This window comes from Canis lupus, chromosome 2 (genome assembly GCF_003254725.2).
Source record: "Canis lupus dingo isolate Sandy chromosome 2, ASM325472v2, whole genome shotgun sequence".
Classification (NCBI taxonomy): Eukaryota; Metazoa; Chordata; class Mammalia; order Carnivora; family Canidae; genus Canis; species Canis lupus.
This window is the reverse complement of record NC_064244.1, coordinates 50643091-51578829: the sequence shown is the minus strand read 5'-3', so window position 1 is coordinate 51578829 and position 935739 is coordinate 50643091. Positions and strand designations below refer to the sequence as shown.

General features: G+C 41.6%; 2 protein-coding genes and 3 long non-coding RNA genes across 19 annotated transcripts; 3 read left to right on the top strand and 2 right to left on the bottom strand.

Annotated features, from left to right (window-relative positions):
* Window positions 1–106999: 106999 nt before the first annotated feature.
* LOC118353988 (uncharacterized) lies at window positions 107000–109131 on the top strand. The gene is made up of 3 exons (XR_004813774.2): window positions 107000–107117; window positions 107741–107807; window positions 108511–109131. It is a non-coding gene; the product is annotated as an uncharacterized LOC118353988 (long non-coding RNA).
* Window positions 109132–144247: 35116 nt separating this feature from the next.
* LOC125753924 (uncharacterized) lies at window positions 144248–268938 on the bottom strand. 2 transcript variants are annotated; one of them, XR_007406834.1, is made up of 5 exons: window positions 268793–268938; window positions 253972–254058; window positions 249536–249621; window positions 175323–175429; window positions 144248–146633 (listed from the first exon to the last, which is right to left on the bottom strand). It is a non-coding gene; the product is annotated as an uncharacterized LOC125753924 (long non-coding RNA). The 2 variants fall into 2 exon arrangements; XR_007406832.1 differs by lacking the exon at window positions 144248–146633 and adding an exon at window positions 164803–170891.
* A 16967-nt stretch (window positions 268939–285905) lies between these two features.
* On the top strand, window positions 285906–302253 carry CD180 (CD180 molecule). Its single transcript, XM_025447612.3, has 3 exons — window positions 285906–286250; window positions 294354–294520; window positions 298669–302253. Exons 1-3 carry the CDS (start codon window positions 286161–286163, stop codon window positions 300395–300397), a joined length of 1986 nt encoding a protein of 661 aa, XP_025303397.1. The 5' UTR covers window positions 285906–286160; the 3' UTR covers window positions 300398–302253.
* A 7322-nt stretch (window positions 302254–309575) lies between these two features.
* On the bottom strand, window positions 309576–854491 carry MAST4 (microtubule associated serine/threonine kinase family member 4). Of its 13 annotated transcripts, XM_049103363.1 has the most exons (31): window positions 853865–854491; window positions 706502–706655; window positions 680505–680629; window positions 598125–598199; window positions 570549–570580; window positions 556018–556053; window positions 421072–421160; window positions 384663–384732; window positions 379342–379420; window positions 374850–375007; window positions 372602–372677; window positions 370250–370459; window positions 364845–364946; window positions 362100–362232; window positions 358432–358499; window positions 355766–355851; window positions 349263–349471; window positions 347769–347907; window positions 346069–346201; window positions 345061–345226; window positions 343092–343193; window positions 337474–337596; window positions 337159–337271; window positions 335126–335253; window positions 334534–334769; window positions 330432–330632; window positions 327940–328169; window positions 326883–327005; window positions 318190–318326; window positions 315902–316083; window positions 309576–315577 (listed from the first exon to the last, which is right to left on the bottom strand). In XM_049103363.1, the coding sequence occupies exons 1-31, from the start codon at window positions 854240–854242 to the stop codon at window positions 312138–312140; spliced, it is 7533 nt and encodes a 2510-aa protein (XP_048959320.1). In that variant the 5' UTR covers window positions 854243–854491; the 3' UTR covers window positions 309576–312137. The 13 variants fall into 13 exon arrangements, with proteins under 13 accessions (XP_048959320.1, XP_048959329.1, XP_048959325.1 ...); XM_049103372.1 differs by lacking the exon at window positions 330432–330632; XM_049103368.1 differs by lacking the exon at window positions 556018–556053.
* LOC125753923 (uncharacterized) lies at window positions 348384–358438 on the top strand. Of its 2 annotated transcripts, none has more exons than XR_007406817.1 (3): window positions 348384–348772; window positions 349079–350382; window positions 356787–358438. It is a non-coding gene; the product is annotated as an uncharacterized LOC125753923 (long non-coding RNA). The 2 variants fall into 2 exon arrangements; XR_007406816.1 differs by having other exon boundaries at window positions 349076–350382.
* Window positions 854492–935739: the final 81248 nt, after the last annotated feature.

Sequence of the window (935739 nt, the reverse complement as noted above, 5' to 3'; positions counted from 1 at the left end):
AATAAGCAAAAACTCTATGTAGTATAGTATGTCTTTCCATTGTCCAGAATACTTGCTATAATCCATGGACAGGAAGTAGGTTTGTATTGAAGCAAGCAAATACAAAGACAAACTCAAATTCTCAGTTTAACACCTCATTTCTATCTTCTCTCTGATCTTATTTTTGCCACTTTAAAATATAAAGAAAAAGAAACCAACTCTAATTATGTAACTGTGACTGCCTTGCCAAACTTTCATTTCCTCAGCTAAGGCTTGTAGGCTTGGTGTCAGGATTTAATGGGGTCATGCATACCACACATCACATCCCGTACTATAGCTCCTGACTCATAGTGAGTGGCAAATAGAACTTAACTGGCATTTCCACAAATATCAGGAACTTAGCATTGCGTTTTGATTTTTCCCTATTCTCCTCATAGTCCTGCTCTTACAAAGCTGTTAGCCATAAAGAAATGATCAAAAGACAGGAAATGAGAGGGAAAATGTAAAATAAAAATGGCCTAAAACCCAGAAAATCCATCTTTGAAGAATAACAATATATTTTATTTATATCAGATCCACATGCAATCTATCTAAAGGAATTTTCACTACCCATGTGTCACTTCTTTGATAACTAATGGGTTGACATATCTTTTGGCTCAAAAGACTTATCACCCTATAATGCAAGGGATGTGTTTACTGGGAGAGTTGCCACAAAAGCGGCTCTGCAGATAAACTTTGTTTAACTAGCTGCTTTCAGATATGAGGAAACTGTCTTTCATATATAGCATATTATATATATCATATATATATATATATATATCAAAGGCACTAAAGCCCTGGCTTCATAATTATAGTACTCTAGTTAAAGTTAATAGACAAAGGACCATAATATATCAAAGGGTAAGCACATTTATCTGCTTTTCTATCAGTGACTCCAAATGATCCTTTTTTTTTTTTTGCCTTTGCCTTACAATAAAAAATAATACACTAGATATCAATTCAAGGCCCAGTTTTGAACTTAAAAAACAAAACAAAGGTATTCCCAGTATTTCCATCATGTATACTGGGTTTGCCACCCAAGTAAGCACAACCAATCAGTCAATCAACAAACATATTGAGGACCTGGAAGATGCCAGTCTCTCTGCTATTAGTTGAGGACTCTTAGGTGAATAGAACACAGTCCCTGCTTTCAAGAAATTTATGTTCTAGTGGACAAGACAGACTAATAAACTAAAACTTTTATACTCTGTAACAAGTACCACTGTCAAGTTAATGATACGGCGCTTGTGGAGACAGAGAATCAGGAAATGCTCCCTAAAGAAGTGGCATAAGCTAAATTTTCAACCCTGAAGAGGAGACATTAGTCACCTGACAAGGAAAGGGGCAACCAGCGGGAGGGACTGCTGGTGCAGAGACGTGAATACCAACAGTGTAACTTGTCCAGTGAGCTCCAAAAAGATCACTAGGTGCCGATCCCGGAGAGGAGACGGAGCTTGGGAGATCGCTTAAGATCTCAAGAAGTACAGAACTTAAACATTTTCATGAAAGCTACGGCCAGCTCTGTATGAATACGTGGCATCCCAACCAATCCCTCCAGCTGACCTGCAGAGAATGGGTCATCCACAGAGACCTACCAAACTCGGCCACCCATGACAAATGCTCTTCCCTACCAACCTAGCACACTCAAACACAGAAACCAAATTACAAAAGAGCTTCACAAAACCCAGCTGTACAGCCTGGGAGGCACTAATATTTTCTATTCTGGTTCATCGTTTAAAATTCTGGCCTTGGCCTACCAAACTGAGTCCACAGCACTCTAATGGCATGCGGCCTATGGTTTAAAAGCCCCTGCATAAGAGGAACCTGACTACAGTCTGGAAGATCTCACAGAAAGAAGGTCACTGCAGTTAATGCAAGTAGTAAGAGCCATGAACTCAATGGAAGCAACAAAATGAAAAGGAACTGGTAACTTCTGTCTTATTACTAAGGCTCTACTGGTTCCCCTGCTATATATGGCCTGGCTAAGTAAGGTTGGCAGCATTAGCACACTTCTGAGATAATCATCATCTGAGTGCCTGCCGCAGTTCACGCTGTGTGTGCAAAGGGCTTCACATGTATGTTAACTCTCTGACTGCCACACTGCCGGGTATGTACCGTTATCTCCATTTTATAGAAAGGAACACCAAAAGCCTGAGGAAACAGAATAGCTCTGCTGAAGTCACATAGGTAGATGTTAGATTAGTATAGAGCCAGTCTCTTAGTGCTAGTTAATTCATACCAACTACTCTTATAACAGCCTGATGACTATTTAGCTTATTTCCAGCTTTTTGCTATTATCAACAATGCTATCATAGACATTTTTGGACCTATGCTCCTTAGAGTGGAATTCTCAGATCATAAGGTAGGATTATGTTATTAGATGTACTTTATTCTTAATAGGAAGGATCCATCAGTCCCATTTTATTGACTGTCATGAACATCAGCAGCTGGATTTTTCTCTGGGCTTCTGCACCTATGGAAATAATTGTACGATCTTGCAATGTAGCTCTCTTAGTATGATAGGTTTTAATGTTTTTTTTCTGACATTAAACCATCTTTGCATAACCCTACCTGCTCCTATTTCGATTTTAATGCACCAATGGAATCTAGAACACCTTGATAAGAAGAAACAAGCAGGAGTCAGGAAGATCAGAGAGAAGATTATTGTAGTAATTCAAGTAGTAAGACGTGTGCACTCCACTAAGGCAACATAATGAAAAGGATCTGGTAACATAATGACAAATATTAGTATACTAATATACATTTAATTGAGACCTCTGCATCAATATTCATGAGTAAGATTAGTCTATTGTTTCTTCTCTGGTATTTTCTTGTATTAGTTTTTAAAATATGGCATCTACTTCATAAAAATAAACTTTAATTTGTTCTTCTTTGAGTAAAAACTCTTTCAAATAATTAAGTAGTATTACAGTCATGTCATCATAAAAGTCTTAGTTGAATTCTCGCACAAAACCACTGGAAGTGGTTTCTGTGGGGATGGACTTAGCCAATGTCTCCATATTTTTAGGTTAATTTGTGTAATTTTTTTTTGGTAGTTTTCGTTTATTCTAAAAATTTATCCACTTAGTTGAGGCATTCAAAATATTTCCATAAAGTTGTGTAGTCTCTTAAAATATTTAAAAATTTTCTCTTTTCAGGCTTATTTTTTGTACTTTCTAATTGTGTACATATATACTTTATCCCCTTTTTTCTTGATCAAGTTAGCTAAGGACATCAATTTTGTTCAAAAACACACCTTTTGGTTTTATAGTATTTTTGTTTGCTAAAGTGGTAATTTATGCTTTTAACTGAAGTCTTCTGCTTATTTTGGTTTATTTGGGTTTTAATTTTTAACTTTTTAGATTATATTTTTAAATTCTGTATCTTCCAGTTTTTAGTCCTATCGATATAGGATTTAATGGCAGAAGTTTCCAAGTGTTAGAATGTTTTGTGGGTTTGGGTTTTTTGTTTTGTTTTGTATTCTTGGTGTGTGTGTGTGTGTGTGTGTGTGTGTGTGTGATTAATTTTAGTGTAATTATATAAAGGAAAAAAATGTTCCTGTACTATATCTAACTCTTGCAATTTATGGATTTTTCTATGGCCTACATTAGTGTCAATTTTTGGATTGCTCCTCATACACTAGAAAAAATGTACTTGTTATGTATAGATTTGACTATATAGCTATATATGATCTATTTAATTACACAGAAAGATATATATATGTATATATATCTAGATACATACATACATACACACAGAAATCTAAGGTTTCCTAGATCAGGAGTTAGTTAGCAAAAGGGCAGTAGGGCCAGACTGTAGCAAACTTGTGGGAATAAAGTTTTACTGAAAAATAGCTATACCTATTCATTTATGTATCTCTGGCTGTTTTTGTACTACTTCAGAGTTGAGTACTTGCAATGGGACAGTATGGTATACAAATTCTAAAATATTTACTACCTGGCGCCTCACAGAAAATATTTGCTGGTCTTGTTCTACAGCATCTTTAATTTTTCATCGAATTCATCTCTTTTGGATTTTAAATGTATATTAAGATTTTCTGATATATTATTTAACTTTTGTCTATTTCCCACTCAATCTCCTATAAGAGATGCTTCTGTCTTGTGCAAATATACATAATTTATTTTCATTGTGAATTTTAGTCTTTAGTTGTATAAAATATCTTTATGTCTCATTATTTACCTTTTTTGTTCTTTTTTATGGTATAGTTAGACAAATTTTTTTCAAGTTTCTATTTAAATTCCAGTTTGTTAACAAACATTGCAATATTAGTTTCAGGTGCAGAACTTAGAGATTCATCTCTTACATACAACGTCCAGTGCTCATCACAGCACTCTTCTTACTACCTATCACTCATTTAACCCATCCCCCTCTCACTTCCCCTCCAGTAACTGTTTGTTCCCTATAGCTGATAATCTGTTTTCTGGTTTGCCTCTCTGTTTTTTCCCCTGATGTTAAATTTCACATGAGTGAAATGATATGGTATTTGTCTTTCTCTGATGAACTTATTTCACTTAGCATAATATGCTCTAGCTCCATCTCATCATTGCAAGTGGCAAGATTTCATGCTTTTGGTGGCTGAATAATATTCCATTGTATGTATATCACATCTTCTTTATCCATTCATCAGTTGTTGGACATCTGGGCTCTTTCCAAACTGGCTATTGCTGATAATGCTCCTATACACATCAGAGTGCATGCATCCCTTGATATTAGTATTTTTTTTTTGTATCCTTTGGGTAAATACCTAGTATCCTGCCATTGGTGGATCATAGGGTACTTCTATTTTTAACTATTTGAAGAACCTCCATACTGTTTTCCAGAGTGGCTGCCCCAGTTTGCATTCCCACCATCAGTGTAAGAGGGTTCTTCTTTCTCCACATCCTCACCAACATTTGTTGTTTCCTGTCTTGTTCATTTTAGCCATTCTGACAGGCATGAGGTGCTAGCTCATTGTAGTTTTGATTTGTATGTCCCTAATGATGAATGATTTTGAGCATCTTTCCATGTGTTTGTTGGCCATCTGTGTGTCTTCTTTGGAAAAATGTCTATTTGTCTTCTACATAGTTTTTAATTGAATTATGTTTTGGGGGGTGTTGAGTTTGAGAAGTTCTTTATATATTTTGGATACTAGCTCTTTATCAGATATGTCATTTGAGAATATCTTCTCCCATTTCAAAGGTTGCCTTTTAGTTGATTATTTTTTTCCCTGTGCAGAAGCTTTTTATCTTGATGAAGTCTCAATAGTTTATTTTTCCTTTTGTTTCCCTTGACTCTGGCAAAGTGTCTAGTAAGAAGATGCTATAGCCAATGTCAAAGAGGTTGTTGCCTGTGTTCTCTAGGATTTTGATGGATTCCATCTCACATTTAGGTCTTTCATCCATTTTGAATTTATTTTTGTATATGGAGTAAGTAAAAACATCTTATCATTATTTTTCAGTTTAAATTCCACCTGGTCAAATATCAATATTTTGACCACTGATTTATTTACTTGATACATCCTTGACAATTATTTTATTTTCGGCTATTCTAAATCTCTTTCTTTTAGGGATATCTTATATATAATGTAGTTTTAGATGTTGCTTTATTCATCAATCAGAAAAAATGTTACGAGGTCAATTAACCCTCCCCCCTTTTTTTATAGATCTGTATTTTGGCTCCAATTCTGCCATACTGTTTTATGTTACATAAAACACTTGGCACCTTCCCTATTTTGGTTATTTTCTATTTGAAAATTGAATATTATAAGACAATAATCTAGTTTTCTATTCTCTGCATCTCCTTGAACATCTTTGAAACAACATCAGTGTACTCCCAATAATAAATTATGAAATAATTAGTGAGCTTTTTAAACTTTTCATGCTTTTCTTATTCTCCCTTAATATTTTGATAGTTATGGTATATCTCCATCTTTGTAGTGTATAGCCATTACACACTAAAGTTTTCTCATATAACTACCATTTGGTTTTAGTTTTATGTGCAAATATACATTCAATATTTATTACCAGTACTTATGTTAATTGTCTTTGGTTCTTTATCATTTCCTGAAGGCTCATTCTTTGGTAAATTCTTCAGAAAAAAATATTCTCTGAATTACTGCATGTTCATAACTTTGCCAGCAAATGTTCTATTAGAAAGTCATTTTAGCTAGTTATAAAGTCTTTACTCAATAAAAGAAAATGTGAGCCAAAGACTATTATCTTTTAGCATAAAGCATTACTATCAAGAAGTTTGATGTCATCAGATTTTTTTTTTTTTTTTTTTTTTTGAGAAATGTCTTGGTCTTTTTTCTTAGGGCTCAATTTATTTTTCTCTTTCTTTAAAGACCAGTAGTTTTATGTTAATGTGACTTTGCAGTTCTGTACATATTTTAAGTGACACAATTCTATGCCAAATCTCAACATATATAAGGTGAGTTCTTTCAATGTATAGTTTTGTCTTGTTTTTAATTTTAAAAACATTTTCTTGAGTTACAGTTGTTACTATTCTTTTCCATTGGCTTAGTTTTCTCATTCAAGGATCCCTAATTACAGGCATATTGGACCTTCTTCGCCTATCTTCATTTTGCGCTTTTTTTTTTTTTAACTCTTTTCTAGTGCTATATTTTTTTCCTTTTTGCTTACTATTTACTTCCAGGTGTTATTGGTGGTATACATTTATTCTCTTGTTGATTCTACACTGTATTTCTGAAGTGATTTTTTTCTTCAATCATTAATTCCTATTTTAGTTTCATTTATGATGTTTCAAATCATCTATAACTAACTTTTAGCTCACTTTGAAAAGTTATGTCATAAGGTTATATTTTTTGTTTTATGGGCATGTCTTCTTGGCTTCAATTTTCTGTGGGAATATTGTTATGCCTCTTATTCTTGCTTTCCTTTTTCCCTTGTAATTACTTGTTATGGAATCCAATTTAGTTTTCCTTAATTTATAGGAGAGATGGACAGGTTGTAAGAGCTTTCCTAGAACCATTTTTTCTACAACTCTGCTTTGTAGTTTTAATGAAGTGTTAAAAGCTATAGCCTCTTACTTTCTGACAATCTCTTGCCTCTGTGCCCCTCCTCCACTTCTATGTAAACTTCTTTCTGCTCCTACTGACACTGTTCTGACTAATTTAAATGTATTCCTGTCAGTTTCTCATAGGTTTGTGTTTTGTTTTGAGAATGAATAGCACTGCTCTGGACTTCTTAGACCTTACCATATCCCTTGCACTCATCCTCAAGTTGTTATATATAAAAATGGTTTTATCTGTTTTGTGTTTTATAAAAATGTTTTATAAATGTGTTAGCATTTTTATATTAAAAATATTATTTATAAAAATGTTTAAAATTTTTCTATTTTTAGCTGCTGTTTTTGAATTGGTCTACAATATCTTCTATTGTGTACCTGTTGATTATCTTTTTTTGTTGTTGTTGATTATCTTTAAATACTCCTGATTTTTTGCTTCTATTTGCCTACCCCTCAGTTAAACAATGCCATGCTTTGTCCTAAACATGCAATTTTAAGAATATCTTGTCTGTTAGTTTTATTGTAGATAGTGGTCCTTTTATTCCAAAGTGACATCCTAATTATTTGTCTGCATTTGTAGAGAGGTTCAAAAGGATTAAAAATTAGGCCACTTTCATTATTTTCCCAAAATCCTTATCTAACTTTTTAAAGCAATATTTAAAAGGTGTATATATAATGACAATCAACATTTATAACTCTAACCTTTTATACTCATTATTCCCCAGAAATCATTACTAAATCTGCATTACCTACTGATCTCTTAGGTAACTTCTATAGAAATAGGTTTCAAGGGTGAAATTCCTGTTTCTAAGTTTTTTAAATTGTTATTACCAATTATTTGGTTGTACACTGTATACTGAAATCCTCCCAATGCAACCATGTCAACACATATACTTACCATTTTGGCTTTTTTCCCCTATATTTTTGGCTCCTACATATTTTTTCATGAATATATGTATATTTAATCTTTTCTTTCTTTTTTTTTTTTTTTCTTAAGGATGGGTGGGGGGAAGGAGCAGGAGAGGGAGAGCGGGAACCCTGAGCAAGCTCCATACCCAGCACAAAGCCTGACATGGGGCCTGACTGTCCTATGACCCTGAGATCCTGACCTAAGTTGAAATCAAGAGTCATACACTTAACCAACAGAGCCACTGAGGCACCCCCTAAATGTTTTATGTTTGTAAGAGCACATACCTTCAGAAATTCAATCTTTAATACTGCTGGGCCTGGAGGACCAACTTATTCTTTAACATATATGTAGCATATATTTAAATAAAATAAAATGTCCTATTAAGTGAGCATTTAGATTGTTTTCAAATTATATACATGCCTTACAGGGTTTCCTTGAGTACTTCTGTATTTCCATAGAATATATTCTTCATTCTTCAATGGGGAATTGCTCTGTGCAGATTTCAAATTTTGGCATAAACTTTCAAATTGCTCTTGGAAGAAGCTATAACAAAGATGTATATTTTCATTCTCAGCCTAGCACTGCTAGTCTTTTCTTTGAATTGGAAAGTCCAACAAGTATATGGCACTCCCTGTTGCAGAATGGAAGTGAGTCAAAGGTCAATCCATGAACAGGGCTAAGACATTTCTCAAAAATCAGTTTGAGGGTTTCTCCAGTTTGTGTCTAGACAGACAATTGGTTAATTTAAAATATCGTAAATCATTAGCCAAGTCAATAATAACTATAATTTGACAAAATGTCACATGAGTATCAGCAAGCATGCACTAGGCCAGATGATTACACTCTCCATTCAACTTTCCAGTGTTCTCTGTTCAATGCTACCATGCTTTGAACTTGGCTTCTCATTTGCTATTGAAAAAAATTAATCACACTCCCCTCAAGATAAAGAAAATAAAACAAAGCAACAGAATATAGAAAAGATAGAGGAGTAAGAGGATTAAATCTTAACACCAAGAAAAATCACACCAGCATGATAAAACATTTGGGAAGGAAAAACAATATAAGGCAGCAAAACAAAATATAAGATAAAGGATAAAAACTGAGAATATATTCAAAACACATAACCAGAAAGGAGAAAAGGATTACCACTGAAGTTAATAACATCACATAAAGTAAAAAAGAAATCCAAAAGAAAAAAATTTAATGACAGTAGAGCTTTAAAGGCAATGAGAAAAAAACAGTGAAAGGATGCAAAGAAAACTGGAGAAGTAAACTAAAGCCAACATTTTAAAGTACTACATAGCCTATATCATAGCAAAGATACATACTAAAATTATACTATTTTCTATTTTCTGATCAATAAAACACAAGACACCTCTAAATACATAAGAAAAGAGACTAAAGTGAAAGAGAAGGAAAAATGTTGACACTGTACGGATGGTAGGCTTCCCACTTGCAGACTATCTCACAGCAGAACATGGAGACAGCCCTTAGGAGCTCCATTTAATACCTGCCATTCCACTGATATGAGCCATGCTTTAAAAAGCCATGGGTGGCTCAGTCAGTTAAGCATCTAACACTTGATTTCGGCTCAGGTCCTGACTTCAGGGTCACAAGATCAAGACCCACATCAGGTTCTGCACTGGGTGTGGAGTCTGAGATTCTCTCTTTCCCTCTGCCCCTCCCCACACTTGCACAGGGGCGCGCTCTCTCTCTCTCTCTCTCTCTCTCACACACACACACACACACACACACACACACACAACCAAACAGCCATCAAAGAAAATTAAACTCTTGCCAGATAAAGATGAACTTTCCTTTACTGGCTGCAGCTAAAGGTAAAAAGGGGGAAAAGCCCACTGATGAGACAGATACTCCGCCTCTCTCCCTCTCTATTGTTTTCAATATAGTGGCTTTGAATCTCAATTCACACTCCTAGTGAGATAATTTCATTGTCTTTAAATCAACTGAATTTCTACTCTGAACCTTCATGTCAGATGACAGAGCTAATTTTCATCAGCATGCTGTGCTCTCTCTCCTTTTCATCTTCGGCATTGGGTCTAAGTTCTAGGGGGCTGACCAAGTATGAAGGTATAGTAGAGTATGCAACATTCTTCCGATTCTCAAGGCCTTCTGGCTACACAGGCATGTACTGATCTATTATCTTCTTGAACATTCACTCTGATCCCTGAAGTATTTTAGGCAACCCTATTTTCTGTCCCTTTGGCTTTAAGACTGGGTCTTCTCCACTACTTCCAAAGAATCTTTAAGACATGGGGACCATTCTGGTGCACTCTCTTCAAATCCACACCACCACCACCTGTTTACCTTAAATATTGGACATTCAGAATTTTCAATCCAAAAAGTGTCTAGAAAACAATATGCCCTGGCCAGCTATCTGAAATAAAAGGAAAGAAGTGGGAAATATTTGGAGAAAAAATATTGGATACTAATTTCAGAAATATGTTCCTACTATGTAGTCCTTTTTTTCACTATGTCTTATTCATTTCAAAATTTTTGAATTAAATTCTAAAGGTTGCTTTTAATTTTGATTTTTTGGTTTTAAGATTTTTAGAAATACATTTTCTTCTTTTAATTTACAATAATACTTTTTCTATTAAAATATTAACAAGATCAGATTAACACTGTATTATGAATGCCCCTGACTAAACATTGGCCCTATCCTTTGTGAGCTTCTATGCTAAAATGTTGGGGCTGGCTTTTTTTAAGCTTAATTTAAAAGGAAGACATAAGCCTACAATTTTGGTGAAAACGCAGTTTTCACTGTCTCCCTTTGATACTAAAATAATCTTAAATTTTAGAACTTTCTTTTTATCTTGAATTGAGGCCAGCTTTAGAAAAATGGTGAGAGGAAGGGGAGGGGAATCTTTTCCCTACTATCAGGTCTCCAGATGTGAAATCAAAGCTTGTGTCTATAAGACAATTTTCAACAATATTATATTGTGTTGTTTAAGTCTCTCTTATTTCTCCCATATCATATGGATGGAAAAGAATGTGAGGTGTTACTCACTGACAGCCAATTAAGAGGTCTTTGTCTAAAAATCCCACAGAAGAGCTGGGCAAGGGGTCTTGGAATGTATCTTTTGATGTAGTTTCAGGCGTAGCGGCATTACTTAAAAACAAAATGTATATGGGACGACTGGGTGGCTCAGTGGTCGAGCGTCTGCCTTCGGCTCAGGGCGTGATCCCAGGATCTGAGATTGAGTCCCCATCAGGCTCCCGCATTGGGCTCCTTGCAGGAAGCTTGCTTCTCCCTCTGCCTGTGTCTCTGCCTCTTTCTCTCTCTCTCTCTCTTTCTGTGTCTCTCATGAATACATAGAGTATTTTTTGAAATAAAATAAAAAAATAAAAAATGAATATAATTTGAAACCTTCATCCCATATACCATTTTAATGTATTTTTTCAAATTAACAATTCCGAGCTCTAGTTCATGCAAATCTTTCTGATGATTTTTTTTTAAGATTTATTTATTAATTTATGAGACACACACAAAGAGAGAGAGAGAGAGAGGCAGTGACACAGAGGGAGAAGCAGGCTCCAAGCCGGGAGCCCGAAGCGGGACTCGATCCTGGGACTCCAGGATCATGCCCTGGGCCAAAGGCAGGTGCCAAACTGCTGAGCCACCCAGGGATCCCTCTTTCTGATGATTCTAATTAAAATATTCAAAAATATTACTATAAAGAAGTATAATATGTAATGTTTACTTTTATTCTAGGAGAATTATACATAAACCACCCTCACAGGAGGAATATAAATACACTATATTGATAGGTAATGCAGAGGAGAAGAAGAGAAAGCAGACGTTTGGATTTTTCTGTATCATCTTATTTCTACAAATAACTCCCAATTTCCCCAATTAGGTTCACAAACAAAATCACTGCAAATTGCTTTAATAAAATGACTTTCTTAATTTTTCCCACACCATTCCTTCAACACAAATACTATACATTAGGTGAAGGGTTCTAATGATACATTCTTCTCATTGACAAGAGTGAAAAGATTCTGTCTATAATAGTTTTATAAAAATTATAACATAAGTTAACTAAATAAGGCAAAAAAATCATACAGACTAAAAAAGCACCTGAAGTAGAAAACAAGAAAGAATATAAAAGTAAAGAAATAAACAATAAGGCTTCCAAATATCTACAGTATGAGTTTGTTTTTTTACTATATGCTTCCCAAAATGGGTTAAAATACATCCTTTCCAGTAAGGAATAGCCCATTATGTAAATCTGTACTCTTAACACAGAACACTAACTGAGGCCAGGAGAAAGAATGAGCAGATGGAGAGACCCTTGGGAGAGCTGGTGTAAATAAAAACTCCTGAGGCAGAAAGAATCCTTTCACTCAAGGGGAAAATCTACGCTTTTTCAAACTGAAACAATTTTCTCTTTGTGCACTTAGCTATTTAAATAAAGAATGCAATACAAATGTGCAATAATGAGTTGGATCTGTCATGATATTCAACCTTTGAAAACAATGTCCAGCTCTGCTGCTAATAATTCAGTATGGTTGATCATTTTGTAGAAAAGAAGATTCTCCTTCCAGAGGGCCATTTTTATCAACTATGTTCCTCTTTGAATTCACAATTCAAACTCACTTGAAAGCTCGTCATAGGGAAGAAATCTCACCACTTTCTTATGGGCCTTCCCAAGCACAGCAGTTGGCAGTAACACAATGATGCTCATTTGGAAGTGATCATGACAGTGGTAATGTGTCTCACTGCTAATATTCACAACATCCTTCTCTATGGAGTGGGAGGAAGAAAAAGCAGCAGTATCGGGATTTTATCTTACATGTATTTTTTTTTTCATGGACAGCTTTTATCCTGCAGTCTTTTTTTTTTCTTTGCCTTCTCTCTCCCCTTTGTCTCTTTACCGTGTTACCTCTCCATTACCCCTTCATCTTGCCTCTCATGAACTAATTGAGCAATCTGCTGGATGTTCTTCCCTATACTTCTCTTTGGTCACTGAGGCTAGTGAAAGGAGGACCTGCCTATCAAAAATAATAGCAGTGCAGGAATAGACAAGTGAGTGGAGAGAAATAAAACCTAATATAAAATAAAGTTTAATTCAGGACTAAAGTGATATTTCATTCAGTCGGAAGAGGTCATTAATTTCATAAATGGAGCTTGAACTGGTTATCCAGAAAAAACTAAGTTGGACCTCAAGTCACACCAAATACAAAAATAAATTCCAGATGGATTAAAGACTTAAGTGTAAAAACTTAAAACCATAAAAACCATTCAAAATTCTTTATGTACAGTTCTAGAGTCAGGAGATACTGTTTTACCAATTCTGGGAACCCAGACCACTAAAAAGAAAGATTTATTTAAATATTCAAAATTAAAAAAAAAATCAATAAATATTCAAAATTTAAAATCATGCTTGAAAAAGGGACCACATTGGAACAAATATTTACAACATATGTGATAGGTAAACGCCTAATACCATTAGTATACAAACAGGTCTTATAAACTAACAAAAGCAAGGCAAACAACCCAATAGCTGTTGGGATAACAAAGAGTCGGTTGAAAGCAAAACACCAAAAGCATTCAACTCTGTTAGGGCAACAGTGAGATAATTTAGAGCCATCAGATTATAAAAAATAAAGACTTAGGATAGCTATTTCTGGCAAGGATTCAGGAAAAATTCTACTACACTGCTTTTGGAAATGTAAATTATTGGAGGGTTTTGTTGGAAAGCAATCCACAATATTCATTAAGTTGAAAATATCTATACTGTAATCCACATATAATAGCACACAGACATTAAAAAATTATTTTTATAGTATTTAATAAAGAGTACTTAAAGTGTATTAAAGTGAATGTTTATTGAAAGAGGAATTCTTGAAAATGTCATTACATTCATAAAATGTATCTGACAGCATTAAAAGGAATACATCGGATAAAGGCTAGTTAATTTGAGGGTTTTTCTCTGGTGTATGGTTCAGCAAGGAAATCAAGTTTCAGAGAAGCTTTTGGGATATTATCTTTTTATTTTTAATGAGAAAAAATAATTTTGTGTGTGGATAATTTTTTTTCCTTTTTAAAAATCACACCTTTAACTGACATAATTCACTGTCTCATAGGGTGCAATTCAGCATGTCATTTATTTTTATATTCATTTTAAACTGTCACAGAAAACAACCAAGGAAGCCTAGAGCACAGACTGTTTACCCAAGCAGAGTAGAAACACGGAAGCAACAGGAGCTTCTGAAGCATGGGCAAAGTTGAAAGGTTAAACACAAAACATCCATGGTTTTGGTGCCAAAGTAGAAGCATTCTTGCTGAAGAAAGTCAAAGAACAGAGAGTCAAAATATATTTCACCTAGAATTTCTTGGTGTTCATTGACTTGAATGAGAATCTTTCCTGATTATTATCCCATTACAAGAGCAAACATGATTAAACAACCTGGCTAGGAATTTGACTGACACCTCATTCTACAAAGATTTTTCTACCTCCCGGCATCCTCTCCTTTTACATAAAGCTTCACTACCGATGGACGATGGACACATGCATTGAAAGTAAGAACCGAAGGCAGTGACACCCAGCACCGTGCCAGGAACACTGATCTCATCCCCTAGGAGATGTGCAGTGTGGCAGTCCTGGCCACATGAGGTTTAAATATTGAAAATACTTCAGCAAATATTAAACGGATGATTTTTACTTGCTCTTTTAATGCATATTCTACAACACTTTCTCATCATGGAGATCAACTTTTGAGAAATATGTGACAGGAAGTTCATTTTGTGTGGAGATTTTAGGCTTTAAAACCAGCCTTTGTGCAAAGAGAGGCTTTGCTAAATTCCTTAGTCTACTCTTTAGCATATCAAAAGCAAACCTAGAGGGCCCAGCTAATTGACTTCTGTGGAATTATGAAGATGCTATCCCAGTACCCAAGTTTAAGGTTTAACAAGGATAAAGAGGAAGAAGGGGGTCCAAGAAAATCCTATTCCTTCATCTCTTTCCTGAGGAAAATAAAGGGAAACCAAGGTGGGAAAGAGTAGCAAGTGGACACGTTTCCTGACTGCTCCTTCGTGGGCTCTATTCCCAAGGGTGGGAGACCTGAGAGGGACCCGAGAGGTCTAGGTGGTGCCTCTCAGGCTGCCAGGCACCCACATGGACCGGACCTCACAAGAGAGGGCATCACAAAGGCTTGAGCATTGTTCTCATGTTGATCTCAACTCCCCCAGGGGTCGCACACATGCTAAATTGGCAGAGACTGGGCCAGGCCTGTCACCAGAACAAGGCTAGTTAACCCTGAAAAAGCAGAGAAGGCTGCTGCAGATGTAGGAGTGATGCTGTGCAGTCAGGGAGAGCTAAGGGAAGGTCATATCCACAAGAAGGCAGGGGACATCCTATGCCAAAAGCAGCCACACACTTACCAGCTGCAAATATGGAGCCAGTAAGGATAGGAGCCTCAGGGAGCCAAGGGGCAGTGCCTAGCAGATGGCTGCTAGGAGCCGCTACATGCCAGGGCAAGCCGGAGGCCAGAGGCCCATTTCTTCCCTATGGTAGCACAACCAGAGGCCCCTGAAAGGAGAGAAACGGGCAGGAAAAAACTTTTGAAAGATTGAGCATTTAGGGGATCCCTGGGTGGCTCAGCGGTTTGGCGCCTGCCTTTGGCCCAGGGCGCGATCCTGGAGTCCTGGGATTGAGTCCCACGTCGGGCTCCTGGCATGGAGCCTGCTTCTCCTTCCTCCTGTGTCTCTGCGTCTCTCTCTCTCTCTCAGTCTATCATAAATAAATAAATAAATAAATAAATAAATAAATAAATAAATCTTTAAAAAAAAAGAAAGATTGAGCATTTACATTTTAATTAATTAATTAATTGATTACTTTTTAAAGTAGGTTCCACACCCAGGACAGGGCCCAACTCAGAGCTCCAAATCACAACTCTGAGATCAAGACCTGAGTTGAGATCAAGAGTCACACACGCAACCCATTGAGCAACCCAAGCGCCCCCAAAGTATTTTTATTGAAAAGAGACTTATTCTTCTGAAAAGAGAGATGGAATGATGGAGACAAAAGTAAAACATTAAACAACACTGGGCATTTATTTCCATGTTTGTTTTTCTACTCAGCAGCCAGTGACCGCACACAGCAATGCCCTTAAATTACAAACAAAAGTAGTCCATTTTCTCTGCAGAACCAAGCGATGGTGCAAGTTAACCGCCCTCCCCTAGCACGCTGCGGGCTGCAATGGTTTTCTCCCGTGTTGCTGGTGGACACGACACGATGCCTGTGGGCCTCTGAAACCTCTGCCTAGGCGGCTCTGCTCCCAGGCCTGCTGCACCACTGTCAGGTCCATGTCAGAAAAGCAGCTCCAGCACTCTCAGGAATCCCTCTGACACATGTGGAGAATGTGAAAAAAGTCCTAAATAACTATCGTCGAAAGGCATAAAAGGCATATTCTTCTCAGCCTGCTCCCCTGAGAAACTCAGGTGCAGAAAAGGATACTTCTAAAAAATTACACTATCTGCAAGTTCTGAGCCTACAGTTTCAACCAGCATGTGAGGAAAACTTTTCCCCAGGCCCCTGCATGTTGCCTTCTCTAGCCTGCTTTCACTTCTCCTCGGTTAGGAAGGTTAGGAACGCTGGGTCTTGGCTAAACCAAGATGTTCCAATTTTTTTTTCCTTTCTTTTTCTTTTCAAACCGCAGTAACTCACCCAGAAGCCAAACCCCTTAACTAAAGGATAATTTATAACAGAGCAACTAGCATTTTAACCAAAATTGTTTTGGGGACGGGGGTGGGGGGTGTAGAAAAGCCAAGAGGTCAGAAGTTGATTCCTGAGTAAGGTATGCCTGCGGCCTCCTCCCCTGGGCTGGCAGGCTGGGATTATCACATTACGCCCAGGGCCTATGCCAAGGTCGGCAACAATGCCACCCGGATTCTCTTCATTCCCTCCATGGCCTCGGCGGCAAAGCCCGGAGCAGCGAAGCTCCCTGCCCTGAGGACACGGCCCGGAGGAAAGGCTTGTTATTCACCAGCGGGAGAGTGATTGAAAGGTAAGAGGTTTGGTTGCCTCAGTGAAGAGAGGCTATGTTGCTTGGATATGTGATCCTTCAGTACATCATGTGCTTCAATTGAAAGCAACACGACCCACCAACAAAAGCTCTAAATGGTGCTTGGCAAGACGAGGCTCAACCAGCACAATACAGGATGACTCATGAGGGACTCTGTGCACACATGCTGGGCATGTCCTCTCCACTCACAAATCTCAGGCAGCAGATCAGGACAGCAAATTCCAATCCGAGGTTCCCTTGATCAAGGCACAGTATCTGACCCAGATGTCAATAACTCAGAGCTGGCGCACAGCCAGCTGTGCACAGGATCAAAATAATACTAGCTAGGAAGAGCTCCTGGGGTGGGATTTCCAGATCTAGGTGGTGGGCTCACCAGAAGTAAAGGATGTGCCAGGACTGGCAAAGCTGCTTCTCTTTTCTCTATTACAGACAACTTTTCAGCTTCTGTATAAAAAACAAGACATCTGAGGAAAAGCCCCCTGGGAGACAGGTGTCATGTGCAGGAACACATAGTGTCAAGCAAGGGTGGGTGGTTTGGGCATCTTCTGGGGGAGAGAGGTGCTGATGTGTTAGAAAAGCCATGTCCCGGTGATACCCCTTACTCCTCCTGCCTTTCTGGGGTCAATGAGCAGAAAGAGCTGTCCATGTCAGCTTGCATAGGTATTGGCTGGTGCTGTCTTGTAGGTGATCATGCTGCTTCCAGAACCCTGTGTACCTGCTGTGCTGAGCTTGCAATCTGGGAGATCAGGGGGCTGCTGCTGTCTACATATGGGCCTCCTTCAGGATGAACTGGGATGGCAAAGAGTGCACAGGCTCATGAAGACTTCCGTGGGGTAGTAAAATGCGGTTTCCTTGGCAAGACTGCCCTGTATATGAATCAACTACATAAGCGTCACCCCAGTCAACTCAACAAATACTTCCAGCAGAATTTCCCAAGTGCCTTATTAAAAGTACATATTTTGTATTTCAAGAGCCAGCTTCCTCTTGGAAGATGACAAAGTATACCAGCAATCATATAAAATTCCTCATATCACATATGCTATTTATTATGGCTAGAACTGCATAACATCTAATAACTTTTCTCCCAGATAGAGAAAATTAATTTCATCTGCTCATTTTCCATTTACTATCTTTTCAGTTTCAACAGGAAAAGAAAAGCAAAAGTAGAAAACAGATTATTTTTAAGAGAATTAATATAGCTAAGAGAGTTCTGGTAGGCCAGTAATGACAGCCTCCTGCCTGGCTCCAAAAGGATACAGTTTCAAACATTATATAGCATTTTGTGATGAACATGCCCCACTGAATTTCTAACCATTCATTTTCTAAATTGTACTTTTTAAAACTTGACAAGACTTGTTTGGTTACTTTATTACATCCTCTTCTAAGTTTCTTCCCTCTGAAAAGCTTTTTTTTTTTTTCCCCCTTAAAGGGCTTATCCCTGCTTTGTGCAACTCTCTTACTAGTCACATGTTCTCAAAGTACTTCATGGCTCCCTCCTTTCCCACTTGTTAATTTTTACATACGAATGGTGGATAGAAAAGGCCAATTTCACAATCCAAAGGTGTTTCCTTAGTAACAATTTAATCAAGCAGGAAAGGGAACAGTATGTCAGTATAGGTCTCACCTAGGCTCAGCATTTTGTCTGAGGTTTCCAATCGCTCAGATTTTTTTTTTTTTTTTTTTTTTTTTTTTACAGAGGCCCAGATCACCTATAAACCCCAGGGCCATACATACATCCATCTCCTGAGATTTGATTGTTTATTCTCAGCAGAGAGGACCTCACATTCCAAGGATTGTAACATCCAACTCCCCACTGGTGTAGATAGGAACCCAAATATAGAAGAGATCTTCCAGGACAAGCAAGGGAAAGATTTTTTTTAACATAGAACTACATAGCCAAGCTTTACTAGGATATATGTCATTTTTATTGTCATATTCTGGATACCCACAAATCGCAAAGTATGTTCCATATCAAGATTTTGGCTGCTATTAAGATCACAACTTTGGAAGGGAAAGGTCTGCCTTCTCTCAAGAAACAAGATAAAGAATGATAGAAGGCAACAGCGGCCTAAAATATATTATGAATGCTAGTCTTATTAATAGTTTATACTAACCTTGAATATTGAGCTTCAGATTTTTTACCTACTTCTTATCATGGGAAATTCTTATGCCATAAAGAAAACAATCACATAAGTCTCTTTTATTCTATCTAGTCTATTAATTGCTTTTGCTAAAAGTCAGGAAGTTCCAAATTTCATGACCCCTCACTCAGAACATTCTTAACTTGGGGTTCACTTGGATGGGAAAAATATTAACAGTGGTATGTATCTGTGACTCTGTCAACAGATAAATGAGATATTTTTATGTCATCTTCATGTTGTAACCAGACATACAGATGAATTATTTATACTCATCGCTGTGTTTGAATCAGGTAATCTTTTTTATAAAGATTTTATTTATTATTTTCTTACTATGACTGGGTCATACTGCAGTTTGTTTCAGAGACCGCTAGTGCTGAATATTTTACAGGCAAAACTTATGCAGGTAATTCCATTGGAAGGATAGTTTTAAAGTCCTAAAACTTTAGGAAGTCCAAGTGCCTTCTCTGTTTTGAGGCCACTTGAGGAATAACAATGTGAAACAATTTCTCTCCTTCCATAGAAATGTTACTTATTAAAAAAAAAAAAAAAAAAATCTCACCTAAGGCCTCTTTGAGACTCCCCTGTCCTTGGGTGAGCTACTTCCAGTCTTGCTAAATATTTCTGCAGCTTTGTGCTGCCAATGTTCATAGCCTCATCATCATTTCAAATATAAAATCTTCTCATAAAATTTCTTTCAAAATCCCTCTAGTGGAGAAGTCACCTACTAAATCACCTCCTCAGAGGACAGAGTGTTGGTTATGTGGTATGGAATGGAGCACTTAGCATTCCCAGGGAGTGGCTAAGGAGAATGCAGGTAATTGAAATAATTAGTGGCACTTGCACACTGAAAGCATTTTGCTCTATTCCCTAACCCAGCAAAGGCTTGTTTCCTGATACTAAAAAAAAGGGGGGGGGGGGCATTTAAAAATGCAATGTATAGACAAATGAGAAGGAAAAGGTTAGAGAGTGGTTCATACTAGAAGAGACCATAAGAATTGTGAGCTGCATTTGCCAGAAATTCGAGGCCCAAAGAGAAATTACTTGCAAACTTTATGATAGCAATTTTTTCCATCCGATTTGCCCTACTTCCCTATTCCTTCCTTTCTTCTACTATTTTCCCCTTTTCGATTTCCAGACACTCCCTCTCTCCCTTCTTCCTCTTCTCCATTCTTCCCCTTCTCTTCTATTTTCTATGTCCTTCTCCCAACTTTTCTTTTGTTCTCTCTTTGAATTTGTTTTTTTTGGTTGTTTTTTTTTTTTTTTTTTTTCCCCTTCCTGAAGCCCAGTGAGGAAATCCCACCTCTGGAAATAAAGAATAGTCACAGGATCCCTCAAGAGACCTGCATGACATATCATTTCCTATTCTTCTACTTTTAATACTCCTATACTTTATCTTTGAAGTATAGCTCTCCTAATGGCATACACGTGCCTGTGTGTGTGAACATTTTATAGGCAAGATTCATGCAGCTAATTCCATTGTAAAGACAGTTTTAAAACCCTACAAACCCACCCCTGGGTGGCTCAGTGGTTGAGCATCTGCTTTCGGCTCAGGGTGCGATCCCAGAGATCCGGGATGGAGTCCCACATTGGGACTCCACAGGGAGCCTGCTTCTTCCTGTGTCTCTGCCTCTCTCTCTGTGTGTCTCTCATGAGTAAATAAATAAAATCTTTTAAAAAGTAAGTAAATAAAATAAAACCATACAAAGTGCCTCACTACTTTGAGGCCAATCCAGAAAGAGCATGCATGCATGTGTCTTGTCTAGTCCATTCTGATAACCTCATTTAACTGGGATGTTTAACCCATTTACAGCAAATGTAACTACTGACAGTTGAGATTAGCTCTACATTTGATATTTGTTTTCTGTATAATCTGTTCTTCAATCTTTTGTTGTTCTCTGCCTTCTTTTGAATTAAGCAAATATTATACTTCACTGTATTTCTTCAACTGGATTTTTAACTATATCTTTTGTACCATTTTTAAATGAATGGTTACATTGGAAGCTAATATACACACCCACAATTAATTATAGCTTACCTTGAATATTTTATGATCTCACAAATGTTATGGTTACCACTCACTCTGCCTTTTGTTATTGTCATATGTTTTATTTCTACATATAATCCCCATGCACTGTGACTTTGTTGTCTTTTTTTTTGGGGGGGGGGGGGCTTACTTTTATGTCCACCCACCTGTGTATCCTTTCTGGTGCTCTTTCTCCTTGAAAAATCTGTGTTTCCATATGTGATCATTTCCCTTCATTTGAAGAAATTCTTTTTGAGTTCGTATAGGCAAAGAATTCTCTTGGTAAAAACCAAGAATTGATTTATACTTTATTTTTGAAAGGCAAAATTTACTTGGTATAGAATACTTGATTGGCAGATGTGTGAAGCCTAAGAAAAAGACGGGGATGGAAATGAATGTGCAGTAACTTGATCTCCCTAGCAACGCCTCTGGGGGGATGAAGGGATATGGTTTGGGTGGAAGAAGAAACTGAGCTATAATTCAGTCACAATATCACAACAAAGTCCTCAGATGATCCCTATGGGAACTCAGAAGCTGAGACTGTCCAGTAAAGTTGTCTTCCATCAGGAGAGAGGGAAGGGGCCTTATACCTAGTGTTATGACCAAACTTCTGAAGAGTTGTTTCCACTGGCTGTCTCCTCTTCTTCCCTTCCCTGCGTTCCTATAATCTGGCTTCAGACTATGTTTCTGTGGAAATACTCCAGCCAAGGTCAAAGATAAAATCCACAGCTAAGTCCACTCAATGCAGAAAATACCTTGGCAATATCTGTGCAAATTTAAAATATTTATGTCACTGGCCCGGCAATTCCACTTTTAGGAATATGTTTAATAGAAAAAGGTGCACAGACAAGCAAAGATTATACACAGACACATACACATGCCTTTTGAAATTTGTTTGTAATAATAAAAATTGAAACAACTTAAATATCCATCAGTAAAAGACTGGTTATATAAAAATGTTACTTATTAGAAGTATAGACCATATTTGTTAATTGAGTGGCTGAATGAAAAAACAGCTAAACTTGCCTCTAAACTTGAGGCTTTGACAATCTTCCAAAATATTTCTATTAAATATGATAATTTAATTTTAATTAATTTAATTTTACTATTTCTGTGTAAGTAAGTTTATTATTTACTAGACGAAATTTCTTAAGAAAATCAGGGAGACAGTCAACTAGAAATGAGAAATGGTTAAGAAATAAAGCACACATTTCTTATCCTACAGTAATTTAAGTCTGCCCACAAATTTGCTAATCTGGCATAGTTTGTTGGGTACAAAGGCCTTACCTCATCTCTCCTTCTAACAGGACTGTGCTCTAAGAACTCTTGAGTCTCATTTCAATTATTTATTCATTTAGCTTTGAGCTAATTAGAAAGGCAAAAACTTGTCTTTAATGTGTTTCTGTCACATGTATGTTATAGGTACATAAAAAAATACCAAGTACATGTGATAGGCAACAAGTGAATGTGAAGCAACATTTAGAGGATACCCCAAAAGCTCTCTTTATCAGTCTTTTTTTTTTTTAATTTTTTTTTAAATTTTTTATTTATTTATGATAGGCACACAGTGAGAGAGAGAGAGGCAGAGACACAGGCAGAAGGAGAAGCAGGCTCCATGCACCGGGAGCCCGACGTGGGATTCGATCCCGGGTCTCCAGGATCGTGCCCTGGGCCAAAGGCAGGCGCCAAACCGCTGCGCCACCCAGGGATCCCTCTTTATCAGTCTTCTATCAGGTTCTCCAACTTCAGTTATTATGTCCTACCTCCTATGTGGGGAAATGAGATGTGAGAGAGGGAATCACAGTCTAAATCCACACTGTTTGCTAGATTGTTAAATACACCCTTGCAGTGGCAGGCGGGGGTCGGGGGGTCAGGGCAGGGAATGAAATCTTTTCATTTCTTCAGGAATACCAGAACATAAAAGAGCTACTACCCTCCTTTGATAAAAGTTAGCTTTGCCACCTGGATCACACTTTCTCTTTTCCACTGATCCTGTATCATGAGGTGGCATAAAGTAATTTTATCATATATATACTCACACTATCATTCTCAATCATTAATGCTTCTGAAATAACAAGTCTCTTATAGAGTTATGCATGTAGTGTGGACCCATATCCCAAAAACGGGGCCAAGAATAAGCCCAAACTTCCTTTTTTTGAAAAAGAATATTTGCAGCGTCCTTAAGGTATAACTGATGCATTGCAAATATTTAAAGTGTACGGCTTGGTAAGTTTTGACATTATCACACACCAGTCAAGACAATGAATATATACATGCCCAAAGTGTGGCTGTGCTCTTTATCATCAATCCCTGTTACTTCTCCCTGCTTTCCTAGTTCTGGGGAAACAACTGATTGCTTTCTTGTCACCAAAGATAGTCTGTTTTCTAGAATTTTACTTATAAGAAAACATACAAAAAAAAAAAAAGAAAACATACAGCTATAGTCTTTTTTTTTGGTCTGGATTCTTTTACTCAGCATTATTATTTTGAGATTCATTAATGCTGTTTTTTTTTATTTTTTTTTTAATTTATTTATGATAGTCACAGAGAGAGAGAGAGGCAGAGACACAGGCAGAGGGAGAAGCAGGCTCCATGCACCGGGAGCCCGACGTGGGATTCGATCCCGGGTCTCCAGGATCGCGCCCTGGGCCAAAGGCAGGCGCCAAACTGCTGCGCCACCCAGGGATCCCCATTAATGCTGTTATATGATCAATAGTTCCTTTGTTTTAATGCTGTGGAGCTTTCCAGAGTACAGACACTCTACATTTGTTTACCCAATCACCTGTTGTTGAATATGTAATTGTTTCCACTTTTGGCTATTACAAATAAAGCTGCTATGAACACTTGTGTATGAGTCTTTACGTGGACATATGTGTTCTCTTCTCTTAGGTAAATATCTATTTGTGAAATGGATGGATCATGTATACCATATGGTAGGTGTATATTTAACTTTTTAAGAAACTATCAATCTGTTATCCTAATTGGCTAGAGCATTTTACATTCTCACTAGGAGTACATGAAAAACTCAGCTCTTCCTCATCCCTATCAGCATTTGCTACGATCAGACTTTTTAATTTTAGCCAATGTAATAAACATGTAGAGGTATCTTGGTGTGGACTTAATTTGCATTTCCCTAATGACTAACAATAGTGAACATCTTTTCATGTGTTTATCTGTCATCTCTGTAGCTTTTTGGTAAAGTTCCTGTGAATATCTTTTGCTTATTTTTTTTTAATTGAGCTGTTTGCTTTCTTAAATTGCTTTTTGACAGTTCTTTATATATTCCTTAGTAAGATCCTTCATGACTGTCTGGTTACTTTTAATTCCTTTACGACAGAGTTCCTCTCAGTGTTAGGATGCAGAAGATAGTGATAGACTGCTGTTCCTACCATAAAACCTTGAAAAAAAAGAATGCACTAAAATTAATATGTATTTTATTAAAGAGACAAGAGAACCATGGGCACAAAGCAAGGATTGAGAAACTAAGTCCCATTGGCAAAGAAGAAGTCAAACTCTCCCTCTTCGCCGATGACATGATACTCTACATAGAAAACCCAAAAGTCTCCACCCCAAGATTGCTAGAACTCATACAGCAATTTGGTAGCATGGCAGGATACAAAATCAATGCCCAGAAATCAGTGGCATTTCTATACACTAACAATGAGACTGAAAAAAGAGAAATTAAGGAGTCAATCCCATTTACAATTGCACCCAAAAGCATAAGATACCGAGGAATAAACCTCACCAAAGAGGTAAAGGATCTATACCCTAAAAATTATAGAACACTTCTAAAATAAATTAAGGAAGACACAAAGAGATGGAAAAATATTCCATGCTCATGGATTGGCAGAATTAATATTGTGAAAATGTCAATGTTACCCAGGGCAATTTACATGTTTAATGCAATCCCTATCAAAATACCATGGACTTTCTTCAGAGAGTTAGAACAAATTATTTTAAGATTTGTGTGGAATCAGAAAAGACCCCGAATAGCCAGGGGAATTTTAAAAAAGAAAACCATATCTGGGGGCATCACAATGCCAGATTTCAAGTTGTACTACAAATCTGTGGTCATCAAGACAGTGTGGTACTGGCACAAAAACAGACACATAGATCAATGGAACAGAATAGAGAACCCAGAAGTGGACCCTGAACTCTATGGTCAACTAATATTCGATAAAGGAGGAAAGACTATCCATTGGAAGAAAGACAGTCTCTTCAATAAATGGTACTGGGAAAATTGGACATCCACATGCAGAAGAATGAAACTAGACCACTCTCTTTCACCATACACAAAGATAAACTCAAAATGGATGAAAGATCTAAATGTGAGACAAGATTCCGTCAAAATCCTAGAGGAGAACACAGGCAACACCCTTTTTGAACTCAGCCCCAGTAACTTCTTGCAAGATACATCCACGAAGGCAAAAGAAACAAAAGCAAAAATGAACTATTGGGACTTCATCAAGATAAGAAGCTTTTGCACAGCAAAGGATACAGCCAACAAAACTAAAAGACAACCTACAGAATGGGAGAAGATATTTGCAAATGACCTATCAGATAAAGGGCTAGTTTCCAAGATCTATAAAGAACTTATTAAACTCAACAGCAAAGAAACAAACCATCCAATCATGAAATGGGCAAAAGACATGAAGAGAAATCTCCACAGAGGAAGACATAGACATGGCCAACATGCATATGAGAAAATGCTCTGCATCACTTGCCATCAGGGAAATACAAATCAAAACCACGAGATACCACCTCATACCAGTGAGAATGGGGAAAATTAACAAGGCAGGAAACCACAAATGTTGGAGAGGATGCAGAGAAAAGGGAACCCTCTTACACTGTTGGTGGGAATGTGAACTGGTGCAGCCACTCTGGAAAACTGTGTGGAGGTTCCTCAAACAGTTAAAAATAGACCTGCCCTACGACCCAGCAATTACACTGTTGGGGATTTACCCCAAAGATACAGATGCAATGAAATGCCGGGACACCTGCACCCTGATGTTTATAGCTGCAATGGCCACAATAGCCAAACTGTGGAAGGAGCCTCGGTGTCCATCGAAAGATGAATGGATAAAGAAGATGTGGTTTATGTATACAATGGAATATTACTCAGCCATTAGAAATGACAAATACCCACCATTTGCTTCAACGTGGATGGAACTGGAGGGTATTATGCTGAGTGAAGTAAGTCAGTCGGAGAAGGACAAACATTATATGTTCTCATTCATTTGGGGAATATAACTAATAGTGAAAGGGAATATAAGGGAACAGAGAAGAAATGTGTAGGAAATATCAGAAAGGGAGACAGAACATAAAGACTCCTAACTCTGGGAAACGAACTAGGGGTGGTGGAGGGGGAGGAGGGCGGGGGGTGGGGGTGAATGGGTGACGGGCACTGGGTGTTATTTTGTATGTTGGTAAATTGAACACCAATAAAAATAAATTTATTAAAAAAAAAAAAAAGAAACTAAGTCCCAGAGAGGGACAAGACAGTTCTACATGAGCAAAAACAGGTGACTACTTCCCTACCTAGAAATGAATGGGCATGTGAAAGATCAGACCTTGTACAGGCATGGAGACTCTGTTTAAGTAAATAAATGAGAGAAACTGTTATTGATCTCTTTGGCTTGCATGATAGATTAGAATCTACAGGGGCCCCAAATACAGATTAGTTCTACCTACCCATTAATTCTACCTCACAGAACTTTTGCAGAGAATGCAGCAGCATTGGGAATTGTGGACATATGCTGAATTTTGTCAAATACATTTCCTCAAATAATCATATGGTTTTTGGTTTGTTAATATAGGGAGTCATGCTGATTGATTTCTTTCCATATTTATTTATGTTTTCCTTTTTAACTCTAAATACATTTAAAAGGATTCATGGTGTATATGAAATGTAGGAAAGAATTAAATTAGAAATCAATAACAAAAAGCTATCCAAAATACCCTAATATATATCGACTAACACATTTCTCAATAACCCATGGATCAAATAAGAAATCAGAAAAGATTTTCTATTTCTTCCTGTTCCAGTTTTGGTAGTTTGTGGCTTTCCAGGAATGCGTCCATTTCTTCTAGATTGCCTAATTTATTGGCGTATAGCTGTTCATAATATGTTTTTAAAATCGTTTGTATTTCCTTGGTGTTGGTAGTGATCTCTCCTTTCTCATTCATGATTTTATTAATTTGAGTCTTCTCTCTCTTCTTTTTAATAAGGCTGGCTAATGGTTTATCTATCTTATTAATTCTTTCAAAGAACCAACTCCTGGTTCTGTTGATCTGTTCCACAGTTCTTCTGGTCTCGATTTCGTTGAATTGAAGCAGTCATCAAAAACCTCCCAAGACACAAGAGTCCAGGGCCAGATGGCTTCCCAGGAGAATTTTATCAAACGTTTAAAGAAGAAATCATACCTATTCTCCTAAAGCTGTTTGGAAAGATAGAAAGAGATGGAGTACTTCCAAATTCGTTCTATGAAGCCAGCATCACCTTAATTGCAAAGCCAGACAAAGACCCCGCCAAAAAGGAGAATTACAGACCAATATCCCTGATGAACATGGATGCAAAAATTCTCAACAAGATACTGGCCAATAGGATCCAACAGTACATTAAGAAAATTATTCACCATGACCAAGTAGGATTTATCCCTGGGACACAAGGCTGGTTCAACACCCGTAAAACAATCAATGTGATTCATCATATCAGCAAGAGAAAAACCAAGAACCATATGATCCTCTCATTGGATGCAGAGAAAGCATTTGACAAAATACAGCATCCATTCCTGATCAAAACTCTTCAGAGTGTAGGGATAGAGGGAACATTCCTCGACATCTTAAAAGCCATCTATGAAAAGCCCACAGCAAATATCATTCTCAATGGGGAAGCACTGGGAGCCTTTCCCCTAAGATCAGGAACAAGACAGGGATGTCCACTCTCACCACTGCTGTTCAACATAGTACTGGAAGTCCTAGCCTCAGCAATCAGACAACAAAAAGACATTAAAGGCATTCAAATTGGCAAAGAAGAAGTCAAACTCTCCCTCTTCGCCGATGACATGATACTCTACATAGAAAACCCAAAAGTCTCCACCCCAAGATTGCTAGAACTCATACAGCAATTCGGTAGCGTGGCAGGATACAAAATCAATGCCCAGAAGTCAGTGGCATTTCTATACACTAACAATGAGACTGAAGAAAGAGAAATTAAGGAGTCAATCCCATTTACAATTGCACCCAAAAGCATAAGATACCTAGGAATAAACCTCACCAAAGATGTAAAGGATCTATACCCTCAAAACTATAGAACACTTCTGAAAGAAATTGAGGAAGACACAAAGAGATGGAAAAATATTCCATGCTCATGGATTGGCAGAATTAATATTGTGAAAATGTCAATGTTACCCAGGGCAATATACACGTTTAATGCAATCCCTATCAAAATACCATGGACTTTCTTAAGAGAGTTAGAACAAATCACTTTAAGATTTGTGTGGAATCAGAAAAGACCCCGAATAGCCAGGGGAATTTTAAAAAAGAAAACCATATCTGGGGGCATCACAATGCCAGATTTCAGGTTGTACTACAAAGCTGTGGTCATCAAGACAGTGTGGTACTGGCACAAAAACAGACACATAGATCAGTGGAACAGAATAGAGAATCCAGAAGTGGACCCTGAACTTTATGGTCAACTAATATTCGATAAAGGAGGAAAGACTATCCATTGGAAGAAAGACAGTCTCTTCAATAAATGGTGCTGGGAAAATTGGACATCCACATGCAGAAGAATGAAACTAGACCACTCTCTTTCACCATACACAAAGATAAACTCAAAATGGATGAAAGATCTAAATGTGAGACAAGATTCCATCCAAATCCTAGAGAAGAACACAGGCAACACCCTTTTTGAACTCGGCCATAGTAACTTCTTGCAAGATACATCCACGAAGGCAAAAGAAACAAAAGCAAAAATGAACTATTGGGACTTCATCAAGATAAGAAGCTTTTGCACAGCAAAGGATACAGTCAACAAAACTCAAAGACAACCTACAGAATGGGAGAAGATATTTGCAAATGACATATCAGATAAAGGGCTAGTTTCCAAGATCTATAAAGAACTTATTAAACTCAACACCAAAGAAACAAACCATCCAATCATGAAATGGGCAAAAGACATGAACAGAAATCTCACAGAGGAAGACATAGACATGGCCAACACGCATATGAGAAAATGCTCTGCATCACTTGCCATCAGGGAAATACAAATCAAAACTACAATGAGATACCACCTCACACCAGTGAGAATGGGTAAAATTAACAAGGCAGGAAACCACAAATGTTGGAGAGGATGCGGAGAAAAGGGAACCCTCTTACACTGTTGGTGGGAATGTGAACTGGTGCAGCCACTCTGGAAAACTGTGTGGAGGTTCCTCAAACAGTTAAAAATATACCTGCCCTACGACCCAGCAATTGCACTGTTGGGGATCTACCCCAAAGATACAAATGCAATGAAACGCCGGGACACCTGCACCCCGATGTTTCTAGCAGCAATGGCCACTATAGCCAAACTGTGGAAGGAGCCTCGGTGTCCAACGAAAGATGAATGGATAAAGAAGATGTGGTTTATGTATACAATGGAATATTACTCAGCTATTAGAAATGACAAATACCCACCATTTGCTTCAACGTGGATGGAACTGGAGGGTATTATGCTGAGTGAAGTAAGTCAGTCGGAGAAGGACAAACATTATATGTTCTCATTCATTTGGGGAATATAAATAATAGTGAAAGGGAAAATAAGGGAAGGGAGAAGAAATGTGTGGGAAATATCAGAAAGGGAGACAGAACGTAAAGACTGCTAACTCTGGGAAACGAACTAGGGGTGTTGGAAGGGGAGGAGGGCGGGGGGTGGGAGTGAATGGGTGACGGGCACTGGGTGTTATTCTGTATGTTAGTAAATTGAACACCAATAAAAAAAAAAATAAAACTGTAAAAAAAAAAAAAAGAAATCAGAAAAGAAACTAGGAAATATTTAGAACTGAAGAAAGGAAGTATTTTAAACACAAAGTAAGCAGAAGGAAATAAAATAGATCAAAACACAAACCAATGAAATAGAAATACAGAATATGAGTAAACCTGAAAGGTGATTTTTTAAAGAAAATTAATAAAATCACTAAAACTCTAGACAACTAAACAAGTAAAAAGAAAAGATTCAAATTGCCAGTATTAGGAATGAAAAAAAGGCATATCATTATAGATTCTTCATTGTAAAAAAATAATAATAATAAGGGACTATTATAAAAATCTTTATGTTGGGGTGCCTGTGTGTCACAATTGGTTAAGTGTCCAATTCCTGGTTTTGGCTCAGGTTGTGATCTCATGGTCCGGAGATTGAGTCCCACTTCAGATTCCACACTCAGCAGGGAGTCTGCTTGAGATTCTATCTTCCCCTCTCTTGCTTGTTATCTCTCTCAAATAAATAAATAAATCTTAAAATTTTTATGCCAGTAAATTTGACAATAGCATGAAATGGTCAAATTCCCTGAAAAGCACTAAATACTCGGGCACACTCAATAAATAAATAAATAAATAAAGAGCATCAATAGCTATACATCAACTTAAGAAACTGAATTTTTAGTTAAGAAACCTTCTCACAAAGAAAAGTTCAGGCTATATGGCTTCCCTGGTGAATTTTACCAAATGCCTAAGGAAAATCTTAAAAATAAATCTTTTTTTTTTTTTAAGTGAGTTTCTTTAAAATAGATGGCATATAGTTGGGTCTTTTATTTTTTCATTTAATCTGACAATCTCTAACTTCTAAATGTAGTGTCTAAATCATATAGATTTAATAACATTATTTATATGGTTTATTTAAATCTACCATCATATTTGTTTTGCATTTATCTCCTCTCTTCTTTGAACCTTTACCCTTCTTTTTCTGTTTACTTCGGGAATTTATTTAAAAACTTCATTTTTCTGTTGTATTATTAGCAAGGATTTTAATTTTTAACTTTTTAAAAAGATTTTATTTATTCATCAGAGACACAGAGAGAAAGAGGCAGAGACATAGGCAGAGGGAGAAGCGGGCTCCCTACATGGAGCCCAATGAGGGGCTCAATCCCAGCACCCAGGAATCAAACCCGAGCCGAAGGCAGACACACAACCACTGAGCCACCCAGGCATCCCAAGAACTTTTTTTAACTTAAGTTTATAATATGCATCTTTAACTTATCATAGTCTGCTTTCATGTGATATTCTATCGCTTTACAGATCTTTATGTAAAAAAGAACTTTATCATCCCATACTTTAATTTCTCCCCTTCCAATCTTTGTGCCAGTTTTTTCCACACAGATTACTAACACATATCTTATAAGCCCTATAAATTATCATTATTGTCTGAACTGTAAAGATATTTAAGTAGTAGGAAAAACTCCTAAATATTTACTCATATACTCTTTGGAGCTCTTCAGCAGTTCAACAAAAATACATATGTATGTGCATCACAAAACAAGTATGAGAATTATTATTTGCAATGGTTCTGAACTGTAAATTACCAAATGTTCATTTATAGTAGAAAGAATAACAAGTTTTGGAATATTCAAGCAATTACATATTTCATAGCAATGAAAAATAAAAACAAACTACTGTTATTAGTTACAATACGCATGCCTTTTACGAACTACATGTTAGTGAAATATTCCAGACACAGAAGAGCATATTCAGTTTTACTCCTTTGGTATAAACCTAAAATCAAGAAAACAATAGTTTATTGTGATGGAAAATCAGAATCTGGTTACCATTAGGAGTTAGGAGATACCTGAGTGAAAGCATGAGAGAGGATTCTAAGAGCCCAAGTAATATGTATATCTTGACCTAGATGATGATTACAGAAATGTATGAACAAAAGAACAAAGAGAATGGCTTCACCAAAACCATCAACAATAAAATGTAAATGGGTATTTTTTTCACAGATGAAAAACAGTAACAAAAATCGCTGGCCTTTTTCAGGTACCATGAATTTTAAAACAATAAACTTTGGTATTGGATGCCATAAAAATATTAACTTCTATATGTAAAAACAAAACAAAACAAAACAAAACAAAAAAAAAACCCAAAAACTCAAAAAGGCAAGTGATGCACTGGTTTTAAAAATTTCAATATATACTTAAGATATAATGACTTTCCTACAAATAAAGAAAAAAATAAACGTGATAATAGAAAAACAGACATTAGTTATGGTCAGACAATTCAGAATATAAAAAATACAAATGGTTGATCAACCTATGAAAATTGTGTTTGTAGAAAAAGGAATGCATGAGAAAACACAATGGGCACCATTTGTAGTTCATCAAAATGCTGAAGATAGTTTAAAGATAATAGTATCTTTAAGAGTGAGGTAATAGGGGTGTCTGGGTGGCTCAGTTGGTTAAGCATTTGACTCTTGGTTTCAGCTCAGGTCATGATGTCGTGGGTGGTGGGATGGAGCCCTGAGTTGGCTCTGAGCTAGGAGTGTCTACTCAAAAAATTCCCTCTGCCCCTATCTCTGTGCAGCCTACATGCATGGGCGCTCTCTCTCAAATAAATATATAAATCTTAAAAAAAAAAAAGAGTAAGGGAATAAAGCACTCTTACTATTGATCAGAGAATAAACTGGTACAACTTTCTGGAAATTACATTTACAAAAGCCTTAAAAATGATGTACTCATTTTAATATATAAATCCTTTTTACAGAAATATATCTAAGGAAAAAAATATATTCATCAATATTTACCAACGCAATCTTATGAGTAAAAGGGGAACAAAGCAATATAAGCAGAAAATTCCATATGCAGAAAAATGCATTTATATACATTAAAAAATATCTGAAGAGATCAAACTAAAATGTAAATAAACATAATACCTGGGATGGAGAGGATATACATAAGCTATAATGTTCTTCACTCTTTTTCTATTTACTTATTTTAATTTTTAAAAACAAATTTATTTCTTTAAAATTCTAGAATATGGCTCTTATTTTATATTTTTGAAAGTTATGCACACATTAAATTTATATATATGTGTGTGTGTGTGTGTGTGTATGAAGAAAATTTTTGTAATAACTATTGCAATAAGAAGTGATTCCATGACTCCAGTGCCAACCTACAGCACTACTGATCGGGCCTTTTCTTTGAATAATCCAACTATATTCAGTTAGTTGACAATATTTAGAAGGCTTAAAAAAAATCTTCAGGGTTGTAGGTGCTTCTGTCTCAGAAGTGAAGGAGAGAAACCCTATCATCCTTTCCTTAAAGATACTGCTGTTTTCTTGAGACTCAGCTAGCCAAGGCATCTAGACCAGAACTAGTTCAGTTTCTGAATTTTCAGGAGTAATCTAATGTGTCTTCCGTATCTTTTATTAATGAAAGATTTGAGACACAATTCTGGCTATTTTATAACCAACTCGTCAAAACTAACCAAGTTCTCTGGTTTTGCATTTGTGAGAAATGCCTGCAATAACTTTCTCATGACACGTCCTCGATTTTAGAATCCATTTAGAACTTGATGACATTCAGACTGAAAGAACCAATTTGTTTCCTCTCTTAACTTTACCCCAATATGTGATGAAATGTGGCAAAGAGAAAAAATGGCTTATCTAACCTCCAAATGAATGAAAACTATTTTGTCATCTGGCGACTTGAGAACTATTTTACATTTAGAGTTTATTTCAGAGAGTGGCAGTTAGAAAAAGTTCTACACACATACACAATAGGCCTTTATCTTATTTCTTTAGATTAATAGTTTTCAAAGTGTGATCCCTGGAGCAACAGCACTGTTAGAAATGCAAATTTTGGGGCTCTACTCTACTACTGAATCAGAAATTCCAGAATCAGGGCACAGCAATTAGTTACATAACAAGCTGTCAAATGATTCTAGTGCATATAAAGTTTGAGTACGACTGCTCTAGACAGTCTCTGATGTACATTCTCAAAGAACAGAATGACAGCATGGCTAATATCTAAAGGAAATTTTTTTTGCGTGATGAATTTGTATAAATTTTAAAATCTTGTTTACCATTTATTATCTCTGAAAGGTGAAAATTGTGACATTTATCAGAATTCTTAGGATAAATAAACACTGACATTTCAGAAGCAAAACCATATGTCAATGTGTTCCTATTTAGCATGGAGCATGGTGAAGACAGCAAAACCCTATTAAAAGGAACTTGGTTTTGTTTATCTTCTATTATACACTGTCACATAATACCCTATGTACATTCATTAATTCGGACTCACCCTAACACCTAAGCCCCAAAACCCTGGCATTCACCAACACTAACATACTAAGAATGTTCTCCCATCATTACCATACAACTCAAAACTTGAGAGTTTAAGATTATCACATTAAGCAAACTCTGAAATAAGAGGACAGAGGTGAAGAAATGGGGGCACTCATTGCCAAATATAATAGAAATTGCAAATTATCAATTTTGCTATATTGAGTCTACATTCTATAGTAAGGATGCTTTCTGGAAAGGAGTGAAATTTGAGAAGAGCCTCATGTCTATTTAATCACACAAGAAAAATTTATCAGCAAGAACCCTAAGTAGAGCCATTGTTGTTCCAGAGTAATCTTTGGGCTCTTTAAACAAAATTGGAATATATTCTGTCTTTAATCTCTAAAGTACTTCAGTTATCTGTTGCAACTATCTATTCTCCTCACAAACTGGCAACTTGGATAAGCTTCTGTGGGGCTAGCTAGTCTCTGTCCTGCATGGTATCAGCTAGAATGGCTTGAAACCTGGGAGCTGGAGTGAGTACAGGCTCATTTACTCACAGACCCAGTAACATTGATCCTCACTGTAGGTTGAGATTTAGCTGCGATTGTTGGTCACTTACCCATGTCTTCTTTAAGTGGTTTGGGTGAGTACTGAGTATGAGAGAGAGACAGGTAGAAAGCCCTATTGTTTTTTGAAGTCCAGCCTCTGAAGTCAAAGGCTATCAAGACTATGGTCATATCTATTAATCAGAGAATTCACCATCCTCCCTAGGATCAAGGGAAGAGAACACAGTCTTCACTTGCTGATGGTGAGTGCCGGATTTTGGAGAGAATGAAAGACCAGGTATATAGCTAGCTGTGACCATTTAGGCAAAGTCCAATGTGCCACAGTCCTCTGGCCACAATAATTCACATTCCTTCCTGAGATGTTAGAGTGAGCAAGTTCTCAGATGATTCTTTTTTTTTTTTTCTTTAAGATTGTATTTATTTATTTTAGGGGGAAGGAGAGAATGAAAGTGCAAGCAGCGGGAAGAACAGAGAGAAAAGACAAGCAGACTCTACGCTGAGCACAGAGCCCAGTGTGGGGCTCCATCTCATAACACTGAGATAATGAACTCAGCTGAAACCAAGAGATGGACGCTTACATGACTGAGCCACCCAGGCACCCCAAGTCCTCAGATGATTCTAATCTCTAGTTCTAGAGCTGACCCAGTTGATTCTGAGTTGGGGGGGAGCCATCCCCCATTGGGTCTTACCCAAGCTGCAGATAGATTTAGGACCAAAGTGTATGTTTTTGTTTTACGCCATTTCAGTTTGGATTGGCTTCTTTTGTAGCAGTAGACAAGTATAGATAAACAGAGATTCTCAACTTTTTTCCCTTAACACAGGTAAGAAACCCAACAGTATAAGACACATTGTTCAACTCAACCAGATGTTTAAAATATTCAGCCTGGTGCTCTACCTTTATCTAATTCATTTGGTTTTCCAGAAAGCATTTTAGAACACAGGCAAGTGAGAGTTACATTATTATCATGGTAACCCTGAATTCATCTAAATTTATACAAAAACTGCTACAACTTTTGACACCTTCCCTATCATTTGTGACATACCTCATGACTGATCACGCTTTGGCATGCTACAAGGAGGAGACTGGAAGCCACTGTCCTAGATACTCTTGGGGTGAAAGCTGCTTCAAAAAGGTTTAACAAATGGCTACAAAATTAACAAATGAACAGAAAACCTGAGTTTTGTTTTTTCTATCTTTCAAGAATGGTTAACCTATGGTAACTCACTACTAGCTCATCACATTCATATAAAAGGAATGGTAAATGGAAGCATTACCAATAAACAAGATTTGCTGAGACAACATGAAGAAACCATCAGTCACTCTCTCTGTCCTCAGATACCTGGCCCAATGGGCAAGTTCTTCACAAATACTGTGGCCACACTTCTCACTGTCCTAATCTCACCATTCCGTCTTATTTCACACTCTTCTCCAACAGAATTTTGAATGATAACTGATATGGTCATTATATTCCTAAGTAATATGTTCAGAAAATAACTTGTGGGTTTGTGGGATGTTTTCTGATGTCTCTGGACAAATCTCTGGAACCATTTCTAAGAGAATGGATCTGGATAATGTACTTATGTCCTAACAGATAGTCCCAATCTGGAATCAAGACATGGGAACCATGTTTGCCCTGGATTCATCATGTTACACTCTGTTAGCTACACTCTTAACAATCTGATTCCCTGCCAGTTATAACACTACATCTGGTTAAAGCTGGGCAGTAAGTAGAATTTTCACTAAGAGCACACAACATAGTTTTCCAATGGTCTCCACTGGCACTTTCAATTCAGTTTCTAAGTGCTTTGTAAAATTAATGGTCCACTTAGGATTTCATACTTGCTTTATCTCAGTATGCAGGGAAGCAGTAGCAAGAAAGTCTATGCCCAAGTTTCTGCTGATTGAGGAATTCTGCCTTCTACCTAGCGCAGGCACCTTGTAAAAGAGACCTAACTATGTTACTTCCATTAAAGCACCTGACCTGACTGTTAAGTCATCTTCATAATCAAAACATTTTTGTCTATCAGGAACATGGGATCTGATCATTATGTCATCAGACTTGAAGCTTTCATACCATTTATAAAATATTTCTTGGTCTAAAAACAAAGCCCCCAATAGGTTATGATCACTATAAAATGGAAAACTTAAAACATTAGAATAAGGAACCTAGTACACACTGTTCTCAAAATAAAGCCAAGGTCTTGGTTTTAACCTGCAAGTTGTAGATACTTTGCACACATGGGAAGGCACAGGATCCTCAGGGCTCTGGTCTAGGGTCATAAATAAAGGTTGTATCACACAGATAAAAGCAGAGCCTGGTTTTCCTATCCACCTGGAATACCAAAAATCAGAAGGTCAGTTCTGGTCTCTGATGTCCAAAATCATCAATTATGAAAAAATCCCTCACTTTAGGATAACTTTTTTTTTTTAATCAATCTCCACAAACCTGGAAGCACTGAATATTCAAGTTTATAAGATATAGGTCTCTGATTTGCTCACAAATATATAGAGCATACTTGTACGTGCAAATGTGTATGCAAAAATGTTTGATAATACCTAACACCATCTCTCAATATTTTGTGAAACAAAAGCCACCTTTTACACATATAAAGGAGCTTCTCTCTTTTTCACAAAAATAGGGCTTTTTAAAAATAAAAGGCATTACATTCCCATGGAGCAGACCCCTGTCAATCATGTACTACGTCTGTCCTTTTTTAGCACACTTCCAACTAAGAGAGCTGAATTTCAGCATTAATGGGATATTTTATCATCTACTTGCTTTATCATTTACTTGCCTAAAAAGATGGTAGCCCTAAGAATCATTTATTGTAACTGGCCTCTTCTTCATTACCAAGGACAAAACAAAGAGATAGAAGTTTGGAACATCTGTCTGAGTGACCAAAATGGAAGTTTATAAAGTGAACCTGGTAAAAAGCTTTCAAACCTGGACCACAGGTATCCAGGAAGCCTGCTATGGTTGGTGTGGCCTGCCTTGTGTTCTCATGGCCCGGCATCCTGTGCTGGATGGATTCAAATCCAATCTCTGGTATGCAGGCTGGCACAGGGGTGCCTGGAATGCTGAGCCCCTTTCCTTGGCACTGTGACCTAGATCAACCAATTAACCCTGGTGGGGATGTCAAGTGGGCAGTGGAGAGGAGTGTAAGGAATTTCACAGCACAGAGGCTCTCCTCTTGGTATACCTCTGCAAGAAGTCTTGCTCAAAGAGTTCAAGTTTAGGTAGCTTCAAGATGAAATACAAGAATCAAAGCTTAAGAATTTCTCTTGGCTTCATTAATTTCTAACTGTGAAGTAGAGAAAGGTATCAAAAATAACTAGCTACCAGGAGATAGGCAGAAAGTAAGTGAAATCATAGTGAATGATAGATACCTTTATGTCTTTTATTAATGAGATACCAATTGCCTATGTTTAAATATCCAGGTCCTGAGTTCAAACAGTGGTTATTTCCCTGAAGTTTGGAACTTCTGCAATGGGGGTGGAGATCATTACCAATTCATTGTTAAATCCCTAGAAGTTAGTACAGTAGCTGGCAAAGGTGCTCTGTAAATATTAAAAGAATAAAGCATTGTAGGCTCTGTTTAGTATGTAAACATATAAACATACTTTAACGTCATCCTAATGTTATAGAGGCTGCTCGTTATATTTATGTATATGATTCCCTAAAGTGCTTTCAGATGGTAATTGTTTAACCGATATTTCTATTATCATCTGTAGGAAAACCATCACAGGGCCTGAGGATTTCCCTCCACCTGTAAATTATCTTTTCTGTCTTGTCATTTTCAGTACAAGAGCAAAGAGCTACTAGAAGCACAGAAAAAGGCTTTTCTCCTGGGATAGCAGAATTAAAATATAAGTTACAGTTCTTGCCCAGCAGCTGTGGGGATGAAAGAAAGCTGGTGTTGAAGAAGAAACAGCACAAATACAATGCTAGAAAGATCTGTTGTTCCCAAAGACAGTTTTTTCAGAAGCATTTTATTACAATCCTTCCTTTCTCAAATCTCAGCAATAAATAAACACCAGTTCCCACAGCGGTCATAAAGACATTAGAATTTAGAAAATAACCCATGGGGTGACATGCAATATTGTCTATGCAGCTCCCAACAAAATGTCGCTACAGTACAGAGGAATCATAAAACTGGTCAAGAAGATCCCTTTAAAAAGAATGTAGTGCACACTTCTTGGAGGAGAGCTGAGGCCTTTTTGCTCTGGGACTCAAGAACTAAGAAAGTATGACCTAAGGAAATAGATTCCTAGGACAGCTCGAGAGGAGAGTACTGGTTAGCAAAAGCACAGGAAACTGAGCTCGTCTCTGATGACTGTTGTAAATTCTACTGGACAAAAGTATCATGTTTTTCAAACTAGCCAAGGCTGTCTATTATATATCCAGTAATACAAATATATGTAATGCAAACAGGGGGAGGAATGACATGAAAAGTAGTCAGAACTTGAGCAGCCAGAGTAGCCAAGACTAAAAGCACCGGCCTGAAAAACTACTATCATCACCACCTTCACAGAAGAGGCATCACCATAAGGGAGCCAGCCTAGTAAAGACCAGTGAGGTGAAGGACATCCCAGAGCACTACCAGCACTGAAGCTGGCATGCTGCTTCTCAGCACCTATGGGTTGAGGATTTTGCCAATCCATGGGGAGAAATCCAAATTGAAAGACAACACATCTGTATAATGTGCACATTCATTTAGAATCATTTTGAATGTTTTGGAAAAAAAACCCCACAAAATAAAATGGATCTCTGTATGTGTGCGTGTAGATGGATCCTAAATATTAGCTTAAGGGATTTTCTGGATTTCTCTGAAAAGAGTGAGTTTGTCAACTATGACAAGTTATCTCCAATTTTACATATATATTTCTCTTGCAAACCACATCACCACAGAAAGAACATTCATGGTCTAAACAAGCTCAAGAAATGCCCAAGGACACAGCAATTTCACAGGTTTTCCATTTTTGCTGCCTCAGAAAATGCTAAGCACAGAATCTTTTTCAAGAGTCAGGGGCCTTGCTTTGGCCTCAGTGCATTTAAGGCCCATTTACCTACTTCTACTAGATAAGGAGTACAACTAGTGGGTAGATCAAAGAATGGCTATAAAACACTCAATATCTTCAAATCTAGTATTTTTTTTCTAATTAAATACTTTCATCTATTCCACAAGAATGTTGGGAATACTCTTTTTCCTCTTAAAAATACCACTCAACCTTCATATTTTCTGAAAGAACTCCCAGTGAATGACTTCAGTCAATAATTTCTAGGGCTTTAAATTTCATAATACTGTAATATTACATAGAAGAAAAAAAGCCAGGGGAGCTACTTAAATTATTGATTTACTTTGTTAAGTAAGCACATGTAAAATTTCCCAATTACTATCCCTGTTTTATTATGTTTCAAAATGATTTTTTAACCCAAAGAAAAAGGATACAAATGAGAAAATAATTTAGAATTAGAAAAACTTACTATATTTTCTTAACTTTACTCCGTTTGTTATTTAAGTCAGTTGAAGCCATGCTGACACTCCAACAAAGTTCCCTCACAGGTCAAGTACAAAAGCACAAAGCTAGGAAGACATCAGTGTGGACAGACTATGGCATTTCCCTGAATATTCTCATGGAAAAGAGAAGAGAATGAGAAACTAGCACCAGACAACTGAGAATTGTGTGGACAATTACCAATCATTATACAGATGTGCCTTTTCTTTTCTACTGTTATGTTTAATGGCACTTACTATGGCCTTTAAAACAGCACAAACAGAACATCCATATTATCAAGTGTGTACTAATTTGACCCAGAAATACTCCTGTACAAGTATATACACAAGATATTGACACTGAAAACCTAAACCCTTCCCAGGGCTGTTTCTATATTTAAAATGAGACTCATATTTAATAAATAAACTTTTCAACTCATTAACAGTTGCCCCATTTCACATACCTAGTTGTACATGCAACAGAAGAGAACATTGTGTCTTTACAAGATCATTTCAGTTAAGCACCCACTGAAGATGAGTTATCATGCTGACTTGATTTGCTTCTGCAATTCCTGCATCCATCAAGCCAAAGGGTATAATTAGAAGGAAGATATTCTTTTTTGTTTATTTTTTTATTGGAGTTCAATTTGCCAACATATAGTATAACACCCTGTGCTCATCCCGTCAAGTGCCCCCCTCAGTGCCCATCACCCAGTCACCCCATCCCTCCACCCACTTCCCCCCACTTCCACTACCCTCTTTTCATTTCCCAGAGTTAGGAGTTTCTCATGTTCTGTCTCCCTCTCTGATATTTCCCCACTCATTTTCTCTGAAGGAAGATATTCTTTTTTTTTTTTTTAAAGATTTTATTTTTTAATTCTTATTTATTTATGATAGTCACAGAGAGAGAGAGAGAGAGAGAGAGAGAGAGAGAGGCAGAGACATAGGCAGAGGGAGAAGCAGGCTCCATGCACCGGGAGCCCGACGTGGGATTCGATCCCGGGTCTCCAGGATCATGCCCTGGGCCAAAGGCAGGCGCCAAACCGCTGGGCCACCCAGGGATCCCTGAAGGAAGATATTCTTAAGTATTAAAAGTGTAGCCACTGCAAACCAGGTCGAGGGGAAGGAAGTGATCATCAGGATTGGACAGCTTCTATCAAGCAGATATCAGAGTAAATTCCCAGGATGCCAGGCCATTAGGCACCATTAACATTTACACACCTTTTAGACACCATTAACATTTACTTTCTATACTTTCTGAGAAAAGTACAAAAGGCAGAGGTACCTAAAATAACCTCAGATTATTTTCTGAGGTAAATTTTCTGTGGTTACAGCTAATTTCTTTTCTCTTCTGGTTCTTATAGCGACTTCAAGTAAGCGAATTCTGTGTTTATTTCCAGATTCTATTATTCTTGATTTTGGGGGGCGGGGGAGAATGACTTTTTGTGATATGTTCAGCTATAGTTTTTTCCTACATTTTAAGTTACTGGTTTTCCACATCTTTATTAGATTAGAAAATTCACTACCTACATGCATCAGCCACACTTTACAAATTCAAGCTGTCTGACGCTTCATCAAACTGCTGGGTCCACCATAGAGCCACCTACCAACCAAGAAGAGGCAGGGTAACCGTCTGCTCAACCATACCATGAGATCATAGGATTCCCAAAATTCACAGGGATCAGTAACATAGAATACCGGCACTCTGACCTTTACCCAAAGCCCAGCAGAGAACTTCTAGCCAAGATGGGCAGAAAGTCAGCCCTCTGACGCAAACCTTATGCTGCCAACGCATAACAACAATAGGGAAAACAGACAAAGAAACCGCCCCTCCCAACACACAGACAACTAAATTCTGCTTATAAAAATAAATGCTGAAAGCAAAGCTATACCAAAGTTCCATTGGGCAAATAGTTGTTATGGCAAAATTAGGGGGATAAAGTAGTATTTGTGGAAAATTATTAATAGAGATAAGGAGGAGTACTTTATAATAAAAATGACTTATTCCACCAATGAGTTCTAACAAGTGTGAAATTATTTGCTACAAGTAAAAACAGAATCTCAATATAAATCGAATAAAATCTGACAGAATGATAAGAATTAACCAATCCACACTTTCAGAGTAGGATATTTTAATAGTTCTCTATCAAGCCAGGAAACACCTAGGACTATGCAAGGTTTAAATAAGAAAATAACTATATATATATATATATATATATATATATATATATATATTCAAGACAATACACCCAATAAACACAAAACTCCTTTTCCAGTTCTTATGGAAGCCATATTAGACCACAAAACAAATGTCAAATAACCTATATAAATAAAGACTATAATTGACAATGCGATTTAGATAAAAATCAACAATTAAAAGATAATTTATAAATATTTTTGAAAACCCAAAATGCACTCCTAAATAACTTCCCAATTAGGGAAAAAATTAAAATGAAAGAAAATGACAGTAAACATTCCACTCAAAACTGTGGATGGAGGAGTACACAGAAATTACTAGCTTATTTCTAATGACAAAGCTGTCATGAGGTAGAGTTTAGGCAATTAAAAATTGTGAAAATCCATACATTCTAAGAGACTAATAATAACATTTGAACACCTACATTCTGATGTCCTAGGCACACGTTTGCATCTACTTTGCCGTGTTTTATTAAACATTTTTTGTGTTATATTTTTGCAAACTAAAAAAGGTTTGTAAGTTAAAAGGTTTAATCTTCAAGAGTCAGATCAGTAACATAAAAGTCAGATGGCATAGGTCTGAATTCCTGCATTTCTAGTTGTATGACTACAGCAAGTTATTTAGCTTCTTAAGCCTCAGACTGATCACCTAAAAAAACTGATATGCTAATAATCTTTACCACTTAAATTCCTCATAATGTTAAATAATTTGAAACACATGAAACATAGTTCATAGTAATAGTTCAATAATTGTGAACTAGTATTTTTACATAAAAATAGCCATTTGGCTATTTGTTCCATCATTCACACATGATTTTATGCCCTCTTGAAGAGAGAAATAACACTGTTTATCTTTGACCACTGAAAGACATATACCAGTGCCAAATACAGAGTTAGTGCTAAATAAACTTGTTTTATTAATGAATAAAATTTAGTTACACTTGTCCAAGCTACTCTGGTGTTTGATACCAAAGTTATCTAACTAGCAAAATAAAGCAATTAATATGAAGATATTGTCAGTGATTTGTAATCATATTTAAGTCTGACCATTTAATTATCACTAAACACTTGAAGTGGTGTCCAGTCAATTTTGCTCCATCGAATCTGAATTTTCAAATTTTCATTAAGAATTAAAATGGTCAATAGCAAGATATTATTGAGTGAAGCTCAATGTGGTTAGGAGGGGTTTGTGAGTTAGGAGCCCAGTTTGGTTTTCTACTTCTGGACATATGATAATGATGGAAAACATCTCCCTCACAAATAAGACACACAAAGACAAGGGAATAACTGCAAAGGGCATAACCTACACAAAATATGTTGTTAGACAGGAAAAAATACATTTATGTAAAGCTGGGACGAGACCCTTTGTATTCTGACAGAAAAAATAAAAATTCTATAATTTCCAGAACCAAATTTGATTAAATTAAAAACTAATTTCACTTTGATTGCAGTATATTTATTTTCTCTGAGCCCATTAATTCTATCTAGTGATGTACTGCAGGGTTGGTTTTTTTTCTCAGTACTACCTGTATAGTTTAACTTTTATTAAACCTTACAATATCTTAACATGGGATGTGCACCTCCAGCATTCTTCTCATAAAGCTAACGTTGAGGCAGAATGAGCTTCTTTTCTTCCTTTACTGAGTGAGTCTTCAGACACCGGAACAGATCACTCAGGTATGAAAATTTTACTGGAGATTGCTAAGAAAAAAAAAGAGAGAGAATAGAGGGAGGTAGGGAAGAAGGCAGGGAAGAAAGGAAGACATAGCCATTTCAGTGTAATGGTCATAGTGTTCTAATCTACTTGGAGTTGGGGTAAAAAACTAAATGGTATGGTGATGGTCCTTTTGATCCTTGGATTTTACTTTTCTATTTTTGAGGCCTTAAATGAAAATAAAAATCACACAAGCACATATATATATATACACACATACAAACACAAAGATGACCTGAAATTCAAAACTTTAAATATAGCATTTGTTTCCATGACAGCAAATCCAAAGAATGGAGATTCACTTTAGCTCACCATGGAATACAAATGTATCCAAGAATTTTCTATGTATCAGCTTCAACCCTACCAAATCTTCTATCTGCTTGAATCCTAAATTTTTAAATGCCATGATGTTGGTGTCAATTCTAAAAACTAAATTTTTAATTTTGTTCTCAACATCTGCCTTCGTGGATTCATTTTCTCCTTTATAGGCAACCTACTTTTCTTCCTTATTACTTTTGCTTTCTACTACATGAGAGCAAAGTAACTCAGTATTTCTTATTGGGGCACAGAATCTACCCAGGGTTCTATAGAAACATTCTTTGAAAGACGTAAATTAACTAATGAATATTTTGGAAAGGAGGAAAAGATAGGATACAACTTAGCTTAGGAGCTATGCATGATGACTGTATTTTTAAATGTCCTTAACAATATGGCACCTCTCAGAAATACATTTCTTTCATTTACAGAATTGTCTTAAGTTTTTAATAGTGAGTGCATGAGTAGGAGAGATTGAAATGTACCTCGTCTCAGGAAAATTTTCAAAGACATAAATGCCTCTTTTCTGAAATATCACTGTATCCAGATGCCTGTATGTACCCTATCTTTAGCAAAACTTTCTGTCTCCCAAATGAAAAACATCTGCACCTGCTACATACATGGAGTTTCAGTCACTCTGTGCCCCTAGGTGACCCAGCGTGCCTTATCTATCTAACGCCCTCTCAAGATCATTTTTTTGGCTCTTTATAAAGCCCTTTTTCATATGAACTGAATACTGTACTGTAAAATACTAAAATAGGTGTGATATTACTCAACTAAATCCCTTATGGAAAAAAGGGAGAACAGAATCAATCATTAATATACAATAAAAACCTGGGAAAAGAAGCTGTGGAGATCTGGAGGGTTGAGGTAGGGCGACTTGGACTCTTCTTGACCAACACTCCATTTATTAATGGAATGGTGAGTGAATCTACTCTAAGAATCAAGTCTAAGCCCATATTCTTGGACAAAAAAAAAAAAGGAAAAACAATTTTACATAATTCCAATTTTTCCTCGTAAAAATGACAATTTTTATAGCTAAATGCCATTTAAGAGAAAAGAAATGGAGAGAATTCATAAAAATAGAAAAAAGGAATTCACTGCTTAGAGAACCCTGTCCCTCTGAAGATTTCCAATCTTTTTTTTTTTTTTAAAGATTCTATTTATTTATTCATGAGAGACAGACAGAGAGAGAGGGAGGAAGAGACACAGGCAGAGGGAGAAGCAGGCTCCATGCAGGGAGCCCAACATGGGACTCGATCCCAGGTCTCCAGGATCATACCCTGGGCTGGAGACAATGCTAAACCACTGAGCCACCCGGGCTGCCCCCAATCTTCTGTTGCTAAAGAACACTCAGTGAGATTCCACTAGTGAGAACTTGATTCTTCTGAACAAACACCTTTCTTGGTTCTTTTCTGGGGACATCTTTCTATGCCAATTCATGAAATCTCTTTAAAGTGCCCAGTGTATACCAGTAAGTAAGTTCAGTAAGGTTGCAAGATATGAGGTAAAGACACAAAAATCCATTGTATTTCTATACACAAGTAGTGAGAAGTCAAAAACCCAAATCTAATTACATTACCATTTGCAATAGAACCAAAATGAAAATACTTAAATATAAGACTTAAAAAACATGTACATGGTCTGTATATTCAAAACCATGAAAAATACTGAGGAAAGAAATCATCAAAGAAGACCTAAGAAAATGGAAAGGCATACCATGTTCATGAATTAGAAATCTTAACATAATAAAGATGTAAGTTTTCCCCAAAGTGATCTGTAGATTTAATGCAGTTCCTATAAAAATTCCAGCAGGATTTTAGGTACAGATAAGCTGATTATAAAATTTATATAAAAGAGCAAAGAAACTAGAATAGCTAAAACAATTCTGAAAAATATGAACAAAGTTGTAGAAATCCCACTACCCAATATTAAGGCTTGTTATAAAGCTATAATAGTCAAGGAAATATGGTATTGGTGAAGGGATTAACACATAGATTAATGAAATAGTAACACAAAAGCACAGCCCACAAGAATGGAAATTGATAAATAAGACAACTGTTGCTCTACCAAAGACACTGTTAAGAGAATAAGAGAGAGATAACCTGCAGACTGGTATAAAATCTATGCAAATCACATATTTGACAAAGGACTTGTATCTGGAATATAAAGAATTTTCAAAATCCAACAATAAGAAAACAAACCATCCAATTTAAAAATAAACCAAGGACTAGAGAAGATATAAGGCTGGCAACAAAGCACACGGGAAAAAGCATAACATCACTGGTCAGAGGGAAATGCAAATTAAAACCATAATGATATAGTACTACACATTTGTTAGAACAACTAAAATAAAAGATACCAATAATACCAAATGCTGGCAAGTTTCATGACAACTGTAACTCTCATATACTGCTCGTATATATTGATATACTCACTCTGGGAAAGAGTTTGGCAGTTAAACATATACTTAGTATACAACATGCCTGGGTATTTACCTTTTAGGAAAGAAAGCTATGTTCATAAAAAAAAATGTGTACAGGATTGTTCATAGCAGTTTTATATGTGACAGCAAAAACTGGAAACTCAAATGTCCTTCAACAAGAGAATGAATATGAAACATAATACACCTATAAGATGGAATACTATTCACAATAAAAAAGAATCAACCATTGACACATACAATAAAACGGATAATGATAAAATGGATAAAATAGGTCAGTGGTTGCCAGAAGTCTTGGTTAGGGCGGCGGTGGGTGGTATGTGAAAAGGCAGGGATGGTATTGGGGGCATTGTTGTTGGGTTAATGGAACTGCTCTGTCTTCTCATTAGAGTGGTAACTATATAAATCTATACAAATGTTAAAATCAATAACACTGCACATCAAAAAGGCTAGTTTTACTGTATGACAAATTTAAAATATAAAACCCTACATTTGGCATTGCAAATTCAGAAACGGTTTCAGCCATTCCTGGAGTTTATCATGTAGCCCTATTATTGAAAAATCTAAGTTTTAAATCTAAAATTCAAGACGGAGGCAAGAGCTCCACTTCACAGAATGGAGTGAGGAGGGTGAACTCTCCAAGCTTCCCATACCTTGCAGCCACCAGAGCTGCAACTACAATGCAAAAGACTATTTTCAAGTATTGTTTCATTCTCTTCTTAGGCAGTCCTTGGGCCAACTGCCATAATGGTTACACCACAGATAACAGAAGAGAGGACTGTTACTATCACCATTATCAAGAAGGCTGGAAGAAGAGAGAAAAAAGTCATTTTACAGACCACGGTAATATTGCTTAAGGCAAGAGTTAGGGGAAGGGTTGCCATGGTTTTAAGTATATTAAAAGAAAAGAAACAGGATGTTCCTTTGCTCTGAAGTGTTCAAGAAAACCTTATGTACACACAATCCCAGCTCAGTTTTTCTAGATGTTTCTAACACCTCCACATCACCCTAATCTTTCATCTGATTTTTGCCTTTTATCACCCTTTCCCTTGTATATATTTCATTTACTTTTATGGGAAAAACACAAGTGATAAGCCACTATCAGAGATTTATTTCAAAATAATGTGTAGGGATATGTCCTGGGTTTCCTAAAGGTTCAATTTCCCTTCCCATACATGGTCCTGCATAATAATTTCTAGGTTTATCCTAGTGGTTTTTGTCTTTATGTTTTAGTTTTGAAATTCCTGAAGTAACTACAGATTCAAATCATATTAAATAATTTCTGAGATGGTGTTACTGCTAAGTACATCATATTGAATTCAAATTTATATATCAAAATGCTCAAATAATCAGAATATTCACTCAATATAAATTAATCTCAATGGATATTTTAAAAAGCTTTTGCAAAATGAGAAAGTCCTCTGGCAATAAACCATAATAATATGCATTGATGTCATCATTACTTGGTCAGCCACATCACTGAAAAAAATTTTAATGGGTATTTATGAACCACAAAGAAGGAAGGCTGATGGTTTCAATTCTTTATCTTAAGATCCTATATTCTATTTCATTCCTCAAGGGACATTTTACAAGTTTCTAGGAAAAAGACTCAAATGACTAGTTCTCTCAACCACCTGGTATTTACCACCCCAATGTCTGTGAAAGGCCTAAATAATGAACGCTCTTTATATTTTTTATTCCCAAAATAAAAATGTCTGACTCTTTTAAGTCAAATAACTATGACTTTTTAAAAAACAATATTTATTTTCCAGTATTTTGTATGTAGAGAGCAATTATTAAGTAGTTGTTGAATGAATTAATCAAAGAATCAAGAACAAACTATCATGAACAAAAGCAGTGTAACAATTCTAATTCTACACAGTTATGCCAAAGAAGATGCACATCACAAACGGCATTCTACAATGCTAAGGGTATGTACACAGGTACCACCTACTTCAGTACCTTTCCTCTGGGATGAGGAGATGAAAACAATGGTCACTGAGCCCTCCCATAACAAACTCATTATTATGGACTGTATCCCATTTCTCTGCCTAATTAAAGCACTCCTTTTGAAAACCAACACTAAGTTAAAGATGCTTCAAATCAGATGTGCGTGACATGCAGAAACATTCTGGCCCAAGCAAATTCCTGCCTCTTTATCTGGGTGACGTAAGCACTGGCCTTGGCTGTGCCTGATTGAGACATCAAAACTTGTCCATTTGTACTATGCTATTTACCCATTACACTCATTCAATTTTCCCACATACCTTTCCCAATTATCTGCCAATTTAATCCATTTAAGCTATCTTGACTACCGTAAATATGTTCCCCTTTAGCATTTACTAGCACTTGGGCTGGCTTTCAAGGGGCTTTATGATTCATTTATTTTTCCTCTTCCTGTTCAATTTTGTACTTATGACTCATCACAAAATGGATGCTGCTGCTGTAGACAAATGCACTGGCAAGAACCTAACTACACAATTGGGCATTTAGTCCTGAAACTAAATGAAACAGAATAATGACTACAAAATTGATCTGGACCACAGGGCAGAAACCATACTTAACTTCACCCAGCACAGAGCACCTGCCAGAGAACTGATGTCTGGATGCCATTTACTGTCCTTTCCATTATTGTTGATAATAGCAGTGCTTTCAAACGGAACATTCCTCCTGCTGCAGATCAAAAGGATTTAGAAAAATATCCCATCATCTTATTTGAGGGATGAATAAAGTAATAATTTCCTCAGTTTTGCTGAGGCCTTGGCAGCTAATATTAATTATTATCTCTAGCCATTGGGCACCAGTAAAACGACTTCTAAATTAAAATAAACAGCATTTGTCTATTTTTGTTTGTAGGAGAATGAACCCATTCTGACTTCTGCCAAGAAGCCCAGGGTGGTTCATCTGACTCAGACACTTGTCTCAGGTACTTCAAAGCACCCTCACTTTCTCCTTCAACATTAACCAACTGGCATAAAGATCCTGAAGGCTGATTTGCTTTTTGTTTTTTTGTTTTTTTTAAAGATTTTATTTATTTATTCATGAGACACTCAGAGAGAGAGAGGCAGGGACACAGACAGAAGGAGAAGCAGGCTCCCTGCAGGGAGTCTGACATGGGACTTGATCCCGGGTCTCCAGGATCATGCCCTGGGCAGAAGGCGGTGCTAAACTGCTGAACCACCCAGGCATCCCCATGAAGGCTGATTTGTAATCAGTTTACCTTTGCGTCACCCACAATACTCTAGTGGCTGAGTATTTTGTGGTAGAAAGGGGATCAGTTAGTATAACCAAAAAGCTGATCAGGGGGATTATCAAAATTGTAACCACTTTATAAGAAGACAGATTCTTGGGAAACGTAATTATTTATTCAGCAGCCTTACGGAACAGGGTCTTTCTTTGATGTGGCCAGTTTTGGGGGTCAAGGGTTTTCTGTGCCTAATGGATGAATTAACAGTTTCCCTCACATGAATTAGGATAAAAAGGAAAACATAATCACCTAGTTAGTTGACAACAGCTATTTGAGCCTTCACAAGCCTGAGATCAGCGAGAAATGAATCATGACAAGGATGGTTGCTGAACCACACAGCTTTCATTTTCCCCTCCTCCTTACTTGGAGAATCTGACTTATTTCAGGGAGGCAGTATGCCCAGCTAACGGTGTATTTCCTACTCTTTCTGCAGCTAGCAATGACTAGTGAGACTTAAGTGGAAGTAACTGGGTGGGGCTTCTGAGAAAGCTCTTTAAGGGAAGCTGATTCTCCAGGAGGGGCTCATGTGCAGCTCTCTCCACCACTACACACCCCATCTCTCTGACTAGAACATGAATATGATGGACAGAGCACTCAAACTGTCCTTCTGGACCATTCTGAAGGTGAAGGAGAGGGGCGAAAGATGATGAAGCAGAAAGAAGAGGATCCTGGGTCCCTGATAACAATGGCCCGGATTTGTCAGCCCTGGACATCTTACAGCTAACAGGAGAAAGAAAAAAGGAAACCTGGGTCTTTTTAATGTCAGTTATTTGGATTTCCTGTTTCAGGCTTCTGCCAAGCCTAATACTAACAAACTCATCAAGCAATCATCTAAGTTTACAGAGCACTATTTCTGATCTTAATATTGGGTGGGGTGCTTCCATTAATATAGCAGACATTCAGGATGTTATCCCCTGCCCCCTCATTTAAAACTTAGGGATTTGACACTGATATTGAGCCTGATGAAGTTGCAAAATCTATGTCAGAAATGGACGTGAACCCACGTAATACTCTGAACTTGTTATAATGCCACTTTCCATAGGACTTTTTCTTTCTTTTTCCTTCCTTTCCTTCTAATAAGATTGAATAATGCTTGAAAGGAAAGCTGCATCTAATTTGTAAACTGAGTCGGTCATCAATAAGAACAGTGCAAGTGACACAATGATAATGGTGAATGTGAGCTTTCCTGGCATTCTGTTTACCTCTCACAGCAAGAGCTGATCCCAGGTTGTCCTACCTTGCGTCTTGTCCACCCCTCGAATTCAAGAAGCTCCTGCTTAACCACCTAAATGCATGGACTTGTTAAATTAAACAAGGAGGCCAGTAGACTAAGGTGGTTTTAATACCCAGGCAGCCTATATGAGCAATACAAAATCTAAGCCGGTAATGCCTCAAAGTTAGGAAATCAAAACCCAAGAACAACCAACCATGATCTGCCATCTAGGCTTTAATCTACAGGCAATCACTAGCTTCCTTGCTTTTTTATTTTTTATTTTTTAAATTGGAGTTCAATTTGCCAACTAGCTTCCTTACTTATTTCTATTTCTTCCTTTGAAAGTCCCTCCCAGCTCCTGCCCTTAGCATTTCTACCAACTTTTAGTTTGGTGCTACCTGATTTGAAAAAATTTACTCAAACTCTCAAAATTTTTAATATGCTTCAATTTGTCTTTTATCAGACTTTTGCAACAGCTGATGAAAAATAAAGGAAAAAATAGTTCAGTAAGGCAAGGTATACAGAGTGGCACAGGCTGGAGGAATATTCTCTTTTTAACATTAACAAAAGCTTTTTCCAAAGGGTTAAAATCCATTTCTCTCCAACTTGTAAGGTGATTTAACTTTTTCAAAAACTGCCAGACTCTTTCCTAATGTGGTGGTTCCATATTATAGTACCAATGGCAATGAATGAGGGACACACTGGTACAGTTTGGTTTTAGCCATTCTGATAGTAAACAGCAGTATCATGGTGGTTTTAATTTCCATTTTTCTGATAACTCAATAACAGTATCTTTTCACACCTAATTGGCCATTTATAGATCTTATTTTGTAAAATGTTCAAATTTTTGCCCATTTTTAATAGATCTGCTTAACTTACTATTGAATTACAAATGTCTGACATAGTAAGCCTATTTTGTGAATTTTTCAACTCATGTACTTAGTTTTTCAGCTCTGGAAGTTCCACGTAGTTCTTTTTTATATATCTTCCATTTTTTTTTCTCATCACGTTTACTTTAAATTATGAATATTTAACAAAAGACTTTAAAAGTCTCTTAAAGTTTTTGTCTGCTAATTCTATCATCTCTGTTATTTCTGGGTCTTTTTATTATGCCTGAATTTTCTCTTGGTAACTGGTTACATGTTTGTGCCTCTTTTGATCTCTAATAATTTTGAATTGGTTGCTGCATTATGTATTCTATGTTGCCAAGTATCTAAATTACACTATCTTCCTTTAAAGAACGTTGCCTTTCCATTTGTCAGGCAGCTAAATTGAGAAGATCAACTCGGTCTTTTAAAGGTTTGTTTCCAGGCTCTGTTAGGGCAGATCTAATTTGGCCATCCTTATAAAGTTTGACCTTTTAGGAGTTTCTTCTGAATGACGTGTGTTCACTGAGTCTCTCCACACTGCCTGGTTGAAACTAAAATGTTACCCCCCTTAGAATTGTTTGGTTTACAGATTCTTGGGTCATCCCATGTCCTCCTACAGTTTCACCATGTACCTATACAGTTTAGTTCCCACTCTCCTCACCCTCCAGCCCCAAACTGGGTTGTGGAGCTTCTTCTTTGAGAAGTTTCCTCTATTCTCATACTCTGTCCACCACTTCTGACTGCCTCCATTTCCAGTAACTCTGATCTCTGTCACATCAATTCAGTGAAACCACTGGATACTCTACTTGAGTTTTCTCTCTCTAGGATGGGGCCCATTGAAGACCTACAGCCTGAAAGCTAGGTGAGTCACAGGGTTCATCTTTTTTGGTTCTCCTCTCTGATGAGACATAATCCTGCCTGCCCATTATCTAATGTGTGAAACCAGTTGCCTTGTGTGTTTTTTTCCCCTTAGGTTCCTACTTAATAGCAGAAGAAAAGTCCGAGACTAGTCTGCCATGCCCAGAAGCACATTTATTCTAAATGATTATTTTTGTGTGTGGCTATGTAATGGAAGGGCCCCTGAGAAGAGAAACATTGGAGCAAGTGTGTATAAGAGTACAAGAAAAAAGAGAATGTGAAGATGAGCTAGTGACTCCATGTTCCCTTCAAATAAAAGACTTTGCTAGACTGTGTACATTTGCCATGACATCCTCTAGAATCAATCATGCACACAATAACTTTAAAAACATTATATAATAATGACAGTATACATTCAAGTATAAAAATATTGAGTTATTGAATATTTAGGAGACCAGAAATGAGAAAGAGAAATGGACTAGGAAAAAACAGGGTATATATTTAGTGGTTAGGTTTGAGCTGAACCCTGAAAAAGTGATAGGAGTGACAGAAGCTCAAAATGTGTAGACAGGAAGATAACTTCCAAATCTTCCAGCCACTTCCAAAAGGAAAAAGTATCAAGGTCCAACTCGAAAAGCTGCTTGAATTGCTCAGGTTGAGTAGTTGAGCTCTGTATGGATGCTTGGTATTCATTGTTTCCCTAATTAGCATTACATATCTACCCACTTTATGAGATACCTGCTAAAGTCCTTTGACAACAATAATGCAAATACTTGTCAATATCATTATTAATTTGTCTATATGGGGTGGAGGTCAAGTGGCATTCCTCCCCAAATACTCAATGGCTATTATCAGAACAACTCTGTTACTGAAATAAGGAGAGTGTCACATGTTTCAAACATAACCTTTAATCTAAATTAAATATGCCTCACCAATCCCAGGGTAATATCCAATGATACCACTTTATACTTAGATCTGCTATTTTAATAAGACACCAACAGGTTTAGCAGATGTTGCAATGAACAAGTAAATATGTTCCAGGCAATAAATCTGCAAATAGACATTTAGGATAGCACTAGAAAAATGTGCTCCATTCTTTCCAATGATCACAATAGGTAACATTTTATGACTAATTACAGATGCAAACAAATACTCATGATCTATTGGAAGTAGTGTCTCCATGTGTTATGACTTGCAAAGAACTTACCCATATTGTGCATTCATCTATAACTAGGAGAATATTTTGTATTTCAGCTATCAGACTAACGGTTATATGACTTGGTGAAAAAAATCACCACCTATTCTGGTCACAGCTGGGTCACAAAATGAATGTACTAGCTTGAGAATGTCATTTAATACCTCTCTAAGCCTGAGTTTCTCCTTTTTCAAATTGAATTATTATCTAAACTACCAAACAACTTGGTGGAATGAAGAAAGAAAAAGAAAGTTGTTCTGACAAAGCAAATATTCTATGTGCATTTAAAGAAAAATAATTTTTATACTGTGAAATTACTGCTGCACAAATTTCCCCCTTGGACACAAGAAGGAAAAATTAAAGCTGAAAACAGAAGCAATTCTGGCATTAACTCTTTCCATTTTTAAGATAAATAGGAGTCATCAATTATTCTCTCTTTTATCCTTTCCTCTAACAAAATAAAAATCCTTATGGCTTATGAGAAAGCAATAAAAGTATGCAGAGAAGCTATACTTAGCAAGATAATTTAGTCCAACACTAAAGATCAGGACTATAAAAACACATGGCTGAAGAAAGATATTTATTGCAAAATATAAAAGATCCATTCCTTAAGCCAAGGAAATATTTGGACAAATTTTGTTCACATTCTTAGTTCACCAAACAATCACTATTTGCCTTATCCTTCATAGTGGTTAAGCCAATCCTTCGAATATTTCCCTAATAGTTAGAAGGTAAAGCAATAATTAACGGCATATAAATAGAAAAAGTTAACCTATTGTATAATACTTTGTGCTAATAAATGAAAATGGGTTATTCACTTTGAGTAATATCCCTGTTGCTTGGGTGACATGTAACAGACTCTCAGTAAAGAATGGTTGAATAAACACATGCACAGTCCTGGGAGCAGACCTAAGAAATTTAGAACTCTTATTAGCGAAATATGCAACTTATTTAAAAAGTCAGGTAGTCCAATATATTGACTGTTTCAGCCCTGTGCAGCAATTTTCTTTGTTCTCAGCTACCAAACACTAAAAGAGGAAAGTAAGACTCATACTCTAGTGCCTAATTTAAGCCTAAGAATTAACTCACAACATAAGGAAATAATTTGTATACTGAGATGAAGGGTTCAACATCATTTTCCTGTGGTCCTACAGGTATTACTTTAAACATCATCCTGAACTTCAAGTACTGTCAGTGCTGGGCCAAGTCAATATGTATATTAACCTTCTCCATTCTATTTTCATGACTCCCAGTCTTGAGCATTGTTACTCTGTTTTTTTTTTTTTTTTCTAAGATTTTATTTATTTATCACCGGAGACAGAGACAGAGAGAGAGGCAGAGACACAGGCAGAAGGAGAAGCAGGCTCCATGCAGGGAGCCCAATGTGGGACTTAATTCCGGGTCTCCAGGATCACGCCCTGGGCTGAAGGCGGCGTTAAACCACTGAGCCACCCAGGCTGCCCAAACATTGTTACTCTAAGGCATAGCTATTCTGCTTGAGTGTTCAGTTTCACAGGTGTCCTTAAAACAGTACCTTAAACAATGCCTTAAAACATTATGCCTAAATAATCTCAAGCCTGTATTGGCAAGGTGTATTCCCAGATCATATTAAAAAGGCATTCCTTGATGCAAATGGAGCCATAAGGAAGCATAGGACTCAGCTAATTATGGGCTGGCATCTATTTGAAGAGAGGTTGGGGCAGTTACCCAGCCACTTAGCTGTGTGCACTGTTGTCTTCATTACCACAAACCAGCCACTTCTCTTTGTGTTTTAGTCTCCATGGCGGCAAGATAGAATCAATAATAATGAGTTCAGTGTTAGAATTATTCACAATAAAGAGAAAATAGTCTACCAAGTGCTTTGAGCTCCTGGGAAACTGTGTAAACACAGTTTATCATTTGTATTCTGAGACCTTGTCCTTGTGTGGTTCCTAGTGCCATGTTGCCTATGCATTCTTTCCATATGGGCAGCTTTTGCTGTTTGATATTTAGACATGCCAGTCCAAGGTTTCACAATTTCCAGCCAAACTTTATTTTTAGGTCTAAAAGAAAATTTTCCTATGTCCATAATCATGCATTTTTCCTTTTCTTTAAAAAAGCAATGTTCTTAGTTGTCATTTCAATATGAGATGTTAATTTGGAAGTCAGAAGATAAATTCCAGGCACTGTGATTTTTTTTAGAAGGCATTTGTCACTGCTCTGGATTCAGTTTCCATAACCATCAAAATGAGGATGACAGACCACACAATCTTTAGGCACATTTCTCCAAATGTAGCCTATGGGCAAGAATATCTGCATCAGACATACTGAGGGGACTCAGTGAGAAGGTACCATCCTAGGCCTTGCTCAGCAGAAATATTCCTTGGAGGTATTTTTAATAAGCACCCCACCCATAACTATCCATTATAAAGTCTGAGAGCCACGGCTCCAAGATCAGGAACTGGTGACCTCCTCATATCATTGGCTTTTTTTTTTTTTTTTTTTTTTATGATAGTCACACAGAAAGAGAGAGAGAGAGAGAGAGACATAGGCAGAGGGAGAAGCAGGCTCCATGCACCGGGAGCCCGACGTGGGATTCGATCCCGGGTCTCCAGGATCGTGCCCTGGGCCAAAGGCAGGCACTATACCGCTGCGCCACCCAGGGATCCCTATCATTGGCTTTAAAGAAGAGATTCAAGTTCTATCATTCTTTTTAACTAATGGCTCTGCAGAAGACACCCCTACTGGGACCAACTTACCTTACACAACACTTTCCCTCAATACATGTTGGGCAGAGCCATGGTGAGCTTTCATCTGCAGTCCAGGGTGGCACAGTGTAAAGAGGTATCTACAGTGGTAAGTATCATCCCATCCACTAAACTGTGATGTTGAAGAAAGGCCTAGGCATCTTCCTGTATATCCTGGAACACCTTTTCCCAGGTGCTAACTATAAGAAATATGATAAGAATGCATGGTCTCAGAGGAACGGAAACACCACCAACTAGAATTTAGTTAATTATCAGGATAGACTGGTGGGTTCTTTTACTTTGTGGAAGTTTACAGCAGCATTTCTGATGCCAAATCAACATAAAGGTTTTTATTAAAGTCCTGCTCTAAAAAAGCCATCTGCTTTTTAACTTTTTACCTTTAGGTAAAGAATTTCCAAAAATGTCTTTTCTTTTTGTCCTGAAAGAAGAATGCGCCTTTAAAACACTCTGCGGTCTATTCATGATACATAATAAGAAGGATGAAATGCTGGAGCATCAATTTCAACTCTATTAACAAGAAAAATACTACATAATTTGGTTAAAAGCCTCATTCAACAGAACCAGACAGAAGAGTTTTCCTTATATTTGACACAGCATCTTCTTACTCCTTATAAACCTGTCACTCATACCTGCCAAAAAGTTTCTTTGATATTGTTCAAAAACAATATTAGTCATATGAGCTTTATCATAACATGGGCCATATTATATATATCACCTATGCTGTATATTATAGGAAGTTTCATATCAACTTTTTACAATATTCTTTAAAGACAAAAGAATTATCATTTTCCCAAGAAGAAAAAAAGTTTCCCATCTCATGAAGATCAGTAAAGGGCTACATGGCATATTCAGTCATATAAAAAGTCAATAGGAGGTAACTCCAGAAAAGCAGTATAAAGGGATTCCTTTGTAGTGAAGGAACAGTTCTGTATTTTGGTTGTGGCGGTGGTACATGAGTCTAGACATAGGATAAAATTTCTTAGAACTACGCACACACACACACACACACACAAAATGAATACTTATAGAAACTGATAAAATAGCAGTAAAATTCATAGTCTAAGTAATTGGATTATGTCAGCATCAATTTCTTGGCTTTGATAACAAAGATGTTACTTAGGGGTGGGGGGGGGGAATAACTGAGTAAAGAGCATGTGGAACCTCTCTATATTATATTTTGGAACCTCCTCAGGGTCTGTAACTAGCTTAAAATAAAAATTTAATGGAATGGTTAAGCATTCATCCCATTGTTTATTCCTCTTCAAATACACTGATGGCTGAGGCTGTACCCACACGTTATCTGAACAAAATACAATTTATTTAATTTGAGAAATTCAATAGGGATCAGGGTCAGCTTCACTAATCACTCACACCCTCTAAAACTGAAGCTAAGGTCTGTAGAACGTAAGCAACCCAAAAGTGAAATTTGAGCAGGTGTTCTAGTTGTCTTATAAACATAGATTTCTTAGACTTTGAAAAACTGTCTAGAAATTTACTGCGCAGATCTGGGCCAATTGGTCACTTTAGGGAGTTGCCTGTCTTTTAACCCTTCTCTAAACAGACTTGCCTTTTCTCTTCTACATCTTCATAGCTCCTCTTATCTCTTTACTTGATAAAAACAATCCAACTCTTCTTGGCAGTTCCTATATTTTTGTCCAGAAATTTGATATTGGACAGCCTTCACTGAGTATTATGTATGGTCTCAAGGACGTGAGATATGATTTCTTATAAATTTCTCCTTCTATGCTCCAAAGTGCTTGAAGGACACATACCTGCTGTTTTTATTTCCTTCTGAAATGAGCACAGAGGAAGTGATTGAGTTGTAACTGCTCAGTTGCAGCATGGGGGCATTTCCAGAATTGCAGCTTTACACTCAGCCTACCACCGCAAATGGACCCTGAATAAAACTAGGATTGGTAACATGGAAGTGTATTTGTGGAGGTGGGGGCAGGCAAAGGAGGCAAATATATACTGAAAAGGAACAGATAGGGAAAAGGGGGAATCCTGTATATTAAGCAAAGATCTATCCATCCCTCTCAATCTCAGTTCCTACATCTATAAAATGGGAGCTTTGACTTGAAAGCCTAATACAATAATATTCTATCATTTGAACCATACTAATAAATTAAGCAAGTATCTCAGAAGTAGATAGAGTCACTTCTCCAAATGCAGCTCATTCTATAGCTCAAACAAACTTTTTCTTGTATTTTATCTCGGAGAATTTAAATACAAGCAGCAAGGAGAGACTTCAGAAATAACTTTCTCCCTGATTCTATTCATAATTAAACTTTAGTCATCAGATCAAGTAAATCTATTCCTATCCACAATTTCCAATCTGTTTCCTAGAGCTTCTGAGTGAGAACTGGAATAGAGAAAAATAGTCTGCCACTCTTGGTCCTTCCTTGTTCACAATCCACACTGGGAATTGAAGGAAAAAAACATAAAAACCATACTGCAGGCTCCAAAGCTGCCTTGTGCTAGGGGAAAGAATGTTTTCCTATCTCGGTCTACCTTTGACTTGCAGGATTTATTGCCTGTTGAGGCCTATGTATCACCCCAGTTCATATAAACAGGAAACACAATTCCAAGTAAAGAAGAAAAGGAAAGAGAGCAAACCAAGCACTATAGGTACAATGTACAATGAAAAATTAGCATATTGCTGAATTTCCTTCCCCCAAGATAATGTAATTCTGGACTGCCAAAGAGCTTGAGATTGTATATAGTCGATGCAAATCAGGTGCCTCATAGTCCCAGATGGAAAGTTCATAAGTCCAAAGTTAAACGGGGTGAGGATGCCCTGTTACAGACACTAGAAACAAGATTTCTGTCTGCCTGGGTCACATCCTCTCATGATTAGGTATGCCTTGAAAATACTAAAGGTCTAGGGAACTGAGGGGATCATCTGACACAAGCCTGATACATTTAGGAAATGAGAAATTCAACAGAACTTAATGATGCAGTATACCATGATATTGCTATAGGTTGTATAGTAGTGGTATGAAAAGTTAAGCTGAAGCTTCTACAGAGAACAACCTCCAAAATCCAGGGATGAGCCCTGGATACATGAATGAATACCTCTGTCATCGAGTTAGAAATAAAGAAGAGAGGTACAGGAAGTTGAGACAGGCTCCCTGGGATGGATTCTCTTTTCTCCATGAAAAAGAGGCAAGATTATTGGTTGCCAGTGAAGTGGGAAGAAGTCAGATGAGAAAAAGGAGTCCAGTATGAACATTTCGTTCATTCGACAAACACTCAGTACCTACAGTGTGCTGGTCAGGGCCAGAAACTGAATTCAAATTGCTCACAGGAGTATGACAGGAAAAAGTCTCCAACAGTTGCCAGAAAGCCTTAAGCACAACTGACTGGTTGCAGACTGAAGGATCACCCCAACAAGGCTGGAGAATGGGTACTGTTAATAGCATCAATATGAACACTTGAATGGAATGAGATTTCCTCTGGCTGTGCCTGGAAGCTAGTATAGAAGTAAAATGCAGAGGCTTACATGGGTTCAGAGTTGAGACTGTGAGAAAGGTACAGCAGAAAGACAAGAGGGAAAAAGAACACTGGTGGCAGAAATTAGAGAGTAAGCCAACAGTGAAGAGAGGGGGTATTTAAATGGACGAGGAAACACACCCTCTAGAATGGTAACAGACCTAGACACGATGTAAGATTTCAAACACTTAGGTCTCAGTGAGCTTCAAGAGAAGGTTGAGGGAAGCAAAGAGGTAAGATTGATAAGAGAGGTTTTTTTTTTTTTTAATGACATTGCAGTTATGAATTCAGAAAATAAAACTGGAGTAAGTTGCTGAAGCAGACGCATATGTGATAAGGAGATCAAGAAATGTGGAGGCTAAGGTACTACGAGTGTGGTCCACCTGAATTTTGGAGTGATAAGTCAAAGTGTGACTCATATGCAGGGGCTGGATGAAGAAATGGACGATCACAAGGGCAGAGACCTCAAAAGATAAGCTCTTTTACATAGGATTATGTATTGATCTGGAAGTAGAAATAGGAATTTAGAGAAACACAATACAATCCTGATTCAGTGGCATGTGGCATGTCAAAGAAAGAGCAACCTCACAGGATAAAAGAAGATGAAATAAACAGTGGTATTTTCAAAGACCAGTCAGGCTTCCATTAGGGCAAAACACTGGAGGAAACTTCAGGGAAGAGAATATTGGGGAGACTGGTGAAGGAAAGGTTGGCAGGAAGGATAGGTAGGAAATGCAGTAGAAAAAAAAAGGATAAGAGGGGATCCCTGGGTGGCTCAGCAGTTTAGCGCCTGCCTTCGGCCCAGGGCATGATCCTGGAGTCCTAGGATTGAGTCCCACATCAGGCTCCCTGCATGAAGCCTGCTTCTCCCTCTGCCTCTGTGTGTGTGTGCATGTGTGTGTGTGTGTGTGTGTGTGTCATATGTAAATAAATGAAAATTTTTTTTAAAAAAAGGATGAGAAGAAAAAAACACAAGGCTACAATACAAGAGATGTAAGTAAGAAAAGATCTAAGTAAGAAGATGGATTCCTAGAGAAGCTGGTAGCTTGAGAAGTGGCTAGATTAATCATTTTAAGACACTTTGTGAATCACTTTTTTTTTTTAGTTTTTATTAAATTCCAGTTAGTTAACATACATTGTAATATTAGTTTCAGGTGTACAGTATAATCATTGCATAGGAGTGGCCAAGGTTAATTTAGATGCAAATAGAACTCTGGTTGGGTAGTGGTTCCAGTGACTGCTGATGCTTAGGTAAGGAAACTATCCACTGTGCTCTGTTGAGTTGCTGGCCAGGTGGGTAAAAAGTACAAGGAAATATTGTAAGAGTTGAATTCTCGGAGGGGGCGGGGGGAGAAGTAGAGGGTAATTGCCATGGGATGGTTGCCAAAGGAAGGGGCAGGACAAAAAGCGGGGTGAGGGTGAAGGTTGGGGATGGAGTTTTCTAAGCACGTTTAAGTTACCATGGTAATCAGTATTAGTACTGAACAGCCTGAATGTCTCTTATACCCCTATCATTCTGTTTTCTTTTCTATGGATAATGTGACTTCTATGATTGATCATTTTTATTTTCATTGGCTGCCAGGAAGCTCAAAAACAAGTCTGGCTTGTCACTAACGAGACTTTAAAGCATACATTTGGAGTAATGATGATGTCGCAGGTTTCATTTTATTCCTACTAAACTTATTTCTTCCTTTCATCAATTTTGTCACTGAATTTTATTTCTTTTAGGCTTGTTTTTTTTTTTAATTTACTTATTTATTCATGATAGACACACAGAGAGAGAGAGGCAGAGACACAGGCAGAGACAGAAGCAGGCTCCATGCAGGGAGCACGATGTGGGACTCGATCCCGGGACTCCAGGATCACACCTTGGGCCGAAGGCAGATGCTCAACCCTGAACCACCCAGGCATCCCCTAGACTTGTTTTTAGAAGATGTCACCACTATGTTTAAAAGGGAGAATGGGTATAAATAACAAATATAATGGTCTGTGATTATTTCAAATCTTGCACAAGGGACATAGTTAAATATTTAGATAATACACACCCATGAGAAAGCATTCATTACCATAGATCTCTTAAGAATATCAACGATTCTGTAAGTCATATTTGCTGCCAAGTGACATCTATGTACTCTAATTTTGATTTTAATATTGCATAGGCAGTGCTCAGGCTTCAAACTCCCATGTGCTTCATCGTTCCAGTGACCATTAAGTATCTAAACCCAAGAACTTTTGAGAGTAATAAGAAGCACCAATAATAATTTTACCAGGACAATAAGTATATACTGAGACATATGATCATCCTCCACACATAATCAATTTTTAAATGCAAGTTTAAGTCCCCAATCTGCCCTCATCCTTTAAGGAAAATCTTCACATTTGTTCTATTATTCTTGCCACTTTCTAGAGGAAAACAGCTTCATATAAAAATATGGGGACACTTGGGTGGCTCAGCGGTGAAGCATCTGCCTTCAGCTCAGGGTATGATCCTGGAGTCCTGGGATCAATTCCTACATCAGGCTTCCTGCATGGAGCCTAGCCTGCTTCTCCCTCTGCCTGTGTCTCTGTCTCTGTCTTTATCTCTCTCTTTCTATCTTCTCTTTCATGAAAAACTAAATAAAATCTTAAAAAAAAAAAAAAAGAATCTGTTCAGTTCCACCATTATTGGGAATGTCCGCAGGGCTCTACTGACTTTCAACAAGGGATTATAAAGCTACTGGCTGTGATGTCTAGGAGCTCTCCTGCCAGTCCATCAAGCAACTGATTATTAGCTCATTATGCCTATGGTGAATACACCCAGAAGGATGGAAATGGAGGAAAGTGAATGAACGTAGACAGTTGTTCTGTTGCCTTTACTGTACCACTAAAATTGGTTTCACTTGATTATACCTATTCAATATGAAAATAAGTCTTGCACATTTGAAACGCAGTGTAAAATATCACATGTATCTTGTGGGCCAAATATGCACTGTTATCATTTGTGTTGAATTATGGCTCCACATGATTGTCAAAAAATAATATCCATGGCCATTTTGGTAGGTTTTTTTTTTTTTTTAAGTTCTTAAAAGGAGGTTTGTCCTTTTAGTTTTTGTTTTTAACACCAGGCAGTAATAAACCGACACCCACACCTTTGATCACCCTTTAATCCCATGCCTGGCTACCCATCAAAAAGTCAAAAAGGAAAATGCAGGGTGTGGTTCCAACCAAATGACAGTGAGGAACAAAATAAATTCTGATAGAAATACAGACTGACAAGTTTCTCATTCTCAGGTGGAACTCCCAAGACTACCTACATGGCAGGGCTTTCCAATTCTGAAAAGAAGGGCCCACCCTAAATTGTCATATATACTATCTAAGAATAGCAAGGGGGGGCCAAGTTATTTAAATTTTCTATTCTGAAAGATCTCCTTTCCAGGTAATTATTAAGCCATGCACCCTTCAGAAAGGGATGGTTCCAGAGTCCATGTGAATGCTTTGACTGCTTCTGACCAAAACTCTGTCTTTTCCTACCAAGGCAGGTACCTCAGTGTCAGAGGGGTATGAGACCTCTTAGTACAGCTACAAGTTTGTGAAAATGAAGAGCACTGGTCCAACAGAGGTTCAAAGAGTGAGTCCAGGTTGTTAGGTCTCCAAGTGTGAAATAAAAACCCCAGCTCGCCTCTGCAGCTAAAACCAAGAGAGGGGCATTGAGAAGTACCACAAGCAAAGCACAGGAGAACATACAAGAGCCAGCCTGGAGCAATTCCTGAGAGGTTGACAGATGACTTTGGTCTACCTGCAGCCCTTCTCTCTGGACAACAGTTCACTTTGGTATCCTGTCAAAACCAAGAACTGTTTGGACCAGATACTATGCCATACCCTACATGGTCCAGGCTGCATCAGTGTAGGGTTCACTCCATTCTACCTCAAGTGGTTTAATTCTCTGATCACACATCTTAGGCCAAGATTTATGTAATAAAAAGTAAACCTCTAACAGAATTTATTAATGATGATGACTATGATAAAAGAAGATGTGCTATTTTTTTTAAGTAACAGTTCCTACTATTTAAAAGAAATAAGTCCTCAGTGGAGTCACTTAGGCTAAACCCATCTAATCTAACTGAAGCTTCAGCCCCTTCAAAAATATATTCTTAATTGATCAGTCTGGAATGTCCTGGTCAGCACTAGTGAGGTAATCAACCCAATACATCTCTCTTATCCCCAAAGGATAATGACCTTGCTTGAAATAATCCACTCTTTGTCCTTCTGCCTATACTAGCCTCCTATTTTGTACAGCTCCTCCCTTCTATGTGCTAGATGCAATGTTGTCTGATTCGCGAATCAATGAATAAAACTAGTCAGGTGTTCAAATTTACTCCTGTGAATTCTGTTTTCGGTATGTTTTGCATATGACCAATTTGTTAAAAACTTGTATGCATGGCTTGTTAATGTGAGTTTCCACAATCACCCTGCCAGGGATATTCTGCTGTTAAGTCCATTATACAGATGAGAAAAAGTGAAAACAGGTAAGTGAAAAGATAAGTAAGTTAAGCAATTCTCTTAAAGAGGTATGACTGCTACCTAGGATGCAACAGGGAGTTACTAAATAAGAGGGCTGAAAGCTATCAACAAAAGAGAGGAGGGTAAGGGACAAAAGCAGGGAAGGGATGTGTTTCGTTTTGCAGAACCAACACTTGCAGCCAAGGAGACACCAATTAGGTGCTACACCTGAAAGTCCCTTGCTAGGATAGGTGTGCTGAGTTGCATTGGAGCTGAGGACCTGTGCAGAAACCCCCTAAATTGTTACCTTTAGATCAATATAATACTACGGTCTCCTCCTATTGGCAGAGTTTCTGCCATTTTCTGAGCACAGGATGTATGCACCAGCATGTTGACTGGCACACTAGGCATGCATGGTTGAACCAAAGTGACTACAGGACTCCTTACCCACTGATACAGTGAGTATGAGCTTCCTGTACTAACCCCACAAGAACTGAGTTCTTTGAGACCTCTCAAAGAACCTCTCCCCATCTCCTTACTTATAACAAGCAATATAAAGTTCTTTGCTTTCTACACTTACTTGCGTTCAATTTGATGTACTCCAAGCAGTGAACCTCTTTTTTTTTTTTTTTAAAGATTTTATTTATTCATGATAGTCACACAGAGAGAGACAGAGAGGCAGAGACACAGGCAGAGGGAGAAGCAGGCTCCATGCAGGGAGCCCGACGTGAGATTTGATCCTGGGTCTCCAGGATCACGCCCCGGGCCGAAGGCAGGCGCCAAACCACTGCGCCACCCAGGGATCCCCAAGCAGTGAACCTCCTGAGTTCAGTTACATGACAAGTGACAAGGCTACAATTTAAACCAGACCCTTCTGACTTCAAAACCTTAAACTTTCTCATTCATTAATGAAGTTTCCAAAAGGAATCCATACAAAAAACTTTTCCTCTTGCAGCATGAGCCAGATAGATTAGCAAGACAGAGGCTTGAATTATACTTCTTTCCACATTCTTTTTTATTTTACCTTTCCAAAGATGGTCTATTCAACATGTAGTTAATTTTATGGACTCAAAGGTTTTGGCATGACATTTACTAGCAAGACACTTTCTTAAACACTTTGAGCTTATGGTCTGTGGGTGTGGGAATTCACTCTGTCCTAGGAATATTTTTCAAAGAAACAAAATAGGTTTCAACTTTTTCCACATTAGAAAAAGATCATATGGTATACTGAAAGGCAAAGTAATACAAAGTTCTTTAATTTTTACATATGGTAGATAACGTGACAAAGCACCAGTTTATTCTACTGTTTTGCAAATCATTTACTGACCCTGTTCAGAAAATAAGTAAATTACCAGAATTTTTTTTCAAGTTAAAACTCTTTCCTGCATCAGTGTGTAAATCATCTGATTGCGTTTCCTGAGGATAGACTCGGACATTAGGTAATTAACCAGGAAAACCTTCCTAATGTGGCTCTTTTTTGGTGAAAATTAATCAAATGGATAACTGTTGCCCTAAACTGTATCTGTCTGAAATCGTTATGGGATTTTGCCTCAACAATTCTGTTTTTTGTTTTTTGTTGTTTTTTTTTTTTTTCCCACTTAAAGATTCTACTCCTCTCCTTTATTCTCATGGTCCTGTAAAACTCCATATGAGAATCAAACATCATTTTCAAAGTTTTCCCGAAACAAAAATCTGGTGTTTTAGAATTACTACATTACGGACTGCAGCTACTTCACTAACAACGTAAGTAGGGTGCTAAACCAAAATCTTGGCTTTCCTTAAGCTCCAAGGATTGAAATAACCAGAAAGTAGAAGAGCACTGTTGTTTCACTACTCTACATTCATTTCCTCTCTTCTATTATTCTGATCTACCTCAGACTAACTGCTGCCCCAAACTGGAGACCGCTATCTGTTGTTCTCTCCCCCAACAGCTAGAGGAGAAATTCGAGTGGGCCTCACTGGGATATAAAAGGAAAACAGTTGGGCAGCCCGGGTGGCTCAGTGGTTCAGTGCTGCCATCGGCCCGAGGTGTGATCCTGCAGACCTGGGATCGTGTCCCACATCGGGCTCCCTGCATGGAGCCTGCTTCTCCCTCTGCTTGTGTCTCTGCCTCTGTCTCTCTCTGTGTCTCTCATGAATAAATAAAATCTTTAAAAAAAAAAAAAAGAAAAAACAGTTTAGTCATTTAAGACTTTATAATAAAAGCGGGAGTGGTAAATTCCAATTTGTTCAAGAAAAAAAGACATATTTAAGATAGGTTTGTAAAGGAATTTCATCCTTCCCTGAAAGAGCGAGGTTGATAACTTTGATCAATGAGGGGAAAAAAACAGGGGTGCCACAGGTTAACATGGCACCCAAAATGAGCTTCCCTCCAGGTTGGCAATATGCTTTTGAGGGCAGGGTCTGTAACCTGAGAGAAATGTACTGAAATCCTGGTTTCATCCTCTATGTAATTTAAGTTATTTAATCTGTCTAACCAGTCTCAAAATATATATAAAATAAGAATGATAATAATGCCTACTGCATTGAGTTTTCCCGAGAATTAAATAAAGTAACACATGTAGGTGTTTAATACAGCGCCTGACATATAGTAAGCATTCTAAAAGCACGATCAATTTGTTATTATTTTTCCCATGAAGCCCTAGTGTTAAAAAAAACTGTTTGCAAAACCTAGTACATTTGGAATGGTTACTGACAACTGGTAATAAGGCTATAGGAGAATAGTCAAACCAATGTATTTAATGTTTTAGGTAAACACAGGGTTTTATTATTCTCTACCTGTTACTTTTTCTCTAGTTCTGCCAACTTGCTTTTATTACTTTCCTACACTGAAGTTAATTGCTGACCCATCATACTACATCTGAACAAACTGTGATGTTCTGTGAAACCTATATGCCAAGGTCTTCACTTAAATGAGAAATTTACAATGCTACCATTTAACCTAAATATTATCAGTAAAAGCACCTGTTTTATTCATTAAAAAGTGAACAGAGAAGAAATTTATGTATTTGAATAGAAGATTCCATGTATCATCACCGTCAGGGATGTTACTAAAGTCTTAGAGTGAATGTGATAGAAATCAACACGTAGCAGTATCAAAACATTTAGGGTATTTCTGAAAGCTCAGGGTATAGCACTAGTGGGTGAAGAATCATTTAAATTTATCAGAGCAAACAGTCATGTCAAAAACACAGTTTCATTCATCATGCCATATACTGTGTTGACTCTCCATTAATGAGGTGTACTTAGAAAGTTCAAATACCCAGCCATGTTTCATTTTGATGTGCAAGATTTCGAAGACTGTAAACACTTGAGAGGGAGAAATTTTTCTGGGTGGTCTTGGTAAGGGGAAAGGGGACATAATTAGGAATGACACAGCAAAGGGAAGAAAGGCTAACTTTAATCTGAGAAAACAGCTTTTCTAACAACACCAAGAGCCAACATGATATTAACTATCTAAAGGAAAGTGAAAAAGATCAATGATACAAAAGAACTTGACAAAGTGCAAAATATGAATTTCTCAAACATCATTAACACAAATTTAGCTGAAAGCAAGAGCTAAATAGATAGTAGCCCACATCTGCTTTACTTTGAAATGTGAAATGAACAGAATAACCAAGCGCGAACATTTGTATTTCAGACTGTGACTTTCACATCACGCTTGGAAATCTCAGCAAACATGACAACTGAAGAGTGAACCAGGCCAAGGGCCAGCAAGAATCTCAACTTTGCTTCTGCCCCATTCTCTGGCTTAGGTCTCAGTCAACTGAGACCAGGAAATCAGGGAGATCTTTTTCTAGAACTAATATTTTGGATGCAGAGATCATGAATCGTCCCAAAACTGGCAAGAGAAGTGTGAAGAATTTGGAAAGGCACAGGAAAGCAGCCCAGCCAGCACTGATGCCTCAAAGAGAAGGGAGCAGAAAGGACTGAAAGACTGCCAGAGGACAGCAGTAAAGGGTGGAAGAAGGAAAGCCACAGTTGTTCTGGGAGAAAAGTGCAAGGCATGATGGGAAAACAGCTCTTCCAAAGGGGCCAAGAACAGGAAGCTGCTCTCATTTAAAAGAGAAAGTTGTTTACTCTATCCAGAATGGCTTGCCTCTGATATCAAGTTCATCCCTTCCTTCTCCTTCTCTCCCATGACCCCAAGTACAGTGTGAAAAAATGGTCAACTTATTGGCATTAATTTTCCATGCTTTTGGATGTCTATAATTAAAAGTTGGCAAATGACACAAAAGTGGGAATACAAGGAGAAGAGGACAGGGAGAATATGAGAAAGAACACTGAAGAAGAGGAGGAGAAAGGTCAAGAGTCTATAGGTAGTGTAAAGAAGGCAAGAGTGTACTTCAGCGGTGTAAGGGGGGAGGGGTCTGGATGATGCGCTGGGCTTGAGGAGCTCAAGACACTTCCAGACACAAAACACTGGGATTAGGAAATAAAGAGTAACAATTCCTATGGCTAAAATGGAAAAGATTTCCTGTGGAAAAACTTGAGGCAGCTCAAAACGCTGGGACTGATCACATTTGGTTTCTTTTACAAATGCCCTATTATAAAATATGAATACTAAATCACCTTGAAGTTCTCGTTTTCAAGCTCAGTGAAGCTGCAGAACTTCTAGAACTTCTCTACTTTAATTTTAGGTTTCTGAATTTTTCAGAGTTGTGAATCGTGAATGGCAACCAGGCCAGCTCTTACCTGATTCAGAGAGACCATCTTGCTTGATGAGCCAACCCCTTTCCTCTCACAGGAGTCCATTAAGCAGTGTGGTCTAAGTGCCATGTAGTCTTGCCAGTGAGGTGATATCTCAGATGACTGGCCAAGGTCTAGGATTAAGAATGCAGATTTCACATCCCAGCTATCCAGGCACTTGAATGAGCAATCACATGAAATCCTGGAACTCTTCTGACCCCAAAAACAATCCTTGCATTTAGGTCATACTTGAGAGTTGGCCAAAGCCATTTACATCAATGTTCTATTTTTTTTTTTTTTTACATCAATGTTCTAATCTGATTCTCACAGTGAACACAAGATGGATTAATATTTCCTACTTTTCAGGTCAGAATAGTAGTAAGACTCAGAGAATTTATGGGACTTGCCTAAAGTCACACAGTTAACTTCCTCTAATACCAGTCTACTTACTAAAGTAACTTTTATTTGAAATCATTAAATTGTATGGGGCTTAAGAAATTTCTAAGAAATTAGATAATGACAAGTATGCTAATACAAGCATAGTATTTGTAAGTAATGCAGTCAAGCACATTTTGCTTCTCTCAGTTTGTGTATGTAAGAAACCAAGTATTTGAAAATTTGTATATACTAAATACACTGAATCTTATCACTACCCCAAATTTATGCTATTCTTAAGAGACTATTTTAGGAAAAAGCATTTCTCCAAGAAGTTTCTGTAGAACTCAAGGTAGCCTGTATGTGAGAAAGACACAAGTATCCACAAATCCCAATCAAAGACTTGGATTCCTTTAAAGGAAAGACCTCTCCTGTTGAGAGAGAGATCAGTGAAATGGTTAAGCACACAAACACTATGCCAGTCTTCCCTGGATTTAAAGCTTGATTCCAACACTTACTAGATAGCTGACGCTGAGCAACTTATTTAATCTTCATCTCTGTTTTCTCATGGGTAAAATGGAGATAACTTATTATTGACCCATTGGGATACTGTGACGATTTGATGAGTTAACATCTTTAATGTGCTCAGCATCATCTTGATAGTAAGATCTACATATGTAAGTTACCACTATGCCCATCTGCCAAGCACTGTACACTAGATGCACTGGGGTCCTTTCCAATTCGCAAAACAACCCCAAGAGATATGTATCATTACATCAAGTGGAAGGGAATAAAACCTCAGAGAAGTAACTAGCCCCAGGTCACATGGCTAATAAATGGCACAATCTGCAGCCCTGGTCTCTGGGCTCTAAGCATCCTTGGTATTTCCATCTAGAGGTGGAGGTAGGGGGAGTCAACATGGCTGCCATGTGCTCTCCTTCCAAATACAGACCCACGTTTCAAGCTTCAATTCCACAAACCTATAATTATTCATTTAAAAGTTATTTTTTTTAACAAAGGAAGTTTCTTAAAGAAATTGGTATTGCCCAAAGTTTAAAAAGCCATAAGATAAAATTTGTAAATACATATGGTGATGGATGTTAACCAAATTTGTTGTAGTAATCAATCAGTTCATAATACATACAAATATCAAAACACTGTGGTGTACACTTGAAACTAATACAATGTTATAGGTCAATTATATTTCAATAAAAAGAAAAAAAAGAAGTCACAAAGTTACGAGGCATGCTGCAATTGTACAGGATCTTATAATCTGCCCAACACTTTCATGGAGTATCCCATTTAATTTTTATAGTAAACAGTCATCTGCATTCTATAGTTGGAACAACAGGTTCAGATGTTGGATCATTCCAGTATTTCTAGGCCATACATTTCAGAAACCATTCTGAATCTGAGTATAAAGCTCTTAGCTCTGTACACTTCCCTTTCTAATTTATACCTGACTTATCTTGTTTCTACTTTTTTTTGAAAAAAGTAATGTGATGCTACTAATCAGATGTACCCCCACTGAGCCATCTACCAAATACAACTGTTGTACCTGCAATAGGATGTATCCTATGGGAGCAAGACACACACCTAACTGGCCAGAACCTCTTTAACTCTGTGATGAAGGTCCCCTACATAGCACAGTCTATGCTTTAAGTAGCTTCTCCAGTAAGTACCAATGGAACATTTAGCAGAAAATAGTGAAGAATTATTAAATAATTGTTATTAAGAGGATTTCTTTAAAATAAACTTTCTTTTGTGAGTGACTAAAAATTTTATTTCTATGTCTATTCACTAGGAATGGTTACAAGTAGCAAAAGAAAATATAAAAATCGTCTTCATTAATTTTATTTCCACTAGTAAAATACACTTTACCTCTGAGAATTAAAAATGTGGCCATCTTCAATCCTGTCTTAAACTATAAAAGGGGTAGGAAATGTGTGCATATAGAGTATTTTTCAAGATTCTTGCCTTAAAAACTTTCAGGAACGTCAATGCAGAATTAGAGTGTTTCAATATTCCTCCACAAAAGGATGGTGAATCTAGCCACTTTTCCCCCTCCTGCTTGCTATATCCCAGAAAAAAGATCCAAAGGCATTTCTCTGAAATTGTATTTTGAAAAATTTCAAAAGTACCCTCTGTAAACTGCTACTCAGCAGAAAGAAATTGCCAGTTTCAGTTCACGTGGGACCTACAAATTCAGAAATCAGAAGGAAAAGCTTTGCATCCAGTGATTTGAGTTGGGTGATGCAACTGAACTATTTCATTGGAAGATTTCAAGCTGCAGTTCTAAGTAGAAAGTGAAAAATAGATAGGATGTCATGGTATTTATAACTTCTCCAAGAACTTTAGACAAGTAAGATTTGATACACTCTAGGGAATGATGTCCCTTTTAGAGCTCATTCCAACATCTTCTAAGAACAAATTGTTTCCAGGACTAACTTCAAAGGGAATCACACAAGCAGGGTTTATTAAGCTTTATACCACAAACTTTTCAAATCAGTAAGTATCTTAAATCAAGTATGCCGATATCATCAGCTAGGTAATGAAAAAGAAAATTATCTAGTTTTTCAAGTCTATTATTTCTCCTTTCACAAATATATTATTATCTATGATTCTAACTGTTAATATTGGCATCTTTAGAAATTGTCAGTAAGATTTAAATCGTGTTTATTTTATATGGGCTAAAATAGGAGCAGTCGGGGGGGCGGTAGGGTTCTCATGAACGGATTCAGTTCAAGTCACTTGCTTTAGTGTTTAATGAAATGGTGACATGTTTTGGAAACAGCAATGTTTCTAGGTCCCTAAAGCAATGTCAAATCCAGGACTTCCTTCTCAATACAGCCAAGGTTGTAAGTTCCAACTTTGCGGATAATAAGGAAACAGGCTTTCTGTTGTGGTGGCCAAAACACATGTGTCCACTCCAGTGACCATGTCATGAAACAAAGAAACAAAACATAGGAAAAGTAGAATAGGGACAGTGCTGAGCCTAATTAATTGGGCAAGGCTGGCCCACCACAATAAACAGCAGATTATTTGAAACCACTCCTGCAACACTCCTTACATCCTTCATGAGAACTCAGGAATAACAAGACTTCAAAGAAGAGGATCTGTAGAGGTATACGAGCAGTGCTACAGAGGACACAGAAAATGGCAAGGAAAACACCACTGGTGGAAGACAACAACAATAATTACACAGTGCATTAGTTTTGTGTCCTATGAATGAACTCTAACGTCATTTCCTCAAAATCATACCTCATCCATTTTTAACCTGATAGAATGTACTTTACACCAGAGAAACAGAAAGAACATGTTAAATTACAAATGCCCTTTGAGAACATCGGCGTTTAGTGGGTTACACAGTTCCCTCTTCCTTCCATCTACCATACTGGTTTGAGTCAATGCTGCCACTGTTGAAAAAAAAAAAAAATGGTGCCACTGTTGGCCGGCAAAAGCACCCACACATCACTCAAAATCCTTTCCTCACAATAATCTTCTCACTTGGAAGGCATGTACATACACTACCTATTCCTATTTTTTAAACTAATTATATCTCAAATGATCTCTTTACCAAACAAGTATATATATTCTCTGTAAGCCCTTTCCTCTTCTCCTTTTTTAACTCTTGTCTAATTACTTCAGCAAAACCTCTCATCTTCTCATCAGCTACAAACAACAATAAAAAGTTCTTGTTGTCTCAGAGTTGTAGGTATATAAAAACATTAGTAGCACAACTATATCAAACAAAAGGAAAAGCTTTAAGTTTCAAGTGCAATGAGATAAAATAAACATCTATTTCTAAAGCCCTTAAAAGAACTCACAAATTTAAAATCTTCTCCAAAGTTTCTACTTCTCTTTCCTCCTTTCCCTTAAACACAATTATCTAAACATAAAATCTAACAGTTGGCTTTCTCTTTTTACTAATATTTTGACAGCATTGCTCTTTTTCTTTAATTTTATTGCAAATGAGTGTATTTAGCTCTCTCAAGGCTTAAACAGACTACGGATTTGTCTGAAAACTGAACTATTCTTCATGACGTTGTTCCCAGGGGAAAAAAAAAAATATACTGGTGTTCCAGATATTTCAACTTCAAAATAACTGCCAAAAAGAATTCATTCAAAAGAAGGAAAACACTGACTTTTGAAAAATTTGACAAAGTGAACTATGCATCAGGGAGTAACAAAAACATAAAGCCAAATGGACTTGCTCTTCATTCACTGTCACCCAGAGCCGCACTGAAAGGTAACAGGGCAAGGTGGTGAGTAATGCATGCTTTGGAGTCAGATGGCTTGTATCCAAGTTTTAGCTCTGCCACATACTAACTGGAGAGCTTGAGCAAATTACTTACTCTTTTAGTGCCTAAGCCGCTTCAGCCCTAAAATAGGGATAATCGTAGAACTGGTGTCAGAGATGCTATGAGAACTTAAAGAATTAATTCATACAAAGTTTATAGAATAATTCTTGACAGATAGCAAACCTTTAATAAATGTTTGGGATGATGATGATGATGATGATGGCATCAAACACTAGAATTTCTTCTTTTGTCTCCCCTTACCAAACTTGCATGGAGATGGGTACACCAATGAACTAAAAAAAAGACTGTATTAATATTGTATACCAATTATATTTCAGTTAAAAATAAAAGGCTTGATGACATCCCACGTACAGTATGTGTGATAAGAGGTGAATATGCCAGGAGGCAGGAAAGCCTGCAAAGTGACTACTACTATCATCCAGAGTTAACAGGTCCTAAATTAACCCAACTGTAGTGGGAATAAAGAAGAGTAGAATGCTCTGGGGAGGGAGGACAAACTCTCAGAGTCCAAATGGTAATAATGTTACCCTCTTGCTAACACTAATGCGAATAATCCCAACATAACACAGAAATCCGTCAATAGCAAAACAAACATCGTTAGGTGACCATATTTCCAGAACTCTATCTGCTTTCTAGAATCTTCAGGACTCTGTTGTCAAAGGAAGTTGGAATATATTATCCCTAAGGTCCTTTACTGTTCTCAAGTAATCCCATTTTTCCAGGGTAAACATCAATGTTACTAAGTATTCTCCTTAAAAAATATCAAGATGCCATAGGCAAGGTGGGGGTGGGCACTGACAGCCTCGTAACATTTTATTTCTTCACAGAAGAAAATAATTTGGAGCAAACAAGGTAAAAATAGCAACATTAGTTAAAGACTTCCGAGAAGATGAGAATATGGGTATTTTATTTTCTGAATTGTTTCAAATATTTGATATTTAAGTTAACTAAAAAAAATGGAAGCACAATCCAGAATGGGCAGAAGCTAGCATGTAGTTGAGATGAATAAAAATATACTGACATGTCTGTTAAAATTTCTATTTCAGTTTCTAGTCATATGCTCTCAATTGAAGGGCTTAGATTTCATCAGAAAGAGGAAGACATAAGGAGGCCAGGTTAGGGTGGGGCAGAGTGAGATGAGGGAGGTGGTTTCACTATCTGTGGGTGGAATACTGATTAGATAGAAGAAAATGAGCTGCTCACCGAATGGTTTTAATTTCTCAGAAAAAGCTCTTCATGTCCAGGCTCTAAAATGCTCCAAGATTTTAGTGCAGATAAGGACCCAATTTATAAACACCTTCTATCTAAAATCACCCTGACTCTCCAGGCCTCCTCTCCAGGCCCATCAGGCAATAACAGCAAGGTCCACCACATGGGAGGGTCCTGGGGAGGCTTTAGTCACATGATATTGGGGAGCTACTCAGCCTATCTTGCTTAAATATAGGGGCTTACGGGTAAATTGACTCTAGATCCCTATTCTTTCCTGTTGCACTCCAGGATTAGGCTGTTAATACACTCTATCATCCTATCTAATGAACATAAATAGGCAATGATGATTCACATTCCTTCCTGTCTTAGAGTATTTCACTTTCTCCAAGCTCTAGTTAGGGATTCTCAAAACAGTTATTTGGGGAAAACTTTTCAAAAATACAGTTATAAGGTTCCGTACTTCATTTTTTTTTAATTTTTATTTATTTATGATAGCCACATAGAGAGAGAGAGACAGAGACAGAGACATAGGTAGAGGGAGAAGCAGTCCCCATGCACCAGGAGCCCGATGTGGGATTTGATCCCGGGTCTCCAGGATCGCACCCTGGGCCAAAGGCAGGCACTAAACCGCTGCGCCACCCAGGGATCCCAGGTTCTGTACTTCAAACACTGGATCCGAGTCTCCTCTCTCTGTTGGGAATATCTGAAAATTGAATCCAGATCCCTCTACTTCTGGATAGGCATTCTTTTCTATCTTGTGGCTTTACTGTTTATCCCCAAACTTTGGAGCCCATACATCCTGCCTAAAGTTAGATTTGTTTCTAAATCTCTACCTACAAAAAAAAAAAAATAATAATAAAATCTCTACCTACAGACCCAGTAAATATATGATTAGGAGGGAGATGACTCCATGTGGCCAGTAAGCAGAGATAGCAGGCCAAGGCCACAGAAACAGAGAACAGAAACTGAGGAGCATACATACTCCATGGAGCCTGGAAGTGGCTCCTGACTCACATCTGGATTCTGCATGGATCTCCAAATACTGACTAGCAGAAAGGAAAGAGTCAGGCAGTTATGGCCACAGGTTCTCGAGTCACACTTGACTGAGGTCAAGATCCCAATTTTGCTCATCAGTCATATGATCTTGGTCAAGGCACTCATTCTGTTTCTCAAATGGAGATAACAGTGACACCTGCCTCATAAATTTTTACAGGGATTAAATGATTTAAAACCTTGGAAAGTTTTTCTAAATGCCTGGAACACAGTAAGTGTTGTTCGCCACTGATATTACAATCATCAATAACTTTATTATTTACTTGGCTAGCTAGTTTACTCCTTAGCCTAACTGAATCTTACCCGCAGGGAAATTCTTTTCCTTGCAGATATGCAAACCAACCCATTCTACAATTCCAGTCACCCTTCTGTTGCACAGTTTGTACCTTTTGTACCTTTATTAGGTGTATATTCACAAATATCAGGAGTGGGCAGACTGATGAAACAAACAAAACCAAGTAAGCCTCAAAAATCCAAAAGGACCAGGGACGCCTGGGTGGCTAACTGGTTGAGTGTGTCTGCCTTTGGCTCAGGGTGTGATCCCAGGGTCCTGGGATGGAGTCCTACATCGGGCTCCCCGCAGGGAGCCTGCTTCTCCCTCTGCCTAAGTCTCTGCCTCTCTGTGTCTCTCATGAATAAATAAAATATATTTTTTTAAAAACTCCAAAAGGATTTCATCAAGGTACCAGGATATTTTCATCAATGTTGACTATTTGCTTGGATTAGGAGCTAAGAAAACATGCCCGGCACTAAGATTGTGTAATCCCCTCAAATGTCTCCCTGGAAGCAGCAGTAAATGTATAACACTACTGCTTCCATTCATAGTTAATCATTTTATAGTTGGGCTAAAAAAAGAACTTCTTTAAAAACATATTGCTAAACTTTAAAATATCTTTGCTTCTTGAGTTGGAAAAACAGAACTAGAATGGTTCTGTATGTATGAGCAAAAATATAGTCATACCACAGACGCATAAATGTCACAAAAACTCTGTCTCATATGTAATGTTGCTTATGTTAAAAAAGAAAATTCTCACATTCTGCCAAATCTCCGAGGCTACAGTAACTTGGACCATCATCAGCAGATCCTCTCTGAGAGAGGCAGGAGACACCAGGGAAATCACAAAGTCAAAGAAGATACTGCAAGACTAATCTAGAGGCAGAAAGGACCAGAAGGCATCACCTGGCCCAATCTTCTCAGTATCAAATGTAGGCAAACTACAGCAGGGAAGGGAGCCTGTCTCCCAAGGTCACCTAGGTGAATGGGGGGCACATGTGGAACTGAGGTTTGAGTTGCATGGTTCTAGTCTAATACTGTTTTTACATTACTCCATGGCAACTATTTTATACAAGTAAAAGAAGAGTATAACTATAATTTATATACAATGTCTTAATTAAATACATACATATCTTTGTAACTCATCGTTAATTGAAAGGAAAAGAGAGCTTTTAGTGAAATATGCTTTATATTTTCTATACCAAATGTAAAACATATGTATTTGAGCAAAATTAGACATTACAAGACTAGAAACAAGAATAACAATATCAAAATAAGCATTAGACCCACCATCCAAGCACAGCTACTCCTAATGGGTTAGTATATTTCTTTCTAGTTTTATTTCTCTGCCATCATTTTTATGTATTTGTAGCTGGATTATATACATAATGCAGAATTTTCATTTTCACATAACAGTATAACATAAGGACTTTTTTCTGTTTTAAAAATACATTCTTAGGGAAAACTGGGAAATGAAAATAAAGTTAACTTTAATGAAATTCAACTTAACTAAAATTAGTTAAAATTTTTAAATAAAATTTAAATCACTGTTAAGGGGCACGTGGGTGGCTCAGTAGCTGAACATCTGCCTTCACTTGGGGCATGACCCCCGGGTCCTGGGATCAAGTCCCACATCAGGCTCCCTGTGAGGAACCTGCCTCTCCCCCTGTGTCTCTCATGAATAAATAAAATCTTCTAAAAAATCAATCACTTAATATTACACCACTGATATACAATCTTTCCTACCATTGTTTGATGTGGTTTTCTATCTCTTCCATTTTCCTGCAGAGACACCTACTCCATTCTGTAAATTCCAGGGTTGATCAACTTTAGAGCCTCAGGATACATGAAGGGAGCAGAGGACAGAAGAGGAATTAGCAAGCGAGTTCAACCCATGACCCCTCCCTCACCTCCTGCTCAAATCCCACCTGAGCCCACCAAGTTCAGCTGGAGGAAGAGATTCCAAGAATATAGATAAGGAAAAGATTGATCCAGGGAAGGGGAAAGTTAATGGTGTGGCTCTGACCACAGCAGGATAATAAATCTCAAAGAAGGGGCCCCCAAAGGAAGCTAAAGCCAAGTGAGTAAAATCCAAAGTGGGAGAATGGAAGAAATAGGAAAAAGATAAACTAAGAAAAAGGCAGGAAAAAAAAGAGGAGAATAACAGAGAAAGAGAGAAAAACTACTACCTTTGTGTTCTTTTTTACCTCTTCCTTTGTGACTTTAAAAACATTACTCCCCAGAGTAATGGTGAATTTTGTGATAAATTTCTTCCCTACAACTGATGTTTGGCTTGGCTCCAACATGCTGTTTCATTTTGACTTAGAACTTTATCTCTGCCCATAGCCCACTCGGTCCCCATACTATGGTAACTAAGCTTGTTTTACCCACTTGTCTTGCTGGTTGGAACAAAAACTTGAGAGAGCCAATGGCTAAAACAATGGCAGAGCAGGTCTATAATGTTTATAGATACATTTGAAAGAAACTTCTGAGGTTTCATGTCTCTCATTTTTTACAATGACGCTCTTATCTTCTTCCATAAAACAGATTTCCCTATCAGGAGAGATTAACCCTCATTTCAACTGATGGGCTATCATAGAATCTACTCAGTTGAAATTTGTATTGTTGTCTTTGATACCTTTTCTACATGGAATAAATAATCTGTTTAGTTTTCTAATGGAGTAAACCCATACATACTGGGTTTAGAGTTCTGTATTTAAATTTCTCTTTAAGCAAGAAAAGAGGGAAAGGGGGAAAGAAGCTATTAATTTACAACTATTAAAATAACGAACAGTATGTTCCAAGGGTGAATTTAACAGACCTAAGAAAATTTTTACAATTAGATCACTTTTATAAAATTATAGATTAATAATGTTTCTTCATTTCTAAGAATTTATCCCTTATTGACTTTTGCCATCAATTCTCATATTTCTAAAAGAAACATTAAGCAACCCACTGTATCCCCCATTTTCCTACACAGAAACAGCTTAATTAGTAGATCAGACACAGAAAACAGGGTGTCTACTAAATGCTCACAAGAAATCTTCTTTTCAAAATTTAACGAAAGAAACCTTAGGAAGGTCCACTAAGCCAGGGACAGAATGCCACAAAAGCATATTTTATATTAAAGTGAGCTTGTCAAGAATCTATTCTTTCAGTTTCTGTGCATATGCCAGCACACAGCCTCATCAGAAGACCAGCAGCATAGCTGTTTCCTGGTGCCAAGACACCACCCAGCAGAAACTGCCAGGGTGTCTGAGATTCCACCAAAAACACATTCCCTCAGGTTAAGACATTGCTTGTTCCTAAATAACCTCCTTCTAAATTAATCCAAATGTTAGAAAAGATAATATTATTTATCTGCAAGATCTTTTTGCACATAATGTCCTGTCTCTTTCCTATTCTGACTAGAAAAGTTTCCTGGGGTATTTGTTCCTACCTCCTAGTACCTATGTGAGTATTCACAGTTTTATCTTTCTGAGCACTGTTGATTTCATTTATAAAAAGAAGAGAAAATATTTCCCTTTCCAGATTACTATATAGATTCATTCATTGATTCATTCTAAAACATTTATTGAAAATTTTGTGCCAGACAGTCTTCCAGGAGTTGGGGACACAACAGTTCACAATATAGGTAATAGCCATACCTTCTTGGAGGTGGGGGAGGGAGCAAGATTCAAGGAGACAGACAATAAGTAAATTGCTGCCCGCTGATGTTTTAGAATATTCCATTTCTGTACTGGGTGATTAAGCAATGGCCCCCAGCTGGTCATGCAGATATTTGATGGAATAGCCTTTCTGGCAGAGGAAATAGCAGGTGGAAAGGCTCTGATGTAGGAGTGTGTTTGCCTTTTCACACAACAGTGACGACACCAAAGTGGCTGGAGCGGAGTGAGTGAGGGAGTGAGTGGTAGGTGATAAGGTCAGAGAATCAGGAGGGCTGAGAACTATGTAGGGCCTTTTGCAAGCCAGTATAAGGGCTTTGGGCTTTTGTTCTGCATGACATGGAGCTTCTGTACATTCTAAGCAAAGGCAGGACATGGCTGCCTTCTGTTGTAAAAGAATCACTCTAGCTCTCATACTGTGATCAAACTGCAAAGGCAAGGAGAGAAACAGGGAATCCACTTAGGAAGCCAAGTTAACAATCCAGGAGGAGGGTGGTGGCTTGGCTGGGGCGGGGGGGGGGGGGGGGGGGGGGGGCGGCGGCAGCCAGAGGATGGGCGGCAGCAGCAGCTGGATTTGGGGTCTGCTGTCAAGGCTGAGAGGGCAGAACCTGGTGATGCGTTAGAGGACGTAAATGAAGGGGAATAAAGCCTAACATTAGCAAATGTTCTGTACACATTAGCTTCCTTCCATTCCTTCCTTCTGGATAGATACTTGAGATGACATGCTGCTGAAAGGAGGAATTTGGAGGGACAGGAGGAATGAGGACTGACAGGGAGAAGTCAGAGCATGGGCTTAGACACAAAGACCTGCTCAGTTGGATGTCTCTTCTAAGCAGCATGAGGTCTTTAAAAGACAGCTAGGAGAGCCCTCTTCTTCCCACACCTCACCCCTAGCACCATTACCCTGAAGCATGGAGGTGAAGCAGAAGCCAGCCCTACTAGAAGTGTATATGGCTTCTAAGGGACTTCTGAATTAATGTCAGTCTTGATAACCCTGTTGGTGGAAGGAAAACATTTTTTTAATGCTGATCAGGTTTTGAGGTCTTAAGTCTCGTCAAAGCTGAACTCTTCACCTCTCCTAAATACCTATATTGACATAGCACATGGCACCAGATAAAACCTAAAACTTCAATGCAACTCAAGAGAAAATGGGGAATTGAGAGGACCAGAAATAACTGGGATTTATTTTCATTTCCCAAATGAGAGCTCAAATAATAATGTCATAAGAAAAAATAAGCTATATTCCACAGTACAATGTTGCAGAATGAGATGCTACTCACTATAGTAGCAACACCCTAATGTTATTATCTACTCTAATAGTTTAATATTCATCTATTTTTTCCTCCTATAAAACATATTTGAATTGCATTTTGCAGGTATTTATTATGAATTTATTTAAGCTTGATTTTATTTCAAAGCTCCAACTCCAGCAGGGTAAAATCGCTTAATTTACCAACATAGGACAATCATACTGATGTGAACCATCCAGAGCCTTGGAAAGGGTGGGCCTCATAGGCAGGAGTTCTTTTCCTGGACGTGTTCCGTGGTAGGACCTGTGCAGCCCAAGGGAGACCAGACATCTGGACATGGTGGCAGATTGGCAAAATTGGGGAATCTCTATGGCCGTGTTATTTTCTTCCTTGATACAAGACAGCAAACAGAAAGGAGTCTCTTCTTTTCCCTCAAGTTTCTGACAATTTTGCGTGGTTGTGCTGATAAGGAGACTCGGGCAGAATTCTGGATTTCTGCGATAGCTTCTCTCTGGGCACATATTACAGAAAGAAACTATGACAGTCTTGAGAAACCTCGTACTCTCACTGCTCTGGGGGTTTCTCACTCTCAAAACTTAAGACAAGGTTTCATTTCATTTCCTTCTCAACATTGGCCTCAACCATTCCATGCTCTTACTATCCTTCAAAACCTATTTATAACAGCCAGAAATCACTTGAGATGAGAATGGATGTCTTTGAAAAGCTGAGGGTTTCTAGAGGCCAACAGCTTTAGAAGAGAAAAGTGAAGCCAAGAGAGGCTGGGTAATTGCTCTCGGCTATGAGAGGAGAAAAAAGAAAATATCATGGGCGCAGGACATGCAAGTTCCCTTCAACCTTACCAGATGTTCAGGTTACATACTGTACAATTCTATTTTTATAACATCTTTGAAAGGACAGTGTTTAGAAATGAAGGGCAGATCCAGGGCTGCAGAGGTCTGTGGGGAGTGCTGCAAGGTGGTGGTTGTCATTATAAAAGGGATCCTTGTATTGCCTGTGGGAATTGTTCGGAATCTGGACTGAAGTGGGGTACATGCCAGCTTACACAGGTGACAAAACTGTGTCACAGTCAATACACACACACACACACACGCACACACACAGAGTGCAAGTGAAACAGAGGAAATCTTCATTAAGATTTCTGAATTCTATCAATATCAATGTCCTGACTAGGGGAATGGGCTGCTCTGTATTATTTCTTAAAACTAGGTGCGAATTTACAATTGTCTTGATAAAAACTTCAATTAAAGAGAAAGTGCTTAATAGGAAGAAAGTCTTTAAAATTGCATGCATGATACAGATACTGACAAGACAAATGCAGAAAAATTGACAAAGAGCATATTTACCAGTAAAGAATGATTAATAAGAAATAATGAAAAATAACCAATCTAGATAATGTTTAGACATAACAGAGTAAGGCATCATTTTTGCCTATCAAGAGTTAACATTAAAATAAAAAGATATGGTGAAAGTATAATAAGACTTATACACCCATACAAGGATATCAGAAATGTAAACTGATACAATATTTTTAAAAAGTTACTTGATAGTTTTGTAAAAATGATACATGCTTGGTATTTAAAATTTAAGAAATAAGGAACAGTAAAAAAAGAATGCAAAAAAATCATCTAAAATTATTTTACCCAAAAATAGGCATTAACACTTGGCAAACATTTCACACTATTCTTTATGCATATAGTCAAACAGATAAAAATAACAATTAAAAACTGCATTATACATGATTTTAAAATAAAAAGCATTTAATTCAGTATTCCCTGAAATTAGCAGAAAAATCTAATTGTCTTAAAATTGACAGAATTGATGAATATTCCAGTAAGCTTCTTTACAGTTAACAATATTATTTCTCAAGAGATTTTTTCCAAATTCAAAAGATGAGGTAAAATATTGTGAACTAAGATTGTAATGTGTCTCAATGTGTATTTTTAGTATGTATTTATTAATAAGCATCTACTTCAATTTTCAAGTAATAAAGTTTAGTCAACTCTATGATAAAAAAAACAGGAGTCTAAACAAACTTACAACCAACCACAAATGTCCCGTTCTATTTTTATACACATAAAATACTTTAAAATATAAGCTTACTGGTAGGATGAGTTTTCCAGAAACAATAACAGAATGCCAAGCTACAACAAATTAACATACAAGACGAGAAAGAAAAAAAATAAAGCTATATGGGGCTGAAGCTAATACTGATTACTAGCAATTTGAAATACAAAGATACTACTCATGATTTCAGATTATCAGTCTGTCTCCTTCCTGATTTACCTGTCCAGTGAAGATCTGGCTTTAATCAAACACTGTTTTACACACAATTACTCAGAGTACTACAGTATTTTAGCTTGCCCCATGGTTTTCTCCTATCACTTTTCCCCCAGATGTCCAAATGTGTATTTTTTATTAGACAGATAAGTATATTTGCTCATCACTAAAGACATTCCAGATTTTAAATAATGAAAGGTATATATTAGTGTATATACTATCTTCTCAAGATCATCTCTGTGGAGCCATGTGCTCAAACCCAGTAATTCTATACATTTATTTCAAAGAAATGATCAGAGATATATTCAACTTTTATGTACAAAGCTGTGTGTTACTTTTTATTATAATAAAAATTAGAAACAATCTAAATAATTAATAGTAAAGGGTTTGTTAGAGAAATTATAAAGAAGCATATGCTATAAAGAACCCTTTTCTAAATGTTCACATATACAAATGCAAATGCATAAAAAAAAGTATGGAAAGATGCATACAAGATTGATAACAGTTATGTCTGGGGATGGACTATACTGGAGAACTTTGTTTAACTGAGACTTTTAAAATGAAAATACATTGGTATATTACCTGATTTAATTAAAAAAAAAAACACCTGAAACCATTATTAATATTCCATAAGCCTGGCATAAACAAAAAATCAGATCAAAGAAAAATAGCAGTGAACAGAACTGTATCTGTATGATGAAGTATCATATACCTATTGTTTTTAAAAAGATTTTAGCACTATGGGAAAATGTTCATTATAAATTATGAAGTAGAGAAAAAGATTTTATAAAATGTTCTAGCTGCTGTAAATATCTATGTGCATCCATAAATAGGAAAATAGAAGAAAACACATCAAAATATTAATAGTCGTTACATTTGTGTTGTAAAATATTGGTAATTTCTGTTTTCACTTTCTAAGTTTTCTGGAATTTTTTATAATAAAGGTAAAAATAGTTGAAAGCCAAACCACACACTGGATTCTCTCACCAACCACACAGTACTACTGCCATCAAGTCCCTGGAAAACAGTCAGTCATTCTGTTATGGATCTTCATCTTAAAGTTTGTGCACGGTAGATGATACATGATTCCACTAACTAGAAATTGGCTATGGTCTGACACAGGTTGGAAGGTCCCATCAGTTTTACTGAAGACAAACATCCAAACAAAATGTGGACGCAGACTACAGAGGTTCACAGAAGTTTTAAGATGTCTCTAGGAATGTGCTAAACTGACCGACCACATGTTTTGATAAAAATTTAGAAACACTGTTGTGATTTTCTACTAAAAAAAAAAAAAAAAAAAAAGCCCAATGTTGTGTATGCTTTTGACCCCACAAACTTAGATCTATTGCTGAGTATTAATAAGGTCATTGTTTGGCTGGAAAGAGAGGATCTGAAAAGAGGCAATGATAGCAAAAGTTACTGAGTGCTAAGTATATGCTAGGTCCAATGAAAGGCATTTTGTACAAACTGAAGCTTCCAAAGAATCCCAGAGCTTTGATTTCTTGCTTTGGAGCCCATCTCCTCACTTCCTGGCTGTGCTGAATTATGGAGCCCATGAGGAGGCTGGGGCTCAGCTACACCCATAAGGATGAGAGGAATGGGAATGAGAAGGGATGTCCAGCCTTGACTCAATTCTTCACTGTCTCCTACTTCCCTTCATTCATTGCTTGATAATACTGCATTTTATTTGTAACATACTTTTTTGGTTTTGAAGTCTTTTTTGATGCATTTCTTCTGGCCCTATAACCACCCTGGAAGATAGGCTGGTACTATTAAAGCCATTTTTCAGACAAGAAAGCAAAGATTTAGAGATGTTGGGTAGAGATGTTCGGTGAAAGGCAAAGATGTTTGTGTACTAGGCAAATATCAGACAAAATGGTCACCAGAACCCAGGCTTTCTGACCTTCTAGGTCACCCAGTAACTGTCCCCCTCCCTCCATCCCTTGAAGCAGTAAGTGACAACTGGTAAACAGACCTTACTTCAACAACACCAGTGTCTATAAAAAATGTCCCTGGGTAAGCCAGAGCCACACCCAGCCACAGGAACTCAGAAAGAGCAAAACCACTAGCAATCTTTTCTCTTGACTTTCATTATGAGAGCACTGACAGAGCCTATCCATCTCGCCAAGGCCAACGCTGAGCACCAAGCCCCTGAATTTCCGCCTCTGTGATAAGTGTGCTGCCCTCAGCCTCCACCACCGCATCTCCAAAACTTATGGTTCTCAAGCATCTTCCACAGCTTCCTCTCTTCCACTCCTCCTCAGCATCACTTCCGTATTCCAACAAATTTGCCCTTTTGGTAACTCAGATCTTATTTTGCTGCATGTGGAAACCATGAAAGTAGTTCTAATGTCAAAACAGAACCACTCATCATCATCCAACGTTATTAAAATAGAGGAAGAAATTGAATGTGAAGATGGCCAAAGAGGTGACCTTGCCAACTCTGCCCAGATTCCCCAGCTACAGGAAATTCTTTTCCTGTCCTGACTCATAGGGAAAGTTTTTATAACTCAAGCTAGGCCAACAGAAAGGAAAAGTAAAGGTAACAGACACGGAAAATGATTTCCAGAGAACCCGGCTACATTTCTAGAATAAGCGGATTATAGTCATTGCTTCCATTTCTTCACTGCTTATTTCCGCATGACTGCTTTTAAAATGGCTCACTTCGGAGTCTCCAATAGCCTTCCTGAGGAGTAAAATTGCTTCTTTTCTCATTTCTTGCTTTCCACATTCTCTAGATCATTAACTCTGTTGACTTCCCCTTCTTCAAATCTGCCATGCCTCCAGACTCTGTAACATATCAAGGTTCTGGCTCTTCCCTGTTTCTCTACTTGCTACTCCTCTCCTTTATTCTGTTTCTATTTATAGAGCATTCTGCTAATCCCTGTCCCTCATTCTGTTTTGCTATTTTCCCCATTCCCACCACAAAAAGGATTCAAAATCTATGTGTCAACCCCAGTGCATCTGAGAAATAGGTCCCTTGTTCCTACTTGCAAATATAAGGTGTTTTCAGAATCTAGCTCAAACTTTGAGGAAGGCATGAGACACCACTGAATTTTCCTTGGGTTTAGACCTACATAATCTCAGGCTGAATGAGGTTGTCCAACCAGTTAGGGAAAGCTTACAGACCTCTCTGCCACAGTGTTCCACAAGGTGGGAGGAAATAGTTTTACCTTCATTATTACAAGCCAGATACCAAGGACCATAGCACAAGGGCTACACACTTACTTTGATTCTTTAATAACTAGAATTTTGTTGCTGACCAGTCATAAGCTAAATTGATATGTAATTAAAAGCATCTCTTGCCTGTTTGCACTCTGTGAGAATCAGCATGTTTGTCTAATAGAAGGGCAAAATAATTAAAGAAATTCTGAATACTGGAATTAGGAACCCACAGAGGGATGTGCTGCCCACACTATATCCTACCTAAACAAGGCATCCTCAAGGCATCTTCACATGTCCAGGAAGAAAAGCAATGGTCATTGACTAAATGCTTGATAGATATGATACAAATGGAGATAAAATTCCTTGCTTTCCAATAAAACGTGTAGAGCATTAATAAGAAGGTAGCAATAAATATCACTTTAACGTTTACAAGGCTCCTTATGGTTCATTCATTCAACAATGATCTATTTCATATTGAACAAGGGTAGACACTATAGGAAACGTAAAAGTAAATTCGAAATATTTCCTCTGGCAAAAAAGTGACAATCTATTAGTAAGATTAAATACACACTTAAATAACTACAATATAAGTTGAAAGTAAGCGATGCAAAAACTGTCCAGATAAAATATTACGTATTAGCTTTCTAAGTATCAGGATGGAGACACTACTTTTAAGTAGCATTTGAGGGATGCCTGGGTGGCCCAGTGGTTAAGCGTCTGCCTTCGGCTCAGCGCATGATTCCAGACCCTGGGATCGAGTCCTCTGAGCCTGCTTCTCCCTCTGCCTGTGTCTCTGCCTCTCTTTCTCTGTGTCTCTCATGAATAAATAAAATCTTTTTTAAAAAGTAGCATTTGATCTACTTAAGTAGCATAACCATTCATTCGACAATGACTTTATAAATCACTCACAAAAAAACACACACAAAAAATAAATAAATAAATAAATCACTCACAAAGTGCAAACTTGTCAAAAAAATTTTTAACCTGAAAATCCTTTTTCTTTGGAGGGTACAACATTTTACACTCTCATCAGAATATATTGTTGTTCCACATCCTCAGCAAAAGGAATGGGGGATAAAAAAATGACAAAAACTAATGACCCCACCACAGTATAGCTCAGAGTCTTATTAGGAAAGCACAGTAACTGTATGAATACTAAGAATCACCAAAACAACATGCTGGGTCTTTCAACTTGACAATACCCAGGCAATCTAGTCCCCTCGAACCCATGCCCCATAAGGTATCACAGTGCTCCCCTTTCCCAGCCAGGAAGCCATGAAAGATGGATGCCGGGTTGAAAATGTCTACCTACCAAAAATCCATTTACGAACACAGACAATATTGGTGTTTTATCTCCCAAGAACCCTACCTCTACTCAGAAAAACAATTAGGGTAGTCATTTTTGGGGCAAATAATTAGGGCAAACATATGTTGGCCATTTAGCTGACCATGAATGTAAATGAGGCTGAAATACTAAGTAATGTTCCTCAATTAGTTACGATAATCCTCTTCACAAAAGACGGAGAAGCGTATTATGTGTTTATACCAAGCCCCGTAGCTTGTTGGTGAAAATGGCCTTGTAATGGGTCACTGAGATAACTCAGCTAGGACACAGCCCCAAGATTGGAGATAATAAAAAAAAAAAAAAAGTGCCTTCTTTCATGCCACATAAGCAAAAGTATTCATACCTATCCTTGGCATTCATTTATTCCAGATATAAAAACAAGCTCACTTATACTTTTAAATATACTACAATTCTATATAAAATGGAGTTTCCTTTATAAAATATTTACGTTACATTTTATTCAAAAACAAAACAAAAAAACCTCTTATCTTTTTCTCAAAGTCTAAATGAACTTTAAGAAATTAACAAGGTTAGTTCATTTATTCACTATCACTGATATCTCATTTGTCCATGTATTCAGCACAAATTTAGCATGGTATACTAAACACCACTCTTGGTGTTAAAAAGGAATAAAGCACAGCCCCTGTCCTCTGGATGCCCACAGCCCAGCTGACAAAGCACATAAGACAGAGTAATCAACATTCAAAGCTTAACCATGGCCTCAATGGAGGTGGGTCTTACATGGGCAAAAGAGCCATGACAGGCCCCAAAAGGTGACTTATTAGTACACCAGGTCCAGGTAACAGCTGGAAGAAAAAAAGCCCAAAGGCTAATGGGAGAGCAATGAAGGAATTTCCCTGGTTGAGCTTGGTTTAATCAAATATTAAGTTAATGAGATTTTTTTTTATCCTGAGTAAATCTTGGAAGAGTCTAAAAATAAAAACACATTGACTGGACTTTAAGTGTTTCTCTCTAAATGAAACCCTGCTAAAAGTCTCATCTTCAATCTGAGCTGCAAGGTTTCTAACAGTGCTATTTATTAAAAGCATGCCTTTCTTCAGAAGGGAAAGCACTCTAAATCCTAAAAACAAATGTGAAGGAAGGGTCAGAGTATAATAAGTGCCTTTAATAGTTAACACAATTACTTGAGCAAACACACCCAGAATTACCAACAAAATAGATGTTTACATAAGGGCTGACAACATGAATCAATTACTGTAACAGCCTAGTTTCACTGAGAGAGAGAGAGAGAGAGAGAGGAGAGAAACAGAGCAGAGAGGGAGAGGGAGAGAGAGTGATAGAAAGCACTTTTACAGTCAAAAAATAATGACCAGTATTTTCCTCATCAGTTTTTCATTCCTACATCCCAATATCCTTGGCCAGTATTATTCAATAAAATTTAAATTATTCCACAGCTGAAGTCTACAGGGGTTAAGAATCTGACACAAATACATTAATTCAGGAAAGCAGAGATGGTGCTGGATTTAAGGCTGAGTGCTCAATCTACCATTCTACTTCCAAACTAGCTTTGGACAACATTTTAAAGAATGAGCTATAAATCAGAAAGGAAATGAACTCTGAGTCACCTCGTAACTAATCCAAAACACCTCAATTCAGTGCCACCACACCCTCCACCTTAGTGACTGAGGGCCAAGAAATCTCATAGATCTTGTATCTTTCCTGCTGAAACAGTGCATTTCTGCTTGGAACTGCTGAGAATTCCCCTTCCCCTCTCTTCCTATCCCTTAAGATGTACAGTGCCCTCTCCTGCTACATTCTCTGGGGAGTAGGCTCTTCTTTTCTGGCCATTAATTTTTTTCTATTATTAGTTCAAATTAACTCATTTTTAATTGTAGTTTGATGAATTCTAACAAATGTTTAATTCTGTGTAGTCATTACCTAAGTCACCACAGAGAACATTTCCACCACCTGAGAACTTTCCCTTGAATACCCCTTCCCAGTCAGTTCCTGCCATCCCTCATCTCTACCTCCATAGAACACCTGTGGCTGTACTAGAATTTCATAAAAATGGAGTCATCCCACATGTTCTTTTGGTATGTGTCTGGCATCTTTTGCTCAGCATGTATGTAAGATTCAACTAGGCCACTGGGTATATTGGTACTCTCTTTTTTATTGCTAAGTAGTACTATATTTTATGACTGCACCATGATTGTTCATCCATTATCTTGTTGATGGACATTTAGGCTGTTTTTAATTACAAACAAGCCGTTAAGAACAAATCTGCCAAAAATATACCATAAGAAAACTTCTGGGGGTCTATTGCTTTCATTCTTTTGCATAAATACTAAAAAGGATCATAGAACAGATTTAAACTTGTAAAAAAAAATTTAATCTGCCAAACTTTTTTCTTTGGATAGTACAATATTCTATCCTCTCACTAGCAAACCATTATAATTCCACATCCTCAACAGACATAGCTGTGATCAGTCTTTTTAATTTTAAACAACTTAATAGGTATGCAATAATATATCGTTGTAGTTTTATTCTGCATTTCCCTGATGACTAAATTCATTGATGACTTTTTCGTATTTATTATACAGGCCATTCACACATTTTCCATTGTGAAATGTCTGTTCAAGTCTTTTGCCCAACTTTTAATGATTATTTCTTTTTATTATTGGATCATAGGAATTCTTTATTTAAGAACTTGTCAGATTTACGTTTTGTGAATATTTTCTGCCAGACTATTTTTTATTGATACCTTCTGTGTATAAGAGAGAGGAGTTTAGTGGGTTTTTTTTTTTCATACAGATAAATTTAATTGTTCTAGCACTTTCACTGAAAACTTTTCTTACTTTACTGAGTTGCTTTGGAACATGTGGCAAAAATCAATCGTGTGATTCTATTTCTGGATTCTATTTTATTCCATTGATCTATTTGTCTAGCCTACTTCAGCATCACACTGACTTATTTATTGTAGATTTATGCTCTATATTGAAACCAGGTAATGGAACTTGTCCAACTTTGTTCTTTGTTTTATTCTAAGTGCTTTACTTTCCCCATAAACAATTAGAATTGGCTTGTCAATTTCAACAACAACAATAACAACAGCAAAAACCCTGCTGGGATACTTACTGGGATCGTACTGAATCTATTAATTTTAGTAATGCGGGTGTTTGTATCCAACATTTTTGCTAAATTCACTTAATTTTAGTAGTTGTTTTAAAGCAGGATATTTTTATATTCAAAATCAGTTCATCTGTTAATAAAATTTTTTTTCATTTCTTTCCCATCCATATGATTTTTTTTCTTCTTTGATCACACTGGTTACAATCCCCAGTACAATGATGAATAGAAGTAGTGGAAAATCCTTGCCTTATTCTTGCTTTAATGAGGAAAATAGACTTTCTTCATGAAATCTGATATTATCTGTACATTTTTCATGGATGAGTTCTATTAGATCAAAAAAGTTCACTTCAATTCCTAGTTTTCTAAGAGCTTTAATGGTGAATAGTGTTGAATTTGTCCAGTGCTTTATTCAATCTATTCAAATGATTATACTGTTTTTCCCTTTAATCTGTTAGGATGAGGAATTACATTAACTGATTTTCCAATAATAAACCAATCTTGCACTTTGCTATAAACTCCACTTGGTTGTAATTATTGATTTTATATTTTACATATACATATGTGTACACATATCATATATAACAGGTATGTACGTATATACATATACACATATATCTTTTATATATTTGTATATTTTATCTATTTTTGGTTTTCTAAAATAAGAATTGACATCATAAATTTAACTTTAATCACTGGTTTATCCACATCCCACAAAATGTTTTGATTTGGTTTTCATTGTCATTCAGTTTGAAATATTTTAAAATTTCCCTCCTGAGTTCTCTCTACAATTTAGAAACATACTGTTTAATTTCCAAATATATGAGGATGTTCTAAATGTCTTCCAGTTGTTGAATTCCAGTGTGATCCTACTGTAGTCAGTAAGTATTTCAATCTTTTTGAGCTTATCGGTAATAATTTTAGGGCTCATTCTATGATCTGTCTGGTTGAATGTTCTGCGTACCATGAAAAAGGATCTCTGCTGTGACTTTTTAGATGAAGGGTTCTATAGATACTGATAGGCTAAATTGGTTGGTAATTTTGTTCAAAACATGCAAACACACATATACGATATGTATTCTTTGTGACATTATCATATACTTTAGTTATCTTATAAGAAGTTAAGAAATTAATTAAGTAATCACAGTTATGCAAATACTTTTTTAGCATCCTAATATCTTCATATGGATCTGTGTCTCTCTCTACCTGGTATTATTTCCCTTGGGTCTGAAGAACTACTTTTAACATTTCTGGTTAACTCTGCTTTTGCTGGTTTTTAAAGTTGGCACTTCATCTTAAGTTCTAAAGGAGATTTTCATTGAGGTGAGAATTCTAGGTTGACTGTTTTTCTTTCAATGCTTTAAAGATGTCACTAACTGTATTATGGCATACACTGTTTTCCATTAAGTCAACAGTAATTCTGAATATTGCTCTTACTTATATGACTTTTCTCCTATAGATATTTTATCTTTGACTTTCAGAAACTTGAAAATGATGCACCCACATTATTTTCTTTATGTTTATTCTGCTTGGGGTTTGCAGATATTCTTATATCTGTTCGTATTTTTCATCAAATTAGGAAGAGTTTTGATATTATGTGTCCAAGTATCTTCCTTTCCTAATCTCTCCATACTTTTTTTATGAAAGTCCAACCATATATTGCTATATTGTTTGATATTGCCCCCAAGGTGGCTAAGACAAAATACATTTTTATGTTTTTTCTTTGTTATGCTTTCATTTAGATAATTTCTAGTACCTACTCATAAAATTCAGTGATTTTTCTCCTACTGTATCCAGTCTGTTAATAATCTTACGCAGTGAATTTTTCCTTTTAGATAATGTATTTTTTAGCACTAGTGCTTTGACTGGTTATTTTTATTTTATTGGTTATATTTATTGGTTATATTTATTTCTCTGAGATTTTCCATGGGTTAAATTATTAAGCTCTTTTCTTTTAAACCACCTACCCTTCATAATAGTTTTTCAAAATGTTGTCTAATACTTCAAATATCTATATCATCTCTGGGTCTATTTTATTCACTGTTTTTCTCCTTATTGTGGTTTACATTTTTCTGTTTTTTCACTTGTCTAATAACGTTTTATTATTACTTAGACATTGTGAATGTTACATTGCTGAGACTCTGGATCTTATTCTCTTCTTCTAAAACTTGTTGATTTTTCTTTCCTTGGAAGGCATCAAATAGAGTAGTAGATAACTTCTATCCTGTCAAAGGTTTAGCTAAAGGCTTTGTTAGAGCAGGGATACAATAACCCTTGCTGTAGGGCTAAAGTAGCTTACTCCTGATGCATGGCCTTTCTGGTCTCAACTAAACATCTAGTATGTTCATTGCAGTCTCTTCCTCTGAATGTTGGGAATGCCAACACTTCCCAATCCTATGTTTTCAGAATATCCACTCAGCTAAAAGCCATCAGTAACTATTTTCTGCCACAACTGGCAGATTTTCATCTATATATGCATAGTCAGCTATAGACTCAGAGAAATACAAATTCTGATTGCTGATATTTATTCTTTAATATCTTACCTTGCAAGTTTCAACATCCTACAAACTTTGACTTTTACTTCCTTTGTTCAGCAAGATAGCTTTTTTCTGTGTGGGCTCTTTTTCCATGTGTTACCACTTGGAAAGTACCCACACACAAAAAGGCCAGAGTGAATGTGGAGCTCATCTTGTCTATTTCCCTTCTTCCAAGGATCATAGATCTGTGCAGTCTGTTTTCCAATGCCTGAAAAAAGATGCTTCAAATATTCATCCAGTTTTATATTTGTTAATGGAGGAAAGATAAGTATGATAATCATTTTTCTGTAATGGATGGAACTGAAAGACTATTACTAGAAGTTATCCCAAATAGAGGGAATACACATATATACTTCCAATAGCTATAGTGCAACAGAAACTCTTAAATACCTAAAACTTTCCAATGTCTGAAATTTAGGACCTGTGTACTTCCATTCATGATTAAATTACACCCTCCCAAACAAACAAAAAAACAGGTATTTACTGGCAGCAACACTTCTTGCTTGTTTTATAGGAAGACCAAAAAAAAAAAAAAAAAAGGCAAAAAACAAAGTATACTTGAAAAGTTAGCCTCATATGGCACAGGACTATAGAGTTTACCTCCTGAATTGCTGAACCAGTCTAAATTTGTTCCTATGTATGATTATCAGCTCTACACATGTGAATTTCTCATAACCTTGAAAGTGGCATTTAGTCCATCCATTTAGTCAAAATGAAACTTCTTGAGATCAGAATCTCTTATGGCTCAGAGGATCATATAATTAATTATTCTGACTGGGAAGCTTTGACAGTTTTAATAAATATGCAAGGACAATAGTCATACACTATGACTAGAACATATGGTCAATCTGTTTACTGTGTTCAAATGATCTCTTGCCTGGAGCTGTGAAGATGAGAAAGCAAGGTGGTTCTAGGACTTCTTTTAATAATTTATACTCAGCAAATTACGGGAAAGTCTGTTAGAAGAAACAGAAGTCTATGGAGGCTTACAGATCCACTAGTTTCAAGTGGCCAGTCCTCGTCTTTCTTCTTTATTTCCTGTCATGTTTTGAAAGACCACTTCCTTCTAAGTGCAGGAATGACCACTATGCATATCCTTCTTGTGTGTGTGAGGGAATAAAAAGAGGGAGAGAGAAGAAAGTGAGAAAGAGAAAATATGTTTTGCTATTTTTCTTGACAGGTGCATTTAAGTTGGTTTTATCTTTTCTGTCGAAAGTTGGAGAAATGGTGTTCAGGTCCTATTCAGACCAATTACATCATTTGTTGTATTGTCTTCATTGAGAGCCCTTGTATGATGGCATCAATGTAAAATTCTTTCTTTGTTACAGATTGTTTACCTCATTATGATTAGTGGGAATACTAATCACCCAAAGAAGAAAAGGAAAGATCATGCAAGGACTAACATAAGTAGTTTGGTAAAGAGAGCAGCTTTATTCTAGTCCTTGAGAACTGTTTTATCCGTATCCTTTTTTAAAAGGCTTGCAGCTAAAGCATCCCCAGTCCTCCTCTGTAGTCCCTTGATTCTATTTAACAGTTGTTCCAGAACATTTTATAGCCATTCAGCTTGGTTTCCATTGATTTATTTAACTGTGCTCAGAAAATATAATCACAAAATGTTCTCATGCCATTTAGGGTTCGAGGAGGAAGTATAATTATGTTCTTGCAAAAGTAAAAACCTTGTTTGCCCTATAAGTTTCCTACCTCCAGATCAGGTAGGAAACATTTTTAAAGGAGAAAGGAACAAATGTTTTCTCTATTGTTTCTTCTTAATTAGATGGATTAAGAAACAAGCAATGTTCTTGGTATGGGTAACATAAGTAAAAAATAGGGATCCCTGGGTGGCGCAGCGGTTTGGTGCCTGCCTTTGGCCCAGGGCGCGATCCTGGAGACCCGGGATCGAATCCTACATCGGGCTCCCGGTGCATGGAGCCTGCTTCTCCCTCTGCCTGTGTCTCTGCCCCTCTCTCTCTCTCTCTCTCTCTCTCTCTGTGACTATCATAAATAAATAAAAATTTAAAAAAATAGTGTATAATCAACAGATTTCTCAGTGATTTCATTGGTCTGATGTCATCCATGCATAAAGGGGCAGGAGATACTTAAATGGAAAGAAAATTTCTAATGCAGTTTGGGCTGGGGGTAGCATTTAATTCAGCAACCCTGGATGCATTGCAGTGATCTAAACAGGCACTCTAGAAAATTTTCAGAGTTCTGCAGCAGACATTTATTCCCAGTGCTGTCATCAGAAAACTACATCTCCTTAAATTCTAGTACCATACAGATGCATGAATACTAATCAGAGCATAAATCATCATAGCTTTATTAAGACAGTTGATGAAGATTCTGAACTTAAAATGTGATCTCTCAGCAATTGAAGTGATAAAAAAAAATTCTTCCTGATACAAAAAAAGATTATTCACTTGACCTAAATCATATACAAATTGGAAACAGTGGGAGAACTTCACAAAAGCAGGAGATGAGAGAAGACGGACCATCAAGATGAAGGCCAATACTTCCCTTAGTGGGTGCTAGAGAAACTTCTCACCTACACTTTATTGAGGAGAATCAGCGTGAAACACCATTCACCATAGCACCTGATGGCAACTTCTTCCTTCTAGTATTATGTGCCAAAATCCTTGGGAGTCACCAGTGATTCCTGCATCTTTTAGTCAATCCACTAGGAAATCCTATTGGCTCTACCTTCAAATATATTTAGCATCTCACAAATTCTTAGTAGCATAACTGCTTCAACCCTACCCATGCTACCATCATTTTTCAACTAAATTATTGCAGTAGCCTCCTTAGTGATCTTTCTGTTGCCATTTCTTACCTCCCATAGTCTACTTTCAACTCAATACCTGAAGCAATTATTTTATTTTATTTTTTGGAGCAATCGCTTTTTATTTTATGTTTGGAGCAATCATTTTAAAATTAAGGTTGAGGGATACCTGGGTAGTTCCATTAGTTGAGCCTTGACTCTTGGTTTTGGCTCAGGTTGCGATCTCAGGGTGCTGGGATCCAGCCCTACGTAAGGCTCCACAATCAGCATGGAGTCTGCTTGAGATTCTTTCCCTTCCATCTCTCGTACCCCTGCTCACACTTTATCTCTCAAATAAATACCCTTTCAAAAAAAACTAAGAGAGATATTGTTACTCATTTGCTCAATTCTTAAAGAGCTCTTCACTGATATAACAACAAACAACTTAAAGTTCACATCATTGTGTATATGATCTACACATACTGGTACAGTATCACCAGCATAAATCAGTCAATAATCCTAGAAGGCAGAATAGATGGCTTCCAACATATTAATGATATGACTTTGTGGATCCACAAAGCCCTCGCTTAAAAACCCCTCTCCTACTGACAGATTATGGAAATTCAAGCAGAGAGATTTATATGTCTGACCTATGACTTTGATCTTCAATGAATAATAAATATATTTTAGGACAAAAATATCTGTTCTTTGACATCATTTATATTTAAGAGTGCATATGATTCTTTGACATCTGTTCTTTGAAATCATTTATACTTAAGGGTGCATATGTTTCTCATGCCCTTTTTTTTTTGCAGTAAGTTATAAAAGAAAAGTAATATAGAGGTTTCACTATGGAGAGAAGGAAATGGAACCAAACCTTACAGAACAAAGAGGCAGAAGACTCAGATCACAAATTTCTGCTGCATCCTAATTCTACCAAGGGCCAAAACTAAAAACAACTTGTATTAAAAAAGGAAATGGCATTTTAAAAATTCACCATCATTATTTCTTTTTTCCCGTCTTCCTACCTTGATAGAAGCACGAACTCTTCTCACTGTAGCATTCCAGGTGTTCTCTCTTTAATTCTCAGGCCGAATTCATAGATTTTCAGGATAATTTGAAGGTTTTCTAGGTAATTTGGTGGAGACAGGTGATTTGGAGACCCTACTCTTCCGCCATCTTGCCCCCATCCTCCTCCATCAAAAAATAATAGTCCATGCTCATTGCAACAATTCAAGTAATACAAAAATATAGATTAAAAAATGAATCTTCACCTCCAGCTCTTACTCTATCTCTATCAAGACACATTATTTTAACAATTTAGTCTATATCATTCCACTGAGATACATTTAAATTCAAAGTATTACCTTAATGCTGACTGAGTTCAACTTTTGCATTCAGCTCCATTACACTATTTTCTTTGGTTAAGGTTATTTTTCAAAAAATCATCTTAGCTTTCTATAGAGACCATTTGAAGATAATTATTTTATAAAAAAGAAAGAAAAGAGGATCCACATGTAAAATATCTTTTTTATATCTCTCAATATCTGGCAAATTAGCTCATTAAACAATTTCTTTTTGCCTAAAAGTTTGAGATTTTTGTCAAAGGTTATGCATTCTTTCAGAAGAAGGAAATGACATGCTATTCTCCTGGTGGAAATTTTACAGAATTACTTTGTTTTTTTACATTGAAAATACACTTGGATAAATCAATGGCAATTTCTGTGATTGTTTGAACCCTTTCTCAGTGACAGGTTATGCATTAAGAAAGCACTCTTCATGAATTATCTCTTGCAAATCCTCATAACCAAGAGAAAGGTTTATTCTGGTTTTTCAGATTATAGTTAAGGACTAGAAAGTACTCAAGGAATTCCAAAATTCAAAAAGAGAAAATGTTCAAACTAACATTTCTTTGATTTACAGGAATTGTTTACATAATGTTACTTTCAGATTCTTTTATTTTTGGTTTTTCACTCTGGTCTGCAAACTTAAAAAAAATGTTTTGGATTAAATTTTTTTTTCTAAAACAAAAGGGATGTAAGAAATATTGAAAGGGACTCTAAGGGAAAGGAGGGGAACTGAGGGGGAAAAATTAGAGAGGGAGACAAACCATGAGAAACCCCTAACTGGGAAACAAAGGACTGTGGAAGGGGAGGTGGGTGGGGGGATGGAGTAACTGAATGACAGGCACTAAGGAGGGCACTTGATGGGATGAGCACTGGATGTTATATGTTGGCAAACTGAATTTAAATTTAAAAAAAATCTAAATAAATAAATAAAAGGGAAATTAATTTTTCTTTTGAGAGAAAGAAAACCAAACTGACAAAGTTACTATAATCAATCCAGCATAGCATAACTTTATATATCCAAGCCCTATTAAGTCATATCTTTGGTTTCTTTGAAACATTTTTAGAATATGGGGAAATAAATAGAAATCAAAAGAGAACAGAACTAGAATGTGAACTAAAACAAGTCAGAAGGCAAAGTGCTAGACTGACATGGGGTGGGAACAAGCAGACAGATGTAGCTGAACTGTATTTAGAAGTCTGGGGAAGTCATCTCTCATTTCCCAGGACAAGACGGCAAATGAGTCTTATCTCATTTGTGAACCCCATCTGATGGATAGCAGCTGTCTGGAGTGTAGTGCTTGAAAGGGATTCGAAGGCCCTCCTTGGAGACAGCAGAAAGTATTAGGAAGATTTTGACATGTCTAATTTGAGCATAAAATAGGGAATGGCAACATATATTCTATGGAGACAAAGAAGAAAAAGAAACTAATGGTAACCAAGCACTTGCTTTGCATGGTGCTTTAGACACATTCTCTTATTAAATTCTCATAGATCCAATGAAGTTAACACTATAATCTATATTTTATACATGAGGAAAACCATTCTCTGGGTGACATTTCACAGAAGGGGGAAAGAAACAAGGATTTTATGATACAGGGAAGGGAAGGAATGACCAAATGACCAGTGTTGCAGATGAACAGTTTGTGAATCAACTATTGCCATTCAGGACAGTGGAAAACAGTACAGAATCTGCAAAAACAAATAAAGGAGTTAAAGACTTTCTTTTCTTTTCTTTTCTTTTCTTTTCTTTTCTTTTCTAAGATTTTATTTATTTATTTATGAGAGACACACAGAAGGAGGCAGAGACACAGGCAGAGGGAGAAGCAGGCTCCCTGCAGGGAGCCCAATGTGGGACCCTGAGATCACGCCCTGAGCCAAAGGCAGACACTCAACCACTGTGCAACCCAGGTCCCAAGGCTTTTTTTCCAAGTTAAATCTTTTTGAGCAGGACAGTAAAAATCTCTGACATCTGCCAGATCTTTCTGGCGGCAGAATGGAAGGTGAATTGGATGGAGAAGATCCTGGGGATGAGGAGGTCAATCGGGAATTACTACAGGGTCCAAACAAGAACTAACAAGTGCCTGGATTAACATCATTACAGGGAGAATGGGAGAGAGTCTCTGCAAAAAATAATAACCATAACAACTCACATCTTTTGGGTGTTTGCTGTGTACCTTGCACTGTTCTGAGAATAAGTAAGCAAACTCATTTAATCCTCACAACAGTGCTTTGAACTAAGTTCTATTATTTCAAACACTGAGGCACAGAAAGTAAAAATTGCCTAAGGAAAGCCCTTTCCAGGGAGTCTGATATTTCATAGGATCCCAAAGAAGCAAAGTCATTTCTACAGAAACTTAACTCACAATCAAGGACATGAAAAAAAAATGTTTTGTTTTTTTCAGGGAGCCACTATTTATATATGTGAAAAATAAAATAAGTAGATAAATAAAATATGAAGTAAAATAAGCAGTCCCAACTTACCTGTAGCATTTGCTCCACTCTTTAGAAATGCATTCTAAATGATTAATTTCACCAACCAAAAGGTAATCCCATGACCTCATTTGCTAGAGGACCTCTCAGCCCCACCCCCCCACTGCATGTGCTATTGTAACTCACATAAGATATGCGAGAAATTCATTTTTGAATTTAGTCAGGGGCAGGAGCTCTCATCCCCAGCCCCATTGCCTGGTAGCTACTTATGCTACAGGAATATGTGTGGCTTTATGCCAAGTAAGCCAAGAGCAGGGGCTCAATAACTGTCCCCTCTCAAGTTTTCCCTGACAAGCTAAGCTGACTCACCCTGTCCCCAGTTCTCAACCTCAAGACCTGACTTAAACTGAAACAGTGATTAGAAATGATGTGTCTTCACAGAAGGGCAGTGCATAGGACTCTCTTTTAAAGGAACGTTGGACTACATTTAAAACTCTAGTTTTCCCTAATTCTCACAAGTAACCCTGACATTTGCAAGAATTGGCAGTGATCTATTTGTAAAAACCCATCTGTATTTCATATTTATGCTGCAACTGCGTCATTTTTTTTTTTTTTTTAGTTTTATTGTATTTTTTGTTTGGGATGTCTGTAATGATTTGTGTGAATACATGACATAAGCAACACAAAATGCTGGAAGGAAGGAGAAATGTCAGTGATTAAAAGCCAAAGAGATTCATACTTAGAAAATGAAAGAAATGCCAGTTACATTATTCCAAGGATTTGGCCTTTGCCTGGCCAGCAGCCCACCTCAAGTTCTGTGCCTCTGTCTCTCCACATACCCCTCTTCTGATTGTCTTCTAGCTGGCAGACTTCAACTTAGGGAAGAGCAGAGCTGTCATTTGATAAAACGCATTTAATTTCCAGTGAGTAAAATTAACTATCTTCACAATATTGTTCTTGATGTAAATATATTGTATATTTAACTCTAAATCACCTACTAATTTGCTTTAAATTGGTCTAACAATTATTGCTTAAAGTTATGGCAATGAAACAGCCTCTGCTTTTTGAAAAGCTAATTTTGACAGCAGGTGCTTTTTATGCCACTGTAATCTTTCCTATAAAGATCATTATCACTTAATTATAAATGGCAGCTGCATTGAGGGTATTTTAGTTCATGATGATGGTTTGATTGATTATTGGAGTTCCATTAAGTTAACAAGTCTAGTCTATTGGGATTTCCAAAAAGCATCATCAAGATTCTCAGTACCAGCACACACTAGTTCACTCTGTCACAAATTGTCAGCCATGAGGTAATGTTTTCTATAAAACATAAAGACAACTATCTTTTCCTTTTCGGTCAAGAAACTTAAAAAATAAAGCATTTGTGTGTGCTTTTAAACAATATGTTTCTTCAGTGTCTAACTCAACAATATATGCTTTGAAGAAAACCAATTTAGACAAAGTGTGTTGTTTGAAGAATATTATTATAACTTAAAGAGGAACAAGAATTTTCTAGAACTTAAGGAGAAAAATGATTGTGGTAATATGTCTGAGACTTTTCATATTTTTTAAAAGTAAAAACTATCTTCCTAGGAACCCAATTTTGGTATTTTTTCCAAACTATAAGATAAACATAAAAGTGAGCAGATGTGATTACTTACCCTTGAAACTGATGAATCTTTAGGTCAAAGACTAGATACATGTTAATCTACATTTGTTTTCCATCAGAGAGATGCTGAATAGATCAAATGCAGGGACATTTTGTCCTCTTTGGGAATCTAACCCAATAGAGGAAGAACATATACGATTGCTTCTGTCCCTAAACTACTACTTTTCTAACTTCACTGCCTCTGAACCTTTACTACTCCTTTTCTAATTTTTTAAAGACATCTAAGCTTCATGATTTAGGCAAATCCCTAAACTTCTTCAGGCCAACACTGCCTAATTTATAAAATGGTGCTGACAATATGACCTGATGTTATACAAACCAAATGGTGCAATCTATGTTATGTTCTTAGAAGAGTTACTTTCACACATGAATCATTTAAATATTATAGGAGATTTTGTGGTCATTAATAAAGAACTGTACATTTTTATTGAGCTTCTTCTTGGGTCAGGCACTCTATTGGGTCAAAGAATGAAATATAATAATCTCTCTTCCTAAGCAGACTACAGTCTATGGTAGCACGTTTTTCTTTGGCCCTAGTCTAAGAATGAATTTTATATTTCCAAAGGGTTGTAAAGAAAAACAAAGAATAATATGCAACAAAGACCCATAGGGCCCTCCAACTTTAAAATATTATCTGGCCCTTTACAGCATAAATTTTCCAAGTGCTGCTCTGGAAAGTTTCTCAGTCTAGTGAGACAAACTAGTGAATACCATGCTAAGTGCTCCATAAGGAACAGAAATGTTCTGGTGAGGGAACAACAGAGTAATAATCTTGCTGAGGACAGTGGGGATAAAGTCACAGAAGGCTGTACAGTAGAGGTTATATTTGAACTAGGACATGTGTATTGTAGAGTAGGAAAGATCTGATAAGCCTGAGAAGGGAAAGGATTATGCACAAAGAAAAAACAAGATCAAAACATTAGGATGGTATATTTCAGGAACTGTGGTTAGTTGAGTGTGTTTGATTATAGAGTGTCAATCTGTGTAGAAGGTAGGGTGAGGAAAAGGAAAACTAATGGCCTAAAAGGAATGTAGAAAGAGCCATAATATGAAGGGCCTGAGATGCTCTACTATGGGTTAGAATTTGCACTTGAAAGTAAAAGGTTATCACTAAAAGGTTTTAAGTAGCAGAATGAGAAAATTAAGAGATTCAGAACAATAATTCAAGCAATAGTACAAAACCTAAACTTGTGGCTGTGGGCCAAGATGGAATAAGACGAATCAGATTTAACCTCCTGCTTATTAAAACACCTAAAAAGAACAAAACATATGAAACAAGGTTTTTGACATTGGCAGGAAGCACTGCCAGACACTGATTCCTGAAAGAGGGGGTGTAAATGAATTAAGCCTGTTTGCCCAGATTTCTGCATGGAGAGAGGTTCTAAGCCCCAGTGCAAGAGAGGGAAAATACATCACATAATGAGGATAAAAATCAATGAACAGAAAGAGACTGTGAAATAACAAAGATTACAGAATTGTTAAACAAGTATCTTAAAAGTTATAGCTACAATCCAAATGCCCAAATGTCAAAGCAGGAAAATATCTATAAACATTTAAGCAGAGATATAAAAGATATTTTTAGAACACCTAAATTGAACTCCCAGAGGCAAACTGAATTGAAATTTAAAAAATACTTGAAAAAAAATAATTTGAACTCCTAGAGACAAAAAAAATACAATGTCTAAAATAAAAAATAAACTTGATAGAATTACAGAATATTAGACACTAATAAAAAAGCATCAATAGGAATAGAAACTAACCATAATGACACACACAGAGAAAATCCTTCTGGTCCCCAAAAAAAGAAATGAGTATTAGTGATCTGTAGGATGCATGGAGTCTCTGAATAAAGAAAAAAGGTCATTTGGTCATTCCTACAATTTTGAAGAAATAATGGAAAAATGTGTTAAAAATGCCTATAAACAATAAGCCCACAGACTCAGGGACATAAATAAAGCACAAGCACAAGAAACATGCATGTAATGACACCAAGGTTCATCACAATCCAACTGGTTAAAAACTAGTGATAAATAGAAAATCTTAAAAGTGGGGTTAGGGGGAGATAGTACATATAGAGAAACAAAGACAAGAATGATAGCAGGGTTTTCTTTAGAAATAGTATGAGGTAGAAGGCATGAGTAACATCTTTAAAAGAGTGAAAGAAAATACAATTGTCAATGTAGAATTTTATACCCAAGTAAAATAACTTTCCAAAACAAAGATTAAATGTAGACTTATTCATAACATATGAAGGCAAAAGAATTGAGAGCCAGCAGACCTGTACTGAAAAGTATATTAAAAGGAGGGCCTTCAGGTAGAAGGAAAGTATAATGCCTTATGGAAATCTGGATTACCATAAGAATGAAAAGCACTGGAACTGATTTTTTAAAAAAATTTTAAATCTATTTAAAATATAAGTGATTTTTTAAAAATATTTTATTTATTTATTCATGAGAGACAGACAGAGAGAGAGGGAGGGAGAGACACAGGCAGAGGGAGAAGCAGGCTCCATGCAGGGAGCCTGATATGGGATTCGATCTCGGGACTCCAGGATCACACCCTGGGCCTAAGGCAGGAGCCAAACCGCTGAGCCACCCAGGGATCCCTAAAATATAAGTGATTAAGGCAACAAGGGCTTATAACATATATAAAAGTAAAATGCATGAAAATAAGAACAAATTAGACATAGAAAGAAAATCCCCAATCTGATAAAAGATAGCTATGCAGGGATCCCTGGATGGCGCAGTGGTTTGGCGCCTGCCTTTGGCCCAGGGCGCGATCCTGGAGACCCGGGATCGAATCCCACGTCGGGCTCCTGGTGCATGGAGCCTGCTTCTCCCTCTGCCTGTGTCTCTGCCTCTCTCTCTCTCTCTCTGTATGACTATCATAAAAAAAAAAAAAAAAAAAGATAGCTATGCAAAACCTACAGCTAACTTTATATTTAATTTCAAAGACTGGCATGAACAAGGCAAAGATATCCTCTCCTACTCCTTGTATTCAACGCTGTACTGGAGCTTTTAGTAAAGGTAATAAAGCAAGATAGAGAAGCAAAAGGAATCTTAATTGGAAAGAAACAAAGAATTATGCTGAGTGAAGTAATTCAGAAAAAGAGTATTCTATTTACATAAAATTCTAGGAATTGCAAACTGATCTATAGCAATGGGAAAGCAAATGAGTGGCTACCTGAGAATAAAGGTATGTGGAGGAGGTGAGTGAGGGACCTATTACAAAGAGGTACGCGGAACCTTCTGAGAATGAAGGTTATGTTCATGATTTTTATTGTGATGATGGTTTGAAAATCCCTCAAATTGTATATTTCAAATATATGTGGTTTATTGTCAGTGAATTATACCTCATTAAGTCTGAAAAAAATGATGATGACCAGGGTTGAGGTGCAAAGGCAGGAATCCATCTAGGAGATAAGAACAAGAGACAACTGGAGAAATGAGTAAGACTCAACTTAGAAAGGTAACTTCAGTGGTACCTGGGTCGCTCAGTTGGTTAAGTGTCCAATTCTTGGTTTCAGCTCAGGTTATACAAAACCTCAGGTTCGTGAGATTGAGCCCCATGTCAGGATCCATGCTCAGCAGGGAGTCTGCTGGAGATTCTCTCTCCCCCTCCCCCTGTGCCCTTCCCCACCAGACTCATTCTTTCTCTTTCTTTCTCAAATAAATAAACAAATCTTTTTTAAAAAGGTGACTTTGGGAATGAAGAAAATTAATAAACATAAGGTTTCCTTCTGAGGTTGAAAGAACAAGTGTGCAACAGGATATATGGTGTGACTACTATGAACAGCATTAAGGAATAGAGGGGAAATATCTGACTGAAGGGGAAAGAGAATGACGTGAGCTCTAAACATGTCCTATGGGACATCGAATTACAAAGTGAAGAAATAGTTGCCCTTAATTTTAGGATAGAGTTCTTGGTTGCAGATCCAGATTTTGGAATCAATAGCAATACAGTAGGAAAACTGAGGCACTGGGAGTGGGTGCAAATGCCTAAGGGGAATCCTTAGACTAAGAAAGAAAGTGGAGCCGTGGGAAATAGAAGTATTGAGGAACGGGCAGTAGGCTTTGTTCTCAGAGTTTTGGTCCTCTTTTTATCATCTTATACTCTACTCTCAATTTTCAAATCAGGGCAGGTGAAAATAACTGACATTTACAATTTCAACTCAGTCTTGGATCAAATCAAGAACTATTTCATCAGGTTTTCAATTATATTTACACACTTTGTATTTATACAAAATACATCCCTAACTCTTTTCAGGGTACACATTGTTCCTACATTTTGCTGTGCTTGGTAAGAGACAGTAGAGAACTGGCAAAGGCAGGAATGCAAGGAAGACAGGACCAAGTCCTGGAAGATCAAGTTCCTTCATCCTGGTAAATATACCTCTATTTTTCATTACAGTGTACTGAAATGAAATTCTAATCAATCTAAAAAATTATTATGCTTAATTCTCCTTAAGATAACAGTAAAAGAATTTTCTACTCTAGATTCTTCTGTGCTTATCGAGAAAAAAATGAGGGGGGGAGGTGTCTAACTAAAAACTATCCTTTAATGACCAAGCAGACAGAGATGCTCTCCCTGCAAGTAAAATACAATGCCCAAATCTACCACTACTTCCTCCCCTGTCCATCCTAGCCGTTGATGCTCTATGTGCTTGGAGAAAATAAAACTGTTCACATAACCACTGTGTCTAATGACAAAAATTTTTTAGATTTCAAAAAAAAAAATAATAATAATCCAAAGAGCCAAAGCAACTTTATTATTTTTTCAGTTTAAATAATTCAAATCTCTCAACCCTGGAAACTTCAAAAACTAGTAGAATACAAAATAAGGAGCTATGGGAGAAAGATTCTTCCCTGGATATCCTTACAAAATACAAGCATCTAGGAAGTATTTTGACTTGGCAGAAAAAAAGATCACAGTCAGACAAGGCTGCCTCTTGCTCTCTGACATTTAACCTGATCTTTTATTTTTTTTTCCCACCTTCCATGTGTAGATCAAATTCACCCATGAAACTCTAAGTCATCAAACTGACTTCCCTGCAGATTTAAAGAAGGAGCCAGGTATTGCATAACATTTGAAGTTTTGTTTTTGTTTTTGTATTCTTGAGTCACACAATGGACTGCAAACTATCCCTTCTTTCTGGTCAGCATAGAAAATAAAGTGTTTCCAGTGTGAATACAAGCAGAGATGGCAACAGTAAAGCTTCAAATCAATGGAATAGGCAAAGAATTCTAAATTTCACTACACAGATATGTAGATAGAGCCCCCCTGAGGACTTCCTTCCACCGGAAGATAAACTAGTGGTTCTCAAGGAATTCCTTTTGTGATTATTCCTGCTGGTTTTATAGTGGCTGTTGATGGTAATTTTGCAGGTCACAGACTGAACACACGGCATGGTAAAACCATCATCCTCATAAAAGGATGTGTTACTTGCTAACGTAAGCAGATACTAACATTATTTACTTTGTTTTTAATCATCTGAGACAGACTGCATCCAAGAAAAACAATTTAACTGAATATGGGGGGGAGGGGCAAAGGTAGAAATAAAGAGCAAATTAAGGACAAAGAGTAGAGTCCAAACCTGAATGCAGAAGGGTAAGTTTACCTCCAGTCTCTTGAAGATTTGTTGGTCAAGGTCTTAACTTAATATGTTATCAAATCTATCATTCAAGCAGGCTTTTTTGAGTTTTGAAAGTTTTAACAGCTTTCTTTCATTGTCTCTGCCATCAAGTTTTCTTTCTCATGTGTCCTCTTCCCTTCTAGCTTTCATCTATTTCAAAAGAATTAACAGTACTTGGACTTCCAACACAATGATCCTCAAAGAGGCTGTGCACCCAGTTTAGTTAAAAATACAATATGAGAGGGAGAGAACTATGTCTAGAATAAGTGCTATTTTAAAAATAGCAACATGTAATCCAAAAGAATGGAATTACTCAAATGAGGCAGCCCCCTGAGGAAATATATGACAATAACCCATAAAAAAGTAATTAAAATATTCTTGGTATACTCCAAAGTAGCCAGAAGAATTTAATTACTAGCTTCATAGTTACATTATGAAGATTTATACCCAGGCTAGAAGCAAGAAGTACCCAAGCCTGGAAGGACTTAATCACAGAGCATCTTCATTACAGCGCTCTCAGGGAACCAACTGGTCTCCTCTCTCACAGCAGTGTTTGTCACTGTTTCTGAAGAGCAGTCACACCAACATTTTCAAATACCCTGTGAAGTTCACAAGTGATAATGATGGGGAAGACCAGATCTTCTGTGAGAAAAGTTAGTAGAGATATCCACATTTAGAATGGTCAGCAATCATCAAACCACCAACCAGAGTATGCCACCAACAAAGTACATTCTGTCTGTGCTGTGAGAGTAAGGTGGGTAACTTCCAACACAATGGCATTTAGGATTCTCCATCAGACCTCATTTGCCCTAGAATAACTCACCTCCTACCAACTTAGACTTGCCTAAGATTTGAGTCATTAGAAATTAAGAGTTGATTAAAGAACAAAGAGTGATATTGTTTCCAGAAAGCAGAAAGCTTCTTTTGCAATATAGATACTACTTAGGAGCAGACAAGATAGGTCTTATCATACTGTTTCAGATCATGATTATGGCTACAAGTAACAAAAAACACAGATTCACTTAGAAATTAGAAAATTAGAGTTTCCAATTAGAAAATTAATGATCTCATATATAAAGAAGTACAAATATAGGCAATCTCTAGACACACACTGCGGTATAAGAAGAAATGTATTTGGTCTCTGCCCCGATTCCTGGCACAAAGCTCCTAAAACACTTGGTATTTCCTGAGTGATAGGGACATCCTTTTGCTACTCACTTGGGTTTATGCTAATGAGGTGACAGGCTAAGGCCCCCAAACAGCCCCATGATAGGGCTGGTCACCAGAAAAATTAAGTGACTAGAGGATTGGAACTTTCAGCCCTACCCACAAACCTTCAGAACAGGAGAAGGGTATAGAGATCAAGCTCTCAAAAAAAAATTCTTGAGAGAACTGATTGTGTGAGGAAAATGACCCACATTGGTATCAGAAGTATTGTGAGTAGAAACAGATTATAATACATACCAAGGTAGGTTCTAGTTCAGGGCTTGGCAACTACAACCCACAGACCAAATTTAGACTGCAGCTCTCTTCTTTTGTTTTTTGTTTTTTGTTTTCTTTTTTTTGTAAATAAAGTTTTATTGGAACACAGCCTTGGCCATTCATGTGTGTATTGTCTGTGGCCACTTTTGTGCTGCAACAGGAAAGATGAGTAGTTATGACACAGATCATAGGACACAAAGCCTAAAATATTTGTGATCTGGCCCTTTACATAAAAAGGTCACTGAACTCTGCTCTACCTCTAAATTCTTATAATTCTTTAGGCTCTGCCCTCTTCCATGTATTGACTCTATGCTCAAAATTTGCTTATCCCATGTCAAAAGGTAGATATTCCAGATATCACATCCAAGTATGGCAATGTTCCCAGGCAGAAAGAAAGCCGTATTTTTCTTGTATCTTTTGTAAGAACAAATGAAGCTTTTCTTTTTTTCTAACTTTTACCTACAAGTCCACAGAATACTTTTATTCATGTAGTGTTGCCCTAAAACATATCACAAGCCAACGCTAGAACTAATCACTGGCAAGCAAACTGAAACCATTAATTAGAATCTACTCTCTGTGAGGGAGGATGGGTCAGCCCCTCCTGAAGTACATGGCCCTGAGGAAGAGGGTGGATGTCTACACCAAATCAGGACTCTCTGGGCACAGAGGATGGCAAGAAGAATGAAAGTTGACTACTACTAAAGGGATGAGTTAGAGGAAAGGTAGAGAAACTGAGTTTGACTCCAATAACCACAGGGGAGAATACCAACAAGAACGATAGGGGAGGACATGAAGAAGGTTCCAGAGAGGAGTTAGTGAGGGAAGACATGCTACCCACACTGAGGTTTTCTACAACTAGCCCTGTAACAATCCAAAACAATAAATGCCTTATCATTCACATGGTTCTACTATAAAAAAATGTGACTTATCTGTTCCCTTGAAGAAGGCAAGAAAAGAACCAACAACGCAGTTCTTCTGGAGAAAATGTGCTGAAGTAGTTCTCTGATCATTTGCATTTAATACTACATACACTAAAACAAAAACAACAAAATAACTACATACACTTATATTTGATGCAAGTCTTCAATACAAACCCAAATGACTTTTTAAAACTATGTTTACAAACGTATTTATAAGGTATCCTTCCCAACTACCACTAATCAATAAGTACTTGTTGTATGCAATGTAATAAAAATGTAATAGCATAAATAATTAAGATGTATACTTCATTTCCCTCTACAGGAAGACTCTTCAAAATCTCAGTATGAGAAAATAGTTCTTATACATTTGCTATGTACATCTCCTCTCTGATACATGAGAGTATATGACAAATGATTTAAGTAAAGGCAATTCTGGACAGACTAAAGTATATCCTTTCAGTTGGATAATCTTATGGGTTCTGACTTCAATGACATATATATTTGAAACCATCCTTATATGTATGAATGCACTCAAAGACTGTTGTATTATATTAATAGTTTCACTATAAGTTCCTTGCATATTGTATGTCCCCACCCCCAAAGGGTAGGTACTTTGTTTCCTCCTAATAACCCTTGCTCATAATAGGTACCCACCATAGATTCAGTACTCTACCTTTTTAGCAATCCACAGTATTAAAATGATTTGTGTTCTGAAGTTTTATTTGTAAACCTGAACTTGAAAGCCAAGTCCATTTTTCCCCATTAAAAGAAATGTTAAATATAGTACTTAGGTCTTCAGAGTAGTCCATGAAAGATTCTTGAACAAATATATAACTAACATAGTTTTTACCTTTACAACAAAAGGTAGAGAAAACTATACTAATAGAAGGCTGCAATGATCATTTTAGAAGTTTGTGATCTCAGATCATACAGAGTGTCATTGGAAAGTAAAAGCATTCAGTAGTTATGGCAAGGAGTTCTTCCAAAAGTGAAAAGCACTGCAAGTAGAGAACACAGATCCTAACCCAAAATGCCACCCTATTCCAAAATCAGTAGCATCCAAAAAATTCCTTATCTGGCTTCTTTGAGTGTCAACACATGAGGAAAAATCAAACCAGCACACAAGCAGTTTTAATCTAAAGAATAGTGATACCAGTTCAAATGAAAATATTTTCATTTTCTTTGACTCATTTGCAAAGAAAAACTTTACATGCCAGTTGCACTAGAGAAAAGAAAAGACAGCATGGGGTGGAGGGGATGAAGCAAAATAGGAATATTCTATTATTTACCAATTAATGAGGAAAATGTTTCTCAAGGTATTGGTATACCCCTTAAAATATGTCAAGCATAAGTATTTGAGTGTACAGTGGTTTTAGGTCTTATTTCTTTTTTTAATATTTTATTTATTCATGAGAGAGAAAGGGAGCGGGGAAGGCAGGCAGAGGCACAGACAGAAGGAGAAGCAGGCTCCATGCAGGGAGCCTGATGCGGGACTCGATCCCAGGACTCCAGGATCACACCCTGGGCTAAAGGCAGGCGCTAAACTGCTGAGCCACTCAGGTATCCCTTAGGTCTTATTTCTAAAGTCATTTGTTAAAAGGAATCTCTCCTCAACTTAGCATCAAGTCACTGACCAACCAGTTTTTCTCTTCTCTTTGCTCAGATACCTATTATAGGTACAAAAATGGTTTTCATAGTCCATCCTGTGCCTCTGTTTAGCAACTCATAACTAATCCTTAGAGTAGAATTCAAGTCATCATGCTTGCCTGCTCCCTGCAGCTTGTTCTATAATTAGCGTAATTAGAAAAGGTGGCTAAATGGGGAAATTAAATCATTTGCTTCCCAGGAACATGCCCTGGGATGCCTCACCAGTGTTTTTCACTAATGAAGAGAGGAAAGATTGTATAAACCTTGGTCCTCAATTGAACTCAAAGCAGAGTTAATTTCCAATATCCAAATTACTTACACATTAAGACTAGCTCAGAGTCGATTCCATATTCACCAATATGTTTAATTAAATCACACAAAACAAAATTACTGCCGAGGTGTTTTTTTGTCTAAGTTCAAATTCTTCATAATCACCAGATTTGGGGCAATAAACAAAGTGGTGATTATTTGAAGCATAAAGGATATATTGTTTTATAAAACTGATGTGTGTTCCCAAAGAATCAAGGAACAACACAGAATTTTAAAAATCACTTCAGTCTCCCAAATTACCACAGATGTTTGGTAGACAACTTTCTAGACATCTCTTTATGAATATGGATAAATAAAAGATAAGTAAATACATTTATGGATAGACTGGGATCATTTTATTAAAATAAATCCATATTACATATTTTAATTTTGAACAAAAAGCTTGAATTTAATTTTACTCAAATTTAGCAGAATAAAGTGAAATTAAAGTAATAGCTAGATTTTAGATTCTTCAAATGTTAAAAATATAGAGAACTTTCAAGAAATAAGAACAATTTTCTTTAACTTCAGGCAATATCCATTGATACCCTATAAAAATGTATTAATCTAACATATCTTCCCATTTAACCTTTCTGTACATCTCTTTTGTTAGTTATATCATTTTATATGCACAATGCCTGTAATATTTAGATTCAGTTCTACCATCAAAGTTCTCACAATGGTTTCAAGTTTTAAAACCTAAAAGGACTCCAAGATGAGTATCACTTCTTTTACATCTTTTTCATGAGTTCTTTATTTTGATTCACCTCTTGGTTGGCCAGATTTCATAGTGTAGTAGATTATTCAAGAAGAACTCTATTTCCCTAAAGTATTTCATGTTGAGAATGTCAGTCTGTTGCCTTTACACTTGAGAGACCATTTGGGCTGGTACACAGCTTCTTCCTCCTATTTATTCCCCTTAAGCTTTCTAGGCAATATTCATCTGCCTTCTATTATTTATTGTTGCTGTGGGAAAGGTAGTAGGGGTTAGGTTACTAAGAAAACATGAATATGTCCTATAATTTAAAAACATTTAAAACAGAAGATTAATATTCTGATTGTTGCAAGAGGTCAGCAACAGGATTTTAATTATTAAAGAGAACAAAATAAGCAGCAGTGTTTCTTTTGCAGGCTTACCTTCACCTAATTAATGTTTTTCAATTGTATAAAAGTGTTTAGTGACAACTATGCTACGTAAGTGCTACAGGTGATGAGAATCTGGAAATTTCAAAGTTATTTTCTTGTTTTTAAAGATTTTATTTATTTGAGAGAAGGAGACAGAGACAGCAACAGAGATAGCCAAAGAGAGCAGGAACAGGGAGGAGAGGGAGAAGCAGGCTCCCCACTGAGCAGGAAGCTTGATGTGGGGCTCCATCCCAGGACCTTGAGATCATGACCCAAGCCAAAGGCAGACACTTAACCAACTGAGCCACCCAGGCACCTCCTAAAGTTATTTTCTTACCAGTATAATAATATCTATGACATAATTATAATACATGAGTAAAGCATAAATTAGCACAAACCAGTTAAATCAATTAGTCAACAGATTATATGTATGCATATATGTGTACAGTGGTTTGGTGGTAAATGTTTAATAACTATCTAGGGAGAAAGGTGCCTCACTGCAAGATTTACTAATTTCCATAGGGTAAATACTCTCACCATGGCCAATTTCAAGCTACCAACCTGATTTCACTAACTGGAGAGCCTGTAAGAGATGGGCATAACTGGAGCCCCATTGTGCTGACCTGCACATTAAGAAAAGAGAAATGAAAGTGAGAGTGAGAGAGAACCTTCAGGGCTTTAGGTTTCCATGGGAGCATGATATGAGACAGGTGATGTCTCAAATAAATATAAGATGAGTTAAGTCCTAGTAGTGAAAAAGAAAGGTGTTAATAAGAGATTATAACAAGGATACCTGGTTAGAAGAAAGTTTTGATGATGTGACTTCTAGGCTGATTAGTAGGAATGAATACATATTGCCAGGAAGACTTGGGCAAAGATATTCCAGGAACTGGAATCCAAAGCCCATGATATAGGGAAAGCATGTTTTAAAAACTAAGAAAGGGATTTTTTTTTTCCTCTGGTATTTACCATGGGAATCCGTTCAAGAGCCTGGAGCCACAGAGGTACCTGTGACAGCCAGGGCCTTCACAGCTGCTCATGGACCTGAATCTGGCCCTGGCTCCTGGCACTGGCCTACACTGCTTGGCTTGCCTGCAGCTAGCTCCTCCAGCTATGTAGCTGCCCCCTACTGGCCTAATTCTCAACACTGGGCTTCACTACTGTGAAACATCCATGGTGAGACTCTGCAGCCACAGGAGTACACTAACAGGTGGGGCCCCAGCAGCTGCCAGTACACCTGCAGTTGGCTCTAGCCCTTGCTGGTGGCCATGGCCCACACCACTAATTCTATTTCTGCAGCTGACCCCTACCACTCTTCAGGCACCTGTTTTTCTCTGGGATCAAGAACAAGAGAAAGGTCTCCACTCTCACCATAGAATGGGTCTCCTTTTCAACATAGTACTAGAAGTCCTAGCCAAAGCAGTTAGACAAGAAAAAGAAATAAAAGGCATCCAAGTAGGAGAAGAAGATGTAAAACTGTGTCTGTTTGCTGATGACATGACCTTATATATAGAAAATTCTAAACCCCACAAAAACAACTGTTAGAATAAATGAATTCAGGGAAGTTTCAGGATACAAAATAAACATGCAAAAATCTGTTTTCTGGCTATACTCTAACAATGACCTATCTAAAAAAGAAATTTAAAAATGAAAACCATTTGAATAGCATCAAAAATAATAAAACACTTGTTTACATTTAACAAAGGGAATAAATGATCTATACAATGAAAACTGTAAGACACTGATGAAGGAAACTAAAGACAAAAATATAGAAAGATATTGTGTTAATGAATCAGAGTTAATATTGGTAAAGTGTCCACACTCCCCAAAGCCATCTACAGATAAAATATAATCCCTATCAAAATTCCAATATCATTTTTCAAAGGAATGGGAAAAACAATCCTAAAATTCATATGGAACCACAAGACTCCAAATAGCCAAAGCAGTCTTAAGAAGAACAATACTGGAGGCATCACATTTCCTGATTTCACACTCTACTACATAGCTACAAGGTACTAGCATAAAAACAGACACAGAAATCAATGGAAAAGAATTGAGAGCCCAGAAATACACCGACATATGTATGGTCAACTAGTATAACACAGGGGAGTCAAGAATACTCAATGAGGTAAGGATAAACTCTTCAATAAATGGTGCTAGGAAAACTTGATATTCACAGGCAAAAGAATGAAAATGGACCTCTATTGTATACCATTCGACAAACCAACTAAAAATAAATTAAGACTTAAACATAAGACCTGAAACCATAAAACTCATGGAAGAAAACATAGGCTAGAAGTTCCACGATGACAGTTTTGGCAATAATTTTTTGGATAGGACACAGCAATAGGTCATATCCAAATGCATAAGCACAATGCAATGGATATGACACAATACAATATGTCATATCCAAATGCAAATCCAATGCTTTGATTTGGATATGTACAAGCAATAAAAGCAAACTTCAACAAGTGGGACTACATATAACTAGAAAGCTTCTGCACAGCAAACAAAACAATCAACAAAATGAAAAAGGCAACTTGGGGAAACAGAAGAAAATACACACATATCAAATATGTGATAAGGGGTTAATATCCAAATCTATAAGGAATTTCTGCAACTAAATAGCAAAAAATAAATAAAAATCTTGTTTTTGTAAATGGGCAAAGAACCTGAATAGACATTTTTTCCAAAAAAGACACACAAATGGCCAACAAGTACATGAAAAGGTGCTCAATATCACTAAGCATCAGGGAATTGCAAATCAAAACCACAAAGATGTATTACCACACACTTGTTAGAATGGCTATTATCAAAAAAACACAAGACAAATGACTGCTGTTATTTGCTATTAAATAAAGTGATTTTTAAAATATTAACAAATGTTGGTGAAGATGTGAAGAGGGAAATCTGGCACACTGCTGTGGTAATGCAAACTGGCACAGACACAATGCAAAATAGTTCAGAGGTTCCTCAAAAAATTAAAAATAGGACTACCATATGATTAGCAATCCTACTTTTGGGTATATATCTGAAGGAAATGAAATCACTGCCTCAAAAAGATGTCCACACTTCCATGTTCATTGCAGCATTATTCACAAAAGCCAAGACATGGAAATAACCTAAGTATCTATAGACAGAAGAATGAATAAAGAAAATGTGATACACACACACACACACACACACACACACACACGGGAATATTATCCATCTGAAGGAAATCTATTTGTATCAAAATGAATGGACCATGAGGACACTGTGCTAAGTAAAATAAATATGAAAAAGATACTGTATGATTACATTTATATATAGAATCTTAAAATATCAAACTCATAGAAACAGCTGATTAACAATTACCAGAGGGTGAGGAATACAGGAGATGTTGATCATAAAGTACAAACTTGCAGTTATAAAATATATAAATTCCAGGGATCTAATGTATAGCAGTGACTATAGTTAACAACACTATATTGTATACTTCAAAGCTGCTGTGGGAATAGACCTTAACAACAACAGAAAGTGGTAATTATGTGATGTGAGGGATGTGTTAACTACTTTTATTGTGGTGATTATTTCATAATATAGAAGTTTATCAAATCACCACATTGTTCACCCTGAACTTACATAATGTTATATATCAATTTCATCTTAATAAAGTGTGGGGCGGGAGAGAAAGATTTAGCAACAACAAAAAATAGTAACTAAGGATCTATCCTAAGCCAGTAAAAAAGCAGCACAATAATCCATCAGAGGAGCAGGTGGGGGCCAGATCCCACAGTGTCTTGCGCACCAGGCATGTTGAAGGCTTTGTGTTTTGCCCTAAGTGCAGTAAGGAGCCATTGCAAGATTCAAATAAGGGAGTAAAAGGCTATTTGAAGGTTAAAGGCCATTCTGGATACAGAGAACAAAGGCAGGAGACTTGAAGAGCTAGCATGAAGATCAGAATAAGTAGGAAGCTCCAGGCAGAAAGCTGTGAAAGCACTTTCAGGACAAATATGATTTTGAGATGATCCAAGGTGGGGAAGGCAAAGAGGATGAGACAGAGAGATTTAAGATATGCTATGAGCAAGTGTCATCGGAATGCAAGGAGTGCAGCAGAGGCAGAAGTCACAGGTGACTCTCAGTTTCTGGCTCACGCACTTAGGCTACAGAGGTACCACGAATGGACAGGGGAAAACAGGAAGAACACCTGTGAGGAAAAAGTGCGATGCTGACAGTACACCTAATGTGGCTCTGGTCTTCATATGAGCTTGAGGCTGAAATTTTGGGTTTGTCTGTGTATAGCTAGTATTTAAACCATGATGTAGATGAAAATGCTTAGAGGGAAAGCATCAAGTTAAATCCAGAAAAGGGCTCAAGACTAGGTAGGCCCTATTGCTCCCACGATTATTGGGTGGTAAGATAAGGAGATACCATCAAAGAACCTGAGAAACAGCTATCAGAGGAGAAGGAAGGATTCCAAAGAATGTGGTATCGAGAGATAAATCAAGAGATAAATTTTTTCAAAGGAAGGGAATAGTTAACCACTGAGAGGTCACAGAAGATGGTAACACGTCCATTGGATTTAGCAATTTGGGAAGTCATTGGTAACTTTACTGAAAATTGTTTCTGGGAAGGAATTGGGGTACAATCCAGGCGTCAGTGGCTTGGACAGAGAATCACTCTGCCACATGATTCCTCTGTTTTTGAATGTTAAATCAGGTCACTAAGATGGTCTGGATTTCTTGAAGATTTGCTCAATTACATGATTCAAAGGGCCATGTGTGATACCGACCATAGGGACATAGGAATTCACCTTTTTGGAGCAAACTGAGTCCTACAAGGACTCAGACATCCTGCAGAGAAGAGGCAATTAAAATTTCCACAGAATGCAAAAATAAATAATGAATCATCTTTGGAGACATAGGTCTAGTAGTGTTCTCAGGGCTCCTTTCACAATAGGTGATACATGCATACAAGAGGTGGATAGAGAAAAGAAGTCAGCTAAGAAATATGACCGCAATGACTTCCCTTTCCCAGTCAAGGAGCACCAGAAAACACTGGATCTAAGTTGGTGGAAGAAAGGTACACAGTGAATGGGTGACGGCAGAGTGAATGGGTGACGGCACTGGGGGTTATTCTGTATGTTAGTAAATTGAACACCAATAAAAAATAAATTAAAAAAAAAAAGAAAGGTACAGAGGTTCTAGTGTGTTGGTTTTATGACAGTGATGATAGATTCTGTTGTTTTGTTATTGCTGTCATTATTTGCTATTAGATAATATGTTTTAAAACTAAGTTCATCTGTAACTGTGGCATAGGAAAAATGTACTGTTTTCCATCCAAAGCACTAGTGTCATATTTCTAGGCAAACATTTTAAATGATGCATGTGCTATGCTCCCAAGTTCATCACATCAAAAAGAGAAAGGTTCAGTAAATTATGATTCTTTCCTCAGAGTAAATGATTTGCATAGGATTTACCCAAAGATACAAATGCAATGAAACGCTGGGACACCTGCCCCGATGTTTCTAGCAATGGCCACAGATAGCCAAACTGTGGAAGGAGCCTCGGTGTCCAACGAAAGATGAATGGATAAAGAAGATGTGGTTTATGTATACAATGGAATATTACTCAGCTATTAGAAATGACAAATACCCACCATTTGCTTCACGTGGATGGAACTGGAGGGTATTATGCTGAGTGAAGTAAGTCAGTCAGAAGGACAAACATTATATGTTCTCATTCATTTGGGGAATATAAATAATAGTGAAAGGGAAAATAAGGGAAGGGAGAAGAAATGTGTGGGAAATATCAGAAAGGGAGACAGAACATAAAGACTGCTAACTCTGGGAAACGAACTAGGGGTGGTAGAAGGGGAGGAGGGCGGGGTGGGAGTGAATGGGTGACGGGCACTGGGTGTTATTCTGTATGTTAGTAAATTGAACACCAATAAAAAAAAAAAAAAAAAAATAAAAAAAAAAAAAAAAAAAAATTAGCAGAACTCAACGAAATCGAGACCAGAAGAACTGTGGAACAGATCAACAGAACCAGGAGTTGGTTCTTTGAAAGAATTAATAAGATAGATAAACCATTAGCCAGCCTTATTAAAAAGAAGAGAGAGAAGACTCAAATTAATAAAATCATGAATGAGAAAGGAGAGATCACTACCAACACCAAGGAAATACAAACGATTTTAAAAACATATTATGAACAGCTATACGCCAATAAATTAGGCAATCTAGAAGAAATGGACGCATTCCTGCAAAGCCACAAACTACCAAAACTGGAACAGGAAGAAATAGAAAACCTGAACAGGCCAATAACCAGGGAGGAAATTGAAGCAGTCATCAAAAACCTCCCAAGACACAAGAGTCCAGGGCCAGATGGCTTCCCAGGAGAATTTTATCAAACGTTTAAAGAAGAAATCATACCTATTCTCCTAAAGCTGTTTGGAAAGATAGAAAGAGATGGAGTACTTCCAAATTCGTTCTATGAAGCCAGCATCACCTTAATTCCAAAGCCAGACAAAGACCCCACCAAAAAGGAGAATTACAGACCAATATCCCTGATGAACATGGATGCAAAAATTCTCAACAAGATACTGGCCAATAGGATCCAACAGTACATTAAGAAAATTATTCACCATGACCAAGTAGGATTTATCCCTGGGACACAAGGCTGGTTCAACACCCGTAAAACAATCAATGTGATTCATCATATCAGCAAGAGAAAAACCAAGAACCATATGATCCTCTCATTGGATGCAGAGAAAGCATTTGACAAAATACAGCATCCATTCCTGATCAAAACTCTTCAGAGTGTAGGGATAGAGGGAACATTCCTCGACATCTTAAAAGCCATCTATGAAAAGCCCACAGCAAATATCATTCTCAATGGGGAAGCACTGGGAGCCTTTCCCCTAAGATCAGGAACAAGACAGGGATGTCCACTCTCACCACTGCTGTTCAACATAGTACTGGAAGTCCTAGCCTCAGCAATCAGACAACAAAAAGACATTAAAGGCATTCAAATTGGCAAAGAAGAAGTCAAACTCTCCCTCTTCGCCGATGACATGATACTCTACATAGAAAACCCAAAGTCTCCACCCCAAGATTGCTAGAACTCATACAGCAATTCGGTAGCGTGGCAGGATACAAAATCAATGCCCAGAAGTCAGTGGCATTTCTATACACTAACAATGAGACTGAAGAAAGAGAAATTAAGGAGTCAATCCCATTTACAATTGCACCCAAAAGCATAAGATACCTAGGAATAAACCTCACCAAAGATGTAAAGGATCTATACCCTCAAAACTATAGAACACTTCTGAAAGAAATTGAGGAAGACACAAAGAGATGGAAAAATATTCCATGCTCATGGATTGGCAGAATTAATATTGTGAAAATGTCAATGTTACCCAGGGCAATATACACGTTTAATGCAATCCCTATCAAAATACCATGGACTTTCTTCAGAGAGTTAGAACAAATTATTTTAAGATTTGTGTGGAATCAGAAAAGACCCCGAATAGCCAGGGGAATTTTAAAAAAGAAAACCATATCTGGGGGCATCACAATGCCAGATTTCAGGTTGTACTACAAAGCTGTGGTCATCAAGACAGTGTGGTACTGGCACAAAAAACAGACGCATAGATCAGTGGAACAGAATAGAGAATCCAGAAGTGGACCCTGAACTTTATGGGCAACTAATATTCGATAAAGGAGGAAAGACTATCCATTGGAAGAAAGACAGTCTCTTCAATAAATGGTGCTGGGAAAATTGGACATCCACATGCAGAAGAATGAAACTAGACCACTCTCTTTCACCATACACAAAGATAAACTCAAAATGGATGAAAGATCTAAATGTGAGACAAGATTCCATCAAAATCCTAGAGAAGAACACAGGCAACACCCTTTTTGAACTCGGCCATAGTAACTTCTTGCAAGATACATCCACGAAGGCAAAAGAAACAAAAGCAAAAATGAACTATTGGGACTTCATCAAGATAAGAAGCTTTTGCACAGCAAAGGATACAGTCAACAAAACTCAAAGACAACCTACAGAATGGGAGAAGATATTTGCAAATGACATATCAGATAAAGGGCTAGTTTCCAAGATCTATAAAGAACTTTTTAAACTCAACACCAAAGAAACAAACAATCCAATCATGAAATGGGCAAAAGACATGAACAGAAATCTCACAGAAGAAGACATAGACATGGCCAACATGCACATGAGAAAATGCTCTGCATCACTTGCCATCAGGGAAATACAAATCAAAACCACAATGAGATACCACCTCACACCAGTGAGAATGGGAAAAATTAACAAGGCAGGAAACAACAAATGTTGGAGAGGATGTGGAGAAAAGGGAACCCTCCTACACTGTTGGTGGGAATGTGAACTGGTGCAGCCACTGTGGAAAACTGTGTGGAGGTTCCTCAAACAGTTAAAAATATACCTGCCCTACGACCCAGCAATTGCACTGTTGGGGATTTACCCCAAAGATACAAATGCAATGAAACGCTGGGACACCTGCACCCCGATGTTTCTAGCAGCAATGGCCACGATAGCCAAACTGTGGAAGGAGCCTCGGTGTCCAACGAAAGATGAATGGATAAAGAAGATGTGGTTTATGTATACAATGGAATATTACTCAGCTATTAGAAATGACAAATACCCACCATTTGCTTCAACGTGGATGGAACTGGAGGGTATTATGCTGAGTGAAGTAAGTCAGTCAGAGAAGGACAAACATTATATGTTCTCATTCATTTGGGGAATATAAATAATAGTGAAAGGGAAAATAAGGGAAGGGAGAAGAAATGTGTGGGAAATATCAGAAAGGGAGACAGAACATAAAGACTGCTAACTCTGGGAAACGAACTAGGGGTGGTAGAAGGGGAGGAGGGCGGGGGGTGGGAGTGAATGGGTGACGGGCACTGGGTGTTATTCTGTATGTTAGTAAATTGAACACCAATAAAAAAAAAAAATAAAAAAATTAAAAAAAATAAAAAAAAAAAAAAAAAAAAAATAAAAAAAAAAAAAAAAAAAAAAAAAAATAGGACTACCATATGATTAGCAATCCTACTTTTGGGTATATATCTGAAGGAAATGAAATCACTGCCTCAAAAAGATGTCCACACTTCCATGTTCATTGCAGCATTATTCACAAAAGCCAAGACATGGAAATAACCTAAGTATCTATAGACAGAAGAATGAATAAAGAAAATGTGATACACACACACACACACACACACACACACACACACGGGAATATTATCCATCTGAAGGAAATCTATTTGTATCAAAATGAATGGACCATGAGGACACTGTGCTAAGTAAAATAAATATGAAAAAGATACTGTATGATTACATTTATATATAGAATCTTAAAATATCAAACTCATAGAAACAGCTGATTAACAATTACCAGAGGGTGAGGAATACAGGAGATGTTGATCATAAAGTACAAACTTGCAGTTATAAAATATATAAATTCCAGGGATCTAATGTATAGCAGTGACTATAGTTAACAACACTATATTGTATACTTCAAAGCTGCTGTGGGAATAGACCTTAACAACAACAGAAAGTGGTAATTATGTGATGTGAGGGATGTGTTAACTACTTTTATTGTGGTGATTATTTCATAATATAGAAGTTTATCAAATCACCACATTGTTCACCCTGAACTTACATAATGTTATATATCAATTTCATCTTAATAAAGTGTGGGGCGGGAGAGAAAGATTTAGCAACAACAAAAAATAGTAACTAAGGATCTATCCTAAGCCAGTAAAAAAGCAGCACAATAATCCATCAGAGGAGCAGGTGGGGGCCAGATCCCACAGTGTCTTGCGCACCAGGCATGTTGAAGGCTTTGTGTTTTGCCCTAAGTGCAGTAAGGAGCCATTGCAAGATTCAAATAAGGGAGTAAAAGGCTATTTGAAGGTTAAAGGCCATTCTGGATACAGAGAACAAAGGCAGGAGACTTGAAGAGCTAGCATGAAGATCAGAATAAGTAGGAAGCTCCAGGCAGAAAGCTGTGAAAGCACTTTCAGGACAAATATGATTTTGAGATGATCCAAGGTGGGGAAGGCAAAGAGGATGAGACAGAGAGATTTAAGATATGCTATGAGCAAGTGTCATCGGAATGCAAGGAGTGCAGCAGAGGCAGAAGTCACAGGTGACTCTCAGTTTCTGGCTCACGCACTTAGGCTACAGAGGTACCACGAATGGACAGGGGAAAACAGGAAGAACACCTGTGAGGAAAAAGTGCGATGCTGACAGTACACCTAATGTGGCTCTGGTCTTCATATGAGCTTGAGGCTGAAATTTTGGGTTTGTCTGTGTATAGCTAGTATTTAAACCATGATGTAGATGAAAATGCTTAGAGGGAAAGCATCAAGTTAAATCCAGAAAAGGGCTCAAGACTAGGTAGGCCCTATTGCTCCCACGATTATTGGGTGGTAAGATAAGGAGATACCATCAAAGAACCTGAGAAACAGCTATCAGAGGAGAAGGAAGGATTCCAAAGAATGTGGTATCGAGAGATAAATCAAGAGATAAATTTTTTCAAAGGAAGGGAATAGTTAACCACTGAGAGGTCACAGAAGATGGTAACACGTCCATTGGATTTAGCAATTTGGGAAGTCATTGGTAACTTTACTGAAAATTGTTTCTGGGAAGGAATTGGGGTACAATCCAGGCGTCAGTGGCTTGGACAGAGAATCACTCTGCCACATGATTCCTCTGTTTTTGAATGTTAAATCAGGTCACTAAGATGGTCTGGATTTCTTGAAGATTTGCTCAATTACATGATTCAAAGGGCCATGTGTGATACCGACCATAGGGACATAGGAATTCACCTTTTTGGAGCAAACTGAGTCCTACAAGGACTCAGACATCCTGCAGAGAAGAGGCAATTAAAATTTCCACAGAATGCAAAAATAAATAATGAATCATCTTTGGAGACATAGGTCTAGTAGTGTTCTCAGGGCTCCTTTCACAATAGGTGATACATGCATACAAGAGGTGGATAGAGAAAAGAAGTCAGCTAAGAAATATGACCGCAATGACTTCCCTTTCCCAGTCAAGGAGCACCAGAAAACACTGGATCTAAGTTGGTGGAAGAAAGGTACACAGTGAATGGGTGACGGCAGAGTGAATGGGTGACGGCACTGGGGGTTATTCTGTATGTTAGTAAATTGAACACCAATAAAAAATAAATTAAAAAAAAAAAGAAAGGTACAGAGGTTCTAGTGTGTTGGTTTTATGACAGTGATGATAGATTCTGTTGTTTTGTTATTGCTGTCATTATTTGCTATTAGATAATATGTTTTAAAACTAAGTTCATCTGTAACTGTGGCATAGGAAAAATGTACTGTTTTCCATCCAAAGCACTAGTGTCATATTTCTAGGCAAACATTTTAAATGATGCATGTGCTATGCTCCCAAGTTCATCACATCAAAAAGAGAAAGGTTCAGTAAATTATGATTCTTTCCTCAGAGTAAATGATTTGCATCCTGCTATGACTAAGAACTACTATTGGTTAACTTCAGGCATTCCTGCTCTGGTTTCTTTAAAAGATCATTTGGCAGACTGGATTATTTCTTCTTGAGTTTAAATATTTGCTTAAAATAGATATTTCATAAATCTATTTTTTTCTCTTTCCAAGAGAATGTACAACTATATATTTAAAATCTTTAATTTTAACTTACTTGAAAAACTAAGACAAAAAGATGTTTTTACTCAATTTAAATAAGCCTTTTACAAATATTAACATGCATTATAACCCTAAACTATACATTTTCCTACATTGTGCTGCACAGGTAATGATTTTGCTTATAGTACCATTATCATGGAAATTTAGAGCTGAGAAATTTACAAGTTGAGAAAAATCTTAGAGATTCTTTTTTTTTTTTAAATCTTAGAGATTCTTGTAGTCAACTAATAATCACAGAAAATAAACATATCTGCAATAACATGACTTTCAGACATCTGCACAATGTTGAGTTTCATATTTCTAACTAGAGACATATGGCAAGTATCAGAAATGACCTTTTTTGCCTTTTTGAAAAAACAGAATTTGAATGCATTGTGAAAATTTTTCTTCTGGGGATACAAGAGCTCTAAGGTAGAGTCCCATCCTTAACATACATATTGACCACATGGGAAATAAGAAAAGGGAGGTGAGTGGGAGCAAAACGGGGAGACAAGTCCAACAGTCTTTGCTGTAATCTGGGTGTGAGGAGAATGGGGTCAATGAATCTGGGGTGCTGGTAGTAGGACACAAAAATGAGGGGAAGGATGCAGAATGGAAGCATCAATGGCATGGGGCCCTGAATGATTGCCACGTATGTCAGGGATTGGAGGGAAAGGAAAACAAAGGCAAATGGAAGTTTTCAGCAGCAGTGAAGACTGGCAGTACATGGAAGAAATAGGCAAACCCAGAATGGGACTTCAGAGAAAGGTGAGCACAGTTTTAGAATGGGAAATGGCTAGGACCACCAAGTAAGGGAGGGAAATGATACCAGAGCTTAGGAGAGAAGTCAGGCCCAGAGAAGGAGATACTTATGTCATCTCTGTAAATGTGATACTAGCATCAAGGATGGATAAGCAGTGTGACGGCAGGAATCAAGAGGACAAAGAGCAAAAGTTTCCTTCTGATGCACCTTAGGAAACCCATAACTTTAATGGGCAGTAAATGGAAGTCAATCGGACATAAAAGTCCCTTCATCAAAGAAATATAGTCTCATCTATTCTCAATACAGATAGAAATGCTTAAAGCCCAGCATTCAATATTGAAAAGCAGCTGCAAACACATTCTACCAGTAGAACTTGAAAAACGGAGACAAAATGAAAATAAATGAGGCACAAGAACTACAAAATGAAATTTGAAAGTAGTATCAGGGTAAATGCAAATTTTAAAAAACGAAAATATTTTTGAAATGCATGGGTAAAAAATTTAAAGTTTTCACTGTCTTTTATAGGTTTTCTATTATTGAGAAGATAACTGGCTAAACCCAAATAGGAAGCTCTCCGTACCCAACATTTTCCCATCCTAGAAATATTAGTTTTCCCATATAAGAAAAGATTTAAGAGATCCTAAAATTAATTCCATCTTTTAAAAGGCTTACTAAATGGTGTGGTTTGAGGTATGTGTGTGTAAAATGCTTTAACCCCTCGAGACTGTCAGGTCAGCAACGAGAAAGACCCAGAGTCTTTTATAGGGTAAACTTCTCATGTAGCTCATAGCAGGAGAAGAAGGAAGAAATGAAGCTGATGAGAGAACAAAAGGCAAGCCAAGGGCAGGCCAGAGCTGACTCGCTCACCTCATGCCACACCATCCGCTAAAGGCCCCTGTGACTGCCTAAGAACAAAGGCAGCAGAGACACCAATGGTTAACTGATAAAGATCACAGTCATGCAGGACATGAAACTCCTCTACAGATTGTAACTGCCTAAATGACTTACAAGAAAAACGCAATCTTAATCATCCTTAGACCTCCAGGAACCCAAAGATTTAATTTCCTAGAGCCCTAACATCACGTTCATCTCTGTAAGATAGAAAACCCTATGTCATCAGTCACTCCCTATAATCACAATGAAGCTCTTTCTGCTCATGGGTCCCGTTGTTGTGCTATAATAAAAACCCCTTTTTGCACTGTGGAACATCTTAAAAATTCTTCCTTGACCATTATACTCAAAGATCCCGCATCAGAAGCCATGGCCCTTCCTCCCATCTTTTTCCCTATCCTAAATTAGGTTTACTTCAGGACTTTCTTTACCTACTAGTAAAAAACTAAATTTGAAAAAATACGTAAATATATTTGTCAGGAATTAGTCTTTATTTTTCCCTCAAAATGAAGACAGAACATCTACCAGTTGTTAACAGTTCTTCTGATTTCAAAAGCCCCAAAATGTGATATGGCAAAACAACGGTAAAATGCTCGCTAAGATGGGACATTAAAAAGAATGAACATATAATTTAAGTGCCACTGGCAACCTCAGGGTACTTCCTGAGGAAGTAGGATATATGCTCATAATGCCATACAGAGTTTCACAGGCCATTCTTTCCCACCATCTTTCTCAAATCAAGAAAGGTCAAGTGGGGATCCCTGGGTGGCGCAGCGGTTTGGCGCCTGCCTTTGGCCCAGGGCGCGATCCTGGAGACCCGGGATCGAATCCCACGTCGGGCTTCCGGTGCATGGAGCCTGCTTCTCCCTCTGCCTGTGTCTCTGCCTCTCTCTCTCTCTCACTGTGTGCCTATCATAAATAAGTAAAAAATTAAAAAAAAAAAAAAAAAAAAAAAAAAAAAAAAAAAAAAAAGAAAGGTCAAGTGCTCCATCTGGCAGATGTGCCAGGGCTTTCTGGAGCAGGCCAGTCTAAAAAACTGGGAGAAAGGAGCCCTGGAGAAAACCCAACACAATTTGGAAGGAAGTAGGGAAGATATGAAAATGAAAAAGAATTCTTCCTAGATGGTTGAAATGTTTAGCATGTGCTGGCTGAGCCAAAGCAACCTCAGTCCCATTCTTTGCACCGTTCCGGTCTGGCTGCCTGTCACTGCTGCTGAGCTCAGAAATATGCAGCCCCACAAGGGACTCAGTCATCTCCTCCTTGTGGGCCATTCATCCTGGCTAATTCCCATTCACACGGTATTGATATACTAGGAAACAGAGTTAACAGTATGTATCTCAGGGCATCCAAAATACACCATGGGTATCATCTCCCTCGTTAGAGAGGAAGCGGTATCTCTAACAATCTACATTACTGAGCTTATCAATGTTCAAATGCACCCTCTCAGAGTGGTCCTCCCTTGAACCCTGTTTAAAATTTTAATCCTAGCCCTTCTATTCTAGCTTTGCTCTCCCCTTCTCTCACACTCATACATACACACACTACACATACATTTGCACATATCTATGTACATATGTGTACATGTGTTTGCTACCTGTCTGAGTGTGTGTCTCCTATACTAGAATATGAATTCTGGACCACAGATATTTGTGTCTGCAGTGTTCCCAGCTATATCCCCAAAATCTGTAATAGTGCCTGCCATATGGAGGCACTAGTAAATATCTGTGAAATGAATATAAGAATTATGCTAATTTTTATTTAGTACCATCAAAACTGTGCTTATTTTAGGTACCTAAACTCTATATTGGGGTCAATGGTCATAAACTAGCATTCTATGAGTTTGAGTGAGCTATAGTCACCTTCACTCTTACCAATGAATGCTTATTCATTTGAAGATACGTGTTACTCTTGCTAAATAACTGTTGAAAACATCATTACTTCAGTCCTCAAAATGTACAACAAATCAATAGATATTTGGGGAAGTTTCTGAACAAAGCGATTAAACACATAAGTTTGGGAGGCATTTAGTTCTAAGTTATCTGTGGAAGAATGAAAAGCCTAATTTATATCTTTCAAATATATCCAGTACAGACCTAAGAGCCTCTCAATCAGCACTTTACAAACTGCTAGGATCAAGAAACACAGCCAGCGCTGGACTCTGCTTGATGAGAAGCAAAGTATGACCTCCCTCTTTTACACAAAGACTTCATTCCAGATAGTAGTGATGAAGACGATGATGAGAAGAGCCGCAGAAATCATGTTCACCATTGGCAGCCACTACCATTTCTGGAGGCTTTATATGCACTGTTTCATGTATCTCTACCCCCACACCTCTGTGAGGTTGCTCCTACTGGTAATAACTAAATGAAGCAATCCTTATGAAGCGTATCTGACACTTAGTAATTGTTCTGAAACTGTTAGGTGTAAGATTATCGTTTTTTTTTTAATTTTTATTTATTTATGATAGTCACACAGAGAGAGAGAGAGAGAGAGAGAGGCAGAGACACAGACAGAGGGAGAAGCAGGCTCCATGCACCGGGAGCCCGACGTGGGATTCGATCCCGGGACTCCAGGATCATGCCCTGGGCCAAAGGCAGGGGCCAAACCGCTGCGCCACCCAGGGGTCCCAAGATTATCATTTTAACGAAGAAATTCAGTGAAGCAACTCACCCAAGATCACAGAAATGGTAAGTTGAAGAACTGGGATCTGATGAACCCTTAGCTTCTGGACAGTTCTGCTTCTGGGGTCTATCTATACCTCCATCCTCAATCTCCTCCCTCTGCGTTCAAAACTCTGCACCTATATTTAATTTAGGAGGCTAAGTCTGAATAACAGAATCATTAAATATGCCTCATCAGAATTCTTGAAGAAAATTCAGGTAATGCTGAATTCACTGATTTTGTAAGGTTAGCATTAATTTGCAAATGCTCACATGTTGACATTTTTATGTTCATACCATCACAGGTCACAGACCTGACAGGGTTGATGAATACAAAGTGTCACCAATTCATCTCAGCTAATTGGAAATGTGGAAAATCCATTTATTCTATGTTGGACAACCATCTATATTTGGACTACATATGGTAATGTGAGTAGCCTCAACCTAATACCATGAACATAATTCTTTAAAACTGCTTCAAATCTAGTTTCCATTATAAGGAGTCCTTTCAACTCACTGGATTTCATACAGATGACATTTTGTCTCGCACTGGAAAAACAATAGGCTCTTAAATGAAAAGTCATGTGTAAACAATAATGCACACTGTAAAATCACACGGCAAAGGTAATATTCATAAAAAGCTATCCATGTGAAAAATGACAATGGATAAAATACTGCTAGCAAGTCTCTACTCCAAGTCAGTCACAAATTTAACATGCCATAAGCCATGGTTTGCAGTGTGAAACCTGAAGACGCAGACAGTAGGGCCCACTGTCTGCCTAATCTGCTTGGAGAATACCAGGTATTTGACTTGAACAGTATTTCTGTCCTTTTCCATTTCTGTATGGAATCTTCAAATAACAGCACAAAGATATAATAAGTAATTCATTTATTTATATGTTTCCTACCAAGTATTTTTCTCCCTAATCCACTTTAATGAACAGCTCTTCTAGAGCAAAGCTAACCATCTGGCAGACACAACTCCCATACTTATTTTAGTCAGAGTAATTGAATATGAGGATGTGATAAGGAGAATGAGATTTTGCCAAACAGAGCTGATCCTGGTCAGCAATTCCTAGCTAATCAGTGGCTAATCCTACTTGGGTTGCATGAAACCTGAAGCTAGTTAACTCTCAGCTTCTCTCAAGCACTCAAGAGTCACTTTCTAGAAACAACGACAGCATCTAAAGGGCAACCTTTGCTCTTTGCACCTACCACCCAACCCTTCTGGGTCTATAAGTTTCATCCAAGTTCAGCCTCCCAACATGATGCCAGCCCTTTTACTTACCTCATCCTTGCCTTTAAGCTGCCCTGCCTCCTACTTTCCTACAAACAGCACTACTTTCTACCAGGCACAAAGGACTTTTAAGTCTTATTTCTACCACACAAGCATAAATTCTTTGAGGACACAGGCAACGATGAATTCATCTAAGACAAATGCTTTCAGAGGAAATACATCCTTGACTAATTTCAATAGAATCGCTTATATGAGATACCTACTCTGTGCAAGCACCGCACTACAGGAATCAACTCCCTGATAAGCTGTTTCCCTAGTTAATCGGGACTTGAGAAATTACTGGCAACTCCCCTCTTTTTGTAGGAGGAACTGATGTAGAACTACAACACTATTTCCTTCTTGCTTTTCATGATGAGGACCAAGTTAACTATTTCTGGTAATAAGTCCTTACTCTTCGAAGTGTGATCTGGGGACTGGTCCATGGCACTGTTGTCACTTGCATCTTATTAGAACTGCAGCAATGTAGGCTCCACGCAAGAGCCAGTGAATCAGAACGCAGTTTGACAAGATCCACAGGTGAATGATATGCACACAAAATCTCCTGATGTCTCTGTACCTCCATCCTCAATCTCATCCTTCCGTGTTCAAAACTCTGCACCTATATTTAAGAGGATAAGTCTGAATAATAGAATCCTTAAATATGCTTCATCAAAATTCTTGAAGAAAATTCAAGTTTCTTTCTTATAACAGCATATTTTGCCTTTGGTTTCATTTTACTGGACTTTAAAAAAAAGTACATCTGATGTAACATATCAAACGATATAAAATTTTAAGTGTAAAGGGTTAGTAATCTCATCCTGGCCACCCATGAAAATCAATGTTAAAAGTTGACTGTGGGGATGCTTGGGTGGCTCAGTCAGTTACGCGTCTGACTCTACGTTTCGGCTCAGGTCATGATCTCAGAGTCATGAGACGGAGCCCAGCCTCAGACTCCATGATCAGCACAGAGCCTGCTTGGGTTTATCTCTCCCTCTCCCTCTGCTCCTCTCCATCCCCACACACCTGCTCATTCTCAGTTTCTCAAATAAATAAATCTTAAAAAAAAAAAAAAAGTTGACTGTGTGACTTCTCTATCCAGGTTCATATATCCTTACACAAAATATAATGTGCACATAAATAAGTTGTGAGTAAAAAAAAAAAAAAAAAAAAAAAAATAAGTTGTGAGTGATGGAACAATCGTATTTTTCAATCAGCTCCAGAAAGTGGGGAATGACACAAAGAGGCTGTTAATCTAAATAAGCATCAGCTGCCTACACCTGCCCAAGCCAGTTCTCAGACTCCCTAGGTGCTAAGGAGCATTTTCACAGTAATCTGTGCATAATCACCAACCTCTAAGCAATAAAATGAAGATGAATAAAGTGGACAGAGTAAATTCCCAGGTTACAAAGACTTGAGCCTTTGCGTGTGATGTATTTCACATGGTGATATATGTGTGATACAAATGTTTATGTAGTCAAATCAGCACATTCTGATATTTTCTTTCTCCATTACAACTGGGTGGCATTGACAGTGATGAAAATCAAATAGTTTGATTCAGAGGACCAAAGACACTGTAACCATGATTCACCCCTAAAGTCAAATGTAATGTTACAAAGCCAGGAAATGGTTTGGTTATGTATTCACAAGTTTTCTCTATATGAACAACATGTATTGCATAGGCATCTATATGGGAGATTGTGTAAGTAAAAAGGAACAACTACTTTGCAGGAAATGAAAGTTGAAGCATATCCTAGGACAACAGGTAGCTAGAATAACGAAAAGAAGGTAAAGCTGAAGAGTAACCTTAACAGGAATGAGAGGTAAAGGTGCACATCCAATGATGCACTCGCCAACTCTGCTGATAGATGGATGCCTTATTGTGGGACCAGTCTAATTCTGGAGGCACTAGTATGCATAGCTGTTAGCTACTCAAATTAGCTCAGGTGGTATTTATACATGACTGGAAAACTGGCTGCACCTTTTTTTCTACAGATAGGAATTTGATGGGTTCATCTAGAGCCCCTCCAAGGGTTTGTAAAAGACTCAAAGCCCTCTGTGACAGAGTGGTTTTCTCTGATGACACAACTAACAGCACAGAGCCTGGTATCATGAGAAGTGGAGTCAAGCCTTATAAAGAGAGATTTCATCCCACATCTTAGCTCCCCAAATATCCAAATCCTAACACTACTGTGTTCTTAACTTTGACCCAAAACTCCTGGTCTGATCTAGTGAGATGTGCAGAAAAACTGAAACAAAAAGAATCCTTAAATAACTGAGCAAGTTTAGGGGAGTTCAGATGGCGATACAATAGAAGGCCACTAAGCCCCAGAGCCCTACTATCAGGGCACTGATCAGAGTTCCACCAGCCCAGATTCAAACTTTATTTTTCTTCTTTTATGTGACCTCACTTGTGTATAATAGAACTCCACCACAAGAGGAGATGTGGTAAAACATGAGGAGGTTTGAAACATACTTCAAAAAGGGTGATATTTTAAACATTTATTCCCTGTAAATTGCTCTGCCAACAATACCCAATGGCGTGACTTTAAAACGAGGCATGACCACAACAAGAAGAGCTAGGAACCAGTGCCAGGGAAGCAGAGCTAACTGCGGACCAGGTAACGTGCTAAAGGGCTTATCCACACTATCTCATACTACATGTCAGTAATCACTAAAACAGCTCAGGATGTTAAAAATTATCACCATGTTAAAGATAAGGAAAAAGAGAGAGATTAAGAGGCTTCCAAGGGTCACACAACCACAGTAGCCATGGAGATGCCTACTGATAGTGAGTTTTTCTGCTCTTGGCATCTCACCTTTTCCTGCAGAGACTCCACAGTAAATCTGCAAACATACGGCAGGGAATAAAGCACTGGATTTCAAGTCACCATATGTGAATCCGAATGCTGGCTCTGCCACCTGCCCCAGGCAAATTACCTAACATCTCTGAATGGCAGAGTCCTCATTCGAACATGGGATGTTTGAAGAAGTAAAAAGGTTTACAAAGAAAAGACAGTGCCTGGCATGCAGTAAAACTTTACAAATATTATACCCCCAAAGTGCATTCATCCTTAGCCATTTAATGGAATTACAGAGACTTAACCTGGATACATACTTCCAGGCACTTGCTCCATATCACACAATATACAAACAAATAGCATCAAGTTGCTTAATCATTTTGTGGGAAGAAAGAAGACAGCATCCACAGATACACTGAAAAATGAAGGTGGGAACAAATGTCTATGTTGTTTTATCTTTTCCATTAGGGCAAAGCTTGAAACAAATTGACAAAGGTTTTTATTCCCCTAATATCAGTCCAATTAATTCAACAGATTTTGAAATTAACATAGGTTTCAATTTAGGCGCATTATTACTTTTTAACTAGTGCTGCATATCTAGGCTACTATTTATGACACAAATCTTATTTAGCAGAAAGTCTCCTTACACGCTGGACGACCTACCGGGCTCTCTGAATCTCATCAGCACAAAAGCCAAAAAAAGGTTAATCCCGATTTAGCCGCCTAGACATTAAAAGCTGATCAGCTCGTTCTGTCCTTTTGTTCTGTTCCACCTGCACAAATCCTCCAGGCTCTGTCTCACTCTGCTCCAACATGCTGGGGGTCAGGAGGGCCCCAGGCTGGTAACAAGAAGGGACTTCACCAAGACTGTCCCATCCCCATCCCTACCCTGTACACGTGTCACTGCCAGAGGGTTCACACATGGTGTCCACAAACTCAGAGGAGAAAATCATCCATCTGTCCCCAGCTTTGTGTTATGCAGGGTCTTATCAGAGTTTGTATATCCTCTTTATTTTTGCTTAAAAAAGAACAAGAGAAAGAAAGCAATTGGATTATTGCAGTATCAGGGGTTACAATTGTGGCTGGCATATCTGCAACTAAGAATGTCCAGAAGCTGCAGCACTCTGGGTGCCAACCCCAGAAGAGCTGAGAGAAGACAAAGCAAGCAAGCCTAAGAGTCACAGAGAATTCTGCAGCTCAGTGGGGGGTTTTGCCATCATTATACAAACAAGCAAGAAAGAAAATGAACCAGCAGGCAGAAAATCATTTGGTCTAACAAATGCATGTTCCTGATTTTAAAAGAAAAGCAGGTCCAGAGGTGTGGGGGGGGAGGGCAGGGATCCCAAAAAGAGGCCTTCCTTTGACCTAATGTTCTCCTCTATCAATTCCTTTCTCTCTTCCACTTACTGCCTTGGCTCAAATCCTGCTTCCAAAGGACTTACTAACTGTAGGTTCATAGGCAAGTTATTTAAGGGGAAACCTTAGTGGCTCAGTGGCTGAGCATATGCCTTTGGCTCATGGCATGATCCCGGGGTCCTGGGATCGAGTCCCACATCGGGCTCCCCACAGGGAGCCTGCTTCTCCCTCTGTCTGTGTCTCTGCCTCTCTGTGTCTCTCATGAATAAATAAAATCTTAAAAAAAATAAAATAAAATAATAAATGATGTTCCCTTATTTCTTCATCTATAAAAAGAGGATACTAAGAGTCCATACCTCATGGAACTACTGTAGGGATTAAATGAGTCCCTGCAAAGAGTGCTAGACTCATGAGGAACACCACAAGGCCATGCTAAGTTTGGATCTGCACAAGTCTTCAGACTTGGACTGGCTACTACACTTGAGGATATCCCTCAGTGATGTGGGATTCACTATAACACAGAGGAGGCACTTCAAGTAAAGAGACTGAGGGTAGCATGCAGTCTACTGAGGAGGGGTTATGGACTTGAACTCAAGGTTTTAGACATAAAAATCTGAGCAGGTAGTAGACAAAAGGACCCACAAGTGGACTGGGCCTTTGGGAGATGTCCACTCCATCATGGAGTATCTTTGGGCCAGGACAACTGAGAATCTTTGGGCAGGAGGGAGAGGAAGACAGGCCTTTGTAATGGGAAGCCAGGAGGCCAGGAGGTAGCCCACATCCAGCATTAGTGACAGGAAACTCAATGAAAAGATCAGGAACACTTCTGTGTTAGTTCAGGGCTTTTGAGTGTTAGAAACCAAGACAGAATTAGATGTATCTGAGATGTGTTGGAGGAAGCACTTGTAAAGACAGCAGCAGAAGGGAGCCAGAGAAGGCAGGGGAGAACTATGAGACTGTGATGCAGGTCTGATTCCTATGAAGAAGTAAGAGGCAGGAGGAGTCTGGGCAGGGAAAGTCCCAGAAAGTCTTGGCCAGGCCAATGGGAAGTACTCGAGCCAAAGTTGCCTATAACCTATAGAAGAAAGGGCTAGTGTCAGTCTGTGCTGGTCACTGGCTGAGAGGAGTCTATAGAAGTGAGGCTCCAGCAGGAGAATTTGGTGGTGGGTCCAGAAGGACAGCAGCAGGGGCCATCAGTCAATTATGCTCCTGGAGCAGAAAACCTGAGACTTCATTTTCACAGCCACCACACTCCACTTGTGCTGCAGAAATTAATTCTGTGGCTTGGAAGAAGCTCCTCCATGGCTCTTGGATACCATCTCTTACCTAGGGTTAGCGGTCTGGGGGCCACACCGGCTCTCAATCTCTCCCTCCTCTACCATCTACTGGAAATTCCTTCATCCTCCACTATTATCATGGCAGAGTTTGGTGGCTTATCTGTCAGTGTGACCCAAATGCTCATTTCTTCTGGGAAATCACACCCTTCCGGATGAGAGATGGCTACACATATCCAGTGGGTGAGGGAATCCCCCGGATGCCAAAGTGGATTGGAGGATTGTACACACACTTCCCCTGGCCCCATTATGCAAACAGCTCTACTGCCCTTGCTGCCAGGACAGTGACTTCTTGCCTGTTCAGGACCCTTGAACACAAATTGTCTAAAGTGCTTTGACCGCAGAGATAGTTTGGACTTCAAGAGACCGTGACTGTGGCCTCTGGCAGATTATCATTTTCAAGTCTTCCAGCCCAGAATGAGACAGATAGAAAGCACAAAATCTCCAATGGGAAAAATCACCAGGAGTGATTTCCCTATGGCCTAATCATATTTCCCAGACTCCCGTATTTTTCCTATTGGAGACATGGTGTCATAGAGAGGGTTCTGATTTAATGTATGTACTGCATCATAAAGGAAAGCCCTCCATCCTTTCAGAGAACTGCCTCCAAGGTAGTGCATCAACCATGGCTTCAAACATTTCCAGGATTTTCTGAGGTCAGCTCCTTCTGAATAATGGATGGTGTAGAACAAGGTAAGATCGGCAGAAACTATGGTCTTGATCCTATTCCCACTTCTCTTTTGCTGTAAAGTCAGATCCCTAATCAGATCTATAGCTGTTGGGTCAAGCTTTCTGTGAGTCTCTGGATAATGGTGCTGGCTGAGATTCTGCAGACAGGAAAAGCAAACACATACCCAGAGTAGATATCTATCCCTGTGAGGATGAGCCACCAGCCTTTCCAGGGCAGGCCCACGTAGCCACTTTGCCACCAAATGACCAGTTGGACTCTTCAAGGAAAATGCTGTTACAGGGGCTCAGATCTGGCTCTCTTGCAGACAGGGAGGGCATTTAGAGGTAGCAAGGGCTACAGATGATGGTGTAGAACTCATGGCCACTACTCTGTCCACACCACCAAATGCACTGCATGACCTTGGGCAAATCACATGGCCTCTCTGCATCTCAGTATCCTCCAATGAATAATAAGGGAGATTGGACTATATGTTCCCTGAAACTTCTTCCATGTCCAACACTATGAACCTCTATGACATGAAGATCTGACATATCCCTAAATAGGGATGGGGGTGGTCCTCTAACTGTGAGTTGATGCATAGCAAGCCTTCTCTTGAATTACCGCAATTACTATTGACTAGAGAAATTCACAGCAGTCTGAAAAGTGAAACGTGAGGTTTTGTTGCTTTCAAGTAAACTAAGCAAATGTCTAGTAAAGAACCTACTTTAATCAAAAGAGAAAATGTGGTTATTTTTTATTTCACTAACTTGCATGCGAGTGGTTAAAAGCAAAACGAAACTACAACTCTTTAAACCTCTGCCTCAAATTCACTACTCAATCAGGTTTGTAATCACCACCAGCAGGGTTCTCAGTCTAACTAATTTTAGACAGGGTATCACCAGGGTGAGAGATGTAACCAACATGATAAAATCCAGATGTTTACTGATCACATTTGAGGTTTCAGGGCCTGGGCCAGTTAACTGTTTTCCTGCCTGCTCCATCCGTGCTTCTCTTTTCTGAGAACTTCCTTGTTACTCTTGTCCAGCTTGACCCTATACAAATTATTTAATTTCTCTGTAACTTGCTCCATGTCTTTGCCTATAAAAAAGACATAACCAGGTCTACCTCCCAACATAGTTGTGAGGATTAAATGAGATCATGCACATAAAGTGGTTAACCCAGATCTGGAGCGTTTGAGGTCTTAAATCATGGTGATTACCATTAGTATGATTTGTTGGTAATTGAACTGCCTCATTCTGCAATCCCCATGCCACTAGATACCCTCAGTTCTATTTGCCTCAGCTGTGGGTGTGCTCCCAATTTTCTCAGCCCTTGGGAGGAAGTAAACTTTAATTTCCCCTGTTCTCTTGTTCTGGACATTGGCATTCCACTTGTATCTAAACCTTGGTGATTTCCCAGCACCCAGGATCTTATGTGGAGATATGAAGATATCCAAAGTGAAGGTAGAAACAGCTTGATTTCAAATATCTTAAATAGTCTCCCTTTCCTTCACTCTGAAACAGTCTATTCCAGGTGTAGCACAAAATCTGTGAAGGAAGATTTCATGTGCCAAACAAAGGTAAGCCAATGGCTCAGACTGGGTCCAAAGTACCAGAGTCTAATTTGGGGACAATGACTAATATGAGCTCAAAGCAAATAATGGGATGAAAAGTGTTGTCCCTAAAATGATTTCACTACAAAATAAAATTCTGCCTTTTCTCCACCTAATTTAAAAGCAGTCCCATTGAAACTCTTATTTTTCAATGGAAGGAGGCTATAAGTTTTTGATACCACCAACCAATATCTAGTTGCAGGTGATGGTTTTCATACTTTCCCCCCATTTACTTTTAGGTGTGAGACAACCAGGTTTAGTCATCCTAAAGTCACAGACAAGAAGGCAGACACAGAGTAGACGTGCAGTTTGCTTGGGATCACAGAGGTGAAGGAACAGCTCTACATTCTTTCTTATTTAGACTAGATTGGAGTCAGCAAAATTCTTCTGGAAGGACAGAGATAGTAAATAATTTCAAGCTTTGCAACCACACATGGCTTCTGTTGCATTTTCATCTTAACCACATTTTTTCCAACACTTTGAGAATATAAAAATCTTAGCTTACATGCCACATTAAAACAGGTGGTGGGCTGGATTTGGCCTGCAGGCCACAGTTTGTCAACCTCTGGACTAGAACAATTTTGTTGATGTATTATTTGCATTTTACTTTTTACCCTGTCCCATGAGCCAGATAAAATTTTAAAATGCCTTCAGATTTTACCACTAGTTTTTGTTTTTTTTTTATAGGGGAGGTGGTGTTTTTTTGTTTTGTTTTGTTTTGGTTTTGGTTTTTTGTTTTTTGGGTTTTTTTTGTTCAATAGTAATTATAGGATTTTGGATTCTTTTTTCATAGTTAATTATCTTTCCAAAGGTTCTAAAAATAAATGAAAAATTTATAGGTCTCTAACAGATTCTTCTGCCTAAAATAGCTAAATAATTTAACTATACTTCTCTGAAGAGCAAAATGTGTCAGTCCAACCCCTCTGATTTAAAAACATCCTAGGTAGTCTAAACTTCCAAAGATTTCACATAGTGTTATTTCCAAAAGTTTCTGGATATAAAAGGGAGACAGAATGGGGTTTCTGAGCTTAAGCTAAACTTTACTACTTGTCAGCACTCTAAACTTAACCATTGAATCTTTCTCTGAAAAATTCATCAACCCATATGAATAGCACACTGAGAGGTTGAAATGAATATAAAGATTCAGATTCTTTCATCAACATTCATTTGTCTGAGTATTTAGTCCTCATAACTTTTTTAGGGGTTAAAGATCACTTTCCTTGTTGACTTAGAAAAAGCAAACAGGAAATCAATACCATGTTAATAAATACTAGGGTCACCCTAGGTCAAAATAAGTCATTCTTCAAATGTTATTGGCCTTAATCTGTTATGGGAATTGTTCTTCTTATGTCCTAGAGTTATAGGAAATGTGAGGTTTCAGTAAACCAGATGCTAAGATGACTTTCTTCAGAATCTATTCCATATGCTAATTGTTTCACAAACCCACTCATTTCTCAACCAGGTGGGTCAGGATTTTTTTGGCACAGTGTTGATGAAAAGCGTATCCCATATGTTATACATTACACAATTGGTATCTACCCAAGAGTCAGGGTCCATCCCTCTCCTCCTTTCCTCCACCTTCCTTTAGAAAATTAAGGATGGAAACAGACAGAAGCTGGATACTGTATGTGCTCCATCAGTTCCTGCAGAAGCATTTCTAAAACCCAGGCCCCAGGTGACAGTCTTTGCCTGCTGTTCTATACACTCACCTGTTTGTTTCTCCTTCATGGGCTGCAGGGTCACCCTCCAATCACTTTTGCATCTTTGTACACTTCCTTAGGATTTTCCCCCTATCCCCTTAGATAAAATAATTACAGTATAAACTTCCAGTTATAAAATAAAAATATGTCATGGGAATATAACATACAGCTTGGTGACTATAGTTAATAATATGGTACTGCATATTTGAAAATTGCTGAGTATACTTTAAAAGTCCTCATCGCAAGAAAAAAAAAATTGTAACCTTGTATGGGGGATGGATGTAAACTAGACTTACTGGGATAATCATTTGGCCATATATACAAATATTGAATCATTATGTTATATACTTGAAACTAAGATGATTTTATATGTCAATTATACCTTAATAATTTTTTAAAATAAAAACTACACTTTGGGCTATTTCTATGATGTTTTAAATTTGAATTTGTCATATACTCCTATCTAAATAAAACCAACCAGATTTCATACGTAAAATATATAACCTACCCATCAACCATATTTAAAAGAAAATGTATAATCCATACAGAAATTATCATCCAAGTATTTGTTATTCCTACTGCTAAATCCTACTTCAGTCACTAGTCTTGGACTTAGTTATTAGAGGCCCTTCTCCAACAATTACACTGTCTAGGCAAATAACAAACCACATACCATAGAAACCAGTGGTTCTCAGAGTTTTATGTGCACAAGAATCAGGAGAACTGGTCAAAGCTACAGATCACCAAACCCCAGATTGGATTTTAAATGTCTGAGGTAGGGCAGCCCTGGTGGCGCAGCGGTTTAGCGCCGCCTGCAGCCCGGGGTGTGATCCTGAGGACCTGGGATGGAGTCCCATGTCGGGTTCCCTGCATGGGGCCTGCTTCTCCCTCTGCCTATGTCTCTGCCTCTCTCTCTCTCTCTATGTCTCTATGAATAAATAAAATCTTTAAAAAAATAAAAGAAAATAATAAAATGTCTGAGGCAAACCCTGGAAATGTGAATTTCAGCAAGTTCCTGAAGATTCATCAGGTGAATCTGATGTAGGCAGTCCACTGAAAAGGTACACAATCTAACAGATTAAGACCCTTTTGGGAAACACTCTAAAAAATCATCGGGTAAAAGTTGGTTTCATTTTGCTTAATGATGCCAAGATGAGAGTAACATAATCATCATTAATTTGTAAAATTATAGGTCTTATACATCCATGTGTTAAGAGTTCTCCATACACAAAAAAACAATAGGATGTATATATAGAGAGAAAGAAATATATTTCAAGGAATTGGCTCAAGGAATTGTGGAGGTGTGCCAAGTCCACAATCAGATGGAGGAGTCTGGCAGTTGGAGACTCAAGAAGGAGCTGCCATCTCAGTCCAGAGACAGCCTGCTATAGAACCAGGAAGAGCCAATGTGGCATATCAAAGCTGAAGGTAGTCTGATGGAGAATCCTCTCCATCAAGGCAAAGTCATCTTTTGTTCAAGTCTTCAACTGATTAGATAAGGCTCACCCACATTAGAGGGTTTAATGAGGTTTACTCAAAGTCTACCAATTTAAATGTAAATCTCACCCAAAACATCCTCACAGAAACAGCAAGAATTGTGTTCACCAAATACCTGGGCATTGAGATCCAGTCAAGTCAATACATAAAATTAACCATCACAGTCAAGTTATCCAATACAAGGAGTTAAGATTTGGGAGACATGGATCATAATCTCGTACCTCCCTAATTATCTGATTCATCAGTTCTTCAGCCTTAGTGCCATCTTTAGGATAGAACTTCTAAAGTAAAATTCCCATCTTTAACAGGCAAGTAGAGCAATCAACAATTGTTAAGTGTTGTTGCTGATCATACCCCTCTCCCCAACCCATCCCAAGTTACCAGAAGAATAGTTGGCAAACATTTCCAAATAATTCACTGTAGCTAAGAATATCCTCAGTTAACTTCTTCATTTAGGAATCAAAGCCTTCAAATTCTTTAGTATCACACTCTAACTAATTGGATAAGCTAATTACAAAGTAAAAGAGTATAATAGACTTTAGAAGTGGGTATGAGGTTTTCTCAACACTTTAAATGTACAGGTTGCAGGATCCCTAGGTGGCTCGGTGGTTTAGCGCCTGCCTTTGGCCCAGGGAGTAATCCTGGAGTCCCGGGATCAAGTCCCTCATCGGGCTCCCTGTGTGGAGCCTGCTTCTCCCTCTGCCTGTGTCTCTGCCTCTCTCTCCCTCCCCCCCTCTTCTCTGTCTCTCATGAATAAATAAATAAAATATTTAAAAAATAAAAAAAATAAATGAATAGGTTGTTAGCCCAGGATTCAGGAGGTAGTTTTCTCTGCCACGCATTCATGTAATCATTATTTAACTTTTATTAAGCTATGACCCTACTCCAGGTTTTGACATGCTAGGAATATTAACATGAGTTAAGACAATCAATTGCTGACTTCATTCAAGTGGTTCAGATAATGAGAAATAAACATACACACAGCAAAAATCATCCCAACCATTTACTGAGTGTCTACTATATGAGAGTGACCAGGCTATATATTCTTTTCTTTCAGGCCTTATAAACTTCCTGAAGGGTAATTAATCCTATTCTCCTTTGAGACCACTGAGCCTAAGAGTGGTTCAGTAACTTAAGACCTCAGAACCAGTAGTTTCTAAGAGAAAGCTATAAATCTACCACTATGTATTTCTGACTCAAATCTACATGCTCATTCTTTTTTTTTTTTTTTTTTTGCCAAGTTATTTACTTATTTATTTATTTATTTATTTATGAGAGAGAGAGAGAGGCGCAGGGAGAAAAGCAGGCTCCATGCAGGGAGCCCGATACGGGACTCGATCCCAGGTCTCCAGGATCATGCCTTGGGCCGAAGGCAGCACCAAACCGCTAAGCCATACAGGCTGCCCTACACTCTCATTCTAATATAGAACTATCGAGCAAAAGAAGCCCAATAATTGTGCCATAGTCCACATGGCATGAAGAAAGAAACACAAGGATGTTTGGTTTGGAGAACATAACATTGAAACTGGCTCAAATGGGCAAAAATTTGCCACAATGAAATAATAAAGGGGATTCTAAATATACCTAACCAGCATAAAAAGTGGTATGGTAAAATGAAAGTGCCTGTTTTTCAGTCTCCAAGGGAAGACTGCTGTAGCAGAAGATAGGGACATAAAGATGAATTCAGAGATGGGGCTCAGGGTGGATAAATCCTTGAATATGGACTTTTCCCTGTAAGTCTGGGGGGTTTTAAATTAAGAGTCTGCCATTACAATGGGAACAGCATCCTGTCATAGTCTGAATAGCCAGGATTCAACTACAGTTATTATTCAACTGAATTATTGACCCTTTTTCCATTCAATCAGCAGTTACAAGGGAATAGAAAGCTCCTAATTTTGAAAATAGAACATTAAAATCAACCTGTTCATGAGTAATATGATAGTTCCAATTTTAAAAATATCTAGTTATCATAAAATGTTTAAAACGATACTTGTTTTAAAGGAGAAAAAATCTGTTATGTTATGTTATTATGTTCTACATAATAAAATGTTCTTTATATTCTAATAACCAAAGCATTTGGTGTGTATTTTCTTATTGTAAGCTACAAATAAGTTGAACAAAGGTAATTACTTTCTTGTCAGCCCTTCCTTCCTCACAGAGGACTCCCCATCATATCTGTCATTTCTGCCCTCAACAGTGTTGCTGGCAATCATATCACAAACACCAATGAGAAATAGAAAAATGAAGGCCAGCAATTTAAATAAAGTACTTCAACTTTTTCTGCAGAACTTTGATTTATTTGGGGATGCTAGTTATAAATTCCACACATATTCAAACAATGGGTCGGCCCCATTCAATTTGTGTCTTTTAATGAATTGACATTGTATTTGATTTGCGATTTAATACCATACATTATGGAAGCTCAGGCTTTAAGTGCACACTCTTACAGCACACTCTGAAGTACTTTTAAAGTGAGGTTTAAAATAACTATTTGTATATTATTCAAAAGCTTACTTCTCTTTAATCTTTAAGTCTTTAAGGTGAAAAGCCACTAGTTCTTTCCTACCATTTATTTAATCGAGATTCAAAATATTCGCTTTTGGAGGGTAGAGTTCAATAGAATTCATTTATAGGTACACACTTTATTCTCAATTTCCTTCATAATTCTGACTATAAAAATCTACCAAATAATTGTTAAATGTTTCCTTAAATGACCATCAAAGGAAGCATGGGTCTTTGATATTCCCTTTTAAAAAGATACTCTCATAAACCTCCAAGGGAATAATGAGGAATTTTCTTTTACTTTTAAAAGGAGCCTCAATGCTTCCCAAGTTGACCAACACTGCTTTCCAAAGGTGATATCTAGCTAGTTTAACAAACGAAACATCCTTGTTATTTTGGAGGCAATAGGGTAGGAAATGCATGTTTTGTACAAATATTCCAAATTTTCTTGGCATTTACATGTACATTTGAATAATGAAATTTCTGCAAAGTGGAGTCTGGAAGAGGATATCCAAATGCCAACACAAACAACTACGATCAGAGTGTACAGTTTCAAGAAGCACTGACTACTGAAGAAGTTACTCTGCTCCAGAACATTTGGCTGGAGAACTTACACAAGAAAAATCTGTAACAAATCAAAAACCGTAACGACAGTCTCTAAGATGAAGTCCAAGTTCTCTACTTCCCCCCAAATTTTGCTGTATCAAACACAACACATAAGTTAGCCATCACCTGAGGCTACTTGTCTTGTTCACACAAGCCTTCGACATCAGTGGGTATTAGCGAGTAAAGGTAAGCACACACATCCACACACACAAGAACAGCAGGTTTAGAAACCAGGTGTAACGTAGAGCAAGTATCTACAGCTATTTGATTATACAAATCAAATTAATGAAGTTATTTGCTTAATCGGGATTTTTTTTTTCCATAAAATGTTACAGAACTTGCCATGCTAAGGGGCTTCTTTCCTCAAAGGTCTTAGTTCTGTCCAATCCTTCATTCTATGTGTTTTCCATTCCCTCTAGTATAGAATAAGATTACATAATCATCACCAACTTTTAAAGGGCCTTTCATATTTGTGTGTGATTCTGTTTATGTGTATATTCTTTTCTCTTCCAAAATGCTAAGAGATTCCGTTTGGTCTCCTGAAAACCTAAATCAATTCTTGGATTAAGTCAAATCAAATTGCCAGTTCCAAATGTTGCCTAGAGCTCTAGAACACAATTGTGCTTGTGGAGAGTGTCCTGGGGTTACTGGTCAGCCCTGCTGTGGGTGTTGGCTTGGTTCCTTGCATAGCATCTTAGGAAAGGTCTGTACTTGTTGGGAGGAGAAAAAATCCTTTTTGGAAAGACCCATTCTTTAAAAAGTGAAGTTTTATTTATATTCTGAGAAAGGGTGATTGGTTTAACTGTTGTGAACCAAATGTACAAAAGGTACAAAGCATAAAACCAAAACATTTGTCCATCCAAATCTTTGAGCATCTGTGCTCTGTGATGAGAATAAACAGACAAAATGGATATGTTTTCTCCCCTCTAAATGCTAAAATCTACTGGAAGAGACAGCTACATAAATAGGTAATTAGTACTATATAATACATGCTACAAGAGAGTATGTGAATATAGTGATGTGCAACCCAAAAGAGGGGAGGATTTTTGTTTTTGTTTGTGTGATTTTCCCCTTTTGCTGGCATCTCTTTCAAGAAGCCTCCTGAGACAGAAGCAAAACAAAGACATACTGAATATGCATCTGGAGGCATCACACAGGGACGCAGGTTTCGTTGTATCAGGAATGAATAAGGTGCTGATTATATAAGTGTCATTACCTGCCTGTGTTGAGCTGTGACTATTTCTAGCACATTGCTAAGAACTGAGGCTTCTCAGCAGCAGTGCCAAGGAAACTGTTGGAGGTTGCCAGTCATTTTAGAGAAATGCCACAGAACACTGCATGCCAGATGGCTACTGATGAAAGTGATGAAGGTTCACGCTTGGAAATGAAGTCCAATTCCATATTTGGTCCTTCTTTCCTTCTTTCTCTGTTGAATGCATAAGAGAGTACAAACTCAGCCTTATTCTACTCCCGTCACACAAAATCCCCATTGTCCTTTCTTCCATTAATAAGGTCCTGGAGAGATGGAGTCAAGTTAAATCTGCTTTATCCCAAAGCCTCAGAGGTCCCACAGTCTGGTCTCTCACTGAGTTAGGCCTTTTCTCTTTTACCTCCTCTTATTCATGACTGCCAGAAACGACTGTCAATGGAATCCACTCAGGGTCGGCCTGCCAGCGACTCAAGTTTCTGTGAGGTAAGTTTTTCCCATCCCAACATCTCATGGGAGGTGAGGAAAAGAAAAAGAAAAAGAAAAAAAAAAAATGCCCTGCTGGAAATGTTTTATAATGGTTATGCTTTGTAGAAGACTTTCACCTACTCTCTGTGGAAGACCTTCCATACAACCACACACCCCCTGCCACCTTTTCTTTCTCTGACTAGTATAGAATATTAGGAATAATTGCTTCTTCCTCATTCCTAACATGCTAGTTGGAGGGGGAGGGGGCTCTGCTGGGACAGTGATCCTGGTCTATCTCCCCTTCTCTTCTCTATCTTCAAGGAAGTGAAGTAGTAATGAGAAAAAAAAAAAAAAAAAAAAAACCTGAGCCTGCTTCTCCTAGCACCTTGCTTCTTTCATGCTAGGAGCTAAGTCACTTCTGTTCTTCCATGGTGGCTCCTGGACAGGTGAGTCTGCTTAGTCTGGGCTAAGCAACAGCTGGATATCTTGCCTAGAATCATAGAATCATCATCCAAACTAAGGTTTTAACATAGTAAAGGTGACATTTTGGTACTCTATATGCTATTAGGTCCCTTCAAAGAACCCTGGCAGATGAGAACAGTGATGTGAACTCCAAAAAAAAAAAAATGGCCTTCACTCTTTCTGAGATTTTTACTGGACAGAAAGCACCATGTTGCTTTCTGTTCTTTGCCCTTAAGATGTAGGAGGCCTTACTAGGAGAAAGGGAAATAGGAGCAGATTTCTCAATCTACCCTGATGGCAACAAAAAAGCCCCAAGATGGAGCAGAACATCTCAGGAAGCCTTTACTTTTTGAAGCCTTTACTTTAACTTGGTTCTTGTCCTCTAGGGCAGGTAAAAAGCATTCTGACATTCAGGGATTCTGGGCTCATAACTGTCTTGGGACTCTTCTTTTCCTCCCATCTACCATATTCCCATAACTACATCTCCAAAAATCCTTCGTAAAGTTTTCCTAGAAGTGTGCTCTGGTCTCTGACAGCCAGATTGATGTTACTCTCTACTTTTTCACTGTATCTTGCCTAAAGGCATTTGAATGAATGAATGAGTAATGATAAAAGAAATGGAATGTCCCTTGCTTGCCCATCTGTAAAAGAGAGATGGGAATTTCTCTGATGTTCTTCAGGGTTACTTTTCTGCCCCACTAAAAAGTCTCAGGGCCAGCTGGAGATCAGAAGTGCCTCATTTGGTAACATAAGAAAGTGTGAGAACATGCAGCTTGATTTTCATCACACTGGACTCTGCCCTGCAGTGCCTTAGACACTGGGGTTAGCATAAGATCTTTAATACTTAGGCTTCAAGTATTTTCACTGGGACCAGACAGCTGGACCGCCCAGCCTGAGACCAGGTCTCTACCGGCACAGGATGGTGAGGGAGAGGGCAGTGTTCCAGGCAATTTGGAGGAATGGAGACTGAGCTTGGCTAGAAAAGACCTGAGAAAAGCAATTTTGATGCCTGGATAATCACCCCTGTTGCTTGCAAAAAGCATGCCAGTGGAAACCTGTCCCAGGAGTTTCCTAAGCTTAGAAAGTAAAATGATTGAAGCTCAATCCAGAATAAGGGTAGTGAGGCAATTAAGCAGGGGAAGGAGTGGGGCCTTTGCCTGGAGCAACTTCTATCCCATCAATTGAGAGAATTTACTTGCCCTCAAAGGAAGGTTATTTCAGCACCTGGCACCAGAATTCTCAATATATGAGCTCTCCAGTCCCCTTTGATCTGCACTTACTAGTTCCTGGATTATCAGGCAGTAACTAAGGGAAAGAACATGTTCTCTAACTGCACTTGGCCTGTGGGCTGTGATCAGCAATGAGGGCTATAGCTACCACGTAGTTAGCCTACTTCATGGATAGGCTTACTCATCGGGGCTCCCTTCCAGAGATTCAACTGAACAGATTTTAGTCACCCCTAAGGTCAGACTACATCTATACCTATGCTGTGGGTTACTTTTAGCTGCCCACATCTTTCATCTCCTACCTCCCAAAAGAGGATGCCACCCAAAGAGACTCGAGGTATGATTTTTTGTTTGTTTTTTTAAGAGGGGAAGAAACTTAGGTTCAGGCAGTCCTGGATTTATCTCAGTTGTGTGACTCAGAGAAGCCATTTCATTTCTCACTTTTCTCATCTTAAAAAAAAATAAAAATAAAAAAAAAGGAAAAAAAAAAGACAATCTTATAGATTTGTTATGAGGACCAAGTGAAACATTTTATGTCAAGGACCAAAACAGCATCCTGTATGACCGGCATATAGCAAGTGCAGAATAAATGACCACTCTCTTCCCCAACCTCTCCCCCAAACAGAACCTGGAGAGCTGTTCTAGACCAATGGTTCCATTCTGGTTGTGTGCACATGAGAGCCAAATGTTTAATTCCAGGAATTTTGTGAACCGGTTGATGTCTTGTTGGGAGCTTAACAACGGCCACAGTGGGAGTATTCACTTGGCAGAAATCAGCAGACACTAGAAATCAGACCTTCCAGCCAGTGGTCTGGTTTACTGGCACACCACCAGTGGTCTTCAAGGTATGGTCCTGCAACACCAGTAACCACACTGCCTGGAATCTTTTTAGACATGCAAATTAACCAGACACACCCTGGCCTTAATCCATCACAAACTCTGGAGTTGGGGCCCAGAAATGTGCTTTTACAATCCCTTCCAGTAGGGTTGTATGTAGAATGACTAGCAGGGAGGGTAGTGTGGCCGAAGCGAAGTAGCCAGAGGGAGAGTGGGAAGAGGAGATGGGATGGTGGTGGTGAGGGCTGGAGAAACCTTGAACGATTTTGACGTGTGTTCCAAGTGATAAGGAAATGACCAAAGAGTTCTGAGGAGAACACACCATGTCTTTTAAATCCCATTTTAAAGGATCGCTGTGATTGTTATGTTGAGAACAGATGGTTGGCACCAGGGTGGTAAGAAAAGACAATGGCTTGTAACAGGGTGATAGAAATACACGTTAGGAAGCAGCTGGCTTCTCGATATATTTTGAAGATACAACTAGTAGGATTTGTTCTTGAAAGTTTAAAGGTAGAGAGTAAGGGAAAGGGAGAAGTCAAGAATGACTCAAAAGTTCTTTATTCTTTAGCCTGAGCCACTGGAAAAACAGATTTTCACTGAGATACAGAAAGAACAGGCTGATAAAAGGCAGTGGGTTGGAGATTAGGAGATCAGTCCATTTTGGACATAATGAGTTTGGAAGTCTATGAGACATCAAGAGGAAATGTCAAGGAGACCATTAGAACTCAGTCTAATGAGTTTAGGGCAGGAGCCGGTCTGAAGACTTGGCTTTGGAAGTCAGCAACTTCCAGCTGGTACTTGCTGTGTCGGTTTAAGATAGTGAATGCAAATGGAAGAAGTGGGTCCTAACTCTAGAAGCTGTAAAGGCTGGATGATGTGAAGGAACTAGCAAAGGACATGGAGAAAGAACAATCAACGTATATTATTAGTTCAGTACAAATTATGGAAGGCTTCAGGGGTAAGAAACAACATACTGCAAGTAGCTCCACAACTTCAGTTAATGTTTCTCAGGACCTCCTACATCCTTTCTTAAACATCAGTGAGGCTTCACTCACAACCTTCCAAGTAAGGCAGGGTTGAGTTAACATATGAAGGGGGACCCACTGAGCCTGTCTGCTCTCCCTTTATGCTCTAAGATCCTGCAGGATTTGCTTCTCCCTAGGGAATGAAAGACTCGTTAACACAAGCTAACCACAGCCTGTAGCCAGCTCAGCAGACCAATCTGAAACTCTGCCTGTGTTTGTGAATGTTTTAGCTTTATCAAAAGGAACATGTAATTATCTTAAAAATATAATTCTCTATCTTTAAAATAAGCTAGAACACTCAAACCTTCTTAAGCCCACAATGCTTTCCCCAAGGATGGTTTAATCAATTCCCTTTTTAAGCTTTTAAAAGTCTCTGACTCATTTGAGCAAGTGGGGAAAAAAGACAAAACATCAGTATCTTGCTGGAAAGATACTGTGGTTATTGGCACTGCAACAAAAATAACACTAAAATAAAGGCTCTATGTTCTCCAAATCAAGCGTATGCCTCATCTTTTTCTTAAATCTTCCTGCATTGGGGACTTCATGAATGATTCGTGAATGTTTGCAACCTGCATGATGTGGACTCGGAATGGCCCTTCTCTCTGACTGTTCGTTCCCTCTTCGGTAAAACCAGGGCAATAATACCTACACAATAATGTGTGTGTGGGAGGCACCCAACACAATACCAGATACTCAAAACTCCCTTTCCATTACCCCGGACACAAACATGGCCCCAAGTAGTTGAAATTACCACTTCACACTTGAAAGAGCAGTGGTTGACAGCATAAGACAAGAGAATATGTACTTGGGAGTATTTTCGCCCAAGTAGAATATTCTGACTCAGTTGTGTATTCGTAGAGAACATTAGGGACACAGCGTCATCAAAACAGCTGTGAAAAAAAATACAAAATGACTTTTTAAAAAAATTACAAATGCGCAAAGCAGATATCACTGATACCTATTCCATCCATGACCTTCATCATGACTCAAGCTCTTCCTTTAGAGATGGATTAAGGATACCTACTTCCCACATTATTCTTTTCTAAATGGATAATTTGGTGCTTATTTTTGTAACCTAGTCCAAACATATAGGTTGAGAAGCATTTTAAATTTGCCCAAATCCATATGAATGCACAACACCAAGCGTGAACTCTATGTAAAAACTATGGACTTTGAGTGATAATGAGGTATCAATGCTCATCACTTGTAACAACTGGACCACCTTGGTGGGGAATGTTGATAGTGGGGGAGGCTATACATGTACGAGGCAGGATGCATATGAGAAATTGCTGTACCTTCCTCCTAATTTTGTTGTGAACCTGAAACTGAGCTAAAAAATAAAATCTACTTAAACGCTTTAAAAGCAAAACAAAATTTAAAAACATTAAAAATTTTTAAAAAGTCATCTTACAGTAAAATGTACATCTCTGTGGTCAAGAGGAGAACTCACTGATACAAGGAAAGAGTTCTTAAATATAGAGCCAAAATTAAAGAAGCAATCTTGCTCAAGGTAGAAAGCCGATGGAATTGCTGCCCCAGGCATGAGAGTCTGAATAGGAGCTGACTGAGCTTCCCATCCCAAGATTTGGTGTATGAATCACATTAAATGCAGCTTCTCCTAGCAGGTAATTCCCCCAAATGAAAGGCTTCTCCAAGGGAAATCTTCCATCTTACTTTACATGGACTCCTTCTAGAAACTTCATTAAAAATAAATAAATAAATAAATAAATAAATAAATAAATAAATAAATAAATAACCTAGCAAACAACAACAAGTGATAGAGAAATTATGGTCACTGCCTTTTGTGAGAACATTATCTGAGGCCCCATACCTGACCAGCTCTGAAGAAAATTTAGAGTTGTTTCTTGAACATTCTCTCTTTCCTGAGCTTTCCTATCTTGACTTCTGTGACAAAGGCTCTCCTGGAGTCCCTCCTGCTTTTTTGGTAGGTCCTTCTCTGTTTCCCCAGTGATTTCCTCTGCCTTGACCTACCTCTAAAATGTGAGGGCTCCTCTGCTTTTCCTATGCTATACGTGCTCACTTTCAGATTCCCTTTCTAGCACAAAGAGGCACCTGGATAGCCCATGTGTGCTGAGGTTTTAGGAGATGGTGCTGGAACCAGGGAAGGGAAAGATAGTTTTGAAAAATCTGGAGCAAAGGGGTAGCAGAGTTGAACAGGGACCTCTGTCTAAACTACCAGTCATAAAGAAAATTAAGAGTCAATTTTTCCTACTGCTCTGACTTCAGTTACCATTTATATGCTGAGGACTCCTCATGTCCAGCACAGTATTTCTCACAAGCTTTACAACCTTGTATCTCCACCTGAATATCCCACAGGGAACTCAAACTAAAAACATCAAAAATAACCTTATTCATCTTCTAATTTCAAACCTACCTCTCGCTGTTTTTTCACAATTTTGAGGGGATCACCATGTATCTAGTCATCCAAGCCAGAAACTTATTCCCCATATCCCCCACTCCCATTTGCCAAATCCTTATCAGAAATCTTACAAATGCTGCAACTGAAATATTCTGTGGATCCATCACATCTCTCCATCACTAAGTCAAAGAAGGATGAAGTTCTAGAGGTTACTCTGCTCTGGCCCCAGGCTAGCCCCAGAGATTAAATTCAGGATACATAGGCCCTGACACTGTGCTTCAAGGACAGCTCAATAGACACATCACTCTTGTGGCCGCACACGTTTTTTTCCCCTGCCAGTAATCAGTTTTTACCCCTGTAGTAAATTGCTGGGCAATTTTAATTTTCCTTGACATCTTGCATTCTTCTTACCCTTCAATTTCTCTTTTAACATGTAATCATCTCTTGAGAATTCTAGGATTCAGATCTGCTGGTTCAATGCCATCATCTTCTATTAGCTATGGTGAAGGGGTCCCCAAGGAATCAAAATGATACTGCAGCCCCATGACTGTGACAAATCGTACTTGCAGAGGTTTCCAAGACCTAAAGAGCCTTGGGCCCTTTTCCCTCTGGGAGGACACCACTGCAAAAGAAATGTGCATATAAACTAGGGCAAACACTAGAAAAGGTTATTAGGCATTTCCTAATCCTATTAAGGAAGGACCTAGGAGTCCAATTTCTATTTGAGTTCTCTGAACAAATTAGAAGATGTAGAATTTGGGGGAATCGGGTTGGGAGAAGGGAAGGACATGGCATAAGCACATCTCTAACTATTCCAATCAACAGGAAGAAAACTGGGAAAGAATTGTCAAGTCCCATGAAGCTAAGACATCATTTTAGGAATTATTCTATGGATGTTTGATGAGAATCTCCTCTCATTCTGGTAGGTCTCCTCTAGTTAGTAGGATAGATTGACAGAGCTACAAATAAAATAACCACGATTGCTGGTTCAACAGATCTACAGCACACAGGTAGCTGAAAATAAGGAAACACGCACTTACAAAGCACTGTCATCAGAATATAATGAGTGAGATGGCGGGAAGTGGGAAGGAAGTTATATGTGGACATGTGAAATGGGTAGAGAACCAGATTTAGATGAGAATGAAGAAAATCTTGCTAAAGGAAATTATATCTAAGTTGAAACTAGACAGTGAATAAGAGTTAATTGTGCTGGGGATTATGAACAAGGGGAATATGAACATATAAGAAGGGCTCTGAAAGAAGGGAACAGTATGAGCAAAGGCCCAGAGATGAGAAACAGCCTGATTCATGTAGACCTCTAAAAGAAGTTCAAACTGGTCTGTGTAAAATTCAGATACAAAGAAACAAGACAGGAGACCAGACAAACAAGGTTTGGGCTTTGAAGTCTCTTATTAGCCACATGAAGAAATTTCAACTTTGTCATGTTTTGTGTCTTAGAAATATCCCTCTTTGGTGGGTAGAATGGCTTACAGTGGGGAAGAGTTATTTATGACAAGGTTCTGCATTAATTCAGATGAGAAATTATGATGGCTTGTATTAAGGGGATAACAACAGAGATATACGTAAGTTGCTGTGTTCAAAAAATATTTAGGAGCTGAAATCTAAGAATTGATGATTACATGTGAAAGTTGAGAAGAAAGAGAAAGAAAGGATGACTCCAGGTGTCTGGCATTAGCAATTTCTGGGGTGGGAAACTAGATGTGCTATGATAGGAAACTAGAAAGAAAAGCAAGTTTAAGGAAGGGGACGAAGGAGGATAGAAAACAGAGTTCCCAACGTGCTAACTTCTACATCTGGCAGTACATTCAAGCAGAAGTACTCAGTAGGCAAGTAAGTAAAGATGTCAGGAAAGAGAGCTGGACAGGCAGTAGAGATTAAGAAAGCACATAGCAGTGCACAGGAGGAGAGGAGATGGGGGAGGTGGGACTCTGAGGAACAAAAACAGGGCCAGGAGCAATCTTTGCCAAGGGGGCTGCAGAGGTGCCTTCAGAGGAAGGCAGGAAGCTTCTGTGGTCTGGAGAACAGGACCTTTTACTAGGAGAGAGTTTACAACAAGACGCTGTACTTCGCAAAAAATGGAACCTATATGTGCTGACAAGTTAGAAGGTTCAAAATAAATCACACAAAAAGAGCAAGGTGAAGAATAGTATGTGAGGTATAATGTCCTTGTGGGTTTTTTTTCTCATACTGAAACTGAACTGAATATTTCTGTAAGGCCGAATAAGAGACTGTCAAAAACAGGTCTTAAGAAAGTGAGACTGGAGAGTCACAGACAAGAGGAGATGACTGAATCACCACTTAGTGAACCTCTAGTACTGATGGAACAGTTTGCCTTGAGTGCATCTCATATTTGCACACAAGTTTAAATCAGTGTCAAAGGGTGAGAGTGGCTGACAGTATCAATGGCACAGAGAAAGTAAAATCAAAACGAAAAGTATTCGTTAGCTTGGAGATCATTAGTGGGTTGGTGGAAATCTTTCTGGTGGAGTAATAGGGTTGCATTTGTAGATGGCTGTCTTAAAATGGGAGAAGGGGCACATGGGTGGCTCAGCCAGTTAAGCATCTGCCTTCGGCTCAGGTTATAATCTCAGGGTCCTGGGATCAAGCCCCATGTCAGAATCCCTGCTTAGCGAAGAGTCTACTTCTCCCTTTCCCTCTGCCTCTCCCTCCTGCTCATGCTCGCTTTCTCTCTTAAATAAATAAAACCTTTTTTTTTTAAGATTTTATTTATTTATTCATGAGAAACACAGAGAGGAGAGAGAGAGAGGCAGAGACACAGGCAGAGGGAGAAGCAGGCCCCATGCAGGGAGCCTGACACGGAACTCGATCCTGGGTCTCCAGGATCACGCCCCAGGCTGAAGACGGCGCTAAACCGCCAAGCCACCTGGGCTGCCCAAAAAAATAAAATCTTTTAAAAAAAGGGTGGGGGGAGAAGAGGAGAAAACCTGTGCAAATAACTCAATCTGGAAGACTGGTTATAAAGAGAAGGGAAGAGGTACAGCAGTTACAGGTGGGGGCTGGGAGTCAGGGAGGGGATTTTTTACTATGGATAGTTGAGAATACTTCGACATCTTCATGAAACTCACTTCGACCTGAAAGAGCTTCTGCAGAAGCAGGAAGGGGTGCAGTGACTGAGGACAGACATTTCAGAGGGATCAGAAGGGATGGGACTCAGAAAAAAGGTATAGAAGGTAAGCCTGGATAGGAGGAGAGACATCTCTATTGCTGCAAAGTACCTGAAAAGGAAAGAGTAAAGACAACACAGGTATATCTGTCCAGCTGCCAGCATTCATACATACCACTGTCTTAGGTTCCAGAAATTTCCCTGGATACAAGAAAAATATAATAAAATTCTATGCTGCAGGCCTGTAACAGAGGAATTTGGAGTTTGCATATTAATATCTATAGTAAAAACATATTCTCTCTTTGTGCATATCTTATGTACAATTAGTGCTTTGTAAGGGGCTGTCATTTATACCTGAATAAGTTGTATGAATTTATAATTGTTTCTCCATTCTTTATTTACACCCAAGAAGTCATGCAATATGGCATTACTGATTTATGAATAATGCTGTAAGTCTATGTCTTCTTCTGTCTTTATGTACTTGTATTGAGTGCAGGGCCTAGCAAAGAGTCATTGCTCAATTAACGTTTAATTAACAAATGAATGTAATTCTGAAACAAAAAAGTTAGTGCTTTATTCTGACCTGTACCACCATGAAAAAGTTTTAAATGTATCTATGTACATACATAAACTGCCATACAGATTTTATTCTTGAAAGCCTATGAAGAAGCAAGTGCAAGTGTGCTTTGGGAAATGAAAAAAAAGAAGAGACTGCAAAAGCTCCTGCTGCAGACTTCGCCTGTGTATATGTACTCCATGTTGCTCACTTTGGTGTTAGTCATGACTTCAAAATAATAGCACAACTGCATGCTTTTTCACACATCTAAAAAAGGTTACCCTCTTCATGCCAGCCTGCTGTGCACAATTATAAGAGAGAAACCACAGGGAGTAACCAGTTGCTAACAAGCATCCCCTAGAACATCCAAGGATTTTTACCAATATATTCACTCACCAGAGCTGCCCGGTGCAAATTCAATCAGACCTTTCATTTATGCATCCTGATGGCAGACTGCTCTGAAGTACCAGATTGCTCCAAGGGATTGCAGGGATGGAGTTTTGTACATCGAAATCACTGGCTCCATTTTCTCTCCTCCTCCTTGGCTACACTTAGAATTCATTACCATCTGAGGGCTATTTACCAGCCTGTATAAAAGGAGTTAAATGTTGGGCTAACAGATTGGAAATATGTCCACGTAACACGATTTGCTCTCCTCACTGGCATGCATAATGGCAGCCTAGAAAAAAGGGCCAAGAATGTAAAACACATCACAGCTACTTAGCTGTATCCCAGGTGGGCCAGCTCTGACAGGGTTAAGGCAGAATGGCCAGAAAGCCACCACTAATCTGAACTCTCTGATTTTACTCAACAGGAATATGACCTTTTGGAAGTACAAGATTTATTTTTTAAAGTAAATTGAAAGGCTAGCCTTCTACACAGAGCACTCCCCGTCTAAATTATAGAGATTGCCTCCTGACTGCCACACACTAAGACTGGCATGGTTTGGTTGAGGCCAAACAGTGAAATACCCTGAAATACCTTGTGTTTCTTTTTGCTCTCCTCTCACCACATACGCTAACTTTGACAAGCTAACTTCTAGCAAGGTTCTTTCTTCTGCCAGGCTTAAGAGACTTGAGAAGCAAAAAAAGAAAAAGACAAAAGGAAAAGAGTATGTGATGAGGCAGAGCTGGAGGGTGAGCAGGACAGAAGAGAGGTCTCCATGTGGGTGGCGTGACATCTTGGTTCTGAAGAGTTGAAAGTAATATTGCACAAACTCACCTACACTCCCAAGTATATTCATGGGATAGGCATTCATTGCGCCTTGTAAAAAGCAAAGAAGCATTCATTTGATATTTTTGTCTCAAATTTTAAGCCTCAAGTTTATCTGCAAAAAGTGAATAATGCATAGATCACAGGGAAGTCAAGAGGATTAAGTAAGATAACAGAGCAGCGTGTGTAGCAGTTTCTAGTACCAAGAAAGCACTCAATCCATTATGACCATAATTATGTTTCAGTACAGGAGGAATCTTGCCTTTACACTGCAAGATAAACTGCCAGATTATTTTGATCCATGAGGTACGAGGTCACTTCCCACATCAACTTCCATTTGGGAAAAAATAAAACGATCCTGGCCATTGATTTATGACAGTTACCAATGGGATCTAGTTACTATTAAACAATGCAAATGACGGCATTATCCTCAAATGCACAAAGTGGCAGCATAGCTGTAAAATACAAGAGCATGGGCATCCTCTACCACCTTCATTTGACACCAGCCTGACCATGGGCTGAAAGTCTATACGCCGTATCAGACCACCCTGCAGGCTAGCCTGCGAGTGCCTCATCTATGCCCCCTTAGCACTAACCAACCCAGTACTTCCAGCTGAATGCACCGCGGCTCTCTGCCTTTCTGTGGCTCACTCAGCTAGATGGTGGAGGGCAGGCAGAAGTGCCAGCGAGTCAATATCCCCTAGAGTGGACCTCACCTCTACAAATTACTGGTACAAGTTGGTGGATGGCTATCTCCTCGAATGGAACAACCTAAGACATTTCTACCCTGTCTCCCAGAACTCCCTAGGAGGAAAGTGTGCTGGCTGCACACAGGAGTACCTGCTCAAGAATGCCCTCCCTGGCTTCCTTCTCTCACTTCCCCACTTCCCTGCCAGTGTTTGCTGGGACACCCCCCAAACAGGATACTTGTCCTCAGAGTCAACTTCTGGAAACACCCAATCTAACCCCCCAAAAGTTCCTTCCTTCAGGCTCCACAAGGAGCTCCTGCAGCTCTTCATCCATCCTCATTCCATCATGGGCACTATATCAACTGCCATTTCCACTTGGGGACTTCTGACTTAGGGACATCATATGGAGCTTTCAAAACAACTCCTATGGGAAATGGCCCATTTGTTCTTGACAGCTCACCATGTACCATGCATCATAAAAATCAATTCTCACGTACTATCTCTACCCATTACAATAAAGTAGGTATCATTATTATTCCTACTTAAGACTTGTGGAAATCCAAGTTCAGGGAAGTCAAGTCACTTGTCAAAATCTAACAGCAAGTGAAAGGGAGAGAGGTGGGTTGGTACTCATGTTGGTTTGGCATCAATATTGGCCCATGACGTTTAATTCCTTAAGCTTCCCAAAGAACCTGCTGAGTGGTATTTCTGGGGTCAATATATTTACAGAGCATGCACTGGGCAACTGATATATCTGGAATGACTGAAATAGTGTATCACTTTTTTTATTCCTCCCCAGTAGCAACTTGCAGTCTAGTCTGCTCTACCCCAACCCTCAATCATTGTCAACACAGAGTTCAATAGCATAAGTGGTGTGGTGGGAATGGGTATTTGTCTCCCCACATCATTCTCAACTTTCTTCCTTTGATTACAGAGCCCCTTGGCTTTAACTGAACACTTGGCTACTAGCTATAGACCTGCTCTCCCAACAGGACTTGTAGCTAGATATGGCCACAAGGATGTGAGTGGAAGAGCTGAGAATGACTCCTAGGACCTATCTGCTTGCTTTATCTCCACATCATCCTTGTTCCTGCCTTCAGGAGAGAAATCAGATGTGGGGGGTCATGGAATGTTAACACTGACCAGAGCCAAGAGGACAAACTAGAAGAAGCCTGGGTCCCTAGACCACCACACACAGCCAACCTGCCCAGTCCTCCTGATCACCCACCAGCACATACTGTCATTTGAAAGAGAAAACATTTAGCTACTGTCAGTCACTGCCTTTGTTCTACTTTGAGGCAGCCAAATCCTAACTCATAAAGATAGAGAAAATAGAACAAGGAACTGAGAAGAAAATCAGTAAGAATAAGGGGGGGAAACACCAGAGGAGAACAAGGTTCAGAAGGGGGATGAGCTATAGTATTTTACTTGTTTGCTTGTTTTAAAGTTTTCAGAAATACAAAGGAGAAGGAAGAAATCAAAGCCAGAGAAGAAAGGAAAAGACATTCTCTTTTATCCTACCTCTTGAGAGGCTGTGGGTGGCAGGAAAACAGAAGGGGAAAGGAATCCCCAGCTGTTATCAGAACCCATAAAAAGTTCAAACTCAATCTTGTACTGCAGGGCAGAAGATGTCACTGACTCCAAATCAGAAGGGGTCCTTGGGATCAAGTAGGTACCCATGGAGGCCTCAGCACGTGCAAGTAGCACAAGCAACCCTGGGCCTCCCTCACCCTGGAACAGAGGAAACCTCCTTGCATTAAGGGGAGGGTCTGGGTCACTCACGACAGTTGACCATGTTTCCACTTTATTCACAAGAATGAGAACCATACAATGCAAAATGTATGCAAATTGCCAGCTATTTTCTATGAGTCCACATGCTTTAAAACATTCATTTCCAGAGTCTACTCACCAGGACACTGTCAGTTATTTACATAAAAACAAATACAGCTTCTCTGAATTAAGGAACACTTTAAAAATTGCATGCTAATTATTCTTCCATGCAATGCCTTAACACAGCCAGCACTTTTGCTAGCGAACATCACTAACTGCCTTTCAGGACCTGGCAAAGCCCCAGGCCCACATGAGTCCCACACACAGCGTTGGTGAAGCTGGCTGCCAGACCTCAGCAGCAGGCTGCCGGTGCAGTGCCTGTTGGTGTGGCGCTTTATAAGCAACACGAAGATCAACTGGGGAAGCAAAATAGCAACGGACAGTGAAGAACGATGAAGTGAGGGGGGGAAATGCAAAAGCAGACAATCTGAATTAGGATATATTGAAAGGGAAAACCCAGCAACTCCAGAAGAATATGAATGAGTGTGCAATCCAAGTTCCCTATCTTCTGAGTTGTCATGAGTCATTCCTGCCTTGAACACCTGTCCGATGACCCATTTTGCACAACTTCAAGAAACCCACTCTGGGGAATTTTCCTCCTTCAACTATTTCTGAAACTTCCTGGAGACATGTCCACAGGATCTGTCTTGACTGTCACCTGCTACCTCTACCTCTGACACCTGCTACCTGCTATCTTGTTCTCAGCAACTTGTCCCTTCTATGGGTCATTACTTGCTGGCTCACAACTAGTTGTGTGGTCTGTTTTCTTTTTTCCTGAACAAAACATCCTCAAGAATGGCTGAGACCAGAATATAATGTCTAATAATAGAGAACTTAGGAGATACCCAAAGCAAGAACAATGCAGAAAGAAATACAGAAAGAAAACCTTGAACCAGTCACTGGACATCACCTATCCAAGCGTGCACAGGTCACTCCTTAGGTGGTGTGATCTGCTTGCACCTTGATTCCTAAACAAATTGTTACAGGACAAAGGAAAGGCATTGTTTTTCACTCTACTGGACTTCAAGTAATACAAGACCGCTAGGCATCTCCACTAGAACACAGCTTCCCTTGTACTCTTAGTCACTGGTTGGCCCTTCTGGCCAGCATCCCACAGTAACGCGACTCTGACCTCAAGGAAGAGGAGAACCTCTTGACTCTTTATGGTCCGAAACTTGATTTGAGCTTTGTCTTACATAAACCAGTTTTCAAACTTAAGGCAGTTACTTAAACCTCTCACTAAACAGAAACTACAAACAGCTTAGAAGGGGCAGCTATGTCTTCAGTCCCATACTTTATTCTGATTGAAAGTTAAGAAATATAGGGATTTGATAAAGTTGGGAATAAACCATTGAAGAGAATTGATATCATGACCCATACAAAATTCAAAATTAATCCAAAACCATAGTTTAAGTATAAAGAAATCCAAACGAATTCTCATTTTTCTATGACGATTTTGGTGCTTTTTTAAAGATGCTTTCATTTTCTTTGGAATCTTTCCTTACTGGTGCCCCCAGCTCACTCAGTTTCTTAGAGAAGCCCACCACCAGGTCTAGTGTCAGAGCCCTCCTAGTTGCACACAAGGAGCTAATCCCAGAGCCCTGCTAATGTCACAGCTGCCTCCACAGCTTAAAAATGTCACAGCTTAAAAATCCACACACAGTAAAACACAATGCTCCTTCTCCAATGTCTTTCTAATGAAGTATTTCTGAGAACAATAGGTTTTTGTACTCAGCAGACAGGGTAAACTGCCCTGCGATTATTTAGAACCAAAGGTGTCCCCTCCCTTTTTTCTTCTCCACTATTTACTCTGGGGCTTAAGCCTCAAAGTCAAAGGAAACCTAATATGACTCATATATTCAATGATGTTTGTTGAGCATGTGTAGTAGGTCAAATAGTGCTCCCCACAGAATCCACATCCACTCAGAACCACGGACTATAACTTTATGTAGAAATAGGGTCATTTGCAAATGTCATTAGTTATGATAAAGTCATGCTGGAGTAGAGTGAACCCTGAATCCAATAACTGATATCCCTATAAAAAGAGAAGACACACTGATACACACATAGAGAATAAGGCCATATGGCAATAGTGGCAGAGACTAGAGTGATGCGGCCACAAGCCAAGGAGTTAGCTCTAAGTACTGCCAGCAAGCACCGGAGTTGAGAGGCATGGACAGGATGGTGCCGTGGAGCCTCCTCGAGGATCCAATGCTGCCAACACCTTGATTTCCAATTTCTGGCCTTCTGAACTGGGAAAGAATAAGTGTCTGCTGTTGGAAGCCACCCAGTTTGTGGTGATTTATTACGGCAGCCCCAGGAAACTAATACAGCTCCTGGTATTTTGTAGTCCTAGTGCCAAGCACAAAAAGGATGGCAATAAGCAAGACAAGTAAGGTTCCTGTTCTCGTGTAGCTAAAACTCTAGTGAAGAAGACAAACACTAAGCAAGTAACAAAATAAATAGGGCTACTTCAGAAGGTGATTGATTTGATGAAAAAAACAAAAAACAATCAAGTGATAGATGACCAGGGTGGAGGTGGGGCAATACCACCTTTTGCAATGGGATATTTCTGGGACCTTCACACAGTGTTGACACTACCCACAATGTCTCTCTCTAATCCAGCCAGCACTTTCCAGGGAGTGCGACCCCTTCCATTCCACTGTGTTCCTCTCATGCCAACCAGAGATCTGGCCTCTCCTCTCCATTCCTCTTCAGAAGATCAGTGCCTCGAGTTCCAAAGGCAGCACTTCTCACTCGGTTCTCTGCCTTCACCCACAGAAGTTTTTCTTCCTTCCCACGTTCCCCATGAACATGTATCAAAACTGACAAGAATTGCTTTTCTCCCCCCATCCAGCTTTTCCATAATGGATGTCAGTATATGTCCTCACCATACTAGGAGAGCAGATCCAATTTGACTTAATTACTGCCGGAGCTCTGTAAACAGCCGCTAGTTACCGCTGAGCCCTGTGGTTTATGAAGAGAACACCACAAATGACAGGAAGCTGCAGGGGGAAAAATAGTCTGAGCCGCCTTTGGCATGTTCACTTTTGAGTACAGACACTTCCATTCATCAATGGAGACATTCATGAAATCTGGGCTGTCAAAATGATATTCCAGAGAGGAGCAACAGAGACCCAAAGTGTAATTCTGCAGCCCTCTCTGAGCACAAGTCCTAGGACAAGAATGCAAGATGTTGCACCAAAACCATAACCAGCTGGACCCTGCACGCCAACCTGAGTGTGAATTCAGTACTGCCCCTCTCCGCCCCAACCCTGGTATTCGTGAATCGGTGCAGACCCAAAAACCAGTGAGGCAGAATCTGGCTTCATAAGAGAAAAATTTCCACCAACAAACGTGTGGTTGCACAAGATGAATCATGCTACCCCACAGTCTGACAGACTGAAACACACAGCATGAGCACAGAGAGGAAGGGTAGGTGAAGGTGCAGCAGGCACTCCTGTTCTCCACAGGGATATCAGAATTCTGAGCTTTGGGCCTCTCCGCATGCAGCAAAGATAGGACAGGGGCAACACTCCGAGGGTGACGTGCTCAACCGTGAAAGGGAGGATCTGATTAAAACGCAGAATCTGGTTCAGTAGGTCTAGGACAGGAACCTAGAATTCTGCATCTGGAACAAGCTCCCGGGGATCCCCACAGGCTGTCTAGGACCTAGAGAACCAGATGCTATGTGCAAAGGGACTGAGGCAAGGGGTCCACTTCCAAGGCCTTGGCAAATCCCTGGGTGTCTAGGTAAAGAGCAGTGTCATTCAACTTTTCACGGGCAATGATAGTGTTACATAATAGATATGGTTTCTCACCCACAAAAATAATTTATTACCAATTCAATAGCATATAACAATTCTATGTGTTGAATTAAGACAGGTTCAAACATCAACATAAGTAATGTTTTTAAAGATGATAAACCAGTGGCTCTCAAGTTGATCTGCATGCAACAATTATCTGGGGAACAGTTACAAAGGAATGCCCAGGCTCCTGGCCATGGCAAATGAATCCAGATCACCTAGACAAGTGTATATAGAAGGAAGGGAAGAGGTAGACAGCCCTGAAGTGAGGGAAGAGAAAAATCCAAACAACTGGAGAAAAAGATGAATTTCAATCATTCTTACTTCAATTCCCACTCCTTTTAAATCGCACTTGTTTTTCCCCTTGCAGGACTCCCCTTCCCTGTATTGTTCCAATCAAAATATGTTCCATGGATCAGCAGCACTAGTAGCACCTGGGACCTTATTAGAAACAGAATCCCAAGCCCCTCCCCAGACCTACTGAACCAGAATCTGCATTTTAACAAGATCCCCAGGTAATTAGTATGCACGGTAAAGTCTGAAAGCATGGCTCTACATGGATTTGAGCCCAAGCTCTTCTGTGCAGACATATGCTAGGTACAAAGACAATCATTAAGCTTCCCCGGGCAATTCACAGTGGGGTCAGCTGCTGCTTATATACCCCTGGCAGGCCACCGTAGGAGAGGGTGCCTGTGAACCGGTAATTGATTTACAACATCATCTGGCTATAACCCAATGAAAGCCAAGTTGTCTCTTTCCCTATATTGATATAATTACCAACATGAGGGGAAGCAGGTTCTTTCTTCAGATCAAGTAACCTTGTTATTCATCAGCCTGTGCTAGCTCCACTTCTGATTAGCAATTTATTCTGGGGGTTACTGACTGACCCCACTTGGCTCTCATTATTCATTCTCTTCGCAACAGCAACAATTATTTCGCCCCCAGGATAATAGAAACCTACATGCAGTTAAACATATTTGCATTTTCTATACATTTTCTATTTCTCTTGCCTGCCTCCATAGACAGAGCATTACTTGAGATCCATGATTGCTTTTTTAACTCCTCACAATACCTAGCAAAGCAGCCCTTAGTGAGAAATATAATTGATGTTGCTGGGTGATGCCAGGAAGCATTTGTAACACTGTTTATCTCAGTGCTCCATCTCCTAAGCTAGAAACAAAACTGTTTTAAAGCCACACTGAATACCCTCAGTTCCACAAAACTCACCACCTGCCTCCACACACTGACTCTATACTGTAATTCAATCATGAAAAGCAGATGTTGTCACAAGCTTAAAAACCGTTCCCAAGAGTTCATTTCAAAGTCTTTTATTGGAACTTCATGTGTATTATCCCAAAAACAATCCTTTTGGTTCGCTCTACAGCCAAGGTGGATACTATGAGTGGGAAGCCATACTCTTACAATACTACTAACCAACAGCAACAATGTTAAATTAAATCCAAATGAGCTTTCATTCAACTTGATATTGGTGCTGAAGGTAGTTTGAATCAAAAGACTAAAGGAGGTAGGAAAAGATAATGTTACAGATTCTGGTGCATGTATAGATGTAAAAGCTTTTTAAAGATGAATAGTGTTAATTTTTCAGGGTGAATTTTTTTTTACCTTTTTCTTGCATAATATGTGGATGTGCCTTAATTTTTACACTTATTTTCCATGGGTATCACCATTCTGTCCTTCACAAATGGCTCTTAGATGAACTCACAATGTGGGACCCAGAAAATTTAACAAAAATTCCCTACCCTTGGACAAGCAGAGCAGGACTAACTCCATTTTGTGCTGCACCCACCACCTCCTGTATGACCCCCACATGACCTGCTTATTGCTTAAGGCGCTAGGCAAGCTGCTGGGCACACAAGCCCCATCCTAGTCAAGCCACTGGGTACACCCTTACCAGATATCGGCTCATAACAATGTAACCTCGCCTTGTGCCCACCAAAACTGCGCGCCAATTCCAACCAGAGTGATAGGCCAGTTCAAATGGATACTATAGGGTAAAATGTAATTCAATCAGCCACCTGCTTGTGGACCAACATGACTGTGCAATTTTCAGGGTATGTTACAATCCCATTGGCCACTGGCCCCTATAAAGCTGCTATGCCTCTTAGCCTTGGGGTCCAAGTCCCTGCTCCGCTGTGTCGGGTACACTTGGACCCAAGCTTGAGCTTGTAATAAACCCTCGTGTGTTTGCATTGGTGTTGGCTCCTTGGTGGTTTCTCAGATTTGCAATCTTGGACACAACAAGAAGAGAAAGGAGAAAAGAGAAACTGAAAGAGAAAAGTGTGATCACAATCTAGTGAGTCTATTACAGTCGAAGGAATGAAAAGGTTAAGTATATGAATGAGTGAAGAACTGCTTAGATGCAGAAGGAACCATAGTCACAATGACCACATTTTCCCTTAAAGCACTGTTTTTTAAATGGAGGGAAGAAGGGACTTTTCTCCCTGGGTGACAGTGGTCAGTGTCTGAAAAAAAACTTTTGGTTGTCACAACTGGTGGAGGAGTACTACTGACATCTGGTAACATCTAGGGTCCGGGATGGTGCTAAGCACCCTGCAGTGCACAGGGAAATCCCCAAAGACTCATGCAGCATAAAATGTCAATAGTGCTGAGACCAAGAAACTGCCTTGGAAGTAAAAGAGAAAGAGGTAAGATGGTCACTAGCTGGCTGAAGATTCCTCAGATTCTTCTATAGCAAGATTATGGGGAAGAGGATTAGAATGGCTGATCTGACCTCCCAAGGTTTAGTGTAGGTGAGATGATACTACATGTCACATACTAAAAAGGAGATAAAAATTTAAAAAGATCCAATTGTTAGGAGAGTGGTGGATAGGGAGAAACAAAGTGCAGGGAGTGGGCCAAGGAGCATAGTTGCAGACTGAGCTCCTCTGCTGCTGTGGACGGACACGATAGCATAAAAGAGCTGCATCAGGCTGGTCAAAAGCTCCTTCATGTGGAGCCTGCCATCTTGGTTGAGCTACAAGGTTGGTAGAAGTGGGGACCAAGCCAACTTCTAGGCAGCAATTCATTAATATGAATGTGAGACATCTACAGGGAAGGTCTATGTAATCTGGTGGGCATCCAGGAACTAACAATGTGTAAAATGACCTCCAGGAACTAACAATCTCATTAATATAAAGTTGACATATATATGCTGATCACTCCCAAACTTTGATCTTTAGCCAGATCTCCTCCCTTAAACTTCTAAATCATATATCGAATGCCAGCTTAACTTCTCATCTTAAATATCTAATAGGCATCTCAAATTAGAATTTCTAAAAAATGAACTTTTGATAATCTCCACACCTGTACTTCCTACAGTTTTCCCCATCTCAGTTGCTCAATTAGAAACACTGGAATCATTTTTATTCTCTTTTTCTGACACTGAACATCCAATCAGACAATAAATTCTTTCAGTGTGATTTTCGAAATGAATTCTCTTAACTGAAAGAAGCCAATGACAAAGGACTGCATGTTGTATGCTTCCATTTATATGCAGTGTCCAGACAGGCAAGTCTATAGACACTAGTGACTGTGAGGGCTGAAGGAAGGGGGATTAAGGGATGATGGCAAAAGGGTACTGGACATCTTTTTAAGGTGATGAAAATGTTCTCAAATTGATTGTGGTAATGACTGCACAAATCTGTGAATATACTAAAAGCCAGTGAGTTATATATACACTTTAAATGGGTGTAATGGACGGTTTGGTTCAATAAATCTGTTTTTAAAAAACGTGTGTGTGTGTATACACACACACACACATAGTATCCCTACAATCTGACTTCTCAGGATCTGTTCAATGACAATCACTGGCCCAAGCCATCCCCCACCCCTACATTACTGCAGCAGCCTCTGGACCTGACTGGCCACTGGTTTCTCTTACTGCTCTACCTGGACCCTTTTCCACAAGCAGCCATCATGACCCTTTGAAAACCTAAGCAGTTCGTATTACTGCCCTTCTCAAATCCTTCTAATGGCTTTCATCACACTGGAGTAAAAGCCAAAGTGGCCCCCACACACAAACTGGCCCCCACTTGGCACTCCAGAGTCATCTTCTCTAACCTCTATCACTTACTACCGTAACCACCCACTTCCTCCCTGCTTGGAGACGAATGCACCAGGCCCTGCTCCCTCAAGGACTCTGAACTTGCTGTTTCCTATGCCTCTTCTCCCAGATCCAAGTGCCCTGCTCCTTGACATCCATAAGTCTTTGCTGGAGCCTCACCTTTGCTGTAAGGTCTTCGAGATCATGCTATTTAAACTGCAACTCCCCACCCACACTTTATCGCCCTCTTTCCTGTTTTATTCTTCTAACACTTACCACCATCCAAAAGTGTGTGTAATTTACTGATTTCTTTTTACTGTCTCCGTTCCCTAAAATGGAAGCTTTGTGAGGGAATTAATTTTTACGTGGGTGTGCACTACTATACCTAGAACACAGCCTAACAGAAGATGCCCAATATTGATTTGTTGAATGAGTAAAACAAGTCAGTGCAAGAAAGAATATAACTAAATGTTAAACTATAAAAAATTGAAAATATATGCTATATCCTACAACCCAGCAATTGCACTACTAGGGATTTATTACCCCAAAGATACAAATGTAGTGATCTGAAGAGGCACCTGCACACCAATGTTTACAGCAGCAATGTCCATGATAGCCAAACTATGGAAAGAGCCCAGATGTTCACTGATATGAATGGATAAAGAGGTGGTGTGTACACGAATGTATGTATGTATGTATGTATGTATGTATGTATGTATGTATATACACACACACACAATGGAATACTACTCAGCCATCAAAAAATGAAATCTTGCCATTTGCAACAACGTGGATGGAACTAGAGGGTATTATGCTAAGCAAGGTAAATCAATCAGAGAAAGACAATTATATGATCTCACTCATATGTGGAATTTTAAGAAACAAAATAGAGGATCAGAGCACCTGGGTGGCTCAGCAGTTGAGCATCTGCCTTTGGCTCAGGTCCTGACCTCAGGGTCCTAGATGGAGTCCCACATCAGGCTCCCCACAGGTAGCTGGCTTCTCCCCCTGCCTATGACTCTGGTTCTCTCTGTGTCTCTCATGAATAAATAAATTTAAAAAAAAAAGATTACAAAACAGAGGATCACTGGGGAAGAGAGGAAAAAATAAGACAAAACCAGAGAGGGAAACAAACCATAAGAGACTCTTAATCATAGGAAATAAACTGAGGGTTGCTGGAGGGAAGGAGGGAAGGAGGATGGGGTAAGTAGGTGATGGACATTAAGGAGGGCATGTGATGTAATGAGCACTAAATATAAGACTGATGAATCACTAACATCTACCTCTGAAACCAGTAATACGTTAATTAACTGAATTTAAATAAATTTTAAAAGACATACACAGAATATAAATGGAAGCCCACAGCCATATATCTCAGTTATAAGCCCAGCAAACTATTAAATAAAATTTGTTCTATGGGACGCCTGGGTGGCTCAGTGGTTTAGCACCTGCCTTCGGCCCAGCTTGTGATCCTGGAGTCCCGGGATCAAGTCCCACATCAGGCTCCCTGCATGGAGCCTGCTTCTCCCTCTGCCTATGTCTCTGCTTCTCTCTGTGTCTCTCATTAATAAATAAATAAAATATTTTAAAAAAAATTTTTTTAAATGTGTTCTATTCTCCTATCTTAACAGATACACTTTCCTAACAACCTGCATAGTGAGACTCAAAATGAGAATTCTTAGAAATGGATGAGAATGTGACATCAGAGGATGGCATCAAGGGGAGAAGCAATCATAGCCTCTGAGCTGTGGACTGTCCCCTTGCCTTCCCAAACCCAGCTCAATCCAACACCTCTATCCACACATTTGTGGACACCTAGATTGCATTCCAGACTCCATCCACAGCAGCTATTGACTATCCCCAAGCCTAGAAGTTTGCACTGGCCCAGTCTGCTTCTGGAGACACACCTGGAGAAGAGGACCACAGAGGTCCTGGAAGTGGGTGCAGGGCCATCTAGGGGGAGAATTCCAGGGTCCTCAGTACCAGAAGCATGACCCTGAAGGACTGGTACAGGCTCTAGGTGGGTACATGAGGAACACATGCTTGGACAAAGGCTAGAGAGGATCTAAAGAATATGGTCCTTCTGTCCTAGTGATGCAGAAACGACTGCCCCAGAAATTTCCTCATGTCTCTTAATGATCCCAAGGAACTACATAGGAAAACCAAAGTTATACTTCTCCCAAACAAACAGCAATAGACTCTTACTGATTCGGAGGAATTCCATTTCAGCCACACCTCAAAAAAAAAAATCATTCAGGAGAGAGGGAACACATCTTTCATATAGAAGAATTCAAGAAACTGTAAATAGATGACCTGCCTTCAGGAAGTGCAGCTTAAATGCCAACCCCACCCTGCCTTGAGCATGGGCTGGACTCAGTAATTTGCATCAAAAAACAGAGTACAGAAAAGTAAAATACTAACTTTACAGTGGAGAAACCTGGCAAACCCTACCTTAACAAATGACCAAGGTTAATCTCATTAGTGAAAAGTCATGTTGATTTCATGTGCCCCCAGTAACATGTTAAGTTGACAAGTAGGGACATTCTCTGTGGTTTGCTTCCCCACACCCATAAACCCAGTATAACCATGAGAAAAACATCAGACACATTCAAAATGAAGAGCATCGAGGGATCCCTGGGTGGCTCAGCGGTTTGGCGCCTGCCTTTGGCCCGGGGCGTGATCCTGGAGTCCCGGGTTCGAGTCCCACGTCGGGCTCCCGGCATGGAGCCTGCTTCTCCCTCCTCCTGTGTCTCTGCCTCTTTCTCTCTCTCTCAGTGTCTATCATAAATAAAAATAAATAAATAAATCTTTAAAAAAAAAAAAATGAAGAGCATCGACAAAATGCCTGGCCAGAACCTCTCAAGACTGTGAAGGTCCTAAAAACCAAAGAGAGACTAAGAAACTGTCACAGTCCAGAGATTCAGGAGACATGACAACTAATTCCAGTGTGGTATCCTGGGTTGGATCCTGGCACAGAAAAAGGACATTAATATGGAAACTTGTGAAATACATATAAAATCTGGATTTTACTTAATAGTACTGTAACAATGTTGATTTGTTAGTTCTGACAAATGTACTGTGGTAATATAAAATGTTAACAATGGGGAAAAATGAGTGAGGAATGTTTGGAAACTCTGTATTCTCTTGGCAACTTTTCTACAAATCTAACATTACTTCAAAATCAAAGTTATTTTTAAAAATGTTCATCCACAGCATCAAAGAATCACAGTACATCCATCATTCTGTCTCTCTGGGGCGCACATTCACTCAATGGAACAAAGGGATGGCATTTCCCAGGTTCAGCATGCTGATTTGGAGCACTTTTTCATGAGATCTCGAAGATGCCAATTCTCGTGGTCAAAATCCGTCTGATCCCACAGGGGCACATAACCAACAGTGCCTCAGAACATCAAGATGTGTCTGTGAGTATTCCAAAGAAAATAAATAAGGTTTAAAAGAAACAGAGAAGGGGAAATTACTTGTGGCATGTTTACAATTTGGAACAGCATAAAATAGGAAACAAATGACATATATAAAATTCTGGTAATAAACTTGAGAAGAAATACTAAAACAGACCACAGAGACCTTAACATACTGCCCTAGAACATTCAGCTGTAAAGTGTCCTCCTGGCAAGCCCACAGTAGGCACTACTCAAAACTGGAATTGACCGTAAGCATACGCTCTCACCTGCCTCTACCATCAGGGAGGGGACACTGGGAGTTTGCATAAACTCCACAGGTCAACTACTTCTAAGAAAAGCATTGGGTTTATCATGGGAAAGTAGCACAAAAACATAGATCTTGCCATGTATCGGGTTCCATTCACTCAAAAATCCAAAGAGAGCCTGTTGAGTCTCATGAACATAAATGTATAGGATTTGATAGTAAATAAAACATATGACTTTAAGCATTTACCACAGTTGTAAACTTTCTCCAGGCACAAGTAATGATATCTTTCCACATTAATTTAGGTACCCTTCAATTAACCCCACCATGTTTTAAGGGAGCAATATCATGTAACTACGTCAAGCTGCTCCGCTTGAAAAGAGACTATCAGGAAATTTGTCAGTACCTCTTTCGAAAGCCAAATTTTGCTCTTCCACTGGGATTCTAACTACTGAGAAGTTTTTTGGGAAAGTGTTTCATTAATTATAGAAAACTCCAAGCCTTACAAAATGTGGCAGCAATTCAGAAACCCCATTTACATAGGATTAGCTACTTTTGAATAGATGTTTCAGCTTCCATCTAGGACTTCATTGTGAGGCCATCCTTTCTCAGATAATCAAAGCAAGAGAAAGAGAACATGTATGTGTATTGAGCACAGCCTATGTGCTATGAATTTCATGCACTTGCTTTATTCATCACCCCCCCTCAATCTCTATGAGGCAGGTATGATCTTTCCTCTACACACTAGGTAACCAAGACTATGAGAGTTTAAGTGTCATAGATAAGACCACATCTTGGGACTGCTAGCAAAGGGATTTGAACTCAGCTCTGTTTTCTATTAAAGTGAAAAATACGATCATTAAGCTATATTGCCCTGGAAATAAGCTGAAAGACAGCAAGAGACTGAGAGATTGAGAAAGAGAGAGAAAAGGAAGGAGGGAGGGAGGGAGGGAGGGAGGGAGGGAGGAAAAAAGGAGGGGGGGCAGGAGGGAGAGCCAATTGGAATGAAGATTATCTGCAGACAAAATTGGAAAGGAGCAAAGTTTCTATTTTTCTGGCCGTGTTCTGCACGCTTGCTTTGCCCTCCTCCTCCTCCTCCAAACTTCCCTGCCTCAGAAATCACCCTTGTGGGTTTACAATTCTTTCAGTCGCAATTAACAGAAACCCCAACTCAAAATGGCTTAGATAATAAAGGATATTTTTTTAATTAATTACTAGAGGATCCAGAAATAGGGAAAATTTCAAAACAGTCTCTATCCTGGGCGCAAACAAGGAGGCGAGGCTCTGTTTGGTCTCTCATCTCTTTATTTCATATTCTTAGTGTTGTCTCTATCCTGAGACTGCCCTTTCCCAGGGAAGATCTCAAGGAGAAATGCTTCCTAATTTGCATCCAAGGAAAGACATGTTAGAGAGCAAGACGAGACAGTGATATGGCACTATGGCCAGAATAATCCAGAAAAATCCCAATTCCATGTTGGCCCAGTAAACACTGCTCCTCATCCTTACCCCACCAGCCTCCATCTCTCACTTCCAGCTTTGTGGTTTCCTGGGGAAAATATGTACATAGGAAAATGGAAACCAGGAAATAAAAGCTCCACCCTTACCACTTGCCAGGTGCACATCACCCACAAAGCAAAACTCCTTGGTAAATTCAACCAGAGTCCCTGATGGAGGATGACTTCAGGACAGTCTTTCCCTTCTAGCCACTAAGTTAAATATAATGAGAACTTTCCAATACTTAAATGTTTCTATGAGAAGAAGAGAAAGACCCCACTTGCCTGGCAACATGGTGATAAAAAGAGCAAGACAAACAAATCTAGGGCCAACCTCTAGTTCTAAAGATAATTTAGATGGAGGAAGCAGCAGATAGCAACGACCACGGGGTGGCATTTCTCTCACTAGAAAATGTGGCTCTTTCAATGTCCTGAAATCTGACCAAGTCATTTCAGCATAGCTTCCTCTTAGAAAGGGAGCTACATTCTTATTAGGCTGAGGTTCAGAAGCAACTACTTCCTAGAAGCTTTCTAGCTTCTTAGGGGGGTGGGATGAATGACCTTTCTTATGATACAACTAGGACAAGAAAAGTCACTGAAGGACTAGTGAGGGATGCAGCTCTTCATCACCATGCTGGAGAAATGTGGCCTTAAGCAAGAGGTCAACTCTGCTCAGTGAAGGCACTGACAAAATCCATAGGCATCTGTAGTAAAGAAGTTTGTTGTAAAACGTCTACAAGTAACTCCAGTCTTCATAGCCAGGCTACTCAGAGCTAAGAGGCTATCACCTATTCGATAACTACTCAACCACATTCCTTTTCTCTGCTTTAGTTTGGTCATGTGCACGGTGGGAAGAGGTGGGACTGGCTTAACTCTAAGGTTTTTTTCCCAGAGGTCTCAAACATTGAAAAGGAAGGGTATTTACATATAAACACGGATTCAAATGTTACCTGTTAAGAAGTAACACATATTTGTGTTACTTATTTGTGCATTACCTTGCTCAACAACAAAGGTAAGTCTACTATTATTTTTTAAGCTCAACAGAGAAGACACTGTGCCTTCAAATTATATGTAACACCTTCTGTTCAGAAGATCTACGAAAACATTTAAGTAAGGGATCTAATGGGGATGGAGTCACTCTCATGCAAGAGTCCAGTAAAGAAATAAGATCTTGGCCACCAACTCGGGTCTGTAAATTATTCCTATACTTATGTGAATTAATAGACTCAAACAACAAAAACAAGTTATGAAAATTAATGTACTGGGTCTACGGAAACATTCTAATAATATTCTACGTCCAGTTTAGCTTTTGGTTTACTACAAAGGTGAAAATATTCCTTCCAGTTCGTTTTCTCTTTTCTCAAAGAGTATGTCATTCTTCCACACCTCAGCATAAGTTATGCATTCAATATGTCCTTGATTCTAGTGCTTTTCCCTCCATGACCAGTGATTTTAAAAATCAGCCACAAGGTATGGTGAAACAAGCACAGGATCAAAAGAACTAGGTTCAAGGCCCCATTCCTCTACTTAAAAGGTGTGGGACTAGGCAAGTGACTTCTCTAATATAAAGGGAATGATTACATTTACCATACTGGGTTGCTGTGAAAATCATTTGTATTTATTTACACCTCACGGTCTTTTAGAAAGGACTTAAGACAAGTACCGTGAAATGTAAGATACAACATGGCAGCTGAAATGGGACTGAGGAAAGACAGAAAAAAAACAAGACTTGTGATCTTGTGATAAAAAATGTATCTGGAAATAAAGTTAAAATAGTTCATTGCATAAAGATCTAAATATCTGCTACAAGAAGGTAAGCCACATACTGGACGGCTGGGGACAGTGAAGGTTATCACAGCCAGAAGAATGCCTGGGAAGGTATCAAGCACCATGGCTATTGCTTGTTTCTCTACAAAAAGCCTAGGCTTTGATATGCCAACCAATCTTGGTGTGACCACAGGCTCTGTGTCAGAACTTCGACTTCTCTCATCCCTCTAAAGAGAAGAATAAATCCCACTTTGCAGGGTGGTGGATCCCTGAAGTGCCTTACCTGTGGCAGGCACCCAGGGAATGTTAGCATTCTGCTCCTTTGTTTCTCTTCTCTCTCCCTTCTCACTTCTGTATGCCCTTTCTGCTTACTTCAGGTAGCAAACATTCCTGTGAGAAATTGTTTCTAGTTTACTAAATTATCTTCTGTTTACCATCATTTTATTTATACTTATTAACAGCAATGTAATACCCACATCAGCCTTGAAGAGTTGCATACATCTGAATTTGCTAGAAAATTTTCCTCTCAAGGTGTCAACAATAACAACGCACAACAGAAAAGTACCTTTAAAAATTGCCCTGAAACACACAGAGCCATTAATGTCACATACAATATAGGAGAGATGATTTCTTAACAGAAGGTTAATTAGTTCTCTCCCATAGGATGGCACTGCCGTAATTAAACCAATAGCAACAAGGAAAAAATACACCCCTGGGCAATTGAAGACATTCTGACAATAATGAGAAATGGCAGTGGGCACTGGGTACCACGGCTGCTTTCTAGTTGCTGTTGTTTAATCATCATTGGCACAAGAAAGCAAGTCCTCCCGTGCCAGATAACATCTGCTCCTGAGAGCGCCCTGTTTTAAACAGAAAGCAGTATTTCAGCTTTATATGAGACCTTTCTTTACAATCTCTTTGTAAATGAAAGCAAGAAGCTCCAAGTGTGGATAAAACCTCAGTATCTGAGGTTATATGGTGCCATATATCATTTCTACTGGTAATGATCTGATTAATAGCATCTGTTCTATGACCTAATTATAGGCAAAATCATGCGTATTTCTGACAGGGAGGGAGGAATGGAACCTGCACATATTAGGAGCTTACCTGAAGGGGCAGATTCCCCTAAAGGAGAGTGCCAAACAGGACCCCTGCAAAGGCTGCTGTTGTGAGTGCTCAACCTGCTGACATGGCTGGAAAGTGCTTTTTTTTGGGGGGGGGGGGGCTCTAGAGGTAACAGTAGAGGGAGAGGGGGAGAGAGAATCTTAAGCAAGCTCCATGTCCAGCATGGAGCCTAACCCAGGGATCCCTCACAACCCTGAGATCATGATCTGAGCCTAGATTAAGAGTCAGGTGCTTAACCAGTTAAGCCACCCAGATGCCCCGGAAGGGACATTTTTCTTTTCTTCAATTAGACATGGTGAAAGTACATAATTTCCCCTAGGATACTTTTCTCAAAACCCTGGATAGGGTCTAGGGAAGTGGTATTAGGCAGCTTGAACTCACTGGGCTATCTTTCAAAAGGGTGTAGGGAGTTTAAAATTCAAAGGAGAAAAGCAGTACCATGTGGTCACACATCTCTACATCATCACCCCCTAGAGACTGGGCATGTTGGTGATATTACAGCCTCCCACTTCCTGTACATTCAAGTCTCCAATGTGCTGGGAGGTGACCATGGGTGTCCAGTCCGACCTTGTCCACTACCACCTTTAAGGCTCAGCTGAATATTTGGGGGCTTATGGCTGAAAGCAACAAGGGAAAATAGAACCAAACAAAGATGGCTGCTCAGAACATGTAAAAACTGTTTTAAAAGTCTTTAGGCTGATTTCAAGAATACTGTCTCTCTGCTAAGCCTTAGAAGGTCAGAGTAGTAACAGTTCCTAGGACCTTTACCAGGAGCCTACCATAGAAATGCTGCTGTTGAATATGCAGAACCAAAAGAAGAGTAATACTTCTCAACCTAAAACTTGGCTCCATGGAAATCTGAATATCCTGTAATTCTCTCCAGAAGCACTTCTGAATCCTCTCTCTCAGTTACCTGGGCTTAGCCTAGTTTTCAAGGTTGCATAAGAACCAGAGTTTGCCAAGCAAATAAAGAAGTTTGCTCAGAGGAAGCAACTATGCAAGTGGTTATGGTTTCCTCAAAGATCTAGGACATCAGCAGACATCTTCAATGGTCTATGTAATGAGGCAACCTTGGAATGTACCTTCAGTAACACCAAGAAGTTGTAAGTCAATGCCTGTCTCAGATGATTCCCCACATATGCATTCAGAAACATTCACCTTCTTGGAGGTTATTTATAAGAATCTGCATCAAGATGCGATTCAAAGCAAGGTGTCAGAATGCTTCTAAAAAGCTACAGAGTTCTGTGGTAATTTAAGTATACCCTTAGCTAATTCTGGATAATTTACTAGAAATTTCAGTTCTTAATCAAAACACACAAATTATTAAATTCAAAAAGTGTATGAAGGCTACAACAGAAATTAGGATATAATCACAGAACTCTTGGAGCTTAAAACCTAGCTGAAAAAGTGAGAGATATAAAATGAACAGCCTGAATATAAAGCAGGATGTGATAAATGCTATAGGATACTATAGCAAATAGGCACCAATCTTGTGTAGGCGTATAGAAAGAGGAAAACAAACAAAACTCGGAGATCTATTATTCCATCTCCAAATAATACGATACTCCCTCTACACACACACACACACACACACACACACACACACACACACACAAACCCATAAAGTTTCTTATTCTTCATTGATTGGGTCCTAATCGATACACTATTCAAGTCAATTATTCATTTTGTGGCCTAATGCTATATGCTATATTACTTTCTCAAGTAGCCACAGCTATAAATTCACCAAGATAACTAGGCCACTTAAACAAATGAGATGACCTGGTAGCCTTGTAAACCCAGAAAGCAAACCTAGTCTTCAAGATGGAAAATGTCTTGACATATAAGAATTTAATTTTGCTATATTTAACCAATTGTACTCTTGGGAGGAATGGGAGACTCTCAAACATAAAGTTCATTGAATCTAATCTCAAATTTAAAAATACATAACATCAAGACAAAACCCCTAGTTTGGGCCTAAACCAAAGACCATTTAAAACTCAATTTAGCCCTCAATATTTATTAGTGATTGAGAAAATACAGTTCTCATTCACAATATGTGATATTTTGTCATTCAAGTTTTCCACAGCCAATTATTACTTACCCTCCAAAATAGCACAGCACATGTGAACTAAGCCATCACATAGGGACTGACATAAACAAAATCACTACCAAGTAACAAATAATAAGTCCCCTTTCCTTTACCCTTTACTTTCTGTGTTCCTTCTTTTTACCTTGACAAGGGAATTCTTCATAAATAGGAATGTGATCAAGTATGGTAAATGATACTAATCTTGGATAGGCCCCTTTTCACTGTGTTGGGATATAAAAACTAGGTCACTTATCTTTAAATATTCTAATTAAATTACTTCAAATTTCCTTATCAAGAATGAGTGACTGACTGTCTTCTCTACCTTCAAAAAGTCCAAGATTCCAAGAACGTTTACCCAGCAAGGAATCAGTCCTAGTGATCATCTTGTGGAAAGAAAATTCCAAAATCAACCTGAGCATCTTCCATGGAATGACCAACTTATGTGCTGCTGCCATTGCTGAAACCATTACTTGGTGTTGTTGAAAGAGCAACTCAGCACAATCACCACAACTGCTAGAACAGTGCATGAAGTCAGTGTTTCCTTCACCCTGCTGACACTGGGCAACCCAACAGAATAAAGATCTCAAGGAGCTGCAGTGATCTAAATGTGTGCCCACCTGGGGCATCTGAGTGGCTCAGTTAAGTATCTGCCTTCAGCTCAGGTCATGATCCTGGGGTCCTGAGATCAAGGCTCGAATCAGGCTTCCTGCTTAGCAGGAAGTCTGCTTGTCCCTCTCCCTCTGCAGCCCCCCTTATTTGTGCTGTCTCTGTTAAATAAATAAATAAATAAATAAATAAATAAATAAATAAATAAATAAATAACTTTAAAAGAAAATAAGTAAACATGTGCCCACCAGTATTGGATTGTTTATGCTGCTTAGGCCTTGGGTCTTAGACATATATCTCGTCCATTGGTTCCTAGCCACAGAGCCTCAAGCAATGGCTCAGGATGTTCCCATGGGTGGAACACCTGCTGTTACTGGTATTACTGTCACCACCATGACCAATGGGCCTCCATGTCAAAAGTGGCCAAGACGGACCCTTGCACTGGCTGCTGCAGCTGTTTCCCAGGGTGATCAGTTACACAACACAGAAGTACAAGAGGGTGAACAATTCTGAGACACCTCTTCATAAGGCTGCTTTGAAGACATCCCACATGACAGAGAAGTCACCTGTGCTTGGTGACTGAAGCTGTGGTCTGCTCTGTAACACATCCCCTGTATTTTTCTCTCCCTCCCTCCCTGCCTCACATCTTTTTATCTCTTCACTCTCACTTCCCCTGTAATGGTACTCTCCCCATAAAGCACAGGCAAGCACAGAAGCTTTTTCCCCTCAGGCTATTTTCCAGCAAATCCGGGCTGAGAATCTACCTCTGCTGATGAAAGGGAAACATCTTTTTTTCCCAGTGAAAAGAGAAAATCTTTTTCCATATATGTTACATGCAACTCTATTTACTCTATATCATTGTAGCCAGGGCTCCCAATACTATTGCAGTGTGTTACAATATACTTTCACAACACACACACACACACACACACACACCATTTCCCTCCCTCCTCTAGTCTCAAGAGCCACCTTACTTCCTGTCATAAAAGGACTGCTTTTATTTCCCCTCAGAGAAAATCTCAGCTTATTATATGAGGTGATGAGAAAATCATGCCCATTCAGAAGTCTGAGTTAGATGACTACATGGCTCTCCACTTTCCTTTGACTCACAACAGGACATCACAAGGCAGATCATGATATGGAGATATGTTCCCCCTCATTACTATTCAGCAAGGACAAGGCCTACTAGAAGACATTTATTCAACTCTCATCACTGTATAATTTGAATGGCAAATGAAGGACTTTCTCACCAAAGCCATCCAGTCCCTTTTTTCTTTCCTGACATGTTGTTTTTAATTACCTGGCACTGAATTACTTTCTTAAAAACCCTCTGGACACATCTGAATCTAACCTGGATGAAACTATTATGTGGGGAAGGCAGAAAGGGGAATGGCTACATATTAGCTGGTCAAGATACTCCGCACAGATTCACTGGCAGAAAGCCTACTCCTAACCTAGGATTTCATTCAATAACTTCCAGCTATTGCACACTGAGCACTTACTATGTGCCAGGTGCTAGCAAAAAAGAGAAGTAAAAATCTTTCTCTCTATTCTGCCCACACTAGAAAGTGGTAGGATCTTGTTTAGTGTGCTTTGTTATTACCAACATCATAAAGTTTCCTGTTTTATAATAAACATGGAAACAAACTCACATCACTGTTATCATTCTGAATGCATTTTGGAGAGTCATACAGACATGTCTTTTTACACAGTTACAATCCTTGTTTTTGAAGTAATTTTCAATAAATATTGTCACATATATCATGTGTTTGCATGAATCTAAATATTACCATTTCAATAATTGTGCTTAATAGTAATTTTTATCCTCCTTACTGTTCCAATATACCTTATTAAGATGACAACCTCCTACTAGGGTCAACAGCTTATCAGAATAGAGCTTGAATAGCCCCCTGCCCCCTGCCCCCTGCCCCCTATTCTAAGCCTTACCAATATATATATATATAACATTTCACAGTGATGAGGAACCAGGGTTACTTTACTGATCATCATTTGGGTGGCAGTTCTCTCTTGTATGTACTTACTGGTATACTTCACTGCTATGGACATTTTTTAAATAAATCATTCTTTCTTTTGGGGGGGTGTATTACTCAAAGTAAGTGTGCAACTATTATAGCATGCCAGATCACCACCTAAAAAGGCTAGAAGAAGAGAGAGGCCATTAACAAAGCAATTAATGTGCATGTGTTTGTGTCCCCTAGCCCACTAGGGGTTGGCAGCTATTTGTCCTAACTCAAGTGGTTTGCATTTTAGTGTCCTCAGTTATTTTCAAAGCTATGCATTTATTCCACGTGATGTTTGACTTTCTATATTTCCTTCTACGTAAGCCATGTATATGTATTCACATTCTTTCGCACTTAGAAAATGTAAGATTTTTTGTGAAACAAAAGGAGTAAAAGAGGTTTAGGACATGGTAGAGCTTTTGGGCTCTGGATGTCAAGGACAGAGTCCTAACCATGGGGCTCAGGTCCCAAGAGGAAGGGGACCAGATCAGAATTCTACACCAGAACAGCCCTACCTTTGAAATGGAAAACCCACAGACCTCCAGCTAAAGGAAGGGAAATTCCCCAACTTTTGTGTCCGTCCCTAAAACACAGTCTAGATAGCCAGTCATTCTTACATGAGCTGGCATTTGCAAAGGCCATTTCAAACATGCCTCACAGTTCCCTAGTTAATCTGACCACCCTCAATTTGCAAAGAAAGGAGCTAAGTCACAGAGGGTTTTTGGTTGAATGACTCACAGGGCCAAAGCCCATTAGTGGGAGAGCTGAAGGCAGGAGGCAAAGCTCCCGAACGCTTGTCCTGGGCCTGGGGAAAAGGGGCCACCCTGCCTCCTTATTGTGTCCATCAAGAAACAGACAGCCAATTGTGACCTCCCCAACTTCCACAAAAGAGCAATTTGCTGCTTTGCCAACTGTGGGAGATGAATAAACTGGACCTTGTGCTCAGAGTATGCTGAGCCCAATTTTCTGCAGCAAGCTAAGAGCCGCCCAGCATGCTCGCCCGCCAGATCACAAGCAGATTGAAGCCCCTGGGTGGTAGAAAGTCCTCTCATGCAACCAGAAATGGCTTGGTATGAAAGCAGGAGCCAGTAGCTTGGCTATTCCCTTCACATTCCGAAAGAAAAGGAAAAATGCATAATGCATAAAATCCAATTTTTTTAAGGTAAATTAATTCTACTTTCTGAATCAGACATTTGGATTCACTGACTTTCCAGAAGCTTAAAGAAAGTATCAAAACACCTAATCAATTTAATAGCCGCCCCCCCCCAATTTGCTTAGCCAGCTTTTTGCCCAACATCCATGTAGCTCATACATTATTAGTAACCAAGTGACCAGATGTTTGGCAATAAATGAGCATTTTCTAAAAATGCCAGGGACTCTAAAAACCAGTTCTTCAATGTTCTGGCTTTTGTATTTTATACCACCCAAAAGTGAAAAAAGAAGGCAGACCTGTCTGCTCCCAAACTAACCCTTTCCAACTCATTGCAAGGCAATTTGGATGCTACTTAAACAGCTAGTCTATTCTCCCCTTCAAAACCAAATGAGATTCTATTGTCAGAGTTTTATTTCACTTTCTGGCTATTATTGAATAGATATATTTTTAAAGGGATAATGGATCATGAAAAGAAGACCAAGATTTTATGAAACCAAAGTTCACACACTTCCTTGGAAATTTATTGCCAAGTGTATACAGTGAGCATCTTGGTGATGGAGGCATCTCTTTAAAAGCCCTTCCTTTTAAGTTTTTTAATTATTCTAAGCAAATAAAGCAGCATTTACTCTGGGACTCGTCTGAAGCCAGGGGCAGAGAGCCACAAAGACTGCCCATGTTACTGGGGTCCTAGGCCACCTCTTCCTGCCTCCCTTTTGCTGCCCTGCTCCACACAGGCAGACTGCAGACTGCATTTGTTGCTGGAAAATCCCCAAACTTTACCTTGACTTTACCGTGAATATATCCCTAAATTCTGAGAGTTTCATCCTCCAGATCTAGTAGCCAACAGGGGAAATGCCTCTATTCTGATTAGGCTCTCAATAAACCAGCTCTTGTATGCATACTGCGCCCAGAAGGGCAGGTGCAGGGAGGCAGACTGCTTAGCATGGCACTGGCCGGCTCACATATGGCTCAGGCTGCTGTTCCCTTTAGCTTCCATGGACCCTAGCACAGGAGGCAATAATCCAACCAGCATTTATCGAGAGCCTGCATGCCGGCTTGGTTTTATGTGTAGGGGATACAGTCATGAACAACAAAGACAAGGTCCTTGTTCCAGTACAATTTATTTTCTGGAGGGAAACAGACAATAAACAATAAAATAATAAATAGATGTGGCCATGGCAAGCATTGTTAGGGCCCTGGTGAAAGTCAAACTGGATGACATGAGAGTGAGTGACCTGTATCACACTGGATTTCAAGGGAGTCCTCTCTAGGGAGATGACAATGGACCTCCCCGTGGCCCAGTGATGATGGCAGAAGGAATAAAATATGTAAAGACAATGGAGATAGAATGAGTGGAGGGTAGAAGTACTTGTGGCCTTAGAGAAGGATCCATGAACTCTACCACAATCATCTCAGGCTGTTAGCCTTACCAGCTAACAGGTACCTAGGAGACCAACTATCCACTGAGACCCATAGCAGAGGGCCAACTGTGGCCCTGAAGGCAATCTCGCCCAATCTTTTATTTTAAAATCAGAAAGCAAAGGCTCAGAAAGACAAAGAGTGATTTGCCCTAAGTCACATGGACTCAGCTAGGTGGTGCAAGCTCAGGAGCAGGGTGGGGGCTATGAGTATATAGTAATGGTCTAAAGTAGAATAGCCTTTCTGGAACCTCTAAAAACACAGCAGGCTACTCACACACACAAAACAGGGAAAGAAGACCCTGAATTCTCATAAAAGGTAACTGCCTACATTGGTCAGGCCAGGTCATGGTCCCATAATAGTAACTTCAAAATGTTAGCCACTTAAAAGCAATGCAGGTTGCTGATCACAGGTGAGTAGAAATGGTCCCTTTATCAGAGTCAAGTCACCATCTTGAACGTTCCCCAGAGAAGACAGCACTGGAAATCTCATATTGGCAATGAAATATTCCAACTCAGAGGCGATGTCTATCCCTTTGCTCACAATTCATTGGCCAGGTCCACTCAAATGGTCTCTCCCAACCATCAGGCTAGGACATGTAGCCTACATACACACACACACACCCAGGAGAGAGAATGAGAAGTACCTGGCAAATTGCGCTTGTGACCCAACACAGTGTTCTATGTTCTACAGGCTGCACTGGCAAAGAGAAAATCCCCACAGGACCAAATGTCAGACCTTTCTTCTTCCATCCCAGAAAAGCTGGGGCACTATCCAGAATTGGAGTAACCAGAAAATAAGATGAGGAGAGACATACCCCAGAGGTGATCACTGAGTGTTGCTGTCAACAGTAGGAGGGAGGGAACAGTTATGGTTGGCTCACAGGGAAGAATGCCATGCTAAAAGCTGGAAGTCAGTTCCCAGGGCTCTTGGGACTTTGGATCTTCGATGTAAGAAGTCCTATCCTATTAGCAGTAGGAACCCTAATACATCTCTTAATACATAGTAGTAGAAAGTCTTCATGTTGTTTTTAGAAGACTGCTTCAGTGGTGAGCAGGCTCCAGAAAAGAGTCTTGGCTGTTAACAGAGAATCTGCTCACCTCAAACCTTCTAGAGCTTTTTCCCTGACAGATAAGTCTATCTCAACAGGTAAACTCAATCCTATGCACTGCCTAGAACAGTAAATACCAAATAATACCTACCTACATGCTCATACCAACTAGACCCTGCCTTAGAAGTAGGCATACACAGACGTGCTCCCTGAGCACACCTCTGGCACCTACTGCCTCTCCTGACCTTCGGGTTCTCATACAACCTGGTGAGGACTACACTACTGCTGCATCTGGTACAAGCCACAGAAAAATGCCACACACACACACACACACACACACACACACACACCTTCTCAGTGAGAGCTCACCCTGTCTAATCCAAAGGTAGTGTGAACAGGGAGGAACAAAATTATCTTCTGTTCTCTTTTTGTCTCAGCAGGAACCATGACAAAGATTTGTGAACAAAGGCCACAGTGAGAGGAGGTTGCAAATTCAATCCAAGAACCCAGCACTTCAAACCACACAAGAGAGTTCTAGTCACATGAACCCCAAGAATCTGTTTGTTATTTTCAAATCTTCATAATCTGCCTGCTTTTTCCACATACATCACTCTCTTAGAATCCTCTTTACCAATGCCCCCCTAAAGAAAGAAAAGCAGTCCAAAATTGCAGACTTAACAGCTACTGAATTTTTCACCACTTTTCCATGGAAATTGTGCCAAAAAAGCTGGCTTTACAGCAGGACAACAAAATGGGCTCTGCCTGTTGGACTCTCTCTGTATGAAACACTGGAATTGTTCTTAAGGAAATTCCACCCAATGACCTTTTTCAGCACATAATTGGAGTGTGAGGTTTTCTTAAGCCCTGTGCTAAGATGTTTCTGGTATAAACCCATTGGCAATCTGAAATCTCCTGTGATTACTGGAGATTGCTGTGCCCCTTCTCAGAGTTCAAAAGGCAAGCAGGCGAATACTGCTGGGCTTTGGGGACACGCAGCACAGATGTGTTTGCCAAACTAAAACGCTTTCTCATTAGAACTACACAAAATCTGCAATTACTGGTCTGCTGAGGCTTTTGAGAGAATTCCTACCCATTTTCTTCACCTCACAAAGAACCTGCAGGAGTTCACAGACCACCCCTACCCCTTGCCCCCCATCTGGCTCAACTTTGTCAAGGCTTGTTTTAATCGCATTAAAATGTCACATCTGGAGGATAAACTTTTTCATGGGGTCACACATATGGCCTTTAAGGGGGATTTTTAATGCTGACTCACAAGCTGTCTTCTGTTTGAGGTAAGATTCTGGTGTGGTTTCTATCCACTGGTTCTCTCCCCCACCACTCACCCCCACCTTTCCCCCTCTACATCACCCTTCTACCTCCTTTCCCCCTGGCACTTGGCCTACAGCTTCACCCATTTCACAGCAGGTGGTGTGGGGGACTGACTCTGTAGTTCACTTCCTCCAGCGAGTCATCCAAGAGGACTGGATTTACCAGCTAAGAAGTAATTGTTCAGGACTGATATACTCCTCTGGACAGCCCTCCAAATTCTCACTCTTTATAAGGTTAGTTCCCACCCAAATATCCCTACTCAGTGTCACCTTCCCAGCTGCATATGAGAAATGCCTTTGTGCTAATGTGAAAATGGGTAGTTGTGAGTCACTGGTATAGACTATGAGGTCATTATCACCACCCTGGTTGTAGCTAACATTTTTGAGGGCATACTCTATGTCAGGCACTAACATAGTCCTCTTCCTATATTTCATTCAATCCTAAAAAACAAATGCATGAGGGAGAAACTATTATTAGCCCATTTTACAGATGGGGACACTGAGGCTCGGGGAAAGTAGATAATTTACCCAAGCTGATGCATGCAGGTAGTGATAGAGCCAGGATAAAACGCAAACATTCTGACTCCAGAGCTCATTATCTTATCAGCAGTCTTTCAAAGTTGACCCACAGAAAAACACAAAAGACATCTCCCCAGAAAAGGATGTTCTCATGACCTGTGCACTCCACCCACTTTCTGTTCTCTCCCTCTTTCCTTCTGAAAAACAAGAGCACTCACCCACCTCACAGAATGGCAGAGATCTCAGAGAGGGAGAAGGCAGCTCAGCCTGAAGCCCAGTATAGCCTTGACTTTCATATAAAGTCTGGCTATCAGATTTGCATCCACCATCTATGTGAAAAGAAGGCAGGCAGAGCCCAGCTTTCAGTCTTCAGCTCCTCTGGGATCTGTTGGGATCTTCATTTAGAAAGTAGATAGGCGTGCATCCTGAAGGAAAGACCAGTCCCCATTTCCTGTTATATGAGGATGAACACCAAACCCTCTCCAAAGCCAGCTTTAAGTTCCCATGTGGCTACTACACATATCCAGGGTGGAGTCTGAGCTCCAACCTTGGCAGTCAGGATGTGTGGGTTACTGCGAGTAACCAAACCTCTCTGAGACTTGGTTATGTGGGGATCGAGCTGTTAGAGTCCTGCACGTAGCCCATGGGGTAGCGCACAGGCCCTGTCACAGGCCAACTCACGATGCTTCTTTCTCTGAAGACTGTTGCTCTGCCGTGCTGGACGTGGCTCCAGTGAGCCACACCGTAAGGCTCTCTAAAACCTATCAGTTCCATGGCTCCTCATTGGTTCTGACTCTGTGACCTCTGACATCCTCTCTGGTTCTGGTTTTGTCTGTATCCTCATCCCTGACCTTTGCTTCACCTCTCTCTTTCCCAGTACCATATTCTCCTTCCCCAGTCAGCCTCTGCCCTTGGGTCCGCCTTGCCAGGCCATGTGTACGCATGTGTATGGGGCTCCTCCATAGCACGAAACTGACAACCACCAAACCCACAGAAGGTCCAAAGCAAAGTTAGCTGAGTAGCTGATCTGTTTTGGTACACCCATCAGATGTGTCCAATCTGTCCCACTCCTCGGTTATCTCCTGGACAAATCATGGCACTGCTTCCCTCAATCTCACACTCTGAGATTTTGAATAGTATTTTACGGCAAACAGAATGAAGATCAAATTCTTGCTGAGGTACTCCAAACCACCCCCATCCTTTCCCTTGACCCACCTCTGGCTCTCCTCTCACCACACTTCTCTGCAGAGACCTGCTATGATCAAACAGAAACACTGCCAGCCCCTGTGCAGACACTGGTGTTCAGCACAGTGTTTTCAGGACCTCAAGTTCACTGGTAGACTGCAGAGGCTCTCTAAATCCCTTCCCCTAAAGTACTCAATTCTCAGACACGAAAAAGTAGGGGCTCATTTCATAGCAACAGAGGTAGCAACATTTTTTTAACCTTCGTGCGAGTTATCTTTGAGTTTGTACTACCTTAAAATAATTGCCACTTCGTTTTGTCTGGCATCACCTTGACCTCTGCTTCAGGAAGACTATCTTTGGTCCCTGGGGTGGCCCTACACTGTGGAATAACAAGTGTCTTCACATCCCTCCAGCCCATGCCAAAGAGTCAGAATGATTCAGTAATAAAAACCTCCTAAAGCCACAGTTGCTACAAGTGAGAGAACATTTATGAACGAGATTTTTCTCACTGCACCAACATCAGGAAGTGAATCACTGAACCTCCCACCTTCCAGAAATTCCCCCCTTTAGATCTGCAGGGTTCACCATCCAATAGTTTTTATATCTAGCAGGGGAACAGGAAGGCGGGTCCCCCTATGGTAGGTGTTAAAATAAACAGGCTCGGGCAGCGTGAAGAATCTCGTTTCTCTAAGAAGAATCTGAGACAGAGAAGGAAGCATATGGACATAACACAAAGGTTTTTATGCAGTGCCCTATTATAGAAGTCAAACCCAATTTACAAATTATGACATAAACTAATATGTGTCTCTATAGAGAGCCACAAATCCTTTTTTGAGTTTTTTTTTTTTTAAGTTTATGCCACTATTTACTATAGGCTGGAAGACAGGAACTGAGAAAACTCAAACATTACTGAATTTACAGATGCCGCAGAAGCCTCCCAAGTCCTGTTTTTACAAGTTATACATATTCTCTTAAAGGCAAGTAAGTTCTGGCCCATACTTAGCAACTTCCAGAAAACTCCATTCCTCCATGTTTTCCTGTTTATTCCTGCAAATGGAGCTCAAATGATACATGAACCCCTAAAAAAGAACCCACTCCCTTGCATTTATGTGTATATCTACATTCCTTTAGGAAGGGAACTTGTACATTTCATTAAACACCAAAAGGATTCAGAAACCCAACAAAGGTCAAGGACTCATAATTCTAAAAGGAGGTCTTCTTCATCCATCCTTTAGGGCAAAGAAGTAGATCAACTAGCCCAAATGGATGTCCAAGATTCCATGGATTATTTACATTGGGAGAGACTCCAGATGTCTGCAATCTGTACCTTCAATGCTAAAATTAGGACCTTAACTACATTATATTCAAATTATCTGGATTAAACTAAAAAAAAAGTATTAATTAGACACCTACTTATGCCAGGATTGTTCTAAGCATCAGCGATATAACTGGCATTCACCACCACAGCTGGGTGGGCTATCAAACTACTGAAGATCTTCCATACTCTCCCAACCAACACCTCTTCCTTCTGGAACCCGTTTGCCCCCCAAATCCTTCAACTACAGAGTGAACATGTGGTGATGCAGAGGGAGCCTGGGATGTACCCATGTTCAAGTCAGTGTCTGTGTGGACTGACTGGGTCACAGAAACTGGTAACATGCTGAATATCACCACTGGATAGAAATAATGAGCAAAAACTGGACCACTTCTTGCTGTCTTTTACTTTACAGCCTGTATTATTCAGGGTACTTAATAGAAGCTGCTATGAGGAACAATCCCCAAATCTTAGTTACTTAATACAAAAGAAGTTTATTCTCATAGCCCCAGATAGGCTGGGAGTGTAAATGTCAGGACCCACGTCTTAATGTGGATTACTTCCGTGACATTCCATAGGCCAGAACCCACACAGCTCACTGAATTGCAATAGAGGCTGGGAAATGTAGTTTTCCTCTGTGCCCAGTAGACCACACAAGATTAGTAAACATCCAGCCATCTCCGGCAGAGTCTGAACTTAGTGCCTAGTACCCCACATGGCTATTAATCAAACCATCACACCAATAAATGTAAAATGCTACCTGTGACAAGCCCCCCCCCCCCTCCATTAGCAGAGATCACATAGAAGGCCCTGTATGTTTTACAGCTGTGCTTCTCAAAGATTAGGTGTATCCAAAACCGCAACAGCTCACCAAAACCTGCTCTGTTGGCCCCCATTCCAGCACTTCTGATTTCTGGTAGAAGGCCTGAGCAGGTGATTTCTAAGAGGTTCCCAAGTGATACTAGCACAGTGCTTTGATTCCCAAGCCAGGGTTTTTCCTGCCAGATCAGCAAAGAGGGTCTGAACCCAAAACTCTCTCCTTTCTCCAGCCTGGCACTTATAAAGGGCTTCTATCCTCCCTGCCAGATTCTCAGTTGCCCCATTGAGATTCTGGCATTTTAGATGGTATTGCTAGCATCTTGAGGTGAGGTGGTTCCTGGGCCCTTCAAGGCTAATTGCATCTCACTAACAGCTGTCTTTAGGGCCCCTTCTCTCACTCTGCCTGCTGTCCTTGCCCAAATCCAGATCTCTCCTAAGACAAACAGGACCACCAAGGCTGCATTTGGGGGAAGTCCTCTCCAGCCCTCCTCCTTTCCTTTGGAGCTCCTGTCCTTTCCACACTCATAGCAAAACCCTGTGTACAACAACCCTCACTTTCTTTCGGAATGTTAGCTCTGGCCAGAAGGAAACACATAATATTTTATTGTAACCAGGAACTAGCGAATCAAATTTTATCTGAAATATTTACTCTTTGGTTTCTCTTAGAATATTGACTCCCTGCAGATGTCAGTGAATGGTGAACACACTGCCTGCTGTATCTGTTTCATGTCTAGACTTCTTTGCTTGTCTATGTTCCACAAGCAACCAGTATAGGGGAGTCAGATTTGAGTCTAAACCATATCACTCTCTTTGGCAGCTGTATCACCTTGGGTCCCAGTTTTCTCATTGATGAAATGGGGATAGCAATGTCAATTTCACAAAGCTCCTGTGGTAGGCAAATGAACTGGGGAAACCCCAAGCATAAACAAGGCTGAACCTCAATCTGTAGCCTATGGTATATTCTTTAGGTGTATCATTTGAAATGCATGATCAAGATCAAGTGCTGGCAGCAATAAACAGTACATGAGCATATATATTTTTACACCATATCGCAACTCTAGCTGTGGGACCCTAGACAAATCACTTAACCTCTCTGTGACTCAAGGGCCTTTGACACCAGTAAGAAGGGAAATTCAGTTGCCATCTTGTTTCTTCTGAGGGTGTTCTGCAACCAGATAGGAAAGAAGATGAAATTCTTTGAACTTCTTGAAAAGTATCCTATATATGGGAACCCTGGGTGGCGCAGCGGTTTGGCGCCTGCCTTTGGCCCAGGGCGCGATCCTGGAGACCCGGGATCGAATCCCACATCGGGCTCCCGGTGCATGGAGCCTGCTTCTCCCTCTGCCTGTGTCTCTGCCTCTCTCTCTCTCTCTGTCTCTCTGTTACTATCATAAATAAATAAAAATTAAAAAAAAAAAAGAAGACTATCATTTAAAAAAAAAAAAAGTATCCTATATAGTCAAACCTATGATGATATAAACCTATCATATCAAAAACTGAACTAAATAGACTATTTGTTACAATCTTGTTTTTCTAGTTGAAAGATCGATCTATCTCCTAAGAAGGGTTATATCTACAAATAATACCACTGCAATTTTAAATGGGAGTTTGGTTTTTGGTTTTTCTTTTGTTTTGTTTTAGTTGCTTTATGCCCAGTTCAGGTGGGCCTGAACCTCAAAAGTTTTAATCTGAGATCCAATCCCTAAATATTTAGAAAGTTCTACAGCAACTTGAGGATTAAACATCACTACATCTCTCAGGAAAAAAACTGACATCACTCTTTTAATCCAGGTCTGAGTTAGTGTAATATCCTCCCTCTGCCCTTACTGTACAGAGCACCTGGACCACTTGGCATGTGCTCCAACAGCCTCGAAAATCCGAAATACCTCTAAGCAGTGTTGCTGCTGCTGGTGCAAGAAAATTAGGAGAGCTGATACCATCCATCAGGAAATTGGGTATTTAGCATAATGTGCTTTTCCAGCCTCAAGAACTCTGTGAACGACATCTTTTTCACTCTCTTAATGACAGGAAATGAATAATTCCATGCTTCAGTTGGCCAGTGATGGAAGTTCCATTTTTCCAATCTCGGAGTTAGCCTGCAGCAGGATTTCTCTCTCCTGAGGGCAGCACTAGAAAGATCTACCAACATCCAGAATTTCACAACAGGCCTAGACGAGATAGGGAAGGTTGGGGCGCAGGAGGAACACATGTCGCCAGGCTGGGAATTCAAAACCATGGCACCCTTCACACTCTGTGGAACAAACAATACATCATCAGAAACGTGTGTGTTCGCATTTTTTGTTTGTTCGCTGTCCCTGTCTGCCTCCCACAGACAGAGATGAGGCTTAAATAACTCAGTATCAGTCATGATGCATAGTAAAAGGACAACCTGCCAGCACAGAATCTAGCAAACAATATTACATTGCCAAGTGGATTCTAATAAGACTGAGTCCACACATTTTGTATTCCAGCTCCCTCCCTACGCCACCTTGAAGCATGAGAAGATCTTCCACCAGGGAATCCTGAGCAGGTCTTAAGTGTTTGTGGAGAAAAATAAGTTAGGGAGCAATTAAAAGGAGGGACTTCTTAGGAGCAGCCTTCACATTAGTATCATGGATTTAAGCAGTACACTTGATTGAAAGAAAAATGCAGACCCAGAGAACAAAGAAGGGCTTGGTCACCCCTGTACAAACAGGTGGCCATGGAAGGCTGGCTGGGGAACAGAGTCCCATCCACAGAGGGAGCCTGTTCCCAAGACACTGTTTAGCACATATTTTATATCAAACATTGTATTGTAAGTGGTAGTGTGGAGAGAAAACAAGCAGACACAGGCCTTAAGCAGAATGCCTTCTGGGTGAGGAGAGAGAAGGGGAGGCCAAGAGAAAGAAAGACCTATAGCTGTAGATCAGTCTCTGATATATTTCAAATGACAGGATCCTTTTACTTCTCTCCAAAGTATAAGCAGAATGATGGTTATACCCTGATGTTGAAAGTGGATTTGATTTTATTCCTCTTCTTCTACACTATTTACCTATCATAACCCACCTACCCTCCCTGCCCTCCCCCCCACACACACATAGCAAAGTTTAGTGCTTTTCTGTCTGAGGGCTTGAAATGCTCAGACTCCCTAGAACCGGAGGTTCAAATCCTAGCAGGATGCCTAGAGCCCTCCTCCTTTAGAGGCTATTAGTTGTGTATTCAGTTTACCTTCTTCAAGGTACAAGGCAGCAAATTAACAATCTATAGCGAGACTCTGTTACTTATCAAGGCAGGAAGGACAAAGATGGATGTGTTAGAGTAAGGGTAAAGGAGAAAAAGTTTTCGGGGCACCTGGGTTCAATCAGTTAAGTGTCTGCCTTCTGTTCAGGTCATGATCCCAGGGTCCTGGGATGGAGCCCAGCACTGTGCTCCCCACTCAGCAGGTAGTCTGCTTCTCTCTCTGCCCCTCACCCCACTTGTGCATGTGCTCTCGCTCACTTGCTTGCTCTCTCTCTCTCTTCCTCAAATAAATAAACCTTTTTTTAAAAAGAGAAGACAAAATTCTCAAGTGCCCAACAGGGAAAACATTTTAGCAAATTAATGACTCAGACCTCTTGTTACCCATCTTGGTGAGTAGTCATTTGTTAACTTAAATTAGTGTAACATAAAAGGTATTGAGTCCAAGCATTCCAAGAAGAATGTGTTGATTTTAACTGAGTCCCAGCAAGGAGATATCATAAGGAGGAAATTCAAACATATTCATATTTGCTCCCAACTGCTCATGCTTTTAATTGTACAACATCTTTTATAAAAACTAATGATTAACAGACTATACAATGAAAATGAGGCCATTATTAGTGGTTTCAGAGCCTTAAGTGGTCATGATCATTGGCTCTGGACTAGGATAGCCTGGGTTCTCTCTATTGTGAGCAAAATACATCTGATCCAAGGGCCTCCCACCTCTGCTCCATCATTTACTGAGTGATATGACCTTGGGCAAGTCACTTAACCTCTCCGTGCTTTAGTTTCTTCACTTATACACTAGGGAATCAGTAGGACAAAAATCAACCTGTTGCTGAAATAATTAAATGACTTAATACATGTGCTGTAATGACAAACAAGGTCTGGCACATACTACAAACTTGAAGCTGATAGCTCTCATGATTTCAAACATACTAAATTAAGATATAATAGTGATCTTTCAAGGAACAGGGAGCACAGAGGGCATCACTATCCATGCTCTTGTCTAAGGGTGAGCATCACTACCCCAAACAAGAGTTGCTAACGAGGGACATGGGTGCCTAAGTGAATGGTGTAAAGGCTTTAAAAAAAAAAAAGAAAAAAAACACGAACAACTGAAACATAGGCACTGGTCAGTCTAGTATCAACTATACATAAGATACATAATTGAAAGTTACTTCATTTCCAACAACACTGATCTTGCAGGTCCAATTACTAGCTACATGGGAGACACAAATATAAAGAAAACCATGATCCACAGTTTAGAGAGACACAGCCTAAGAGAGAAAAGATGCACTACATTGTAATGCCATAAGCACAGGGAATTCGGGAGCAACACATGTCCTGAGTCTTGAAAGACATGCATTAGTTATCAAGGGGACAAGAGTCCTCCAGGGGCAAACTGGGACAAGACTGTGAAAGGCTTTATATGAGATTCTGAAGGAGATGAACTTGGGGGACCTGTCAAGAGTCTACTCAGGATGAAGTGGTATGACTGTGTCTATATTTCAGAAAGATACCTTCAAGGGCAGTGTGTAGGATAGGCTTGCTGGGGACAGAGAGAGGGAGAGATGACAGGCAACAATGGTTAAAAAAAAAAAAAAAAAAAAGTCCAAGCATAAAAGCCTACAGGAGGACACAGTCAACAGGAATAGAGAGGTTGAAGACTACTAGACAGGAGAAGTGGAAATGCAACATGGTGACCACTTGAATGTCCATTAGATGTCAGGTGTCAAAATTATCCCAAGAATTCTATCCTGTGCTACCAGCTACCAGGCTAAACTGTAACTCCTCTTGATTCTCCTTTTTATCAAGTGTATCGATGAGAAGAGTATTTACCTCTATTTGATCTCATGATTAACAGCTAAGGAGTCATTTGTGAAGGATACACAGCCTGGAAACATTAAACATTACTGATGAAAATGGGGACTCTACTTTCTGTGTCTCTATCTTTTGGACAGCTTGGACTCTGGCACAAGACTATACATACCCTTTGTACAATGTGTCACTGGTGAAGCATGAGCTTTTTCACCTCCACTGTTTCTCCAAAGGCACCACCCCACTCCTGGCTCTGTGCCAGATCACACTGGCTACACACAGTACTCTTCAGCATTCCATGCTGCTCAGTGTTGGGTTTCAGAAGGTCCATAAGCTTTTACAATCTCCTGCAAGAATCATGCTTCAATCATCCTCTAATAATTTGAGTATTTGCAAAAGACCAGGACAACTGTGTATTTACCTGTTTCAGAAATGTGTAATCACTGGAATCACATGAACTATAGATTACAATTTTGCCTCTGCCCCTTGTTAGCCACAGGACATCAGATACTTTACTTAAGCTTTGTGATTGCCAGCTTCCTCATCTGAAAAAGAGACATGATTCTTTAATTGGATGCTACTGGGTGCCAACCCTGCATCTATTCTTCCTTAACAAGACCCCAGTTTTGCCAGGTATCCACTCCTTCTCATGCAAGCCTGAACCTCAGGGCAGCTAATCCCACTTTTAACTCCAGAAGTGAACCTAATTGATCTAAGGGTAATTATCTTTGCTTTTTTCATTGATTGGTTCAGAAAGGGGCAACATTCTGAACAATGAAATGTAAAGGAAAATCCACTGCAGACGTTGGGAGAAATTATTCTCACTTTGAAGAGAGAGCCACACAAAGAAATGATCTCACTCTGGACTTTGCTGTGTTTGGCTGTCATGTCTGGGACTACTGCCACCATCTTGCTTCTAGCTTGAGACTGAAGCCAACATAGGGGATGGCAGTTGAGAGACAGAGTCAGGGTTGCACTTGACATCTTGGATCAATGTATCAACCAACTAAGAAGACGGCTCTAATTCTGAACTTCCTATCATGAGAAAGTGAATTTTCCTATCACTTAAGCTAGCTTGCTTTTGGGATTTATATTCAAACTGACAAAGTGGTGGTACCCACTTCATAGGATTGCAGTGAAAATTAAATGGAACACTGTGAATTGCTCAGAGCATAGGAGTGCTCATACAGATACTGCTACTATTGTAGTAGTCTATGAATTCTATTTCAATTCATCCCCAGGGCAGTTATTCTTTGCAGGAAAGCTCTACCTTTATGGTTTAACTTGGGAGAACATTCTTTGAATACTTTACTTTGTCCTATAGTCTTACAGTTGACGAACCAGAGCATTCATAAACTGAGTACTTCCCATATCATGTTCAATATACATTAGCACATTTCCTAAGTTATCTCTCCTTACAATATCCTGCATCAAGTGCTTGCTTTTAATATCCCATTTAGTAGATGACAAGTCTGCATAAAGAAATGGACCAGAACCCAGGCTTATATCTACAAACCTAATACTACTCTGTTTTGCTATTCAACGTTTAAATGATCCATTTCACAGGCACCTGTGAAGGAACAAGATGTGTCTCCTGTATAAAAACTATTGCAAAATGGGCATTCCTGTCTGTGAAGCTTCAGATGGGGCCAGCTAAGGGACAGAAAATTGAGGTTTTTCAACTTAATAGGTGAAGAAAGCTTCCCGAAAATGGGTGGGCAAGAATGCAATTGCAGAGATATACATGACTGAACTGAGCAAAATGGTGCCATCACTGCAAAAGAACATAAGCCCTGAAAACGTTGTAAAAATCAGAAAAGGTAGCAAGTGAGTTTCCTCTGTCCAGGGGGATAAAAGTGTATGTATTTCACTCAAGCCTAAACAGAGGTATCAATAATGGGCAAGCATAGGTCATTTCTGGGCTAAAGTATGTTATACAGATATGTGTGTAGTCATGCAAAGACAAGTGGAAAGAAAAATAGTGATATTTTAGCAAAGATTTCTCTTTGGTATACGGTAAAATGGTAAATGGTAAAATGTTCAGTATTTTATTTATATCCTTTGGATCTGTCCATATTTTTCAAATTTTACAATCATAATTATTTTAAATGCATTATTTATATACTTTTACATACGCAATTTTGTGTTCGTATGCATACACACACACACACACACACAGTTTATATTAACCAAACTTTGTCTGCCAGGTCAGTCCAGCTCTAATCAATTCCTCTCTTCTTTGCCTGGCTTCTCCCCTTCTCTAGCCACTTGCCACCTTTTTGCTCATTCCCTACTTCTCTCCCCTGAGGGAGTGAGCTCTTACCCTGAAGGGAGGGAAGCAGTCTAGAGATGCATCCTGACCCCATCAATGGTGTACTCCAAGGATCACAGAGCCAGGAAGGGAGACAGAACAGAACCCTGGGGGGGGGGGGGCGTGCGGGGGGAGCACTGTATGTATCTGCAAGGGGAGCAGCCTGCCATCAGATGATGGCTCCCCAGAGGCTCCACACTCAGTCTGGGTGAAAGCTAGCAGGTGAATGCCATCAGGGAACTCTTCCAAGAGGTAAGTGGGAATAAAAGGAAGGATTTTTGAAACATTTGACAGCACTGAAACAGGACAATATGACATTTCAAGATAGCTATCAATCTTGATATTAGAAAATACCCCACCGATTGATTCAGCACTTTCTCATGTTTTGGAATATGGAAGGAAAGAAGAGAGGGAGAAAGGGAAAGGGAGGATCAACACAACAAAGAATCATCTTCAAAAAAAAAAAAAAAAAAAAAAGAATCATCTTCCCTGAAATCAATATCAGGGTTAACACCTAGTTCTAGGATTCTCTTTAGGCAACTGTTTATTTATGAAAACAACTTCACAAGGTAGGTTATAGACTGTGAGGACAAGGGTTAGCAGGAAACAAGGCAACAACAGCTATAACATGAACAATACAGACTTTTAAGAAAAACTGCACCCAATTTCCAAATGAGATCATGTACTTTTTCTGAGAAGTAAAGATGTAAATTCCCCTGAATCCCCAAAGCCCTTGGTAAATCCTACTAAACACATATACACAGAGGCCTGGGGAAAGAGTGACAGTTTTATGAAAATCAGAAAAACTGAGTTCTATGTTGGAGTTGTCATGGGGGTGTCACCTAGCTCCTCAAGGATGAGACCATCCATAAACTGAATTTATTGAGAAGTAGGATGCGGGGTTCAGAAGTAACATCCACAGTAATCTTAACAGCTTACCTGCGAGGTTGCCCTGCACTGGCGTGAATGAAACAGTTTAGTCTTCATAACAACCCTCTGAAGGAAGAACCATGCTTACCTCCACATTATAGATGAAGAGGCATGGACAGGTTGATCACGTGATCCACAGCTCACACTCTGAATCACAAATCTGAGCTACCTCTCCTGAAAACAAGATATATCCCCAGGAACTTAAAAAGTGCTGCTGGACTTTTCCTCACATTTTTGGATCAACGTGAGTTTCAAGGCAAACTTACGTATTCACATCTGAAGTGGCAGGACGGACCCAGTGATGTTTGTGTTAAGGCGATAGAGCAGTCATGTGTTGTCAGAAACCCCACTTTTCCTATCTAACTTTGATCTCTGTGACTTTGGAAAAGTTACTTTCTATGGTCCTAAGTTTTCTCTCCAATAAACTAATCTAGTAAGCCTCTCACTATCATGTACCTAATCAATCAATTAATTAGGGACAAGCACATAAGAGCCCAATAAACGGAGCCTTTTACTTATTCTCTGCAGTTAAAATCTCCACTGATGCTGCAAGCAAACAGCTGGCCAGCAGCAAACCTGTGCAGGCTGTCAGGTGCACCTTCTGTAAATGGAAAACATCTGCTTTATTTCATATAAGCCACTAGAGTTTCAGTCAAATAAAATAAACATAAGCCTAAAAAATTTTAAGAAAAATACACATTCAAAAGGTCACTTTAATGCATGACTGTGTGAACTAAATATTAAAATGGAAACTAAAATGTTCCTGCCACTGTCTGAATATATTGTGATTAGTTACAATCTGAAATTTACACATTCTTGTTTTTCTAACGATTAAAGTTTCTTATTCCAAGTTCAACACATGTTGAAGCTTTGCTTTCTTTTTCCCAGCAGGATTTTTATAGATGAGCCTGAATTAAGATTAAACAAATATATAACAAACTCATATCACATTTTCAGCTGGGAGGAAAAAAAAAAAAAGGAAGCCTGAATCATTCAACCCACCTTTATACTTCCAGCTAGGCCATAAATGTCAGTTGTTTTACTTAAACAGAAACAGAGGGCCTGTCTCAGCTCTCTATGGGAACCAAGTGAGATGAGAAACCAGAGAAAAAGAGATAATTGTTTCAAAAACTGCAATGCTGGGTGTACTTGGGAGTTCTCAACAAGCAGTAATCGCTGAACACCAAATTTTTAGCTATCACAGAGCCCCTTTCAAGAGTTAAACTTCATCCCACAAGAGGGCTTTAATAACATGTGATGTGAATAGAAATGTTTCTATACATTTTCTTTCTTAAAATACTCTAGAAAAAATGCTAAATCTGGCTAAAGAGAATCATAAAATAGAAGGGAAATACTGATCAGCCCTAGTTTTCAAAAATCACTGAAATACATCCTTCATAAATAATGAACTGAACTATGGGGTCACATGCATTCATGCTGACAAACACCTGAAACATGCACCTTCTCCTTTTTAAGGAAAAGAAGTACAAAATGGAATCCATGAATTTGTAACCACAAAATAATTCCTTTAAAAAAAAAAACTGCGCATCTGACATGCCTTAGATGGAGAAGAGCTTCAAGGAGGGAAGGAGGAGAAAAATAAAGAAGAAAAAAAAAATCCAAATGGCTTAAATTCAACTTTTTATCCTCCAAAAACAAAATGACAGTGGCATGTAAGAGACACAGGACCATCTCAGTATCACACCCTCACTCATACTTCAGCAACCCAGGCAGAGCAGAGAAGCTAACCTCTAACAGCAGGGACCTCAGTGGCACCTTTGTCAGCTCACTTCACCCTGTGCCTTAGATCTGAACAATCCCAGGTGCCATTTCAGGGAAACAGCCTTCCCACAATTGAAGGAAAGTAAAGTTGTTAATGTTGCCTAATAAACAACATATGGTAATACAGGTCGAATGATCTCCCCACCCCAACACCCTCACTCTGTGAACATCCCAGGACCATGGCATTGCACTGGGAAGGTCAGACTCAGGGCAGAAGACACAGTTCTCAGAATATTCAGTAATCCCCTGCTGGGCGGAGCAAAATCTTTGGAACAAGAAATCTAAAGGAACAAAAGTCATGTTGAAAGTGTTTTGAAACAGTTGAATTTTGTGTGTGTCGAACAGAGGATCATTTGATTGCATCTTGTTTCTTCAAATGTTCGTGGGCAGAATGGTCTGATGTGCCACTTCTTGTGGGTGTTCCCAAGAAGTTCACCCAGTATGAAAATCCACCCCAGGAACTCTCCTCCTCAAAAAGAACACAGTCCTCCCCATCTCTACCTTTTTTCTGACTGTACATATGTTCCCAGAGGCAGAGGGTATCCTGAAAGTATTAAAATGTTTTCCTGCCCAAAGATTACTTTCCATTTACTTTTAAATCATAGTCAATTATTTAAAGAAAGGGACACTGCGGGGTTTGGGAAGCTCAGTCAGTTAAGTGTCTGCCTTCAGCTCAGGTCATGATCCCAGGGTCCTGGGATTGAGCCCAGAGTCTGGCTCCCTGCTCAGTTGGGAGCCTGCTCCTCCCCCTCCCCATGCTCATGCTCTTTCTTGCTATTTCTCTCTCTCTCTCTCTCTCAAATAAAATTTTTTTAAAAAGAAGGGGACATCAAATGGGCAGATATGGATGTAAGGCTGGAGGGAGGGTGAAAGGGACCCAGCAGGAAAGGCTATAGAGCAAAAACTGCAGGGCTTCACAGTGGGGCCTGTCTGAGCCTCCTGCCAGGCTGGGCTAAACAGGCACAGTCAGGACCCAGGAAGATTAAAGGGGCTGAAGACTCTCTATTTCCTACTTCTTTAGTGTTTCCCCCAGAAAGTCCAGTCGGGACTAGGGAAACAGTTAACCACAGCATGCACCTACAACTGCTCTCAAGTTACAATGAAAACAACAGATTTAGGGAAAACACCATCACAGACCCCTCTTCAGAATAAACCAGAATAATCTGGCAAATCACAGATGTGCCACAGCATGTTCATAAACTGTTGAGATATTTAGAGATCCATTTCAGGGGTTCCTTAATACTTGGGGAGTCATAAACCACTTTAAGGAGTATGACAAAGTCATGAGCCCTATTCAGAAAAAGGCCCATATATATAAAGACATAACACAATGCCAACTACTTCAGATGGCTCAGAAGATCTCTGAAGCTCCCTGTATCGTGAGCAAGACATCTGACCCAGATAGATGCCTCCCACCCACCTCTACTCCATTATAAAATGAGAAAGCAGAAAACCCAAAGGGGAAAATAATACCCCTAATTGTGAGTAGCCAAAGTTGTCACAGGCCCAAAGCTAGTCGCATTTCCTTTAATTCCTACAGCAGAATTCTTCCTATTGCTTTGTGAATCACTAAAAAATTTCTATCCTTTTTCTTAAATATCTCAACCCCAAGGTAACTTACATAAAAATTGCAATCTTTTGTTACTACTCAAGTCTAAAGGGGCCACAGAGCAAAACCTAAGAGATCTAGATAATTCAACAAGAACATCCTTCCCTTTATAAACAGACTGAGTTGTTTTGGTTTTTTTTCTGTTTGTTTTTAATTCTGGGGTAAAAAACATTCTGATGAGAGCTCCCTGGATACTCTTAAAGACAGCAACCTATTTATCTGTGTCAGTCCACTCCATGACCGTGCTCAAATCGTCCACCACACACACAAGTGTAGTTGTCTCTTTGCTGGTTGGACATCTTTTTGAAGCAGTTTCATCTTATTCTCATTAGTGTTCAACTGAGAACTCTGTCCCCTTTTCTGTATTCAGAACATTCAGAAGGCTGCCCTTCTTTCCAAATCAACGGCAAATCTTCCAAGTTGTCATGGGGCCAAAACTCCCACTTGCCACTGACTAATGAATCCTCTGGAAATCCAGGCCTGAAGTGTAAGCTATTTTAACGCAAAGGGCCCCTTTAGGCAGTGAAGCAAGGATTTGGGAGGGCTCTCACAGAACTTCGAAGCATGTAATATATCTTTATCACTTGGCTTGGGGTGCTTATTGAAAGTTATTGTGGACCAATATTTTTTGGATCCCTTTCTTTCTTTACTTTGTGAGAGGACGGACTAATCCTTAGAGAGGCAAAGATTCTAGGAAAAAGCAGAACACCAGTTGCAAAAAAAAATTTTTTTAACCAAGTATGCAGAATGCTAATCTTTCCAAGACTTCATTATCTAGGGTGCTGTACTCATTGCCTAATGGGAGAGTCAACACAGAACAAGAATGTGGGTCCTTGAGACACTGGCTGGGCCTATCCCAAGGAGGGAATGTCCTGGTGTCAAGTCAGATCATTCCAGGCCACCAAGGGTGACTCTCCTAAGCCTCTGCCATAACTTGCAAGCTTATACTCAATTCTTGTGCCCTCTCATCCAGAGGCTTTTCACAGCTGGGAGGCTGCACACAGCACAGCCCCCTTCTGAGAACCCCTTGGGAGACATGTGTTAAACTTCAGAGTCTGATTTGGCTCCAAAGGGCCAGCTGAATTCGGAAAGCTGCAGGAGATGTGCTCATCTTTACCACCTCAGAACAGCTTTACGACCAAAACACTGCTGATATGATCCTCACTTCTGACCTAGAAGAACCAGCAGACATTCTGGTGCTGGACTATCTCTGGCAAGGGGCAGAAGTGTGTGTGGCAGGGCTCACCAGCAGCACTGGGGAGAAGAGCTGGTATGGTTCCTCTGCATGGTCATCTGGTGGTGGGCATCTGAACGGCTCCTGGAGGTGCTGGTCCTGGCTCATCTTTCTGGAGCTCTCACTAAGCTAGCCACAACCTCACAAAAGAGTATTTAAAGATCAAATCCTCACAGAGGGCTAGGCCTCTATGAAGATCAAGCCCACCCCCTGTTGCCTTCCCCACTCTGTCTGGGTGACCATCTCTATCAGTCCCACTAGGTTCAGAATCCTGGACCATCAACCTCTGCCAGTGCTCTCCCTGTGCGTTGATACGGTATCTGTGGAGACTCCAACAGATATTTATATGCCCATGTTCATAGCAGTATTATTCACAATAGCTGAAAAGAAGAAGCAACCCAAGTGTCTGTCAAAAGATGAAAGGATAAACTAAAAGTGATATATATATATATATATATATATATATATATATATATGATGGAATATTACCCCACCTTAAAAAGGAGGGACATTCTGACCACGACTACAACATGGATGAACCTTGAGGACATTATGGTAAGTGAAGTAAGCCAGACAAAAGGACAAATACTGTGTGATTCCACCTATGCGAGTTACTTCAAGGACTCTAGTTTACAGAAACAGAAAGTAGAATGGTAGTTGCCAGGAGTGGGGGAGGCTGGGGGTCAAGCAGGGAAGTGGGGAGTTATTATTTAATGGGTACAGCGTATCAGTTTATAAAGATGACAAAGTTCTGGAGATGGATGGTGGTTATGGCTGCAGAATATTGTGAATGTGTTTAATGTCACTGAACCATACAGTGCCAAATGATTAAAATGGTACATTTTATATGTATTTTGCCCTAATTTAAGAAATTTTTAAGAGTTTATTTTTGGAAGCCAAACAATAATAAACAAAAAATAAACCTAAGTGTCTTTAAAGTATATGTGCTTAATGCAATACTACTGAAATTGTAGATAGAAGTCACTTCTAGGCTTCCCTTTACTGTTTGCTCCCCTGTTGTGCCTCAACAGTTGCCCTAACGCTGCTGGTGGCTCCTGGATGCCTTGGAGGCAATAACATGGCTCTGGGAGATGGAGCATCCCTGTGGGCCCTGGAAGATGTCATCTTTCCCATGTGTTCCTACTGAAATGATAAGTATTCGGAGCGTGATATTCTGAGGAAAAAATTACATAAAAGCAATTTTCCTCACTACTATTTCTGGACCTTTATGAGTCACTCACTGCCTTGTGAAGTGCTTGCATTGCTAATGAAGGCTTTCAATGCACAATACAGCAAGACTCCCTCAACATTCTATTGGGATGAAGAATAAAAGAAACTGCTATTTCATTCTTAAGTTCATTCTGAAAGGTTAAAGATAACTAGATGGAACCATTCATATATACTAAGTACTTTATCTACAATGGCAATACCTGAGAAGCAGTAATTCTATGCATCTAGAATCCCTCATGCCTGCTTCAGCAACATTTAATGCTTCTAAGAGCTTGTCATGTCAGTGATCAGTGTGACACATTCCTTAGGTCCAGTTCACATGTGCAGAATGTGGCACTGAGTATGACCACTGATATTTATAATGAAAACCTTATACCTGGTGTAAGTCTGAAGGAGCTCAAGGCTGAAGGTCTCCAAAAACATGAATCAGAAGTCACCCTAGGTGGATGAGGGTCATGGTCCAAAAGCTTCTCAGAGAGAGGCTATTTACAGGACAGCCCATTACCAAAGGCACCAATCAGCATCTGCCTTCCTTTCTTCCTTGCTTCCCCGGTAGAGTGAAATAAGCATGTGTATGAGGCCACTTTGAAGTGGTATAACCACCTACACATGTAGAATTCTACCAGCCCCCTTTGCAGAAACAAAGAAACAGAGACACATCAAGACAATAAAAAGTGTGATGCAAGGCTCTTTGCGGCTTCGAGGCTTGCTTTGCTTTCCCCATTCCACTTATATTCTAAATCCTCAAAACCCAAGCAACGTCCATTTGCTGAATGGTACCCAGATCCCTTGGCCTACTCAAGGAAGGGACACAAGACCAAGGCAACAACCAGCCAAAGAGAACACCTTCCTCCTCCTTCTTCTGCAGATTACCTGTATGACAGAAGAGCCTCTTGTTATGAAAGAAGCAAATGATCACTTTTCAAAGACAACTTCCACTTCTAGTTAGTTCCCCTGACAATGGGCTGGTTTCTCCTGGTGTCCAGGTGGACACTGTCTTATTCACAGTTTTCTTACTCTTCCCTCTGGATAGTAATGCCACTTAAGAGAACTTCCTTTCAGGAGTCATTTCTGCCATGAAACCAAAGCCACCCCTCCCCTCCCCCTCCACCATGTCTGTTGGATTTTCACACTAACAGAGAAAGAGCCAATAGCAGAGATTAGGTCCAGTTCCAAAGAAGTTCAGTAACTTGTCCAAGGTCACACGGCTTACTGACACACCTAGTTAGTGCCATATCATTTGTCTCATGATTCTATCCCTTATCTCTCACTCAGTGCCTGAATGTTAGTCACTCAATCATTATTTGATATAATAAATGAATGCTTGTCATATTTTACATGGAGCCATTCATTCTGCTTCTTGATGCAAGGTAAGAGAGGGAACAGAAATGCAAACTATTTTTGATAGGATTCACTTGACCAGCAAATGAGAGGAACAGATACCTGGGGCTAAAGGTTCTGAGGGTGCACTCAATCTTAGCATGACAGCTGCCTTCCCTGTCACCTACATACCTAGGTACAATCACACTGTGGGCAGGCTGTAGATAAGCATCACATCTGGCCTTTGATCTTGTATGGGAAATTATGAAATCATGTGTGCATGCATATGTATATGTGTTGGAGAAACAGGGCAGAGGCAGAAATGCAACAACTAACTTTAGCAGGTGAGGTGGGTACAGCAGGTGGTGAGAAAGAAAGGGGGTGTGTGCCCAGAACTGTGGCTCCTGAGCCACCAAGTCCTTCTGTAGCAAGAAGTATGACATAAGCCATCAAGCCATATTTGTGAGTGACAGTGAAATTGAAGCAGAGTAAATTCTTTGTCACTATGATGAAATCCTGAGTCTCCTCAATCCCCCTACCTTCTAGAGCAGGAAAACCTGAGCCACACTCAAGGCTATCTCCACCTACCTGTGTGTAGGTGGAGCACACAAAAGCCGTTGCCCTTGTGCTAAAAATGACCCCAAACAGGCAACAACCACTAACAGCGACAACAGCACAGGGCTGGACTCTCCCTTTGGGGCAATTGATTGCTCCTTGGCCTACTGGAGGCTCAACTGGGCCCTGGCTTCTGCTGTGCGTCTAAGCAGAGCAGGCTAAGGCCTTGCTTACTTGCTAACATTTTGCACGAGAATGATAAAGCTTTTGAACATTTTCAGAGGCCATGTGTCGTCTGACTGAAGAATGACACTGTGATTTTCAATCTAATTTACCCTACTTCAAAATCCTTTCCAAATTTCAGTGCATTAAAATGGACAAAACTGTTACCTCTGTCTTCCTTTGCCAAAGAATACCAGGGAGAAGGCACTGTTGATGTGGTTCTGTTCTCTGCCAAAGGGATGACAGAGCGTTGTAAGCCTACCTCTCAGCTCTTTTGTAAGGACAGACTCAATGCAAACAAAGGCAAGAGGGGGCCCTTTGTGACCCACTCTCACATTTTCTTATCCCTCTATATTGGTCTTTTATTTGAGGTCATGGGGCCTTGAAAACCTCTGAGCAGAGGTAGCAAAATTAAAAGCATGTTTAAGATGGCTCAGACCTAAGGAAAACAAAAATTACAAGGTGTGGTTAAGTTCTCACAAGGAATGTTATCCAAAGACCTTATTATATTTTCAAGTATAGAATCACTCCTGACACAGAGATGTTCAAAAGTATTTCTTTCATTTAAAGCTTCACAAAAGCAATATATCACAGTGAAAATAAAAAGACATCAGAGAAAGCTTTTCTTCTATGCAGAGACAAGAGCAAAGAAATAGACAAGACAAAGCTTTTAAGTGGGCTCTGCTGGGTGCCCAGCCCTGCTGAAGTAGCACCAGCAAAACCTCAAATGGCCCCATCAGCATGTTGACATTCAGTGACTTTTCACACTTCAAAATCTATGACACACTTATCTCATTCAAACTACTACAATTCTCAAAACCAATAAAACTCTCAGTACAGGTGGCTAAAATGAAACAAAATGTTTTAAAACCACAATGAACGTGACAAAACTGAAAGTAAAAACAAAAAAAGATGTTTGGACTTGAATATATGGTTCTTTGCAGACTTTTCAACCATTCTAAATCAGGGAGCTGGGGAAATAAGGATGACTTCAGGGAGCACATGAGAAAACTAAAACCAGGTCTAGGGCTTCTGATCAAATAAATATCAGGCCCTCGTATCTGGAAGGAACCCTCAAGTATCTCCCCTTCCAAATCCTAACTGATAACCAGAGATGCTCTAAGACAATGGTCAACACATATACCCATAGGCCAAATCCAGTCTATTGCTTGTTTTAATATGGCCTATAAGCTAAGAATGGTTTTTCAAATCAAAAGAATATTTGGTAAAAAAAAAAAAAAAATTGATAAAAAGTAAAAATAACATGAAATTCAAATGCTTCAGTGTTCGTTTTATCGGAACGTTGCCCCACTTGTTCATTTACATGCTGCTTATGGCTGAGTTTTAAGTTATAATGGCAGGGTTGAGTAGTTGCAAAAGCGATCTCATGGTTCACAAAGCCTAAGTTATTTCTTATCTGACTGTATACCAAAAAAAAAAGTTGCCCCTCTCTCTAAGATCACAGGAGGGAAAGAGTGAAGAACAGGGAATATTCTGGACATCTCTTCCAGGACCATGAGGAAAGAGACCTGTTTTCCCTATTAAAGATTCCCTCACCACGGTAGGAACCCAGACACCATGCCTAAGACAAACGACTCTGTCATAGGATTCTGACCCCACTGATCATCTCCAAGGTTGTGCAGTCATTACAGTAAATGATCTGCGCATTTTCAGCTCCTGCACTCAAGCTGCTCAGGCCTCCCCTATTATCTCATGGAAATAACAGACTGTAATCACACAAACGTGTCACTACATCAGCTAAACACAGAGGAGGAAAAAAGAGGCAAATGGTCTCCCAGTTTGAGGCAAAGGGCTGAGTAATCTGTCAGACATTCCACACATCACCCAGGTCAAACCCCTAGATTTGCCTTATTGATAAAAGAACCTTCCCGAGATGAAAACTATTTGAACTGAATTTAATGCTGCCTTCTTTGTATAATGTTCAGATCAAGTATCAAGCAAGACTGGGTCCTGGGATTGTTGGCATTTATCTACTGACCATCCCAAATAGCTTCGCACCCAAGCAGTGTTCCTCACAGCTCAGAGAATGTTGCCCCATTTGAGGGTACAGTGGGAAGACAATGTGGGATTGTTGGCCAACAAGAAGTTTGATTCATCCCTTTGTTAAAATGAATCTGAAAAGCTGCTGCATCTGTGCGTGCTGTGCAGTGAGCACAATTACCATTGTTTATAGCCCTGTTTGTTGTGGCTGCTTCATGTGCACAGATTTGGCAAGGGGAGAGATTTCCATATTAAAGTCATTTTTCTGAGTGTTTGGCGGTTGAGTCTCCAGTCACATAAATCTTTGCCCACCATGTTCCTGGACCTGACAGCCCAGCTTGGAATGATTTGGGGATGGGGGTGGCACACAGAACAGCCAGTACCTTGAGTGTAAAGATGAACAGTCATCTTGAAATGAAGGGAAGAGGCCAAAGGAGTGCTTGGACATGGAGGACACACAACAACACAGTTCTAGCTTACAGCATGAATTTTTCCAATAAAAGGCATTCTAAAAAAAAATTCAATCTGCACTTTAGAAATGCCTGAATTCTAAGTCTCAAATAAAAAGTTCTGAATCTCTTTGGGAAGGAAAGGAGGGAAGAATGGAGGGACAATGGGAGGGAGGAAATGAGTGAGTGATTTTTTTTGGTATGCCAAACTGGCTAGGCTAAATTAGGAGACAGAGGGGTAGGGGTGGGGGGAAACTATTTTGTGACATATACACACTTTCTCCTCGTTATTCAAACAAACACTAATCCAGGCACTGCTATGAAGGGATTTGCAGACTAAATTCAAATCCTTAGTTCACGGACTCTAAGATTATCTTGGTAGACCTGGTTTAATTGGTGGAAACTCCCATGAGAAGACTCGGGCATTCCCTGAGCCATCTTCCAAGTGGCATCTGGCCTACCACTGCTGTCTCTGCACAGGAGCTTCCCTTCCTGCCTACCTGAACAGCTTTCCCCTGTGCCTGGGGGATTCCAACCTGCTCTCCACCTTCCTTCCCAGACTGCCTGCCCTGGGATTTCAGCTTTCACAACCATTTAAACCAACGCCTTCTGGTAATACCTATCTCCTACCAGTTCTGCTTTTCCAGGCAAACCTGACTCATACATAGAGCAAGCAAGTATGGCCATGCAAATCAGCACGAGGTCACAAGCCTGTGGCATTATAAAGTTCCCCAGCAAAATTGTTTCTAACTTTTTCTACCCTCACCTAAACTAAAGGATATAACACTTTTCTATCAAAATCATGGCTCCCTCAGGCTATTCTCATTTCTTTCCTTGATATTGTGTTCACCCCGAGGTGTATCCAGGTAGGAGAATACCAGAACTTAGCAATGACTGAGTTGTTACAGACCAACAAATCTTGATTCAGCACTAGCTTTCTCTATTTTCCCCACTTCCAGCATGTGAAGAGGAATGATCAGGCCTCACCAGGGCATTATGAGGTTGTTAGTAGTTCCTAGAGTTATCTACTCAGGAAATCATCTGTTCAAAACTTTTTTTCCCCGTAAATTTAGATAGCCTGCATCCCACCACTCCCATTTGGCCTTGGGGCAAAAATGGAGAGGATAAATGTTTGCAAGGTAACCTAGGGGAGTGTCTGGCCTTCAACACCAGTCCATCCTGGGAGCCTCAGGCTCCCTAGGGAAGGATTCAGAGGGCTTCTCAGTGGCAGAAGAGGAGTAGGATAAAAGAAGGGAAACAGACGGCTGCCTAGGGATGGAGAAGAGCCCCATCCTGTCAGCTTCCCAGCCAATTTCCAGAAGGCCCATCCAGGAAAGGCTCAGAATCTAGGTGTGGGCTCTGAAGCTAGAAACTCTTATGTTTGGTTTTATGTTCATGTCAGGTACAGGCAGATCAGCAGGCCCCTAGAAACGTAATTTAGTTTTCTGCTTACTGTTTATGTCAGAAAAGACCAAGAATAATTTGACAGACAAGTACCATGTTTTTGATGCACTCATTTAAAGTCTTATGTGTGGTAAGATGCAGGGCACACGCTCCCTATCAAAATCCATTAACCCTATTGTTCAGCATCAGACAAAACACAGGATTGCAAATGACACAGTAATCACTGAAAATAAAGTCTGCTCCTCTTTCAGGAGCCCTGTTGTACAGAAACCAATGGGCTAAACTTGCTGCCCCACTCAGTAACAGAGCAGAAACAATAGTTTTATATTTTCCTTGTGAAAATGCCTTCTTTTGTAGAACCTTTATCTTTAGCAAAACTATTTCTTTTGGGACAAGACTATAGGATAATATCAATTTATAATTGAGAACAAACTTTTGGCTAAGATTAAAGATTTTTGCTTGGCTGGATCAAGTTCTGGAAAGTTTTTTTAAAAAAAAGAAAGAAAACATCTGAGACAAGGCACTCCTTTGTGTTTAGTTGATTCAAAATCAACTTTATATCAAAGAAGGGAGAAATGAAACTGATCGTGTAAATACTATTCGTGAAAGAAGAGAACATTTTTACCAATTAAAAATATATTTATAAACAGATATTCATAGATACATACACACACACACACACACACACCTATGTGTCAGGCACCAAAAGTGACAAAAGGAGTATGTTCATACAACTAGCCTTTTGCATCTTCAAAAATAAAAAAAAAATTAACATGATTAAAGAAATAATTCCTAAGTCTATTAACCTCAGTGAAGTTTATGAACAATCCATAAACAGGCATTATGTCAGATTAATACTTAATCTTCATGAACAAAAATTGAAACACAGTGTCTGACACATGGAATTTGCAGGGAAAAGGATGACCATTTCAGGAAATACTGGACATGTGGTTGCTATAATGATGCCACATGTAAAATAGCACCAATTTTTAAAGTTCTTCACTTGTAAAAATTATGTTCCACTTTTCCTTACATCACACCACCCTCAAGGGCCATGCAGCAGTGCTCAATAAGTGTAGAAGTACTTCACGGTTTACAAAATATTTTTACATTTCCTAATTCATTTTATCATCAAAAGTACCTTGAGGGGTACCTGGGTGGCTCAGTCAGTTGAGCATCTGACTCTTGATTTCAGCTCAGGTCATGATCTCAGGGTCACGAGACTGAGCCCCATGTCAAGCTACACTCACAGGGCAGAGTCGGCTTGACATTCTCTCCCTCTCTACCCTCTACCACTCATGCTCGTTCTCTAAATAAATACAATCTTAAAACAAAAAAGTTCCTTGAAATGAAAGCAAATAAGCTGTAATGACTATAGCCATTCTATTGGAAATACTATTAAATTCCCCATTTTGCTGTCACAGGGAAAGAGACTGGATGTCAGAAGTCACATAAACAGCAAGTGGCAGAGCTACAACTCCAACACTCACTGATTAACAAATTGATTGATTCGAGGAATTGCCCTATGTTACCTATGTTATTGGCAAAAATAAAAACTGAAACACTTTGCTGACATGGTTGGATGTGCAATCTCAGGTACTTTTGCTCTGAGCATACACTGGGAAATGCTCTCTGTGAAAGAATCTGGCAGTATACAAGACAAGTCTTTAAAAAAAATCAAATTTTTTCCCAAAACCCCAACTTTAGGAGGCTTCTCTATATGCAATCCCATGTCCAACAATGGTGGACTAAATTATTTTACATCCATACAACAGAATACTCTGTGGCCATTAATAATTTATCTTCAAATGATATTTAAAGACAGAAAAAAATCTCCTAATAAAGTATTAAAAGTGACGAAACAGGATACAAACCATGACTGAAGAATGCATTTTAGAAATGAGAAACAAGGCAATACAAACGTTAGCAATAGTGATCTTTGGGTGGCATGCTATGGGTGACTTTTATTTCCCTTTATGCTTTCTTTTATTTTCAGATTTTTCTCTGATCAGATAATAGTCCTTTTTTTCCCCACTGAAATAAGGAAGATGGCTGGGCCTGACTACTCTAGGATCTTGAGTACCAACAATTTTCAGCAAGTGAAATCATGGCAATAAGGATGTTCTATGATGACAAATGGCACAAATAATATAGGATGAGAGGCTGTACAGGGGATACTCGGACCTCAGTAGCTCCAGAGCAGTGGGTACTAAGGAGTGATTGCAGAATGGGTGCTGCCACAGGAGGGAAAGCAGAAGGAGGGAGTAAGTGCTCTGTTTGCCTCCAGGCTAGCAGAGTACAAGAGGCTAGAGAAATGCAATTGGAGGCAGTGATGGGATGAGCCAGGAAGGGGAAGCCAGATTATCTCTAGGCTTTCCTGAGTCTGAGACAAACACACCCTAGAGACATTATCAACTCAGCTTTTCAGAATAAAGTATAGGGAGTATAGGGACGGGGTAGTGGAGAAATGGCAGGGAGCCTCCTTGAGCAGTTCCACACACCTCAGCTTTTCTAAACCCCACAGATGCCCTGCTTCACAACCACTGATTCCTAAATTCTGAAAAGCAGGCTCCTAGGCCTCTAGCCTACACATTCTGCATAATAGAGACCTGAGAGAAAAAGACATACTCAAAGCTCTCTCTCTCAAACACATCCCCTCACTACTCCCTTCTTTACCCACTGACCTTCTGCATACCTTTTAGCTACCTCATTCTTCCTTGTCCACCACTTGCCACATCTGGTTCTTGGTTCCTCCTGTGACCTAAACTAGGATGGGTTTGGGGGTAGAGGTCCTCTCCTAAGTACTTCAGAGATTCTTAGCTATAAGCTCCACCAGCCCATAGATACTTCTCCATCGACATAAGGGAGCTTCACCTTCCGAGTCTATAAGATAAGACAGGTATGAAATGGAAAAGATTCCACCATCCACTTTACAATTCTGCCCCTACCAGGAGCTATGTCCATGTCATTGAGTGCCACCAAAGAGATATTGAAGGCAAAATTAGACCAGGCCTCCCCAAACTTGCCACAACAAGAGAACAATGTGGTCAGAAGCCAGCGGGATCGGGTAAAGCTGTCCTCTATGTCTTAGCATGCTGAAGCTGGCATGGAGGCAGTTCAACATAATACATGCAAGCAAACTTGCTTCAAATCCCTGCTGGAGTACTGTTTTGGACAAGCTAGGTTTATCTAAACTTTTATTTCCTTATCTTTTAATGAGAAAATATAAACTCCTTATATAGCTGGTGTAAGAAAGACTATGAGACAAACTGTATAAAGTATATTTAAATACTTTCTAGAACACAGAATTTATCCAATTAATGGTGGCATATAGGAAGGTAGATGGGAAACAAGGACTGAAATCCAAAACACTTACACAAACACCCTTCATTCCCCTGTACCATTCTTTCATTTGCTATTGACTTTTTTTAGGGAAATCAGAGAGGACTGACAGGATAGATGATAGTTCATCATATTTTCACATTTATTTGTGGTTTTGTTTGATATTCATATTAGAGAAGAATGCTTATACACAGAAGTCAACTTAGTGACATATTAGAAGATAAAAGGAGACAGGAATAAAATAGAACACACATAAATCTGCTTGAGAACACTTCAGAAATAAGTAGTTAATAATGTATTTCTGGGTGGGCATGAAACCACATTAACTACTATGAGACCTAAAAACAAATATTACAAGAAAACTGTAGATCAATATCCTTCATGAAAAGAGATGCAAAAGCCCTTACCAAAACATGAACAAACTGTATTAGCAATATACAGTAGAGTAATATATCCTCACCACATGGGATTAATCCCAGGAAGGAAAAGTTGGTTCAACATTTGAAAATCAATCAGTGTAGGTCACTATTAGCAAACTAAAGAAGAAAAACCATATCATCATCTCAATAGATGCAGAAACATAACTAATAAAATTTGATATCCATTCATGATTTTTAAAAAACTAAGAACTGGAAGGAACTTCCTCATATTCATAAAGGATATCAATGGGAAACCTATAGCTAACAGCATACTTAATGTTGAAAGAATGAATGTTTTTTGACTCAGGTTGGGAACAAAGCAAGAAGGTGCACTCTTAACATCCCTAGTCAACATTTTTCTATAGGCCCTAGCCAGCCCAATAAGGCAAGAAAAGAATAAAAGGCATCCATATTGGAATGGAAGAAAGAGAACTTCCTGTATAACCAGGAAATACGATTCCCTACACAGAAAAATCTTACAGCACTCACACACACACACACACACACACAGACTACTAGAATTAATTAGTGAATTTGTTTAGCAAGGTCTCACAAAACAAGACTGATATTTTCTAAAAATTATAATTTCCATACACAAAAAAATGAATTATAAATTGAATTCAATTATAAATTGAGAAATATTTAAAGTGGATGTGTAAGAAGACCTAAGTAAATGGAGACCTAAAACATGTTCAGAAAATTAAAGACTAAGTATCGCTAAGATGTCAATTCTCTCCAAATTAAGATACAACCTCATGGCAAACCCAATGAAAATCCCAGAAGGCTTTTTTTAAAGAAATTGACAAGGTGATTCTAAAAGTTATATGAAAAAAGAAAAAAAAAAAAAAAAAGGAAAAAGAAAAAGAAAAGAAAAAAGAAAAAGAAAAGAAAAAAGAAAAAGACCTGACAGAGCCAAAACACTTTTGAAAAAAATAAGAAAAAAAGGTGTATGTTTTAGCAAATCTAATTTGTCCTCCTTTGAGTCTCTTTTACTCTCACATTATTACCACAATCACAATACTTCTGACATGAGATGTGTGGGTTTTCTTCATAACCAAGCAATTCTTGGCAACACTAGCTGGGTATCCTACAATTTAATTCAATTCTGACACCATCTATTTGGAGACAGCATCAGATCACACAGGTTAAGGGCTCGGTCCCACAAGACAAACCCTCCCTCTACCTCCCACTTTAGATGCCAGTCACAAGCCCACACTGTCACCTAAACATGTAACTAACTCACTATAAAGTTCCCACAATTTCTTCCTTGGGTTCAATAATATGTTAGAATGGCTCACAGAACTCAAGGACATACATTCACCAGTATAAAATATATTATAAAACACTATGATAAATGATACAAAAGAACATCCAGATGAAGAGATACACAGGGAAGGGGTGTGGAACTGCCGTACCTTGTCCAGGTGTGCCACTTTCACAACACATGCTCATGTTCATCAATTCAGAATCACTCAGAACCCCATACTTTGGGGATTTTTATGGGGGCTTTATCATGTGGCCATGATGGATCATTAACTCTATGTCCAGCCTCTCTCCTCTCTGGAGAATAAGGGATGGAACAAAAAGTACCAAGCTTCTAATCATGGCTTGGTCTTTCTGGTGACCAGTCCCTATCCAGGACCCCACCCAGAGAGTTACCTCATTAGAACAAAAGACACTCCAATCATCCAGGAAATTCCAAAGGATTTAGGGGCCCAGGTCTGGATACAGGGTTAAGACCAAATATTAGAACAACCGATGCTCCTAGTGCTCTTATCACTTACAAAATTATAAGAGTTTTAGGAGCTCTGTGCTAAGATCCAGGAGCAGAGACCAGTGTGTTTGTGTGTGTGTGTGTGTGTGTGTGTGTATTATGTTTGTGTTTTTCTATTACTTCATAATAAAGAACTGTCATGTCTAGGGGTGCCTGGGTGGCTCAGTTGGTTGAGCGTCTGCTCAGGTCATGATCCCAGGATCCTGGGATCGAGCCCCAAATCGGGCTCCCTGCTCAGTGGGGAGCCTGCTTCTCCCTCTCCCCGCCCCCAGTTCATGCTCTCTCTTGCTATATCTAATAAATAAATGAAATTTTGAAAAAAAAAAAACTGTCATGTCTAATTTCAAGACTTCCTGTAAAGCTACACGGACCAGGACACTATGATACTGGTGAAAGGATAAATGCATACAATAGAACAGAATCAAGTTCAGAAACAGACCCACACATATTCATAGTCAATGGTTTTTTGACAAAGACGTCAAGATAAGGAGAGAGGATTTTCAAAAAATGATTCTGGAAATTTTGGACATCGATAAACAAAAATAAACCCCAATCCATATCTTTATGCCACCTACCAAAAGTGACTGTAAATAGATCACAGTCCTAAGTGCAAAATCCCAATTCTATAAAATTTCTAAGAAAACAACACAGAAAATCTTCAAGACATTAGGTTTGACAAAGATTTGATAGGAAACAAAAAGCATGAACTAGAAAAGAAAAAATTGATAAGCCAGACAAAACCAAAACTCTAAGTTTATATTGCATAAAACTATTGTACAAATAAAAAGAGAAGCCACGTACTGTGCAAGGTATATCTGATAATAGAATGGTATCCAGAGTACATAGAGAACTCTTATAACTCAGTAAGAAAACAAACTTAAATTAAAAGTGGGCAAAAGGGTTGAAGAGACACTTCATCAAAGAGACATGAAGGGCAAATAAACACAAAGACTCTTAAAAACCATCAGTCATTAGGGAAATGTACCTGAAAGTCACACCAAGATACCACAAAACACCTATTAAAATGTAAACAAACAAAAAAAATGGCATTATAAGGGGCTGGCAAGAATGCAGAGTCCCTGAAACTCTCCTACATTGCCAGTGAGCTTAATAAGTGGCACAGCCATTTGGGAAAACTCTTCAGCAATTTCTTAGAAAGTTAAATATACATTTCCCATACAACCCAGTAATACCCATTCCTAGGTATTCAAAAAAATTTCTTTCAATACCTGTTCACACAACAAAACTACAAATAAATGTTTACAGCCTATTTATTAATAATCGTCTAAAGCTGGAACAACCCAAGTGAGTATCAACTGGAAGGTAGATTATCTGCAGTGCATGTATATACTGGAACACTATTGAGTCATAAAAAAGGAATAAACTACCAATACATAAAATAACTAAAATAACATAGATGAATTTCATAAACATTACTGTATGTGAACGAAGATACAAAAGACTCCTCTATTTTTATGACAATGTGCCAACCCAACCTTTAAAAAAAACCCATCACTTCTTTTCTCTACATCTCCCCATTTTGCTCCTTCTTTGCCAATCTGCTCTGTAACAATGTAATATCCAAATTTCAAGTTCGGACTCTTTGAAGTCAGACAGAGCTGGGTGAGACCCCTTCTCACTTTACTGTCTCTGTATGAGCTGAACAATTGAGTTCTCTCTGCATTCTCACCATCTCACCTAGAGGTAAGCGCCCAGTCAGGGAAGCAGAACCACACCAACTGCATCAGAGCCTGCTACTTGCCCACCCGAGAGCCATTCTCCTTTCTTCCTTAGAAGACACTGCAATGTGCCCAGCTGTAAAACCACATCTACAAACCTCCCTTAAGAGATAAAGGCAGGCAGTGAGACTTATCTCCCTTAAGAGATAAAGGCAGGCAGTGAGATTTAAGAAGTTATGGGGGAATGTTTCAAGAGGGAAAAACCCTGAAAAGAAGTTGACTACAGGTGCCTTTCCTACCTCCTTTCCTTCTTCCTTATGTCTGCAGGGCAGAAGTGATCAATGGAGCTTCAATAGCCATCTCCTGAGAGTGGGATAACCTTGAATATAGAAGGCAGGCAATAAGGATGGAAGAACAAAAAAGACAGAAGCAGCCTGGGTTACTAATGACCATGGAGCCACTGTACTAGTTCTGGAATGTTTGCTTCTGTTTTACATAAAAATTGGGGGAAAGGGTCTTATTTTGTTTAATCCATCATTACTTTGAGCCTCTATTAGTAGCAGTCAAAATCAATTCCTAAATGATTCAAGGATCTAATTAAATTTATAAAATGCTACTGAAAACTAGAAAGTTAAAAATAAAAAATTGTTGATAGCTTGGTTTTTCCCCTAGTTTAGCTTTCTGAGAACAATTTACAAACCTCATACACAATTTCTATTATTTTAATCCGCTAAAGTTTGCTCTTTTTTTTTTTTTCAGTTAAACTGAAAATGGATAGAAATGTACAAGTTGGGGCACCTGCGTGGCTCAGTCGGTTAAATGGCTGCCTTCAGCTCAGTCATGATTCCAGGATCCTGGGATAGAGCCCTGCATTGGCTGTCCTGCTCCACAGGGAGCCTGGTTCTCCCTCTCCCTCTGCTTTCTCTCTCTCTGTCAAATAAATAATTAAATAAAATCTTAAAAAAAAAAAAAAGGGAAATGTACAAGTTATAAGTCATACCACTCCATGTGCCCAGAACTATAGGAAAAGAGTGTTACTTGTTCCCAATCAGGACAAAGTTACCTTAGCTGCCAAATTACTAATTCCTCCATCTTCCTATATTAATAGTCAATGAATTCAAAGAGCATCAAAACACTTAACTATGTAATTTTTCATTTTGTAGAAGCAGATTTATTTGGACTATAAAGAATTCAGACAATTCAAGTTCTAAAAACTTAAAAAAAAAAGTAAACCCCCCCCACATGAAAGAAAATAGGGAGAATTACTGACTAAAGTGATAAAAAAAAAGTAGATTTATAGGGGTGCCTGGGTGGCTCAGTTAGTTAACCGTCTGCCTTCGGCTCAGATCATCATCTCAGGGTCCCAGGATTGAGCTCCATGTTGGGCTCCCTGCTCAGCAAGGGGTCTACTTCTCCATCTGCCTCTGCTCTTCTCCCCAGCTCATGTTTTTGTCTGTCAAATAAATTTTAAAAGATCTTTAAAAGAATTATAAAAGAATAGCTCAAATAAATGATTAAAAAATGAGAATAATAATTTTTAAAAACCCTATTCAGGTTATAAAATAGAAGAGGACCAGCAGCTGATGTGATTGATTCCCCAGTGGCCTAATTTCTAAGAGCCCTATTCACACCACTTCACAAATCCTCCATTCACATCACCTCACACACTGTCCTAGGGGAGCAGATTGGGGAATGCAAGGAGTATAAGCAGAGGGCACAATATACGAGATCACAGGCATTACCAGGTATGGAACATAAGGTAGAATAGTTTGTCTACACTGGACTCCTAATCTAATGTTGCCCTCATTTGAGTTTCCTTCACCCCTGTAATGTTTTGAAACAGGGAGGTTCAAAACACTGCAGGCAAAAGCAAAAGTGAAACATTTTCATGGAGTATACTTCCAGTTGAAAGGAAGCCACTATACACACGGGGGATGATATCCATATCCGAGGGAGCACTCCCCAGGGAGCCACATCTAGGATGCTTCCCAAACAACATCAATGTTTCTGTTCTGTTTATGCCACTGGGTAACAAAGTCAAGAGGAACAAGGAGTCACTTCAATCACACTTGAATTTCAGCTCAGAAACTTTTTCTGAGGAAAACTGAAAGCTCATTCACACCACGGAGAACAGTGACTTTGGCTTGGAAGGGTGGAAAGAATCAAGATTCAGTCATCTGAAGACGTGGACATGAATCTGCCACAATTTTCTTATTCAACCTTAGGTTACTTAACCTCCCTGAGTTTCAGTTTCTTCATCAGGAATATTATGTTGATAATACATTTATTCTCGGATGAAGTGAAAAACGTTCTATAGGAGCTCAGTAAATCCTGATTCCTTAGCCCGTTCTCTATATTCCCATATCCCCAAACTGGCAGCCTGTAGGGCAAAGCTGGCCTAAAGACAGGTTTTTGTTGCAAATGGTGTGTGTTTCTTAAGGAGTCACAATTAAAGTTTTCAGTTTTTATTTAAATTCTAGTTAGTGAACACAGAGTGTGCAGGTGTACAACACAGTGATTCAGCACTTATGTACAACACCTGGTGCTCATCACAAGTGATCTCCTTAATCCCCATCACTTATTTCATCCATCCCCCTCCATCTCCCCTCTGGTAACCATCAGTTCCTTCTCTGTCGTTAAGATCTGTTCCTCGGTTTACCTCCCTCTTTTTTTTCTCCCGGTGATCATTTGTTTTCTTAACTTTCACATGAGTAAAATCAAATGGTATTTACCTTTCTCTGACTGACTTATTTTGCTTAGCATAATACTCTCTAGCTACATCCACATCATTGCAAATGATAAGATTTTACTATTTTTATGGCTGAGTCATATTTCACTGTGTGCATGTGTTTGTGTGTGTACACACATACCACTTCTTATCTATTTATTAGTCAATGAACATTGGGTTCTTTCCATAATTTGGTTATTGTTGATAATGTTGCTACAAACATTGGAGTACATGTATTCCTTTGAATTAGTATTTCTGTGTATTTGAGTAAATACCCTGGAGTGCAACTGTTGGGTTGTAGGGTAGTTCTATTTCTAACTTTTTGAGGAACCTCCATCCTGTTTTCTACACTGGCTGGAGTGATCAAGATGGTATAGTACTGCCACAAAAACAGATGCAGAGATCAAGAGAACAGAATAGAAAACTCAGAAATGAACCCACAACTATTTTTCTGTATTTTCTATATTTTATATTTCTAAACTACAATTTCAGTTTATCTTGAAAAATTGTAATGGTAACACAGGGCCTGCATTCCTCCATGGCCACAAGACTGCTGGAGTGGACTGTTTAGACAGGGCCTATACTATACAGCTCATTGACTTCCTCTACCCCAACTATGTTCATTGTCATGAGTTAACTGCCTGACAATACAGACATCTGAATCTGCCAGATGTGGTAGCAATCACAAGGGTGTCCCCTCGAACCCCCATCCTTTCTGCCTCTACCACATCACATGTTCCTTTCGTACCCTAGTACAGTAGTGAAGTTAAGCACGCCATCTGGGCTATTCTACTCATTGATGGATCAACAGATTGCATGTGAAATGGAAAGTTTAGTCAATCAATTAAATGAAACCAAGTAATGGGGGAGGGAGACCAAGGAGACACAGAGAGAAAAACAAAGACACACACACACACACACACGCCCAACCTATGATAAACTGACCAGATTCAGTTAAGTCTATTTGCCCCCTTTATAAATTCAATGAAATGAATTTGTGGGAATAAACAAAGTATAAATCATGCAGTTTAATTCTGTACTAATGTTTAAATGTATTTCTTCATTCTAAGACAATGTGAGTCAGCATACTCTTAATGTAAAATCAAATATTAAATTAATTATCAGATAAATAGCTAATGGGAACAAACTGTTAGGAGAGCATGAACAAACAGGCACTATCATATTGCAGATCAGAGTACAAAATGGTACAAACCCTACAATGGGGAATTTGGGAATATCTACTAAAATTCTAGATGAATCTACCATTTAGACCCTAAAGAGCCCACTTCAAGGAATCTATTTTGAAAATACCTCTGTGTAAGTAAAAAAATAACACATGCATAAGTATATTAAGTATCTGTTGCTGTATTATAAACATTGCAGCCAACCATCCTGATTTGTATAGGACTGTGGGGATCACTGAAACTCAGAACTTTCAATAACTTTCAATGCTAAAACTAAGACAGACCCACCAAACTGGGGCTGCTGATAATCCTAGAAACAAATTGCTCTAAAATATGGAAAACACAGGCAATATGCTCCTTGACAAAGGTCTTGGCAATAATTTTGTAAATCTGACACCAAAAGCAAAAGGAACAAAAGCAAAGATAAACAAGTAGGACTACAACAAACTAAAGAGCTTCTGCACAGCAAAGGAAACCATTAACAAAATGAAAAGGCAAACTACCAAATGAAAGAAAATATTTGCAAATCATATACCTGATAAGGGATTAGTATCCAAACATAAGAACTCATACAACTACAACTTTATAGCAAACAAACAAAAACAGAAAAAAAATCTAATTAAAAAATGAGAAGATCTAAATAGACAGTTTTCTAAAGAAGACATACAGATGGCCAACAGACACATGAAAAGATACTCAACATTACTATTTGTCAGGGAAATGCAAATTGAAACCAAAATGAGGTATCACCTCACACCTGTTCAAAAGGCCATCCTCAGAATGACAAGAAATAACAAGTACTGCTAAGAATGTGGAGAAAAAGGAACACTTGTACAATGCTGATGGGAATGTAAATTGGCACATGCACTATGGAAAAAGTATAGAGGCTTCTAAAAAATTAAAAATAGAACTACCATATGATCCGGCAAATCCATTTCTAAGTATATGTCCAAAGGAAACAAAAACACAAACTCAAAAAGATATCTGCACCACCACCCCCACATTCAGTGCCACCCTATTCACAATGGCCAAGACAGAGATAAATATGAAACTGTGGAGAACGCCTGGGTGGCTCAGTGGTTAAGTACCTGCTTTCTTTGGCCCAGGGTGTGATCTTGGAGTCTGAGGATCGAGTCCCACATCAGGCTCCCTGCATGGAGCCTGCTTCTCCCTCTGCCTGTGTCTCTGCCTCTCTCTCGCTCTCTCTTATTTAAGATAAATAAAATCTTAAAAAAAAAAAAAGAAATGGTGGTTTATATATGTACAGTGGAAGATTACTCAGCCATAAGAAAGAATGAAATCTTGGCCATCTGTAACAACATGGATAGAGCCTGAGGGTATTAGAATAAGGGAAGTAAGTCAAAGACAAATATTGTGTAATCTAAGAAAACAAACAAATGAACAAATAACAACAAAAAATAAGCTCAAAGACACAGAGAATAGACTGGAGGTTGCCAGAGACAGAGGTGTGGAGGGGTGGGAGGAATGGGTGAAGGGAGTCAAAAGATAAAAACTTCCAGTTATAAAATAAAGAAGTTATGGAGACGTAATACATATCAAGGCAAATGTAATGCATATTTGAAATGTTAATATTACTGTACTACATATCTGAAAGTTGCTAGGAGAGTGCATTATGAAAGTTCTTAACACAAAAAAATGTGTTAACTATGTAGGGTGATGGATTTTTTTAAAAGATTTATTTATTCATGAGAGAGAGAGAGAGAGAGAGAGAGAGGCAGAGGGAGAAGCAGGCTCCATGCAAGGAGCCCAATGCAGGACTCGATCCCAGGTCCCCAGGATCATGCCCTGGGCTGAAGGCAGGCGCTAAACCACTGAGCCACCCAGGGATCCCCATGGATATTTTTTTTAAAGATTTTATTCACTTATTTATTCATGAGAGAGAGAGAGAAAGAGAGAGAGAGAGAGAGAGAGAGGCAGACACACAGGCAGAGGGAGAAGCAACGTGGGACTTGATCCCAGGTCCCCAAGATCACATCCTGGGCCGAAGGCGATGCTACCCAGGCAGCCACCAGGGCTGCCTAGGTGATGTATATTAACTAAATTTATTATGGTGGTCATTTGGCAACACATAAAAATATCAAATCATTATGCTGTACATATGAAATTAATATAATGTTACGTGTCAGCTCGATCCCAATAAATAAAGAACAAAGGAACTACCAGTGCTAAAACTAGAACCACTCCAGGCAAACCAGGACTATTGGTCATCGTGGTAACAAAATGCCCTAAAACATACTTTTTTTTTTTTTTAATCTTATAGTTTCTGTGTGTCAGGAAACCAGGCCCAACTTCACTGGACCTCTGCTTCAGTCTCTCCCAAGGCTGCAATCCAAGTTCAGAGAGGACAGAGATCTCTGAAGGTTTAACTACAGGAGGACCCGCTTCAAAGCTCACTTATGTGGTAATTAGCAGAATTCAGTTCCTCAAGGCTGCTGGAATTAAGCCTTCAGCTACTTGCTAGCTGTGGGATGAAAACCACCCCCAGTTCCCTTCCATGAGGACCTCTCCAGCATGGCAACTTGCTTCATCCAAGCCAGCAAAGTTTTCTAGCAAAACAAAAGTCAGAATTTTTTTGTGACCCAGTCACAGAAATAACAGCCCTTCAAGACTGTCATATTCTATTGGTTATAAGCAAATTACCGCTGGGGAGAGACTTACAACATGCCAGGAGGTAGAAATCACCTAAAGCCAGCAAAGACTCTGACCCCTGGGGCCTAGGTGGATCCAACACATCTGTGTTCTACTTCAAATCTTCACAACTTCCACCTCCTACTCTAGCTAATGCTGCAGTAAAAGCCTCAGGTAGCAATCAACTTTACACAGGTGCAATCTGGCTGTGCTCTGCTTCGAACCTGAGATGCTGTGTGACACAGATCATGGTATTCTGAGGGTAGCAGATGGACAGTGGTAGAATGCTTCTTGACATTAAAAAAAAAAAAAAAAAGTAAGAGCTGGAGGACAAAGGTTGAAATCAGAGGGTATAACGGAAAAATCATGGCCCTCCACCTGAGTTCCAGTTAAATCAGTTCACACACCCAGAGCCCACTGACTGAAGGGGGGGCACTCTTAAAAAACAATCCCACGAGTCTATAACAAGTATATACAATAGACATTCCCTCCATCCTTTCCCAAAGTGACCTGTGGCCACTTCTCAAGAGTAACAATATAGGAGAAAGGGAAATTCAGAGATGGTTTGACCTTACACTACTACCAAGAAATCATAACCGTCATTTACTACTATTCTTTAACTAGAAAATAAAATATGGAAAACAGGTAATAAGTGAAATTCTGATCCAGATTAGAATCATTAGTTATTTCTCCAGTAACTGAGTTTATAATTGGGATAGATAAACTCTGAATATGGAAACCCTCAACCTAGTTCCCTGAATTCTGAACTTAGAGCCTTTATGATAAGAGCCAAGTGGAAGATCATTGTGACACAGTTCTAACAGTGAAGCAAAATCAAGTAATACCCATTTTCTTCCTGGGCCTCATTAGAGATGAGGCTGAAAGTCCTAACGACAGAATGTGTCCTCTGGGTGTGATCTGAGGCACACTGGGCAAGTTTCTAGTTCCCTAAGTATGTCTTCCACTCCCTAGCCTATCTTTGCAAAGGAGAGAGGAGATGAGTCAACAGGCAGTCAGTAATACTCTCTAAACCACCCATCAGAGGATTTTTTTTTTAGCCTGAGCTAGATACTCTCACTCACAAGATGATCACAGGCCACAAGTGGTATACCTAGAAGTATCTAGAGCAGGACCTCAGAGCACTAGCAGGGCAGTGCCAGCGATTTCCTTCAGGGAAAGCCCATATATGAGCCGACACAGCCATTCAGCACTGACTTCTCACCAGGGGACAGCTCAAGTACAAGGGATGAGATGCACAGTAACCAAGTATAGGAGCTAACCTGGCTTAAAATTCTCTCTCTCCAAAGGAGCCAATATCCTCTATAACAAGACCCTATACATAGCTTTCATCAGCCCTACAGAACACCCATTACAAGAGTCACCACACTTAGGAAAGCCCAAAGCATGGTTTTCTTAGCAGGGATTTGTGGTTCTCTATAGTTCCTACGGACTGCAGATACAATTCCCCAATCAAGTATTATGCTGAGTGAAATAAGTCAATCGGAGAAGGACAAACGTTATATGGTCTCATTCATTTGGGGAATATAAAAATTAGTGAAAAGGAATAAAGGGGAAAGGAGAGAAAATGAGTGAAAATATCAGTGACACAACGAGAGACTCCTAACTCTGGGAAACGAACAAGAGGTAGTGGAAAGGGAGGTGGGTGGGGGGTTGGAGTGACTGGGTGATGGGCACTGAGGGGGGCACTTGGCGGGATGAGCACTGGGTTGTAATGCACCGGTAGTAAATGGCAGTTATGATTTCTTGGTAGTAGTGTAAGGTCAAACCATCTCTGAATTTCCCTTTCTCCTATATTGTTACTCTTGAGAAGTGGCCACAGGTCACTTTGGGAAAGGATGGAGGGAATGTCTATTGTATATACTTGTAATAGACTCGTGAGATTGTTTTTTAAGGATGCTATAGGTTGGCAAATAAAACTCCAATAAAAAAAAATTCCCCAATCAAGGGTCAGTTTTACTGTAAGACGGTATAGTTTGCATTCTACACTGAAGAGGCTGTCAAAGTAACGGAGCTATATAGTTGACCAAAGATCAAATTCTTATGCAGAAGAGAAAGGTTAGTTTAACCTTTCCCCAACCGTCCTTACAGGAAAAGGGTCTACAGACTCCACTCTTCTTCAGGAAGATCTATTGTAGCCACAGGGGTATTCTAATGTCTTTGGGGAAGCCGCACAGAAAGACAGATGAGGGACAGGAATTCCAAAACTAACTTTATCTCCTCCAGTTGTTTTTCTGCAACAAGTTCTGCTTTAAGTATGAGATCAATGTGGTGTTTGTATTGATTAATTGTTCACTTTAAATAGGGAGTTGACTGCATAGCAATATCTGCCAAATTGTAGGGCTTCATTTGAAAGCCAGAGAATGAAGTGCTTAGAACATCCATGTTACCCACTCTCTATTATACCCTTCAGATCACAGGGCAGGAAAGTCTCATCCAGGGTCCAGAAAGTCGCCAATCAAGCCACCTGGTAGGCCCACTCTGGGTGGGTAATCAGGAGCAGTTCTCCTTAACCTCTGGGATCTCCACTAGCTCCCAGGTGGGCCTGCATGCCTATGACACAGGCCCCAGGGCAGCAAGGACCTCTCACCTCTAACTGTTCCTCTCTGCTCCCTTTTGTAATGTACCCTCTTTCCCTCTCCCAGATTTTGTCACTTGGCTCCATTTCATGTCCCCCAGGATGGAGCTGGAGAGAGTTCTGGGTCCATATGGATGAAGGGCAGAATGAAGGTCAAGCATTTATTTACACAGCAATCAAGTCGTTTTCCTAATGAGAGTAAGTGGCTCCATAAAAATCTCCTGCTCCCTATTGCAAAAAGGATCTCTTTTTTCTCCCCCTTTGAGTTACATTAAGAACAGGTCCTCTTAGCCTAATGGGTACCATACCCTAGGGGATGGGGGAAAGGCAAAGAACTCATTCTGCACATAAATTTTCCAGAAGTCTGCTTGGTTTGTTCCAAGAAACTGAACATCCATAGAAAAAGGTTCTTCCTGAAAGAAGACCTCACTTTCTCCCAAGGGTGCCCAGCAGGCAAACTTTTCATGGAGACCCATGTATTCATCTTCAGGCCTCTATTCTGTTCTCCTGGTGGCCAAAATCTCCCTTTGCAACTTGTGGACTAGCATCAGCCAAATGGAGAAATCTCGGTTCTTCTCTCCTGCAGCAAGTCAATATGCCTTTAATGATTTTAATGGTGCTTTAGTCAACTGTCCAGAGAGCCAAGAACAAGCTCTGGGGGGAGAGTAAGAAGCTGGCATCCATGAGCCAAGGAGAGTTGTGCAGTGATTCCTTAATGACTTTGTTTAGGGGGAGATGAAATATAGGGCAAAGTCCGAGAAGATGAGGGGGTGGGGAAGCTGGGGAAAGAGAACAGATGTTGTCGAAGATACTCTTTCATGTTTCCTGTGCACCAGAAATCTGCAGATGTATGTTGGCAGGGCTACAGTCAGAGAGCAGAGGGAGGCTGGGGTTTACACATCTGGAAGTCATTTGGCAGGGGCAGAGTTCAAACGCTTTCTGCTTCAGCTGCTCTTAGACATACCTTGCCATGCAGGCTGTTGCTGAGTGAGGGGCCAGCCGTTCAGAGTCCCTCTGGCCTCACTCTGGTGGAAGCCCTACCTAAGCCTGTGAGTTTTCCTCTGTATCAGTTCAGTCACACAGAAAAGCTGAAATAATTATAAAAATAGAGAAGGGGACAGCGGAGGGAGGAGAGCAAAGAGGAGAATGCACCACAGCTGAGAGAAGCCTGGCTGGAAATCAAGAAACAAAATGTACTTGGACCAAATCCAGAGCATGAGTTAACTTGAGAGCAAAGAACACCATTCAGGGAGGAAGGCGGGGGGGCACCTTCTCTGCAGCATAGTAACACCCAGGGATCATGCTCACACCACATTTACTTTTCTCAGAAATCCCTGTACATTTTTGCCTTCACTGATTTTAGGAATGTAGAGGACTCTCTTGATCCTGAGGGAATTACTCCCTTTGGAAGGATTTATGGGGTTCTATAAAGAGAGAAATCAGGGTCTCTGAGGGCCTGGTCATCACCCCACTGACCTGCAACCTCCTGCTGCCACTGTGAGATATGGTCCTCCCTCTCAGAAGGGGGCAAGGTCAGCTTGGGTGTTTGGCTTCCCTCAGAGGAGAAACACATCTTTGGGGTGAAATTATGTCCCAGCTCAAAGTTCCTGCCATGTTCAACTCTGCAGACCATACTGCTTACAGCTGCTGGCAGCTTTAGCTTGGGACTTCACCCAGCCCTGTGCAGTGAGGTGAACTGGTGAAGGGTAGTAATGAGTTAAAGGCTCTGGAACATCCCCAGGTTGGTAATGCAGTCTGAGACCTCAGAAGGATCAGAGTCCACCTGGGGAGGTAACAGAGCACATGAAGAGATGAGTAACTAAAAAAAACCAACTATAATAAATGCCAAGTGGGAGATAAAACACGTTCAGATGGATCTTCTCCTAATCCTCACCTTCTCAAACCTGCTTAACTTCCTGTGCCTTCTACCTTGATAGAGATCGCGGTCATCCCCACAGTTGCCCAAGCTAGAAATGTTCACTTCTCCCCCTCCATCACCCTGTGTCCAACTTGACCACAGGTCCTGTTGATGTTATGCTCTTCACATCTTTCGAATGTGTACATCCCCAAATCCCTGCACCCTTGGCATCACTAGCCTGAACCACTGTAGCTGCCACCAAATTGGTGTGCATTCTGCCAGTCTTGACCCTTGGAATCTGTTCTCTGAGTCCCTTCTCAAAATACAAATCTGAGTGTGTCATTTCTTTAAAATAGTTCAACGGTTCTCCACAGCTTTCCTGACAACATTCAGCCTCGTAAGTGTGATATATAAAATCTTCATGATCTGGGCAGCCCCGGTGGCTCAGCAGTTTAGTGCTGCCTTCAGCCCAGGGCGTGATCCTGGAGACCTGGGATTGAGTCCCAAGTCGGGCTCCCTGCATGGACCCTGCTTCTCCCTCTGCCTGTGTCTCTGCCTCTCTTTGTGTGTGTCTCTCATTAATAAATAAATAAAATCTTAAAAAAAAAAAAGAATACACAAGTACTTCATTTAAAAAATAAATAAAAATAAAATCTTCATGATCTAATTTTTGTCCAACCTTCCAAACTTCATCTTCAGGGTGTGCTGGTAAATATTTAATAACCAGACCTCCAGACATACCAGTTTGTTATCTTGTACATACACTTCCCCTAGAACAATGAACTTCTACCAACTTCCTGGTCACACTCTAATCTCTCCTTCAGTAGGGCCTCTGCGCATATTTCTCTCTCTGCCCAGAAAGACTCCTCCCTAGTCATCCTTCAAGACCTATCTCCTCCAAGAAGTCACCCCAGAGCAAGCACAGTGGCCATGAAAATGCTGCACTGTAATTGTGTGCTGGTGGGGCCTGCTGGTGGGGCCTGCTGCTCTAGCCAGGCACCACTGAGAACAGGGGCTATCTTTACCTTTGCACCCATACTGCCTTACACATTTCATGGCACATAGTAGCTGCTTAGTAATAGCTGAATCAAAGAATGCAGACAGTGCTAGTTTTTAATTTACTACTTATACTACTCTATCCTTTTGTACAAAGATTCAAGAATGTAAGTCCTATAGGCCTTCCATGGCTCTGGGGACTACACAAAATAACCAGAAAAGACTTGAGTAGAGTTGCCAGATTTAGCAAATTAAAATATAGGATATCCAATTAAATTTGAATTTTACATAAACAATGAATATTTTTTTTAGTATATCCCACACAGTATTTGATAAAATACTGAAAGTAATATTTATCTGAAGTGCACATTTAACTGGGTGTCCTGCATTTTATCTGGCAAGCCTATCTTTGAGGAGGCTGCATCTGGGCAAGAACTTGATATATGAGTCAGATTTAGAGAGGATAAAGAGAAAGGGGGCTGGTTCTTTTCACCAGAGACTAGTAGGAGGGGGGCAAAGAGCAAAAAGAATGGAAACCCAGCAGCGAATTTTCAGATTGGTCTGGCAAGAGGATGATGTCTGTGCTCAGGAGGGATGAGAAGCTCAACACTAAAACAGACACTGAAATTGAAGCGACCAGGAAAGGAGAGTAATGTAATTATTCAGACATTTCTACGGAGTTTCTAAGTCCTGACCTGGCTCAGAGGTGACTGGAAGAAAGGACAGGAGGAATGGACAGATTACTAAATGGGAGGGCGTGGGGGGGGAGGGGGATAAATGGGAGAATCTAAGGAATCCTCAAAGATTGAAGACTCAAGAGAAGAACTCAGATTAGAAGGGGCAAACAAGGATGATGAGCTTCATTTAGACAAAGTGGTTTCAATGTGAAAGTAAAATGCATAGCCAAGATCCAGAGGAGGTGCTAGGGCCTGGGTGTGACAACAACTGTGAAGTGTCCCTACCTGTATCCATGACTAGGATGATTTGCTCTCTGAGGCTTACATGACAGAGAAACCTATCCCAGGCAGCATAGGAGAACCCTAACATGCTGCTGTGTTCAATGATTCCTCATTCCAGAGCTTCTCAAAAGTCATCCAAGGCCACAGGGGAGACATCTCACTATTTGGCTTCCTGATGGAATGATTGATACCGTTCACTGTTAAGACATTCATAGGATGGAAAAGAGCATTTTTCCAGTAAGTCGCCTAAATGTGTTGTTAAACTCAAATGTAATAGAGTTCAAATCCAATCCTGAACAGAGCTAAGTGCTTATGTACGTGAAACTGGCAGAGGCAGAGTCTTTAAAAAGAATAGATATGAAAGTGCTTAGAAATTTTATAATGTACTATACAAGAATATTACTATTCACACAAACTGAGTATCTACCAGATAACTGAAAATAAATGCCCAGACATTTAAAATTACATTGGTATACTGCCAAACATCTGGATATCTCAAGGCAGTCAAATTCAACCCTTTCCCTGACACTCCTAATGCCCCTCTCATCTTTCCCTGACATACCACTTATCACCATCCATCATATTCTGTAAGTAATACCTTATTTTGTGTTATCTCTGACTACCTACAAGAAGGTACAATCTTAGAGGGCAAAAATTGTTATCCTTAGTCTTCAAAGGGATGGCTGGGTCTGCATAGATACATCTTGGTAGCTAGAAAGTGTCCTGAAAAGACAAGTATGAAAAAAAAAACCTCCAAATCACAACATTAATTGTCCTATAACTGGGCATTCAACTGTCATGCAGGCATATGAGGAGACACCATCCATGTGAACAACATGACTGTCCTCACAGTAAGACCACTACAGGCCAAGGCCTGAATCCTTCCTGGTACAGTATACTATGGGCATGCCAGGTGACCCATGAGAGTTAATTTCCCTCCTTGCTAAGGTAGGCTCTTTGATATTTCTTCTCATACTCCAAGAGGCCTCAGAGCCTCACCCCACCCCTGCTGACAAATGACTCAACAAAGACATCATGTATACCATGCTTTTCTCATCCTCCTGGGATATTCTATTTGTTTCAAATGCCAGAAAAGAGCCATATTTGAATTCGGATTCCAAAGCCCAGCATGTCTATTTGAGCCTATGGTTCCTTTTGCACAGCTCACTCTCCTGTTTCTGTAGCAATCCTAACTGCCTTAGAGTGTTGACTGGACACCACCTTGCACATGGTGTTCTGCAGAGCAAATGGAAGAGAAAGGATTCCTGCTCAGCTTCCCAGCAGGAACTGGCAACCCTGATGTAGACAAACACAAAAAATACACTGCAGCTGAAGTTCAGATGAGCCTTGAAAGACATCCAGCTGCACTCTTCAACCCAGCTGGTATGTGTCCTGGTTAAATAACTGAACAGACTGGCAAGTCTTGGAGAACCCAGTGCTAAAGTCCAAAAAGCTGTCATGTCTGAGTATGCTTGCCCTCCCTGGGAAGCAGGAGGCTGGAGGGAAATGGATTCAGTAGCAGGATGTCAGAAAAGATGGAGGGGTCCTAACTTAGACCCTACTGAAAAGCTCTTTCTTGTGTTCTAGTACCAAGGAGATGGATTAAAATTAGCAGGGACAGGTGGGCCACAAGGCCCACGGAGGGAGGAGGGGAGGGCGAACTACAGAACCCCAGGAAGTCACGGGTGCTAGCACTTGAACTGCCAACAGGTCATAGCAATAGAAAGTCTCCTGCTCTTCCTACCACTCCTCGCTTGACTACTCTGTCTCCCTTCCCTCCCATGTCAATCCCCTGCCACCCACAAAGACACCAGTGAGGAGGCTCCCCTGCTAAAACTTCTAACTCAGAGAACGGCCTCCTACAAGTCCTCTCCTTCCTCTGTAAGACCATTGAGCCTCATGGAGCCTATCAAACCTTTCTCTTTTCCATTCTTGTCCTCAATTGATACACTCAAGTATTTCTTCGGCCTCCTAATTACTGCCAGACATGAAGCTGATGGTTTGGGCTTTACAGACACTATTACTGCCAGATCCTCTTCCCTTCATTGTCTGGAAGCCTGTCTCCATTTAAGCCCTAATCCTTTCTGCCATTTTTGACCTAGTTTCCATTATTTTGTATTTTTCCATATTAAGTTAAATAAGCCACTTGTCAACCTGCATATATCTTATTGGATCCAGTTCTTCTTTTGTAATTCAAATGAATGCCTGATGGAAAAAAAAATTCTACTGGCTAGTTCTAGAGATTTATCCACTTTCTTAACTTACGGCATGAAGGACTAGATGGAAACCCCTTTTAAAAATTCTGGTGATGTTCCTTAACAAGGCAAAGCAGTGCTGTAACTCATTACCCACCTACTCCCTGCTGTCTTCAGTCGAGACCAATGTGTTTAAACGTATAAAAATATGAAACGTTTGTGGGTAAAGCCCTCCTTACAACTGTTAAATCTAGCCATTCCTGAATGAAAAAGTGCTAACAGTTGATGAATGTGTTCCATGGATAAGGAAGGAGTAATTGAGCAAGAGAAGAAATGAATGAGGAATGAAGAGTTTTACAATAATTAGACACTCATCTAAAAGGCATAATCAATCCACCCTCCTTATCTTAAGCCCCAGATAACTGTATGCGTGACTGAGCAAAAAGCCTAAGAAGCACTGCTTTGGAAAATATTATTTCTTTTTTTTTTTTAAGATTTTATTTATTTATGATAGAGAGAGAGAAAGAGAGGCAGAGACACAGGCAGAGGGAGAGGCAGGCTCCATGCCAGGAGGATCCAGGCATGGCGCCCTGGGCCAAAGGCAGGCGCTAAACCGCTGAGCCACCCAGGGATTCCCCAGAATATTATCCTTTTGAACATACATGGTATTACCATAGGAGTAAGTAAACAAAGACCCGTTTAGCGATAAATAACCCATGGGCTTAGAGTTAAGGTCCACCAGCCCTTTCTGAGCATATTTCACAAGGAAATCACATGTACTGTGTCCGTACCACAAAACCTTTGCACCAAACCAAACTTTTAAAGGCTCTCACTGTACTTTAATATGCTCTCTCTTGCTTATCCATTATTTAGGGAGACATTAGGACTACTTAGGGGTGTTTTCAGGTACTATTCTATTTTTCTTCTCCAAAAGCAAGTCATCTCACAGCTGATAAACTGAAACTGTAAAGCAGTGGGATTTTCAGGGATTGCACCCAAAAAGATTCATGTCCAAGTTTTATAAACCCGGTAAGGAGTGGTAACTGCCTTGTCCTGACCGATGGAACTTGCATTGTGCAATCCAGAGAAAACATTTGGGGACAAATGAGAAATAAACAAATTGATTGGTTCTGACTTCCCAAGATGATGAGCTGACTCTTATCCAATCCTCATTGAATTATAGAGTCAATCCATTCTATTTTAAAAAAATATAATTATTTTTTTAGTATAATATTCTTTTAATCATTTATTTTTCTTTTTTTAGGGAGAGAAAGAGAGGGTGGGGAGCAGGGGGAGAGAGAGAGAGAGAATCTGAAACTCCCATCTGAGAGCGGAACCTGATGTGGGGCTTGATTTTACCATACTGAGTTGGAATCAAGAATTGGACACAACTGAGCCACCCAGGTGCCCCTAAAAGAGTATTTTTAAATTATTGTTAAAGTATCAATAGTAAAAAATAAATTAAAATAAATATATAACAGGAATAATGGTGGCAAAAACATGCTATGCACTTTTTATGCATTATTTTAACATAACCATCTACCAGGTAGGTATTATTATGATGTACATTTTATAGATGGAAACCTGAGGTTTAGTTAGCTAACCAGTGTTAAAGGACACTAGGTAGGTGTGCACAGGTCCACCTGAACCCAGAACCCATGCTGTTGGGTACGATGCTTTAAAATAGGTTTACAGTACAAATTTTTTTAATAAGATATGTAAAAAAGATAGCAAAACCAATTACAATCACATTCACTCAGAGACAACTTGACAAAATCTCTTCAATATATAATCATACATATCCCCACAACTTAACCAAAAAGGGGGCAGAAATCTTTCTTAATATACTGTTGCATGAGCTTTGTATTTTCATTTGAAATACTTTGTGGAGGTCTTTCATGTCAATATGCTTCTACCACATTGTATATAATGACTGTTTTCCATTGTTATCCCTACACCATAATGTATATAATCAATTCTTCTTTGGGACATTTTGGTTCTCACACAGAGTAATAATATAAATATCCCAATAGCTGACTTCTTATACACATTTTTACATCCTTAAGATAAATTTCTAGAAACAAGGCATAGACTCATCACATATTTTAGCATTTTATCATCTCTGCTCATTTTTTTTAAGATTTTATTTATTTATTCATGAGACACACAGAGAGAGAGAAAGGCAGAGACACAGGCAGAGGGAGAAGCAGGCTCCCTGCGGGCAGCCCAATGTGGGACTTGATCCCAGGGCCTCAGGATCACGCTCTGAGCTGAAGGCAGACACTCAATCACTGCCAATTTTAAAGGGGAAATAATAAGATCTCATTGATCTTTTAATTGCTCTTCCTTAATTAGCACTAGGGCAGGGCATTTTTCATGTTTTTGGTATTCGTCATTAGTAGTTTTATGAAATCTCTACTCTTGTCCACTGGTGATTTTCTTTCAGGGCTCATTATATAGTAATCATTTGCCAAAATAATGTATTAAATATATTTTTCCCAATTTTTTTCTATATTTTTCCCAATTTTTTCATTTTTAAATTTTTTTTCAATTGCAGAGAACTTAAAATTTTCCTTTTCCTCTTGGGCTTCTATCATCGTCATCATCCATAAAAAGAATCTCTATTTTAAGATTATAAAAATATCTAAGTTTTCTTCTTATACCTCAAAGTATTTAACATTTCAATATTTATCTAGCATTTCTTGGTGTAAGATATGTTTTATTTCTTATAATTTATTAAATCAGTGGCCAAACATGATTTACAGAATAATCTATGAATTCATAACTCATTTGTAATTACTTAATGGTTTTATACAAAGACTTCATATATACTTATGTTCACTTCTAGCATTATTGCTCTATTCCATGGACTTTCCCTCTGATTCTTACACTATTATCTATATCAGTATTATAGTTTTATAAGCCATATTAATGTCTCCAGGGGCAGTTTTCTCATTGTTATTACCTACTGTTTATTCTTTCAAATGCATTTAATAATTATTGTCAGTTCCCCCTCAAACAAAAAGGACATTACTACTGGAACTATGTTAAATCAGTAGAACAATTTGGAAAGAATTGATAGCCTTACAATTTGAGTAACTTGCTCCTTCTAGGAACAAGCAAGGGATGTCCATATATTCAAGTTTTATTTTTCTCAATAATGCATTCACTTTCTTCACATACATTATAATGTGTGCCAAAGATAAAATTATCTTCTCCCTGTTATATTTTACAACTACAATGAAACTTAAACAACTGGAATCCAGGTAGTCCTCATTTTGATGAGGGTAAAGCTGATATGCAAAGTCACCCACTTCATTTCCAACACAACATGATGTATCAGAGGCAGCAGCTAGTTCTGATGACTCTGTCTCCAGGACACATCCCTAAAGACGTGTCCACGAGTCCGCATCTCTGCCCCCACCACCCTGCTCATGGCACCAGCAACATTGCCTAGGCCATTATTTAACTTCCTAAGTGACAATTCTGATTTCACTCTCTCCCTTTATTCTTTGAATTTCAAAAATGAAACAAACCATACCACTCCTGTTTAATACTTTCCAGGGGAGTCTTTTTTTTTTTTTTAAGATTTTATTTATTTATTCATGAGAGACACAGAGGGAGAGAGAGAGAGGTAGAGACACAGGCAGAGGGAGGAGAGCAAGCTCCATGCAAGGAGCCTGATGTGAGATTTGATCCCGGGAATCCGGGATCACGCCCTGAACCAAAGGCAGTCACTCAACTGCTGAGCCACCCACGTGTCCCTCCAGGGGAGTCTTAAATCCAAGAGTCTTCCTCTGGCCAACAAGGCTCTACATGATCTTGGGCTCATGTGCCTTTCCAACCATACCTCCTACCTGCTCTCCCTTCTCAATGTGCTCTACCTCTCTTGCCTTCATTCAGCTCCCCTCACCATCCCTCTGCCTCAGAGCTCTTCTTCCAGATGGCTGCTCCTTCTGACCATTCAAAGCTTGCCTGAAGTGTCACCTGCTCAGTAAGATCCTCCCTGATCATCCAGTTTAAAGTAGACCCCATGACTACTTTCTTTTTTGTAAATTTATTTTTTATTGGTGTTCAATTTACCAACATATAGAATAACACCCAGTGCTCATCCCCATCAAGTACCCCCCTCAGTGCCCATCACCCAGTCACCACCACCCCTAGTTCGATTCCCAGAGTTAGGAGTCTCTCATGTTCTGTCTCCCTTTCTGATATTTCCCACTCATTTTTTCTCCTTTCCCCTTTATTCCCTGTCACTATTTTTTATATTCCTCAAATGAATAGGACCATATAATGTTTGTCCTTTTCCAATTGACTTATTTCACTCAGCATAATACCCTCCAGTTCCATCCACATCGAAGCAAATGGTGGGGATTTGTCGTTTCTAATGGCTGAGTAATATTCCATTGTATACATAGACCACATCTTCTTTATCCATTCATCTTTCAATGGACACCTAGGCTCCTTCCACAGTTTAGCTATTGTGGACATTGCTGCAATAAACATCAGGATGCAGGTGTCCCGGGATTTCATTGCATCTGTATCTTTGGGGTAAATCCCCAGCAGTGCAGTTGCTGGGTCATAGGGGAGATCTATTTTTAACTCTTTGAGGAACCTCCACACAGTTTTCCAGAGTGGCTGCACCAGTTCACATTCCCACCAACAGTGCTTCCTACTTTATTTTTATTAAAAAACTGATCATGAAATTTGAATTTGTGTACTGTGTATCATCTCCTCTCAGCCTACCTCCTCCATCTCCTTCTTGAAGGCAAAGTCTCAAAATAGTCATAATTTCTGTGTTTACCACTACTGAATTTCCAGGGACTGGGTAAGTCCCTGTACATGACAGATGCTCAAAAAAAATCTGTGGAATGAATGAATGAACAAACTCACATTTTTCTGGGTCATGGTAAGTATTGCTTGGTGGAAGCAGCATGTATTTTATAACAAGGCAGACCTGTGTCTCCATCTCAGTCCTAGTCCTTATTTGAGTTCCTGGGAAAAACACTCAAAGTCTATTGCCTTCTTCAGTCATAAAATGGAGTGATTAGTAGTTGCATCACAGAATTTGAGAATTTAATAAGAAAACATATATAAACACTAGTATAATTCCTAGCACATAATAGGTACTCAAGATCTGTTTGTTCTTCATCCATTCCAAACGACTTTCACTCATCAACTAGCTAGCACGTTTACCTATGTTGCACCTGGGAAACTAAGAAATTGAGTGCCTCAGTATTAGGTTAAATCAGACTTTCAGGTAGGTACACAATAGGAGGCATTGACATCTGAGATAGATCTCTGTTGCAGTTTGATTTCGGAAATTCACAAGGAATAGACAAGACCCTTCAGCAAATTTCCTTACCCTAAATTGCAACACAGAGTCAAAGACAAGGACAGTCAAATAGTCAACAACAAACTTCATTTTGCTGCAAATTAACACAATTAAGATCTTTAATCTTAATGCCACATTAGGGGAAAATACTCATGGCTCAGATGTCATATAGCATCCTGGAACTATAAAAAGGTACATTAAACTTAATCCCCAGAGGGGGACCCAAAATTCATATAGATCGATGATTATGGTTTTCTAGAGCAACATTACTAAGTTTCCATGAGCCACCAACATCAGGGGAGTACATAAGTTATATAAGGCTATAAAGTCTTATACAATAAAAGTGGTTCATTCTAAAAAAGGATATTAATTCTTTGACCTTGACTACCAAAACACCATCACTGATTTTCTTTTTTTTACACTTTCCTTCATATTTTACAATTGCAAAGCCAGTTCGTTTTGTTCCCTCTTTTGTTTATATTTTTGGGTTTTAATCCCATAGTGTCAAGTTTCCCAAATCTTAGGAAGGGTAGCTGTGTTGTCAAGAAGGCCAACAATCCCTGTTTATAGCACCCTTCCCAATCATGAGCATCCCTTCTTAAGATTAGGACTCACTCTATTTGGAATACTACCTGTAAAGTAGTGGACACAAAATTACAGGTCATACTGTATTATGAAGAGGTTATATGAGCTTTTTTTTTTTTTAATGAACATGCAGCATATGTTTTCCCCAGAAGTACTAGAAGAGAACTAGCCAGCACCAAAAGGAGTATCAACCAAGCGTACCAATTGAGAGTGGGGCTTTCAGAACATACCACTGGGTCTGAATCCCTGTTCTACATCTTACTAGCTGTGTGAACCTGGGCAAGTCACCTTTCCCTTCTATGCCTCAGTCTTCTCATCTGCAAAATGAGAAAGATAATAATAGTACACCATAGGGTTTTAATGAGTTAGGGTTTTCAGGGAAATCACCAAAGCTTATTAAAAGGCTTTATATACTCTAGTTACAAGTCAAGGGAGAATATTAATGTTTCTGTTCTGTGAACTTGTGCTCTCCGTGAGAAGAGAAGGGATAAATCCCTCCCACAGCCTTAGTGGAGTGATGAACAGGAATTTTCTTCATCTTACCCCACCTTGTTCCTCCTGTCCCACAACGTGGAAGAGGTAAGCATGAGTTGCCCACTCACTTTTATCAGTGAAAAAGTGACATCCGTGAAATGAAAAAAAAATCCAATCCCACTCATCTTAAAAATCAAAGGAGGATAAGAGTAATTGAACCTTGGCTCTTGGGTTTCCAGGCCTTCCTATAACTTCCTACAGGTGTCATAACAAACTGTTATCTATTCTCAGGGCAAAGATGCTGAAGGTTAAGTATCCACTGCTTGGCTAAGTAAAGAGTATCAAAATTTCCTCCTCCTTCACAGGGCCCCCACAGAGTCAAAAGAAGTAAAAGTAAAACAACATCATTCTAATGCTCCCAAGAACATAAAGCTGTGGCAAGAAAAAGAACCCTTAAAACTCTTCAGAGGGTTGATCTGATTGTGCTCCATACCTTACTACTCACTACCATGCTGTCTCACCTTTGCCCCCTGAGTACTGGATGTTCTCTTTGAAATCTGGAAATAACTTCCAGTACATGTCATGAGAGCAGCCCATCTGCTGAGAAAAAAATTTATTATATTTTTTTTTTACCATGAAATGGGAGTGATTTTAAAACTAAGGTTTGTAGTGGGAAGAACCTAATCTGGATTCTCACCACAGAGGGCTGCTCACAGGTATTTGGGCCAACCAGATAAGCTATGGGTCTCCCCAACAACCAGCACAGACTTTCCTTAACTAGAAGATAGTTCAGGAAAGTGAGAACAAAGACAGTAAGAGTCCATTCATCATAACTACAATAATTAATAGCCATAATGACAATGGAAGGAGAAAGCAAAGAAAATAAAATGTTTCAGGATGGAGAGGTGGTTAGGAAAAGTGCACACTGATCATTTTTCTTCAGGAAATACTATTGAGAAAAATGAAGTCTTTAACCTCCGATGGCTTCCTGTATGCTAAGCCACAGAAATCTAATTGAGGGACTCAGGTCCACAGAAATCTGCCGTCTGCTCTGGCTTCAGAATCATATCATTACAAGCCTTTGACTTGATTACTGTAAGAAACAAAGAATTACTGCTATAGCATCATTATAAAGACCGTACACCAAAATGATGCTTTTCTAATCTTTGTTTACTAGTCTTTCCCCATTACCTCCAGCGAAGAGATGAAGGAGATACCTCAAGGGACACTGTATTCTGTTTGGTTCTGGTTTTTGTTTTTTTTTTCAAATGGATTTTGCATTTCTATTTTAGAAAAGACAGAAAATTGAGTGCCTGTATAACAGACAAGACTCCTGACAATTACTTAGGGGATAGCACTGTAATATTACTGATATTACAATACACCTTTTTATCTTTGGGATTAGGAAAGATGTTGCAGCCATAAAGCTTCTCACAATTATGCTCTTGCATGCTCATTATATTTGCCCATTGCACATTCTGAGACAGGGCAACTGTGCAAGTGTATTATTGTTCCATTTGCCCACAAAGTTTAGCTATGTCAGTATCTGCACAGAATAAACCTTAGCTAAGAACTGGGTCTCCAGGTAGTTTGATGTTTTTCATTTTCTAGCTAGTGGCAGGTATGAACAATTTGACAAAGCCAGCAGGCTTTCAGAGGAGCAAGAGGTAATCTCAAAACTAAGAATCTCAAAACTAAGATGTAATCTCAAAACTCCCTCTGTTCTCTGTTAGAGTAAACTTTATTTAGGGTTGACTTAAACCTCCATCTTTTATTCATCAGGAAAATCCCCATGACCAACATCACCTCCTCTGGTGGCCTTCTCTAGCTCTCTCAAAACAGAAAATGGTCCTCACCTTCTCCTGCACAAGCAACTCTCTTTGCACACAGCTCTCTCACACTTATCACTTCCACTTACAATGACCTCTCTGCAACTCTGCCTCCCCAGTCTGGTTTTTGAAACCCTAGTACCAAGCCCCCATTCCTGGCCCTCAGGAAATGTTCTCTGAAAAAAATGAATCAATCAATCAACCAAGGATTACAACTAAATGGTCAGGAAGCCTTAGGAACATGGGATGTTGACACCTGCTAGGAGTATAATTCACTCATTAGATATGCAGTTGACACTATAACCACAAAAACAGGACTCCTCAGAGAACATGGTAATTTTTGATTAACCAAAGTATCCAGTATTGGGTGTATAAGCTTTATCTTTTGTGGCAGTTTGCACAGCCTGTAGGGGTAAAATTTAGTAGACACCATGTCAGTTCAAGGAAATAATTATGATGCTACTGCGGATGACAATGAAACAATGAATAAGAGACAATACAGGTTAATTTACCATAAAGCGTAGTAATAAGAGTAGGTTTTATTTTTGGTGATGGCCTTGTTCTGGGGATGGGCAGTGGGTTCACAGGTGTTCATTATTATATTAAAAATAATGAACTACATGTTTTGAACCAAAGACTATGATCAATGATCAATAAAATCTTGTGCTAAAATAAAATTAAAAATAAAGAGAGTGAATCTTCCTACAATACGTAATTCTCAACCTATTTTACAATTATCTATCTTTGGATAGCACTTCAACTTAAGTAGCACTCAGTGTTCTATTTCATGTAATGATTTAGATTTTTCTCTGAAATTTAATAAAGTTATTTGTTAATATGGAAAGTGATAGATAGCACTCAATATCCGTCAGTGAGCTGAACATATGACATAAGACTTTAATTGTAAGCAGATGTTCTATGTTAGGGCACACTATAGACTCATGACATTTGAATCTATACAATAAACTATGTTAAAAATAAATAAATAAAAACAGGGTTCTATGATATTCAGACACAAAGCTTAAAAGGACTTGTGAAAATCAATTCAATCCTTATTTTCCTTCATTCATGAGAAATGCCCTTAATTGTCATAAAAACTAATCCTGGTTAAAGTTCAATTCAGAGGACAGAACTGAATTAACAAATGTTCCAACAACAATAAAAAGAATAAAAACTGAGTGATGACTTTACACTTGCATAAGGCTTTACTGTTTCCATGACATTAGAACCTATATTTGTTACCAATGCCAGGATCATTCAGCATGCAGTCAGTAGAGCAGAGCACCCAGTATGAGGTGGATAAATATTCATTAGTGACAGTGACTGTTGACGAAGCTAAATACAGTGCTGTGTATCACTCACTCAGGACTCTATGAACTCTGACCATAAACACTTCATTTTAGGGCCTGCTTAACACTTAACCTACAGAGAGCAACACAATTAACAGGAATGAAGTTAGAATTCAAGTAGAGAGAGCATTCTACCCTTACCTACCCATAGAGGCTATAATGGTGTCTAAGAAAAATCAGTTAGCTGCAGGTTCGGAGCTAATCTTGAACACAAGAGGATATTTAATCATGATGAAAATTCCATTTTGCTGTTACTCTATCAACCTCTGGGTTACTTAAAATGTGGGTTACAAAAGGCTACCATTCCTGTTGCTTTTACAACAACTGCTCTAAAGGTGAGTCTCATGGATTGCAACCTGTTACACATGGACCTGAGAGGAACTGCAATGTCACCAAATATGGATTAAGGAAAGGGCTTTATTGAGGAAAGCAGAGGCTTGCACACAGCTAGGCTCAGCAAGAGCAGAGGAGAGGAGGTGGGATGACTCTTTGCCCTCTTGAGAGTGGCCAGGGCATCCTGCTAGACAAGCAGTATGGCTTATGGTCCAGCAAAGGAACCCAGTGCCCTTTCCTTGGGACCTCTATTAAGGATATACAGGAGAAAGTGGTCTTTTTTTTTTTTAAAGATTTATTTATTTATGATAGACATAGAGAGAGAGAGAGAGGCAGAGACACAGGAGGAGGGAGAAGCAGGCTCCATGCTGGGAGCCCGACGCAGGACTCAATCCCGGGACTCCAGGATCACGCCCTGGGCCAAAGGCAGGCGCCAAACCGCTGAGCCACCCAGGGATCCCCGAAAGTGGTCTTGTTATAGGAAATGCAGACAGGCTCCTTTTGCTAGGTGGGCTATGTTTAGCTGTTAACTGTTAGCATAACTGTCCAAGAAAGCCAGACCCCTAGTATCCAGAGATTTTGAGGCCCAGGTGGGATCACAGGCCTCCCTGCTGGGAGAAAAGCCACCTCAGGTAAGAAGCTGAACTTTGGCACATCTCCCTCTGGCAGAGAGAAGCCCCCAGAACCAGCTGAATCATTGTTGAGGCAATCCAGAGAAGGCATGCATCTAAGGTCATTTGCAGGTACCTGTTTCCTGCATCACAGTATGACCCGTGAAAGTCTGCAAAAGACTGTGAAATAAAATTAGGCTAACTTGAATCTTTCGCTTCCTCATGTCTTGACTTGCCTGTATTACGATGATTCTGTTATGGCTAATGCCAAATAAAGCATTCTGTATCTTCTAGAAGAAGAGGGCATCCTTACCCAGGTTCCTTTCCTTTCTAGAAATAAGGGTAAATATTTCTCTAGAAAGCAATTATAAATCTTGGCTTCCTTTTACTTTGTAATCCTATTATCCTAGGACCAGTGAAAGGAAAAAATAAAACTAAGGTAAGATCACATTTTCATCAGAGCTCCAGACCTGCACACTGCCTCTCCCTCACCAGGTAGCAGACCCTTGGTTTGCCCAACTGGGACTAGCCTCAGGATGCTAAGCTCCTGACCTGAGCCCCTTTTGCCAACAAAATATACCTGCTTCCTGCCCCACCCTAATCACCCTAAATGGTGATTCAATGATAGATAAATCAATCGTCTTAAGCTTTTTCAGGATCTAGTGTGCAGTGCATGAGTAATTAAGGAGTGATGAAAACTCTGGGCACTCAGAGAGGATGTGTTTGTCAGAGAAAGCTTCCATGTTCCTGATTTTCTGCCTGTGGTCCTTTTTATACTTGACTTCAGCTTGGCTTGCTGCCAGGCAGGAGGCTGGACTGTAACACAGCTGATGAGAGTTACCATGTAGCATTCTTGAAGTCCTTTGGTTAAGTTCATATCACCTTTTTGCCCTGATCTCTATATTCTAGCTCTTCTGTTTTCTATTTTGTATTTATTGGACATGTCATTGCTGCAGACCACTAATTTCCTTTACAGAATGAGATTTTGTGTAAACAGATTAGTAATAAATATCCACTTTGGGTGTTGCTTCCTAATAGCTGTTGGTATACATGAATTTCAAAATTGGAGCTCCAGTCTCAAGTTCTTGTTGATTAGCTAGTACATACTTGGTTTGCTATTAACAATGCCACAACAGTGCACTGAACCTGGAACCCAAAAATCTCAGTGTGAGTCCTGATCCTGTATTTGGTTATTTTCCCTAGGTCTCCTCTTTCCTCTATTCTATTGTTTCTCTATACTGAGGAGGAGTGGGGTGTCATGAGAAAAGAAAGGCAAAAGGTGCACACCACAGGAAATCACCAAAAATGCTGCTATATTCTTGGCAACCCTTACAGTCAGAAAAAAACTTTTTGTTAACAAAAAAGGAAATATCATACTAAAATAATTTATTAGCTGATTAAGTACCAAGATAAGTATGACTCAAGTCTCATTAGGAAACCAACTTCTAGCCAACCCTTCAAATCTCTCTTATGGGACCTTTTAATATTCCTTACGGTAAGTTTCCTAAGGTCTAAATAAAACAGATTGCTTGGGATCCCTGGGTGGCGCGGTGGTTTAGCGCCTGCCTTTGGCCCAGGGCGCGATCCTGGAGACCCAGGATCGAATCCCACGTCGGGCTCCCGGTGCATGGAGCCTGCTTCTCCCTCTGCCTATGTCTCTGCCTCTCTCTCTCTCTCTCTCTCTCTGTGACTATCATAAATAAATAAATTAATTAAAAAAAAAAACAGATTGCTTAACCTTGAGCCCAAATCAACAAAATTCTCCCAAGTATTCCCCAAACCCTCTGGGTGAGGGCCTGACAGGTGGGCATGGGCAGGATGCAGGAAGCACAGTATATACTACCTGATGCACACCAAGAAATATCTGCAGCCTTGGAGAACCAAGCAGGTACCTGTCTGGGTTTCCTGAGGTCTCCAAGAGGTGGGAACTAGACCAAGTCACACCATGTTTCAACTGCAGCAAAAGAAATAAATGGCAGCAGTACAATTCCAACAACAAGCAGGTGGCAGTTTTTTTGACATCAAGATGTTATCCTGACAATACAATTAATAAGCTCTAGAAGACAGAATAACACACCTTTCTCATAGGCAAAGAAGTCTTGAAGCTATCAGGTCATCCAGGTATTCCGATTCCCTTGTTTACAGTGGGCATGTGAGACCCCTTCATAATATATATAAATGCATAAATGAGCACAGGAACAGCCAAATAAATGACACTCCTGTCACTGCTTCAGAACCCCTAGAGGACTTAATTAGAACCTGCAGCATAAACGCCAGGTCTTCTGCTTGTCAAAACGCTTCTCAGTTGCTTTTACTTCTATATTAATCAGGCTCTAGCTGGTTCAAGATTTATCATCACAGAATGAGATTCTTTCCTGTTTTTTTAAATATCAAATTAATAATTTAAATCCTTTTTGATGCACCTCTCTGAGATCTAGAATGATTTTTTTTTTCCTTCTCAAATATTATGTCACAGTCAATTCTGATAGCTATAGGACACAGGAGATCTTTTCTCATTTAAAAAAAAAGTCATCAAAATGCCTGAATATTTTAAGTATGACTGTATGATGAATTGTCCTAAATAAACCATTTAGAGATTCCCGATGTGCTATGGGATTTGGCAACAAAACTGAATGTCCCACATATACAAAAGTACCATACATATTAGAAACAGCCTGCCTGCTCCAGAGTAAGCTCAGGTCGATGACCGCGGCTGCCTGCCACATCATTCTCCCTTCACACGGACTAGTACTCCCGCCCTATACAAGATACCTCCCTCTACACAACTTCCCAGGTGGATACACAGTATCTCTGCCAAATACAGGCTAAAAACTACTGCCCTAAATATAAGTCAATTATAAAGTCTAACGATAGATGTGTAACTCTTTCAGATACTTCTAAGCAATAAAAAGGATCTTCTTAGGTTGCTATAGGCTCAGATTCTGGCAGCATGTTCAGTACCACTGTCCTTAGAGCTACAGACTCCATTAACGTAATTTTTCTCTAAGCAGGAACCAGTTGATTTCTCTATCACGAATTGTATTTCCAGCTGGGTCAACGCCTCTGTAGTATGAATTAGCTGTGAGCTATCACAGCTATAGCTTTACCATCTACTTGTACTGCTTTCCTAGCTACAGTAAAAATCTAGTTTTCCCAGGCCTCCTGCTTCTTGGATAGTGTAGGAAATGTTATAGTTCTGCTAAGACAGAAGTCAGTGAAAATTGTATGAGAAGTAGAAAAAATGTATGTATGTATGTATGAATACACACGTGTGTGTGTATTACTGCATCTATAGCCCTTATCTGCTTGTAGGAGAAGCAGGTTGCTTTCTTTTTCAAAGAGAGCCACATTACATTACGAGGCTCTACCTAAATACAAATTGCAAGACAACATAGACCTTTTCCTTTTTATTTCCTTGCATTTCCTTCCTTGAATAATTTCTGAGCTCAACTCCTGATCTGCCACACAGTGGCTTTGTGACAGTTGACAGGTTACTTAACTCCTCAGAACCCCTCTTGAGAATGGAGATATTATCATCATCTGATTCGGAGAGTTGCTATGGGGACGAAGTAAGTGAACATCCATGTAAAGTTCTGGGTGCTTCTACTCACTTGTGTTAGTGAATTTTCCATTCCTGCCTTTCTTCAGGAGTAAGATTATCTGAACCATTATATAAACACTCTTCCTTCCAAAGCACAAGCTTGAAAAAAAATCAGCTTTTCATCTCTGTCCATCAGTAAATGATACTCCAGACATACAGAGAGTGCACAAACATGAAAATGTTCGCTCTTAATAACAATGGTGGTGGCATCAAGGGAGTCACATAATAGACAATATGTTTTAAAGTAAGGAGTTATTTTCCAAGTATTGACCTACCAACTTTCTACACACCAAGTTCCCACAGCAGTCAAGAACATCTGAGACCCTGGTTAGCCTCAAGTTTCCACTGATGGGGTACTAATTGTTTTCAAATAAATGCCTCTAGTGTGCAAGTTGTCTATGTAGAATGCAAGCAGATTAAGCAATGGTAAACTTAACCCATCATTCTGATGTCTACAATGTCATGCTTCAGAAAATTCCAGGAAGGATCTGGTTGGAACCAGATTTAAAATCCAATAAAAATATTTAATATTTGAATTGCAAAGGTATCAATCACTGAATACCTCCCTCAAAAAAATAAACACAATTCCATCACTGCTCCCTGCAACATTTATTTTCCCTGAAATGATTACATGTTCAAAATACATGCAGGCACAAATAACCATCACACACGTGCACTCCACTCCCATGATACAAAGTATTTTCTTGTGAGAGGCTCTTTAATTTTGTGTTTTCCTTCTTTATTTGCAACCTGTTTTTAGGACTTTAAAATGAGGTGTTTTAACAGCGCCACCTTGTGGTGGAAAGCCATTTCAACTCCATCTACCCAGTCTCTTTTCCCCCACCTTTTCTGTTCTGCAAGTGTTTTTTTTTTTTTTTTTTTTTTTTTCATTTGTATTCATTAATCATTTGTCAGCGTTGGTGTTACTGAAAAAGACAGGATTTCATCAAAACAAAATAGACCATTAAAAATACTAACCAAAAAGCAATAATGTGGACAGAACAGTAGAACCTGTACACTTAAGAATATGCCACTCTTCAGGGCAAGAGATGCAGCTACAAATCAGAGATTTATGAAGAAGAAGGGGGAGAGAGAGAGGAATCCCAAATGGGTTTTAAAGGGAAAGCTAACCTGATTTAAAGCATTTTGGCTAGTTTTCTTCTTATATCCACTACATTTTCTGTCCCCATTGCCAGTCTGAGATCCAAGCAGCTTAGAACAGCAATCAAATGCTTCGCAAACACAAACAGTGGAATATTAAAGCCGTTAATATTCTTCTCACAGCAGCAGGAGCCAAAGCCAGGTGCTAAAGGAATCAGCTGTTTATGAAGAAATAATCCAATATCCCTGCCTACCTTCTTTCCTTCTCATTTCTGCTTCCTCTCACTAACTACCAGCATTCCTTTTCCCAAGAGCCAGAATGCTACTTGAGGAAAAAAGTAATAATGCATGACTTTTTTCCCCCCCTCAAGCACCTCAGCACTAAAAGTGTAAACCTGCATTAAGAGCTTTTATGCATGTGTGGCCAGTTGGTCACTGAAATAGGTAAAACATATATATTTTTTTAGTATTAGATCATTAAGTCCACTGAAAACTTCATTCAGCCTCTGAAAGCCCTTGACTATTTCAACTTTGAAACAGACCATGATGTGTATCCACCTGATGAAAAAGAGTAGAGAGAAGACTTGAGAATGAGAGCCAGCGAATGCCTGGGTCTATCTAAGGGCACCCAGGCTGCAGAAGGAGCTTCCCTCAGCAAAGAGGCACAAAGGGAAGGTGACCTTCTGATTTAAAAGTCAAGGTCAGATATACCCACATATGAGCACACACACATGTGAATACACAAACACACACACAGGGATAATCGTCCAGTCCATGGGCATAATAGGGTTCAGCCCCAGCTCCTTGCATTGACCTTCCATAGAAAAACATTGGTCTTCTAGGGCCTCAGACCTGAGACCAAATCTAGGGATGGAAGCATGGGATAGAGGACTCAAAAGTCAAGTTGTCAAGTTTGTGGAAGATAAAAGTGAGAGAAGACAAATTGCGTCTCCACACGATTTGTGTGGAGATTTTGGTTAATAGAAATCTTAGCATCGGCATATGCCAAGCCAGGGTTTAAAATACTGGGGGAACCATGTACTGTGAAGAGGGAGAGACAACAGGAGCAGCCAGAGGAAGCTCTGAGTGGGCCACTGTAATCACCAAACCCAAATCATGATTCCGTGAGTGCAGAGCCCTGGAGGACTGCCAAAATCAGACATGCATCCTAGCTGACCTTTCCAGGTCTCAGTGACTCCCAACCAGACTGAAGACTGTGACTGAGGAGTGAATTCCTTTTCCTTCCTGGTGACCCTGCATTACTTTCCAGTAAGTTCTCCCATAATACAATTGTTCCTTTATCTGCACAGGAAGGGTATTTGTGATTCCTTCTGGAAACTGGAGCACTGTGGGTGCCAGGCTCACTGTCTTGGCTGCTGGCTCAGAGTCTGACCATACACAACCTGGAAGGAAGCCCAATCATGTGTGGGCCGTGATGCAACAGCCCAGCTCACCACCAGGCTGGGTGGTGGTTTTAACTCTCTAGGACCCAGCAGCCTTTTAGTGACCAACAAGTAGAAGTCACTGTAACTACAATGGTATAAAAAAAGGAGGTCAGCAAATTTAGCCCCCAGGCCAAATTAGATCTGCCACTGTACTTTATTTATAAATAAAGTTTTATTGGAACACAGCCATGCTCATTCATTTTAGTTTTCTCTATGGTTGCTTCCACATAATGGCAGAATTGAACGCTACAACAGCAAACACTGGCCTGCAAAGCCTACATTACACTATATGGCCTTTACAGGGAAAGTATGCCAACTTCCACTTTAACAGAAAGATCCTCAAGAAAAGATAGAGTGGTGTACCACAAGGACCAGGAGAAGGAGACTCCAAAGGCTAGGGGCTAGTCCTGGCTCTGCTAAAACTACATGGATCTCCAGCTCTGAGTAACTCTGAATGACTCTGCTAAGCTGCAAAAGATATAACAATTCTGTAATTTATGCATCTGTAATACACAAAGTTTCAGATGCCAATTTTTCTGCCTAATAATGTACATTTTACAAAAAATGTCATTTTTCTATTTGTAATCCAAAGATTGGGATATTTAAAATCATTATGTTAAAAACAATACCTAGTGCTTAAAAAGGAAGTATACCCACACAGGCACACATATACACACACACCAGAACAAGCCATCCAATGGATACAAGAATAGGGTTTCACATCCAAACCTTAAACTGACCTTCTATGGGAAAGGCATGTGTCTTTCTGGGCCTCACCACTTGCTCAGAGAAAGCCGCTGCGTCTAGGGCCTCACCATCTGTAAAGCTGTGATCAAAACATCACTATCAGTTACCACCTAAGGCACAGCTGTAGAATTATGGAGAAGTGTTTTTACAAAACTGAACAACTGTCTGAGTCTGTCTCCTGACTAAAGGAGTAAGAATCCCTAATTCACAAAACATTTCATACATTATAGCACATTTATATAAAATTCAGTTGATGCTATCCTATTTATTTGTATTCCATACCATCTGGCCACTTTATGAGACTTGCAAATAGTCTTCAAACATCTTTCAAGCTAAGAAAAACATGACATAGTGAAGACTGTTTTAAGTCAGGGCTCTAGTGTGGGCTTTCTTCAAAAGCAGAGCCTAAGACAAGATTTTTGGGAACTGATTTATTTTGGGAACTGATTCCAAGGTACAGGAGTAAAGGACGAGGCCAACTGAAACAGGGAGGGGTGGGGAAGCCAATCCAAGGACCCTTTGTTGAAATGGTCACTGGTATGGGCAATTACAATTGGACCTCCACCCCTCTGGGATGCTTTGAATTGCTTTGTAGAATGAACCTTGATGTCTTCCTTGGGAATATGGGGACTTGTATTATTTATTGAGCAATTATCACCGCTGCTCCACAGGATTTAGTTTACTCCCACTTCCAGTGTGAACATGGTGCAGAATGAGTGGCCTGGTCTCCACAAGCAGAAGCATGAGAAAAGCCCCAGGTCAAGAAGCAAGTTAGGTGGTGCAGGTGAGACAAGGAGCTGTTGGGTCACAAGTGCATATGGTTGCTATAACAATGACTAGAGTCAAAAGGTAGGCAGGGATGCCTGGGTGGCAGAGTTGGTTCAGCATAGGACCCTTGGTTTCAGGTCATGATCTCAGGGTCATGAGATCAAGTCCCACATCAGGCTCCACGCTCAGCATGGAATCTGTGTAAGACACTCTCTCTCCTTCTCCCTTTGCTACTCCTGACCCCTCGCACTCACTCTCTCAAATAAATAAACCTCTTTAAAAAGTAGGCTAAGAGGATGTAAGAGCACAAGAAATGACCCACACAATATATAATGCTTAAATTTTACTACCCCATCCTCTTAACACACCACTAAGTAAGTCAGCATTATCACAATATTCCTTCAGGCAAAATCAGAAGAGCACCTGTCTCATGCTAGACACCAGAAATAAAGAGATGAAGACACTGTCCTTGTGTTCAAGAATCCCACCTTAAAGGAGGATATAATTCTGAAAATAAGTCATCTTAATGCTTTCAGATCAATAACACCAGTTACTATACAACTATCCTCCAACTTCTATTGGATGGGGAGCAATGAATGGAGGTCAATACAAAGGAAGTCTTCTTGAGGATTAAGGAATGCACTTATTCTGATGAGCACTGGGTGATACATGGAACTGTTGATTCACTATACTGTACACCTGAAACAAATATCACACTATACTGGAATTAAAATGAAAATTTTTTAAAGATTGCATTTATTTATTCATGAGAGACTCAGAGAGAGAAAGAGAGGCAGAGGGAGAAGCAGGCTCCCTGTGGGGAGCCTGATGCAGGACTCGATCCCAAGACCCCAGGATCACAGCCCAAGCCAAAGGCTCAACCACTGAGCCACCCAGGTGCCCCTAAAACAAAAATTTTTAAAGAAAGGAAGTCTTCAGAAAGCGGGTGATGCCCAAGAGATTTGAAAGGACTAACATGAGTTTTTCAGGAAGTAGAACAGAATAAGAGAATAAATCATCTATGTAGACTCACAGTTAATTGAAGTCAGAATGAGTACAGGAAAATACAAGGACTTTAGAAAGGATAAGACCTAGGTAACACATGGGAAAAGGGTCATCCATAAAGAGACAGCAGGGCCCAGACCATGAAATCCTATGTCCCTTCTTACACACCTTGAACTCCATTCCATGGACAACAGAGGGAACATGTTAAGATTATAAAAAAGGAATGGAGTTATTCAGTTTGTTTTTAAGGAGAAAGATAACTCCGATAACACCATGGAAGGGAGTTTATATCATCTCAAAGGAATTTCAGCAGTAAATTAAACTCTATGTATCCTGATGATCCCAAGATTAAAATAATTTAGCTCCGTCAAACATGTCAATTCATAGAACACACAATAACTTATTTTTCTGTAAATATACAGAACATTATGGCTAAATTTAACACAAGACTGAACGAAAACCACTGCAAGCCTTCATCAAAGCAGAGACTTTTGTGAGAGTGTAAGTCTGTTATTTATTATTTAATGTTCACAGCACTGTAACGCAGGCCTAGAAATAATTTAAACCACTGGTCATTTCCCTGGCCCTTAGCTTCTGCAAAGCAAAATGAATATTCAGGAAGACTAGTGCCAGGACTCAGTCCAGAAATGTAGGTTTTTCCCACCCTAGTGACAAGAAAATCAGCCACCATAAACAATGAGCATCTGGTAAAGCTGACTTCCTCAACTTAAATTCAGCAAAACAGCAGAGTAGTTCTAACACTCCTTCTATGAATCTGTGTGCCAAATACAAGATGCAGAGTCCTATCAATGAAGAAGGCGGCAAAGACAGGAAATTGAACATGATGGGACAGACTCAGACAAGAGAAAAAAAACTTAAAGGACCAAAGAATTTGCTGTGCCTCAGTTTCCACATTGCCTAGAATGAGCAAATGCCCCATTTCTCCCTTTGTCAAACTGGGACAGTAAATGATGTTGATGTTGAGTGGCTAGAAATAAGGACTCCGTTCTAAAGAGGCATCCAGAGACCATCAGCTTGTGTTGAAACCCCTACCCCATCTATAGCCAAGGTCTTCATTTATTTCAGAGCCGTAGCCCACACTGGCAGCCTGGTAAGACCTATAGACCCTTTCCTATTTCTATTTTCTAATGTATTTGGAAGCATAAAATTATAATGAAATGCAATTACCAAAATATCAACAACAGCTTTTGTGATAAACTAAAACATGTGTTTGCTTCTCTATCAGTGTTTCAAATATCAGGACTGGTGACTCTGATAACTAGCATAATTTCAATGTAGTGATAAGCACAACTTATATTTTGAAATATCTGCAACATTGTGAGGCAATATGAAGTACCGGTAATTTCTATTGGTGACAAACTCTTATGCACTTCTAATATTGCTATGGTCTATTGCCTACTAATAATTGATGCATACACTAAAGTTACACCGGGGGCCGATAAGACTGAAGATGTAATTCACAAATCCCCAGTTGAGACTGCTATCCACACTTCTGAATGTGTGGCTTCTGTGTTTCAATCCTTTCCCTGGGAAAAAACAACTCTTAATTTCAAAGAACTCCTCAGATCTCCATAGGATAAAAGTTGTATTTTTTTTAATTTTTATTTATTTATGATAGTCACACAGAGAGAGAGAGGCAGAGACACAGGCAGAGGGAGAAGCAGGCTCCATGCACCAGGAGCCCGATGTGGGATTCGATCCCAGGTCTCCAGGACCACGCCCTGGGCCAAAGGCAGGCGCCAAACCGCTGCGCCACCCAGGGATCCCCAGAAGTTGTAATTTTTTAAGTGAATAATTGAAAACAGGTAAAATAACTAAAAGCTACCACAACTTTATTTAGAAATATTTGTGTTTGATAAATCACAATCCCATCTTCACATATTAGATCTAGAACAGTACCCATATTTCCATATGTACAAGACCATGTATTCAGGCTACAAACAATGCATTAAGCAATAAGAATTTAGACAGCTGTGTTTTAACACATTGACATCAATTTTGAAAAAAAACATATAATCTCAAGGATAAGGTATAGACTTTGACCTCTTCCTATAACCTTGAACAAATGAACTCAGTTTTCTCATCTGTAAGATGGGTGTTAAAATTATATTGACTTCAGAAGATTATTATGAAAAGTAAAATGAGTCAAAGTGTTTTTCTACAAAATGAGTCATAAATCATTAAGCAAGACATAAAATCCATTAGCATGTCACAACCAGCATTTTTAAAATGAATAAAATGGGAAATACCAAAGTGTATTACATATAGTAAAAAAGTTTTGTGAAACTTTTATTCCAGATATATAGGTATAACTTAGTCCTATCTTACAACATTACTTTTTTAACAGATCATAAAGGTATTTTTTAATACTGAAATAAAACATACAAAGCATATAGTGGAACACATGGCACACATCAAACTACCACTAGTGATAACAGTAAATTATCGATGCCCCAGAGGTCCAGAGTCACATATTTGGAACCACTCCTCTCAAGACCTGGCTTGCTAGGAATGTGTGAGACCAACATTTTCAACATATTCTAATCCTACAGAGGGATCGGAGAAGACTTGCCAAGGAGAGAGCAGAAAATATAAACGGGACTCTAGAAAAATAAGAGAGTTTTATTTAGCTTACCTCAAAAGACCATTTGAGTACTTTCTCTGGTAATAACTAATCATGTGATCTCACACAAGTTATTTAACTTCTCTGGATCTCAGCTTTCTAAAAATTAGAGTAATAATAGTAGTTATCTCATAGGGCTGTCATGAAGATTCAATCAGTTAAATGTAAAAAGTACATACTATTAATGGCACATAGTAAGCGCTCAGTAAATGATAGCTGCCATTAGAGTTACTAGTATTATTATTATTACACTACTAACAATAGGCAAAACTACAATTTGCAACCATTTTTCTACTCCTCCCCCCACAGCTTGAAATGATTATTCCTACAGCAAAGACTTTTTTAAACCAAATAAAAGGCCTCAAACAACTTGATTTTTAGTAAGTCCTTTATATATTATCACCTACATTCTTCTTTTCTCTGAGATCTAAGTTATTTTCCAGACTTATTTTTTATTTTTATCTTGTGTGGCTGACAGAGGGTGTGTGTGTATAAAGTTCACATCCTAACCATATGCTGAAATTTTATCAGGAGATCCAATGTGCTAATCCCAGCTTACTGGATGCACTACTTCTTGCTTTCACGTGGAAAATACCATATAGAATTGATGTGACCCTTGCAAAGGGCAGTTGAGCTTCTCTAATATTCACAGACATATTGGCCCCTGAATTAAATCTGGGATTTAATATACCAGAGCCCAATCCCCTGACAGAGCCTGGTAAGCGCCTGACTGGAAACAGACTTTCGAGATGACTGCCGAGTTTCTAAATCACTTCACCCTTTCGTCAAGCCACAGAGCAAGTAAATGGTGGAATAATTCAGAACCTCAGACATCAGGGAAAAGCACACACTCCAGAGAACAATTAGCCTCTCCAAGGCTGCGTTTCTTCTTTGCCCTCCCCTTGCCTAGAAGTGTCTTTTAAAATTGTGAGGCATACACCATCCTTCCACTCACAGTCCTGTTCTTTTCAGGCTCATTAGCCAAAAAGGGTTTGGAACACCACCCACACAACATGCCATCCAAACCCCTATGCTCTGTGTCTCCTCTAAGTCTCCAGAGGTAAACATTTCTGATCCAAAGTAAATAAACTGCCTACAGGGCTGGGTAGAACCTCATGAGAATAAGTAACTGCAACCAAAAACGGGGCCAAGAAAAATGGACAATAGCAGAAAGGGGTTTTCCCAACTTTTCAATATGAAAATTCTCTAAAATGAAAGCGGACAGACTTGTATAAGCAGTATCTGTATACCCGCCACACAGATACAACTTTATGTTTTGGCATTATCTGTGTGTGTATCCACTCCATTGTGTGTGTGTGTGGGGGGGGGGGTGCATGTATTTATGTTTGCTTTGAAATCGTTTGAAAATAAGTTCCTGATATCATGATAATTCACCCCTAAATATTTCAGCATGCTTCTCAGAATGACATTCTCCTATATATTCTCCTATTGATAGAAATAATCACATCTAAGCAAACTAATTCCGTAATATTTAGTATTAGCCCACATTCCCATCTCCCTCCTCATCCTATACTCTTTAGGCCCCTTTAATACAGAGCAGTCTTCCTACCTCTTATTTCAATGCAATGACTTTTGCATGTGTCCAGCCTATGTCTAGTAGGGACAGCAAACTGGACTTCCCATCACACTCAGAGTGGAGGACTAACTCCCAGCTCCATTCTTCCACTACACTTCACCATTGGTCACTTCACTGTGGCCACGCTGGCCTCTCTGCTTCTCCCTACATGCTAACAACATGCCCAACTCAACATCTGGGGCCTGCTTCTTCCCTTATTGGAATGCTTTTCTCTCACATATCTAAATGGGTGCCTCCAACCTCCTGCAGGTCTTTGCTCAGAAAAATCTATATTGAACATCTTTTTTTTTTTTTTAAGATTTTATTTATTTATTCATGAGAGACACAGAGAGAGGCAGAGACACAGACAGAGGGAGAAGCAGGCTCCATGCAGGGAGCTCAATGTGGGACTTGATCCCGGTACCCCAGGATCAAGCCCTGGGCCAGAGGCAGGCGCTAAACCGCTGAGCCACCCAGGTGTCCCATATCTTGAACTTCTTAATTAAAACTGCAAACTGCTTTCTCTACCTTGTTTTTTCTTCACAGTGTATTTCACCATCTAACTTTCTAGGCATTGTTTTTTTGCTGATCACTTTTCTCTCCACCTGGAATATACCCTTCTCCAAGACTGGATCTTTGTGTGATATGCTCATTGCTGCATCCCTGCTCCTATATAGTGTGGGGCTCTACTCAATCAAAAAGTATTTATTAAGACCCACTGCTATGCTCCCGACACTGGCAGAGCAAGCAGGACCTGCTTGAAGCTGACACAGCCTGGATCTCCAATCCCTGATGCCCCAGGGCAGTGCTGAACCCACAGCCCAGAATTCAGAATGGCTCTCAGAAGTCAGGCAAGGCTCTCGGGCCATGCACAGCGATTCCTGAGCCCCGGCATTCGCTCAGAGCTAGGACTGACCATACATATCATTCCTGTTGTCGCACTGTTCCCCTAGTGAATCCCGTGGCTATGTGCAGGTCTCTAACAATTCACCTGGGCCTAACAACTCCTCAGTGTATTCCAGTCAGAGCATCCACAGCAAACTTGCCTGCCCCCACCTCCAGAGGACTGCTTCACCTGTTCCAGTCACCCAACCTCCCACTTGTCCTCCTTGAGGCCATTGCACTGATCTATGACACAAACATGGCAAAATCATTACCTCAGCTCAAAATATTTCACTGGCATTCCTCCTTGCCCAGGATTAAATGTAAGCACTTAGCCTGATGCACACATAAGACCCTTCTTATTCAGACTACCACTCTCCTACCTCCATCTCCTGCCACTCTCCACCTCACATATGATACCACTAAGTTATTTTTAGTAGTTTCTGGAATGTCCATGCTCCTCACACCATACACTTATTTATCTTTACACCCACCATGCTGACCCCATCACTTCTAGTTTGTTGTCCTGGCAAACTACTCTTCTTTGAAGTTTCAATTAAAATGCTATCTCCCCTGGAAAACTTTTCTGACTGTTCCATAGGTGAACTTAACACTCTCTTCTGTTTATACTCACACAGGGCATTTTGGCTAAAAAGAAAATCACTTTAACAGTGGCACCCTACCATTACTAGTTTTCTGCCTGCCAGCTAGATCTCACTGCAGTCCTGGAACACATGCCTTCTGAAAGGGCTTCACCTTTGCATCTTCCTATCCACAGAGTCTTTGGCAAAATATTAGGCATTTAATAAATTTGTACGACTTGGTCTAAGTAGCTATTTTGCCCTGGGTAAAGCTGTGCATTTAAGGTCTTAAGGATCAGAGTTAGTGACCCTGATCTTCCCTATTCTGATTTTATGGTTCAGGCCTAGAGTTAATGGTAAATGTCCTCATTGTTTCAGTTTGCTGAAACATTATGTAAACCCAACATCAGGCGGCTGTTTGACTGGCGACAAACAATTCTGCATTCCAGAGCATGCTGACCCTGTGGCCAGTTTGTTTGCTTTTCACTAACAAAGTGGCTCTCATTTAAAGTTCTGAAAGTTAAACCACATTTTGCGTTCCATCTTGCCCTGCCTCATAAAAATGTGTGTGTGTGCACGCATGCGCGTATGCGTGTGTGTGCGTGAGAGTGAAAGACAGAGAGACCGAAAGCCATGAAATTAGCGTGGCGGCTATGCTTCAAGCTACCTCTTATGCCCTGACCCAAAAGGGCACTGTATAAAGCCCATGCAATGAGGCATCAGGTCCGAAGGTGCCATGGTGGGCTGTCACTAGACTTAGCAGACCACCTGCTTCCAAAGTATTAACAAATATGGACAACATCCTTGACAGTTCTCCACTCCACTTTATTTTCTTCTTAGAGACATTACCTTCTTCACCCACCTGAGTCCACATAATTATATGTGCCTAACATTCTGGTCATGGTTAATACTCAATAAAGAGCAGTGTTAGGATTTAAGAAGTTGAGACTATTTCCCATAACCTAAGAATCTTCCATATAGTGAATATGCTTCTGTCATTTCTAACAACATAGCTACAGTATCACTTAATGTTATTATTTATAAATTTGCAACCATTATCCCACCCCATAGAAGAAAGAGGATCCATGGTTCTGTGCAGTGAGGGAATGCACAAGGACTCAAAGGCTACTGGCATACTTATGCTTAGACTTAAGGGACATCAGGCTGAAGGTGAGTAAGCATTTCCGGCAGGGTCTTGAGACTCCTTCCCCTGGCTGTTAGCATTGTTTTACTTTGTCTGGTCTGAACCAAAGCCAGCTGAATCTCCTCCAAGTTCCAGTTTTGGTCAGATCTCAGGAGACAGCCTGTCTGGTTGTTTAAAAACAAATATCTGCCTGCACATCCACCCCAACCTGATATCATGGCAGATCACTGATGCCTTGTGACCCCACCTGTGTCCCCATCTGTGATGGAGGGAGGGGTAAGGACATTAAGTGCTGGGATCTCCATAGCTGAGGTTACCAAACTACAAACAAGAGGTCCTGCATGCAGACAGTGAGACTACAGAGCTGGTTATGCTCTTACACAACCAGTCTCTCCCACCAGGCACCCATGTTGCCTTATTTCCCCTGTTTACTCATGAATGTCTCTTTCCATGGCCTCAAAACACGTGTGATTGTCTGCCACTAATCTGTGAGCTTACAGGGGGGCCTGATCCTGATCAGTTTCCTGAAAAGACAGGAGAGATTAAGAAGAGGGGAGTCTTCACTCCCAAGGAGTCTATAATACAAAGGTGGAGACAAAAAATACACCGACACGAACAATGGAATAGAGAGAGGAGGATTACTGTATCGTACACACAGAGAAGGGGCCTTTTGATCACTGGGTTTTTCTGCAATGAATGAGATCACCTTCAGAATGGCATGTAGGACCTGTTATCGAGGGGGCAGAGGTGGGGAGACTGGATTCAGTGTTTGAAATAATCCACTTTCAAAACATTTAAAAACATTTTGGAATTCAATTACAGCAACTTCAACTATTTTTCATTGAATTACAATTTGTAGTGAAAAACTGTCAAATTTATCATTTAAAATTTTTGTTTAAATGTTTAAGAATATGTATATCTTATTAACATAAGCTTTTCTCCTTTCAATCTGTGCCAATCTTCCTACGTCTGCCCATATATCTATTTATCTAAATTTCTCTTCTACCAGGAAACACAGAGCAAATTCTAATATTAATGCTAATCTCCAAACACTAATATAACAGAGGTATACAGCAATAAATATTGTAAACAATTCAGTAAAGAGGTAGGTAAGTGTGGGAGAAAGAGCTTGGTTATTAGAGAAAGGAGGCATTAATTTGATTGAGCCTGCTCCCTTCTCAGTATTTGAACTTGGAAAAAAAATAATCCTTATCTCATAGGGTTTTTTCTTTTATCTCATAGGTTTTTTTTTAATAGGGAAAAAGTATTAATGTACATAAAAGATCTAGCACAGTGTTACATATGCTATTTTAAGCTGCCTTGTATTTTTTGATTATTAGCTAGAAATCATTAAAAACCATGTAACTCCTGTTTTTAAAAGTTAGTGTTTTCAAAAACAAAAGAAACAGCAAATGTTGGTAAGGATGTAGAGGGGAAAAAAACTTCTCTTGCACCATTGGTTGGGAATGCAAAGTGGTGTAGCCACTGTGGAAAACAGTATGAGGGTTCCTCAAGAAATAAAAAATTGAATTATCATATGACTCAGTTATTCCACTACTGGATATTTACCCAAAGAATACAAAAATACAAATTCACTGAGAGATGAATGAATAAAGATATATTATACACGCACACACACACACACAATGTAATAGTACCCAGCCATAAAAAGAATGAAATCTTAAGATCTGCAACAACATAAATAGATCTAGAGGATCTAATGTTAGGTGAAATAAGTCAGAAAAAGACAGTATGTATAATTTCACTCATACGTAAAATTTGAGAGACAAACCAAAAACCAGACTCTTAACTAAAGAGAACAAACTGATGGTTGCCACAGGGGAGGTGGGTGGGGGCTGGTGAAAACAGGTGAAGGGCATGAAGAGTACACTTACCCTGATGAGCACTGAGTAATGTACAGAATTGCTGAATCCCTATGTTGTACATATGAAAGTAACATAACACTGTATGTTAACTATACTGGAATTAAAATTTTTAAAGTTAATAATTATTTATTAATTAAGTACTATATTTAAGGATGAAATTGTGCTCTCAGACCTTGTCCAGAGACAAGGGATAACCAGAACACCTGCAATGGGACAGGTTAATCAAAACTGGGTAGGTTTTACTGAGTTTCAGCTTTGAAGAGGAATTTGTGTTTGATGGAGGTTTACAATAGGAGGATTAGGGCAGCCCGGGTAGCTTAGCGGTTTAGCGCTGCCTGTAGTCCAGGGCGTGATCCTGGAGACCCGGATCCACCACATCAGGCTCTCTGCATGGAGCCTGCTTCTCCCTCCGCCTGTGTCTGCCTCTCTCTCTCTGATAGGAGGATTATGTTCTGACAGAAAATGGAGAAGACATGAGGAGCAAATGAGTGAGACTGGAAGGACAGGAAAACGCTGGAGACAGGAGAAATCAAATCCTTTAACTCAAACAAAAACCCTCAAGTCCTTGTGAAAAGACAGTATGGTATAATGGAAAGCTCAAGGGCTTGGCAATCAGCTGCTTCCAAATTCCTGGTCAGCCAATGGTAGTTGTATGGCCCAAGGCAAGGCACGTGACCTTTCTGAACTTTTACATCTTCACAGCAAAATCGCTGAATAATACCTAGCATTAAAGATTATAGATGATCTGTGTAAAGTGCATGACACAATACCTTGTCCACAGGGATGTTTAATAAATGCTTTATTATTACCTCTTAGTTATCATTAGCTACTGTAATCTCCTGGTACCAGGGTGAAGCAGATCCCTAACAAATTAAAACTAGCCAACTATTTTCCAGACAAAATAGGAGCAGATACTGAGGTAGAAAATAGATACTTGACAAGAAAAAAAAAATTTATAGCCATAGCAAGATCAATCAAGAGGGGAAAAAAAAAAAAGGATAATATTGGAATATTCTGGGAAATGTTTTACTAAATTCACAAGGAATGAATTTTGGGGGAACTCGGTAGCTAAGCATCAGGAAATCAGAGTTCATCAGCTACATCTTATGACCCTTGGTAAGTGCAGCCATGTTCCAAAACAAAAGTGCCCAGAGGAAACACACAGAAAGAAAGCCAGGCTACAAAGTTAAAATTGCAGACATCCAATGAAGAAATTCATTATGTACCCAATATAAGAGCAGCAGATGATCTTTCTGTGGAGAAGATTAATATACTGATGTAAGAGGTGGGATTCTGGTCCCTGGAAAGGGCCATCCAGGTGGAGTCCGCGAGGTTCTCCTTTTCCCAGAGTTCCCCCATGAAGTCCCATGGTATACAACAGTGGTCAACAGCAGGACGGTTCTTAGAGACTGACTTAAAGACCAGGAAAAGAGATAAAACTGCAACAGTGGGGACCTGCAACATTCCTTAAGAATTTCTCTGCAAAAGTTTTATTTCCTACAAGGGGTGAGAATGGGACCATTTCAGGAAAGACACCCCATTCATGAGTCCTGGATGCCAGATTCTGGACAAAAGATCATCTTATAACACATGGGAAAACAACAGAATGGAAACCATAAGCTCTGGCATCATCTAAAGTACACCATGACCTAAATCCTGCAAAATAAGAATATATCTTATGCACTGATAGATAATACAAGGCCTCCCTGTGTTCTCTAAACAGCTCTACTGTATTCAGCCTATAAATGTATTCTAGCTCTAAGAAGTTTTAAACATGTAATAATGATCTTCCTGGAATTCAGTAGAGTTTTTTGAGGCGGTGCTACAAATGGCCTAGCTCTCCTAATACAAACCAAACAAACACGAACTCTAACCTGAGAACTTTATACAACTTATTCTGGTCACATATGTTAAATTAATTAAACAAGGAAGCCATTAGACTGAGGTGGCTTTAATGCCTTAGTAGCTTAGTAAGCAAACCAAAACCTAAGCCCATCAATGCCGCCTCAAGGTTAAGAAACTGAAACCTAAGGACAAGCAATCACAAACAGCCAATGAAGATTCCCAAGCTAGGCAACTGCTTAAGCCACAGCCAGTTGAATCATTCCTTTGCTTGCTTCCCAGTCTTCTCTTTGAAAGTCTTGCCCTCTGTCTCCTAACTACTCTAGTGTCATTTCTGCCCAATCAGAACCCCTATTTACTCAAGCAAACATTTTAATATGCCTCAGTTTATCTTTTAGCACAAACTCAATCCTGAATACCATCCTAGCTTATGGTCATGTTGTCTGACATTTAAAAAGGGAAATGAAAAAAAAAAAATAAAATAAAATAAAATAAAATAAAAAGGGAAATGTCCACAACAGCCAAACTGTGGAAGGAGCCTCGGTGTCCATTGAAAGATGAATGGATAAAGAAGATGTGGTCTATATATACAATGGAATATTACTCAGCTATTAGAAACGATGAATAATCACCATTTACTTCAACGTGGATGAAACTGGAGAGTATCATGCTGAGTGAAATAACTCAACCAGAGAAGGACAAACATTATATGGTTTCACTCGTATGGGGAATATTAAAAATAGTGAAAGGGATTAAAGGCGAAAGGAGAGAAAATGAGTGGGAAATATCAGAGGAGACAGAACATGAGAGACTCCTAACTCTGGGAAACGAACAAGGGGTAGTGGAAGGGGAGGTGGGCAGGGGGACGGGGTAACTGGGTGACGGGCACTGGGGGGCACTTGACGGGATGAGCACGGGGTGTTATACTATATGTTGGCAAATCAAACTCCAATAAAAAATATACAAATAAATAAATAAAAAATAAAAAGGGAAATATTTTAGAGACCATCTGGCCTACCCCACTGTACTCTCACCCTGTGACCATTTAAAATAAGGGAAGAAGGTGGAGTGATGTCCAACATCATAATGATGCTAATGGTTTTTTGTTTTTGTTTTTGTTTTGTTTTTAAGATTTTATTTATTTATTCAGAGAGAGAGAGAGAGAGAGAGAGAGAGGCAGAGACACAGGCAGAGGGAGAAGCAGGCATCATACAGAGAGCCTGACGTGGGACTTGATCCAGGGTCTCCAGGATCACGCCCCAGGCTGCAGGGGGCGCTAAACCGCTGTGCCACTGGGGCTGCCCTAATGATGCTAATGTTGATCCTTCCCTCCATGAATGCTAACTAAAACATTTTAATGAGACTTAACAATATCCACATAGGTCACTCCTCCCAGCACGTATGAGTGACCAATGCTACTCAGTTATGATGGATAGAAAAACTGAAATGAAAGTGATTATGTCATGCTCTGTCACATAAGAAATCTATTCTGTGGAAGGTTGCCACAAATGTACAATGTGGATGTTCATATCAGACCAGAGATAATTTGGAAATAGGATGTGTGTCCAGTCACATGAAGCTCGCAGTGATAGCCCTCCAAGTAATTCATAGAGAAGCATTGTTTAAATTATCATTTTTATAGGGCTGTATTTTTAAAACTCTGAAGATATTTCACTAGAACGAATATTTCACAAAATGTCTAGAAGTCTGAAATCTGAGGAGAGCTTCCTCTCCTTCTTCTCCTCCCCTTCTGACTCCAAGACACCACCATTGGGGCACACTCGACTCTGAATCCCTAGGCCTGGCATGAGCCTGCAAAATCCACCATTTCGTTGCTCGCCCTGTTGGCCTCTCCTTATGTTCCTCTGCCACAAACCAGCAAGTCCTCCTCTGAGGCTTACTGGTCCTTTTGTCTGTCTTGAATAGATCTACTTTCACATCCTCTATATGCCAACAGCAAATGAATTCCACATTGCAACCTAAACCCTACCCAAATCCATACAAAGGAGTGGGCCATCCAAGCACCTACAATTTTCAGTTTATTAAATAGGACCACTAAACCAACATGGGAAAAAATTTCCCAGGGTGCTGCCAGTGAACTCAGCTCTCCATAAAATATTCTTCACACACTGACCAAATGTAAGCCCACTCCTGGCTCCCACCAATGTGTATATTTAAAATCACCCCACATTAGTCCCACCTTTTCCACAATCTTGAGATCCGCTGACAGAATAGCCACGGTCAGCACTGAGGGGCCCACAAAATGCAGAAACTTCAGAATGCGAGGTGTAGTATTATGTATCAGTAACAATAACAAGTGAATCACATTATTATCTCAATTTGAAACACTCAGTTAAGACTTCTATGAGTTGTCTGGTTCAAAAAAAAATTATCAAAAAAAAAAAAAGAGTCAGAGAAAGTGGGAACTACAGGAAAATGAGAAATGTTTTGCTACCATGATGGACAGGAAAAAATCTTAAATACATCTTGAACAAAACTTGATGACTATTTATGTAGTTTTTCCTAAACTTTGTAAATGAGAGTACCCACCACTACAAAAAATATGTGAGGTGGAAAGGCAATGTCAAAGTCTAAATGTTGTACTATATTCAAAATACAAAATAAACTCTAATTTTTAAATATAAACATAGGTCTGCAATTTTTTTATTTTTATTTATTTATGATAGTCACACAGAGAGAGAGAGAGACAGGCAGAAGCACAGGCAGAGGGAGAAGCAGGCTCCATGCACCAGGAGCCCGACGTGGGACTCGATCCTGGGTCCCCAGGATCGCGCCCTGGGCCAAAGGCAGGCACCAAACCGCTGCGCCACCCAGGGATCCCCAGGTCTGCAATTTCTAAAGAGAAAATCAGCTTCTCCTGCCATTACAAAATGACTATCAAACAAATACTTGAAGAATATCCATTTGAGGGGCAATTGGCTGGCTCAGTTGGTAGAGCACGTGACTCTTGATCTCAGGGTTGTGAGTTCAAGCCCTAGGTTGAGTGAGAGATTACTTAAAAACTTAAGATATAAGATTATATATATATATATATATAATCTTAAGATTTTATTTACTTACCTGAGAGAGAGAGAGCATGGGCAGGAGGAAGGAGCAGACAGAGAAGCAGACTCCCCACTCCCCGCTGAGCAGGGAGCCTGACAGGGTGCTCAATACCAGGACCCTGAGATCATGACATGAGCCAAAGGCAGATGTTTAACCTACTGAGCAACACAGGTAACCCAGAATATTTTTCTGAATCTTACAAAAAAAAAAAAAAAAGCCACTTGAAGGTTGCCAAATTATAGCCCTCCTCCCAGAATCCTTCCCACCCATGCTTGGTCCCGCTCTGACCCCAGCCCCATTTTATGAGCACACCCACACAGAACATCAATCTTAGCTCTTCTGCTATTTCCTCCTGTGCCTCACAAGTGGCCCCCCCACCCTGCTTGCCATTTCTCTCTTGATTCTATTTCAAAAGCAGAAAGGTTTCTTTCCTTTTCAAACTGCTTCTTCCTCAGCTCCCACCATTTAATTTTGGTTTTATCAATTACTTCTTCCCTTGCCTCTTCGGTCTACCATTCTCTATTTAAGTACTTCCTCCTGAGTAACACCATATGGGCCCTAACACACCCATTCTCCCTTCCACAGCACCCTGTCTTACCAGTCTCCTGCTGTTCTGCATATCATCGCCAAACTTTGAAAGCAACAGTCTATTTGAAAGACTAAATGACCTTTATTTCCTTACCACTTCCACATGATTTAACCAAAAATGCAACCAGGCAGCAAGTATGTGAGCATGAGGCTGAGTGCATCTCAGGCAAATTGGTATGGGCAGCCCCCACCTCCCGTACTCCCCTGATTCAGGGTCTCCAGCCAATATCCCATCTGAGAGGAATGGGGGCCCAGGGTGGCCACATCGCTTAGGTTTGGAATTTGGAATTTTTATATGAAAGCTAATAATATTGAAACAGCAGCAATTTATTCGATTTTTTTAAAATATTGAGGAACATGTAAATTACCTCTTTGGATTGCAATTTCATCCTAAGGCCCTGAAATTCGCAATCTATGCTTTGGAAACCTTTGGCTTCCTTCACTCAACTTTCTAAAATCAGTTTTCTTAAAAGTCATGAACGACTGACCACTCTGCTGCCATAAACAATGGCCTTTCTCACCTCACCTTCCTGAACCCTCGGTGAGCAGCAGGTGTTATCACAAACCCCTGTATTAAGCTGCCATAGCTACGATTCTGTTGCATGCACCCTCTCCTCACTGTTGTCTCCTCTTAGGCTTATCTTGCTTGATGATCTTTTTTCCTTTTTCAAAAACCTCTCACTGCAAAGATCATGTAGCATCTGGGCTCCAACTACTCCCACCACAGAGCTCCCCCCAGAATCTTCAGCTTTACTCATGAATTCCATTCTCAAATGTCTATATGTTGGGTTCAAGGACCCCCAAAACACCCTGCACGGACTCAACCTCTTCCTTAGTTGCCACCAAATCCAGTCATGCCATCTCTCCCTTCTTAGCCAACCAGTCTCAAAACTTCACCAACTGCTTCCTCTCCTCTGACACCCACTTCAGCCATCACTTCTGTTCCCTTTGCTAAATTTACCATGAATATCTCTTCTTCCCCTTTCCTCCTCCTGGGCTTTCATTAGCTCTCAGCTGGACAACTAATCCCGGAGCCTGAAAACCCACCTGCCAGGCCCAGCTCCTTCAAAGCTTCACTTCCACTGTGCTGCTAGATTCTGCTAGATCCTGAGGGCCTCAAGTCCTGACCCTCCTGCGCTCACAATTAAATGTTCCCCACTACTGACCAAATTGGAACTCAAGACCGTCTGCCAGCTGACCCTCCCCCTACCACTTCCTTTCAAACGCCAGAGCATTTCAACCAAACTTCCTTACCCGTTTCCTAAACACACTTCACTCTCTAAGCCACTGTCCTCCCTTGCCTCTATCAAAATCCAAAATGGCAAGCAGAGTACTCTGTAAACCACCCCATTGCCTCCTGACGAATATAACCCTTTTCTTCCCTGAAAATCTTATAACCCTCTATCTATTCCTCTGGCAGGACTTATCACACTAGAGTCTCCGTCAGAGTTCATGGGGCATGTGTTGTCTCTGGGACTGTGGGCTCCTCAGTGGCAGGGTTGGCTCTCATTTGCCTCGGACTCTGCATCACACTAGAAGATCAATGTCCATATACTATTAAGGACCAGGTGACTGTCTACACCGCTGATAACAATCACATCATAGGTTTTCACCACCTGGGGTTGAGTCTAGTTGTAAGAGAAAGTGAGGCTGACTTTGGAGGCTGAGACCGTCTTGGAATTAGAGTGATGTATATATACATTTGCAGTGGAGTTTCAGGTGCAAAATTGCACAGGTCAAGTGAACTTTCACTACTATTTCCAATTCTCCTTCCAATCTGATATTCCAGCTACTGGGTAGTCCCCAGGACAACAAGTTCCATCCTCCTCCACCACTGCCCCCTGCATCCTGCCCCAGGTGCTCCGTCCATTACATTACTTTGGACGTGTCCACCGCCAGGCGTCAGCCCTAGCATCTTATCCACAACGCTATCTGAACTGCAAAAGTTCACTTCCTTCTTCAAAATAAATGGGGTATGTGGGCAGCCCGGGTGGCTCAGCGCCGCTTTCAGCCCAGGGCTGATCCTGGAGGCCTGAGATCGAGTCCTGCGTCGGGCTCCCTGCATGGAGCCTGCTTCTCCCTCTGCCTATGTCTCTGCCTCTCTCTCTCTCTCTCTGTGTGACTATCATAAATAAATAAAGAAAAAAATATTTTAAAAAAAACAAATAAATAATAAATAAATGCGGTGTGTTTTTAACGGAAACACCAATACACCACACACGGTTAAAAATAATTCAAACGGGTCAGCTCCAGTGGCGCAGCGGTTTAGCGTCGCCTTCAGCCCGGGGTGTGATCCTAGGGTCCTGGGATCGAGCCCTGCGTCGGGCTTCCTGTGAGGAGCCCCTTCTCCCTCTGCCTGTGTCTTGCCCCTCTCTCTCTCAGTCTCTCATGAATAAGTAAAATCTTTAAAAAATAAAATAATAATAATAATAATAATCCAAACGGAACGACCGCTCTGAGTGAAATACTGAATGAAAAGTCTCCTTCCCAAACACCGTAGTTCCTCAGTCGGGAAGTCTCTCGGTCTCCTGAAGGGTAACCACTATACCATTTTGGGGGATACCCTTCCAGAAGTTTCCCCCCCTCTCACAGATACATAATTACTTTTTTAAAAATATATATATAGCCACAAAAAAACACAATGCATACTCTTGTGAGATTTCGATTTTCGTTCTTAACGTACTTAGTAACGTATGAATTAAGGTCAACACGTGCTAGCCCCTAGAACGGCTCCTGGCCCACAGTAAGTGCAGGGCGTGTGTGTGTATCAAAGGACAGCCCACAACTCAAGGATTTATACCAGAGAACCCCGGATGCACCCCCCTCCCCAAGAAAAAAAAACCCAGCGGGGTTCTCCTGGGCAAGAGCTAGGGGGTGCTTCCTCCCCCTCACGTTCCCAGAGGACTTGGCCATCACCTCCCCCCGGGCGGCATCTGGAGGAAATGGGGGCCCCGAGGCTCACAGTCCCTAAATAAATCCCACCGACACCCCCCCGCGCCCCGCCCCCACCAGGTCCAAGCAACACACGGTGCAGCAAAGGCTTCATGAAGGCTTCAGCTGCCGCTGATTTCCAAGCGCAGGGAAATCACCTTCTCGTGCTTTCATCTGCCGACGCGGCAAGGACCCACTGGGCCAGACGCGGTTCGCTGTGTGGAACCAGCGCGCCCGAAACTCGGCGGCGGCGGCGGCGGTTCTAGAAGGGAAGGGGCAGCCCGTGCACCCGGCTGGGTCCCGGCCCTCCCGGGGCCCCCTAATTAGGGGCACTCACAGGAGGTGTGAACTTAGGTGTCGCGCCGGCGAGGACACTACCGCGTGTGCCGGCGGCTGTGGGAGGGGACCGGAGACGTCCTCCCCGCCCCCCTCAGGAGCAGCGAGTTGCACCCACACAACTTCGAACGCCCTGAGGGACGCAGCCCGCCTCTGCCGCACGCACGCACCAACCCACGCACGCTGCACTTCCGGTTCATTTGCATACCCGAGGAGCCTTCTGGGAGCTTCTCGGCCTACCCAGCGTGTTCGCCATCTCCAGCTCCTCTGCACGCATGCACGCATGCTGCACTTCCGGTTTATTTGCATACTCGAGGAGCCTTCTGGGAGCTTCACGCGGCCTCCCGAGCCTGCGCCTTGTCACCGGGCACCGGGTGCGGGAGGGCTGGGCCCTCGGGAGCAGGACCCCGGGGAGCGCTCGGGGAGCACTGAGGTTCGGGCGGGGTGGGCCCAGGGCATGCTGGCGATTCGAACGCTGCTCCAGGACGGTTAGTTGGGGGTCGGTTAAATGCAAGCCCCGCGGGGGCGGCTCCCCGAGCACGTGCACCCCTGTAGGCTCGAGGACACCTGTGCGCGCACCGGGAGCCGCTCGGCAACTGAAAAGTGGGGGAAACCGTGGCGCTCCCGTGTCTCGCGGGGAGAGGAACCCGAGATGCTTGACCCCTGCGGGCTCCTCGCTTGGGAGGCTTAGCTGGGGTGAGGGGCTGGGTCACCACCCGGCCTTAGACCCCCATCCTCGCCACCGCCTCGCTCACACGCCCCGAGGGGATAGCAGCCGACAGGCGCCCCCACGCGGGGGGGGGGGGGGGGGAGAGGAGCCTGCTTGACCACTGTAGCTGCTGCTTTTTTTTTTTTTTTTTTTAAGATTTTATTTATTTATTCGTGGTAGACCTAGAGAGAGACACAGAGACACAGGTGGAGGGAGAAGCAGGCCCAGGGTCACGCCCCGGGCCCAAGGCAGCCGCTCCACCGCTGAGCCCCCGGGCGCCCCAGCAGCTATAGCTTCTTAAGGGGGTGGGCTTTTCACTGAGCCTGCCCTATAAACTAGCCCGCAGCCCCCCGTCAATGAGAATATTTTTAAAAATGCAGGAAGAAGTTGGGTAAAGAGGGCATACTTGACTTAAATTGGCACCTGGGCCAACGGAGCTTCAGGGGCTACTGAAGAACCTCACCTGCGCTGGATCAGAACAAGGAGAAACTTTTCCGAGCCAAGTAATAATCAGGCCGACCTCCTAGAGCCTTGGGTGTGAACATAAAGGCGAGCGTCCAAAGACCGCGGCAGGGTCGGACCAACCCCCCCCTCCCCCCCAGGAGGGCCCGGGCCACACCGGGACAGCCTGGCAGGGCTGGAATGCAGCCGAGCATCGTGCTGATGGCAAGCTGACCCCGGCCCCCAGGCACAGATGCCAGAGAAAGAGCAGTGGGACAGAAGCTTAGGGAAGGGATCAGACACTCTCCAGGGAAGGATGGATGACAGCTCCGTGCAGCTGTCTGGAAAGTGCAGGGCTGTCGAGCTGTTCCAGTGACTTTAGGGAATTAAGATGTTTGGGGCAGGAGTTCCCAGACAAAACACTGAATTTAGTCTAGCTTCCAGTTGCTCAGACCAAAAACTTTGGTGTCATTTTTGACACCCATCTCCTCCACCGTCCCGCCAACATCCAGGCTACCAGGAAATCGTGTGGGCCTTATTTTCTCAATGTATCTGTTTCTGTCCATTTCTCACCACTGCTGCTGCTATCTATCACCCTGGCCCAAGTCGTCATTATCTTTCACCTTGATTACCGAAATAACCCCCAGGGTCCTTGTTTCCATCCTTGCTCACCTACAGCCCACGCAGCAGCCAGAGCGATAGTTTTGTAAGTGATGAATCACTAAATTCTACCCCTGAAACTAATACTACACTGTATGCTGGAATTTAAATAAAAACTTGGAGGGCAGCCCAGGCGGCTCATCAGTTTAGCGCCGTCTTCAGCCCAGGGTGTGATCCTGGAGACCCGGGATCAAGTCCCATGTCGGGCTCCCTGCGTGGAACCTGCTTCTCCCTCTGCCTGTGTCTCTGCCTCTCTCTCTGTGTGTCTCTCATGAATAAGTAAATAGAAATCTTAAAAAATAAAACTTGGAGAAAAAAATATGTGAGCAGCAAAAGTAAATAAACAGATAAATAAAATGTTAAGTCTAATAGCAGTGTCCCTTATCCACTGGAAGCCCTGTGATAGCTCCCCTTCTCAGACGAAAAGCTAAAGTCCTTCCACTGCTTTACAAGGTCCTCTAGCATGTGGCCCCAATGGCCTCTGGGCCCTCACCTCTCCTCCTCCTCTCAGCCTCTCTCAGTACAGACACACCGGCCTCCTCATCCGCCTGGAACTTGACCAAGACCACTCCTGCCTCAGAGACTCCCTCAAATATGGTTCCCTCTGCCTGAAAATCTCTTCCCCAGATATATTAACAACTCACCTCCTCAGCTCCTTCAGGCTTATTTTCAAATATCAACTTCAAAGAAAGCTCTACCCTGTTTAAAATTATGAGCACATACAAATTCCACTTAAACTCTTTTTTTCATATCATCTGTCACTTTCTAATGTTATATATAAGCACATTTACACACATTAAATGCATTTATTATACTTTTATTACATTTCCTACCTGTCTTTCCCCACACTAAAATGCAAAGTTCCTTAAGCACAAGAAGTTTTACATAATTTGTTAACTAGTGAATTCTTTGAGCCTACTAAATTGTCAGGCATATCGATGGCTCTCAACACAAATAGTCTAAATAAACAAATACAGTCATTTAAGTCAAAAGCCATTGAGTGGTTCCTTTGTCAGATCAGGAGCTCCTCCACGGTAGGAAATGTGGCATCCATCTATTCACACATGCAGTATTTATCAAGCACCTAATCTATCCCAAGCACTATGCTGGAGTCTAAAATGCAATGGTGATCAAAACATGTACAAGATCCTGCATTCATAGAACTTACAAATTAGTGACTGGAGACAGATACTCAACAAGTAACTGTACAAATGAGATTACAATTGACTAGCATACCTTTAAAATGGTCCAGGAAAAACTTTATGTTTTGTATTGGGTTGGTAGTAGAGGAGATGGAAAGAGCTGAGCAGATTAAAGATTATTTAGTAGAAAGAACATAATGGGAGATGTTGACATATTAGATGCAGTTGGGGAGAATACATGACAAAGTCCCAAAGTTCTGGTTTAAGTAACTGAGTGGATTAAAGTGCCCTTTGCAGGATGCCTGGGCGGCTCAGTGGTTGAGCATCTGCCTTCAGCTCATGATCCCAGGGTCCTGGGATCAAGTCTTCCACTGGGCTTCTCACAGGGAGCCTGCTTCTCCCTCTGCCTATGTCTCTGCCTCTCTCTGTGTCTTTCATTAATAAACAAATAAAAATCTTTTTAAAAATTAAAAAATAAAGTGCCCTTTGCTAGATTACCGTAGTGGGTTGAATAATGTTCCACCAAAGATATCCATGTTCTAATGTTTGAAATTTGTAAATGCTATCTTACCTGGAAAAAGGATATTTTCATGTATGATTAATTTTTTAAATTTTATTTATTTATCCCAGGACCCTGGGCTCATGACCTAAGCCAAAGGCAGACGCTCAACTGCTGAGCCACCCAGGAGCCCCTGCAGGTATTTAAGGATCTTAAGAACAGGAAATTATTCTGGATTATCTGGGTGGGCCCTAAGTGCAATCACATGTAATCACATGTATCCTTATAACGCACGTATCCTCCCTCATAAGAGAGAGATCAAAAGATACAAACACACAGAGGAAAAGGCAATATGAACTTCTGGAACCACAAGAGATTTGAAGATGCTGGCCTTGAAGATTGGAGTGATGAGATCACAAGCCAACTATGATGGTTAATTCTGTGTGTCAACTTAACTGGGCCACAGGTTGCTCAGACATTTGGTCAAACATCATTGTGGGTGTGTCTCTGACGGTGTTTCTGGATGCAATTAACATTTGAATCTCAAGACTGAGTGAAACCGATTGCTTCCCTAATGTGGGTGAGCCTCACCCAATCAATTGAAGACTCGAGTAGAACAAAAAGGCTTAGAGGGAATTCCTCCAGCCTGACTGATGGGAGCTAAGACATTAGTCTTCTGCCCTCAGACTAGAACTTACACCACTGATCCTCCTGAGTATCTACTCGCAGATCTTGTAACTACTCACCCTCCATATTTGCATAGACCAGTTCCTTCTTCTTCTTTTTAAAATGTATTTATTTATGAGAGAGAGCATGAGCAAGAGAGAGGGCAGGAACCAGGGGGCAGAGGGAGAGGGAGAAGCAGACTCCTCACTGAGCAGGGAGCCCATCGCAGGGCTTGATCCCAGGAACCTGAGACCTTGACGCAAGCTGAAGGCAAATGCTCAACCAAGGGAGCCACCCAGGCGCCCTGCCAGTTCCTTCTAATAAAACCTCATACACACTATTGATTCCATTTCTCTGAAAAACCTTCACTAATGCACCAAGGAATGCTGGAAGCCATCAGAAAATGGGAGGGCCAAGAAACAGATTCACCTCTAAAGCCTCCAGAAGAGCTGTGGTCCTGCTGACACCTTGATTTCAGCCCAGTGAAACTGATTTTCGATTTCTGGCCTCCGGGATTGTGAGACTATAAACTTGTGCTGCTTTAAACCAATCTGACTATAGTCATTTGTTACAAAAGCCACAGGAAACTGACACAATGGGAATCACAATAAGAGGAGATAGAGAGGCATCAAGATTGGGTTTGGAATGTGTAATCCCGGATGCCTATCACACACCTAAGGGAGAGACAGGCCAAATCAGGATTTGACACGCAGGTATGGAACTGATGGAATGGGCTAAGCAGGTGTCTAAACCCTGGGTCCCAGGGACTGGAAAGTATAAAAAATGGAGTAAAAAAAAGAAAGACAGCTGAGCACCACATCCTGAGGCACTCTCAACAGCGAGAGGTCAGAAAGGAAAACCTGAGAGAGAAATAGGAGAGCACAGGGTCTTGGGGGCTGACAGAGGTGTTTTTGAATTACAGGGTCATCAACTCGGGAACAGAAGCCAGTGTGGAGGAGATTTGAGAGTGAATGGTTGATGAGGCAGAAACAGCCTGTGTGGGCAACTTACTCTTGAAGTGTGTTTGGCTTGGAAAGTAAATAAAGAGAGCAGATAGTTGCCGGGAATATGGGATGATCCGGGGAAGATTTTTTTGTTCTTATTTTAAACAGGACAGTTTAGGGCATCAGGGCATCCTGTGTGCTTTGGGAAATGATTCAAGAGAATAGAAACAATCGGAAGTGCAAAAGAGGGTGAGGTTGCCCGCTGAAGCTGGAGAAGGCTGAAAGGGGAAGCATGCAGAGAGCAGGTCACAATCCAGGCTGATATTTAGGGTTGCTGGGGGATAATTTTAAAAGCTTGATGCCCAGCCTGCACCCAAGACAAATGACATTAGATTTCCTGAGTTCGGACCCAGATGCTGGGAAACCTTCACAGGTGATTCCAAGGAGTGGGCCAGGGCCTTCAGAGCACAGTCAGAAGTCATGGCCTTGAATCCAGGGAGACTCAGGCACAGGCGCAGGTCGGTTTGGAGGTTTGGTGGGCATAAGTTAGGGAGAGTCCACCTTCACCTCTGTGTTTTCAAAATCCAAGACAGGGTCATGGGCTAAGTATGTACTGAGCATATAATGAAAGCAGGGGAAGAGTGAGAACTGAAGAAAGGGGGAAAATGTTCATACTGAGAGTGGAAAAGGGAAGAGGCCCCAGCTGGGGAAATGTGGTAAGAGTGCTAGAAACAGCTGTGGATTTACATCCCTACCATCCATCCATCCATCCATCCATTCTGCTGTCATCTGTCGGAAAGACACCAAACGAGACAGTAAGGATAAAACGTAAGCTAGACCCTGTCTTCACAGATTTCACAATGCAATTGAGAAGGGACCCATATATGGAAAGAGAAGATTCAGGAACTGTAACCCAATCAAAGGGAGAGTGGGGACTCTAGTCCTTATGGGGACAGGAGGCATCTCCTTCCATAACAATACTTGGCACCCTGGATGCTCCTGACCCATGTTCATTATACTCCAAGAACTTTACTGTTGTGGGGGAAGAGACAACATAAAATTGACGTGACATGACAATTCGGCTTTTATTCTCCAGGCATGACTACAGCAGCTGCAACACAGTAATGACCTATCAGGAGCACAGTGTCACAGGGCTTCTCCAAGCAGGAGAAAGTCTCAGAGCTGTCAGAAGGGGCGCCAATGCAGAGGTCAGCATGGCATCTCCTACACGGTAATTTCCATGTGACATTCAGAAAGTGGTCACTAGATGGCAGGATTAACATTTGCAAAATAACTGCCAATGGCTGGATACCGTGTAGGAAGGAATCAGATACCCTCTGGAGCCCCAAACCAAACTTCCCAGCCTTTTCTGTGCTACTGTGACCAGCAAGGAGAAGAACAGTAAATAATGACGGTTTTAGGTCACCGTTTAACGTGAAGTGATTAACCCATGGCTATTTAGTTTCGTGTACTCTAGCCTCTAGAACTACGTTGTCCAATACTACTAGTAGTCAATACTAGTCACATGGACTTCTTGAGCACTTGAAGTGTGGCTAGTGCAAATGAGAAAGTAACAGCTTTATTTTCTTTGATTCACGTAATTGTAAAAGCTGATGTTCAATTACTGCAAAACTTTCAATTATGCTTGTAACAACTTGGATATGTCAATCTCCGACTTTTCAACTATGAATTTTCTAATACCTAAAAACAGACCGAGAATTTCCAAAGAAAACGTACTGTGAAATTGAGATGTGGTGTAGGTGTGAAATACACATAATGAAAAATAAAAGGTAAATATCTCGCTAATATTTTACATTGACTACCACGATTTTTACATTGCATGGAATTCGATATACTATTTTGATCTACTGGACTAAATAAAATACATGACAAAAATTAATTTCACCTAGTTTTTGATATTTTAATGTATATGTTTTTGTTTGCTGTAACAGAATACCATCAACTAACTGGTTAGTTTAAACCACAAACATTCACTTCTCATAGCTCTGGAGGCTGCAAAGCCTAAAGTCAAGGTGCTGACAGATTCAGTGTCTGATGAGGGCCCTCTTCCTGGTTTAGAGACAGCTACCTTCTTATTCTATTTTCACTTGGCAGAGAGAGAGAGAGATCATCTCTCTTGTGTCTCTTAGCAGGGCACAAATCACATCACAAGGGCTCTACCCTCATGGCCTAATTACTTCTCAAAAGCCCCACCTACAAATACTATCAGATCAGGGATTCAGTCTTATTTACGTGGTTCCCACTGTTTCTCTTGGGCACTGTTGTTCAGAATGATGTATTGAGGTCACCTAAGCAATGGGGGTTCCATTTAATGAGATGACATGGGAGACTGGGAGAATGTAGGACACGAAAGTGGCTAGGGAATGAAGCTGTTCTGGGGGTCACAGAGCAGCAGACTGGTATTTCCCCACCTTGCTCTGCTCTTGAGCACGACACCCTGACCAAAGGGGTATTTTCCATTTCTAACCCAAGGGGACAGTAGATTCAAGTTCTAGGGAGACATGGTAGCTAGACAGTCTTTCAATTTCACCAGAACCTTTCCTGTATACAACCCTCCACTTCTAAAGCTGGATCCCTCTGTTCTCAGGGGCACTGGTCTCAATTCGGATCCTGTCCTAAGGGAGGTTTTTCAAAGGGAACGTGGGGCTGTGGGGACAGAGAACAGACTTAAAATCTTCTTCAAAACTTTGGGAAAAGCTAGTTGTTCTGATGGTTGTCTCTTTTCTTTTTTTCTCTTCTTCAGATTTCCCTGTCACCTTCCTTCTCCTGTTTTACCTCTGGTGCCAGACTCCTTAGGTTCAAGCCCTGTCTCGTACACATTGCTAAATGACCTTGAATAATTTATTTAGCTTCCTTGTGTTTCTTTACCCAGAAATGACTATGCAGAGTGTAGTCATAAGAATTAAATGAAAAAAAAAAAAAAAAGTATGTGAAGTACTTAAAACAGTACCTGGCAATAATAAACACTATGTGCTAGTTATCATTATTATTTTTTTCATGACTTTTTTTCAACTTTTTCATGAAGGTGATAAAAAGTTGACACTCCAAGTCATAATTAAAAAAAAAAAACACCTAAAAGACAAAAATACTTCCAATCTCAATTTTGCCATTGAAAGTATAAAGAAGAAAGTGACAGATCAATAAAAGGCATATCTGTTCTGGAACAGGCGGTTTTCCTGGTAGAGTTTTAGGTTGGGAATGGGCCACCTCCTGCCCTGGGAAGCACCCAGAGCCTCAGGTATCCAGATTCCTCCATTCTTCTGTCTCCAGCAGAAAAACAGCCTGATGCTTGATCAGCGTGTGCAGAGCAACCTGCACGGTCTTAACGGTGCTGCTAGCTCAGACATTCATATTAGCACATTTCGATATCACAGCTGACTTCTCCAGACCCTACAAAACTGCACTGCCCCTGCTCAGGCTATCTTTCTCAGAAAACCGCAGCTTGGGATAGCTCTAAGACAATTCCATTGGTGGCTCTGACATTATTGGCTCATGCTAATATGAAACAAACATTTCTTTTTTGTCATTTGTTTGGTTTATTTTTGGCTCTTGAATTCTTACTGTGCATATGTTTCAAAGCTACAAGTCAGCCTCACTTTACACAGCAGATATATGTACAGTTAAATTTTGAAAAACCAGGTTTTCAAAAAATATGCACTCGATTTTGTTATAGTTTAAAGAAGTGTGTGCAGTGCAGTCATGGATAAATAAATGGAGTCCTTTGTTAAAATAAATCTTTCTATTTCATCAGTGAAACAAATTTCAATTTTTATGGTAGATTTTTTTAAAATGAATGAAAGTATATTTAGAAAGTGAAAAGGAAGTTTTAGAATTTCCTCTTTCTTCTTCCCTGTTTTTTTTTTTTTTTTTTTTGTTGTTGTTTGTTTCTTAATAGTCCTGAAATGGAAAGAAACTGTGTTCCAAAGAGGAGGACTATGCTGGACCTGAAGCTATACTTGCAATTTTCCCATTCTTGGCCATTGTTGATTATATCTCCATGTAAAGACGCTTTTTTCTCTACCTTGATGTATGTTTATGGCAGATCTTAGCACAATCTGTTTATGCAGGAATACAAAATGGATTTTCTTTCTCCTCTTGAAAGCCCCAAGACTAGTTCTTGGCTTCCTATTTTCTCCCCTACAGGTTCCACACGCTTGCATCTCATTTGAAAAAGAAAAGGTCAAAAGCTAAATGTGTACCATCTTGGAGGTGAACTGCCTACCACGGTTGTCCCTGTCAGGGCTGCAGGGCACGGTGCATCTCAGGTATTCAGGGCCCTCTACTCCCTGTCTTCCCTCTGGCCAGGCACAACCCAGTGGCCAGGCTCAGCTGACCACTGGGACCCAGCTTTGGAAGTGGAGGAAGCTCAGAGCTGAGCTGTAAAGCTGTTCTCCAAGACCATGCTGGCTGCTGACTCAATCAGGTATCTGGGCAACCCCACAAGGTCTTAGAAGAATGGGTTCCTATGGAGAGAAAACACATGGATGCTGTCTGGGCCTTCTGGAGACTAAAACACGGGATGATCCTACGGGAAAAAAACATTCCGAAGAGTAAGGGGTAAATGGGGTGCTAGGATGATGAACAGCCATAACTAAAGACGAGGCTCAAAAATAAAAAGGAATATAGGGATCCCTGGGTGGCGCAGCGGTTTGGCGCCTGCCTTTGGCCCAGGGCGCGATCCTGGAGACCCGGGATCGAATCCCACGTCGGGCTCCCGGTGCATGGAGCTTGCTTCTCCCTCTGCCTGTGTCTCTGCCTCTCTCTCTCTCTCTCTCTCTCTCTCTGTGTGACTATCATAAATAAATAAAGATTAAAAAAAAAAAGGAATATAAAAATCCAAGAGAAATTAAAGTTAGAGATAAAAATAACTGAAGCAAGAACTGAATGCTAACAAAACAGACAAACGTTACAAGAAAAAGGTTTTCAGAAAGGAGGTGCAAGGGAAGTGGAGTGGGAGCCCCGCAAGGAAGGAAGCACACGCATGGGAGAAGCAAAGGAGAAGCATGAAGAGGCCTTTTCCTGAGCACACAGGCCGGGGGACTGCAGGGCTGTGACCCAACTCTCTCTCTGAACTGATGAATTCCTACGATTGGGATTGGTTGTGTCTTGTTTTATAGGTCACAGCTCATAGTAACTTGTAAACACTTGTAAATACGATATTTTTCATTATTTTGAAATAAAGCGCTCCCAAATGCAAATCGTCCCAGATGAGCAAATCTTCCCCCGAAACCAAAAATCTTCAATTTGTTCCAACTACGCAGGACCTAAGAAACACCTGTTTAGAGTGTAATTGGGGTGTCTATTTGGGACAAATAGGGACTCTCTGGGGAAAGTAAAAGGGGAGAGAGGCTGGTTCCAGCCCTGCCAAGCTCAGTAGCTTTGGGCATTGATTGGAGCCCCGAGCTGTGCTTTAAAATAGACAGAAGCAGGGCACCTGGGTGGCTCAGTGGTTGAGCATCAGCCTTTGGCTCAGGTCGTGATCCTGGGGTTCTGGAATCGAGTCCCCCATTGGGCTCCCCAGAGGGAGCCTGCTTCTCCCTCTGCCTATGTCTCTGCCTCTCCTTCTGTGTCTCTCATGAATAAATAAACAAAATCTAAAAAAATCAAATAAAATAGACAGAAGCTAGTGTGTGAGATTCAAGCCTTCTCTAGAAATGTGTTTACAAAACACTTGCTAGGGTTCAGATGTTGCCACAAGAAAAGCTCTCTTTGCAGAAACTTAACCTCCTATTTCCAGTTCCTCAGCTGTTCCCCAAAGCCCTTGTCCTCCACCCAGGGCACCCACATGCAGGCTGACTGCTCAAGAACCCCTGTGATTGGAGACAGCTTCCTTCACAGGAGATGGCAGCAGCAAGCAGAGATTGGGTAAGCAAACCTGGTGAGCCCCCTTAATTAGCTTCTTTGTTTGTATAAATATTGCCCCTTGGCCCTACTTACCAATCCGCAGCCATGATGTGGCCTAATCACAACCATCAATGGGGCCTGGGGCAGCCACCTCCTGCTCCTGCAAAGAGGGCTATTTACAGTGGCCTTTGCAGGCAATCCATCTCCTTAGCAGTGGAAAGTCTCTGCAGCTCACGGTAGTCACTGGCTGTGAGCAAGGAAGCCCTTAGTGGTCAATAGCATTGGGCCTTCAGCGGCCCTGGCAGCAGCTCAGGGCTGTAGATTATGCACAATTAAGAAAATGCATCTGTGTGAAACAAGGAGCAGCCCACAGGCCTGGGGACCAAGTCAGCATGTCCTTGGCATTTACTAGGTCCAGATGTCTTTATCTTCTGGGCAGGAAGTCAGAGTCTGTCCAGATGGCATCTTGATTGCTTTCAGCCCAGCTGATTAAATTTCTAGGGCTGACATCTCTTCCAAATACCCTCTCCATCCTATGAAAATGTGGTTGTCAAATAAGTGCCAGAAGAATCTCTGTACACAACAGCAAACTGGGAGGGCTCGAATTGGAACCGGAGTGTCTGGGACATATACACTGTGCAAATTTCCTGCCACATGGCTGGGTTTCTGGAATTCTTTGTTACAAGCAAGGGAATTTCTGGAAAGCCAGTGTGGTGAGGTGCAAGATCGTGACTCTGGGATCCGATGGAGTCGATTAGGAGTCATGGATCCTCCACATTCTGAACTGTGACCTTGAGCATATCCCTAAACTACCGTGGCCTCCGTTTACTCACCTAGGATAGGACCTACCTCAACAAATGGTTCTAAACATTTGAAATAATGCAGGTCAAGTACTTACCTGGCTCCTTTCTAGCAAAGTTTCCTTTCATTTATTTTATTAAAGAAGGAGTCTTCTTTAAAGGAGTTTTGCCCCTAGCTTTACTTTGCTTTCAAAGGACTGGCTTCTTAGAAACAGAAAACTGAATTGGGGGGGTGGAGGGGAGGGTGAACCAGACTAGGCATCCACACATGTCTCATGTTGGAGCATAATAAATTATTCTCCATAGTTCTTGATGGGTTACCCTTCTACCATAAGCATGCTTGTGAGTAAGCAAGGCAGATACTATTTCTCTTTTAGAGAAGAAGGCAAGATTCTGAGGGACTAATGACTTGTCCGAAGTCACAGAAGTAGCTGAGTCTGAAGATGGAAACCCATAAAAGCTGCTGAACTCCTGTCTGCTGCTAATCCTATTCCCATGAGGAAGTCGATGTTGCACCTGGTGCAGGGAATGAACAAAAGCTCCAAGATCCCCTCAAGCTACCACCATCCCACCTGCAACAAATGCTTCCCCTCATACCATGAGACTTCCCTGGGGTTCACTAGAATGAAGAAAGGGTGCCATCCCACTATTTACCGAAATTGCCTCTTGCCTCTGCAAGTTCAGCAAATCCTTTCCTCCTATGCTTCACTGGAAAGGCCTAAGGGAACTCAGTCTAATACAATGCTCAGAGTAAAAAGCCTGACAAGAGACAGGATGTGAAAAATGTTCCTGAAGGGCTAAAAAGTAAATGGTTTAATAATAACATGAATAATCTCAATCCTGGGAATGTCAGGGTCATGTTGTTCTTTTACATTCTTAAATTTTAAACAAATGACAGAGTTGGATGAGATTAATTTAAGGCTTATTTTTAGTTTTAAAATTGATGATATTAATGTACCATATTAAGACCACTTTATTTCAGACTTAAGGATTTATCTGGGGATCCCAAATCCCAGTCCTATTCTCTAGTCCCTGTACCCCAGCACCTGTTAATATATTCTTTTAGAGCTTGAGAGAAAAACCCTAAGGATGCCTTTAACATTTATGCCTTTATAAAATATACTGGATGAAAGATAAGTTAGTAAGTGACACTAACCTCATGGTTAATTGGAATTTAAAACTTGATAAATATTCTTATATGTTACACATATTTCCAGAACCATATATATGTAACTAGATGACAATGAAACCTAGATAACAATGAAACCTAGATTTGGGGAAATGCCAGTTGAAAGCATCAGTTTTTTAAATGAGTATAAACTTAAAATGCTATAACATTTAAATCTAGTTTAAGTGGTTATAATTCCAGTGAGTAGCTACTCTTGATATCATTCATCTCAGAAACGGGTGAATCCTGGGACAGGAAATGCAAACTGTCCCTGGATTGGGGAAGAACTTGTCCTTTCTCTGAGTACAAAGGCCAAGAAGGCCTGGGTTCTGAGATGTGAAAAGGCCGAGGGTAATTTTGTGGAGGAGAAGGGATGTCCCAGGAACTCAGTTTCACATGCCACGTGAACATAACGTGCCTGCTTTGTTAATAGTGGTGGTGATGGTGGCGGCAACGACAACAGAGTCATCAACAACAGCACAGATAAATAGGCAGTTCTGGAACAAGAGGACTAAGGGTGGTGCGGGGAAGCCACCAACACAAATGAACTTGAACTCAAGCAGGATGTAAGAAGAGCCACGTCTCCTCTCCAGGTATGAAAGGGGCATGAGCACTGCTTGCTCTGTGTAGCCGGGGGACTTCACAAGAGCCACCAACTGAAAGGCAATGGTGAAGAGCATGACAAGAAGTCTTGAGGGTTCTGCTCCAACGTGCCCACAAGGCAGTACACCAGGAAACCCTGGCAGAGAGGTGGCAATGACTTAAAGAGGGCTTTGCTTCCAGACTTCATTGCTCTTGACCTTAATAGTTTAGTAACATAAATAAATATGGAGAAATATAATGATAAGGCATAAAACTGATCACAAAAGGCACTAGAACATTCAAGTTTAAGTAGAATTTTAGATGCAAGTAGATTCAACCACCTGGAGGTGGGGGAGGAACCAGGGGGAAGGGCAGGCATGACCCAAAAGCAGAACAAAAACTAAATGTACAAGAGAAAAAAAAAAGGATAGTTGTATACCACCGGTGCCCATACACGGTAATGGAAATTAAACATCTATTCTTTGCTAAACTTGGATGACAAAGAATATTCTGGTTTGCAAACCCTCCGAAGACATATTAGCCTTTGGGTTGTAGCTAAGAAAGGGCTTGACAAGCCAAACAAGGTAGCCTACCATCCCAAGTCACTCCCCAGACTATAATCAAATGGAAACACAAGATGGTGAGGGCATGGGCCTCCCTGACATGAAAGTGGGCAGTTCTCTGGAGTCACCCATGGGGTGGCAGCTGACCCAAGGGACGAACTGCATGAGAACATGTTAAATAAAGGAACAGTAACTGACCTGGTTACCGGTCAGTAGAAATACATGAATTTCTGGCGTCTTTTCTCACCTCCTCTCTCTTTCCATCTCTCTGCAAGAACCGGCTCTTAAAATAGGGGATGACAGTTCTGTCCCTTAATGGCACTGTGAATTAATCAGGACTGCAGCAATCATCACGCCCATTACTCCAGCCAAACCTCTCTATGTCTTACGTTTAAGAAGAAGGGACAAACCCACCTGGATAAGAATCATTGTCAACAAATAGCAGTGTAAATGCATTTTTATGGGCTCAAACCAATCAGTTACATAAGTAAAATGGAAATCACTGTTTTGAAACAGACAAACTGGATTTTTAGTTGAAGAAGTGCCTTACACAGGTAAGTGAATCTGACTCCATCATTTTACAGAGAGGACATGAAGACACAGAAGGATCTTCCCAAAGGCACATGAGTTAGTGGCAAAGCTAGAACCCGAATTCAAGTCCCTGCTTTTCTTGGGAGATTGAGAAAATATTCAAATAGACTGTTAGGGACTATGATGCATGCATGCTTGTCATAGTTGGAGGAACTTGAGGTTTTTAACCCAGGAAGGGGATGATTTCAAGATCATAACTATTGCCAAATAGCTAAAGGACCAGCAAATGGATGAGGGCTTGACCTTGTTCTGTTGACCCCAAGGAAAGGAGGATCATTGGAAGGAAGTTAGAGGGAAGACTTTAGTGCTTTCATGGTTTTAGGTTTAGTTAGAGGGAAGACTTTAGTGCTTTCATGGTTTAGGTCAAAATTTTCCAAAACAATTTGTCGGGGGACAGTAAGTTTTCCATCACCTGAGGGATTTCAGAATAGACTGGGAGGTAATGTACTGTGTTTTGTCTACGGAAGGGGTGGAGCAAAGGGGGTGTGGAAGAAAGAGTTCAGGCATGAAAATCATTTGGATGGGGTGACCTTTAAGAGCATGTGATTCTTTACAACCCAGCACCAAATAAGGGTTTCATTCTTGCCTTTGAACTCCAAAACCTATCTTCCCATCTGTTTGCAATAGTTTAAATTTTAATCTATTTCATATTTCAGGGTATTATGCCCTGAATATTTGATTTGAATGCTGTGGCAGAAGGTCACTCATATTCATTTATTTTCTTTTACTCTTCTACACTTGCAGTGAGTCTTTTGAATCCATTATGCAAACACATGCAAATCATATGCAAATAGCATGGCCTCAGAAAATGACAAAATCCTATGGCCTTAACTGAGCCATCAAACCGTTCTTGAAAAAGAAAAGTAATACACCTTTTCAACGTCTCTGGGGCAGGAGACAATTTCCTGAGCGTGATATTTACATGACATTGGATTTGGTTAATCAGAGGAGTAATACATTCTTTACTACTTATGTAGTCCTACTTATGTAGGACTTAAAGGTTAAGAAAGCATTTTCACATGTATGATCTCATTTGATCCTCATAATTATCCTGTGAGGTCAGCGGAACAGGAATTGCAATTTCTGTATTTTTCAGATGGAAAATAGACGAGTGGCATGACTTGTCCAAGTTCACTCAGTTGGTAATCAGTGCACCCGAGGCTGAAAACTACGCTCCTTGGAGACCAGAGCTCTTGCCACGCACCGTGATGCCTTTGAAGCAAGATGGGCTGTCAGGGAGCTCGCTTGGGCTGTATTTTACCAAAAGCATCTTCAGAGCTGCTTCTGCTGATGAGGATCTGAGACTAGGAAAGCCTAAATATTAGTAGCAGCCCTCGCACAGAGCCTAGGCCATAGTTTCTCCAACCTCCTCTGCATTTTAGCATCTGCTCTGACCTCTCCAGATGAAGAACTGTCTTCAGCCCATCCATTTTTCACTCTTTCAGGAAGCAAAACTCTTTCTTAAACTCCGGAGGGTAACAGCACAGTCTCCACCATGGGACGGCGGATCTGAAGCCGTCATCCACCATTTCCTAGGTGTGTGTGGCCTTGGAGAGATAACTTCACTTTTCTAAGGATCCATTTTTACATCCGTAAAGCAGAGGAAATAACAGCAAACCTGGTGTCTGACATATAGTAGGTGCTCAATAAACAGTAGCTCCTCTAATTCTTGATTAGCAGTCATAAAACAGTAGTGGGAGCAGCGTCTCAAGTCACTCTGAATGCTGATGCCAAGAACTGGGCTCTGGGTAATGGAATGGGGGAACGGTGAGGCCAAGCAGCCCCTCTATGCCAGAAGGTTGGAAAACTACATCTGAGGCAGCTAAATTCAGCCCAGGGAGGAATGTCTGAACTTTGACTTTCTTTAATCAACTACCCCATCTTCCACCATGATGAGGGTAATTGCAGTCTTGCTGCCAGCTATTTCTAAGAAGAAATAGAGCCCAGGCTGACATCCTTAACTCTTCTCTCTCAGCTGGACTGCTCTGTATACAGCAGTGTTCCCTGCTTCCCTGGGTCAGGTTGGAAGGAAAAAAGGAGGGATTGATTCCACCTCAGCTGCTTTATTAGGCCTGAATCACAGGGTCAAAGGATGGATGTGTCCTCCTCCTATACCAAGACCAGAGGAAGGTGAACCAAGTGGCCTAGGCAGCAGCAGAGGCACAAGGAGAGCAGCTATCTAGCTCTCTGGAGGTGATCCTGTTCCCTCCTGCTCCAGTTCCCACCTCCAGCAGGCCCGACCACCGATCTCAGACCTCCCATCTGCCCCAATAGCATGCTGTGGCACCTCTCCACATCCCTCATGTAGGACAATGACCAAAGTGGCTTCCTTTGTGAGGACAGCTTCTTGCTTCTCGCTTCCCTTTCTGGAAAGGGAGCAGAAGCTGTTGGAGTTAGCCAAACCCCTGAAGCTGGCCTCAGTCAATACCATCACATTGAGAGTCTGGGTGACCCACACCAGAAGGGTGCTCAAATGATTCATGCTTGCCAGGAAATGCACTGGGCCATTCTGGGGCTGGGTTCTCAGCTATTTTTGATATGCAAAAGGAACTTCCCTTTTTTTTTTTTTTTTTCACAGACCCAGCAAAAACTGAGCCATCAACAGCATTTCTTGTTCCCATATCACCCTTCTGAGCACCTCTCTGCCTGCCGAATTACTAAGGTCATTACAGTTTAATTCCATTTCTCTGCTCCAGACACTAGATAAGCCCACCAAGCTGGGGTTGCCTCGTTCCGGTGATGGCTCCCTGTGCCAGCTGCTTCCTGCTGGTGGTGATGTTTTCTGCCAGCTGCAAAGCCATCACCTCCTCGGATCAGATGTGCACTGAGGTGAGTCTGAACTGTTTGTCTTTATCCAGATTGAACTGCTTGGGAATCAGGAGTTTCAGCATGTAGCCCCACCTGAGCCTTGGCCTCCCAATATCCATTGTCTTTAAAAAGGTGACACGGTATGTAGTTTTTCTTTGGAGTGAAGAAGGAGCCATAGAGCACAGCCAGGGATTGATCTGCGAGATTCTTCATTGCAAGGAGTGAGTGTTTTCCTCCTCTGCAAACAATTCCCTCAACATGATCCTAATTGGGCCATAAGATACCAACAGGGTCTCAGTGCAAAGGGCAGCTCTCCAAACGTGCTTCCAGCATGGAGGTGCTGTTTGTGCAGCATGCTAGCATACGGCCACTACTCCAAACAGTTTTTTGGTTTCCTGGAGATGAATGAAGATGGCTTGTGCCAGATTTGGGAGCAAATAAAGATCACTCTGAATGAGGCTGGCTTTCTCCTCACATTGGACAGCTCTCCATCTGTGTCATTAACCCACAGGAGTAACACTAGAGAAGAGAGCCAAATTGCATCTTCTGTTTTGGCCCATAACAATATTTACCAACTTGTGGGAAGTTCTTGGAGAGGGTAATGAGAGAGAGAAAGGAGAAGGGCCTCAGTCTCTTGCCAACTTCTAAAATGCTGTAACCTTCCTCCTCCTGAGAAACTTCTCACAATTCTGGAGGCTAGAAGTCTGAGATCAAAGTGTCGGCAGGGTTCGTCTCTTCTGAGACCTCTCTCCTTGGCTTGTAGACAGCCATCTTCTCCCTGTGTCTCCGCCTTGTCTTCTCTCTGCTGTGGCTATTCCTGATTTATTCTTCTCATAAGGACACCAGGCAAACTGTAGTACGGCCTATCCTCAAGATCTCATTTTAACTTTAACCTCTTTAAAGATTCTCTTTCCAAATAAAGTCACATTCTGGGATACTCAGTTAAGACATATGCATCTGGGGGCAACACAAATCAGCTCACAACAGAAGGGGTCAAGGAAGCAGTTTTTATCAACCCCAGGAGACCGCCTTTCATCACGCAGGTTGGCAGGTCAATTACACACAGACACGTAGGGGACGTGGTAAGAGGGTCGGAGTGGGCACACCATTTCCTCAGTGATCAGGTTGGTAGGACACCCATTGTCTGACAATATCCTCAAGTAGGATAGCAGCACAATTAAATTCCAGCTCATGGCAAGCAAGTTATTTTAAATGCCCCACGCTTCAGCCTACCAGCTCAACTCTTAAGTCCCCGCATTGCTACAAAGCCCACACAGCCCTTCAGAAGCCCACAAGGGAGGCGTGGGAGATTCTGGAAAGCCCATGGAAATACTGAACCAGTCTAGCTTCCTACTGAGGACAATAGGTTCCAGAGTCGCCAGTTGTTTTTGCAAATGGCCCCAGCTTGGGCAGAGGAGAGGGAACAGCAGCAGGCTGAGCACCCCAGGCTCATATTGCTGCCTATCCCAGGGCCTGCCTGCTACCGGGGTAGTGGAAGTAATGCTGAGGGTCCCAGGATGTCCAGGCCCGGCCCTATGCTGCAGCAAGAGCCTTCCCTTTTGGTTGAGTCAGGAGGGACTGACACCTCTTAATAGAACAACCTCTTTGTAACTCTCCCTCTGAAAGGACTGATTTTCAACACCTTGGACCCAACGCAATTAACCTTAGATCTCTACTTTGATTTATACCCCTATCATGTAGAAGTTCTTGGTAACAGGATTTTCAGGCTGTTTCCTGAGCTGTCACTCTGTGAATACCGGGATGTTGCTAGGGGATACAAAGATGAATGAAAGTTTGTTCCAAAGGTAAGGAAGGAACTTCTGGGCAGCCCCAGACGGGGAGTGGTGGCAGGAGAAGCACTGACCTTTTTTCAAGTGCAAATCATCCAAATTTGCCTAGCCTTCCCCCTTGTCATATTTGCTCTTTTGTGCTTCCCTCCAATTTAAGCAGAACCACATACTGTTTAATATTTCTATGGCCTTCATTGGCTTATCAGACCCTATCCTAAAAATAAGGTTTTTGTTTTGCATTATTTTGAGTTCAATAAGCCTTTCATTGAAGTATAACACGCAGAGAGAACATTCACCAATCCTAAGTGCACAGTTCAATGAGTTTTCACCAAAGTGAACACGTCCCCGTGATCTGCACACAGATCAAGAAACAGAACATTCTCAGAAGCCCCCTTCTGCCTCTCCCCAGTCACTAGCTCCCAGGGGTATCCAGTACCCTAACTTCTATTACCAAAGAATGATTTTGCTTCTTTGTGAATTTTATATACAGGAGACTACATGGTATAGACTCTTTTGTGTCTGGCTTCTTTTGTTCAGCATTAAATATATGACATTTACCAAAGATGCTACATAGAGCAATCATTGATTTTATTGCATATTGTATATTTTTTTCTTTGTGTATTGCAGTATGCTGCTCTATTAGTGAACCACTATTTATTTATTCATTCTTCTGTTAATGGCCATTTGCACTGCTTTCAATTTCTTGGTTATTATAAATGCTACTGCCTTGGACATTTGTATCTATGTCTCTAGAAAATAGATGTGCCAATCTTGATTAGGTATATACCAGGCGGAGGGGGGATGTATGTGGTCATCCGGTGTACATGTATTAATTTCAGTAGATATTGTAGAGTCTTCCAAAGGGATGGTGCCCATTTATACTCACTGGCAATGTTTATGAGTTCTGATTGCTCTGTATCCTCATTACTAGCCTATTATTTAAGAATGTTAACCATTCTAATGGATAAGTAGTGGTATTTCACCGGGATTTAATTTTTATTTTCCTGATGATTAAATTGAGTACATTTTCAACTCTATTGGCCATTTGCATATCCTTATGTGTGTATTTGTGTGTGTGTGTGTGTGTGTGTGTGTGTGTGTGTTTGAGAGAGAGAAAGGAGAGAGAAAGGGGAGAGAAAAAGAGAAGCACCTTCTCAAGTCTTTTGTCCATTTTCCCTTGGGTTATTGGTCTTCTTAAAATTGCTTTGTTACGGGCTCTTTATGAATTGTGGATACAAGTCCTTCATCAGATTGCAAATATCCTCTCCCACTCTATGGCGTGCCTTCCCACCCTCCTAATGATACCTTCCAGTGAACAGAAGTTCTTAATTTTAATGTAGGTTAACTTGTTATTGTTCCTTTATTTTCAGTACACTTCTGTCCTGCTTAAGAAATTTTTGCTTACCCCAAGGCCATAAAAGGTATATCCTATGTTTTTGGAAGTATGCTTTGTACTTAAATCTATGGCCTACCTTGAATTATTATTTTTTCTTTGCATATGATGTAAGGCGGGAGTCAAGATGAATTTTTTTAGTAAACTTTTTATTTGAAAAAAATTTAAACCTAGACAAATTCTAAAAATATAGTGAACATCTATAAACACCTCGTGTGGAATCTTCCCTTGTTCTATTCTACATGTTCTCTCTCTCTCTCTCTCTCTCTCTGTGTGTGTGTGTGTGTGTGTATGTATATCATAAGTAACAAATTAGAGCCATGACCAGGTGTTTGGAGGCTGACAAATGTGCAAAGCATAACTGGAATAAGTGTTCTGTGATTTGGATTCTGCTAACACTTTTGACGTACTCTCGAATAATTACTTTGGAGTGTAGACGTGCCTACTCATTTCAAATGGGCTCATCTTGGCTACCCTGTCCCCTCAAAACTATGGGAGGGGGCAGTCCTTTAGTCCTAGGGCAGGGTGGAGAGCACTTAATAGAGCTTCTTTTCAGAACTGTAAGTTCACAAATTCACAGATTCAAGCCCTTCTCAAGAGTCCTCAACAATGACATGATGTCCTGATGATCCTGTGAAACCTGAACTCCTCCTGTTAATTATCACATTAACCTTCAGAGTTGGCCCACAAAGAAGGTTATCCCCCATCCACAGTTGGGGAAAGATAAGTCTCAGAGAACCCACTGGCTGTGAGATGGGATTTGAACCCAAGCAGTCTGACTCAAGACAAATAGAAAATGAACTGCATATAACTGGGATGCCCTTTGCCTAGAGGAGTCACGTAGACAACCAAGTTTTAGGACTGTGTCCTCTTGGGAATATTTTGTTTTCAGAGAGTGATTGTTACTCCAAAATTTGATCCAGTCGCACTGTGCTATCTCTGGAAAGAGGAGTGACAAATGGAGGGAGGGTCAGCATTCAGCATCCCAGACTCCTCACGCATGGGCGATCTGGCCATGGTGTGTGCCAAACGCAGACGAGACATTGGAAAGGTGGGAATCAGCATTTGGTGAAACTCAAAAAGTTCAAAATTAGAAAATCATTTCAACACTTTTGAGAAGGGAAAATACAATGGGAAAGTTGGAGATACAGCAGAAGGAAGCAAAATAAGATCCCGACTGAAAAAATGCAAACGAATACCTGGAAAGAAAAGGGATTGCAAACACAGAGGTAACACTTGGGAGTCCTGCTCTGTGAAAAGGCACAGCTCTGACATGAAGCTAGAGACAAAGTGGTCGGTGCAGGTTCCAGGGCACACTGGGTCCTGAGTAAATGCTCCATGACTTAGAATAGGGGTAGGCATGGGGTGGCTGCTGTGAACCCCATGGAGCCCTGCACGGCCCTGCTGCCTGCGTGAGCTCATGTCCACAGGGGACCCGATCGAAATGGAACCACCAAAGAAGGAGAGTGAGGAGGTCATTTTAGGTGGTGACTTTGCACGGAGGGTAGAGAATGAAAGCTGGTTTTGTAGGAAGTGGTCATGTGGAGCTCAGAGGAACCAGAGAGGCTGCACAGACTGTGGTGGGTGTCTTCTGGAGAAGCAATTGAACACGTGTCCCTGGCAGCCACCCGAGCCCTGGGCAATGGCCATGCTGTATTCGTTTTCTGCATCCTGTCTTCCTGCTCTCTCGCATTGTCATTCTACCGTCCTGGAATGCTGTACTCTGCTAATTCAACTCACTCTCATAAAGGTTTGAGATGGATCCTGACAGTGAGAAGAACACAACCTCACTTGTGCAGAATTCCTAGCAAAAATGTGTAACCTGAATCAAATCATGAGGAGAGATCTGAACCCCAAGTGAGAGACATTCTATAATATATGAGGCTGTGTTTGATTTAAAATATATATATATATTTTAATATTAAGTTATATTATATTATATATATGCCATGAGAGACATTGAAAGGCCAAGGAATTGTCTCAGACCAAAAGAGCCTAAAGAGTCATGAAAACTAAATGCAATGTATGAACTTGGATTAGGAAAACAAAATTACTATGAAGGACAGTATTAGGACAATGGCCAAAATGTGAATATGAATTGTATGTTGGATAATATTGTACCAATGTTCAATATTTGGAATTCGGTAATGGCACTGTGGTCACGGAAGAGGTGTCCTGTTCTCAGGAGATTTAGGGGTAAAGGGACATCATGTCTGCAATTTACTCTCAACAACAATAAAAGGAATGAGAGTAGTGTGTGTGTGTGTGTGTGTATGTACTTCCTGCCTTAAAAAGTACAATAGACTGCAGCACCTGGCTGGCTCAGTCTGGTAGAGCATGCAACTCTTGATCTCGGGGTTGTCAGTTTGAGCCCCATGTTGGGTATACAGATTACTTAAAAATAAAATCTTGAAAAAAATATGATAGACTGAAAACAATTTAATGCTGCTTGAGTGATTCCAGAGCACGGGGAGCTTTGTGTCACTATCCATAATAGCATCTGTGATTGTACAGGAGTGTGACTATGAAAGTCAAAGGGGAGGGGCCGTGTAAGTGTGTGTGTGTGTGTGTATCTTAGCACATTCTCCCAAATGTGCTTATTTTTCAAATTCTCTTATAAGCTTCAATTCTTGTCATTTGCTTCTTTCTCAGGAATCAAGGGCAGAGAGTTGATTGCAATTTATACCTAACTAGAGATTCGTGTATGACACAAACTCATGGTGGGTTTCTCAATACTCTGTGGTTGTGTTATCCACTGGTTCTCAGTTTTTCACTGGGTTGAAACTGAGCTATTTCATTTATCTATCTTTGAATTTGCTAGAAGGTCCCTCAGGCCACTGGCTCGGCAGAGCTCCTGCAGTATTCTCAACTTTCTGAATTGCATTAATGCAGTAAAGTGCTTAGTAAAGCACAGAAGAGGACTCATTTAGGTGTCATGGGCACTTATATATTCAGGAGAAGGAGGAAATTGCCAGCGTGGAGGCTTTTGCTGTAGAGTAGAGCAAGACAAATTGAGGAAAGTTCCCTTTTTCCAAGTGTATGTGACATCAGTTATGCCAGTGGAGATGAGTAAAGGGAAATGTCTTCTCAAAGCTACCCCAAATCTTAGCAGCTACTCAGGCCAACTGCACATACCTCTCCTCTTGGGGCCATCCATGTTCATGGACAAGGAAGAGAGGTCTAGCAACATGTTTTTCTCCCCATTCGGCTAAGTTTTAAAAACAAAGTGTGCATTTCAAGGACATTAGGTGGATCTGTGGCAGCGGCTAGAGGACTTTGGGCCTATAAAATGAAGAAGGAAAGGAAATAAAAATACAGCGTTTTCATCAATGGCATTCATAATATTATCACAACAGAGAAGAAAACTGGTGATTTCCTGTAGGTGAGCTTGCTCAGTGCACCTACAAAAATGAGTGCCACTGAACAGAAGTTGGAATAAAGCAAAAAGCAATTAAAATGGGGATGTGCCTAAAGCACCAGGCTTCATAGTGGAGGATGTGTTCAGTCTTCTGTTTCCAGCTAAGCAGGACTGTTTGCAGCTCAGTGTGTGGACAGCTGGTGAGCTCAAGTCTGATGGGGCAGGTCTTGCCCAGACCGGGCAGTCTCAGTGGGCTGCTGGTAGGACCACTGCATGGTGAGGAGAAAGGCAGTGTCTGAAAAGGTAGATGAAACCCCATGGAGTCTGACATGATGTGAGAGGTGGCCCCCAGGTGCATTCCCTGCAGACCAAGGGCTACTCTATTATTAGTTTAGGTTTTTTGTTTTGTTTTGTTTTGTTTTTAAGATTTATCCATTCATTCATGAGAGACACAGAGAGAGAGGCAGAGACACAGGCAGAGGGAGAAGCAGGCTCCATGGAGAGAGCCCAATGAGGGACTCCATCCCGACTCCAGGATCATGCCTTAAGCAAAAGGCAGATGCTCAACCACTGAGCCACCCAGGCATCCCTATTATTAGTTGGTTTTATCTCTTATAGAACTTTTATCTCTTTGTCTCTTTTGGCTTTTATCTCTTTGTCTCTCTTGTCCCACCCACCCCTCTCTCTACTTCCCCAACACATTCACCAGTCAGTGAAAGGAAGTAATTCAATAAAATGCCCCACCTTCTTCATTTAGCTGACTGCTACCTAGTGATGCTAGTTGACCTAAATCCCTCCTATCACCTGGAGACTGTATGTTAAGCCTAAAGTCTTGGATGCAGATTTAATGCTGGGGGGAGTGGGACGGGGAGAGGCACGAATACCTCATGAGTGGAACTGTCTGCTTAATATTGTCTCACATCAGAAAGTATGTAATGTTAGGATTGTCTTGTTTCAGTGATGCTAATGCAGAGTTGTTTTCAAGCTGACATAACACATTTCTATGCAACCAAAATCAAAACTATGAAACCAAGTTTCATCAAAGAAAACTTGTTTCCTTCCCTGCTTCTCTATTTGGTTCCTTTCTTCCCCTTCAAGGCGATGAGTTTTGGGCTTTTTTCCATGGTTTCTTTTTGCAAATATAAGAAATATGCAAACCTTTCTTACAGAAAAAGTAGCATACAAGATGCTACATGCTACATACCATATGCTCTACACACTATATGTCCTTCTGTACCTGGCTTTTTATACCTTACAACATACCTGGATATCACTTTACTCTATATCAGCATGTGGAGATCTTACTCATTCCAGTTTCATCTGTAGAAGGTTCCATCTTGTGAAGGTACCGTATTTTGTTCGACTAGTCCAATATTGAAGATCAATTTGGCTATGGCTCATCTTTTGATATTACAGAAATGACTGAAGTTAATAATCCACATGAATCACTTTGTGTCTTTGCAGGAATGTACTTGGTAAAGAGCTAGAGGTGCCATTGCTGCTCAAAGGATAGAACATATGTAATTTAGCTAGTTAATCAAATTACCAGCTCTGATATTAATGTACATTGTTTCTCTCATCAGAAAGAGGCCAACAAGACCTATAACTGTGAAAATTTAGGTCTTACAGAAGTTCCGGACACTCTCCCCAACACAACAGAATTTTTGGAATTTGGCTTTAATTTCTTGCCTACAGTGGAAAATACAACTTTCAGTAGACTCATAGATCTTATCTTTTTGGACTTAACCAGGTATGTATCTGAGTTCCTTGTCTGTGGTTGATGTTTTACTCATGTGATAACACAACTTGCATTCACATTGTTTCCAGGACCTTCTTTTGGGAGCACAGGGACACTCTGTCTACCTTGCGTGTTCACTCTTTCCAGAAAATATTTTTCTGCAAGTGAAGTGTAATATTTAAAAAAAACCCAGTCAGTGGAGAGAAAAATGGATTATTTTCCAACTAGAGTGCATCAGCAGCGTTAAGAAGTTCTAAGGAATGTTGATTTAAAAAAAAAAAAACCCCTGAAAACAAATCTTGTATTAAATCAGATGCCATAGTTTATTCTTGCATGATGACATTTTAAGAAAAATTTACAGGAGAAATGCATAAGCTACTAACTTTTCCCCCCATAAGTTGGGAAAATAGTTCCATTATTTAATTTTTGAAGCAGAATTGGGATTCCAAATGCTGAACCAGTGTTTGTGAACCAGCAAGCAGAACTATCACAAGAATGTAAGGGCAGAAATCAGAAGGGAAATGCAGCATGCACACGCATGTGCTGTGTGTGTGTGTGTGTGTGTGTGTGTGTGTAGCAGGAGAGGGATTTGCGTGTGGATGGGTCTGCGTCCCCTGTAGCAGCTCTATTTCTTTGGTGGTTCAATGTATGCTTCCACAGCGTGGCAGAGCATTCACACCCCTGAGACGCTTCCATCTTTATGAGCACCCCTGGGGGGCAGGCATGCTGGATATTATCTCCAACTCATGTCTGAAGAGGAAACAGAGGATCCAGGAGATTTTGTTAATTAGTTTAGGGTCACAAAGTAAGGAAACTGGGACTCTGCTCTCTTGACTCCCAGTCCACGATCCCCCAAATGACCCCAGGCCTCATCCAGGGGCAAGATTCCAGGTGCTGGGTAGCAACACTTCACTGAGACAGAGCCATGGTCTTTCAGACAGGGACAAAGATCATTCTGCTCCCTACCCATTGTGTCCCCAGGACATACACCTTCCCTCTGCTTTACCATTTCTCATTTTTAGATGGAATGGGTTTGGGCACATTTTGAAGGAACGCGTAGGGTCAGGATAGCTTTTCCAGCTAGGACTGGCTGGACTCTAAGTTTCCTCTTCTGTTATTTTCAAATAAAAACGTGACCTTATTATTTTTTCTCAACTCCCTCTCCTTAGCTCCCTCAGCCCCTGCCCTTTACCCGATCACCAATCAGATGCTATTTTTATTCCTTTAAACAGCCACATTTCTTGAGCTTTACCGTGTTTTCCGTTTTCTTGGCTCATTCTTACATCTTGCTTTACAGACTTTCTCTTGGCATAATTTCCCCTTTCTCCTGAGGTACACACTTAACAGTTTCTTTAGTGAAAGTCTTTCTGCACTAAACTCCCTTGGTTTTTGTTTTTCCAGAAAGGTCTTTATTTCACTCTGATTCTTGAAAGACAGTATTTCCTGACATGATTCCAAGTTGATTGTTGTTTTTTTTTTCCTCAGCCTGTTGATGCCTGCCATCTTCCCTTGTCGCTGCTGGACGGTCACCTATCTGTCTAATCACCACGTACATGCACATCATCTTTTCTCTCTGGGCATTTCCAGTAGGTTCTCTCTGTCTTTGGCATTCTGTAATACCACAGTGCTGCACCATGTAGCTCACCATGTAGATTGTTGGGCTCCTTGAATCTGCAAACAGTGCCTTTCCTCAATTCTAAAATATTCTTAAAAAAAAAAAAAAGAAAGAAAGAAAAATAGTCTAGCCATTGTTTGTTTGAAACCTGGCTTGCTTACATTCACTCTTTCATATCCTCTGGATCTCTAATTTGATTTATAGCATCTTCTCATCCATCAGTCATATATGCCAATATACTCTCCTTGTTTTCCATCAATTTGGTGTTTTGGACGATATTCTAGGTCATTTTCTCACATCTACTTTTACACCATTAGTATCCTCTTCAACTGTGTCTAATCTCTTGTATAAACTGTCTTTGGTTTTTCAATTTCATTAACTTCCTATTTCAGTACATTTCAACGACTTTCCGTTATTATAAATATGACACATCAGTTTTAAAAAGTTTTTCCTTCATCATATAATTGGTTCATACCATTTCCTTAAAACACATCAAACACATGTTTCATAGATGTAGATTTATTATATATTCTGATCCTGTATATCAGGTATATCACACATTTTTTATAAATCATATATATAATATCAGATATACCTCATAATTCTGGTATCTGCTATCTACCTGACTATGTAGAACATTTTTTAAAGAGATTTATTTATTTACTTAAGAGAGAGAGCATGGGCAGGAGGGGCAGAGGGAGAAGGAAGGAAAACCTTAAGCAGACTCATGCTGAGTGCAGAGCCCGATGTGGGCTCCATGTTATGACCCTCAGATCACAATCTGAGCTGAAACCAGGGGTCTGACACTTAACCCACTGCACCCCCTGGTGGCTCCATAGAACATTTTTTTTAACTGACTAATTAACTCCCTTATGTGTTCACTGAAATTTTACTTTGAGCTCATTTGTCTTTTGAAACTTGATGGAAATCTTTGTTTAAAATACTTTCCTGGAATTAGACAATGGCATTATGGCTATAGAAAATAAGCTGATGTAGGTTTTTTTTTTTTTTTTTTTTTTTTTTTTTTTTGGAGATTCACAATGAAATCTGTACAGCATATCTGGGATCTGATTTAAGATAATTCAGGCGTGAGAGGTGTGAACAGAAGCAGCAAAGGGGGCACCTGGGTGGCTCAGTGGTTGAGCGTCTGCCTTGGGCTCAGGGTGTGATCCTGGGATCAAGTCCCGTGTCGGGCTCCCCTCAAGGAGCCTACTTCTCACTCTGCCTATGTCTCTGCCTCTCTCTCCGTGTCTCTCATGAAAAAATAAAATCTTAAAAAAAAAAAGCAAAGCAGCACATATGGCAACATTTCAAGAACTGTTGTGACTATGTGACAGATCTATGAAAGTTGTACTGTAATCTTTACTTTTATGTGAATGTGTAAGTTTTCCATGTTAAAAGTTAATTAAGTAGATACACTAGAAGAAAAATGTACATAGAAGAAATTTCTATTTACTCATGCGAGTTATCTGAAGTCACTATCATTCTGGAACCACTTTAAACTTAATTTCTATGCTGGCTTCTTTTGGGTGGTCCACAGAGGTAGCATCAATTCAGGCCACAGTCCTCATGAATGGAAGCATATGGTTAGAGAATCGCAGAGGAGACTTCTTTCATTATTGTTGTTATTCCATCCAAGAAAACACATATTCTCAAGGTCATCCTCTATGAACTTTTTTTTAAGGTCATCCACTGAAAGGATCCCTTTTGAGGGTCTTGATGGTTTGCAGGTCTTTGATAGGACCTCCTAACCTGCTTGGATCCCAACCTTTGTCACCTGCCTTGGTGCACGTGAGTTAGTTTTTAACTCTGGCTCTAGGCCACTCAGGCCTGGCAGACAGTGGCAGATGGGACAAGGCTAGCTCTAGGGCTCCCTTGCTCCCAGGGATTCCAACTTCTTTTTCTAAGGGAATTAGAATTCTAAGGAATTCCCTTATTGATCTCCCAGGGAGTTTTGAGTGTGTGTGTGTGTGTGTGTTTGCACAATCCAGTATTTTCAGGTGAAATACCAGGATGAAACCTTTATTGTATTTCTATGGAGTATTTTCATATGTATCATTTGACTAACAGCTGTTGCACATCAAAGTGCTCATCATTTCTGTACTTTATAGAAGCAACAACAGAGATTGAGATACATTGTGACTTGCCCAGGATGACACAGATACATACATTACATATCATATGTTATATATTAAATGCTAGAGATGACATATTATATATTAGTTAAAATAGTAAATCATTGGATTTTGCCCACAATCAAACTGCTAACTGTTCCCTAAATTCTAAACATAAATCTCTGAGAGTTCAATCCAAAGGGGCAAGACATCTGGAAGAAATTCTAAATCAGAGTTTTCAGAACTGAGGCTAACCATTGATTCAACAGATCATCTGTTGGTACTGAAGATAGTTTTTTTCTGTTTTATTTCAAATAATAATGTATACTCTTTTTACTAAACACAAAAGATGGCTTTGTTAATACAGGTCACTATGACAGAGTTTTTCTTTTTTCCAACTAATTATTGTTCAATACTATTATCTTTTCAAGGTGCCAGATTAACTGGGTACATGAAGATACTTTTCAAAACCATCATCAATTGAACACAATTGTGTTGACTGGAAATCCCCTGATATTCATGGCAGAAACATCTCTTAATGGGCCCAAGTTGCTGAAGCATCTTTTCTTAACCCAAACAGGAATATCCAATCTCGGCTTTATCCCAATGCACAATCTGGAAAACTTAGAAAGCTTGCATCTTGGAAGCAACTATATTTCCTCTATTAAGTTCCCAGAAAACTTCCCAATCCAGAATCTGAAAGTCCTGGATTTTCAGAATAATGTGATACACTACCTCTCTAGTGAAGACATGAACACTCTGAAGCAGGCCACCAACCTAAGCCTTAATTTCAATGGCAATGATATTAAAGACATTGAACCTGGAGCTTTCCATTCAAAAATCTTCCAAAGTTTGAAATTTGGAGGGAGTCTTAACTTGTCTGTTATATTAAAAGGTCTACAGAACACTACTACTAAGTCTCTCTGGCTGGGGTCATACGAGGACACTGATGACCAAGACCTTACTTCAGACATGTTTGACGGACTTTGTGAAATGTCTGTTGAAAGCATCAATCTACAGAAGCACTACATCTCTGATCTCTCATCTGCTACATTCCGGTGCTTTACTCAACTCCAGGAGTTGGATCTGACGGCACATCACTTGCGTGAGTTACCCCCTGGGATCCAGGGTATGAAAGCTCTCAAGAAATTAGTTCTCAATGTAAATAGGTTTGACGAATTGTGTCAAATCCATGCTGCCAGTTTTCCATCCCTTACAGACCTTTCTATAAAAGGCAACATGAAGAAACTCGACTTCGGTGCTGGGTGTTTGGAAAAACTCGAAAACCTTCAGAAACTTGATTTAAGCCACAGTGATATAGAGGCTTCTGACTGCTGCAATCTTCAGCTCAAAAATCTGCGCCACTTACAATACCTAAACCTGAGCTACAATGAGCCTCTTACTCTCCAGAGCCAGGCGTTCAAAGAATGTCCTCGGCTAGAAGGTCTAGATTTGGCATTTACCCGCTTGCACATGAAGGGTCCACAGAGTCCTTTCCAAAACCTCCATCTCCTTCAGGTTCTGAATCTTTCTTACTGCCACCTGGACACCAGCAATCAGCACCTTCTAGAAGGCCTGGAGGGTCTCCGCCATCTAAATTTACAGGGGAATCACTTTCAAGATGGGAGTATCTCAAAGACCAGCCTACTTCAGACCTTGAGCAGCTTGGAGATTCTTATTTTATCCTCCTGTGACCTCCTCTCCATAGACAAGCAAGCGTTCCAGAGCCTTGGGAAGATGAATCATGTTGACTTAAGCTACAACAGCCTGACAGGCAATAGCATTGATGCTCTTAGTCATCTTCGGGGGATCTACCTCAATATGGCCGCCAATAACATCCACATCATCCCATCTCCTCTCCTTCTCACCTTGTCCCAGCAGAACACCATTAACTTAAGTCACAATCCCCTGGACTGCACCTGTTTGAATATTCATTTTATAACATGGTACAAAGAAAACCTGCAGAAATTTGAGGGCTCGGAGGAGACCGTGTGTGCAAACCCCCCAACTTTAAGGGGGGTTAAGCTGTCTGACGTCAAACTGTATTGTGGTATTACGGCCGTGGGCATTTTCTTTCTTGTAGTATTTTTATTCTTGGTTACTGTTCTGCTCATTTTTTTCATTAAATTCCTTCTGAGGTGGAAATACCAGCACATCTAACATTGAAGGTTTCTAGAGATGGCAAGTAAGTGTGTTTAGCGAAATTGCCCCAAGTAAAGGAACTTGTTGTGCTCCTTCTCAGTCTGTCAGACTTTTCAGACTGGTTCCTGCAGCTGGGCAGGGATTCTCTGTGCTTCTCTGAGTCCTAGAGCTAATGAACCTTCCTGGAACATAAATGGACCAGGGCCAGGGGGCCAAGCAGCAGCTGTGAGAGACACAGAGCTGTTTCTTCACATGGAAGGTGGTTGGAGGACCTGTGGCATGGAAAAGCCAGGAGAGGAATGTGCTAAGAGGCTATCTCCCTTCTGCTTGTGGACACCCCCTCGAAGCAGCTTCTACCCTGACCCTAAAAGGAAATCAACTCTCATAACCAGGCAGTGCTGACTGCCCCAGCCCAAACTCTGCCTCCCACAGCTTGGACATCATGCTTGCCTCTGAGTCCTCAGTAAGGCAGTCGCTTGAAAAACTTGTTGGCAACAAAGTCTCAATGCTTATTTTAAATGAAAAAGGGAATACACAGTGAATTTAAAAGAAGAAGCTGAGAAATGAATCTTGACATCAAATCAGCTACACTAATCTCCTTAATCCACAAGTCTCTACGGCCTCTAGGAAGCCACTCAGAGTACAAATAGCTACCAAAAAAAAAAAAAAAAAAAAAAAAATGCAACCCCATCAGCTCTGTAGCCCCCAAGGTGTAAAAGTTTTGCTGCATTGGCCACTCTCTCTTCAGAACCCTTGGATGTTCCTTCTCCCTATCCAGTGTGTTTGCTCTTATGCTACAAATGCTCCTTACACATAGGCTGTGGTTCAAATGCTCTTCTCATTTGGATGTCTGGCCCTTAAAAGCTTCTTTCCTACAGGAACTATGAAATAAATGGTGGTTTGGTTCCCAGGCCAGCTCTCAAAAGTCTATTCACCTGGGACAGCAGTTGAGACAGCGCATTTACAGTGAACACCAGGTGAAGAAAGCATCTCCGTACACTAGCTGTCTAGAACACAAGAAGCTGGCTTAGTGAGCTTCTGCTGAGGCTGGGGTGTCAGAGATGGTCATACCAGAGGAAAAGAGAGGACAAGACCATTGAATGTAGACAGAGAGAGAGAGGACAGGGAAGGGGAAGGTGTTATGACTTTGGCCTTACAAGGTCCAAAGGGTCATACTTATGGAGGGCTTGACCTTCTGCAGTTTGCACTGGCTGACCGAGAGTTGAAATCTCTACTCAGGCGTTACATTTATATGGCCTGGAATTCTAGAACTAATAACATTGGTTAACTTTCATATCCAACTGGAATATATTAGCTCTTCAGGTGAGGGCATAAGAGGGGAACATATTAAGGGTGGAAACGTGGGGAGAGCAAGCTCTCTTTACCTCTGTATCCTCGAGAACAGCAAGAAAGACAGGGAATAGTGAAGAAATGCCACAAACCTCTATTGCGAATGCTCTGCTACCCTTAGGGGGATTTTTTTGCCTGTAGTATTCGGTGGGAGGCCAGGTTGTCTCAGTTGTTCTTGGTTAAGAACACAAGGTGGGGCCTAAGGTAAAATGAGAGAAGCATTTGCCTTGGGTGCAAAATTTAAAGGGGAACCAAAAAACTCAGTGTGCAAGACAAAAATATTTTAATGCAATATTAAAAAGGCTTCAGGTTAATGAAAGAAATCCATGGTAAGTAAAATATCAAAGCTTTAAAAAACAGGATCCATAATAATAGCCCCATGCTGAACCACATTAGAACCTGAGGAAAAAGGAAAGATCAGTAATGCTGATCCCGCCTTTGTTTAAAATGTTGATAATTTGTTCACATTTGAGATTTTGTATCAGTTTTCTACTTAATGTCACATTAAAATACTATCTTCATTATTGAGTTCTACAGTGCTCTCTTCAATTTAGCGCCCAGGGTGGGTGTCTCACTGGCCTCACCCTGTTCTCACCCTGAGGAATGCATGTAGGAATGTAGGGCTTCCCAGCTAACTCCCAGGCCACAGTCCACCCAGGGCCTATTAGTAGGCATGTTATCTCAGTTTTACTCAGAAGTGCCTACCCCTTGTCCCTTACTTTCTGGAAGCAGGTCAAAGTGTCCAAGAACTTATACCTTGTTCCTCATCCTCAGGTAACTCCCAACTCCTGAGCTCAAAGGCAACCTTCCTTCAAAGCCAAGACAGGCGGCAGAGATGAATGGGCACCATATCCCCCTGAGCTCTAGGAGGCCTGGACCTGATGAGCGAGGGCAAGCGGGGCACCACTCTGCTAATGAAATGAAACATCACACAATTAGTGGCTTTAATTACCTTGAATATCAGTGTTTGGGAAAACAGGTGCCTAAGGCAGCCATTTAAAGATGTGTGTAGGGACACCTAGGTGGCTCAGTCGTTGAGCAACTGCCTTTGGCTCAGGGTGTGACCCCGGGTCCTGTGATCGAGTCCCGCATCGGGCTCCCCACAGGGAGCCTGCTTGTCCCTCTGCCTGTGTCTCTGCCTCTCTCTGTGTTTCTCATGAATAAATAAACAAAATCTTAAAAAAACAAAACAAAAAGATGTGTGTGGAAGGAGAAAGTAAACGGTAGAAATATGGGAGATTGGGACTCACCGTCACCTAGCTTCCTTCCTTCCCTAGGCCTAGGATGGTGGGGCAACATTTTGAGAAGGCCAGTTTGAGCCACTGCTTGGGTTGGTAGTGGCCCTGAGTCTGGCAGCGACCAAGGCTTTTTTTCACTGAGCACTGGGCTCAGGAGGGACCTCATGCAGAAGTGGGCCCAGCTGCCTTGGCCAGGCTCTGTCAGTGTGCAGAGCGGGGTGGGGGGTGGGGGGTCTTCCAGGCAGCTTCCTAGCTGCTGCTACGAGCAAGTCCCCTCGTTCTAGAGACCTGGAGGCAATGGTAGTTAGTTTAAAAGTTCAGGCAGCCACCCCTCCCAAGTCAAGAGAGAGCATCCCTACTGAGTACTCGACCCCATGCTGCCCACTCTTGTGCAAGAGCCTCCGCCTTTGAAGAGTTGGGCAGGAAGACAGCAGAACACAAGGTTCATTTGTTTTGTTGATTGTGTTAATTTGCTTGTGGCCAATCAGATGACCAGCTCTGGAAACTCTGGGAGATATTCCCTGTGGTGACCATGAAGCTGCAAACACCATACTCACTGTTTCCTCCCTCCCTTCTTTCTCTTTCCTCCCTCTTTCTTGGCCATTTATTCACTTCCTCCCTTTTCTCCTTCTCTCTCTCTGCGCTTCCCTCTTTTTTGTTGGTTTTATGCTTTCCTTCCTTTCTTCCTTCATCTTCATCACAGAGTATGGAAGTCAACATTGTGAATCAAGTCTAAGACAGAACCAACCCACTGAGTTCCCTGTGCGTTCTAGCAAATTCAGGCTCTTCCCTGACTTCAGGATTCACGCTGTAGCTAGGAAATGCTAATTGCTGACTTACAACTCCACGGCTGCACAAGCCTCCATGATATTTCACCTGTAAACACAAAAACGCAAGTACTCTGTAGGATAGCCATGATGCAGGATGCACCACATGAATGATGGCGGGGTCCTAAGGCCTAGCCGAACGTAATTGCCCATCTCACTTCCATTTATCAGGCATGCGCCCCTTCTATGTAACACAACTTGCTATTCTGTAACTGCACACTGATCTAAGGCTTTGTGACAGCTCCTCTGTTTTAAGCAACAGTAAATTCCCCCTGCAAAGTCAGAAAGGGAGCTTTTTGATAGCTGCTGTCAATTTTATTGCTTAATCCTGGTTACTAGGATAGAATCTGTAGACATGGTGTGTTTATTGGTTTTATGTATCGCATGTTGTTACTGCTCTGACAAGCTACTCCTATAAAAATGTGTTATTATTGCATGTTGTAGCTCAGTGAGCTGACCCTGCATTTCAAAGTGTACTGAAGCAAATAGCATGGAAGTCCATAAAAGCCAACCGGCCTCCATCACGGAGCAGCAGCTCCCACATTCTGGTAGCAAATGATACCTTTCCCCAGAGCCAGGAGCTATCACTGCTAACTGAACACAGCACAGACCCAAACACAGGCATGATCTGTAAAATTTCAATACAGGAAACTGTCAAATCATTCCTACTCGTCCAATTCCCCAATAAGTGTCATTTGCAATTTTGAGGTTTACACAAGAATGAGATAAATGGCTTTTAAATGTTTTTGTAGATTAGTACAGGATGCAAGAGGGGCAGCTGACACTGTTTTCTAACGGCCTTGAATGCTAAAGAAAAAGTTAACTTGAGTTACAATAAGACAGGATGTGATTATTTCTAAGCAAGTCACAACTGGGGGTCCTGGGTGTTTAATTAGCATCAATTGTCTGGAATGTTAAGAGGTAGAATGTCTAATGTGGGGTGGGGGTGGGGGAGTAGTTAGCTTGAAGGCTGCAGAAGAATGGGCCAGCCAGGTATGGCTCCCAGATATCACCAGAATCATTTGCGTGATTCAGTACCAGACAGACTCCTCTGCCCCACCTCTAGATAGTGGAATTGTGTTAGACTGGGGTTGGCCCTAGACCCTAAGTCAAATGATTTCATGCCAAATATCCTTCCCTAATCCTAATTTTATCAACCAATAGCAGAGTCAGACGTTAGGCTCCATGAGTCAAATGAGTTGAGGGGACCTGCTCTCTATTCTCTAAAAGGAAATTTTGTAACAAAATGGAAACAAAGGGCTAAGGAGCCTTCAAATCCAAGGGTGAAACATCTTGGGTGTGAAGCCTGTTAACCTCTTGTCACCCCTGCCAGGCCACGAGACACAGCTGCTAAATTCCCTTGTTCTCCCACCTAGGCCCTGCCTCTCCTCGATTCCCCTTCCATCTCATCTACTTATACTATGATCATTTATTGAATAAGGCCAGCCTTGAAAAAGGAAAGAACTAATCTACCGATTATTTTAAAAAGCCATTACTGTTCATGAAAAATTAAACAGTGAACTCCATTGAACTGTCATCTCCCCAAATTTAGATATTCTCGAAGCATCTGATTGTTCAAGACAAGGTATTAGATCCCACAAAGGTAAGCAGAGGACAGGTGGCCATGGGAGCATCCACGCATCTCCTTCTCCCTGCATGTTCTTTCATGGGCTTTCTAAACAGCTTGGGTCTCCCTTTTTTGCTTTCTCTTGTCTTTGGAAATAACCTAAATATCCAATAATAGATAAATGACTTAATAAATTAGGAGATGATGTGAACAGATTGGGAGATGTTCTCTATTCCACATGAAGTAGGATAAAAACATTGGAAACCTGTTGGTATTACCAGGAATTAGAGAAATACAACTTAAAATGAGATAAAGGATTATCTCTGTTAGCCTGGCAAAAAGCAAGAGCTGAATAACAGCATCAGTGGGATGTGGGGTCATAGGAACTTTGTGCATGGCTTATGGATGTAGATTGGTGTAGTTGTTCTAGAACCCTGTGACAACAATTAGTCAAATTAAACATGTGATCCACAAATTCTGCTAAGGTATACTCTCCAAGAAAATATCAGATTTCCACAATAATATTTAGTGCAACATTATTTATGAAGGGGAAGTTCAAAGCAGTTTGAGTGTTCATCACTAGTAAAATGGTGAGCCCTGGGTGCTATACTATATGTTGGCAAACTGAACTTCAGTTTTAAAAACCTGGGAAAATGGGATCCCTGGGTGGCGCAGCGGTTTGGCGCCTGCCTTTGGCCCGGGGCATGATCCCGGAGACCCGGGATCGAATCCCACGTCGGGCCCCGGGATCGAATCCCATGTCGGGCTCCCGGTGCATGGAGCCTGCTTCTCCCTCTGCCTGTGTCTCTGTCTCTCTCTCTCTGTGTGACTATCATGAATAAATAAATAAAATCTTTAAAAAAAAAAAAAAAAAAAACCTGGGAAAATTGGTAGGTAAATGTGGAAGACACCCACCACGGGTATTATACAGTAGTCAGAAGCAGTGGGTTAGATAAACTATAGCAATGTCCTTGAATCTCAAACATCTGGTGTTGGAGGAGGTCATCAATAGGACATGACTGGTTGACCCGGGAGCTGGACCTGCCCAATCAGAGGCTCCTCGTGCCCTCCCCTGTTCCTGGAACGTATACTCTACCCACCGCTCCCACCATGGGAGCTGGTTTCAAGGAGCAACCTTGAGAGTGCAATGTTCTGTTGATCTGGACAGTACACATAACTGAACCCAATTAAGACCTCTATAGAAACTTTTAAGATCCTGACACGTGGCTGCAGAGATCTACTTGTCCGTGGCCACCCATGACAAGCCTCCTTATGTAAGTTTCCTGGCTGATTAAATTTTCCACCTACCCATCTGGACTTGTTTGCCTCTTTCTTCCATGTCTCCTCCCTCTTCGGGGACAGGGGCCAGTTTGGGAACCTACCTAGAGAGCTTGATGGGACAAAAAAACCCAAAACACCCAAATGATATAGTAACACTATCATTTTTATGAATTAAAAATACACACATTCAAAACAATACCAGTATTTTGTTAAGAACATGAAAGGATAAACCATTTCATTAGCCTGGCTGCCTAGAGGGTGGGGGGGTGGGGGGATGAAAGGAAGTGTGGGGGTAGAGTGAACGAGCTCTGGCATGAACTGGCCGAGCAGTGGAGAGCAAGACCGCCTCAATGGCCTGCCTCTGAGGCTCTCTGCTGGGAGTGAAAGCATGATGGCACGTCCATAAACTGAAATGCCATTATGAACAATACTGCAGAAGTGTATTTATAGATGTTGAAGTGTATCCGTGATTTGATACTGAACAAAAGAGATCAGCAAACATCATGTCCACTATTATTTCAGTTCTTTGAAAAAAGTTAAAAACCTCTCTCAAATGAAGAATGGCCGAGTGGCTGGGGGGATCGCAGCGCTGCTCTGTATTTCTGATTTGCCTTCCATGATCATGGTATGCAATGAAAAGACAGTTTTGTTATTTTTTTTTTAAAGAAAGACTTTTTTTGTTTGTTTGTTTTTACAGAGGGACAAGAAGAATGAAGAGGTCACCAGTTGTGCGAATTGACAGGTACTGAAAAAAGGAGGCAGTCTTTTCCTAGGGCTTTGTGTTTTTAGGTACAAAGGGTCAAGCCCAAGCTTTACTGGTTGCTTTGCTTTTCCTTGAGGTCAGGGAGCCCCAGCTGTCCCGAGGCTGCCCGTGGGAGCCGAGTGGAGGCCGAGGAGCCGGGGCTGCAGGTGGCACCTGCCCGACGGCTGGGGGTGGCCAGTTGGCCGTCGCCCCGATCCTGCCTCCAGCCGGGAGGGCCCAGTTGACGTGGCACCATTGGACACGCACGTGTACTCCGGAGGGATGGAATTTTCAGGCCAAGGATTTTTACTTAGACACGTCCTAGGGCTGGAGCTTATGGCCCTGCCAGCCTGACATATGAAGATCTGGTAACTGCAACGTGCTTGCCCCAGGCCTCGCAACAGCTCCATCCTCCCTCGTACTGGCGGCAGGCTCCAGGCGGCGCTGAACCTAACAGGCCACACTCAGCGGCTTCCAGCTTTGCAGCATTGATAGGCTTCTTGCTGTGCGGGGCGGCGGCCGCACCTAGCAGCCACGCACAGCAGAACTTTCTTTTCTCTGCATCTGGATAGACTTGACGGGCGTGTCACCGAGTCCACAGGGCACTCAAGTTCCCGGAGCAGGTTCCCTGTTTGAAGCGCTGGCCTGCATGCACCTGCTGGGACCGACAGTCACAACGTCAGCCTGCGGAAGAGCCGTCCACCTGGTCTCTGGAAGGCAGGGTCCCAGACATCAGGGGCAAGTTGTTGCATGTTTTTCTGTGAGGACAGGCGCCAAGGTTCCAGCCCACAGCCCAAGGGGTCTGAACTGCTAGTACGGGAACCTGGGTCAGAGTGACTGCCTTGTAGTGTGCAAATAGTGTGAACCGAGGTTCAACCAAGCTGTGGTCACTTCTAACTCTCGCAGATACTTAAGACATGTACAATATTCGTTGGGGGTGGGGGGAGAACTGGAAAAAGAAAGGAATAACACAAATAACTGCTTTTAGGAGTAAGTTAAAACCATACAGGTAGGTGGGAAATTAAATTTAGAGAGCTACCCTACCATTGAGTTCCTTAATGCCTGGCCTGTATCGAAGGAAGCAGATTTCTGTAGTTATTAAAGCGACACTTTTTCATGTTATGTTTGTGTGGTGAAGCGAAAATGCTAGGTGATTGCCTACTGATTAATTAGAATTAATAAGGAGCCCTATTACAGAAAACGATTAGCTTCCTTGGCTCGTGGTTTCCCACCAATCATCACACATGTAATCTTGCGCCCTGTGATTTTTTGCCATGTGAAGAAAGAGACAATGGGATGGCTTAGATCATTCAGAGGGGCCCAGATCTGATTTCACAGGACACCTGGTACTGTTTAGGAAGGTCAAGGCCTTTAGGGCCTGAAAAAAAAAAAATCTGGATTCCAATCCCAATCCTCTTTCCAGGGTGTATGTTAAACAAATGACATAGATTCTGTGGGTGTTTGCTCACCTGTACAATGGGGCTGCCGCCGCCATCTGGTTTGGGGTTCAAATGACATGGGAGATGAAAAGCTTCCTGCCCAGCACTACGTGTATATATATGAGGTAGACAATAAATGTCAGGCTGCTTCTTTCCTTCCTGGTGGTTTTGATGGCTTTGATTATGAGGAAAGACACAGGAAGGGGAGGAAATGAAAGACAACAAGGCACGGTGCTAATTGATGGAGGAAGGTTTTAGGAGAAACGGAGGAGATGGTGTCACTGAGGAAGACTTTATGAGGGCAGTGACCGTGGTGTGGAAGGTGGTAAGTTTTACAGGCAAGGCATACGGTTGGTAGAAAGGTAGGGAGGTGTTATAGGAATATATTAATCTTTAATAATAGAATATTTGTAGGAGTTAAAAAAAATTAGGGGCACCTGAGTCGCTCAGTTGGTTAAATGTCTGCCTTCAGCTCAGGCCATGATCCCGGGACCCTGGGATCGAGCCTCATGTTGGGCTCCCTGCTCGGTGGGGAGCCTACTTCTCCCTCTCCCTCTCCCTCTGCTACTCCCCCTGCTTGTGCTCTCTCCCTCTTTCTCTCTCTCCCAAATAAATAAAATCTTTAAAAGAAATTAGCAAACCATTCCCTTCCTCAGAAAGCAATCTGCAAAATCCCATACTTACCATAATATACAGTTATATTCAGTAGCATTTTGGAGATGTGTATATACAAGAACAGAACATATTAGTCATTATGTTTTCATGCTAAATTTTTATTTCAATGTTATGCAACTGCATAAGTATAAATATTTGTTCAATATACAACAATTATGACATCCATAGGGAATTTCTTAGAGAAAATAAGACTGCAAACACTTTATTGCACAGATCCTAACAAACTTTTAAGCTGGTAAATCTACAGCTGGGAGTAATACCGAGGAGCACATCTTACAATCACAGGAGACTGACCAAATAGAACACAGGAGAATTTCTACCAGCTGATTGGAGAGGTTTACAACAACAAACAGGTATTACATGAATGCAACCTTAAGTACTCTTTACTCATCCAAAATGCAAAAACATATTTGGCAAAAATGGTAATACACTATACAAAATATACATAAAAATATCATTTGTAAACAAGCAGCTAGTTGTGCTTTAAAGGAAACGGGACAGTTAAAAAGCAAAGGCTGTAAACCATGAACTACCTCCCTGATAGACCTGTCGTGATGTCTGAGTACAGAGGATGGGGTTATGACAACCACCCAACACAGATATGAATTATAAATGTCGAGACCACTTTGGAAACCGATTTAAGTTTTTTTACGGTATTTGTTTCTTCTGCAATTTCACAATGTAGTGATGGGGTATAGCTAAAATCACATGGGAAAAAATCATGGGCAAGGAGACTTTTTTTTTTTTTTTTTTTTTTTGCCATTGCCAACTCATTGTACAATGAAGGACAACCAAGTAGATGGTTAAGTTATGCTTTTGTTTTTGGAGCAGAGCAGGGTTTACAGCCTCGCTAAATAATTTACACTCCACGGGCTGTGCTTAGATGAACAATTTTATAGCTTGAAGATACTAAGACCTCCGAGGGGGTTTGGGTGCTAAGTGAGTATTTATTGATAAGTTTTTTCCCCTCTTAAAAAACAAAACTAAAAAAATCCTGCTATGGATCCCAAACATCTTATAAAGACTTATCTGTGTGTATTTCCTCTTAGTGCCTTAGTACTGGTGTCAGCAAGTGTCATCTTACAATACAAAACAAGCCACCAGGACAACTGCAACAAAAACGAACAAAAAACCCCCCTCAGCACTAAAATGATTTGACGAATTCTACATATTCCATGGTATACAAAATTTAAATAAGGCTTAGCAAAAGTAAAAAGGACACATTCAAGCACCAAATAGCTCCACCAAGTCTTTTTGTTAAAAAATGCTGCTCTTTATTAATACAGTATTTTTTTTTGCATACAAATAAAGAGATCATGTTATGTAATGTATGGAGCTACTCGATGCGTCAGAAATGAATGTGAAACCCAGGAACTTGCTAAAAACAGCAAGCTTCATCTACAACATAAGGCCCCAGCTATGTATTAAAATGTATCTGATGTCCTGATTATTCATTAATATATATGCTATGATGCCAAAATCCACCCCCGTTTTCCCTCAAAAAAAAAAAAAAAAAAAAAGAAAAAAAAGCAAATTTAAAACCTCTTCCAATGCCTGACGCTTCTTAACTCAATTTAATACTATCAGATTTGTGTGCGGCCAGTGATTTTTCCTTTTTGTTCAAGAGCAGGGCTGGTGCAAAACTACTACAAAATGTGTGCTTCTGGACTAGTGACTCATAGCATACAGGCCTGAGTTTAAGAGCATGAAAAGAAGGGAAAGTAACAAAAATAAAGTTGACGTGTGTTTATAGCCCCCACGACAGCCAGGGTGAAGACCCTGCACATCCCCCCCTACGGACAAGGACAACGGGCCTTCCAGACAGTTGGACCCCGGATCAGAACGTCCACTCGGATGGCTGTGAAGTGAAAATGGTTAGCTCCACTGGTTCCGGCCATTCCTAACGGAGGAAGGTTCCAAACGCCACGATCAGAGTAGCTCTCGCTCTAAGATCTGGAAACACAGGTGGCCAGATACAGCGACTATCAAAATCTCTCTTTAAAGACACACACACAGACTCACGATCTACTGCAGCTAGGGCTTCCGTTCCTCTTTAACTCTACTCGGAATCTTTTAACTTAGAAAAACGTAGCCTTGAAATCTCCTCCTAGATCACAGGCCAAAACATGTGGCTGGATGCGTATATACACAGACAGGAGTGTAGCCAGACTTTTCCATTTTCCATACACCCGATTTTAACCGCTGTGGCTTCCTTACTAGGTTAGGATCAAGTGGTAAAGCAAAAATCTTAACTGGAAGAAAGAAAAGAAAAACACCCACCAAGAAAGAAAAGAAAGAAAGAAATTAAGGAAAGAAAGAAAGAAAAAAAAAAAGCCGTGATAAAACAACGCAATCAGCAGCAAGGTACCGACTCTACATCCCAAGCCAAACACGCGGGAGGGTATTTACAGCGCACATCCTTCTCCGCGACAACCCTCGACCGCAAGGTCCGCGTTGTCGCTGTTTGTCCAAACACCGAATGGTGTCAGTTCTACCGGGGACAGTCGGGGGGCGGGGCAAGAGGAAGGGGGTCCGCCTGTGCCCCGACGCGGCCGCGCTGCTTTGGAAGGAGGTGGAGGCGCAGGTGCGCAGCAGGTGCACGGTAGGTGCACATCCCGGGGGCTGCCCTGGGCGCCCCGCTACGACGCCTTTTTGTGGGGGCTGCTCCGCAGGGGCTCCCGCCCCCGCCTCTGCCGCACCACGAAGTCCTTCTCGGGGGACAGGGCGACGGCGGGCCGCTCGGGGTTGGGCGCGGGGGCCGCCCTGGTGACCTCGCGGGCCGCGCCCGGTTTCCGTGCGGGAGGCGGCGGCGGCGCGGGGCCAGGCTGCTGCAGCTCCAGGGCGGCCGAGCTCCGGAAGGACGGCAGCGAGTCGCTCTTGGGCATCGCGGCTCGGCCCCCGCCCCCGCCGCCCGCGGCCCCCCGCGCCCCGGCTCCGGGGAAGCCCGCGGAGCAGCTGCGGGACTTCTCGGGCGGGGCGGTGGGCGTGGCCGCGGGCGGTGGGGGCGTGGCCGCGGGCGGTGGGGGCGTGGCCGCGGGCGGGGCGGTGGGCGTGGCCGCGCTCCTGCTCGCCCCGCCCACCGGCGTCTGCGCCCCCGGGGCCCCGGCCTTGGCCTCGCGCGGGGCCGGGGGGAGGCCGGCGGCGGGCCCGGCGGGCGCTTCGGGGCCCCGCTTGCCCTCGGCCTTCCCGTCGGCGGGAGCCCGCGGCCCCGCGCTCCCGTCCGTCTGTCCGCACGGAGCGGGGCAGTCTTTCACAGTGGATGGCTTGGGGTGCTTGGGGCACGCGCTCTGCTGCTCCCCGGCGCTGGCGACGCTCCGGGGCGGCTCGTCGGGGGGGCGCCCCCCGCCGGGCGGGGTCGGCCTGGTGCCGAGGAGGCCCCCCCGGGCGTGCGGGGGAGCCGCGCCCAGCACCGCCCCGCCGCCGCCCTGCCCCTCGGGGCCGCCGACAGCGGGCGCCGCGCTCGGCCTCTGCGAGGAGGGCGCCCTGTCCGGGGGCGCGGACCTCGGGGCGCCGTCCTGGGGGCCCAGGCTGGGCGCCGCGGCCCCGGGCGGGCTCCCCGGCTGTCCGGCCGAGCAGGGGCTGGGCGAGCCGCGGGGCGGATGCGGCGGCGGGCCGGGCAGCTCCTGGGCGGCGGGCGGGGGCGGGGGCGGGGGGCCGCTGCTCCCGCGGGGCTGCACCGGCCGCTCCTTCCTCTCTGGCTCCCTGGGGGCGTCCTTCTGCAAAGGCGGGCAACCGGGGAGCTGCCTTCCCTTCCCGTTCTCGGGGCCGGGGGGCTGCAGGGTCCACCGCGCGGGAAGGGCTCCCCCTCCTCCCCCTCCTCCTCCCCTCCCTCCTCCCCGGCCCGGCTCCCTCTCACAGGGAGCCCCCGCCGAGCGCAGACAAGGGTCCTCCGGGGCCCGCGGCCTCCCCTCGTCCCGGCCGTCCCCGTGGCTCGCCTTCCCGCAGGACCCCCATGCCCTCTCCGCGGTGTGGGGCTGTGCGCGGACATCCGGGTGGGTCCTCGCCCCAGAGGGCACGTGTCTGGAATCGTCGCCGGTTTTAGCAGCTTCTGTTGGACACGACTCCACGGAGGGCTCCCGGGGGGTGTCCGCCCTGACGTTGGCCCGCTGGCCCCTGGCGGCCGGAGGGCCCCTGTCGGAGGACTGCCTCCCACTGAGCTGCTCTCTGGAGGGCGCCCGGTCAGCAGGTGTCAGGCCGCGGGACCGGGGTGGCTCGGCCGCGGGGGGGCCCTGCCCCAGGAAGGGGCCGGGTCTCGGCTCGGGCGCGTGGCCTTGGTGTCGGCTGCAGCCCCCCTCTCTCGGCTGGGGGTCGCCTTCGGGGACTGTCACCACGCTCCTGGCCCCGCGGGAGGCTTTCCTGTCCTGCTTCAGCTCGGGGTCTGGCAAGGGGCCGCCTGGAGAGTTCTGGAGGCCTCGGCTGGCTGGGAAGCGGGGCTCCAGCAGGTAGGACTTACTCATCCTGAGGCCGGCGGGGGAAGGCTCCCTCTGGGCGGTCTCCGCCTTAGAGGCCCCGCTGCCCGGGGGGGCGGGTGGCACAGGGGTCCCCACATCCCTGGCCGGGCTGGGGGTCTGCACGGGCTCGGGGGAAGGCAGCTCGGTCTTGGAGGCCTGAGGCCCGGACAGGAGAGCGATATCCAGAGTGCCCTCAATGGGCTTCAGGCAGGACACAGACCTGCCTTCCAGCTTATACTCGGACGGGCTTTTCCGGACTGGGGACTCAGGAGCCACCAGGCCCCCCTTCTCCACCCCGCCGTCCCCCCGGCCGGCTAGGGCCTTGAGAGGGACAAAGGAAACGGCGCTGATCTGAGCCGGGTGGGCACCGCTGATGAATGCTCGGCCCTCAGAGGCAGGCAGGGCCTCCTGCTGCCCACCCACGGCCCGGCCCGGGTTCCCGGGCAGGCTCTCATGGGCAGTAGAGGTCATCTTGGGCTTGAGCACGGGACACAGGCTGTCATCTTTGTCTTCAAATGGCATCTTCTTTCGGAGGTAATCGATGTTGGCCAGTTTGCTGTCTAACTTCTCACATCGGAGGCACTCCTTGGCTGGGGGGGCCTTCTCCAGGTTTTCAGCCTTCCCAGAGCTGGACCTGTCGGTGGAGTGACACAGGCCGTCCTGGAGGATGCCGGGAGCAGAGGTGCGCTTGAAGTCACAGACGCCCTGGCTGTGGTCCCCGGGTGCCCCTTCCGAGGCGGCCCCCTCACTGGCCCGAACGCTGGCCTGCTTGTGAAGAGCCCCTTTCAGCAGACTGCCCAGGGACGGGGGCTCCTGCGAGGCCACTTTGCTTTCAAAATGACTCGACCTCTCTAATGCCTTTGGATATAGTTTCTTCTCCCTGTCTTCCAGCCTGAAAGTAGAGAGGGCCTCCAAATCGCTGCCGAGTCCGTGGGATTTCTGGTGGGGATCCTGTTTGTCCGGGAGGCCATCGGGTTTCTTCACTACCACCTTGGCCTTGAGCTTCTCTCGGTCCAGCTCGTCCATGGACTCCTGTCTCCCCAGCTTCCGGGAGACGGGGCGCTTCAGGCAGCCTTGCTCCACGGGCCTGGCACGGCTCAGGGAGGGCGCGTCGCACACGGTCTCCTCCAGGCTCTGCAAGCTCACCTCCCGCTGAGGCTGCTCCCGCTGCACCTCCTCCTGGGTCACCTCCAGGCTGTGCTTGCGGGAGCACAGGTGCTTCTTGTCACTGCCATAGGAGGGGGAGAGCTTCTCCTCCGACTGCACGCGCTTGAGCAGCGGGGACCTGGGGGGCTCTGCGCTCTTGGGCCTCACGATGTGTCTGACGATGGTGGGAGGGGAGTGCATCTTGCTGGGAAAGGCCTGGGCGATCTTGGAATTGCCGAGCGAGTGACCCAGCAGAGGGGATGGCGACCGTTGTGGGGACGTGGGCTGAGGCGTGGGAGAGGGGGTCCGGGCCAGGGGGGACAGTGGGATGCTGCCGGCCGACTTCCGCCTCCCGGACCGGTAGCGCTGTCCGCTGAGCTTGGGGGCCAGGCCGTGGAGGGTGCTGGGCCGGATGTGTCCTGAGCCCGCTGGGGAATTGGGGGCACTGGAGCTCGGGGAGCTGCTCTGTGAGGAATTAGTACCTGCGTGGAAAACAGAAGGCCGTGAGCAGGGGACTCCCTCCCTCTTCTTCCTGTGCTTCCCGCCTGCCCCAGCTGTTGCAGATCAGGTTGGATAAAGGCCAGCTTCGCACTTAACCCACGGATACACGCCTGTTCACGTAGGCCCTCCCCACGCTGGGGTTCAGGCCAGTGCTTCCTGCCCTAAGGGTCTACGCAGCCTCGTCTCACGGCCACCCTCTCAATCCCATCCACCACCACCTAGGGCCTGAGCCTCCTGTTCCTCAGGAGCTCAGAGAGTGATCCTGACCTCCTCTCACCTGTCCCTTGCCCAGGGGCCTCACTCACCTGATGGGAAGTCAGGGGTGGAGCGGTAGCTGGGCGTCGGGGAGCGGGGAGACAAGCTGTGCGTGGGGGAACCTGGGAGGCTCTCCCCTGACGACAGGGACCGGTTGAGGCAGGAGAAACTCCTGCTGGTGTGGAGTAAAGGGGACGGCTGCTTGGCTAGTTTTTTGAAGAGGGACCTCCTCCTAGAGTGGAAGCAAGAGGAAACCAATGAGATTCGACACTTGGGGTCCCCTACCATCTCCCCACAACACCAGCGCAGTCCCTTTACACCTCTGTACCAGGGAAGGCCTTACAGCGGCAGGTTCTACGCTAAAGGCATGTCGGTTCTCACTTTTCAAGTGAAAAATGACTTCCTTCTAATGACTTAGAAAGGAAGAGTCTTTGATAGGATACATCGGAAGCTCTCTTAATTCCAAAGACTTTAGGAAGAGCTGAGGAAATGAAGAAAAATACAAAATACGTATTCATTTATTTATTTGTCAGGTTTATGAGGAGGGCGTCCTTCACCTGAATGCTTCTAAGCATGCGCCCCCTCAGATCCCAAAACACACTTTCATAAGAGATAATACCAGGTAAATCTCTGGAAGAGGAACCATCACCTTGGATATAGAATTCTTTAATGGTGATACACTGAGCAGAGGCTGTATCTAGGAGGGGCTGTTTGCCCTGCTTATTCCACCGTGGGCTCTTGAAAATTCTTAATGACAATGTAGGTTGTACATTAACACAGAAAAAGCGAGAAAGGTGAACTGAAGCTTATCGTATCAGCAGGGCACCAGACACTGAGCTGCAGCAGAAGCAAATGTGTATTTAGTGTTCAACAAGCATATCTTAAAGCAAAAAAAAAAAAAAAAAAAAAAGGGAAAGCTTCAGATGGCTGTAAAAAGTTCTTTTGCCTTTACCATCATGCAAGCCTCATTCACCCCTAGAGAGCTTAAACAAGTTTCAACACCGCTGCCCCTCTGCAACAGTGTGTTCTCTGACTTAAAAGCACAATCAGAATATAAAGCGCACATTAAAAAAATATAGAAACCATTCACTTAGCTCATAAAGCATACATCTCAGAATCTGTGCATTTGATTTTAATCCAAGTAATAAATGTGGGTTAAACAATTAAGTCATTCTCTATAGTTCATAAAATAAGCAAGTCTGCTACTCTGCCCTTGGCCCACTCACCAGAGATACCACTTTCTTCTCCATTAGCAGTTTCTTCTCCTACCTGTCTGCACATTGCTCAGTGATCTCTTTATGTTTTCGTTTATCAGTTCCAGAAACGATCTATTGATTTCCTAGCCCAGAAGATGAGAATGAAGCTCTGACACAAGCCCCTCCCACCCTCTGACCAAATACACTATTGCGTTTCTATCCCTCCCTCTAGAGCTAAACCAAAACTTTCAGTTAGAAAAAAGGCTGCCCCCTGCTTTTTTTTCTTATTTCCCCTCTATTTTATATTATAAATAATTGTTCACAGCTGGGCTATGCAAAGCAGGATCCCATTTCCTTTCTTGCTTGCTGTCGTCTTTCCTGGAGTTAATAAGCATTCCCATTTTATTTGCTTATTTCCCCACATTTCTATCATCAAAAATCCTCATACAGTCAGACACATTAGATCCACCTGGGAAAAGGAAAGATGCTGCTGTGGTATCATGCAGGGAGCCCATCCAGACAGTTGTCTGGCAAGAAATGTCCCCACTCAGACACAAACACGCATCTCGTCAGTGTCCGCACAGAGCACAAAAAGACTGCCTCCCAGATTGCAAATGTGTAACCCAGTTAGATCTTCAGTCAGTAAAGCAAAACCCCTTTATTTTTAGGCTTATTTGGATGCTTTAAAGCGATCATTATTTTCGAGTATCTAGTATTAAAAAAATAGCAGTTGTTTGTTTTTAGATAACATAAAGGACATTAGTAAATGGAGATTTAATGCTAAAAACTGCCTGAAGGTCTAGTGCCTTAAATCCAACTCTCCTGAAGTAAAGTCTAGAGGCTTAAGAAACAGCAAAGGGCTTTACATGGTACTCACACAGGGAAAAAAAAAAAAAAAAAAAAAAGAAAACAAAAAAAAAGAAAAAGCAATCTGAATTCTTCTATGAGGTAACGTAAATCTTTTCATTGTGAAAAATGATGCTGTTATGAATATGAACTTTAATGTATAAATATTTGAACCACAGCATGAAATTCCTCACAGAGAAATGGACCTTTCTCATAATGTGTTTAAATTAGGTAAGGAGACGCTTTCCTCCAACAGGGTATATACCAAGCTCACAAAAAATGCTGCTTGAACTAACCTTTCTAGACTTTCTTTCTTCTTAGATTTCTTGCTCCGCCTCACCATCCGGCTCTTATAGCTGTTTCTCCTGGCTGGTCCCGTTTTGATTGATGTGTTTTCAAATGGAGTAGTAGTGATTGACACCTTATTTCCACTCTGTAAAAAAAAAAAAAAAAGAAAAAGAAAAATTGTGGTGGTATTAAAGGGAAATTCTGGGAGGAAACGAGATCAGAACCCGGACGAGAGATTCAAAGACAAATAAAGGTACGTAAAGACATATGGACAAAAGCCTTCTATTTCTAAATAACCTTTGGAGCAATGACATCCTAACACAAAGGGGGCGGAAGGCAAAAATGACTTTTTTTTAAATGACAGGTTTCTTTAAGAGGGCAGGCTCTGGACTCCACAGATGTGAGTTCAAATCCAAGTTCTGTGACCTCAGCAGGTTGCTTCTGGTTCCTATACCTCAAACACTTGCACCGTGTAACAGAGGAGTCCTACCTGGCTCACGGGGGCCGTGGGAGGATTACATGGCATGGAGTTAGTAAAGCCTTCAGCACCGAGTGGGACACATGGAGAGGACTCTATAAATAGCAGTTATCGTCATCCATATGTATTTAGTATAAATGTGCCCAGGGGCTGTCTGTTCTTGGTTGATTTATTTTTTGTTTTTCTCCTTTTTGTGTTTTTCCTTTGACCTAGAAATCATAGCCTAGCAAAACTGAATGAGATTTTTATTTTTAATTATTTTAAAAGATTCCTTTTCTGTCATCGTAAAACCTATCAGCCTGCAGAGCTGCAAAGTTTATGCCGGCGAGTACAAAACAGCCTCTCTTTAACCAGGTCACGCATGGCGAGGTAACTCCTGGGGGATTTCCAGGCCCTTCACTCAGTGCTGGGACAGGGCTTACTGGGCAGGCCCTGAGGGTGGACAGCAGAGGTGGAGTCAGAAGCCAGGCTGAGGGGCGCCTAGGGCAGACGGTAGGCTGATCCCCTTCCCTCCTGCATCAATGACCTCTTCTTGAATTTCTTAATACCCAGGGGAGAAACATGTCCTTTCAAAGTCACAGATGGCCCTGATTACCTCGAAAAGACAAGGAACATAAGGAGAAGGATCTTTTAAAGAGGCCTACACCTGGAAAACCCCTAGCAGCCCGGCTCTAAGTGGTACTAAGTGACGGGGAGTTGAGTGTGGTGGGGGCAGAGCACCAAACCCGTGGGGACTGACTGCTTTCATGTTAACATCGACTCCCCCTCTCCAATTTGGGAAATAATATACCATCTTATGAAGAAGAAATTATAAAGTATAAGTAAAACTAAAAATCATCGAGGAGCCTTTCCCTCAGCTAACATTGGTAATATTTCAGCATCATTTCCTGACCTTTTCTCAGGCATGTATAAATGAAGCACATAAACAGACATATCTCACAAATAATTTTAATCTTAGCTAATCAGATACTTAGCTTTAGCTTTATGTTGTTTTTCCATTTCACATCACATAACTTGGAAAACTCTCCCTGCATCATCGAATGTTCACTGAGAACGTAATTTTTACTGGCTGTGCAACAATATTCCACAAGATGGGGGAATCAAAACTTAATTTCCCTACTGCTATTCTTTTCTACTTTTCAGTTCTTTCAAGAGTCGCCATAAATATTCTCATCTATAGATCATTGCCTTAATCTGTCATTTTCTTTAGATTACATAATTAGAGTCAATGCAGCAAATCAAAGGGTCTATCTCAACCTTTTAAAAACTCTTGGTACATATTAATACATTATTTTCCAGAAAGCTTATGTCAATGTGTACTTTTGCCGGCAGCACATAAATACTTTTTTTTTTTTTTTAATTTATTTGACAGAGAGAGAGAGTGGTTGAGAGAAAGAAATTGAGAGAGAGGGAGAGAGCGAGAGGAGGGGCAGAAGGAGAAAGAATCTCAAGCAGACTCCATGCTGAGCGCACGCCTTGACCTGGGGCTCGACACTTAGCTGACTGAGCCACGTAGGGGTCCCCATAAATACCTTTCTTACCACAGGTTTGTTAGAACTGAATATTAGCATTAAACAAGTGACCAATTTTATACTATAAGTAAGTTGTGTCAAGTTTTAATCTTCATTCTTTGATGCTGTCACACTTATTTTGGTCATTTCTAATTTCTTCAGGAGATGATCTGTCCATGTCTTGTATTCACTTTAGAATCAGCAAGTCTTAGTATTTTATGACTGATATTATAGGTTTTTTTTTTGATATTTAAGAACATGTCTTCCCACACCTAAGGTCCTAATTGTAAAAAAAATACTTTAGGGAAATAGGATTAGAACTGAAACAAAAGAAAAAAAAAACATTTTTCTGAGAGAAAAAACCATATGTTCAGCATGCAAATGCCACAACTTTAAGAATAAACCTTTATCTACTAGGAAAGACGTTCTAGTTCTTGTTCGAACACAACATTTAGCTTCTAGGTGTGAAAGGCCTACCAAGGGAGGTTGTTTGGAATGGGATCTCCTCACAAATTGAGGGAGGCCATGCTAAACTTGTAGTTTGTCCTGTGTGCCTCAGGTGAATGAAAAGAGCGAGTGTGGCCGGAGTTTGTCCTTCCCGGGAGTTCTTTCAATCCTTGTCCATGTTCGTCTGCAATGGGGGCCCAGAGAGCCGTCGTGATCCCTGACGCTGTTCTACGAGTCCTGAGCCTGAGGCGCATGATTCCTACTAAACCTAAACACATGGGACTTCCAACAAATCTTCATAACAACTGACAACATTCTACTCTTTCTGGCGAGATTCACCACTGGCTTTCACATCTTCACCACAGAAAGGCTAACAATGCCACGCAGCCTTTTTAGAGCACATTTTCCACATTAAAGCGTTTTTCACATATATCCTCTTACTTTATTTTCCCCACCAAGTCGTGAGGGCTGCTCTATTTTTTTACAACCCTGTGAGGTGGGAAAGAATTGTTATCCTTGCATTCTAGATGAGGAAAAGAGAGTCAGGGACACAGAGTTTTCTTCTTCCCCAAGGTCACAGAGCCCCGTGCAAGGGTCTACACCTGGCTCTCTGTCCCTCATCCCCTGTGGCCGCTCGCCCCGTGGCTATGGCATGTCCTGATCCTCCGCCTCTCTTGCTCCCAGCAGAGGACGCGGCTTATACTTCATGTGTGGTAGTGAGGGAACCACGCACTGATTAACATAGTGAATGATCAGCGTAGGAGATGGTCAAGAAGAAATCGAGGAGACTGAAAACTGCATCAACGTTGAATGAAACAAATAGAAACGATAAACACAGCTCATCAGAAAGTAGTTATAACCAGGGTTTTAAAATCAGGGCCCATCACTGAGCTCTGTACAAATGTTCCCTTCCTCTCTAAAAAACAAACCCAGTTTCTCCTTCATGTTTCTATATATGGCTGTTCCAGAGGACAGTTTGCTGGATTTACGTAAATACGCCGAGGTAACTTCCCTGAGGAGGAACTACAGACCTAGAAGACCCAGAGTGCAAACACTTCCCTGGAAGCACGGATGATAATTAAAATGGTAAATGAATGGACAAATAACTTCATCAACAACCGGGTAGGTAGGAATCGTAAAGCCTGCTGCCAGGTGGATCCGCGGCTACCCGGGGGGCTGGCTTGAGCTCTGCGCTGCCTCTTATGGGCTCGGTTTATCCTCAATCCGCTCTTCTGAAGAACCAGTGAACTCTTCTAAGAGAAATTCTAGTACTTACTTAAAAAAAAAAATGGGGCCAGCAGATGGTTAAGTGTTCAATTTGTTCACTTTTCCTATCAACTATTTGTGTAATTGCGCACGGTGGGAGGGAAATCCCTGTAAGCTGGCTGACCTGAACACAACAGCAAGCTACCCGGCCTCTCCCTCTCAGCGTGGCTCCGGGTCCCGTAGCGGGGGCCGGCGATGTCTCATGGACATGGGCGCTGCCTACACGCCTCTTGTGCATAACGCACGCAGGGAGGGGCGCACGCCCCGCAGGCCCGGGTCGGCCTGATTCACACCCTCCAGCAGCCAGCCCCAGCTGCCTCGCATGCTCCGTCCCACGTGCAAGCCCAGGCCCCTGCCACCCGAGCCACTCACGTTCCCCAGGCGCTTTGGGCCGTCTTGTCCTCCCGTCTGTGCACACCCCCTTGGGGCTGCAGAGCCGCCCCACACGCCCTGGTGTGCGCCCCCTCTCCACCAGCCCCCCGGGCCTGCACCGCTCCCCCCGCTCCCCTCCCGTGGAGCCTAGCGCAAAGCTGCCTCCTTCGGAGCCTGGGCCGCACAGGCGGGCTGCTCCTATGTGGGACACTTGGACCGCGGACTGGCACCGTGTTCCCACCTGGGCACCGAGCTGCGCGGCCGGCCGGCGGAGAGGGCGCGGAGAGGAGCCCCAGGGCCCGACGCCGCTCACAGGCACGCGGGCCGCAGCTCTGCTCTTCCCGGCGGACAACCTCGGGCTGCTTTGCTAACTTTGTCCTGCTTTCATCTCTTCATCTGGAAAGTGGGGACACACGGTTATTTACGGCACCGACCTCACGGGGCGAGGGCATTCTAGGCCTTCATCTAGGGACGCTCTCTCGGCGCCTCGTCTTCAGTGTCCTGGGCCGTACGACTCCGCAAGGCCCGCCACGAGGCTGAGTCCGTGAGGACGGCGATGGCGATGCTATCTGACGGCTTGCCTTTCAGTACCGCGAAGCTGCTCAGAGTTCCCAGGAGGGCAAGTTGTGCAGCAGGGGCCCAGGAAGTTTTAGGGCACCGGGCTCTTAAACTAAGGCCGTCCCGGAAGAGCAACCTGGTCGAGCCGAGAGTTTCCCGTATTGGGGAGGTGAAGCCGGGGCGCGCTATTGTGTGGGTCCCTATGGGCTTCACCCAACGCTGCGGCGGGTGGAGGAGGAGGTCATCGCTTTCACGAAGTCCTTTCAGGAAGCGACTTGAGAGCCGAAAGGAGGTGACTGTCTCCTCGTGGCAGGAGAGACGTGAGGCAAAGGGGAAGGAGCACCCTGCATGGGATTCATGGCCGGGGGGGGGGGGGGGAGTGAACCCCAGAACCACGTGATGGTGTCACTCCATGGGCCTATGTTGTGAACTGACTTTGGACGAGCTTCCCGGTGGACGTAAGGGCTTCCACAGCAGGTTCACTGAAGGTGTGAGGGCAAAGGAGACCGAACGCAAGGACATTACAGGTGGACAATGCTTCTTAAGTTCAGATTCCAAATGATAAATGAGCACCGCACATGCATTTCTCAACAGACACACAACAGCCTCCACCTTCTCCTAAGGGTGCCATGGCATTTCGTGGCAAGTAGTTGGCAAGTGTAAAGCATCAAGTAAACGGCATCCAAGAATTCCAAAACAGAGCTGCTACCTTGATGCTCCACGAGTGATGGCGTGAGGAAGCCCAGCGTGGATACCACTCACTTTACACTTTGTCCAAGAATCGCTGTTCAAATTTGGAAGAAAGCTGCGTGATTACACAGTTCACTGGGAAGATAATTAAGTCCCTTGTATCCTTTTTGTTTCATGACATTGGTTGCTCCCCTCCAGCGCTTCTTTTATGAACCAGAGGCAGGATCCTCTGCTTGGCTCTGTGACAAAGCACGCCGCAGCCCCGAAGGGTGCCAAGGCCTCCAACCTCACAGGCTTGCTGACTCCATCCAGGAATGAAGGTGCCCCGCACAGACGGGGGCAGAACATTACAAATGGGACTCGGTTCTGCAGAGCGACTTTGCCAGAGACCGTCAGGAGAAAGCTGTATTCGAATTTCACAGAAGGAAGTTTCAAAAATCCAGAATGCTCTCGATATAAAATAAATTATGAAAATCATCGAATGCCTCAGCAAAATACACAGACACCTATTTTCTGAAGATATGTTTCAGTTTAGTATTTTTCCTTTTGATTTTACAAGCAGATACACGAAATGATGTGAAGACAGGCTGTGGCTGGAGCTGTGCGGCCTGTAACACGGCGCCGCCATAAAGGAGGTAGAAAGCCAAATTATGTCACCATTTACAATCCCCTTGACCTTCTTTTAAGAAGAGATCACCTTTTCTTAAGAGAACCTCACCTGTAAAACACAGACTTACTATCTGAAACAAAGGCTGAGCTCCTAGACAAGAGCGAGGAGCACTTTAGAAATAACACCTCTGCAGGGGGAAGGTTTGTACAGTGGATATGCGGACAGGAGGGGGACAACACAAAACAATTTCGGGGTGGGGGGGCTCTTTCCCACAAAGGGTCGATCTGCAAGTGAGCCACAGGCAGCCCTGGACCACAGCAGTAGGCACTGTGAGAGGAGCTGCTGGCCAGACTCATGAGTCTTTATATCCCCTCTAGAATTTTGTCTTACAGAGCCCAAAGTCATTTCAGGTGACTTTCACAGCCAAAGGACCTCCGAGTCAGCAACCCTGCTGGGGCGTCCCATTTCTTGGATACTTCCTGTGAGCGAGGTGTTGCATGCCAGGTGGACAGAGAATCGTATCAGGGAGAGATGGTGAACGGAACTCAAAAACTCAGGTCTTGCCCACGTATCATCTGTTTCTGTTCAGGAGCCACACTGCAAAGCACAGACTGACGCCAGCCATTTAATGCTGAATGGCGAATGGAATGGCACGTGTATCGAGACAGGAGTCTAGACGTGACAAAAGTAGTAGTGTGGTATTTGGCTCCTCCCACGGTAACTTTGGAGAGCAGGCAAAGAAGGACCCCATGGTTCACCTCAATTCCACAGCTACCGTGCACCCACCTATATCTGAGGCCTTGGGTAAGTGCTGGGGTGATGTGGAAAGCTCTAATGGTTGCCATCCCCCCCCCCCCCCCCCCCCCCGCGGGGCTCCGTCAGATTTGCTCCGTGTTCAGCATGCCTGTCAGCTGATTTCCAACACGGCCTAGGGCGCTGCAATGCTCTCTCAATACTGAGTCCTCTCCCTTCAATGATCGATACGTGCGCTTGTGAGAACGTTGGCTAGCGTTAGGGGGACAGACAACCTGCAGGTATGAGTGACAGCAAACTCATGCCCCTGCCCCTCAGACTTCAGTTTTGAGCCCAAGACCAAAATTTGGTTAATAATGTGAACTAATCAATGGCAATAACTTTCCTACAATCTGCTACTTCACAATGGACCTTTGAATACGCACGCTACTGCTACTCTCCGAACCGAGGCCAGACCCTTAGTCTTCTGACAAATGCATTCATATTAGCTGGGGGGATGGCCAAAAAGGAGAAAAGTCATTAAATTGTACTTATTTTTGGAAGGCTTAGCACACCCACTTCTTTGTAGTGCCTTCTACATTTCTAATTTTCTTTTTATGTTGCAATTCAATGAAATTTCTCTGTAGTGTCCCTCCCCACTCATAGAATATTCTCTCCAAAAGTATGACATTCCTCCCTCTGCTACAGCCCTGCCTAATTACATTAAACTTTATCTGCTTCCATATGTCTCCTCCATCTCCCATACTTCTCAAGGGCAAGGTCTATACCTTAATTCCTGTGTTACCAACATCTACCACGGCACCGGACTCTGAGCAAGTGTTCTGCAAACGGTCTAAATGGACACTCTTTAAATGGCACATATGTATTTTTGTTCTGTCTCTCATTGTTTGAGGCTATGGCTCACACCTCTCTGTAGAGAAGTCCCTTACAGCCCCTTTGGTGCTCAAAAAGCAAGAGGTCATCCATAGATCTGTTGATTTTTGTCAAATGATCCTCCAATGAGAGACCGTAATTCTGATCACAGACTTCTTTTTTCTGAACAAACTTAACATCAAACACAACTTCATCCCTGTTTTTACAGGATCGGTATTTGGAAGCTATAACTTTATATTTTACAGTCAGCAGGTGACACAGCAAGTAACTCAACAGAATTGAGAGGATCAGTGTAGATTTTCTCTCTCCACTCACGTTCATGCTTCTTGTGGTCTTAACTCCACAGGCTTTATTCAGCTTACATTCAAAATAGAAAATGATTTACGTTCAAATTCATTTGTGTATGTGGGGGGAAAGGCCTAATGATTGCTAGAACCCCATCTTCCATCAGTACCTATTTCTGTCATTTACAGTATATGTGTATATTTTCACAATTTATTTTAAAGATTATTTGAGAGAGAAAGTGAGCAAGTGAGCATGGGCAGTAGAGAGAGAGAGAGAGTCTCAAGCAGATGCCCCCACCCCCGAACAGAGTCCATCTCATGACCCGGAGATCATGACCTGAGCCAAAACCAAGAATCGGACGCTTACCTGACTGAGGCACCCCGGCGCCCCTGTACTCACAATTCTATCTTTCAAAAGAAAGCCAACTCTCAGACCAAACCTTCACCTCTGACCCCACAGTTTAATACCACTTCATCCTCCACCGCACTAGAATTAAACTTTATGCTCCTGAAGAACATCACCCGTAGGGCAAGTGATTTCCAAATAGATTTTACTATGGGAGGTTCATAAAATGAAGAGAACTCTTGTTTTATCTGTGATTTGGGATAAGAAGTTAACTTAGGAAGGGAGTGTGTGGAGAGGAGTACATGGTTGTCATGATATAAATACCCAGCGAATTCATATTCTCTCCTCCTTAATAGTAGACCTGAGACTACCGACTACTTTCTCCATGGTTACACTGAGTCTGTGTGCATATACTGTACAGAAGAACGGAAGAACTCAGGGAAGGAATGCTTGGGACCAGTTCTTACTGATGACCCGGTTCATCGGTACGGAACGGACATAAAAAGATAATACCTTCAGCAAGAGCTCTATGACTTCCGTGTGGACAAGTCCATGCACCGGTTCTCCATTGATGTGCGTGATCAGGTCCCCAGCCTTCAGTCCTGCCTGGCATGCTGGACTCCCTTCTTCTACATTCTAAAGTCCAAGAAGAGAGTGCACATTCATAAGCCAACAAAGGGCAACCCTAACATCTACTCTTTCTTCTGGGACAATGTTGTGAGCTAACCAGCAAACGATCCTAAGCTCCTCGAGGGAAATCAGAAGCCATGGTTATTATTCCTTTTCTGTCATCATCCTAAAATAGGACCATTCCTCACAAAATTTCAGGTGAGTGGAGAAGGCAGTTTTTTTTTTTTTTAAATGAAAGGACAGGATAAAAATGACCAAACAACAATGGAATATTCCTCAGCCATTAGAAATGACAAATACCCACCATTTGCTTCGATGTGGATGGAACTGGAGGGTATTATGCTGAATGAAATAAGTTAATCAGAGAAGGACAGATATTATATGGTCTCATTCATTTGGGGAATATAAAAATTAGTGAAAGGGAACAAAGGGAAAGGAGAGAAAATGAGTGAAAATATCAGTGAGGGTGACAAAACATGAGACACACCTAACTCTGGGAAACGAACAAGGGGTAGTGGAAAGGGAGGTGGGTGGGGGGGTTGGGGTGACTGGGTGATGGGCACTGAGGGGGGCACTTGGCAGGATGAGCACGGGGTGTTATGCTATATGTTGGCAAATTGAACTTCAATAAAAAAGTTAAAAAATTACCAAACCAAAGGAAAAAAAAAAGAAAAAGAATAAAGAAAGGTGGCAGTAGGACTATCTGTAATGATTTCCACCATCTTGGTATGCAGAGTGGACATGAAAAGTGGGCAGAATTATGAGACATGACTAGTTTTGGCCAAGTTCAATGCAACTACATAAAGGGAAAGAGCCTGAAACAGGTCCCACATGCCAGCTTAACAGAAAAAGTGCTCGTCAATATGACTCAGCCCACTTATTCATTCTCCAGGATGGGTGGGAGTGAAAACCCCCAAGGATGAGAGGCTGCTGGTCTTACCCAAACAATATGGTGCACCGTATAGATGTCGCTGTCTCCCACGTACACCCGGATGGCCCGGATGGTGAAACCATAGTTCTTCCCTGAACTGTGGATCACGATGGGCTGGTGTGGACTGGCAGACGCTGCTGAAGAATCCCGGCTGGGAGAGGAATCTCGTGAGGAAGAAGGGTCCGAGGACAGGGAATGGGGGGACATTGGACTTCCAAGCGGAGAAACGGCAAACATATCTGCAACACAGAAGTCAGGCATCAAAGCCAGTCCCGATCACGCAAATATCCATGCAGCCAGCCCACGCCATGCTAGCCCTGCTGTGATGGGGAGCTTGGCTGCAAGACAAATCCATTCATTTCTAATAAAGAAATAACCAGAAAACATCCGTATTGCTAACTAGCATGGCTTTCCAAAGAGAAGCTCTTAAGAAAGCTTCAAAAGCGGCTTTATTTTAACTAATTTTTCAATTAATTCTCTGAAGTTATCATTTCTTAATTCTCTACACTAATTAAAACACACACGAAACCTAGCTCCTACCCGGCTGGGATAGTTCTTAGTACGTTTTATTTTAAAGAAACAAACCATAGACGCACACACTTCAAGTATGCCTTTACACACAGAAGACTGTGTGGGCTATAGGGAGAGGTCCTCAGGCTCCAAATCTTGCCCTAAACACCTTTAACATGGTCTTTCTCAAACACACATGGTCAGGAGAGCGATTTATCAGTGCACGAGGTGCTTTTCACAGTATTATTGACCTGGTACTCATTAAGTGATTTTCATCAAGAAGCACTAAAACGCCAATTTCTTTATGGAAGAACCACTCCTCACTACTATGATTCCCACTGATTGTCTCCATATAGTATCCACGATTCTAACAACCATCCTGAGATAACATAGGTGCGCTAGAGAAATTTTAAGAAAAGCTCAGTTCACACTCCACAATACCAATTCTACTCTGCTTCTCCTGTGTTACAAGCACCCACACTTCTAATTTATTGTCGCTATCACTGTTCCATCTATGTGAATCCAAACAGATCTTAACTGCTCACGTGAAATTGTGTGTGCGTTTGACAAGGAGAAGAATATATAAAAGATGCTGAGGTTTAAAGGCGAGCTCAGTCAGAGCCAGGCTGCTAAGACTCAGCAGGTGCAGTGAGGACACTGTGGCCACAGCAGGCGGAAAGTACCCGCACTATCCTTTCTTCCAATCCTTAGGTCTGTCCAAACAGAACAAAGTGAGATGTATCACAAGCCATGCTCCTTCACTTTGTGACTGCATGTGGCATCCTGGTACTCTTTTGCTGGCTACCCTTTATCTAAAGGTCAAAAGGCTGGGTGATAGGGAATTTCGAACCATGCAAGCAGGAATGGGACAGAGTGGACACACACACATCGAAGTTCTGGAAAGCAAAGCCCCTGATCCTTTCTCTCATGATGGTTTCCTTCACTGCCCCAAACTGAACCATCGCTCTACTTGACCAAGATGTGGCCTTTCTCTCAGGTTTGATAAGTGGACTTACCTTCCTAACTGCAGCTGCTCTGGGGCCACTGCCTTTGGGTTATACATGGTCACTAGGGAGACAAGTGTTTGTTTTATGGTGCTAAATAGGATGTCTCTCAGAAAAGAGTGGGGTAGACTGAGCAGTATCCCCAAATGAGCATTTGTTTCTATCAAATCTCTCTCTGCACAAACAGGAAATTTCGAAAACACAATTCCCTTTATACATGGTCTGTGTTCTTCTAAATGCAAGCCATCTGCAATATAATTCAGTTGCCATTTCCACTCTCTTGCTGCCATTTGAGGATTAAGTCACAAACACAAGGCTGTGTATTTCATCTTTTCCAGGGGAATGGCTGTAAACTTATGGAGGCAAAACTCAGTTTTGAAAAATAGTGCAATCCCACAAAACCACAATTAAAGCTCACTCTTCCAACACAGGGAAGGAAAGGATTTGACTACCAGTAGGAGGAAGCATAGCTCAACAGACAGGGCTGGGAAAATGTGTAATTTCAGTGCTGTCTGGGACTCTGCATCCCCAGAAATGAAACACTTACGTCCTCCATGTCTACTTCCTCATTAATTAGATGAGGAAAAACGATACTCGGCTTTCCAACACAGATGCCATACACAGCTTGCTAAAATATACAAATGATGCACAGTCTCAGGAAGAAAAATTATTCAGGGGAGGTAGATTTACCACTTAACCTGGGGAGGGGGGTGCAGAAAAGGAAAGAAAGCAAATAAAAGAAATAAGGCTTCGTGGGAAGGAAGCCTGTCTCATTCCTGACGCAGAAAGAGGAAATGGGCAACAACACATGCCGTCTGGGAGCTCGGGAGCTCCCGCAGGGAGAAGCTCCGGGGGGAGCTGGGCCGGGCCCCCGCCCCTGCTTCTAGCAATCTTGCATCTCCATCAGCAGTCCAAACTGGGGAAGGGGTGGTGGTGGGGAACACATGCACAAATCACACAAGTTCATGCGAGTAGACGTCTCTCTACCTCCTGGGATCATGAGGGACAGGGCACTGGCAGAAAGGGACTTTGTGACTTTCCCCGAGATTTTCTTTTTTTCTGTGCTTTCTAATCGCTGCCGGGCCATGTGAGAAGCGGGTTCACTGGATGGCTTTGAGGAATTATCTGTACTGTCCACACACTCGCTTCGTCCATTTATCTGATCCAAGTGCTCTGAAAAACTGCCAACTGCGCAAAGAAGAAGGGATAAACACGGTTGAGGGAAATCTGAGATAGGATGGGAGGGAGAGGAAGAGAGAGGGGAGGAAGAAGCCACTGGGAACCATCCTCCCCTGTGGCTCCCGAGCCCACGTGGTGTCAGGCAATTGTCACAAACACATGACCAGTTAGAGAAAGGCGACGTGGACGAGGAGGTGAAAGAGGCGTCCACTCAGGTGTCACTCGACCTGCACACGCATCTGCTGATCCTCAGCCCGGGACTCCCCTTCACTAGGAGTCTCATTCCTTTCCAGAATCTCTATTTTGCAACCCTCGCAGTGACAACTCCTCTCCCACCCTGCACTGCCCCCCGGCCCCCCACCACTTCCAACCCACGGTAGGCCATGTTGTGAACCGGGCACCACCTATAAACAGCATGACGGCCCACTACGTGTCACGAGTACCCTGTGGTATCGGTGATCGTCCTTGGCAATGCTGTGAATTGTGCGGAGCATGCTGCTGGGGGTAAGGGGACATCACCTCCTTTCTTCGTGTAGACTTCCTGCCTGTGTCACCTCCTACCATCTTCCTAGGACACGCCTCGGCTCTGGCGTTCACTACAGAAGGGCACCTGCAGTGTCACCTGTGACTGCCCACGCCGTGCGCCCCCCACACTCTGTGCTCCTTGCAGACCTCACAGGACGGCACAGCACATCACCCACTCCGTGACTCCACGGCTCACTCTCCTTCCTGGGCTTTCACCCCAGACAGCGTGTCATTCGCTATCTGCCCTGAAGTTACTGGACCAGGGCTGAGGGCCTTCTCCCTCAAGAAGCCAGCCGTGCCTTCTTTATTATTTTTAAATTTATTAACCCTAAATAGAAAGTGGACGTGTTTTTTTTTTTTTTGTTATTGTTTGATTGTTTTTAGTTAAAAAATTAGGAGCCTCAGGAGAGGATCATAAGAGAACATAACCATGTAGGAGGTGGCAAAAATGGAAAATCCCTGATGTCTGTCTGGGTGATGGTGCAGGCCAGGAATCAAGAAAGTTTCTGAGCAGAAGGAACGTGTGGAGTCCCTCAGAGAAAGGGTGAACAGTCACCCCTTTGATTTTTCCCACTCTTTCTTTCGCAGACGATCAGTTTTCTTCCTTCCTTTTTTTAAATTGCTGATAGTTTATCTTTGTCCATCCAGAAAAAGCAATGCTTATCTCATTTTTATTTCTAAGTAAATGCTGTGCTACAAGCTCCCTGTGCTTTAAAAACCATCAAGGCATGATCATCACCTTCAGCTGTGCCATCTATGCAGAGAATTTGCTACCATTATAGACGATCCTGGGAAAGGCCGGCCCGCGCATCTTAAAGCCCACAAGGCTCTTTCCTAGGCTAAGACTTAATTCACATTTCTGTTCTGCTGCTGAATATAGTCCTCAGCTGCCCCGCTCAAGTTTGGCCTTGGTGTGCAAGGCGGGGCGCCCACCCAGTAGGTGGGGTCCTTCCTAGGGGAAGGTGGCACTTGGGAGGCTGCTGTGTCCTTTTGACAAGGACAAAAGGGAAAGCTGAATTTCTTCACAAAGAATAATGGGTTTATGCGAGCCCTACATGTCAGGCTTCACAGGTTCAGATGCAACGTGGTCACGAAGGAAGAGAAACAGGTACAGAGCTGTTCCTTCCCTAAATGCCCGCGTGTGAGTGTATGGTGTTCTCTTCTCTCATCCCTCCCTCTGGCCTCCGCCACCTGGCTTCACAGCGCCGGATAGAAGCGTGTGCATTTCTGCTCTGCCAGTGGTGGATAATGTCACCTTAATGTTCTGCAAATGTCAAGGATTCTTTCTTTTTGATGGTGGAGCAATATAAAAATCAACAAATTTAATTTTACTACAGTCACGGTTTTCAGATTTCCTAATTACCCTTGGCCTGGAGCAGACTGGCTCATCTCTCTATTCTGTACAGCCCCCAAGGCCTTTGATTATTTTTAGTGTGTATATGGGGGAGACAGAAAGGTGGTTTCAATCAATTAATCAAAATGCATGGCAGGACCTAAGTAGGGTTTTTTTTTTTTTTTTTTTAATTATGAAAGTAATCAATCAACTGCTTAGATACCATTTCCCTCCCTTTCCCTTTGACACTGATGATGGGGACCAGGGCACCGAGACTAAGCCATCCACCATATTAAGAAAAACTTTTAAATGGAGGTGAGTATACTCTCTTCAGAGCATGATAATAAACTAGGAAACACAGATCTAGTAACCAGAAATATAAACTAATAATAAACTAAATATGAACTAGTAACTGGAAATATAAAATACTGAGATACTTCCATTGGACTTCATTGCCAAGATGAAGTAAAAACAATTAAGGATCTTAGACCACTAGGTTGTGTCTACACTAAGTTGCTATTCTCATGGCTTTATAAAAAGGTAAGGATAAGGGGAATTATCCTACATGGTAAAAGAACTGAGGGGAAGAGGGACGCCTGGGTGGCTCAGTGGTTGAGCATCTGCCTTTGACTCAGGTTGTGATCCCAGGGTCCTGGGATCGAGTCCAGCATCGGACTCTCCACAGGGAGTCTTTCTCCCTCTGCCTCTCTCTATCTCTCATGAATAAATAAATAAAATCTTAAAAAAAAAAAAACTGAAGGGAAGAGAGAGAAAGAAGAAAAACCCCACATTATCTGTCCCCATGAAAACCTAGAAGTACATGTAGAGCTCCACAGAAGCAAGCAAACTTTTCAGTAAGGCTGAAATAAACCTAGTCAGTAAAATGTGTTTTCTTTGAAAGGATTTTTAAAGAGAGTTATGCTATGAATATTCAGTTAGATAAAAAAAAAAAGTTCATAAAAATTCTTGGAATCACTCATGGTTATCAATATAGCATAGTGAATATAGCTTAATGAAAACATTTATCATAGCAAGCCTAAGCCATATCCATGTTTTATTTGTTTAAAAAAAAAAGGCATAAGTGTACACTGCTCTGTGGAAAGATATGCTATGCAAAAAAAAAAATATTATAGACCAAGTAATATTTTAAGCACACTTGGCTTGGTCTGAGGGAAAAATGCAAGTTTGATCATCTAATGATACATTAAAGCCTCTTGAGATCCTGTGGAGATACTGTGACTGCTGTCAGGAAGGTTCCTTCATACAAAAGTGACACTGTAAAGTGCTCTCCAGGAAAAGCCCAATGCCCCTTGACTGCCTCACCAACAGTGAACGGCGTCTCAGGAGTTTCTGTCCTCCAGTCACCCAGAGACTGAGAGGATGACTTGGGTCTGTAGTGGAGACGTTTCACATGGACATTCAATGCCAACTCGAATCATGTTGGTCTTTCTCACTCCCTCCTCCTCTCTCAGCCTGAGACACATGGAGAGCATCTGGGAATCTCCCAGAATAAGCATCTGCTGCACGGGGTCTACCGTGGACACCTAAGTTATCTGGCACAACATGGCCCCATAACAAACCGACTCCTTCAAAGAAACCACCACCCACTTCAACACCAGAAGAAAAGCTGGCTTTATATTGTTACCCTATGGGGGATTTAAGCCATTTTTGAGGGTAATTTTGAGCATGTCACTGACACAGTTCCTCGCTCCTAATCTCTGATGTAGACACAACTCTGCTGAGAACACAACCCAGTGTTCAGTGCGTTTTGCCCGCCGTCAGAGGATCCCGCCTGAAACCCCGCTGTGCAGAGTGCGGGCTGGCTCTGGGGCCAACCTGAAGCCAGGAGGGTTTGCTGTATGGCCACGTGGTCAGGAGGGGTCTGAGACAGCTGATGATGCCTCACGTCCTAGACGTGGGGCCGTGGAGGGAGTACAGCAGCACACGAGAGCCATCGCTGCGGCCTAGTAAGGCCGGCCCGGGGTTCAGAACACCAGCGATCCCTTCTCCACGGGGCCTGGGGTGGGAGCAGGCGCCGGCCCACGCGCTCACCTGACAGGGTGGAGCTGCTGATGGTGCTGGCGGGAGTGGTGACCTCGGGCTCCTCCTGAGTGCTCTCTGCAGGAGGCAGGGCTGGCTTTTCTGGCTCCTCAGGGAGGTCTCTGGGGCAGGGAGCCGCTTCATCTTTTTCTGCCTCTGTTGAGATAGCCAGTTTGGGAAGTGGGCCAGAACTGAGTTTATGTCTGTTGCTTTCAGTGTCTGAAGAGTTGGATGTGGATAACTGTTGCCTTAATTAAAAACAAAACAAAGTCATGTATACATACATCCCAGGAAACTGCGTTCAAGGAGACTTTTGGAAGAAAGGGAGTAAAAATGGAACTCAGATAAGCCTAACCAACGCAGGTCTAGCGCAGTGGTTCTTACGGCGCGGTCCCCACACTGGCAGCGGAGGTACGCGACCGCGATGGACTACAAAGGCCCATTCGCGGCCTCCATCCCAGACCTAGTGGATCACACACGCTAGAATCGGCCTAGGACCTGTGTTCTTACAGGGCTTCCAGGAGATTCCGATGCTCACTCGGGCTGAAGAACCACTGCTCTAGCAGCTGCTGCTATGAACCCTGCTTAACGGCATTTCACATACATTTCAGAATATTCCGAACTCCAGCTGAAGGTTTCTGTGGATGGCAACACTGTGCTTTTGGTTTTGTCTCCAGGGTCTTCCTTCTCTTCTCCGGGATTCTGAGTAATTCGGTCTATGCTGCTGAAAACCTGCGAGGCGAAGCGTTGGGTGTTTATTAGTATTTTCTTGAAGGAGTTTGTTAGAAAACCCCCCAAACCTTGGGAGAGAAGCCCTGAGAGCATGACTAAGGTCTCCACTGGGACCGTGTGTGCAGAGGGTACTTTCCAATGCTGCCTATTCGAGTCCTGAGATGAGTGGTCCACGTATCTATTATTTTTTTCTTCTTGGAGTGGGAGCTCTGAATTCATCACCCTCTTGCCTTGTTATGGACTCTGCATCTACAACGTCCACAGATGCTTTGGAGTTTTGGAGTTTCTAGGCCCGGGGATCAATGCACATCTTAGATGACTTTTTAACCATGAAAGTCTATCAGAAAAAGAAAACCACAGAGAAAAAGATCTAATGGCCACCAGGCAGGAGTGGGAAGGAGAAAAGTGAATTGGAATTGAGTGGGAAGAGAGGAATAAATTACCTGTTTCAAGATGTGTGTGTGTGTGGGGGGGGGGGGCAGGGAGGCAGCGCATATTTGGTTCTGAGTCAGAGGTATGTGTTTGGCTCGTAAATCACGTACACATGCAGGCGGCTTCCATGACGGGACTGGCATTTCTGAAGGGGATCAGGGCTCGGGCCGACCTGAGATCTCTGTGGTCCCACAGGGATGACGGAAAGAAAAATTGGGAGCTCAGAGCCCAGTGCAGGAAGCACTCCCAACTGTGCACCGCAGTCACCTGCTGCTCTTGTGGGAGAGGCCCTTAGGTGGCCCAGAGCCTACTGCGGTCAGGGCCAGGGTGGCTGATGGACAGAAGAGACAGTGGGAAGGAAAGAGGGTTCAGGGTCCAGCAGGGATGGGCCAGAGCACAGGCCACAGGCACGGGGCAAAGGCTGTAGCCAGCGTGGCCAAAGCGTCAGCCCCGGCTCAGGACAGGCCAGCGGGCAGCCCCTCCAGGGAGCCCCAAGCTTGCCATGGCCTTCCTTTACGCAGTGAGGGCAGTGCCGGCCCATGTGTGGAGGCTCTCTAGGTAGTATCACGCAGAGAAAGGTACAGAACACCCCACAAAGCCCACATTAGGGAAGAGCTGAACAATCATCACGCGAAATGCCATGGCAACAGGAAATGCACAGCTACTGAAAATAGCAAAAGGGAGGTGAGGGGCCCTCTAGGTTCTTTTCCATTTTCCTAGGGCCCTGCCCTGTCTCAGGACTGTCAGGTTTCTCGGCTTTCTTTCTTTCCTTTCTTCCTTCCTTCTTTCTTTCTCCTTTCCCTTTCCCTTTTCTTCTATCTTATCTTATCTTATCTTATCTTATCTTACCACTATGGGGGGGGGGGGGAAGCATCCTTCTCAGACATTGATTTTATTATCTTCTCCCATTTCCAAAATTCTAGCCTGACTTCCACTGGCCTCTTTCATGTAACTTCCATTTTCTATTATTGGGCACAAGACTTTCTCATTCCACATCAACTCTCTCCGAGGGTCCTAGCTGATGTTAAGGACCCATACGGCTCCTTCGGGTTCTGTGTGATACTTGGAGGAGGGCTGTACACATAGGGACTCAAGCTCAACATTCTCCATTAAAGGATCAGGGAAACAGGGGACTCCCCTACAGCCTGGCAACGAACTAGGCTTGGTCCTGCAGGGTGAGGTCGGCATAGTTAGGACGGTCGTGTTTTCCAAAGATGGCACCATGAGCATAAGCCTCCAAGAAAAAAGATATTCATCTGTAGAGAGTGAAAAAAGTAGGTAGGGGCTCTGGATTGTCAAGATGGTGGGGTCACTTTTCCTAAACTAAAAGGAATTTTACGTACAGGAGACCCCAATCCCCAAAACACTGCAGGTGGTTTTTATGATCTTGTCCAGCTGTTTAGGGATGTCGACTACCTGGCACGAGGGACATTCCCTGGAGAGACCCTTATGCTTCTGTCACATTTCACTTACTTTTGAAAAGCGGTGTGAACAGGAGGAAAACTGCCTTATTTCCACATTAAAGTCTTCATCATTTGTGTCATCTTCTTCCTCCGTCTCCATGTGATGATACTTCTCCGACCGAGCTGCAGAGAAAGGTTTGGCAACGGTTCCCATTACTCAGAATTTCAGCTTTGGGTTTAGATGTATTAATTAGGAGTTTCTATACCAAAGCAGCCTTATGTCTAAGAACTTATAGGCTCAAGCCTGGAAGGTTCTATCACAAGTGGAGATAATTTCCTACAAAGTAAAGGTCAAACAATGTTTCGTGTCAGACGATTCACGTACTATCAAAATAACTTGTGTCGTCCTCGGATTCCAGTTGGGGAATAAATTCTGCCTTCTGTCTCAGCAAACTGTTCCAGTCTAAAGAACGGAAGAATCGATGCTGTTTGACTTCATAGGCACCACCTTGGGGTGGGGAGGGAGAGAAAGGACAGGGGTGAAAATGTTAAACTACCCTCCAAGCAAAGCTTTTAAGAACAACTCCTGCCCCCCGCCCTCATCAAACCTATCAATAGAGAAATAAATGAAAGAATCATAAAAAATCTTACTTTTTCATTCTGCAACCAACACCCCCACACAAAAAACTTTCCCCTCATAATTTATCAGCAGAGGATCTGATTTTGCTAACAGCAGTTGCTATGGCACAGTTCTTCTTTGTTAATTTTTCCATGACTTCCTCCATTTTTCAAAGGTTAATGATGCGGCCACTTAAAATCACATTATACTGAACCTGGGGACGTGGACGCACGTTGGCCCAAAGCAGTCTCACTCATTACAAAACCAAAGAAATTCCAACAAGGCGCAAAAACGTGTTCACAGCAATATTTCCTCTGGAGGCAAGGTTAATAAAGATGAATTTTCCCTAAATAGTATATAATAGTTTCCATTTAATTTTATTGGATTGCTCATTACCATAGGTAGAACTTTGATTCTGTGGATTACTGATTCTTGAGTAAGAACCTGACAAATCTGTTGGGCAGGTGATGGAAATCAGTCACAATTTTTAAGTTTTAGGGCTTCTTTTTTTTGGCCAAGTCAGCATGTCTATGCAATTGAATAAAATGTTTTTAATTCAGTTCATGATTTTAAAGAAGTATTTGGATGGGCAGGTCCCACCAAAATATCACACTATTACCCAGTAAAGAGAAGGTACATATGTTATACCATCCTAGTATGAAAATTAAGCCCCTGCCCTGCCACACACACACAAACACACACACACACAGTGTTAAGGAGGGAGACAAAGAAGAATCTATCCTGAAAAAAAAGCCAGGAAGTGAGGTTTTTCACAAGACTAACACAGGCTCTAATCACCTCTTTGCCAGGAGATGCCCTATAGGTGTGACGTAAATGCCTCTTTCATACAGCTGTCATGCTTCCCACCCTGTCCTTGGTACGGTACAAAAAAATATTATGAGAAATGCAAACTCAAGGAGAGATGGGCCTGGATGTTGGGGTGGGGCCTGCGTGGTTCAGAGATGTGGCTCTGTCCCCATCAGATTGTTCTAGCACAGGGTACAGGTCAGAGCCCCAAACCCAGCCAGGACAAACTAGTGTTTCGAGAACAATGGAAAGAAAAGAGCAAAGTGGGAAAATCACCCAAGAAAGGAAGAAGAGATTCTTCTTTTTTTAAAGATTTATTTATTTGAGAGAGAGAGGGAGAGAGCAAGCACACACACAGGCAGAGGGAGAGGGAGAAGCAGACTCCCCAAGGAGCAGGGAGTCCAATGTGGGGCTTGATTCCAGGACCCCAGGATCATGACCTAAGCTGAAGGCAGATGCTCAACTGACTGAGCCACCCAGTGCCCTGAGATTCTTCTTTACTAAGCATTTGATTAGAATCTTTATCCAGGATCCTCTCCCAGCACTAACCATGTTTACGGCACAAGAGTAAAGTCTGACGTTGACCCTAACAGAGGCAGCACCGATAGGAAGGCTGCCTTGGACAAGAATTGCACTACATGCTAGAGGCATCTAGTCTCCTTTAGTTAAATCACTGAAACTAACCCCACAAAGTAGGCATTACGTCAACTCCATATTTGGATGGGGAGACTAAGGATAAGCAATCAAGCATATTGGACCACGATCACCTATTAATAAAATTTGGAGAGGCTGAGCTGAGGTCTGTTTAAAACCAGCCAGGTCCATCCTCAGGTCATAATGCCAACGCCCCTACACAAAGCTGCCAGACACACTCTTTCCCAGTGTTCTTATCTCAGAGATGCTAAAAGATCTTAAATATCTATCTTACTCCCTCACTGTGCCTCCAACACCGATGTCAAGTGTCAAGCCCCAGTGAGTGGCGTACCACACACTACACTGCAGTGACTCTCACTTCAGCTGCTGCTCATGGGGACACACAGGTGACATCTGATACTCTGAGGTTGCTCAGCTTCACTCAGAGAAGCACCGTTCTCTAGATCCAAGGGCTCACAGGGCACTTCCAGACCGTATCGGAAGTGCCACTCCTTGGAACCCAAGTCCGTGAGAACATTCACTCCATCTTCTGTGGATGACGACAGATGGGTCCTTCCCCACAGAGTCACAGCCTACTGGTGGCCTAGCTCACCTTTCTCACCCTTTGGCCTTTGTGACCCCTTGGGAAGAGGTCCACTCACCACAGGTGAGTCCTTGTTCCTCAAGCACTTCTGCAGACATGGGGAACAAGAGAATGAAAAGGACGCATGGGGAGAGATGACCTCTGGGCTAAACTGTTGGTACAATGTGGATGATGGCATCATGAGCCCGATACAAATGACCAAGCACAGGAACTCATTCAAGTGACAGCGCTCACTGCGAGAATTCACCAGTCAGGGAAGGAAGGGGAACTGGTCATGGCTGCAGCTCCCATGATGCACTATGTTCACGTACTTGGTAGCTCTGTGAACACGTCTGCATTCAATCCTCACAATCATCCTGCGAGGGTATAACATGCCCATTTTCCTAGATTAGGAAACGGTGACCCAGCTCATGAAGAAACCACTCCAGACCTCGCAGCTGGTGCACAGGTGGGAGTCAGTCACATCTGAGCAGCTGTGGGTCCGAGAAACCGGGCTGCCACTCAAGCTTCACAACCTCAAAAGTCGAGTCCAAGTAGGACAAGTTTCCACACTGTAAGTTATGCTTCACACTAATGTTCTCCCTTGAGTTTCTCCCTTTCATGGAAGTTTCTTAAACATCCATTATGTTCTTCACACTCCTTTTCTCAGCCTCTCTACTCTCTCGGGCAAATGTGAATTCGCACATTTTCACGGTGCATTATTTTGCCCGCTAAATATGCATTAAATCCAAAATGCTGTCATTGGAAGCAGCATGGCAGGCCTGTGGGATCTCAGCCTCATTCTCCGAGCCCTACTGGGATCTGTCACGTTGGACCTGCCCCTTTGGCAAGTGCTTTCTGACAACCCTAAGAGCTAGGGCAGGGTCGTTTAAATGTCTCTTTTGACTGTCTGCTAGGGGACTTGCGTCTCAAATTGTCAAACCCTGAAAAGAATGCAAGTGACAGGGGAAAAAATGCAGAGAGGTAACTCACAGCATATAATACATATATCAACATGGCCATGCTGACCATCATCATAGTCCTGTTTGGCTGAAATCAAGCCCAATCAAGATTCCAAGTCTTCTTACAGGAAGGAAACAGACAAAACTCTGGGAAAACTCTCCAAAATGACCCAAGAATGGCAAAGAGAAGCAGGCTCTTGGGAAGGGATGTGCCAATTCTATTGTTATCTTTGGTCACACCTCAGGACAACACTTCTCCGGGAAAGTTGAGTAGGACACAGAAATTGAGATTTGTGCTATTGCAGGACAATCTGAAAATGCCACTGTTTCTCTGAATTTGGCTCAAGTGGGTAAAGTCACTTCTCAAAACTCAGCCCCATCCAGAGCCCTGGCACCAATTCTTTGATAGCTACTTGTATCTCTGGAGCCAGAAAGCAAATGTGACTGCAGGTTCCAGAGGGCAGGGGGTAAAGACTTTGCTAGTCACTTCAGACAATAGGAATACCAAATAGGGTGGGAAGAAACATCAAGTATTCTGTTCAAAGAGTTTGGGCAGCTCAAAGGTAGGGGCACCATCACCATTTCTGTCTCCCGGACGTCCACAGGGTCAAGTCTGAGATTACGCAGGTGGGATGATAAAATGACAGTACCAGAGGCAGCAGTGTCATACCGAGTCCTAAAAGCCAGAGTGGATGACCTTTTATTTTCATGAAAATCCTGTGAGGTGGTAGTTCTCTAAGCTCCATTTAACGGGTGAGAAAACGAGGCACAGAAAGGCACGTATACTGCCCACTGTCACACAGCAGAAATTTAAACTCAGACCATTGGACTGGAGTTTGTGCCCTTCATTTCCATTTATATTGCCTCTCTTAGTCGAAGGCCCACTTATCTACTGCAAAAGGCAGAGAGGCCCACGGTACCCCCATAAAAGGCTCAACTCAAAAAAGTGTTTCCAAGTGAGCCCAGAGTTTCAATCTTCTTTGATTCGCTTAATGCAGTCAATGAGATTTTTCTGTACAAAGCCAAAGAGTAAATACTTTAGGCTTTGTGGGCCATGCAGTTTGATGACTCGACTCTGCCTCTGACCCATGAAGGCAACTACAGACAATGCATATGAATGGCACTGCCGTGTTTGAGTAAAACTTTATTTACAGGAGAAGAATGTGGCCAATGGGTTTCAATGCATCATCATAAACTCTAGTAGCACAGCACACTTAAGCAAGAACGGAGCCCCCCAACTGGGGGACACTGTGGGCAAACATGAAAGAGTAACCCGTATTTGGAGCTGTTGCAAATTATTTTTGTCTTGGCAAAACTGAGGGAGAGAATGATTTGTTCAGTATTTTCTGATATTTCTATCACAATGAGGTAGAATGAAACAGCTCAGAGTAAATGACCCATCAAGTCAACAATTTTCACTGGTGAAAATCGTGGATACTACCTGCAGTGTGTGTGTGTGTGTGTGTGTGTGTGTGTGTATTGTGTTTATATTTAATAGTTCCATATAGATAAATTCACACGCTGGGCCTGGCTGGGACTCTATATTGGGATTTCTGTCCATTCGGGATACAAGGAAGAGAAGGAAAAGGAGGAGCAGAAACAAACACTATAAGTAGAACAGTCGGAGGAAAAAAATAATCAGCAAGAGACAAATCTTATCTCCTTAATCTTGAACGCCAATGGTTTTAATCCTCTTTCTTGGGCAATAGTGCTGAGCACCATGATGAGACAGCATAGTTCAACTCCAGACACTCATTTCTAGTAATTAATTAGTTCAAGTGCTGATAATCCATTTCAAAGCCTATAGATAGCAACGGGCTAGGTTAAATCTTTCTGGGAGTACACAGTTTTAAAAAATCCAAACAAGGGATCCCTGGGTGGCGCAGCGGTTTGGCGCCTGCCTTTGGCCCGGGGCACGATCCTGGAGACCCGGGATCGAATCCCACGTCGGGCTCCCTGCATGGAGCCGGCTTCTCCCTCTGCCTATGTCTCTGCCTCTCTCTCTCTCTGTGTGACTATCATGAATAAATAAATAAAATCTTTAAAAAAAAAATCCAAACAAAAAAAGCTCCACATGTCACTAACTTCTGTAAGATGCATGCTTTTCAGGATAGAAGAGCTACGTGGTGCCCTTGGAGGTTTCCTTCCAGACAAATTTTATTTATTGAAACAAGGAAAGAAAAACTTTTGCTTCACAAAAAAATAATACTGGACATACTGCTCCGAATCAGAAAAAAAATCCAAAATATCATTGTTATGATGTGTTGTAGTCACGTCCTACATCAACCAACAGATATTTGTTACACAAAAAATAGAAAACACAAACAAAAACCTCTGAATGCTCCACAAAGGCATTATTTTTGTTGCATATTTAGCAAAATTAAGACACGTGCTCTAACCTGTTCCCAGTCTCTCCAGTGGATTCTGTCTAAGAAGCAAGGTAATCAGATCCTGGGCATCGGGTGGTGGTGCCTCATCCTTTTCTGGCCAGTTGATCTCATCTAGAAAAGAGACACGTAGTTTACAACTTTATTGCTCAAATGACAGTCCAGGTTCCAATAGCCAGGACGTCGCCTGGGAGTTTGTTAGAGAAACAGAATTTTTAGGCTCCATCCCAGACTGAATCAGAATCTGCATTTTAACAGGATTGCCAGTTGATTCCTGGGCCCAGTCAAGTTTGAGAAGCATTGCTTCATGAGACATGAACCAGCAGCATTGCTTTCAGCAAGGCAGGGAGAAAATATTTCAATAAGCAGTATCTTCTGTTTGCTTTTTTGATTCTTTGTATTTTTTTTTTCTTTTTGGCAGACTTAAAACAAATTGATCCTTCTAGTTATCATGATGACTTAATGTGGTGGACACTCTTAACACCTGTGTTATAGATGGTCGCCCTTCCAGGGAATCAAGAGAGTAAGATTTTTCTCTCCTACTTTCCTCAAATGAGAATTTGGCCCCAGCCTTAGAGTTCTTCAGCTTCGAGAAATGCAAATTAATTTTGCAAAAATAACTACCTCTAGAGACAAACGGAAGGCCAAAATGCTAAGCTTGAAAACAAAAAAATCCAAAGTAATCATAGTAATAATGGAAGTATTTAAAATCTGTCATAAATATTAGAATATGTTCCACATTCCACTGGAGTTTGCCTGAAGATAAGGTGTGTGTGCTTGTGTGTATGGAAATGCAATAAAAACGTGAGTTATTTCTGTGTGTGCCTGCTTCCAGCTTCCTCTGCTGCAGTTTAAATCTGATTTGGAAAATAAAACATGAATATGCATCTGAGCCGTAAGGCATCGAGAACAAAGCCAGCATTTGCTGCTTGTGTTAATTAAACAGTTGATTCTTCTTGCCATTCAGGCCTTGGTATATCAGAAAACAGCCTAGTTATAAATCCATAAACAGCTCAGATATTGTAGAAAAAGGGTCATACACTGCAGGCAACTCACAAATCTACTGTTAAAGTTTACAAATAGGCCTGGCTTGCAAATTTAATGATAGAGAATAATGCTATGATTAAGGGACTCCCCTGTCAACATGAACCCTCCCTCTCTTGCCACCGTTCTACCCTGTAGCCCAATCCAGAAGGTGTCAGAGTGGGTGATGGGGGGTGTCTATGATGGCTGATAAACTTTGGGGTGGAGAGACCTTTTTGATCTATGCTTCCAGGAAATTTATCAAAACAGCAGGTAGGGTAGTAATAGAGCCTATGTAATGATCATTTAGTTTTGCCACAAGCCGCATAACAATAGTGAGGGTCAGCATGCAGGTGAAGATCTAAAGGTTATTGAATTTTAAATGAAAGATGAACAGCTGTTACAGAAATAACATTACACCATAACAAACACCAATGAAATCATTAACAATCTGTGGATTAAATTTGCTTCCTTCCCGTTCTCATTATTTGTTATTTGGTAGACATTTGTTTTAGGGTTTATTACATTTTTGTTAATTTCTTCATTGTACCATTAGCCATTTCCCCCCGTTTATGTAAATGTTACCCACATTAACCTTTTCTTCCTTGGTGCAACCTTCCTATTATGGAAAGGAAGGCTGGACGGCAATGACATGATTTGCAAATCCCACGTGAATTTCTTTTGCAGAAAAGCACACCATAAAAACTGGTTACACTGCCAGTCCATTTCCAAATTCCATGTTGCCGACACTTCCTCAGATCAATTTTCAGCACAAATTGATCTCCTGAGATTTGTGAAAGTCAGTTATGCGCTATGATGAGTGAGTTCTTTTAATTTGTTGGCTAAACCGTTTGATAAAGGTTAACATTTTAGTAGCTAAAACGGCAAAGCTCCACAGAATTGCATGAAATAGCAGTTTCCCAATAGTCGCTCGAAGATAACTCCTGATGATATTTACCACTGATGACTTGTCCAAATAGCTCTTCTGGAGTATCCCCGAAGAATGGCACGCATCCAACCAGAAATTCATAGAGGATAATCCCCATGGCCCACCAGTCCACTGGCTTCCCGTAGCCCTGCCTCAGAATCACTTCTGGTGCAATGTATTCAGGTGTGCCGCAGACCTAAAAGATAATTGCGGTATTAGAATGATTGGGATATTAGACATGAATTAAAATGAGCAAGATGGGTGAATGGCAATTATTTTGCCCAGAGCGCACCTGCACGGACAAAGAACGGAGGAAGGGCAGTTACAAATCAGTAAGGAGATATTTAAATATCACGAAAGGGAAGTTTAAGCTCCTCTAATGTTACGGTATGTGGAATGAGTGATTTCAAATTGAGGGTTTGACCCTACTTGGTATTTTTACGTATCTCATGGTATTAAAAACATTTTTAACCCTGAAAGTCTATATGATGACGCATTTTTAATCTGTCACCACCACGGATGGTTTTAGCACTGATAGGCCCAAAATATATCCACATCCTGGCTACTTCATAAAAGCATGACAGTTAAGATGTGTTTACCTTAAGTAACTTTACAATGAACAGATTGTGGGCACATGGTAATGAGGCATGCTTAAAGGGAAATGGGCCATGGCTCGGATTTTAGCACCCGTGATTGTACAATGCATCATGAGTTTCATGAGTACTCTACTGAGACTCCTGAATTCCTTACAAAAACAGTTTTCCATTTGTCTCTCTCACATTCTCACTTGTGTGCAATTACATCGTTCGTCTTGCTAATAGACCATAATGCTGGGGGAGGAATGTGGAGGAACGGACAGTTCAAAGAGGCCCAGGGAGAAAAATGGAAGCAATTTGCACTTTATTAAACGTAAGGCTCATACAGACATCTAAACGTCCAGGCCTAATGCGGAGCTGGCCTGCACAAGTAGATTCTGATTGTCACTCGCAGTATCGTACTTTGTATCTTTCTTTAGAACTGAGCAGCGGCCAAGCTTACCTGTTTGTCCAGGAACTCGCGGGCATCCTTCTCGATGTGACCCTCATAAAGATTGGTAGTCATGCTCATTAGTCCCACCTTGGATAATCCAAAATCTGTCAGCTTTATGTGCCCCATGGAGGTGACCAACAAACTATGAAGCAGAAGGACACACATTATAACACTTGTTTTGAAATTCTTCTCTTAAGCTTTCTCCTTCCCCTGTCAATTTGTATTGAGAGTGGTTAGTAGAGAGGAATCAAGCTTTTTTATTTACTGATTTTTAGTGAGAGGGAGGGGCAGAGAGACAGGAGAGAGGATCTTTAGCAGGCTCCACACCCCACCATGGAGCCCAACATGGAGCCCAATGTGGGGCTTGAGACCTCATGACCCTGAGACCATGACCTGGGCCGAAATCAAGAGTCAGAGGCTTAACTGACTGAGCCATCCAGGTGCCCTGAGGTATCAATCTTAATATGAAACCCAGCCTGGGAAGAGACAAAGTTACAGGAACATATTACATACATGTATCTGGGTCATGAGTATAATTCACAAGGAGGGCCAGACAGCAGGCTTAAGCTGATCTTTGTAGGGGTAGCCACATACAGTATCACTTTCAGGTTTAAAGTCTTAGAAAAATTCAAGTATGGGACTCTGATATCTTTCTATTTTCAGAATAATAAAATAGAAAAGGGTTACCAATAATCCCACTGCATACATAAGAAACTAAGACAAGCAATCCATCTGTGATTTAAGTGAGACATAAGATAAAGCACTTGGACAGAAAAGGGTACTGTTGTTTAAGATTTCAACTTATGGCTCAAATTTAAATTTCTACTCATTAAGCACAAAATGTAAATTTCTTATGTAATGCAAAGAATTCACATTCGACACTTTTGCAAATTTAAATTTTTAAAAGTTTCATTGTAAGTGGAAAAATCAAAACTTTAATTAATTAAAAAATTAAAGGAACAGAGGACATGAGAAAAGAGGAAAAAATAGCTATTGGAAGGAAATATTCCAAAATTGTAATAGTTGTCTTTGGTAATGTTGTCAACCAATTTTTTCATACATTTTTCTGTACTTCAAAATTTTCTGGAATGAGCATGAGTTAATTTTATCATAAAATTTTAAGCACGCTTAGAATCTTTACATATTAACGTGCAATATTTTTGGATGTGTCTGAAATTAGTGGAGAAAGCATAAAACATTTAATAAATGCTGTAAAGATGAATAACTTATTCATTTGAGGGGAAAAGAGTCTCTCTATATCTCAAATTAGACAGTAAAATGAACCTCACATAGATTGAAAATTAAATAGTGAGAGAGAATATAATATCAAGTGTATCATCTTAGAGTAGGGAAGGGCTATCCCAGTATAATACCAAAGGCAGAAACTATCCAGAAAACAACTAGTACCATTCTATGAAGCTACTCAAAAATAAACATAATAACAACTTAAAAAAACTTAACTGACCCTGGCTTCATAATGGTCTTTCTTTCATTCCTTATAAGCTATTATTTCGTTCCTTATAAGCACCAGAGCCTTTAAAGTACTATGTAAAAACTGTCACCGTGTATTGCCAAAGTAACTTCTTTGGGTACACAATGGGAGAATTTCAAAATGTGCAAAGCACCATTAATAAAACATTTTTAGACACATAAGACAATTTTGTGTATTGTGTGGAAAAAAAAAAAGAAACCTCTCCTCATGTACATACTTGTCTGGTTTCAGATCCCTGTGTACAATCCCATAATTATGTAGGTACTCCAAGGCCAAGACTGTCTCCGCAAAGTACATCCTAGCCATATCGACAGGGAGAGGCCCCATGTTCTTCATCAGCGTTGCACAGTCACCTCCTATAAAATCCAAGCACAAGATTCAGCAGGTGCAGTCGTGGCCGGGACAGGAGACGACCATCCGTTCAGATTACACCCCATCAGAGCAGAACGGCCTCTACCCACACACACAGCATCTTAAATTCCTAAGTGGACACTGAGTAATCACATTTCTTAATTAAGATGTGGTGTGAAGGAAAGAGATTATTATTTTTTTAAGGCAGGAATATTCCTAAGGGAGCAGATCTGGCTTCAAAGTGGAACTGAAATTTGAAGAACAAAATACACCAGTATAAAGCATGGGTTCTGGGGCAGGCTCCCTGAGTTCAAATCCTACCTGGGGAGACCTTAGGCAACCCAGTCCCGGCTCTTTCCTCTAATACCAGGATAGTAAGACTGTTATCCCGTTGCAGACTATTGTGAGGATTAAATGAGGTAATCTATGTAAAGAATTTAGAATACTGCCAACACTTAAACCACATGATAAATGTTAGTTACTGTAACCACAACCAAGGTTAATAAAGCCAAGTGCCAGCATGGGGAGGCGGGGAAATAAAAACAAAATCAACGGGTGGAATTCAGGGCAAGCTGTACTTTTGCCTTGTATCCATTAGTGAAATATTTAGAAGTCTGCTCTGCTTTTTGGGTTTCAGTTCACTTGTCTGCAAGATGAAAAGGTTGAACTAAATGATATTTAATGGTTTCTTTGAGTCTTATAGTTTTGGGATTCTGCTCCAACAATTTTGAGAGCTTACATTAGATGCTTTGGAGACTGCTTTGGCCCTTCCTAATATATTCCTTTTATTAATTTTGTTTATATCAGTAAGTCAGGGCCAAACGTGTAGAAACTGAATGTAAAACTGATGGAAATAAGAACATTTAAAAGGTAAGCCTTAAGTGTCAAAAAAAAAAAAAAAAAGGAAATTTTCTTGACTTATATCTCCTTTTCCCTTAACACATTTTTAATTTCATACCATTGGCCAAAAAGGATATGTTTTTTAATTCATCCTTTAGGATCAGTTGCAATGAAAGATTTTATGCCGTATGATAAAAGTAAGTAAGAAAAAAATCCCATCACCTATATTCTAACTTTAACAAACAATTGAGAGGAGGTGGTTAGGATTAAAAGCTATTAAAAAAGAAAAACAACCTTTTTTTCCAAATAGCACTAATTTTCCCTTTGTTATAGCAGAGCAGCCACTTTACAAGCAATTATCAGAACATAATGACTGGGAATACAGCCATTTCACTGCCTGGCTTCGCCCTGAGGTGGATACGAACATCACGTAGGACAACGGAGAAAGCCTCAGCCGCACAAAGGAGCACGCAGTTTCTGGGTGCAGGTGTCATGCTCTCTGTGTCAGACACTGATTTACCTTCCACGTACTCCATGACCATGCATAAGTGGCGCCTTGTCTCAAACGAGCAATACATGCTGACCACAAAGGGGTTCTCTGCAAACGTCAGGATATCCCGTTCCACGAAGGCCTGCTGGATCTGGTTTCGGAGGATGAGGTTCTGTTTATTGATCTTCTTCATGGCAAACCTCTGCCGGGATTCCTTATGTCGAACAAAGTAGACTGCCCTGAAAAGAAGCACAAGAGTTGGGGTTCGTGGAAGTGAGGATGGTTCTGGGTACAGTAAACCATGTGATCGTCAAAAATCTTTTTTTTTTTTTTTACATTCCCATGACAGCTTGAATTCAGCTCACGCACGCTATCCCAGCAGCTACAAACAACCCAGTCCAGGTTAAAATGTTATGGCCACATTTATTTATTTCTTAATCTTTTGGTAAAGGTCACTGGTCATACATAAGGCATCAAATTCATCTTCAGTGTAGGACACAAATGGACAGTCTCCAGAGTGAGCTATTTTCCAATGGCCAGCTAATGGTTTTAGCTTTTCCACAGACAAAACAGAATTCAATATATAAGTCAGAACAGGAAAAGAATTAACAAAAGTACATGCATACTGTGAACTATATCCTTTCTAGCACTAGATACATGTTAGGCATTTTTTCTAGAGTGACTAAAGCAATCATTTTCTATAGGATACACTTGGGATCTGCACAAAGGGCCAAAGCTTCTTAGGGTTAGGTGGCTTCCAACTTGAGGGTAATTTATTCCCCATGAAATTCCAGATAAATGCGAAGGATGTAATAGGTCATATGAGGCTGTCCTGCAATGAAGAGTAGCATATTTCCTCACTACACACCTTGCCATGATTTACACCTATAGCTGTTTCAACAGAAAATGCATTTCCCAACATAAAAGGGGGCCAATAATACACTGTATTTCTATTCCATCCAATCTATGGCCAAGGCGACAGCCAACTTTACTGTAAAATGAGGAGGGTGCACCAAATTTCTGCTGCAAGACTCACTCCTATGCTCTAGAGAACCATTTCTGGCTGGGTAAAGGCAATGGTCTCCCTGAAGCCTGATGTGGAAGAAACAAGTCAAGAGAAGGGGGAGGCTTAAAACCTCACCTGGAAATGGTAAGTGAAGAGGAAAATGTCTTGGATTGGCTCATTTTCTCTTAGGTTACTCCTCACTTGTCATTATTGGAGGAGAACAGATTTGAACTCTCAGGTCAGGAAGTGCTCAGATAAATAATAATTTACCCAAACAGCAATCATCCACAGTAAAGTACATCGAATGTCTGTCTCCTAAAACAAGGGGTTTCTGATCTGAGATGCATATGCCACTGTTTATTTTCATTGCTCCTGACAAATGAATGCAAGGCGGACTAGGACACCCTAAATCCCTGCTGAACAACATATCAGAATAATCCAATCCCATAAATCTTAAGTATATTCAGTCTCAGTTTAATTGGTATTCACATGTTCCGCTCAAGTGTTCAACTACTAGGAATTCATTTTTCTTTCAAGTCTGTGTATGTGTGTCTTCTCATTGTATCCATACTTTTCCTTCCCTTGTAGAATCACATTTTTGGGGTTCTCTCTTGAAACCTGACTTTTTGTTTGGCTTGTTTTACTCTTTATTTCTTCTCTCATTATTTCTTTGGTCTCCTCTTTCTTCCTTTGCTATCCAGAAAAAAAATCTCTTTCATCCACACTTCATATGACCAACTCAAGGAAGAATCTAGGACTGTTATCCCCACTGTACAAGCACTGCCAAGGGAGCTGCTGGCCAGCTGGGCGGCCAACACTTTCCAGGCGGGCTAGCAGCCTTCTGTGGGATGCCGGACGCTGGGCTCTCACCAGCTGGGTTTATCTCTACACCTGTTTTTCTGGCGAGGCTTGATATCGGGATTAACTAATTTAAACAAATATTTAAACCGATGAAACAGGAGTGTTGAAAGGGAAAAGCTTTGTGGCTTATAAAAAACAAATGGAATACTTTGGAAAGTATTGATAAATACGTTAAATGTGAGTTACTAAATAAAATTCCTACTGATTTAGTATGGGTGACAAGGTTTTCCAAAGTGGAAAAAATATTACATATCTAGATTCCTACATTCAGATTGCTTCAAGTTCTTGCTTCACCTTTAAAGCAGTGAAAAGTGGTAAATAAAATCGATGTATTAGAAGTATGGTTTATATAGGCTGTCTTAGAAAGGCCTTACATAAGAATACTAGTAACCTTATATATATTTAATATTCTTAATATAAATATATTATATAAATTTATATATATAAAATATATACATTTAATATTTCTCTCTTTAAGGGGGAGGTTTGCAAGGGGCAGTGTGGGGTCAGGGGTGGAAGGAGGGAGGGAGGGAGGGAGAGAGAGAGAATATCCCAAGCAGCCACCACACCCAGCACAAAGCCCAATGTGCGGTTGGATCTCATGACCCATGAACTCGTGACCTGAACCAAAATCAAGAGTCAGATGCTTAACTGACTGAGCCACCCAGGCACCCCTAAATTCATAGATATTTATTTATTTATTTTTAAAGATTTTATTTATTTATTCATGAAAGACACACACAGAGAGAGAGAGAGAGAGAGAGAGAGAGAAAGGCAGAGACACAGGCAGAGGCTCCCTGCATGGAGCCTGACGTGGGACTCGATCCCAGGTCTCCAGGATCACACCCTGGGCTGAAGGCGGCACTAAACCTCTTGAGCTACCAGGGCTGCCCAATTCATAGATATTTAAACTGAGATAGTTAGATTAAATTCAGTATGCATCTGAATTTAAAAGTATGTTTAAGGATGCGTCTTTTTTTTTTTTTTTTTTTTAATGATTTCTGACTCTGATCAACTTCTTAACTAACCAACCAGCTACCCCTTTCTGGGTCAGATGAAAGGCTTTTACAGTATTTTTCTTTTTCCAAATATTGATTGGATAAAATCAAGATCTCCCCCCCCTCCCAAAACCTTGAGCTTCTCCTAATCAGCTGTTGGAAGGCAGACAGACACAAAGGAACCAAAGAAAATAACCTGGCTTCCTCAGAAACAGAAGACAAACACTGGTGAACAAATACTGGTATGAAGAAGAGTTTGTGACACAGGAATTTACCTTCTAAAGTGAAATTCAGAATCTGAAATGTTGAAAAAAAAAAAAAACAGTATCTTTCTGCAAGCCCCCACCTATTATAAAGAATCAAGTGGGATACAGCTTATGCTCTATGTCTTCTTTGAGTATCTCCCACTGAGTCACTGTCACGCTGAGCATCCTCAGACCTGATACCAGGAGCTTCACTTGTAGACTGTTAATCAACTCTCAGCATTTGGATTTTCAATCAACTATCAGTGTTTCTTACAGAAGCAACCACTCAGCAGGCCCAATTTGACCAGCATCCAGACCAGGTTTCCCAGCAGCACCGTGCAAACGAAGGACTCCCCTTTTCTACTCTCAGATTTGCCATTCGTCAAACCTCATCTGACTTTGTGCTTTGTGCCTTGCTATGCTGTGCTTAAAATCATCAGTTGATCCCCAGGGAAATTTACCTAAACCAACCGAAATTAATCCTACAGGTAGCTTGAGACATCACTGCCGCAGGACACGCATATCTTGATCAAGTTGCAAAAGTCAACTAGACTTCTTAATTAGAATCCGCCGTAGCTAGTTATCTGTTGGTTTTATGTTCTTGTTTTTACATTTTTTTTTTTACGGCTTTAGGAATATTATTCTTAATGCTGACATCTGCTTGTTTAGCAGTGATTGTCCTCTCACACGTACACGTCTCCTCCTCGCCTGGAAGCTGATGTTCCAAATCTACTTAGGGCAGCAGAGAGAGGGAGAAGGAGGCTGAAACAGAGACAAACAGCAGCCAGCAGACGGACAGGAGTCTAACACTGCTAAGCACAGCTGCACACCGTGCATGGTTATAAAACTGGGCTGGAGGGACTCAGCCCCTCATTTCTCTGTTTTCCAGCCTCAGAGGCTGCTTTCTTTGAAACAGCTGCTTCTGCCTCTCTCCCTACGCTGACCTGCCGTCAAACAGGAAGGCCCAAGGCTGGTTGGTGATGCACAGCAAGGGGCACCTGCCCTCTCTGGGTCAGGCTTTAACTTCGCCTTCTGCACAAGGTGGGGGGAGGGGAATCGGAGGCTGATGGCACCCAGAGCATAAGGAACCCGTCCTACCGGGGGCGTGAATGTCTCCTGCACATAGATTCTGCACGACTCTGAAAGCCCAGCAGGTGAGTCCGCGTGGGCTCGTCTACAGGTGGGAACGCGAATGCATACGTCCGAGGAAAGGCCATGGGGGCGGCGGGGGGGGGGCATCAACCGCACGCATGGGTGCCCACGTGCAGGGCCACCTGCGGGGAGTAAAGGAGAAGGGCGTGCAGCCAAGCTGGAAACTAAAGCCAAGTAGGACAGAAATGGTGCGCCTTTCAAATGTAGTTTTTTTTTTTTAAATTTAAGTCAATTTCAGTCACTCTGAAAACCCTGAACACTGTGATTTACAAGTCTGGGCGGGGCCAGGGGAGGACGCTCTGAGGCGGCCGAGGATCATCGGAGAAGCAAGGAGCGGGCTCGCCCGGGCACCTGCCGCCCCCACCCGCGGGCCCCTCCCACATCCAGGCCAACGCAGCAGCCCGCGGGAGCCAGCAGACGCCGGCACAAGGCAAGGCCTTCCCTGGGGCGCTAAGCTGGCGGGGATGGGGTCTGCCCTCCCCTAAGTGGGGAGGAGACCGAGGGAACCAGTGTGGCAGGCACAGCGGCCTCCTCACGTGCTCCGTGGCCTGGGGGCCGGGGAGGGACGGGCCTGGAGAGCCTGGTGTTCAGTCCCCCCGAAGCCGCGGCCAGCGTCGGGACTGGGGGGCCGCTGGGCAGGCAGCTCCACTCCACCTTGAATTAAAAATAATTAAAATGAAGAGGAAATCTGTCAGAAATGTAATGAGAGATTAAATCTGAGAAGAGCAAAAGGGAGAAAGAAGTTTTGGCTGATGGGTAGGAGCCCCCGCAGGCAGCTCGTCAGCCCATTAATGACTTGGCCTGCATCCTGGGTGTTCACTGATTCACAGCTTGTTTAACTTCTTGTATATTCGCAACCAGTCCCCGAAGTGTGATATACCTCATCTACTAGACAGTGGTTTAATTGCACTACAAATGAGTTTACTCAACCAATTAGAGCTCCAAATACTGCTAAGATACATGCCCAAATTTTATAAAAGCAGCGCTTCGCAGAAAATCTTATTCTAGAATTCCACTGCCAATGAAAGCCATCAGCACTCAAACCCAGAGACCCATTAAATCAAAGTTCAGTTTTTTTCCCTGACGAAGGAAGAAATCCTCAGATGATCTCGAAAATGAACTAACACCGCGTAATCAATGAAACTCGCAAGCCACCGTATGCTTAAACAATTTTTGGGGGGGAAGAAGTTTCCATGAGGTCCTTGAACAAAACAAAATATTATAACAATAAAACATCACAAAACATTTACAAGCCGCATCGAGAAATACACCATTTGACATAATCCTGAAAATAAATCAGTGAAGCACAGAAAGGACTCACAAATATTGAAGTTCTTGACTAAGTTAATGGTGTGGAAAATATTAGAGGTAAAAAAAAAATCGTAAGGAGAAACATCCCTTGTGGCATAACAAAAATCGCCTTATCTCATCTGCTCATACGTGTGATAAATGGCAATAAACGTCTATGGGATTGTTTATTGCTCTCCATATACAGATAGAAGTGAGATTAATACTTAATTAAACCAGAGCTCCTGGGCTGTCTAAAATGGATTGGGACACAGTATGTATATTAACTACCCTTCCTGTTTCTTAGAACTCGGAAGGACCTCGTCACCACTGACCCTTCTTAGCCATGAGAAGAAAACCTCATGTCTCTAAAATTGAAGAAAAGGGCACCCCTAACGTGACCAGATCAGAACACAGATTTCAACTGAAAACAAACAAACAATAAAGCCCTGGTACAATATAAAGATTGAAAGAAACGTACTGTGTGAAGTTTCCAAGCAGTCTTCTAATTTAAGCACTTCTCTTGCAAGAATGATCGTCAGACAGAAAGTACTGGCTAATTTTTTTTTTCTGGCTAATTCTTAAGTATTAATGCTATATATGAGTTTATATGTGTTCAGAGATACAGATTTTACAGAACCAGATATGGAGACGTGTGTGCGTATATGCGCCCAAGAGTCAGAGATCTCTGCGTCCACAAGGGCCCAATAAAGGAGGCAGAATCAGGCATGGATAAAAATCTTCCTTTTCTTTGTAAAGTCTCCTTCCCCATACCTCTAAAATAACTCCAGGTCACTTGATATGTTTTCTTGATGGAGTATCTAAATGAAAAACGATTTTGGCTACACATTATACCCAACAGTGAAGGAGCAGTGATCTGAAACCTCAAGTCTCTAATGACATCTATTTGGCCTAAGATAAATGTGCAGAATATATTACTCAGGTGTGTTAAAATACAATAGAGAGTTTTCTTGAATTACTCACCCATAGGCTCCATTGCTAATCAATTTAATAGTTTCAAAATCACTTTCCCGAGGTTTCCTTTGAAGTTTCAGGGAAGCAGTAGAGCTCTTGGAAACAAAATACGCAAGTTAGAAAATAGTTGAGAACTCAAGAAAATGATTTTAATGGCAACACAAACAACATCTGCATTCTCTGCTCTGCTGTCGAATCTGTTGGAAGTGCAGTATTGGAGCCAAAGGACGCTGGCACACAGCTTTGAAGATCAATTTTGCAGAGCAGCACGGATGGACTGTCTCTCCTGTCAGTGCCCTGGTCTCGTTTAAGTGAACCCTCATTTCCGGGAGATGAAGGCACAAGGCTTTTGAAAATTGCCAATTTTGGGGAGCTGGGGTGGCTCGGTCGGTTAAGTGTCTGCCTTCTGCTCAGGTCATGATCCCAGTGTCCTGGGATCAAGCCCAGCATCGGGCTCCCTGCGCAGAGGGGAGCCTGCTTCGCCTTCTCCCACTCCCTCTGCCCCTCCTCTGTGCTCGTGTGCTCTCTCACTCTCAAATAAATAAATAAAATCTTTAAAAAACAAAAAGAAATTTCCAATTTAATTTACCTCTGTACACTACTCGGGTTATCCTCATCCTAGCCCTTTCAGGTTTTGAGATAGAAGTCCAAAATGTCAAACCTTAACTCTGGCTTCAGTCAGTCAAAACAGAAAGAATGGGCTGCGTGGCTCAACCTGGGCTGACGGATGGCGTAGTTTCTCTGTCCCTGACCAGAGAATGTCTGTGTCCTCCCCGTGGCCACCCTTCTTCTTTGGAAAAGGTAGTCTGTGGCAAGGGGCACCCAAACAGACAGTGCGTGTCTCTCTTGACTTTGATCTTACCATGGTTTAGATATCTACTTTCAAAAAGATAGCTTTTTAACAAGTTGAGCTCAAAGGACAATAATAAGTAAAATAGGTTTGTTTGTTTTTTTGGGGGGAAATAATATCATAGTCTGCGAATCTTAGCATTGAGAGAGTGAGCACTGACAGCCTCTTTCCCCCCTGCAGAACCCAGAGAGCCCTTCCTATAATTGTGGAAGAAACCCCATGAGACTGTCGTGTGTGTCACACTCCCCCACTGGATGCTGTCAACCGCTGACATGCTGTCTCATTTATTTTTGGAAGTCCTGGGTGCCCAGCTGCCCACGTTCCTCTCTGCTCATGTTCTCTCACTACCCTGCGTGACTTCAGTGTGCAAGCAGGTAATTCACCCAACACTCTGGCATCTGGACCAAACAATTCTTTCTCTCCTCCATTTCCCCCTTGGTCTCTGGCCACAGGCCCTGGGTCTAGTCATCACTGCTAATGCTCCATCACAGAAAACATAATTCAAGACTGGGGTCACTCACTGGTTCCTGTCATCCACTCTGATAGGTCCCCACAGCTTTGGGTGCAAAGATCCTACTCAAGGCCTACCTGTCTCATTAACTCTTGCCCACCCAGGTGACCTCATTCATGCCCACGGATGACTCCTACGTCCTTCAGAATGCCACTGAAAACCCTCTGAGTGCCAGCAGATCCCACATCATGTACACAGATGCTAGCGTGATGGCTCTTCTCAAATATCTCCAAAAAACTTCAGTCTAAACTCATTCGAAATTATAATAATAATGAATAAACAAAACAGCTATCATTATTTAGCATTTAGTAGTGTTGCTGATCTAACCATTTTACATAAATCATCTCATTTAATATTTTACCATCTTTTATATAATTTTGCAGAGGAGGAAACCAAGGCACAGAGTGATTTCCCACAGCTAGCAAGAGATGCAGCCAGCTTCTGAATGAGGGCAGTCTCACTCCAGAGCCTGGGTCCTCAGCCCCCCAGCCTACCCAGCTACTTCTCTTTCCTGACCACCCCCAACTCACTCCAGCCTGCTTTCCTTTCCGGTGTTCACAGTTAGGGACGATGGCACCAGCATCGCCCATTACCCTCACCTGTGCCACTTGCACAGCCTCCTGCATGGGTTCCCCATGGTCACTCCTGCCTTCCCCTCTCACTTCATCTGCTTTCTACTGCCATCCTAAGTTTGTTTTTAAGCGGTAATGCTGACAGGGTTGGGCTCCTGTCCACCTGCCTCCAACCCCTACACACAAACATTTCCCTCCAAGTTCAACAGCTTCCCACCATTCTTAGAAAGAAAAGATCTGACAAAGATGAACAATCAGGACCTCTATGTCTGGTTTTTGCTCCAGCTCTCCAGTCTCTATGGTCTCCTTGCCCTTACCCTCACATGCACTCTGCTCCCTTGTGGCATAGTCTTTGCCCACAATATTCCCTGGGCCTGGAATGTTCCCTCTGCCCCCTTCTCATCCTAGTAACTTCTCACACCACTCCCAGGTCATTTACTCAGGAGATCTTTCTGGACTAGCAGCAAGGCTAAGGTCACTCTCTGTTATGTGTTAGTAGCACACGGCCCTTTTTCTTCATAGATCTTATTCAAGCTTATCGTTTTTATTTTTTGTGCATGATTTCTTTTTATCAATCTCTTTCTCTTTGAGAAGAGAGGCTAAAACTGTATGCTTACTGCCTTGCACATCGGAGCACAATACATGTTTATGGAAGAAATAAAGTAATTAACACACTCTAAATCTCTCCAGATGCTGATAAACAGAAAAACCAACACTGTATTTCATCAAGAAAGATACTTACACTCACGGATTCATCTGTTTCTGGTGTTTCTGCTGTCCCACTATCATAGTTTCCCAACTGAGCCATTTCTAAATGAAGAAACACAACCAACGTTTAAGAAAAACAGGACAATTTCAAGTAGACAAGAAGTAACTTCTCATTATTAAAAAAAAAAATTACTCTATACTCATTGCCTTGGGAAAATCTTAAATAAAAAATGGCAAGACCCAACAACAGACATTCTTGAAATGGTTCAGTCTATGCCTTTCCCTGGAACCCCATTTCTCATGAACCCTAGACACAGGTACTTGAGAGCAGAGCCTCTGCTTCAGACAGGAGGACTGATTGGCCAATGCAATCACCACCACTTAAGTTTGGGGGTGGGGAGGTGTGTGTATCAATGAGTGTGCTTATGAGTGAGTTCTTAAGAGAGGCAAGTCTTCTCAGGCTCTGGCAGTCATCAAAGATTCACTGACTGCAGCTCAGAGATGATTCTCAACTTGGTGGCTAAGCATTCCTCCTTCCGTTACTTTATAGCCACTGAGCAAAATCCCCTGCCTAGTATATGAAAATTTTGCAATTTGTCACAAAGGAAGTAGTGGTTGTTGAGAGGGACTTGCCAGTGCAAAAGACTTGGCATACCACCACGATTGACACTTAACTAGGGACCTTTCACCCCCAAGCTCTCCCTCTGTAAGATAGGAACAATGTATTCATCTCTGAGAGTTTCTTGTAATCATCATATAGGATATTCATGTAAAAGCCCTTAGCATTTGACTAACAAAAATTAAGTGTTCACTGAATATTGATGGTTATTTATGATTTTAGTTACATCCTGTAGAGTAATTAATCCTGGGCTGGATGCCACATGCCTGACATCAGCTTAAGTACTATCCTGGTGGTCTAGTTAAAGGAGACAAAAGCAAAAAAAAAAAAAAAAAAAAAAAGAAAAAGGCATTTAATTGCTCAATCCACAATGGAATCCATCTTGGAGTCTACATAAGTAAATGAAGAAATCGAATTCATTTTATTGTTCATTTTAATTTTTACACATAAAAAAAGATGCTTAATTAAAAAAAGAACATGAAAGAATTCTCTCTAAAGCTCTGACAGGTAGTTATCTCTGAGTGGTAAGATCACAGGTACTTTGCATTTTCTGATTTTTTCAAAACTGAATGTGTATACTAAGTTATATATATAATAACAACGCATAAATTATAGTTTTTAGTTACCTATTTTTGTATGCATCTAAAAGTAGTCCTTAGACTCTCATTTTACATATTCACATTCTTATAAATATAATCATTCATTTTGGGAGAGATTACACATAAAAGATATGAAACAAAACAACACTGGAGTGTTGTCTTTAGGTAAAAACTAACAAATGCCAGAATCTAAAATAACTGAAGACTGACACTAACGTTCCTATTTTACCAATAGGGGATATTCAAGAATAAAAATGAGCTTAGTACAAACTACCTGCTTTCTTGGTGTCATTCAAATGATGTCAACATCCTGTATGATGAGCACTTTAGGTCGGTGCACTGGGAGGTGAGCTAAAACGTAGTTGGTTGCCGGCACTCTCAAGGACAGGACTAACTTTAATATTATTCAAATAAAACAGCAATAGCAGCTAACATTTATTAAGCATTACTGCATCTTGGGGAGAGAGAGGAACTCACAGAATCCTAAAAACATCTGTCTACGGTTAGGTACCATTTCCCTGGTTTTATATAAAGTACACTGAGCACAAAGAGGCTCAAGTGTCAGCCTGCATGGTCAAGGTCATAGCCTGCAGGGCTGGTGCCCAAGAGCAGACCTGGGCATTTCCACTCTACACCCTCACCCCCAACGTTCAAAGGTTAGGCTGTAGTTCTGTTAGTGTAGATGTGGCCAAGAAGGGGGAAACAAATGTAGATCAGAGAGTTTATAATAAAGGCATGTTCCGTGATGACAAATAGATGAAAAACCATCCTCAGATCTGAATCAAGGAAATGAAGTGTCAAGAGTTAAAAACACAAGTCTCAGGGGTAAGTTTGTTTTACTAAACTCAAAACTTGTCCAAGATCACCATTAAGATTTTTTTAGAGCCCCTATAAAGGTACATAGACAGGCCTCAGATGATTCACCTACCAAAGTTCAGCCGACAGTGATCTTTACCGCCGGGTTTAGAAAACTGTGAAGAGCTCACTCGCTCTACAATTCAAGAGCTGAAACCACCTCAACTCTACCAGCGTGAACAGTCACTCTAATATACTTTGACAGCCTCCCCACTCCAATTATTTTCATAAAAAAACAAATTAAAAGATGGTTCTGTTTTAAATAGGATTTCTGCTAAATAACTATTATCTGGGAAATACATATTATTTGCAAGCAGTGAGTAGTAATGGAATGGAACCAGGAGTCAGCTTTTGAAGCAGGAAGCTAAGGCATCGTTTTGTAATGCCTGAAGAGATTTTTAAAACTCATCTAAATACCATTAAACATCTGCCCTTTTTATTTCATTGATTTAAACCATTTCTGAAGACTCATGATTCAAAAAGGTAAAGATGGTAATTTAAAAGCCATGGGGAAAAATCTCTCCCCAGGGAACTTTTCAGAGAAGCAGCCACCAGTCTCTGATAAGTGATGAATCTGTTGTGGTATTGCTTTCAGGACAGTATAAATTTATCTGGCATTATCTCCCAGGAATGCATGCACCATTTCCCTGGAAGCAAAGATCCGAATGGCCTGGCCGTAAGAGCAAACAAAGCAGGGGGAAGTAGGAGAGCAGGGCAGAGAGCAGCAGGTTCCCTGGCTTTAGATGGGAAGATATCTGTGCCAACAGTTACCATCATTAGAAATAGTTTAGCGAGATAAACGCTGTTTGCAAATTCAATTTAACGAACCAGGAAGATGATTTTGAATGAAGGAGTCTCTGATTGTTTCGGACTTTTTTCAGGCAGTATGTAACTTAAAGTGTTTTAAAGGACAATCCAAACAATAATGAGCAGGAAAAGGTAGAGGGGTAGGGAGGCAGGGGAGTAGTTTACCCATATTAGATTAAAACACAAAAACAAAAACAAAACCACCACCAACAAGGTGCTTAGTCTTCTGTGGATTTAATAGCATGAGATCTCTAAGTTTGAAAAAACATTTTCCCCTCACTGGCATTCCTGTACATTATCACTCTTCATAATTTTGTTGTCGCATGCAAAAATATACCTCCCAACACGGCATCTGATCTAAATCTATCATCAGATGCATTACTCCCCAATTACTTTAAATGTCACTTTTAAATTAATTATAATTAATTTCTTTAGCAGCAACTTCAAAATTAAAAGGACACTTGAGAAGAACCCCACGGAGCTTCGCCAGAGAGAAAGCACTCAGGGAAGGCTAGAATGTAAACCCTTTCAGGACTCTGGCATTGTCGGGGCCTCTGGGATCTCAAGGGCTCGCCCCACACTCTGGGTACAACACAAAATGGGCCACATTCACCTGCTCTTCTGGACTCAACTCAGCATGTTGTGAACCCCACAGGGAAGGGTTGCTTTTTTCTTCGAAGCACAACTGCCCTCCCCCCCAAATTTGTACTTTTCAACAGACAGAGCCAAGTCACGTGGAAAAAGTAAAGACTTGCTAGTAAGTTCTTGTCTGAAGTCACAGTGCGTAGGCAAGTGGAAGGTCAGCCCAACCAAGGTACATACCTTCCAAAGGATCTTTATTGAGCCCCAGCTGGCTGATGATATACCTGGGAATGTCAGATTTAATACCCTGTCCTTCTTTTGCATGGCCTTCTGCAGCTTCCAATAGGTAGTAAAATTCTTCAGGATCAAATTCCTAGCAGAAGACAAACACAGATGGATAGTTATTTGAGCCAAAATTCTCTGAGGTTTTATTACACAAATTCCTCTTACAATAAAATTTGCTGGATATACATGGTTGTGGGTTATTTGTGCAGAAAGGAAGCAAGAGACTTTTACAAAGTATGTAATTCTTACTTTGGATTTGAGGCCTTTCCTATTCTAAGGCAATACAGGTAGGTAGGTCCTTGGTACCTCCTAGAGCGACCACTTTCAATTTCCTGGTACTGTAGCTTTGAAGATCTCCCATTGCCATCTTATTGGAAATGAACACATTTAAAATTTAAATTATGCCTTTTTAGTAAAATCTTAAGATCCAAAATCTCATCCAGAAGATTGTTTCTCTCCATGTAAACAGCCACAAAAAGAGGAATGCTAGAACACATATTCTCAAAGATTTTTCAGGAAACTCCATTAGGACAAAGGTATGCAAAAGTATTTTTTTTTTAAATTTCAAAATTACCAGTTTTTATCCATGCACACTAAAATTAATATTCATATAATGTGATGATTAAGACAGAAAATTACGAAATTAATGCTTTCGATTACCTATGTATATTTTTAACATTTGGTAGCACATTTTGCCTAAGTATTTTACTCCCTCTGTCTGTTACTTCTAGGACATAATAAAAACCTTTGGGATTCTATCACTGTGGTGGATGCCTTGGATTTATTTTAAACAATTATGTTTACATATTTAAACCACAGTGGCTATTTTCAAGTCCTATTTCCTAGATTTTACCCCCTCAGGATATTTCCCATTTTGGTTAATTCCCCAGGTAGGCACCTTCAGAATATTGGCATTTCACCTGAGAATAACTCAAAGGTTTCTAAAGGTCATGTAAAAAAAAAGCTCGCTGCAAATGGAGTAAAGCCAAAACCAACGTCCGCTCAGCACCCTTTCTAGAAACCTACAATGACACAGAGCGCAGGTCTGAAACAGAAGGTGTAAGACCACGGGTTGGAAAACCACCCCTAAAATTCTGAGGCTCCAGTCTTATCTGAGCTTTAAATAGTGTTGAAAGCAGCAACATTTTCAATTCTACATTTAAGTTCACTTGTTTCTATCCTTGAGAGGCTACACTTTTACTTTTTCTCTACTGGTGAGGAATGATTATTGAAAAAATTCATTTCCTCTTTTAAGGCAAGATCTTCTATTAGTGTATCTGCTGAATGGTATTTTCCCCCAAATTAAACAAATGCAGGAAGTACAAGCATGTGGTGCATAATTCACAAAGTACAATGGAAGGCGCAGTACAAAAATCAGACTTCCTTTTGCTTGCATCTGCCAGTCACACGGTTCTCCCAGAAGCATCCAGAGTATTTTTTCCCCTTTATCCTTCCAGAGACAATGCCAAATGGTGCTTTTAATTCTGTGGTTCTAAGGGTCGTGGCCACTGATGGAAACACCTACTCCACCAGACCCCTCCCTGTCTCCTCAAGATTTCCCCTCTTCCATGACTCATTATGCATCAGTATATATTTACGGGGCTGTGAACATTTCATTATTATAAAAAGCCATGAATGTTACTCAAAATAAGGGCGAAATCCTAGCAACACCACCCTATATGTGTATGTGTGAATGCGGAATTCTGAAAAGCTGTGCTGCACATAGTGTTTCAAATACTTTAATGGTTAGCGGAACTTAAAAGTGAGTGTTGATGCTATGTTAAGCCCCTTACCTTAAAACTATTCTTTCTTTTCTTTTCTTTCTTTCTTTCTTTCTCTTTCTTTCTTTCTTTCTTTCTTTCTTTCTTTCTTTCTTTCTTTCTTTCTTTTTTAAGACTTTGTTTATTCATGAGATACACACAGAAAGAGAGGCAGAGATACAGGCGGAGGGAGAAGCAGGCTTCTTGCAGGGATCCCAAGGTGGGTCTCAATCATGGGACCCAGGATCACACCCTGAGCCAAAGGCAGGCTCAACAGTTGAGCCATTCAGGTGCCCTCCTTTAAAACTATTCTTATGTTCAAAGCTTCATATGTGTTCGCAGGGTGGGCTGAAATTTCAACCAAAATTATGTGAAACAAAAATTTTAAAATAGGAAATGACCAAGGGCAATATAATTGACAAAATGAAGAAATCTCTGAAAGTCTCACTTCTACTGGTCTGTATGGGATCCTAGTACACTCTCCCAATCGGGTTGCTGCTGAGCATTTATTTCTGACATGCCACATTTTAAAAACAAATACGAGTGACTGAGGGTTATGATAAATCCTATCTCTGACTTCCCTCTCTCTGCATCCTGCCAACTCCAAAAAAGCGCGGCCCAGCAAGTGCTGTAAATAAGCTGTCACATAGTAATTGTCCTGAGATAAGGTTCAGCCCATTAGTTCATGATGATCTTTCCAGTTTGACCAGAATGTGATATGATTATCACTTAATACAGTACAAGTCCTAGAATTTTTACTTAAAACCAGAAAACAAAATCACATGGGGTTGTGCCCATAAACATTCATAAGTTGTCGCTCCTATTGACTCTTTCCATTTAACTCTGGTCTTTGAAGCCAAATGAAACTGGAGGTTTCTGATGGTCACTGCTTTCCCACAGTTAACAATAAGTAATGGAGTCTCATCTAGGGAAGACTTACCAGGCACTCCAATAACCGAGCTGGGCGGGCAATAACAATTAGGATCTTTCGAACTAGTTGTTTAATAAATGCCAATTCTCCACTCTCTGAACGATCATGAGCCTATGAGAAAGCAATGAAAAGCAATGATGAGACAGGGTTGCTCTATTAAATGGAAGAGAAAAGCAGCAAAGCACGCTAATTAGATAATTGCAGATACCTGAAAATTGAGCGATTGAGAAAATGCTTTTCAAAGATTGGTAAGTGGATATTATCTCTTCACAAATGGACACCATTAAAATTTATCCACAAAACAGCTCTCTTGGCTAAATTTCCATTGTAAAACTTTGCTTTATTCTGTGTTAAAATCAAATGTTGAAACTCTCAATGGGAACCACGAATGGTGGAGAGGTTTCACAGCTTCTATACAGTAAGCACATGGTACAAACAGAGTAGATGGATGATAAGGAGGCTTGATTTGCCAGATGTTGCAGAATAAAGTATGAAATGGCTAACACAACGAATGGCGGCTTTTGTTATCCTGGGTCTTCAACACCTTTAGGAAAATGATTTTATATGTACACCCCCTATTTGTCTATAAATTATTTTATACCATGTAAGAAGCGTGCGTGGTTTATTTCAAATGTTGGGGGGTGGATAATGCTTATACTTGGACATGTGCATACAAATTTGATTTCACACAGTGAATAATACTGAGGCACTCAACTCAGTAAAATTTAGCAGACTTTCCTTCTTTTTAAATTTTATATTTGATGTTGCCTAATCAAGCACCAAAAAATATATCCTGACGATAAGAGTCATTTTAATTCTCAATGATATTTTCTTGAAGAAATGAGGTAAATCTGTTATCAAGGCAGACATAAAACCAAAGTTGTAAAAGTCTAAACACATAAACTTCTACGCACACTCACTTTAAGGCTGTTGTAAATTTTTAAATTGTTATGATTTACTTTCCTCTGAGGATTAAAGAAAATCTATCAAGAAGATGCTGGTGCAATAGAATAGAATTTCACAGACATACTAATAAACATTTAAAATCACTCTTGAAGGTGTTTTATTCTAAGTAGCAGCTCTCTGATGGAAAGAAGAGGCAGACCAAATCTGTGAGAAATCATGAAACTTAGTAGGAACATGTCTACTGATTTTAAGCCACCAAATCAAAGGCACCTTTTCAAGATGTAGGTATAGGAACATATACAGGCAAAAGCAAAAGAGCCAACATTTCAAAGAAAAAAAACACAGGGGAAAATGACCACTGGTGAAGAATTATGGAACAGAATGTGTTCCAAGAAAACCAACTTGTAACTACAACTATGGGTCCTGAGAATCCAGTTGGGACGTTAGAACATACATAAGGAGATATACCCAATATTTAAACTGTCTTTAAGTTTTCTTTCCAATTTTTGTTTTGAGCCAAAGAGAGACTTTGGAAGATCTAATGAACACCAAGAAGTACAGCTATATGCCTTCTTTATAGTTTATTCCTTTTTTTTTTTTTAAGATTTATTTATTTATTTATGAGAGAGAGAGAGAGAGAGGCAGAGACACAGGCAGAGGGAGAAGCAGGCTCCATGCAGGGAGCCCGATGTGGGACTTGATCCCGGGACTCTAGGATCACGCCCTGGGCCAAAGGCAGGCACTAAACTGCTGAGCCACCCAGGAATCCCCATAGCTTATTCTTAATAAAAACTAAACAGAAAATCTTAAAGATGAAGCAAAAAAGCCACCTAGCCTCTTGATGGACAATTTGGGCTACATACAGAATTTCCTCTTACCGTAATAATTAACTGCTTTTGGAATTCAGGAATATAAAGAAAATCTAAAAAGCCTGGACATGTTTTGCTGCTCTCTTCAAAGAGAAACATGAACTCTGTATCTTAAAAAAATCTTCAAATAGCTGAGTTAGATTATACAAATTCCATTTTAAAAACTGTAAAAATAATCAGTTCATTCCTGCTTCTTGCTTCTAAGGATTATCAGCTGTAACTCAAGCCAAAACATACAATGGGTAATGTTAACTCAAATAATATTTTATCTACTAACATTACTGGGGAGGGAGTTTTGTTAAGGCAACACCAAACAAAATCACACACTTAGCATGAGAAGAGAGAGAGTTTCCAGGCTGCCAACAGCAAGCACCAACACTAATGGATACCCTGTGTTTGTATTTTAAGTGCTGGCTGCTGTAAAAAATACTAAGGCCCATATTTGAGCAGGTTATAGTTTCCTACGTATATGACTTTCTTTGGCAAACACACCTAAGTGAGATAACACATGGAGGCATAAAAGCATTCATCTGGAATTGACCTGGACCTCAGGACTTTGAAAAGGTATCAGTTAAATCAAGCTGCTGCTCGAAGTCACAGGGGGACCCTGTCTGGGTCCACGAAAAACTGACAACAGGGAAAATGGCCAGGAGATAGCCAGGGGTGGGGGGGGGGGGGCACACAATGTCACAGCTGGAAGTGACAACCATTGCTTCCTGGGGAAGGCAAAGCCAATTCCCATAATAAGGGCTCCTTCGAAAAGGCATAAGTTCTCCTGGGACTGTTTAGCTCCAAAGTCTGGAAGGACGCTGTCAATGTGATTCTAAAGATAGTTTTAATTTTCACAAAAGGATGAAAGAAAATGTTTATCTGTGCAGATAAACAAGAAAACATTCTTATTCATTCAACAAGGCTTTTCATACCACAAGTATACATGCTTCTCTGTCCCAAAGACGCATTTTCCTATAAACCAACAATTTATTTATTATTTAAGGTTTTTTTGTGTGTGTGTGTGTGAGAGAGAGAGAGCAAGCAAGCACACAAGGGGCGGGGAAAGGGAGGGAGAATCTTAAGCAGGCTCCATTCAGGTGCCTCACGGTGGGTGGCTGGGGGGATTTCAACATGAATAGACTTGGATATTGATTCCATCCTTTCCAGAGAAGCTTCTGAAGGAATTAAAAACACAGGACTAAACTAGTAATTGTGATAATACCCTGGGACAGAACTGTGGACCTAGAGAAGGAGGATCTTGCAGAGGCTGACTACAGAGTTGCTCTCTTACCTGCTTCTTCTGTTTAAAAATGCACCATGTGGGGCCTGGATGGTCCAATGTGAAGCATCTGCCTTTGGCTTAGGCCACGATCCCAGGGCTCTGGGATCGAGCCCCAGGTCGGGCTCCCTGCTCAGTGGGGAGGCTGCTTCTCTCTCTGCCCCTCCCCACTCCCTGTTTGTGCTTTCTCTCTCTCTCTCAAATAAAATATATTTTTAAAAATGTACCATTTAACAAATATTTTCAAGACATTCTCATAGCAAGTAATATGCACATTGTTCCTAGCGGTTTTCAAGAGCTAATTTGATTAAGATGAACTGAAGTGCATTATTTGATGGTAAATCAAATATTTGGGCATACAAACCTATGTATCTTCTTTCTCCCTTCCTTCCACAGTTACTGAGGAAGCAAGGACTAGCCACGGCGCTAGGTACCAGAGAGTTCAAGGTGATGTGGATACGATCTCTATCCCTTCCCAGAGCCCTCGCACGATGTTGAAGCAAAGCCCCAAAACAGATCATTAGGATGCCTTGTGCTCAACGGGCCATGTCAGGGTCTTTCCTTGTAGGCAGAATGGCACCACCAAAGACTGTTAGATGTTCTTACAAACGCAGAGAAGCAAGAATTTGAGGGTTAGGATTACTGCCTCGGTAGAAGGCTACTCAGTAGTCAGGCAGACACATGAATCTGAAATCTTAGGGACAGCTGCTGGTCTGAGATACAGAACGGGAGCCGTGAGAGCTCACAGGCCTCTGAGAGAGCCAACGAGGTCACAGGAGAGGGCAAAGGTGGGCCGCAGATCCGGTCACAGGAAAAACTAACTTTCAGAAAATACGAGTTAAGAAGAAGCAGAGAAGAAACAGAGGGACTAACAATAAGAAAGTCTTCAAAGGAGGGAGGTTAATAAGACAGCACCTGAGGTTTTGAGTGTTGCTAAGTTTGATAATATTCCAGTAAAACAGGCCTGCTCCGGTTAGATGTCCAGCGGGTATGACAGTGAGGAGGACAGAGGACTTCAGTGAGTTTAGTGACAGGAGGGCAGAAGCCAGTCCTTCCACAGAAGTTCTTCTGTGGGGTGGGCACTATCCTGGATGAATACGACAGACAGAGGTCCCTGCCCACCCAGCCCCTGTACCCTCTGCTGGTGCCAGTCCCTCGGCTGTCAGCAGCCTGCGACGAGGTAAGGACCATTACTGAGAGCAAGTGTCGACTCTCCCATTTTTACATTTCTTATACACCCAAATGCACGCTCATTTTCCCATAGATTTATTTTCATTTTAACTGACAGGAGACTTGGTGCAAGATGAATTGGAAACGAACAAAAAATCAAAATCAAGAAAATCACCCCTAAAGCACGGGGTGAGAAACACCGCCTGATGGACTACAGAAGGTTGAAATAGGAGTAATGGAAACAGAGGATAGGAAACTCTGTTGGGATGTGTGGATGGGAAAGAAAAGAAAAATAGTGGCTCCTGGTCAGAACTAAATTCAGTAGGGGCAAAGACAGATGGATTTCCGGAAAACCAGGATGCTAACATTTTGCTTCAGTTCCACGCAATTATGTACATATTCATGCTTAGGGAAAACCACCTACAAGTATGCTGACGTGGGCGTAACTTCTGCCCTAAGAGGGAGAAAAACACTATATATATATATATATATATATATATATATATATATCTCCAAATATATGGGCTAAATAAGGTTTCCCTTTTAAGCTGTGGCTGACCAATTTCAGTCACAAGAGCAACATATGCACTAATTGCACCCGCCCTACACGTCCCTTCCTGTCCCGGTGTTATCAGGAGCTACACATTCAAGTGCTAGGCTCAGGCAGGTCCTGTGTTTATCTGTCTTTTGGAAATTGGATATTTTGTTAGAAGAGGAACTGACACTAATGAAAATATAAGTTCCCATTTACTACCCAATACCATGCTTAGGTTAATTAATAGGACACACGGCCTGGAAGAAGCCAACCATTTTCCATTTAGCTTTTCCAGATATTAGAACCAGATAGCATCATCAAATAACACACACGCACTCAGGCAATTTATAACTTTCTGGTTGGGGGTAGGGGGAAAATCGCTGCCTCAAAATCCTTCACAATCCACTTATCCCAGAGCCATAGATTGTTGGGTCCCGAGGTTCCTGTAAAGGTTATTACATTAACTTTCTATTACTATAAATGATGACGGGAATCAATTTATAGCAAGTAGCAATCAGGTTTTTTTCTTCTTCTTTGCTTCCCTGGAATATGAACTCTATCCTCATGGTTAAAACGCGGGAGCAAATGCACTCACGATATATTTCTTTTTTCAGGGGGAAAGCAAAAACAACTCAGAAAACCATATATGGTGTCTGGTTCATACCTCTTGTAGCAATTTATCTAATTTGTGCTGTAATTCAAGGAAGTATCGTGAGGTGATGAGACCCTGGTGGGATTTATCCAAACAATCTCGAGCCAGTTCAATAATCTGATGGTGAGTGAAACTAAGCACTCCATCTGCTAGAGGAAGAACGTGGTCAGGGGAGTAGCTGGTGATAATTTCCTTCAGACGCTCTTCCATCTGAGCCGTAGCCTAATTAGAGAAGACAGGAACACACAGATGAAATACGACAAAAGACACACGTGCACAATCATCACATTTATCTAGCATTTGCAGAGATCTCCACAAATCATGAAATAGAATTCTAGAAACTAATGGTGTATACATCCTGTCATTACGTATTTGTCAAAACCCAACTCAAAGAATATACACCATGAACAGTGAACCTTAAGGTTAACTATGGACTTTGGGCGATTGTGTCATTGATTGTTAACAAATGAACCACTCTGGTGGGGGATGTTCGTGGGAGGAGAGTACATGGGCGCATGTGTCGGGATGCAGGGAGTGGGTTGAGGGGGGCATGGTGGGGGGTATATGAGAATCATCAGTACTTTCAGTTCAATTTTGCTGTAAACCTAGAACCTCTCTAAAAAAAGTCTATTTTTTAAAAGAATTTTTAATTTAAATTCAGTTTAGTTACCATATACTGTATTGTTAGTTTTGGAGGCAGAACTCAGTGATTCGGCAGGTGCATGCAACATCCGGAACGCATTTAAAGTCTCTCTTTTTTAAAAGCAGCAACAGCAGCCTTATCACATGGAAGATTTGAAGGATGCAAGGAAACTGACTATCTTAGGGTGATTATTATTATTTTTTCCTATCCTATCAAATATAAAATGGTCCATGTAAGCTTCTTCAAATAAGCCAAAGAATAACCGTGCATTGTTATGCTTTCATTTTAGATCTTGAGCTCTTTCTCCTGATGGATGCTCAAAAATATCAAGTTACGGATCCCTGGGTGGCGCAGCGGTTTGGCGCCTGCCTTTGGCCCAGGGCGCGATCCTGGAGACCCGGGATCGAACCCACATCGGGCTCCCGGTGCATGGAGCCTGCTTCTCCCTCTGCCTGTGTCTCTGCCTCTCTCTCTCACTGTGTGCCTATCATAAATAAATAATAAAAAAAAAAAATCAAGTTATGTCCTTACCTATTCAAAACTCAGGACCGTTGCTAGAATCCCACAGGGCGGGCCAAGAGTTGTTTTCACGTACCAGGAACATCCTTATCCTACTCTCAGAAAGCTCTATCATGAGCAAAAGGCCAAGGAGATTCCCTTGGTAACATGTATCAAAAATTCCCTTTCCAACTTTGATTTTATTCTCTGTGAGGCTCTCCTGCCTAATCAATATCTCCCCTGCTTATATTAATTATCTGTGCAGGGGTGGGGAGGGGGTTCCCTCTGCCTCCCATTCCTCCTCTCTCTAAAATCCCAACTAGCATGAACTGCGTAGAGTCCAGGACCTATTTCCCTGGCGAACAAGGGACATGTAATTAATAGCTAAGACGGTTTTAATTAAGGACATCAATGTCAGGTTCATTACAAATAATAAGTACTCTACTTGTGATTTATGAAACCAGAGATTTTTTTTCCCCTTCGTTTCCTTGCCTTGGGCTACACAAGTAGTAGGGGAGGAACAAGAACACGACGGAAAGGTTATCTCCTCTTGAATGTGTAGGAACGTGGAGGGGAAAGGCCGTGGGAACCAGATGATGGGTAGTGTCAAAGCTGGTTTGTGCAGCCAGGGCACCTGGCAATGGCTCTTCAGCAAATCCTCTCTGGTTCAACTTGAATTCCCTTTGCTAGTCTCGTGGGGAACACTGCAATTTTCCCTTCCATTCTAAATGAATATTTTTTAGACATATAGTTGTTGAAGTGATAGAAAGTCACAGAAAAGAAAAATGAGGTTTTCTTTGCCTATTTTTTTTTTTTTAAATAAAGACTTTCATCACATAGCACTCTGCAGGCTTCTAAGGAAGAAAAACGATGGCTGCCTGATGCCTCAGCAGCAGGCCCAGACCACGGGTAGAGGGGCGAGAAGGTGTAGAGGCTCGTGCTCCCAGGGGCACCTCATCAGGCCCGCCCGGTGGGTAGGGCAACCAGCAGGATTCACCTTAGTGGCAGTTTAGCACACGGAAGAGTGTCGCAAGTCCTCAGTTGTTTCAAAAAGATATTTAGTGATTTTCACCTTTGTTAGAAGCTATGGTGCTGTTTTACACAAGTCTAACTCATTACTACTGGATCGGACCATTACTTCCCATAACAAAACCACCTTACAGATGCGACACCCACGGTGTCTGTTCGTTTGGATGCTCGGCATCTTCAATTCAATTCATTACCTTGGGGAACCTTTCTTTGTAGACATGGTTCATCATAATTATTTCATGGTCACAGCATGCAGGAGAACGTCCAGGGCTGCAAGCAAAGCAAATTACCCTTTTACACTTGCCTCAGCATGAAATGAAAATAAGCTTTTTATTTATCAACAATTGGCGGGATCAAAAGTACTATATGACCTTCATAAGAAAAGTATATTAGGTAATAAACTACAAAATCAGTCATTAGTACACACATAAATGCCCATAAGCAGTGACACCCTGAATAGGACTCAAAAGGGAAGCTCTAGAAATGGAATGCCACAAAGTAATGATCGCGACAATATAAAACTAGTTCAGAAATGTTCTCCGATTGAGATTATGCTCTGTATGTAGAATGCATTTCTGTAGTTCTGGAAACCAATTAATGAATTGCAATATAAAACAAAACAGGATGGTTGCAAACGGCAACATCTAGGACACAGTGAGCGGTGTAATTTCACGGCTCTATCATACACCTGCGCTCGGCCATGTGCCACGGGAGAGGTCTGAGAGTCTTCCACAGCACAGGTGTTGCCACTGAAATCCATTTTCTAGCCTAGCAAATATGTATTTGGGATGCTGAGGTAAGCATTACGTACAATATGCAACAGAGTCACATAATTGTGGTGCACTTTTCTTTATTTCAAAATAGTAGGGTCGTGGTTCTTCCTAGTGGTACACAGTTGTACAACTTCAGCGTGTTTACATTCCTGGGAGAAGAGAGCCTGTGCCGGATATCCCAGGAAGTCCTTTCATTAAACCATAAAATGGGCACCCACATGGTAAAATACACCACCTCTAAGTGAATCCATAAAACTGACCTTTTATTCACTAACTCAACACAATAACCCATTCCCAAATCATTCAATATGGCTACATTTATTACTCATTTATGATACTAAAAAAAAAAGGTACAAAGGGGACGGGGCCCCTGGCTGGCTCAGTCAGTAGAACATGCGACCCTTGGTCTTGGGTTCATGAATGTGAGCCCCACATTGGATGGAGAGTTTACTTAAAAAAAAAAAAAAAAAGATACAGGGGAAAACCTTCCTCAGTAAACCTTGATATTCAGCTGAACACCCAACCAAATAATTTTATAACGAAATCTTAAACAGGAAAGTTCACCAATTCTGCAACATCAAGATTTCACACTGGAGACGGACTGCCTTGATCATCCCACAGGGAAGGACCTGCTACCCGCCACTGCTGGGACAGCAGAAGCCATCAGCCCTTAGTCCCTTCAGAGATGGCCTCAGCAGCAGTCACCTCACCTAGGCCACCTCCTCCCCAGGGTACCACACTCAGTGACGGAGGTACGGAGAAAAAGTAAGGGCCAACTGGCACAGAGGGACAACTCTGATGTGCCCTGCCATCCCTAGAGCTCCTGATGGTGTTGGCTGTGTGGCAGCTGTAGTTCTCTCTGCCCAGGTTGGCTTGCTTGCCTTCCTTAGGTATAAATCCCGAGCACTCCCTAATAAACATCCTGAACAAATCTCTGTTTTAGAGTCTACATCCCAAAAAACAAAAAACTAAGACTGATCGACCAATCGATTGATCTACCTGTATGTATGTATATATCTGGCCCTATTCAATGTCTAAATTCAAGGGACAAAAAAAAAAAAATTCAAGGGACATAAACCCCTAATCAATCTATTATCTATCTATCTATCTATCTATCTATCTATCTATCTATCTATCTATCTATATCTGGTCCTACTCAATGTCTAAATTCAAGGGACATAAACCCCTAACAATCTACTCATAATCTTGGAAAAAGTAAAACTCATGATTGGGAAAAAGAATGAAAAATAGGGGCAAACTTTTATAAAATGGAATCTGAATGAAAATCCTTTTATTTTTGCTGTCCTTCCTTCTCAGCCAAGCTTTACCCCTCTTCACATAGGAACATGAAGCGCTCCCACACCACAAATGGTAGGTCTTGCAATTTCCAATGGCAAGAAGGTTTCACAGGAGGTCCCTTTAGTCCATTGTGATTACTGCTACTACCCCAATTAACAAACTGAGAGAAATTAAAAGGAAAACAGTCAGATGCCTTCCAGTCGTAATTAATAATATCATGTAGAGATGGGGAAAAAAAATCACACTATATCTGGGGGTCGATCACAAATCAATTTACACACAGACGAATTAGAGGACCAAGAGGCTTCCCTTGAAATGGTTAAAAACAGATAATCCAATGAAGTCACATTTTTCAATCAGGTCCACATACCTCAGACTCCGGGAACGGGGGCGCATGGGCGTGTTCCTGCATCTGTTTTCCGTGGCGATGCTTTCGGTAGTACAAAAATGTTTCGAGAGGAAGTGCAATTCATCTGGTGTTGGTTGGTACGGTAACTGATGCAGCTTCTCCTGGGAGGAAGAGGAGGACTACAACAAACCACAGTGAGGTTAGGGGACCACCTTCGAATGAAAGACTTCAAGTGAATTAGCAATTAAAACAGTGAACCTGGAGGACAGCACCATTTTATATTGTTGCCTTTTCAGGTTATAATTACAATCATCAACGTTTAAAATACAGATACCCTTGCTGCTTTCTCTGCGAGGTCAAAATGCCCTCCATATTTCATCTCCTTTGTCTATAAGACCATTTCCCAAAACATACTTTCCTGTCTTGTAGAAAACTCAGGGGATCCCTGGGTGGCGCAGCGGTTTGGCGCCTGCCTTTGGCCCAGGGCGTGATCCTGGAGACCCGGGATCGAATCCCATATCGGGCTACCGGTGCATGGAGCCTGCTTCTCCCTCTGCCTGTGTCTCTGCCTCTCTCTCTTTCTCTCTGTGTGACTATCATAAATAAATAAAAATTAAAAAAAAAAAAAAGAGATTCTCTTTCTCCCTCTCCCTTAGCTCCTCCCCCTGTTCATGCCAGCTCTCTAAATAATAAATAAATAAATAAATAAATAAATAAATAAATAAATAAATAAAATCTTTAAAAAAAAAAAAAGAAAACTCAGGCTCTGAAAATGGGCAAGACACTTTCAAAGCCGAAGCAAAGAGAAAAGTTAACACCTGGAGAATCTGAGTGCATGAAGCGACAGATTAGTTCTCAACTGCGGATGGTACCCTTGTTTGGAACACTGCTCACGATGAAACACTGTGACTTTCAGGTGAGTAATATAAAATGAATTTTATGATGTGTGATCATAAATAAGGTAATGAAATCTTCCTTTACAAAGCCTGCTGTCTTTTGAGCCTTGATATAGGCCTTGGGTAAAAAGGGCAAGAGATGAAGATCCTTTTCTCACTAATGTCATTGTTTTAAAAATTGCATTTTTTTTCTTTTTTCCTTCGGCTAGGACTTTTTTTCTTTTTCTTTTTTTTTTTTTAAAGCAGCTTCAGTGGTGGTCAGTTTTTTAATACCTTGCATATAGATTTGTTTTTTGAAAACTGAACTTGATACTTAGAGCAAGGTAATGTAGGAAAGGTGAATAGCTAAATAACACTGTTTTTAATGAGAAATGTAATATAAAGAGCCTTTTTGTTTTTACTGAGAGGTAAACTCTATAAGAATTCTAACAAAGGAGATTGAGAAATTTTTGAGCAATAGAATCGTGATTAGAATACGCATCTTTGTAAGTGTAACATTCATCTGAAATCTCAGTTTTAGCAGTCTTTTTTTTTTTTAAAGCTGTCATTAGGTTCACAATACACTTCATAAACACTGAAGCATCACAATGTAGGAACAGTAGAAATTAATGACTAAAGCTTAAACTTACCCTCATACCTTGAAATTATAAAACACCTTTTAAGTACATACTGAGACAAAGAGGAATTTTTATAATGTAATGAGATTGTTTTATAAGCCATAAAAATGAGAACGCTACTAGAAAGATTTATGAAATAAACCAAATCTCTATTCAGAAGGTACAGGCACGGTCTTAAATACTTTTCACTATGGAAAGAAAACAAAACACAAACTAAGTCAACTCAAGCAATCAGGAAAAGAATAATAAAATAACTGCAAGCAGGAGAGAAGCAGTAGTGATAAAAGGGAAGATAAAGAAATTAGCACATAAAAAAACAGAATTAAGAATCTGTACATAGGTCTCAGAGGAAACTCAATGTCTATGGTTCTACATCCAAGACTTCAAAACCGTAACACCCAGAAGTTTATTCATAAGTTTACAGTAATCCCTTTTGGTGGCACAGCATCAACTGAGCTGATGGAAAGCTCTTTAAAATATGTATTCAATCCACTTAGTGTGAATGTTGATTCAGACTGCTGAAGAAATATTAGTATGTTTGATTGCTAACCCAGTTGCTGCTGGGCTGTTGTGTCCTGTACAGGGATTGTGTTACCTTCCTAAAATATGAAAATTGTTTCCTAAACCCACTGGGCTCTAGAGTTTCACGTAAGGAATCAAGGGCCTGTACTTGCATAGAAATGACACCAAGCCCACCACAGGAGGGTTGGTTCCCTCTATGGAGGGAAGGACCAGAAAGGGCCTGGGTGGGAAGGGCTTTACTTGTGTCCTTAATATTTATTAAACAAAATAACGATTTATTTTAAAAACAGTAGGTAGCAAATGTAACAAAATGTTAGCAAGTATTGACTCTTGAGAGGAAAATTTTGTGATTATACCATGATATGTAGCCACAGAACTCAACTCCTTAAGTAAAGTGCCTCAGATTTACTGATGGGGAATATAGCAAAATGCACAACGCCAGGGTTAGTAAGTGTTATGACCTTAACACTACTGAGTAAGGGAGGAGGCAAGGAGCTCCTTGGGGGAGAGAGTCTCTCTCATCTCAGTTGGAACAAGCGAGGTACAAATAGGCAGAGGGTGGATACCATATCTAAGTGACAAAGGATGGGTTTATGGCACTGGGGACAACTGTCGGCCAGCAAAATGGCCCCAGGGACTCAGAAGGTACCAAATGGGGTCCACAAAGGATGATGATATTGGACAACAGAAAAATATGAGGTAAGGGTTTTTAGCAGAGATCAGGGACTCACTTAGTGGAGTGAAAATCTGAAGAATTCTTAAATTTCAGAAAGTACCCTTGTTTTTCTTTTTGGTCAGTTTTAGCATTGATTTTCACACTGGAGTTATCCACGTTTTCAAGAGAGCTAAAATCAACCAGTGACCAGTGATGGTTCTGGACACAGAATCCCAGGGTGACTTCACAGTTATTTAGTGATGGTTTTATCTGCTGAAGCCATTCATGAGTTTGAAGCATCCTCTCTTGATGGGAGGTTTCTGTGTCACTGAAACTACTCAGGACTGTCAGGACACTTCACCAAAAGTATCAAAATGGACAATAAAGTCACATACCACAACAAAATGGAATAGAGGATAGGGAAATAAATGACCTCTCCTCAATAAAATACAAAGGAGATGGTAAAAATAATCCAGCACATTTTAATAAGGCAGTATATTAAAGGTGCTCCAGAAAACTCACATTGTGTTGGATCTGGGATCCTGGAAACACATAATATAAGGCAGTGATGATGCCAGTTAGTTTATAAATTTAATTACAGTGTCCTTTCTTTTTTAAAAAAATTTATTTGAGAGAGAGAGAGAGAGAGTGAGTAGGCAGGGAAAGAGAAAATCTCTAGCAGACTCCCTGCTGAGGGAGGAGCCTGACCCAGGGCTCAATCCCATGATCCTGAGATCCTGAGATTGTGGCCTGAGCCAAAATCAAGAGCTGCATGCTTAACCTACTGGGCCACCCAAGCACCTCAATTGTTGTGTCTTTTCAATGCAAGTACTATTAAGTGGCTGAATCTAGATGCTTAGCACGGGGCTGAGGTCTGTGAAAAACCAGCACCAACACCACAACAAAACAATGGATGCACAACCCTATACAATAAAACACAGATTTTGACAAAATGAAGATGGAAATGTACCAGAAAGAAATCTGAAATCATGAGGTCCACATTCCTGGCTTGTTCAAGGGCATTTGGACCATTTCATTAGGTATGTATTGAACACCTACAACATGCCTGGTCTTTCTTAATGACCACCAGCTTCTGAAGCTCTGCAGAGACAGATATCCCACAATATCACTAATTTAAACTGAGAAAGCATCTATCTAACTTACTGAATCGTTTCCATTAATTGCTAGGGCTCTTGTTGAAATGTTACGGTTTGGGGCAAGAGTATCCTTTTTTCTATTCTATTTTCATGGTTTCATCTTGTCTCTTTGTCTTAACTTACTACTAAATTCTTTTTAATCTCTCCTTCAAAAAATTTCTTACCTAGAAGGTACAAATTTAAGGCTTGCCATTTTTTTTTCTTCGAAGGAGAAAAACAAAGAAACAAAACAACAAAAACAAACAAACAAAAAAACCCTGCATCTAAGCCACGCAAGGAAAAAAGAAAAGACCTAGGCCATCAAAGTTTAATGGTGTTTTCAGTACTGATATCACTGGTGTGGAACCAAAGCAATAAAACCAGATTGCATTTCCCTCTCCCCCACCCCAACTACACCAAATGGCATTAAAACGAAAGCTCCCAATCTCCTCCAAACTTGTGATCCTGGGACTTAACTCAATTTATGCACCATAGTTTAAAAGCCTGCAGCCAAAAGAGTATGTCCTTTTTCCCTTTGTCAGCTCCTCTTGTGATGGGTCACCTGTTCAGAGCAGCAGACATGCAGAAGTGACCTCCTCTGTCCTACCAAGAGACACCCAGAGCCAACACCTCCTGTGCGAGAGAGACCTGTGGTTGTGAGCAAGAGGACAACAGTTAGGCACTTACGGAGACTGTGGAGCTGGGTGTGTTTGTCCCATAGCCAGAGGAGGGGAGAGAAGCCAAGGACCAGCGGCGTCCATCAGTCCTGTGGAGAGGGGGAGATGAGCGTTGGCCAGTGCTGGGGTATTGTTACACGGGAACCCCAGGGAAACCGAGTATTTTTAGTCAAACGAATGATACAGATACGGTCAGTGAAGATGTGGGAATGCTCAGCAAAGGCCAGAGTAAACAAACATTATACAGCAGGTTGACTTTTATTTAAACTGAATCAATACACCCAAACAAGTAGAAAGTGAATGGGTTGATCCATACTATTGATCTCTCACTAACGCACTTTGACAAAATGAATACCAGGGATAATTACAATGGTCACACTCAGCAGATTCAAATGAATAAAAACAGAAAGGGAGGAGGAAAAATACTCATATCTGGAAGCTGGTAACAGAGGCCATGGGTCTTTGGCAAAGCCTGAGATCCAGCAAGGTACAAGCCCCTATGGGGACTTGGATTACCCCCTAAGGACTCTACTTATTTTCAAGGGAACAGTCCTACTCATCACATCCCAGGGAAGGGATTGAGGGGGCTCAGGACTGGTTTAAGCCTCAAGAAGCAAAAAAACCTTTCACGTCAAAAAAGTGACTGACCTTATATTCAGACTCTCTGAAGAGTTACTATCTTCCTACATGATCTGGCTGCCTCAAGTGTTGCAACAAAAGCCCCTTGCAGAGGTTGTGAGGATGCAGCCCAGCTCTGACCCATGACAGCAGGGGCAGAATGAACATTCTCCACTAGGGGCAGAAGCTAATGCAAAGAGTACAACTGTGTACCTCAGTCAAAGAGGCCAAACTGTCAGGAGTCCTTGAAGAAAGTGGTTGTCTCTCCAAATGGTCAAAGGAGAGCCTCCGGGAGGGGATTCTGGTTATGAATTAGAGGCTTACAAGGATCTCAGATGATTTAATGAAGCAGTAGAGACAATACTGTTGCCAGGGAACACCAGAAAACAACTTTCTGAAACCTCTGGCATCCCAGAGTCATTATTTATTCTATTTTAAGTAAGACTGTGACTTCCAAATCATATACCACCACGAAAACAAACGGATGCACATTTGCCAAGAGAAAAACAGGAAAATCACATTATAAAGGCCCACACTGCCTTCTGTAGATGGAGCATTGTATGTAGACTTTTTGTAACATATGATTGTATGAATTTACCAAGTGGGAAATAAGATGGGGCCAAATTTACCACAGACACATTCACAGGAAGTCGAAGTCAGAGGATTCAACAGCACTAGACTTCAATCTGAGAAATGTCACGATTAGATGTTTATGTAAAACAAAACAAAACAAAAAACAACAACAAAAAAAAAACAACTGATACTTGAGACTAAGTTACAGTCAAGGGAAAATATAATCACAGGCTACCATGGATGTTGCCTCCAAAAAACGCAAATGGTCTACAAAGACAAAATGGAAAAATTCAAGTGGACAAATCACAGAAATACAATGTTAAAATTTTAGTAAAATTTACCTGTCATTTCTGTGACCATGATTGGAGTACAATTGAATCAAGTATGTTTTTTTTTTTTTAAAAGAAGCAAAATAAAATGTTTGTAAATATACCAGATACAAGGAATGGGAGCAATTAAGTCATATGTCCTTAAAAGATGTTTTTAGACAACTAAAAATGTTAAAGATTGAAGAAGAAAATACTTGTAAAACCATGCTTCTGAAGACATCAATTAAATGGACACAAGTTGGTCATATTTATTTCAATAGGTTATTGAAGACTTAAAACTTCATGTTGTACTTTATATTTTAAACACTTCCAATTTTTTGAAGTTAAAAAAAAAAGGATACGATTTTTAAAAGGATTATTCAGTCCATTTAATAGCAATTATCAGAAACTAGTCTCTGGAAATAGCATGGGCACAATTTCCCCCATCGTGATTTTGTTTTGTGATTCATTAACTCTCCTTTCCCTCAGGTATCAATGAATATATTTCAGATGAATGAACAATTCCAAGAAAAGACATGTTCTTATTAGTTTTGAAACATAAATTACATTTGCCTACTCTGGAAAACACACAACTAGAAGAAGTTTAAACAAGAATGTGCAGTCATAGACCAGAAATAATTTATGTCTCAGGAAGTTCCACAAGTTCTCCATGTCTATTGACTCAAATGGAGCACAAAGGACCATTGCATTTTCATTACCATGACGACAGCACATCAGAAGTTACTATATATGCTATATATACACAGTACTTAAGAGAGAGCATGCCCTTTTTTTTTTAAGAAAGCTATCACACACAAGTGCAATTTGGATCCTGCCAACTGTGTTGTCTTCTCTTTGCAGTAGCTACCAATAAAATGTTATATCGAAGACACTATATTCTAGCCAAAGCAGCAAGGCTTTTTTGAAGAGTGATTTTTTTCTTTTTTTTTTTTTTTTTTTTTTGGCGGTAGAAATCTCTTAGTGTTAAACTGAGTAAAAAGGTAAGAAGAGAAAAACATCTGATGGGAACATGGAATACAAAAAGTTTTGCAAAAAAAAAAAAAACCACATCATTTCAACACTATTCACAAAAATTTACACCGATTAACACGGTGCACAACAAAGAATGAAAAGTTCCAATACGAACCTACCTATTATAGCTATAATAAAGAAGCAGCAGATTTATTTACTTGTTTAGTTGTGATAGTCCCCTGGAGGGAACATTTCACATTCTGGTTGATACTGGAACCTGCTGAACTATGCCAAGTACTCAACAAGTGTCTAGTGACCTGAACTTAGCAGGCAAGTCTGTTCTAGTAATTTGCTTGTGGAAATACATTCGGAGATTTACCCTGGTAAGGAACAATGAGGCCACTGGGCAACACCTATGGCGTGTATTCAGGTCTCTATATTTCCAAACGGAAGTGAAAGCAGTATGTAATGTGTGAACTCCAACAACTTCCCGGAAAGGCCAAGGAAAAAAAGGTTAATTCTGTAATTAGATGGACTGTAAATCAGTACTATAGTTATTAGCAAAGTAAAAATATGTTTCCTTGCTCCTGACAAAATTTACTATGCTACAATGCTCATTTTCATCCCTTTTAACTTAGTAAAAAATTATAGGGGATGTCTACTGGGGGAGTATTATCATATGGTCTAAGTAAAATGAAAAAACATTAATAAGCCTGATCTTTATCCCTTCATTCAAGAATAATTTTAAAAACAGTGCAGTCTCTTCTGTATTGGCTAAATATACAAAATAATAACATGTGAGAGTCTCAAAATGGTATCACTTCTTAAAGGCTCGAAAACGCATACTGAATGGAAGGGAATGGGGACCCCACAAGTGGTGAATAAAAATCAACTTCAAAGTGGAAGAGAGAGACACCAGATGTTAAATAAAAATACATCAATTTGAGTTTTTATAGCAAAGACAGAGTTCTGTTTACCTGAATACAAGTTTTAAAAGATGATTGCTCATGTCCCTATCTAAATTAATATTTTTTGAAGAGTGTGGAGGGAGTTCCATCTGGAAATTCATGCAAAATGAACTAGAGGTCTCCTGTGATAATCTTCTGTCATGGTCTATGGTTTATTTGTCAAAAATTAACATGCCTGGGTGTTGCTTATTTTTTTAAACAGCAGAGAAACCAGATTCATCTATCCTCCAGTCTCCCACTTAATTATCAGATTCTCTTCATTTTTATAAATCTGGCAGGATTAAGAAACTATGATTCCTCTCATGTTCAAATGCACACTGTAATGAGATTTGCATTTTTCTTATTACTTAAAGTAATTAAGCACATTCTCTTAAGAGATGTGTTTTAAAGACTATGGTAGGTTCTTGTTTATTAGTTTTTATAAGATTTTTTCCCTCCTACTTAGAGGAGTAGCACTGTCACGAATTAATATTAACTGGGCAAACACAGGCTTTGCGGTACCAGTTAATTTTCACATTTTCTTTATGGTGCTTGGAACAAGTTGCTAAAAGAATAAAAGTTGGAACTGGGGCAAGAGTCAGGGTGGAGGTTTCAAGTTCCTTAGAGAGCCTGTCTTACTGCTCTGGTGTCCTGCCCACGGTGGAAGACTGGTACCTTTCACACACAGGCACTTACCTTACGGAGGGGGATGTGTAACGTTTACAAGGGAATTCTAATTATAGAGAGTTCTGAAAATACTGCCAACAGGTCCTTTTCTTCGGATTTTGTAATGTAAATGCATTGCATGCTGACAATAGCACTGGGGACACTGTAGGTTTTGCTGGCTGGTAAATGTGTTAAAACAAATCTTTTTTTTTTTTTTTTTTAACTACACATGTCTTTATTAAGTGCGAAGTTAATCCATGTCAAGTTACGTCTCTGAGGAAAATAAGCAAATATGCTGGACACACAGACCAAAAACTGAATTTATCTTGCATATTCAGAGATCTCGCTGGAAGGGCATTTTGTTTTCTATATGTTTTTCCTGGGCAGGAGAGGCCAGGGTATATGTGTGGGAGGGGTGATAGAGCCTTGGAAGGTGACGGATGGAATCTAACAAAGTGAAGTACACTGATCCCAAATACGGAACACAGAAAACATGGCTGTGTAAACTTCTCTCACTTGGGGAAGTTACTGAAGAAGATCCAGAACTGACAAGGTGTGATGTTACATCACAGGTCTACGATCCTCCAAACAAGACGTCTTTGCGGCTCAATGACCCAGACAGAACACATGTATCTTTGACACTTGGTACCAAATTCTAACTAAGATATGAAGAGAAATCATAAATTATCATTTAGTCCATGCATGGCTTTATCTCAAGGGGGTCCCTAAATTGGTGGCTTTATGCTCTCAATTAAAGAGGCATCTTAGAGTTTATACCCTGTGATTTCAAGAAAGGCTGTTAAAAAAAAAATCAACCAACCTCTTTCAAAAACAACAAAAACAGTAGCATCACAACACAGAGATGAGTCAAGTCCTTGTAATGTGAGCTCAGAGAGTTCAGTAAAAATCTGTTGAATATCAAGTGTGTATAAGGTACCGCACTATGAAAAAAAAAAGCCAACAGTCATTTCTCACCCTCACTGGGAGCACATCATCCAGGGAAGACCCAAGAGAGGTGCACGTAACTTTAACACGAGTGAGAAATCATTATCAAACTGTTAAAGTGGTGTTGTGTGGTGGTCTAGAGCTATCTCTGGGCAGGAAGCCCCAGAGAAGGTCATCTCTGAGGATGGGCAGGATCTCACAGGCAGAAGGCGGGGGAATGGGGGGAAATGAGGAAGAGGAGGCTCGGGAGATGTGATTCTCTATGTAACATTCTACTAATTCCATTCACAGGAAGTCCTTACCTCCGTGCAAATGAGAAATGGGCTGAGGCACTGGGGGAGAAATTTCTTGGGCTATCTTGAGGGCTATTTCCTGTAAAGAGAAAGAAGGGAAAAAGGAATCATAACATGATTTGGCTTTTATATCATTATCACATCCAGAATCATCTCCTTGCTAGTGATGCATTTCTGTACATCCTCATCCAATGTCCATCTCTTTAAAAATGTTTCAGTTTTGCAGGGAGCAGGGGCAGGGGTAGGGCTGGGGGGAATGGGCAGGGGAAGGGGTGTGAGTCCCAGCACAACGGGTTGTGTGTGCAAGATACATGAATAAGCACACCCATCTATCACCAAGCAGCAGTCTTCCAGAGATTAATAACCCTAATATTTCAGCCCTATAGAATATCGTATATACAAATGTTCTGCTTCTTAGTCTTCTGGATGTTAACCCTTTCAACAACTGGACAGATGTGGAAGTATATGCTCCACCTGGTGGTGGTGGTGGTGGCGGCGGCGGCGCTTTCTGCTTAGCATTTTTGTTTCACGAAAACTGAGTCCATGTCTGAGCCCTCAAAAATAAATCCTTGTATTCCAGAGTACGTATTTTAGAGGCAGAAATGTGTCAGTATTAGTCATAAAATACTGGGAACCCAGCAGTTTGGACCCATTTCTCAAATGACCCAGATCGATGGCCCAAGGGGCCCAGCCGGATTAGCCCCCATAGATATTTTTCTTGAACGGTCCCCCTGCTTCTAGGCATCTGGACTGTGAGTGGCCAGGCAGGCTTTAAAGCCACCAGCACACAAAGGCTGGCAGAGGGTGTTTCCCTCGAATCCTGCCGAGGCGGGTGAGTGCAGCCCGCCGACTGGAAGGCCTGGAAGGAGCGCAGCTCCTAGGGGGCTCGTTACTTTCTCCATCAGAACATGCAACCTGCTGCTGATCATTGAGAGAGCTTGGCAGGCAGCTGGTGGGGGGCAGCTCAGGACACTGCAGACCACCCGGCTTCCCTCTGCATGTTTAATTAGCTCGGCGGAATTATCTGAGGCCCCAGAGAGAACCGTAGCTGGTTTAAATAAAGAGGTGAGGAAAGGCGGCCAACCGAAATCGTGTACATTCCTGAAACATGGAAAACAGATTAGGAAGATACGTTTAATCCCTAACGGTCAGCCAGCTCCCACATTACTGATGTCACGATGGAAGTGACAGCTGTAGTCAGGCACGAGGAACACAAGATCGCACATTCGAGTCAGTCCCTCGTGGTAAACAATTTACCCCTGGTGCACAAAAAGAACAGACTCCCCCACGAAAGAGGGTAAGTGTAGTGTTATCTTGAGGACTCTGGACTGGGTACGTCTCGACGGACGTTTTTCAATTACCTTAAGGTTGCAAATTTTATAGTGATGTCTTCAACAGATGCCATTAACTTTATGACAGCACAATTAAAGCCATTTGACTAGGAGGTACCGAAAAGCCTATTTCTTTATGGACAATCTAGAAGCATCTCCCCCTCTGCTGCAATGAAATTTATCCTGTCTTTGCATCTGTTATTCCTTGGGTCCCTGGAGAAATGGATTCCATTTTTGCCATCCAGGAATCCAGGACTCTTTTTGTCCATTTAACTACACGGCTAAATTAAGTTCCGTCAACTCTTCTCAACAACCTTCATCTCCACTCCCCATCCCCCTCCTGCCTCTTCCCAATTTAGCTTACATATCACTCTTCATGGCCTTAAAAGATTTTGGAAAAACTCAAGATGGCTAAAAACTTTTGTTTCCTGAAGGGAAAATGAATCTAATGCCAGAAATCTTAGTGTAGATTTTGTCTGTTTGGAAAAAAAATGTTCACTTTGCTCACACCCCATACAGAGCAAACGATCAGTGAGTTATTAGGAGAAACAAAACAATTGATTGTTGGAAGCCAAGGTATGAGAGGTTTAACAATCCCTGTGGCCCAATTCACTGAGAATAAATAATGAAATCAATGTAACTGGGCACCCAGTTCTTAGCCCCATGTTCTTCATAAAGTGACCACTGTATCTGCAGATCATAATGAGATGAACTGGAATGAGAGCTTAGTAAATATTTTTAAGAATCTAAAGAAGGGGAAAACAAGGAGTTAACTTAAAATCCTTTTCACTTTTAGAGGTTTCAATGACTGGTCCTCAGGAAGCCATGTAACATCTTATAGCACATGGCAACCCATCACTTGAAGATGAACATGCACAGACAGAGATATACAAGAGTGAGGTGAGTTCAACTCTGCTTTTAATAATAATTTTTTAAAAAAATCAAGACTGCCATTAACCATTTCTCATCTCTTGTGTTTTGCCTCACCATTTTGTGCTGCCCTTCTAAGTCCATCAATTGAAAATGTTCATTTTCTTCTCATTGACTCCTACCTTGCTAGAAAATCAAACGCAAATTCCCACATTTCTAACTTCAAGACTACAGAGCCATCTGCATAATCTCGCTACTAACAGATCTTTCTTCCTGTTTCATGGCAGATCGAGAGCTGGTTTAAATGCCAATGTGTGTACACACGTACCCCCCCCACACACACACACTATCCTAAAGGCTCTTAAATCTAGTAGGATGTTAGAGAAAATGATGGTGATCTGAACTAGAATACCTGATAATTCATTAAAGGCAACAGACTATACCTTAACCTGAGGACAGCTGAGCAAGCCCAAGAGAAGAAATGAAAAAGGCTGAGGCAGGGGACAGAAACAACCCAAACAGAGGAGGGCAACACAGTAGAGATAGATATCCTGGCAGTAGGGGATTCAGACCGATAAAGCCAATACGTTGTGTACTGTGTTTATTGGTATTAACCCAGGGAGGGCCTTAACACATCAGTGGGCAAGAGAGAGATGCTGGAGATTTCCACCTGGCATGATTGTGTTGGGTGGACAGATGAGTGGCCAAACAGAAGTGTAGGAGCTTAAATAAGGATGTGAAAGGCCAACAGAAAACATATTTTGGTGAGCAAACCAAGCATAGTTGGTGATGGACTAGAAATGAAGTGATGAAAATATTATGGATGCAAGTGACCAACATTTCCAGCATGGGCAGGCTATGGGCAGCTGACAACCCATCGTGGGAGAATGACTGCCTGTGGTTGGGGAGTTTCAAGAGAGACGTGGAATGGTTGTAATAGGATATGAAAAGGGGGAAAAAAAAGGATATGAAAAGGGTAGATGAGTATTCTGTAGATTTTTGGGTTATTACAGAATATTTCTCAATTTTCCTTAGGGAGGAGTAACAAGATTAGGAGATTAGATAGGTGGGAGTTAACCTTTGTTTCTGTTTTTGTTTTGTTTTGTTTTTTTTTTGGAGACAGAAGGGGAGAGGGAGAGGGAGAGAGAGAATCTTAAGCAGGCTCCAACAGCACGGAGCCTGACTCCTAGGCTCTATCCCAGGAACCTGAGATCGTGACCTGAGCTGAAGTCAAGAGTCAGATGCTTAACCAACAGAGTCACTAATGCAGCCCATCTTGGAAAGATGTGTTCTGATTTGAAATAAAAGCTGATTTCTATGTTACGTACTCAGTCTCCGAAGCCATAGGGACACATTTTGTTATACAGTGAGCAAAATACCGCTCCTTTAGAACAGAGTGAATTAAAAAGCACATCTTCTATGTGTAACCTTAACTTGGGAAGTGATGGCCAGGCTGCCGAGGACATGCAGAGCGAGTCCCCAGGATGAGAAAGCAAGACGGGACTGAAAGCAGAGTCCTATACATGACCTTCACTCCTCACAGCACTGCTCTCCGAATTCATCCACCCATCTGCAAAGCAATACCTGAGAGACTCTCAAATGAAAACTGGTGCCAGTGAATTCTCTGCCCATATGTGCAGCACTTGCTTATAACTCAAATCCTGCTGCTCCCCGGGATTTGCTGGCTCTTGGATGTTCGAGTGCTAGGACACTTTATAGAGTGCTGTTATCACCACTGATGTTTTGACCCGGTAAAGGAAACCTTCCTTGTGGTCAGACATTTGGTAGGTAATTAACTCCAGGATCCCAGGGGTGGGGCGGGGGCAGCGCGGGGGGTGGGGGGGGGGTGGGGAGGGGGAGGACCAGCACAGCCAATACACAGGAAATATAACAAAATGGGACTTGACCTAATGGCTGTGCACAGGGTGCCTCATTTTAGAGGCAGTTATGGTTAAGAAAGTGATTTCCAGATTAATTAAATTGTTTGATTGCTTTGTAATTAGGTTGGAGAAGTCCTGCGTCTCTACCACAGAGAAACAAGCAGCAAATCTTTTTAAAAGGCATATGCTATACCCACTACAGATTATTAATGTGCTTTTAATAGCTGTCTGTTCACAAAATGAGAGTTTCTGCTCGTCTTGATTTTCTACCAGGACTGAGGGAATCCAAGAAGTAATGAGAATTGTCATCTCACACTCCGGGTGGATCCAAGAGTAAGGCCCCATCTGAATCCTCTTTGTCATTACTTGACGATCAGCTTAAATGACTCGTGGTGCTTTATGCTGTAATGATCAGTAGTATGCTTCTTCCCGCTTTGTAGGAGATTCTCAGCAACACTGCCACCACAGCTTTGGACTTGAGGACCAAATCGCAAAGAATCAAACCTGGCATCGCCTTCCAAGGTAAATGCCAGCAGACCCGCCGGGCATTAGAACAGTTCTGCGGGAGCCTCAAGCTGAGTGAACTTGCAAAAAACAGTAGTTCCTATCACCTGAGAACTCGGACTCTCAGCTAATAGAGAAAAGTTTACCAGACCCAGCGAATATAAGTTAAAAAGTCTTCCTTTCACTTAGACAGCTGTTTCAGCAACTGGCTCCTCTCCAAATACAATGGTGGAATATTAATTAAAGCTGGGCAACTGTTGAGACTCTTTAAGTGGCCACCGAAAAACCTTGTGGGCCTTCAGAGGCATTGTCTCTGGGCAGGCTGTGAAGCGTCCCCAGCAGGCCAATGAACAGAAGTAGGCTCATCTGCCTGGGGTTTCAAGTAAATAAAGGATTATGGACAAGGAACCATACAGTTTTCATAAAATCTGGGCTCTCTGACCTATTTGAGTTTCCCATCCCTTACTGTTTATTGATCCTTCTGCACTCAAGGACCAGTCCTATCATCTGACCGACTTAACTCATTCAACACATTATTTATCAATCTATCAATTTAAAAATTGATAGATCAATTTAAAAATTCTGTTACAGTTTTTATTACTGCACGTGACAGCAGATGACATTCTTCCTCACTCAGATTTAGTGCCAACAGAATGAATAATCCTGATCTGTTTCAGACACTCAAACTACTCGAGAGTGCTAGTGAAGGGTTTGCAGAGAAGGAAAATTCTACAGGCTAAACACTGAAGATTGAGTACTGATAACTTCTATCATTCTGTCTCCTGTCACCATAGGTAAGACTCAATAGAACTTAACAACATGTTCCCTGTTCCTTTTCTCTCCTCTTGTTGCTCCTCCTCCTCAATGCTGGTGAGGGATAAGCTCTCGTAGTACATGTTGATACACAGGAAGTGTATTTTGAATTTTCAGTGCCTAGCTTAGTCCCTATAATATACAAAACTAGAAACATATTTTTCCCCCAAACCCAGTAATTATGTATTAAGTTCTTTTTAGGCACGGAGCTTTGAGCTACCTATTACAACAGATTAAGTGGTGAATATGACCCAGAGAGCTAAAAATCTGACAGAGGCAGCTAAATCTAGACATCCTCCAGCTCTAGACTCATCTTGCAAAACCAATTCTGGATCCAAATTCATGTGAAAAAGAGATTTCCTTAAACCAAAGCCCTTGAATGTATCAAGATTACTTACTAAAAAATGAACTCTCAATGACAATACCAGATGGAGAATGTACTGTGTCACAAAAGGCTCTCAACAATACAAATAATGCTTTCTAAGGAATGACTGATGAGGTTGGAGGGTGGAAAACATGTAGGGAGTAAAAAAGAGATTCAATAATAGGTCAATTTCTATGTCGTAAGACTGTCGCAGATGCCTATTGTCTCCATTCCACGAGGCTGTTCCTCTGGAATTTGTGTACTCTATTTGAAAAGCTGTGGCATTGACACGAATCCCTTGGAGATGCGTTATAATGGGTTCCTGAGAATGTTTTAGCTTTTCATTGACCCTTCCCTTATTACTCTGAATTGATGTCACAGCTCAAGGTGATCCCACGTAAAGACTGGTGAATGTCAAGAGTGATGAAGAAAGTTGATTTTTAGTTGTATATTTTCCTCCCATCTATAGTCATCCATCTTCCCAGAGTAGAGAAGAGATTATCTGTAGTCTTTGTTTAAAGTTACTGAGTAGCATTTGTGAGGTCAAGGAAGATGAATTAAGGACATAGCTATCGTAACTGGTATTCGTAGTTCTCATGCAATTTTCTGAAACTTGACGTATTCCTTCATCTTAGATAATTAATTACTATCTGAATCAGGATAAAAAACTGAGTTAAAGAATGTAATCGGAGGTGTGCATATTTTTTGTCTGTCATACATGAAGGGATTTCAATTCTTTAACGTAATTAGGTCCAAAGAATTTCCCTTTTTACCTAGAAGAGGGGAGGGTGCTATCAGGAAATTGGTTCTTCTCAGACTCTTTGCTTCAACTGCTTAGTAATTTCTAGTCAAAGAGGAAGCATTTAAATGACACGGTGCACATCCATGTACTTTGCTAACTATGATCAAAATATATTCTCTATTATCAACTTTTTCTTTCAGTTCTTCATAGTTAAAAAAATACATATTTGATTTAAGGTGGTCCCATTCAACAAATACTAAAGGTTCCTTTGGCTGCTAGTAACCAGGAATTCTATCTGAAGGAAGCAAAATATGTCTATTTGTTCTTTTAAGAGTTACCTAATCATTTACAGTTTCTAACCCCAGAAACAGGTTCAGACTTAAAAGAATCAGACATTCAGTTCTATTGCTTCATTATAAAATAATATGCAACGTGCCAAGAATCTAACAATTCAGAATTGTGACTCTCAGTTCCCATAAACCATACCGATGTTGGAAATTCCCTGGCCCTGAGACCTTGCCCTAATATTTTTTCTTTCATTCTTCTTTCATGTCCTGAGATCAATAAACAGTTCTCATCTGGAGTGCATAAGACAATCACTTGGGAAGCTTTAAAAATGCTGATATCCAGGCCGTCACACACCCTTTTTTAAGTGAAGTGATTGTAACATGCTGCCAGGACTGAGAACCATGACCTTAGAATTCGCTTGTATACACTATAAATCAAATCCAAAACTTTCATTTGTCCTTTAGGATTCTTAACCGGGAAGTGTTGGATTTTTTTTTTCACTTCCCTGTATAATGCAACTTCCCTCCTTGTCTCAGGTACAATAGTTCAATGTCCCTTTTACAAATTCACTTCATGTAACCTCCAAGTATTGTCAAAACAGGACTAACACTTGAAATTCCTTTGCTCTCAATCCAAAGAGCATCCTACCTACCATGTGAACATTCTGGAAATCCCACTTGCCCACAGATGTCTTCTGGGTTAATAAAAAAAAATTTTATACTTTCTCTACCCAAATCCTACTGCTACCCTCCTCTACACTCACTTCATGATTTCCACAATTTCTCCCTTCTTTTCAGACATGAACACGTCCCAAGCTTAGCTGTGTATCATTCCTATGTTCCTAGATGAAGACTAAAAGTCTCTGTAAAAGAAAATAAATAAATAAATAAATAAATAAATAAATAAATAAATATCTCTGTAAAAGGAAAAAATAGGTAACACCCCCCCCATTCATTGACCATAATCTTGTTTACACTTTCACTATCAAGTTTAATCTTTTGACTATTAGACGTTAAATGTCAGTTTTAATTTCAATCATCACCTAACATTTTATGAGTAAGGTATTTGCCTTAAGACTGTGTATCGCATGCTTTCATTTTCTCATAGCACAAAGCTCAATGTTTAGTTCATGTAACATTGGAACTTTAAAAATTATTAGCATAGTGAAAAATCAATACATGGGGCCTCAATGCAACACATGATTATCAGGAACAAAAATTAGATGACTCTAATTATTCTAATCCTTCCTTCTTACAGAAAGCAGGATTTGGGGGCACCTGGTGGCTCAGTTGGTTAAGTGTCTGCCTTCAGCTCAGGTCATGATCTCAGGGTACTGGGATCAAGCCCCACATCAGGCTCCCCATTCTGTGGGGAGCTTCTCCCTCTTCCTCTGCCCCTCCCCTGTTTTTGCTCACTCGCGCATTCTCTATCAAAGAAAAAAAATCTTAACAACAACAACAATAACAACAACAACCAAGATCTGGGAGGCGCCTGGGTGGCTTGGTCGGTTAAGTGTTCAACTCTTGGTTTCAGCTCAGGTCATGATCTCATATGTACTGAATGAATTAATCAGTCAGATAGGAGTAGTCCTTGGGTGAGGAAGGATCAATAAACAGTAAAGGACGGGAAACCCAAATAGGTCTGAGAGCCCAGATTTTATGAAAACTGTGTGGTTCCTTGTCCATAATATCATGATATCAAGCCCTATGCAGGGCCCAATGCTCAGAACAGAGTCTGCTTGAGATTCTATCTCTCCCTCTCTCCTCCCCTCCCTTCTGACAGGAGCATGCGCATATGCGCTCTCTCTCAAAATAAATAAATATATCTTAAAAAATTTTAAAAACAAACAAACAAACATGATTTGGCTTTTTCCATGATAGAGATGGAAGCATTTGGATGCTTATTCTATTTATGTTCTATACATGTATCCATGGTATTTTTAGCATACAATCCTAAATTGCTGATGGGTGGGGTGAGGGGAGTTTGCTTCAAACCATATACAACCCTGAAAGTCTCTATGCACAAATACCAGCTTTTAGAAAAATCACTAACTTCAAAAGCCACAGTTATTAATCATGTGTTGAACCCTTTAGGTATGTTGATGGGTACTAATGTAGGGAACCAAGTTGTGATTACTCTTCTTAACAGCAAGACCAGGTCTCTGTGGCCCTTTGAACGAAAAATTAGGTACATAACAGGTACAAATTTTGGTATATTAAATTATGTGACAAATACTTACCTAAATTCAATACCAGAAATTGTAAAACTACTAGAAGAAAACAGTGAAAAAAGCTCCTCGACATTAGTTTGGCAACAATTTTTGGAGTGGGACATCGAAGGTGCACACAAGAAAATAAAAAAGAAAGAAGTAGTACTTTTTAAAAAAAGTTTTATTTATTTATTCATGAGAGACACACACAGAGAGAGGCAGAGACATAGGCTGAGGGAGAAGCAGGCTCCCTGTGGGGAATCTGATGTGGGACTCGATCTGAGGACCTCGGGATCACTCCCTGAGCCAAAGGCAGACACTCAACCACTGAGCCACCCAGGTGCCCCTATGTTCAACTTTCTAAAAAGCTTTTACAAAGCAAAAGAAACAGCACAACAAAAAGGTAACCTACCAAATGGAAGAAAATATCTGTAAACCATCTATCTGATAAGAGATTAGTATCTAAAATACATAAGGATCTTATACAACTTGATAACAAAAAACACAGTCCAATTCAAAGATGTGCCAATACCTTAGACACTTTTCCATGATAGTGGCCAACAGACACATGAAAAAATGCTCAACATCACTCATGATCAGGGAAACACAAATCAAAATCATAATGAGATGTCTCTTCACATCTATCACATCTATCAGAATAATTATAAGCAAAAAGACAAGAGACAGCAAGTGTTGGCAAGGATGTGGGAAAAAAGAAATCTTTGAGCACAAGTGGTGGGAATGTAAACTGGGGCAGCAACTGCTATGGAAAACAGGACGAAGTTTCCTCAAAAAATTAAAAACAGAAGTATCATATGAGCCAAAAATTCCTCCTCTGGGTCCTCATCCAAAGATCAGGAAATCACCACCTCAAAAAGATATCTGCACCCCATGTTCACTGTAGCATTACTTACAACAGTCAACGTATGGTAACAACCCAAGTGTCCACTGATGAATGAGCAAACTGTGGGGTACACATAAAGGAATATTGTTTACTGCAACAACATAGATGGCCTTAAGGGCATTATGCTAAGTGAAATAAGCCACAGAAAGACAGACACTGTATATTCTCACATATATGTGGAGTCTACAGATCTTGAATTCCTAAGAACAGAGAGCAGAATGGTGCTGTCAGGGCCTGGGGGAAATGGTGAGATGTTGTTCAAAAGGTACATTTCGTAGGTACAAGATAAGTAAATTCTGACAATTTAATGTATAATTTATGACTCTAACTAACATATATATTACATACTTGAAAGTTTGGGGAATAGATCTTAAATGTTACCACCACATACACAAAAAATGATAATTATGGGAGGAGATGAAGGTATCAACTAACCTTACTGTGGCATTTTACAAAGTGTACATGTATCAAGTCATCCCATTGAACACCTTACATAGGTTATAGATCAACAATGTCTCCATAAAAAACAAACGAAGTCTCCATAAACCTTGGGGGGGAAAAGCCAATATATGCTGGTACTTCATTAGATCCATTAAGTCTACGATAATTGATACTGGGGGTGGGGGCTTCCTTCAAGTGATATTGGTGGTGTGATAGAGGAAATGGGCTACTGACCATTCTGGAGACTGTGCCTGAAACTACAGCTCTGTGTTCTAGAGCACCTGAGGGGCTGGAAACAGCCAATCATGGCCAAGCATGACTACAAGGAAGACCAGTGCTTAGCAGCTCCATAGGAAAATAGTGAGGTGCTTACCATGACAGAACCTTGGTAGCCTTTGGGGAAAGTCAGAGGAGTCAGACCATCCCTGCACAACGTTCTCTTATCCATCAGGCAAGGAAGAAAGACGGAACAGAATGTGACAAGATACTGCACTCATGTGGCATGAACAAACGAGGAAGCCACGAATTCAGAAGAGGGATGGACGGCCGCACGGAGGCGACGTCTGATCTGAACCTCCAGGGAAAATGGGAGATGAAAGATTGAAAGGACAGGCAGCCCCGGTGGCGCAGTGGTTTAGTGCCGCCTGCAGCCCGGGGTGTGATCCTGGAGACCCGGGATCGAGTCCCACGTCAGGCTCCCTGCATGGAGCCTGCTTCTCTCTCTGCCTGTGTCTCTGCCTCTCTTTTGCTCTCTCTGAATGAATGAATGAATGAATGAATGAATAAATAAATAAATAAATCTTAAAAAAAAAAAAAGAAAGATTGAAAGGAGACTTTTGAAGCAGAGGAAACTGAACCAGCAGAAGGACAGAGCACCGAAAGAGAACAGCGTATTTTTACATACTTTACTTTTGTTACAAAGCAACTAGGTACACATGGTTAAACAAAACAAAACAAAACCCCCCAAAAACCCCACCATGAAAACAGTTCAGGAAGGGACACAATAAAGACTAAAAATCCCTCCCAACATCTGACTCACATTCACTGATTCATTCAAACCCTTATTATGATCTCACTGTGCATCATGTGCTGCACCAAGCTCTGGGCCCGCATGCCCGCCTTCCCAACCCCCAGGTCTACTCTTCAGGTGCAACCTCTGGTGACAGGGTATGGATCTATCCAGAATACGTACAGACGTGCAATATAAAAAAAATCTAAAAATAATATAATGCCATTTATTTGTGTATAAACAGCTCTAAATTTGCTGCCTTTTGTCTTATCAGTCTATCTCTACCTTTCTGTATTGCTACACCTAAATCTGTCATCATCTTTATCATCATATAAAATTCCAGGATGCGTGTGCCAGAATTTACTTAGTTTCCTATTAGTGGATATTCAGAGTGATGTCAGTGTTGTGATGACTCAGTGAGTGTCTTGTGAACACTTCCTGGAGGAGGTCATTCAGGGCATGTGACCTTCAGATGACCTGGCAGCTGGACCCAGGTAATCGGAGGCTCCTGCCCCCTCCCCTGTCCAAAGAATGCATACTCTGCTCGTGGTTCCCACAGGGGAAGCTGTTCTGTGGACAGAGCCCTGAGAGAGCGCTGGTCTCAACACGGAACTGAACCCCTCTATATACTTGTAAGAGGATACTTGTCCTCTCTATACATTTGTAAGAGGATGGTCACGAAGCCCAGATCTCCTCATCTGGAGGCCCCTCAAGACAGCCTCGTAAATAATTTCCCTTGCTTTTAGGGCTGCCACTTCCCAATCTGGAGCGGCCTGCCTCTTTCCTCAGTTTCTCCTTCCCTGCTGTGTAGGTGGGCCAGTTTGTGAAGCAACAATAAAGTGACTGCATCCAAGAGCTGAATTCCTAGAAACAGAAGTGCTGGGTCTCATACTGGGTTCATTTCTCACCTTGGTGCAGATAGCTAAACAGCTCTCCGGGATCACTGCACTAACGTACTCTCTCCTGGCGGCATACGGGACACCGTGTCCTCTCAACCTTGCCAATGCTGACTTTAAGATTTTGGTGGCATTGGGGCACCTGGGTGGCTCAGTGGTTGAGCACTGGCCTTCAGTTCAGGTCGGGATCCTGGGAGTCTCTGCCTCTCTCTGTGTGTGTCTCATGAATAAATAAATAAAATCTTAGGGGATCCCTGAGTGGCTCAGCGATTTGGCGCCTGCCTTTGGCCCAGGCCATGATCCTGGAGTCCCGGGATGGAGTCCCACATCGGGCTCCCAGCGTGGAGCCTGCTTCTCCCTCTGCCTGTGTCTCTACCTCTCTATCATGAATAAATAAATAAAATCTTTTAAAAAAATAAATTAATTAAATCTTTAAAAAAAAGATTTTGGTGGCTTTGCAGTTGTGAGATGTACTCCTTTACGTTATGAGTGAACCTGAGCATTTTTAAAAATAAGTTAACCATCTGTGTTTCATTCTGTACAAACTATACCTAGCTCATACTTTATTCTTCTGAATTCTTAGGTTAGTCTTTTGTTTTTATAGATTTGTTTTATTTTTGTATTTTTACACCTTGAGGCAATTCTGGCAATACACTGAAGATGTTTCTCCCATTTGTTCTTATCTTTTGATGTTGGGTAGGGTAACTTCTCCAAGGATAAATTTTTTAATCAAATTTATATCAACCATTTTCCTTTATGACTTTTAGGTTTTTTACCTTGTTTGGAAAGGCCTTCCCCTCTTCCAAAGTATTTCCTCAATGCAGCCATGTTTTCTTCTAGTCCTTTTCAGGTTTCTTTTAATTAAGTTCTTTCCTGTATCTATATGGGATCTATTTGGTGTACGGATTGAGATAGCAGTCCAGTTTATTCCTTTCCTAAGTGACTAATCAACTGATTCAAGACCATCAATTAGCTTTAACAATCTGTATTTTTTTTTTTTTTTGGAAAGATTTAAGCCAGGCACATTTAAGGGATGCAAGTAATTTGATGTCATAGAAGGAAAGTTGTAGTAAATTAAGGCAGGGTAGGGCAGTGAATGGTGGGGAGCACAAAGAATGAGAGAAGATTAAACTAGAAAAACCTGTATGGCCAGGTGGAACTATCCCCAAAGGCAATATTCCAGGTGATTCTGCACCTGGCTGGAACCCTGGGGTCCCTATTTTTATCCAGTACTCCAGGTGATGCTCCAGCACACTAAAATTTCAGAATCGTAACTTTAAAACAGTGACTCTTAACCTTGGATTCCCATTAAAATATCCCAGGGAGCATTAAAACAAACAAACAAACAGAAACAACAACAAAAACCCTCAATGACCAAGTCATACTTCCATCCAATTAAATCAGAATGCAGATTGGGGCTGGAGCAGGATCCTTTTGAAAGCTTCCCAGGTGATGCCAACGTCCATTCAAGTTTGAAAAACACTGTTTTAGATTCTGCTACAGAAAGTGAATTTTACAGATTAAGTTGTTCTCTAACCTCACTATGTATCAAACTCCCTTGGGGAGCTTTTAAAAAGATATATACTGATGCCAGGTCAGACACATGGAGTCTGATTTAATTGGTCTGGGGCCCGGTATGTTTTTAAAATCTGCAGGTGATTCTAATGAGCGGTCAGGCTTGAGAACTTGCAGAGCTGTAATTCTCAACTGCCGAGTGCATCGGATCACCAGGGAACCAGGGAGACCACAGATTACTGGGCACCACCCCCATGTTGCTTAATTAGTAAGGATGGGTTAGAGCCTTAGACTTTATATTTATAACTAGTTCTGGAGCTGCTGCTGCTGCTGCTGATCCGGGACTCACACCTGGGTACCACTCCTCTCGTGTATGTCTTGACAACCTATGTCTTTAAAGACATAATTATATTCTTGTATTAAAAAAAGGGGGGGGGGCTTCAACAAAGATGAAAAACGTGACCGAGGTGGACACAGGCAGTGACAGCAGGTCAAAGAGGGGGTCCAGTCCTCACTCCGCTGCAGAAGCCCTGAACCAGGGGCCGTGGCCAGAGTGAAGCTCCAGACATCAAATTTCAGAGTGAAATGAAGACTTTGCAGCAGGGACGGTGTAATGAAAGATGCTGACGAGCTTGCTAGCTTGGGTGGCCAGGTACAAGGACACTACTAAAAGTGACAGTTAACAGAACTGGTGGCAATAAACCTGCTTGTTGAGTATCAGTTGCATCTGAGGTGCTGCTGGGACGCATTCAGGTGGAGGAGGCTCCAGCGAATAGAAATGTGCATCTGTGTTCAGAAAAAATGTCCAGGCCAAAGATAAAACGGTAGGAAGAATCCGCACAGGCATGAAGCAGCAGATCTTGGTAAAAGAGTGCCGGTCCCAAGTAAAAGGGTGACAAAAGGGATCCCTGGGTGGCGCAGCGGTTTAGCGCCTGCCTTTGGCCCAGGGCGCGATCCTGGAGACCCGGGATCGAATCCCACGTCGGGCTCCCAGTGCATGGAGCCTGCTTCTCCCTCTGCCTGTGTCTCTGCCTCTCTCTCTCTCTCTCTCTCTCTGTGACTATCATAAATAAATAAAAAAAATAAAAAAAAAAAAGGGTGAAAAAGGATGTAACGCCAGGGCCTCTGCTAGTGAACATGGAAGAGGACACAGAAAGGAGCCAGCGGGAAGGATGGAACTACTGAAGAAAGAATTAAGAGAAGGGAAGGGAAATCATCCAGAAATGGGAAATGCTGGTTGAATGTTGCAGGGTGCCCAGGCTGGGTAATACTCTTTTACAAAGAAATCACCGGATTTGACCACTGGGAGAGGAAGGTTGTAGTGGAGCAGGAGCAGCGGAGCAGTGTCATGCCTCTCGGCATGTCACCAGTGAACCCTGGCCAATCTTGGACCTGAACTAGTTTCCCAAAGAACAGGAGTAGGACTTGCTGGCTCGACTTCACCCAGACATAACAACAACAACATCCATGCTTGGTTATGAGTTTAAATAAATCAAGTCATAGTTTTAAAAGAAATTTTAACTGCTATAACGGCCCATCATTTCAAACAGTGATTTAAAAACCTCATATTAAAAATGTGCTCTCAGGTGGAAAATGCATGAGATAAGGCCCACGTGAGGGGGAGCCTTTGCGTTTTTTCCGCTATGAAGCTACAGCGGAACAGAGCCTCTTCCTCCGGTACAGGCCAGAGGATTTACAATGTTTGGATCTTAAGCACGGGCCAATTTTACTTAGGATATTTCTAATTAACATATTAACTAGAAAATGAAGCATTTCTGCTAAGTAGTCTTGTAATGTTTTCCAACAGCAGCAATGAACTCAGATGACCCGTCAGCCGCAAAACTCATTTTTACTTAACAGTACGTGTCATTAAAAAGAAAACCCACCCTGATCTTCACCCAGGCTCCAGGCCACTCTGCGGCAGGCGTGTTTTTCCAGGTGAGGGTGGGAAGAGCACAGCAGCATATGCCCATCACCACGGAGGGGCTGAGTAAGGATAAATCAGACAGCGGGGATAACTTTAGTACTGCTGCTAATATTGGAAAATGCTAAACATAAAACTGTTTAACTGCGTTAAGCTGAAGGCAGATGGTGAGGCTGGAAGCAATATGCACACGGGATTTTGCTGGTGAAATGTTTAAAATCCAGAGAAGAGGAACTGCTCAGTTTTAAAATAACTTAAAAAAAAAAAAAAAAAAACCAACCAACCTTATTCTAAAGGTAACACATGCTCACGGTGGAAGAGGTGGCGAAGAAACCATCAAAACGAAATTGGTAATCCTATTAAAGGAGCGTGATATTTTTCTTCGGCTTGTTTTCTGGTAGTGTGGACACGTCCATACAAACGTACTTTTATTTAAGTCATCTCAACCCCGAGATCAAGGCGCACGCACTCCCCACAAACGTGCTTTTAAATGGGATCACAAGCCATATTCGATTTTTGTATCCTGTTCTTTATAATTAGGTTGTGATCATAATTTTCCCAATGCCATTAAATTTTTCTCCCTGTGATGATTTTGTAATGGCTACAGATTATTCGTTGGACAGACGGACTACAATTTGAGCGTCACTCCTCTCTCACTATTCAATATTTAGGTTGTTTCCCATTTTTGTGCTATTATAAATAGTGCTGTGGTTAATACCTTTAAATATGTATTTTTGAGTGCTTTTCTGATTAACTCCTTAAATTATATCTCATGAAGTGCAAATAATAGTTCAAGTGATGGAAACTATTTTTAGTGTTCTTGACAAAATACCACTCTGCTTTCTAAAAAGATCATAAATTTACATTAATGTACTGAGCATTACTATCTCACTACATCATCACTAGAAATGATTATTACTGTGTGTGCTTTTTAATATTTGCAAATCAGGTGAAACTGGTATTTCATTATTTTGATTTGCATTTTTTTTGATTAGTGGGAGATCAGACTTTTTCATTTGTTATTTCTACTGCTTCTTTTGTGAACTGTCCATATCCCGTGCCTATTTTAGTGGGATGTTAGAATTTTTTCTTTCATTTAAGAGGTTTTTTTATGACTTAATAATATTAAACTTCTTCCCATTATATTTATTGGAGATATTTTCTCAGTAAATGAGAAAATATCAGTTTTAATTTTTTTAAAGATTTTATGTATTTATTCGTGACAGAGAGAGAGAGAGAGAGAGAGGCAGAGATGCAGGCAGAGGGAGAAGCAGGCTCCATGCAGGAACCCTGATGTGAGACTCGATCCCAGGACTCCAGGATCATGCCCTGAGCTGAAGGCAGATGCTCAACCGCTGAGCTACCCAGGTGTCCCTAGTATTTTACTTTTTTATGGTGTTTTTAACTTACAAAATTGTAAACTTTTAGTATACTTGTGTTATCAATCTTTTCCTGAGCTATTTCGTCCACTTTTTCATGCTAAGAAAATATTTCCTCATCCTAAACTACATATTAATTTTACTTTTTAGGGTTTAATTTTTACACATCATTTAATATCTGTATGAAAATCATTTTAGGAAGTATGAAGTCCAGCTCACATATGTATTTTTATGTAGATAGCCAATATTCCCAATACCATTCATTGATTAAGCACTCTCTTTCTCAGTGCTGTGTGTGGTTTCCCTCACCATATCATTATCAATCTTTAAAATAATAATATCATAGCAATAACTGAAATAATAATCAATTATTATTCATGTGTGATCGACTGCTTGCACTATTATCACCCCAGATGATGTCTGATAAACTCAGGTCCAACTCTTTGAAATTATGTGGCCAACTACATCTACACAGTCTTCCTGGTGTATTTTATAGCCATTATGCCCAGTGAGTATGTGTCATCTTTATGCTCATCCAGTGTCTTCTGAGCTGTCAACCTAGAGAAGAGGAATTTCCCATATCAGCAGAGCTGCCTCCCAAGACTGATGCCTTCATCCACACCACCCAGATTCCCAGCTTTCTTTGCAATGAGAGCATAGCCAAGCCTTTGCCAATTAAGTCTAAACTCAACTTTGGCTTTAGAGAAGGCAATATATAAGAGTAGGTGACAGTTATTTTCAGAGCAAAATTAATTTTCAGGAGCACTGCTCTTCGGGATGGGGGTGTAGTGTCTAAGTTTCTGGAATTCAGGATCATGGGCACCAGTAGCCAGGAGTTGCTCTGCACAGTACCATAATATGGTCCATGTGGTTTTCTAGGCCACGTGGACTTCAAAGCTCACTCTCTGGCCCTCCTGAAAATTTTTGAGCTACCTATATACCTTAATAAATTCCTCCTCTGCTTCAACTATAGAGTGAATATGGTGCTTGCAATAAAACAGTTACACACACAATCAAAAGGATTTGGATTAGAGTTGCTTTAGAACCATGATTTAATATGGCAAAATGATATTATTTAGCTTTTCTACCCCAATGAACAGGACATGTCTTTCCATTATTAAAAATTGAAAAATACTTGAATTTCCTATCAAAGTTCTGTTGCTTCTACATAGCAATCTTTTTCAAGGCTCTTTCTAGTTATTTCAAAGGCGTGGTATTTATTTCCCATTTCTTTGGTGAAAAAGGGGTAGGGGAAGAGAGTGGAATGCTATCATGAATTAATCCCTTTCTTTCATTATCATTTCTAACTGGTTATAGCTGGTAATATTCCACACTAATTTCTATACATTCATCTTATATAAAATATGCCTAATGAATACTTTTTTTTAATTTTTAAAAAAGATTTTATTTATTTATTCATGAGAGACAGAGAGCAAGAGAGGCAGAGACACAGGCACTGGGAGAAGCAGGCTCCATGCAGGGAGCCCGACGTGGGACTCGATCCCGGGTCTCCAGGATCAGGCACTGGGCTGAAGGCGGTGCTAAACCACTGAGCCACCCGGGCTGCCCAGAATACTTTTTATTAATTTTAGTATTTACACACTTAATTCTCTTGCATATTCTATGTTATTTATGTCATCCGAATATAACAAACTTTACCAGGTTTTAGTTATAGATTTTGTTTTAGTTTTAGGTGTTCCTTGAGTACAAAGAACCTCTGGAATAAAGTTAAATATTAATGGGGAGATATTTTAATAAAATGCTGCCAATCTTTCACTAAAGTAAGACACCGGCTATTCGTCTAAATGAGATGTGTCTTACTGTATTACGGAACTCTCTGTGTGTTCTCATTTCCTAAAGCACATTCAGCAAAAATGGATGTTTAATTTACGAAGTGCTCTTTCAACATCTATTCAGATGAACATCGGACCCACTGCTTTGATGTATTGGTACTTTTCATAACATCAAGTCAGTCAGCATTCTTGGGATAAACCTCAGTGGTTTATAGTAAATAACTTCTCCAGTGTTCCATTACAATTTTCACATTGATATTTCAAAGCAGGTGTGGTAGGTAGTTTTCTTACTCTGCGTTGTAGGGATATTTTCTTCTTTTCTTCTGTGACGTACAAAGGAATGACTGCTTTTCATGCTAGTACATTTTCTTTAAATGTTTTAAAAAAAAACCAAACAGCTGAATAGCTAAATGTCTATCTTGCTAATTAAGAGATTCCAAAGGATTATGTTTAACTCCTGTCCCCCTGCCTCACTCCCCGAAGGAAGCCAAGAAACCTGGCATGTGTGTACTTCTGCTGTATCTCCACCTTCCATCTTGGCTGATAGGAGTTCTAGAGCTATCCTGTTGTTATTGAATCATTACTTACACTGTTTTATTTCTAAACTATCTTTTCAAACTTTTAGTATGCTCAACATGCTACTTTTATATCCCATCTTCCCAATTCTTTAAGCTCTTTATTTTAATTCTGAGCTATATATCTTTAAGTGAGTTTCTCAGGAAAGACATGAAAAGTGTATTTTATGTGACCTCAAAGGAATGACAATGCCTTCATACATACATACATATGCTATCTTATCAAATAGAGTTCTGTGGCCACCATATCAGTATCTGGCAATTTGTGGAAGGAAGTCTGAGGCACAAATTGTATTCCTTTGTAAGCAATCAGTTTATTCTTCTCCGTTCGGAAGTAGATTCGTGTTTTTCCTTCATTGCTTAAAAAAAAAAAAAAAATCACAGGGCTATATCCAGGGCAGAGATTAGTTTTTTTTTTTTTTTGTTACTTTCTCTCTCTTCCAACACGGAGAGTCTTCATTAACAGTATCTTTGATTACTGCTTCTGTTCCATATATCTGGTTCCAGAAAAATATTTTGTTACAAGTTCATTAATGAATCTTCAGTTTATCTGAGGTAGACGTTTAATGCTATCAAGGGTAGTTTCTCAAATATAATAGAGAAAGATAAGGCTGTTGGGAGAACAATGGGTGTAAAACAGCTTTCTGGTGGTAGGAGGAGACCACTAAATATTTTGCTTCTTGGCTGAGGTACAACGTCTCTGACGTCAGAATACGTGGTAGAGGAAAGTGAAATCCACTGTCCTGTGGAAATGTTCTATCTGTGTCCATCAGGCTCTTACTTACCCTGTTCCTGAGGTCTAGCCATGTGTTGGGTGTATTGGAATCATGAGATTCTATGCTACACGTGTAATCCTTCCCAAAGATGTGACCCATCATTAGTATCTTCTTAATCTCCTGTGTTACCGAAGTTTCACAGATTGGGGATGGTGGGATGTTACAGATAAGCTAACAAGCACAGAACTTTTAAGCCAGCCACTCACGGTGAGGCATGTTAATGTTAGTGACTTTAGTCGCTAGGTATTGGAACTTTACAAACTTAGGCATTGTGACTGCTACCCTGATGGGGAAGACAATTTCCGGAAATGAAATGTGAAGCAGGAGTCAGGTAAGACAGGCACATAATCATGACAGAAATAGTGGCAGCCTCCCATCACCATGAGAAATGAACATCCATCATCCGTGTCAACAAGCAGTACAGGAGAAGTGAAATACGACAGCTTCGCAGAGCTCTTGACAAAGCAGACTGCTACTGCTTGTGGGAAATTTGTTGTCAGGGGAAGTAGGTACATCTCTTGATGTTAAAAGACTGCCTGGGTCTCCAGAGAAGGGAAAGAATTTACATTTGGCCTTTCTCTTTTGAAAATCAAAAGCGTCAAATGAAATAACTTGGGATAAGCTTCAAACCCACATTTCCTACCGAAATAATGGCACAGAAGCCCCAAATGTGAACCCGCTCATATTTTTTTTTCTTTCAATTTCAGGGATGCTAGAATGTGTTCATTCCCACGCCAAATTACAGATCCTACAAGGAAGAGGGCTTTGTTTTACCAGTCAAGGAACTTGCTTCATTTCCTACGTTTTCGTCAATTTAAAATGATTTGCATCTGCAAACATTGAAGTAGGGCTTATTCTCAGCCTTAGGACCTCTCTCTCTGCCTTTCTGTCTCTCTCCCTCTCTCACATACATACTCAGGATTGCTCCCTCACCCTCAAACCTCCAAAACTAAATTCATTCCTTTAATGATGGGGGAAGGTCACTCTGGTAACTACTGGACAGTTCCAGGATATGTCCACATGCAAAATAAGGCTTGTAAGCCTGACTACTCCAGTTTACAGACATACCTACCACAAGCTAAGGTGAACTGCTACTCCAGTAAACACAGGGATGGCTTTCAAACTATGCCTGAGAGGCCCAGGACATAGGAAAACCAATTTTTCCATGAAAGAAAAATCCTTCTGGATGGAATATCCATCCTCAAATGGTATCTGTGACCATATCCAGGACATGGTTGTGGGTCACTCAGGCATGTCCCCCTCCTCCATCTTAGGTCTGGAGAATCCAATCTTCGCTCTTACCCTAAATCTTTTCCTTATTATTTTAGATGTTGAGAGACCATCTGCCCTTTGAATACTAAGAGCATGCACCCAGTGAAAAACATAAGGCCAGGATGAATTAATCTTGATAGCACAGTGTAGGGGAAAAAAATTCGTTAAAACAAAAGAACTAGAAATATGGAGTTACAGCCTTGGAATAAATATTAAAAAGGAATATTAGAATAAATACATATAATCCAATTTCCTCCTTTAACACAAAAGGAAATTAAAGCCAAGTGAAGATAAGAGAACTGTTCAAAGGCATATCTGATTAATAGCAAACCACTACAGAACTATAAGAAAATTCATCTGGAATATAACTTCTTTATATCCACTCAAAAAAGGTCCAAGTAATTAAATGCTGGATTTTTATTCACTGACAACTGACACCTTAATAAGTGGACCAGTCTGGAATGTTTACGCTTTGGAGGAAAATTCTCAGTGTACCTGTATCAGACAGAGATCCTGCACCAGAAAGGGAGATGTTGACAGGAGAGTCAGCAGCAGTATAGTGAGGAAATGCACAGTTTTTATAAAAATGAAGCTTACCCTCTTCTCAGCCCACTTGTTTACCAGGTAGGTGCGATTTCCTGCTGACCCCCCTTCACTTGGTTTAGTCATGTGGGGTCTTGTTAGTGTATTCCTGACACGCTCCTCCCCTGACCAACAGTTCCCTCTTTCAATGTTTTACAACTTAATTCATTCCTAATATAATCTAACATTTTTCTCTATCCTCAAACACACCATAAATGGTAACTATAATAACAAGATGCCTATAAATCTATGCATGTACTTGTGAAAAGTGAGCTCCCCCTCCCCCCACTTCAGGTGAGAGACCCATGCTCTTTCACAGAGCAATACAGAAGAAACATAAATGAAGAAAACCATGGGTCAAGATACTGCGTCAGGCCCAAGAGAGAAGAATGAACCAAAGCTAAGTCTGGGGATGTTCCCTGTCTTCCCTGATCCCACCAAAAGACCCTGAAGGTCAGGGCCATCTTACAGGGTCCTGCTGGGAAGGGTGCCAGGGGACTGACTGGGAAACAGGGTTCCAGACTTAGGTCTGATACCAACAAGTCATGGGATCCTGAACCCTTGGCTGCCTAGGTCTCAGTTTCTTAGAATGGCTTTTAAACATGCATCTGTGTGTGCATGCACGTGTGTACATGAATCTTATGCTCTGGCAAAAGACGACTCTCCAGCCCAAAATGTGACAAATGTTGATCTGCTCTGTGAAGCAAAGGTCAAGCAGGGGGCTATGCATCCTTCCCTATCCCTATCCCTCGGCAGGCCCTATGGAACTGCTGTGGTTCTGGTCCACTGGAACTGACTTTTTGTTTCTTATTTTTATTTTTTTAAAGATGTATTTATTATTATTTTTTAAGATTTTATTTATTCATGAGACACACAGAGAGAGAGAGAGAGAGAGAGAGAGAGGGGCAGAGACAAGGCAGAGGGAGAAGCAGGCTCCATGCAGGGAACCTGATGTGGGACTCGATCCTGGGTCTCCAGGATCAGGCCCTGGGCTGAAGGCAGGTGCTAAACCGCTGAGCCACCCAGGGATCCCTTTTATAAGATTTATTTATTTGTTTCTTTGTTTATTCATTTGAGACAGAGAGAGAGAAAAAAAGAGCGAGCACAGTAGGGGAGGGAGAAAATCCCAAGCTGACTCCACGCTGAGCGCAAGGCTGGCGTGGGGCTCCAGCTGACAATCCTGAGATCACGACCAGGGTTGAAACGAGTCAGACACCTAGCCGACTTCACCACCCAGGGACCCCTGGAATTGACTTTTAAAAGAAATGGCATTCATTTCCCAAGTCATCTCTAAACCAGACTAAGTACGTAATTGAGGGATCTCCAAAAGCTGGAATGCCAAGACGAAAATATCACAGACTATGACAAAGGTACTGCAATGGGGACAGTTACAAGGATGCCACACTCCACTGTCAGCAACCCATGTGAAGACTGTAACAGGCCTGTGTTATAATTCGCTTTGTATTTACACACCATGGTATCCTATTATTTTAACATTATGAATTCAGATCGGTTGTGATAATACCTTAGTAGTTCCTGAAAACTGGGCAGCCATGGTGGCGCAGCGGTTTGGCGCCGCCTGCAGCCTGGGGTGTGATCCTGGAGACCCGGGATCGAGTCCCACATCGGGCTCCCTGCATGGAGCCCCTGCTTTTCCTTCTGCCTGTGTCTCTGCCTCTCTCTCTGTGTCTATGAATAAATAAATAAATAAAATCTTAAAAAAAAAAAAAAAACAGTTCCTGAAAACCTCACACTGGTGTGGACTTTAGAATACTGCAAATATAGTCAAGTTTAAGCCATCATAGGAGGTGGCACAGGCAAGTTCTATTCCTTACATTTTAGATATAAGAACGTTGAGAATAGAGAATGATTTGCCCAAGGGAGCAAAATGCTGATACATAGTAGAGAGGAGCTAAAATCCTGATTTTAAACCTGAGGTCTAGGGTTTATTACATACATCATCTAATACTTATTTCATCAATTGTTAAAGATCTCAAAATTAAAAGGGTTCAGGCAGGAGGATCAGGGTCACATAGCAGCTGGAGGTTTCTACACTAGAGGCTAAGTCCCCAATGTCTGGGAAAGTTAGGACACTGTGTGAAGTGTCAATAGCTCTGCAGCTTTGTGCTATGTGGTTCCTCCTTCACTTACTTCACTAACTTTACCAGGTCACCATGATGTCACTTGGTACAAAGTTCCTGGAAGTTCAATAGAACTAGCTATTGTTTCACCTAGTGAGAACACACTTGAGATGTACTTGGATACGCATCAAGTTACTTTGGGGCCTACACCACACATTCTTGATGCTCGTGAGATGTCATTTGCAGCAAGCATTACACAGCATTTCCTGTGGACACAATCTGACTCGAGGGCCTCAACAACAGCTCCAGTAAACAGAAAGGAATGGCCTGACCCCACAAATACAAGACAACAGAAGGTGAGCACTTACTTTCTAGAAAACCCTCCCAGACTGGGCTGAGAAACTAATCGGAGTTGATCACAAAGACTGATGCGTAATGTTATTCACCACGACATTACTTCTAAGAACAAGGAACAGGAAAAGAGTCAAAATATTCACTAGGGGAAGGCAACGATGGCATATTCAAGAAATGGAGTATTTTATGCTTTTTAAAACCAAGTGTTTGAAGAAAAAAAGTTATTTAATGATACGTAAAAATCTCAACTGAAGAAAAGTGATCTAGATACAAAGTTGTATCTATGATCCCACAGATCACATACATGTAGAGACAAAATATATGTATATATAAAAATTTATATTTTATGCACAATTGATGTATACACAAGTGTCCTAGATGTATGTATATACAATAAACATATTTAGACAAATTCCCAAATACTAAGTTGTTGGCTCTGAGTGGTGGATAAGAACACAGATGATTTTCATATTCTTCTTTATACTTTCTTGTATTTTCCAAATTTCCTACAATAAACATGCACAGCTTTTGGAAACAGAAAAAAGAAAGGTTTCTGAAGACACTTTAAAAATGTAAAATATTTCTTTTTTTCTTTTTATTTTATTTTTTTATGTTTCTTTTTTTCAAAGCAAAAATCATCTCTTTTCCTTAAAACTGTCTGACTTTGCTTGTATGTGTGCTCTTCTAAATTTTTTCCACCTCTCTCTTCCTGCGTGTGGGGATACCAAATCTGCTATCAACTCCAATGCATGAGTGTTGACGGGCTCTCCTTCCCCACCGCTGAAGCCTCTAAACTGGTGATGGTTGCCACAGTATACGCACACCTTAATATTTCGTGACAAGCTCTGTAATTACCCACTGTTACCCCTAAGATAGAAGTGTAGAGCTTGAAAAGCCTGCAATTTGCATGGCTTTCTGGAGAAGTACTCACCCATTGATGTAATAAATACAAAAAAAAAAAATCTGCATTAAAGCATCATTAAAGCTGAAATTGTAATTATGCCAGAGTCAGGAAGTTCAAAGACAGAGATGGCATTACTGTGCATATTTAAGAAAATGCTCTTTAGCATAGGTACTTGAATTTAAAATATAGACTTAGAAACTTCCCTTACTTGAGGTTGCCAACTAGGTGCAGGCCACTAGGTTACAGTGAGCACCTAGCCTTCTAGCAAGGGTGCTGGCACTGAATGCAGGCAGCTGGTGGATCCCGTACTAATGGGACCCCTGCCTCACATTCCTCCATCTCTACGGAACCGTCTGTGATACAAATCCAGACACTCTTCCCAGCTAACGGGCAGAAGAAGACTGCCTACACATACACACAGCTAGGGATTTCTAACTTAAGGTCGGAGATAATTTGGGGGTATGCTGGTAACAAGGGTGCCAGAAGCACCGTAGTACAAGAAAAATCAAAGTCACTGTGATAATCACCAAAGCTGCGTTCAGTCTGAGACCATGAAGCTCCGAAAATCTTGAGGGTGAGGAGAGCAGGGAGTCAAGCAAGGATTTTAAATACACCTTTTTTAGCTTTTTATGTTCTAGGTGATCATTTACTTACCATCTGTATTAACATAAAAGCCACCCGAAACATAAGCCAATCTCTTCTTTTTCAAAAAAGAATCTTTTTAGCCAATATGAATATATAAACTTCTAGACATTTGAAGACCTAATGACACATATTGTTTATTTATTTTCTAACAGTAAAATATGTAATTATCACACTGTGCGAGATTTAAGTCCTAAAATGTCTAACCCAAAAGTTAACAGTCAATAAGCCATTATTTTCATTTCTAATTGTTTCATAAAATATGAAATTTAAAAAGATTTTTCTACCTCACTAACTTTCAAGAAACCAGGCTATTTTGAGACTGTTGTTTCTCAAGAATCCTCTCCCTTCTCAAATTTGCAAAAATCTCTTTTTCTCACAGCGAAAATAACTTCATGAATTTCCAATGTCTATTTTCCACAGTTCAGATTTCCTTAATTTTGGTGAAACACTGCCTTGTTTGACTGCTCTGTGGATTCAGGAGATGGGACAGCACCTTAGCATCAAAACCACCAAACAGTTATGAAAGGCAGGAGCTCCCTCTCGGCTTTTAACAATGATTGCAACAGATCACATTATGGAGAAGGTAAGTGAAAGATTTGCTAAAGCTACTTTCAAATTAAAGTTACTAAGATAATGCACTAAAATCTGCGGGGCTTTCTAAGTAATAAGATATTTCAGAGGACTTTCTCTTTGGGGGAAACAAATCTTGCCATAGACCCCAGAGAGTACGCTGCCTTTTTGGTCATGAGGGTAAAATGAAGCTCTGTGCATTTCTTTATGAACAGTTATTTATTCTTTGAATAAATATTTGTTAAGTGCCTGGTGGAGACTTAGGACTTGCTATTAAAACTTAACCACTCCTTCTTTCTGGGCTCTCTGTCTCCTCCTAAATTCTGAGATACTACATTCTCCGCTTTTCCTCCTGCCTCTCTGGTTGCTGCCTCTCAGTTCCCTGCTGGCGACCTGGCCTCTCAGGACCTCTAAATGTTGGCATTATAGACTAAGCACCCCCACTCAGCCAGGTTCGGTCTTCTTTTCAGTCCACAACACTCTCCCTCACTGATTTCATTCCCTCCCAAGGTTTTAAACACCATTAATTAATGAATGAATGTCTTCCAAACTAGTATCACTGGCACTGACTCAAACTCTGAGTTTCAGATCCATAAAACAATTGTTTCTTTAGGTCACTGAACTGTATCATGGACTTTTAAAACCTAGTATGCAGCAAAGTGAACTCTTCAGCATTACCTCAGATCTGCTCTTTTTGCCCCATCTCGAGAAATGCCCCTTCCGTCCATCGATATCCTCAGCAAGACACCTGCACACCATCTTTGATCAATTCTCTCTCATCCCACATCTAACATACCACTAAATACTGTCAATTTTAACTTCGAAAATAGGCAGTTAAGATCCAACTAGTACTTTAGCAACTTAACAGAGCCGAAGAAAATTCAGTTAATGCATAATCTAAAAAAAGTTATAACATTTCAATTTAAAAAACAAAGAGCCGTCCCCAATGGATGACAGAGTCAAACCCTCTTGAGGGGCTGCCATCTTCTATAAACAACATAAAAGAAAAAATATATTATCACTTTTTGTTAATACAGGGGAGATTTAAAATAAATTTAAAAGGCAGCTTCCCCAAAGCTTCCATTTATAACTGAAGGAGAGAATAAAAAGTTAAATCAAAGGCCATTCAGATTAAAGTCTACATTTAGAGTTTCAGGATACATGAAAGATGTTAATTGTTAAATTAATATTAGGAAAAGATTACATATACACATTAGAGTCTTCTCAAAGGACTAAAATGACAAATTGAAGTCACAAGGCAGATGATCTGCATGAAGGAATTAAGTTCTAATGATGCTGGAATATACCCCCGATGAGTGATTCAACACAAAGCAATATCTAACACTAGGAAAATACACTGACTGACGTCAGTCCATCTGATTTTATCATACTTTTCCTTAAGCAGGAAGGGAAGTATGTGTCATTACTCAAGCCAACAATTGGCAATTACACAAAGGCTAAGAATTAAAATATAGAACTCTGAATGTAGCATGGAATAAGAAGGGTAGTATTCTCTGTAATTCAGAGAACCTGATTTAGGAAATACCTGATGTCATTGAATAGATGCATTGTGAAATTATACAGCGTGGACAAACACACTAGATTAGGAAATCTGGTCTTGGGCCCTTTGAAGATTTTAATCAAAACAGATGATTCCAGGGTGATGTTTTACTTGACCAAGTTTATCCACATGATTTGCTGATTTTAAGCTCCATAAAATGAAATTCTGAGGACATCAGAAGCTCCAGACTGAACACAAAGTTTTACAAGTTTAAGTTGGTATAACTGAGATCTGCTTATAACTATGAAAAAAAGACCACAGGTGACCGTATCAGAGATTCCTCGAGAAAAAAAAGTCTCTATCATTTTAAAGAAAGACTGGTTATACAAGGCATCATAGAACAACTTCCATTAGGGCTCACAATCAATTTGTCATGGCCTTGTGGGGACATGATCTTGCTCTGGGCTATTCCCCAAATATAAAGAAGCAAGGGAACCATTTGTCTCCTACCATCATGTCTATAAGGCTGAAGGAGATGAATGCTTTGCCGAATGAAAATTTTTGCTAAAGATCTACAAAGCCAATTTAACCAATTTGGCAAATATCATTTCAGGTATGAAAAATCTGCTGATGGCTTTTGAATGACAGTTATAAAATAAGTGAAAAAGACATACTATCACACTCAGGGCTATGTCTCTAGTCTCACTTTATCTCATTTTTCACTGATACCCAAAGGTCCCTAATCTCTAAGTTGTTCCCACCAGTAAGCTAAAACTCACAAGAAACAGCTTTCCCTCCGTGTGCAACATACAAACCTGGTACCACGAACACTGGAGAAGAAACACATAAGCATGTTCAGAAAAGCTCCTGTTGCTCAAAACCTCACTCACTGCTTGGGAAAACCATCACCCTATACAACAGATGAAGAGTATGAGACGGTAAGGAAACATGTGACTGATACTGAACTTATCAAGCATGAAGAGAGCAGGAGAAACAGTGAGGTCGGAGCAGACCATTCTTAGAGCAAGATCAGCCTTGTTAGAAAAAATGAAACTATAGCAACTAGACACAAGGACAACAAAAGTGAAAGAAATCAGAAGGAAATAGACTAGACCACAAAAAAAATTAAAAGAAAACAAAAAAAACCTCACGTTACTCAGAAAGCACCATTAAAAAAATTCAAATGGCAAATCAGAAATGAGTATCAGTGATATGAAACAAGATTAATAAAACATATCCATTAAAAGTATAAGATATTCACCTCACACTTTAGAATGGCTATTGTCAAAAGAGGTCCTGAGTAGTGGTGAGGATGTGGAGAAAAGGGAACCCCTGTGCACTGCTGGTAGGAATGTAAATTGGTGCAGCCATTATGGAGAATAGGATGGAGGTTCCTCAAAAAAATAATATTAGAAAGAGCATATGATCCAGCAATTCCACTCCTGGGTGTATATTTGAAGGAAACAAAGCCACCCTCTCAAGAAGATGTACGCAGCCCATATTCACTGCAGCATTATTTATAATAGCTAAAACACAGAAATGCCCTAAGTAACCATCAAGAGACAAGTGTATAAAGAAAATGTTTAAAGAAAAAGGCAAATGTATAAAGAAAATGTATGTGAATACCAATCAGCCATAAAAAGAGAAGGAAATACTGCATGTGCAACACGGATAGGTCACGAGGAGATTATACTAAGTGAAATAAGGCAAACAGAGAAATACAAAAGGCCCATCTTCCAACCATAAGATAAGTTCTGGAATGTAATGTGAACTAAAGTCACTTTGCTGTACAATACTGTATTGTATATTTAAAGGTGCCAAAAGAATAAATCCTAAAAGTTCTCATCACAGGGGGGAAAAAAAAGTGTCACCTACATGAGATGATAGATGTTCACTAAAGTTATCTCCCAATATATATAAAAATATCAAACCACTATGTTGTACATTTTAAACTAATCCATGTCAATTATATCTCAGTAAAATTGGAAAAAATTATTATGATATTGTGTTTGGCTTATATTATTGATGGGACCTAAAACTCTACACCATGAGCACCGGCAAGGGCGCACTTACTATAGAAAGTCTCAACATAACGCATTGCAATCCCACGTATACGCATACAGACATGCACAAGCACACACACGTACAGGAAAAAAGGACAAGAAATACAATAAAATGTGAGCAGGGGTTGTCTCTGAGTAGTGGGTTTGGAGGAGATTCTTATTTTTCATGTCATTTTTCCTATATTCTACATACTTAATCAGTTTTCACTGTTATAATCATAATATCACATTTTATTTTTTAACCATACCAGGTTGCAGGATCAGAGTCCCAGAGATGCGGCCTATAAAATTTATGAGATTTTACCATTTCTTTAAAATGGCACAGAGTCAACGCATGTCCGCAAAAACCACCGCCCGTGCGCCCCCATCAGCTCCAGTGTCACGTGTGATGAACGAGAACCCCCACAGCGCAGATGCACGCAGGGCACATCGTAAGTGGGGATGCCCATTCCCACGTGGGGCTCAAAAAGAGGCTCCCGGAAAGAGGCCCAGAGAGGAAGGACCTCACAGTTTTCTGAACTAAAAAAACCTGTGCTGCAAAAAAACATCCACAGTATCTCATGGTTTCTCCCGTTATGTGTGAACTGGGTTGGGTTCTTTAGGCCCACGCCCCCGGGCCCCCAGGAGGCGGGGAGGAAGGGGGGTGACGGGCGGTGCACCACCGTGTGCGCTCCTTCACAAGAGTGGGAAGTGAGCTGTTGGCTGGGCTGCCCCACTCCCCGGTGCCCAGCCCCACGCTGTTCTGCAGGTTTTGAGTTTGTACTTGGAAGAGCAGCTCTGCAGCTCGGATTATTTCCATCTCCAGGGGCCTCCTCTAGTTGAGTTAGAGCTTTGAGGAGGGGCTTGGTGAACAGGGCGGGGGCAAATACGGTGGTGACTCATCCTTTCGAAATGAGGCACCTTTACTACTATAAAGTAATTTATGAAACTTTCCCCAACAACATACTAATCTAACCTTAGGGATATTTCCTGCCTTTAATAATGCCTGGCATTGCCCAATGGGAACGTGAGACGCCTTTTCATCTTTCCTTCCCGAAACATTCTTATAAATGAATTGGAACAGTCACCTGCAAACTCCCAGTAAAAACAACTTTTGAAGACACAAGAGGTTAGGTATTTCGGAAGGGGGCAACATTTGCTCTTAGGACTTAAAAAGCCTGGAGTCACTACCCAATCAGATAAGCCTTTTCAAAGAAAAAATGTGCTCTGGTTGAGGGTAGAGAAGTTAGAGATCTGAAGCCTGGGAATGACTGGCTGTGCTCTGGTGGATGGTTAGGATGAGATAGGGATCTGTTCCTATACCGGCACTGCATCTGAATCTGTTCACAACCTACAGGAGCTTGGAAGATTTTTTTCCTAGTCTCCACATAAGAGCCCAGCCCAACTGACACTCTGATTGTGGTCTTAATCATATCCTAAGCAGAAACACTAGGTGAGGGTTCCTAGGGAGCTAGTAACTTGTGCTTTTCCATCTTTCTTTGATTTTGGCCTTATGATACCTGGAGAATCCCCTGAGTTCAAGTCAAGGGTACCCAGACTTATGCCCTTTAGAGCCCTAAAATGTAAAAAAATGGGTATTGTTTTTAGCCCCTGTATCTTTGGTAATTTATTACACAACAGAAAACTAAGGTGGGTATTTTGTTGCTGTTGTTTTCTTTATGGATTTATTTTTAGAGCCTTATTTTATTATAAAACCACTATATGCTAATTTCCCTACCTTCCTATTCCCCAAAGATAAACAATGCTAAGCTTCTCCTTCCAAAATTTTCCTATGAATATGCATGATATGCAAAGTGTGCATAAACGTACATATGCAGTCTAAAAAACACACACACAATATGCACAATGTATTTTTTCACTTAATTGTCTATCTTGGGCACCAATTTAATAACAAAACATGAAAGTCTATCTCACTCTTTGTAACAACCCCATGCAGTGCTGGATTGTAGGTCTGAATCATTTTCTATGAAACCGAAACCGGTTCCCTACTGAAGGACACGTTAAATGATAAAGAGGTAACAACTTAACTTTCCATTTGCTATTTACAAGTAGCCAGACTTATTATTTTCTGCTATTTTGTGAGAATCTCAGTAGATAAATTCCTAGAGATGAATTTGCTGGGCCAAAGGGCAAAGGCAGTTGAAATGTAACCAACAGTGCAAACCAACCCAAATGGATGCACCAGTTCACGTTGACACCTACGTCATGTGGCAGGGCCTGCTTCTGCACAACCTTGCGGTCACTGGGTTCTGTCAATGTTATAAAATTTTTGACAATGTGCTAGGTGAATGATACTCTATTATTCTGGCTCACATTTCTCTTATGACTGAGGTGAATCATGATCTCATATTTTTGGGGGGGACAGTTTGACTTTTTTTCTAGGATATGCCCTTTACATCTTCTGCCCATTTTTTTCCTGGTACACTGACCATTTTCATGTCAATTTAAACAAGCTCTATGTGTAAGGCAATCAGATATTTATCTATTATGGGCTTAAAAATATTTCTCACACTTTATTTTCTTTGGGTTTTCTTTACTACAGAGAAATTTTCATGTTAGAAGAGATACACCAGTCTTTTCCTTTGGGGCTTCTGGATTAAATTTCATGCTTAGAATCTTCCTGGAACTAGGAGCCTGTGATTTTCTACCTTTCTTTTTTAATGGGGCTCTTATTCACTATTCTTTTTGGAGTCCCTGGCTCTCAACAAACACTATTTTATTTGTAGAGATAAGCTCCAGAACACTATGCCAGTATCTCTTTTTCCTTGGAGCACTATTTACACATCTACACAAATAAATTCACGTTCTCATCTCCACAATGCATTTGATAGGTATTAATTCATGTGTCCGCAACGAGTGGCCTGATTCACATAATCCCAGCCTAAAAAAAAAACAATAGAAAGTCTAACTTTATCTTTTGGGTCAGAAAGCGCTGAGAGGTGGTAGTTTTTCTCTCTCTTGTTTTTCATAGACATTTAGGGATTCTCACCTGGCATCCTGTGTATCAAACACATGACACAGAGGACAGCAATGGGAAGCAAGAGGTGATGAGGCACGGAGAGAAGGTAGGCATTCACATCACTGAGACATGAGGACTGGTCTTTATTTAATTTACATCTTCTCCTTCATTATATGTAATTAGGAAACTACGAGACTACAATAAATGCCATTTCTCACAAAAAGGTCTGAGAGTCCTACAGGTTCTGAGCAAATAAGAACCTACTGGGTCTAACAGCCTAAAGGAAACAGAACCCGAAAGACAGGCTTCTCTTAGCCCACTCCTCTGATTAAACACTAAAAATATGTTTGGAGAGAAAAGAATTCAAGTCTACGTAGAATGAAAGAAAAATAATTAAGAGGATCATTAAAGTCTTCGCTACATTTTCTCTATTCTCAATATTAGCACTGAAGAAAACCACAGCAATAAAAGCCTAATCAACAGGCACATAAATGAGGGTACAACGACTATAGAGCACTACAAAGAGAAGTAGGATTAAAGTTTTTAATCACTGCTGAATTACATGTAGGAAATAAAATTCATGATACACTTAGCACTTGTATATACTGTTGAGTGCTGTGCAAGGTGAATGTAAACATACAATTCCAGGGGCGACTGGGTAGCTCCACTGGTTGAGCATCCAAGTCTTGATGTCAGCTCAGGTCAAGATCTCAGGGTCATGAGACTGAGCCCCATGTCATACCCTGCACTGGGCATTTAGTCTGATTGAGATTCTCTCTCTCCCTCTCTCTCTCTAACCCCATTCTTGCACGTGCATGTGCTCACTCTCTCTAAAATAAAGTAAAATAAAATAAAATACTGCAACTCTTAAAAAAAAAAAAAAAGATAAAAAAAAGATAGAACTCCATTCCCCAAATAAGTATTTGGCCTTGCTTGCCCCTATATGTCACCTTTTACTGTTCTGATGATAATGTAATACAAATCTCCACAGTATAAATGGTATTAATAGAAACAGCCAGGTGCCCATCCATCAGCTGTGGAAATCCAGTGGTTCACCCCTCTCCCCAGTGGTATCTCCCTCACACCTTCTCAGAGGTACTACTGCCATGAAATTGGTCTTTAAAATTATCATGTTTTCCTTCAGACTCTTATGAGAAATGTATATACATATTTATGGGCACACTCATGTATCCCTAAACAAAATATTCTTTGGAGCCTCATGCTAACCTTACATGAATGGTTTCAGTAATCTTCTTTTGCAACCTGGCTTTTGCTTACAACACTCTCACTGAGTTGCATCCGTGTGGATACATGTGCGCTAGTACATTTGTGTTCTATGCTCTGTGGCTATGCCACTACTCATTTACCCCTTTTCCAATCGATAGCTACTAAGGTGACTTCAGATATTTAGCTATTACAATGCTGCTATGAACAGTCTAGAACATGCCTTCTTGTGTATATGTGCATGAATTTCTCTGAAATTCTACTTGAGAGGGCCATTTCTGGGCTTTGGCAGTCTTGCTCTATCTACTATCACAATTTTTATCAATTAGTGCTTTTTACCTTTTTTACTTTGCCATCTTTTATTTATTACTAAAGAGAAAATAAGATTTCATTCCAGAGGGGCAACTACCACTCTCGCTCCTTTCTTCTCCCCAGATGTGTTACAGGTAACTCCCACTCAACTTGAAAGCCAACAGCTGAGCAAAAGGATTGCCTTCAGAGAAAGAGTCACAGCCCTACTTTTAAATAGGAAATGAGTATCATTGGAAAGCCCATCAGGATTAGAGTTTCCACCAGAGTCAATGACTTAGGGCTTACTCATCCTTCCCACTCATCATCCTTCACAATCCTCAAGACAGCTCCCTAAAACATAGATCCTCCTCCAAATCCTGGAGAGGCAATCAAAATAAAAATTCCTCATGCTCTCTTAATTTTCATCTCTCTTTCCACCTTCATATTCTCTTACAATCCAACACCCACCCACCCAAGGCACGCTAGTAATACCTCTTTTCTCACCCTATTTCTACCAGCCCAAGTCTTGCCTGGGTTTCAACATCCTGATTAAGTGGCTCCTTTGAACTCTCTGTTTTCCTGGTTGGAATGAACCCTTCTCTCTTCCTTGCATCATCATGGACATAACTTAAAAACAAACACACAAAGAAAACCCCCCAACATACAAAGCATTCTTCAGTACAGTTTTTCTAATACGGCTGTACCTTCCTTATTATTAGTACTTGAGGCCAAGGGCTCATATCTTAAATCCACTGTCCCTATAAGGATTGTAGATGTAATAAGTAAGTTATATATGCCACTGCCAGGCAAAACTTGAGATAAACTCTTGCACACATACTAGAGAAGACACATTCTAGAGTGCTCATAGCAGCATTATTTGTAATGTAAGTAAGGGTAAGTTCAACTTTAGGAGAATAAATGCTAAATGGTTCTGATGGAGGCTAAGACATGTGGCCTCAAAATACAGCATCCTGACCAACAGTATTTTAAGGTGAAGAAATAGGAGAAATGGCATGTGCAGGAAGGGTCTTTGGATCTGCGCCTAACGCACATCATCAAGTCCCCAAGTAAGAGGTGTCCTCCCTGAACTTGGAGGAAGGAGCATCCTTATTTCTGAGAACAAGGGACACAGAAGGCTGTGATTGTAGAGCCTTTGCTCAATTTGCCCCAGTTTACTAGAGTTAGCTTGTTTCTGTCCTGTCCTGTCTTTGCACAACTTTTCACTCTTCATCAAACCTAGCATTAATGCACTCAGGCTAACCATTTCCTTGGGTCTTCATTTTCTTATGAAGGCTCCTGTGACACAGAAATCTTCTTTTAAATCAATGTGTTGGTTCTTCTCTTGTTATGGTTTGGTCTTTGGTTATGAGGGTTCCCAGTTGAGAAATTAGAAGGGTAGGGAAAAAGACAGATTTCCTCTCCCAGAGTTCTTAATACTGATCCTCTTCATGTGAACAAACACATCTGTACTCCCCAAAGATTATCCCAACATGGAAACATGTCTTGCATCATCCACAAATTCAGAAATGGAGAAATAAATAACCAAAAAAAAGTATTCCATCTAAAAAGAAATTCTCAATTTCAGAGTTCAAATACTCTGAAAGAGAGGATGAGGTTTGAGCTAACTTATTAGAAAGAACAACATACTGATAAAAACACAGGAAAACCAAGATAGAAATTGAAATTTCAGAAGGCCTGAAGTATTTTAAGAACCAGCAAAAGGAAGTAAAACACAACTCAAGAAAGGGTAAGTAATTACCTGCATGAGCAGAGAGAGGTGAGTGTGGTCGAGGCAATGCTGGTGACTGTCCATTACCTATCAAGCTTTTCCGGTTGCTTGTTCGGCAACTGTCAAAAGGAAAGACAAAATCAAAGTTTTAAAAAGCAAATATAACATCAGTAATGTCCAAGTACATTCAACATACACATACACTAGAGGTTGAGCAACCTATCTGCTCATGCTCCTGCTTAAATTTTTGCAAGTTAATAGGCACTCACTAATGTTGGAGGGGTGGCTGCCTCTTGAATATTAGAAAATATAATGTATTCATTTACCATATCATCAATATTCCTCACCACCAGTGAAGTTATAATCAAATGCCTTCTTTCCACTCCTGACTGCAAATAGGTGACATGCTATACACCCAAGTGATAAATTAAGGATTCAAATCAGCAAACCACAGGTAGCATCTCTGTTGACATGAAATCTCTAATACAAAATTACATGCAATGAAGCGCAATGCCATTCATCTTACAATGATGCACTAATTAAAAATCTAATTATTTAGGCAAATTTCCTATTTGTGCCTTTTGTCAATAGAACAGCCGATGCCTAAGATGCATTTCACTACGGATTCATTTTTCATCTTGTATACTCCATTTAAATTCCTCATTAAGGTAAATATTTTGGAATCATAAAAACAGATTCCAGTTAGTATTAAAATAATAGCAAAAGCCCTTTGCCAGAGGCACACTACTTACACTGTTTTTATCCTGGGTGTCTACTCAACAGAAACAAACTGCTATATATGGGCATTGAGCAACTATGTTTTCCTGTTTCTGCCAGGACAAAGTTATAAAATGTCTATTTGGATTTTAAAGTAACTCTCACAAGCAGCAAAGAATAAGATAAATGCAAAACTGGTTGATGATAAGGCGAATATTATCTCCCTTTCATCTACTTTTCCTTCAGAGGAAGAGGCAAGATGAAAGAAGAATAAGGGTCCTCGTTTCATGTGGTCCCCCAAATTTAGCTAGATAACTTTCAAACCATCATGAACACCTATGAATTCACCTTGAGATGTAAAGAAAGAACAGTTGGGGAGCTGCAGATAGAAAAGTGCTTGCTTCTTGCAAGAGAGGTGCGGACTCCAGGAACAAAGGTCTCACAGGGCAAATAGCTCACACGGAGGCTGGCCACCTGGCAAGGGGCGGGGCATCCCCACCCAGGCACAGACACCTGAGAATCAGGGCAGCAGGCCCCTCCCCCATAGGAACTGCTGGAAGTTTAAACTTGGGAACAGCAAGTTTACTGACCAAGCAGCACTGGAAAGCTCCAGGACCGAAGGAAAATAGTATATAGAACTCGAAGTTTTGTTCTTGTGATTCGTTTATCTTTCAGGCTAAAAATTTCCAATTTTCTTTCTTTTTTCCTGTCTTAACTACAATATTGTATCAATTACTCTTTTCTAAGTTTTTTCCTTCTTTCGTATTTTTACAATTATGTGTCATAGATATATTCTTCATTTTTTGGCTTCCTTTCAATGTATTGCATTTAATTTTTGTTGATATATAAGTTTTGGGGTTTGTTTTGTTTTCTAATTTTTGAATTTAGTACATGCAGACAAAATACACTCAGTACCAAGTGGAGCGCTGGGTTGGTCCACTCTCTGAGATTATATTCTCTCCTCCTTCCCATTCCGCACCCCCACCTCTTTTTTCTTCTTGTTTTTGTTGTTTACTATTGTTTCTCTATATAAACTTTGCTTTTTTAATGTAAATTTGGAATTTAGCACCAAATATACAGACCAAAATACACTCAGAACCAAGAGGATCACCATCGTGGTCCACTCTGTGAGACTATATTCTCTCTGCCCTGCCATTTCCTTCCACCCCCCCTCTTTTAAAATTTTTACTACTTTTTTTTTTTTTTTGTAAATTTGTTTTTCACCTTAGTTGTCTCTTTTTAAATTTATTTTCTGGTCCCTGACCTCTTCAGAATTGTCTGGAGTGTATTTTGTTTGGGTCGTGATTGATACTTTTGACTCTGCTCACTCATGACAGCCATTCTGCACAGGACAAAATGACTAGAAGGAAGAATTTGCCACAAAAGAAAGAACCAGAAGTAATATTCTCTGCCACAGATCTAATGGATATGGATTTAAGTAAAATGTTGGAGATAGAATTCAGAATTACAATTATAAAATTACCAGTGGCTCTTGAAAAAAGGATAAAAGATGCTGGAGATTCTCTTACTGCAGAAATGAGATCTAATGAAGCTGAAATTAAAAATACTTTAACTGAGATGCAGTCTAACCTGGATGCTCTAAGAGCTAGGGTAAATGAGGCAGAAGAGTGAATGACATAAAATACCAGTTGATGAAAAGAAAGGAAGCTGAGGAAAAGAGAGAAAAACAACTAAGAGTGAACAAGGAGAGACTCTGAGAATTAAGTGATAGTTTGAGAAAGAATAACATCTGCCTTATTGGGATAAGGGCTTGAAAAGAGAGAGAGGACCAGAAAATATGTTTGAACAAATCATAGCCAAGAACTTCCCCTAATCTGGGGAAGGAAACAGGCATTCATATCCAAGAGATAGAGAAGAGCCCCCCTAAAATAATTTAATTTTCCTTCAGTGCAGATTGGCACTGCATTCCCTATTAGCAGTATAGTAGTGAGAAAAAGGGGAATAAAAGCCAGCAGGCTACCTCATCGAATTCACCTATAATTAGGTTCAGGGAACTGTGATTCTGTCCTCTTACACTCGGGCCACCCTCAACCACCATTTAAGATTTATTGTGATGTCTTCTTTAATTCAGAATGTACATGTTATAACAGGCTCTTCAAAGAGAAGTTTTCACCTGACTTCTAAATTAGGTATTGTGGACATATTTGAGAGTTTGCATAGAATATTTTAAAGGATATTCAAGTTATACATTTCAAATCTGAATTCAATTTCTTTCAGCAATATTGACTTCGGAACCAATCCTCTTCTTTAAAGGTTTGCTGCTTATTATCATTTGTCAACATTCCCAGATTTATAACTTCTTAAGGTCAGGCTGCATCCTTTTATTTTCTTTATTGGAACAATCAACATCCCTTACCATTATCTGTGAGTTTAATTAACAGCATGTTTACTCAGCCTTAAAAAAATTGCTGATTAAGAACAGGCCCTTGATACTTAATTATAAAAGGCGGATTGATATTATCAACTCATCTATCAAGAACTATATTTGACCTAGTAAATTCATAATCATTAAATCAGACAGAATGATTGTTTTGAAAAAATACTGTGTAATTTATTTAGTGTTAATTCAAATTAATGTCTTCTTTCAATACAGGAATATTAAACATATCAACTTGCTAATGTTAATAAAAGAAATTACATATGACAGATTTATATCCTGAAAATCTCAGCAAAGTTTTTGGTTAATATGAGGAAATTAACTGAAACACGAGTTAACTACTAGAAAAGTGGCTATCTATTATTTTTTACATTTAGTATTTGATCTAAATCACTTATGAAGATTTTCTCTTGGCATTCATTAGTGTTTAAATATATAAATACAATTTTCAGTAAAAATTGTAAATTAGGGCAGCCCGGGTGGCTCAGTGGTTTAGTGCTGCCTTCTGCCCAGGGTGTGATCCTGGAGACCCGGGATCGAGTTCCGCATCGGGCTCCCTGCATGGAGCCTGCTTCTCCCTCTGCCTGTGTCTCTGCCTCTCTCTCTCTCCCTCTCTGTGTCTCTCATGAATGAATGAATGAATAAATAAATTTTAAAAATGTAAATTAACAAAAATAGTAACCTAATGAATATCTTTAATAGGGATACTGGGGAAATATGTGGACTTAAAATACAGAAAATAGTATTTCCTGAAGAAAACGTTAAAAAACTGAATTTCCCTAACAAGCATATAGAATGACTATGACACTATTACTATGAGTAAAATAAACAGACAATGATTTAAATTTGAAACAAAGAAAAACGGAAAATTTTAAATTATGTCAGTTATTTAAAGCCTACCAAGAAATGGTAGGAAAGTTCTGATTTTAGGGCAGCCTGGGTGGCTCAGCGGTTTAGCGCCTGCCTTCGGCCCACGGTGTGATCCTGGAGACCTGGGATCGAGTCCCGCATCAGGCTCCCTGCATGGAGCCTGCTTCTCCCTCTGCCTGTGTCTCTGCCTCTCTCTCTCTCTCTCTCTTTTTCTGGTCTCTCATATATAAATAAATAAAATCTTTAAAAAAAAAAAAAAGAGAAAGTTCTGATTTTAAAAATTTAACTCAAAAAAATACCTCACGAAGAAATGTCTGTATAAAACCTGGAAATGGAATATATTTGTTTGCTCACTGTAAAAAATATAAAAATACAAAGTATAAAAATATGATAAAAAGTTTATATTACATTTATCTTGTGTTTGCATACTCCCTCTAAAGACTTGTAATGTTTACAAACAAGGAATCATGAATGCAATGTTGAGCAAATGAAAAAAAGGATTCTTCATCTATGAATATGGGAGCAAGAAGAAGAGTTAAAAACAAGGTACAGGGAATATTTTATACAAAACCTTAAATAATCAGAGTCATATCTTACTGACAAATGCTATGAACAATCAAAGCTGAAGGGGTCTTCTCTATGGATCTCAAGCAGGAAGATAGAGACAGTTCTAAAATTACAAGAGACTTGAACTTTCTTCAATTTCTCAATAATCAAACAAGAAGCTTTTAAACATGAAATATAAAACCAGACTTTATAAAATACAGGCCAAGACAGATTCCTATGTATACACAAAATAAATCTCTATACTCATGAATTAGGGTCTTGGCCTCATTTATTGCTAACATTCTTATGGGTAAAGAGGAATTTTATACTGTAATTAACCCCAAAATACCTAATTATCAATATATATATTAGGGTTTTTCAAATCCTGGGGCCCTACTGAGATAGTCTGTACATAACTTTCCCTGGGGGGTGGTGGTGGGGGAGGGGTTGCGGCGGGTAGGGAGTGGCAGTCATCCAATCTCAATACAACCTGCTTCTGATATCTTGGACAGTCACCTCATTTTATTGCACTAGGAGCCTGGTTCCCAATAAACGAATTAAAATCTGATTTTAGGAGTGCCCAGATGGCTCAGTCACTTGTGTCTGACTCAATCTCAGCTCAGGTCTTGATCTCAGGGTTGTTAGTTCAAGGCCCACATTGAGTTCCACGCTGCATGGAGCCTACTTAAAAAAAATGAATAAAAAAATAAAATCTGATTTTAACCCATAGTAAAACAATTCCTAGTTGGCAGGACCTATGAGTGTTGACTACATACGCGGCCGCAACACCTGGCACTGCCCATGTTAATGACACCGGTACAAAGTGCTGAGTTGACCTTTCGTGTCATCATTTCTTCATCCTGGTTATCACACTTTTTCCTGCAGATGTAAGGAGAAGCTCATGCATCCAAGCGCGAAACAGCCTCCCCAGGTGGTGGGGACTGCACCATACTCACTGAATCAAGTGACGAACCAGTAGATACAATGCTACTTGGACAGAATCAAGGCTCATTACCCATCACCAGCCTTGCTTGCTTTTTCTCAAGCAGAGTCATCCCAGGAAAAAACAGGGGCTACCCTACCAGGAAGGCAAAAATATCACTTCTACTGCAGCAGAAATCTCAACTTGCTTAAAATTTATCCTCATCCGAGCACTTGAGCTTGCAGAGGCATCTGCAGTTTGCAGCCTTCAGAACAAAGATGTATCATTGCAAAAGCAAAGAACAGTTAGAAAGTCCAGTTTCGGCTATCTATGCCACAGTGCGTGCGTCCTGCTTCACTCTTTAAAAAGGAATCGAAGCCATTCCCCCTGCTTGCGCTTGGATCTGGAAGGCCAACGCAGGAATACCCACTCCCCAGGACGCACCTCCTCCTCCTTACTTCTCCGCTTGGAGCAACCCACGGAGACACTCTGGGTAACACGCTCAGTTTCTTCTATCAGTTCGGAAGGTGACGCAGGGGCCCCGGTTCTTGCAAAATCTGAGTTCAGCCCATGAAGTGTCCAGAGACAACATGAGACAGAGGCAAAGACAAGCAGTGCACCTGGGCAGAGCATGATGATGCCAGGTAAGTGTTTCTTTCTGCCACATTCCTTTGGTTCCTCCACTCCCGGATGAACTACACACATGCACACGTGCCCTGGGAACACAAACGCTGCTGACCGTGGACCTGGGGTGTGAGAAAAAGGGAAGGTGGAAGGGCAACGACGGCACTTTGGAGTGAGTGCACCTGGCCAGGTCCTGGGGCCTGGAGGCCAGGTAGGGAGGGGCAGGACACCCTAGGAGGTGGTCACAGCTGGATGGGCATTGAGAGACACGGGGCCAGCCTGGGAAATATCCTGTCTCCCTGGTTTTTGGCTCAGGCAAGTGAAGTGAGGATCGCACAGGGCACCCCTCCTGCCCCGTGCTGACCAGTCCCATCACCAGAGCGTCCCACAGGGTGCTGCTCCATCCCCTGGTCAAGGCCAACGGTGCCTTCCACTTGCCAGGAGGATGGGGAGACTGAGCCTGCCTTTTACCATCGTAGTCGGCAGGCCCGACTCAAAAGTGTGAGGGAAAAGGAGGCATGTGAGCCACCAAGCTGACGGAGAGGAGGGGAATGTGGTACACGTCTTCTGGGGCCGAGGCCACAACATTCTTCATCTGCCCAGGTTGTCCTGAGGCTCAGGGTTCCAGCGAAGGGCCTGGCGGGGCCTGCAAACATTTCTGAATCTGTCTCCTGGCCCAAGGACCTGCTAACCCCTGGCTAGGTCCGTGAAAGTGGGAAGGCCCACCCGGCTGTGGCCTTTTGCAACCGTTCTGAGGAGCTGAGACCCAGTTTAATTTTAAATTACATTCATTTTGAGACGTGAATACTCATCACGTCTGACCGTAGCAGGACACGCTGCAGAGGGAGAGCCCAACAGGCGGTCATGTCGAACATTCCCAGCTGACTCGAAGGGCCAAAGCTCAGGCCGTGGCTGAGGGGCAATGATTCCCCCACGGGAACCACATGGGGGTGGGGGGGAGGCCCTGGTAAGTCAGAGGTTCGAGGCTATAAGGGATCAGTTCATCTCGACGAAAAAAATCTGATCGATGTGCACCGCAGACCAATTAGAGACCAAAGCTTTACTGGATGCGAACATCTGTTATTCTGAATACCTTCGGAGGATCGGAACATTTGAATATTCCTTCAAGGAAGAGGAAGGCTCCCGGGGTGGAAAGTGGGCCTGGTCGGGAGACAGGAAGCGTGCAGCTCACATGCGTTTGCTGAAGACATGGGCTTCAGGTCCCCCCTCTACAGTTGAGAAAGAGAGTCATCAATCTGTTTTTCTTTTGTCTGAGATCGTTTAGAAATCTAGAAAATACAGGGAAAATAGTAACTCCCACTGCTTGGGATGAACCACCGTATCATTTTGTCCTATTTGTTCTCCATCATATAGTAGAGATGGGGGGAGGATACCCTTTGGCACGCAAACCAATCAACATTTTCCACTCCCCAACCAGACAACTCCTAAAAACTGCGGCTTGCGGCTTTTGCATTCTTTTCTTTCATTCTTCCACCTCCGAGCATCGAATGAACAGCGCTCGTGTGTGTGGTTACGGTCCCACTAGCGCTCTCACATTCCAGGAAGAAACGACTGAGATGGGGGAGTGTGCAGAAGAGGCGGAGGCCTTTCCTCTCCAGGGCTCTTCTGGCTTCATGCGCGGATCCCCCAGGGGCTGACCCGATTCTCTGAGGGTGGGCAAAAGGGCTACCCTCGTTAATTAATAACAAATAAAATATTTAACACCTGGTCACTTTATATTTCGGAGACAGGCATGCTTTTTGGCTTTTGTAGAGATTATCCTTTAGCACACGCCATGAATTAGAGGTACCCTGCAACTTACTTTTTTCACCCAACATTTATTTTAGAGATTTAACCATGGCAACATAAATATATGGGCCTAATGCATTCCTTGTTTTTAGATTATTCATTTGAAGCAAATTTTAGAATTCTCAAAATGCACTAAAATTACAGATATCATGGACATTTCTTTTTCCTCTTCTGCAACATGAAAGATCGAGGCCCCTGTATGTTTGCAAACTGGACTGCAAAAGCCGTAGCAAGTATCTTTGAGGCTGTATTTTGAAAGAAAACTTGTATTAAAGTAACATAAAGCAAATCGTCCCTAAAATCTGTGGACACCTTTCCCCAAATCCTGCCTGTTCCTTCAGAGGCTGCTCTGTCCCCATCTCCACTTTTGCCTTCACACTCTGTCTTCTCCCAGAAGTAACACTTTTTTTTTTTGTATTTTTTTTTTATTGGAGTTCGATTTGCCAACATATAGTATAACACCCAGTGCTCATCCTGTCAAGTGCCCCCCAGGGTCCGTCACCCAGTCACCCCGTCCCCCCCGCCCACCTCCCCTTTCACTACTTCTTGTTCGTTTCCCAGAGTTAGGAGTCTCTCATGTTCTGTCTCCCTCTCTGATATATCCCACTCATTTTCTCTCCTTTCCCCTTTAATCTCTTTCACTATTTTTTATAGTCCCCATATGAGTGAAACCATATAATGTTTGTCCTTCTCCGATTGACTTACTTCACTCAGCATAATACTCTTTGTCTTTCTGATGTAAATCAATATCCCTTTCTCTGGGCTTCTTCAAGCCTACAGATCTCTTCCTTTTCTGAATAGTTCAGAAAGCAGCAGAGAGTCAAACATTAATATTTCTATCTCTGTGACATTCTTTGCTACTTAGGTGAAGCCAGGTCCTGCTGGCACATATCTTATAGTCCATGAAATCACAGCTCCACTTAGGCTTTTGGTAATTCACAACCACACGTTACCTTTTGAGTCCCTAATATATACTAGGTATACTCTTAAACAGTAAAAGATCCCTTCTGCTCTCAAAGGGCTTACTTCCTGAAGGAAGCAGCAGACAAGAAACACAATAAATGAGCACAATTTATACTATACTATGAGAGATGGTGATGACATTTATGATAGGAGAGACAGTGATGGAGAAAAGGAAGGTAGAAAGTAGAATGGGGAGCGGGCAAATCACATTTGTACACAGGTGATCAGGAAAGGCCTACCTGGAGAGGTGAGGAGTGAATGAGCCTGGAAGGATGAGGCAACCAGCATTCAGAAGGAGAGGCAAAGGCCCTGAGATGGGAGCAGAGTGAGCCAGAGGCAAGCAGCCAAAGAGACAGTGGAGAGAGTGGACCTGCAGGGGCAGGTCTTTAGCAGCTTGCAAGGCCAGGGCATGGAGATGGGTTTCTAACCTGGATGAAAAGGAACGCTGGTGGAAGGTTTGGAACATAATCTGACTTTTGTCTAAAGAGGACATTAAGGCTACTAGATTGAAATAAACCACAGGAGGAAGCTGGGAGGCCAGTTAGGAAGTTAAGCTATGTGCTAATCAACTCAACTTCTGTGACTATACTTGACAATATTTTATTTTAAAAACTAACTTTTGTTTGATCCTGGGTTTTGGCAGCTAAAATATAATAATAAAAATAAAATTAACTTATATAAATAAATATTTATATTTATATTATATATATATTTATAAATATATATATTTAAAGCACGGCACCCAAATCCAAGGCAAGCATCATGCCAGTCCATACTCCTTTGAACAGCACCAAAAGAATGGAGAAATAGCCAGCATTCATCGTGTGGTGATGCCAAGCCCGAGCACCACCAGTCTTTGCATATTTTGCACCAATGTAATGATCTAGTTTCACAGTTATTCAGGGTACATACTTATGAACACTTACTATTGATATTATCGGCTTAAAACTGAAACTTTTCCATTAGTGGAAAAAATCCTTTATAAAGACATTAATTATAATAGAAATGAATAGCTGTTCATACTGTTTTCACCTATGAAAAAATTTTGGCTAGTTACATACTAGAGGAAGGCACAGGTCTCCCAAGCTTTCAAAAATTCTGAGGGAAATCAATAGGAAAAAAATACATATTGCTGTATACAGTACATCTTGGAAATCTATCCAATCCATTAAGATAACCTGTACTGAAGTCTCGCCCAGTTTTCTGTCTTCATAGAGGAAGAGAGGGAGGGCTGAACAGAGATATATTAGCAAGACACTAGTCAGTGTAACAGGTAGTAATGGAATGTCTTTTCCTATGTGCGAAGTACTAGGGGAGATAAGAACATGAAGAAAACATTCTCCAAGGGTTTAAAGTATAAATAAGATAAGAATAACTCACAGATAACTGCCTTCTAAGGCAGAATCGGGAAGACAGGTACAAAACAAAATTTGTTGCTGTTTAAAGCGTGGAACAGAACCCAATCAGCTTGGAAACCTATTTTCATAAATAATAAACACTAGAATTTGACAGTAGGCACCGTGCATGGCAAAACATCCTTCCCTTTCATAGGTTTTCTCTAAATGATCCCTTAATCTCAGAGATCTGCTGGACATAAAACACTTTTAAATCTTATTTCTTTTTAGTTCATTTTTCTGGCTATTTCAAAACAGGATCTACCAACGCAGCTATTTCGACATGACTGACATGGTGAACTCTAATGTCATATGTTAGCCACATGGCTGATGGGTGGCTGACATTCACCACATTGTTCCAGAGGGATCCTGGCAAGCACAGCACCCATTCTGTTGTCACTCATTTATTCAGTAAATGTAACTGGGGATTCTACAGGGAGGTTATAATCCAGGAGGGGAGAGGAGTTCCTTGACACCGAACATTATATTTTATATGACAGCGAATCTCTTTGGATACCTGAAAAAATACAGGAAATAAATGATTTCAGTAAAGATGAACTAATGGTAATCATTCAAAAATATTTACTCAATCTTTACTGTCGATGGTTCCGGTCTTTAAGAAGTTTATAATTTAACTTGGAGCACATAATGGAACTTATTGATTGATCCATGATGACATAATATAGTCTAATACTGCCACACTGATCAAGGCCATGTATCACTGAGAGGAGAGGACACAAAAAACTGACAGGATTGTGGGGCTGAATGTACGGTGTGACACAACTTACTGGAAAACCTCCTACATACATGTTATTTTGAATAAAATTACAATGGGATGATCAGTGGATTTAAAAGAGAGGAATAAAAAAAATAAAAAAAAATAAAAGAGAGGACTAACACCATGCTGAAAGTCAAACTCTCAAAGGAGTTGGTAATGGTAGGGGTATTTATAGTAGCAGGGTAACTTGAACTGCTAAAAATGTTAGAAGTAAAAAGTAATTCAAGTGGGGAGCATCTCAAAACCTGTGAAATTTTTTTTAGTGCAATTTATCTGCAACAAAATCTAGGAGGAGTACCCGGCCCATATGCCCCTTAGGAATCCTCAGACTTCAGGGCAGGTTGTCTATCTGAACGAGGATATATGAGGGCCAGGAAAGTCAATGATGAGATGCAGGTGACTTGTGAACTTAGGAGTCCTCACGGAGGACATAAGAGTCAAACCTCACATCCAAGACACACAAAAAAGACCGTTTCTACTTGGGACGAAGGTGTGAAGAGAATTCTGGAAAGGCAAGGTAATTAAATTTTGATCTAAGAGTTGAAGGGCAGGGGTGATGGCTTGGGAACCTGCTCCAAGGGCTGATCTGGCCAAAACACTGTATGGAGTCACTCAAAAACTATAGTCTCATCTATCCTGCAAGCTGAAGAGCTGATATCACCCGGCCAAGCCCACCTATTGCTCGGCTATCAGAGCAGAAATGAAGGACAGCTGAGGGCGGTAGCCCTGGTTCTGTAACTGGGTAAAGGCTCAGGGTCCAATTCTTCTGAGACTCACACACAAACAAGCCTTTGGTGGTTCTCTGGGCAGCTATAGACAGGGACCCAAGGGAAGTCTACAGACCTATTAGGGAGTTAAGAAAGAATAAACAAAATACAAATACCAACTACTGTTGTCCTAAACTTCTGCTTCGTGTGTGTGTGTATGTGTGTATGTGTGTGTCTGTCTGTTGGGGCAGAAGGGAGTGGGCTAATCTGTGACTTAAACATATTTTTTTAAGTTCCCATGTTTCATATTCAATAGAGATAAAAGTTTTAAGTTGATACTTTTTTTTTTCCTGAGGAGCAGCAAACCAAGCTCAAAGTCCAACTATAAAAATTAATTTTAATCAATTTAGTATCATTGAGCCATTCTCAGTTGGCCTGTGATGAGGAAATAAACTTTAAAAAGCCTTAGAAAGTGGTGGCAGCACCAAACCAGAGTAAATCCATCACATTAAATCTAATGTTCTGATCTGCCTTTCTGGAAATACCATAATAAGGTTTCACTATTAACTCCTTTCTCCTGTAGCCTGTCTCCTCCTGTCTCCTACTTTTATTGCTTTTTAAGAAATGCTCAACACCTTTGTAAAGCTCGATGCAAAGATTTTCTTAATCCAAATTTTACTTGGACGTATATAGAACAGCTTAAGTGTTCTATGTAATTCTGTTTTACCCGTTCCAGACTTCTCCATACAGAAATTAAATCTCAGCTTAATTTGCTACAGCCAGAAACACTGAATTTGGTGGGTATATTTTCATCTAGTATTTTCATTTAGCCACAGAGCTAAAAACGACCCCTAAAAATCGAAAGCTCTTTCCTTCTTTCTGGTTCAGAGGACCCTGGGATGGCTCAGTTCTGACTCACAAAAGGTGGGGGAAGTTTGCTTCTGTAAACACCCCATCTCCTTCTGTGACACTCAACAGAAATATATGTCAAACACAGAATGAGCAGCATGACTATTTAACACCATTCCAGCTCTAAAGCATTTTGCATTTACCACAATTTGGCATTAACGCTTTGCCCACAAGCGAACTGTCCCTGATTCCACGTGCCTCCAGTCGGAACACAAACACACACACACGCAAAAACCAACAGCAGAGTTCCACTTTGTTCTTTTCTGTGAAGAAAAGTCATGTGGCACAAAGCCATTATCTTTCTGCTCAGTATGTTTTGTAGCTAGCTGTGCCTAATTCAGTATCTTGCAAAATGACATTCTGTTAATGGCATGAATGTCAAAACTGTGATAATGGGCAGGAGTAGAAGAAAACGTTTCCTAGATGGAGAAACAACAGGAAAACTGCCAAATGGATACGAACATTAGTTGCGTGCTCATCCCATACTTAAAGCATTTATACCCCACCCCGTTTGTTCCCTATATGAAAAGGATGGAGTCCTCTAAGACTCGTGAAGAATGGCTTACCTTGGTAAAAAGCACAGGGAAAAAAAAACAACAACCAAGAAGTAGTAGTAGCAGTAAGCATGCTTTTCCTTTAATTAACTGGACAAATATCTTTTTTCCCCCTCATTTGTGTCCATTGATGTTTTCTCAGTGGGTCTCTCATTTTGCAAAGATGAAATTGGCCACAAGGAATCAATTCTGTTGCTAAAGACAGGAGGCTAGAGAGATACCAGAAGATGCTGACTGATAAGTTAGTTGCTCAGTATTCAATCTAGGTAGCGAATTCACCTTTGTCTTGCCATTTGTAGATTAAGCCAAAGAACTCTAGCTCTGGAAGATGATGTGGTATCTGCCAAGGAAGCACCACCAACTAGTGGTAACCAGGGCCCGGGAAGGGAGGTCACATGGCTCTTACAAGCAGGGTACCATCAAAGTCAGAAATCTGCATTAGACATAAAGATACATCTAACAACTACCTACATGAGTGCATAATAGTTCTATGCCATAGAGAAAGAGCTAGATCTTTTTGAGATTTCATGGAATACGATTTCATGGAATAAGTCCTGAAATATAAGGACTTGCCTTTGGTAGATGGGTTTTCCAATTCCAAACCTCTTATGCCTCAATTTATGCTGCAGAATAGGGATAAGAATATGAACTACCTCAGAGGGCTGTGTAGACATTAAATGAGATAATGCATATAAAGAAATTATCACAACTTGTGGCACACAGCAAGTGCTTCATAAACATGATCTGTCAAAATAAAACATTTTGGTCTTTCCCTCTTGCATATGTTCTTTCATGCCTATAGGTCTTAATAATTATAATGTGACCTTGAGGCTTTCCCTCAAGGAGCTTAAAATAAGAAATGTAAGATCACTCACAGAATTAACTTCTAAGGGCGATATAATGACTTATGCAAGAGCTAAAGAGGCTAGTTCTAAGGCAACAAGACTTGATAGTAAATGAAAATATTAACACTATTATAGGGGGAAAAAAGTAACAACATGAAGGGTTATGGGTTGGCTTTTAGAAACTTTATAGAAAAACAAAAGCTGCAGAACCACAAGGTCAAGTGTTAATCCAAGGGCTGGGGCAGTCCAGATGACTCAGCGGTTTAGCGCCACCTTCAGCTCAGGACCTGATCCTGGAGACCGAGATCGAGTCCCCCATCAGGCTTCCTGAATGGAGCCTGCTTCTCCCTCTGCCTGTGTCTCTGCCTCTCTCTCTCTCTCTCTCTCTCTCATAGATAAATAAATAAAATATTAAAAAAATATATATATATATATTAAAACACGGGCTGACCAAGGGCTTCACACTGGCAATGTCAAGGTGGAGGCTACATACAAGGGACTCCACTCAACAGATTATCAGTGTCCCAGACTGACTGTCAAAACCATGGGCATCAGTCCACCTTTGCTCAATGCCATCAGTCATTTAAATCACCCAGCTACCATACTCCTCTGGCAACCCTCTGGCTACCCTCATGGAGAGGTGTGCCCAAGTGTGAATAAGAAAACACCAATAATAATAATAACTGCTAACTTTGACAACTGTCCAATATATGCCAAGAAATGGTTTAATTTCCGTGACAATCCTATGAGGTAGGACTTATTTTTATCTCTATCTAACAGATGTGAAAACTGAACGAGTGAGAAGTCTAGAAGCTTGTCTGACAAGATCACACAAGTAGTACGTGGTAGGACTGGAATCCAAATCCAGGCAGCGTGCCGTCAGAACCTGTGCTTTTTGTCCTTCTGTTAAAGTGTCTCCAAGACAGAAAGAAAGAACTCTGAGGGGTTTAAGCTCAAAAATGACTATATTTATCCTTCTAAATTAGTATATCTTGGCGTTCTGGGCCTGTGCATAAACCAGTGAGCCTGGTAACTACAGATCCATGCCGAAGAGATGGAAGGGATCTTGGCGGTACCAGATCTTTGTGCCTATAACCTAGCATTCAGTTACAGAAGGTAGATTAAGTCATCAAGCTTCACACCAGACTGTGAGAGTTTTCTGGAGGCAGCCAGCCTGACGTAGGCAGACAGACATCCTGATGTCACCAAGCAGGGCCTGCTTTTTATCCTGGGATATACGTGTATATAGCGTTCAGGCTCATGGTAGACAGACAAGTGAGGTATCAGGATGTGGACACTTCCATCTCCTCAGGGTAGTCGAGGATCCAAAGGCTGGGGACCCAACACACAGGTTATCCATGGCAAAGAGGCACTTCCTCCTTATCCCTCCCCAAACCAGCTGGTCCTGACAGACAAACTAGAGAAAAGAATTGCGCTTAAGTATGTATGAGTCAGATTTTTTTTGTTCCATTGTTTCTCAATAGATTTTAAGATTAAATCTAAATTTCTGGATCATGCTCCATTTAATATGGCTCTTTAAGTTCCCTATTGCTAGATCTCTCAGTATTAGAGAATATAGAAATCAGATTTCTGACGGGAAGCGTGTTGATGAGCACTGGCTTTGGGTGGATGGCACACATTGTACCAGGCATTAAGAAGTGAACTTGGCTAGCAGAAGGTGCAAAGTGTATAATAAGCTACACTGAATGTATTACTGAGATAAACTTGTTTTGTAAGTTGGAATACTTCCAAATGATATATCTCAAAATACAACAAACTCATTCTAAAATGTCCATATTTACAACTTCCTGAAACTTGTGACCCCACATCTTGGATTTTTTTCTGTTGCATTTATTCTTTCAAGATCTGGCGTCTTCTCGGATTCTTGCTCCCGAAAGACCTCCGAGACTTTAAGAATGTATGGGGAGGTGTCTGGGAGTAGAGAGAGCTCTCACTAAACTGTGAATTGTTACAGCTATGGCAGGAGTTCAGACAAGTGCCACGAAAGCATCAGTTGCTCAGGAAAAGTGGAAGGCTGGCGTCACTCACCTTGAAGTCACTGGCATGCCTCTTACAGGCATGGCCACCTATTTCTCATAGGGCCAGCCTTGTGTTCAAAGAGGTGACCTCATTCGTCCCTAGCCCGGGTTTGGGCCTTATAAGTAAGTACCCTGAGCTCCGGAGTCACACACTAACTCTGCCTCTTCACCATATTCACCAGGCAACCAACCCAAACTCATTCTGCATTCCCCGCAGTGACTCACAGAGTTCCTGTTCATTGTGTTCCTGGATTCCTGTTTATGAAAGTTAGGGAATCTGACCTTCACATGACAACATTTCTAAGTAGAAATTCAATGCTATAGAGAGAGAGCACCCTACTGTGTAAGATTACCATACTGAAAAGGATCCTTAGTGACTTGCCCACATGTGATTAAATTGCGTATCAAGACAAGAATTAGGATACTTCAGCATATCACTGAAAACAAATCACTGATCCGATGAAAAGAAATGAATGTGAAATCTTTCACTGGCTACTCTTTGCTTGTTATTTTTCTAAAGAGACCCTAAATCCTGTTGAAAGAACATAATACATATGAAAACAACAATATAGCTAAACCATCTTTAAAATAAAATCGGTCAATAGCTACCAAGTGAGTCATTCCTTTGGCTTTGTGGCCACATCATATTTTCATTCACAGCACAATCATAGAAGTACAGGGCTCATTTCTATAACACAGTGTTTTCTGGCTGGGTCTTCAGATATTAGCCTCACTGGCTGTTAAGAAGGGCACCAAAGTTTCCGAACTCCCACATTTATGTAGTAAGGAGCAAAACCACTTGGTACCATTAGTACCACTGGTCCATTTGTACCATTATTCTGCCTCACAGACAGTACACCAAAAATTTGATAGTATGTTCTTTGAATGACAAAAATCGTTTCTTATTCTATCAAAAAAAAAAAATTACACAAGCACCTTAATTACGTATTTTTGCATCCAAAAGTTTCAATATTTCAAAATAATGTAAAAGAAAGTAGATGAGTGCTTAGTAACAGGCCACGTCACCTTTCTACAAACGAGACGAGTCCCTAGTGAGAAATTCTCATAAGATAGAATTATCTCCTAACCCCCTCCATGGATATAACCATCAACAGGGTTTTCTAGTTTTAAGTCCTGTTTCTTATGGGTAGTTTTACTACACCAAAAGTCCCCTACCCTTTTTTAAAGAATGTCTCTGCCTCAGGCAAAGGGAAGACTGGTACCAGGACCCAAGAGATGTGCCTAGGAGTTAGCAAGCAGGAAATCTGGGGAGGGAGACATTTCTCAGAGTTTTAAAATAACTCCATTGTTCAGTTAGGCGACACTGTATTGAAGGACCAAAAAACCCCCCCAAAAATCCAAAAAACACACCCAAAACAAGACAGAACAAAAAAACTTCAACCAAAAAACCCCCTGCCTATCCAAGGTTTGACAGAAACCAGGCAGACAAGTTTAAAAAAAAAAGAAAAAAAAAAAAGACCAAAGAAAAATAAAATGAAACTAATACATAACCATCTAGATTAGAAATGCAACTGTTGAAGGTTTCAGTATCCAGTTAGGCCAATTGTTCTGATCCTTGTCAGATTAGGGCATTTTCTCGAGTGCATATAACAGAAAGTAAAGATGCCTAGCTAGGATGGGGAATAATTCTATCATTGAGAAACATGAAATAGAGAATGAGGGTGAAGCAGAAATCCCAGAAAGGCTATTTAATGTGTCCGTAATACACGGTCACACTGTAACATACAATTCCATTCACAAAATAATTTTTAAAGTTATTCTATGACAACAGGTACCAGAAGAACCAATAATATAATGTTTGTGTTCTAGTTAAAAAAAAAAAAAAAACAATACACCGAGGGGGACACTTGATGAGATGAGCACTGGGTGTTATATGTTAGCAAATCGAAGTCCAATTAAAAAAAAAAAATATATATATATATATATAAAAGGAAAATCAGGATAAAAAAATAAAAGATTGTTTCTAGTCTAAAACAACAGAATTGGCAACAAGTCTGGCGCCACAGTTAGAAAGAGTTAATGGCACACTAATTACGAATGATAAGTCTATCTCCCAAATCCTCCCGGCCCTCGCTTTGCAGCCTGGCTTCAGAGATGAGTCATTTTTCAACTGTGAGAACTTCCTCTTAGAGAAAGAACTTTGATTAGATTTCTACCTCCTCTTGCAAGATCGGATTTCACCTCAACAAGATTAATCTCTAACTCATCTATGAAAAAGTTAATCAATTTGTAGAGAAATGAAGGAAGGTACTTCCCTATCTTTTTTTTTTTTTTTTTGAAATGTTTTTAAAAAATTGATCAGATTCAGGAATAGAGATAGGGTTGGCAACTTTTCTTAGGAGAGCTCCTTTTTTGGTCATTTATTCTGTCCTCCAAATGCGTTTTACGTGCTAAATGAAATATCTATTTTTAAAAATCTTTCCCACAATAAAGACCTAGTTCTGTCTGAGTCACCGTGGCCTGAAATCCAATGATGGCAAAGTCTAGAACAGAGGGCGGGGGGCGGGGGGGCGGGGGTCCGAGGCGGCTCCAGGCCGGAGGCGGGCATGGGTGGGTCCTGGCCCAGGGGTGGGACGCAGGAGCTGGAATTTGTAATAAGACCTTTGTGCTAAGTCTACTCACTGTTTTCCTCTTATGATCACTTGACAATCCTCTAGAATTAACTGCATTCCCTCCTCTGGGGAAGGTTGTTTTGTTTCTAGTCAAGCCGTTTTCCCACCCCTCTCCCTCTACATGTGCATCCTTTTTTGGACCTGTCACTGTGAACTAACACTAACGAGGATGGTCAGTCTTTTCTCCTAAAAAACCTTGAATGAGAAAGCGCAGTAAGCCAGGCTGTGACTACAGAATGGGATGTTCTTCCAAAAACGCTTACAAAGACACAGGTGAAGGACAAACGTGAGATCAAACATGTTTCAAATAGACAAACAGGCAAAAGAAAAGGGACTGGAAGGAAACCTCCATAAATAATAATGGTGATCACCCCACAGTGGCAGGAATGTTGGAGTGTCGGTGCCTATCCCGGATGCCAGAGCCTCTCAATCTGGAAAAATACGTGTGATCTGAAAATTAAAGCAGATACACCTTTTTAAAATATTGCTAGCCATGATTCTCAAGGGGGATGGATGGAGGTAGAGAGTGACCATGGATGTGTCCTGTGACAGGACGGTTTATGGAGATAGTAGTTTGGGGTCTTCCTTCCCCCAGGCAAGAATGCAAAGTTTGAAGAAGAAATCTTTGTGTGCAGAGTCTGGCTCCCAGGACTTAGAGGGCCTGTCGCGGGGAATTTGGGTTTCAGGAGCAGAAGCAGAAGTCGAGAGGCAGCCAAGGAGGCAAATCTCTATGCAGGTTCATCTGTGAGGACAAAAGAGCCTGTGAGTTCTGCTCCTGCAGGGAATGGAATGGGAGGACCTGCCCAAACAGACAGAAGGGGCCAAGATGTGCGTGTCTCCTCCTCTGCCACGCAGGGCTCCAAGGGGTACCAGATGACAGGCCATGTGGTGGGCATGCATGTGGCCGAGGGATAAAGGAGAACAGGACAGAGTTTAGAGAACAGGAGTCATGCCTGCTTGGTGAGTGCCAGTTAAGGATGTCTATGCCCACTGGAGGCATCCAGGAACACCACACCCCAGCGTAGAACACGCCTCATCATCCCACGTAGGCTTTTACTGTAAACAACTCAGATGAGTAGGAGGCAACTACTGGTTTCCACATCACTTGACCCTCTCCGAGAGGCTACACCAAACAGGTGTAGTAGGGCACAGACTGTGCTGATGACTGCAGGAATACATACTTATCTCCAAACTCATCACGTTGTATACATGAAATATGTACAGCCTTTTCTATGTCAACCAACCCCAATAAAGCGACTTTTAAGAAAGAAAGCATCGAAAGGAGAGAACAAAAAAAAAAAAAAGAAAAGAAAAGAAAAGAAAAGAAAAGAAAAGAAAGAAAGAAAGAAAGAAAGAAAGAAAGAAAGAAAGAAAGAAAGAAAGAAAAGAAAAGAAGAAAGCAAGCCACACCAGATCACCTTGGTGGGAACAACCAGTGAACGTTAACTCACTTGCCGCAACCCAGGACACCAGGGAAGTGTCTCTTTCAGGACATCATCAATAAATGTCAGTTTTAGGATTTTAGCAAAAGCTCATCTTTCCTCAGAACCCAATTTTAAATGCGAAAACAGAAACTTAGCACAGAATGTTGACCGCAGGGCTTGCTAATGGAAGGAATCGCAGCGACCCCTTTAATTGCAGTCGGATTGCTTCTGGTTGCGCAGACCCAGTAGTGCTAATCAAAGCCAGGGCAGCACAATTCTAATAGTTATTAATGACATGCGGGGGATGGAGCCAGACTTTGGCAAGCCTGGTCAACTTGACAAACAGCAAAGCCAAGAGAAAAAAAGGTATCCTTACCTTAAAATGTCAATGAAAACACCCCATACAACCCTGGAGCTGCAGAGACTTGAAAGCAAGAGTAGGTAATCTCACTGGTTCCTTTTATTTTTTATTTTATTTTATTTTATTTTATTTTATTTTATTTTTTAAAGATTTATTTATTTATTTATTTATTTATTTATTTATTTATGATAAACAGAGAGAGAGAGAGGCAGAGACACAGGAGGAAGGAGTAGCAGGCTCCATGCCGGGAGCCCGACGTGGGACTCGATCCCGGGACTCCAGGATCGTGCCCTGGGCCAAAGGCAGGCGCTCAAACCGCTGAGCCACTCAGGGATCCCCTCACTGGTTCCTTTTAAACTCGTAGGCCTTCCATCCTTCAAGAGAACCTTTGGGTTCATCAACTAACCCCCTCGATTACACAAATATACTCCCTAAGTGAAGACTATCCTTTTAGGATATCCACGGAGAACACACTATTTGTAGAGACAAAACCAGGTCCTCTACTACAATAAACAACTCTACAGACATCAGCTTTTCCCAGCATTGACTGTTAAATACTGTCACTCCTCTACGAGCTTTAATTCCTGAATTTATATTGAGGTGGTGATGACCATATTGCGTTGGAACATCGAGCATCTCCCGTTCAACATGCAGCACACTGACAAAGTTCAAGTCACAATGCAGAACCTAGGGTCACTCGTTAAGAAAGCTCCCAGTCAAAAAAAAAAAAAAAAAAAAAAAAAAAAAGAAAGCTCCCAGTCTTGGGATTAGTTATATAGACCGAATCATCTGTTATTACGTAGCCCCTGGTCCTCAGTATGGAACGTGAGGGGTAGAGAACAGATGGGAGGACGGGGTGGGGAGAGCATAGATTAGGGATCCAGCACCACAGGGAGAACAGGGGTATCTTGTGGTTTTGGAATCACAGTTACACAGTTCCCTGTTCCCCCTCTGCCTCACACCCCACTCAAATGCCTGCAAGTATCACTTGGCAGGGATCTCATCCATTTCCCTCCTTAGCCTTTTCCAAAGGTTGCAGAAATGCCAGGTTTTCGTGGTGACAGAGAGCATTTTAATCACATAGGAGGTCAGGGCTCAGAAAGGATCTGTTGCCTCTCAATAGTTTACTTAAAGACAGCTTAGCAGAAAACATCGGAATAATCTCTAAGGAACAATTCCAAATTCTCTAGGTGTGGCCCGTGATGACACCACCACAAAAGAAATAAGCCTTTTAGGCAGGCAGTTTTAAATGAAGAGATTGTGCAAAGCCAGGTAAGACACTTTATACTTAAATCACTGGCCAACTGGCTTATGCTCTAATCTCTTGTCTGAAATGTGGTCTGGTATGAAGAGTAAGCTGCCATGAAGGGCCTCTTTCATTGAGAACCAAATAGATGAGCAGGGTTGTATGTATAATGAAATGTAACACAGTGTAAAAACCTGTTCTTAGACTTCATTGTTTCTATGGATTTCCAGATGGACGGTATATAGCGATGTAGATTCACAGGTTCACAAAGCCACATTACCTGACAAACTGATTCCTCCCGCTGAAACTTTAACTTATTTTTGCTCATCACAGACAATGGTTGCAAAAGCAAAGATAAAGGTTACAACTGTAATGAGCAAGTGAACACAAGCAGACCGTCTTCCCACAGTAGAATCAAAGTTAATCAGTTATCATATTGCAAAATCCAGATCATTCGAATGTGACAAAATTCATAGGGCACCACACATCATTGCTTCCACACTGTAATTCAGCTTAACTGGCTCTTGGTTACTTTAGAATTGGCTGTTTCACTTATGACTTTGAGCAGAAGCTTCTGGTTCTTAGTTTAAAAAGTATAGGACATTTTTCAGCAATATAAACCATGCCTGTGTTGTAATGAATCTCAACTAAGGAACTCAGTCGGATCCTAATTTTTTTCCCTACAAGGTCTCCTCCAAAAGCAGAAGTATCTGTAACAACCTGAAAAAAGTACAAAGAAGTTAAGATCCAAACAAATTAATGCTCACAACTTTGTCAGTTAGCAAGGAACAAAATTCCACTTGGTTATTTTAATGTAAATAGGTGCCACTTTTTAAAAAGTGCTATCAAGTCAGCAAGAGAGTTTTTTTTTTTAAGGGTGAACTATTCACAGTAAGAATTTTTTTTTTTTTTTTGTAAGGAGTAAAGTAATTAACAGCCAAGAATGAGATGGATTTCAAAAAGAATACTATCCTATCATTAAATGCTGGTTTCCATTTACTTCCTCTCTACATTTTCTTTATGTATGACAATTCATTTCTAACCCGTGAGTCTGTAAATATGGTGAGACCAGGGCAAAAAGCCTTTTTATATTATTCTAAGATGAAATAGTTGTTGTAATTATTGCTTAATTGAGGTTTATATTGTTTAATGTGTAAATACGGCATATGACATCTAAGACTTTGAGGTGCAATACTGGATATGAAAGAAAGAGCAATAAATCTGAGCTACTGTTTGTTTCTATGATTACAGTGGCCATACGCATGCACATTTAGTCGTACTTACTGAAATATATAAAATAATATTCATCACTTTCCTTTCCTGGAGTTTAGAATTCTGTTATTCTCTATAAATCCTCTCGTATTTGCATACATGTCTATGGGACACGATTTCAGACACTGACACACATGACCGTGTGACACAGGTGAACCTTCTTGCCAAGACAGGCAGCAATGATGTGATAACAATAAAGTGTGTTTGGGTCTTGGGGTGGAATATTCTGTACTTCCCCACATTTAAAATGGAATTGAAGAGCGGTCTCACGCTAAAACGACCCCTCACAGCTCTGCAGAGTGCAAACTCCGTGCAGGCAAGCACTCATCTCCGTGTTCGTGTGCCCCGAGGGACCGGGCACAACAAAGTTATCCTTGACCAAACCTCGCTGGACACATGAGCCTAGGAATAAGCTAATAAAAGTGAGAAAAGGAAAGTTCTACTGAAAAATGGGGCAGGGGAGAGCGTGCTCATAATAAACCATGGCCTAATAAATCTTCCTTTCTCAAATTAAGTGAAAGTTACCATTTTGTTGTTTCTCCTCAAAAGCCTAGAATCTTCATTAGAAAGCAGTGATGGGGGTGGGGTGGGGAAGGGCAATCAGGCTGTGCTGACATGGTCAGCACAAGGTCAGACTAACCCTGGTCTCCAAAGGTCAACCTAAAACGGATTACATGCGCCACAGCATTACCGATAACCAGATTCAGGCAACTGAGGACGTTCGGAAAGAATCTATAGGCTAAAGGGTTAAAGGAGCAATTGAGCAAGAGTTTCTGGAAGGGGGACAGATGGCTTTTGACAAATAAGCACACCTTCAATGCAAGTGACAGAAGTAGGTCATGATGAGTAAGTGAATTTTCCACTGACTCATTTCCACATGTATCATGGGCAGCAAAGGATACCAGTGATCTAACGCTCCACCAGGAAGGCCTATACAAATCAGTGCTCCCATTAAAACGGACGTGGTATAGACAGCCACCATCCTAACCGATAAACAGGTCAGTAGGCAGTAGGATCAACAGGCCGGACAGGTAACATGCACCTAATAAAAATCCTTGAGTAGTTAGAAAATCTAGTAACTTAGGAGTTTAGGCACATGAGAGCAAGGTAATTCTGGCTCTTTCTCCAGCTAACAGATCGGTGCAATCTGGTTTAATGGGGCCGCACTAATTAACATATATTCGACAAATTTCACTAAGTCTGCATGCAGTTTTTCAGTTTTTAGCTTTGAATGCAAATAACCTCTATTTTAGGTCTGGCAGGAAAAAAAAACAACCTGGTAAATTATTTTTAAATACAAATTCATTTATTTTAGTGCAAATGGAGCATACCACTGTAAATGTCAAATAGTCACCATCCATTATGGTAATAGGGTCCAGCCAATCTTACCAACTTATTCAAAGTTCACTGCATGAATGATCAGAGTGCTCAATCCCTAGACAGAACTTAAAATATGTCCTTATTAAAAAATTCAAAGGCAATAAATCAGGTTAAAAAGGTGGCAAGAGATGACCCCCCTCTGCCATCCACTCCAGGAAATGCCCGGTGCTTTCTGCTGTGGCAGACAGTGAAAGCTGATCATTTCTGTCTCTGCAGAATACACCAGGATGGGGTTTTGCTATGAAGACTGATGGTCTCCATTCTCCTGGAACTTACATTAAAATGTGTCTGTTGAAATGCATGTGTTTTATTCTAGTGGGAGATTATCCACAGATAAAGGTAAATGCTTTCCTTCACATGGGAAAAAAGACTATCCCCAGTTGGAAGGATTCCACCCAATGGACATTGTTTTTTTGTTTTTTTTTTTTTCCCCAGGATAGTCGATGAGTTTGGCAGCCTCATCCATACTTTGAACAGAAGTAGTCAAATATTTTCAGCCAGTTCTATAGCACCCGTTGAAACTCCCGTTGAAACTGTAGGAAGAATAATTTTCATTTTAAAAGTTGACTAGTATGGGATCAACACTCATGCCCTTGGCCTCTTTAGCACAATGCTCTAGTGAACCAAGATACTGAATAAAAATTACAGCTACTGAGACACCCAAGGCTCTATAAAATCAAACACTGTAAGAAAGTGACACAAGCACTCAAGACAGGAAAGTGCTAAGGCCAAGAACATTTACAAAACAGTAGGTGCTCCAAATATATAAAGCTTATGTGGTCTTAACGTTTCAAACTAAAGCCACTTGAAACTACAAAACAGAAGGGAGGGGTTTGAAATCACAATCTCATTACTGTATACAGAACAGGCCTTCTCCCAAATATCACCTCTAGGACTCTTACTAATTTGCCTCAAGAGTGCTGTGGAATGACAGTTGACAGAAAGGAAAAGCTATTTTTTTTTCCTGACTTAAAATGTCACTCAGATGATCTATTTCTGCCACCAGGGTTATGGGTACCTCTCCAAGAACCAAACTGATGAACATGTCATTTTATAACAGCTATCCAATGACCATCAGAAGATCCACTCAGAGCTTTCACTCAGTACTAACCTGGTTCAAGCCAAAGTATAAAAGGACAACCTGAAACCATCAAATATTGCCTGAGATCACAAATGAGATTTGGAAGAGAGGTATCATATCACGGAATTACTGAATTAATTACGGAGCTTTTATATCATATTGCCCTGAACAGTTATTTGTTAAATGAAAACCTATACAAATGTTAAGAGAGTGATATTCATTCACATGTGTATGAAACATTGAAGTAATAAAAAAAATAGATGCACTTATTTTGGAATTTGGATTTGCAATTCTCTACATGCTCCTAAAATATAGTAACATTTGACATTTAATTGTGAAATCATAGTGAATTTCAACTTTGTAACATTTCAACTTTGTAACATGAAAAGTTTTAAATTTTTCAATTTAAACAAATTTCATTACATGAAGTTCTGTAGTCTGTAAATCAGAGAAGTTTAAAATGTATAAAAATGTCTAAGTCTTGAGATTACTTAGGATCAATATTGTATACACCTGTACATACAGCACAGCCACTTCATTTTTTTAAAGATTTTATGTATTTATTCATTTGAGACACACACACACACACACACACACACACACACACACAGAGAGAGAGAGAGAGAGAGAGAGAGAGGCAGAGACACAGGCAGAGGGAGAAACAGGCTCCATGTAGGGAGCCCGAAGTGGGACTCGATCCCAGGACTCCCGGTATCACATCCTGGGCCAAAGGCAGACGCTCAACTGCTGAGCCATCCAGGCGTCCCGAAAGCCATTTCAATGATGTGATTTATATCAGATTATAAACTTATAAACTCCGTGATAATTAATTTCTATTTTGCTTCCTCCTCCTCTTTTCCCCATATAAGCAAATTTAGGCTCTCTATCTAAAACCACCATTCTGTCCACCACATTTTTCCTCTTTAAGGACCCAGAAATCATGCAGCCAAGAGAGCACTTTTTTTTTTTTAAAGATTTCATTTATTTATTCATGAAAGACACACACAGAGAGGCAGAGACACAGGCAGAAGGAGAAGGAGGCTCCCTGTGGGGAGCCTGCTATGAGACTGGATCCCAGGACCCCGGGATCATGACCTGAGCTGAAGGCAGATGCTCAACCACTGAGCCACCCAGGTGTCCTGCCAAGAGAAGACTTGTAAATACCCTCTGTTCAAGAGAAAGAAGGTAAAAAAGCAAAACAAACAAAACCCAACAATCAAAACACACTATGACTATGCCACAGAATTTTGTAACCCCAGTGTCTTACTCAACTCCTATCATATCTTCCCATCCTGATTTTTTTTCCTTAGAGAAAGAATATACATGATGGTAAGGTTCCCCAAGATACTTCTAACTAGAAGGAAAACACCAGCAGTACCATGAAACTTTAGTAGCTGTACGATTCTATGACCAATGATGGTTAAATCCGAAACACTACCCCTACGTAAAAACAAAAACAAAACACACACACCCCTATGGAAAAGATGAGTATATGGTTCACTACTTAAGTCATGTGCAAATCATCTCCTATCCTCACTGTCATTTCACCTGGGAACACAGAGGGCATGAAAGATTAGATTCTAGAGAAATATCAAAGTTGATCACTGTGGAATATTTCTCTTCCAGGAGTTTTCGGTGTTTGAGGCTGCCTAGACCCAGGGACAGAATCTAATCTTTCATCTTTATGTGGATGACTCTCAATTCTCAGCCTGGAACTCTTTCCTATGTTCCAGACCCTTGCATCCAATAGTCAGCTGTACACTTCTACTCGGGTATCTACAGGAGCAGACCAAAATTATAATCTTTGCTCAACCTGTCCTGTTTCCTGTGCTCCCAGTCTCATCTTTTCTCACTTTAATCATCTCACTGGTCTTCCAGTCCCGTGGATTCCATCTTCTTTCATGCTCACTGCCACCAACACGGCCATCTTATCACCATCTCTGGCCTAGAAGCCTGGCCTCTTCCTTGCCCCATTCCAATTCCCCCTCCAACACCAGGGATCTTTCCAATGGGCAAATGGAGTCTTGTAACTCACTGTCCTAGGCAACACCCTTCATCAGCCTCTCTTGCCAGGAGTCAGTTCCAGGCCCGCAGCACCCTAATCTGTCCAAGGACTCTCTACCTGGAATATTCTCCTCCACCATATACTGGCTCCTCTCTCAGCCACCAACCGGGTTTACTTCCCTCATAACCCGTGTTCAGTTACACAACCCTGGGATGCCTTCAAAACCATTTCCATTCCCTGGTGACTCTCCACCAGTGGCTAGGAGAGGTAAGCACAGACACACAATCACACACAATGTTGTGAGTTTCTGTGAATCCGTCTTCCTCCCCACTGCAATTCCCATGAAACTGTGAGCTTTCAAAAGGGCAAGGCCATCTGTCTCCTTTACCACTCCCTCCCTAGCACAGCGCCCATCATAAGGAAGGTGTTCGGCAAATATTTACTGAACTCATGAACAAACAGATGCAGAGGATGGAGGGCAGACTGCACCCAACTCCACATCCCGTGCCTCATCCCCCAAAGGACATCTCCCCTGCTTGAGGCAGACCTTCTTAAACTCACAGGTGGCCTTAACAACACATCCTCCACTGAGGCATGGCTTCCAAGAACCCAGGAGGTCTCTTGTCTGAAATGCTTTTAAAACAGACTAGCCTAACACATTTGCCTTCACCTGGGGATGTGCACAGGGATATGGAAATACAGCCAGAGTCGACTTTGCTTCCATGGCACATTTAGGACTCTGAAGAGAATAAAACACTTATTCATGAGCTACTGGTCAAGACAGATTTTGCTTTGTTTTTGTAATAACTATATATTTTGATGAGCTCTGTGCTACAAATAAATGTGAACCGTAGTCATCTATCTTGGTACAGCATTAAAGTAAAAAACTGCTGTCTTCTACACTAATTATCTGAATTGTATCATTAAATATGTAGATAATAAATATCCTTATACATCTTCAAGTAACAACTCTGATAATTTACAGTAATTACATAAACATTCCTTCCTGATGAAGATAACTTTTAATAATCGTATGTAAAAACAGTAAAAGAGAACTTGTTATAGTTGTTCTACCTTCTATATTTAATGTAATATATTTGGACTTCCACAAATAAAGGTAACTGGCTAATTTAAACCTTTTCTTTTGTTTTGGGGAGGGGTGGTCAGAGTGAACTTCATTTTCACCTGCAATCAGATTGGAAATATAAGGCGGAGCCCAAAGAGAAGGAGGGAAGGAATCTTTCCCATCCACATGTATGTCAGTTCCATGTGTCACAAAAAATGATGGATTGTTTTTTTCATCTCCTCTGAACAGAATTCCGTGATTTCAAGTATTACAGGAGGGGAAAATGTGCCTAAGGGGCTATGAATTTACAATGATTCTGTTTCAGGCTGATTAGCATAAACGACCATGATAGAAAATTGCATGCAAACCCTGGAAGAGTCAATAAAATGTATTGATCCACAGCAGCAACCAAGAGAGGAAAAAATGCTTACAGCCTATGCTTCGAGCTTCCTATCTAATTTGGGAGAGGATCTTTTAACCTGGAAGCATTCTTATGGTCACATGAACCACCTTTCAACAAGGAGACAAATCAAATCTCAACACTTTGCTCCACTCACAGGTCTTAGGCTAAAAGTTTGTATCCAGATTAACAGGGAGGCATTTATTAACTGCAAAGCCAAAAAAGAATCTCTTTCCCGCTGAGATGCTAATACCATGAGAGGACGTTTTAGCAGTCATGGGGCACGACACTCAAGAGCATTCATAGTTCCCTCTCTCTTCCAAAAAATTTCTTCTTCCCAAGATGCAAAATTGAAGGTGGTAGGTAGGCCATGAGAAGCAATGGCTTCCATTTGCTGAAAGGATTAGAATAAATTCTGCTTGCCACTCCTTGTATTTAGAACAGACTCAAAACCTTCATCCTTAAAACACAAACTCTAGGAAAGAAGATGGTTGTAAGACTAGCAAATGAGAAGCGCTTTATCAATTTAATTCCTTAACTTCCTTTTACGTCAAAGATCTTATTTTTCAGTTTGACAATGTTAATTCAAGCCTGGTAAGTAGGAAAGTGCAGCACATGATTTCTTCATGTTCATGGCCATAGTTAATTAGGGGAGTGCATGTGGCTATGGTAAAGAGGTGACGATGCTCTGATGGCAAGATGCTAAAAGAAACAGGCTCCTCTAAAGTAAGGACACGACTTACTACATAAGGAACAGAGGATGCAACCACATTCCCACAGGTCTTGGCCTTTGGGTCCTTCAGGGTGACAAGTGCCTCTACTACTCTCATGTTCCTATTGTTTGTTTTAATATACTTCCAGGCTTTACTACCAACAGGCTCAGTAAACTAAGTGATGAAAACACAGCACATTTTTTCCCTGTACTTCCCAGCCAAGCAAATCATATAGACACATATCCATATCCATATATATGATGGAGTATATAACACAGAACCCTCATAAATTCTATAGAACGTTGGTTGAACCTTCCTACTCACTGGACTCCTCAATTTCCACACAGGGTATTTTTTTTTTAAAGATTTTATTTATTTATTCATGATAGTCACAGAGAGAGAGAGAGAGAGGCAGCGACACAGGCAGAGGGAGAAGCAGGCTCCATGCACCGGGAGCCCGATGTGGGATTCGATCCTGGGTCTCCAGGATCGCGCCCTGGGCCAAAGGCAGGCGCCAAACCGCTGTGCCACCCAGGGATCCCCACACAGGGTATTTTTAATTGAACACTGCCTTTGCTCTATTCAGCTTAGCCCCCACAAACTTAGGTGATTCTATGTGTTCATTAATAGCATACTTGTACCAAAAGGTAGATACTGCTATTTATCATTGGTAATTCATGAGCCAGTCGAATACTAGATGAGGGAGAGCAAACTATCAAACTCAAAAAAAGCTATAGCTACCCAACGTCACGGCACAGAGACCCAATCTTACTTCACACACAAATCAGATGAAATGAAGACAGAAATGCATAATACAGTAGACAGAAAGTTTCAAACCTTGAGAAAAGCAGGCCTTGGGGTGTGCATTAACAGCAATTTGCATTTAGTAATCTTTCATATTTGAACATTAAACGTGTTGAGAGGGAAAAAGCAAATAATAATATCTAAACGCTTTCTTGGAATAATGATAACAATATAAAGTTCAAAGCAATTTAAAAAATAATATAGTAAAAGTCTGAAGTGCTCTGTCCCTGTAACCTATCTTTCATCCTATACCTTGCCCCTGCTGCCTACTCCCTACATTTCCCAAGTTCCACAGCAGGGATGTTGATTCTTTTAGAAGCTTTTCATCCTAAAACATATGCAATGTTCATTCCATACTTAAATGTGGCAATGCTGTACCCTCCTTCCATTTCTTTTGCTAGGGAAATTGTGGAACATCAAGACTGCCAATCTAGCAATAACACACCATGCAACAGGAGAGGCACAACCTTGGAAAGAATCTCAATTAGACATAAAAGCTACTTGGCATTACACACCAAGATTCATAAATATATGCGCGTCACTTTGGCCTAGAAATCTCTATTCTGGGAATTTATCTTAAGGAAATAGTTCCAAAAGACACACAAGGCTCTGTGCATGAATATGCTCACTATGGAGTGCTTTCATTCAATAAACCTTGATCAAGTGTCTATTATGTGCCAGGTACCATGCTGGCATGAAGTCTCTGCCTCAAGACATTCAACATCAGCTGGGAATTCGGATAAGTACACACAGAATTATAACATGTTGGGATAGATGCTAACAGGCCTGTACAGAAGTACTAGAAACATTGAAATGCGTTGGAAAGAAGAGCAAAGACAGTCAAGAAGGACTTTTACAAAATTTGAGGTAATGCTCTTATCATCCCTTGACAGTACTTTTTTTAGAGACACAGGGAATGTTAAAACACTGAATTTCTTTATGATTCTGAAAAAAATCCCTCAATATACTTTTTTAAAGATTTATTTATTTATCTATTCATGAGAGACACAGGCAGAAGGAGAAGCAGGCTCTCTGCACGGAGCCCAATGCAGAACTTGATTCCAGGACCCCAGGATCACGCCCTGAGCTGAAGGCAGATGCTCAACCGCCGAGCCACCCAGGCGTCCCTCCGTCAATATATTTTTAAAATAAAAAATAACAAGCACATGTAATTGCCCTTAAAGCTCTCTGAAAGCTCCCCACCAACCCCCCCGCCAGCTTTCTCTTCACCAATTGTGGGGGTTGGTGTGTACCCATCAATCACCAAGTCCTCCCTGGACACATTCCACCAGTCTATTCCTCATCTTTAGTTTTCTACTAGACACCAGGGCGTCCCTAATCAAAACTGCTGAGAACTCTGAGTTCATTTTGCTTAAGATACAAAACAAAATCAACAAACAGAAAAATCTAATCGCTCCTTCGAGAACTTTCTCTCTCCAATGGACCCATCGTTTCAGTCAGAAAACTCCTGCTTTGCTAAGGAGGTCCTTTGCTAAACATGGTATTTTTCATTCGTAGTAATTTGTTAACATCTTTAGAAATGAGAAAAAAAAAAAAGTCCAGGAGGGGTTGCATTGGGAAGGTTCTGAAGATGTATAGATCGGACACACCTGGTAAGAGAGTAAGAAATAATCTAAACTAACTTGGGGGCATGTTGCCAGCTACACAGAATGCGTGTATTTACACTTGGATTACGGCAAATTCTATTCCTGCAACACGAACACCACCCAATTCAAGTCTGGACATGCTGTATACCAGGGTGTGGGAGTTGTGAAGATACCTCTTTCAACGTGTTCTGTCCTGTGTCATGGCTCAAGGCTTTGGCCACACTCCAGAGGTGGATAGGGGCTTTGGAAGGAACGTATGAGAAGGCTATACCAGAACTATCTTTAAGGAAGGCCTGAAGAGGGATGCCTGGGCGGCCCAGGGCGTGATCCCAGGGTCCTGGGATCGAGTCCCACATTGGGCTCCCCGCAGGAAGCCTACTTCTCCCTCTGCCTGTGTCTCTGCTTCTCTCTCTCTCTCTGTCTCTCCTGAATAAATAAATAAAATCTCAAAAAAAAAAAAAAAAAAAAGGAAAGAAAAAATAAAGAGGGCCCAAAGAGAAAGAATGAACTGGAAATAATCAACAGGAAGACTAAAGGCAAGGTAAGATTACCATGCTGAGTGCCTACATTTGCTAGGCACTGCCGGAGGTTCTGGGCTGGGGAAATCTCCTGTAAAGGACCAGGTAGTATACATTTTTGGCTTTGCAGGCCAGAATCTCAGGTCACAATGACTGGTTTCCGCTACTTTAGCACAAGTTGCTACAGGCAATATCTAAATGAATTGGTGGCTGAGTTTGAACCAAACAGCTTCATGTACGAAGACACGCAGGAGGCCAGATCAGGTCTGACCTCCGAGCTTGGATCTTCCACAAGGCCCAAAAGGTGTGCTGGTTATTTCTCCTGGTTAAAGATGAGGAAACCAAGTAGCAGAAGTACGATGACCTGCCAGGCCACAGGTCTAGTTTGTTACAGAGTCAGGACTTCAACCAAGGTAAAGCCTAAGTCTGAACTCTTTCCATTTGAAAAGCATCTCTTAGGTTGAAAACAGAAACAGAAGTCAATAGGAGTGAAAGGACAAAAAAGATAAATCTAAATCCTTCCTCTCATTCTACATTAACCAATCTATGCCTACCTATGACAATATACGGAGGACAGCAAAAATGCCAGTGAAGGACGTGGCGTTTGTCCTTCAGGAACTTCTACAAAGTTGGAGGCGACACACAGACACCACCAGTTAATCATCACTTGCTGATGTGAAAAGCCACTTGAGTTTGTAAAGAAACGATAAGGGTGGTGTGTACAGTTCGGTGCCTGCAACTCAATGGAGAAGAGGCAACAAAAACGAGTATGCAGTCACTTGTATGTGAACCTTATTCAAGGTTCTTGCTCTTTTTATTCCTCCTGGGAAATCAAAGGTTCTATTTTCACCACGGTTGTCCAAATTTGGAACCTGAAGACCAGGATGCAAGAACATCCAGGTTCCAAGGTGCTGACCAGCTTGAAAGTGTGATGCCTACATATTAGTTTCCTCATCTCACAGTAAGGGAGGGGGTTTGACTACAGATTTCTGAACATCTTTTCCAAGTTAAACCTTGCCTGAATGATTTTTTTTTAAACACAATTGTGTTATGTTCAACAATCAAAAACGAAATAATAACCTGAATGCCACTCAGATGTCCATATATTTTCAATCCATGATATAGGGTTCTTTGAATCCTTACAGTTAAGAAAAAGTTTCAATTATTAAAACTAACTCCTTTTAAAAAGCAGAAAGTAGCACTTAGAGAGTTGCACAATTATTTCTGAAAATTAAATGATGATTTTCCCCAAAGGACAGAGGGGAAAGGAAGATGTGGAGCAGATGGATTCATTGTTCCCCTATGGAGAAAAAACATTTCTACACCTTGCAAAAATATATTAATTGGCCTGCCATCTGGCAAGCCTGCTCACATACATAAGGGATCGAGTTTAGAACTTGAGGTTTAACATTTAAGTCTGTGGGGAGATGGTAATTGGAATCTTTCTGAGTTAGCACTAGTATTTTCAAAGAGAACATTTCAGGAGAGATCTGAATACAAGTAGAGAAAAACAGAACCTAAAAAGGGAGACCATCCAAGGTGACATCACTGGTGTCACGGCCTGGCCTTCACTCTGCACACTAGAGAGCAGGCCATGGACACTCCCACAGAAGGTAAGGCTGTGCATTAGCTCAGTGGCTTTCAGAACATGGTTTTAAACGCTTCCACACAACTTCATGGATAACCTCACACACCTAATTTTCTGGAAATTAAACCACTGTAAAGCTGCATGTTTTTTAAATTATTTTTAAAATATTTTGTTTATTTATTTATTCATGAGAGACACAGAGAGAGGCAGAGGCATAAGCAGAGGGAGAAGCAGGCTCCGTGCAGGGAGCCCGATGTTGGACTCGATCCCGGGACTCCAGGATCACACCCTGGGCCGAAGGCAGGTGCCAAACCACTGAGCCACTCAGGCATCCCCAACCCCACATTTTTAATACTGGTTATGTTTCAGTGCTAGAATTTGGGGAGATTTTTTTATTTTATAGCTGTATTTTCTCCATTCTGTCTTCAGCATTCATTCTGTTTAATTTTTTTCTTTAAAAGCTATATACATCCCACTGAAATTAAAACATAATAAAAGTACTGGTAAGGCCTGATAAATTATTTTGTAAAACAATTAAAGGATCTTGAATTTACCTTTTTTAAAATGTATGTTTTGTTCTGTCTTCACTTGCATTGAAAAACACCAGGGTTCCTTCTGAATCTCTGCATGTATTTTCCAACAACCATAATCAATGTTTTAAACTACATACCTTCCAAATATTCCACTTCATGGCCCTTACTAAACAACTCCAGATTGTTTTAAACAAGTCTGACTAGCAGGAAATAGTTAATCTGGCTTCTTACAACTCCTTCACCCATGTTGGTTCAAAGGGACTATTATATATTAATAATGTGCCACATGACTTAGATAGTTTATGCTTTCCTTTCAAGTATCTCATTATGCATTTTCCTGGTACCTCCTGGATATTATCAACCAAGTAATAGAACTATATGTTAATCATCTTCCTCATCAAAATGACTTCTAAAAAGGATTACACAATATAACATAGTATCTGGCTTGGATCCTGGCACAGAAAAAGGACATTAGGGAAAAAAATAAGGCCAGTCTTAATAACATATGGAAATTAATTTTTAAAAAAGGGGAGGAGGCAGCCCCGGTGGCTCAGTGGTTTAGCGCTGCCTTCAGCCCAGGGCGTGATCCTGGAGTCCCGGGATCGAGTCCAACATCGGGCTCCCTGCATGGAGCCTGCTTCTCCCTCTGCCTGTGTCTCTGCCCCTCTCTCTCTCTCTCTCTCTCTCTGTGACTACCATAAATAAATAAAAATAAAAAAAATTTAAAAAAAGGGGGGGTAGTATGGGAACAGCAAAACAAACCATTTTATTCAAATCCTATATTAGTATTATCAAACAACTAAAAAACACCTAAAAGTTTTTCAGGGGATGGACATCGTGACGGTAATTAAAATTTATGTATTTGTCAAAATTTCCGGAACTACAAACCTAAAAGGAATGATTTTACTGTCTGTAGATTCTAACTCAGTAAACCTCATTAAAACAAAATGAAACACACCTATTTCCCTGGACTTGGCTTTTCTAGAACAAGTAAATACAACTGATAAACATTGTGTCAGTAGGAACCTGAAAAAGGCTTGGCCTGGGTTAGTGGCTGTGAAGAAAAGCATCTGGAACGTTTGAAAAAGCACCTGTAAGGAAGATTTCTTCCCTCCCATCCTCAGGGAGGGGCAGCCATTCCTCAGAAACAGCTCACGTACTGTACCACACTGAGAGTCATGAGATGGCCAGTGAAGGATTCTGTGGTTTGGAGAATTCTGGATACAATCTTTGTGCCTTTTGCAAGTTATAGATTACTTACATTTTATTCTTTTACAGTCATGTCATGTATAACAAAGTAGTTACTTCTTAGTTCTTTAAATATAGCGGCTTTCCCCAGGAAAAGATGTATTTAAGTGAACGCCACCAACTCATCTTTTTTTTTTTAATAAAGGTAGTTAGCATTAGCATATTCAAAAGGAATTATTGTATTTTTAAAAAATGAAGACGTCTACAAGCAATTCATCTTTAAAATCCTAACATCTTTTTTTTGGGGGGGGGGTGGGCATTAATACTGTACTCTCACATAAGATGCAAGAACTTTGGCTTTCTATGAAATCAGCTATATGCACTATTACAAGATCAGCAAGGATTCTGAGATGCATCCATATTATATACATTCATGTGAATGCACAGGATTTTTATAACACACAGAGTGAAATCTCGAAAAGTAAGCACGAATGCAGAGAAATGTTATTCATTCAAAAGGCCTGTAAGACAGCAGCTGTTCAAGAGCTATACCATAAGTAAAACCTCAAATTTAAAAGCACACACCCACTCAAATACCATTATAAACTCTGATACTTTAACATGAGGAAATTACAGGAGAATATATATACAATTTCCATTAATGGCTCTGAGAGAGAATCAGCAGGTGGCATTTTAAGACAAAGTAAAACCCACTTCTATTTTTCACTCTCTTTGCTCAGACAGCAGGTGGCATTTCTATAGCAAAGATCAAAATTATTAGGGCTTCTATGTTCCACACAGGTCTTCAGATTGCCAGGAGGCTTCAGTACTAAAAAACCTAAAATCTTACCTTACAAATATCATTTTAAATAATCAGAATATTGTTAGGGCTATGTATCTGTTGGAGACTGATTAGTATGGTTAAGTTTCTACCCAGATTTACCTCTTACTTCTGTTGAGATTTGGGCACAGTTAATTAATTTCTTTGAGCCTCAATGTTTTCACCTGTGTAAGGGGTAGTATAGATCAGATTAAATGAGACAACATATACCACCAAAGTGCCACAATAGATTGCTGCCTCTCCCTCTTCCTTCACTCGTGCTGGTCCATCTCGTGCCAGTTATGACATGTTTCCTATAATTACCTGGCTATACTGCTTTCTAACCCCACTCAAAGAAAAGGATCATGCCATGCACAACTTTGTTTCCCAGGTGATAACTTCAGCCCTGGTCACACAAAAGGTCCTCCATAAACATTTGGTACACAAATAAGTAAATGAAGCAACACGATGGCTCCCCCTACCCCAGACCTGTCCACAGAAGTCAAGTGTAGCCGAACTGGGTTATTAGGTTATCAGGATTGAGAAGGTGATTCAGGCTATCCAGAAGCCACAAGGTAGGAAAAAGATCATACAGAGATGTGTAACTCATAAATAACCCCTCCAAGTGTTTTTAAATAAAAATAACATCCCATGTGTCAGAGGTTAATCCCCCCGTCTGAGGTTCTGGTTGCTCTATCTTCTGGCCAGTTTATGATCACTTGACTCCTCATTAGTGCTGCCAAAGAAAAGAAATTGAATGAGGAGCTGCAAAGCCTTGAGTACCAGGGGCTATCCCGTCCCGATCCAATCCCTAAGACATCCTCAGGAACTCAGCCTACGACTAGAAGGCAAAAACAAAACAAGCAAAATAAAACCGACATCATTTTAGTCTAATACACCTTAACATAGAGTTCAAGATATATACACACCTGGAACTTCCCAACAAAGTCCATAAATGTTGGGCCATGAATCCCCTCCAAACATGTTAGTTTCTTATTAAATAGATTTGAAATCAAACCTGTTACGTGGCTGAAGAAACAGCTACAAGCCACTGCCTGCGGGACACACCTAAAAGAATGGAAGGTCTGAAAAGCAAAGCTTGTTTCTTCGACTCTGGGCTGGGCATGCCACTCACATGGGAACTAGAACACTGGCTTAAAATGAGAACTATAATCTTTCTGGAACAATAGGTCATGACGAGCTTCCTTAATGCCAAAATAAGTGTTTAGAGGTGACTTCTGCTAACTGAAAGAAAGTGGAAAGGGCATATATATTTACTCTGGCTTGAATACAACATTTCTGAATATGCCTATTTAGTGCCAGGAGTCAGAACTCTTGGATTTGAAACCCAAAACCTATTCCACGGAATGTGTTTCCTAGGGATGGCATCAAAAGGAGTCAGAACTCTTGGATTTGAAACCCAAAACCTATTCCACGGAATGTGTTTCCTAGGGATGGCATTAATGCATCGCATTAATGTCTTAACAGCTCAATTATCTGTACCTTTTGACTCCCAAGTCACCTTAGGTCTGGTGTGAGAACGTACACTAATTTTAAGGTTAAGTCTCATGTAAGACCAACCACAATTTCTATTTAAAGAGTTTCTTTTAAGAAGCCATCAAATAATATGTAAACAATCACAATTTCAAGAAAACTGAAGTCTACCTACCTAGAAGGCATCTTAGCAATGATGATGCTGGTAAAATGACATCAAAACCCCTAAGATCTATGAACGGGTCTGAAGGGACCAGAATACCTAAGCCTGGGATCTTAGGCTAAGGAGGCTTATACAAACCACTATTAATTTCTCACCTTCAAAAAAATCCTAAATTTGCAAGGCTAACTCATCTGAAATGGACTAGAGAAAAAATAACTACTGAAAAAGAATACTACATACAAATTTTATAGGTCTCATAGTAAAAATATGGCAAGTTTTATCTCTAACTAGCTCTCTGGTCCAAACATCTAACCCCTAATTCAAATCCTAAAACATACAGGAAATTATAATTTGTAAGCAAAGAAGCTCATTTTGCAGAATCCATAAGAAGAACTATGACCTGGAACACCCTTGAACTATCCCATACACTCCCTGTTCCACTCTTCATCACTATGGCCATTGAGATCTAAGATAATAAAAATCTTCCTTTATTTAAGAAGGTATCGTTTAGGGAAAATACAGATTCATCATCATCCATTCAACCCACCAAGTTAGGTGACTGGGCCTATCAGCTAGTTGGCTACCCATGTGCCCTTTGGAGCGGTTGAGCAAGCATGGGCTAATTTTACAAAGAACCATTTTTTGGATTAGCAAATAATTTGTGTTTATTTGGATGGGTACTCCAATAGAGAATATCAAGTAGGTAAAATTACATTACTCCTTCCATGGACAAAAAAATCTATCTGACATGGCTTCAATATCTCTAGGGCTCAGTGTCTGACCGAGGTAATCTACTTGGAAAAGTCTTTGATTTTTGATTGTATCAAAAGTCTTGAGATTAGCCAAATGAAAGTAGTATTTTTACAGGAATTTTATCTCAAGTTTCAAGATCAACAAGCCATTCCAAATCAGACGTAAGAAATAACATTACATAATAGTCACTTAATGGCTATTGTTTTACGGTAACAAAGGTTTCATTTACCATATTTCCTAGAGTGCTTTATTCAGCAGGCAGTTTTTCCCATGACAAACACACTTAATTTTCTTAACCCCTCCATATACCTGTAAATGCAAAACATTTAATAATTATGATTTCTAATTTAAAGATTCCCATTATTTAGTATTAAAGGGACGTAGGTGATGTTTTAATGCAAGCTATGGATAGTTTCTCTGATTTTCTTCAAATTTAGTAGCTAAGAATTCTAGCAGCAGCTAGAAAATTCTAAGTGACTCAAGGGAGAAATGCAGTAAGGTCACAGTCAGGGTCCTGAGACATCAACATGTACTGTAATGTTTAAAATTAGAATAAAGCATAGCAAAGACAGCTTCAGTGAATACTCACAAGGCAAAAACGAGCCTGGTGAATCCATCAGCATTCTCCCTCTCTGATTCTATGACCCCAGGAGCCCTCAGCAAGTGTCATCACTTCCTCATCCCTCCAGCCCAGGTGATTCACTCACAACCTAATATATTATCTCCAAAAGATATCTGGAATTTGAACTGCCGTGTCATGGTAGAAAGTTTCCTGGGACATGGAGCTGGTTCTCACTTCGAAGAGCAAAAGTTTACTTGAGAACTTCAGGACATAAATGGCAGCTAGCCAACCACAGGCCAGGATGTGGACTGTGCCTGTAGGTTCGCCTGCAATTGCAGTATCCTAAGAGATCCCAGACTGGCATAATCTGAACCACGGATAAATCTAAGATCACAAAGTCAGTGGAATGTATACAAAGTCCCAGGGTTCTGGAACAACCCAAGCAATGTGAAGATTAAGAGAGAAACATTCAATGACGGTCGATTCTCCCTACCAATCTGTTTTACCTTCAGATGCCGATCAAAGCCTAAGTTCCTCTGCTCAGGCCTTTAAAAACAAAACAAAACAAAACAACAAAACAGGATGATGTTTCAGGCTGATAATGGTAGGATTACCTTCCCTAATAAGCGCGTCCAATGGTGATTAGCGTAGCTAAGCCTCCTGCAGATCATCTCATTCTATTAATAAGGTTTTAAGGTCAACATTTTCAGAATTTACAACCAAGTTCACAAGGGAACTCTCCTAATTACCAAGACAGAGGAAAAGGAAATAACCAGAACTACAAGCGTTAAGGACCATGGGAATTTCTATTTAGAGATCTTTCTAGTTATACAATGTCCCATGTATCACAAAAACCAAATTTGCTATTTTTCAGCCAAGATCTCCACTGATAGAGATTGTGCCTCTACTAAATGGATTTCTACACACCCTGCACCCACTTTCATCCAGGTAGCCCCAGGACCATTTTAATATCTTGGCTCTACCACTTAACTTTCAAAGGGATTACTCAGTTACCATGACATCACTCCCAAATGACTAGGTTACATGTAGTAAAGACAGCTCAGATTACAGCAGCTTGTGCATACTCACTCACACAAGACATGGGTGTGTATGGGGGTGAAGAGGGGCTTCAGGGCTTCTAGCCTTCATCCAAGGCTAGAAACTAGCCTGTTTCCATTTCAACCAATATGAGGAGGAGTCTCCCAAATGATTCAGAAGGAATCCTATTCCAAGCTGTCTCCCCTATGACCCATTTCCACACAGGGACTCACTCAAGTGATCACTTAACCCTGACATCTGTCAGTTTTCAGCCCAGGGGGCAGATGGTCTCTATCTTGGGGCTTACGATCCTCTTGTTTTAAAGACACTACCTGGGCTTCTGATAACAGGATCTATGGGTACGGAGAAGCAAGCAAAGCCATAAAGCATATAGTGTTGTACCCTGTCACTGTGAACTCAGGGACACACATACACGCTCCTCCCAGCGTTGACAAGTTGTAGTAATGGAGATAGCCTGTGCTTGTCCATAAAAAAACGGTTTATTTTTAAAGAACTTTTAAAATCCACCTTTGCACTCTCTCACACTCACCCTCCTCCCTTCTCATTTCTTACCTGCTTGCTCCTTTCTCCCTCCCCCTTAACTCCCAAGAGACCTACCCGCTCAAGGAGCAAAACAATCTGTAATCTACTGAAAGCGTCATACTAGAGAATAAAAACGACATTTCCATCGTATGTGTATTCCTGCTCATGTCCTTTGTACCTGCTAAGCTTTAACAGGGTACAGGATACACAAGGAGTCTGTAAGAACATGTTGGTTTGGTCTGGAGCAGCCAGGCCCTGCCTGGATATCACTCAGAGAGCTGCTGAAAGCTCCGGGCCTGGGGGTCTCCACTCTCTTCTCCTCCCTGAGAGCACCCTTTCCCTGACTAGGTTGGGGGAGGAGGGCCCAGGAGTGAGGGGCTCAAGGGATAGTACCAACGCTGGGGCTAAGAGAGGCAGCCTGAAGGGTGAGTCCTGCAGTGACAGGCCGGCCAGTCCCACCTGCAGAAAACACCCTCTGGAGCAGGAAGAAAGGAGCAGGATGAAAGGAAGCAGTGGGAGACAGGCCTGGGCAGAGCTGGGAGTGGGAGGGAATGGGTCCAGGGACTCGGGGAGGGGCCGAGCCTGCAGGTCAGGCGTGGAGAGCAGGAGAGGAGGCCAGCCACCTAGCCAGGTTCAGCCTCCCTCCCGGGAAACAGGCTTGGGGAGAGGCCAGGCCCAGCTCAAGGCGGGGAAGAGACCAGGGGCTGGAGGGTGGGAGAGGGAGTGAGAGGCATGCAGGGCCCGGGACCTGAAAGGGGAGCACTCGGAAAGGAGACTCCTAAGGCCAGGAACAGAGCCTGAGCTTCCGAGTTGGTGAAAAGGGAACTGTCACTGCCTGCTTGGGCGATGAAGCAGACAACAAAGTGAGCAACAGTGAGTAAAGGGATATGATTCAGGAGGAGAGCTGGCGGGCCAGCTGTGAATGTGCAAGGAGCTGGGGCACAGCGATGTGTCACAACCACAGAGAGTGGTTACCACCCCTGGTCTGCGCTTCCTCCCTTCATGGCTGGTTCCTGGGCCTCACCCCCGCCCTCACCACCCCATCTTCATGCTGAGGTCATCCCCGCCTTCCCCACCATCCTTGTCTCCCTGAGGAGTGACAGTGCTGCCAGGATCCCTCTGAGGACTCAGCCTCTCCCCAGTCCTCCCTCTGAGGACTCAGCCTCTCCTCAGGCCTCCTTCCCTGTCCCTGCTGCCTCTTGGCCCACCCCTTAAATGGGGCATCCTCAGTTCTCCCACAGACTCATCTCATGTGTTTCTCAGATGGTCCCGATGATGACTCTCAAGCTTCTTATTCCTTGTCCGGTCTCCCTGGTGCCCTGAGCCCGCACACCCAACGGCCCACCTGGGGGCTCTTTCCCTCCTGCCCCAGAGCCCTTGCCTTTCCCTGATGCCCACCCCTACCTCCCATAGATGGCTCCTTCACTTCTTTTCGGTCTCCTGCCCAATGTCACCCCTTCAAAAGACACTCCTGGACCACATGATCTAAAGCAGCCCCTCACACTGCTACTCCCTTCTCAGCACCTGCTTGTAGCCTTTGGAACACTGACCACCACTGGGCAACTGACTTATTTAAATGCTTGTTTATCTGCAAGGCCCAAACACTCGGTCTTGTTCACCACTGTGGCCTTTGCCCAGCACAGGAGGGAAGGAATGAACACTCTATGGTATTCAGGTACATTAGATGCTCCCTGAATGTAGATTAACTAGGCTTCTGGGGATCAAAGGAATGCATGCAAGTTCTTTTGTCTTCCCTTCCCACAGTCTTATAACGTATAGGGGCTTTCTTCCTCTCCCTGGGCTCCCAGGTCAAAATCCCCAGGGCCACTGCAGACTGCTTTCTTGTGTCTCAGAGCCAATGGTTCATCAACTTTATCAACTCTATATCCTCAGTGTCTCTCAAATTCACAATCTCACCATATTCCTTGGCCAGACCTGCAAAACCCTTTAGACAGGCTACTGCTATAACAGATTAATTGGTTTCTAGGTCTCATCCTTCCCTCCCAGACCTAAACTCCCCAGAGCTGCCGGACATGCCTTCTCCCTTTGGGTAAAGGCCAAGCAAGCTCCCACAAGCATCAAGTGCCTCAACTCTGGTCCTTAGCCTCATCGCCCACTCCTCATCCCCTTGGTGTCATGATAGAAACAATGTGAGCACTTAGTATTTACAGGGAGTTTTTAATGTGCCAGTCGTTGCATTATGTATTTTACACATATGAACTATTTGACTCTTTACAACAATCCTATAAGTAATTTACTTGTCCCTGTTTTATAGATGGAGCAACTGAAGTCCGACGAACTTCCCCAATCTCATTCAAACCCAGGTGAACTGGCTTTAGATCAATCCCTTTAACCACTGTGGTGTATTATACGGCCTCTTCAAACTTTATGCATCAGCAATACTGAGTTATGCTTCTGGTTCTTTATGCTCCAGCAATACTGAGCTATGTATAGTCCCTCAAACTCCGCTGTGAAGGCCAATTTGCCTTTGTACACACCATTTCTTTTGCCGTTTGGGAAGGTCCAGTCCTTCTGTCAGATATATACCAACCTAGCCTTTAAAGCCTCCCTGAGGTGTTGCCTTTCCTATGTGGTCCCTTTTGGCTCCTTGAGACCAGAATCTCTCTTACCCAATGACCACTCCTATGGCTTATGTGTACCTTACAAATACCTCTCTATTGTCCTGGTTTGCAATGATTCATACACATGTCTTCACTGAAAGCAATCCTATGACTCACCTTTGGGCCACAGCGCCCAGGCACACAACAGAGCTCGATAAATGTGGATTTAGCTGGACTTTCCGTAAAAGGGGTGAGTACAAATCGGTAATATACAATGTGTCAGGACAAGAGAGAAGTGTATTCTTCATACTTGGTAAGGACACCTATTCATGAGCAAAACAAAAACTCACCAAACACTACAGATGTTTCTGAAAAGATGTAGCAGACATAAAAATTCAATACATTCTGACAATTGTAGCAGTTCAAGATCTCTGAATGAACCTGCTGTTCAGGACAGTTGCTGAGTAATGTGAACTCAGAAACACACACACAACCCCAAAACCAACTTTTATCCCGTGGGTTCTCAGCAAAATACATTAGGAAACTTGTTCCAAGTGATTAACTGAGTCACAAGCTGCCCGCTGGCGTGGATAATCATGCTTGATTTAGTTGTCATTGAGATTTGGATACTGTCACCTAAGCTCAATGAAAATATGACAGATTTCTGACATTAAGGTTAAAAACCAAACATCTTTTAGAATCTCTAAATTGTGCTTTACCAAAACTAAAGTTGCACTTCAAAACTGAACAGCAATATTTATAGATCAATGGTAGTCCTTTCTTTACATAGGTGATGCAAATAAAAAAGAAGCTTAAAAAAAAAAAAAAAAGATGAGCTTGATGATCTCCCCACCACCCAAAGTTTTTAATCGAATGGGGGAAAAACATTATAAACCTAAGTGGTAACATAAAGCAGCCCTAGATTTCCATCCCTCAAAGCAACAGGTGGATGGCTATCTTAAATCAGCCTTGTGGAAATAATGGAGAAGTGGCGGAAACAAAGCCAGACATAAAAAAAAAAACTGTTACCTGTAGAAGATGAGTGATGAGATGGGACATCTTTGCCTCCTACCTGATGTAAGCAAGGAAAACTCCAAGTTTCTCACTATGGTAATATCTTTTATTACTGGAGATATGTTTCAAAACCCCCAGGACATGCCTAAAACTGCAAATAGTAGTGAGCCTTACATCTACACCATGTTTTTTCCTGGAGACAGATACCAATAAAATGTAATTCATAAATGTGGCATAGTAAGAGATTAACAACTGATAACAAAATAGATAACAAATACTATAATAAAAGTTAGGTGAATATGGCCTTTCTCTGTATCTTGTGGTAATGTGAGATGATACAGTGTCTATGTGATGAGATGCAGTGAGGCAAACGACGTAGGCACCGTGACCTAGTTCTAGGCCACCATCATCTGCTTGTGGACTGTGGCTGACCACAGGTAATTGGAACTGCAGAAAGTGAAAGCACAGGTGGGGGGGGGCGGGGGAGACTACTGTGGTAGCTATGGTGTTAGCTCTACATTTTCTGTAGATGTTCTTCATCAGATTGATGAAGTCCCTCTCTCTGCCTGGTTTTCTGACAGTTTTTGTCAGGAGTGAGTACTGGATTTTGTCCCGTGCTTTTTCCGCATACACTAATGCGACCACGTGATAATCCTTACTTAGCTTGTTTATGTGACAGATTACATTGATTTTCCACTGCTGCACCATCTTTGCATATCTGGGATAAACTGGTCATGATGTATAACTGTTCTCATATTTTTTTTGAAAAAAAGATTTTGTTTATTTGACAGAGAGAGAGAGCACAGGTAGAGGGAGCAGCAGGCAGGAGGAGAGGGGAAGAAGCAGGCTCCCTGCTGAGCCAGGAGCCCGAGGTGGGGCTCTATCCCAGCACCCTGAGGTCATGACATGAGCCGAAGCAGATGCTTAACTGACTGAGCCACCCAGATGCCCCTGTGTTCATACCTTGTTGGATTTAATATTTTGCTAACAGAACGTATGACATTTTTTCCACGTATCTTCTAGAAGTATAAACTGTAAGACTGTGTCACGTAAGCTCACTCACAGAATTTAAAGGCCAGGCAAGGCAAGAGAAAGTATGGATATTTTGAAAGGTTTAAGATGGTGTAGAGTATTTATAAAAGTTTTCATAAAATTAAAAAAAGAAAATTTCCCTTAAAACAAAGCATATGTGATTAAAAAAATAATAAAACAGTTTCTAATGGAATAGGTAAGCTTTACAGCAAAAGAGCAGACAAAGTCAGTGTGCATCCAGACAACCTACTGTCTGCCACAGTCAAGACAAAAAGGAATGAAGGCAACGATAAATTATCTTTGGGACTCAGGTCAAGGAATGTCAGTTTAATATTGTATAAAAATCTGGACCTGAGATTAGGTCTGTATGATCCCCTCCCTACGAACTCAGGGAGTTAAAAGTTACAGGCCCAGGCAGGCCCAGCTGAAAAAGAAATTTTCAAAGTTTTCCTGTGACAGAGCAAAGCAGCAAACAAGTACCATGCTGAACTAGCAAGGCAAATGGCATGGACCAAACCAAAAAGGCTTCCATGATGAAAATGTCTACCATCATAGAGACTTAAGGGGAAGCATGAAATCCTTCAACCTCTCTTTCTTTTGTCTAAATGGTGCGAATACGCTAACCCTCAAAAAGCTCTAAGATGTTCATTCATATGCTCAAAGCTAGATTTACTCTTTGATAGATAAAGAGGCTGAGGATAAAGAAATGGTCAAGATGAAATCCTCTAACTTATAATGTTAACCAGAAAAAGTAGCTAGGAAAAAAACCATGGAAAATGAATGATCTGTTGGACAAAGTCAACAAATATGGAGAAAAGTAGCTGGGCCTGGGCAGGAGAGAGGTTTCCCCGGCTAAGGCGCACACACACTGGAGGGCAAGGGTCAGGCGTCCCCACCTGGACACTGGCAAAAGGACAACTTGAGGATGGCAAGGTCCTTTTGAAAGGACAGATTAAGGGAACCTGATCAGCCAGGTGAGGAATGGGGTTCATGTGGGAGTTGGAGGAGGAGACAGGATTTAGAGCAGTGAAGGGAGGTCACAGGATGGGAAGAGTCCCACTGTAAGCACATGCTACACGTCCTAGGGAAGGGCGCAGAGTCAGAATTGATCACTGTATAATAAGAGAATGCAACAGCTACATATGCTGCTCTGGACGGGAAGACACCTGCCCTTCAGGTTTCCAAATCTACATAATAAATATAAAGCAGTGCTGGTCCTTTGAGACCAGTAATAAGCACATGTACGTAGAAATGAAATTCAGGACCCATAGCTCCAAATTCCGAGAATCCTGGAAATCCCCAGTAACCAACAGGCTGTGACAACCTTTACTAATAGAAGGGAGGGAAGAAAATCCATCCCCTTTTCTGTTTCACTGAATTGAAAAAAAACGGATCCATGACTTGGGGAATGGAGAAAGGCCTCCCCCACCCTCTCATTTTGCTGGGAAGAGCCTAAGTGACTTCTAAAGTAACTCAGAACTCAGGCTCTTGGCCAGCGTGAGCTGTCTCAGTTGCAGTGTTCTGGGCTGGAATGCCCCGGGCTGGAAAGTCAGGGCCAGACTAGGCTGAGAATTGTCTCAGTCACATCATCAACAGGTAGCCGGGGCGAAGAAAGGCTCCAAGTGCTTTTCAGGTTCAGACGCACAGATCCGATGCCAGAGCTCTTTGAGAAGTGACTTCAGGTGAGAGTAGAGGCTGCATCGTAGCCAGGACTACACCTCGCAAATATTTAAGGGCCCCTGACCTTCCTCAAAAGGTAAAAAGTCATAGAACGTACTGCCGTGGAAGTCGTGGTCTTGTTCATAGACAGCATCATCCCTTCAATGAATTACCTGCACTTCTTTTGCTGGGGGTTGGTACATGGATGACACATCTTGAACAAAAAAATGACCAACCCCAAAAGGTCAGGTCTCTGAAGTCATATTTACCTTTAATACAGCATTGGTACCAGTAAACCACGTGATCCTTTACATAAACAAGGTGACTATCTTGTTTAACGTCTACTCGGTATCAGACATACATGTGTTTTATATACGTGTATTTGCACGCGCATACACAACTATGGCTTGTGAGATCATTCCAAGATGCTTCTGAAATCTAAAAAATTACCATGGGAAATTTCAAAGGGAAAATTCACTGAGTTTTCCAAAGTATTAGGTATCTGACTTCACGCTACAAAAAGTTAATAGATACAACAGAGAAAATACACCATTTTCTTGTGTTCTTTAAACCCTGGAACACAGAGATTATGAAGCTCCAAATCCGACAGCCAGCATCCTGTTTATCTGACCGCACCACTGCTCTTAGACACATTCACGTGTACGCACAAGTCAAGTTTTGAAGAAAAACTGAGAATCTGTAGTTACGCAACTCAGAAGGTGTGTCCCCTCTAAAACCACAACTGTGCCACCTTTCTGTGCTGGACACATGCGGGGAGGAGAGAAAGACTCCCTTTAAATATCACATGCTCTCAATCTGAGTGTCAGCAACTAACTCTGAGCTGCCTTTCACTTTTGCCACCAGTTTCATCCTGATTTGAAGGTTCCCTTGTCCCCCACCTATTCTATCAAGTGTGTTACAGAATGAAAAGGCCAGCCTGTATTGGGCATAAATGCCAGCAAACCAGGAAAAAAAAACAAAGTGGCAAAGTCACGCAGACCTGGCTCTTCAGAGCAGACAACGCGAAACAGGCTCGCTTGAGCTATCGTTGCGTTGCACATCTGCATCTTATAAAGGTCAAATATTTAAAAGAAGGGAGCATCGGAGGGGCTCCACAAAGAGACGCCGAAGCGTCCGGTGTCCGAGCGAAGGAAACGGATGAATCTGATCAGATCAGAGACAGACAGACAAAGTAGCTCTCCTCCTCCCCCGTCCCCTCCCCACTCTTCCTCCCTTCTTCCCTTCTTTACCCACATTTCCAAAGAACAACTCTAGAAGCCCAGGCAACCAGGATTCCCCAGGAAATCCACCAGGATGACAGATTACCTGAAACAGGTATCCCCCATTCTGGCAGGATATAAACTTTTCAAACTGTGGCCCAATAAACAAAACCCCAGCTGCTGAGGGGCTCGGGCAGTCGGGCTGCCTCCAAGCACAGTCCCTTCTCCAGGCAAAGTAGCCCCCATTTTTTTTTTTTTTACCTTTGTGTTCTCCGAAGCCTGTTCCCAGTCCTCAAATGAGGCAAAGTAAAGTTTGAGAGCACAGTCCAAAAATTGGGGTCAGACATATCCATTTCTTTCCTCTCTTCAATTCACCGTGGGATCAAGGCCATAAGGCCAGACCAGGGAAGGAGGTGGGGGTGGAGGGCGGGGGGCTTAGTGGGTAAAACGGAAAAAGGCAAAAAAAAAAAAAAAAAAAAAAGGCAAAGAAAAAAAAATTAAAAATCCCAATGATGTAAGTCAGTCCCTCCAGGGGAAACGTGCACTGTGATGTCCAGAGCAACTTGGAGCCCGTCTGAGAAGCAGGCGTCTGGCGTTTCAGGAGCACACAGCCATTTCTGCGAGGTTCAGGAAACTTCCTTCCTCTCGGGTCTGCCCTGGGCCGCGGCCTGGGCAGCTATAAACAGTAATTACACGAGTCGGGCCGTGCGCTCTGCACAAAATGCTGTCTGTGTGCGATTCAGTCCAGGGACTTTGTCATCTGCTGGGCAGATACCATTCGCGGCCGGGGGGGGGGGGGGGGGGGGGGGGGGGGGGGCTATTTAGGTCCCGGGTTCCGGGAGCGGCCGGCGGGCGGGGCGTCCGACATCCGAGCGTGCCCAGGGCCGAGGTGCCGAGGTTCAGGCTGGGCGCCCGCGGGCAGCCACGGAGGCCTCCTCTCCCCCTTCTCCAAAAAAAAAAAAAAAAAAAAAAAAAAAAAAGGGAACTCAGGCAGCACTTCCAGGAGCCGGGCCGGCCTCGGGGCGGGAACAGGACACCTTGGTGCGGCCTCCGCGGCGGGGCGGGGGCGGGGCGGGGGCGGGGTGGGGGCGGGGTGGGGGGCCCTTCCCGGGAGCCGGAGCCGGAGCCCAGCCGCGGGGGAGGGGCCTCCTGGGAAAGGGGGGCGGGGGCGGGGTGGAGTGGGGGGGCGGGGTCTGGGCGGGGGTCGGGGCACCTCGGGCGGGGACGGCGGACCCCAGCACCCCCCCTCCCCCCGCCCCAATCGGTCAGTCAGTCGAGGCACCTGAGCCTGCGTGCGGTTGGGACTGGGGCGGAGCACGGCGCGGGCAGCGGCAAGTGCTCTGCCCCACGCGGTGGGAGGAGAGGCAGGCGGGCCGGAGGCCTCGCTCATCCCAGACGCCACACTCACCTGGGAGGTGCCACACTCATCCGGGAGGCCACACCCGCTCAGGAAGCCACACTCACCTGGGAGACCACACTCACCTGGGAGATGCCACACTCATCCGGGAGGCCACACTCACCGGGGATGTCACACTCATCCGGGATGTCACACTCACCTGGGAGATGGCACATTCATCCAGGATGCCACACTCACCCGGGAGATGACACACTCACCCGGGACGACACACTCGCTCAGGAGGCCGCACTCACCTGGGAGCGCCACACTCACCTGGGAGATGCCACACTCACCTGGGAGGCCACACTCACCCAGAAGGCCACACTCACCCACACCCTCGGCCGACTCTGGTTACAAGTTACATGCACCTGCCCAATTGTGCTGGGCACACCTGTTGGGCTCTGCGGACCGAGGCAAGCACCGCGGGGACGGCCGGCGACTCCCCATGAAGACGCTCCCCGCATTCATTTAATGCACGTGCCATTGTTGTCCTTCCACGTGTGTTAGAACTTGAAGGAATGAAAGGGAGGCTAATCCCGGTTCCTGGTGTCCATCTTGAAGACAGGCATGGTATTCAAATACCTCCCCCACACCCCAACCGAAAAATGCTTGTGGGAAAAGTCTATGAAGGGGAAAAATCAGAATTTAAATAAGCTGCCTTAAATCTGCTGTTCCAGGGCGAAGAGCTACTAAATTTTAAGACAAGATTTTAATTAAAAAAAAAAAAACTCATAAAAATGGTTTCATTCCCCTACTAAATACTGGAAACAAACCTGCCTACAGAATTATGAGGGTCACTAGGGGTGAAGGGTGAGCTGACAAAGGGAGGTGGGGTAAGCAAAGAACAGGACTGTACTGTGACATCTGCTTTATCTTATTCTTAGGACTCCTGAAATATTTTCACCCCAAGACGCTAGGAATTTCTGATAATGATTATATTGCAGGGCTTTTTTGTGTGTTATCTTTTGAAACTCTCACTGAGCCTCCTCAGATCCTTGAGATCTACTAAGGTAGACAAAGAAGGAGATATTTTCTCAATTTAACAAGTGACAAAATATACTTCAGACATTTAGGAACTTGGTTCAGTATGTTCTCCATACTAAGTTTTTTTTTGTTGTTGTTTTTGTTGTTTTGTTTTTGTTTTGTTTTTTTTTTACATTTTTAAGGATTTAAAAGGGGACTGTACTTCCCATGCTCCAGAGCAGTTGGTCAACCTCAGTACTTGGACATGTGAGGCTGGATAATTCTTTGCTCTGGGGGGGTTGTCTTGTACATGGGAGGATGTTTAGCAGCATCCCTGACCTCTAACCACTAGATGCCAGTTGTGACAATCAACCATGTCTATAGACATCACCAAAGGTTCCATAGGGGGCAAAATCCTCCCTGGTTGAGACCTACTGCTTTAGATAAAGCCTCTCTCTGGCAAAGAGACAGGGCATTGGCAAAGGGCAAAAATCTTGGGTCTCAATTCTGGATCCAATGATTACTATGAATTAATAAGACAAGTCACTTAATCTGCCCTTTTCCACCATTTTGGAGAGCTCATGATAGGACCAACCTTTCAGAAATCAACATACCTAAGTGAGATGACATACATCAGCCCCTATAAGCAGTGTTTAGGACACACTGCACATCAGTGTCAGCACTATGCTGAAGCAAAAAGAATATACAATGTTGAGAGGTGTAGGAATAGAGCAGAGGACACCCCACACTGTGCCCTCTACTTTCATGGTGGCACCTCCCCTGAGGTGCTGGACACACTGGTCAGGCTGTTTACTGCCGTCTTCCCTATTAGTTTGTGCTTTCCTCAGGGCTGGAGTCATGCTTTATTGATTTCTGTATTTCTAAAATCTGATGGTTTCTGATTTACATAAGCACTTAGTGAATACTTTTTGAATGGAGACACTTCAGATGCTTGGGTTTCTCTTAAAATGCCCTGAAATGATCAGTGATAGCAGGTCAACTGATTTTTTTTTTTTTTCAGAGAACCATAACTTCTTATGAATCCCATAAAGATACTTTTAGGTTCTAAAGAATTTCTCTTATTGACTAATGTTTATCTACAGGCTGTAACTGAAAACAGAAGTACTATCATTCCTCAATGTATTAATGTTGCTCTGAGAAATGTCACAACCAAAACTAAGAGCAACTCTCTGAATCCCACCCACCACTCCCATCCCCAAAGGTATGCCCAGGGAATAATTTTTGTGCTCAGTTATAGGTATTCACGTTTAAGAGGGAAAATTTCACATGAGAGAGTGCCCAGAGAAGAACAATCAAGGTGGTGAAAGGAGATATGAAAGTGATATATATATATATATATATATATATATATATATAATGTGAAGAAACTGTGTGTTGAAAGTGCAGAAAGAAAATTTAGGGAGTTTGACGGTGGTCCTTAAATACTGACATAACTACTACGTGGACAAGTCTTCGGGTCCAAAGATGAAAAGGCCTGAAAGGCCAAGAGAGGATGTCCTCTAAGTGTGTCTGAGTAGAGGTAACTTGAAGGAGATGCAGTGCACAGAACTCAAGTTCTGGATGGTTGCAAGAGCTAATGACTCTGTACCTCCTAACTCCTGTATTCTGTTTCTTCTACAAAAGCCCTATTATTTGAGCAACACCCATACACAATAAACTAAAATGGGTCAATGAGTACATAAAACGTGTTTTTCTTCTCTTGATTGAATGATAGATATCCTGGTCCAGATATCATTCCAATCTTCACTCTGTACATTCTGGTAATCTACTCTGCAGATTTTCAAAGGGATGGGGGAAAAACAATTTATTTTTCTTTTCTTTATTTTCTTTTTTATTTTTCTTAAACTACATATACTATAACATGTTTTTTTTTTTTTTTTCTTTTTGCACTTGGGAGGCTTGGGAAAATTTGGGCTGTGTCCAAAATGAAAAAATAAAAATAGGTAAAGGGCATAAGGAGCCAGAAATGAACTACTTAATACAGTGAAAGTGGCTGATACATTCCCACATTCACTTAAGATAAGAGTAGGTGTGACACTCAAATGTAACTTGTCTTCTAACCTGTTTGACTTGATTTGGGAACCTATGATTCAGAAGATAATGCAGTCAGCAAACACAAGAATTAAAAATTGTCAGAACTCCTGACATTTTCCTACAGACAAAATAATTACATGGGCAAAAACTAGAGTATAGTTTAGTTGCCAGTACGGTGAAACTGGCTACAGACTAAGAGGAAATGGACATTTATTGGAAATTCTTAAGACTATAGCTGGTCTAAGTCAATATACAGATATTTAGCAAGATTTTCTACTTATTGCACAATAACTGAGCCTACACAGTAATGGACAAGCTTTGTGATCCACAATGCTCCTTCACTGAACCAGATGATATTATGAGCCATTGTTTTTATAAGAAAGGTATGTGAATGAAAAGTAAGCTTGTCAGGCTACTGAAATGCTGACTTAGGATGAAATGAGTACTTAAGAATGGGCCAAATTCTGCATTGTTCCCCCCGCACCTCCCACCCCCGCCAATATACAAAGAATTCCATGTTCTTTTCACTGATTCGAATTTTCCCACCCACTACTCCATGCCTGCTCAATAGCATTTTCTCTCACCCTACACAGAACAGTGTTGAAGGTAACATCCCTGGAGCCTTCCCTGAACTTAAACACAGTGGGAGACTAAGCTTGCTAATGCAGGTGTGTAGCCTGGGAAACTGACAGCTCCTTGCACTGCACTGGCCATAAGGCCAGTCCCGATGAGAAGACACCATGAAACATGGTATAGATACCGAGTTCCCAAATGTATCCTACCTGATGTTGGCCAAGTCTGGGGATTGTGCTATAAACTCTGATCTCTATCCATCCCCATCTCTAGAGCACTAGAAGGGACTACTTCTCCAATGCTGCCCATACCTACAGGACTACTTTGGCCACTTTCTAAATGCTGCCTTGTGAACTCAAGGGTAGCCATGTGAGTAGCAAATTGCCTGTCCAAAATAAGCAGTCCTTGCAATCAGTGCACATCTTAAGAAATGAAGCTTAGGGCAGCCCCGGTGGTTCAGCGGTTTAGCGCTGCCTTCAGTCCAGGGTGTGGTCCTGGAGACCCGGGGGTCAAGTCCCACGTCGGGCTCCCTGCATGGAGCCTGCTTCTCCCTCTGCCTGTGTCTCTGCCTCTCTCTCTCTCTCTCTCTCTCTCTGTGTGTGTCTCACGTGAATAAATATATAAAATCTTAAAAAAAATGAAGCTTAAAGGCTGAGCTAGAGATATTCAGAAAGTTGCATCAAAGTGGAGTGGGTTGAAAGGAAACTCTACTAGCATTATTTAACAACTTTTTTTTTTTGCTCCCATTACCAAGCTATGAAAGAAGATAGCAAAGATAAATAAAATTAACTTGTAGGTATAGATGTGAAGGCTCGATACCAGAAGATGGATAATAAATAAGGTTACATCATCCTTGGAAAATGAAAAAAAAAATTTAAACTGTATCACAAAGTAGATTCACAATTATAGAGTGAGGAGATAAAACAAAGCAAACACAATAAAACTGATTTATATTTCTTGACAGGTTGAGAAGAGAACTGCATAACCCCCAAGGACTGGTTGAACGATAAGGTCTGAAAGAGCAAAGGACAGGCGGAAGGCTGGCTAGAAGACAACAAAACATTTTCCTCAGACACTCTTTGGAATCCAGAAGAATCATAGGCTTCAGGAAATGTAGCAAATAACCAATAACTTAAAAAAAATCCAAAAGGAGAGAACAGATGAATATAGGCAATAAAGTATTTCTCTCCCAAATTAGTGACTCCTTGATGGGTAGGACAGAGAAGCGGAGTAGAACATGCATGGTAGCAGCCCAGCAGACAGGACGGGGTTGGGTTTCCTGATTACCTCTTGTAAGTATATCACCCTAGCACGCTATCCTCTGGCCTACCAGCAAGGAAAGATCGCAGAGGAGTGGCACAGTAGGTTTGTCAAAGCTCTACTCCCCCACAAGAGGAGGTGAACAGAAAAGATCTCTCATCCTCACAGGGCTGCTGTGAAGGGGTCAGCCTACAGGAGATGACACCGAGGGAGTCACTCCATTCTAAACCTGGAATGATCTAGAAGACTCACCAACAAGTGACACAGAGTACTCCCTCTAACACAGCTAAGCCATCCAATTTTGGAGCAGAGCCCACACCTTGAAGATCAGCCCCCTCATCTGACAAACAGGAAGTCTAGCTTGTGTCTTACTTTAAGATCGAACTTCTTGCCACTTGTTCTAGGGCAGCCTTCCTAGTAGGTTCCTCATTCCCACCTGGCCTCTGGTCCTGAGAAAAGGTTCTCCCACAGTATCAACATCAAAATCTGTTTGCAGATCAATCCCCATTGGAATAAGAGCTCTATCTTATTCTTCCCTATTCTAAGGGAAGGGCACTATCTCCTTCATCTTTATTATTATTATTTTTTAAAGATTTTATTTATTTATTCATGAGAGACAGAGAGAGGCAGAGACACAGGCAGAGGGAGAAGCAGGCTTCCTGCGGGGAGCCCCATGTAGGACTTGATCCAAGGACCCCAGAGGATCACGATTTGAGCCAAAGGTAGACACTCAACCACTGAGTCACCCAGGTGTCCTCTTCATCACCTTTAAATCCTCAATACAATCATTGGGATGAATGTTGGGAGAAGGGAAAAAAAAGAAAAAACATGCTCAGACTTAACATGATACTTGATAGCAAAGTCAGGTATAGAATCCTGTTATTTTGAAGACACAGCTTGTACATGTTTTCAAAAGCTTTTTTTTTTTTTGATCTATTCCTTCTGAATTTCATTAGTCCATTCCATTATCTATACAATGCTGTCCTGTTAGACACGCCTACTGTCTCAGATGTGAAAATCTCAAAAAGTAGAGACCACACAGCTATATAGTTCTAGATAGATAGATAGATAGATAATTAGTTTATATGCAATGCTAAATGCTTTTTGACTGAAACAATGACCCCCAGTTAATAATCATTGCATTAGTCTCTCAGTCTGGAATTAACTTCAAGGACATGGAGTTGCTTGATCTAGAAGCTTGGGTCTAAGGTTCATCATTTCTTATCCGGCTCCTAAGCATGAATTACAGTGCAATTATCACAAGTGTCAATTTGGTTTAAGTGGGTCAGGGTGGTTATATTTAGCCCTTTAGTAGCTGACACTAAGACCTTTCTGTAATGTAAGATTAAAGTTAATTTATCAGTTCTTCTCTTCTTGAATATTTTTCCAGGTCAGACATCTAAAGTTATGGAAAATTATCCCACTAAAATAAGAGATAAGAGTTTCCATCAAAGTAACATAGGGAGTATGTAGAGACCAAGGTAGAAAGCATGTGCTTCTGCTAACAGTCAGGATTTTATTCCACTGTTAAAGTTGATTCACATTATTCCACAAATCAGAGGCTATTATTCTAGAGAAGAAACAAAATATTTTAGCCAAGGAGTTCTCAAGCAAACTTTAGTATCTATATCTATTAAGTTATATCATTTTCACTACCAACAAAGATTTTAAAGGAAATATCAATTTGTAGAATAAACAATGTTTAGAATGAAAAGTGTTCAAACTAACTAGTTCTCATAGAAATGCAACAAAAGCATCAATCAGGTATTTTTACCCGTTTAACTGGCAAAGATTAAAAAGAAAGATACTATCAATGCTGGTGAGAGCACAATCAACTATCTGGAAAGCTCTCTAGAGAAGAAAACACACACACCAACACATACATCACATATACACAGGTACACATACATAATTGTATATGTCTGCTACATACACGTGCATATAACACACACACACACACAAGTATACGTTTTAACTATAAACGGACATCCTGGAACTTACACAAATACAATCAACTGTACACACAAACATGTATGCATATGGAAATTAACCTCAGAGTTCCTTATAATAGCACAATACGGGTGACAAAAACCAAAGGTACAAGATCTTAATAATGTTAATAAATGTTACTTTAGGGGGATCCCTGGGTGGCTCAGTGGTTTAGAGCCTGCCTTTGGCCCAGGGTGCGATCCTGAAGTCCCGGGATCAAGTCCCGCGTCAGACTCCCTGCATGGAGCCTGCTTCTCCCTCTGCCTATGTCTCTGCCTCTCTCTCTATGTCTATCATGAATAAATAAATAAAATCTTAAAAAAATGTTACTTTATTAGGGCAAATGCTAATAAATACCAAAATAGCCATAAAATAAAATACTATAAAGCCAATAAAGAGAGAATATTAAATTCCAAAGATATCCAGGTTCTAATCCCTGCAACCTGTGAATATATTACCTTACATGTCAAGAGGAACTTTTTTAAAAGAAGATTTTATTCTTCTAGACCCCTAGAAGTCTAGGAGGGTAAATATATGTTGTTTTTAAACCACTTAGTTTGTCATAATTTGTTACAGAAGCCATTGGAAACTAAGACCACATTAAAGTATGCATTATAGGAAAGGCTCCTGAAATATGTTAAGAAAAGAAAAATAATGGAGCAGTTATGATATTACCCTACTTATATACATGAATGTATATGAAGACAAAAGACAGAACTAAGTATTTTTAGTGGCCATCTATAAGTGTGGAATTGCAGTTGATTTTATTCATTTATACATGTATATGTGTGCGTGTGTATATATACATTTTTCCCCCCGTGAGTCCTATTATTTTTAATTAGAAAAAAAACTCCAGGGATGCCCGGGTGGCTCAGCAGTTGAGCGTCTGCCTTTGGCCCAGGGCGTGATCCTGGAGTCCCGGGATCGAGTCCCACACTGGGCTCCTGGCATGGAGCCTGCTTCTCTTTCTGCCTGTGTCTCTGCCTCTCTCTCTGCATCTCTCATGAATAAATAAATAAATAAAATCTTAAAAAAGAAAAAAATTCCATTCCTAGAAACCATATATCTGACAGTCCTTTTATCATGACCTGGGAGTTCATGTTTCTGGAATTTTAGAATAGTGTCAAGAGTTCAAACTTAGAATGATACACTTTTACATGGACATTTTCATAAAATTGGATTGGCATCTTTGACAAAATAAAATGCAAATGTAAAAGCTCTAACAACCTTAGAAATACTAAAATTGCTTTAAAAATGAAGGCTTTCCTACTCCTGGGAATTTCATAATATAAAAATGAAAAATAACTGTTTCTACACATAAATCCTTACCTGCCTATGGCAACTGGGCAAATGGGTATTTTCAAAGCTGACTGGGTTATAAATCCATACAGGGCTGTCTGTGTTTTGGGTTGAATATATATGTTATTTGCAGAATGGTCACGCTGTGCATTTTATGAGACCAGTTCTGAATTCCAGAATTACTTCATTGTGCTGTACACGATGACTTTCTTTTTTTTTTTTTTTTTTTTTTTAAATTTTATTTATGATAGTCACAGAGAGAGAGAGAGAGAGAGAGAGAGAGGGAGGCAGAGACAGAAGCAGGCTCCATGCACCGGGAGCCCGACGTGGGATTCGATCCTGGGTCTCCAGGATCGCGCCCTGGGCCAAAGGCAGGCGCCAAACCGCTGCGCCACCCAGGGATCCCGATGACTTTCTTATTTCATTACTCAGAACTATCATTTACGTTTAAAAAAAAAAAGGATTTTATTTATTTGAGAGAGAAAGAGTGATCATGAGTGGGGGACAGGGGCAGAGGGAGAGGGAGAAGCAGGCTCCCTATCGAGCAGGGAGTTGGAAGCAGACTTGGGGCTCGATCCTAGGACCCCAAGACCAGGACCTGAGTGGAAGGCAGACACTTAACCCACTGAGCCACCCAGGCACCCCCCCCCCAAATCATTTACTTTTGACAAAACAAGTGCTATTTAAATACTAGCCAACATATGTGCAGTAAAAAAAAAAAAAGTGTTCCTAATTTCAAAATATTATTAATTTGGGATGACCTCTCTCCTCTCTCCTACAAACACAAACTCATTATTTCCCATGAGGCTAGATAATTTAGATTTTACCATCTTTACTGAGCTAGATTATGATATTATGATAACTGAAAGGCACAGACCAACTTTCTGGTACCAATCAAAGAAATATTCTTTGAACCAATGTCCTGTAAGACATATCAGAGACGACAACTATATTAAAGTTGATGGTTATCAAAGAACTTTCAAAAAGAAGTTATTCCAGGTTTAAGAGCTATAGTAACAGTCAATCAATCACGTCATCCAATGTAGTTGCAGATGGGTGATAAATGAATATCCATTGGCGCAAAGTAAGAATGATCTCTACAAAGTGGCTTTCAGCAAATGGTTCCCCATGGTGTAAGGTCTCCCTCACTAGAGAGGCTAATAACCCTTCATCATTTGACCATAACTATGTCTGAGTAGTCTTTGGTGGGCATCACCGGTATGAATAAACACGTTTCAGAATTATAAGCAGACACGAAAAAGTAAAACCTTACAACCTAAAAAAAAAAAAAACAAAAAAAACAAAAGAAACAAAAAGGGGGGCGTGCCTGAGTGGCTCAGTCAGTTAAATGTCTGCCTTCAGCTTGGGTCATGATCCAGGGGTCCTGGGATCAAGCCCCATATCGGGCTCCCTGCTCAGTGGGGAGTCTGCTTCTCCCTCTCCCTCCCCCCCCCAACTTGTGCTCTCTCCTCTTTCATACAGTATTATAAGGGATGCTAATACACCAGTGATAAAAGGACAGATGACATGTATGCAGCAGAAACAGATAACTCAGGAGAGTAGGAAAAAAATATCTCACTTAAATATAACCAAAATACACTCAGGAAAATTAGAAAGTGAGACACAAGTAAATTAAGTTCTTACTGGACATTAAAAAAAGGGGGGGTTCCCTGGGTGGCTCAGTGGTTTAGCGCCTGCCTTGGGCCCAGGGCGTGATCCTGGGGTCCCAGGATCGAGTCCCGCACTGGGCTCCTGGCATGGAGCCTGCTTCTCCCTCTGCCTGGGTCTCTGCCTCTCTCTCTCTCTCTCATGAATATATAAATGAAAAATATTTTTTTTTAAAAAAGCAACAGGTTTTCACATTGTATGGAGCCCCCTGGCCAAGGCTTCCATTACCTCTTCTTGCCTGGATTAATAAAAAGTCCTCCTCCTCCCCACCCCCCTACACCAGACTCCTCCAAAGCCGCCAGCCCTAACGTGTGCACACAATCGTTTTACCCTCCCTTCCGTGAAAGAAATTCCGTGCCCCCCCTCATGGGTCAAGCAATATTCCTTCATGTCACTTCTGTCCTACCATCACCGAATTACCTGGAGTGCTTGTTAGAAATGCAGATTTAAGGAGGATTCTCCACATCCCCTGACTCAGGATTTCTGGGCATGAAGCCCAGGAATCTGCATTCCTCCAAAGGGCCCGGAGAGGGGGGGGTGTCTTATGCACATTAGAGCTTGAGAGGTTCTTCACAGGAAAATCAAAACCTCTTTAAATGGAATACTTTACGAATACAGTCCCTTATCGCTCCTGCCTCATCCTTTTGACACACGTCCCTTTGTGGTTTATGCTCCAATAAAAAAAAATATGTACTTGTCAGAAATAGTGAATTACTTTCAGCTCCCCAGACGTCGGAGCTGTGCCATCCCTCATTGCTTTTGCACATCCTGTTCTCTCTGTTCCTAGAATTTCCATCTCCTCTGCCTGGAAAACTTCTGTTCATCTTTCAAATGAAAGATGTAAGGTCACCTCTCCAGTTAAGTCTGACTTCCTCTTGGAGACCTTCCTCCTGGATCTCGAATGAAGATCCAGGCCTTCTTCGAGATCCAAGAGGCCTTCCTCCTAGATCTCGAATGAACTTTACACACACACACACACACACACACACGCACACGCCTTTCAGAGCAGTCATTTTACTAGAGCACAAATATCTACAGGTCCAATTCTCCATGAGGCTTTAAGCACTCTGGGTACAAGGACAGTTTTTGTTCATTTGTGTCGGGCCTCTGAATATATCAGAGATACTCGCAGACTCTGTGGATGCACACCTTACATTACTTTGTAAGGTTTAAACACACACACACACACACACACACACGAAAACCTGTTATTTTCTTATTTATCTAACTTCTACATACAAGCCCTATGGGGATGCTTCCAAAACCATGCTGCCTTTTGTCAACTACTTGGATGACTTTTTTAATTTATTTTTTATTCATGAAAGACACACAGAGAGGCAGAGACACAGGCAGAGGGAGAAGCAGGCTTCCTGTGGGGAGCCCGATGTGGGACTTGATCCCAGGACCCTGGGATCATGGTCTGAACTGAAGGCAGATGCTTAACCACTGAGCCACACAGGCATCCTGAAGACTTTTCATTTTAAGCACTGTCATTATTGACCATCTTCATGAAGATTCATTAAAAGAATAGTGAAAATGTCAGTTTGTGATTTTTAGGCAGATTTTAATGGTTCATTAATAAATGAACCTTAATAAATGAACCCAAAACCAAACCAAACCCAAAACACTTAGCTTTTTATAATCCTTCACAATCAAGTATAGTGGAAGTCAAGTGTTACTCTGCTCCCTCTGAAAAGATGACCAAAAATGAACTTGGGCAGGATGACCTTTTCCCAAGGCTGGAAACCCAATCCTCCTGGGGATATGATCAACATGTGTGAGCTCCCCCAACCCCATTTCTCTCCCACCCCACTCACTACACCTCAGTAGATTAGGGCATAACTGCTTCTCTGAGAGGAGTGGGAATTTAAGGTGCTGTATTTCAGAGTCACATCTTGAGAAGCTTTCGCTAACACAATTCCAAATCATGCTTATTTTTTATTCTTCATCCAAAGAGCCAGCATTTCAGGAGGGAATAACTAAATCATAACAAGCTACACTCCTAGAAAAAGCCCAGTAAATAAAAATGAATAAATAACATCTGTTTCTCCAATGAAATCGCAACTAATCTACATGTCAGATTCCAGGAAACTCTAGAATAGATTCCTATCTAGAACTTTCCAAGACTAGTTAAGTAATTAAAAAAAAAAAATCTCACAGAGAAATAGAACCAGATAAATTTATCGTGAACTGAAAGATGAAGTAATTAGAATAGTTGTGGTCATATGGCTCTTTCAATTTGGGTATGAAAACTGACTTCATAAATAGAATATATTTCTAATGAAAGTTTATTATTGATTTCAAAATTATTCATTGAGTGTTCAAGGCCATATAAAAATTTGTGTTAATTTCTTTGTTAAAAAATAAGCAAAACATGAATAAGAGAAATCCCGTGATAATCCATATATTATGAAATTATTTTAACTTCTTCTCACCAAACCTTCCATAGAGCTGTCAACACCTGGCAAACCTGAAGTCTGAATTTCACTTCTTCTACATCTTCCTATGAAATGTATGCAGGCTTGCTGGAGAGGAAAAAAAAAAAAAAAAAAAGCCCTAAGGGAGAGATCTAGAATAAAGCTACAAAAGCAAAATTCTCAGGGTGTATGTGTCTATATATAGTCTTTGACTATTCTGTGATTGACTACAGATAAAAAAAATTAATAGAAATAGGACATGGATTACAAGTATCATTTAAAATAGATATTTAGGGACACCTAGGTGGCTCAGCAGTTGAGTGCCTGCCTTTGGCCCAGGGCCTGATCCTGGAGACCCGGGATCGAGTCCCGTATCGGGCTTCCTGCATGGAGCCTGCTTCTCCCTCTGCCTCTGCCTCTGCCTCTGCCCCCCCCCCCCTCTCTCTCTCTCTGTGTGTGTCTCTCATGAACAGATAAATAAAATCTTTAAAAAAAAATAAAGCATAGATTTAAGGTAGTCTAAAAAAATTCTTTCACGTTTCAGCCAAAAATTCTGATCACGTTTTACTTTTTCTAGAAAAATGTATCCTTCTTCCTTGGTTGAAAGAGCTTTGGCCTAGTTGTGAATATTTATTTAATGGCAGATCGTTGTTTATCTGCAATGATATTTCTATCCTCAAAAGAAGTCGTTTCAAAATGTCACTGGGGGGAAAAATAACAATTTACCATATAAAACAGTATTTTCACATGGCTACAACTTGTGTGAAAATATAGCTTTTGGCTAGACCCATACGTGGACATTGCTGCTGTGCCTCCATTCCCAAAACCACAGACTGCTCAATTTGCTTGAATAATTCTGGGCTGTGTCACATACTTTCATGGGACAGTGAGAACTTCCACTAATCAATGACTGGGCAAAATCACTCTGAAGACAAATCTTTCTCCCCAAATGTTCTTACTGTTACTTTTTTTTTTTTTTTTGATGAAAATAACTGGCTTCCTTAGGGAAAATAAACAACTTCAACCAGATGATGCACAAGAAGGGGTCAGGAGAGACAGACATGGTTTAAAGATGCTTCGGAGAATCAGGAGAATTCAGGGACGTTTTTTTTAAGGGTCAAGGTTCTAGGGATCTTACCTTTGCAAGTCCCATCTGACATACTGTCAAACATTCCCACACCCCACACTGAATGTTTTTTCCCCCGTGAAACATGTTTATTTTCTAGTTGCTGCATATCTAAGCAATCATCACACGCACTTGGGAATTCTCATGAAGTGCAAAGATCTAAAATAGAAACTGTTTCCAAGAGCTACATTTTTGTGATTGTTAAGTTTAATGATTAATGGAGTTGATATGTTTTCAAATATCTAGTTTCCTCTAATAAAGCTGCAAGCCAGCAACCTGATGCTGGATATGTTAAAATACATATATACAAAAAGTATGTTTTCATGGATAAAATATGGTAGGAATTTTGATTCTGTGGTTTTCCTTTTGTTTACTGAACCAGAATGTCTTTCCCCTCTTGCAGACTCAAATTGGTCCTAATTCTATGAATGTCTCTGCACGCATGGAACCTCCATCTGGGGAGACAGCATCACAGAGCGGTTGACAACGTGGACTGGAGCTACTGCCCAGATTGTAATTACACCACCAGTACTTACTAGCTCTGGGATGCTGGGTAGGTTATTCAATCTCCTGGTGTCTTAGTGTCCTATTCTGCAAAATTAGAATAAGAATACTTACCTCATAGGGCTGTTGCTAGGATTATGTTAGTGTTTTCTAAGTGCTGCAAACAGTGCCTGATATTTTAAAAATATTAATCATGTTACTGTTACTTCAAAAGTAACAGTAGAAGAAACACTCGTTTTCCCCAGCAAAGCTGCTCATCCACTGGGTGCTGTCTTGCAGAAATGGATAGACCTGACGTTTTGGGCAGACTTAATGACAAACCAAATCCTAGGATCAATGTCCGTAATTCTTTTTCTTCCCACAGATTCTTCTCTGGAATAGGGGGCAGGGGTGGTCCCGGTGCTAAAGATAACCAAACCGTCTAATAGCCTGGTTTTCTCAAACCAGTTTGTGTTGGAGAAGGAAAAAATAATCAGAAACTCTAGAGAACCAGTTTATAGTCATTTTTTTTTTTTTTTGACATTCTCCATTCTAGAACCATTCTGGGTTAAGGGTCCAGGAATAGGAACAGGATCAGAGATTTAAGACCTCTCCCCAGAACAGATAATAGTCACTTCCCTCTAGTGGCTGAGATACAAAATTACAACTGCCCCGGCCAAGTGTAATTCTTGAGACGTGTTGTAATGGAAATAATTCAGAGGATGGTAAAGTGAGAAGCCAATTTTAAGCCAGTGGGGGAGTGAGACACAGAATAACAAACCATTGAGGCTTTTAAAAAGTAAATAAGTAATAAACCTTTGCAGAGTGTCCTAATTATTAACCTTACCATCACCGAAAGAACAATTTTAATTTAATGTAACCCCGCTTGAAGTATTTAATACCTATTTCAGCAGCCTCTAAGTATAGTCAGTGTAGTCCACATGATAAATAGCTTTCTCTTTCTCTAAGTTTTTTTAATGGATGGGGCTCATTAGTTTACATAATCATCCCTAAAACTAGGACAGTGCTCCCACTGTCGCTTTGCAGTGAAATATTAATCCTACCAAACCAAATATTTGACATGATCTGCTGGGCTTGGAGTATTTTCCTTAAACCATTAACTTCTCATGGGTATGGGGAGACAGGAAAAAAAAAAAAGAAAAAAGAAAAAGACATCTTTCATTACAGTTGTGTTACATGAGGAATACATAACAAAGGCAACTGGATTTTCTTGAAGAGTACTGAAATTATTTCTGAGCAGTTTGTGTTCTAAGCCACTGCAGACACTCAGGCATCCAGCTCTTCTGAAATGTTCTGATTTTAAAATCCCATTGCACATGATTCATCAGCATACACTATGTCTCTATACTGAGGAAGGAAGGTTACACCACATAAACTGTAAAAATGGCTCATTTTTCATTTATAAATTCACGTAAGGAAGCTAAAAAATGTCATCTATGAGACACAGAAGATGTTCCTAAAACAAAGCTCTCCTGTTTTTTCTTCCACATCAACCATAAACACACATTTGACTTTATAAACCTCTGATCTAAAATACACCCATTAGAAGGTGTATTTTATTGGTTCGTGCTGTTAAATACACAAACATCAGAAATATTTTCTCTAGCACATAAAGTACCATGACGAATCTAATAAATCTACATAATATCATACTCATTTCAAGATACTGAGCGGTGTGTAATAGGACGCACATGCATATTTGTGTGAAACAAAATACAGACAGTGTTGGGGAAGGAAGAGTAAGAGTTTTCGACATTTTTATTTGATGTGGTGCCAATTCAGCTAAGGAGTGATTTTTCTCTCAGCATTTGGACACAACTGGACTAGAAATAAGCGGGGTGAAAAACTGATATGCCCATTTACAAACTCGCTTTCTATAATAAAGATCAATTATTTCTCTGTTTAAAAACCTATGATCTGGGATGCCTGGGTGGCTCAGTGGTTGAGCGTCTGCCTTTGGCTCAGGCCGTGATCCCGGGGTCCCAGGATCGAGTCCCACATCGGGCTCCCTGCATGGAGCCTGCTTCTCCCTCTACCTGTGTCTCTGGCTCTCTGTGTGTCTCTCATGAATGAATAAATAAATCTTAAAAAAAAAAAAAAAAAGAATGATCCTTACAAAACTAACCATACTCTTATCATGTGATCCAACACTTTTGCCTCTTGGAATTTGCCCAAAGGAGCTGAAAATTTATGTCCACACGAAAACCTGCATATGGATGTTTATAGCTGTTTTGTTCATAGTTGCCAAAACTTGGGAGCAATCAGGATGTCTCTCAGTAGGTGGATGGATGAACAGGCGGTGGTCCATCCAGACAATGGAATATTGCTCAAGGCTAAAATGAAATGAGCTACTCAGCCATGAAAAAACCTTAAATGCACGTGATGAAGTCAAAGAGTCCAGTCTGAAAAGGCCACATAATGTGTGATTCAAACTAAATGACATTGTGGAGAAGGCAAAACTATGGGGTCAGTAAACAGATCCACTGTTGCCAGGGAATGCAGAAGAGGGATGAATGGGCAGCCAACAGGGGAATTAGAGGCCAGTGAAAATACTCTGTGCGATACCATCATGATGGATGCCTGTCATCGTACTTTTGTCCAAACTTGCAGAATGTACAATTCAAAGAGCGAATCCTAACACAAATGTCATCCTCTATCAGTTGCAGGTTCACCCATTGGAACCAGCGTTAATCACCGTGGTGGCAAACATTGATGAGGAGCAAGGGTCTGTATGTGTGTGGTCAGGGAGGGGAGTATATGAGAAATCTCCACACCTTCCCCTCAATTTTATTGTGAAACTAAATATGCTCTAAGGAAAATAAAGTCAACTGGAAATAAAAAGGTTTTAGTTTTTTTATTTGTATTTTGGGGTACCTGGCCGGTGGAGCATTCAAGTCTTGATCCTAAGGTCATGGGTTCGAGCCCCACGTTGGCTGTAGAGATGATTTGATGTAAAACCAAGTAAAAATCTAAGAACTTTCCATTTGAAGCCAAAAGGTATCTAAGATTATTGATAAATCATCATTTGACAAAACCAAACCAAACCCCTAATCCTTCCTCCCTACAAAAATAAAGCTCAGCTTGGGCTCAGCCACCCTCTCCAGCCTCAGCACTGAACACTTGTCTTGGGTTTCCTACTGCTGCGCTCACCAGGAACCCCGACTTCCTCGCTGTCACCACAACACTCACTCCTGAGCCTCCTGACCTGTCTCTGCCCTGCCCTTTGCCCAGGACTGGCTTCCCCGCTAGCTCCTCTTCTCTTCCTGATTGACATCTTCTCATCCTCCTACAGCCAAACAGCCTCTCCTGTGGGAGCTCCCTGTTGAAATTGAATCGGACAGAATTAATGCTCTCTCCCGTCTGTTATTATATTACAGTTAAGTGTTTTCATGTCTGTCTTCCTTGAGGGAAGGTCATGGGTCATCCATCTTGGTGGCCCAGCCTCTTCTGTGGGGTCATTACTGGCGATCAATACATGTTTGTAGGATGAGTAAGTGATTCTACAATGTGTATCCACATGTAGGTGGTTTTAAATCTCTCTTAGAAGGTAGGTGGGACCTAAGTCATGAGCGAAGCCTGAGTGCCCACTGTTACTGTACCACTCACTAGAGTTTTCACCGCCATGTTAAATACATTGCTGATTTTCTTTCTAACTCAGTTATCTCACTATTTCCCTCCCCCTCTTCCACACCCCCATTCTGCCTACCCAAATCGTATCCTTCCTCCAAGGATAGGCCTTGGACCTCCTATGACAAGCCTGGCCTCCTGTCATACCTCCCCCTAAAGGCCTTTTGCAACTATACAGACATGCCCAGGCAAGCTACAGGGTGAGAGAAAAGAAAAGTGAGGTCATAAAGTCACTCAAGACCTACTACTCACATAAGGTGGCAGGAAAGATAAATCCGATGTGGTAACAGGGCAGGAAAATGTATCAAAATGGAGAGGACTCAGATGTCCCACAATGACCAAGAGCCCCAATATTCCCAGAAAGCCCATCAAGAGCCCTCATGTCACTGCTAGCACCAGGGTCTTTGTCCTTTGTCCAGCACTTCTTCTAGCATCTGCTTCCTACCTCCTACCCATCGCGCCCCTCACCAGAGGCCCCTGAATTCCATGGCCTATACACAGATCACTCTAAAAGGGGAATACTCCCTCCCCTGCTTGACACTCCCGTTATCTCACTTCTGTGAAGCTACTCGTCTCTTCTTCCCCTTGAGCGCTGGCCATGTGACCTGCAGCTCCTCAGCTTGGCATCTGGATCTGCAGTATCTCGGGATCTAGCCCAGAGCCACTTCTCACCGGTTGACTTCATCCGGTCCTATGGCCTTACGTAAAGCCCTGAATCGGCTTCTCCAGACCTAACCGTTCTTGGCAATTCCAGACTCCACATGGGTATCACAGAGGCCTCTCAAACTTGGCACGAACAAAGCTGAACTAATGATTTTCTGCCATAAACAACTCCTCCCCAGGTCATCCCCACCTTGGTAAGAAGACCTACCATCTCTCTGTTACTCCAACAGAGCAAAAACTCTCTATTGATTTAGAGATCTAGAATCTAGAACAATCTAGAAACTCATCTTGGTTTTGCTTTTTCCCTCAAACATCTTTTCCAACTCATCCCCTGGCAACTCCCCTGCACTCTCCCTTCAGGACAGCCAGAATTTAACCACTTCTCTCCAAAACCCCTTGTCCAGGCCACCACTGTCTCTCTTTCTAGACTACTCCCTAACCTAAACCACAAAACTGAGGGCGACCCACCCACTACACAGCACCCAGAGGAAACTTTAAAAACACAGATTAGGAGCATCTGTGAGGCACAGTCAGTTAAGGCTCTGGCTCTTGGTTTCTGCTCAGGTTGTGATCTCAGGGTCATGGGATGGAGCCTCGCATTGGGCTCCAAGCTCAACAGTTTGCTTAAGATTCTCTCTCCCTCTCCCTCTGCCCCTCCTACGTGTTCTCTCTCTCTCTCTCTCTCAAATCAATCAATCAATCAATCAATCAATCAATCAATCATCTTTGAAAAAACCGCAGATCCTATCCCATCATTCTCCTACCTCAAAATCTCAAGTGCCTCCTCCTCAGGCTGAGGGAAAAGCCAATCCCTGACTCTGACCACCGAAGCCTTCACACCTGGCCCTGCCCACCGCCTACCTCATCCACATGCCCTGCTTGTTTTGCAGTAGATCCTCTTGCCTCCCATCCCCATCCCCGACTAGGATATAAGCTTCATGGGGACAGACACCTTCCCTGTGCTGCTCAGAGCTATACCCTCAGACTCTGGAACACAGCCTCGCCAGTGGTTGATACTCAAAATGAGCAAGCATCATATGAATGAAGGTCAGACCCAATGCCTGTGTCTCCCTGTGTCACCCCTCAACCCTTTTTGGCCAAAACACTCTGAGAAGCATTGCTCAGGATTTCTCTGAGGTAATGATATCCTGCACACTCTGCCTCTAAGCTGATGTCACAGGTTACATCGCTGTACTTCTCCAGGGTTCCAATCTTTAGTAAGACTTTGCAGAAGGCCTTGGGCCAAAAGAGCAGACCCCCGGCTGTTACAACATAACAAAGCCAGTCCAAGCCCACCTGTCCCTCCTCAGCTTGACAGCTACGTCTACTCCTCATCTTCTCTATGTCTTGTCCTCAATCATTGTCAACACCTGGAGATGCGCATTAACTTCCCTGTTATATAGACGAGGAAACTGGGATTCAGAGACGCGGCGTAACTAGTCCCAAGTCCGTGATAAAGAGTGACAAAGCCCGCCGTCCCTCACAAATGGTAGGGTAAAACATCTCAGAGGGAGGGCTACATATATTGAAGTGAATACTGGTCTCTTTCACCTTTAAATCGGCATCCCACATCCCAGCTTCTGTCAGAATCAGGAGAGTGATCAGATCCAGACTCGCATATTCAGATTTCTGGAACAAAGCGAACTGGTGTCCATCTGTTACCATGGAGAAGCAGCACCACAAAGGTAAGCGATGTCAATTAGTGCCTCCAGAGCTAGACCTGCATGGTGACTTTACTCAGGGCCTCAGCCACAGATGCTCCCACGGAGCACAAACTATCCACTAGTGATCTTTCATATCCTTATAATCAAGAAGCTACACGTAGACATTGAGACCATGAGAAAAGCTCGCCGGCAGCAAAGGGACAGACCTTCGTGTACCCACCCCTGTGACATGAAGTCAACTACCCAGAGCAACGTCACCACTGAGCTCCTTAAATGAAAATGCTATAGGGATGCTATGTGCTAAATAAAAGCTGATGAATGGGGTAGCATTACCCGGTACATATTTTAGTGTCCCTTGGATTGATATTAAAACTAAATCTAACCAGACAACGACGCCGACATGGTGGGCGAATGAATCATCGGCAAAAGGGCACCGCCGCGCTCCAGCAGTGGGTGCAGGCTCCTCTGAACACATTGCAGATAGGCACTCTAATGAGGGAGAAAATATAAGCCAACGTAACTAGTCACATCAGATCCTACAGGAGGGAAAGCACATTAACTGATGTGCTGATAACCGCCGCCAAAATATCAGCTAGGGAGAACAAAAGGCTGTCAAAGCAAGACGCTGCAACCAAGCCAAGACAGTCCCGGGGTTGCGCGTAAGCTGCAACATGACATTCTCAGGAGGAACACGAGTTTTGTTTCCAATGTCAGCTCACTAAGTGATTTTTTTATTGATGTCATATTTTTAGGGCCTGCTAGCTCTCCCGGACTACCAGCAGGAGATTCCAATCGACTGTCATGATGACTTCAGAGCTACACACTCAGGTAAATAAAAAGTGGCCTGTCGTCCTCTCATGCTCTTTTGTGACATCACTTTCCTACCTCTGCAGGTAACAGTGTCCAGACACATGCCCATCGCGGCACTTACATCTGAGTCACTGTCCGAGTAAGACCGTTTACCAGACCCTGATGAAGATCAAATTCAGCCTCTTTATGGAAAGAAGCATGGAGAGGTTAAAGGTGAACGTGAACATGGACACACGGTTCAAGATGGGATAAGGCCCAGTGATGGTAAAGTGAAAAGAACGCTTGACCTGCGCAGTGCTGAGATGAGCAAGGCCTCTCCTCTACAAGGAGAAGGGGGCTCCTGACCTTGCTGCTTTCTCATTGGTGAGACTCTGGACAAGTAACGTCATCTCTGTAAATGCTCATTTTCTCACCTATAAAATGGGAATAACACTACTGAGGAAGGCCACCTACCCTACCCCTTCCCACAGAGTGGAGGCCTCAAATCGTTTGGGGCTGCCTCAAACCATCACACAGAAATAAATAATGGGACAAAGTTCAAGTAAACAAACAGTAAAAATGACCTCACTGGGTTTTTATGAGGAACCAATTAGAGTTTATATGTGAGAAGTGCCCCTAAACTGGACGGCACTTGACAATTACTGAGCCAAATTGATCTTGGCAGAGACGCTGAGTGTTTCATGTTTCTCCAGAAGCAGTACGCTACCAGCCCTTTGAATCAAAGTGGGTCAGAGAGTCTCTTGAAAAAATGGAATCCCAAAATTAAATGGGGCAAAAATAGACCTGGCCCTCGCCTCCCTTACCCCTCACACCCGAATCCATTTATCGATTTATAGTATAGGGTGGTAGAACGCATGATCTCTAGGTAAAACAAAGTAGGAATGGCTTCTCTTTTTTTTTTTTGAGAAATACCTAAAGCTTCTGGCCAACTTCTGTTGAAACAAGTTCAATGCAACTATGCCAATTTAGGAACCCAGTTTCCACTGGCAAACTATGTTCTACGACATAGGAGCTCCACTTTCATCCGTGACCACATAAGTATTGCTGACTGACTATGGCTTTTCCCCACTAAGCCTCCCATAGAGCCTCAACGTCTTCTCAGCATGGAGGCCTGGGTGGATCCCAGAAGAGCAGTCAGATCGGAAGCATCTATCACTAGCCGTCTCTAGAACACACAAATGAGCGACGGACTGAGAGGCGAATGCCTTCCAAAATGGAAATCTCTACTTTGAGCTGATAATGTCCAATGAACAAAAAGCATCGAGGTTGAATTCATTCAGGAGACCAATACGCTCAGCCATTCGACGTAACATTTTCCCAGTACCTCACGCTCAGAGGCTTAAAAATACGCAATGTTATTCAAAGTCGCATGTTGTGCTGTACCATGAGGTACATGGAAAAGGCAGCCATTTGTAAAAATTTTTGCCTTTAAACTTTTTATGGCCAAATGATCTCTCCCCCACACTCCACTGCACTGAGCTTTGGGATCTCAGTCCAGAGCTATTTTTTCTTCAGCATAGCTCTGTTCTTTCTTGAGAAAACAAAACAAAACAAAACAAAAAACCCCAATGGGCTGCAGTTCACCTCCACAAGTACAAGAAAGACTTGTGTTATTGTGAGAATTCCTCAGGCTCCCTACTGGCATCAAAAGCAGCAGGAGCTCCCCTGCCCAGCTTCTGGGGCATTTCTAGGAGACACAGAGGCCAAACTGGAACTTTAGACAGTTTGCGTGTCTCTCCAAGTCTCCACTTGTGGAGGCTTATTCCACAGTTAACTGGACTCGAGAAAGCTCGGTTCTAAGTTGCAGCTCCACACGTCCTCCCCAGGGCTCGTCCCTGTTCCCCAAGTGGGAACTATTCACGGTTTTATTTCCCAAGTCAAGACCCAAACCCCGGGCACAAAAGAACAAGGTGGATTTTGCAGAGCATCCGCCTCCCCTCCCACAACTGGAAAGAGTTCTCAGGGTCCGATGGGCCCCCCACACCTTCACCCACGTCATGCACGAGGTCCTGGCACTGCTTCCTGGCTCTGGGATCCACCTCCAGCAGCACGCCGGATGTTTCCACTTGGCTGTCTCAATATCATATTCAGACGTGACTGTGTTGACATGGCTAAAATGAAATCATTACCTTGAAAATGCATTTTTCTCCTAACTTCCCTCTTCCTGAGATAACCCAGTTCCTCTGATCGGTATGATGCTTCCCACTCTTCAGCGAGGTCTATGGACTCGTCCCTCCTAGCACCTTCTGCATTCTTTCTTCCCCTTCTCAAGGATCGTCCTCTCCTGGGCCGCGCTCCTTCCACTGTTTGCGCCACGGGCAGAAATCTTACCGAACTACCAAGTTCATCAGACCAATTCCCTGGTTAAAAAACCTCAAACATATCCTACATTGAAAAAGTAAAATGCAAGGCTTGTAGCCTGGCCTATGAGACAGTCTCCACTTTGTTCCCAACCTTTCTTTCCTATGAAATCCCCTCTATGCACAGTCTAGCCTTCCGCAAGCTCTCAGGCAAGCTCTTTTATTCCCCATCGCTGATCATGTACGTCTCCACCACTCCTTCCATTCCTACTCCCAGGCTCTCCCCCTCAAGACCTACCTTCTTCCCCTCTTCTCCTAGCCCCTTATCAACCTTCATCGTCTGCCTAACTTAGATCCTCCTCCTGCATTCCTAAATCCTCCAGCTGTACCACTGAAGTGGCCTTGGTAATATCAACCACAACATTTTATTTTTCAGGTATTTTTGGCTTAAGTAAATTGTTAAAAAAATTTTTTTAAGGAAAAGAGAGCATTTCTTCTTGATCTCTTCCATGATATTAGTAGAGCAAACCAACCATAGGTGGTTCTATTTGCTGACTGGTTGATAGGCTACAACTTACAGATGGTTTTGAGAGGATTCCTAAGGCCTGATTTTTAAAACACAGAGGAAAGTAGAGGGGAGGCATTTCAGGTTTTGCCTTGAGTAAACCTTGCTCTCGTTATTATAATCTGCCCAACGGCCACCACACGGTGGGAGCTCTTAAGAAACTATCACTTAAAAAAAAAAGAAAAAAAAAAAAGAAACTATCACTTTTTTGGAGGGAAGGGGACAAGAGAAGAATTTATTATACTTCTCTGAAATGATTATTTTTTATTTTAACGCTGTGCTAAAATGATCACAATAATTTCAAAGTGTATCTTCCCTCATGTTCATGCACAGCCAAACTTAAACTAAACAGAATAAAAACAGAGGCTCAAAATAAGCAAGTGATGTAAAAATTGATGTGTGGTTTCATAGCAGTGCTACAAGACAGATTCGAATGGAAAAATAAAACCTGCTTGGAAGCTCCAAAGAAGTAGAGAATAGAAATGAAAATGCTTTAGGAGACAGGATAAATAGAGCTCCATGCGCTGAGTTCAAGTCCTCAGTAGTCCCTGCCATCATATCAAAATGTCACTGGAATGTGCACGATCAGGCAAACGCTGACGAAGCAATAAATTGCATTTTCTGTCAGATTTCTTAAGTGCTGTTTTCACAAAAGAATATAGCATCAGGGCAGCCCTGGTGGCCCAGCGGATTAGCACTGCCTTCGGCCTGGGGTGTGATCCTGGAGACCCGGGATCAAGTCCCATGTTGGGTTCCCTGCCTGGAGCCTGCTTCTCCCTCTGCCTGTCTGTATCTCTCTGTCATAAATAAATAAATAAATAAATAAATAAATAAATAAATAAATAAATAAATGAAATCTTTTAAAAAAAAATATAGCATCAAAGGGAATCTCTCTTATGTCTGTAAGTCTGGTGGTTTATCATCCCCCCCCCCCCCCCGCCCTCGGAAAGAAACAAGGCCAGTGTAAGCTCTCGGCACAACCTGCTGGGTCATTAGGGTGAAGAATAGGGACTCCACTCGTGAAGCTATTATGAGGTATCTGAGTCCAAATCCTGCCGAAAGCCTGAACAAACAAAGCCACACAGCGAGGCAGATTTCCAGCCCCCCCCCCCCATGCCTACAGCTGTTGTTGTGATCCATAAATTAGACAATTCTAAATGTTCTGGAATCTGCAGTCACTCTCTGCTTTTTGTCTTTTCTCTTTCAAGAGACACATTCAATCAGGGCATCATGTGGGGGATCTACAAAATGCCTCACGTTAAAAAGGAATCCCCAGAGTCATAAAGATGAGACTGTATCAGATCCCTGACGCTAACCCCAGGTATCACCCCATGCCACAAAATCCTGCGGCTTGTTCAAGCTCTCCGGCTGCTGGTCTCTGTGCTATGTTTACAAAATTTAGCCCCTTTTATACCTTGCATCGTTGATACAAGGATATGGATGCAAAGGAGATGAGGAGGGTGGTCAGCGGGTCTTCCAAGAGTAAAAGGGGTGTTCAGTTATCCATACTGTACCTCACGCTGAGCTAACTGGGATGCGTGTATGAACTAGATAATTCTTTAAGTTCTACAAAGTACGAAGGTCAGGCAGGATAAGCCTAAGACTCTCACAATCATTCATGCACCGTGTCCAGATCTGCACCGTAGGGACGCTAACCGTTCAGAGCCCCTTGCAGGAAACACACTGCTGTGTCCTTCTAACTGGGGAGCATCGCTGCCCTGTTGTTGCTGTCGCATGAGCTGAGCTGTCTCTGCGTCTGCTTCCCATCCACACCAGAGCTCCCGTGGGGACAGACAGACTCCCACTGACGTCCATCTCTCCCAGCACCACACCTAGTTCTCAGAGGCAAAATAACCTAACAGAGGAGGAGACACGAGTCCTCCCCCCACCCCCTCCGGGATAAGGGGGAACAGAGGTTTGGGCCACGAGGCCCAGAGCGTGCATCTGCGGCAGGGGTTGCAGCAGGAGGATTTTAATGTTTCCTGGGGGGGAAGGAGGAGCCACAGCAGGTGTTTTCCAACAGGGGGTGAGGGCCCCGGGGGACTGGAACTGCAGTTCATCGCGTGGCTTTTCTCCGAAGCCTTGTGTAGGCCCACCCAGATGCCGCTGCTTGAGCCATGTCAGGAGGCCACCGGCACATGGAAACCAGAGGCCGTGGTGCCAGGGGATGGGGCTAAAAGGTACTGTCAACGAGACAGCAAAGGATTCTCTCTGCCTTGTAAATAGAGACCCACGGACACACACCCGGCTCAAGGGTATCCAAAGTCTGGAAGCCACTTGAAGCAGCCACTTAAAGAAGAAATGAGTACCCTGGACTGTGGGCAACAGGCTGGTCATCTTCTGACTCTTCAGATTTCTTGGTCCTATGAGGATGCTTTTGGGGTTCCACCTCTTGTAGGTCTGTCTCTCACGAACTCTCTTTACGAGCAGCCTGGGCTGTTCACCGGCCCTTGTTACGGGTGGGAAGCAGGTGCCCGGGTCAAAGCAGCAGCAGCGGGCTTGGAACCGGGAAAGCTGGTTCCAGTGGCATGACTCCCTCAGGCCTTGTGCTCCTTTTTCCATGAAACACAGGCCGAAGTCCTCCCCTACACCGCTCGGACGGGGCCATTTGACAGTCACACAATCACAGTAGAAGAATGTACAGTTTAACACCATACTTTGTTCCTATTGCTGCTGTAATCAGCCAACACAGAGCTGGTGGTTTAAAGCAACAAGAATATGTTCTCTCATAGGTCTGGAGGCCAGAAGTCTGAAATCAGTAGTCTCACTAGGCCCAAATCCACATAGCAGCAGGCTCTGCTCCTTCCAGAGGCACATGGGGAACATCTGTTCCTTGCCTCTTCCAGCGTCTCAGTGTGGCCCACGTCCCTCTACTTCTTTCTTACAAGGATTCTTGTGATTGGATTTAGGGCCCCCTGGGATAATCCAGCATAATCTCTTCATCTCAAAATCCTTAAATTAATCACATCTGCAGAGACTCATCTCCCATTAAGATAGCATTTACAGGTTTCGGGGATTAGGCTCTGATATCTTAGGGGCCACCATTCAGCCCACCAATTACATTGAGTATTAATGCACAATTCCTGTCCCACATTCTTTTCTCGGTCCTTATCATCTCAGCTAGAATAGAAATTCTTCAAGAATAAGGCCTCTTAGAGATCCCTGGGTGGCGCAGCGGTTTGGCGCCTGCCTTTGGCCCAGGGCGCGATCCTGGAGACCCGGGATCGAATCCCACGTCGGGCTCCCGGTGCATGGAGCCTGCTTCTCCCTCTGCCTGTGTCTCTGCCTCTCTCTCTCTCTCTCTCTGTATGACTATCATAGATAAAAAAAAAAAAAAAAAAGAATAAGGCCTCTTATACTAAGTCCCATGAAGGCTTTTAACATATTATGTACAGAATGAATGACCATTCATTTAGAAAATAAAACCTTTGTTCTACTTAATTTTTGGTTTCCAACGTTAGTACACAGGTAAAAATTCTAACATAATGTCAAGTGCCTCATTTGTTATTTCTAAAATAGCCAGACCGTCTGTTCAGAGTAGCTGGAGAAGAGAGAACTGCGTCTTACTGCTTCACCGACTGCCAAGTGCCTGGCCTAGAGTGGCATCCGTGATGCACTGTTCATAAATAGAGTTTCAAATATCACCAGACTCCAAAGGCTACTGGACTTCACTTCTACTACTAGAAGTGAAAATTGGATGAAATCCAGGAAAATGAGTGAGGTTCCCCTGTAGCCCAATTCATCTGAGTGTCAAGAACAAAAAAGCAGTAGCTAATCTGGAAGAGTTTGATGGGGGCAAACTAATTTTTTTTTTTTTTTTTTTGGCAACTGTGTTGTTGGGAACATTCTCTTTTTCAGACACTAGGGACCCAGGGGTAAACAAAACAGGCAAATCCCTGCCCATCTGGAGGTTTCATTCTTGTTGGGTAAGATAAACAACAAAGAAATGTTATATATTGAATGGGGGATATGCACCAGGAAGCAGAAAACATCATGAAGCAGGTTTAAAGGGAGATGGGGGAGCTACAGAGGGCCTCTCTACTGCAGGGCCATTTAGTTCAGACATTAAGGAAGTAAAGGAGAGATTAGGTGACTGATGATCAGGATCCTCTACTTTTCTTGCACATCTAGAACTTATTGTATTGGAATATGAAGTAATACTAAAGCAGGGATGCCTGGGTGGCTCAGCGGTTGAGCATCTGCCTTGGGGCTCGGGGTGTGATCCCCAGTCGGGGGATGGAGTCCCACATCGGGCTCCCTGTGAGGAGCCTGCTTCTCCCTCTGCCTGTGTCTCTGCCTCTCTCTATGTCTCTCATGAATAAATAAATCAATAAATCTTAAAAAAAAAAAAAGAAGAAATGCTAAAGTAAAACAAAAAAACAACCCCCTCCCTAAACAAAACAAAACAAAAACAAAAACAAACAAACAAAAAAAAAACCAAAAAAAACCACCTAAGAGGTTCATCTCAAAAGGACCCAGGAGGCAGCTTGAAAGGATTTTCACTGATGAATTTTGAGACAACCTGACCCACAAAAAGGGCAATGATGATCATGGGTCATTACAAACTAAATATATATTTGTTTTCGGTTTTATTCTTTAAAAATGCATGAATCAGTAGTAATACTCCCAACAGTGGGAGGAGAAGGAGAAAAGTTCTTTAACTGAAAAACACCAGCTAATAACAAATAGAAAACTGCCATTTGACCAATGGCAAGATATTAACTCATTCAAGGTCATCAATGAATGCAAAAACCATCGGGTGAAAGCTTAAGAAGAAGATATTACTCATGCGGACTCGGAATGTCACTCCAGAGATTACTTCATAAAGCAAAAAACATGGTACCACAAGGGAAAAATCTGGCTGACACCGGATTCTGGGCTTCCCAATGCGATGCTTTTGGGAAGACAACATTGTCTGTTCCTGCCAACTATGTTTAACGTGAACCTAGTGAAGCAGCATCAGAAGTGAAATTGTGGGACAGTCAACACAACAGTTTTACTACACCCTTGAAAAATGTCAACGTTATAAAGAGAACAACCCCCACTCAATGGTAAAACTGTTCTTAAAGGAGACTAAAGGGACATGGCAACTAAATGGAATATGTCCTCTTGAATAGAATCTTTGATTTAAAAATACAACTATAAGGAACTTTTGGGGGAGGGGGACAACTAAAGAAATGTGATATGGGCTGCATATCAGATAATACTGTCATCATGTTCAACTTGAGAGGATAATAATGACATAATGGTATTGTGCCCATGAAGGAGAATGTACTTGTTCTCCAGAGATAAATGTTGGAGTATTGAGGGGTAGGGTGAATGCCTGCAGAGTATTTTCAAATGGTTCAGCAAAATAAAAAAAAAAAAAATTAAATCTCCCAAGGGGCTAAGAGGGAAGGAGGCAGGAAGATAAAGCAAATGGGGCAAGTGTGAATTAGTGAATCTAGGTGAGTAAGGGCGTTCCCTGCACTATTTTTCCAACTTTTTGGTAGGTTTGCATTTATTTTTTATTTTTTAAAGGTGAAAGATTAGGAGCGGGGTGGAGGGAGAGGCAGTATGCACTGACAAACACCTTAACTGGAATGGTCCAGAAAAAGCAGAGCTCAATGCGGCCAGAAGGAAATGAGTGAGAGGCAGCAGGAAGGCAGGTCCATGGAAGATGGGAGGGTGGCCACTGCAAGGCTCTGAGCAGAGGAGTGACTTATACTGTAAAGATGACTCAGAATGTTGGCTGGAGCCCAGACCTTAGCAGGGCACAGGTTGAACCAAAGCATTAAATTAGGAGGCTACCACAAACATCCAGGGATACGTGAGAGTGGCGCAGACTAAGGCGGTACTAAAGTGGGAACACAAGTGGACAAAAGAATCAACAAAGTAGGCCGCAAAGAATCAATAGGATTTCTGGATGAACACACATGGCTCCATCCACACATACTACAAAAACAGGGGAGGGGGGAGGAATTAAAGATGATTTTGACTCTGAACTTGGTTCAGATTGAGCCAAATACATATTTTATATAAAGAGAAAAGGGAAAAAAAAGACAATTCTAATGCCACTGGTGGAAAAGAAATGTTCTCTCACTTTGGGGGTCTCCATCCTGTTTCATTAACTGGATCAGGTAATAATTCAGCAGAGCATGTTGTCATGGGAATAGTAGTAGAAAAGCCTAAGAACCCGTGAAATTTAGCTCATCTCCTATTCACTCGAGATCATTAGCACAGTTATCACAGTTTCATAATATCTCATCGTTCACTGTCACGTTAGAATATACAATATCCTTCATACAAGGGTCGGGCTCCAGAGTTCAGCTTCAGTACTGTGTTTCCAAGAGCAATATGAAGCTAATAATAATAAAATAGAACACTCACCTTGGAACTTTTCACCAACGCTACCTAATTAATTCTCACAACACCTCCAAGAAGTATTATTATCCTCATGCTACTGCTGGAGAAACTTGAAATTTTTTAATTCTGCATTTGTATTCACTTACTCAGACACCTCCGTGCTTCATATTATCATCACCATCTTATGCTTTCAAAGAATATCACAACTTAACTCTCTTATCAACAGGGTGGGTGTTAATGGCTGCAGCAACATTTTAAGTATAGGAAATAGGTTTTAAAAAAACGATGCGAAATCTCTTTCTCCTAGTCTAAAAGCAATGCAGAAACTAAAGAAAATATGGGGCGGACCCCCCACCCCACCCACACACACAGAGTAATTTCTTCATTTGCCCCAGGATGACCTAGTAAATAAGAGATAGCTGCTAGAGCTCCCAAGAGTAATTTCAATATATCCCAAAACCAAAATTCAAAAAGTTGGTCACATGGGGCACCTGGGTGGCTTGGTGGTTGAGCATCTGCCTTTGGCTCAGGTGATGATCCAGAGGTCCTGGGATTGAGTTCTACATTGGGCTCCCCTCAGGGAGCCTGCTTCTCCCTCTGCCTGTGTCTCTCATGAATAAATAACATCTTTAAAAGAAAAAAAAAAAAAAGTTGGTCACAGTATTTGGTCCAGAAAGACTGTAATAATGACTATGCCTGAGTGGTAGGGCCAAACCAGTGCTTAATAGGGAAGGTAACAGAGGAAGTGGCCTGGCTCCCTGCACAACATGGGGGAGGGCTCCTTCTTCAAGCCTGAGGTGGTATTTCTTCTGGTAGAGCTCCAAGGGCCTGGGGCCATCAGAGCAATGGTGAGACACTGTCACCCCCCAGGGCCGAAGCAGGCCAGCCCTGGCTGAGGGAAGCCTGCACAGGCTGCTCAGGCTAAAGCAGCAACGGACAGCAGAGCCGCTGGGGCCCACGGCCTGATTTCCAAATGAAAGCAATTTAACCCTCATTGCATGATTGAGGCTCTGCCTAAAATAAGTTTTTTTAATGCAGAGAAAAATAGGACACCCCAACTCAAAATGTGCTCCCCAGTCCCATCACCAACACTCTCAACAGAGGACTGAGAAATCTACTTGTACAGAGAATGAAGCATATGAACTCCACCTGGAGTAACCAAATCACCTCCCCAGTAAACAGAATATTCTATTCAGGAGGCAAATTTACCCTGACTGCAAACCCTAGCTGCTTGAAGGGAAATGTAGACGGCGCAGCTCTATGCCATAGAGTAAGAATGTGGGCTCTCCCCACCGCCCCCGGATCTTGAGTTTGAGCCACATCAGGCCTCTTTCCCGATGTGGGTAGGTGGTAAAATTTGTTGCCCAAACTTGGAGGGTTTGAAAGTCAGGGAAGGCACGTTTAATAGCCACACTGGGACAACAGGCCCCCACTGAGCAGAACCAGGGCACACCAAGACGTGCAGTCCCTACGTGTAACTCTGTTTCTCCGTTCCCTCCTTTGTTCAATGGCAACAGTGGCCTTGCTCCACAGGCACGAGCTACATGAACTGGCGCACGGGAAGGTCCAAGGACAGCGCCAGGCACGTAGCAAGCCCCTGACAAAGGGAAACTAAGGCAAGACCTATGCAGATACCTAAGCAGTGCTGGCCTCTCAACCAAGTCCTTAAGCCAGAGAGCAGAGCACAGGAAAAGGGTAAACGCTCAACACAAAACTGAGAATGCTCGCAATGAAAACCCAAGCCCTGCACGGCTCCCCCAGGCCTGGCACGCAGACACCAGTAAACACGCGAGCGTGAGCACGGGCTGTGAAAGGACTGCTGTGTCCCAGGGCCCTGTGAACCTGCGGGCGCCGCCTGCACCCACCTCCCGGGACTGCAGTCCGCAGGCTCAGTAACTTTGTAATGGGTACGCATGTATCAGTTCAAAAATAAGGGGGGGGGGGCGCCTGGGTGGCACCCTCGGTTAACCATCTGCCTTGGACCCAGATCATGATCCTAAAGGTCCTGGGATCAAGCCCCTCATCAGGCTCCCTGCCCAGCAGGGAGCTGCTTCTCCCTCTCCTTCTTCCCCCCACTCCCCCTGCTTGTGCACTTTCGCTCTTTGTCAAATAAATAAAATCTAAAACAAAAACAACAACAACAGGGGCAGCCCGGGTGGTTCAGCGGTTTAGCGCCACCTTCAGCCCAGGGAGTGATCCTGGAGACCTGGGATCGAGTCCCACGTCGGGCTCCCTGCGTGGAGCCTGCTTCTCCCTCTGCGTGTCTCTGCCTCTATGTCTCTCAGGAATAAATACATAAAATCTTTGAAAACAACAACAACCCCCCCCACACACACACACAAAAACCAACAAAGGCAAACTAGTCAAGCATCTTTCTGCAGCAATATGATTGGACCCCCCTCCCCATTACTGCACCCAAGCCTGCTCCCGGCCCACCCCTGGGTGCACCACGGGCACATCCTCGTTCTCACTTCGTTGGGCTCTGACAAGCACCAGGAGCCCCCGGGACGCCAGCCTGCCCACGTCGGCCCAGACCCCCACCCCCACCCACCGGCTTCACAGGTCAAGCTCGGCTTCGCTGAGCCGAGTCCTTCCTCGGAGCGTGTGCACTAAACAGATTCAGTTCTACGCAGCGATGCCGAAATGAAACTCCAGGATGCAAAAGGCAATTCATTAAACCATCACATTCACAAAAGCACAGGAACTGGAATCCGTACAGGATAAAAAAAATTGCCATCTGGTACCAGCTTCTTCCGATTTTCTCAATGTTCTCCCATAAAGTGAAAGGGGAGAAACCAGAATAAAAAAGAAATGGTCCTGCGCTTCCTATAAAATAAGTGAAACCGAAAGGGTGGGGCAGTCCTGTGACTTCCTTAGGCTTCCAGGTTTCCCAGGAAAAGGAGACACAGAACGGTCACCTACTGCCACGTACTTGGGAAATACTTGGGCTGCCCCCGCCACGGCAGCACGTGGAGCGAGGGGCCTTCAGATAGCCGTGGGTTCCCAGGAGCCTTTCTGGCTGCAACGGGACAAGCGGACAAGCTCTTACTTAAGCAAAACTTGATTAGGTGACATTTATCGCTGATGCCCTCTTCCATCACAGCACCTGTCCTTCTCACTACCCTTCGGGCCACGACAGGCCCCACCCTTGCTAATACACGTTGATTGCACTAAATATCTATAAGCTATTATGCTTATTCTTGTCAATGAGGCCAGGGATTTGCAGCTGAAGATGATGAAGGTCCGTGAGGTTCATGACTTGCCCAAGGTCACAGGGCTTGCCTGTGTTAGGGGCAATGACCAAGACACAGGCACTATGACTCCTAGTCTGTTGGGGTCCCCAAATCAATTCCTCCAGGACTGGGACTGGACAGGTATCATCAATGAAGGCAGCTAGCCAGGTGGGCTCTGTGAGGCACCAGAGAACAAGGGGCCTCCTGGGTAGCAGGAACTGGAGGGTATCATGCTGAGTGAAGTAAGGCAATCGGAGGAGGACAACCATCCTATGGTTTCACTCATACGGGGAATAGAAGAAATAATGAAAGGGACTATAAGGGAAAGGAGGGAAACCTAGTGGGAAAAACTAGAGAGGGAGACAAACCATAAGAGACTCTAAACCCTAGGAAACGAATAAAGGTTTGCGGAAGGGGAGGTGTGCAGGGGGATGGGGTGATTGGGTGACGGGCACTGAGGAGGGTACTTGATGGGATGGGCACTGAGTGTTATACTGTATGTTGGCAAATTGAATTTAAATTTTAAAAATGTAAAAAAAAAAAAAAAGAGACAAACCTGGGCAGCAAAATAGAAACTGGTAGTTAGGCCATCTAATTTTAATACCAGAAAAAATACAATACGATACGATACGATACGATACAATGGGTAGCAGGGACCTGGCTCTAAACTAGACTAGAATCACGCCACAAGGGAGCACCGACTTACTGAAGCGCTTGGGTTTCTCAAAGTAGGCCTCCAAAGTCCCCAGTTCAGAAATCCCTTGCTGTTTCAAGGCACATGCAATGACAACAATTAATTAATTTGATTAAACGTCTATTATACATCAGGGGCTAGTAGGTGCTAGGGAGATGGTAGTGAGCAGAAGAAAAGGGCCCTCACTCCATGGAGCTTACACTCGAATACCTTTCCCTCAGGTGAGGTATGCTTTTCAGCATGGGATCCCCAGTGACTTCGAGAGCGTTTTCTCGGTCCCTCACCAGAGCGAGGCACAGGCTCCAATGTACTCTGAGATTCACCTTTCTTTAATAATGTCGATCTACTCTGGCCTTGAACCTGACTTTATTATTATTGAAACCTGGTCAGTTTTTAACATTCTGATGGCTGTAATTTAATATTTATGAAAGAATCAAAATGCATGCCCTACCTCCCCAAAATGTCAACACCATCCTCAAAGCGTACATATTACATAAGCACGTCATGTTTCGAGCACAGGTTACAAACCATCAGGACAGCCTTGAGCCCCAAGGATAATGAACATTCTTCCAGGAGTTCATATTTTTGGAGCCCCTATGATGTGTGTCAGGCACTATTTTAGATCTTGCAGATACATCTGTGAAGAAAAATAGACGTAGAACATTGTGCTTGTGGCGTGTGCGGTACAGTGGCACCATTCTTCTCTGAAACTAGCACTGTATCCTACCACACAACGTGGCAGGTATGAGTCTAGTCACAGCTAAAACAGGCCGAGGGGGGCTCAGGAGAGCTCAGGAAGAATGGAATATGTGTTCTGTTGCCAACTCTGGTATAGTTGGCTGTGTGTCTCCTCCCTGAGACCCCGGGAACCAAAAGGAGAGGTGAACAAGGGATGGATGAAGTTAAAGACAAGGAGGGTACAAAGTGCCATGGTACACCAATGGATGCTACTTCCTGAATCCCTGCGGAGGGCAAGACAGGCTACATGCCGAGAAAGACACTGAGGATGTATAATGAGGCAGCGTCCCTTGGAATCTTCCTATGTGATCAGAGTTGAGATTATGAGTGGACAAGGGTCATATCCCCATTACTCATGAGGCACTGACATCATCGTTGCATGAACAGTCACTAAACTGCCATCAATTTATTAAGTACTGAGGATTGTGGAAATTCTGAGTAGAATTGCCCAATCTCTGGCTGCCTCAGAAGCGGGGAAGGGAAGGCATATGTAAATTCCACTCAGGGTTTTTAAGATGTTCTCTGTCACATGTGTACTAATAAACCACTTTTGGGGCCATCTCTCTCTCCCCAGCCCCGCTGGAAGACAACAAATGTGTCAGAATTTCAGGGTGGAAGGGCCTTTGGGAATCCTGTGGTCTACTCCACTCCATAGAATGGTCTCTGTATCCCTCCAGCTAAGTGGGATGTCGGCCTTCCTGGGAGATTTCCAGGGGCATGAGGCAGAAGGATTAATGAGGCAGCCCATTCTGCATTCAGGAAACTTCCTTATAAAATTTTTCCCCTCAAACTGCCCTGTGGTCTCTCCACGCAGCAGTGCCAGGTTCCACTCCTGAGATGTACCAAACTAAACTTAAACTTCATTTAGCACCAGAGTTGCCCTAGAATCTGCAGATCTCTCGTTTCTGGGCAACCTTCAGGAAGCCTGAGCTGGAAAGCTAACTCCCGTCTCAGCATAGCCGGCCTCCAGGGCTTTACTATGAAAGGAACAGAATCTTCCATTGCCATATTTAGAAACGGCGTGTCAGCACCTCAAAAGGGCACATACACTGCTAACGCTCACCACCACCCCTCTCCCCCAGACGTGCAAACCCCACTCACATAAAAAGAACAGAGAGGAAATCTGATCCATTGCAATCAAGGAAAGAAAAATCCACACAGGGTTACAGCAAATCCTTTTCAGTGGTAATAGCATGAACATATTTGTAATCTCTCCATTCACACCAGGTCATTATTTGGGGGCACCCGGTTCAAGAAGCCCAAATCCAAGCTGCCAATCAGATATTGCTACCTAGACGGGTCTTAGTGTGTTCAAGGTCAGATGCATCATGACGATCTTCCTCCCTCCCCAGCTTGGCTCTCTTAGGGTCAGCTCACATAATGCTGGAAATATCAGTGCCAATCATTTAGTCACAACCACCTAATGAAGACATGCCATGAGTGCCTTTCTTTCATCAACTTTTGTGACCAAGATTGCTAGCTATTTACCAAACTCATTTCCTCTGTTTGCTGAACCTAAGTGAGCTCCACTTTCCAGCCTTCCTCGTCCACGGGTGCAGTCAGAATAGTAAATCAATGATACGCGAGTAGAAGTGATGTGTGCCTTCTTCAAGTCTGGCAGTCTACCATCTCCCAGGTTCCTTCCTGTTCCACCAGCTGGAAGCTGATGTCCAGGGCAAACTTGAAGGCATGTGCTGAAGAGCCCCCCACCCTGGATCCCTAAATGACCGTGTGGAGCCAATAGTCTTTCAGGGTCTTGGTCTGTGCATGAGAAATACAACCCACTGTAGGTGAGCCATTCCATATTTATTTGGGGGTTCACGTGTGAACTGTGATTTAACTAACACATCTTCTACTTCCAATTCACTCATTTAATCATTCTTTAATAAGCATTGCTGAAGCACTTACTATATTCCAGGCACTGAGAGAAGCCCTGGGGAAATAAAAATGACTGAAGGAGGTCACAGGTCTACCTAAACCAGATAATTAAAATTCAATGTAAATGATCTCAGAGCAATGTGTATCTTAAGTTAGTCACCGTGGAAAAATATGGGACTTCATAAATTTGAATCCTAGGCTAGTAAAGCTGGTTTATCTCTTATGTGTGTTAGCATCTTCATCTGTAAATAGAAGCAATATCCCTTTTGGTCTAACGATAGTGGATTAAACTGAATGAGATCGTGTATATGAAAGCATTTGGTCAACTATAAAGGACTTTGCACATGTTAATTCAATTTACCACACCTGTCCTAATCCAGGACTTGTTTCTCATGAAATATTATACCAGCACCCTCACTGGAGTTTCTACCTAAAATCCAGTCTGTTCTTAATACCTAAAAAGAGTACTAAGGGTAAAGGTAACTTTTCTCAGTCTAAGCTGAGATTGGTCACTTCCTTACTGAAAAATATCTTCTGGAACTCTGGAACACTTACACAATATAAGTCACACTTTTTAGCTCAGTATTGACGATCCAAAATTAATTTTTTAAAAGATTTTATTTATTTACTCATGAGAAACACACAGAGAGAGGCAGAGACACAGGCAGAGGGAGAAGCACAATCCCTGTGGGGAGCCTAATGTGGAATTTGATCCCAGGACCCCGGGATCACGCCCTGAGCCAAAGGCAGACGCCCAACGGCTGAGCCACCCAGGCGTTCCCAAAATTAATTTTTAAGTCTGTATCAAGCTCTTTAGAAGTCCTGCTTCTCTTCTCCTTTATCCGTTTTAAATTTTAGCTACATACATCATTTCTATAGTGTGCCACACTTGCATACCTCTTTCACTTTACTTTTTGTCTGTTTTTGTCCTTTACCACCATCTCTCCCCCATTGGGACACCAACATTTTTCGGTCTAGTTCAAGCATCACCTGGCCCAATAAATCTTTCTCTAAAAACACTCCCCCAAACTTCCTCCTCCTCTGTGCTACCTCATACTCTTTTCTCTTCTACTATTGATTGCACCTGCATTTTGAATAGCTTATTTGCTTATTTCCTTCAGGAAGGAAAAAAGGAAAGGGAATGTGAGCATCTAATGAAGACATGTTACAGTGAAGAAAAAATTCAGAAGAGAGTCCAATTACTTTTGGTTGGATCGCCAAAAATAGACAAATTACAAGGGCAGTAGAATTCTCTGGATTATCAGAAAACTCTTCTTATGCTTTAGGATCTATTATATTCAGAGAGCATATATTATATGCCCTATGAAAATTATTGCATAGAACTTTCATGTTGAAAGTCACTTTTACAATAAATATAATCCTATCAGCAGAAGAGTAGAACCAAAGTTCAAAGTCATTAATTCATTTCCCCAGTCAATTCTTCTTCACAGATTGTAATTCAGTCTTATTTTAGCAAATGAGAGAAACAAATATGTTAAATTGACCCAATGATATCATCTAAGTATAAAGCTTGTAAGTTACTATTTTAAAGGAACTGTTCATGAATTTTTTCATTCATTTTTAATATGTGCAGAACGATGTATTCACTAATAAAAAAATAATTGAGTCACTCCATCTATTGAGAATTTCACTCTACTTTCCCCTTAGGATCAAAAAAAAAAAAAAAGATTGGGAGGGGTGCTGGATAGTCTATGTACATCTTCTAATTAAATATGGGGAGACTCACCCTCACCCTATCCAGACCCTACTGAATTCATGAAAATCTTAATAGAACATAGGTATTATATATACAATGTGAACAGTACTTCCTACCATGGATTCTTTTCACAAACTGGGCTACAATGTAAGTAGAGCTCCTTGAGATCTTTCTCTAAAGAACAGAGAAGAATTAATTTACATCAGCCTGTGAATGAGAGGGTGGTGATGTAGCTGGGAATTCTAAAAGAGATGAAGAATTCTAATCCTTTTAGACAATTTAAATATTTTGTCCTGTAAATCACAGGATATGAAATAATTTGTGGTAACACATATTACAATACATTAACAAGAATTATAAAATATTTTCCTGAAATTGTAATAACATGAAGTATAAGAGAGAGGTCAAAACGTGTAGACTTTAGCAGATCATTCCCCAAGAAAGTGACAGGAAAACTAATGTACGCACAGGAGTTAAAACAACTCATCATCGGGCATGAAATCAAATATATTAAGATGAGCTAAATGGGATAAGCCAAGCACGTTTTCCAGGTGTTTCTGTAAATCACCAAACAAACTCAACCAGTTTCTGGACTCTGTTAACACCCAGAGGACAGTTGGGGAAGGGCTGTTGATTGTGTACCGCAGAGTCCCCAGCGGTCCAACACTTGCAGGGGGGTCTGGGAGAAGGAAAGGCAAAGACAAAGCAGCCAGGGGCCCGGCACTGGAGAGAGCTTACCTCCAGAAGTGAAAAGCGAAGAGAGGACTACAGGGGCTGCCTGGGCTGGATGGGGTTGGGCTCACGCTCCTTGGGGTGAGACTGAAAGTTAAAATAATGTCATTCCAGTTGGGGAAATGATGGCAGTAAAAACAGCAATGCTCATTTAAGGGACTGTGTTCCCCTTAGGCCAGAACCATTGTGGCATGCCTATCAACACCCCTGGCTCATCAGCTCCCCACTTGCCTCTTCTCAGGGCAAGGCCAATGCTGCCTGCTGAATTTGACCTCCTCAACGCTGCTGCTGCCATCTGCATCTGGGGCTTTTCTTTGTCACCAAGCCACTTAGCAGGTACTTCTGTGGTGTGTGTAAAGAAAATCCAGTCCTGTTTTATTCAGCCAGTATATTCTACTTCTGATCAACAATCAATGGTAAATCGGTAGAACCACGGGGAAGTCGTTATCAGACAACAGGACTCAAGTTAAGTACTGCAGTTTTTAAAAGGCAAAGCAGCAAACATTTCCAAATAGGAAGATATGTTTCTAAGCACTTTGCAGTGAAAAACACCCAACAACATTTTCTGTAATCCTCAGGGGGCAACGGTAAAAAACGTTGTTACGCTTACATTTATAAAAGATACCTTGAAATCTTCTTAGGCATGTAACTATAAATTATTTCACTTTCTAGAGGTTTTTTTGAGTTTCATCTATCAAAAGACCTTTATAATCCCCGCCCCCACCAACCTATCCAAACCATGGAACACATGTAACCAGCCAGTTCTCAAATATTCATCACAGGGTAGTGAGCCTACATTTCCTTTATCTTTTTTCCTTTTGGCCTCCTACTTCTCCTTTTTAAGGGAAGAGATAAAAGTTAAATTTGTCGGATATCTTACTTATAAAAATTTTGCCGAGAGATTTATCGAAGTATGAAGCTAATATTACTCAATTCCCTATTATTTTTACATGGCAAAATCAAAATTAGAATTAGCTAGGTATTCTGATACCAAGTCTTTGGCTGAAGTGAACGGGAGAAACTCCCACTAATGTGCAAGGAGTTTAAGAACATTTTCCTGCCCACACCACACCATGTTTGCTTATCTTAGAGAAGGGGTCCTGGAATGGAGCTGTAAGCTGGGTAATTCAAGCTGGTTGCACCTTTGGGCTCATCATATTATCAGTTCCACCCTTGTTTCCCATTATAATGGATAAATGAGATTTGGCTGTGTTTGTCTTCAACAAATATAAAATTATTGCTCAAAATGCTCCCACTTATTTAATAAAATGTTTCAACAAAGTTTTTTTTTTTTTTTTAATCTTTTCAGACCATTCTCTGGTTTGCGCCAGGGCTTAGTAAACTGAAGAACTGATTTCCTCATACATTCAGAGCACGTTCAAAAACCACTGCTCTTAATCATGCTGTACTTTAACTTAGCAGCTCATTGGAAAACTCTCAGGAATGTCTACTGATACAGACATTATTTAGCCTCACCCCAGTCTTATCTGTCCCTTTGGTCCAAAAATAGACATACATAGGCACTGAAGCCATTCCACGTCTCCAAGCTGAGAAAGGGATCATATGGGTTCCCAAGTCTCTATATTTCCATACTTAAACCAGTTTCTATCCTTAAACTGCAAAAAAGAAAAAAAGCAACATACTTTCTCAGAAACTCTAAAACTACACATGTTACCCACAAATCAGAAATTTCTGAATAAATTAATGAGTCATTAATTCTGAAATACTTATGTATATGTTGTCTCACATCCAGAAATTTCAGTTTTTGAAATAAGAACCAGGAACTGATTCATGTTACTGCTAAGTCAGAAAATTCTGAATTGCATCTACAGACTATAAATCATGCTGGTGCAACAGTCCATGGTTGTGGTACCTACAGAATACACTCTCCTCAAAGGAAAAGAGTATTGTCTTGTGGAATAATTAAAATAATATACCTATTAAATCTGCTCTTAATAAACTCAGTGATTTTTTATGACTTTTCATGTTAAGTAACATTTCTCTGCAGTGGTTAGAAGAGGGATTTACTCAAAGACTGCAGAATTAGCTTTCCCCACAAATGAATGGAAAACTAACCATGTCTACCTAAGAGTGATTTTACATTTCAAGGTAAGCAAAATGTTCCCAGTAAATTTTAATGGTAACGCTACAATGAAATTTAAGAGTGACCCTTCTTTTAGTGTGTCAAGCTCCTCAGGGGGAGGGAGGAGTAATCGATTTTAAATGCACAGTTAACATTCAAAGGCTAGACCCCGGGGGTGTGGCCTGAATCAAAACAAAATCCAGGGAATCCCCTGTGTTTAGCTGACCCCTATGTGCTGCGTCATCATCAACAAAGTCATAAAATGTGTGGCATATCTCAGACTCCCAAATTAGGGGCGGAACATTTGATGCAACTGAGCTTGGATGTTAAAAAGTTACTTTCAAGTGTCTCCTCCTAATGTGGACAAGAGGCTAAAAATGAAAGAAAAGGCATAACATGAAATGATGTATACTACCAAGTCTGAAAAAAATAAAAGTAAGGAGGTGGAACAACCAGAAACAGAGGTGAAACAACGCTGGGGTTAGTGCTCCTGGGTCTCTAACAGAAGAGCACTGGCATCTGAGCTGTGCAGTTCCAGAACGTTGGAGAGAGCCGGGTTAGTGGAAGAATGAGTGCATGCCACTGAGATATTCCATGAGGATGGCGAGGGCTGAAGACCAGGCTGGAGTTGGACATGGAGACGAAATAGCAGGGCGATGGGGAAATACTGCCTCTGGGTCCATTACGAAAAATGCCACAACTAGCAAGAAGGCTGTAAGAGCCCTCTAACTTTTTCTAAGTGAGCACTTGTTAGTATAAAATCAAGGGTAAAATTTTAGAGCAAGAAAAGCATTCACATCACTACAGAAATGTAGTGCTTTTATTAATTTTTGAATTACAAAGTAATTTCCCTCGTACGATGCACCTCCAGGGTTCAAGAGGAATAATTAATAACTCGGAACTGGGCACAGTACTTTTCCTGCAGGCTCTTCCTGGAAGTCAGCCAGTATAAAAACGACTGGGATTGCATGAATTTCAACCAAAATGTAATTTCATATCTTTACTGGAAGTTAGAGAGGGGCTATTTCTATTTTTCTACCAGATTTACATTCGACTGTTTATTATTTTAAGGGTGCCAAGCCCAGACTCACTCACAGTTTCTGCATCTTTGACTAACAGATTTAAAATAAAAATTTGCTGACACTTCCTGCATCACAGATGTTTAACTTCTGCGCCACAAATGAGACGTGGGCATTTTCACGTGGCTACATCAAATCAGAAGGCAGTCAGATGAGTTAATGGGTTAAAAAAAAAAAAAAAACAGCTAAGCAAACACAGATCTCAACTAGGTAAACACTGCATGCAGTGGCTGGAGACTGCGGAGAGGACTCGAAATGCACTACAGTTCATTAATATTCTGTTGCACAAATAAAACACGGATCGCATCTAATGAATGTGACAAATAACCCTTCTCTTGTACTCTAATCCATTGTAATGTCTTCGATTATTCAATGCAGACAGAGGCCTTTCTTTAGAGAAAGGCAGCATGGGGATAAATAAACAGTGAGAGGAGAGGGGAGAAAGAGACAGCTCCACCACGGCCTGCTGATGCATTCTTTCACAATGAGCTGTTAAGATGTTTCCAGCACTGAGGTTTAGTAACTTTAAATATGCAGCGACGCTTCTCCTCTGACTGCAGTGCAAAAATGCAGGGTCTGGCTTTCCACCTCAGCGGAAACCCAGTGCCATGCATTTAAGACACGTCCCTGCACCTCGCACTGCAGTGCTCTGAGGCTGTCAGTACAAACAAATGCTAAAGAGCTATTGGTGGCAGGAAAGCGAGTGCCATGCAGAAAGCATTAAAATATTAAAGCCAGACAATACTTACTCCAAGGTCAGCCCCGGAATCTGCAGCCTTTCCCGCTGGGCTTTCATGGTTGTTAGAGGTTAGCACACTGTATTGTGACCATGACACACATCCCCTGCCAGCGTCCCGGTGATGACAGAGAGCCAAAAGGAACCTCTATAAAGGACTGGACTAACAATCTCTCTAGGGGGAGGGGGATCCTGCAAGTTTGGGTCCTTCCACCTCTAGCCGGAATCTGGAGATGTCAGCCTCTCCTCAGGTTAACAGCAGTGCACCCGGCAATGATCTCGTTAAGGGAATGAGGCTTTCAGCTCTGCATATCAAGTAATTGGTTTCTGATTTTTTTTCCTTTTTTTTTTTTTTTTAAAACAAAGTCGCTCCACTCACAGACCCAGTTTTCACCTCAGTGAAAGGAAAAGTCCTTTCATCATGCAGGCTGGGGGGTGAAGGGGTGGGAGGAAATAAATAATAAAGCCACAGTATCATACTCGGGAAAGAGTTTATCTCAGCAAACCTCAACTGTTTCCCACCTCCCCGTGATGCTCTCAAACAGAAGCCGGCCACCCCAAGGAAGTTCCCTTTACAAGATCCTCCCTTGGCGGAGTTAACAGAATCACTCCATGTGCCACCAGAAAGACATGGGGAATGGTGCCGAATGAAAACAATTAGATTTTTTTCTATATAAGGCAATCATCAGAAGGAGGAATAAACTAACTGTATTAATTTGGGGGATGCTGAACTCTGCTGTGAGGCAAACTCTTGCGTCAACAGGCAAAACCCTATGATGGGAAGTACCAACTGGAAATGCAAGAGACGGGGGCTTGTCCTTTCATTTCTGAAAAGTGGTTTTTAAGAACACCGCGGGGCTACCTACTTTACAAAAGCGACCAAGGATGAATAAGGAAGCAGAGGGAGGACACACATTTTGGAAGCCCGAAAGTTTCATCCCGTATCTATTCAAGTAACTCAATTTTTCACAGTGTTCACAACTTGGGACTAAGTGTACTTCCATTGTTATGTATGAAGAACGTGTCTGACTCACTTCTTCTAATGCATTTTAAAAATGTTTTAAGATTCAGTAACCACCGGTTTGCTGGGAAGTACCAGACCAAATTAAATTTTACTTTAGCAAGGATTCTAATTTTCAGGCGCTGCTGCTAGTCCACCCGCACACAGCCAGGCGGTGATCAAACAGCTGGGGTCAACTAGTTACATTTGAAAAGCCATGAAGTCAACTTCCAACATTTCACAGATGAAGAAACTGAGTACATACAACCGGTGGCAGTGCTGGGGTTAGATGCTGGTGTATTTACTCCCTATCCTAAAGGGCCCTTGCTTGCAGGGATGTCAGGTACAGTTGTTCAGGTCGTGCCTTGCACAAAGCTGCTGGGCAAAGAGGAAGTGAGGGCTGAAGTCCAACCTGCTTCCCACCTTGCCAAGCCTGCTGTATGACTCTGGGCTGCTTCTACCCCGACTCTGCCCGTTTCTCCCCACCCCCCCATTTTCACAAAGTTACCCTCAGCTTTGTGTCCATTTAGAGTCACCAGTTTCTAATTCTACAAAGGTTCGTAAGATATTCCCAGAACCCTTCTCTAACCCCTAACCCTCCAGCATGCTCTGGGGTATTTGTTAACCAGGTAACAGCTTCTCTTATTGTGTGGGCTCACAGAGAACTAACCAATTCTACCTTTCAGTGGTAACAAATCCATACTGGGGAGGGGCACTGGGTGGCTCAGTGGGTGAGCGTCTGCCTTTGGCTCGGGTTGTGACCCTGGGGTCCTGGGATCGAGTCCTGCATTGGGCTCCCTGCAGGGAGCCTGCTTCTCCCTCTGCCTCTGCCTCTGCCTCTCTGTGTCTCATGAATAAATAAATAGAATCTTAAAAAAAAAAAACAAATCCTACCCCAAAGATACAGATGCAGTGAAACGCCGAGACACCTGCACCCCGATGTTTATAGCAGCAATGGCCACAATAGCCAAACTGTGGAAGGAGCCTTGGTGTCCGACAGATGATGAATAAAGAAGATGTGGTCCATGTATACAATGGAATATTACTCAGCCATTAGAAATGACAAATACCCACCATTTGCTTCGACATGGGGGGACCTGGAGGGTATTATGCTGAGTAAAATAAGTCAATCGGAGAAGGACAAACATTATATGGTCTCATTCATTTGGGGAATATAAAAATTAGTGAAAGGGAATAAAGGGAAAGGAGAGAAAATGAGTGAAAATATTAGTGAGGGTGACAAAACATGAGAGACATCTAACTCTGGGAAATGAACAAGGGGTAGTGGAAGGGGAAGTGGGTGGGGGGTTGCGGTGACTGGGTGATGGACCATGAGGGGGGCACTTGGCGGGATGAGCACTGGTGTTATATGTTGGCAAATTGAACTCCAATAAATTTTTTTAAATAAATAAAATAAAATAAAATAAAATAAAATAAAATAAAATAAAATAAAATAAAAACCTAAATCCATACTGGGAACATAGTCACTGGGTAGTGACCATTGGGAGGCAGACAGAAATGTAAACAAATCATCTCAACTACTGTGAAAAGCATAACAACAAGAAATGATAAAGATATAATAGAACACAAAGAAGGGGACCAGCTTTGTGCATTAAAGTTGGGGAAAGCACGAAAGGAAGCATGCCAAAAGCCAGGTTACGATTTTAAAAAAAGGCGGGGGGCGGGGTGAGTGGTGAGTGTGGGAGGGGAGGTGGAGAAAGAAAGAAAAAATTCCACTCGGGTCTTCCAAAAAGCTAAATTCTCTAAAACTTTTTATTTTCTTAAAATAACCTCATCTTAAGGATACATTAGAATTTTCTTCAATAGGCTTCTCTATAGGATCTTAAGTGAATTTCGGTTCCCTATTGCCAATGGACTACAAAATAGTTACACTCGAATTTCCTTTAAATACCCTTGATTTAAAATATCCAAACCCAAACTCCCCATCCTCATTCCCTGCCAAATAAGTTTCCATGCAATGTAAAATACTCAGACTCTCACCATTCTTTCCTCCTGAACCACGCTGATCCAAGGAATGTCCCATCCTGGCTGGATTATTATAATTTCCTTCTGAGTGATCTCTCCACTTCCTCCTTGGCACCCTCTACACTTTGTCAGATACACAAATTCCAGAGTGATATTTTTTTTTCCAGAATATCACTTCTGTGTTCAAAACACACCAACAGTTTCTCTCTTGCTCAGAGTAAAAGCTAAAAAAAACCTTGCAAACTTGGCCAAAAAAAAAAAAAAAAAATCAGAAAATTGAGCATCAACAGGATTGACAGTGGTAATGTATTAGGACATACCCAATGTTTAAGGTCATGTGTTCAAGGAGAGAGGGGAGGAAGGAGGTAAGGAAAGGATTGAGAAAGAAGAAAGAAGGGGAGGAGAGATGGAGGCAACCAGCGGCAGGGGACCCCTATGGAAGGTGCTGGGGAACTACCCCTTATATGTGAAAACTGGAACAGGAAAAATCAACAACTTATCTTATTTCTGATTTCCCTATAACCTGCACCTCATGGATGAGAAAATGATTCTCTTTATGTAAGTATTAAAACTGGTAAATAAGGAAAGAGTGCTACAACTAGAGTATCACCATTTCTCAAACCCTAATAAATGAATGGATCTAGGCCATGATCATGATGACTGCTGACTGGGTGTTCTGTGCCTCTTGGGGCAACATACACGAGATAATCCTACGAAAAGAAGTCACGCCAACCCAGGATACAATCAAGCTTCTACGTCAAAGTGTCAATTACGGTATATATAGGGACAAAGAGATGTGATCAGCAAAAGCTAGGTTGGGAAAAGCGAAAACCACAACCTGGTATCTTTAACCAAAATGTTCAAGTGGGGACATGAAAGAGATGGAGGGGTTAAATAAGAATGAAGATATAAATCCATTAATTGCCACGTGTGGGTCCCGATACCAAACACACACATAGTCGAATGCTTGAAATAATCGGTGTAACAGATACACACACAGAGACTGGATATGCCGGTTATTAATTATTTTTTAAGAATGCTGGGATCAGGATCACTTCTTTTTTTAAAATTATTATTTATTTATGATAGTCACACAGAGAGAGAGAGAGGCAGAGACACAGGCAGAGGGAGAAGCAGGCTCCATGCACCGGGAGCCCGATGTGGGACTCGATCCCGGGTCTCCAGGATCGCGTCCTGGGCCAAAGGCAGGCGCTAAACCGCTGCGCCACCCGGGGATCCCCCAGGATCACTTTTAATTATTCATCTTTTAGAGATATATATAAACATATTCACAGGTAAAATAAAGTGTCTATGCTTTGCTTCAAAATAATCTGGGGAAAGGGAGTAAGATACAGTATTAATTAATAATAGTAATATTACTATCAAACCTGGGTAATGGGTACATGAAGTTCTCTGTAGTACAGGTCTGAAATTTTGTGTAGTAAAAAAGCTGAAGAGTTCTCACCATGCCCACAAGGCTCCACGCAACATGTACACACCCACCCTCCCTGGCCGCCTTCCCTGCAGCTCCTTCACTCCTCACTGTCTTTCCTGTACACCAAACACACTCTATCTCACTGCCTCTGCATTCACTGCTCTGTCTGCCTCCAACTCTCTTTCCTGGAAATGTCTAAACATCCTGCACCTGCATCTTTTACAATCTCCCTGACCAGCCTCCCCTCCACCTACTGTTTCCTTCTCATCTTGATGTATTTTTCTTCTCAGTACCTACCCCCTGAGACTGAATTTATATTTGTCTGTTACCTCTCCCCTGTAAGAGTGTGGGCTCTAAGAAGGTAGGTGTGTTGGAACGCTAGTGCCAAAAACAGTCCATACCAGTATTCTTTTTTTTTTTTTTTAATGTATTTTATTTATTCCTGAGAGAGAGAGAGAGAGGCAGAGACCCAGGCAGAGGGAGAAGCAGGCTCCATGCAAGGAGCCCGACATGGGACTCGATCCTGGATCTCTAGGATCAGGGTCTGGGCTGAAGGCAGCGCTAAACCGCTGAGCCACCCGGGCTGCCCACTTACCAGTATTCAATAAATGTCTGCTGACATTTCAAAACATGCTACAAAGCTGTAGTCATTGAAATAGTACGGTGCTGGCACAAAAAGAGACGCATAGATGAAGAGAACACGACAGAGAGCCCAGAAATAAACCTATGATTATTTTGTCAATTAATCCAAGACAAAAGAGGCAAGAAGATGCAATGGGGAAAAGACTGTCTCTTCAATAAACAACACTGGGAAAACTGGAAAGCCACGTGCAGAAGAATGAAACTGGATCACGCTCTATCTCCATATGCAAAAATATATTCAAAATGGATTAATGACCTAAATGTGAGACCAGAAACCATAAAATTCCTAGAAGGAACATCGGCAGTAATTTCTTTGACATCGGCCTTGGCAACATTTTTTCTAGATCTATCTCCTCACCCAAGGGCCACAAAAGCAAAATTAAGCTATTGTGATTACACCAAAATAAAAAGCTTTTAGATGGTGAAGGAAACCATCAACAAAATGAAAAGGCAACCTACTGAATGGGAGAAGATATTCGCAAATGAAATATCTGATAAGGGGAAAGAACTCATACAGTAAATAATCTAATTGAGAATGGGCAGAGTGGGGCACCTGGGTGGCTCAGTAGGTTAAGTTGTCTGCCGTTTGGCTCAGGTCATGATCTCAGGGTCCTGGGATCAAGCCTGGAGTCGGGCTCTCTGCTCCTCAGGGAATCTGCTTCTCCCTGTCTGCCCCTCCCCTCCTCGTGCTCTCTCCTCTCCTTCTTTCTCTCTCAAATAAATAAATAAATAAATAAATAAATAAATAAATAAAATCTTAAAAAAAAATAATGGACAGAGGGCCTGAGTAGACATTTTTCCAAAGAAGACACCTGGATGGCCAATGGACACATGAGAAGATGCTGAACATTACGAATCCTCAGGTAAATGTACATCAAAACCACACTCAGGTATCACCTCACGCCAGTCAGAATGGCTACAATAAACACAAGAAATAAGCATGGGCAAGGATGTGGAGAAAAAGGAACCCTCACGCAAGCCGGTGGGAATGGAGACTGGGGAGCCACTGTGGAAAACGGTATGGAGGTTTCCTCCAAAAACCTAAAAACAGAATTACCCATAGGATCCAAAAATTGTACTACTGGATATTTATCCAAAGGAAATGAAAACACTAATTCAAAAAGATATACGTGCCTCTACGTTTAGTGCATTATTTCTAATAGCCATGATACGAAAGCAACCTAAGGGCCCACCGATAGATGAATGGATAAGGAAGATGCAGTGTGTACGTGCATGAGCATGTACACACACACACACACGCACGCACAAGAATATGACTCAGCCATAAAAAAGAATGAGATCTTACCATTTTCAAAAACATGAATTGGCCTAGAATATACAAGGCTATGTGAAATAAGACCAAAAAAAAAAAAAAAGACAAATGTCATATGATTTCATTCATATGGGAAATTTAAGGAATAGATGAACAAAGAAGAGAAAAACAAAACAAAACAAAAAACACAGAATCTTAAATACAGAGAACTGGTAGCTGCCGAAGAGGAGGCTGGTGCAGGGATGGGCAAGACAGATAAAAGGGAGTAAGGGTACACGTCTCGTGATGAGCAGTACACGGTGTGTAGAACTGCTGAATCGCTCTAGGGCACACCTGAAACTAATATAACACCCTATGTTAACTCTCCCTCAACAAAAAAAGAAAAACAAGCTGCTGCAAGATGAATGAACGACTCTCCCTACACTGGTTAAACTGCCACCTAAGGACACTCCCCCTCCTCTTTCCTACAATTACAGGAAATCTTCAGCGACAGAGAACCAGCCAGACGGTATCAGCAGCTCAGAGGGTGGCATCTAAGGCACTGGATAAGCAGGATGCCTTCAGATACCACAGAAAGACCCAGAAAGAGCCCGACTGGCTGGAAAGCACAGTAACAAGTAACAGCTGTACGTGCGCGCGCGCACACACACACACACACACACACACACGTGTGCCAAGGAGGAATCTAAGGTAACACTAGAGTAGGTGCTGTGTTCTGGTGGGACGTGGGGAGGCCACTGTCCTCAACTACGTGGTATGTCCCTGCAGGAAGGCACGTATACAGAACAAGGCCGAGGTTAAGCAGCTTCCTGTTGTATGGGGAGGGAACACCGCTGCCCCTAATGGTGGAAGTATGGGGTCCAAAGAAACCCAGTGGCATGGCTTAGGGCTGGGTCATTTGACATATACTCTAGAATGGTGGTTTCTCAACCAGGGATGGAAATGTCTGGAGGCATACTTGGTTGTCACAATTGGAGAGGTAGGGGTGCAGAGGCCAGGGTCATCGCAAAACATCCTACAATGCACAAGACAGCTCCTCAACCCAGAATGATCCAAACACAAGTGCATAGAGTGGCTCTAGAAAGTCTGCTCTAAAGTCAAGGGGCAATTTCTTTCTTTTTTTTTTTTAAGTTTTATTTAAATTCTATTTGCCATAGATTCAAACATTTTTGGTTCTGATTTCTTAGCATTTAGCTTAGGAAAAAAGAAAAGAGCTGTCTTATTGTTTCATTTCGTCTTCCCTGTTTCTTCTCTCTCAGCAATACTACCAACCTAAGTGTATGTATACACTTCTGTCCTGTTTTTAGGGGGAAAGACTTTTTATAGCCAGAGCCCCAGAAGCATCTCTAAGTCACAGAAACCTAATTAACAGTGTCTCTGGGCCACACCCGACCAGCAACCTAGTTTTTTGCAAAGCAAAGTGTACATAATCCTAAGGCAAGAGCATCATTCTCCCTGCATGTTCAATTATTTATACATTCTTAAAAGCTGTGCATGGTTGAAAAAAACTTTCAGGAAATGAGGAAATTAATCACTCCATGAGAAATACAGTTATAAAGGAGAGGGAATAGAATCACCTGTGAGGAAAAGGAAGAGAAGGAGGAGATGAGGAGGGAAAAGAAGAGGGAAATATATATGTAGTGGTAGCACAATAATGACCCCCTATGAAAATGTCACAATCCCTAGAATCTGTGAATTTGTGACTTTAAGTGGCAAAAGGGACTTCACTGATGTGATTACATGAGGGCTTAATGAGGAGGAGATCATTCTAAATGATCTGCAAAGGCTCAATGTAATCACAAGGGTCCTTATAGGGGAAAAGGAGGAGACTAGAGAGTCCGAGCTGGAGATATGATGGGAGGAGGGTATGAGCGATGCAGCCAGGAGCTGGGAACACCTGCAGCCTCTGGAAGCCACAATAGGGAAGGAACAGATTCCCACCCCCAGGACCTCCAGAAAGAATGCAGCCTTTGATTCTAGCCTCATAGGATTCAGCTCAGGCCTCTGACCTCCAGACTCCAAAACAATGTGTGTTGTCTCCAGATACTAAGTTTATGGTAATTTGTCACGTAGCAATAGGAGACCAGTATGTATATAATCTGACCAAGATGAATACTGAATATGGATTTAACCAATACCTTGTCCCATAACAGTGTGTATCTATTTTGGCGAGTTGGGGGGTGGGAAAGTGAGGTAGAAGAGGGTAAATAAGAGTTAAGTTCCCACGTTCCTTAAGAAGTCAATATATAATGCACAGATTGGGTAAGAGAAGAGAGCAACAAAGCTGCGGAATTCCGAAATATGGAGAACATCATTTAAAGAAAGAGCTCTGAGCGTTGAAGCAGTTCTCTCAGGGAAGCAGGACTGGACAGTGGGAAGGGTGAGGCAGATTTCTACAGTTTTCCATAACCCTGAGAGTACGGATTTAGTTTTTAAAACCATGTATGGACATTATTCTGGTAAGGATAAAGTTTAAAGAAGAAAAGATAGCAGAAACCCCTTGCTGTATCTCCGGGTGTCACTTGACTCACTTTTATTGAAACATTGCCTAATTTCCTGCCTTTGGCATCTGTTAGGAACCAACATGGTCACGAGCAGAGTTGAGTGTGAATGAAATTGTCTGCACGCTGGACTGAGCCATACTTGAAGCTGGACACTCAAACTTTCCAGGTATGTGATCCAACAAGTCCCTTGTCTTAGGCCAAGACAGGTTGGATACGGGTGATACTAATATTTTAAAATCAAAATCAGGAAATTTTGTTGGGTGCACAAATAATTTCATAAATTTAACCATTTTCCTTGCCATAAGAAAATAAAAGGCTAAGCAAAGTGACAGAACCTTAAGATCTAATTATAAGAGATGCACTAACTATAAAATATCAGTAGTACTACTTACAATGGCCAGAACCTAGACGCTACCCAAAACCAAGAGAACTGCTAAAACCACCATGGCACCTCTACAGAACAGAACACGACGCAACAGCGCGCATAAATGACCTATAACTACATAGCAATGGATCTTGCATGTAAGCAGGTTGAGGAAAACAGTGTAACTACGCTGTGGGAATGTCAAAGGGTGCCACCGGCGTGGAAAACAGCATGGTGATTCCTCAAAAAAAACTAAGCATAGAATTATCATGTGATTCAGCAATTCCACTTCTGGGTATATGTACAAAAGAAACGAAAGCAGAGCCTTGGACAGATATTTGTTACACCCACGTTCATTAGCACCATTCTCCACAGAAGCCCAAAGTCAGAAGGAACGCCACTGGCCATCCAAAAAAAAAAAAAAAAAAAAAAATTCAACAGATAAGTAAAGATGATCTATCCATAAAATGGAATGTTACTCATCCTTAAAAGGGAAGGACACTTGGACTTGGGCTATCACGTGGGTGTGCCTGGAAGACGTTATGCTAAGTGAAGTAAACCAGCCACAGGAGAATACTGCACCACTTCCCTCATACGAGGCACTAGAACAGCCAAGGTCACAGGGGCAGGAAGTAGCATGGTGGCTGTTGGGGGAGTGGGGAGTTGCTGTGTATGGGCATGGAGTCTCCATTTGGAAAGATGATGAAGTTCCATGGATGGACAGTGGTGATGGCAATACAACACGGTCAAGGTACTTCATGCTGTACAGCTAGCTGTTCACTTAAAAATGGTGTATTTTAGGGGCACCTGAGTGGTGCAGTTGGTTGAGGGTCTAACTTTCACTTTCAGCTCAGGTCATGATCCTGGGGCCTGGGACTGCGCTCAGCAAAGAATCTGCTTGGGATTATCACTGCCTCTCCCTCTGCACTTCACTCACTGATAAATAAATCTTTTTAAAAACAGTGCATTTTATATTATGTACATTCAACCACAATTTAACCAAAAAAGAAAAAGAAAAGAAAACGTGCCCCTGCCTGGTGTGGGGATTTACCCCAAAGATACAGATGCAGTGAAACGCCGGGATACCTGCACCCCGATGTTTATAGCAGCAATGGTCACGATAGCCAAACTGTGGAAGGAGCCTCGGTGTCCAATGAAAGATGAATGGATAAAGAAGATGTGGTTTATGTATACAATGGAATATTACTCAGCTATTAGAAATGACAAATACCCACCATTTGCTTCAACGTGGATGGAACTGGAGGGTATTATGCTGAGTGAAGTAAGCCAGTCGGAGAAGGACAAACATTATATGTTCTCATTCATTTGGGGAATATAAATAATAGTGAAAGGGAATATAAGGGAAGGGAGAAGAAATGTGTGGGAAATATCAGAAAGGGAGACAGAACGTAAAGACTGCTAACTCTGGGAAACGAACTAGGGGTGGTAGAAGGGGAGGAGGGCGGGGGGTGGGGGGTGAATGGGTGACGGGCACTGGGGGTTATTCTGTATGTTAGTAAATTGAACACCAATAAAAAATTAAAAAATGAAAAAAAGAAAAAGAAAAGAAAATGTGTATCTATCCTATGATTCTACCTACATGAAGTTTAAAATCAGGCAAAACCAATCTGTTCCTCTGCAAGTCAAGAGAGGGGCTACGGGGATGGGGTGGGGGCAGCGTTGCGGGGGGGTTGGTGACAGGAAGTATGAAAGGGGCTTCCGAGGTACAAATCATGTTCTGTGTCTCGACCTGATGCTGGTTACATGGGCGTGTGCAGTTGTGAAAATTCCTCAAACTTGTGAATATGGGGATTCCTTCCAGTCTCAAGCTGCATCTTTCATGAAAGCAAAAAAATCTATTTCAGAGATTTTTACAGCTTTCTCACACACTTTTCAAATATATTCCTTATTTTTAGAAAGTTATTTATAACCAGCATCATTCCACACAGGATTTGAGGCACTACATACAAATGCACACATATACTACTAAATAGCTATTTGTTAAATTAACAAATGAAGTAAAAAAAAAAAAGGAAATTAAATCAGAACCAGAAAAAAATAGAAAAATCAAAAATATAATGTCAAATCCGGGGGAAAATATGCAAAAAAATACAGCATTCTGAGGTAGAGGGGTAAGCTTTACAGAGCTACCTGAGATCAAGATAATTAACTACTTGCTTCGTGTTATACATTTACTAAGTGATGGAGGCAGGATTGTAAATCAGATTCCCTGACCGCAACTCCTCCGTTTTAATAATAGCATACCACGCTTTTCCAGATCATCAAGTACAGACACTGAGTGTTTTGGCCAAGTGATTCCAGGAACATTTTTTTTTTTTTTAGATAATATATTCAACATGTTTGAGTCATGCCAAAAATTGATTTTCAAGAACATTCTGGAAAACATTGCATAAAGTCAGATACATGTTGGATACATAACCCAAAAGGTAAGCTTGGAGGTACTTGTTAAAGAAACCTCTGTCAAAAATGGACAACACACCAAACCAACAGGTTAAATAACAGAGGACTTATGAAAAAGCTTCAGAAGCTACACAGCAGAGGAGGTAATTGATAAAAGACATCTTCTATTTCCTTCTTTTTAAATTTTTTTATTTATTTATTTTTTTTTACACTCTGTATAATTGATACACAGAGACAGGGACCCAGCCTGGGCACCTGCATCCCCTACAAATATAGAGTGCTCTGTACAAAATATAGATAATTTAGCTCCTCATAACAGTTGCGGGGGGATCCTGGGGGGGGATGGCACAAGGAGGAAGGTTGAGATCTACCCTCTGAGGGAGCAGAGGACAGGGCAGCGCTTGGAGGGAACCAAGCATCATAGGTACTGAGAGGTGAGGGGTGCTGAAATGGGCTACAGGAGGGCGGTCAGAGGCTGGGGGCCCAGAGTGGGGCCTCTGAGGTCAGTGTTTGGGAGGGGAGGGGTTTCTCTGGTGTCTTTGGTAGGGGCTGAAGGCACCGCTAGTACGGATGAGGGTTGTGCAGGAGTCTTAGAGAAATAAGGTGAGGGGATGGGGGATGGGGAAGGGTGACTTCAGCAACACCGTGATTATCTCCTGTTTGGACAGATTATTGGGGCTGTGGAACAGAGCACTACTTTCGATATTTTCCATTTTTGTTAATGGCTTAAACACATGTGGCCTGATTAGCAGAGTTCTTCATTAGAGAAAGGCCCTCTTTAATAGGCTATCCTAATGAGTCCTGATTTTTAATTTTCAAGTTGCAAATTAAACAACTAAGATACTTTGCATAGTTGAAGTTCTGTAAGATTTTTATAAATAGATGCCAAGTGTCTCCACCTCGAGGGTTTGCGGTGACCGCTCGAGGCACAGCGGCATCTGTGACACGCTCGCCCTCCTTGCACTAGCCTAAGTGGGTCCCTCACGGTAGACTCACATCCTGAACCCTTCATTTAAGAGACATCTGTGGTGTGGATTAGGGATGAGAGGTGCCCCTTTTCCCCTCCAAAGAGAAAAAGGAGAGAAATCAGACATTTCCAAGGCTAGACAGGGAAAAAAGATTTCTTTCTTTTTTTTGGGAAAAAGATTTCTTCATCGATCCAGAGACAGTATCTTAAAAATTAGCCATAGTGAAGGATTTCTTTTTTTTTTTTCTTTAAATATGGGACCAAGAGTGGTCAGGTCAGAATCACAAGCACCAAAAAGAAGTAATGTGAAGATTCACAAGTAAAAAACCTACCTTTTAAACAGTTTATGAGGGGGAGAATGGTAAATCTTAAAGCAGTTGAAAAAAAATATTCAGATGATCAGTAACTTTTAAACATAAAAAGCCATATGCAAGAGCTTAATGAGGTTCTTCTATGGAAATCTTATTATCAGCATTCATGGGAACCAAGTTTTGAGACCTGGGGAAGATAATGTGTAAAGAAAGGGCACAGGGATCCCTGAGTGGCGCAGTGGTTTGGCGCCTGCCTTTGGCCCAGGGCGCGATCCTGGAGACCTGGGATCGAATCCCACATCAGGCTCCCAGTGCATGGAGCCTGCTTCTCCCTCTGCCTGTGTCTCTGCCTCTCTCTCTCTCTCTGTGACTATCATAAATAAATAAATAAATAAATAAATAAATAAATAAGATTAAAAAAAACTGTTAAAAAAAAAAGAAAGGGCACAAATGTTTGCATCATCACTGAAGGTCTATATTCTTCTCTTAACAAATGCTCCTCTTTCTGAAATTTCTTTCCCCAACATATCTTAAAATTTCCAACTCACATACACCCTTTGGTTGTGATAAAATGCTATGATGACCTGACAATCCATAAGAGATGATCCATATGGGTGTATTTCTCTGCTTTTCAAAATCATGTTAGCAGAAAAGAAAAAAAAAACCTATAAAATCATGTTAATAAAGTACCAGAATTACATGACTGGGTGTAATGTATGCTATGGACACTAGGAGAGCAAAGAAATGTTATTTCTTTATATCACTTGTCTGGTAGCCATCATTCCTTTATTTAACATTTACTGAATATCTACCATGGGCAAAGTACCAGAATAAAGAAAATTAGTATTTCTTAGCTTTATTATAAAATGTTTTCGGGACACCTGGGTGGCTCAGTGGTTGACTGTCTGCCTTTGGCCCAGGGTGTGATCCCAGGGTCCTGGGATCGAGTCCCACATTGGGCTCCCTGCATGGAGCCTGCTTCTCCCTCTGCCTGTGTCTCTGCTTCTCTCGCTCTCTCATGTATAAAGAAATAAAATCTTTAAAAAACGTTTTCTTGGCTTTTATGAATTTTATGAAAATAGAATCTTTTGTAAAAGACATTATTGGTCATACACTGGGGGAAGAGAGGGTGGAAGGAACAAGTTGGCTCAAACTTATTTGCCTTAATAATGGTCTTTAAATTGATTTTTATCCTGATATTCAAAATTCTAATAAGCAATAAAGGGGGTCAGCTGGAAGACTGGAAAGACTCAGGTTAGCATTGTGATCACTGTATCTGCCTGAATTTAAGCATTTTGAGTCAGCAAAAGAGAAATGAGGGCTTACCCCTGAATATTTTGATTAGTTAAGCAATGCAAAACAACTTATTTGTTGATGTTAATATGGTGTTTTCACATCTTTGTCATTGTGTATTTTTAAAAGTTATTAAGAAGAGGATATCTTGTCTCATCGCCTTCATTCTCAACTATTTTTTTCTGCAACCTATAAGAGCTGCAACCCAAGTACAAAGAACGTTGGCTTGTTTGGCATTGTGAACCCCAAAATAAAACTAAAAAGAGAATGCAGTCCAAAACACAAGTTTAACTTTTTAGTAACATGAAAATCCTTTTCCAATTCCTGTATCTTCCAGAAATTGCTAAATAATACTGTTTCAATGAAAGTATAGAACCCTTTTAGGACCACTAGGAATTGCTGAAATAAGCATCTTATAACATCTCAAGAGCAATAAGGTTTCCAAGAATATCAAGCGATCACTGGGGTTGATGTGGCGATGGGTCACCTGAAAACACAAACTATATTCTATATTCTGAAAAATATGCTACAAACTATTGATTTTATCCTGAGCAGAACTTGAATTGTAAGAACTGTAACATTTGGGTTGATCATCATTATCGTCTCAAGAACATCTGATTTTTGTTTTCTCTTTTAGCCAATATTTATTTAGGGGAGTATTATTTCAAAAACTTCTGAAAACATTATCAGTTTCTAGTATTGCACTAAAAAGCTTAACACCTGTGTAAATTCCACATACTTCCACCTACTGGCATTCTTCTCATTTTACAAGTGAGGAAAGGGAGGTAGAGATGTAGTAATTAAATTGTCCAAGGTCACCCATCTAGGAAGAGAATGAACCTTTAATAGTACACTTTGGATAATTTACTGAGATTGCTTTCTGTAGTCTAATGAAGGATCGATCTGACGAATGTTCCTTAAGTATTGGAAGTGGAGTGGGAAGATATGGTCTGTATTTATAGCATGTAACATTCAATATGGATCCATTCAAATCCTAATTAACTTATGTTTATTTACTTTACCTAATACTGATAATGTTGTGTTAAAAATGCCTGCTCCCTTCCAAAAACACAAGCACCTCTTAGAACAGTATCTGAACATTTCTGGTTTTTAGGATCATTGAAGGACATCGTTTGTTTCTGAAATAAATGGCATACTAGTGGAGGGGTGCCAAAGCATCTTACTCATCTCCTAGCACACACTCTGTCACATGGCAGCGACTCAAGGTTTATGGATCTGAATTCACACTTTTCCTATTTCCAAAATAATCCTCATTCTCTAGTGGTACATTTGTTTCTAACCCCCAGTTTTCCCCCATAGTCAGTCATTTACCACAATACTTATTTTTCCCAAATCCCCAATATTATTTCCCCTTAATATGATTATCTGTAAATATGTTCTACATTTTGAATTATTCTACTCGGCCTTTTTTCTTTTTTTGGTAACATCTGAAGTTTATTCCTTGATTAGCGCTCTAAGATTTTATTTAAGATTTTAAATATACATAAAAGATCTGTGATGTCGACTGCTTGAAATACCCTATGATCAAACAGGAATGCAAATTTTATCCTAGGAAAAACAATGCCTTTCTTCTACTTACCTAATTAAAATATTTAACTCAACTATCACTTGTGCTCCTGACCTCCCAATTTAAATTAGACCCACAATTACCCTCGCCTAGAACATTCTGCTCCTTTCCTTCAGAACATCTACAATCAGGATACGTTTTAAGTATTAATATAAACCCCATGAGAGCAGAGGTCATGCCTCTTCTGCTTATTTTATACTAAATGCTCAATTAGCATAATGCTCACACACATAGGAGGCATTCAATAAACACTGACAAATCAAAGAGTTAATTAATGGTTAATAAAACTATTACAAGTATAAGCACAGGGGGCGAAGGCATCAAATTCAACTGGGGGATTATTTCTCGAAGGCTTGGTTCCTATTGTTGACTGGAAGAATCAGGATTATTCTGGGCTGTCTTGAGAAGTCCAATACACCACAGCCTACTCACCTCGATGACAGCATATACACATGGTGTCACCTACAAAGAGCGATGGTGGCATTTGGCTTGGAAATTGCTTTGGAGGAAAGCTGAGAGCTACTCTGGGAGACAGAGAGGCTCAAGTGCTCTGCTCTGCCCTGAACCAGGGATTGGAGGTGGGGTGGGGGGGGGGGGTGGAGGTAATGAAAAGGCCTTGGGTGTCAGAGGGTGCGGGGGAGAAGAAGTGAGAGACTACAAGTTTTGACAATTCTGTCATCAGCCCAACAGCTGGCAACTACTCAAGAGAAATCTCTGGTGACACTGAAGAGAGTTTAGATGAGGATACCAGCAGGGTCTTAACCCTTTCCCCAGAAGATTGGAAACCTGGAATCACACTGGAAGTATCCCTCATCTTCCTCACATGCAAACGGACCTTAGACTTCTGTTCCTCAACAAATGACCCAACGCAGAACAGGACAAGGGTTTGCATCTCCGCCATTCCTCTTCTGTGTGCTCAGCCAACTTGGGAAATCCATCTTTGAGCTCCTTCATGGGCTCACTGCCTTCCTCCCAAATGTGGTCCTCAGAGTGATTTGGGGCCCGTGTGTGACCCCTGCCGTGGGGGGATGCGGGACAGTCACTTCCTAAGAGACGCCTGTCAGCCAGATCGTCTATTTTCCCTCGTGTCTTGCAGGGAAAAGAAATTAAAAAGCAAAAGAACAAAACAAAAAAACAAAACAACAATAACAATAAAAAACCCACCCAGGGGATCCCTGGGTGGCTCAGCGGTATAGCGCCGCCTTCAGCCCAGGGCATGATCCTGGAGACCCGGGATCGAGTCCCACGTTGGGCTCCCTACATGGGGCCCGCTTCTCCCTCTGCCTGTGTCTCTGCCTCTCTCTCTCTGTCTCTCATGAATAAATAAATAAAATCTTAGAAAAAAAAAAAAAAACAAAAACAAAACCATCCACACTGCACAAATAATTAAGTGTAAAATATATTTTTACCAATTTCACTTCCAAGCTTCCTCCACACATCAGAGGGCATTACCTTGAAAACAGCGGGGTTCCCGAGACCCGACATCCCGACGTGAACCGTGCCCAGGAACTCAAATCTAATTTCACCTTTCTTTTCCCGTGGGGCCCACCAGGGTGGGTGAGAGGCCCAAACCTGCGAGGGTTACTCTGCCTCCTGCCACGGAAGATGCTCCGTGGCGGGCAAGGGGAGGGCAGAGAACAGTCACCCTGTGGACGTGTCACTAGAGTAATTCTTCCAGAAAGAAAAGACTGCAGGGCAGAGTGGGGAGGAGCAGCAGAGCGGGGGGGGCAGGCTCCCCGGCATCCAGCTGGGGAAGCACAGAGCCTCAACACCTGCTGCCCCAAGCGATCAGCGAGGACGGCAACCCGCGTCCTTGTGACTTCGGCGCAACGGACTTGCCCCCCTCGATGGGATTTTCGAGAAAAGGCAGAAGAGAGTCCTGTCCATACGTCCTGCTCTGTGTGGAGGCGGACACAGTTGGGGAACTAAGAGCAAGCCTGTGTTCCTCTATTTCGACGTTTCCACGACGGGTCGGGAACCAGGAAGAAACTCAGGTCTGGTCCAAAACCTACAGGGACCGTCAAAGTCACCCAGGGGAGAAAAAAAAATCTATTTTCCAGGGTCCTGCTTCTTTCAGGGCAGAAACAACAATAAAGAATTCAGAGGTGAAAAGAATATTCAGAGGTGAAAATAAAATATTCTCTCGCTGACTGTCCCGGAGAGAATTTACTCACGTACTTAAATTTATGCAGCGAGTTACCAGGAGCCTCGTAAACACTGGGCCCACAATCAGGCTGTGGTCATTCGCTCTATTTACATCTCATTAGGGGGCACGAAGGTCATATCTTCGAAAGATGTCACGTGCAGCCCAGGAAAGAGGACGTGGGCATCCTGGGGGGGGGGGGTGCTTTTGAAGGGGATGGCATTTGTCCCCAGAACCATCACACATGAGCTGCTTCGAAAGGGACCACGTGCTTGGACGCATTTCCCGCCCCAGTCGCCTCTACTCTTCGTGCTCCCCATGGCCGTGCCAGGTGAGCCGTGCCAACCTGTCCCCACCCGAAGACTCTCGACGGGCCTCGAGCATCCCACGAGAAACCAACCAACTTCCATGAGACAGAGGCGACAAGGGCCATTTCCTGGGCAGCCACGGACAGTCCCCACCGATGGCACAAGCCTCAGCGCTTCCCGTGGGAAGAAGGCACGACGGCCTTCCAGGCGCTTCCAAGGCCACACGGCTCGCGGCGCCAGAGGACGGCGACAGCCGAGGAGAACATCCAGGGCCCCACATCCTTCCTTTGAAGGCCGTCGGCCACACATTTTGAATCGCCTGAAATGAAGATCAAAAGGGAACATGATTCGTTTATTTATTTATTTTCCCGGGGGCTGGCGGGGGTGGGGAGGGGCAACGAACAGAGAGAAGGTAGAATTTAGGACTAAAAAAAAATTTGAATTTAGGCAACCATCGATACTCTGAGCCCAAGATCCAGGGAGGTCAGTAATCTCCTAAGTCACAAAGCCCAGATGACACTGCGGTGGAAGCTACAGCAACAAGAAGAGGGAAAGGGTGGGGATCCCTGGGTGACTCCGCGGTGCAGCGCCTGCCTTCGGCCCAAGGAAGGGTCCCGGGATCGAGTCCTGAGTGGGGCTCCCTGCATAGAGCCTGCTTCTCCCTCTACCTCTCTCTCTCTCCATCATGAATAAATAAATAAAATCTTAAAAAAAGAAAAAAAAAGAGGTAAAGGGAGAAAAATCAAAGCCGGCCTCTCTTGCCTCACACTCCCTCCCTCCGCAGCCTCCTCGGCTCTGCCCTTCCCAGGACGCAGCTCCCCGGAGTCCTGAGCATCACCTCCCTTCTCTCCAACACGCCAGCCTGAGAGTGGCACCTGCTTCCCGGGGAGACTCCCTGAGCACCACCGCTGGCTTCCCTCTTTTCTTTTTTTTTTTCCCCCCCTCTTTTCTCAAGCTCGTGGGCAAGGCAGGAGGAAGGGGATGGCACCTGAGGCGGGCAGGGGGAGAAGGGAGGCTGCCTTCTTTTCACACGAGTCCACCTGACGTGTAGCTATTAGCTGGACGGAAGCCTTGGAAGCTAGCTTTTTATACACACGTTGAAGAAAACTTGAAGGATTAAAAAAAAAAATCGCCAAATACTTTCACCCGCAACCTACTGCCCAAGTTTGATGGTGCCATTGAAAAACCTGCTATATCAAAAAAAAAAAAAAAAAAACCAAAAACCAAAAACCTGCTATATCGCAGGGTAACTGATTCGATATTAACAGATAATGCAGCTAATCAGGTTCTGGACGTAGCATAGGACATAATTGCCTAATCGATAGGCCAAACATGACCTCAATTTCTCAGAGCTGGGAAGTGTTCCTGCCCCTGAGGGGCTGGCACCTGCTCCTGCCCTCCCTGGGTGGCCCAGGGGCCTTGGGGTGGGGCTTCCATGTCTGAGGAGCTGTCCCACACGAGACAGCCACAGCAGGTGCACAGACCTGAACGCTGCCTGCCTCCAGGGGCTCGGGGCTCAGGACCCGAGGGGCTCCGGATTACTCCCAGGACCACCTTCCTGAGAATAGGGGTTAAGGTGGATTCTGTGGCATGGCCTGGAAACCCACCATCGTTTACAACATAGCTTCCCTGGGGGAAAGGTGTTCGCAGGTTTTCAACAACCCATCGAGATCTGAACTGTTGAGAGAGAGCTCATTTGAAAACCCATGGCTGTTTACGGAAAAATAAAAAAAAATAAAAATAAAGCAACTGAAAATGAGGCTCACGGTCACTCAGAGGTTCTGTCTCCAAGGTTTTGCGTTTGGCTCTTGAACTCAGTGAGAACTTGAGCCGGTGATGGAGTCTCTGCGACACCAGGTCATGCTCATCTGCAAAGGGAGGTCACAACAGCATGTCTCGCCCCAGGAGGCAGTCTGCCAGCATGCCTAGCCCCAGGAGGCAGTCAGCAGACATCACCTAGGTCCTTCCCCATAGAAAAGTTATGCAGACTTTTTGGCCCTGCTGTGGCAGGGAGAACTCTAAAGGGACCTGCATCAGCCTCCACGATTACACAGTCCCCCTCCCTGTCCACTGTGACGGGCAGCCCCGTGAAGATGAGGGAACATTATCCCCGTGATACGGTTCCGAATCAGCCGGCTCTGAATGAGTCAGAAGATCATGTGTGGGTGCACCTGACCTCATGGGGTGACTCCCCTGAGAGCTGCTCTCCCACCTGCCTCGAAGATGCTGAAAGCCACCCTGAGCCTCCCACTGGGAGGAACTGAATCCTGCCAAACCTGTGAGCTGGGAAGAGAACCCAGCTGAGCCCTGTCCTGACTTCTGATCTATAGAACTGCACAATAATAAATGGGTGTTGTTTTAGGCCATTAAGTTTATGGTAATTTATTACACAGCAACGGAAAACTGAAACAGAACACAGCTATAAATTTATGTGTTTCTAGGACTCTGGGGGAAAAGAGGCATCAGAAATAACAAAGTGCACATGTATTAGAAGGATAAATGAAGACGGAGGAGAGAGACCAGAGACGTATTGTGTTAGGCACCCTGGCAGATCCTGAACAAACGTTCTCCTAGAAAGAGTTTTATTTAGAAAGAAGTTCTAGCGTCTATTATTCTAATATAAAGTTTCCATTTCAAGCCAAATTACCAACAACTTTTTTTTTTTTAAGATTTTATTTATTTATTCATGAGAGAGGCAGAGACCCATGCAGGGAGCCCGATGTGGGACTCGATATCAGGACTCTAGGATCACGCCCTGGGCCAAAGGCAGAGAGGCTCAACCACTGAGCTTCCCAAGTGTCCCCAAATTACCACCAACGTAATGAAAGAGTTTTACTCTATCATGATAGAAATGTCTTAACCAGAAAAGGATGTAATCCAAAGACGGTTTTGAGAAATTTTAAAGACCCTGAGAATGACCCAGCAGTAGGTGATTGTGACCTGTGGAGCAACTATACAAAACCAAACAGCGCTTATCCCACAGGCGATTCAGAACCAATTTTTTCTACCAGTGGAATAAGATTGAGATAAACACTGTAGTTTAGAAACAGAGGAGATGCAATCCATATGGCAATGCGGAAAGCAACTGGCTACGTCAAAAACATTCACAATAATCTATGAATTGTGCACTATTTTTAAGCGGCAAAAATCACAAAGTACCAGCACAATGTTGTAAAAATAGAAATCGCACACATAAACTCCAACAAATTTACAGGGGAAAAATGGGGAGAGGGTTACCTGTATTTTAAAAGGTCTCAACATCTAATTTAAGACTTGTAAAATTATCATCACGGGAACACTTGAGGTTCCCTGAAAACTGAGAGTGACTTTCTAGAGAAGACCAATGAATGCAAAACGCACCCCTGCTACTTCAGAATTAGTTTGAAATTTCTATCATTTATCATGCTCTAACTTTGATTCTTTAAAACAAGACAAAAAAAAAAAAAAAAGGAAAAAGAGAAAAGCACGAGCATCAGCATAGCCGTGCAACATTCTGGAATGCTACCATAGGGAAAAAGACAGAAGTTCATCCTGAAGCAAGTATTTCCCAGGGATATAATTGACAGCCTGGTATTTCAGGAGACAGAATGGAAAGAGTCAAATAAGTACTAAAAAAAAAAAATTTAAGTAGCATTACTAATGATTTTTGCTTAAAGACAAAAAACTTCAGGAAGTGAATTCACCATGCCATTCCATTGAGCCTCTTGAAATTCGCTATCTTAATTTCACATACATATATTTCAACTGTTATGCCACAGATTCCACAAACTACAGGAAAGGCACCAGCTACTTAATTATACCTAAATAACCCTTAATTTGCTAATCAGATGATGGCTATAGCAATCAATCTCTACATATAAAGTAACTTGACATGATTAATCCAAGACCAAAAACAAAGTCATGAAGAAATTTAACTGATCACAAAGTTCTAACACTCTTCTCCAATAAGCCCGAGTACTGGTGTAATTATAAGATACACACACAAACTTACGTGGAAGACAGTCCAGAACACAGAAAATTACTTTATATATTATAATATAGTAATATGAGAATAATTATATTCTCATGAAAGTAGCTTAGAATCATGTTGTGAAAGCTTTTTTTTTTACCATCATATATAATCTTCTAGTATAATTTTCGTTGTACAAATCCATATTCTCTTCCACTAAAGAAAAATAGCTTAGTAATAAAATATTTTACACATCTAGAAAACACATCTGTAATGGAGATAAAAGGTTATAACTCATGTACAAGAAAATGTACAAACATGATAATACAACCCCAGAGACATAATGGCAAACATATGAATAGATATTTCTCAGAAAAGAACATCTAAATAGCAAACTAAAGGGAAAGATAATAAAATGTTTTGTTAGTGAGAAGTGAATTAAACAAAGTCTCACTTCACACAGAAAGTAGCAAAATATAAACAGTGTCAAAATACCAATTGTTGGCAGGGATACAGAAAAATGTGCTCCTCAAACTGCTATCTAGGGGAAATACGTGCATCCTTCTCCGGGGTTCAGGTTGGGTATTTTCTATTAACCTGTCCTCCACATGTCTTCTGCTGTGTCTGATCTTCTATTTAAGCTATCCATGGAGTCCTCATTTCAGATATTGTATTTTTCAGTTATCATTTTTTCTATTTGCTGCTTCTACCTCTCCCCTCCCCCCCAAATGTCAACTTCCTGGTGAAATTTTCCAAGTTTTCTTTTTTTTTTCTAGAACATACTAGTCACATTATTTTTAAGTCCCTAAATTATTTTTTTTAAGATTTTATTTATTTATTATTGAGAGACACAGAGAGAGAGAGAGAGAGAGAGAGCCCAAACGCTGAGCCACCCAGGTGCCCCAGTTCCTGGTGTATAGTAAGCATCATGTAGGTGTGTTAAACATTTATAGTAAAATGACCTCCGAATATAACTCAATGAAAAGTCTTTTTTTTTTTTTTTTGAAAAGGGTTTTTTTTTTTTTTTCTTTTCCCACCAATTTCTTAGGTAATCTTTATCTCTGAGCTCCTCTGCTGCCAGTCTTTGCTTTTAGAAAGTGGTAATACTGAAATGTTGAGGTCCTTGGTCTTACTAAAGCTCATAATCTTTAGCAATATCTTCTTTGCCACTCAGACATACTTTAAACCGTTTCTTAACTTAGTTGCTTTGACCTTGAACGCCTCTTTTACCTCTGTCCTCCTCAGTACAGCATTTGGTATCAAGTGAAAAATAAGAAAAATATGTCCTCGAAATTTTCTTTAATGAAATCTCCTCCTTCCGTTCCTCAAATCACCTTGCAAATGACAAGTTGCAATAAGCTTTCCAACACTGGAAGCAAAAGGACAAGAACCCATGGTTTTCTCCGGGAAGCATTACACAGAAAAGCAGTCCTGTTATTTTCAAACATTTTTTGTAACTTCATATTCTGTAAATCCTGGAGCACCTACTGTGCGTCAGGCACTGAGCATTTGGGTGTGAAGGCATTGGGAAGGGGCAGGGAATAGGGCACATGTACTTTCCAAGTTTCCTAATGTTCATTCAGTTTAGGATAACAAAATATTTCCCACTGGATGGGACTGGGGCCTCTGTGCACTTCCATATGTGCTCCTTCGTTTCTTACACCGCTCGACTGGCTTTTCCTCTTGAAATCTCCAGTACCTAGCAGTATCTGGTATCTAGTAGGCACAAAATAAATGCTGTCTACATGGGTTTATAATTGATAGTACATAGCAGGATAAAATTCTCTTCCCATTTTGCTAACCATTTACTCCCTCCTGCCATTACTAAATAATTCCCACCCCACTGACTGGTTATATCTCATAGGTAATAAATGTCTTATTGTCTCTTCTCTTTCTATTATACAAATTTTTTTTAACTAGGACTATACTTAATAACTGTAGAATTTATCTCCATGTTTGCCTTTATTTTTGAGACGTTTAAGTGATAAGTTCATCTATTTTTTTCTAGATAAATGTTGGAATCATATTTGGGGTTCGCCTACCACGCCACAGTTCCCTAAGTGGGATTTTAAGTGTACACCTCATTTAGAAGAGAGTCTCATCTTAAGCTATGTTTTATCCTTTTAGGAACATTCATGAATTTAATGGCCCTGGTATTTCTCTTTCTAAAGATTTTTTTTTTTTTTTTCTTACAGATCACACATGTTTCTCCTTAAGATACCTTGGAATATTTATTTATTTGAAAGTTTATTTTGAATCCAGTATAGTTAACATACAGTGTTATATTATTTGAGGCATGCATTATAGTGATTCAGCAATTCTATAGGTCACCCAACCCTTCTTCCCCTTCACCTACTTCACCCGGCCCTCCTCTCACCTCCCCTCTGGTAACCATTCATTTTGAAGTATTTTTATTTATTTATCTGTGACTAAGGTTTGTTAATAAATCATATTTTCTATTTTTTTCCACTGGTAGCAAAACTATCAGATTTTATATCTGTGGGATCTATATCCAAGCTACTTAACTCTTTTATTTACTCCAGTAGTTTTTCGATTGATTGCTTGGCTATCTAGATACAAAATTATATCGTGAACAGATGATAGTTTTTTTTTCCCTCCTATATTGTTCTTTTCCAGTATTGCCTGTTCCCAAATAAACATTATGTAATAGTCATGGTAGGTGGTTTGTTCCTGGAATGTTTCTAGGGTCCAATTAAGATAAACATAGGCTGTTAAGTGTGAAATATACTCCATGATGTCAGGAATATTACACTTAAAAGGGCATACAGCTGAATTTCTTTTAAGTTACATGGTAACTGTGTCATGTTAATACCTTCTGCATATTTGAGAGTTGCTTGCCATCCAGAAAGAGACAGTGGCTTCCAGAGATGAATAAATTGCCTGAATTTAATAGATTGTTCCCTTTTTCTTTTGGGTTTTTTTTTTTAAAGATTTTATTTATTTATTTGACAAGCACAAGCAGGTGGCGGGGCAGAGGGAGAGGATAGAAGCAGGCTCCCCACTGAGCAGGGAGCCCAACGTGGGGCTCCATCCCAGGACCTTGGGATCATGACCTGAGCCAAAAGCAGAGGCTTAACCAACTGAGCCACCCAGGTGCCCTGAATTGTTCCCTTTTCATAGGAAGAACACTGTCTTGGTTGGCTCTACAATGAGAATACTAATTTCTCTGTTCTAGTTATGGGTTTAGAGGAGTTGGGGCAAGGACCCACACCATACTATCAGTTGAGCATCCAGGAAGGCTGTCCCAAAGATTGAAGTTAGAATTTAGGGATTTAGGGACGCCTGGGTGGCTCAGTGGTTGAGCGTCTGCCTTTGGCCCAGGGCATGATCCTGGAGTCCCGGGATCGAGTCCCACTTTGGGCTCCCTGCATGGAGCCTGCTTCTCCCTCTGCCTATGTCTCTGCCTCTCTCTGTGTCTCTCCTGAATAAATAAAATCTTAAAAAATACAGACACACACACACACACACAGGGAACTGCTCAAGTGTTTCTAAAAATATTGTTTCATTTAATTTTTACAATAACCCATGATTCAGGTGTCATTATGACTAAGTAATTTGACCAAGATTATGCAGCTATTTAGTGGCAAAGCCAGATTTAAATTCAGGCGTTAAAAGTAATTTCCCATTGATGTAATTCATTCCAAATGCATGGTCGGCAAACTAACACTTTTGAAATCCTTTTAAGATGGGAATACCAGAACGTTCAGAAATTAAGGGAGGGGTCTAAGCAGTAATGAAGAGCCGAGTTTGAGTTCTCTATCAGTTAAAAGCTGTGAAACTCTGGACAAGTTAAATAACATTTCCATGCTTTCGTTGTCACATCAGCTAAATGAAGACAAGACAAGATAGCCTTGGAATTAAGGACTGGTGGGGAAATGTCTCCGGAGGAGCACTTGGCAACGAGGGAAGCCAAAGCTCTGAACAAATGGCAGCAAATGCAGCTCCAGCCTCGCTAGCTTTGAGCATCATGCTTTGAGTTGGCAAAGCTCACCACGGGGTCTCCCAGGACAGAGAGGGAAGAAAGGATAGAACTGGAAAGATGGCTCTGAGAATTTGGTGGGGTCGAGGTACAGAAGATTGGAAAAGGGCACAAGGGCAGATTCAGTGGGCAGCCAAACCTTGTTTGCAAGGTTACAATACAGCTAGCCTCCATGGGCACCTTGGAAGATGCTACTTCCTCTTACAAAAGAATTAAACAATAATAAAAGTAATCACCTTCTACAGGCAAACACCACACTGGGTAGTATCCAAATCGAATGACTACACTGAGAAATGAGGAAGCCTCTTCTCAGTCCTTTGTCTACTCTGCAGGTACAATGAATCTAAAAACAAACAAACAAACAAAAAAAAACAAAAACAAAAACAAAAAAAACATGATATGTTGAATCCCTTTCTTTTAGTACTACCAGCACCACTAGGAGTCGGAAAAAATTTACTGGAGCCCAGCATGTTCCAAGCACCATGCAGGGCATTTGTGAAACATTTTCCCACTGAATCTTCATAATGGTCTCATTTCTGTCACCCTCATTGTAGCAGAGGCAAAGTAACACGGCTAAAGGGTAGGAGAATTGGGCTAGAAGACAATGTTATCTCCTGGCAAAAAGCATATGATTTTAGCTACAGTAGCTACTACATTCAGATGCAGAGGTTTGGGGGAAGCATCTTCAAAGGAAATATCGAATAACTACAGGGCACCTTGTTTCCACTCACTGAACCACATCTCCACCCAGTGCAGAGGTCATCATCACCTCCTACCTCATTAACATGTGGGTTGTTGATCCTCTTCCCCACCCCTGCCCTTGGATCCTTCCTTTGTTGCAAAGTTCACTTACTTGCAGTAGGTAATAAAGCCAAAGGCAAAGGCTAGATTTTATCTATGAGACAACCAGGGTCAAATACAAAACAACAACAACACACACACAAAAAAAAAAACCCCACAAAGCTCAGGTGCAAATAATTATTTCAGTAAAAAACAGGAAGATAAGAATTAATTGAACCCAGGCTCACCCATTTCAAGTCTAACTATGAAGCCAACCTCCTTAACAACTGAAGTTGCATCCATTAACACACTAGAATTAATCTGCATCAGTTTTGGCCCTTCACATACATTCTATGCCACTGTTCCTCAAACTGGAGTCTAAAAATGATTCGTAAGGAGATGAACGCCTAATATGTTCTAAAAATTTGTGTGGGCATTTCATTGTGAGTCTTAAAAACATATGAACTCTGTAAGAACTCCCCTTTAAATTCAGACTGTCCCATGATTTTAGTGCCATGTTCCCATGTGTCGTTAATGATTGAGTTGGCCAAGTATTACTATTTCAGTTTTCCTGAGCTAATGAGGAAAAAAAACAAAAAAACAAAAAACCAACCACCAGAGGATTAAGTACACAAGTAAGGTGAGGGCCAAACGCTATTACAGAGCGCTAAGGAACCATTACTAAATGCTTTTTGTCAGAAGGGTGACAACAGACTGAGCTCCGTACTGTGTATGATAAACACGCCAGCTCAAAAAACAAAGTCAGCAGGTGGTGTACCAGTCAACAACCTATTCATCCTGAGGATGATTCCATGTTAGCCAAGTATCAGCATTAATACATAATATTACATGAATATTATTATGTTAAGTGTTACTCTGGGCAGTTTTTGTTGTGTTTGTTGTAGTTGCTGTCGCACAAGTGTTGAACATGAGTTTATATCTGCCTTTTTTCTTTAAAGTATCATTAAAATAAACATATTTACATAACATGGTAGCCGTGAAAACATTTCTTTTTCAAGGAAGCTTACACATCATTTAAATTAAAGGAACATCTCTAAAGGCAAGGTCTCAAACTACAGTTGATTCTTGAACACCACAGGTTTGAATGGTATAGGGTCACTTATACACAGAATTTTCCGGATAAATAGAGTACAGTACTGTAAAGGTATTTTCCTTATGATTTTCTTGACAGTTTTTTCTCCAGTTCACTTTAAGAACAGAGTCCAGAATAAATATAACATACAAATTATAGGTTAATCTATCGTTCATGTGCTGGGAAATGTTTCTGGTCAATGGTAGACGATTAGCGGTTGGTTCTTGGGGTGTCGTAAGTTCTAAGTGGGTTTGTGACTGCCTGGTGTTCAGGGCCCCTAACTTCTGTGTTGTTCAAAGGTCAACCACACATTAGTTTGGGAACCTGAAATCAATCAGCAGTCTGTCACACGCTGCCAACCTGCTGCTGTGTACTCCACATGGAACAAGTACGAGGCAAAGCATTTTACCACAAGAAGCTCAGAGTTTAGTTAGAAAATATCCCTATGAGAGGAAAACAATATTAGTCTCACCTTCTGGCAGCCAAGGAGGCTTTTGAGAATCACATGAAAACTATAGAAAACACACACATGTTCCTACGCAATGTCAGGGATTCCAAAAGGTTGTCAGGTTTCCAGGATGAAAACACTTAAACATTAGAAAATAAGTATAGTTTAGAGGAGGTGAATTATTTTTTTTAATTAATAAGGGACTTGCAACCAGGAAAGAGAAGAGTAGGGCCTCCAAATTGAAAACAGCTCAATCAGTAAAGGAAGCAGGAACAACTGAGGTCTGGTTGGGAAAATTTTGCTCAAATAAAGGTACACACAATTCGAGATCTCATGACCTCATTTTCAAAGGGTCAAATTAAAAAAACACTTCTTCATTACTGACATATTCTTACTTATCTGAACAAATGGCAAAGATTTTTGCCATCTCTTATCAGAGATTTTTCTACATAAGAGGCGCATGGAAGTACAAGACAGGCAGAGACAGTTATCAGAAATAGGAGTACTCAGTTTACTCCAGTGTGAGATATGGGCACAATTTATGGATGGTTCTTCGTGGTAACAGACGATACTAAACTTGAGATAAGCAAAAGTCACATTAGGCTTTACAAAACTGAAGAATCTCTGGCTTCCTGGTATCTACAAATTTCAAAATATGACTCCTGTTTAGATGAAAATGAAAAGATACATCCATCCAATTAGACATACTAATGAAGAGTTAGGTTTACAGGTTGCAAAAGCACCACTAGGTAATATTTCAAAAACCCCAACAGAGCATTTTGTTGGAATTTATTTTAGCCAAGTGCAAACTGTGAATCAATGAAAGGATTTAATTGCTAAATTTCATGGTGTGTCATAGAGAAAAATATCAAATTTCATTCTACCAAAGATTAATAGAAAAATCATAATAAAAACTGCAAATTATTTACATAGCTTAAGTAGATATCAGAGATGGCAGACATGCTCTGAGGAACAGAAGTAATCATCGACCCATGACCCATACACAGCTAATTACCAACCAATGTGGAACAACCTTCATCGTCTATTCAGTTTATAATGTAACCCTCACATCAAGGTTTTGTCATTTCTGGTCTTAATAAGAACTAGTCATGCAGGGAATTTAATTCAAAGGGCAAGTACAATTTTAACACATGTTTACTTCATCTCCCTTTTTTCCCCCTCCACTTTTTCCTTTTTATTTTCAGAGGAAAGCAAATCATGTTAATTCCCGAAATACATAACCTACGAGGGTGGCCTGGAGTTCTCTCGTCACCTCCACTTCTGAAATCAAACTATCCAGCTATAAGAAAATAATAAAACCAAAGTCTTCTACAGAAAGGGTACCTTAAGAATTTGCTGTGTGAGTGAGCAAACCACAGGTTGAACTGAAGTAAGACATTCATTTGTAGGCTTGGATCCCTCTTTCCAAGTCCAAGAATTCCTAATGAAAAGGCCAAGCTCATCGAAAACTGACAAAGTTTTGCCATTTTTTCCTAGGAAAGGTGGAAGAGATCTTTTCCTGATCAACACTGCTTAGCTATTCATCTCCAGAAACCTCTCAAATAATCCAAACTGAATTTTGACAAACTTAACTATCAAACAGCCCTCTTGGTTAACATTTTATGTAGAGCAATTCAGAAGGGACAGTTAATGGAAGGCAGTCCATATTTTATATTTCTTACCAGCCAGGTGATCTTTTGAAGACAGCATCCATATCATCACCACCGCTGAAAAAAGAACGCTGGATACTAACCTATTTTTATAGTATTTCCATACTTTCCCGAAGATAACATGGCTTTATGGCTCCTTACATGCACAGTTGGCCCTTGAACAACACAGATTTGAAGTGTATGGTTCTGCTTATATGTGGATTTTTTAAAAATATAAAAACAGTACCATACTGTCAAATGTATTTTCTCTACCTTATGATTTTCCTATTAACAGCTTCTTTTCCCTACCTCACTTTACTGTAGTAATACAGTATATAATACACATACCACATATGTGTTAGTCCATTGTTTATATTATGGATAAGGCTTCTCATCAACAGTAGGCTGTTAGTAAGTCAAGTTTTGGGGGAGTCAAAATTTATACGTGTATTTGTGACTGCATAGGAAGTCAGCACCCCTAGATACCCTGCATTGTTTAAGGGTCAATTGTACTTTAAAAACTGGTGAGAGGGCAGCCTGGGTGGCTCAGCGGTTTAGCGCTGCCTTCGGCCTGGAGTATGATCCTGAAGACCCGGGATCGAGTTCCACGTCGGGCTCCCTGCATGGAGCCTACTTCTCCCTCTGCCTGTGTCTCTCATGAATAAGTAAATAAAATCTTAAAAAAAAAAAAAAAAAAAAGAAAGAAAAAAACTGGTGAGACGTGCCTGGGTGGCTCAGTCAATTAGGTGTCCCACTCTTGATCTTGCCTCAGGTCATGATCTCAGGGTCGTGCAATCAAGCTCTACATGGGGCTCCATGCTCAGCAGAGAGTCTGTTTAAAATTCTCTGTCTCCCTTTCCCCCTCCCCTTAGCTTGCAAGCATAAGCATGATCGGTCTCTCTAATAAATAAATAAATCTTAAAAAAAAAAAAAAAGTGGTGATATATCATCAGGTGTCAGTATTCCCATACTGGTTAGAATTTCAGTGAGAAACTGAGTCCTGCATTTGAGAAACTGAATGCTGCCCCCTTTTAAATAGTATCTTTATACATCCCTTCCTGGCAGCAACGTTGCCTTCACTATAGTCTATTTTGGTGACAGAGGCCAGGGATAGATAGTATGGATACATAAAATACAGTTTCTGAAGTTTCTAGATTGCTGCAGATCAACAACTAGAAATTAACAAATGAAAACCAAAAGAATGTCATACCCAATCTTTTTTTTATGTTCAACTGCTAACCATTGTAACTTCATCAGGAACAGGTTAAGAAAACTGTGTGAGTCAGAGTTAGTTAGGCGCCGTTTACCAACCTTTCTACTCCCCACTCTTCCAATCAATCAATCAGTCAACCACGGAAAGAATACATTTACCCCAAACCAGGGCAGAAATTCCTCCCCTATCATAAGGAAGCAGGACTCTGGTAAGTACCAACAAGGTAGATACACCAGTGATAAAGTCAACAGCTTGAGGGGAAAATAGGGTAATAAGGAGATGAGGTTAGGAGAGAATTTTTAGACACTCTGGTAAATGTATGAAACTTCTTAAAAATAAGGGAAAACGTGCTCAGTGAGAAAATATGTGGCTTAAGCAAAGCAGGGAATCCAGTGTTGGTGTGGCAGCTACCAAATTGTCTGACTCAAGTGACTTCTGCCTCTCAGTTCAACCCTCAATGGTAGGTAGTCTATCCTCATGGTCACCTCAGGGACCAGTATGGGTGCAGGAGCTCTAGCCAACATGAATGCATGCCACACTGCAAGGACAAAGCAAAAGAAAAATGATTCCCACAAACTATCTATCTCTTGAGCAGCTTTAATTTGGATCTCATTGGCCAAAATGTAACGCCGTGCGTGACTCTAGCTGTGATATAAGAAGGCTGAGCACATTACCACCGTGACAAAAATCAGAGTTTTATCAGGAAACCAAAATGGAATCATGGATATGGCATCCACACAGCTGGATGTCCCTGCCAGTTCTAACTCTGGGCATGAGCCATGTCTCAAAGGAATCCTCGAAGCACGTGAAGGCCCAGGTACCACTGCCAAGGATGGTAGTCTCTGAGTAGGGAAGAGCACATTTGCTCTGAGTGTCTCTTTGCATCTTCCCCAAGCACCCTGACCGAGGTCGGGGGGCGGGTGTTGAGAGCCGCCAGGGCCTCCAGTCCTGGCCAGATCTGTGACCCCAGCTCATCTCAACAACATATAAGGCAGCGCTTCCAAAGGTCTATCTTTAAAGTTAATACACCAAATCACAATTCTCAGAGAAACAATGTTATAAATAGTGGCAGGTCTCTGGGCTTATTCGCAAGGATCACTTCACGGGTAATGCAGAAGGAGGATTCATGTGCCATCATCTCAAGGGGAATTGACTGGACTTCGATAGATTACCCTAATGAGGTATATGGAAGAGCAGGGATAAAAAGAAAAAGAAAGAGCAAAGATCAACTCATATTTCTTGCTGGCTTGGCTCTCTGACAAGTGCCCTTTCATTGCCCCCTCCCGAACAAGAAGCTGGTCTCACTCCTGCATTTTTCCATATGGGGAATATCAGGAAGAAGGAAGGGAACATTGCCCAGGTTACAACAAGCTCAAGCAGGACAATATCTACTAGTGGATGGAATCTATATTCCACATTTGAGCAGGGGGAAGGAGAGTGGAGGGACTTTTCGAAGTGAACTGTGTCCCTCAAAAGATGCTTAGTCCTAACCCTCAGTACCTGTGAATGTGACCTCATCTGGAAATAGCATCTCTGCAGACCTCATCTGGAAATAGCATCTCTGCAGATGAGCATTAGGGTGGGCCCTAACCCAGTCCCTACGTCCCCACGAAAGGGGAAGACTTGGACACAGAAAGAGTCATGCACACAGAGGAAATGCCAGGTCAGGATGAAGGCAGAGATCAAGGTGATGCATCTGCAAGCCAGGGACTGCCAGAGTGCCAGCAAACCACTGGGATCTGGGAGAAAGACCTGGAACAGATTCTCCTTCATAGACTTCAGAAGGAACCAACCCTGTGGAACCCTTCATCTCAGACTTCTAGCCTCTGAAACTGTGAGACAAGACGTTTTTATTGTTTAAGCCACCAAGTTTGTTTGTGGCACTTTGTTGTGGCAGCCCTAGCACATTAATCCATGGGGTGACTGGATCACATCCACCCACCTCCATGAGTCTGGCTCAAAGCTCCCTTTCTCTCAAGTGTCCACACCTCAAGCTACTTCTCAAGGCCCACCATTTCCCATCACTGGTATAATTAAGGCCCCAGCCTGCATGTTTCAAGGCGTCGTTCAGGAACATTCGCCAAGCCAGAGTGAGGATGAGGGGAAGCCACAGGACGTCCACCCTAGAAAGGATCATGACCATGTGACCAAGACCATGAGAAGTCAGACACAGCTCAGCTGGATATCTATGTTTCGAAGTCTGCATGTGATAGCACTATACCCATAGGTGGCTGCCAAAGGTCTTGTGCACAAATAGACATATCTGAGTCAAAGAAAAATAATAGTAAATGACTATGCATAAGAGGCACTGTAATCGCTCACTTCTCATGCCTCAACAGGTTCAAATGTGGAAATGTATTCTCTTGGTCAATATCTCTTAAATGTATTTCTCTGCTTCTATGATCTCCCCCCTCCTCTCTCTCTCTCTTCTTCTCCCTCTCTCCTAGTCTTTTTGCTGCAGGATGTAGCTAGAAGACACTGGAAATGGCAGATGCTGAAAAAACTGGTAAAGAAAGCTGAACTTTTTAATAAATAGAAGTGAACTGGAGGAAGTCTCACTTCTATGTGCATCCACTCTCCATCTTTCACTGTTTTTAATAAAAAATGTAAGAAGGGAAAAGCATAACGACCACCTACCTGTCTATCAACAACTATTCAACCTGATACGTCAAAAATAAACACTGTTGAAAGCCCTGCTCCCACTTCATGATCTTGGTTTCCCACATTCCCCCAAGAGGTAAGCACCACCATGAATTTGGTCTTCATTATTCTCAAACATGTCTTTACACTTTTTCTACCAAAACAACCCACCTAAAATGATGGTGCTTTTTGGCCACAGACCCATTGGTTACCCTTTTTCTCCTAACTCTATCTCTTCCCTTTCTCTCTCTCATCTATCAAAAGAATAATTATCAGATAAATGTATTCAAAAGCATGGAAGTAATAACTACAAAAGCCTACTTTATTTCTATCAACTAATATCTATTTTATTTACCTGTGTTACTTGTTCCCTCCACCTGTAAATCTGCGACACAGGAAAATCAAGCTAGAACAATGGGGAATACACTCTGAATAGTTATCTATTTCTGGCACTCGATTCAGATTGGTAAAAGGAAATGTACATCACCTATGCTTAAAATTCTCCAGGCGTCCCTTGCACTTCTTTATATAGAGGACTAGAAAAACATCAATTGGCAACTAAATCCATCACTTTTACTTGTTTTCATAAAAGACTTAAGTGCAAAAAATGAAATAACATTGCAGAAGGCACAAATACATTAAGTTGACAAGCCAAAGTCTACCATCATATTTGGAGCATATTGCATTCTTTTTTAAAAAAAATTACCTGTTTGAGAGAGACTGGGTGATGGGAGTGCACAAGCATGAGTGAGGGAAGGGGCAGAAGGATAAGCAGACTTCCCACTTAACACAGAGCCTGACACGGGCCTAGATCCCACGACCCTATGGTCAAGACCTCTGCTGAAGTCAGACACCTAACCGACTGAGCCACCCAGGCACCCCGAAGAGCTCATGACATTTTTATTAGAAGTTGGAACAACTTAATGTAGGAATTCAGTAATTTCCTCAGTCAACTAACTAGTGGGTTAGTCAATGAGAGTGGGAAGCAGTAGGGGGAATATGGGAATTAGAAACACACACAAGAGTATTATACAAATATTTGTGGAACAACTGTTACATGCCAGGCAGGGTTCTAGGCACAGAAGATATATCAGGGACCCCAACCTCCTAGGTCTGGGGAGCCTGCATTCCAGCAGGAAAGCATGTACCAAGGAACACTAACAATACATCCTGAGCATCTTGGGGGAAACACTCCCTGACCGACCAATCACTCCACAAACTACAACTTGGCTAAGAATGGCTGCAGTGCCGGTTTTGGGTGGAAATCTTAAAAAGCCCCAAGTGTGAGAGCAACACCAAAGAAGCCTATTCTATCCCCTAAATGAATTTATCATATCTTTATTGACTACCAGAACCTATTAAAATGTGTTGTGAGGAGTGATTTTCTGCACACAAAAGGAAAAGCTTCCTTGAACCTAAATAGAGATTGTCAACAGCTGTAGAAAAAAAAAAAAAAAAAGTTGACATTCTGAGTTTTCTAAAATTGCTGATAATAAGGAGATGCCTCAGTGCCCTAAACAAGTATACATGACCATTAGAAACAGTCCAGCAATCCACTCTCCTAGCTGTTTCTGTTCCAAGGCACAGCCAAAGTGGATAAGCCGAGTACTCAGCTCACATAGGACTGGTCAGTTCCAGAAAGTACTTCCCAGCTGGAAAGAAAATGCACACCAAAAAAATCAATCATCATCAAATAATGAGGAGTTTAAAAACAGCCTGGAGAGAAATACACAAAGATGCTTTCAGGGACTATCTTTACATGGTGAGATTATGGATGAACACCTTTTATTCTTTATACTTCTCTGTTTTTCTACAATGGAAATAATGAGGAAGAATGAGAAATGCTTTATGATCTGAGAATTTTCACAGTAAAATAAAATGCTACTCCACTGCTTAAATGCTAGGAGACTCTAACAATGTAGATACCTCAAGGAAAAATTATTTAATGCATCAAGAGACACCAGTGAAAGCCATATTCTTTGCTTTTTAAACTATCTTTTCTTTAAGTGGTAAGATAAGGGGTAATTTCGAATGCATTTTCCTCCAGGCTGTATTCTCTAGTTTTACAACGGTCACCTAATGCGACCGATACAAGTCTTAAGTTATGTTCTACAAAGAACAACTGGCTGTAACTTATTAAGATACTATAAATTATACATTATTACTCAAAAAAATTGACAATAGGAAAACACACGCATCAGTTTATGTCACCAAAACAATACTTGGAAACGCCTCCAGGTTTGAACTATTTCCCACTCTACAAAGACCCACCGGGGTTTAGAGAGATTTACACACACAAACCCTTCATAAATTAGCTAGTTCAGTGGAACACTGGTCCCCAATCTGCCACCATCACTGCTCCATCAGGACATCAGTGGCAAGTCTGATGAGTCGGTGACAGGAGGCAGCAGCGGGGAGAAAATGGGATGGGGAGGTCTGGTGTTCAAGCCTCTATCATATAACATGCATCGCAGGATGGAAGTGTTTTCTGATGATGGATAAACAACTGAGCTCAGGGCCAGCTACCTCTTTTACGACAGGGTTTTAAAGCTCGTCTCCCAGCTTGCTTCTGCTCTGAACCCCATTTCCAATGATTGGATGGTGGCCTAGGAGGCCAGAGAACAATCTGCAACATCTCTGAATACCTCTACCTCCAAGGCCAGATTCCATCAGTCTTCCGCCAAACAACCTGAAATATATTACCGGGCTCTTAGGTTAAGGTCAGGGCTAAGGCTTTACAAACGCGAGCAGAAGGATTTCTATGTGGGCGGCAACAACAACAAAAGCCAGAGCTCTGGCAGCCTCAACCGAGTCACTCAGAAGCAGGGTGGCAGGGACCCCCAGGCATGAGGCATGAGCCCTTCAGGGGGATGCAGATTTAGGCTAAAGTACTAACAAGCCCAAAATGCGAGGATGACCTGAAGTATGTGCCCTGCAACCTCGCCAAGTACCTAGGACCCTCAAAGCCCTGGCCCGTCCCGTTTCTTTTTGGAGGTAGGCCTCCCAATGGCTGGCTAGAGACATTTTTTTGCAGCCTTCATTTTTAAGGCTCCTGCTGCCGACACCTGTCTCAATTGTCATTGGCTGACCCCTAAAGATGGGAGTGAGATTCCCCAATATTAACGTATCCCGAGAGAACAATTCTTCCTGCCAGGCTCACATTGGGTACGAAAGCCTTCAACTACCTGGCATTTCTTTTAATCAGTTATACTGCTTTGGGGCTCATTTTACAAAGCCATCTGGCTTTGCAAACATCAATGCAAGGGCTATGAAAAACCCCATTTTTTTACTGTGGCCCTGCAATGGGGAGCAATCTACTTCAAAGTATGTTAAGCTGCAAGGGTTCTGGTGTAGAAATAGCTTGCCAAGATGCTTCATTGTTCAGACATCCAAGGAGCCTGGCCCTCTAGAAGATAAAAGGATTCTTCTGAAAGCATCGTGTAAAGGAAAATATTTGGTCAGTCACAGGGTCCCTACAAATGTGATCTTATGCTCCATGGCTGGGTGTCTAAGAAGATGAAAATGAAGGGGCCTTACAGATCTGGCGGGGACCCGGTCAGATAAATTAAAGGTTTGGGGACATGTGCTATCCTAAATTGAAGAACGCTGAGGTGCCCTCCCTTCCTGGGAATATTCTACTCATTCTTACAACACATTTCATACCTCAGGATGGCATTAAGGAAAAATGCTTTGATTTTTTTTCCTACTACTGAATACAATTGCAATTATATATATATATTTTTCAACTGCAATTATATTTAAAATATCTTTACATTCTATTGCTCTGAGAGGTTCACTTTTGAAGTTTTCTATTCATCCATTTCAATAGCCCTACTCTCCTTTCTAGAGACTGCAAGCTGGCCTTTGAAAAATCCAATAGTAGGAGAAGGTACCAATGGTGGTGGTGGTTTTTTTTTCCCCCTGTGTAAATAGCTATTTCATTCACTAGAATTTGAATAGTGACAGAAATGACAACAGAAAACTCAAGGAGACTGACATTTTGACATTTCGATGTACAAAAATATTGCGAGGATTAATGACTAGGGGTCAAATTTAACGTGTCATTTAAAAAAAAATGCCCTTTGACATAACCTAGAAGTTAAAGGCAGCTGGCAGTGCACATCTCTGGCTCACATGAGGTTTCCCCAAGGAAGCAGCTATTTCTCTTCAAGGCATAGAGAGGAAGGGTCTTGACTACTGACCCAGCGGCTTGACCCGAATAAATGGAGCAGCCTCAGCGGCCCGACAGCCGGACAGCAGAAACGGCACATGTTCATGCCACAATCACAGCCAATTTATAATTGCTGCAATCAGTCCAGGGACAGGGTGAGATCTCACTCCTAGAGACAGGAATCTTCTCTGATGATACTACACCTTGCTGCCAACAGACCTGATTAAAATCAAAGCGATATGGAAGTCTCACACTTACACCGGATCTGTTGCATCAATATTTTCTTCCACCTGCCATGTGTAGAAGCTTTAACATATTCTAGCAGCAGATGAAAGCAAAATAAAGATGAAAGCCTGGTAATACTCTACTTTGAGGCAATTTAGGACCAGGCCACACACACGAAGGTGATTTTCAGTGAGGGTTAACATCTTCGCAAGGATAAGAGAATGGCATTAAATTACGACAAAGTGAAGTTACGTTTCACCTTGATCATTTGGAAGCGACCTTTACAAATCTTAAACTGAAAATCTGCATAAAATATTTACCTTGATTCAGCTGTAATTGCTAGCTGAAGATTTTTTTTTCGTTATTTAAAAGTACAGTATCATGTAAAGTTGTTTTGCTTCAGTTTGATCTAGATTCTGAATGCCTATTAGTTAACGTGGGTTCTGGTTTACCTCCTATCTCAGGACGGCCAGGAACGACAGACAGCCTCTAGCCTCCAGGAAAATCGCTTTGAACCCCAATACCTGCAATGTTTTGGAGGTATGCCATTATTTTTTGGTCAGCACAGGCATATCATCACCTGCTTTGTATCTTTATGTAAAGTGCAGAGATTCAACATCACCCTAGCTGACTCATTTAAATCAACACAGATGATGATTTCCATCCAATGTCACAGATCTTGAACATGTGGTTGGTACAGTGTAGGAACTGCAGTTTTTCTGGCTTCAAGAACAGAAAAACTGTTTATCACCTATCGTCACTCCAACCCCTGACCACAGATGGCTGTTTATGTTTGTTGTTTATGTTGTTCACTTATGATGGCTGTTGATGCTCGTTTGACAAGAACGGAGAGGTTCTCTATCCTATTTTAGACAAATTTTCCAGCGTCTCTAGGATTATGCAGGCCTGGAGCAAACTGAAGTCTTAAATATTTGACTTATTTTTTTTTAAGGATTCTTTTATTATTAACCTTATCATACCCTTATTTACTATTTTTTTACTGTTATTTTCCGTTTCTGCAATAGCCTACAAATGTCGAAGAACAATTTCATTTCAAAATTGACAATGGAGAATTCACATACATGATTGCACTAAAATATCATTAGAGTATATTTGAAAATTTGTGTTTATCAACCGCCAATGCTGGTCTTGATTAAAACCTGAGTACAGGAAACAGAATCTGAGTTGATCGAAATACAGCTTATTTGAGAACACCAGGACCACGATACACCTTTTATTCAGCACAGTTGATATCATGTGTTACCTATGACAGAACATGATCTGATGCTCTTGGCTTTTGGGAGGCTCGACTTGTTCAATGGCTTCTAAGTACTCTGTCATTTAAATTTCCACTATGGGGCTGCAGAGAACGTTCCTTCCTTTTCATTCATCGGACGTTAACAGCTCAACCTCCGCACACTGTTGAAAGCATCCTTGATCTTGAGCACAAAACAGAAACAAACCAACAAAGCCATTCTGAAACCAACAAAATTTTCCCTACCCTGATCATGGCATCTAGTTATGTTCCTGAAAGAGTCTCGCTGACCTTTACAGAAAGTAATAGTAAAGGCCAGAATCGGGGTACATGGAGTCTCTGTAGGATGGTACTGGATCTATGGGCTGGATGGAAGCCGGGAGCTAACTGCTCATTACCTTCTTGAGAACAGAAGAGAAAATTCTACTTGGCTATGATTTAATGAAGATTCAAAGTTCACACAGACGGTTTAAATTTAACTCTAACTAAACTAAGTCCTTTTTTTGGTCTCGGTGTGAATAATTTAAATGAATTCCCTCTCTCTTTTCTAAATTACCATCTTTAATATTCATACACATGCCGAAATTTGCCATACCAATTCATTTATTTGAATAATAACACCATTAAAAGTACAAGGAATCTCATTTTTAAAAAGACCTAATTGTATTTTCTCCAAGTATTTCATTCAATAATAATCATAATGTATTAATTATTTTATCATTTCATTTTTGGTTAACAAAACTAAAGGCTTTTTCCTAGTTAACCAAGTAAACATGGGTGGAACCTACATGGGGATGTCCTTTTGCTTTCAGAAGCAAAATACAGACCTTGTGTGTATTTGTATATGTATTAATCTGTAAGACAACATTAGTATCATTCTTAATCACATCCAGTTTTAGTGTTTAGCTATAATCTTACAAATCCCATTCAAAAAACACAAAATTCGTGTTTTAATATTATAAGCAAAGTTTCCAAAAAGCAACTGAGAATATCAGTGAACATAATTAAGTTATTATCATATTAGCATAAAGTTAAGAATCATGAAAACCATGTAAAATATTAGATAAATTTTATCCAAAATTTTAGGTATGACAATTTCTTTTGTCAAGATTAAGTTTTAGAAGAATGGAATCATAAGAGATCACAAAAAACATGGTTTTGCACATCTACAGTTCTTTGTTTACATTATTTATATACCCATCAACCAATCCAAATATGAGTGCACTTTATAGTTTAGTACATAAACAGAAATACAGAGTATTATAAGGTCATAGTCACTGAGAGCATTAATCACTGTAGCTTTAATGCAATAATCGAATTTTTGGATAGATTTCAACATATCACACCCGTAATCCCCATTTCTCCATTTTGTGGTAACTGTACAATTATCACAGAGATAAAGTAAAATCATATATAAAGAATCAAAAGTCACAGAGATAAGGCCTCAGTTTATCAATAAATATTTTCCAATTAGTAACATCAAATAAAGAGATCCCCAACCTGAGAATTATTAATTTTTAAATTCTATTTATCACATAGTTCTATTACCTTTTATATTCAAAACATTTAAGATAACACTCCCCAACTTTAAGGTTTAAATTTATCTTAACCAGAATATGAAAAAAAAAATGGCTAAAAACAATGTAAAGTATGAGAAAGAGCAGTGAAGGACAACTTACCAGACATTATCACTCACTAGCCATTGCATTCAAAAGAGAATGGTGTTGGCACAGAAATAGATAGGGATCAGAATAGAGTGTCCAGAAATAGATCCAAATATATATGGCATCTTTATAATGTGACAAGAGTAACATATCAATCCCATGACAGAGGTTCTTATAATAACTAGAAACTAATAAAGACAGAATCCTACCTCATATCATGTACAAAACTTAAAATTGCAGTAAGATTTGAAGGTTTTAAAAACTGGGGAGAAAATATAAGAGAATATTTATATGACCTTGAGATGGATGCGCCACCCTGAGCGAAACAGATTATCTTAGAAGCAATAAAGAAAAAGACACATTTGATTAAACAATAATTAACAATTTTCATGTGGCAAAAGACATCACACACAGAGCAAAGAACAGTAAAGATACATTTGTATACATATAACCAAGAATTAACATTTCTAAAACACAGTAACTCCAAGACGATATAAAAGAAAAACACTACCAAGCAGGAAAATGGGGGGTGGACGTGAATATGCAGTGAAGAAGAGAGAAGTTCATGTGAATAATAAACATATGAAAATATTCTCAACATCAACAGTGGTGACAAAAATGTAAATTAATGGTCAGTGGTAATTAGATTGGTAAGAATTAAAGGGAGCAATGACATCTAATGCTGATGGGAATGTAGGAAATGGGCACTCTCACGTGCAAATAGCATTTGCTATTCCTTTGAGGAAAATAATTTAGCTTTATCTGTTAAAATTAAAAATACACATACCGTTTGACCAAGCAATTCCACTTCTGGGAATCTATCCTATAGAAGAAAAAAAAAAAAGGACCAGTACGTAAGGACACAGGTACAAAGATGTTTACTACAGCATTGTTTGTTGTGTGGCAGAGGAGGGGGCGGGGGTGTGCCTGGAAATAGCATGAATGCCCCACAATGGGAGCCATAGTTAAATGAAATGTGATCTTATCTATAATATGTAATTATCTCAAAGAACAGGATAAGTTTGTAGGAGCTAATGTGGAGGTCACAAAAGCAAATGGGTAAGGTGAGAAAAGCAAATTGAAGAGCGAGCGCTATAATCCCACCCTCAAAATGGCAGCCAGGGCAGCAAGAGAATGGGGTGTGTGAGCGCACGCGTACGTACGTGGAGGCAGGTGTGGGATACAGGCCAAACTGCCAGCGCCTACCCACGGCTCTAAGTGGGAACAGGGATGAGAAGGGTAAGGGTTATCTACTCTCTCTCCCTGTATTTCTGTGCTGTTTCACTAGTTGCTGGGGGCACCACATTAATCTTTTAATTTTCACAAATATATTCAAGAAACAATTATTAGCTCTCATTAGTGGGAGCAGGGCAGTCTTTCCAGACATTTGTCCTCAGGGAAACGGTAGCAAACAAACAAATATTCCTTTCTCTGCTTATGCCAGTCACCACAGTACTCATGTTTATCTGCTTGCCCAGTAACCATTCCAACTCTCTCCCACGTGCCTATTAGCCATGTGGTTTGGGTGCGCTGGACTCCCAGGGACTCCAACATGGGCTAAGCTGCTTCCGTCGACGAGAAACACAATTTGGAGCCACTTCTACAATTTCAATTTCCTAGTCATCACATCAAAAAAAAAAACAATTTTTTTTTTTTTAAAGAAACACGTGGAGGTATTTTCCATCACATATCTGCATGCTACTCAGTATGTCCCCAAATACTACTGTTTTGACATACACTTAACATACAAATTATTAATCAGCTATTCCACATTCTTCTGTTCTTTATATCTCAATGTAGACTAGCTGTATTTCCAAAGCTCAACAGCCACATGTGGCTAGTACCTACCATTCTGGATAGCATCAGGCCAAGCCTGTTTTACTGTTACCATATTCAAGGGGACACATAATAAAAAATGGCCCACTCAAAGAAAATCGCATAACGGCAAAAGAAGAATAATCTTCTCATGATGAGAATGAGTAAGAAAAAAGTAACCCTGGGATCCCTGGGTGGCTCAGCGGTTTAGCGCCTGCCTTTGGCGCAGGGTGCAATCCTGGAGTCCCGGGATGGAGTCCCACGTTGGGCTCCCGGCATGGAGCCGGCTTCTCCCTCCTCCTGTGTCTCTGCCTCTCTCTCTCTATGTCTCTCATGAATAAATAAATAAATAAATAAATAAATAAATAAATAAATCTTTAAAAAAATAAAAAAAGGAAAAAGTAACCCTGAAAACTGCTGGTAACCACGTGTGAGCTATGGAGGAGAGCTGAAGTGGGATGAAGGAGGAACTGGGTCCTTTGTCAACACTGAGCCTTGGATCAACCCCTGCCAGAGGCCTGGACTATTTAGTTATGGGATCTGGTAAAGTTCCTCTATTTTTTCAGCCACTTTGAGTTAGGTTTTCTATGACTTGTAATCAAAGTATCCCAATTGATACCCATTTATGGCCAAGGCCACGTCTAAACAAATAAATTCTTCTTAAACAAATGAAATCAGATGCTCAACATTTCTTCCATTTATTCAGAGTGAAGCCATGCTTTTGTTAGACTAGTTTTATTTGGTGACATTTTTAGACAGCTTCTGGAAATATGCTTGGATTTCCACAGACTAATTCTTGATCATCCTGGGTAACTGTCCATGGTCACTACATGAGAGTAGCTCTCCTCAAGATGATACAGATATGAGCTGCCAGGGAAACCTATTGGTTCTACTTCTCATTCTACCCTCTTCTCTAGTGCTCCCTTCTCTGCTCCCTCTCTAGAGCGGGGTTCCCCAATTTGAGCACTATTGACATTTGAGGAGCTAAGACTTTGTTGTGGGCAGTGTTCCTGAACATGGTAAAATGTTTAGCACCATCCCACTGGATGACAAAAGAAATCACATGCTCCCAGAAGGTGTGACAATCAAAAATGTCACTAGACATTGTTAAATGTCCTCTTGGTGGACAAAATCACCCATGGTTGAGAACCACTGTTCTAGATCAACCACCAGTTCAAATGCACAAGTAACCTTCACTGTTCCGTTAGACTGAGTCATTGCAGAAAACATTAAAGTAGGATGCTAGCCCTCTGTTCCCTGCATCACAAACCTTCTATGAACACATGAGGTTCTAGAATCTCATCTGTTCACATGTCTTCCTTCTCCTCTCCCGACTACCCTGAGCTCTCCATTGCACTCTTCTCTCCAGAAGAAATGTGCCTACTTCCCTCTCACTTCAGCTTGAAATCATTACCTCAGCTGCTTCCAGAACAAACCACCCAACCATTTCCCTTGGGCTTCTCTGAGGGGATTTTTCTGACAAAGTATCTGCCCACTTATGGTCATTCATTTCTCAACTCAGGCTCCCCCAGATGGGCCACCCAGCTCCTCCATCAGCCCATCTGGAGTGGGGGGGGGGGCAACTTCATCCCTGTCTCTCCATGCTATGACAGCTCATGCTTCATCCTCCCTAACCTGTATCTAAGACTAGGATCGCATTGTAACAACCACTGGAAAGCCCTTCACAGCTTCTCAAACTGATCTATGAAGTTAATTCGATTCCAGTAAAAATTTCAACAGGTTTTTATTTTTCTAGAAACTAACAAACGGATTCCAAAATTAAAGAACCTAGAATAGCCAAGACAATTTTGGAAAAAAAAGTCAAGATGGAGAAGAAACACTACCTAATATCTAAATTTATTATAAAGCCACAATAATCAAAATAGTGTGGTATTTATATAAAGTCAAATAGGCCAATGAGACAGAACACAGCCCATAAACAGACACACACAAATAAAGACAAATGATTTTCAACAAAGGTATATAAAAAAAAAAGCAATTAAGCAGAGAAAGGATATTTGTTCAACAAATGGTACCAGAACAATTAGATACCTACATGCAAGAACATGAACTTCAATCCACACTTCACCCATATACAAAATGAACTCAAAATGGATCATAAACTTAATGTAAAATCCAAAACTGTAAACATTCTGGAAAAACAACAGGAGAAAAGCCTTGTGATCTGCATCAGGCAAAGATGGCTAAGCATGTTCTTTGAAGGACAAACTGATAACACAGACTTCATTAAAATTAAAAACAATTTGCTCTGCTATTAATGCTGTAAAACAGACTGAACACACAAGCCATAAGTTGGGAGGAAATTGGTCAATCATATATAGCAGTGTTATCTATAACAGCCAAAAACTATAAGCAACCCAAACACCCATCAACAAATGGATGGATAGTCAAACTATGGCTCATCCAACTGTACCCATTCAACAGGGTACCGCTTAGCAATAAAAAGTAATGAACTACTGACATATGATACAACATAGCTGAATCCCACAATAATTAAGCCGAGTGAAAGAAACCAGGCCAAAAAATAAAGTACAAACCACTTATTTAAAATTTTAGAGAATGCAAACTAATCTTTAGGGATGGAAAATATTAGTAATTGCCTGATTCAACATGTGGCCGTGAAAGGAGTAACAACAGGTCAGTCAGAGGAAACTTCTGGGCGAGATCGCTGTCTCATTCCCTTGATGTGGGTGGTACACATACATATGACAAAGCTTCTAAAACTGTGTACTTTAAGTGTAGTTTATCCTATGCCAATTGTTCTTCCATAAAGCTGGGGGTTTTTTTTCTCCCCTTTTAACGTGATGGTCGTGGGGGCACTGTTAGCTGTTGGGGAAAACATTAAAAGCTAGACCATGTAGGGTTATACTGCTCTTGGCACAGCTGAAACTGGTTCATGCTACACAGAATTTCATGAGAAGCAGCTTTTTTTTGGACTGTTTTATGCACTTGTTTCATACTGTTTTAAATTCTGTGGTGGAGTAATACAAATAAAAATCACAATTCCTGGGTACTTAACATAATTCAGCCTAAGTGATGTTAAATAGAGGACTACATAAAGGTGTGTGCTGGACAGAGAGAGATTTGATAGAGCCTCAGGAAGTAGTAATTGTTACTACCTTTACTGTAATTCCCCTTAACTATCTCCCCCAGACAACCACCCCCGTGAGTGTTCCACCTGTGGTTTCAAAGATAAGTCTGACCAACATCTTTCAGAAAAAAAAGAAAAAGAAAAAAAAGGAGAATAAAGCTAAGTGGCCTGAATTCTCAAAGATGATAATTAAGTAACAAGCTTTAACCAGGTGTTTGATGACAGCGTTTTCCCCTGTAATTCTATCAGAATCAACTGCATTTACATACAAATTGATAATACCTTGGAATCCCACCTTAAAAAAAAAAAAAAAGCCACCGTTGTTCCCCTAAAACATGTGAAGCCCATGCACTGATCTATTAATTTCTTTTCGGCATATGATGTCAGGTGCATTTTAAAAATATACTTCATTGCTTCCAAGTGCTTCTTTAATCCACAAGGACTGGGCTTAGCATTTCAACTAATTTATCCTAGACATAAAAAACCTTCTGCTTATTCTCCCAGATAATTGATTCTTGATTTGTTAAGATACTAAACACTACGCTTTATACCCTGAAATGCAAAACCCCTGGTGAACTCACTCATGTGCCCCATGCAGAGCAAATACCATTTAGTGCTTCAGCAGAGAGGCCAAGGGGAACACCCTCTTGCTTTGTCCTGCTGCCAGCACAGAGGGACGGTCCCCACTGTCCCAGCATTAAACATTATCATTTGTTACACAGCAGCTACAGGGGGACGTCATATGGTGCCAACGTCTCCAAGCAAACACCCTCTTCAATTTTTGGAAAATATAAATAAACCCGAGAGATAAGCTCTGCCTCAAAGTTGATCTAAGGAAAAGCAAAGATGACCACCAACAATAGCATTAAAAGATGGTACTGGAAAAATCAGGGTTTTCATAAAAGTTGGGCACCGAGTGCTAAGGTCCTTCCGATGTTAATTCCATTGATCTGGATGACACAATAAAAGTTAGAAATCACTTTTTCTATGCACAAAACATATGCCAAACTAATCCTTTCTAAAAGAAGAAGAACACTTTCACATAAACATTTACACAGTCTGCAAATAATTCTTGAAGGATTTTTATAGTTCTAGAATAAAGGCACTTGAAAATCTTTCCCTCATCATATGCATATTTGACTTTATTAGGATTACAATATTCATTTCTTTAAAAATAAAAATTCATCCTTTTTTGCTAAGTCTAATTGACATCACCTATTCATATATGAAAATAAAATTAATAGAACATACTTAGTGAAACTCTGCCCCCTCATTACAGAACTATATGCACAGGATTTCCTTATGGTGCCACGCAAAAATTACCTGGGTGGCGGACGAGGTGAAGCAGAGCCCAGGAGATCATGGGAAGAAATGTGTACAGTTGCTGGCATGTTCTATGGTCATATCTTATGTTCCAAAATCTGGGTATGGAGAAGCCCTCAAACTCACCCAAGGAAAGGGGGGACCTTATATACAACACGTTAGGAGTCAATGCATGTGTATTCAGATGAAAGAAACCACCCACCAGGATTCTCAGAGGGTGAGACCCCTAGTGCAGCAAAACAAATATTTTATCCCCAGCTGTTTAGGTTGGGCAGTCAGCTGCCACAAAGAGTAAAAGGGCAGGGAGGTGAATTCTCAGGAGTCAGAACAGCTGAGGCAATAGCAAAGATTCTAGGGAGAAACACCAAGACACATGTGCAATCTTCCAGCTACCACCCACCCTCCAAGGTTCCCTTCAGAGGGCCTGACTCACTACCACACCACAGGGTACAGAGGACAACACAGAACTCGGCCACTTTGCTCCCGTCTCACTGGATAATGGACACACCAGTTACTGCAGCGGGGAGTCCCCCCACCACACCAGTGTGGCCATCCGTAGGCTCTTTATCAGTCTGAGTAAATTCAGACCAAATTTGGGGTACCTCATGGCAGGTACCTCATGGCAGTTCTGGAGTGTACTCCAAGGTCTTCCCTTTGGTTGCAGTTTTAAGTGTCAATACCCAAGAAGAGTGGGGCTAAGCTTTCTAAAATGTTCAAAGAGGCCAGGATAAGCACAGTGAAGTCAAGCACGCTGGCGTCTACCGTTTATTTGATCCACACTGTGGCCGTCGATGCTAAAATTCATGCCTTTCAGAACCAATCACAGCCACATCCTTGCTGATTACGTCTTTCCAACTCGAGTACACTCTTAAAAAGGAAAGGTTGCTTTCCAACCCCTGGTGGGCAGGAGCCCTAAAAGCTGGGCACAGTTCACAGTGACTCAGAACTATCCTGAACACAAGCAAATCTCAAATCCTTTGTGTTGTTAGTGCTACACTTCTCAAATAGAGGTATGTTCCAACACATTTCTCTTCTGGTTTCTCCCAGGTATGAAATTCTAACTAAAATTTTACTTATGGACATAAGTACTATCCCACTTCATTTCCCCCAACACCTGTCTATCCCAAAACACAATTTCAAGAAGTGACCTGTACACTCTGCTGAGAAAATGGATGGGCAGGTCCAAAGTGATAGATTATTCTAGAAGAGGGGCCGCTGAGCCCCCAACATTCCCTCACAGCCTAATGACACGTAGCCAGAACACATGTGGGGTCTGTCCCTACAGCATGCCTAGAAACCCTATTACCAGGCTTGGCCATCATAGGATACAAGGGAAAAGATCTTCCAAGGACGTGGGGACACATGCCCTCTTTAAAACCTCACCATTGACAAAAGCAGGGGGGTGGGGTGAACCCAGCTCTTCAGAAAACGCTCTTCAACACATCTGGCTTTAAAGAAATTTTCTCAGCCTACTTTGCAAGTATTTGGTCCAACTTTATAGAACAAAACTAAGAGATGGGAGAGGGGGTGGTAGAGAGAGGGCTTAACTCCTGACGCTTACGCAGTACTTAGAGTAGGCCAGGTATGTAATAAACGCTTCACAAATATGACCTGACTTCATTCTCAAGACACTCCCCATTTTACAAACAAGGAAACAAAGACGAGCAGAGGCCCACTAACTTTGTGAAGGTGGTAGCTCTGGTTAAATGGCAAAGACAGGATTGAAACCCCAGCAGCGGGGCTCCTCAGTCCACACTCTGAAAGGTCTATTGACTAACAGACCCGAAAAGGTGGCTTTTAGTGAGAAAGCACAGGCAACCGTCAAGCAGCCTCGGCGGGGGTGGGGGTGGGGGTGTCACCCTATAGAAGCCTCCCTGAAAAACTCCCCAAATTCCTGTTAGATTTGGTTTTGATAAGTCATCCTAGTAAATCTGAAGTGGAGAACTGCCCCCTCGGGCTTTAGGGGCATCCAGAAACCCACTCTGCCACCATACACACCCTGAAGCTCTAACAACACTTCTCAAACTTAGGGTGCCATTGCAGGTTCACCTTGAGATCTGACTGAAGGTCCACCAGCCTCCACGCCAACACCCCCGCCCCTACCCACACAGATTCTAATCTGCGCTCCCAAGTATGTTTGGAAATGTGGATGCATTTTGATAAACTTCCCGAGGGGACCTGACTCTCCTTGCTTTGGAGCAAAATTAAGGTCTTCCTACAATTTTCAAAGGTAAGAAGATCAGTCCTACACTGCTTCTATCTGGCAGGTGTCCTCCCTACCCAGTTCACAGGAGCTGAGGGCAGGCGTGATAAGGGGCGCTGCAAATACATGCCAAATACCAAACTGGCTCGTCGATGAATATATAAATGCGATTGACATTCTTTCACGGGCTGAAATCCTCTCTTTACTCTCAGGATGCATTACACCATTCTCTTTTGATATAAACATGCCACTTTAAATGCTAATTCAGATGCAACACTCAATTTTTAGTTCGTTTTGTTTCTGGGTTTCTAACATTCAAAATGACACCGGACTTCCATTTGGCTTTGACAAGAGATATTTTGAATTCCGGCTTCCATCACTCTCTGGGTGTGGGAGGGGAGAAAGTACTAAAAAGGCAACTAAATTTATTTTAAAACTCATCCAAATACATGCGTGGTTTACATGGCCTTTGTTTTGCTTGAATTAAGCCCTTCCCTCTGTTTCAGGAACTGCTGCCTTCACCTTGCTGAAAAACTCACAAATCAAATTCAACTTGGTTGTAAAATGAAGGTGAGTCCCTCTCCTTGCAGGCTAGACTGAAACTGCTCATTTTACTCAAACTACTTCTCTCAACAGTTCATCGAGGCTGTATGTGCTGGCTGCAATACATCCAGTGGGAATAGAAGTCTTCTTTTTTTTTTTTAAAAAAAAAACAGACATTTCTATATATATGCCGATTACATCAACCTAAGCCTAGTCAATCCCACAGAAGGCCACTTGAGAAATTCCAACCTAAGTCAGTACCTCCAGTTCAATATAGCTACAGTGAGACAAGCCATCATCCACAGCCAGCAGGCCCAGCTCCCTCCAGAAGTTTCCAACAACCATCAGGATCCTCTGTTTCTGCAGCCCTGACCGTCCCCTGACAACAGGGCCCTCCCTCCTGCCGCTTGCTCATCACGCATCCCTTTCCTGCCCCCGCCCAACAGAGACAAAATTAGAAAGAAGCAAAGTCAGTCTGCCTCCCATTCATAATTTATTCACTTACACGTGGGGCGAGAGAGCTCTTGACAGCTGCCGCCCTCTCTGGGAGCCCCACGTCCCAGGAGTCCAGCAGACGCATTCCAGGGATGAGCCGTCGGCGGCTGTGTTAAACGCAGCGCGGTGACACGCTGCCCAAAGCTGTGCACACGCAGGTCAGTGGGAGGCTGGAGAGAAAACAGCTCTGAGGTCCAGCTGAATGCATTTGAAGCCTGGCACGGTGGCACATATACGTAAGAGGCCCGTCTTCTTTGTGGACAGGGAGGTGGGCCTCCTGGCCGACCGGGAGCGGCTGTCCACCAACAGACACCTATCTACGTGGGCCATGCCCACCCTGCCAGCCCCCAGCCACCTCTGGAACCCAGAGATGATGAACGGGAAGTGTGACTGGGAAGGGAACAAAACTGGAAACTAGAACCGCTGCTACATCAGGAAGTTAAAATAAGCCGAGACTCCTGGGTGTCTTTTAGGGATTTCAGTACTCCCACCAATGGCTGGGCACACAGGAGCACACTTTTGCAGGACCTGTGTGCACACCAGGAGCTGCTGCTGCTGCTTGGGGTTTCAGCTGCCGGATGTGCCTTTAAAACGTGGATGGCCAAAGGAGTGGCTAAGTGTCAAGTCACTGTTTCTGCCATAATAAAGTGGTAACTGCATAGGGTTTTAGGAATCCTACGCCAACAGGGCTCCATGAAACAGCACACTCTAGGCTCAGGATTAAAAGACACAGGGCAGCCTGGGTGGCTCAGCGGTTTAGCGCCACCTTCAGCCCAGGGCCTGATCCTGGGGTCCTGGGATCGAGTTCTATGTCGGGCTCCTTGCATGGAGCCTGCTTCTCCCTCTGCCTGTGTCTCTGCCTCTCTCTCTCATTCCCTCTCTCTCTCTCTGTCTCTCATGAATAAATAAATAAAATCTAAAAAAATATATTAAAAAAAAAGACACAGGGGAAAAAAAGTGCTATTTGAGTAGCAAGGAGAATTTCCTTGCTAAGAATAGATAGTGCAGTTTCCTCCTCTGCATAAAGAAATCTGAAAGACAACTAAAAAATACTGGAGGAGAAGAGGGAACTGGCCCCAGCCAATTTCCAGCACCTCTCCCCAGGGAATTCTATGAAAAAAAAAGACACCCTCTCTGTCCCAGAGAAATGTTTATTTGGACAATTAACAAAACACAAGGGGGTCTTTTTAAGAATAAAGCATAGCTGCCAGGGACACCTTGGTTTTGCTTCCAACCATATATTAGCTCACATCTTGCGTTTTTACCCTTTTATCACTTTCCCCGTCTGAAAACAAACACCTCCCAGAGAGTTTTTCCACTTGGGGAAATGGCATTTCAGGACCCAAGATCTAACTCTGGGTAAAGACTAGATACGGGTCCCTCACTCAGCACTATTAACACTTACATAAGTATGGACACTTTAGACTCACTGCTATTAGGAAAATAACAGTAACATCAGGAGAGCCTATGTATTCCACCCTGAATTTTTTTTTTTTTTAATCCACCCTGAATTTAAACCAAGAACGACCTGGCATGAGTCAGCCAGCCCCAGAATCACTGTTAGTCCTCAACACACGGTGATGGGAACGCAGAGCAAAAGCAAGACAGCTCACCCTGCTGGGCGGCTCACAGGCTGGCTGGGGGAGACAGACGTGTGGATCATCTACCAACACCCACACTCTGCGTGTTACTGTACTGTACCCTGTGGGGTAGACAAAGACTAGTCAGTCACTTCTCTTAAAAGGCTGACAATTCAAGACAACAAATCTAGTTCTGCAGCTAAACGTCATAATGTCCCATTATAGATATCATCTCATGTGCCCCCTCGCCTCCACGAGTATCAAAATTTATTATGATGCTCCAGCATCAACTAGCAGGTCCCCGACGCAGGAGATACTCCAACTGCTGTAAAACCGTACTCATTTGAGCCAATCGGCATCAAGTCACCAAAAAACTGAAACAAACGAGTAAAACAGAAATCAATACAGGCTTGGTTATATCCTTTCACTCAAAACAGATAAAATTTATATTAGAATTTTTTCTTCAAATTATTTTTAAATCTCCATATCTGGATAAAACAGTTCAGAATCTCACCTTCATATAATTACTGAGTATTTTAATATTTTTTTAATTTTTTATTTATTTATGATAGTCAGAGAGAGAGAGAGAGAGAGAGAGAGAGAGAGGCAGAGACACAGGCAGAGGGAGAAGCAGGCTCCATGCACCGGGAGCCCGACATGGGATTCAATCCCGGGTCTCCAGGATCGCGCCCTGGGCCAAAGGCAGGTGCCAAACCGCTGCACCACCCAGGGATCCCTTACTGAGTATTTTAAATAAAAGTTTGAGATTATCAAAATGTAGAGGGTATACATCCATGTACCCACCACATTAATCATATACATGAAACCCCTCTTTGTACAGTCCTCTCAAATCCCATTTCTTTCATCCCCTCCACTGATAAGCTTTACTGTAAATTTGTTGCCTATGCATGTTTTTATATTTTTCCTACATGTGTTTGTATTCACCACCAACAAAATGTCTTGTTTTGTATATTTTAAAATTTTATCATGTAAACGCTTTCTTCTACACGCAATTGGCTTTTAGCTTTTGTTCTCCATTATTTTTTCAAGAATTATATGTGTTGATACATATGCTGCGATGCATTCATTCTATCTGCTGTATAGTATTTTGTTGTATGATTATATCACGATTTATTCGGAAGATATGTAGTTTTTGACAGGTAGCTGCGAGGAGAAAGAACAGAGAATACCACAACTTTAGTTCCAAGAAGAAAGGAGATGGAAAGTACTGGAGGAATCTAGGAACAAGCCTTGGCATGTGGCTACTCTTGAAAGAAGACGACTAGCTGAAGGCCAGCTATTCAATGAGTCAGAGTGGAGATGACATCTGGGACTCTTCAGCTGATAAAGGGCTAGAAAAGCCTCTGGAAAACTGATCCGAACGTAGTCACTTGGTTATTTAGTAACATCTTGCCTGGAAAGCAGTCCCTTGGCCTTCTCCACTGTTGCCCTAAGGTCATAGTCACTGCCTTTGCAACCTTGTAGAACATTCATGAAACAACACAGATTTCAAGTGATTTCTTGAGAAAATGATCATAAATGACAAACTATTGGGGAATTGAATGATTTTCTGGACAGAAGATAGTTTGCTTTTTTACACTTTAAGTTAGTAATAAAAAGAAAAATCTATTCTCTGTGTTTTTTGGTGAAAGCTTTAACTTTTACAGATATGAAACCTATGCTATCATGATTCCAGGCATAAAAATTATCAGTAAGACAATACTAAATTTTTAAAGAAAATCTGATAAATCCCTATGCGCTGGAATGAGGACAATGCATCTTAAAAATATCCACCGTCAAGACATACGAAGTAGAAGCAGCAGATGTAACAAAATCAGGCACTGCCTTCCAGGAGCTCAGCCTTTCTGAAGGCCTACACCCCCTGATACATTCAATCACATCACTTTGTAACTACACACAATGAGGAATACATCACCCTGTGTAGATTCTGCTCACTGTTAACATGGAAAAAAAGATTCAACAAAACAGTGGGATTAAATCTGCAATCTTTCTGGGAGAAGATACTAAAAGATTGGAAAACACTTATGCCGGAGGCATTTAACCAGTAAATACACAGGCGAAGTGTTAATAGGCTTAATAATCAGGTCCGGTTATGTTGGCTAGCACCACTCATGCCTTTCCTCATGTGATCTGTTAAAATCACTCTTGCAGTTATTTTTAAAAGTATTTTCTTTTTCTCCAAGTCATAAAACAACCCTGCAAGAGGAAAGTAATTCTGTATGGCGGGGGGGGGGGGGGGGGGGGGGGTGGTCACTGAAAATGCTGAGTGGTGTTAAGTCTCAGGACATGTCTATTATACACCATTAATTCTTTTGGGAATATTTGTGTTTAATAAAAAATACAAAGGAGAATCTTGATTTTTTTTTCCTTTACTCGAAAGTATTAATTAACCAAGAATTCACTGAAAAAGGAAAAGGCAGATTTATGTTGACATACATGCTGTTTTACTCCTATCATCTGATTGATAGATAACTAATTTTTATTACAGAAGAGATTTTAAAATGGCTTAAATGTAATTCTATGTTTCTCTTAGTAAGTTTTCAAAGCACGGATGCCAAAGAAACTTATGTCATCATCCTTTTATAAATACACACAATGAGGAATACATCCTTTATTCATTCATAGCATCCATCATCCTTTTTATTCATGAAAGATGCCATGCTCCCAAGTCAAGAAATTTAAATATTATCTTCTATTTCCCCCACTAACTTACAGCTATCAGCTAATATTAACAGGCTTATACAAGGAGATATGAGATAAGGAGAAACTAGAAAAGAAGATATGGCCCTTAAATAGAAATGGGAAATCTAATTTGTAATTAACATTATCTTAATAAAAATTTACAGGAAACCTAACTCAGAAACTGCCAAAAAAAAAAAAATGCAGTCTATTATAAAAGGCTCAAAGGAAGATCTGACTGAAATTCTGAAGTTTTCAAATCAAGTATTAAAGACAAATGTAAGTTACCTTAAGCATCAAATAAAGGTACAAGGTAAGATAATTTTTTCTATTAAGATATTTCACGTAGTTTTACTTCAGTTTTTCTTGTTTATTGAAATGAATTAGAAATATCAAAATAAAAAAATATCAAAAATGTTTGGGCTTTTCTGCGTCTAGGTGAGAATTCCAATCATTTGGAAGAAGGCAAAGTTTTGATTCTATGGCCAACTTTTAGGCCATTAACCTCTATCACACAGAGATATAAGCTGGAAACTAGTGACAATCTAGACACGTTCTTCAAGAACAATGATTCTTTATCCCCCAGACAGCCTAAAGCTGTAAAACAGTAAGAACCAAAATGGATAGCATTGAGATGTATTGAGTATAGGAGATGAAGTTTGGTTCTCAGATGCAAAGGCTGACCTTCAAAATTTGGTCAACAAAATGAATGCCATTCTCAAACAGTTATCATTTACGTTTCTAATACTCCACACGTTGAGATCTGCATCAACCTCCCTTAAATACTATACTTATTCTTTAAAAAGGACATTGCCCCATCCACTCAATTCTTCAACGTACATACCAAATCCCAGTATTTCTAGACCAGCCCTTACACAGCGCTAGTGGTAACAAATCTACCCTAAATTTAGTGGAACATTAAAGGCAATTCATTTCATTCTGCAACTTCTTAATGGTAAAAAACTATGACTTGTGTAAATATGTTGTTAGTCCTCAAAACAAAAGGTTGAAACAAAGTATAAGGAAATCAAGTTTCATACATCTGCTATTTTAAAATAAGATCATGGCATGAGTCAATTCAGTAAGATCTAGATCTAACAGAAAGATAAGTTGGCTTATAGTCTTCATCAACACGGTAAAAGTTTATAATTTACTTTGCATAAAATCCATACCATAAAAAACAATCACAGAATTCCAGAACAGATAGAAGAACACTGGTTCCTGACTCAGATCAATTTATACTACTCACAGACCAAATAATGTTTTTGCTTGACTACATAAGAGACTTTTTTTTAAATTAAGATTTTCCCAGGAATAAGTAAGCATTTTGCTGACCATGTCCCTAAGGACAAAATCTGAAACGTTTCTTCAAGTTATCCTGAAATCATTGATATGTGGCATTTATAAATCAATGCAAAGTGTCTGTTTTCTGAATTCAGTTCATTATCATTAATTCTCCACTTGCCACTGAAAACCTAACAAGTCAGGGAATAATCACATTACAAACTGTACGAAATATAATAAGGAAACAAAATCAGGCTACTTACAGACTTCCTCTTCTGGGGAGACTCAGCTCCTTCTGTGAAAGAAAAACAAAACAAAACATATATATGAGACACCACATTAACCTTGGCCTGGTAAGGCACCGAACAGACAGCATAAAATGTACCATCCTTCATTATGCTTGATTTAGCGTTTTCCACAATGAAAAGATCTTGATGTCATGATTTTATGCTGCGTCCCTTCTTACATTGTTCTCTTTATATGCTGTGCTGAGTATAAACACAGTTCATCTCAACTCCCAAAAGGAAAAGACACTAATCCTCTCAAAGCAACAACAGCAAAATACTAAGTTGAGCCACATGGCTTTAAAATTGAGCATAAGGAAGATCAGAGGAACCAAGGGACTTACTTAAAGAGGAAAGAGATAGAAGGAGGAGTGGAGATTTTACAGGATTATAATTAAACGAAAGGTGAAATGAAAAAAAGGCAGTTGAATCAGACTACTTACCCCAAGAGCAATAAAATCACACAAAACCCTGTGCATATCAAAGATATACTTTATTATGATTTTCTTAAAAAAAAAAAAAGCCAAAAGTCTCCTTCTGGTTTTGTTTCTTAACGTAAATGTGATTTATGACTTTGGATATTCAAAAGTAGGTTAATGAATCTCTCAAAAGGTAACTAGACAGCAACAATTAATAGAGCGCTTTAAAGTCTTAAAAGGGGGTACTCTCACACTTATCGCAAATTAAGATCACTATCCGCCTAACTATAGGGGAGGCTGTGAAAACAAACAAACAAAAAAGCCAACCAACCAACCAGACAAAAAGGGATACAGAAATAGCTCCGCTCAAGACTGAAGATTTCAGAAGCCTGGGTACCCAGGGATGCTTACTTGATAACAATAATTAAAGAATAGGAAGCCATGAGTCATCAGGCTATTTAAACTCCAAAGAACACAGTATAAATTTGAAAGACTTGACTAAATTTAGTTTTTCATTCCCATAATTACTTTTTTTTTTTTTTTTTTTTTTTTTTTGCCTTCCAGGAGCTTGAGCATTATCTTTTGAAAGGTACTTCCCCCTCAGCTCCACATTCACCTTTCCTGTCCTGTATTTTTACTGGATCCTTAAATGTGTGTCACAGACAGTGGCCGCAGATCTTCTAAACAGTACAGTTTATTCCAGCAGAGCTTACAGAACAGGGCCTTCAAAGTAGCAGACCAAGGGGAGGATGCTGCTTTAACTCTAAGAACATACCTTATTCACCGGCAAATATATTCTGTTGCAGCTCTAATAATCATATCATTGCCTAATTACAGGAAGAAACAATGAACCATCCTAGAAGCAGGAGATCTTCCTCCTCTCAAGGGCTGCAGGATTCAGTGGTGAAATGCTGTATTTTTGTTTTGTTTCATTTTCTTCCCTCTAATCCTTGATTATCTCCAAGAAATTACAGTGTTTAATCAACTTGGATGCCTGATTGTGAAACATAAATACACCTTCATTTACTAAAACCCCTAAGGACAAGAGAAAAGCTGCTGACCAAGACTGTTTGCCTTGGGAACTGAAATGTAAATAGAAAACCAGCGAGTAATTCTCTGTATGTGTATCTTGGGTTATGACAAGAATTGGAGAAATCTGTTTTGGATTTAGGTAAAAAAGAAAAAAAGAAGATGATTGGAGGCCTGGGGGGCTTGGTCAGTTAAGCGTCTGCCTTCGGCTCAGGTCCTGATCCAGGGGTCCTGGGATCAAGGGACCCCACTCTATTTCAGGCTCCCTGTTCAGGGGGAGCCTGCTTCTCCCTCTCCCTCTGCCCCTCCCACTCATGCATGCGCTCTAATAAATATTTAAAATCTTTAAAAAAAGAAAAAAGAAAAGGAATAGAAGAACTCCCTAGAAGTAATCGTTCACCAGACTATGTCTATCAGAAAGGAATCACGGAAGCCCCGCTGCACCGCAGAGGCCTAGAGCGCAGGAAAACACTGAGGTCCTGGAAGTTGATCTGATAGCAGCACAGAAAGAAAAGGAGGCTGGGCTGATGGGTTATCATCAATAACAGAGTAAGTCAGGTATTATTTCAACTTCATATGCAAATAGATCACTCAGAGGATGCAAGAGGCAAGGGCCCAAATGAATGATCCCCAAATAGTCCAATCAATCACATTCCACCAAATGACCCAACTATAAGCTACTGCTCTGCTCCGAGGGGGGGGAAAAAAAACCCAAACCTGCTGAAACAGCAAGATAACGGATAAAAACCAACTCTGTAACTCTGTTTTTAATCAGAGGTCCTTCCAATAGGTCTAGCGTGATGAGTTCCAAACAAGAAGAAAGGTTACGCCGGGTAACCCGGCCCTGCCGCTCCCCGGGACGGCAGCTGAGGCGCCAGGATGAGGGGCAGGGGACATTTAATCGGCCACTGTCAACTGACCTGAAGCTTCCACGCTAACCCAGCTGAAGGAGCTAATCCACCCGACGGTCTGAATGTCAGACTCGGGACTGGAAACTCAATTTGGTAGCAAATTGGAATCAGATGTGATGGTAATAAAGTGAGAGAAATGAATGTGCTGTGGCCAAGACCTAGTGAAGAGCGGCTGCAGATGCCAGGAGGATTCTGCTCCTGCAGAACGAGCAAGGGTGGCTCATGCATGGGGACCACACGCTCATCAATCTGCACCCGCCCTGAAGTAAATGAGCATCATCACGGCGTTTACTGCCGAAGCCCCCGTGGTACACTGTGGATGCGTCTTCATTTCGTTTTCTTAATGTCAGGTTAAGGTCACTAACACATACTTAGATAATTAGACAAGACATGTACTATTGGTCCGAGTCATAAACCAGAGCTTCCGCTTAGTCTTTCTGGAACATGCGCTAATAATTCAGCATCAGGTAAGAATCAGGGGAAGGAAGAAGAGTGGGGCAGAGAGAAAAAAGGACAGGAAGTGTCAACCTGAACTAAACAATAAGGAATCAGTAATCATCACAGGATTAAAGAAACTCCTAAGGATACCTTTAAGAACATTAAGGTTTTTAAAGTGGTTTTCACCAATTCTGATTTCTCAGTGACTTCTAACATTTTGTTAGGATCGCTGTGTAGCATTACTCACTGGACAATAGGATTTCCTCTGCCCCCCTTTCTAATAAGAGTGCTGCTAGCATGAATGTTCGCTGAAAACAAGGGTGAAGCAAAGCTAATTTTGTCTGAGAACACTGTCACTTTCTTGTGATTCCTGGGTAAGAGTGTGGACAAACAAGGGTCCCTCAAATCCAGTCAGAGAATTCCCAGAGAATCCAGGAACAAAAGAGCCCTCACAAATGACTCTGCCTCTTTCCCCTGGCCAACCTTGGCCTTGAAGGGAGAAAATAACTTGTCTTATTCATGAAGGCAAGAGAGGAAATCTGCAGTGTTTAATATGGACAAGCAATTTCCACAATGGTAATTTAAAATATATATACTATTTAGTAAGTATTTAATAGTTTTACATCCACAAATAAAACGATATGGCCACATATATTCGGGCAATCTTTGAGCTATTCTTTTTATTTTTTTTTTTTTTTTTTTTTTTTTTTTTTTTTTTTTAAACTTTTTTTTTATTAATATTTTTTATTTATTATTTATGGTAGTCACAGAGAGAGAGAGAGAGAGAGAGAGGCAGAGACATAGGCAGAGGGAGAAGCAGGCTCCATGCACCAGGAGCCTGACGTGGGATTCGATCCCGGGTCTCCAGGATCGCGCCCTGGGCCAAAGGCAGGCGCTAAACTGCTGCGCCACCCAGGGATCCCTGAGCTATTCTTTTTAACTGATGGGTCATTTTGTAATTGGAAAGAGAAAGGAGATTTGAATATGTTACAAATAATATACGTAGGTACCCCCTCTCTAAGAGGTGGAACTTAATTCTCTTCCCCCCTGAGACTGGGCTGGATTTAGTGACTTGCTTCCAAAAATCGAACAGAGAAAGGGAAAAATAACAACTTTCCAGGAGAGAAGCCTGACAGACAAGGTCTTAACCAAGTGATCAAGGTTAAGGCCACCTGATAAGTCTTGTTGCTATCACGTGCCCCTGAAGTGAAGTGATGAGAAGAGGCCTCACCTCTCCGGTTTTCTTTCTAAAAATCCGTAAGTCCAGTCTAATCATGAAAAAACATCACGCAAACCCTTGTTGAGGGTCATTCCAGAGAACTGATCAGTACTCTTTAAAATTGCCAGGAATGTAAAAAACAGGGAACATGTGATAAACCGCCAGAGATTGAAGAAGGGAAAGATGATGACGAAACACAATCAGTGTAGGATCCTGAGGTGGGTTCTGTATCATTAAAAGGCTGTTAATGGAAAACCTGCTGATGTCCAAATAGTCTGAATTCAGTTAATATAAGTACCGATGTTAATTTAATAGTTCTGACAAATAAATTAAGACTATATAAGACATTAACATAGTGGATGGGGCACCTGGGTGGATCAGTTGGTTAAGTATCTGCCTTTAGCTCAGGTTATGATCTCTGGGTGCTGGGATCGAGCCCCGCATCAGGCTCCCTGCTCAATAGAGGGCCTGTTTCTCCCTCTCCCTCCCAAATAAATAAATAAAATTATTATCTCTCTCAAATAAATAAAAATTCTTAAAAAGAAAAGATATTAACATAGTGGGAAAGTATAGAGAAATTCTCTCAAAGGTCTTAAAACTTTTCTGTAAATTTAAAATCATTTCAAAAAATCTAAAAAAGTTCTTTCTCACACAGAAGAGACAGAGGTAGGGAGAAAAGTAAAACTGGGGGAGGATGGAAGGGATGAAGAAACAAATATCTAAATATTCTAAGCTTATTTTAAGGAAACATTTAATCTTAATTTTTAGGAGATTCTATAATCTATGTGAACCTACTTGGGTAGGCCCATCCACGAAGACAGCCAAGTTGAAAAACATTTTTATAGAGCCTATAAAAGAACCAGATGTGGAATAGGAGAGAAATCAAGGAAGGGTCTCAAGTTTTCTCTCTGAGCAAATACAGTTTGAGGGCAGAACAGTTTTGTTTGGACACGTTTCATCCAAGAGGACTCTAAGGATCCCAAACAGAAATTTCCGAATAGGTGGGTGGACTTCTATTAGCCTGGATTCAGGGAAGACATTGGGGCTGAATATATAGACTTTGGAGCTTTATGACCCTTTAAGATGGTAGATAAAGCCATGGGCTGGTTGAGACAGGAAAAGAACAAGAAGAAAAGAAAGAAGTGCACGTTTATGCAAGGTCATGGGCACCACAACATTTAAAATCTGCAGGCGGCGAGAATCTTGCTACTTGTTGTTAAATGGTACATTGCACAATGCAGCCATCGGGGTTCTTGATAATAAAAGAAATTGAGTAAGGCTACAAATAAAAAATGCAAATAAAAACAATAGATTCCATAGACACCAGTTCTCACACAGGTGACAAGATGGAAGCACAGACAAGATCAGAAAATAGGAACCAGGGAAACAAATTTTTTTGCAGATTTTATTTATTTATTCACGAGAGACACAGAGAGAGAGGCAGACACACATGCAGGGGAGCTTGATGCGGAACTCGATCCTGGGATCACGACCTGAGCCAAAGGCAGATGCTCAACCACTAAGTCAGGTGCCCAGGAACCAGGAAATTAAACCCCAGAAAACAGGGACACCCTCAGTTAAGACATCTCCATAACTGAATGCTCAACTCAAGCCCAACCTCCAGGGAGTATATCTTAACTACCTGTGTACCTTTCCCTCATCACTCCTGGCAGGTTCCCATTCCTTCTGAGTATTAGGGTGATCACACCTGGGTCTCTGCCTCAACCAGAAAAGGTATACACAAAATGCTCGCTGGGTTTTCCTATCAATTTTCCTTGATCAAAGCCACATACTCGCTTTCTTTAAGTAACAGAAGAATACGAGATCCCTTCACCAGCACACTGGGAGAACTAGTCATTCATAAGCTCACTAGATCACTGAGCAGTACAAGCACTCTGCACGTACAGACAAACCATTAATTTTAGGGAGAGGGTTCAAAGAACCAAGATGTGGGGCAACGTATCAGGCACTGTTAGGGGCACCTGAGGAGGACACAAGATATGACTGATTTAAAAGCTAGCTGGGGAAATGCCTACGCACACAAGAAAAGGTGCCACCAGCTATGAGATTATGCAGTTTAACTCAAATGTGAAATGCTGACAGTGGAGAGAAAATAAAAGGAGATGCGGTGGTTCTGAACGCAGCCAGGCTACACATTAATATCACCCAGGGAGCTTTTAAAAATATGGATGCCTGAACCCCACCCCTGGAGATCTAGAGGGAGAGTGGTTTGTGTAACTTGTTTAGTGGAGGTTAGTATGCATGTATGTATGTATTTATTTAGAGAAAGCACGCACATGAGTTGCATGAGGTGGGGGTTGGGCAAAGGAAGAGGGAGGGAGGGAGAGAGAGAATCTTAAGCCAGGCTCTACACCGGGGCAAGGGCTTGATCCCACGACCCTGGGATCATGACCTGAGTGGAAGCCAAGCATGGAACACTCAACCAACTAAGCCACCCGGGTGGCCCCAGTATTTTTAAGTCCCCTTAAGGACAATGAGTATGCATAAACCATTTGTCTTTGGACTTTTTCCTTTATGAGATATATTAGTTTTCTGGCACTCATTACAATAGGGAGCTTTTTATTTTTAGGCTTTTGGTTATTTCCTTTGCAAGTATGAGGGCAAGGGAAGGTCTAGTGGAGCTCCCTCTACCCCGCAGGGTGTAAAGTAAGCTAGGAGTATAGATTCATCTGGGAATCGGATCCCCTGAAGAAGTGATTTTGTTCCCTTTTTTCTGGCCTCCATCTCTGAGTGTCCCTTGTGAGGGCAGAAGCACAGATCAGTTGAGCTCACACTATGTGACACTTGGGTTAGAATTAGAGCTGTGATTAACAGCAGCTTATGTTCAAGCAACGCTACAGCGGCCCATCAAGTACTTGGTTTTCTGCATCAAAATCCTGTAGAGTAAAGCTAGTAAAGCTGGAAAAGCAGCAGGTAGACCTCTACAGATAGCTTTGGGCATTCATCCCATTCAACCTATAAAGCATGACTAAAATCCCCCAGGGGGAATGTGAGATGGGTGGAGAATCTCAAAGGATCGTCCCTTTCTTCCAGGTTCGGTTTCATTCTATTTTTGTATCCATAAACGCTTACATGTATTTATTTGTGGTAGCAAAGTTCAACAAAATCAACCAGAAAAGGTATACACAAAATGCTCGCTGGGTGAAATTTCCTATCAACTTTCCTTGATCAAAACCACATACTCGCTTTCTTTTAGTAACAGAAGAAAGTGGTTACCATCCTGCTTTCTTGCCAGGTTTGGCTTTGAACCCAAGCAATCAGCTATCATCCTCATGACTTGGCACTAGGCTCACAGGCTCTTTCTACAGACAAGGTTTCTAAGTCACAATGTGGCTAGCTGTCTCTTTTGGTTTTGTACATTCTTCTCAAAAACTCAGTCTAAGAAATTTTATAACATAATCACCTGACAGGACACTCACCACGTTTTCCCATTGGGAGCCCAGGGGAGACTAGCAATTGCCCATGGACACAAAGCCAGGAGATGCTGGTAGCAAAATCTGAACCAGGGTCATCCAGTTCCAATTCATCTCCCTACAACGCACTGTGAAAATGTCAGACAGGGGGCAGAGTGGTGGTGATGTGAGGCACTGAGAGGGGGTCTGAATGAGTACACATGCAGAGAGGGCTGGAATTAATAACAAAAGAGGACAGCCTTTCCTCTGAAGAAGAAGAAAGGTACTGGTTGTGAACAGGTACCTTTTAAAGAAGAGCAAAGTCAAAGTGAAGCCATTTACTTGGAGGTCTGTAATTTCAGAAACACATAAATCACAATCTTCTGCCAAGGGTGAAGCCAAGGGGCGCACGTAGGGACCAAAGCAAGCAAACGGGGGTCTTTTATTGTATCATGTAGTTTTTAATAAGGGCCATTGTGGGAGGTGCTGTGCCGGGTCCCAGGGATAAAGGGCTTCATTTGCTACAAAACTGAATGTTGAAAAACCCGGAATAGAGGCCTTTTTCAAGTATCCGATAAGTACCACAGGAGGAGGTCATCAGTTTTCTGTAAAGAGGGTCAGTACTGCTTATCACCCAACCACCCACCTGTTCTTTGTGCTAACAAAAACCTGGCGGACCCAACACTACACTTGACCTCAAGACTTAATTCAGGTTAAGTGACACTAATGACAAAGTTCACTAGGTTGGGCCAAAGTAAGTGGGTTCAAAGATGGCATGTGATTCAATTTGGGGAAAGGAAGATGCAGAACAATGTTTCTTCCAGGATCCAAGGAAAGAACTCCCTCCACCTTCCAAGAGAGCTAGCAAGAAAGAAGGAGCGTTAACCCCAAGAAGCTAATGGCTGGGGGAGACAGACACGGAAGGTGGCAGAGAAGACAGATGGCTAGAAACTGGGTCTTGGGTGATGACTTCATACACGATACATGAGCCAGTCGATTCCCTTTACCGTTGGAACCAGTTTAACTTGTGTCTTCTGTTCCTTGCAGTTCAAGTATTCTCCAGTGACCTACTACTTGCACCTGGTTTTTCTTCAGCAGCATCTGGGAGTTGGCTTAAGGCATCCCCAGGAGTGGGTAAGAGAAGAGGTATTCCAGAAAAGAGAAGAGACACAGCAAGGTAGGATGGAGTGAGACAGTACAGAGCTCTTAATAAGCCTGAAATGGCTGGACACTGAAGGGAGAGGGAAAAAGGAAAAAGAAGGCGGAAGGAAAAAGGTAGAAGGTCCTGTCTGCCAACAGGACGAGAATGTGGAGGCAGAGACAGGGTTAAATCACAAAGTGTTTGGAAGAGCCCCCCTTTCAGGCAACAGGGAGCTCCTCTAAAATTTTAAAGAGGAGAAATATTTGTAGTATTTTAAAGAGGAGAAAAAGATGGGTCAGATCTGCATCTAAAAAGGATCACTCTGCCACCAGGGTATCAGACGGCTTAGGACAAACAGGAAAGGAATTACGTGGTTGGCAAAGTTGCCTGTGAAGTGTGGTGGAGTAGGGACCAAGGAAGAGGCGGCGAGGGGGTCAGAGAGGAGCAGATTCAAGACATTTAATGTGTACAGGATCCGCAAAGTGTGGAAAATAAATGCTTAACTAATGGGAACATTTAGAACCTCAGGAGCTAAGGGCAGGGTGCCGCAGAGATCAGGAAAACAGGGCCATCCAAAAGCACAGAGAACCTTTCAGAAGGAATGGACGAGGGGACAGAAAAACCATTTAAGTGAGACCACAGGGTCCCTGATGGGCAGGAACAGGAGATCAAGTTCCAGTGTAAGGTAAGGGCAAGGGCCAGCACCTGGGGTCAGCACCTGGGTCTCCCTTACCTGAAAGTGACATCAGTCATCACAAACCCCCTTTTCCACGTTACGGTTTGTACACACAGGGTAGAAGCGTTTCTTCTTCACTAAGCTCATCTGCCTCCATCCACTGAAGAGCAGCATCTCGCATCTGCTGTGTGACGGACGTCCCCTCGTCCCCTCCTCGGCAGCATTTCCCCTCCACGGAACCAAGACACAGGCAGGTCGAGGAGCTCACAGAAGGTCGCAGAGCTGGGGAATGGCTTAGCCGCACTCTGAACACGCATCAGCCAGAGTCCAAAGCAGTTTAATTATTTTTCATGCTCACCAAGGGTCTGTCTGTCCCAGGACCCCACCTCATGGAGGCCACCAAGCAGCGTTCAGAGTGGACAACACGCTGGCAGTTACTCCCAGAAAGGGGTGCTACAGAGTCTGGCTGCTCTTTCTAAGCAAATTTCACACAAATTGTTTCTTACACACCGCTTGTATTTGAAGTCAAGCCCTAAAAACACGTTACTTGTAACGCAGACCTTTGAAAGTAGACAAAGTGTAATGAGTCAAATATCTGGCTAAGTCCAAGTAAATGAACAAATGAAACAAGCTTCCTCTAGCAGCCGATTATGATGGTTCCTGACGTTTCCTAACATGTTAGACCCCTGATTTCGAAAAATCAAGCTTGGGAAGCAGGTATTTGTAACCGGACTGCCTTCCAATTCGGTATTATATAAGGGAAACCTACTTCAAAGTCAGCGTCTACACTTCCCTACATGGGGTGCTGAGGAACAGCCAGTACTTACATCTGCAACAGCTCCAGTTCGCTGAGTGCTTACTGTATACTAAGCAAAGGGCATCTATTTCCCCAGGGTTAGTAGCTTCCGGCACGGTGCAATTTTATTTTATGTACTCATTTTGTCCTCTCAGAACAAAGGACTACTTCTTTCAAGAGAAAGCGTGTCCTTGTCAAAATTAAAGAAACTCCTTTTGATCCAATTAGAGGAGCCACAGTCCTTCACAACAAAAGAGGCCAAACAAGAGAACATACTAGAATCAACCAAACTTCAGGCTAAGAAGAAAAAAAAAAAAAAAGCCTCATTTAAGCTAATTGTATACTTCACAGTGATCAAATAGACGAGCTCTAGATTCACAGATGCGTGTATTCTAATACAAGTCAAGGCTAGAAAGCGTCCTTGAAAATTTTCCTTACCGTGTCTGGGACTCAGTCTCCTGAATTATAAAATGAGGATATGACAATTTCTGCCCCAAGGTATTAAGAAGATGAATGAGAATACGGGCCCTGCATTTAGCCCAGGTCTCCAACACGAGAGGTCCCTAACCGTCCGCTAGAGCTCTGTGAGCACACTACTCACATTAGACAAGGCACCTGGGGCACTTGAGAAGAGCTCCGAGAACCACAGAAACAGGGGAGATCAAAGAAGCACAAAACACCTCTCCACCCCTCCTCCTCCTCCTCCTCTCTCAATGTGGAACTCGGCCACTGTTCTGGAACCACCTGGAAGATGTGAAGCCCAATTGGGCTTCAGCGAAGTCACACACTTCCTAATCATCAGGAAAATGCTTGTAGCAGAAGATCAAACACAAAAGCCTAGACCTTTCGAATTTTAATTGCCTTTAAGACAAGTGCAAGTTTGGAGATCCTTCAGGACTATAAAACTAAGATCACTGTGGACAAGTTTTGTGATTTTCTTTTTGCCCCTTAGAAGAGTTATTTTGAAGATCTTGATAAATACGTGTATCGGCCTTGCCACTTAACTAGGCTTCTTGTTACTCGGGGAAGCCTGTGACCTATGGTGAGCTTAGATAAAAAGGCAACACTGCACAGCTGTGCCCCACCAAGCTTGGCAATTTTTTCAGTTCTTCCATCCATTACCCGCAAATTATAGTAAATTCAAAATATTGATCCGCACACCCCTATATGGGAAGAAAGTTACCATCGACTTTTATTGCTTATTGTTGGGTACAATTCCCTGGAATCAATAAAAGCTACAATGTTCATAAGCTTCTAAAAAGCTAGTTAATACAGTGGATATGAGACACCTCTTAGGATCAGTAGAAATCTATAGGATTCTTCAATAGAACAGTAGCTGGCAAACAACTTCAATGTTCAAAAGCCTTATTTGATTTTAGAATCTTCTCATTACCCGGGAAAACATATCTATGACTGGAAATAAAAATTAAGCAATTAGAAAGAACCCTGCTTAATGGATCTTCACTTTTACCTCTTGGCCCCCTGGCATTCCCACACTCACGTCACTGTCCGATCCAGAGGCAATTATAAAGAGTTGTGGTCATTTTTTAAAAAGTGTACCTAACACCAATTGAAGATAAGTTTTCTTGACAGTAGCTTCCAGGTTCGATCAAAGGAGACCAGTTTGCCCATAAACAATATTTCAACTGCCCTTAATTCAAAGAATCAATATCCTTTTATGAACCAATTCTTAAAAATCAGATAATAATTCACAGGTTCCATTAAAATTACGGACAGCCTTAATACAAAAAGAAAAGGGCTTTTTATAGAACCAGGAATCAGAATTGGATGAGACTATCAGACCAGTGATAGAGAATTTATTCAGCCGAGATTAATCATTTTTATTTACTAAGGACACCTTAGAGTTTATCTAGCAGTCACTCTTCTGAAAGCCCATTTTAGTGTAGAAATTTACTGGCAAATCAGCTCCAGGGAGCTCTTGAAGTGCCGAATGAAGCTAATACCCACAAGCCTGCTTTCTTCTGACACTCTTCTCCATCTAAATGCAAAAGACGACACTTAAAATGTACATATAAAATGTACGAGGGTGATGGAAGATTAATGACACACATATTCAAATAATCAATAATGTGACTTAAGCCTTTAATGGTACTGAAATTTATTGTGAAGAGGTCACAGAAAAAAATAAACAATTGGCTTGCAGGGGATATATTTTACTTAGTAAGTAATAGGTCCTATTTGTTAAAGGGTACGGTGTGTGACTTTTAAAATTATTTCCCCCAGTGTGCTCTTTCAAATAATAGAAGATGCTGGAATTGGGAGCCCCAAGACTGATGAACATGAGGTAAGGTATCTCCTATTTCCTACTTCACACCATCCCCTGTGTAACCACCACGAAAACCGGCCCTGCCGTGCCTGCTGCCTCAGTGCCACCAACCAAGTGCTGGGCACTGAGCTTCATGTTTTCTCATACGGGATTTCCCCAAAGACTCACTCCAGCCCTGCAATTACAGAAAGCGTGACCACCATGTTTTTTCAGAGAGGAAACTGAGTTTTGGAAAAGTTATACTGTGATTTGCTCAAGGTCAGAGACCTCATGTTAAGGACAGCAGAGCAAAGACCAGGGAAGGCTAACTGACCTCGTTTCCATAGTCTATCAGCCGTGGACTGTTCCAATGTTCAACTGGTGAACATTTTTATGTGAGATGTAATAAATCCTTATTTGTTTAAACTATTAGTGTTATTTACAGTTAAGTATATTCCTGATACTCTCCAAAAAGAGCTCATACTGAACTTTCCAAGTCACCTTTGGAGCAGTGTATCCAAAGGCACATGAGGTGTCAAGACAACCTGGGCACCATCAACTATGAGCACTAGAAGGGCTGGTGTTCGTTACCCAGAGAAAATGACCAAATGTTCTTTCAATTAAGATTAGATTCTACGAGAAACCAAAACTTTGACAACATTGATTACAGATCCGTCGACGTGGTTCCTTTTTTCAAAACAGATTTGGGAGGGCTGCACAGTGTGTGTTAATGACTTTGAAGTTAACCAAAGAGACTCCAAACGTAACGGCATCACATTTGTGACAGTTAATTAGCAGAAAATATTACAGTGCAGTGAAGTTTTCGCCTTTTTTTTTTTTTAAGCATCAAAAGCAATAAAAGGCTTTGGGTTTTTAATTGCTTCTTCCCAAAGATTGAATTCTGTTCTCATTGCAAAGATAGAATCCTTCTCTCAAAGTCAAAGTGATCCCTTGTGATGTTTTTTGGATCACGAGGACTACATGTTTAAATTTGAGACCTAAGAAAGTTTTCGTACGGTGGCCTCTCATTTTTGTTGACTGAAAAAATAAAGCAATTTCCAAGAAGGAAGATTTTCCCTTTATAATATGCGAATGTCACCATTTGTAATTCAGGGGTGAACTTAAGTGGTTTCCACTTTAGTTTGTACTACATTAATTAGGTTCTTCCTCTGAAAAATCAGAAGCATAATAGACCTTACTGTATTGATATGCTTATTATATCACACAGAAGCTTTGTGTTCTCATGATGGGTTACACTGGACTACCTTGGAAACCCGAAACTGACAGTTAATTTTGGACTCACCGTCTATTGAATGAAAGCAAACAACAATAACAGTAAAAGCTGACAAGACATATGTGTAGGATATTGAAATAGTCATATCCTTATCTCAACAGAAACTACAGTGTATAAATCTTTAAAAAAAAAAAACCTGACTATACAAGATCACAAACAAAGAGGGGGAATTAACTTTAGATCATTAAAGAGAACATAGTTACAGGCAGTTGAACTATCTTTCGAAGCCACATGAATTTACACTAATGCTTATAAAGGGTTCTATCACTGTTAAATGCTAGTTTTAAAAAAAATAAACTTAATTACGCTGAATTATTTATCTGAACAACAACAGCAAAAAACAGTACCTAAGTAAGACAGACTGTAAAGGAATTCGATCTTTTTTTATTGAGATAAAATTGACATAGGACATCTTTAAGCTGTGCAACACATGGACTTGATACCTCATATTGCAATATGGTTGCCACATTCTATTGTGTCCTGTACCTACTATTTCCTCTGGTGGGAAGAACAATTAAGATCCAGTCTCCTAGCCTGTTCCATGTTTATAATACAGTCTCATGGTCTATAAGCCCTGAACTGTATATTAGCTGTCCAGGACTTATTTATCCATCGGTTTCAAGGATGTACTCAAACCACAACTCTTCATACTCTCAGCTCCCCGGTAACCACCACTCTTCTGTTTTTTTTTCAAGTTTGGGTTTTTATAGATTCCACACCGAAGAGATTATAGGTCTCTTTTAAAGAAAGAATGTACATATAAAAATCCTCTGTGTTGAATGCTATATGCTGATTGAAGCAAGCTGATAACCCACACAAGCCCAGGCTCAGCAGGATGAATGTGCCTCAGAGAGGCAACCAGCCAGAAGGGATCAGAATACTGGCCTAGGAGGGGCACCTGGGTGACTCAGTCGGTTAAGTATCCCACAACTGATTTCAACTCAGGTCATGATCTCAGGGCCCTGAGATCAAGCCTTGCACCAAACTCCCTGCACAGCTGGGAGTCTGCTTGTCTCCCTCTCCCTTGGCCCCTCCCCCTGCTCTCTCTCTCTCTCTCTCTTTGTGTGTGTCTCAAATACATTAAAAAAAAACTAGCTAGGAGTATGTTCTTTGGGCAAGTACTTAACTTCTCTGTGGCTCTCTCTTCTCACTGAAATTATAGGTAATAATAGCTCCTGGTGTTACTGTGAGGATTCAGTGAAATAACACACATAAAGTACCTAGAAAAGTGACTGGCATACATCGAGCAGGTTAAAATTGGGTGATTATTCTATTTTAAATATTCATGCACAAATCTGACATGGCAACCTTAAGGTTTGGCAATTTAAAAGTATAAAGTGTCCATCTACATAATAGGTAGTTATGCTGATGTATCTTCTGTGCACCAAAGGACAGATAAAATCCAGTGATAAATTTAAATAGTCTCTGAGCCTGCTTAAATGAAAGGTTAAAGAGTCCATCTTTGCATTGCTTATTGATACTCTCAGGTGCTTTCCAAATGAGCTCTGCTCCTTTAAGACTAAGCCAAAACAGATCACCTAGGCAGTTGTAAATGCCATGTATCAAGCATGAAGTCCATCTCAATGGAAACCAAACTTCCTTAAAAAGCCAGATTCCATTTTTATCCACGCACATGCTAAACGAGTCAGCATATGTTCCAAGCATTCTATTGTGCATATTTTAAGCAGACTCTTTTTTTTTTTTTACCATGTGTAAGTTTTCATTAAATTACAAATGAAAAGGTATTTCTTGCTCTGACCAGGAATAATGCTCAATGTGTTGTTGACTCTGCATTCTGTATTTTTCTCAGTCTACCTTTCATCAATAAGTAACAGTGTTGCTTTAACTAAAAAGTGTGGAAAATTCTGATTGAATTTTCCACTTCAAAGTACACAAAATCATTTCATCTAACATGCTGTGTTGGAAAATCTATGCTCCATTCTGACCTCCTGTTGCAGTCTATTTCAAGTGTTGGTGATGCACCGTGTCACACTGCATGGCTGGTGAAGGAGAGTAAACATATTGACGGAGAAATGTTTTGAAAAAACCCCTACTCCACATAGATCCCCAGCTACTGTCAAAAATCACAAAAAAATGTTTGCATTCTGTTTGTGCAAGAGCATGACCAAGCTCTAGGAGAAATTCCCACAATAAATAAGACCAGCTACCTGCATAACTCTCCATCTAAACAAGACAGAGCCGGGCTTGGGGCGAGGGGGATGGGTGGGGGCCAAGATTCAGCCCAAATAATATGCTCAGACGTGTCTAAGAGTAAGACGTTATTAACTGTGCCCTTCCTTTAACCTATTTGCAAGGTTAAAATAAAATTTAGCAGAAGGCATTACCACCACTACTGAGAAGGCACAACTCAGCCGGCAGGCAAGAACACACCGAAGGAAAGGTAATATATTGATTGACCTTTCCTTCCAATTGCAGTCCAGGCAGCTAGCTGTCTTTTTTCATTTAGAGGGATATGACAGCTGACCTAGCTTATTTTCTTAGACTGGCAAACTAGGACAGTCCTTGGACAAGTTAGGCAGCCGAGACCAGTACACCCTACAATGACATAGCACTACAACATTCACACTGTTGTAAGTAGGAAACTCTAAACAATAATGCTGTCGTCGGAGAGCCTTCTGGGTTAGAGCTCTTCTTTCCCCAAAAATGAAAGCCTGCTTATCGGAGAGCAGTGGGGAAGAGGTTTTCCAGGTGTACAGAATGGCAGTCAATATGAATTATTCACAGTCCTTGAAATAAAGAGCAACAGGGCCCACATAATTTCACATTTCCCAAAGAACTTGGTTAGTGGGTATCGCTTGACCAGAAAAAAAAGTTCCTTGACAAAAGGTTCTGTATTCAAGTAAGCTGGATCAGCACATCATTACAAGGGCAGAGCACTTACTTGATGCTGGATTTTTCCCATGAGTAGCACTTAACCTAACCAGAGCAAGGGGCACAGTCAGCAGTGCTCCCTAAAATAATGCGTCCATGGAACACTGTGTGGGGAAACCCCACTCAAGGCATGTGCATAGAACATGCTTTGAGAAATGCATGTTTCACTGAGCCCTCATTTTAGTACAATGGTAGGATGACCATAAGAAAAGCAGAGACCAGGCTACTGCTTCATAATATTCAGTCACTGTGAATTTCACAGTCTTGTATTGTACAACGATGGAACAGCTAGGTGACCTATGCTGTAATTCAATCAAGTGTCCCCTACAACACCTTGCAAGACAGTGCATCTAATCCAAGAGGAGACTGAACACAAGAGCTATACAAACCAACCCCTAGTGCATCCCAATGATGAGATCTCTAAAGAATTAAACACAAAGCATAAAAACACCAGTATTCCATAGGCCTAGAGTTCATGTAGACAAACCCAGTAAACAAAAATTATTACTACATCCGTGTGTTTATAACAGCAATGGCATAATAGAGCTGGGCCCCTAGTTATCAATGGCCAAGACTTATCTTTATTCTCTTTTCACTACTGGTAGATTTCCTGATCTCCCTGAACATATTTCCTGTTTCTGGGCCTTGGATTTCTATTTAGGATGTAGGCAGTCACAAGACACCATTACTCTCAACAACATGAATGAAGAGATAAAGGAAAATGAGAAACGAAAAGTGGGAGTTTGGCTGTTTCCTCCCTGCCTCGCCATTTCACTGTGGTTGAGAGCTAGCCATGGGCCTCTTGCTTCAAGAGTGTATCACTCTCTGGAATTTGCTTTTCTTTTTAGGTTTACTTATGCCCATGGCTTTTTAAATTATTTTTTTTTTAACTACAGTATTTTAGCCCACCTTGCTGGTTTTGATTGTTAAGGTAATAGCAACAGTCTCTTGTCACTGTCTATATCCCAAGTGGAAAAGGAAATCTGAGAAATAGGAGATTTTGCTTCTTTGGAAGTCCCTAATTTTGAGGAGGTCAAACATTTTGAATAAATCAGTAGAAAGTGAGGTGCACAGTATTTAGGTCCAGGGAAAGTGTGTCTCTTCTATGTCACACCACTTGAGCATGGGTGCTGAGTCACTGCACTATTCACCTGAGCTAGGTCTGGGTACTGCTGTGACCCACAGATAAGAAGAGAAATGGGCAGTGTAAACAGATGCACAGATAACCAAGATCTGGGTGTTATCAGACTAAGACTTAAAGATAACTATGCTAAAGGATACAGTTGAAAACATGCGTGACAACATGCAGACATAGGACATTTCTGTATAGAGGTAAAAACTGCAGTTATAATGAAGAACAAAAGGGAAAAGAGAGACTGAAAGACAGGATGCCAGAATGAAATGGACTTACCAGCTGACTGGGCAAAGCAAAGGAAAGTTTAAGTGAAAATGACAGATATTTTCCAAAATGAATCACCAGGAGAAGCTCAACAAAACAAAGCCAAAAGCTAAAACGTGTATCTAAGACCCAGGAGACAGTATAAAACAGCTTACATGGGTATACACTAAGTCCTAGAAAGAGAAGAGAGAAAATGAGGTAGAAGATATATTCAATTGAAAAGACACTGACTTAGGACTTCCAAAAAAAAAAAAAAAATGATGGAAGGCATCCATCCACAGATCCAAGAGGCTCTGTGACTCCTGAGCAAAATAAACACAGAGAAAGCCATACTTGGGTACATCACAGTGAAATCTCTTTTTTAGGTGGGAAGCAGGTAAATATGAGTGTGGGAATGGCAAGGGTATGCTGCTCCCAAAAAATTAACGTAAAAATGTGAACATAGGCAATAGAGTTATCTATATAAGCAGTCCAGCTACCAAAATAATCATAGTCAGTGAGCATCAGCCAGCAAGTGTGTCCAGCTGTTGAGGATGCTCTACCCAAGTACTGTGACGAAACAAACTCCCTCCAAAACCCTACCAGGAGTAGCAGAATCCCCAGGCAAGATAAGAGTAGCCCAGCTAAATGTCTAAATTACTTTTCCAGAGTCGCTGTTTATGTTTTGATCTGTTTTTCTTTCTGCCTGATGGCTAAGGGGGTTATAGAGGCACACAGGATACCGAAATCCTTGAGGGCAAAGGGATGATTTCAGTACTTCCTCTTAAATCTAGAGCCAAATTGGGTAACCTGTACTTAACCCACTCTGTGACCTTTTTACCTCTAAATTAAAAAGATTTCTTCCACCCTTCCTCCAAATAAATTGCTAATCTCATTTTGTCCAATTACCTGTTATACACATCTTTGGCAAGCACAACTCTGATACTCTGATGACTCTGAGAAAAGTCAACAAAATGTAATTTATGACTTTTTTAAAGCCTTTGGATGGGTGGGGATCCACCTAAGGGTAAAAGATGCTGAGCTACACACCATGCAAGGCACCTATGCTTACTTAACCTTTGCCAGCTGGAAAGAAAAAAAAAAAAAAAAGGAAAAAGATCATGCCATAAGAATCTGTGTTTGAGAGGAGCCACGGGCCCAACTACTTTTTCCTCCTTAATGTTTTCAGCCGCAACAGTCAAACAGACTTCAAGAAGAAATTATAGCAACCGAAATTCTGAAAGCCACGGTGATTGTGGTCTTTACAAGTTTTTTCTACTTTTTACCTGTGCTTTGAAGCCCAATCCTACCCTTTTCTTAAAAAACAAAACAAAAAAGCAAAACAAACAAAAAACAAAGGCAAACAAAACCAAATACCACTTACTGGATAATAAATCAGCTGTTGGAAAACAGTGTCAGGAAAGCCATGAGATTCTGAAAACAAAAAAGAGAAACCTAAAACGCTCTGAAAATTGCAACAAGGGGTCTTCTGAGATGTTGCCAAAGCTGGGTTTTTTGTGGTCTGGGGGGTTGTTACATGGGTATAGTCCATGTGTTCACAGACATCTGAACGTTGTAGTGAGGTGTTACTCCTACAGAAGAAGAATGAGTATCTAAGATCTGTGGGGCAACAGCAAGCTTAAAATATGTTACATCTCAGTAAAAATGTGTTTTTAAAAGACCAGGTAGGAATTCTTCAGAAGGCCACAGGCTGTACTCACCTTCAAATCATGGCACTAAATCCCAGAGCCTGACTACAAAATGGACAGTAAGCATATTCTACTGGAACTGAATTCCAAAAGGCACGTTGTAGCACTGCCATTTTTAATGCTTTAGTGCTGGATTGACATCACACCTTGTAGACAGCATCACAGAGAAGAAGCAATTGGAATCCCCTTTCCTTAAAATTACCCTCTGTGTCTATGTAGAAAGATGTTAGGCTGACAAAAAAAGGGGGGCACCTTTTGCCAATTCTTTGGTTGAAATGTTAGGAGTGTGGAATTCTACTGAAGTCCAAATCGTTATAAATCAGGAGAAACACGCTTAGGAACGATAAGGAGAATAAAACACTTTTCCGACAGCTTCGCAGCAGTACAGAGATTGAGGGTAGCGTATTACCAGGTGGAAGAGGGTGGTAGGTAAGCCAAAGGATGCATCTGACACTTGAGGCAAAAAGATGATCCCCTTCAGGAGAGGGGCTGCCTTCCTTGTGAACCCTGAGAAATACTGGCTGGTCTAGGGCATCCCCTAGGAAAGAGGCACAGCCCCTCTTTCTAAAGCTGGTGCTGACAAAGCACCTGACACAGAGGCTATGTACAGGGAGTAACCGGGTCTGCGTCCTGGCTTCCCCTTGTACTCGGCTCAGGAACCTGCACAAGGTTCGGGAACTTTCCAGGCAGTCCTGCCAAAGGCAGAGAACAATCCTGCACAGGCTGCCAAGCAGAAGAGCGCCATAGGAGTGTGGTCCCCAAATTCAACAAAGGCTTCTTCTTGGCCATGAAGAAAGGCAATCCATCATTCGTAATGCGGGAAGACGTTAGGCTCTGGGTGTGATGTCTGCTGTCCTAGCTGTGCCCTGTCAATTGGGGCCCATGAGTTGAGTGAGAATGAACTTCAAAGACAGTTGCCCAGTAGAGGTAAAAACAACAACAACCACCAACCCTAAGAGGGGAGAGGGGAGAAGGGAGAAGAGCCTTCATCCCCCTGTTGCAAGGCTTTCCTTAGGATCCAAACCACAGAGGCCTTTACCCATCTATTCATATCTGACACCGGCTGCTCAGTGTGTGCTCTGCTCTCGTCAACAGGAGGTCGCCTTAAATTCAGGGAGAGCCTCCTCTGCTTTCCTTCATGAGTCGTCTACGCCCCTCAGCCGGTCTTAACAGAAGCAACTAACTGTGGTCAAATCAATAAAGAGGTAGGGTTTTTGTTTTTGTTTTGTTTTTCCCTATTCTTTGGAAACATCCAATAGCTGCAGTGACACGTTTTGGAACGTGTTATATTTCTCTTGTGTTTTGCTTTTGAAGGCTCATAGGTTGCACGATGCTGCTCTGCAGCCACCATAACTGAGGGCCCAGTAAAAATGACAAAAGCTTTTGTGTAGCAGGTGGCCCATCCTGTTCTGTTTCTCGATCTGGGGGTGCTTTGCTGGTTGCCCAGGACTGTTCAGTTTGTGGATATTCACCGAGCTGCATACTTCTGAATGTGTATCATACTTTAATAAAAAGTATTGCACACGTGGACATACCAAACATAAGCAATTTAAAAAAAAAAACACACTTGTCCACGCAGCTGCAAGTGCCAGGCATGTGCCAAGGGCATCACGTGGGGGGAAGCGTCTATCCCTCCCTCCCCACTTCAGTTATACCCATCACGAGGCAGCAAGGCTTCTTGGTGAAGAACAGGGAGCCCAAGCCAGGCTGACCGGGCTTGAATGTGGCCTCCTGTTTTCCTGGCTGTGTGATCTTGTGCAGGCGACTGAACCTCACCCTGCTTCCACTTCCTCGCCTGCCAAGTACTACCCCCCAAGGTCGTCGTGAGGGATACAGGGGTTGGTCCGGTGTGTCAAGGACCTGGGACCACATGGGGCACATGCCCGGGCTGCATAAGCATCAGCTAAATCTCCCTCACACCAGGCTGCTTGTGCTCTGGCCGCACGTGCGTCTCCCTTCTAACCTGTCTCCTGGCCTACGTGTTCTTGCTTGGGGAGATTCGAGGGTAGGGGATGGGACAGAGTTAATCACACCGCTCGGCCCAGAGCACAGGACTCCACCTGTCGGCTTACATACTCGACAATACTTTCCATTTCTGTGCCAAGCGACCTTTCTAAGGCCCCAGATGGATATCTAGCTATTTGCATGAACTCCTGGAAAATGTCAATTTTATTGTGTGCATGTATTTTTTTTTTAAGTAGGCTCCATGCCCAGCATGGAACCCAACATGGGGTTTGAACACACGACCCTGAGATCAAGACCTGGGCTGAGACCAAGAGTCAGACGCTTACCCGACAGAGCCACCCAGGTGCCCCTGGTGTGCCTGTATTTTTAATTGATGATAAAAGTGTGGTACTGTAGAACTGATTTTTTAACCTTGTTTTCACACAGAGACATGTTTTAGGCTCTGCCCTCATTGCTGTGGGTCCCCCACCTCCAACCCAGGTGGCTGCTTCTATCTGCTGGACATTACAGGAAGCCATCCACCCTACTTTCCCAGTCACTCTCTCAACTGCCTACATCCACAGTAACCCTAAACTTTCTGGAACACCAACAGTGCTGCCAGAAGCATCTGTGCACACGTCCTTGGACACAGGCCACTTTTTCCAGATGGAGATGTCGAGGTCACAGGGCAGACCCTGCCTAGGTTAACTAAGAACTTCCAGCTGACTCCCCCAAACAGCGTTATTACTCCATGGATTAGCCACACCAGGTTATTTTAGGACAACCACCTTCTTAATGAGGGAGGTAATGTCATGCCCCCAGCATGCTGATGCCGAAAGAAGAGACTTCTTGGTCCCACAGCTCTTGCACATCTGCCTGACCTCAAAGCCTGTGCATATCCCGTCACGGAGGGTCACGTCAAGGGCATACCTTGCACATCGACCTCAGGTCACACTCCCTCCATTCCGGGCTGCCACACAACTTTCCTGTGTGCACTACGGAACGTTCACATCTGCATTCACACTGCTAACAGTGTCCTGTTCCTCCTTCAAGGTCTAGATGAAAACTCACAAGCTCTAGGAAATCTTTTCTGACTGCTGCTCACAGATCTCCCTCAATTCAAAATCAATACCCAATACCACACTGATCCTGTTTACCATACAATTTATTACTGCCTCAGCTTTACTTATTTTATTTGCTAATTTTATTACATTTTTGAAGGTAAGCACCCGATCCTGCAAATTATTCCCTCCACGCCTAACATACAGCTGAGTGCATGGTATGCATTCATGAGCAGAACAGACTTTTAACAATGCAGACATTTTACTCCCCAAAAATCATCTGGTCCTAACCCTTTATTTTATAAAATAAGAGAAAAATTCCACTTGAATTCATTATTAACTAGTTACCATGACAACAGTAATCATAATTTAAAGGATAGCTCTGATTTGTCTGATATTCCTTAACTGGCTGTGTGGGAAAAACTTTTACACATTATCTCTCATTTAGAACTCAAAACAATCTGATAGAGGGATATTATTTTGTTTCTCCATTTTCGGGTGAGGAAACTGAGGCTTTCTTCAGATGATTAAATAACTGGCCCAAAGTCACAGCTAATAAGTTTCAGATATGGATTCACATTCATTTTAACTGGGCCAAAGGTAATTTGTAGATGGCTGATGTCAAAACAGACAAACACAAACCATAAACTACCTCAAAAATTTCTGATAGAAATCAACCATCTCTTTTAGCCTTGGCAAAAACAAAACAAAACAAAAAAACCCACCCATAATATGACACTTTATGTGACTAAAATACTCCAAGAATAATTATGGCACCTGGTCTTCCCGACCCCTTCCCCATCTTCCAACATCCTTAAATAGAGTAACAAATACTACATCCTCCAAAAAGGAAATTATTCTTTAACAGTTGAAATTCCTGGGACTAGGTGTTCATCACCATCCAGAAACCCAATGCATAACAAAACTCAAAATGTAGACATTTTAAAACCAAACTCCTCACTGCTCAAAAAAAAAAAAAAAATCAACCGATTTTTTCTGCTACTACAGACAGAAACACGATGCCCTGATTCCTATTGTCATTATCCCACTTCATCTATGCAACTGTGAACTCAGCATAGCTTCTTGTCCCCTCTCAACAGTGGGTTTCTAAGGTCTCAAAGACATTTACTCTTCACATAGGTAAAAAATGAAAAGAAAAAAAAGATCAATTCTAAAATGTTTATGGTCATGAGAAAAGAAGACCATCTGCTCTGAGATGGCTCTGGGCTGATTTTCCCAGCAGGGCAGTCCACGTTTTATAAACCTTATTCTCATTAGAAAAAGGTAGGAAAAATTGCTGGGAATTAGTATAAAGGATTTTCAGGCCCTACAGCAGACTACCACAACATAGTTTAGAATTGTATGCGGGTTTTTGGTAGTTGGATTACCAGGGCATTCAGGTCATTCGGTTTGTTTTTTAAAGGAAGATAGAATGTTACAATACCTTTTCTGGTTTTGAACCCCTATTTACTCTCACAAGCTCGAACTGTAAGTACAATCTTTATGAACCTATTTATTCTGAATCAGCAAAGCTTCCAATGGAAGACGACAGCTCATCTAGAATAAATCTTCATCATCCTTTTGGGCAGAAATGCCAGAGGATTTGAAAAGTAATCCTCTGTACTCTCCTGTGTTCTTGCCTTGTGTACCTCCTGTCTCCCCAGATCGTGTCCCTGGTGCTTCCATAGCAAATTGATTTTTATTTAACAGAGGCCTTTACCACTCCACAATAACTGCTCTGCGGTCTTTGAACTATTATTCCTATCGCCCGTTTTGCTTCATTCTTTGTTCATTTACAGTGTTTACAGCATTCATACTGGGGGAGAGACAGGTGAGCATATTCTCAAAGTGAAAGCAAATATTTAGAAACTCCCAGTGGACAAGCTTAGCCAATCAGAGGCAGATTACTTACCCTTGATTTCTTCCTAACCCTTTCCTCTTATTCAAATAAAACAGATTTAAAAGCTTGTTTTCCTATACTTAGAGCACCAAAAAGCTTTCTAAGAGGGGGAAAAAAAACCCCAAGCTAAAAAAAAAAAGCACCAACTCCTTGAGCAGACAATGAGCCCCTATGTCTGGTCCATATTTTCCCCATAGCTTTAATGCAATTCTGTTCTAAAAATTAACTTCCACTGAAGACAGTGATAGAAGACTGCCTAATAATAATGGTCTGCAAGTAATGAGGAATGATGTCATTGGTAGAGGGATTTTAGGATTGAGAAATGCCATTCAAAAACCTCAGACTAGATGGTAAAGTGACTAGTTATAAATAGCCTTGAGGGGAAAAGAAAAATAATTGCTCCATTTGATTAAGAGAACATTTCATATACTCTCATTTAATAGAGGAGAAAAATCTAGAGCAACGGAGGCTCCGTGGTAGGTGGCTACCCAAGAGCTGGCTTATGGCAAAGTGCAAAGTACAACCCAGTCTAGTATATTCTATATTGCTACAGGGGAACTAAACATTTCTAGCTGAGCACACTTCTCTTGAGATTACACAACACCGACTCAGAACAAAATCAATGCCCTCAGAAGATTTGGCAGCTGGTTTACCATAAATTGTTTCTGACCCCCCACAACATGGGCACCTATAATTTGCAAGGGTTCTTTACTGCAGCTCGGGTTATTGAATTGAAAATGATACACCACAGATTCTAAAGCAATGTGCTTATAATGAAAGGTCACTGGCTACACAGGCGCACATTTCCATTTACTATTTATCGTCCAAGTAACATACCCACACAGCTAACAGTGGCTTCCCCCAACACATCTTAATGCTAGGAAAGATTCTTAGGCCCTTCTCAAATTTCTAGTACTGCCGTATTTGGGGCGAGAAAGGAGTTGACCTTTAAAACCTACTAGGTAACATGGTTGAACCTATTCACATAGCACATTAAAGCACCAGATGACTTCTTTACAGTAGTTTAGTGACTTTCCTCTTAAACTCTATCTGGAAGGGAAGGGTTCTCGCTCAAAATAAAACAACAAAACAATTTTCTTCAGCATTAAAAGAAAATTAGCTAACTTAGAGTGTAATATAATAACACACTACATGGTAAGGCACAGTATTTCTGAAATGTCAAGGGAGAATGAAATGAATACAGGATAAAAGAAAGAGGAACCAAAGCACGTGCTGAGTGGAGTCCTTAGGCGTGAAAGACCTGGTATACTTGGAGCTGTGCTCTCCTTCACCAAAATTCACCTTACATGAAACCATCCAACTTATTCAAAGCTGGTTTATATCTTCCCCTCCCACACCAAGAGAACTTCCAAGACTCCATCATAAGGATTATGAGCCAAAGCGAATTATCTGGAGAGCTTGGGGAGGGGGCACTCTAGGCACTTAATACATGTAACACAGGGTTACGGATCCTGGAGTTCACTTTCAAATACTTTACCAGAGGCACTGGGGTTTTCTATGTTGGTTTGAATTATCCCCTGTATAGTCAGTGGCCCTGATCACAATTTACTCCCCCAGAGTGGTCAACTAGTATTACATAAGAGGCATATACATTTCAGTTAACCCTAGAGAGTTTGCCAAGTGGCATAATGAAATAGGCTTTCAGTGCTGAAATGAAAATCAGTGGCTCCCTGATTGGCATGATGGATGTTAACAAACAGGCAGTCATCATTGAAACTAGAGGTATTTAGGGTAAGTGGGCAAAATCAATCTAAAGACATTCTTCACCCTTGCATGAACAGTGTTAAGGATCTAGGGAGCCTATAACTTGTACCCTCAGGATTGGCCCCTGAGAACCAAATGCTCTATAGCCTCATGTCTAGGAACTGGGTTAGAGGAGCCCTGTTGCTGGATGCCCACTACAAGCGTGAGAGAACCCTGCCTGTGGAAAGCTGTCAGGTCATCGACCTTGAGTGGAACTTTCCGAACAGATTTGGTTGGAGGACTTCAGAGGCCAGAGAGTAGGGATTTCCCTGGGTTTATTTTTTTTTTTAAATTTTTATTTATTCATGATAGGCACACAGTGAGAGAGAGAGAGGCAGAGACACAGGCAGAGGAAGAAGCAGGCTCCATGCACCGGGAGCCTGACATGGGATTCGATCCCGGATCTCCAGGATCGCGCCCTGGGCCAAAGGCAGGCGCCAAACCGCTGCGCCACCCAGGGATTCCTCCCTGGGTTTATTTGACAGGGTGCAAGACGCTTTGTGCCTATTTGCTAGTACATGTTTGTCAATGCAAATCCGTGTGCAGCAGGACTGGCCCGTGACTTACCTGAGATGTGTGGGGTTAGCAAGCCTTAACCCAAAACCTCACCCACTTTTCTGTGGCTACTGCTATTCATCAAACAGAGCATAAGGGTTGAGCATGACCCATCGCTTCTTGGCCTTCTGACTAAGATCAAGGGAAGAGCTGAGCATGACCGAATTGGACTGAGTATTCCCAACCGGTACACTACACTAACTATGGCCCTGGAGGCCTCCCCTCACCAAGTTGTGAGTTTTCAGGAGCTGTACAAGTCAGCTGTTTAAACACAGTCATTATTAAGAGTTAGAAATATCTAAACTTATAATGAAATACATTCTATTGGAAACAAAGGTAAAAGATAATCAAAACTGATTCGACTTCTGATTTCTTTTGCTATATTTTACTAGGATTTAATATCAAGTTCATCTGTAGGGTAGGAAAAACTATGTACCGGTGCTCTACGTGGCGTCCATCTCTTCCCAGCTGTGAGGTCAGCTTTGTCACAGCGGCACTTGAAAGCCAGCTGTGGTAGGAGTACCCACAGAAACCAGCAAATACTACCTATCAGGGTTCTGATGGTTTTCAGGGCTGGTTGTCAAACCCACAACTGCACTGGTATGCATGGTCTTGAATTAATACAGCAGACTTTGCTTCCTCGTAGGCCTTCACATTCACCAGCACATGTAAAAACCCACCACCTCATTTTGCACAGAGGAACCACACCCCCACGCACACCTGCCGCCTGGGGCGACGGGACACACTCACTTTTGAAGCAGCTGGGTCCACTAGTCTCTGCCGATGTCGGGCTGAGTTGAAGTGGCTCTTCGGAGGCTGCCCTTCCTGACAGTGAATGGAAGATGGGGCATGAACGAGCGAGGGGAAGGGGAGGAGGTGGGGCATGGGATGATGGGAAATGGTCAGAAAAGGGAGAGGGACAGCGTTTAACGGCACTGTACTTGTTTCTTTTAGCCGACATCCAATAATACCCCCATGGAAGCACATGCCACGTTCAAATCCTTTTGTTAAACACCAGCCTTAAATATACACCTGAGTAATAAAGTTAAGAATGCAGCCCAGGATGCAGACATTGCCCAACAAATCTTCATTCTTCCCTTATCTGATACTTTCTCTGGCTGTACTTGAAGGACACCAAGGAAGACTGGAACCCGATTTCCCTGAACACTGAAGTCAATCTTCCCAGAATAACAAGAGGCATTAAAGGGAACTCTTGGACTTGCCACTCATGTAAGTATCAGCAGAATGACATGGGAATCACAGCCTTCCTCAGAAACATGGAAAAACCTCCAGCCTCCCTTCATCATCCTGGAAGAACTCCTGGTGCCCGGAAACCACCAAAATTTCTGTCCCTGAATGCAATTAAATTTTATTGGCTCCAACAGAGACTGAGCTTTAGTACTTTAATCTATGAGGAAGGGTGCTTTTTCCTTAGACCCGTCCTATGAATGTTCTTGTATATAGAGATGGATCCCATAGAAAGACCCAACACTTCCCATCGTTTATTCCATGCCAAACATATACATAAAAAAATCCAAGAAATTATATTTTAAAGGGCAAGTTTAGAATAGAGGTCCATGTCAACTGTACAGAGTTTCACTTCTCCATTCCTTCAAGAATTTGAGAAGCAAACAATCGATCCATGGTGAGCATCAACTTCAGTGATAGGAAGATGAAAGCAATGGAGAGAAGGTCTTAAACATCCCTGTGCCTAAAGCCCCTGGTCCAAGGGAGAGGCCACACAGGGAGCAGAGCCCCTCGCATGAGTGTGATAGTTAGCTCAGCCCTGTTGACACAGCAGAGTACAAGGCCTTCTACTGAGGTGAGAATGCAGCATCTATAGTACAATACTTAACAATTCTTCTTCCAGGGATAACAGCTCTATTACTTCTAACACGTGGATCAATCACATCCACTTGAAATGCCAACAATCACTACTTTGGTGTCCAACATATAATGCTTACCTTTCAAAAAGGAAATGTCATTAAGTAGACTACGAGTCAGAATTATGTTTTTCTTTAGTAACTGCCCTGCCAACATGCATTCTTTCCCTACTCTCTTCTGGAAGAATCCAAGGAAACAGTTTTAAATCTCAGATGACCTAGAAAAATGGACCAAAGGCTTAACAGCAAAAGTGATGCTCATTAATTCACTGAATATTTGGCAAAACAGAAACAAATAAAAAAAAAACTGAGTATGACTTCTCACTCAAAAGAATCAATAGTTTCGCAGGAGAAATGCCATTATGACTTTTTAAAAAAAGGATTTTATTTATTGTTTGAGAGAGAGAGAACGTGAGCAAGGGAAGAAGGGGCAGAAAGGGAGAGGGGGAAGCTGACACCCCCCTGAGCTGGGAGCCCTACCACAGATGGGCTTGGGGCTCAATCCCTCGGGATCATGACCTGAGCCAAAGGCAGATGCTTAATGGACTGAGCCACGCAGGTGCCCCTACTCTATGTTTTATAAATCACGAGATTATGTATTTAGTTGGGTTTGAAAATTCTCCTTTAAATGCAATGGCTTATCAGAAAGTGGTTTTAATTTTTTTCCCTAAAAAAAAAAAAGTCATTAGATATAAATAAATAAATAGCCTCATTAATATATCTGGAGATCTATCTGCCCTTATTAACCTTCCTATGAAATGATTACAACTGATTTAAGAGTTCCAATGCACAGTGCCAGGCTTCCACTTATGAGGAAAAAAATTAATCTTGGCGTTAAATATACAATTACAGTCAATGTGCAAATTAACTAAATCGTAGACCTGTGGTTTATTGCTCTTCTTCTGACTGCAAGGTGAAAGTGGTGTGGTTTTTTTTTTTTTTAATTAGCAAATTGCACCATGAACTCAGCAGGGGGCAGATGTTGATATTAAAACTAGAATCTTGATGTTCAACTCCCCAGCAGAAGGCCAGTTTAAAGAGACTAAGCATATCCTTCCGGGAGGAGGGCTGGGGGGAGGTGGCTTTTTGAAACCTGGCTTCCATTTTATCTCATTTATCATCAAGTACAATGAGTCTGTAACAATAGTCTGCTTGCAGTGAACAAATATGGGTATGAAATAATCAATACATTTATACAGATTCTGGTAATACATCTTAATAGAAACCAAAGAACACCCTGGAGTATTGATGTCATTTTAATGAATTGCATACGGGGTGAAAATAAAGGAATTGTGAGCAGCTCACACCAAGTTTTTCCTCCCTGTGACTCCTATCTTAAACTAATCTTAATTTTCAACAGAATTCAACAGTTGCATTGCACTCTACCACTGGAAAAAAAAACAAGTCAGTCATGGTCAGTTACTCACATATTCTGGAATCAGCTGGATGATACTGAGGCTTTGTGGAAAGATGTACATAGCTAGGGACTGGATAAAAACTTTTGAGAAGAATTTAATTCATTAGAAGCTAGACACATCTGCTTCTTCACTTGAGGGAGACCTCAATGAAGGCATGTAAAAGCTCCTTCTTTCCTTTTTCCAGTCTTGTTATAGGCCAGATTCCCTGACACAACCAGGAGAAGTACAGACAATGCACCTCTGAGCACAAGCAGTTACATAAAGTCAATTATTAAATACTTGACATTTTTTAAAAAGCAAACAGGGCTCTTATTAACGGCAATGCAGGAAACCAACATCTTATTTTTTAAAAAAAGATTTTATTTATTTGGTTCATGAGAGACACACAGAGAGAGGCAGAGACACAGGCAGAGGGAGAAGCAGGCTCCCCACAAGAAGCCCAATGCGGACTTGATCCCCGGACCCCGGGATCTGACCCCGAAGGCAGACGCTCAACCACTGAGCCACCCAGGTACCCCGGAAATCAACACCTTATATATATAAAAAATTGTACCTACAACTTCCCATGTTCAAGAAAAACTGAATTCTAACATTCAGGCTAATGTGAAAGACAAAATAGATGACTTCATTTTCTTTTCCCAAACTTTTAGTCCCAAGAAGCCATTTTTCCTCCAAAATGACAGCCTTCAGACTCTGGTATCTGTCATCCCAAACTGAGACATCAGTCTCCGGGTAGCATTTACCTCCTGGCTAATTCCATCAACTTCAGCAAAATAACAGATTGGACCTGGGTGGCCCAGGGGGCTCTCTACAGAGCAGCTTATTTACATACGTAAATAGAGGCTCTTTACTGCAGGGGGGTGTGGGGACAAGAGAAGGAGGGGTGGAAGCCTCACCATCGGTTTCATGGCAACATTATATTGCTTAGGTTCACTTAACCAAAATCTTTGTGCCATCATAACCACCACTAATAAAAGTAGCAGCCCTCGGTTGTGTAAATAAACTATTAGACAAAAAATGACAAGGGAAGTGTTGACATGTGCATAATCTGGAAACTTAATGAGACACACTTCAGGTCCGTGCTAAATGCTTTCGTCAAGACTCCTGTTAAGTAAGTCATTTTAGAAATCATAAACATCCCTTAACACTGCAGATCATACTTTTTAAAGAAATTATTGTTCCCTAAACAGTACATATCTGATAGCATAGTACTTTAACCTAATTTGCATCATACAAAGACACTTCAAAGAATACTCAGTGGAAAATGATTTATCAGGCATGAAATAATGGGTGTCCAGTGAATTTAGTGGCTGATGTCGGATTATAAAATAACTAGTTCTTTAAGTCATGGATAAGGTACTCTACCTCAAAATTAGAGCCATGAGAAAAATTCTAAACCAAGTATATCCACAATTTTAGCATTAATCCCATGGTTAAAAAAAAAAAACTACTATCAGACATCTCCAGCCTAGATCTTTTAATACACGAAAACAAACAAACAAAATAAACATAATTGTTTCAAGGGCTCCCAGACAATGTCTTTTAAAAGTCCATTCAAAACAATTTTAATTCTGGAAAGAATCATATGCATTCTCAGGTAATAAGATTTTTCACCAAACTCTGAGACATCCTTTTGCCTGTGATGAATGTGTTTCATCCCCAACCAAAGCCCCTGCTAAAGAGTTGACTAAAATACAACAACACTCCTGCAAACGGGCCCTAGTAAAGGAGCCCCTGCACGTATATCAAGCAATCGAGGACCATGCAAAGTCAAGAAAGTTCCTTAAAATAAATTGACTCCAAGAATCCACAAGCTGGGGAGATTTAACAATTACCAAGCATATCAAAATACGAATCAAAAAACCCAAATGAACATGCAAGAAATGTACCATTTAGAAGCTACAACACATTTTCGAGGAGGACGTTGTAGGATTCTAAATCCCATGGAATTAATCCCACTATAATTTATGAGAACTTCCATAATTTATAACTTGGTCAAGATGAAAGTACATCATTTTTTTTTCTTTCAAACTTCTGGCTGGAGTTAAGAGTCACCAAAATGGGGTAGTGGAAGGGATATTCCCACCTGTGAAAGCAAACCCCCAAAACAATGGCTAACTTGTGTCACTGCGATACTCAGAGAGAAATACGTTTCACCTCCTTCAACAACACGTGACTCTTACTGCTGGCAAGGCACACTATTTGCTCATCTAGGATAGTTTCTTTTTAAACAAATGCCAGGCTCTGGCTGCCACATCAGATGGATTTGACCTACGGTTCAAAACCACACTAAGGAAGCGGTTCTTAGACCATAATAAAGCAGGAATCTTTAGACTCTGCAGCTTCAGGCTGCGACCCAAATGTCAATCATTCACTTACTCATATTTCCAGATCCATGTACTCTGTCTACTATGACATCTACTATGTATACTACTCTTAATTATTTTTTTTAAATGAAATACTTCAATTTTTAATGATAGCCTAAGTAATAGTATCTTGAAATCTTGGCTTTGTTGTTCCAGTTACAAATGTCTCTCCTTCTCTCTTTTTTCGTTCTTTTAAAGATTTTAATTATTTATTGGAGAGAGAGATAATGAGGAGAGGGAGAGGAAGAGTTAGGCTCCCCGCCGAGCAGTGAGCCCAATGCAGGACTCGATCCCAGGACCCCAGGATCATGACCTGAGCCAAAGGCAGCCGCCTAACCGACTGAGCCACCCAGGCCGCCCAGTTACTTTTCCTCTAACATATATTAAGATAACTACATTGAACATTATATAAAAATACCTGTGTACTGACTCTAGTCCTCTGTGTACAACCGGTGGTGTCCACACGGGCAGCAGGGAGCAGCCCAGGCTCTGCAGGGAGATCTGGAGGGCAGGGTGGGTGGTGACCCCAACTGGGCATTTATGACTCTGCCCTCACCACATCTCCCCCTCAACCCTAATTGCCTACTCTGAGATGTTAAGCAGGAATTGCAAATTTTACAAGCCCATGACACGATTCTTGATGTGTTGTCCCCCGCACTTCTCTCCTCAGTGGCCTCACCGCCATCTTGCCTCAACTCCTACATTCAGCCAACTTGCTCTAAGCAACGACCTGGCATCAGCCTTGCTGTCACATTCTTAATCTCAGTTCCCGTGGTCCAGACACCAACCCCCTCCTCCCCCATATTTAATCCATCAGAAAATTCTAGGGGATTTCACTTCATGACGTATTTCAAATTCAACCGTGCTTGCTTTTACCATCAGCATCTCATCCAAACCATTTACCAGTATCATTGGCTCGGGGGTGCTGTGAGAACATACCACCATCTGAATGGCTTCAACAGCAGACACTTACTTCCTCACAGTTCTGGAAGCCAGAAGTCTAAGATCAAGGCATCAGCAAGGTTGTTTCCTCCTGAGGGCCGTGAGGGAAGGCTCTGTCCCAGCCTCTCTCCTTGGCCTCTAGATGGCCCTCCTCTCCCTATGTCTCTTAACGCTCTTTCCTTCCCACAGGTCGCCTCCTTCTCCAAATTTCCCCTTGTTATAAGGACACCAGTTCCACCTGATTAGGGACCACCCTAACAACTTTCTTTTAACTCAATGACCTCTGTAAAGACTCTCTCTTCAAACAACGTCCCATCCTGAGATACAAAGGCTAGGGCTTCAGTGCATTTTGGGGCAGACACAATTCAACACATACTAGCATCCCAGTCATCCAGGATCCAGCAATACCTCACATCCCTTCTGCTCTTTTGCCATCGGTAGACTCCACTTTCCCAGTGGCAGACAGAGCCACACTGTAAAACACAGGTAACATTCCTTCTCTCCAAACCCTCCAGTATATTTCCCTTCTACTCACCCCAAGTCCTTTGAGGGCCTGCAATGCCTCAAGCAGCCCAGCCCTGGGTACTTATCTGGATCCTGTGGTCCTCATCCCATCCCAATCCCCACTGCTCTCTGGTCACACTAGTCTCTGTGCTGTTTCCAGAGCTCTTCAAGCACATTCCCAACTCAGGTTCCCTGTGATTCCCTTCACTAAAAAACACTCCTATGAGTACTTTTGCAAAGCATGCATGACTCACCACATTCAGCAATGTTAAAATGTCCCTTCCCCTAAAAGACCACCCATAACTCCTTTCCACTTCTTCTCCTTTACTTCATAAAAGTTACTATTCTGTGACATTATATTGTACATGTACATGTTCATCTTTTTTTTTTTCCCCCTCTAAGCTCCACAAGGCCAGGAGTTTGGTCTTGTTTATCCTCTGCCTGGCACTCGGTGGATGCTGGATAGATAATTATCAAATCAATAAATGAAGCAAATTTACAGACACGATGCACAATTATACCAGCTCATTCACACCCAATGTTTCAGCCAGGGTTCCTGCAGCAAAAAGAGTGCATAACTCAGACTGGATGATTTGAGACAAAAATTGATAGTGGAATTATTTACAAAGAAGTAAAAAGAGTAGGGCTCCTTCCTCACACCTAGGCCAGAAGAGGCAAAGGGAGGAAGCTGCTTTCAGAACGTGCAGGACAGAGCTGGGTAGAGAGGGTCACCTGACAAGTGCCCTTAACTTTCAGAAGAGCATTCAGTCAGCCTGGGCCTAATGCCACAGGAAGGGAGCCAGAGAATGACTTCTATCACATTCTCTATTCCCCCTCCCTGCTTCCAAAGCCGCTGCCCACTGGACCTAAGCCAACCTGACACCAAAGGGCATGGAGCCTTTTGATGCAAGTCTGCAGGGGAGATGGGTAGTGGGAGAGAGCAGAAGCAAAGAGGGAAGGAGGGAGGGAGAGAAGGAAAGAGAGAAGTGGAGGGAGAGAAGAAGGGAGGGAGAAGAGAGAGAGGAAGTAAAAGAAGAGAAGTGGGAGAGAAAGGGAGAGAGGAGACGAAGAGGAGAAAGAGAGGAAGGGAGCTCGGTACAAAGTGATTTGGGAGTCAGAGAGAAGCTAGAAGGTAACCATAGGACAACTGAGCCAAAGTTAACACCAGCAAGCATGGGGACTGCTTCCCTTCTCTCTTCTCTGCCCAGTCCAGACTCTGAAACAGCATGTGCTGTTCCACCTTTAAAATTGCCCTTGCTAAATAACACCTGACAAAAGGTTGGTATCCACAGGATATAAAGAACTTATACAACTCGGAATGCCTGGGTAGCTCAGTAGTCAGGGCATGACCCCGGGGTCCTGGGATCGAGTCCAGCATTGGGCTCCCTGCATGAGCCTGCTTCTCCCTCTGCCTGTGTCTCTGCCTCTCTCTGTGTGTCTCTCATGAATAAATAAAATCTTTAAAAAAAAAAAGAGTTTAGCAACTCAATGCCCAAAAAACAAATAACCCCCTTAAAAAATGGGCAGAAGACATGAACAGCATTTCTCCAAAGAAGACACCCAGATGGCCAACGGACACATGAGAAGATGCTCAACATCACTTATCCTCCAGGTAATGCAAATCAAAACCACACTGAATTACCATCTCACACCTGTCAGAAAGGCTAAAATCAGAAACACGAGAAACAGCAAGTGTTGGCGAGGATGTGGAGAAAGAGTAATACTCATGCACACTGTCGGTGGGAATGCAAATGGGGACAGCTGCTATGGAAAACAGTATGGAGGCCCCTCAAAAAAGTCAAAAATAGAACTAACCTACGATCCAGTAACCTCGCTACTGGGTATTTACCCCCAAGAACACAAAGACACTAATGTGGAAAGATATATATCCCTATGTTTATGGCAGCTGTATTTACAGTAGCCAAAACATGGAAGTAGCCCAAATATCCAATGACAGATAAATACATGAAAAGATGCGAGACACACACACACACACACACACACACACACGAATATTACTCAGTCATAAAAAGAATGAAATCTTGTCTGCAACAACATGGATGAATCTAGAGAGCATAAGGCTAAGTGAAGTCAGTTAAGAGAAAAGCAACATATGATCTCACTCGCAGGGTGGGACTTAAGATACTAAACAAATGAAGAAGGAAAAAGGACACAAACCAAAAAAACAGACTCTTAACTATAGAGAACAAACTGATAGTTACCGGAGGGGCGGGGGACACATGCGAAGGGGGTGAAGAGCATACTTATTCTGATGAGCGCTGAGTAATGTGTCCAATTGTTGAATCACTAGACTAAACATCTGAAACTAATAGAATACTGTATGTTAACTATACTGGAATTAAAAATAAATCCCTGCCCATAAAAAAAAAAAATGCCATTGCCAAACTGCCTATGGTACCAGCATGAGCACGAAAGCACGACGGATGTGCCCGTGTGTTTGAAGGGAGCAGAGACAAGCAATTTAAGCAGAGAAGCCATGTGGTACGATTCTCCTCCGGCTCCTGCTTCCCAGAAATACTGAAGGGGTAAACCAGGTATTATCTGTAAAGCACCACATATCTAATGACAGGGGTTTTGCTTTTGCCAAGGTTTTGCATTCATGTGATATCCTTAGATTTGCAGTCTCAAGTGAAAAGAAAATCCTGGGATTGGATTCCTAAGGAAATTCTTTACCTTGAATTTGAAATCACTTCCCAGCCCAAGAATGCTTCAGTTTGCCTTATAAAGTTATTCAATCTTAGGAAAGGGGGAAAGCACTCTGCAGCCCAGCAGGAAATGCAGACCCGAGGGCCAGGGTCATCCCATTCCTGATGGGTGATGGAAGGGGGTCCCAGTCACTTAGCTCTGCTGGACCTCAGCATCCACACCTGTAACCAGGCGTGATGCATCTGAGCATGTCAAATTCCAAGATCCTCTAGGAAAGTCAGCTCGATATTGTACAGATCAAAAATATAGAAGAGAACCTTTGTTTTTAAAAACAAGTAAATTCAATTATTGGGCTCATGTCATAGTTTAAATTTCTTGTAGGCTTCGTGCTAGGTGTGCTTTGGGAATCATGGTATTGACTTGCTGTTTAGAAATGTTTACTGCTGACTGCTGTTCACAGAGAAATGTTTGGGTCTCCGATGGTATCCTACCCATCAGTCAATGATCCTTTGTTAGGGCTTCTCAGAGCATTATATATTGATTCAAATTAATGAATTTTATGTCAATGATCAGTTAACATATTTTACCATAGACAGTAAGTTTATGGATGTAATTACTGTCTTGAGCTCCAAAAACACAGCACAATTATACTGCAGCACATATGTCAACCCACTTAAGTCACTTCAATTTAGGGAAAAAAATCTAATGATATCACATGCCACACATTTTTTAATGAGAAAAATTACAAGATACCTAAATTAAGAGAACCAATTTTCCATAGGGAAATCTGGGGGAAAAAATTTAAAGGTAAACCAATTTTCTGAAGGCAAAATAAAATTTTCAACGTAGCTCTGAGTTGTACCCAAAGCAAATTATTGCCAGCAAGTAATATGGCTCTGATAATTAGACTTGATTGGGGTTTAAATTAAGCAGGGGGGGGATGCACCAGCCTCCTCAAAGCTGTTTTGATTTGTTTCATCTGTTCTAGCAGGCATGGGGAGAACGGCCAGAGGCCCAGGAAGGGGAAAGCAGCCCGGCTGTGCCGACTGAGGCAGGATGGTGCTTAACCGACCTCTCTGGCAGCTGCTTATCTCCAAGATTCATATGTGAAACGGATTAAGGGTGTACGTACCCACCCCGATCATAATTACAACACTGCACACCTGATAGAACACTGTTAACCCATAACACAATGACAACTGTGTCTTTTACCCCAAGCGCACTCACTATAAATCCTTGAGTGGGGAGATGAAGAAAAGGTCATCTTGTCACTCCCTCTCATTAATAAGGCCCTGGATGCTTGGAAGGCATGAACTTTTAAACAAGTACAAATAGAACTATCCTCCAGTTCTGTAATTCCATCTTTCTACTCTGTAACCGAAACCTACTCTGATCCAGAGAATATAAAAAAAAAATTGCATCTTGGCTTCTTTACTAGTAGCTACACGCACGTGCTCTGGCCCGTGAGGTGCACACAGCATACATGAAAGGCACTCCATCACAGTGAAAATGGTTCGAAACATCCACATGTTTGCATCTGTAGAATGGGGACAATGGCTGTCTCCACAGGGTGTGAGATGAAAGAAGAGATCTGACGTGTGCAGTACATGCTTGGCCTCAAGTGATTAATAAATGCTGGCCATTGGAGGTAACAGCGATGGCACTACGTACCGCTGGTTCATAGTGCCTCTGACATCCACCCAGCTCACTTCTAGTTATAAACTGGATGTCATTGATTTTGGGAGGATTTTGAGTGTTTTTTTACCTTTATGAATAAACACAGCAATAGAGCTCAGACCCAGGACTTCCAGGCTTTGGGGAGACCACTGATATCTTGCATCCTCTGTCCTCAAATAAAGAAATCACACATGGCCACGGTATAGGAAACATACCTTCCGTTATCTAACAGTGAAGCCAATCCTGAGCCAACTAACCTCTTTGAAAATAACTGAGCAGTGACTCAAGACTAGAAGCTGATGGCTTCCTAACTGGCTTCCTGAGCACCAGGCCCGGGCACTGCTTCGGTTACCCCATCCATCATGTGTCCTGCCTGCACTCTTAAAGTGACGTCCATCCCCAGTGACACAGTGACTTTCCCATGCTGTCAGGGCACTTCCACTCTGATTGTCCCAGACACCCACGGGAATGCAAAATAGGAAGGAAACATGCTAAACAATCGATGAACAAGTTTGGGGTGTTTTTTTTTTTGTTTTGTTTTGTTTTGTTTTAAAGTCAGACGATGGGAAGTGGTGGGAGGGAAGTGCTGATGCATGGGGAAGAGAATGAAGGCAGATGATAGAAAGACAGGAGCCTCAGAGGAAGTGTTTGGGGAAAAAAAAACAAGAAAGGCCATGGACCAAAAAAAAAAAAAAAAAAAAGAAATAAAAGGAAAGGAAAAGGTGTTCTTTGCCAAGAAAAATGTGCTAATCTTGTGCAGCTGAAACAGATATTTAAAAAAAAACACTGTAAGACTTTTGCCTTTAACTCCTTAACACTTAATCTTGAAGGAATACTTATCCTAACATTCCTGGAAGAATAAAGGGGTATTCCGTGACTTACAGCCACGAGCAACACCTCTCTAAATGTGAACGTCTCTTTTTGTGCAATCCCAACAGCAAAAAACCAGCATAGCATACTTTATTGTGTCCACCAAACTGCAAGATCCACAGAAGGGAATACATATTCTTGTGATCCTAAGTTTTTTTTTTTTAATTTATTTATGATAGTCACACAGAGAGAGGGAGAGAGGCAGAGACACAGGTAGAGGGAGAAGCAGGCTCCATGCACCAGGAGCCCAACGTGGGATTCGATCCCGGGTCTCCAGGATTGTGCCCTGGGCCAAAGGCAGGCGCTAAACCGCTGCGCCACCCAGGGTTCCCGTGATCCTGAGTTTTTAAATACTTAACAGTTATATGTAACACTTACTGTGTGTAAGGCTCTGTTGATCGTCACGTATATTAACTTCTTTATTCCTCCTGGCAGCCTTATGAATTGGGTAATGGGATTATCCCCATTTTACAGATGACAACATCGGGTATAAAGAGGTTTAACGATGTGCCGATGTCACAGAGCTGCTAAGAAGCGGTGCTGGGATTCAAAGCCGACAGATGGGCCACACAGTCTGTGCTTTCAATTATGACCCCAAAGAACCTCTTATCTTACTAGTCACAGCACGTCATTACCTAGATGTATCAAACCAGTTATTCAAGGTAGTACTGATGAACCGTTTGGCTTTTTAAGTTCAGTGACCCTTAAGGAGTCGGAGATGTTTTATAAACGACATACAAATACCTACTGAAACCAAAACCTTACTGCTCTATGCAAAGCCTGATTCTAGGACACCCTTACACAATGTGCCCTGCAATCTCAGCGAATGTCCTGGGGAAAACAGGGGAAAGAGCCCGTATGCAGGGCAGCACAGTACTCTTGCTGCCACCACTGAGGCCACTCATGTTCGGAAGGGTGTGAGAAGCTCACAGACCACATTGGTCCCCATTAGGTATTCTCCTTGTATTTAAATCATTCATTTCATGTGACATCACAGTCACTGACTAGCCTTCATGTGGCTTCCAGGGGCTACACTGAATTCGTTCCTCAGTATCACTGCTTTCTAATGATCTCTGAATTTGATCAAAATAGATAGTAAGATAAAAATGTCCCTTAGAAAACTGTAATGTAGTCTAAAGATGCCGATGAGTTAAAAGTAGACCAAGACAAAGCTCTCTGATTTAGTCCTATTTCGGTTGGAGGAGGGTCTATGGGGTAGGTACCAGGTTTGGGGAAATGGGAGAAAAAAATGGTCAAAGGGACTTAGGAGAGAGAACCAAGAATCAGGGAAGCCACTGACTTAAATAAAAGTAGGACACCAATATTAATTCCATTAATCTGCTACTTAACATTGCAGAGTTTTAAGGAACACCAAAATGCCAAAGAGCAGAATGGTGATTACCAACATGGAGAGCAGAATAAGAAATTTTAATGTATGTCTAACAGTGATTACAAAAGCAAGATGAAAAACAAAACAAAACAAAAGCAAGATGAAAGATTAGGAGAAAGAAGGTGTATAATTCTCCAGCTGCACAGCAACAGGAATTGTTTTAACACTGCTATGATTTAACAACATACTAGAAGTCCCCACCAATGCGGTTAGAAAAAGATGAATCAAATAACTGGGACGCTATTCTAATTACAGCTGACAGGATGTTTCTAAATAAAATCTGAGATTTTACAGACATTATTTTTTGAATGATGAAAGGAGCTCAAAACAGATCTTAGACACCAGATCCCACACAAAATAAACAGTATTTGTATACACCAGCAAAAACCAACCATATAACGTAAAAGGGTAAAAAAAAAAAAAGAAAAAAAGAATTTATGATAGCAATAAATGTCACAGTATATCTAGAAATACACCTATTAAAAGATGAAATAATATATCAGCGGACAAAAGGTAAATGAAAAGGTGCTCAACATCACTCATTATCAAGAGAATGCAACCTAAAACCACAATGAGATATTATCTTATACTTGTCAGAACGGCTATTAACAAAACGTAAGAGAGAAATGTTGGCAAGGATGAGGACAAGAGGGGCCCCTTCTGTACCTGTTGGTGGGAATTAAACTGGTGAAGCCACTGTGGAAAAGAGTATGGAGGCTCCTCCAGAAATTAAAAATAGAATTCCTAAGTGACCCAGCAATTCCATTTCTGGGTATATATCCACAGAAAACAACGTCACTAACTCACAGAGATATCTGCATTCCCATGTTCACTGACTATCATTTATGACAGCCAAACCATGGAAACTAAGTGTCTACTGACAGATGAATGGACAGAGAAAATGTGGGCTGGAAGATTACGAAGAAAAAAAAAGCTTTAGGCTAAGTGAAATAAGTTAGACATGAAGACAAATAATGTATAATATAACATATAATGGAATCCAAAACACACAAACTGATAGAGAACAGTTTGGTGGCTGCCAGAGGTTGGGGATGAGGGAGTGGCTGGAATGGGCAAAGGTGGTCAGAAGGTATAAATTTCCAGCTAGAAGATAAGCTCTGGGGACATAAGGTAAAGTATAGTAACTATAGTGAACAACACCATATTGGATATTTGAAAGTTCCTAAGAGATTAGATTAGACCAAGCTCTCATCAGAAGAAAAAGAAACGACATGAGGTGATGGATGTTAAGTAAACCTATCGCGGTGTTCATTTCACAACATAATCATACATCAGACTGTTGTGTTGTACCTCTCAAATTAATATAAAGTCACTTATCAGTAGAATAGATGTACAGATAACACCGTAAAATAAAACCAGACAAAAAGATGAAAAAGGTGTGGAAATTGTAAAGAACAGTTTAATGGGCACAAATGAGTATGGGAATCAATGGAGACATTAAGTCATGTATATATGGGAAGACTCATATATACCCAAATCAATTTGAAGGGCCATTGGAATTCTAATAGAAATTCCAAGTAGATCTGTTTTGGTGGCATTAGACAAATTGCTTCTAAAATTCACTTCAAAGCCTATATAGTAAAAAATATCCAAATCCGTTCTGAATAAAAGCAGCATAAAAATAAAGGACTTACCCTACAGAAGTCAAGCTTTATTTTAAAATCGTAGTAATTGAATCATGTGGTATTCGCTAAAGAATAAACAGATTGGGGCAACTAGAAAACCCCAAAACAGACCCTTACACAAATGGGAATGTAGTAAAAATAAAGAGAGAATACCAAAGAAAAGATTCACTAATTCAGTAAATGATACAGAAAAAACTCACTTTCCACCTAGAAAAATATATGAATTTATGGACCCAGAGATAGAAGAAACTTGTGAAAAGTTTTGTTTGGAATCAGAGCGTAAGCGAAAACATTAAGCTAAATTTCAACATATCAGTTTTATAAAGCAGTTTAGGTTATGGTGACTTAGCGGAACACAGGAAAACAGGAAAATGTGTCACACTTATACCAAATTAAGGATGTTAAGTTATGTTACTAATGTATGCAACTTTAATTTTAACACTATCTGCCAAAATAAACTTTATTCCCTATAACTTAAAATGTGTATGTATATAATAGTTTATTATGTACAGTTAATTCCACTGTTTTGGCTACAATAAAATCGATTTTGAAATTTAAAAAATTTAATTTAATTTAATTAATGGAATTTAATCCATGCCACAAACCATACTTTAAAAAAATCAGATGAATGAGAACGTTAATGTCAAAACACAGCTTTAAATATTTTCAAGAGGGGATCCCTGGGTGGCTCAGCGGTTTAGCGCCCGTCTTTGGCCCAGGGCATGGTCCTAGAGTCCTGGGATCGAGTCCCACATCAGGCTCCCTGTGTGGAGCCTGCTTCTCCCTTTGCCTATGTCTCTGCCTCTCTCTCTCTCTCTCTCTCTGTCTCTCATGAATGAATAAATAAAATCTTTTTTTAAAAAGAATCTAAATTCTTTAAAAAAATAAATATTTTCAAGAGAAAATGAAGTATGAGCTATTTTTTTTAAATCTGTGAATAGGAACATATTTCCTAAACAGGTTTGAAAAGTAAAACTCATGGAAAAATATCAGTAAAGTAGACTTCATCATACTTTAAGCCTTCTGTATGACAAAATAATGTCATACATTTTAAAGAAGTAAGATATTCCTGATGCATGAAATATAGGAGTTAATTTAAAAAATAGTAATGGGCAAAAGATAGGACCTAACAAATGAGGGAACATGAAACCCCAAAAGGCCACCAGACATATGAAAAGATACATAACCTCTTTTAGTGTTATCTTAAAAAAAAAAAAAAAAAAAAAAAAAACAAAATAATCCCTTTAAACCCATGAGAAAAGCAAAAAAATCAGAAAAAGCCTCAAAACAGCAGGTGCGGTGAATACGGAAGAAAATCGCAGTCTGGTGTAGACAGTGTGCATTGGGTCAAATATGTTGACAAAATTTTTAGCCGTATGTATTCAAGGTGGAAATACTCATCTATTCGAAACCAGTAATTTTGCTCCTTGGCACAGGCTCTTGGATAATCCTTACATACAGGAAGCAAGAAACCCAGACACAGACATCCACTGAGGCATTCTTGTAACGGGGAACTCAGAGACAACTAACATGTCTGCTATGAAGGGAAAAGGACAGAAACTGTGGCCTAGCCTTAAGATGAAATACTAGTATTTAAAATAAATGAAGTTTAAAAATTTTAAAATTAAAAAAATAAAAAATAAAATAAATGAACTAAATATCTGTGAACCAATGTAAACGTATCCAAAAAATTCTGAGTGGAAAAAATGTTGCAAACTATATATAAGGGGGGGGGAAGAGAACTGGAAATACATGCACCAGATTGAGGATGGGGGGTTATTTCTGGAAAGGAGGGTAAGTAAAGAAACAGAGGCCCAGAAAGGAGTTTTCAGTTCACGTTATAAACGTTTTAACATGAATTTTTCTTGTTATAATATTCAATTACTTTTATCCTAACTACTATCTGACAAAAAAGGACAAAACGTACACACTTAATTCTAGATGCCAGGTATAGAAGTGTTATGTCATTCTCTATTTTTTGCAGTATTTTCTAAACTTTTCACTTTTTTTTTTTTTTAAAGAGCACTGCTGCTGGTCATGTAACCCTCACTCTTGTCTGGGTCAATATTTAAAACAAGGACATTCCAATTTCATACCAAGCACAATCAAAAGATCTTCTTACGATGATATGGGCATAAGGACTGTCTTTGCACAATGCACAGTATTTGATTCATAATCAGATAAAAAGAAAATCAGATTGAAAATCAGAAAGGCAATCAGCCAGTATGTGTTTTCCTGATAAAGACAACACACAGGAAATTTCTAATCTTTTCCGCCAGACAGCTCTGACATTGACTGGCACATGTGAGGGCAATTAATAACCCTTCAGAACTGAGATCAATATCTTGCTTTTCCTTTTGCCCAAGTGGAAATAGTAAAATAAAATAGCACAGACCTTCGAGAAACTACTGCACAAAAGGATTTAGTCCCTCTGAATTCTAGGTAAGGGTCACACAGTGATCTCCTGCACTGTCCCACCCTAACCCTCAAGGACTACCTCTGCTCCTACCTGCTACCACTGCACATGTCGCAGACACCACAGCCAGCTTGCATCGTGTCCCTGAGAGTCGCCCGACATGCCTCCTGATTGTAGTCTCTGCTGCAGCGGGGATTCAGAGCAGGCTCAGACGGACCTGGTGCTAACAGCTAACTCACCTCAACACACACACTGTGCATATTCCTAATTCGGCCCCAGTCACTCCCCAAGACTATGGTCATCTGTCATTGCCCAGAGGGAGGAGGAGCTAATTCCTCTGGTACAACCTTCAACCAATGGGTGACAGGAGCTGGTGGTGAACAAAGGCCCCAGCTACCTGTCCTGAGTCCTTCCAATGGAAGGTTCCAAGGGGATCTTTCAATGTGCGTCTCGGGAGGTCCCCCACGGACAGACATGCCCAGGGCCCACCGCAGCAATCTGAGTCTGGCTTTCATTCCATAAGCCTCCTACGTGCCCTCAAAACCCTGTATCCAGCTCTGCTTCCAGGAGAAGGCAAATAAAGAGAACCAGCCAGTCCAACTCTGAATGCATTTTTTTCCTAATTCTTGGGTTCTGTTATTTTTTAAATATTTAAGGGCTAAAGAACATGTGCAGTGCAGACATAAAAATAAGCAAGGTAAGATCCCAGTCACCAAGGAACGTACAATCCTGTAGGAGAGGACACACACACACACACATATACACGCACACATACACACAGTAAATATGACAAGACATGTATAAAATAACCATGTCCTGCAGTAGGGGTGGTTGCTTCTGACTGTGGAGGTGCTCCCACCACACACCTATTACCTTTTCCAACACTGGTTGGCAGCCTCCCAAATGGTTCCTACTGATCTCAGTGCCTGGTATTCACACCACCTTACAATCTCTCCTCCCCCAGGTGTGGACCTTAGTGATTCATTCCTGGAGACTGGAAGATTAGCTTAGAGAAGACTGTGACTCCTGACTTACCTTGCCTCTCACCTGCTCACTCAGATGGACGTGAGTTGTCATGATGTGAGCTGCCTTACGGGGAGGGCAAGATACCAAGGAGCAGGAGCTGGTCTCCCAACAACACCCAGTGGGGAATGGAAACCCTCGCGCTCCAACAGCTGGCAAAGGGCTGAATCTTACGAACAACCACTCGGTGTCCCTGGAAGTGGGTCCTCCCCTTGTCGAGCCTTGAGGTAACTGTGGTTCTAGCCAATCCCTTGATTTTAGTCTTGTGAGGGATCATGAGACAGATCGCATCTGGATTCCTGACCCACCTACACCAGGGTGTCATGTTTGTTTGAAGCAGCTACATTTTGAGATGTTTTGCTAGGCAGCTACGGCTAAACAATACACACGCCAACCACAATTAAAAGTCACCAGGGATAAAAAAATAAGTAAAAAATTAAAAAAATAAAAATAGAAGTCACTAGTGATATGGATATGGTCTTGACACAGCATGTCTGATGTCCAATACCTGTATTCACTTAATCAGCATTGAGTGCTAGATTGTGTGGACACAAAGTTAACACAAAGTTAACTTTAAAAGGATACTGTCCCTGCCTCTTGGAAAAGGCAAGGCTTGCAAAATTTCTGGTAAAGCTATTTATGCAACTTCACTAAGCTTATTTTAAACTACAACGTGGTATAAATGTTTAATTTCTGCTGACTCTGTAAGTAGTCTATTAAATATATAATTAAATGTCTTTGCTATATTAATGCACTTTGTGCTCAGCACAATATACCTAAGGGTCTGTTCCATCTGCTCAAAACATAAGTTATATATTTAGCAGAGGGTTCTGATTTTCTTGTCCACAAAAATTCTTACAGGAATCAGGCCTTTTCCTTCCATTCATTCAAAAAACTAGTCCCAGAGGCAGAAAAGCCCGTGAAGCAGTGAGCTGGAAAACTACGTCCAAACATTCTGTAATATTTTCCAAATCGACTCCTTGGAAGTCTACATTCTCCTCTTACTCTCTAATGAGACTCAGCAACCACTGTGCAAAGTCAGGACAAACACTTAAACACTTCTTAACTATATTATACACGTGAGACTTTCATCCTTTGAGACAGGACCTTCTCCCTTCACGCGACACTCACTGGAAAGACCAAAGTGATAAAAGGAGGAGTTTATTCTCCTGCTTATTCATCAAAGATTTCTTTTGCCCTATTTGTGTATTTTGAAAGATCCCATCAGCTTTTCCACAGCATCACGAACAACTCTGGGAATACTTACAAGAAATAGGACCATCTGGACAAAAGAAAGAAAGAAAGAAAGAAAGAAAGAAAGAAAGAAAGAAAGAAAGAAAGAAAGAAAGAAAGAAAGAAAGAAAGAAAGAAAGAAAGAAAGAAAGAAGAAAGAAAGAAAGAAAGAAAGAAAGAAAGAAAGAAAGAAAGAAAGGAAGAAAGAAAGAGAAAAAGATAAGGGGGAAATGATTGATTTTTTTTTTCAGTGAAGAATTTAAACATGCGCAGGCATACTCAGGCCTCTCAAATCCATATGACCAGAAAAATTAAACTTATCCTGGCTTTATCTGTTAGAATGTGACCTAAACCATCACACTGGTTATGCAGCCTTATCAAACATGCCTACTACGTTCCTACACATCTTTAACCAGTGTGGCCTTAACAAATGTTAACTTCTGATAGAAGGACTACCTCGACACTCCAGCAGTCTTGGAAGAAGGCCGTGGAACAAAGGAGCCACAGTGGGGCAGGGCAGGTGGGGGAAGGTCCCAAAAGGACTTAAGATTCACGAACCATCCTCTCTTAGACTTGCTCTGGGCCTCAACCAGGAGACACCACCCACCTGGGGCACTGGAAAGCAGAGCATGTCACTCAGGTTTGTTTTCCAATTCCAAACATCCCGGCACTGCACCGTTCATCCCATCATATTTCCCACGTAGCCCTGTCCTCACTCGCCAACAGGAATAGAAAGAATGGGAATTCCCTTATTTTATACACATGCTTTATAAGGGAATCCTCTAAAGAACACCGAGCAGACCCGTGCAACTTTTGTCAACTTGGTGCACACAGTTGAGCTTTGCACATATGTGCTGCAATCATGCTTTCACGCGTAAGATTTAGCCGTGTTACTAATTTGGGAGAAAAAAAAATGTAGTGCGAATTAATGGCTGTCAGCTATGCAAAATGTCTCTGAGCCCAATCCCTCCTGCCAAATCACGTTGGAGTAAGGAAGGAACGGACCACAGTATAAGGGACAAGTACAGACCGCGGTGCCAAAGACAGTCAGGTTTATATCCACACGGATAAGCCCGATGATCTTCCAGCAATTAACTGAATATGTCTGAGTCTCTTTTTTCTCTTCCATAAAATGGGGTTAACAATGCCTAGACCAGGTCATTTTGAGAATTAAGGCTAATACACAGTGTCGAGCGGAGCATCTAATATTTAGTAGGCATCCATCACACCATGGAAGCTTATTATTATTATGTCTTTCCAAAAATATTTCACCACATTGAGCCCAATACTAGAACTATTAATGGAAACCACTATTCATTAAAATAACAGGAATTAGTTAGCTAGTGTCATATAACTGCATATAGTGTCATATAACTGCACCGGGCTCCATAAGAAGGTGATCATACCAGGTGATCTCCCAGGACCTATCCAGCTCTAAATAAACCATGCAACAAAATCGGGTACCGCTTGACAAGTCTGTAAACAGTCAAAAGGAATGGTACAGATAGAAACTGTTCTTCCGGAGGATTTTTCCGCAACTAGTTACTGCTCCCCTTCAGAAGGAAATGGGCACCAAGATAATGCTGATAACAAAGAGAGACCCAGCAGAGAGAAGGGGAGCGCCTGCTACGATAACCCAGTGATATGTGGTGCTAATAAACACAAAAAGGGTTTTAGATATGTAGCACGGGTTTTTAACACATTACGAAAATGGTGACTCTAAAGAGTCATTTTCCCCAGGAATGAAAGAGACAGCAAGCTGGAACAGTATCTCACGCAAATGAAACTGTCCTCTAAGAGCAATGGCCAGGCCCCAAAAAGGATGCATCTGAGCCTATGTGCAGCATCCTCCCGGCTCACTCCAGTGAGTGTTAAATTTTGCGTAACAAAAATTTGCAACTTATGGGTCGGTTCAGATCGCCCAGCAGCCTAACCAATCACACTGCCCACTCTTCTAGTCAACCCTACTTCAGGCGATGCTGCATTAGATTCTACATCCAGCCTTTGCGCTGAGTCTTGACATAGGCAGACTGCGAGATAAGTAGGTAAGATTATGGTTCTTACACGCGAATAGGGCCAGGAGGGACTACCCTGCTGAAGTCTCTCATTTGTTTTTACAATGATTTTTAAACCATTCGAAATTACAGAAGATGGAGATTACCATCTATGGGGAAATGTACAGCATGCACTGAGTATGGACACCGCCTGAGCAACCTCTCCAGGCAGGAGAAACCCTCCCCAAATTGCACTTGGATGCAATTTTACAAGGTGTTTTTTTTTTTTCTTTTTAAAGAGGCTTAAAATGGGTTCTTTATATAGTTTTGAGGGCCTAGATTTGAAAAGAGTCACACACACAAGGTTCAAAGGTTACAGTTATGCTCAGTTTAGGATTTCTAAATAAAAATGGAATTTAAATACCTCTAAAGCGTGATATATATTTTCTGATCTGACCACAGCTCACCCTTCCCTCTTGTGCCCCCAGCTGGCTTTACGTATGTATCTTATGCCTCTCACCCCTGAGGGTCTGTTTGCCTTCACACTCTTAAAATACAAAATGAAAAACTTAATAAATATTTATTCAATGTCCACAAAATGACAGGTGGCAACAGCATGGGACAGGCTCTCGCAATTAGGTTGAATCAGAAGATTCACTCAAGGATATTAATGAACTTCCATCAATAGGATCATCTATTAAGCAAGGACTACTTTCTTATTTATCGTTTCAAAGTTCGATTACGAGCACACAAAAGAACTCAAGCATTTGTTACGCACAGGAGGGCACAGCGAACAGACTGAATGCGAACACTTGATTCTGAAATTCACTACTTTGATAACTTGAATTACAGTCACTTTATTTCTCTGAAACTCAGTGTTCTTAGCAGAAAAATGTAGGAATTAAGTTAGATTAAATCTAAGGTTCCTCTCTTGGACTTAAAATTCTGTGCTTTGCGCATTCTCAGCATCTCAGACATGAGCTGAAGAAAACGGGGCACTCCTCTTACAGGAGAGCTCTAAGCCTGGACCCCGGAGGGCTCACAGCAACAATCAAGAGCAAACCAGACAAATTCTTTACCTGGAATTGTGCAGTGAGTCAGAGGATGTGCAGGGACAAGAATCTTAAATTTATCCTCCTTATTCTGGCTGATGTAACCACTACAAGTAATTGCCTCATGCCTGTGAGGTAATATGCTTTTTGCCAAAGACCCCATTAACAACTGAACAGACCTTGAAAGATTCTCCTTTATTTTCACACATAGCTTTTTCTCGCTTTCCTTTTTAAGCTTCCTATTCTGATGATAAAAACACATAAAATTAGGGAGGGGAAAGCCACCTAAAATAAATTCATAATAGAATGGCTCAAAAACAGAGTTAAAATCACCTGGAACAATGATTGGCAATAACCAGCTTTATTGATCATTTACCATGTTTGGCCATGCATTTGAGATCTAACAGGAAATAAGATAATTTTCTTAATTTCACAAGGCCTACAGACTTCTGGGGTGGAGAGAGACAAGAGAACAGACAACTGAGATGTGGCCTGATGGGGACTTGGCCCAGGTTTGGGGGTTGAGAGTAAAAAACTGCTGCTCTGGGCAAAAGCATGTCCAAGTAAACTCAAGAAAGAGGAGGACTGGAGTATATGATTAAAGGAAGAGACAAGTCATAGGTGGGGCAGAGGAAAAGAGGGAGAGAGGAGAGAGGGAAGGGCAGGTGAGGGGAGAACAGAGAGGGGGAGAGAAGCAGGAGGAGGAGGAAGAGGCTTCAGGCAGCAGAGGAAAGGGGGGTAGGGTGCTCCAGGGAGAGGGCGGAAATGGTTCCTTGGGCAGAGCTGACACAGATACTGGTTTCTCCCACTTCTTCAGTCTCCCACTGTGGCAGGAAGCAGAAAGGGGCAAATCGGGCAAATTGTCCACAGATCCCTCACCATCGTCATCAACTTGGCAAGAATGCTTGATGGTTCACCTCTCGGCCACAGAACATCAAGGTGGCTGCATCACAATTCACAGAGGCCCAGAAGAACTAAGGAAACCCAGAACGTGAACACCCCCAACCATCCCAATTACTGTCCCTGAGTCAAACAGGCTCTTATCTTGCAGAGGCAGTGACCCTATCTGCTAATTATGTGAAGAGAACCTGAAGTCAGGGAGGGCAGCATGCAAGTCCTCCAGGTGTCTGAGGCAGCTTTCTGCCATGGGCGCACCAGCCATCCAAGCTGCCTACGCCTTGTGGACCTAAGTGGGGCTGGCCAGAGCATCTATGGAATCAAACCTTCCCACGGTGGGCACAGCATTTCATAAAGAGAACACTGCAGTAAGTCAATACCCTGGGAAGGAGAAAACGACCTGAGAAGAAAAGACAGAAGAGAAAACAGGGGATGAAGAAAATTACTAGCCAGGATTTCTGCTTCCACACATCCAAATCCTCACACAGCTACACCTAATAGCCAACAGATTTGAACAACTATTTAGAACAGAAAGGATGAAAGGCAGTAACAATAGGAAGCTTCATGCGGACATGCCACATCAGCTATTTATCATCATCAAATCATTTAAGATAAAGTTCCAACAACTTAGGCTAACTTATCAATGGTGAAGTCAGGCCTACTGATTCTTGCTCAACAAATAACCACCTGCTTTTAAGAGGTTAGCAGAGTAAGAGCACAAACTACTAATCCTTCCTACTAATCCTTCAAAGAATAAAATATTTTATCATTTTTATTGCAATGTCATAAATTTTCATTCCTTAATAATCACATTTTTGTGCTTCCTCTAACCTCTTCATAAACACAACACTCATACGTTAAAATCTATTTATGCTGTAAAATAAAATTAAGACCTCTTTGTAGAAGAAAAGGGCAAAATATTTTAGGGGTGAAACAATCTATTTTGGCATTAAAATAAAAAATGTCTAAATATTTAAAAAGAAAAATAGCTCTCTTAAGCAAATACCGAAATGAAAACCTCAAAATAGTGAGGGTGATTTCAGTTCCCTGTTAACAAAATACCCAATTCAAAGTGGCTCCAACAATATAAAGGATGCACCCAGTGGTGTAGCTGCCAAGTCCGGTGAGAGTCTTTGCTTCAGACCAGCTTTGACTGAGCAGCTCCCACTGTTAAGGAACTGGTTTCTTTGAGTCTTCTGACCCTGCTTTTTCAGGGCACTGCCCCCTTCCTAAAGCAGGCTTTCTTCATACGCCCAAAATATCGTTCAGTCACTCATGAGGCTATGTATTTCCTAATTAATGTCCAGCCAGAGAAAGAGCATCTTGGCATCAGCCTTCCCAGGAAAGGGACAGAAGTTCACTCTGCCAGACTCAGAGTGGGCCACCTGCCATCCCCGCCATCGCTGTGGCCTACAGGAGAAAATAAGCTCATCGGACCAACCTACACCACATGCCCCCCTCAATCTGGACCCAAGTCAGCATGTCCAAAACCACACGGATTCCCCCAAATGGAAATCAGGGGGTGCTGATAAGGAGCAAAGAGAGAATGCATATCAGGAAAATATTTAGCCTAGGCCACGTCTTCTCATTCAAATCTCAAGTTGGTTAAGTCAGGCAAGTCATCAGCAACAATTCAAAGTTATTTTTCATAATAGCAGTAATACCTATTCCTGGAAACCATCTGATTTCCAAGGCTCCTTGGTTCACTTTACTCCTACTTTCCAAGAACTAAAATTATCTGAAATAGCAACTAAAATTTAAAATCTTCTATAGGGCAGCCTGGGTGGCTCAGTGATTTAGTGCCGCCTTCAGCCCAGGGCATGATCCTGGAGACCCAGGATCAAGTCCCACGTTGGGCTTCCCTACATGGAGCCTGCTTCTTCCTCTGCCTCTCTCTCTCCTCTCTGTGTTTCTCATGAATAAATAAATAAAATCTTTTAAATAAATAAATAAATAAATACATACATACATACATACATAAAATCTTCTATATTTTTGCCTTATTCACTTCTCTCGATTTCTTAGCATGGCTCTCCATATGCCAACTATTTTACTAAATCTTTCCAGGCTTTGAGAGCATGGCCCAAGGATTTTAAACCATAATATACCTCTTCTGATACAATTACACAATTTCAAGGTACACTTGTGGATTAGCTATATTTTCTCTAGGACTCAAGTCATCCATAAACTAGCTGCCCTTCCATAGACCAAGCCCTCCTGCCCCTTAGGACAGCGGACATTATTTCACCCTGCCTTCCATGGAAAAACTATTCAGAATATTGAAGCCTATTGTTGCAAAAATTCAACAGAGCTTTAGCTCCTCAAGGCCATGAGAGGAGTATGGATGAGGGAACTCATTACTATCCCATATCCAACTTACAACCTTTACATGGACATACTACCACCCCCATGCCTGGGCTTCCATATTATCCCAGATACAATTCCTTCTGAACTTGTCACAATAGATGGTAATTATCAGTGGGGCTGTCTGTCTTACCCACTTCAGGAAACCAGAAAACAAAAAACAAATCTCTAAGATTATTAGGAATGTACTCAAACAACCTGGATTTAAATCTAGGCATCTAGGCTGTGAAGCCAGACTCTGCGACTTGCTAATGAAATGAACTGAGACCCAGAAGGGTTAGTTCACTCCCCAGTTTTCACCTCTGAAAACTGATGTTAACCCCACCTTTCTTAAGAGGCCACTGCAGAAGTGAAATGAGCGACACATGTAAAACACTCAGAAAAATGCCTGGCACTCGGAAGCTCAGTAAATGTTAGATTTATGCCGGATATGATGGCTATTCTAAGAGCACAGAATAGAACCCAATTAATGCTGCTGGTGTCACTCTTTTATGTATTAATTTGGTCCTTAATAAAGTGTTCCTAAAGATTAGTGATGCTAATGGCTCCGAGTTATTTTCTAGGTCCTTCTTTTTTCTCGAGCCTCACACTGTCACTGGGCAATTTCATCAATGACCATAGCCTCAGTCATCACTCATGGGATAATGCCATCTAAATCTCTATCCCCAGGCCATTTTTGTCCTCATCTCTCCAAGCTCATACATGCCATCTTGCTAGATATCTCCCCTTGAATATATGGAAACTTAACAGGAATAGAACAAAACATCAAAAAAGAAAAGAACAGGAATCAATTGCTAGCCTCAATTACTCCATAAGATTCCATGCTTCTGAGAACCCCCTCAGTAGGTAAATGTCCTCTTACAGACCCCTATGACATCCTATTGTATATTTACCCTATCCGTCCATCCTTCCATCCATGGAGCCCCTACTATGTGACATTATAACACACATTACTTGGCATCCAGTGGTCTAGTTACTACTCTGTCTTCTTTTCTTCTGAGTCATCAGCTCCCAGAAGATGCCAGGAATTGGAGCTTATTAGTCCTTGCATCACCAGCTTTGCATAAAGTTAAGACACATGATAAAAAACCCAGTGGGTGAGGGAATGATTGTTCCCATGAGACTAGTCCAATGACTAAGAGCTAAAAACACCTTGTTTCCCATAAATGGTATGTTAATAGCAGGGACAGAAGAAAGAAGATCCTAGAAGACTGTAGCCGATCACTGTTTTCAGTGAAAAGATACATAAAATCCAAATCTCAAATCAACATTCTTAACACTACGTCCAAAGCAATACTGTTTTTCATAGAGATGGAAAGAAGATGAAATGTGTGCCTGAAGGTTTACAAGGTCATAGTCCATAACTGAGAGAACTGAGAGGAGTAAATGGTGAAAGCAGAAACCAACAGCTCATAACATATACCCCCAAGCGTGCGTGTGTACACACACACACACACACACACACACACACTCCCTTGACTGGGGCCAGCTGTTAATGATGAATGCCAGACTTCACACCAGTTTTCAGCTGAGAACAACTTAAGGAAAGCATTTGACAATGACAGGAAGGACTATAATAATGAGAGACACCCTCCTAGCGTGAGGGGGCAGGAAATGATGCAGCCACTGTGCACCACCACCACTCCCTACCCCGGCATATCGACCGAAACACACTTGAGGGCCCAGGACGAAAAAGAGAAAAGGCTCAAAACTGAGATGACTCCCAAGGGAAAGGGTGTCCAAACACAATAATTTGTGCCACTCCTTTCTGCTCTAACCGTGGGCACAGTTAGATCTGTGTATACACACACACACACACACACAGGCCCTGATTTTATATCAAAATCCCCATGAACCTTTACTATTTTCCCAGAACAACTTATCCTACTTGGAAATTATAGAACCTGCAAGAGTGCCCAGGAGAGCACAGATTTCCACATGGCTCCCAGGAGGTCCCAGAAAGTTTCGTTCAAACTATCTCCAGGACCACCATACAAGGACTCAAGACTTAAGGATTTTACTGAAGTCTGTGCTCCTTCCCACATACATAACACTGGCTAGTCAGCCTCCCACATATGAAGACCTCAGTAGAAAAAGTTAGTGCCAGCACCAATAGGTGTCAGGCAGGAAAATGGGTGGGAGGGCTCTGCACCCGGCCCCATTCAGGAAAACTATCCTCCCCTCCTAAGGATGGATGTATGTATAGAGTAAATACACAACAGGATACAATAGGGGCACGTACTAGGACACTTACCCAGTGATGGGGTTATCAGGAGCAACCACAGCTCAGGAAAAAAGGGAGGCCTGGAGGCATTAAGTGTTCAGGGAAAGCTAACTGAATGACAGAGGGACTGCCTTGCCAACATGCCCTGTTCTTTTAAAGGAGCTGACAGATGAGAGGTGGCCAATGACGGCCTTGAAAATGCAGGTGAGCGGACAGTACAAGAAAAGGTGTCTTGTTTCAGAACCACAGATGTGACAGCGATCCAACAAAGAGAAGTGCCGTGACATCAACACTCTATCTCGTCGAAGCTTTACGAACATCACCTGCTAAAAATTCCAGCTTTTCTGGGACACGACAAAATAAGGTGGTTTTGAATTCACACCCACTTTACACAGAGTAGGTTTAAACAAAAACAGCCATGGTTAAGGCAGTGACATATGTAAATGCAGACACACCAGGCGCACACAGGAACTCAGGTCAGGGCTGCATTTCGAATTATTCTGATTGGTTAAAGGTGTCTAGGCTAGTGTGGCATTAGAGATGCAAAGTTTCATTCATGAAATTTTAAATAATGGTGATAAGATTTATCTAGACATACCAGCGGAACCTAAATATAAACCACATGAATAATAGAATGTGCATGAATTTTGAATGCTTATTTTTCAGAAGAAAACAAAGACCCCCGAATGCGTGAGTTCTCTGGAGTCTCTAAGAGTCGTCCGTATTTGCATTTCAATGGCTTGCAAGGTAAGCTCTGTGAAATTGGGCAAATGTATAGACTCTCATCTCTCCTCCATCCCCAATCAGTCAATTAGCTTCTAGAAAAAGTAGCATGCAGCTGTTAAAATCCAGCATCTCAAAATCTATTTCAGCTGATAGAGATCAAAGTAATTTCGATGCAAGGATGTTGAGGACACAGGCTTCCTAGGGAGCAGATTCTGGTTAGGGAGGCAGGAGCTAAGAGCTGACAAGGCCAGGGGCCGCGCACATGCAAGTGAAACGGCCAAGGCAGGACATGACAAGGTTTATACGAAAGGCCAAGAACAGGCAAAAGTCTGGGGCCTGAGAGCCAACACACCAAAACATTTTTTCTAGTAGGTAAAAAGGGAAGTTTAGCAAATTTTGCCCATTCAAAAACAATGGCATTTCATAGGTCAGCCCTGCTACGCTGGTTAATAGAGACAAGCTATGACCTCGAGCCCCTGTAAGACTCCACACTGCACCCAAACCATGTACCCTAATGCTCAATGTCCCCCCATTAGCATTTTCCATTCTTCCCATTGAAAGCCTTTACTGGCACCATATGGGCTTCTCTGCCCGATTATGAAATCCCCTACTCCAAAGGGGCTCCTTGTTAACACTCCCAGGAGCATTAGTCAAACACCCACACATAACATATTCCAGGGACGTTATCAATATGCCTCTCCAATCGCAGCACTTCTGACCCTTCCTCTTCTACATGCCATGCTTCTTTCTCTTCAATAAGAACAGAGATTGTAGAAAACCAGAGGTGAGCCCGAAGTACAGGGTGTTATGCTTGGCCCACAAAAGTCATTCAAGAATTAGGCACAGAGAACTTAAAGAAGCGGTGGCCAAATTGAACACCAATAAAATATAAATTTATTAAAAAAAAAAAAGCAGTGGGAATGTGTGGCTAGTAAACCCATTAGGAGAGAACTACTCTCACTACACGCCCGCTCACCCAGCCCTGGGTAGTGCTACAGACTGCAGGTCTTTGGGCCCCCACCCTCACTCTGCCAATGCAAATTCATAGGGTGAAGTGCTAATACGATGGATTTGGAGGGGCGGCCTTTGGGAAATTATTAGAGGGGAGACTAGATCATGAAGGTGGGGCCCTTGTAATGGGATTGATAACCTTTAAAAAAAATACACACACAGGAAAAGCCATGAGATTTATCTCCACCATGTCAGAGGCAGGAGGTAGCCATCTGAAAGCCAGAAAGAGGGCTCTCACCAGATATGCAATCTGTAGCACCTTGACCTTGACATTTCCAACCTCCATACATGTTTGATTTGTAAGATCCCTCCCCACCCCGGTCCATATTATTTTGTTATAGCAGCCTGAATTAAGACAAGCAGGTATTTCCTTTCCTTTGCTGTCGTCCACTCATAATCCTGCTGCGTGTTAGTCTCCTGACATTATAGGAAAACACACACAGACACACACACACACACACACCCCTAAGCCACAGAAAAGTTTGAACCTGTTCCAGAGTCACACAACTAGTATGTGGCAAAGTGACTAACAGTACAAGGGAAGGAGAGGAAGACAGAGGCTCAGCTACTGAGAAATACATTAATGATGGCCGTGATCACTTATGGTGTTCTTGCCCCCTGCTTGACACTTTTCAAAGTAATTCACGTGCACACATCTTACTGATTTTTACAGCATTTCTGGGAGGTAAGCAGGATTCCCATTTTACCAACAGCAAAACTGAAGGTTAGAAGAGAGCAGTATGCCCAGGACAATCAAGGCAACAGGTGCCGAGATCAACAGCCACACTGAAGTCGAGGAGACGTGAATGCCACTGCTCTCATGCTCTTAACCACAACATGAGCTTATCCCCTGGATGGTCACCACTGCCACCGTAATGCTGGGTAACAGACCCACACAACACTAGTGTCTTCCAACAGTAAGTATTTATTCTCACATCTTCAGGTCGACTATGGGTCTGCTGGTCTTGGCTCCTGGCTCCAGGTTTCTATAGGAAACAAGCTCTCCAGGAGAGCTTGTTCTGGGACCCAGTGGCTACTCAGGGCACATTCTTCTTACAGAAAATCAGCAAAGAGCAGGATGGCAAATCCAAATGCACAAGCTTATTTCAAGCCTCTGCTGGTGACAAATCTACTCACAGCTCATTGGCCCCAGCAAGTCACAAAGCTGAGCCCAAAGCCAACTGAAGGCAAGTACCTCTGTCCACCATGAAGCCATGAGGCCTGGGCAGGGGAGGGAATGTATATGGAGGAGTGAAAAATTAGAATAATTGGGGGCGCCTGAGTGGCTCAGTGATTGAGCATCTGTCTTCATCTCAGGTCATGATCCTGGGGTCCTGGGATCAAGTCCCGCATCAGGCTCCCTGCAGGGAGCCTGTTTCTCCCTCTGCCTGTGTCTCTTTCTCTCTGTGTGTCTCTCATGAACAAATAAATAACATCTCTTAAAAAAATAAGGTAATAATTGTATCCATCACACTAACCAAATTTGATTTCTATTTACCCTATCTTTCAGGTGGATTGATCAATAGTTAATGGGAAAAGAATCTGAGCCCAATAATTTATATTTAAATAAGTTTAAAAAAATTTTTAAGATTTTTTAAAAAACTTATTAGAGAGAGAGAGAGCACAAGCAGGGGGAGAGGCAGAGGGAGAAGCAGGCTCCCCACTGAGGAGGGAGCCTGATGTGGGGCTCAATGTCAGGACCCAGAGATCATGACCTGAGCTGAAGGCAGACACCTAGCCATGTGAGCCACCCAGGCACCCCTGTATTTAAAGTTTTAATGCAAAAGTGTAAATAGTCAAATCAACATTATTCCACCTTCACCTTCAGAACAACGTTAAAATTGAAAGAATAGCACTTGATGGGATGAGCACTGGGTGTTATACTATATGTTGGCATGGAAGGGGAGGAGGGTGGGGGGTGGGGGTGAATGGGTGACGGGCACTGAGGGGGGCACTTGACGGGATGAGCACTGGGTGTTATTCTGTATGTTGGCAAATTGAACACCAATAAAAAAATAAATTTATTATTTTAAAAAATACTATATGTTGGCAAATTGAATTTAAATTTTAAAACTGTAAAAAAAAACCTGAAAGACTAAGATAACTGGAAAATACAAAAATACCACCGTCTCATTAGGAAAAAATACCATTATGATGAAAATCCTATAAAATGAATTTCTACATGTAGCTAGCCAATATCTAGCTATGAGCACTAGGCTAAAACAATCCATTAAAAATACCTAATGATTTCTACAATCATTTTGTGCTCATTGTAATACATGCTACCTTTAACGCCCGAGATGGTTCAGTTTTTATCAATGTGATTTAATGTCTTTGTGTATACATACGCAAATTGGCAACAGGGTGTCGGAAAATTGATAAGATTGTACACATGCCATCTGTCTTTCCTGGTTGTATCCCCTATCTTCAGTGACAGATATTCCCTTCAAAGGGAACAAAAATCTTGGCTGAATTTGACATACTCACACTCAGGTTTTAAATTCACTCACTGTTTCATGCAATATGGTACCAACCTCATCATCTTCATTTAAGAATGAATTGCTGTTTCCATTACAGCCTCTAGTTTGAGATGTTTCATTTTGCCTTTTCAAGATTGTATTGAAATGAGACTTGTAGGCAAGTTGTCAAAGTTGGAAGCAATCTGCAAAAACACACGTGCGCACACGCACAAAAACACACACACAAAACCCCTACCTCTTCAAAATCGGATACGTTATTTTCAAGACCTGACACTAAAGCATGAAACGACTTTGCTCTTTACATAATTGTAACCAGTCCTGCAAGATTAAGTATTAAAATACACATAATAGTAATTCTTGAAAGCTATTGTAGCAGAAATCTATTAGTCCGTGAGAAATTGCACTCCTATTATGCATAACGCAGTTCGATTAATTATTTAAAGCAGATGACTTCAGAATCTATAACTGTCCTTGACCTCTCTGTGGAAGCAGGTCTCAACCCATACATCCAGCTGCTTTCTCACATACCTACGAGGTGCTTCCACCGGCTTCCACAGGCACTTCCACCACCATATGCACACAGCTAGTCATCTTCTCACCTTCCAGACCATTCTTATTTCTGGCCTCTAGCTGTTGCTGCACCTACCATCTGAAACCTAGCTTTCACCTGCAGCTCCTCCCAGCTCCTTCCCTGGCCACCCCAGCAGGTCACCGTGCCTTAAATGTACTGAGCTGCCTCTTCTCAACACCTGCAGCCACAGCCTTGGGGCAGCAGTGGCACTGCTCACCTGCCCACTCCTAGCCTTCTAGCTGTTCCCAGCCCCTTCCCGGGCACTCTCCATTCACGAGTGACAACAGCTGACAGCTGGTACAAGATCGTTGTGACCTGCTTAGAATCTTTCGGCGGCTTCCTATTGTTGGACAGCACCGTTCAGGTCCCTCAGCAAGGTGTGGCTCCTTGGCCTCCAGCTGGTCACTGCCTCCCTCTCCCAGGCACAACCTATAGCTCCTGCCAAAGGGAGGGCGCACCTCCCAGGGCCACCCTGGCTTGGCACAGCGCAGCTGCTTCTCCAGCCTGGCACACCCTTCATGGCTCACCCAAGCCTGGTTATCCCTTGCCGCCAGGCAACAATATCCCCACCTGCACAAAGCCTCTGGCACCGCACCTGCGCCCTCTGCACTGTGACAGACCCGGGACCCCACCCCAGCTCTGTGTCTCCCCCACCATGCGAGAAGCCCCCCTCACCAGTGCTATAAACCTAAGACACAATACTCAGTCGTCTGACACCCACCTAGTTAAAATATGCTGCTGATATTACTATTATATGTTTATTGCAAGAAAGGCAAAGAGGGGGCACCTGGGTGGCTCAGTCCGTTAAGCACCTGCCTTCGGCTCAGGTCAGAATCCCACCGTCCTGGGATTGAGTCCTGCATTGGGCACCCTACTCGGTGGGGAACCGGCTCCTCTCTCTCCCACTCCCCCTGCTTGTGTGCACCCCCTCCCTGTCTGTCAAAATAAGTAAAAATCGAAGAAGAAGAAAGAAGAAGAAAGAAGAAAGGCAAAGAACGGACTTCTATCCTTGGCTGCCTGAATCGAAAGCATCTGTGTTCACAATCAAAGAGTAGCAAATGTTTTGAGGACTCGAGCAAGGGCACTATGGGAAAGTATCTACAGTAAGAGTTTCCAAACCCCAGGTTTTGTTAGCACTAGCATTTAGGATAACGCTTCAAGGGACAAAGCTACAGTCTTACGGTGCCTTTGAGGTGGTTTCTAGATGTAAACCACACGACACATGCCAGCAATTTTAAAAAATGTAAAAATGGAACTGGACAGGGGCACCTGGGTGCCTCAGTCGGTTAAGCATCTGCCTTCGGCTCAGGTCATGATGCCAGAGTCCTGGGATCGAGCCCCTTGTCGGACTCCCTGCTCAGCAAGGAGTCTGCTTCTCCCTCTCCCTCTGCCACTCCCCCTGCTTGTGCTCTCTGTCAAATAAATAAATAAATAAATAAATAAATAAATAAATAAATAAATAAATAAATAAATCTTTTTTAAAAAAATGGAACTGGACACCAGCAGTACCCCGGATCCTTTCAGGTTAATGGTCTAGGATTGCTTCCAGCCTAATAACTGCCCGCTGAAGGGGGGTTTGTTAATGGCTTGAGCTATCACATTACTAATATTGCTATTAGAGAGTCAAGAAACAAATATGAGGAGTACACGTCCACCTCCGACTACCTCTCCATAAAAACAAACTACGTCTCACTAGAAGGAAGGAGGCCAAAGCTGCCACAGACCTTTTCAAGGTTGTTTCAACTTTGTTCTCTCCATTTGGAGATAGAGAAGTAGGAAGTCCCATGATTCTGGGTTCCTTGGGCAAGTAATCCCCCAGGAGCAGTGGGTTTCAAGCCTGGCTACACCAGTGAGAGATGGTAATTTAATCCATGTGGATGCATCTAGGCCTCAGGTTTTAGAGGCTCTTCGGGGGTGGGGGTAGAGGGGGTCAAAAGGACAGCCTCAGTTGAACCACTGTCCTAAGGTTTTGAACTATGCATCACATTAGAACTGATTAACCTTCCTCAATTTCATAAAGATGCAAAATAGAAAACCATCTTTAAGAGCTTTTCATTGATCTTAGTGAGTGGTATAAAACTTTCCTTAGACAATAGAGCAAAAAAATAAATAAAAAGGGCCCCAAGTCCCACTTTTGACTGATTATACATGTTTATTATAGAATAGTTACAAAAAAAATTCTTAGATCCCACCAGGATACAGTTAACCCTTTTGTGCATTTTCTTCCTGTTATTTTACATGAAGAAAAAACAGGTTCTTAATACATGTTAGACATGAGTTAGTTCTTTGGTTTCTTTCCACCACCCCCAACGTCTCATCTCAGCCTCATACAGACTAATGTGTGTGTATACGCTACACAGTTTTATAGACTTATACACACGTTATGTAGACAGTTTCCTTTTTTCCTTTCTCATTATTATTGTCAGTTTTTCCTCCATCGTGAAACATTTGTCAAAAGCATGATTTTAATGGCGACACTGGCTTCTAATTCTAACATGCATGTCTCTGAAGTCATTTGCCAACCTCCTTGCTTTTGGTCACTCCCAAGACAAACACATGGTTTCTAAGACATTTTAAAAAGCTTTACCGTTGCTCATAATTTACTTTAAGTTTCAAGTAAAACCAAACACCCTGGTATCCACAATAATATGATTGGTGGCTGCATGCATATTGATCTCTAAGTTCGTGTAATTCACAGTTTTTTATAGTTTACCCAGTTTATTGATTAGCTGGTCTTTTAGTCGTCTTCTAAAAATATTCTTTAAATGATATCACTGCTTTAAGCACAATATTATCAAATCTTCAGGCCTCATCTACTTTGAAAAACTTTTTCAGGTAACTCAGGTTTGTTTTTTGTTTTGTTTTTTTTGTTTTTTGTTCTTTTTAAAGATGTAACACATAATGCCACACAACTCCGCAAAGAGGGAACTAAGAACCCCAGAGTCGAGAAGTGGTGGCTACATTAACCTCAAAACTTATTGCAGCTGAGTATGAAACTGTTCTGATCATCTGAAACCAAAAAAACGGGGAGGGAGGGGGCCAGATAGTGCCAGCTCTCATGATCTGTTTCAAAGGAGCCAACTGGTTCACCTGGAAAGGAAGGACGTCTGTGAGTAGTGGACACTAAGCTAATTTAGCATTGCGGGCCTAATGCGAGAGACAATGCAGATCACAAGGGACAGGGCTTCGAGGGGAGTTGTACAGAAAGCGCAGAGCTGAGCAATCACAGCTATTTCTTGGAGCAACTCTCACTAAGAGCCAAGGCCATGATGTGAAGTTGTAACTCTGTCAAAGAGTTTCTAGGGGAGCGGAGATGACAGTCAGACTGTGACAGAGCAGACCTCGGGGAAGCCAGGGGATGAATGGCAAGAGATCTCTTGGGATATTCCTCTCACCACCTTACTTCTCTGAGCCAGGATCTGAGCAGAGCAATTCAAAACTGAGACTGCTTGCAGGACTTCCCCAGTGCAGGTGTCTTGCATTATTGATTCAAAGGAGACCCATGCCCTTCAGACACTAACGTGGAAGGGGGAGGACATTTTCTCAAGAGGATCCAGAGCCTGCCTAGAAAGACATCATCATGCGTTAGTGGGAAAGGGTTGGAGGGCCAAGGGCTTTTCACCAAAGAGCAGCTCTGAAATCTGTTCAAATGCTTGAACTCATTTCAGGCTCCAGAGATCTGCACTTTGAAAACTGAACGTTAACCATGGCTGGCAAAATGCTGCCAAAAAGAGCAAGGAGGGGTTTCAACACATGTTCCTTAAATGACATACTGTGTGGGCTTCCATGGCCCATCCAGACCCGCTCCCCACCATGCCCTAGGCCTTGCAGTCGGCCGGCCTGCACAGACAATCTGGACAATCCGTAAGGGCTCCCTTGCTCCTCCAGATTTTGCCGATGGGAAGCACCAATAAGAGTTCAGAAAGATGGAGGAAAATAGGTTGTGTGGCCCCTGGGCACCTCCCTGCAGAATCACAATGGGCCTGCGCCTAGGCTTCACCTGAGGCACCTGTCACCTGCCTTCTCTGTCTGGACATTCTGCAACTGCTCCGTCCCTCACTCCTGCAGGCCTAGTGAAGACAATGGCTCCCCATGGTCCTAGCCGCTGGCTCTGCACCATGCCTTCCACTTACCCCACACCCAGCCTAAGCTGTTTACACCTTCCCTTTCATTAAACTCTCTTCAAATTATCCAATTTACACACACCATCTTTTTAGCGCCCGGACCCGGGCTGATAGCCACATGGAACTATTTAAAATCACGCTATGCAAGGCTCTGTGGCAGAGGCCTCTGTATAGAGGCAAGTGTACTTGGGTTAACTTAGTAAGTGCTATGTGCCAGATACAGTGTCTACACAATTTACAACCCCCTCCAGTCTTCAAAGACCTGATTATTTCTCTTTCACAGATGTGGTTAAGCAATTTGTCTAAAGTTACGGAGCTATGCATGGTCACTGAACACATATCCTACTCTAAAACCATGAATCTTCAATGGGTTTATCATTTCAGAGTCAGATGTTCAAATAATTTTGCAACAATGCATCACGCCCCACGATTAGGTGTGCAAATAAAATAGATGATGACCATCATAAAATCCAGAATGGACTGCAGTCATTACAGAAAATTTCATCAAAGAATGAGAATTTACTGTGGTTTCTAATGAGCAGCAAGAATTTGGGCAACATGAGGCAAGAACCTTTCAGGTAAAGGGAATCTATGATATCTGGAGAAGGGGTGATGGGATAGGGTTTTGGAAGGCAAACACAGTTGGCAATGAAATGAAAAAAGTAGGGGCACCTGGGCTGCTCAGTTAAGCATCTGCCTCCGGCTCAGGCCATGATCCCAGGATCCTGGGATGGAGCTCCATGTTGGCCTCCCTGCTGAGCGGGGAGTCTGCTTCTCCCTCTGCTCTTCCCCCTTGCTCACAATCTCTCTCTCTCTCTCTCAAATAAATAAAGAAATAAAAGCTTTAAAAAAAGAAACCAAAAAAGTAGTGGCTAAACTAAAAAGAGTAGGATAGGTTTTAACTCTATCCAGCAGTAGATAGTAAGTCACATGGGGTTTTAACCCATGGAGTTGGTGTGCGGATCCAGGCTGACAACCAGCATGGATTGGAGGAGGGCCTGGACACAAAGAGATACCAAACATTTCAGAAACACAGAGGGAAAGAGAGTAGCCCTAGACATTGGACATATTTTTATAGTAGAATGATTAGGGCTTGGGGACGGGAGGCAACAGATGGAGAAATCAAAGGTGGGAATGAGATGACTTGAAGAATTAGTCTTTCCTTGACAAATGCAGAGATGACAATTTTCCGGTTTATCAGCTGTATCAGAGGATAAGAAGGTGCAAAACGGGAGCCAGTATTCAAATTTGTTTATTTTACACTGCTACCAAAAGGTGTTAAGAAAAAACAATTCTTTTTTTTTTAAAGATTTTATTTACTTATTCCTGAGAGACAGAGAGAGAGAGAGAGAGGCAGAGACACAGGCAGAGAGAGAAGCAGGCTCCGTGCAGGGAGCCCGATGTGGGACTTGATCCCGGGTCTCCAGGATCACGCCCTGGGCCGAAGGGAGGTGCTCAACCGCTGAGCCACCCAGGTGTCTCAAGAAAAAACAACTCTTTGAGCACAAAATAGAAATTTGAGGGAAAATAAGATTGTGAGGGCATCCCACCCTTGTCCTCTGTGAACCAGGAAACGCAACTTGTTATTGCCGTCTCAGAGACAAAAACTGAACGCCTTCAAGAGCCTAGAAACACCACTTCGGGTATGGCCACACCTGGTCTCGTCCATTAGGTACTCGTAACTACCAAAAGTTCTTTTACCATTGGGGTGCCTGCCGGGGGTGGGAGGGGGGCAGTTAAGAGTCCTACTCTTGTTATCGGCTCAGGGCATGATCTCAGGGCCGCAGGAGCGAGCCCCGCACCAGGCTCCACGCCCAGGGGGAGACTGCTTAGAGTCTCTCTCTCTCCCCTGCCCTTCCTCTTGCGTGTGCTCTATTTAAAAAAAAAAAAAAAAAGGAAAGAAAAAAGAATTTTTAAAAAGTTCATTTACCATCTTCATTCCTCTTGTCCCCAAAAACCCTCTTTGTGTCCCTGAAAGCTTTGAAGAACAAAAGTACCTTATGCCAAAGTATTATTATCATGACTTTTTTTTTTTTAAAGATTTCATTTATTTATCCCTGAGAGAGATACAGAGAGAAAGAGAGGCAGAGACACGGGCAGAGGGAGAAGCAGGCTCCATGCAGGGAGCCCGACGTGGGACTCGATCGCGGGACCCCAGGATCACGCCCTGGGCCAAAGGCGGCGCTAAACCGCTGAGCCCCCCGGGCTGCCCTTATCATGACTTTTTATTATCAATCCTCTCACTACGGTTCTTCCCTGTAACTACACGGGATCTTCGAATGAGTGAGAACAGAGTAAGAGCCCCACACAATGATACTGAGACAGAATTTAGGGGTCCAGGGTAAACACACCCAGCATCACTTTAAAGTTGACAGAGAACCAAAGGGTCCTCCGGCTTCTCCGCTCACTAACGCTGAACCCAAGACGACAGCCACTGGAGAACCAGAGCCTAGACCAGAGTACTGTCAGCTTTCTGTCGTCGTTTCAGTTAAGGCTGGGAGACAGAAGTCAGGTGTAAGGGAAAGCAAACGAGACAAAACACACCGGTCTGCATGTCTAAATTCAAAAGATCTAGTCGTTGGCTGCGTCACAGAGGGGAAAAAAATTCAACCTTCCAGCTGCGTGTGATGGTCTGAAAGTGGAATGAAATGGTAAAAGGAAACTGTGGAAGAGGGAAAAGCAAAAGGACAAGACAGGAACCCTACAACCATGCTGGGAGCAATGGTACTGGGGGTTGGGACACTTGCCTTAACACACATACAGTGTGAACATGTAACGAAATCACCAGAACAATCAACCTCCCTGACATTCACAAAATACGATCGTGTGCGAGGAATATTAGCCCCGAAAGGAGCCAGTTATCCTCTGATGAATGCGACCTGTCTAAAAATTCCAATCGCCCCACGTCCAAGGTCCACCAAGCCCATCCAGCCATCAGAATTTCCCATGTTTTGAGATCCTATCTGAAAAGTTTCCCAGGTTCTAACAGTGGGAGCCAGTGGGGTCTCTCTCTCTCTCTGTCTCTCTCTCGTTCTCATTTCAAAGGCAGTGACTGAAGTGCCATCAGTAGTACTGGACATATTAATACACAGAAAAGAAGGAAAAGTGCATTTAAGACAAGCCACCCCATTGTGTGACCCTTCCATGGGGTAGTCCTGCCTCGAGAAATTACACGTTCTGATCAAAAAATTTCGCCAAGACCCCGTTTTAAAAAAAACCACTAGCAATCTCGTGTTGGAAGAGCCAGAGGCACTGATCCTAAAGTAGGTTCTAAACCGATACTGCATTATTTCACGCTAAACACATACCACGCTATTAGAGAATCACATTTTGGGGAATTAGAATATCTGTGTTTTCTAGGTTTTTGACTAGGCTCTTTGTTACTTAAAAAACTGGTCTGTGCCACACACACACAGGCTGGCATGCCAACCTGACTCTTGCTAGTATATAAAATCCCGCAGGCCTGTCAAGACGATCCCTGTAAATAAGTAACGTGTACTGTCTGTCCTGCTAAGTCCTGTAACTTAAAAACAAACTCAAATGGCGTACATGGAGCGATGATGTCACTACGTCACCTTGCTAGGCAGGACACGTTATATACAAAGAACAAAAAGTATCCCTTGCTTTTCGACCACACAGTATTTATTGAGTGCCTACTACAGGCCAGTGTGTTTATTATGGAGCCATTCACTTTTAAAGACCCTCATTTATACCTATCTCCTCCTTAGGACACTCAAAGGTCTCACGCTAAATTAAAAATGTACATTTAAAAAAATAAAAATAAAAATGTGCCTTTTATGGAAAAATACACAGACACGGAGGACTGGTTCAAGGTGACCTCGCAGACAGGAGGTTGGAATCCTGAGTACGAAACACACGCGTCTCAGACCAGCTTCACTACCGTGGATGTGCCTCATTCCCAGGTTGGGAGGTTCCAAAAAGTGCAAATCTGAAAAGTAACTTAATTCTTCAACTCACTAGGTGGCGTCACTCCCGCCAACTCCACAGTGACACCTTTTGTCCTACAGTTAAAAGTACTCAGATTTTGTATTTTGCACGTCGATTCCTTGTACAGGAATTTCTTGAAACAGCTCCCCTGCGTCAGAGGCCTCTTTTTGAAAAAGAAAAAAAAAAAAAGGAAGAAGAAGAATAGATACAAAAGGAACGAAAGGAAAGCTTCATGTGGGCCAAAGTCAAGTTATGAACTTTTAGACACTTTGATGCTGTTATTGCTCGCGGAGGGAAGACCTCTATCTCATTCGCGACACAGCAGATGCTCTTTGTCACTGTGCGGTTGGTCGGTCGCGGCAGCTGTAGGAAAAGTATTCTAAGTACGAGGAGGGTCTAGGACTCTAAGTACTGTATGCACGAGGTGCGCTTCCTTTGTTCCGTTGCAAACGTTTTAGATGGAAAGTAACTCGGGTGATTTAAATAACCACGGTCATTACGGATCTCTGAAATTAAAAGTTGCAGGAGATCCCCACCCCTCAAGAGCACCATATGTTTCAACCACCCGTGTCCTCATGTATTGTATTGAGACTATATACCCAGAAAGAAACCACAAGAAGGGAGTTCCCTATCAAATATACATTAAACAATGGTCTAAAATGCAAAAAAGGAAAGAGAAGACTTAGCAGAACTGCCCCTTCTGGATAAGCTGAACCACCAGGGAGCTTAATAGTTTATCATCTTCTTAACAAAGAGACTTTTTCCATATTTAACAATGGACCCCAAAGAGGATGTGGAGCCACAACAAACAGCTGTGCATTACCAGAACTTTATAGATGTGATGAAAACAAAGAGGAGGAAATCCACGGCCGTGACTAACCACACTGTACATTCAAAACAATGACCACAGTGAAAATCATTGAAGAGGCAGCCTGTTTACTTAGGTGGGGAACAATACATGACATTTGACCCCAATTTCTTTAACCCCTCTTCTGTTTACCTGCAAATCATCCTTTAATTTGCCCACAATATCATAAGATGAATAGTAATAGTATTAGTAACGGACACTTAGAACAAAAAAAGCAGACGACTGGACCAGCAGGGAGTCGAAGCCTATTCTGAAAGCATTTCTCAATGTGCTATATAATCTGTACTGTCGAGCATGCATTTGAAAATTTTTTTTCCCCCAAAATAATGAATGAGAGTTTAACAATGGCTAAATCGTTAGAGTCTTCCAGGAAAAAAAAAAAAACAAAAAACCTCACACACAGGAAAAGGATTCATCAAAGAGTTAAACATACTAATTTTGAACATACTTATGTTCTGGCTTCCTTAAACTTACAAACTGCTAAGCAGATGTTTTTTTTTTTTTTTCTTTAAGTTGTCTGATTTGCCAAGTTTTAACTTGGAATACATTTGTACTCTGAAGTCGGAGTAATTTAATTAGGGAAGCTTGGGCACAGAGCTGAAGGCAGTAAGATGGGGATCTTTCCCCCATCGCAACACAAACAACTGACAGCCAACTTTGATTGAGCTGCCAGCAGAAACTTTCGTCTCCCCGACAGACGAAAACTCTCGGCAGCTGCACACATCTGCAAGGCCCTCAGACAGATGCTGCTGCCCCTCGCAGCTTGATCCCGGCCACAACACTGGGGCCCGTGTTCCCAGAACCGGACGGAGTTGCCACCCTCGGCCAGACTTCCCAGACACTTGACAGCACGCCAGGGCGGCTCATCAGCTGTCACCGCCAGCCACGGTTTCACTATTCTTGAACAACCAGCAGAAAAAAACAAGGCTCCAAGTAGCCAACGAAAAGTCCCACCTATTGTCTCTGACAAAAGAGCCCTCTGCCCGCCGAACCCTGCGAGGTGTCCCCGAGCCCTGGAACTAGAGGCGTGGTGCATCACGGTGCCCGGGGAGACCGTGCACATTATCCGCGCCCAGTAAAGGAATGACAAGGGAACTTTGACAGCCTCCCCGGCCGGCCACTGGGGATGCTACCTTTCGAGAATGGAAGGATCTCCTACCTGGAGCCCTCTTCGTCTTAGGATGCTGGACTCATCCATGTCCCCCTCCGCTTTCTCTGAGCCGCGCCAGCGGCCGGCCCTGCTGCGCTACCTCTACTTGGGCACGCTAATTCGGAGCCGGCAGCTGCCGAACACTTACATCACGCCCTAGCTGATTGGAGCCCCCGAGTCAGCTGGTCCCGCTTAGTTATGCACTCCAGCAACTTCGGCGATCGCGGCCGCTTGCAGTTCCCGAGCCAGAGCGCAGCAAGTGGGCTCAGGTACCTAATGCACTGAGCCGGGCGGAGCCGGGAGGAGGTGGCCCCGTGGGCGGGCTGGAAACGCTGGGATCCCTGTTCTTCCTTCTTCAAAATGCTGGCTCGGGCATTCGGGATGGTAAATGGCTTTGGGCGGGAGGGAGCTCCGGGTCGAGCCCCTCGTGTAAGCAACCAGAAGGTCAGAGTGGCTAAGTAAATCAGTGGGGATAGACACCTCTGTAAAAGGCAGCCAGCGACTGGGCCAGTGAGAAACTAGGGCACAGTTGGTCAGCCAAGCAGCACCACCCAAGCCTCCCGCTCACCTCTTCTGATGGCATCAAAGGAAAAAAAAATGTAGCAGAACACGCACGCTACCTGAAACCCTGCAAACAGAGGGCTCCGGGTGGCTGTCCTTCCAGCCTCAGCAGAGCACTTGCTACCTCCCTACCTCCCGGTGTGAAAGCCAATTCATTTACATAAATACCTTGCCAGGAGACTCCCGGCCGGAAGATAGAAACATTTCACATATGAATGTCCCTCCTGATAGTAACTTAGTTTGGTTGATACCTGACCAAAATGTAGAAAGGCAGAAGAAGTCATAAGAGCCATCATTAGTTGGAATATTAACCTATTTCCAGTCTATAAGCAGCTAAAAAAAAAAAAAAGATTCCCATCATGTGCAATTTCACAGTCTGTTACAGCTTGTTTACTCTGCTCATCCTCATCTTATTTCAAATTCTAAGCAACCAGGAGATGAATATTAAGTTTTCATTACTGGCCTGGCACAGTAGTAACAATATACAATGCTGCCAATTTATAATAAATTATTCCTCCCCCCTCCGATTTCTAAAGATATTTAAATTGAGATTATTATACTTTGCTTCTGAGGATGCGGGATTCTAGGAATACCTGCAATCTGTCTGAACACCCCCACTCTCCCTCACTCCCTCCATTAGACAGCCTCTTGAAAGAAAGGAGGTCAGGAGTATTTTTTTTTCCAAAAATCCACATTTCCCAGGTTTTACCAAATCCAGATATCTCATTTCTAAACGTGGGAGGAGGGGGCGAAAGTGTCTAGAGGTTCCTTCCCCATCCACCTGCTATTACACTTGCTTTTCTATCTCTTTCTGGCTGTCAACGCACTATTAGGAGTGCCATCAATTGATTAGATTATGTCATTAAAAATAGCTTGGGGATTTATGGGTCTAACCACTGAGGAAAATTGATTGCATTTTATGTTCTCAAACAGTCTGCATATATCTTCAGACACCCAAAGAGAAACCTTGTCAAGAAATAGCACCACTAGCAGAGGCACCAGTGGAGAAGGGTATTAGAGTGTTCTTGCACTTAGGTGTACTCATCTGACACGACTTAAGAAAACCCCAGGGAGTTCTCTGTTTTCTCTCTCTCATATTCTCTCTCTCTCATGTGCAGAAGTAGTACAATTTCTTTTTTTTTTTTTTTCATTTATTTATGATAGTCACACAGAGAGAGAGAGAGAGAGAGGCAGAGACACAGGCAGAGGGAGAAGCAGGCTCCATGCACCGGGAGCCTGACGTGGGATTTGATCCCGGGTCTCCAGGATCGCGCCCTGGGCCAAAGGCAGGCGCTAAACCGCTGCGCCACCCAGGGATCCCAGTAGTACAATTTCTAAAAGAAACAGCACCTAAGTGATCACTGCGCAAGCCAGAAGGTACCAACAAATTCTGGTACAAACGACCATCTATAAAACGATTTTCTAAAAAACCGTACGCGTCTGTTTACATGGAAGGACAAAACAAGAACAAAACCAAACTAAAAAGGAAACAACCCAAAGAAAAAGTCTTAGAGCCCAGGGAGTAAGGCCGGTGTGCCACCTGTGGGGGATCTGCAAAGCTGGTGGAGAGAGATACCCATTCGTGATAAACCCACCTGTACTTTCATCTTTTCCTTCAAGGAAAACAAAAGGTGTGACAGTTGTTGACCTTACTCCCTCAAGTCACCTTCCTGAGGGAGGAGCACAAACAATTGCCTGAAATTTGACGTGCCATCTTAGACAAAGTGCCTTGGCAGCAGGTGAGAATATATTTACCAACTCAGACTATCACTGTCCTCTGCACACAGAAGCAGAAGGAAGCCCTAGCTGGTTTTAGGCAAAGAAAAAAAAAATCATGACCTAAGAAGCTGAATTTTCAGAAGCAAAAGCCAAGCATGGTGTCCTCACACATGCTTATGCTCTGAATACTGGGATCCTCATTGTGCTGGTCAGTCTGGAAAAGGTGGAGTCTGGTGGAGGGTACCAAGTGTTCAATGCAAACAAGGAAGGGAAAAGATTTTTCCTGGGACACTTGCCTGGGTAGCTCAGTGGCTGAGCATCTGCCTTCGGCTCAGGTTGTGATCCCAGGTCCGAAGATCCCAGGTCCAAAGTCCCACGTCGGGCTCCCTGCATGGAGCCTGCTTCTCCCTCTGCCTGTGTCTCTGCCTCTCTCTTTGGGTCGCTCACGAATAAATAAAATATTTTTTAAAAAAAGAAAAACAAAGAAAAGATTTTTCCCCTTGAAATAAAAATAATAGTTGCCAGGAGGGGAAAAAAAAAATAAGAAAAAAAGGGAGTGTCCAGAAGTACCTTTTCTGTGACCAATCGGGTAAGCAAGTTGGAAATGCTATCTCAAGACATTTCGAGGACACGCTGTCAAAAAGTCAAGTGATGTGTATCCCAGATAAGTGGACTCTATGCATCCCCCGCACTGTGGCAGCTAGGGATGTTTGGTGGGTGGGAGCGATAAAAAGGAATTTGGTTAAGGGGCAAAGTATGTTTCTTAACAAAAGAATATTTTGAGATAAAAATCCAGTTTAGTATTCAACCATTAACTAAGTCTAAGATGAAGATTATGACCATTGCAGCATCAAATCTAGTATGAAAAAATATCGATTACCTGTCAAAATGCATCACTTTGAGAAGTGATACATACGTTTTAAAGAAATAAAACCAGCCAGAGGCAAAAACATTTGGGACAAAAATGAAAGGCTGCTGAAAAATAACATCAAGCAATAATGACTTAGCAGAGGGAATAGTAAAAGGAAATTGCTACATTTACCCTTTGCTACATATTTTCTCATCAAGATAAGCCATGTGTTAAAATGCAATAAAAACTTCAAATGACGACACTATTCACAGGTAATAATTAGGATCTAGCCTAATTTCCATTAATAAAGTCATTTTTTTCCTGCGATTTTATACCGTCGTGGAATATGTTCACAATATTATGAGTCAAATCAAAAAATACCAACCTCAATGTTTAATGCTGTTGCGTGTGTATTCAAATAAAATTTCTTAGGCTCTGTCATTAATTGTAATCTAAAGCCAGGGGCTTCATGGTACTTAAAAAAAAAAAGTATTTGTATGAATACACCCCACACATACCCTATCACAGGCATAGTTTACAAGGACACTCAAAATCCATCGACATTATAATAGGATAAAATTTAAATTTTAATCATTATTACAATAAATGGCTCACCAACAAAAACAATTCGAAATCCTGAGAAAAATGGGGGTGGGGGTGGAGGCAGAGGAAGCATTTGGTTACATATATTTTTAACAAAGGGGTAGACTGACATTTTGTCATCACTGTCCATGGTAATGTTTGGTGTAAGGATACAGGTCTGCCATCTGATTTACCTGGTCAGGTTTTTTGTTTGTTTGACAAATTTAAGAAGAAGTGACGTCTCTTCACTAGTTCCATCTTGGTTACCCTAACAGAAACATTCATTCTGATTAACCCCCTCTCTTCAGGAACTGAATGTTCACTGAGGACTGTGAGGAGTTTCTTAAAAACCAAAATTCGGGGAAGTTTCCAGACTTAACCTCGCCCACCGCACCCCACTGACCTAATCCACTTCCTACCAGCAGCTCTCGGCCTGTGGCTCCTGGACCACCCACCTACAAGCCAAGGGAGCCCTGGTGAGTGGGGATTGTGAGAATGGTTTCCTAACAGAGGAGGTCTCTCCCTTCACAACAGCCACAGGGAGGAGAGTCAGAAGAACAGCACTGCTACCCATCCCACATCCCACCAGCAAGAGTTGCCAGGATGCTCTGAATGTAATTTCTAGTACCATCAACACAATCCATCATAGGATTGTCCCATTGTGTTTTTTTATACACGTATGGCAGCGATCACTACTTCTGCTTCTGCAAAGTGGACCTACAAGCCACAAGATGCATTAACTACCATATCCTGGTTGTTACTCTCAAACAACAGATCAAAGATTCAAGTGTCTTTTATTTATTTATTAAGATTTTATTTATTTATTCATAAGAGACACAGAGAGAGAGGCAGAGACAGGGGCAGAGAGAGAAGCAGGCCCCATGCAGGGAACCCGATGTGGGACTTGATCCTGGGTCTCCAGGATCACGCCCTGAGCCAAAGGCAGATACTCAACCTCTGAGCCACCCAGGTGCCCCTCATATGTCTATTTATGTTCATTGACCAGATAAGTCTATGTGGCCAAGTGGATAAATCTTCCATTCACTGTTCGATGACTTCTTCCACGTGTAAGATCAATGCCAATGGCTACAGGATGTGTTGCATTTAAGAAAAGGTAATATGGAGATCATAGAAACTTACAAAGGAAACAGAGACTATTCCAAGGAACATACCTAAGCATCCATTACTGGGAACGTAACCAGACTGCAATGTGAGTGCTAAAGAAAACCCAGGATGCCAATGACCAATGCAGCTGTGAGATCTGTTCAAAAACACAAATTTCCGTATTTATACTTAAATTCCTTCTCGGTTTTTGCACTTTATTTTCTTCCATGTTTTACTTCTAAGTAATTAATAGCCAGCATTTATTGACCACACACACTACGTGCCAATCCCTGTTCTAAGCACTCCATATGGTTCACCTCATTCAATCCTCACACTAACTCTATGAATTAGACTTGATCCCCATTTTACAGACAAGGAAATTGGCATTTAGAGAAGTCAGCTGACTCCCTAAGACCACACAGTCAAGGAAAGGCAGTCTGGGATACCAAATCTTCCCGGCTGACTCTCCAATTTTAGTTGCTAACCACCCTACTGTCTGTTAGGCTTTACGCCAAGGAGGAAAAAGTGCTTTCAAGGTGAAGGGAAAACAGGAAAGGTGTCAGGCATTTTTAGCTCCTAAGGAAAAAAATGACCATGTTCTAAGTTGTTGGTCATCAAACACACCAGAGAGAGCATGAGGAATTCCAGATTCCGTGGGCCCTGTGTCTTCAAAGAGCAAAGGAGCAGGGTCTCTATTGCTTTAGGACTGAAGCTAGAGGCTCCCCTGGGGACTCAGGAGGAGAAGGAGGGTGGCCAGAGACCATTTACACAGTATGACCTCTACTTTCTTCTCAGCTGTCTCTGGGCCTCCAGAGACTCCTGAGTGTCAATAAACTTGACCTTTCTGGCTGCTCTGAAACAATCCGATTCTAAATAAAGTGTCATTCCTTTTTTTTTTTTTTTTTACAAACATGTAGATCCCACAAAACCAAAGGTGCCCTTTTCAGTCACTGTGCCAGACATGCTACACCTCCCCGTTTACCTGTGGGGACATTGGATAGCTCCTCATTTCCTAACCTAATACTCCTCATCTTTTCTGGAACTTACTGCTCTAGGCACTCATTCAATCGCTCTTGCCTTTCAGGCACAATGACTCAGGCTAAGGCTTTGAACCCTGTTCTCAACAGCACGGAGAACCTCCCCTCATTCCCCAGAAGTCATGACTCTCCAGTGTCTTTAGAAGAGAGCACCCTGCCAGACAGCCATCCCTGTCCAGGCTCCACCAAAGAGGAACCCGGTAGCTTGGGGCAAGTCTGTCAACTTCCTTGAGCTTTGGTTTCAATGACATAAAACTCAAGTTTGACTATGGATTTCATCAGGAAGCTGGGGAAAAGAAGGAGGCCACTTGCTGGGAAATTGAGAAACTGATCTCACTGCCCTACAGGTGAGAACAGTCCACTCTGGACATCTACTCCGTCCCTCCCGGCCCCATAGCCACATCTATACACTCTCCTTCCTTTTCCATTATCTTGCAGGCCCCATTAGCAACAGAGTATCTACATCACACACCACTCAGGCATTTTCTGGCTTCAAGGCTCCTTTCACCTGACCAGGAACACATGAGAGAGAAGACCATTGCTTCTCATCACTGTCCTCCCAGGTCAGAAAGCAGTGAGCATGCTGACACCCGGGGTGGGCTGGAGCGTGGGGGCCTAAACACACCCCGGTCTCCATGCCAACTCTGAAAACAGGTGACATATTTGGCTCCAGCTGACATTCATCTTCATTCCTGCCTGATATTAATACTGTAACATGAAAATACTGCTGTCCAAAGTTATTACTGGCTCATCTTTAGAAATATTTGTTACTCATTAAAGTAACATACAAGTGAACCAGACATGTATCACCCACGCCACCAATGCGCAAAAGTAAAAAGACACCTGGGTACAGGTTCTGTGCTCTTTGAAGTCCCAGGAGACATTACACTCAGGAGGCCACACCAAAACCATCGGTGACCTTATCCTGAATTTTAAAACAGTCATTTGAAATTTTAAAATAAAGCTCTAATCTCTAAGGTCAATGAAAGTAACAAAATAGTTCAAACTGCAGGTCTTTTTCTCCCCCAAAGAAAAATTTTCAAACCTGTCAGGAAAAGGACTAAAAACAAAGGACAGCTGCCTGCCTTCCAGAGAAAGATGAAATTTTTCCTACTCAAAGGAAAAGGGAGGGATCTAACACCTTCCCACTGACAATACACCAAAGTCTGAATTTATCCAAAGAGTAGCATTTTCTAAAACACATGTTTCATTTAGCAGAAATTGCAGGTGGGGGTCAGTAGCAAGCATATGCCTATGAAATATGCTGCATCCCACGCTTCCTGCATTTAGCTCCATTTTCCATCATGCCTGTTATCCTGAAGACTTCCTAAATGTATGCGATCGGTGATTTCTACAATGTAACATGCATGATTTCGCTTGAGGCTTTTCACCAGAAAGCTATATTGTCTTGACGCTTGCATCACCTTTTTTTTATCTAATTATTTCTGGCATATTACCCATCAAATCACTACTGACAATATGACAGGAATCATGGTATTGAAAAAATTACATCCTAGGAGGAAATAATAAAATATAAATCACATACATAATTTTCTTTTGAACATTTTAACAATGACATCCTCATATACATATGAAATATAGCAGACTATCCCCATAAATGCCCTAACATCAATCACAGTGGGGAAAATATTCTCTAGTTTGCGAACACACGGATCCAACAAAATATAGCATTTCTAATAAAACTGGGTAATACAACTTCATTTTTTTCATACGAGAGCATTTATGAAGATCTGACAATTGGAAATGGCTCCAATATATTTTTTTCAATTATGTCCCTTCATCTCTAAATGATACACAGCTAACACTGGGATCGTGAGCTAGTAATTAGTGAACTCCTGTATGTCATATTAATAGATAGATCAAGATCAGAAGTAGATGAGTGAAGTGACATTGGCGGTCCTGCCACTACAGGATGCCTATCAACGGCATGAGCTTTTAGGAACGAGTAAGCCGATATGTATGTAGGTAGGTGGGAACACTCCTGGTATCAACTAAATATTTTATGAGCTTCCGAAAAAAAGCAGACAGTCCTAAAACCATTCCTAAAGTGAAGAGAGATGCTGAGAGATAAAAGATGAAGGTAATTTTTAAGAGTTTTGAAATGCATCGCCTATACTCCAACTACAGACATTACAGCAGCACTTTCAGACTACACATGTATTAAACTCTTTTTTTAATCTCACACTGACAGGAAGCCAAGTTCTAGGTTAAGTGGACTGGTAACTAGCTGACGTTCTTTAAAAAGTAAGCATGGGCGACGGAGGGGGGAGGTTCTGGAAAATCTTCTTGGGAGAAAAACCGAGCTAGTCACCTTGGAATTTAAAACCTGATTGTCCAAAGACAGCATGCGAAATAAAATGAGGATGGGATTGAACACCTGAAGGAGTCAGGCGTGCCTTCGATGTATATATGTCTACACTGACATGCATACAATACAGACATGGAGAACCGTGCGCAGGGTGTTTTAAACCCTACCATCGTGTCTAGAGCCTTAATCCACCTTGAGACCCCAGTGTACGCAAATTCTTCTGAGGTTTTGGCTGGGAACCTCTTTTAGATCTCGTCTGCATTATGTACAGAGTCAAGCACCTGGGTGGCTCCTCCACAAATACCGAGGAGCCAAATAAGCCCACGAGGTACATACAAGAGGGATTTTTTTAAAAAAACAGCTTGGCCTGTTTCAGGCAAGCAAACCTAAGTCATACAGCGCCCTCGAAACGTGCGACTCGGCTGATCCCCGCGGATAGTTGCCCTTTCCTGCTGGTACCCTGCACTGACATGTCATTCAATTCGGAAGGGAACAGAAATCCATCCTTCTTGGAGAACGGCGGGCAGGCCTCCTTGGGACTCCACCATGTACCACGGCAACGTGATCGAACACGGCTCCCCACAGCATGAACCCCGACTTCCAGCTTCCCTTAAATGCGCTCTGCACAGAAGCACAGAATGTGCTCCAGAGCCGACCTCATTAATCCTCATCACTTCCCTGTAAAGTAGCGAGGCAAGAGAATCGGCCAATTTACCAACAAGCAACATAAGGCAAGGAGGTTAAAAGAAAAGCCCAAGGTCATGAAAACAGGAAAAAACAAAACAAAACAGAAAAAAAAAACAAAAAACAAAAAACGAGGAAACAAAAGAATTCAGGCTTCTGGGGCAGTGCCCAGACCAACCTTGTTCCAAAATACCTCCCCCTTTCCTCCTCTGCCTTCACCATCCGCCTCACCAAGTCTTCAGCTGGAATTCAAGGGAAAGGGCTCCCCTGCCAAATAGACACACACACAGATAAAGAGCTAATGTGTGCACACCCACCACACCCACCATACATACGCCTACAGGGGGAGAAAGAGAAGCACCCAATGAAGGTCAGACCAAGGATAAATGCTTTAGGGAGATGTCACATTAAGTCATCACTGCCTGATGACACAACAGTAATGTCTGTCTAGTTCAGCAAAACGAAGTCAAAAAGATTGTTTAAATATCAACTGCACAAATCATAGACAACCACTAAGAAACAAAAACAAGGGCAGCCCAGGTGGCTCAGCGGTTTAGCGCTGCCTCAGCCCAGGGTGTGATCCTGGAGACCTGGGATCGACTCCCACGTCGGGCTCCCTGCATGGAGCCTGCTTCTCCCTCTGCCTGTGTCTCTGCATCTCTCTCTCTCTTTCTCTCTCTCTGAATAAAAAAAAAAAAAAAAAATCTTAAAAAAATATAAATAAATAAAAAACAAAAACAAAAACAAAAAAAGAGTTTAAGTATCCTCCATACCCTAGGAGCATACAGTCAGACGTCAATACTCGAACCACCACGTGACTCTTGGCATAACATCATGCATTTAGTCAGTGACTCTACCCAAAGACACGGATGAGCAGCCTATTTCTCCTTGTTCCTTCTCTTAGCCCAAGAAAAATAAACACTCATCTTGCTTTCTTAATATTTCAAAATTATAAGTATAATCGATTTCTATTCTAGAACATCTGTTTGCATACAAGACCACCATGAAGTCCTATTTAATTTTAACAACCAGTGATACATTACCTTTGTGGTTTTTAAACACCAAAATATTCATCACTTTTATACACAAAGGACCTGGAAATTTCTATTAAAAGCTGTCTTTAAAACAGTTCAAGTAAGACCAAGGAATGGCTTTAACAAAAATTAATATTCTCAAAAATTTGACAATAAATATTTAAAAACTTTGATCTTGCTAATAGTTGATTTCTTAGATTTAATCTCTCCATAGTCTATAGAAGAATGCAGCACTAGCACATTGTCCTTAAAACGTCACGGAAAACTATCTCAAGTTTTACAGACTGATAAAAAGTCACTATGTTCTGTTTGAAATCCCCCGCTCATTCATTTATATTCATTAATCTTAATGATATCATTAATGTACAAAGTGTTTCACAGAAACTAATTGTATTTTGCCAGAATCAAACATTAACAATTATGTCTCTCCCATTATTACCCAATAAAATAAAATTTAAAAAGTCTCAGCGAATATTTTGGTATGGTAACTAATTTGCATTTTTAATGCTACAATAAATTGACCAGATTATCATCAATTAGATAAATTAATATTCTCTAAGTAAGACCACAGGGAATTACTCGGTTAGAAATTGACAACTCTTGACACTCACTTCCTTGAGCTTTATTGAATACAGGCTTAGCCCTTCTTTGTCCTCTTATCTAAAGCTGGCCTTTGTGACTCCAGCTAATACCACACAACAGAACAAATTCTTCTTTAATTTTATATACTTATCTTCGCTTTAAGCAAAGAAAGGAGATTAGGAAATCTGTGCTCTTCAAGTGAAGGAGAAATATCTACCGGGGCAATAACAGTGCCCGGAGTCAGAAGTGTGTGCATCAATTTGTTTACATCTGGCATTACTATATTTTTTATCCCCTTGATTCAAAAACCAATTGCTAGACACCTACTGTAAGCCAGGCATTATGATGAATGCTGAGAACACCAGGAAGACAGAATCGGTCCCGCCAGAATGCAGTCATGGGATCCCAAGACACATGAACAAATAAAACACAAGAAATCAGTAAGAGCTGCAGGGCCATAAGTTCAAGCTGCTCCACACAAGCACCAAGGAAGGATGAAGTCAAAGGGTATGTGGAGAACAAGGGAGGTTTCCCCATGTAACCACTCACTAGAATCGCTGGAAGAACTTTTTAAAAAACATTTTATTGATTTATTTGAGAGAAAGAGAGAGAACGTACGCATGTGCATGAGCAGGGAGAGGGTCAGAGGAGGAGGCGGCGAGGGGGAGGGAAAGAGTCAAGAAAGTCAAGAAGACATTGCTCAATCTCACGACCCTGATATCATGACCTGAGGCGAAACCAGGAGTCCGATGGTGAACCGACTGAGCCACCCAGGAACTCCTGCATGACCTTTTATAAATTTTAAAATTTAAGACCACGCCCAGGTCAACTAAATGACAATCTTCCGGGGTGGACCCCAAGTATCAGAAGCTTCTGAGGCTGCCCAGATGATTCCACTGTGCAGAAGTCTGGCAACCCTGGTCTAAAGGGCACAGGAATACTAAGCCAGGTAGTAGTAGAGACCATCTTACTAGAGAATTCCTCTAACCTTCCCCATGTGTGATTATAAAGCTTGAGGAAGGGACCAGGGATGGAAAACAGGAAGGGAAAGGAAGGAGTAATTCCTGCACCTGTGAAAGAACAGGACTTTAAACTCTTTTCACCAAGGACTCATATGTTCACGGAAAGACAAGCCACTTTTTGCACAATCCTCCTCTGAAATTGAAGTTCAGTGAACTGGGTAAGTCCTATCGGTTTTGGCCTTCCTAAACATACTACATGACTCAATTATCAAAAGCAAACAGCATCCTTCAGCTTTTCCTTTTGAGGTTTCTCTGGTGAAGATTTCATAGCTCACCTGACGACTCTGAATGCCTGTCGCCGCTCTCCTCTGAGACAGGAGAAAAGGACATCTGTGAAAAGCCCATTCACGGCATTCTTTAACTGTCCCCTAAAGAAAACTAAATATAATAGCCTGAATGTTTTACCTACTGAAAATATTAATAGACCAAATCTGATTCCATTTTGTAAAACAACACACAGAGATTCCTCACTCTAAGCCATCAGTAAAAATACAGAAGTCTTTAGGGAAAATATATAATAAAATTCAAATACTACAGGAAAGCAGGATTTTCTCTTAATCCTTAACTTGTCTTCTGAAATACAGGTTTTAGAAATATTTCATCAATTTCGCTACTTGCTTTTTGGAGGAGATATCTACATTTAAGAGGTGAGAATGTCACCTCTTCTTCATGCTTCTGAAGAAGCATCTTTTACCACCTTTGAATATAAAAACCGTAACTAATGGACTTTTGGCATGGAAGTTACCGTGATGTTTAATTGCACAAGCAGTGGAGTTTCTAATAATGTATTCCAGTAGCATGAAGTCTATTTCTTCAAGAAGCTACATGCACCACGTTCCACTAAAATGTTTCTTTTTCCCCAAGTCATTGGAAGGCACTGCCCTAGCTATTCAGGCTTTCAACATTTTCAGAACATAATATATAAACCTAAGATGCCAAAACATCTACTGTATATTATTCACTAGAACTCAAAATACTATCAGGATTACATATTCTCTAACTCGCAGCAGTGATCTCCACCCAAATGTTGTAAGGAAAAAAATCTCCATGTGACACGATAAAGCATTTTGATTTCAATCAGCCATTAGCTTTTAAAAGGTTCTTCCCCAACAGTCTCCTGACAATTAAAAACAATTAAAAAATTAGGACGCCTGGGTGGCTCAGCGGGTTTGGCGCCTGCCTTTGGCCTGGGGCGTGTTCCTGGAGTCCTGGTATCGAGTCCCGCATCGGGCTCCCTGCGTGGAGCCTGCTTCTCCCTCTGCCTGTGTCTCTGCTTCTCTCTCTCTCTCTCTCTCTCTCTCTGTGTGTGTGTGTGTGTGTCTCATGAGTGAATAAATAAAATCTTAAAAAAATTTTAAAAATTACTTTTAAGAAGTCCAATCATTTTCTTCCACTTGACCACCCTGCATGTAGGGTAAACCTTTCTCATACATTCATTTTGGATGCATCTTTTAAAATCCTCAACTTATTTCCTTCTATCAGCTGTAAATGAGATTTGCCAATGCGCCACCTCCTGGATAAAATGTCATTTACATCAGCGTAGTTCACCCTGTTTCTTTGAGCTTTTAACACCCTAGATTTTCTCCTCTGTTAATGTAGAGGACGATCAGAGAAACTATTTTTCAGCGGAGGGTAAATCCAAAGAGAATCAAAGCCAGCCCCACGCATGGCGCTCTAGCTGGTGATGTGGTAAAGGACACTTACGGCAAGGCTGGCCTCTCTTGCAGCTGCTCATCATGCTTGATGAAGCCTAAGAGAGGCAACCAAGGGTCATTAAAGCAGGCAGTATCATTGTTCAAACCAAGCAAGGATGATGCTTCTTGAGTGAAAGAGATCACCTCTCCAACAGGTTGCTGATCCACATGGAGTTCACCCCACCTTGACTACACACAGTAAGAGATTCTCAGCCTTTCACCTATGTTCTAACACTGATGAGGTGTACACTAATCATAAACAGTTACTTTGATTTCACAGTTTGTTACTAGACTGGGTAACATACCTAAAACTCTGAAAAATATCTGGAGACCCTCCTTCCTTGAGGTTCCAGAAGGGGAGAGACAGAGGAGATGAGGAAAGGGACCAGGCAAATACCAAACTGCCTGTTCATGCAAAACTGCCCCTGAAAACCCATCTCTCCTCTTACCCCACATAGGCCTGGGATCAAACAGAGTCCACAGAGTGTTCAACATCGTTCCCCTAAATTTCCAAGAGAATTAAAGACCTTCTAGACTCTCTCCTGTTCCCAATACCCTCTTTAAGGGAACATTCCATTCTGGAAACAATGGAAGAGTGAACTGGGCCTCTCAGATTTGTATCTACCACTCTTTCCTTCCCTATTAACTACTGTTTGCCAGGGACTCCCTTTTCGGGTTCAAACTGTGGGAAATGAAAATTCTAGCTTCAAAACTAGAACCATCCACTTCTTCTCAATGGGTGAAATATTTACATAATGCCATTCAACCAGCAGTTTTATAAAGCAGGTACCTCTCTCCTGCTTTGATCATTCGGATAATGTGTAAGTGGGAATACAGAGCAATGTTGCCAGGCTCAGACATTTTGTTCAGAAGCAGGATCTGGAGGAAACTTCCTCTATCTGTTTTTCTTTTAGGGATGAAATATGGCCAAAAAAAAAAGAAAAAAGACAAAAGAATGGCAATTGCACAACTGGAATCCATTCCAGGTTCTTACACTTAGCTCTTGATTGCCCTTGGGAAAGTCATTTAAAAGATCGCTTCCTGTAATGTTTTAGCTTCCTTAAGGGAGAAGACATCTGCCCATTTTTACCCTCCATTTTTACCCTTATTTTATTTTCAATTGTTTCAATCCTACAGAAAATTAAAAAGAATACAACAACAAATATACTCTTCACCTCCAAACACCAATTACAAACATTTTTCTATGGTTTCTTTTGCTGATTTGTGAAAATACAATGTAGATAAAAATGTGTTGGTTTTTTTTTTTTTTTTTTTTTTTTTTTTTTTTACTTAATAGAAAGTGCTTTAGGTTAAAAGGCTGCCCACAAAAAGATGGTAAATGGCCAGTACTATACATTAAGATTTCCCAAGAGTATTTTTTATCAGGAATTAGGTTTCTTTAAAAACTCTTAAAATGTCAGAGTTCTCATCAACATTTTCCATGAAATGCTTCAGTGAGGATGGGTCAGTCTCAGGTGAACCCTAGAATCATTCTGTTTTAGAGCCAGAAATCATCTCAAACCTTTCATGTTAGAACTGTAGAAGTGGAGATCCAGTGAGGCTGCTTCCCCTTGTATCTGCTGTAAATAATACACTTCATTGCAAGAGACATGAGGACATAGGAAGACAACGAGAACACCAAGAGGAAGGAGACTGAAGGGAGTATGGGAGGTAGCCAGGCATGGTCAAGGGCAGCAGCTCCCTAAACTCACTGACATTCACCTGCAATGACGTAGCCTTAACCACGCTCCAAGGGCAATGCAGGAGAGCTACCCTTTGGAGCAATCCAGAACCTGCTATCCCCAAACTTAGAGACTTCCCCTTCCCACACTCAGCCTTACATTCCCCCATTTCAAACGTCTGATCCTGCTTGAGACGTTGCAAGCATTTCTGTTTTCCCTCCTTATAGATTAGGCCGTTACTGTGACTTCTGACTAGCTATTAAACACGGGTTCTATCAGAGCAAAGACGTGGCCACAGCCAATGAAGCTTTACCACCATGTGGCTTCCCAGGATAACCGCCTCTCTCAGCAAGAATACGGGCAGAGGTCCTCCTGAGGATACTCAACTCCAGTTTTAGGTTTCCTGAGCCACGTTACAAGGCTTTGTGCCCTAGAAGGGATGGCCTCTGTTACTCTGGTGTTGTGCTTCAGAAACACAAATGCTTTTGTTCACAGAATGATCTCTGGCCACTTCCAAAACCCCCAAATCAATAAGAATAATTCAGCAGAATATTAATTTTCAGTAATACGTCTTCTATCGATCATTTCTTGGCATCCTTCCTGGTGTGCTGTGGCTTCGCGCTCAGCTCCACCCGCTGGCTGTGTCCCAAGGATGCTTCTGGGCGGCGGGCCGAGGCAGAAGAGGACACCAGCACCCCACTGGCCCTTGCCGGCCTTTTATTTCATTGCTGTTCTCTGCCTCACTCAAGCGCAGACCTGTGCTGTGGATCAGAAGCAGTTTACGGGCCTGCCCTCAATTGCTTCATTTGTAAAATTAGCAATTTTACAAATTGAACCCCCTGAACTCCCTTGTAAAATACGTTTGAGGTGCGCTTTGATAAATTATAGCCCAGGCACACGATTAGGGTATTGATTCCCAAAGCCACCGGGTTCTCCACCAGCTGCTGCTGCATTCACGGCTATCTTTTATTTTTCTTTCTTTCTTTTTTTTTTTTCACGGCTATCTTTTTAATATCTTTTCTCTTCTCTTAGAAGAGACTCCAAAAACCTGACAGGTAGCATTATTTAAACCTGATGTGCGATGCCTCCATCAATCGAGAGTGACGAAACAGGTCTTTTTAGGTCTTTTAATGTGTCCATTTACCTCCCTGACAAACTGTTACAGCAGCACCCACCGCACAACTAAATCCAGACGCAGACCAGATTAAACACTTTCTTGACATGACTGAATTCTGAAATGTACATAGCAACAGACGTTAACCTACCTGGAACGTACAGGCATCTGAAATACTCTGAGGCTTGCCTAAGATCTGATATGCATCCAAATTACTTAAATAAACATAAGAAAAAGATGGGGGGGGGAGTTGTCAGGCAGAGAAGCTGGAAGGACAAATCTCTCCCCCCCTTTTTTTCTTAAACATTTCCTGGATCATTTTCTAAGTTAAAGTTCCAATGTGTTTGGACAAGCCTGTCTTATTTCTCGTGTTGAAAACATATCCAGAGCCCAAGAACATAGCTGCTATTTTTCACTCGCGCCCTAAAACAGGATTTTTAAAAAAAAGTGCCGATGCAGAGTATTATGTTATCTTTCCTAATTCTCAAATGCGAAGGCTGCATGTGAACAGCTCACTTTTCGCCACAGCCAGGCCGGAACTGGCTCTCTTCCCCCCACACCCCCCACGGGCCCCCCAAGCAGAGGCGAAGGGCAGTGGAGCACTGATGACATCTCTCTCCGGCGCTCAGGGACCAAGTGTCAGAGAGCCCTGGTGGTAGTAGCACAGAGAAGCCCCTTGACCCACCCTGCCTGGTAGGTTGTCTGGGCCCCTGCCCAGACTTTGTGCACGCGTGGGCCTCCTCCACGCAGAAAGTCCTCACCCGAAAGGCCCCAGGGATGTTCTCCCTGCAGTCGGGACAGAGAGAGCAGACGCATAGTCCTTCAACACAACGACATCAGCATCCTCTCACTTCCGATTTCAGACGACAGCCTTTTGGGGGACTTGGCCAACAAACCCCTCTCATTCCATCCCCTCTCCGTCTCTTTTCTTCTCAAGTGCGACCACACTCCGCATGGGCACCCCCGCAAGGGCACCAGACCATCACAGTTCAGTAGAGAACTGCAGGGTAGGAGGAGGGCAGAGAGGGGAGGCAAAGGCACTGGGGAGCGGAGGGGAGAGCATCTTGCTGGCTACACTTGCCAGCACGCTCCACACAGATTTCCTTGGCCTTTGGAACAGAAGCCAAGAAAGGGTAAAGCAAAGAAGTCACCACCATTCATTTACATGGAAAACCTTTTGAGCATGCCCAGACCCCAGAAAACTACCTCCCCAACTCTTCTGATAACTCAGGACACATCTTGCTCAAAGACACCCAAGATACGGTGTGAATGTTCCCAGACACCCTTCAAAGCTCTGGCAGCCTGAGGCCCAGAGGCCCAGGGTAATTCTGGCGTGGGGGGTGCCTGCAGGGCCACCCACCACCTCTGCAGCAGCTGGCGGCCCACCCAACGCTACTCTCGCCCTTCGGCATTTTTCCGAACATGAAAATCCTCGTTAGAGTTCTTCACTTTAGTAAAAACAGGCCCTGATGTGGGTTCTTGGCAAAAACGAAGCGTGGTACCCTGAGCTTTTGAGGAGCAGGCCACATGAGCCCCAGACACATGGGAAGACAAGGCAGGCAGCGGGAGCAGCACTTCGGTGACAAGTGACGTTCGGACAGTGCTCCCATTCACATGTGGGGTCGTGTTAACTGGCCATCTGCTCGGTAGACCACGTCTTCTTGTTTCCAGAGATGCTGCGGGCCTATGTCTCCTCGCGGACCTGGGTATGGTCACGGGCCCGAGTGCAGGAGCTGCCACTCTTCCCCCCCATGTCCTATGGGGATGCCAACGGTCAGGGGTGCTTGGAAAGAACAAAAACACAGCAGACCTTCCGTCAGCCTGTGTTTCCGACGGACCAAGCAAGAGAGAGCCTATCTCTGCCCAGACGGCCTACAGGTGACGGAGAAATAAATTCCTACTGCGGAGAGAGGTAAATAATGAGAGAATTACGTAAACCTCTAAATCAGCAAAAACTGAGCATATTTGTTACGACAGCCAGCATTTATTTAATCTTACACAATGCACCCTTAAATCATCCTGATTAAGCACTGGGAAAATAAAAAAAAACTTACCTCACCAACAACTACAAATCAGCCTACAAGCAAAAATAATGGTATGCAAGCATTCTGGTAGGAGACGTCACATAGGTCAGAGCAGCAGGGCTTTCAAAGTTGAGAGTATGGACACCCTGGGGACCGGTTGGGCCATTTATATAATGGTATCTCCATGTGATGAAATATTGTGTCATCATTACAAAGGGCACAGTAGACCTTTCTGTGCTACTGTGAGATATCTTCACGTTAAATTAAGAAGTGAAGTCAAGGAGCACCTGGGTGGCTCAGCAGTTGAGTACCCACCTTTGGCTCAGGTCATGACCCCGGGGTCCCGGGATCGAGTCCCACATCGGGCTCCCCGCATGGAGCCTGCTTCTCCCTCTGCCTGTGTGTCTGCCTCTTTCTCTCTGTGTCTCACGAATAAATAAATAAAATCTTAAAAAAAAAAAAAAAGTGAAGTCAAAACAATTTGTAAAATTTCAAAAAAATATGTTAGTTGCCTATGTTTATGGAGACATACATAACTTTTTTCCATAACCAACAAGAAGCAATTAGTAATGTTTATGCCCTTGGGGAGAGGGACAAAGAGAGATAAATCATTTTCTTGCCTTTTACCTTGTTGTATCCTTGCAATTTTCTCATATTGGATATGTAGGACTTTTTGTCAAAAATGTCAACGGGGTAGCAACACTGTGGGCTATTATGTATTTTTTAAAAACAGGGGTGTTTGAAAAAATATTTATTTATTACCATTAAAAAATATAAATCAGCAGCATGAAAGAAGGGTCACATCAGTGGCATGAATGAGTGCTCCCCTCCTCCCAGGCAGATCAACTCCCAAGCGGGGACACTACGAGATGGTTGCTGAGTGATTGCCAATTACAACTATATAATTCTGAATTTGTATTGGTGTCATGAGTGACCATAAGGTTCCCCTACTTATATGGAACTTAGGACTCTCTTGTTTATTAGAAGAGTGACGTGTGGCAAGAGCATTTCTGATTAGTGATCACGGAAGAAATGCCTGAAGAGCCAGTTCCAAGTAAGTTCGCTCCCGGATGAATTAATGTGCCTTTCTCGGATTTCAAAGATCTTCATCTAAATGCCACATGCGATGTGGGGTGGAAAAGCACTTCAGTTTCAAACTGCGGAGAGAGGAAGAAAAATGCAGAATGAAGGGGACATAGGCTGGCACACAGGTAAGCTCTGGAGGGGCTATCCTTAGATATGATCTCTCCTAACCCTGCAACATTCTAGGTCTCATTTTAAAAATACCCTTCATGGGGCACCTGGGTAGCTCAGCAGTTCAGCACCTGCTTTCGGTTCAGGCCGTGACCCTGGGGTCCTGGGATCGAGTCCTCATCGGGCTCCCTGCAGGGAGCCTGCTTCTCCCTCTGCCTGTGTCTCTCATGAATAAATTTAAAAATCCAAAAAAAAAATAATAATAAAATAAATGAAAATAATTAAAATAAAAATACCCTTCAGGAAAGGGAGTATATCCTCAACCTACACATTTCTCAATGAAGTACATAAAGGCATCTTAGGATTCAGAGTCTAGCTCCATCTCTTTTGCTAGAGTCCAATTTCCACAGCAGCAGAGAAAAGGCTGACCTGGGACATAGTCACCACAGCTAATATAATGCAGGTACTCACGGAGCTGTTCAATATTTTGTTTTAAATCAACTGAACACAATTCCACCGGAACACAGAAGTTAAGGCAGGGAGAATGCGTGTTTAAATATTCTGAGATAAATGGTTTGTGCTACGGTATCTGGAATCACAACCAAATGTAGGGCAGAGAGGATGCTGTTAGTAAAGGAGAGGTTTCTGGAGAAACTTGTGCATGCTGGCCTGGATCTAGGATGACGGAGGACACAAAGACACAGCTCAGCTGGGCTCCCCGGTGTCCAAAGTTTCACTGGGAAACAGGCAGGTTAAAAAAAATGACAACCAGTCACCCCCCCCAACCCAGTAATACGTGTTTTAAATAGCAGACCCCTCTTCTGCACTTGAACCCACGTCTACAGTGTAATTATCTTTGAGGACTCTGAACTGGGAAACCACATAATTGAATGTGGGGCCCTAGATGTGACATCGCTGTTAAAGAGGGTGGCACAGAATGAACTCAATGCTGCACACATCAGAGTCCGTGCCAGGAACCAGGGAACTGGCCCAGCGTTCAGCACACCAGCTTCCTGGGTCCCTCTGGCAGCACCACGCATGAGCCCTCGTGAGCCACCCTTTAAACAAATAAGGGGGAGCCTCAAGCTACCTTTTTTAAAGATTTTATTTATTTATTCCTGAGACACACACACACACACACACACACACACACACACACACACACAGAGGCAGAGACACAGGCAGAGGGAGAAGCAGGCTCCACGCAGGGAGCCCGATGTGGGACTTGATCCCAGGTCTCCAGGATCACGCCCTGGGCCGAAGGCAGGCACTAAGCGAGCCACCCGGGCTGTCCCTCTCAAGCTACATTTTAAAGCAATGCCCCTCACGACAAAATTTTACTGGATAAAACACAAAGAAGTAATTCCATTCAAGTCTCCGGCTTTGCGAGTCAGAGGCTGTGGAAGAAGCCAGGAAAAGGGATATTCCAACTTCCCAGCTGCCTGTGGCGTGTAAAACACACTTGGAGGGGCACCCAGGTGGCTGGGAAGGGAGCGTCTGCCTTCAGCCCAGGGTGTGACCCTGGGGTCCTGGGATCGAGTCCCGCATGGGGCTCGCTGCATGGAGCCTGCTTCTCCCTCTGCCTGGGTCTCTGCCCCTCTCTCCCTTTCTCTCTCTCTCTCTCTCTCTCTCTCTGTCTCAGGAATAAATAAATAAAATCTTTTTTTAAAAATTAAAAAAAAGTAATAAAGAAAACATACTAGGAAACAGAAGAAAGCGGGGGGCGGGGGGGAGCACTCCTTATAAAGACCAGGCCACCAGAGGAACACAGCCTGGGGGCTCCCATCAGCGTTTTCTAGTCCAGCCTCGAGGCCGAGGGAGGCGGATGCTGCCATCTAGAGCTTTCCAGGGACATGGCCTCTGATGGCCGAGCAGCCAACCCAGAAGGCCGGGTGGCAGGGGGAAGAGCGAGGACTGCTCCGGCTCCAGGGAGGCGGCCGCCCCCAGGGCCACCATCCTTCTGGAAGCAGGGGCCCTGGCTGCAGGGAGGGCAGCCAGGAGGAGCACTGCCCGGGCCCTGGCGCCCAGGGCGGAGGCCCTGGCACTGGGGCGGCTCCGTGGGCCCGTGGGCACAGGCCAGCGAGGGGCAAGAGCTCTCGGGCATCAGAGACGGGCTGTGTGCTCTGAGGTGGCCCCAGGGCCAGAGACCCCCAGGCTCCCACTCCAGGTGGACAGAAACCGAAGGGAGAAACTAAGAACCAGCCAGGGAGGCAGCCCAGCACTGACGTCAGGGCCGGGGACAGCCCGTGAGCAGCAGGAAGGCCCAGCAGCCCCGAAGGCTCCCAGGAGGCCTGGAAGGGCCAGAGAACAGGCTGAGAGTGGTTCTAAGTTACGCATGGTTTTTTATCCCTACCTTTTAAGGATTTTTTTTTTTAATGTTCTCTGGGAATTTATCATCTTATGATACGAACGTCAATGTTTCTTTCTAGAATAGGAAATACAGAACGCAGAAGTCATCCAGGCCCGAACTTCCTAACTGATGAGCTGGATCTAAGACTCCTTTATTACATGTATGTAAATAAAGTTCCAGCCGACCAAAGATGTGGCTTCATTTGTCCTGATATTGGGATTCCTAACCTCTTAATGAAGAGCTCGCAGCACTGGCAGGCTTCGAAGACAGTCATAATTCAGATGCACGTCTGAGGTCACCCCCTCCTGCCTTGTGGGACAGGCTATAAGCTTAGGGCGTTAGTGGGAACTGTTGCCACCAGCGACTTCAGCTGCATCCAGTTAATTTCATATCAAATTCAGATTTGTTTAAAATGCCAGACAAGTGGGGACCATTCGATTCTGCTCAAGCCTCTCCCTTCTCTGACAGGACGAGAAATCCGAGGGTTGTCAGGCTTGATGGATGAGGGGAATTATTCCTTGCGTGCTGTCACTGCCCATCCCCCTTTGAGCACATCCTTCGCCTTAAGCACGCACCGTGGACAGAGACCTTCTGAATAATTCAGAAAAACGACATGTTTGGGAAAACAGCTCATGCCAGCCAAGCGATGCCATTGTTAACTTTTCACTGCTTTTGTTGGCTCTTCTGACGCTGCCACCAAGGAGAGGTTTCTATGGCAGAGGACATCTCTGTGGCCAGTGCAGTAGCTGGTGGCATTAGGATTTCACAACCGCAAGCTAGAAGGTAACATGGTCACTCCCTGCACGAAATCAAAGGAGGAGCCCCTGAGGTTGGCAAAGGAAGAGGGATGGCCGAGCAGCCATCTCCACACGTACATGGAGTGTGCGGACCTCGCATTCCCAACTCCTGTCTCTGACAATATCCCTCAGCCTTCACAGAGTGGCCACCAGCAGGCCCCAGTTTCTTAGGCTGGTGGCAGCAATAATCAGTGAGCCCCCCACCAGAGAGCAGCGAGGTCCAGGGTTATGTGTCACATCACTCCACGAGAACTTGGTACATCCAAGTCTCAGTAAATGGTCCCCAGCGCCGTGCAGCCCACAGGCCAGGAGGCTGACGCAGAAACCTGACAAGAGAATTAATGATTTCTCTCCCCACTGCAAACCCCAACCCCGCAAAAAAAAAAAAAAAAACAAAAAAACAAAAAAAAAAAAAAAAAAAAAAAAACATGATTTATAAAAGCAGATGTGCAGTATTTTCACAAGGGATTTTTCCCCCTCTTACTGATTTTCAGGAAAAGAAGGAAGTTATTTCCAGAGACAGAGGGAAAACAATGTTAAAATGAGGGACAGTCTTTTAAATGTAATTGCAAATAAATGTAACTACAAGAGTTATAAGGTTCCCCTACCAGCCCTACTAGATATTAAAAATAGCATGAAACTACAGGAATGAGAGCATGCGCTATAAATACAAGATGACAAATCAAAGGAACAGAACAGAGCCAAGAAATAGACCCATAATGTACTTGGGAGTTTAGTGTATGCTGAAAGTGATATTACAAATTAGAGGCGGACAGAAGCTGTTCAGTAATGGTGCTGAAATAACTAGGCTAGCCACTGGGAACAAGAACAGTAGGCTGAACTGCTCTTTTACTCCTCAACAAAAATAAGTTCTAAACAGATTATATTTAAATATTACAAATTACCTCATAAAAGAAAATAGGAAGTACATTGTGGGAAGAAAAAAATACCTTTCTAGGCATGAGGTGAGATCCAGAACCATTCAAAATTAGTAATACGGACAAATCTCTGGCAAAACTGATAGAGGAAAAAAAAGAAGACACAAATAAATACTATGTTTTAAGATTATTTATTTTTGAGAGATCGCATGAGCACATAAGTTGGGGGAGGAGCAGAAGGACAGAGACAAGCCGACTCTGCAGTGAGTGTGGAGACCGATGCAGGGGCTCCATCTCATGACCACGAGATCATGACCTGAGCCAAAATCAAGAGCTAGATGCTCAATGGACTGAGCCACCCAGGTGCCCCTCAACTAAACAATAAGGGGAAAGGAGTCAAAACCGCAGCTGGCACACAATAAACATAATTTTTAAACACAATAAACAGATTCACACAATACTACAAAATACCAAAAAAGACTCAAGATGAAATTAAAAATCTGAATAGTCTATTAAGACAATTTATTCAGTCAAAAGTGCCCCAGAAAAGAAATTATCAATCAGGTCCATACTGCTTTCCAGACATTAACAAACAGGTACCCATGTTTATTTTTAAAGCGTGTTATTTACAATTCCTAATAACTCTAATGAAGGATATATAGATTCATTCTGTAGATAAGAACATTTAAAAAGCCCTAAGTAAATGGAGCAATATATTACGCTCTAGAATAGTTAAACTCAATGTCATAAAACTGTCAATTTCCCAAATTGATCTCTAGACTGAACGTAATTCTAATCAAAATCTAATTAGCTCAAAGAACCTTACAAGTAAATTTACACAAAAGATAAACATGCCAAACCAGCCAACACGCTTAAAGAGCAATGACATAAGGAAACTTTCTTGACCAGTTCATAAGACGACTTGTTATGAAGTTGGAGGAATGAATAAAGAGTCATAGAGGCACAGAAATAGACAACTAGGCTGATGACAGGAAAGAGAAGCCCAGAAATAGAGAAATACACAAAGAAAGCCTAGTGCTTGGCAGCTTGTTCTGATGTATGTTATAGTATGTTCCTGAATTATTACAACAAACACTGTCAGGATTAACTATTCCCATTTTACCAATGAAGACACCAGGGTTCAGTGAGGGTTAAGCAACAGGGTCGCAAAATTACAGAGCCAGGCTCTAGAATTTGGTCCTACGTTCCAACCCCAAACATGTCAGTCTTTCTCATCATCTGCTATTTTTTGAAGTTGGTAAATAATCCCCAACTAAGGGCCCGTAGACTAAGGATAACAGGAGCTCCCTAAAGGCCGAATAAAAACCGTAGCAAAGAATAGGCAAAGCACAGGGCCTGCCAGCAGATTTATGGAGGGGTCATTACGAGAAGGGTTTAAAAGAAACCCTCTTCCCTTCTGAACACATCACACCAGAGCCAGACCATGAGTTTACTTCAATTGAGAAGGGTATATATGCTTTGATCCTACATAATTAAAGGTCAGGGTACCCCAAGTGTTGGGCTGATTTATGTGGGTCACGAATGGGGGTGGGGGAGGTACCCACACACACTCCAATTACAAGAGAAAGACATCAAAACTCTCTAGAGGAAGAAATAATACTCAAAACTCTGAAAAACTACAGAGAGCAAAACTGTCTCTTCAGGTAGATATGGTCCCAAAATCATCAGAGAAGGACCTATATGACATTCTACGTACATAAGAAGTGCTGAGGATTTTAAATCAACAGAAGAAATGCTATTTTTAAAAGAACTGTAAAAATAAATAAATAAATAAATAAATAAATAAATAAATAAATAAATAAATATAAATAAAAATAAAAGAACTGTAAGAGGGGGTAAATTAGCAACACTATGTCCCCATAAAGTTTGTTTCAGAAGAACCGTAATTTCTTGGTTGGATTCTCAAATACTTAGTTTAGTTATGTGAAATTCCTATTAAAATGTTTTATGTTCCGGGTTCACTTAAGAGCTTGATTTGTCTAGTAGTTTATGCCCAGCTTCTATGAATACAGAGAATCATGCTTTAAATAAAAACGAAATACAAGAAAAATGGTATTTTAAAGAATGGAAATCAAATTAAAATCTAAATTGCAAATCATCTAACATGTATAAGGAAGCTAAATTAGAACTCCAAGAAATACTGAAAGGGAATGTATTTTTAAGGGTCATAAACCAAATGGTAATATTAATTGCCATAAGAAGGCTTATTTAAATGAAAAGCCCAAAACTAAGGATTTCATAAGCAATGTTCCTAATTTATATGCTTAACATGCTAACATTTGTTTCTGTCTTTTACACAGCTAACCAATTAGAGCATATTTCTAAAAGAACCAATTTTATTTGCTGGCAATTATTTGTTATCTCAGCTATAATTCTGCAGCTTTTCAAGCAACAAATGAATGAATGTCTTACATCTGGAGAAGAAAACACAAAAAGTGATGGTATGATGTCTGAATACACGCGATTACTGGTATGTTACATTCTAATTAGCATAATTAGCTTTGAAACAGTTCTCACAGTAACTGTCAACATTTGTGTCAATTTAGTGGCAGTTAATGACATGTGTAGCAAAGATCTGCTACTCCTTCCGCTTACAAGTAAAATAAAATAAACCCTTCCCAGAAAGGAAAAAGCAGCCTCCCTGAATAATCAAAACATCCTTTAACCAATAAAACCCTACACCACCAGGTTTAGAAGGGAGACCCCATAGTTTATTCCAAGATTCCACAACGTAGAATATGGACACCCCAGGGGTACATGTAATCAAATGGAGTTTGAGGAAACAATATTAGAATACATTAGTAAAATACTAGAGTAGTCAGTAGTCTTGTTGTTGGTTTGTTGTTGTTGGTTTTAGTACATTTCCTAAATTGATATCCGGGAGGAAGCTCAGCCGCTACGCCCCAGTTCTGATGGCCAACATACTTCCTTAGAGGTTGGCAAACAGTTGCTGCCTCAAGCATTCTGCATACACTTCGAGTCACCCATCGCTGACCTCCAGGACTCCCTCAACTTCTCCGTGGCCTGGCAGCTAACTGGTTAAAGCTGGCAAAGGTTGCTGCCTCCAGACCCTACTAAAACCCCACAGTAAATGTTCTCACAGCTTCCTAGTAAAGATGCACAGGTCTATTAAATTATTTATTTTAATACCACCTCAAGTACACGTTATTCTAAAATATATTCACACAGTAGGGATGCACGTTCAGAAATGCCTTGCTGATCAAGCGAGCCCGTCGGTGTCCAAGCCCAACAGGCATCCTCAATGATACATCTGCATAAATGACAGCAAAATTTGGCCATGGCAAAAAGTGATGGCCAAACTGGCATTACCTCAAAACAGATGTTGGTACGTGAAAGGTCCAGATGCAAAGGCACTGTGGTAAGTGGGATACAAAATGTTAACTCAGGGGCGCCTGGGTGGCTCAGTCGGTTAAGCAGTTCTCTTCAGCTCAGATCATGATCCCGGGGTCCTGGGATCGAGTCCCACGTCGGGCTCCCTGCTAGGCGGGGAGTCTGCTTTTCCCTCTGCCCCTGCCCCCCACTCACTCACACATGCACACTGTCTCACTAAAATAAATATTTTTTTAAAAAGATAATGCCAATTTACACTTCGTCTTTTTATCAAACGACCTTCATGTACTACAAATGATCCTAGAGAAAATGGAGTAGATCTGCAAGTCATCTGAAAAGAAAATCAGAGACAAACTTATCTTTACCAGGCCAGTTCCATCACTTCTTCAAATCAGAGACTTGAGATAAGCATTCAATAATAAAACTTACGTTCCCTGGTTTAGTAAATCCATGAATTTACTACTCTTGAACAAGACAGTAGCAGTTAACATTACTGCGCTCTTCCAATGTGCTCCTTGATTCCAGTAACAACCACCTAGGACAGGTCCCATTAATATTCCCATTTTTCAGAGTCACAGGAAGGTTACGCTCCTTGGTCAAGGGGACACAACTATTAAGCAGTAAAGTCCACATTCCAACGTAGGCAGCCTGGCCCTGGAGCTCATGCTCTTAACCATTAAACTGCCTACAGTAATTAAATTCTAAATCAAGGGCTTGTAAAAAATAATTTAAAAAAAGAACACAATTTAGATAAAGGCCACTGTAGTGTACAATCACTCTAGGGAAGGGGAGCGGGGTGACCCAGGGTCTGTTCCATCCATAAAACTCTCCAACTCCAGAATTCATTTTCAGAAACAAGGCTCACGGACGTTCTACGGGCACACCTGATATAAGCTCATATTTCATTTAGGGTTATTTCTGAGAGCCCATTCCATGAACTATTCTAGGCCCACATCTTTATCAGCTACAGATCATTATCCTGGCCCTTTTAAGGCAATGAGACCACTTGGGGATGAAGAGGGAAGGAGAGGAGGGCAAGCAAAGAGAGAGCCTCACAGTCCTATGTGACAAACGCTTTTGGTTCAGATGTGCGTAACTGAAAGGAGACTAGGCTGGGTAGAGATGTCAAGGGCGGCTTCCTGGAAGAGAAAGTACATGGGCTTCAGTACAGACAGCCAAAAAGAAGAAATATGCACAGAGACACTTAATGATGAAAAACTCATGACCTTCCATCACATGAATCTGTCCACGGAATGGATGTTTTAGTAGATCACAAACAGCTGAGTTGAAATTGCACATGATCCATTCTTCACTTAAAAACAAATTAACGGTATCAGTTCACAAGGAAAAGCTGTAACTCAGTAAGCCGTTATTGCCATCTAGCCATGAATCCAACAAAAATGAAGACTTAGTTCCTTTTGGCTAAAATCCCTGCAGATAACAGACTCTGCATCTGGGACACCTACTAAGTAAAAAGGACGTTCTTCTTGCAAACAGATTGATGGTGGTAGTCTTCCAGGATTCACATTAAACCAAAAACCATTCTGTCACTGAGAGCCGTGAGCCTCTGGGTTCTCATGTGCTCCTCTGCCTTCCATGACTGTTCTAGAAACATACTACAAAAAAGCCATCACTACTCAGAGCACAGCATCCACTTTCATCTACCACCCCTGCCCCGTTCCACTCTGTAAGTAACTCCACGGCATCTTGATACTTGCCAGAGACCCGGAGCCCAGCATCCTCCTAGATCTATAAATTCTCACAGCTGCACACTATTCAACACATTATTTCCTGCTAGTGTGCTCTCTGAGGTTTCACAAGTCTCATTTCGGCCAGCTTTGAAGCTTCTTTAAAAAAAAAAAAAAAAAAAAAAGACTTTGTGTCACATCTTTTTCATGTAAGGTTTTTAAAAATTGTCTTGAGTACAGCTGACACACAATGTTATGTTAGCTTCAGGTATGTGACACAGTGAGTCAACTTCTCAGCTATGTTCACCACAAATGCAGTGCCCATCCGGCACCACAGAGCACTAATACCCTATTATCAACTATATTCCCTATGTTGTGCCTTTTATTCCCATGACTCTCATTCCTTAACAGGAAGCCTGTATCTCCCACTCCCCTTCACCCAGGTTGCTCGTCTCCCCCAACCCCCTTCCCTCTGGAAAGCATCACTTCAATTTATAGATCTCATTCTGCTTTCCGCTTGTTTATACATTTGTTCTGGTTTTTTTTGTTTTGTTTTTTGTTTTTTGTTTTGTTTTTTGTTTTTTTTTAGATTCCACAAATGACTATTTCACTTTGCATAATACCCTCCAGGTCCATCCACACTGTCACCAATGGGAAGAACTCACCCTTTATGGCTAATATTCCATGATGGAATGGGGTGTTGCTTCTGGATCTTGGCTACTGTAATAAATATAGGGGTGCCATGTATTTTTTTAATAATAAATTTATTTTTTATTGGTGTTCAATTTGCCAACATACAGAATAACACCCAGTGCTCATCCCGTCAAGTGCCCCCCTCAGTGCCCGTCACTCATTCACCCCCCCCAGCTCTCCTCCCCCCTTCCACCACCCCTAGTTCGTTTCCCAGAGTTAGGAGTCTTCACGTTCTCTCTTTCTGACATTTCTGACATTGTAATAAATATAGGGGTGCCATGTATCTTTTTGATTTAGCGTTTTCATCTTCCTTGGATAAATAACAGTAGTGGAATTACTGGATCATATAGTAGTTCTATTAGTAATTTTTTGAGGAACATCCATACCACTTTCCACACTGGCTGCACCATTTGTATTCCCACCAACAGTGCGCGAAGGCTCCTTTTTGTCCCCGTCATCACCAATGCTTTATTATTTCTTAGCCATTCTGTCAGGTGTGAGGTGATCTCTCATTATAGTTTTGGTTTGCATTTCCCTGATGATGTGTGATGATCTTGAGCATGTTTTCACATGTCTGTGGGCCATCTGTACATCTCTTCTTTGGAAAAAATGTCTACTCGGGTCCTCTGCCCGTTTTTAATAACATTATTTGCTTTCTTGGTGTTAAGTTCTTTAGGTATTTTGGATATTAGCCTTTACTGGATATATCACTTGGCAATATCTTTTCCCATTCAAAAGGTTGTTTTGTTTTGTTGATGGTTTCCTTCACTTTATAAACAAAGCTTTTTATTTTAATGTAGTATCAAGGGTCTATTTTTGCTTTTGTTTCCTTGCCTCAGGAGACCTATCTAGAAAACTTACTACAACTGATGTCAGAGACATTACTACCTATGTTCTCTTCTGGAATTTTTATGGTTTGGGGTCTTACATTTAGGTCTTTAATCCATTTTGAGTTTATTTTTGGGTATGGTGTAAAGAAGTGACCCAGTTTCATTCCTTGGCATGTAGCTGTCCACTTTTCCTAGCACCATTTGTTGAAGAGATGGTCTTTTCTCCATTATATATTCTTGCCTCTTTTGTCTTAAATCAATTGACCATGTAAGCATGGGTTTACTTCTGGGCTTTCTACTCAGTTCCATTCATCTATGTGTTCCATTTGTGTTCTGGTACCAGACTGTTTTGTAGTGTACCTTGAAATCTGGAATCATGACACCTCCAGCTTTGTTCTTCCTTCTCAAGATTGTTTTGGTTATTTGAGGTGTTCTGTGGTTAAATACAAACATTACAGTATGATTTGCTCTAGTTCTGTTTTAAAAAAAAAAGCTATTGGTGTCTTGATAGGAATTGCATACACTCTGTAGATTACTTTGAGGAGTACACAGATTTTAACAATATTAATTCTTCCAATCCATGAAGTAGCTTTCCACCATTTGTTTACGTTGCCTTCAACTTCTTTTCATCAGTGATTTATAGTTTTTATCTCTTTGGCTAAGTTTGTTCCTAGGTATTTTGTTCTTCTTGATGCAATTGTAAATGATACTGCTTTCTTAATTCCCCTTTCTGCTTTGTTTTTAGTATATAAAAATGCTACCGAAATCTGGGTATTAATTTTGTATCCTGCAACTTTACTGAATTCATTTACTTCTTCTAACAGTTTTTTGGTGGTCTTTAGTTTTCCATGTAAATTATCATGTCATCTGCAGATGTGCTAGTTTAACTTCTTCCTTAGCAATATGGATGACTCATTTCTTTTTCCTTTCTGATGGTTGTAGCTAAGACTTCTGGTACCATGTTGAATAAAAGTAGTGAGAGTAGACATCCTTACCTTGTTCTTGACCTCATAGGAAAAGCTGTCAGTTTTTTCATGATTGAGCATGATGTAAACCATGGGTTTTTCATATATGGCCTTTATTATGTTGAATTATATATGTTCCTTCTAAACCCACTTTATTGGAAGTTTTTATCAGAAACAGATGCTAAAATGTGTCAAATGCTTTTTCTGCCTGTGTTGAGATGATCATGTAATTTTTATCCTTTGTTTTGCTGATGTGATTTATCATGGTGATTGGCAAATATTCAACCACTCTTGCATCCCAGGAATTAATCCTTTTAATGTACTGCTGAATGTGGTTTGCTCTTTTTTTTGAGGGTTTTTACATCTATGTTCATCAGTGATACTGGCCTATAGTTTTATTTTTCTGTAGTGTCTTTGCCTAGTTTTGGTAGCAGGATAATGTTGGCCTTGTAGAATGTGTCTGGAAGCTTTCCTTCTTCTACTTTTTTTCATATAGGTTTTAATACTAATTGTGCAATAAGAATTCCATTGACGGTTAATTAACTGATAAACGATTCAGAATCCAATGGGAGAATGATACTTCAGGTGCCAATTAAATAAATGTACTCACCAATATCACTCATTCGACTAACCATGAAAGTATATCTAGAAAAATACAGTAGGAAAAGCATCAAAACATGCAGGCTTTTCCAGAACCACAAAAACCAAAAGTTTCCCAAGAAGCCTATGAAGTAAAATGATAATTTTTCATTTTTTTCCAAGAAAGGAAATGTTCCATCCCAATACCCTCCCTCCCACAAACCACTGTCTAATTACTACGGGCTTGTTGGTTTTTCCAGGGTTGCAGTACCCTTCTGACAATGAGACAGCAAGTAATCGAGTGCTTATATTTTATCCGGGGAGCAAAAGGACAAGCAGGGTCACACCAGGAGTCCACGAGAGTGGCACTTGTGCACTAGTGCACCAGGGAACACTTCCATGATGGCAACTGAAACTGCTTTACCACCTTTATGTTGATCACTTCCCCAGATGCAAAAGCCAATCAAATCTTTGAGAGTCTAGCAATTCAACTAGTCTGGGTTCCAGGAAGCAGAAGGACGAGAGCTTCAGAAAACTCAAGGGTCTTTTAATTAAGACCTCCTAAACATCTATTACTAAACAACCATTATCTAAGTCCTAAATACGTATCAGGCAGTGCCTGTGGTGCTAAGAAATACAGTGGGGAGTCATATAGCTGAGGTGCCAGCACTTGGCATTCCCTGATCATCTCATTAAGCTTGGTGAACAGGTCGACCAGCTCTCAAATAGGCATACAGGTTGGGTTAAAAGGGTAATAAGTGAAACCTAAGCTTTAACATACACACACACTAATATATTTACATATATGTGGTATTAGTGCTTTAAGTTCATTTAAATCCCCTCTATGATAAGTAATTAAAACAGGGCACACATTTCTATTCTTTAAATCCCCAAGATATTTATGGTCACCATTCATCCAACTGACACTCACATGCCTTTGATAACATCCAGTCCATACGTGACCCAGTCTCTGCAGGCATACCCACACGGAGAGCCACTTTAGCAGGCATCCCATCCTTCCCAGGAACGGCAATACATAAGGAAGATAAGGACTATTTTTTAATCTTTGCAAATGTAAGGAAGAGAAAACTGAGAGGGGAAATTTTAAGTGACTACTTCTGGCTGCAATTTCATTTTAGACCCCCCCCCACACACACACACACCTGCCAAATAGGTAGCTTTTCACTCGTTAACACACTGAATCACAATGAACTCAGCCTATGTTTTTCTGCTAATTATTCTCATGGCACCCAAGCAAGTTTAAGGTAAGGAGGCACGTTTAGAATCTCTCTTCACAGAGGCCGTAGTTGGGATTATGACAAGAATTTTACAGTTTGCTTTTAATCTGATCTTTGATTTACAGACTCATGTTAAACCAGCTATACCCCATGGATGGGCCCAGGTGAGCCTATAATGAGATTTATCTTCATGGATTAGGCCTGACCTATAATAATCTGCCCAGGGCTCCCTATGGCTATTTCAGCACTGAGTTATGAAAATTCATCCCTTCACTATAAACAGAACCTAGCTCAGAGGGTAATAACTAGGAGATGTATTACTCCTGGAGTACAAGCACTCTTGAGACTCTGATTATAATGTCCACAGCTGAAGGCACTATTTCACAATTGAGATTACTACTTTCCAGATGAAAAAAATTCTGAACTAAGGAATAATGCCTTCAGCCACAAACACTGTAATCACACTCAGGAGTTCTTATATCCCAAGAGCAACACAGGTTACCAACAGTTGGCATGGTAAGCTGATTTAGGGAATGGAAGGAAGAAGTTGCAGGAAGCAGCATGGATAACCCTAACTTCCTATTTGCTTTATCCAGAGGCTTAGGTGTAAGAGTTCAATACGTCCACGAACCTTATCAACTTGACTAAAAATCTAACCAATTTAGAAGAGTAATTATATTTCATGTAATAAACTAGCAAAGCTTTTGTTTGTTTTTAAGAAGACAATATTGACCGTTGGCCAGGGCATAATAAGATGCACTTTCTCAATACATGAATGTATGAATCTGAACAGCGTTCATAGAAACGAGGGTTAAGCAGAAGTATGGAGAACTCCCAGAGTGCTCCTATCCTTTGCCACCATGATTCTACTCCAAGAAGTTACCCTGAACACGTAACTAGAGGTGAGCAAGGAGTTATTAAAAGCCTGCTCATCACCATTATGTGCAATAGGAAAAACTTGGAAATAACCTAAAGGGAAACATTTTGAGAAATCCACACACTGGAATATCACACGAGTCTTTAAATTGAGTCACAGAGGCTAAGGAGAATGCGAACTCATAGTTGTACTCTACAACTCTGGTTAAGCAATTTATCCAAGGGCATTCAAATGGTCCCTACATCAATATTTAACAGACACTCTCTCAGAGTTAACTAATTGGACTTCAGCTCAGGTTTTTGTTTTTGAGCTATAAGGCTAATGAAGTATTGATATAATATTAAATGACTGCAAATAAAGTCTGTACCCTAAATAAATGCTGACATTATGCCAGTGCATTCTGAATGAATTAAAAAGGAAAAATGCACTTTTGCATATGTTTAGTGAATTTTCCCTGACTCTTCATATAATGCATTTGTGCAAATGGAAAAGATGAATATTCATCAAGGCTCTTTGAATATATTACAGTTTAAATAGTTTGGTCTTAATATTTATTGTACATCATGAAACATAATTTTTTCATTAAAAGAAATGGATACTATGTCAAAAGAGGGCCACAGAAAAAATATAAAATTACACCACTGAACCCCATATTAAAAGTTGAAAAACATTACTTGAAAGCACTGCCCCCCCCCCCCTTCAAAAATGCTAGCTCTTCTAGAAAGTATCTTCCAGTTTGTCAGGTTGGTGAGTAATGAGTCAAAATGAGGAAGCAAGAAGCAAGCTGGTTCACCATCACAGAAGGACAAAAAGGTTATACTACTGCTCTTAGCAGGTGATCTAAAAAAGGGCTCATTTCTCTTCCTTCTAATAATACCACCTCCACTGAGCCTGACAATCTCAAGGAAACATTGTTCTGATAAACATCAGGTACATCAACACTGGCATTTCCTAGGTGACAGGCACTGGGCAAAGGACTGCCCATGAGTTGGCTCATGTGATCCTCACAATAACCTTACGAGGTTGCTACAACCACTACCCTTCTTCACAGATGAATAAACCAAGGTTTACACAGCTAGTAAGCGCTAGAGAGTGGAGCCGATCTCTTGAACACTTTGCTCTCCCCCTCATTCCCTCTGTCCATCTTAACCACTATAGTTTACCTCCTGAATATAGTTTCCATAGTGAATTGCTCTCTGGCTTGAAGATTAGCTTCTTCATTAGGCTAAACCCTAAAACATTAACCACAGATTAAAAATAAGAAAGCAAAAATAAACAAGAGTCTATTGTAGGGTCCTAAAAATGTATAGAAAGGAAGTAATATTCGCTTACGCCGCGTCAAGTCTTCACTGGGCACCTACTACGTGTCAGCACTATTCCAGGCCCTGGGAAAACAGAAAAACTCTCTCTACTGTCATGAATTTTTCATTAGAGTAGTTAATAGATAAGCTAATGAACTAAATTGTGTGGTATCCTGAAAGGGGATAAAACTATGGAGAAAATGTATGGCATGCAATGTGGGGAGCAGTTTCAAACTAGATGGTAAAGGAACACCTCAACAAGAAAAAATGTGAGAGGCGTCCAGGTGGCTCAGTCAGTTAAGCATCTGCCTTTGACTCGGGTCATGATGCTAGGGTCCTGGGATTGAGCCCCACATCCCTGCTCAGCAGGGACCCCGCATCTCCCTCTTCCCCTGCCACTCCCCACCCACTCATGTTCTCTCACACTAGCTTTGTGCACTCTCTCTCCCTCCAATCAATCAATCTTAAAAAAAAGGGGGGGGGGAAGAAAGGTGACATGGGGAGGTTCTGACCCACCAAGCAGATGAAGCTCACAATTCAAATCAAAGAGAAAATTGGAGAAAAACACTGTAAACTAGCTTTCACTGTTTTTCTGCCATCCATCCATTACTCCCAAGTACAAAAGTGAGGATTTCAAATGATGGCCACACATACTATTTTTAAACTTTAATCATCAAGCCTTACCGCCTTATTTTCCTACAGAAAAATAAGTTACCACTGGTCCTGCTTTTTGTCTCTTGAAATTTCCATCTTTCTTGCCAGAAAGCAGCATCTGTATAAATCCCCCTGCTTCTGACAAGTCTGACTTCTTTGACAAACTACCCCTGTGTGTGGGGAGGGACAGAAAGATGGAAGCAGCAAATGGAGAAATGAGTTTTCCCCTCTTCAGATTAATGTATATGAAGTATACATCTGACACTTCATCAGCACTCCCGGCTGGTGTCCCAGCAGGCGGACACTGGCTGAGCACGGATTCTGCTAGCTACCAGGCTACTTAGGATGAATTGGCAACATGCCATTTATCTGAAATGCCCAACGTGTCTGGGAGAGGGAGCACGACTACATTTAGCATTGCCATGGAAAACTAGATACTTCAGGCGAGGAATTAATCTCCTCCTTGAGAAGGTGGTTAGCATTACCCTCCAGTTTGCCTATGGCATTTACATCACCATGGGTTATGCATTTACTAAGATTCAGACCTACCAAACCACGAGGCCTTCATTTCTATCTTACTAACCTAAGAACAGCTCTGAGGCTGGGAGCCTGTACTTCTCTGAAGTGTCTGCTGGTGGGTTGAACAGGAAACGCGCTTTTATCAAGTGTGATGCTGTCATTGGGACACTCCGATGCTTCCTGTTTTTCCTATTTTTCCACATTTGAGGACACATAACACTTCAACTGGCTTGTTCCATGAGCCAACAAACGTTTAAATCAACGTGACTACATCCTGACGGCTTATGAGCATAGTAACCGAATTTCCTTGAATGTGGACAGTCATCCTCTCTCTTCACTACGTTGTCAGTGTATTTTTTGAGCGGCCGATGTGGAACTATGTGGGATTTGGCCCATTACACGGACTTCATGGCTAATCACCAACATAAGATGCACATAGAGCAAGAACAAAGAGTTTTAGATGGATCGTCTTACAGCACCCAGAACCACACCATCACTCTCGCCTTGCAGCTAGAGTAATCCGTCACGCTGCAGGAATAATTTTTCGTTCCATGAACCATATTTATTGAATGCCTCCTACACGCAAGGAGTTGTGCCAGGAGCAGTGAGGAGCACCAAGTCGGAGCAGACAGGAACTCTGCCCTCAAGGAGCTTGCAGTCTAGCAGGTAAAACTAAGGGGCACCATAACAAACACAGGAGGAGAGGTGACTTACAGCTCTAGGCCAGGGGCAATGGGGTTGAGAACAGTGGCCTGGAGACAGGGTCAGAATGAAGCCCGTTCTGTTGTTTAGTGAACCATGTGACACATCCCTTGTTTAGAAGGAAATGTAGAAAGTTCTAATAAGTGGAAATTTCCACCTCTCAACCATCCTTCTCTATCATTAGAGAGATAATGAATTGTCATCCACAAGATAATTTAGATGTAATCCAATCCAAGACATAGGAAACAGATTCCTGGTGTGCAAAGGGTACCACAAGTAGAAAAAGGCATTAGCCCACACTGAGTGACAGTAAAAAACATCGATATGGCCCAGAAAGCTGGGCCAAGAGCAGAACAAGGAGGAAATCAAGATGGTGCTCTGCCTGGAGGCTCCCCTCCGGCTGCTGCTGCTCTGACCAGGAGAGAACGGGAGGGAAAGGGGCAGGGGGAGAAGACTCGGTCAAAGAGGCTGCAAATAGTTTCCCTTACCCCACCAACAGGAAGTAATGAAGCCTCTGAAGGAAAGATAAGATGAGGGTTACATTTTAAACCTTCACTGTCAAGTGAATGGCTAACCACGCTCTGGCTTCTGTACCCAACCATGCCCAAAATACATCATTAACAGAAGCATCAATACTGCTAACATTCGAGACCTGTTATGTGCCAGGTACTATTTTAAGTTTGCTGCCTATGGGATCCTAGCACTTTCCCCAGCTTTGCGCTCAAGCCAACAGTATAAAAACTCACAGGACTGAAGAGCTAATGATTTCATGACTCTTCGGTAAGAATTTCATTTCAGATGTACTTGGAGGAGTAGTTTTTGTGTTTTCTATTAATAATTCTTATCTTTTTATCTTATTCCCAAGTATCTTAGGTCACCTGATATGCGTTTTACAAATGAATGAATCAATTTCCATTTCTGAGTATGGGACCACCTGTATTACATAAGATACAGTATTACTACCTGAGTAATACTGAGTAATTACTAAGAGTAATATTGCATTGACCCAGAAAAAGCACTTTGTTTAAAAAAAAAAATGATTAATTGTGAGGCACTTCTCTCTTTCCTTAAAAAGTAAATGCTTTCAATAAAATAAGCTTTTAATGAAATTCCCCAAGAAGAAAAATTAACACTAACCTTGGGGATAGGATGATGGCAGATGCGAACTACCATCATATTAACTGTACCTTTAAATATAAGTCCTAAAATTTTCATGAGAGAAAAAAGATGAATTTAGGTTTAAAGACTATAGTCAATTTTGAAGTCATAAAATATTCTGAGAGAAACTTTTTTAGGGATAATTATTCACTACATTCACAATCTTTATTATTCTAGAAGTAGAATCAGGGAATTCCAAAGTTGGTTTCCAGAGGCTGCTTAAATACCTCTTTTCATCTAACAGGTGCAGCTGAATTGATAAAATATGACAAACTAAGTGATTTTCCCAAGTTTATACAGCTACCTAATGGCAAAAGTAAGACTAGAGTCTCGACCTAAGTCAAATCTCTCTGCATTGAATGAGTCTCAAACATCCGACTTAATTTATTACTAATGCATAAAAGTATAAGGCACCATAATGCACTGATAAATTATTTGCATCACCATCAGTAAAAGATATTTAAAAATCTGTTACCAAATCATACAACCTTACCACCAATACAAAAGTAACTTATAGAGAACTCTAGTCTGTGCCAAAGATTGAAGGAGAGAAGTTAAAAGACCCAAGAGAAAACACAATTCTAGGAAGCATTATGGGTAAAAATAAAGATCAACACTGGAAAAAAGTGAAAAAGGAAAGCAGGACTCCAAGCTGTGAACAAATACACAAATATGGATGCCAACTGACAGACAACTGGTCAACGTGGCTCGAGTCCTGGTGTTAGAATAATGACCAGTTTCAAGTTACACAAAAAAGAAGCATCCAGGCAAGAATCTCCAGTGGATGAGAAATCTGGGGGATATTTTTGATGACAAGAAATATGTTCACATGGCCTGAAATTTATCTCCCCACAGAATGCTTACTGATTATAGGATTAAAAAAAGTCTTACTACAATGGAGAAATCAACACCATGATTGGGGGGCGGGAGGAAGGGGGAATTAACAACACGACGAGGGGTGGGTGGACACGATGGGCCTACAGAAGGCAAGCCCTGAGAGGACACATCACCATCCAATCCCTATTCTGGCCTGGAACCAACAGGAAATATCAGACACATCAGGCATGGATAATAGGAGAAACATTCCATCTTTACAAACTAGGAGAGGAAGGATAGTCTTCAGATATGTCTATGTCATAAAAGGTAAAAGAAGGCTGTAGAAAAATTTGAGATTAACAGAGACTAAATAGAGATGACAATTAAATGCAATATATAACCCCAGACTCAATCCTACACTGGAGGAAAAATGCCACACAGGATACGATGGACCCAATTGATAAAAATGAAATACAGACTGGAGAATAGATAAAAGGCTTGTAGTAGCCACAAATGTACCAACGTCTATAACCATGATAACAAACAGCCAGGACATACACAGTGTACTCTTAAATAGTTCAAGCCGTTATCTGAGTGTGTGCACATATATACGAATACACACATATGCTTATATCTACATCAGCATATATCCACAGAGAGAGAGAAAAAGCAAATCCGGCAAGAAATTAATAGCTGGATCAAGGTGAGGATCAACCGTGTTCTACTTATTTTTCATATTCTTCCAACTTTTTGGCAAGTCTGAAATTATTTGCAAACAATTTAAGGAAAAAGGAAGCTCAGAAAGACTTTCATCTCTTTTGCGGGAAGAGAGGAGACAGTCAAGTCAACCCACACTCTACAGGCCAGGCTGGGGCCGTGGAGAGGGGGCTTGGAAACGCTCAGCACACTCCAGGCAAAAAGCTTCACACTGCATAATAATGTTAAACATGGGTTAAGTTCAAATCCAGGTAAACTCAGGAAGCTTAAACCAGTCCCCAGGGCGGTAGGGAGATAAGAGCACGAGGATGCCCCGCGCACGAAAGCAGAGGACACTCACCAGGCTGGCGGTGAGCGAGGGCGCCGACTGGCCCAGGGCCTGGCTGCGCATCCGCACGAGGTTGGACGTCTCCGCCGAAGCTGGCCAGGCCTGCCCTGCCGCCGGGTTTGGAAGGAGGTACCGGCCTGTCATGGGGGAAAGAGAAGACAGTGTTAAGTGGCGAGCAGCACATCAGCACGTCGGTGACAACAGCAAGTCCCTTCTTTTGTCCTCCTCCCCGCATTCATGTATTAATCGCAACCAGAGGCATAGTGCTCTAATCAGGTCAAGGGATCCGGCCCCAAGTTCTGCCCTGACTGCCCATGTGAACCCAAGTTCCATGTTTTCAGCTCCAGCGCCTGCAGCTTTCAGCCAGGGTGGAATGAAGTATCTTGTTACCACTGCCTACTGCACAGGGACTCGCTGGAGACACATCTCAGTACGCAGAGCATGCTCAGCATCACTGAAGCAGATGTGCACTTACGGAGGGACTCTTTCAGTATCTGACATGGAAAATGATCGCAAAGTCAGCTACCCAAGGGTCAGCAAAGTAGAGATTGTGACCAGCAAGAGGAAGACCTGGAATTCTGTCTAGGTGGAATGGGGCTGGTGCCTCCTTCTCAAAACTTCTCTCTCCAAAGAACTGGTGGCCACCCAGCCATGTCCGCAGGACCCACAGGGTATACCCATCCGCATCATCAGGACATCAGTGTCAGACTAGGCTCAATGAGCAACTCACATCAACCCTGAGCTGTAATATATGTTATGGCTTTAATAGTCAAACAGGTGAACCAATTTGCATGCCACTATTTCCTCGGCACAAGGACTGAACTAGTTACCAACACAGGAAATAAGGCTCCTTGACATCAAGGAGTTAGGATGGACATGAATATTCACCCAGTAATGAAGCTCAGAGGATGTAGTAACCATGTTTGATGTCTATGTACTTCACACTGATACCAGCACAATGAGTGGCCATAGTAGGTGCTCATTAAATATCCAATGACTGATTAAATAACAAATGGGCTCTTCTTTCCCTGCAAAACACACATAGGCCCAGAGAAAAGATGGCAGGCAACTCAGAGAACCTCATGCAAGGCTGGGAGTGGGTAGGTGGGGATCCAGCCACATACCTCTCAGAAACAGGAGGGACTGTAGCACATGTGGCTAGAGCCCTGCTGCAGAGGCAACATCTGGATTTCCCCCAGCAGATCTGTTCCTTATAAAAGAGCTTCAGTCTCTTGCCTCAGGCAACAAGTATATCCTGCCGGTTAATAACTGTTGGGCTATATTAACTGATTTACTAACAAGGTGCATGATAACTACTAGCACTATCCAAGTACAGGAGTGAGCTGCAGCTCCTGCCATCGTCCGTGTGAAGAGGCCTAATGCTTTAATCCAAGTGCTTTGAGAAATTTCTATTTTAATTGCAAAGGAAACAATTACTTATTCTGCCAAAATTGCTCTTTTGCCATATTATGTAGTGAAAGCACGGACTATAGGGAAAATGAGATCTGCTTTTGTGATCTTCATCTTGCCTCGGTGACAATGGGAAAGGAAGTTCGCCAGCCTCTCCCAGCCTTGGCTTTTTTTGTCTCTAAAATGGGGAGAATGGGCCTGTGTGAATGGTTGAAAGGATTAAAGAATTTTCTAAGTAAAGCACTCAGTAAATGTTAGCTACTTAGCCATAACAGTAGTAAAAATGTTAAGTATCTTTTTCACTTGAGTTTGGTTCCTCTTGGCTCATAAGTAGGAAATGTCCACATATAAAGGAAAAATGTCACCTATAATCACATCAGAGGAAACCACTGTCAACATTTCAGCGATTCTGGGATCCCTGGGTGGCGCAGCGGTTTGGCGCCTGCCTTTGGCCCAGGGCGCGATCCTGGAGACCCGGGATCAAATCCCACATCAGGCTCCTGGTGCATGGAGCCTGCTTCTCCCTCTGCCTGTGTCTCTGCCTCTCTCTCTCTCTGTAACTATCATAAATAAATAAAAAAAAAAAAAAAAAACATTTCAGCGATTCTATACCAGGCTTTCCTTCCATAACCTATATTTTCTTACAAAAATGGGATCATACTGAGTTTTGTCACCTGCTGCCCCCAACCCCACATAAGAGATTATGACTTTTTCCAAACAAACAAATATAGTAAATACCAATTAAGTGAAGCATAAGCTCTGTCACTAAAAATTCAAGTATAATTACCCTCTGATTCTGGTCACCACCTCAAAAACGTTCAGGTCGATTTTTATGCAGGAAAGGTCACAGAATTGAAGTCAAATATTTTTATTTTTTTCCTTGCCTTATTTTAAAATATCAACTAAAAGATGAACTAAGAGGAGCTTTGAGCAATCTGCCTCCTTTTAGATCTAAAAGCAGGACATCTATAAAGATAGACAAGAAAACCATAGACTGCATTTAAGAAAACTAAGATCAGTATTACATGAAGAAATGATTTAACATAGAAATAAAGTCTTTAAAGGACATCATTTGTTAAGAACATACCAACCTCCAGTGATCAGAATCCATAGATTTTTTCTTCTGATCCCTTCTATTTCTTTTTCTGTATTTTATGTTTTATATTTTCTTTATTCATATTTCAGAAAGAAACCAGATAGAAGGCATCGAAGCTATGTGATGCCAAGGTTAGCATGGTGGAGAAAATCTACTCTGGCCTCACCACTGTTGTGCTCCTGATGCTTCATTTAATTTTTTTGAAAATATTGTATTTATTTATTTATTTGAGAGTGAGCGAGAGAGCATGAGTTGGGGGGGGCGGGGAACAGACTCCCCACTGAGCTGGGAGCCCCATGTGGGGCTCAATTCCAGGACCCTGGGATCATGACCTGAGCTGAAGGCAGAAACTCAACCAGCTGAGCTATGCAGGTGCCCCCAGATGCTTCCTTTGAAAGAAAAGTTTAAAGTTTAGAAACAAAAACAGTTTCTAAGTTTAGAAACAAAAACAGTTGAAGAATTTAATGTAGCAATGGAAAAACTCAGATGGCAAACATTTCAGTTGGCCAAATAATTTTATGTATCAGTCTTTTTTCTTTTAGTAGAAATTAATTATTAGACTGTCTCCCTATAACCTCCCTGAGGTTAACAAGTATTTCTTTCTTTATCCCCAGGACCAGCCATAGTGCCTGGCACTTAGTAAGTGCCCAATAAATGTTTATTGCCTGAAATGCAGTGAAACTACACTATTTGATCAATACTTGATCAAGTGTGAATAGAATAAAACTAAACAGATAATTTTCTTAAACTTCATTTGTAGCATAGCATAAATAGCTAAAAATCCACTAAGGCCTTACTATATCCCAGGCAATTCCAATATCTTAACAACCCTATGGTGTGCTAGGTGATATTATATACGGGGAGGCAGGGTGGAGAGGGAGAAGGAAAATGGCTTTTATAAAAAGATGGGAAATGGTAGCAGAAGGGATTAAATGAGATAATGCACTTAACGCACTCAACCTGGGACAAGGGAAACAGTCAATACACCATCACTTTTCACATTATCAGGAGAACTTTTTCATTCCATCAATATCAACCTCACCACCCTAGCAACAAAATAGGGCAATGTGTTCTTGGAGTGCAAAGGAAATAAAGAAAAAGTATTTAATAATAAAGACTAAATAAAGATTAGTATTTCTTTGTGAAAAGAATAAATAGCAAATTCAGAATTAGAGTTATCTCTGGCAGAGAAAATGGAGAATAGGTCCAGGGAAGAAAATGCTGTAATATTATTTTAAGAATCGTTTGCAGGTAATAATGGGGGTCTATGAGTTGAACTTAAAAGTTTAAAGAATTAAGTTGTCACTTGTGGTTTTAATAAATTTAATATTAAAACATATGAATAATGTGGCAAATACTAAGTTTAGCTAAGGCTGGCTGGCAGATATATGGGTTGTAGTAAATTATTCTCTATTAATTTCTTTTTTTAAAGCTTTTATTTATGAGAGACACACAGAGAGAAAGGCAGAGACACAGGCAGAGGGAGAAGCAGGCTCCCTGCGGGGAACCTGATGTGGGACTTGATCCCGGGACCCTGGGGTCACGACCCGAGCCAACAGCAGATGCTCAACCACTGAGCCACCGAGATGCCTCTTAATAGCGATTTAAATTTTATTTAAAAGTTTTAACTAATTCTAGTTAAGTTGAATTTCATTAAGGTTAACTTTATTTTTGTTACCCAGGTTTCCCTAGGAGTGTATTTTTAAAACAGAAAAAAGTCCTGGGATCAAGTCCCACATCAGGCTCCCCAAGGGGAGCCGGCTTTTCCCTCTGCCTAAGTCTCAGCCTGTCTTTCTGTGTGTCTCTCATGAATAAATAAATAAAATCTTAAAAAAAAAATAAAGAAGAAGAAGAAAGTCATGGCAGTGGATGCTGGGAAAGACTGCATTCTGTTCTCCCACGGGCACATAAGGAAACAGGGACGGTTCCTGAATAAATCCTCAGTGTAGGGAATTCATATGCTAGGATCCTGCTCAGGGAATCCAGACCCACTTTGGAGGGGATGTTGGACTCAGAACAAGCACTGGGAAAGGGCACAAGCAAACAGAACCACCACCACCCCCCGCCACACACACACACACACACACACACACACACACACACACACTCCAAAGCACACTCTCAACCCTTCAGTGTCATCAGATCTCCCAGGGCACTGGAAAGCAAGCAGAGACCACTGCAAACAGGACCCCTGTGCGTCCTCTCCTCCAAAGCCACTCTGCCTCCCACTGCCCCGGACATTTTATGTGCTACTGTACCATGTGGAAGTCTCACCTTAGTGTACCAGGCCGGATATGTGTCTTATCAAAGGAAAACAAAGAGCGACACTCGAGTGGTAAGGACAGATTTTAATCAGGAGTAACTACTGTAACAGGGGAAAAAAAAAAAAAAAGAGTTCAGTGTGAACTGAACTCACCTTCAATTTGTCCACAGTAACGAGTGTTTTAATGAGAGAAGGAGGGAGTAGGGCAGGGAGCCAGTGGAGGCTCAGTCGAGTCAGGGAAGTGAAAAATTATACAGGGTTATGCAGTGTAACTGCGATGAGGCCAGCCCTGTCTGCCAGCTGGCAGTCACCAAATTCAGATCCTACCCTCCTACAGAGCCTGGGACACAGGGTCCCTATTTACTCGCCCAAACAAAAATTTCTGACAGCACCGAGTTCTCTCAGGCAGGCCCTTTAAGAGGACTGGGGTCATGCTAAGAAGGTTGCCCTGAGCTGTGAGAACCTATGCCAGTGTTTGTTTGTGTCTTTACAGGCCAAGTCCGAGGCCTGGTTGAGAAGGAGGGCTCAGAGGAACCCAGCTAGAGTTTGGTCAAGGAGAGACTCTCCGTCAGCCTTCGATTCTTTTATTATGTCAACAGAACCTAACCCAAAGGAGGCATTTTGAGGTTCAATCATTGACCTGTTTTGGAATTCAGTTTGAACTAAGCTTTTCAATTTACTCCATATATTTACCCCATATGCTCTTCGAACCCAACAGGACATGAAACCATGAAAGCTGCCAGTAATGTTACGGTAGACTCTACAGCCTACTTCCTGAGCACCAACTCTGACCTCCAAATGATTCCATCACTTTTTCGTGAGCTTCTCCAAGTCTCAGTTTCCCCAGCTGTGAAACAGGGGTAAACTTAGGGGGTGTTCTGAATACCCCAAAAGAAAAAACATCATACAGTGGACCTTCAGTAATATCAGCTTAAAAAAGTAAGAAACACAAAAAAGCGACCCAGGACACAATATATCCTAAGGTGAGCAAAAAATAAACTTTTGGGAAGCCACTGGAAAAATAATTCAATTAGGAAATACACACATATACAATGAAATATTTATCATCCTGTCACCGGTTAGATTTTAGACGTCATTATTCCTGCATGAGTCTTATCCTTAGGAATCACATGAATGTTATAAATTGAATGGTCTGTTAGCACAACACATGGGAGGTTTTTATTCCTGCCTAGATCCCCATTAGTGTTAATAGGGAAAAAGAGGACAACAGATGGATTTAGGGCAGTCATTAGAAGGTACTAACATTGTGCCATACTTGATAGTGACTACATCGAACTTTATATAAATTCGCTTTCTGATGACTACCAAGAGCCTCTAAAAAGTGTGTTGCTGTTGTATTCATGCATCATTTGCTGCCTACAATTTAAGAAAATTAGCATCTGTCAACTGCATTATTCAGCTGCACAGGGTGGAAATTAATGGATAATACCATTCCTAATTTCTTGGAGGAGAGGTGAGCTTGCCTACCAATCTGGCTGCTTTATTTTAATACCAAATTGAGTTTGTTGTTACAACTGGAACTGTGATCGGCTCTGTGCTCTTTGGAAACACATTTATAAAATTCTGATATGTTTATTATAGCATTTATTACATATATTCTCCTGACATAACTAGAAATGTAGAGGCGATAAACAGAGGTCCATATTAAAGCAGAAATCGGTTGGCCAGATTGAAAAACTTGTCAAGCTTCAAACACACAGGTAGAAGTTACTTGAATGGGCTTTTCATATTGGTTATTGTTATTGTTTTGGTCATGGGGCCTCTACTTAACAGAGGGGAAGATACGCAGCCTTTTAAGACTGTATTTTAAAATATGTAGAGTACTGAGCCTAGACCCAGATCGCGCCTTGGTTCTATGTAGGCTACATATGGTCTCTTCACTGGAGTGTGTGTTTCCCTTTGTTTCCATCCAGAATCCCAAGAAACAAGACGACCTCCATAAATGCACGCTTTCAAAAATGAAATACATGCTTTCAAAGCCCCCCAAAGTATGAAGTATCCCTCTGAAGTAGGAAAATACCAGGTCAGCAATAATTTTAACAGCATGGCTCTATAAAGAATTAAATATAGCCTCTGGAGAACTACTTTATCATCAGGGAATAATGGTACCTGACTAGATTTAAAAGCTTCCAGTAAAAAAGTTCCTTATCACCTGAAGTGCAACGTAGATTCTGCAGTCAGTCGGCAATCTTACATGTGGGGGTCATTTCTCTCGGATTACAAACAAGCCATCAAAGGGAAAACAAGACCTGGTAACTACTAACAAAGTAGTCTTTAGATACGGCTTCTGGGGCTTAGTTATACCTAAAAACTCTGAAAAAGTTTGTTTCTCCCTCTAAGGCACCAGCCAGGGACACAAGGATGCTGAGGGAGTGGCTGTGTTACTGTCATGGGGTTTGGCCAGGTGGGGGAACCACAGGAGGGAGGGAAGGAGGATAGGCCTGGCAACCCAGCAGAAAGGGGCCACCCATTCAGCTCCCTCATCCTTTTTGTCTCTACATTTCGGCTCTCTGCCCGCTGCCAACCTGAGCACCTGCTGAAGCTCTCCACACAGCTCCCTGAACATTCACATCCACCACTCAAGTGGGACACGCCACTGTTTGACCCTCCCCACTTGCCACTAAAACCTCCCTTGCTCGCTTGCACCTCTGGGCATATGCAGAAAAGAACTAAAAGCAGGGACCTGAATGGATATGCGTACACCAAGTGCACAGTATCATTCACGGGAGCAGATGACAGATGAGCAGATGAACACAATGTTGTATAGACACTCAACGGAGTACCACTCGGCCTTCAAAAGGAAGGAAATTCTGACACATGCTCCAACGTGGATGAACCCTGAAGACATGCTCAAGAAAAGAAGTCAGACACAAAAGGGAAAATACTGTATGACTCCTCTGATGAGAGGCTCCTGGAATGGAATTTCTGTCTCAATTTCACTGAGACAGCAAGTAGAACCGTGGATCCTGGGGGATCCTGCTGTACACTGGGTACAGAGTTTTAGTTCGGGAAGATGACAAAGTTCTGGAGGTGGATGGCAGTGATATTTGCACAACAAACGGTTACAATGGTTAATTCTGTTATGTCTATCTACACACACACACACACACACACACACACACACACAATAAACCACGTTCATCTGCTTGGCTAAAACTCCTGCACCTTCCCGAGAAAAAACAAGGTCTGTTTTTATTGTCTAGGAGGCACCCACATTAAACTACGTCAGCACCTGCTCTTGCAAATTCCACTCAACTAACTTAAGCCCTTCCAATCACGTATGAGTCAGAGGAACTGAGTCTTCCCCAGAGCACCCCTAAGTTTAGAAATGGAGAAAGGCTGAAGGCCAGGACAAGTCACTGGCTGAAGCCGGGGAGAATGCATGAGTCAGCAGCCACTGTCCTCAAGTACACTCCATCATCCCCAAGATGCTCTCCTCCTCTGCTTCACTGCTCACTCCCAAACACTGGTTCCCTCATCATAGCGACTGTCACACTCGAAGCAATTAGAGCCTCCCTTTATTCATCTTCAGCTGCTACTACAACACAGAGACATGGTTCCTTCCATCTTCCCTCTCACATGGGTGACTGACTTCCAATTTCTTGTCCCCGCTGTAAAAGAATAACTATACCTAGACAGCATCGGCAACACTGCTAAATCACTCTTCTTAATGGCACAAATAAATATAATTTGAGAAACCAACAGGCTTGTGACCAGAGAGCGAAGTTCACCGACTCCTATACTGAGAGCTGCTATTCTCGTCTTAAAAGAAAGTAAAGTATGTACTTACTCACACAAGCTAAGTCCAAAGCTCCGCCTTGACCTTAAGGCCTTAAAGACATCACTGCCTCCCATTGGGGGAATCTCCAATTACTAGGAAACTGAACGCTGAATGGAGAGAGTGCACATGCCTTCCGAGAGGGTGGCAGGCAAAGCATGTAACGCCACTGGGACACCAAGGCCTGAACCCAACTAAAAGTACCATGCAGCCGTCACTAAACCTCGGTTCTGCTCCAAGACTCAAACCCAATGGAGACGCCCAACCTCACTGCGTGGAATAGTCTCGCCAGCATCCTATATCACAAAGGATGGCAAGGCAACAATACTAACCACGAGGGCCTGGTGAGAAAGGTAAGAGGACACTTCAGAAGGAAGCTTGCAGCAACCAAAGCAGATAGCAGATGATGCGAGTGGACCAAGTCCAGACTGGGTACACGACACATGTTTTGGGACATCACGAAAGGCCAGTTGCACACTGTGAGCGTGCTATGGACTGGAGAAAACTAACAGAATGCTCACATCTACAATACAAAAGTGACACCCTTTGGACAAACCATCTCTAGCTGCCGCTGCCATTATCAACCACAGCTGAAGTTTTAAATCAAAAGCCATCTTAGTTGTGGGCAATATGGTAACATGACTCAAAGGTACTCTCTTTACCCTCGATCACAGATGGCCACCATGTTACTCCTAGCATTTTATGGTGAAAGGGGGAAAAAAGCCAATATGCCATGTATTTGCATGTGGAACAATCTGAATCCATACTCAGAAATATGTTTGGTCTTTTTACCCATCTTTTGTACCTATCCATTTACCTTAAATTGCTCTTTAAGAAGAAGTAGGTCTTCTCATCCACCAATATTACCACTCTCAAACTCTAATAAGGGAAGCTATTGGGATCAAATGAACGAGTACATGAAACAGAGCTTGGTACACTGCAATGTTCCTATTATCATAAGCGCTCACACCACCCAGCAAGTTCTCCCATTCTGCAATGAGACCCAGTCCCTGCCAGCAAATCCTTGCTGCACCTACATCACCAAGAGGTCTCCATGCAGAGGATGATTATCTGGATTTAAAATTCTTATGAAAAATACATAATGGTTTTGCCCTAAGCGCTAGCTGTACAGACCAAAGGCTAATGGGCCAACCTACAAGTGATTTTTAAACAAGTATTAAACAGAGCCTACCCTAATGAGAACATGGTCACAAGAATCCAACAGCGAGGGGTGCCGCGTGGAACGGCTGTCTGCATGAGGGCACCCAGGAGCTGGGTGGTGGCCGTGTCTAGGCAACGCTGGGCATAGGTCAGAGTTAACATCTGCAATCTGGCCTCCCTCCATCCACGTATTGAAATATAATTCAGCAGAATGAATTGCTAGACATGCCTAAACCCCCTGGGAAATGACAGATATTGATGAATGCTGTTGGGAAGATATATGGAAGGAAACGGCAAATAAATAGAACCATTTTTTCTCAGAGTCAGTTTGCGGATATGTGGAGCAGCTGTTAAACTACTTGTCAAGCTCCCGGTTCTCCCTTCCTTTTGCTCCTTCCTCTTTCCCATCTGCCTCCACACCTTTCGAAAACCCCCGAGAGGACCAGAATCTTGCACGCTTCAAAATGCCAACCAAATGAGTAGGAGTCATCCCCTCTTTTCCCATCACATTCCGACTTCCCAACCCAGCTTGTCCAATTCCTTCCGAAATAGCTTTCCATCTAAACTGCCTTCTCCGGATCCTGGAAACATGTTCAATGTTTAAACTCATGAAACTGTTGAATTCAAATCCAAAATTCACAGCCTATTACTGTGTAGTAGCTGCGTGGCCTTGTTCAGAGTTCTTATTCTCTTATACCCCAGTTCCCAACACATGTTCTATAAAATGGAAGTGACTGAGCAAGCCTTACTGTGGTTGTGAGGACTAAAGATTGTGAACAGAGAGCCTCTCGGGCCATCTGGCAAAGAGAAGTCCTGGGATAAACAATGGCTTATCCCCTCTTCTTTCCAATGCAGAACACCTTTTCCTGCCAAAGGCATGCCTCCTTGGCATCGTTCTCAGACTGGATCGAATTCTCTCCAGCACAGGGCACTTCAGGGATAAGTGGTTCTCATTCCTTCATCAAGAGAACTCAGGATCATAGAGTGAGAAACCAGTCGGACACAGGTTTGTATCCTAGTTTCCCCATTTATTAGCTAGAGAACCCTGGATACATTACTTGTCCTCTCTGAGCTCTATTTTCGTATCTCTAGTGATGATGACAATAAGTAACACACGTCAAGTGCCCAGCACAGTGTGGAACACATAGTTTATGTTCAGTTGTGGTTTAAGTCCCCCTCCAGGATATTTTACCCATCTTGGCATCATGGGCATTGAATCCATACCCCAAGCCCTACCAGCCTTCCCTTTCCCCATCATACCACCTGTTCCTATGTGGCTCTGTGTGCAGAGAATCCAATTTATCATTTTATACAATATGCTCTCTCCAGTGTCAATTCTGTCTCCTGGGACTGTACCTCATATGTGTTTGCAGCCATTCGTCACATCTGGCACACAGAACGTACCAAACTTTTACGTGATCACAAACTTAAACGTCTGTGCATAGTAACTCTCCATTGTACCTTTCATTTCTATTTCTACCAAGGGTTCATATTCTTCCATTACTCTGTGGTTCCACATTGCCTAGAAAAATATTCGAACTTGGTTCAATTGTTTGTTCTGTAACCACAGCAGCAAAGACTCAGTAGCCTTAACGTGTCACTTTTCTTGGTTTTGACTTTCCCTTCTAAAAAGCATCTCCAAAAAATAAGTAAAAAAAAAAAAAAAAAAAAAAAGCATCTCCAAAGAAGTCCGACACCTCCACAAAATACTGCATCTTTTCAAAGTAAGCTGATTAGCCTCAAAACAGTAGATGACAATTTGCACTCAGCATCTTGCTTTTGGAGAAATTATGACCCCTATTCAATTACATTCTTTTGCACCCTAAGATGCTTTGATTGACACACCAGAATGTCACTGGCAGCCCTGAGATGCTAAACATTTCTGACAACTGCCCTACATCTAAACGCTTATGACAGAGGCCAAGGACGAGCTAGCCGTCAGGAGCTTTACAAGAGAAACAAAAAGAACAAAGGCAGCCACGAGGGGATAAAACAAACTCCCTATCACAATCCGAGCATAAATTCCCAGACGAGTCCAAATTTCCCAACAAGTTCTGTTTACCCAAGGAACCTTTCATATACACACTCTAGTTCACCTAACGATGTCCCTTCACATATCATTTATTTGGAACAGATTCTAGTTCCAAGCTGACATTTATTCCAAATGGATTTCAAACTCTTCCTCCTCAATGACAACATCTATGCTTCCTGAAGAATCTAGTATTTTTTGTCTTCTGAGATGTTTGTTGATACTGGCTAATGAGTAAGGAAAAAAATCCACAACACCACTGTGAATTCAAAAAAATACCACAGGAGATCTCCTCCAGTGATTCCTAACGGTAGTTTGTTCAAGACCCCATTTCTGGGGAAAGAGACCTCCACCAGGGAGTGTACAGCTTGCTCTCCTTCCTCTCTGAGTAGGAAAGTTCACATCCCTCTCACCTGGCTTAAAAGCAATGGAATCTAAGAAAGGATGTTTATCTAAACTGCAACCCGACACCCGGAATTAAGCTCCCACAAATCACCAAGTGCTTTCCAAAACCTAACACAACACTGCCCTTGTTCTTAAGAAGAGAAAAAGGAAAGCCACGATTATTATCCCGATTGCCTCAGCCCTGCTTAGAAATTAATGAGAAGTGATAGGGCTGGAAGTCAGCCTCCCATTTCTGGTCTACTCCTTAGTCAGTGAGTTCTTCTGAAAGCTTAGAGGATAGAAAGCGGCCTTGAATGACAGGATCACTTCTTCATGTTTTAAAGTAATGGTATCAGTAGACAAGCCAACATTCCTTTGTAGAGAATTTCAACCATGATTATGGAGAAATCAGTGTGCTCATTGCTGGGGGGGTGTGTGGGGCACACAGCCATGTGGTTATTCCAGTCACACACACCCTCCAAATAGCCATCTGGTCAAGACTTACAGTCTGATCATTTTCTTCTAGCAATTTCATTCAATGCATTTGACCTCCCATTACTGGAATCCAGGGAGAGGACCATGGCTGTTGAAAGCATGGAAATAGAGCACATGCATACAGACTTGCCTACATCAAAGAAGCTATCACACACCTGGTCTGCTTGGAGTTGTCCACCAAGATGGCCCCATCTCTGAGGGGACTCAGCAGCCAGAAGGTCAAAGAAAACATATGAAAGGATATTGTAGGAATGCCTGGGTGGCTCTCAGCGCGTGATCCTAGAGTTCCAGGATCGAGTCTTGATCAAGCTCCCTGCATGGAGCCTGCTTCTCCCTCTGTCTGTGTCTCTGCCTCTTTCTCTCTGTCTCTCTCATGAATAAATAAGTAAATATATTTTTTTTAAAAAAGGATATCATACTAACATCTATATGTAGGGCTTCTGACCTCTTGCCTCCCTTACCATGCATGGCCCTGTGAGACAGCATGTCTGAGAAGGCCTAGATACAAAACCATTCCAGTCTTTACCGAAAGACTTTGCAAATAAAAATATAAGATGCCTAAATACATTTGGATTCAGATGAATCTGAATACACATGGCCCCATATTTTATACTGGACCGAAGTACACTAAAAATATCATTAGTGGTTTGTCTGGTATTATTCACTGAGCGTCATGCGTTTTGTCTGACAACCCTATTTACTGAGCACTTAATATGGGCAACGGCAGGAAACGTTGCTTTGCGAATGCGAGGCAGAGTTCCTGGAGGAATTTACAAACTAGTAAAAGGGATGATAGGTCTACAAATAAGAGAAAATTAAAAGTGATCCATCCTGTAAGAAGAGAGCAGTGGGGAGGAGGAAAGACAAGGCTGTTGAAGAATCAGCAAGTGATGTGAAGAGGCGTTTGGGATGGAATCGGAATGTAGAGTAAAGGATCGTGAGTTTCACGTCCCTGTTTTGTACACCTAAGTAGATGTCTCAGTGCTATTTGGTTTTTAAACGATTTTATTTATTTGAGAGGGAGAGAAGGAGCACAATTGGGGGGGGGGGGCAGAGGGAGAGAGAGCAGCAGACTTCCTGCTGAGCAGGGAACCCTGATATGGAGCCCAATCCTGGGATCCTGACATCAAGGCCCAAGCCAAAACCACACACTTAATCAAATGAGCCACCCAGGCTCCCCTCACTGCTGTGAAGTTTGTACATGTATCTTTTTCCCCCCAATTTTCTTTTTATTATTTATATACCACTGCAGCCAAAACCTCATGTAATGGAGCACAGCCAAACAACAAAACGTTTTTGCACTAACATTCCTGACAACCAAGGCAGGCACGGTGGGTGACCTAACTCTCACCACTTAACCAGCAAGAGAATTCAAATTTTTCAGACTAATTTAATCTTGTCTTGCCTTGTTCTGAGCCCAGAGAAATTTGCTTCAGATTTTTTTTTTAACAAGGGCATAGACATATTTAATTATTCCTGTCCTCTACAGGCATATCCTACATCACGGGACACCAGACATCTTCAGTGTATATCCTTTGTAAAAGTTTCACCCCCAGCAGTGAACAAGTTAGCAATGGGTTAAAAGCAAAGAAGTGACTCAGCCTGCAGCTCTCCCCTCTGGCCCTGATGTGATGCAGGGCACCTGACACAGGACTGTCAAAGAACCGAGAAAGGATCCGGCTGGGCAGACCCAAGAAAATAAATGTAGCCCTGACAATATGCGTTGATTAAGTACTTGAATGACAATGGAACATGACAATGACAAATGCAGGCTACCACCACGGGAGTCATTAATATATCAGAAACACTAATTTTTATAAATCTTTAAACTTCCCGGCTGGTGGCATTTGCATTTCTTTGCCTACTCCTTCTACTGCGGAGTTGACATCAAGTCAGCTTCATTTTCAGTTTCCAGCCAGGAAGTTAAAGAAAAAGAAAAAAACGGTCTACATTCTTGATCTCTGATTAGCCACTGAAAATGAGTTTTAAACAAGAGATGGATGGCCTGGGGTACTGGGTTTCAGAGGCCGATGACAGGACATCACTGGAATGGTCCTCTGGAGGAGACAGCGGGCTTCCGTGCCCAACAATGGAGAAAGTATTTTTGTGAGAAGGGAGGAAAATGCAGGGAAACCAATCTCTGCAAAGATTTTTTCCCCCCTCTCTCTTCTTGGTAGCTAAAATTACTTACTACTCAAGCTTGAAGGGACTTGGAGACCGTCTGCTCCAATCCACTCATTTTACAGATGATTAAGTCATGAGCCAGAAACCAAGACACGCCTTACTTAGATCTGTACCTCTGACTGGCATCTGGGCCTCTGATCCCCATTTCACGATTCCCATCACACCCTGAAACAGCGGTGTGTAACACGTCAAGATGCTAACTCCACCCGGCCAAGTCACTAGCTTTCTATCTCGAAATCCCATTCAGTGTAATCCGTGTGTTCCATTCTCTTCCTGACACACGTCTCCCCTAATCGCTACTGCACCACACCCGACTACCATGCCTGTGTTATCTAGAGGATTCCAGCACATGAGCAATTAGCACCTCGCATGCACCTCTATGCAAGTGTGCTACAGTTTCATTGTATGTGTTAAGAAAATGTCACCAGAAGAGCCAGTTGCCCATATCCAACTGCATGTTGGATCCATGTGTGCTCCAGTGTGGCCTTCCCCAACTTTATCTCCCCCTCCCTAATAATTCCAGGGAGTGCTCGGTGTGGGATTTAATAAGTAACATGGATTTTCTATCATTTAAATTTGTATTTCATGTTCTTAACTACAACATAGTTGGGGCACCTGGGTGGCTCAGCAGTGGAGCATCTGCCTTCGGCTCAGGGCATGATCCCGAGGTCCAGGATCGAGTCCTACATCGGGCCCCTTGCAGGGAGCCTGCCTCTCTCTGTATCTCTCATGAATAAATAAATAAAACCTTTTAAAAACACCAAAAACCAAAAAAACTATAACTTAGTTAATTCAACTTTTATGGCTTTCTCACAGACAGTGAAGCGTCACAGGGATAAAACCATGTCATCTTTTATAGATGATACATACAAGGAACTGAGAAGATAAGCTGGGAATCTGCACACTTTTCAGAACCTGAAAGCGTTCCATGCATAAAGGGCAGGAAAGGGTAGCCCGGGTGGCTCAGCAGTTTAGCACGCCTTCAGCCCGGGGCCTGATCCTGGGGACCTGGGATCGAGTCCCATGTCAGGCTCCCTGCATGGAGCCTGCTTCTCCCTCTGCCTGTGTCTCTGCCTCTCTCTCTCTCTCTCTTTAAAAAAAAGAAAAAAAAAAAAGGGCAGGAAAACCATGTCCAGCCATGCAGGCCTCAGTCTACCCTACTGGAACAAAACAAAATTTTGGGGATGTACACAAATATAAAATCAGTGGAGAGAAAACAAAAAAGAATGTAACTGTGCCCTTTCGAGCAATCAACCCCTTGCCAACAGTGACTCCCCAAATTCCACCTGAAATCAACTTTTAATTCTAAAGAGAATTTTAAGAACAAACTGCTAGAAATTTTGATATGTGGATTCAATAAATTTGTTTTTCTCCCAGGAATAATCAGAACCCGTTATTTATAGAACCCCATGAGAACACCAGAAATATGGGGGAGATACCAAGAGCGTAAGAGAGAGACTAAAGGGGGAAGGGAGGATCCATAGCGCTTTGTGGATCCCAGCGTTCACATTGCTTTCATTGGTTTCCATTACGTTTCCTCACTAGCCTGACACAGAGAGCCTCCTTATAATAATGTTTAGACACATATGACTTTTAAACTCACACCTGGAAAAACTTGTCTAGACCACTGGGACGCTCTTCCTTGGTGTACTTTAAAGAATTTCAGGTACGACATTTGATTTGCCACATCCACACCATATCCAGTTGAAGATCCAGAAGGCAAATTTATTTTGCAGGTGAGGATGGTTCAGTTCTCAGCATTCGGCTGATTTTCCTACTTGAGAAATCTTGAAATTCTAGGTCAACAATGACTTAAGTCCCAAGATACTTTCTGCTCTTCAGAAGGTACCTCAAAAAGCTTAAGGGAGGCAGCCGGGGTGACTCAGTGGTTTAGCACCACCTTCAGCTCAGGGTGTGATCCTGGAGACCCGGGATCGAGTCCCACGTCGGGCTCCCTGCGTGGAGCCTGCTTCTCCCTCTGCCTGTGTCTCTGCCTCCCTCCCTCTGTGTGTGTGTGTCTCTCATGAATAAATAAATAAAATCTTAAAAAAAAAAAACTTAAGGGAAACTGAGTCTTCCATCAACCTCTTAATTAACAATCAAAACTAAATTTCAAGTCCTTCGAACTCTATCTGGTACAAAGTTGTCCAACGGCTTTCTGATGAGCCAGCTTTGCTGACCTAGCACGGCTTCCAGCACTCTCTGGAGCTCTCGCCACTTCAAAGCAAACGGTCTAGTCTCTCATCTGACTCTCGATATAAGAAAGACACGTTTGATTCTTCAAGTCCTCATTTGGATCATCTCTCAATTAATTCTCCCAGCATGCTTGATATCATCACTTCTGGGAAGGCTTCCATGGTACAAAAGACCTGAAAGAGGTATTGGAGTTTCCAGCAGGTCTCTGCAGCCTGGCTCTGAACAAGGTGGCCACATGGCAGTTCCCAAGCAGCAGGTGACCAGGGGCCTGGAAATCACCTTACGATCACCTATTTAGGGGGAGCAACGAGTCCCTGGTAGGCCATCTGCATGGGAGATGAGCCACAGCAAAAGGCTCCCTGACACAGAGCCACTGGGAGGCAGCATCTGCCACAGGAACCAGCTAACAGCTGCAGCCCCCATTAAGAAGTCTCTGGAGATTCTCCTACTCTGACAAGGAGAAATCGTACAATGAAAATACACAAGAGTCCTCTTATAATTAGAACACCTAGATATCAACAAAATATCCAGATACCAACTGACATAGGAGTGGCGAAGACAGTGGTTTTAATTTTTTTTTTTTTAATTCATGATAGACATAGAGAGAGAGAGGCAGAGACACAGGAGGAGGGAGAAGCAGGCTTCATGCCGGGAGCCCGATGTGGGACTCGATCCCGGGGCTCCAGGATCGCACCCTGGGCCAAAGGCAGGCGCTAAACCGCTGAGCCACCCAGGGATCCCAAGACAGTGGTTTTAAAGGCTACTGCAAAGCAGGCAGTCTCACCAGGAAGAAGAGGCTAATGGATCTGTCTCTTGATTGCTTAGCAACCCACGAGAATGGGTGGACATTGTCCAGTTTTATAACTATTGTTGATGAACTACACACTTCCACAAGTTCTAACGTAAAACATTAAACCAACTGATTCCAGTAATACGCCCTCAGCCTGCAGATTTTTTTAAAAATATTGACAAACAGCAAAACGAACAGAAATAGGAGGTGTTAAAGCCAGTACAACCTTAAGTCAGAATTATCTGTGGATCTGGGTTTTTTTTCTCTGTTGGCCAGGAACCAAGAACCCAAACTGAGAGCGTCACGAGAGAGCACCGTTTACAACCACTGTAAATGCCTTTGCTCTTTAAGAGTTTCAAATTTTGCCAGATTTCAAAATATTAACATTTCACTCGTCCTTCAGGGCCTGGTTAAGTCCAACTCAGCCCACCCAGTGCTCAGTCCCCAACACCACCACACACCCAGGTCCCCACTTCCAATCCTCCTTTCAAGCTCTCATGGGCTTGGTCTCCACCACTAAGAAATTTCACTACAGGGCACCAAAACTCATTCTTACACAGCTTGGCTCCACTCTCCCACCACTGTCTTAAATGACCCTCAACCAGACTTCTCTGGTATGTTCTGCGGAAGTACTATTCCCAGTACACACATTTCCCTGGTATCTTCACCTTTCCCTCAAACAGATAAGACAGCCTTCACTTCTGATTCATGATCTCAGTTCTTAAAGGGGTTGTTGATGCTTCCAAGAAACCCTACTACATCTATAGCTCCCTTCCTGTTCTCCAAGACCATGTGACTTCCTTCTCTACTCGACGCCCATATAATCCTGACTGCTCCCCAGGGGTCTCATAAGGCGCTGAGAAAAGTGAAGCCACCAAATCTATTAACCTACCTACTTTTTATTAAGCGCATTTGTTGAAAGCAGCAATATGGAAAGGGAACATTTAAAAATGAAACTTCTAAAAAATAAAAAAATTTAAAAAAATGAAACTTCTTACTCTCGAGATACATGTAGATTCCCATGTAGTAGGAAGAAACAATACACGGGACCCCAGTCTTCCTCAATGGCAACACCCTGTGAGCCTCCAGTAGACCATAACCAACAGTATGAAGACACCAACACAGTCAAGATACGGAGCATGTCCATCACCGGAGGACCCCTTATGTCACCCATTTATAGTCATACTAACTGCCCCCCAACCCCCCCTCCTGCTGCCCTGGCCAACACTCGCCGGTTCTCCACTTCTACAACTGTGTCATTTCAAGAATGGCATAGACAAATGGAATTAAACAGCATGCCTTTTTTCACGTGGTGTAATTCCCTGGAGACTCACCCAGGCTGTCATCCCCATCACCAGTTCATTTCTTTTTACGGTTGAACAGTATCCCATGATCCAGATGTACCTAGACTACCTGTTTTTGTATCCTTTTGCTCCTCCTTTCTCCTATTTCTAGGAAGGAGGCACCCCTTCTCCTATAAAAAGTCCAACCTTCTTACACGTGCTGCAGATACATTGCCAGGTTTCTCCCAAAGCACTATCATCTCTTTCTTCAATAGCATCCCGACACCTGACAAACACGCTCACATGGACCCATGCTAAGATATCTCCTTCTGACCCATCATACCTTTCGAGTTCCCACCCATGTCTCTAGTCTCCCTCACAGCACCGCTCCTCGAAAGAGCTGCCTACACTCAACTACCAACCAATTAGCTACCTCTCATCCCTTAGCTGCCATTTGCTTTTAACCCAACTCCATACTAACTTCTTTCCCCCACCTCACTATCTCCCCAACATAACCAGTGACCATACTGTTGACTCCATAGACAGTTTCTCATCATCATCTTCCTCTCTGAGATGGAGCCCATCCTTTCCTGCCCCAAATACAATTGTCTCCCTTTCTGTGATTCCACAGTCCTATCTGACATGCCCAGCTAGCAAGTCTTAGAGGTATTTCAAACTTAACATACTGAAAACTGAGTTTATCCCATTTTCTTTATTGAAACCAACTTCTCTCTCAGGCTTCTACAACTTACCAAGCATCATGTTGCCACTGCCCCTGGTATAGTTGCATACAGAGGCAATGGACCAGCAAGGACCATTCTGATGCACCCCCACCCCCCACCCAACAGCCACCAGGCTGGCATTTGGCCATGTGATCATGTTCCAGAATCCTGAAAGAAAGAATGTGAATGGACAACAAGAACGTGTCTCTTCCAGGCCGGGGCTCTTAAGGAGCTGGAAAGCTTTCTCCTCTGTTTTTCCACTTCTCTCAGCTGGACGCACAGCATCCACCTTAAGGCCACAAGGAAGAATAAAGCCAGAGGATGGAAGGAGCATGATTCCCTGACTCACCACGAAGAAGACAGCTGCCTGCTAACCTGCACAATGCACGTGAACAAGAAATAAATGAGTACTGGGCTAGGCTGTTGGTATGTTCTGGTTTGCTTGCTGCAGCATTCTATACACATCATTATATCTAAGCATTCTTTTGATGGAATTATGAAAATAAAGACATGGAGGGCATCAGGGAGAATATTTAGGAGTGATATTTACTAAACACCAAGGCTGCCCATTTAAAAAAAGTCTTATTTGATGTAAATTCACTGTAATCTCAATTCTTTGCCTCGTCCACTATGCTAAGGAGGCCTCTAGGATGAGACACCCATGCTACACAGCACCGAAACACAAAGGCCTCCAGATTAATTTTAAAGAAAAAGATATTGTCTAGGATTGGGCTGTTTCCCCCTTTCCTTCTTGAAGTAAAATTCACTCTGAAATGCTTTTAAAATTTTTTCAGAGGGTATTCCAAACTGATTCCAAGAGTTTGAGAAAGAAAAATATCTATTTCCCCTCCCCCCAAGACAGAACACCACATTCTGTGTCAGAAATCCTGGTTTATATACTTGCAGAGATGGTTTATTATTCCTAGATGCACCTTACAAGCACAGATAATTCCTCTTTGTTTTACATTCCAAACAAGCCACTCTGTTTTGAAAAACACAGCTTTCTCCAAAAGGAAAAGAATCCTGCCTTTCCTGACTATGAGGGCTGCAACATACATCACGGTTGTGAAATTCAGGAGCAGGGTTCGGGGCATTCCTTGGCCTATCAAGAAGCCAGGACGCAAGATCCTGATGTGTTCTTCACCCCCTAGTTTCCTTGCTGTGAACTGTCAGGCACTTATTCACATATTTATGCCTTGACTTAAGGGTCCATATAATGATTAGAATAATGTTCCTTTTACTCATTAGGGGGCTCCAGAGCCCATGTAGCGTTTACATGATGCTTCTGGGTGCTGACTGAACAAGTTGCATACCATGAAGAGAAAAAAATGCCTTTAGCCTCAAAAAAGAAAAAAAAAATTTTCAGGCAGAGTTGGACATCATAAGCTCCGGGTTTATTATTTAAAAGCTAGCCTTGCAAAATAAATAATTAAAATTAAAGTACTGGGATCCCTGGGTGGCGCAGCGGTTTGGCGCCTGCCTTTGGCCCAGGGCGCGATCCTGGAGACCCGGGATCGAATCCCACGTCGGGCTCCCGGTGCATGGAGCCTGCTTCTCCCTCTGCCTGTGTCTCTGCCTCTCTCTCTCTCTCTGTGTGTGACTATCATAAGTAAATAAATAAGGAAATTTAAAAAAAAATTAGAAAAAAAATAAAATTAAAGTACTGATGGCATTTTTCTTTAATCTAATACCCTGAGGTCACCCCAAATTTTAGTTAGGGAAGAAAATGCCAAAAGCTCAACTATGGCTATCAATGTATGGTAGAGGTAAGGGCTTTTCGCTTCCTCCCCTTCATTTTCTAATTTGTCTATATTAAACAGATATCACTTATAATTTTAAAAAACAAATACATGCAAATATTTTTATTGTAAAACACTGTCTTAACTAAAGAAGCCAATGATGACAAACAGAATTATTGGTCCCAATTCTTGGCTTGAAACCTGCCTGACCTGGTGGACATGCACTCTGCTACTCCTGTTTTTCACCAGAACATAATGCTCTGGGTAGTTGCTGGTCCAAGAAAGAAGACAGGCAGGTGGAGCAAATGTGGACCCAAACAGCATCCTACAACCAATCCCAGCAGAGCTCAGATGAAAATATCCAAAACCCAGCTGACCTGTAGCTACGTGAGAAACAAACACTTGTCTCTACCACTGAAATTTTGTTGTTTTCCAATATTACTGTCACCTACTGATAAGCCAACTAATACAAAAAAAAAAAAAATCAAAACCAAAACAAAACACCTCAGTGGCAAAAACATGGTCTCATGGATTGAATTGCAGGGTGTAAGAAAGACCATAGCATCCTTCATGTGCCCATTAATATAGGGAACCCAGCTGACTCCCATCCCAGTATGAGAAAACTCCTTGGCAGACATGAATTGTTTTCCTCCTTCTTGTTAAGCATACAATTATTGAATCACATTTACAGCAAGTCCTATGAGGCAAACAATGCCCTGAGACCATTCCGCAATGGGATTTCCTATAAAAACATATTGTGAGTCTCTGTCAGTGTTAAAACATAACTCTTTTACAACATGATATTTAATGCTTGTAATGGTCTTCCATTTTATGTGTATATATGTATGTTTAGCCATTATCTTTTGCCAGGTCTTTAGATGATATTCAATTTTAATTATAATAAATGGTGCTGATATAAATATAACTAGTGTTATTTCTCCGCACACATTCACAATTATTTCCCTCTGATGAAATCTGAGCAAGAGAATGGCTAGGTTAACAAATGTGCAAACTTCATGGGTTTTTTATCATGGATTAAGTGCATGGTTTTAATTTACTTTTGTAATTAAGGGACAAGGATCCCTACGGATTGAGTTAGCCCTGGATTCCAAATGAGCATAAACGTTCCCACCCAGGGTTCATTCCAATTAATCCTGCAGGAGTTTACTAAGTACCTACTGTGTTAGGAACAGTGCAGTGGTTACAAGGACGACTCTGGAGTCAAAACACTCAGGTTCAAGTCTTGGCTCTGTTGTTCGTGAACACCACGATCTTGTGCTGTTCCAACTACCTGTTCCTCAGTGTTTTCATCCATAAAATGGGGATAAGACTACCTCCCTCAAAATGGATAAATATATTTAAGAACTAAGTCAATAAATTCTCTATAAACAGTGCATGCCACACAGTAAGCTCTTAAAGTTAGCTGTTATTATTTTTAATTTGTTTTGTTTTTTTAAATTCACAAGAGACACACAGAGAGAGGCAGAGACACAGGCAAAGGGAGAAGCAGGCTCCCCATGGGAGGACTCCAATGTGGGACTTGATTCCAGGACCCCGGGATCACGACCTGAGCTAAAGGCAGACGCTCACCACTGAGCCACCCAGGCACCCAGCGGTCATTATTATTAGTGATAAGTAGATGAAAACATCACAGATCTTCCTCTCAAAGAGCTAAGTTTAATGAATCTGAGTGGCAAAAGTTTTAAGCTACAAGTCTTCACAAAAACTTTGTTTTAAAGAAAGCAGTAGAGCCCCCACCCCCAAAAAAAGACTTTTAGATTAAAACAAGACTAAGCAATAGGAAGATAAGCTGGTCTTTAACATATAAAATCTATCAGGCACAGATTTCTGAAGACAAAAACCAGTATGACTTAATTAAGTTTAGCAACAAGTATATCCCAAGGTGAGATCACGTACGATTATTCAAGTTGCCTGTAACTAGCGGACATTAGGTTTCCTAAATATCAGAAGTGAGGTTTTCTATCTGCTCCAACCAGACTCTTAGCACACTGCCTGACATGAAGTAGAAACTCAGTGGATAAGGGATCCAAACTGATGTTCAGAAGCCCAAGTTCTCCATCAACTGCAATTCAATTCATGCTGCACATAGTACTAATTGCCACCCCATCACTGGGCTAAGTGCTTTGCATAAATTCTTTCATTAAATCCTCAGCTAAGCTATTTAGAGGACCAATTAGAATGTTTTCTTCATATTCCAATAAAACTTACAAGCAACCTTTTTAAAAACCAGACTGATGTTCATGAGATTCTTTTAAACTCCCTCTCCTAAGGGCTAATAAACATTTTTGAAAATTATCTGACCTAACATTTAATTATCGAAAAAAACTGTATAGCACACAATTTACAAAATGGGAATCAATCTCAGATTTTTTTTTTTTTAAAGCTGTAAGCCAATTTCACGATTCAGGTCATTTATCTGCATCAAGACCTATATAGCCTTGTGTGGTTTTAAAGCTTGTAGTCGGGACACCTGGGTGGCTCAGCGGTTGAGCATCTGCCTTTGGCTCAGGGTGTGATCCTGGAGTTCCAGGATTGAGTCCTGCATAGGGCTCCCTGCGAGGAGCCTGCTTCTCCCTCTGCCCATGTCTTTGCTTCTCTCTGTGTGCTTCTCATGAATAAAATCTTTAAAAAATAAAAAATAAAGCTTGAAGTCAACTCCTCCAGCAAAAATTGGAGAGAACCATCACTGCTCTTCCTTTTGATCAAAAATAGCCTAACCAAAGTAAGTACATTTCCTAAGTGAAATGAGTAAGCAAAGGGATGAGTATTTTAACCATTAATAGTTAATTCCCCCACCTACAAAATAAGGGTTGGACTACCTAATTTTTAGGATCTCCCTGGAATAAAAAAAAAAAATAGTCCGAATCTATAAAAGGAAAGCAAAGAAAAATTCGCTAAGCATTGAAGGAACATCAGTAAAACTCAAGCATTGAACATTTACTTAAACTTAGTGAAGTGCAGGGTGTTGTTTTTTTTTGACAAATTTCTTCCCTTTGGCCTGAGTTCAGTTTCACCCTGCATTCCAGCACTATGCCACAATGGGTCAAAGGTTCTAGACTCTACTGAGTTGGAATCACTTCTGTCCCCAATGTTGGAATCACTTCTGTCCCCAGAAATTTTAACTCCAAAAAGTCAAAATCCGTAATTCTCAAGAAAATGTGAATAACTCAACTTATTTTTCAGACCATTTAAGAACTGGCAGAGAGGCCTGTCATGTGCAGAGAAAACACTGCTTTGGGATTTAAAATACAGTTTTTCCAAAGATATTTATATTAGAGGAAAAAGCACTCAGAATGAAATAGAAATCTAACCTTCAGTGACTTAAAGTTTAATAACATGAAAATTTATACTCTGAGTTGTTAAAAAAAAAAACGCTTAAAATTATCTTAAGTTGGCTATCTTTCAAGTCAATACAAGTGATTCTGGGGTTCTCTGCATTTGAAAAGGTTTTAAATTAATTTTAATGACATGATTAAAAAACGTGTGAAAGAAAAAAAATGGATGAAAGATACTCTGAGTTATTAAAAAATGCTTAAAATTATCCTAGGTTGGCTATCTTTCAAGTCAGTACAAGTTGATTTTTGGATTCTCTGTATTTGAAAAGTTTTTAAATTAATTTTAACAACATGATTTTAAAAATGTGTCAAAGAAAAAAACGGATGAAAGATTTGAAGAGACACTTCACTGGAGATAAAAGAATGTCCAACAAGCACATGAAAGGATGTTCAACATCGTTTAGTCATCAAAAAAAAAATACAAATTAAATCCACAATGTGATAGGACTATCTACCCATTAAAATGGCTAAAATTAAAAAGGCTGGCAATACCACAAGCTGGCAACGATGCAGAGCAATTAGATCGCTCATCTGTTGCTGGTGGGAAATGTAACATGGTACAATTTTGGAAACAGTTTGGCAGTTTCTTATAAAGTTCAATATACACGACTGATAACATGCACCAACATAGATGAATCTTAAAAATATACTGAGCCCAAGACGCCAGACACAAAAGAACATGCACTGTTTGATTTCATTAATGTCAAATTTTTAAGATAAACCTAAGCTGCAGTGACGAAAAGCAGATCTCTGGTTGCCTGCAGCCAAGAAATGAAGAGTGGGCGTGAGGATGATCAGATCAGGGCATAGAAACCACTTGATGTCTCGACTGAGGTGGCAGCTAAGCCGCAGTACACAGTTGCCAAAATCCATACACACGTCCACTTAAAACAGGTCCCTTTTTTTATTGTACGTCAATTTTGTTTCAGGAAGAAACTATCAGTCAAATCCTCAACTTTACTGCTCTCTGGATTGGATCAGCTTTTGCAAAACGGTCTGCAGAGGGGCAAGCCCATTCTGAAGCAGGCCAGTTTGCGCGGCGGGACTCCGGGGTCCACGCAGCATGATTCCTCCTCTTCCATGTCCACCACTCAGGACTCACCTGTCAGAGCCCCTCCCAGGCTGCCCCGCCGCAGCTCTCGTCCATCCTCACTCAGCTGTCTTTTAAACTTCAGGGACTTTGCAGGGCCAGAAGTCACATCGGGGTTGCTGCATTTCCGACACGGCATGGGTGGAGGGGAGAGGATGTGGTCAAGCTGCAGAAAGAAAGACAAGGACGTCACTCACTGAGGACACTCTCAACACAGCCAGCTGGCAACCCCAGTGACCTGCTCTTCTCTTCTTATCCTTCTCTCACTCCCTGTCCCCAAGCCTGCTTCTCATGTGGTTAGACAGTTCAGGGGGTCGTGCATCTGAAAAACATTCTGGCCGGCTGCAAAATCTCAACAGCAATCATTTTTAGGCTCTAGGTCACAACAAATTAATGGGTTGTGAAAGCAAGTTGAGTAGCTCTAACTAGTATTTTTTTTAATATAATAAAAGTTGTTAGAGTCCAATGAGGAAGAAGTACTGTGTCATAAAATGTCTGATAAAGTGATATTTGGGTATGTGTCCTGAGTCATTGGGTCAAATATGTGTCTTTCTATGGACCATGATACCTCTAAGAAAAATGAATAATACTGTTCTATTGAGAATCGATAGATCACTGCTTTAGTGTTCACAAAAGATAATCCCCAAGCTTCTGGTGCTCACAAATATGTGCAGGGAACGACAATTTCTAAGCGCCACAGCCCTTAATGCAAATCAATACATCCCTATACTGCTTTATAGCTTTTTAAAAGAAAACCTGTCACGAGAATCAGAGAAACTAAAACCACTTCAAGAGACAGCTTTCTACAAAAGAATCCCTTGTGTCGCAACACTTATTTCAAGATCTTTCCTCCTTTTCTAAGAAAACCTTTCATACTCGAACAGGGCCACATCTTCAAAAATGTTCACCTTCAAAGTACATATGCATATATATGTGTCTAGACGGTTATTAAGGACAAAAATATCCATATGCATATACCTATATCCAGACGGTTAATTAACAACAAGAAAGAAGTACGGAAGGTATTCGTGGAAATTCCAAATGCCACAGAAAAATATTGGTAGAAATTTAAATTCAGAGAAGAGTTCAGTAGCACTGCCCAAATCTGGGCATTTTTAAGGATGCCTCCCTGAGATTTATTTTGTGTGGTTTTCCTGGGCAGAGAGAAGGATTTCTGCTTATACCTGTCTGCATTTTTTTCCAATTAAGACTATCAAGGATATATTTTATAGGAAAATGAAATTGAGGGACAAAAATCATCCATTGGTCTGTCTTTGCACGGAAGCATATTCAAAACCATGGCACGAAAAGAAATTTAACCCTATGAGTAACTCCCCCAAGCCCACTGAGGTGGAACGGACTCATTGGCTCAGCTATTACAAGAAGCCAACTCCCCCCTCCAAGCTCACTGCATTCATTAGTGACACTGAACAGCTGGATTTCAAGCACTTGTCAGTAAGACCCACCTCAAATTTTTTCCCTACCAGGTTTTTACTGTATTTCATTGCCACTTAGTGTTCTTGTGAGAGGTCCCCCCCAAAAAACTTGCGGTGCATCCACTTCAGGATCAAGCCAGATCAGTAGAGAAAAGGGATTCCAATTCCAGATTGCACTTTTGGAAGCTCTTTGATGAGTCTGCTGTTCACTACAACAGTGTCCTACCTAGGACGACCTCCAAGAAGGAACCGAATCTAACTTTAGACACTTTGGCCTGAAACCTTAAGGACACCAAACTAGCTCAAGGGAACCCTGGTCAATGACACATCAGCTACTGGAAAATGCAATCAGTGGTCCAAACGTAGTCTCATCATTACACAATGTAGAAGTTATTTCTGCCTCCTTCTTGGCTCCATTTTATGCCCTTATCCCAGTTTTTTTCCTGCCAATTTAAAAAATATTTTTAATTTTAAAGTAGGCTCCCCACCCAACGTGGGGCTCAAACTCACAACCCCGAGATCAGGGGTCAAATGCTCTACTGACTGAGCCAGCCAGGCGCCCCCTCCTGCCAAATTTTTTTTTTAATCTGAAAAATTTCAGAACAAAATTTGCAATGACATAAAAAAAAAATGTTTTAAGACTACAATGAGCATCCTGATTTCCATGACCACTGGTGAAGAGTTAACCTTTTGCCCCACTGTTTTTTGTTCATTTTCTCTTTGTCTCCAATCCCCACACGGAGTAGTTTTTTGCAGACATTATGGATCTTCACCCCCTCAAAATTTCAGCACACTTCTGCTAAGAATAAGAGCGTTCTCTTTAATTCTCCTACCCTGTATTATATAACCTTTCAAGAGGTGGCAAATCTTTTGTTATCAACTTAAATCATAAACAACTGGGAAAAGATAAAATAAGTTTCTATCACGTAGATTTAATATGAGGAATTTATTCTTTTACATTAAAAGGAAAAGTTGCAGCCACAAGGTGGCAATGTGCCATAGACATTCAACAAAACCTTCCCTAATAGCTTGCCATCCTGTCCTGTAAATGCACCCGGAACCCCTCAGAGTGTCTGAGTGACTTCAACTCCATTCCACTTAGTTATTTTCTCTTAATTGCTAGTGGCAGCTGCGTAAAATACAAATATTTATTGTTTAAGGTTCATCAACTTCTGCTACTGATTTTTCACCTGAAGTTAAATTTTTCAGCTTGCAGAATTACAATTACTCTCCCTGGGGAAGACTGTTTATATCACATATTAACAGAGGGTGGAAAAATAAGCAGAGGAAAGATAAATTCCCAAATAAGAATTATGTGATTCCCTTACATATCTCCAACAAAGCCCTCGAAGACAAAACAAAGGCAGAAGAAGAAGAAATCAAGGAGAAAGTGTAACAAAAAAAAAAAAGAAAGAAAGAAAGTCCATTTCATCACATATATAGCCACAAGCTCTTAGTCCATAAGCCAGCATTTTTAATCAGAATCACAACCCCAAGAGGGGAGTATTATTTTAAATTCTGGGAAAATGGAGTCAGCGAACTGTGAGGGCTGTAAATGTTTCAAACACAATATAAGCAGAAAAACCTGTAAGCACAGTGCCATGTTCCAGGATTCCATTTCCTTCTTCACATCAAATCACAGTCCCAACAGGGCTCTCTCTAAATAGATCATTTTTCCAAATTTGCTGGGTTGTCAGGGGCTCTACTTTTCTTTCTACAATTAGTCAAAGCTTCTCAAAATGGTCCACTGCAGCCCTACAATTTATTCTTCATTTTTTGTTCTGATTCAAACACTCATGCTCCATTTACAAATATTTCAGCACACCCTGGAGCTTAGAGTAGACATCCAACATATCACTTTGGACACTGCCCTTTAAATGATTCCACCTTTGTGCCGTCCAACTTTTCCAAACTCCCAAAGCCTTCATACTACAAGAAGCTCAACTAACGACAAGAGCTTGCCTTTAAACTTCCAGTGATGTTTAAGGTCATCGAAGCCTGAACTTACCATACTTCCTTCACACACTTCGAATTTTCCTCACTAAGCAGACAACGGGCTGCTGGAGAGACAGCCCCACGGCCTTGTCACATGCTACCCTAGCCCGCTGCTACTGCTCACTCTTACTCTCACTCTCTGCTTCCATCCTTGCCTCAGCACAGCAGCCAGTAACCCTTCTAAAACATAAGCCAGATGCTCCACAACCCCTGCTGGAGTCCCCCGCAGCTTCCTCTTCACCCAGAACAAACCCCAAAACATGGCAATGCCATACGGGTCCTACCACTCTACCCACAGGTCTCTGATCCCAGCTGTTACCACTCCACTCAACCCATCTTGGTCTGTTGCTGGACCTCTGGTGCCCCAGGCATCTTCCAGCACCTTTACCTTGACCACAGCCTCTGTCTGGGACTCACTCCAGGTATTAGCTACCATGCTCCAATCCCTCACCGTCCCCCCATCTTCCAGGTCTCTATTCAAATGTTACTCTTCCGGGGGTGGGGGGGCCCTCTCCAACTGCCTTGTGTAAAACAGCGTGCCCATCACTTCACTCCCTTCTTTATTTTTCTTCCTAGCATCTACTGCCCCATGTTAGATCCTTCATATTTGTTTATTGTCCTTCTCCCAGAGATGCTAAGTTGAATTAAATTACGTACTAGTCTGTTCCAATTGTCCACTGCTCTACATAAAAGGCACCATTGTCAATACTGGTTGAAAAAGCAAATGAATGGCAACCTCTGGTATTTAGCTTAAAATACAATAGAAAAATAAACACGTGCTATTAAGTGTTTTTATTGCTGGAAAAAGTTGAATAAAATTATATTAAATGCTACTCAAGGTGAAAATGCTCAACTGAGTCTCAATCATTTTGACAAATTCGAATGCTTCGTGTATGAAAAAGACCCTGGGGTTACAGCAAAGGCCATCTTTTTAAAGAATCTTTTCTATATACAAACTAATATGCTAATTTTTTTAACACTGCTATCTCTGAAGGTGATTCCTAAATAATGAATTATTCGGCCTCTTAACTAGATCCCAACTAGCATATTCAATTGTGTCTATCAATCCAAGCCCTTCCTTCCACTCTTGCTTTTCTCTAATTCCTCACTCATTCCCAAGATGTGGCACATGCATTTTAAAGACCCATCCAGAATGCATGTGCCCTAAGGCCAAAGTTCATTAGTTCACCAGGATCATCAATGTTACCTGCATACGGAATGAGGCTCACCAGTAAAGTCTTTTTTATGCTAAAAAAAGAAAAAAAAAAAAAGAAAGAAAGAAAGAAAGAAAGAAAGAAAGAAAGAAAGAAAGAAAGAAAGAAAGGATGGAGACTGACGTGTAACATGGGGTTATGAAGACAATGTTCAGCTATTCCGTTTCTTAATATTAAATATTTTAAAAAACTATAGGTATGGAAATGAATAATTTAAAAAACTGCACGGACCATGCCTGTAATCTTAATTAACTGCCAACTGCCTCCATCCAAAAAGGAATCCGATCAACCACCTGAAACAACTTTATTTCAAAACAGGATTTTGTTAACCTTCAAGCCAAAACCTATAAACAACATTTTAAAATTTGATAGAAAATAATTCTATCGTTAAGACGATCATTACTGGATTCCTACCAATTTCCGCGGTGGTTAGAAACACCAACAGTTACTACCTAATTAAGACAATTAACTATTTCTATGCCCATTTCCTCATCTACAAAATGTTAGTAATAATACCACCTATCTCCTGAGGTTGTTGTGCATAGTAAAAGAATTCACACATGCACTCAGAATAACACACAGAACACAGTAAGTGCACAATAAATGTTAGCTGGGGTGGTTATTAAAATTGCCATATAGGAAGTCACCTCATTCACAAACATCTCCATATGAGTACTTCGTCACAAATGGCTTGCGAGGAAATTAAAACTGATTACGATTTTTACGGAGTTGTCTTATTTTTCTTTATGGCTCGAAGGAGAACTTGGCTTGAACTGCTTTACAGTTATTTCAGGCTGTTATTCTCATGCTATAGGGTGTTCAGTGTGCATGAAGCAGAGCTGTACGGAAGGACCTGAGCTCAAATTTGAACTCTTGGGTGCATCGCAGGGCCACGCTGTGGCCAAGCTACTTGACTCCTCTCTAAAGTATGGGCCCCAGAGGTAGGGAGGATGCAGGCAGATGATGGATGAAAAGGGCTTAGCACAGTGCTTGGCACATTTAAGTACTCGTTGATGAATAATGTTGGTGACAACGGTCACCATGGCTCAGCTCAAATTCTACTTTCTCTTAGCCCATTGACTGGTAAAGCACGTGGCTATTCACCTGCCCCTTCTGAGCGTCATCTCTCAGGTGTTCTTACCTCTAACTCCACGCTACTCAAATAGAGCAGAAACATTTATCATGCTCGCCACTGCATGAAAAATAGGCAACCTCCTTTTCCCCAGTATCCTAAAATCTAACGACACAGACTGAGTCAGGCCCTGACAGGGCTATAATCTTGGCCCACGCTGTAATGGGGGCTCATTTAATTGATTTTGCTGACGTTCATTTTGGATGATACCACTCAGAATGCCTGCTTCCATTTAATGATATGGTAACAAACAGCCATAGAAGTCCTGCCACCCTGCTGTACCAAGTGAGGAAGAGCCTCTATTAGACAGTATCCACCGTGTCAAGACTCCTCTTTTATAAAAATATTTATGAAGCACTTATGGGCCAGGTATGCCTCTGGGCACAACAGGAGACAAAACTCTTTGCCCACCAGAAGCTTCATGCTACTTGGAGAAAGAAACCTGAAGAAAATGTTGTCAGTTCTCGCTAATACGATCAGGTGTGCTTCTGCTGGGTGATGGTCTGATGTTACCCTGGGAACCCCACAATGCACATAATTCATTATATTTCTCTCCTTCAATCACTGGCAATCACAGGGCAAAGTCTGTGTAGCCCATCACCACCAAGATTTCATGGGTCTGCTTGCAGCACCAACCTCACACTGGATTTTACTTTACCCTCTGCTGTAGACTGAAAGTTTGAGCTTCCCCCAAATTCTTATGTTGGACACTAACCCCGAATGTGATGGTATCTGGAAGGAGGGCCTTTGGGAAGTGATTAAGTCCTGAAAGTGGACTCCGTCTGAATGGGATTAGTGCCTTATGCAGAACATCCCACAGAGCTCTCTTGCTTCTTCCACCAGGTGAGGACACAGCTCTAAGCTCTATGAAGCAGGAAGCAGGCCCTCACCAGACACCGAATCTGCCAGTGGCTTGCTCTTGAACTTACTGGCCTCCCAAATGCTGAGAAATAAATGGTCTGAGTCCTCTGTCTATCACATGCTGTTACGGTCAGCTGGGTGGACTAAAATACCCTCTGGTATTGGTTCTCAGGTCATGGCAATTTTGCCACTGAGGGGACATTTGGCAATATCTGGAATCATTTTCTGTTTTCACAGTTTGTTTTCTTTTAATATGTTATTTATTTATTCATGAGAGATATAGAGAGAGGCAGAGATACAGAGGGAGAAGCAGGCTCCCTGCAAGGAATCTGACGCAGGACTCGATCCCAGGACCCCGGGATCACAACCTGAGCCGAAGGCAGACACTCAACCACTGAGCCACCCAGGTGCCCTGTTTTTGCAGTTTAAAGGGAGCACAGGCTGCTGCTTTCTGCTGGCTAGAGACCACAGATGCTACTAAACACAGGTCAATGCACAGAAGAGCCCCCAACCAAAAAGAATTACCCGGCACAAAATGTCAGTTGTGTCACTAGTAAGAAATGCTGTTCCGTACAGCATTTCATTTGTACATCTTCACCTATTTTTAAGTTACTCATCTTGCTGAGTTATGTGTTATTTTAGGTCATCTTAAAACCTTTTGAGAACAAGAAAAGAGACAGAGGGAGAGCACAGATGGAATCTTTGCAAAAAATTGATCATGTCAACAAGTCTGTTAAGCAAATAATTTCCTGAGCCACATTAATTTACCCAACCTACTTAGCTGTTTATTGCAATTCAGGTTCTCAAACGAATACCGTGTTTTGAAAAATAACACATCGATTGAACGTTTTTAAACTGGGAGATGTACCAGATACCAGTACCATTTTCCATCTTCAGTTTTTAATTAATTCTTTGAATCACAAACTTCAATTAGCAAAATAAAACGTGTTTCAGAAACATACTAAAATACATTATTAGATCAAACTACAATGGCATTCACCTAAACAGAACTGCACCACTGGTTTCATCTCTTATGAGAATTGATTTTCTTTCTTCCCTTCTGAGAGAAATATGTAAATTAGCACTTTGATACCACTACCTCACTTTTGTCTGTCAATTCAACTTCAAGAAAGTCAATTCCTTTGCTTATGAACATCTCTAAACACACACACGTCCCACCAGAAAGCAGTATTATTATCACAGTCCCAAGGACAGAGCACCACGCAGCAGGCATCTATGATGTTTACATTAAGCAATAAATTCAATAGTCCACAGATGTTAAAAAAAAAAAAAAAGCTAATATTATGGTTTTTTTTTTTTTTAAACATAGTATTTTTCAAAGTTTAGTTGAAGAACCATGACATTGGGGAAAGCAAAGGGAATATGTTGATTTGACTCTGCATATGTATCACTTGCTTTCCTGTCACTTTAATATTCTTGACGTTTCCCTGACCTTTATTTAGGGATCTGATCTATTCCTGAAACTGTTTACTTATTTAAGGTCATTAAATTCCCCTGGCACCATCATGTCTCCATCAGCGACCTAACTCAAGATGCAGACCACAGTTGACAAGGCAGGAAGAGACAATACACTCCTCTGCACACATCTATCCTCCATTTGAGGTCAGAGGGGGGAAACGCTCACGACTCCACACAACTTTACATTGTGCATCCACTTGCCCCGTCTGGCAGAGGGAGTAGATCCCCAAGTAGGTACTATTCTTATGCCCATTTTACCGATGAGGAATCATATTCAGAAAGATCAGCCCCTCCAAACTTAGCAGCTTCTTGGGCAGTACAAAAGGAATCCAGCCCAAGATTGCTTACACCAAAGCCCCTGCTTCCCTCACTATCCCCCCCCACACACACAACAGTCTCTTAGAGAAGGGCTCACAGTGACAAAGCATAGGAAGCCCCAGAGAGTTAACTCTGATTTTCTCTTCCATCTCTGGTCCAAGAAGACTCCCTAGAGGAGAATGGATCTTAAGAGTCTGATGTTAACCAGTCTGAGTGCTCCAGTTCAATCTTGACTGGCAATCTACACAGGCGATTTCTAGGGTTTTCTAGAGCTGAAATCCTTAAGCCAGAGTTATAGAATCACAAATATTAGCAGTAGAAAGATCACCTCTAGTCTCCTTTCCTGCCTTTTGGAAGACTGAGGCTCAGACATGTCAAGTCAAACCACCCAGGTTTAAAAAGATAGCTAGTGCACGAGGGAGGCCAGAACCCGCACTTCTAGACCTACCATCTATTGCCCATCACACTGTGCTCTCTTACCTACTTTGCTTCCTGCAACCGACTGATGTTCCCTACTCTAAGTGACTTGCATGATTTTCTATGGGCTTTTATTCATATATGCTCTATTAACTCAAGGTTGTTTTAAATATATATATTTTTTTAGCCAGATGTGTACTATGGACTTGGCACTGTGCTAAGGACTGAAAAACTGAGAAAAGAAAGGGACAGAGTCACCTTCCTTGGGTCACTTCTACCCAAGTGCAGGAGACTGACACAAAAACCCAACCACAAAACAACAGGACAGATGCAAGGATGGAATTAGGTAGGAGGGACTACAGTGGCTTTGAGCAGAGCTATGGCCTGGCATCTAATTATTTTGTCTGTGTTAGTTGAAAATGCTGGTGTTACTTTCTGCCTGAAATGCGGGGGTGAGGGGGTGTGTGACTTGTATATACTCGCACAGATTCTGGTCTTCTCAGATACTCAGAAGCCAGTCCAGGGGAAGCACAGAGCAGGGTGTTGACACTTGCTAATTTTGTTTCTGGATTGGCACTTCTCAAACTCAACCACCACGTCCTAAGGTGGAGGAGAGACAGAGCCTTTCCCAACCCCCCCTCCCCTCCCTGGCCGCACTACACGGCAGCATGATCCTCATCGTCTATCCTTCTTGAGGAGCCAAGTGCTCACCATGGGCTAGGTGCTTTAGGAGTAGTACGAGGCATCAACTCCTACCTCCCAAGAGGACCAGAAAACAGAGAGGAAGACGACAATGTTTGGAGGCGAGCCCACAGCCAGGAGGGCATTCAGCCACTTGGCCATAGAAAGGGCCTCAATTATCATGCCACCTATAAAATAAGGATAATTCTACTTCCCTCACAGGATTTCTGTGGATTAAGTGAACCAATCAAGATACAATACAAAGCTCCTAGCAAGAGAAGACACTCAAATGTTTCCTCTCTTCCCCCATCCCTTATCTTAGCCTAGTTTATTTTGTCAGAATCATTAAAAAAAAAAAAAAATCATTAAGAACCCAAATTTCTTTTCAAATAGCATCTATTAAAGCTAAAAATAAACTTTATTCAAGTTTCTGGAAGAAAAAAGAACTTCAAAATAGCTCTCCTTGTATAATATTTAAGCTCTTTACCTGAATAAACATATGAATTAATATTCATTTCATGTTTTCACATTAAGAGGGAAAACGGGATGTTTGAGTGAGCCTGCATGGGTGGCAGGAGCAAATCAAACTCTGACCCAAGAGGTAAAATAAACATTCCTAAGAAAAGCATTCCTAAGAATCCTTGAGGCCTGGGCCCTCAGCAGGCATGAGGCCTCAAGTGGTTAAACGGAAGTCATTTAGAAGGACGGGAGCAACAGTCCCTGAGAAATGGGCAAGTCACGGGCCACTCAGATGAGGGCTCCGAGGGGCTGAGGGGTGAGGATCATGCTAACTGTTTTTACCAGCTTAATTTCTTCTTTAAGAGGGACAAAACAATGACCCGGGAGTATGAGGGAAAAGGAGCAGAGAGAAAAAGAAAGGAATGACGGAGAAATCGAGGGAGAGGAAGCTGTAAACAGGCCGAAGGATGTGGCAAGGGCCTGGGGCAGGTCCTCCCCGGCAGCCCCCCACCTAGTGAGATGGGTCTTCTCTCTCGGCAAAGGAGCAAATAATAAACAACCACAATAAACAAACATATTATGAAACGATGATCAATAAACATATTCTGTAGCCATAAATTAATAAATTCCAAGGCCTTCAGTAAGGAGCTCCCTGTCACTCCCGGATCACTGACTGGGTCCCCTACCTGGTTTCCTGGATGGGACTCTCTGCTTCTCAGCTGCTGAATGGATGTGTGCCCTCAGCCCTTGAGGTCTGGGGGCTGCCCTGTGCCCAGGGTCCTGCCCTGACTGGCTCCTGCCTCTGAAACCCAGCTCGCCGGGGGCCAGATCCCAGCCTGGGTGCTCCCTGACCGCCTGGGCCCTGATCACCTGGGGGCCTCTGCTCTGCATCTGGGGCTTGCTTTGCAAGTTCAAGGAAAGCACCCCCATCCCGGGTTTCCTTAGTCCGGTGCGAACCTGCCCAGGGCTTGATCCCAAGCCACGTCCACCACCAGAGCTCCCAGCCCTCCGGGTCAGGCCCAGTGTAAGCCGCAGCCCCCCAGGGGAACGTGAGCCAAAGCTCTCCACGTGCGAAGGAGAAGGTGCCCCACAAAGATACGGAAGGGGAACATGGGAGGGGGTGGGAGGTGCAACAAGAGACTCAAGAAGGAGAAAAGAGGACAAACTACCAGCTTGGTACGTTCTGCAGAAAATGCATCCATCTGAACTTTTCTATCTATTCTTCTATTCATGTGGGCCAGGAATAACTTGATTGCTCGGATCCTAGGATTACCGATCACGCTGTCCTCTGAAACTCAGACTGACCATCACTGAAACCTCCTACTATCCCCCTCCCACAACACACACACAAGAGCCCTCCACTCTGAGGCCCTCCTTATTTGCCAAGAAGAAAACTCTTCTCCAGGTTACAGGAGCGAAGGACAAATCAAGATGTTCCCAGCGACCATATGAAATCAAGTAAGCAAAAGATTGTGCCTTTGGGTACAGGTTCCCAACGCTGCTAAAAAAAAATATATATATATATTAAAATAAGTAAAAAGTATTCAGCCAAAACCACAGTGTAGTTAAAACAGACGGAAGATAATTCCCTGGTGAGAATCCCCTGAGGTCTCAAAGCAGCCCCAAGGATTGGGCAGGGTCTCATAAATAAGACCCACGCAACAACCAAGGGCTGAAAAGGTGTACGTTTCCCCGTGTTCTTTCCTTACTGGCATCGGTGAACAATAGTTCTTAGGACAATTATTTAAAACGTAGCCCATGCTAGCCAACAAAAGGAAGCAACTCTGTCTCCCTTCCCACCAAAGAGCTGAAACAGAACCGGCCAAAACTCAAGAAATCCAAGGAAGCGCCCAAGCTGGAGGGCAAGCCAGTCCCCACCTAGGAAAGCATGGACACACGGACGCCTGGCCCCGTCCCCAACCGACTGGGTGGGTCCAGCCGGGAAGCAACTCGGCAGTCCTCGTCTGACCCAGCCTGGTCACCCAGCACCTCTTTATTTTCCCCTTCTTGCCTGAGACTCACAGGTGAACAGGGACAGGCGTCCTTGTGGACTAAAGGCTAAACGTCTAGCATGACATTAGGCGCGTCCACCACTTCCACGCGTGAGCTCCAAGTCGACCCCCCAACGGAGCAACCCACGCCAGACACAAACCTTTCCCAGAAATCTGGGGCTCTCTTGTCACCTTGTTCATTAAAAGTCCCTACGCGGACGGGTGGAAGCAGGGGGGAAAGCCATACGCTCACCTCGCTGGAGCCACACTGTTCTGCACGAACCGTGCTTCTAGCAACATCTTCTTCCACCGACCGACCCGTTTGTGTCTGTGCAGAAGCGCGTGGGGACTGACCTATTCTTTCCCCAGTGAAACTACGCGGTGTAAAATGCGTGTTTCGGGTACCACCTTCTTTCATTAAGTTGTGTTTGCAGAGGGATCTTAGAAGCAAGTGGGAACGGCCACACGTTGAACCCGGCGGAACTGCACTGTGGGCAAACCTCCTTTCAAGCCGCCTCTTCTTTCACTAAGATGAAGAATTTGTGTCCAGTGACAGGTAAAGCCTAGGGAAGAGCCGCACGCTTAGTACGTGGAAAATACACTGTGTATAAACTTTGTGATGGGGGATCCATGGGAGATCCATGGGGGATCCATGGAGGATCCATGGGGGATCTATGGCTCTTATAAATTAGATTTCTTCCTACATGGGGATTTTAAACAATGAATTCCTCCACGGAAGTGTTTTATTTAAAGGTTAACACAAGCAGCTCCCAACATTTGCAAGCACAGCTCCCATTTACCAGGCCAGGCCCCCTGGTCTCACCTGGTGGGTGAAGCACACACACACCCACCCCACCCGTTGCTGTCCCTGCTACCCCGGCTGCCTCCCCACCAGGGCTACGGCTTAGTCTTCCAATCCCAAGTCATCCCTACCGCACCCCCTACTGCTGAGAGGACTCACGCTCACCAAGCTCAAACCACCAGAGCCCCCCAGGTCTGTGCCTGACCTTCGCCGCTCCCTGACAGCCCAGGGAGCCATTAACTGGAGCCCACACACGCCAAATAAAATTACACTGGCCCACAGCCACGCTTCCACGTCTACATCCTGTCCACACTCTGCCTTCCACGGCTGAGCTGCAAGCAGTCGCCGCAGAAACCATACGGCCCACAAAGCCTAAGACATTTGCTCTCTGGCCCTCCACCAAACCTGCGTGCCAGTGCCTGGTTGCTGCAATAAATGGACCAAGCATGTCCTATGAGCCAAGCACTGACTGTGTCCTGAGGAGAGAACAGTGAGCACAGCCAAGTTCCCTTCTTCTGGGGCCAATAGGGCTGTGGAGAAGCATCAGCAGGATATGGGACAGAGGAGGATGGCCACTCTACCATGGGGGTGGTTAGGGGAGGATCGCACTGAAGGGGTCCCATATAAACAGAGACCTGAAGGGTGCAGAGGAAAGAGTGCACCAGGACCCTGAGTGAGAATGAGCTGCACATGTTTGTGTAAAACCAAGCGAGGTGGCCAGACAGCGTCCTCTTTCCCTATAGTCCCATCCCCTAGTCCCTCCTCCAGCTAGGCACAGCACCTGCTACATGCCGGGCACCATCCTAACTGCTTTATTTTATTTTATTTTTTATCCTAACTGCTTTAAGCATGTATCTCATTTAATCTTGTTTTCATCCCCATTTTACAGGTAAAGAAACAGAGGATTAGGGAGCTCAAGTGACTTAGCCAAGGTATCCAAGCTAGGGACCAGGAAAGACAGATCCATGGCCAGCTGTCCGGCCCAAGCTCCTCCTACACTGTTTCCCATCCCATCCTTGTGTAGGCAGCACCAGCCCTGGCACCTGGCTACAGACCAGCAGCTTTTCTCTCCTGCTCGATGTGCTGCAAGCTGCAGGCCTCCTGTACAGGGACAAGAGGCTTCACTGGGCCTGCTTCCTTCTCCACTCTCTGTTTCTAGTCCACGTTCTCACTGAATTTCCCCACCTCTTCCACTCCCAGTATTATAAAAGCCTTCTAATACTACACCTCTAGAATGAACCCAGTGAGCTCTGGAAGGCTCATGATGCAGGGAAACAACTTGCATAAATATGGAAGGAGATAGGGACCTGGTATTTACAGACGGCCTCTGGGTGCCGGATACTAAGGTATAAACTGCTCACATTATTTCTGGGAGATGACGCTTAGTGAAAAATATCAAAGGAGAAAAACACAACATTTTCGATGCAGATGTAGGTATTTCCCAACACAGGACCTGCTTAAGGAGTCTTCACAACAGACACGATAAAAATTTAAGCACCTATTACCGTGTTCCTCAAGATTAACCATCATCCGCAAGATCTCAGCAACTTCTAGTCATTCTTATCTCAGATTATGTTCTCGGACACTTCCAACCCATTTCCTCTGTCTCTTTTAAGAGTTGGCATCAGACTTTAATGCTTTGCTCACAAGTGATTAGTCCTAAAGCAACCATCTAACCACACTTTGATTCCCGAGGCATGGGAGCCCTAGGCAATTAAGACTCTCGGTGGCTTATACACCAGGTTTTCTGAAATATTCCCAAAACAGGTATATGGATTAATCCCCAGCATAGCCATCAATGTCTACTACTACTACGGAACTCAACAGTCATTCACAACAAAGTACCAAAGCAGCACGTGCTAAACAGCACAGAGCACACCCCAATAAACATTAGCAACCAAAAACGCAATGGGAAAAATGGCAAAAGTAACTAAAATTAACTTTCTCTGCTCAGAGGGGAAAAAAATTACAAAAATGCTTTGCTAATTCCTCCATTTTAGCATTTACACCAGAAAACAATCCCTTCTTCGGTCCATATGCCTGCTGCCCCTATGAGTCCTAATTTCTTTTCTTCTCCCTCAAAATTGAGCAAAGGCTTGTCATAGTCAACCCATAGTATACGTGTCACAGAAATCAGTATCGACTTATAGCTGAAGGTATTATGAGCTAACAAGTAACCCAACGAGTTAAGAGACACGTGACTGAGAGGGAATGAAAGGAAAAGTGAAATAAGGTTAAGATGCATCTATATATGGAAAACGACGGGAGGATAAAATGTGTGAAAAATGCCTTGGAGCTGGGTTAGGAAGGGCCCAGTCATCTTTTACGCTCTATCGCTATTCCTTTCTGATAGACCCATCTCCTTTGTTTTATCCAAGAATTCCTGCTCCAAGTTGTCTAGAGGTCAACGTAAGTCAACAAGCATAGCCTCAACTGCAACAACCAAATATAAAGATGTGGCTAAGCAGCAGGTGGGAGGGAAGTAGCAAGGGCAAAATTACCCAGAAGGGAACAAGTTTACATTTTTGTTACTTATGAATGTTTCCTTCAAAACGGGAAGCAATGTACCATCCCCCCATTTCCCAAATGATTCAGGAGAAATCAGGCAAAAACAGGCAAGCAAGCCAATTCTCAGGATCATTTTTGGGAAACTCAAAAATGGCTTTAGACAAATCACCCTAGGTAATTAAGTGATGGCATTTTTTTAAAGATTTATTTATTCATTCATTCATTCATTCATTCATGACAGACAGACAGAGAGAGAGGCAGAGACACAGGCAGAGGGAGAAGCAGGCTTCATGCTGGGAGCCCGACATGGGACTGGATCCTGGGACTTCAGGATCGCGCCCTGGGCCAATGGCAAGCGCCAAACTGCTGAGCCACCCAGGGATCCCCCAGTGATGGCATTTTTTACTCCATAATAAAGCACTATAGTAATTGAAACGACGGGAGGGAAAAAAAAGAAGGGAAATGACAGTGAAGGTATCAATAATTCAAGACTTCAATGAGAGGGAAGCAATCGATGTAAGACCTTTCCAGGATTCTTAGGTTTCAGAATTCTGAGTAGTCACAATTCCTCACTACCAAAATTTAATAATCAACAATGGTAGGTAATTAAGTGAGAAGCAGAAGGTCAAGGAAGTAGGAGGAAAGGGACCTATCAAGAGCCCACGTGGATGATGTGACTCTCAACGCAAAAGGCCTGGAAGTGGCTAAATAACACTCGCCACCATTGGCAAGTCAGAAGGCAAACTTGAGTCACAGCATCTCGAAGCTGACCTTGATCCCCCGAGGACCACAGCCCTGGCTGCAAGCTCACTAAGGGCCCCGAGCCACAAACTCCCAGCTAGGCTCCTGGATTACTAAGAGAGCTCCAGGGTGTTAGCCAACGTCCTAACATTGTCGGGTCTTGCTTTGTGTTTTGTTCTAGCTGAACTGGGAGGAATTTCTTACACAGCAAAGGACAACTCAATGTCCAGCATCCTCTGGCCTGGGGGTGTCTGTGTAGGCTGGACGAGTGACGAGGTCACAGTCACTGCAGGGAAGGGACCCCACATGGGCTCAGAGGGCCCAGATACACCCAAGAGGAGGCCACGCACGTGTGACCAAGCACAGCACTCCCTAGTTCCTAATCATAGGTTTTCTTGCTCATGGTATTTAAGGATAAAGCTTTCGTTGCTCTCTTGATCTTTTGCCAACAGCCTTCCACGTATCACATGTGAAGACCAGCTCCGTTTCTTGATCACACCATCTACCACAGGCCTCTCCCGCCAGCGCGGCTCAGAAAATTCGGAGAGCGGCAAAGGAAGGACGGGCCTCCGCTAGGAGCACCTGGACACGGGGCTTTTCCCAAGAACAAGTCCTCCCCCTGACGCTAACCCCCCACTGCCAATCCCAACAGCTAGCTAGTCATCGAGGCCTTGCCACTCCGGTTCGGAACTTACGTTCGCTTCTCCGGGTCTAATCTTTTATTGAGCAGCAGTGCAGTCGGGCCACAGCCAAAGCCCCGCTCCCGCGGCGTGTGTGCGAGCCCGTCGGCAGGCTGGGGCACATGTGAGCCCAGGCACGTACCCCCGGAAGGGCAGGAGCAGACAAACATGTGGTGACGGAAGAGCTCCCCATCTCCTAGCATTTTACACCTCCTGCCTCCTTCCGAGCGGGCGGGGTGGAGGAGAGCAGGGAGGGGTCATCAAGCAGTCCCTAGGCTACCCTCCGGAGAAGGGCAGGCCGGCCCCACGTGCTGGGTGAGGACCTGGAGAGAGGGGAGCGAGGGCCGCGGGAGGTTAAGGTACCAGGGCGCTGGGGCGGCCCAGGCGGTTGCATTCTGGGCCGATTCTGGATTGCGACTCGGGTCACGATCTCATGGTTGTGGGATCAAGCCCGAGGGCCAGCTCTGCGCAGAGTCCCCCTGAGAGTCTCCTTTTCCCTCTGCCCCTCCCCTGGTGCACGTTCTCTCTCTCCCCCAAATAAATAAAATCTTTAATTAAAAAAAAAATACAAAGCTGGGACACCTGAGTGGCTCAGCTGTTGAGCTTCTGCCTTCAGCTCAGGGCGTGACCCAGGGGTCCTGGGATCAAGTCCTGTGCTTCTCCCTCTCTCTGTGTCTCTCTCATGAATAAATAAAATCTTAAAAAAAAGAAAATATGAAGGTGCTGAGACTTGCACTTGAGGCCACGTCAACAGAAAACAAGCAGTAGAAATGGCAAAATTACCTTCTCCAGAACCCCCAAATCCCACTGCTGTCTCTTCCAGGATTAAAAGTCCCGTATCACCCTATCAGGTAGATAGATAATGGGAAGCTAAGATCAGAAGCACCGAAAAAAATATATATATATAAAGGTCATCATTGATTTCTTTTGCCTTGATAAAAAGAAAGGCAGTGTCTCACCTATTCCATTCGAAAAATATATATATATATTTATTGAGTGTTTACTCTCTGAAGGGACCATGGAAGGGATGGGGGGGTAAGTTATCTCAGGGATATCTCACTGTAATGAGGGAATCAGCCTTTGATGAGTTGAACGTATTTGTGACTCCTAAAATTACAGCTCCTCTCCCCAAATACATGTATAAATTTTAAAAATTGGTAGTAATTTCAGGCTGTTCGTAAACCCTCAAGGCCTATGACTTCTAGGGCAAGCACTATTTGAGCTACTATGAGAGAAAAACATGCAGAATTTTATTTTAACACATTTATTACAGGATATGTACCATTAGTTATTAACCTCGTCTTCCAAGCAGCTGAAAAACAATCTTCTGTCTTTGAAATACCAGATATCACAGAAGGCCAAACGCATACACGCATATGAGTAACACTTAGGTAGCAAAAGTAACATTTATGTAAAAGTAACGTTTACTAATATTTCTGGCATCACTTTTTACAGGTAATAGCAACTGAACTGAAATCAAATTTGCATGAAACCTAAATTGGTAAAACCTGAATTTCTGACCCCATCCTTCTACTAAGTCTGGTTATTTTATACGATTAATTCTGAATATAAAACACTTTCTGTAGTTGCAAGACACCAAGCTGAGAACTTGTCATTAGTTTCAATGGTTTAAGCAATTTTTGCCTATGATGCTGGGTAGGAAAAGAGATTCACTTGAATTTTCATTTTTAAAATAAGCTCAGTTTCTCTATATAAACTATTTTCACTGTCAAAAGGAAAACATGAATGACAAGTGAATTAGACACCAGGGATGCTTTTAAAATTTCTGTCTCATAGTCTCCAGTGTCTTCCAGGAGGCAGGTTCTTAGATGGAGCACAGAGGATGAAGGTTCTTGAGGGTGGAGCATGTCATACTAACAGGGTGTATCTGGCGAAAGAAGTGAGAACTCACTAGAACAAAGGGAGAAAAAGTCACCGCAAGGGGTGCAGAGAGAGTGAGGACACAGCTAGGTAACAGGACAGAACAAACATGAACGGATGTGTCTTCCAGCTTCTAGAACTGTGCTGTCCAGTATAGCAGCCATTAGACACAATTTTATATCAAATTTAAATTAATTACAAAAAATTCAGTTCCCCAGGTGCCCTGGCCTCCTTTCAGGAGCTTAAAAGCCACCTGTGGCTACTGGCTACCATCAGTGACACTGCAGAGTCTAGAACGTTTCCGGCCCTTCTCAGCAAGCTCTGATGGCCAGCACTATGCCAGAAAGGGAAAACTCAGAAAACACTGAGAATCGTAGTGTTCACCAGAACACAACACAGATTCTCAAATGAACTATTTTTCAGCTAAGTCCTTTCAGTTAAGCAGGAATGTAAATTAATACAAAGCAGACGGAACGGTTACCATTAAGAATTTTTAGCGAGGGATCCCTGGGTGGCGCAGCGGTTTGGCGCCTGCCTTTGGCCCAGGGCGCGATCCTGGAGACCCGAGATCGAATCCCACGTCGGGCTCCCGGTGCATGGAGCCTGCTTCTCCCTCTGCCTGTGTCTCTGCCCCTCTCTCTCTCTCTCTCTCTGTGTGACTATCATAAATAAATAAAAATTAAAAATATATATATATATAAAAAAAAAAAAGAATTTTTAGCGCAACACAGAACTGGTCCCACATGGCACAATAAAATGCCTCACGTTCTGGACTCCATCTGAGATTCAAGTGGCTTCGGGAGCTGCCAAGCCAGTGGAAGGTCTGCGGATTATTCTTCCTTAGTAGCCAATAACAACATTTACTGAGTTCCTAATATCTATATATGCCCTGTGGAGAAAGAGAGTGCTAAAATAATAAGGCATGTTTTAGACTTCAAGAATTCAGTGGAGAGGGACAGGGGGAAAAAAAGTTTGATATATATCTATGATTCATGTATTTATAGCCCACATATTTTCCATAGCCACATATCAAAGCCAATGCTGCATTTAATCTTAAGCATTTAGGGGAAAGGCAAAAGCATTTTTGCTGGGAGGGATCATTTTGCTTTTCATTCAAATATTATCTTTTCCAGAGACTCATTTTCATTACATGCCTAATTCCTTTTGGCTCATGGGTGGAGATTAGGTCAACATGAAAATAGGACCTTTCTGGAAAACCCAACTTTCTTCACCTGAAAAATCAAAGAATTGAACAAATCATCTACATTTCTCCCTCCTTTTGGTTCTCTAAGGCTTATGATTCTACTGGTTGCTCAGAATGCTCTAAAACATGGAAAGAGTTTTTAATTTGGGGAATTAGGGAATTATAAAAGACACACACAGGAGCTACGGAAGAGTTACATAACACGTGTGACTCGATAGAGGTTCATATGGTAATAATTTTTCATTTAGAAAAGGTGACATAATGGAGAAACAAAAAATGCAGTTTGAGCCATTTTTTTTAGACATTTGTTATAAATAAAGCCAAAAGCAATGCTCTTATCGTGGAGTTACTATTTTGTCACTGAAAGGTTCAAAAGGGACATCTGGCTAGACCAGTTGTTAGAACATTTAACTCTTGATTTCAGGGTCTGGAGATTGAGCTCTACTCTAGGTGTAGAGATTTTTTTTTAAGGGTTCATGAAGGAAGTAATCAACTCATTAAATACCAAAGAGACTATTTGTTTTGTATTATTATAGGACAATAATTTTCAAAATTTTGACCACATATCGAAGACATTTATCCAGTAGGCATACAACAAAAACATTTCACGGAGCAATAACTTAGGCTCCTTTCAATGTACATGTTCTGATATTTCCCGTTTTAATTTCATTTAAAAGTGCACTGATGACCTAGTAGGCTAATTTTATGACCTATTGAGGAGTTCCAATCTATAGGATAAAACACTTAAGGGATAAGAATTTCTACTGCAGGGATTTGTACATGGTTGACTTGAAGAAAGGGAGCCCTATTTGTGCAAATAAGATCAAAAAGTGTGTGTGTATGTGTGTGTGTGTACGTTAGAGAGAGAGAGAGCACACACTAGAGTAGTGGAAGGACATGTTTAATATAATATTTTGTATGTGAATTTCTAGGTTTGTCAGACAAAAGGAAACCGCTTTTGTGGTTGTTGGAACAAAATATGGGGTAGATGGGCTTGGCAGCTCTGTAGAAAGTGCAATTGCAAATGGGTGTGTGATACAGCAAATGTGGACCCAGCAGGTCAGCCACGGCTGTTTACAAAGCACAGAAACATGAACCTAATGAAATCAAGACCTGGATATGATAGTAAGAAAAAGCAGAGGAAGGGACTAGGGGGGAACCAAATGGGAAGAGAAAAAATGCCTCTTCCATTTTTGAAGCCAAGATGAGCTTCTGAAACCAAATGACAGAAATACTACAGGAGAGATGGATGTGGGGAGGAGATACAAGGAAGGTCATCAAGTCACTCCACAAACCACACTGATCCCATTTGGTCAGCTTCTTTCCCTAATGAGCTAGAGCAGGTTGGAACCCAACACCCCACCGGAGAAAGGCTCAGGCTCCGCCCCCATTCCCTAACAGGACGGGATGCCGGGCGTCCCAGGGCACGTACCCAGTCATGGGTTCAGCCAATGAATCAAACAACGCCTACCTACCACACACCACCAGGTACCAGGGGGACAACGATGTTCACCAAGCACAGTCCCCACCTTTAAGACACCAGAGTGAAAAATCAGCTCCCTAAATAAGCACAGCACAAAGTGGCTAGAACCAGACGTGGGCCCAAAGCACCACAGGTACGAACAACACCCCGTGACTAGTTCTCCCTGGGTCAGATGAGGAGGAGAAGGAGGAGGAGGAGGAGGAGGAGGAGGAGGAGGAGGAGGAGGAGGAGGAAGAGGAGGAGGAGGAGAATAAGAAGAACAACCACCACCACCACCACCACCACCACCAAGCTTTCCCATCAGGGGCTGCAGTGTCCGCAAAGCCGGGGGGAGCCTGGAAGTGCACGGTGTGCAGGAGGAAGGAGGGCCCCAGGGGAGCCAGAGGGTGCGGTGGGGAAGGGGCCAGCAAGCTGGTAAAGGATGTGAGCATGAACCACCTCGTGTGCACTGAGGAGAAGGGCAGCTTGGCAAGCTGCGTGGGGAAGGCAAACAGTTGGGGCCAGAAAAGAGAACAAATGAAGCACATACTTTTAAAAAGACAACACAAGCAACTATCTAAGTGAGAGAGGAACTGGGTGGTAAAAGAAGCCACGGGGGGCGGGGGGGGGACAGCAAGGAAGGCCGTGGGCAAAGCAGGGCCTGTGTGACCAGCAGCAAAAGGGGAAAAGAGGCAGGTGGCAGGGGCTGTGAACACCAAAGGGCAAGTGCACCTGCCCGACTGGACCAACGGCCAAGGACAAGTCACATCCTCCAGAGCTCTTCCATGAGGGGAGCAGGGGCAGCTCGGGCTTGGGCAGGCACGAGAAGAGAACTGGCCTTGAGCAAGGGGAACTGAGGTTGCCTCTTGACCATGTCAAGAAAAACAGGTGAATATCCAGCTGTGAGGAACAGGAGAGACAGCGGGCAGAAGCAGTTCACTAGGGTGCTGGCAATGAAGTTAGTGACGTGAGAATCCAAAGAGGAGGCCACCGGGAGTTGGGGGCGGGGGACGACTGGAAGACTGGGAACCACAGGAAAAGCTGACTTTTCTTATTAAGAAGAGTCGGGGACGCTTGGGTGGCTCAGCAGTTGAGCGTCTGCCTTCGGCTCAGGTTGTGACCCCAGGGTCCCGAGATTGAGTCCTGCCTAAGGCTCCCTGCATGGGGCCTGCTTCTCCTCTGCCTGTGTCTCTGCCTCTCTCCGTGTCTCTCATGAATAAATAAATAAAATCTTTACAAAAAAAAAGAAGAGTCAGAAAAACAACAACAATCACCCAGGACACAGTGGTTTTAAAAAAAAACTGGTTTTAAATGCCACAGGGAAGCTGAGTAGAATGAAGGGCACATTTTTCCCCCATGTGTGTTTTAGAAATGAGCGGATATAACCGAACCAAACAATACCAAGTGAAGGCTGTGAAAGAAAAATTGATAGGTTGCCATCTCACTGGATGCTCCTGAACCAGGAATCAAGCAAACTCCCAAGAAAGGTGATATAATTAAACTATCATGACACATTAACGGAAACACCTTGTTCTATATGCAAACGCCTGACAGATACACCCCAGCGGCTCTGCAGATAACAGCTGCTCTGATCTTTGGATACTGCAACACTGCACCCAATGCTGCTTTATCATAAAGCATGTCATGATGAATCTGAAGGGTTATTATGCAATTGTGCATCTCTTTAGGAGCTCCGAAAGGCCTCTAAACAACGATTACTCACCTGGGGGGCACATCCTTGGTGTTTTTCCACAAAGGAAAACGTAACCACCCCAATAATTTCCAGAGGTAGGCTGATGCATATTTTAAGGAGTATGTGTAATTGCATCACACTGCTGAAGACACACTAGATTCAAGTTCCAATACCTATTTGGAGTAGGATGTGCTATCTATTCCTATGGCCAATATCGTGAAAATCTTCAGAGTCAACATCCTATTCTAGTCCCAGACTTCTTTTTTTTTAATGTGTTTAAAAATACTTTTCTTGGGGTACTTGAATGGCTCAGTTCGTTAAGTGTCTGCCTTCAGCTCAGGTCATGATCCCAGGGTCCCGGGATGGAGCCCCACGTTAGGCTCCCTGCTCAGCAGGGAGGCTGCTCCTCCCTCTCCCTCTGCCTCTGCCCCCTGGTTCCTGCTCTCTCTCTCATTCTCTTTCTCTTACCTCAAATAAAATCTTCAACAACAATAAATAGATAAAAATACAAAAATATTTTCCTTTATGGGGCACCTGAGTGGCTGAGTCAGTTAGGCATCCAACTCTTAATTTCAATGCAGGTCATGATAGCACTGGGCCACAAAAAAAAAAAAAAATCAAGCCCTGCATCAGGCTCTACACGCAGTGAGGAGTCTGCTTGACTCCTTCTCCCTCTGTCTCTCTGCACCTCCTCCCACTCACTCACTCTAAAATAAATAAATCTTAAAAAAAAAAAAAACTTTTCCTTTTTTGAGGGTATATATGGGCACAGAAAGTAAGATGGCATGTTGCTAGCCCATGTCTTGTTTCATGATAATTTGATTAAGCAGAGGGGTCACATATGGCCAGCTTCCCAATCTGCATTTTACTTAGAGACTTCAAAAGGTATATATGTAAGTTAGGCTACCTTGATCTTAAATGATGAATGCAAGGAAAATGTTCTAGCTTAACCACTGCTCAGAATCCCTTCAAATTACCCCCGAATAGCAATCCGTCATCAGCAAATATGCTTATGTCAAATGCCCTTATCATGAGCTATCACATTTTCAAATATTTTCCTCCATTACCTAACCAGGACATTAACACAACGCGTACAATTTATAGAGAGGAGAGAGAATGAATTACTGGATCTTGATTCAAATGAGCAAATCCCATCCTGAACAGTAGGGGGGGGGAAGGAATGTATAAATTGGGAAAAGAATGACTTATTCATCTTCATCAATAGTTGACACCATCATCATTTGGCTCTAAGAAAAAAAAAAGGACGTTTTAATTTGCTGGGAAGAATACATCTCTTCAGGGAAGAGATCTGGGGATTTGACCATGAATAATAATGAAGCAAGCAGAGTTTTCTTCATATGTAAAATCGAGCTCTAGCCTTTCAATCCAAATGAGATTCTAAAAGTTGCAGGTGGAGGGCAAGGGATTCGAGTTATTTATGCAAGTCCATGTAGGCATCCTTCATCCACATTAACTAGACCTACATTTATTTCCCTCTCACTCCAATTAACATTAAGACAAAAGGGGGAAAAAAAAAAAAGATAATCCCACTTGTAGGGGCCAGTTTGTAGCAACATCCCTAGGTTCAAAGAACCACCACCAACCACCTTTGATGAGGCTGTTCATGGCCCTGCCTAAAATGTCCCTCCTTGCAGGAAATTCAGGCACCAGGACAGTCCTCTCTTCACTGCCCCTTTCCTTTGGTAGGTGCAAAACATCATTACCTTTGGTAAACGATTCTCTTGGCATCAGCAGTTTGCAATTAATCATTCAGACTCATGCCAACGCTGGAAACTCAGCATTGATTAATTTTAAGTAAGTTCTGAAACTCATTATCAGTTATGGACAATGACAATATTTCTCTAATGCCATTATGTGTTCTGTGCACCTCAGAAAGCTGAGAGAAAGCAACACGAAGGCTGACCTTTTGTGGCTTCTTGATCATGACTGCTTCCCATGGCGGGGGGGGGGGGGGGGGGGGGGGGGGGGGGGGGGATGTAAAGAGTCCCCAAGCATTATGCAAGTCAGGTAGAGAGAATGAGAATCTGAGTAAAGCCGACTTAGAAGAAGAGGCCCTAAATAGGCAGCATCGAAGTGATGTATAAATCGATAGAGAATGATTAAAACACCACTCCATGGAGGGCCTGCATAGTTCATATGCAGTCCCCAAGCATTTCATTATGAAAAAAAAGGACACTGTAGGCAGACCAAGCACCTGGCCAAGGCAGTAGAACATGTACCGAATTATTGATAGAATTCCAAGGAAGAGAGGTAATCAACAACCACCATTTCTTGGATTTTACTCAAAGCTCCTTCACTTATTTCCTTTGTGATTTAAACGTCCACTTTGACGCAGGCATATCTTATTTCTAATGTACTCCTTCATTTAACAGATGCATGCCTCCCCCAACCCCAGCATCGGTAAGGATCCCACCATTCTTTCTCAGCTCGCACCACGAACTCCCCAACTAAACATCTCTAACTGCACCATCATCAGACTCTGGAATCACACACACGTGTATCTTCTCCTTCTCTTCCAGTGGGTCAATTAAGTGCTGTTTCCTTTCTCTCCCTTTCCTAAGAAGGAAATTTAAAAGCTAAATATTAGGGTTTTTGCTTTAGTTACCTTCACTCTGACTACACTACTGTGTTCATAAACACAGGGAAAAAAATTACAAAAAAAAGGCATATGGTGCAGCAGGAAACCCAGGAACCAGGGAGCACTCAATAATCCCCTCTCCTTCCACTCTTGTGGCTCACCCTTTCCACCCCTCCCTCTGGACCCCAAACACTGGGGATTGACTTTCAGGTGGGATTTCTTTAGACAGTTCTATTTATCACCTGCTGGTGTAAAGAAAGATGTCCTGACTTTCGTTAAGCAGTATTTTGCCAATTTTTCCCCAAAAGAAAATGAGCTTCCTTCAGCCTCTTTTCTCTACTTGACCTGAAAGGAAAGAATTAGTTCCAGTAAACTTCTTGGGATGGAAGCATCCTCTGTTACCTATTTCCACAGACTTCTACCAGTGAGTTCACTAAACTCTCACTATTCAATAGGATTATTCTAATCTCTTACAGCCATGATTTCCCCATCATTCAAAGAAATCATATATTGAAAAACTTAAGCAATCTAATCATTCAAAATGCAATGGAGGGATCCCTGGGTGGCGCAGCGGTTTAGCGCCTGCCTTTGGCCCAGGGCGCTATCCTGGAGACCCAGGATCGAATCCCACGTCGGGCTCCCGGTGCATGGAGCCTGCTTCTCCCTCTGCCTGTGTCTCTGCCTCTCTCTCTCTCTGTGACTATCATAAGTAAATAAATAAAAAAAAAAAAATGCAATGGAAACCCACCAAAGGACAATAGAGAAGATGCTAAAATATTCAAGTGTATATATATATACATACACACATATATATATATAGATACACATGTGGCATACATGTGTGTCCATACACATATACACTTGTGTGTATGTCATATGCTAGTATTGTTGGAAAGCTGTTCACTCTAAACACATTAAAGACATGCTCTTCCAAAAAACAAAGTGCTTTCAGAAGCCACCCCTAGACCAGTCTCAACTTGGATATACTCTTTCTGGAATTTAAATGCATCTTTATTTTTCATGAAAATTCACACTTCTAAAAACTTCAGCACATACCAACAGAAGAACTCTAATTTCAGCTTGCTTCATCTATAAAACACAGAAAGGTTCCTCACCTTTCCAAGTGCTGATGAACAGGATCAAAGTAGTTCTGCATCAGTTATACTTTAGTTACATGAAGAAAATCACAGAAGCCATTCATTTGAAATGTTTCCTAGGTTTCACTGTCCTTTCTATGTGTTATCTCAGGTAATACCTCCATGAAACAAACCAAGCAGGTGGTAATATCCCCCATTTTACAGCTTAAAATTTTTAGTTATTTGGCCAGAGAAAACCAACAATGGTTTTAAACATGAGTGTATTAAGTTCAGGGTTCTGCAAGCAAACACCACAAACGAAACATTCCAAATTCCACCACTCTGTACCTAATAAGAACACCCATTTCAGCAGCAAAGAAAGTAGAAAGAGAAAGATGACATGCCTCTCACTCACTCCACAAAAAAAAAAAAGAAAGAAAAAAGAAAAAAAAAACCCATGTTTCCAGCAAAACTAGCCACCTTCTCAGCAGAGATACATTATCTAAGCAATTGGTGATGACACATTGTGTGTTCCTCTGTAACTGTCTTACTGAGTTCATCAGTTGGCTCAGCACACGATTTCCTCAAATAAATGCTTCTGTAATGTATTGAACTTGGAAATAATACTTTGTGCTGCCTTAACCCTCTTCCTCCTCCAAGTAGAAGGTGTCTGCACACATGACCCTATAAAAAACTCAAAGCAGGAGGGAACATCTTACCTACAAGGAAATAACCTAAAGAAGCCTGTGAAGGTGGTGTTTTCTACACTGTGGGTCACGACCCACCAGTGGAATCCATGTTATCAAGTCTAGGCTAGCATTTTTTTTGTAAAGACTTTTTTTTAAAGATTTTATTTATTCATGAGAGACAGAGAGAGAGAGAGAGAGGCAGAGACACAGGCAGAGGGAGAAGCAGGCTCCATGCAAGGAGCCTGATGTGGGACTTGATCCCGGGTCCCCAGGATCACACCCTGGGCTGCAGGCAGCACTAAACCGCTGTGCCATGGGGGTTGCCCTTGTAAAGATTTTATTTATTTATTCATGAGAGACATAGAGAGAGAGGCAGAGACACAGGCAGAGGGAGAAACAGGCTCCCTGTGGGGAGCTCAATGCGGGGACTCGATCCCAGGACACCGGGATCACAATCTGAGTCGAAGGCAGATGCTCAACCACTAAGCCACCCAAGTGTCCCAAGGCCAGCACTTTAAAGACACCAAAATAGGGGTGCCTCAGTTAAGTGTCTGCCTTCAGCTCAGATCATGATCTCAGGGTCCTAGGATGAGCTTTGCATCAGGCTCCCTGCTCAGTGGTGAGCCTGCTTCTCCCTCTCCCACTGCTCCTCCCCACTGCTTGTTTTTTTTCTCTTAAATAAAATTTTAAAAATAAAGACACCAAAATAGAATGAAATAGAAAATATCAGAATATTCTACAGGCACTAAGGTAAAAAATTGTTTTATGAGACTTTGTCTCAGCAACATGTCCTACGGAATCAATGAGCTGTGTATTTGCAGCACATGTCCTAGGTTGTGATATAAAATATGTATCTCAGTATAAGTGGGAAGAATTCTTTGACCCGTCTCACCTTTACCTCTCACATACAGCCAAGAAACTCAGCTGAGGTCACCTGGCAAATGTATTCTGACCTCCGTAACCCCCACACCTCAACCACTCCCCACCCTGCCACTTCCCAGGTAAGCATTTCTCACCAGAACCATTAGAGCAGCCTCCAAACCGGCCTCCGTTATCATGTCATGCCCCTCTCCCGCTTGAATCAAGCTCCACCACTTTGCCACAATCACCGATTCAAGATGCAAATCTGACCCCATCACACTCTCCAACTTAAAACCCTGAAGTGAATACACAAACAAATCAAAGCCCCTCAGCATGGCATACGAGGTGCTCCGCATACCAACCCCAAGCACCCTTCCAAAGTCATCTCCTCCAGCTCCTGCCTCTGTCACCACTCGGTAGGAACCTCCAAGCAGCTCTCACATCCAGCATAATCTAGCTGTCTCTCTGCTCAGGCTCTTTGTCTGAGGTCCCACTCAGAGGGTCCTCTCTTCCAATCTTCCCGGAACCTCAGAATGGTGTTAAACACACCCTGTATCTATGTCTGTGTGATCTCTTACCCACAAAAATTAGATTCCCTGTGTACCTGTCTCTTCCATTAGGCACAAAGGATTTTATCTACCTTTTTGGGTCTTTACTCAAATGTCAGAGTATACATATCACATATATGCATATGCACAGACAATATTAGTATATAGTACATATTTTTAACCTACTACCTTGCTTAATATCTGTCCCCACATGTAGGAATGCCAGCTCCATTTTACATCTTCTACTATTGCTATATTCTAATGCTTGACACATAAAGAGGCACTTGATAAATACCTATTTAATGAATAAACAAGCAATTACCATCAAGATTCGAGGTTTCAACTAAATTCAATGTTGAGTCTCCAAAGTGGTGCCCACTATGGAGTTGGTATACAATAAATGTTTCCATATAAAAAGTAAAAAATACAAACTTTATAAGCTAGATCCTTTATTTTGCCACATAGGCTTCTCCTTGTGGCCAAAAGGAGGACACAAAGAAATATAAGGCTAGATAGACCAGTTAGCTGACTGAAAGGAAAGCAGAAATTTTTAAGAGTATCACCATACCTGGGACATGGGCAAGGCATCTAAGATATGTTTAGGGATCTGTTGTCTTTTCAAAGTGAATACTATTAAAATATATATATTTCCTAAAGTGGCATAAACATATAAAGTTTAAGATGTTCTGATAGGCTTGTTTTAAGCACTCTGATTTGTTGACATTAGAACCATCACAACTCCAAAGCATCTTACTCTTTTGGGGGAAGGAGTCTTTCTCATACTACTAAGTCATGGGCATATCCAATATTTATAATGATTAAAATCAGATTAAGAATGCAAGGAGAATGATAAAATATGCATATGTTCTTGAAGCCTACAACTATACCTCATACATGAACTATAGCAATTTCTGTTAAAACAAATTTGTGACCAATATTTGAAACTAGCAAAGAAATATGAAGCCATTTTTAAAATATTCCTTCTGATCCAATGAAAGATTAATATAGATTTCTAATAAGGAAAGTGTATCACTTCATCCTTACGACATAAATTAAAACCGGCAGAAACTAAAAAAGAAAGAGTAAAATCCTGTAACAGAAAAGCAGCATTATTTCTTAAGTATGACATAATATTTCATTAAGAACAAGGAGGACTTGGATGAAAAATAATGAAACCACCACTTTCCGATGTTCTAAGAAGGAAATGGAACATTTAAAGAGAAACAAATGCATGGTTATAAGCCTACAGAGGAACCACTGAAGGTGACACTATGTGAAACTTAATACATACGTATACTCTCCACTTACTAAGTTAGGGCAAGAATGACCTAAACCCAAATCCCCAACTCATCATTAGCAATCGGAACTCCACCTGGATAGTTTACTGCATTTGAGTTTAAAACTTGCTTTGGCTATGACATCCTGGTTAACCAGCCAGACAGGTTAACCTGGATTTCTGTGCTCTGCACCTTTAAACATATTTTTCAATCAACAACTTACAACCAAACACCAAGAATTAAACATTGATATAACTGTTGTAAAAAGCAAAGAAAAAGGGATGAACAAGAACCCTTCCCTCTGCCAAGAAGAAAAATAATACCTTACTTGTTTAAGGTGAGGCAGTGTTTCTCATTTCCAACCACGTGTGCTTGAAAATTAGAATAATTCCATTAAAAGTGACAATTTCCATATAGACTCATTTCTATAGTAATATTTTACACATATATATTATATATGTATTTTACATCCTTGAGTCAAACTTGCAAAATCTCCCTGCTTCTCTTCAGCCTACATCACCAGAAATATCCTAGTCATATATTTGGCAAAGGAGAAGGTGGGGAGGTGTTCTGGTGATGGCTTCCAGAAGAATATGCCTGGTATAAATTTCACCATCACCAAATGTTCTTCCCAAAGTTGTTGTTTGTTGTGGTGGTTGTTTTTTAAATAGGAGACTAAGAGAAGTCAAGCTTTATAAGGCATAATGTCATCAAAATCTGATTTAAGTAACTTGTTCTTTCCTCTTAAATGACCTGGTTAAGTGAGAAAAGTATTATGTAGTCACCTAATTGAAAAAGAAAAATGAAAATCAATCTGAAATCATTACTGGGAAAAACACACAAGTATCGCCTTTGAAGATTCCCATTTTCCTACAGTTGCCCAGTCACAAAGAAAGCTGAATTTTCTTTTTCATAAGGGATGAAGCAACTCCCCCTTATGAAATTCTTTGTACTTCTATGTATCATCAAAAATGAAGAACATTTAGCATTTTTCTTCTCACTAAGCTTCTCTATCATTTTAAAGAATTCTAGAAGGAAGTACTCTGAAAGAACAAAGTCAGCAGTGCCACAGCTAAACTCCCTTTTAGCAAAACTATAGTGTACAGCTCCGCCATTTCCACAGCAGTGAAACAGAGTCAGCTCTGGGCTATTTCTCATTCACTTAATAAATCAAGCCTAATAGGAGAGCTAGAGTAAAGAATTCTAAAATAGATCTCATCATATTGAAGAAGAACCCTCTGAATAACCAAGAGAATGAACTAGCTTTTAAAACTTAGAAATGATCAATCAACATTTGGGACAGAGGCTTCCATGAACTCACATCTTAGAGGCAGATACATCTGATTTAAAATGGTGTCCAGGGGCACCTGGGTGGCTCAGCAGTTGAGTGTCTGCCTTTGGCTCAGATCATGATCCCGAAGTCCCGAGATCGAGTCCCACATCAGGCTCCCTGAGCCTGCTTCTCCCTCTGCCTTTCTCTGTGTCTCATGAATAAATAAGTAAAATCTTTTAAAAAAATTAAAAATTAAAATGGTGTCTGGCTAATTTCCGGGCGTTGCCTCTCCCAGCTTTTCATTCGATGTCACTGAAGTTCAGAAAGAAGTGACTATTTGTAGAATCTCCAAAAACCAAGCCTGCTGAAAACATAAAGTACTGTCAGAACCTGGAAAGCATCCACTGTATGATAAAACAGAGATATACCCACACCTCTGCTCATCGCACATCCTCACTTGATTTCATTAACAGATTTCCTCTACAAAGCTGGGACGTTGCTTTGTAATTTTTCCATCACTTCTCTGACCTATCCACATCCCTTTTCAGCTAAAATAGACAGCAGCTATCCCATCCTGTGCCTTAGACACTGATCTGAGATATAAGGAGGGCACTCCTCCCTGAGTACCTCCCCTTGCCACCTCAACTGTGACCACCTCCCTAAATGCTAACCTCTCTCCATTCAGAATGACACTACAAATCCCAGAAAACTATTTAGAAACTAAGGACAATGAGTATTTCAACCATCAAAATTGATGAGCTGCAGCCAGTATTTCTCACAGCCAAATCATACCCCTGCACTCACCAGTCACTTGACAAATATCCCTTGAGCTCCCAACATGTGCCAAATACTCTTATACATGCTTGGAAGACACCAGTGGAAAAGAAAGGCAAAGAGCTCTGCTCTCCCAGAATTTATATTCCAATAAGGGGGGCAGATAATAAACAAATATAGTCGCAGTTAGGTAATTTGGTAGATAATGAAAAGCACCATGTCAACAGCAACAAAGAAATATGGAGAGGTAAATGGGGTTGGGGGTGGGGGCAGCAGTTCTAAATAGGATGGGTCAGTGTAAGCCTCAAAGGGAAGATGACATTTGGTGAGGACTTGAAGGAAATTGGCTTCCTGGATATCCAGAGGAAGAATTTCTAACAGAGGGTGGCAACAGTCATAGAAGAGGTGGAGACAACGGCATGTCTGGCACATCCAAGAGTAACAAAGAAGCCACATGGGTGGGGTGGAGTGGTGTGGAGGGAGGGAGAAATAGGAGTTGGTGAGGTCTGAGAAGTAACAGAGGCCATGTCAAATGTAAGGACTTCAGCTTTCAATCTGAATGCAACGTGAAGGAACTGCAGAAATCTGAGCAGCCAAGTGGGTTGATCTGACTCACATTTTGAAAGGGTCCCCCTGGCTGCTCCATTGAGCATAGATCACAGTGAGCAGGGGTGGTGACAGGGAGAGCACTTAGAGACCACAAGAGTACATACAGTGAGAGACAGTAGTGACTCAGACGCAGGTATGGTAGTAAAGAAAGTAAGGAGAGGCCAGACCACCCTGGATATACTTGAGAGCAAACCCAACACAACTGTCCAAAGGCCTGGATGTGCCATAAAAGAGGAACAACAGCCAAAGACGATTCTGACGTAGCCTGAGCAACTGGATAAAGAAAGCAGCCACAGACTGAGACAGAGAAGAAGTGCAGCACTGGATAGAGAAGCAATGAAATGACAAGTCTGGTTTGGGACACGTGAACTTGGAGAGGCCACATTCAAAAAGACATAAAGAGAAGTAGTTGGAAAGGCACGTGTGGAGTGTGGGAGAGGTCAAGGCTAGAGATGCAAGTTCAGAGATCATGATGAGCACGTGGGTGCAGCCATCACAGCACCTAGGACCACACAGGATGGAGTGAAAACAACACAAGAGAAGAGGACTGAGGCTATCCCCTGAGGCACCCCAACATCAAGAGGTCAGAGAAGAAAAGAATCAGCAAAGGAGAGTAACAGGGAGCAACCAGTGGGGTAGGAAGACCACCAAGAGTCTGAAATGTCCTGGAGGTCAAAGGAGGACCACATGTGACAAAAAAAAGAAAGGGCTTTGCCATGCCCTATGGAGGTCTAAGAAATGACCACTGTGGTCTTGGAGGTAACCGATAACCTCAACAAGATGGTTTCTATGAAGTAAGGTGATGAAAGTCTTCTAGAAAGGGGCTGAAGAGACTAGGAGAAGAATGAATCTGAGGCCACAAATTTTTTTTTTTAAATCACTTTTTTTGGAAGAGGCAAATCAGCAATGAAAGTGTGAGCAAGTGGCAGGAGAAGATTTACAGAGATGCGATTACTGTAGCGGGCCTGCGTGCAGCCAAACATGATAGAGTAGAGGGGGAGCCTGTGGTAAAGAGAGGGAAGAACTGATAAGGTCGTTCGTTTTTTTAAATTGAGATGTAATTGACAGATCACATTGTATAGGTTTACGGTGTATGTTACATTGATTTGATGAATTTTTACGTTGCAATACGATTACCACCATTGGGTTAACCTAACATGTCTATCACGACACGTAATTATTTCTTTTTTGTGGTTAAGTATGATGAAGATCCAATCTCCCGGCAACTTTGAAGTTTACAACATTAGTATTATTGGCTGTCATCCCTAAATCGCTGATTTACCTACTAGTTGCAAGTTTGTACCTTTAAGCAACTACTCCTCAATACCCACCCGTCCCAATGGCCATGGGTGGTTTCTTCTGGGTTAGGTGAGAGGAGACAGGATGGGGGCACTAAGAGAGGGACTGGCCTTTGACATGAGCATGATTACTCTCTGACTAGCGTGAATGGTTACCTAAGCAACAAGCAGGAAGAGAGAGGATGTGAGTGGAGACACTGGGTGGCGGAGTCTCGCTTCTGCTTCACTGTTCTCACCAACGTAAGGATCAAGTTCATCAGCTTCACTCCTCAGCTAAGAGTGAAGATGGAAGGAAAGGTATTTAAAATCTGAGGAAAGAGATCAGAAAAAGTCACCCTAAAAAATAGGCACCTTTATTATTATATAAGAAGATATTCAATTATTCAACTCAACAAGCTAAAAGAAAATCAAATAAACCTAAGGGAAACAAAAGAAAGAATCATTATGAAGATAAAAAAGAAATTAAGGGATTAGAATATAAGCAGTAGAACAGCTGCTTCTTTGAAAAGATCAATAAAATATACAAACCTCTCACAAAAGCTCATCAAGAGGGAAAATACAATTATACAACATTGGAAATTAGAAAATGAATATAAGCCAAAGAGACAAAGGAGATTTAATACAAGTACAATGGAATATGTATGATTTTTCTGCTGAAAATTTGAAAGGGAAGATGAAAAGAGAGGATTCCTAAGAAAATATAAATTGTCAAAATTGACTCGAGAAGTAGACTCTGAACAATTCAACAACTGCGTGGAAACAGACAATTGACAATTTTTACGTGATTTGATAGTGGGAGCACCATCCAATCTTTACGAGTCAGAATTTTTATTCCTTTTAAAATGTTACATGGTATAGAAAAAAAATTGAGGAAAGTTTCCCATTTCATTTATAAAACCCAGCCCAACCTTAATATGGAAACTGAAAAAAATAGTGTAAGAAATATAAATCCATCTGATTCATAAATATAAATCAAAAATCCTAACATATCAAATCACATACAACTATACAGTGATCATATTGTTAGAGGCCAAAACTGCATTTGGAAGAAAAAAAAAAATCAAAAGCTCATTCCAGATAAGGTATTTCAGTAAATTCACATTAAACAACATCCTTCACTAGCCAGTTCTCTGAGATCCTATCTCACAATGAATTTCGAAAGTCCTTCCCATTACCCTCAGAAGCACATTATCAGTGCCCAGCAAACATTAGCTAGTTATTATTATTATTGTACTAAAACAAGAGTGTCTGCTCCTACCACAGATATTTAACATCTCATTATAAAGCTGACTACTCCCTGTCCTCAAGGGAGTTAAGGGCCTGACAACAATTGCCAACACTTAATTAAAAACACTTAAGTGTAAATTCAGGCAGGCTGATCACAAACTTTTCCAAAACAAAATACAAACTCTCTAAGGAAAAAAAAAAAAAAGGTCTGTTTTAATTGCACTTAACAATATCGTAGATCTGGATTTGTGCCCTAATTTCAATGACTCAGGAAAAACAGATTTCTAAAACACTGAATGGTGAGGCATGATGAATATTTTCTTTCGGCTCACTCTGCAAAAGGTATAGGATAATGTATAACCCTAAGCATGTATAACCCTGAACATTTGGTCTTAATATTTACTCAGCTGATAGTTTATAAATAAGAAATTTTTCAGCTCAAAGAGGAAAAGAAAACCTGAAAAACTTGCCAGCTTTATTTCACACTGATTTCCCATTGGGAAGAAAGTTCGTTAGGAATTGAATTAGTTGGTTTGTATTTTCTCTGAAAAGAGTTACTTACATCCTCACCTGAAACTCTGGAGATTTGAGAAAGCTTTTTGAATCGCCCAGCCAAAGGAAGGAACTGAGGAGCTACCTTCTTGGTTGTAGTCAACTCTAGTGCAAGGCAACCTCATGGCACGCACTAGATTCGGATTCCTAGCTTCCCAAAGGAAAAAACATTCCCACACACATGCAGGTCACTTCCATAACTCACTACTACCGCTCTGCATTTGAAAGATCCACTGCTTCTCCTCTGGAGAATTCAGGAAATCAGTTGCTTCTTAGAAAATGCCAGGACCTAAGTGTACTCGCTGTGAAAGACCAAAAGAAGGCAGGCCGTTCAGAGCTACTGAATTAAGCACGTGAAAGAGAGGTATTAAGAACAAAACGAGGTCACTCTTTGAAAAAGCCAAGTTTTACTGAAGAAAAACTCCACTGGAAGTCCAACAAAAAGCATAGAAGAAAAACTGACTGAGAGAGTAACCAAGGGGGAATAAGACCTCTTTACAAGGGACATAGGCTCAGCAGGAGGAAATGAGGACAACAAAGCATGATGGTGAGAGGGCACTGGGTGCCTGGGTGGCTCAGCGGTGGAGCAGCTGCCTTAGGCCCAGTGAGTGACCCCAGGGTCCTGGGATCAAGTCCCACATCGGGCTCCCTGCAGGGAGCCTGCTTCTCCCTTTGCCTGTGTCTCTGTCTCTCTCTCTCTCTCTCTGTCTCTTGTGAATAAATAATATTTTTTAAAAAGAGCATAATAAGGTCAATTTGGGAGATTAGGGAGGCATGTAAAGCCAAACAAGGGTATTTCTGGAAACCATGAGATTGTGTCATCAACAAACACAACCTGTGACAGCCATGTCTTGGTTTGGTCACCAGGCTCACAGCCCACTCCTCTGCAAACGGCCACCTAGGAGCCACAGCAACCATGCGTGCACCACCTTCCAGAGACAGAAGCCCTGAGGCAGCCCCGTCCACACACTGAGCCAATTATGTTCTCGAGGTCAGCCTCTGCCAGGCAGGTGAACTGGTTCTCCAGCCCTCAAGTTCAGTAGGTTTCTCAAGAGCCTTTACTAAGAAAAGTCCCTACACTAAACCAACAAAACACCAGCATGTGGAAGAGGCTGTCTGATTTAACAACAAAAAGACTTTGTAAGTTAATAGCCCATGCTTAAAGGTCCACCTTTAAATACTTCAAAAAAAAAAAAAAAATACCTTCCGATAAGTCCTCTTTCATTCTGCTTATGCTTCACTACCTTGTCAAAGCAAACAAACAACAACAAAAAAAAACCCTGTTTTTAAACATATGCATCACATACCACACAAACCCACACATACTGAAAAGAATCTTTCAAAGAAGACATTTTTTAAGATGTACAGGATGTGAGCCTCTGTGCTATGGCCAAGAGCAACAAAACATTGTCACAGCTGAAGTCCCTTAGGACCCAGCAAGAGCTCAGGGATACAGGAAGGCTAACAGCTGTGTGGAGGTGGTGGGAACCAGCCTGGACTCCGCTGTCCCATGGCGTCCTTCCATCTTAGCAGAGCTAGGCCTCAATGGGCATGACTAAGACAACTAGTACCCAAGGGCTGTCCCATGGTAACAGGTAGAGAGAAAATTCCAGAAACCTTTTGTAAATATGAACATAAAGGAAATTCGACGCAGCCTCCACAACACCAAACTGAGGCCAAGGACACACACACACACACACACACACACACACACACACACTTCGGACTGAAACGCTTGGAAGAATTTTCTAACGTGGAGATGTGCTAAATGCCTAGCAACCTCCCCAGGGAAATAGCAGAGAAGTCACTCAGAGTGGAGCGAGAAATTCATTTCTGAAAGCCTCTTTTCCAACTTGGGAAATTTAACTCTATGCCTTTGTAATCCCCAGAGACAGCTTGGCTGAGGCTGCACTGGGTGTAACCATATGTCAAAACTAATACATTGGATATGCTACTCACCCACAGTTTGTCAGAAAATAGTCAAAACTAAAAGTGCCAAAGGAGTCTTTTCTTTATGGAGAGGAGCCTAAGCCGTGACTTTATAACATTAAAAATACTCTGTCCTTTACCTAGATAAGACAATTATTTAAATGAGCAATGTTTCAAAGACCACAGAAATGGGCACTTCTTTTGGGGGGGGAAGGGCGTAAGTGGGGGTAGCAACGTTGGCTATCTTTCTTTCTTTCACAGCATTTTTACCAAAAGTGAATCCTTGCTCTCCATCCTCCCTCACCTGGCTAAAAAGTCCTGGTCAAATCCCAGGTCCTCCTCCTTCAGGACTCAGCTTAGGATTCAGTCCAAGCTCCACTAGGAAACCTTCCCTCCTAGGTCCAAGGCACCATGGAGACCTTTACTTCCCTCTAGCTGAGTGCTCATTGCCCAGGATCTCATGGCCAAGGTCCCCTCTACAGACCAGAGATGAAAACAAGAAAAAACAAAACAAAATAGACCAAGAGAGAGAATAAACAAGGAGCAAGATGTTTCCTCTACTGCAGGCTGTTTAAGGAGCAAGGGAATGCATGGAGAAACCCAGAGGGAGGACACGCCATGAGGGACAAGCCCTTTTGAATGAATCCCACCAACAATGTTCCCAGCAGCAATTATTTTTTTTTTATGTTGCGCTTCTAGGTCAACATTAAGCAGACACACAAATTTTCCCCAAAAGCATAGGCCTCACTAAAGGAAAACTAAACAGAAGCAATTTCTGATGGTTTCTAAAGTTCTACATTATGGAGAGAATACTCAGATATAATTAGCGTTTTTACCTTCTGCAAGTGTAACAGCTTCCATAACTTGTTTAGCAAAAATCCTGAGTCACGATTACCAAGACATCAGTTCTCCCCAGTGTGATCTCTGAGATTCAGCGCAATCCCACTTAGAATCCCAGTAAATTATTTTGTGGACACTGACAGAGTAATTTTAAAGTTTTTATGGAGACACAGAACATCCAAAATAGCCAGTACAATTTTAAGAGAAGAACAATGTTGCAAGACTGACACTACGTGACTTCAAGATTTACTATGAAACTACAGTAATCAGGACCATATGGTTCTGGTCAAAGGACAGACAGACCAACCCATGGAACAGAAAAAAACAGACAGACCCACATAAATAGTCAATTAACCTTTGACAAAGGAACACATACAACATAATAGAGCAAAGACAGGATTTTCAACAAATGGTGTTGGAACAGCATCTACATGCAAGAAAATGAATCGAGGCGCACACCTCACCCCCTTCACAAAAATTAACTCAAAATGGATCTTAGGCCTAAATGTAAAATAGAAAACTGTAAAACTCCTAGAACACAGGAGAAAACCTAGACGACCTTGGGTATGGAAGTGGCTTTTTAAATTTAATACCAAAAGTGTGATTCATGAAAGAAGTGATAAGCTGGACTTGACTAAAATCAAAAACTTTTGCTCTAGGGAAGACAGTGTCAAGAGAATGAGAGGACGAGCCACAGACTGCGACGAAGTATTTGCAAAAGACAAATCTGATTAAGGCCTGTTATCCCAAACATACAAAGAATGTGTAAAAACCAAGAACAAAAAACAAAAACAAAAAAAAAAAAACCTACCCGATTAAAAATTTAGCCAAAAACCTGAATAGACACCAAACAAGGTCTACATATAGCCAGGAAGCATATGAAAAGATACTCCACACACATCATGGGCCATCCAGAAAAATGTAAATTAAAACAAAATGAGTTGCCACACATACCGATGTCAAGAGCCCAAATCCAAACAACCAACAATACCAAATTCTGGCAAGGATGTGGAGCAACACGGCTGGTCGGAATGCAAACTGGCCCAGCCACTTGGAAGAGTTTGGCAGTTGCTTCCAAAACTAACATACTTGTACCATATGATCCGACAATCACGTTCCTTGGTATCTGAACAAAGGAGGTTGAACACTAACATCCCCGCAAAGACCTGTACATGGATATTTGTCGCAACATTATTCCTAACTGCCAAACCTTGGAAGCATCCAAGACGTCCTTCAGTAGGGAAAACGGATACACCAAGAGCATGGAGTATTATCTAGTGCTAAGAAGGAAAGAGCTATCAAGCCATGAAAATATATAAAAGAACCTCAAACGTGCATTGCTAAGCCAAAGAAGCTAATCTGAAAAGGCCATATTATATGATGCCAACCATATGACATTCTGGAAAAGGCTAAACTATAGGGACATGGGGATCGCTGGGTGGCTCAGTGGTTTAGTGCTTGCCTTAGCCCAGGGTATGATCCTGAAGACCTGGGATTGAGTCCCACATCGGGCTCCCTGCTTGGAGCCTGCTTCTCCCTCTGCCTGTGTCTCTGCCTCTCTGTCTCTCATGAATAAATAAATCTTAAAAAAATAAAACAAATAAATAAACTATAGGTACAGTAAAAAGATCAGTGATTGCCAGAAGTTGAGAAGGTGCAGGTGGGATAAATAGGTGGAACACAGGATTTTTAGGGCCAAGCTACTCTGCATGACCCCATAATAATGGAGGTCATTATACATTTGTTGATATCTACAGAATGTATAAAATCAAGAGTGAAACCTATCAAAACCATGCATTTGGGGTAATCATGATGTGATGGGTCAATGTAGGTTCATCAATGATGACAAATACACTACTCTGATAGGGGATGTGGATAGAGGAAGGAATGTGCATGTACAGAGGCAGGGAATATAGAGGAAATCTTCGTACCTGCCTCTCAATTCTTCTCTGAACTATAAACTTCTCTCTAAAAACAAAACATTAATAAAATCATCCTCAGTAATGGTTTTCTTCTAGAATTTTCAGAGTACTGGAATGCTTTTTTTGTTTGTTTTTATTTTATTTTATTTGGAACTCTTTGAGACTTCAGTACAGGTAAACTGGATCCATGTGAAATCCACAAGTCATGTAGAAATAATACAGGCATAAAATCTTTTATGTGTTCATTTGCAAAGTGAATCTGCTGGTAGGATCCAGTATTTCCCAAATCCATTTGGTAGAAGGCAACTTCTTCCCCTACAGTACTTTTCAGGACTCTGTTCACATAAGCATACTTTGAAAAATGCTCAATTATATACAGAGGGTCTAAAATGGGAGCTACCGGGGATCCCTGGGTGGCTCAGGAGTTTAGTGCCACCTTCCGTCCAGGGCGTGATCCTGGAGACCCGGGATCGAGTCCCACATCGGGCTCCCTGCATGGAGCCTGCTTCTCCCTCTGCCTGTCTCTCTCTCTCTCTCTCTCTCTCTCTGCATCTCTCATGAGTACATAAATAAAAAATCTTTAAAAAATAAAAATAAATAAATAAAATGGGGGCTACCAATGGGTTAAATCCTCAAACAAAGCTGTCAGGTCAGAACCATGCTCTGTTCCCGTAAACAGGTATCTGGCACTTTCATACACTGCTAGGAGGGGTTTAAGTCCATACAAGCACTTTGAAAAATGGACTGGCCCGGATTCCTAAGGTCAAACTGACACATCATCCTATGACCAACTCCTAGACATACACGCACATACATGCACACATGCACCTGTCATGGGCAGGAAAACCCATGTGCCCATGGCAGTGGGATTCCTAGGGACTCCACACTGAAAACCCCACACACGTTTGTTCATGGCAGGAGGGATAAATCAATGATAGTATCTTCACACGATGGGTGTGGCAGCCAGAAAAATGCTCCCTTCCCCAAATTGCACATCCCAATCCATGGAGCCTGTGACTACTACCTTCCAGGGCAACAGGAGGTTGTAGGGGCAGTTAGGTTAAGGACGCTGAGATGGGGGAAGCTCCAAGCGGGCCCTAGACGTAATCGCCCATGTTCTTCCAAGAGGGAGACAGAGGGAAATCTGAAGCCAGAAGAGGTAAAGGGGAGGCCCACGCTGAGTGACAGGCTCTGACCATGTGAGAATGCAGGCCAAGGAACGCAGGTGGCCGTGGGACACGGGGAAAGACCAGGAAATGGATTCTCCCCCTCAGAGCCTACAAAGCCACGGTGTCCCACCAGCACCTTGACTTCAGCCCAGAGGCCCTGCAGACTTGTGACCTGCAGAACCACAGGGGCGTCAGGTTGGGGGATACTTTGTTACAACAGTAAGAGGAAGTCGAGGCAGAGGGATGCTGCACAAAAAGGGAAAGAATTACACGACTGTTACATATTAACCACAAGTGGGCTTTCCACAGGGGTCATGCGTGGAAGATGAAGCAAGACACAAGGGGACACAGTGTACGATGGCATTTATATGAAGTTCAAAAGCAGGCCACACTAATGCACAGGGTTAGAGGTGAGAAGAGCAGTTGTCTCTATGAAATAGTGCTGCTGACGTAAAGGGACACAAGGCAGCACCTGGAGGACTAGTCTCTTTCTTAATACAGGTTGTGTGAACTTCAATAAAAAAAATAAGAAAAAATACAGGTTGTGATTACATGATATACTCTCAGAAAATTCATCCAAATAAGACACATAAAATATGTAGACTTTTCTCTCCAACTACTATACCTAAGCAAAGGTTTTGAGGTTCCTTTTTCAAAACAATTTTTTTGTTTTTTCTTTTGAATCATTAGATCCAAATGACTCATAAAATAAATTCCTCTTGGGGAAGTCCCAGTTGGGAAAAATCCCAGAGCTTGGCCATTGTCACACTGTGAGGGAAAGAAACAATGATAAGGAGGCCGCTGACGATACCCAAGTGGTCGATCAAGAAACCAGAAAAATTAGGTTCCTGAGAAACAGAAATAAGTCAATGTTTCTAACAGAAGACACTTTTGCAAATAAAAAGTCTAGAGCTATCAGTCCTGCTTTCCAGCAATCCCATCTATCATTTCATGCTAAGAAAATCAGATTAAGAATGTAGTCGAATAGCTCTCCAATGAATCTACCGGGCTAGGGAAGATGGGCATGTGTCGAAAACTCACATCTAGGGGGAAAAGGATGGAGAAAGACAACAATCAGTGAGAAAAGGCTGGCCCAGCTAACAAGGCCAAGATGCTACCACAGGGTCCTTGTGTCTTGTACTCTTATCAAGTGCAAGAACAATAAAAGTATTCACACTCTGACCTTGACAGGTTATATACTAGAAAACACCACCAACATCTCCTATCATATCATGATAAGGTTTAAAAGAAACATATAATATTTCCCTAATACACACACACACATCCCATTGCTTGCTCCGGCATATCAGATCAGAATGGATCTGAATGCAAAGTCACATGGTTTCTATGATTCAAAATTAAGAAATCCAGTAGAGACAAATCCAGAAGAAGCTAAACTTGAAGCACGCCAAGTAGGACCAAAGCAGAGAAAGGTCGCACCAGTTCCAGAAAGGGTGAGTCCTGACTTCAACAACATCCAGAGGAAGGCAGCAGAGACCAGTAACTTTTTCTTCCCTTTTATTACTGGAGCCAAGGGTATGAAGGTCTCAGGTGGTGGGCTTGAACAGGTAAGAGTCAGTCCTACAGTTCAAACAGTCTGCAGGCCACATGACTGAATGGTACCAAATTTGGGTGGAACGTTTCCTTTTCTAAAGCTTAAGATCCACTTTACTGCAACGCCCACACATACCAGAAGAGGCTGGGAGACGATGAGAATCAGAAAGCTGGTATGTCGAAAAGTGGGGATGCCAACACCTCATGATTCTTTTCACCCCACATTCAGTCTCTGGAAAATTAGTTTCAACATCAACACACTGATATTGGATTAGGCTCAAAACTGCACTCCCATCCAAAATTCAGATGTAAAATGAATACCACACAACTGAATTCCACTGCTTTCTAAGTTCACTAGATTTTCATCAAAATCATATAAAGTGAGTTTCATAATGAAACTCAGTAGGAAATGAAGAGATCAACAGTCACAACGTCAATTTGGCTTTGCAGATGCATTCTGATGCTTCAATGTCTCTGGAGGTAATATGGCCAAGCTCAAAACATACATTCTCTGTTAACTGTAAGGCAAGACAACGAAGGATTTTTGAACCTTCAGGAAATTGAGGATCTAGGAAAAAAAAAAAAAAAAACTTGAAAGAAAGCAAAACATCAACAGTTAAATCTGGGTGGTGTCTGTGATATTCTTGGTGCCTTTCTAGAACTGTGGAAATTGTCAATTTTAACAGAAGGAAAAATAAGAGAATTTCACAGGAAAGTTCTATAAAACAGGCACCTGTAAAAAAGTGTTTTGGGTCCTTTTAGGGAAAAAAAAAAATCCAGTAAGATACATGAAAGAAGGACAAGCTTAGCTTTGAAAGACAGAGTCCTACCAGAGAAAATTATATGCTTTCTACTGGCACAGCCCATAATTACCTCACAATGTAAATTCTTATTAATACCTACCCCATTTTCACATTATTTTAAAATTTCAGCATTTTTAAATGTGTTTTTCCCTGGAAAATTTCTATTTTCTCAAATACATGCTACCACCCCAGGAAATAAATTCACCCCAGGAATAAATTCAAGAAAATGCATGAAAACTGAAACTCAATTCTTTTGGGTGTTATCGTTACTGTTGTAAATGATTAATGGCTAACAAATGGGTTTACGACAGAAAACCCATCTAAGACCTGAACAACAGGCAAACGTGGAGCTGACTGTAACTAGGGGAAAATGACTGTTTACCACTTACAAACAGAAAGCCAAGTTTAGGCAAAGCAGAAAGCCAACTGCAAACTCAATCCTAATAAGGAGGTCAGGACAGTGTACATTGGCTACCACATGCCAGCCACTACCGACCTTCTTAAGGAAAAAGGCAACTAAAGCTCAGAGTTCAAGGATCTCACCAAAGCCAGTTAGGTATGAGGTGCTCCAAAAACAGATTCTTTGTGTCATTATGTCCTGCCTCTACCAGTAAAATTCAACATGATCAAGAGCTCTCTGAGACTCTGAGAGGCCCATTACAGGGTCAGGCCATCTTTCAGCCACCCAGTCACACCCGTGTCACTTCACAAATCAAGAAAATGCAGTATGGGGCACCTGGGCGGCTCAGTCAGTTAAGCATCATCTGACTTTGGCATAGATTATCACCTCAGGGTCTGGGATCGAGCCCCAAGTCGGGCTCCCTGCTGAGCAGATAGTCTGCTTCTCTCTCTCTCTCTCTCTCTCTGCTCCTCCCTGCTACTCATATGCACTCTCTCTCAAATACATAAAATCTTAAAAAGGAAGGGAGAGGGACGCCTGGGTGGCTCAGTGGTTGAGCATCTGCCTTTGGCTCAGGGCGTGATCCCAGAGTCCCAGGATCGAGTCCCACATCGGGATCTCTGCATGGAACCTGCTTCTCCTACCTCTGCCTATGTCTCTGCATCTCTCTGTGTCTCTCATGAATAAAAAATAAAATCTTAAAAAAAAAAAAAAAAAAGGATGAGAAGGGAGGGGAGAAGAGAAGAGAGGGGAGGAGAAGAGAATGAAGTGCAGAGGGGCCTGGCTGGCTCAGTCAGGAGAGTGTACAACTCTTGATCTTGGGGTTCTGAGTTGGAACCCCACGTTGGGTGTAGATATTTTTTTTAAGATTTTAGTTTTAAGAAAAAAAGAAACTGCAGTTCAGACGCAGTTAAGTGTAACCCAAGCTGGTGATTAAGCCAAGACTCAACTCCAACTCTTATACTCTTTCCCACAAATCATACAGGTAAATAGGCTGCAGGGGCCACAGGGTGTAATTAAACTAGGACACATTTTGCACAAGTGGGTTTGACTCTCACTTTGTAGTTGTGTGAATTTAGAAGAGTTACTTCTTTGATTTCTAGTCTTCTCATCCATTAAATGGAAGTACCATCCCCTTCCCTGGAAAGACCAGAGTAGATGTGTAAAAGATATGGTACTTATGGACACTCAAATGGTAGCTGTTGGTATTATCAATGACAACACAGGTTCTGTCCTTGTAGTAATTATTTCATTAAGCACTACTGAGTGCATGCTAGCTCAAGAAATCGACCCTTTGAAGTCAGCACAAAGAGTCCACATACTTCCCAGTAAAGAGTTTGAAGGGCAGTCGAGGCAGGTGTGTGTGTGTACATATATATAAATCTTTATATTATGTGTATATATATATATACATAAATATTTATGTATGTATGCATTTATATATATATATATATATATATATGATTTTATTTATTTATTTGAGAAGAAAAAAAACATGCATGAGCAGGGACGGAGAGGGAGAAGCAGGTTCCCCTCTGAGCAGCGACCTCCATGCAGGGCTCAATCCCAGGACCCTGGGATCATGACCAGAGCCGAGAAAGATGCTTAACCAACTGAGCCACCCAGGGCAGGGATACTTTCAAGTAAAAATTACAATAGCTTTGTGAGTGGTATCTTGCCATTTGCAATACCATGCATGGATGGACCTGCAGGGTATTATGCAAAGTGAAGTTAAGTCAGGGTGATAAAGACCAAAATCGTATGATTTCACTTACATGTGGAATCTCAAAAACAAAACAAATAATAAGCAAAACAGAAACAGACTCCTGGATACAGAGAACAAACTGGCAGTTGCCAGAGGGGAGTGGAGTGGGGGAGATGGAAGAGAGAAAAGGTGAAGAGAATGAAGAGATACGATACGCTAGTTACAAAATAAGACATGGGGATGTAACGTACGGCATAGGGAATAGAGTCAATAATACTGTAACAGCTTTGTATGGTGACAGATGGCTACCAGACTTCTTGCGGTAACTAACTCATAATGTATATAAATATCAAATCACTGTTGTACACCTGAAATGAATACTTTAGGTCGATTATTCAATAAAAAATTTTTAATGTAAAGCAAAAAAAAAATTACAATAGTTTTCAAAGACTTGCACCGTGGTTGTAGTTTCTTGACCTACATCAGATTATGAAGAAATTGTATTATCATCATCATTATTATTTTTAGATGTTTAGATAAGGCCAAGGAGCAAAGTTTCTTGTACTCAAAACATTCACTAAACAGAGTAATTCAGCTATGGCTATTTATAAAACTAAGTCAAACTCTGCTGGATTGTCCCCAGAGAGCTAAATCCTCTTTTTACATAATGGCAATTATTCAAAATGCCTGGTCTGAAGAAAGAAACAGACTAACCGAAGATGAAGAATGTTTATGAATCACTGGTTTGAGGGCTTCATGTGATTATTTTAGACAACAGAACGTTACTATTTCTCTGTTCCACCATTAGTCAGAACACACATTTTCTTAGAAAATTCTATGTTTTTGCAGGACTAGCGTTAGGTAAAAAGAAGTTATGGAATAACCATCATAACAACTAGCATTCCTTAAAAGAATATATAAAATAACACGTCTTATGAACCACAAAGGCTACTTCCTTTTACAATAAATTTAAATTTCAAATTATAAATTGCCCCCCCCATCCCACTTCACATGGCATTAGGAATAAGGGGTGTGTCTGGGCTGGACTCTGTCCTCCAACTCACTTTGGCCTATTTACTGAGTCCTCCCTGCCCCAGGCATAGATTATGGTCATCACCACAGGCAAATTAGATTCATGAAGGCCTTTCTGTTACCCTAAAGTCCTTTGTACTGCTGAAGATAAAAAGTTCTGGGGACAGTAAAGCACTGTTTTTCAGGGAAGTCCCTGGATCAACTCAATCAGTATTACAGGAGGCAGTTAAAAATGCAGATTCCTGGGCTGTGGCTAGATGTACTAACCTGATCTCAGGGCAGTGCCCAGAAATCTTTGGATTAATCAACTTTCCAATGTATTCTTATATGGGATACCATTTAAGACCCAAAGCGACATACAGTATATGCTCACGTCATGGGGCTTTGGCATCTGATACCACTATCTATAGCTTGTGTGACCGTGGGGAAGTCACTTCACCTCAGCTACCCACCTGTATTCTAGGGACAACAGTCTCTATCCCTGAGAGGTGCTGGAGGGGTGCGCAAAATAATCTACACAAAGCCTTCAAAGTGCTGCCTAACCCACAGCACATACTGAAAAATGTGAGCTGTTATAATTACAATATACAAAAAGGACTTTGATTTTATTAATTTTGGTTGAGTCACTGATTAACACATTAAAACAAAGAATATTCTAAGGGAACCATGGAAACATGTCTTCTGATTATAAGTCACAAGGTTCTGAGTGCTCCGATTTTAAATAATGTTTAATGGTAAATGCCAGGCATATGGCTATAGAACACATGCTGAAAACCGAATTCTGTAGTCAACAAGGTTTTCACTTCACAGCATCTTAAATGGAGGTGTCAGAGCCGACTCTGGGGAAACCTGAAACCATTCCTGTGAAACATTATTTGACTTTGCTATCCAAAAATCACACCACAGCTTTCGCCTGTATAATCACGTATTTGGCTCAGATTTTGTTTTTATCATTTATATCTTTTGTTTTCATCTTTTAAAAAAAATCCCTATGTACTAGTAGAGCAGAGATTAGAAACACACCTGGGACTTTTGTAGAACTAAAGCAGCACATGTATTTAATTATGGTGAGGTTTCTGTCATTATCATTCTAAACATGCTCATGCTATACCCATTAAAAACAGAAGGAAAAAAAAAGGAAGCTATGGGGGAATGCAGACAGCACACACAGTAAGTTTAATCTTCAGATGATCTCAAGTGAATTTGTGCAAGCAGAATTCCAAATTACTGCACATAAATAAAAAAAAATGTGAAATCCACTCCTCCGATACCAACTCCCCCAGAAACCATTTCTGGGAGCATTTAGGAAGGGATCCCCATCCAGCAACTAGATCCCCAGAGGAACCACGATGACTGTGCAGGGTTGGTTTTGTGGCTTGAGGGACACCAAACATTCACAGCTTGAACCCTGATTAGGAAGCCCCAGAAAAACCCTCCTGCTAGTTGAGTGACCTCTCCCCTCCAGGGCACCCAGTACCCTAAAATATATGGGACTTCTGACTGGCTACTTAAAGGACAGTAAGCTCCAGATTCTTATGTACAGGAAGAGAAGCACAAAAGAGAAGTAAGAATAAAGAATAAAGTAATAACAGTGGAGATGTGAGGCAGGCATCTCACAAGAGGGTGAACGGAGCAAGAAGCTTCAGGAAGGAGGTAGAAGGCTGCAACAGCAGCTAGGGAATACAGAGTCTAGCCTGAGGCTCACAACTGGGGCCACGAGACTACAGACAGGACTAACAGTAAATACAATATTACTCAACAGTTCCTTCTTAAATGCCATGACTATGTCCTTGTATAGGTTACCTACTGTGGTCTTTGCAGTCACTAGGATTCCCACTTCACAGATGAGGAAACTTAAGGCCAGATACTTGGCAGTCAGTAAGGCCTCTCTACTACAGCTATTCTTCTAATCAACAAATGAATTAACCCAACTGAGGGTACTTTTAGAAGAACGGACTTTGATACTCCAAATAGACATGGCATAATTAAGAGAAATGGTTCCAAGGGGGGGAAAATCAAGTACACAAATCTGTATCCTCATTATCAGCTCTGGATCACAAGCCCAGGAAAATTGTAAAAGTATGGTAGATTTTGAGCCCTATGCGAATTGAATTGTTGATAAGTTTTTAACTGGAAGGGCATCCAGGTGGCTCAGTCAGTTAAGCAGCCAGCTCTTGACTTCATCTCAGGTCATGATCACAGGGTCCTGGGATCGAGGCCCAGGTCAGGCTCTGTGCTCAGCAGGGGGGTCTGCTTGAGATTCTCTCTCTCTCTCCCCTCATCCTCTCCCCAACTGCCTCTCTCTGCCATAAATAAATCTTTAAAAAAGAAAAGTTTTTGGGCAGCTCCAGTGGCTCAGCAGTTTAGCACCGACTTCGGCCCAGGGTGTGATCCTGGAGACCCGGGATCGAGTCCCACGTCGGGCTCCCTGCATGGAGCCTGCTTCTCCCTCTGCCTGTGTCTCTCTCTCTCTCTCTCTCTCTCTCTCTCTGTCATGAATAAATAAATAAAATCTTTAAAAAAAAAAAAGTAAAGTTTTTAACTTGAAAAGTCCTTGTTTTTGGTAAAGCAGAGTACGCGAAGGGTAAAAAACAGTATTTCCAAGGCATTTTCACAGGTGTAATTTTTTTTAAAACGATAACCTACCTATAAGGTAGATATGCCCACCACATCCATCTGGTAATAAAACTAACAGAGATTAAGAAAAGTTAAGCAATTCAGGGGTGGAGTGGGGGGAGTTAAGCAATTGGCTCAAGGTTGTAAAATTCCAGCATTAGGCCTTGACCTATTCCCTCCATTTCAAATCTAATTTTCCCCCCATCATTTATGTTGTGTTTATTGAAGATCAAGTTCTAAAAAAAAAGTAAGATTTTCTTTAAAATGAAGCCCTAACTAAAGAAACATCTAAATTCAAATAGCAGTCCTAAAGCCCTTGAGAAACTCAAGATCAGAAAATCAAGCTCTAACAGACAACAGGAAACTAGGTAAGTAAATGCACGTTGGCTTGCCTTGCCTGACCCAGACCAGCACAAAAATCAGTGAGGGAAACAGAAAACTGGTTCTAAGAGGTTCTATGAGAGAGACATAGGGATGCACTTCGCTAATTATAAAATGAAACAAAGGCAAAACAAGACAAAAGAAAATATACCTACAAGACATGCAATGTGAGTGTCACCAACTCAGAATGTAATTAAGACGTTTATAGAAAATCAAGTTGTGTCGTGTATCTCTAACATCATCTACATCCAACCTGTGCAGTAATATCCGAGCGTGAGTCACCTTCTACCCCTCAAACTTCATCGCCGTTCGCTGAGATATTAAAATAGTCAGTAGTTAGTAGTGACCTCCGTAATATTCGTCATTAGCCATGATTATCAACACTTTAGTAATTATGTTAACGATTACATTCATGATTAAGGTCGTAAATGTACCCCATTCTACTATAAATAGTAAAGGTGAATAGTATTTACAATCTAACACAAAAAATAAAAAATATATTTCCAAATTGCAGTCTTAAATCATTCCAAAGGCCTCTTTCTCAGTAAGTATATAAAGACAAAAAAAAAAAAAAAAGATAAAACCACCCAAAAAACCCACACATTAAGCAATTAGCTTTAGGAGAAAAAAAAAAAAAAAAAAAAAAGGATCTCAAGAGGTTTTCCAGAACTCCCAAGATAGTGATGACATCTCTATCTCTATGTCACAGCCTCACGTTATGCAGGGAAAGCACTTGCGGCGTTGCTTCACATCAGAGCAGCTGAATATTCAGATGCAGAAGGTAAGAAGAGGGTACTTGCGTGCAAGACAATCTTCAGGAAAAATGAACTAGAAAGACCCACTTCCCAATGGTCTAAATTGCTAAACGGTCCACGCAAGAATTGCAATAAGAAGTTTTTTTGTTGTTGTTGTTTGGGTTTTTTTGCAATGAGAAGTTTTAAAAGAAAAATAAAGCAATACATATTTTAACTGTTAATATAAAGCCTGCCAGTAAGCAATTCTTTTCCACCTCAGTGTGACTTTTCAGCTGATAAAATTCTAATAGGCCACCCAATTTTGACAAGTTCTAACAACACTTAACACAAAAGTCCAAGCACTTTGCATACCAAAATCTAGGGCTCTGAGGATTTCACCAAGATTCAAGAAAAGCATCAACTAGAAAAAAGGGACAGAACAACGATTCGTGTGGGGTTACGACGGTGAGAGAGAAACTACCAGAATTTTCCATCATGACACGGTAGACGGATTTCTACAAACCGCCTTGGTGCTAAGAAATGCAAAGGTAACATAACTCTGCTTTTTAAAACTATAGCCCGTTGTTCTCTCTGCTGCCAGCGGAGCAAACACAGAATTATCCATTTTAGCTCCAACACCTTCTGCTACAAGGGAGGGAGGGAGAACAGTGGTTAATAAGGCCACAGCTGTACCCACAGAAAGACCCCGGGTGGCGGGCGACCACAGCACGGGGACACACGGGGGACACCTGGGGGACACAGGGGCTGCACTCACGGCAGGTTTGTCCCCGCACGAGATGCAGCAGTGCGTGTGCTACAGGATGCCAGACCCGGGGTGCAGGGGGTACACCTCAGCTAGGGTGAGAGGCCCTTTTTCTGATGACTCCCTCTGACTGAGAATTAAACAATGAGGAGAAACCACCACAAGATCTCAGGCAGATGGCCTTTAAGGAAGAAATCACAGCGAACTCCAAGACTCAGACGAAAGCTGGGTATTAACAAGGGAAGTGGGGGGGGCCAAGGGGTCGGGGAGGCCTTGCTGGGGGCAAGGGGGTCTCAGAACCGGTGAAGGGGACAGGGTCACACAGGGCCGGGGACAGGGGGGCAAGCAAGAAGTCTGGTTTTATCCTAATCGCCCTGAGATGCCACTGGAAGATTTTAAGCAGAAGATTATCATGATGTAGTTTATGCTTTAGACCAGATACAAGCTGATAAACAGAGAAGGGAGGTCAGGAAGGACGAAGTAGGAGGCAGAGATGAGCAGCGTGGGACAGTGCCGGGGCAAACGGCAGCGCTGCATGAGGGTCACGACGAGGGATCTGCCCATGAGTGGTTTAGAAGCGGAGATCATGTGACGGACAGGACTCAGGCGGGGGACCTGAAGGATGCAGAAGAACAAAGAGTGATCCACAGCCTAGGGGGCTGAGCGCACACGGGGTTCCATGCATGAGATGGGGAACGTGGAACCCCATCTTGTGATTAAGGCCCTTCAGTCTCCAGGCGGAGATGCCAGGCAGACAGCTGGACCAGGCACCTGGAGCTCTTGGGGGAGAGGAGGGCAGGAGACACCCCCTTACAGGTGTGTTTATCGTCAAGGGACTAAGAGGTCACTTTTTTAGAAAGGCCTAGATGGAGAAAAGAGCCGGGGACAAAGTGCTGAACCATTCTGACCCCTGAAGATCAAGCAGAGGAGGAGGTTCCTATACAACAATCAGGAGAGCAGCAGCTGGTGAAGGAGAAGAAAACGAGGAGTGTGAGGCCTGCAGCAGCCTGAGGATGAAGGGTGGGTGTGTAAGGGTGGGCAAAGCAGGAGAGAAGGTGAGAGAACAGAGAAGGCGAGGCGTCATGACACCACCGTCTCAGGGAATGGGAACAGATACCGCAGAGCTGCAGGGAGCCAGCGAGCTCGGTTTCAGGACGGTCTGCAGGGGACTCAGCTGTAGGCCCCATGCTTGGGCCTCCCATCGTCAGGGCTGGGGAAGGACCTGCCCGCTGGCAGAGGGAGAGCAGCTTCAGCGATCTGCTGGGGTTTAGTCCACGTAACTCGACGCTGGGTTAGGAGGGAAGCCCGGCCATGAGAAGGACAAATTGTAAAACTGAGGCAAAGCCTGAGGATTAGAGGTTTCCAAGCACCAGTGGCGGGGTCCATGAGAGGGAGGGGAGAAAGTGGTGGTCAGATAAAGGAATATTTGAAACTGAAATTCAGGAGGATGTGTGGAGTTATTGGGGTGGACTAGGGCAGCAGTTCCTAAACACGCTGGTCTCAGTCACTTAGCAAAGTGCACTCAGCAACACCCGCACAGCGAGTATGGGGAAATCAAAATGCCAAGTTCTTATTTACCACCCTAAAGGGAAAGCAATTTTAATTCAAGATGTCCCAAAGGCCTCCTAACAGGGGATGAAGAGTAGCCGTTCTACATACAGGTGTCGTGGACACAGTCACCAGGGGGCCCATTCACACTCCCAAAAACAATAGGAAGAAGGTCATTGAAGTAAAAACAACTCCGTCCGAAGTTCTAATGCCTGGCCTGGCTTTGAAGTTGCCATCTCAGAACAGGGCTGGATAAATTCTTTAACCAGGGACACCTAGGTAGCTCAGCGGGTTGAGCACCTGCCTTCAGCTCAGGGCCTGATCCTGGAGTCCAGGGATCGAGTCCCACATGGAGCTCCCTGGATGGAGCCTGCCTGCTTCTCTCTCTGCTGCCTGTGTCTCTGCCTCTCTCTGTGTCTCTCTCATTAATAAATAAAATCTTTAAAAAAAAAGAAATTCTTTAACCGTACTTGCTTCTTTCACAATTCCAACAAGTTCTATGGAGAAAGCCCCATAATGGGTAACACCTTGGACGAGACAATCCCAATCAAGGCAAGAGAAGGGAGCAAGGAGGCATCTTGCAGAACATTCTAGTAACATTCTAGAAAAGGGAGTTTGAAAATCTTCCAAAAATTGACAGCTGATGGCGTGTGACATTTTAGCTCAAGGGTGGGAAGGAAGCAACAACCAGAAGAAAACCACAGCAAGTACTTTCTAATCTTGGATAATGAAAACAAACTTGTACAGCTTCTCAACACAGGTTACGTGGTTTTTGAAACACGAGACACAAAAAAAATAGGCTCATTCCCAGATATCCATCCTGGTTAAATAACAGCACTAAACATCTTAGACTGGCAAGATATTCCAGAGTTCTTCAAGTACTTCTTTACTCCCTATCTAATCCTCAAAGCGGGGAGCCTGTCAAGTGGACAAGGCACTTATCATGGGTCTCGTTTTACAAATGAGGAAAACTGAGGCATTACAAGCTAAAGGATTTGTCTGAGGTCCCATGCCCTTTTAGTGCGGGAACAGGAAGCATTTCCCTAAATCAGGGCTTTTCCATCACCTCACGTGGATTAATTATTCCTTATAATGATTAACGCAGCTGCAAGGACTCTCACTGCCCCAGAAAGTTTCCACATCCCATGTCGACGACATACATAAAGCTTTCCAAGAGGAGGCCGATTCTAGGTGTACCCAAATCATGTGACAAAACAACCCAAGAGATCTATATTGCTGCTCGAAAAGATCTAGAGAATATACTTGGAGATCCTGTTACCTCCTTGTAATGCGTGAGCTTCCCGTGTGGATAGTGCTGGTCAATACACTACACCCCCAGACGCAGTACCTTTTAATGACCTTCAGGATCAAAAGGCACACTGTTTAATGAGAAACCTAGAGGGCAGCCCAGGTGGCTCAGCGATTTAGCACTGCCTTCGGCCCAGGGCCTGATCCTGGAGACCCGGGATCGAGTCCCAGGTCGGGCTCCCTGCATGGAGCCTGCTTCTCCCTCTGCCTCTCTCTCTCTCTCTCTCTCTCTTTCTCTGTGTGTCTCTCCATGAATAAAATCTTAAAAAAAAAAAAAAGAGAGAGAGAGAGAAACCTAGAGCTAAGGTCACAGAGTCACTGGAGAAGTTATTCACCAATTTCAAGGACAAGCACCATGAAGGCAACTAGCATGGGGTGGACAAGGGTAGGCCTAGAATTCCCAAAGAGTTTGAAGCCGCTTCATGTTTAAGATCAAGGCAAGTCAACAGTAAGGTGCTGAGCTGAAGTTTTTTAAGATTTTATTTATTTATTCAGGAGAGACACAGAGAAAGAGGCAGAGACACGGGCAGAGGGAGAAGCAGGCTCCCGGGGTCACACCCTGAGCCGAAGGCAGACGCTCAAGCACTGAGCCACCCGGGCGTCCCTGAGCTGAAGTTTTACAGGCAAGAAGGAACAGTGGAAGGTTCTGGTAGGAAGGCAAAGTAAGGGACAGAGAAGCCTCTGAGAAGGGAAAAGCTCAATCAGAAATAAGAAACCTCAGTCGACAGGAGTGACAAAAATAGACAAGGCAGGGGCACCTGGGTCTCAGTGTTGTGAGGTTGAGCCCTCGTCCATGCTGCGTGTGGGGCCTACTTTAAAAAAGAAAAAAAGACTAACGTCGAACCATCAACCATGGAGCTCAGTAAACTCAAGTATTTCAAGGAGCTCGGCCTTTCCTTGTCTCTCTGGGACTGAAGCACCCCGACCTGGGTACAGATGGAACCCGGCCCTGGTCTCTCCTCTAAGAGCTCAGCAGAGTGTTTCAGCAGAGACCTAAGAAAATACTGAAGCAACAGAAGATCAGATAGCCTGAAGAAAAGAAAACTAAGGGACAATTAATGGTCTTCAGGAATATGAAGCATTTTTATAAAGATCAAAGTAACCACCGTCTTCATTTTCACTAGAGCTTAAATTGCAAAAAAAGAAACTGCTTAAGGAGAGCAGTTACTGGCTCTTAAGACACTGTTACTAAGAGACTCTCAGATCCTCCTTTCAATTTTTCTTTTTTTCCAGTGATAGGATAAACGTCGAAATGCCTGAAAAGCCTGGAAGCTCTTTTGTGGTTTTACTTTGATGCGGAAAGGTTAGGGACATAAATTTAAATGTAGACCTTTTAAGCCAAATTTTACCAAATGTTCCTCTTCACAGTTAACTCTATCCCCAGTTCCCACCCTGGGATGACTGCCAGTGGGACGGTCCCTCCTGGATCCGGATTATACCAGCCATGGTGGCCAGTCTTGATCCAAAAAGGATCCTTTCCCACCTCTCCCGCCCGCTGCTAAGAGCCCAAAATGTCACCCTTGTTCTCAGACCAGGAAATCACTGTTCTCACCGGGAATCATTTTTCCATCGGGTAGTCCATTACAAGACAGTGATCCTGCTTTCCTGTCTCATTCCAGAAGCATTAGGAAAGATTTTGCAATATTCACCAACCATTTAAAAAAGAAAAGGTGGGTGGGGACACCTGGGTGGCTCAGTCTGTTAAGTGTCTGCCTTTGGCTCAGGTCACCACCCCAGGGTCCTGGGATCGAGTCCCGCCACAGGCTCCCTGCTCAGCAGGGAGTCTGCTTCTCCCTCTCCCTCTGCCCCCCACCCTCTGCCCCACTGGTGCAAGTGTGTGTGCTCTCGCTTTCTCTCAAATAAGATTTTTTTTTAATTAAAAAAATGAAAAATAAATTAAAGGGAATGTGGAAAGACTGGGGAAAGAATAAAGATATAAAGATTCAGCAATCCTTTTTCCTCCTTACCCTCTCACCAGAGCCCAGGGTCCCGGCCATCCCTGCAGGTTCAAGCACTGAAGAATTCAACTCTACAAAATGGTAAGGGATTAGCCTGGCCATGAAGGCTCAGCTGACCCAAACTTGGTCTGAAACCATGAACAGAACTGGTTCCAGACAGTGCCCTCAGGAGATATGGTAGCCAGAACATTCCTAGGGTTACATCATACCTATTTGAGTAAGCGTGTCAAAGTTACAGGCATCCTTATTAATAAGCCCAGCGTCACTGCTACTTGAAAAATAGGTCATCCCTTTGGTCTACTTGGCATAGATGGGCTCCAAGGCAAAAGAACCTGAGCCTTATGGGAACTCTGATTTTTTTAAGATTTTATTTATTTATTCATGAGAGACAGAGAGAGAGAGAGAGAGAGGCAGAGACACAGGTAGAGGGAGGAGCAGGCTCCCTGCAGGGAGCCCGATGTCGGACTCGATCCCAGGACCCTGGGTCACAACCTGAGCCGAAGGCAGCCACTCACCCACTGAGCCACCCGGGTGCCCCGGAACTGTGCTTAAAAAACAAATATGGAGTGAGCATGACCTTAGAAGGATTCTGAGTCACACCACATTAAATGCCCCAACCAAGCCAAAGGTCTACCCAACAATGGAAAAATTTGACAATTCTCATGGATCTAAGACCTGGCTGTAAAGACAGTCTAACCACTTAGGTCACATGCTCATATTTTGTGCTATATCCATGTGCACCTGGAAAATTGCTGCCTCACATTCAAATACGACAAAGTATCAGCTGAACTCATGATCAATGTCTTTTTTAAAGTCAGTTTTATCCTTTAAAAAAAAAGCTGTTAGCAAACAAGGAAGTTATGAAACCAAACAACTTCAGATAGGTGACTGAAGGCAGGATTTGTACCAAACCACTAAAAACACTTAAAAAAAAAAAAAAAAGGACATTCCTCGTGCCCCTTTCAGCCTTATAAACAACCAATTTAAGACCACCATAAATAGAAAGGTTGTCTAAATAAGGGTAAACCACGATGGCTATATTTTACATTTTAAATTCTGTATAAATGCCTTCCACATAAGGTGCCCAATTACCAACCGGGTGATGTAGGAATGGACACGCTAGCATCTCTACCCAAGGGGCTCCCAAGCTCTCACCAGGCTGTGGGGTTTGAAACGGAGAAGGGAGACACTGGAACTTACGAAACCATTTTTTAAAAAAGAGCATAAAATGTAGGGTTAAGAGTGGGGAAGAAGCAGAGGCAGGGGTCTGACTGCAGGCTGATGAGGAAGCAGCTGACCTGGGGCAGGCAGCTAGACTTCTGACACCGTGACCTACAGCATCCGAGCCAGGGGAGGTAAGCCCCGTCCTAGCAAGGGACAGCTGAGAAATAGTCACAGACGTTCCTTGGAATCTTTATAAAATAGGCTGTACTTCCATGACAAATCTTCTTTCTAATGTTTCGATCTCCACATTAGGACTCTCCAGCTGGCTTCCTTAGAAAAAGACCTTTCAACCAAAATTTCATGTTCACCACTGTATCAAAAACACAACAATGATCGTGGTAGGAAGTGGTAATAGCTAACATGAGCTGAGTGTGGATGATTGCACTGGTCTAAATACTTAAAATACATCGATTCGGTTCATCTTCTATCCAGCCTGTGAGATTAAGTAATGTTACTATCTCTGTTTTGTTGATACAGAGCCTGACATTTAGAAAGGTTAACACCAACCTAAGGTCACAAAACTATTGTCAGGGCCAAGATTTTAACTTAGGTGGTTTGGACTCTAGCACTTTTTTTTTTTTTCCTTTTAATTTTTTTTTTTTTTTTTTTTAAGTTCTAACCCAATGTGAGGCTTGAACTCAGGACCCAAGACAAAGAGTCACATATTCCACTAACTACGCCAGCCGGGCACCCTAATAGTGCCAATATTCTTAACCTCTGGGCTCCGATGGCATCAACCATCGCTCTTCCCTCTAAAGTAAAGTTCAGGAGAAGGTACTCTCTCTTTTTTCAGTATTGGACGTGGTGATAAGAGCTACCTCCTAAACATGGCCCCCCAAGGTGAAACAAAGGGCAAAATTATGGTGAATCTGTTTCTGTGAAACACATCCTCAACCAGCACCATTCTGGGGGAGGGGGGTAAATTTTTCTTCCCTACCCTTATTTTATTAATGATTTAAGAAAAAGTCCTCTAGAAAGTAATAAGAGCAAAGTGATCAACTGTGTTTGCATCTCCTGAAACAACCCCGCAAACATTTAGTTCTTAACATCTCTGTCCTGCTTTTAGCTCCTTGTTTTATCTTCTCTGGTCCTTGAGAATTTAACAGATTATCTTTGTAGAACTCATGTGGCCATGTGTGTTTGTTAAGTACATGTGTGCCCAAGCCCACACCCATCTGTTCCTGTTCTTATCCCTTAAGGGCTCCCAGGATCCTAGGGGCCGGCCTCACACCCTTTTAGCTCCCACAAGGGCAGAGCAGGTGACCACCACACCAAGGGGGGGGCTCTCCACAGTGAATCTCATCCACCGAGAAACTGACCCCCTTCGTCACCCCTCCTCTTCTACTGTAAACCTTCCAAAATTACTGGACCTCACCCTTTCTAAGAGCCCTGGGATAGAAATCCAAACTCTTCCTGCTTATAAGTGACAAAGCAAATGGTTACGTTTTCGACATGTGACTGGCAACTAAACCTTTAGGAAATCTTTCAATCCTGTCTTTTTGCCAAATATTTATGTATAAAACATTCAGTTACACTTACACACACACACACACACACACACACACGCACACACACACACATTCCTTCCAGAGCAATTTATGCACCTGATTTCCAAACATTTAATTGAACCTACTGTTGCTTCAAATGAAATTTCTACTTAACTGGTAAATGTGTGTGAATTATTAACTCGTGCTCTTCAAGAATAGAAAAAAAAAAAAAAAAACCCACTCCTGCTACAGCTGGAAGATGCAAGAAATGCCTATGTTCCCTGTGACAACTGTACAGTAGACTCCTTCCCTCCAGTTTCTCCCCCTCCCCTTCCATTTTCATCGTCCACGTTCACACGCCACGGGCAGGCCCTGCAGGAAGAGGGCCATTCACATCTGTGCAGCACTTGGATGGAAAGACACCGCCACAGGCCCTGCAGACCAAATGCTGCCTGGCCTTTCCTCAAGAGTACAGGACAAAACACGACCTTCCTTAAATGTCCACTCACCCTACTGTGCCTTTTTAAAACAGGCTGCCACGTTAGGACTTGAAGGCATGAAACCTCCAAAATCTAAAAGAGGAGAGTGAAGAACACCTAAGCCTCCTGTGCCCCGACTCCAGGACTCCTAGGGCAAAACACCTATCTCCCCAGCACCAAACCCACCGCACCCTCCGCTCCAGTTTTTCTTTCATCAAGAATTGCATAGGCTTGGGTGCCAGGTGACCGTGAATACCAGGGTCTGCATTATGTCAGGCCCACTTCAGAGCGCCAAGGGCGAAAAGCGATGTCTAACCTGCAGCCACTGGTCACCTCAGAGCCAGCAAAGAGAGCTGGAAGGAAGATGCATCACAGGAGTCTAGCTTACAGAGGCCAGGCAAGCCCCAGTCTCAGGTGAGCCTCTGGGGCCACACAGCCTCAATGACGCCCAGCCAGGCCATCTGCATCGATCTAGAACAGGACTCCTACAGGTGCACAGCTGACCAGGGTAATCTGCTCCAGAAATGCTGGTGTATCAACTTAGTCATCTTTGGGACAGTCTTCTTTCCTCACCACTGGGGACTCATCAGCCTTGATGCTAACAGAAAGGCTCGACGTCCAGCCAAATAGCAGACAACAGGATAGTCCACGCGAGAAGGGCAGTTTGAAGACAGATGTGTACGGTCTCCGGCCAACAGACTAGACGCTTGCTTAGCCTGGGAAATTCGGCCACGTGCACCTCTTCAACCCAAGTGGTCAACAGGCAGCAGAAGGTATCAAAGGTTCCAAACCACCCAATTAATTGTTAAAAGGAAATGAATGATAAAGAGGCATTCAAACGTTGATTCTAATCTGGATGGTAGTCTTGCTTCGACCCACATGGTACCAAAGGGTTAGCCAGCTTCCACAGCTACAGCTGGGGGAATTTGAGGAAAATTCAATTTCTTAAATAGCATCCGAAATGATGCTGACACAACTCTGGAGAAATAGGAGCTCGTGTTTTAGGACAGTGAGGTAGCCGCTCACCCATTAGAAAGAAGTGAACACCCGCTTCTAACACACAGGATCCTGTTTTCTGACTGCGTAAGGGCTGGGTCCCCTCCATCAAGCACGTCTTTCCTCCAACAACCCTCCATTGCTTCCGGCATCTTTCATTCCATCCAGGGCTTCCCTCAGCTACCAGCCAAGAAACCCGCCAAAGACTAATCTAGAATCCAACAAACAACCTCTTCAAAAGTGAACCTTTGAGGAAGGAAAATCCAGATTTCTTCCAGCTTACTTATGTCATAACTTGTCCCTCACCTCTCTCCACCTCTTTATCGTTACCATCAAGTAGGTTATTACCAATGACACGCTTTCTCCCGGGCAGTAACAACAATCAATAACATTTACTCCTTCATTACTCTACACCAGCCACTGTACTGAACGCACACCTATGGAAGTATAAATATATTATCTAATTTAACAATTCAAAGAGATTGGTCTTATTGTTTCCTCTCTTTTCCAGTTATAAGGCTAGCCAAACAGGTCTAGAATTTTTTGTGTAATTTTTTTAATGGAAAAAGACTGCCCAACTGGTTCCAATATAATTCTTTCACTTTATGTTCCTTCCAGGTGTTTATGAGAGTTCATTTTTCCATATTCCTACCCTCCTGATACAGTCAAGCCTTTTTAAATTATAACTATCCTAACAGTTACGCAGTAGTGTCTCATTCTGTTTTTAATTTACATTCCCTTAATGAATAAGGATGGTAAGCATCTTTCCAAGTGTTCAGTTGCCATCCAAGTAGCTTCTCTGGTCAAGTCCTGTTCTAATCTTTTGCCCACTTCCTACAGAGTTGTTCATTATTGAATTTGAGGATTGCACATATAATTGGATTTTATGTTATTTATTGAATACATGGTTTTCAAATATTTCCTCCCAGTTTGTAGCTGATCATTTCATTCTCTTGAAACGGTCTTGCAGATAGCATCCATTTTTAATTTTGGTGAAGCTGAATTTATCAATATCTCTTTTTATGAATAATGTATTTGGTATCTTTGACTAGCTCAATGTTTTTTCTTATGTATTCCTGTTTTGGTAGTTTGAGTTTCCACATTGCAGTCTGATTTATTTCAAATTATTAATATTTTGTTTGTATGGTATAAGAGACACATGGATGTTCACTGGTTTTCCATACATATATTCATCTAATGAAGCACAACTGTTGAAAAAAATTTTTTCTCATTTACTTGCCCTTTAACCTTTGCCAAAAATAAGTTGTCTGTACACAAAGAGATCTACATCTATACTCTTTTTTGTTCATTCATCTATAATAGTACTGGTACCAAAATGTTTTGGTTGCTTTAACTTTTTTTTCTTTAAATTCAGTTAATTAACATATAATGTATTATTGGTTTCAGAGGAAGAGGTCAGGGATTCATCAGTTGCATATAACACCCAGGGCTTGTCACATCACTTGTCCTCTTTAATGCCCATCATTCAGTTACCCCATCCTTCCATCCCCCTCCCCTCTAGCAACCCTGTTTGCTTCCTATGATTAAGAGTCTCTTATGGTTTGTCTCCCTCTGATTTTGTCTTGTTTTATTTTTTCCTCTCTTCCCCTATCATCCTGTTTTCTTAAATTCCACATAGGAGTGAGATCATATAATTGTCTTTCTCTGACTTGTTTCACTTCGAATACCCTCTAATTCCACTCATATCGTTGCAAATGGCAAAATTTCATTTTTTGATAAGTAGTATTCCATTTGTGTGTGTGTGTGTGTGTGTGTGTGTGTGTGTGCGCGTGCGTGTGTATGTATGTATGTATCACCTCTTCTTTATCCATTCATCCAAACAGGTCTAGAATTTGAATCAGGTCAGACTCCAAAGCCCAATAAACTGAACCCACCTTTATTTTCAGCTTACCTCTTAGTGCGATTCACTGCTATCAGTGTCAGTAATGACATGGCATCTTTTATGTGTGACATTTACTGTCTAGGTGATTCCTCACATTGTCTTTCGGGGACTCACAAGCATATGAAAACACTTTAAAAAATTTTTTTAACTGGAGTTAATTAAACCGTTGATAAAATTAACCTCAGTGCCCCCTTGGTTTCAGCACCACATTAAGGCTAGGCATGTCCCAATACGTTTTAACCTATTTCTGGGGTGTGGGTCCAACCACAACTGCTCTGGGCCCTGACCTAAGGGACAGTCTTATAACTGTCCATGTGGAAGTTGCACCATGGGGACTGGCAAGAGACCCATCCAACCCAAATGCCTTCATATAGACCATGGAACAAGTGTCTTTATGATCTGAAATAAAGCTGAGACATCTGTGTACACATTAAAGCAGTTAACACACACCCACACATTAGAATATCCAGCCATCCCATCCTCTTGCTTACTCCTGAGTTACCAGTCACCTTAACTGATAGTCCAGCTGTCATCACCCATCCCCAAAATGATCCTGAATTGAAGAATTTATGATGGTAAAGCTATGGAGGTGGGGAAGGGGGGCATTCAATAAGAGATGTGCAGGAAAGCAGTGACAACTGAAAACATCTTTGCTACTGTTGTTGTCTCTTAATGAAGAAGCAGTTGGAGAGAAGAGAGAAAATGACAGAGGTACAGGTGGGTCAGCAGTAAATAACTGCACTTGTCACAACCACGGTCCATTCCTTAAACATCCAGACCCTCCCTGGAATTCCCTCTTGTCAGCCAAACTGTGCCCTTTGGGGTGAGGAGCACAAATATAAAGCAGTTAAGGCCAAAGAAGCACGTTCAGGAGAAGTCTGTGGCTGAGCAAGGGAAGGCCAGAGCCCCAGTGAAATCCTGAGGACTTCCTTCAGCAGGTCTCCAGCATCAGTATGCTGAGAGTCATCGGCCAAGCTGACTTTAAATGCAGGTCACAGACTCCCACCCCTCCTGGATGCTGATTCAGTCAGCCAGGGGGTTGGTCTGCACCTCAGTGGACCCCAGGTGAACTGAACACATGGTTCTGGCCACACGTGGCCATACACCACCTCGGTCATCCTTGCCGGCAGCTGGGGAGGCACTTCTAGATAGAGCTGGAAAAGAGTTCGAGTCCTTACTGTGCTGCTCAGAAACTAGAGGACCTGGGTCAAGTTATTTCACCTTCTCTGGATCTTTTGCATTTTCCACTAAATGAGGAGATGGGAAATGATCTCTTGGGGTCCCTTCTAGCCCTGGAATACTGTGATTGCGGGGATTGTTTTAGAAGGTAGTCCAGTACATGTGTGCTTCATGAACTCTCAAAGTTAGCACCTTGGGTATACTTATTTATGGGTCTGAGTGTGGGAATTAAGATAGAACTGGGTGTGTAAGTAGCACGTTGGCAGCACTTCATGGAACAAAACACATACTCTCCTATGGCCCCCCTTGTGGGCAGAAACAGGCACCCCTGTGTGGTAGGTCAGAGAGCCGGCCACCATACAGAAGGGGATCTGCAAGTCCCCCAGATGACAGGGTAGCCTGTGCCCTTGGGCTCCTCAGAGCAGCTTGTTCCAGTGCGTACTTGCTTCAACTGAAGGGGACTCCCTCCTGTAGGGAAGGCTCCTGAATATTCTTTCAGTGAAAAGAGATTTCATCAAAACTACCAGACATCACTGCAGTTTTGAGGGGACCGGGAGGGGGGGGGGGAGCGTGGGGACAGGGGTAGAATGACATCACAAAGAATGAAGGAAAACGTTTCATGCTTCAACATGAGTGTAATAACCCAAAGAGCTTTCTTCCCATCGAAGTAAAGCGTTTGTTCACTACCCTCTGTGAAACCACGGCTTGTTTGTTCAGTAAATAAAGTGTCTGAATTAATAGGGGATTTAAAGAAGCTAGAGGGGAAAGGCCTTGCCCTAAAATCAGATTCGTGGTTAGCACCAACTCTCAGTGAGAAGCCGAATTGACATTCTCCTTCACTCTTTAATTACTAAGGGAGGGGGCGCCGGCCGCAGGCACGGAGGGGACTGTCAATGAGGTTCAGCGGCACCCTGGAGGACAATGAATGACAGCAAGGAAGACAGGTTTAGCAACTGCTGCCTAGCTCTTGCCTTATTTCCTTCCAAGACAACCAAATACATTAAATTACAAGGCAGTGAATCCTATATAAAAATAAATAAATATATAAAGTCAACAGAACTCTGCCTCAATTTAGTGTGGCTTTGCAGGACAAGGAGAGTCAGGAAACAGTCGGTGGAACGTGACCCAGGCTCACAACAGTGTACCCCAGCCTTTCCCCTGCTCACCCTTGCATGCAGGTGCACCATTTTTGAGTTATGCCAAAGACCCAGTGCAAACAATGCCCGCTGGTTCTCTGCAAGGTTATCCTCCCTTCCTCCAGGCGAACATCACCAGTCTTCAGCAAAGTGGGAGTCAGGACCTAATTTACAGCCAGGAAGCTCATCAACGTGAGCATAACAGAAAAATAATCATTATCACATGTAACAGAAAGGAAAAAGTCTACACTGAGTTTAAGGACTCCAAATCCAGACTCCAGAGGATGACGAATTCCACCATCGGCCCGAGAGCATCAGTCGAGGGGAGAGGCAAGGGATGGTACTGCCCAGAGTTGGCCCAAGTGGCTGCTGCGTCAATTATCTGGAAGGGGTACATGCTCAGAAGTGCCGAGGTATAGGCCTGCCCCAGCCTTGGAAGGCCTAGAAGCTTACCAAAAAGCCTGCACTTTCCACCTGTTTGGAAGAGCTGGAATGGTGTAACTATGGACGCTCTTCATACAGCAGGTTTGCTCTAGGCCTGCCAAGTTCACTGAATTTAAGCAGTGATGAAGAGCAAGAAGATGCCTCCCCAAGCCTCCTGTTCAGTGGGGCCTACAGACAGAGCTTCTAGCCAGCCTCTTTTCTCAGGTAGGAGCCCAGAGGTGGAAAATGCTCACACAGAAGCTGCCCCGAGCCCATACCTGCCACCATGAACACTTCCAGAATGGTGCTCCTGAAGTATCTTTCTGAACACAAATTGCTCTCAATTTCTAGCAGAAATCAAGTGGTTGGCCCCACTTGGACACATCCAGCTGATCGCTACATCTGGTCACTCCTATCTCTGATGCAGGATTTAAATCTGTGCCTCTCCTCCCCACCCCCACCTCCTTCCTGAACAGTCACAAATTCCCGTCTGCCTCATGTTCCACCGTTTTCATCCGTCTCCACCGCCGCAGCCCTCTCTCTACAACTCAATCCCCGACCAAGGCAGGACTTTACAGTTCTCAGCGCTCCCCCTTCCCACAGAAGACAGTTCTCAAACTCTGGTAGGCTTCATCAGCAGATACGCCTGGTCCTCCCTCCAAAGCTTCTGACCTGAGAAGAAAGGAGGGGACGGGTCCAGGAGTCCTCTCTATGTTCAACTAGCTCATCAGGTGACTCTGGACCACACCGCAAGAGCCCTGACCTGAAGTCCAGACCGCGGCCCTGCCCGTCACCTCCCCTGGCCCACCCCATCTCCCTCCTCCCCCAAACCTCGGCAGATGTATTCCGGACTCCCCGTTTCCCCCAGATGTGCCAGGCTACCCCCCACCCGCCTCTCCGGATGAGATGGAGCAGCCCTTGCTAAGGACACTGCCCCAGGTACACGCTGCTCCTCTGGGCAACCCCAGCTCCCTTTGCAGAATCAACAAACCCCGGTTCCCTCCCATCTCTCCTACAAGCCTCGGAGCTCCATGCAGCTCACATTTTCTTTTTTTAATCGCCACGGTCACTCTGGCACATAGTAGGCTCTTAATCAACGTTGCTGACCATATTTTGTATAAATAAACAACTGCAGAAGCTTTGAGGAGACCCCAGCTGGGGAGCTGGCAGGGTGTATCTTCAGACACCCTCTCATCATCCCTCAACAATATATGAAAAGAGAGGTTATTCTATATGTTGGCAAATTGAACACCAATAAAAAATAAATTTATTAAAAAAAAAAAAAAAGAGGTTAGCGAGGAGAGGAGGAGGGCCAAAGGAAGGAAATTCATCCGGGGATCAGTACAGACTTTACCACACACTTTCTGGTGATGGCATGTTTCCAGCCATTGTGACTGGGGGGATCCTTTACAAGGCTGTAATTTTCCAATCATGCTGCAAGCTCACTACTTTTATGCTCATCTCTCCCAATAAATACTACTCCTGAAGATACACGGGTATGGGTTTGCATCGTAAAGGCCTAAAACCTTCAAAATACCACTTCTTAAACTTTTAAATTTCTGTTCTGAGTATCTGTTCCAAAACCCTCCTCTATTGCAAAAAAAAAAAATTTATTAATTTTAAAAAGGTTGCAAGAGGCATTGGATCCACAGCCACCAAGGAACACGGCAATCCGCGCTGCCTAGAGAGCATTACAAACCCCTCAAAGGCTGCTCCTCCACTAAATGACCTTCAAAAAGGAGCCGTTTTATGAACAAACTCTTCAGTTCAATTCCCAATACTAGATGATGAATCAATATGTAATTTTCCTGACAGAACTATTATTTTGCACCTTGTTTATATGTTTTAAAGTATGAAAGAGACTTCTCTAGGTGTCTGGCAAGTGAACCTCCCTTAGCAATTACCCTTAGAATTTACTTCATCAGCCAGGGAATTCCAACATTTCGACATCGTGAGGATAAAAAGGTAAAAGGAAAACATGTTGAATATGAAAAAGACAAGCTTCTTGAAGCGCTGCCACATGTGTTATGGCAGCTTGGCACCAATTAAGAAAAAACTTCCCTCTCAGCAAGTGCTCTGATGGGTTTATGATCCCAGCTTTTCAAATCAAATATTTATCATCTCATGTTGCTCTTTATTAGACCTTCCCTTCCAGCTTCATGATGAATTAATATTCCTAGCTCTGAAAGCTATGGAGTCTTTCACCAACCTCATCTGGATATTTAAATTGTTTCACAGCCTCGTGAATAGAGATCTTTGGGCAACTTTAACAATCAGGGAATGCTAAAGCCTGTGAGAGTAAGGTGGGCCAATACACTGGTGAAATGCTTTCGATTCCCCAACAGTAGAGTTGGTCATGATTAGTGGTCCTGAGAGACGTGCCACCTGCTTCTCTTCAAGGCGGAGCCAGCTCTAGCTGTTGGGAACCTCCCTCTTTGCAACTGACATCCACCGGTTTCACCTCTGTCCTCTGAGGTTATAGGGCCAACTCCTCCTTCCACACACCTGCCTCTATTTGCAGACAGCCACTGTGTCTCAAAGGGTTTGAGGATAACGACTCTTTCCTGTAAGTGCCCCTCACATGCCATGCTTTCACCTCCACTTGTATTTTGGTAACTCTGCCAAAAAAAAGCATTCTTGAGTGGGGCAAGAATCAATGGACACTTCACATGTCATCGGATCCACAAAGAACAGAGAAAAATCTCTTCCTTGTGAAGGACCTTTATTTGCATCAATACTTTCAGACCGCCTTGGGAGTTTTGTTTAAAATCAACCTATTGGGCAGCCCAGGTGGCTCAGCGGTTTAGCGTCGCCTTCAGCCCAGGGCATGATCCCAGAGACCCGGGATCGAGTCCCACGTCGGGCTCCCTGCATGGGGCCTGCTTCTCCCTCTGCCTGTGTCTCTACCTGTCTCTCCCTCTCTCTGTGTCTCTGTGAATAAATAAAATCTTAAATAAAAATAAAATAAAATAAAATCAACCTATTGACTCATCTGGTGCCTCCACTCAGCTAAAATGTTCAAGGCATTTCTACATGTGATGTCAGAAGGCGCTGACTTCTTTATTCATCATATACATATGCAGCTGGCTTCCTGAAAACCAGACTAAGATGTGATATTTATTACCTTTCACCCGGTTAGATTCAGGTCCGTGTTCCAATGCACTCACTATCCCTTCCTGCTTAACTGCTCCAGCAGATCTGATGAGCATCCCCTGATGTTCTGGGCCCAGTAGTCATTTAGCAGCCAAGAGTCTACTCTCTTGAGCTGCCTCAAGGCATCACTTCCATTACCCAACAGTCTCCGAGAGGAGATATTCCATTCACTTAGGACTTGAACAGGAGAGACTTCTCTGGAGAGAATTCATCGAAGGCCTTTCTAAAACTCAGAACCACCATTTCTGTACACACTAAGTGAGGAACTTCATCAAAAAAGTAGGTCTCCTCTGCTATGGCTGGCTCAGAGCTAACATGCCACCTCCCAGAGGCAAGCTCTTTCCTTCCCTAGGACTCCTGTAGTGAACATTTGTCCTGCTGGTGGTTCTCCCATTTCTGAGCAGTCTTCCTACGACTGAGGTTCCTGCAGAGAGAGAACCTTGGTGGGGATGTACGGGCCTCACCTTCTTCCATGGAAGGCAAAAAGGAGGCTAAATATGAGCAAAGCCTCACAAAACTCTGGCAGCTAGAGCACGGGCAACTTCCCGAAGGTCGGCCAACAGCTGTGCCTAGAGAGGGCTGGGAGTTGCCGGAAACGACACAGTAAGCAAAGGCAATTCAGAATGTGTCCCAGCGGCCAGGGCCCGAGTCCAGCAGGCAGCAATGCCTGTCTAATAGCAGGAGCCCTTGGTGGCAGCTTTCTCCTGGCTTCTTTCCCTCAGCACCGGCTGGCTGAAATTTTGTCTGGCCTCCCCTGGGGTCTGCCGATTTCTGAGACCAGCTCTTTAAGTCTTCCCCTCAAGACATTCAACATCCTTTAATAAGACCCACTTGTATTTTAGATATTCAGAGTTGGGTTCTGTTGCTCACAACCCAGGACTCAAGACTCCTCATCTACCCATTCATCAGTCTGGAACTCTGCTGGAACCCAAACCACCATGGCCAAACTCACCTCTGTCTTATGCCTCAGAAATCAGTCACCACTGTCTCCACTTCTGGCACTGTTCTCACTCCCCCAGGAGTTTAGAAAGGCAGGAGAAATCTATTTTCTGCAATTCCATCTAGAGTTTTTCTCAGGATGCTGGAATGCAACACATCCAAACCAGAAAACCTGAACTCTTTTTAAAATAAAAAAGCACTTGTGTCTCATTTTTTCACTCATCTCAGGTGTCTAATCCCTCTTACTAGGATTTGTTGCTACCCTTCCAGATCATTGTATCATTCCCTCTAATAAGGAAGCAAAAGCTAATGAGAAATTTAGTATTTTTCCTTCTCTGTAATCCAAGCAGACAAGCCAAGAAATGATCTTCTGTCTCTGCCTTTGCCTAAAGAGTCCAAAACCACTCTTGCAACAAACCAAGCAGGCAGTTGGCTTCTGGTTATGTTTAAATGGAAGCCAGTTACTCTCTTAAGACCTATTACCCTCTCCCCTCCTCGAAAAAAGTTACTCATTGCACTTCGTTCCGGCACGGGTTAATAAATTTTTTTGTTTGTTTTATAAATTTTTTTTAATTTATTTTTTATTGGTGTTCAATTTACTAACATACAGAATAACCCCCAGTGCCCGTCACCCATTCACTCCCACCCCCCGCCCTCCTCCCCTTCTACCACCCCTAGTTCGTTTCCCAGAGTTAGCAGTCTTTACGTTCTGTCTCCCTTTCTGATATTTCCCACACATTTCTTCTCCCTTCCCTTATATTCCCTTTCACTATTATTTATATTCCCCAAATGAATGAGAACATATAATGTTTGTCCTTCTCCGACTGACTTACTTCACTCAGCATAATACCCTCCACGTTTAGAATCTTACAAGTCCCACACAATATATTCATTCACGTGTTGAAGGCAACATAGATTCTATGATTTGATGATCAGCACATTCTTGTCACAAGGTTTAACTTTCACATTATACATCCAAGTTCTCTATTGGGGAAACAAAGCTGAATAAATATACTTGCATCTCATGACTTTTTCAGACTCTATGTAACCCAAAGAGCCTTAAACTACATATATAATGCGGTTTTAAATTTTTTAACAAAATATAAAAACACAAGGTATAGTTTCATGTAGATGACCACTTTATTATGCTAATGAAAGAAAGGCTGGAAAGTTATAAAAGAAGCTTAAACTTTCAACTTCTATTTCAATTTGCTCTCAACTACTCTCTCCACAGATGTTAAAAAAAAAACACAAGTATTATAGTTTCAACAGATAAAAATACAGCAATTTATGTCTCAGAAAGGCACAGTGATTTCTTAGCATGTTAAGTGGAAATGTTTCTTCAAAATTAAGATACAATAAATGCTTTTTGAAAATCTAACACCAAAAAAAAAAAAAAAAAAGCCAGGTTGTTGGTCTAGCAATCTACAAAAATAAGCAAAAATAAGTTAATCAATAGCTAAGAAAATGTTAGCAGGTATTTCAAATGCATAAATCTGACAAAGGATTTCTTTTTCCTACAGTATATAAGAAACCTTCACAAATCAACAAAAATAAGCATCACTGGAAAAAATGAGCAAAAGCTGTGAACGAGCAGCTTACTGAAGAGACACATACATTTGATGGCATGCTCAAAGAGATGAAGTCAGAGAAAAGCTCATTAAAACCAGGAGCTACTACTGTATGTCAAACAGACTGGCAAATATTAAGAAGCTGAGAGATACCAAGGGCAGCCAGGTACATGGACAAGGGAAGACCTCACAAAAATGGTAAGAAAAGTGCTTGTGGTGTGACCATTACAGAGAGTGCTCAGGCACTATATTTAAGTACAATGGCGTATAAAATTATCCCATGACCTAACAGTTCTGCTCCTGTGTTCAGGTCCCATGGAAATTCTCACACAGGTCTACAAGGCAACATGAACAAGAATGGTCACTGGAGCCTTGTTTACAGTGGCAGAAAAGGGAGCAAGACTCTTCCTCCCACTAGGGTGTAGAGAGGCCATGTTCTGATACAACTGGCCCGTGCTGCTGCTTGTCTTGCTGACGAATGCACTTTTCCCAAGCTGGCATGAGCAAGGACAGAAGAAGGTATGAAGGTGTGTTCCATGGCACATGAAAAAAGCCTAGGAAAAGACCACCAGGCCATCTTGGGGGTCACAAGAAACAAGAGGAAAATGCTGGACATGGTCGGGAGGTAACCCAAGTACCCATCAATGAGATAGTGGTTAAATAAACTACATGGAACAGTTAGAGACAAGGACTCTATGTACTTATATACAACATGGAAGAGGTCTTAGAAACACTGCGTGGAGTGAAAAAAATAGGAAATATTTATTTTACATACATTTTAAGATTTTTTTTTAATTTTTTTTTATTTATTTATGGTAGTCACACAGAGAGAGAGAGAGAGAGAGGCAGAGACATAGGCAGAGGGAGAAGCAGGCTCCATGCACGGGGAACCCGACGTGGGATTCGATCCTGGGTCTCCAGGATCGCGCCCTGGGCCAAAGGCAGGCGCCAAACCGCTGCGCCACCCAGGGATCCCCACATTTTAAGATTTTATGTATCCTTTCCCTTTCTTTCTTCCATCATCCTTGGGAATAGATAATATTTAAAAATGCAAATAACAAATACAAGCAATACAAAATATAGAAATACACTCAATTATAATACTTACAATAGGTCATTCAAATAAACAACGCACATTAAAGTGACTTCACATTAAAGTGACTCCCAAGAGGGGAGAACATAAAACTGAACATAGGATAAAAGGATAAAGAAGGAAAAAAAAAAAAAAAAAGACAGATCTTACCCAACAAAATTTTCAACTTATAAAAAGAATACCATAGATCCCAAGGGCTATGTGTAGGGACAGTTTTTCTTTGAGAATGGGAAAGGAAGTCAATGACATTTCATTGCTTGTACTGGACGTTGACTAAATATGGTTTGGAATCATAGCAGCATCAGATACTACATAAAATACACTGTATGTTTACATCAAACACGATCAAGGCACTTAACAAGGATTCAAAAGAATTAGAATGTTCACGTACACCTTTGGTGAGTCTCTAGCTCAGCTAAAAATGGAAGACATTAAAATTGGTTTGCCAACATAGTTGACATTACAAGATGCTTTTAAAAATCGAACAGCCAAAAAAAAAAATCGAACAGCATTTTTTCTGAATTTTTAATGACATTAAGTACCTTGTAGAGTCAGCCATGCTTAACACAATCTAAGCTAATGAAAAACACACTCTTGCAAGAGTTGGTGAATCAGCTTTGTTTTCAGAATTAATTTAAGAAATTAAGTTGGACACCATGTAAGAGCCACTGTACCTCACTCTTTGAAGGAGTTCGATTTAACCTCTCTTAATCCTTGCTCCATCACGGATGCTACATGGTTTTGTAGTTGTGTGGCAGTAGTTAACCCTTGAAAGAAAATTATTATTCCAACAACCACACTCCTACAAAGTACTTTCTCACAGCTGTGACAGACTTTGGTACACTGTGTATCAAGAAGCCATTCAGAGCCCCAACTCCCTCGTCATCCTCCAATATAGCATTTGAAAATTTCCCAGAAAGCCTTGCAGCTAGAAGCAAGCATGGAACCCACTTCCAGACAGTCACACAATTTACTGGCTAGATCCCTACAGAGGAAAAAAATTAGCTAGTAGGGCCTCTTTTGCACTTAGCCCCTCCCCTATCTTCCCATTAGAGTACAGGGGCAATGCCTGAAGGGCAGCAGGATAAGAACCATATCCCAAAGATGGTGGCATGGGAAGACTGGGTCTCCACCCTTGAGAGCATCCTTGAGCACCCACACCTGCCCTAGACCATCTATTTCCAAGCTTCTTAAGTAAAATCAACTGTTAACTGTGCAAGTCACTACTAGTCGAATTATATAGTTCAATGCATTCCTGACACAGCAGCAACTAAAAAAAAAAAGGCACAAAACTGCAGTAATGTAGAAAAATATGAGAATATTAAATGGAAAAGACTGAGACGCCAGGCCCACCATTAAAGCTACAATAAAAAAATAAAAAATAAAAAATAAAAAAAATAAAGCTACAATAAAAAAAAAAAAACTAATGTATCTGGTCAAAGATTAAACAGCAACGTACAATGTTGTAATAGCTGTGTCAGGGAAGAAGGCCTTCACGTACAACAAGTGACAGAGTCATTTCTCTTCCCAAAGTGGGACACGTTAGAACGAGAGAGGGGGCACTATTAATAATTATGCTGACACAAATGTAAATGGACACTGGCCCAGGCAAACTGGAATGCATGCATCCTGGTTTTGATTTGCTCAAAAATTTTCAAGTAACAACTTTATCTTGCCTTCTTTATTATACAAAAGAGAAAAAAAATCATGCTTCCTTCTCTAACCAATCCCCTAGTCCTATCCCTTCATCTTCTTTGGAAGAAATTCTATGCTTGTCTCATAATGAAGTCCACACCAGCTCTGGTGATTCACTCTGCCTGGAATCCTTGGTGAAAAGATAATCTCTTGCTTAGTTCTTTTCTCTACACCTTCAGTAAAAAATAGTTTTTCTGATAATTTCTCTAGCCCAAACTTCCTTTTAAACTAGCATAATCTAAAACCTCATCGGACAGCTCATGTTCGCAAGGTAACATCACCAAGCGGCTGCCACAACCCTGACCTATAACAAGCTCTGTAAGAATTGATCCACTCAAAAGACAAAGGTGAGGGGTTGGTAGATTTTTACAAACTACAAGCACTATAGTTGTACCAACTATATGGAACATTAAAGTATTTTAATGACCTATTTCTCAAAACGAAGATGTATACATTACCGAGCAGTGAGGATTTGGAGAAAAATCTACAGAGCCTTGACTAATTCAGAGTAACAGTAACTCCAAGAGCCATTTGTGTGTGACCTTTGAGTGTTGGTTCTTATGCTTCCTTTTGAGTAAGATCAGGACCCACAGAACTTACAGCTTCTGTAATAGCCTCACCAAAGTTTTTAACCATGTAGTGCAGAAGGTTAATTGCCACGCCTTCCCTGGGAATCACCCCAATTCTGCAGAGTAAACTACCACATCTTAAGTAAGGCATTATAAAGCCCTGCACGTCCCAGTGGTAACCTGGCTTCTCAGGCTCATCTCTTATCACCTCTCTACCCCTGAAAAGCCGGGCAAACATTCAAGTTCAAGTTGAGAGTTAAGCTTCATCCTCCGATTCTGCTTCTACTGTCTTCTCTCCTGGCAAACTTCTATTCTTCATTGAAGGGGCAACTCAAATGTCATGCTCTTTCAGATGCCAGCACCCTGTGACCTAGGTCAGAAGAGCAATGCTATCCTTCTTGCTCCCCACGGTGCTGGCTCACCTCCTGCAGAAACGGATCCCCCTGGCACTCACAGGGCCCTCCAGACCCTCAACAACCTCCTTCTCTCCAGTCTGGGCACTGTGAACCATCACTTCCAACGCCCTCTTGAGCCGTGGGCCCCAAGTTCCTACTCTCCTCACCTGCAGGACTTTCCAGCACAGTGACCTGCCAGCCTTGGTTCTCTGTTTTGCTGGTCTTTGCTGACCCACCCACCCACCACCACCCACCATTGCGGAATCCAAGGGAGACAACCCCAGGTCCCTGCACCAGCCTGCTATGCCCAGCATCCCATCTCCACCAGCCCCCTCCCATAGCCACATTCCCGACTGTGACCTCACTCCTAAAAGGTCCTGGCAGGCTTTAGCCATGCAGTCTCAAAGGACACAAAGAACCATCTGAGAACCAGGATAGCCTTCACTATCCCTATTCATCGCCTCTCATTTTAAATCACCAAGAATCTGCACCCCTATCTCCGTACCAGTAGGCCACAGGACCTCTCTCAGTTGCTGGTGTGCCCAAAACATCCCAGGCATAGAGCACGCCTAGCTAGAAATTACTTGAGAATGCTACTCATGTGTCTCGGAGAATAGCTTCTCTGAGAACTAAGCCTGAGATAGGACCGATGCTGGACGAGAGGAAAGCTCTTTCACACTGCTTCTACAGTTTTCCTCTAGCTCAATTCCTGTGTGGGAACCAGACTGAAAAATCAGCTACAGGAACTCACACTATAGATACTGCGTTCTTGTGACACCCCCTAAGCTCAGGATTCTTAGAGCTTTGCACACTTTCCCCGTTCTTTTTTTTTCCCCCTCAGCAAGTCTAGGAGTAGCTTTCAGATTTCTCCCCTGCTGGATCCCTCCACTCTCAGCCACAAGAGCTCTGCAAAGTACTGCTGCTCCTACTCACTGAGCAGCCAGTAGCTGGAGATGTGATTAGGCCAAGGCTACGTTTCCTCCAACCCCTGGTTTCTTTCTTCTACTCCTTCTGAATGTTAATCAAACTCTATTTTATAAGCCTGGACAGTTTTCTCGAGACATTAAGTATAAGATCTTGGCTATTCTCTCAAGCAAAATTATACCAAACCAATAACCATTAACGTTGCCATACTTATACTCCAGGCACTACGCCAAGCCTCTTATGTGAATTAACATTTAGACTTCCATCACCATCCTGTGGGATTGGTACTATTATTGTCCCCATTTTACAGAAGACAACTCTACTGGGGGACCCAACTACGGGTCGAGTCGCGAGGTTTCCCCTAAGATCCCTAGCCTCAGTATCTCCCACAATTCACTCCACTCCTTTCTTAACTACATATAAATTGCCAACCTCGGCAGAGAGGCCATCCTTCAAACCTCTGTTAAAAAGGGGGAGAAACTCCTCGAGGTTGGGTGTCAAACATCTCGTGCACTTGCCACAGTCAAGAGAACTAAAATGTCAAAGCAAGTAAATAAATGCAGGCAATACATACTCAGAAGAGCAGTAAAGGAGACTCTCTCAGGATAAAAATGATACATAAAATCCACTCCAACATTAGAGTCATTGACAACTTCCTAACCATGGGTCCTGATGTGTAATAACAGATATAAAGCTGAAAATAAAAAGTTTAACCGTAGTTCTTTCCTTGAACCCTGAATCATGTTCATTACAAAATAAAGTTGCTTCAAACTACAACTTTGAGGTTGCTCCGAATGGTCTGGCACTTGGTACAAAGGCATGGGCCAACTCACTGATCCCATGGAATGCCATCCTCCTCCTTTGAATTCAAGTGCAAGATTTTCCTTAACACATGGGGAATAGGCAAGTGATTCAATAAATTAAGTAATCTCAAATTCAATATAGGAGGGAGAAATTAAGTGACTATTAAAGCCAACTTCAAAATGCAATTCTTTTAAATGCTAGCTTCTGTGTTGATAAACAGTGGCAAAGACCCTTAACTTGCTCCAACTCCAATGCGCAGGTGAAAACGAATCGCATTTTGAGAATGTGAGTATCAAATTCAACCACCAATTTTTAGAGATGCTATTAGTACCAGCAACCCCATTCCACAGACCGACGTACTAGGTAAACAGATCATGCTCCCAAAATTACAGTCTGGGAAGTACAACGAGGAACAGAATAAAATCCATGGACAGTGACTGGTGGTGACATGGGAACCCCACATCAGCAAGGACAGAGATTAACTAGATGGGAATTTGAGATTAAACCATGCATATGGAGCTGCGAACTGAGGGTCACTACTTTCCATGATGCTGCCAGCGGTACTGGGGGTCCAGTGCAGGCCACGGAACACCACAAAAGAAGACAGCACAGGGGCCAATGGAAAAGTGCTAAGAAGCAAAGATCATCATGTATCCTAAAATGGGACTAAATTCCATTTACAAAAAAAAAAAAAAAAAAGGAAAAATGTCACCCACAGAAGAAAAAGACCTTGGCAGTAATATGACATCAGTCTCCACAGATTAAGTCACTTTCCAAATGGACTAATTAACCAGGTACAAAACATAGATCATCTGAACGAAATGCAACTAATGAACGGAAACACCTCAATGTTTCCTGAACCATGAACCATTCTCCTGTATAGGTCTTTGCCATGGGTCGTGGGACTAGACACCCAACTTACCATCCAGATGAGTTTGTTTTTGTTAGTAAAGAGCGAAGCCATTCATAATTACACAGGATAGGGACGCCTGGATGGCTCAGCAGTTAAGCACCTGTCTTTGGCTCAGGTCATGATCCCAGGGTCCTGGGATCGAGTCCCGCATCAGGGTCCCTGCAGGGAGCCTGCTTCTCCCTCTGCCTGTGTCTCTGCCTCTGTGTATCTCTCATGAATAAATTTTTTAAAAATCTAAAAAAAAAAAATTACACAGGATAGGCACGCACAGGTCACAATGTCTCAAGACCCCCAGCATTTGCTCCTCCCCTTAACACAAAGGATGGTGCTCTCCCTTTCCCCCTCCCAGCTCCTCCACCCCAGGTCTGGACACCCCTACTCATCCTGTGGTTGTCGGTCTACTGTGCCTCTCCCTGTGCCACCCCTTGCCATCCTGCAGGACCCTGGTGAACTCACCTCTATGCAACCCAGCTTTTATTCTCACCCCAGCATTGGCTACACAACATTATTGACGTGTGTTTACCCATCTGGCCCCTTTCCTAGGTTTGCCGAAAAAGGAACACTAAATTTCATGCACAAGCTGGGATTTTAAAAATGGCCCCATGTTTCTCGGTACTATTAATTCATGGGGGAAAAAGCATCTTAAACATTTTCAAGTCACGGGTACATGAGTTACAGGGGCTTCTGGATCAATCTGTGGGCTTGCAAATATTATGAAAAAAACAGCAGTCCTTGAAAAGAAGAGACACTAAAGTGGTTTTGTGTTTATTTCTATTAGAGGAGACACTCCAGCCAATTTCTCTACTAAATTAGCTTTCCCTGCCAGAATGGAGTCAACGTGATAACATTGTCCCAAAGGCTGTACGTTTTAAGTCACATAAAAAAGCAAATACCCAGGCATGAATATTCCATTTTATTTTTGGCACGCCGCACAATTCATTTGGTGTGATTTCTGCAATTTCTCCCAGACTACAAAGTTCCGTATGAAACAATCCATACAGCAGAATACAGATTACCAGATAGGACTCGGGCAACAAGAACGCTACGTCCTTTTTCTGGCTGGTTGGGGGGGTCCATGGAGATAAACGTAATCACTGTTGCAGACATTTCAAAGTCATCCAGAATAAAGATATGAGCCACATTTTAAAAGCTCAACTGAAAGCACTCGTGCAAACGTCTTGGCAAACTGAAGCCTAAGAGAAGCTTCTTGAGGGCAAGAATAGGCTGGTGACTTCCAGGGCTAGGGCAGCCCTGACTACAAAATTAGAATAACTGAAGAGTTTCCGTTTTTAGTAACTTACTATTGGACTAGGGACCTGACCCTAGACCACGCAGAAATTAGAACTTCAAAGGGCAGGGGCACCTGGCTGGTTCAGGTGGAAAAGAGTGCAGCTCTTGATGTCGGAGTCCTGAGTTCAAGCCCCATGTCGGGTGTAGGGATTACTTACATAAAACTTAAAAAAAAACAAAACAAACAAACAAACAAAAAAAACTTCAATGGGTAAAACCCAGGCATCAGTATTTTTTAAGAGCCCCCAAGGCGCTGTTATACATAGTCTTTGTGAGGGAAAAAGAAAAGAAAAAAAATACATATATATACATATATGTATATATATAGATCAAGCATTCCCTGTGTGCTAGACACAATTCTAGAAACATGTATGCACTAACTGATTCAACACACATAATAAGCCTGCCGAGTAGGTACTAATACACTATCCACCACTGTTTACCAATGAGGAAATGGAAAATCCAAGAGGTTAAATAACTTGCCCCATTTTCTACACAGACTATGTCAAGAAAATAGATTTCAAACCTCAGCGGTCTGTCTGCTGAGTCAGCTCTGTCCACCACTGTGGTTCAAACAGTAGCACTAGGGATCCCTGGGTGGCTCAGTGGTTTAGCACCTGCCTTTGGCCCAGGGCGCGATCCGGGAGTCCCGGGATCGAGTCCCACATCAGGCTCCCAGCATGGAGCCTGCTTCTTTCTCCCTCTGCCGGGGTCTCTGCCTCTCTATCATGATGTCTATCATGAATAAATAAAATTAAAACAAAACAAAACAAAACAGTGTCAGTAAAGAACAGGCCCGGGGTCTAAGGCAGGTGTCTCAGTATCTAACAGGATTTGGGGCATGGGAGTTAGTAGATCACCAGAGTGAGGCATGAGGAGGACTTTACTTCCATGTGCTATTTTTTTTTTTTCCATGTGCTATTAATGCTGGAGCAAATCAAGGAGAGTCAGAACAACACAATCTATAGCAAATAACTATCCTTGTTAATTATGTAACTTAAAGCCAAATAGAGGGACACCTGGGTGGCTCAGTGGTTGAGCTTCTGCCTTTGGCTCAGAGCATGATCCCGGAGTCCCGGGATCGAGTCCCACATCGGGTTCCCTGCAGGGAGCCTGCTTCTTGTCCCTCTGCCTATCTTTCTGAATAAGTAAATCAAATCTTTAAAAAAAATAAAGCCAAATAGAAATTTGGGAGCAGTTATACAGCAGATTGGTAGGATTTCTTGCCACTGGATCCTAGTCAATGACCTACCAAAGGACACGGCACAGGTAGCTGCCTCCCCCTCTCCTGAACCAACAGTCCCTCTCCTGGAACATTCCTATCAGCATATAAAGCCTGCTCTAGTATCTACCAAGAAAAGAAATCTGTCTGCCCGCTTGTCCCGTTTGTCCTCACCTCATTTCTCCACCCCCTTCACACACACACACACACAAAAAAAAAAACAAAAACAAAAACAAAACTCAAAACAATGTTCCATATATTGCACCCAATTTTCTCCTGGTCCTTTTCTATTGGTTTTTTAAAAATGTTCAGCCAGTAGCTCTTCAAATATTGTTCTATTTTCCCTCTTCCCTACTTTGAAACTCCAGTTACACGTATGTTCAGACCTTGCCACCACAGTCCATATAGCTCTTCAGCTCCTTTCTCGTCTTCAGCCTAAAGACATCCATAGGACTTCTCTTTCTGCCACCTTTTAAAAATTCTGCATAGGCCTGGCCTGACCTTTAAGACTTTCTCTTTTAAGATTTTAGGTTCACAGCAAAACTGAGAGACATCCCATATAGCCCTGTCCCCACACACGCATAGTCTTTCCCATTACCAACATCCCCCACCAGAGTGGTACATGGTTCCAAATGATGAACCTCCACCGACACATCAAGGTCATCGAATTCTATTAGGGTTTCAAAGGACGTTAGGCTTCACTCTTGGTATTATTATGCATTGCGAGGGTCTGGGCAATAGATACATGTTGTCACACATTTATTATAGTCCCATACAGAGTGGTAACATTTTCAGATTGGCTTCTTTCACCAAGTAATACGCACTTAAGGTCCCTCCATCTCTTTTTATGCCTTGATAACTAGTTTCTTTTTAGTGCCCAATCATATTCCCTTGCCTGGACATTACCACAGCTTATCTACCCATCATCTACTTAAGTGTTTCTTGGTTGCTTCCAAGCTTTTGGCAATTATGAATAAAGCTGCAATAAACATCCAAGCGCAGGGTTTTGTGCGGGCCTAAGTTGATTTCCTTTGTATAAAAATACCTAGGAGTGCAATTGCAGGATCATACGGTAAGAATATGTTTGGTTAACTTTTCAAATAAGTCTAATCTTCCATTAAACCCATTAAATCTTTATTTTTTTTTTTCCTTTTTTTTTTTTTTTTTTATTGGTGTTCAATTTACTAACATACAGAATAACACCCAGTGCCCGTCACCCATTCACTCCCACCCCCCACCCTTCTCCCCTTCTACCACCCCTAGTTCGTTTCCCAGAGTTAGCAGTCTTTATGTTCTGTCTCCCTTTCTGATATTTCCCACACATTTCTTCTCCCTTCCCTTATTTTCCCTTTCACTATTATTTATATTCCCCAAATGAATGAGAACATATAATGTTTGTCCTTCTCCGACTGACTTACTTCACTCAGCATAATACCCTCCAGTTCCATCCACGTTGAAGCAAATGGTGGGTATTTGTCATTTCTAATAGCTGAGTAATATTCCATTGTATACATAAACCACATCTTCTTTATCCATTCATCTTTCGTTGGACACCGAGGCTCCTTCCACAGTTTGGCTATCGTGGCCATTGCTGCTAGAAACATCGGGGTGCAGGTGTCCCGGCGTTTCATTGCATTTGTATCTTTGGGGTAAATCCCCAACAGTGCAATTGCTGGGTCGTAGGGCAGGTATATTTTTAACTGTTTGAGGAACCTCCACACAGTTTTCCAGAGTGGCTGCACCAGTTCACATTCCCACCAACAGTGTAAGAGGGTTCCCTTTTCTCCGCATCCTCTCCAACATTTGTTGTTTCCTGCCTTGTTAATTTTCCCCATTCTCACTGGTGTGAGGTGGTATCTCATTGTAGTTTTCATTTGTATTTCCCTGATGGCAAGTGATGCAGAGCATTTTCTCATATGCATGTTGGCCATGTCTATGTCTTCCTCTGTGAGATTTCTGTTCATGTCTTTTGCCCATTTCATGATTGGATTGTTTGTTTCTTTGGTGTTGAGTTTAATAAGTTCTTTATAGATCTTGGAAACTAGCCCTTTATCTGATATGTCATTTGCAAATATCTTCTCCCATTCTGTAGGTTGTCTTTGAGTTTTGTTGACTGTATCCTTTGCTGTGCAAAAGCTTCTTATCTTGATGAAGTCCCAATAGTTCATTTTTGCTTTTGTTTCTTTTGCCTTCGTGGATGTATCTTGCAAGAAGTTACTATGGCCGAGTTCAAAAAGGGTGTTGCCTGTGTTCTTCTCTAGGATTTTGATGGAATCTTGTCTCACATTTAGATCTTTCATCCATTTTGAGTTTATCTTTGTGTATGGTGAAAGAGAGTGGTCTAGTTTCATTCTTCTGCATGTGGATGTCCAATTTTCCCAGCACCATTTATTGAAGAGACTGTCTTTCTTCCAATGGATAGTCTTTCCTCCTTTATCGAATATTAGTTGCCCATAAAGTTCAGGGTCCACTTCTGGATTCTCTATTCTGTTCCACTGATCTATGTGTCTGTTTTTGTGCCAGTACCACACTGTCTTGATGACCACAGCTTTGTAGTACAACCTGAAATCTGGCATTGTGATGCCCCCAGATATGGTTTTCTTTTTTAAAATTCCCCTGGCTATTCGGGGTCTTTTCTGATTCCACACAAATCTTAAAATAATTTGTTCTAACTCTCTGAAGAAAGTCCATGGTATTTTGATAGGGATTGCATTAAACGTGTATATTGCCCTGGGTAACATTGACATTTTCACAATATTAATTCTGCCAATCCATGAGCATGGAATATTTTTCCATCTCTTTGTGTCTTCCTCAATTTCTTTCAGAAGTGTTCTATAGTTTTGAGGGTATAGATCCTTTACATCTTTGGTGAGGTTTATTCCTAGGTATCTTATGCTTTTGGGTGCAATTGTAAATGGGATTGACTCCTTAATTTCTCTTTCTTCAGTCTCATTGTTAGTGTATAGAAATGCCACTGACTTCTGGGCATTGATTTTGTATCCTGCCACGCTACCGAATTGCTGTATGAGTTCTAGCAATCTTGGGGTGGAGACTTTTGGGTTTTCTATGTAGAGTATCATGTCATCGGCGAAGAGAGAGAGTTTGACTTCTTCTTTGCCAATTTGAATGCCTTTAATGTCTTTTTGTTGTCTGATTGCTGAGGCTAGGACTTCCAGTACTATGTTGAACAGCAGTGGTGAGAGTGGACATCCCTGTCTTGTTCCTGATCTTAGGGGAAAGGCTCCCAGTGCTTCCCCATTGAGAATGATATTTGCTGTGGGCTTTTCATAGATGGCTTTTAAGATGTTGAGGAATGTTCCCTCTATCCCTACACTCTGAAGAGTTTTGATCAGGAATGGATGCTGTATTTTGTCAAATGCTTTCTCTGCATCCAATGAGAGGATCATATGGTTCTTGGTTTTTCTCTTGCTGATATGATGAATCACATTGATTGTTTTACGGGTGTTGAACCAGCCTTGTGTCCCGGGGATAAATCCTACTTGGTCATGGTGAATAATTTTCTTAATGTACTGTTGGATCCTATTGGCCAGTATCTTGTTGAGAATTTTTGCATCCATGTTCATCAGGGATATTGGTCTGTAATTCTCCTTTTTGGCGGGGTCTTTGTCTGGCTTTGGAATTAAGGTGATGCTGGCTTCATAGAACGAATTTGGAAGTACTCCATCTCTTTCTATCTTTCCAAACAGCTTTAGGAGAATAGGTATGATTTCTTCTTTAAACGTTTGATAAAATTCTCCTGGGAAGCCATCTGGCCCTGGACTCTTGTGTCTTGGGAGGTTTTTGATGACTGCTTCAATTTCCTCCCTGGTTATTGGCCTGTTCAGGTTTTCTATTTCTTCCTGTTCCAGTTTTGGTAGTTTGTGGCTTTCCAGGAATGCGTCCATTTCTTCTAGATTGCTTAATTTATTGGCGTATAGCTGTTCATAATATGTTTTTAAAATCGTTTGTATTTCCTTGGTGTTGGTAGTGATCTCTCCTTTCTCATTCATGATTTTATTAATTTGAGTCTTCTCTCTCTTCTTTTTAATAAGGCTGGCTAATGGTTTATCTATCTTATTGATTCTTTCAAAGAACCAACTCCTGGTTCTGTTGATCTGTTCCACAGTTCTTCTGGTCTCGATTTCGTTGAGTTCTGCTCGAATCTTTATTAACTCCCTTCTTCTCTTGGGTGTAGGATCTATTTGCTGTTTTTTCTCTAGCTCCTTTATGTGTAAGGTTAGCTTTTGTATTTGAGTTCTTTCCAGTTTTTGAATGGATGCTTGTATTGCGATGTATTTCCCCCTTAGGACTGCTTTTGCTGCATCCCAAAGATTTTGAACGGTTGTATCTTCATTCTCATTAGTTTCCATGAATCTTTTTAATTCTTCCTTAATTTCCTGGTTGACCCTTTTATCTTTTAGCAGGATGGTCCTTAACCTCCATGTGTTTGAGGTCCTTCCAAACTTCTTGTTGTGATTTAGTTCTAATTTCAAGGCATTATGGTCCGAGAATATGCAGGGGACAATCCCAATCTTTTGGTATCGGTTCAGACCCGATTTGTGACCCAATATGTGGTCTATTCTGGAGAAAGTTCCATGTGCGCTTGAGAAGAATGTGTATTCGGTTGAGTTTGGATGTAAAGTTCTGTAGATATCTGTGAAATCCATCTGGTCCAGTGTATCATTTAAAGCTCTCGTTTCTTTGGAGATGTTTTGCTTAGAAGACCTATCGAGTATAGAAAGAGCTAGATTGAAGTCACCAAGTATAAGTGTATTATTATCTAAGTATTTCTTCACTTTGGTTAATAATTGATTTATATATTTGGCAGCTCCCACATTCGGAGCATATATATTGAGGATTGTTAAGTCCTCTTGTTGAATAGATCCTTTAAGTATGATATAGTGTCCCTCTTCATCTCTCACTACAGTCTTTGGGGTAAATTTTAGTTTATCTGATATAAGGATGGCTACCCCTGCTTTCTTTTGAGGACCATTCGAATGGTACATGGTTCTCCAACCTTTTATTTTCAGGCTGTAGGTGTCCTTCTGTCTAAAATGAGTCTCTTGTAGACAGCAAATAGATGGGTCCTGCTTTTTTATCCAGTCTGAAACCCTGCGCCTTTTGATGGGGTCATTAAGCCCGTTCACATTCAGAGTTACTATTGAGAGATATGAGTTTAGTGTCATCATGATATCTATTCAGTCTTTGTTTTTGTGGACTGTTCCACTGAACTTCTTCTTAAAGGGGAATTTTAAGAGTCCCCCTTAAAATTTCTTGCAGAGCTGGTTTGGAGGTCACATATTCTTTTAGTTGCTGCCTGTCTTGGAAGCTCTTTATCTCTCCTTCCATTTTGAATGAGAGCCTTGCTGGATAAAGTATTCTTGGTTGCATGTTCTTCTCATTTAGGACCCTGAATATATCCTGCCAGCCCTTTCTGGCCTGCCAGGTCTCTGTGGAGAGGTCTGCTGTTACCCTAATACTCCTCCCCATAAAAGTCAGGGATTTCTTGTCTCTTGCTGCTTTAAGGATCTTCTCTTTATCTTTGGAATTTGCAAGCTTCACAATTAAATGTCGAGGTGTTGAACGGTTTTTATTGATTTTAGGGGGGGATCTCTCTATTTCCTGGATCTGAATGCCTGTTTCCCTTCCCAGATTAGGAAAGTTTTCAGCTAGAATTTGTTCAAATACATATTCTGGCCCTCTGTCCCTTTCGGCGCCCTCGGGAACCCCAATTAAACGTAGGTTTTTCTTCCTCAGGCTGTCGTTTATTTCCCTTAATCTATCTTCATGGTCTTTTAATTGTTTGTCTCTTTTTTCCTCAGTTTCCCTCTTTGCTATCAACTTGTCTTCTATGTCACTCACTCGTTCTTCCACCTCGTTAACCCTCGTCGTTAGGACTTCTAGTTTGGATTGCATCTCATTCAATTGATTTTTAATTTCTGCCTGATTAGCTCTAAATTCTGCAGTCATGAAGTCTCTTGAGTCTTTTATACTTTTTTCTAGAGCCACCAGTAGCTGTATAATAGTGCTTCTGAATTGGCTTTCTGACATTGAATTGTAATCCAGATTTTGTAACTCTGTGGGAGAGAGGACTGTTTCTGATTCTTTCTTTTGAGGTGAGGTTTTCCTTCTAGTCATTTTGCTCAGTGCAGAGTGGCCAAAAGCAAATTGTATTGGGAAAAAGAGAAAAAGAGAGGAGAGAAAGAAGGAAAGAAAAGAGAAAGAGAAAAAAAAAGGGAAGAAAAGAAAAAAAACGAGAAAAGAAAAAAAAAAAAGAAGAAAAAGAGAAAGAAAAAGAAAGGAGAAAAAAAGGGGGTGGGGGAAGGAAACAAATCAAAAAGCAAAACAAAACAAAAACAAAACAAAAAAAAGAACCACAGGGGAGTATCTTCTGATTCTGTGTTCTTTAAGTCCCTTGGCTTCTCCTGGAAGTTGTCCGTCTAGCTGGTGTTCTGGGGGAGGGGCCTGTTGTGCTGATTTTCAGGTGTTAGCAGTTGGGGGAGCTGCTGTGCCCCTGCCTGGTGCAGGGCTCAGTGGGGGTTGTTCACCCCGTGAGGCCGCAGGAGCAACAGCCCCAGTGGCGGGGCAGCTCTGGAAACTTGGATTCAGCTCCGGCAGGAACTCCGTCTGCAGGGCCTGGAGGCTCCGGGCGGGGCCGCTGATCTGCTCAGCTGGGGCAGGAGCTTCCTCGCTGTCCTGGGCCCTCCCGGCCTCTGCCTGTCCCGGGGGAGGCCGGATCCTGGGCTGTGTCCCGGCGCCCTGTGCTCCGGAGCCTGCGCTGGTGGATTCGCGCTCCCGGGCCGCGCAGCCCCCTCCGCGGAGCCGCCGCCCGAGCCCCCCGAGCTGCTCCTGGAACCGCGCAGCCCCCTCCGCATGGAGCCTCTTCCTCTGCCCGAGCCCCTCTGAGCTGCTCCCGGGGCCGCGCAGCCCCCTCCGCGGAGCCGCCGCCCGAGCCCCTTCAGCTGCTCCGGTCCCGCCGGGTCCCGCCGTGCGCGCTGCAGCCCTTAGGGAGCTCGGCGCACTCTCCTGGGCGCGCAGTTGCTGTTAGTGTCCCCGGGAGCCCGAGGGCATCCCCGCCCTCCTGGGTCCTGCTCCAACTCCCCGCGAGCCCCTTTCCGCCCGGGAAGGTCGGTGCAGCTCCTGCTCCTCCGGGACGGGGCTCTCCTGTCCTGGGGACACTCGCCCCGGCCTCGGCCCGGCTCCTCGCGGGGCCCCTCCCCCTTGGAGGCCTTTGTTTCTTTATTTCTTTTCCCCGTCTTCCTACCTTGATAGAAGCGCGAACTCTTCTCACTGTTGCATTCCAGCTGGTCTCTCTTTAAATCTCAGGCCGAATTCATAGATTTTCAGGATAATTTGAAGGTTTTCTAGGTAGTTTGGTGGAGACAGGTGATTTGGGGACCCTGCTCTTCCGCCATCTTGCTCCTCCCCCCCTAAATCTTTATTTTGATTATTTCTGGTTACATAGCATTTCCAGTTTTCTGATCATTTCCAGCTTCCTAACATAATTCTCAATCTCCACTTTTAGTTCCTTAAACATACTCAGAGTTGTTTCTAAGTCTGTGTTCACTGTCTGAATGACCTGTGAATTGGTTTCCCCATTCCCTTGTTTTTTAGAAAAGTCTTAGCTTTTCCTTTTTTCTTCTCTTCCCTCTCTATGCCCACTTCCTTCATGACATCATTCATGCCTACGTCTTTAAATGCCTCCGATATGCAGATGACTCCCAAGTTAGTATTCCCAGCTGTGACCTCCCCCCCGCCTTAACATCAAACGCTTGTCTCTGTCTACTGGATATATGTACACTTGACTGTCTCATAAGCCTATCATCAAAGGTACTATGTTCAAAATAAGATTCGATTTTATCACTTTCTCTTCCAGCAACGTTCTGCATCTTGGTAAATGGCAATTCTACTTTCCTCACTCGAACCATAAACTTTGGAGGCATCCTTATCTCCTTTCTTCCTTATACCCTACATCCAAATCCCTCGGCAAGTCCTCAGATCTATCTGTAAAAGAGACCAAGGATGCAATCACCTCTTACCACCTTTGCTTCTACCGCCATCCTGATCCAAACACCATCCTCTCTCACCTGTGGTACTGACGCAACTTCCCAGCTGGCCTCTTCCTGTTTCTACCCTGGCCTCCCACAGTCTATTATCATAGTAGTTGGCATGATCTTGGTCATAAGACTTAAGAAATATCAGTTACTCTTTTGTTTAAAGGGAACCGGCCTTTCTTCTCAACCAGTATAAAACGCAAAGTTCTTAACATGATGCCTAAGTCCCTATAATACCTTCCTGCTGATATCTTTGAGCTCATCTCCTATCTCTGGTCTCTTGCTCACTGTACCGTAGTAGCCACAGGGGCCTCCTTGCTGTTCCTTGAACACAAATCACAAGTCAGACACGCTCTCATTTCAGGACTCGGCCCTTTCTGTTTCCTCCACCTTACATATCCTGTCCCCTGACAGCCCTGTGACACACTCCCTCACTGCCATCAGGTATTTATTTATTCCAATGTCACCTTCTAATGGAGACTTCACAGCAGCGACCAAAGAATAAGACCAGCAGCTCCTCCTGTCACTTCTCCCCCTTGCTCAGCTTCATTCTTCTCCATAGCTGTTATCACCATTTGGCATTATTACGTGTCTATTACTCAACTATCTCCCTCTTCTAGATTTCAAGCTACATGAAAGCAGAAATTACACCTATGTTGTTCACTGCTGGGAAATCAGGGACTGGTGGGAGGTGGGAGGTACGCAGATAATTGTTTGAAGGAAACGATAACAAAGAACCAAGTTCCATGAATGATTTGCCTGACTTACTTGAATAGATGAAGACCATTCCTAAAAGGGTGCATCTCTGTTAGGATTTTTGACTTAAGTTATATTGTAAAAAAAAAAAAAAAAAAAATCCACAGCACCCAAAGTAGCATACAACCCAAGTACAAGCATACAAGCATATAACACTGGGAACTCATCAATGAAAGATCAAAATCATTAAAGAATCCATCACTAACTGTCTTTGAGAGATCAAGTATTTCTCTTTAAAAAGCACTTTCTATAGCTAATGATCTACAATCTACATTTCTTCCCCCAATTTCTTTTCATTATCTTTAAACAGATGGAAGCAATAAAAGGCATCCAGCAAGCTCAGCGCTCTAATTACTTGACTATAGCGCTTTTCAAAAACCACTGCCCCTTTAATTTTAAGATAAACTTTTTATAGGCCCGAAGTTCAAAATATTAAGTGCTTCTGAACACATTATGAAACGCCTAAAGAACTAAAATCCTTGACTGTTTTACAGTATTTAATTAAGAAAAAGATTCTGTAATTAAGGTACCTGACATGATGGAACTATAAAATGAAGAGCTTAAAATGAAATGATTTAACACACTCTAAAGATGTTTTTCTGCTCACAGCTTTTCATGGCCTGTGTTTTCCCTTTCTGAACTCCAAGACTTACAGCTTATTTCATTAGCCATTATGTTTCAAATCAGCCAAGAAAAGTTTCAAAGACAGAAAAACAAAATGCAAGGCCCATAATAGTCCCAAGAGCATTTTAAAAATAAACAACAAAACAAAACAAAACCCATCACACCGATTAGATGATGAAGAGCTTACCTAGCACTCTAAGTGGAAAGTTCTACAAGGGCTGGAGCTTACCTAGCACTCTAAGTGGAAAGTTCTACAAGGGCTGAGAGTTTTCCCTCTTTTCTGTTATCCCTGGAGCCTAGAATATTGCCTGATACATTCTAGGTGCTCATAAAAAGAAAAAAAAAATATATATATATATATATATTGAAGGGCCAAAGAGTACCCTGAATAGCACTCACGATGTAGTGTAAGCCTTCCTGTTCTGCTTACCAAAACCACCAAAAAAATACCACCTTGATGGCCTGGCTTCCTTTTGGTTTGGTTAGTGCTCAAATTGTATTTCCAGGGTTGGGGGCGGGGAGAAAAGCAAGCTTAAAAATGACAGTATTATTACTTGCACCGCCGTTGCTTTCCAAATAAAAGCTGGGCAGACCTAACACGGACACTGGCTCTTGGAATTCCATTTTGTTAAATATTTGGGAACACAGCCTTCAGTTAAAATTATTTAGAGATTCCGTGTGTAGCCTATTTGATTTCCCAATTTATTAAGGACAAATACAGGTGTCTCCTTGGGCTTTCTTTGGATTCTCTTTCTCATTCCCATGTCTTGCTGGAGGGAATGTTAATCCATCTCCAAGGTGATGCTCAAATGCAAGTAAGATCCAGGCTCTGCCTCGGAATACCTGAGGATCCTGAGACGGGGTCTGGTGACACACAGCAGAGCCACCCACCAAATATCCTGGTTTCTTTCTTTCTCGCTGAATCTAGATTTATTTAGAATAGTAACAGGCCCAGCTAAAATGAAAAAAAAAAAAAAAAAAAAAGACATCCACACTCTCTGGACTCCTTTGTGACAAGAAATGGCCGTGTGACATTTTTGTCCAGTGACACAAACAAGTGGCTAGGTGGGTTGTAGCCAGGCAGGCAGCAAGAGTATGGGTGATCCCTACCCCTTCATCCTGTCTGCAACCTAAATGTAATATTGAGAGCAGAGCAGCTATCCTAGGTCCAGGACGGGACATGCACACACCTGGGATGGCTGAGAAAGGCCTGGATCCCTGAAGGAACACAGAAGCCACCATATCAGGTGCATCCTGCCCACCTCGTTCTCTCGTTTATTCAGAAAAATAAAACCTCTGCTAAGTCCAAACCTCGGTTTCCAGGTTGTGTCTCTCGACACTCAGTTAAATCCTCATTGATGGTTATTAGTGGGGACAAAAAGATCCTACGCAACAGCTTGCGGTAGGGCTTCCCTTAACGTTTTTAAGTTGGTATACAGATAAAAGTAGAAACAAACTAGATGTTCATATCTGATTTTTCACATTTTAGCCAAGCCAGTCCTCAGACAGGAGTCATCTGGTGTGAGGAAAAATTAAATTGTTAAGACACACACTGAATTAACCAAAAAATAAAAATAAATAAAAATAAAAATAAAAAAAAAATCCTGCTGGGGTTGGGAACTCAGAGCACCATAAACTGAAACTCTGAATAATAAAATTTAATGGTCTCCCTTTCATCTTGGTAATTAACAAAATAGTTATTTATGGGACACCTGGGTGGCTCAGCAGTTGAGCATCTGCCTTTGGCTCAGGGTGTGATCCCAGGATCCAGGATCCAGTCCCACATCGGGCTCCCACAGGGAGCCTGCCTCTCTCTGTGTCTCTCATGAATAAATAAATCTTTTTAAAAATTTTTATTAAAAAAAAGTCCCCAAACTATTTGCCATCCAAAAACAATTCAATAAACTAAAATTCTTACCAAAGCTTGCAAAAACCATGGATTTGTAACATGAAGATGAGGTTTCCTGCACCACCATCAGCAAGTCCAGCCAGGCCTTACTGCATTTATCACAAATTTTCAGTTGCGGCAGACAACATAATCATGTTTCACTAGACACTCAAAGGTGCTCTTTGAATGAGTCCTGGTCACTGTGAGGCAGGAGAGGATCTGAGGCTTGGCTTTCGCCATCCCACAGCCCTCCGGTTTGGGAGAATCAAGCTACTGCAAATGGGCATCACACTGCACAGCGAGTCCCAAACGCTGGGCAATGCACGATGCAGAACCGCAGCTGTCTTCCCAAGCACAGTGCCACGTGCCAAGGCCATGCCCCCATCAGTTCCCACCCAGCCAACTCCTGCTGACCCTGAAAGACCCAGAGCCAACGGGTCCTCTCTGTGAGGATTATCCCAAGGTGTTTCATTTATACCTCTACCACAGCATGCCCTATACAGCATAATCGTCTCTGTTATTCCTCACAGGCTATAAACTGCTCATGAAGATTATGCTTCCCTTCTCTTCACATGCCTCCCGAGTCTATGAAAACCAGGGCAATATAATTGATCACAATTTGCTGAATGACTAAATGATTCAATGATTATAGGATTGCGCTATTAGCAATATCATAGGAAAAGTCCATCGGAATTGAAGCTATAATTTACATGATATAAATAAAGCTAAGCTCGCTTTAAATAGAATCTTTAAAGGAAAATAAAGAGTTACTTTGTTCATCATTGGGCCTAAGACATCCCTTATGCCTGGATATCAGGGCCACCTTACATTCAAGAAGCAGGTTAGCATTTATTTGCACGTACACGGTCTGATGAGGCTACAGCACTCAGATAAAGTGGATACTCTATGGCAATTTGGTAGACCACAGATAACAATATAAATCGGATGACCCGAGTTCAAGTCCCAGCCTGGCTACTCCCCAACTTACCAGACAGTAAATGGTTTCCCACCTACCTTGCAGGCTGCTGTGGTGGTAAAGTTTCTTACTTGTTGTTGCCACTCTGAGCCAGAGCACTGTGTCTGGCACCCAAGGGGTATGCAACTCTCAGAGGATGAATGACCCTGAGACCAGGCTTTTCCCTACCACACCCTGCAGGGCTCATAATGCTTCTTCACAAAAGACCACTTTCCTTCAAGTTCAGTTTAAAAATATCAGTTACCAGCTCTCTTTCACTTCTTTTTGAAGGGCTATATGCTAGCTGTTGCCTTGACAATTCCACTTGCCTAGGTTTAATTTGATATTGATTTAAAAGGAGAAAAAAAAAAAACCCCATAACCATTCTACAATTAACAGTTAAACTTACATAAAATCTGGCTGGAAATAGGCCAATCTTTGTGAGCCTTTGTTTTCTCCAGAATGAAATGACATTCCTCTTTAATCTAGACAGGCCCACACTAAATGCATAGCCGGAAACAAAAAAAAATAATAATCAAGGGTATGTTCACAGTGATGACTAAACGCCAACTATTTAACCTATATATTTTCATAATGCACATTTAAAAAGTGGGATAATGTAGGCTGTATTCACCTATGCCTAGCCCTCGGCTCTAAATCTATACACTGCATATATTCCAATTAATATTGATCTTCAGACATGACCAACTGGTTTTGAAGTGGCAGCAAAGGCAGCAGCAGCATCTGGCACTGAAAAATGCAAACAGATAATCCAGAGCTCACTAGTGCCCATCAAATAAATGTCTACATGCAGATCCTAAATATGCGATCGCTCTTGGTACAGTTTAACACAAACTCATTCTCCCATACAAGAGCACTGCGGTAGGATTTTAACAAAGTAGCCTTCAACTTTTTAACCTTCCTCTTTTACGGTCTTTTTTGCCTTCTCCTGTGGGGGTGGCTTCCGTTGTTTAACTGTTTCTATGTTTTATCCCAATTGGGATAGAACGAAAGAACCTACACATACCCATCAGTAAGCAAGGCACACTTTCCCATCATCTTCATGGTTAACAAGGAAAATGACAGACAGCAAAGGAGGAAGAAAGAGCATATAGAAATAAGCAGAACTCCAGCTGAATGGAAATTAAACTTCCCCGGCCGACAGTACTCACACACGCATCTTTCATTCAGGACTATACATTTACAAAAGCAAAATTCGATTAACTGGAAATGTATACGGGGAATTATACTACAAATACCGAGTTCATTTTGTTATAAAATGCTGAAGAAAGACATTGCTACTGAATCGGGGAGAAATAGATTATCAGCACATTAATACAGAATATGCAATATCTTCACCAGGCGGTCTTAGGGTAGCATTATATTTATTTTATGAGGATACAATTAGAATGTGAAGGGGTATCTGGGTAGAGTGTCCAATTGTGATCAGTCTGCAGACTGCTAACCTATTAGAGACGCTGAAGATAACCTCCTTGGTGATAAGACAGTGTTCTCTGTTAAGACAATGATAATTTTTATCTATGCTTGTCACTCCGTAAACTAGATAGGCTATTGATTTAGTTGGACATCCAAATACCAAAACAATAATGAATAATGAATTTATTCAGTCATTAATAAAAGGCAAAGACAGATCCGTTTCATGCAGGTCATCAGCCATCAATCTGCAAGGTAGAAATAATTTATAAAGGCTCTGGAACGAACATTTTTCTTGGAACAAATTTTTTTTTTAAGTTTCTTCCCTTTACGAATCAGAAATACGGTGAATAATATTTACAACTGCAAAAATAAATACATGAAATCAAGAGATATTGGGCACTACTGGGCAAAATAAGGCACGTGGGCTTTTGAAATGTAATGTTGGTTAGGAAAAAATGAAATCAATATACTGAATATTTGAACTTACATGCATTATATAACCAAGAATTAGGTCTCACAGGTGTAAACAAAAGCATTTTTCCTTTCCCAGACACTAGAAAAGGAAAACATTTCATTTGGTAATTTATAAAATGTTTGTGAGCCTAACACTTTAGAGTACTTTAAAAGTGAGACGTATTCTTTTTTCATAAAGTCCAGTCACCTAAGATGCACTTGCAATGCAAAAAGCAATTCTTTTAGCCAATAAAACAGACTATCTGAGAACAGCTTCTCCATTACATGGAAAAAACCAGTGAACCTAATCAAGTGGGGTTATCAGAGTTTCTTCAATCGAATCTAGAATCCCACCCACATTGTCTTTTCATCAATATTCCTCAGTGCTTCCTCTTCCCCAATTACAAAAGACCAGATAACCCTGTGACGGAAGGGTGATACGCACAAGCTTATTTTCCACTGTTAAACAGAGTTAACATACCCAGGAAGCTATTTCAATTACTGAATAAATGGAAAAGGGTTAAACGTGGAATGTAATGAAACAGGATTGAACAACATTCCCCACCCCATCAGCAAGCAAACAGGCAATTTCTGAAGAAAATATGCTAGAGAAGACAAATCTTATAAAAGATAACGTACATACAGTATTCATGTTTCAGGATTATTTTTTTAAAAAAAAGAAAAGAAAAAAAAAAAAGAAAATCCCTGAGTAGTATTTGATACGCAGCAGCCCATTAAAGCAGAAAGGTCTCTATGCTAACCTGGCCTCTCGTCCAGCGCTATCACCTCCATGCTTTGGCCCCTAGAGGCCACCTCCAGGAAGCTCGCCTTTCTTGCCTCTGATAAGCCCACGGGTACCACTTTCATCCTTACCACGTTCTTGGTTCATCTCCTTCAAAATGCCATTCCGAGGCCTCCTGGGTGGGTCAGTCGGTTAAGCATCCAACTCTTGGTATTGGCTCAAGTCATGATCTCAGGGTCGTGAGACTGGACCCTGCTGTGCTGAGCGGGGAGTCTGCTTAGGACTCTCTCTCTGTCCGTCCCCCTCCTCGTAACACCGCACACTCTAAGATAAATATTTTTTTAAATGCCATTCCCAACTTTCATACACCCCTAGTGAATTATTAAAGTCATTATATTTCTAAAGGCTTAAATTATCAACAAAGAGTTTCCAATTTAAAAAAAAGTACGTACTGCTAATGCTTTGGGGGTTTTTTTTTTTTCTTTTATGCACAATATTAGTTCTGAATCATGCCACTCTTTGCACTCAGCACAGGGACTACCACACTTCAGCTGCACTGGCCTGTTTATTAATAAGGCAGTTCCACAGTGTGAACGTTAACACACCGGGGCTTTCCACCTCGTTGTAACACAAGAGTTAAGTGCAGAATGATCACAGAGTGATCAGCCTGTTTTCTCCAACTGGGGTGAAGGCTCCTTGCGAGAGAAACTACTCAGAGTGCTTTCTCTGTGCTGTGACCCAGAGCACCCCAGTTCAAGTGTTTGCTGCAGGGCAGGCTGGAGCCAACCCAAGACTGCTTTCCTGAAAAAAATAAAATAAATAAATAAACTGGGGGCCAAAGGTGGCCCCAGCATGAAGATTATTGGGTTTTGGCAAATTAGCTCTTAGAAATGGAATCTCTTAACATTCAGATTACTGTTGCCTGCCCTTTGTGGTAACTTCCAGTTCCTAAGATGATCTCTTTGCCTTATTACCGACTGGGAAGTAAGTTCCCAGGTCCTGGGGCCAGCTTTGCCACCACCTAACTATGGAACTTGAAAAAAGTCACTTTTCCTTCCTCGTCCCTCCACTCCCTCAGCTACAAAGCACATAAGCCTATTCTTCTATCAAAGTTCCAGCATTTCTAAATTTAAGACCTGTGTTAAGTGTAGCAATCGTCTAGCAAAGGCCTTAATACCCTAACACTGAAGACAGTTTTGAAGTGTTTAACAACAAAGTTCTAAGACTTCAATTTCGGTGCAGTACGTCTGAGCGCGTCCACCTCACCATGTCACTGTGTGTGGTGGAGGTGAAATCCAGGAACAAATACAAAGCATTTAACTCAATGCCTAGCATTTACTAAAGCACTAGAGTAGAGAAAGAGAGGCAGAGGCCCAGGCAGAGGGAGAAGCAGGCTCCCTGTGGGGAGCCCAATGCGGGACTTGATCCCAGGATCCTGGGGTCACAACCTGAGCCAAAGGCAGACACTCACCCGCTGAGCACCCCCAGGCGCCCCTCTTTCCTTCCCCTCTTCCTCTCTTCTCTGAATCAAGAGTCGCAAGGTAGCACATCCTGCAGCATTGCTTGTGTCCTCAAGCCCCCTTTCCATCTCTTCTCTGACCACCCATGGCCATTCCTGGTCCTCAGTCCCTTCCTGAAGCTCCCAGAGATACTATCTACCCCTCCGCAGGCCGAGTCCTTTAGAATCAAACCACTCGTGGTTGGTTTGAAAAAGACTAAGGGTATAAGATGTTTGATGGATACTACTCTCCCTTCTGGATGCCTGATGGAGAAGTACCCTGTACTTCTGTTTTTGTTTTTTTAACATCAGTACTTTATTAAACATTCTATCCCAGAGAGGTCTCCCAAGACTGTTGCACATCAAGCCCTATTCTTTACATGTCACACCATTTCCTTTAGTACATTAACCACAACATTATTTAATGCTTGACTCATTGACTGGCCTGTAAGCCCAGACGGGGACCTGAATCATTCATTTATCAATGCAGGCCAAATATCTAGTACACAGTCTCACAGAAGGCAAAGTATTCACTATGTATGTTAACTCAATTAAATCATTAAATCAATCAGGAGAATCTGAGATGCTTATGTGCTTCGGTCAGGAATCTCTGGGCGGGGCGGGGGAGAGGGGGACGACGGACAACAGATTTGGCCTTCCACAGTGGAACTTTACAATTTTGGACCAATTTTATTTGGGAAGGTTAGAGTTTCATAGACTTATAATTGTTTTGAGAAAACAGAGTAACTAGTTACTCTAGACTAACAAGAGTAAAATACACCGAAGGTATGGTGTGGGTTATAAGCTAATCCAATCGGAAAGGAACCGGGATTGGAAGAGATGAACGAACAACAACAGCCATCAGAGAAAGTCACACAGATGAAGTGGGACTCCCGCTGGTGTGTGGTGGATGGATTAAATCAGGGCTGGAGAAGAGAGCAGATGGCGTTCCACAGTGAGACGAAGCTGGCCAAGCACAGGCCAAGGAAGGAGCCACGAATAAGCCTGGCCTGTGCGGAAATGACATGCAGACTCACGCTGCTGAAGAGCCGGGAAACAGATGATGAAGGGTCAGATTTGGAGGAGCCCCGACTGCAATAAAGATGTCATTATACTTGATGTCATGGTCAAGAAAACCTTCACAGGTTCGGTGGGGAGAGTGACGCCGGCGCTGGGAGCCTAGCCTACCAGTTACACTCCACCAGGTACCAAACAAGGGCTAGAGACAAGAAGGAGGTATTTGGTCACCAGGGTAATAGCAGTGAGGACAGAGAAGGAACAAATATTTAAAACTACCAACTTCCCACAACTGTCACCTCAATGTTAGAAAAGGAGAAGACAAGCAAAAAAGGAAGAAACTACTGGGTGTTGGCGGGATTTGGAATTACACGTATTCTTGGCCCCAGATTAACGTATACCACATGCCCAGGAGGTAAGGACGACACAGCACCGTTGATGACACATGCTTGGTCCTCGTACTAACTGTTAGCACTTAGCACTCGTTTAGTGAGGCTGATCTTAAGATTGAGCTACTGAAAAATCTATGATGCATCTAGCACAGTTCCGCCCCTCTGGCCAGCCACAGGTTACTACATGAACTGCTCCCTCAAGATGTGCTGAAGAACAGAGCCACGTGGCCTCCCAAAGGCATCAGGACCCACCCTAACAAGACGAAGCTGGTACTCAGAGCAGAGAAGCAAGCAATGATAATCCTTGCCTAAAATAAAACAGTTTTCCTTGAACAAATGTTTAAGGAAACCCAAATAAAGTGAAAGGTAGTCTACTCATTCATGTACAAATCTCTAAAACCAAATATAGTATTCAAAGGAAAAAAAGAAGAACAATCCAGAAACTGGATTCTTAGGACCTACTATGACCAAAGATCAATCAAAAAATAGGACAACTATGTCATTCTCTCAGCTTGTATTCAAGATTGGATTCTATCTCTTAGGCACCACAGTTAGGTAGATAAATGGATATTTATGGATACGGACTCTATTTTTCTGTATACCTTAGAATAAAAACAAAATCTAATTGTAACTGCTCTGACGACCAATTAGTCATATTACTTTGCTCTTCTGATTTAGGCAGTAGAGAGCATCCATTTTTAAGAAGCTTGGAGCAGGAGAAATACTCGAAGCTGATGGATTATTTTCAAGCTTGAAAACTATTTAAAAGTGTTCGCTTCACTGCACTGCCTCTTGGAAGCTAAGGAAATACATACAAAGGACACCAGAACAGGAAGAGCAAAGAAAGTGCTACTATCCTTGTTTCATTAATCATCATACTACATATTCTTGCAATCCTGGTTTTATTTCTGACACTGTACAGGGTGACAGGGCACAATGGACATTTCTTTCTTGCAGTTTACATCCTAGCATTAGGTAGACCTCATTGTTTCATTCTGTCTTCTGGGATGGAAAAGATTCAAAGCTGAAGAACCACTTACAGTGTACGCTGGCGTCCTGGCCTTCAAACAAATAAGTTAACCTCTCCAATCTGTTACTTATTTATCTGAAAAACAGGAATTATATTGTTGTATAGTGATATCACTATACAACAATATAATTGTGGTAAGTAAAGAACTAAAAGAACCAACCAATGATCACCGCCTCCTATTCATACCCTTGTGTAATTCATCCCTTTAAATGTGGGCTGAACCTAGTGGCTGGCTTCTCAGGAATAGATTATGGCAAGCAGCACGGGCATCACTTCCAATATCGTGTTAGAAAAAGTCTGGGACTTTCATCTCCAGTGGAGAGAGAAGTCCTATGTAGCAAGGAACTGAGGGGGTTCTCTGGCCAACGGCCAGTGAGGAAGTGAGGCTCTCCGTCCAACAACCACCAGGAACTGAATCCTGCCAGTAAGTCCATGAAGGAGAGCTGGGAAGTGGCTGCCCTCCCAGCTGAGGATTCTGGTGAGGCTGCAGGCCTGGCTGACGCTTCAACTGTAATCTTATGAAAAACCTGGCACCCAGCTAAGCCACACTCAGATCCCTCATCATCAGAAACTGAAAGATAATAAATGCTCAAATTTTAAGCTGCTGATTTGGAGATAACTGATTACATAACAATAGATAACACAATGACATAAGTGCAATTTATAAAACAGAATATATTATTTAAATTTTTTTAAAAATTCTAAAAAACAAAAACAAAAACAAAATTCTATCTGAGCTCATGGTAAAGGGAGTTTTTAAAACTCCTTTTTAAGACTTTTGTCTTAATGTAAGTAATCATTGTTTATCCACTGTCATCTAATGCATCTGCAATTTATCTAACTCATCAGTGGTAATAATTATTAGTATCCCAAACTTGTATCCCAGCCAACCAACCATCAAAAAAAAGAACATTAACAAATATTATGAAGGTATCGCTGCTACTTAGCACACACAGGGCCAAAACAGAATGGGAGATTAAGGCTCAGTGTTACCATCAGGCAAAAGTCTTTAGAGAAAATGAAGCATAGACGAATATACTAAACGATAAAGGAGCAGTCACAGTCTACTAGGAAACATCAATTCTGCACCTAGAACTGTCAGGCATGGCCCCATGACACACAGGGGGAAAAAAAAACCAATTTCATTTTATAAGCCCACGATTTTTCTGAATAACAGCTATTACACTGTAGGACACTTAAAATTATCTTAAGCAAATCTGCTAAGGAAATTTATATCCAAGGTTCTTCCGTGGCAAGTAGGGTTTGAGCTATCCAAAGATAGGGGTAAGTGCAGGTTATATCATACAGATAAGGCCCCAGAAGGCAACATGTGTGACCAGCTGACCCACAGGCACAGATTCTTCTCCCCACTTGTACCAAGCCCTGTGCAGAGCAGCAAGCTCCCCCATCCAGTGACTCTGAGCTCTGCCCTAAGACTTGCTTTGACCAGTGGAACGTGTACGGAAGCCACTGCGTGGCCGTTCTGATCTTCCTTGCACACCGTGCATTTGTGTTCACCCGGGGAAAATGGACAGTTAAATATTCAGAAATGTACAGGTCAGCTGCTAGACACATCTATCTGTAGAAACTAAGTTATAGAAACCCAAAAGTAAATTATATTAAAAACAAAGGTGCTCAATTGCCTAACTTCCTAGTTATTTTATTTCTATAGTCCATGTGTTCCTGAGGTTTTCTATTATCTCTATATGACGAAAAGTACCATAGAGCGGTGTGCTTCCTGGTGAGGTCATAATGGTAGCTTGAAATCTGCCACGATAGGAGCAGATACACCACACAAATGGGCAAGTGCTATGATTCCAGGCTTCTCTTTTCTTCCAGAGAGCTGATCTGTGTCCTATCGCCTTTAGAAATGCTTCCTGGTGGCCTCTACCTCTTGAGCCTGGGCCTCCAGAATGAGCTCTTCTGCAGCAGACCTGAGCTCAATTCACAGCAAGGAGACAAGTCCAGCCAGATCACAGCTGGAGGCGGGGCCACCAGTAGAGCCCAGCCTTGACCCATCCAGTCACCCAAGAGAAGTCAGAGTCCAAGCACAAACCCCAACTGAATAAGCTGATTTATGAGACTTAGTTCTCCCACAGCATGGTGGCAATGAATGATGGATCCACATAGTCAACTGGAGTTAGGTAAATTAGTCTACTGTAAAAGCAGAGACTGGTATTTAAAAATAAAACCAAACCCATTACATTGGGATAGGCCCTGAAAGTAAGATGTTGATGAGCCACCACTGAGACACTGATTAAAAAAAAAAAAAAAGACCCACTCCAAGAATGTAGTGAAACAGGAGCGCTGACTTTGCGATGTGTAAGGAGGGTGACCTGAAAGGCATGTCCAGCAAGAATATACTTAGCCCGACCATGCACTGTGGACTCGGCGGTGAAAAATGAGAGAAGCATTCCATGTGCCCATTAATTGTGGGAGGAACATTGGTGTAGAGAGGCCATCCCAACCTAGGGTTCTGAGGGGCTGGGGAAGAGCACAGCACAGAGGCACCCAGGCCAGTCCATGGGATCCAAGAAGACTTCTCAGCTCAGACCTCTGAGTTCAGCTAGAGGTAACTCTCTGAGTAATAAAGACGGCTCCTAGAATGAACAAAGAAAGATTATGCTGGGGGGAAGGGGGAGAGTAGGATCTGCTGGGTGTTTGGGTCAAGATGCACCATCGTAGGTGGCCTTGAACACCAACTAGGCGAGGGTACAGCTCATTTCTGCTCCTCCTCTACCAGGTGGGACTTGCTCATAGGTAGAGGTCCCATTGATCTATGCAAGTTTATGGATAAGCACAGCATCTGGCCCAACATTCCTGCTTGTTGAATATGGCAATGGCTCCCACCTCTCCTCTGACATTCTGTTTACTGGCCAGACAACCTTGATTGTGTCCCAGAAATAAAACTCAACAGCTGAAGTTCGGTCAGCAATGCCTCCGAGAGAGCATGTATGCCCAAGTACTGTCTGTAACTGGTATGATATCCAAGTAGATTATTCAGTACTTAAGCCAGGGCTTTCGGGGAAACATTGCATCACAGAAGCAAGCAACCCACTCTGCTCCCAACCAAAGAAAACACACACACGTGTAAACACCACATTCTTTATATATTTTTTGAAATCCAAAGTATAAACCTGTTACTTAAAATGAGGCAAGTATGACCAAGTTTACCCACTAAGAAATTTTAAGTGGAAAAATGAAATATAAAGGGATTCTAAAATGCAGTCTTTTCATTTTGACTAACCCAGTACATACTACTCTCGCTGTTAAGATCTTTGCTTTAAGAATTCTACAAGTATGACTATTGTGCAAATAATGGAAAAAGCAACTTCATCTTAGCCACATTGGTAAATCAAGCACACAGAAGTCATCCCACTAGATGGCAATTCAAATACTGAAACACAGAAGGAAAATATTTGACAAAGCTCTCATCTAAAAGATCTCAGGATACAGTTCGATCAAGCTCATATCTCTTCTTCGGAAGACTGTGAGCCTGCATTGAAATATTAAAATTAATAAGATCATTTTCTTCAGAAATAAAAAAAAAAAAGAGTAGGAATGCCAGAGATGGGATATCATCATTTAGTTTTTTAAAAAAGGCAATTAAATCACCAAATCATTACTGCCTTTCTCTGCTACCATTAAATAGACACCTACAGAATTTCCGGTATAAAAACCAAAATATAAACTGTGGAAGAGACCTAACACAGACCCACTGTTTTATTTTCTTGCTTTTGCTCAACTTGACTCTTGAGCATCTTATGTAGTTGAGTCTTTCTTCACCAAATATGTTCTCTGCTCAGCAGAATCTCTGCCATGCCAAGTTCAACTTTCCCAGATCTTCTTGTTCTAATCATATCACAACAAACTCTAGTAAAAATAACTAAGATTCCCTAAAGATGCTATGGACCTGTAACAAAAAGCAGCTTCCGGATTAAGATTTTCAGAAAAATTAGGGCCAAAGTCACACAGTGCCACCAAGTCTGAAACAGCACATAGAAATGCAATTCATTCTCTCCCTCTTCCGTGCTCACTCACAAGCTACATTAACCACTAAAAGGCAGACATTTTCCCCAAATTGCCCATCAATATGCAAATGTCTTATCAGATATAATTAAGGTGAAGCTATAAGGCTTAGCTCAAATTCCTACCTTGACCTGTGTATTTCTCAAGTTCAACTCAAAAAAAAAAAAAAAAATCAGCCTTTTCCCTTCATGTGTAAGACAGCAGAGGCATGAAAAACGAATGGTCCAGTAAATTCTCGAGAAGCAATTATAGCCTACCAGTGGCAAAAGACACAGGAGTTGGTCACGTGAGTATATAATGTGCCTTGGCTCTACATTAACAGAGCCTGAAATCCATGACCCCTGTGCCGTATGAATTTTGCTTGGTTACAGAGACACTAAGTATCCAAACTATAAACCACTTAGGCCAGCTGGATTACTTGGAGCATTTTAACTTTTTTTCCCCCTTATTTAAACCCTGCAGATAGTTCTAGGTAGTTTTTCTTTTATGAACTGGTTAGCCTATGCAAAACACGGATGAGAACTTTTCAAACTTCAGTAAACATAAAAGTAAAAACAAAAAAAAAAAATTTCCAGATACTAAATTTTTTTAAAAGCCATAGAGGCTAAAGCTGAGTCATTTGGTAACAATGCTTTATCAAATATTTTGAAATTAGATACTGAATTTAAGGACAGGAAGGCCACTTGGGAATGGGAGGAGAGGGTCAAGCAGAGGTCTGAATAACTAGTTTTGGAGATGGCTCTTCCAACTCACCGTTTCTTTAAAGATTTTATGATTTGTTACTAAACTACAAAATATTTAAACCTGTCCCAATAAGTGATCCTGGAACCAAACTTTTAAAAAACATCCAAATTTATCAATCAGAAGAGAATTGGGGATACACGTTATAACAGGCAGCTTAATTGGCCAGGGATTCAGTATATCATTTAGAAATGTGTTTAGGAAGCACTGACCTTCCATAATCCCAAACCTTAGTCCTACAGTGGTAGTTAAGCATATTGGAGAAAAAAAAATTAATTGATGCTAAATTACATTTGCAAGCAGAGGGCAAATATCCAAGGTTGAAATTAGTAAGAATGACTTAGACAAACAGCTAAATTGGACACTTTATTGAAAGGTCCTATTAAAAGTCATTTAAATTTTCCATCACATTGATAACGATAAGCTTTTAAATGTTATAGGCTTTAAGCCTACACATCATAAAGAAATGTGACGTCCACCTCAAGTCTGACATTTGCTTCCGCCAGCAAGGGCAGCTGCTTGGGGCTATTGCATCCTCGAGTTATCTGGCCTGTTCTAATAGTTGTGATAAATGGTTTCACAGCACTGCTGACGTCATCTAATGAAGCTGAGGAATAAGCAAAACATGAATCAGTTAAATGGGAAATAAAGGGTAGAATGGTTTTCTCATAGTTGGTATTCAAAGAGATTAACAAAGAAACTAATATTATCTCTACGGACACAGATAATGAACACTGTTTTCTCTGAACTTGTAATACTCGCTTTCTGGAAAATTCTATTGGATTTATGCTTTATCACTATGCTTTTACTATTTCTACATAGGCAAAAAGGACAAGTAATGTAGAAGGTCACTTTTTGAAAGGTAACAATTGAAGAGAATTTCTGGCACTTAGAGATGCTCATGGTGTCTGCTTTGAAGGAAGTAAAGGATTAAAGTCAGTCTATAATTGAGATTTTAAAAATATGTTGCTGTCACAATTCAATTTCTGATGTCTGCCTATAACCAATGACATCCCTATAAATGTTGGGTTCTAAAAACTGTCAAAAATGACTTAGGACAGAACATTTAAAAAAGTATATCCTTTATCAATGATTAATGACCAAAAAGATCGCACATCCTGATACCTGACTGAATGGTAGCAAGAAAGGTTTTTAAGATTTATCCACCACATATTCTGGAGGGAATCAGTACGAAACAATGGGGAGTGGAGGATGTACAAAAAAGGTCCATTGTTTCGATTGTTAGCACATGCCTTACAATCTCCATGCCATCAATCTCATTTCTAGAACACTTTAACCTGTTAGAGCAAAATCAAAGCATTAACTATATAGAACAAAAACACCATTATTTTAAGCCTTACAAAAATAAAAAAAATTCTCTGTAAAATATTTTAAAACCCAACTTGGAAAAAATATCTAATCTGTGAAAAATGTCCTACCAGATGAGGAGGAAAGGAGAAGAGAGGTGGAACAGACTAGAATCTGAAGAACGACATAAAGGTTATCAACATTTGAAAAGTAAAAAATTCAAAGGAGAATTACCAAACACTGCCAGAGAATTCCAAGCATTTTTAAATTATTATTAAGTCACATAACTTTAGACCTAAGCTTCCCTTACTTTTTTTTTTTTTTTAAACAATAAAGGGGCAGTTTTATTTAAATTCAGTTAGCCAATATATAGGACATCATCAGTTTCCAATGTAGAGTTCAGTGATTCATCAGCCTTATATATCACCCAGCGCTCACAAATCACCTGCCCTCCTTAGTGCCTGTCATCCAGATACCTCATCCCCCACCCACCTCACCTCCAGCCACCCTGTTTCTTTCCCATAGTTAGGAGTCTCTCATGGTTTGTCTCCCTCTCTGATTTCTTTCCATTGTTTTTCCCTCCGTTCCCCTAGAAAATAAAAACAAAAGCAAACACCAAGGTCATATACCTATTAGGGCATATAGCTAAAGGTGGCAGGTGGTGGGTAAAATGGGTGGAGGGGGTGTAAAGGTATAAACTTCCTGTTACAAACTAAATAAATCATGGAAATGTAATACACAGCATGATGACTACAGTTAATAATACTGTACATCATCTTTGAAAGTTGCTAAGGCAGTCGATCTTAGAAGTTCTCATCACAAGAACATCCATGGCTGCATGGTGAGGAATGTTAACAAGACACACCGTAGTGATCACTTTGCAATAGGGACAAATACCAATCATTATGTTGTACACCTGAAACTAATGTTACATGTCAATCATACCTCAATAAAAGAAACTGGCATTGCTTTAAAAGAAACGATAGAAGGGCAGCTAAGTATTTTAAGAGTGCTTTCAAGACATTTAGCTATGGGAAGGGGGGCTGTGTCTCTCCTTACATGCAGACATTTACTAAGTTAAAGCATAAAACAGCTTCACCAACCGTGTCCTACTGGCTGGGATACTGAACACACATAGTTGAAAATCATCAAATTGAAGTAAATATTCTGTAGCTCTCAACTGCCAGCCACCACTCACATCTCAGGGTTCATCATACTAAAGTGGCATTGGCCTAGTCACGTTCTTGCCTCATCACACGGAGAATCTAACTGGCATAATGGTTTTCCCTTCCACTTGACAGTCTAAAAGACCTAAACGTAGGAAACCACATTTTAGGTAATGGTCCATGAAGTCAGTGTGCCTACAGAAACAATGGACAAGGAGTGACAGAAACTTAGACCCTAAGCCAGACTTTTCTTACAACTCAGAAAAATGAAGTATGGCTTCTCATCTCTCTGAGCCTGAATTTCATCACCTAGAACATGAAAGAACTGAGTGGATAGTGGTTCTAATGCTTCATGGTCAGTTTTAATGAAATGCCCAAGAAATCCCCCCCTACCAAAAAAAAAAGTTAGACATGTTCAAGACTTTGATACCTGGGGATCCCTGGGTGGCTCAGTGGTTTGGCGCCTGCCTTTGGCCTGGGGCATGGTCCTGGAGTCCCGGGATCAGGTCCCGCATCGGGCTCCTGGCATGGGGCCTGCTTCTCCCTTTGCTGTGTCTCTGCCTCTCTATCATGAATGAATAAATAGAATCTTTAAAAAAAATTAAGAAAACATTTCTAAAAAAAAAAAAAAAGACTTTGATACCTACATAAGGAGAGGGGGAGCCGCCATCCCTGATCCCTGAAAGCCACCCATCAATTCCACATCCAATCCCCATTCCAGAGGTTTCCTAAGGTTCCACCAGGTACCTATACTCTAACACTGTTGTCAGCGTACTGCCCCTTGATAAATTACCTCCGAAAATACACAGACTGGGCCACCCCCGCCTATCACTAGAGGTCAGAGCCTGGCTGTACCATGGTCAAGTACATTTCAGAAAGGTAGGACCGGGCCTATACATGACCTCTTCTTACTCAATTTCAATTAAAAAGAAACCAACTCCTTCAAACATAGCTTTCCAAAACAACACCAACTCATTAGAACTGTGCCTTCCTGCCCAACGCCAGACCTATTATGGTGAGATACTGTTACTTTGCATTTTACCATCTATAGGCTTGACTATCTCCATCTCTTGCTCTTGACAATCAACCCTACCCCACTGTAGAATAGCAATCGTTCCACAATAACCTCTGTCAGAGAAATTCAATCCATAAATTCAATAGGACTCATGAGACTTCCATGAGGTAACTAGAGTAAGAAGGTGGGAGTGTGTGAGCAGAGACCACCCACATAAAACACTCTGACACAATAAATGTTTTTTTTTAAATGAATTTTATTCTTATTTATTTTTTTATTTATGATAGTCACAGAGAGAGAGAGAGAGACAGAGTCACAGGCAGAGGGAGAAGCAGGCTCCATGCACCGAGAGCCCGATGTGGGATTTGTTCCATCCTTTCTTCTACCTATATGCAAAGTGGCAATAAAGCCAATAAGCTCCTAAATATCCCTCAAATATAATCCCTAGAGAAACAAAGGTCTGATCAGTAGATCCTTATGATATAAAGCTGTTTGCTACTATTCCAATAATTTAAGAACTATTGGTATTGTTCATTCACATATCTAATGAAATTTTTTTTTCCAATTTGCAAGCCAGTACTAGGTCAAACTGAAGTTTTCCCCCAACAGTTTATTAACTACCAAAATACTGTAAGTACTAAAAATCATAGTACAAAGCTAAAACAAAAAACAGAACCACAATTGTCAATGAACACTTATTTACATAAAGAACTCTAAACTAAAATACAGAACACAGTAATTCATGGAAAATACTGAGTATTACAACTCTTGGTAGATATTCATTTTATACTTTTGAAAGTTATTTGAGTCTCTTGAATATGATAAAAATCAAGCCATGTTCTTTTCTTCCCATTAAATCCCTTAGAAACATCCCCAACAATTTGGGAATGTAAATGGATTTTCCATTTGCATTTATACTTAATGATGACTTAAGCAGAAGGAATACAGCTTAATTTGTTTTTGGAAGTGGATTGAGACCAGAGGAATAGGTCTTCCAAAAAAAAGAAAAAAAATAGAAATTAAAAATAAAAGGAAAACTTATTTTGAGTAGCAAAACAAAAAAAATGTTAAAAAGGAATAAAGTGTTTTTAAAAAACCAAACCAAAATAAAACATTAAAAAATAATAATAAAACAGCTAAAGTCAAAGAGAAACTTCTAAACATAGCAGCCTGATGCCTGGTCCAAGGAGGACAGGTTATGGGGTTACCCCCGTACTCTGCATGACAGCAAGTTAAATACTGAAGAATACTCTTCAAAGTCCACAAATATCCATTTGGTTTCAACTTTTAGATTCTCACTCCTTTTGATTCCTTTCACGCCTTGAACCTTACATTGGACTCTAACTAATGTTCAGAAGCAAACTGTTAACAGTAGATGTGGATATCCTAACGCAGTACACCATGTCACAAAGGGCACATCAAAAGCTCGGACAGATAATACCTCAATAATAAGTTCTGCAAAGACCTCCTAAGTCAGCACTCCTGGAAGTCCAAATAGTACCTTCCTCCAAGGACATATGCTTCCCTGACATTTTAGTACATTTTTTTTCTTCTAAGTCTACCCTGCAAGTACTTCTCCTATTTAATTCTATAGGGCCAGGTGCGTGACCAAAGCAAAAGCCCTTTTTTCTCCTAGAGCGCCAATCTCTACAAAAGCCCATGTCAGCCACATGTATGTGTGTATACATAAAATATATTTTCAAAAAAATCATTCAGCCCCCCAAAAGAGAAAATGGTTCTCTGTACATGTACATGTACATGATGGTTTATGCATAAAACTACAGATTCGATTTTTAACTAAGGACATGGTGCTGCTTCTTTCAGCTTTCTAGCTCCATGAGCAGAACCGATGTAGAAACATGATATTCCAAATATTGTTGATGCCGTGTCCATCCTAAACCCCTGTGGTGCAGGGGTCGGGGGAGTAGACATTCCAAGAGACAGTGCAGTGCACACAAGTATTTGACTAAGCGCTGTACCCCTGATTTTGCCCGAGTACTCTCAGAATTGACTATTCTCAGAATGGGTAGCTATGGGTAATATCAAAATTCTAGCTAGTGATTTTTAATAGGAGTAACAGCCATTTTTTAAAGAAATGGAGGGGTACCTGGGTGGTAGGCATGGAGCTTGCTTAAGGTTCTCTCTCCCCTCTGCGCCTCCCCACCTCCCTCTCTTAAAAAAAAAAAGGAAGAGAAAACAGGAAAAAAAACAAAAAACAAAAAAAAAAAAAAACAAAGAATGGTTGGGGTGTGAGGCAAGGGAAGGTGGAATAAACAGACATCTTGTTTTGTAGCTTTCACTTGGGAACAAAGTAAATGTTTTACATAAATGCAAACCTAAGTTAAAGTTTAAAAATTACTATGCCTGTGGTTAATAAGGCATTGTGCATTGAAAAATTACAAGAGTAGGGGCACCTGGTTGGCTTGCTCAGGTCATGATCTCCAGGTTTGTGACCCAGTCCAATGTTGGGCTTGGTGCTCGGTAGGGAGCCTGCTTAAGATTCTCTGTCCCTCTCCAAACCAAAAAAATAAAGAGTAAAAACTCAAGTGTTCTTACCACAATAAACAACAAAAATCCTTAAAAATAAAGAAAAAGTATCATTATCCTGCCTTCCCAATGAGAATTGTACAAGATACTCAAATGATTGATACTTTACTTAATAGAAGTATGTTAGCTAATGAATTGCTAGATTTAGAATTTGATCATTTTTGCAAATCCTAATAATGGATTCAGTGATCATCAATAGCTACTAACATCGCACAAGAGACAAATATGCATCTCCTGATGGCAGCTGATGACATCAACTAGGGGGCATTCTAGTACAAAGAAAAATACCTAAAACCCTGATTCTGTTTAAATCTCTGGATCTGTCATTTATAAGAAATACAGGGGAAAGAGGAAGCTGTTAAATGACACCACAGGGATGCAGTTGGCAAATTCTGAACCCTGGGAAACTGCACAGAAGATTAATGGTACTGATTCTTCAACAAACTGCAATGGATTAAGACATTGAGTGGGAAACTAAAAATTTTAAAAATACTTTAAAAAATGTATCAATCACTTGCAATGAAGGTTATCTGCATCTCTGTTCCTAGGAAGTAAACATTTTGTAACAACTGAGGAAACTGAGCAACCTCTACGTAGTTATTAAACAATTACTATTCAATTTTTTAGATGTGATGATACTATGGTTACACTGAAAAATAGTTACCTTTTAGAGAGATACAGACGTCTTCATGGATGTCATGAAATGATACTTGGGAAGGCTGGATGTGAGCAGGGACAGAGGAAACAAGAAATGACCATGAGTTGATAATGGCAGCAGGTTCACTGTCCTCTCTACTTTTGTCTAGGTTTAGAACATTTCAGTTTTTTTTTTTTTTAAGATTTTAGAGAGACCAAAACTGCATGCCCACTCAAGAATGGGGGGAGGATCAGAGGGAGAGAATCCTCAAGTGGACTCCCAGCTGAGCACGGTCCCATCCTCACAGGACTCGATCCCACAACCCTGAGATCATGACCTGAGCTGAAATCAAGAGCTGGGCACTCAACTGACTGAGCCACCCGGGTGCTCCTTACTTTTTTTTTTTTTTTTTTTTTTTAAACATAGGCTGCCTCTCAGCAGTCCCGAGGAATCCTTTCCAGCCAGGTTTTCCTCATCTCTCGGTTTTTCCATTCTCTCTCTCCTCCCTCTTCTGTTCTCCCAAACCTCTACCTCACGGAGCTCCTCTGGGTTCCAGCCAGGACCCCGTCACCTCTATACCTTCTCTCTAGCAATATACCGATTCTTATGCCATTCAGCCTCATTTCTACTGAATGCAAATTTCTACCTCAAACCAGCAGTTCTCTGACCTCCAGGCTCACAGACCCAATCACCTACAAAGTGTTGGTGCCTGGGTTTCTAGGAAGTGCCCTATATATGCACAAAGTAGAACCTCAAAGCACCACTGCTCCCTCTGAAGTACTGTTCTTCTTCACCATCTCAGTAAACGGTACCCAACAGCTCCAACTGAAAACTCGAAGATCATCCTTGATTTCTGCCTCTGCCTCATGCTCTACCCAATCTTGTAAATCCTGTTTTTCTGCTGAGTCCCTTCTCCATCTCCTGTGTCACCTGCCTTCCCTCAGGCACCTCAGTGGCTTCTTCACAGACCTCCTAACTTCATGACCCCCCCAACACATACACACGATTTGCCATCCAGCATCCAGAGTGGTCCTTTTCAAGATCAATTTGAACACATCACCCCAAAGTGTGAAATGCACCAGGGCCTTCTGTAATTTGAGTCCATTCTCAAGATTGTCTCAAGGTTCACAAGGTCCTGCATGATCAGCTCTGCCTTCCTCTCCAACCTTCTTCCAATTGTCCTCTTCCCTGCACCCCCAGGCTGAACCACAATAACCTTCTGTCCATCCTCAAATGTGCCAACCTCCCCCCCACCATCTCACCACCTCAGCACGTGTGGTTCCCTGGGCCTACGAACTCGCCCCTGAACTCCTCTCCCGTTCTTTGCAGGGCTGGCTCTTCCTCATTCCTTCAGGTCTCTGCTTAAACACCATCTCATCTAACAATCCCACCCAATTATGCCGACCCTCCATCACTTCAACTTACATAGCCTTATGTTTCCCCCACCATACCAACCTCCCTGAGACACCCAGGGCCCTGCTTGCCACACTGGCTAACCTAATACACTGCCGGCAGGACACCACTCACTAGGCAGGGGCAGATTCAATCCCGGCCTCATGGAGTACCTCTTATCTATTTCCACCTCCCTTGGTAACTTTGAATTCTCTCTTCTCTACCAGAGAAGACAGAACATCCAGCCGAACTCTTGATTTCATTTCACTGCATCACATGGCAGAGAAATACTCCTTATACTAAAGGCTACCATAACTATCGCATTTAGCAAAGCATCCTTAGGTACACAGACCCCCAGGGTACCCAAAGACAGAATTCGGGGAGTCTTGAACTGGGGTGACACAACAACTCCATCTGCTTCCCCCATCAACCCGTGCAAGTTAGCATGTCGACTCATTATTGAGGAGAGCTACAAACTACTAGTTGCGATGCCTGTGACTTTGTCACCACTAGAAATCTTCAGATCTCATAATTTTGATATTTTAAAATATCACTCTCATTACTACCTTGCAACTCCAATTATGAAACCCAGCGCTAGAGCTTGTCAGTCAATGCTTTAATAAAGCAGATTTTTTTCCTATATTACACATTTTAACTGTTTTGATACCAGTCTTTCAATTTAATTGGTTTCCTTCATAATCCTTTTTAATGCATTTGAAGTTTCTCATGGGTCCACATCCTAGTGATGTAATAAACGAGTAAGAGAAGAGATCCATTCAGGTGGGGAAAAGCATTCATTCACGGACTTGCTTAGAAGTGGAAGCAAATGGTGACAATAAAAAGAAGACAAACTTTTTTTCAGTTGTACTATTTCTTTTTTTAATTTTCTCCAGGTCACCTATCCCCCTTTTCCTGAGTGAATCACTCTACCCACCCCCCCTTGGAACCCCACTGATCTCACCAGATTGCCAATGGAGCTCATGACACACAGAAGATTCAAGAATCCCAGAGTAGGAGCTAAAACTAATTAGGAACCTAATTTTAAAGTCTTTGATTCGGAAACAAAAGTCCCTGAAAGATTTAAAAGGAAGAAAATGTATAGGTATGTAATAAAGTTTTAAAATATTTTCAAGATATAACAAAATTGTTAAAATACTCCATTAATGCATCACTTACTAAAACTGACAAGAAAGGATTAGTACTGTAAACCTATACAGAACTCCTATAAATCAGTAAGAAAAAGATCCTATTAAAAGACACAAATAAGCATATTAGGAGAAAAAAAAACTAATAAACTGCCCATACACATGACAGTTTTTTACTTCATTAATAACCAAAAAATTTCAAATTCAAACAATGGGATAATATTTTCACTTATGAGGTCAATAAATTTCAAGAAAAAAATACCATTACAAAAATGAAAAGTGTGAGAAAAATATTCATATACACTACATTGCTTTCCTGGAGGACAATATAGCATACATATCCAGCATCTTAAAAATGTATCTACCCATTGTCCCAGCAATTCAGCTTCTTGGAATTTGCCCTAAGAAGAAGATCACACCTATGACTTATGTCACAGTATGATCAAAGCATGGTTTACAATCACCTTTTTAATTAATGAAAATAACTCATGTATACAACAGGAAATTCATGACCATATAGCCACACAATGGGAAAACCATTTAAACAAAAGTCTAGGACTTCTAATATGGAAAAAGCTTAAGAAACTTAAGTGGAAAAACTATACTACTAATTTGTATGTCTTCTATGAGCCATGTCTTTTTCAGTACAAACTGTATACAAAATCTAGAAGGCTATCAAGATTTCCATAGCACTGTCACTTCTAGGTTATACATAAAAAAAATTTAGTAATTTTCTGTTATTGTTAATGATAACATTACTTTTATAATAAAAAAATCACTCGCTGTCATACAGTAAGATGGAAATAAAGCATCCTCTGAAGCAATGTAATTCTAAGGACAATCTCCGTGCTCTCCCCCAGACACTTTCAGGGAGCACACCCTTCTCCTCAGTAGCTTTCCTGACCACATGTGTCATACAAACACGTATCATAGCACCTGAAGTATTAGTAATTACAATCCCCAAAATGTATTACCAAAAATTTTTATCAAAGGCTGGGTGAAAGGAAACAACGTTTAGGGATCACAGTCTGAGGGATTCAGGACCCACCTTTTCTATTATGCATCTAGATTAGGTCAGATCAACAGAGAGGCAGTTAGGGCCTCATTACTTGGTGTCCCAAGTGCCACCGCTGGGTGTGTCAAACCTACTTTCCAGGCCCTTCCAGGCTTGCTGTCACTGAAATCGCTTCTGTTGACTTCCATCACTTTACTGAGTGTTACAATAAACACGCCTATGAAGTTCACCTGAGTCTACTCTAAGTGAGAGAGAGGTACGTTCCCTGGGAACAAGTCCTGCCCGGGCTTAGCATCACAAGTCCACAGTGCTTCGTCTGATCTAAGGGGCTGTATTCATCTCACAGCAGCGGTCTTTAACCTTCAGTGTGAGGTTGGTCACATGTGCCCTCGAGAACCCGAGGAAAGCCAGGGCTCCTCTTCTCCGCAGGCACACACTGCACTCTGGTTACAATATCAGGGAGTTGAACGACCTCTCCCCAGGCCCCAAGTTATGAACCCCCATCTTACAGGCCAAGTTTCCTTCTCCCAAGTTGTTTCTACATGGGCTGCCAACAAGTTTGATTTCGAAAGCCCACCTTCAGCCGGTCGACAGTTCGCCGAGGTATATGCAGCAGGGCATACCTGGCTCCAGTTCACACCGCTATACCAATGTCTATCCCCAAACTTTTGACTGTTTTGAAGTTCACATATCCTAGAAAAGTGGGGGAGGGGGGTGAGTGGGGGCAGGGGCAAAGGAAGGAAGAGTATAAACAATGAAAGATCATGCTAGTCACATAACTTAGTGTGAGAGTCATTACTGTGATTAACCATGTATTTCTTGTTTTCACTTTGCAAGGCATTTAACAACACTGTTCTTTCTGGTTACAGGCCACGTAACAAGTTCTTGAAAAGGAGAGGTGAGCAGATGTGACACGTGTCATTTACAAATCAGCATATTTAGCTGCTCAGGGAAACTCCCCGAGCCCTCTTCCCTCCTGGCACTATTAGGAACAAGCCTGCAAACAGAGGCTGCTAAGGCTGCCCCCATGGCCCTGCAATAGCCTTTTGGTGCTTTAAGCTAAGAGGACCGGGTGGGGTTTCCATCTGCAGCATCACCCAGACTAAACGGATTCATGCTCAAGAGAACCTAAAGACCTCTCACTGGTAAACCTGGACCCCAAGATTTCCACACACAACACTAAGATGGCCGAGACTCCATCCTGGTGGCAGGCGTGGATTTTCAGCAAGTCCGGTGATCTATGTGGAGCACTGCTGGGGCAGGACCACCAGGGCCCTATGGACAGAGAGCACTAAGGAGCACTAGCTAGGACAGGGAAGCAGACAGGCTCAGGTTGGGTTCCAAAAGCATGGGCTGGGTTGGGTTGACTGGGCCCGTGATCAGAGGCAAGGTCCATTAGTCAGGCCAACCCTGGGCCCAGCCCAGTGCACTCTCAGCTAGGGATAGGGGGCTGCCCCAGAAAGACACAGGTTCCCATCAAACATGATTCCTCTGTTCATCACTGCTGAGGGAACTACAGTAAATGTGCTTCTCGTCACTGAGCACTTATTCTTTTGTGCCTGGTGCATTCCTAAAAAGCATCTTAGGGGGGGAAAAAAAGGCACTTTAATGCAATTCACAACGTGTACATTTTTCTCCAAGAAATCAAAGAGAAAAACGATACGGAATTTTTTTTTCATTTCAAAAAAAAAAAAAATGAGGCCAAAGCAGAGTTTAATTTTCAAAAAAGAAAAAAAAAATCACAACACAACACACTAGGATTTGAGGTTCTGTGCACTAAAGATAGCGAGGCCACAAATTAGGCTTTTGAGCATGTTCCTAGGCAACACGAGGAAGCAACAGCATCAGTTACATGAAGAGCAACCTTCATAAAAACAAACAAACCAGTTCCTCTACAACAACACAACTCTCGGTGCCCAGCCTGGGGAGGATTTTCTCCCTCGTGCCCTCATAATGAGGTCACTGTGTAATAGGATCCTTACTGTCACTAAGGGTTTCAAGGGACTTTTCTCAGGAGAGTGCTGGGGAAAGCAGCCAGCCTCCAACCAAAGGACCATGAAGAACAACCAATTTCAAGGGTTCAAAGCAGGTTTTCAGAAACTCAACAGTCTGGTGAGCTGAAGTGATTCAGCAACAAATTTCAGTGTATCTAAAAGAATTAGGGATGCATACACTGACAGTTTTTAATAAAGGCAGATACCCTGGTTGGAAAAAACAAACAGAACAACCTAGCCCCCAGTAAACACTTTAGGGAAGCACTTGAATTCCATGAAACTATTCGGAGGCTATTATTAAAAGTCCAACATTTTCACCATCAGAATCCAGTAGGATGTTAGAGGGGTCTTTGGAAATCTCTAACTCAGACAGATGTACAACTGGGTATATAATAAAGTGGAGTAAGTGATGTGCGTATAATAAGGCATGAGGATAATAAAGTATTTTTAATAACAAAAGTTGGATTGACTGCATATTCAAGTAATTCTCTAACTATTAAGCTCCCAATCTAGCATTATATCATCAAATGGCTATTAATTTCTAGTTGTTAATTCCCATTAAGTATTAAATTCCCATTACCTAATAGAAAACCAACACTTCAATTGCGCTCAAACACAAATATGTAATGTGTTAACGAAGACGGCGGTGCTGGTTTGGGAGGCCTAGCCCGGAACAGAAGGCATTCTCATCTTTGTGGAGTAGTGACTATGGAAATAGCCACTGTGGAAACGACAGGACCAGATTTTCCTCAAAAGGTAACTTGAGGATCTTCTCCCGCACAAGGAAAAAAAAGAAAAAAGAAAAAGAGATCCAAGGCTCCAGAATCAGGTTTCGCAAACAAAGAGTACTTGCACCCCAAAAGGTGCACAACAGGCAATGTGCACAGGTAAGCCTCAGAGGGAACATGGGATAAAGACATCCGTTTCATACTAGCTAGGAGTCCTTTAAAAAATTCGTCAAATATTACATATTTCATAGGATGCAAAATATACGTGGTTTTGGAAGTAAAAATAGAAGACCTCATCATAGATAATTCTGCTGCTCTCAAGCATATTGCCAAACCTCAAGCATTAGCCTTCATGATCACTAATTCAGGAAAGCTGAAGAGATTGCAAAGAAAATTAGTATTAATTATTGGTTAGTACGAAGAATTCAAGTTCATTTGTAATGCCTGAATTTTGTTATTCATAAAAATTTGTTTTTTATAGATGGCATATAAAATATACACAAAATGCATATAAATAAAAATATATACGTAAAACACACCTGTATATAAAATACACTTCATCCCACACTCACCGACGTGTTGGTAAGGAGACAACCACTATGCTGTCCCCCCCGTAATACTAACATCATTTGTACTAATGATGTCAATGGCATAAGATTGGTATTTTAAAAAAAAATACTCCCAAGATCTCTATGACTCCAAGAGAGCTACTCTACACTTAAGTCTGTTCATACAGAGAAGATACTGTTAGGGCCACTACACCAAAGGCACTAGAAAAATAGCGGCTTGAACAGAAATGTGTTCTTTCCCAATTCTGGGGAATCTGAGAAGGAGATGTCAGCAGACCCACAATCCCTCTGGAAGCACCAGGGAAGGATCTGGTCCGGGCCTCTGTCCTAGCTTTGTCATCAGTTGGGTGTTACAGAGCCAGACTATCACCAAAGAGCTTTCTATCTGGAATTACACTTTAGAGCACATGAGGGGGGTCGGGGGGGGTGCAGTTACTACACACATAAAGCATGGACCTATCATGAGAAAGTCATTACATGAATCTTCATATCCATCCCCCTAACCCCGGCCTCCCACACTCCCACACTGTGGCACCTGGTCCTACTGCGGCTGCTCTCCTTCATGTACGTTTGTGTACATCATCTCCTCAGCAAGACTACATACTCAGAGAGCAGATTCAGACTTCTAGATGCAAGTGTATGTAAGACATGGCAACTCCCAATTCCACAATGTTCTGAAGGCTCCACTTCAATGCTTTACATATAGTAAAACTCCTCAGCCCCACCCAATTTGGAAATTACCCCAAGTCAGCTTTCTAGAACAGAGCCAGGGGTGGGGGTGGGGGACCTGGGGGGAGGGGATCAGAATTAAACAAGTCAGTTACGTCCATGCAATGCCATTCCCAGATTTTGTTCTTTAGAAAGGTCCTTACCGATAGCCTATTAGGTTTGACCCACAAATCTAACTTGATCCTTCAGTTTGCAGGTCTGTGGCAGATTAAAAGCTACAAATTTAAGGGGGGGGGGGCGGGGAGCTACTGTAGAAATGCTATGCAAATATAGAAAAGCAAAGCCGCCGAGCAGTCTGCATACTAAGAAAGAGGATGAAGGCCCTGCACACCTTCTCACTTGCTCCTGAAGGCAGCACCCTGAAGGCCCAACACGGTTACCACTTTCTGTAATGCTAGCTCTGAGTCAGGACTAAATAATTTAACCAGCCTAAGCAATCTAAAAAGAAGTAGAGATTTAGAGAGATTTCTCTCTGGAACCAGTTTTTTCTTTTTCTTTAACTTCTGATGTTCTCTAGAGGTAAATGGAGCTATATGAGAAAAGAGATGCTAAAATAATCCTCAACAGCCCCAGAAGCCCTAGTTTTATATATATACACTGGGATAGAAACTGGTTGATGAGGATTGCCAGGTGGAATTGTCAAGAGTCTTTAGAGAAAATGATTTAAATACACAAAATAACTCAATATTTGGTCTGAATTTCAAGATACCCTCTGAAGTGCTTATACATTTGTTTTGTCACCTGTATTAAACTTCCCTCACAACTTTGTTCGCGCTGATAGCGTATCAAAGTCTCTTCTTCAAGACAGAACAGGGATAAACAGGTCCCACCCAAACTGCCAAAATAACAAAATCCCCATTACTGTTATTCAAGGAATGTGTACAGGTGTTTCTTCCTCAGCGCATTCAGATTTAGCAGGATAATGATGGGGGGGGGGGGGCAAAAGGCCTTTCTGAGGGTCCATCGACTCTTTACAACCAGTTGTGATTCAGTATCACTACGTACTAATGGCCAAAGTTGGCAACAACCTGGAGCAGTCCTCAAAACTGGCTGCACTTGAGAATCCGCTGGGGACTTAAGCCATACCCAGGATCTATCCCCGAGGAAAGGATTTAACTGGTCTGGGGTGTGACTGGGGAATTTTTTTCCCCCCTCAAAACTCAAATGACAGCCAAGGATAAGCACTACCATCCTTCAACTGTCCTTTCTCATCAATGAAGAGCATACCTACAGAGTTAAAAATGGATGTTCAATCCTCCACTCCATTCTGAGAAAGCTCACCATTCCACTCATGTTATTTGTAAGTCAATAATTAATTCAAGTGTTACAAAATAAAAATATGCTCCTATCCTTAAAAAAAATAAAATAAAATTAAAATATGCTCCTATTCAAACATAAATATCAAAGACTCAAACACCTTTCTGGTTGATTGTAACCAGTCAGCACTAGGTTTTTATTAAGTTGTTTTCACCTGTATCCACACATTCCTGGTTGTTCTTGCACTCACCCCCAGGAGTTGGGGACAAAACACCAGACAATTCTCAGTGGCCTGACATCTAGTGCCGCACAGAATATTGAGCTACGCCCAAAGCAACAAATGTCAGATGGGCAGAGAGCAGGTGCTGCAACCGCTGTAAAAACCACCTGAAGCTTTATTTGAAATTCTTTCCCGGAGATAAATGGGGACATGAACAGGCCCAGGTGGAAATGGTTTGTAATGTTAAATATGAAATGTTCTAAGTAATTTGGTAAAACTTGAAGGGATTAAGACAGCTGGGACTGCAGAGAGAAAGGATTACAGCTGGAAAGGCCGATCCACAGGTGGCTCTGGGAGTCTGATCTCTGCCATCATGATCTCTGCTCATCATAGAGCTGGGCACACAGGTATCAGATGCAGGACCCTGCTGGAGAGGTTTTTTCCTCCTACTTTCACCTCTGAGTTTGTACCAAACAGTGTCAAAAATCAGAATTCCAACTGGCCTCCCAAAGGAATCTGGGGGAAGGGAGAGCCTGTGTTTGTGTGCCAACTACGTTTTTATCAAAATGGATTCCAGTAAGAAGTACAGGCCTCTCTTGCATCACTCTCCCCGCCCCCATGTTGGTGGTTATCCATGCAAACACACAGCCCCAGTAGGCTTCTTAATTTCTAGAAGAAATCCTCAGTTTGTGCTCCACTCACTCAACTGTCAAAACACACAGAGATGACTTAAAGGAACAACATTGAATGCCACTATGCAGGTTTTCTCTATCCACAGCAGCATTGTTTGGGCCCCTAATGTAAGCCTGCATTTCACATTCTCCCTCTATGTGAGATGCAATTTTAGGTAACCAGAATATACATTGTAGGGACATTGTTGAGGACATGATACACTCATCATTCAAGGTTGCTCCTGCTAGAGGAAAATGTTTCAGACCTCAATACCTAGAAAAACTCCACTTTGCCTGAGTAACTGGTCTGTTTTCGCCTTTAGAACACTGAATGGCAGATCGATCGTGTCTCTTTCTTGGTCTAGACTGCTGGAACACTATCACACCCAAAATCAAGTTTCAGCCCTCTTCCAGCAACTACACAGACCTATTGTCATACATTCTTGTGTACTAACCACTCCGTGACTTTTAGTGTTTTTCCCTGCTACCTTTCCCTGATCTATTAACTTAAGCATCTAAGCACATGTAAAAATTCCCCCGAAGAGCTACAGGAAGAAATACAACCTTATCATGTTAGGACATAATTGTACATAATCAATACATGATTTTAACTCAACAGATGCACAACTGCCCCACCTCTGATCTACTGTCACAAATCCCGTTTCAGATAGCTCTGTGATATACATTAAAAAAAAGAAGAGATGCACAGATAGCACTGTGTCCAAGGGAAGCTGAAGAGTTTTTAGAAATCTGTCCAAATTTCCAGCAAATCTGAAAAAGCCTGGCATGAATCACTGACACCGTAGTGACTATGGGACCCCAAAGTCACATGGCTCAATGGGCAAAGACCATTCTTTTCGTAAGCAGCTTTAAATCTTCCTACCTCAGCTTTGTTAGTCAATAAGCACTGCGTTTTTCTCTACATAGTTGTTTTGCCTTAACTAATACTAAAATTATGATGATATATGGTTGAAAGAAAAATGGTAATTGTTAATATAGGTCACAGTTCCCTAAACCGTTTATGCATAGTTGAATTATATGTGGCCAATCTAAAAACTGATGAACATACCAGTCTACCCATCCTGCTCTGCTGACGGTCATCAGTGACTTCCATCCTGGTGAAGGCTCAAAGTCTTACCTTCCTCAACCTTTCAGCATCACTGGATGTGGCTGATGACCTTCTCCTACTCAAAACATCATCTTCACTTGCTTTCCAAGACACCAATGGTTTCTTCTTCAATCTCTCCCCTCTAGCAATGCCTTCTTGGGCTTCTTTACTATTTGCTCCTCATCTCATACTCATCCTCATCATGTAAGTTCCAAAGTACCCCAGGATTTGGTTCTCTTCTAGGCTAACTCCCCGAGGGATCCTACTGATTCTAGAACCTTATGTATCATGAATGACTCCCCAAATGTCTTTCCCTAGCCGGATGTCTTTCCCCACCCCCGGCATCATTCATCTAACTACCTCTTCCTACTGCCACTTACATGTCTAATAGGAATCTCAACCCCACCCCTGGAAAGGACATAGTACCCTCTGTACTACATTGCAGAGCATTTTAAGCACAGTTGACATTTATTTCCCTAATAAGATAAAGACCAAAGTATCTGTCTTATTAAAAATAAGAACCACCACTTACAGTCTTCAAATCATTATTGCCCTTTAACGGTTATAAATTCAGCAATGCACTCATGAAACAATCTGCAGATGTTTCAGCAGACAATTTACAGGAGACTCTAAGCAGGCATGACTCTCCTCAATTGCTTATTGGCACTGAATTTTACATGTTATTTATATGCACACTAACACTGGAACAGGTGAATATTGCACTCTATCCAAGCAGCACAGTGAGAACCATCAATATTACGTGGAATCTGTGACTCTTTTATAAAAATCCACCAAGATATCAGACACCAGATGCCAGCCCGCACATCTCCCTGTAGAGGAAGGTTTGCATGATGATGATCCACTGGGTATTAGCATTTCTAATAACTTTTAAGGATAAAAAAAAATTACTCAAATAATTTGTATGTGGATCTTTACCTGCCCTTTAGAAGTTCAGGGCTCTTCGGGATTCACAGCAGCATCAACAAACTGGAAAATGTGAACAAACCCCACCACGGAAAGCCACAGAATGCATCTCTGTTAAATGGACAATGCTGGCTACCAGGGCACACACATAGCTTGGAGATGACACAACTGTGCTTAGGCTTGACCCTCCAGCTACATGCTGTATCAGGCCAGGGACTCCATGCAGGTAGAATGCAAACACTCAGGCTGGCTGTCCTGTTGGTTGTCCTTCTACCATTCAACTCAGTAAATGGCACCCCACTCTTCCAATTTACCTGGTCAAAAATGATGGGGCCATCTTCCTCTCCTCTAGCTCTCATATATCACTTCCAGTCTACAAGCAAATCCTGTCGAGTCCATGGGTCAATGCACTTCCACCACTTGCTTCTTTCTCACCACCTCCACCACCAGGAGTCTAGTCTAAGCACCACTATCTCTACCTGGATTACCTCAATAACCTCTTCACGGATCCGCCAGGTTTCAGTTCCATCTCCTCAACAGCCTACTGCCCACCATGAAGCCAGTGATCCTATAAAAATTAAATTGCACCATTCCCTCTTCTCAAAACCCTTCAGTGACTACCCAAGTGATAAATACAAAAATTGTTTTTAAGTTGTAAAGGCTTTACCAGGTATCGTGATGGGGCCTTGTCCTTCATCCCCAGCCTCTGCCTCTGATCTCATCTCCAGTATCTCTATCACTCACTCACTGTACTACTAACACCCTGGCCCTCTTACTACTTCTCAAAATCTTCAAGTATGTTCTACCCAGGACCTTTGTACCAGTGGTTTCCTCTGTACAGACCATCCTTCTGCCCACACATACAGCCCCACATATATATACACAGGGCTGAACATATCATCTTATTCTTTACTCACGTAACTTCAGCCAAGACTTCCCTGATCACCCCTCAAACTCCAACATCGCTTGCCCCCATATCCCAACACCCCTAGATTCCCTTTCATTTTCCTTTCTCCTTAAGGCATCACATTCTAGCAGGGGTCTGCAAGCTACAGACTAGGGGCCCAATCTAGCCCACTGTCTGATTCTGTAAATTCCCGTTTGTCAGAACACAGCCAGACCCCTTCACCTATATATAACTTACAGCGGCTTTCACACTATGTGGCAGTCAAGCGGTTGTGACAGCAATCACCTGGCCGACAAGGCCTAGAAGAGTTACTGTATGGCCCCTTACAGACAAAAGTTTGCAGATGCCCCCTCGAACACTTGTTTCATATAGTGTTGGTCTCCCTCTATGCAAGAGACCATGGACTTTTACCTATTTAGTTTATCACTGTATTTCCAGGGCCACTACCACTGCCTGGAGCATAGTAGGTACTCAAGATTTTTTTTTTTTTTTAAGTAGATGGGAAAGGAATGAGTAATGAATTGATACAGCTAATTTTGGAAGGACACACTCGTGACTGGTCTCTAAATTGGTTTTCGAAATGCACAGAAGATATCTGAAACATCAAAGTATGGTGTAATAATGACTGACACTCCTGTAACCACCATCTAAAAAGTAGAGTATGGCTAAGACCATTTCTGTCAAAAAATGCTGTCTCTCTAAAATTCAAAGTTAACTAACCCAACATTATATTCACTTAACAGAGAGCCATGGATTACTCTGCATGCTCCTGTTCTTCAGCACTATTCAAAAAAGTGTGTCCCTTCTCACACAGCAGCACACGTCGGGACAAAATAGGAAAAATTCAGGACCCTCACTGTAAAGGCTCAGCTCGTTTCAGTTAAGCTGCCTTCCAGAAAGGCTTTGGGCACTTTCATATAACCATCCCCTCTTATCCGGGGTCCCAAATCCAATTCCATTCTAAAATGAATACCAGACCACTTAGGATCCTTTTATTTATGTAAGCCTCTGACTTCATTTTTCTTAAGCATTTGTGATCCCTCAGAGCAAAAAATTAAGACCATCACCTTCAACTTCTCTTCTTTATATTTCACTTCCATTTATAAGCAAGACTGTGCCTGGTGCTCAGAGAATTCAGAAGAAAAAAAAAAAACAATCTATTTAGAAACAATTCCTACTTAACTGCTGTGTCAATTCCTATCCATGTCTCCCTTCTTCTGAATAAGGGGGGACATTTGCATTAAAAACAGTATCTCTCTTACTTAGAATGCACCTGCTCAGGCTGATTAAACCCCAAGTGGAGTCCTAATCCTCTACTTTTGAGATCACTACCATTCTAACAAAATGAGTTATCACTTCTGATAAGACAGAAGGGGGGGGGGAGGGAGAACCAGGACCCGTAAAAACACAATTGTCCTCCTATGAGGTAGGAGTAAAGAATGGACAAAGAGGCAGGAAGAAAGGATTCGAGAAATAAGTACTAACAATATTTTCTCATCAAATTCATAGAAATGTTAAGTTACATTTATAGATAAGTAACATTTCCTAAAAGAAAGTATTGCCCACAGATTTAAGTTCTGTGTTGCCAGAAATGCTACATACGTTTTTTTGTTTTTTCCAAAGGTCATCAGTTAGGGTTGCCTGCTATAACATCAAGTATTACAGACTGATCTGCCCATTTCTAATTTCATAGCATAACTTCATTATCCATAATAAAGGTTAAGTCCTATGAACCTTTAGATTGTACTAAGCTGTAAAGATGTAGTTTTAAGGTAGAAGAAAATTAGTGCTGTAGAGGTCCACTTATTTTCCCCTTCACAAATATACATATCCAATATAATCACTTCATGATAAAAATGCTAGAGAAAAGGACACACTATCCACTTGATACTCCACCAAGATTTCATCTTCCATTGTTAAGCTTAATGGGATTGGATTTTCCCTACAAACGATTTCAGTAATGGCGTGCTAAAATTACAGGGGAACATTTTACATATTGCTCCTCTCCTCATTCTAGAAAGCACTAGGAACCTAAAGTTTCCTGCAATTTAAGACCTATATTTAAAATACTGAAATTCTGGTCTAATGTGTTAGGCTAACATCACACCTTTTTTTTTTTTTTTTTTTTTTTTAAGGGCACAAGTACATACATTGCATTGTCTTGCTAAGAATTTACAAATCTTTTCTAACACAAAAGGTGATCTCAATAAAAATACTTATCATGAAATAAATTAAATACGTTCATTTTATTTCTCTCCGGATACCCTAGTGATGCTTTGGCTTGCTTGTGCAGTAAACAGATATGCCGAAAGTTCCCTGGTAAAATGTATACAAGGTTAATGAAATTTAAAATACTCACCAGAATGGAATCTTCTGAGAATATGCATAGAATTATCTTAGTCACATTGAAACAGTGGGGGAAAATAAGTTTATTTCCTTCAGCAAACCTACTTGGGCATATATATGAGCCTCCTATATAGATTCACAAGCACACATCTGTATCCCTGTTTATGAACAGAACGTGTCTATTAGGAGAGAAGCATATAAGCAGCTCAACAAAATTCTACAGGATCCGGCAGGCACTGATATTACAACATGAATTTTTATGAGTTTTCAGGGAGGAAAAATATTGCTAACAAAGGTTGATAACACAGAACAGCTCCAAGGAAGTGACATACATACACCCCGGGGCTCTGCTCGCCAAGTCCCTGCTGTGCAGGTGGCACAGCCTTAATTCAGTATCCAGTGAGCCCCTGTCACCAGGAGGGACTCAAGGCTCAGAAAGAAGAACCCCATCAAGTCCCAAGTGCAAAACCTTCTACTACAGTTATTCCTATAAAAGTTACTCTCGCCCAATAGTCACACTTCTGTTTGAGGATCAAATCAACTAACAAATGACAACAAAAACATGTTATTATTACTCTCTTCCTCGGTGGATTTCTTGCCACTATTTGCATGATCTCTACCACCCCAACACATGGGTCACAAGCCTGCCTTGGGATGACAGGATGGCCCTCAGAGCACTGCCAAGAAGGGAACGTTGCATTTGTCAAGGGTACTGTGGTTGCACCACATCCTCTTGCTGGCTTAGAAGACCAGAAGGCACTGATGTCCTAGAAAGGCAGACAGGTAAGGATTCCTTCTCCTAGCTCCTCTCTCCTCACATTCTGAAAATAATCATCCTTTCGGCAAAATTAAGTCAAAAAAATCCTCTTCATTAGCTGTTCACCAGCAATTCGCACACTACCAAAGGAAATGAAGAGCACCATCAATTCAATGGGCATCACACATGTTAACAGCTGCCTTGCTATTTGAGGATCCACTCAACAATTAACAGGGTAAACATCTGAAGTCACATCCAGTTAACTGGAGATCTTTTAAACCAGTGTTCCTATTGTTTCTCAGTGGGGAGAAAAGTGTTTATTTCTATAAACAGAGACATTCACGTTGGTTCAATAATTAGGTTGTAGCGAGGACATGACTTTGCAAGGAATTACACATTCACGCGCACACACAACCTCGAACCTTCAAATTACAAAATATTCATGAGCAATGCAAAAAGGGGTGCCAAGTATGCAAAATCCTGTTATTCTCAAGGCACAGGTCAGTACCCATTATGCCAAGGCCTTGGATCAAAGAGGAAGGTCCAGTAAAAAATCCGTGTACCACAAGTTAGACAGTCGAACAGCAACAGAGGAGTGAAAATCATGCCAGTCACTAACCAGAAGACCAGAACCACCCACTTGAGCTCTCTGTAACCCCTGCTTCCTCAGCTGTAGAACGAGGCTGCTGTCCTGGACCTCATGACTTGCAGTGAGGACGAAAAGGATGATCCACACGAAGAAGATCTAGCACAGTTCCTGCTCGCAAAGGGTCCAGTTAAATGCCACTGGGCAGCAAACATCAGCTTTCTCCAAGGCAGTGAAGCCAATGCTTCTACATCCCACCCCTGGCCACTCACAGAACCACCTGGCAGCCTTTAAGAGCCAGAGGCCCGGGCACCTGGGTGGCTCAGCGGTTGAGTGTCTGCCTTCGGCTCAGGGCGTGATCCTGGGGTCCTAGGATCAAGTCCCCCATCAGGCTCCCTGCAGGGAGCCTGCTCCTCTGCCTCTCTCTGGGTCTCTCATGAATGAATAAATAAATAAAATCTTGAAGAAAAAAAAAAAAAAAGAGCCAGAGGCCCAAGGAGTCAGGATCTCCCAGACATGTCAAAGCTGCAAAAGACAATCAAATGTGCTCAAAGCAGAAACCAAAAACGCTGCCAGAGCACCAACTTTCCTATGTAACCACAAATGCCAGCAAGACAGGCTACCTGTTTTGCTTATTGTGCTCCTGGAGGTCTCAAACACGGTCTTTCTCCCTCTATAAGTTTGCTGTTTTATTTCTTGTTATTGGTAAATGGCCCTTCCACGTTTGTGCTTATGTCATACACTCCCCTGAGGGTTCTAAGAACCGTGTGGGGAGAGGACACGTTACGGTGAGAGTTTGAACCTCCCGAGCAAGGGAAAGACAAAGAATCAAGGCATCTGAGCTCCATTTTTTTGTGCTCCATTTTATCTACAAACTTAGTGGCTTAAAACCACCACAGGGTTCCTTTTACTTCACACTTTTCAGAGCCAGGAATTCAGGAAGGGCTCTGCAATTCCACTTTTTTTTTTTTTTAACATTTTCTTAAATAACTGTCAAGATAAGTCAATCTGTTTATGCACAATTTAAGAAAAAAATTAGCTCCTCTCTGCTTTCACTGACCCCGGGTGGGAAAGAACACTAGTTCTGGTAGGAGATAAACTGTGAGCAGTTATTCCGGGGAGCTGGGAGCTTCACTTGCCGTAACCAGTGAGACAGAGGTACCCCTACCTTCCTTGTAAGGCTGAAGGTAGAACTTTAGGAAGTTATGTATGCAAAACACCACTGCAGTGCTCAGCACACAGTAGGCCTTGAGGAAGGCCTAGGCTGAAATGCACGAGCAACATCGAGATAGCCATGGAACACCATTTCAAATTAACACCATCAGAAATCCCAAACATTTTAATGAGCTACTGCTTCTGGTTAGGTCTCCAGGTAACTGAAGTTCCTCATTCTCAAATTTAATGTTTCCTTTCACCTTTAGGAAGAAATTCAGTCAATTAAATCCTTAATGACAGATCTGAAGTTCTCCTTTCAGTCCAGATGTGGACGTGCAAGGTGTCTACTTCCAAGGCTCAGCCTCTCTGGTCGAAACCATTTTTTTTTTCCTGGCTTTATATGTTTTTATAGCGTGTTATTACACACATAATTGAGCACTGCAATTCAGCAACCAATTGTGGATAAGAGCCGCCAGCCAAGCTGTCAGGGAAATTAATTAGTAAAAGGAAAGAAAGGAGCAGTACTTACACCAACTACTTACCCGAGGAAGTCTCGGTCTTCTTTCCTGAATTTGCTTTTACAAATATTTAAAAATGTTTGCCCTTTCAGAGGATGGAGACAGCAGCGCCCACACCCAAATACAGAGAAGGTCCTGTCCGGGACTCATCTTGGGAGCTTAAGAAAGCAAGACCCTGGCTTCCCCAGGGCCTCTCAAAATGTGTGTCTGCAGGAACAGAGTGCTTCACCTCCAAGGAGGCCTTGGGCTTCACCCTCTCCTGGACCAGCCCTCTCAGGAATTCCACGGGGAGAAAACCAGGAGTTCCCCAATCAAGGGACTCAAGTGTTCAGCCAGGCTCAACTGGTCTCGTTCCAAGCAAGGCTGCCTAATTCGTGACAACTGGACAGACAGCAGTGCCAGGCTTCTAGAAATGAATCCGGATATCAAATTTGAACATACAACACTTAAAACTTTTTTAAAAAATTGTTATTTTAATCAACTCTTCTTTGAATTCCAGTCTGAATTGTTCACCTTCCCATGAGGACACAGAATAAATGAGCGATTCAAACACTACAATGCCCATGATCCTCAAGGCAACTCTCAGGCTTTGAATTTGGCTAGTACAAATCTCTCAGTGCGGCCATTCATTTCAGAGCTTCAGCTTCTCTTGAGTTACAGAATCAACTTACTTCCATGCATTTATTTACTCAAGGACTTACTACATTCTGGGACACAGCTGTTCTGAGTATGAAGATAAACAAGACAGGGTCTCTGCTCTCATGTAGCTCGCGGTCTAGTGACGGCAGAAGACATGACAACACAACGAGCTCAGTGCATTAACAGACCTGCGGGTGATGACCAACATAAGAAGCCACCAACTCACTGGGGGCGGGCAAAGAGGAGGGATGGAAGGGAGCACAAGCCTTTGAGCAAAAATAAAACAAAAAGCTCTATGAACCTTATTTGTCCAGACTGTCATACTATAATCTTTAGTCAAATTATACAAATGGCAGGGCCAAGATTTTAAGTTTATGGGGCTACAGCACCTTCAGGAACCCAAGTTTTGCTTGTGGGTACAGCAGGTAGGAAACCTTAATTCACCAAGTCAAATGCACCAAAAAAAAAAAAAAAAAAAAAAAAGTCTCCTCTTGAAATCAAATTAATTCTGAGTCCAAGGCCCAAGGCGAAAAACTGATCTCTCAAAGCCATTCCTAGGAAGTCACACAAAGAGAAGCCTATTATGCTTACTACTGAATCCTCGTTGCCAACTAGACCCCGAGGGCCCTGAAATCCAACACATTTACAGTTCCGTGTCTCTCAGGTGGCACCAGCATCCTGGCAAGGCAAGAAGCCCGACATCTAAAATCCAGCCTCCCTAGGCCCACCAAGGGCCCAGTGAGCTCCTCCCTGGCCAGTGCTGCCAGCGAGATAATCAAGGATCCAACCTTGCTCCCTTCCCATCCAAGGAAATCTGTTTTGTGCTCCCCGCTCTCAAAGGGAAACCACCCTCCACCCCAAGAGGGATGTCAACATTCTCTATTCCATTTAAGAAGTAGGTCAACATTCTCCATTCTATAGATTTAGACTTTGGGAGAGAGACTGAGTAGAAACTCTACTTCAAACTACCTCATGTTTTCCACCAGGCAAGTAACTGCAAAGCAAGAAATTACCACCACACCTCAGTTCCAGCTCCGGGATACCAAAGAATAAAAGCAGAGCCAAATGCTGGTGTAATCGCTTTATGTTTCATTTGCAACATGCGCCCCCACAGCAAACAAAGCACAAGATGCTACAGATAAACAATCAGCAGTAGGAGCACCCCACCATGTCCCAACAGGAGGCTCCGTGGGCCTCTCCCTCAGTGTGGACACTGAGGTTCCTACTCCCCCCACGCCACTGTCTCAGCAGCACCTTCATGCTGGGAAGTGCGCATGGCACCACACCTTTTCAGTCCGAAAGAAATTTGTCAGCTCAAAGAATAAGGAGGAACTTGCTCCCCTAAAGAATGGCAAGACTGAGGGGTCCCTGAATGGTCTTCTGTTCTGTAATACAGAAGACTTCCCATAAGATAATTGAAAACCAAGACTGGGATGGATCATCACCCTCCTCAAAATGCAAAGACTCCCAGAGACCCCAAATATCATTTCAATAGAGACCTAAACTCCTTGACTGTCCAGGGCGGACAGCCCCGTCCTGGAGACATAGCTTCCACTCTGTCATTTCATGCATGAACCCAGGGTCTGCAAGCAGTCGGTATAAAAAGGCGATAGATTTAGGAGTCAAAATTAATAGCACAGCGGTAATTACAAATTTCACAAATCCAGAGCACACATTGGGGTTAAACTAAAAATAACTAGGACAGAGGATCTTTGAAGGCCACTCATCCGGGGCCTCAAAGACTGTTTTCTTAGGTGTTTTTCCAGAGAGTTGAGCAAAGGCTAAGATTTGCTGGGCCAGGGAAGAGAGAACAGAGGTAAGAGGAGGTTCATTCGGGAACTTACTGTTCCTTATAAAAGCACAACCGCCCTCATCATTCCACCTTGGTTCGCACATTTTAAGTAACACCACCTCCAGCAAGTTTTCCCCACCCGTGCTGTACACTCATTTTCTCCAGTATCTTCTGCTGCCTTGCTTTCTAATTTCGTGTGGCTTCTGGAAGCAGCCACCACATCACATGTGATCCCCACCCCAGGAGACCAGAATCGCACACTTTGGAGAAGGAATTTCTTCCCATGCTTACAGAATCCTAAAGGAGACACCGAGTCCCAGGAGTTTTATAGAGAGTAGGTTTTATCCTCGGGAGGTTTACCTCCTTCCCTGCCTCCAGCACTGGGAACTTCCCAACCCTGACAGGCCCAGAGAAATTACCTTACTAAAAAAAAAAAAAAAAATCACAGGATCTGCCTCATAAAACCAGTTAGACTAGGGATGCTGAGGCCTTAAAACAAGTCCACGTAGGTCAGAGATCTCAAAAAGCTCTCAAAAAGCTCCCATGGCCACAGGGCAGGTCCTCAGTTAGGTCAGGTGCCCCCACTCTGACACAGGCCAGGATTCCTGCCAGAGACCCAGAGGTTAACAGTTTCTCCTTCAAGTGTTGCAAGAGTGCTTTCAGGAGAAGGGGGGTGAGCTGGGGGGTTGGGGGGGGGAGATTAAGGGAGTGTCTAAAATCCCAGCTGAGCCAAAATCATCATTGCTCTCAACTTGGCAAATTTCAAGTCATGAGTAATCGAAAGGGATCTCAAAGCAAGGAAAGTTCAGTGCTAGCCTTGGGAGGTAGTCTCCAAAGTGGCTTACCTGGTAAATTCTTACCAAACATACTTTCTCCCTGAACTCTGCCCTCACAAAGAAAAACACAAAGTTCCTTAACACAGTGACTAACACAGTATTTGTGGTAAACATTGATTATCCAGGGTAGGATTAATCTTTAAAAAAAAAATCTTGATTAGAAAGTTATGAAGCTATAAATAAATTACACAGGCTCAAAGAATTCACCATAAACCTATGGAAAAACCAACCTACCGATTTCTCGCTCTTCTTTCTCGGTATTACTTTAGAAGAGAAAAATAAAAGACTTTTTCAGGGGATCCCCGGGTGGCTCAGCGGTTTAGAGCCTGCCTTTGGCCCAGGGGGTGATTCTGGAGACCCGGGATCGAGTCCCACGTCAGGCTCCCTGTGTGGAGCCTGCTTGTGTCTTTGTCTCTCTCTGTGTGTGTGTGTCTCTCATGAATAAATAAATCTTTAAAAAAAAAAAAAAAAAAGCTTTTCCAAGACCGCAACTATACTTGGAGAATGTATCTGTTAGGGCAAATCAAAAATCACTTCATCTGGTACAACACGCTCCCCTCTGATGCTTTCACCTTCAAGGCACCAGGACAATCCTTTCTCAGGAAAATCCCATCAGGGAGGTTCTGTACTTCCTTCCCCTCACCCGCCTTCAATCGGAACCACATTTTCACTGGTTCATAGTGCACTGTGCACATTCAAGTCAATTCATTCTAAGATTTTATTTATTCATGAGACACAGAGAGAGAGAGGCAGAGACCTAGAGAGAGAAGCAAGCTTCCTGCATAGAGGCTGATGTGGGACCCAATCCCAGGACCCCAGGGTCACGCCCTGAGCCAAACGCAGATGCTCCACCGCTGAGCCACCTAGGTGACCCCTAGTTCATTCCAGGCATGCGGTCTCCTAAACCAACTACGTGTTGCTTGAGCCAGGACCAGGTTTTTTAAAAACTTCCTTTGCATAGCCTTTCCTACCCTCCCACCTGCCAACCCCTTCAAGGGCCTTCCAAGAAGTGGATTCAATAAACACCTATTGACCTGACAAAGAGAAAACGTGTGCTGCTCACCAGCTCCACCCCACTGGAAGAAGGGCTGGCAGCAGCTTGGGTACTAAGGGCATCTTCGCCAGCACCTATTAACAAAACAACATGCTAAGGAGACACTGTGACATCCCAGGATCCTGCGGCCACACACTTAGCCCTCTGGTATTCCCTACCCTTCTGTCCTCCAAAAATATGAGCCAAAAAGGCAACGGAAGGAGAGAGAGGCACCAGCCCTGTACCTGCATAATACCAGAGAGATAGCTCCAGCCCCCAAGTTTATTTTAAAATGAGCACCCCACCCCAGAAAGCACCACTGTAATAGGCCCTAGTTTTCTAAGAACATCCTAAATGAGCAACTGTTTTACCCACAAACTACCCCACCCCCAGCAAGAGCCCACCAAATCTGTCAAAGATGGAAAAAAAAAAAAAAAAAACACAATGGTAATTGTGTTATGTCATCTGCCACTTTTCATCTAAGCCCACAGAAAGAACAGCAACAATAATTAAATTTCCATCCTTAGATGTCCTTAAGTGTCAAAATAAATTCCTAACGACTGCAGGTAATAGTAACTGAATAATTCGACACAGTGCCCAGGTGATCACAGGATTTTCTGGAGTATAAAGTAAGCACCCCCTGACATTTTTCAGCAGGACGTAATAACCTACCATCATGAAATCCCTGGGTAAGCCTGTATTTATTTATTTATTTTATTTTATTTTACAATCGGTGTTTCTGTTTCCCTTTAATTACCACTGACAGTCTCTCAAGGGACACAGAGAGGTGCTCTGATGGAGCCGTCTCCACTGCTGGAGCTTAGTTACCCATAAGTGACGTTGATGGGGCCTTCACCACCTCTTTACAAGAGCCGACTGCACTAATCCCACAACTTAGCTTTAACTCTCTCCTGAGAGGAGGCTACACAGACAGGTGAGAGGGAGAAAGCAAGCAAGCAGCTCTCAACACTATGAATAAAACATCCGCTACTTGGACTGATGCAGCCACCCTTTATCAAACTCTGCAGAATTGGGTTCAGAAAACAGAGAGGCCCCGGAAAGCACTTACGGGCAAGCTCCCCAATGGAAGGAGGGTGTGTGGCAATTATTTAAAACCTCATTTAGGGGCACCTGGGTGGCTCAGTCAGTTAAGTGTCTGCCTTTGGCTCAGGTCATGATCCCAGAGTCTCGGGATCGAGTCCTGCATCGGACTCCCTGCTCAGTGGGGGTTCTGCTTCTCCCTTTGCCGCCCCCTCCCACTCTGCTTGTGCATGTGTGCTCACTCTCTCCTTCTCAAATAAAACAAATCTTTACATAAATAAATAATAAAACCTCATCTCTATAGGAACTATATACCTGGTTATTGGAACTAAAACAAAAAAAGCAAAGGAAAATTTAATAACGTCTGCTGCTGAGGGAGAGTCAGACCATGCAAATTTAGAAAATCATTTGCTCTATACCAAAATTTTATGTAGAAAGAACACATGTTTTGGACAAATGGTCCCCAGTTTTAATTATTTCTATTAACAGTGCTTGGTTTACTTAGAAGGTACTCTGATGGGCTTTCTGAAGTAACCATCTTCCACTGTAAATTCCTGACCTTCATAGGTCAAGGTCTTCCCCATGAGAAATGAACTGAAAACCACCAGTGGGCAGTGCTTCTGGTTAAAAAGGTTTTCCCCCCCAGGTGAAGGGGTCTTGGGCATCCAGGAAGGTATCCTTAAGACAAAGGAAGGTTGCTATCACATGGCCAGACCAGAGGCTGAGTTATGAGAGTTCCCTGTCCCCCCGTACTGGGGGATCCTGGTGAAAACCCCACAGGGCAGGACCCTCATCATCCCATCTGAAGATGCTGAGAATTAACACCAGTGATTTCTTGTGCCACCAGCATCCACCTCCAGAAGCTGCTATATTGCCCCCAACACTATAGGCTTGCTCCCCAGTATCCCATTCAGTCTGTGGGCTAATTATGCTTTTGTAGGTAAATCCAGAAACCCAATCACCTCTTAAAACTACCTCTCATGGGACTTCACACCCCAAATTCCAAACAACGAACTTCCAAATAAACTTATAAAACAACCCTGATTGCTAAGGCTAACAACTTAGGCTAGAGATATTAGCCTCTGTTTTTAAAAAAATAAATAAAATACAAACCAGCACATTGGATTAAAAAAAATCTCTTTATTCTGATGTAACTTCATAAACTTTAGTCTACTCCAAAGGCTGGGTAGCTAGGAGCTAAGAACAGTACAGGAGAGCCCTGGCTGCCTGGTCAAGCAGACACAAATCTTTTAAATGAAACAATTTTTTATTTTTTTAAGGTTTTTTTATTTATTTATTCATGATAGTCACACACAGAGAGAGAGAGAGAGAGAGAGAGAGAGAGAGAGGCAGAGACACAGGCAGAGGAAGAAGCAGGCTCCATGCAGGGAACCTGACGTGGGATTCGATCCAGGGTCTCCAGGATCGCACCCTGGGCCAAAGGCAGGTGCCAAACCGCTGCGCCACCCAGGGATCCCGAAACAATTTTTTAAAATCAGAAATTGTGGGTCTAGGACATGGCAATGATAGACTTGTGACATAACACATGGCCCAAGAAGATTAATTCTGCACAGCATGAAAATTCAAAACCCAAGTCTTTTCTGTCTGGAGCCCAGGGTAAAATAAAAAGCAGATTCTGCTTTTAAAGGAAAAGATCCAAAAAATAAAAAAATAAAAATAATAAAGGAAAAGATCCAATTCTGCAATTGGGGTCTCCAGGAGCTAGCACCAAAAAACCATGCTTTATCATTTTCACCTATAACAATTGTTTTTTTCTGATATTTATTTGAGAAAGACAAAGAGATAGGGTGCTAGCAGGGGGAAGGGGCAGAGGGAGACAGAGAATATCCTGGGCAGATTCCCTGCTGAGCGCAGAGCACTAAGTAGGGCTCCATCCCACAAACCTGAGATCATGACCGGATCGGGAATCAAGAGTCAGATGCTTAACTGACAGAACCACCCAGATGCCCCTAGAACAATCACTTCTGATGCACACAACAGTACACTATAGCATCAAATGAAATACAAAACCACCTTGCTATCCAGAGAAACTCCTCTGCAAGGATTGGGGGTTAAGAGAGAGAGTACCCTCAATTTATTCTGATGACTGACAGAAATGTACCAAAAAATGTTAAAAGATGAATAAAAATGCAACCTGAAACTTTTTTTTTCCTATATGCTTAAGTCAGCATAATTTGAAAGGAAGAAGCTCTGAGTAAACGTCTTTGTGAGAATCCCTCTCAAGAATGTGTGCCTATCCACAAATCAGAAAACGGACTACCAAATTTGTCAAAAGAAAAAGGTGAATAGTTCTAGAACAAATTATATACTGATGACAAGTTTAAAATTCCAATGTTTCTGTATGTAAGAGGGAAACAAAAAATTGGAACTGAAAAGGACCTCTTATTTCACCACATGTGAAAATCTTAGAGGCTATAATCCACCTCGCAAGAAGCCAAGACAGATTCGGGCCTTGCAACTCCTCCGCCAATACTCAGCCACTACTCATAAAATTACCAGAATTCCTGCAACCCATTTCCACTGACAGCAGCATTTTCCTAAGCACCACGGAGTACAGCCCAGTATCACTGCTAATGTTGTAAGGCTGGGCATCAATAGTCCACCAGAAATTAATTTCTTTCAACATGGGACCAGTGACAGCTTACTGCTACAGGCATGACTATAATGAATCACCAAAAATTAATTCTAGCCGAATTGTTTCCCAAAGCCAACCAGAAAATTAAAAGTGGTTTACAGTTTTAAACTTTCATTTGTAGAAACTCACACAGTCCATTAGATGATGACCTAAAACTTAGGATCATAGCTTTAAATCCTAGCTCTGACCTTAAGTTCTCCCAACAGACATTTAAACCGAACTCTTCATGCCACAGGCACAGGAGCTTATCTGCTAAGTGGTCTTTGCATTAATGATTATTCGTTTATTCTCGTCACATCATCTAAAGTTCTTTGCTGGGATCAAGAGGCTGGGACGTGAAGGAAAGCCGAGTGTATTATGTCAAAGAGATCCCATAGCTATACCTTCAGTACAGTAGTATGGACCAACTCAGTTATGACATTTTCAAAGACTTTGGTAAAAGTTTAATGAAGACATGCATGCAAAACCCTCAGAATGGTGTCTTGACACACAATATGCCAAAATGCAATTTTGTGCAGTATATTAGTGTCCACTGTACATCCTTCCTGTTGCGGGGATTTGAGTTGATAGGAGGACACTGTTCTCACTCAGAGGGGCTCACTATGTAGTGGGGGAGAGAGACTGATTACTCCACAGACTACAAAACAACCGTACAAAATGAGAATGAAAAAACAAAGGAAGGACCAGAGAAGGCTACGCCAACATTATGCCAATATTAACAACATATACAAGGTCTGGCATAGCCCAGGAACAAAGGGATGGGGCACAACCCTCAGAAAAAGAGCTTCTCTTGCTTCAACTTTTTCATTGAAATACAGTTGGCGCACATGTTACATTAGTTTCAGGTGTACAACATAGTGAGCTATCTTCAACTTTTAAAGTTAAAAAAAAAACTACTTTCATGGACAGTACATGCAGTTTTATCCTCACTCCCTACCTCCTCTTACAGACTTTTACATCTTCAATAGTTTTCGAAGATGACTGATGCCCAAAGTGAGAGCCCTAAAGGATGACAAGATGTTAAATAGTAAAAAAAAAAAAAAAAAAAGCACCTCGTTCCTCTTCACAGAATAATAAGGCAGGAAACCCACACACCAGGACATTAGGGGTGGGGGTGGGGGGATGGAAAACAAGAAAGTGAGAACAAAAAGCTTTTAAGTTTTTAGTGAATCATACAATTCCGTAACCAAAAAAAAAAAGGCTTTTCCCCCAAACATTCTATTCAACTAAAGGTTTACTACCATCTTTCAACTAACGTGGTTTGTCATGTTCTTTTTAAGATTCCAACAGCCACGCTTCAGAGGGGGAAGAAGAAAAAAAAAAGTGCCAAATTGTCAAGTTGCTTCTCTACCAGTGTAACTCCTCCCGGCTGGCCTTCACTCCCTAATTTTAAAACTGCTACCCTCAGCTTGCTCCAGGTGGAAATGTTCTAATTTCCAAAGCGCAACTCCTGAAAATAAAAGTGATGTTGACTTTTTCATAAAATTAAGAGAGTTCCAAATTATAATTTCCATCTCTCTCTCCTTCACACAGCGGACTTGCACCATGCAGAAAAACCACCCACCACCACAGATGAAAACTAGTCTTACAAGATCTTAGAACCACTCGAACCATAAACCAGCAGTAGGCTTAGTCAATATCCACAGAGCAAAACACCAAGAAAACCCAAAGAAATTACGTGGCACGTTAAATATAATTTACCAAAGGAGCATCCCAAACAATAAATACATAAGTTAAAGCATGAAAACACAGGGAGAGAGAACAGAGTCATTCCTTACCTGACAAGCCATTTGCCTCTCCTTCTCTGTGGCTCTCTGATGCTCACAGGACACCCTAAAGATGCACTAACTTAACCTGGCACTCCTACTCACTAGTCACAAGAGAGCCACAAAAATGAAAGGACAGCATCTTCTTGAGTGTTCCTGATAGATACTCTACTGACCTAAGAGGAGTCTGAGGTTTTCCTTCAGTCAAACTTCTCCAAACACGCCTCTGGGGCTGCTGCTCTGCCTGCAAGGACCCACCCCTCCTCCTCTGGGTTTCACCTGAGGCAGCATCCTCACAGCTGCCCTTTTAAAACAAGCCTGAGGTGATGACGACTTCAAAGGAGCCGCAAAGGATATCAATTAAGCTGCAGGTGATTTCATCTAGGCACTCCAGCTAAAACTAAGGGAGTAACCAAGCCAATTTTCTGAGTTTATGTTACGTGTGTAGGAGCTGGACACCTTCCTCTTAATTGAAACGATTTATTCATTAAAAACCCGTTTGTGAAAATAATCCTTTAACCTTTATACACAGAATAGATTTCCTCACCACTGCATCGCATTTCAACACCTTGATGTAGTTTAGGTAGCAAGGATTGCCCTTAAGAAGCTATCTTAAATTTGCAATTTCTGTAATTGAAGTCCCAAAGATATAAGATTTTAACCAATTCTAACCCAATTTTATTTCCCTTCCACTGATGATGATGCACTGAGGCCCTTCCTACATTGTAAAAGGTATACTCATATCTGCTTGAAGAAATGCCTAAGAAACGAATGTTAACACCAGAAGCCAGAGAAATGATGGTATTATTGTTAAAAACAAAGAAAGGCACAAAATCATCAGCCAGGAACGAGTTACATACCTACCTTCTTAGCTTATCAAAAAAGGAGCTGACCAAGTTCTAAGACAGAGGCCAAAAGGCCCAGGTCTGATGTGAGTTTATTAATCTACATCCCAATGCCCAAACCGATTTAGGTGCACCTGTGAGCTTGCAATCCACTGCAAATACCACTAAATTATAAAGTCAAGAATAATAAAATTAAATTTTCATTTTCCACATGATAGCCTATAAAATTAGTTAAGAAAAGAACGCCAATTTGTAAGTATTTCCACTCCCCCGCCCACATCCCTAATGCCCCCCCAGCCCCCAATATCAGTAGTACAAACCACTTGGGCTGAAAGGTTCAGTGGAAGTAAGTACTATAATCAAAATTATATCGACTGTGTCCAAGAGAGGAATTGATGGGCTGGCAAAAGAGTACAAGCTTAGGGTACAGATTCATAGGCTGCCACAGAAACGCATGTGAGACAGTTATGAATTCAAATCATGAAATAAGCAGCGAATGCTCTACATGAAGTGAGAGGGGGACACCTGGGTGCCTCTGGTAGAGCATCTGCCTTCGTCCCAGGGAGTGACCCCGGAGTCCTAGGATCAAGTCCCACATCGGGCTCCCCGCGGGGAACCTGGTTCTCCCTCTGCCTGTGTCTCTGCCTCTCTCTGTGTGTCTCTCATGAATAAATAAAGAAAATCTTTAAGAGAGAGAGAGAGAGAGGTGGGAGGGTCCACCAGAACCTGCCCACGGGCTCCATACATTGAAGTGTGATTTTACCGGATGTGTGCCGCTGACCACGGTCCTGAACCACATTTCGCCTTCCAGGGGAAGGGTTTTCGCTCCCATCCTTCCCACTAAAGGAGAAGGTGAGAGTGTGCTGAGGCAGACAGGCAAAGCGAGGGGAAGAGACAAGTACACAGAAGCTGCTGGAGGATGGGACTTCTGCTGAGCCTTATGTTATGCTTTAACCCCAAAGAACAGCACCAGATAAAAAATTCAGACAAAATATCGGAGACATAAGAGAACAAGAATCTCTGAACAACACAAAGCTGTAGAAACAGCAACGTAGGGATCCCTGGGTGGCGCAGCGGTTTGGCGCCTGCCTTTGGCCCAGGGTGAGATCCTGGAGACCCGGGATCGAATCCCACATCGCGCTCCCGGTGCATGGAGCCTGCTTCTCCCTCTATGTCTCTGCCTCTCTCTCTCTCTCTCTCTCTCTCTCTGTGACTATCATAAATAAATAAAAAAAAATAAAAAAAAAAAACAGCAACGTGAACAGGCGTGTAGAGCGGCGCACCAGGCTGGTGAGAGGAAAACGAACTGCAGCCCCTGCACCAGCATTGGACTTACAGCATAAGTACTCCTAGATTATTTTTATTTTTACCCTAAAGGTTGACATGTCCACACTCCCCCAAAGGGACAAAAATAGAATGGGGTTGGGAAGTGATTTACATGCACGAATTCTCGCACTTTTAAAAGTACTATTGCACTTCTGACAGATTTCCTCTCTGCGAAGCAGCTCGGGTGGCCCCCAGAACCCCTGGCTGGTCTCACCCGACCCTCATGCTTAGGTGAACCAAAGCTGGCTTCCTGAAAATCGTTTGATTTGTCTTGCTAATCAAATCATTGCTAATCAAATCAGCCTCCAAATCATTATTACCTATGATACTTAAGCACACGGCCATGTCACCAGCCTCTCCACACAGCTGACATGCTGCCTTCTTACTAAATTCCTGGGCACAGCTAGTAATTTACACGTGCATAGAGTTTTTAGGATATTATTTAATAAATAATCACAAAGAGCAGGTTCTATGAGTAAAAGAGAGATAGCACCTTAATAGAAGGGTTAATGAACCAGACACCATAAAGCTTCCCCGTTAGTACATTATAAGAAATGCTCCATGAAATTAAAAGTGATAACTATGTTACCTACCTACCTACCTACGCACGAATGCAAGGGCCTGCGACGACTGCCAACCAAACACGCAGGTAAGCATAACGCATTAGAGAAGGGACCTCTACTTTCCGATCATTCCTGACTCTGGCATGGATATTGTGCCTACACTAGCTCTTCCATACTCAGTAATAACAACAAATGCCATTATGAATTGCGTGCTGAGTGCCAGCCATCGTGCTGGGTACTCTACATAAAGCATTTCATTAATTCTCATGCCAACCTGCTGCAATAAACATTGTCATGCCCGTTCTACAGATGAGGAAACAGTCTCAGTGTTAATAACCTTCCCAAAGTCATACAACCCGTAAGTGGCTGAACGATTGTCCTCAGTCTGTCCCCTCAGGCACTACTGGCCCTGACCGCAGAGCAGAGAAAAACTGGCGGCTAGCCCTGACGGGATGAAGGAGAGGAGCACAAGACCTTTCCAGACAACAGTACAGGTTGTGATAACGTGATTAAAAATGGCATGGTGTTTTTTCCATCTAAAAAGGATAATCACGTCTTCTAAGACATACAGGTGCATGCATGCATGCATATACATACACAGCACTCCGTTTATTTCCAACGCCAGGCCACCTTGTTATGGACCTTTCTCATTGTGAGAAATTTTCTAACAGGCTCTTTCTACAGTTTATCATGTTTGCACCCCACATTATAGTCCTTCCATACCCTTCCTCAAAGGGGCAAACTGAGAAACCACTGGACTCATTCATACGTTGTATCCACTAAGTCCGAGGGAATGCACAGCTTTGTCACTCACTGTCAAACAGAGGCAAAATAGAAATACTTGACTTTTCCCTAGAATATCTCAGACCAGAAGTGGAAAGAGCAAAATCCTTAGTTCTCTGATGCCGACCCTTCCCTCTCTAGAAAAATACAAGCGAACAAGTTAGACTCCCAGAATGTGTATTAGCTCACAAACACCCCACTTTCCATCAACAGGGAATCTCATACAACCTCAGGGCAATTTCACCTTGTAGTCCTCTCGGGTAAATGTCTTCCTGCAGTTTACTGTGGAAGTTAACGACTGCCAGGCCCTCTGCTCAGCCCCCAATCCCATTAAGAAAGCTTTTCCTCCAAGAAAATAGTGGGCTTAATGCAACATCGTAGTGAAAAGAAACATTAATATTCACACTATGATAATCTCTTGAAGAGAGCTACATTCCTTTTCTATGATATTTCCCATGTCTTTACCTGGAGCACCTGAACTGCCAGGAATGAGCCCCCATTCCAGGTACACACCATTTATTACGATGCCTTCCTCTAGGTCATCAGCTCCAACCCTGGAACATTTAAAGAGGCCACACAAGCAGTTACCAATGTGTGGGCTCCAAGTTTCCCATGTTCCCAAAACACAAATGCCATCCTACCACGTTCTTGACTCAATCCTTCAGTGGTTCCCAGTACCCTTGGAATGAAGTCCAAAAGGTTCTGGATGACCTACTGCATCTGTCTCAAGCATCATATGCCATGCTGCCCCCGCCCCACGCCAGACAACCTACAGACCCACCGTACTCTCTCTCCTGCTGCACAGCCTCTTACTCCATGCATAGCTTTGAGCCCTTCCCTCCTCCCAGCCATTCCCCAATCATTCCCCATTGGACTCAGCTCACATAGTACCTCCTCAGTGAGGCAGTTCTCACCTCAGACTGAATGAGTTACATGAGACAGACATCCTCCCTCACAGCCTGCTCCTCTGTACCCATTTACCACCTCTGAAACCAACTAATAATCCTATGTTTAGGGACTATCTCCCCCAACTACACTAGAACCTTTGTGGGGTCCAAGCTATCTCTGTCTCATCCACTCTCTCTGGTCCTTAATGCCGAAGCCAATGCTTCACAAGAGTCTCATGCAATATATATTGCTTGACTGATTTTCTGAACTCGTGGCTGGCTCTCTTAATGAAATAGTGAGTCAAAAAAGGAGACTAAATAATAAATGCACCAAGATTTATGCACTACTTTTGTTCAAATTATGAAGCTGCTGTGATTAATAAAATACAAACTCAATGAAAAGCTTTACTGAGGAGCACCTGGGTGCCTCACTGGGTTAAATGACTGCCTTCGGCTCAGGTTGTGATCTTCGGGGCCTGGAACGGAGCCCCGAGTCAGGCTCTGGGCTCAGTGAGGAGTCTGCTTCTCCCTCTCCTTCTGCTCCCATCCCCATTCATGCTCACTCCTGCATTCTCTCTAATAAGTAAATAAAATCTTAAAAAAAGAAAAGCTCTACTAAATCCATGGTTGTTTTTAGCTATTTATTTTCTTAACCAGTCAACACCAGAAATTCATCTGCTGCATCACTATCATGTGCAGGAATCCCACACACACACACCCAGTATTGCTAAAAGCAGTACCCAAACTCAAGCACTATTTAATAGAACAGTTCACAGAAGCCCCATAACCATGCCTACTGTAACACAGGAAACTGTTTCCCAACGTATGTCAACAAAACAAACCCTTTAGCACCACAGAGTATAAATGAGCTGCTTTATATCAAGTTGAAAATCCTTTCACCCACTAAGCCTTTTTTTTGGCCATTCTAAGAATCCTTCAAAGTTTCAAGTTCTAATATACACAGTGAAAAGCAGACTTAATACACAAGTCCCTTCAGAGGTATTTTGAGTAGATCCTCGGTGATTTGGCTTTGTTCAAAATTTACTTGGATCTTGGGGCGCCCAGGTGGCTCAGTTGAGTGTTGGACTCTTGATTTTAGCTCAGATCATGGTCTCAGGGTTGTGAGATCCAGCCCCGCATTCAGCTCTATGCTGGGCGTGGAGCCTGCTTAAGATTCTCTCTCTCCCTCTCCCTCTGCCCCTTCCCTCTTTTTCTCCCCCTTTCTTAAAAAAAAACAACAACAAAAAAAAAAAGGATCTGTACCCATGAGGTATTTTTGATAAGAGATCTAGAGGTCTGAGCATAGTTTACAACAGACAAAAACAAATGAATACACACACAGTCACCCTTCAATCAAATGCACAACTATTTTCAAAGATGTCATTTTTTTCCTTATTCATTCAACCTATATTCACTGCATACCTACTAATGTATTAGAGGAACTGTGCAAGGCCTATGGAACAAAATCCCTACCCTCAAGACGCTCATGACACAGTAAATAGCACCTGAGCATTTCGCTAGTGTCATCACAGTTGCTTTGGGAAAGGACAAAGCGAAGTGCCTAAAGGTCGATCTCAGAAATGTGATGAGAGGAACAATCTAGATCATCATAGATCGACAGAGCCCACTACCTCTCAAAACCTACAGACTCTAAATGCACAGGCTTAGGAAAGCAGCAGAGGGAGTCAGATGCAGTTTATTAAACCAAATGCCATGCTCTAACTGTCCAGTGTTTCACTTTAAGTGCAAAAGAACTACAACTGCTGCCTTGTTAAACCATTATTTTTAAGCCTCAGAAGCATAAAGGGCTGACTTAAATCTGTAATACTTAATAAGGCCACACACATATTGATAGATAAAATACAAAACAGGTCAAATAATACTGACACTACTGGACACATTCAAATCAGCTTAAAGTTACAAAAAAAAATAGCACTGCAATAAATACTCTACAAACTTGAATTCTGCTGTTTTTTTAAAAAGTGATGCAGTAAGTTACTGCAAAAAGAAAAACACTTTGGAAAGCAGTGACTCTCCCAAGCTAGACATAACAACTTCAAAATCTAAACGAACCTCTTCCCATTTTATGGGCTGCACTTAAGCCTTTTAATGCTTTATACTCAGGGCCTTGCTGTAGTATAACTAACATTACACTGATGGTGCCCTGCCATAATACAACCTGATACAAATAAAATGTTTCCCAGCTTATGCCAATAAAATGAGAATTAACCTGAACAGACACAACCTCAGGTTCTCTCAAAGCAGCAGGGTAATTGTGCCTAAACAAAAATAACAAGCCAGCCCAAGTTCGCACTTCCCTTTCAAAAAATTTCCAACACGAATTAACTTGAAAATTAATATGTACTTAGTGCTTGATGCAATATGCCAGAAACTGTGCTAGGATTAAATTAAATGACATTTAGGCATTTTAGGTATAAAATGCCTAACTCTATAATGATTATTTGCATTTAACAGTGCAAAAACCAGGGCTTAGATGAGTCAAATGGCCCACAGTCCCACACCTAGCTAAGGTGGCAGCCCTGGGACGCAAACACAGGTCTTCCCAGTAAACTTGGTGTTTGTAACCTGGCTCTCTTGACTGAATCCTCAAGAACAGTGTTTATAGCTATGTGCATTTTCTCAGGAGCAGGTGGAGAGCTTACATTAGATTCTCAAAGAAGCCCACAAGCCCCACAAAAGTTAAAGAATGAAAAAAGAAAAAAAAAACACACAGAAAAAAGTGCACTGGACTTCAACGCCTCCCACCAAGACCATCACTTCTGTACTCCTGAGGAGGCAAAAACCCCACCGTGACAGCCGCACTTGAAAATTCTCAGAGCAAGTCAAGATTTCCACTCCTGGATAATTTCCAGCAACCCCTGCCACAGAGTAAGTCACACAATCAATTGCAAGACTGTATCCATTTACATCCAATTCTGAGATTTCACAAATACTGACCAATGTTATTTAGTCATCCCACTTTCCAAAACTGTTTCCATCAACCAATCCTCACTGCGCTGCCTGTGAAATAAGCTATCATTACATCCACTTCCGAGAAAGTAAAATACTGTCACCCTGAGGCCAGGCAATAAATCAGCTACAGAATCCGGATCAGAAGTGAGCAGTTCCCTCCTTCCCCTACCCAAGATAGGCAAGACCATGACATTTAACCCCAGGGCACCCTCTCCTAGCTACACAGAAAACGGTGGGCATTTTTTTTCTACCAGCGCCAACGCTAGATCAGAATCTGCTAGTGAATCAATGAGTTAGGGCGTACCCCCAGCTGTTCAACGACAAGTGTGCTCCTCCTGAAAGTTGAGGCAATTGTCCCGTGCCTGGCATCTTCAAAACCAGACTTAACCACTGAGGGACCCTGGCATCTCTGTGGGAGGTGCGGCCCTCAGCTTAACTCCTGGCATTCTGTGCCTAGGATCAATCTGAACGTTCGATCCATCCTAAATTTCTGATTTAAAAAAAAAAAAAAAAAGTATTTGTGGGGAAATGAACTTTATGTTAACTGGTTTAAAACCCTCATTTCTACAGATAAAACGGAATGTCAGGAATGCAACACCTTGCCCAAGGCCTCACAACTGAGGAGCAGAGACAGTACTAGAAAGTGGGCCTCCAGACACCTATCCAGGATCCTTAGGGTGTCCTCCTGGGCGTTGGGAAATCAGCCACGGTTACTGCCAGAAGGTTGGCCATTGACCTGATAGCGTTTGCTCCCTCCCTGCCAGCTAGGACTTCACTCCACCACCTCGTGCCAGCTGCACAATTTGGGTCCAGACTGAGACCCCTGGGAGCCCAAGTCAGGACGGTGACCTTAACTCGCACAGTCTGAGGCACAAAGCCAATGACTCGCTCCAGCTAAACCCACCGGAGAAGAGAGACAGGGCTCTGGCACGGAGCAATCAGTATCACAAGGAATCTATGTTAGGATGAGGTTTTATTTATAGCCCCGCCTGACCAAGACGACTTCCGCCCAAGCAACCTCCAAAGCAAACAACCTTAGAGATAACGAAGAACTCTGTGCGTCCCTAACCGCGCTCCGAAGGCGGAAGGGAGCCGAGGAAGGCAGTGAGAGCTCACGAAGTCCTACTTAGGCTCAGCGCGTCGGACGCGACCCGCGAGTTTTGCAAGAACATTCTCCAAGAGACCAGGGTGGACACAGCGCCCCTCCCCCCCCTCCATCCCCCTCCCCCCTCCACCACCCCCCAGGCAAACCCGAGGTTCTCCATCCAGTCGGGCAATGGGCGCGCACCGCATGCGGGGAACGGTCCGGATGGGGGGCGCGCGGGCGGGCCGGGGCACCCCTCCCTCCGGGGACCGAGGGCGCGCGGGCGGGCCGGGGGACCCGGGGGACCTGGGGGCGCGGGGTCGGGGCACCCCTCTCTCCGGGAACCGAGGGAGCGCGGGAGGGCCGGGGGACCTGGGGGCGCGGGGTCGGGGCACCCCTCTTTCCGGGGACCGAGGGAGCGCGGGAGGACCGGGGGACCCGGGGCACTCGGGGGCTTGGTGTCGGGGCACCCCTCTCTTCGGAGACCGAGGGAGCGCGGGAGGACCGGGGGACCCGGGGCACTCGGGGGCGCGGGGTCGGGGCACCCCTCTCTTCGGGGACCGAGGGAGCGCGGGAGGACCGGGGGACCCGGGGCACTCGGGGGCGCGGGGTCGGGGCACCCCTCTCTTCGGGGACCGAGGGAGCGCGGGAGGACCGGGGGACCCGGGGCACTCGGGGGCGCGGGGTCGGGGCACCCCTCTCTCCGGGCACCCAGGGCGCGCGGGGGACCCGGGGGAGCGGGGTCGGGCCGGGGGACCTGGGGTCCTGGGGGCGCGGGTCGGGGCACCCCTCCGCGCCCCCCGCCCATCCCCTCGGCCCGACCGCTTGGCGGGAAGAAAGAGCTTAGCGGCGGGGACCCGCGAGGCGTGGAGCGCACGTCCCCTCGCCCCCCGCGGCCCCCGGGCAGGTGCAGACAGCACCCGACGGCACGGCCCGGGGCGGCAGGGGCAGGCACCTGGGGTCCCCCCGCCGTGCCCCGGGGCGCCCTACAGCGGCCGCGCGGGCGCAGAGCCGGGGGTCCGGGCAGCGGGGGAAGGCGGGGCCCACCTCCTCGTCCTGCTCCTCCTGGGACGCGCTGCTGCCCCGGGGCGCGGGCGGCGCGGCTGCTCCGGGCGGCGGCGGCGGCGGCGGCGGCGGCGCACGGGCTCCAGGCTCCAGCCCCACGCGCGCCGGGGCCCACGCGGCGGGCGGCCGGGAGCCCGGGGCGCCACCCGGCGGCGGCGGCGGCGGCGGTGGGGGCGGCGGCGGCTCGCGGGAGAAGCGGCGCGGCTCCCCTTCCTCCGACGGAGTTTCGGAGCCCGAGGAGGACCCGGCCGAGGACGCGGCGGCCACCGCGGGGGCGAGGGCGGGGGCGCGGGCGCCGGGGGCGCTGCAGCCGCGAGGCACCGGCCCGGGCCCCGGCGCCTCCGAAACTTTCTCCCCCATGTCGCCCCCTCGGGCTGAAGTGCGCGGCCGGGGTCCGGCGGGGACGCGCGCGCTCAGCGCCCCCGGGAGGAGCAGCGCGGCGCGGCTCCGGGCGGCGGCGGCGGCGGCGGCGGCTCCCGGGCTGCGGGGAGCCCCCCGGCGACTACATGGCCCGGCCCCGGCGGCCGCCCGGGCTCCCGCGCGCAGGGACAGGCCGGCCGCGCCCCGACCCGCGAGCCCCGCGCGCTGCGCCCGCGCCGCCGGGACTGCGGCTCCGCCAGCCGAGCCCGCCTCGGGGCCGGAGCGGGGCCGGCGGCGCAGACGGGCAGCCCGGGGAGCCAATGGCCGGGCAGGCGCGCCGGTGGGCGGAGGCTGCGGCGCCCCCGGCCGCCCGGGCGTCAGGTAGGGGGGCGGGGCCGGGGCGCGGGAGCGCGGGGGGCCCCGGGGCCGGGGGGCGGGGCGGGGCGGCGGGGGGGGGCCGGGCCCTGGAGGAGACCCGGACTCCGCGTCGGGGGAGTGGGACCGGGGACGCGGACCAGAAGCCGCCGAGCTGGGACCTGAAGAGCGACCGCAGACACGGTCACGCACCCGCGCGCCCCGGGGCAACTCCTTCGGCGTGTCGACTGCATCTAAACGGACCTGAGACCCGCTCCCAAGCCTCCGCTGGAACTCCTCGGGCCTCAGGGTCCCCAACCGGACACGGACACTGTCCAGTTAATGCCTGTCTTGTCGGGCTGTGTAAGATGCACACGCACATGCACACACGCACACGCACACACTAGCCTCAGCAGAGCGCCGGGCTTGGAAGGAAGCATGGATAGTTTTGCAAAGACTGTTTTCTTTATTTCTGTTCATAAACGAAAAGTTGGAATCAACGACTTGTACCTCTGAAAGGGAAGAAAGTAAATAAACGCCTCTCTGTTTAATGGGGAACAAGAGGATGCCCAGCGCTGGGCCCCGGGGTCCTAAACAAAGTTGAATTAGAAAACGCTCGGGGTAAACTTTAGTTTATCTGATATAAGGATGGCACTGGATGGGATGAGCACTGGGTGTTTGTTTTTCTATATGTTGGCAAATTGAACACCAATAAAAAATAAAAAACTATCAAATAACCTGGAAAAAAAAAGAAAGAAAGAAAAGAAAAGGCTCAGGGGCCCTAACCATCGTGCATCTCTCCAACTCAGCTAAGCAGAGCATGAAACGAGTTTACGTTTCCAGCTCACTTTCTCCTCGCCCTGGATTGTAAGCCGGCAGGATGCAACACCAAGTGCTTCGTTGTCCTTACCCCCGAAGAACCAGGAGAAACAACTTTGACCAAAGGCAGGAAAAACACTGTAGAGCCCGCCCCTGTGGCTGGAGAATGCACCCTTCAGGGTGACCGGGTGGACTTGAATTTCTCAGTTTGGCAGCAGGAAATAAATGATTCCTCCCTTGCCCTGGGCTCCAGCCCTATTCTGAGATCTGCCCCTGTGGCCTAAGATATAAATTCAACCTGACTAAATTCCACAGACACTGACTGAGATGTGGGCCAGGTGCTTGCAGGGGATACCAGGATCAGCGAGGCAGGTCCCCTGCCCTCGAGGAGCTTATGGTCAGACAAGAGAATGATGCTGCATAACATGGCTCCATTATTAATTTTTTTTAAGCTGTGTCATGGGAGAAGCGGGGAGAGTTCTAGAAAAACAGTTAACAGGTCCTCAAGAATCTTAGATTTCTCTTTATCAGAACAGTTTTGCCAAAGGTCCTTAAGAACTGAAGGACTGGAGTTGAAAGCCCCTTCAGCTAATGAGCCCTTTCATGCTATCAGGGTATTTACAAGTGATACATCACACAAAGTGCTTCATTATATTGGACAGCAAGCTTTGTCCTGACCAGTTCCCCCCACCCCACCCCAGGACAGAGGGGAAGGAAACATGGCATGAGCCTATTGCCACAGACAGGCATACTGCAAAGCGGGCTCTGGCTGTCAGGCTTGCATTGTGACACTTCAGGATTATCTGCAGGGATGTGAATACCTGCTGAGGCAAAAGGACAATTCCAGTGACTTGGCTAAGTTGTGACAGCAAGGCTGAAGAGAGAGCACAGTGGGGCGGTCAGAATCCAGCCCTGGGCCTCACAATTGCTTTTCTAGTCAGGACTATTGCTCTTTATCTGAACCCCTATGTGGTTGATTCGCCACAGCCAAAGTGAAATCGGGACTTAGGCAAACCATTCACATGAAAGAGAAGGAGAGGTTGCTTTTCAGTGCGTCGGCAAAGAAGAGGCAATGACACGATCTGAATTACTAACAGGAGAAACGATGGTGGCAATTATTGCTTCGGCCCTAAGCGTTGCCTGTAGATGGTCTCGTTTAACCCTGGCCACCAACCTTACGTGCCAGACTCTGTTAGCCCCGCTCTGTAGATAAAGAAACTGAGGATCTGCAAGGTCAAATAACTTGCCAGAGGTCACACAGCAAATGAGTGACAGCACTGTGGTTTGAACCCACTGGTCTGCTTCTGAGTCACTGTTAAACATCCCAGTATGATGCTATTTCAGAACAGGCCACTTTTTCAAGTGCATATACCTGCTCCATCACAAATATCCATAGAGCAGGACATTGTTGTCTTGATTCAGTATGTAAAAGAGTATGAAAGGATCCTTGGACAACAGATTGTTTTTCCCACAAACATTTATAAGGCACTTACAATGTTTTTAAGCACTTTACAAATGTTAATTTTTGTGATCCTCGTTATCAACTCTATGAGGTAGCCACGATCATTATTCTCATATTCCACATGTGAAACGTGTGAAAACTGTGGCACAGAAAAGTTACATAATTTACCCCAAGTCCCACAGCTGGCAAGTGATGGGGCCAGGATTCAGATTTGAACGGTTTGGGCCAGGCATTCATGCTCTCAGCCTCTACCAATCAGAATCAGGTGCTAGATCAGTATTTAAGTTTTTAAACCTTAACCCTGCATGAGAAATATATTTTACAACTCATAACACACATAAATACAACTACAAATAAAATCCCATTAAATAATACTTACCCTGAGTTTCTATAAGCAACGCAGTCTGAAATTGTCATATGTTTTGTTGAAAATAAAAATGCTAGTTGTGATCAGCTTAATATATTTTACACTCCACTCTGACACATGCAGTCGGAAGCAGTGTATCTAATCATCCCCAGAGCTGACCCACAAGGGAAATATGACTATGGTTCAGGCTGAGAGTTTCCAGACCAGAACTGGGCAAACTCAAAGGATGACTCTCTATATAAAGGGTGATCAGAAGGTCAGGCTAGTTCCCCAAAAATATCACAGCTAGACCTCTGGACAAATGCTGAGGTATAGCCAAACCACTGAAACAAAATCAGTTTTGATTTATCAAAATCCTGTGGTTCACCTTTCTTATCTGATAAATTATAATCATCTTCCTTCCAGTGTCAAGGGAAGTGCCCCACCAAAAGGACTTCTCATAAATGTCCCTAATGTTAGGTAGAAAAGTATGGCTTTTTTCCTGTATTGTCACTGTAAGCAAAAGCCAGAAAAATAGCAATGACTTAGAGCTCTTGGGAAGCAATAAATAGTGTAGCTTCATCTGCCAGAACCAGACCAGCCTATAGACAAGGGAGGACAAGGTAATCGGTGTCTATTCGTTGTGTCACCCAAGGGCCTGGTTCAAGGACAAGCTCCCCTGGGCACTTGCATAAGGGTTCATTGTGTTCAGTGTTTAAACACTTGCCTTAGTTTTCTATGTTGTTCTCCTAAATAACAGGAGGCATTGCCTCTGGGAGTCTCTGTTGCCTCTGCCAGTCTCTGTTCTGTGGGTGAGGCCAAGTGTGAATGTCAAGCTCTGTCTCTCTGAGATGGAGGATGTTGGATGAAAAGTCATCACATCTTTAGTCCATTCCCATTGTTTTGACCTTCCTCCTAAGGATTACCTTTAGGATTTTAATAAAATTGAAATCAATTGTCCTTCCATCTTACCTACATGAAATCAGAGCATCATCAACTCCAAACAAACATTCCTGCAAAATTACAAGTAAATATGTCCTACTTAATGCACTATCATATTTTTGGATTATGAAGATGGAGATTTTACACTTTTGGCAGGTTTTGTTGTTGTTGTTGTTCTCATTATGGATGATTTGCCTGCTCCCTATTGACCAGTGAAATGAAGTTTCAGGATAAAGTGAACATCAATGAAAAGGTGATCACTGACATGGCCTGGACTGGGGTTTCTGATTTAAACCAAAAGGTATAGCATAATACAGCCCATGGCCCTTTCTGACCACCTAGCTAGGAGGAAAAGCTCCCACGGTTTCTCAGGCTTTTGTTTGCATCTAAGGCTCTAGGAAAGGATGGGCTACAGGACAAGGTTCCAGATGATAAGTAGAAGAATTTTTAAATGATGGTTGAAAAAGACAAGGGAGGAAGAGTAATAACGTTACTTGGCTGCTGTTGGAGTCTCTGACCCAGAGGTTGAGGAGGACAGGAAACTACGCTATGTTAGCAAATCGAAATAAGCCTGCAGCAGACCAAAGGGAAGGATGCTGCCGATCTGATCTCTTAGATCAATGTTTCTCAGTGAGTCGCGTGTGAAACACTTGCATCAGATCAGGACACAAACACAGTAACAAAGATGCTGGTTCCCTGGCCCCACTCAACGTCTGAGAATCAGAATTTTTTAAGTGCCATTCCAAAGGAGTGTCAGGTATAGGAAAGCTTGAGGATTACTGAAGATGTTGCCAATTTGTAGATCAAAGAGCCATTTTATGGGGCAAATGTGCTTGGCTCCGTAAAAGGTGACTAGAAAGAGCCTGACAGCAAGTGTGTCCCTTAGGACCACTTTGTTCCTATTCTCTTGGAGTGCAACCACCTTTGGGAGACCAAGGCAACTGAGCAGCTGGACAGGAGCATGCATATTCTGAAAACAGCTGGGAAAACTGAGCTAATACACAAAAAGAATCGAGGATGTTGTTCCCTCGAGGATTCTTTTTAAACAAAATTCAAAATGGTGACCTATTTCCCACAGAAGACTCCAATCTTTTAAATTTGTCTTTCCAAGATGGACAAGATGGATTTTCACATCTGGGATTTTTTTGTTATGCTTTCAGCATGAAATGTTCTTTTATTATCGCTCTTCATTTTTCAAAAAGATTTATTCAGTACTCTTTGCCCGTTTAGGAAACAGAAAACAAGCAAACACATTTACTCATTTTTATCCATTATAGTGGTTTGCTTTCAGAGTCCGAAGGTTCTGTTTCCCATTTTCAGTTCATAGAGCAATTTCCTTGACTCTGTCTATACTGCTTGGCAAGTGGTTCCTTCCACCACTAACCCCAACTAATTAGAAAATAAAATGATGCTGGATAGTAACCTAGGAAGTAGTAACTCCTTCCACAGGCATGAGCCAGTTTGCAACCCTATGGGTAATTTTTAAGGCTTTTTGTACTTGAGGAAATAGGGCCTTCTAGTCCTTTTCCCTTCAAAGTGTGGCTTGCAGGCAGCCCGGGTGGCTCAGCGGTTTAGCACCGCCTTGAGCCCACGGCCTGATTCTGGAGACCTGGGATCGAGTACCACGTCAGGCTCCCTGCATGAAGCCTCTCTCTACCTGTGTCTCTGCCTCTCTCTCTCTCTCTCTTTCTGTGTGTGTGTGTGTGTGTCTTTCATGAATCAATAAATAAAATCTTAAAAAAAAATCTTCAAAGTGTGGCTTGCCAATAAGCTGACCGAGGAGTTTACTACAAACGCAGAATCTCAGTCCCCACCCCCCAGGCCTACTCTATCAGAATCTTAACAGATTTGTGGGACTTGATAGCAACATGAATGGCAGAAAAGTACTGTTCTAGTTCAGGTCTCAAACTTGGCTGTGTCCTGGAATTACCTATAGAACTTTAAAATACACTGGTGTCCCATCTCTGAGATTTTCTGATAAGTGGGTTTGAGTTGGGGCTTGCAAACTAAGCTTTAACAAGTTCCCTAGGTGGGAAATGGTTCATTTTAGAGCCAAGGCAGGGAAATACAAGATGAGCCTAGAATAACTCACAGTGCCACAAATTAAGGAAATGCTAAAAAAAAAAAAAAAAAGAAAGAAAAGAAAAGAAAAGAAAGAAGAAGAAGAAGAAAGGACTTTGTCCGAAGAACATAGGTGCCACCCTGAAGAAGCTCCCAGTGGCCAGAACTAGACAAATCTGAGCAACAAAATAAATCATGATAGTTTTAGATTCTAAACCATACAATAAAATACATAGCCATGGGCCCAAACTCCTATAAATAATGAAATAAAAACTTAAATGGAGGAACAGAGATAGTACTTCCTCACACTAACAAATCTGGAAAGAAAGAGGGAAATAGAGAATCACCAATAGGCAAACACTAAAGGAATAATTGTTGCAGATAAGACTTAAAGATGTGTGCCGAAGGGGTGCCTGAGTAGTTTAGTTGATTACTGTGATATGGACTCAGGTCATGATCTCGTGGGTCCTGGGATCCAGCCCCCGCATGGGAATCTGTGCTCAGCAGGGAGTCGGCTTGAGATTCTCTCTCTGCCCCTCCCCCCAGTCGTTCTCTCTTTCTCTCTAAAATAAATAAATATATTTTTTAAAAGGATGTGTGCTTAAATTAACAGGCTGAGTTTGAGGAGAAAAAGGATTTATTTGCATGGGGTCAAAGTACCTCCCCCCAAAACATCTACCAATATAAAGTTAAAGAAAGTAACCATGCAGTGGAGAAACCCCTCAGATATCAACTTATCCATATAAATATCACCAGTAATACAACATATAAGCATCCTGAACTCTTTGCTATGATACACATCATTTTTGTGGTATTCTTGACAAAAAAATGCATAACCTCACTCAAATCATAAGAAAATATGACAAACCCAGATTTTTTTTTTTTTTACAAACCCAGATTGAAGTATGTTGTACAGAAAGACTAATCAGTACTCTTCAACAGACACAAGGGAATGAAAGATAAAGAAAGTGTGGGCAACCATTACAGAAAAGAAGTAATAACTGAGTACGATGTGGGATTCTGGAAGAAATCCTAGAATAAAAAAAGAATATTAGTGGAAAAAAATGGTGAAATGTGAATCATGTCTGAGGTTTAGTTAATAATATTATGCCAATGTTAATGCCTGCTCTTGATGGTTCTACTAGGATTCTGTAAGCTTATCTTTAGGGTAAGCAGATTAAGGGATATTAGGAAAGTCTTTGTACTATTTTTGCAACTTTTCTGTAAGGCTAAAAGTAGTTGAAAATAAAATGTTAAAAAGCAAGAATCCCTAGGTGAATCTAATGGTGACCAAAGTTGAGAGCTACTATTCCAGCTCTCAATGGCCAAATTCCTTCTTCCTTCCTTTCTTCTTAGTCAAAGAAGATAATTTTTTCCTTCCTTGACCTCATCAAGTGGACTAGTTTGGAGGTAGTTGAGGTAAGTGCTGTGCCCAGAAAAATGTCCACGGCTGGTGCCAGGGGGACCATACACCTGGGACATAACGATAGACATACCTGGTATCTGGCCACCCTATATCTGTTCTGCCTCCTTTGGGGAAGAGCACCCCAATTTACTTTTAAGAAATTGTTGGGACACCTGGGTGGCTCAGCGATTGGGCGCCTGCCTTCAACTCAGGTCATAATCCTGCAATCCGGGATTGGGTCCCACATCAGGCTCCCTGTGGGGAGCCTGCTTCTCCCTCTGCCTCTATCTCTGCCTCTTTCTCTCATTCTCTCTCTCTCTCTCTTATGAATAAATAAATCTTAAAAAAAAAAAAAAGAAATTGTTGATTTCCTTGTGAGCAGCTTTGATGGTCTCAGTCCTAGAGCAGGATATCCTTGGGCGTTGAATCTTGAGAAGAATAACATAAGGACAGTGGTGTTTGGACAAAGCTCTCAATTATCTCCCATTCACTAGATCCAGAGCTGCTGTGGTTTCTGCACATTTCCAAGTTTTATTCTCTGGCTTTCCTTTTGCTTCTCTGAACTACCAATAAAACTTCCTTCTGTGTAAATTAGCTAAAATAAGCTATTGCCTGCCACTAAGGAACTGCAAAAAATGCAGGTGTGCTGACCTGAATCCACTGGCCACCCAGTCCGGGTGGGAAGAAGTCACCTGAAAGTTATGAGTGATTCTAAACTTAAAGATGTATTCCTGATTTCAATAAGGTTGCTGCTTCTAGCAGATCTTAGGAAACCATTAACATTTCAGGTATGAACAGGGATCTCTCTTACTTGAGGTTAAAATGCTTGAGAAAAAGAGTGACCTGGGAGGAAAAAAAAAATTCCAGCTATGGCAGAAATGGATCCTAACACCACGCTGTGTAGGAATTGTCTGCTTGTCTTCCTACTAGGTTAGGAAGGTCTTGAGGGCTAAAGAGTTTATTAATCTAGCATGTAATTTGTGCCCGCATCTTGCACTGTATCTGATGTAAAAGAGTTCATGATAAATATCGAGGGAGTGAGCATGTGCCACTATTGCTATCACACGGCTTTAAACCACTTTTACTAAAATTCTAGGTTTACAGTTTTCTCAGTCGAAAACTTGTTTAGTTCGATGAAATGGAACCCAAGACATTTTAGCAGGAAGGCGAAAAAAATCTGTTTATGTAATAAGGTGGCCTCATTCCTAAACAGTCCCTGATTTTAATAAAATAAGAATTGCATTAAAATCTTCAGCTCAAACCACTACTGCTATCATGCTCACTGAAGTTGCTTCCCAACTACTTGCCTTCCTGAAACAGCCGAGCTAATGAGAACTACCTGCACATGATGTGAATAGGGTGGAAGGAACATTTGACAGGCCCTTGAGATTTCTTACTGGTCCAGCCTGTTGGCAAAGCAGGAAAGGCTTCCGTAAGGTATGAGAACCCAAGGATAACACTCAGGATGCTAGTCAGAGTGGGAAGGTTCTGTGCGCTTGTTTATAAAAAACTCTATTCGTATGGAACCCCCATTCCTGTCTAAGAATATTAGGACTCTTTATAACACTTGGGCGTGTGGCAGGATTCATGCATAGGAAGTATGGTGGCAGGAAGGAAGATGAATGACATTGACATCGTGGGGCATGTCAGCATGGAAAGTCAAAGTTCTTAGAAGCCAGCCAGAGAATCCATCCAACCTGGTTAAGGTAAGGAAGTTACTTATAAGAAGATAGTAGAATGTTTGGCAGAACTGAAGAAAAACAGGCTCCGGAGTGAGCTTGCAGAAACAATTCCCAGAACGTCAGTGCACAACTGGCTGGAAAGAGAGTTGCTGCTCCTGATGATTTCGGAACCACAAGGCCCTCCCACCAGCTGTGCCTGCAAAATGCAGGCCCTGCCCCCAACCTGCTTCCTCACAGAAATCCCTTCTGTATCTACAGCTCCGTGTGTGCATTTGATTAGCAGAGCCTAAGTCACATGACTGCACCCTGGAGGCAAAAGAAACTGAGAAATGTGGGAGCTGTGCATTCTATCTTGGGAAGATGGGATTCACACCATGAGGAACCATCATAATGTAGGAAGAGTGTCAAAAGATTTGGCTAACAGGGTAAACTCGAATGATTTAGACTTTAAAAGTCTCCAGCTCTTGATTAATTGTACTAATCTGCCCCTGGCATAATGTTTGCAGCTGCCAGGTAGAGGTGGGCGTGAGTATCATTTTCAGGGTGCCTGCTTCACACATCCGTCATTCCCCTGCTAATTATCTCATGAAGGAAAAGAGTTATCATGCACTGAGCACATTCTATATGCCAGACGCTGTACCAAATGCTTTAGATGCATTATATTTAAAATCTCCTCAATAAGTCCAATTTAAGGGTACAATTCCCATTCTTACAGATAAAGAGATCAGTGCTGAGAAATGAAATAGTGTTTCTCAAAATTACACAGTGAGGCGGGGCTGCGATTTAATCCAAGGTCTTTCTGGAGTTAGGCTCTTTCTACTAATATTGGGTTTCTAACCAGGGCATTCATGGACCTTTCAAAGGGAGGCCTGGCTTCAGGAGCTCTTGTAATTGGGAATGTGCATCTCCCTGGGGACGACACCTAGAGCTTTTATCAGATTTCCAAAGGGGTATATGGTCCCCAAGTGGCACTACTCAAAGTTGTAGTAGATCAGCTTATAATCATAAAGCTGTTGTCACATGAGTGGAGGGAACACTCCAACTGTTTGTTGATTTTTTTATCTTAGCATTTATTGTGATAACGTTTTGCGATATAAGATTCAGGTTTAAAATTTGAGTCAGGGGCCCTACCCCTTGGGGGGATGTGTGTCTGTGTAGAAATGAACCAGGGTTAAAATCAATGAGATAGGTTCTCGCTCCAAGATGAGAAAGGGCTGAGCAAAATGGGAACATATTTTTCACTTAGCTACTAAAGTCCTAGCTGTGCGCCAGAAGGCCTACCATCTATTTGTGACTTTGTCCCTGACTCCATTTATCAGGGCCTCCATCACCCGCGTGATGGGGGTAATATAAAACCTGCCATCATTTCCTCCATCACAATGTTATGAGATTGTTTTGGAAGTACTTTCATTTCCCCAACAGAAAAGCATCATATATCTGTGCATATACCTGTTATGACTTCTTTGGGGGGAAAAAAAGCACCTCAGAGAAGACTTCACTTACAGCTTCCAGGACTGAGTGATTTCTGAGCCTCACAGACATCCATATACAGAATGTTCTTTGTGGGGAACAACTTGTTTATTTCTTAGTTTTACATTTCTAGTGGGTTGCTTCTTCTCCCTTTCCATTTATCGTGGGTGTTTTTTTTTTTTTACATTAAAAAAAATCCAATAGAAATAAGTCTCTTAAATTGTGTTAGCTAGCTAGAATGTTGCTTTAGCTGGTTCATTATTTATGTCTTGCTGTCAACATGCATGTTATTTTACAGAATGCAAAAGCTTTACTCTATAAACAAGGTAACAATTGTTTTAAAAACAGAAAGATGGGAAGAAGAGGGTTAGCCTGGTCTCCTAGTAGAAGGATACAAAATATAGAAGGTCTAAATCTAACATTTTATGAATAGGGTCAAGCACCTGAGTGTGAAATGTTCCTTTCTTTGCCATCTAGTCCCCAAGCAATCAGTTTTTTAAATGGCATTTTAGAAAGGTAATGAATATCTACTAATACCAAATATAAGCTTAATTTGAAAGCTGAGGAATAGGCCATAAATAAAAACACTGAGTGATTTTCACAGCTCAGCTCATTCATACTAATGGGAATATAGATTATCAACAAGAAAGTCAAGAGCTCTTCTCAAATAGGGTAAAAGGCCAGATACTATGAGGATCGATCGTTGGTTGTTGTTCCTGCTGTCATCACTGTGTTGTGTGGTTTGCTTGTTTATGTGTTTGAGTGGTCTTCATACAGAAAGACATGAAGAATTCACAATTACGGTGGTATCTAATATGAGGATGCAACATGGGATATTTTAGTCAGCAGGTAGCAGGGAGAAGAGACAAAGGAGAAATTTTGAAAACAGCCTCCACTTGATGTTTTCTTCCATTTAGAGTAACTTGTAGTTTCAAAACATAATCTTGCATACGAAATTGCCTGGATGAAGATTAATTGTACTTACTCGATTAGATGCCTAATGCAGGAGCAGGAGCTACTTTCCTAGGAGTTAAAGAATTCTTCCCATTGCCATGGGCTCAGGAGACCTGAGCTACATTGTGCTGCCTCTGTAGGAAGCACACTACACACCAGCTCTAGGACCCTTCCATGGCCTGGTGTTCATCAAGTTTGTTGATTCTTCCTTCCCATTAACTCTCCCATTCATCCCTTCTTTCCCATGTTAAATTCTGCTTCCCTGACTCAGGTACCCATGACCTCTAAGATAACTGCAATAGCCCTCTCATGATTTCCTAGCTTATTGTCCAGCCCTTCCAACTTATCTTACATCCCCGTGCCAGATTCATCTTCCAGAAATACTGCTAGGATCCTGCCACTCTCCTGCATGTCAATAAAATAAAAGCCAAGATTCTTAGGCTGGCATGCGAGGCCCCAGTGTCTCTCCAGGTTCACCTTCCTAAACCTCCCTCCACAGACCTTACACATATGCCAAACTGGATTATTCACCATATGGGGCTCAGATTCTGCTCCAGTCTTGTCCCCCATAGGTTCCTATGCACCTAGAAGTTTATTTAACCTTCTTTCCGTGCATTCAAATCCGACAACTACTCAAATTCTATGTATCTGCCCAAACTTGACTAAAATCCAGTCTCCCTCATGGCGATTTTAAAACATTTCCTCCAGTTCTTGACACTTCTCTCATTGAGAGGTGGAGTGTAGGTCCCATGTCCTTAAATCTGTGTTGACCTTGAGGGATTTGGTTTTAAACAATGGACTACAACAAAGGGAATGGAATTTTGCATACCTTCCAAGGCTCAGTGAGAAATGGCCATGTACCTCCTACCTGTTTGTATTGGAATACTAGCTCTAGGGGCAGCTGGGTACCAAGTAGGAAGTCCCTGCTGGAGAGACCACATCTAGACCCTCTAGTTGAAGCGCATCTGAGTTCCAGCATAATAACCTATCAGGAGAGACATCTTGGATATTCACCCCCACAGACTTCAAATGACTGCCCCACCAAGGAAAGAACTAGGAAACAACCTAGGAAAGAAGTACCCCCACCAAGCCCTGCTTAAATCCCTGACCCCGAAATCAGAAGCCAACTAAATAGGTGTTTTAAGCCACTATGCTTTGGGATTATTTGTTACACGACAAAAGTAACTAGAATGCTCTCGTAAATTCTTTCTCTGACCTCTATCCTAGGATTACCTCTCACTCTTTTAAATTCTAAGGATTTATTCTCTATCCTCATTCATTCAAGAAGCACTGAGGCGTCTACTAAGTGATAGACACTGTGCTGGGTGCTGGGGAGGCAACAGGTTTTGAGAAAGACACTATTTGTACTCTTAAGATATTTATAGTCTTTAGAGACGGACAAGGAAACAGGCAATTATAATACATGATGTCCACAGTAAATACGTGAGCACCTGTTTTATGCCAGGCACTGTATCATAGAGAGATGAGTTTGGAAATACTGATTTTTTAGGCTGTGGTACATTGACACAAAATTATTTTAGAGATAATTGAGTTTGGAAGCCTGGGTTTCTGAAGAGAGAAGTGGACTGAACATTTAGATTTGAGGGCAAGAGCATGTTGATGGCAGTGAAAACCAAGAGCATGGATGAGATTCCTCCGGGGCAGAGGTGCAAAAGGCAGAGAGCCCAAGGAGGAAGGCAAAGGAAGAATGTCCTTCAAAGGAAGAGGAAGATCAGAGAAAAAGCAAGGAAACCAAAGCCTATGGGTCCCCCAAATCAAGGTAATTGACAGTTTTGAGGAGCAGGGAGGAGTCAGGTGTGCCAAACACCACAGTGGTCAACTAAGAAAAAAACATAGCTTTCATATAGACAACTGGAAGTCTCTGATGCCCCTTTCACTGTGGTCTTAGGTTGTTATTTGAGAACACTTTTAGGTTTTAAGGTCTCTCTAAAGTTATAAGCTCTCTGTGGATGGGAATTATTTGTGTCACAAATCTGAATTTCACTTTGTTGTACAATTCGGATGTGTAAAGCAAAAACTACTTTTTGTTAACTGAAATGAACTATCAGTCCCCATATCTGCTAATGGCCGATTTCACCTGCCATCACTCACGTAAATGTCATTTTTTTCTATTTTAAAACACCTTTTTAAAGCCTGTGTGCATGTTCAAATCCAGGGTTCTACTCATTCCTCTTTGTCTTCCCATGGAAATGGTCCAAGTTCCAAGGGTGCTGATGTGTGGTCATCTCAGGGAAACTGCTTTCCCTAGGGTCCACTGCTCACAGTGGATTCTGCTCAAGTGTAGGTCTTGAGTGTGAAGCTCTGTCTTCATCAGAGCCATTGCTAACATGTAAAGCCTGTCATGGCCTAGAGTTGTTGACCTAGTTGTTGGCCTGAACATCTCTGTTCTTTCTCAAGTCTGCGAGTCACTCCTTCTTCACTCTCCACCAAGCCCGTTATTTTATCCTCCACTATGGTGGGTGGGATCCTGAGAACCCTGGGCATCTCCTCCCATCATTCCCCCTCTACCACCCAGGGGCCATAGTAGATATGGAGCTTCTTTAGACTTCATGGTACAAATTCTCCAAATTTATACCAAAAGGAAAAAAACCACTGTTATGTATTTCTTATTATGTCACAATATTAATTCAGGGCATAGAATGTCATACACAGAGCCAAATTTTTCAGAATCTCTTCCAAACCTATGCTCTTTTAAGAGCTTTAAGAGCTCTTGAAAATAAAAAATGTTTTGGCTTTCAGACTACTTTCTTTGCTCTGGGCTTTAATAACTTTCTTCCAAGTGAGAATTACTTTATTCTACACTGCATTTGCTATTTCCTACAAATAAATGCCATGGATACCATAGGGAGAAAAAAGACTAAGATTTTTCAGGAACAAAAAATACAACAGATAATATTTCAAACGTATTATCCAATTATATTGGTTATGCATAGTAAGTGATCAAACCATATAATTTAAAATATTGCTGATGACTTTTTGTTATGAGATGGGCAACTTTGTTGGCCTGCCATTTGCTATCATTTGGGTTTCCAAGGTCAATCCTTAAAGGATTTTTTCATTCCATTAATAGGACTTAAACATATAAACATTTAAACTATAAATAGTGCCAACTGTCAGAGTACTATCAGTGTTCTGATTTTACTGCCCCCTAAAATGATGTCGCATAGGCATTATGAAATGAGAAATAAAGATTAGTATGTCTCTCTTTACATGACAGTAAACCTATTAAAACATATAAACACAAAATTTACTAATATTACTAATCACTCTTGAAATAGGACATATAATTAGGATGCAATTTAAAGAAATGTAAGGTTCTTGATACGGTTATGTCCTCCTTTCTCATGCTCTTTGAAGTTACGCATCACTTAATTTAATTCTGGGTTTATCCTAACTTTAAACAGAATTAACTAACTCTTTACCTCCCCAGGAATCAAACCTCAAACTTGTGGACGACTTTCCCCAATTGGCATACCTTTGGCTATTTCAGATTAAGGAATATTTCTGTAACTGCCTGGTTTTCCAGGCTACTGCTAAAGCATTTTCCCACAAATTCTAAAATTCTAACTCTTCTTTTTAAAGCATATCCTTGTTCTTTTTCTGTTCTGTTCTTTTTTCAGAAATCTTAGTGGAAATTGAGAGAGAGAGGGAGGGAGAGAATATATATATATATATATATATATATATATATATACACATATATATATATATAAAAACTCTGCAATTACACCATGAGTGCTGTGGGACAGTCTCTTCCCCAAACCAGAAGAAAGTTCATCTTACCACCTCTCCAACCCCCTCTCTTATGAAGAAGTCTGACTCTCTCCCATCTAGCAATTGATCCTAAACCATGATTTCATATGTAAAGCTTCTTCCCAAACCGGCTAGGGATACAAAGCAAAGCTCACCAAAAAGTTTCCTTTTCTAGTTAGAGTTTACAATTGTTGAGAGAGAGAGAATGACCTCACATCTTAGCTGGGCTAACTTTCTACTAGCAGAATAACAAAGCCATAATTTCAAGGGCGAATGCATGCCCTTGACAGTACTTTTGTTTTAATTTTTACAAGGAAGAGAAAGTAAAGAGGTTAATTCGAAGCTAAGATGCAATCAAATCTTAGTTGAGGGGCCTGAAAATACAACAACGTTGAGAAAAACGAATGAATGATGGGAGAAATAAATAAGAAAACAGAAAGTTACTAAAGAAAAATAAAGGGAGAGAAAGAGAAGACAAGAAGGCTGCATTTGCTTGCTTCCAAGAGAAGCTGAAGCACTTAAATTCAAGGAGGGGAGAAAGAAGGCAGCATATGGATGATTTAAAAAACAGAACTGGGGAAATAATGGTCCTACGGTTGGAAAAAATAACTTTGTTGAAATATTTACAGGGAGTGAAACAACTTAAAAGCAAGTGCCTCATATTTTGTTGGGTCTCTTGTGGGTAATTAATACATATTTGTTGAGTAACAAAAGGTGGGGAAAGAGGTTCTCAGAGGAAGCCTAAATGTGGAGAGGAGGAGGGAAAAGATGATTTTCTTTGCAGAGATAATTCTACTGGATGACAAGAGACGGGAGCGCTGTAACTGAGAGCTGACCTCTGACGCACTGAAACATTTTAGGGATGTGTTTATGACTTTTGTCTCCCCGCCCCCCATGGGTCCAAGTGGGTGGGTATGCAGCACACCATACTCCAAAGAGCCTCTTACTGACTTATGGGGGATTGCTGTGAACCCCCTTTTCCCCTCATATAATAATATCAATTTTTAGAAATATAAATGTTTGGGACAGCAGGCTGACTCAATTCTAATTTTTATGCTAACAAAAAAATCAGAAGTGCATAAAAAATTATGCACACATTCACTATAGAGTTTATTATGATTTAAAAAATGCAAGATAGTTTAAAAATTGGTCAATTTCCTATATGTTAACTAATTAGAATTTAAATAGAAACTTGAGGGGTACCTGGGTGGCTCAGATCAGGGTCTCATGGGTCGTGAGATGGAGAGACCCGCCTCCCACCCCATTGGGCTCCCTACTCAGCAGGGAGTCTGCTTGAACATTCTCTCCCTCTGCCCCTCTCCCCATTCTCTCTCATTCTTCCTCTCCAAAATAAATAAACAACGATTTTCTGAAAATAAATAGGAACTTGAAACGAAAAAAATCAATAAAATAGAAATTGGTCAATTTAATGTGAAATGTCTATTTAGTGAAGAACTATAAAGTCCCATTGTTTGGAGAATACTTAAGGAATTGGAAGATGTTTTTAAACTGATGTCAAGTTAAATAGCACATTGCCAAACTCGATATAGCGGAGTCCACGTTTATTGAAAAAGGAATCAAATCTATGTATGGCTTGGTAATAAGGAATTTTAAAATTTCCAGTGTAGGGCCCACAGTTGAAGCGGAAGGAAATTATCTGGGTTATAGTTATTCTTAGGTTAGGATTAAGTCATGAATTAAAAATCTACAGCACTCCTACTGATTTCTAAGTTCTTTTCTAAATCATGTTAAGCCAGTTAAATTAGGCTTTCTGATCCATGCTTTATTTATTTATTTATTTATTTTTAGATTTTTATTTATTCATGAGAGACACAGAGAGAGGTAGAGACACAGGCACAGCTGCTACTTCCAGGTGAGGCACCTTACCAACCTTTGTCTCCAGGATTGTCAAGACAGACCCACAGACCTAGCCCTGGGGTTCAGTAATCATGACCATTCCTCTATTCAGAAATGGGAAATACTTTAAGGTAGGCATTTCCTTTTCCTGTCCGTGTGTAAAGATAGGCAATGGATCTAGATGGGTTGGTAAATAAAGGGTCACTTTTATCTTAAATCTCTTCCTGTCTTCATATTTGTCTAGCACGGGAATTTTGACATTTTGGTTAAATGGCTTCCGAGGCTCATTTACTTGGAACAGGAGAATCTAAAGCAAGATTATAGTCCAATTGCTTACTCTTTTACCAACATTGCTCTGCATACGTGCTCACTAAATAACCTTCCATTCTTGATCACAGCAAGGTATGGCGACAGGAAACAAATGATCTGAATTTATATGATACATCCGGAAAGCAAACCATTCCTAAAATTACCTACATGCACACATACACACACACACACAAATTTGTAATATAAAAATAGTTCCTAAAAATCAACGCCTGCTAAAATGAGCCTCCAATAGAAAACTGACTAACAGGCATAAAGAGATAATAAAATGAGAATCCAAAAGGCTAATGCATATAAAAAAAGAATATTTCATCTTTCTGGTAATTAAAGACAGATAAATTAAAACACAGTAAAATATATTGTCTATCAATGTAGTATTTAAAAATAATGATAATATTCAACTGCAGCAAGAGAGGACTACCATGGGTAATATCATGTGCTGGGTGTGGGTGTAGAGAAGTCTTTCTGAAAAGCACCTCAGTATGTATCAATAAACTGCACTATGTTTGTTTTCTTTCACCCAGTAATCTAATTCCTGGGAATATGATACCAGGAAATATCAGTAACATTGACGAAGATTTAAATGCAAGCTTTCTCATTATAGTATTATTTATAAAGGCAAGGGATCAGATGCAGTCTAGTTGTCTAATAATAAGAGATTAGTTAAATTGTGGTCTATTTATATTAGGGAATATTGTGTAGCCATAAGAGCAACTGTAGTTGCTGGCTAACCTCTGCTCATCCTTTAGCTATCTGCTCTGTTCTTCAAGAAAGTCTTCACATAGGCACCTGGGTGGCTCAGTCAGTTAAGCATCTGCCTTCAGCTCAGGTCATGATCCAGGGTCCTGGGATCAAGCTCCATATCGGGTTCCCTGCTCAGTGAGGAGTCTGCTTCTCTCTCTCTCTCTCCCTCTGCCATCCCTGCCATTCTCTCTCTCTCTCTCTGTCTCAAATAAATAAAACAAATTTTAAAAAAAAGTCTTCCCAGTTAGGTGCTACTCTCATATTTTCTATTTTCACATTGTGACACTTGCCTTATTCCATTACACTTGGTTTTTAATTGTCTTCCCATTCAACTACAAACTCCAAAAGGGCAAAGGCCATGTTTATTTTTTTCTTTGCCATATCTCCAGTGCCTAGAAAAAATACTCGACACATTGTAAGCACTCAATAAATAGTTGCTAAATAAATATCAAAAATGTAAAGGAAATTTTCATGATAAAATTTTAAGTGAGGGAAATAGGATACAAAAGCACATTAAAAAAACTTAGAAGAAGATAAAGGAGGAGACATTTTATTTATGTATACAGAGACAAAGAAGAGACAAAACCGCTTATGTTTGGGTGGTGTCTGGGTGGCTGGAATATAAGGAATTCCGTATTTTAATCTTCCATATTTTCCAGACTTTCTGCAACGCACACACATGCACTACTTTTTGTAAATGGACAAACATGTTTTTATGACTCTCACATAAAACGAAGAGTAAAAGATTTCTAGAAATAAATTTCAATATATGTTTAATTCCCCAATTGTTTTTAGTTTCTTCCTGTCTTTAAATTCTTTGCTTTTTCTTTTAGAAAGAAAGAGCAAATCTTTACTCTTAATATGTTTTTTAAAGAAAACAAATGGAATGTGAGCAATTGGATTTTTTCTAGTCTCCTGGGAGATGTGTGTGTGTGTGTGTGTGTGTGTTTGTGTCTGTATGTGTTTGCCACTAGAATTTTCTAGGTCTGAAACTAAACTCTGTTATCACTGATAATGACTATTCATGCCACCTCCTCAGACTGGGTGTGTTTGGAAACCCGCCCTACAAATTCTGTGAGCAAGCAGTCATGTACTGTGCCTTCTAGCTCACTGTTTTCCAGTATATGGGAGTGGTCCCAGTTGCTCTGGTTTCCAGTTTTAAAAAGGCACCAACACAACAATTTCCAGGGAGAATGAAACCTTTGAGGCTGGGATAACTCCATATTCATGCTATTATTTGAAAATGGAGCAAAGATAACTTTCCCCCTAACACATGTAGATATAGATGATTTGAAGTTTAATTTCCTACTTTTTATAGATACCACGAACTATAATTTACGATGCCACTGACTGTGATTTGTTTTCGTCCCAGTATTTCTACACAACACCAAACACTCGTTCAGCCGCCACAAATGACAAAGGGGATTTTTGGGAGGTCAAAAAGTACTTCAAGAGAAAAGAAAATGATAGAATGGAATAGAGACGTGTCTCAAGATGAAGAGAGAAAAGGCTTGTAGGTAAAGTAACACCATCCTGACCAGACAATCTGAGTCTTTCCAGAAGGAAGTCACTAATTCTAACTTCCCTATAATATTCACTGTGTGAGGCAACACCCCCTTCACCCTCTGACACTCAGGGCATCACAGCCTAGTCTTCCTCCAGGCTCCACCAGCCAGGCATTTGCCAGCCTTCCAAACCCTGCATGCCGGCAGGTAACCTCAGAGATGAACCGAGAGAATGCAACTGGAACCTGCATAATGTGTCAGCATGAGCCTAGCACGTTCTAGGAAGTACAGGGAGAAATGCCTCATCCTTCCTGGGAGCTCAGTAGTCCCAAGACAGGTGGAACTGTGCAGCTGTTTAGTCTGTGAAATGAAGCAACCCCCATGATCATATCTGGCTCCGCTCCACAGGCCCCAAGTGCTTACGCCTGCCTCTGAACTGGCTGCTGTAGTTCGAACTATAATGGTCTCTATGATCAAGAGATATAACATCATGAAGTAGGAAAGGAGACTGTGTGGGTGGGAGATGGCTCAGGCTCTTCACTCACAGTAGTGATCTTAACAACTTTATGGTGCTTTTATGTCACTCTCTTCAGGATTTATTCAGTATATTGTTAGAAGCTTTCTGGAGGACAGTATCAAAACTCTTAAAATGAAAACAAAGATGTATTTATTTGACCCAGGAAATGCTCTTCTAGAAAACTATTTTAAGGAAATAATCTGTGCACAAATATTTATGTACAAGGATATGTGCCAAAGTGTTGTTTGTAGTATCAAAGTATGAGAAACAACCTATGGAGCCTGATTAGATAAATATGGGATATAGATATGACAAAATATTATTGATCCATTAAATAGTATAGTGCAGTTATATTTATTATTAACTTAGAAAGAGGCTGTGGGACGCCTGGGTGAATCAGTGGTTAAGCACCTGCCTTCAGCTCAGGACACGATCCTGGGGTCCCGGGATCGAGTCCCACATCGGGCTCCCTGCAGGGAGCCTGCTTCTCTTCTTCTGCCTGTGTGTCTGTCTCTGTCTCTGTCTCTCTCTGTCTCTCTCTCTCTTTCTCTGTGTGTGTCTCTTTTTTAAGACACAGATTTTAAAATAAAATCTTTAAAAAGAAAGAAAGAAAGAAAGAAAGAAAGAAAGAAAGAAAGAAAGAAAGAAAGAAAGAAAGAAAAGCTGAAATTTAGGCTGAAAACAGGATGCACGGTATGATCCCATTAATTTAAACGAGTACATAGAAAAGAGTCTAGAAGGTTCTACACCAAAATAATAGCAATATTATGTCTAGAAATACTGTGGGTAAATACCACTGTCTTCTTTGTATTTCTATACTAATTGAATGAAGCATAAAATAAAGCAAGTTTAAAAAGAATCCACCTCTACCTTTTAGGACACAGGAAGATTTTTATTAGAATGATAATCCAAAGAGCCTAATATCCCAATTTTCTGTGTAACATTCTGTTTGTGTCTGCACTGGGATATGTTATGGTCCAGTGCATAAGTTTGAACTACAGTAGATGTGCAAATATGACACAGTTTATTTTGCAACTTACTGGCGCTGGCAACCCAGGAAATCATTCTGACTACAAGTTGAATAAAATCAGTCCAAATAGTATTAGCATCTTACCTCCATGCTGTCAGAACATGCCCATAATCTTCTAACTGCAATCTGGCAACCTCATGGATGAATAGTTCTATTCATCAAAAGACTCCTATTCAGGGATTCAATATACATGGCATGGCTACCACCACTACCTCTTCTCATAACCATGGCAGACATCATTAATCACACTTTGTCCTGTGAACCCAGATGTGGCCTCAAAATCTTTTCCAACACAGCTGTGCTCCAGGCAGCCCCTATCAATCATTTATTTCAATTCAAGTTGAAACCTATTAGCCATATCTGCTCTGATTACTCTGGCTGGAACATTATTATTCCTTTGACTGGTTCCCAGGACTATGGAGTTGAGAGGCATGACCACTTTCTTTCTTTAATGATCTCTCTCCTGCTTAAAATGTTTAGAACCTATAAAGGTGTCGCTGACATAAGGTTAATTCTCTAAGCAGCTTGTTTTAAAAAGCCTCCATCCCTGAACCACATAAAAGAACCATCTCTTTTCCAGATATTCAAGAATTATAGGATGAAAATTTGAACCCTTGCCTCCTCATAGTGACTGCATTGATAGTCCATATAAAGTAGTAGAGTATGGAAAACACTCATAACTATTAAGAGAAAGTAGAACCTAGAAAGGAGTGGGGCAGACTAGAAAGAAAATGGTTTACTTACATGAAATCACAGCAATTAAGGAATAATTTTTGTATTCTTTTTTAAAAAAGGTTGATTTATTTGAGAGAGAGAGAAAGAATGAAAGAGAGATAAATTGGAGGACAAGCAGATGGAGAGAGAGAAGCAGGCTCCCCTCTGAGCAAGGAGCTCGATGCAGGGCTTGATCTCAGGACCCTGGGATCATGACCTAAGCCAAAGGCAGACATTTAATTGACTGAGCCACCCAAGCACCCCTAATTTTTGTATTCTATATCCATAAAAATCATACTTCTTCCAAAAACATTATCTGAGGAAGATACTGTGAAATCTCAACTAAGGAACTTTCACATGTGAAATGGACAAGTTGCAGCCTTACAGAAATAATCACTTAGGAGCCTAGATCAATATGGCATATTAGTCACAGATTTCTAACTCCCAGCCTCAAATCACAAGAAATACACTAACTCTCTCTCCCTCTCTCTCTCTCTCTCTCTCTCTCTCACACACACACACACACACACACACACATTCAGCCCTGGAAAAGTACAAAGAGTATGTTATTAGAAATTATGACGAGGGGATCCCTGGGTGGCGCAGCGGTTTGGCGCCTGCCTTTGGCCCAGGGCGCGATCCTGGAGACCCGGGATCGAATCCCACATCGGGCTCCCGGTGCATGGAGCCTGCTTCTCCCTCTGCCTATGTCTCTGCCTCTCTCTCTTTCTCTCTCTGTGAATATCATAAATAAATAAAAATTAAAAAAAAAAAAAAAGAAATTATGACGAAATCCTAAAAAACTGAGATGATGTGATCACATTGGTAGAGGAAACCACCCCCCAAATCACATAGACCAAATATAACTATGGGAGTCAGAATGTTTTTTTTTATTTTTTATTGGTGTTCAATTTACTAACATACAGAATAACCCCCAGTGCCCGTCACCCATTCACTCCCACCCCCCGCCCTTCTCCCCTTCTACCACCCCTAGTTCGTTTCCCAGAGTTAGCAGTCTTTACGTTCTGTCTCCCTTTCTGATATTTCCCACACATTTCTTCTCCCTTCCCTTATATTCCCTTTCACTAGTATTTATATTCCCCAAATGAATGAGAACATATAATGTTTGTCCTTCTCCGACTGACTTACTTCACTCAGCATAAGACCCTCCAGTTCCATCCATGTTGAAGCAAATGGTGGGTATTTGTCATTTCTAATAGCTGAGTGATATTCCATTGTATACATAAACCACATCTTCTTTATCCATTCATCTTTCGTTGGACACCGAGGCTCCTTCCACAGTTTGGCTATTGTGGCCATTGCTGCTATAAACATCGGGGTGCAGGTGTCCCGACGTTTCATTGCATTTGTATCTTTGGGGTAAATCCCCAACAGTGCAATCGCTGGGTCGTAGGGCAGGTATATTTTTAACTGTTTGAGGAAACTCCACACAGTTTTCCAGAGTGGCTGCACCAGTTCACATTCCCACCAACAGTGTAAGAGGGTTCCCTTTTCTCCGCATCCTCTCCAACATTTGTTGTTTCCTGCCTGGGAGTCAGAATGTTTTAAGAGGAACTCCAAAATAGAAAAAATAATAAAAAGGCAGAGACAAAACATCAAAGAAATAATGTAAGAAAAGTTCCCAAAGCTGAATAAAGGCACATGTTTCCAGATAAAGAGCCTACAGAATGCTTAACAGATTGAAATAAATATAAATTAATGACATTTTAGAATACCAAGGATCAAAAGAAAGTTTCCAGAGAGAGAGAGAGAGAGAGAGAGATGACTTAGAATGAGAATCAATTGTGTATCTTACTGCCATTAGAAACACTAAATGTGAAAACAAAAAACAAAATAAAAACAGACCAAAAAAAAAAAAAAAAAAAAAACCCTGAATACTAAAAGACACTAGAAAGTCTCAGTTTTTTAAGGAGAAAGTATTTTGAACAGAGTATTTTGTTCCTAAGAAACTAAAATTCAAGTTATAGGGCAACAAGAAATGACAATTTAAGTGCAAATAGCTCTTGTTGCATTGAAGAATTTATAAGGGGATTAAAGTTTTAAAATGTTGAGGCAATTGGGAAACTGTATTTTAGTCTGAGAGAAAGAAGGATTTTGATTGCTTTTGAAATAATTCTCAAGAGAACATTCAATGAAACTGCTAAAGATGTACATTTTAAAAAGGAAAAGAATGGAGCAAAGATAGAGCTTTTCAACAAATGGTGCTAGAACCAGACATTCACATGCAAAAAAAAAAAAAAAAAGAACCTCGATACAGACCTTATACCCTACAAGAAAATTAGCTCAAGGGATGCCTGGATGGCTCAGTGGTTGAGCATCTGCCTTCAGCCCAGGGCATGACCCCAGGGTCCTGGGATCGAGTCCTACATCGGGCTCCCCACAGGGAACCTGCATCTCCCTCTGCCTATGTCTCTGCCTCTCTCTGTGTATCTCTCATGAAAAAATAAAAAATATATTTTTTAAAAAGAAAATTAACTCAAAATGATCATAGACCTAAATTAAAATGCAAAAGTATAAAACTCCTAGAACAAGGAGTAAACCTAGATGAACTTGGTTATGATGATGGCTTTTTAGATACAACACCAAAGGCATGATCCATGAAAGAAACAAATTATAAGGTGGACTTCATTAAAATGTAGAAGTTCTGCTCTGCCAAAGGCAATGTCAGGAGAATGAGAAGACAACCACAGACTGGGAAAAAAAAAATTTATAAAAGACACATCTGATAAAAGACTGTTACTCAAAATTTACAAAGAATACTTCAGACACAACAACAAAAAAACCCCAACCAGTTAAAAAATGGGCCAAAGACCTGAACAGATACCTCACCAAAGAAGATATATAGATGAAAAATAAGCATACTAAAAGATGCTTCACATCATATGCCATCAGGGAAATGCAAATGAGAACAACAAGATACCATCACATACCTATTAGACAACCAAAATCCAGAGTAGTAACAACATCAGATGCTGGTGAGGTTGAGGAGCAGTAGGAACTCTCATTCACTGCTGGTGAAAATGCAAAATAGTGAACACTTTGGAAGACAGTTAGATGGTTTCTTACAAAACTAAACATACTCTTACCATATCATCCAGCAATTGCACCCCTTGATATTTACCCAAAAGAGCTGAAAACTTACGTCCACACCAAGACCTATCTGTGAATGTTTGCTGTAGCTTGATTAATAACTGCCAAATCATGGAAGCAACCAAGATGTCCTTCAGTATCCAGGCGAATGCATAAGCAAACTTTGGGACATCCAGGCAATGGGATATTAGCGGTAAAAAGAAGGGGGCTATCAAGCCATGGAAAGATGTGGAGGAAAGTTAAATGCATATTACTAAGTAAAAGAAGCCGATCTGAAAAAGTTACATGCTCTATGACTCAAACAATATGACATTCTGAAAAAAGCAAGACTTTGGAGACAATAAAAATATCAGAGGTGATAAATAGGCAGAACACAGAGGATTTTCAGGGTGTGAAAATACAGTGCATGATACTACAATGATGGATACGAGTCATAACACATTTGTGTGAACTCACGGCGTGTTCCATACCAAGAGGGAAACCTAATGCAGACCGTGGACTTGGCTGATTATGATGTGTGAGTGTCGGTCTACCAGTTGTTACAGATGTGCCACTCTGGCGGGGATGTTGACAATGGGGTAGGCTGTGCACATGTTGGGTGTATGAGAAATCTCTGTTCTTTCTTCCTATCTATTATCTATCTATCTATCTATCTATCTATCTATCTATCTATCTATCCATCCATCCATCCAGTAGGCTCCATGCCCAGTATGGAGCCCAACAAGCTTTGGACTCAACAACCCTGTGATCAAGACCTGAGCTGAGATCAAGAGCCGGATGGACACTTAACTGACTGAACCACCCAGGTGACCCTGTGCCTTCCTTAATTTTGCTGTGAAGAGAAGTCTTTATATATATTATCTATATATAACATATATATAACTATGTATTATATAATGCTACCCATAACATTATATATGTTATACATAATGTATATAGACTACATTATATATATATATATATATTACAAAAGGAAGGGAAAAAAAGAAAAAGAATGAAAGAAAAAAAGGGAGAAAGAGAGTTGAGCATAACTCTGTATTTGGTAGCTTACTTAAAAAGCAGGAAGAAGTAATTACCGTCATATCTTTTTGGTGACTTATGTGAAATGAGCCAGTTTTGAAGTCCAGTTTCCTATACGAGGACTTTTGGGCTTTATACTCTCAGCCAATATGGCAAGTGCTCCACCCTTGTCCCCCTTTACATGGCAAAGGCAAAGGGCAAACAAACAGATCTACTTCCCCACAGATTCCTCATTGTCACCAAAAGAATAGCTGGTTTCCTATGAGGCCGTATGAGGTCGCCTTTCACTTACGGAATCAGGGGACAGGAAAGGGATTGTTTGTCCTACATGGCAGTAGAAAATTGGTTTCCTTGGATAACCACATAGAATGGTTGCTGGTTTGCTGTGTCATCCATATCCTGGGGTGCATTGAGTGTTCAACTCAGCCTTTCACTTATAGTAGCTTCCTGCCTCCAAAATCTGTAAACAGGAGGACAGTCCAAAGGAATCATGAGGTAATCCTCCCGTAAAAATGATAACATTCAGCTTTGTGACCAGAGTGTTTCACAGAATTCTGATTTAACCCTCCCCAACAGCCCTGTGAGAGGGATGGCGGAAGGGGGGCAGGGAACAGATACAATTATTTATTATTTTTCAGAAGAATCATCTGAAACTCAGAGCATTAAATGAAACACCCCAGAATATTCAGCAGGTCAATTAATCTGTCTGGCTTAGTGAATGCCTCCTGCGTGTCAGCACATAGGTTCTGATACACACAGGGCGGTGAGTCCCCCAGTGGGGGATGTGGGAGCTAGCAAAGGGAGACAGGGGGTAAACATGTGTCTCGAGCGTGTGTCAGTCTGTTGGTGCTGCTATAACCAAACACCGCTGAATGGGTGCTCATAAACAACGAAAATTTACTTCTCACAGTTCTGGAGACAGTAAGTAAAAAAGTCAGGGTGCCGATGTGGTCGAAGGAAGCTCCTTTTCCAGAACAGACTTTTCTCTGTGCCCTCACATGGTGGAAGGGGCAGTGGATGTCTCTGGAGCTTCTCCAGTAAAGGCATAATCTCACCCACAGGGGCTCTACTCCCATGATTTAAGCACCTCTCAAAGTCCCCACCTCCTAGCACCTTCAACCTTTGTTGAAGTGAGAACTTCAACATACAAATTTGGAAGTGGGGCACAAACATTCATGTCACAGCAGCAAGATACATGAGATGATGTCAGGTCCTGGTAAAGGCCATGCAGATGAGAAATAAGCAGCACCGCACAGGAGAACTTGGGCTGCAGTGGGTGGGGGCAGCTGCTTCAGCTCTGGTGGAGTTGAGGAAGTTCTATGATTTGAGTCCTGACTGTTGAGAGAGAAGCAGGCATGTGAACTGAAGGGATTGCAACCCTCGCTGGGGAACAGACACCTAAAGACAGCGGTGAACTTGGCCTATTAGAGAAATAGAATAAAGGACTGATGCACCTGGGATAAGGTGAGCAAAAAGGAGGCCAGGAGGAAATGAGGTCTGAGAGGTGGGTAGTGGTGGGGCTCTGCAGACCACAGTAAGGAGTCTGGGTTTCATTCTGAGTGTAATGGGAAGTCTCTGGTTTTGTAAAAAAAAAAAAAAAAAAAAAAAAAAAAAAAAAACAAAACAAAACAAAAAAACACCTTATTAAGGTGTATATTACATATCGCAAAATTCACCAATTTCAAGTGCACAGTTCAATGATTTTTAATAACTTCAACTGAAGAACACGGTCATCACCATAAATCAATTTAGAACGTTCTCATCTTCCCAATATGATCCTTCAAGCTCACTTACGATTATTCTCTAGTCCCACCTTCAGCGCCATGCAACTGCCAATCAACATTTTGCCTCTTTAAATTTGCCTTTTCTGGACGTTTCATATAAATGGAACCACACATTTTATGGTCTCTTGTGTCTGGCTTCTTTCATCTGGCATAGTGTTTTTGAGGCCCCGTGTCAGTAGTTTGTTCCTTTTTAATGCTGAACAGTGTTCCATTGTATGGAAGTATCACCGATTTGTTTATGTATTTACGTGTTGATGGATATGTTGGTTGTTCTAGTTTCTAACTACTGTGAATGATGGTGGGGCTATGAACGGTTGCGTGCAAGTTTTCAAGCAGACTTATGTTTCCATTTCTTTTGGGTCTATACCTAGAGGTGTAATTGCTGGGTGGCATGGTAGTTTTACACTCTACATTTTGAGAAATCACCAAACTGCTTTTCCAGAGGGGCTGCACCATTTTATATTCCCGACAGCAGTGCATGAGGGTTCCCATTTCTCAACAAACTCAACAACATTAGTTCCTATGTGTCTTAATTTATGATAGACACTCTACTGGATGTGAAATGGCATTTCATTGTAGGTTTCTCCTGCATTTCCTTAATGACTGGTGATGTTGAGCATCTTTTCATGCCTTTATTGCCGATGGAGAAGTTGTAAGCAAGGGAAAGATATGATATGATGTATGCATTAAAGCTCAATGTGGTTGCTAAAACTAGACTATAAGCAAAAAACTAGTTAGGAGATGGTTGCAGTAATCCAGAGAGAGAATATCGTATCTTCGATTTGGGTTATAATAGTGGAGATAGAGAGGAATTTGAATACATATATATGGCAAAGGGAGAGCCAACAGAGTTGGCTAATGGATTGGATGTGGGGTCTGGGTGTGCGGGAAAGAGAGCTATTGAACTGAACAACTGTGTAGGAAGTAGTGAGATTTATTGTCAAGAGGGAGGATTATGGGGAAGCAGATAGGGTAATCATGCTGGGGGCTGGTAATCAATACTTATTTTAATTATACTACACTTTTGGTGTTTACTAAATAGCCAAGAGGAAATGCTGAGTGTATACTTTACATGAGGGGCTGGAGCTCAGAATAGAGGTATAGGGTGAAGATATAAATTTGAGAGCATATGGCTAGCATTGAAAGCCTTAGACCTAAGGAGAGATTGCGGAGAAAAATCGAACAAAGAATGAAACCCAGAGGCATTTCAGAAGACTCACTTATAGAGGTCAGAAAGTAAGGCTGACACTTTGGAAGTGAGAATTGGGGTGAAAGCAGGCTGAGGGAAGCATCTAGAAATATGTTCAGCTGACTACTGAGTCTATATCCATGCTGTCCGGTACAGTAGTCCCTAGCCCCGTATGGCTAGCTGAGCACTTAAAACATGGCTCATCAAAATGAGATGTGTATAAAGTCCACACTGGATTTCAAAGAATACCCCCCAAAATGTAAAATCTCATTAGTAATGTTTATGTCGATTACATGTTGAAATGATACTATTTTGGATAATTGGGTTAAATAAAACTTATTAAAATTAATTTCATCTGTTTATTTGTACTTATGTGGCTACTAGAAAATTTAAAAATACATATGTAGCTCACATTCCACTTCTTCTTCTCTTTCATTTTCCATTTCTATTGGGCTAGTCTATAATGCTCTGCTCATAGTCTTATTCTGGTTTTCCAGAAAAATCACTGTGGCCTATTATAGGACTCTTGAATGGGAATCTATTAGGTATTTCCTCCAAATATTTCTTAAGGCACAGATCATGTCTACAACACACAGAAAAGTGCTAATGTGGTGCATATATTGGGTATGCGTTTATGTTGTGCAGATAAACCTGTGTTTTAGCCAAGACAATGCCACATGGATCATTTGATCCTTGCTGAACTGGGAAACTGTTAGGATGGAGGTACATATCCTTGATATTTGTGGGGCTTAAGATGTCCTTGGTGACTAGGAAGGAACTTCAATCAAATAAATCCGTCTTCCATCTGGTGATATACAACTTGATTAAATGAAGAGAATGTTAATTATTTAATAAGGTCACAATATGAATTAAAATTATTTTTCCCCTTTTCTTTATTATCTATGAAATTCGTAACATACCACAAAAACAATTACATCACATCCTCTTCCCATTGATATTATATCCAGAGTTTCGTTTAGAAATAGAAATTTCCCTTTGGTTAGAAATCACAGAGAGAAACTATGCAGATGTAATTTGGCAAACTTTCCCCATTTTTTCATCTGCCTCCAATGAATAAGGTCATTTGAAAAGGGAAATTCCCTCAAGGGGTAGAGCTACACAGTTTTTCATGTTTTACAAGATGGATAACTAGTCAGATTTTATACGGACTTGAGAATTTTTGTGATCTCGACAGAGAGCTTTCCCTGGTGTTTATGAGTAAAACATCTAATCAAGAGGTATAATAATAGTCCATTTATCTAGTTCATTAAAGGAATGGTTGGCTGTTCCACAGCAGTGAATTTTTTTCATGGCTAAGCTTGGTATAGATTGTAGCACCAAGTTTTTGGTAGCACCAAGTTTTCCTTTCTAGAAAAAGTTTCCACGTAGGTTGCCCAGCTGCATTGGCAGAGCACGCTAAGTACACTTTCTCACTGGGTATCTCAGAGAAGCCACATGTTGTAAAAGACCATCGAAATCATTGGGGCGCCGGAGTGGGTCCGTCAGTTAAGCAACTGACTCTTGGTTTCTGCTGAAGTCGTGATCTCGGGGTTGTGAGATCAAGCCCATGTCAGGCTCTGAGCTCAGCAGAGTCCGCTTCAGATTCTCTCTCCCTCTCCCTCCAGCTCACATGTAACCTTGCTCACTCGCACTCTCGATCAAATAAATAAATAAAAATGTTAAAAAAGAAAAAAAGACTATTGAAATCGTTGAGAGGCTAGGGAGTCTGGTCCTGCTATGCCATTAACTTCTCATGTGATTCAGGGACTAATACCCATCCTCTCTGGGCTCTGGCTTCCTCACCAGCACAATGAAGGCATCATCCTAGATTAGTAGCTCTTAAGCAGACTTCAACATGTAGCAGAGGGCTTGTTAAAACACAAACTGCAAAAAAAAAAAAAATAATAATAATAATAATAATAATAATAATAATGATAATAAAATAAAATAAAACACAAACTGCCCAACCATTTCCTCAGGTTTTGGATCCAAAAGGTCTGAGCTGGTCCTGAGAATTTGTTTCTAATCAATTCCAAGATGTGCTATCGTTAGGTATGCAGAGACCACCCTGCAAACTACTCATCATCTCTGCCATGTGTCCTGTAGCTCAGCTTCCTGGGATTTTGTGTGTGTTAAGTAGGTATGAAGTGGTTGGCTTACTTACTGCAACAACCCTGAAGATCAGAGACAGTCTGGTAACCCAAAAATAGGCTTTCATAAAGCAAAACTGTCATCAGAAACTCAGGCATCTCTAATTTTGAAAAAAATGGAAACTAGATTATTTTATTAGCATTCGGAGATTGTGTATAAAAATAAACTTTGCAGTTTGGAGAAAAGATAAGTCAGTATTAATTTCTTTTCTCAGTGTACCAATTACTGCTTATCCATCTAACCATTACATTTTAGCTGAAATATAAAATTGGAAAAACATGTAGACAGACCGCTTAATGATTTCCTACACGAAATTCTCTCATGTGAGGGTTTTTTTTTCCCCTGGGTCACTTCGGCATTATGCAATCACGTTTTATTTCTCATTCCTTTGCAGTAAAGCTGAGAATCAAAAAGATTATTTAAAATAGTGTGCCATAAAACCATCCTTATTAATTCAAATATTTGCAGTGGGAATTAGCCAGGTAATGTGTTCTAGTGTTTAAGCAGTAAACCAAAGAATATGCTCTTCCTACATTTGATGCAGAATCTAGTTTTTGGCATAATGTAGATGCTTTGAAATGTCCTAAGTAATAATTGAAAACTTCAGGAAAGTTAATGCTAAGTATTAATCTACTCAGGGATTATTGCTACTTAATAGCTGGAGAAATAATTTGCTCTCATTTCATTTCTGTTTCTCTATTTGTGAAATAGGAGTCACCGTTTTCCTTGTACACAAGTGTTTATGGAGGGCATAAATTACTTAAAGCAATATATTTCCCCAAGTTGTTGACTGGAAAATGTTGGGTTGCCTATGAGAGCAGGTTGTCTTTGATCAAGAGTCTAGCTTCTGAAGATGCAGGTGCCCATGCAGGTAAAAGGAGGAAGGTGGAAGCCAGCTGGAGACGAGTATTGCAGCCAGTTCATCTCACTTCCAATTCTCGAGCAATAATGATCACCAGCATCAGAAATAGTCAAGAAGAGCTTCTCCGAACAGATTTAAAACACAGTATTTAATGCTGGCCAGGGCCCAGTGTTAATAGGAATGAAAGCTGATACATCATTTCTGGAAAGCAGGTTGGCAGGAATCATCACAATTTGTAGCAATTCACTTCCTTTAACTCAGTAATCCCCTTTCTAGGAACCCATTCCCAGGAAATATCAGAGATGCCGACAAAGATCTGTATGCACACAGAGTTGCTGCAGTGCTGTTAGTAACAGAATGAAAGACAACATCCTAAGTCCCCAGTAATAGAGGGGTGGCTAAATAAATTACAGATCATCACAATTTCTTCCAAACTAAGCTTGGAAGACTATTCAATGACATAGGAAAATGCTCTTGCCATAATGTAAGTGGGACGAAAACCTATAAAACCATGTGATTTTAGGAAGGAATGTGTTGCGTCAGCTTGGTTCAGCTGGGAACTGTGGGTCCCAGAACTATGGTTTCTGTTCCTTGTGTGAGCTGGAGCTGGCCAAAACAAGAACTTGCGTGGGATTTCAAAGGCAAAAATGACAAAGCTGCTTTGCTTTCTGAAGGTGTCTGTGGTCAGATGTAGCTCAGGACAGATGGAGGGTTGACTAGTGAGTTCCAGCTCTTCTCCACTCAACATCCAGCACTTCCTGCTTCTGGTCTTGCTGACCCACCAACAGGGGTCTCAGACCCAGCTAGGAGCTCGCCTATGGACCCATAGAGGACAAAGCCACACAGAGGCAATAGCTCTCACGAAGCTTTTCTTCATAGGTGCTCCCTTTGGGATCTCACCCTGTGGCATTTGTTTCCTCTTGCTTCTGTGATGAATTGCCAAAAACTTAGTGGCTTTAAACAACACAGATCTATTCTTTTACAGGTGCTGAGGCCAGATGTCCAAAATCAGTTACACTAAGCTAAAGCCAACAAGTTTACAGGACTGGCTCCTTCTGGAGGCTCTAGGGGTGAACGTTTCCCTGCCTTTTCTAGCTTCTAGAGGCCTCCTGCATTCCTTGGCTCATGACCCCTTCTTCACTTCACTCCAACTGTCATCACATTTGCTCCTATTGTGGTCAGATCTCCTTCTGCTTCCCTACAAGGACACTTACTCAAATGCAGGGCCCACTGGGATAATCCAAGATAACGTCCTTGGCTTCTTCATTGCCTGGTTAATGACCCCTGTCTTCCTCCCACATCCCCATTGTAGACTTCCACTCCTCTCCTCCCACAATTGTGTAAGATCCGATTCCTTTCATAAATCCTATAGGATAGTGACTCTGCTTCCCTGCTTGAACTCGAACTGACAAAAATACAAATGATGTATAAAATGTATGCTTATATCTGTATAAAAGGACTGGGAGGAAATCTATCAACACATTAACAGTGCTAACCTCTGGGTGGTGGGAATATAATTGCAGAGAGGAAGATGCTAAAGATACAAGACAGATGGGGAAGCACTGAGAAATGAGATCCAGAGCATTCAAGAAGACACTGGCTTAGCCAGGGGAAGAGACAACGTAATGGAAGGAAGCGGGGCAGGACGGGTGTGGAAGCGGGAGCATTTGTAGGTTTGGTGGCAGGAAGTCAAGGAATGTCCTTCTCATGGCTTCTATTTTCTCTGTGAGTTGGAAGGGGAGTTCATATGCTCAGTTGTGAGGGAAGTGGCCAGGTCTGAAGTCTGAGGAGAGAAAGGAACTTTTGGAACTGTGCTTGTGCAGAATGAGAGAGTGGCTGGAGCACTGTGATATTTGCACAGTGGGGAAAGCTCAGTTGGACAGCACCAGTTGGTCGAAAGCTGTGATTTTCTCTAGTTTTATTCAACAGCCAGAGTGCAGGGAAGAGGAGGCAGATGGTAGGGCCTCTCAAAGTTGGGGTTTCCTGCGTAGCTGAAAAGGAAAGACAATGGGGCAAGGGAGGTTAAGATCTCCAGTGCAATTTCTTTCCTTGGTCGCCATGCTCTAGGGGGGAGGAAGTAGAAGCATTGGAAGTTGGCATGACATACCCAAAGCCAAAGAACTGGCAGGGGCAGAGGTGGAACCAAACCCAGGTCTCCTGATGGAAGAACAGGGCTGCTCCACGTGTGGTCTCCTGGCCAAGTCAGAATCACCAGGGGTGTGAGGTGGAGCCTGCTGATGAAAATGCAGATTCCTAGGCCCTGGCCTGGGGATGTAACAAGTACCCTCCAGTGAGTCTGAAGCATAATGAAGTTTACAAATTGCTGGGATAATTGATCCCAGAGTCCCTGTCTTGTGACGAGAACACAACAGCAGAATATTGACAGAGAGAGCAAGGGAGGTAGGGGACAGTTCAGTACCGAGAGGCAACATATATGAACTTCTGGGGAAGATGAGTTGGTGCCCAGTAGGTCAACAGACACCACGTGCTGAGTAGGTCCGCAGGGGTGCAGTTGGCTCATGTTAACAATGAGCAAGACATTAAGAAAACCAAAGGTGGAAGGGGAGGACGGCGGGGGGTGGGGGTGAATGGGTGACGGGCACTGAGTGGGGCACTTGACGGAATGAGCACTGGGTGTTATTCTGTATGTTGGTAAATTGAACACCAATAAAAAATAAATTTATTTAAAAAATGAAAATAAAAAGAAAGCAATCATCAACCTAAAAAAAAAAAAAAAATGAAAAAGAAAAAGAAAACCAAAGACAACCCTCCCGTTTTTACCACAGCATTTTCCTTCTTCTGTTGTCCAAGTAATATCTGTGTTTCTAGGTGAGACCTAAGGACATTCAATATCCTCTCAGTTTTCCTACTGATTAAATATCAAAAACAAATGGAGAGGCACCTGGGTGACCTGGGTGGCTCAGGGATTGACCGTCTGCCTTTGGCTCAGGTCGTGATCCCGGGGTCCTGAGATCGAATCCCACGTCGGGCTCCCTGCATGGAGCCTGCTTCTCCATCTGCCTGTGCCTCTGCCTCTCTCTCTCTCTCTGTGTCTCATGAATAAATAAATAAAAATCTTAAATAAAAAAAAAAAAAGCAAATGGAACTACCACAGACTCAATAGGCTCAAATCCCAGACTTAGAGTTAAGATAGGCAGGGCTCCTTGACTTGGACGTTGCCAGAAAGGAAGTGCTGTGTGGCCTGAGCTGGCACAGAGATTGTAACTGTTTCATAGGATCCAAATCCCATACCAACTGGTAGAAAGAACAATAAGCCTTCTGGAGGCATCAGGCATGTGGGATCTGCATTCTAAGATCTAGGCTAGATGTTAGTTTCACGCAGCGGAGATTTGAATGGAAGAGCTGTCTTGTCTCTACAGCAAATTTATCAAAAATGTATATAATCAGACACATTTATCTAAAACTCATTTCTACCAATAAAACATCCCAGATCCAATGAAACACTTTTTAAAATATTTGTTTGTTTGTTTTGATTGACTGCTGCGTAAAAAATACTAGCATAGGCCGTAGGCTATCTCAATGTCTTGAGATATTGAACATGTAATGAATGCATCTCCTCTTACCTGCTCAACCTGCTTGCATCAAGGACCTGTTTTCTCTGAAAAAGTTGGGTGTTTTAAGGAGTATGAGGGAAAAAATAACATCAAATGATAAATCTATCAGTTTTTGGTACCAAAAAAGTGAGGTATCTGACTCCAAGCCCACGTTCTGTGAAGCCCTGGATATCCCAAATTACTTTTGCATGTATTAATTTACTGTATCACCTATGCCATTCAAAGTGTTATTAAGTCGAACATTAACAGAATGCTACCATTCCAAACATGACACGTGATCGGCCAATTTATATTTTAATACACAAATACAAAGCATCTTGAAGAAAGCTTCCTGATGCTTTTGGGGATGATCAACTTTTAAAACACAGTGCTGCATGGCAAATATACAAATGCTTATATAAATGCTTTTTCCCTTTGCAACAGACACATACACCCGAGTACAAAACGATGAATAGTTATTTATGGAAGCATTTTTCATAATAGCAAGAGACTGAAAACCATCCAAGGGCCCACAGCAGGGAAACTAAAGTCATCAATCATCATATATCCATGAATACTATACAGCTATAAACAGAAAATAAGGAAGTTGTCCTCTATTTTACACGGATACGGAAAGTTATGTAGGATAGACCATTAAGAAACAAAATCGAGCAAAGCAAAACAAAAGGTCAAGGTAAATATACCTTCTTGAGGTTTTTTTGAATTCTGAACCATGCAAATGTATTACTTGTTCGAAACAAATAACAAAACTGTAAAAGAGAGAGAGGATAACATAGAAATGTTAAAATTGTGGTGTTCGTGATAAAGGGAGGGAGTTTATTTCCTGCCAGTGAACGTTTACTATGTGTCTTACCACATTCAGGACTCCCAGGCTTATCAGGGATGAAGATGTTCCCCTTTCCCTCATCTTTTTATTCAAAAAGATTTTGGATTTAAAAGACTTCCAAATCCAGTTCAATGAATGATCCGTCTATCTATCATTTCTTTCTATCCTCCACCCCTCTTGCCGAAGCTTAGGCCACCAGCTTCCCTGCGTTATAGCATCGGCCTCCCCTCGGTCTTCTTGTCTCCTGCCTTGTCCCTTCAAGTTATCCTCCAAGGTAGGAATGTTTTATTTAATATACAAGTCTGATCTTGATTTATTCCTATTCAAAGTTTTTTTTTTATGATTTCCCACTCCTTCAAGATGAAGTCTGAACCCCTTATTCGGCACTTAAGACTCTAATCACTTAAGTGCTTACCACTCCAGCCTCATTCCTTCCCTGCCCTAAGCTCCTTTCCCCAGTGCCAGTGGCATGGGAAGCACTGACCCAACCTTCCCGAGCCTTCACCCCTTGTCTCCCAGCCTGGACAGGAGTGCTGTTTCCTCTGCAAAGAACGCTCCCTCTCCATTTCTTGGTTTTCTCTGGTTGACTGTCATTTGTTGCTCCCTGCTCTGGAAGGATTCTTGTAGGAAATCATCCCTGATGATCTCCGAATACATCTCACATTTTATTTTATTTTATTTTATTTTTATTTTTTAAAATATTTTATTTATTTATTCATGAGAGACACAGAGAGAGAGACAGGCAGAGACCCAGGCAGAGGGAAAAGCAGACTCCATACAAGAAGCCCGATGCGGGACTCGATCCCAGGACCCCAGGATCACAACCTGAGCCAAAGGCAGATGCTCAACCCCTGAGCCACCCAGGCGTCCCATACATCTCACATTTTAAAAGTCAATGAAATTGAATGATAACAGGATACTGCCTTGACAAGCATAGTACAAGAGTTACCAATTTATATTTTAAAATAGAACTATAAAATCTTGGATAAAGGTTCTGGTTATTTTGTAAAATCAGCTTTCTAAAAATTGTGTGATTTACCCTAACTTTTGGTATTTTTAGCCTTTCCTGATTAAGTAACCTTTCTCTGTGATCCCGTTGTACCCCCGCTACCACCCGTATACCCTTATCACAGCACTGATCACACAGTTTTATAATTGTTTGACTCCCTCACTGAGCTGTGAGATCCTTGAGGATGGGGCTACTGCTGTCAATTGTTGCATTTTCAGTGCCTGGCACAGTGTTGACTTGATCCTGAGCAAGAAGTGATTGAAGGGCAACATCCTTGAGCTAACTCCTAACCTATTTCCACCTGGGAAGGTGTTACATGGTGTTGCACAACAATCCCCGGACTCCCCACTGCTGAACAACGACAAAGGTATTTACAGTTAGACCTGCTGGAAGGATATGACTCTTTTGCTTCAAAGCTTTTTTTAAGGGCCCCACCCAAAGCCATAGGGCTGAGAAAGAAAATCCCGTAGAGGGAACATGTGGAGAGCTCTCGTAAGCAAGACTGGGAGCCGTCCCTCCCAAGGTGAAGAAACAGAGCCAATAACTCTCTGGGGCTAGTAGTAAGAGACCTGCAGCAAGAAAGGCATCCCCAAATCCATCACAAAAAGACACCACATAGATATACAACTACATTTGACTCACTGTGGGGCCCTTATTAGTTGTGCACTATAGGGTGAATTAGTAAATATACAGTTCTCACGTATAGATTCAGTTGTTCTCAACAGAGCTTTGTGTTCAACAACCTCTAGTTTTCATTATTATAGACACCCTAGACCCAAGGATTTCTGCCAGATAATGAGAATCAAAATTCTATCCTTCAGAACGTGCAAAACCATGTAAGTAGCTCCCCCTCTCTGCATCCTCACCCCACATCCCTTTGAGATTAGGTCTTATTAGGGTTTACATTTATGTTAGTATGTGACATGCATAGCTAATTGATGCCCAAGATCTGTTGAATGAACGAGTGAGTGAATGAATGAAATATACATGCTGTCTGCCAAGATTTCAGGTTCTACATCTTAACATTTTATACCTTGTACCACTTTCTCCGTCACAAGCATAAATCTTATAAATGGATTTCCTGTACGTCTGTTATATTAACAGCTAGATGTAGCTCTAATGCCAAAGACTGTATTTTCTTCTACCATTAATCTTTCTCTGGCTTGTGAGCTGGAAAAGTCATAATGATGGGAGTTGTCATAATGAACCCAAACAGTAATTGTAATAAGAAAATGGAGGGAGAAAATTGAAAAAGAAAATGTCTCTCCCACAGCACCACAGATAAATGACCATATTCTCTCCCAATTTCAAGTCTGCACGGTTGTATTTGTTCTTGTCAAGATCATTAGGTACCAAAAGACCATTTGACATTAGCGGGAATGTTATTTTTAATAGGAGTAATATATTGTAAAAAAAAAAAAAAAAGTATACCTCTTCCTTCTGTAGGTTCCTGTCTACTTGACAAAATTTTAAGAGTTAAAACACATTTAAAAATACTTAAGAGTTTGCATGAATAAGACATGAAAGGGAGTAACTTGCTTCAACCAAGCTTCTTAAACCAAGATAAGCAATTACTTCTAATAAAGCAATCAATGGTTTGAATGAGAACAGGTTTAGCACTAACTTAAATATTAACTTGGGGATTTAAAAGACTTCCACAGCTCTTTTCTCCTCTTAAAAAGATGTTTTCAAAGTCATCCCCAGTCATTTTGATAAGTTACATCTTCCTGCCATTCTGCAGCATTTAACATACGATGAGAATTACTAGGGAATAGAGAGAAATTTATAAGACTGCTAAATCATTCTGACATTCTCTGGGTCCTGATGAATTTAGTAATGAGCTCCACAATGAGATCCCAGACAAATTAAATAATTAAGCACTTGATTCAGAGGAAAAAGGCCTTCTTCTGAATTGCCAAGAACTGAGCTCGGAATGATTGCTCTATGCACTCTGGCCATTTAGCAATGATGCTGTAAGAAGGCGTTATTTATGTCAAACCAATACTAATTCCAAATGATCTTCTCCCACACTGCCCATGTCTTTGCCCTGGTGTTCAACCGCCCTCTGGGGAGTGAAGTTGATGACGACAAAGAACCCCAGTCTTATCCCAGTATATATTTGGAAAAGTGAAACAGGCATTCTTAAAATAGAGAAATTATTTCTCTTCCAATCTCCTTCTTCTTTTTCCCAGCTTCCTTCAAGTGACTTACATTCAACCCAGCTCTTAGACAAAAATAAAAAATCAGAGAAGTACTGGGTTAAGTCCAGATTCTCAATCCTGGCTGCACATTGGAATTATCTGGGGAGCTCCTAAAATAGTCCCATGCCCAGCCCAGATCCCAGGCCAGTTACGTCGGAAGATCTGGGGCTGGATCCAGGTGTCTGTAGGTGAAGGTCTCCAAGAGATGCCAATGTGTAGCCAGGGCTGAAACCCTAGGGGAGCTGAGTCAGGTTGGTGAATAGCCCCTGGGGTCTTCAAAAAGGCAGGAGTTTGGTACTCCTGCCCAGGAGCAATGTGGTGTTTGGAGATGGGGAGTCTCTTGCAACCTATGGCATAAGAGAATCTGAAGGATAATTTATATCTAGGAAATCATCTATAGCCAACTTTCACTTGGTTTGATTAAAAAGACTTTTGCAAAGTGCTGGTATAGGGTCTCTTAGTAACCTACTGTAGCAGGAGGAATTGAATAAAAGTATAGCATTGCTCTGTACCCAAGGTACCCCACACCAACTTTCTCAACAAGTAAATAGTTTCTCCCTGCAGAGGGATCTACAGAGAGCTCGATGACTGTTAAAGATAGTCAATCAGTACAAAAAACCAGAAGAATTTCCTGGGGAATAGAAGTCAATCTCTTCATTACAAGGACAAAAGGAAAGGACTTGAACGAGATGTCGCTTTGCTGCTGTATCACCCAAGCCTGTTGTCCCCACCTAATGTGACTTTACTGACACCACAGAATTTCAGGGTAAGAGGGCTGGTGATGTAGCCGGCGACTAGGAGCAAGACAGTACCCTCAGGGAGCTAAAAGTGATCTCGTGAAGGGAGTCCCAGATGGCTTTTTCAAGAACTCTCCCTAAGGCTGAAGTGAGACCACTTATTGGGCCCAGGGCCCAGTAAGCCTTGTGTATGATCATCACACTGGGTAAAACTGCATTATTAAGTCAGGTTGTATCTTGTCTTACCAGCAATGCCCACAGAAGTGCCAACATAGTTCAGGCCAGTTGGCTCATTTGGATTCCTACTTTAAGAGTGTTCGCTATATTAAACTATCCTAAGCCTGGTTCATAGGAATGAGCAAGATTTTCCCCAGGTTTTATTATTATTATCATTATCATTATTATTATTTTTTTGCTCTCAAATACAAGCTCTCTGAGGATAGGGCCTTTGCCTTTACGTTCTCTATAAGCATCTAAGAACAAAATCCTTGTAGGGGTAGGAGATTTTGCCTCCCTGCCTCTAATAATTTTAAAGTATGTGGTGTGGGTTCTAAATTTTCTGATTTTGCCAACCAATATGTTGGCCAGGATTTTACTTTTTATGAAAATACTCATTGGTTGGCAGATTAATTTGTATAGAGCTTCTAAAAGATGATTTCTGCAATATCACCTAAAAAATTGATTTAAAATACGTATCTCATTTGACCCAGAATTCCTGCTTCTAAAAAAATGTCCAAAGAAAATAAGTATATAAATAAGCCTATGTGCCAAGATTAGCTGTAAAGATGTTCACTGCTGTGTTTTTTATAACAGGAAAAAGTTGGAAATAATCTAAATGAAGGGAGCTTGGGGATCCCTGGGTGGCTCAGCGGTTTAAGCACCTGCCTTTGGCCCAGGGCGTGATCCTGGAGTCCCGGGATCGAGTCCACGTCGGGCTCCCGGCACGGAGCCTGCTTCTCCCTCCTATGTCTCTGCCTCTCTCTCTATGTCTATCATAAATAAACAAAGTAAATAAATCTTTAAAAAAAAAAAAAGAAGGGAGCTTGGTTAAATATGTCATGGTACATCTGTAAATATAGTATTACTGGCACCTCTTGGAGCTATAGGATTCCCTGGTGTGACTCAGGGCGATTGGATGAAAGGTAGGGGGGGCAAAAAGCCACTGGGAGCCTGAGCGGATGGGGCCCTAGATCTCACATTCCTGCTTTAACCTCAAAAGCTTCAATTTTATCTCCTTCTTTTGGAAAATTAGTTCTGTTGCCAAAAATAGTTGTAAACAGAATGATTATTATTAAAGTAGAAAGTGGTAAAAAAAAATACCCTGTAAAGTGGAAAAAAGACTGCAAAACTACTTCCGTTTAATCTCATTTCTGTTTATACGTTTACACCGACACATGAAAAAATTCACATGCACAAAGAATCTAAATAACAATGAATATGCTATTCTTTGGGGGTGATTAGAAAAAAAGTAATTTTTAACTTTAAATGTTTTTCAGGGGCGCCTGGCTGCCTCAAGTGCGACTCTTCATCTCAGTGTCGTGAGTTCAAGCCCCATGTTGGGTAGAGAGATTACTTAAAAATAAAATAAAACAAAACAAAACAAAACAAAATAAAATAAAATAAGTTGGAAATCTTTCTGTATACAACTTTCAATGACTTTTCAAATTTTTCAGTCACTATGATGCCAAAATCAAGTCAATGGTCAACTACCAAATCTTCGACTGAAAACTAAGTTTCACACAAGAATCCCCAAACTGTTGTTCTATCCATCTTAGGGATGGAGAAACTGAGGAGTGAAACGACACTGTGAATTATGGCAAAGTTGAGAAGTCCTCAGGGATCCCCGAGTCTCCTTTTCAAGTCATGTTTCAGGTGTGACCACAGACCCTTTTCGTTCTTCAAAGCAGGATAAATGATTTCATAAAACAAAAAACATGTTCCCACAGTAGAAACACTAACTTCTTACATATTCTGTACTCACTGAAATTATAATAGTGAAGACTTGTTTATGAAAAGGTAATATAAGCTGAGACAGATGACAAGGTGAGAGGACACAGGCAGGGAGGATAGGGCATGCAGCTGTGGGAGGAGGCGACCGGTAGCTTTACCAGCAAGGCCCACACACTGGTGGCACTTCAAGTATCAATGATGATGGTGATGATGATGATGGTGATGAAGGGTATCACTAACGAATGGAGAGAGACTTCAGTGTGCTGGCCACTGTTCTTTTTTTCTCTTTTTTTTCTGAGAGAGAGAGAGAGAGAGAGATCGGGAGGGGTAGAGGGAGGGAGAGAAGCAGACACCCCCTTAGCAGGGAGCCCCACTGGGGGCTCCATCTTACCACCTGAGCCAAAATCAAGAGTTGGATGCTTAATTGACTAAGCCACCCAGGCACCCCCGGGGGCACTGTTCTAAGCACTTTCTATGTATTAGCTCTTAATCTTAAGGGTGACAATACCCTTATGGGGTAGGAACCATGAAATAGCCCCATTTTCCTGAAGAGGAGACAGAGGAACACAGAGAATACACAATGGGTGTCGTTGCCAGGATTTGAAGTGCTTTATTCCTTCCCTCATCAACTGTCTGCATCTACAACTACAAAAGAGACAATTTTCCTTCCCTCATCAACTGTCTGCATCTACAACTACAAAAGAGACAATTTTCACTTCCTGGAGATTAAAAACATTCTTTGGTTTGAATGTACAGAGGCATAATGACAAAAAGACTTCTGATGCCCGGAGACCTGGGTTCAAATGCTGGATCTGCTGCTTTTCCTCTCAGAGCCTCTGTTTCCTCATCTGTAAAGGGAGTTAATAATTCTCACTCTCCCAAGGTGCTATGAATAAGATGTCCTGGGTAAAATCTCGGCCCAGTGTGTGCTACCTGTGATCACAGAAAAAACGGAAGCTCTTACTGCCATTAAGGCAAGAAAATGAAGAAAGTGAGGAAACATAATTGAATAACATTTTAAATGATCTTACCACTAAAAAAGCCGGCTTGAGCAAGTGGTCCCAGGAATAAGTAGCCTGTTACAGTGGTGATATAACTTATATAAAACAGGGGACTTTATTTTTTTTTAAGATTTATTTATTTATTCATGAGAGACAGAGACAGAGAGAGGCAGAGACAGAGGCAGAGGGAGAAGCAGGCTTCATGTGGGGAGCCTGTTGTGGGACTCGATCCCAGGACGCCGGGATCACACCCTGGGTCAAAGGCAGATGCTTGGGATCCCTGGGTGGCGCAGCGGTTTGGCGCCTGCCTTTGGCCCATGGCGTGATCCTGGGGACCCGGGATCGAATCCCACGTCGGGCTCCCGGTGCATGGAGCCTGCTTCTCCCTCTGCCTGTGTCCCTGCGCCTCTCTCTCTGTGACTATCATAAATAAATAAAAATTAAAAAAAAATTAAAAAAATAAAAAAAAACAAAGGCAGATGCTTAACCACTGAGCCACCCAAGAGCCCCTAAAACCAGGAGACTTTGGAGAGAAAAAGGGCCCTATTAATAATTTATCTGGGGTAAGAGGTAGAAACAGGATGTCCTAGGCAAACAGGTATGTACTGTCACCTACCAGTAAGGAGGGGTGTGAGCCCATGGTCACCAGACCCTCTCTGGACCCTCACCTGGCCCATCAGCCCCCCATCAGGATCGTCATTAGGAATAAAGAACATCAATGAGAAAATCCCTAGGCTGTATGCTAGGAATATTCAGGAGATTTTAAGTTTATATGGCCTTCTGCTTAAATGAACTCTGTTCTTCTTCTTTTTTTTTTTTTTTTTTTTTAATGAACTCTGTTCTTAAGCATTATCTGGAAAAACCAATTCTCAGGGAAGACATAGGCTTCGTTCACTATGACACTTTGTCATGTGGTCACCCACTCCTTTGTGATCTTTGAAGGTGAGGACTCTACAGACTGGAAGGTAAAGATTCAAAATCAAACCCGATGTGATCTCTCCTCCTTCCAGAGGCTCCACTCCCCTGCTAGCTGTGATTGTACTGCACGTGCGCTGCACTTTCTGAAAGTCATGCCCCTCTTGAAATGACATGGTACTCGGCTTGCATACAGCACACCTCAGTCAGAGGATCACAATCCTTCAGCAGAGCCTGCAGGGATTCTTTAGTCCAATTCCTTCATTTCAGGCCTGGAGATCTCAAGTGACTTAACTTAGCCAAGGCTACACAACTTGCTGGCTGGAGAAGAAGCAGAACCCAGGGCTGCACTCATTGCAGGCAATGCTTTCTATTATTTTATAGCTGCTTCCCCGAAAAATAGCTCTATGAGCTCAAAGCATAATATAGTAGTTCCAAAAATCACACAGTATTTCAGACCTGTCAGGGTTATCAGCAGGAACTGAATATTCTCCAATTGTAGTCTATAGAATCCTTATAATTAGATGTATTTTTCAGTTCTTATTGGGAGAAAATTAAAATCAGATTTATGTTGATGCTTTAAATTCTCTACATTGGCCAGGTAATAAGGAGGCTAAATAATGTATGGGCGGTAGGGACCCAATCATAAACATAGCCTCCAAGTTAGGACATTTATTTCCCAATATTGACATAGATGAGGAAATATAATAAATAAAAAATGAGATATTCCAAGTCAGGGTGAGAAGACCAAAAATGAAAAACTGATATTCATTATCCTGGTGGTTGGGGATTCCGGTACAGGCTTATAATTAAAAAGCAACCTAAGTTCATTGGTTTCTGCCATTTAAAGTTTACATTTTCCTGCCCTTTGTATCCAGTAGGGTGGTTTCAGATAAGACAGGAGATTGAGGGTGAAAGAGAACTGAATGAACACTGGTCACCAGGACAATGGGTAACAACATCTAACAACACACATTTTAAAAGAAAAGATAAAAGTACTCTGCCTCAAATACACCTCCCTTCCTAAATGGGGAAGTCAGAAAAGAGATGGTTTCACTGGGAAATGAGGAAACAGGAACACCAACAGATGTTTTTTTTGCAAGATAGTGGGTTCCTAGATATTCTTGGCCTTGTACTTACTGACTTTTCCTCACCTGACAAAAAAATAGTTCTAAATTCTTTGGACTCTCCTTAAATTGGATTTAAAATACTCATTGGCCAGTGCAATTAGTCAAGAAAAAGAAATAAAAGGCATCCTGTTTGGAAAAGAAGAAGAACTATTTCTATTGGCACATGACATGATCTTATATATTACACATCCTCAAGAAGCTGCCAAGAATATTATTAGAACTAATAAACAAGTTCAGCAAGGTTGCAGGATGCAATATCAATATTCAAAAATTATATTTCTATATATGTGATATATAGAGACTTATTTATATATTCTGGATACAAGTCCATAAGATACATGATTTGCAAATATTGTCACTGGGTTATCTTTTTCTTTCTTGGTGAAGAAAACACAAAAGTCTTAAATTTTGATGAAGTCTCATCAAAAATTAATTGTGTGGTAGTCCTCCCTTTTCTGAGAGGGATACATTCTAAGACTCCCAGAGGATGCCTGAAACTGCAGATAATACCAAATCTATATAGACCATACATACACATTTACAAGTTAGGCACAGTAAGAGACTAGCAACAATAATAACAAAATAGGACAATAATAACAATATATTGTAATAAAAATGATGTGGATGTGGCTTCTCTCAAAACATTGTACTCTGTACGAAACATTGTATACTCTTCTTCTTGCCATGACTGTGAAATGGTAAAATGCCTACATGACTAGACGAAGTGAGGTGAATGACACAGGCATTGGGATGTAAGTGTTACATTACCTCTGACCTTCTGACAATAGGTCAGGAGGATCACCTGCTTCTGAACTGCAGTTGACTGCAGAAAATGAAACTTCACATAAGGGGGGGGTGGGTAGAGTAGTATATTTCTATACACAAGCAGTGAATAAACAAAAAATGAAATTAAGATTCTAATTGTAATTTTATAGCATCAAAAAGAAAAAAATACTTCAGAATAAATTTAACAAAAGATTATACACTGAAAACTATAAAATAATGTTGAAAAAAACTAAAGAAGACCTAAATAAATGAAAAGATATGCCAACATCATGAATCTAAAGACATAATATTATTAGGATGGCAATTCTACAATGATCTATAGATTCAATGCAATCCCTATCAAAATCCCAACTGGCAGGATGCCTGAGTGGCTCAGTGGTTGGGCATCTGCCTTCAGCTCAGGGCATGATCCCAATCTGGGGGTCAAGTCCCACATCAGGATCCTTGCAGGGAGCCTGCCTCTCCCTCTGTCTGTCTCTCTGCCTCTCTGTGTCTCTCACAAATCAATAAATGAATGAAATCTTTAAAAAAAGAAAAAAATCCCAACTGGTTTTTTCACAGAAAAAAAATTTCTAATATGATCATAAAATTCACATGGAAATGCAAGAAACCCAGAAGAGCCAAATCAATCTTGAAAAAAGGGGTCAAATTTGGAGGACTCACATTTCCTAATTTTAACATTTATGACAAAGTTGCAATAATCAAGACAGTCTGGTCCTGACAGGACAGGCATGTTGATCAATGGAATCTACCTGAAAGTTCATTTATGGACAATTAATTTTTTAAAAAATATATGTTTATCTGAGGGGGGAGGGGTAGAGGGAGTGAGAGGATCCCAAACAGACTGCCCGCTGAGCATGGAGCCCAAAGTAGGGCTTGATGTCATGACCCTGAGGTCATGACCTGAGCCAAAATCAAGAGTTAGCCAACTGAGCCACCCAGGCACCCCTATGATCAATTAATTTTTTATAATGGTGTCAGACAATTCAATGGGGGAAAGAATAATCTTTTCAACAAATCATAATGGAATAACTGGATATTCACCTATAACAGTGAAATCAGATTTCTATTTCACACTGTATACAAAAATTAACTGAAAAGAGATCATAGACCTATACGTAAGAATTAAAACTATACAACTCTTAGAAAGAAATATAATGGTAAATTTTCAAGACCTTGGATTATGCAATGGTTTCTCAGCTACCACACTAAAAGCCCCAGCAACAAAAGGAAAAAACACGTAAGGAGACTCCATCAAAATTTTGAAAATTTTGTGCTTTCTTCACCAGGAAAACAAAAGACAACCAGAGAAGATATTTGCAAATCATATATCTTGTGGGCTTGTACCCAGAATATATAAAGAGCTCCTATAACCCAACAATAAAAAGACAACCCAATTTACAAATGAGTAAAGGATTTAAACAGAAATATCTCCAAAGAGGATATCCAAATGGCCAATACACATATGAAAAGAGGCTCAACCATTTGGAAAACATTAGCTATCAGGAAAATAAAAATTAAAACTACAATGAAGGGATAGAGGGAAGTGATACGTTATTGTTTAATGGGTTGTTTCTGTTTGGAATGATGAAAAAGTTCTGGAAATGAACAATGATGATGGTTTCTCAACGTGGTGAATGTACTTAATGCCACGGAACTGTACATTTAAAAATTGTTAGAATGGTACGCTTTATGTTATGTCTATTTTACCATTATAAGGTTAATAACCATAATGAGGCACTATTTCACAACCAGTGAATGGCCATAATTAAAAAGACATGTAATAACAAGTGCTGGTGAGCATGTAAGGATATTGGAGCCCTTAGAGACTGTTGGTAGTAATGTAAAATGATACAGCCACTTTGGAAAACAGTTTAGTAGGTTCTCAAATAGCTGAACATATTACTATAGTTACCATATTACCCAACAATACCACTCATAGGTATATATCTAAGAGAATTTCCACCCAAAAACCTGTACATGAGTATTATTCATGGAATAATGGAAGCATTATTCATAGTAGCTAAAAAAAAGGAAACTCAATGTCCATCAATTATAGAATGGATAAACAAAATGTGGTATAGCCATACAGTGGAATGTTATTCAGTCATAAGAAAATAAGGTGGTACTGATACAAATTATGCTAAGTAAAAGAAGCCAGTCACAAAAGACAACATATTGTATGGCTCCCTTTATGTGAAATCTCTAGAATAGGCAAATCCATAGACAAAAATTAGATTAGTGATTGCCAGGGCCTGGGGGAGGGAGGAATGGAAAGTGACAGCTACTCAGTAAATTAGTGATAATGATAACATACTTTGTAAATATGTAAATTATATTTCAATAAAGCTGTTATTTTTTTATTATCATCATCAAGTGGAGTGCTGAGTAGGCATGACACTTCTAAGAGTTTAACACCCTATAATTATAATCCTGCTAAGTGCATTGAAAGCAAATATTTTAGGGTTGGAAAAAATCACACACCTGACATATCCCTTTCTTTGCCAGAGGCCACCGTTCGTCATTTCCAAATGATTCACATCCTTTTGCTCTGATCTCTTGTTCTACGTAAGAAGGATCAGCTGAAAGAATGGAAACATTTAAGCATCTGCAAATTTCCTTGTGATATGTCAAGAAAACACTAATGATTATTTACGTGACTCACTGCTTCCCTCATCTTTGGCTTTGACAATGGCAGAAAGCCACATACCAGGGCAATGAAGCCAAGAAAGACATAGTGTGGGTTAACCTACTTAGGCCAGAGAGAAGCAGTGTGCATTCTTACTTGGCACAGAGTGTACATTCAATGTCGAAAGAGCCAACTACAGAGAACTCAGGGAAATGGATCCTGACAGAGATGCAAACAGTTCTAGAAAGATTTAATTTGTAAGCACCTTGGTTCTTGGGAAAAGCCTCCATCGTGTACCAAGATGTGACTGTGATCTGCTATGTGTATAAAAGGCAATAAAACCTTTCCCATTAAACTAAGCAAACTTGGTGCAAAGATGAACAAGAGTAAAGAGGACTCGGTCACTTGAGTAGAAACTGTGATGTTATTAAGTATTATGTACCATTTTAGACGTTTTTTCTTAACCATATTTTAAAATAAATAGAACCTAAAAGTCATTTTTGGCTATCGGAGAGAGGTAATAAGTATTGGTCTCAGGTTCAAGAGTTTAAAGAACTCTCTTTGGATCTGCCTCCTCAGCCAAGGGCAACAAAAGCAAAAATTAACAAATTGGTAAACCCAACTACAAAGCTTTTCCATAGCAAAGAAAATCACCAAGAAAATGAAAAGGCAATCTACTGAATGGGAGAACATATTTCCAAATGATATATCCAATATGGGGTTAATATCCAAAATACATGAAGAACTTATACAACTCCACACCAAAAAACAATCTAACAAATGGGCAGAGGGTGTGAATAGACATTTTTCCAAAGACATACAGATGGCCCACAGACACATGAAAAAATGCTCACCAACTCTAAACATCAGGAAAACACAATTCAAAACTGCAACAAGATATCACCTTACACCCTTCAGAATGGCCAATATCAAAAAGCAATAACAAGTGTTGGACAGGATGCCAAGAAAGGAGAACTCTCATGCACTGTTGGTGGAAACATAAACTGGCATAGCAAATATGCAAAGCAGTATGGAGGTTCCTCAAGAAATTAAGAATAGAAATTCTATACGATCCAGCAATATCCACTTCTGGGTGTTCATCTGAAGAAAACATAAGAATTCATTTGAAAAGATCTATGCACCCAGCATTGTTTAGCCAAGATATAGAAACAACCTAAGTGTCCATTGGTAAGTGAATAAATGATGAAAATGTGGTTTGTGTACACACACACACACACTGTACAATATAGTACTTCATCATTAAAAAAGAATGAAATCCTGTCATTTGCTACAACACAGAACTAGAGAGCATTACCCTAAGTGAAATAAATCAGAAAGACAAATATCGTATGATTTTGCTTATACGTGGAATCTAAAAAACAAAATCAGCAAACAAAACAGAGATGGACTCATAAATATAGAGAACAAACTGGTAGTTGCTAGAAGGGGAGGTAAGATGATGAGTGAAATAAATGAAGGCGATCAAGAGATGCGACCTTCCAGTTATAAAACAAATAATAAGTCATGGGGACGTAAAGTCCTGCATGAGGAATATAGTCAATAATATCGTAATAACTTTGTGCGGTGACAGATGGTAACGAGACTTGGCACGGCGATCACTTTGTAATTTATATAAATGTCAAATCACTGTGCTGTGCACCTGAAACTAATACAAACATTGTTAAGTTGACTACACTCCAATTAAAAAGAAAGAGTTTAAAAACACTCAAGCTATAACTTGGGCAAAATTACTTAAGCTCTCTAAGCATCAATTTCCTTATTCATAACATGAAGATGACAAGAGTGTTGACCTCTGAGGGTCACCAAGAAGACGAAAGGAGGGCGCAGCAGGTGATACGCTGAGCACCCAGGCTGGCATCTGGTAAGCCCTCCAGGGAGAAAGAAGCTCTCTCTAGTGACACTTGCTTCCCTGGAGCTGAGACTAGGACGGTGCCTCCTGCCAGGGTCTCTTGTGCTCCGGGACCCCAGTCTCTGCATTCTGGCTTCCCCCCTCAAAGCAGGGGGTGAGACACGGAGCTTGCCAGAGCCTTCCTTCTGTTCTTTGCACAAACCACTTTCTCTTTCAGTCCCTCTGTATCTCTCAATGGCAGCCTCCTTGCTCCTCTGGTGGATCCGAAACTTGCCATTTTTTTTTTAATGACCTCTCTATTCCTACTTCTGAAAAATTTCTAAAGTCTTGTCAGCTCTTCCCTTCAATTCATCTTTGCTCTCTGGCTTGCACTGCATTGCTATTGCCACCTCTGTCATCTAAGCTCATTGTGATCACTGACCCTTCTCTCCTCACCTGCATGTCTCTCTGCTACATACTAGGTTAGATACCTGTCCTGACTTGAGGCCTAGTTGCTGTGCCCGTGCAGTTTTATTTCTCACCATTTCCCAATACAAATTATTTGCTTTGTTCTATTTTAGAAATTGTATTATACAAGCAATAAACCTTAATACTTATTTGTATCAAAGTAATTTCCCTGTTGTCCATCACAAATACCAGGTTTTGTCTGGTCCTAGTTGTTATAACATAAATTTCATTTTGGAAATTAGCATACAGGGGGCACCTGGGTGGCTCAGTGGTTGAGCGTCTGCCTTCAGCTCAGGTGCGATCCCTGGTCCTGGGATCGAGTCCTACATCGGGCTCCCTGCAGGGAGCCTACTTCTCCCTCTGCCTGTGTCTCTGCCTCTCTCTCTGTCTTACGTGAATAAATAAAATCTTTTAAGAAAAGAAATTAGCATGCAATAAAATGTCCTTCTTTCTTGTGATGTGCTCTTATACACACCTTAACACATGTACAGACTCAAGTAATGATCACTATTATAAGATAACCATCTTTGAAGATACCACACAAGTTCCAGGTGTCATGAAACTCTTTCTGATTGTGTCCTCCCCCCATCCAGTGATCCTGCTGTTCATGCATTAATTTACTTTTTCATTCATGTATTCAACACATGTTTATGAAACAGTTATTGTGGGAGAGACACAACATGAGGTGTAGGGGACACAAAGATGAGTCAAAGAGGCCTCCTGCCCTGAAGAAGGAGTAAGTGATTTTTGATCAGTGTGCTACATACAGCAGGAATGGTACCTGCGCAAGGCTGTGATAGCTCAGAAAAGGGGACATCAGGGGACAACATTTATTTTTATTTATTTATTTTTAAAGATTTTAGTATTTATTCATGAGAGACAGAGAGAGAGAGAGAGAGGCAGAGGGAGAAGCAGGCTCCATGCAGGGAGCCTGATGTGGGACTCCATCCCGGGACTCCAGGATCACTCCCTGGGCTGAAGGCAGACGCTCAACCACTGACCAACCCAGGTAAGGGGACAAGATTTAAATTGTGTCTTCAGAGAAAGTGCTCTGTAAACAAGGAACCTCATTTGTGCTACAGGGGCAGTTCAGTTTATGGGGGGCTGAAGACAATAAGACCCCTTGGAGTCCTCAATTAAAAAAGAATGCCACTTCACAAATGTAGGTGAAATCTTAAAAATGTCAAAAGCTGATAAAGAACCATTAACATCACAAATTCTAGAAGAGCAACATATCTTTTTTTTTTTTTTTAGATGTTGTTCTTATTAGTGAATTAACCACCTGAACCACTTCTCTGATACTTTCCACCCCCACCCCACCCCCACCCCCATATTTTGGCCCTTTAGTTTGACTGATGGTATATTTTCTGCAGAGAGACTGGGAGGACAATTCACTCTTTCCTGGGGCATGGGTGAGAGACATCTGGTTTTTGTTACTAATGGTTTCAGAAATTTCTTTTCATTTCATAACTTTGTTATCAGCCCTGCCTCATCTGTAACTTCCTCTATTGCTTCTTGCTCAAGTGGAGGAAAGCCTGGGAGGTGCCCTGTTCCCTGATGGTGACCCTGGGGTGGGGGTAGGAGGGCAAGAGGGAGCCCGAGGCATAACGCCCCCCAAGAAGGGGTACAGCAGCTTCTACTTCAGAGCTCCTCCTGGGGGTCAAAGACAGAGTCCAGAAGCTCAATGAGGTTGCCAGGGACAAGCCGTCATTGAGGTCTGGGCAGATGGAGAGGTAGGGTTGGCAACACACTGGACTGGCCTGTAGCCCCAGAACTACCACCCCAGGGGGGCGATAATACTGGGTTCAGGTCCCTAGCTAGGCCGCTCCTTCCTCCCTGAATCCTGAAGATCATTCCAAGCTTTGGAAGGTACATGTGCAAATGAGAGGCTGGAGCCCGAACCTCATGGCATCATTGCAAATCTGCCTTTGTGCAAAGCAAGGGTTTTAAAATAGCAGGGCATATTCGGGGAACTGAAAATTGTCTAGTACTGCTGGGGGAAAGCTGAAAAGTTTGAACTAGATTCTTTAGGCAAAAGGAAGCGAAAAAGGTTTCGAAGCATGTAAAAGCAGTGGCCAGATGTGTGCTTTAGAAAAGATAATCAGAGGGTGGCTCAGTGGTTGAGCGTCTGCCTTCAGCTCAAGGTGTAATCCTGGGGTCCTGGGATTGAGTCCCACATGGGGCTCCTTGCAGGGAGCCTGCTTCTGGCTATGTCTCTGCCTCTCTCTCTCTCTCTCTCTCTCTCTCTCTCTCTCTCATGAATAAATAAAATCTTAAAAAGAAAAGATAATAAGAGAAAGTTGCAGGATATGTTAGGGGAAAGTCTTGAGAAGGTGAGTTTAATAGTCCAGGAGAGAAAGGACAAGGCCCGACAGAAGCAGGAGCAGGGCTGGAAATGCGGTACCGATAACAATATTATGAGCATCAATAAAAACTGACATTTATCGAGCACCATGCCATGTGCTTTTAGGTGTCTTAATTTATTCAGTCCTCTCGGGTCCTCAGAAAACTGATGAAGAAACTGAGATTTTTCAGAGATTGAGTAACTTGTACGAGGTCCAGAAGTGATGGGGATTAGGCCCCCCAAGGGGCTGTTTCCAGAGCCATGGAACATGATGACAGATTAGATCTGAGGGCAGGGTAAGACACAAAGGAATGCTGGAAAAGGGAGAAGTCAAGGTGAATAAGAGGCTATAAACTGAATCAGGAACTGGTTTTTTTTTCCCCTTTTCTTGATTCTTACAGCAAACCATTTATATCATTCTCTACACGTTTCACAGGTTTCTCCTCCAGCCTGAGAGAAATCTATTTGGATTTCCGTGTAAATGTATTGTCTTTCCGACCAAGTCATAAACTACCCAAGTGCAGCATTATTTATGCCATATAGCATCTACTCAATCAACAGTGACTGGATGCCTACTGCGTGCTGGACCCTGGGCTAGGCACCAAGAATACAAGGTGCCTCTCCTTTATAGGCCAGGGAAAGTGACAGATAAAGGTTGTGATGAGATGTCACAGGGCAATCTGGAATTCTACACAACGTGAACTGAGAGCACAGGGCCGAGAGCTCATCTACTGTTCTGCTGAGGAAGTCGTGAGAGGATTCAAGAGCAGTGATCTGGAAACCAGGATCAGGGTACATGTAGGAGTTCATTCAATGACTAGGTTGTAGATGGGCCTTCCAGCCTGAGGCAGGGGCCAGAGATGTTAGCTGTGATCGCCAGAAGACAAGGGGTGCAGGAGAAACCTCGTGGTATACAGTTGGAGACTGAGAGTGAGATCTCTGAAAATTACCATTTGTGACCAGTTTGTGCATAGTTGACTCCCTGGGGAGCTGAAGCTTGGGATGATTCAACCAGAGTGTTGAGAACAGGAGAAGATGGGGGTGCCTTGGATAGATCGCAATTCCTTATATGCATGCCCTTTACAATGGGACTTGGCCACGCTTCCCATCAAGGGGAGGGTATATTTCTCCATTATTTGAATCTGGGTGGGGCCAGGTAATTAGCCCTGGCAAGCAGCTCATTAGCAAATGTGATGCAAGCAGAAGCTTGAAATTTGCTGGCATGCTGGACTTTACAACTCTTGGTGTTCTCTGGGAACTCTTCCACTACTGGGTGAACAAGCCTAGGCTAGCCTTCTGGAGGATGAGAGACCTAGTGGACAGAGGCTCTCTCCCAAGCATTCCAAAATCATCCAGCCATTGGAGTGACGCTAACCTAAATCATCCAGCCTCAGCTAAGCTGACCTAGGTAAGAAGGGCCCATACAACCCAGAGGATACTGAGATTATAACTGTTTATTGCTGTATGCCACTAAGTTGTGGGGCGGTTTGTTACACAGCAAAAGCTAACTGATACACTGCCCCACTCACTCCCTTCATCATGATCCAAATCAGGATTATAGACACCAAATAGCAATCAGTCACCTGGATTCTTTTCTTAGGCTTTGGGAAGGTAAACCACTGAGTCCTTAGGAGTAGAAGAAAATAAATCTTCCAAACCTGGATGCCACAATTCCTATATTTGGTTCTAGAATTCCAAGTCTTCTAATTTGTGAGTGGTACAAGGACTCAGCTGGACTGCTTAGCAGCTCTCTCATCTCCCTAACCATATTTTTTCTGGAGAGGCTGAGTTCAACGTAGGTTCAGATATGAAATAATAGCAAAGGGCCTCATGTTCTAACTGTGAGGAGGATAGAGTCTTGCTCACCTCTCTAATCTTTATTGAAAAATTGCAGAGAAATGTTGAGGGACTGATTTTTCCACCTCCAGGGAAAAAAAACTCTGGGTTGTTGTCAGTTCATAAGCCTAACTGCCCTGGTTCTTCTACAAAAAATAAACTAACATTCCCTTACTCATGATCCCGTCTGAGTAAAGTTTAGCAATTTCTGCTTTGTTTTCTACATAGATAAGTTCATTTGTTACTGCGACCAGTTAATCTGAAACATTTGGGGACAGCATTGAAAGAGATTTCACAAAATAATTTCCCCAGAGGGAAAAGTCAGGAACTCAGCTATGGGATAAAATAAATGTGAAACATGTCATTGTCTACCCACTTCACTCCCCATCCCACCTTTCGAGAAATGAGAGGGAAAAAAAGAGTTTTTGATGGTTGAAACTTTTCTATAATAACATGGACTTGAGGAAAAATTGAGACATTTCTTAAATTTGTTTGCCTAAATACAGAGGGTAAAGACAATGAGGTCTACTGGAGGGACCTCATCTCCATACCTATCTCAGGGTATGGGACTTCTGGGAGGACCAGTAGCAATCCAATTCGCATGAGAGTGAGGGATACCAAGATCAAGGCTCTCAAGCAGCGAGAGGAAGAACTGAAGTGTTTTAGGATTCACTTTCACTCTAGGATTCTTTTCCCCAATTTACACACAGGGAAGGCTTCTAAAAGAGGTGCTGTTTAAAGTTTGGAGTTGTGAATGGCCAAAAGAGAATTCAAAATTAATTTGTGCTTCTACTTTTGCACTGATCAGCCTGCTTCATAATGTACTTTCTCTCCTATCTGCTTCTTTGACTAAACAGCATGCTTCAGATTGCAAGGGATGTTTGGGGGAGGGGGTGGTGGTAGGGGAGTGCTGTGACTTATTTATCTGGCAAAGCAACTGTCATACAAGAAATATAAAATAAATATTTGTTGAATTAATGAATGAGACATCAGTTAATGAAGAGGGATGTTTTTAAATAAGAGGGCAGAAGTACTCAAATATTTTTTGGGACAGATACTAGGAAGTAGTTCCAAGTTTCTCAATAGATGGAATAAATAGAAGGTACCAAATAATCTAAGTCCTTGCTATTCAAAGTATGAGCCACAAACCTGCATCATTAGCATGATCTGGGAGTTTGTTGCAAATGCAGAATCACAGGTTCCACTCCAGATCTACTGATCAGAAACTTGATTTTACAAGATCCTTAAGTGATTCACATGTGATCAGAAGGTAAGAATGATCATCTAAGACAGCGGCTTTCATAGTTGGCAGTATATTGGAATCAGCTGGAAGGTTTTCTTTTTTTTAAATTTTACTTTCAGTATAGTTTCAGGTGTACTATAGAGTAACTCAACAATTTTATACATTCCTCAGTGCTCCTCATGAGAAGTGTACTCTTTTAAAATTCTTTTAGAGTCATTTATTTATTTGAGAGAGAGCACATGCAGGAGAGACAGAGGAAAGGAAGAGAGAATCTGGTGCAGACTCCACACTGAACTGATGTAGGGCTTGATCTATGACCCTGAGATCATGACCTGAGTCAATACCAAGAGTTGTATGCTTAACTGACTGCACTCCCCAAGTGCCCCAAAATAAGTGTACTTTTAATCCCCTTCACCTATTTCACCCATTTCCCCCATCAATTTGCTCTCTATAGTTAAGACTCTGTCTTTTGATTTGTCTCTTTTTCCTTCATTAGTTTTGTTTCTTAAATTTCACATATGAATGAATTCATATAATATTTGTCCTTCTCTGACTGAATTATTTCATTTAACATTATACCCTCTAGATTTATCTAGGTTGCTGAATATGGCAAGATTTCATTCTATTTTATGATTAATATTCCATTCTATATATACCCTATCTCCTACAACCATTCATCTATCGATGGACACTGGGCTGCTTCCAAAATTTGGCTATTGTAAATAATGCTTCAATAAATAAACCTAGGGGTGTATACATCTTTTCAAATTAGTGTTTTTGTGTTCTTTGGGTAAATACCTAGTAGTGGAATTACTGGGTCATATTTACCCAGAAGGTTTTATGCACTATTGATGTGTAGGTTCCGCCTCCAGAGATTCTCATTTGAATAATCTGGACTTCTTTCTGACCAAGATGAAGTAATAGAAACCTAATTTATCCTCCTGCCTTAAATGGCAGAACAAAAACAGCTTAAGTGAAATAATGATTTTCAGACCATACTAGTTACTTCTGAGTAAATATCCCCAAGTTTACGAGCTTAATAAAACCACACATCTATTATCCCATAGTTTTCATGTTTCAAGAATCCAGGCATGGTTTAACTAGCACCAAATTACATAAATTACCAATACCAAGAATGAGCCTCTAGCTCAGGGTCTCTCCTGAGGTTGCACTTGAGATATTGCCCACTCATGTGGTCTTATCTGAATGCTGGACTGAGGAAGGGTGCACTTCGAAGCTTACTCATGTTGTTGGCAGGATTCAGTTCCATGTGGAGGGCTGGACTTAGGGCTTCCATTACTCTCTGGCCCTTATGGGATGCAGCTTGCTTCATCAAAGCAAGCAAGAGAGAGTCTGCAAGCTAGAAGGAAGTCATAGTTTTCTAGAACTTTTTGCAATCATTGGAGTGGCATCCTATTATATTTGCTATATGCTAATTAGATCATTAGTCATTAGATCTAGGCCACACTCAAGAGAGGGAGGATACATAAAATATGAATACCAGGGCAGCCCAGGTGGCTCAGCGGTTTAGCACTGCTTTTAGCCCAGGGCCTGATCCTGGAAACCCAAGATCGAATCCCACGTCAGGCTCCCTGCATGGAGCCTGCTTCTCCCTCTGCCTGTGTCTCTGCCTCTCTCTCTCTCTCTCATTAATAAATAAAATATTTTAAAAAAATATATGAATACCAGAAGGTGGAGACCACTGAGAGCTTTCCTAGAAGCTGCCTACCATGTAGGCATTGAACAACAGATATCCAGGGACTGTGACTTCTAACAGAAGAGAAACAAAGAATTGTTCAGTTGAACAACTGTTGTAGCTTACTGCCAGGAAGCACATTGAGGCTGCAGGACAAGAAAGGAGAAATCAAACAGAGTCCAGCAGTCTCTGTGAGGTGAAGATACAGAGCGAATAGTTCAGGAACATCAAGGCAGTAAGAGTGTATGAGACAGAGTATTGAATGCACAAAGAAAAAGCTCAGAAAAATCTACTGAGGGGTCCCCTTGAGTCTTTACCCAAGTACTAATTTGTGCATTCTGAGCAGAAACTACATGAATCCAGGGACATTACCATCAGGAAGAAGTAAGCAAAACAGTATCTAGAGTTCACGAGTTCACAGAGGGCAAGAATGGAAAGAGATCATAATCCATAGGATATAACAAGCAGAATCCTCAGATATTCTTTAGATTGTACTAATAGCTGCTCTGGATTTGCCCTAATAAAATTCAAAAGGAAGTCTCCAAAGTTCTAAATGAATTCTAGTTAGATTAGTTGGGTGCCAGAACAAAATCCAACACTATTAGAAGGAATACCACAAAACCCAGCAATCAATAATGTAAAATCCACAACATCTAGCATCAGTAGCAAACTAGCAGGCATACAAATAAGTAGGAAAACAAGACCTAAAACCAGGAGAGAATTCAATCAATAGAAACAGATCCAGGAATGAGGGAGGGTGGAAGTAACAAACATGTACCTAAAAATAAATAAATAAATACTAGGGCAGCTATTATAAATATTCTCCATATGTTTAGGAAAGTAAAGGAAAATGTGACCATGATGTAGCAAAAAAATTGGAAGATATAGACAAGATCCGAAGACTCAAGGAAGAAAAAATAACATATGAAATGAAAAAGAGATTGTGTAGGATTAATAGAAGACTAGACACTGAACAATGACTATCACGGCACAATAATAAAACATCAAAAAAAAAAAAAAACCCCAAACAACTGGAAAAACATAAGAAGAGCAGCCATGACCTGTGACACACTGTCAAGTGGGCTAATTTCTATGCAGTTGGAGTCTCAGAACAAAGGAGGGAGGGAACAGAAAACTTTTAAAGAAATAATGGTCAAAATTTTCCAAATTTGATGAAACCTATAAACTCACAGATTCAAGAAGCTTAGTGAATTAGAGCAGAATAAACACACACAAAAAGCAGTATGTTGTAATTAAGTTACTAAAACCAGCGATAAAGAATTTTTTAAAGCGGGGGGGAAAAGATACTGTCTATAAAAAAGAAATAATGATAAGAATTTTAGCAAGCTTCTCAACAGAATCTATGCAAGTCAGAAGATAATGGAAAGTCATCTTTAAAGTATGAAAGAAACAAAGCAGCAACCTAAAATTTTTTAGCCATAAAAAACCTTCAGATTTGAGGGCAAACTAAAGATATTTCAGACAAACAATGCTCCCTGCCAGCCAACATGAATTATAAGCAATGCTACAGGAAGTTCTTCAGGCAGAAGGAAAATGATAGCAGATGGAAATGCATAAAGGAATAAAGAGAGCCAGAAATGGTAAATATGTAGATAAAAGGATATTTTTCTCTTTCGAAAAAAACATTTTAAAGTAATTGTTTAAATTAAAATACCAATATATTCTGAAAATGTTAAATACATTTGAAGAAGTAAAATTTATAACAATGTTGCAAAAGATGAGCAAGCAGAAACGAAGGTACAAGTTCTAAGGATTTTATACCCTTTGTTGACCTAAGTGTAACTTGTGGGAGAGACCTCTTCATCCTGTTCTCTCATAACAGGAGAATGATGTAAGAATGGTGACTGCAGTCAATGGATTTGAGCCACATGGAACCTGCTGGAGAGCGGAGGCTGGAGGATGCCACACCTCTGGGGGGGTGGTGCAGGGTTAGGGTGGAGGACACCGTTGACGTCTATATCTCAATTTTTCCCTAGAAGGAGCCTGAAGCAATAGGTTTCTCGCAACTTAAAAAAAAATCATTATTTTTTATCACATATCCATGAGAACTGCCTTAACTTTTATGAACAACACCTTAAAATAAATCAGAGTGACTCAGGGGTGAAAAGGAATCAGACAAATTTGCATTCGTTAGTAGAACCCAGTATTAAGTTCACTTAATGGCAAACTGAGCTAATTTGTAAAAATCCAAAAACTTCTTTGAATTCATATTTTTAAAAAATGATTATTAAAAACAGAACTCTGCAACATCACCATGTTCTTAAACCGGATGAGGTTTGGCTATGAATGCTTCACCACTGCATGGGATGGAGACTTAGCCCATCAAGGCTGTGTGTCCAGGAATCATAGGATTGGGAATCTTCACTACTCAGGGCCCCTGTGATGAGGGCACAACTGTCAGGACCCAAGGATGCACATTTTGCGTCCAGGCTTTTTAAAAAGGCCTGGGGGGTGGGGCACCTGGGTGGCTCGGGGAGTGGAGGGTCTGCCTTCGGCTCAGGGTATGATCCTTGATTGATAATGGGATCGATTCCCTCTGCTAATGTCTCTGTCTCTCTGTGTCTCTCATGAATAAATAAATAAAATCTTAAAAAATAAAAATAAAAAAGGCCTGGAAAGAAGGGTCTAGAGGACAGTTATGAACAAATTAAGGAGACTGAAATTAGGATCTATGAGAGACGCTTTACAGAGGGTTGGAGGTAATTTTGCATGAAAAGAAAAAGAGTGACTAGCTGTCTTCAAATAAATTAAGAGTAATTACCAATAGATAATTAACAGTACAGCTCATTCCCATTATATGAAATAGAAACAAGCAGAAATGAGTTTAAACTGCAACAGTGAAGTTTGATCACAGAGAGTAGAATTTATCGACCAGGAGGGTGAGTCAGCACAGAGAAGAATCCAGGCTCTTAAAATATTTTAAGTGAAGCTCTGTTTTCCTAACACAAAGCATTTGGTAGTAGTGAAAATTTCATCCAGCTGACCCTTTAAAGTCATGTGCATAAAACGCCTGTAAGATCAGTGAATTTGTTAATGAATTCATTGAACTCAGTAAACGTTTTGCAGCTTTGGGGAAATTTCACCCAAATAAAGAAAAGCATAGGAGTCCTATTGTCTGATCTTGTTCTGGAATAATTTCTATTATATAATTAGAGTAACAGTGTCACTCTGATGGTGGACACACTCCTACAGGCTCATGGAGCAGACAGGGCTCTGCCTGGTTTCGCAAGTCCTTACGGTGAGATTACAGAGATTTACTCAAATCACTCAACACCTTGACTCTTCAGTGAATCACTGCCGTCTACCACCTACAAACCAGGTTGTCGGAAGGCTTATCGAAACCTTCAACAAACTAATCATTTTTTTAAAACTGAGAATGAAGATATGGAGAATTCTCATCACATTTGTCGTCTTCTTGGATTCAAGGCAAGAAAGGTCTTTACCGACTAAGGTTTGGCACAAGCGAAATGAAGATGAAGTGAAGTTGGACGATTGTCCTACATCCATAAGCTGTTTTCCCAGAACCCTAGTCACGAAATGATTAAGACACTGGCTCTTCAAATGTGTTTTCCAGACCAGGATGAGCATCACCTGGGAACCTGTTGGAAAGGCAAATTCTTGGGTCCCACCCACGGCCTACTAAGTAAGAAGTTCTGCAGGTGGAGCCCAGCGTCTTGTGTTTTAATAATCCCTCCAGGTGATTCCGATACACACTAAGCTTTGATAACCTTTGGTGTAAAGGAATGACTTCTAATTATTGCCAGCTGAACCCAGCCCGAAGTTTCAACATCTGGCGACTGGTGTGACTGCTGATCCCTATGGGTCTCTATCTTCATGAACTGAAATGTTGCAGGAGTTTCAGTTTTCCCACATGAAGGGGAGACACATGGAAGATGTCTTGCCTGGATAGGAAGTGTGGCACATACTCAATGTCTACTAATTGAAAAAACAGAAGCTTTACATATGATAGAATGCACTGGTATCTGTTGTTTATTTAATCCAGTCTAGTCCTTCTACCTAATGAACTGGTTTGGATCCCCAAAGGAGTGGCGAGGGCCAGGAGCTGAAAGAACTATGTTCAGCAAAACAAAACAAAATGAAACCTGTTTGGGGACGACTTGGAGCATCAACAGCTGCCTCATGGCCCACGTAGGAAAGTGGAGGTCAGCCCTGTTCCACGCTAGAACCTGGACATTTTCAAGGATGTGAAGCAGTTCCCAGGGGACCTGGCTACATCTAGTTCCAAAGTGTTCACCTATAAAACAGAAATCATGGTAAGGACACAGACCTAGCAAGGGGCTGAAGCAGCTCCTGCCATTCGAATATCAATATGACTTTATCTCTTTGTCCACATATTGAGGAGCCTGGGACAGTGAGGTCCCAAATTTTTTTTAAATTTTTTTTTTTTTATGATAGTCACAGAGAGAGAGAGAGAGAGAGAGAGAGAGAGACAGAGGCAGAGACATAGGCAGAGGGAGAAGCAGGCTCCATGCACTGGGAGCCCGAAGTGGGATTCGATCCCGGGTCTCCAGGATCGCGCCCTGGGCCAAAGGCAGGCACCAAACCGCTGCGCCACCCAGGGATCCCGGTCCCAAATTTAATATAAAACAAAACTAAAGTTGTTTTAAAAGTGAAAAGCATGTTACCCAAGTTCCCTTCAGGGTGTTGTGGAGAGAGTAATTTAAAGCTTCGGCAAGCTTGGTCTAGGTGCTTTCAGATTCAAAGCAGTGCAGTGATTGTCAGGCTCAATAGCTAGCTATCTGCTGATGTCAATGGTCTGGGAATTATACACCTCTAGAAAAATCAATTCCCATAAAGCTTTTTAAATGGAGAAAACCACAGGAGCTTCTGTATGATCAGTGGAACAGAGAACATTGACGCTGAGAGACTTCAGGTCTGTCTTGAACCCGTGGTCAACGCGTATGTATTGCTTTTAAAATGTGTCAGTCATTAATTCATACTGAAAATATTTATTGAGTACCTAGTATGCATCAGGAATGGTGCTAGATGCTGTGAATCATTGGAATCAGACGAACTACAGTCAGGCACTCCAGAACTGCTGTGCAGTATGGTAGCCACGAGCCATACATAGTTACTAGAATTCAATTCCTTCATCCCATGCACCACGTTTCAAGAATCCAGGACCCACATGTGGCTAGTGGCTACCATTTTGGCCAGCGCAGATACAAGATACAAGGTAAGAGAGAGGAGCTTTCTGCTATCTGTCCTCCCAAGCCTCAGTGCTGGATTTTTCCTTTACTCCCATTTCCATGTCCCCCAGGGTATCAAAGCCCCCTTCCAGATTGGTATTGTTATAAGTGTCTTGGTAGAAGGTATCCACCTTCTAGGTGGATCATCTATAACTGGGTCTGGGAAGAATCTGGAGGCAGATGCAGGCCTTCTTCAGCCATGTAGACCATGAGCAACACACCACACTCTCTTTCCAATTCAACTGCTATGGCATAAACTCTGGCTAGGGTAGAAAGCCTTCTCCTTTTGATTCTCAAAAAAAAGAAAAAAAAATCTGTTGCGGAAGTTAAAAAGAAACCTGGAGCTTGAACAGTTTCTTGCTCTTTCTCTTGCTCCTGCTTTCCTCCCTCAGGCAATGTAGATGCCTCTGCCTGAGAGTGGGGGTGGGCGGGAAGTCACTCGCAAGGACAAGAAGAACAAAAGCACAAAGATTAATATTTCAAGATATTATCTTGCTACATCAAAACAGGAGAAAACATGATTCTTGCCTCCAAGCTGCCTATATAACTGGAAAAACATGAAAAATGGGGAAATTCATGAAAAGTTAATAACCGTAAAGAGTAAAGTAACAATATTAAGCAGAAATGACAGAGGTGTCACACGGATCTACATGATGGATACTCCAGGGCTGGTGTGGACCCTAAGTGTGACTTTTCACAGAAAGGTGAGGTCTGAGCTGCACAGACTTAGATGGAGAGCGGGGAAAAGAGGTGGAATTTCAGGTGGGGAAGCGTAATATGCAGCCGTGTGAATGTGGAATTCAAGTGTTTCAGGCAAAAGGAATGTATGAGTTTGTCACGCCAGGTGCAGGGAGCTAGGCCTGCAAGGCGAGGCTGAGGAAACACCACGGGAGACCCTGGACACGATACTATAGCAGGATGGGGATGTCCTTGCCCTGTGTGCGTGGGGAAGGGATACAGCTAGAGCAGCGCAATGACAAAGAACATGACATTGAGCCCTAGTGGCAACATTTGGGTTTCTGGATATACTAGGCCACGGCAGGCTGGAGGCAAGAGGGTGGGGAGGAGGCTACTGCAGGGGTGCTGGCACGAAGTGACCCAAGCCTGGAACTGGGTGGCCCCCAGTGGAATGAGACAGGATCGACCAGCGTGAATAGGATGCTGAAGTAAAAATCAACAAGGCTTTGATTCTTTGGAGCTGAGGGAGAAAGAAAAGTCAAATATACTATTAACTTGGGCAAATTACTTAGCATCTATAAAATGGTGATAATAGCTGTGTTTTACAGGTTTGCCAATGTGAATTAATAAAAAGACCTTTGTAAAATACAAGAAGTCTCTGGCATACAAATGCAGTTTAAATCCATCGTTTGGGACTCAGATGGTCCAGGGCTGCCCTCCTGGTTCCAGCAGCCAGGGCCTCAGCAGGAGATCCAGCTGGAAGGGCAAGACCCACATACCAAATTTTCCTTAAGGTCCCGGAGACATTATGCTCTCAGGCCAGAACTGCTGAAGTATTATGGAATTTTCCAAAACAGACCAGGCCCTCTGCCCTATTTTCAAGTACATGCCACAGTTCAGGTCTTTAGAAGATTTCTGAGGCCCCTCTCATAACAAATAAAGGATCATAGCTCGAAAACCTGATGTGCTTCTGTCTTTTTTTTTTTTTAAGATTTATTTATTTGAGAGAGAAAGAGAGAGAGAGAGAGAGATCGAGTGGGAGGAGGGGCAGAGGGAGAGAGAATCTCAAGCCGACTACCCCCTAAGGATTCTGATGTGGGGTTTGATCTCGCAACCCTGAGATCATAACATGACCAGGAACCAAGAGTCCAACGCTTAACTGACTGGTCACCCAGGCGCTCCTGCTTGTGTCTTTTATTGTCTCAAACATAAATCTCATCGTATAAAGGACACACTACCTGCTTTCCCTGTCTCTAATCATTCCTAATAAAATGGTGTTTATATCTCCACCTCGTCCACAAAGCCTTGTTTAACATGCGATACTGCCGCACATGCCTTAGATTTATAACAAAAATAGAAAAAGTCGCTGCTACTATGCTGGTTATCATTTTTTTTAAGCAAAGGGGGGAAAAGGAAAAAAAGAGTAGGAAATTGTTCTATTTATGTGGAGTGCTAGTGCTTGAGGAAAAGCTGGGTAAAGTAGTGGAGAATAAAAGGGCAGATGGAGAGTCTTGTTAAAATTGTGAAGAAAATCTCCTGAGCACTTGGAAATACTCTAGAAATGGAAGGTCTTGAGTCTTTATTATGTTGAATTTCACTTCCAATCTCTGCCCCTCATTTTTTACTTGAAATAGGTATATATAAGCAGGCTGTGAGGATATAGACATCAGTGTGTGTGTGTGTGTGTGTGTGTGTGTGTGTGTGTGTATGTGTACATGGAAGTATACGTCTACATGCATGTAGGGATGTATACACTTGTAAAAGTGACACAAGAAGGGAAAGAGAAGAAAAAAAAAGATTTTTCTGGGTAACTGTAAATCAAGAGAAGGGGAAGAAGAAGAGCATGTGTGTACGGAATAAGAAGTGAATTGGTCTGAAGAGCGAAAACAGAAGGGAAAAAGAAGAGAAAGACATAAGCCTGCCTGCCACCAGGAGGTGTTGAACGTTGGTCTAATAGATGAGCCCTGCATGCAGGGGCAGTGTAGCTGTGCGGTGCCAAGAGAAAAAAACACCATCTGACTAATCATATGAATGTTCAAAGTCTAAGCTGGTTAACTTGGAGAGTCTCTCTGGTCTGGAACTTAGAGTCAACATGCATTATAAATTGGATTATAAATAATGGGTAACTTTCTTCCAAGGGATCTAGTGCCTCTTCCTGTCCTGGCTGGACAAAAAGTGCCACTGGGGCCCCAACAAGAGCACCATTCCTTGATTTACTTATTTCCCTGGCCCTAGTAAAATATTCCTATCTGCTGTCCCCTCATTTCAGAACACTGTTCTAAGTGATGGTTTGGTAAACTTACCAAGATGGAAATACTAATGAATTAATCTGTGGTAGCACTTATGATGATTCTAGATGATTTTCTAGAAATAATTTTTTACAAATGATCATTTAGGCTTCAAAGGTGTCCTGGCCAGCTTGACAGATCAATTGGGAACACAGGCTTGGATAGGGAAGTTCTTTCGGTGTGACTTCTTAGGTCACACCCTATAAAACTCACAGCCAGCCCAAAAAGAAGAGGTAGAGAGGAAGCTTCTCTTTACCTTCCATAAGCCACTGCCAAGGGACATGGCCAGGAGTTAGAGATGTCCACAGAAACGAGGCTACTTTGGTCCTTTTCAGTTTAATTTTCAGAGAATCCGATCAGGACTGCTAGCAGCTCTTGGACAAGGGTGACCAACCGTTGAAGTTTTCCCAGGACTGAGGGTTTCCAGGGATGTGGAACTTTCAGTGTCAGGACCAGGAGAGCCCTAAGCAAACTCAGATGATGGGTCACTCTAATATTCCTCTTCAAGGCCAGGCCTGGACTTGAATGACAAATACCATGAAAGGATATCGATCCACCATCTGAACCCTGCTAGCTCTTTAGTAAAGTAGTAGAGCACGATATAGATACTATCAAGTCTTCACTATTTCCCATTATTCTCTCTGCCCCCGACTAGACATTTCCGTAGTAAAAGTCGAAGGCCCTTCTCTCGTTTGGCAGCATCAGCCCAAGTTAAACAGATAAAACTCATAAAAGGCCACGAAACATCCCATGCATCTGAGAGTAGTATCCATGAGCCTTATAATTTCCAAGCGGTGAAATGGATGTGGCTAGTTCCGGCGCTAACAGTCTGGGTTTGTAGAGTCCAAGACTGGCCCTGGGCAAAATTATAATGTACCTCTTTCAGCTTTCCCAAGTCCATTACTATCTTCCCTCCAACAGGACTGGCACGCTTCACAACCTCTGCTTCACGTAGTAAAACCTGTCTGTGCCCAGGGAAATATCTAATACCAGTAATTTACTCATTAGTGTGAATGAAGTAGTAGCTCCCCAGGCTGATTTAAATTGTGAAGTCTTATCTTTAATTATATTCTTTCATTCCTTCTACTACTAAGTATTCACTGAGAGCCCTCCATGATGAGGTTGGAATCTAGCAAGTGAAAGCAACCCAGAGCCTGCCCCCAAGGAACTTAACCACTTTTGGCTTCCATTAATTGCAGGCATCAGCTGGTCGGTAAGAAAAAGAAGAGTTTAAGGGAAGGGATGGGCTCCCTCACTGGCCCTGAAACAGGAGTTCTTAGGCTGGCAATGAAGAAGCTTTTGTTTCAGGGCCACAGAGTTATGAACTAAGGGCAGGAATTAATGTGAATAGTAAAACCTAAAGTGCTCGGTTCTAATACTTGTTTAGACTTGAAAGGTGGTGTTAAGACCAAAGAGTAGGAGGATGGAGAAGTAGCTTGGACAAGGGATAAAACCAAAAAGGATGAAATTTAAAATAGAGAAACAAAATTCTGATTTGGGTCCAGAAAGTCACTGATTTCAAGGACTCTATTAAAATCTCCCCAAAGCAAAAACATTTTATGGACACTTGATAGAACAACTTCAATGTCAAAGACAGGGAATGGGTGAGGAAATATGGTCCATCTTAAGGAATTTAGTGCATCTTTACATCTAATTATGAAAAATAATGTCACAGCACGGGAAAATGTTAACATGCTAGTCTTTAAAATGGGAATATGAAGAATTATCTAGGTCACGTTGAAAACTGTAAAATTTATGGAAGCTTCTGTGCAAAGACTCAAAAAAAAGAATATGGACAACTGAAAACTGCCCATGTGGGCGGAGTAAGATCCTGGGTCACCTATTTCATATTTTTCTATTCTCTTATAATATTGCTTGCACCAGAAACATTATAATAAATCAATTGGATGGGTAAGGATAGGGGAAAAGGAATGCTTATTTATAAAGCATTGATTGACTACAAGCTCAGAATGAGCCAAATGACAGAACTATGAGACTAATGTTTAAAGAAACTGATGAAATTAGACTCCGTCAATGGAAAGTTAAGCCAGATCCAGCAGAAATAGAAGTCTCAGCATACCACGCACTAATTCGACCACATCCAGAATATTCTGTTTAGCTCTGGGTGACGTTCTTTATGGGAGACCTTGATGAACTACACAAGGTAGTAGTAAAAGAAGGGTAACTGTAAGATTTGGAAAGACCTGAAAAGAATAGTAAGTGACAATAAATTTGAGACACTTTGGAATTCTAACTTAGTAAAGACAAGGCTGAGGGGGTGTGCATCTGTAAGATTGTTACCAAAAAAGTTGTATTAGGTTTGTGTAAGTTTTGACGGCAAAATTAGAATCAAAAGACAGAAACTTTAGGGGAGCAGTTCCCTAGCTAAAATAAGGAGGAACTTTCTAGTAAGAACCAGCCAACAACACTATGAACTATTTCAAGAGGTTGTGAACTTCTCATTGCTGAAAGCAGTCAAATAAAAATGAGTGAGGAGCACCGACATTTGCTGGGAGGTTGTTCTGGATGGTTCCCAAAGACCCACTGAATCTTTAGATGGCATGTTTCTGTCAAACTTGAGAATGAGAGATATTTGTTATGTTTCTACAGTTCTTCAGGTCTAGACAGGAGACAGGTCAAGGCTTCCCTTACATAGCCTCATTCAATTTATGTAATCAGAATGTAATCAGTATGAAGCCAGATAAAAAGAAACAGATTTTTTAAGTTTCCACTGGATTGTGTAAATGTATCCTCTGAGTTTATTTTAAAATTCCATTGCTCAACATCCATTTGATTACTCTCAACCTAATTACTTTGAGCCACATTGCAATTTCGCTCTTGACCTTTAATCTACTTACCAAGAAAAGAGGTAAAATAAGTAACTTCTGTGAACCAGGAACCATACTAGGCATATTATATACACAATTGTACTAGTCTTCCAGCCCTACGAGGGAAGAATTATCATACCCATTTTACAGTTAAGTAGAGGTTTGCTTATAATTAAGAAAAACACACCCAAGATCACCAGAGCTAGACTCCAAACTCAAGAGTTCAGATTATTCCAAAGATCTGCTTGAGTGTATTGTCACTTTCCCTTTCCCAAACCAAACCACTGAGATTGAAATTCACCCACAAGCTGCTACAATCCTATCTCCATGCAAGACCCTGCTCATGTATTTCATGATTGTTCTGTTTTTGGAAAATGAGCTTGTTCCCACCAGAGGACCTAATGCTGCTTGTTCTTTGAGAATGTTCAAGCTAGTAACTTGCTTGTAAGGTCATGGGTTTCACAGCTGAGGTTGAAAGGATAATGGCCCCCAAATATGTCCATGTGGCAAGATGGAACAGAGTTTTCAGATGTGATGAAGTTAGGGAGTTTGAGATGGGGAACTATCCTGGATTATCTAGTAGGCCAAATGTAATCACAAATGTCCTTGTAAGAAGGAAATAGGGCGGTGAGAGCCAGAGAAGCCACCATGTGATGATGGAAGCCGAGAGAGAGAGATTTAAAGATGCTCTAATGCTGGCTTTGAAGATGAAGAGATCATGAGGCAAGAATTGCAGGTGGCCTCTGGAAGCTAGCAGAAACAAGGGGATGGATTCTCCACAAGGAACGCAGCCCTGCTGATACTTTTATTTTTAAGACTTCTTTACTTCCAGAAATAAGATAATGAATTTGTGTTGTTGTAAGCCACTGGGCTTGTGGCAATTTGCTACAGCAGCAATAGGAAACCACAGCCTAGAATATTCCGAGTAAAGAGAAATTACCATATTGAAGAACATCTTGACAGCTGGAGAAGCCAGGAACTTCTCTGCCTGCTGGCGACAGACCTAAGGCGGCTGTGAGTGTCCCTGGCAGGCCTAAGACCCAAGAGTAGAGTGGGAGGGAAGTGGGTGGGAGGAAGAGGGGGAAAGCAAGGAGAAAGGGTCATGGAGAGATAAGGATGGATAAAGAGTGACTGTAGAGGCGAGAGAAAGAACAAGGTACAGCTGGTAATGAGCAGTACCTTGCCACCAACTTTTGTCCTACTAGGAAAGATGTATGCATAGGCTGTTGAATGAACCTATGAGGTCAAAGTTAATATTTTCATAGAATAGGTGTTGCATTAACACATAGAGTATCAACTTGATCCCAATCGTTAAAAGGGGTTTTCTTATTTATTTCCAAATTAAAATTTGCATTCATTCCAGTGTTGTTTTCCATTCATATGACCTGCCTGAGGGGAAAGAAGAGGAGATGAGAAAGCCATGCTACGGGCAAGGATTACCATGAGCTCCCAGGAGAGAAGGAAAGCATCACCCTCTGCCGTCAAGAGCCCGCACAGTGGGTGTGCATGGCCTTCCTGGCCCCGTTTCTTAGCAAGAAGCTATGCTCAAGCTGTCAGCCTGGTGGCAAGTGCCTGATTCTATCCCTGCTTAGCTTTTCAAAAGACAGCCACAAAGTAGGCCCTGCAGGGCACCCTGCCAGGGTGATAATTCGTGTCCTCGCAGGCAGCAGGCAGTTCTGAGCATCTCCTGGACCTGGTGGGCTTGTACCTGGGTGCTCTGTAAGATTAGGAATTTTCGTCTTCCTGTAAGGTTTGCCTCACTTACTGAAAGCAGGTGAACTTGCTTTGAGTGGATACAACGAGACGCTGCCCAAAATGCTGCACCTAATTCTGCATGGTCTCTAACTATAAAACTAGCTAAGAGCCTTTTAGGGATTCTGAGAATCCATGGAAGCTGACCAGATGTGGGTCCTGGTAGACTGACTTTTTAAGTTAAAACGTCTTTCTTTAAAAAGATTTTACTTATTTGTTCATGAGAGACACACAGAGAGAGGCAGAGACACAGGCAGAGGGAGAAGCAGGCTCCATGCAGGGAGCCCAATGGGGGACTCTATCCTGGGACTCAGGGATCATGCCCTGAGCCAAAGGCAGACGCCCAGCTGCTGAGCCACCCTGGTGTCCACAAGTTAAAACTTCTTAAAGGATCATTTAATATAGTGCACTGGTGAGAAGTCAGCTCAGACATTATTTAGCTATGCCACTTGGAGTGAATGCCTGCATCTCTCTCTACCTCGGTTTCCCTCTCTAGCATTCTGCTGGTGCTGGGACTCTTGGAGCCTGTGGATGTGCACAGTGTCCTATTCCCTATTGGCAGTTCAATGGCACTCTCCCGAGCCCCTCTGTTAGATGGTACATTTTTCTCTGTCATTGAGCATGAAAAGCTCTCTTCAAAGCCAGTCAACACCTATCCTCTAAACATGACATTCAGCTGGGAGTTCCCTGCCCTCCTTCATCTTTACTCCCTTTAAAATGGGCTCACCATCTCTGTAAACCCAAACTCATCAATTGTGATCTTTGGCTTGGTCACTCTCAGAGTAGGGGAAAAAAACAGCTAGAGCAAAGTAACTGGAGAACCAGCCCCCAACAATTAATAGCAACAAAAATACACATCCCTACTGTAACTGAGTTCCTCCTACAAACACTAGTTCTTTCCCCCCGGTGATGCTTACCCATTCATGGGGGCCTCCCATGTGCCAGGCCCATCCTAGCGCTTGGGATGCAGAGACGAACAAAACGGCCAAAGCTCCTGCCTTTATGGAAGTCACATTCTAGAGAGGAAGACACACACCAAGTAGTATGCACAAAAGAGAATACAATGCTGAGCAGAGGGCCGGGGAGGGATGAGGCGGGGAGAGGCGGGCATTTGTCGTGCTGTGCTGGGCAGCTGCTGTTAGTGATAACAGAGATCATAAAATACCATCCCTGCCATAAAAAGTTTACGGTTTGGACAAAGAGATTGAACACCACAGAATGACATTTAGGGGACCAAACAAGATATGTTTGGTTTATATGTTGGAGTTAAACTCTAAAAGGATTTGGGATAGGCTGGGAAATTAAAGAAGTTATAGGGGGAAAGACAAAGAACAGAACTCCCATCAGAAGTCCTTGGAATCTCCATGTGGATTAGAAACAGGGGGTTCCCTGGAAGAAAGGAGGTACCTCCCAGGTACGGGACCCCCACAATGGATGCAGGAGCCCACATTCCTTCCTGAGCCAGGGCCCAGGCCTCTGAGTCACCGTCCAAAGAGAAAAACCTGATTTCTGCCTTTTTCTTCCCTAACATGCTTTGACCCCATCTTTCCCTAAGGACCATGGGGAGGATTGATGAGGTAATGTCTCCAAAGGGGTTAGAGCTCTGCTGACTCTTCTGGTAAGATGCAAATTATAACCAGGTGAAGTCACACAGTCCAGCATGGAAATCCTGAAGTTAAAATATTCAAAACATCACATCGAATACATAATCCCTCCCTAATCAGAGAGTTCAGAGGACATATGATGAGGCAGGGTTTCCTGTCTTTCCTTAGCCACTTAAAACACCCTGACCTTTGGCCAGGAGTACGTGGGTTTGGGGGATGCCATATGGAAAAAGTACAACTGACTTTTTGTGAGCCATGCACTGGCATTCCAAAGTAAATCAGGGCACACGTTCACTTACTTGGCTAGGTGTTTGGCCAGATGATGTCAATACTTAGTTTGCCATAACTCTAGGCCAGCTGGCAAGCCACACCTGCACAAATCATAGGGATTCAAGAATGGAAGGGAGTGCCATGAACCAGAGAAGGAAGGAAGGAATGCCGAGAGAGAAAAACTTGACTTTCCACAGAGACTCAACACACCAGCTCATCCTGAAACTTCAGCTCATCCTCTAAGGGGGAGCCTCGTGTGGAGCTGTGAGGAGCATTATTCAGGAGAGGCGTTCAAAATACATTTCAGACATAAAATTCCATAGCTACAGTTCTATAAATTCTCTGAAAGGACAGTCAACTCACATGCCCTTACCTCTCCTTTCCAAAGGTATTATCTTAGGAATCTGAGGTCATGCGGTGCTGTTGAAAGTGCCAGGCTTACACATGGAAAAACAACCACAAATATGTGTGTGTGTGTGTGTGTGTGTGTGTGTGTGTGCATTATTCTTTTCTGATAGTGTATCTTCGTTTCTGAAATTTAGGATATGCAAATACACAGATAAGTAAACGAGTATCATCCACTGCTCCGAAACAATCATAAAAATAATTTGGAAAAGAGCCTCCCCTCTTTTTGATGGCATCTATGTTTTTAGTAAACTTGAGATCATATTGCCTGTTTTGTAAGGGGCTTTTTTCTACAGTTTTGAAACAGAACGGAAATTATATGTGATGTGACGGGCTCCTTGAAAGGGCAGCTTGAAGTCTGAACTCCTAAAATAGGTTTTCAAATGTTAATGTCATGAATGCCCAGGAGAAGCATGGAAATCCCTGAGTTCACCACAGAACAGACAGTGGCCAGGCAGTGGTTAAAATATAGGACTTTTTCTGTATAATCTAGGACTGCAGCGACGTAGAGGCAAGGGAAGTCAGCCACTTTGCTGTTTCCTGTGGTGCTTCGGTGAGGATTTTCCACAGCATCTGCCTCTTTCATACACTTACTAGGCTCTCTAACTGGGGTTTACAAGAACTGAATCCACGCAAAGAACACATAGGTCTCTGGCTGCAAATAACAATAAACTATACACAGGTATTTCTTTCTAAGTCAAGGTAGTCAACCGATATTTACTAACTTCAATTTCAACCTAATTTATTACCTCAACATGCGATGGTGGGTGAGGTAGGTGAAAGCTATCTTTAGACCTATTTTACAAGTACATGTGACAGAAAAAAAAAAGGTACAGACCTTGTCTAGAGCCATTACGTAAGCCATATATGGCCTCTTAATAGGAATCCAACTCCCTAGTTACTGTCCTGATTACTCTGGGCTCTTAAGAAACACTCACTAATTCTTTAATGAAAATGTTCCTGCTCTAAATGATATATTTTCACTACTTTTTCCTTCCCTGACTTTAATTTCTGTGACTACTTAAAATATGTTTGTTTTTAAGAGTTCATCAGCTTCTGCTACAGATTCTTCCCTGCAGGCACAATGTGTTGCTTTTTAATAATGTTGGTCCCAATATGACTGAATTGAGGAACATGTATGTAGAGAAAAGTCAGCTTTATTTTTCAAGCACTATTTGCTATTTTTCCATGTAATTCTTTCTCTTCTCCTCTGTCACACCCGTCTAGGTGGACTAGTTACTATGTGATTTCTCTATAACTGGTCCCTTAACACCATCAACGAGAAACCACATGGGAACTTACTGTAACCTTGGGTCACACAAAGGGATCTGTATAGTCTCTCTGCTAAATGCTATGGTCATAATGGGATGCTATAAACTGGTTCTTGTAGGAGGGCAGCGGGGGGGAAAGGAAGCCCTGAGTCATAGAATTTGCCAGATTCTGTAGTATAAATATCACCATCATGACTGACTTCAAGCTACCAACATTATTCACTAAACATGAAGCTGGGGGCACCTGGGGGGCTCAGTGGTTGAGCATCTGCCTTTGGTTCAGGGCATGATCCCAGGGTCCTGGGCTCGAGTCCCACATCGGGCTCCCCACAGGGAGCCTGCTTCTCCCTCTGCCTATGTCCCTGCTTCTCTTTCTCTGTCTCTCATGAATAAATAAATAAAATCGTTTTAAAATTTTAGGTAACTAAATAAACACGAAGTTAGGATGAGATGCATAGGCAGTCAGCTCAGAAATCAGAAGTAGATTACCTATTTAGGTCCTTCTGGGTCCCCAAACAAAAAAATCATAACCAAACTAAAATGGCCATTAATTTGGGGAATGGTTTGTTATGTGACATTAGATAATCATAACAGATACCAAGCTAAGATGTAGGATGAGGAATGTAATCAATAAAAACTACTCAGACCAACTCAAAAGGTGGCAGAAGGATGGGAACAAAAACAATGTATTAGGATGGTAGATTTAAATCCCCATATAATAGCAATTACATTAAACGAACCAAATGTCTCGGTTAAAAGACAAAGATCACCAGCCATTTGTACAAAAAACAAATAGATATGATGCTTGTAAGAGATAACATAAAAAATATAAGGATATGGAAAGCAGAACAAGGGAAAAAATATAGACCATTTGAACACTAACCAAAACAAAAATAATGTGACTATTTTAATGCCAAATACAGTAAACCTAAAGGCCAAAAGCATTATTAAAGATAAAAAGAGACACTTGTAACAATAAAATGTCCAATTCACCAGAAAGAAAAGTGTCTTTAAATTTGTATGCATATAATAATATGATGTTAAAATATATAAAGCAAAAATTGAAAGCACTTCAAGGAGTAATATATAATCCACAATCAGACTGGGAGATTTTAAATTACTTTGAGAATAAATTAGTTAGCTCATTTATTCATTTAGGCTCTCTTGTGTATCCTTATTCAGCAAGAACTGTGTTAGAGGACTGCTGTGCACGGAATACATTCTCTATAGGAAAAATTATTCTAAGTGATAACAAAACCATTTGCTCTTTGTTCAAGGCAAAGAAAGTAAAGTGAGGCCCAAGTTTTATCTGAAATCTTAAGGTTTCTCACCTCTCCTCTATTTAAACTTTATCAACTGAGAGATTTTTAGAAAGGTTGGAGAGAGACTACTTGCCTTGAATGTCATGGAGATGATTTTCCATATCAACCTATTTATGGACTTATCGAACTATCTCTGTGAAAAATTTTTTTCCTAATATGTATTTAACAGTATTAAGTTACAATGAGGTGACCAATAGATCTGAAACCGGATTATTATCTGAGACATAGCTGTCCACCCCATAGAGCAGATCAGCTGGTCTTCTTTGTGTGTTTTCTCAAATACCCCTTGGTGTTAATAATATACTTCCTTATAACAATCCTTATGGAGCTTACACAAATATTTGATTAACAGCTAATCTGTCCCATTTCCTGTTTTCTTCTATTCCACTTGTTGATAACCACTATATGACAGCTCAGTTGCATTTTGAATCAACTGAGCTTAATCAGTTGAATCAACTGCTTAATCACACTTGTTATTCATGATGCTTTCTTTAACTCCTTTTACACCGGTTTTTGCCCTAGGAATCAAGAATTATTTTACTATTGACTATGGGCCAACAAGAAAATGGGCCCTTGTCTTATCTTGGCAAGAGAGTACTGTTTCTTATCTTAACCAAAAAGACAAACATTCAAAACACTTCAATTTCATAGTTACACTTGTAACTTTTAACTTTGGTGGGTATGTGTATCACTCATACTGCACGGACAGTATGGTTCATTTTGAGCATTGTTTTAAATGTTCCAGGACTGAGATGAATATAGACTCCTGGCAGCTAGGCAGAGTACTGGCAGTCTATCACCCTCCATCTAATGCAGGTCTCTAAATAGAGTCTGGACAAATCTGTGCAGTTGTTCCTGCCAAGTCTTTCTACCATGACTGTTACCATCACTCCATGGTCCTGATTTTCAGCCAACAATACATTTATTTAAGTCTGCTAAATTAAAATTGAGGAACAGGTTTTTTGCTTATCTGCCAGATAAGCAGCAAGGGTTACTCACGGAAGCACAGTCAGAGGAAATCTTCCTACAAAATACCTGCCAATGGGGGACTGATCCTGTTTAGGTAGAAGAGCTCCTTTAACAAGGACCATCAACTCTAGCCTCTATAATCTTCAGTACCTAAGCTCCCTAGAATGGCTTTTTACAAAGCTTGATATACTTTTTTCTCAGTTTCTAGCCCCAATCTATGGATAAATGTATCTGCATTCCTCCATTTGGTTATCTTTACCCAAAAGTTAGCCCGATTACCATGGAGAGGGAAAGCGTCTATTGCAAGCCTAGTAAGTAGGATGCATCCCCCCTGATGATAGTTAACGCTTCTCACTAGACTAGGTCTTGTCTTTGATCTGCTGACACAATTGATCTTGAATTTCTATTGGTTCTGATGCATCCTGTTTTGAGATTTCTTTCACAAAGCTTTGTTTAATTCTCACTTGCTCCTCGTTTTATGTCTGGCCTTTGAACCCCCGGAGGGGCTTGATTTCTACCCCACCCTCTTCTTTTATCCTTTTTGTCTTGTTGTTTTAAGGCCGACTTAGCATGATCTTCATGTAGTGTTTTAGAAATAATGTAAGGTGGGGAGGGGGAAGCTGCATCAGTAAAACAGCAGTGCTGTATTCACAACTCCGTTACATTTAAAAATGTCTATCTTATTCTCACAGTCTTTGGAGTGCTTCCGTTTAGAGCAGTTGTGTATGTTCCATGAGAACAAGCAAACTAGTCACTTAACATTGTGGTTTACCTCTGCCTGTCTTTATTGTAGTTCCCTGAGATGCAAAGATGCCTGCTGTCCATGCATGGTGCTACTAAAATTTTACTCCTACAGAGTAAAATCATGCCATACCTTCGTATACATGTGCCATACACTTTAAAATTTCAGATCTATATTGGACCTCATGTGATTTTCAGCACCACTCTGCATATTGATAGGACAGGAGGAGACATGCCAGCTGATAGAGGGCACTGGTAACCTCGAGGAGCAAAGAAGAGTCTCTCCAAGGGCCAAACCCTCTTCCTTTCTTCCCTCTTCAGCAAAAATGCATGACAAACTGTTCCCTTTGCCTGAAAGAATCAAAGGCCAACTGAAATGAGGAAGCCAAAGTGAAAAAATGCCCGCCTGGAGCAGTGTATACTGTCATCGGTTTACAAACTACCCTCTCTATTGGGGAGCCCAAAGGTGAGCCACCTCCCTTCGGTAAACAAATAATCATGAGGAGGAGGCTGCAGTTAGATGCACATTTCCAGGGTTTTGTTGGGTAATTAGCCAAGTGACTATCATCAAGGTTAATGGACTTCCCTTGCTTAAATTCCCTTCCATTGTATATCACAGGAAATAGGCCTTTCAGGTCAATGAAGCTCTTTTAGGGTTTCTGCCGATATCCTAAAGGTACAGTTGCATAGTCCACCTCTGGCTTGGCTTAACTGATGGATTAGCAACAGAGCCTAATTTACTCAGAGAGAGTGTCTAGTTCCTGGAGCAGCACATCAACACCAGGCATTAAGGAGAGATCATCAACAGGCCAAGTAGATGTGTGAAAGGAGCTACCACACGATGGTGCAAATGAGAGCACAGCTTCAGGGAACAGCAGGTAGGGAAATGGAGCCAGCAATGGGGGGGATGCAATGCATGAAGGTGCCATGAAAAATCACCTGTCTACTAAAATTACAGCAAAACAGCATGCTGGTGAATTTAAGGAAGATCTTTATGCAGATGGAGATTTACTTTTTTTTTTTGCACCTGCTGTCAGTAAGCATTAGACCATAAACATCAGCAAACATTGATTAAGCATATTGCCTTGATAAAACTTCAGGCAAAAGAAGAAAGTAGTTCAGCAGCTCCAAAGCCCAGAAGACAAATTACTCCTGGTACAGCAATTAGAATTGGGGGAAATTGCTGTACTGTTTTGAAAAAGCACTGTGAGCTTGGTTCTGTAGACAATCTAATAATAGCCGCTATGACTTGAGAGAATGAAACTAGCACTCCTATCATGGTTTATAATTTTTTTAAAGTACTTCAAGGTATATAAAATGCCACATGACCACAGCAATGAAGGGCAGTCTATTTCTAAGCTATAGCTCAGACTGGATGCTTTAAACTAGTCTGCTTCAAGAAATATGTGGTATAATGAGTGAGACAAGAAAGACTTTAGGGACCCAGCATTCCCCCCACTTCCCGTGGTAATGTTCATCCTGAGTTGGGTTTTCCATCAATGCTCCTCCAGCAGGTCGATAACATGAATGTTTCACAAGCAAATTTAAAATGCATTAGTCATTTTGGGATTTATTTCTTCAGTGTTCTTGCTGGTCCTTTCGACCGTGCGGCTGCAGCTGGGACTGTGGGCATGAAATAATATTCCAGGTAGAGGACCTGTGTGTGCTGTGCGGCAGGGTTGGCAGGGACCACGAGTAAATTCTAGTCTGCAATCAGTTTCAACACAGCAGGTTGAATGAGTGTGAATAAGGGTGAAGTCACTTAAGCGTCCGTGTGTGTATGTGTGTGTTTTGTGCACTTAGCCACAGAGATGTACGCTGATACTTAACGTTTTGTATTGCTTCTTTTCTGGAAGTGGAAGAAAAATGAAATTCGTATTTCTTGTGCATTCATCATGTCAGGCTCTGTGCTGGGCCTGATAGCTGTCTAGTTGCTTAGGCATGTGGCCTGTGAAATCAGAACCTCTGCTGTGGTTGAAATTCCGGCTCTGCAGTCACTAGTCATGCAACACAGAACAAGAACTTAACCCCTCATGCAACATGAGACAAGAACTAAACCCTTCCAAGCTTCCCTTCTATCCCCGATTAAACATAGATACTGATAGAACTTATTTCACAGTGTTACTGGAAGGACTTGATGAGTATAAAGTCCTTCCCTTTAGCACATGGCAATTTGTAATAGATGAGATACTGTGATATCTCATTTAGCACAATAAGAACCCTATGAGGTACATAGCATTAGTCCCATTTTATAGATGTGAGAACAGAGGCTAAGGAAAAAACAAATCAAATTCCCCACAATTTTAAAACTAGCAAAAAAAATTTTTTTAATTAGAATAAATAAATGAATAAATAAATAAATAAACAAACAAACTAGCAACGATCTCATCTATGAAAAAGACAAAAAGAATGAACAACTATATTCATTAGGGGAATGCTAGCTGCTGTAACAAGGAAACTTCAAGGTTGTAAAAGCCCAAACACAGTAAAAATTTATTCCTCTCACGTAACACTTTATGGTGGGTTCCTACTTGGCAAATAGCTTTCCTCCCTGTCACGACTCATACATCCAGATTCTTCCATTTGGAAGTCTTGCCATCCCCTAGAACCTTAATGCCATCCACGTCCAGCTGGCACAAGGCAAAAGAGAACATGCAAAAGGTTTACTGACTTCTTAAAATCCTGGGCTAAGAGAAATGCATCCCTTCCACTGGCATTCCATTGGCAAGAACCAACCAATGACCACACCTAAGGAGCAGAAGGGACTAGGAAGTAGGATCCCTAGCCAGGCAGCTGCTCCCCTGCGATAGCCTTATCCTGTGGCAGGGGGAATAAAATGTCAACACAATGGAGCAGTTATTCCTTGCCACCACCAGGTCAAATCATCTTCAAACATGATGCACATTATTTGATTTGGAGGGTTTCTTTTATTCACCTCTGATTCCACAAAATCTCCCCAGATTAAAACTTCCCTCCTCTTCTACCGATCATTGTCCTGATTTCTTACCAAAGGAATTTCAGATCTATCTCTTTCAGGGCCTCAAATGACTATTCTTCATGGGTCAAGGCAATCATGCTGTATGCTAAGTCTGATGGAGAAAAGAAGAGGAGTCTGGCCAATTTAATTTATAGCCTGAAGCTGGTTGTTTTGGTAGGCATGGGCTTTCCTGGGCTTCAAATACTGATAAGGGCCGTGAAATGAGTCCATCTTTTAAAAAAAAAAAAAAAATCAAAGCCCTGCAATGATAGTGAACTAAAGGAGTTCTGCATTGAATAGTTAGTGCTAACCCACAAAAAAAAAAAAAAAAAAAAAAAAAAAAAGCTAAATGCCTGCAAGTGGAATTCAGTTAAATGAATAATTAAACAAGACCACACAGATAATCAACGACCCCTGCTTCAGTTATCTATCGCTGTGTAAAGGAACCACTTCAGAACAGGGGATTTAAACAACAACCATTTTATTACCCGCATGATTCAGTGAGTTGACTGGGCTCATCTGGGCCATTCTGCTCTATGTGACATCAGCTGGGGCTGCAGTCATCTGGGGGCATGACTAAGTTGGATCATCCAAGTTGGTGTGCTCATAAGAACTGGTGCCTTGGTGGGGACAGCTGGAAGACTGGGGACAGCTGGGTCACTGGGACCTCTTTATCTTCCCATGTGATCTCAAGGCCCGTCCCTTTTCATATGGCTTCTCCACCAGTTTTCTCCAGTAGAGTAGTCACATCTCTAATATGGCAGCTCAGGATTTCCAAAAAGCATAGAAGCAGAAGCTGTCAAGTCTTCCTAAGATTTTGTCCCAGGACTAGCATAAGGATAGTTCTGCCAAATTCTATGGTTCGAGAGAGGCAAAGGTCCCCCCA

What these genes read in the sequence shown, in the direction of transcription:
- CD180 (XM_025447612.3), top strand. Translation starts at nt 286,161, where the DNA reads ATGGCTCCCTGTGCCAGCTGCTTCCTGCTGGTGGTGATGTTTTCTGCC. An exon ending in CGGATCAGATGTGCACTGAG is followed by an intron (nt 286,251 to 294,353) that starts GTGAGTCTGAAC and finishes TTCTCTCATCAG; the next exon opens with AAAGAGGCCAACAAGACCTA. An exon ending in ATCTTTTTGGACTTAACCAG is followed by an intron (nt 294,521 to 298,668) that starts GTATGTATCTGA and finishes TATCTTTTCAAG; the next exon opens with GTGCCAGATTAACTGGGTAC.
- MAST4 (XM_049103363.1), bottom strand. Translation starts at nt 854,242, where the DNA reads ATGGGGGAGAAAGTTTCGGAGGCGCCGGGGCCCGGGCCGGTGCCTCGC. An exon ending in CCTCGCTCACCGCCAGCCTG is followed by an intron (nt 598,200 to 680,504) that starts GTGAGTGTCCTC and finishes ATTCACTGTCAG; the next exon opens with GAAGGGCAGCCTCCGAAGAG. An exon ending in CTCGGTTATTGGAGTGCCTG is followed by an intron (nt 362,233 to 364,844) that starts GTAAGTCTTCCC and finishes GTCTTCTGCTAG; the next exon opens with GAATTTGATCCTGAAGAATT.